This window comes from Equus asinus, chromosome X (genome assembly GCF_041296235.1).
Source record: "Equus asinus isolate D_3611 breed Donkey chromosome X, EquAss-T2T_v2, whole genome shotgun sequence".
Lineage (NCBI taxonomy): Eukaryota > Metazoa > Chordata > Mammalia > Perissodactyla > Equidae > Equus > Equus asinus.
Genome location: NC_091820.1, coordinates 79,587,065 through 80,740,497, shown reverse-complemented (window position 1 = coordinate 80,740,497; position 1,153,433 = coordinate 79,587,065).

The following is a 1,153,433-nucleotide window of genomic DNA, read 5'->3' as shown; positions in this document are numbered from 1 at the left end:
GGGACCTTTTTTTCTTTTCCACAGTATCCTCGTCATGGTCTTTCTCAGCTATCTCCCTTAGATGTGCTTATCAGTCCGTTCTCCTTCAGTCCAAGGGATTAATTTTGTATTTCTTGAATCACCGTATGTTCTCTAGGCCGAGGTGTGAGTGCTTTCGTGATTCTTGGTTGCTGTCTTTGAATTTGCAGCGGTCACTTGTAGGACTCTTTGCTATCCTAGCCTAGGTCAAACGAAGCACTGAGAACCCGTGGTCACCTGGGTTGGTTTGACATCCTGAGATCAGAAACTCCAAATTCGAGGTGGTCCTGGCAACCCCCTTCATGGACATCATGTTTTTCCGAGACAAATTAGACAAATCTGATGAATTCCTCGCTCCAGGAAAGATATTTTTCTTTCTCTTTTGTGGATTTGGGAAGTTTCGAACTTGACCCCTGACCCTTGGACGTTGCCCTAGATTCCGCCTAGATGCGGGCTGACTGTATTTCTATAGGCTGTGCCATTTGTTTGACCTACATCCTCAGCCCTGGCATGTTTATTTTTCTGGAAACAGAATTGTAATGTTCTAATTTTCAGCCAGCTTCCTTCCATATGGCGTCAAAGCACATAATCAATAATCCTTCTACGGCAAGAGGTCGGGGGAGAGAATTTCATTGGAGCCAAAGTGAGCACTCTAGCCTGGGAGGGCAGCCTTCACAAAGGAACCAAGCCCTCTGGAAAAGGGTGATTTTCAGCACACTTGTAGAGCCCTTCCCAACAAAGAGACCTACCCCAAGCATGACAGGGCTCCATTCCTTCGAGGCTTCCAAGACATCTCTTGGGACGCATTAGCATGTGGCCAGTGGGCCCCCGTGACGCCAGAGCTATGGAAAGTGAGACTGATCTTCCAAGAACGCTAGGGGCCTAGGAAAGGAGGCATCGACTCTTCTCTTCAATGTCCTCAAGAGATCCTTCTTGACTTTGGATTATGCTTAAGGCAGAAGGACACTGTAGGTCTGATAAGGCCCAAGTGCGGCCTCGTGTTTCCAGTCAAGTTTCAAGCTTGAATCAGCATGGCCTCCCCATAGACTTGAATAGATGACAATGTTCTCCTCTCAGTGCTTGTCCCTCTATTCTCGCTTCTTGCCAAGGATTCCTTTCTTATCCCTGGCATCAGAGTCTGTTTGATCTCTTCCAGTTTCTGTGCCCGCTTTCTGTTTGTCAAAGCTGTTTCTGGGTATGTCTCCCTTTAATAGCCCAGCCTAGGCCAATCCTCAGACTGTACCCATGCGGCCATCTTGGGGGACATGTTCACCGTGATGTCATAAAGAACCTCAGAAGGCTAAGTTGTCCTGACAACCTCCAAGCACACAGAGTTTCAGAGCCATCTCAGACCAGTCTGACTCCTCCCCCTTTCCAGGTAGGATAGTTTTCCTTTTTCTGGATTTCTTGTCGGTTTCTAACTTTCTCCTCGAACTTGGAAAGGCCTGCTCCATTCTCTCTAGACACTGGTCTCTTTCCTGTAAGATTACCCTGGGTGTTATCTCTTATGTCGTGGGTAGATGGCCAAGTGGGTGGACCTTCCCCAGAGAAAGTCCTGGACTCCCTCCCTAGTTGAAGTTGCCCGGGCAATCCTCTGATGCGCAATGATCGTGTCATCTCCTAGCACTCTGCCAATTCCGCCTTGGCAGGTCCCATGTTTTCCTTCCTTCTTCCTTTGGGGAAGTGTACCAGATGCCTTCCTAGATTGGAATATTCTCACGGTGCTTTTTCTGGTGCGTATTGATAAGGGACCCTCACAATTGCTACTTCTTTAGGACCTCCGTCCGCACCGTACCATGAAATCTCTATTCCCTAACAGTGCTAATGTGATCTGCACCCGTGCTGTGAAAGAGTGAGGCCCGGGCCACCCAAGCGGAACGTGGGCACTTGCCCGCTCCACCACAGGGCCGGCCCTGACTTGCACTTTTGGACCAACCTGTGGCCTGAACTTGGGAAGATGTGGGCCTGTTTGGATTATTCGTGAAGGTGATTAGTAGGAACATCATGGACGGTAACGTTTTCCGTTGGTTCCTGGGCTTAGCACGGATCAGGTTCTCTTGGTAGGATTCCTCTTCATGTATTTGGAATGGTCTACCTTTCTGTAGCATCAGTAAGCCTTTTGAGGTGATTTTCCATCCTTGGAAGTTCACCTTCTCTAATCTCTTTCAGCCCCCAAAGCTGTATGCCGTCATTCTGGACCCCTTTTTGGATGTTTGATTTTAGGTGGATTTATTGCCATAACCCTGCATTCGAACATCCTATGTCTTTCAGATTTACATCCTCATCGATTTAGACTTCCGTGTAGGTTCCATCCTCTTCACCAGCGTAAGCCGAATCACAGGCCCTCACCACACACTTGTGCCTCATCATCTCTTCCACCCTCCCCCACCGCCCCGCTTTGCCTCTGGGCACCCCCGATCAAATGTCCAGTGCCGCCTGTTGGTCAGTGCTTGCTTTTTCTTCTCCTTGTAAGTGAGATCCTACGGTATTTGACTTTGTCCCTGGGGCTTGTTTCACTTCCCCTAAAACCCTCCCAGCCATTCTGGTGGTCACAAATGGCTGGATTGCATCCTTTGTTCCTGCTGAGTGGTATGCCATTGTGTGGCTATAGCCCATGTTCCTTCTCCATTCGTCCCTTGCTGGGCACCAGGGCGGCTTCCAAGTCTTGGAGAGCGGGAGTAAGGCTGTGCTGAACTCAGCGGTGCACATGTCTTTAGGCGGTAGTGTTTCCGAGTTCTTTGGCTAAACGCGCCCCAGAGGAACAGCTGGATCATATGGGACATGGATTCTTAAATTTCGGAGGCAGTTCCACACCGCTTGGCCTAGTGGCTGCACCGGTTTCCACTGCCAGCAGCAGTGCAGGAGGCTTCCCTTCTCTCCACCTCCTCTCTGACGCTTGTTGTTTCCTGTCTGCCTCCTTATAGCCATTCTGACCACAGTGAGCTGCTATGTCCTTGCGGTTTGGATTTGCCTTGGCCTCAGGCTTAATGAGGGTGAACAAGTTTTCATGCACCTGTTGGCCCTCTTTAGATCTTCTTGGGAGAAATCTCTGTGTCCATCTTTGGCCCAGGTTTTCATTGGCTTGTTCTTTTTCTTGTGGAGACGTGTGAGTTGATTGTATCTTTGGGCTTTTCACCCCTTGTCCGATGTGTGCTTTGCAAACATCCACTCCCAGTTGTTGTGCTGTCTTTGCATTGAGTCGATGGTTTCCTTGACTGGGCAGAAGCGTCTGCATGTGAGGTGGTCCCGTTTGTTTGTTGTCTCCTTTGCTGCCCTTGCCCAGTCAGACAGGCTTCTTCCCAATAGGCGGCTCAGACAGATGGCAAAGAGCACTCTGCCTAGGTCTTCTCCTACAAGTTTCACGGTTTCAAGTGTGCCATTCAGGGCTTTAATCGATTCCAGGTGGTGCGTGTGCCAGGTGGAACATCATGGTCTACTCTCGTTGTGTTCCATGTGGCTGTGCAGGCTTCCCAGCACCGTTTATCGGAGAGACTCTCCTTTGTCCACTGTCTCCTCTTGGCTTCCTGGTCGCAAATGGGCTGTCCATGTATGTTTGAGTTGGGCTCTGGGCTCTCGATTCTGTTGCATGGGTCTGTGTGCCTGTTTTTGGGCCCGGACTGTGCCGTTTCGGTACCCAGCGCTTCGTCCTCTATGTTGAAATCAGAAAGTGTGATACGTCCTGCTTTGTTCGTTTTCCTCAGGATTCCTTGGCCTATTCAGGGTCTCTTGTTGCTGGCTGGAAACTTTAGGATTCTCTCTTCTATCTCTCTGGCAAATATGGCTGCAACTTTGACTGGGATTGCATGGAATCCAGAGATTCCTTTCTCCGCTATGGACGTTTCAAGTGTGTTAAGTCTTCCATTCCTAGGTCCCGGAATATCCTTCTTTTTCCTTGTGTCGTCTTGAATTTCTTTCCCCAAACGTTTGCTAGTTTTCGGTTGACATAGCTTTCACCTGTTTTGCTAAGGCTCTTCATAGACATCTTCTTCTTCGTACTGGCAAGCTGTGTTTTTTGTTCGTTTGTGTTTAGCTTCCGTTTTTCTATTCTTTGCAACTTGTAATTGGTTCTGTTTTGGCAGAAGTGCATCGCTGTGCTCACATCTGCTGGCAACGCTCCTGTATTTGCTGTGGAAGTCTGGCCCTATCTAACGTCCCTTCCCATCTGCCTCTACACCCCCTCGGACGCCTGCCCCAGAATGACTGAAGCAGTGTTGAGGAGGCTCACCCCCAGGATTCCACCCGGCCCACCCCGGGCCACCGACCCAGAAGCTGCGGACCTCACCGCTGCACCACCGGCCGGCCCCTTTCATGTTCCATTGGCAACCTGCAGTTGAGTGCAATGGGGCTTGAATATGCTGCTTGAGCCCAGCTCTGGCACTGTGTAGATGAGGCCAGGTGGTCTGTCGGGGCCACTGTGACGTCAGAGGATTGGTCATAATTGTGTGTCTGCTGCCCCGGCAAGCTTCATGGACACAGGGCTTCAGAGCCCGCTTGGAGCAGTCTCATAACTCACCCTTCCCAGTGAGCCCAGGTTTGACCTTCGCTGCCGTGTTTTGGCTTGTGAATTTCTCTGACTTTCAAACGTTCCAGCAGAGCCTGTCTAAAGACTGACATCTTTCATTGTGCATTATTCAGGTGTGATATCTGTTCGCCTTGCATTTTCTGGGACCTTTTTTTCTTTTCCACAGTATCCTCGTCATGGTCTTTCTCAGCTATCTCCCTTAGATGTGCTTATCAGTCCGTTCTCCTTCAGTCCAAGGGATTAATTTTGTATTTCTTGAATCACCGTATGTTCTCTAGGCCGAGGTGTGAGTGCTTTCGTGATTCTTGGTTGCTGTCTTTGAATTTGCAGCGGTCACTTGTAGGACTCTTTGCTATCCTAGCCTAGGTCAAACGAAGCACTGAGAACCCGTGGTCACCTGGGTTGGTTTGACATCCTGAGATCAGAAACTCCAAATTCGAGGTGGTCCTGGCAACCCCCTTCATGGACATCATGTTTTTCCGAGACAAATTAGACAAATCTGATGAATTCCTCGCTCCAGGAAAGATATTTTTCTTTCTCTTTTGTGGATTTGGGAAGTTTCGAACTTGACCCCTGACCCTTGGACGTTGCCCTAGATTCCGCCTAGATGCGGGCTGACTGTATTTCTATAGGCTGTGCCATTTGTTTGACCTACATCCTCAGCCCTGGCATGTTTATTTTTCTGGAAACAGAATTGTAATGTTCTAATTTTCAGCCAGCTTCCTTCCATATGGCGTCAAAGCACATAATCAATAATCCTTCTACGGCAAGAGGTCGGGGGAGAGAATTTCATTGGAGCCAAAGTGAGCACTCTAGCCTGGGAGGGCAGCCTTCACAAAGGAACCAAGCCCTCTGGAAAAGGGTGATTTTCAGCACACTTGTAGAGCCCTTCCCAACAAAGAGACCTACCCCAAGCATGACAGGGCTCCATTCCTTCGAGGCTTCCAAGACATCTCTTGGGACGCATTAGCATGTGGCCAGTGGGCCCCCGTGACGCCAGAGCTATGGAAAGTGAGACTGATCTTCCAAGAACGCTAGGGGCCTAGGAAAGGAGGCATCGACTCTTCTCTTCAATGTCCTCAAGAGATCCTTCTTGACTTTGGATTATGCTTAAGGCAGAAGGACACTGTAGGTCTGATAAGGCCCAAGTGCGGCCTCGTGTTTCCAGTCAAGTTTCAAGCTTGAATCAGCATGGCCTCCCCATAGACTTGAATAGATGACAATGTTCTCCTCTCAGTGCTTGTCCCTCTATTCTCGCTTCTTGCCAAGGATTCCTTTCTTATCCCTGGCATCAGAGTCTGTTTGATCTCTTCCAGTTTCTGTGCCCGCTTTCTGTTTGTCAAAGCTGTTTCTGGGTATGTCTCCCTTTAATAGCCCAGCCTAGGCCAATCCTCAGACTGTACCCATGCGGCCATCTTGGGGGACATGTTCACCGTGATGTCATAAAGAACCTCAGAAGGCTAAGTTGTCCTGACAACCTCCAAGCACACAGAGTTTCAGAGCCATCTCAGACCAGTCTGACTCCTCCCCCTTTCCAGGTAGGATAGTTTTCCTTTTTCTGGATTTCTTGTCGGTTTCTAACTTTCTCCTCGAACTTGGAAAGGCCTGCTCCATTCTCTCTAGACACTGGTCTCTTTCCTGTAAGATTACCCTGGGTGTTATCTCTTATGTCGTGGGTAGATGGCCAAGTGGGTGGACCTTCCCCAGAGAAAGTCCTGGACTCCCTCCCTAGTTGAAGTTGCCCGGGCAATCCTCTGATGCGCAATGATCGTGTCATCTCCTAGCACTCTGCCAATTCCGCCTTGGCAGGTCCCATGTTTTCCTTCCTTCTTCCTTTGGGGAAGTGTACCAGATGCCTTCCTAGATTGGAATATTCTCACGGTGCTTTTTCTGGTGCGTATTGATAAGGGACCCTCACAATTGCTACTTCTTTAGGACCTCCGTCCGCACCGTACCATGAAATCTCTATTCCCTAACAGTGCTAATGTGATCTGCACCCGTGCTGTGAAAGAGTGAGGCCCGGGCCACCCAAGCGGAACATGGGCACTTGCCCGCTCCACCACAGGGCCGGCCCTGACTTGCACTTTTGGACCAACCTGTGGCCTGAACTTGGGAAGATGTGGGCCTGTTTGGATTATTCGTGAAGGTGATTAGTAGGAACATCATGGACGGTAACGTTTTCCGTTGGTTCCTGGGCTTAGCACGGATCAGGTTCTCTTGGTAGGATTCCTCTTCATGTATTTGGAATGGTCTACCTTTCTGTAGCATCAGTAAGCCTTTTGAGGTGATTTTCCATCCTTGGAAGTTCACCTTCTCTAATCTCTTTCAGCCCCCAAAGCTGTATGCCGTCATTCTGGACCCCTTTTTGGATGTTTGATTTTAGGTGGATTTATTGCCATAACCCTGCATTCGAACATCCTATGTCTTTCAGATTTACATCCTCATCGATTTAGACTTCCGTGTAGGTTCCATCCTCTTCACCAGCGTAAGCCGAATCACAGGCCCTCACCACACACTTGTGCCTCATCATCTCTTCCACCCTCCCCCACCGCCCCGCTTTGCCTCTGGGCACCCCCGATCAAATGTCCAGTGCCGCCTGTTGGTCAGTGCTTGCTTTTTCTTCTCCTTGTAAGTGAGATCCTACGGTATTTGACTTTGTCCCTGGGGCTTGTTTCACTTCCCCTAAAACCCTCCCAGCCATTCTGGTGGTCACAAATGGCTGGATTGCATCCTTTGTTCCTGCTGAGTGGTATGCCATTGTGTGGCTATAGCCCATGTTCCTTCTCCATTCGTCCCTTGCTGGGCACCAGGGCGGCTTCCAAGTCTTGGAGAGCGGGAGTAAGGCTGTGCTGAACTCAGCGGTGCACATGTCTTTAGGCGGTAGTGTTTCCGAGTTCTTTGGCTAAACGCGCCCCAGAGGAACAGCTGGATCATATGGGACATGGATTCTTAAATTTCGGAGGCAGTTCCACACCGCTTGGCCTAGTGGCTGCACCGGTTTCCACTGCCAGCAGCAGTGCAGGAGGCTTCCCTTCTCTCCACCTCCTCTCTGACGCTTGTTGTTTCCTGTCTGCCTCCTTATAGCCATTCTGACCGCAGTGAGCTGCTATGTCCTTGCGGTTTGGATTTGCCTTGGCCTCAGGCTTAATGAGGGTGAACAAGTTTTCATGCACCTGTTGGCCCTCTTTAGATCTTCTTGGGAGAAATCTCTGTGTCCATCTTTGGCCCAGGTTTTCATTGGCTTGTTCTTTTTCTTGTGGAGACGTGTGAGTTGATTGTATCTTTGGGCTTTTCACCCCTTGTCCGATGTGTGCTTTGCAAACATCCACTCCCAGTTGTTGTGCTGTCTTTGCATTGAGTCGATGGTTTCCTTGACTGGGCAGAAGCGTCTGCATGTGAGGTGGTCCCGTTTGTTTGTTGTCTCCTTTGCTGCCCTTGCCCAGTCAGACAGGCTTCTTCCCAATAGGCGGCTCAGACAGATGGCAAAGAGCACTCTGCCTAGGTCTTCTCCTACAAGTTTCACGGTTTCAAGTGTGCCATTCAGGGCTTTAATCGATTCCAGGTGGTGCGTGTGCCAGGTGGAACATCATGGTCTACTCTCGTTGTGTTCCATGTGGCTGTGCAGGCTTCCCAGCACCGTTTATCGGAGAGACTCTCCTTTGTCCACTGTCTCCTCTTGGCTTCCTGGTCGCAAATGGGCTGTCCATGTATGTTTGAGTTGGGCTCTGGGCTCTCGATTCTGTTGCATGGGTCTGTGTGCCTGTTTTTGGGCCCGGACTGTGCCGTTTCGGTACCCAGCGCTTCGTCCTCTATGTTGAAATCAGAAAGTGTGATACGTCCTGCTTTGTTCGTTTTCCTCAGGATTCCTTGGCCTATTCAGGGTCTCTTGTTGCTGGCTGGAAACTTTAGGATTCTCTCTTCTATCTCTCTGGCAAATATGGCTGCAACTTTGACTGGGATTGCATGGAATCCAGAGATTCCTTTCTCCGCTATGGACGTTTCAAGTGTGTTAAGTCTTCCATTCCTAGGTCCCGGAATATCCTTCTTTTTCCTTGTGTCGTCTTGAATTTCTTTCCCCAAACGTTTGCTAGTTTTCGGTTGACATAGCTTTCACCTGTTTTGCTAAGGCTCTTCATAGACATCTTCTTCTTCGTACTGGCAAGCTGTGTTTTTTGTTCGTTTGTGTTTAGCTTCCGTTTTTCTATTCTTTGCAACTTGTAATTGGTTCTGTTTTGGCAGAAGTGCATCGCTGTGCTCACATCTGCTGGCAACGCTCCTGTTTTTGCTGTGGAAGTCTGGCCCTATCTAACGTCCCTTCCCATCTGCCTCTACACCCCCTCGGACGCCTGCCCCAGAATGACTGAAGCAGTGTTGAGGAGGCTCACCCCCAGGATTCCACCCGGCCCACCCCGGGCCACCGACCCAGAAGCTGCGGACCTCACCGCTGCACCACCGGCCGGCCCCTTTCATGTTCCATTGGCAACCTGCAGTTGAGTGCAATGGGGCTTGAATATGCTGCTTGAGCCCAACTCTGGCACTGTGTAGATGAGGCCAGGTGGTTTGTCGGGGCCACTGTGACGTCAGAGGATTGGTCATAGTTGTGCGTCTGCTGTCCCGGCAAACTTCACGGACACAGTGCTTCAGAGCCCGCTTGGAGCAGTCTCATAACCCACCCTTCCCAGTGAGCCCAGGTTTGACCTTCGTTGCCGTTTTTTGGCTTGTGAATTTCTCTGACTTTCAAACGTTCCAGCACAGTGTGTCTAAAGACTGACATCTTTCATTGTGGATTATTCAGGTGTGATATCTGTTCGCCTTGCATTTTCTGGGACCTTTTTTTCTTTTCCACAGTATACTCGTCATGGTCTTTCTCAGCTATCTCCCTTAGATGTGCTCATCAGTCCGTTCTCCTTCAGTCCAAGGGATTAATTTTGTATTTCTTGAATCACCGTATGTTCTCTAGGCCGAGGTGTGAGTGCTTTCGTGATTCTTGGTTGCTGTCTTTGAATTTGCAGCGGTCACTTGTAGGACTCTTTGCTATCCTAGCCTAGGTCAAGCGAAGCACTGACAACCCGTGGTCATCTGGCTTGGTGTGACATCCTGAGATCCGAAACTCCAAATTCGAGGTTGTCCTGGCAACCCCCTTCATGGACATAATGTTTTTCTGAGACAAATTAGACAAATCTGATGAATTCCTCGCTCCAGGAAAGATATTTTTCTTTCTCTTTTGTGCATTCGGGAAGTTTCGAACTTGACCCCTGACCCTTGAACATTGCCCTAGATTCCATCTAGATAAGGGCTGACTTTATTTCTATAGGCTGTGCCATTTGTTTGACCTACATCCTCAGCCCTGGCATGTTTATTTTTCTGGAAACAGAATTGTAATGTTCTAATTTTCAGCCAGCTTCCTTCCATATGGCGTCAAAGCACATAATCAATAATCCTTCTACGGCAAGAAGTCGGGGGAGAGAATTTCATTGGAGCCAAAGTGAGCACTCTAGCCTGGGAGGGCAGCCTTCACAAAGGAACCAAGCCCTCTGGAAAAGGGTGATTTTCAGCACACTTGTAGAGCCCTTCCCAACAAAGAGACCTACCCCAAGCATGACAGGGCTCCATTCCTTCAAGGCTTCCAAGACATCTCTTGGGACGCATTAGCATGTGGCCAGTGGGCCCCCGTGACGCCAGAGCTATGGAAAGTGAGACTGATCTTCCAAGAATGCTAGGGGCCTAGGAAAGGAGGCATCGACTCTTCTCTTCAACGTCCTCAAGAGATCCTTCTTGACTTTGGATTATGCTTAAGGCAGAAGGACACTGTAGGTCTGATAAGGCCCAAGTGCGGCCTCGTGTTTCCAATCAAGTTTCAAGCTTGAATCAGCATGGCCTCCCCATAGACTTGAATAGATGACAATGTTCTCCTCTCAGTGCTTGTCCCTCTATTCTGGCTTCTTGCCAAGGATTCCTTTCTTATCCCTGGCATCAGAGTCTGTTTGATCTCTTCCAGTTTCTGTGCCCGCTTTCTGTTTGTCAAAGCTGTTTCTGGGTATGTCTCCCTTTAATAGCCCAGCCTAGGCCAATCCTCAGACTGTAACCATGCGGCCATCTTGGGGGACATGTTCACCGTGATGTCATAAAGAACCTCAGAAGGCCAAGTTGTCCTGACAACCTCCAAGCACACAGAGTTTCAGAGCCATCTCAGACCAGTCTGACTCCTCCCCCTTTCCAGGTAGGATAGTTTTCCTTTTTCTGGATTTCTTGTCGGTTTCTAACTTTCTCCTCGAACTTGGAAAGGCCTGCTCCATTCTCTCTAGACACTGGTCTCTTTCCTGTAAGATTACCCTGGGTGTTATCTCTTATGTCGTGGGTAGATGGCCAAGTGGGTGGACCTTCCCCAGAGAAAGTCCTGGACTCCCTCCCAAGTTGAAGTTGCCCAGGATATCCTCTGATGCGCAATGATCGTGTCATCTCCTAGCACTCTGCCAATTCCGCCTTGGCAGGTCCCATGTTTTCCTTCCTTCTTCCTTTGGGGAAGTGTACCAGATGCCTTCCTAGATTGGAATATTCTCACGGTGCTTTTTCTGGTGCGTATTGATTTGGGACCCTCACAATTGCTACTTCTTTATGACCTCTGTCCGCACCGTACCATGAAATCTCTATTCCCTAACAGTGCTAATGTGATCTGCACCCGGGCCGTCAAAGAGTGAGGCCCGGGCCACCCAAGCGGAACGTGGGCACTTGCCCACTCCACCACAGGGCCGGCCCTGACTTGTACTTTTGGACCAACCTGTGGCCTGAACTTGGCAAGATGTGGGCCTGTTTGGATTATTCGTGAAGCGGATTAGTAGGAACATCATGGACGGTAACGTTTTCCGTTGGTTCCTGGGCTTAGCACGGATCAGGTTCTCTTGGTAGGATTCCTCTTCATGTATTTGGAATGGTCTACCTTTCTGTAGCATCAGTCAGGCTTTTGAGGTGATTTTCCATCCTTGGAAGTTCACCTTCTCTAATCTCTTTCAGCCCCCAAAGCTGTATGCCGTCATTCTGGACCCCTTTTTGGATGTTTGATTTTAGGTGGATTTATTGCCATAACCCTGCATTCGAACATCCTATGTCTTTCAGATTTACATCCTCATCGATTTAGACTTCCGTGTAGGTTCCATCCTCTTCACCAGCGTAAGCCGAATCACAGGCCCTCACCACACACTTGTGCCTCATCATCTCTTTCACCCTCCCCCACCGCCCCGCTTTGCCTCTGGGCACCCCCGATCAAATGTCCAGTGCCGCCTGTTGGTCAGTGCTTGTTTTTTCTTCTCCTTGTAAGTGAGATCCTACGGTATTTGACTTTGTCCCTGGGGCTTGTTTCACTTCCCCTAAAACCCTCCCAGCCATTCTGGTGGTCACAAATGGCTGGATTGCATCCTTTGTTCCCGCTGAGTGGTATGCCATTGTGTGGCTATAGCCCATGTTCCTTCTTCATTCGTCCCTTGCTGGGCACCAGGGCGGCTTCCAAGTCTTGGAGAGCGGGAGTAAGGCTGTGCTGAACTCAGCGGTGCACATGTCTTTAGGCGGTAGTGTTTCCGAGTTCTTTGGCTAAACGCGCCCCAGAGGAACAGCTGGATCATATGGGACATGGATTCTTAAATTTCGGAGGCAGTTCCACACCGCTTGGCCTAGTGGCTGCACCGGTTTCCACTGCCAGCAGCAGTGCAGGAGGCTTCCCTTCTCTCCACCTCCTCTCTGACGCTTGTTGTTTCCTGTCTGCCTCCTTATAGCCATTCTGACCACAGTGAGCTGCTATGTCCTTGCGGTTTGGATTTGCCTTGGCCTCAGGCTTAATGAGGGTGAACAAGTTTTCATGCACCTGTTGGCCCTCTTTAGATCTTCTTGGGAGAAATCTCTGTGTCCATCTTTGGCCCAGGTTTTCATTGGCTTGTTCTTTTTCTTGTGGAGACGTGTGAGTTGATTGTATCTTTGGGCTTTTCACCCCTTGTCCGATGTGTGCTTTGCAAACATCCACTCCCAGTTGTTGTGCTGTCTTTGCATTGAGTCGATGGTTTCCTTGACTGGGCAGAAGCGTCTGCATGTGAGGTGGTCCCGTTTGTTTGTTGTCTCCTTTGCTGCCCTTGCCCAGTCAGACAGGCTTCTTCCCAATAGGCGGCTCAGACAGATGGCAAAGAGCACTCTGCCTAGGTCTTCTCCTACAAGTTTCACGGTTTCAAGTGTGCCATTCAGGGCTTTAATCGATTCCAGGTGGTGCGTGTGCCAGGTGGAACATCATGGTCTACTCTCGTTGTGTTCCATGTGGCTGTGCAGGCTTCCCAGCACCGTTTATCGGAGAGACTCTCCTTTGTCCACTGTCTCCTCTTGGCTCCCTGGTCGCAAATGGGCTGTCCATGTATGTTTGAGTTGGGCTCTGGGCGCTCGATTCTGTAGCATGGGTCTGTGTGCCTGTTTTTGGGCCCGGACTGTGCCGTTTCGGTACCCAGCGCTTCGTCCTCTATGTTGAAATCAGAAAGTGTGATACGTCCTGCTTTGTTCGTTTTCCTCAGGATTCCTTGGCCTATTCAGGGTCTCTTGTTGCTGGCTGGAAACTTTAGGATTCTCTCTTCTATCTCTCTGGCAAATATGGCTGCAACTTTGACTGGGATTGCATGGAATCCAGAGATTCCTTTCTCCGCTATGGACGTTTCAAGTGTGTTAATTCTTCCATTCCTAGGTCCCGGAATATCCTTCTTTTTCCTTGTGTCGTCTTGAATTTCTTTCCCCAAACGTTTGCTAGTTTTCGGTTGACATAGCTTTCACCTGTTTTGCTAAGGCTCTTCATAGACATCTTCTTCTTCGTACTGGCAAGCTGTGTTTTTTGTTCGTTTGTGTTTAGCTTCCGTTTTTCTATTCTTTGCAACTTGTAATTGGTTCTGTTTTGGCAGAAGTGCATCGCTGTGCTCACATCTGCTGGCAACGCTCCTGTATTTGCTGTGGAAGTCTGGCCCTATCTAACGTCCCTTCCCATCTGCCTCTACACCCCCTCGGACGCCTGCCCCAGAATGACTGAAGCAGTGTTGAGGAGGCTCACCCCCAGGATTCCACCCGGCCCACCCCGGGCCACCGACCCAGAAGCTGCGGACCTCACCGCTGCACCACCGGCCGGCCCCTTTCATGTTCCATTGGCAACCTGCAGTTGAGTGCAATGGGGCTTGAATATGCTGCTTGAGCCCAGCTCTGGCACTGTGTAGATGAGGCCAGGTGGTCTGTCGGGGCCACTGTGACGTCAGAGGATTGGTCATAATTGTGTGTCTGCTGCCCCGGCAAGCTTCATGGACACAGGGCTTCAGAGCCCGCTTGGAGCAGTCTCATAACTCACCCTTCCCAGTGAGCCCAGGTTTGACCTTCGCTGCCGTGTTTTGGCTTGTGAATTTCTCTGACTTTCAAACGTTCCAGCAGAGCCTGTCTAAAGACTGACATCTTTCATTGTGCATTATTCAGGTGTGATATCTGTTCGCCTTGCATTTTCTGGGACCTTTTTTTCTTTTCCACAGTATCCTCGTCATGGTCTTTCTCAGCTATCTCCCTTAGATGTGCTTATCAGTCCGTTCTCCTTCAGTCCAAGGGATTAATTTTGTATTTCTTGAATCACCGTATGTTCTCTAGGCCGAGGTGTGAGTGCTTTCGTGATTCTTGGTTGCTGTCTTTGAATTTGCAGCGGTCACTTGTAGGACTCTTTGCTATCCTAGCCTAGGTCAAACGAAGCACTGAGAACCCGTGGTCACCTGGGTTGGTTTGACATCCTGAGATCAGAAACTCCAAATTCGAGGTGGTCCTGGCAACCCCCTTCATGGACATCATGTTTTTCCGAGACAAATTATACAAATCTGATGAATTCCTCGCTCCAGGAAAGATATTTTTCTTTCTCTTTTGTGGATTTGGGAAGTTTCGAACTTGACCCCTGACCCTTGGACGTTGCCCTAGATTCCGCCTAGATGCGGGCTGACTGTATTTCTATAGGCTGTGCCATTTGTTTGACCTACATCCTCAGCCCTGGCATGTTTATTTTTCTGGAAACAGAATTGTAATGTTCTAATTTTCAGCCAGCTTCCTTCCATATGGCGTCAAAGCACATAATCAATAATCCTTCTACGGCAAGAGGTCGGGGGAGAGAATTTCATTGGAGCCAAAGCGAGCACTCTAGCCTGGGAGGGCAGCCTTCACAAAGGAACCAAGCCCTCTGGAAAAGGGTGATTTTCAGCACACTTGTAGAGCCCTTCCCAACAAAGAGACCTACCCCAAGCATGACAGGGCTCCATTCCTTCGAGGCTTCCAAGACATCTCTTGGGACGCATTAGCATGTGGCCAGTGGGCCCCCGTGACGCCAGAGCTATGGAAAGTGAGACTGATCTTCCAAGAACGCTAGGGGCCTAGGAAAGGAGGCATCGACTCTTCTCTTCAATGTCCTCAAGAGATCCTTCTTGACTTTGGATTATGCTTAAGGCAGAAGGACACTGTAGGTCTGATAAGGCCCAAGTGCGGCCTCGTGTTTCCAGTCAAGTTTCAAGCTTGAATCAGCATGGCCTCCCCATAGACTTGAATAGATGACAATGTTCTCCTCTCAGTGCTTGTCCCTCTATTCTCGCTTCTTGCCAAGGATTCCTTTCTTATCCCTGGCATCAGAGTCTGTTTGATCTCTTCCAGTTTCTGTGCCCGCTTTCTGTTTGTCAAAGCTGTTTCTGGGTATGTCTCCCTTTAATAGCCCAGCCTAGGCCAATCCTCAGACTGTACCCATGCGGCCATCTTGGGGGACATGTTCACCGTGATGTCATAAAGAACCTCAGAAGGCTAAGTTGTCCTGACAACCTCCAAGCACACAGAGTTTCAGAGCCATCTCAGACCAGTCTGACTCCTCCCCCTTTCCAGGTAGGATAGTTTTCCTTTTTCTGGATTTCTTGTCGGTTTCTAACTTTCTCCTCGAACTTGGAAAGGCCTGCTCCATTCTCTCTAGACACTGGTCTCTTTCCTGTAAGATTACCCTGGGTGTTATCTCTTATGTCGTGGGTAGATGGCCAAGTGGGTGGACCTTCCCCAGAGAAAGTCCTGGACTCCCTCCCTAGTTGAAGTTGCCCGGGCAATCCTCTGATGCGCAATGATCGTGTCATCTCCTAGCACTCTGCCAATTCCGCCTTGGCAGGTCCCATGTTTTCCTTCCTTCTTCCTTTGGGGAAGTGTACCAGATGCCTTCCTAGATTGGAATATTCTCACGGTGCTTTTTCTGGTGCGTATTGATAAGGGACCCTCACAATTGCTACTTCTTTAGGACCTCCGTCCGCACCGTACCATGAAATCTCTATTCCCTAACAGTGCTAATGTGATCTGCACCCGTGCTGTGAAAGAGTGAGGCCCGGGCCACCCAAGCGGAACGTGGGCACTTGCCCGCTCCACCACAGGGCCGGCCCTGACTTGCACTTTTGGACCAACCTGTGGCCTGAACTTGGGAAGATGTGGGCCTGTTTGGATTATTCGTGAAGGTGATTAGTAGGAACATCATGGACGGTAACGTTTTCCGTTGGTTCCTGGGCTTAGCACGGATCAGGTTCTCTTGGTAGGATTCCTCTTCATGTATTTGGAATGGTCTACCTTTCTGTAGCATCACTAAGCCTTTTGAGGTGATTTTCCATCCTTGGAAGTTCACCTTCTCTAATCTCTTTCAGCCCCCAAAGCTGTATGCCGTCATTCTGGACCCCTTTTTGGATGTTTGATTTTAGGTGGATTTATTGCCATAACCCTGCATTCGAACATCCTATGTCTTTCAGATTTACATCCTCATCGATTTAGACTTCCGTGTAGGTTCCATCCTCTTCACCAGCGTAAGCCGAATCACAGGCCCTCACCACACACTTGTGCCTCATCATCTCTTCCACCCTCCCCCACCGCCCCGCTTTGCCTCTGGGCACCCCCGATCAAATGTCCAGTGCCGCCTGTTGGTCAGTGCTTGCTTTTTCTTCTCCTTGTAAGTGAGATCCTACGGTATTTGACTTTGTCCCTGGGGCTTGTTTCACTTCCCCTAAAACCCTCCCAGCCATTCTGGTGGTCACAAATGGCTGGATTGCATCCTTTGTTCCTGCTGAGTGGTATGCCATTGTGTGGCTATAGCCCATGTTCCTTCTCCATTCGTCCCTTGCTGGGCACCAGGGCGGCTTCCAAGTCTTGGAGAGCGGGAGTAAGGCTGTGGTGAACTCAGCGGTGCACATGTCTTTAGGCGGTAGTGTTTCCGAGTTCTTTGGCTAAACGCGCCCCAGAGGAATAGCTGGATCATATGGGACATGGATTCTTAAATTTCGGAGGCAGTTCCACACCGCTTGGCCTAGTGGCTGCACCGGTTTCCACTGCCAGCAGCAGTGCAGGAGGCTTCCCTTCTCTCCACCTCCTCTCTGACGCTTGTTGTTTCCTGTCTGCCTCCTTATAGCCATTCTGACCACAGTGAGCTGCTATGTCCTTGCGGTTTGGATTTGCCTTGGCCTCAGGCTTAATGAGGGTGAACAAGTTTTCATGCACCTGTTGGCCCTCTTTAGATCTTCTTGGGAGAAATCTCTGTGTCCATCTTTGGCCCAGGTTTTCATTGGCTTGTTCTTTTTCTTGTGGAGACGTGTGAGTTGATTGTATCTTTGGGCTTTTCACCCCTTGTCCGATGTGTGCTTTGCAAACATCCACTCCCAGTTGTTGTGCTGTCTTTGCATTGAGTCGATGGTTTCCTTGACTGGGCAGAAGCGTCTGCATGTGAGGTGGTCCCGTTTGTTTGTTGTCTCCTTTGCTGCCCTTGCCCAGTCAGACAGGCTTCTTCCCAATAGGCGGCTCAGACAGATGGCAAAGAGCACTCTGCCTAGGTCTTCTCCTACAAGTTTCACGGTTTCAAGTGTGCCATTCAGGGCTTTAATCGATTCCAGGTGGTGCGTGTGCCAGGTGGAACATCATGGTCTACTCTCGTTGTGTTCCATGTGGCTGTGCAGGCTTCCCAGCACCGTTTATCGGAGAGACTCTCCTTTGTCCACTGTCTCCTCTTGGCTCCCTGGTCGCAAATGGGCTGTCCATGTATGTTTGAGTTGGGCTCTGGGCTCTCGATTCTGTAGCATGGGTCTGTGTGCCTGTTTTTGGGCCCGGACTGTGCCGTTTCGGTACCCAGCGCTTCGTCCTCTATGTTGAAATCAGAAAGTGTGATACGTCCTGCTTTGTTCGTTTTCCTCAGGATTCCTTGGCCTATTCAGGGTCTCTTGTTGCTGGCTGGAAACTTTAGGATTCTCTCTTCTATCTCTCTGGCAAATATGGCTGCAACTTTGACTGGGATTGCATGGAATCCAGAGATTCCTTTCTCCGCTATGGACGTTTCAAGTGTGTTAAGTCTTCCATTCCTAGGTCCCGGAATATCCTTCTTTTTCCTTGTGTCGTCTTGAATTTCTTTCCCCAAACGTTTGCTAGTTTTCGGTTGACATAGCTTTCACCTGTTTTGCTAAGGCTCTTCATAGACATCTTCTTCTTCGTACTGGCAAGCTGTGTTTTTTGTTCGTTTGTGTTTAGCTTCCGTTTTTCTATTCTTTGCAACTTGTAATTGGTTCTGTTTTGGCAGAAGTGCATCGCTGTGCTCACATCTGCTGGCAACGCTCCTGTTTTTGCTGTGGAAGTCTGGCCCTATCTAACGTCCCTTCCCATCTGCCTCTACACCCCCTCGGACGCCTGCCCCAGAATGACTGAAGCAGTGTTGAGGAGGCTCACCCCCAGGATTCCACCCGGCCCACCCCGGGCCACCGACCCAGAAGCTGCGGACCTCACCGCTGCACCACCGGCCGGCCCCTTTCATGTTCCATTGGCAACCTGCAGTTGAGTGCAATGGGGCTTGAATATGCTGCTTGAGCCCAACTCTGGCACTGTGTAGATGAGGCCAGGTGGTTTGTCGGGGCCACTGTGACGTCAGAGGATTGGTCATAGTTGTGCGTCTGCTGTCCCGGCAAACTTCACGGACACAGTGCTTCAGAGCCCGCTTGGAGCAGTCTCATAACCCACCCTTCCCAGTGAGCCCAGGTTTGACCTTCGTTGCCGTTTTTTGGCTTGTGAATTTCTCTGACTTTCAAACGTTCCAGCACAGTGTGTCTAAAGACTGACATCTTTCATTGTGGATTATTCAGGTGTGATATCTGTTCGCCTTGCATTTTCTGGGACCTTTTTTTCTTTTCCACAGTATACTCGTCATGGTCTTTCTCAGCTATCTCCCTTAGATGTGCTCATCAGTCCGTTCTCCTTCAGTCCAAGGGATTAATTTTGTATTTCTTGAATCACCGTATGTTCTCTAGGCCGAGGTGTGAGTGCTTTCGTGATTCTTGGTTGCTGTCTTTGAATTTGCAGCGGTCACTTGTAGGACTCTTTGCTATCCTAGCCTAGGTCAAGCGAAGCACTGACAACCCGTGGTCATCTGGCTTGGTGTGACATCCTGAGATCCGAAACTCCAAATTCGAGGTGGTCCTGGCAACCCCCTTCATGGACATAATGTTTTTCTGAGACAAATTAGACAAATCTGATGAATTCCTCGCTCCAGGAAAGATATTTTTCTTTCTCTTTTGTGCATTCGGGAAGTTTCGAACTTGACCCCTGACCCTTGAACATTGCCCTAGATTCCATCTAGATAAGGGCTGACTTTATTTCTATAGGCTGTGCCATTTGTTTGACCTACATCCTCAGCCCTGGCATGTTTATTTTTCTGGAAACAGAATTGTAATGTTCTAATTTTCAGCCAGCTTCCTTCCATATGGCGTCAAAGCACATAATCAATAATCCTTCTACGGCAAGAAGTCGGGGGAGAGAATTTCATTGGAGCCAAAGTGAGCACTCTAGCCTGGGAGGGCAGCCTTCACAAAGGAACCAAGCCCTCTGGAAAAGGGTGATTTTCAGCACACTTGTAGAGCCCTTCCCAACAAAGAGACCTACCCCAAGCATGACAGGGCTCCATTCCTTCAAGGCTTCCAAGACATCTCTTGGGACGCATTAGCATGTGGCCAGTGGGCCCCCGTGACGCCAGAGCTATGGAAAGTGAGACTGATCTTCCAAGAATGCTAGGGGCCTAGGAAAGGAGGCATCGACTCTTCTCTTCAACGTCCTCAAGAGATCCTTCTTGACTTTGGATTATGCTTAAGGCAGAAGGACACTGTAGGTCTGATAAGGCCCAAGTGCGGCCTCGTGTTTCCAATCAAGTTTCAAGCTTGAATCAGCATGGCCTCCCCATAGACTTGAATAAATGACAATGTTCTCCTCTCAGTGCTTGTCCCTCTATTCTGGCTTCTTGCCAAGGATTCCTTTCTTATCCCTGGCATCAGAGTCTGTTTGATCTCTTCCAGTTTCTGTGCCCGCTTTCTGTTTGTCAAAGCTGTTTCTGGGTATGTCTCCCTTTAATAGCCCAGCCTAGGCCAATCCTCAGACTGTAACCATGCGGCCATCTTGGGGGACATGTTCACCGTGATGTCATAAAGAACCTCAGAAGGCCAAGTTGTCCTGACAACCTCCAAGCACACAGAGTTTCAGAGCCATCTCAGAACAGTCTGACTCCTCCCCCTTTCCAGGTAGGATAGTTTTCCTTTTTCTGGATTTCTTGTCGGTTTCTAACTTTCTCCTCGAACTTGGAAAGGCCTGCTCCATTCTCTCTAGACACTGGTCTCTTTCCTGTAAGATTACCCTGGGTGTTATCTCTTATGTCGTGGGTAGATGGCCAAGTGGGTGGACCTTCCCCAGAGAAAGTCCTGGACTCCCTCCCAAGTTGAAGTTGCCCGGGCAATCCTCTGATGCGCAATGATCGTGTCATCTCCTAGCACTCTGCCAATTCCGCCTTGGCAGGTCCCATGTTTTCCTTCCTTCTTCCTTTGGGGAAGTGTACCAGATGCCTTCCTAGATTGGAATATTCTCACGGTGCTTTTTCTGGTGCGTATTGATTAGGGACCCTCACAATTGCTACTTCTTTATGACCTCTGTCCGCACCGTACCATGAAATCTCTATTCCCTAACAGTGCTAATGTGATCTGCACCCGGGCCGACAAAGAGTGAGGCCCGGGCCACCCAAGCGGAACGTGGGCACTTGCCCACTCCACCACAGGGCCGGCCCTGACTTGTACTTTTGGACCAACCTGTGGCCTGAACTTGGCAAGATGTGGGCCTGTTTGGATTATTCGTGAAGCGGATTAGTAGGAACATCATGGACGGTAACGTTTTCCGTTGGTTCCTGGGCTTAGCACGGATCAGGTTCTCTTGGTAGGATTCCTCTTCATGTATTTGGAATGGTCTACCTTTCTGTAGCATCAGTAAGGCTTTTGAGGTGATTTTCCATCCTTGGAAGTTCACCTTCTCTAATCACTTTCAGCCCCCAAAGCTGTATGCCGTCATTCTGGACCCCTTTTTGGATGTTTGATTTTAGGTGGATTTATTGCCATAACCCTGCATTCGAACATCCTATGTCTTTCAGATTTACATCCTCATCGATTTAGACTTCCGTGTAGGTTCCATCCTCTTCACCAGCGTAAGCCGAATCACAGGCCCTCACCACACACTTGTGCCTCATCATCTCTTTCACCCTCCCCCACCGCCCCGCTTTGCCTCTGGGCACCCCCGATCAAATGTCCAGTGCCGCCTGTTGGTCAGTGCTTGTTTTTTCTTCTCCTTGTAAGTGAGATCCTACGGTAGTTGACTTTGTCCCTGGGGCTTGTTTCACTTCCCCTAAAACCCTCCCAGCCATTCTGGTGGTCACAAATGGCTGGATTGCATCCTTTGTTCCCGCTGAGTGGTATGCCATTGTGTGGCTATAGCCCATGTTCCTTCTTCATTCGTCCCTTGCTGGGCACCAGGGCGGCTTCCAAGTCTTGGAGAGCGGGAGTAAGGCTGTGCTGAACTCAGTGGTGCACATGTCTTTAGGCGGTAGTGTTTCCGAGTTCTTTGGCTAAACGCGCCCCAGAGGAACAGCTGGATCATATGGGACATGGATTCTTAAATTTCGGAGGCAGTTCCACACCGCTTGGCCTAGTGGCTGCACCGGTTTCCACTGCCAGCAGCAGTGCAGGAGGCTTCCCTTCTCTCCACCTCCTCTCTGACGCTTGTTGTTTCCTGTCTGCCTCCTTATAGCCATTCTGACCACAGTGAGCTGCTATGTCCTTGCGGTTTGGATTTGCCTTGGCCTCAGGCTTAATGAGGGTGAACAAGTTTTCATGCACCTGTTGGCCCTCTTTAGATCTTCTTGGGAGAAATCTCTGTGTCCATCTTTGGCCCAGGTTTTCATTGGCTTGTTCTTTTTCTTGTGGAGACGTGTGAGTTGATTGTATCTTTGGGCTTTTCACCCCTTGTCCGATGTGTGCTTTGCAAACATCCACTCCCAGTTGTTGTGCTGTCTTTGCATTGAGTCGATGGTTTCCTTGACTGGGCAGAAGCGTCTGCATGTGAGGTGGTCCCGTTTGTTTGTTGTCTCCTTTGCTGCCCTTGCCCAGTCAGACAGGCTTCTTCCCAATAGGCGGCTCAGACAGATGGCAAAGAGCACTCTGCCTAGGTCTTCTCCTACAAGTTTCACGGTTTCAAGTGTGCCATTCAGGGCTTTAATCGATTCCAGGTGGTGCGTGTGCCAGGTGGAACATCATGGTCTACTCTCGTTGTGTTCCATGTGGCTGTGCAGGCTTCCCAGCACCGTTTATCGGAGAGACTCTCCTTTGTCCACTGTCTCCTCTTGGCTCCCTGGTCGCAAATGGGCTGTCCATGTATGTTTGAGTTGGGCTCTGGGCTCTCGATTCTGTAGCATGGGTCTGTGTGCCTGTTTTTGGGCCCGGACTGTGCCGTTTCGGTACCCAGCGCTTCGGCCTCTATGTTGAAATCAGAAAGTGTGATACGTCCTGCTTTGTTCGTTTTCCTGAGGATTCCTTGGCCTATTCAGGGTCTCTTGTTGCTGGCTGGAAACTTTAGGATTCTCTCTTCTATCTCTCTGGCAAATATGGCTGCACCTTTGACTGGGATTGCATGGAATCCAGAGATTCCTTTCTCCGCTATGGACGTTTCAAGTGTGTTAATTCTTCCATTCCTAGGTCCCGGAATATCCTTCTTTTTCCTTGTGTCGTCTTGAATTTCTTTCCCCAAACGTTTGCTAGTTTTCGGTTGACATAGCTTTCACCTGTTTTGCTAAGGCTCTTCATAGACATCTTCTTCTTCGTACTGGCAAGCTGTGTTTTTTGTTCGTTTGTGTTTAGCTTCCGTTTTTCTATTCTTTGCAACTTGCAATTGGTTCTGTTTTGGCAGAAGTGCATCGCTGTGCTCACATCTGCTGGCAACGCTCCTGTATTTGCTGTGGAAGTCTGGCCCTATCTAACGTCCCTTCCCATCTGCCTCTACACCCCCTCGGACGCCTGCCCCAGAATGACTGAAGCAGTGTTGAGGAGGCTCACCCCCAGGATTCCACCCGGCCCACCCCGGGCCACCGACCCAGAAGCTGCGGACCTCACCGCTGCACCACCGGCCGGCCCCTTTCATGTTCCATTGGCAACCTGCAGTTGAGTGCAATGGGGCTTGAATATGCTGCTTGAGCCCAGCTCTGGCACTGTGTAGATGAGGCCAGGTGGTCTGTCGGGGCCACTGTGACGTCAGAGGATTGGTCATAATTGTGTGTCTGCTGCCCCGGCAAGCTTCATGGACACAGGGCTTCATAGCCCGCTTGGAGCAGTCTCATAACTCACCCTTCCCAGTGAGCCCAGGTTTGACCTTCGCTGCCGTGTTTTGGCTTGTGAATTTCTCTGACTTTCAAACGTTCCAGCAGAGCCTGTCTAAAGACTGACATCTTTCATTGTGCATTATTCAGGTGTGATATCTGTTCGCCTTGCATTTTCTGGGACCTTTTTTTCTTTTCCACAGTATCCTCGTCATGGTCTTTCTCAGCTATCTCCTTAGATGTGCTTATCAGTCCGTTCTGCTTCAGTCCAAGGGATTAATTTTGTATTTCTTGAATCACCGTATGTTCTCTAGGCCGAGGTGTGAGTGCTTTCGTGATTCTTGGTTGCTGTCTTTGAATTTGCAGCGGTCACTTGTAGGACTCTTTGCTATCCTAGCCTAGGTCAAACGAAGCACTGAGAACCCGTGGTCACCTGGGTTGGTTTGACATCCTGAGATCAGAAACTCCAAATTCGAGGTGGTCCTGGCAACCCCCTTCATGGACATCATGTTTTTCCGAGACAAATTATACAAATCTGATGAATTCCTCGCTCCAGGAAAGATATTTTTCTTTCTCTTTTGTGCATTCGGGAAGTTTCGAACTTGACCCCTGACCCTTGGACGTTGCCCTAGATTCCGCCTAGATGCGGGCTGACTGTATTTCTATAGGCTGTGCCATTTGTTTGACCTACATCCTCAGCCCTGGCATGTTTATTTTTCTGGAAACAGAATTGTAATGTTCTAATTTTCAGCCAGCTTCCTTCCATATGGCGTCAAAGCACATAATCAATAATCCTTCTACGGCAAGAGGTCGGGGGAGAGAATTTCATTGGAGCCAAAGTGAGCACTCTAGCCTGGGAGGGCAGCCTTCACAAAGGAACCAAGCCCTCTGGAAAAGGGTGATTTTCAGCACACTTGTAGAGCCCTTCCCAACAAAGAGACCTACCCCAAGCATGAGAGGGCTCCATTCCTTCGAGGCTTCCAAGACATCTCTTGGGACGCATTAGCATGTGGCCAGTGGGCCCCCGTGACGCCAGAGCTATAGAAAGTGAGACTGATCTTCCAAGAACGCTAGGGGCCTAGGAAAGGAGGCATCGACTCTTCTCTTCAATGTCCTCAAGAGATCCTTCTTGACTTTGGATTATGCTTAAGGCAGAAGGACACTGTAGGTCTGATAAGGCCCAAGTGCGGCCTCGTGTTTCCAATCAAGTTTCAAGCTTGAATCAGCATGGCCTCCCCATAGACTTGAATAGATGACAATGTTCTCCTCTCAGAGCTTGTCCCTCTATTCTCGCTTCTTGCCAAGGATTCCTTTCTTATCCCTGGCATCAGAGTCTGTTTGATCTCTTCCAGTTTCTGTGCCCGCTTTCTGTTTGTCAAAGCTGTTTCTGGGTATGTCTCCCTTTAATAGCCCAGCCTAGGCCAATCCTCAGACTGTAACCATGCGGCCATCTTGGGGGACATGTTCACCGTGATGTCATAAAGAACCTCAGAAGGCTAAGTTGTCCTGACAACCTCCAAGCACACAGAGTTTCAGAGCCATCTCAGACCAGTCTGACTCCTCCCCCTTTCCAGGTAGGATAGTTTTCCTTTTTCTGGATTTCTTGTCAGTTTCTAACTTTCTCCTCAAACTTGGAAAGGCCTGCTCCATTCTCTCTAGACACTGGTCTCTTTCCTGTAAGATTACCCTGGGTGTTATCTCTTATGTCGTGGGTAGATGGCCAAGTGGGTGGACCTTCCCCAGAGAAAGTCCTGGACTCCCTCCCAAGTTGAAGTTGCCCGGGCAATCCTCTGATGCGCAATGATCGTGTCATCTCCTAGCACTCTGCCAATTCCGCCTTGGCAGGTCCCATGTTTTCCTTCCTTCTTCCTTTGGGGAAGTGTACCAGATGCCTTCCTAGATTGGAATATTCTCACGGTGCTTTTTCTGGTGCGTATTGATAAGGGACCCTCACAATTGCTACTTCTTTAGGACCTCCGTCCGCACCGTACCATGAAATCTCTATTCCCTAACAGTGCTAATGTGATCTGCACCCGTGCTGTGAAAGAGTGAGGCCCGGGCCACCCAAGCGGAACGTGGGCACTTGCCCGCTCCACCACAGGGCCGGCCCTGACTTGCACTTTTGGACCAACCTGTGGCCTGAACTTGGGAAGATGTGGGCCTGTTTGGATTATTCGTGAAGGTGATTAGTAGGAACATCATGGACGGTAACGTTTTCCGTTGGTTCCTGGGCTTAGCACGGATCAGGTTCTCTTGGTAGGATTCCTCTTCATGTATTTGGAATGGTCTACCTTTCTGTAGCATCAGTAAGCCTTTTGAGGTGATTTTCCATCCTTGGAAGTTCACCTTCTCTAATCTCTTTCAGCCCCCAAAGCTGTATGCTGTCATTCTGGACCCCTTTTTGGATTTTTGCTTTTAGGTGGATTTATTGCCATAACCCTGCATTCGAACATCCTATGTCTTTCAGATTTACATCCTCATCGATTTAGACTTCCGTGTAGGTTCCATCCTCTTCACCAGCGTAAGCCGAATCACAGGCCCTCACCACACACTTGTGCCTCATCATCTCTTCCAACCTCCCCCACCGCCCCGCTTTGCCTCTGGGCACCCCCGATCAAATGTCCAGTGCCGCCTGTTGGTCAGTGCTTGCTTTTTCTTCTCCTTGTAAGTGAGATCCTACGGTATTTGACTTTGTCCCTGGGGCTTGTTTCACTTCCCCTAAAACCCTCCCAGCCATTCTGGTGGTCACAAATGGCTGGATTGCATCCTTTGTTCCCGCTGAGTGGTCTGCCATTGTGTGGCTATAGCCCATGTTCCTTCTCCATTCGTCCCTTGCTGGGCACCAGGGCGGCTTCCAAGTCTTGGAGAGCGGGAGTAAGGCTGTGCTGAACTCAGCGGTGCACATGTCTTTAGGCGGTAGTGTTTCCGAGTTCTTTGGCTAAACGCGCCCCAGAGGAACAGCTGGATCATATGGGACATGGATTCTTAAATTTCGGAGGCAGTTCCACACCGCTTGGCCTAGTGGCTGCACCGGTTTCCACTGCCAGCAGCAGTGCAGGAGGCTTCCCTTCTCTCCACCTCCTCTCTGACGCTTGTTGTTTCCTGTCTGCCTCCTTATAGCCATTCTGACCACAGTGAGCTGCTATGTCCTTGCGGTTTGGATTTGCCTTGGCCTCAGGCTTAATGAGGGTGAACAAGTTTTCATGCACCTGTTGGCCCTCTTTAGATCTTCTTGGGAGAAATCTCTGTGTCCATCTTTGGCCCAGGTTTTCATTGGCTTGTTCTTTTTCTTGTGGAGACGTGTGAGTTGATTGTATCTTTGGGCTTTTCACCCCTTGTCCGATGTGTGCTTTGCAAACATCCACTCCCAGTTGTTGTGCTGTCTTTGCATTGAGTCGATGGTTTCCTTGACTGGGCAGAAGCGTCTGCATGTGAGGTGGTCCCGTTTGTTTGTTGTCTCCTTTGCTGCCCTTGCCCAGTCAGACAGGCTTCTTCCCAATAGGCGGCTCAGACAGATGGCAAAGAGCACTCTGCCTAGGTCTTCTCCTACAAGTTTCACGGTTTCAAGTGTGCCATTCAGGGCTTTAATCGATTCCAGGTGGTGCGTGTGCCAGGTGGAACATCATGGTCTACTCTCGTTGTGTTCCATGTGGCTGTGCAGGCTTCCCAGCACCGTTTATCGGAGAGACTCTCCTTTGTCCACTGTCTCCTCTTGGCTCCCTGGTCGCAAATGGGCTGTCCATGTATGTTTGAGTTGGGCTCTGGGCTCTCGATTCTGTAGCATGGGTCTGTGTGCCTGTTTTTGGGCCCGGACTGTGCCGTTTCGGTACCCAGTGCTTCGTCCTCTATGTTGAAATCAGAAAGTGTGATACGTCCTGCTTTGTTCGTTTTCCTCAGGATTCCTTGGCCTATTCAGGGTCTCTTGTTGCTGGCTGGAAACTTTAGGATTCTCTCTTCTATCTCTCTGGCAAATATGGCTGCAACTTTGACTGGGATTGCATGGAATCCAGAGATTCCTTTCTCCGCTATGGACGTTTCAAGTGTGTTAATTCTTCCATTCCTAGGTCCCGGAATATCCTTCTTTTTCCTTGTGTCGTCTTGAATTTCTTTCCCCAAACGTTTGCTAGTTTTCGGTTGACATAGCTTTCACCTGTTTTGCTAAGGCTCTTCATAGACATCTTCTTCTTCGTACTGGCAAGCTGTGTTTTTTGTTCGTTTGTGTTTAGCTTCCGTTTTTCTATTCTTTGCAACTTGTAATTGGTTCTGTTTTGGCAGAAGTGCATCGCTGTGCTCACATCTGCTGGCAACGCTCCTGTATTTGCTGTGGAAGTCTGGCCCTATCTAACGTCCCTTCCCATCTGCCTCTACACCCCCTCGGACGCCTGCCCCAGAATGACTGAAGCAGTGTTGAGGAGGCTCACCCCCAGGATTCCACCCGGCCCACCCCGGGCCACCGACCCAGAAGCTGCGGACCTCACAGCTGCACCACCGGCCGGCCCCTTTCATGTTCCGTTGGCAACCTGCAGTTGAGTGCAATGGGGCTTGAATATGCTGCTTGAGCCCAGCTCTGGCACTGTGTAGATGAGGCCAGGTGGTCTGTCGGGGCCACTGTGACGTCAGAGGATTGGTCATAATTGTGTGTCTGCTGCCCCGGCAAGCTTCATGGACACAGGGCTTCAGAGCCCGCTTGGAGCAGTCTCATAACTCACCCTTCCCAGTGAGCCCAGGTTTGACCTTCGCTGCCGTGTTTTGGCTTGTGAATTTCTCTGACTTTCAAACGTTCCAGCAGAGCCTGTCTAAAGACTGACATCTTTCATTGTGCATTATTCAGGTGTGATATCTGTTCGCCTTGCATTTTCTGGGACCTTTTTTTCTTTTCCACAGTATCCTCGTCATGGTCTTTCTCAGCTATCTCCTTAGATGTGCTTATCAGTCCGTTCTGCTTCAGTCCAAGGGATTAATTTTGTATTTCTTGAATCACCGTATGTTCTCTAGGCCGAGGTGTGAGTGCTTTCGTGATTCTTGGTTGCTGTCTTTGAATTTGCAGCGGTCACTTGTAGGACTCTTTGCTATCCTAGCCTAGGTCAAACGAAGCACTGAGAACCCGTGGTCACCTGGGTTGGTTTGACATCCTGAGATCAGAAACTCCAAATTCGAGGTGGTCCTGGCAACCCCCTTCATGGACATCATGTTTTTCCGAGACAAATTATACAAATCTGATGAATTCCTCGCTCCAGGAAAGATATTTTTCTTTCTCTTTTGTGGATTTGGGAAGTTTCGAACTTGACCCCTGACCCTTGGACGTTGCCCTAGATTCCGCCTAGATGCGGGCTGACTGTATTTCTATAGGCTGTGCCATTTGTTTGACCTACATCCTCAGCCCTGGCATGTTTATTTTTCTGGAAACAGAATTGTAATGTTCTAATTTTCAGCCAGCTTCCTTCCATATGGCGTCAAAGCACATAATCAATAATCCTTCTACGGCAAGAGGTCGGGGGAGAGAATTTCATTGGAGCCAAAGTGAGCACTCTAGCCTGGGAGGGCAGCCTTCACAAAGGAACCAAGCCCTCTGGAAAAGGGTGATTTTCAGCACACTTGTAGAGCCCTTCCCAACAAAGAGACCTACCCCAAGCATGAGAGGGCTCCATTCCTTCGAGGCTTCCAAGACATCTCTTGGGACGCATTAGCATGTGGCCAGTGGGCCCCCGTGACGCCAGAGCTATAGAAAGTGAGACTGATCTTCCAAGAACGCTAGGGGCCTAGGAAAGGAGGCATCGACTCTTCTCTTCAATGTCCTCAAGAGATCCTTCTTGACTTTGGATTATGCTTAAGGCAGAAGGACACTGTAGGTCTGATAAGGCCCAAGTGCGGCCTCGTGTTTCCAATCAAGTTTCAAGCTTGAATCAGCATGGCCTCCCCATAGACTTGAATAGATGACAATGTTCTCCTCTCAGAGCTTGTCCCTCTATTCTCGCTTCTTGCCAAGGATTCCTTTCTTATCCCTGGCATCAGAGTCTGTTTGATCTCTTCCAGTTTCTGTGCCCGCTTTCTGTTTGTCAAAGCTGTTTCTGGGTATGTCTCCCTTTAATAGCCCAGCCTAGGCCAATCCTCAGACTGTACCCATGCGGCCATCTTGGGGGACATGTTCACCGTGATGTCATAAAGAACCTCAGAAGGCTAAGTTGTCCGGACAACCTCCAAGCACACAGAGTTTCAGAGCCATCTCAGACCAGTCTGACTCCTCCCCCTTTCCAGGTAGGATAGTTTTCCTTTTTCTGGATTTCTTGTCAGTTTCTAACTTTCTCCTCGAACTTGGAAAGGCCTGCTCCATTCTCTCTAGACACTGGTCTCTTTCCTGTAAGATTACCCTGGGTGTTATCTCTTATGTCGTGGGTAGATGGCCAAGTGGGTGGACCTTCCCCAGAGAAAGTCCTGGACTCCCTCCCAAGTTGAAGTTGCCCGGGCAATCCTCTGATGCGCAATGATCGTGTCATCTCCTAGCACTCTGCCAAGTCCGCCTTGGCAGGTCCCATGTTTTCCTTCCTTCTTCCTTTGGGGAAGTGTACCAGATGCCTTCCTAGATTGGAATATTCTCACGGTGCTTTTTCTGGTGCGTATTGATAAGGGACCCTCACAATTGCTACTTCTTTAGGACCTCCGTCCGCACCATACCATGAAATCTCTATTCCCTAACAGTGCTAATGTGATCTGCACCCGTGCTGTGAAAGAGTGAGGCCCGGGCCACCCAAGCGGAACATGGGCACTTGCCCGCTCCACCACAGGGCCGGCCCTGACTTGCACTTTTGGACCAACCTGTGGCCTGAACTTGGGAAGATGTGGGCCTGTTTGGATTATTCGTGAAGGTGATTAGTAGGAACATCATGGACGGTAACGTTTTCCGTTGGTTCCTGGGCTTAGCACGGATCAGGTTCTCTTGGTAGGATTCCTCTTCATGTATTTGGAATGGTCTACCTTTCTGTAGCATCAGTAAGGCTTTTGAGGTGATTTTCCATCCTTGGAAGTTCACCTTCTCTAATCTCTTTCAGCCCCCAAAGCTGTATGCCGTCATTCTGGACCCCTTTTTGGATTTTTGCTTTTAGGTGGATTTATTGCCATAACCCTGCATTCGAACATCCTATGTCTTTCAGATTTACATCCTCATCGATTTAGACTTCCGTGTAGGTTCCATCCTCTTCACCAGCGTAAGCCGAATCACAGGCCCTCACCACACACTTGTGCCTCATCATCTCTTCCACCCTCCCCCACCGCCCCGCTTTGCCTCTGGGCACCCCCGATCAAATGTCCAGTGCCGCCTGTTGGTCAGTGCTTGCTTTTTCTTCTCCTTGTAAGTGAGATCCTACGGTATTTGACTTTGTCCCTGGGGCTTGTTTCACTTCCCCTAAAACCCTCCCAGCCATTCTGGTGGTCACAAATGGCTGGATTGCATCCTTTGTTCCCGCTGAGTGGTCTGCCATTGTGTGGCTATAGCCCATGTTCCTTCTCCATTCGTCCCTTGCTGGGCACCAGGGCGGCTTCCAAGTCTTGGAGAGCGGGAGTAAGGCTGTGCTGAACTCAGCGGTGCACATGTCTTTAGGCGGTAGTGTTTCCGAGTTCTTTGGCTAAACGCGCCCCAGAGGAACAGCTGGATCATATGGGACATGGATTCTTAAATTTCGGAGGCAGTTCCACACCGCTTGGCCTAGTGGCTGCACCGGTTTCCACTGCCAGCAGCAGTGCAGGAGGCTTCCCTTCTCTCCACCTCCTCTCTGACGCTTGTTGTTTCCTGTCTGCCTCCTTATAGCCATTCTGACCACAGTGAGCTGCTATGTCCTTGCGGTTTGGATTTGCCTTGGCCTCAGGCTTAATGAGGGTGAACAAGTTTTCATGCACCTGTTGGCCCTCTTTAGATCTTCTTGGGAGAAATCTCTGTGTCCATCTTTGGCCCAGGTTTTCATTGGCTTGTTCTTTTTCTTGTGGAGACGTGTGAGTTGATTGTATCTTTGGGCTTTTCACCCCTTGTCCGATGTGTGCTTTGCAAACATCCACTCCCAGTTGTTGTGCTGTCTTTGCATTGAGTCGATGGTTTCCTTGACTGGGCAGAAGCGTCTGCATGTGAGGTGGTCCCGTTTGTTTGTTGTCTCCTTTGCTGCCCTTGCCCAGTCAGACAGGCTTCTTCCCAATAGGCGGCTCAGACAGATGGCAAAGAGCACTCTGCCTAGGTCTTCTCCTACAAGTTTCACGGTTTCAAGTGTGCCATTCAGGGCTTTAATCGATTCCAGGTGGTGCGTGTGCCAGGTGGAACATCATGGTCTACTCTCGTTGTGTTCCATGTGGCTGTGCAGGCTTCCCAGCACCGTTTATCGGAGAGACTCTCCTTTGTCCACTGTCTCCTCTTGGCTCCCTGGTCGCAAATGGGCTGTCCATGTATGTTTGAGTTGGGCTCTGGGCTCTCGATTCTGTTGCATGGGTCTGTGTGCCTGTTTTTGGGCCCGGACTGTGCCGTTTCGGTACCCAGCGCTTCGTCCTCTATGTTGAAATCAGAAAGTGTGATACGTCCTGCTTTGTTCGTTTTCCTCAGGATTCCTTGGCCTATTCAGGGTCTCTTGTTGCTGGCTGGAAACTTTAGGATTCTCTCTTCTATCTCTCTGGCAAATATGGCTGCAACTTTGACTGGGATTGCATGGAATCCAGAGATTCCTTTCTCCGCTATGGACGTTTCAAGTGTGTTAATTCTTCCATTCCTAGGTCCCGGAATATCCTTCTTTTTCCTTGTGTCGTCTTGAATTTCTTTCCCCAAACGTTTGCTAGTTTTCGGTTGACATAGCTTTCACCTGTTTTGCTAAGGCTCTTCATAGACATCTTCTTCTTCGTACTGGCAAGCTGTGTTTTTTGTTCGTTTGTGTTTAGCTTCCGTTTTTCTATTCTTTGCAACTTGTAATTGGTTCTGTTTTGGCAGAAGTGCATCGCTGTGCTCACATCTGCTGGCAACGCTCCTGTATTTGCTGTGGAAGTCTGGCCCTATCTAACGTCCCTTCCCATCTGCCTCTACACCCCCTCGGACGCCTGCCCCAGAATGACTGAAGCAGTGTTGAGGAGGCTCACCCCCAGGATTCCACCCGGCCCACCCCGGGCCACCGACCCAGAAGCTGCGGACCTCACAGCTGCACCACCGGCCGGCCCCTTTCATGTTCCGTTGGCAACCTGCAGTTGAGTGCAATGGGGCTTGAATATGCTGCTTGAGCCCAGCTCTGGCACTGTGTAGATGAGGCCAGGTGGTCTGTCGGGGCCACTGTGACGTCAGAGGATTGGTCATAATTGTGTGTCTGCTGCCCCGGCAAGCTTCATGGACACAGGGCTTCAGAGCCCGCTTGGAGCAGTCTCATAACTCACCCTTCCCAGTGAGCCCAGGTTTGACCTTCGCTGCCGTGTTTTGGCTTGTGAATTTCTCTGACTTTCAAACGTTCCAGCAGAGCCTGTCTAAAGACTGACATCTTTCATTGTGCATTATTCAGGTGTGATATCTGTTCGCCTTGCATTTTCTGGGACCTTTTTTCTTTTCCACAGTATCCTCGTCATGGTCTTTCTCAGCTATCTCCTTAGATGTGCTTATCAGTCCGTTCTGCTTCAGTCCAAGGGATTAATTTTGTATTTCTTGAATCACCGTATGTTCTCTAGGCCGAGGTGTGAGTGCTTTCGTGATTCTTGGTTGCTGTCTTTGAATTTGCAGCGGTCACTTGTAGGACTCTTTGCTATCCTAGCCTAGGTCAAACGAAGCACTGAGAACCCGTGGTCACCTGGGTTGGTTTGACATCCTGAGATCAGAAACTCCAAATTCGAGGTGGTCCTGGCAACCCCCTTCATGGACATCATGTTTTTCCGAGACAAATTATACAAATCTGATGAATTCCTCGCTCCAGGAAAGATATTTTTCTTTCTCTTTTGTGGATTTGGGAAGTTTCGAACTTGACCCCTGACCCTTGGACGTTGCCCTAGATTCCGCCTAGATGCGGGCTGACTGTATTTCTATAGGCTGTGCCATTTGTTTGACCTACATCCTCAGCCCTGGCATGTTTATTTTTCTGGAAACAGAATTGTAATGTTCTAATTTTCAGCCAGCTTCCTTCCATATGGCGTCAAAGCACATAATCAATAATCCTTCTACGGCAAGAGGTCGGGGGAGAGAATTTCATTGGAGCCAAAGTGAGCACTCTAGCCTGGGAGGGCAGCCTTCACAAAGGAACCAAGCCCTCTGGAAAAGGGTGATTTTCAGCACACTTGTAGAGCCCTTCCCAACAAAGAGACCTACCCCAAGCATGACAGGGCTCCATTCCTTCGAGGCTTCCAAGACATCTCTTGGGACGCATTAGCATGTGGCCAGTGGGCCCCCGTGACGCCAGAGCTATAGAAAGTGAGACTGATCTTCCAAGAACGCTAGGGGCCTAGGAAAGGAGGCATCGACTCTTCTCTTCAATGTCCTCAAGAGATCCTTCTTGACTTTGGATTATGCTTAAGGCAGAAGGACACTGTAGGTCTGATAAGGCCCAAGTGCGGCCTCGTGTTTCCAATCAAGTTTCAAGCTTGAATCAGCATGGCCTCCCCATAGACTTGAATAGATGACAATGTTCTCCTCTCAGAGCTTGTCCCTCTATTCTCGCTTCTTGCCAAGGATTCCTTTCTTATCCCTGGCATCAGAGTCTGTTTGATCTCTTCCAGTTTCTGTGCCCGCTTTCTGTTTGTCAAAGCTGTTTCTGGGTATGTCTCCCTTTAATAGCCCAGCCTAGGCCAATCCTCAGACTGTACCCATGCGGCCATCTTGGGGGACATGTTCACCGTGATGTCATAAAGAACCTCAGAAGGCTAAGTTGTCCGGACAACCTCCAAGCACACAGAGTTTCAGAGCCATCTCAGACCAGTCTGACTCCTCCCCCTTTCCAGGTAGGATAGTTTTCCTTTTTCTGGATTTCTTGTCAGTTTCTAACTTTCTCCTCGAACTTGGAAAGGCCTGCTCCATTCTCTCTAGACACTGGTCTCTTTCCTGTAAGATTACCCTGGGTGTTATCTCTTATGTCGTGGGTAGATGGCCAAGTGGGTGGACCTTCCCCAGAGAAAGTCCTGGACTCCCTCCCAAGTTGAAGTTGCCCGGGCAATCCTCTGATGCGCAATGATCGTGTCATCTCCTAGCACTCTGCCAATTCCGCCTTGGCAGGTCCCATGTTTTCCTTCCTTCTTCCTTTGGGGAAGTGTACCAGATGCCTTCCTAGATTGGAATATTCTCACGGTGCTTTTTCTGGTGCGTATTGATAAGGGACCCTCACAATTGCTACTTCTTTAGGACCTCCGTCCGCACCGTACCATGAAATCTCTATTCCCTAACAGTGCTAATGTGATCTGCACCCGTGCTGTGAAAGAGTGAGGCCCGGGCCACCCAAGCGGAACGTGGGCACTTGCCCGCTCCACCACAGGGCCGGCCCTGACTTGCACTTTTGGACCAACCTGTGGCCTGAACTTGGGAAGATGTGGGCCTGTTTGGATTATTCGTGAAGGTGATTAGTAGGAACATCATGGACGGTAACGTTTTCCGTTGGTTCCTGGGCTTAGCACGGATCAGGTTCTCTTGGTAGGATTCCTCTTCATGTATTTGGAATGGTCTACCTTTCTGTAGCATCAGTAAGCCTTTTGAGGTGATTTTCCATCCTTGGAAGTTCACCTTCTCTAATCTCTTTCAGCCCCCAAAGCTGTATGCCGTCATTCTGGACCCCTTTTTGGATGTTTGATTTTAGGTGGATTTATTGCCATAACCCTGCATTCGAACATCCTATGTCTTTCAGATTTACATCCTCATCGATTTAGACTTCCGTGTAGGTTCCATCCTCTTCACCAGCGTAAGCCGAATCACAGGCCCTCACCACACACTTGTGCCTCATCATCTCTTCCACCCTCCCCCACCGCCCCGCTTTGCCTCTGGGCACCCCCGATCAAATGTCCAGTGCCGCCTGTTGGTCAGTGCTTGCTTTTTCTTCTCCTTGTAAGTGAGATCCTACGGTATTTGACTTTGTCCCTGGGGCTTGTTTCACTTCCCCTAAAACCCTCCCAGCCATTCTGGTGGTCACAAATGGCTGGATTGCATCCTTTGTTCCCGCTGAGTGGTATGCCATTGTGTGGCTATAGCCCATGTTCCTTCTCCATTCGTCCCTTGCTGGGCACCAGGGCGGCTTCCAAGTCTTGGAGAGCGGGAGTAAGGCTGTGCTGAACTCAGCGGTGCACATGTCTTTAGGCGGTAGTGTTTCCGAGTTGTTTGGCTAAACGCGCCCCAGAGGAATAGCTGGATCATATGGGACATGGATTCTTAAATTTCGGAGGCAGTTCCACACCGCTTGGCCTAGTGGCTGCACCGGTTTCCACTGCCAGCAGCAGTGCAGGAGGCTTCCCTTCTCTCCACCTCCTCTCTGACGCTTGTTGTTTCCTGTCTGCCTCCTTATAGCCATTCTGACCACAGTGAGCTGCTATGTCCTTGCGGTTTGGATTTGCCTTGGCCTCAGGCTTAATGAGGGTGAACAAGTTTTCATGCACCTGTTGGCCCTCTTTAGATCTTCTTGGGAGAAATCTCTGTGTCCATCTTTGGCCCAGGTTTTCATTGGCTTGTTCTTTTTCTTGTGGAGACGTGTGAGTTGATTGTATCTTTGGGCTTTTCACCCCTTGTCCGATGTGTGCTTTGCAAACATCCACTCCCAGTTGTTGTGCTGTCTTTGCATTGAGTCGATGGTTTCCTTGACTGGGCAGAAGCGTCTGCATGTGAGGTGGTCCCGTTTGTTTCTTGTCTCCTTTGCTGCCCTTGCCCAGTCAGACAGGCTTCTTCCCAATAGGCGGCTCAGACAGATGGCAAAGAGCACTCTGCCTAGGTCTTCTCCTACAAGTTTCACGGTTTCAAGTGTGCCATTCAGGGCTTTAATCCATTCCAGGTGGTGCGTGTGCCAGGTGGAACATCATGGTCTACTCTCGTTGTGTTCCATGTGGCTGTGCAGGCTTCCCAGCACCGTTTATCGGAGAGACTCTCCTTTGTCCACTGTCTCCTCTTGGCTCCCTGGTCGCAAATGGGCTGTCCATGTATGTTTGAGTTGGGCTCTGGGCTCTCGATTCTGTTGCATGGGTCTGTGTGCCTGTTTTTGGGCCCAGACTGTGCCGTTTCGGTACCCAGCGCTTCGTCCTCTATGTTGAAATCAGAAAGTGTGATACGTCCTGCTTTGTTCGTTTTCCTCAGGATTCCTTGGCCTATTCAGGGTCTCTTGTTGCTGGCTGGAAACTTTAGGATTCTCTCTTCTATCTCTCTGGCAAATATGGCTGCAACTTTGACTGGGATTGCATGGAATCCAGAGATTCCTTTCTCCGCTATGGACGTTTCAAGTGTGTTAATTCTTCCATTCCTAGGTCCCGGAATATCCTTCTTTTTCCTTGTGTCGTCTTGAATTTCTTTCCCCAAACGTTTGCTAGTTTTCGGTTGACATAGCTTTCACCTGTTTTGCTAAGGCTCTTCATAGACATCTTCTTCTTCGTACTGGCAAGCTGTGTTTTTTGTTCGTTTGTGTTTAGCTTCCGTTTTTCTATTCTTTGCAACTTGTAATTGGTTCTGTTTTGGCAGAAGTGCATTGCTGTGCTCACATCTGCTGGCAACGCTCCTGTATTTGCTGTGGAAGTCTGGCCCTATCTAACGTCCCTTCCCATCTGCCTCTACACCCCCTCGGACGCCTGCCCCAGAATGACTGAAGCAGTGTTGAGGAGGCTCACCCCCAGGATTCCACCCGGCCCACCCCGGGCCACCGACCCAGAAGCTGCGGACCTCACAGCTGCACCACCGGCCGGCCCCTTTCATGTTCCGTTGGCAACCTGCAGTTCAGTGCAATGGGGCTTGAATATGCTGCTTGAGCCCAGCTCTGGCACTGTGTAGATGAGGCCAGGTGGTCTGTCGGGGCCACTGTGACGTCAGAGGATTGGTCATAATTGTGTGTCTGCTGCCCCGGCAAGCTTCATGGACACAGGGCTTCAGAGCCCGCTTGGAGCAGTCTCATAACTCACCCTTCCCAGTGAGCCCAGGTTTGACCTTCGCTGCCGTGTTTTGGCTTGTGAATTTCTCTGACTTTCAAACGTTCCAGCAGAGCCTGTCTAAAGACTGACATCTTTCATTGTGCATTATTCAGGTGTGATATCTGTTCGCCTTGCATTTTCTGGGACCTTTTTTTCTTTTCCACAGTATCCTCGTCATGGTCTTTCTCAGCTATCTCCCTTAGATGTGCTTATCAGTCCGTTCTCCTTCAGTCCAAGGGATTAATTTTGCATTTCTTGAATGACCGTATGTTCTCTAGGCCGAGGTGTGAGTGCTTTCGTGATTCTTGGTTGCTGTCTTTGAATTTGCAGCGGTCACTTGTAGGACTATTTGCTATCCTAGCCTAGGTCAAACGAAGCACTGAGAACCCGTGTTCATCTGGGTTGGTTTGACATCCTGAGATCAGAAACTCCAAATTCGAGGTGGTCCTGGCAACCCCCTTCATGGACATCATGTTTTTCCGAGACAAATTAGACAAATCTGATGAATTCCCCGCTCCAGGAAAGATATTTTTCTTTCTCTTTTGTGGATTTGGGAAGTTTCGAACTTGACCCCTGACCCTTGGACGTTGCCCTAGATTCCGTCTAGATGCGGGCTGACTGTATTTCTATAGGCTGTGCCATTTGTTTGACCTACATCCTCAGCCCTGGCATGTTTATTTTTCTGGAAACAGAATTGTAATGTTCTAATTTTCAGCCAGCTTCCTTCCATATGGCGTCAAAGCACATAATCAATAATCCTTCTACGGCAAGAGGTCGGGGGAGAGAATTTCATTGGAGCCAAAATGAGCACTCTAGCCTGGGAGGGCAGCCTTCACAAAGGAACCAAGCCCTCTGGAAAAGGGTGATTTTCAGCACACTTGTAGAGCCCTTCCCAACAAAGAGACCTACCCCAAGCATGACAGGGCTCCATTCCTTCGAGGCTTCCAAGACATCTCTTGGGACGCATTAGCATGTGGCCAGTGGGCCCCCGTGACGCCAGAGCTATGGAAAGTGAGACTGATCTTCCAAGAACGCTAGGGGCCTAGGAAAGGAGGCATCGACTCTTCTCTTCAATGTCCTCAAGAGATCCTTCTTGACTTTGGATTATGCTTAAGGCAGAAGGACACTGTAGGTCTGATAAGGCCCAAGTGCGGCCTCGTGTTTCCAGTCAAGTTTCAAGCTTGAATCAGCATGGCCTCCCCATAGACTTGAATAGATGACAATGTTCTCCTCTCAGTGCTTGTCCCTCTGTTCTCGCTTCTTGCCAAGGATTCCTTTCTTATCCCTGGCATCAGAGTCTGTTTGATCTCTTCCAGTTTCTGTGCCCGCTTTCTGTTTGTCAAAGCTGTTTCTGGGTATGTCTCCCTTTAATAGCCCAGCCTAGGCCAATCCTCAGACTGTAACCATGCGGCCATCTTCGGGGACATGTTCACCGTGATGTCATAAAGAACCTCAGAAGGCCAAGTTGTCCTGACAACCTCCAAGCACACAGAGTTTCAGAGCCATCTCAGACCAGTCTGACTCCTCCCCCTTTCCAGGTAGGATAGTTTTCCTTTTTCTGGATTTCTTGTCGGTTTCTAACTTTCTCCTCGAACTTTTAAAGGCCTGCTCCATTCTCTCTAGACACTGGTCTCTTTCCTGTAAGATTACCCTGGGTGTTATCTCTTATGTCGTGGGTAGATGGCCAAGTGGGTGGACCTTCCCCAGAGAAAGTCCTGGACTCCCTCCCAAGTTGAAGTTGCCCGGGCAATCCTCTGATGCGCAATGATCATGTCATCTCCTAGCACTCTGCCAATTCCGGCTTGGCAGGTCCCATGTTTTCCTTCCTTCTTCCTTTGGGGAAGTGTACCAGATGCCTTCCTAGATTGGAATATTCTCACGATGCTTTTTCTGGTGCGTATTGATAAGGGACCCTCATAATTGCTACTTCTTTAGGACCTCCGTCCGCACCGTACCATGAAATCTCTATTCCCTAACAGTGCTAATGTGATCTGCACCCGTGCTGTGAAAGAGTGAGGCCCGGGCCACCCAAGCGGAACGTGGGCACTTGCCCGCTCCACCACAGGGCCGGCCCTGACTTGCACTTTTGGACCAACCTGTGGCCTGAACTTGGGAAGATGTGGGCCTGTTTGGATTATTCGTGAAGGTGATTAGTAGGAACATCATGGACGGTAACGTTTTCCGTTGGTTCCTGGGCTTAGCACGGATCAGGTTCTCTTGGTAGGATTCCTCTTCATGTATTTGGAATGGTCTACCTTTCTGTAGCATCAGTAAGGCTTTTGAGGTGATTTTCCATCCTTGGAAGTTCACCTTCTCTAATCTCTTTCAGCCCCCAAAGCTGTATGCCGTCATTCTGGACCCCTTTTTGGATTTTTGATTTTAGGTGGATTTATTGCCATAACCCTGCATTCGAACATCCTATGTCTTTCAGATTTACATCCTCATCGATTTAGACTTCCGTGTAGGTTCCATCCTCTTCACCAGCGTAAGCCGAATCACAGGCCCTCACCACACACTTGTGCCTCATCATCTCTTTCACCCTCCCCCACCACCCCGCTTTGCCTCTGGGCACCCCCGATCAAATGTCCAGTGCCGCCTGTTGGTCAGTGCTTGTTTTTTCTTCTCCTTGTAAGTGAGATCCTACGGTATTTGACTTTGTCCCTGGGGCTTGTTTCACTTCCCCTAAAACCCTCCCAGCCATTCTGGTGGTCACAAATGGCTGGATTGCATCCTTTGTTCCTGCTGAGTGGTATGCCATTGTGTGGCTATAGCCCATGTTCCTTCTCCATTCGTCCCTTGCTGGGCACCAGGGCGGCTTCCAAGTCTTGGAGAGCGGGAGTAAGGCTGTGGTGAACTCAGCGGTGCACATGTCTTTAGGCGGTAGTGTTTCCGAGTTCTTTGTCTAAACGCGCCCCAGAGGAATAGCTGGATCATATGGGACATGGATTCTTAAATTTCGGAGGCAGTTCCACACCGCTTGGCCTAGTGGCTGCACCGGTTTCCACTGCCAGCAGCAGTGCAGGAGGCTTCCCTTCTCTCCACCTCCTCTCTGACGCTTGTTGTTTCCTGTCTGCCTCCTTATAGCCATTCTGACCACAGTGAGCTGCTATGTCCTTGCGGTTTGGATTTGCCTTGGCCTCAGGCTTAATGAGGGTGAACAAGTTTTCATGCACCTGTTGGCCCTCTTTAGATCTTCTTGGGAGAAATTTCTGTGTCCATCTTTGGCCCAGGTTTTCATTGGCTTGTTCTTTTTCTTGTGGAGACGTGTGAGTTGATTGTATCTTTGGGCTTCTCACCCCTTGTCCGATGTGTGCTTTGCAAACATCCACTCCCAGTTGTTGTGCTGTCTTTGCATTGAGTCGATGGTTTCCTTGACTGGGCAGAAGCGTCTGCATGTGAGGTGGTCCCGTTTGTTTCTTGTCTCCTTTGCTGCCCTTGCCCAGTCAGACATGCTTCTTCCAAATAGGCGGCTCAGACAGATGGCAAAGAGCACTCTGCCTAGGTCTTCTCCGACAAGTTTCACGGTTTCAAGTGTGCCATTCAGGGCTTTAATCCATTCCAGGTGGTGCGTGTGCCAGGTGGCACATCATGGTCTACTCTCGTTGTGTTCCATGTGGCTGTGCAGGCTTCCCAGCACCGTTTCTTGGAAAGACTCTCCTTTGTCCACTGTCTCCTCTTGGCTCCCTGGTCGCAAATGGGCTGTCCTTGTATGTTTGAGTTGGTCTCTGGGCTCTCGATTCTGTTGCATGGGTCTGTGTGCCTGTTTGTGGGCCCGGACTGTGCCGTTTCGGTACCTAGCGCTTCGTCCTCTAGGTTGAAATCAGAAAGTGTGATACGTCCTGCTTTGTTCATTTTCCTGAGGATTCCTTGGCCTATTCAGGGTCTCTTGTTGCTGGCTGGAAACTTTAGGATTCTCTCTTCTATCTCTCTGGCAAATATGGCTGCAACTTTGACTGGGATTGCATGGAATCCAGAGATTCCTTTCTCCGCTATGGACGTTTCAAGTGTGTTAATTCTTCCATTCCTAGGTCCCGGAATATCCTTCTTTTTCCTTGTGTCGTCTTGAATTTCTTTCCCCAAACGTTTGCTAGTTTTCGGTTGACATAGCTTTCACCTGTTTTGCTAAGGTTCTTCATAGACATCTTCTTCTTCGTACTGGCAAGCTGTGTTTTTTGTTCGTTTGTGTTTAGCTTCCGTTTGTCTACTCTTTGCAACTTGTAATTGGTTCTGTTTTGGCAGAAGTGCATCGCTGTGCTCACATCTGCTGGCAATGCTCCTGTATTTGCTGTGGAAGTCTGGCCCTATCTAACGTCCCTTCCCATCTGCCACTGCACCCCCTCGGACGCCTGACCCAGAATGACTGAAGCAGTGGTGAGGAGGCTCACCCCAGGATTCCACCCGGCCCACCCAGGGCCACCGACCCAGAAGCTGCGGACCTCACCGCTGCACCACCGGCCGGCCCCTTTCATGTTCCATTGGCAACCTGCAGTTGAGTGCAATGGGGCTTGAATATGCTGCTTGAGCCCAACTCTGGCACTGTGTAGATGAGGCCAGGTGGTTTGTCGGGGCCACTGTGACGTCAGAGGATTGGTCATAGTTGTGCGTCTGCTGTCCCGGCAAACTTCACGGACACAGGGCTTCAGAGCCCGCTTGGAGCAGTCTCATAACGCACCCTTCCCAGTGAGCCCAGGTTTGACCTTCGTTGCCGTATTTTGGCTTGTGAATTTCTCTGACTTTCAAACGTTCCAGCACAGTGTGTCTAAAGACTGACATCTTTCATTGTGGATTATTCAGGTGTGATATCTGTTCCCCTTGCATTTTCTGGGACCTTATTTTCTTTTCCACAGTATACTCGTCATGGTCTTTCTCAGCTATCTCCCTTAGATGTGCTCATCAGTCCGTTCTCCTTCAGTCCAAGTGATTAATTTTGTATTTCTTGGATCACCGTATGTTCTCTAGGCCGAGGTGTGAGTGCTTTCGTGATTCTTGGTTGCTGTCTTTGAATTTGCAGCAGTCACTTGTAGGACTCTTTGCTACCCTAGCCTAGGTCAAACGAAGCACTGAGAAACCGTGGTCATCTGGCTTGGTTTGACATCCTGAGATCAGAAACTCCAAATTCGAGGTGGTCCTGGCATCCCCCTTCATGGACATAATGTTTTTCCGAGACAAATTAGACAAATCTGATGAATTCCTCGCTCCAGGAAAGATATTTTTCTTTCTCTTTTGTGGATTTGGGAAGTTTCCAACTTGACCCCTGACCCTTGAACGTTGCCCTAGATTCCGTCTAGATACGGGCTTACTTTATTTCTATAGGCTGTGCCATTTGTTTGACCAACATCCTCAGCCCTGGCATGTTTATTTTCCTGGAAACAGAATTGTAATGTTCTAATTTTCAGCCAGCTTCCTTCCATATGGCGTCAAAGCACATAATCAATAATCCTTCTACGGCAAGAGGTCGGGGGAGAGAATTTCATTGGAGCCAAAGTGAGCACTCTAGCCTGGGAGGGCAGCCTTCACAAAGGAACCAAGCCCTCTGGAAAAGGGTGATTTTCAGCACACTTGTAGAGCCCTTCCCAACAAAGAGACCTACCCCAAGCATGACAGGGCTCCATTCCTTTGAGGCTTCCAAGACATCTCTTGGGACGCATTAGCATGTGGCCAGTGGGCCCCCGTGACGCCAGAGCTATGGAAAGTGAGACTGATCTTCCAAGAACGCTAGGGGCCTAGGAAAGGAGGCATCGACTCTTCTCTTCAATGTCCTCAAGAGATCCTTCTTGACTTTGGATTATGCTTAAGGCAGAAGGACACTGTAGGTCTGATAAGGCCCAAGTGCGGCCTCGTGTTTCCAGTCAAGTTTCAAGCTTGAATCAGCATGGCCTCCCCATAGCCTTGAATAGATGACAATGTTCTCCTCTCAGTGCTTGTCCCTCGATTCTGGCTTCTTGCCAAGGATTCCTTTCTTATCCCTGGCATCAGAGTCTGTTTGATCTCTTCCAGTTTCTGTGCCCGCTTTCTGTTTGTCAAAGCTGTTTCTGGGTATGTCTCCCTTTAATAGCCCAGCCTAGGCCAATCCTCAGACTGTACCCATGCGGCCATCTTGGGGGACATGTTCACCGTGATGTCATAAAGAACCTCAGAAGGCTAAGTTGTCCTGACAACCTCCAAGCACACAGAGTTTCAGAGCCATCTCAGACCAGTCTGACTCCTCCCCCTTTCCAGGTAGGATAGTTTTCCTTTTTCTGGATTTCTTGTCGGTTTCTAACTTTCTCCTCGAACTTGGAAAGGCCTGCTCCATTCTCTCTAGACACTGGTCTCTTTCCTGTAAGATTACCCTGGGTGTTATCTCTTATGTCGTGGGTAGATGGCCAAGTGGGTGGACCTTCCCCAGAGAAAGTCCTGGACTCCCTCCCAAGTTGAAGTTGCCCGGGCAATCCTCTGATGCGCAATGATCGTGTCATCTCCTAGCACTCTGCCAATTCCGCCTTGGCAGGTCCCATGTTTTCCTTCCTTCTTCCTTTGGGGAAGTGTACCAGATGCCTTCCTAGATTGGAATATTCTCACGGTGCTTTTTCTGGTGCGTATTGATAAGGGACCCTCATAATTGCTACTTCTTTAGGACCTCCGTCTGCACCGTACCATGAAATCTCTATTCCCTAACAGTGCTAATGTGATCTGCACCCGTGCTGTGAAAGAGTGAGGCCCGGGCCACCCAAGCGGAACCTGGGCACTTGCCCGCTCCACCACAGGGCCGGCACTGACTTGCACTTTTGGACCAACCTGTGGCCTGAACTTGGGAAGATGTGGGCCTGTTTGGATTATTCGTGAAGGTGATTAGTAGGAACATCATGGACGGTAACGTTTTCCGTTGGTTCCTGGGCTTAGCACGGATCAGGTTCTCTTGGTAGGATTCCTCTTCATGTATTTGGAATGGTCTACCTTTCTGTAGCATCAGTAAGGCTTTTGAGGTGATTTTCCATCCTTGGAAGGTCACCTTCTCTAATCTCTTTCAGCCCCCAAAGCTGTATGCCGTCATTCTGGACCCCTTTTTGGATTTTTGATTTTAGGTGGATTTATTGCCATAACCCTGCATTCGACCATCCTATGTCTTTCAGATTTACATCCTCATCGATTTAGACTTCCGTGTAGGTTCCATCCTCTTCACCAGCGTAAGCCGAATCACAGTCCCTCACCACACACTTGTGCCTCATCATCTCTTTCACCCTCCCCCACCGCCCCGCTTTGCCTCTGGGCGCCCCCGATCAAATGTCCAGTGCCACCTGTTGGTTAGTGCTTGTTTTTTCTTCTCCTTGTAAGTGAGATCCTACGGTATTTGACTTTGTCCCTGGGGCTTGTTTCACTTCCCCTAAAACCCTCCCAGCCATTCTGGTGGTCACAAATGGCTGGATTGCATCCTTTGTTCCCGCTGAGTGGTCTGCCATTGTGTGGCTATAGCCCATGTTCCTTCTCCATTCGTCCCTTGCTGGGCACCAGGGCGGCTTCCAAGTCTTGGAGAGCGGGAGTAAGGCTGTGGTGAACTCAGCGGTGCACATGTCTTTAGGCGGTAGTGTTTCCGAGTTCTTTGGCTAAACGCACCCCAGAGGAATAGCTGGATCATATGGGACATGGATTCTTAAATTTCGGAGCCAGTTCCACTTCGCTTGCCCTAGTGGCTGCACCGGTTTCCACTGCCAGCAGCAGTGCAGGAGGCTTCCCTTCTCTCCACCTCCTCTCTGACGCTTGTTGTTTCCTGTCTGCCTCCTTATAGCCATTCTGACCACGGTGAGCTGCTATGTCCTTGCGGTTTGGATTTGCCTTGGCCTCAGACTTAATGAGGGTGAACAAGTTTTCATGCACCTGTTGGCCCTCTTTAGATCTTCTTGGGAGAAACCTCCGTGTCCATCTTTGGCCCAGGATTTCATTGGCTTGTTCTTTTTCTTGTGGAGACGTGTGAGTTGATTGTATCTTTGGGCTTTTCACCCCTTGTCCGATGTGTGCTTTGCAAACATCCACTCCCAGTTGTTGTTCTGTCTTTGCATTGAGTCGATGGTTTCCTTGACTGGGCAGAAGCGTCTGCATTTGAGGTGGTCCCGTTTGTTTCTTGTCTCCTTTGCTGCCCTTGCCCAGTCAGACAGGCTTCTTCCAAATAGGCGGCTCAGACAGATGGCAAAGAGCACTCTGCCTAGGTCTTCTCCTACAAGTTTCACGGTTTCAAGTGTGCCATTCAGGGCTTTAATCCATTCCAGGTGGTGCGTGTGCCAGGTGGCACATCATGGTCTACTCTCGTTGTGTTCCATGTGGCTGTGCAGGCTTCCCAGCACCGTTTCTTGGAAAGACTCTCCTTTGTGCACTGTCTCCTCTTGGCTCCCTGGTCGCAAATGGGCTGTCCTTGTATGTTTGAGTTGGTCTCTGGGCTCTCGATTCTGTTGCATGGGTCTGTGTGCCTGTTTTTGGGCCCGGACTGTGCCGTTTCGGTACCTAGCGCTTCGTCCTCTAGGTTGAAATCAGAAAGTGTGATACGTCCTGCTTTGTTCATTTTCCTGAGGATTCCTTGGCCTATTCAGGGTCTCTTGTTGCTGGCTGGAAACTTTAGGATTCTCTCTTCTATCTCTCTGGCAAATATGGCTGCAACTTTGACTGGGATTGCATGGAATCCAGAGATTCCTTTCTCCGCTAGGAACGTTTCAAGTGTGTTAATTCTTCCATTCCTAGGTCCCGGAATATCCTTCTTTTTCCTTGTGTCGTCTTGAATTTCTTTCCCCAAACGTTTGCTAGTTTTCGGTTGACATAGCTTTCACCTGTTTTGCTAAGGTTCTTCATAGACATCTTCTTCTTCGTACTGGCAAGCTGTGTTTTTTGTTCGTTTGTGTTTAGCTTCCGTTTTTCTATTCTTTGCAACTTGTAATTGGTTCTGTTTTGGCAGAAGTGCATCGCTGTGCTCACATCTGCTGGCAATGCTTCTGTATTTGCTGTGGAAGTCTGGCCCTATCTAACGTCCCTTCCCATCTGCCTCTGCACCCACTCGGACGCCTGCCCCAGAATGACTGAAGCAGTGGTGAGGAGGCTCACCCCCAGGATTCCACCCGGCCCACCCCGGGCCACCGACCCAGAAGCTGCGGACCTCACCGCTGCACCACCGGCCGGCCCCTTTCATGTTCCATTGGCAACCTGCAGTTGAGTGCAATGGGGCTTGAATATGCTGCTTGAGCCCAACTCTGGCACTGTGTAGATGAGGCCAGGTTGTTTGTCGGGGCCACTGTGACGTCAGAGGATTGGTCATAGTTGTGCGTCTGCTGTCCCGGCAAACTTCATGGACACAGGGCTTCAGAGCCCGCTTGGAGCAGTCTCATAACGCACCCTTCCCAGTGAGCCCAGGTTTGACCTTCGTTGCCGTTTTTTGGCTTGTGAATTTCTCTGACTTTCAAACGTTCCAGCACAGTGTGTCTAAAGACTTACATCTTTCATTGTGGATTATTCAGGTGTGATATCTGTTCGCCTTGCATTTTCTGGGACCGTTTTTTCTTTTCCACAGTATACTCGTCATGGTCTTTCTCAGCTATCTCCCTTAGATGTGCTCATCAGTCCGTTCTCCTTCAGTCCAAGTGATTAATTTTGTATTTCTTGAATCACCGTATGTTCTCTAGGCCGAGGTGTGAGTGCTTTCGTGATTCTTGGCTGCTGTCTTTGAATTTGCAGCGGTCACTTGTAGGACTCTTTGCTATCCTAGCCTAGGTCAAGCGAAGCACTGACAACCCGTGTTCATCTTTCTTGGTTTGACATCCTGAGATCAGAAACTCCAAATTCGAGGTGGTCCTGGCAACCCCCTTCATGGACATAATGTTTTTCTGAGACAAATTAGACAAATCTGATGAATTCCTCGCTCCAGGAAAGATATTTTTCTTTCTCTTTTGTGGAGTCGGGAAGTTTCGAACTTGACCCCTGACCCTTCAACATTGCCCTAGATTCCATCTAGATAAGGGCTGACTTTATTTCTATAGGCTGTGCCATTTCTTTGACCTACATCCTCAGCCCTGGCATGTTTATTTTTCTGGAAACAGAATTGTAATGTTCTAATTTTCAGCCAGCTTCCTTCCAGATGGCGTCAAAGCACACAATCAATAATCCTTCTACGGCAAGAAGTCGGGGGAGAGAATTTCATTGGAGCCAAAGTGAGCACTCTAGCCTGGGAGGGCAGCCTTCACAAAGGAACCAAGCCCTCTGGAAAAGGGTGATTTTCAGCACACTTGTAGAGCCCTTCCCAACAAAGAGACCTACCCCAAGCATGACAGGGCTCCATTCCTTCAAGGCTTCCAAGACATCTCTTGGGACGCATTAGCATGTGGCCAGTGGGCCCCCGTGACGCCAGAGCTATGGAAAGTGAGACTGATCTTCCAAGAATGCTAGGGGCCTAGGAAAGGAGGCATCGACTCTTCTCTTCAACGTCCTCAAGAGATCCTTCTTGGCTTTGGATTATGCTTAAGGCAGAAGGACACTGTAGGTCTGATAAGGCCCAAGTGCGGCCTCGTGTTTCCAATCAAGTTTCAAGCTTGAATCAGCATGGCCTCCCCATAGACTTGAATAGATGACAATGTTCTCCTCTCAGTGCTTGTCCCTCTATTCTGGCTTCTTGCCAAGGATTCCTTTCTTATCCCTGGCATCAGAGTCTGTTTGATCTCTTCCAGTTTCTGTGCCCGCTTTCTGTTTGTCAAAGCTGTTTCTGGGTATGTCTCCCTTTAATAGCCCAGCCTAGGCCAATCCTCAGACCGTAACCATGCGGCCATCTTGGGGGACATGTTCACCGTGATGTCATAAAGAACCTCAGAAGGCCAAGTTGTCCTGACAACCTCCAAGCACACAGAGTTTCAGAGCCATCTCAGACCAGTCTGACTCCTCCCCCTTTCCAGGTAGGATAGTTTTCCTTTTTCTGGATTTCTTGTCGGTTTCTAACTTTCTCCTCGAACTTGGAAAGGCCTGCTCCCTTCTCTCTAGACACTGGTTTCTTTCCTGTAAGATTACCCTGGGTGTTATCTCTTATGTCTTGGGTAGATGGCCAAGTGGGTGGACCTTCCCCAGAGAAAGTCCTGGACTCCCTCCCAAGTTGAAGTTGCCCAGGCAATCCTCTGATGCGCAATGATCGTGTCATCTCCTAGCACTCTGCCAATTCCGCCTTGGCAGGTCCCATGTTTTCCTTCCTTCTTCCTTTGGGGAAGTGTACCAGATGCCTTCCTAGATTGGAATATTCTCACGGTTCTTTTTCTGGTGCGTATTGAGAACGGACCCTCACAATTGCTACTCCTTTATGACCTCTGTCCGCACCGTACCATGAAATCTCTATTCCCTAACAGTGCTAATGTGATCTGCACCCGTGCTGTGAAAGAGTGAGGCCCGGGCCACCCAAGCGGAACGTGGGCACTTGCCCGCTCCACCACAGGGCCGGCCCTGACTTGTACTTTTGGACCAACCTGTGGCCTGAACTTGGGAAGATGTCGGCCTGTTTGGATTATTCGTGAAGGGGATTAGTAGGAACATCATGGACGGTAACGTTTTCCGTTGGTTCCTGGGCTTAGCACGGATCAGGTTCTCTTGGTAGGATTCCTCTTCATGTATTTGGAATGGTCTACCTTTCTGTAGCATCAGTAAGGCTTTTGAGGTGATTTTCCATCCTTGGAAGTTCACCTTCTCTAATCTCTTTCAGCCCCCAAAGCTGTATGCCGTCATTCTGGACCCCTTTTTGGATGTTTGATTTTAGGTGGATTTATTGCCATAACCCTGCATTCGACCATCCTATGTCTTTCAGATTTACATCCTCATCGATTTAGACTTCCGTGTAGGTTCCATCCTCTTCACCAGCGTAAGCCGAATCACAGTCCCTCACCACACACTTGTGCCTCATCATCTCTTTCACCCTCCCCCACCGCCCCGCTTTGCCTCTGGGCGCCCCCGATCAAATGACCAGTGCCACCTGTTGGTCAGTGCTTTTTTTTTCTTCTCCTTGTAAGTGAGATCCTACGGTATTTGACTTTGTCCCTGGGGCTTGTTTCACTTCCCCTAAAACCCTCCCAGCCATTCTGGTGGTCACAAATGGCTGGATTGCATCCTTTGTTCCCGCTGAGTGGTCTGCCATTGTGTGGCTATAGCCCATGTTCCTTCTCCATTCGTCCCTTGCTGGGCACCAGGGCGGCTTCCAAGTCTTGGAGAGCGGGAGTAAGGCTGTGGTGAACTCAGCGGTGCACATGTCTTTAGGCAGAAGTGTTTCCGAGTTCTTTGGCTAAACGCGCCCCAGAGGAATAGCTGGATCATATGGGACATGGATTCTTAAATTTCGGAGGCAGTTCCACACCGCTTGGCCTAGTGGCTGCACCGGTTTCCACTGCCAGCAGCAGTGCAGGAGGCTTCCCTTCTCTCCACCTCCTCTCTGACGCTTGTTGTTTCCTGTCTGCCTCCTTATAGCCATTCTGACCACGGTGAGCTGCTATGTCCTTGCGGTTTGGATTTGCCTTGGCCTCAGACTTAATGAGGGTGAACAAGTTTTCATGCACCTGTTGGCCCTCTTTAGATCTTCTTGGGAGAATCCTCCGTGTCCATCTTTGGCCCAGGATTTCATTGGCTTGTTCTTTTTCTTGTGGAGACGTGTGAGTTGATTGTATCTTTGGGCTTTTCACCCCTTGTCCGATGTGTGCTTTGCAAACATCCACTCCCAGATGTTGTGCTGTCTTTGCATTGAGTCGATGGTTTCCTTGACTGGGCAGAAGCGTCTGCATGTGAGGTGGTCCCGTTTGTTTCTTGTCTCCTTTGCTGCCCTTGCCCAGTCAGACAGGCTTCTTCCCAATAGGCGGCTCAGACAGATGGCAAAGAGCACTCTGCCTAGGTCTTCTCCTACAAGTTTCACGGTTTCTAGTGTGCCATTCAGGGCTTTAATCCATTCCAGGTGGTGCGTGTGCCAGGTGGAACATCATGGTCTACTCTCGTTGTGTTCCATGTGGCTGTGCAGGCTTCCCAGCACCGTTTCTTGGAGAGACTCTCCTTTGTCCACTGTCTCCTCTTGGCTCCCTGGTCGCAAATGGGCTGTCCTTGTATGTTTGAGTTGGGCTCTGGGCTCTCGATTCTGTTGCATGGGTCTGTGTGCCTGTTTTTGGGCCCGGACTGTGCTGTTTCGGTACCTAGCGCTTCGTTCTCTATGTTGAAATCAGAAAGTGTGATACGTCCTGCTTTGTTCATTTTCCTGAGGATTCCTTGGCCTATTCAGGGTCTCTTGTTGCTGGCTGGAAACTTTAGGATTCTCTCTTCTATCTCTCTGGCAAATATGGCTGCAACTTTGACTGGGATTGCATGGAATCCAGAGATTCCTTTCTCCGCTATGGACGTTTCAAGTGTGTTAATTCTTCCATTCCTAGGTCCCGGAATATCCTTCTTTTTCCTTGTGTCGTCTTGAATTTCTTTCCCCAAACGTTTGCTAGTTTTCGGTTGACATAGCTTTCACCTGTTTTGATAAGGTTCTTCATAGACATCTTCTTCTTCGTACTGGCAAGCTGTGTTTTTTGTTCGTTTGTGTTTAGCTTCCGTTTGTCTACTCTTTGCAACTTGTAATTGGTTCTGTTTTGGCAGAAGTGCATCGCTGTGCTCACATCTGCTGGCAATGCTCCTGTATTTGCTGTGGAAGTCTGGCCCTATCTAACGTCCCTTCCCATCTGCCTCTGCACCCCCTCGGACGCCTGACCCAGAATGACTGAAGCAGTGGTGAGGAGGCTCACCCCCAGGATTCCACCCGGCCCACCCCAGGCCACCGACCCAGAAGCTGCGGACCTCACCGCTGCACCACCGGCCGGCCCCTTTCATGTTCCATTGGCAACCTGCAGTTGAGTGCAATGGGGCTTGAATATGCTGCTTGAGCCCAACTCTGGCACTGTGTAGATGAGGCCAGGTTGTTTGTCGGGGCCACTGTGACGTCAGAGGATTGGTCATAGTTGTGCGTCTGCTGTCCCGGCAAACTTCATGGACACAGGGCTTCAGAGCCCGCTTGGAGCAGTCTCATAACGCACCCTTCCCAGTGAGCCCAGGTTTGACCTTCGTTGCCGTTTTTTGGCTTGTGAATTTCTCTGACTTTCAAACGTTCCAGCACAGTGTGTCTAAAGACTTACATCTTTCATTGTGGATTATTCAGGTGTGATATCTGTTCGCCTTGCATTTTCTGGGACCGTTTTTTCTTTTCCACAGTATACTCGTCATGGTCTTTCTCAGCTATCTCCCTTAGATGTGCTCATCAGTCCGTTCTCCTTCAGTCCAAGTGATTAATTTTGTATTTCTTGAATCACCGTATGTTCTCTAGGCCGAGGTGTGAGTGCTTTCGTGATTCTTGGCTGCTGTCTTTGAATTTGCACCGGTCACTTGTAGGACTCTTTGCTATCCTAGCCTAGGTCAAGCGAAGCACTGACAACCCGTGTTCATCTTTCTTGGTTTGACATCCTGAGATCAGAAACTCCAAATTCGAGGTGGTCCTGGCAACCCCCTTCATGGACATAATGTTTTTCTGAGACAAATTAGACAAATCTGATGAATTCCTCGCTCCAGGAAAGATATTTTTCTTTCTCTTTTGTGGAGTCGGGAAGTTTCGAACTTGACCCCTGACCCTTGAACATTGCCCTAGATTCCATCTAGATAAGGGCTGACTTTATTTCTATAGGCTGTGCCATTTGTTTGACCTACATCCTCAGCCCTGGCATGTTTATTTTTCTGGAAACAGAATTGTAATGTTCTAATTTTCAGCCAGCTTCCTTCCAGATGGCGTCAAAGCACATAATCAATAATCCTTCTACGGCAAGAAGTCGGGGGAGAGAATTTCATTGGAGCCAAAGTGAGCACTCTAGCCTGGGAGGGCAGCCTTCACAAAGGAACCAAGCCCTCTGGAAAAGGGTGATTTTCAGCACACTTGTAGAGCCCTTCGCAACAAAGAGACCTACCCCAAGCATGACAGGGCTCCATTCCTTCAAGGCTTCCAAGACATCTCTTGGGACGCATTAGCATGTGGCCAGTGGGCCCCCGTGACGCCAGAGCTATGGAAAGTGAGACTGATCTTCCAAGAATGCTAGGGGCCTAGGAAAGGAGGCATCGACTCTTCTCTTCAACGTCCTCAAGAGATCCTTCTTGGCTTTGGATTATGCTTAAGGCAGAAGGACACTGTAGGTCTGATAAGGCCCAAGTGCGGCCTCGTGTTTCCAATCAAGTTTCAAGCTTGAATCAGCATGGCCTCCCCATAGACTTGAATAGATGACAATGTTCTCCTCTCAGTGCTTGTCCCTCTATTCTGGCTTCTTGCCAAGGATTCCTTTCTTATCCCTGGCATCAGAGTCTGTTTGATCTCTTCCAGTTTCTGTGCCCGCTTTCTGTTTGTCAAAGCTGTTTCTGGGTATGTCTCCCTTTAATAGCCCAGCCTAGGCCAATCCTCAGACTGTAACCATGCGGCCATCTTGGGGGACATGTTCACCGTGATGTCATAAAGAACCTCAGAAGGCCAAGTTGTCCTGACAACCTCCAAGCACACAGAGTTTCAGAGCCATCTCAGACCAGTCTGACTCCTCCCCCTTTCCAGGTAGGATAGTTTTCCTTTTTCTGGATTTCTTGTCGGTTTCTAACTTTCTCCTCGAACTTGGAAAGGCCTGCTCCCTTCTCTCTAGACACTGGTTTCTTTCCTGTAAGATTACCCTGGGTGTTATCTCTTATGTCTTGGGTAGATGGCCAAGTGGGTGGACCTTCCCCAGAGAAAGTCCTGGACTCCCTCCCAAGTTGAAGTTGCCCAGGCAATCCTCTGATGCGCAATGATCGTGTCATCTCCTAGCACTCTGCCAATTCCGCCTTGGCAGGTCCCATGTTTTCCTTCCTTCTTCCTTTGGGGAAGTGTACCAGATGCCTTCCTAGATTGGAATATTCTCACGGTTCTTTTTCTGGTGCGTATTGAGAACGGACCCTCACAATTGCTACTCCTTTATGACCTCTGTCCGCACCGTACCATGAAATCTCTATTCCCTAACAGTGCTAATGTGATCTGCACCCGTGCTGTGAAAGAGTGAGGCCCGGGCCACCCAAGCGGAACGTGGGCACTTGCCCGCTCCACCACAGGGCTGGCCCTGACTTGTACTTTTGGACCAACCTGTGGCCTGAACTTGGGAAGATGTGGGCCTGTTTGGATTATTCGTGAAGGGGATTAGTAGGAACATCATGGACGGTAACGTTTTCCGTTGGTTCCTGGGCTTAGCACGGATCAGGTTCTCTTGGTAGGATTCCTCTTCATGTATTTGGAATGGTCTACCTTTCTGTAGCATCAGTAAGGCTTTTGAGGTGATTTTCCATCCTTGGAAGTTCACCTTCTCTAATCTCTTTCAGCCCCCAAAGCTGTATGCTGTCATTCTGGACCCCTTTTTGGATGCTTGATTTTAGGTGGATTTATTGCCATAACCCTGCATTAGAACATGCTATGTCTTTCAGATTTACATCCTCATCGATTTAGACTTCCGTGTAGGTTCCATCCTCTTCACCAGCGTAAGCCGAATCACAGGCCCTCACCACACACTTGTGCCTCATCATCTCTTTCACCCTCCCCCACCGCCCCGCTTTGCCTCTGGGCGCCCCCGATCAAATGTCCAGTGCCACCTGTTGGTTAGTGCTTGTTTTTTCTTCTCCTTGTAAGTGAGATCCTACGGTATTTGACTTTGTCCCTGGGGCTTGTTTCACTTCCCCTAAAACCCTCCCAGCCATTCTGGTGGTCACAAATGGCTGGATTGCATCCTTTGTTCCCGCTGAGTGGTCTGCCATTGTGTGGCTATAGCCCATGTTCCTTCTCCATTCGTCCCTTGCTGGGCACCAGGGCGGCTTCCAAGTCTTGGAGAGCGGGAGTAAGGCTGTGGTGAACTCAGCAGTGCACGTCTTTAGGTGGTAGTGTTTCCGAGTTCTTTGGCTAAACGCCCCCCAGGGGAATAGCTGGATCATATGGGACATGGATTCTTAAATTTCGGAGGCAGTTCCACTTCGCTTGGCCTAGTGGCTGCACCGGTTTCCACTGCCAGCAGCAGTGCTGGAGGCTTCCCTTCTCTCCACCTCCTCTCTGACGCTTGTTCTTTCCTGTCTGCCTCCTTATAGCCATTCTGACCACAGTGAGCTGCTATGTCATTGCGGTTTGGATTTGCCTTGGCCTCAGGCTTAATGAGGGTGAACAAGTTTTCATGCACCTGTTGGCCCTCTTTAGATCTTCTTGGGAGAAACCTCCGTGTCCATCTTTGGCCCAGGATTTCATTGGCTTGTTCTTTTTCTTGTGGAGACGTGTGAGTTGCTTGTATCTTTGGGCTTTTCACCCCTTGTCCGATGTGTGCTTTGCAAACATCCACTCCCAGTTGTTGTGCTGTCTTTGCATTGAGTCGATGGTTTCCTTGACTGGGCAGAAGCGTCTGCATGTGAGGTGGTCCCGTTTGTTTCTTGTCTCCTTTGCTGCCCTTGCCCAGTCAGACAGGCTTCTTCCCAATAGGCGGCTCAGACAGATGGCAAAGAGCACTCTGCCTAGGTCTTCTCCTACAAGTTTCACGGTTTCAAGTGTGCCATTCAGGGCTTTAATCCATTCCAGGTGGTGCGTGTGCCAGGTGGAACATCATGGTCTACTCTCGTTGTGTTCCATGTGGCTGTGCAGGCTTCCCAGCACCGTTTCTTGGAGAGACTCTCCTTTGTCCACTGTCTCCTCTTGGCTCCCTGGTCGCAAATGGGCTGTTCTTGTATGTTTGAGTTGGGCTCTGGGCTCTCGATTCTGTTGCATGGGTCTGTGTGCCTGTTTTTGTGCCCGGAATGTGCTGTTTCGGTACCTAGCGCTTCGTCCTCTAGGTTGAAATCAGAAAGTGTGATACGTCCTGCTTTGTTCATTTTCCTGAGGATTCCTTGGCCTATTCAGGGTCTCTTGTTGCTGGCTGGAAACTTTAGGATTCTCTCTTCTATCTCTCTGGCAAATATGGCTGCAACTTTGACTGGGATTGCATGGAATCCAGAGATTCCTTTCTCCGCTAGGGACGTTTCAAGTGTGTTAATTCTTCCATTCCTAGGTCCCGGAATATCCTTCTTTTTCCTTGTGTCGTCTTGAATTTCTTTCCCCAAACGTTTGCTAGTTTTCGGTTGACATAGCTTTCACCTGTTTTGCTAAGGCTCTTCATAGACATCTTCTTCTTCGTACTGGCAAGCTGTGTTTTTTGTTCGTTTGTGTTTAGCTTCCGTTTGTCTACTCTTTGCAACTTGTAATTGGTTCTGTTTTGGCAGAAGTGCATCGCTGTGCTCACATCTGCTGGCAATGCTCCTGTATTTGCTGTGGAAGTCTGGCCCTATCTAACGTCCCTTCCCATCTGCCTCTGCACCCCCTCGGACGCCTGCCCCAGAATGACTGAAGCAGTGTTGAGGAGGCTCACCCCCAGGATTCCACCCGGCCCACCCCGGGCCACCGACCCAGAAGCTGCGGACCTCACCGCTGCACCACCGGCCGGCCTCTTTCATGTTCCATTGGCAACCTGCAGTTGAGTGCAATGGGGCTTGAATATGCTGCTTGAGCCCAACTCTGGCACTGTGTAGATGAGGCCAGGTTGTTTGTCGGGGCGACTGTGACGTCAGAGGATTGGTCATAGTTGTGCGTCTGCTGTCCCGGCAAACTTCATGGACACAGGGCTTCAGAGCCCACTTGGAGCAGTCTCATAACGCACCCTTCCCAGTGAGCCCAGGTTTGACCTTCGTTGCCGTTTTTTGGCTTGTGAATTTCTCTGACTTTCAAACGTTCCAGCACAGTGTGTCTAAAGACTTACATCTTTCATTGTGGATTATTCAGGTGTGATATCTGTTCGCCTTGCATTTTCTGGGACCGTTTTTTCTTTTCCACAGTATACTCGTCATGGTCTTTCTCAGCTATCTCCCTTAGATGTGCTCATCAGTCCGTTCTCCTTCAGTCCAAGTGATTAATTTTGTATTTCTTGAATCACCGTATGTTCTCTAGGCCGAGGTGTGAGTGCTTTCGTGATTCTTGGCTGCTGTCTTTGAATTTGCACCGGTCACTTGTAGGACTCTTTGCTATCCTAGCCTAGGTCAAGCGAAGCACTGACAACCCGTGTTCATCTTTCTTGGTTTGACATCCTGAGATCAGAAACTCCAAATTCGAGGTGGTCCTGGCAACCCCCTTCATGGACATAATGTTTTTCTGAGACAAATTAGACAAATCTGATGAATTCCTCGCTCCAGGAATGATATTTTTCTTTCTCTTTTGTGGAGTCGGGAAGTTTCGAACTTGACCCCTGACCCTTGAACATTGCCCTAGATTCCATCTAGATAAGGGCTGACTTTATTTCTATAGGCTGTGCCATTTGTTTGACCTACATCCTCAGCCCTGGCATGTTTATTTTTCTGGAAACAGAATTGTAATGTTCTAATTTTCAGCCAGCTTCCTTCCAGATGGCGTCAAAGCACACAATCAATAATCCTTCTACGGCAAGAAGTCGGGGGAGAGAATTTCATTGGAGCCAAAGTGAGCACTCTAGCCTGGGAGGGCAGCCTTCACAAAGGAACCAAGCCCTCTGGAAAAGGGTGATTTTCAGCACACTTGTAGAGCCCTTCCCAACAAAGAGACCTACCCCAAGCATGACAGGGCTCCATTCCTTCAAGGCTTCCAAGACATCTCTTGGGACGCATTAGCATGTGGCCAGTGGGCCCCCGTGACGCCAGAGCTATGGAAAGTGAGACTGATCTTCCAAGAATGCTAGGGGCCTAGGAAAGGAGGCATCGACTCTTCTCTTCAACGTCCTCAAGAGATCCTTCTTGACTTTGGATTATGCTTAAGGCAGAAGGACACTGTAGGTCTGATAAGGCCCAAGTGCGGCCTCGTGTTTCCAATCAAGTTTCAAGCTTGAATCAGCATGGCCTCCCCATAGACTTGAATAGATGACAATGTTCTCCTCTCAGTGCTTGTCCCTCTATTCTGGCTTCTTGCCAAGGATTCCTTTCTTATCCCTGGCATCAGAGTCTGTTTGATCTCTTCCAGTTTCTGTGCCCGCTTTCTGTTTGTCAAAGCTGTTTCTGGGTATGTCTCCCTGTAATAGCCCAGCCTAGGCCAATCCTCAGACTGTAACCATGCGGCCATCTTGGGGGACATGTTCACCGTGATGTCATAAAGAACCTCAGAAGGCCAAGTTGTCCTGACAACCTCCAAGCACACAGAGTTTCAGAGCCATCTCAGACCAGTCTGACTCCTCCCCCTTTCCAGGTAGGATAGTTTTCCTTTTTCTGGATTTCTTGTCGGTTTCTAACTTTCTCCTCGTACTTGGAAAGGCCTGCTCCCTTCTCTCTAGACACTGGTTTCTTTCCTGTAAGATTACCCTGGGTGTTATCTCTTATGTCTTGGGTAGATGGCCAAGTGGGTGGACCTTCCCCAGAGAAAGTCCTGGACTCCCTCCCAAGTTGAAGTTGCCCAGGCAATCCTCTGATGCGCAATGATCGTGTCATCTCCTAGCACTCTGCCAATTCCGCCTTGGCAGGTCCCATGTTTTCCTTCCTTCTTCCTTTGGGGAAGTGTACCAGATGCCTTCCTAGATTGGAATATTCTCACGGTTCTTTTTCTGGTGCGTATTGAGAACGGACCCTCACAATTGCTACTCCTTTATGACCTCTGTCCGCACCGTACCATGAAATCTCTATTCCCTAACAGTGCTAATGTGATCTGCACCCGTGCTGTGAAAGAGTGAGGCCTGGGCCACCCAAGCGGAACGTGGGCACTTGCCCGCTCCACCACAGGGCCGGCCCTGACTTGTACTTTTGGACCAACCTGTGGCCTGAACTTGGGAAGATGTGGGCCTGTTTGGATTATTCGTGAAGGGGATTAGTAGGAACATCATGGACGGTAACGTTTTCCGTTGGTTCCTGGGCTTAGCAAGGATCAGGTTCTGTTGGTAGGATTCCTCTTCATGTATTTGGAATGGTCTACCTTTCTGTAGCATCAGTAAGGCTTTTGAGGTGATTTTCCATCCTTGGAAGTTCACCTTCTCTAATCTCTTTCAGCCCCCAAAGCTGTATGCCGTCATTCTGGACCCCTTTTTGGATGTTTGATTTTAGGTGGATTTATTGCCATAACCCTGCATTCGAACATCCTATGTCTTTCAGATTTACATCCTCATCGATTTAGACTTCCGTGTAGGTTCCATCCTCTTCACCAGCGTTAGCCGAATCACAGTCCCTCACCACACACTTGTGCCTCATCATCTCTTTCACCCTCCCCCACCGCCCCGCTTTGCCTCTGGGCGCCCCCAATCAAATGACCAGTGCCTCCTGTTGGTCAGTGCTTGTTTTTTCTTCTCCTTGTAAGTGAGATCCTACGGTATTTGACTTTGTCCCTGGGGCTTGTTTCACTTCCCCTAAAACCCTCCCAGCCATTCTGGTGGTCACAAATGGCTGGATTGCATCCTTTGTTCCCGCTGAGTGGTCTGCCATTGTGTGGCTATAGCCCATGTTCCTTCTCCATTCGTCCCTTGCTGGGCACCAGGGCGGCTTCCAAGTCTTGGAGAGCGGGAGTAAGGCTGTGCTGAACTCAGCGGTGCACATGTCTTTAGGCAGAAGTGTTTCCGAGTTCTTTGGCTAAACGCGCCCCAGAGGAATAGCTGGATCATATGGGACATGGATTCTTAAATTTTGGAGGCAGTTCCACACCGCTTGGCCTAGTGGCTGCACCGGTTTCCACTGCCACCAGCAGTGCAGGAGGCTTCCCTTCTCTCCACCTCCTCTCTGACGCTTGTTGTTTCCTGTCTGCCTCCTTATAGCCATTCTGACCACGGTGAGCTGCTATGTCCTTGCGGTTTGGATTTGCCTTGGCCTCAGACTTAATGAGGGTGAACAAGTTTTCATGCACCTGTTGGCCCTCTTTAGATCTTCTTGGGAGAAACCTCCGTGTCCATCTTTGGCCCAGGATTTCATTGGCTTGTTCTTTTTCTTGTGGAGACGTGTGAGTTGATTGTATCTTTGGGCTTTTCACCCCTTGTCCGATGTGTGCTTTGCAAACATCCACTCCCAGTTGTTGTGCTGTCTTTGCATTGAGTCGATGGTTTCCTTGACTGGGCAGAAGCGTCTGCATGTGAGGTGGTCCCGTTTGTTTCTTGTCTCCTTTGCTGCCCTTGCCCAGTCAGACAGGCTTCTTCCCAATAGGCGGCTCAGACAGATGGCAAAGAGCACTCTGCCTAGGTCTTCTCCTACAAGTTTCACGGTTTCTAGTGTGCCATTCAGGGCTTTAATCCATTCCAGGTGGTACGTGTGCCAGGTGGAACATCATGGTCTACTCTCGTTGTGTTCCATGTGGCTGTGCAGGCTTCCCAGCACCGTTTCTTGGAGAGACTCTCCTTTGTCCACTGTCTCCTCTTGGCTCCCTGGTCGCAAATGGGCTGTCCTTGTATGTTTGAGTTGGGCTCTGGGCTCTCGATTCTGTTGCATGGGTCTGTGTGCCTGTTTGTGGGCCCGGACTGTGCCGTTTCGGTACCTAGCGCTTCGTTCTCTATGTTGAAATCAGAAAGTGTGATACGTCCTGCTTTGTTCATTTTCCTGAGGATTCCTTGGCCTATTCAGGGTCTCTTGTTGCTGGCTGGAAACTTTAGGATTCTCTCTTCTATCTCTCTGGCAAATATGGCTGCAACTTTGACTGGGATTGCATGGAATCCAGAGATTCCTTTCTCCGCTATGGACGTTTCAAGTGTGTTAATTCTTCCATTCCTAGGTCCCGGAATATCCTTCTTTTTCCTTGTGTCGTCTTGAATTTCTTTCCCCAAACGTTTGCTAGTTTTCGGTTGACATAGCTTTCACCTGTTTTGCTAAGGTTCTTCATAGACATCTTCTTCTTCGTACTGGCAAGCTGTGTTTTTTGTTCGTTTGTGTTTAGCTTCCGTTTGTCTACTCTTTGCAACTTGTAATTGGTTCTGTTTTGGCAGAAGTGCATCGGTGTGCTCACATCTGCTGGCAATGCTCCTGTATTTGCTGTGGAAGTCTGGCCCTATCTAACGTCCCTTGCCATCTGCCTCTGCACCCCCTCGGACGCCTGCCCCAGAATGACTGAAGCAGTGGTGAGGAGGCTCACCCCCAGGATTCCACCCGGCCCACCCCAGGCCACCGACCCAGAAGCTGCGGACCTCACCGCTGCACCACCGGCCGGCCCCTTTCATGTTCCATTGGCAACCTGCAGTTGAGTGCAATGGGGCTTGAATATGCTGCTTGAGCCCAACTCTGGCACTGTGTAGATGAGGCCAGGTTGTTTGTCGGGGCCACTGTGACGTCAGAGGATTGGTCATAGTTGTGCGTCTGCTGTCCCGGCAAACTTCATGGACACAGGGCTTCAGAGCCCGCTTGGAGCAGTCTCATAACGCACCCTTCCCAGTGAGCCCAGGTTTGACCTTCGTTGCCGTTTTTTGGCTTGTGAATTTCTCTGACTTTCAAACGTTCCAGCACAGTGTGTCTAAAGACTTACATCTTTCATTGTGGATTATTCAGGTGTGATATCTGTTCGCCTTGCATTTTCTGGGACCGTTTTTTCTTTTCCACAGTATACTCGTCATGGTCTTTCTCAGCTATCTCCCTTAGATGTGCTCATCAGTCCGTTCTCCTTCAGTCCAAGTGATTAATTTTGTATTTCTTGAATCACCGTATGTTCTCTAGGCCGAGGTGTGAGTGCTTTCGTGATTCTTGGCTGCTGTCTTTGAATTTGCACCGGTCACTTGTAGGACTCTTTGCTATCCTAGCCTAGGTCAAGCGAAGCACTGACAACCCGTGTTCATCTTTCTTGGTTTGACATCCTGAGATCAGAAACTCCAAATTCGAGGTGGTCCTGGCAACCCCCTTCATGGACATAATGTTTTTCTGAGACAAATTAGACAAATCTGATGAATTCCTCGCTCCAGGAAAGATATTTTTCTTTCTCTTTTGTGGAGTCGGGAAGTTTCGAACTTGACCCATGACCCTTGAACATTGCCCTAGATTCCATCTAGATAAGGGCTGACTTTATTTCTATAGGCTGTGCCATTTGTTTGACCTACATCCTCAGCCCTGGCATGTTTATTTTTCTGGAAACAGAATTGTAATGTTCTAATTTTCAGCCAGCTTCCTTCCAGATGGCGTCAAAGCACACAATCAATAATCCTTCTACGGCAAGAAGTCGGGGGAGAGAATTTCATTGGAGCCAAAGTGAGCACTCTAGCCTGGGAGGGCAGCCTTCACAAAGGAACCAAGCCCTCTGGAAAAGGGTGATTTTCAGCACACTTGTAGAGCCCTTCCCAACAAAGAGACCTACCCCAAGCATGACAGGGCTCCATTCCTTCAAGGCTTCCAAGACATCTCTTGGGACGCATTAGCATGTGGCCAGTGGGCCCCCGTGACGCCAGAGCTATGGAAAGTGAGACTGATCTTCGAAGAATGCTAGGGGCCTAGGAAAGGAGGCATCGACTCTTCTCTTCAACGTCCTCAAGAGATCCTTCTTGACTTTGGATTATGCTTAAGGCAGAAGGACACTGTAGGTCTGATAAGGCCCAAGTGCGGCCTCGTGTTTCCAATCAAGTTTCAAGCTTGAATCAGCATGGCCTCCCCATAGACTTGAATAGATGACAATGTTCTCCTCTCAGTGCTTGTCCCTCTATTCTGGCTTCTTGCCAAGGATTCCTTTCTTATCCCTGGCATCAGAGTCTGTTTGATCTCTTCCAGTTTCTGTGCCCGCTTTCTGTTTGTCAAAGCTGTTTCTGGGTATGTCTCCCTGTAATAGCCCAGCCTAGGCCAATCCTCAGACTGTAACCATGCGGCCATCTTGGGGGACATGTTCACCGTGATGTCATAAAGAACCTCAGAAGGCCAAGTTGTCCTGACAACCTCCAAGCACACAGAGTTTCAGAGCCATCTCAGACCAGTCTGACTCCTCCCCCTTTCCAGGTAGGATAGTTTTCCTTTTTCTGGATTTCTTGTCGGTTTCTAACTTTCTCCTCGAACTTGGAAAGGCCTGCTCCCTTCTCTCTAGACACTGGTTTCTTTCCTGTAAGATTACCCTGGGTGTTATCTCTTATGTCTTGGGTAGATGGCCAAGTGGGTGGACCTTCCCCAGAGAAAGTCCTGGACTCCCTCCCAAGTTGAAGTTGCCCAGGCAATCCTCTGATGCGCAATGATCGTGTCATCTCCTAGCACTCTGCCAATTCCGCCTTGGCAGGTCCCATGTTTTCCTTCCTTCTTCCTTTGGGGAAGTGTACCAGATGCCTTCCTAGATTGGAATATTCTCACGGTTCTTTTTCTGGTGCGTATTGAGAACGGACCCTCACAATTGCTACTCCTTTATGACCTCTGTCCGCACCGTACCATGAAATCTCTATTCCCTAACAGTGCTAATGTGATCTGCACCCGTGCTGTGAAAGAGTGAGGCCCGGGCCACCCAAGCGGAACGTGGGCACTTGCCCGCTCCACCACAGGGCCGGCCCTGACTTGTACTTTTGGACCAACCTGTGGCCTGAACTTGGGAAGATGTGGGCCTGTTTGGATTATTCGTGAAGGGGATTAGTAGGAACATCATGGACGGTAACGTTTTCCGTTGGTTCCTGGGCTTAGCACGGATCAGGTTCTCTTGGTAGGATTCCTCTTCATGTATTTGGAATGGTCTACCTTTCTGTAGCATCAGTAAGGCTTTTGAGGTGATTTTCCATCCTTGGAAGTTCACCTTCTCTAATCTCTTTCAGCCCCCAAAGCTGTATGCCGTCATTCTGGACCCCTTTTTGGATTTTTGATTTTAGGTGGATTTATTGCCATAACCCTGCATTCGAACATCCTATGTCTTTCAGATTTACATCCTCATCGATTTAGACTTCCGTGTAGGTTCCATCCTCTTCACCAGCGTAAGCCGAATCACAGTCCCTCACCACACACTTGTGCCTCATCATCTCTTTCACCCTCCCCCACCGCCCCGCTTTGCCTCTGGGCGCCCCCGATCAAATGACCAGTGCCACCTGTTGGTCAGTGCTTGTTTTTTCTTCTCCTTGTAAGTGAGATCCTACGGTATTTGACTTTGTCCCTGGGGCTTGTTTCACTTCCCCTAAAACTCTCCCAGCCATTCTGGTGGTCACAAATGGCTGGATTGCATCCTTTGTTCCCGCTGAGTGGTCTGCCATTGTGTGGCTATAGCCCATGTTCCTTCTCCATTCGTCCCTTGCTGGGCACCAGGGCGGCTTCCAAGTCTTGGAGAGCGGGAGTAAGGCTGTGGTGAACTCAGCGGTGCACATGTCTTTAGGCAGAAGTGTTTCCGAGTTCTTTGGCTAAACGCGCCCCAGAGGAATAGCTGGATCATATGGGACATGGATTCTTAAATTTCGGAGGCAGTTCCACACCGCTTGGCCTAGTGGCTGCACCGGTTTCCACTGCCAGCAGCAGTGCAGGAGGCTTCCCTTCTCTCCACCTCCTCTCTGACGCTTGTTGTTTCCTGTCTGCCTCCTTATAGCCATTCTGACCACGGTGAGCTGCTATGTCCTTGCGGTTTGGATTTGCCTTGGCCTCAGACTTAATGAGGGTGAACAAGTTTTCATGCACCTGTTGGCCCTCTTTAGATCTTCTTGGGAGAAACCTCCGTGTCCATCTTTGGCCCAGGATTTCATTGGCTTGTTCTTTTTCTTGTGGAGACGTGTGAGTTGATTGTATCTTTGGGCTTTTCACCCCTTGTCCGATGTGTGCTTTGCAAACATCCACTCCCAGTTGTTGTGCTGTCTTTGCATTGAGTCGATGGTTTCCTTGACTGGGCAGAAGCGTCTGCATTTGAGGTGGTCCCGTTTGTTTCTTGTCTCCTTTGCTGCCCTTGCCCAGTCAGACAGGCTTCTTCCCAATAGGCGGCTCAGACAGATGGCAAAGAGCACTCTGCCTAGGTCTTCTCCTACAAGTTTCACGGTTTCAAGTGTGCCATTCAGGGCTTTAATCCATTCCAGGTGGTGCGTGTGCCAGGTGGAACATCATGGTCTACTCTCGTTGTGTTCCATGTGGCTGTGCAGGCTTCCCAGCACCGTTTCTTGGAGAGACTCTCCTTTGTCCACTGTCTCCTCTTGGCTCCCTGGTCGCAAATGGGCTGTCCTTGTATGTTTGAGTTGGGCTCTGGGCTCTCGATTCTGTTGCATGGGTCTGTGTGCCTGTTTTTGTGCCCGGACTGTGCCGTTTCGGTACCTAGCGCTTCGTCCTCTAGGTTGAAATCAGAAAGTGTGATACGTCCTGCTTTGTTCATTTTCCTGAGGATTCCTTGGCCTATTCAGGGTCTCTTGTTGCTGGCTGGAAACTTTAGGATTCTCTCTTCTATCTCTCTGGCAAATATGGCTGCAACTTTGACTGGGATTGCATGGAATCCAGAGATTCCTTTCTCCGCTAGGGACGTTTCAAGTGTGTTAATTCTTCCATTCCTAGGTCCCGGAATATCCTTCTTTTTCCTTGTGTCGTCTTGAATTTCTTTCCCCAAACGTTTGCTAGTTTTCGGTTGACATAGCTTTCACCTGTTTTGCTAAGGTTCTTCATAGACATCTTCTTCTTCGTACTGGCAAGCTGTGTTTTTTGTTCGTTTGTGTTTAGCTTCCGTTTGTCTACTCTTTGCAACTTGTAATTGGTTCTGTTTTGGCAGAAGTGCATCGCTGTGCTCACATCTGCTGGCAATGCTCCTGTATTTGCTGTGGAAGTCTGGCCCTATCTAACGTCCCTTGCCATCTGCCTCTGCACCCCCTCGGACGCCTGCCCCAGAATGACTGAAGCAGTGGTGAGGAGGCTCACCCCCAGGATTCCACCCGGCCCACCCCGGGCAACCGACCCAGAAGCTGCGGACCTCACCGCTGCACCACCGGCCGGCCCCTTTCATGTTCCATTGGCAACCTGCAGTTGAGTGCAATGGGGCTTGAATATGCTGCTTGAGCCCAACTCTGGCACTGTGTAGATGAGGCCAGGTGGTTTGTCGGGGCGACTGTGACGTCAGAGGATTGGTCATAGTTGTGCGTCTGCTGTCCCGGCAAACTTCATGGACACAGGGCTTCAGAGCCCGCTTGGAGCAGTCTCATAACGCACCCTTCCCAGTGAGCCCAGGTTTGACCTTCGTTGCCGTTTTTTGGCTTGTGAATTTCTCTGACTTTCAAACGTTCCAGCACAGTGTGTCTAAAGACTTACATCTTTCATTGTGGATTATTCAGGTGTGATATCTGTTCGCCTTGCATTTTCTGGGACCGTTTTTTCTTTTCCACAGTATACTCGTCATGGTCTTTCTCAGCTATCTTCCTTAGATGTGCTCATCAGTCCGTTCTCCTTCAGTCCAAGTGATTAATTTTGTATTTCTTGAATCACCGTATGTTCTCTAGGCCGAGGTGTGAGTGCTTTCGTGATTCTTGGCTGCTGTCTTTGAATTTGCACCGGTCACTTGTAGGACTCTTTGCTATCCTAGCCTAGGTCAAGCGAAGCACTGACAACCCGTGTTCATCTTTCTTGGTTTGACATCCTGAGATCAGAAACTCCAAATTCGAGGTGGTCCTGGCAACCCCCTTCATGGACATAATGTTTTTCTGAGACAAATTAGACAAATCTGATGAATTCCTCGCTCCAGGAAAGATATTTTTCTTTCTCTTTTGTGGAGTCGGGAAGTTTCGAACTTGACCCCTGACCCTTGAACATTGCCCTAGATTCCATCTAGATAAGGGCTGACTTTATTTCTATAGGCTGTGCCATTTGTTTGACCTACATCCTCAGCCCTGGCATGTTTATTTTTCTGGAAACAGAATTGTAATGTTCTAATTTTCAGCCAGCTTCCTTCCAGATGGCGTCAAAGCACACAATCAATAATCCTTCTACGGCAAGAAGTCGGGGGAGAGAATTTCATTGGAGCCAAAGTGAGCACTCTAGCCTGGGAGGGCAGCCTTCACAAAGGAACCAAGCCCTCTGGAAAAGGGTGATTTTCAGCACACTTGTAGAGCCCTTCCCAACAAAGAGACCTACCCCAAGCATGACAGGGCTCCATTCCTTCAAGGCTTCCAAGACATCTCTTGGGACGCATTAGCATGTGGCCAGTGGGCCCCCGTGACGCCAGAGCTATGGAAAGTGAGACTGATCTTCGAAGAATGCTAGGGGCCTAGGAAAGGAGGCATCGACTCTTCTCTTCAACGTCCTCAAGAGATCCTTCTTGACTTTGGATTATGCTTAAGGCAGAAGGACACTGTAGGTCTGATAAGGCCCAAGTGCGGCCTCGTGTTTCCAATCAAGTTTCAAGCTTGAATCAGCATGGCCTCCCCATAGACTTGAATAGATGACAATGTTCTCCTCTCAGTGCTTGTCCCTCTATTCTGGCTTCTTGCCAAGGATTCCTTTCTTATCCCTGGCATCAGAGTCTGTTTGATCTCTTCCAGTTTCTGTGCCCGCTTTCTGTTTGTCAAAGCTGTTTCTGGGTATGTCTCCCTGTAATAGCCCAGCCTAGGCCAATCCTCAGACTGTAACCATGCGGCCATCTTGGGGGACATGTTCACCGTGATGTCATAAAGAACCTCAGAAGGCCAAGTTGTCCTGACAACCTCCAAGCACACAGAGTTTCAGAGCCATCTCAGACCAGTCTGACTCCTCCCCCTTTCCAGGTAGGATAGTTTTCCTTTTTCTGGATTTCTTGTCGGTTTCTAACTTTCTCCTCAAACTTGGAAAGGCCTGCTCCCTTCTCTCTAGACACTGGTTTCTTTCCTGTAAGATTACCCTGGGTGTTATCTCTTATGTCTTGGGTAGATGGCCAAGTGGGTGGACCTTCCCCAGAGAAAGTCCTGGACTCCCTCCCAAGTTGAAGTTGCCCAGGCAATCCTCTGATGCGCAATGATCGTGTCATCTCCTAGCACTCTGCCAATTCCGCCTTGGCAGGTCCCATGTTTTCCTTCCTTCTTCCTTTGGGGAAGTGTACCAGATGCCTTCCTAGATTGGAATATTCTCACGGTTCTTTTTCTGGTGCGTATTGAGAACGGACCCTCACAATTGCTACTCCTTTATGACCTCTGTCCGCACCGTACCATGAAATCTCTATTCCCTAACAGTGCTAATGTGATCTGCACCCGTGCTGTGAAAGAGTGAGGCCCGGGCCACCCAAGCGGAACGTGGGCACTTGCCCGCTCCACCACAGGGCCGGCCCTGACTTGTACTTTTGGACCAACCTGTGGCCTGAACTTGGGAAGATGTGGGCCTGTTTGGATTATTCGTGAAGGGGATTAGTAGGAACATCATGGACGGTAACGTTTTCCGTTGGTTCCTGGGCTTAGCACGGATCAGGTTCTCTTGGTAGGATTCCTCTTCATGTATTTGGAATGGTCTACCTTTCTGTAGCATCAGTAAGGCTTTTGAGGTGATTTTCCATCCTTGGAAGTTCACCTTCTCTAATCTCTTTCAGCCCCCAAAGCTGTATGCCGTCATTCTGGACCCCTTTGTGGATGTTTGATTTTAGGTGGATTTATTGCCATAACCCTGCATTCGAACATCCTATGTCTTTCAGATTTACATCCTCATCGATTTAGACTTCCGTGTAGGTTCCATCCTCTTCACCAGCGTAAGCCGAATCACAGTCCCTCACCACACACTTGTGCCTCATCATCTCTTTCACCCTCCCCCACCGCCCCGCTTTGCCTCTGGGCGCCCCCGATCAAATGACCAGTGCCACCTGTTGGTCAGTGCTTGTTTTTTCTTCTCCTTGTAAGTGAGATCCTACGGTATTTGACTTTGTCCCTGGGGCTTGTTTCACTTCCCCTAAAACCCTCCCAGCCATTCTGGTGGTCACAAATGGCTGGATTGCATCCTTTGTTCCCGCTGAGTGGTCTGCCATTGTGTGGCTATAGCCCATGTTCCTTCTCCATTCGTCCCTTGCTGGGCACCAGGGCGGCTTCCAAGTCTTGGAGAGCGGGAGTAAGGCTGTGGTGAACTCAGCGGTGCACATGTCTTTAGGCGGTAGTGTTTCCGAGTTCTTTGGCTAAACGCGCCCCAGAGGAATAGCTGGATCATATGGGACATGGATTCTTAAATTTCGGAGGCAGTTCCACACCGCTTGGCCTAGTGTCTGCACCGGTTTCCACTGCCAGCAGCAGTGCAGGAGGCTTCCCTTCTCTCCACCTCCTCTCTGACGCTTGTTGTTTCCTGTCTGCCTCCTTATAGCCATTCTGACCACGGTGAGCTGCTATGTCCTTGCGGTTTGGATTTGCCTTGGCCTCAGACTTAATGAGGGTGAACAAGTTTTCATGCACCTGTTGGCCCTCTTTAGATCTTCTTGGGAGAATCCTCCGTGTCCATCTTTGGCCCAGGATTTCATTGGCTTGTTCTTTTTCTTGTGGAGACGTGTGAGTTGATTGTATCTTTGGGCTTTTCACCCCTTGTCCGATGTGTGCTTTGCAAACATCCACTCCCAGTTGTTGTGCTGTCTTTGCATTGAGTCGATGGTTTCCTTGACTGGGCAGAAGCGTCTGCATTTGAGGTGGTCCCGTTTGTTTCTTGTCTCCTTTGCTGCCCTTGCCCAGTCAGACAGGCTTCTTCCCAATAGGCGGCTCAGACAGATGGCAAAGAGCACTCTGCCTAGGTCTTCTCCTACAAGTTTCACGGTTTCAAGTGTGCCATTCAGGGCTTTAATCCATTCCAGGTGGTGCGTGTGCCAGGTGGAACATCATGGTCTACTCTCGTTGTGTTCCATGTGGCTGTGCAGGCTTCCCAGCACCGTTTCTTGGAGAGACTCTCCTTTGTCCACTGTCTCCTCTTGGCTCCCTGGTCGCAAATGGGCTGTCCTTGTATGTTTGAGTTGGGCTCTGGGCTCTCGATTCTGTTGCATGGGTCTGTGTGCCTGTTTTTGTGCCCGGACTGTGCCGTTTCGGTACCTAGCGCTTCGTCCTCTAGGTTGAAATCAGAAAGTGTGATACGTCCTGCTTTGTTCATTTTCCTGAGGATTCCTTGGCCTATTCAGGGTCTCTTGTTGCTGGCTGGAAACTTTAGGATTCTCTCTTCTATCTCTCTGGCAAATATGGCTGCAACTTTGACTGGGATTGCATGGAATCCAGAGATTCCTTTCTCCGCTAGGGACGTTTCAAGTGTGTTAATTCTTCCATTCCTAGGTCCCGGAATATCCTTCTTTTTCCTTGTGTCGTCTTGAATTTCTTTCCCCAAACGTTTGCTAGTTTTCGGTTGACATAGCTTTCACCTGTTTTGCTAAGGTTCTTCATAGACATCTTCTTCTTCGTACTGGCAAGCTGTGTTTTTTGTTCGTTTGTGTTTAGCTTCCGTTTGTCTACTCTTTGCAACTTGTAATTGGTTCTGTTTTGGCAGAAGTGCATCGCTGTGCTCACATCTGCTGGCAATGCTCCTGTATTTGCTGTGGAAGTCTGGCCCTATCTAACGTCCCTTCCCATCTGCCTCTGCACCCCCTCGGACGCCTGCCCCAGAATGACTGAAGCAGTGGTGAGGAGGCTCACCCCCAGGATTCCACCCGGCCCACCCCGGGCAACCGACCCAGAAGCTGCGGACCTCACCGCTGCACCACCGGCCGGCCCCTTTCATGTTCCATTGGCAACCTGCAGTTGAGTGCAATGGGGCTTGAATATGCTGCTTGAGCCCAACTCTGGCACTGTGTAGATGAGGCCAGGTGGTTTGTCGGGGCGACTGTGACGTCAGAGGATTGGTCATAGTTGTGCGTCTGCTGTCCCGGCAAACTTCATGGACACAGGGCTTCAGAGCCCGCTTGGAGCAGTCTCATAACGCACCCTTCCCAGTGAGCCCAGGTTTGACCTTCGTTGCCGTTTTTTGGCTTGTGAATTTCTCTGACTTTCAAACGTTCCAGCACAGTGTGTCTAAAGACTTACATCTTTCATTGTGGATTATTCAGGTGTGATATCTGTTCGCCTTGCATTTTCTGGGACCGTTTTTTCTTTTCCACAGTATACTCGTCATGGTCTTTCTCAGCTATCTCCCTTAGATGTGCTCATCAGTCCGTTCTCCTTCAGTCCAAGTGATTAATTTTGTATTTCTTGAATCACCGTATGTTCTCTAGGCCGAGGTGTGAGTGCTTTCGTGATTCTTGGCTGCTGTCTTTGAATTTGCACCGGTCACTTGTAGGACTCTTTGCTATCCTAGCCTAGGTCAAGCGAAGCACTGACAACCCGTGTTCATCTTTCTTGGTTTGACATCCTGAGATCAGAAACTCCAAATTCGAGGTGGTCCTGGCAACCCCCTTCATGGACATAATGTTTTTCTGAGACAAATTAGACAAATCTGATGAATTCCTCGCTCCAGGAAAGATATTTTTCTTTCTCTTTTGTGGAGTCGGGAAGTTTCGAACTTGACCCCTGACCCTTGAACATTGCCCTAGATTCCATCTAGATAAGGGCTGACTTTATTTCTATAGGCTGTGCCATTTGTTTGACCTACATCCTCAGCCCTGGCATGTTTATTTTTCTGGAAACAGAATTGTAATGTTCTAATTTTCAGCCAGCTTCCTTCCAGATGGCGTCAAAGCACACAATCAATAATCCTTCTACGGCAAGAAGTCGGGGGAGAGAATTTCATTGGAGCCAAAGTGAGCACTCTAGCCTGGGAGGGCAGCCTTCACAAAGGAACCAAGCCCTCTGGAAAAGGGTGATTTTCAGCACACTTGTAGAGCCCTTCCCAACAAAGAGACCTACCCCAAGCATGACAGGGCTCCATTCCTTCAAGGCTTCCAAGACATCTCTTGGGACGCATTAGCATGTGGCCAGTGGGCCCCCGTGACGCCAGAGCTATGGAAAGTGAGACTGATCTTCGAAGAATGCTAGGGGCCTAGGAAAGGAGGCATCGACTCTTCTCTTCAACGTCCTCAAGAGATCCTTCTTGACTTTGGATTATGCTTAAGGCAGAAGGACACTGTAGGTCTGATAAGGCCCAAGTGCGGCCTCGTGTTTCCAATCAAGTTTCAAGCTTGAATCAGCATGGCCTCCCCATAGACTTGAATAGATGACAATGTTCTCCTCTCAGTGCTTGTCCCTCTATTCTGGCTTCTTGCCAAGGATTCCTTTCTTATCCCTGGCATCAGAGTCTGTTTGATCTCTTCCAGTTTCTGTGCCCGCTTTCTGTTTGTCAAAGCTGTTTCTGGGTATGTCTCCCTGTAATAGCCCAGCCTAGGCCAATCCTCAGACTGTAACCATGCGGCCATCTTGGGGGACATGTTCACCGTGATGTCATAAAGAACCTCAGAAGGCCAAGTTGTCCTGACAACCTCCAAGCACACAGAGTTTCAGAGCCATCTCAGACCAGTCTGACTCCTCCCCCTTTCCAGGTAGGATAGTTTTCCTTTTTCTGGATTTCTTGTCGGTTTCTAACTTTCTCCTCGAACTTGGAAAGGCCTGCTCCCTTCTCTCTAGACACTGGTTTCTTTCCTGTAAGATTACCCTGGGTGTTATCTCTTATGTCTTGGGTAGATGGCCAAGTGGGTGGACCTTCCCCAGAGAAAGTCCTGGACTCCCTCCCAAGTTGAAGTTGCCCAGGCAATCCTCTGATGCGCAATGATCGTGTCATCTCCTAGCACTCTGCCAATTCCGCCTTGGCAGGTCCCATGTTTTCCTTCCTTCTTCCTTTGGGGAAGTGTACCAGATGCCTTCCTAGATTGGAATATTCTCACGGTTCTTTTTCTGGTGCGTATTGAGAACGGACCCTCACAATTGCTACTCCTTTATGACCTCTGTCCGCACCGTACCATGAAATCTCTATTCCCTAACAGTGCTAATGTGATCTGCACCCGTGCTGTGAAAGAGTGAGGCCCGGGCCACCCAAGCGGAACGTGGGCACTTGCCCGCTCCACCACAGGGCCGGCCCTGACTTGTACTTTTGGACCAACCTGTGGCCTGAACTTGGGAAGATGTGGGCCTGTTTGGATTATTCGTGAAGGGGATTAGTAGGAACATCATGGACGGTAACGTTTTCCGTTGGTTCCTGGGCTTAGCACGGATCAGGTTCTCTTGGTAGGATTCCTCTTCATGTATTTGGAATGGTCTACCTTTCTGTAGCATCAGTAAGGCTTTTGAGGTGATTTTCCATCCTTGGAAGTTCACCTTCTCTAATCTCTTTCAGCCCCCAAAGCTGTATGCCGTCATTCTGGACCCCTTTGTGGATGTTTGATTTTAGGTGGATTTATTGCCATAACCCTGCATTCGAACATCCTATGTCTTTCAGATTTACATCCTCATCGATTTAGACTTCCGTGTAGGTTCCATCCTCTTCACCAGCGTAAGCCGAATCACAGTCCCTCACCACACACTTGTGCCTCATCATCTCTTTCACCCTCCCCCACCGCCCCGCTTTGCCTCTGGGCGCCCCCGATCAAATGACCAGTGCCACCTGTTGGTCAGTGCTTGTTTTTTCTTCTCCTTGTAAGTGAGATCCTACGGTATTTGACTTTGTCCCTGGGGCTTGTTTCACTTCCCCTAAAACCCTCCCAGCCATTCTGGTGGTCACAAATGGCTGGATTGCATCCTTTGTTCCCGCTGAGTGGTCTGCCATTGTGTGGCTATAGCCCATGTTCCTTCTCCATTCGTCCCTTGCTGGGCACCAGGGCGGCTTCCAAGTCTTGGAGAGCGGGAGTAAGGCTGTGGTGAACTCAGCGGTGCACATGTCTTTAGGCAGAAGTGTTTCCGAGTTCTTTGGCTAAACGCGCCCCAGAGGAATAGCTGGATCATATGGGACATGGATTCTTAAATTTCGGAGGCAGTTCCACACCGCTTGGCCTAGTGGCTGCACCGGTTTCCACTGCCAGCAGCAGTGCAGGAGGCTTCCCTTCTCTCCACCTCCTCTCTGACGCTTGTTGTTTCCTGTCTGCCTCCTTATAGCCATTCTGACCACGGTGAGCTGCTATGTCCTTGCGGTTTGGATTTGCCTTGGCCTCAGACTTAATGAGGGTGAACAAGTTTTCATGCACCTGTTGGCCCTCTTTAGATCTTCTTGGGAGAAACCTCCGTGTCCATCTTTGGCCCAGGATTTCATTGGCTTGTTCTTTTTCTTGTGGAGACGTGTGAGTTGATTGTATCTTTGGGCTTTTCACCCCTTGTCCGATGTGTGCTTTGCAAACATCCACTCCCAGTTGTTGTGCTGTCTTTGCATTGAGTCGATGGTTTCCTTGACTGGGCAGAAGCGTCTGCATTTGAGGTGGTCCCGTTTGTTTCTTGTCTCCTTTGCTGCCCTTGCCCAGTCAGACAGGCTTCTTCCCAATAGGCGGCTCAGACAGATGGCAAAGAGCACTCTGCCTAGGTCTTCTCCTACAAGTTTCACGGTTTCAAGTGTGCCATTCAGGGCTTTAATCCATTCCAGGTGGTGCGTGTGCCAGGTGGAACATCATGGTCTACTCTCGTTGTGTTCCATGTGGCTGTGCAGGCTTCCCAGCACCGTTTCTTGGAGAGACTCTCCTTTGTCCACTGTCTCCTCTTGGCTCCCTGGTCGCAAATGGGCTGTCCTTGTATGTTTGAGTTGGGCTCTGGGCTCTCGATTCTGTTGCATGGGTCTGTGTGCCTGTTTTTGTGCCCGGACTGTGCCGTTTCGGTACCTAGCGCTTCGTCCTCTAGGTTGAAATCAGAAAGTGTGATACGTCCTGCTTTGTTCATTTTCCTGAGGATTCCTTGGCCTATTCAGGGTCTCTTGTTGCTGGCTGGAAACTTTAGGATTCTCTCTTCTATCTCTCTGGCAAATATGGCTGCAACTTTGACTGGGATTGCATGGAATCCAGAGATTCCTTTCTCCGCTAGGGACGTTTCAAGTGTGTTAATTCTTCCATTCCTAGGTCCCGGAATATCCTTCTTTTTCCTTGTGTCGTCTTGAATTTCTTTCCCCAAACGTTTGCTAGTTTTCGGTTGACATAGCTTTCACCTGTTTTGCTAAGGTTCTTCATAGACATCTTCTTCTTCGTACTGGCAAGCTGTGTTTTTTGTTCGTTTGTGTTTAGCTTCCGTTTGTCTACTCTTTGCAACTTGTAATTGGTTCTGTTTTGGCAGAAGTGCATCGCTGTGCTCACATCTGCTGGCAATGCTCCTGTATTTGCTGTGGAAGTCTGGCCCTATCTAACGTCCCTTCCCATCTGCCTCTGCACCCCCTCGGACGCCTGCCCCAGAATGACTGAAGCAGTGGTGAGGAGGCTCACCCCCAGGATTCCACCCGGCCCACCCCGGGCCACCGACCCAGAAGCTGCGGACCTCACCGCTGCACCACCGGCCGGCCCCTTTCATGTTCCATTGGCAACCTGCAGTTGAGTGCAATGGGGCTTGAATATGCTGCTTGAGCCCAACTCTGGCACTGTGTAGATGAGGCCAGGTGGTTTGTCGGGGCGACTGTGACGTCAGAGGATTGGTCATAGTTGTGCGTCTGCTGTCCCGGCAAACTTCATGGACACAGGGCTTCAGAGCCCGCTTGGAGCAGTCTCATAACGCACCCTTCCCAGTGAGCCCAGGTTTGACCTTCGTTGCCGTTTTTTGGCTTGTGAATTTCTCTGACTTTCAAACGTTCCAGCACAGTGTGTCTAAAGACTTACATCTTTCATTGTGGATTATTCAGGTGTGATATCTGTTCGCCTTGCATTTTCTGGGACCGTTTTTTCTTTTCCACAGTATACTCGTCATGGTCTTTCTCAGCTATCTCCCTTAGATGTGCTCATCAGTCCGTTCTCCTTCAGTCCAAGTGATTAATTTTGTATTTCTTGAATCACCGTATGTTCTCTAGGCCGAGGTGTGAGTGCTTTCGTGATTCTTGGCTGCTGTCTTTGAATTTGCACCGGTCACTTGTAGGACTCTTTGCTATCCTAGCCTAGGTCAAGCGAAGCACTGACAACCCGTGTTCATCTTTCTTGGTTTGACATCCTGAGATCAGAAACTCCAAATTCGAGGTGGTCCTGGCAACCCCCTTCATGGACATAATGTTTTTCTGAGACAAATTAGACAAATCTGATGAATTCCTCGCTCCAGGAAAGATATTTTTCTTTCTCTTTTGTGGAGTCGGGAAGTTTCGAACTTGACCCCTGACGCTTGAACATTGCCCTAGATTCCATCTAGATAAGGGCTGACTTTATTTCTATAGGCTGTGCCATTTGTTTGACCTACATCCTCAGCCCTGGCATGTTTATTTTTCTGGAAACAGAATTGTAATGTTCTAATTTTCAGCCAGCTTCCTTCCACATGGCGTCAAAGCACACAATCAATAATCCTTCTACGGCAAGAAGTCGGGGGAGAGAATTTCATTGGAGCCAAAGTGAGCACTCTAGCCTGGGAGGGCAGCCTTCACAAAGGAACCAAGCCCTCTGGAAAAGGGTGATTTTCAGCACACTTGTAGAGCCCTTCCCAACAAAGAGACCTACCCCAAGCATGACAGGGCTCCATTCCTTCAAGGCTTCCAAGACATCTCTTGGGACGCATTAGCATGTGGCCAGTGGGCCCCCGTGACGCCAGAGCTATGGAAAGTGAGACTGATCTTCGAAGAATGCTAGGGGCCTAGGAAAGGAGGCATCGACTCTTCTCTTCAACGTCCTCAAGAGATCCTTCTTGACTTTGGATTATGCTTAAGGCAGAAGGACACTGTAGGTCTGATAAGGCCCAAGTGCGGCCTCGTGTTTCCAATCAAGTTTCAAGCTTGAATCAGCATGGCCTCCCCATAGACTTGAATAGATGACAATGTTCTCCTCTCAGTGCTTGTCCCTCTATTCTGGCTTCTTGCCAAGGATTCCTTTCTTATCCCTGGCATCAGAGTCTGTTTGATCTCTTCCAGTTTCTGTGCCCGCTTTCTGTTTGTCAAAGCTGTTTCTGGGTATGTCTCCCTGTAATAGCCCAGCCTAGGCCAATCCTCAGACTGTAACCATGCGGCCATCTTGGGGGACATGTTCACCGTGATGTCATAAAGAACTTCAGAAGGCCAAGTTGTCCTGACAACCTCGAAGCACACAGAGTTTCAGAGCCATCTCAGACCAGTCTGACTCCTCCCCCTTTCCAGGTAGGATAGTTTTCCTTTTTCTGGATGTCTTGTCGGTTTCTAACTTTCTCCTCGAACTTGGAAAGGCCTGCTCCCTTCTCTCTAGACACTGGTTTCTTTCCTGTAAGATTACCCTGGGTGTTATCTCTTATGTCTTGGGTAGATGGCCAAGTGGGTGGACCTTCCCCAGAGAAAGTCCTGGACTCCCTCCCAAGTTGAAGTTGCCCAGGCAATCCTCTGATGCGCAATGATCGTGTCATCTCCTAGCACTCTGCCAATTCCGCCTTGGCAGGTCCCATGTTTTCCTTCCTTCTTCCTTTGGGGAAGTGTACCAGATGCCTTCCTAGATTGGAATATTCTCACGGTTCTTTTTCTGGTGCGTATTGAGAACGGACCCTCAAAATTGCTACTCCTTTATGACCTCTGTCCGCACCGTACCATGAAATCTCTATTCCCTAACAGTGCTAATGTGATCTGCACCCGTGCTGTGAAAGAGTGAGGCCCGGGCCACCCAAGCGGAACGTGGGCACTTGCCCGCTCCACCACAGGGCCGGCCCTGACTTGTACTTTTGGACCAACCTGTGGCCTGAACTTGGGAAGATGTGGGCCTGTTTGGATTATTCGTGAAGGGGATTAGTAGGAACATCATGGACGGTAACGTTTTCCGTTGGTTCCTGGGCTTAGCACGGATCAGGTTCTCTTGGTAGGATTCCTCTTCATGTATTTGGAATGGTCTACCTTTCTGTAGCATCAGTAAGGCTTTTGAGGTGATTTTCCATCCTTGGAAGTTCACCTTCTCTAATCTCTTTCAGCCCCCAAAGCTGTATGCCGTCATTCTGGACCCCTTTTTGGATGTTTGATTTTAGGTGGATTTATTGCCATAACCCTGCATTCGAACATCCTATGTCTTTCAGATTTACATCCTCATCGATTTAGACTTCCGTGTAGGTTCCATCCTCTTCACCAGCGTAAGCCGAATCACAGTCCCTCACCACACACTTGTGCCTCATCATCTCTTTCACCCTCCCCCACCGCCCCGCTTTGCCTCTGGGCGCCCCCGATCAAATGACCAGTGCCACCTGTTGGTCAGTGCTTGTTTTTTCTTCTCCTTGTAAGTGAGATCCTACGGTATTTGACTTTGTCCCTGGGGCTTGTTTCACTTCCCCTAAAACCCTCCCAGCCATTCTGGTGGTCACAAATGGCTGGATTGCATCCTTTGTTCCCGCTGAGTGGTCTGCCATTGTGTGGCTATAGCCCATGTTCCTTCTCCATTCGTCCCTTGCTGGGCACCAGGGCGGCTTCCAAGTCTTGGAGAGCGGGAGTAAGGCTGTGGTGAACTCAGCGGTGCACATGTCTTTAGGCAGAAGTGTTTCCGAGTTCTTTGGCTAAACGCGCCCCAGAGGAATAGCTGGATCATATGGGACATGGATTCTTAAATTTCGGAGGCAGTTCCACACCGCTTGGCCTAGTGGCTGCACCGGTTTCCACTGCCAGCAGCAGTGCAGGAGGCTTCCCTTCTCTCCACCTCCTCTCTGACGCTTGTTGTTTCCTGTCTGCCTCCTTATAGCCATTCTGACCACGGTGAGCTGCTATGTCCTTGCGGTTTGGATTTGCCTTGGCCTCAGACTTAATGAGGGTGAACAAGTTTTCATGCACCTGTTGGCCCTCTTTAGATCTTCTTGGGAGAAACCTCCGTGTCCATCTTTGGCCCAGGATTTCATTGGCTTGTTCTTTTTCTTGTGGAGACGTGTGAGTTGATTGTATCTTTGGGCTTTTCACCCCTTGTCCGATGTGTGCTTTGCAAACATCCACTCCCAGTTGTTGTGCTGTCTTTGCATTGAGTCGATGGTTTCCTTGACTGGGCAGAAGCGTCTGCATTTGAGGTGGTCCCGTTTGTTTCTTGTCTCCTTTGCTGCCCTTGCCCAGTCAGACAGGCTTCTTCCCAATAGGCTGCTCAAACAGATGGCAAAGAGCACTCTGCCTAGGTCTTCTCCTACAAGTTTCACGGTTTCTAGTGTGCCATTCAGGGCTTTAATCCATTCCAGGTGGTGCGTGTGCCAGGTGGAACATCATGGTCTACTCTCGTTGTGTTCCATGTGGCTGTGCAGGCTTCCCAGCACCGTTTCTTGGAGAGACTCTCCTTTGTCCACTGTCTCCTCTTGGCTCCCTGGTCGCAAATGGGCTGTCCTTGTATGTTTGAGTTGGGCTCTGGGTTCTCGATTCTGTTGCATGTGTCTGTGTGCCTGTTTTTGGGCCCGGACTGTGCCGTTTCGGTACCTAGCGCTTCGTCCTCTAGGTTGAAATCAGAAAGTGTGATACGTCCTGCTTTGTTCATTTTCCTGAGGATTCCTTGGCCTATTCAGGGTCTCTTGTTGCTGGCTGGAAACTTTAGGATTCTCTCTTCTATCTCTCTGGCAAATATGGCTGCAACTTTGACTGGGATTGCATGGAATCCAGAGATTCCTTTCTCCGCTATGGACGTTTCAAGTGTGTTAATTCTTCCATTCCTAGGTCCCGGAATATCCTTCTTTTTCCTTGTGTCGTCTTGAATTTCTTTCCCCAAACGTTTGCTAGTTTTCGGTTGACATAGCTTTCACCTGTTTTGCTAAGGTTCTTCATAGACATCTTCTTCTTCGTACTGGCAAGCTGTGTTTTTTGTTCGTTTGTGTTTAGCTTCCGTTTGTCTACTCTTTGCAACTTGTAATTGGTTCTGTTTTGGCAGAAGTGCATCGCTGTGCTCACATCTGCTGGCAATGCTCCTGTATTTGCTGTGGAAGTCTGGCCCTATCTAACGTCCCTTCCCATCTGCCTCTGCACCCCCTCGGACGCCTGCCCCAGAATGACTGAAGCAGTGGTGAGGAGGCTCACCCCCAGGATTCCACCCGGCCCACCCCGGGCCACCGACCCAGAAGCTGCGGACCTCACCGCTGCACCACCGGCCGGCCCCTTTCATGTTCCATTGGCAACCTGCAGTTGAGTGCAATGGGGCTTGAATATGCTGCTTGAGCCCAACTCTGGCACTGTGTAGATGAGGCCAGGTTGTTTGTCGGGGCGACTGTGACGTCAGAGGATTGGTCATAGTTGTGCGTCTGCTGTCCCGGCAAACTTCATGGACACAGGGCTTCAGAGCCCGCTTGGAGCAGTCTCATAACGCACCCTTCCCAGTGAGCCCAGGTTTGACCTTCGTTGCCGTTTTTTGGCTTGTGAATTTCTCTGACTTTCAAGCGTTCCAGCACAGTGTGTCTAAAGACTTACATCTTTCATTGTGGATTATTCAGGTGTGATATCTGTTCGCCTTGCATTTTCTGGGACCGTTTTTTCTTTTCCACAGTATACTCGTCATGGTCTTTCTCAGCTATCTCCCTTAGATGTGCTCATCAGTCCGTTCTCCTTCAGTCCAAGTGATTAATTTTGTATTTCTTGAATCACCGTATGTTCTCTAGGCCGAGGTGTGAGTGCTTTCGTGATTCTTGGCTGCTGTCTTTGAATTTGCACCGGTCACTTGTAGGACTCTTTGCTATCCTAGCCTAGGTCAAGCGAAGCACTGACAACCCGTGTTCATCTTTCTTGGTTTGACATCCTGAGATCAGAAACTCCAAATTCGAGGTGGTCCTGGCAACCCCCTTCATGGACATAATGTTTTTCTGAGACAAATTAGACAAATCTGATGAATTCCTCGCTCCAGGAATGATATTTTTCTTTCTCTTTTGTGGAGTCGGGAAGTTTCGAACTTGACCCCTGACCCTTGAACATTGCCCTAGATTCCATCTAGATAAGGGCTGACTTTATTTCTATAGGCTGTGCCATTTGTTTGACCTACATCCTCAGCCCTGGCATGTTTATTTTTCTGGAAACAGAATTGTAATGTTCTAATTTTCAGCCAGCTTCCTTCCAGATGGCGTCAAAGCACACAATCAATAATCCTTCTACGGCAAGAAGTCGGGGGAGAGAATTTCATTGGAGCCAAAGTGAGCTCTCTAGCCTGGGAGGGCAGCCTTCACAAAGGAACCAAGCCCTCTGGAAAAGGGTGATTTTCAGCACACTTGTAGAGCCCTTCCCAACAAAGAGACCTACCCCAAGCATGACAGGGCTCCATTCCTTCAAGGCTTCCAAGACATCTCTTGGGACGCATTAGCATGTGGCCAGTGGCCCCCCGTGACGCCAGAGCTATGGAAAGTGAGACTGATCTTCCAAGAATGCTAGGGGCCTAGGAAAGGAGGCATCGACTCTTCTCTTCAACGTCCTCAAGAGATCCTTCTTGACTTTGGATTATGCTTAAGGCAGAAGGACACTGTAGGTCTGATAAGGCCCAAGTGCGGCCTCGTGTTTCCAATCAAGTTTCAAGCTTGAATCAGCATGGCCTCCCCATAGACTTGAATAGATGACAATGTTCTCCTCTCAGTGCTTGTCCCTCTATTCTGGCTTCTTGCCAAGGATTCCTTTCTTATCCCTGGCATCAGAGTCTGTTTGATCTCTTCCAGTTTCTGTGCCCGCTTTCTGTTTGTCAAAGCTGTTTCTGGGTATGTCTCCCTGTAATAGCCCAGCCTAGGCCAATCCTCAGACTGTAACCATGCGGCCATCTTGGGGGACATGTTCACCGTGATGTCATAAAGAACCTCAGAAGGCCAAGTTGTCCTGACAACCTCCAAGCACACAGAGTTTCAGAGCCATCTCAGACCAGTCTGACTCCTCCCCCTTTCCAGGTAGGATAGTTTTCCTTTTTCTGGATTTCTTGTCGGTTTCTAACTTTCTCCTCGAACTTGGAAAGGCCTGCTCCCTTCTCTCTAGACACTGGTTTCTTTCCTGTAAGATTACCCTGGGTGTTATCTCTTATGTCTTGGGTAGATGGCCAAGTGGGTGGACCTTCCCCAGAGAAAGTCCTGGACTCCTTCCCAAGTTGAAGTTGCCCAGGCAATCCTCTGATGCGCAATGATCGTGTCATCTCCTAGCACTCTGCCAATTCCGCCTTGGCAGGTCCCATGTTTTCCTTCCTTCTTCCTTTGGGGAAGTGTACCAGATGCCTTCCTAGATTGGAATATTCTCACGGTTCTTTTTCTGGTGCGTATTGAGAACGGACCCTCACAATTGCTACTCCTTTATGACCTCTGTCCGCACCGTACCATGAAATCTCTATTCCCTAACAGTGCTAATGTGATCTGCACCCGTGCTGTGAAAGAGTGAGGCCCGGGCCACCCAAGCGGAACGTGGGCACTTGCCCGCTCCACCACAGGGCCGGCCCTGACTTGTACTTTTGGACCAACCTGTGGCCTGAACTTGGGAAGATGTGGGCCTGTTTGGATTATTCGTGAAGGGGATTAGTAGGAACATCATGGACGGTAACGTTTTCCGTTGGTTCCTGGGCTTAGCACGGATCAGGTTCTCTTGGTAGGATTCCTCTTCATGTATTTGGAATGGTCTACCTTTCTGTAGCATCAGTAAGGCTTTTGAGGTGATTTTCCATCCTTGGAAGTTCACCTTCTCTAATCTCTTTCAGCCCCCAAAGCTGTATGCCGTCATTCTGGACCCCTTTTTGGATGTTTGATTTTAGGTGGATTTATTGCCATAACCCTGCATTAGAACATCCTATGTCTTTCAGATTTACATCCTCATCGATTTAGACTTCCGTGTAGGTTCCATCCTCTTCACCAGCGTAAGCCGAATCACAGTCCCTCACCACACACTTGTGCCTCATCATCTCTTTCACCCTCCCCCACCGCCCCGCTTTGCCTCTGGGCGCCCCCGATCAAATGACCAGTGCCACCTGTTGGTCAGTGCTTGTTTTTTCTTCTCCTTGTAAGTGAGATCCTACGGTATTTGACTTTGTCCCTGGGGCTTGTTTCACTTCCCCTAAAACCCTCCCAGCCATTCTGGTGGTCACAAATGGCTGGATTGCATCCTTTGTTCCCGCTGAGTGGTCTGCCATTGTGTGGCTATAGCCCATGTTCCTTCTCCATTCGTCCCTTGCTGGGCACCAGGGCGGCTTCCAAGTCTTGGAGAGCGGGAGTAAGGCTGTGGTGAACTCAGCGGTGCACATGTCTTTAGGCAGAAGTGTTTCCGAGTTCTTTGGCTAAACGCGCCCCAGAGGAATAGCTGGATCATATGGGACATGGATTCTTAAATTTCGGAGGCAGTTCCACACCGCTTGGCCTAGTGGCTGCACCGGTTTCCACTGCCAGCAGCAGTGCAGGAGGCTTCCCTTCTCTCCACCTCCTCTCTGACGCTTGTTGTTTCCTGTCTGCCTCCTTATAGCCATTCTGACCACGGTGAGCTGCTATGTCCTTGCGGTTTGGATTTGCCTTGGCCTCAGACTTAATGAGGGTGAACAAGTTTTCATGCACCTGTTGGCCCTCTTTAGATCTTCTTGGGAGAAACCTCCGTGTCCATCTTTGGCCCAGGATTTCATTGGCTTGTTCTTTTTCTTGTGGAGACGTGTGAGTTGATTGTATCTTTGGGCTTTTCACCCCTTGTCCGATGTGTGCTTTGCAAACATCCACTCCCAGATGTTGTGCTGTCTTTGCATTGAGTCGATGGTTTCCTTGACTGGGCAGAAGCGTCTGCATTTGAGGTGGTCCCGTTTGTTTCTTGTCTCCTTTGCTGCCCTTGCCAAGTCAGACAGGCTTCTTCCCAATAGGCGGCTCAGACAGATGGCAAAGAGCACTCTGCCTAGGTCTTCTCCTACAAGTTTCACGGTTTCAAGTGTGCCATTCAGGGCTTTAATCCATTCCAGGTGGTGCGTGTGCCAGGTGGAACATCATGGTCTACTCTCGTTGTGTTCCATGTGGCTGTGCAGGCTTCCCAGCACCGTTTCTTGGAGAGACTCTCCTTTGTCCACTGTCTCCTCTTGGCTCCCTGGTCGCAAATGGGCTGTCCTTGTATGTTTGAGTTGGGCTCTGGGCTCTCGATTCTGTTGCATGGGTCTGTGTGCCTGTTTTTGGGCCCGGACTGTGCTGATTCGGTACCTAGCGCTTCGTTCTCTATGTTGAAATCAGAAAGTGTGATACGTCCTGCTTTGTTCATTTTCCTGAGGATTCCTTGGCCTATTCAGGGTCTCTTGTTGCTGGCTGGAAACTTTAGGATTCTCTCTTCTATCTCTCTGGCAAATATGGCTGCAACTTTGACTGGGATTGCATGGAATCCAGAGATTCCTTTCTCCGCTATGGACGTTTCAAGTGTGTTAATTCTTCCATTCCTAGGTCCCGGAATATCCTTCTTTTTCCTTGTGTCGTCTTGAATTTCTTTCCCCAAACGTTTGCTAGTTTTCGGTTGACATAGCTTTCACCTGTTTTGATAAGGTTCTTCATAGACATCTTCTTCTTCGTACTGGCAAGCTGTGTTTTTTGTTCGTTTGTGTTTAGCTTCCGTTTGTCTACTCTTTGCAACTTGTAATTGGTTCTGTTTTGGCAGAAGTGCATCGCTGTGCTCACATCTGCTGGCAATGCTCCTGTATTTGCTGTGGAAGTCTGGCCCTATCTAACGTCCCTTCCCATCTGCCTCTGCACCCCCTCGGACGCCTGCCCCAGAATGACTGAAGCAGTGGTGAGGAGGCTCACCCCCAGGATTCCACCCGGCCCACCCCAGGCCACCGACCCAGAAGCTGCGGACCTCACCGCTGCACCACCGGCCGGCCCCTTTCATGTTCCATTGGCAACCTGCAGTTGAGTGCAATGGGGCTTGAATATGCTGCTTGAGCCCAACTCTGGCACTGTGTAGATGAGGCCAGGTGGTTTGTCGGGGCCACTGTGACGTCAGAGGATTGGTCATAGTTGTGCGTCTGCTGTCCCGGCAAACTTCATGGACACAGGGCTTCAGAGCCCGCTTGGAGCAGTCTCATAACGCACCCTTCCCAGTGAGCCCAGGTTTGACCTTCGTTGCCGTTTTTTGGCTTGTGAATTTCTCTGACTTTCAAACGTTCCAGCACAGTGTGTCTAAAGACTTACATCTTTCATTGTGGATTATTCAGGTGTGATATCTGTTCGCCTTGCATTTTCTGGGACCGTTTTTTCTTTTCCACAGTATACTCGTCATGGTCTTTCTCAGCTATCTCCCTTAGATGTGCTCATCAGTCCGTTCTCCTTCAGTCCAAGTGATTAATTTTGTATTTCTTGAATCACCGTATGTTCTCTAGGCCGAGGTGTGAGTGCTTTCGTGATTCTTGGCTGCTGTCTTTGAATTTGCACCGGTCACTTGTAGGACTCTTTGCTATCCTAGCCTAGGTCAAGCGAAGCACTGACAACCCGTGTTCATCTTTCTTGGTTTGACATCCTGAGATCAGAAACTCCAAATTCGAGGTGGTCCTGGCAACCCCCTTCATGGACATAATGTTTTTCTGAGACAAATTAGACAAATCTGATGAATTCCTCGCTCCAGGAAAGATATTTTTCTTTCTCTTTTGTGGAGTCGGGAAGTTTCGAACTTGACCCCTGACCCTTGAACATTGCCCTAGATTCCATCTAGATAAGGGCTGACTTTATTTCTATAGGCTGTGCCATTTGTTTGACCTACATCCTCAGCCCTGGCATGTTTATTTTTCTGGAAACAGAATTGTAATGTTCTAATTTTCAGCCAGCTTCCTTCCAGATGGCGTCAAAGCACACAATCAATAATCCTTCTACGGCAAGAAGTCAGGGGAGAGAATTTCATTGGAGCCAAAGTGAGCACTCTAGCCTGGGAGGGCAGCCTTCACAAAGGAACCAAGCCCTCTGGAAAAGGGTGATTTTCAGCACACTTGTAGAGCCCTTCCCAACAAAGAGACCTACCCCAAGCATGACAGGGCTCCATTCCTTCAAGGCTTCCAAGACATCTCTTGGGACGCATTAGCATGTGGCCAGTGGGCCCCCGTGACGCCAGAGCTATGGAAAGTGAGACTGATCTTCCAAGAATGCTAGGGGCCTAGGAAAGGAGGCATCGACTCTTCTCTTCAACGTCCTCAAGAGATCCTTCTTGACTTTGGATTATGCTTAAGGCAGAAGGACACTGTAGGTCTGATAAGGCCCAAGTGCGGCCTCGTGTTTCCAATCAAGTTTCAAGCTTGAATCAGCATGGCCTCCCCATAGACTTGAATAGATGACAATGTTCTCCTCTCAGTGCTTGTCCCTCTATTCTGGCTTCTTGCCAAGGATTCCTTTCTTATCCCTGGCATCAGAGTCTGTTTGATCTCTTCCAGTTTCTGTGCCCGCTTTCTGTTTGTCAAAGCTGTTTCTGGGTATGTCTCCCTGTAATAGCCCAGCCTAGGCCAATCCTCAGACTGTAACCATGCGGCCATCTTGGGGGACATGTTCACCGTGATGTCATAAAGAACCTCAGAAGGCCAAGTTGTCCTGACAACCTCCAAGCACACAGAGTTTCAGAGCCATCTCAGACCAGTCTGACTCCTCCCCCTTTCCAGGTAGGATAGTTTTCCTTTTTCTGGATTTCTTGTCGGTTTCTAACTTTCTCCTCGAACTTGGAAAGGCCTGCTCCCTTCTCTCTAGACACTGGTTTCTTTCCTGTAAGATTACCCTGGGTGTTATCTCTTATGTCTTGGGTAGATGGCCAAGTGGGTGGACCTTCCCCAGAGAAAGTCCTGGACTCCCTCCCAAGTTGAAGTTGCCCAGGCAATCCTCTGATGCGCAATGATCGTGTCATCTCCTAGCACTCTGCCAATTCCGCCTTGGCAGGTCCCATGTTTTCCTTCCTTCTTCCTTTGGGGAAGTGTACCAGATGCCTTCCTAGATTGGAATATTCTCACGGTTCTTTTTCTGGTGCGTATTGAGAACGGACCCTCACAATTGCTACTCCTTTATGACCTCTGTCCGCACCGTACCATGAAATCTCTATTCCCTAACAGTGCTAATGTGATCTGCACCCGTGCTGTGAAAGAGTGAGGCCCGGGCCACCCAAGCGGAACGTGGGCACTTGCCCGCTCCACCACAGGGCCGGCCCTGACTTGTACTTTTGGACCAACCTGTGGCCTGAACTTGGGAAGATGTGGGCCTGTTTGGATTATTCGTGAAGGGGATTAGTAGGAACATCATGGACGGTAACGTTTTCCGTTGGTTCCTGGGCTTAGCACGGATCAGGTTCTCTTGGTAGGATTCCTCTTCATGTATTTGGAATGGTCTACCTTTCTGTAGCATCAGTAAGGCTTTTGAGGTGATTTTCCATCCTTGGAAGTTCACCTTCTCTAATCTCTTTCAGCCCCCAAAGCTGTATGCCGTCATTCTGGACCCCTTTTTGGATGTTTGATTTTAGGTGGATTTATTGCCATAACCCTGCATTAGAACATCCTATGCCTTTCAGATTTACATCCTCATCGATTTAGACTTCCGTGTAGGTTCCATCCTCTTCACCAGCGTAAGCCGAATCACAGGCCCTCACCACACACTTGTGCCTCATCATCTCTTTCACCCTCCCCCACCGCCCCGCTTTGCCTCTGGGCGCCCCCGATCAAATGTCCAGTGCCACCTGTTGGTCAGTGCTTGTTTTTTCTTCTCCTTGTAAGTGAGATCCTACGGTATTTGACTTTGTCCCTGGGGCTTGTTTCACTTCCCCTAAAACCCTCCCAGCCATTCTGGTGGTCACAAATGGCTGGATTGCATCCTTTGTTCCCGCTGAGTGGTCTGCCATTGTGTGGCTATAGCCCATGTTCCTTCTCCATTCGTCCCTTGCTGGGCACCAGGGCGGCTTCCAAGTCTTGGAGAGCGGGAGTAAGGCTGTGCTGAACTCAGCGGTGCACATGTCTTTAGGCAGTAGTGTTTCCGAGTTCTTTGGCTAAACGCGCCCCAGAGGAATAGCTGGATCATATGGGACATGGATTCTTAAATTTCGGAGGCAGTTCCACACCGCTTGGCCTAGTGGCTGCACCGGTTTCCACTGCCAGCAGCAGTGCTGGAGGCTTCCCTTCTCTCCACCTCCTCTCTGACGCTTGTTGTTTCCTGTCTGCCTCCTTATAGCCATTCTGACCACGGTGAGCTGCTATGTCCTTGCGGTTTGGATTTGCCTTGGCCTCAGACTTAATGAGGGTGAACAAGTTTTCATGCACCTGTTGGCCCTCTTTAGATCTTCTTGGGAGAAACCTCCGTGTCCATCTTTGGCCCAGGATTTCATTGGCTTGTTCTTTTTCTTGTGGAGACGTGTGAGTTGATTGTATCTTTGGGCTTTTCACCCCTTGTCCGATGTGTGCTTTGCAAACATCCACTCCCAGTTGTTGTGCTGTCTTTGCATTGAGTCGATGGTTTCCTTGACTGGGCAGAAGCGTCTGCATTTGAGGTGGTCCCGTTTGTTTCTTGTCTCCTTTGCTGCCCTTGCCCAGTCAGACAGGCTTCTTCCAAATAGGCGGCTCAGACAGATGGCAAAGAGCACTCTGCCTAGGTCTTCTCCTACAAGTTTCACGGTTTCAAGTGTGCCATTCAGGGCTTTAATCCATTCCAGGTGGTGCGTGTGCCAGGTGGCACATCATGGTCTACTCTCGTTGTGTTCCATGTGGCTGTGCAGGCTTCCCAGCACCGTTTCTTGGAGAGACTCTCCTTTGTCCACTGTCTCCTCTTGGCTCCCTGGTCGCAAATGGGCTGTCCTTGTATGTTTGAGTTGGGCTCTGGGCTCTCGATTCTGTTGCATGGGTCTGTGTGCCTGTTTTTGGGCCCGGACTGTGCCGTTTCGGTACCTAGCGCTTCGTCCTCTAGGTTGAAATCAGAAAGTGTGATACGTCCTGCTTTGTTCATTTTCCTGAGGATTCCTTGGCCTATTCAGGGTCTCTTGTTGCTGGCTGGAAACTTTAGGATTCTCTCTTCTATCTCTCTGGCAAATATGGCTGCAACTTTGACTGGGATTGCATGGAATCCAGAGATTCCTTTCTCCGCTATGGACGTTTCAAGTGTGTTAATTCTTCCATTCCTAGGTCCCGGAATATCCTTCTTTTTCCTTGTGTCGTCTTGAATTTCTTTCCCCAAACGTTTGCTAGTTTTCGGTTGACATAGCTTTCACCTGTTTTGCTAAGGTTCTTCATAGACATCTTCTTCTTCGTACTGGCAAGCTGTGTTTTTTGTTCGTTTGTGTTTAGCTTCCGTTTGTCTACTCTTTGCAACTTGTAATTGGTTCTGTTTTGGCAGAAGTGCATCGCTGTGCTCACATCTGCTGGCAATGCTCCTGTATTTGCTGTGGAAGTCTGGCCCTATCTAACGTCCCTTCCCATCTGCCACTGCACCCCCTCGGACGCCTGACCCAGAATGACTGAAGCAGTGGTGAGGAGGCTCACCCCAGGATTCCACCCGGCCCACCCAGGGCCACCGACCCAGAAGCTGCGGACCTCACCGCTGCACCACCGGCCGGCCCCTTTCATGTTCCATTGGCAACCTGCAGTTGAGTGCAATGGGGCTTGAATATGCTGCTTGAGCCCAACTCTGGCACTGTGTAGATGAGGCCAGGTGGTTTGTCGGGGCCACTGTGACGTCAGAGGATTGGTCATAGTTGTGCGTCTGCTGTCCCGGCAAACTTCACGGACACAGGGCTTCAGAGCCCGCTTGGAGCAGTCTCATAACGCACCCTTCCCAGTGAGCCCAGGTTTGACCTTCGTTGCCGTTTTTTGGCTTGTGAATTTCTCTGACTTTCAAGCGTTCCAGCACAGTGTGTCTAAAGACTTACATCTTTCATTGTGGATTATTCAGGTGTGATATCTGTTCGCCTTGCATTTTCTGGGACCGTTTTTTCTTTTCCACAGTATACTCGTCATGGTCTTTCTCAGCTATCTCCCTTAGATGTGCTCATCAGTCCGTTCTCCTTCAGTCCAAGTGATTAATTTTGTATTTCTTGAATCACCGTATGTTCTCTAGGCCGAGGTGTGAGTGCTTTCGTGATTCTTGGCTGCTGTCTTTGAATTTGCACCGGTCACTTGTAGGACTCTTTGCTATCCTAGCCTAGGTCAAGCGAAGCACTGACAACCCGTGTTCATCTTTCTTGGTTTGACATCCTGAGATCAGAAACTCCAAATTCGAGGTGGTCCTGGCAACCCCCTTCATGGACATAATGTTTTTCTGAGACAAATTAGACAAATCTGATGAATTCCTCGCTCCAGGAATGATATTTTTCTTTCTCTTTTGTGGAGTCGGGAAGTTTCGAACTTGACCCCTGACCCTTGAACATTGCCCTAGATTCCATCTAGATAAGGGCTGACTTTATTTCTATAGGCTGTGCCATTTGTTTGACCTACATCCTCAGCCCTGGCATGTTTATTTTTCTGGAAACAGAATTGTAATGTTCTAATTTTCAGCCAGCTTCCTTCCAGATGGCGTCAAAGCACACAATCAATAATCCTTCTACGGCAAGAAGTCGGGGGAGAGAATTTCATTGGAGCCAAAGTGAGCTCTCTAGCCTGGGAGGGCAGCCTTCACAAAGGAACCAAGCCCTCTGGAAAAGGGTGATTTTCAGCACACTTGTAGAGCCCTTCCCAACAAAGAGACCTACCCCAAGCATGACAGGGCTCCATTCCTTCAAGGCTTCCAAGACATCTCTTGGGACGCATTAGCATGTGGCCAGTGGGCCCCCGTGACGCCAGAGCTATGGAAAGTGAGACTGATCTTCCAAGAATGCTAGGGGCCTAGGAAAGGAGGCATCGACTCTTCTCTTCAACGTCCTCAAGAGATCCTTCTTGACTTTGGATTATGCTTAAGGCAGAAGGACACTGTAGGTCTGATAAGGCCCAAGTGCGGCCTCGTGTTTCCAATCAAGTTTCAAGCTTGAATCAGCATGGCCTCCCCATAGACTTGAATAGATGACAATGTTCTCCTCTCAGTGCTTGTCCCTCTATTCTGGCTTCTTGCCAAGGATTCCTTTCTTATCCCTGGCATCAGAGTCTGTTTGATCTCTTCCAGTTTCTGTGCCCGCTTTCTGTTTGTCAAAGCTGTTTCTGGGTATGTCTCCCTGTAATAGCCCAGCCTAGGCCAATCCTCAGACTGTAACCATGCGGCCATCTTGGGGGACATGTTCACCGTGATGTCATAAAGAACCTCAGAAGGCCAAGTTGTCCTGACAACCTCCAAGCACACAGAGTTTCAGAGCCATCTCAGACCAGTCTGACTCCTCCCCCTTTCCAGGTAGGATAGTTTTCCTTTTTCTGGATTTCTTGTCGGTTTCTAACTTTCTCCTCGAACTTGGAAAGGCCTGCTCCCTTCTCTCTAGACACTGGTTTCTTTCCTGTAAGATTACCCTGGGTGTTATCTCTTATGTCGTGGGTAGATGGCCAAGTGGGTGGACCTTCCCCAGAGAAAGTCCTGGACTCCCTCCCAAGTTGAAGTTGCCCAGGCAATCCTCTGATGCGCAATGATCGTGTCATCTCCTAGCACTCTGCCAATTCCGCCTTGGCAGGTCCCATGTTTTCCTTCCTTCTTCCTTTGGGGAAGTGTACCAGATGCCTTCCTAGATTGGAATATTCTCACGGTTCTTTTTCTGGTGCGTATTGAGAACGGACCCTCACAATTGCTACTCCTTTATGACCTCTGTCCGCACCGTACCATGAAATCTCTATTCCCTAACAGTGCTAATGTGATCTGCACCCGTGCTGTGAAAGAGTGAGGCCCGGGCCACCCAAGCGGAACGTGGGCACTTGCCCGCTCCACCACAGGGCCGGCCCTGACTTGTACTTTTGGACCAACCTGTGGCCTGAACTTGGGAAGATGTGGGCCTGTTTGGATTATTCGTGAAGGGGATTAGTAGGAACATCATGGACGGTAACGTTTTCCGTTGGTTCCTGGGCTTAGCACGGATCAGGTTCTCTTGGTAGGATTCCTCTTCATGTATTTGGAATGGTCTACCTTTCTGTAGCATCAGTAAGGCTTTTGAGGTGATTTTCCATCCTTGGAAGTTCACCTTCTCTAATCTCTTTCAGCCCCCAAAGCTGTATGCCGTCATTCTGGACCCCTTTTTGGATGTTTGATTTTAGGTGGATTTATTGCCATAACCCTGCATTAGAACATCCTATGCCTTTCAGATTTACATCCTCATCGATTTAGACTTCCGTGTAGGTTCCATCCTCTTCACCAGCGTAAGCCGAATCACAGGCCCTCACCACACACTTGTGCCTCATCATCTCTTTCACCCTCCCCCACCGCCCCGCTTTGCCTCTGGGCGCCCCCGATCAAATGTCCAGTGCCACCTGTTGGTCAGTGCTTGTTTTTTCTTCTCCTTGTAAGTGAGATCCTACGGTATTTGACTTTGTCCCTGGGGCTTGTTTCACTTCCCCTAAAACCCTCCCAGCCATTCTGGTGGTCACAAATGGCTGGATTGCATCCTTTGTTCCCGCTGAGTGGTCTGCCATTGTGTGGCTATAGCCCATGTTCCTTCTCCATTCGTCCCTTGCTGGGCACCAGGGCGGCTTCCAAGTCTTGGAGAGCGGGAGTAAGGCTGTGCTGAACTCAGCGGTGCACATGTCTTTAGGCAGTAGTGTTTCCGAGTTCTTTGGCTAAACGCGCCCCAGAGGAATAGCTGGATCATATGGGACATGGATTCTTAAATTTCGGAGGCAGTTCCACACCGCTTGGCCTAGTGGCTGCACCGGTTTCCACTGCCAGCAGCAGTGCTGGAGGCTTCCCTTCTCTCCACCTCCTCTCTGATGCTTGTTGTTTCCTGTCTGCCTCCTTATAGCCATTCTGACCACGGTGAGCTGCTATGTCCTTGCGGTTTGGATTTGCCTTGGCCTCAGACTTAATGAGGGTGAACAAGTTTTCATGCACCTGTTGGCCCTCTTTAGATCTTCTTGGGAGAAACCTCCGTGTCCATCTTTGGCCCAGGATTTCATTGGCTTGTTCTTTTTCTTGTGGAGACGTGTGAGTTGATTGTATCTTTGGGCTTTTCACCCCTTGTCCGATGTGTGCTTTGCAAACATCCACTCCCAGTTGTTGTGCTGTCTTTGCATTGAGTCGATGGTTTCCTTGACTGGGCAGAAGCGTCTGCATTTGAGGTGGTCCCGTTTGTTTCTTGTCTCCTTTGCTGCCCTTGCCCAGTCAGACAGGCTTCTTCCAAATAGGCGGCTCAGACAGATGGCAAAGAGCACTCTGCCTAGGTCTTCTCCTACAAGTTTCACGGTTTCAAGTGTGCCATTCAGGGCTTTAATCCATTCCAGGTGGTGCGTGTGCCAGGTGGCACATCATGGTCTACTCTCGTTGTGTTCCATGTGGCTGTGCAGGCTTCCCAGCACCGTTTCTTGGAGAGACTCTCCTTTGTCCACTGTCTCCTCTTGGCTCCCTGGTCGCAAATGGGCTGTCCTTGTATGTTTGAGTTGGGCTCTGGGCTCTCGATTCTGTTGCATGGGTCTGTGTGCCTGTTTTTGGGCCCGGACTGTGCCGTTTCGGTACCTAGCGCTTCGTCCTCTAGGTTGAAATCAGAAAGTGTGATACGTCCTGCTTTGTTCATTTTCCTGAGGATTCCTTGGCCTATTCAGGGTCTCTTGTTGCTGGCTGGAAACTTTAGGATTCTCTCTTCTATCTCTCTGGCAAATATGGCTGCAACTTTGACTGGGATTGCATGGAATCCAGAGATTCCTTTCTCCGCTATGGACGTTTCAAGTGTGTTAATTCTTCCATTCCTAGGTCCCGGAATATCCTTCTTTTTCCTTGTGTCGTCTTGAATTTCTTTCCCCAAACGTTTGCTAGTTTTCGGTTGACATAGCTTTCACCTGTTTTGCTAAGGTTCTTCATAGACATCTTCTTCTTCGTACTGGCAAGCTGTGTTTTTTGTTCGTTTGTGTTTAGCTTCCGTTTTTCTATTCTTTGCAACTTGTAATTGGTTCTGTTTTGGCAGAAGTGCATCGCTGTGCTCACATCTGCTGGCAATGCTCCTGTATTTGCTGTGGAAGTCTGGCCCTATCTAACGTCCCTTCCCATCTGCCTCTGCACCCCCTCGGACGCCTGCCCCAGAATGACTGAAGCAGTGGTGAGGAGGCTCACCCCCAGGATTCCACCCGGCCCACACCGGGCCACCGACCCAAAAGCTGTGGACCTCACCGCTGCACCACCGGCCGGCCCCTTTCATGTTCCCTTGGCAACCTGCAGTTGAGTGCAATGGGGCTTGAATATGCTGCTTGAGCCCAACTCTGGCACTGTGTAGATGAGGCCAGGTTGTTTGTCGGGGCCAATGTGACGTCAGAGGATTGGTCATAGTTGTGCGTCTGCTGTCCCGGCAAACTTCATGGACACAGGGCTTCAGAGCCTGCTTGGAGCAGTCTCATAATGCACCCTTCCCAGTGAGCCCAGGTTTGACCTTCGTTGCCGTTTTTTGGCTTGTGAATTTCTCTGATTTTCAACCGTTCCAGCACAGTGTGTCTAAAGACTGACATCTTTCATTGTGGATTATTCAGGTGTGATATCTGTTCGCCTTGCATTTTCTGGGACCTTTTTTTCTTTTCCACAGTATCCTCGTCATGGTCTTTCTCAGCTATCTCCCTTAGATGTGCTCATCAGTCCGTTCTCCTTCAGTCCAAGGGATTAATTTTGTATTTCTTGAACGACCGTATGTTCTCTAGGCCGAGGTGTGAGTGCTTTCGTGATTCTTGGTTGCTGTCTTTGAATTTGCAGCGGTCACTTGTAGGACTCTTTGCTATCCTAGCCTAGGTCAAACGAAGCACTGAGAACCCGTGGTCATCTGGCTTGGTTTGACATCCTGAGATCAGAAACTCCAAATTCGAGGTGGTCTTGGCAACCCCCTTTATGGACATCATGTTTTTCCGAGACAAATTAGACAAATCTGATGAATTCCTCGCTCCAGGAAAGATATTTTTCTTTCTCTTTTGTGGATTTGGGAAGTTTCCAACTTGACCCCTGACCCTTGAACGTTGCCCTAGATTCCGTCTAGATACGGGCTTACTTTATTTCTATAGGCTGTGCCATTTGTTTGACCAACATCCTCAGCCCTGGCATGTTTATTTTCCTGGAAACAGAATTGTAATGTTCTAATTTTCAGCCAGCTTCCTTCCATATGGCGTCAAAGCACATAATCAATAATCCTTCTACGGCAAGAGGTCGGGGGAGAGAATTTCATTGGAGCCAAAGTGAGCACTCTAGCCTGGGAGGCCAGCCTTCACAAAGGAACCAAGCCCTCTGGAAAAGGGTGATTTTCAGCACACTTGTAGAGCCCTTCCCAACAAAGAGACCTACCCCAAGCATGACAGGGCTCCATTCCTTCAAGGCTTCCAAGACATCTCTTGGGACGCATTAGCATGTGGCCAGTGGGCCCCCGTGACGCCAGAGCTATGGAAAGTGAGACTGATCTTCCAAGAACGCTAGGGGCCTAGGAAAGGAGGCATCGACTCTTCTCTTCAATGTCCTCAAGAGATCCTTCTTGACTTTGGATTATGCTTAAGGCAGAAGGACACTGTAGGTCTGATAAGGCCCAAGTGCGGCCTCGTGTTTCCAATCAAGTTTCAAGCTTGAATCAGCATGGCCTCCCCATAGCCTTGAATAGATGACAATGTTCTCCTCTCAGTGCTTGTCCCTCGATTCTGGCTTCTTGCCAAGGATTCCTTTCTTATCCCTGGCATCAGAGTCTGTTTGATCTCTTCCACTTTCTGTGCCCGCTTTCTGTTTGTCAAAGCTGTTTCTGGGTATGTCTCCCTTTAATAGCCCAGCCTAGGCCAATCCTCAGACTGTAACCATGCGGCCATCTTGGGGGACATGTTCACCGTGATGTCATAAAGAACCTCAGAAGGCCAAGTTGTCCTGACAACCTCCAAGCACACAGAGTTTCAGAGCCATCTCAGACCAGTCTGACTCCTCCCCCTTTCCAGGTAGGATAGTTTTCCTTTTTCTGGATGTCTTGTCGGTTTCTAACTTTCTCCTCGAACTTGGAAAGGCCTGCTCCATTCTCTCTAGACACTGGTTTCTTTCCTGTAAGATTACCCTGGGTGTTATCTCTTATGTCGTGGGTAGATGGCCAAGTGGGTGGACCTTCCCCAGAGAAAGTCCTGGACTCCCTCCCAAGTTGAAGTTGCCCTGGCAATCCTCTGATGCGCAATGATCGTGTCATCTCCTAGCACTCTGCCAATTTCGCCGTGGCAGGTCCCATGTTTTCCTTCCTTCTTCCTTTGGGGAAGTGTACCAGATGCCTTCCTAGATTGGAATATTCTCACGGTTCTTTTTCTGGTGCGTATTGATAAGGGACCCTCACAATTGCTACTTCTTTATGACCTCTGTCCGCACCGTACCATGAAATCTCTATTCCCTAACAGTGCTAATGTGATCTGCACCCGTGCTGTGAAAGAGTGAGGCCCGGGCCACCCAAGCGGAACGTGGGCACTTGCCCGCTCCACCACAGGGCCGGCCCTGACTTGTACTTCTGGACCAACCTGTGGCCTGAACTTGGGAAGATGTGGGCCTGTTTGGATTATTCGTGAAGCTGATTAGTAGGAACATCATGGACGGAAACGTTTTCCGTTGGTTCCTGGGCTTAGCACGGATCAGGTTCTCTTGGTAGGATTCCTCTTCATGTATTTGGAATGGTCTACCTTTCTGTAGCATCAGTAAGCCTTTTGAGGTGATTTTCCATCCTTGGAAGTTCACCTTCTCTAATCTCTTTCAGCCCCCAAAGCTGTATGCCGTCATTCTGGACCCCTTTTTGGATTTTTGATTTTAGGTGGATTTATTGCCATAACCCTGCATTCGAACCTCCCATGTCTTTCAGATTTACATCCTCATCGATTTAGACTTCCGTGTAGGTTCCATCCTCTTCACCAGCGTAAGCCGAATCACAGGCCCTCACCACACACTTGTGCCTCATCATCTCTTTCACCCTCCCCCACCGCCCCGCTTTGCCTCTGGGCACCCCCGATCAAATGTCCAGTGCCGCCTGTTGGTCAGTGCTTGTTTTTTCTTCTCCTTGTAAGTGAGATCCTACGGTATTTGACTTTGTCCCTGGGGCTTGTTTCACTTCCCCTAAAACCCTCCCAGCCATTCTGGTGGTCACAAATGGCTGGATTGCATCCTTTGTTCCCGCTGAGTGGTCTGCCATTGTGTGGCTATAGCCCATGTTCCTTCTCCATTCGTCCCTTGCTGGGCACCAGGGCGGCTTCCAAGTCTTGGAGAGCGGGAGTAAGGCTGTGGTGAACTCAGCGGTGCACATGTCTTTAGGCAGAAGTGTTTCCGAGTTCTTTGGCTAAACGCGCCCCAGAGGAATAGCTGGATCATATGGGACATGGATTCTTAAATTTCGGAGGCAGTTCCACACCGCTTGGCCTAGTGGCTGCACCGGTTTCCACTGCCAGCAGCAGTGCAGGAGGCTTCCCTTCTCTCCACCTCCTCTCTGACGCTTGTTGTTTCCTGTCTGCCTCCTTATAGCCATTCTGACCACAGTGAGCTGCTATGTCCTTGCGGTTTGGATTTGCCTTGGCCTCAGGCTTAATGAGGGTGAACAAGTTTTCATGCACCTGTTGGCCCTCTTTAGATCTTCTTGGGAGAAATTTCTGTGTCCATCTTTGGCCCAGGTTTTCATTGGCTTGTTCTTTTTCTTGTGGAGACGTGTGAGTTGATTGTATCTTTGGGCTTCTCACCCCTTGTCCGATGTGTGCTTTGCAAACATCCACTCCCAGTTGTTGTGCTGTCTTTGCATTGAGTCGATGGTTTCCTTGACTGGGCAGAAGCGTCTGCATGTGAGGTGGTCCCGTTTGTTTCTTGTCTCCTTTGCTGCCCTTGCCCAGTCAGACATGCTTCTTCCAAATAGGCGGCTCAGACAGATGGCAAAGAGCACTCTGCCTAGGTCTTCTCCGACAAGTTTCACGGTTTCAAGTGTGCCATTCAGGGCTTTAATCCATTCCAGGTGGTGCGTGTGCCAGGTGGAACATCATGGTCTACTCTCGTTGTGTTCCATGTGGCTGTGCAGGCCTCCCAGCACCGTTTATCGGAGAGACTCTCCTTTGTCCACTGTCTCCTCTTGGCTCCCTGGTCGCAAATGGGCTGTCCATGTATGTTTGAGTTGGGCTCTGGGCTCTCGATTCTGTTGCCTGGGTCTGTGTGCCTGTTTTTGGGCCCGGACTGTGCCGTTTCGGTACCTAGCGCTTCGTCCTCTATGTTGAAATCAGAAAGAGTGATACGTCCTGCTTTGTTCGTTTTCCTGAGGATTCCTTGGCCTATTCAGGGTCTCTTGTTGCTGGCTGGAAACTTTAGGATTCTCTCTTCTATCTCTCTGGCAAATATGGCTGCAACTTTGACTGGGATTGCATGGAATCCAGAGATTCCTTTCTCCGCTATGGACGTTTCAAGTGTGTTAATTCTTCCATTCCTAGGGCCCGGAATATCCTTCTTTTTCCTTGTGTCGTCTTGAATTTCTTTCCCCAAACGTTTGCTAGTTTTCGGTTGACATAGCTTTCACCTGTTTTGCTAAGGCTCTTCATAGACATCTTCTTCTTCGTACTGGCAAGCTGTGTTTTTTGTTCGTTTGTGTTTAGCTTCCGTTTTTCTATTCTTTGCAACTTGTAATTGGTTCTGTTTTGGCAGAAGTGCATCGCTGTGCTCACATCTGCTGGCAACGCTCCTGTATTTGCTGTGGAAGTCTGGCCCTATCTAACGTCCCTTCCCATCTGCCTCTACACCCCCTCGGACGCCTGCCCCAGAATGACTGAAGCAGTGGTGAGGAGGCTCACCCCCAGGATTCCACCCGGCCCACCCCGGGCCACCGACCCAGAAGCTGCGGACCTCACCGCTGCACCACCGGCCGGCCCCTTTCATGTTCCATTGGCAACCTGCAGTTGAGTGCAATGGGGCTTGAATATGCTGCTTGAGCCCAGCTCTGGCACTGTGTAGATGAGGCCAGGTGGTTTGTCGGGGCCACTGTGACGTCAGAGGATTGGTCATAATTGTGTGTCTGCTGTCCCGGCAAGCTTCATGGACACAGGGCTTCAGAGCCCGCTTGGAGCAGTCTCATAACCCACCCTTCCCAGTGAGCCCAGGTTTGACCTTCGCTGCCGTGTTTTGGCTTGTGAATTTCTCTGACTTTCAAACGTTCCAGCAGAGCCTGTCTAAAGACTGACATCTTTCATTGTGGATTATCCAGGTGTGATATCTGTTCGCCTTGCATTTTCTGGGACCTTTTTTTCTTTTCCACAGTATACTCGTCATGGTCTTTCTCAGCTATCTCCCTTAGATGTGCTCATCAGTCCGTTCTCCTTCAGTCCAAGTGATTAATTTTGTATTTCTTGGATCACCGTATGTTCTCTAGGCCGAGGTGTGAGTGCTTTCGTGATTCTTGGTTGCTGTCTTTGAATTTGCAGCAGTCACTTGTAGGACTCTTTGCTACCCTAGCCTAGGTCAAACGAAGCACTGAGAAACCGTGGTCATCTGGCTTGGTTTGACATCCTGAGATCAGAAACTCCAAATTCGAGGTGGTCCTGGCATCCCCCTTCATGGACATAATGTTTTTCCGAGACAAATTAGACAAATCTGATGAATTCCTCGCTCCAGGAAAGATATTTTTCTTTCTCTTTTGTGGATTTGGGAAGTTTCCAACTTGACCCCTGACCCTTGAACGTTGCCCTAGATTCCGTCTAGATACGGGCTTACTTTATTTCTATAGGCTGTGCCATTTGTTTGACCAACATCCTCAGCCCTGGCATGTTTATTTTCCTGGAAACAGAATTGTAATGTTCTAATTTTCAGCCAGCTTCCTTCCATATGGCGTCAAAGCACATAATCAATAATCCTTCTACGGCAAGAGGTCGGGGGAGAGAATTTCATTGGAGCCAAAGTGAGCACTCTAGCCTGGGAGGCCAGCCTTCACAAAGGAACCAAGCCCTCTGGAAAAGGGTGATTTTCAGCACACTTGTAGAGCCCTTCCCAACAAAGAGACCTACCCCAAGCATGACAGGGCTCCATTCCTTCAAGGCTTCCAAGACATCTCTTGGGACGCATTAGCATGTGGCCAGTGGGCCCCCGTGACGCCAGAGCTATGGAAAGTGAGACTGATCTTCCAAGAACGCTAGGGGCCTAGGAAAGGAGGCATCGACTCTTCTCTTCAATGTCCTCAAGAGATCCTTCTTGACTTTGGATTATGCTTAAGGCAGAAGGACACTGTAGGTCTGATAAGGCCCAAGTGCGGCCTCGTGTTTCCAATCAAGTTTCAAGCTTGAATCAGCATGGCCTCCCCATAGACTTGAATAGATGACAATGTTCTCCTCTCAGTGCTTGTCCCTCGATTCTGGCTTCTTGCCAAGGATTCCTTTCTTATCCCTGGCATCAGAGTCTGTTTGATCTCTTCCAGTTTCTGTGCCCGCTTTCTGTTTGTCAAAGCTGTTTCTGGGTATGTCTCCCTTTAATAGCCCAGCCTAGGCCAATCCTCAGACTGTAACCATGCGGCCATCTTGGGGGACATGTTCACCGTGATGTCATAAAGAACCTCAGAAGGCTAAGTTGTCCTGACAACCTCCAAGCACACAGAGTTTCAGAGCCATCTCAGACCAGTCTGACTCCTCCCCCTTTCCAGGTAGGATAGTTTTCCTTTTTCTGGATGTCTTGTCGGTTTCTAACTTTCTCCTCGAACTTGGAAAGGCCTGCTCCATTCTCTCTAGACACTGGTTTCTTTCCTGTAAGATTACCCTGGGTGTTATCTCTTATGTCGTGGGTAGATGGCCAAGTGGGTGGACCTTCCCCAGAGAAAGTCCTGGACTCCCTCCCAAGTTGAAGTTGCCCTGGCAATCCTCTGATGCGCAATGATCGTGTCATCTCCCAGCACTCTGCCAATTCCGCCTTGGCAGGTCCCATGTTTTCCTTCCTTCTTCCTTTGGGGAAGTGTACCAGATGCCTTCCTAGATTGGAATATTCTCACGGTTCTTTTTCTGGTGCGTATTGATAAGGGACCCTCACAATTGCTACTTCTTTAGGACCTCTGTCCGCACCGTACCATGAAATCTCTATTCCCTAACAGTGCTAATGTGATCTGCACCCGTGCTGTGAAAGAGTGAGGCCCGGGCCACCCAAGCGGAACGTGGGCACTTGCCCGCTCCACCACAGGGCCGGCCATGACTTGTACTTCTGGACCAACCTGTGGCCTGAACTTGGGAAGATGTGGGCCTGTTTGGATTATTCGTGAAGCTGATTAGTAGGAACATCATGGACGGAAACGTTTTCCGTTGGTTCCTGGGCTTAGCACGGATCAGGTTCTCTTGGTAGGATTCCTCTTCATGTATTTGGAATGGTCTACCTTTCTGTAGCATCAGTAAGCCTTTTGAGGTGATTTTCCATCCTTGGAAGTTCACCTTCTCTAATCTCTTTCAGCCCCCAAAGCTGTATGCCGTCATTCTGGACCCCTTTTTGGATTTTTGATTTTAGGTGGATTTATTGCCATAACCCTGCATTCGAACCTCCCATGTCTTTCAGATTTACATCCTCATCGATTTAGACTTCCGTGTAGGTTCCATCCTCTTCACCAGCGTAAGCCGAATCACAGGCCCTCACCACACACTTGTGCCTCATCATCTCTTTCACCCTCCCCCACCGCCCCGCTTTGCCTCTGGGCACCCCCGATCAAATGTCCAGTGCCGCCTGTTGGTCAGTGCTTGTTTTTTCTTCTCCTTGTAAGTGAGATCCTACGGTATTTGACTTTGTCCCTGGGGCTTGTTTCACTTCCCCTAAAACCCTCCCAGCCATTCTGGTGGTCACAAATGGCTGGATTGCATCCTTTGTTCCCACTGAGTGGTCTGCCATTGTGTGGCTATAGCCCATGTTCCTTCTCCATTCGTCCCTTGCTGGGCACCAGGGCGGCTTCCAAGTCTTGGAGAGCGGGAGTAAGGCTGTGGTGAACTCAGCGGTGCACATGTCTTTAGGCGGTAGTGTTTCCGAGTTCTTTGGCTAAACGCGCCCCACAGGAATAGCTGGATCATATGGGACATGGATTCTTAAATTTCGGAGGCAGTTCCACACCGCTTGGCCTAGTGGCTGCACCGGTTTCCACTGCCAGCAGCAGTGCAGGAGGCTTCCCTTCTCTCCACCTCCTCTCTGACGCTTGTTGTTTCCTGTCTGCCTCCTTATAGCCATTCTGACCACAGTGAGCTGCTATGTCCTTGCGGTTTGGATTTGCCTTGGCCTCAGGCTTAATGAGGGTGAACAAGTTTTCATGCACCTGTTGGCCCTCTTTAGATCTTCTTGGGAGAAATTTCTGTGTCCATCTTTGGCCCAGGTTTTCATTGGCTTGTTCTTTTTCTTGTGGAGACGTGTGAGTTGATTGTATCTTTGGGCTTCTCACCCCTTGTCCGATGTGTGCTTTGCAAACATCCACTCCCAGTTGTTGTGCTGTCTTTGCATTGAGTCGATGGTTTCCTTGACTGGGAAGAAGCGTCTGCATGTGAGGTGGTCCCGTTTGTTTCTTGTCTCCTTTGCTGCCCTTGCCCAGTCAGACATGCTTCTTCCAAATAGGCGGCTCAGACAGATGGCAAAGAGCACTCTGCCTAGGTCTTCTCCGACAAGTTTCACGGTTTCAAGTGTGCCATTCAGGGCTTTAATCCATTCCAGGTGGTGCGTGTGCCAGGTGGAACATCATGGTCTACTCTCGTTGTGTTCCATGTGGCTGTGCAGGCCTCCCAGCACCGTTTATCGGAGAGACTCTCCTTTGTCCACTGTCTCCTCTTGGCTCCCTGGTCGCAAATGGGCTGTCCATGTATGTTTGAGTTGGGCTCTGGGCTCTCGATTCTGTTGCCTGGGTCTGTGTGCCTGTTTTTGGGCCCGGACTGTGCCGTTTCGGTACCTAGCGCTTCGTCCTCTATGTTGAAATCAGAAAGAGTGATACGTCCTGCTTTGTTCGTTTTCCTGAGGATTCCTTGGCCTATTCAGGGTCTCTTGTTGCTGGCTGGAAACTTTAGGATTCTCTCTTCTATCTCTCTGGCAAATATGGCTGCAACTTTGACTGGGATTGCATGGAATCCAGAGATTCCTTTCTCCGCTATGGACGTTTCAAGTGTGTTAATTCTTCCATTCCTAGGTCCCGGAATATCCTTCTTTTTCCTTGTGTCGTCTTGAATTTCTTTCCCCAAACGTTTGCTAGTTTTCGGTTGACATAGCTTTCACCTGTTTTGCTAAGGCTCTTCATAGACATCTTCTTCTTCGTACTGGCAAGCTGTGTTTTCTGTTCGTTTGTGTTTAGCTTCCGTTTTTCTATTCTTTGCAACTTGTAATTGGTTCTGTTTTGGCAGAAGTGCATCGCTGTGCTCACATCTGCTGGCAACGCTCCTGTATTTGCTGTGGAAGTCTGGCCCTATCTAACGTCCCTTCCCATCTGCCTCTACACCCCCTCGGACGCCTGCCCCAGAATGACTGAAGCAGTGGTGAGGAGGCTCACCCCCAGGATTCCACCCGGCCCACCCCGGGCCACCGACCCAGAAGCTGCGGACCTCACCGCTGCACCACCGGCCGGCCCCTTTCATGTTCCATTGGCAACCTGCAGTTGAGTGCAATGGGGCTTGAATATGCTGCTTGAGCCCAGCTCTGGCACTGTGTAGATGAGGCCAGGTGGTTTGTCGGGGCCACTGTGACGTCAGAGGATTGGTCATAATTGTGTGTCTGCTGTCCCGGCAAGCTTCATGGACACAGGGCTTCAGAGCCCGCTTGGAGCAGTCTCATAACCCACCCTTCCCAGTGAGCCCAGGTTTGACCTTCGCTGCCGTGTTTTGGCTTGTGAATTTCTCTGACTTTCAAACGTTCCAGCAGAGCCTGTCTAAAGACTGACATCTTTCATTGTGGATTATTCAGGTGTGATATCTGTTCGCCTTGCATTTTCTGGGACCTTTTTTTCTTTTCCACAGTATACTCGTCATGGTCTTTCTCAGCTATCTCCCTTAGATGTGCTCATCAGTCCGTTCTCCTTCAGTCCAAGTGATTAATTTTGTATTTCTTGGATCACCGTATGTTCTCTAGGCCGAGGTGTGAGTGCTTTCGTGATTCTTGGTTGCTGTCTTTGAATTTGCAGCAGTCACTTGTAGGACTCTTTGCTAGCCTAGCCTAGGTCAAACGAAGCACTGAGAAACCGTGGTCATCTGGCTTGGTTTGACATCCTGAGATCAGAAACTCCAAATTCGAGGTGGTCCTGGCATCCCCCTTCATGGACATAATGTTTTTCCGAGACAAATTAGACAAATCTGATGAATTCCTCGCTCCAGGAAAGATATTTTTCTTTCTCTTTTGTGGATTTGGGAAGTTTCCAACTTGACCCCTGACCCTTGAACGTTGCCCTAGATTCCGTCTAGATACGGGCTTACTTTATTTCTATAGGCTGTGCCATTTGTTTGACCTACATCCTCAGCCCTGGCATGTTTATTTTCCTGGAAACAGAATTGTAATGTTCTAATTTTCAGCCAGCTTCCTTCCATATGGCGTCAAAGCACATAATCAATAATCCTTCTACGGCAAGAGGTCGGGGGAGAGAATTTCATTGGAGCCAAAGTGAGCACTCTAGCCTGGGAGGCCAGCCTTCACAAAGGAACCAAGCCCTCTGGAAAAGGGTGATTTTCAGCACACTTGTAGAGCCCTTCCCAACAAAGAGACCTACCCCAAGCATGACAGGGCTCCATTCCTTCAAGGCTTCCAAGACATCTCTTGGGACGCATTAGCATGTGGCCAGTGGGCCCCCGTGACGCCAGAGCTATGGAAAGTGAGACTGATCTTCCAAGAACGCTAGGGGCCTAGGAAAGGAGGCATCGACTCTTCTCTTCAATGTCCTCAAGAGATCCTTCTTGACTTTGGATTATGCTTAAGGCAGAAGGACACTGTAGGTCTGATAAGGCCCAAGTGCGGCCTCGTGTTTCCAATCAAGTTTCAAGCTTGAATCAGCATGGCCTCCCCATAGCCTTGAATAGATGACAATGTTCTCCTCTCAGTGCTTGTCCCTCGATTCTGGCTTCTTGCCAAGGATTCCTTTCTTATCCCTGGCATCAGAGTCTGTTTGATCTCTTCCAGTTTCTGTGCCCGCTTTCTGTTTGTCAAAGCTGTTTCTGGGTATGTCTCCCTTTAATAGCCCAGCCTAGGCCAATCCTCAGACTGTAACCATGCGGCCATCTTGGGGGACATGTTCACCGTGATGTCATAAAGAACCTCAGAAGGCTAAGTTGTCCTGACAACCTCCAAGCACACAGAGTTTCAGAGCCATCTCAGACCAGTCTGACTCCTCCCCCTTTCCAGGTAGGATAGTTTTCCTTTTTCTGGATGTCTTGTCGGTTTCTAACTTTCTCCTCGAACTTGGAAAGGCCTGCTCCATTCTCTCTAGACACTGGTTTCTTTCCTGTAAGATTACCCTGGGTGTTATCTCTTATGTCGTGGGTAGATGGCCAAGTGGGTGGACCTTCCCCAGAGAAAGTCCTGGACTCCCTCCCAAGTTGAAGTTGCCCTGGCAATCCTCTGATGCGCAATGATCGTGTCATCTCCCAGCACTCTGCCAATTCCGCCTTGGCAGGTCCCATGTTTTCCTTCCTTCTTCCTTTGGGGAAGTGTACCAGATGCCTTCCTAGATTGGAATATTCTCACGGTTCTTTTTCTGGTGCGTATTGATAAGGGACCCTCACAATTGCTACTTCTTTAGGACCTCTGTCCGCACCGTACCATGAAATCTCTATTCCCTAACAGTGCTAATGTGATCTGCACCCGTGCTGTGAAAGAGTGAGGCCCGGGCCACCCAAGCGGAACGTGGGCACTTGCCCGCTCCACCACAGGGCCGGCCATGACTTGTACTTCTGGACCAACCTGTGGCCTGAACTTGGGAAGATGTGGGCCTGTTTGGATTATTCGTGAAGCTGATTAGTAGGAACATCATGGACGGAAACGTTTTCCGTTGGTTCCTGGGCTTAGCACGGATCAGGTTCTCTTGGTAGGATTCCTCTTCATGTATTTGGAATGGTCTACCTTTCTGTAGCATCAGTAAGCCTTTTGAGGTGATTTTCCATCCTTGGAAGTTCACCTTCTCTAATCTCTTTCAGCCCCCAAAGCTGTATGCCGTCATTCTGGACCCCTTTTTGGATTTTTGATTTTAGGTGGATTTATTGCCATAACCCTGCATTCGAACCTCCCATGTCTTTCAGATTTACATCCTCATCGATTTAGACTTCCGTGTAGGTTCCATCCTCTTCACCAGCGTAAGCCGAATCACAGGCCCTCACCACACACTTGTGCCTCATCATCTCTTTCACCCTCCCTCACCGCCCCGCTTTGCCTCTGGGCACCCCCGATCAAATGTCCAGTGCCGCCTGTTGGTCAGTGCTTGTTTTTTCTTCTCCTTGTAAGTGAGATCCTACGGTATTTGACTTTGTCCCTGGGGCTTGTTTCACTTCCCCTAAAACCCTCCCAGCCATTCTGGTGGTCACAAATGGCTGGATTGCATCCTTTGTTCCCGCTGAGTGGTCTGCCATTGTGTGGCTATAGCCCATGTTCCTTCTCCATTCGTCCCTTGCTGGGCACCAGGGCGGCTTCCAAGTCTTGGAGAGCGGGAGTAAGGCTGTGGTGAACTCAGCGGTGCACATGTCTTTAGGCGGTAGTGTTTCCGAGTTCTTTGGCTAAACGCGCCCCACAGGAATAGCTGGATCATATGGGACATGGATTCTTAAATTTCGGAGGCAGTTCCACACCGCTTGGCCTAGTGGCTGCACCGGTTTCCACTGCCAGCAGCAGTGCAGGAGGCTTCCCTTCTCTCCACCTCCTCTCTGACGCTTGTTGTTTCCTGTCTGCCTCCTTATAGCCATTCTGACCACAGTGAGCTGCTATGTCCTTGCGGTTTGGATTTGCCTTGGCCTCAGGCTTAATGAGGGTGAACAAGTTTTCATGCACCTGTTGGCCCTCTTTAGATCTTCTTGGGAGAAATTTCTGTGTCCATCTTTGGCCCAGGTTTTCATTGGCTTGTTCTTTTTCTTGTGGAGACGTGTGAGTTGATTGTATCTTTGGGCTTCTCACCCCTTGTCCGATGTGTGCTTTGCAAACATCCACTCCCAGTTGTTGTGCTGTCTTTGCATTGAGTCGATGGTTTCCTTGACTGGGCAGAAGCGTCTGCATGTGAGGTGGTCCCGTTTGTTTCTTGTCTCCTTTGCTGCCCTTGCCCAGTCAGACATGCTTCTTCCAAATAGGCGGCTCAGACAGATGGCAAAGAGCACTCTGCCTAGGTCTTCTCCGACAAGTTTCACGGTTTCAAGTGTGCCATTCAGGGCTTTAATCCATTCCAGGTGGTGCGTGTGCCAGGTGGAACATCATGGTCTACTCTCGTTGTGTTCCATGTGGCTGTGCAGGCCTCCCAGCACCGTTTATCGGAGAGACTCTCCTTTGTCCACTGTCTCCTCTTGGCTCCCTGGTCGCAAATGGGCTGTCCATGTATGTTTGAGTTGGGCTCTGGGCTCTCGATTCTGTTGCCTGGGTCTGTGTGCCTGTTTTTGGGCCCGGACTGTGCCGTTTCGGTACCTAGCGCTTCGTCCTCTATGTTGAAATCAGAAAGAGTGATACGTCCTGCTTTGTTCATTTTCCTGAGGATTCCTTGGCCTATTCAGGGTCTCTTGTTGCTGGCTGGAAACTTTAGGATTCTCTCTTCTATCTCTCTGGCAAATATGGCTGCAACTTTGACTGGGATTGCATGGAATCCAGAGATTCCTTTCTCCGCTATGGACGTTTCAAGTGTGTTAATTCTTCCATTCCTAGGTCCCGGAATATCCTTCTTTTTCCTTGTGTCGTCTTGAATTTCTTTCCCCAAACGTTTGCTAGTTTTCGGTTGACATAGCTTTCACCTGTTTTGCTAAGGCTCTTCATAGACATCTTCTTCTTCGTACTGGCAAGCTGTGTTTTTTGTTCGTTTGTGTTTAGCTTCCGTTTTTCTATTCTTTGCAACTTGTAATTGGTTCTGTTTTGGCAGAAGTGCATCGCTGTGCTCACATCTGCTGGCAACGCTCCTGTATTTGCTGTGGAAGTCTGGCCCTATCTAACGTCCCTTCCCATCTGCCTCTACACCCCCTCGGACGCCTGCCCCAGAATGACTGAAGCAGTGGTGAGGAGGCTCACCCCCAGGATTCCACCCAGCCCACCCCGGGCCACCGACCCAGAAGCTGCGGACCTCACCGCTGCACCACCGGCCGGCCCCTTTCATGTTCCATTGGCAACCTGCAGTTGAGTGCAATGGGGCTTGAATATGCTGCTTGAGCCCAGCTCTGGCACTGTGTAGATGAGGCCAGGTGGTTTGTCGGGGCCACTGTGACGTCAGAGGATTGGTCATAATTGTGTGTCTGCTGTCCCGGCAAGCTTCATGGACACAGGGCTTCAGAGCCCGCTTGGAGCAGTCTCATAACGCACCCTTCCCAGTGAGCCCAGGTTTGACCTTCGCTGCCGTGTTTTGGCTTGTGAATTTCTCTGACTTTCAAACGTTCCAGCAGAGCCTGTCTAAAGACTGACATCTTTCATTGTGGATTATTCAGGTGTGATATCTGTTCGCCTTGCATTTTCTGGGACCTTTTTTTCTTTTCCACAGTATACTCGTCATGGTCTTTCTCAGCTATCTCCCTTAGATGTGCTCATCAGTCCGTTCTCCTTCAGTCCAAGTGATTAATTTTGTATTTCTTGAATCACCGTATGTTCTCTAGGCCGAGGTGTGAGTGCTTTCGTGATTCTTGGTTGCTGTCTTTGAATTTGCAGCGGTCACTTGTAGGACTCTTTGCTATCCTAGCCTAGGTCAAGCGAAGCACTGACAACCCGTGGTCATCTGGCTTGGTTTGACATCCTGAGATCAGAAACTCCAAATTCGAGGTGGTCCTGGCAACCCCCTTCATGGACATAATGTTTTTCTGAGACAAATTAGACAAATCTGATGAATTCCTCGCTCCAGGAAAGATATTTTTCTTTCTCTTTTGTGCATTCGGGAAGTTTCGAACTTGACCCCTGACCCTTGAACATTGCCCTAGATTCCATCTAGATAAGGGCTGACTTTATTTCTATAGGCTGTGCCATTTGTTTGACCTACATCCTCAGCCCTGGCATGTTTATTTTTCTGGAAACAGAATTGTAATGTTCTAATTTTCAGCCAGCTTCCTTCCATATGGCGTCAAAGCACATAATCAATAATCCTTCTACGGCAAGAAGTCGGGGGAGAGAATTTCATTGGAGCCAAAGTGAGCACTCTAGCCTGGGAGGGCAGCCTTCACAAAGGAACCAAGCCCTCTGGAAAAGGGTGATTTTCAGCACACTTGTAGAGCCCTTCCCAACAAAGAGACCTACCCCAAGCATGACAGGGCTCCATTCCTTCAAGGCTTCCAAGACATCTCTTGGGACGCATTAGCATGTGGCCAGTGGGCCCCCGTGACGCCAGAGCTATGGAAAGTGAGACTGATCTTCCAAGAATGCTAGGGGCCTAGGAAAGGAGGCATCGACTCTTCTCTTCAACGTCCTCAAGAGATCCTTCTTGACTTTGGATTATGCTTAAGGCAGAAGGACACTGTAGGTCTGATAAGGCCCAAGTGTGGCCTCGTGTTTCCAATCAAGTTTCAAGCTTGAATCAGCATGGCCTCCCCATAGACTTGAATAGATGACAATGTTCTCCTCTCAGTGCTTGTCCCTCTATTCTGGCTTCTTGCCAAGGATTCCTTTCTTATCCCTGGCATCAGAGTCTGTTTGATCTCTTCCAGTTTCTGTGCCCGCTTTCTGTTTGTCAAAGCTGTTTCTGGGTATGTCTCCCTTTAATAGCCCAGCCTAGGCCAATCCTCAGACTGTAACCATGCGGCCATCTTGGGGGACGTGTTCACCGTGATGTCATAAAGAACCTCAGAAGGCCAAGTTGTCCTGACAACCTCCAAGCACACAGAGTTTCAGAGCCATCTCAGACCAGTCTGACTCCTCCCGCTTTCCAGGTAGGATAGTTTTCCTTTTTCTGGATTTCTTGTCGGTTTCTAACTTTCTCCTCGAACTTGGAAAGGCCTGCTCCATTCTCTCTAGACACTGGTCTCTTTCCTGTAAGATTACCCTGGGTGTTATCTCTTATGTCTTGGGTAGATGGCCAAGTGGGTGGACCTTCCCCAGAGAAAGTCCTGGACTCCCTCCCAAGTTGAAGTTGCCCAGGCAATCCTCTGATGCGCAATGATCGTGTCATCTCCTAGCACTCTGCCAATTCCGCCTTGGCAGGTCCCATGTTTTCCTTCCTTCTTCCTTTGGGGAAGTGTACCAGATGCCTTCCTAGATTGGAATATTCTCACGGTTCTTTTTCTGGTGCGTATTGAGAACGGACCCTCACAATTGCTACTCCTTTATGACCTCTGTCCGCACCGTACCATGAAATCTCTATTCCCTAACAGTGCTAATGTGATCTGCACCCGCGCTGTGAAAGAGTGAGGCCCGGGCCACCCAAGCGGAACGTGGGCACTTGCCCGCTCCACCACAGGGCCGGCCCTGACTTGTACTTTTGGACCAACCTGTGGCCTGAACTTGGGAAGATGTGGGCCTGTTTGGATTATTCGTGAAGGGGATTAGTAGGAACATCATGGACGGTAACGTTTTCCGTTGGTTCCTGGGCTTAGCACGGATCAGGTTCTCTTGGTAGGATTCCTCTTCATGTATTTGGAATGGTCTACCTTTCTGTAGCATCAGTCAGGCTTTTGAGGTGATTTTCCATCCTTGGAAGTTCACCTTCTCTAATCTCTTTCAGCCCCCAAAGCTGTATGCCGTCATTCTGGACCCCTTTTTGGATGTTTGATTTTAGGTGGATTTATTGCCATAACCCTGCATTAGAACATCCTATGTCTTTCAGATTTACATCCTCATCGATTTAGACTTCCGGGTAGGTTCCATCCTCTTCACCAGCGTAAGCCGAATCACAGGCCCTCACCACACACTTGTGCCTCATCATCTCTTTCACCCTCCCCCACCGCCCCGCTTTGCCTCTGGGCGCCCCCGATCAAATGTCCAGTGCCACCTGTTGGTTAGTGCTTGTTTTTTCTTCTCCTTGTAAGTGAGATCCTACGGTATTTGACTTTGTCCCTGGGGCTTGTTTCACTTCCCCTAAAACCCTCCCAGCCATTCTGGTGGTCACAAATGGCTGGATTGCATCCTTTGTTCCCGCTGAGTGGTCTGCCATTGTGTGGCTATAGCCCATGTTCCTTCTCCATTCGTCCCTTGCTGGGCACCAGGGCGGCTTCCAAGTCTTGGAGAGCGGGAGTAAGGCTGTGGTGAACTCAGCAGTGCACATGTCTTTAGGCGGTAGTGTTTCTGAGTTCTTTGGCTAAACGCGCCCCAGAGGAATAGCTGGATCATATGGGACATGGATTCTTAAATTTCGGAGGCAGTTCCACACCGCTTCGCCTAGTGGCTGCGCCGGTTTCCACTGCCAGCAGCAGTGCAGGAGGCTTCCCTTCTCTCCACCTCCTCTCTGACGCTTGTTGTTTCCTGTCTGCCTCCTTATAGCCATTCTGACCACAGTGAGCTGCTATGTCATTGCGGTTTGGATTTGCCTTGGCCTCAGACTTAATGAGGGTGAACAAGTTTTCATGCACCTGTTGGCCCTCTTTAGATCTTCTTGGGAGAAATCTCTGTGTCCATCTTTGGCCCAGGATTTCATTGGCTTGTTCTTTTTCTTGTGGAGACGTGTGAGTTGATTGTATCTTTGGGCTTTTCACCCCTTGTCCGATGTGTGCTTTGCAAACATCCACTCCCAGTTGTTGTGCTGTCTTTGCATTGAGTCGATGGTTTCCTTGACTGTCAGAAGCGTCTGCATGTGAGGTGGTCCCGTTTGTTTCTTGTCTCCTTTGCTGCCCTTGCCCAGTCAGACAGGCTTCTTCCAAATAGGCGGCTCAGACAGATGGCAAAGAGCACTCTGCCTAGGTCTTCTCCTACAAGTTTCACGGTTTCAAGTGTGCCATTCAGGGCTTTAATCCATTCCAGGTGGTGCGTGTGCCAGGTGGCACATCATGGTCTACTCTCGTTGTGTTCCATGTGGCTGTGCAGGCTTCCCAGCACCGTTTATCGGAGAGACTCTCCTTTGTCCACTGTCTCCTCTTGGCTCCCTGGTCGCAAATGGGCTGTCCTTGTATGTTTGAGTTGGGCTCTGGGCTCTCGATTCTGTTGCATGGGTCTGTGTGCCTGTTTGTGGGCCCGGACTGTGCCGTTTCGGTACCTAGCGCTTCGTCCTCTATGTTGAAATCAGAAAGAGTGATACGTCCTGCTTTGTTCATTTTCCTGAGGATTCCTTGGCCTATTCAGGGTCTCTTGTTGCTGGCTGGAAACTTTAGGATTCTCTCTTCTATCTCTCTGGCAAATATGGCTGCAACTTTGACTGGGATTGCATGGAATCCAGAGATTCCTTTCTCCGCTAGGGACGTTTCAAGTGTGTTAATTCTTCCATTCCTAGGTCCCGGAATATCCTTCTTTTTCCTTGTGTCGTCTTGAATTTCTTTCCCCAAACGTTTGCTAGTTTTCGGTTGACATAGCTTTCACCTGTTTTGCTAAGGCTCTTCATAGACATCTTCTTCTTCGTACTGGCAAGCTGTGTTTTTTGTTCGTTTGTGTTTAGCTTCCGTTTGACTACTCTTTGCAACTTGTAATTGGTTCTGTTTTGGCAGAAGTGCATCGCTGTGCTCACATCTGCTGGCAATGCTCCTGTATTTGCTGTGGAAGTCTGGCCCTATCTAACGTCCCTTCCCATCTGCCTCTGCACCCCCTCGGACGCCTGCCCCAGAATGACTGAAGCAGTGGTGAGGAGGCTCACCCCCAGGATTCCACCCGGCCCACCCCGGGCCACCGACCCAGAAGCTGCGGACCTCACCGCTGCACCACCGGCTGGCCCCTTTCATGTTCCATTGGCAACCTGCAGTTGAGTGCAATGGGGCTTGAATATGCTGCTTGAGCCCAACTCTGGCACTGTGTAGATGAGGCCAGGTTGTCTGTCGGGGCCACTGTGACGTCAGAGGATTGGTCATAGTTGTGCGTCTGCTGTCCCGGCAAACTTCACGGACACAGGGCTTCAGAGCCCGCTTGGAGCAGTCTCATAACGCACCCTTCCCAGTGAGCCCAGGTTTGACCTTCGTTGCCGTTTTTTGGCTTGTGAATTTCTCTGACTTTCAAACGTTCCAGCACAGTGTGTCTAAAGACTGACATCTTTCATTGTGGATTATTCAGGTGTGATATCTGTTCGCCTTGCATTTTCTGGGACCTTTTTTTCTTTTCCACAGTATACTCGTCATGGTCTTTCTCAGCTATCTCCCTTAGATGTGCTCATCAGTCCGTTCTCCTTCAGTCCAAGTGATTAATTTTGTATTTCTTGAATCACCGTATGTTCTCTAGGCCGAGGTGTGAGTGCTTTCGTGATTCTTGGTTGCTGTCTTTGAATTTGCAGCGGTCACTTGTAGGACTCTTTGCTATCCTAGCCTAGGTCAAGCGAAGCACTGACAACCCGTGGTCATCTGGCTTGGTTTGACATCCTGAGATCAGAAACTCCAAATTCGAGGTGGTCCTGGCAACCCCCTTCATGGACATAATGTTTTTCTGAGACAAATTAGACAAATCTGATGAATTCCTCGCTCCAGGAAAGATATTTTTCTTTCTCTTTTGTGCATTCGGGAAGTTTCGAACTTGACCCCTGACCCTTGAACATTGCCCTAGATTCCATCTAGATAAGGGCTGACTTTATTTCTATAGGCTGTGCCATTTGTTTGACCTACATCCTCAGCCCTGGCATGTTTATTTTTCTGGAAACAGAATTGTAATGTTCTAATTTTCAGCCAGCTTCCTTCCATATGGCGTCAAAGCACATAATCAATAATCCTTCTACGGCAAGAAGTCGGGGGAGAGAATTTCATTGGAGCCAAAGTGAGCACTCTAGCCTGGGAGGGCAGCCTTCACAAAGGAACCAAGCCCTCTGGAAAAGGGTGATTTTCAGCACACTTGTAGAGCCCTTCCCAACAAAGAGACCTACCCCAAGCATGACAGGGCTCCATTCCTTCAAGGCTTCCAAGACATCTCTTGGGACGCATTAGCATGTGGCCAGTGGGCCCCCGTGACGCCAGAGCTATGGAAAGTGAGACTGATCTTCCAAGAATGCTAGGGGCCTAGGAAAGGAGGCATCGACTCTTCTCTTCAACGTCCTCAAGAGATCCTTCTTGACTTTGGATTATGCTTAAGGCAGAAGGACACTGTAGGTCTGATAAGGCCCAAGTGCGGCCTCGTGTTTCCAATCAAGTTTCAAGCTTGAATCAGCATGGCCTCCCCATAGACTTGAATAGATGACAATGTTCTCCTCTCAGTGCTTGTCCCTCTATTCTGGCTTCTTGCCAAGGATTCCTTTCTTATCCCTGGCATCAGAGTCTGTTTGATCTCTTCCAGTTTCTGTGCCCGCTTTCTGTTTGTCAAAGCTGTTTCTGGGTATGTCTCCCTTTAATAGCCCAGCCTAGGCCAATCCTCAGACTGTAACCATGCGGCCATCTTGGGGGACGTGTTCACCGTGATGTCATAAAGAACCTCAGAAGGCCAAGTTGTCCTGACAACCTCCAAGCACACAGAGTTTCAGAGCCATCTCAGACCAGTCTGACTCCTCCCGCTTTCCAGGTAGGATAGTTTTCCTTTTTCTGGATTTCTTGTCGGTTTCTAACTTTCTCCTCGAACTTGGAAAGGCCTGCTCCATTCTCTCTAGACACTGGTTTCTTTCCTGTAAGATTACCCTGGGTGTTATCTCTTATGTCTTGGGTAGATGGCCAAGTGGGTGGACCTTCCCCAGAGAAAGTCCTGGACTCCCTCCCAAGTTGAAGTTGCCCAGGCAATCCTCTGATGCGCAATGATCGTGTCATCTCCTAGCACTCTGCCAATTCCGCCTTGGCAGGTCCCATGTTTTCCTTCCTTCTTCCTTTGGGGAAGTGTACCAGATGCCTTCCTAGATTGGAATATTCTCACGGTTCTTTTTCTGGTGCGTATTGAGAACGGACCCTCACAATTGCTACTCCTTTATGACCTCTGTCCGCACCGTACCATGAAATCTCTATTCCCTAACAGTGCTAATGTGATCTGCACCCGCGCTGTGAAAGAGTGAGGCCCGGGCCACCCAAGCGGAACGTGGGCACTTGCCCGCTCCACCACAGGGCCGGCCCTGACTTGTACTTTTGGACCAACCTGTGGCCTGAACTTGGGAAGATGTGGGCCTGTTTGGATTATTCGTGAAGGGGATTAGTAGGAACATCATGGACGGTAACGTTTTCCGTTGGTTCCTGGTCTTAGCACGGATCAGGTTCTCTTGGTAGGATTCCTCTTCATGTATTTGGAATGGTCTACCTTTCTGTAGCATCAGTCAGGCTTTTGAGGTGATTTTCCATCCTTGGAAGTTCACCTTCTCTAATCTCTTTCAGCCCCCAAAGCTGTATGCCGTCATTCTGGACCCCTTTTTGGATGTTTGATTTTAGGTGGATTTATTGCCATAACCCTGCATTCGAACATCCTATGTCTTTCAGATTTACATCCTCATCGATTTAGACTTCCGTGTAGGTTCCATCCTCTTCACCAGCGTAAGCCGAATCACAGGCCCTCACCACACACTTGTGCCTCATCATCTCTTTCACCCTCCCCCACCGCCCCGCTTTGCCTCTGGGCGCCCCCGATCAAATGTCCAGTGCCACCTGTTGGTTAGTGCTTGTTTTTTCTTCTCCTTGTAAGTGAGATCCTACGGTATTTGACTTTGTCCCTGGGGCTTGTTTCACTTCCCCTAAAACCCTCCCAGCCATTCTGGTGGTCACAAATGGCTGGATTGCATCCTTTGTTCCCGCTGAGTGGTCTGCCATTGTGTGGCTATAGCCCATGTTCCTTCTCCATTCGTCCCTTGCTGGGCACCAGGGCGGCTTCCAAGTCTTGGAGAGCGGGAGTAAGGCTGTGGTGAACTCAGCAGTGCACATGTCTTTAGGCGGTGGTGTTTCTGAGTTCTTTGGCTAAACGCGCCCCAGAGGAATAGCTGGATCATATGGGACATGGATTCTTAAATTTCGGAGGCAGTTCCACACCGCTTCGCCTAGTGGCTGCGCCGGTTTCCACTGCCAGCAGCAGTGCAGGAGGCTTCCCTTCTCTCCACCTCCTCTCTGACGCTTGTTGTTTCCTGTCTGCCTCCTTATAGCCATTCTGACCACAGTGAGCTGCTATGTCATTGCGGTTTGGATTTGCCTTGGCCTCAGAGTTAATGAGGGTGAACAAGTTTTCATGCACCTGTTGGCCCTCTTTAGATCTTCTTGGGAGAAATCTCTGTGTCCATCTTTGGCCCAGGATTTCATTGGCTTGTTCTTTTTCTTGTGAAGACGTGTGAGTTGATTGTATCTTTGGGCTTTTCACCCCTTGTCTGATGTGTGCTTTGCAAACATCCACTCCCAGTTGTTGTGCTGTCTTTGCATTGAGTCGATGGTTTCCTTGACTGTCAGAAGCGTCTGCATGTGAGGTGGTCCCGTTTGTTTCTTGTCTCCTTTGCTGCCCTTGCCCAGTCAGACAGGCTTCTTCCAAATAGGCGGCTCAGACAGATGGCAAAGAGCACTCTGCCTAGGTCTTCTCCTACAAGTTTCACGGTTTCAAGTGTGCCATTCAGGGCTTTAATCCATTCCAGGTGGTGCGTGTGCCAGGTGGCACATCATGGTCTACTCTCGTTGTGTTCCATGTGGCTGTGCAGGCTTCCCAGCACCGTTTATCGGAGAGACTCTCCTTTGTCCACTGTCTCCTCTTGGCTCCCTGGTCGCAAATGGGCTGTCCTTGTATGTTTGAGTTGGGCTCTGGGCTCTCGATTCTGTTGCATGGGTCTGTGTGCCTGTTTGTGGGCCCGGACTGTGCCGTTTCGGTACCTAGCGCTTCGTCCTCTATGTTGAAATCAGAAATTGTGATACGTCCTGCTTTGTTCATTTTCCTGAGGATTCCTTGGCCTATTCAGGGTCTCTTGTTGCTGGCTGGAAACTTTAGGATTCTCTCTTCTATCTCTCTGGCAAATATGGCTGCAACTTTGACTGGGATTGCATGGAATCCAGAGATTCCTTTCTCCGCTAGGGACGTTTCAAGTGTGTTAATTCTTCCATTCCTAGGTCCAGGAATATCCTTCTTTTTCCTTGTGTCGTCTTGAATTTCTTTCCCCAAACGTTTGCTAGTTTTCGGTTGACATAGCTTTCACCTGTTTTGCTAAGGCTCTTCATAGACATCTTCTTCTTCGTACTGGCAAGCTGTGTTTTTTGTTCGTTTGTGTTTAGCTTCCGTTTGTCTACTCTTTGCAACTTGTAATTGGTTCTGTTTTGGCAGAAGTGCATCGCTGTGCTCACATCTGCTGGCAATGCTCCTGTATTTGCTGTGGAAGTCTGGCCCTATCTAACGTCCCTTCCCATCTGCCTCTGCACCCCCTCGGACGCCTGCCCCAGAATGACTGAAGCAGTGGTGAGGAGGCTCACCCCCAGGATTCCACCCGGCCCACCCCGGGCCACCGACCCAGAAGCTGCGGACCTCACCGCTGCACCACCGGCCGGCCCCTTTCATGTTCCATTGGCAACCTGCAGTTGAGTGCAATGGGGCTTGAATATGCTGCTTGAGCCCAACTCTGGCACTGTGTAGATGAGGCCAGGTTGTTTGTCGGGGCCACTGTGACGTCAGAGGATTGGTCATAGTTGTGCGTCTGCTGTCCCGGCAAACTTCACGGACACAGGGCTTCAGAGCCCGCTTGGAGCAGTCTCATAACGCACCCTTCCCAGTGAGCCCAGGTTTGACCTTCGTTGCCGTTTTTTGGCTTGTGAATTTCTCTGACTTTCAAACGTTCCAGCACAGTGTGTCTAAAGACTGACATCTTTCATTGTGGATTATTCAGGTGTGATATCTGTTCGCCTTGCATTTTCTGGGACCTTTTTTTCTTTTCCACAGTATACTCGTCATGGTCTTTCTCAGCTATCTCCCTTAGATGTGCTCATCAGTCCGTTCTCCTTCAGTCCAAGTGATTAATTTTGTATTTCTTGAATCACCGTATGTTCTCTAGGCCGAGGTGTGAGTGCTTTCGTGATTCTTGGTTGCTGTCTTTGAATTTGCAGCGGTCACTTGTAGGACTCTTTGCTATCCTAGCCTAGGTCAAGCGAAGCACTGACAACCCGTGGTCATCTGGCTTGGTTTGACATCCTGAGATCAGAAACTCCAAATTCGAGGTGGTCCTGGCAACCCCCTTCATGGACATAATGTTTTTCTGAGACAAATTAGACAAATATGATGAATTCCTCGCTCCAGGAAAGATATTTTTCTTTCTCTTTTGTGGATTCGGGAAGTTTCGAACTTGACCCCTGACCCTTGAACATTGCCCTAGATTCCATCAAGATAAGGGCTGACTTTATTTCTATAGGCTGTGCCATTTGTTTGACCTACATCCTCAGCCCTGGCATGTTTATTTTTCTGGAAACAGAATTGTAATGTTCTAATTTTCAGCCAGCTTCCTTCCATATGGCGTCAAAGCACATAATCAATAATCCTTCTACGGCAAGAAGTCGGGGGAGAGAATTTCATTGGAGCCAAAGTGAGCACTCTAGCCTGGGAGGGCAGCCTTCACAAAGGAACCAAGCCCTCTGGAAAAGGGTGATTTTCAGCACACTTGTAGAGCCCTTCCCAACAAAGAGACCTACCCCAAGCATGAGAGGGCTCCATTCCTTCGAGGCTTCCAAGACATCTCTTGGGACGCATTAGCATGTGGCCAGTGGGCCCCCGTGACGCCAGAGCTATGGAAAGTGAGACTGATCTTCCAAGAATGCTAGGGGCCTAGGAAAGGAGGCATCGACTCTTCTCTTCAACGTCCTCAAGAGATCCTTCTTGACTTTGGATTATGCATAAGGCAGAAGGACACTGTAGGTCTGATAAGGCCCAAGTGCGGCCTCGTGTTTCCAATCAAGTTTCAAGCTTGAATCAGCATGGCCTCCCCATAGACTTGAATAGATGACAATGTTCTCCTCTCAGTGCTTGTCCCTCTATTCTGGCTTCTTGCCAAGGATTCCTTTCTTATCCCTGGCATCAGAGTCTGTTTGATCTCTTCCAGTTTCTGTGCCCGCTTTCTGTTTGTCAAAGCTGTTTCTGGGTATGTCTCCCTTTAATAGCCCAGCCTAGGCCAATCCTCAGACTGTAACCATGCGGCCATCTTGGGGGACATGTTCACCGTGATGTCATAAAGAACCTCAGAAGGCCAAGTTGTCCTGACAACCTCCAAGCACACAGAGTTTCAGAGCCATCTCAGAACAGTCTGACTCCTCCCGCTTTCCAGGTAGGATAGTTTTCCTTTTTCTGGATTTCTTGTCGGTTTCTAACGTTCTCCTCGAACTTGGAAAGGCCTGCTCCATTCTCTCTAGACACTGGTTTCTTTCCTGTAAGATTACCCTGGGTGTTATCTCTTATGTCGTGGGTAGATGGCCAAGTGGGTGGACCTTCCCCAGAGAAAGTCCTGGACTCCCTCCCAAGTTGAAGTTGCCCAGGCAATCCTCTGATGCGCAATGATCGTGTCATCTCCTAGCACTCTGCCAATTCCGCCTTGGCAGGTCCCATGTTTTCCTTCCTTCTTCCTTTGGGGAAGTGTACCAGATGCCTTCCTAGATTGGAATATTCTCACGGTTCTTTTTCTGGTGCGTATTGAGAACGGACCCTCACAATTGCTACTCCTTTATGACCTCTGTCCGCACCGTACCATGAAATCTCTATTCCCTAACAGTGCTAATGTGATCTGCACCCGCGCTGTGAATGAGTGAGGCCCGGGCCACCCAAGCGGAACGTGGGCACTTGCCCGCTCCACCACAGGGCCGGCCCTGACTTGTACTTTTGGACCAACCTGTGGCCTGAACTTGGGAAGATGTGGGCCTGTTTGGATTATTCGTGAAGGGGATTAGTAGGAACATCATGGACGGTAACGTTTTCCGTTGGTTCCTGGGCTTAGCACGGATCAGGTTCTCTTGGTAGGATGCCTCTTCATGTATTTGGAATGGTCTACCTTTCTGTAGCATCAGTCAGGCTTTTGAGGTGATTTTCCATCCTTGGAAGTTCACCTTCTCTAATCTCTTTCAGCCCCCAAAGCTGTATGCCGTCATTCTGGACCCCTTTTTGGATGTTTGATTTTAGGTGGATTTATTGCCATAACCCTGCATTAGAACATCCTATGTCTTTCAGATTTACATCCTCATCGATTTAGACTTCCGTGTAGGTTCCATCCTCTTCACCAGCGTAAGCCGAATCACAGGCCCTCACCACACACTTGTGCCTCATCATCTCTTTCACCCTCCCCCACCGCCCCGCTTTGCCTCTGGGCGCCCCCGATCAAATGTCCAGTGCCACCTGTTGGTTAGTGCTTGTTTTTTCTTCTCCTTGTAAGTGAGATCCTACGGTATTTGACTTTGTCCCTGGGGCTTGTTTCACTTCCCCTAAAACCCTCCCAGCCATTCTGGTGGTCACAAATGGCTGGATTGCATCCTTTGTTCCCGCTGAGTGGTCTGCCATTGTGTGGCTATAGCCCATGTTCCTTCTCCATTCGTCCCTTGCTGGGCACCAGGGCGGCTTCCAAGTCTTGGAGAGCGGGAGTAAGGCTGTGGTGAACTCAGCGGTGCACATGTCTTTAGGCGGTAGTGTTTCCGAGTTCTTTGGCTAAACGCGCCCCAGAGGAATAGCTGGATCATATGGGACATGGATTCTTAAATTTCGGAGGCAGTTCCACACCGCTTGGCCTAGTGGCTGCGCCGGTTTCCACTGCCAGCAGCAGTGCTGGAGGCTTCCCTTCTCTCCACCTCCTCTCTGACGCTTGTTGTTTCCTGTCTGCCTCCTTATAGCCATTCTGACCACAGTGAGCTGCTATGTCATTGCGGTTTGGATTTGCCTTGGCCTCAGACTTAATGAGGGTGAACAAGTTTTCATGCACCAGTTGGCCCTCTTTAGATCTTCTTGGGAGAAATCTCTGTGTCCATCTTTGGCCCAGGATTTCATTGGCTTGTTCTTTTTCTTGTGGAGACGTGTGAGTTGATTGTATCTTTGGGCTTTTCACCCCTTGTCCGATGTGTGCTTTGCAAACATCCACTCCCAGTTGTTGTGCTGTCTTTGCATTGAGTCGATGGTTTCCTTGACTGGGCAGAAGCGTCTGCATGTGAGGTGGTCCCGTTTGTTTCTTGTCTCCTTTGTTGCCCTTACCCAGTCAGACAGGCTTCTTCCAAATAGGCGGCTCAGACAGATGGCAAAGAGCACTCTGCCTAGGTCTTCTCCTACAAGTTTCACGGTTTCAAGTGTGCCATTCAGGGCTTTAATCCATTCCAGGTGGTGCGTGTGCCAGGTGGAACATCATGGTCTACTCTCGTTGTGTTCCATGTGGCTGTGCAGGCTTCCCAGCACCGTTTCTTGGAGAGACTCTCCTTTGTCCACTGTCTCCTCTTGTCTCCCTGGTCGCAAATGGGCTGTCCTTGTATGTTTGAGTTGGGCTCTGGGCTCTCGATTCTGTTGCATGGGTCTGTGTGCCTGTTTTTGTGCCCGGACTGTGCCGTTTCGGTACCTAGCGCTTCGTCCTCTATGTTGAAATCAGAAAGTGTGATACGTCCTGCTTTGTTCATTTTCCTGAGGATTCCTTGGCCTATTCAGGGTCTCTTGTTGCTGGCTGGAAACTTTTGGATTCTCTCTTCTATCTCTCTGGCAAATATGGCTGCAACTTTGACTGGGATTGCATGGAATCCAGAGATTCCTTTCTCCGCTAGGGACGTTTCAAGTGTGTTAATTCTTCCATTCCTAGGTCCCGGAATATCCTTCTTTTTCCTTGTGTCGTCTTGAATTTCTTTCCCCAAACGTTTGCTAGTTTTCGGTTGACATAGCTTTCACCTGTTTTGCTAAGGTTCTTCATAGACATCTTCTTCTTCGTACTGGCAAGCTGTGTTTTTTGTTCGTTTGTGTTTAGCTTCCGTTTGTCTACTCTTTGCAACTTGTAATTGGTTCTGTTTTGGCAGAAGTGCATCGCTGTGCTCACATCTGCTGGCAATGCTCCTGTATTTGCTGTGGAAGTCTGGCCCTATCTAACGTCCCTTCCCATCTGCCTCTGCACCCCCTCGGACGCCTGCCCCAGAATGACTGAAGCAGTGGTGAGGAGGCTCACCCCCAGGATTCCACCCGGCCCACCCCGGGCCACCGACCCAGAAGCTGCGGACCTCACCGCTGCACCACCGGCCGGCCCCTTTCATGTTCCATTGGCAACCTGCAGTTGAGTGCAATGGGGCTTGAATATGCTGCTTGAGCCCAACTCTGGCACTGTGTAGATGAGGCCAGGTGGTTTGTCGGGGCCACTGTGACGTCAGAGGATTGGTCATAGTTGTGCGTGTGCTGTCCCGGCAAACTTCTCGGACACAGTGCTTCACAGCCCGCTTGGAGCAGTCTCATAACCCACCCTTCCCAGTGAGCCCAGGTTTGACCTTCGTTGCCGTTTTTTGGCTTGTGAATTTCTCTGACTTTCAAACGTTCCAGCACAGTGTGTCTAAAGACTGACATCTTTCATTGTGGATTATTCAGGTGTGATATCTGTTCGCCTTGCATTTTCTGGGACCTTTTTTTCTTTTCCACAGTATACTCGTCATGGTCTTTCTCAGCTATCTCCCTTAGATGTGCTCATCAGTCCGTTCTCCTTCAGTCCAAGGGATTAATTTTGTATTTCTTGAATCACCGTATGTTCTCTAGGCCGAGGTGTGAGTGCTTTCGTGATTCTTGGTTGCTGTCTTTGAATTTGCAGCGGTCACTTGTAGGACTCTTTGCTATCCTAGCCTAGGTCAAGCGAAGCACTGACAACCCGTGGTCATCTGGCTTGGTGTGACATCCTGAGATCAGAAACTCCAAATTCGAGGTGGTCCTGGCAACCCCCTTCATGGACATAATGTTTTTCTGAGACAAATTAGACAAATCTGATGAATTCCTCGCTCCAGGAAAGATATTTTTCTTTCTCTTTTGTGGATTCGGGAAGTTTCGAACTTGACCCCTGACCCTTGAACATTGCCCTAGATTCCATCTAGATAAGGGCTGACTTTATTTCTATAGGCTGTGCCATTTGTTTGACCTACATCCTCAGCCCTGGCATGTTTATTTTTCTGGAAACAGAATTGTAATGTTCTAATTTTCAGCCAGCTTCCTTCCATATGGCGTCAAAGCACATAATCAATAATCATTCTACGGCAAGAAGTCGGGGGAGAGAATTTCATTGGAGCCAAAGTGAGCACTCTAGCCTGGGAGGGCAGCCTTCACAAAGGAACCAAGCCCTCTGGAAAAGGGTGATTTTCAGCACACTTGTAGAGCCCTTCCCAACAAAGAGACCTACCCCAAGCATGACAGGGCTCCATTCCTTCGAGGCTTCCAAGACATCTCTTGGGACGCATTAGCATGTGGCCAGTGGGCCCCCGTGACGCCAGAGCTATGGAAAGTGAGACTGATCTTCCAAGAATGCTAGGGGCCTAGGAAAGGAGGCATCGACTCTTCTCTTCAACGTCCTCAAGAGATCCTTCTTGACTTTGGATTATGCTTAAGGCAGAAGGACACTGTAGGTCTGATAAGGCCCAAGTGCGGCCTCGTGTTTCCAATCAAGTTTCAAGCTTGAATCAGCATGGCCTCCCCATAGACTTGAATAGATGACAATGTTCTCCTCTCAGTGCTTGTCCCTCTATTCTGGCTTCTTGCCAAGGATTCCTTTCTTATCCCTGGCATCAGAGTCTGTTTGATCTCTTCCAGTTTCTGTGCCCGCTTTCTGTTTGTCAAAGCTGTTTCTGGGTATGTCTCCCTTTAATAGCCCAGCCTAGGCCAATCCTCAGACTGTAACCATGCGGCCATCTTGGGGGACATGTTCACCGTGATGTCATAAAGAACCTCAGAAGGCCAAGTTGTCCTGACAACCTCCAAGCACACAGAGTTTCAGAGCCATCTCAGACCAGTCTGACTCCTCCCGCTTTCCAGGTAGGATAGTTTTCCTTTTTCTGGATTTCTTGTCGGTTTCTAACGTTCTCCTCGAACTTGGAAAGGCCTGCTCCATTCTCTCTAGACACTGGTTTCTTTCCTGTAAGATTACCCTGGGTGTTATCTCTTATGTCTTGGGTAGATGGCCAAGTGGGTGGACCTTCCCCAGAGAAAGTCCTGGACTCCCTCCCAAGTTGAAGTTGCCCAGGCTATCCTCTGATGCGCAATGATCGTGTCATCTCCTAGCACTCTGCCAATTCCGCCTTGGCAGGTCCCATGTTTTCCTTCCTTCTTCCTTTGGGGAAGTGTACCAGATGCCTTCCTAGATTGGAATATTCTCACGGTTCTTTTTCTGGTGCGTATTGATAAGGGACCCTCACAATTGCTACTTCTTTAGGACCTCTGTCCACACCGTACCATGAAATCTCTATTCCCTAACAGTGCTAATGTGATCTGCACCCGCGCTGTGAAAGAGTGAGGCCCGGGCCACCCAAGCGGAACGTGGGCACTTGCCCGCTCCACCACAGGGCCGGCCCTGACTTGTACTTTTGGACCAACCTGTGGCCTGAACTTGGGAAGATGTGGGCCTCTTTGGATTATTCGTGAAGGGGATTAGTAGGAACATCATGGACGGTAACGTTTTCCGTTGGTTCCTGGGCTTAGCACGGATCAGGTTCTCTTGGTAGGATTCCTCTTCATGTATTTGGAATGGTCTACCTTTCTGTAGCATCAGTCAGGCTTTTGAGGTGATTTTCCATCCTTGGAAGTTCACCTTCTCTACTCTCTTTCAGCCCCCAAAGCTGTATGCCGTCATTCTGGACCCCTTTTTGGATGTTTGATTTTAGGTGGATTTATTGCCATAACCCTGCATTCGAACATCCTATGTCTTTCAGATTTACATCCTCATCGATTTAGACTTCCGTGTAGGTTCCATCCTCTTCACCAGCGTAAGCCGAATCACAGGCCCTCACCACACACTTGTGCCTCATCATCTCTTTCACCCTCCCCCACCGCCCCGCTTTGCCTCTGGGCGCCCCCGATCAAATGTCCAGTGCCACCTGTTGGTTAGTGCTTGTTTTTTCTTCTCCTTGTAAGTGAGATCCTACGGTATTTGACTTTGTCCCTGGGGCTTGTTTCACTTCCCCTAAAACCCTCCCAGCCATTCTGGTGGTCACAAATGGCTGGATTGCATCCTTTGTTCCCGCTGAGTGGTCTGCCATTGTGTGGCTATAGCCCATGTTCCTTCTCCATTCGTCCCTTGCTGGGCACCAGGGCGGCTTCCAAGTCTTGGAGAGCGGGAGTAAGGCTGTGGTGAACTCAGCGGTGCACATGTCTTTAGGCCGTAGTGTTTCTGAGTTCTTTGGCTAAACGCGCCCCAGAGGAATAGCTGGATCATATGGGACATGGATTCTTAAATTTCGGAGGCAGTTCCACACCGCTTCGCCTAGTGGCTGCGCCGGTTTCCACTGCCAGCAGCAGTGCAGGAGGCTTCCCTTCTCTCCACCTCCTCTCTGACGCTTGTTGTTTCCTGTCTGCCTCCTTATAGCCATTCTGACCACAGTGAGCTGCTATGTCATTGCGGTTTGGATTTGCCTTGGCCTCAGACTTAATGAGGGTGAACAAGTTTTCATGCACCTGTTGGCCCTCTTTAGATCTTCTTGGGAGAAATCTCTGTGTCCATCTTTGGCCCAGGATTTCATTGGCTTGTTCTTTTTCTTGTGGAGACGTGTGAGTTGATTGTATCTTTGGGCTTTTCACCCCTTGTCTGATGTGTGCTTTGCAAACATCCACTCCCAGTTGTTGTGCTGTCTTTGCATTGAGTCGATGGTTTCCTTGACTGTCAGAAGCGTCTGCATGTGAGGTGGTCCCGTTTGTTTCTTGTCTCCTTTGCTGCCCTTGCCCAGTCAGACAGGCTTCTTCCAAATAGGCGGCTCAGACAGATGGCAAAGAGCACTCTGCCTAGGTCTTCTCCTACAAGTTTCACGGTTTCAAGTGTGCCATTCAGGGCTTTAATCCATTCCAGGTGGTGCGTGTGCCAGGTGGAACATCATGGTCTACTCTCGTTGTGTTCCATGTGGCTGTGCAGGCTTCCCAGCACCGTTTATCGGAGAGACTCTCCTTTGTCCACTGTCTCCTCTTGGCTCCCTGGTCGCAAATGGGCTGTCCATGTATGTTTGAGTTGGGCTCTGGGCTCTCGATTCTGTTGCATGGGTCTGTGTGCCTGTTCGTGGGCCCGGACTGTGCCGTTTCGGTACCTAGCGCTTCGTCCTCTATGTTGAAATCAGAAAGTGTGATACGTCCTGCTTTGTTCATTTTCCTGAGGATTCCTTGGCCTATTCAGGGTCTCTTGTTGCTGGCTGGAAACTTTAGGATTCTCTCTTCTATCTCTCTGGCAAATATGGCTGCAACTTTGACTGGGATTGCATGGAATCCAGAGATTCCTTTCTCCGCTAGGGACGTTTCAAGTGTGTTAATTCTTCCATTCCTAGGTCCCGGAATATCCTTCTTTTTCCTTGTGTCGTCTTGAATTTCTTTCCCCAAACGTTTGCTAGTTTTCGGTTGACATAGCTTTCACCTGTTTTGCTAAGGCTCTTCATAGACATCTTCTTCTTCGTACTGGCAAGCTGTGTTTTTTGTTCGTTTGTGTTTAGCTTCCGTTTGTCTACTCTTTGCAACTTGTAATTGGTTCTGTTTTGGCAGAAGTGCATCGCTGTGCTCACATCTGCTGGCAATGCTCCTGTATTTGCTGTGGAAGTCTGGCCCTATCTAACGTCCCTTCCCATCTGCCTCTGCACCCCCTCGGACGCCTGCCCCAGAATGACTGAAGCAGTGGTGAGGAGGCTCACCCCCAGGATTCCACCCGGCCCACCCCGGGCCACCGACCCAGAAGCTGCGGACCTCACCGCTGCACCACCGGCCGGCCCCTTTCATGTTCCATTGGCAACCTGCAGTTGAGTGCAATGGGGCTTGAATATGCTGCTTGAGCCCAACTCTGGCACTGTGTAGATGAGGCCAGGTTGTCTGTCGGGGCCACTGTGACGTCAGAGGATTGGTCATAGTTGTGCGTCTGCTGTCCCGGCAAACTTCACGGACACAGGGCTTCAGAGCCCGCTTGGAGCAGTCTCATAACGCACCCTTCCCAGTGAGCCCAGGTTTGACCTTCGTTGCCGTTTTTTGGCTTGTGAATTTCTCTGACTTTCAAACGTTCCAGCACAGTGTGTCTAAAGACTGACATCTTTCATTGTGGATTATTCAGGTGTGATATCTGTTCGCCTTGCATTTTCTGGGACCTTTTTTTCTTTTCCACAGTATACTCGTCATGGTCTTTCTCAGCTATCTCCCTTAGATGTGCTCATCAGTCCGTTCTCCTTCAGTCCAAGTGATTAATTTTGTATTTCTTGAATCACCGTATGTTCTCTAGGCCGAGGTGTGAGTGCTTTCGTGATTCTTGGTTGCTGTCTTTGAATTTGCAGCGGTCACTTGTAGGACTCTTTGCTATCCTAGCCTAGGTCAAGCGAAGCACTGACAACCCGTGGTCATCTGGCTTGGTTTGACATCCTGAGATCAGAAACTCCAAATTCGAGGTGGTCCTGGCAACCCCCTTCATGGACATCATGTTTTTCCGAGACAAATTAGACAAATCTGATGAATTCCCCGCTCCAGGAAAGATATTTTTCTTTCTCTTTTGTGGATTTGGGAAGTTTCGAACTTGACCCCTGACCCTTGGACGTTGCCCTAGATTCCGTCTACATGCGGGCTGACTGTATTTCTATAGGCTGTGCCATTTGTTTGACCTACATCCTCAGCCCTGGCATGTTTATTTTTCTGGAAACAGAATTGTAATGTTCTAATTTTCAGCCAGCTTCCTTCCATATGGCGTCAAAGCACATAATCAATAATCCTTCTACGGCAAGAGGTCGGGGGAGAGAATTTCATTGGAGCCAAAGTGAGCACTCTAGCCTGGGAGGGCAGCCTTCACAAAGGAACCAAGCCCTCTGGAAAAGGGTGATTTTCAGCACACTTGTAGAGCCCTTCCCAACAAAGAGACCTACCCCAAGCATGAGAGGGCTTCATTCCTTCGAGGCTTCCAAGACATCTCTTGGGACGCATTAGCATGTGGCCAGTGGGCCCCCGTGACGCCAGAGCTATGGAAAGTGAGACTGATCTTCCAAGAACGCTAGGGGCCTAGGAAAGGAGGCATCGACTCTTCTCTTCAATGTCCTCAAGAGATCCTTCTTGACTTTGGATTATGCTTAAGGCAGAAGGACACTGTAGGTCTGATAAGGCCCAAGTGCGGCCTCGTGTTTCCAGTCAAGTTTCAAGCTTGAATCAGCATGGCCTCCCCATAGACTTGAATAGATGACAATGTTCTCCTCTCAGTGCTTGTCCCTCTATTCTCGCTTCTTGCCAAGGATTCCTTTCTTATCCCTGGCATCAGAGTCTGTTTGATCTCTTCCAGTTTCTGTGCCCGCTTTCTGTTTGTCAAAGCTGTTTCTGGGTATGTCTCCCTTTAATAGCCCAGCCTAGGCCAATCCTCAGACTGTACCCATGCGGCCATCTTGGGGGACATGTTCACCGTGATGTCATAAAGAACCTCAGAAGGCCAAGTTGTCCTGACAACCTCCAAGCACACAGAGTTTCAGAGCCATCTCAGACCAGTCTGACTCCTCCCCCTTTCCAGGTAGGATAGTTTTCCTTTTTCTGGATTTCTTGTCGGTTTCTAACTTTCTCCTCGAACTTGGAAAGGCCTGCTCCATTCTCTCTAGACACTGGTCTCTTTCCTGTAAGATTACCCTGGGTGTTATCTCTTATGTCTTGGGTAGATGGCCAAGTGGGTGGACCTTCCCCAGAGAAAGTCCTGGACTCCCTCCCAAGTTGAAGTTGCCCAGGCAATCCTCTGATGCGCAATGATCGTGTCATCTCCTAGCACTCTGCCAATTCCGCCTTGGCAGGTCCCATGTTTTCCTTCCTTCTTCCTTTGGGGAAGTGTACCAGATGCCTTCCTAGATTGGAATATTCTCACGGTTCTTTTTCTGGTGCGTATTGAGAACGGACCCTCACAATTGCTACTCCTTTATGACCTCCGTCCGCACCGTACCATGAAATCTCTATTCCCTAACAGTGCTAATGTGATCTGCACCCGCGCTGTGAAAGAGTGAGGCCCGGGCCACCCAAGCGGAACGTGGGCACTTGCCCGCTCCACCACAGGGCCGGCCCTGACTTGCACTTTTGGACCAACCTGTGGCCTGAACTTGGGAAGATGTGGGCCTGTTTGGATTATTCGTGAAGGGGATTAGTAGGAACATCATGGACGGTAACGTTTTCCGTTGGTTCCTGGTCTTAGCACGGATCAGGTTCTCTTGGTAGGATTCCTCTTCATGTATTTGGAATGGTCTACCTTTCTGTAGCATCAGTCAGGCTTTTGAGGTGATTTTCCATCCTTGGAAGTTCACCTTCTCTAATCTCTTTCAGCCCCCAAAGCTGTATGCCGTCATTCTGGACCCCTTTTTGGATGTTTGATTTTAGGTGGATTTATTGCCATAACCCTGCATTCGAACATCCTATGTCTTTCAGATTTACATCCTCATCGATTTAGACTTCCGTGTAGGTTCCATCCTCTTCACCAGCGTAAGCCGAATCACAGGCCCTCACCACACACTTGTGCCTCATCATCTCTTCCACCCTCCCCCACCGCCCCGCTTTGCCTCTGGGCGCCCCCGATCAAATGTCCAGTGCCACCTGTTGGTCAGTGCTTGCTTTTTCTTCTCCTTGTAAGTGAGATCCTACGGTATTTGACTTTGTCCCTGGGGCTTGTTTCACTTCCCCTAAAACCCTCCCAGCCATTCTGGTGGTCACAAATGGCTGGATTGCATCCTTTGTTCCCGCTGAGTGGTATGCCATTGTGTGGCTATAGCCCATGTTCCTTCTCCATTCGTCCCTTGCTGGGCACCAGGGCGGCTTCCAAGTCTTGGAGAGCGGGAGTAAGGCTGTGCTGAACTCAGCGGTGCACATGTCTTTAGGCGGTAGTGTTTCCGAGTTCTTTGGCTAAACGCCCCCCAGAGGAACAGCTGGATCATATGGGACATGGATTCTTAAATTTCGGAGGCAGTTCCACACCGCTTGGCCTAGTGGCTGCACCGGTTTCCACTGCCAGCAGCAGTGCAGGAGGCTTCCCTTCTCTCCACCTCCTCTCTGACGCTTGTTGTTTCCTGTCTGCCTCCTTATAGCCATTCTGACCACAGTGAGCTGCTATGTCCTTGCGGTTTGGATTTGCCTTGGCCTCAGGATTAATGAGGGTGAGCAAGTTTTCATGCACCTGTTGGCCCTCTTTAGATCTTCTTGGGAGAAATCTCTGTGTCCATCTTTGGCCCAGGTTTTCATTGGCTTGTTCTTTTTCTTGTGGAGACGTGTGAGTTGATTGTATCTTTGGGCTTTTCACCCCTTGTCCGATGTGTGCTTTGCAAACATCCACTCCCAGTTGTTGTGCTGTCTTTGCATTGAGTCGATGGTTTCCTTGACTGGGCAGAAGCGTCTGCATGTGAGGTGGTCCCGTTTGTTTGTTGTCTCCTTTGCTGCCCTTGCCCAGTCAGACAGGCTTCTTCCCAATAGGCGGCTCAGACAGATGGCAAAGAGCACTCTGCCTAGGTCTTCTCCTACAAGTTTCACGGTTTCAAGTGTGCCATTCAGGGCTTTAATCGATTCCAGGTGGTGCGTGTGCCAGGTGGAACATCATGGTCTACTCTCGTTGTGTTCCATGTGGCTGTGCAGGCTTCCCAGCACCGTTTATCGGAGAGACTCTCCTTTGTCCACTGTCTCCTCTTGGCTCCCTGGTCGCAAATGGGCTCTCCATGTATGTTTGAGTTGGGCTCTGGGCTCTCGATTCTGTTGCATGGGTCTGTGTGCCTGTTTTTGGGCCCGGACTGTGCCGTTTCGGTACCCAGCGCTTCGTCCTCTATGTTGAAATCAGAAAGTGTGATACGTCCTGCTTTGTTCGTTTTCCTGAAGGATTCCTTGGCCTATTCAGGGTCTCTTGTTGCTGGCTGGAAACTTTAGGATTCTCTCTTCTATCTCTCTGGCAAATATGGCTGCAACTTTGACTGGGATTGCATGGAATCCAGAGATTCCTTTCTCCGCTAGGGACGTTTCAAGTGTGTTAATTCTTCCATTCCTAGGTCCCGGAATATCCTTCTTTTTCCTTGTGTCGTCTTGAATTTCTTTCCCCAAACGTTTGCTAGTTTTCGGTTGACATAGCTTTCACCTGTTTTGCTAAGGCTCTTCATAGACATCTTCTTCTTCGTACTGGCAAGCTGTGTTTTTTGTTCGTTTGTGTTTAGCTTCCGTTTTTCTATTCTTTGCAACTTGTAATTGGTTCTGTTTTGGCAGAAGTGCATCGCTGTGCTCACATCTGCTGGCAACGCTCCTGTATTTGCTGTGGAAGTCTGGCCCTATCTAACGTCCCTTCCCATCTGCCTCTACACCCCCTCGGACGCCTGACCCAGAATGACTGAAGCAGTGTTGAGGAGGCTCACCCCCAGGATTCCACCCGGCCCACCCCGGGCCACCGACCCAGAAGCTGCGGACCTCACCGCTGCACCACCGGCCGGCCCCTTTCATGTTCCATTGGCAACCTGCAGTTGAGTGCAATGGGGCTTGAATATGCTGCTTGAGCCCAGCTCTGGCACTGTGTAGATGAGGCCAGGTGGTCTGTCGGGGCCACTGTGACGTCAGAGGATTGGTCATAATTGTGTGTCTGCTGCCCCGGCAAGCTTCATGGACACAGGGCTTCAGAGCCCGCTTGGAGCAGTCTCATAACTCACCCTTCCCAGTGAGCCCAGGTTTGACCTTCGCTGCCGTGTTTTGGCTTGTGAATTTCTCCGACTTTCAAACGTTCCAGCAGAGCCTGTCTAAAGACTGACATCTTTCATTGTGCATTATTCAGGTGTGATATCTGTTCGCCTTGCATTTTCTGGGACCTTTTTTTCTTTTCCACAGTATACTCGTTATGGTCTTTCTCAGCTATCTCCCTTAGATGTGCTCATCAGTCCGTTCTCCTTCAGTCCAAGGGATTAATTTTGTATTTCTTGAATCACCGTATGTTCTCTAGGCCGAGGTGTGAGTGCTTTCGTGATTCTTGGTTGCTGTCTTTGAATTTGCAGCGGTCACTTGTAGGACTCTTTGCTATCCTAGCCTAGGTCAAGCGAAGCACTGACAACCCGTGGTCATCTGGCTTGGTTTGACATCCTGAGATCAGAAACTCCAAATTCGAGGTGGTCCTGGCAACCCCCTTCATGGACATAATGTTTTTCTGAGACAAATTAGACAAATCTGATGAATTCCTCGCTCCAGGAAAGATATTTTTCTTTCTCTTTTGTGGATTCGGGAAGTTTCGAACTTGACCCCTGACCCTTGAACATTGCCCTAGATTCCATCAAGATAAGGGCTGACTTTATTTCTATAGGCTGTGCCATTTGTTTGACCTACATCCTCAGCCCTGGCATGTTTATTTTTCTGGAAACAGAATTGTAATGTTCTAATTTTCAGCCAGCTTCCTTCCATATGGCGTCAAAGCACATAATCAATAATCCTTCTACGGCAAGAAGTCGGGGGAGAGAATTTCATTGGAGCCAAAGTGAGCACTCTAGCCTGGGAGGGCAGCCTTCACAAAGGAACCAAGCCCTCTGGAAAAGGGTGATTTTCAGCACACTTGTAGAGCCCTTCCCAACAAAGAGACCTACCCCAAGCATGACAGGGCTCCATTCCTTCAAGGCTTCCAAGACATCTCTTGGGACGCATTAGCATGTGGCCAGTGGGCCCCCGTGACGCCAGAGCTATGGAAAGTGAGACTGATCTTCCAAGAATGCTAGGGGCCTAGGAAAGGAGGCATCGACTCTTCTCTTCAACGTCCTCAAGAGATCCTTCTTGACTTTGGATTATGCTTAAGGCAGAAGGACACTGTAGGTCTGATAAGGCCCAAGTGCGGCCTCGTGTTTCCAATCAAGTTTCAAGCTTGAATCAGCATGCCTCCCCATAGACTTGAATAGATGACAATGTTCTCCTCTCAGTGCTTGTCCCTCGATTCTGGCTTCTTGCCAAGGATTCCTTTCTTATCCCTGGCATCAGAGTCTGTTTGATCTCTTCCAGTTTCTGTGCCCGCTTTCTGTTTGTCAAAGCTGTTTCTGGGTATGACTCCCTTTAATAGCCCAGCCTAGGCCAATCCTCAGACTGTAACCATGCGGCCATCTTGGGGGACATGTTCACCGTGATGTCATAAAGAACCTCAGAAGGCCAAGTTGTCCTGACAACCTCCAAGCACACAGAGTTTCAGAGCCATCTCAGACCAGTCTGACTCCTCCCCCTTTCCTGGTAGGATAGTTTTCCTTTTTCTGGATTTCTTGTCGGTTTCTAACTTTCTCCTCGAACTTGGAAAGGCCTGCTCCATTCTCTCTAGACACTGGTCTCTTTCCTGTAAGATTACCCTGGGTGTTATCTCTTATGTCTTGGGTAGATGGCCAAGTGGGTGGACCTTCCCCAGAGAAAGTCCTGGACTCCCTCCCAAGTTGAAGTTGCCCAGGCAATCCTCTGATGCGCAATGATCGTGTCATCTCCTAGCACTCTGCCAATTCCGCCTTGGCAGGTCCCATGTTTTCCTTCCTTCTTCTTTTGGGGAAGTGTACCAGATGCCTTCCTAGATTGGAATATTCTCACGGTTCTTTTTCTGGTGCGTATTGAGAACGGACCCTCACAATTGCTACTCCTTTATGACCTCTGTCCGCACCGTACCATGAAATCTCTATTCCCTAACAGTGCTAATGTGATCTGCACCCGCGCTGTGAAAGAGTGAGGCCCGGGCCACCCAAGCGGAACGTGGGCACTTGCCCGCTCCACCACAGGGCCGGCCCTGACTTGTACTTTTGGACCAACCTGTGGCCTGAACTTGGGAAGATGTGGGCCTGTTTGGATTATTCGTGAAGATGATTAGTAGGAACATCATGGACGGTAACGTTTTCCGTTGGTTCCTGGGCTTAGCACGGATCAGGTTCTCTTGGTAGGATTCCTCTTCATGTATTTGGAATGGTCTACCTTTCTGTAGCATCAGTCAGGCTTTTGAGGTGATTTTCCATCCTTGGAAGTTCACCTTCTCTAATCTCTTTCAGCCCCCAAAGCTGTATGCCGTCATTCTGGACCCCTTTTTGGATGTTTGATTTTAGGTGGATTTATTGCCATAACCCTGCATTCGAACATCCTATGTCTTTCAGATTTACATCCTCATCGATTTAGACTTCCGTGTAGGTTCCATCCTCTTCACCAGCGTAAGCCGAATCACAGGCCCTCACCACACACTTGTGCCTCATCATCTCTTTCACCCTCCCCCACCGCCCCGCTTTGCCTCTGGGCACCCCCGATCAAATGTCCAGTGCCGCCTGTTTGTCAGTGCTTGTTTTTTCTTCTCCTTGTAAGTGAGATCCTACGGTATTTGACTTTGTCCCTGGGGCTTGTTTCACTTCCCCTAAAACCCTCCCAGCCATTCTGGTGGTCACAAATGGCTGGATTGCATCCTTTGTTCCCGCTGAGTGGTATGCCATTGTGTGGCTATAGCCCATGTTCCTTCTCCATTCGTCCCTTGCTGGGCACCAGGGCGGCTTCCAAGTCTTGGAGAGCGGGAGTAAGGCTGTGGTGAACTCAGCGGTGCACATGTCTTTAGGCGGTAGTGTTTCCGAGTTGTTTGGCTAAACGCGCCCCAGAGGAATAGCTGGATCATATGGGACATGGATTCTTAAATTCCGGAGGCAGTTCCACACCGCTTGGCCTAGTGGCTGCACCGGTTTCCACTGCCAGCAGCAGTGCAGGAGGCTTCCCTTCTCTCCACCTCCTCTCTGACGCTTGTTGTTTCCTGTCTGCCTCCTTATAGCCATTCTGACCACAGTGAGCTGCTATGTCCTTGTGGTTTGGATTTGCCTTGGCCTCAGGCTTAATGAGGGTGAACAAGTTTTCATGCACCTGTGGGCCCTCTTTAGATCTTCTTGGGAGAAATCTCTGTGTCCATCTTTGGCCCAGGTTTTCATTGGCTTGTACTTTTTCTTGTGGAGACGTGTGAGTTGATTGTATCTTTGGGCTTCTCCCCCCTTGTCCGATGTGTGCTTTGCAAACATCCACTCCCAGTTGTTGTGCTGTCTTTGCATTGAGTCGATGGTTTCCTTGACTGGGCAGAAGCGTCTGCATGTGAGATGGTCCCGTTTGTTTCTTGTCTCCTTTGCTGCCCTTGCCCAGTCAGACATGCTTCTTCCCAATAGGCGGCTCAGACAGATGGCAAAGAGCACTCTGCCTAGGTCTTCTCCTACAAGTTTCACGGTTTCAAGTGTGCCATTCAGGGCTTTAATCGATTCCAGGTGGTGCGTGTGCCAGGTGGAACATCATGGTCTACTCTCGTTGTGTTCCATTTGGCTGTGCAGGCTTCCCAGCACCGTTTATCGGAGAGACTCTCCTTTGTCCACTGTCTCCTCTTGGCTCCCTGGTCGCAAATGGGCTGTCCATGTATGTTTGAGTTGGGCTCTGGGCTCTCGATTCTGTTGCATGGGTCTGTGTGCCTGTTTTTGGGCCCGGACTGTGCCGTTTCGGTACCTAGCGCTTCGTCCTCTATGTTGAAATCAGAAAGTGTGATACGTCCTGCTTTGTTCGTTTTCCTGAGGATTCCTTGGCCTATTCAGGGTCTCTTGTTGCTGGCTGGAAACTTTAGGATTCTCTCTTCTATCTCTCTGGCAAATATGGCTGCAACTTTGACTGGGATTGCATGGAATCCAGAGATTCCTTTCTCCGCTAGGGACGTTTCAAGTGTGTTAATTCTTCCATTCCTAGGTCCCGGAATATCCTTCTTTTTCCTTGTGTCGTCTTGAATTTCTTTCCCCAAACGTTTGCTAGTTTTCGGTTGACATAGCTTTCACCTGTTTTGCTAAGGCTCTTCATAGACATCTTCTTCTTCGTACTGGCAAGCTGTGTTTTTTGTTCGTTTGTGTTTAGCTTCCGTTTTTCTATTCTTTGCAACTTGCAATTGGTTCTGTTTTGGCAGAAGTGCATCGCTGTGCTCACATCTGCTGGCAACGCTCCTGTATTTGCTGTGGAAGTCTGGCCCTATCTAACGTCCCTTCCCATCTGCCTCTACACCCCCTCGGACGCCTGCCCCAGAATGACTGAAGCAGTGGTGAGGAGGCTCACCCCCAGGATTCCACCCGGCCCACCCCGGGCCACCGACCCAGAAGCTGCGGACCTCACCGCTGCACCACCGGCCGGCCCCTTTCATGTTCCATTGGCAACCTGCAGTTGAGTGCAATGGGGCTTGAATATGCTGCTTGAGCCCAACTCTGGCACTGTGTAGATGAGGCCAGGTGGTTTGTCGGGGCCACTGTGACGTCAGAGGATTGGTCATAGTTGTGCGTCTGCTGTCCCGGCAAACTTCACGGACACAGTGCTTCAGAGCCCGCTTGGAGCAGTCTTATAACCCACCCTTCCCAGTGAGCCCAGGTTTGACCTTCGTTGCCGTTTTTTGGCTTGTGAATTTCTCTGACTTTCAAACGTTCCAGCACAGTGTGTCTAAAGACTGACATCTTTCATTGTGGATTATTCAGGTGTGATATCTGTTCGCCTTGCATTTTCTGGGACCTTTTTTTCTTTTCCACAGTATACTCGTCATGGTCTTTCTCAGCTATCTCCCTTAGATGTGCTCATCAGTCCGTTCTCCTTCAGTCCAAGGGATTAATTTTGTATTTCTTGAATCACCGTATGTTCTCTAGGCCGAGGTGTGAGTGCTTTCGTGATTCTTGGTTGCTGTCTTTGAATTTGCAGCGGTCACTTGTAGGACTCTTTGCTATCCTAGCCTAGGTCAAGCGAAGCACTGACAACCCGTGGTCATCTGGCTTGGTTTGACATCCTGAGATCAGAAACTCCAAATTCGAGGTGGTCCTGGCAACCCCCTTCATGGACATAATGTTTTTCTGAGACAAGTTAGACAAATCTGATGAATTCCTCGCTCCAGGAAAGATATTTTTCTTTCTCTTTTGTGGATTCGGGAAGTTTCGAACTTGACCCCTGACCCTTGAACATTGCCCTAGATTCCATCTAGATAAGGGCTGACTTTATTTCTATAGGCTGTGCCATTTGTTTGACCTACATCCTCAGCCCTGGCATGTTTATTTTTCTGGAAACAGAATTGTAATGTTCTAATTTTCAGCCAGCTTCCTTCCATATGGCGTCAAAGCACATAATCAATAATCCTTCTACGGCAAGAAGTCGGGGGAGAGAATTTCATTGGAGCCAAAGTGAGCACTCTAGCCTGGGAGGGCAGCCTTCACAAAGGAACCAAGCCCTCTGGAAAAGGGTGATTTTCAGCACACTTGTAGAGCCCTTCCCAACAAAGAGACCTACCCCAAGCATGACAGGGCTCCATTCCTTCAAGGCTTCCAAGACATCTCTTGGGACGCATTAGCATGTGGCCAGTGGGCCCCCGTGACGCCAGAGCTATGGAAAGTGAGACTGATCTTCCAAGAACGCTAGGGGCCTAGGAAAGGAGGCATCGACTCTTCTCTTCAACGTCCTCAAGAGATCCTTCTTGACTTTGGATTATGCTTAAGGCAGAAGGACACTGTAGGTCTGATAAGGCCCAAGTGCAGCCTCGTGTTTCCAATCAAGTTTCAAGCTTGAATCAGCATGGCCTCCCCATAGACTTGAATAGATGACAATGTTCTCCTCTCAGTGCTTGTCCCTCTATTCTGGCTTCTTGCCAAGGATTCCTTTCTTATCCCTGGCATCAGAGTCTGTTTGATCTCTTCCAGTTTCTGTGCCCGCTTTCTGTTTGTCAAAGCTGTTTCTGGGTATGTCTCCCTTTAATAGCCCAGCCTAGGCCAATCCTCAGACTGTAACCATGCGGCCATCTTGGGGGACATGTTCACCGTGATGTCATAAAGAACCTCAGAAGGCCAAGTTGTCCTGACAACCTCCAAGCACACAGAGTTTCAGAGCCATCTCAGACCAGTCTGACTCCTCCCCCTTTCCAGGTAGGATAGTTTTCCTTTTTCTGGATTTCTTGTCGGTTTCTAACTTTCTCCTCGAACTTGGAAAGGCCTGCTCCATTCTCTCTAGACACTGGTCTCTTTCCTGTAAGATTACCCTGGGTGTTATCTCTTATGTCGTGGGTAGATGGCCAAGTGGGTGGACCTTCCCCAGAGAAAGTCCTGGACTCCCTCCCAAGTTGAAGTTGCCCGGGCAATCCTCTGATGCGCAATGATCGTGTCATCTCCTAGCACTCTGCCAATTCCGCCTTGGCAGGTCCCATGTTTTCCTTCCTTCTTCCTTTGGGGAAGTGTACCAGATGCCTTCCTAGATTGGAATATTCTCACGGTGCTTTTTCTGGTGCGTATTGATAAGGGACCCTCACAATTGCTACTTCTTTATGACCTCTGTCCGCACCGTACCATGAAATCTCTATTCCCTAACAGTGCTAATGTGATCTGCACCCGGGCCGTGAAAGAGTGAGGCCCGGGCCACCCAAGCGGAACGTGGGCACTTGCCCACTCCACCACAGGGCCGGCCCTGACTTGTACTTTTGGACCAACCTGTGGCCTGAACTTGGCAAGATGTGGGCCTGTTTGGATTATTCGTGAAGCGGATTAGTAGGAACATCATGGACGGTAACGTTTTCCGTTGGTTCCTGGGCTTAGCACGGATCAGGTTCTCTTGGTAGGATTCCTCTTCATGTATTTGGAATGGTCTACCATTCTGTAGCATCAGTCAGGCTTTTGAGGTGATTTTCCATCCTTGGAAGTTCACCTTCTCTAATCTCTTTCAGCCCCCAAAGCTGTATGCCGTCATTCTGGACCCCTTTTTGGATGTTTGATTTTAGGTGGATTTATTGCCATAACCCTGCATTCGAACATCCTATGTCTTTCAGATTTACATCCTCATCGATTTAGACTTCCGTGTAGGTTCCATCCTCTTCACCAGCGTAAGCCGAATCACAGGCCCTCACCACACACTTGTGCCTCATCATCTCTTTCACCCTCCCCCACCGCCCCGCTTTGCCTCTGGGCACCCCCGATCAAATCTCCAGTGCCGCCTGTTGGTCAGTGCTTGTTTTTTCTTCTCCTTGTAAGTGAGATCCTACGGTATTTGACTTTGTCCCTGGGGCTTGTTTCACTTCCCCTAAAACCCTCCCAGCCATTCTGGTGGTCACAAATGGCTGGATTGCATCCTTTGTTCCCGCTGAGTGGTATGCCATTGTGTGGCTATAGCCCATGTTCCTTCTCCATTCGTCCCTTGCTGGGCACCAGGGCGGCTTCCAAGTCTTGGAGAGCGGGAGTAAGGCTGTGGTGAACTCAGCGGTGCACATGTCTTTAGGCGGTAGTGTTTCCGAGTTGTTTGGCTAAACGCGCCCCAGAGGAATAGCTGGATCATATGGGACATGGATTCTTAAATTCCGGAGGCAGTTCCACACCGCTTGGCCTAGTGGCTGCACCGGTTTCCACTGCCAGCAGCAGTGCAGGAGGCTTCCCTTCTCTCCACCTCCTCTCTGACGCTTGTTGTTTCCTGTCTGCCTCCTTATAGCCATTCTGACCACAGTGAGCTGCTATGTCCTTGTGGTTTGGATTTGCCTTGGCCTCAGGCTTAATGAGGGTGAACAAGTTTTCATGCACCTGTGGGCCCTCTTTAGATCTTCTTGGGAGAAATCTCTGTGTCCATCTTTGGCCCAGGTTTTCATTGGCTTGTACTTTTTCTTGTGGAGACGTGTGAGTTGATTGTATCTTTGGGCTTCTCCCCCCTTGTCCGATGTGTGCTTTGCAAACATCCACTCCCAGTTGTTGTGCTGTCTTTGCATTGAGTCGATGGTTTCCTTGACTGGGCAGAAGCGTCTGCATGTGAGGTGGTCCCGTTTGTTTCTTGTCTCCTTTGCTGCCCTTGCCCAGTCAGACATGCTTCTTCCCAATAGGCGGCTCAGACAGATGGCAAAGAGCACTCTGCCTAGGTCTTCTCCTACAAGTTTCACGGTTTCAAGTGTGCCATTCAGGGCTTTAATCGATTCCAGGTGGTGCGTGTGCCAGGTGGAACATCATGGTCTACTCTCGTTGTGTTCCATGTGGCTGTGCAGGCTTCCCAGCACCGTTTATCGGAGAGACTCTCCTTTGTCCACTGTCTCCTCTTGGCTCCCTGGTCGCAAATGGGCTGTCCATGTATGTTTGAGTTGGGCTCTGGGCTCTCGATTCTGTTGCATGGGTCTGTGTGCCTGTTTTTGGGCCCGGACTGTGCCGTTTCGGTACCTAGCGCTTCGTCCTCTATGTTGAAATCAGAAAGTGTGATACGTCCTGCTTTGTTCGTTTTCCTGAGGATTCCTTGGCCTATTCAGGGTCTCTTGTTGCTGGCTGGAAACTTTAGGATTCTCTCTTCTATCTCTCTGGCAAATATGGCTGCAACTTTGACTGGGATTGCATGGAATCCAGAGATTCCTTTCTCCGCTAGGGACGTTTCAAGTGTGTTAATTCTTCCATTCCTAGGTCCCGGAATATCCTTCTTTTTCCTTGTGTCGTCTTGAATTTCTTTCCCCAAACGTTTGCTAGTTTTCGGTTGACATAGCTTTCACCTGTTTTGCTAAGGCTCTTCATAGACATCTTCTTCTTCGTACTGGCAAGCTGTGTTTTTTGTTCGTTTGTGTTTAGCTTCCGTTTTTCTATTCTTTGCAACTTGCAATTGGTTCTGTTTTGGCAGAAGTGCATCGCTGTGCTCACATCTGCTGGCAACGCTCCTGTATTTGCTGTGGAAGTCTGGCCCTATCTAACGTCCCTTCCCATCTGCCTCTACACCCCCTCGGACGCCTGCCCCAGAATGACTGAAGCAGTGGTGAGGAGGCTCACCCCCAGGATTCCACCCGGCCCACCCCGGGCCACCGACCCAGAAGCTGCGGACCTCACCGCTGCACCACCGGCCGGCCCCTTTCATGTTCCATTGGCAACCTGCAGTTGAGTGCAATGGGGCTTGAATATGCTGCTTGAGCCCAACTCTGGCACTGTGTAGATGAGGCCAGGTGGTTTGTCGGGGCCACTGTGACGTCAGAGGATTGGTCATAGTTGTGCGTCTGCTGTCCCGGCAAACTTCACGGACACAGTGCTTCAGAGCCCGCTTGGAGCAGTCTTATAACCCACCCTTCCCAGTGAGCCCAGGTTTGACCTTCGTTGCCGTTTTTTGGCTTGTGAATTTCTCTGACTTTCAAACGTTCCAGCACAGTGTGTCTAAAGACTGACATCTTTCATTGTGGATTATTCAGGTGTGATATCTGTTCGCCTTGCATTTTCTGGGACCTTTTTTTCTTTTCCACAGTATACTCGTCATGGTCTTTCTCAGCTATCTCCCTTAGATGTGCTCATCAGTCCGTTCTCCTTCAGTCCAAGGGATTAATTTTGTATTTCTTGAATCACCGTATGTTCTCTAGGCCGAGGTGTGAGTGCTTTCGTGATTCTTGGTTGCTGTCTTTGAATTTGCAGCGGTCACTTGTAGGACTCTTTGCTATCCTAGCCTAGGTCAAGCGAAGCACTGACAACCCGTGGTCATCTGGCTTGGTTTGACATCCTGAGATCAGAAACTCCAAATTCGAGGTGGTCCTGGCAACCCCCTTCATGGACATAATGTTTTTCTGAGACAAGTTAGACAAATCTGATGAATTCCTCGCTCCAGGAAAGATATTTTTCTTTCTCTTTTGTGGATTCGGGAAGTTTCGAACTTGACCCCTGACCCTTGAACATTGCCCTAGATTCCATCTAGATAAGGGCTGACTTTATTTCTATAGGCTGTGCCATTTGTTTGACCTACATCCTCAGCCCTGGCATGTTTATTTTTCTGGAAACAGAATTGTAATGTTCTAATTTTCAGCCAGCTTCCTTCCATATGGCGTCAAAGCACATAATCAATAATCCTTCTACGGCAAGAAGTCGGGGGAGAGAATTTCATTGGAGCCAAAGTGAGCACTCTAGCCTGGGAGGGCAGCCTTCACAAAGGAACCAAGCCCTCTGGAAAAGGGTGATTTTCAGCACACTTGTAGAGCCCTTCCCAACAAAGAGACCTACCCCAAGCATGACAGGGCTCCATTCCTTCAAGGCTTCCAAGACATCTCTTGGGACGCATTAGCATGTGGCCAGTGGGCCCCCGTGACGCCAGAGCTATGGAAAGTGAGACTGATCTTCCAAGAACGCTAGGGGCCTAGGAAAGGAGGCATCGACTCTTCTCTTCAACGTCCTCAAGAGATCCTTCTTGACTTTGGATTATGCTTAAGGCAGAAGGACACTGTAGGTCTGATAAGGCCCAAGTGCAGCCTCGTGTTTCCAATCAAGTTTCAAGCTTGAATCAGCATGGCCTCCCCATAGACTTGAATAGATGACAATGTTCTCCTCTCAGTGCTTGTCCCTCTATTCTGGCTTCTTGCCAAGGATTCCTTTCTTATCCCTGGCATCAGAGTCTGTTTGATCTCTTCCAGTTTCTGTGCCCGCTTTCTGTTTGTCAAAGCTGTTTCTGGGTATGTCTCCCTTTAATAGCCCAGCCTAGGCCAATCCTCAGACTGTAACCATGCGGCCATCTTGGGGGACATGTTCACCGTGATGTCATAAAGAACCTCAGAAGGCCAAGTTGTCCTGACAACCTCCAAGCACACAGAGTTTCAGAGCCATCTCAGACCAGTCTGACTCCTCCCCCTTTCCAGGTAGGATAGTTTTCCTTTTTCTGGATTTCTTGTCGGTTTCTAACTTTCTCCTCGAACTTGGAAAGGCCTGCTCCATTCTCTCTAGACACTGGTCTCTTTCCTGTAAGATTACCCTGGGTGTTATCTCTTATGTCGTGGGTAGATGGCCAAGTGGGTGGACCTTCCCCAGAGAAAGTCCTGGACTCCCTCCCAAGTTGAAGTTGCCCGGGCAATCCTCTGATGCGCAATGATCGTGTCATCTCCTAGCACTCTGCCAATTCCGCCTTGGCAGGTCCCATGTTTTCCTTCCTTCTTCCTTTGGGGAAGTGTACCAGATGCCTTCCTAGATTGGAATATTCTCACGGTGCTTTTTCTGGTGCGTATTGATAAGGGACCCTCACAATTGCTACTTCTTTATGACCTCTGTCCGCACCGTACCATGAAATCTCTATTCCCTAACAGTGCTAATGTGATCTGCACCCGGGCCGTGAAAGAGTGAGGCCCGGGCCACCCAAGCGGAACGTGGGCACTTGCCCACTCCACCACAGGGCCGGCCCTGACTTGTACTTTTGGACCAACCTGTGGCCTGAACTTGGCAAGATGTGGGCCTGTTTGGATTATTCGTGAAGCGGATTAGTAGGAACATCATGGACGGTAACGTTTTCCGTTGGTTCCTGGGCTTAGCACGGATCAGGTTCTCTTGGTAGGATTCCTCTTCATGTATTTGGAATGGTCTACCTTTCTGTAGCATCAGTCAGGCTTTTGAGGTGATTTTCCATCCTTGGAAGTTCACCTTCTCTAATCTCTTTCAGCCCCCAAAGCTGTATGCCGTCATTCTGGACCCCTTTTTGGATGTTTGATTTTAGGTGGATTTATTGCCATAACCCTGCATTCGAACATCCTATGTCTTTCAGATTTACATCCTCATCGATTTAGACTTCCGTGTAGGTTCCATCCTCTTCACCAGCGTAAGCCGAATCACAGGCCCTCACCACACACTTGTGCCTCATCATCTCTTTCACCCTCCCCCACCGCCCCGCTTTGCCTCTGGGCGCCCCCGATCAAATGACCAGTGCCACCTGTTGGTCAGTGCTTGTTTTTTCTTCTCCTTGTAAGTGAGATCCTACGGTATTTGACTTTGTCCCTGGGGCTTGTTTCACTTCCCCTAAAACCCTCCCAGCCATTCTGGTGGTCACAAATGGCTGCATTGCATCCTTTGTTCCCGCTGAGTGGTATGCCATTGTGTGGCTATAGCCCATGTTCCTTCTCCATTCGTCCCTTGCTGGGCACCAGGGCGGCTTCCAAGTCTTGGAGAGCGGGAGTAAGGCTGTGGTGAACTCAGCGGTGCACATGTCTTTAGGCGGTAGTGTTTCCGAGTTGTTTGGCTAAACGCGCCCCAGAGGAATAGCTGGATCATATGGGACATGGATTCTTAAATTCCGGAGGCAGTTCCACACCGCTTGGCCTAGTGGCTGCACCGGTTTCCACTGCCAGCAGCAGTGCAGGAGGCTTCCCTTCTCTCCACCTCCTCTCTGACGCTTGTTGTTTCCTGTCTGCCTCCTTATAGCCATTCTGACCACAGTGAGCTGCTATGTCCTTGTGGTTTGGATTTGCCTTGGCCTCAGGCTTAATGAGGGTGAACAAGTTTTCATGCACCTGTGGGCCCTCTTTAGATCTTCTTGGGAGAAATCTCTGTGTCCATCTTTGGCCCAGGTTTTCATTGGCTTGTACTTTTTCTTGTGGAGACGTGTGAGTTGATTGTATCTTTGGGCTTCTCCCCCCTTGTCCGATGTGTGCTTTGCAAACATCCACTCCCAGTTGTTGTGCTGTCTTTGCATTGAGTCGATGGTTTCCTTGACTGGGCAGAAGCGTCTGCATGTGAGGTGGTCCCGTTTGTTTCTTGTCTCCTTTGCTGCCCTTGCCCAGTCAGACATGCTTCTTCCCAATAGGCGGCTCAGACAGATGGCAAAGAGCACTCTGCCTAGGTCTTCTCCTACAAGTTTCACGGTTTCAAGTGTGCCATTCAGGGCTTTAATCGATTCCAGGTGGTGCGTGTGCCAGGTGGAACATCATGGTCTACTCTCGTTGTGTTCCATTTGGCTGTGCAGGCTTCCCAGCACCGTTTATCGGAGAGACTCTCCTTTGTCCACTGTCTCCTCTTGGCTCCCTGGTCGCAAATGGGCTGTCCATGTATGTTTGAGTTGGGCTCTGGGCTCTCGATTCTGTTGCATGGGTCTGTGTGCCTGTTTTTGGGCCCGGACTGTGCCGTTTCGGTACCTAGCGCTTCGTCCTCTATGTTGAAATCAGAAAGTGTGATACGTCCTGCTTTGTTCGTTTTCCTGAGGATTCCTTGGCCTATTCAGGGTCTCTTGTTGCTGGCTGGAAACTTTAGGATTCTCTCTTCTATCTCTCTGGCAAATATGGCTGCAACTTTGACTGGGATTGCATGGAATCCAGAGATTCCTTTCTCCGCTAGGGACGTTTCAAGTGTGTTAATTCTTCCATTCCTAGGTCCCGGAATATCCTTCTTTTTCCTTGTGTCGTCTTGAATTTCTTTCCCCAAACGTTTGCTAGTTTTCGGTTGACATAGCTTTCACCTGTTTTGCTAAGGCTCTTCATAGACATCTTCTTCTTCGTACTGGCAAGCTGTGTTTTTTGTTCGTTTGTGTTTAGCTTCCGTTTTTCTATTCTTTGCAACTTGCAATTGGTTCTGTTTTGGCAGAAGTGCATCGCTGTGCTCACATCTGCTGGCAACGCTCCTGTATTTGCTGTGGAAGTCTGGCCCTATCTAACGTCCCTTCCCATCTGCCTCTACACCCCCTCGGACGCCTGCCCCAGAATGACTGAAGCAGTGGTGAGGAGGCTGACCCCCAGGATTCCACCCGGCCCACCCCGGGCCACCGACCCAGAATCTGCGGACCTCACCGCTGCACCACCGGCCGGCCCCTTTCATGTTCCATTGGCAACCTGCAGTTGAGTGCAATGGGGCTTGAATATGCTGCTTGAGCCCAACTCTGGCACTGTGTAGATGAGGCCAGGTGGTTTGTCGGGGCCACTGTGACGTCAGAGGATTGGTCATAGTTGTGCGTCTGCTGTCCCGGCAAACTTCACGGACACAGTGCTTCAGAGCCCGCTTGGAGCAGTCTCATAACCCACCCTTCCCAGTGAGCCCAGGTTTGACCTTCGTTGCCGTTTTTTGGCTTGTGAATTTCTCTGACTTTCAAACGTTCCAGCACAGTGTGTCTAAAGACTGACATCTTTCATTGTGGATTATTCAGGTGTGATATCTGTTCGCCTTGCATTTTCTGGGACCTTTTTTTCTTTTCCACAGTATACTCGTCATGGTCTTTCTCAGCTATCTCCCTTAGATGTGCTCATCAGTCCGTTCTCCTTCAGTCCAAGGGATTAATTTTGTATTTCTTGAATCACCGTATGTTCTCTAGGCCGAGGTGTGAGTGCTTTCGTGATTCTTGGTTGCTGTCTTTGAATTTGCAGCGGTCACTTGTAGGACTCTTTGCTATCCTAGCCTAGGTCAAGCGAAGCACTGACAACCCGTGGTCATCTGGCTTGGTGTGACATCCTGAGATCAGAAACTCCAAATTCGAGGTGGTCCTGGCAACCCCCTTCATGGACATAATGTTTTTCTGAGACAAATTAGACAAATCTGATGAATTCCTCGCTCCAGGAAAGATATTTTTCTTTCTCTTTTGTGGATTCGGGAAGTTTCGAACTTGACCCCTGACCCTTGAACATTGCCCTAGATTCCATCTAGATAAGGGCTGACTTTATTTCTATAGGCTGTGCCATTTGTTTGACCTACATCCTCAGCCCTGGCATGTTTATTTTTCTGGAAACAGAATTGTAATGTTCTAATTTTCAGCCAGCTTCCTTCCATATGGCGTCAAAGCACATAATCAATAATCCTTCTACGGCAAGAAGTCGGGGGAGAGAATTTCATTGGAGCCAAAGTGAGCACTCTAGCCTGGGAGGGCAGCCTTCACAAAGGAACCAAGCCCTCTGGAAAAGGGTGATTTTCAGCACACTTGTAGAGCCCTTCCCAACAAAGAGACCTACCCCAAGCATGACAGGGCTCCATTCCTTCAAGGCTTCCAAGACATCTCTTGGGACGCATTAGCATGTGGCCAGTGGGCCCCCGTGACGCCAGAGCTATGGAAAGTGAGACTGATCTTCCAAGAATGCTAGGGGCCTAGGAAAGGAGGCATCGACTCTTCTCTTCAACGTCCTCAAGAGATCCTTCTTGACTTTGGATTATGCTTAAGGCAGAAGGACACTGTAGGTCTGATAAGGCCCAAGTGCGGCCTCGTGTTTCCAATCAAGTTTCAAGCTTGAATCAGCATGGCCTCCCCATAGACTTGAATAGATGACAATGTTCTCCTCTCAGTGCTTGTCCCTCTATTCTGGCTTCTTGCCAAGGATTCCTTTCTTATCCCTGGCATCAGAGTCTGTTTGATCTCTTCCAGTTTCTGTGCCCGCTTTCTGTTTGTCAAAGCTGTTTCTGGGTATGTCTCCCTTTAATAGCCCAGCCTAGGCCAATCCTCAGACTGTAACCATGCGGCCATCTTGGGGGACATGTTCACCGTGATGTCATAAAGAACCTCAGAAGGCCAAGTTGTCCTGACAACCTCCAAGCACACAGAGTTTCAGAGCCATCTCAGACCAGTCTGACTCCTCCCCCTTTCCAGGTAGGATAGTTTTCCTTTTTCTGGATTTCTTGTCGGTTTCTAACTTTCTCCTCGAACTTGGAAAGGCCTGCTCCATTCTCTCTAGACACTGGTCTCTTTCCTGTAAGATTACCCTGGGTGTTATCTCTTATGTCGTGGGTAGATGGCCAAGTGGGTGGACCTTCCCCAGAGAAAGTCCTGGACTCCCTCCCAAGTTGAAGTTGCCCGGGCAATCCTCTGATGCGCAATGATCGTGTCATCTCCTAGCACTCTGCCAATTCCGCCTTGGCAGGTCCCATGTTTTCCTTCCTTCTTCCTTTGGGGAAGTGTACCAGATGCCTTCCTAGATTGGAATATTCTCACGGTGCTTTTTCTGGTGCGTATTGATAAGGGACCCTCACAATTGCTACTTCTTTATGACCTCTGTCCGCACCGTACCATGAAATCTCTATTCCCTAACAGTGCTAATGTGATCTGCACCCGGGCCGTGAAAGAGTGAGGCCCGGGCCACCCAAGCGGAACGTGGGCACTTGCCCACTCCACCACAGGGCCGGCCCTGACTTGTACTTTTGGACCAACCTGTGGCCTGAACTTGGCAAGATGTGGGCCTGTTTGGATTATTCGTGAAGCGGATTAGTAGGAACATCATGGACGGTAACGTTTTCCGTTGGTTCCTGGGCTTAGCACGGATCAGGTTCTCTTGGTAGGATTCCTCTTCATGTATTTGGAATGGTCTACCTTTCTGTAGCATCAGTCAGGCTTTTGAGGTGATTTTCCATCCTTGGAAGTTCACCTTCTCTAATCTCTTTCAGCCCCCAAAGCTGTATGCCGTCATTCTGGACCCCTTTTTGGATGTTTGATTTTAGGTGGATTTATTGCCATAACCCTGCATTCGAACATCCTATGTCTTTCAGATTTACATCCTCATCGATTTAGACTTCCGTGTAGGTTCCATCCTCTTCACCAGCGTAAGCCGAATCACAGGCCCTCACCACACACTTGTGCCTCATCATCTCTTTCACCCTCCCCCACCGCCCCGCTTTGCCTCTGGGCACCCCCGATCAAATCTCCAGTGCCGCCTGTTGGTCAGTGCTTGTTTTTTCTTCTCCTTGTAAGTGAGATCCTACGGTATTTGACTTTGTCCCTGGGGCTTGTTTCACTTCCCCTAAAACCCTCCCAGCCATTCTGGTGGTCACAAATGGCTGGATTGCATCCTTTGTTCCCGCTGAGTGGTATGCCATTGTGTGGCTATAGCCCATGTTCCTTCTCCATTCGTCCCTTGCTGGGCACCAGGGCGGCTTCCAAGTCTTGGAGAGCGGGAGTAAGGCTGTGCTGAACTCAGCGGTGCACATGTCTTTAGGCGGTAGTGTTTCCGAGTTGTTTGGCTAAACGCGCCCCAGAGGAATAGCTGGATCATATGGGACATGGATTCTTAAATTTCGGAGGCAGTTCCACACCGCTTGGCCTAGTGGCTGCACCGGTTTCCACTGCCAGCAGCAGTGCAGGAGGCTTCCCTTCTCTCCACCTCCTCTCTGACGCTTGTTGTTTCCTGTCTGCCTCCTTATAGCCATTCTGACCACAGTGAGCTGCTATGTCCTTGTGGTTTGGATTTGCCTTGGCCTCAGGCTTAATGAGGGTGAACAAGTTTTCATGCACCTGTTGGCCCTCTTTAGATCTTCTTGGGAGAAATCTCTGTGTCCATCTTTGGCCCAGGTTTTCATTGGCTTGTACTTTTTCTTGTGGAGACGTGTGAGTTGATTGTATCTTTGGGCTTCTCCCCCCTTGTCCGATGTGTGCTTTGCAAACATCCACTCCCAGTTGTTGTGCTGTCTTTGCATTGAGTCGATGGTTTCCTTGACTGGGCAGAAGCGTCTGCATGTGAGGTGGTCCCGTTTGTTTCTTGTCTCCTTTGCTGCCCTTGCCCAGTCAGACATGCTTCTTCCCAATAGGCGGCTCAGACAGATGGCAAAGAGCACTCTGCCTAGGTCTTCTCCTACAAGTTTCACGGTTTCAAGTGTGCCATTCAGGGCTTTAATCGATTCCAGGTGGTGCGTGTGCCAGGTGGAACATCATGGTCTACTCTCGTTGTGTTCCATGTGGCTGTGCAGGCTTCCCAGCACCGTTTATCGGAGAGACTCTCCTTTGTCCACTGTCTCCTCTTGGCTCCCTGGTCGCAAATGGGCTGTCCATGTATGTTTGAGTTGGGCTCTGGGCTCTCGATTCTGTTGCATGGGTCTGTGTGCCTGTTTTTGGGCCCGGACTGTGCCGTTTCGGTACCTAGCGCTTCGTCCTCTATGTTGAAATCAGAAAGTGTGATACGTCCTGCTTTGTTCGTTTTCCTGAGGATTCCTTGGCCTATTCAGGGTCTCTTGTTGCTGGCTGGAAACTTTAGGATTCTCTCTTCTATCTCTCTGGCAAATATGGCTGCAACTTTGACTGGGATTGCATGGAATCCAGAGATTCCTTTCTCCGCTAGGGACGTTTCAAGTGTGTTAATTCTTCCATTCCTAGGTCCCGGAATATCCTTCTTTTTCCTTGTGTCGTCTTGAATTTCTTTCCCCAAACGTTTGCTAGTTTTCGGTTGACATAGCTTTCACCTGTTTTGCTAAGGCTCTTCATAGACATCTTCTTCTTCGTACTGGCAAGCTGTGTTTTTTGTTCGTTTGTGTTTAGCTTCCGTTTTTCTATTCTTTGCAACTTGCAATTGGTTCTGTTTTGGCAGAAGTGCATCGCTGTGCTCACATCTGCTGGCAACGCTCCTGTATTTGCTGTGGAAGTCTGGCCCTATCTAACGTCCCTTCCCATCTGCCTCTACACCCCCTCGGACGCCTGCCCCAGAATGACTGAAGCAGTGGTGAGGAGGCTCACCCCCAGGATTCCACCCGGCCCACCCCGGGCCACCGACCCAGAAGCTGCGGACCTCACCGCTGCACCACCGGCCGGCCCCTTTCATGTTCCATTGGCAACCTGCAGTTGAGTGCAATGGGGCTTGAATATGCTGCTTGAGCCCAACTCTGGCACTGTGTAGATGAGGCCAGGTGGTTTGTCGGGGCCACTGTGACGTCAGAGGATTGGTCATAGTTGTGCGTCTGCTGTCCCGGCAAACTTCACGGACACAGTGCTTCAGAGCCCGCTTGGAGCAGTCTCATAACCCACCCTTCCCAGTGAGCCCAGGTTTGACCTTCGTTGCCGTTTTTTGGCTTGTGAATTTCTCTGACTTTCAAACGTTCCAGCACAGTGTGTCTAAAGACTGACATCTTTCATTGTGGATTATTCAGGTGTGATATCTGTTCGCCTTGCATTTTCTGGGACCTTTTTTTCTTTTCCACAGTATACTCGTCATGGTCTTTCTCAGCTATCTCCCTTAGATGTGCTCATCAGTCCGTTCTCCTTCAGTCCAAGGGATTAATTTTGTATTTCTTGAATCACCGTATGTTCTCTAGGCCGAGGTGTGAGTGCTTTCGTGATTCTTGGTTGCTGTCTTTGAATTTGCAGCGGTCACTTGTAGGACTCTTTGCTATCCTAGCCTAGGTCAAGCGAAGCACTGACAACCCGTGGTCATCTGGCTTGGTGTGACATCCTGAGATCAGAAACTCCAAATTCGAGGTGGTCCTGGCAACCCCCTTCATGGACATAATGTTTTTCTGAGACAAATTAGACAAATCTGATGAATTCCTCGCTCCAGGAAAGATATTTTTCTTTCTCTTTTGTGGATTCGGGAAGTTTCGAACTTGACCCCTGACCCTTGAACATTGCCCTAGATTCCATCTAGATAAGGGCTGACTTTATTTCTATAGGCTGTGCCATTTGTTTGACCTACATCCTCAGCCCTGGCATGTTTATTTTTCTGGAAACAGAATTGTAATGTTCTAATTTTCAGCCAGCTTCCTTCCATATGGCGTCAAAGCACATAATCAATAATCCTTCTACGGCAAGAAGTCGGGGGAGAGAATTTCATTGGAGCCAAAGTGAGCACTCTAGCCTGGGAGGGCAGCCTTCACAAAGGAACCAAGCCCTCTGGAAAAGGGTGATTTTCAGCACACTTGTAGAGCCCTTCCCAACAAAGAGACCTACCCCAAGCATGACAGGGCTCCATTCCTTCAAGGCTTCCAAGACATCTCTTGGGACGCATTAGCATGTGGCCAGTGGGCCCCCGTGACGCCAGAGCTATGGAAAGTGAGACTGATCTTCCAAGAACGCTAGGGGCCTAGGAAAGGAGGCATCGACTCTTCTCTTCAACGTCCTCAAGAGATCCTTCTTGACTTTGGATTATGCTTAAGGCAGAAGGACACTGTAGGTCTGATAAGGCCCAAGTGCGGCCTCGTGTTTCCAATCAAGTTTCAAGCTTGAATCAGCATGGCCTCCCCATAGACTTGAATAGATGACAATGTTCTCCTCTCAGTGCTTGTCCCTCTATTCTGGCTTCTTGCCAAGGATTCCTTTCTTATCCCTGGCATCAGAGTCTGTTTGATCTCTTCCAGTTTCTGTGCCCGCTTTCTGTTTGTCAAAGCTGTTTCTGGGTATGTCTCCCTTTAATAGCCCAGCCTAGGCCAATCCTCAGACTGTAACCATGCGGCCATCTTGGGGGACATGTTCACCGTGATGTCATAAAGAACCTCAGAAGGCCAAGTTGTCCTGACAACCTCCAAGCACACAGAGTTTCAGAGCCATCTCAGACCAGTCTGACTCCTCCCCCTTTCCAGGTAGGATAGTTTTCCTTTTTCTGGATTTCTTGTCGGTTTCTAACTTTCTCCTCGAACTTGGAAAGGCCTGCTCCATTCTCTCTAGACACTGGTTTCTTTCCTGTAAGATTACCCTGGGTGTTATCTCTTATGTCGTGGGTAGATGGCCAAGTGGGTGGACCTTCCCCAGAGAAAGTCCTGGACTCCCTCCCAAGTTGAAGTTGCCCGGGCAATCCTCTGATGCGCAATGATCGTGTCATCTCCTAGCACTCTGCCAATTCCGCCTTGGCAGGTCCCATGTTTTCCTTCCTTCTTCCTTTGGGGAAGTGTACCAGATGCCTTCCTAGATTGGAATATTCTCACGGTGCTTTTTCTGGTGCGTATTGATAAGGGACCCTCACAATTGCTACTTCTTTATGACCTCTGTCCGCACCGTACCATGAAATCTCTATTCCCTAACAGTGCTAATGTGATCTGCACCCGGGCCGTGAAAGAGTGAGGCCCGGGCCACCCAAGCGGAACGTGGGCACTTGCCCACTCCACCACAGGGCCGGCCCTGACTTGTACTTTTGGACCAACCTGTGGCCTGAACTTGGCAAGATGTGGGCCTGTTTGGATTATTCGTGAAGCGGATTAGTAGGAACATCATGGACGGTAACGTTTTCCGTTGGTTCCTGGGCTTAGCACGGATCAGGTTCTCTTGGTAGGATTCCTCTTCATGTATTTGGAATGGTCTACCTTTCTGTAGCATCAGTCAGGCTTTTGAGGTGATTTTCCATCCTTGGAAGTTCACCTTCTCTAATCTCTTTCAGCCCCCAAAGCTGTATGCCGTCATTCTGGACCCCTTTTTGGATGTTTGATTTTAGGTGGATTTATTGCCATAACCCTGCATTCGAACATCCTATGTCTTTCAGATTTACATCCTCATCGATTTAGACTTCCGTGTAGGTTCCATCCTCTTCACCAGCGTAAGCCGAATCACAGGCCCTCACCACACACTTGTGCCTCATCATCTCTTTCACCCTCCCCCACCGCCCCGCTTTGCCTCTGGGCACCCCCGATCAAATCTCCAGTGCCGCCTGTTGGTCAGTGCTTGTTTTTTCTTCTCCTTGTAAGTGAGATCCTACGGTATTTGACTTTGTCCCTGGGGCTTGTTTCACTTCCCCTAAAACCCTCCCAGCCATTCTGGTGGTCACAAATGGCTGGATTGCATCCTTTGTTCCCGCTGAGTGGTATGCCATTGTGTGGCTATAGCCCATGTTCCTTCTCCATTCGTCCCTTGCTGGGCACCAGGGCGGCTTCCAAGTCTTGGAGAGCGGGAGTAAGGCTGTGCTGAACTCAGCGGTGCACATGTCTTTAGGCGGTAGTGTTTCCGAGTTGTTTGGCTAAACGCGCCCCAGAGGAATAGCTGGATCATATGGGACATGGATTCTTAAATTTCGGAGGCAGTTCCACACCGCTTGGCCTAGTGGCTGCACCAGTTTCCACTGCCAGCAGCAGTGCAGGAGGCTTCCCTTCTCTCCACCTCCTCTCTGACGCTTGTTGTTTCCTGTCTGCCTCCTTATAGCCATTCTGACCACAGTGAGCTGCTATGTCCTTGTGGTTTGGATTTGCCTTGGCCTCAGGCTTAATGAGGGTGAACAAGTTTTCATGCACCTGTTGGCCCTCTTTAGATCTTCTTGGGAGAAATCTCTGTGTCCATCTTTGGCCCAGGTTTTCATTGGCTTGTACTTTTTCTTGTGGAGACGTGTGAGTTGATTGTATCTTTGGGCTTTTCACCCCTTGTCCGATGTGTGCTTTGCAAACATCCACTCCCAGTTGTTGTGCTGTCTTTGCATTGAGTCGATGGTTTCCTTGACTGGGCAGAAGCGTCTGCATGTGAGGTGGTCCCGTTTGTTTCTTGTCTCCTTTGCTGCCCTTGCCCAGTCAGACATGCTTCTTCCCAATAGGCGGCTCAGACAGATGGCAAAGAGCACTCTGCCTAGGTCTTCTCCTACAAGTTTCACGGTTTCAAGTGTGCCATTCAGGGCTTTAATCGATTCCAGGTGGTGCGTGTGCCAGGTGGAACATCATGGTCTACTCTCGTTGTGTTCCATGTGGCTGTGCAGGCTTCCCAGCACCGTTTATCGGAGAGACTCTCCTTTGTCCACTGTCTCCTCTTGGCTCCCTGGTCGCAAATGGGCTGTCCATGTATGTTTGAGTTGGGCTCTGGGCTCTCGATTCTGTTGCATGGGTCTGTGTGCCTGTTTTTGGGCCCGGACTGTGCCGTTTCGGTACCTAGCGCTTCGTCCTCTATGTTGAAATCAGAAAGTGTGATACGTCCTGCTTTGTTCGTTTTCCTGAGGATTCCTTGGCCTATTCAGGGTCTCTTGTTGCTGGCTGGAAACTTTAGGATTCTCTCTTCTATCTCTCTGGCAAATATGGCTGCAACTTTGACTGGGATTGCATGGAATCCAGAGATTCCTTTCTCCGCTAGGGACGTTTCAAGTGTGTTAATTCTTCCATTCCTAGGTCCCGGAATATCCTTCTTTTTCCTTGTGTCGTCTTGAATTTCTTTCCCCAAACGTTTGCTAGTTTTCGGTTGACATAGCTTTCACCTGTTTTGCTAAGGCTCTTCATAGACATCTTCTTCTTCGTACTGGCAAGCTGTGTTTTTTGTTCGTTTGTGTTTAGCTTCCGTTTTTCTATTCTTTGCAACTTGCAATTGGTTCTGTTTTGGCAGAAGTGCATCGCTGTGCTCACATCTGCTGGCAACGCTCCTGTATTTGCTGTGGAAGTCTGGCCCTATCTAACGTCCCTTCCCATCTGCCTCTACACCCCCTCGGACGCCTGCCCCAGAATGACTGAAGCAGTGGTGAGGAGGCTCACCCCCAGGATTCCACCCGGCCCACCCCGGGCCACCGACCCAGAAGCTGCGGACCTCACCGCTGCACCACCGGCCGGCCCCTTTCATGTTCCATTGGCAACCTGCAGTTGAGTGCAATGGGGCTTGAATATGCTGCTTGAGCCCAACTCTGGCACTGTGTAGATGAGGCCAGGTGGTTTGTCGGGGCCACTGTGACGTCAGAGGATTGGTCATAGTTGTGCGTCTGCTGTCCCGGCAAACTTCACGGACACAGTGCTTCAGAGCCCGCTTGGAGCAGTCTCATAACCCACCCTTCCCAGTGAGCCCAGGTTTGACCTTCGTTGCCGTTTTTTGGCTTGTGAATTTCTCTGATTTTCAAACGTTCCAGCACAGTGTGTCTAAAGACTGACATCTTTCATTGTGGATTATTCAGGTGTGATATCTGTTCGCCTTGCATTTTCTGGGACCTTTTTTTCTTTTCCACAGTATACTCGTCATGGTCTTTCTCAGCTATCTCCCTTAGATGTGCTCATCAGTCCGTTCTCCTTCAGTCCAAGGGATTAATTTTGTATTTCTTGAATCACCGTATGTTCTCTAGGCCGAGGTGTGAGTGCTTTCGTGATTCTTGGTTGCTGTCTTTGAATTTGCAGCGGTCACTTGTAGGACTCTTTGCTATCCTAGCCTAGGTCAAGCGAAGCACTGACAACCCGTGGTCATCTGGCTTGGTGTGACATCCTGAGATCAGAAACTCCAAATTCGAGGTGGTCCTGGCAACCCCCTTCATGGACATAATGTTTTTCTGAGACAAATTAGACAAATATGATGAATTCCTCGCTCCAGGAAAGATATTTTTCTTTCTCTTTTGTGGAGTCGGGAAGTTTCGAACTTGACCCCTGACCCTTGAACATTGCCCTAGATTCCATCTAGATAAGGGCTGACTTTATTTCTATAGGCTGTGCCATTTGTTTGACCTACATCCTCAGCCCTGGCATGTTTATTTTTCTGGAAACAGAATTGTAATGTTCTAATTTTCAGCCAGCTTCCTTCCATATGGCGTCAAAGCACATAATCAATAATCCTTCTACGGCAAGAAGTCGGGGGAGAGAATTTCATTGGAGCCAAAGTGAGCACTCTAGCCTGGGAGGGCAGCCTTCACAAAGGAACCAAGCCCTCTGGAAAAGGGTGATTTTCAGCACACTTGTAGAGCCCTTCCCAACAAAGAGACCTACCCCAAGCATGACAGGGCTCCATTCCTTCAAGGCTTCCAAGACATCTCTTGGGACGCATTAGCATGTGGCCAGTGGGCCCCCGTGACGCCAGAGCTATGGAAAGTGAGACTGATCTTCCAAGAACGCTAGGGGCCTAGGAAAGGAGGCATCGACACTTCTCTTCAACGTCCTCAAGAGATCCTTCTTGACTTTGGATTATGCTTAAGGCAGAAGGACACTGTAGGTCTGATAAGGCCCAAGTGCGGCCTCGTGTTTCCAATCAAGTTTCAAGCTTGAATCAGCATGGCCTCCCCATAGACTTGAATAGATGACAATGTTCTCCTCTCAGTGCTTGTCCCTCTATTCTGGCTTCTTGCCAAGGATTCCTTTCTTATCCCTGGCATCAGAGTCTGTTTGATCTCTTCCAGTTTCTGTGCCCGCTTTCTGTTTGTCAAAGCTGTTTCTGGGTATGTCTCCCTTTAATAGCCCAGCCTAGGCCAATCCTCAGACTGTAACCATGCGGCCATCTTGGGGGACATGTTCACCGTGATGTCATAAAGAACCTCAGAAGGCCAAGTTGTCCTGACAACCTCCAAGCACACAGAGTTTCAGAGCCATCTCAGACCAGTCTGACTCCTCCCCCTTTCCAGGTAGGATAGTTTTCCTTTTTCTGGATTTCTTGTCGGTTTCTAACTTTCTCCTCGAACTTGGAAAGGCCTGCTCCATTCTCTCTAGACACTGGTCTCTTTCCTGTAAGATTACCCTGGGTGTTATCTCTTATGTCTTGGGTAGATGGCCAAGTGGGTGGACCTTCCCCAGAGAAAGTCCTGGACTCCCTCCCAAGTTGAAGTTGCCCGGGCAATCCTCTGATGCGCAATGATCGTGTCATCTCCTAGCACTCTGCCAATTCCGCCTTGGCAGGTCCCATGTTTTCCTTCCTTCTTCCTTTGGGGAAGTGTACCAGATGCCTTCCTAGATTGGAATATTCTCACGGTGCTTTTTCTGGTGCGTATTGATAAGGGACCCTCACAATTGCTACTTCTTTATGACCTCTGTCCGCACCGTACCATGAAATCTCTATTCCCTAACAGTGCTAATGTGATCTGCACCCGTGCTGTGAAAGAGTCAGGCCCGGGCCACCCAAGCGGAACGTGGGCACTTGCCCACTCCACCACAGGGCCGGCCCTGACTTGTACTTTTGGACCAACCTGTGGCCTGAACTTGGCAAGATGTGGGCCTGTTTGGATTATTCGTGAAGCGGATTAGTAGGAACATCATGGACGGTAACGTTTTCCGTTGGTTCCTGGGCTTAGCACGGATCAGGTTCTCTTGGTAGGATTCCTCTTCATGTATTTGGAATGGTCTACCTTTCTGTAGCATCAGTAAGGCTTTTGAGGTGATTTTCCATCCTTGGAAGTTCACCTTCTCTAATCTCTTTCAGCCCCCAAAGCTGTATGCCGTCATTCTGGACCCCTTTTTGGATGTTTGATTTTAGGTGGATTTATTGCCATAACCCTGCATTCGAACATCCTATGTCTTTCAGATTTACATCCTCATCGATTTAGACTTCCGTGTAGGTTCCATCCTCTTCACCAGCGTAAGCCGAATCACAGGCCCTCACCACACACTTGTGCCTCATCATCTCTTCCACCCTCCCCCACCGCCCCGCTTTGCCTCTGGGCACCCCCGATCAAATGTCCAGTGCCGCCTGTTGGTCATTGCTTGTTTTTTCTTCTCCTTGTAAGTGAGATCCTACGGTATTTGACTTTGTCCCTGGGGCTTGTTTCACTTCCCCTAAAACCCTCCCAGCCATTCTGGTGGTCACAAATGGCTGGATTGCATCCTTTGTTCCCGCTGAGTGGTATGCCATTGTGTGGCTATAGCCCATGTTCCTTCTCCATTCGTCCCTTGCTGGGCACCAGGGCGGCTTCCAAGTCTTGGAGAGCGGGAGTAAGGCTGTGGTGAACTCAGCGGTGCACATGTCTTTAGGCGGTAGTGTTTCCGAGTTGTTTGGCTAAACGCGCCCCAGAGGAATAGCTGGATCATATGGGACATGGATTCTTAAATTTCGGAGGCAGTTCCACACCGCTTGGCCTAGTGGCTGCACCGGTTTCCACTGCCAGCAGCAGTGCAGGAGGCTTCCCTTCTCTCCACCTCCTCTCTGACGCTTGTTGTTTCCTGTCTGCCTCCTTATAGCCATTCTGACCACAGTGAGCTGCTATGTCCTTGTGGTTTGGATTTGCCTTGGCCTCAGGCTTAATGAGGGTGAACAAGTTTTCATGCACCTGTTGGCCCTCTTTAGATCTTCTTGGGAGAAATCTCTGTGTCCATCTTTGGCCCAGGTTTTCATTGGCTTGTACTTTTTCTTGTGGAGACGTGTGAGTTGATTGTATCTTTGGGCTTCTCCCCCCTTGTCCGATGTGTGCTTTGCAAACATCCACTCCCAGTTGTTGTGCTGTCTTTGCATTGAGTCGATGGTTTCCTTGACTGGGCAGAAGCGTCTGCATGTGAGGTGGTCCCGTTTGTTTCTTGTCTCCTTTGCTGCCCTTGCCCAGTCAGACATGCTTCTTCCCAATAGGCGGCTCAGACAGATGGCAAAGAGCACTCTGCCTAGGTCTTCTCCTACAAGTTTCACGGTTTCAAGTGTGCCATTCAGGGCTTTAATCGATTCCAGGTGGTGCGTGTGCCAGGTGGAACATCATGGTCTACTCTCGTTGTGTTCCATGTGGCTGTGCAGGCTTCCCAGCACCGTTTATCGGAGAGACTCTCCTTTGTCCACTGTCTCCTCTTGGCTCCCTGGTCGCAAATGGGCTGTCCATGTATGTTTGAGTTGGGCTCTGGGCTCTCGATTCTGTTGCATGGGTCTGTGTGCCTGTTTTTGGGCCCGGACTGTGCCGTTTCGGTACCTAGCGCTTCGTCCTCTATGTTGAAATCAGAAAGTGTGATACGTCCTGCTTTGTTCGTTTTCCTGAGGATTCCTTGGCCTATTCAGGGTCTCTTGTTGCTGGCTGGAAACTTTAGGATTCTCTCTTCTATCTCTCTGGCAAATATGGCTGCAACTTTGACTGGGATTGCATGGAATCCAGAGATTCCTTTCTCCGCTAGGGACGTTTCAAGTGTGTTAATTCTTCCATTCCTAGGTCCCGGAATATCCTTCTTTTTCCTTGTGTCGTCTTGAATTTCTTTCCCCAAACGTTTGCTAGTTTTCGGTTGACATAGCTTTCACCTGTTTTGCTAAGGCTCTTCATAGACATCTTCTTCTTCGTACTGGCAAGCTGTGTTTTTTGTTCGTTTGTGTTTAGCTTCCGTTTTTCTATTCTTTGCAACTTGCAATTGGTTCTGTTTTGGCAGAAGTGCATCGCTGTGCTCACATCTGCTGGCAACGCTCCTGTATTTGCTGTGGAAGTCTGGCCCTATCTAACGTCCCTTCCCATCTGCCTCTACACCCCCTCGGACGCCTGCCCCAGAATGACTGAAGCAGTGGTGAGGAGGCTCACCCCCAGGATTCCACCCGGCCCACCCCGGGCCACCGACCCAGAAGCTGCGGACCTCACCGCTGCACCACCGGCCGGCCCCTTTCATGTTCCATTGGCAACCTGCAGTTGAGTGCAATGGGGCTTGAATATGCTGCTTGAGCCCAGCTCTGGCACTGTGTAGATGAGGCCAGGTGGTTTGTCGGGGCCACTGTGACGTCAGAGGATTGGTCATAATTGTGTGTCTGCTGTCCCGGCAAGCTTCATGGACACAGGGCTTCAGAGCCCGCTTGGAGCAGTCTCATAACTCACCCTTCCCAGTGAGCCCAGGTTTGACCTTCGCTGCCGTGTTTTGGCTTGTGAATTTCTCTGACTTTCAAACGTTCCAGCAGAGCCTGTCTAAAGACTGACATCTTTCATTGTGGACTATTCAGGTGTGATATCTGTTCGCCTTGCATTTTCTGGGACCTTTTTTTCTTTTCCACAGTATGCTCGTCATGGTCTTTCTCAGCTATCTCCCTTAGATGTGCTTATCAGTCCGTTCTCCTTCAGTCCAAGGGATTAATTTTGTATTTCTTGAATCACCGTATGTTCTCTAGGCCGAGGTGTGAGTGCTTTCGTGATTCTTGGTTGCTGTCTTTGAATTTGCAGCGGTCACTTGTAGGACTCTTTGCTATCCTAGCCTAGGTCAAACGAAGCACTGAGAACCCGTGGTCACCTGGGTTGGTTTGACATCCTGAGATCAGAAACTCCAAATTCGAGGTGGTCCTGGCAACCCCCTTCATGGACATCATGTTTTTCCGAGACAAATTATACAAATCTGATGAATTCCTCGCTCCAGGAAAGATATTTTTCTTTCTCTTTTGTGGATTTGGGAAGTTTCGAACTTGACCCCTGACCCTTGGACGTTGCCCTAGATTCCGTCTAGATGCGGGCTTACTTTATTTCTATAGGCTGTGCCATTTGTTTGACCTACATCCTCAGCCCTGGCATGTTTATTTTTCTGGAAACAGAATTGCAATGTTCTAATTTTCAGCCAGCTTCCTCCATATGGCGTCAAAGCACATAATCAATAATCCTTCTACGGCAAGAGGTCGGGGGAGAGAATTTCATTGGAGCCAAAGTGAGCACTCTAGCCTGGGAGGGCAGCCTTCACAAAGGAACCAAGCCCTCTGGAAAAGGGTGATTTTCAGCACACTTGTAGAGCCCTTCCCAACAAAGAGACCTACCCCAAGCATGACAGGGCTCCATTCCTTCGAGGCTTCCAAGACATCTCTTGGGACGCATTAGCATGTGGCCAGTGGGCCCCCGTGACGCCAGAGCTATGGAAAGTGAGACTGATCTTCCAAGAACGCTAGGGGCCTAGGAAAGGAGGCATCGACTCTTCTCTTCAATGTCCTCAAGAGATCCTTCTTGACTTTGGATTATGCTTAAGGCAGAAGGACACTGTAGGTCTGATAAGGCCCAAGTGCGGCCTCGTGTTTCCAGTCAAGTTTCAAGCTTGAATCAGCATGGCCTCCCCATAGACTTGAATAGATGACAATGTTCTCCTCTCAGTGCTTGTCCCTCTATTCTGGCTTCTTGCCAAGGATTCCTTTCTTATCCCTGGCATCAGAGTCTGTTTGATCTCTTCCAGTTTCTGTGCCCGCTTTCTGTTTGTCAAAGCTGTTTCTGGGTATGTCTCCCTTTAATAGCCCAGCCTAGGCCAATCCTCAGACTGTACCCATGCGGCCATCTTGGGGGACATGTTCACCGTGATGTCATAAAGAACCTCAGAAGGCTAAGTTGTCCTGACAACCTCCAAGCACACAGAGTTTCAGAGCCATCTCAGACCAGTCTGACTCCTCCCCCTTTCCAGGTAGGATAGTTTTCCTTTTTCTGGATGTCTTGTCGGTTTCTAACTTTCTCCTCGAACTTGGAAAGGCCTGCTCCATTCTCTCTAGACACTGGTCTCTTTCCTGTAAGATTACCCTGGGTGTTATCTCTTATGTCGTGGGTAGATGGCCAAGTGGGTGGACCTTCCCCAGAGAAAGTCCTGGACTCCCTCCCAAGTTGAAGTTGCCCGGGCAATCCTCTGATGCGCAATGATCGTGTCATCTCCTAGCACTCTGCCAAGTCCGCCTTGGCAGGTCCCATGTTTTCCTTCCTTCTTCCTTTGGGGAAGTGTACCAGATTCCTTCCTAGATTGGAATATTCTCACGGTTCTTTTTCTGGTGCGTATTGATAAGGGACCCTCACAATTGCTACTTCTTTATGACCTCTGTCCGCACCGTACCATGAAATCTCTATTCCCTAACAGTGCTAATGTGATCTGCACCCGTGCTGTGAAAGAGTGAGGCCCGGGCCACCCAAGCGGAACGTGGGCACTTGCCCGCTCCACCACAGGGCCGGCCCTGACTTGTACCTTTGGACCAACCTGTGGCCTGAACTTGGGAAGATGTGGGCCTGTTTGGATTATTCGTGAAGGGGATTAGTAGGAACATCATGGACGGTAACGTTTTCCGTCGGTTCCTGGGCTTAGCACGGATCAGGTTCTCTTGGTAGGATTCCTCTTCATGTATTTGGAATGGTCTACCTTTCTGTAGCATCAGCAAGCCTTTGGAGGTGATTTTCCATCCTTGGAAGTTCACCTTCTCTAATCTCTTTCCGCCCCCAAAGCTGTATGCCGTCATTCTGGACCCCTTTTTGGATGTTTGATTTTAGGTGGATTTATTGCCATAACCCTGCATTCGAACATCCTATGTCTTTCAGATTTACATCCTCATCGATTTAGACTTCCGTGTAGGTTCCATCCTCTTCACCAGCGTAAGCCGAATCACAGGCCCTCACCACACACTTGTGCCTCATCATCTCTTTCACCCTCCCCCACCGCCCCGCTTTGCCTCTGGGCACCCCCGATCAAATGTCCGGTGCCGCCTGTTGGTCAGTGCTTGTTTTTTCTTCTCCTTGTAAGTGAGATCCTAGGGTATTTGACTTTGTCCCTGGGGCTTGTTTCACTTCCCCTAAAACCCTCCCAGCCATTCTGGTGGTCACAAATGGCTGGATTGCATCCTTTGTTCCCGCTGAGTGGTCTGCCATTGTGTGGCTATAGCCCATGGTCCTTCTCCATTCGTCCCTTGCTGGGCACCAGGGCGGCTTCCAAGTCTTGGAGAGCGGGAGTAAGGCTGTGGTGAACTCACCGGTGCACATGTCTTTAGGCGGTAGTGTTTCCGAGTTCTTTGGCTAAACGCGCCCCAGAGGAATAGCTGGATCATATGGGACATGGATTCTTAAGTTTCGGAGGCAGTTCCACACCGCTTGGCCTAGTGGCTGCACCGGTTTCCACTGCCAGCAGCAGTGCAGGAGGCTTCCCTTCTCTCCACCTCCTCTCTGACGCTTGTTGTTTCCTGTCTGCCTCCTTATAGCCATTCTGACCACAGTGATCTGCTATGTCCTTGCGGTTTGGATTTGCCTTGGCCTCAGGCTTAATGAGGGTGAACAAGTCTTCATGCACCTGTTGGCCCTCTTTAGATCTTCTTGGGAGAAATCTCTGTGTCCATCTTTGGCCCAGGTTTTCATTGGCTTGTTCTTTTTCTTGTGGAGACGTGTGAGTTGATTGTATCTTTGGGCTTTTCACCCCTTGTCCGATGTGTGCTTTGCAAACATCCACTCCCAGTTGTTGTGCTGTCTTTGCATTGAGTCGATGGTTTCCTTGACTGGGCAGAAGCGTCTGCATGTGAGGTGGTCCCGTTTGTTTGTTGTCTCCTTTGCTGCCCTTGCCCAGTCAGACAGGCTTCTTCCCAATAGGCGGCTCAGACAGATGGCAAAGAGCACTCTGCCTAGGTCTTCTCCTACAAGTTTCACGGTTTCAAGTGTGCCATTCAGGGCTTTAATCGATTCCAGGTGGTGCGTGTGCCAGGTGGAACATCATGGTCTACTCTCGTTGTGTTCCATGTGGCTGTGCAGGCTTCCCAGCACCGTTTATCGGAGAGACTCTCCTTTGTCCACTGTCTCCTCTTGGCTCCCTGGTCGCAAATGGGCTGTCCATGTATGTTTGAGTTGGGCTCTGGGCTCTCGATTCTGTAGCATGGGTCTGTGTGCCTGTTTTTGGGCCCGGACTGTGCCATTTCGGTACCCAGCGCTTCGTCCTCTATGTTGAAATCAGAAAGTGTGATACGTCCTGCTTTGTTCGTTTTCCTCAGGATTCCTTGGCCTATTCAGGGTCTCTTGTTGCTGGCTGGAAACTTTAGGATTCTCTCTTCTATCTCTCTGGCAAATATGGCTGCAACTTTGACTGGGATTGCATGGAATCCAGAGATTCCTTTCTCCGCTATGGACGTTTCAAGTGTGTTAATTCTTCCATTCCTAGGTCCCGGAATATCCTTCTTTTTCCTTGTGTCGTCTTGAATTTCTTTCCCCAAACGTTTGCTAGTTTTCGGTTGACATAGCTTTCACCTGTTTTGCTAAGGCTCTTCATAGACATCTTCTTCTTCGTACTGGCAAGCTGTGTTTTTTGTTCGTTTGTGTTTAGCTTCCGTTTTTCTATTCTTTGCAACTTGTAATTGGTTCTGTTTTGGCAGAAGTGCATCGCTGTGCTCACATCTGCTGGCAACGCTCCTGTATTTGCTGTGGAAGTCTGGCCCTATCTAACGTCCCTTCCCATCTGCCTCTACACCCCCTCGGACGCCTGCCCCAGAATGACTGAAGCAGTGTTGAGGAGGCTCACCCCCAGGATTCCACCCGGCCCACCCCGGGCCACCGACCCAGAAGCTGCGGACCTCACCGCTGCACCACCGGCCGGCCCCTTTCATGTTCCATTGGCAACCTGCAGTTGAGTGCAATGGGGCTTGAATATGCTGCTTGAGCCCAGCTCTGGCACTGTGTAGATGAGGCCAGGTGGTCTGTCGGGGCCACTGTGACGTCAGAGGATTGGTCATAATTGTGTGTCTGCTGCCCCGGCAAGCTTCATGGACACAGGGCTTCAGAGCCCGCTTGGAGCAGTCTCATAACTCACCCTTCCCAGTGAGCCCAGGTTTGACCTTCGCTGCCGTGTTTTGGCTTGTGAATTTCTCTGACTTTCAAACGTTCCAGCAGAGCCTGTCTAAAGACTGACATCTTTCATTGTGCATTATTCAGGTGTGATATCTGTTCGCCATGCATTTTCTGGGACCTTTTTTTCTTTTCCACAGTATCCTCGTCATGGTCTTTCTCAGCTATCTCCCTTAGATGTGCTTATCAGTCCGTTCTCCTTCAGTCCAAGGGATTAATTTTGTATTTCTTGAATCACCGTATGTTCTCTAGGCCGAGGTGTGAGTGCTTTCGTGATTCTTGGTTGCTGTCTTTGAATTTGCAGCGGTCACTTGTAGGACTCTTTGCTATCCTAGCCTAGGTCAAACGAAGCACTGAGAACCCGTGGTCACCTGGGTTGGTTTGACATCCTGAGATCAGAAACTCCAAATTCGAGGTGGTCCTGGCAACCCCCTTCATGGACATCATGTTTTTCCGAGACAAATTAGACAAATCTGATGAATTCCTCGCTCCAGGAAAGATATTTTTCTTTCTCTTTTGTGGATTTGGGAAGTTTCGAACTTGACCCCTGACCCTTGGACGTTGCCCTAGATTCCGCCTAGATGCGGGCTGACTGTATTTCTATAGGCTTTGCCATTTGTTTGACCTACATCCTCAGCCCTGGCATGTTTATTTTTCTGGAAACAGAATTGTAATGTTCTAATTTTCAGCCAGCTTCCTTCCATATGGCGTCAAAGCACATAATCAATAATCCTTCTACGGCAAGAGGTCGGGGGAGAGAATTTCATTGGAGCCAAAGTGAGCACTCTAGCCTGGGAGGGCAGCCTTCACAAAGGAACCAAGCCCTCTGGAAAAGGGTGATTTTCAGCACACTTGTAGAGCCCTTCCCAACAAAGAGACCTACCCCAAGCATGACAGGGCTCCATTCCTTCGAGGCTTCCAAGACATCTCTTGGGACGCATTAGCATGTGGCCAGTGGGCCCCCGTGACGCCAGAGCTATGGAAAGTGAGACTGATCTTCCAAGAACGCTAGGGGCCTAGGAAAGGAGGCATCGACTCTTCTCTTCAATGTCCTCAAGAGATCCTTCTTGACTTTGGATTATGCTTAAGGCAGAAGGACACTGTAGGTCTGATAAGGCCCAAGTGCGGCCTCGTGTTTCCAGTCAAGTTTCAAGCTTGAATCAGCATGGCCTCCCCATAGACTTGAATAGATGACAATGTTCTCCTCTCAGTGCTTGTCCCTCTATTCTCGCTTCTTGCCAAGGATTCCTTTCTTATCCCTGGCATCAGAGTCTGTTTGATCTCTTCCAGTTTCTGTGCCCGCTTTCTGTTTGTCAAAGCTGTTTCTGGGTATGTCTCCCTTTAATAGCCCAGCCTAGGCCAATCCTCAGACTGTACCCATGCGGCCATCTTGGGGGACATGTTCACCGTGATGTCATAAAGAACCTCAGAAGGCTAAGTTGTCCTGACAACCTCCAAGCACACAGAGTTTCAGAGCCATCTCAGACCAGTCTGACTCCTCCCCCTTTCCAGGTAGGATAGTTTTCCTTTTTCTGGATTTCTTGTCGGTTTCTAACTTTCTCCTCGAACTTGGAAAGGCCTGCTCCATTCTCTCTAGACACTGGTCTCTTTCCTGTAAGATTACCCTGGGTGTTATCTCTTATGTCGTGGGTAGATGGCCAAGTGGGTGGACCTTCCCCAGAGAAAGTCCTGGACTCCCTCCCTAGTTGAAGTTGCCCGGGCAATCCTCTGATGCGCAATGATCGTGTCATCTCCTAGCACTCTGCCAATTCCGCCTTGGCAGGTCCCATGTTTTCCTTCCTTCTTCCTTTGGGGAAGTGTCCCAGATGCCTTCCTAGATTGGAATATTCTCACGGTGCTTTTTCTGGTGCGTATTGATAAGGGACCCTCACAATTGCTACTTCTTTAGGACCTCCGTCCGCACCGTACCATGAAATCTCTATTCCCTAACAGTGCTAATGTGATCTGCACCCGTGCTGTGAAAGAGTGAGGCCCGGGCCACCCAAGCGGAACGTGGGCACTTGCCCGCTCCACCACAGGGCCGGCCCTGACTTGCACTTTTGGACCAACCTGTGGCCTGAACTTGGGAAGATGTGGGCCTGTTTGGATTATTCGTGAAGGTGATTAGTAGGAACATCATGGACGGTAACGTTTTCCGTTGGTTCCTGGGCTTAGCACGGATCAGGTTCTCTTGGTAGGATTCCTCTTCATGTATTTGGAATGGTCTACCTTTCTGTAGCATCAGTAAGCCTTTTGAGGTGATTTTCCATCCTTGGAAGTTCACCTTCTCTAATCTCTTTCAGCCCCCAAAGCTGTATGCCGTCATTCTGGACCCCTTTTTGGATGTTTGATTTTAGGTGGATTTATTGCCATAACCCTGCATTCGAACATCCTATGTCTTTCAGATTTACATCCTCATCGATTTAGACTTCCGTGTAGGTTCCATCCTCTTCACCAGCGTAAGCCGAATCACAGGCCCTCACCACACACTTGTGCCTCATCATCTCTTCCACCCTCCCCCACCGCCCCGCTTTGCCTCTGGGCACCCCCGATCAAATGTCCAGTGCCGCCTGTTGGTCAGTGCTTGCTTTTTCTTCTCCTTGTAAGTGAGATCCTACGGTATTTGACTTTGTCCCTGGGGCTTGTTTCACTTCCCCTAAAACCCTCCCAGCCATTCTGGTGGTCACAAATGGCTGGATTGCATCCTTTGTTCCCGCTGAGTGGTATGCCATTGTGTGGCTATAGCCCATGTTCCTTCTCCATTCGTCCCTTGCTGGGCACCAGGGCGGCTTCCAAGTCTTGGAGAGCGGGAGTAAGGCTGTGCTGAACTCAGCGGTGCACATGTCTTTAGGCGGTAGTGTTTCCGAGTTCTTTGGCTAAACGCCCCCCAGAGGAACAGCTGGATCATATGGGACATGGATTCTTAAATTTCGGAGGCAGTTCCACACCGCTTGGCCTAGTGGCTGCACCGGTTTCCACTGCCAGCAGCAGTGCAGGAGGCTTCCCTTCTCTCCACCTCCTCTCTGACGCTTGTTGTTTCCTGTCTGCCTCCTTATAGCCATTCTGACCACAGTGAGCTGCTATGTCCTTGCGGTTTGGATTTGCCTTGGCCTCAGGCTTAATGAGGGTGAACAAGTTTTCATGCACCTGTTGGCCCTCTTTAGATCTTCTTGGGAGAAATCTCTGTGTCCATCTTTGGCCCAGGTTTTCATTGGCTTGTTCTTTTTCTTGTGGAGACGTGTGAGTTGATTGTATCTTTGGGCTTTTCACCCCTTGTCCGATGTGTGCTTTGCAAACATCCACTCCCAGTTGTTGTGCTGTCTTTGCATTGAGTCGATGGTTTCCTTGACTGGGCAGAAGCGTCTGCATGTGAGGTGGTCCCGTTTGTTTGTTGTCTCCTTTGCTGCCCTTGCCCAGTCAGACAGGCTTCTTCCCAATAGGCGGCTCAGACAGATGGCAAAGAGCACTCTGCCTAGGTCTTCTCCTACAAGTTTCACGGTTTCAAGTGTGCCATTCAGGGCTTTAATCGATTCCAGGTGGTGCGTGTGCCAGGTGGAACATCATGGTCTACTCTCGTTGTGTTCCATGTGGCTGTGCAGGCTTCCCAGCACCGTTTATCGGAGAGACTCTCCTTTGTCCACTGTCTCCTCTTGGCTCCCTGGTCGCAAATGGGCTGTCCATGTATGTTTGAGTTGGGCTCTGGGCTCTCGATTCTGTAGCATGGGTCTGTGTGCCTGTTTTTGGGCCCGGACTGTGCCGTTTCGGTACCCAGCGCTTCGTCCTCTATGTTGAAATCAGAAAGTGTGATACGTCCTGCTTTGTTCGTTTTCCTCAGGATTCCTTGGCCTATTCAGGGTCTCTTGTTGCTGGCTGGAAACTTTAGGATTCTCTCTTCTATCTCTCTGGCAAATATGGCTGCAACTTTGACTGGGATTGCATGGAATCCAGAGATTCCTTTCTCCGCTATGGACGTTTCAAGTGTGTTAATTCTTCCATTCCTAGGTCCCGGAATATCCTTCTTTTTCCTTGTGTCGTCTTGAATTTCTTTCCCCAAACGTTTGCTAGTTTTCGGTTGACATAGCTTTCACCTGTTTTGCTAAGGCTCTTCATAGACATCTTCTTCTTCGTACTGGCAAGCTGTGTTTTTTGTTCGTTTGTGTTTAGCTTCCGTTTTTCTATTCTTTGCAACTTGTAATTGGTTCTGTTTTGGCAGAAGTGCATCGCTGTGCTCACATCTGCTGGCAACGCTCCTGTATTTGCTGTGGAAGTCTGGCCCTATCTAACGTCCCTTCCCATCTGCCTCTACACCCCCTCGGACGCCTGCCCCAGAATGACTGAAGCAGTGTTGAGGAGGCTCACCCCCAGGATTCCACCCGGCCCACCCCGGGCCACCGACCCAGAAGCTGCGGACCTCACCGCTGCACCACCGGCCGGCCCCTTTCATGTTCCATTGGCAACCTGCAGTTGAGTGCAATGGGGCTTGAATATGCTGCTTGAGCCCAGCTCTGGCACTGTGTAGATGAGGCCAGGTGGTCTGTCGGGGCCACTGTGACGTCAGAGGATTGGTCATAATTGTGTGTCTGCTGCCCCGGCAAGCTTCATGGACACAGGGCTTCAGAGCCCGCTTGGAGCAGTCTCATAACTCACCCTTCCCAGTGAGCCCAGGTTTGACCTTCGCTGCCGTGTTTTGGCTTGTGAATTTCTCTGACTTTCAAACGTTCCAGCAGAGCCTGTCTAAAGACTGACATCTTTCATTGTGCATTATTCAGGTGTGATATCTGTTCGCCATGCATTTTCTGGGACCTTTTTTTCTTTTCCACAGTATCCTCGTCATGGTCTTTCTCAGCTATCTCCCTTAGATGTGCTTATCAGTCCGTTCTCCTTCAGTCCAAGGGATTAATTTTGTATTTCTTGAATCACCGTATGTTCTCTAGGCCGAGGTGTGAGTGCTTTCGTGATTCTTGGTTGCTGTCTTTGAATTTGCAGCGGTCACTTGTAGGACTCTTTGCTATCCTAGCCTAGGTCAAACGAAGCACTGAGAACCCGTGGTCACCTGGGTTGGTTTGACATCCTGAGATCAGAAACTCCAAATTCGAGGTGGTCCTGGCAACCCCCTTCATGGACATCATGTTTTTCCGAGACAAATTAGACAAATCTGATGAATTCCTCGCTCCAGGAAAGATATTTTTCTTTCTCTTTTGTGGATTTGGGAAGTTTCGAACTTGACCCCTGACCCTTGGACGTTGCCCTAGATTCCGCCTAGATGCGGGCTGACTGTATTTCTATAGGCTGTGCCATTTGTTTGACCTACATCCTCAGCCCTGGCATGTTTATTTTTCTGGAAACAGAATTGTAATGTTCTAATTTTCAGCCAGCTTCCTTCCATATGGCGTCAAAGCACATAATCAATAATCCTTCTACGGCAAGAGGTCGGGGGAGAGAATTTCATTGGAGCCAAAGTGAGCACTCTAGCCTGGGAGGGCAGCCTTCACAAAGGAACCAAGCCCTCTGGAAAAGGGTGATTTTCAGCACACTTGTAGAGCCCTTCCCAACAAAGAGACCTACCCCAAGCATGACAGGGCTCCATTCCTTCGAGGCTTCCAAGACATCTCTTGGGACGCATTAGCATGTGGCCAGTGGGCCCCCGTGACGCCAGAGCTATGGAAAGTGAGACTGATCTTCCAAGAACGCTAGGGGCCTAGGAAAGGAGGCATCGACTCTTCTCTTCAATGTCCTCAAGAGATCCTTCTTGACTTTGGATTATGCTTAAGGCAGAAGGACACTGTAGGTCTGATAAGGCCCAAGTGCGGCCTCGTGTTTCCAGTCAAGTTTCAAGCTTGAATCAGCATGGCCTCCCCATAGACTTGAATAGATGACAATGTTCTCCTCTCAGTGCTTGTCCCTCTATTCTCGCTTCTTGCCAAGGATTCCTTTCTTATCCCTGGCATCAGAGTCTGTTTGATCTCTTCCAGTTTCTGTGCCCGCTTTCTGTTTGTCAAAGCTGTTTCTGGGTATGTCTCCCTTTAATAGCCCAGCCTAGGCCAATCCTCAGACTGTACCCATGCGGCCATCTTGGGGGACATGTTCACCGTGATGTCATAAAGAACCTCAGAAGGCTAAGTTGTCCTGACAACCTCCAAGCACACAGAGTTTCAGAGCCATCTCAGACCAGTCTGACTCCTCCCCCTTTCCAGGTAGGATAGTTTTCCTTTTTCTGGATTTCTTGTCGGTTTCTAACTTTCTCCTCGAACTTGGAAAGGCCTGCTCCATTCTCTCTAGACACTGGTCTCTTTCCTGTAAGATTACCCTGGGTGTTATCTCTTATGTCGTGGGTAGATGGCCAAGTGGGTGGACCTTCCCCAGAGAAAGTCCTGGACTCCCTCCCTAGTTGAAGTTGCCCGGGCAATCCTCTGATGCGCAATGATCGTGTCATCTCCTAGCACTCTGCCAATTCCGCCTTGGCAGGTCCCATGTTTTCCTTCCTTCTTCCTTTGGGGAAGTGTCCCAGATGCCTTCCTAGATTGGAATATTCTCACGGTGCTTTTTCTGGTGCGTATTGATAAGGGACCCTCACAATTGCTACTTCTTTAGGACCTCCGTCCGCACCGTACCATGAAATCTCTATTCCCTAACAGTGCTAATGTGATCTGCACCCGTGCTGTGAAAGAGTGAGGCCCGGGCCACCCAAGCGGAACGTGGGCACTTGCCCGCTCCACCACAGGGCCGGCCCTGACTTGCACTTTTGGACCAACCTGTGGCCTGAACTTGGGAAGATGTGGGCCTGTTTGGATTATTCGTGAAGGGGATTAGTAGGAACATCATGGACGGTAATGTTTTCCGTTGGTTCCTGGGCTTAGCACGGATCAGGTTCTCTTGGTAGGATTCCTCTTCATGTATTTGGAATGGTCTACCTTTCTGTAGCATCAGTCAGGCTTTTGAGGTGATTTTCCATCCTTGGAAGTTCACCTTCTCTAATCTCTTTCAGCCCCCAAAGCTGTATGCCGTCATTCTGGACCCCTTTTTGGATGTTTGATTTTAGGTGGATTTATTGCCATAACCCTGCATTCGAACATCCTATGTCTTTCAGATTTACATCCTCATCGATTTAGACTTCCGTGTAGGTTCCATCCTCTTCACCAGCGTAAGCCGAATCACAGGCCCTCACCACACACTTGTGCCTCATCATCTCTTCCACCCTCCCCCACCGCCCCGCTTTGCCTCTGGGCACCCCCGATCAAATGTCCAGTGCCGCCTGTTGGTCAGTGCTTGCTTTTTCTTCTCCTTGTAAGTGAGATCCTACGGTATTTGACTTTGTCCCTGGGGCTTGTTTCACTTCCCCTAAAACCCTCCCAGCCATTCTGGTGGTCACAAATGGCTGGATTGCATCCTTTGTTCCCGCTGAGTGGTATGCCATTGTGTGGCTATAGCCCATGTTCCTTCTCCATTCGTCCCTTGCTGGGCACCAGGGCGGCTTCCAAGTCTTGGAGAGCGGGAGTAAGGCTGTGCTGAACTCAGCGGTGCACATGTCTTTAGGCGGTAGTGTTTCCGAGTTCTTTGGCTAAACGCCCCCCAGAGGAACAGCTGGATCATATGGGACATGGATTCTTAAATTTCGGAGGCAGTTCCACACCGCTTGGCCTAGTGGCTGCACCGGTTTCCACTGCCAGCAGCAGTGCAGGAGGCTTCCCTTCTCTCCACCTCCTCTCTGACGCTTGTTGTTTCCTGTCTGCCTCCTTATAGCCATTCTGACCACAGTGAGCTGCTATGTCCTTGCGGTTTGGATTTGCCTTGGCCTCAGGCTTAATGAGGGTGAACAAGTTTTCATGCACCTGTTGGCCCTCTTTAGATCTTCTTGGGAGAAATCTCTGTGTCCATCTTTGGCCCAGGTTTTCATTGGCTTGTTCTTTTTCTTGTGGAGACGTGTGAGTTGATTGTATCTTTGGGCTTTTCACCCCTTGTCCGATGTGTGCTTTGCAAACATCCACTCCCAGTTGTTGTGCTGTCTTTGCATTGAGTCGATGGTTTCCTTGACTGGGCAGAAGCGTCTGCATGTGAGGTGGTCCCGTTTGTTTGTTGTCTCCTTTGCTGCCCTTGCCCAGTCAGACAGGCTTCTTCCCAATAGGCGGCTCAGACAGATGGCAAAGAGCACTCTGCCTAGGTCTTCTCCTACAAGTTTCACGGTTTCAAGTGTGCCATTCAGGGCTTTAATCGATTCCAGGTGGTGCGTGTGCCAGGTGGAACATCATGGTCTACTCTCGTTGTGTTCCATGTGGCTGTGCAGGCTTCCCAGCACCGTTTATCGGAGAGACTCTCCTTTGTCCACTGTCTCCTCTTGGCTCCCTGGTCGCAAATGGGCTGTCCATGTATGTTTGAGTTGGGCTCTGGGCTCTCGATTCTGTAGCATGGGTCTGTGTGCCTGTTTTTGGGCCCGGACTGTGCAGTTTCGGTACCCAGCGCTTCGTCCTCTATGTTGAAATCAGAAAGTGTGATACGTCCTGCTTTGTTCGTTTTCCTCAGGATTCCTTGGCCTATTCAGGGTCTCTTGTTGCTGGCTGGAAACTTTAGGATTCTCTCTTCTATCTCTCTGGCAAATATGGCTGCAACTTTGACTGGGATTGCTTGGAATCCAGAGATTCCTTTCTCCGCTATGGACGTTTCAAGTGTGTTAATTCTTCCATTCCTAGGTCCCGGAATATCCTTCTTTTTCCTTGTGTCGTCTTGAATTTCTTTCCCCAAACGTTTGCTAGTTTTCGGTTGACATAGCTTTCACCTGTTTTGCTAAGGCTCTTCATAGACATCTTCTTCTTCGTACTGGCAAGCTGTGTTTTTTGTTCGTTTGTGTTTAGCTTCCGTTTTTCTATTCTTTGCAACTTGTAATTGGTTCTGTTTTGGCAGAAGTGCATCGCTGTGCTCACATCTGCTGGCAACGCTCCTGTATTTGCTGTGGAAGTCTGGCCCTATCTAACGTCCCTTCCCATCTGCCTCTACACCCCCTCGGACGCCTGCCCCAGAATGACTGAAGCAGTGTTGAGGAGGCTCACCCCCAGGATTCCACCCGGCCCACCCCGGGCCACCGACCCAGAAGCTGCGGACCTCACCGCTGCACCACCGGCCGGCCCCTTTCATGTTCCATTGGCAACCTGCAGTTGAGTGCAATGGGGCTTGAATATGCTGCTTGAGCCCAGCTCTGGCACTGTGTAGATGAGGCCAGGTGGTTTGTCGGGGCCACTGTGACGTCAGAGGATTGGTCATAATTGTGTGTCTGCTGCCCCGGCAAGCTTCATGGACACAGGGCTTCAGAGCCCGCTTGGAGCAGTCTCATAACTCACCCTTCCCAGTGAGCCCAGGTTTGACCTTCGCTGCCGTGTTTTGGCTTGTGAATTTCTCTGACTTTCAAACGTTCCAGCAGAGCCTGTCTAAAGACTGACATCTTTCATTGTGCATTATTCAGGTGTGATATCTGTTCGCCATGCATTTTCTGGGACCTTTTTTTCTTTTCCACAGTATCCTCGTCATGGTCTTTCTCAGCTATCTCCCTTAGATGTGCTTATCAGTCCGTTCTCCTTCAGTCCAAGGGATTAATTTTGTATTTCTTGAATCACCGTATGTTCTCTAGGCCGAGGTGTGAGTGCTTTCGTGATTCTTGGTTGCTGTCTTTGAATTTGCAGCGGTCACTTGTAGGACTCTTTGCTATCCTAGCCTAGGTCAAACGAAGCACTGAGAACCCGTGGTCACCTGGGTTGGTTTGACATCCTGAGATCAGAAACTCCAAATTCGAGGTGGTCCTGGCAACCCCCTTCATGGACATCATGTTTTTCCGAGACAAATTAGACAAATCTGATGAATTCCTCGCTCCAGGAAAGATATTTTTCTTTCTCTTTTGTGGATTTGGGAAGTTTCGAACTTGACCCCTGACCCTTGGACGTTGCCCTAGATTCCGCCTAGATGCGGGCTGACTGTATTTCTATAGGCTGTGCCATTTGTTTGACCTACATCCTCAGCCCTGGCATGTTTATTTTTCTGGAAACAGAATTGTAATGTTCTAATTTTCAGCCAGCTTCCTTCCATATGGCGTCAAAGCACATAATCAATAATCCTTCTACGGCAAGAGGTCGGGGGAGAGAATTTCATTGGAGCCAAAGTGAGCACTCTAGCCTGGGAGGGCAGCCTTCACAAAGGAACCAAGCCCTCTGGAAAAGGGTGATTTTCAGCACACTTGTAGAGCCCTTCCCAACAAAGAGACCTACCCCAAGCATGACAGGGCTCCATTCCTTCGAGGCTTCCAAGACATCTCTTGGGACGCATTAGCATGTGGCCAGTGGGCCCCCGTGACGCCAGAGCTATGGAAAGTGAGACTGATCTTCCAAGAACGCTAGGGGCCTAGGAAAGGAGGCATCGACTCTTCTCTTCAATGTCCTCAAGAGATCCTTCTTGACTTTGGATTATGCTTAAGGCAGAAGGACACTGTAGGTCTGATAAGGCCCAAGTGCGGCCTCGTGTTTCCAGTCAAGTTTCAAGCTTGAATCAGCATGGCCTCCCCATAGACTTGAATAGATGATAATGTTCTCCTCTCAGTGCTTGTCCCTCTATTCTCGCTTCTTGCCAAGGATTCCTTTCTTATCCCTGGCATCAGAGTCTGTTTGATCTCTTCCAGTTTCTGTGCCCGCTTTCTGTTTGTCAAAGCTGTTTCTGGGTATGTCTCCCTTTAATAGCCCAGCCTAGGCCAATCCTCAGACTGTACCCATGCGGCCATCTTGGGGGACATGTTCACCGTGATGTCATAAAGAACCTCAGAAGGCTAAGTTGTCCTGACAACCTCCAAGCACACAGAGTTTCAGAGCCATCTCAGACCAGTCTGACTCCTCCCCCTTTCCAGGTAGGATAGTTTTCCTTTTTCTGGATTTCTTGTCGGTTTCTAACTTTCTCCTCGAACTTGGAAAGGCCTGCTCCATTCTCTCTAGACACTGGTCTCTTTCCTGTAAGATTACCCTGGGTGTTATCTCTTATGTCGTGGGTAGATGGCCAAGTGGGTGGACCTTCCCCAGAGAAAGTCCTGGACTCCCTCCCTAGTTGAAGTTGCCCGGGCAATCCTCTGATGCGCAATGATCGTGTCATCTCCTAGCACTCTGCCAATTCCGCCTTGGCAGGTCCCATGTTTTCCTTCCTTCTTCCTTTGGGGAAGTGTCCCAGATGCCTTCCTAGATTGGAATATTCTCACGGTGCTTTTTCTGGTGCGTATTGATAAGGGACCCTCACAATTGCTACTTCTTTAGGACCTCCGTCCGCACCGTACCATGAAATCTCTATTCCCTAACAGTGCTAATGTGATCTGCACCCGTGCTGTGAAAGAGTGAGGCCCGGGCCACCCAAGCGGAACGTGGGCACTTGCCCGCTCCACCACAGGGCCGGCCCTGACTTGCACTTTTGGACCAACCTGTGGCCTGAACTTGGGAAGATGTGGGCCTGTTTGGATTATTCGTGAAGGTGATTAGTAGGAACATCATGGACGGTAACGTTTTCCGTTGGTTCCTGGGCTTAGCACGGATCAGGTTCTCTTGGTAGGATTCCTCTTCATGTATTTGGAATGGTCTACCTTTCTGTAGCATCAGTAAGCCTTTTGAGGTGATTTTCCATCCTTGGAAGTTCACCTTCTCTAATCTCTTTCAGCCCCCAAAGCTGTATGCCGTCATTCTGGACCCCTTTTTGGATGTTTGATTTTAGGTGGATTTATTGCCATAACCCTGCATTCGAACATCCTATGTCTTTCAGATTTACATCCTCATCGATTTAGACTTCCGTGTAGGTTCCATCCTCTTCACCAGCGTAAGCCGAATCACAGGCCCTCACCACACACTTGTGCCTCATCATCTCTTCCACCCTCCCCCACCGCCCCGCTTTGCCTCTGGGCACCCCCGATCAAATGTCCAGTGCCGCCTGTTGGTCAGTGCTTGCTTTTTCTTCTCCTTGTAAGTGAGATCCTACGGTATTTGACTTTGTCCCTGGGGCTTGTTTCACTTCCCCTAAAACCCTCCCAGCCATTCTGGTGGTCACAAATGGCTGGATTGCATCCTTTGTTCCCGCTGAGTGGTATGCCATTGTGTGGCTATAGCCCATGTTCCTTCTCCATTCGTCCCTTGCTGGGCACCAGGGCGGCTTCCAAGTCTTGGAGAGCGGGAGTAAGGCTGTGCTGAACTCAGCGGTGCACATGTCTTTAGGCGGTAGTGTTTCCGAGTTCTTTGGCTAAACGCCCCCCAGAGGAACAGCTGGATCATATGGGACATGGATTCTTAAATTTCGGAGGCAGTTCCACACCGCTTGGCCTAGTGGCTGCACCGGTTTCCACTGCCAGCAGCAGTGCAGGAGGCTTCCCTTCTCTCCACCTCCTCTCTGACGCTTGTTGTTTCCTGTCTGCCTCCTTATAGCCATTCTGACCACAGTGAGCTGCTATGTCCTTGCGGTTTGGATTTGCCTTGGCCTCAGGCTTAATGAGGGTGAACAAGTTTTCATGCACCTGTTGGCCCTCTTTAGATCTTCTTGGGAGAAATCTCTGTGTCCATCTTTGGCCCAGGTTTTCATTGGCTTGTTCTTTTTCTTGTGGAGACGTGTGAGTTGATTGTATCTTTGGGCTTTTCACCCCTTGTCCGATGTGTGCTTTGCAAACATCCACTCCCAGTTGTTGTGCTGTCTTTGCATTGAGTCGATGGTTTCCTTGACTGGGCAGAAGCGTCTGCATGTGAGGTGGTCCCGTTTGTTTGTTGTCTCCTTTGCTGCCCTTGCCCAGTCAGACAGGCTTCTTCCCAATAGGCGGCTCAGACAGATGGCAAAGAGCACTCTGCCTAGGTCTTCTCCTACAAGTTTCACGGTTTCAAGTGTGCCATTCAGGGCTTTAATCGATTCCAGGTGGTGCGTGTGCCAGGTGGAACATCATGGTCTACTCTCGTTGTGTTCCATGTGGCTGTGCAGGCTTCCCAGCACCGTTTATCGGAGAGACTCTCCTTTGTCCACTGTCTCCTCTTGGCTCCCTGGTCGCAAATGGGCTGTCCATGTATGTTTGAGTTGGGCTCTGGGCTCTCGATTCTGTAGCATGGGTCTGTGTGCCTGTTTTTGGGCCCGGACTGTGCAGTTTCGGTACCCAGCGCTTCGTCCTCTATGTTGAAATCAGAAAGTGTGATACGTCCTGCTTTGTTCGTTTTCCTCAGGATTCCTTGGCCTATTCAGGGTCTCTTGTTGCTGGCTGGAAACTTTAGGATTCTCTCTTCTATCTCTCTGGCAAATATGGCTGCAACTTTGACTGGGATTGCATGGAATCCAGAGATTCCTTTCTCCGCTATGGACGTTTCAAGTGTGTTAATTCTTCCATTCCTAGGTCCCGGAATATCCTTCTTTTTCCTTGTGTCGTCTTGAATTTCTTTCCCCAAACGTTTGCTAGTTTTCGGTTGACATAGCTTTCACCTGTTTTGCTAAGGCTCTTCATAGACATCTTCTTCTTCGTACTGGCAAGCTGTGTTTTTTGTTCGTTTGTGTTTAGCTTCCGTTTTTCTATTCTTTGCAACTTGTAATTGGTTCTGTTTTGGCAGAAGTGCATCGCTGTGCTCACATCTGCTGGCAACGCTCCTGTATTTGCTGTGGAAGTCTGGCCCTATCTAACGTCCCTTCCCATCTGCCTCTACACCCCCTCGGACGCCTGCCCCAGAATGACTGAAGCAGTGTTGAGGAGGCTCACCCCCAGGATTCCACCCGGCCCACCCCGGGCCACCGACCCAGAAGCTGCGGACCTCACCGCTGCACCACCGGCCGGCCCCTTTCATGTTCCATTGGCAACCTGCAGTTGAGTGCAATGGGGCTTGAATATGCTGCTTGAGCCCAGCTCTGGCACTGTGTAGATGAGGCCAGGTGGTCTGTCGGGGCCACTGTGACGTCAGAGGATTGGTCATAATTGTGTGTCTGCTGCCCCGGCAAGCTTCATGGACACAGGGCTTCAGAGCCCGCTTGGAGCAGTCTCATAACTCACCCTTCCCAGTGAGCCCAGGTTTGACCTTCGCTGCCGTGTTTTGGCTTGTGAATTTCTCTGACTTTCAAACGTTCCAGCAGAGCCTGTCTAAAGACTGACATCTTTCATTGTGCATTATTCAGGTGTGATATCTGTTCGCCTTGCATTTTCTGGGACCTTTTTTTCTTTTCCACAGTATCCTCGTCATGGTCTTTCTCAGCTATCTCCCTTAGATGTGCTTATCAGTCCGTTCTCCTTCAGTCCAAGGGATTAATTTTGTATTTCTTGAATCACCGTATGTTCTCTAGGCCGAGGTGTGAGTGCTTTCGTGATTCTTGGTTGCTGTCTTTGAATTTGCAGCGGTCACTTGTAGGACTCTTTGCTATCCTAGCCTAGGTCAAACGAAGCACTGAGAACCCGTGGTCACCTGGGTTGGTTTGACATCCTGAGATCAGAAACTCCAAATTCGAGGTGGTCCTGGCAACCCCCTTCATGGACATCATGTTTTTCCGAGACAAATTAGACAAATCTGATGAATTCCTCGCTCCAGGAAAGATATTTTTCTTTCTCTTTTGTGGATTTGGGAAGTTTCGAACTTGACCCCTGACCCTTGGACGTTGCCCTAGATTCCGCCTAGATGCGGGCTGACTGTATTTCTATAGGCTGTGCCATTTGTTTGACCTACATCCTCAGCCCTGGCATGTTTATTTTTCTGGAAACAGAATTGTAATGTTCTAATTTTCAGCCAGCTTCCTTCCATATGGCGTCAAAGCACATAATCAATAATCCTTCTACGGCAAGAGGTCGGGGGAGAGAATTTCATTGGAGCCAAAGTGAGCACTCTAGCCTGGGAGGGCAGCCTTCACAAAGGAACCAAGCCCTCTGGAAAAGGGTGATTTTCAGCACACTTGTAGAGCCCTTCCCAACAAAGAGACCTACCCCAAGCATGACAGGGCTCCATTCCTTCGAGGCTTCCAAGACATCTCTTGGGACGCATTAGCATGTGGCCAGTGGGCCCCCGTGACGCCAGAGCTATGGAAAGTGAGACTGATCTTCCAAGAACGCTAGGGGCCTAGGAAAGGAGGCATCGACTCTTCTCTTCAATGTCCTCAAGAGATCCTTCTTGACTTTGGATTATGCTTAAGGCAGAAGGACACTGTAGGTCTGATAAGGCCCAAGTGCGGCCTCGTGTTTCCAGTCAAGTTTCAAGCTTGAATCAGCATGGCCTCCCCATAGACTTGAATAGATGACAATGTTCTCCTCTCAGTGCTTGTCCCTCTATTCTCGCTTCTTGCCAAGGATTCCTTTCTTATCCCTGGCATCAGAGTCTGTTTGATCTCTTCCAGTTTCTGTGCCCGCTTTCTGTTTGTCAAAGCTGTTTCTGGGTATGTCTCCCTTTAATAGCCCAGCCTAGGCCAATCCTCAGACTGTACCCATGCGGCCATCTTGGGGGACATGTTCACCGTGATGTCATAAAGAACCTCAGAAGGCTAAGTTGTCCTGACAACCTCCAAGCACACAGAGTTTCAGAGCCATCTCAGACCAGTCTGACTCCTCCCCCTTTCCAGGTAGGATAGTTTTCCTTTTTCTGGATTTCTTGTCGGTTTCTAACTTTCTCCTCGAACTTGGAAAGGCCTGCTCCATTCTCTCTAGACACTGGTCTCTTTCCTGTAAGATTACCCTGGGTGTTATCTCTTATGTCGTGGGTAGATGGCCAAGTGGGTGGACCTTCCCCAGAGAAAGTCCTGGACTCCCTCCCTAGTTGAAGTTGCCCAGGCAATCCTCTGATGCGCAATGATCGTGTCATCTCCTAGCACTCTGCCAATTCCGCCTTGGCAGGTCCCATGTTTTCCTTCCTTCTTCCTTTGGGGAAGTGTACCAGATGCCTTCCTAGATTGGAATATTCTCACGGTGCTTTTTCTGGTGCGTATTGATAAGGGACCCTCACAATTGCTACTTCTTTAGGACCTCCATCCGCACCGTACCATGAAATCTCTATTCCCTAACAGTGCTAATGTGATCTGCACCCGTGCTGTGAAAGAGTGAGGCCCGGGCCACCCAAGCGGAACGTGGGCACTTGCCCGCTCCACCACAGGGCCGGCCCTGACTTGCACTTTTGGACCAACCTGTGGCCTGAACTTGGGAAGATGTGGGCCTGTTTGGATTATTCGTGAAGGTGATTAGTAGGAACATCATGGACGGTAACGTTTTCCGTTGGTTCCTGGGCTTAGCACGGATCAGGTTCTCTTGGTAGGATTCCTCTTCATGTATTTGGAATGGTCTACCTTTCTGTAGCATCAGTAAGCCTTTTGAGGTGATTTTCCATCCTTGGAAGTTCACCTTCTCTAATCTCTTTCAGCCCCCAAAGCTGTATGCCGTCATTCTGGACCCCTTTTTGGATGTTTGCTTTTAGGTGGATTTATTGCCATAACCCTGCATTCGAACATCCTATGTCTTTCAGATTTACATCCTCATCGATTTAGACTTCCGTGTAGGTTCCATCCTCTTCACCAGCGTAAGCCGAATCACAGGCCCTCACCACACACTTGGGCCTCATCATCTCTTCCACCCTCCCCCACCGCCCCGCTTTGCCTCTGGGCACCCCCGATCAAATGACCAGTGCCGCCTGTTGGTCAGTGCTTGTTTTTTCTTCTCCTTGTAAGTGAGATCCTACGGTATTTGACTTTGTCCCTGGGGCTTGTTTCACTTCCCCTAAAACCCTCCCAGCCATTCTGGTGGTCACAAATGGCTGGATTGCATCCTTTGTTCCCGCTGAGTGGTCTGCCATTGTGTGGCTATAGCCCATGTTCCTTCTCCATTCGTCCCTTGCTGGGCACCAGGGCGGCTTCCAAGTCTTGGAGAGCGGGAGTAAGGCTGTGCTGAACTAAGCGGTGCACATGTCTTTAGGCGGTAGTGTTTCCGAGTTCTTTGGCTAAACGCGCCCCAGAGGAACAGCTGGATCATATGGGACATGGATTCTTAAATTTCGGAGGCAGTTCCACACCGCTTGGCCTAGTGGCTGCACCGGTTTCCACTGCCAGCAGCAGTGCAGGAGGCTTCCCTTCTCTCCACCTCCTCTCTGACGCTTGTTGTTTCCTGTCTGCCTCCTTATAGCCATTCTGACCACAGTGAGCTGCTATGTCCTTGCGGTTTGGATTTGCCTTGGCCTCAGGCTTAATGAGGGTGAACAAGTTTTCATGCACCTGTTGGCCCTCTTTAGATCTTCTTGGGAGAAATCTCTGTGTCCATCTTTGGCCCAGGTTTTCATTGGCTTGTTCTTTTTCTTGTGGAGACGTGTGAGTTGATTGTATCTTTGGGCTTTTCACCCCTTGTCCGATGTGTGCTTTGCAAACATCCACTCCCAGTTGTTGTGCTGTCTTTGCATTGAGTCGATGGTTTCCTTGACTGGGCAGAAGCGTCTGCATGTGAGGTGGTCCCGTTTGTTTGTTGTCTCCTTTGCTGCCCTTGCCCAGTCAGACAGGCTTCTTCCCAATAGGCGGCTCAGACAGATGGCAAAGAGCACTCTGCCTAGGTCTTCTCCTACAAGTTTCACGGTTTCAAGTGTGCCATTCAGGGCTTTAATCGATTCCAGGTGGTGCGTGTGCCAGGTGGAACATCATGGTCTACTCTCGTTGTGTTCCATGTGGCTGTGCAGGCTTCCCAGCACCGTTTATCGGAGAGACTCTCCTTTGTCCACTGTCTCCTCTTGGCTCCCTGGTCGCAAATGGGCTGTCCATGTATGTTTGAGTTGGGCTCTGGGCTCTCGATTCTGTAGCATGGGTCTGTGTGCCTGTTTTTGGGCCCGGACTGTGCCGTTTCGGTACCCAGCGCTTCGTCCTCTATGTTGAAATCAGAAAGTGTGATACGTCCTGCTTTGTTCGTTTTCCTCAGGATTCCTTGGCCTATTCAGGGTCTCTTGTTGCTGGCTGGAAACTTTAGGATTCTCTCTTCTATCTCTCTGGCAAATATGGCTGCAACTTTGACTGGGATTGCATGGAATCCAGAGATTCCTTTCTCCGCTATGGACGTTTCAAGTGTGTTAATTCTTCCATTCCTAGGTCCCGGAATATCCTTCTTTTTCCTTGTGTCGTCTTGAATTTCTTTCCCCAAACGTTTGCTAGTTTTCGGTTGACATAGCTTTCACCTGTTTTGCTAAGGCTCTTCATAGACATCTTCTTCTTCGTACTGGCAAGCTGTGTTTTTTGTTCGTTTGTGTTTAGCTTCCGTTTTTCTATTCTTTGCAACTTGTAATTGGTTCTGTTTTGGCAGAAGTGCATCGCTGTGCTCACATCTGCTGGCAACGCTCCTGTATTTGCTGTGGAAGTCTGGCCCTATCTAACGTCCCTTCCCATCTGCCTCTACACCCCCTCGGACGCCTGCCCCAGAATGACTGAAGCAGTGTTGAGGAGGCTCACCCCCAGGATTCCACCCGGCCCACCCCGGGCCACCGACCCAGAAGCTGCGGACCTCACCGCTGCACCACCGGCCGGCCCCTTTCATGTTCCATTGGCAACCTGCAGTTGAGTGCAATGGGGCTTGAATATGCTGCTTGAGCCCAGCTCTGGCACTGTGTAGATGAGGCCAGGTGGTCTGTCGGGGCCACTGTGACGTCAGAGGATTGGTCATAATTGTGTGTCTGCTGCCCCGGCAAGCTTCATGGACACAGGGCTTCAGAGCCCGCTTGGAGCAGTCTCATAACTCACCCTTCCCAGTGAGCCCAGGTTTGACCTTCGCTGCCGTGTTTTGGCTTGTGAATTTCTCTGACTTTCAAACGTTCCAGCAGAGCCTGTCTAAAGACTGACATCTTTCATTGTGCATTATTCAGGTGTGATATCTGTTCGCCTTGCATTTTCTGGGACCTTTTTTTCTTTTCCACAGTATCCTCGTCATGGTCTTTCTCAGCTATCTCCCTTAGATGTGCTTATCAGTCCGTTCTCCTTCAGTCCAAGGGATTAATTTTGTATTTCTTGAATCACCGTATGTTCTCTAGGCCGAGGTGTGAGTGCTTTCGTGATTCTTGGTTGCTGTCTTTGAATTTGCAGCGGTCACTTGTAGGACTCTTTGCTATCCTAGCCTAGGTCAAACGAAGCACTGAGAACCCGTGGTCACCTGGGTTGGTTTGACATCCTGAGATCAGAAACTCCAAATTCGAGGTGGTCCTGGCAACCCCCTTCATGGACATCATGTTTTTCCGAGACAAATTAGACAAATCTGATGAATTCCTCGCTCCAGGAAAGATATTTTTCTTTCTCTTTTGTGGATTTGGGAAGTTTCGAACTTGACCCCTGACCCTTGGACGTTGCCCTAGATTCCGCCTAGATGCGGGCTGACTGTATTTCTATAGGCTGTGCCATTTGTTTGACCTACATCCTCAGCCCTGGCATGTTTATTTTTCTGGAAACAGAATTGTAATGTTCTAATTTTCAGCCAGCTTCCTTCCATATGGCGTCAAAGCACATAATCAATAATCCTTCTACGGCAAGAGGTCGGGGGAGAGAATTTCATTGGAGCCAAAGTGAGCACTCTAGCCTGGGAGGGCAGCCTTCACAAAGGAACCAAGCCCTCTGGAAAAGGGTGATTTTCAGCACACTTGTAGAGCCCTTCCCAACAAAGAGACCTACCCCAAGCATGACAGGGCTCCATTCCTTCGAGGCTTCCAAGACATCTCTTGGGACGCATTAGCATGTGGCCAGTGGGCCCCCGTGACGCCAGAGCTATGGAAAGTGAGACTGATCTTCCAAGAACGCTAGGGGCCTAGGAAAGGAGGCATCGACTCTTCTCTTCAATGTCCTCAAGAGATCCTTCTTGACTTTGGATTATGCTTAAGGCAGAAGGACACTGTAGGTCTGATAAGGCCCAAGTGCGGCCTCGTGTTTCCAGTCAAGTTTCAAGCTTGAATCAGCATGGCCTCCCCATAGACTTGAATAGATGACAATGTTCTCCTCTCAGTGCTTGTCCCTCTATTCTCGCTTCTTGCCAAGGATTCCTTTCTTATCCCTGGCATCAGAGTCTGTTTGATCTCTTCCAGTTTCTGTGCCCGCTTTCTGTTTGTCAAAGCTGTTTCTGGGTATGTCTCCCTTTAATAGCCCAGCCTAGGCCAATCCTCAGACTGTACCCATGCGGCCATCTTGGGGGACATGTTCACCGTGATGTCATAAAGAACCTCAGAAGGCTAAGTTGTCCTGACAACCTCCAAGCACACAGAGTTTCAGAGCCATCTCAGACCAGTCTGACTCCTCCCCCTTTCCAGGTAGGATAGTTTTCCTTTTTCTGGATTTCTTGTCGGTTTCTAACTTTCTCCTCGAACTTGGAAAGGCCTGCTCCATTCTCTCTAGACACTGGTCTCTTTCCTGTAAGATTACCCTGGGTGTTATCTCTTATGTCGTGGGTAGATGGCCAAGTGGGTGGACCTTCCCCAGAGAAAGTCCTGGACTCCCTCCCTAGTTGAAGTTGCCCGGGCAATCCTCTGATGCGCAATGATCGTGTCATCTCCTAGCACTCTGCCAATTCCGCCTTGGCAGGTCCCATGTTTTCCTTCCTTCTTCCTTTGGGGAAGTGTACCAGATGCCTTCCTAGATTGGAATATTCTCACGGTGCTTTTTCTGGTGCGTATTGATAAGGGACCCTCACAATTGCTACTTCTTTAGGACCTCCGTCCGCACCGTACCATGAAATCTCTATTCCCTAACAGTGCTAATGTGATCTGCACCCGTGCTGTGAAAGAGTGAGGCCCGGGCCACCCAAGCGGAACGTGGGCACTTGCCCGCTCCACCACAGGGCCGGCCCTGACTTGCACTTTTGGACCAACCTGTGGCCTGAACTTGGGAAGATGTGGGCCTGTTTGGATTATTCGTGAAGGTGATTAGTAGGAACATCATGGACGGTAACGTTTTCCGTTGGTTCCTGGGCTTAGCACGGATCAGGTTCTCTTGGTAGGATTCCTCTTCATGTATTTGGAATGGTCTACCTTTCTGTAGCATCAGTAAGCCTTTTGAGGTGATTTTCCATCCTTGGAAGTTCACCTTCTCTAATCTCTTTCAGCCCCCAAAGCTGTATGCCGTCATTCTGGACCCCTTTTTGGATGTTTGATTTTAGGTGGATTTATTGCCATAACCCTGCATTCGAACATCCTATGTCTTTCAGATTTACATCCTCATCGATTTAGACTTCCGTGTAGGTTCCATCCTCTTCACCAGCGTAAGCCGAATCACAGGCCCTCACCACACACTTGGGCCTCATCATCTCTTCCACCCTCCCCCACCGCCCCGCTTTGCCTCTGGGCACCCCCGATCAAATGTCCAGTGCCGCCTGTTGGTCAGTGCTTGCTTTTTCTTCTCCTTGTAAGTGAGATCCTACGGTATTTGACTTTGTCCCTGGGGCTTGTTTCACTTCCCCTAAAACCCTCCCAGCCATTCTGGTGGTCACAAATGGCTGGATTGCATCCTTTGTTCCCGCTGAGTGGTATGCCATTGTGTGGCTATAGCCCATGTTCCTTCTCCATTCGTCCCTTGCTGGGCACCAGGGCGGCTTCCAAGTCTTGGAGAGCGGGAGTAAGGCTGTGCTGAACTCAGCGGTGCACATGTCTTTAGGCGGTAGTGTTTCCGAGTTCTTTGGCTAAACGCCCCCCAGAGGAACAGCTGGATCATATGGGACATGGATTCTTAAATTTCGGAGGCAGTTCCACACCGCTTGGCCTAGTGGCTGCACCGGTTTCCACTGCCAGCAGCAGTGCAGGAGGCTTCCCTTCTCTCCACCTCCTCTCTGACGCTTGTTGTTTCCTGTCTGCCTCCTTATAGCCATTCTGACCACAGTGAGCTGCTATGTCCTTGCGGTTTGGATTTGCCTTGGCCTCAGGCTTAATGAGGGTGAACAAGTTTTCATGCACCTGTTGGCCCTCTTTAGATCTTCTTGGGAGAAATCTCTGTGTCCATCTTTGGCCCAGGTTTTCATTGGCTTGTTCTTTTTCTTGTGGAGACGTGTGAGTTGATTGTATCTTTGGGCTTTTCACCCCTTGTCCGATGTGTGCTTTGCAAACATCCACTCCCAGTTGTTGTGCTGTCTTTGCATTGAGTCGATGGTTTCCTTGACTGGGCAGAAGCGTCTGCATGTGAGGTGGTCCCGTTTGTTTGTTGTCTCCTTTGCTGCCCTTGCCCAGTCAGACAGGCTTCTTCCCAATAGGCGGCTCAGACAGATGGCAAAGAGCACTCTGCCTAGGTCTTCTCCTACAAGTTTCACGGTTTCAAGTGTGCCATTCAGGGCTTTAATCGATTCCAGGTGGTGCGTGTGCCAGGTGGAACATCATGGTCTACTCTCGTTGTGTTCCATGTGGCTGTGCAGGCTTCCCAGCACCGTTTATCGGAGAGACTCTCCTTTGTCCACTGTCTCCTCTTGGCTCCCTGGTCGCAAATGGGCTGTCCATGTATGTTTGAGTTGGGCTCTGGGCTCTCGATTCTGTAGCATGGGTCTGTGTGCCTGTTTTTGGGCCCGGACTGTGCCGTTTCGGTACCCAGCGCTTCGTCCTCTATGTTGAAATCAGAAAGTGTGATACGTCCTGCTTTGTTCGTTTTCCTCAGGATTCCTTGGCCTATTCAGGGTCTCTTGTTGCTGGCTGGAAACTTTAGGATTCTCTTTTCTATCTCTCTGGCAAATATGGCTGCAACTTTGACTGGGATTGCATGGAATCCAGAGATTCCTTTCTCCGCTATGGACGTTTCAAGTGTGTTAATTCTTCCATTCCTAGGTCCCGGAATATCCTTCTTTTTCCTTGTGTCGTCTTGAATTTCTTTCCCCAAACGTTTGCTAGTTTTCGGTTGACATAGCTTTCACCTGTTTTGCTAAGGCTCTTCATAGACATCTTCTTCTTCGTACTGGCAAGCTGTGTTTTTTGTTCGTTTGTGTTTAGCTTCCGTTTTTCTATTCTTTGCAACTTGTAATTGGTTCTGTTTTGGCAGAAGTGCATCGCTGTGCTCACATCTGCTGGCAACGCTCCTGTATTTGCTGTGGAAGTCTGGCCCTATCTAACGTCCCTTCCCATCTGCCTCTACACCCCCTCGGACGCCTGCCCCAGAATGACTGAAGCAGTGTTGAGGAGGCTCACCCCCAGGATTCCACCCGGCCCACCCCGGGCCACTGACCCAGAAGCTGCAGACCTCACCGCTGCACCACCGGCCGGCCCCTTTCATGTTCCATTGGCAACCTGCAGTTGAGTGCAATGGGGCTTGAATATGCTGCTTGAGCCCAGCTCTGGCACTGTGTAGATGAGGCCAGGTGGTCTGTCGGGGCCACTGTGACGTCAGAGGATTGGTCATAATTGTGTGTCTGCTGCCCCGGCAAGCTTCATGGACACAGGGCTTCAGAGCCCGCTTGGAGCAGTCTCATAACTCACCCTTCCCAGTGAGCCCAGGTTTGACCTTCGCTGCCGTGTTTTGGCTTGTGAATTTCTCTGACTTTCAAACGTTCCAGCAGAGCCTGTCTAAAGACTGACATCTTTCATTGTGCATTATTCAGGTGTGATATCTGTTCGCCTTGCATTTTCTGGGACCTTTTTTTCTTTTCCACAGTATCCTCGTCATGGTCTTTCTCAGCTATCTCCCTTAGATGTGCTTATCAGTCCGTTCTCCTTCAGTCCAAGGGATTAATTTTGTATTTCTTGAATCACCGTATGTTCTCTAGGCCGAGGTGTGAGTGCTTTCGTGATTCTTGGTTGCTGTCTTTGAATTTGCAGCGGTCACTTGTAGGACTCTTTGCTATCCTAGCCTAGGTCAAACGAAGCACTGAGAACCCGTGGTCACCTGGGTTGGTTTGACATCCTGAGATCAGAAACTCCAAATTCGAGGTGGTCCTGGCAACCCCCTTCATGGACATCATGTTTTTCCGAGACAAATTAGACAAATCTGATGAATTCCTCGCTCCAGGAAAGATATTTTTCTTTCTCTTTTGTGGATTTGGGAAGTTTCGAACTTGACCCCTGACCCTTGGACGTTGCCCTAGATTCCGCCTAGATGCGGGCTGACTGTATTTCTATAGGCTGTGCCATTTGTTTGACCTACATCCTCAGCCCTGGCATGTTTATTTTTCTGGAAACAGAATTGTAATGTTCTAATTTTCAGCCAGCTTCCTTCCATATGGCGTCAAAGCACATAATCAATAATCCTTCTACGGCAAGAGGTCGGGGGAGAGAATTTCATTGGAGCCAAAGTGAGCACTCTAGCCTGGGAGGGCAGCCTTCACAAAGGAACCAAGCCCTCTGGAAAAGGGTGATTTTCAGCACACTTGTAGAGCCCTTCCCAACAAAGAGACCTACCCCAAGCATGACAGGGCTCCATTCCTTCGAGGCTTCCAAGACATCTCTTGGGACGCATTAGCATGTGGCCAGTGGGCCCCCGTGACGCCAGAGCTATGGAAAGTGAGACTGATCTTCCAAGAACGCTAGGGGCCTAGGAAAGGAGGCATCGACTCTTCTCTTCAATGTCCTCAAGAGATCCTTCTTGACTTTGGATTATGCTTAAGGCAGAAGGACACTGTAGGTCTGATAAGGCCCAAGTGCGGCCTCGTGTTTCCAGTCAAGTTTCAAGCTTGAATCAGCATGGCCTCCCCATAGACTTGAATAGATGACAATGTTCTCCTCTCAGTGCTTGTCCCTCTATTCTCGCTTCTTGCCAAGGATTCCTTTCTTATCCCTGGCATCAGAGTCTGTTTGATCTCTTCCAGTTTCTGTGCCCGCTTTCTGTTTGTCAAAGCTGTTTCTGGGTATGTCTCCCTTTAATAGCCCAGCCTAGGCCAATCCTCAGACTGTACCCATGCGGCCATCTTGGGGGACATGTTCACCGTGATGTCATAAAGAACCTCAGAAGGCTAAGTTGTCCTGACAACCTCCAAGCACACAGAGTTTCAGAGCCATCTCAGACCAGTCTGACTCCTCCCCCTTTCCAGGTAGGATAGTTTTCCTTTTTCTGGATTTCTTGTCGGTTTCTAACTTTCTCCTCGAACTTGGAAAGGCCTGCTCCATTCTCTCTAGACACTGGTCTCTTTCCTGTAAGATTACCCTGGGTGTTATCTCTTATGTCGTGGGTAGATGGCCAAGTGGGTGGACCTTCCCCAGAGAAAGTCCTGGACTCCCTCCCTAGTTGAAGTTGCCCGGGCAATCCTCTGATGCGCAATGATCGTGTCATCTCCTAGCACTCTGCCAATTCCGCCTTGGCAGGTCCCATGTTTTCCTTCCTTCTTCCTTTGGGGAAGTGTACCAGATGCCTTCCTAGATTGGAATATTCTCACGGTGCTTTTTCTGGTGCGTATTGATAAGGGACCCTCACAATTGCTACTTCTTTAGGACCTCCGTCCGCACCGTACCATGAAATCTCTATTCCCTAACAGTGCTAATGTGATCTGCACCCGTGCTGTGAAAGAGTGAGGCCCGGGCCACCCAAGCGGAACGTGGGCACTTGCCCGCTCCACCACAGGGCCGGCCCTGACTTGCACTTTTGGACCAACCTGTGGCCTGAACTTGGGAAGATGTGGGCCTGTTTGGATTATTCGTGAAGGTGATTAGTAGGAACATCATGGACGGTAACGTTTTCCGTTGGTTCCTGGGCTTAGCACGGATCAGGTTCTCTTGGTAGGATTCCTCTTCATGTATTTGGAATGGTCTACCTTTCTGTAGCATCAGTAAGCCTTTTGAGGTGATTTTCCATCCTTGGAAGTTCACCTTCTCTAATCTCTTTCAGCCCCCAAAGCTGTATGCCGTCATTCTGGACCCCTTTTTGGATGTTTGATTTTAGGTGGATTTATTGCCATAACCCTGCATTCGAACATCCTATGTCTTTCAGATTTACATCCTCATCGATTTAGACTTCCGTGTAGGTTCCATCCTCTTCACCAGCGTAAGCCGAATCACAGGCCCTCACCACACACTTGGGCCTCATCATCTCTTCCACCCTCCCCCACCGCCCCGCTTTGCCTCTGGGCACCCCCGATCAAATGTCCAGTGCCGCCTGTTGGTCAGTGCTTGCTTTTTCTTCTCCTTGTAAGTGAGATCCTACGGTATTTGACTTTGTCCCTGGGGCTTGTTTCACTTCCCCTAAAACCCTCCCAGCCATTCTGGTGGTCACAAATGGCTGGATTGCATCCTTTGTTCCCGCTGAGTGGTCTGCCATTGTGTGGCTATAGCCCATGTTCCTTCTCCATTCGTCCCTTGCTGGGCACCAGGGCGGCTTCCAAGTCTTGGAGAGCGGGAGTAAGGCTGTGCTGAACTCAGCGGTGCACATGTCTTTAGGCGGTAGTGTTTCCGAGTTCTTTGGCTAAACGCCCCCCAGAGGAACAGCTGGATCATATGGGACATGGATTCTTAAATTTCGGAGGCAGTTCCACACCGCTTGGCCTAGTGGCTGCACCGGTTTCCACTGCCAGCAGCAGTGCAGGAGGCTTCCCTTCTCTCCACCTCCTCTCTGACGCTTGTTGTTTCCTGTCTGCCTCCTTATAGCCATTCTGACCACAGTGAGCTGCTATGTCCTTGCGGTTTGGATTTGCCTTGGCCTCAGGCTTAATGAGGGTGAACAAGTTTTCATGCACCTGTTGGCCCTCTTTAGATCTTCTTGGGAGAAATCTCTGTGTCCATCTTTGGCCCAGGTTTTCATTGGCTTGTTCTTTTTCTTGTGGAGACGTGTGAGTTGATTGTATCTTTGGGCTTTTCACCCCTTGTCCGATGTGTGCTTTGCAAACATCCACTCCCAGTTGTTGTGCTGTCTTTGCATTGAGTCGATGGTTTCCTTGACTGGGCAGAAGCGTCTGCATGTGAGGTGGTCCCGTTTGTTTGTTGTCTCCTTTGCTGCCCTTGCCCAGTCAGACAGGCTTCTTCCCAATAGGCGGCTCAGACAGATGGCAAAGAGCACTCTGCCTAGGTCTTCTCCTACAAGTTTCACGGTTTCAAGTGTGCCATTCAGGGCTTTAATCGATTCCAGGTGGTGCGTGTGCCAGGTGGAACATCATGGTCTACTCTCGTTGTGTTCCATGTGGCTGTGCAGGCTTCCCAGCACCGTTTATCGGAGAGACTCTCCTTTGTCCACTGTCTCCTCTTGGCTCCCTGGTCGCAAATGGGCTGTCCATGTATGTTTGAGTTGGGCTCTGGGCTCTCGATTCTGTAGCATGGGTCTGTGTGCCTGTTTTTGGGCCCGGACTGTGCCGTTTCGGTACCCAGCGCTTCGTCCTCTATGTTGAAATCAGAAAGTGTGATACGTCCTGCTTTGTTCGTTTTCCTCAGGATTCCTTGGCCTATTCAGGGTCTCTTGTTGCTGGCTGGAAACTTTAGGATTCTCTTTTCTATCTCTCTGGCAAATATGGCTGCAACTTTGACTGGGATTGCATGGAATCCAGAGATTCCTTTCTCCGCTATGGACGTTTCAAGTGTGTTAATTCTTCCATTCCTAGGTCCCGGAATATCCTTCTTTTTCCTTGTGTCGTCTTGAATTTCTTTCCCCAAACGTTTGCTAGTTTTCGGTTGACATAGCTTTCACCTGTTTTGCTAAGGCTCTTCATAGACATCTTCTTCTTCGTACTGGCAAGCTGTGTTTTTTGTTCGTTTGTGTTTAGCTTCCGTTTTTCTATTCTTTGCAACTTGTAATTGGTTCTGTTTTGGCAGAAGTGCATCGCTGTGCTCACATCTGCTGGCAACGCTCCTGTATTTGCTGTGGAAGTCTGGCCCTATCTAACGTCCCTTCCCATCTGCCTCTACACCCCCTCGGACGCCTGCCCCAGAATGACTGAAGCAGTGTTGAGGAGGCTCACCCCCAGGATTCCACCCGGCCCACCCCGGGCCACTGACCCAGAAGCTGCAGACCTCACCGCTGCACCACCGGCCGGCCCCTTTCATGTTCCATTGGCAACCTGCAGTTGAGTGCAATGGGGCTTGAATATGCTGCTTGAGCCCAGCTCTGGCACTGTGTAGATGAGGCCAGGTGGTCTGTCGGGGCCACTGTGACGTCAGAGGATTGGTCATAATTGTGTGTCTGCTGCCCCGGCAAGCTTCATGGACACAGGGCTTCAGAGCCCGCTTGGAGCAGTCTCATAACTCACCCTTCCCAGTGAGCCCAGGTTTGACCTTCGCTGCCGTGTTTTGGCTTGTGAATTTCTCTGACTTTCAAACGTTCCAGCAGAGCCTGTCTAAAGACTGACATCTTTCATTGTGCATTATTCAGGTGTGATATCTGTTCGCCTTGCATTTTCTGGGACCTTTTTTTCTTTTCCACAGTATCCTCGTCATGGTCTTTCTCAGCTATCTCCCTTAGATGTGCTTATCAGTCCGTTCTCCTTCAGTCCAAGGGATTAATTTTGTATTTCTTGAATCACCGTATGTTCTCTAGGCCGAGGTGTGAGTGCTTTCGTGATTCTTGGTTGCTGTCTTTGAATTTGCAGCGGTCACTTGTAGGACTCTTTGCTATCCTAGCCTAGGTCAAACGAAGCACTGAGAACCCGTGGTCACCTGGGTTGGTTTGACATCCTGAGATCAGAAACTCCAAATTCGAGGTGGTCCTGGCAACCCCCTTCATGGACATCATGTTTTTCCGAGACAAATTAGACAAATCTGATGAATTCCTCGCTCCAGGAAAGATATTTTTCTTTCTCTTTTGTGGATTTGGGAAGTTTCGAACTTGACCCCTGACCCTTGGACGTTGCCCTAGATTCCGCCTAGATGCGGGCTGACTGTATTTCTATAGGCTGTGCCATTTGTTTGACCTACATCCTCAGCCCTGGCATGTTTATTTTTCTGGAAACAGAATTGTAATGTTCTAATTTTCAGCCAGCTTCCTTCCATATGGCGTCAAAGCACATAATCAATAATCCTTCTACGGCAAGAGGTCGGGGGAGAGAATTTCATTGGAGCCAAAGTGAGCACTCTAGCCTGGGAGGGCAGCCTTCACAAAGGAACCAAGCCCTCTGGAAAAGGGTGATTTTCAGCACACTTGTAGAGCCCTTCCCAACAAAGAGACCTACCCCAAGCATGACAGGGCTCCATTCCTTCGAGGCTTCCAAGACATCTCTTGGGACGCATTAGCATGTGGCCAGTGGGCCCCCGTGACGCCAGAGCTATGGAAAGTGAGACTGATCTTCCAAGAACGCTAGGGGCCTAGGAAAGGAGGCATCGACTCTTCTCTTCAATGTCCTCAAGAGATCCTTCTTGACTTTGGATTATGCTTAAGGCAGAAGGACACTGTAGGTCTGATAAGGCCCAAGTGCGGCCTCGTGTTTCCAGTCAAGTTTCAAGCTTGAATCAGCATGGCCTCCCCATAGACTTGAATAGATGACAATGTTCTCCTCTCAGTGCTTGTCCCTCTATTCTCGCTTCTTGCCAAGGATTCCTTTCTTATCCCTGGCATCAGAGTCTGTTTGATCTCTTCCAGTTTCTGTGCCCGCTTTCTGTTTGTCAAAGCTGTTTCTGGGTATGTCTCCCTTTAATAGCCCAGCCTAGGCCAATCCTCAGACTGTACCCATGCGGCCATCTTGGGGGACATGTTCACCGTGATGTCATAAAGAACCTCAGAAGGCTAAGTTGTCCTGACAACCTCCAAGCACACAGAGTTTCAGAGCCATCTCAGACCAGTCTGACTCCTCCCCCTTTCCAGGTAGGATAGTTTTCCTTTTTCTGGATTTCTTGTCGGTTTCTAACTTTCTCCTCGAACTTGGAAAGGCCTGCTCCATTCTCTCTAGACACTGGTCTCTTTCCTGTAAGATTACCCTGGGTGTTATCTCTTATGTCGTGGGTAGATGGCCAAGTGGGTGGACCTTCCCCAGAGAAAGTCCTGGACTCCCTCCCTAGTTGAAGTTGCCCGGGCAATCCTCTGATGCGCAATGATCGTGTCATCTCCTAGCACTCTGCCAATTCCGCCTTGGCAGGTCCCATGTTTTCCTTCCTTCTTCCTTTGGGGAAGTGTACCAGATGCCTTCCTAGATTGGAATATTCTCACGGTGCTTTTTCTGGTGCGTATTGATAAGGGACCCTCACAATTGCTACTTCTTTAGGACCTCCGTCCGCACCGTACCATGAAATCTCTATTCCCTAACAGTGCTAATGTGATCTGCACCCGTGCTGTGAAAGAGTGAGGCCCGGGCCACCCAAGCGGAACGTGGGCACTTGCCCGCTCCACCACAGGGCCGGCCCTGACTTGCACTTTTGGACCAACCTGTGGCCTGAACTTGGGAAGATGTGGGCCTGTTTGGATTATTCGTGAAGGTGATTAGTAGGAACATCATGGACGGTAACGTTTTCCGTTGGTTCCTGGGCTTAGCACGGATCAGGTTCTCTTGGTAGGATTCCTCTTCATGTATTTGGAATGGTCTACCTTTCTGTAGCATCAGTAAGCCTTTTGAGGTGATTTTCCATCCTTGGAAGTTCACCTTCTCTAATCTCTTTCAGCCCCCAAAGCTGTATGCCGTCATTCTGGACCCCTTTTTGGATGTTTGATTTTAGGTGGATTTATTGCCATAACCCTGCATTCGAACATCCTATGTCTTTCAGATTTACATCCTCATCGATTTAGACTTCCGTGTAGGTTCCATCCTCTTCACCAGCGTAAGCCGAATCACAGGCCCTCACCACACACTTGTGCCTCATCATCTCTTCCACCCTCCCCCACCGCCCCGCTTTGCCTCTGGGCACCCCCGATCAAATGTCCAGTGCCGCCTGTTGGTCAGTGCTTGCTTTTTCTTCTCCTTGTAAGTGAGATCCTACGGTATTTGACTTTGTCCCTGGGGCTTGTTTCACTTCCCCTAAAACCCTCCCAGCCATTCTGGTGGTCACAAATGGCTGGATTGCATCCTTTGTTCCTGCTGAGTGGTATGCCATTGTGTGGCTATAGCCCATGTTCCTTCTCCATTCGTCCCTTGCTGGGCACCAGGGCGGCTTCCAAGTCTTGGAGAGCGGGAGTAAGGCTGTGCTGAACTCAGCGGTGCACATGTCTTTAGGTGGTAGTGTTTCCGAGTTCTTTGGCTAAACGCGCCCCAGAGGAACAGCTGGATCATATGGGACATGGATTCTTAAATTTCGGAGGCAGTTCCACACCGCTTGGCCTAGTGGCTGCACCGGTTTCCACTGCCAGCAGCAGTGCAGGAGGCTTCCCTTCTCTCCACCTCCTCTCTGACGCTTGTTGTTTCCTGTCTGCCTCCTTATAGCCATTCTGACCACAGTGAGCTGCTATGTCCTTGCGGTTTGGATTTGCCTTGGCCTCAGGCTTAATGAGGGTGAACAAGTTTTCATGCACCTGTTGGCCCTCTTTAGATCTTCTTGGGAGAAATCTCTGTGTCCATCTTTGGCCCAGGTTTTCATTGGCTTGTTCTTTTTCTTGTGGAGACGTGTGAGTTGATTGTATCTTTGGGCTTTTCACCCCTTGTCCGATGTGTGCTTTGCAAACATCCACTCCCAGTTGTTGTGCTGTCTTTGCATTGAGTCGATGGTTTCCTTGACTGGGCAGAAGCGTCTGCATGTGAGGTGGTCCCGTTTGTTTGTTGTCTCCTTTGCTGCCCTTGCCCAGTCAGACAGGCTTCTTCCCAATAGGCGGCTCAGACAGATGGCAAAGAGCACTCTGCCTAGGTCTTCTCCTACAAGTTTCACGGTTTCAAGTGTGCCATTCAGGGCTTTAATCGATTCCAGGTGGTGCGTGTGCCAGGTGGAACATCATGGTCTACTCTCGTTGTGTTCCATGTGGCTGTGCAGGCTTCCCAGCACCGTTTATCGGAGAGACTCTCCTTTGTCCACTGTCTCCTCTTGGCTTCCTGGTCGCAAATGGGCTGTCCATGTATGTTTGAGTTGGGCTCTGGGCTCTCGATTCTGTTGCATGGGTCTGTGTGCCTGTTTTTGGGCCCGGACTGTGCCGTTTCGGTACCCAGCGCTTCGTCCTCTATGTTGAAATCAGAAAGTGTGATACGTCCTGCTTTGTTCGTTTTCCTCAGGATTCCTTGGCCTATTCAGGGTCTCTTGTTGCTGGCTGGAAACTTTAGGATTCTCTCTTCTATCTCTCTGGCAAATATGGCTGCAACTTTGACTGGGATTGCATGGAATCCAGAGATTCCTTTCTCCGCTATGGACGTTTCAAGTGTGTTAAGTCTTCCATTCCTAGGTCCCGGAATATCCTTCTTTTTCCTTGTGTCGTCTTGAATTTCTTTCCCCAAACGTTTGCTAGTTTTCGGTTGACATAGCTTTCACCTGTTTTGCTAAGGCTCTTCATAGACATCTTCTTCTTCGTACTGGCAAGCTGTGTTTTTTGTTCGTTTGTGTTTAGCTTCCGTTTTTCTATTCTTTGCAACTTGTAATTGGTTCTGTTTTGGCAGAAGTGCATCGCTGTGCTCACATCTGCTGGCAACGCTCCTGTATTTGCTGTGGAAGTCTGGCCCTATCTAACGTCCCTTCCCATCTGCCTCTACACCCCCTCGGACGCCTGCCCCAGAATGACTGAAGCAGTGTTGAGGAGGCTCACCCCCAGGATTCCACCCGGCCCACCCCGGGCCACCGACCCAGAAGCTGCGGACCTCACCGCTGCACCACCGGCCGGCCCCTTTCATGTTCCATTGGCAACCTGCAGTTGAGTGCAATGGGGCTTGAATATGCTGCTTGAGCCCAGCTCTGGCACTGTGTAGATGAGGCCAGGTGGTCTGTCGGGGCCACTGTGACGTCAGAGGATTGGTCATAATTGTGTGTCTGCTGCCCCGGCAAGCTTCATGGACACAGGGCTTCAGAGCCCGCTTGGAGCAGTCTCATAACTCACCCTTCCCAGTGAGCCCAGGTTTGACCTTCGCTGCCGTGTTTTGGCTTGTGAATTTCTCTGACTTTCAAACGTTCCAGCAGAGCCTGTCTAAAGACTGACATCTTTCATTGTGCATTATTCAGGTGTGATATCTGTTCGCCTTGCATTTTCTGGGACCTTTTTTTCTTTTCCACAGTATCCTCGTCATGGTCTTTCTCAGCTATCTCCCTTAGATGTGCTTATCAGTCCGTTCTCCTTCAGTCCAAGGGATTAATTTTGTATTTCTTGAATCACCGTATGTTCTCTAGGCCGAGGTGTGAGTGCTTTCGTGATTCTTGGTTGCTGTCTTTGAATTTGCAGCGGTCACTTGTAGGACTCTTTGCTATCCTAGCCTAGGTCAAACGAAGCACTGAGAACCCGTGGTCACCTGGGTTGGTTTGACATCCTGAGATCAGAAACTCCAAATTCGAGGTGGTCCTGGCAACCCCCTTCATGGACATCATGTTTTTCCGAGACAAATTAGACAAATCTGATGAATTCCTCGCTCCAGGAAAGATATTTTTCTTTCTCTTTTGTGGATTTGGGAAGTTTCGAACTTGACCCCTGACCCTTGGACGTTGCCCTAGATTCCGCCTAGATGCGGGCTGACTGTATTTCTATAGGCTGTGCCATTTGTTTGACCTACATCCTCAGCCCTGGCATGTTTATTTTTCTGGAAACAGAATTGTAATGTTCTAATTTTCAGCCAGCTTCCTTCCATATGGCGTCAAAGCACATAATCAATAATCCTTCTACGGCAAGAGGTCGGGGGAGAGAATTTCATTGGAGCCAAAGTGAGCACTCTAGCCTGGGAGGGCAGCCTTCACAAAGGAACCAAGCCCTCTGGAAAAGGGTGATTTTCAGCACACTTGTAGAGCCCTTCCCAACAAAGAGACCTACCCCAAGCATGACAGGGCTCCATTCCTTCGAGGCTTCCAAGACATCTCTTGGGACGCATTAGCATGTGGCCAGTGGGCCCCCGTGACGCCAGAGCTATGGAAAGTGAGACTGATCTTCCAAGAACGCTAGGGGCCTAGGAAAGGAGGCATCGACTCTTCTCTTCAATGTCCTCAAGAGATCCTTCTTGACTTTGGATTATGCTTAAGGCAGAAGGACACTGTAGGTCTGATAAGGCCCAAGTGCGGCCTCGTGTTTCCAGTCAAGTTTCAAGCTTGAATCAGCATGGCCTCCCCATAGACTTGAATAGATGACAATGTTCTCCTCTCAGTGCTTGTCCCTCTATTCTCGCTTCTTGCGAAGGATTCCTTTCTTATCCCTGGCATCAGAGTCTGTTTGATCTCTTCCAGTTTCTGTGCCCGCTTTCTGTTTGTCAAAGCTGTTTCTGGGTATGTCTCCCTTTAATAGCCCAGCCTAGGCCAATCCTCAGACTGTACCCATGCGGCCATCTTGGGGGACATGTTCACCGTGATGTCATAAAGAACCTCAGAAGGCTAAGTTGTCCTGACAACCTCCAAGCACACAGAGTTTCAGAGCCATCTCAGACCAGTCTGACTCCTCCCCCTTTCCAGGTAGGATAGTTTTCCTTTTTCTGGATTTCTTGTCGGTTTCTAACTTTCTCCTCGAACTTGGAAAGGCCTGCTCCATTCTCTCTAGACACTGGTCTCTTTCCTGTAAGATTACCCTGGGTGTTATCTCTTATGTCGTGGGTAGATGGCCAAGTGGGTGGACCTTCCCCAGAGAAAGTCCTGGACTCCCTCCCTAGTTGAAGTTGCCCGGGCAATCCTCTGATGCGCAATGATCGTGTCATCTCCTAGCACTCTGCCAATTCCGCCTTGGCAGGTCCCATGTTTTCCTTCCTTCTTCCTTTGGGGAAGTGTACCAGATGCCTTCCTAGATTGGAATATTCTCACGGTGCTTTTTCTGGTGCGTATTGATAAGGGACCCTCACAATTGCTACTTCTTTAGGACCTCCGTCCGCACCGTACCATGAAATCTCTATTCCCTAACAGTGCTAATGTGATCTGCACCCGTGCTGTGAAAGAGTGAGGCCCGGGCCACCCAAGCGGAACATGGGCACTTGCCCGCTCCACCACAGGGCCGGCCCTGACTTGCACTTTTGGACCAACCTGTGGCCTGAACTTGGGAAGATGTGGGCCTGTTTGGATTATTCGTGAAGGTGATTAGTAGGAACATCATGGACGGTAACGTTTTCCGTTGGTTCCTGGGCTTAGCACGGATCAGGTTCTCTTGGTAGGATTCCTCTTCATGTATTTGGAATGGTCTACCTTTCTGTAGCATCAGTAAGCCTTTTGAGGTGATTTTCCATCCTTGGAAGTTCACCTTCTCTAATCTCTTTCAGCCCCCAAAGCTGTATGCCGTCATTCTGGACCCCTTTTTGGATGTTTGATTTTAGGTGGATTTATTGCCATAACCCTGCATTCGAACATCCTATGTCTTTCAGATTTACATCCTCATCGATTTAGACTTCCGTGTAGGTTCCATCCTCTTCACCAGCGTAAGCCGAATCACAGGCCCTCACCACACACTTGTGCCTCATCATCTCTTCCACCCTCCCCCACCGCCCCGCTTTGCCTCTGGGCACCCCCGATCAAATGTCCAGTGCCGCCTGTTGGTCAGTGCTTGCTTTTTCTTCTCCTTGTAAGTGAGATCCTACGGTATTTGACTTTGTCCCTGGGGCTTGTTTCACTTCCCCTAAAACCCTCCCAGCCATTCTGGTGGTCACAAATGGCTGGATTGCATCCTTTGTTCCTGCTGAGTGGTATGCCATTGTGTGGCTATAGCCCATGTTCCTTCTCCATTCGTCCCTTGCTGGGCACCAGGGCGGCTTCCAAGTCTTGGAGAGCGGGAGTAAGGCTGTGCTGAACTCAGCGGTGCACATGTCTTTAGGCGGTAGTGTTTCCGAGTTCTTTGGCTAAACGCGCCCCAGAGGAACAGCTGGATCATATGGGACATGGATTCTTAAATTTCGGAGGCAGTTCCACACCGCTTGGCCTAGTGGCTGCACCGGTTTCCACTGCCAGCAGCAGTGCAGGAGGCTTCCCTTCTCTCCACCTCCTCTCTGACGCTTGTTGTTTCCTGTCTGCCTCCTTATAGCCATTCTGACCACAGTGAGCTGCTATGTCCTTGCGGTTTGGATTTGCCTTGGCCTCAGGCTTAATGAGGGTGAACAAGTTTTCATGCACCTGTTGGCCCTCTTTAGATCTTCTGGGGAGAAATCTCTGTGTCCATCTTTGGCCCAGGTTTTCATTGGCTTGTTCTTTTTCTTGTGGAGACGTGTGAGTTGATTGTATCTTTGGGCTTTTCACCCCTTGTCCGATGTGTGCTTTGCAAACATCCACTCCCAGTTGTTGTGCTGTCTTTGCATTGAGTCGATGGTTTCCTTGACTGGGCAGAAGCGTCTGCATGTGAGGTGGTCCCGTTTGTTTGTTGTCTCCTTTGCTGCCCTTGCCCAGTCAGACAGGCTTCTTCCCAATAGGCGGCTCAGACAGATGGCAAAGAGCACTCTGCCTAGGTCTTCTCCTACAAGTTTCACGGTTTCAAGTGTGCCATTCAGGGCTTTAATCGATTCCAGGTGGTGCGTGTGCCAGGTGGAACATCATGGTCTACTCTCGTTGTGTTCCATGTGGCTGTGCAGGCTTCCCAGCACCGTTTATCGGAGAGACTCTCCTTTGTCCACTGTCTCCTCTTGGCTTCCTGGTCGCAAATGGGCTGTCCATGTATGTTTGAGTTGGGCTCTGGGCTCTCGATTCTGTTGCATGGGTCTGTGTGCCTGTTTTTGGGCCCGGACTGTGCCGTTTCGGTACCCAGCGCTTCGTCCTCTATGTTGAAATCAGAAAGTGTGATACGTCCTGCTTTGTTCGTTTTCCTCAGGATTCCTTGGCCTATTCAGGGTCTCTTGTTGCTGGCTGGAAACTTTAGGATTCTCTCTTCTATCTCTCTGGCAAATATGGCTGCAACTTTGACTGGGATTGCATGGAATCCAGAGATTCCTTTCTCCGCTATGGACGTTTCAAGTGTGTTAAGTCTTCCATTCCTAGGTCCCGGAATATCCTTCTTTTTCCTTGTGTCGTCTTGAATTTCTTTCCCCAAACGTTTGCTAGTTTTCGGTTGACATAGCTTTCACCTGTTTTGCTAAGGCTCTTCATAGACATCTTCTTCTTCGTACTGGCAAGCTGTGTTTTTTGTTCGTTTGTGTTTAGCTTCCGTTTTTCTATTCTTTGCAACTTGTAATTGGTTCTGTTTTGGCAGAAGTGCATCGCTGTGCTCACATCTGCTGGCAACGCTCCTGTTTTTGCTGTGGAAGTCTGGCCCTATCTAACGTCCCTTCCCATCTGCCTCTACACCCCCTCGGACGCCTGCCCCAGAATGACTGAAGCAGTGTTGAGGAGGCTCACCCCCAGGATTCCACCCGGCCCACCCCGGGCCACCGACCCAGAAGCTGCGGACCTCACCGCTGCACCACCGGCCGGCCCCTTTCATGTTCCATTGGCAACCTGCAGTTGAGTGCAATGGGGCTTGAATATGCTGCTTGAGCCCAACTCTGGCACTGTGTAGATGAGGCCAGGTGGTTTGTCGGGGCCACTGTGACGTCAGAGGATTGGTCATAGTTGTGCGTCTGCTGTCCCGGCAAACTTCACGGACACAGTGCTTCAGAGCCCGCTTGGAGCAGTCTCATAACCCACCCTTCCCAGTGAGCCCAGGTTTGACCTTCGTTGCCGTTTTTTGGCTTGTGAATTTCTCTGACTTTCAAACGTTCCAGCACAGTGTGTCTAAAGACTGACATCTTTCATTGTGGATTATTCAGGTGTGATATCTGTTCGCCTTGCATTTTCTGGGACCTTTTTTTCTTTTCCACAGTATACTCGTCATGGTCTTTCTCAGCTATCTCCCTTAGATGTGCTCATCAGTCCGTTCTCCTTCAGTCCAAGGGATTAATTTTGTATTTCTTGAATCACCGTATGTTCTCTAGGCCGAGGTGTGAGTGCTTTCGTGATTCTTGGTTGCTGTCTTTGAATTTGCAGCGGTCACTTGTAGGACTCTTTGCTATCCTAGCCTAGGTCAAGCGAAGCACTGACAACCCGTGGTCATCTGGCTTGGTGTGACATCCTGATATCCGAAACTCCAAATTCGAGGTGGTCCTGGCAACCCCCTTCATGGACATAATGTTTTTCTGAGACAAATTAGACAAATCTGATGAATTCCTCGCTCCAGGAAAGATATTTTTCTTTCTCTTTTGTGCATTCGGGAAGTTTCGAACTTGACCCCTGACCCTTGAACATTGCCCTAGATTCCATCTAGATAAGGGCTGACTTTATTTCTATAGGCTGTGCCATTTGTTTGACCTACATCCTCAGCCCTGGCATGTTTATTTTTCTGGAAACAGAATTGTAATGTTCTAATTTTCAGCCAGCTTCCTTCCATATGGCGTCAAAGCACATAATCAATAATCCTTCTACGGCAAGAAGTCGGGGGAGAGAATTTCATTGGAGCCAAAGTGAGCACTCTAGCCTGGGAGGGCAGCCTTCACAAAGGAACCAAGCCCTCTGGAAAAGGGTGATTTTCAGCACACTTGTAGAGCCCTTCCCAACAAAGAGACCTACCCCAAGCATGACAGGGCTCCATTCCTTCAAGGCTTCCAAGACATCTCTTGGGACGCATTAGCATGTGGCCAGTGGGCCCCCGTGACGCCAGAGCTATGGAAAGTGAGACTGATCTTCCAAGAATGCTAGGGGCCTAGGAAAGGAGGCATCGACTCTTCTCTTCAACGTCCTCAAGAGATCCTTCTTGACTTTGGATTATGCTTAAGGCAGAAGGACACTGTAGGTCTGATAAGGCCCAAGTGCGGCCTCGTGTTTCCAATCAAGTTTCAAGCTTGAATCAGCATGGCCTCCCCATAGACTTGAATAGATGACAATGTTCTCCTCTCAGTGCTTGTCCCTCTATTCTGGCTTCTTGCCAAGGATTCCTTTCTTATCCCTGGCATCAGAGTCTGTTTGATCTCTTCCAGTTTCTGTGCCCGCTTTCTGTTTGTCAAAGCTGTTTCTGGGTATGTCTCCCTTTAATAGCCCAGCCTAGGCCAATCCTCAGACTGTAACCATGCGGCCATCTTGGGGGACATGTTCACCGTGATGTCATAAAGAACCTCAGAAGGCCAAGTTGTCCTGACAACCTCCAAGCACACAGAGTTTCAGAGCCATCTCAGACCAGTCTGACTCCTCCCCCTTTCCAGGTAGGATAGTTTTCCTTTTTCTGGATTTCTTCTCGGTTTCTAACTTTCTCCTCGAACTTGGAAAGGCCTGCTCCATTCTCTCTAGACACTGGTCTCTTTCCTGTAAGATTACCCTGGGTGTTATCTCTTATGTCGTGGGTAGATGGCCAAGTGGGTGGACCTTCCCCAGAGAAAGTCCTGGACTCCCTCCCAAGTTGAAGTTGCCCGGGCAATCCTCTGATGCGCAATGATCGTGTCATCTCCTAGCACTCTGCCAATTCCGCCTTGGCAGGTCCCATGTTTTCCTTCCTTCTTCCTTTGGGGAAGTGTACCAGATGCCTTCCTAGATTGGAATATTCTCACGGTGCTTTTTCTGGTGCGTATTGATTTGGGACCCTCACAATTGCTACTTCTTTATGACCTCTGTCCGCACCGTACCATGAAATCTCTATTCCCTAACAGTGCTAATGTGATCTGCACCCGGGCCGTCAAAGAGTGAGGCCCGGGCCACCCAAGCGGAACGTGGGCACTTGCCCACTCCACCACAGGGCCGGCCCTGACTTGTACTTTTGGACCAACCTGTGGCCTGAACTTGGCAAGATGTGGGCCTGTTTGGATTATTCGTGAAGCGGATTAGTAGGAACATCATGGACGGTAACGTTTTCCGTTGGTTCCTGGGCTTAGCACGGATCAGGTTCTCTTGGTAGGATTCCTCTTCATGTATTTGGAATGGTCTACCTTTCTGTAGCATCAGTAAGGCTTTTGAGGTGATTTTCCATCCTTGGAAGTTCACCTTCTCTAATCTCTTTCAGCCCCCAAAGCTGTATGCCGTCATTCTGGACCCCTTTTTGGATGTTTGATTTTAGGTGGATTTATTGCCATAACCCTGCATTCGAACATCCTATGTCTTTCAGATTTACATCCTCATCGATTTAGACTTCCGTGTAGGTTCCATCCTCTTCACCAGCGTAAGCCGAATCACAGGCCCTCACCACACACTTGTGCCTCATCATCTCTTTCACCCTCCCCCACCGCCCCGCTTTGCCTCTGGGCACCCCCGATCAAATGTCCAGTGCCGCCTGTTGGTCAGTGCTTGTTTTTTCTTCTCCTTGTAAGTGAGATCCTACGGTATTTGACTTTGTCCCTGGGGCTTGTTTCACTTCCCCTAAAACCCTCCCAGCCATTCTGGTGGTCACAAATGGCTGGATTGCATCCTTTGTTCCCGCTGAGTGGTATGCCATTGTGTGGCTATAGCCCATGTTCCTTCTTCATTCGTCCCTTGCTGGGCACCAGGGCGGCTTCCAAGTCTTGGAGAGCGGGAGTAAGGCTGTGCTGAACTCAGCGGTGCACATGTCTTTAGGCGGTAGTGTTTCCGAGTTCTTTGGCTAAACGCGCCCCAGAGGAACAGCTGGATCATATGGGACATGGATTCTTAAATTTCGGAGGCAGTTCCACACCGCTTGGCCTAGTGGCTGCACCGGTTTCCACTGCCAGCAGCAGTGCAGGAGGCTTCCCTTCTCTCCACCTCCTCTCTGACGCTTGTTGTTTCCTGTCTGCCTCCTTATAGCCATTCTGACCACAGTGAGCTGCTATGTCCTTGCGGTTTGGATTTGCCTTGGCCTCAGGCTTAATGAGGGTGAACAAGTTTTCATGCACCTGTTGGCCCTCTTTAGATCTTCTTGGGAGAAATCTCTGTGTCCATCTTTGGCCCAGGTTTTCATTGGCTTGTTCTTTTTCTTGTGGAGACGTGTGAGTTGATTGTATCTTTGGGCTTTTCACCCCTTGTCCGATGTGTGCTTTGCAAACATCCACTCCCAGTTGTTGTGCTGTCTTTGCATTGAGTCGATGGTTTCCTTGACTGGGCAGAAGCGTCTGCATGTGAGGTGGTCCCGTTTGTTTGTTGTCTCCTTTGCTGCCCTTGCCCAGTCAGACAGGCTTCTTCCCAATAGGCGGCTCAGACAGATGGCAAAGAGCACTCTGCCTAGGTCTTCTCCTACAAGTTTCACGGTTTCAAGTGTGCCATTCAGGGCTTTAATCGATTCCAGGTGGTGCGTGTGCCAGGTGGAACATCATGGTCTACTCTCGTTGTGTTCCATGTGGCTGTGCAGGCTTCCCAGCACCGTTTATCGGAGAGACTCTCCTTTGTCCACTGTCTCCTCTTGGCTCCCTGGTCGCAAATGGGCTGTCCATGTATGTTTGAGTTGGGCTCTGGGCTCTCGATTCTGTAGCATGGGTCTGTGTGCCTGTTTTTGGGCCCGGACTGTGCCGTTTCGGTACCCAGCGCTTCGTCCTCTATGTTGAAATCAGAAAGTGTGATACGTCCTGCTTTGTTCGTTTTCCTCAGGATTCCTTGGCCTATTCAGGGTCTCTTGTTGCTGGCTGGAAACTTTAGGATTCTCTCTTCTATCTCTCTGGCAAATATGGCTGCAACTTTGACTGGGATTGCATGGAATCCAGAGATTCCTTTCTCCGCTATGGACGTTTCAAGTGTGTTAATTCTTCCATTCCTAGGTCCCGGAATATCCTTCTTTTTCCTTGTGTCGTCTTGAATTTCTTTCCCCAAACGTTTGCTAGTTTTCGGTTGACATAGCTTTCACCTGTTTTGCTAAGGCTCTTCATAGACATCTTCTTCTTCGTACTGGCAAGCTGTGTTTTTTGTTCGTTTGTGTTTAGCTTCCGTTTTTCTATTCTTTGCAACTTGTAATTGGTTCTGTTTTGGCAGAAGTGCATCGCTGTGCTCACATCTGCTGGCAACGCTCCTGTATTTGCTGTGGAAGTCTGGCCCTATCTAACGTCCCTTCCCATCTGCCTCTACACCCCCTCGGACGCCTGCCCCAGAATGACTGAAGCAGTGTTGAGGAGGCTCACCCCCAGGATTCCACCCGGCCCACCCCGGGCCACCGACCCAGAAGCTGCGGACCTCACCGCTGCACCACCGGCCGGCCCCTTTCATGTTCCATTGGCAACCTGCAGTTGAGTGCAATGGGGCTTGAATATGCTGCTTGAGCCCAGCTCTGGCACTGTGTAGATGAGGCCAGGTGGTCTGTCGGGGCCACTGTGACGTCAGAGGATTGGTCATAATTGTGTGTCTGCTGCCCCGGCAAGCTTCATGGACACAGGGCTTCAGAGCCCGCTTGGAGCAGTCTCATAACTCACCCTTCCCAGTGAGCCCAGGTTTGACCTTCGCTGCCGTGTTTTGGCTTGTGAATTTCTCTGACTTTCAAACGTTCCAGCAGAGCCTGTCTAAAGACTGACATCTTTCATTGTGCATTATTCAGGTGTGATATCTGTTCGCCTTGCATTTTCTGGGACCTTTTTTTCTTTTCCACAGTATCCTCGTCATGGTCTTTCTCAGCTATCTCCCTTAGATGTGCTTATCAGTCCGTTCTCCTTCAGTCCAAGGGATTAATTTTGTATTTCTTGAATCACCGTATGTTCTCTAGGCCGAGGTGTGAGTGCTTTCGTGATTCTTGGTTGCTGTCTTTGAATTTGCAGCGGTCACTTGTAGGACTCTTTGCTATCCTAGCCTAGGTCAAACGAAGCACTGAGAACCCGTGGTCACCTGGGTTGGTTTGACATCCTGAGATCAGAAACTCCAAATTCGAGGTGGTCCTGGCAACCCCCTTCATGGACATCATGTTTTTCCGAGACAAATTATACAAATCTGATGAATTCCTCGCTCCAGGAAAGATATTTTTCTTTCTCTTTTGTGGATTTGGGAAGTTTCGAACTTGACCCCTGACCCTTGGACGTTGCCCTAGATTCCGCCTAGATGCGGGCTGACTGTATTTCTATAGGCTGTGCCATTTGTTTGACCTACATCCTCAGCCCTGGCATGTTTATTTTTCTGGAAACAGAATTGTAATGTTCTAATTTTCAGCCAGCTTCCTTCCATATGGCGTCAAAGCACATAATCAATAATCCTTCTACGGCAAGAGGTCGGGGGAGAGAATTTCATTGGAGCCAAAGTGAGCACTCTAGCCTGGGAGGGCAGCCTTCACAAAGGAACCAAGCCCTCTGGAAAAGGGTGATTTTCAGCACACTTGTAGAGCCCTTCCCAACAAAGAGACCTACCCCAAGCATGACAGGGCTCCATTCCTTCGAGGCTTCCAAGACATCTCTTGGGACGCATTAGCATGTGGCCAGTGGGCCCCCGTGACGCCAGAGCTATGGAAAGTGAGACTGATCTTCCAAGAACGCTAGGGGCCTAGGAAAGGAGGCATCGACTCTTCTCTTCAATGTCCTCAAGAGATCCTTCTTGACTTTGGATTATGCTTAAGGCAGAAGGACACTGTAGGTCTGATAAGGCCCAAGTGCGGCCTCGTGTTTCCAGTCAAGTTTCAAGCTTGAATCAGCATGGCCTCCCCATAGACTTGAATAGATGACAATGTTCTCCTCTCAGTGCTTGTCCCTCTATTCTCGCTTCTTGCCAAGGATTCCTTTCTTATCCCTGGCATCAGAGTCTGTTTGATCTCTTCCAGTTTCTGTGCCCGCTTTCTGTTTGTCAAAGCTGTTTCTGGGTATGTCTCCCTTTAATAGCCCAGCCTAGGCCAATCCTCAGACTGTACCCATGCGGCCATCTTGGGGGACATGTTCACCGTGATGTCATAAAGAACCTCAGAAGGCTAAGTTGTCCTGACAACCTCCAAGCACACAGAGTTTCAGAGCCATCTCAGACCAGTCTGACTCCTCCCCCTTTCCAGGTAGGATAGTTTTCCTTTTTCTGGATTTCTTGTCGGTTTCTAACTTTCTCCTCGAACTTGGAAAGGCCTGCTCCATTCTCTCTAGACACTGGTCTCTTTCCTGTAAGATTACCCTGGGTGTTATCTCTTATGTCGTGGGTAGATGGCCAAGTGGGTGGACCTTCCCCAGAGAAAGTCCTGGACTCCCTCCCTAGTTGAAGTTGCCCGGGCAATCCTCTGATGCGCAATGATCGTGTCATCTCCTAGCACTCTGCCAATTCCGCCTTGGCAGGTCCCATGTTTTCCTTCCTTCTTCCTTTGGGGAAGTGTACCAGATGCCTTCCTAGATTGGAATATTCTCACGGTGCTTTTTCTGGTGCGTATTGATAAGGGACCCTCACAATTGCTACTTCTTTAGGACCTCCGTCCGCACCGTACCATGAAATCTCTATTCCCTAACAGTGCTAATGTGATCTGCACCCGTGCTGTGAAAGAGTGAGGCCCGGGCCACCCAAGCGGAACGTGGGCACTTGCCCGCTCCACCACAGGGCCGGCCCTGACTTGCACTTTTGGACCAACCTGTGGCCTGAACTTGGGAAGATGTGGGCCTGTTTGGATTATTCGTGAAGGTGATTAGTAGGAACATCATGGACGGTAACGTTTTCCGTTGGTTCCTGGGCTTAGCACGGATCAGGTTCTCTTGGTAGGATTCCTCTTCATGTATTTGGAATGGTCTACCTTTCTGTAGCATCAGTAAGCCTTTTGAGGTGATTTTCCATCCTTGGAAGTTCACCTTCTCTAATCTCTTTCAGCCCCCAAAGCTGTATGCCGTCATTCTGGACCCCTTTTTGGATTTTTGCTTTTAGGTGGATTTATTGCCATAACCCTGCATTCGAACATCCTATGTCTTTCAGATTTACATCCTCATCGATTTAGACTTCCGTGTAGGTTCCATCCTCTTCACCAGCGTAAGCCGAATCACAGGCCCTCACCACACACTTGTGCCTCATCATCTCTTCCACCCTCCCCCACCGCCCCGCTTTGCCTCTGGGCACCCCCGATCAAATGTCCAGTGCCGCCTGTTGGTCAGTGCTTGCTTTTTCTTCTCCTTGTAAGTGAGATCCTACGGTATTTGACTTTGTCCCTGGGGCTTGTTTCACTTCCCCTAAAACCCTCCCAGCCATTCTGGTGGTCACAAATGGCTGGATTGCATCCTTTGTTCCTGCTGAGTGGTATGCCATTGTGTGGCTATAGCCCATGTTCCTTCTCCATTCGTCCCTTGCTGGGCACCAGGGCGGCTTCCAAGTCTTGGAGAGCGGGAGTAAGGCTGTGCTGAACTCAGCGGTGCACATGTCTTTAGGCGGTAGTGTTTCCGAGTTCTTTGGCTAAACGCGCCCCAGAGGAATAGCTGGATCATATGGGACATGGATTCTTAAATTTCGGAGGCAGTTCCACACCGCTTGGCCTAGTGGCTGCACCGGTTTCCACTGCCAGCAGCAGTGCAGGAGGCTTCCCTTCTCTCCACCTCCTCTCTGACGCTTGTTGTTTCCTGTCTGCCTCCTTATAGCCATTCTGACCACAGTGAGCTGCTATGTCCTTGCGGTTTGGATTTGCCTTGGCCTCAGGCTTAATGAGGGTGAACAAGTTTTCATGCACCTGTTGGCCCTCTTTAGATCTTCTTGGGAGAAATCTCTGTGTCCATCTTTGGCCCAGGTTTTCATTGGCTTGTTCTTTTTCTTGTGGAGACGTGTGAGTTGATTGTATCTTTGGGCTTTTCACCCCTTGTCCGATGTGTGCTTTGCAAACATCCACTCCCAGTTGTTGTGCTGTCTTTGCATTGAGTCGATGGTTTCCTTGACTGGGCAGAAGCGTCTGCATGTGAGGTGGTCCCGTTTGTTTGTTGTCTCCTTTGCTGCCCTTGCCCAGTCAGACAGGCTTCTTCCCAATAGGCGGCTCAGACAGATGGCAAAGAGCACTCTGCCTAGGTCTTCTCCTACAAGTTTCACGGTTTCAAGTGTGCCATTCAGGGCTTTAATCGATTCCAGGTGGTGCGTGTGCCAGGTGGAACATCATGGTCTACTCTCGTTGTGTTCCATGTGGCTGTGCAGGCTTCCCAGCACCGTTTATCGGAGAGACTCTCCTTTGTCCACTGTCTCCTCTTGGCTCCCTGGTCGCAAATGGGCTGTCCATGTATGTTTGAGTTGGGCTCTGGGCTCTCGATTCTGTTGCATGGGTCTGTGTGCCTGTTTTTGGGCCCGGACTGTGCCGTTTCGGTACCCAGCGCTTCGTCCTCTATGTTGAAATCAGAAAGTGTGATACGTCCTGCTTTGTTCGTTTTCCTCAGGATTCCTTGGCCTATTCAGGGTCTCTTGTTGCTGGCTGGAAACTTTAGGATTCTCTCTTCTATCTCTCTGGCAAATATGGCTGCAACTTTGACTGGGATTGCATGGAATCCAGAGATTCCTTTCTCCGCTATGGACGTTTCAAGTGTGTTAATTCTTCCATTCCTAGGTCCCGGAATATCCTTCTTTTTCCTTGTGTCGTCTTGAATTTCTTTCCCCAAACGTTTGCTAGTTTTCGGTTGACATAGCTTTCACCTGTTTTGCTAAGGCTCTTCATAGACATCTTCTTCTTCGTACTGGCAAGCTGTGTTTTTTGTTCGTTTGTGTTTAGCTTCCGTTTTTCTATTCTTTGCAACTTGTAATTGGTTCTGTTTTGGCAGAAGTGCATCGCTGTGCTCACATCTGCTGGCAACGCTCCTGTTTTTGCTGTGGAAGTCTGGCCCTATCTAACGTCCCTTCCCATCTGCCTCTACACCCCCTCGGACGCCTGCCCCAGAATGACTGAAGCAGTGTTGAGGAGGCTCACCCCCAGGATTCCACCCGGCCCACCCCGGGCCACCGACCCAGAAGCTGCGGACCTCACCGCTGCACCACCGGCCGGCCCCTTTCATGTTCCATTGGCAACCTGCAGTTGAGTGCAATGGGGCTTGAATATGCTGCTTGAGCCCAACTCTGGCACTGTGTAGATGAGGCCAGGTGGTTTGTCGGGGCCACTGTGACGTCAGAGGATTGGTCATAGTTGTGCGTCTGCTGTCCCGGCAAACTTCACGGACACAGTGCTTCAGAGCCCGCTTGGAGCAGTCTCATAACCCACCCTTCCCAGTGAGCCCAGGTTTGACCTTCGTTGCCGTTTTTTGGCTTGTGAATTTCTCTGACTTTCAAACGTTCCAGCACAGTGTGTCTAAAGACTGACATCTTTCATTGTGGATTATTCAGGTGTGATATCTGTTCGCCTTGCATTTTCTGGGACCTTTTTTTCTTTTCCACAGTATACTCGTCATGGTCTTTCTCAGCTATCTCCCTTAGATGTGCTCATCAATCCGTTCTCCTTCAGTCCAAGGGATTAATTTTGTATTTCTTGAATCACCGTATGTTCTCTAGGCCGAGGTGTGAGTGCTTTCGTGATTCTTGGTTGCTGTCTTTGAATTTGCAGCGGTCACTTGTAGGACTCTTTGCTATCCTAGCCTAGGTCAAGCGAAGCACTGACAACCCGTGGTCATCTGGCTTGGTGTGACATCCTGAGATCCGAAACTCCAAATTCGAGGTGGTCCTGGCAACCCCCTTCATGGACATAATGTTTTTCTGAGACAAATTAGACAAATCTGATGAATTCCTCGCTCCAGGAAAGATATTTTTCTTTCTCTTTTGTGCATTCGGGAAGTTTCGAACTTGACCCCTGACCCTTGAACATTGCCCTAGATTCCATCTAGATAAGGGCTGACTTTATTTCTATAGGCTGTGCCATTTGTTTGACCTACATCCTCAGCCCTGGCATGTTTATTTTTCTGGAAACAGAATTGTAATGTTCTAATTTTCAGCCAGCTTCCTTCCATATGGCGTCAAAGCACATAATCAATAATCCTTCTACGGCAAGAAGTCGGGGGAGAGAATTTCATTGGAGCCAAAGTGAGCACTCTAGCCTGGGAGGGCAGCCTTCACAAAGGAACCAAGCCCTCTGGAAAAGGGTGATTTTCAGCACACTTGTAGAGCCCTTCCCAACAAAGAGACCTACCCCAAGCATGACAGGGCTCCATTCCTTCAAGGCTTCCAAGACATCTCTTGGGACGCATTAGCATGTGGCCAGTGGGCCCCCGTGACGCCAGAGCTATGGAAAGTGAGACTGATCTTCCAAGAATGCTAGGGGCCTAGGAAAGGAGGCATCGACTCTTCTCTTCAACGTCCTCAAGAGATCCTTCTTGACTTTGGATTATGCTTAAGGCAGAAGGACACTGTAGGTCTGATAAGGCCCAAGTGCGGCCTCGTGTTTCCAATCAAGTTTCAAGCTTGAATCAGCATGGCCTCCCCATAGACTTGAATAAATGACAATGTTCTCCTCTCAGTGCTTGTCCCTCTATTCTGGCTTCTTGCCAAGGATTCCTTTCTTATCCCTGGCATCAGAGTCTGTTTGATCTCTTCCAGTTTCTGTGCCCGCTTTCTGTTTGTCAAAGCTGTTTCTGGGTATGTCTCCCTTTAATAGCCCAGCCTAGGCCAATCCTCAGACTGTAACCATGCGGCCATCTTGGGGGACATGTTCACCGTGATGTCATAAAGAACCTCAGAAGGCCAAGTTGTCCTGACAACCTCCAAGCACACAGAGTTTCAGAGCCATCTCAGAACAGTCTGACTCCTCCCCCTTTCCAGGTAGGATAGTTTTCCTTTTTCTGGATTTCTTGTCGGTTTCTAACTTTCTCCTCGAACTTGGAAAGGCCTGCTCCATTCTCTCTAGACACTGGTCTCTTTCCTGTAAGATTACCCTGGGTGTTATCTCTTATGTCGTGGGTAGATGGCCAAGTGGGTGGACCTTCCCCAGAGAAAGTCCTGGACTCCCTCCCAAGTTGAAGTTGCCCGGGCAATCCTCTGATGCGCAATGATCGTGTCATCTCCTAGCACTCTGCCAATTCCGCCTTGGCAGGTCCCATGTTTTCCTTCCTTCTTCCTTTGGGGAAGTGTACCAGATGCCTTCCTAGATTGGAATATTCTCACGGTGCTTTTTCTGGTGCGTATTGATTAGGGACCCTCACAATTGCTACTTCTTTATGACCTCTGTCCGCACCGTACCATGAAATCTCTATTCCCTAACAGTGCTAATGTGATCTGCACCCGGGCCGTCAAAGAGTGAGGCCCGGGCCACCCAAGCGGAACGTGGGCACTTGCCCACTCCACCACAGGGCCGGCCCTGACTTGTACTTTTGGACCAACCTGTGGCCTGAACTTGGCAAGATGTGGGCCTGTTTGGATTATTCGTGAAGCGGATTAGTAGGAACATCATGGACGGTAACGTTTTCCGTTGGTTCCTGGGCTTAGCACGGATCAGGTTCTCTTGGTAGGATTCCTCTTCATGTATTTGGAATGGTCTACCTTTCTGTAGCATCAGTAAGGCTTTTGAGGTGATTTTCCATCCTTGGAAGTTCACCTTCTCTAATCACTTTCAGCCCCCAAAGCTGTATGCCGTCATTCTGGACCCCTTTTTGGATGTTTGATTTTAGGTGGATTTATTGCCATAACCCTGCATTCGAACATCCTATGTCTTTCAGATTTACATCCTCATCGATTTAGACTTCCGTGTAGGTTCCATCCTCTTCACCAGCGTAAGCCGAATCACAGGCCCTCACCACACACTTGTGCCTCATCATCTCTTTCACCCTCCCCCACCGCCCCGCTTTGCCTCTGGGCACCCCCGATCAAATGTCCAGTGCCGCCTGTTGGTCAGTGCTTGTTTTTTCTTCTCCTTGTAAGTGAGATCCTACGGTAGTTGACTTTGTCCCTGGGGCTTGTTTCACTTCCCCTAAAACCCTCCCAGCCATTCTGGTGGTCACAAATGGCTGGATTGCATCCTTTGTTCCCGCTGAGTGGTATGCCATTGTGTGGCTATAGCCCATGTTCCTTCTTCATTCGTCCCTTGCTGGGCACCAGGGCGGCTTCCAAGTCTTGGAGAGCGGGAGTAAGGCTGTGCTGAACTCAGCGGTGCACATGTCTTTAGGCGGTAGTGTTTCCGAGTTCTTTGGCTAAACGCGCCCCAGAGGAACAGCTGGATCATATGGGACATGGATTCTTAAATTTCGGAGGCAGTTCCACACCGCTTGGCCTAGTGGCTGCACCGGTTTCCACTGCCAGCAGCAGTGCAGGAGGCTTCCCTTCTCTCCACCTCCTCTCTGACGCTTGTTGTTTCCTGTCTGCCTCCTTATAGCCATTCTGACCACAGTGAGCTGCTATGTCCTTGCGGTTTGGATTTGCCTTGGCCTCAGGCTTAATGAGGGTGAACAAGTTTTCATGCACCTGTTGGCCCTCTTTAGATCTTCTTGGGAGAAATCTCTGTGTCCATCTTTGGCCCAGGTTTTCATTGGCTTGTTCTTTTTCTTGTGGAGACGTGTGAGTTGATTGTATCTTTGGGCTTTTCACCCCTTGTCCGATGTGTGCTTTGCAAACATCCACTCCCAGTTGTTGTGCTGTCTTTGCATTGAGTCGATGGTTTCCTTGACTGGGCAGAAGCGTCTGCATGTGAGGTGGTCCCGTTTGTTTGTTGTCTCCTTTGCTGCCCTTGCCCAGTCAGACAGGCTTCTTCCCAATAGGCGGCTCAGACAGATGGCAAAGAGCACTCTGCCTAGGTCTTCTCCTACAAGTTTCACGGTTTCAAGTGTGCCATTCAGGGCTTTAATCGATTCCAGGTGGTGCGTGTGCCAGGTGGAACATCATGGTCTACTCTCGTTGTGTTCCATGTGGCTGTGCAGGCTTCCCAGCACCGTTTATCGGAGAGACTCTCCTTTGTCCACTGTCTCCTCTTGGCTCCCTGGTCGCAAATGGGCTGTCCATGTATGTTTGAGTTGGGCTCTGGGCTCTCGATTCTGTAGCATGGGTCTGTGTGCCTGTTTTTGGGCCCGGACTGTGCCGTTTCGGTACCCAGCGCTTCGGCCTCTATGTTGAAATCAGAAAGTGTGATACGTCCTGCTTTGTTCGTTTTCCTGAGGATTCCTTGGCCTATTCAGGGTCTCTTGTTGCTGGCTGGAAACTTTAGGATTCTCTCTTCTATCTCTCTGGCAAATATGGCTGCACCTTTGACTGGGATTGCATGGAATCCAGAGATTCCTTTCTCCGCTATGGACGTTTCAAGTGTGTTAATTCTTCCATTCCTAGGTCCCGGAATATCCTTCTTTTTCCTTGTGTCGTCTTGAATTTCTTTCCCCAAACGTTTGCTAGTTTTCGGTTGACATAGCTTTCACCTGTTTTGCTAAGGCTCTTCATAGACATCTTCTTCTTCGTACTGGCAAGCTGTGTTTTTTGTTCGTTTGTGTTTAGCTTCCGTTTTTCTATTCTTTGCAACTTGTAATTGGTTCTGTTTTGGCAGAAGTGCATCGCTGTGCTCACATCTGCTGGCAACGCTCCTGTTTTTGCTGTGGAAGTCTGGCCCTATCTAACGTCCCTTCCCATCTGCCTCTACACCCCCTCGGACGCCTGCCCCAGAATGACTGAAGCAGTGTTGAGGAGGCTCACCCCCAGGATTCCACCCGGCCCACCCCGGGCCACCGACCCAGAAGCTGCGGACCTCACCGCTGCACCACCGGCCGGCCCCTTTCATGTTCCATTGGCAACCTGCAGTTGAGTGCAATGGGGCTTGAATATGCTGCTTGAGCCCAACTCTGGCACTGTGTAGATGAGGCCAGGTGGTTTGTCGGGGCCACTGTGACGTCAGAGGATTGGTCATAGTTGTGCGTCTGCTGTCCCGGCAAACTTCACGGACACAGTGCTTCAGAGCCCGCTTGGAGCAGTCTCATAACCCACCCTTCCCAGTGAGCCCAGGTTTGACCTTCGTTGCCGTTTTTTGGCTTGTGAATTTCTCTGACTTTCAAACGTTCCAGCACAGTGTGTCTAAAGACTGACATCTTTCATTGTGGATTATTCAGGTGTGATATCTGTTCGCCTTGCATTTTCTGGGACCTTTTTTTCTTTTCCACAGTATACTCGTCATGGTCTTTCTCAGCTATCTCCCTTAGATGTGCTCATCAATCCGTTCTCCTTCAGTCCAAGGGATTAATTTTGTATTTCTTGAATCACCGTATGTTCTCTAGGCCGAGGTGTGAGTGCTTTCGTGATTCTTGGTTGCTGTCTTTGAATTTGCAGCGGTCACTTGTAGGACTCTTTGCTATCCTAGCCTAGGTCAAGCGAAGCACTGACAACCCGTGGTCATCTGGCTTGGTGTGACATCCTGAGATCCGAAACTCCAAATTCGAGGTGGTCCTGGCAACCCCCTTCATGGACATAATGTTTTTCTGAGACAAATTAGACAAATCTGATGAATTCCTCGCTCCAGGAAAGATATTTTTCTTTCTCTTTTGTGCATTCGGGAAGTTTCGAACTTGACCCCTGACCCTTGAACATTGCCCTAGATTCCATCTAGATAAGGGCTGACTTTATTTCTATAGGCTGTGCCATTTGTTTGACCTACATCCTCAGCCCTGGCATGTTTATTTTTCTGGAAACAGAATTGTAATGTTCTAATTTTCAGCCAGCTTCCTTCCATATGGCGTCAAAGCACATAATCAATAATCCTTCTACGGCAAGAAGTCGGGGGAGAGAATTTCATTGGAGCCAAAGTGAGCACTCTAGCCTGGGAGGGCAGCCTTCACAAAGGAACCAAGCCCTCTGGAAAAGGGTGATTTTCAGCACACTTGTAGAGCCCTTCCCAACAAAGAGACCTACCCCAAGCATGACAGGGCTCCATTCCTTCAAGGCTTCCAAGACATCTCTTGGGACGCATTAGCATGTGGCCAGTGGGCCCCCGTGACGCCAGAGCTATGGAAAGTGAGACTGATCTTCCAAGAATGCTAGGGGCCTAGGAAAGGAGGCATCGACTCTTCTCTTCAACGTCCTCAAGAGATCCTTCTTGACTTTGGATTATGCTTAAGGCAGAAGGACACTGTAGGTCTGATAAGGCCCAAGTGCGGCCTCGTGTTTCCAATCAAGTTTCAAGCTTGAATCAGCATGGCCTCCCCATAGACTTGAATAAATGACAATGTTCTCCTCTCAGTGCTTGTCCCTCTATTCTGGCTTCTTGCCAAGGATTCCTTTCTTATCCCTGGCATCAGAGTCTGTTTGATCTCTTCCAGTTTCTGTGCCCGCTTTCTGTTTGTCAAAGCTGTTTCTGGGTATGTCTCCCTTTAATAGCCCAGCCTAGGCCAATCCTCAGACTGTAACCATGCGGCCATCTTGGGGGACATGTTCACCGTGATGTCATAAAGAACCTCAGAAGGCCAAGTTGTCCTGACAACCTCCAAGCACACAGAGTTTCAGAGCCATCTCAGAACAGTCTGACTCCTCCCCCTTTCCAGGTAGGATAGTTTTCCTTTTTCTGGATTTCTTGTCGGTTTCTAACTTTCTCCTCGAACTTGGAAAGGCCTGCTCCATTCTCTCTAGACACTGGTCTCTTTCCTGTAAGATTACCCTGGGTGTTATCTCTTATGTCGTGGGTAGATGGCCAAGTGGGTGGACCTTCCCCAGAGAAAGTCCTGGACTCCCTCCCAAGTTGAAGTTGCCCGGGCAATCCTCTGATGCGCAATGATCGTGTCATCTCCTAGCACTCTGCCAATTCCGCCTTGGCAGGTCCCATGTTTTCCTTCCTTCGTCCTTTGGGGAAGTGTACCAGATGCCTTCCTAGATTGGAATATTCTCACGGTGCTTTTTCTGGTGCGTATTGATTAGGGACCCTCACAATTGCTACTTCTTTATGACCTCTGTCCGCACCGTACCATGAAATCTCTATTCCCTAACAGTGCTAATGTGATCTGCACCCGGGCCGTCAAAGAGTGAGGCCCGGGCCACCCAAGCGGAACGTGGGCACTTGCCCACTCCACCACAGGGCCGGCCCTGACTTGTACTTTTGGACCAACCTGTGGCCTGAACTTGGCAAGATGTGGGCCTGTTTGGATTATTCGTGAAGCGGATTAGTAGGAACATCATGGACGGTAACGTTTTCCGTTGGTTCCTGGGCTTAGCACGGATCAGGTTCTCTTGGTAGGATTCCTCTTCATGTATTTGGAATGGTCTACCTTTCTGTAGCATCAGTAAGGCTTTTGAGGTGATTTTCCATCCTTGGAAGTTCACCTTCTCTAATCACTTTCAGCCCCCAAAGCTGTATGCCGTCATTCTGGACCCCTTTTTGGATGTTTGATTTTAGGTGGATTTATTGCCATAACCCTGCATTCGAACATCCTATGTCTTTCAGATTTACATCCTCATCGATTTAGACTTCCGTGTAGGTTCCATCCTCTTCACCAGCGTAAGCCGAATCACAGGCCCTCACCACACACTTGTGCCTCATCATCTCTTTCACCCTCCCCCACCGCCCCGCTTTGCCTCTGGGCACCCCCGATCAAATGTCCAGTGCCGCCTGTTGGTCAGTGCTTGTTTTTTCTTCTCCTTGTAAGTGAGATCCTACGGTAGTTGACTTTGTCCCTGGGGCTTGTTTCACTTCCCCTAAAACCCTCCCAGCCATTCTGGTGGTCACAAATGGCTGGATTGCATCCTTTGTTCCCGCTGAGTGGTATGCCATTGTGTGGCTATAGCCCATGTTCCTTCTTCATTCGTCCCTTGCTGGGCACCAGGGCGGCTTCCAAGTCTTGGAGAGCGGGAGTAAGGCTGTGCTGAACTCAGCGGTGCACATGTCTTTAGGCGGTAGTGTTTCCGAGTTCTTTGGCTAAACGCGCCCCAGAGGAACAGCTGGATCATATGGGACATGGATTCTTAAATTTCGGAGGCAGTTCCACACCGCTTGGCCTAGTGGCTGCACCGGTTTCCACTGCCAGCAGCAGTGCAGGAGGCTTCCCTTCTCTCCACCTCCTCTCTGACGCTTGTTGTTTCCTGTCTGCCTCCTTATAGCCATTCTGACCACAGTGAGCTGCTATGTCCTTGCGGTTTGGATTTGCCTTGGCCTCAGGCTTAATGAGGGTGAACAAGTTTTCATGCACCTGTTGGCCCTCTTTAGATCTTCTTGGGAGAAATCTCTGTGTCCATCTTTGGCCCAGGTTTTCATTGGCTTGTTCTTTTTCTTGTGGAGACGTGTGAGTTGATTGTATCTTTGGGCTTTTCACCCCTTGTCCGATGTGTGCTTTGCAAACATCCACTCCCAGTTGTTGTGCTGTCTTTGCATTGAGTCGATGGTTTCCTTGACTGGGCAGAAGCGTCTGCATGTGAGGTGGTCCCGTTTGTTTGTTGTCTCCTTTGCTGCCCTTGCCCAGTCAGACAGGCTTCTTCCCAATAGGCGGCTCAGACAGATGGCAAAGAGCACTCTGCCTAGGTCTTCTCCTACAAGTTTCACGGTTTCAAGTGTGCCATTCAGGGCTTTAATCGATTCCAGGTGGTGCGTGTGCCAGGTGGAACATCATGGTCTACTCTCGTTGTGTTCCATGTGGCTGTGCAGGCTTCCCAGCACCGTTTATCGGAGAGACTCTCCTTTGTCCACTGTCTCCTCTTGGCTCCCTGGTCGCAAATGGGCTGTCCATGTATGTTTGAGTTGGGCTCTGGGCTCTCGATTCTGTAGCATGGGTCTGTGTGCCTGTTTTTGGGCCCGGACTGTGCCGTTTCGGTACCCAGCGCTTCGGCCTCTATGTTGAAATCAGAAAGTGTGATACGTCCTGCTTTGTTCGTTTTCCTGAGGATTCCTTGGCCTATTCAGGGTCTCTTGTTGCTGGCTGGAAACTTTAGGATTCTCTCTTCTATCTCTCTGGCAAATATGGCTGCACCTTTGACTGGGATTGCATGGAATCCAGAGATTCCTTTCTCCGCTATGGACGTTTCAAGTGTGTTAATTCTTCCATTCCTAGGTCCCGGAATATCCTTCTTTTTCCTTGTGTCGTCTTGAATTTCTTTCCCCAAACGTTTGCTAGTTTTCGGTTGACATAGCTTTCACCTGTTTTGCTAAGGCTCTTCATAGACATCTTCTTCTTCGTACTGGCAAGCTGTGTTTTTTGTTCGTTTGTGTTTAGCTTCCGTTTTTCTATTCTTTGCAACTTGTAATTGGTTCTGTTTTGGCAGAAGTGCATCGCTGTGCTCACATCTGCTGGCAACGCTCCTGTTTTTGCTGTGGAAGTCTGGCCCTATCTAACGTCCCTTCCCATCTGCCTCTACACCCCCTCGGACGCCTGCCCCAGAATGACTGAAGCAGTGTTGAGGAGGCTCACCCCCAGGATTCCACCCGGCCCACCCCGGGCCACCGACCCAGAAGCTGCGGACCTCACCGCTGCACCACCGGCCGGCCCCTTTCATGTTCCATTGGCAACCTGCAGTTGAGTGCAATGGGGCTTGAATATGCTGCTTGAGCCCAACTCTGGCACTGTGTAGATGAGGCCAGGTGGTTTGTCGGGGCCACTGTGACGTCAGAGGATTGGTCATAGTTGTGCGTCTGCTGTCCCGGCAAACTTCACGGACACAGTGCTTCAGAGCCCGCTTGGAGCAGTCTCATAACCCACCCTTCCCAGTGAGCCCAGGTTTGACCTTCGTTGCCGTTTTTTGGCTTGTGAATTTCTCTGACTTTCAAACGTTCCAGCACAGTGTGTCTAAAGACTGACATCTTTCATTGTGGATTATTCAGGTGTGATATCTGTTCGCCTTGCATTTTCTGGGACCTTTTTTTCTTTTCCACAGTATACTCGTCATGGTCTTTCTCAGCTATCTCCCTTAGATGTGCTCATCAATCCGTTCTCCTTCAGTCCAAGGGATTAATTTTGTATTTCTTGAATCACCGTATGTTCTCTAGGCCGAGGTGTGAGTGCTTTCGTGATTCTTGGTTGCTGTCTTTGAATTTGCAGCGGTCACTTGTAGGACTCTTTGCTATCCTAGCCTAGGTCAAGCGAAGCACTGACAACCCGTGGTCATCTGGCTTGGTGTGACATCCTGAGATCCGAAACTCCAAATTCGAGGTGGTCCTGGCAACCCCCTTCATGGACATAATGTTTTTCTGAGACAAATTAGACAAATCTGATGAATTCCTCGCTCCAGGAAAGATATTTTTCTTTCTCTTTTGTGCATTCGGGAAGTTTCGAACTTGACCCCTGACCCTTGAACATTGCCCTAGATTCCATCTAGATAAGGGCTGACTTTATTTCTATAGGCTGTGCCATTTGTTTGACCTACATCCTCAGCCCTGGCATGTTTATTTTTCTGGAAACAGAATTGTAATGTTCTAATTTTCAGCCAGCTTCCTTCCATATGGCGTCAAAGCACATAATCAATAATCCTTCTACGGCAAGAAGTCGGGGGAGAGAATTTCATTGGAGCCAAAGTGAGCACTCTAGCCTGGGAGGGCAGCCTTCACAAAGGAACCAAGCCCTCTGGAAAAGGGTGATTTTCAGCACACTTGTAGAGCCCTTCCCAACAAAGAGACCTACCCCAAGCATGACAGGGCTCCATTCCTTCAAGGCTTCCAAGACATCTCTTGGGACGCATTAGCATGTGGCCAGTGGGCCCCCGTGACGCCAGAGCTATGGAAAGTGAGACTGATCTTCCAAGAATGCTAGGGGCCTAGGAAAGGAGGCATCGACTCTTCTCTTCAACGTCCTCAAGAGATCCTTCTTGACTTTGGATTATGCTTAAGGCAGAAGGACACTGTAGGTCTGATAAGGCCCAAGTGCGGCCTCGTGTTTCCAATCAAGTTTCAAGCTTGAATCAGCATGGCCTCCCCATAGACTTGAATAAATGACAATGTTCTCCTCTCAGTGCTTGTCCCTCTATTCTGGCTTCTTGCCAAGGATTCCTTTCTTATCCCTGGCATCAGAGTCTGTTTGATCTCTTCCAGTTTCTGTGCCCGCTTTCTGTTTGTCAAAGCTGTTTCTGGGTATGTCTCCCTTTAATAGCCCAGCCTAGGCCAATCCTCAGACTGTAACCATGCGGCCATCTTGGGGGACATGTTCACCGTGATGTCATAAAGAACCTCAGAAGGCCAAGTTGTCCTGACAACCTCCAAGCACACAGAGTTTCAGAGCCATCTCAGAACAGTCTGACTCCTCCCCCTTTCCAGGTAGGATAGTTTTCCTTTTTCTGGATTTCTTGTCGGTTTCTAACTTTCTCCTCGAACTTGGAAAGGCCTGCTCCATTCTCTCTAGACACTGGTCTCTTTCCTGTAAGATTACCCTGGGTGTTATCTCTTATGTCGTGGGTAGATGGCCAAGTGGGTGGACCTTCCCCAGAGAAAGTCCTGGACTCCCTCCCAAGTTGAAGTTGCCCGGGCAATCCTCTGATGCGCAATGATCGTGTCATCTCCTAGCACTCTGCCAATTCCGCCTTGGCAGGTCCCATGTTTTCCTTCCTTCTTCCTTTGGGGAAGTGTACCAGATGCCTTCCTAGATTGGAATATTCTCACGGTGCTTTTTCTGGTGCGTATTGATTAGGGACCCTCACAATTGCTACTTCTTTATGACCTCTGTCCGCACCGTACCATGAAATCTCTATTCCCTAACAGTGCTAATGTGATCTGCACCCGGGCCGTCAAAGAGTGAGGCCCGGGCCACCCAAGCGGAACGTGGGCACTTGCCCACTCCACCACAGGGCCGGCCCTGACTTGTACTTTTGGACCAACCTGTGGCCTGAACTTGGCAAGATGTGGGCCTGTTTGGATTATTCGTGAAGCGGATTAGTAGGAACATCATGGACGGTAACGTTTTCCGTTGGTTCCTGGGCTTAGCACGGATCAGGTTCTCTTGGTAGGATTCCTCTTCATGTATTTGGAATGGTCTACCTTTCTGTAGCATCAGTAAGGCTTTTGAGGTGATTTTCCATCCTTGGAAGTTCACCTTCTCTAATCACTTTCAGCCCCCAAAGCTGTATGCCGTCATTCTGGACCCCTTTTTGGATGTTTGATTTTAGGTGGATTTATTGCCATAACCCTGCATTCGAACATCCTATGTCTTTCAGATTTACATCCTCATCGATTTAGACTTCCGTGTAGGTTCCATCCTCTTCACCAGCGTAAGCCGAATCACAGGCCCTCACCACACACTTGTGCCTCATCATCTCTTTCACCCTCCCCCACCGCCCCGCTTTGCCTCTGGGCACCCCCGATCAAATGTCCAGTGCCGCCTGTTGGTCAGTGCTTGTTTTTTCTTCTCCTTGTAAGTGAGATCCTACGGTAGTTGACTTTGTCCCTGGGGCTTGTTTCACTTCCCCTAAAACCCTCCCAGCCATTCTGGTGGTCACAAATGGCTGGATTGCATCCTTTGTTCCCGCTGAGTGGTATGCCATTGTGTGGCTATAGCCCATGTTCCTTCTTCATTCGTCCCTTGCTGGGCACCAGGGCGGCTTCCAAGTCTTGGAGAGCGGGAGTAAGGCTGTGCTGAACTCAGCGGTGCACATGTCTTTAGGCGGTAGTGTTTCCGAGTTCTTTGGCTAAACGCGCCCCAGAGGAACAGCTGGATCATATGGGACATGGATTCTTAAATTTCGGAGGCAGTTCCACACCGCTTGGCCTAGTGGCTGCACCGGTTTCCACTGCCAGCAGCAGTGCAGGAGGCTTCCCTTCTCTCCACCTCCTCTCTGACGCTTGTTGTTTCCTGTCTGCCTCCTTATAGCCATTCTGACCACAGTGAGCTGCTATGTCCTTGCGGTTTGGATTTGCCTTGGCCTCAGGCTTAATGAGGGTGAACAAGTTTTCATGCACCTGTTGGCCCTCTTTAGATCTTCTTGGGAGAAATCTCTGTGTCCATCTTTGGCCCAGGTTTTCATTGGCTTGTTCTTTTTCTTGTGGAGACGTGTGAGTTGATTGTATCTTTGGGCTTTTCACCCCTTGTCCGATGTGTGCTTTGCAAACATCCACTCCCAGTTGTTGTGCTGTCTTTGCATTGAGTCGATGGTTTCCTTGACTGGGCAGAAGCGTCTGCATGTGAGGTGGTCCCGTTTGTTTGTTGTCTCCTTTGCTGCCCTTGCCCAGTCAGACAGGCTTCTTCCCAATAGGCGGCTCAGACAGATGGCAAAGAGCACTCTGCCTAGGTCTTCTCCTACAAGTTTCACGGTTTCAAGTGTGCCATTCAGGGCTTTAATCGATTCCAGGTGGTGCGTGTGCCAGGTGGAACATCATGGTCTACTCTCGTTGTGTTCCATGTGGCTGTGCAGGCTTCCCAGCACCGTTTATCGGAGAGACTCTCCTTTGTCCACTGTCTCCTCTTGGCTCCCTGGTCGCAAATGGGCTGTCCATGTATGTTTGAGTTGGGCTCTGGGCTCTCGATTCTGTAGCATGGGTCTGTGTGCCTGTTTTTGGGCCCGGACTGTGCCGTTTCGGTACCCAGCGCTTCGGCCTCTATGTTGAAATCAGAAAGTGTGATACGTCCTGCTTTGTTCGTTTTCCTGAGGATTCCTTGGCCTATTCAGGGTCTCTTGTTGCTGGCTGGAAACTTTAGGATTCTCTCTTCTATCTCTCTGGCAAATATGGCTGCACCTTTGACTGGGATTGCATGGAATCCAGAGATTCCTTTCTCCGCTATGGACGTTTCAAGTGTGTTAATTCTTCCATTCCTAGGTCCCGGAATATCCTTCTTTTTCCTTGTGTCGTCTTGAATTTCTTTCCCCAAACGTTTGCTAGTTTTCGGTTGACATAGCTTTCACCTGTTTTGCTAAGGCTCTTCATAGACATCTTCTTCTTCGTACTGGCAAGCTGTGTTTTTTGTTCGTTTGTGTTTAGCTTCCGTTTTTCTATTCTTTGCAACTTGTAATTGGTTCTGTTTTGGCAGAAGTGCATCGCTGTGCTCACATCTGCTGGCAACGCTCCTGTTTTTGCTGTGGAAGTCTGGCCCTATCTAACGTCCCTTCCCATCTGCCTCTACACCCCCTCGGACGCCTGCCCCAGAATGACTGAAGCAGTGTTGAGGAGGCTCACCCCCAGGATTCCACCCGGCCCACCCCGGGCCACCGACCCAGAAGCTGCGGACCTCACCGCTGCACCACCGGCCGGCCCCTTTCATGTTCCATTGGCAACCTGCAGTTGAGTGCAATGGGGCTTGAATATGCTGCTTGAGCCCAACTCTGGCACTGTGTAGATGAGGCCAGGTGGTTTGTCGGGGCCACTGTGACGTCAGAGGATTGGTCATAGTTGTGCGTCTGCTGTCCCGGCAAACTTCACGGACACAGTGCTTCAGAGCCCGCTTGGAGCAGTCTCATAACCCACCCTTCCCAGTGAGCCCAGGTTTGACCTTCGTTGCCGTTTTTTGGCTTGTGAATTTCTCTGACTTTCAAACGTTCCAGCACAGTGTGTCTAAAGACTGACATCTTTCATTGTGGATTATTCAGGTGTGATATCTGTTCGCCTTGCATTTTCTGGGACCTTTTTTTCTTTTCCACAGTATACTCGTCATGGTCTTTCTCAGCTATCTCCCTTAGATGTGCTCATCAATCCGTTCTCCTTCAGTCCAAGGGATTAATTTTGTATTTCTTGAATCACCGTATGTTCTCTAGGCCGAGGTGTGAGTGCTTTCGTGATTCTTGGTTGCTGTCTTTGAATTTGCAGCGGTCACTTGTAGGACTCTTTGCTATCCTAGCCTAGGTCAAGCGAAGCACTGACAACCCGTGGTCATCTGGCTTGGTGTGACATCCTGAGATCCGAAACTCCAAATTCGAGGTGGTCCTGGCAACCCCCTTCATGGACATAATGTTTTTCTGAGACAAATTAGACAAATCTGATGAATTCCTCGCTCCAGGAAAGATATTTTTCTTTCTCTTTTGTGCATTCGGGAAGTTTCGAACTTGACCCCTGACCCTTGAACATTGCCCTAGATTCCATCTAGATAAGGGCTGACTTTATTTCTATAGGCTGTGCCATTTGTTTGACCTACATCCTCAGCCCTGGCATGTTTATTTTTCTGGAAACAGAATTGTAATGTTCTAATTTTCAGCCAGCTTCCTTCCATATGGCGTCAAAGCACATAATCAATAATCCTTCTACGGCAAGAAGTCGGGGGAGAGAATTTCATTGGAGCCAAAGTGAGCACTCTAGCCTGGGAGGGCAGCCTTCACAAAGGAACCAAGCCCTCTGGAAAAGGGTGATTTTCAGCACACTTGTAGAGCCCTTCCCAACAAAGAGACCTACCCCAAGCATGACAGGGCTCCATTCCTTCAAGGCTTCCAAGACATCTCTTGGGACGCATTAGCATGTGGCCAGTGGGCCCCCGTGACGCCAGAGCTATGGAAAGTGAGACTGATCTTCCAAGAATGCTAGGGGCCTAGGAAAGGAGGCATCGACTCTTCTCTTCAACGTCCTCAAGAGATCCTTCTTGACTTTGGATTATGCTTAAGGCAGAAGGACACTGTAGGTCTGATAAGGCCCAAGTGCGGCCTCGTGTTTCCAATCAAGTTTCAAGCTTGAATCAGCATGGCCTCCCCATAGACTTGAATAAATGACAATGTTCTCCTCTCAGTGCTTGTCCCTCTATTCTGGCTTCTTGCCAAGGATTCCTTTCTTATCCCTGGCATCAGAGTCTGTTTGATCTCTTCCAGTTTCTGTGCCCGCTTTCTGTTTGTCAAAGCTGTTTCTGGGTATGTCTCCCTTTAATAGCCCAGCCTAGGCCAATCCTCAGACTGTAACCATGCGGCCATCTTGGGGGACATGTTCACCGTGATGTCATAAAGAACCTCAGAAGGCCAAGTTGTCCTGACAACCTCCAAGCACACAGAGTTTCAGAGCCATCTCAGAACAGTCTGACTCCTCCCCCTTTCCAGGTAGGATAGTTTTCCTTTTTCTGGATTTCTTGTCGGTTTCTAACTTTCTCCTCGAACTTGGAAAGGCCTGCTCCATTCTCTCTAGACACTGGTCTCTTTCCTGTAAGATTACCCTGGGTGTTATCTCTTATGTCGTGGGTAGATGGCCAAGTGGGTGGACCTTCCCCAGAGAAAGTCCTGGACTCCCTCCCAAGTTGAAGTTGCCCGGGCAATCCTCTGATGCGCAATGATCGTGTCATCTCCTAGCACTCTGCCAATTCCGCCTTGGCAGGTCCCATGTTTTCCTTCCTTCGTCCTTTGGGGAAGTGTACCAGATGCCTTCCTAGATTGGAATATTCTCACGGTGCTTTTTCTGGTGCGTATTGATTAGGGACCCTCACAATTGCTACTTCTTTATGACCTCTGTCCGCACCGTACCATGAAATCTCTATTCCCTAACAGTGCTAATGTGATCTGCACCCGGGCCGTCAAAGAGTGAGGCCCGGGCCACCCAAGCGGAACGTGGGCACTTGCCCACTCCACCACAGGGCCGGCCCTGACTTGTACTTTTGGACCAACCTGTGGCCTGAACTTGGCAAGATGTGGGCCTGTTTGGATTATTCGTGAAGCGGATTAGTAGGAACATCATGGACGGTAACGTTTTCCGTTGGTTCCTGGGCTTAGCACGGATCAGGTTCTCTTGGTAGGATTCCTCTTCATGTATTTGGAATGGTCTACCTTTCTGTAGCATCAGTAAGGCTTTTGAGGTGATTTTCCATCCTTGGAAGTTCACCTTCTCTAATCACTTTCAGCCCCCAAAGCTGTATGCCGTCATTCTGGACCCCTTTTTGGATGTTTGATTTTAGGTGGATTTATTGCCATAACCCTGCATTCGAACATCCTATGTCTTTCAGATTTACATCCTCATCGATTTAGACTTCCGTGTAGGTTCCATCCTCTTCACCAGCGTAAGCCGAATCACAGGCCCTCACCACACACTTGTGCCTCATCATCTCTTTCACCCTCCCCCACCGCCCCGCTTTGCCTCTGGGCACCCCCGATCAAATGTCCAGTGCCGCCTGTTGGTCAGTGCTTGTTTTTTCTTCTCCTTGTAAGTGAGATCCTACGGTAGTTGACTTTGTCCCTGGGGCTTGTTTCACTTCCCCTAAAACCCTCCCAGCCATTCTGGTGGTCACAAATGGCTGGATTGCATCCTTTGTTCCCGCTGAGTGGTATGCCATTGTGTGGCTATAGCCCATGTTCCTTCTTCATTCGTCCCTTGCTGGGCACCAGGGCGGCTTCCAAGTCTTGGAGAGCGGGAGTAAGGCTGTGCTGAACTCAGCGGTGCACATGTCTTTAGGCGGTAGTGTTTCCGAGTTCTTTGGCTAAACGCGCCCCAGAGGAACAGCTGGATCATATGGGACATGGATTCTTAAATTTCGGAGGCAGTTCCACACCGCTTGGCCTAGTGGCTGCACCGGTTTCCACTGCCAGCAGCAGTGCAGGAGGCTTCCCTTCTCTCCACCTCCTCTCTGACGCTTGTTGTTTCCTGTCTGCCTCCTTATAGCCATTCTGACCACAGTGAGCTGCTATGTCCTTGCGGTTTGGATTTGCCTTGGCCTCAGGCTTAATGAGGGTGAACAAGTTTTCATGCACCTGTTGGCCCTCTTTAGATCTTCTTGGGAGAAATCTCTGTGTCCATCTTTGGCCCAGGTTTTCATTGGCTTGTTCTTTTTCTTGTGGAGACGTGTGAGTTGATTGTATCTTTGGGCTTTTCACCCCTTGTCCGATGTGTGCTTTGCAAACATCCACTCCCAGTTGTTGTGCTGTCTTTGCATTGAGTCGATGGTTTCCTTGACTGGGCAGAAGCGTCTGCATGTGAGGTGGTCCCGTTTGTTTGTTGTCTCCTTTGCTGCCCTTGCCCAGTCAGACAGGCTTCTTCCCAATAGGCGGCTCAGACAGATGGCAAAGAGCACTCTGCCTAGGTCTTCTCCTACAAGTTTCACGGTTTCAAGTGTGCCATTCAGGGCTTTAATCGATTCCAGGTGGTGCGTGTGCCAGGTGGAACATCATGGTCTACTCTCGTTGTGTTCCATGTGGCTGTGCAGGCTTCCCAGCACCGTTTATCGGAGAGACTCTCCTTTGTCCACTGTCTCCTCTTGGCTCCCTGGTCGCAAATGGGCTGTCCATGTATGTTTGAGTTGGGCTCTGGGCTCTCGATTCTGTAGCATGGGTCTGTGTGCCTGTTTTTGGGCCCGGACTGTGCCGTTTCGGTACCCAGCGCTTCGGCCTCTATGTTGAAATCAGAAAGTGTGATACGTCCTGCTTTGTTCGTTTTCCTGAGGATTCCTTGGCCTATTCAGGGTCTCTTGTTGCTGGCTGGAAACTTTAGGATTCTCTCTTCTATCTCTCTGGCAAATATGGCTGCACCTTTGACTGGGATTGCATGGAATCCAGAGATTCCTTTCTCCGCTATGGACGTTTCAAGTGTGTTAATTCTTCCATTCCTAGGTCCCGGAATATCCTTCTTTTTCCTTGTGTCGTCTTGAATTTCTTTCCCCAAACGTTTGCTAGTTTTCGGTTGACATAGCTTTCACCTGTTTTGCTAAGGCTCTTCATAGACATCTTCTTCTTCGTACTGGCAAGCTGTGTTTTTTGTTCGTTTGTGTTTAGCTTCCGTTTTTCTATTCTTTGCAACTTGTAATTGGTTCTGTTTTGGCAGAAGTGCATCGCTGTGCTCACATCTGCTGGCAACGCTCCTGTTTTTGCTGTGGAAGTCTGGCCCTATCTAACGTCCCTTCCCATCTGCCTCTACACCCCCTCGGACGCCTGCCCCAGAATGACTGAAGCAGTGTTGAGGAGGCTCACCCCCAGGATTCCACCCGGCCCACCCCGGGCCACCGACCCAGAAGCTGCGGACCTCACCGCTGCACCACCGGCCGGCCCCTTTCATGTTCCATTGGCAACCTGCAGTTGAGTGCAATGGGGCTTGAATATGCTGCTTGAGCCCAACTCTGGCACTGTGTAGATGAGGCCAGGTGGTTTGTCGGGGCCACTGTGACGTCAGAGGATTGGTCATAGTTGTGCGTCTGCTGTCCCGGCAAACTTCACGGACACAGTGCTTCAGAGCCCGCTTGGAGCAGTCTCATAACCCACCCTTCCCAGTGAGCCCAGGTTTGACCTTCGTTGCCGTTTTTTGGCTTGTGAATTTCTCTGACTTTCAAACGTTCCAGCACAGTGTGTCTAAAGACTGACATCTTTCATTGTGGATTATTCAGGTGTGATATCTGTTCGCCTTGCATTTTCTGGGACCTTTTTTTCTTTTCCACAGTATACTCGTCATGGTCTTTCTCAGCTATCTCCCTTAGATGTGCTCATCAATCCGTTCTCCTTCAGTCCAAGGGATTAATTTTGTATTTCTTGAATCACCGTATGTTCTCTAGGCCGAGGTGTGAGTGCTTTCGTGATTCTTGGTTGCTGTCTTTGAATTTGCAGCGGTCACTTGTAGGACTCTTTGCTATCCTAGCCTAGGTCAAGCGAAGCACTGACAACCCGTGGTCATCTGGCTTGGTGTGACATCCTGAGATCCGAAACTCCAAATTCGAGGTGGTCCTGGCAACCCCCTTCATGGACATAATGTTTTTCTGAGACAAATTAGACAAATCTGATGAATTCCTCGCTCCAGGAAAGATATTTTTCTTTCTCTTTTGTGCATTCGGGAAGTTTCGAACTTGACCCCTGACCCTTGAACATTGCCCTAGATTCCATCTAGATAAGGGCTGACTTTATTTCTATAGGCTGTGCCATTTGTTTGACCTACATCCTCAGCCCTGGCATGTTTATTTTTCTGGAAACAGAATTGTAATGTTCTAATTTTCAGCCAGCTTCCTTCCATATGGCGTCAAAGCACATAATCAATAATCCTTCTACGGCAAGAAGTCGGGGGAGAGAATTTCATTGGAGCCAAAGTGAGCACTCTAGCCTGGGAGGGCAGCCTTCACAAAGGAACCAAGCCCTCTGGAAAAGGGTGATTTTCAGCACACTTGTAGAGCCCTTCCCAACAAAGAGACCTACCCCAAGCATGACAGGGCTCCATTCCTTCAAGGCTTCCAAGACATCTCTTGGGACGCATTAGCATGTGGCCAGTGGGCCCCCGTGACGCCAGAGCTATGGAAAGTGAGACTGATCTTCCAAGAATGCTAGGGGCCTAGGAAAGGAGGCATCGACTCTTCTCTTCAACGTCCTCAAGAGATCCTTCTTGACTTTGGATTATGCTTAAGGCAGAAGGACACTGTAGGTCTGATAAGGCCCAAGTGCGGCCTCGTGTTTCCAATCAAGTTTCAAGCTTGAATCAGCATGGCCTCCCCATAGACTTGAATAAATGACAATGTTCTCCTCTCAGTGCTTGTCCCTCTATTCTGGCTTCTTGCCAAGGATTCCTTTCTTATCCCTGGCATCAGAGTCTGTTTGATCTCTTCCAGTTTCTGTGCCCGCTTTCTGTTTGTCAAAGCTGTTTCTGGGTATGTCTCCCTTTAATAGCCCAGCCTAGGCCAATCCTCAGACTGTAACCATGCGGCCATCTTGGGGGACATGTTCACCGTGATGTCATAAAGAACCTCAGAAGGCCAAGTTGTCCTGACAACCTCCAAGCACACAGAGTTTCAGAGCCATCTCAGAACAGTCTGACTCCTCCCCCTTTCCAGGTAGGATAGTTTTCCTTTTTCTGGATTTCTTGTCGGTTTCTAACTTTCTCGTCGAACTTGGAAAGGCCTGCTCCATTCTCTCTAGACACTGGTCTCTTTCCTGTAAGATTACCCTGGGTGTTATCTCTTATGTCGTGGGTAGATGGCCAAGTGGGTGGACCTTCCCCAGAGAAAGTCCTGGACTCCCTCCCAAGTTGAAGTTGCCCGGGCAATCCTCTGATGCGCAATGATCGTGTCATCTCCTAGCACTCTGCCAATTCCGCCTTGGCAGGTCCCATGTTTTCCTTCCTTCTTCCTTTGGGGAAGTGTACCAGATGCCTTCCTAGATTGGAATATTCTCACGGTGCTTTTTCTGGTGCGTATTGATTAGGGACCCTCACAATTGCTACTTCTTTATGACCTCTGTCCGCACCGTACCATGAAATCTCTATTCCCTAACAGTGCTAATGTGATCTGCACCCGGGCCGTCAAAGAGTGAGGCCCGGGCCACCCAAGCGGAACGTGGGCACTTGCCCACTCCACCACAGGGCCGGCCCTGACTTGTACTTTTGGACCAACCTGTGGCCTGAACTTGGCAAGATGTGGGCCTGTTTGGATTATTCGTGAAGCGGATTAGTAGGAACATCATGGACGGTAACGTTTTCCGTTGGTTCCTGGGCTTAGCACGGATCAGGTTCTCTTGGTAGGATTCCTCTTCATGTATTTGGAATGGTCTACCTTTCTGTAGCATCAGTAAGGCTTTTGAGGTGATTTTCCATCCTTGGAAGTTCACCTTCTCTAATCACTTTCAGCCCCCAAAGCTGTATGCCGTCATTCTGGACCCCTTTTTGGATGTTTGATTTTAGGTGGATTTATTGCCATAACCCTGCATTCGAACATCCTATGTCTTTCAGATTTACATCCTCATCGATTTAGACTTCCGTGTAGGTTCCATCCTCTTCACCAGCGTAAGCCGAATCACAGGCCCTCACCACACACTTGTGCCTCATCATCTCTTTCACCCTCCCCCACCGCCCCGCTTTGCCTCTGGGCACCCCCGATCAAATGTCCAGTGCCGCCTGTTGGTCAGTGCTTGTTTTTTCTTCTCCTTGTAAGTGAGATCCTACGGTAGTTGACTTTGTCCCTGGGGCTTGTTTCACTTCCCCTAAAACCCTCCCAGCCATTCTGGTGGTCACAAATGGCTGGATTGCATCCTTTGTTCCCGCTGAGTGGTATGCCATTGTGTGGCTATAGCCCATGTTCCTTCTTCATTCGTCCCTTGCTGGGCACCAGGGCGGCTTCCAAGTCTTGGAGAGCGGGAGTAAGGCTGTGCTGAACTCAGCGGTGCACATGTCTTTAGGCGGTAGTGTTTCCGAGTTCTTTGGCTAAACGCGCCCCAGAGGAACAGCTGGATCATATGGGACATGGATTCTTAAATTTCGGAGGCAGTTCCACACCGCTTGGCCTAGTGGCTGCACCGGTTTCCACTGCCAGCAGCAGTGCAGGAGGCTTCCCTTCTCTCCACCTCCTCTCTGACGCTTGTTGTTTCCTGTCTGCCTCCTTATAGCCATTCTGACCACAGTGAGCTGCTATGTCCTTGCGGTTTGGATTTGCCTTGGCCTCAGGCTTAATGAGGGTGAACAAGTTTTCATGCACCTGTTGGCCCTCTTTAGATCTTCTTGGGAGAAATCTCTGTGTCCATCTTTGGCCCAGGTTTTCATTGGCTTGTTCTTTTTCTTGTGGAGACGTGTGAGTTGATTGTATCTTTGGGCTTTTCACCCCTTGTCCGATGTGTGCTTTGCAAACATCCACTCCCAGTTGTTGTGCTGTCTTTGCATTGAGTCGATGGTTTCCTTGACTGGGCAGAAGCGTCTGCATGTGAGGTGGTCCCGTTTGTTTGTTGTCTCCTTTGCTGCCCTTGCCCAGTCAGACAGGCTTCTTCCCAATAGGCGGCTCAGACAGATGGCAAAGAGCACTCTGCCTAGGTCTTCTCCTACAAGTTTCACGGTTTCAAGTGTGCCATTCAGGGCTTTAATCGATTCCAGGTGGTGCGTGTGCCAGGTGGAACATCATGGTCTACTCTCGTTGTGTTCCATGTGGCTGTGCAGGCTTCCCAGCACCGTTTATCGGAGAGACTCTCCTTTGTCCACTGTCTCCTCTTGGCTCCCTGGTCGCAAATGGGCTGTCCATGTATGTTTGAGTTGGGCTCTGGGCTCTCGATTCTGTAGCATGGGTCTGTGTGCCTGTTTTTGGGCCCGGACTGTGCCGTTTCGGTACCCAGCGCTTCGGCCTCTATGTTGAAATCAGAAAGTGTGATACGTCCTGCTTTGTTCGTTTTCCTGAGGATTCCTTGGCCTATTCAGGGTCTCTTGTTGCTGGCTGGAAACTTTAGGATTCTCTCTTCTATCTCTCTGGCAAATATGGCTGCACCTTTGACTGGGATTGCATGGAATCCAGAGATTCCTTTCTCCGCTATGGACGTTTCAAGTGTGTTAATTCTTCCATTCCTAGGTCCCGGAATATCCTTCTTTTTCCTTGTGTCGTCTTGAATTTCTTTCCCCAAACGTTTGCTAGTTTTCGGTTGACATAGCTTTCACCTGTTTTGCTAAGGCTCTTCATAGACATCTTCTTCTTCGTACTGGCAAGCTGTGTTTTTTGTTCGTTTGTGTTTAGCTTCCGTTTTTCTATTCTTTGCAACTTGTAATTGGTTCTGTTTTGGCAGAAGTGCATCGCTGTGCTCACATCTGCTGGCAACGCTCCTGTTTTTGCTGTGGAAGTCTGGCCCTATCTAACGTCCCTTCCCATCTGCCTCTACACCCCCTCGGACGCCTGCCCCAGAATGACTGAAGCAGTGTTGAGGAGGCTCACCCCCAGGATTCCACCCGGCCCACCCCGGGCCACCGACCCAGAAGCTGCGGACCTCACCGCTGCACCACCGGCCGGCCCCTTTCATGTTCCATTGGCAACCTGCAGTTGAGTGCAATGGGGCTTGAATATGCTGCTTGAGCCCAACTCTGGCACTGTGTAGATGAGGCCAGGTGGTTTGTCGGGGCCACTGTGACGTCAGAGGATTGGTCATAGTTGTGCGTCTGCTGTCCCGGCAAACTTCACGGACACAGTGCTTCAGAGCCCGCTTGGAGCAGTCTCATAACCCACCCTTCCCAGTGAGCCCAGGTTTGACCTTCGTTGCCGTTTTTTGGCTTGTGAATTTCTCTGACTTTCAAACGTTCCAGCACAGTGTGTCTAAAGACTGACATCTTTCATTGTGGATTATTCAGGTGTGATATCTGTTCGCCTTGCATTTTCTGGGACCTTTTTTTCTTTTCCACAGTATACTCGTCATGGTCTTTCTCAGCTATCTCCCTTAGATGTGCTCATCAATCCGTTCTCCTTCAGTCCAAGGGATTAATTTTGTATTTCTTGAATCACCGTATGTTCTCTAGGCCGAGGTGTGAGTGCTTTCGTGATTCTTGGTTGCTGTCTTTGAATTTGCAGCGGTCACTTGTAGGACTCTTTGCTATCCTAGCCTAGGTCAAGCGAAGCACTGACAACCCGTGGTCATCTGGCTTGGTGTGACATCCTGAGATCCGAAACTCCAAATTCGAGGTGGTCCTGGCAACCCCCTTCATGGACATAATGTTTTTCTGAGACAAATTAGACAAATCTGATGAATTCCTCGCTCCAGGAAAGATATTTTTCTTTCTCTTTTGTGCATTCGGGAAGTTTCGAACTTGACCCCTGACCCTTGAACATTGCCCTAGATTCCATCTAGATAAGGGCTGACTTTATTTCTATAGGCTGTGCCATTTGTTTGACCTACATCCTCAGCCCTGGCATGTTTATTTTTCTGGAAACAGAATTGTAATGTTCTAATTTTCAGCCAGCTTCCTTCCATATGGCGTCAAAGCACATAATCAATAATCCTTCTACGGCAAGAAGTCGGGGGAGAGAATTTCATTGGAGCCAAAGTGAGCACTCTAGCCTGGGAGGGCAGCCTTCACAAAGGAACCAAGCCCTCTGGAAAAGGGTGATTTTCAGCACACTTGTAGAGCCCTTCCCAACAAAGAGACCTACCCCAAGCATGACAGGGCTCCATTCCTTCAAGGCTTCCAAGACATCTCTTGGGACGCATTAGCATGTGGCCAGTGGGCCCCCGTGACGCCAGAGCTATGGAAAGTGAGACTGATCTTCCAAGAATGCTAGGGGCCTAGGAAAGGAGGCATCGACTCTTCTCTTCAACGTCCTCAAGAGATCCTTCTTGACTTTGGATTATGCTTAAGGCAGAAGGACACTGTAGGTCTGATAAGGCCCAAGTGCGGCCTCGTGTTTCCAATCAAGTTTCAAGCTTGAATCAGCATGGCCTCCCCATAGACTTGAATAAATGACAATGTTCTCCTCTCAGTGCTTGTCCCTCTATTCTGGCTTCTTGCCAAGGATTCCTTTCTTATCCCTGGCATCAGAGTCTGTTTGATCTCTTCCAGTTTCTGTGCCCGCTTTCTGTTTGTCAAAGCTGTTTCTGGGTATGTCTCCCTTTAATAGCCCAGCCTAGGCCAATCCTCAGACTGTAACCATGCGGCCATCTTGGGGGACATGTTCACCGTGATGTCATAAAGAACCTCAGAAGGCCAAGTTGTCCTGACAACCTCCAAGCACACAGAGTTTCAGAGCCATCTCAGAACAGTCTGACTCCTCCCCCTTTCCAGGTAGGATAGTTTTCCTTTTTCTGGATTTCTTGTCGGTTTCTAACTTTCTCCTCGAACTTGGAAAGGCCTGCTCCATTCTCTCTAGACACTGGTCTCTTTCCTGTAAGATTACCCTGGGTGTTATCTCTTATGTCGTGGGTAGATGGCCAAGTGGGTGGACCTTCCCCAGAGAAAGTCCTGGACTCCCTCCCAAGTTGAAGTTGCCCGGGCAATCCTCTGATGCGCAATGATCGTGTCATCTCCTAGCACTCTGCCAATTCCGCCTTGGCAGGTCCCATGTTTTCCTTCCTTCTTCCTTTGGGGAAGTGTACCAGATGCCTTCCTAGATTGGAATATTCTCACGGTGCTTTTTCTGGTGCGTATTGATTAGGGACCCTCACAATTGCTACTTCTTTATGACCTCTGTCCGCACCGTACCATGAAATCTCTATTCCCTAACAGTGCTAATGTGATCTGCACCCGGGCCGTCAAAGAGTGAGGCCCGGGCCACCCAAGCGGAACGTGGGCACTTGCCCACTCCACCACAGGGCCGGCCCTGACTTGTACTTTTGGACCAACCTGTGGCCTGAACTTGGCAAGATGTGGGCCTGTTTGGATTATTCGTGAAGCGGATTAGTAGGAACATCATGGACGGTAACGTTTTCCGTTGGTTCCTGGGCTTAGCACGGATCAGGTTCTCTTGGTAGGATTCCTCTTCATGTATTTGGAATGGTCTACCTTTCTGTAGCATCAGTAAGGCTTTTGAGGTGATTTTCCATCCTTGGAAGTTCACCTTCTCTAATCACTTTCAGCCCCCAAAGCTGTATGCCGTCATTCTGGACCCCTTTTTGGATGTTTGATTTTAGGTGGATTTATTGCCATAACCCTGCATTCGAACATCCTATGTCTTTCAGATTTACATCCTCATCGATTTAGACTTCCGTGTAGGTTCCATCCTCTTCACCAGCGTAAGCCGAATCACAGGCCCTCACCACACACTTGTGCCTCATCATCTCTTTCACCCTCCCCCACCGCCCCGCTTTGCCTCTGGGCACCCCCGATCAAATGTCCAGTGCCGCCTGTTGGTCAGTGCTTGTTTTTTCTTCTCCTTGTAAGTGAGATCCTACGGTAGTTGACTTTGTCCCTGGGGCTTGTTTCACTTCCCCTAAAACCCTCCCAGCCATTCTGGTGGTCACAAATGGCTGGATTGCATCCTTTGTTCCCGCTGAGTGGTATGCCATTGTGTGGCTATAGCCCATGTTCCTTCTTCATTCGTCCCTTGCTGGGCACCAGGGCGGCTTCCAAGTCTTGGAGAGCGGGAGTAAGGCTGTGCTGAACTCAGCGGTGCACATGTCTTTAGGCGGTAGTGTTTCCGAGTTCTTTGGCTAAACGCGCCCCAGAGGAACAGCTGGATCATATGGGACATGGATTCTTAAATTTCGGAGGCAGTTCCACACCGCTTGGCCTAGTGGCTGCACCGGTTTCCACTGCCAGCAGCAGTGCAGGAGGCTTCCCTTCTCTCCACCTCCTCTCTGACGCTTGTTGTTTCCTGTCTGCCTCCTTATAGCCATTCTGACCACAGTGAGCTGCTATGTCCTTGCGGTTTGGATTTGCCTTGGCCTCAGGCTTAATGAGGGTGAACAAGTTTTCATGCACCTGTTGGCCCTCTTTAGATCTTCTTGGGAGAAATCTCTGTGTCCATCTTTGGCCCAGGTTTTCATTGGCTTGTTCTTTTTCTTGTGGAGACGTGTGAGTTGATTGTATCTTTGGGCTTTTCACCCCTTGTCCGATGTGTGCTTTGCAAACATCCACTCCCAGTTGTTGTGCTGTCTTTGCATTGAGTCGATGGTTTCCTTGACTGGGCAGAAGCGTCTGCATGTGAGGTGGTCCCGTTTGTTTGTTGTCTCCTTTGCTGCCCTTGCCCAGTCAGACAGGCTTCTTCCCAATAGGCGGCTCAGACAGATGGCAAAGAGCACTCTGCCTAGGTCTTCTCCTACAAGTTTCACGGTTTCAAGTGTGCCATTCAGGGCTTTAATCGATTCCAGGTGGTGCGTGTGCCAGGTGGAACATCATGGTCTACTCTCGTTGTGTTCCATGTGGCTGTGCAGGCTTCCCAGCACCGTTTATCGGAGAGACTCTCCTTTGTCCACTGTCTCCTCTTGGCTCCCTGGTCGCAAATGGGCTGTCCATGTATGTTTGAGTTGGGCTCTGGGCTCTCGATTCTGTAGCATGGGTCTGTGTGCCTGTTTTTGGGCCCGGACTGTGCCGTTTCGGTACCCAGCGCTTCGGCCTCTATGTTGAAATCAGAAAGTGTGATACGTCCTGCTTTGTTCGTTTTCCTGAGGATTCCTTGGCCTATTCAGGGTCTCTTGTTGCTGGCTGGAAACTTTAGGATTCTCTCTTCTATCTCTCTGGCAAATATGGCTGCACCTTTGACTGGGATTGCATGGAATCCAGAGATTCCTTTCTCCGCTATGGACGTTTCAAGTGTGTTAATTCTTCCATTCCTAGGTCCCGGAATATCCTTCTTTTTCCTTGTGTCGTCTTGAATTTCTTTCCCCAAACGTTTGCTAGTTTTCGGTTGACATAGCTTTCACCTGTTTTGCTAAGGCTCTTCATAGACATCTTCTTCTTCGTACTGGCAAGCTGTGTTTTTTGTTCGTTTGTGTTTAGCTTCCGTTTTTCTATTCTTTGCAACTTGCAATTGGTTCTGTTTTGGCAGAAGTGCATCGCTGTGCTCACATCTGCTGGCAACGCTCCTGTATTTGCTGTGGAAGTCTGGCCCTATCTAACGTCCCTTCCCATCTGCCTCTACACCCCCTCGGACGCCTGCCCCAGAATGACTGAAGCAGTGTTGAGGAGGCTCACCCCCAGGATTCCACCCGGCCCACCCCGGGCCACCGACCCAGAAGCTGCGGACCTCACCGCTGCACCACCGGCCGGCCCCTTTCATGTTCCATTGGCAACCTGCAGTTGAGTGCAATGGGGCTTGAATATGCTGCTTGAGCCCAGCTCTGGCACTGTGTAGATGAGGCCAGGTGGTCTGTCGGGGCCACTGTGACGTCAGAGGATTGGTCATAATTGTGTGTCTGCTGCCCCGGCAAGCTTCATGGACACAGGGCTTCATAGCCCGCTTGGAGCAGTCTCATAACTCACCCTTCCCAGTGAGCCCAGGTTTGACCTTCGCTGCCGTGTTTTGGCTTGTGAATTTCTCTGACTTTCAAACGTTCCAGCAGAGCCTGTCTAAAGACTGACATCTTTCATTGTGCATTATTCAGGTGTGATATCTGTTCGCCTTGCATTTTCTGGGACCTTTTTTTCTTTTCCACAGTATCCTCGTCATGGTCTTTCTCAGCTATCTCCTTAGATGTGCTTATCAGTCCGTTCTGCTTCAGTCCAAGGGATTAATTTTGTATTTCTTGAATCACCGTATGTTCTCTAGGCCGAGGTGTGAGTGCTTTCGTGATTCTTGGTTGCTGTCTTTGAATTTGCAGCGGTCACTTGTAGGACTCTTTGCTATCCTAGCCTAGGTCAAACGAAGCACTGAGAACCCGTGGTCACCTGGGTTGGTTTGACATCCTGAGATCAGAAACTCCAAATTCGAGGTGGTCCTGGCAACCCCCTTCATGGACATCATGTTTTTCCGAGACAAATTATACAAATCTGATGAATTCCTCGCTCCAGGAAAGATATTTTTCTTTCTCTTTTGTGCATTCGGGAAGTTTCGAACTTGACCCCTGACCCTTGGACGTTGCCCTAGATTCCGCCTAGATGCGGGCTGACTGTATTTCTATAGGCTGTGCCATTTGTTTGACCTACATCCTCAGCCCTGGCATGTTTATTTTTCTGGAAACAGAATTGTAATGTTCTAATTTTCAGCCAGCTTCCTTCCATATGGCGTCAAAGCACATAATCAATAATCCTTCTACGGCAAGAGGTCGGGGGAGAGAATTTCATTGGAGCCAAAGTGAGCACTCTAGCCTGGGAGGGCAGCCTTCACAAAGGAACCAAGCCCTCTGGAAAAGGGTGATTTTCAGCACACTTGTAGAGCCCTTCCCAACAAAGAGACCTACCCCAAGCATGAGAGGGCTCCATTCCTTCGAGGCTTCCAAGACATCTCTTGGGACGCATTAGCATGTGGCCAGTGGGCCCCCGTGACGCCAGAGCTATAGAAAGTGAGACTGATCTTCCAAGAACGCTAGGGGCCTAGGAAAGGAGGCATCGACTCTTCTCTTCAATGTCCTCAAGAGATCCTTCTTGACTTTGGATTATGCTTAAGGCAGAAGGACACTGTAGGTCTGATAAGGCCCAAGTGCGGCCTCGTGTTTCCAATCAAGTTTCAAGCTTGAATCAGCATGGCCTCCCCATAGACTTGAATAGATGACAATGTTCTCCTCTCAGAGCTTGTCCCTCTATTCTCGCTTCTTGCCAAGGATTCCTTTCTTATCCCTGGCATCAGAGTCTGTTTGATCTCTTCCAGTTTCTGTGCCCGCTTTCTGTTTGTCAAAGCTGTTTCTGGGTATGTCTCCCTTTAATAGCCCAGCCTAGGCCAATCCTCAGACTGTAACCATGCGGCCATCTTGGGGGACATGTTCACCGTGATGTCATAAAGAACCTCAGAAGGCTAAGTTGTCCTGACAACCTCCAAGCACACAGAGTTTCAGAGCCATCTCAGACCAGTCTGACTCCTCCCCCTTTCCAGGTAGGATAGTTTTCCTTTTTCTGGATTTCTTGTCAGTTTCTAACTTTCTCCTCAAACTTGGAAAGGCCTGCTCCATTCTCTCTAGACACTGGTCTCTTTCCTGTAAGATTACCCTGGGTGTTATCTCTTATGTCGTGGGTAGATGGCCAAGTGGGTGGACCTTCCCCAGAGAAAGTCCTGGACTCCCTCCCAAGTTGAAGTTGCCCGGGCAATCCTCTGATGCGCAATGATCGTGTCATCTCCTAGCACTCTGCCAATTCCGCCTTGGCAGGTCCCATGTTTTCCTTCCTTCTTCCTTTGGGGAAGTGTACCAGATGCCTTCCTAGATTGGAATATTCTCACGGTGCTTTTTCTGGTGCGTATTGATAAGGGACCCTCACAATTGCTACTTCTTTAGGACCTCCGTCCGCACCGTACCATGAAATCTCTATTCCCTAACAGTGCTAATGTGATCTGCACCCGTGCTGTGAAAGAGTGAGGCCCGGGCCACCCAAGCGGAACGTGGGCACTTGCCCGCTCCACCACAGGGCCGGCCCTGACTTGCACTTTTGGACCAACCTGTGGCCTGAACTTGGGAAGATGTGGGCCTGTTTGGATTATTCGTGAAGGTGATTAGTAGGAACATCATGGACGGTAACGTTTTCCGTTGGTTCCTGGGCTTAGCACGGATCAGGTTCTCTTGGTAGGATTCCTCTTCATGTATTTGGAATGGTCTACCTTTCTGTAGCATCAGTAAGCCTTTTGAGGTGATTTTCCATCCTTGGAAGTTCACCTTCTCTAATCTCTTTCAGCCCCCAAAGCTGTATGCCGTCATTCTGGACCCCTTTTTGGATTTTTGCTTTTAGGTGGATTTATTGCCATAACCCTGCATTCGAACATCCTATGTCTTTCAGATTTACATCCTCATCGATTTAGACTTCCGTGTAGGTTCCATCCTCTTCACCAGCGTAAGCCGAATCACAGGCCCTCACCACACACTTGTGCCTCATCATCTCTTCCAACCTCCCCCACCGCCCCGCTTTGCCTCTGGGCACCCCCGATCAAATGTCCAGTGCCGCCTGTTGGTCAGTGCTTGCTTTTTCTTCTCCTTGTAAGTGAGATCCTACGGTATTTGACTTTGTCCCTGGGGCTTGTTTCACTTCCCCTAAAACCCTCCCAGCCATTCTGGTGGTCACAAATGGCTGGATTGCATCCTTTGTTCCCGCTGAGTGGTCTGCCATTGTGTGGCTATAGCCCATGTTCCTTCTCCATTCGTCCCTTGCTGGGCACCAGGGCGGCTTCCAAGTCTTGGAGAGCGGGAGTAAGGCTGTGCTGAACTCAGCGGTGCACATGTCTTTAGGCGGTAGTGTTTCCGAGTTCTTTGGCTAAACGCGCCCCAGAGGAACAGCTGGATCATATGGGACATGGATTCTTAAATTTCGGAGGCAGTTCCACACCGCTTGGCCTAGTGGCTGCACCGGTTTCCACTGCCAGCAGCAGTGCAGGAGGCTTCCCTTCTCTCCACCTCCTCTCTGACGCTTGTTGTTTCCTGTCTGCCTCCTTATAGCCATTCTGACCACAGTGAGCTGCTATGTCCTTGCGGTTTGGATTTGCCTTGGCCTCAGGCTTAATGAGGGTGAACAAGTTTTCATGCACCTGTTGGCCCTCTTTAGATCTTCTTGGGAGAAATCTCTGTGTCCATCTTTGGCCCAGGTTTTCATTGGCTTGTTCTTTTTCTTGTGGAGACGTGTGAGTTGATTGTATCTTTGGGCTTTTCACCCCTTGTCCGATGTGTGCTTTGCAAACATCCACTCCCAGTTGTTGTGCTGTCTTTGCATTGAGTCGATGGTTTCCTTGACTGGGCAGAAGCGTCTGCATGTGAGGTGGTCCCGTTTGTTTGTTGTCTCCTTTGCTGCCCTTGCCCAGTCAGACAGGCTTCTTCCCAATAGGCGGCTCAGACAGATGGCAAAGAGCACTCTGCCTAGGTCTTCTCCTACAAGTTTCACGGTTTCAAGTGTGCCATTCAGGGCTTTAATCGATTCCAGGTGGTGCGTGTGCCAGGTGGAACATCATGGTCTACTCTCGTTGTGTTCCATGTGGCTGTGCAGGCTTCCCAGCACCGTTTATCGGAGAGACTCTCCTTTGTCCACTGTCTCCTCTTGGCTCCCTGGTCGCAAATGGGCTGTCCATGTATGTTTGAGTTGGGCTCTGGGCTCTCGATTCTGTAGCATGGGTCTGTGTGCCTGTTTTTGGGCCCGGACTGTGCCGTTTCGGTACCCAGCGCTTCGTCCTCTATGTTGAAATCAGAAAGTGTGATACGTCCTGCTTTGTTCGTTTTCCTCAGGATTCCTTGGCCTATTCAGGGTCTCTTGTTGCTGGCTGGAAACTTTAGGATTCTCTCTTCTATCTCTCTGGCAAATATGGCTGCAACTTTGACTGGGATTGCATGGAATCCAGAGATTCCTTTCTCCGCTATGGACGTTTCAAGTGTGTTAATTCTTCCATTCCTAGGTCCCGGAATATCCTTCTTTTTCCTTGTGTCGTCTTGAATTTCTTTCCCCAAACGTTTGCTAGTTTTCGGTTGACATAGCTTTCACCTGTTTTGCTAAGGCTCTTCATAGACATCTTCTTCTTCGTACTGGCAAGCTGTGTTTTTTGTTCGTTTGTGTTTAGCTTCCGTTTTTCTATTCTTTGCAACTTGTAATTGGTTCTGTTTTGGCAGAAGTGCATCGCTGTGCTCACATCTGCTGGCAACGCTCCTGTGTTTGCTGTGGAAGTCTGGCCCTATCTAACGTCCCTTCCCATCTGCCTCTACACCCCCTCGGACGCCTGCCCCAGAATGACTGAAGCAGTGTTGAGGAGGCTCACCCCCAGGATTCCACCCGGCCCACCCCGGGCCACCGACCCAGAAGCTGCGGACCTCACAGCTGCACCACCGGCCGGCCCCTTTCATGTTCCGTTGGCAACCTGCAGTTGAGTGCAATGGGGCTTGAATATGCTGCTTGAGCCCAGCTCTGGCACTGTGTAGATGAGGCCAGGTGGTCTGTCGGGGCCACTGTGACGTCAGAGGATTGGTCATAATTGTGTGTCTGCTGCCCCGGCAAGCTTCATGGACACAGGGCTTCAGAGCCCGCTTGGAGCAGTCTCATAACTCACCCTTCCCAGTGAGCCCAGGTTTGACCTTCGCTGCCGTGTTTTGGCTTGTGAATTTCTCTGACTTTCAAACGTTCCAGCAGAGCCTGTCTAAAGACTGACATCTTTCATTGTGCATTATTCAGGTGTGATATCTGTTCGCCTTGCATTTTCTGGGACCTTTTTTTCTTTTCCACAGTATCCTCGTCATGGTCTTTCTCAGCTATCTCCTTAGATGTGCTTATCAGTCCGTTCTGCTTCAGTCCAAGGGATTAATTTTGTATTTCTTGAATCACCGTATGTTCTCTAGGCCGAGGTGTGAGTGCTTTCGTGATTCTTGGTTGCTGTCTTTGAATTTGCAGCGGTCACTTGTAGGACTCTTTGCTATCCTAGCCTAGGTCAAACGAAGCACTGAGAACCCGTGGTCACCTGGGTTGGTTTGACATCCTGAGATCAGAAACTCCAAATTCGAGGTGGTCCTGGCAACCCCCTTCATGGACATCATGTTTTTCCGAGACAAATTATACAAATCTGATGAATTCCTCGCTCCAGGAAAGATATTTTTCTTTCTCTTTTGTGGATTTGGGAAGTTTCGAACTTGACCCCTGACCCTTGGACGTTGCCCTAGATTCCGCCTAGATGCGGGCTGACTGTATTTCTATAGGCTGTGCCATTTGTTTGACCTACATCCTCAGCCCTGGCATGTTTATTTTTCTGGAAACAGAATTGTAATGTTCTAATTTTCAGCCAGCTTCCTTCCATATGGCGTCAAAGCACATAATCAATAATCCTTCTACGGCAAGAGGTCGGGGGAGAGAATTTCATTGGAGCCAAAGTGAGCACTCTAGCCTGGGAGGGCAGCCTTCACAAAGGAACCAAGCCCTCTGGAAAAGGGTGATTTTCAGCACACTTGTAGAGCCCTTCCCAACAAAGAGACCTACCCCAAGCATGAGAGGGCTCCATTCCTTCGAGGCTTCCAAGACATCTCTTGGGACGCATTAGCATGTGGCCAGTGGGCCCCCGTGACGCCAGAGCTATAGAAAGTGAGACTGATCTTCCAAGAACGCTAGGGGCCTAGGAAAGGAGGCATCGACTCTTCTCTTCAATGTCCTCAAGAGATCCTTCTTGACTTTGGATTATGCTTAAGGCAGAAGGACACTGTAGGTCTGATAAGGCCCAAGTGCGGCCTCGTGTTTCCAATCAAGTTTCAAGCTTGAATCAGCATGGCCTCCCCATAGACTTGAATAGATGACAATGTTCTCCTCTCAGAGCTTGTCCCTCTATTCTCGCTTCTTGCCAAGGATTCCTTTCTTATCCCTGGCATCAGAGTCTGTTTGATCTCTTCCAGTTTCTGTGCCCGCTTTCTGTTTGTCAAAGCTGTTTCTGGGTATGTCTCCCTTTAATAGCCCAGCCTAGGCCAATCCTCAGACTGTACCCATGCGGCCATCTTGGGGGACATGTTCACCGTGATGTCATAAAGAACCTCAGAAGGCTAAGTTGTCCGGACAACCTCCAAGCACACAGAGTTTCAGAGCCATCTCAGACCAGTCTGACTCCTCCCCCTTTCCAGGTAGGATAGTTTTCCTTTTTCTGGATTTCTTGTCAGTTTCTAACTTTCTCCTCGAACTTGGAAAGGCCTGCTCCATTCTCTCTAGACACTGGTCTCTTTCCTGTAAGATTACCCTGGGTGTTATCTCTTATGTCGTGGGTAGATGGCCAAGTGGGTGGACCTTCCCCAGAGAAAGTCCTGGACTCCCTCCCAAGTTGAAGTTGCCCGGGCAATCCTCTGATGCGCAATGATCGTGTCATCTCCTAGCACTCTGCCAAGTCCGCCTTGGCAGGTCCCATGTTTTCCTTCCTTCTTCCTTTGGGGAAGTGTACCAGATGCCTTCCTAGATTGGAATATTCTCACGGTGCTTTTTCTGGTGCGTATTGATAAGGGACCCTCACAATTGCTACTTCTTTAGGACCTCCGTCCGCACCGTACCATGAAATCTCTATTCCCTAACAGTGCTAATGTGATCTGCACCCGTGCTGTGAAAGAGTGAGGCCCGGGCCACCCAAGCGGAACATGGGCACTTGCCCGCTCCACCACAGGGCCGGCCCTGACTTGCACTTTTGGACCAACCTGTGGCCTGAACTTGGGAAGATGTGGGCCTGTTTGGATTATTCGTGAAGGTGATTAGTAGGAACATCATGGACGGTAACGTTTTCCGTTGGTTCCTGGGCTTAGCACGGATCAGGTTCTCTTGGTAGGATTCCTCTTCATGTATTTGGAATGGTCTACCTTTCTGTAGCATCAGTAAGGCTTTTGAGGTGATTTTCCATCCTTGGAAGTTCACCTTCTCTAATCTCTTTCAGCCCCCAAAGCTGTATGCCGTCATTCTGGACCCCTTTTTGGATTTTTGCTTTTAGGTGGATTTATTGCCATAACCCTGCATTCGAACATCCTATGTCTTTCAGATTTACATCCTCATCGATTTAGACTTCCGTGTAGGTTCCATCCTCTTCACCAGCGTAAGCCGAATCACAGGCCCTCACCACACACTTGTGCCTCATCATCTCTTCCACCCTCCCCCACCGCCCCGCTTTGCCTCTGGGCACCCCCGATCAAATGTCCAGTGCCGCCTGTTGGTCAGTGCTTGCTTTTTCTTCTCCTTGTAAGTGAGATCCTACGGTATTTGACTTTGTCCCTGGGGCTTGTTTCACTTCCCCTAAAACCCTCCCAGCCATTCTGGTGGTCACAAATGGCTGGATTGCATCCTTTGTTCCCGCTGAGTGGTCTGCCATTGTGTGGCTATAGCCCATGTTCCTTCTCCATTCGTCCCTTGCTGGGCACCAGGGCGGCTTCCAAGTCTTGGAGAGCGGGAGTAAGGCTGTGCTGAACTCAGCGGTGCACATGTCTTTAGGCGGTAGTGTTTCCGAGTTCTTTGGCTAAACGCGCCCCAGAGGAACAGCTGGATCATATGGGACATGGATTCTTAAATTTCGGAGGCAGTTCCACACCGCTTGGCCTAGTGGCTGCACCGGTTTCCACTGCCAGCAGCAGTGCAGGAGGCTTCCCTTCTCTCCACCTCCTCTCTGACGCTTGTTGTTTCCTGTCTGCCTCCTTATAGCCATTCTGACCACAGTGAGCTGCTATGTCCTTGCGGTTTGGATTTGCCTTGGCCTCAGGCTTAATGAGGGTGAACAAGTTTTCATGCACCTGTTGGCCCTCTTTAGATCTTCTTGGGAGAAATCTCTGTGTCCATCTTTGGCCCAGGTTTTCATTGGCTTGTTCTTTTTCTTGTGGAGACGTGTGAGTTGATTGTATCTTTGGGCTTTTCACCCCTTGTCCGATGTGTGCTTTGCAAACATCCACTCCCAGTTGTTGTGCTGTCTTTGCATTGAGTCGATGGTTTCCTTGACTGGGCAGAAGCGTCTGCATGTGAGGTGGTCCCGTTTGTTTGTTGTCTCCTTTGCTGCCCTTGCCCAGTCAGACAGGCTTCTTCCCAATAGGCGGCTCAGACAGATGGCAAAGAGCACTCTGCCTAGGTCTTCTCCTACAAGTTTCACGGTTTCAAGTGTGCCATTCAGGGCTTTAATCGATTCCAGGTGGTGCGTGTGCCAGGTGGAACATCATGGTCTACTCTCGTTGTGTTCCATGTGGCTGTGCAGGCTTCCCAGCACCGTTTATCGGAGAGACTCTCCTTTGTCCACTGTCTCCTCTTGGCTCCCTGGTCGCAAATGGGCTGTCCATGTATGTTTGAGTTGGGCTCTGGGCTCTCGATTCTGTTGCATGGGTCTGTGTGCCTGTTTTTGGGCCCGGACTGTGCCGTTTCGGTACCCAGCGCTTCGTCCTCTATGTTGAAATCAGAAAGTGTGATACGTCCTGCTTTGTTCGTTTTCCTCAGGATTCCTTGGCCTATTCAGGGTCTCTTGTTGCTGGCTGGAAACTTTAGGATTCTCTCTTCTATCTCTCTGGCAAATATGGCTGCAACTTTGACTGGGATTGCATGGAATCCAGAGATTCCTTTCTCCGCTATGGACGTTTCAAGTGTGTTAATTCTTCCATTCCTAGGTCCCGGAATATCCTTCTTTTTCCTTGTGTCGTCTTGAATTTCTTTCCCCAAACGTTTGCTAGTTTTCGGTTGACATAGCTTTCACCTGTTTTGCTAAGGCTCTTCATAGACATCTTCTTCTTCGTACTGGCAAGCTGTGTTTTTTGTTCGTTTGTGTTTAGCTTCCGTTTTTCTATTCTTTGCAACTTGTAATTGGTTCTGTTTTGGCAGAAGTGCATCGCTGTGCTCACATCTGCTGGCAACGCTCCTGTATTTGCTGTGGAAGTCTGGCCCTATCTAACGTCCCTTCCCATCTGCCTCTACACCCCCTCGGACGCCTGCCCCAGAATGACTGAAGCAGTGTTGAGGAGGCTCACCCCCAGGATTCCACCCGGCCCACCCCGGGCCACCGACCCAGAAGCTGCGGACCTCACAGCTGCACCACCGGCCGGCCCCTTTCATGTTCCGTTGGCAACCTGCAGTTGAGTGCAATGGGGCTTGAATATGCTGCTTGAGCCCAGCTCTGGCACTGTGTAGATGAGGCCAGGTGGTCTGTCGGGGCCACTGTGACGTCAGAGGATTGGTCATAATTGTGTGTCTGCTGCCCCGGCAAGCTTCATGGACACAGGGCTTCAGAGCCCGCTTGGAGCAGTCTCATAACTCACCCTTCCCAGTGAGCCCAGGTTTGACCTTCGCTGCCGTGTTTTGGCTTGTGAATTTCTCTGACTTTCAAACGTTCCAGCAGAGCCTGTCTAAAGACTGACATCTTTCATTGTGCATTATTCAGGTGTGATATCTGTTCGCCTTGCATTTTCTGGGACCTTTTTTTCTTTTCCACAGTATCCTCGTCATGGTCTTTCTCAGCTATCTCCTTAGATGTGCTTATCAGTCCGTTCTGCTTCAGTCCAAGGGATTAATTTTGTATTTCTTGAATCACCGTATGTTCTCTAGGCCGAGGTGTGAGTGCTTTCGTGATTCTTGGTTGCTGTCTTTGAATTTGCAGCGGTCACTTGTAGGACTCTTTGCTATCCTAGCCTAGGTCAAACGAAGCACTGAGAACCCGTGGTCACCTGGGTTGGTTTGACATCCTGAGATCAGAAACTCCAAATTCGAGGTGGTCCTGGCAACCCCCTTCATGGACATCATGTTTTTCCGAGACAAATTATACAAATCTGATGAATTCCTCGCTCCAGGAAAGATATTTTTCTTTCTCTTTTGTGGATTTGGGAAGTTTCGAACTTGACCCCTGACCCTTGGACGTTGCCCTAGATTCCGCCTAGATGCGGGCTGACTGTATTTCTATAGGCTGTGCCATTTGTTTGACCTACATCCTCAGCCCTGGCATGTTTATTTTTCTGGAAACAGAATTGTAATGTTCTAATTTTCAGCCAGCTTCCTTCCATATGGCGTCAAAGCACATAATCAATAATCCTTCTACGGCAAGAGGTCGGGGGAGAGAATTTCATTGGAGCCAAAGTGAGCACTCTAGCCTGGGAGGGCAGCCTTCACAAAGGAACCAAGCCCTCTGGAAAAGGGTGATTTTCAGCACACTTGTAGAGCCCTTCCCAACAAAGAGACCTACCCCAAGCATGACAGGGCTCCATTCCTTCGAGGCTTCCAAGACATCTCTTGGGACGCATTAGCATGTGGCCAGTGGGCCCCCGTGACGCCAGAGCTATAGAAAGTGAGACTGATCTTCCAAGAACGCTAGGGGCCTAGGAAAGGAGGCATCGACTCTTCTCTTCAATGTCCTCAAGAGATCCTTCTTGACTTTGGATTATGCTTAAGGCAGAAGGACACTGTAGGTCTGATAAGGCCCAAGTGCGGCCTCGTGTTTCCAATCAAGTTTCAAGCTTGAATCAGCATGGCCTCCCCATAGACTTGAATAGATGACAATGTTCTCCTCTCAGAGCTTGTCCCTCTATTCTCGCTTCTTGCCAAGGATTCCTTTCTTATCCCTGGCATCAGAGTCTGTTTGATCTCTTCCAGTTTCTGTGCCCGCTTTCTGTTTGTCAAAGCTGTTTCTGGGTATGTCTCCCTTTAATAGCCCAGCCTAGGCCAATCCTCAGACTGTACCCATGCGGCCATCTTGGGGGACATGTTCACCGTGATGTCATAAAGAACCTCAGAAGGCTAAGTTGTCCGGACAACCTCCAAGCACACAGAGTTTCAGAGCCATCTCAGACCAGTCTGACTCCTCCCCCTTTCCAGGTAGGATAGTTTTCCTTTTTCTGGATTTCTTGTCAGTTTCTAACTTTCTCCTCGAACTTGGAAAGGCCTGCTCCATTCTCTCTAGACACTGGTCTCTTTCCTGTAAGATTACCCTGGGTGTTATCTCTTATGTCGTGGGTAGATGGCCAAGTGGGTGGACCTTCCCCAGAGAAAGTCCTGGACTCCCTCCCAAGTTGAAGTTGCCCGGGCAATCCTCTGATGCGCAATGATCGTGTCATCTCCTAGCACTCTGCCAATTCCGCCTTGGCAGGTCCCATGTTTTCCTTCCTTCTTCCTTTGGGGAAGTGTACCAGATGCCTTCCTAGATTGGAATATTCTCACGGTGCTTTTTCTGGTGCGTATTGATAAGGGACCCTCACAATTGCTACTTCTTTAGGACCTCCGTCCGCACCGTACCATGAAATCTCTATTCCCTAACAGTGCTAATGTGATCTGCACCCGTGCTGTGAAAGAGTGAGGCCCGGGCCACCCAAGCGGAACGTGGGCACTTGCCCGCTCCACCACAGGGCCGGCCCTGACTTGCACTTTTGGACCAACCTGTGGCCTGAACTTGGGAAGATGTGGGCCTGTTTGGATTATTCGTGAAGGTGATTAGTAGGAACATCATGGACGGTAACGTTTTCCGTTGGTTCCTGGGCTTAGCACGGATCAGGTTCTCTTGGTAGGATTCCTCTTCATGTATTTGGAATGGTCTACCTTTCTGTAGCATCAGTAAGGCTTTTGAGGTGATTTTCCATCCTTGGAAGTTCACCTTCTCTAATCTCTTTCAGCCCCCAAAGCTGTATGCCGTCATTCTGGACCCCTTTTGGATTTTTGCTTTTAGGTGGATTTATTGCCATAACCCTGCATTCGAACATCCTATGTCTTTCAGATTTACATCCTCATCGATTTAGACTTCCGTGTAGGTTCCATCCTCTTCACCAGCGTAAGCCGAATCACAGGCCCTCACCACACACTTGTGCCTCATCATCTCTTCCACCCTCCCCCACCGCCCCGCTTTGCCTCTGGGCACCCCCGATCAAATGTCCAGTGCCGCCTGTTGGTCAGTGCTTGCTTTTTCTTCTCCTTGTAAGTGAGATCCTACGGTATTTGACTTTGTCCCTGGGGCTTGTTTCACTTCCCCTAAAACCCTCCCAGCCATTCTGGTGGTCACAAATGGCTGGATTGCATCCTTTGTTCCCGCTGAGTGGTCTGCCATTGTGTGGCTATAGCCCATGTTCCTTCTCCATTCGTCCCTTGCTGGGCACCAGGGCGGCTTCCAAGTCTTGGAGAGCGGGAGTAAGGCTGTGCTGAACTCAGCGGTGCACATGTCTTTAGGCGGTAGTGTTTCCGAGTTCTTTGGCTAAACGCGCCCCAGAGGAACAGCTGGATCATATGGGACATGGATTCTTAAATTTCGGAGGCAGTTCCACACCGCTTGGCCTAGTGGCTGCACCGGTTTCCACTGCCAGCAGCAGTGCAGGAGGCTTCCCTTCTCTCCACCTCCTCTCTGATGCTTGTTGTTTCCTGTCTGCCTCCTTATAGCCATTCTGACCACAGTGAGCTGCTATGTCCTTGCGGTTTGGATTTGCCTTGGCCTCAGGCTTAATGAGGGTGAACAAGTTTTCATGCACCTGTTGGCCCTCTTTAGATCTTCTTGGGAGAAATCTCTGTGTCCATCTTTGGCCCAGGTTTTCATTGGCTTGTTCTTTTTCTTGTGGAGACGTGTGAGTTGATTGTATCTTTGGGCTTTTCACCCCTTGTCCGATGTGTGCTTTGCAAACATCCACTCCCAGTTGTTGTGCTGTCTTTGCATTGAGTCGATGGTTTCCTTGACTGGGCAGAAGCGTCTGCATGTGAGGTGGTCCCGTTTGTTTGTTGTCTCCTTTGCTGCCCTTGCCCAGTCAGACAGGCTTCTTCCCAATAGGCGGCTCAGACAGATGGCAAAGAGCACTCTGCCTAGGTCTTCTCCTACAAGTTTCACGGTTTCAAGTGTGCCATTCAGGGCTTTAATCGATTCCAGGTGGTGCGTGTGCCAGGTGGAACATCATGGTCTACTCTCGTTGTGTTCCATGTGGCTGTGCAGGCTTCCCAGCACCGTTTATCGGAGAGACTCTCCTTTGTCCACTGTCTCCTCCTGGCTCCCTGGTCGCAAATGGGCTGTCCATGTATGTTTGAGTTGGGCTCTGGGCTCTCGATTCTGTTGCATGGGTCTGTGTGCCTGTTTTTGGGCCCGGACTGTGCCGTTTCGGTACCCAGCGCTTCGTCCTCTATGTTGAAATCAGAAAGTGTGATACGTCCTGCTTTGTTCGTTTTCCTCAGGATTCCTTGGCCTATTCAGGGTCTCTTGTTGCTGGCTGGAAACTTTAGGATTCTCTCTTCTATCTCTCTGGCAAATATGGCTGCAACTTTGACTGGGATTGCATGGAATCCAGAGATTCCTTTCTCCGCTATGGACGTTTCAAGTGTGTTAATTCTTCCATTCCTAGGTCCCGGAATATCCTTCTTTTTCCTTGTGTCGTCTTGAATTTCTTTCCCCAAACGTTTGCTAGTTTTCGGTTGACATAGCTTTCACCTGTTTTGCTAAGGCTCTTCATAGACATCTTCTTCTTCGTACTGGCAAGCTGTGTTTTTTGTTCGTTTGTGTTTAGCTTCCGTTTTTCTATTCTTTGCAACTTGTAATTGGTTCTGTTTTGGCAGAAGTGCATCGCTGTGCTCACATCTGCTGGCAACGCTCCTGTATTTGCTGTGGAAGTCTGGCCCTATCTAACGTCCCTTCCCATCTGCCTCTACACCCCCTCGGACGTCTGCCCCAGAATGACTGAAGCAGTGTTGAGGAGGCTCACCCCCAGGATTCCACCCGGCCCACCCCGGGCCACCGACCCAGAAGCTGCGGACCTCACCGCTGCACCACCGGCCGGCCCCTTTCATGTTCCATTGGCAACCTGCAGTTGAGTGCAATGGGGCTTGAATATGCTGCTTGAGCCCAGCTCTGGCACTGTGTAGATGAGGCCAGGTGGTCTGTCGGGGCCACTGTGACGTCAGAGGATTGGTCATAATTGTGTGTCTGCTGCCCCGGCAAGCTTCATGGACACAGGGCTTCAGAGCCCGCTTGGAGCAGTCTCATAACTCACCCTTCCCAGTGAGCCCAGGTTTGACCTTCGCTGCCGTGTTTTGGCTTGTGAATTTCTCTGACTTTCAAACGTTCCAGCAGAGCCTGTCTAAAGACTGACATCTTTCATTGTGCATTATTCAGGTGTGATATCTGTTCGCCTTGCATTTTCTGGGACCTTTTTTTCTTTTCCACAGTATCCTCGTCATGGTCTTTCTCAGCTATCTCCCTTAGATGTGCTTATCAGTCCGTTCTCCTTCAGTCCAAGGGATTAATTTTGCATTTCTTGAATGACCGTATGTTCTCTAGGCCGAGGTGTGAGTGCTTTCGTGATTCTTGGTTGCTGTCTTTGAATTTGCAGCGGTCACTTGTAGGACTATTTGCTATCCTAGCCTAGGTCAAACGAAGCACTGAGAACCCGTGTTCATCTGGGTTGGTTTGACATCCTGAGATCAGAAACTCCAAATTCGAGGTGGTCCTGGCAACCCCCTTCATGGACATCATGTTTTTCCGAGACAAATTAGACAAATCTGATGAATTCCCCGCTCCAGGAAAGATATTTTTCTTTCTCTTTTGTGGATTTGGGAAGTTTCGAACTTGACCCCTGACCCTTGGACGTTGCCCTAGATTCCGTCTAGATGCGGGCTGACTGTATTTCTATAGGCTGTGCCATTTGTTTGACCTACATCCTCAGCCCTGGCATGTTTATTTTTCTGGAAACAGAATTGTAATGTTCTAATTTTCAGCCAGCTTCCTTCCATATGGCGTCAAAGCACATAATCAATAATCCTTCTACGGCAAGAGGTCGGGGGAGAGAATTTCATTGGAGCCAAAGTGAGCACTCTAGCCTGGGAGGGCAGCCTTCACAAAGGAACCAAGCCCTCTGGAAAAGGGTGATTTTCAGCACACTTGTAGAGCCCTTCCCAACAAAGAGACCTACCCCAAGCATGACAGGGCTCCATTCCTTCGAGGCTTCCAAGACATCTCTTGGGACGCATTAGCATGTGGCCAGTGGGCCCCCGTGACGCCAGAGCTATGGAAAGTGAGACTGATCTTCCAAGAACGCTAGGGGCCTAGGAAAGGAGGCATCGACTCTTCTCTTCAATGTCCTCAAGAGATCCTTCTTGACTTTGGATTATGCTTAAGGCAGAAGGACACTGTAGGTCTGATAAGGCCCAAGTGCGGCCTCGTGTTTCCAGTCAAGTTTCAAGCTTGAATCAGCATGGCCTCCCCATAGACTTGAATAGATGACAATGTTCTCCTCTCAGTGCTTGTCCCTCGATTCTCGCTTCTTGCCAAGGATTCCTTTCTTATCCCTGGCATCAGAGTCTGTTTGCTCTCTTCCAGTTTCTGTGCCCGCTTTCTGTTTGTCAAAGCTGTTTCTGGGTATGTCTCCCTTTAATAGCCCAGCCTAGGCCAATCCTCAGACTGTAACCATGCGGCCATCTTGGGGGACATGTTCACCGTGATGTCATAAAGAACCTCAGAAGGCTAAGTTGTCCTGACAACCTCCAAGCACACAGAGTTTCAGAGCCATCTCAGACCAGTCTGACTCCTCCCCCTTTCCAGGTAGGATAGTTTTCCTTTTTCTGGATGTCTTGTCGGTTTCTAACTTTCTCCTCGAACTTGGAAAGGCCTGCTCCATTCTCTCTAGACACTGGTCTCTTTCCTGTAAGATTACCCTGGGTGTTATCTCTTATGTCGTGGGTAGATGGCCAAGTGGGTGGACCTTCCCCAGAGAAAGTCCTGGACTCCCTCCCAAGTTGAAGTTGCCCGGGCAATCCTCTGATGCGCAATGATCGTGTCATCTCCTAGCACTCTGCCAATTCCGCCTTGGCAGGTCCCATGTTTTCCTTCCTTCTTCCTTTGGGGAAGTGTACCAGATGCCTTCCTAGATTGGAATATTCTCACGGTGCTTTTTCTGGTGCGTATTGATAAGGGACCCTCACAATTGCTACTTCTTTAGGACCTCCGTCCGCACCGTACCATGAAATCTCTATTCCCTAACAGTGCTAATGTGATCTGCACCCGTGCTGTGAAAGAGTGAGGCCCGGGCCACCCAAGCGGAACGTGGGCACTTGCCCGCTCCACCACAGGGCCGGCCCTGACTTGCACTTTTGGACCAACCTGTGGCCTGAACTTGGGAAGATGTGGGCCTGTTTGGATTATTCGTGAAGGTGATTAGTAGGAACATCATGGACGGTAACGTTTTCCGTTGGTTCCTGGGCTTAGCACGGATCAGGTTCTCTTGGTAGGATTCCTCTTCATGTATTTGGAATGGTCTACCTTTCTGTAGCATCAGTAAGCCTTTTGAGGTGATTTTCCATCCTTGGAAGTTCACCTTCTCTAATCTCTTTCAGCCCCCAAAGCTGTATGCCGTCATTCTGGACCCCTTTTTGGATGTTTGATTTTAGGTGGATTTATTGCCATAACCCTGCATTCGAACATCCTATGTCTTTCAGATTTACATCCTCATCGATTTAGACTTCCGTGTAGGTTCCATCCTCTTCACCAGCGTAAGCCGAATCACAGGCCCTCACCACACACTTGTGCCTCATCATCTCTTCCACCCTCCCCCACCGCCCCGCTTTGCCTCTGGGCACCCCCGATCAAATGTCCAGTGCCGCCTGTTGGTCAGTGCTTGCTTTTTCTTCTCCTTGTAAGTGAGATCCTACGGTATTTGACTTTGTCCCTGGGGCTTGTTTCACTTCCCCTAAAACCCTCCCAGCCATTCTGGTGGTCACAAATGGCTGGATTGCATCCTTTGTTCCCGCTGAGTGGTATGCCATTGTGTGGCTATAGCCCATGTTCCTTCTCCATTCGTCCCTTGCTGGGCACCAGGGCGGCTTCCAAGTCTTGGAGAGCGGGAGTAAGGCTGTGCTGAACTCAGCGGTGCACATGTCTTTAGGCGGTAGTGTTTCCGAGTTGTTTGGCTAAACGCGCCCCAGAGGAATAGCTGGATCATATGGGACATGGATTCTTAAATTTCGGAGGCAGTTCCACACCGCTTGGCCTAGTGGCTGCACCGGTTTCCACTGCCAGCAGCAGTGCAGGAGGCTTCCCTTCTCTCCACCTCCTCTCTGACGCTTGTTGTTTCCTGTCTGCCTCCTTATAGCCATTCTGACCACAGTGAGCTGCTATGTCCTTGCGGTTTGGACTTGCCTTGGCCTCAGGCTTAATGAGGGTGAACAAGTTTTCATGCACCTGTTGGCCCTCTTTAGATCTTCTTGGGAGAAATCTCTGTGTCCATCTTTGGCCCAGGTTTTCATTGGCTTGTTCTTTTTCTTGTGGAGACGTGTGAGTTGATTGTATCTTTGGGCTTTTCACCCCTTGTCCGATGTGTGCTTTGCAAACATCCACTCCCAGTTGTTGTGCTGTCTTTGCATTGAGTCGATGGTTTCCTTGACTGGGCAGAAGCGTCTGCATGTGAGGTGGTCCCGTTTGTTTCTTGTCTCCTTTGCTGCCCTTGCCCAGTCAGACAGGCTTCTTCCCAATAGGCGGCTCAGACAGATGGCAAAGAGCACTCTGCCTAGGTCTTCTCCTACAAGTTTCACGGTTTCAAGTGTGCCATTCAGGGCTTTAATCCATTCCAGGTGGTGCGTGTGCCAGGTGGAACATCATGGTCTACTCTCGTTGTGTTCCATGTGGCTGTGCAGGCTTCCCAGCACCGTTTATCGGAGAGACTCTCCTTTGTCCACTGTCTCCTCTTGGCTCCCTGGTCGCAAATGGGCTGTCCATGTATGTTTGAGTTGGGCTCTGGGCTCTCGATTCTGTAGCATGGGTCTGTGTGCCTGTTTTTGGGCCCGGACTGTGCCGTTTCGGTACCCAGCGCTTCGGCCTCTATGTTGAAATCAGAAAGTGTGATACGTCCTGCTTTGTTCGTTTTCCTGAGGATTCCTTGGCCTATTCAGGGTCTCTTGTTGCTGGCTGGAAACTTTAGGATTCTCTCTTCTATCTCTCTGGCAAATATGGCTGCACCTTTGACTGGGATTGCATGGAATCCAGAGATTCCTTTCTCCGCTATGGACGTTTCAAGTGTGTTAATTCTTCCATTCCTAGGTCCCGGAATATCCTTCTTTTTCCTTGTGTCGTCTTGAATTTCTTTCCCCAAACGTTTGCTAGTTTTCGGTTGACATAGCTTTCACCTGTTTTGCTAAGGCTCTTCATAGACATCTTCTTCTTCGTACTGGCAAGCTGTGTTTTTTGTTCGTTTGTGTTTAGCTTCCGTTTTTCTATTCTTTGCAACTTGTAATTGGTTCTGTTTTGGCAGAAGTGCATTGCTGTGCTCACATCTGCTGGCAACGCTCCTGTATTTGCTGTGGAAGTCTGGCCCTATCTAACGTCCCTTCCCATCTGCCTCTACACCCCCTCGGACGCCTGCCCCAGAATGACTGAAGCAGTGTTGAGGAGGCTCACCCCCAGGATTCCACCCGGCCCACCCCGGGCCACCGACCCAGAAGCTGCGGACCTCACAGCTGCACCACCGGCCGGCCCCTTTCATGTTCCGTTGGCAACCTGCAGTTCAGTGCAATGGGGCTTGAATATGCTGCTTGAGCCCAGCTCTGGCACTGTGTAGATGAGGCCAGGTGGTCTGTCGGGGCCACTGTGACGTCAGAGGATTGGTCATAATTGTGTGTCTGCTGCCCCGGCAAGCTTCATGGACACAGGGCTTCAGAGCCCGCTTGGAGCAGTCTCATAACTCACCCTTCCCAGTGAGCCCAGGTTTGACCTTCGCTGCCGTGTTTTGGCTTGTGAATTTCTCTGACTTTCAAACGTTCCAGCAGAGCCTGTCTAAAGACTGACATCTTTCATTGTGCATTATTCAGGTGTGATATCTGTTCGCCTTGCATTTTCTGGGACCTTTTTTTCTTTTCCACAGTATCCTCGTCATGGTCTTTCTCAGCTATCTCCCTTAGATGTGCTTATCAGTCCGTTCTCCTTCAGTCCAAGGGATTAATTTTGCATTTCTTGAATGACCGTATGTTCTCTAGGCCGAGGTGTGAGTGCTTTCGTGATTCTTGGTTGCTGTCTTTGAATTTGCAGCGGTCACTTGTAGGACTATTTGCTATCCTAGCCTAGGTCAAACGAAGCACTGAGAACCCGTGTTCATCTGGGTTGGTTTGACATCCTGAGATCAGAAACTCCAAATTCGAGGTGGTCCTGGCAACCCCCTTCATGGACATCATGTTTTTCCGAGACAAATTAGACAAATCTGATGAATTCCCCGCTCCAGGAAAGATATTTTTCTTTCTCTTTTGTGGATTTGGGAAGTTTCGAACTTGACCCCTGACCCTTGGACGTTGCCCTAGATTCCGTCTAGATGCGGGCTGACTGTATTTCTATAGGCTGTGCCATTTGTTTGACCTACATCCTCAGCCCTGGCATGTTTATTTTTCTGGAAACAGAATTGTAATGTTCTAATTTTCAGCCAGCTTCCTTCCATATGGCGTCAAAGCACATAATCAATAATCCTTCTACGGCAAGAGGTCGGGGGAGAGAATTTCATTGGAGCCAAAGTGAGCACTCTAGCCTGGGAGGGCAGCCTTCACAAAGGAACCAAGCCCTCTGGAAAAGGGTGATTTTCAGCACACTTGTAGAGCCCTTCCCAACAAAGAGACCTACCCCAAGCATGACAGGGCTCCATTCCTTCGAGGCTTCCAAGACATCTCTTGGGACGCATTAGCATGTGGCCAGTGGGCCCCCGTGACGCCAGAGCTATGGAAAGTGAGACTGATCTTCCAAGAACGCTAGGGGCCTAGGAAAGGAGGCATCGACTCTTCTCTTCAATGTCCTCAAGAGATCCTTCTTGACTTTGGATTATGCTTAAGGCAGAAGGACACTGTAGGTCTGATAAGGCCCAAGTGCGGCCTCGTGTTTCCAGTCAAGTTTCAAGCTTGAATCAGCATGGCCTCCCCATAGACTTGAATAGATGACAATGTTCTCCTCTCAGTGCTTGTCCCTCTGTTCTCGCTTCTTGCCAAGGATTCCTTTCTTATCCCTGGCATCAGAGTCTGTTTGATCTCTTCCAGTTTCTGTGCCCGCTTTCTGTTTGTCAAAGCTGTTTCTGGGTATGTCTCCCTTTAATAGCCCAGCCTAGGCCAATCCTCAGACTGTAACCATGCGGCCATCTTGGGGGACATGTTCACCGTGATGTCATAAAGAACCTCAGAAGGCCAAGTTGTCCTGACAACCTCCAAGCACACAGAGTTTCAGAGCCATCTCAGACCAGTCTGACTCCTCCCCCTTTCCAGGTAGGATAGTTTTCCTTTTTCTGGATTTCTTGTCGGTTTCTAACTTTCTCCTCGAACTTTTAAAGGCCTGCTCCATTCTCTCTAGACACTGGTCTCTTTCCTGTAAGATTACCCTGGGTGTTATCTCTTATGTCGTGGGTAGATGGCCAAGTGGGTGGACCTTCCCCAGAGAAAGTCCTGGACTCCCTCCCAAGTTGAAGTTGCCCGGGCAATCCTCTGATGCGCAATGATCATGTCATCTCCTAGCACTCTGCCAATTCCGGCTTGGCAGGTCCCATGTTTTCCTTCCTTCTTCCTTTGGGGAAGTGTACCAGATGCCTTCCTAGATTGGAATATTCTCACGATGCTTTTTCTGGTGCGTATTGATAAGGGACCCTCATAATTGCTACTTCTTTAGGACCTCCGTCCGCACCGTACCATGAAATCTCTATTCCCTAACAGTGCTAATGTGATCTGCACCCGTGCTGTGAAAGAGTGAGGCCCGGGCCACCCAAGCGGAACGTGGGCACTTGCCCGCTCCACCACAGGGCCGGCCCTGACTTGCACTTTTGGACCAACCTGTGGCCTGAACTTGGGAAGATGTGGGCCTGTTTGGATTATTCGTGAAGGTGATTAGTAGGAACATCATGGACGGTAACGTTTTCCGTTGGTTCCTGGGCTTAGCACGGATCAGGTTCTCTTGGTAGGATTCCTCTTCATGTATTTGGAATGGTCTACCTTTCTGTAGCATCAGTAAGGCTTTTGAGGTGATTTTCCATCCTTGGAAGTTCACCTTCTCTAATCTCTTTCAGCCCCCAAAGCTGTATGCCGTCATTCTGGACCCCTTTTTGGATTTTTGATTTTAGGTGGATTTATTGCCATAACCCTGCATTCGAACATCCTATGTCTTTCAGATTTACATCCTCATCGATTTAGACTTCCGTGTAGGTTCCATCCTCTTCACCAGCGTAAGCCGAATCACAGGCCCTCACCACACACTTGTGCCTCATCATCTCTTTCACCCTCCCCCACCACCCCGCTTTGCCTCTGGGCACCCCCGATCAAATGTCCAGTGCCGCCTGTTGGTCAGTGCTTGTTTTTTCTTCTCCTTGTAAGTGAGATCCTACGGTATTTGACTTTGTCCCTGGGGCTTGTTTCACTTCCCCTAAAACCCTCCCAGCCATTCTGGTGGTCACAAATGGCTGGATTGCATCCTTTGTTCCTGCTGAGTGGTATGCCATTGTGTGGCTATAGCCCATGTTCCTTCTCCATTCGTCCCTTGCTGGGCACCAGGGCGGCTTCCAAGTCTTGGAGAGCGGGAGTAAGGCTGTGGTGAACTCAGCGGTGCACATGTCTTTAGGCGGTAGTGTTTCCGAGTTCTTTGGCTAAACGCGCCCCAGAGGAATAGCTGGATCATATGGGACATGGATTCTTAAATTTCGGAGGCAGTTCCACACCGCTTGGCCTAGTGGCTGCACCGGTTTCCACTGCCAGCAGCAGTGCAGGAGGCTTCCCTTCTCTCCACCTCCTCTCTGACGCTTGTTGTTTCCTGTCTGCCTCCTTATAGCCATTCTGACCACAGTGAGCTGCTATGTCCTTGCGGTTTGGATTTGCCTTGGCCTCAGGCTTAATGAGGGTGAACAAGTTTTCATGCACCTGTTGGCCCTCTTTAGATCTTCTTGGGAGAAATTTCTGTGTCCATCTTTGGCCCAGGTTTTCATTGGCTTGTTCTTTTTCTTGTGGAGACGTGTGAGTTGATTGTATCTTTGGGCTTCTCACCCCTTGTCCGATGTGTGCTTTGCAAACATCCACTCCCAGTTGTTGTGCTGTCTTTGCATTGAGTCGATGGTTTCCTTGACTGGGCAGAAGCGTCTGCATGTGAGGTGGTCCCGTTTGTTTCTTGTCTCCTTTGCTGCCCTTGCCCAGTCAGACATGCTTCTTCCAAATAGGCGGCTCAGACAGATGGCAAAGAGCACTCTGCCTAGGTCTTCTCCTACAAGTTTCACGGTTTCAAGTGTGCCATTCAGGGCTTTAATCCATTCCAGGTGGTGCGTGTGCCAGGTGGCACATCATGGTCTACTCTCGTTGTGTTCCATGTGGCTGTGCAGGCTTCCCAGCACCGTTTCTTGGAAAGACTCTCCTTTGTCCACTGTCTCCTCTTGGCTCCCTGGTCGCAAATGGGCTGTCCTTGTATGTTTGAGTTGGTCTCTGGGCTCTCGATTCTGTTGCATGGGTCTGTGTGCCTGTTTGTGGGCCCGGACTGTGCCGTTTCGGTACCTAGCGCTTCGTCCTCTAGGTTGAAATCAGAAAGTGTGATACGTCCTGCTTTGTTCATTTTCCTGAGGATTCCTTGGCCTATTCAGGGTCTCTTGTTGCTGGCTGGAAACTTTAGGATTCTCTCTTCTATCTCTCTGGCAAATATGGCTGCAACTTTGACTGGGATTGCATGGAATCCAGAGATTCCTTTCTCCGCTATGGACGTTTCAAGTGTGTTAATTCTTCCATTCCTAGGTCCCGGAATATCCTTCCTTTTCCTTGTGTCGTCTTGAATTTCTTTCCCCAAACGTTTGCTAGTTTTCGGTTGACATAGCTTTCACCTGTTTTGCTAAGGTTCTTCATAGACATCTTCTTCTTCGTACTGGCAAGCTGTGTTTTTTGTTCGTTTGTGTTTAGCTTCCGTTTGTCTACTCTTTGCAACTTGTAATTGGTTCTGTTTTGGCAGAAGTACATCGCTGTGCTCACATCTGCTGGCAATGCTCCTGTATTTGCTGTGGAAGTCTGGCCCTATCTAACGTCCCTTCCCATCTGCCACTGCACCCCCTCGGACGCCTGCCCCAGAATGACTGAAGCAGTGGTGAGGAGGCTCACCCCAGGATTCCACCCGGCCCACCCAGGGCCACCGACCCAGAAGCTGCGGACCTCACCGCTGCACCACCGGCCGGCCCCTTTCATGTTCCATTGGCAACCTGCAGTTGAGTGCAATGGGGCTTGAATATGCTGCTTGAGCCCAACTCTGGCACTGTGTAGATGAGGCCAGGTTGTTTGTCGGGGCCACTGTGACGTCAGAGGATTGGTCATAGTTGTGCGTCTGCTGTCCCGGCAAACTTCACGGACACAGGGCTTCAGAGCCCGCTTGGAGCAGTCTCATAACGCACCCTTCCCAGTGAGCCCAGGTTTGACCTTCGTTGCCGTATTTTGGCTTGTGAATTTCTCTGACTTTCAGACGTTCCAGCACAGTGTGTCTAAAGACTGACATCTTTCATTGTGGATTATTCAGGTGTGATATCTGTTCCCCTTGCATTTTCTGGGACCTTATTTTCTTTTCCACAGTATACTCGTCATGGTCTTTCTCAGCTATCTCCCTTAGATGTGCTCATCAGTCCGTTCTCCTTCAGTCCAAGTGATTAATTTTGTATTTCTTGGATCACCGTATGTTCTCTAGGCCGAGGTGTGAGTGCTTTCGTGATTCTTGGTTGCTGTCTTTGAATTTGCAGCAGTCACTTGTAGGACTCTTTGCTACCCTAGCCTAGGTCAAACGAAGCACTGAGAAACCGTGGTCATCTGGCTTGGTTTGACATCCTGAGATCAGAAACTCCAAATTCGAGGTGGTCCTGGCATCCCCCTTCATGGACATAATGTTTTTCCGAGACAAATTAGACAAATCTGATGAATTCCTCGCTCCAGGAAAGATATTTTTCTTTCTCTTTTGTGGATTTGGGAAGTTTCCAACTTGACCCCTGACCCTTGAACGTTGCCCTAGATTCCGTCTAGATACGGGCTTACTTTATTTCTATAGGCTGTGCCATTTGTTTGACCAACATCCTCAGCCCTGGCATGTTTATTTTCCTGGAAACAGAATTGTAATGTTCTAATTTTCAGCCAGCTTCCTTCCATATGGCGTCAAAGCACATAATCAATAATCCTTCTACGGCAAGAGGTCGGGGGAGGGAATTTCATTGGAGCCAAAGTGAGCACTCTAGCCTGGGAGGGCAGCCTTCACAAAGGAACCAAGCCCTCTGGAAAAGGGTGATTTTCAGCACACTTGTAGAGCCCTTCCCAACAAAGAGACCTACCCCAAGCATGACAGGGCTCCATTCCTTCGAGGCTTCCAAGACATCTCTTGGGACGCATTAGCATGTGGCCAGTGGGCCCCCGTGACGCCAGAGCTATGGAAAGTGAGACTGATCTTCCAAGAACGCTAGGGGCCTAGGAAAGGAGGCATCGACTCTTCTCTTCAATGTCCTCAAGAGATCCTTCTTGACTTTGGATTATGCTTAAGGCAGAAGGACACTGTAGGTCTGATAAGGCCCAAGTGCGGCCTCGTGTTTCCAGTCAAGTTTCAAGCTTGAATCAGCATGGCCTCCCCATAGCCTTGAATAGATGACAATGTTCTCCTCTCAGTGCTTGTCCCTCGATTCTGGCTTCTTGCCAAGGATTCCTTTCTTATCCCTGGCATCAGAGTCTGTTTGATCTCTTCCAGTTTCTGTGCCCGCTTTCTGTTTGTCAAAGCTGTTTCTGGGTATGTCTCCCTTTAATAGCCCAGCCTAGGCCAATCCTCAGACTGTACCCATGCGGCCATCTTGGGGGACATGTTCACCGTGATGTCATAAAGAACCTCAGAAGGCTAAGTTGTCCTGACAACCTCCAAGCACACAGAGTTTCAGAGCCATCTCAGACCAGTCTGACTCCTCCCCCTTTCCAGGTAGGATAGTTTTCCTTTTTCTGGATTTCTTGTCGGTTTCTAACTTTCTCCTCGAACTTGGAAAGGCCTGCTCCATTCTCTCTAGACACTGGTCTCTTTCCTGTAAGATTACCCTGGGTGTTATCTCTTATGTCGTGGGTAGATGGCCAAGTGGGTGGACCTTCCCCAGAGAAAGTCCTGGACTCCCTCCCAAGTTGAAGTTGCCCGGGCAATCCTCTGATGCGCAATGATCGTGTCATCTCCTAGCACTCTGCCAATTCCGCCTTGGCAGGTCCCATGTTTTCCTTCCTTCTTCCTTTGGGGAAGTGTACCAGATGCCTTCCTAGATTGGAATATTCTCACGGTGCTTTTTCTGGTGCGTATTGATAAGGGACCCTCATAATTGCTACTTCTTTAGGACCTCCGTCCGCACCGTACCATGAAATCTCTATTCCCTAACAGTGCTAATGTGATCTGCACCCGTGCTGTGAAAGAGTGAGGCCCGGGCCACCCAAGCGGAACGTGGGCACTTGCCCGCTCCACCACAGGGCCGGCCCTGACTTGCACTTTTGGACCAACCTGTGGCCTGAACTTGGGAAGATGTGGGCCTGTTTGGATTATTCGTGAAGGTGATTAGTAGGAACATCATGGACGGTAACGTTTTCCGTTGGTTCCTGGGCTTAGCACGGATCAGGTTCTCTTGGTAGGATTCCTCTTCATGTATTTGGAATGGTCTACCTTTCTGTAGCATCAGTAAGGCTTTTGAGGTGATTTTCCATCCTTGGAAGTTCACCTTCTCTAATCTCTTTCAGCCCCCAAAGCTGTATGCCGTCATTCTGGACCCCTTTTTGGATTTTTGATTTTAGGTGGATTTATTGCCATAACCCTGCATTCGAACATCCTATGTCTTTCAGATTTACATCCTCATCGATTTAGACTTCCGTGTAGGTTCCATCCTCTTCACCAGCGTAAGCCGAATCACAGGCCCTCACCACACACTTGTGCCTCATCATCTCTTTCACCCTCCCCCACCACCCCGCTTTGCCTCTGGGCACCCCCGATCAAATGTCCAGTGCCGCCTGTTGGTCAGTGCTTGTTTTTTCTTCTCCTTGTAAGTGAGATCCTACGGTATTTGACTTTGTCCCTGGGGCTTGTTTCACTTCCCCTAAAACCCTCCCAGCCATTCTGGTGGTCACAAATGGCTGGATTGCATCCTTTGTTCCTGCTGAGTGGTATGCCATTGTGTGGCTATAGCCCATGTTCCTTCTCCATTCGTCCCTTGCTGGGCACCAGGGCGGCTTCCAAGTCTTGGAGAGCGGGAGTAAGGCTGTGGTGAACTCAGCGGTGCACATGTCTTTAGGCGGTAGTGTTTCCGAGTTCTTTGTCTAAACGCGCCCCAGAGGAATAGCTGGATCATATGGGACATGGATTCTTAAATTTCGGAGGCAGTTCCACACCGCTTGGCCTAGTGGCTGCACCGGTTTCCACTGCCAGCAGCAGTGCAGGAGGCTTCCCTTCTCTCCACCTCCTCTCTGACGCTTGTTGTTTCCTGTCTGCCTCCTTATAGCCATTCTGACCACAGTGAGCTGCTATGTCCTTGCGGTTTGGATTTGCCTTGGCCTCAGGCTTAATGAGGGTGAACAAGTTTTCATGCACCTGTTGGCCCTCTTTAGATCTTCTTGGGAGAAATTTCTGTGTCCATCTTTGGCCCAGGTTTTCATTGGCTTGTTCTTTTTCTTGTGGAGACGTGTGAGTTGATTGTATCTTTGGGCTTCTCACCCCTTGTCCGATGTGTGCTTTGCAAACATCCACTCCCAGTTGTTGTGCTGTCTTTGCATTGAGTCGATGGTTTCCTTGACTGGGCAGAAGCGTCTGCATGTGAGGTGGTCCCGTTTGTTTCTTGTCTCCTTTGCTGCCCTTGCCCAGTCAGACATGCTTCTTCCAAATAGGCGGCTCAGACAGATGGCAAAGAGCACTCTGCCTAGGTCTTCTCCGACAAGTTTCACGGTTTCAAGTGTGCCATTCAGGGCTTTAATCCATTCCAGGTGGTGCGTGTGCCAGGTGGCACATCATGGTCTACTCTCGTTGTGTTCCATGTGGCTGTGCAGGCTTCCCAGCACCGTTTCTTGGAAAGACTCTCCTTTGTCCACTGTCTCCTCTTGGCTCCCTGGTCGCAAATGGGCTGTCCTTGTATGTTTGAGTTGGTCTCTGGGCTCTCGATTCTGTTGCATGGGTCTGTGTGCCTGTTTGTGGGCCCGGACTGTGCCGTTTCGGTACCTAGCGCTTCGTCCTCTAGGTTGAAATCAGAAAGTGTGATACGTCCTGCTTTGTTCATTTTCCTGAGGATTCCTTGGCCTATTCAGGGTCTCTTGTTGCTGGCTGGAAACTTTAGGATTCTCTCTTCTATCTCTCTGGCAAATATGGCTGCAACTTTGACTGGGATTGCATGGAATCCAGAGATTCCTTTCTCCGCTATGGACGTTTCAAGTGTGTTAATTCTTCCATTCCTAGGTCCCGGAATATCCTTCTTTTTCCTTGTGTCGTCTTGAATTTCTTTCCCCAAACGTTTGCTAGTTTTCGGTTGACATAGCTTTCACCTGTTTTGCTAAGGTTCTTCATAGACATCTTCTTCTTCGTACTGGCAAGCTGTGTTTTTTGTTCGTTTGTGTTTAGCTTCCGTTTGTCTACTCTTTGCAACTTGTAATTGGTTCTGTTTTGGCAGAAGTGCATCGCTGTGCTCACATCTGCTGGCAATGCTCCTGTATTTGCTGTGGAAGTCTGGCCCTATCTAACGTCCCTTCCCATCTGCCACTGCACCCCCTCGGACGCCTGACCCAGAATGACTGAAGCAGTGGTGAGGAGGCTCACCCCAGGATTCCACCCGGCCCACCCAGGGCCACCGACCCAGAAGCTGCGGACCTCACCGCTGCACCACCGGCCGGCCCCTTTCATGTTCCATTGGCAACCTGCAGTTGAGTGCAATGGGGCTTGAATATGCTGCTTGAGCCCAACTCTGGCACTGTGTAGATGAGGCCAGGTGGTTTGTCGGGGCCACTGTGACGTCAGAGGATTGGTCATAGTTGTGCGTCTGCTGTCCCGGCAAACTTCACGGACACAGGGCTTCAGAGCCCGCTTGGAGCAGTCTCATAACGCACCCTTCCCAGTGAGCCCAGGTTTGACCTTCGTTGCCGTATTTTGGCTTGTGAATTTCTCTGACTTTCAGACGTTCCAGCACAGTGTGTCTAAAGACTGACATCTTTCATTGTGGATTATTCAGGTGTGATATCTGTTCCCCTTGCATTTTCTGGGACCTTATTTTCTTTTCCACAGTATACTCGTCATGGTCTTTCTCAGCTATCTCCCTTAGATGTGCTCATCAGTCCGTTCTCCTTCAGTCCAAGTGATTAATTTTGTATTTCTTGGATCACCGTATGTTCTCTAGGCCGAGGTGTGAGTGCTTTCGTGATTCTTGGTTGCTGTCTTTGAATTTGCAGCAGTCACTTGTAGGACTCTTTGCTACCCTAGCCTAGGTCAAACGAAGCACTGAGAAACCGTGGTCATCTGGCTTGGTTTGACATCCTGAGATCAGAAACTCCAAATTCGAGGTGGTCCTGGCATCCCCCTTCATGGACATAATGTTTTTCCGAGACAAATTAGACAAATCTGATGAATTCCTCGCTCCAGGAAAGATATTTTTCTTTCTCTTTTGTGGATTTGGGAAGTTTCCAACTTGACCCCTGACCCTTGAACGTTGCCCTAGATTCCGTCTAGATACGGGCTTACTTTATTTCTATAGGCTGTGCCATTTGTTTGACCAACATCCTCAGCCCTGGCATGTTTATTTTCCTGGAAACAGAATTGTAATGTTCTAATTTTCAGCCAGCTTCCTTCCATATGGCGTCAAAGCACATAATCAATAATCCTTCTACGGCAAGAGGTCGGGGGAGAGAATTTCATTGGAGCCAAAGTGAGCACTCTAGCCTGGGAGGGCAGCCTTCACAAAGGAACCAAGCCCTCTGGAAAAGGGTGATTTTCAGCACACTTGTAGAGCCCTTCCCAACAAAGAGACCTACCCCAAGCATGACAGGGCTCCATTCCTTCGAGGCTTCCAAGACATCTCTTGGGACGCATTAGCATGTGGCCAGTGGGCCCCCGTGACGCCAGAGCTATGGAAAGTGAGACTGATCTTCCAAGAACGCTAGGGGCCTAGGAAAGGAGGCATCGACTCTTCTCTTCAATGTCCTCAAGAGATCCTTCTTGACTTTGGATTATGCTTAAGGCAGAAGGACACTGTAGGTCTGATAAGGCCCAAGTGCGGCCTCGTGTTTCCAGTCAAGTTTCAAGCTTGAATCAGCATGGCCTCCCCATAGCCTTGAATAGATGACAATGTTCTCCTCTCAGTGCTTGTCCCTCGATTCTGGCTTCTTGCCAAGGATTCCTTTCTTATCCCTGGCATCAGAGTCTGTTTGATCTCTTCCAGTTTCTGTGCCCGCTTTCTGTTTGTCAAAGCTGTTTCTGGGTATGTCTCCCTTTAATAGCCCAGCCTAGGCCAATCCTCAGACTGTACCCATGCGGCCATCTTGGGGGACATGTTCACCGTGATGTCATAAAGAACCTCAGAAGGCTAAGTTGTCCTGACAACCTCCAAGCACACAGAGTTTCAGAGCCATCTCAGACCAGTCTGACTCCTCCCCCTTTCCAGGTAGGATAGTTTTCCTTTTTCTGGATTTCTTGTCGGTTTCTAACTTTCTCCTCGAACTTGGAAAGGCCTGCTCCATTCTCTCTAGACACTGGTCTCTTTCCTGTAAGATTACCCTGGGTGTTATCTCTTATGTCGTGGGTAGATGGCCAAGTGGGTGGACCTTCCCCAGAGAAAGTCCTGGACTCCCTCCCAAGTTGAAGTTGCCCGGGCAATCCTCTGATGCGCAATGATCGTGTCATCTCCTAGCACTCTGCCAATTCCGCCTTGGCAGGTCCCATGTTTTCCTTCCTTCTTCCTTTGGGGAAGTGTACCAGATGCCTTCCTAGATTGGAATATTCTCACGGTGCTTTTTCTGGTGCGTATTGATAAGGGACCCTCATAATTGCTACTTCTTTAGGACCTCCGTCTGCACCGTACCATGAAATCTCTATTCCCTAACAGTGCTAATGTGATCTGCACCCGTGCTGTGAAAGAGTGAGGCCCGGGCCACCCAAGCGGAACGTGGGCACTTGCCCGCTCCACCACAGGGCCGGCACTGACTTGCACTTTTGGACCAACCTGTGGCCTGAACTTGGGAAGATGTGGGCCTGTTTGGATTATTCGTGAAGGTGATTAGTAGGAACATCATGGACGGTAACGTTTTCCGTTGGTTCCTGGGCTTAGCACGGATCAGGTTCTCTTGGTAGGATTCCTCTTCATGTATTTGGAATGGTCTACCTTTCTGTAGCATCAGTAAGGCTTTTGAGGTGATTTTCCATCCTTGGAAGGTCACCTTCTCTAATCTCTTTCAGCCCCCAAAGCTGTATGCCGTCATTCTGGACCCCTTTTTGGATTTTTGATTTTAGGTGGATTTATTGCCATAACCCTGCATTCGAACATCCTATGTCTTTCAGATTTACATCCTCATCGATTTAGACTTCCGTGTAGGTTCCATCCTCTTCACCAGCGTAAGCCGAATCACAGTCCCTCACCACACACTTGTGCCTCATCATCTCTTTCACCCTCCCCCACCGCCCCGCTTTGCCTCTGGGCGCCCCCGATCAAATGTCCAGTGCCACCTGTTGGTTAGTGCTTGTTTTTTCTTCTCCTTGTAAGTGAGATCCTACGGTATTTGACTTTGTCCCTGGGGCTTGTTTCACTTCCCCTAAAACCCTCCCAGCCATTCTGGTGGTCACAAATGGCTGGATTGCATCCTTTGTTCCCGCTGAGTGGTCTGCCATTGTGTGGCTATAGCCCATGTTCCTTCTCCATTCGTCCCTTGCTGGGCACCAGGGCGGCTTCCAAGTCTTGGAGAGCGGGAGTAAGGCTGTGGTGAACTCAGCGGTGCACATGTCTTTAGGCGGTAGTGTTTCCGAGTTCTTTGGCTAAACGCACCCCAGAGGAATAGCTGGATCATATGGGACATGGATTCTTAAATTTCGGAGCCAGTTCCACTTCGCTTGCCCTAGTGGCTGCACCGGTTTCCACTGCCAGCAGCAGTGCAGGAGGCTTCCCTTCTCTCCACCTCCTCTCTGACGCTTGTTGTTTCCTGTCTGCCTCCTTATAGCCATTCTGACCACGGTGAGCTGCTATGTCCTTGCGGTTTGGATTTGCCTTGGCCTCAGACTTAATGAGGGTGAACAAGTTTTCATGCACCTGTTGGCCCTCTTTAGATCTTCTTGGGAGAAACCTCCGTGTCCATCTTTGGCCCAGGATTTCATTGGCTTGTTCTTTTTCTTGTGGAGACGTGTGAGTTGATTGTATCTTTGGGCTTTTCACCCCTTGTCCGATGTGTGCTTTGCAAACATCCACTCCCAGTTGTTGTGCTGTCTTTGCATTGAGTCGATGGTTTCCTTGACTGGGCAGAAGCGTCTGCATTTGAGGTGGTCCCGTTTGTTTCTTGTCTCCTTTGCTGCACTTGCCCAGTCAGACAGGCTTCTTCCCAATAGGCGGCTCAGACAGATGGCAAAGAGCACTCTGCCTAGGTCTTCTCCTACAAGTTTCACGGTTTCTAGTGTGCCATTCAGGGCTTTAATCCATTCCAGGTGGTGCGTGTGCCAGGTGGAACATCATGGTCTACTCTCGTTGTGTTCCATGTGGCTGTGCAGGCTTCCCAGCACCGTTTCTTGGAAAGACTCTCCTTTGTGCACTGTCTCCTCTTGGCTCCCTGGTCGCAAATGGGCTGTCCTTGTATGTTTGAGTTGGTCTCTGGGCTCTCGATTCTGTTGCATGGGTCTGTGTGCCTGTTTTTGGGCCCGGACTGTGCCGTTTCGGTACCTAGCGCTTCGTCCTCTAGGTTGAAATCAGAAAGTGTGATACGTCCTGCTTTGTTCATTTTCCTGAGGATTCCTTGGCCTATTCAGGGTCTCTTGTTGCTGGCTGGAAACTTTAGGATTCTCTCTTCTATCTCTCTGGCAAATATGGCTGCAACTTTGACTGGGATTGCATGGAATCCAGAGATTCCTTTCTCCGCTAGGAACGTTTCAAGTGTGTTAATTCTTCCATTCCTAGGTCCCGGAATATCCTTCTTTTTCCTTGTGTCGTCTTGAATTTCTTTCCCCAAACGTTTGCTAGTTTTCGGTTGACATAGCTTTCACCTGTTTTGCTAAGGTTCTTCATAGACATCTTCTTCTTCGTACTGGCAAGCTGTGTTTTTTGTTCGTTTGTGTTTAGCTTCCGTTTTTCTATTCTTTGCAACTTGTAATTGGTTCTGTTTTGGCAGAAGTGCATCGCTGTGCTCACATCTGCTGGCAATGCTCCTGTATTTGCTGTGGAAGTCTGGCCCTATCTAACGTCCCTTCCCATCTGCCTCTGCACCCACTCGGACGCCTGCCCCAGAATGACTGAAGCAGTGGTGAGGAGGCTCACCCCCAGGATTCCACCCGGCCCACCCCGGGCCACCGACCCAGAAGCTGCGGACCTCACCGCTGCACCACCGGCCGGCCCCTTTCATGTTCCATTGGCAACCTGCAGTTGAGTGCAATGGGGCTTGAATATGCTGCTTGAGCCCAGCTCTGGCACTGTGTAGATGAGGCCAGGTTGTTTGTCGGGGCCACTGTGACGTCAGAGGATTGGTCATAGTTGTGCGTCTGCTGTCCCGGCAAACTTCATGGACACAGGGCTTCAGAGCCCGCTTGGAGCAGTCTCATAACGCACCCTTCCCAGTGAGCCCAGGTTTGACCTTCGTTGCCGTTTTTTGGCTTGTGAATTTCTCTGACTTTCAAACGTTCCAGCACAGTGTGTCTAAAGACTTACATCTTTCATTGTGGATTATTCAGGTGTGATATCTGTTCGCCTTGCATTTTCTGGGACCGTTTTTTCTTTTCCACAGTATACTCGTCATGGTCTTTCTCAGCTATCTCCCTTAGATGTGCTCATCAGTCCGTTCTCCTTCAGTCCAAGTGATTAATTTTGTATTTCTTGAATCACCGTATGTTCTCTAGGCCGAGGTGTGAGTGCTTTCGTGATTCTTGGCTGCTGTCTTTGAATTTGCAGCGGTCACTTGTAGGACTCTTTGCTATCCTAGCCTAGGTCAAGCGAAGCACTGACAACCCGTGTTCATCTTTCTTGGTTTGACATCCTGAGATCAGAAACTCCAAATTCGAGGTGGTCCTGGCAACCCCCTTCATGGACATAATGTTTTTCTGAGACAAATTAGACAAATCTGATGAATTCCTCGCTCCAGGAAAGATATTTTTCTTTCTCTTTTGTGGATTCGGGAAGTTTCGAACTTGACCCCTGACCCTTCAACATTGCCCTAGATTCCATCTAGATAAGGGCTGACTTTATTTCTATAGGCTGTGCCATTTCTTTGACCTACATCCTCAGCCCTGGCATGTTTATTTTTCTGGAAACAGAATTGTAATGTTCTAATTTTCAGCCAGCTTCCTTCCAGATGGCGTCAAAGCACACAATCAATAATCCTTCTACGGCAAGAAGTCGGGGGAGAGAATTTCATTGGAGCCAAAGTGAGCACTCTAGCCTGGGAGGGCAGCCTTCACAAAGGAACCAAGCCCTCTGGAAAAGGGTGATTTTCAGCACACTTGTAGAGCCCTTCCCAACAAAGAGACCTACCCCAAGCATGACAGGGCTCCATTCCTTCAAGGCTTCCAAGACATCTCTTGGGACGCATTAGCATGTGGCCAGTGGGCCCCCGTGACGCCAGAGCTATGGAAAGTGAGACTGATCTTCCAAGAATGCTAGGGGCCTAGGAAAGGAGGCATCGACTCTTCTCTTCAACGTCCTCAAGAGATCCTTCTTGGCTTTGGATTATGCTTAAGGCAGAAGGACACTGTAGGTCTGATAAGGCCCAAGTGCAGCCTCGTGTTTCCAATCAAGTTTCAAGCTTGAATCAGCATGGCCTCCCCATAGACTTGAATAGATGACAATGTTCTCCTCTCAGTGCTTGTCCCTCTATTCTGGCTTCTTGCCAAGGATTCCTTTCTTATCCCTGGCATCAGAGTCTGTTTGATCTCTTCCAGTTTCTGTGCCCGCTTTCTGTTTGTCAAAGCTGTTTCTGGGTATGTCTCCCTTTAATAGCCCAGCCTAGGCCAATCCTCAGACCGTAACCATGCGGCCATCTTGGGGGACATGTTCACCGTGATGTCATAAAGAACCTCAGAAGGCCAAGTTGTCCTGACAACCTCCAAGCACACAGAGTTTCAGAGCCATCTCAGACCAGTCTGACTCCTCCCCCTTTCCAGGTAGGATAGTTTTCCTTTTTCTGGATTTCTTGTCGGTTTCTAACTTTCTCCTCGAACTTGGAAAGGCCTGCTCCCTTCTCTCTAGACACTGGTTTCTTTCCTGTAAGATTACCCTTGGTGTTATCTCTTATGTCTTGGGTAGATGGCCAAGTGGGTGGACCTTCCCCAGAGAAAGTCCTGGACTCCCTCCCAAGTTGAAGTTGCCCAGGCAATCCTCTGATGCGCAATGATCGTGTCATCTCCTAGCACTCTGCCAATTCCGCCTTGGCAGGTCCCATGTTTTCCTTCCTTCTTCCTTTGGGGAAGTGTACCAGATGCCTTCCTAGATTGGAATATTCTCACGGTTCTTTTTCTGGTGCGTATTGAGAACGGACCCTCACAATTGCTACTCCTTTATGACCTCTGTCCGCACCGTACCATGAAATCTCTATTCCCTAACAGTGCTAATGTGATCTGCACCCGTGCTGTGAAAGAGTGAGGCCCGGGCCACCCAAGCGGAACGTGGGCACTTGCCCGCTCCACCACAGGGCCGGCCCTGACTTGTACTTTTGGACCAACCTGTGGCCTGAACTTGGGAAGATGTGGGCCTGTTTGGATTATTCGTGAAGGGGATTAGTAGGAACATCATGGACGGTAACGTTTTCCGTTGGTTCCTGGGCTTAGCACGGATCAGGTTCTCTTGGTAGGATTCCTCTTCATGTATTTGGAATGGTCTACCTTTCTGTAGCATCAGTAAGGCTTTTGAGGTGATTTTCCATCCTTGGAAGTTCACCTTCTCTAATCTCTTTCAGCCCCCAAAGCTGTATGCCGTCATTCTGGACCCCTTTTTGGATGTTTGATTTTAGGTGGATTTATTGCCATAACCCTGCATTCGACCATCCTATGTCTTTCAGATTTACATCCTCATCGATTTAGACTTCCGTGTAGGTTCCATCCTCTTCACCAGCGTAAGCCGAATCACAGTCCCTCACCACACACTTGTGCCTCATCATCTCTTTCACCCTCCCCCACCGCCCCGCTTTGCCTCTGGGCGCCCCCGATCAAATGACCAGTGCCACCTGTTGGTCAGTGCTTGTTTTTTCTTCTCCTTGTAAGTGAGATCCTACGGTATTTGACTTTGTCCCTGGGGCTTGTTTCACTTCCCCTAAAACCCTCCCAGCCATTCTGGTGGTCACAAATGGCTGGATTGCATCCTTTGTTCCCGCTGAGTGGTCTGCCATTGTGTGGCTATAGCCCATGTTCCTTCTCCATTCGTCCCTTGCTGGGCACCAGGGCGGCTTCCAAGTCTTGGAGAGCGGGAGTAAGGCTGTGGTGAACTCAGCGGTGCACATGTCTTTAGGCAGAAGTGTTTCCGAGTTCTTTGGCTAAACGCGCCCCAGAGGAATAGCTGGATCATATGGGACATGGATTCTTAAATTTCGGAGGCAGTTCCACACCGCTTGGCCTAGTGGCTGCACCGGTTTCCACTGCCAGCAGCAGTGCAGGAGGCTTCCCTTCTCTCCACCTCCTCTCTGACGCTTGTTGTTTCCTGTCTGCCTCCTTATAGCCATTCTGACCACGGTGAGCTGCTATGTCCTTGCGGTTTGGATTTGCCTTGGCCTCAGACTTAATGAGGGTGAACAAGTTTTCATGCACCTGTTGGCCCTCTTTAGATCTTCTTGGGAGAAACCTCCGTGTCCATCTTTGGCCCAGGATTTCATTGGCTTGTTCTTTTTCTTGTGGAGACGTGTGAGTTGATTGTATCTTTGGGCTTTTCACCCCTTGTCCGATGTGTGCTTTGCAAACATCCACTCCCAGATGTTGTGCTGTCTTTGCATTGAGTCGATGGTTTCCTTGACTGGGCAGAAGCGTCTGCATTTGAGGTGGTCCCGTTTGTTTCTTGTCTCCTTTGCTGCCCTTGCCCAGTCAGACAGGCTTCTTCCCAATAGGCGGCTCAGACAGATGGCAAAGAGCACTCTGCCTAGGTCTTCTCCTACAAGTTTCACGGTTTCTAGTGTGCCATTCAGGGCTTTAATCCATTCCAGGTGGTGCGTGTGCCAGGTGGAACATCATGGTCTACTCTCGTTGTGTTCCATGTGGCTGTGCAGGCTTCCCAGCACCGTTTCTTGGAGAGACTCTCCTTTGTCCACTGTCTCCTCTTGGCTCCCTGGTCGCAAATGGGCTGTCCTTGTATGTTTGAGTTGGGCTCTGGGCTCTCGATTCTGTTGCATGGGTCTGTGTGCCTGTTTTTGGGCCCGGACTGTGCCGTTTCGGTACCTAGCGCTTCGTTCTCTATGTTGAAATCAGAAAGTGTGATACGTCCTGCTTTGTTCATTTTCCTGAGGATTCCTTGGCCTATTCAGGGTCTCTTGTTGCTGGCTGGAAACTTTAGGATTCTCTCTTCTATCTCTCTGGCAAATATGGCTGCAACTTTGACTGGGATTGCATGGAATCCAGAGATTCCTTTCTCCGCTATGGACGTTTCAAGTGTGTTAATTCTTCCATTCCTAGGTCCCGGAATATCCTTCTTTTTCCTTGTGTCGTCTTGAATTTCTTTCCCCAAACGTTTGCTAGTTTTCGGTTGACATAGCTTTCACCTGTTTTGCTAAGGTTCTTCATAGACATCTTCTTCTTCGTACTGGCAAGCTGTGTTTTTTGTTCGTTTGTGTTTAGCTTCCGTTTGTCTACTCTTTGCAACTTGTAATTGGTTCTGTTTTGGCAGAAGTGCATCGCTGTGCTCACATCTGCTGGCAATGCTCCTGTATTTGCTGTGGAAGTCTGGCCCTATCTAACGTCCCTTCCCATCTGCCTCTGCACCCCCTCGGACGCCTGCCCCAGAATGACTGAAGCAGTGGTGAGGAGGCTCACCCCCAGGATTCCACCCGGCCCACCCCAGGCCACCGACCCAGAAGCTGCGGACCTCACCGCTGCACCACCGGCCGGCCCCTTTCATGTTCCATTGGCAACCTGCAGTTGAGTGCAATGGGGCTTGAATATGCTGCTTGAGCCCAACTCTGGCACTGTGTAGATGAGGCCAGGTTGTTTGTCGGGGCCACTGTGACGTCAGAGGATTGGTCATAGTTGTGCGTCTGCTGTCCCGGCAAACTTCATGGACACAGGGCTTCAGAGCCCGCTTGGAGCAGTCTCATAACGCACCCTTCCCAGTGAGCCCAGGTTTGACCTTCGTTGCCGTTTTTTGGCTTGTGAATTTCTCTGACTTTCAAACGTTCCAGCACAGTGTGTCTAAAGACTTACATCTTTCATTGTGGATTATTCAGGTGTGATATCTGTTCGCCTTGCATTTTCTGGGACCGTTTTTTCTTTTCCACAGTATACTCGTCATGGTCTTTCTCAGCTATCTCCCTTAGATGTGCTCATCAGTCCGTTCTCCTTCAGTCCAAGTGATTAATTTTGTATTTCTTGAATCACCGTATGTTCTCTAGGCCGAGGTGTGAGTGCTTTCGTGATTCTTGGCTGCTGTCTTTGAATTTGCACCGGTCACTTGTAGGACTCTTTGCTATCCTAGCCTAGGTCAAGCGAAGCACTGACAACCCGTGTTCATCTTTCTTGGTTTGACATCCTGAGATCAGAAACTCCAAATTCGAGGTGGTCCTGGCAACCCCCTTCATGGACATAATGTTTTTCTGAGACAAATTAGACAAATCTGATGAATTCCTCGCTCCAGGAAAGATATTTTTCTTTCTCTTTTGTGGAGTCGGGAAGTTTCGAACTTGACCCCTGACCCTTGAACATTGCCCTAGATTCCATCTAGATAAGGGCTGACTTTATTTCTATAGGCTGTGCCATTTGTTTGACCTACATCCTCAGCCCTGGCATGTTTATTTTTCTGGAAACAGAATTGTAATGTTCTAATTTTCAGCCAGCTTCCTTCCAGATGGCGTCAAAGCACACAATCAATAATCCTTCTACGGCAAGAAGTCGGGGGAGAGAATTTCATTGGAGCCAAAGTGAGCACTCTAGCCTGGGAGGGCAGCCTTCACAAAGGAACCAAGCCCTCTGGAAAAGGGTGATTTTCAGCACACTTGTAGAGCCCTTCCCAACAAAGAGACCTACCCCAAGCATGACAGGGCTCCATTCCTTCAAGGCTTCCAAGACATCTCTTGGGACGCATTAGCATGTGGCCAGTGGGCCCCCGTGACGCCAGAGCTATGGAAAGTGAGACTGATCTTCCAAGAATGCTAGGGGCCTAGGAAAGGAGGCATCGACTCTTCTCTTCAACGTCCTCAAGAGATCCTTCTTGGCTTTGGATTATGCTTAAGGCAGAAGGACACTGTAGGTCTGATAAGGCCCAAGTGCGGCCTCGTGTTTCCAATCAAGTTTCAAGCTTGAATCAGCATGGCCTCCCCATAGACTTGAATAGATGACAATGTTCTCCTCTCAGTGCTTGTCCCTCTATTCTGGCTTCTTGCCAAGGATTCCTTTCTTATCCCTGGCATCAGAGTCTGTTTGATCTCTTCCAGTTTCTGTGCCCGCTTTCTGTTTGTCAAAGCTGTTTCTGGGTATGTCTCCCTTTAATAGCCCAGCCTAGGCCAATCCTCAGACCGTAACCATGCGGCCATCTTGGGGGACATGTTCACCGTGATGTCATAAAGAACCTCAGAAGGCCAAGTTGTCCTGACAACCTCCAAGCACACAGAGTTTCAGAGCCATCTCAGACCAGTCTGACTCCTCCCCCTTTCCAGGTAGGATAGTTTTCCTTTTTCTGGATTTCTTGTCGGTTTCTAACTTTCTCCTCGAACTTGGAAAGGCCTGCTCCCTTCTCTCTAGACACTGGTTTCTTTCCTGTAAGATTACCCTGGGTGTTATCTCTTATGTCTTGGGTAGATGGCCAAGTGGGTGGACCTTCCCCAGAGAAAGTCCTGGACTCCCTCCCAAGTTGAAGTTGCCCAGGCAATCCTCTGATGCGCAATGATCGTGTCATCTCCTAGCACTCTGCCAATTCCGCCTTGGCAGGTCCCATGTTTTCCTTCCTTCTTCCTTTGGGGAAGTGTACCAGATGCCTTCCTAGATTGGAATATTCTCACGGTTCTTTTTCTGGTGCGTATTGAGAACGGACCCTCACAATTGCTACTCCTTTATGACCTCTGTCCGCACCGTACCATGAAATCTCTATTCCCTAACAGTGCTAATGTGATCTGCACCCGTGCTGTGAAAGAGTGAGGCCCGGGCCACCCAAGCGGAACGTGGGCACTTGCCCGCTCCACCACAGGGCCGGCCCTGACTTGTACTTTTGGACCAACCTGTGGCCTGAACTTGGGAAGATGTGGGCCTGTTTGGATTATTCGTGAAGGGGATTAGTAGGAACATCATGGACGGTAACGTTTTCCGTTGGTTCCTGGGCTTAGCACGGATCAGGTTCTCTTGGTAGGATTCCTCTTCATGTATTTGGAATGGTCTACCTTTCTGTAGCATCAGTAAGGCTTTTGAGGTGATTTTCCATCCTTGGAAGTTCACCTTCTCTAATCTCTTTCAGCCCCCAAAGCTGTATGCCGTCATTCTGGACCCCTTTTTGGATGTTTGATTTTAGGTGGATTTATTGCCATAACCCTGCATTCGACCATCCTATGTCTTTCAGATTTACATCCTCATCGATTTAGACTTCCGTGTAGGTTCCATCCTCTTCACCAGCGTAAGCCGAATCACAGTCCCTCACCACACACTTGTGCCTCATCATCTCTTTCACCCTCCCCCACCGCCCCGCTTTGCCTCTGGGCGCCCCCGATCAAATGACCAGTGCCACCTGTTGGTCAGTGCTTGTTTTTTCTTCTCCTTGTAAGTGAGATCCTACGGTATTTGACTTTGTCCCTGGGGCTTGTTTCACTTCCCCTAAAACCCTCCCAGCCATTCTGGTGGTCACAAATGGCTGGATTGCATCCTTTGTTCCCGCTGAGTGGTCTGCCATTGTGTGGCTATAGCCCATGTTCCTTCTCCATTCGTCCCTTGCTGGGCACCAGGGCGGCTTCCAAGTCTTGGAGAGCGGGAGTAAGGCTGTGGTGAACTCAGCGGTGCACATGTCTTTAGGCAGAAGTGTTTCCGAGTTCTTTGGCTAAACGCGCCCCAGAGGAATAGCTGGATCATATGGGACATGGATTCTTAAATTTCGGAGGCAGTTCCACACCGCTTGGCCTAGTGGCTGCACCGGTTTCCACTGCCAGCAGCAGTGCAGGAGGCTTCCCTTCTCTCCACCTCCTCTCTGACGCTTGTTGTTTCCTGTCTGCCTCCTTATAGCCATTCTGACCACGGTGAGCTGCTATGTCCTTGCGGTTTGGATTTGCCTTGGCCTCAGACTTAATGAGGGTGAACAAGTTTTCATGCACCTGTTGGCCCTCTTTAGATCTTCTTGGGAGAAACCTCCGTGTCCATCTTTGGCCCAGGATTTCATTGGCTTGTTCTTTTTCTTGTGGAGACGTGTGAGTTGATTGTATCTTTGGGCTTTTCACCCCTTGTCCGATGTGTGCTTTGCAAACATCCACTCCCAGATGTTGTGCTGTCTTTGCATTGAGTCGATGGTTTCCTTGACTGGGCAGAAGCGTCTGCATTTGAGGTGGTCCCGTTTGTTTCTTGTCTCCTTTGCTGCCCTTGCCCAGTCAGACAGGCTTCTTCCCAATAGGCGGCTCAGACAGATGGCAAAGAGCACTCTGCCTAGGTCTTCTCCTACAAGTTTCACGGTTTCTAGTGTGCCATTCAGGGCTTTAATCCATTCCAGGTGGTGCGTGTGCCAGGTGGAACATCATGGTCTACTCTCGTTGTGTTCCATGTGGCTGTGCAGGCTTCCCAGCACCGTTTCTTGGAGAGACTCTCCTTTGTCCACTGTCTCCTCTTGGCTCCCTGGTCGCAAATGGGCTGTCCTTGTATGTTTGAGTTGGGCTCTGGGCTCTCGATTCTGTTGCATGGGTCTGTGTGCCTGTTTTTGGGCCCGGACTGTGCTGTTTCGGTACCTAGCGCTTCGTTCTCTATGTTGAAATCAGAAAGTGTGATACGTCCTGCTTTGTTCATTTTCCTGAGGATTCCTTGGCCTATTCAGGGTCTCTTGTTGCTGGCTGGAAACTTTAGGATTCTCTCTTCTATCTCTCTGGCAAATATGGCTGCAACTTTGACTGGGATTGCATGGAATCCAGAGATTCCTTTCTCCGCTATGGACGTTTCAAGTGTGTTAATTCTTCCATTCCTAGGTCCCGGAATATCCTTCTTTTTCCTTGTGTCGTCTTGAATTTCTTTCCCCAAACGTTTGCTAGTTTTCGGTTGACATAGCTTTCACCTGTTTTGATAAGGTTCTTCATAGACATCTTCTTCTTCGTACTGGCAAGCTGTGTTTTTTGTTCGTTTGTGTTTAGCTTCCGTTTGTCTACTCTTTGCAACTTGTAATTGGTTCTGTTTTGGCAGAAGTGCATCGCTGTGCTCACATCTGCTGGCAATGCTCCTGTATTTGCTGTGGAAGTCTGGCCCTATCTAACGTCCCTTCCCATCTGCCTCTGCACCCCCTCGGACGCCTGCCCCAGAATGACTGAAGCAGTGGTGAGGAGGCTCACACCCAGGATTCCACCCGGCCCACCCCAGGCCACCGACCCAGAAGCTGCGGACCTCACCGCTGCACCACCGGCCGGCCCCTTTCATGTTCCATTGGCAACCTGCAGTTGAGTGCAATGGGGCTTGAATATGCTGCTTGAGCCCAACTCTGGCACTGTGTAGATGAGGCCAGGTTGTTTGTCGGGGCCACTGTGACGTCAGAGGATTGGTCATAGTTGTGCGTCTGCTGTCCCGGCAAACTTCATGGACACAGGGCTTCAGAGCCCGCTTGGAGCAGTCTCATAACGCACCCTTCCCAGTGAGCCCAGGTTTGACCTTCGTTGCCGTTTTTTGGCTTGTGAATTTCTCTGACTTTCAAACGTTCCAGCACAGTGTGTCTAAAGACTTACATCTTTCATTGTGGATTATTCAGGTGTGATATCTGTTCGCCTTGCATTTTCTGGGACCGTTTTTTCTTTTCCACAGTATACTCGTCATGGTCTTTCTCAGCTATCTCCCTTAGATGTGCTCATCAGTCCGTTCTCCTTCAGTCCAAGTGATTAATTTTGTATTTCTTGAATCACCGTATGTTCTCTAGGCCGAGGTGTGAGTGCTTTCGTGATTCTTGGCTGCTGTCTTTGAATTTGCACCGGTCACTTGTAGGACTCTTTGCTATCCTAGCCTAGGTCAAGCGAAGCACTGACAACCCGTGTTCATCTTTCTTGGTTTGACATCCTGAGATCAGAAACTCCAAATTCGAGGTGGTCCTGGCAACCCCCTTCATGGACATAATGTTTTTCTGAGACAAATTAGACAAATCTGATGAATTCCTCGCTCCAGGAAAGATATTTTTCTTTCTCTTTTGTGGAGTCGGGAAGTTTCGAACTTGACCCCTGACCCTTGAACATTGCCCTAGATTCCATCTAGATAAGGGCTGACTTTATTTCTATAGGCTGTGCCATTTGTTTGACCTACATCCTCAGCCCTGGCATGTTTATTTTTCTGGAAACAGAATTGTAATGTTCTAATTTTCAGCCAGCTTCCTTCCAGATGGCGTCAAAGCACACAATCAATAATCCTTCTACGGCAAGAAGTCGGGGGAGAGAATTTCATTGGAGCCAAAGTGAGCACTCTAGCCTGGGAGGGCAGCCTTCACAAAGGAACCAAGCCCTCTGGAAAAGGGTGATTTTCAGCACACTTGTAGAGCCCTTCCCAACAAAGAGACCTACCCCAAGCATGACAGGGCTCCATTCCTTCAAGGCTTCCAAGACATCTCTTGGGACGCATTAGCATGTGGCCAGTGGGCCCCCGTGACGCCAGAGCTATGGAAAGTGAGACTGATCTTCCAAGAATGCTAGGGGCCTAGGAAAGGAGGCATCGACTCTTCTCTTCAACGTCCTCAAGAGATCCTTCTTGGCTTTGGATTATGCTTAAGGCAGAAGGACACTGTAGGTCTGATAAGGCCCAAGTGCGGCCTCGTGTTTCCAATCAAGTTTCAAGCTTGAATCAGCATGGCCTCCCCATAGACTTGAATAGATGACAATGTTCTCCTCTCAGTGCTTGTCCCTCTATTCTGGCTTCTTGCCAAGGATTCCTTTCTTATCCCTGGCATCAGAGTCTGTTTGATCTCTTCCAGTTTCTGTGCCCGCTTTCTGTTTGTCAAAGCTGTTTCTGGGTATGTCTCCCTTTAATAGCCCAGCCTAGGCCAATCCTCAGACTGTAACCATGCGGCCATCTTGGGGGACATGTTCACCGTGATGTCATAAAGAACCTCAGAAGGCCAAGTTGTCCTGACAACCTCCAAGCACACAGAGTTTCAGAGCCATCTCAGACCAGTCTGACTCCTCCCCCTTTCCAGGTAGGATAGTTTTCCTTTTTCTGGATTTCTTGTCGGTTTCTAACTTTCTCCTCGAACTTGGAAAGGCCTGCTCCCTTCTCTCTAGACACTGGTTTCTTTCCTGTAAGATTACCCTGGGTGTTATCTCTTATGTCTTGGGTAGATGGCCAAGTGGGTGGACCTTCCCCAGAGAAAGTCCTGGACTCCCTCCCAAGTTGAAGTTGCCCAGGCAATCCTCTGATGCGCAATGATCGTGTCATCTCCTAGCACTCTGCCAATTCCGCCTTGGCAGGTCCCATGTTTTCCTTCCTTCTTCCTTTGGGGAAGTGTACCAGATGCCTTCCTAGATTGGAATATTCTCACGGTTCTTTTTCTGGTGCGTATTGAGAACGGACCCTCACAATTGCTACTCCTTTATGACCTCTGTCCGCACCGTACCATGAAATCTCTATTCCCTAACAGTGCTAATGTGATCTGCACCCGTGCTGTGAAAGAGTGAGGCCCGGGCCACCCAAGCGGAACGTGGGCACTTGCCCGCTCCACCACAGGGCTGGCCCTGACTTGTACTTTTGGACCAACCTGTGGCCTGAACTTGGGAAGATGTGGGCCTGTTTGGATTATTCGTGAAGGGGATTAGTAGGAACATCATGGACGGTAACGTTTTCCGTTGGTTCCTGGGCTTAGCACGGATCAGGTTCTCTTGGTAGGATTCCTCTTCATGTATTTGGAATGGTCTACCTTTCTGTAGCATCAGTAAGGCTTTTGAGGTGATTTTCCATCCTTGGAAGTTCACCTTCTCTAATCTCTTTCAGCCCCCAAAGCTGTATGCTGTCATTCTGGACCCCTTTTTGGATGCTTGATTTTAGGTGGATTTATTGCCATAACCCTGCATTAGAACATGCTATGTCTTTCAGATTTACATCCTCATCGATTTAGACTTCCGTGTAGGTTCCATCCTCTTCACCAGCGTAAGCCGAATCACAGGCCCTCACCACACACTTGTGCCTCATCATCTCTTTCACCCTCCCCCACCGCCCCGCTTTGCCTCTGGGCGCCCCCGATCAAATGTCCAGTGCCACCTGTTGGTTAGTGCTTGTTTTTTCTTCTCCTTGTAAGTGAGATCCTACGGTATTTGACTTTGTCCCTGGGGCTTGTTTCACTTCCCCTAAAACCCTCCCAGCCATTCTGGTGGTCACAAATGGCTGGATTGCATCCTTTGTTCCCGCTGAGTGGTCTGCCATTGTGTGGCTATAGCCCATGTTCCTTCTCCATTCGTCCCTTGCTGGGCACCAGGGCGGCTTCCAAGTCTTGGAGAGCGGGAGTAAGGCTGTGGTGAACTCAGCAGTGCACGTCTTTAGGTGGTAGTGTTTCCGAGTTCTTTGGCTAAACGCCCCCCAGGGGAATAGCTGGATCATATGGGACATGGATTCTTAAATTTCGGAGGCAGTTCCACACCGCTTGGCCTAGTGGCTGCACCGGTTTCCACTGCCAGCAGCAGTGCAGGAGGCTTCCCTTCTCTCCACCTCCTCTCTGACGCTTGTTGTTTCCTGTCTGCCTCCTTATAGCCATTCTGACCACGGTGAGCTGCTATGTCCTTGCGGTTTGGATTTGCCTTGGCCTCAGACTTAATGAGGGTGAACAAGTTTTCATGCACCTGTTGGCCCTCTTTAGATCTTCTTGGGAGAAACCTCCGTGTCCATCTTTGGCCCAGGATTTCATTGGCTTGTTCTTTTTCTTGTGGAGACGTGTGAGTTGATTGTATCTTTGGGCTTTTCACCCCTTGTCCTATGTGTGCTTTGCAAACATCCACTCCCAGTTGTTGTGCTGTCTTTGCATTGAGTCGATGGTTTCCTTGACTGGGCAGAAGCGTCTGCATGTGAGGTGGTCCCGTTTGTTTCTTGTCTCCTTTGCTGCCCTTGCCCAGTCAGACAGGCTTCTTCCCAATAGGCGGCTCAGACAGATGGCAAAGAGCACTCTGCCTAGGTCTTCTCCTACAAGTTTCACGGTTTCTAGTGTGCCATTCAGGGCTTTAATCCATTCCAGGTGGTACGTGTGCCAGGTGGAACATCATGGTCTACTCTCGTTGTGTTCCATGTGGCTGTGCAGGCTTCCCAGCACCGTTTCTTGGAGAGACTCTCCTTTGTCCACTGTCTCCTCTTGGCTCCCTGGTCGCAAATGGGCTGTCCTTGTATGTTTGAGTTGGGCTCTGGGCTCTCGATTCTGTTGCATGGGTCTGTGTGCCTGTTTGTGGGCCCGGACTGTGCCGTTTCGGTACCTAGCGCTTCGTTCTCTATGTTGAAATCAGAAAGTGTGATACGTCCTGCTTTGTTCATTTTCCTGAGGATTCCTTGGCCTATTCAGGGTCTCTTGTTGCTGGCTGGAAACTTTAGGATTCTCTCTTCTATCTCTCTGGCAAATATGGCTGCAACTTTGACTGGGATTGCATGGAATCCAGAGATTCCTTTCTCCGCTAGGGACGTTTCAAGTGTGTTAATTCTTCCATTCCTAGGTCCCGGAATATCCTTCTTTTTCCTTGTGTCGTCTTGAATTTCTTTCCCCAAACGTTTGCTAGTTTTCGGTTGACATAGCTTTCACCTGTTTTGCTAAGGCTCTTCATAGACATCTTCTTCTTCGTACTGGCAAGCTGTGTTTTTTGTTCGTTTGTGTTTAGCTTCCGTTTTTCTATTCTTTGCAACTTGTAATTGGTTCTGTTTTGGCAGAAGTGCATCGCTGTGCTCACATCTGCTGGCAATGCTCCTGTATTTGCTGTGGAAGTCTGGCCCTATCTAACGTCCCTTCCCATCTGCCTCTGCACCCCCTCGGACGCCTGCCCCAGAATGACTGAAGCAGTGGTGAGGAGGCTCACCCCCAGGATTCCACCCGGCCCACCCCGGGCCACCGACCCAGAAGCTGCGGACCTCACCGCTGCACCACCGGCCGGCCCCTTTCATGTTCCATTGGCAACCTGCAGTTGAGTGCAATGGGGCTTGAATATGCTGCTTGAGCCCAACTCTGGCACTGTGTAGATGAGGCCAGGTGGTTTGTCGGGGCGACTGTGACGTCAGAGGATTGGTCATAGTTGTGCGTCTGCTGTCCCGGCAAACTTCATGGACACAGGGCTTCAGAGCCCGCTTGGAGCAGTCTCATAACGCACCCTTCCCAGTGAGCCCAGGTTTGACCTTCGTTGCCGTTTTTTGGCTTGTGAATTTCTCTGACTTTCAAACGTTCCAGCACAGTGTGTCTAAAGACTTACATCTTTCATTGTGGATTATTCAGGTGTGATATCTGTTCGCCTTGCATTTTCTGGGACCGTTTTTTCTTTTCCACAGTATACTCGTCATGGTCTTTCTCAGCTATCTCCCTTAGATGTGCTCATCAGTCCGTTCTCCTTCAGTCCAAGTGATTAATTTTGTATTTCTTGAATCACCGTATGTTCTCTAGGCCGAGGTGTGAGTGCTTTCGTGATTCTTGGCTGCTGTCTTTGAATTTGCAGCGGTCACTTGTAGGACTCTTTGCTATCCTAGCCTAGGTCAAGCGAAGCACTGACAACCCGTGTTCATCTTTCTTGGTTTGACATCCTGAGATCAGAAACTCCAAATTCGAGGTGGTCCTGGCAACCCCCTTCATGGACATAATGTTTTTCTGAGACAAATTAGACAAATCTGATGAATTCCTCGCTCCAGGAAAGATATTTTTCTTTCTCTTTTGTGGAGTCGGGAAGTTTCGAACTTGACCCCTGACCCTTGAACATTGCCCTAGATTCCATCTAGATAAGGGCTGACTTTATTTCTATAGGCTGTGCCATTTGTTTGACCTACATCCTCAGCCCTGGCATGTTTATTTTTCTGGAAACAGAATTGTAATGTTCTAATTTTCAGCCAGCTTCCTTCCAGATGGCGTCAAAGCACACAATCAATAATCATTCTACGGCAAGAAGTCGGGGGAGAGAATTTCATTGGAGCCAAAGTGAGCACTCTAGCCTGGGAGGGCAGCCTTCACAAAGGAACCAAGCCCTCTGGAAAAGGGTGATTTTCAGCACACTTGTAGAGCCCTTCCCAACAAAGAGACCTACCCCAAGCATGACAGGGCTCCATTCCTTCAAGGCTTCCAAGACATCTCTTGGGACGCATTAGCATGTGGCCAGTGGGCCCCCGTGACGCCAGAGCTATGGAAAGTGAGACTGATCTTCCAAGAATGCTAGGGGCCTAGGAAAGGAGGCATCGACTCTTCTCTTCAACGTCCTCAAGAGATCCTTCTTGACTTTGGATTATGCTTAAGGCAGAAGGACACTGTAGGTCTGATAAGGCCCAAGTGCGGCCTCGTGTTTCCAATCAAGTTTCAAGCTTGAATCAGCATGGCCTCCCCATAGACTTGAATAGATGACAATGTTCTCCTCTCAGTGCTTGTCCCTCTATTCTGGCTTCTTGCCAAGGATTCCTTTCTTATCCCTGGCATCAGAGTCTGTTTGATCTCTTCCAGTTTCTGTGCCCGCTTTCTGTTTGTCAAAGCTGTTTCTGGGTATGTCTCCCTGTAATAGCCCAGCCTAGGCCAATCCTCAGACTGTAACCATGCGGCCATCTTGGGGGACATGTTCACCGTGATGTCATAAAGAACCTCAGAAGGCCAAGTTGTCCTGACAACCTCCAAGCACACAGAGTTTCAGAGCCATCTCAGACCAGTCTGACTCCTCCCCCTTTCCAGGTAGGATAGTTTTCCTTTTTCTGGATTTCTTGTCGGTTTCTAACTTTCTCCTCGAACTTGGAAAGGCCTGCTCCCTTCTCTCTAGACACTGGTTTCTTTCCTGTAAGATTACCCTGGGTGTTATCTCTTATGTCTTGGGTAGATGGCCAAGTGGGTGGACCTTCCCCAGAGAAAGTCCTGGACTCCCTCCCAAGTTGAAGTTGCCCAGGCAATCCTCTGATGCGCAATGATCGTGTCATCTCCTAGCACTCTGCCAATTCCGCCTTGGCAGGTCCCATGTTTTCCTTCCTTCTTCCTTTGGGGAAGTGTACCAGATGCCTTCCTAGATTGGAATATTCTCACGGTTCTTTTTCTGGTGCGTATTGAGAACGGACCCTCACAATTGCTACTCCTTTATGACCTCTGTCCGCACCGTACCATGAAATCTCTATTCCCTAACAGTGCTAATGTGATCTGCACCCGTGCTGTGAAAGAGTGAGGCCCGGGCCACCCAAGCGGAACGTGGGCACTTGCCCGCTCCACCACAGGGCCGGCCCTGACTTGTACTTTTGGACCAACCTGTGGCCTGAACTTGGGAAGATGTGGGCCTGTTTGGATTATTCGTGAAGGGGATTAGTAGGAACATCATGGACGGTAACGTTTTCCGTTGGTTCCTGGGCTTAGCACGGATCAGGTTCTCTTGGTAGGATTCCTCTTCATGTATTTGGAATGGTCTACCTTTCTGTAGCATCAGTAAGGCTTTTGAGGTGATTTTCCATCCTTGGAAGTTCACCTTCTCTAATCTCTTTCAGCCCCCAAAGCTGTATGCCGTCATTCTGGACCCCTTTTTGGATGTTTGATTTTAGGTGGATTTATTGCCATAACCCTGCATTCGAACATCCTATGTCTTTCAGATTTACATCCTCATCGATTTAGACTTCCGTGTAGGTTCCATCCTCTTCACCAGCGTAAGCCGAATCACAGTCCCTCACCACACACTTGTGCCTCATCATCTCTTTCACCCTCCCCCACCGCCCCGCTTTGCCTCTGGGCGCCCCCGATCAAATGACCAGTGCCACCTGTTGGTCAGTGCTTGTTTTTTCTTCTCCTTGTAAGTGAGATCCTACGGTATTTGACTTTGTCCCTGGGGCTTGTTTCACTTCCCCTAAAACCCTCCCAGCCATTCTGGTGGTCACAAATGGCTGGATTGCATCCTTTGTTCCCGCTGAGTGGTCTGCCATTGTGTGGCTATAGCCCATGTTCCTTCTCCATTCGTCCCTTGCTGGGCACCAGGGCGGCTTCCAAGTCTTGGAGAGCGGGAGTAAGGCTGTGGTGAACTCAGCGGTGCACATGTCTTTAGGCAGAAGTGTTTCCGAGTTCTTTGGCTAAACGCGCCCCAGAGGAATAGCTGGATCATATGGGACATGGATTCTTAAATTTCGGAGGCAGTTCCACACCGCTTGGCCTAGTGGCTGCACCGGTTTCCACTGCCAGCAGCAGTGCAGGAGGCTTCCCTTCTCTCCACCTCCTCTCTGACGCTTGTTGTTTCCTGTCTGCCTCCTTATAGCCATTCTGACCACGGTGAGCTGCTATGTCCTTGCGGTTTGGATTTGCCTTGGCCTCAGACTTAATGAGGGTGAACAAGTTTTCATGCACCTGTTGGCCCTCTTTAGATCTTCTTGGGAGAAACCTCCGTGTCCATCTTTGGCCCAGGATTTCATTGGCTTGTTCTTTTTCTTGTGGAGACGTGTGAGTTGATTGTATCTTTGGGCTTTTCACCCCTTGTCCGATGTGTGCTTTGCAAACATCCACTCCCAGTTGTTGTGCTGTCTTTGCATTGAGTCGATGGTTTCCTTGACTGGGCAGAAGCGTCTGCATGTGAGGTGGTCCCGTTTGTTTCTTGTCTCCTTTGCTGCCCTTGCCCAGTCAGACAGGCTTCTTCCCAATAGGCGGCTCAGACAGATGGCAAAGAGCACTCTGCCTAGGTCTTCTCCTACAAGTTTCACGGTTTCTAGTGTGCCATTCAGGGCTTTAATCCATTCCAGGTGGTGCGTGTGCCAGGTGGAACATCATGGTCTACTCTCGTTGTGTTCCATGTGGCTGTGCAGGCTTCCCAGCACCGTTTCTTGGAGAGACTCTCCTTTGTCCACTGTCTCCTCTTGGCTCCCTGGTCGCAAATGGGCTGTCCTTGTATGTTTGAGTTGGGCTCTGGGCTCTCGATTCTGTTGCATGGGTCTGTGTGCCTGTTTTTGGGCCCGGACTGTGCCGTTTCGGTACCTAGCGCTTCGTTCTCTATGTTGAAATCAGAAAGTGTGATACGTCCTGCTTTGTTCATTTTCCTGAGGATTCCTTGGCCTATTCAGGGTCTCTTGTTGCTGGCTGGAAACTTTAGGATTCTCTCTTCTATCTCTCTGGCAAATATGGCTGCAACTTTGACTGGGATTGCATGGAATCCAGAGATTCCTTTCTCCGCTATGGACGTTTCAAGTGTGTTAATTCTTCCATTCCTAGGTCCCGGAATATCCTTCTTTTTCCTTGTGTCGTCTTGAATTTCTTTCCCCAAACGTTTGCTAGTTTTCGGTTGACATAGCTTTCACCTGTTTTGCTAAGGTTCTTCATAGACATCTTCTTCTTCGTACTGGCAAGCTGTGTTTTTTGTTCGTTTGTGTTTAGCTTCCGTTTGTCTACTCTTTGCAACTTGTAATTGGTTCTGTTTTGGCAGAAGTGCATCGGTGTGCTCACATCTGCTGGCAATGCTCCTGTATTTGCTGTGGAAGTCTGGCCCTATCTAACGTCCCTTCCCATCTGCCTCTGCACCCCCTCGGACGCCTGCCCCAGAATGACTGAAGCAGTGGTGAGGAGGCTCACCCCCAGGATTCCACCCGGCCCACCCCAGGCCACCGACCCAGAAGCTGCGGACCTCACCGCTGCACCACCGGCCGGCCCCTTTCATGTTCCATTGGCAACCTGCAGTTGAGTGCAATGGGGCTTGAATATGCTGCTTGAGCCCAACTCTGGCACTGTGTAGATGAGGCCAGGTTGTTTGTCGGGGCCACTGTGACGTCAGAGGATTGGTCATAGTTGTGCGTCTGCTGTCCCGGCAAACTTCATGGACACAGGGCTTCAGAGCCCGCTTGGAGCAGTCTCATAACGCACCCTTCCCAGTGAGCCCAGGTTTGACCTTCGTTGCCGTTTTTTGGCTTGTGAATTTCTCTGACTTTCAAACGTTCCAGCACAGTGTGTCTAAAGACTTACATCTTTCATTGTGGATTATTCAGGTGTGATATCTGTTCGCCTTGCATTTTCTGGGACCGTTTTTTCTTTTCCACAGTATACTCGTCATGGTCTTTCTCAGCTATCTCCCTTAGATGTGCTCATCAGTCCGTTCTCCTTCAGTCCAAGTGATTAATTTTGTATTTCTTGAATCACCGTATGTTCTCTAGGCCGAGGTGTGAGTGCTTTCGTGATTCTTGGCTGCTGTCTTTGAATTTGCACCGGTCACTTGTAGGACTCTTTGCTATCCTAGCCTAGGTCAAGCGAAGCACTGACAACCCGTGTTCATCTTTCTTGGTTTGACATCCTGAGATCAGAAACTCCAAATTCGAGGTGGTCCTGGCAACCCCCTTCATGGACATAATGTTTTTCTGAGACAAATTAGACAAATCTGATGAATTCCTCGCTCCAGGAAAGATATTTTTCTTTCTCTTTTGTGGAGTCGGGAAGTTTCGAACTTGACCCATGACCCTTGAACATTGCCCTAGATTCCATCTAGATAAGGGCTGACTTTATTTCTATAGGCTGTGCCATTTGTTTGACCTACATCCTCAGCCCTGGCATGTTTATTTTTCTGGAAACAGAATTGTAATGTTCTAATTTTCAGCCAGCTTCCTTCCAGATGGCGTCAAAGCACACAATCAATAATCCTTCTACGGCAAGAAGTCGGGGGAGAGAATTTCATTGGAGCCAAAGTGAGCACTCTAGCCTGGGAGGGCAGCCTTCACAAAGGAACCAAGCCCTCTGGAAAAGGGTGATTTTCAGCACACTTGTAGAGCCCTTCCCAACAAAGAGACCTACCCCAAGCATGACAGGGCTCCATTCCTTCAAGGCTTCCAAGACATCTCTTGGGACGCATTAGCATGTGGCCAGTGGGCCCCCGTGACGCCAGAGCTATGGAAAGTGAGACTGATCTTCCAAGAATGCTAGGGGCCTAGGAAAGGAGGCATCGACTCTTCTCTTCAACGTCCTCAAGAGATCCTTCTTGACTTTGGATTATGCTTAAGGCAGAAGGACACTGTAGGTCTGATAAGGCCCAAGTGCGGCCTCGTGTTTCCAATCAAGTTTCAAGCTTGAATCAGCATGGCCTCCCCATAGACTTGAATAGATGACAATGTTCTCCTCTCAGTGCTTGTCCCTCTATTCTGGCTTCTTGCCAAGGATTCCTTTCTTATCCCTGGCATCAGAGTCTGTTTGATCTCTTCCAGTTTCTGTGCCCGCTTTCTGTTTGTCAAAGCTGTTTCTGGGTATGTCTCCCTGTAATAGCCCAGCCTAGGCCAATCCTCAGACTGTAACCATGCGGCCATCTTGGGGGACATGTTCACCGTGATGTCATAAAGAACCTCAGAAGGCCAAGTTGTCCTGACAACCTCCAAGCACACAGAGTTTCAGAGCCATCTCAGACCAGTCTGACTCCTCCCCCTTTCCAGGTAGGATAGTTTTCCTTTTTCTGGATTTCTTGTCGGTTTCTAACTTTCTCCTCGAACTTGGAAAGGCCTGCTCCCTTCTCTCTAGACACTGGTTTCTTTCCTGTAAGATTACCCTGGGTGTTATCTCTTATGTCTTGGGTAGATGGCCAAGTGGGTGGACCTTCCCCAGAGAAAGTCCTGGACTCCCTCCCAAGTTGAAGTTGCCCAGGCAATCCTCTGATGCGCAATGACCGTGTCATCTCCTAGCACTCTGCCAATTCCGCCTTGGCAGGTCCCATGTTTTCCTTCCTTCTTCCTTTGGGGAAGTGTACCAGATGCCTTCCTAGATTGGAATATTCTCACGGTTCTTTTTCTGGTGCGTATTGAGAACGGACCCTCACAATTGCTACTCCTTTATGACCTCTGTCCGCACCGTACCATGAAATCTCTATTCCCTAACAGTGCTAATGTGATCTGCACCCGTGCTGTGAAAGAGTGAGGCCCGGGCCACCCAAGCGGAACGTGGGCACTTGCCCGCTCCACCACAGGGCCGGCCCTGACTTGTACTTTTGGACCAACCTGTGGCCTGAACTTGGGAAGATGTGGGCCTGTTTGGATTATTCGTGAAGGGGATTAGTAGGAACATCATGGACGGTAACGTTTTCCGTTGGTTCCTGGGCTTAGCACGGATCAGGTTCTCTTGGTAGGATTCCTCTTCATGTATTTGGAATGGTCTACCTTTCTGTAGCATCAGTAAGGCTTTTGAGGTGATTTTCCATCCTTGGAAGTTCACCTTCTCTAATCTCTTTCAGCCCCCAAAGCTGTATGCCGTCATTCTGGACCCCTTTTTGGATTTTTGATTTTAGGTGGATTTATTGCCATAACCCTGCATTCGAACATCCTATGTCTTTCAGATTTACATCCTCATCGATTTAGACTTCCGTGTAGGTTCCATCCTCTTCACCAGCGTAAGCCGAATCACAGTCCCTCACCACACACTTGTGCCTCATCATCTCTTTCACCCTCCCCCACCGCCCCGCTTTGCCTCTGGGCGCCCCCGATCAAATGACCAGTGCCACCTGTTGGTCAGTGCTTGTTTTTTCTTCTCCTTGTAAGTGAGATCCTACGGTATTTGACTTTGTCCCTGGGGCTTGTTTCACTTCCCCTGAAACTCTCCCAGCCATTCTGGTGGTCACAAATGGCTGGATTGCATCCTTTGTTCCCGCTGAGTGGTCTGCCATTGTGTGGCTATAGCCCATGTTCCTTCTCCATTCGTCCCTTGCTGGGCACCAGGGCGGCTTCCAAGTCTTGGAGAGCGGGAGTAAGGCTGTGGTGAACTCAGCGGTGCACATGTCTTTAGGCAGAAGTGTTTCCGAGTTCTTTGGCTAAACGCGCCCCAGAGGAATAGCTGGATCATATGGGACATGGATTCTTAAATTTCGGAGGCAGTTCCACACCGCTTGGCCTAGTGGCTGCACCGGTTTCCACTGCCACCAGCAGTGCAGGAGGCTTCCCTTCTCTCCACCTCCTCTCTGACGCTTGTTGTTTCCTGTCTGCCTCCTTATAGCCATTCTGACCACGGTGAGCTGCTATGTCCTTGCGGTTTGGATTTGCCTTGGCCTCAGACTTAATGAGGGTGAACAAGTTTTCATGCACCTGTTGGCCCTCTTTAGATCTTCTTGGGAGAATCCTCCGTGTCCATCTTTGGCCCAGGATTTCATTGGCTTGTTCTTTTTCTTGTGGAGACGTGTGAGTTGATTGTATCTTTGGGCTTTTCACCCCTTGTCCGATGTGTGCTTTGCAAACATCCACTCCCAGTTGTTGTGCTGTCTTTGCATTGAGTCGATGGTTTCCTTGACTGGGCAGAAGCGTCTGCATTTGAGGTGGTCCCGTTTGTTTCTTGTCTCCTTTGCTGCCCTTGCCCAGTCAGACAGGCTTCTTCCCAATAGGCGGCTCAGACAGATGGCAAAGAGCACTCTGCCTAGGTCTTCTCCTACAAGTTTCACGGTTTCAAGTGTGCCATTCAGGGCTTTAATCCATTCCAGGTGGTGCGTGTGCCAGGTGGAACATCATGGTCTACTCTCGTTGTGTTCCATGTGGCTGTGCAGGCTTCCCAGCACCGTTTCTTGGAGAGACTCTCCTTTGTCCACTGTCTCCTCTTGGCTCCCTGGTCGCAAATGGGCTGTCCTTGTATGTTTGAGTTGGGCTCTGGGCTCTCGATTCTGTTGCATGGGTCTGTGTGCCTGTTTTTGTGCCCGGACTGTGCCGTTTCGGTACCTAGCGCTTCGTCCTCTAGGTTGAAATCAGAAAGTGTGATACGTCCTGCTTTGTTCATTTTCCTGAGGATTCCTTGGCCTATTCAGGGTCTCTTGTTGCTGGCTGGAAACTTTAGGATTCTCTCTTCTATCTCTCTGGCAAATATGGCTGCAACTTTGACTGGGATTGCATGGAATCCAGAGATTCCTTTCTCCGCTAGGGACGTTTCAAGTGTGTTAATTCTTCCATTCCTAGGTCCCGGAATATCCTTCTTTTTCCTTGTGTCGTCTTGAATTTCTTTCCCCAAACGTTTGCTAGTTTTCGGTTGACATAGCTTTCACCTGTTTTGCTAAGGTTCTTCATAGACATCTTCTTCTTCGTACTGGCAAGCTGTGTTTTTTGTTCGTTTGTGTTTAGCTTCCGTTTGTCTACTCTTTGCAACTTGTAATTGGTTCTGTTTTGGCAGAAGTGCATCGCTGTGCTCACATCTGCTGGCAATGCTCCTGTATTTGCTGTGGAAGTCTGGCCCTATCTAACGTCCCTTGCCATCTGCCTCTGCACCCCCTCGGACGCCTGCCCCAGAATGACTGAAGCAGTGGTGAGGAGGCTCACCCCCAGGATTCCACCCGGCCCACCCCGGGCAACCGACCCAGAAGCTGCGGACCTCACCGCTGCACCACCGGCCGGCCCCTTTCATGTTCCATTGGCAACCTGCAGTTGAGTGCAATGGGGCTTGAATATGCTGCTTGAGCCCAACTCTGGCACTGTGTAGATGAGGCCAGGTGGTTTGTCGGGGCGACTGTGACGTCAGAGGATTGGTCATAGTTGTGCGTCTGCTGTCCCGGCAAACTTCATGGACACAGGGCTTCAGAGCCCGCTTGGAGCAGTCTCATAACGCACCCTTCCCAGTGAGCCCAGGTTTGACCTTCGTTGCCGTTTTTTGGCTTGTGAATTTCTCTGACTTTCAAACGTTCCAGCACAGTGTGTCTAAAGACTTACATCTTTCATTGTGGATTATTCAGGTGTGATATCTGTTCGCCTTGCATTTTCTGGGACCGTTTTTTCTTTTCCACAGTATACTCGTCATGGTCTTTCTCAGCTATCTCCCTTAGATGTGCTCATCAGTCCGTTCTCCTTCAGTCCAAGTGATTAATTTTGTATTTCTTGAATCACCGTATGTTCTCTAGGCCGAGGTGTGAGTGCTTTCGTGATTCTTGGCTGCTGTCTTTGAATTTGCACCGGTCACTTGTAGGACTCTTTGCTATCCTAGCCTAGGTCAAGCGAAGCACTGACAACCCGTGTTCATCTTTCTTGGTTTGACATCCTGAGATCAGAAACTCCAAATTCGAGGTGGTCCTGGCAACCCCCTTCATGGACATAATGTTTTTCTGAGACAAATTAGACAAATCTGATGAATTCCTCGCTCCAGGAAAGATATTTTTCTTTCTCTTTTGTGGAGTCGGGAAGTTTCGAACTTGACCCCTGACCCTTGAACATTGCCCTAGATTCCATCTAGATAAGGGCTGACTTTATTTCTATAGGCTGTGCCATTTGTTTGACCTACATCCTCAGCCCTGGCATGTTTATTTTTCTGGAAACAGAATTGTAATGTTCTAATTTTCAGCCAGCTTCCTTCCAGATGGCGTCAAAGCACACAATCAATAATCCTTCTACGGCAAGAAGTCGGGGGAGAGAATTTCATTGGAGCCAAAGTGAGCACTCTAGCCTGGGAGGGCAGCCTTCACAAAGGAACCAAGCCCTCTGGAAAAGGGTGATTTTCAGCACACTTGTAGAGCCCTTCCCAACAAAGAGACCTACCCCAAGCATGACAGGGCTCCATTCCTTCAAGGCTTCCAAGACATCTCTTGGGACGCATTAGCATGTGGCCAGTGGGCCCCCGTGACGCCAGAGCTATGGAAAGTGAGACTGATCTTCGAAGAATGCTAGGGGCCTAGGAAAGGAGGCATCGACTCTTCTCTTCAACGTCCTCAAGAGATCCTTCTTGACTTTGGATTATGCTTAAGGCAGAAGGACACTGTAGGTCTGATAAGGCCCAAGTGCGGCCTCGTGTTTCCAATCAAGTTTCAAGCTTGAATCAGCATGGCCTCCCCATAGACTTGAATAGATGACAATGTTCTCCTCTCAGTGCTTGTCCCTCTATTCTGGCTTCTTGCCAAGGATTCCTTTCTTATCCCTGGCATCAGAGTCTGTTTGATCTCTTCCAGTTTCTGTGCCCGCTTTCTGTTTGTCAAAGCTGTTTCTGGGTATGTCTCCCTGTAATAGCCCAGCCTAGGCCAATCCTCAGACTGTAACCATGCGGCCATCTTGGGGGACATGTTCACCGTGATGTCATAAAGAACCTCAGAAGGCCAAGTTGTCCTGACAACCTCCAAGCACACAGAGTTTCAGAGCCATCTCAGACCAGTCTGACTCCTCCCCCTTTCCAGGTAGGATAGTTTTCCTTTTTCTGGATTTCTTGTCGGTTTCTAACTTTCTCCTCAAACTTGGAAAGGCCTGCTCCCTTCTCTCTAGACACTGGTTTCTTTCCTGTAAGATTACCCTGGGTGTTATCTCTTATGTCTTGGGTAGATGGCCAAGTGGGTGGACCTTCCCCAGAGAAAGTCCTGGACTCCCTCCCAAGTTGAAGTTGCCCAGGCAATCCTCTGATGCGCAATGATCGTGTCATCTCCTAGCACTCTGCCAATTCCGCCTTGGCAGGTCCCATGTTTTCCTTCCTTCTTCCTTTGGGGAAGTGTACCAGATGCCTTCCTAGATTGGAATATTCTCACGGTTCTTTTTCTGGTGCGTATTGAGAACGGACCCTCACAATTGCTACTCCTTTATGACCTCTGTCCGCACCGTACCATGAAATCTCTATTCCCTAACAGTGCTAATGTGATCTGCACCCGTGCTGTGAAAGAGTGAGGCCCGGGCCACCCAAGCGGAACGTGGGCACTTGCCCGCTCCACCACAGGGCTGGCCCTGACTTGTACTTTTGGACCAACCTGTGGCCTGAACTTGGGAAGATGTGGGCCTGTTTGGATTATTCGTGAAGGGGATTAGTAGGAACATCATGGACGGTAACGTTTTCCGTTGGTTCCTGGGCTTAGCACGGATCAGGTTCTCTTGGTAGGATTCCTCTTCATGTATTTGGAATGGTCTACCTTTCTGTAGCATCAGTAAGGCTTTTGAGGTGATTTTCCATCCTTGGAAGTTCACCTTCTCTAATCTCTTTCAGCCCCCAAAGCTGTATGCCGTCATTCTGGACCCCTTTTTGGATGTTTGATTTTAGGTGGATTTATTGCCATAACCCTGCATTCGAACATCCTATGTCTTTCAGATTTACATCCTCATCGATTTAGACTTCCGTGTAGGTTCCATCCTCTTCACCAGCGTAAGCCGAATCACAGTCCCTCACCACACACTTGTGCCTCATCATCTCTTTCACCCTCCCCCACCGCCCCGCTTTGCCTCTGGGCGCCCCCGATCAAATGACCAGTGCCACCTGTTGGTCAGTGCTTGTTTTTTCTTCTCCTTGTAAGTGAGATCCTACGGTATTTGACTTTGTCCCTGGGGCTTGTTTCACTTCCCCTAAAACCCTCCCAGCCATTCTGGTGGTCACAAATGGCTGGATTGCATCCTTTGTTCCCGCTGAGTGGTCTGCCATTGTGTGGCTATAGCCCATGTTCCTTCTCCATTCGTCCCTTGCTGGGCACCAGGGCGGCTTCCAAGTTTGGAGAGCGGGAGTAAGGCTGTGGTGAACTCAGCGGTGCACATGTCTTTAGGCAGAAGTGTTTCCGATTTCTTTGGCTAAACGCGCCCCAGAGGAATAGCTGGATCATATGGGACATGGATTCTTAAATTTCGGAGGCAGTTCCACACCGCTTGGCCTAGTGTCTGCACCGGTTTCCACTGCCAGCAGCAGTGCAGGAGGCTTCCCTTCTCTCCACCTCCTCTCTGACGCTTGTTGTTTCCTGTCTGCCTCCTTATAGCCATTCTGACCACGGTGAGCTGCTATGTCCTTGCGGTTTGGATTTGCCTTGGCCTCAGACTTAATGAGGGTGAACAAGTTTTCATGCACCTGTTGGCCCTCTTTAGATCTTCTTGGGAGAATCCTCCGTGTCCATCTTTGGCCCAGGATTTCATTGGCTTGTTCTTTTTCTTGTGGAGACGTGTGAGTTGATTGTATCTTTGGGCTTTTCACCCCTTGTCCGATGTGTGCTTTGCAAACATCCACTCCCAGTTGTTGTGCTGTCTTTGCATTGAGTCGATGGTTTCCTTGACTGGGCAGAAGCGTCTGCATTTGAGGTGGTCCCGTTTGTTTCTTGTCTCCTTTGCTGCCCTTGCCCAGTCAGACAGGCTTCTTCCCAATAGGCGGCTCAGACAGATGGCAAAGAGCACTCTGCCTAGGTCTTCTCCTACAAGTTTCACGGTTTCAAGTGTGCCATTCAGGGCTTTAATCCATTCCAGGTGGTGCGTGTGCCAGGTGGAACATCATGGTCTACTCTCGTTGTGTTCCATGTGGCTGTGCAGGCTTCCCAGCACCGTTTCTTGGAGAGACTCTCCTTTGTCCACTGTCTCCTCTTGGCTCCCTGGTCGCAAATGGGCTGTCCTTGTATGTTTGAGTTGGGCTCTGGGCTCTCGATTCTGTTGCATGGGTCTGTGTGCCTGTTTTTGTGCCCGGACTGTGCCGTTTCGGTACCTAGCGCTTCGTCCTCTAGGTTGAAATCAGAAAGTGTGATACGTCCTGCTTTGTTCATTTTCCTGAGGATTCCTTGGCCTATTCAGGGTCTCTTGTTGCTGGCTGGAAACTTTAGGATTCTCTCTTCTATCTCTCTGGCAAATATGGCTGCAACTTTGACTGGGATTGCATGGAATCCAGAGATTCCTTTCTCCGCTAGGGACGTTTCAAGTGTGTTAATTCTTCCATTCCTAGGTCCCGGAATATCCTTCTTTTTCCTTGTGTCGTCTTGAATTTCTTTCCCCAAACGTTTGCTAGTTTTCGGTTGACATAGCTTTCACCTGTTTTGCTAAGGTTCTTCATAGACATCTTCTTCTTCGTACTGGCAAGCTGTGTTTTTTGTTCGTTTGTGTTTAGCTTCCGTTTGTCTACTCTTTGCAACTTGTAATTGGTTCTGTTTTGGCAGAAGTGCATCGCTGTGCTCACATCTGCTGGCAATGCTCCTGTATTTGCTGTGGAAGTCTGGCCCTATCTAACGTCCCTTCCCATCTGCCTCTGCACCCCCTCGGACGCCTGCCCCAGAATGACTGAAGCAGTGGTGAGGAGGCTCACCCCCAGGATTCCACCCGGCCCACCCCGGGCAACCGACCCAGAAGCTGCGGACCTCACCGCTGCACCACCGGCCGGCCCCTTTCATGTTCCATTGGCAACCTGCAGTTGAGTGCAATGGGGCTTGAATATGCTGCTTGAGCCCAACTCTGGCACTGTGTAGATGAGGCCAGGTGGTTTGTCGGGGCGACTGTGACGTCAGAGGATTGGTCATAGTTGTGCGTCTGCTGTCCCGGCAAACTTCATGGACACAGGGCTTCAGAGCCCGCTTGGAGCAGTCTCATAACGCACCCTTCCCAGTGAGCCCAGGTTTGACCTTCGTTGCCGTTTTTTGGCTTGTGAATTTCTCTGACTTTCAAACGTTCCAGCACAGTGTGTCTAAAGACTTACATCTTTCATTGTGGATTATTCAGGTGTGATATCTGTTCGCCTTGCATTTTCTGGGACCGTTTTTTCTTTTCCACAGTATACTCGTCATGGTCTTTCTCAGCTATCTCCCTTAGATGTGCTCATCAGTCCGTTCTCCTTCAGTCCAAGTGATTAATTTTGTATTTCTTGAATCACCGTATGTTCTCTAGGCCGAGGTGTGAGTGCTTTCGTGATTCTTGGCTGCTGTCTTTGAATTTGCACCGGTCACTTGTAGGACTCTTTGCTATCCTAGCCTAGGTCAAGCGAAGCACTGACAACCCGTGTTCATCTTTCTTGGTTTGACATCCTGAGATCAGAAACTCCAAATTCGAGGTGGTCCTGGCAACCCCCTTCATGGACATAATGTTTTTCTGAGACAAATTAGACAAATCTGATGAATTCCTCGCTCCAGGAAAGATATTTTTCTTTCTCTTTTGTGGAGTCGGGAAGTTTCGAACTTGACCCCTGACCCTTGAACATTGCCCTAGATTCCATCTAGATAAGGGCTGACTTTATTTCTATAGGCTGTGCCATTTGTTTGACCTACATCCTCAGCCCTGGCATGTTTATTTTTCTGGAAACAGAATTGTAATGTTCTAATTTTCAGCCAGCTTCCTTCCAGATGGCGTCAAAGCACACAATCAATAATCCTTCTACGGCAAGAAGTCGGGGGAGAGAATTTCATTGGAGCCAAAGTGAGCACTCTAGCCTGGGAGGGCAGCCTTCACAAAGGAACCAAGCCCTCTGGAAAAGGGTGATTTTCAGCACACTTGTAGAGCCCTTCCCAACAAAGAGACCTACCCCAAGCATGACAGGGCTCCATTCCTTCAAGGCTTCCAAGACATCTCTTGGGACGCATTAGCATGTGGCCAGTGGGCCCCCGTGACGCCAGAGCTATGGAAAGTGAGACTGATCTTCGAAGAATGCTAGGGGCCTAGGAAAGGAGGCATCGACTCTTCTCTTCAACGTCCTCAAGAGATCCTTCTTGACTTTGGATTATGCTTAAGGCAGAAGGACACTGTAGGTCTGATAAGGCCCAAGTGCGGCCTCGTGTTTCCAATCAAGTTTCAAGCTTGAATCAGCATGGCCTCCCCATAGACTTGAATAGATGACAATGTTCTCCTCTCAGTGCTTGTCCCTCTATTCTGGCTTCTTGCCAAGGATTCCTTTCTTATCCCTGGCATCAGAGTCTGTTTGATCTCTTCCAGTTTCTGTGCCCGCTTTCTGTTTGTCAAAGCTGTTTCTGGGTATGTCTCCCTGTAATAGCCCAGCCTAGGCCAATCCTCAGACTGTAACCATGCGGCCATCTTGGGGGACATGTTCACCGTGATGTCATAAAGAACCTCAGAAGGCCAAGTTGTCCTGACAACCTCCAAGCACACAGAGTTTCAGAGCCATCTCAGACCAGTCTGACTCCTCCCCCTTTCCAGGTAGGATAGTTTTCCTTTTTCTGGATTTCTTGTCGGTTTCTAACTTTCTCCTCGAACTTGGAAAGGCCTGCTCCCTTCTCTCTAGACACTGGTTTCTTTCCTGTAAGATTACCCTGGGTGTTATCTCTTATGTCTTGGGTAGATGGCCAAGTGGGTGGACCTTCCCCAGAGAAAGTCCTGGACTCCCTCCCAAGTTGAAGTTGCCCAGGCAATCCTCTGATGCGCAATGATCGTGTCATCTCCTAGCACTCTGCCAATTCCGCCTTGGCAGGTCCCATGTTTTCCTTCCTTCTTCCTTTGGGGAAGTGTACCAGATGCCTTCCTAGATTGGAATATTCTCACGGTTCTTTTTCTGGTGCGTATTGAGAACGGACCCTCACAATTGCTACTCCTTTATGACCTCTGTCCGCACCGTACCATGAAATCTCTATTCCCTAACAGTGCTAATGTGATCTGCACCCGTGCTGTGAAAGAGTGAGGCCCGGGCCACCCAAGCGGAACGTGGGCACTTGCCCGCTCCACCACAGGGCCGGCCCTGACTTGTACTTTTGGACCAACCTGTGGCCTGAACTTGGGAAGATGTGGGCCTGTTTGGATTATTCGTGAAGGGGATTAGTAGGAACATCATGGACGGTAACGTTTTCCGTTGGTTCCTGGGCTTAGCACGGATCAGGTTCTCTTGGTAGGATTCCTCTTCATGTATTTGGAATGGTCTACCTTTCTGTAGCATCAGTAAGGCTTTTGAGGTGATTTTCCATCCTTGGAAGTTCACCTTCTCTAATCTCTTTCAGCCCCCAAAGCTGTATGCCGTCATTCTGGACCCCTTTGTGGATGTTTGATTTTAGGTGGATTTATTGCCATAACCCTGCATTCGAACATCCTATGTCTTTCAGATTTACATCCTCATCGATTTAGACTTCCGTGTAGGTTCCATCCTCTTCACCAGCGTAAGCCGAATCACAGTCCCTCACCACACACTTGTGCCTCATCATCTCTTTCACCCTCCCCCACCGCCCCGCTTTGCCTCTGGGCGCCCCCGATCAAATGACCAGTGCCACCTGTTGGTCAGTGCTTGTTTTTTCTTCTCCTTGTAAGTGAGATCCTACGGTATTTGACTTTGTCCCTGGGGCTTGTTTCACTTCCCCTAAAACCCTCCCAGCCATTCTGGTGGTCACAAATGGCTGGATTGCATCCTTTGTTCCCGCTGAGTGGTCTGCCATTGTGTGGCTATAGCCCATGTTCCTTCTCCATTCGTCCCTTGCTGGGCACCAGGGCGGCTTCCAAGTCTTGGAGAGCGGGAGTAAGGCTGTGCTGAACTCAGCGGTGCACATGTCTTTAGGCAGAAGTGTTTCCGATTTCTTTGGCTAAACGCGCCCCAGAGGAATAGCTGGATCATATGGGACATGGATTCTTAAATTTCGGAGGCAGTTCCACACCGCTTGGCCTAGTGTCTGCACCGGTTTCCACTGCCAGCAGCAGTGCAGGAGGCTTCCCTTCTCTCCACCTCCTCTCTGACGCTTGTTGTTTCCTGTCTGCCTCCTTATAGCCATTCTGACCACGGTGAGCTGCTATGTCCTTGCGGTTTGGATTTGCCTTGGCCTCAGACTTAATGAGGGTGAACAAGTTTTCATGCACCTGTTGGCCCTCTTTAGATCTTCTTGGGAGAATCCTCCGTGTCCATCTTTGGCCCAGGATTTCATTGGCTTGTTCTTTTTCTTGTGGAGACGTGTGAGTTGATTGTATCTTTGGGCTTTTCACCCCTTGTCCGATGTGTGCTTTGCAAACATCCACTCCCAGTTGTTGTGCTGTCTTTGCATTGAGTCGATGGTTTCCTTGACTGGGCAGAAGCGTCTGCATTTGAGGTGGTCCCGTTTGTTTCTTGTCTCCTTTGCTGCCCTTGCCCAGTCAGACAGGCTTCTTCCCAATAGGCGGCTCAGACAGATGGCAAAGAGCACTCTGCCTAGGTCTTCTCCTACAAGTTTCACGGTTTCAAGTGTGCCATTCAGGGCTTTAATCCATTCCAGGTGGTGCGTGTGCCAGGTGGCACATCATGGTCTACTCTCGTTGTGTTCCATGTGGCTGTGCAGGCTTCCCAGCACCGTTTCTTGGAGAGACTCTCCTTTGTCCACTGTCTCCTCTTGGCTCCCTGGTCGCAAATGGGCTGTCCTTGTATGTTTGAGTTGGGCTCTGGGCTCTCGATTCTGTTGCATGGGTCTGTGTGCCTGTTTTTGTGCCCGGACTGTGCCGTTTCGGTACCTAGCGCTTCGTCCTCTAGGTTGAAATCAGAAAGTGTGATACGTCCTGCTTTGTTCATTTTCCTGAGGATTCCTTGGCCTATTCAGGGTCTCTTGTTGCTGGCTGGAAACTTTAGGATTCTCTCTTCTATCTCTCTGGCAAATATGGCTGCAACTTTGACTGGGATTGCATGGAATCCAGAGATTCCTTTCTCCGCTAGGGACGTTTCAAGTGTGTTAATTCTTCCATTCCTAGGTCCCGGAATATCCTTCTTTTTCCTTGTGTCGTCTTGAATTTCTTTCCCCAAACGTTTGCTAGTTTTCGGTTGACATAGCTTTCACCTGTTTTGCTAAGGTTCTTCATAGACATCTTCTTCTTCGTACTGGCAAGCTGTGTTTTTTGTTCGTTTGTGTTTAGCTTCCGTTTGTCTACTCTTTGCAACTTGTAATTGGTTCTGTTTTGGCAGAAGTGCATCGCTGTGCTCACATCTGCTGGCAATGCTCCTGTATTTGCTGTGGAAGTCTGGCCCTATCTAACGTCCCTTCCCATCTGCCTCTGCACCCCCTCGGACGCCTGCCCCAGAATGACTGAAGCAGTGGTGAGGAGGCTCACCCCCAGGATTCCACCCGGCCCACCCCGGGCCACCGACCCAGAAGCTGCGGACCTCACCGCTGCACCACCGGCCGGCCCCTTTCATGTTCCATTGGCAACCTGCAGTTGAGTGCAATGGGGCTTGAATATGCTGCTTGAGCCCAACTCTGGCACTGTGTAGATGAGGCCAGGTGGTTTGTCGGGGCGACTGTGACGTCAGAGGATTGGTCATAGTTGTGCGTCTGCTGTCCCGGCAAACTTCATGGACACAGGGCTTCAGAGCCCGCTTGGAGCAGTCTCATAACGCACCCTTCCCAGTGAGCCCAGGTTTGACCTTCGTTGCCGTTTTTTGGCTTGTGAATTTCTCTGACTTTCAAACGTTCCAGCACAGTGTGTCTAAAGACTTACATCTTTCATTGTGGATTATTCAGGTGTGATATCTGTTCGCCTTGCATTTTCTGGGACCGTTTTTTCTTTTCCACAGTATACTCGTCATGGTCTTTCTCAGCTATCTCCCTTAGATGTGCTCATCAGTCCGTTCTCCTTCAGTCCAAGTGATTAATTTTGTATTTCTTGAATCACCGTATGTTCTCTAGGCCGAGGTGTGAGTGCTTTCGTGATTCTTGGCTGCTGTCTTTGAATTTGCACCGGTCACTTGTAGGACTCTTTGCTATCCTAGCCTAGGTCAAGCGAAGCACTGACAACCCGTGTTCATCTTTCTTGGTTTGACATCCTGAGATCAGAAACTCCAAATTCGAGGTGGTCCTGGCAACCCCCTTCATGGACATAATGTTTTTCTGAGACAAATTAGACAAATCTGATGAATTCCTCGCTCCAGGAAAGATATTTTTCTTTCTCTTTTGTGGAGTCGGGAAGTTTCGAACTTGACCCCTGACGCTTGAACATTGCCCTAGATTCCATCTAGATAAGGGCTGACTTTATTTCTATAGGCTGTGCCATTTGTTTGACCTACATCCTCAGCCCTGGCATGTTTATTTTTCTGGAAACAGAATTGTAATGTTCTAATTTTCAGCCAGCTTCCTTCCAGATGGCGTCAAAGCACACAATCAATAATCCTTCTACGGCAAGAAGTCGGGGGAGAGAATTTCATTGGAGCCAAAGTGAGCACTCTAGCCTGGGAGGGCAGCCTTCACAAAGGAACCAAGCCCTCTGGAAAAGGGTGATTTTCAGCACACTTGTAGAGCCCTTCCCAACAAAGAGACCTACCCCAAGCATGACAGGGCTCCATTCCTTCAAGGCTTCCAAGACATCTCTTGGGACGCATTAGCATGTGGCCAGTGGGCCCCCGTGACGCCAGAGCTATGGAAAGTGAGACTGATCTTCGAAGAATGCTAGGGGCCTAGGAAAGGAGGCATCGACTCTTCTCTTCAACGTCCTCAAGAGATCCTTCTTGACTTTGGATTATGCTTAAGGCAGAAGGACACTGTAGGTCTGATAAGGCCCAAGTGCGGCCTCGTGTTTCCAATCAAGTTTCAAGCTTGAATCAGCATGGCCTCCCCATAGACTTGAATAGATGACAATGTTCTCCTCTCAGTGCTTGTCCCTCTATTCTGGCTTCTTGCCAAGGATTCCTTTCTTATCCCTGGCATCAGAGTCTGTTTGATCTCTTCCAGTTTCTGTGCCCGCTTTCTGTTTGTCAAAGCTGTTTCTGGGTATGTCTCCCTGTAATAGCCCAGCCTAGGCCAATCCTCAGACTGTAACCATGCGGCCATCTTGGGGGACATGTTCACCGTGATGTCATAAAGAACTTCAGAAGGCCAAGTTGTCCTGACAACCTCGAAGCACACAGAGTTTCAGAGCCATCTCAGACCAGTCTGACTCCTCCCCCTTTCCAGGTAGGATAGTTTTCCTTTTTCTGGATTTCTTGTCGGTTTCTAACTTTCTCCTCGAACTTGGAAAGGCCTGCTCCCTTCTCTCTAGACACTGGTTTCTTTCCTGTAAGATTACCCTGGGTGTTATCTCTTATGTCTTGGGTAGATGGCCAAGTGGGTGGACCTTCCCCAGAGAAAGTCCTGGACTCCCTCCCAAGTTGAAGTTGCCCAGGCAATCCTCTGATGCGCAATGATCGTGTCATCTCCTAGCACTCTGCCAATTCCGCCTTGGCAGGTCCCATGTTTTCCTTCCTTCTTCCTTTGGGGAAGTGTACCAGATGCCTTCCTAGATTGGAATATTCTCACGGTTCTTTTTCTGGTGCGTATTGAGAACGGACCCTCAAAATTGCTACTCCTTTATGACCTCTGTCCGCACCGTACCATGAAATCTCTATTCCCTAACAGTGCTAATGTGATCTGCACCCGTGCTGTGAAAGAGTGAGGCCCGGGCCACCCAAGCGGAACGTGGGCACTTGCCCGCTCCACCACAGGGCCGGCCCTGACTTGTACTTTTGGACCAACCTGTGGCCTGAACTTGGGAAGATGTGGGCCTGTTTGGATTATTCGTGAAGGGGATTAGTAGGAACATCATGGACGGTAACGTTTTCCGTTGGTTCCTGGGCTTAGCACGGATCAGGTTCTCTTGGTAGGATTCCTCTTCATGTATTTGGAATGGTCTACCTTTCTGTAGCATCAGTAAGGCTTTTGAGGTGATTTTCCATCCTTGGAAGTTCACCTTCTCTAATCTCTTTCAGCCCCCAAAGCTGTATGCCGTCATTCTGGACCCCTTTTTGGATGTTTGATTTTAGGTGGATTTATTGCCATAACCCTGCATTCGAACATCCTATGTCTTTCAGATTTACATCCTCATCGATTTAGACTTCCGTGTAGGTTCCATCCTCTTCACCAGCGTAAGCCGAATCACAGTCCCTCACCACACACTTGTGCCTCATCATCTCTTTCACCCTCCCCCACCGCCCCGCTTTGCCTCTGGGCGCCCCCGATCAAATGACCAGTGCCACCTGTTGGTCAGTGCTTGTTTTTTCTTCTCCTTGTAAGTGAGATCCTACGGTATTTGACTTTGTCCCTGGGGCTTGTTTCACTTCCCCTAAAACCCTCCCAGCCATTCTGGTGGTCACAAATGGCTGGATTGCATCCTTTGTTCCCGCTGAGTGGTCTGCCATTGTGTGGCTATAGCCCATGTTCCTTCTCCATTCGTCCCTTGCTGGGCACCAGGGCGGCTTCCAAGTCTTGGAGAGCGGGAGTAAGGCTGTGGTGAACTCAGCGGTGCACATGTCTTTAGGCAGAAGTGTTTCCGAGTTCTTTGGCTAAACGCGCCCCAGAGGAATAGCTGGATCATATGGGACATGGATTCTTAAATTTCGGAGGCAGTTCCACACCGCTTGGCCTAGTGGCTGCACCGGTTTCCACTGCCAGCAGCAGTGCAGGAGGCTTCCCTTCTCTCCACCTCCTCTCTGACGCTTGTTGTTTCCTGTCTGCCTCCTTATAGCCATTCTGACCACGGTGAGCTGCTATGTCCTTGCGGTTTGGATTTGCCTTGGCCTCAGACTTAATGAGGGTGAACAAGTTTTCATGCACCTGTTGGCCCTCTTTAGATCTTCTTGGGAGAAACCTCCGTGTCCATCTTTGGCCCAGGATTTCATTGGCTTGTTCTTTTTCTTGTGGAGACGTGTGAGTTGATTGTATCTTTGGGCTTTTCACCCCTTGTCCGATGTGTGCTTTGCAAACATCCACTCCCAGTTGTTGTGCTGTCTTTGCATTGAGTCGATGGTTTCCTTGACTGGGCAGAAGCGTCTGCATTTGAGGTGGTCCCGTTTGTTTCTTGTCTCCTTTGCTGCCCTTGCCCAGTCAGACAGGCTTCTTCCCAATAGGCTGCTCAAACAGATGGCAAAGAGCACTCTGCCTAGGTCTTCTCCTACAAGTTTCACGGTTTCTAGTGTGCCATTCAGGGCTTTAATCCATTCCAGGTGGTGCGTGTGCCAGGTGGAACATCATGGTCTACTCTCGTTGTGTTCCATGTGGCTGTGCAGGCTTCCCAGCACCGTTTCTTGGAGAGACTCTCCTTTGTCCACTGTCTCCTCTTGGCTCCCTGGTCGCAAATGGGCTGTCCTTGTATGTTTGAGTTGGGCTCTGGGTTCTCGATTCTGTTGCATGTGTCTGTGTGCCTGTTTTTGGGCCCGGACTGTGCCGTTTCGGTACCTAGCGCTTCGTCCTCTAGGTTGAAATCAGAAAGTGTGATACGTCCTGCTTTGTTCATTTTCCTGAGGATTCCTTGGCCTATTCAGGGTCTCTTGTTGCTGGCTGGAAACTTTAGGATTCTCTCTTCTATCTCTCTGGCAAATATGGCTGCAACTTTGACTGGGATTGCATGGAATCCAGAGATTCCTTTCTCCGCTATGGACGTTTCAAGTGTGTTAATTCTTCCATTCCTAGGTCCCGGAATATCCTTCTTTTTCCTTGTGTCGTCTTGAATTTCTTTCCCCAAACGTTTGCTAGTTTTCGGTTGACATAGCTTTCACCTGTTTTGCTAAGGTTCTTCATAGACATCTTCTTCTTCGTACTGGCAAGCTGTGTTTTTTGTTCGTTTGTGTTTAGCTTCCGTTTGTCTACTCTTTGCAACTTGTAATTGGTTCTGTTTTGGCAGAAGTGCATCGCTGTGCTCACATCTGCTGGCAATGCTCCTGTATTTGCTGTGGAAGTCTGGCCCTATCTAACGTCCCTTCCCATCTGCCTCTGCACCCCCTCGGACGCCTGCCCCAGAATGACTGAAGCAGTGGTGAGGAGGCTCACCCCCAGGATTCCACCCGGCCCACCCCGGGCCACCGACCCAGAAGCTGCGGACCTCACCGCTGCACCACCGGCCGGCCCCTTTCATGTTCCATTGGCAACCTGCAGTTGAGTGCAATGGGGCTTGAATATGCTGCTTGAGCCCAACTCTGGCACTGTGTAGATGAGGCCAGGTTGTTTGTCGGGGCCACTGTGACGTCAGAGGATTGGTCATAGTTGTGCGTCTGCTGTCCCGGCAAACTTCATGGACACAGGGCTTCAGAGCCCGCTTGGAGCAGTCTCATAACGCACCCTTCCCAGTGAGCCCAGGTTTGACCTTCGTTGCCGTTTTTTGGCTTGTGAATTTCTCTGACTTTCAAGCGTTCCAGCACAGTGTGTCTAAAGACTTACATCTTTCATTGTGGATTATTCAGGTGTGATATCTGTTCGCCTTGCATTTTCTGGGACCGTTTTTTCTTTTCCACAGTATACTCGTCATGGTCTTTCTCAGCTATCTCCCTTAGATGTGCTCATCAGTCCGTTCTCCTTCAGTCCAAGTGATTAATTTTGTATTTCTTGAATCACCGTATGTTCTCTAGGCCGAGGTGTGAGTGCTTTCGTGATTCTTGGCTGCTGTCTTTGAATTTGCACCGGTCACTTGTAGGACTCTTTGCTATCCTAGCCTAGGTCAAGCGAAGCACTGACAACCCGTGTTCATCTTTCTTGGTTTGACATCCTGAGATCAGAAACTCCAAATTCGAGGTGGTCCTGGCAACCCCCTTCATGGACATAATGTTTTTCTGAGACAAATTAGACAAATCTGATGAATTCCTCGCTCCAGGAATGATATTTTTCTTTCTCTTTTGTGGAGTCGGGAAGTTTCGAACTTGACCCCTGACGCTTGAACATTGCCCTAGATTCCATCTAGATAAGGGCTGACTTTATTTCTATAGGCTGTGCCATTTGTTTGACCTACATCCTCAGCCCTGGCATGTTTATTTTTCTGGAAACAGAATTGTAATGTTCTAATTTTCAGCCAGCTTCCTTCCAGATGGCGTCAAAGCACACAATCAATAATCCTTCTACGGCAAGAAGTCGGGGGAGAGAATTTCATTGGAGCCAAAGTGAGCTCTCTAGCCTGGGAGGGCAGCCTTCACAAAGGAACCAAGCCCTCTGGAAAAGGGTGATTTTCAGCACACTTGTAGAGCCCTTCCCAACAAAGAGACCTACCCCAAGCATGACAGGGCTCCATTCCTTCAAGGCTTCCAAGACATCTCTTGGGACGCATTAGCATGTGGCCAGTGGGCCCCCGTGACGCCAGAGCTATGGAAAGTGAGACTGATCTTCCAAGAATGCTAGGGGCCTAGGAAAGGAGGCATCGACTCTTCTCTTCAACGTCCTCAAGAGATCCTTCTTGACTTTGGATTATGCTTAAGGCAGAAGGACACTGTAGGTCTGATAAGGCCCAAGTGCGGCCTCGTGTTTCCAATCAAGTTTCAAGCTTGAATCAGCATGGCCTCCCCATAGACTTGAATAGATGACAATGTTCTCCTCTCAGTGCTTGTCCCTCTATTCTGGCTTCTTGCCAAGGATTCCTTTCTTATCCCTGGCATCAGAGTCTGTTTGATCTCTTCCAGTTTCTGTGCCCGCTTTCTGTTTGTCAAAGCTGTTTCTGGGTATGTCTCCCTGTAATAGCCCAGCCTAGGCCAATCCTCAGACTGTAACCATGCGGCCATCTTGGGGGACATGTTCACCGTGATGTCATAAAGAACCTCAGAAGGCCAAGTTGTCCTGACAACCTCCAAGCACACAGAGTTTCAGAGCCATCTCAGACCAGTCTGACTCCTCCCCCTTTCCAGGTAGGATAGTTTTCCTTTTTCTGGATTTCTTGTCGGTTTCTAACTTTCTCCTCGAACTTGGAAAGGCCTGCTCCCTTCTCTCTAGACACTGGTTTCTTTCCTGTAAGATTACCCTGGGTGTTATCTCTTATGTCTTGGGTAGATGGCCAAGTGGGTGGACCTTCCCCAGAGAAAGTCCTGGACTCCTTCCCAAGTTGAAGTTGCCCAGGCAATCCTCTGATGCGCAATGATCGTGTCATCTCCTAGCACTCTGCCAATTCCGCCTTGGCAGGTCCCATGTTTTCCTTCCTTCTTCCTTTGGGGAAGTGTACCAGATGCCTTCCTAGATTGGAATATTCTCACGGTTCTTTTTCTGGTGCGTATTGAGAACGGACCCTCACAATTGCTACTCCTTTATGACCTCTGTCCGCACCGTACCATGAAATCTCTATTCCCTAACAGTGCTAATGTGATCTGCACCCGTGCTGTGAAAGAGTGAGGCCCGGGCCACCCAAGCGGAACGTGGGCACTTGCCCGCTCCACCACAGGGCCGGCCCTGACTTGTACTTTTGGACCAACCTGTGGCCTGAACTTGGGAAGATGTGGGCCTGTTTGGATTATTCGTGAAGGGGATTAGTAGGAACATCATGGACGGTAACGTTTTCCGTTGGTTCCTGGGCTTAGCACGGATCAGGTTCTCTTGGTAGGATTCCTCTTCATGTATTTGGAATGGTCTACCTTTCTGTAGCATCAGTAAGGCTTTTGAGGTGATTTTCCATCCTTGGAAGTTCACCTTCTCTAATCTCTTTCAGCCCCCAAAGCTGTATGCCGTCATTCTGGACCCCTTTTTGGATGTTTGATTTTAGGTGGATTTATTGCCATAACCCTGCATTAGAACATCCTATGTCTTTCAGATTTACATCCTCATCGATTTAGACTTCCGTGTAGGTTCCATCCTCTTCACCAGCGTAAGCCGAATCACAGTCCCTCACCACACACTTGTGCCTCATCATCTCTTTCACCCTCCCCCACCGCCCCGCTTTGCCTCTGGGCGCCCCCGATCAAATGACCAGTGCCACCTGTTGGTCAGTGCTTGTTTTTTCTTCTCCTTGTAAGTGAGATCCTACGGTATTTGACTTTGTCCCTGGGGCTTGTTTCACTTCCCCTAAAACCCTCCCAGCCATTCTGGTGGTCACAAATGGCTGGATTGCATCCTTTGTTCCCGCTGAGTGGTCTGCCATTGTGTGGCTATAGCCCATGTTCCTTCTCCATTCGTCCCTTGCTGGGCACCAGGGCGGCTTCCAAGTCTTGGAGAGCGGGAGTAAGGCTGTGGTGAACTCAGCGGTGCACATGTCTTTAGGCAGAAGTGTTTCCGAGTTCTTTGGCTAAACGCGCCCCAGAGGAATAGCTGGATCATATGGGACATGGATTCTTAAATTTCGGAGGCAGTTCCACACCGCTTGGCCTAGTGGCTGCACCGGTTTCCACTGCCAGCAGCAGTGCAGGAGGCTTCCCTTCTCTCCACCTCCTCTCTGACGCTTGTTGTTTCCTGTCTGCCTCCTTATAGCCATTCTGACCACGGTGAGCTGCTATGTCCTTGCGGTTTGGATTTGCCTTGGCCTCAGACTTAATGAGGGTGAACAAGTTTTCATGCACCTGTTGGCCCTCTTTAGATCTTCTTGGGAGAAACCTCCGTGTCCATCTTTGGCCCAGGATTTCATTGGCTTGTTCTTTTTCTTGTGGAGACGTGTGAGTTGATTGTATCTTTGGGCTTTTCACCCCTTGTCCGATGTGTGCTTTGCAAACATCCACTCCCAGATGTTGTGCTGTCTTTGCATTGAGTCGATGGTTTCCTTGACTGGGCAGAAGCGTCTGCATTTGAGGTGGTCCCGTTTGTTTCTTGTCTCCTTTGCTGCCCTTGCCCAGTCAGACAGGCTTCTTCCCAATAGGCGGCTCAGACAGATGGCAAAGAGCACTCTGCCTAGGTCTTCTCCTACAAGTTTCACGGTTTCTAGTGTGCCATTCAGGGCTTTAATCCATTCCAGGTGGTGCGTGTGCCAGGTGGAACATCATGGTCTACTCTCGTTGTGTTCCATGTGGCTGTGCAGGCTTCCCAGCACCGTTTCTTGGAGAGACTCTCCTTTGTCCACTGTCTCCTCTTGGCTCCCTGGTCGCAAATGGGCTGTCCTTGTATGTTTGAGTTGGGCTCTGGGCTCTCGATTCTGTTGCATGGGTCTGTGTGCCTGTTTTTGGGCCCGGACTGTGCTGTTTCGGTACCTAGCGCTTCGTTCTCTATGTTGAAATCAGAAAGTGTGATACGTCCTGCTTTGTTCATTTTCCTGAGGATTCCTTGGCCTATTCAGGGTCTCTTGTTGCTGGCTGGAAACTTTAGGATTCTCTCTTCTATCTCTCTGGCAAATATGGCTGCAACTTTGACTGGGATTGCATGGAATCCAGAGATTCCTTTCTCCGCTATGGACGTTTCAAGTGTGTTAATTCTTCCATTCCTAGGTCCCGGAATATCCTTCTTTTTCCTTGTGTCGTCTTGAATTTCTTTCCCCAAACGTTTGCTAGTTTTCGGTTGACATAGCTTTCACCTGTTTTGATAAGGTTCTTCATAGACATCTTCTTCTTCGTACTGGCAAGCTGTGTTTTTTGTTCGTTTGTGTTTAGCTTCCGTTTGTCTACTCTTTGCAACTTGTAATTGGTTCTGTTTTGGCAGAAGTGCATCGCTGTGCTCACATCTGCTGGCAATGCTCCTGTATTTGCTGTGGAAGTCTGGCCCTATCTAACGTCCCTTCCCATCTGCCTCTGCACCCCCTCGGACGCCTGCCCCAGAATGACTGAAGCAGTGGTGAGGAGGCTCACCCCCAGGATTCCACCCGGCCCACCCCAGGCCACCGACCCAGAAGCTGCGGACCTCACCGCTGCACCACCGGCCGGCCCCTTTCATGTTCCATTGGCAACCTGCAGTTGAGTGCAATGGGGCTTGAATATGCTGCTTGAGCCCAACTCTGGCACTGTGTAGATGAGGCCAGGTTGTTTGTCGGGGCCACTGTGACGTCAGAGGATTGGTCATAGTTGTGCGTCTGCTGTCCCGGCAAACTTCATGGACACAGGGCTTCAGAGCCCGCTTGGAGCAGTCTCATAACGCACCCTTCCCAGTGAGCCCAGGTTTGACCTTCGTTGCCGTTTTTTGGCTTGTGAATTTCTCTGACTTTCAAACGTTCCAGCACAGTGTGTCTAAAGACTTACATCTTTCATTGTGGATTATTCAGGTGTGATATCTGTTCGCCTTGCATTTTCTGGGACCGTTTTTTCTTTTCCACAGTATACTCGTCATGGTCTTTCTCAGCTATCTCCCTTAGATGTGCTCATCAGTCCGTTCTCCTTCAGTCCAAGTGATTAATTTTGTATTTCTTGAATCACCGTATGTTCTCTAGGCCGAGGTGTGAGTGCTTTCGTGATTCTTGGCTGCTGTCTTTGAATTTGCACCGGTCACTTGTAGGACTCTTTGCTATCCTAGCCTAGGTCAAGCGAAGCACTGACAACCCGTGTTCATCTTTCTTGGTTTGACATCCTGAGATCAGAAACTCCAAATTCGAGGTGGTCCTGGCAACCCCCTTCATGGACATAATGTTTTTCTGAGACAAATTAGACAAATCTGATGAATTCCTCGCTCCAGGAAAGATATTTTTCTTTCTCTTTTGTGGAGTCGGGAAGTTTCGAACTTGACCCCTGACCCTTGAACATTGCCCTAGATTCCATCTAGATAAGGGCTGACTTTATTTCTATAGGCTGTGCCATTTGTTTGACCTACATCCTCAGCCCTGGCATGTTTATTTTTCTGGAAACAGAATTGTAATGTTCTAATTTTCAGCCAGCTTCCTTCCAGATGGCGTCAAAGCACACAATCAATAATCCTTCTACGGCAAGAAGTCAGGGGAGAGAATTTCATTGGAGCCAAAGTGAGCACTCTAGCCTGGGAGGGCAGCCTTCACAAAGGAACCAAGCCCTCTGGAAAAGGGTGATTTTCAGCACACTTGTAGAGCCCTTCCCAACAAAGAGACCTACCCCAAGCATGACAGGGCTCCATTCCTTCAAGGCTTCCAAGACATCTCTTGGGACGCATTAGCATGTGGCCAGTGGGCCCCCGTGACGCCAGAGCTATGGAAAGTGAGACTGATCTTCCAAGAATGCTAGGGGCCTAGGAAAGGAGGCATCGACTCTTCTCTTCAACGTCCTCAAGAGATCCTTCTTGACTTTGGATTATGCTTAAGGCAGAAGGACACTGTAGGTCTGATAAGGCCCAAGTGCGGCCTCGTGTTTCCAATCAAGTTTCAAGCTTGAATCAGCATGGCCTCCCCATAGACTTGAATAGATGACAATGTTCTCCTCTCAGTGCTTGTCCCTCTATTCTGGCTTCTTGCCAAGGATTCCTTTCTTATCCCTGGCATCAGAGTCTGTTTGATCTCTTCCAGTTTCTGTGCCCGCTTTCTGTTTGTCAAAGCTGTTTCTGGGTATGTCTCCCTGTAATAGCCCAGCCTAGGCCAATCCTCAGACTGTAACCATGCGGCCATCTTGGGGGACATGTTCACCGTGATGTCATAAAGAACCTCAGAAGGCCAAGTTGTCCTGACAACCTCCAAGCACACAGAGTTTCAGAGCCATCTCAGACCAGTCTGACTCCTCCCCCTTTCCAGGTAGGATAGTTTTCCTTTTTCTGGATTTCTTGTCGGTTTCTAACTTTCTCCTCGAACTTGGAAAGGCCTGCTCCCTTCTCTCTAGACACTGGTTTCTTTCCTGTAAGATTACCCTGGGTGTTATCTCTTATGTCTTGGGTAGATGGCCAAGTGGGTGGACCTTCCCCAGAGAAAGTCCTGGACTCCCTCCCAAGTTGAAGTTGCCCAGGCAATCCTCTGATGCGCAATGATCGTGTCATCTCCTAGCACTCTGCCAATTCCGCCTTGGCAGGTCCCATGTTTTCCTTCCTTCTTCCTTTGGGGAAGTGTACCAGATGCCTTCCTAGATTGGAATATTCTCACGGTTCTTTTTCTGGTGCGTATTGAGAACGGACCCTCACAATTGCTACTCCTTTATGACCTCTGTCCGCACCGTACCATGAAATCTCTATTCCCTAACAGTGCTAATGTGATCTGCACCCGTGCTGTGAAAGAGTGAGGCCCGGGCCACCCAAGCGGAACGTGGGCACTTGCCCGCTCCACCACAGGGCCGGCCCTGACTTGTACTTTTGGACCAACCTGTGGCCTGAACTTGGGAAGATGTGGGCCTGTTTGGATTATTCGTGAAGGGGATTAGTAGGAACATCATGGACGGTAACGTTTTCCGTTGGTTCCTGGGCTTAGCACGGATCAGGTTCTCTTGGTAGGATTCCTCTTCATGTATTTGGAATGGTCTACCTTTCTGTAGCATCAGTAAGGCTTTTGAGGTGATTTTCCATCCTTGGAAGTTCACCTTCTCTAATCTCTTTCAGCCCCCAAAGCTGTATGCCGTCATTCTGGACCCCTTTTTGGATGTTTGATTTTAGGTGGATTTATTGCCATAACCCTGCATTAGAACATCCTATGCCTTTCAGATTTACATCCTCATCGATTTAGACTTCCGTGTAGGTTCCATCCTCTTCACCAGCGTAAGCCGAATCACAGGCCCTCACCACACACTTGTGCCTCATCATCTCTTTCACCCTCCCCCACCGCCCCGCTTTGCCTCTGGGCGCCCCCGATCAAATGTCCAGTGCCACCTGTTGGTCAGTGCTTGTTTTTTCTTCTCCTTGTAAGTGAGATCCTACGGTATTTGACTTTGTCCCTGGGGCTTGTTTCACTTCCCCTAAAACCCTCCCAGCCATTCTGGTGGTCACAAATGGCTGGATTGCATCCTTTGTTCCCGCTGAGTGGTCTGCCATTGTGTGGCTATAGCCCATGTTCCTTCTCCATTCGTCCCTTGCTGGGCACCAGGGCGGCTTCCAAGTCTTGGAGAGCGGGAGTAAGGCTGTGCTGAACTCAGCGGTGCACATGTCTTTAGGCAGTAGTGTTTCCGAGTTCTTTGGCTAAACGCGCCCCAGAGGAATAGCTGGATCATATGGGACATGGATTCTTAAATTTCGGAGGCAGTTCCACACCGCTTGGCCTAGTGGCTGCACCGGTTTCCACTGCCAGCAGCAGTGCTGGAGGCTTCCCTTCTCTCCACCTCCTCTCTGACGCTTGTTGTTTCCTGTCTGCCTCCTTATAGCCATTCTGACCACGGTGAGCTGCTATGTCCTTGCGGTTTGGATTTGCCTTGGCCTCAGACTTAATGAGGGTGAACAAGTTTTCATGCACCTGTTGGCCCTCTTTAGATCTTCTTGGGAGAAACCTCCGTGTCCATCTTTGGCCCAGGATTTCATTGGCTTGTTCTTTTTCTTGTGGAGACGTGTGAGTTGATTGTATCTTTGGGCTTTTCACCCCTTGTCCGATGTGTGCTTTGCAAACATCCACTCCCAGTTGTTGTGCTGTCTTTGCATTGAGTCGATGGTTTCCTTGACTGGGCAGAAGCGTCTGCATTTGAGGTGGTCCCGTTTGTTTCTTGTCTCCTTTGCTGCCCTTGCCCAGTCAGACAGGCTTCTTCCAAATAGGCGGCTCAGACAGATGGCAAAGAGCACTCTGCCTAGGTCTTCTCCTACAAGTTTCACGGTTTCAAGTGTGCCATTCAGGGCTTTAATCCATTCCAGGTGGTGCGTGTGCCAGGTGGCACATCATGGTCTACTCTCGTTGTGTTCCATGTGGCTGTGCAGGCTTCCCAGCACCGTTTCTTGGAGAGACTCTCCTTTGTCCACTGTCTCCTCTTGGCTCCCTGGTCGCAAATGGGCTGTCCTTGTATGTTTGAGTTGGGCTCTGGGCTCTCGATTCTGTTGCATGGGTCTGTGTGCCTGTTTTTGGGCCCGGACTGTGCCGTTTCGGTACCTAGCGCTTCGTCCTCTAGGTTGAAATCAGAAAGTGTGATACGTCCTGCTTTGTTCATTTTCCTGAGGATTCCTTGGCCTATTCAGGGTCTCTTGTTGCTGGCTGGAAACTTTAGGATTCTCTCTTCTATCTCTCTGGCAAATATGGCTGCAACTTTGACTGGGATTGCATGGAATCCAGAGATTCCTTTCTCCGCTATGGACGTTTCAAGTGTGTTAATTCTTCCATTCCTAGGTCCCGGAATATCCTTCTTTTTCCTTGTGTCGTCTTGAATTTCTTTCCCCAAACGTTTGCTAGTTTTCGGTTGACATAGCTTTCACCTGTTTTGCTAAGGTTCTTCATAGACATCTTCTTCTTCGTACTGGCAAGCTGTGTTTTTTGTTCGTTTGTGTTTAGCTTCCGTTTGTCTACTCTTTGCAACTTGTAATTGGTTCTGTTTTGGCAGAAGTGCATCGCTGTGCTCACATCTGCTGGCAATGCTCCTGTATTTGCTGTGGAAGTCTGGCCCTATCTAACGTCCCTTCCCATCTGCCTCTGCACCCCCTCGGACGCCTGCCCCAGAATGACTGAAGCAGTGGTGAGGAGGCTCACCCCCAGGATTCCACCCGGCCCACCCCGGGCCACCGACCCAGAAGCTGCGGACCTCACCGCTGCACCACCGGCCGGCCCCTTTCATGTTCCATTGGCAACCTGCAGTTGAGTGCAATGGGGCTTGAATATGCTGCTTGAGCCCAACTCTGGCACTGTGTAGATGAGGCCAGGTTGTTTGTCGGGGCGACTGTGACGTCAGAGGATTGGTCATAGTTGTGCGTCTGCTGTCCCGGCAAACTTCATGGACACAGGGCTTCAGAGCCCGCTTGGAGCAGTCTCATAACGCACCCTTCCCAGTGAGCCCAGGTTTGACCTTCGTTGCCGTTTTTTGGCTTGTGAATTTCTCTGACTTTCAAGCGTTCCAGCACAGTGTGTCTAAAGACTTACATCTTTCATTGTGGATTATTCAGGTGTGATATCTGTTCGCCTTGCATTTTCTGGGACCGTTTTTTCTTTTCCACAGTATACTCGTCATGGTCTTTCTCAGCTATCTCCCTTAGATGTGCTCATCAGTCCGTTCTCCTTCAGTCCAAGTGATTAATTTTGTATTTCTTGAATCACCGTATGTTCTCTAGGCCGAGGTGTGAGTGCTTTCGTGATTCTTGGCTGCTGTCTTTGAATTTGCACCGGTCACTTGTAGGACTCTTTGCTATCCTAGCCTAGGTCAAGCGAAGCACTGACAACCCGTGTTCATCTTTCTTGGTTTGACATCCTGAGATCAGAAACTCCAAATTCGAGGTGGTCCTGGCAACCCCCTTCATGGACATAATGTTTTTCTGAGACAAATTAGACAAATCTGATGAATTCCTCGCTCCAGGAATGATATTTTTCTTTCTCTTTTGTGGAGTCGGGAAGTTTCGAACTTGACCCCTGACCCTTGAACATTGCCCTAGATTCCATCTAGATAAGGGCTGACTTTATTTCTATAGGCTGTGCCATTTGTTTGACCTACATCCTCAGCCCTGGCATGTTTATTTTTCTGGAAACAGAATTGTAATGTTCTAATTTTCAGCCAGCTTCCTTCCAGATGGCGTCAAAGCACACAATCAATAATCCTTCTACGGCAAGAAGTCGGGGGAGAGAATTTCATTGGAGCCAAAGTGAGCTCTCTAGCCTGGGAGGGCAGCCTTCACAAAGGAACCAAGCCCTCTGGAAAAGGGTGATTTTCAGCACACTTGTAGAGCCCTTCCCAACAAAGAGACCTACCCCAAGCATGACAGGGCTCCATTCCTTCAAGGCTTCCAAGACATCTCTTGGGACGCATTAGCATGTGGCCAGTGGGCCCCCGTGACGCCAGAGCTATGGAAAGTGAGACTGATCTTCCAAGAATGCTAGGGGCCTAGGAAAGGAGGCATCGACTCTTCTCTTCAACGTCCTCAAGAGATCCTTCTTGACTTTGGATTATGCTTAAGGCAGAAGGACACTGTAGGTCTGATAAGGCCCAAGTGCGGCCTCGTGTTTCCAATCAAGTTTCAAGCTTGAATCAGCATGGCCTCCCCATAGACTTGAATAGATGACAATGTTCTCCTCTCAGTGCTTGTCCCTCTATTCTGGCTTCTTGCCAAGGATTCCTTTCTTATCCCTGGCATCAGAGTCTGTTTGATCTCTTCCAGTTTCTGTGCCCGCTTTCTGTTTGTCAAAGCTGTTTCTGGGTATGTCTCCCTGTAATAGCCCAGCCTAGGCCAATCCTCAGACTGTAACCATGCGGCCATCTTGGGGGACATGTTCACCGTGATGTCATAAAGAACCTCAGAAGGCCAAGTTGTCCTGACAACCTCCAAGCACACAGAGTTTCAGAGCCATCTCAGACCAGTCTGACTCCTCCCCCTTTCCAGGTAGGATAGTTTTCCTTTTTCTGGATTTCTTGTCGGTTTCTAACTTTCTCCTCGAACTTGGAAAGGCCTGCTCCCTTCTCTCTAGACACTGGTTTCTTTCCTGTAAGATTACCCTGGGTGTTATCTCTTATGTCTTGGGTAGATGGCCAAGTGGGTGGACCTTCCCCAGAGAAAGTCCTGGACTCCCTCCCAAGTTGAAGTTGCCCAGGCAATCCTCTGATGCGCAATGATCGTGTCATCTCCTAGCACTCTGCCAATTCCGCCTTGGCAGGTCCCATGTTTTCCTTCCTTCTTCCTTTGGGGAAGTGTACCAGATGCCTTCCTAGATTGGAATATTCTCACGGTTCTTTTTCTGGTGCGTATTGAGAACGGACCCTCACAATTGCTACTCCTTTATGACCTCTGTCCGCACCGTACCATGAAATCTCTATTCCCTAACAGTGCTAATGTGATCTGCACCCGTGCTGTGAAAGAGTGAGGCCCGGGCCACCCAAGCGGAACGTGGGCACTTGCCCGCTCCACCACAGGGCCGGCCCTGACTTGTACTTTTGGACCAACCTGTGGCCTGAACTTGGGAAGATGTGGGCCTGTTTGGATTATTCGTGAAGGGGATTAGTAGGAACATCATGGACGGTAACGTTTTCCGTTGGTTCCTGGGCTTAGCACGGATCAGGTTCTCTTGGTAGGATTCCTCTTCATGTATTTGGAATGGTCTACCTTTCTGTAGCATCAGTAAGGCTTTTGAGGTGATTTTCCATCCTTGGAAGTTCACCTTCTCTAATCTCTTTCAGCCCCCAAAGCTGTATGCCGTCATTCTGGACCCCTTTTTGGATGTTTGATTTTAGGTGGATTTATTGCCATAACCCTGCATTAGAACATCCTATGCCTTTCAGATTTACATCCTCATCGATTTAGACTTCCGTGTAGGTTCCATCCTCTTCACCAGCGTAAGCCGAATCACAGGCCCTCACCACACACTTGTGCCTCATCATCTCTTTCACCCTCCCCCACCGCCCCGCTTTGCCTCTGGGCGCCCCCGATCAAATGTCCAGTGCCACCTGTTGGTCAGTGCTTGTTTTTTCTTCTCCTTGTAAGTGAGATCCTACGGTATTTGACTTTGTCCCTGGGGCTTGTTTCACTTCCCCTAAAACCCTCCCAGCCATTCTGGTGGTCACAAATGGCTGGATTGCATCCTTTGTTCCCGCTGAGTGGTCTGCCATTGTGTGGCTATAGCCCATGTTCCTTCTCCATTCGTCCCTTGCTGGGCACCAGGGCGGCTTCCAAGTCTTGGAGAGCGGGAGTAAGGCTGTGCTGAACTCAGCGGTGCACATGTCTTTAGGCAGTAGTGTTTCCGAGTTCTTTGGCTAAACGCGCCCCAGAGGAATAGCTGGATCATATGGGACATGGATTCTTAAATTTCGGAGGCAGTTCCACACCGCTTGGCCTAGTGGCTGCACCGGTTTCCACTGCCAGCAGCAGTGCTGGAGGCTTCCCTTCTCTCCACCTCCTCTCTGATGCTTGTTGTTTCCTGTCTGCCTCCTTATAGCCATTCTGACCACGGTGAGCTGCTATGTCCTTGCGGTTTGGATTTGCCTTGGCCTCAGACTTAATGAGGGTGAACAAGTTTTCATGCACCTGTTGGCCCTCTTTAGATCTTCTTGGGAGAAACCTCCGTGTCCATCTTTGGCCCAGGATTTCATTGGCTTGTTCTTTTTCTTGTGGAGACGTGTGAGTTGATTGTATCTTTGGGCTTTTCACCCCTTGTCCGATGTGTGCTTTGCAAACATCCACTCCCAGTTGTTGTGCTGTCTTTGCATTGAGTCGATGGTTTCCTTGACTGGGCAGAAGCGTCTGCATTTGAGGTGGTCCCGTTTGTTTCTTGTCTCCTTTGCTGCCCTTGCCCAGTCAGACAGGCTTCTTCCAAATAGGCGGCTCAGACAGATGGCAAAGAGCACTCTGCCTAGGTCTTCTCCTACAAGTTTCACGGTTTCAAGTGTGCCATTCAGGGCTTTAATCCATTCCAGGTGGTGCGTGTGCCAGGTGGCACATCATGGTCTACTCTCGTTGTGTTCCATGTGGCTGTGCAGGCTTCCCAGCACCGTTTCTTGGAGAGACTCTCCTTTGTCCACTGTCTCCTCTTGGCTCCCTGGTCGCAAATGGGCTGTCCTTGTATGTTTGAGTTGGGCTCTGGGCTCTCGATTCTGTTGCATGGGTCTGTGTGCCTGTTTTTGTGCCCGGACTGTGCCGTTTCGGTACCTAGCGCTTCGTCCTCTAGGTTGAAATCAGAAAGTGTGATACGTCCTGCTTTGTTCATTTTCCTGAGGATTCCTTGGCCTATTCAGGGTCTCTTGTTGCTGGCTGGAAACTTTAGGATTCTCTCTTCTATCTCTCTGGCAAATATGGCTGCAACTTTGACTGGGATTGCATGGAATCCAGAGATTCCTTTCTCCGCTATGGACGTTTCAAGTGTGTTAATTCTTCCATTCCTAGGTCCCGGAATATCCTTCTTTTTCCTTGTGTCGTCTTGAATTTCTTTCCCCAAACGTTTGCTAGTTTTCGGTTGACATAGCTTTCACCTGTTTTGCTAAGGTTCTTCATAGACATCTTCTTCTTCGTACTGGCAAGCTGTGTTTTTTGTTCGTTTGTGTTTAGCTTCCGTTTGTCTACTCTTTGCAACTTGTAATTGGTTCTGTTTTGGCAGAAGTGCATCGCTGTGCTCACATCTGCTGGCAATGCTCCTGTATTTGCTGTGGAAGTCTGGCCCTATCTAACGTCCCTTCCCATCTGCCTCTGCACCCCCTCGGACGCCTGCCCCAGAATGACTGAAGCAGTGGTGAGGAGGCTCACCCCCAGGATTCCACCCGGCCCACACCGGGCCACCGACCCAAAAGCTGTGGACCTCACCGCTGCACCACCGGCCGGCCCCTTTCATGTTCCCTTGGCAACCTGCAGTTGAGTGCAATGGGGCTTGAATATGCTGCTTGAGCCCAACTCTGGCACTGTGTAGATGAGGCCAGGTTGTTTGTCGGGGCCAATGTGACGTCAGAGGATTGGTCATAGTTGTGCGTCTGCTGTCCCGGCAAACTTCATGGACACAGGGCTTCAGAGCCTGCTTGGAGCAGTCTCATAATGCACCCTTCCCAGTGAGCCCAGGTTTGACCTTCGTTGCCGTTTTTTGGCTTGTGAATTTCTCTGATTTTCAACCGTTCCAGCACAGTGTGTCTAAAGACTGACATCTTTCATTGTGGATTATTCAGGTGTGATATCTGTTCGCCTTGCATTTTCTGGGACCTTTTTTTCTTTTCCACAGTATCCTCGTCATGGTCTTTCTCAGCTATCTCCCTTAGATGTGCTCATCAGTCCGTTCTCCTTCAGTCCAAGGGATTAATTTTGTATTTCTTGAACGACCGTATGTTCTCTAGGCCGAGGTGTGAGTGCTTTCGTGATTCTTGGTTGCTGTCTTTGAATTTGCAGCGGTCACTTGTAGGACTCTTTGCTATCCTAGCCTAGGTCAAACGAAGCACTGAGAACCCGTGGTCATCTGGGTTGGTTTGACATCCTGAGATCAGAAACTCCAAATTCGAGGTGGTCCTGGCATCCCCCTTCATGGACATAATGTTTTTCCGAGACAAATTAGACAAATCTGATGAATTCCTCGCTCCAGGAAAGATATTTTTCTTTCTCTTTTGTGGATTTGGGAAGTTTCCAACTTGACCCCTGACCCTTGAACGTTGCCCTAGATTCCGTCTAGATACGGGCTTACTTTATTTCTATAGGCTGTGCCATTTGTTTGACCAACATCCTCAGCCCTGGCATGTTTATTTTCCTGGAAACAGAATTGTAATGTTCTAATTTTCAGCCAGCTTCCTTCCATATGGCGTCAAAGCACATAATCAATAATCCTTCTACGGCAAGAGGTCGGGGGAGAGAATTTCATTGGAGCCAAAGTGAGCACTCTAGCCTGGGAGGCCAGCCTTCACAAAGGAACCAAGCCCTCTGGAAAAGGGTGATTTTCAGCACACTTGTAGAGCCCTTCCCAACAAAGAGACCTACCCCAAGCATGACAGGGCTCCATTCCTTCAAGGCTTCCAAGACATCTCTTGGGACGCATTAGCATGTGGCCAGTGGGCCCCCGTGACGCCAGAGCTATGGAAAGTGAGACTGATCTTCCAAGAACGCTAGGGGCCTAGGAAAGGAGGCATCGACTCTTCTCTTCAATGTCCTCAAGAGATCCTTCTTGACTTTGGATTATGCTTAAGGCAGAAGGACACTGTAGGTCTGATAAGGCCCAAGTGCGGCCTCGTGTTTCCAATCAAGTTTCAAGCTTGAATCAGCATGGCCTCCCCATAGCCTTGAATAGATGACAATGTTCTCCTCTCAGTGCTTGTCCCTCGATTCTGGCTTCTTGCCAAGGATTCCTTTCTTATCCCTGGCATCAGAGTCTGTTTGATCTCTTCCACTTTCTGTGCCCGCTTTCTGTTTGTCAAAGCTGTTTCTGGGTATGTCTCCCTTTAATAGCCCAGCCTAGGCCAATCCTCAGACTGTAACCATGCGGCCATCTTGGGGGACATGTTCACCGTGATGTCATAAAGAACCTCAGAAGGCCAAGTTGTCCTGACAACCTCCAAGCACACAGAGTTTCAGAGCCATCTCAGACCAGTCTGACTCCTCCCCCTTTCCAGGTAGGATAGTTTTCCTTTTTCTGGATGTCTTGTCGGTTTCTAACTTTCTCCTCGAACTTGGAAAGGCCTGCTCCATTCTCTCTAGACACTGGTTTCTTTCCTGTAAGATTACCCTGGGTGTTATCTCTTATGTCGTGGGTAGATGGCCAAGTGGGTGGACCTTCCCCAGAGAAAGTCCTGGACTCCCTCCCAAGTTGAAGTTGCCCTGGCAATCCTCTGATGCGCAATGATCGTGTCATCTCCTAGCACTCTGCCAATTTCGCCGTGGCAGGTCCCATGTTTTCCTTCCTTCTTCCTTTGGGGAAGTGTACCAGATGCCTTCCTAGATTGGAATATTCTCACGGTTCTTTTTCTGGTGCGTATTGATAAGGGACCCTCACAATTGCTACTTCTTTATGACCTCTGTCCGCACCGTACCATGAAATCTCTATTCCCTAACAGTGCTAATGTGATCTGCACCCGTGCTGTGAAAGAGTGAGGCCCGGGCCACCCAAGCGGAACGTGGGCACTTGCCCGCTCCACCACAGGGCCGGCCCTGACTTGTACTTCTGGACCAACCTGTGGCCTGAACTTGGGAAGATGTGGGCCTGTTTGGATTATTCGTGAAGCTGATTAGTAGGAACATCATGGACGGAAACGTTTTCCGTTGGTTCCTGGGCTTAGCACGGATCAGGTTCTCTTGGTAGGATTCCTCTTCATGTATTTGGAATGGTCTACCTTTCTGTAGCATCAGTAAGCCTTTTGAGGTGATTTTCCATCCTTGGAAGTTCACCTTCTCTAATCTCTTTCAGCCCCCAAAGCTGTATGCCGTCATTCTGGACCCCTTTTTGGATTTTTGATTTTAGGTGGATTTATTGCCATAACCCTGCATTCGAACCTCCCATGTCTTTCAGATTTACATCCTCATCGATTTAGACTTCCGTGTAGGTTCCATCCTCTTCACCAGCGTAAGCCGAATCACAGGCCCTCACCACACACTTGTGCCTCATCATCTCTTTCACCCTCCCCCACCGCCCCGCTTTGCCTCTGGGCACCCCCGATCAAATGTCCAGTGCCGCCTGTTGGTCAGTGCTTGTTTTTTCTTCTCCTTGTAAGTGAGATCCTACGGTATTTGACTTTGTCCCTGGGGCTTGTTTCACTTCCCCTAAAACCCTCCCAGCCATTCTGGTGGTCACAAATGGCTGGATTGCATCCTTTGTTCCCGCTGAGTGGTCTGCCATTGTGTGGCTATAGCCCATGTTCCTTCTCCATTCGTCCCTTGCTGGGCACCAGGGCGGCTTCCAAGTCTTGGAGAGCGGGAGTAAGGCTGTGGTGAACTCAGCGGTGCACATGTCTTTAGGCAGAAGTGTTTCCGAGTTCTTTGGCTAAACGCGCCCCAGAGGAATAGCTGGATCATATGGGACATGGATTCTTAAATTTCGGAGGCAGTTCCACACCGCTTGGCCTAGTGGCTGCACCGGTTTCCACTGCCAGCAGCAGTGCAGGAGGCTTCCCTTCTCTCCACCTCCTCTCTGACGCTTGTTGTTTCCTGTCTGCCTCCTTATAGCCATTCTGACCACAGTGAGCTGCTATGTCCTTGCGGTTTGGATTTGCCTTGGCCTCAGGCTTAATGAGGGTGAACAAGTTTTCATGCACCTGTTGGCCCTCTTTAGATCTTCTTGGGAGAAATTTCTGTGTCCATCTTTGGCCCAGGTTTTCATTGGCTTGTTCTTTTTCTTGTGGAGACGTGTGAGTTGATTGTATCTTTGGGCTTCTCACCCCTTGTCCGATGTGTGCTTTGCAAACATCCACTCCCAGTTGTTGTGCTGTCTTTGCATTGAGTCGATGGTTTCCTTGACTGGGCAGAAGCGTCTGCATGTGAGGTGGTCCCGTTTGTTTCTTGTCTCCTTTGCTGCCCTTGCCCAGTCAGACATGCTTCTTCCAAATAGGCGGCTCAGACAGATGGCAAAGAGCACTCTGCCTAGGTCTTCTCCGACAAGTTTCACGGTTTCAAGTGTGCCATTCAGGGCTTTAATCCATTCCAGGTGGTGCGTGTGCCAGGTGGAACATCATGGTCTACTCTCGTTGTGTTCCATGTGGCTGTGCAGGCCTCCCAGCACCGTTTATCGGAGAGACTCTCCTTTGTCCACTGTCTCCTCTTGGCTCCCTGGTCGCAAATGGGCTGTCCATGTATGTTTGAGTTGGGCTCTGGGCTCTCGATTCTGTTGCCTGGGTCTGTGTGCCTGTTTTTGGGCCCGGACTGTGCCGTTTCGGTACCTAGCGCTTCGTCCTCTATGTTGAAATCAGAAAGAGTGATACGTCCTGCTTTGTTCGTTTTCCTGAGGATTCCTTGGCCTATTCAGGGTCTCTTGTTGCTGGCTGGAAACTTTAGGATTCTCTCTTCTATCTCTCTGGCAAATATGGCTGCAACTTTGACTGGGATTGCATGGAATCCAGAGATTCCTTTCTCCGCTATGGACGTTTCAAGTGTGTTAATTCTTCCATTCCTAGGGCCCGGAATATCCTTCTTTTTCCTTGTGTCGTCTTGAATTTCTTTCCCCAAACGTTTGCTAGTTTTCGGTTGACATAGCTTTCACCTGTTTTGCTAAGGCTCTTCATAGACATCTTCTTCTTCGTACTGGCAAGCTGTGTTTTTTGTTCGTTTGTGTTTAGCTTCCGTTTTTCTATTCTTTGCAACTTGTAATTGGTTCTGTTTTGGCAGAAGTGCATCGCTGTGCTCACATCTGCTGGCAACGCTCCTGTATTTGCTGTGGAAGTCTGGCCCTATCTAACGTCCCTTCCCATCTGCCTCTACACCCCCTCGGACGCCTGCCCCAGAATGACTGAAGCAGTGGTGAGGAGGCTCACCCCCAGGATTCCACCCGGCCCACCCCGGGCCACCGACCCAGAAGCTGCGGACCTCACCGCTGCACCACCGGCCGGCCCCTTTCATGTTCCATTGGCAACCTGCAGTTGAGTGCAATGGGGCTTGAATATGCTGCTTGAGCCCAGCTCTGGCACTGTGTAGATGAGGCCAGGTGGTTTGTCGGGGCCACTGTGACGTCAGAGGATTGGTCATAATTGTGTGTCTGCTGTCCCGGCAAGCTTCATGGACACAGGGCTTCAGAGCCCGCTTGGAGCAGTCTCATAACCCACCCTTCCCAGTGAGCCCAGGTTTGACCTTCGCTGCCGTGTTTTGGCTTGTGAATTTCTCTGACTTTCAAACGTTCCAGCAGAGCCTGTCTAAAGACTGACATCTTTCATTGTGGATTATCCAGGTGTGATATCTGTTCGCCTTGCATTTTCTGGGACCTTTTTTTCTTTTCCACAGTATACTCGTCATGGTCTTTCTCAGCTATCTCCCTTAGATGTGCTCATCAGTCCGTTCTCCTTCAGTCCAAGTGATTAATTTTGTATTTCTTGGATCACCGTATGTTCTCTAGGCCGAGGTGTGAGTGCTTTCGTGATTCTTGGTTGCTGTCTTTGAATTTGCAGCAGTCACTTGTAGGACTCTTTGCTACCCTAGCCTAGGTCAAACGAAGCACTGAGAAACCGTGGTCATCTGGGTTGGTTTGACATCCTGAGATCAGAAACTCCAAATTCGAGGTGGTCCTGGCATCCCCCTTCATGGACATAATGTTTTTCCGAGACAAATTAGACAAATCTGATGAATTCCTCGCTCCAGGAAAGATATTTTTCTTTCTCTTTTGTGGATTTGGGAAGTTTCCAACTTGACCCCTGACCCTTGAACGTTGCCCTAGATTCCGTCTAGATACGGGCTTACTTTATTTCTATAGGCTGTGCCATTTGTTTGACCAACATCCTCAGCCCTGGCATGTTTATTTTCCTGGAAACAGAATTGTAATGTTCTAATTTTCAGCCAGCTTCCTTCCATATGGCGTCAAAGCACATAATCAATAATCCTTCTACGGCAAGAGGTCGGGGGAGAGAATTTCATTGGAGCCAAAGTGAGCACTCTAGCCTGGGAGGCCAGCCTTCACAAAGGAACCAAGCCCTCTGGAAAAGGGTGATTTTCAGCACACTTGTAGAGCCCTTCCCAACAAAGAGACCTACCCCAAGCATGACAGGGCTCCATTCCTTCAAGGCTTCCAAGACATCTCTTGGGACGCATTAGCATGTGGCCAGTGGGCCCCCGTGACGCCAGAGCTATGGAAAGTGAGACTGATCTTCCAAGAACGCTAGGGGCCTAGGAAAGGAGGCATCGACTCTTCTCTTCAATGTCCTCAAGAGATCCTTCTTGACTTTGGATTATGCTTAAGGCAGAAGGACACTGTAGGTCTGATAAGGCCCAAGTGCGGCCTCGTGTTTCCAATCAAGTTTCAAGCTTGAATCAGCATGGCCTCCCCATAGACTTGAATAGATGACAATGTTCTCCTCTCAGTGCTTGTCCCTCGATTCTGGCTTCTTGCCAAGGATTCCTTTCTTATCCCTGGCATCAGAGTCTGTTTGATCTCTTCCAGTTTCTGTGCCCGCTTTCTGTTTGTCAAAGCTGTTTCTGGGTATGTCTCCCTTTAATAGCCCAGCCTAGGCCAATCCTCAGACTGTAACCATGCGGCCATCTTGGGGGACATGTTCACCGTGATGTCATAAAGAACCTCAGAAGGCTAAGTTGTCCTGACAACCTCCAAGCACACAGAGTTTCAGAGCCATCTCAGACCAGTCTGACTCCTCCCCCTTTCCAGGTAGGATAGTTTTCCTTTTTCTGGATGTCTTGTCGGTTTCTAACTTTCTCCTCGAACTTGGAAAGGCCTGCTCCATTCTCTCTAGACACTGGTTTCTTTCCTGTAAGATTACCCTGGGTGTTATCTCTTATGTCGTGGGTAGATGGCCAAGTGGGTGGACCTTCCCCAGACAAAGTCCTGGACTCCCTCCCAAGTTGAAGTTGCCCTGGCAATCCTCTGATGCGCAATGATCGTGTCATCTCCCAGCACTCTGCCAATTCCGCCTTGGCAGGTCCCATGTTTTCCTTCCTTCTTCCTTTGGGGAAGTGTACCAGATGCCTTCCTAGATTGGAATATTCTCACGGTTCTTTTTCTGGTGCGTATTGATAAGGGACCCTCACAATTGCTACTTCTTTAGGACCTCTGTCCGCACCGTACCATGAAATCTCTATTCCCTAACAGTGCTAATGTGATCTGCACCCGTGCTGTGAAAGAGTGAGGCCCGGGCCACCCAAGCGGAACGTGGGCACTTGCCCGCTCCACCACAGGGCCGGCCATGACTTGTACTTCTGGACCAACCTGTGGCCTGAACTTGGGAAGATGTGGGCCTGTTTGGATTATTCGTGAAGCTGATTAGTAGGAACATCATGGACGGAAACGTTTTCCGTTGGTTCCTGGGCTTAGCACGGATCAGGTTCTCTTGGTAGGATTCCTCTTCATGTATTTGGAATGGTCTACCTTTCTGTAGCATCAGTAAGCCTTTTGAGGTGATTTTCCATCCTTGGAAGTTCACCTTCTCTAATCTCTTTCAGCCCCCAAAGCTGTATGCCGTCATTCTGGACCCCTTTTTGGATTTTTGATTTTAGGTGGATTTATTGCCATAACCCTGCATTCAAACCTCCCATGTCTTTCAGATTTACATCCTCATCGATTTAGACTTCCGTGTAGGTTCCATCCTCTTCACCAGCGTAAGCCGAATCACAGGCCCTCACCACACACTTGTGCCTCATCATCTCTTTCACCCTCCCCCACCGCCCCGCTTTGCCTCTGGGCACCCCCGATCAAATGTCCAGTGCCGCCTGTTGGTCAGTGCTTGTTTTTTCTTCTCCTTGTAAGTGAGATCCTACGGTATTTGACTTTGTCCCTGGGGCTTGTTTCACTTCCCCTAAAACCCTCCCAGCCATTCTGGTGGTCACAAATGGCTGGATTGCATCCTTTGTTCCCGCTGAGTGGTCTGCCATTGTGTGGCTATAGCCCATGTTCCTTCTCCATTCGTCCCTTGCTGGGCACCAGGGCGGCTTCCAAGTCTTGGAGAGCGGGAGTAAGGCTGTGGTGAACTCAGCGGTGCACATGTCTTTAGGCGGTAGTGTTTCCGAGTTCTTTGGCTAAACGCGCCCCACAGGAATAGCTGGATCATATGGGACATGGATTCTTAAATTTCGGAGGCAGTTCCACACCGCTTGGCCTAGTGGCTGCACCGGTTTCCACTGCCAGCAGCAGTGCAGGAGGCTTCCCTTCTCTCCACCTCCTCTCTGACGCTTGTTGTTTCCTGTCTGCCTCCTTATAGCCATTCTGACCACAGTGAGCTGCTATGTCCTTGCGGTTTGGATTTGCCTTGGCCTCAGGCTTAATGAGGGTGAACAAGTTTTCATGCACCTGTTGGCCCTCTTTAGATCTTCTTGGGAGAAATTTCTGTGTCCATCTTTGGCCCAGGTTTTCATTGGCTTGTTCTTTTTCTTGTGGAGACGTGTGAGTTGATTGTATCTTTGGGCTTCTCACCCCTTGTCCGATGTGTGCTTTGCAAACATCCACTCCCAGTTGTTGTGCTGTCTTTGCATTGAGTCGATGGTTTCCTTGACTGGGCAGAAGCGTCTGCATGTGAGGTGGTCCCGTTTGTTTCTTGTCTCCTTTGCTGCCCTTGCCCAGTCAGACATGCTTCTTCCAAATAGGCGGCTCAGACAGATGGCAAAGAGCACTCTGCCTAGGTCTTCTCCGACAAGTTTCACGGTTTCAAGTGTGCCATTCAGGGCTTTAATCCATTCCAGGTGGTGCGTGTGCCAGGTGGAACATCATGGTCTACTCTCGTTGTGTTCCATGTGGCTGTGCAGGCCTCCCAGCACCGTTTATCGGAGAGACTCTCCTTTGTCCACTGTCTCCTCTTGGCTCCCTGGTCGCAAATGGGCTGTCCATGTATGTTTGAGTTGGGCTCTGGGCTCTCGATTCTGTTGCCTGGGTCTGTGTGCCTGTTTTTGGGCCCGGACTGTGCCGTTTCGGTACCTAGCGCTTCGTCCTCTATGTTGAAATCAGAAAGAGTGATACGTCCTGCTTTGTTCATTTTCCTGAGGATTCCTTGGCCTATTCAGGGTCTCTTGTTGCTGGCTGGAAACTTTAGGATTCTCTCTTCTATCTCTCTGGCAAATATGGCTGCAACTTTGACTGGGATTGCATGGAATCCAGAGATTCCTTTCTCCGCTATGGACGTTTCAAGTGTCTTAATTCTTCCATTCCTAGGGCCCGGAATATCCTTCTTTTTCCTTGTGTCGTCTTGAATTTCTTTCCCCAAACGTTTGCTAGTTTTCGGTTGACATAGCTTTCACCTGTTTTGCTAAGGCTCTTCATAGACATCTTCTTCTTCGTACTGGCAAGCTGTGTTTTTTGTTCGTTTGTGTTTAGCTTCCGTTTTTCTATTCTTTGCAACTTGTAATTGGTTCTGTTTTGGCAGAAGTGCATCGCTGTGCTCACATCTGCTGGCAACGCTCCTGTATTTGCTGTGGAAGTCTGGCCCTATCTAACGTCCCTTCCCATCTGCCTCTACACCCCCTCGGACGCCTGCCCCAGAATGACTGAAGCAGTGGTGAGGAGGCTCACCCCCAGGATTCCACCCAGCCCACCCCGGGCCACCGACCCAGAAGCTGCGGACCTCACCGCTGCACCACCGGCCGGCCCCTTTCATGTTCCATTGGCAACCTGCAGTTGAGTGCAATGGGGCTTGAATATGCTGCTTGAGCCCAGCTCTGGCACTGTGTAGATGAGGCCAGGTGGTTTGTCGGGGCCACTGTGACGTCAGAGGATTGGTCATAATTGTGTGTCTGCTGTCCCGGCAAGCTTCATGGACACAGGGCTTCAGAGCCCGCTTGGAGCAGTCTCATAACCCACCCTTCCCAGTGAGCCCAGGTTTGACCTTCGCTGCCGTGTTTTGGCTTGTGAATTTCTCTGACTTTCAAACGTTCCAGCAGAGCCTGTCTAAAGACTGACATCTTTCATTGTGGATTATTCAGGTGTGATATCTGTTCGCCTTGCATTTTCTGGGACCTTATTTTCTTTTCCACAGTATACTCGTCATGGTCTTTCTCAGCTATCTCCCTTAGATGTGCTCATCAGTCCGTTCTCCTTCAGTCCAAGTGATTAATTTTGTATTTCTTGGATCACCGTATGTTCTCTAGGCCGAGGTGTGAGTGCTTTCGTGATTCTTGGTTGCTGTCTTTGAATTTGCAGCAGTCACTTGTAGGACTCTTTGCTAGCCTAGCCTAGGTCAAACGAAGCACTGAGAAACCGTGGTCATCTGGCTTGGTTTGACATCCTGAGATCAGAAACTCCAAATTCGAGGTGGTCCTGGCATCCCCCTTCATGGACATAATGTTTTTCCGAGACAAATTAGACAAATCTGATGAATTCCTCGCTCCAGGAAAGATATTTTTCTTTCTCTTTTGTGGATTTGGGAAGTTTCCAACTTGACCCCTGACCCTTGAACGTTGCCCTAGATTCCGTCTAGATACGGGCTTACTTTATTTCTATAGGCTGTGCCATTTGTTTGACCAACATCCTCAGCCCTGGCATGTTTATTTTCCTGGAAACAGAATTGTAATGTTCTAATTTTCAGCCAGCTTCCTTCCATATGGCGTCAAAGCACATAATCAATAATCCTTCTACGGCAAGAGGTCGGGGGAGAGAATTTCATTGGAGCCAAAGTGAGCACTCTAGCCTGGGAGGCCAGCCTTCACAAAGGAACCAAGCCCTCTGGAAAAGGGTGATTTTCAGCACACTTGTAGAGCCCTTCCCAACAAAGAGACCTACCCCAAGCATGACAGGGCTCCATTCCTTCAAGGCTTCCAAGACATCTCTTGGGACGCATTAGCATGTGGCCAGTGGGCCCCCGTGACGCCAGAGCTATGGAAAGTGAGACTGATCTTCCAAGAACGCTAGGGGCCTAGGAAAGGAGGCATCGACTCTTCTCTTCAATGTCCTCAAGAGATCCTTCTTGACTTTGGATTATGCTTAAGGCAGAAGGACACTGTAGGTCTGATAAGGCCCAAGTGCGGCCTCGTGTTTCCAATCAAGTTTCAAGCTTGAATCAGCATGGCCTCCCCATAGACTTGAATAGATGACAATGTTCTCCTCTCAGTGCTTGTCCCTCGATTCTGGCTTCTTGCCAAGGATTCCTTTCTTATCCCTGGCATCAGAGTCTGTTTGATCTCTTCCAGTTTCTGTGCCCGCTTTCTGTTTGTCAAAGCTGTTTCTGGGTATGTCTCCCTTTAATAGCCCAGCCTAGGCCAATCCTCAGACTGTAACCATGCGGCCATCTTGGGGGACATGTTCACCGTGATGTCATAAAGAACCTCAGAAGGCTAAGTTGTCCTGACAACCTCCAAGCACACAGAGTTTCAGAGCCATCTCAGACCAGTCTGACTCCTCCCCCTTTCCAGGTAGGATAGTTTTCCTTTTTCTGGATGTCTTGTCGGTTTCTAACTTTCTCCTCGAACTTGGAAAGGCCTGCTCCATTCTCTCTAGACACTGGTTTCTTTCCTGTAAGATTACCCTGGGTGTTATCTCTTATGTCGTGGGTAGATGGCCAAGTGGGTGGACCTTCCCCAGACAAAGTCCTGGACTCCCTCCCAAGTTGAAGTTGCCCTGGCAATCCTCTGATGCGCAATGATCGTGTCATCTCCTAGCACTCTGCCAATTCCGCCTTGGCAGGTCCCATGTTTTCCTTCCTTCTTCCTTTGGGGAAGTGTACCAGATGCCTTCCTAGATTGGAATATTCTCACGGTTCTTTTTCTGGTGCGTATTGATAAGGGACCCTCACAATTGCTACTTCTTTAGGACCTCTGTCCGCACCGTACCATGAAATCTCTATTCCCTAACAGTGCTAATGTGATCTGCACCCGTGCTGTGAAAGAGTGAGGCCCGGGCCACCCAAGCGGAACGTGGGCACTTGCCCGCTCCACCACAGGGCCGGCCATGACTTGTACTTCTGGACCAACCTGTGGCCTGAACTTGGGAAGATGTGGGCCTGTTTGGATTATTCGTGAAGCTGATTAGTAGGAACATCATGGACGGAAACGTTTTCCGTTGGTTCCTGGGCTTAGCACGGATCAGGTTCTCTTGGTAGGATTCCTCTTCATGTATTTGGAATGGTCTACCTTTCTGTAGCATCAGTAAGCCTTTTGAGGTGATTTTCCATCCTTGGAAGTTCACCTTCTCTAATCTCTTTCAGCCCCCAAAGCTGTATGCCGTCATTCTGGACCCCTTTTTGGATTTTTGATTTTAGGTGGATTTATTGCCATAACCCTGCATTCGAACCTCCCATGTCTTTCAGATTTACATCCTCATCGATTTAGACTTCCGTGTAGGTTCCATCCTCTTCACCAGCGTAAGCCGAATCACAGGCCCTCACCACACACTTGTGCCTCATCATCTCTTTCACCCTCCCCCACCGCCCCGCTTTGCCTCTGGGCACCCCCGATCAAATGTCCAGTGCCGCCTGTTGGTCAGTGCTTGTTTTTTCTTCTCCTTGTAAGTGAGATCCTACGGTATTTGACTTTGTCCCTGGGGCTTGTTTCACTTCCCCTAAAACCCTCCCAGCCATTCTGGTGGTCACAAATGGCTGGATTGCATCCTTTGTTCCCACTGAGTGGTCTGCCATTGTGTGGCTATAGCCCATGTTCCTTCTCCATTCGTCCCTTGCTGGGCACCAGGGCGGCTTCCAAGTCTTGGAGAGCGGGAGTAAGGCTGTGGTGAACTCAGCGGTGCACATGTCTTTAGGCGGTAGTGTTTCCGAGTTCTTTGGCTAAACGCGCCCCACAGGAATAGCTGGATCATATGGGACATGGATTCTTAAATTTCGGAGGCAGTTCCACACCGCTTGGCCTAGTGGCTGCACCGGTTTCCACTGCCAGCAGCAGTGCAGGAGGCTTCCCTTCTCTCCACCTCCTCTCTGACGCTTGTTGTTTCCTGTCTGCCTCCTTATAGCCATTCTGACCACAGTGAGCTGCTATGTCCTTGCGGTTTGGATTTGCCTTGGCCTCAGGCTTAATGAGGGTGAACAAGTTTTCATGCACCTGTTGGCCCTCTTTAGATCTTCTTGGGAGAAATTTCTGTGTCCATCTTTGGCCCAGGTTTTCATTGGCTTGTTCTTTTTCTTGTGGAGACGTGTGAGTTGATTGTATCTTTGGGCTTCTCACCCCTTGTCCGATGTGTGCTTTGCAAACATCCACTCCCAGTTGTTGTGCTGTCTTTGCATTGAGTCGATGGTTTCCTTGACTGGGAAGAAGCGTCTGCATGTGAGGTGGTCCCGTTTGTTTCTTGTCTCCTTTGCTGCCCTTGCCCAGTCAGACATGCTTCTTCCAAATAGGCGGCTCAGACAGATGGCAAAGAGCACTCTGCCTAGGTCTTCTCCGACAAGTTTCACGGTTTCAAGTGTGCCATTCAGGGCTTTAATCCATTCCAGGTGGTGCGTGTGCCAGGTGGAACATCATGGTCTACTCTCGTTGTGTTCCATGTGGCTGTGCAGGCCTCCCAGCACCGTTTATCGGAGAGACTCTCCTTTGTCCACTGTCTCCTCTTGGCTCCCTGGTCGCAAATGGGCTGTCCATGTATGTTTGAGTTGGGCTCTGGGCTCTCGATTCTGTTGCCTGGGTCTGTGTGCCTGTTTTTGGGCCCGGACTGTGCCGTTTCGGTACCTAGCGCTTCGTCCTCTATGTTGAAATCAGAAAGAGTGATACGTCCTGCTTTGTTCGTTTTCCTGAGGATTCCTTGGCCTATTCAGGGTCTCTTGTTGCTGGCTGGAAACTTTAGGATTCTCTCTTCTATCTCTCTGGCAAATATGGCTGCAACTTTGACTGGGATTGCATGGAATCCAGAGATTCCTTTCTCCGCTATGGACGTTTCAAGTGTGTTAATTCTTCCATTCCTAGGTCCCGGAATATCCTTCTTTTTCCTTGTGTCGTCTTGAATTTCTTTCCCCAAACGTTTGCTAGTTTTCGGTTGACATAGCTTTCACCTGTTTTGCTAAGGCTCTTCATAGACATCTTCTTCTTCGTACTGGCAAGCTGTGTTTTCTGTTCGTTTGTGTTTAGCTTCCGTTTTTCTATTCTTTGCAACTTGTAATTGGTTCTGTTTTGGCAGAAGTGCATCGCTGTGCTCACATCTGCTGGCAACGCTCCTGTATTTGCTGTGGAAGTCTGGCCCTATCTAACGTCCCTTCCCATCTGCCTCTACACCCCCTCGGACGCCTGCCCCAGAATGACTGAAGCAGTGGTGAGGAGGCTCACCCCCAGGATTCCACCCGGCCCACCCCGGGCCACCGACCCAGAAGCTGCGGACCTCACCGCTGCACCACCGGCCGGCCCCTTTCATGTTCCATTGGCAACCTGCAGTTGAGTGCAATGGGGCTTGAATATGCTGCTTGAGCCCAGCTCTGGCACTGTGTAGATGAGGCCAGGTGGTTTGTCGGGGCCACTGTGACGTCAGAGGATTGGTCATAATTGTGTGTCTGCTGTCCCGGCAAGCTTCATGGACACAGGGCTTCAGAGCCCGCTTGGAGCAGTCTCATAACCCACCCTTCCCAGTGAGCCCAGGTTTGACCTTCGCTGCCGTGTTTTGGCTTGTGAATTTCTCTGACTTTCAAACGTTCCAGCAGAGCCTGTCTAAAGACTGACATCTTTCATTGTGGATTATTCAGGTGTGATATCTGTTCGCCTTGCATTTTCTGGGACCTTTTTTTCTTTTCCACAGTATACTCGTCATGGTCTTTCTCAGCTATCTCCCTTAGATGTGCTCATCAGTCCGTTCTCCTTCAGTCCAAGTGATTAATTTTGTATTTCTTGGATCACCGTATGTTCTCTAGGCCGAGGTGTGAGTGCTTTCGTGATTCTTGGTTGCTGTCTTTGAATTTGCAGCAGTCACTTGTAGGACTCTTTGCTAGCCTAGCCTAGGTCAAACGAAGCACTGAGAAACCGTGGTCATCTGGCTTGGTTTGACATCCTGAGATCAGAAACTCCAAATTCGAGGTGGTCCTGGCATCCCCCTTCATGGACATAATGTTTTTCCGAGACAAATTAGACAAATCTGATGAATTCCTCGCTCCAGGAAAGATATTTTTCTTTCTCTTTTGTGGATTTGGGAAGTTTCCAACTTGACCCCTGACCCTTGAACGTTGCCCTAGATTCCGTCTAGATACGGGCTTACTTTATTTCTATAGGCTGTGCCATTTGTTTGACCAACATCCTCAGCCCTGGCATGTTTATTTTCCTGGAAACAGAATTGTAATGTTCTAATTTTCAGCCAGCTTCCTTCCATATGGCGTCAAAGCACATAATCAATAATCCTTCTACGGCAAGAGGTCGGGGGAGAGAATTTCATTGGAGCCAAAGTGAGCACTCTAGCCTGGGAGGCCAGCCTTCACAAAGGAACCAAGCCCTCTGGAAAAGGGTGATTTTCAGCACACTTGTAGAGCCCTTCCCAACAAAGAGACCTACCCCAAGCATGACAGGGCTCCATTCCTTCAAGGCTTCCAAGACATCTCTTGGGACGCATTAGCATGTGGCCAGTGGGCCCCCGTGACGCCAGAGCTATGGAAAGTGAGACTGATCTTCCAAGAACGCTAGGGGCCTAGGAAAGGAGGCATCGACTCTTCTCTTCAATGTCCTCAAGAGATCCTTCTTGACTTTGGATTATGCTTAAGGCAGAAGGACACTGTAGGTCTGATAAGGCCCAAGTGCGGCCTCGTGTTTCCAATCAAGTTTCAAGCTTGAATCAGCATGGCCTCCCCATAGCCTTGAATAGATGACAATGTTCTCCTCTCAGTGCTTGTCCCTCGATTCTGGCTTCTTGCCAAGGATTCCTTTCTTATCCCTGGCATCAGAGTCTGTTTGATCTCTTCCAGTTTCTGTGCCCGCTTTCTGTTTGTCAAAGCTGTTTCTGGGTATGTCTCCCTTTAATAGCCCAGCCTAGGCCAATCCTCAGACTGTAACCATGCGGCCATCTTGGGGGACATGTTCACCGTGATGTCATAAAGAACCTCAGAAGGCTAAGTTGTCCTGACAACCTCCAAGCAAACAGAGTTTCAGAGCCATCTCAGACCAGTCTGACTCCTCCCCCTTTCCAGGTAGGATAGTTTTCCTTTTTCTGGATGTCTTGTCGGTTTCTAACTTTCTCCTCGAACTTGGAAAGGCCTGCTCCATTCTCTCTAGACACTGGTTTCTTTCCTGTAAGATTACCCTGGGTGTTATCTCTTATGTCGTGGGTAGATGGCCAAGTGGGTGGACCTTCCCCAGAGAAAGTCCTGGACTCCCTCCCAAGTTGAAGTTGCCCTGGCAATCCTCTGATGCGCAATGATCGTGTCATCTCCCAGCACTCTGCCAATTCCGCCTTGGCAGGTCCCATGTTTTCCTTCCTTCTTCCTTTGGGGAAGTGTACCAGATGCCTTCCTAGATTGGAATATTCTCACGGTTCTTTTTCTGGTGCGTATTGATAAGGGACCCTCACAATTGCTACTTCTTTAGGACCTCTGTCCGCACCGTACCATGAAATCTCTATTCCCTAACAGTGCTAATGTGATCTGCACCCGTGCTGTGAAAGAGTGAGGCCCGGGCCACCCAAGCGGAACGTGGGCACTTGCCCGCTCCACCACAGGGCCGGCCATGACTTGTACTTCTGGACCAACCTGTGGCCTGAACTTGGGAAGATGTGGGCCTGTTTGGATTATTCGTGAAGCTGATTAGTAGGAACATCATGGACGGAAACGTTTTCCGTTGGTTCCTGGGCTTAGCACGGATCAGGTTCTCTTGGTAGGATTCCTCTTCATGTATTTGGAATGGTCTACCTTTCTGTAGCATCAGTAAGCCTTTTGAGGTGATTTTCCATCCTTGGAAGTTCACCTTCTCTAATCTCTTTCAGCCCCCAAAGCTGTATGCCGTCATTCTGGACCCCTTTTTGGATTTTTGATTTTAGGTGGATTTATTGCCATAACCCTGCATTCGAACCTCCCATGTCTTTCAGATTTACATCCTCATCGATTTAGACTTCCGTGTAGGTTCCATCCTCTTCACCAGCGTAAGCCGAATCACAGGCCCTCACCACACACTTGTGCCTCATCATCTCTTTCACCCTCCCTCACCGCCCCGCTTTGCCTCTGGGCACCCCCGATCAAATGTCCAGTGCCGCCTGTTGGTCAGTGCTTGTTTTTTCTTCTCCTTGTAAGTGAGATCCTACGGTATTTGACTTTGTCCCTGGGGCTTGTTTCACTTCCCCTAAAACCCTCCCAGCCATTCTGGTGGTCACAAATGGCTGGATTGCATCCTTTGTTCCCGCTGAGTGGTCTGCCATTGTGTGGCTATAGCCCATGTTCCTTCTCCATTCGTCCCTTGCTGGGCACCAGGGCGGCTTCCAAGTCTTGGAGAGCGGGAGTAAGGCTGTGGTGAACTCAGCGGTGCACATGTCTTTAGGCGGTAGTGTTTCCGAGTTCTTTGGCTAAACGCGCCCCACAGGAATAGCTGGATCATATGGGACATGGATTCTTAAATTTCAGAGGCAGTTCCACACCGCTTGGCCTAGTGGCTGCACCGGTTTCCACTGCCAGCAGCAGTGCAGGAGGCTTCCCTTCTCTCCACCTCCTCTCTGACGCTTGTTGTTTCCTGTCTGCCTCCTTATAGCCATTCTGACCACAGTGAGCTGCTATGTCCTTGCGGTTTGGATTTGCCTTGGCCTCAGGCTTAATGAGGGTGAACAAGTTTTCATGCACCTGTTGGCCCTCTTTAGATCTTCTTGGGAGAAATTTCTGTGTCCATCTTTGGCCCAGGTTTTCATTGGCTTGTTCTTTTTCTTGTGGAGACGTGTGAGTTGATTGTATCTTTGGGCTTCTCACCCCTTGTCCGATGTGTGCTTTGCAAACATCCACTCCCAGTTGTTGTGCTGTCTTTGCATTGAGTCGATGGTTTCCTTGACTGGGCAGAAGCGTCTGCATGTGAGGTGGTCCCGTTTGTTTCTTGTCTCCTTTGCTGCCCTTGCCCAGTCAGACATGCTTCTTCCAAATAGGCGGCTCAGACAGATGGCAAAGAGCACTCTGCCTAGGTCTTCTCCGACAAGTTTCACGGTTTCAAGTGTGCCATTCAGGGCTTTAATCCATTCCAGGTGGTGCGTGTGCCAGGTGGAACATCATGGTCTACTCTCGTTGTGTTCCATGTGGCTGTGCAGGCCTCCCAGCACCGTTTATCGGAGAGACTCTCCTTTGTCCACTGTCTCCTCTTGGCTCCCTGGTCGCAAATGGGCTGTCCATGTATGTTTGAGTTGGGCTCTGGGCTCTCGATTCTGTTGCCTGGGTCTGTGTGCCTGTTTTTGGGCCCGGACTGTGCCGTTTCGGTACCTAGCGCTTCGTCCTCTATGTTGAAATCAGAAAGAGTGATACGTCCTGCTTTGTTCATTTTCCTGAGGATTCCTTGGCCTATTCAGGGTCTCTTGTTGCTGGCTGGAAACTTTAGGATTCTCTCTTCTATCTCTCTGGCAAATATGGCTGCAACTTTGACTGGGATTGCATGGAATCCAGAGATTCCTTTCTCCGCTATGGACGTTTCAAGTGTGTTAATTCTTCCATTCCTAGGGCCCGGAATATCCTTCTTTTTCCTTGTGTCGTCTTGAATTTCTTTCCCCAAACGTTTGCTAGTTTTCGGTTGACATAGCTTTCACCTGTTTTGCTAAGGCTCTTCATAGACATCTTCTTCTTCGTACTGGCAAGCTGTGTTTTTTGTTCGTTTGTGTTTAGCTTCCGTTTTTCTATTCTTTGCAACTTGTAATTGGTTCTGTTTTGGCAGAAGTGCATCGCTGTGCTCACATCTGCTGGCAACGCTCCTGTATTTGCTGTGGAAGTCTGGCCCTATCTAACGTCCCTTCCCATCTGCCTCTACACCCCCTCGGACGCCTGCCCCAGAATGACTGAAGCAGTGGTGAGGAGGCTCACCCCCAGGATTCCACCCAGCCCACCCCGGGCCACCGACCCAGAAGCTGCGGACCTCACCGCTGCACCACCGGCCGGCCCCTTTCATGTTCCATTGGCAACCTGCAGTTGAGTGCAATGGGGCTTGAATATGCTGCTTGAGCCCAGCTCTGGCACTGTGTAGATGAGGCCAGGTGGTTTGTCGGGGCCACTGTGACGTCAGAGGATTGGTCATAATTGTGTGTCTGCTGTCCCGGCAAGCTTCATGGACACAGGGCTTCAGAGCCCGCTTGGAGCAGTCTCATAACCCACCCTTCCCAGTGAGCCCAGGTTTGACCTTCGCTGCCGTGTTTTGGCTTGTGAATTTCTCTGACTTTCAAACGTTCCAGCAGAGCCTGTCTAAAGACTGACATCTTTCATTGTGGATTATTCAGGTGTGATATCTGTTCGCCTTGCATTTTCTGGGACCTTATTTTCTTTTCCACAGTATACTCGTCATGGTCTTTCTCAGCTATCTCCCTTAGATGTGCTCATCAGTCCGTTCTCCTTCAGTCCAAGTGATTAATTTTGTATTTCTTGGATCACCGTATGTTCTCTAGGCCGAGGTGTGAGTGCTTTCGTGATTCTTGGTTGCTGTCTTTGAATTTGCAGCAGTCACTTGTAGGACTCTTTGCTACCCTAGCCTAGGTCAAACGAAGCACTGAGAAACCGTGGTCATCTGGCTTGGTTTGACATCCTGAGATCAGAAACTCCAAATTCGAGGTGGTCCTGGCATCCCCCTTCATGGACATAATGTTTTTCCGAGACAAATTAGACAAATCTGATGAATTCCTCGCTCCAGGAAAGATATTTTTCTTTCTCTTTTGTGGATTTGGGAAGTTTCCAACTTGACCCCTGACCCTTGAACGTTGCCCTAGATTCCGTCTAGATACGGGCTTACTTTATTTCTATAGGCTGTGCCATTTGTTTGACCAACATCCTCAGCCCTGGCATGTTTATTTTCCTGGAAACAGAATTGTAATGTTCTAATTTTCAGCCAGCTTCCTTCCATATGGCGTCAAAGCACATAATCAATAATCCTTCTACGGCAAGAGGTCGGGGGAGAGAATTTCATTGGAGCCAAAGTGAGCACTCTAGCCTGGGAGGCCAGCCTTCACAAAGGAACCAAGCCCTCTGGAAAAGGGTGATTTTCAGCACACTTGTAGAGCCCTTCCCAACAAAGAGACCTACCCCAAGCATGACAGGGCTCCATTCCTTCAAGGCTTCCAAGACATCTCTTGGGACGCATTAGCATGTGGCCAGTGGGCCCCCGTGACGCCAGAGCTATGGAAAGTGAGACTGATCTTCCAAGAACGCTAGGGGCCTAGGAAAGGAGGCATCGACTCTTCTCTTCAATGTCCTCAAGAGATCCTTCTTGACTTTGGATTATGCTTAAGGCAGAAGGACACTGTAGGTCTGATAAGGCCCAAGTGCGGCCTCGTGTTTCCAATCAAGTTTCAAGCTTGAATCAGCATGGCCTCCCCATAGACTTGAATAGATGACAATGTTCTCCTCTCAGTGCTTGTCCCTCGATTCTGGCTTCTTGCCAAGGATTCCTTTCTTATCCCTGGCATCAGAGTCTGTTTGATCTCTTCCAGTTTCTGTGCCCGCTTTCTGTTTGTCAAAGCTGTTTCTGGGTATGTCTCCCTTTAATAGCCCAGCCTAGGCCAATCCTCAGACTGTAAACATGCGGCCATCTTGGGGGACATGTTCACCGTGATGTCATAAAGAACCTCAGAAGGCTAAGTTGTCCTGACAACCTCCAAGCACACAGAGTTTCAGAGCCATCTCAGACCAGTCTGACTCCTCCCCCTTTCCAGGTAGGATAGTTTTCCTTTTTCTGGATGTCTTGTCGGTTTCTAACTTTCTCCTCGAACTTGGAAAGGCCTGCTCCATTCTCTCTAGACACTGGTTTCTTTCCTGTAAGATTACCCTGGGTGTTATCTCTTATGTCGTGGGTAGATGGCCAAGTGGGTGGACCTTCCCCAGACAAAGTCCTGGACTCCCTCCCAAGTTGAAGTTGCCCTGGCAATCCTCTGATGCGCAATGATCGTGTCATCTCCTAGCACTCTGCCAATTCCGCCTTGGCAGGTCCCATGTTTTCCTTCCTTCTTCCTTTGGGGAAGTGTACCAGATGCCTTCCTAGATTGGAATATTCTCACGGTTCTTTTTCTGGTGCGTATTGATAAGGGACCCTCACAATTGCTACTTCTTTAGGACCTCTGTCCGCACCGTACCATGAAATCTCTATTCCCTAACAGTGCTAATGTGATCTGCACCCGTGCTGTGAAAGAGTGAGGCCCGGGCCACCCAAGCGGAACGTGGGCACTTGCCCGCTCCACCACAGGGCCGGCCATGACTTGTACTTCTGGACCAACCTGTGGCCTGAACTTGGGAAGATGTGGGCCTGTTTGGATTATTCGTGAAGCTGATTAGTAGGAACATCATGGACGGAAACGTTTTCCGTTGGTTCCTGGGCTTAGCACGGATCAGGTTCTCTTGGTAGGATTCCTCTTCATGTATTTGGAATGGTCTACCTTTCTGTAGCATCAGTAAGCCTTTTGAGGTGATTTTCCATCCTTGGAAGTTCACCTTCTCTAATCTCTTTCAGCCCCCAAAGCTGTATGCCGTCATTCTGGACCCCTTTTTGGATTTTTGATTTTAGGTGGATTTATTGCCATAACCCTGCATTCGAACCTCCCATGTCTTTCAGATTTACATCCTCATCGATTTAGACTTCCGTGTAGGTTCCATCCTCTTCACCAGCGTAAGCCGAATCACAGGCCCTCACCACACACTTGTGCCTCATCATCTCTTTCACCCTCCCCCACCGCCCCGCTTTGCCTCTGGGCACCCCCGATCAAATGTCCAGTGCCGCCTGTTGGTCAGTGCTTGTTTTTTCTTCTCCTTGTAAGTGAGATCCTACGGTATTTGACTTTGTCCCTGGGGCTTGTTTCACTTCCCCTAAAACCCTCCCAGCCATTCTGGTGGTCACAAATGGCTGGATTGCATCCTTTGTTCCCACTGAGTGGTCTGCCATTGTGTGGCTATAGCCCATGTTCCTTCTCCATTCGTCCCTTGCTGGGCACCAGGGCGGCTTCCAAGTCTTGGAGAGCGGGAGTAAGGCTGTGGTGAACTCAGCGGTGCACATGTCTTTAGGCGGTAGTGTTTCCGAGTTCTTTGGCTAAACGCGCCCCACAGGAATAGCTGGATCATATGGGACATGGATTCTTAAATTTCGGAGGCAGTTCCACACCGCTTGGCCTAGTGGCTGCACCGGTTTCCACTGCCAGCAGCAGTGCAGGAGGCTTCCCTTCTCTCCACCTCCTCTCTGACGCTTGTTGTTTCCTGTCTGCCTCCTTATAGCCATTCTGACCACAGTGAGCTGCTATGTCCTTGCGGTTTGGATTTGCCTTGGCCTCAGGCTTAATGAGGGTGAACAAGTTTTCATGCACCTGTTGGCCCTCTTTAGATCTTCTTGGGAGAAATTTCTGTGTCCATCTTTGGCCCAGGTTTTCATTGGCTTGTTCTTTTTCTTGTGGAGACGTGTGAGTTGATTGTATCTTTGGGCTTCTCACCCCTTGTCCGATGTGTGCTTTGCAAACATCCACTCCCAGTTGTTGTGCTGTCTTTGCATTGAGTCGATGGTTTCCTTGACTGGGAAGAAGCGTCTGCATGTGAGGTGGTCCCGTTTGTTTCTTGTCTCCTTTGCTGCCCTTGCCCAGTCAGACATGCTTCTTCCAAATAGGCGGCTCAGACAGATGGCAAAGAGCACTCTGCCTAGGTCTTCTCCGACAAGTTTCACGGTTTCAAGTGTGCCATTCAGGGCTTTAATCCATTCCAGGTGGTGCGTGTGCCAGGTGGAACATCATGGTCTACTCTCGTTGTGTTCCATGTGGCTGTGCAGGCCTCCCAGCACCGTTTATCGGAGAGACTCTCCTTTGTCCACTGTCTCCTCTTGGCTCCCTGGTCGCAAATGGGCTGTCCATGTATGTTTGAGTTGGGCTCTGGGCTCTCGATTCTGTTGCCTGGGTCTGTGTGCCTGTTTTTGGGCCCGGACTGTGCCGTTTCGGTACCTAGCGCTTCGTCCTCTATGTTGAAATCAGAAAGAGTGATACGTCCTGCTTTGTTCGTTTTCCTGAGGATTCCTTGGCCTATTCAGGGTCTCTTGTTGCTGGCTGGAAACTTTAGGATTCTCTCTTCTATCTCTCTGGCAAATATGGCTGCAACTTTGACTGGGATTGCATGGAATCCAGAGATTCCTTTCTCCGCTATGGACGTTTCAAGTGTGTTAATTCTTCCATTCCTAGGTCCCGGAATATCCTTCTTTTTCCTTGTGTCGTCTTGAATTTCTTTCCCCAAACGTTTGCTAGTTTTCGGTTGACATAGCTTTCACCTGTTTTGCTAAGGCTCTTCATAGACATCTTCTTCTTCGTACTGGCAAGCTGTGTTTTCTGTTCGTTTGTGTTTAGCTTCCGTTTTTCTATTCTTTGCAACTTGTAATTGGTTCTGTTTTGGCAGAAGTGCATCGCTGTGCTCACATCTGCTGGCAACGCTCCTGTATTTGCTGTGGAAGTCTGGCCCTATCTAACGTCCCTTCCCATCTGCCTCTACACCCCCTCGGACGCCTGCCCCAGAATGACTGAAGCAGTGGTGAGGAGGCTCACCCCCAGGATTCCACCCGGCCCACCCCGGGCCACCGACCCAGAAGCTGCGGACCTCACCGCTGCACCACCGGCCGGCCCCTTTCATGTTCCATTGGCAACCTGCAGTTGAGTGCAATGGGGCTTGAATATGCTGCTTGAGCCCAGCTCTGGCACTGTGTAGATGAGGCCAGGTGGTTTGTGGGGGCCACTGTGACGTCAGAGGATTGGTCATAATTGTGTGTCTGCTGTCCCGGCAAGCTTCATGGACACAGGGCTTCAGAGCCCGCTTGGAGCAGTCTCATAACCCACCCTTCCCAGTGAGCCCAGGTTTGACCTTCGCTGCCGTGTTTTGGCTTGTGAATTTCTCTGACTTTCAAACGTTCCAGCAGAGCCTGTCTAAAGACTGACATCTTTCATTGTGGATTATTCAGGTGTGATATCTGTTCGCCTTGCATTTTCTGGGACCTTTTTTTCTTTTCCACAGTATACTCGTCATGGTCTTTCTCAGCTATCTCCCTTAGATGTGCTCATCAGTCCGTTCTCCTTCAGTCCAAGTGATTAATTTTGTATTTCTTGGATCACCGTATGTTCTCTAGGCCGAGGTGTGAGTGCTTTCGTGATTCTTGGTTGCTGTCTTTGAATTTGCAGCAGTCACTTGTAGGACTCTTTGCTAGCCTAGCCTAGGTCAAACGAAGCACTGAGAAACCGTGGTCATCTGGCTTGGTTTGACATCCTGAGATCAGAAACTCCAAATTCGAGGTGGTCCTGGCATCCCCCTTCATGGACATAATGTTTTTCCGAGACAAATTAGACAAATCTGATGAATTCCTCGCTCCAGGAAAGATATTTTTCTTTCTCTTTTGTGGATTTGGGAAGTTTCCAACTTGACCCCTGACCCTTGAACGTTGCCCTAGATTCCGTCTAGATACGGGCTTACTTTATTTCTATAGGCTGTGCCATTTGTTTGACCAACATCCTCAGCCCTGGCATGTTTATTTTCCTGGAAACAGAATTGTAATGTTCTAATTTTCAGCCAGCTTCCTTCCATATGGCGTCAAAGCACATAATCAATAATCCTTCTACGGCAAGAGGTCGGGGGAGAGAATTTCATTGGAGCCAAAGTGAGCACTCTAGCCTGGGAGGCCAGCCTTCACAAAGGAACCAAGCCCTCTGGAAAAGGGTGATTTTCAGCACACTTGTAGAGCCCTTCCCAACAAAGAGACCTACCCCAAGCATGACAGGGCTCCATTCCTTCAAGGCTTCCAAGACATCTCTTGGGACGCATTAGCATGTGGCCAGTGGGCCCCCGTGACGCCAGAGCTATGGAAAGTGAGACTGATCTTCCAAGAACGCTAGGGGCCTAGGAAAGGAGGCATCGACTCTTCTCTTCAATGTCCTCAAGAGATCCTTCTTGACTTTGGATTATGCTTAAGGCAGAAGGACACTGTAGGTCTGATAAGGCCCAAGTGCGGCCTCGTGTTTCCAATCAAGTTTCAAGCTTGAATCAGCATGGCCTCCCCATAGACTTGAATAGATGACAATGTTCTCCTCTCAGAGCTTGTCCCTCTATTCTCGCTTCTTGCCAAGGATTCCTTTCTTATCCCTGGCATCAGAGTCTGTTTGATCTCTTCCAGTTTCTGTGCCCGCTTTCTGTTTGTCAAAGCTGTTTCTGGGTATGTCTCCCTTTAATAGCCCAGCCTAGGCCAATCCTCAGACTGTAACCATGCGGCCATCTTGGGGGACATGTTCACCGTGATGTCATAAAGAACCTCAGAAGGCTAAGTTGTCCTGACAACCTCCAAGCAAACAGAGTTTCAGAGCCATCTCAGACCAGTCTGACTCCTCCCCCTTTCCAGGTAGGATAGTTTTCCTTTTTCTGGATGTCTTGTCGGTTTCTAACTTTCTCCTCGAACTTGGAAAGGCCTGCTCCATTCTCTCTAGACACTGGTTTCTTTCCTGTAAGATTACCCTGGGTGTTATCTCTTATGTCGTGGGTAGATGGCCAAGTGGGTGGACCTTCCCCAGAGAAAGTCCTGGACTCCCTCCCAAGTTGAAGTTGCCCTGGCAATCCTCTGATGCGCAATGATCGTGTCATCTCCCAGCACTCTGCCAATTCCGCCTTGGCAGGTCCCATGTTTTCCTTCCTTCTTCCTTTGGGGAAGTGTACCAGATGCCTTCCTAGATTGGAATATTCTCACGGTTCTTTTTCTGGTGCGTATTGATAAGGGACCCTCACAATTGCTACTTCTTTAGGACCTCTGTCCGCACCGTACCATGAAATCTCTATTCCCTAACAGTGCTAATGTGATCTGCACCCGTGCTGTGAAAGAGTGAGGCCCGGGCCACCCAAGCGGAACGTGGGCACTTGCCCGCTCCACCACAGGGCCGGCCATGACTTGTACTTCTGGACCAACCTGTGGCCTGAACTTGGGAAGATGTGGGCCTGTTTGGATTATTCGTGAAGCTGATTAGTAGGAACATCATGGACGGAAACGTTTTCCGTTGGTTCCTGGGCTTAGCACGGATCAGGTTCTCTTGGTAGGATTCCTCTTCATGTATTTGGAATGGTCTACCTTTCTGTAGCATCAGTAAGCCTTTTGAGGTGATTTTCCATCCTTGGAAGTTCACCTTCTCTAATCTCTTTCAGCCCCCAAAGCTGTATGCCGTCATTCTGGACCCCTTTTTGGATTTTTGATTTTAGGTGGATTTATTGCCATAACCCTGCATTCGAACCTCCCATGTCTTTCAGATTTACATCCTCATCGATTTAGACTTCCGTGTAGGTTCCATCCTCTTCACCAGCGTAAGCCGAATCACAGGCCCTCACCACACACTTGTGCCTCATCATCTCTTTCACCCTCCCTCACCGCCCCGCTTTGCCTCTGGGCACCCCCGATCAAATGTCCAGTGCCGCCTGTTGGTCAGTGCTTGTTTTTTCTTCTCCTTGTAAGTGAGATCCTACGGTATTTGACTTTGTCCCTGGGGCTTGTTTCACTTCCCCTAAAACCCTCCCAGCCATTCTGGTGGTCACAAATGGCTGGATTGCATCCTTTGTTCCCGCTGAGTGGTCTGCCATTGTGTGGCTATAGCCCATGTTCCTTCTCCATTCGTCCCTTGCTGGGCACCAGGGCGGCTTCCAAGTCTTGGAGAGCGGGAGTAAGGCTGTGGTGAACTCAGCGGTGCACATGTCTTTAGGCGGTAGTGTTTCCGAGTTCTTTGGCTAAACGCGCCCCACAGGAATAGCTGGATCATATGGGACATGGATTCTTAAATTTCGGAGGCAGTTCCACACCGCTTGGCCTAGTGGCTGCACCGGTTTCCACTGCCAGCAGCAGTGCAGGAGGCTTCCCTTCTCTCCACCTCCTCTCTGACGCTTGTTGTTTCCTGTCTGCCTCCTTATAGCCATTCTGACCACAGTGAGCTGCTATGTCCTTGCGGTTTGGATTTGCCTTGGCCTCAGGCTTAATGAGGGTGAACAAGTTTTCATGCACCTGTTGGCCCTCTTTAGATCTTCTTGGGAGAAATTTCTGTGTCCATCTTTGGCCCAGGTTTTCATTGGCTTGTTCTTTTTCTTGTGGAGACGTGTGAGTTGATTGTATCTTTGGGCTTCTCACCCCTTGTCCGATGTGTGCTTTGCAAACATCCACTCCCAGTTGTTGTGCTGTCTTTGCATTGAGTCGATGGTTTCCTTGACTGGGCAGAAGCGTCTGCATGTGAGGTGGTCCCGTTTGTTTCTTGTCTCCTTTGCTGCCCTTGCCCAGTCAGACATGCTTCTTCCAAATAGGCGGCTCAGACAGATGGCAAAGAGCACTCTGCCTAGGTCTTCTCCGACAAGTTTCACGGTTTCAAGTGTGCCATTCAGGGCTTTAATCCATTCCAGGTGGTGCGTGTGCCAGGTGGAACATCATGGTCTACTCTCGTTGTGTTCCATGTGGCTGTGCAGGCCTCCCAGCACCGTTTATCGGAGAGACTCTCCTTTGTCCACTGTCTCCTCTTGGCTCCCTGGTCGCAAATGGGCTGTCCATGTATGTTTGAGTTGGGCTCTGGGCTCTCGATTCTGTTGCCTGGGTCTGTGTGCCTGTTTTTGGGCCCGGACTGTGCCGTTTCGGTACCTAGCGCTTCGTCCTCTATGTTGAAATCAGAAAGAGTGATACGTCCTGCTTTGTTCATTTTCCTGAGGATTCCTTGGCCTATTCAGGGTCTCTTGTTGCTGGCTGGAAACTTTAGGATTCTCTCTTCTATCTCTCTGGCAAATATGGCTGCAACTTTGACTGGGATTGCATGGAATCCAGAGATTCCTTTCTCCGCTATGGACGTTTCAAGTGTGTTAATTCTTCCATTCCTAGGGCCCGGAATATCCTTCTTTTTCCTTGTGTCGTCTTGAATTTCTTTCCCCAAACGTTTGCTAGTTTTCGGTTGACATAGCTTTCACCTGTTTTGCTAAGGCTCTTCATAGACATCTTCTTCTTCGTACTGGCAAGCTGTGTTTTTTGTTCGTTTGTGTTTAGCTTCCGTTTTTCTATTCTTTGCAACTTGTAATTGGTTCTGTTTTGGCAGAAGTGCATCGCTGTGCTCACATCTGCTGGCAACGCTCCTGTATTTGCTGTGGAAGTCTGGCCCTATCTAACGTCCCTTCCCATCTGCCTCTACACCCCCTCGGACGCCTGCCCCAGAATGACTGAAGCAGTGGTGAGGAGGCTCACCCCCAGGATTCCACCCAGCCCACCCCGGGCCACCGACCCAGAAGCTGCGGACCTCACCGCTGCACCACCGGCCGGCCCCTTTCATGTTCCATTGGCAACCTGCAGTTGAGTGCAATGGGGCTTGAATATGCTGCTTGAGCCCAGCTCTGGCACTGTGTAGATGAGGCCAGGTGGTTTGTCGGGGCCACTGTGACGTCAGAGGATTGGTCATAATTGTGTGTCTGCTGTCCCGGCAAGCTTCATGGACACAGGGCTTCAGAGCCCGCTTGGAGCAGTCTCATAACCCACCCTTCCCAGTGAGCCCAGGTTTGACCTTCGCTGCCGTGTTTTGGCTTGTGAATTTCTCTGACTTTCAAACGTTCCAGCAGAGCCTGTCTAAAGACTGACATCTTTCATTGTGGATTATTCAGGTGTGATATCTGTTCGCCTTGCATTTTCTGGGACCTTATTTTCTTTTCCACAGTATACTCGTCATGGTCTTTCTCAGCTATCTCCCTTAGATGTGCTCATCAGTCCGTTCTCCTTCAGTCCAAGTGATTAATTTTGTATTTCTTGGATCACCGTATGTTCTCTAGGCCGAGGTGTGAGTGCTTTCGTGATTCTTGGTTGCTGTCTTTGAATTTGCAGCAGTCACTTGTAGGACTCTTTGCTAGCCTAGCCTAGGTCAAACGAAGCACTGAGAAACCGTGGTCATCTGGCTTGGTTTGACATCCTGAGATCAGAAACTCCAAATTCGAGGTGGTCCTGGCATCCCCCTTCATGGACATAATGTTTTTCCGAGACAAATTAGACAAATCTGATGAATTCCTCGCTCCAGGAAAGATATTTTTCTTTCTCTTTTGTGGATTTGGGAAGTTTCCAACTTGACCCCTGACCCTTGAACGTTGCCCTAGATTCCGTCTAGATACGGGCTTACTTTATTTCTATAGGCTGTGCCATTTGTTTGACCAACATCCTCAGCCCTGGCATGTTTATTTTCCTGGAAACAGAATTGTAATGTTCTAATTTTCAGCCAGCTTCCTTCCATATGGCGTCAAAGCACATAATCAATAATCCTTCTACGGCAAGAGGTCGGGGGAGAGAATTTCATTGGAGCCAAAGTGAGCACTCTAGCCTGGGAGGCCAGCCTTCACAAAGGAACCAAGCCCTCTGGAAAAGGGTGATTTTCAGCACACTTGTAGAGCCCTTCCCAACAAAGAGACCTACCCCAAGCATGACAGGGCTCCATTCCTTCAAGGCTTCCAAGACATCTCTTGGGACGCATTAGCATGTGGCCAGTGGGCCCCCGTGACGCCAGAGCTATGGAAAGTGAGACTGATCTTCCAAGAACGCTAGGGGCCTAGGAAAGGAGGCATCGACTCTTCTCTTCAATGTCCTCAAGAGATCCTTCTTGACTTTGGATTATGCTTAAGGCAGAAGGACACTGTAGGTCTGATAAGGCCCAAGTGCGGCCTCGTGTTTCCAATCAAGTTTCAAGCTTGAATCAGCATGGCCTCCCCATAGCCTTGAATAGATGACAATGTTCTCCTCTCAGTGCTTGTCCCTCGATTCTGGCTTCTTGCCAAGGATTCCTTTCTTATCCCTGGCATCAGAGTCTGTTTGATCTCTTCCAGTTTCTGTGCCCGCTTTCTGTTTGTCAAAGCTGTTTCTGGGTATGTCTCCCTTTAATAGCCCAGCCTAGGCCAATCCTCAGACTGTAACCATGCGGCCATCTTGGGGGACATGTTCACCGTGATGTCATAAAGAACCTCAGAAGGCTAAGTTGTCCTGACAACCTCCAAGCAAACAGAGTTTCAGAGCCATCTCAGACCAGTCTGACTCCTCCCCCTTTCCAGGTAGGATAGTTTTCCTTTTTCTGGATGTCTTGTCGGTTTCTAACTTTCTCCTCGAACTTGGAAAGGCCTGCTCCATTCTCTCTAGACACTGGTTTCTTTCCTGTAAGATTACCCTGGGTGTTATCTCTTATGTCGTGGGTAGATGGCCAAGTGGGTGGACCTTCCCCAGAGAAAGTCCTGGACTCCCTCCCAAGTTGAAGTTGCCCAGGCAATCCTCTGATGCGCAATGATCGTGTCATCTCCTAGCACTCTGCCAATTCCGCCTTGGCAGGTCCCATGTTTTCCTTCCTTCTTCCTTTGGGGAAGTGTACCAGATGCCTTCCTAGATTGGAATATTCTCACGGTTCTTTTTCTGGTGCGTATTGATAAGGGACCCTCACAATTGCTACTTCTTTAGGACCTCTGTCCGCACCGTACCATGAAATCTCTATTCCCTAACAGTGCTAATGTGATCTGCACCCGTGCTGTGAAAGAGTGAGGCCCGGGCCACCCAAGCGGAACGTGGGCACTTGCCCGCTCCACCACAGGGCCGGCCCTGACTTGTACTTCTGGACCAACCTGTGGCCTGAACTTGGGAAGATGTGGGCCTGTTTGGATTATTCGTGAAGGTGATTAGTAGGAACATCATGGACGGAAACGTTTTCCGTTGGTTCCTGGGCTTAGCACGGATCAGGTTCTCTTGGTAGGATTCCTCTTCATGTATTTGGAATGGTCTACCTTTCTGTAGCATCAGTAAGCCTTTTGAGGTGATTTTCCATCCTTGGAAGTTCACCTTCTCTAATCTCTTTCAGCCCCCAAAGCTGTATGCCGTCATTCTGGACCCCTTTTTGGATTTTTGATTTTAGGTGGATTTATTGCCATAACCCTGCATTCGAACCTCCCATGTCTTTCAGATTTACATCCTCATCGATTTAGACTTCCGTGTAGGTTCCATCCTCTTCACCAGCGTAAGCCGAATCACAGGCCCTCACCACACACTTGTGCCTCATCATCTCTTTCACCCTCCCCCACCGCCCCGCTTTGCCTCTGGGCACCCCCGATCAAATGTCCAGTGCCGCCTGTTGGTCAGTGCTTGTTTTTTCTTCTCCTTGTAAGTGAGATCCTACGGTATTTGACTTTGTCCCTGGGGCTTGTTTCACTTCCCCTAAAACCCTCCCAGCCATTCTGGTGGTCACAAATGGCTGGATTGCATCCTTTGTTCCCGCTGAGTGGTCTGCCATTGTGTGGCTATAGCCCATGTTCCTTCTCCATTCGTCCCTTGCTGGGCACCAGGGCGGCTTCCAAGTCTTGGAGAGCGGGAGTAAGGCTGTGCTGAACTCAGCGGTGCACATGTCTTTAGGCGGTAGTGTTTCCGAGTTCTTTGGCTAAACGCGCCCCACAGGAATAGCTGGATCATATGGGACATGGATTCTTAAATTTCGGAGGCAGTTCCACACCGCTTGGCCTAGTGGCTGCACCGGTTTCCACTGCCAGCAGCAGTGCAGGAGGCTTCCCTTCTCTCCACCTCCTCTCTGACGCTTGTTGTTTCCTGTCTGCCTCCTTATAGCCATTCTGACCACAGTGAGCTGCTATGTCCTTGCGGTTTGGATTTGCCTTGGCCTCAGGCTTAATGAGGGTGAACAAGTTTTCATGCACCTGTTGGCCCTCTTTAGATCTTCTTGGGAGAAATTTCTGTGTCCATCTTTGGCCCAGGTTTTCATTGGCTTGTTCTTATTCTTGTGGAGACGTGTGAGTTGATTGTATCTTTGGGCTTCTCACCCCTTGTCCGATGTGTGCTTTGCAAACATCCACTCCCAGTTGTTGTGCTGTCTTTGCATTGAGTCGATGGTTTCCTTGACTGGGCAGAAGCGTCTGCATGTGAGGTGGTCCCGTTTGTTTCTTGTCTCCTTTGCTGCCCTTGCCCAGTCAGACATGCTTCTTCCAAATAGGCGGCTCAGACAGATGGCAAAGAGCACTCTGCCTAGGTCTTCTCCGACAAGTTTCACGGTTTCAAGTGTGCCATTCAGGGCTTTAATCCATTCCAGGTGGTGCGTGTGCCAGGTGGAACATCATGGTCTACTCTCGTTGTGTTCCATGTGGCTGTGCAGGCCTCCCAGCACCGTTTATCGGAGAGACTCTCCTTTGTCCACTGTCTCCTCTTGGCTCCCTGGTCGCAAATGGGCTGTCCATGTATGTTTGAGTTGGGCTCTGGGCTCTCGATTCTGTTGCATGGGTCTGTGTGCCTGTTTTTGGGCCCGGACTGTGCCGTTTCGGTACCTAGCGCTTCGTCCTCTATGTTGAAATCAGAAAGAGTGATACGTCCTGCTTTGTTCGTTTTCCTGAGGATTCCTTGGCCTATTCAGGGTCTCTTGTTGCTGGCTGGAAACTTTAGGATTCTCTCTTCTATCTCTCTGGCAAATATGGCTGCAACTTTGACTGGGATTGCATGGAATCCAGAGATTCCTTTCTCCGCTATGGACGTTTCAAGTGTGTTAATTCTTCCATTCCTAGGTCCCGGAATATCCTTCTTTTTCCTTGTGTCGTCTTGAATTTCTTTCCCCAAACGTTTGCTAGTTTTCGGTTGACATAGCTTTCACCTGTTTTGCTAAGGCTCTTCATAGACATCTTCTTCTTCGTACTGGCAAGCTGTGTTTTTTGTTCGTTTGTGTTTAGCTTCCGTTTTTCTATTCTTTGCAACTTGTAATTGGTTCTGTTTTGGCAGAAGTGCATCGCTGTGCTCACATCTGCTGGCAACGCTCCTGTATTTGCTGTGGAAGTCTGGCCCTATCTAACGTCCCTTCCCATCTGCCTCTACACCCCCTCGGACGCCTGCCCCAGAATGACTGAAGCAGTGGTGAGGAGGCTCACCCCCAGGATTCCACCCGGCCCACCCCGGGCCACCGACCCAGAAGCTGCGGACCTCACCGCTGCACCACCGGCCGGCCCCTTTCATGTTCCATTGGCAACCTGCAGTTGAGTGCAATGGGGCTTGAATATGCTGCTTGAGCCCAGCTCTGGCACTGTGTAGATGAGGCCAGGTGGTTTGTCGGGGCCACTGTGACGTCAGAGGATTGGTCATAATTGTGTGTCTGCTGTCCCGGCAAGCTTCATGGACACAGGGCTTCAGAGCCCGCTTGGAGCAGTCTCATAACCCACCCTTCCCAGTGAGCCCAGGTTTGACCTTCGCTGCCGTGTTTTGGCTTGTGAATTTCTCTGACTTTCAAACGTTCCAGCAGAGCCTGTCTAAAGACTGACATCTTTCATTGTGGATTATTCAGGTGTGATATCTGTTCGCCTTGCATTTTCTGGGACCTTTTTTTCTTTTCCACAGTATACTCGTCATGGTCTTTCTCAGCTATCTCCCTTAGATGTGCTCATCAGTCCGTTCTCCTTCAGTCCAAGTGATTAATTTTGTATTTCTTGGATCACCGTATGTTCTCTAGGCCGAGGTGTGAGTGCTTTCGTGATTCTTGGTTGCTGTCTTTGAATTTGCAGCGGTCACTTGTAGGACTCTTTGCTAGCCTAGCCTAGGTCAAACGAAGCACTGAGAAACCGTGGTCATCTGGCTTGGTTTGACATCCTGAGATCAGAAACTCCAAATTCGAGGTGGTCCTGGCATCCCCCTTCATGGACATAATGTTTTTCCGAGACAAATTAGACAAATCTGATGAATTCCTCGCTCCAGGAAAGATATTTTTCTTTCTCTTTTGTGGATTTGGGAAGTTTCCAACTTGACCCCTGACCCTTGAACGTTGCCCTAGATTCCGTCTAGATACGGGCTTACTTTATTTCTATAGGCTGTGCCATTTGTTTGACCAACATCCTCAGCCCTGGCATGTTTATTTTCCTGGAAACAGAATTGTAATGTTCTAATTTTCAGCCAGCTTCCTTCCATATGGCGTCAAAGCACATAATCAATAATCCTTCTACGGCAAGAGGTCGGGGGAGAGAATTTCATTGGAGCCAAAGTGAGCACTCTAGCCTGGGAGGCCAGCCTTCACAAAGGAACCAAGCCCTCTGGAAAAGGGTGATTTTCAGCACACTTGTAGAGCCCTTCCCAACAAAGAGACCTACCCCAAGCATGACAGGGCTCCATTCCTTCAAGGCTTCCAAGACATCTCTTGGGACGCATTAGCATGTGGCCAGTGGGCCCCCGTGACGCCAGAGCTATGGAAAGTGAGACTGATCTTCCAAGAACGCTAGGGGCCTAGGAAAGGAGGCATCGACTCTTCTCTTCAATGTCCTCAAGAGATCCTTCTTGACTTTGGATTATGCTTAAGGCAGAAGGACACTGTAGGTCTGATAAGGCCCAAGTGCGGCCTCGTGTTTCCAATCAAGTTTCAAGCTTGAATCAGCATGGCCTCCCCATAGCCTTGAATAGATGACAATGTTCTCCTCTCAGTGCTTGTCCCTCGATTCTGGCTTCTTGCCAAGGATTCCTTTCTTATCCCTGGCATCAGAGTCTGTTTGATCTCTTCCACTTTCTGTGCCCGCTTTCTGTTTGTCAAAGCTGTTTCTGGGTATGTCTCCCTTTAATAGCCCAGCCTAGGCCAATCCTCAGACTGTAACCATGCGGCCATCTTGGGGGACATGTTCACCGTGATGTCATAAAGAACCTCAGAAGGCCAAGTTGTCCTGACAACCTCCAAGCACACAGAGTTTCAGAGCCATCTCAGACCAGTCTGACTCCTCCCCCTTTCCAGGTAGGATAGTTTTCCTTTTTCGGGATGTCTTGTCGGTTTCTAACTTTCTCCTCGAACTTGGAAAGGCCTGCTCCATTCTCTCTAGACACTGGTTTCTTTCCTGTAAGATTACCCTGGGTGTTATCTCTTATGTCGTGGGTAGATGGCCAAGTGGGTGGACCTTCCCCAGAGAAAGTCCTGGACTCCCTCCCAAGTTGAAGTTGCCCTGGCAATCCTCTGATGCGCAATGATCGTGTCATCTCCTAGCACTCTGCCAATTCCGCCTTGGCAGGTCCCATGTTTTCCTTCCTTCTTCCTTTGGGGAAGTGTACCAGATGCCTTCCTAGATTGGAATATTCTCACGGTTCTTTTTCTGGTGCGTATTGATAAGGGACCCTCACAATTGCTACTTCTTTAGGACCTCTGTCCGCACCGTACCATGAAATCTCTATTCCCTAACAGTGCTAATGTGATCTGCACCCGTGCTGTGAAAGAGTGAGGCCCGGGCCACCTAAGCGGAACGTGGGCACTTGCCCGCTCCACCACAGGGCCGGCCCTGACTTGTACTTCTGGACCAACCTGTGGCCTGAACTTGGGAAGATGTGGGCCTGTTTGGATTATTCGTGAAGGTGATTAGTAGGAACATCATGGACGGAAACGTTTTCTGTTGGTTCCTGGGCTTAGCACGGATCAGGTTCTCTTGGTAGGATTCCTCTTCATGTATTTGGAATGGTCTACCTTTCTGTAGCATCAGTAAGCCTTTTGAGGTGATTTTCCATCCTTGGAAGTTCACCTTCTCTAATCTCTTTCAGCCCCCAAAGCTGTATGCCGTCATTCTGGACCCCTTTTTGGATTTTTGATTTTAGGTGGATTTATTGCCATAACCCTGCATTCGAACCTCCCATGTCTTTCAGATTTACATCCTCATCGATTTAGACTTCCGTGTAGGTTCCATCCTCTTCACCAGCGTAAGCCGAATCACAGGCCCTCACCACACACTTGTGCCTCATCATCTCTTTCACCCTCCCCCACCGCCCCGCTTTGCCTCTGGGCACCCCCGATCAAATGTCCAGTGCCGCCTGTTGGTCAGTGCTTGTTTTTTCTTCTCCTTGTAAGTGAGATCCTACGGTATTTGACTTTGTCCCTGGGGCTTGTTTCACTTCCCCTAAAACCCTCCCAGCCATTCTGGTGGTCACAAATGGCTGGATTGCATCCTTTGTTCCCGCTGAGTGGTCTGCCATTGTGTGGCTATAGCCCATGTTCCTTCTCCATTCGTCCCTTGCTGGGCACCAGGGCGGCTTCCAAGTCTTGGAGAGCGGGAGTAAGGCTGTGGTGAACTCAGCGGTGCACATGTCTTTAGGCGGTAGTGTTTCCGAGTTCTTTGGCTAAACGTGCCCCAGAGGAATAGCTGGATCATATGGGACATGGATTCTTAAATTTCGGAGGCAGTTCCACACCGCTTGGCCTAGTGGCTGCACCGGTTTCCACTGCCAGCAGCAGTGCAGGAGGCTTCCCTTCTCTCCACCTCCTCTCTGACGCTTGTTGTTTCCTGTCTGCCTCCTTATAGCCATTCTGACCACAGTGAGCTGCTATGTCCTTGCGGTTTGGATTTGCCTTGGCCTCAGGCTTAATGAGGGTGAACAAGTTTTCATGCACCTGTTGGCCCTCTTTAGATCTTCTTGGGAGAAATCTCTGTGTCCATCTTTGGCCCAGGATTTCTTTGGCTTGTTCTTTTTCTTGTGGAGACGTGTGAGTTGATTGTATCTTTGGGCTTCTCACCACTTGTCCGATGTGTGCTTTGCAAACATCCACTCCCAGTTGTTGTGCTGTCTTTGCATTGAGTCAATGGTTTCCTTGACTGGGCAGAAGCGTCTGCATTTGAGGTGGTCCCGTTTGTTTCTTGTCTCCTTTGCTGCCCTTGCCCGGTCAGACAGGCTTCTTCCAAATAGGCGGCTCAGACAGATGGCAAAGAGCACTCTGCCTAGGTCTTCTCCTACAAGTTTCACGGTTTCAAGTGTGCCATTCAGGGATTTAATCCATTCCAGGTGGTGCGTGTGCCAGGTGGAACATCATGGTCTACTCTCGTTGTGTTCCATGTGGCTGTGCAGGCTTCCCAGCACCGTTTCTTGGAGAGACTCTCCTTTGTCCACTGTCTCCTCTTGGCTCCCTGGTCGCAAATGGGCTGTCCATGTATGTTTGAGTTGGGCTCTGGGCTCTCGATTCTGTTGCATGGGTCTGTGTGCCTGTTTTTGGGCCCGGACTGTGCCGTTTCGGTACCTAGCGCTTCATCCTCTATGTTGAAATCAGAAAGTGTGATACGTCCTGCTTTGTTCGTTTTCCTGAGGATTCCTTGGCCTATTCAGGGTCTCTTGTTGCTGGCTGGAAACTTTAGGATTCTCTCTTCTATCTCTCTGGCAAATATGGCTGCAAGTTTGACTGGGATTGCATGGAATCCAGAGATTCCTTTCTCCGCTATGGACGTTTGAAGTGTGTTAATTCTTCCATTCCTAGGTCCCGGAATATCCTTCTTTTTCCTTGTGTCGTCTTGAATTTCTTTCCCCAAACGTTTGCTAGTTTTCGGTTGACATAGCTTTCACCTGTTTTGCTAAGGCTCTTCATAGACATCCTCTTGTTGGTACTGGCAAGCTGTGTTTTTTGTTCGTTTGTGTTTAGCTTCCGTTTTTCTATTCTTTGCAACTTGTAATTGGTTCTGTTTTGGCAGAAGTGCATCGCTGTGCTCACATCTGCTGGCAATGCTCCTGAAATGCTGTGGAAGTCTGGCCCTATCTAACGTCCCTTCCCATCTGCCTCTGCACCCCCTCGGACGCCTGCCCCAGAATGACTGAAGCAGTGGTGAGGAGGCTCACCCCCAGGATTCCACCCGGCCCACCCCGGGCCACCGACCCAGAAGCTGCGGACCTCACCGCTGCACCACCGGCCGGCCACTTTCATGTTCCATTGGCAACCTGCAGTTGAGTGCAATGGGGCTTGAATATGCTGCTTGAGCCCAACTCTGGCACTGTGTAGATGAGGCCAGGTTGTTTGTCGGGGCCACTGTGACGTCAGAGGATTGGTCATAGTTGTGCGTCTGCTGTCCCAGCAAACTTCATGGACACAGGGCTTCAGAGCCCGCTTGGAGCAGTCTCATAACGCACCCTTCCCAGTGAGCCCAGGTTTGACCTTCGTTGCCGTTTTTTGGCTTGTGAATTTCTCTGACTTTCAAACGTTCCAGCAGAGCCTGTCTAAAGACTGACATGTTTCATTGTGGATTATTCAGGTGTGATATCTGTTCGCCTTGCATTTTCTGGGACCTTTTTTTCTTTTCCACAGTATACTCGTCATGGTCTTTCTCAGCTATCTCCCTTAGATGTGCTCATCAGTCCGTTCTCCTTCAGTCCAAGTGATTAATTTTGTATTTCTTGAATCACCGTATGTTCTCTAGGCCGAGGTGTGAGTGCTTTCGTGATTCTTGGTTGCTGTCTTTGAATTTGCACCGGCCACTTGTAGGACTCTTTGCTATGCTAGCCTAGGTCAAGCGAAGCACTGAGAAACCGTGGTCATCTGGCTTGGTTTGACATCCTGAGATCAGAAACTCCAAATTCGAGGTGGTCCTGGCAACCCCCTTCATGGACATAATGTTTTTCTGAGACAAATTAGACAAATCTGATGAATTCCTCGCTCCAGGAAAGATATTTTTCTTTCTCTTTTGTGGATTCGGGAAGTTTCGAACTTGACCCCTGACCCTTGAACATTGCCCTAGATTCCCTCTAGATAAGGGCTGACTTTATTTCTATAGGCTGTGCCATTTGTTTGACCTACATCCTCAGCCCTGGCATGTTTATTTTTCTGGAAACAGAATTGTAATGTTCTAATTTTCAGCCAGCTTCCTTCCATATGGCGTGAAAGGACATAATCAATAATCCTTCTGCGGCAAGAAGTCGGGGGAGAGAATTTCATTGGAGCCAAAGTGAGCACTCTAGCCTGGGAGGGCAGCCTTCACAAAGGAACCAAGCCCTCTGGAAAAGGGTGATTTTCAGCACACTTGTAGAGCCCTTCCCAACAAAGAGACCTACCCCAAGCATGACAGGGCTCCATTCCTTCAAGGCTTCCAAGACATCTCTTGGGACGCATAAGCATGTGGCCAGTGGGCCCCCGTGACGCCAGAGCTATGGAAAGTGAGACTGATCTTCCAAGAATGCTAGAGGCCTAGGAAAGGAGGCATCGACTCTCCTCTTCAATGTCCTCAAGAGATCCTTCTTGACTTTGGATTATGCTGAAGGCAGAAGGACACTGTAGGTCTGATAAGGCCCAAGTGCGGCCTCGTGTTTCCAATCAAGTTTCAAGCTTGAATCAGCATGGCCTCCCCATAGCCTTGAATAGATGACAATGTTCTCCTCTCAGTGCTTGTCCCTCGATTCTGGCTTCTTGCCAAGGATTCCTTTCTTATCCCTGGCATCAGAGTCTGTTTGATCTCTTCCAGTTTCTGTGCCCGCTTTCTGTTTGTCAAAGCTGTTTCTGGGTATGTCTCCCTTTAATAGCCCAGCCTAAGCCAATCCTCAGACTGTAACCATGCGGCCATCTTGGGGGACATGTTCACCGTGATGTCATAAAGAACCTCAGAAGGCCAAGTTGTCCTGACAACCTCCAAGCACACAGAGTTTCAGAGCCATCTCAGACCAGTGTGACTCCTCCCCCTTTCCAGGTAGGATAGTTTTCCTTTTTCTGGGTGTCTTGTCGGTTTCTACCTTTCTCCTCGAACTTGAAAAGGCCTGCTCCATTCTCTCTAGACACTGGTTTCTTTCCTGTAAGATTACCCTGGGTGTTATCTCTTATGTCTTGGGAAGAGGGCCAAGTGGGTGGACCTTCCCCAGACAAAGTCCTGGACTCCCTCCCAAGTTGAAGTTGCCCAGGCAATCCTCTGATGCGCAATGATCGTGTCATCTCCTAGCACTCTGCCAATTCCGCCTTGGCAGGTCCCATGTTTTCCTTCCTTCTTCCTTTGGGGAAGTGTACCAGATGCCTTCCTAGATTGGAATATTCTCACGGTTCTTTTTCTGGTGCGTTTGAGAACGGACCCTCACAATTGCTACTCCTTTAGGACCTCTGTCCGCACCGTACCATGAAATCTCTATTCCCTAACAGTGCTAATGTGATCGGCACCCGTGCTGTGAAAGAGTGAGGCCCGGGCCACCCAAGTGGAACGTGGGCACTTGCCCGCTCCACCACAGGGCCGGCCCTGACTTGTACTTTTGGACCAACCTGTGGCCTGAACTTGGGAAGATGTGGGCCTGTTTGGATTATTCGTGAAGGTGATTAGTAGGAACATCATGGACGGTAACGTTTTCCGTTGGTTCCTGGGCTTAGCACGGATCAGGTTCTCTTGGTAGGATTCCTCTTCATGTATTTGGAATGGTCTACCTTTCTGTAGCATCAGTAAGCCTTTTGAGGTGATTTTCCATCCTTGGAAGTTCACCTTCTCTAATCTCTTTCAGCCCCCAAAGCTGTATGCCGTCATTCTGGACCCCTTTTTGGATGTTTGATTTTAGGTGGATTTATTGCCATAACCCTGCATTCGAACATCCTATGTCTTTCAGATTTACATCCTCATCGATTTAGACTTCCGTGTAGGTTCCATCCTCTTCACCAGCATAAGCCGAATCACAGGCCCTCACCACACACTTGTGCCTCATCATCTCTTTCACCCTCCCCCACCGCCCCGCTTTGCCTCTGGGCACCCCCGATCAAATGTCCAGTGCCACCTGTTGGTTAGTGCTTGTTTTTTCTTCTCCTTGTAAGTGAGATCCTACGGTATTTGACTTTGCCCCTGGGGCTTGTTTCACTTCCCCTAAAACCATCCCAGCCATTCTGGTGGTCACAAATGGCTGGATTGCATCCTTTGTTCCCGCTGAGTGGTCTGCCATTGTGTGGCTATAGCCCATGTTCCTTCTCCATTCGTCCCTTGCTGGGCACCAGGGCGGCTTCCAAGTCTTGGAGAGCGGGAGTAAGGCTGTGCTGAACTCAGCGGTGCACATGTCTTTAGGCGGTAGTGTTTCTGAGTTCTTTGGGTAAACGCGCCCCAGAGGAATAGCTGGATCATATGGGACATGGATTCTTAAATTTCGGAGGCAGTTCCACACCGCTTGGCCTAGTGGCTGCACCGGTTTCCACTGCCAGCAGCAGTGCAGGAGGCTTCCCTTCTCTCCACCTCCTCTCTGACGCTTGTTGTTTCCTGTCTGCCTCCTTATAGCCATTCTGACCACAGTGAGCTGCTATGTCCTTGCGGTTTGGATTTGCCTTGGCCTCAGGCTTAATGAGGGTGAACAAGTTTTCATGCACCTGTTGGCCCTCTTTAGATCTTCTTGGGAGAAATCTCTGTGTCCATCTTTGGCCCAGGATTTCATTGGCTTGTTCTTTTTCTTGTGGAGACGTGTGAGTTGATTGTATCTTTGGGCTTCTCACCACTTGTCCGATGTGTGCTTTGCAAACATCCACTCCCAGTTGTTGTGCTGTCTTTGCATTGAGTCGATGGTTTCCTTGACTGGGCAGAAGCGTCTGCATTTGAGGTGGTCCCGTTTGTTTCTTGTCTCCTTTGCTGCCCTTGCCCGGTCAGACAGGCTTCTTCCAAATAGGCGGCTCAGACAGATGGCAAAGAGCACTCTGCCTAGGTCTTCTCCTACAAGTTTCACGGTTTCAAGTGTGCCATTCAGGGCTTTAATCCATTCCAGGTGGTGCGTGTGCCAGGTGGAACATCATGGTCTACTCTCGTTGTGTTCCATGTGGCTGTGCAGGCTTCCCAGCACCGTTTATCGGAGAGACTCTCCTTTGTCCACTGTCTCCTCTTGGCTCCCTGGTCGCAAATGGGCTGTCCATGTATGTTTGAGTTGGGCTCTGGGCTCTCGATTCTGTTGCATGGGTCTGTGTGCCTGTTTTTGGGCCCGGACTGTGCCGTTTCGGTACCTAGCGCTTCGTCCTCTATGTTGAAATCAGAAAGTGTGATACGTCCTGCTTTGTTCGTTTTCCTGAGGATTCCTTGGCCTATTCAGGGTCTCTTGTTGCTGGCTGGAAACTTTAGGATTCTCTCTTCTATCTCTCTGGCAAATATGGCTGCAACTTTGACTGGGATTGCATGGAATCCAGAGATTCCTTTCTCCGCTATGGACGTTTCAAGTGTGTTAATTCTTCCATTCCTAGGTCCCGGAATATCCTTCTTTTTCCTTGTGTCGTCTTGAATTTCTTTCCCCAAACGTTTGCTAGTTTTCGGTTGACATAGCTTTCACCTGTTTTGCTAAGGCTCTTCATAGACATCCTCTTGTTCGTACTGGCAAGCTGTGTTTTTTGTTCGTTTGTGTTTAGCTTCCGTTTGTCTATTCTTTGCAACTTGTAATTGGTTCTGTTTTGGCAGAAGTGCATCGCTGTGCTCACATCTGCTGGCAATGCTCCTGTAATGCTGTGGAAGTCTGGCCCTATGTCACGTCCCTTCCCATCTGCCTCTGCACCCCCTCGGACGCCTGCCCCAGAATGACTGAAGCAGTGGTGAGGAGGCTCACCCCCAGGATTCCACCCGGCCCACCCCGGGCCACCGACCCAGAAGCTGCGGACCTCACCGCTGCACCACCGGCCGGCCACTTTCATGTTCCATTGGCAACCTGCAGTTGAGTGCAATGGGGCTTGAATATGCTGCTTGAGCCCAACTCTGGCACTGTGTAGATGAGGCCAGGTTGTTTGTCGGGGCCACTGTGACGTCAGAGGATTGGTCATAGTTGTGCGTCTGCTGTCCCAGCAAACTTCATGGACACAGGGCTTCAGAGCCCGCTTGGAGCAGTCTCATAACCCACCCTTCCCAGTGAGCCCAGGTTTGACCTTCGTTGCCGTTTTTTGGCTTGTGAATTTCTCTGACTTTCAAACGTTCCAGCACAGTGTGTCTAAAGACTGACATCTTTCATTGTGGATTATTCAGGTGTGATATCTGTTCGCCTTGCATTTTCTGGGACCTTTTTTTCTTTTCCACAGTATACTCGTCATGGTCTTTCTCAGCTATCTCCCTTAGATGTGCTCATCAGTCCGTTCTCCTTCAGTCCATGTGATTAATTTTGTATTTCTTGAATCACCGTATGTTCTCTAGGCCGAGGTGTGAGTGCTTTCGTGATTCTTGCTTGCTGTCTTTGAATTTGCACCGGCCACTTGTAGGACTCTTTGCTATCCTAGCCTAGGTCAAGCGAAGCACTGAGAACCCGTGGTCATCTGGCTTGGTTTGACATCCTGAGATCAGAAACTCCAAATTCGAGGTGGTCCTGGCAACCCCCTTCATGGACATAATGTTTTTCTGAGACAAATTAGACAAATCTGATGAATTCCTTGCTCCAGGAAAGATATTTTTCTTTCTCTTTTGTGGATTTGGGAAGTTTCGAACTTGACCCCTGACCCTTGAACATTGCCCTAGATTCCCTCTAGATAAGGGCTGACTTTATTTCTATAGGCTGTGCCATTTGTTTGACCTACATCCTCAGCCCTGGCATGTTTATTTTTCTGGAAACAGAATTGTAATGTTCTAATTTTCAGCCAGCTTCCTTCCATATGGCGTGAAAGCACATAATCAATAATCCTTCTGCGGCAAGAAGTCGGGGGAGAGAATTTCATTGGAGCCAAATTGAGCACTCTAGCCTGGGAGGGCAGCCTTCACAAAGGAACCAAGCCCTCTGGAAAAGGGTGATTTTCAGCACACTTGTAGAGCCCTTCCCAACAAAGAGACCTACCCCAAGCATGACAGGGCTCCATTCCTTCAAGGCTTCCAAGACATCTCTTGGGACGCATAAGCATGTGGCCAGTGGGCCCCCGTGACGCCAGAGCTATGGAAATTGAGACTGATCTTCCAAGAATGCTAGAGGCCTAGGAAAGGAGGCATCGACTCTTCTCTTCAATGTCCTCAAGAGATCCTTCTTGACTTTGGATTATGCTTAAGGCAGAAGGACACTGTAGGTCTGATAAGGCCCAAGTGCGGCCTCGTGTTTCCAATCAAGTTTCAAGCTTGAATCAGCATGGCCTCCCCATAGCCTTGAATAGATGACATGTTCTCCTCTCAGTGCTTGTCCCTCGATTCTGGCTTCTTGCCAAGGATTCCTTTCTTATCCCTGGCATCAGAGTCTGTTTGATCTCTTCCAGTTTCTGTGCCCGCTTTCTGTTTGTCAAAGCTGTTTCTGGGTATGTCTCCCTTTAATAGCCCAGCCTAGGCCAATCCTCAGACTGTAACCATGCGGCCATCTTGGGGGACATGTTCACCGTGATGTCATAAAGAACCTCAGAAGGCCAAGTTGTCCTGACAACCTCCAAGCACACAGAGTTTCAGAGCCATCTCAGACCAGTCTGACTCCTCCCCCTTTCCAGGTAGGATAGTTTTCCTTTTTCTGGGTGTCTTGTCGGTTTCTACCTTTCTCCTCGAACTTGAAAAGGCCTGCTCCATTCTCTCTAGACACTGGTTTCTTTCCTGTAAGATTACCCTGGGTGTTATCTCTTATGTCTTGGGAAGAGGGCCAAGTGGGTGGACCTTCCCCAGACAAAGTCCTGGACTCCCTCCCAAGTTGAAGTTGCCCAGGCAATCCTCTGATGCGCAATGATCGTGTCATCTCCTAGCACTCTGCCAATTCCGCCTTGGCAGGTCCCATGTTTTCCTTCCTTCTTCCTTTGGGGAAGTGTACCAGATGCCTTCCTAGATTGGAATTTTCTCACGGTTCTTTTTCTGGTGCGTTTGAGAACGGACCCTCACAATTGCTACTCCTTTATGACCTCTGTCCGCACCGTACCATGAAATCTCTATTCCCTAACAGTGCTAATGTGATCGGCACCCGCGCTGTGAAAGAGTGAGGCCCGGGCCACCCAAGTGGAACGTGGGCACTTGCCCGCTCCACCACAGGGCCGGCCCTGACTTGTACTTTTGGACCAACCTGTGGCCTGAACTTGGGAAGATGTGGGCCTGTTTGGATTATTCGTGAAGGTGATTAGTAGGAACATCATGGACGGTAACGTTTTCCGTTGGTTCCTGGGCTTAGCACGGATCAGGTTCTCTTGGTAGGATTCCTCTTCATGTATTTGGAATGGTCTACCTTTCTGTAGCATCAGTAAGCCTTTTGAGGTGATTTTCCATCCTTGGAAGTTCACCTTCTCTAATCTCTTTCAGCCCCCAAAGCTGTATGCCGTCATTCTGGACCCCTTTTTGGATGTTTGATTTTAGGTGGATTTATTGCCATAACCCTGCATTCGAACATCCTATGTCTTTCAGATTTACATCCTCATCGATTTAGACTTCCATGTAGGTTCCATCCTCTTCACCAGCATAAGCCGAATCACAGGCCCTCACCACACACTTGTGCCTCATCATCTCTTTCACCCTCCCCCACCGCCCCGCTTTGCCTCTGGGCACCCCCGATCAAATGTCCAGTGCCACCTGTTGGTTAGTGCTTGTTTTTTCTTCTCCTTGTAAGTGAGATCCTACGGTATTTGACTTTGTCCCTGGGGCTTGTTTCACTTCCCCTAAAACCCTCCCAGCCATTCTGGTGGTCACAAATGGCTGGATTGCATCCTTTGTTCCCGCTGAGTGGTCTGCCATTGTGTGGCTATAGCCCATGTTCCTTCTCCATTCGTCCCTTGCTGGGCACCAGGGCGGCTTCCAAGTCTTGGAGAGCGGGAGTAAGGCTGTGGTGAACTCAGCGGTGCACATGTCTTTAGGCGGTAGTGTTTCTGAGTTCTTTGGGTAAACGCGCCCCAGAGGAATAGCTGGATCATATGGGACATGGATTCTTAAATTTCGGAGGCAGTTCCACACCGCTTGGCCTAGTGGCTGCACCGGTTTCCACTGCCAGCAGCAGTGCAGGAGGCTTCCCTTCTCTCCACCTCCTCTCTGACGCTTGTTGTTTCCTGTCTGCGTCCTTATAGCCATTCTGACCACAGTGAGCTGCTATGTCCTTGCGGTTTGGATTTGCCTTGGCCTCAGGCTTAATGAGGGTGAACAAGTTTTCATGCACCTGTTGGCCCTCTTTAGATCTTCTTGGGAGAAATCTCTGTGTCCATCTTTGGCCCAGGATTTCATTGGCTTGTTCTTTTTCTTGTGGAGACGTGTGAGTTGATTGTATCTTTGGGCTTCTCACCCCTTGTCCGATGTGTGCTTTGCAAACATCCACTCCCAGTTGTTGTGCTGCCTTTGCATTGAGTCGATGGTTTCCTTGACTGGGCAGAAGCGTCTGCATTTGAGGTGGTCCCGTTTGTTTCTTGTCTCCTTTGCTGCCCTTGCCCGGTCAGACAGGCTTCTTCCAAATAGGCGGCTCAGACAGATGGCAAAGAGCACTCTGCCTAGGTCTTCTCCGACAAGTTTCACGGTTTCAAGTGTGCCATTCAGGGCTTTAATCCATTCCAGGTGGTGCGTGTGCCAGGTGGAACATCATGGTCTACTCTCGTTGTGTTCCATGTGGCTGTGCAGGCTTCCCAGCACCGTTTCTTGGAGAGACTCTCCTTTGTCCACTGTCTCCTCTTGGCTCCCTGGTCGCAAATGGGCTGTCCATGTATGTTTGAGTTGGGCTCTGGGCTCTCGATTCTGTTGCATGGGTCTGTGTGCCTGTTTTTGGGCCCGGACTGTGCCGTTTCGGTACCTAGCGCTTCGTCCTCTATGTTGAAATCAGAAAGTGTGATACGTCCTGCTTTGTTCGTTTTCCTGAGGATTCCTTGGCCTATTCAGGGTCTCTTGTTGCTGGCTGGAAACTTTAGGATTCTCTCTTCTATCTCTCTGGCAAATATGGCTGCAACTTTGACTGGGATTGCATGGAATCCAGAGATTCCTTTCTCCTCTATGGACGTTTCAAGTGTGTTAATTCTTCCATTCCTAGGTCCCGGAATATCCTTCTTTTTCCTTGTGTCGTCTTGAATTTCTTTCCCCAAACGTTTGCTAGTTTTCGGTTGACATAGCTTTCACCTGTTTTGCTAAGGCTCTTCATAGACATCCTCTTGTTCGTACTGGCAAGCTGTGTTTTTTGTTCGTTTGTGTTTAGCTTCCGTTTGTCTATTCTTTGCAACTTGTAATTGGTTCTGTTTTGGCAGAAGTGCATCGCTGTGCTCACATCTGCTGGCAATGCTCCTGTAATGCTGTGGAAGTCTGGCCCTATGTCACGTCCCTTCCCATCTGCCTCTGCACCCCCTCGGACGCCTGCCCCAGAATGACTGAAGCAGTGGTGAGGAGGCTCACCCCCAGGATTCCACCCGGCCCACCCCGGGCCACCGACCCAGAAGCTGCGGACCTCACTGCTGCACCACCGGCCGGCCACTTTCATGTTCCATTGGCAACCTGCAGTTGAGTGCAATGGGGCTTGAATATGCTGCTTGAGCCCAACTCTGGCACTGTGTAGATGAGGCCAGGTTGTTTGTCGGGGCCACTGTGACGTCAGAGGATTGGTCATAGTTGTGCGTCTGCTGTCCCAGCAAACTTCATGGACACAGGGCTTCAGAGCCCGCTTGGAGCAGTCTCATAACGCACCCTTCCCAGTGAGCCCAGGTTTGACCTTCGTTGCCGTTTTTTGGCTTGTGAATTTCTCTGACTTTCAAACGTTCCAGCAGAGCCTGTCTAAAGACTGACATGTTTCATTGTGGATTATTCAGGTGTGATATCTGTTCGCCTTGCATTTTCTGGGACCTTTTTTTCTTTTCCACAGTATACTCGTCATGGTCTTTCTCAGCTATCTCCCTTAGATGTGCTCATCAGTCCGTTCTCCTTCAGTCCAAGTGATTAATTTTGTATTTCTTGAATCACCGTATGTTCTCTAGGCCGAGGTGTGAGTGCTTTCGTGATTCTTGGTTGCTGTCTTTGAATTTGCAGCGGTCACTTGTAGGACTCTTTGCTATGCTAGCCTAGGTCAAGCGAAGCACTGATAACCCGTGGTCATCTGGCTTGGTTTGACATCCTGAGATCAGAAACTCCAAATTCGAGGTGGTCCTGGCAACCCCCGTCACGGACATAATGTTTTTCTGAGACAAATTAGACAAATCTGATGAATTCCTATCTCCAGGAAAGATATTTTTCTTTCTCTTTTGTGGATTCGGGAAGTTTCGAACTTGACCCCTGACCCTTGAACATTGCCCTAGATTCCATCTAGATAAGGGCTGACTTTATTTCTATAGGCTGTGCCATTTGTTTGAACTACATCCTCAGCCCTCGCATGTTTATTTTTCTGGAAACAGAATTGTAATGTTCTAATTTTCAGCCAGCTTCCTTCCATATGGCGTGAAAGGACATAATCAATAATCCTTCTGCGGCAAGAAGTCGGGGGAGAGAATTTCATTGGAGCCAAAGTGAGCACTCTAGCCTGGGAGGGCAGCCTTCACAAAGGAACCAAGCCCTCTGGAAAAGGGTGATTTTCAGCACACTTGTAGAGCCCTTCCCAACAAAGAGACCTACCCCAAGCATGACAGGGCTCCATTCCTTCAAGGCTTCCAAGACATCTCTTGGGACGCATAAGCATGTGGCCAGTGGGCCCCCGTGACGCCAGAGCTATGGAAAGTGAGACTGATCTTCCAAGAATGCTAGAGGCCTAGGAAAGGAGGCATCGACTCTTCTCTTCAATGTCCTCAAGAGATCCTTCTTGACTTTGGATTATGCTTAAGGCAGAAGGACACTGTAGGTCTGATAAGGCCCAAGTGCGGCCTCGTGTTTCCAATCAAGTTTCAAGCTTGAATCAGCATGGCCTCCCCATAGCCTTGAATAGATGACAATGTTCTCCTCTCAGTGCTTGTCCCTCGATTCTGGCTTCTTGCCAAGGATTCCTTTCTTATCCCTGGCATCAGAGTCTGTTTGATCTCTTCCAGTTTCTGTGCCCGCTTTCTGTTTGTCAAAGCTGTTTCTGGGTATGTCTCCCTTTAATAGCCCAGCCTAGGCCAATCCTCAGACTGTAACCATGCGGCCATCTTGGGGGACATGTTCACCGTGATGTCATAAAGAACCTCAGAAGGCCAAGTTGTCCTGACAACCTCCAAGCACACAGAGTTTCAGAGCCATCTCAGACCAGTCTGACTCCTCCCCCTTTCCAGGTAGGACAGTTTGCCTTTTTCTGGGTGTCTTGTCGGTTTCTACCTTTCTCCTCGAACTTGAAAAGGCCTGCTCCATTCTCTCTAGACACTGGTTTCTTTCCTGTAAGATTACCCTGGGTGTTATCTCTTATGTCTTGGGAAGAGGGCCAAGTGGGTGGACCTTCCCCAGAGAAAGTCCTGGACTCCCTCCCAAGTTGAAGTTGCCCAGGCAATCCTCTGATGCGCAATGATCGTGTCATCTCCTAGCACTCTGCCAAGTCCGCCTTGGCAGGTCCCATGTTTTCCTTCCTTCTTCCTTTGGGGAAGTGTACCAGATGCCTTCCTAGATTGGAATATTCTCACGGTTCTTTTTCTGGTGCGTATTGAGAACGGACCCTCACAATTGCTACTCCTTTATGACCTCTGTCCGCACCGTACCATGAAATCTCTATTCCCTAACAGTGCTAATGTGATCTGCACCCGCGCTGTGAAAGAGTGAGGCCCGGGCCACCCAAGTTGAACGTGGGCACTTGCCCGCTCCACCACAGGGCCGGCCCTGACTTGTACTTTTGGACCAACCTGTGGCCTGAACTTGGGAAGATGTGGGCCTGTTTGGATTATTCGTGAAGGTGATTAGTAGGAACATCATGGACGGTAACGTTTTCCGTTGGTTCCTGGGCTTAGCACGGATCAGGTTCTCTTGGTAGGATTCCTCTTCATGTATTTGGAATGGTCTACCTTTCTGTAGCATCAGTAAGCCTTTTGAGGTGATTTTCCATCCTTGGAAGTTCACCTTCTCTAATCTCTTTCAGCCCCCAAAGCTGTATGCCGTCATTCTGGACCCCTTTTTGGATGTTTGATTTTAGGTGGATTTATTGCCATAACCCTGCATTCGAACATCCTATGTCTTTCAGATTTACATCCTCATCGATTTAGACTTCCGTGTAGGTTCCATCCTCTTCACCAGCGTAAGCCGAATCACAGGCCCTCACCACACACTTGTGCCTCATCATCTCTTTCACCCTCCCCCACCGCCCCGCTTTGCCTCTGGGCACCCCCGATCAAATGTCCAGTGCCACCTGTTGGTTAGTGCTTGTTTTTTCTTCTCCTTGTAAGTGAGATCCTACGGTATTTGACTTTGTCCCTGGGGCTTGTTTCACTTCCCCTAAAACCCTCCCAGCCATTCTGGTGGTCACAAATGGCTGGATTGCATCCTTTGTTCCCGCTGAGTGGTCTGCCATTGTGTGGCTATAGCCCATGTTCCTTCTCCATTCGTCCCTTGCTGGGCACCAGGGCGGCTTCCAAGTCTTGGAGAGCGGGAGTAAGGCTGTGGTGAACTCAGCGGTGCACATGTCTTTAGGCGGTAGTGTTTCTGAGTTCTTTTGGTAAACGCGCCCCAGAGGAATAGCTGGATCATATGGGACATGGATTCTTAAATTTCGGAGGCAGTTCCACACCGCTTGGCCTAGTGGCTGCACCGGTTTCCACTGCCAGCAGCAGTGCAGGAGGCTTCCCTTCTCTCCACCTCCTCTCTGATGCTTGTTGTTTCCTGTCTGCCTCCTTATAGCCATTCTGACCACAGTGAGCTGCTATGTCCTTGCGGTTTGGATTTGCCTTGGCCTCAGGCTTAATGAGGGTGAACAAGTTTTCATGCACCTGTTGGCCCTCTTTAGATCTTCTTGGGAGAAATCTCTGTGTCCATCTTTGGCCCAGGATTTCATTGGCTTGTTCTTTTTCTTGTGGAGACGTGTGAGTTGATTGTATCTTTGGGCTTCTCCCCCCTTGTCCGATGTGTGCTTTGCAAACATCCACTCCCAGTTGTTGTGCTGTCTTTGCATTGAGTCGATGGTTTCCTTGACTGGGCAGAAGCGTCTGCATTTGAGGTGGTCCCGTTTGTTTCTTGTCTCCTTTGCTGCCCTTGCCCGGTCAGACAGGCTTCTTCCAAATAGGCGGCTCAGACAGATGGCAAAGAGCACTCTGCCTAGGTCTTCTCCTACAAGTTTCACGGTTTCAAGTGTGCCATTCAGGGCTTTAATCCATTCCAGGTGGTGCGTGTGCCAGGTGGAACATCATGGTCTACTCTCGTTGTGTTCCATGTGGCTGTGCAGGCTTCCCAGCACCGTTTCTTGGAGAGACTCTCCTTTGTCCACTGTCTCCTCTTGGCTCCCTGGTCGCAAATGGGCTGTCCATGTATGTTTGAGTTGGGCTCTGGGCTCTCGATTCTGTTGCATGGGTCTGTGTGCCTGTTTTTGGGCCCGGACTGTGCCGTTTCGGTACCTAGCGCTTCGTCCTCTATGTTGAAATCAGAAAGTGTGATACGTCCTGCTTTGTTCGTTTTCCTGAGGATTCCTTGGCCTATTCAGGGTCTCTTGTTGCTGGCTGGAAACTTTAGGATTCTCTCTTCTATCTCTCTGGCAAATATGGCTGCAACTTTGACTGGGATTGCATGGAATCCAGAGATTCCTTTCTCCGCTATGGACGTTTCAAGTGTGTTAATTCTTCCATTCCTAGGTCCCGGAATATCCTTCTTTTTCCTTGTGTCGTCTTGAATTTCTTTCCCCAAACGTTTGCTAGTTTTCGGTTGACATAGCTTTCACCTGTTTTGCTAAGGCTCTTCATAGACATCCTCTTGTTCGTACTGGCAAGCTGTGTTTTTTGTTCGTTTGTGTTTAGCTTCCGTTTGTCTATTCTTTGCAACTTGTAATTGGTTCTGTTTTGGCAGAAGTGCATCGCTGTGCTCACATCTGCTGGCAATGCTCCTGTAATGCTGTGGAAGTCTGGCCCTATGTCACGTCCCTTCCCATCTGCCTCTGCACCCCCTCGGACGCCTGCCCCAGAATGACTGAAGCAGTGGTGAGGAGGCTCACCCCCAGGATTCCACCCGGCCCACCCCGGGCCACCGACCCAGAAGCTGCGGACCTCACCGCTGCACCACCGGCCGGCCACTTTCATGTTCCATTGGCAACCTGCAGTTGAGTGCAATGGGGCTTGAATATGCTGCTTGAGCCCAACTCTGGCACTGTGTAGATGAGGCCAGGTTGTTTGTCGGGGCCACTGTGACGTCAGAGGATTGGTCATAGTTGTGCGTCTGCTGTCCCAGCAAACTTCATGGACACAGGGCTTCAGAGCCCGCTTGGAGCAGTCTCATAACGCACCCTTCCCAGTGAGCCCAGGTTTGACCTTCGTTGCCGTTTTTTGGCTTGTGAATTTCTCTGACTTTCAAACGTTCCAGCACAGTGTGTCTAAAGACTGACATCTTTCATTGTGGATTATTCAGGTGTGATATCTGTTCGCCTTGCATTTTCTGCGACCTTTTTTTCTTTTCCACAGTATACTCGTCATGGTCTTTCTCAGCTATCTCCCTTAGATGTGCTCATCAGTCCGTTCTCCTTCAGTCCAAGTGATTAATTTTGTATTTCTTGAATCACCGTATGTTCTCTAGGCCGAGGTGTGAGTGCTTTCGTGATTCTTGGTTGCTGTCTTTGAATTTGCAGCGGTCACTTGTAGGACTCTTTGCTATGCTAGCCTAGGTCAAGCGAAGCACTGAGAACCCGTGGTCATCTGGCTTGGTTTGACATCCTGAGATCAGAAACTCCAAATTCGAGGTGGTCCTGGCAACCCCCGTCACGGACATAATGTTTTTCTGAGACAAATTAGACAAATCTGATGAATTCCTATCTCCAGGAAAGATATTTTTCTTTCTCTTTTGTGGATTCGGGAAGTTTCGAACTTGACCCCTGACCCTTGAACATTGCCCTAGATTCCATCTAGATAAGGGCTGACTTTATTTCTATAGGCTGTGCCATTTGTTTGAACTACATCCTCAGCCCTTGCATGTTTATTTTTCTGGAAACAGAATTGTAATGTTCTAATTTTCAGCCAGCTTCCTTCCATATGGCGTGAAAGGACATAATCAATAATCCTTCTGCGGCAAGAAGTCGGGGGAGAGAATTTCATTGGAGCCAAAGTGAGCACTCTAGCCTGGGAGGGCAGCCTTCACAAAGGAACCAAGCCCTCTGGAAAAGGGTGATTTTCAGCACACTTGTAGAGCCCTTCCCAACAAAGAGACCTACCCCAAGCATGACAGGGCTCCATTCCTTCAAGGCTTCCAAGACATCTCTTGGGACGCATAAGCATGTGGCCAGTGGGCCCCCGTGACGCCAGAGCTATGGAAAGTGAGACTGATCTTCCAAGAATGCTAGAGGCCTAGGAAAGGAGGCATCGACTCTTCTCTTCAATGTCCTCAAGAGATCCTTCTTGACTTTGGATTATGCTTAAGGCAGAAGGACACTGTAGGTCTGATAAGGCCCAAGTGCGGCCTCGTGTTTCCAATCAAGTTTCAAGCTTGAATCAGCATGGCCTCCCCATAGCCTTGAATAGATGACAATGTTCTCCTCTCAGTGCTTGTCCCTCGATTCTGGCTTCTTGCCAAGGATTCCTTTCTTATCCCTGGCATCAGAGTCTGTTTGATCTCTTCCAGTTTCTGTGCCCGCTTTCTGTTTGTCAAAGCTGTTTCTGGGTATGTCTCCCTTTAATAGCCCAGCCTAGGCCAATCCTCAGACTGTAACCATGCGGCCATCTTGGGGGACATGTTCACCGTGATGTCATAAAGAACCTCAGAAGGCCAAGTTGTCCTGACAACCTCCAAGCACACAGAGTTTCAGAGCCATCTCAGACCAGTCTGACTCCTCCCCCTTTCCAGGTAGGACAGTTTGCCTTTTTCTGGGTGTCTTGTCGGTTTCTACCTTTCTCCTCGAACTTGAAAAGGCCTGCTCCATTCTCTCTAGACACTGGTTTCTTTCCTGTAAGATTACCCTGGGTGTTATCTCTTATGTCTTGGGAAGAGGGCCAAGTGGGTGGACCTTCCCCAGAGAAAGTCCTGGACTCCCTCCCAAGTTGAAGTTGCCCAGGCAATCCTCTGATGCGCAATGATCGTGTCATCTCCTAGCACTCTGCCAATTCCGCCTTGGCAGGTCCCATGTTTTCCTTCCTTCTTCCTTTGGGGAAGTGTACCAGATGCCTTCCTAGATTGGAATATTCTCACGGTTCTTTTTCTGGTGCGTATTGAGAACGGACCCTCACAATTGCTACTCCTTTATGACCTCTGTCCGCACCGTACCATGAAATCTCTATTCCCTAACAGTGCTAATGTGATCTGCACCCGCGCTGTGAAAGAGTGAGGCCCGGGCCACCCAAGTGGAACGTGGGCACTTGCCCGCTCCACCACAGGGCCGGCCCTGACTTGTACTTTTGGACCAACCTGTGGCCTGAACTTGGGAAGATGTGGGCCTGTTTGGATTATTCGTGAAGGTGATTAGTAGGAACATCATGGACGGTAACGTTTTCCGTTGGTTCCTGGGCTTAGCACGGATCAGGTTCTCTTGGTAGGATTCCTCTTCATGTATTTGGAATGGTCTACCTTTCTGTAGCATCAGTAAGCCTTTTGAGGTGATTTTCCATCCTTGGAAGTTCACCTTCTCTAATCTCTTTCAGCCCCCAAAGCTGTATGCCGTCATTCTGGACCCCTTTTTGGATGTTTGATTTTAGGTGGATTTATTGCCATAACCCTGCATTCGAACATCCTATGTCTTTCAGATTTACATCCTCATCGATTTAGACTTCCGTGTAGGTTCCATCCTCTTCACCAGCGTAAGCCGAATCACAGGCCCTCACCACACACTTGTGCCTCATCATCTCTTTCACCCTCCCCCACCGCCCCGCTTTGCCTCTGGGCACCCCCGATCAAATGTCCAGTGCCACCTGTTGGTTAGTGCTTGTTTTTTCTTCTCCTTGTAAGTGAGATCCTACGGTATTTGACTTTGTCCCTGGGGCTTGTTTCACTTCCCCTAAAACCCTCCCAGCCATTCTGGTGGTCACAAATGGCTGGATTGCATCCTTTGTTCCCGCTGAGTGGTCTGCCATTGTGTGGCTATAGCCCATGTTCCTTCTCCATTCGTCCCTTGCTGGGCACCAGGGCGGCTTCCAAGTCTTGGAGAGCGGGAGTAAGGCTGTGGTGAACTCAGCGGTGCACATGTCTTTAGGCGGTAGTGTTTCTGAGTTCTTTGGGTAAACGCGCCCCAGAGGAATAGCTGGATCATATGGGACATGGATTCTTAAATTTCGGAGGCAGTTCCACACCGCTTGGCCTAGTGGCTGCACCGGTTTCCACTGCCAGCAGCAGTGCAGGAGGCTTCCCTTCTCTCCACCTCCTCTCTGATGCTTGTTGTTTCCTGTCTGCCTCCTTATAGCCATTCTGACCACAGTGAGCTGCTATGTCCTTGCGGTTTGGATTTGCCTTGGCCTCAGGCTTAATGAGGGTGAACAAGTTTTCATGCACCTGTTGGCCCTCTTTAGATCTTCTTGGGAGAAATCTCTGTGTCCATCTTTGGCCCAGGATTTCATTGGCTTGTTCTTTTTCTTGTGGAGACGTGTGAGTTGATTGTATCTTTGGGCTTCTCACCACTTGTCCGATGTGTGCTTTGCAAACATCCACTCCCAGTTGTTGTGCTGTCTTTGCATTGAGTCGATGGTTTCCTTGACTGGGCAGAAGCGTCTGCATTTGAGGTGGTCCCGTTTGTTTCTTGTCTCCTTTGCTGCCCTTGCCCGGTCAGACAGGCTTCTTCCAAATAGGCGGCTCAGACAGATGGCAAAGAGCACTCTGCCTAGGTCTTCTCCTACAAGTTTCACGGTTTCAAGTGTGCCATTCAGGGCTTTAATCCATTCCAGGTGGTGCGTGTGCCAGGTGGAACATCATGGTCTACTCTCGTTGTGTTCCATGTGGCTGTGCAGGCTTCCCAGCACCGTTTATCGGAGAGACTCTCCTTTGTCCACTGTCTCCTCTTGGCTCCCTGGTCGCAAATGGGCTGTCCATGTATGTTTGAGTTGGGCTCTGGGCTCTCGATTCTGTTGCATGGGTCTGTGTGCCTGTTTTTGGGCCCGGACTGTGCCGTTTCGGTACCTAGCGCTTCGTCCTCTATGTTGAAATCAGAAAGTGTGATACGTCCTGCTTTGTTCGTTTTCCTGAGGATTCCTTGGCCTATTCAGGGTCTCTTGTTGCTGGCTGGAAACTTTAGGATTCTCTCTTCTATCTCTCTGGCAAATATGGCTGCAACTTTGACTGGGATTGCATGGAATCCAGAGATTCCTTTCTCCGCTATGGACGTTTCAAGTGTGTTAATTCTTCCATTCCTAGGTCCCGGAATATCCTTCTTTTTCCTTGTGTCGTCTTGAATTTCTTTCCCCAAACGTTTGCTAGTTTTCGGTTGACATAGCTTTCACCTGTTTTGCTAAGGCTCTTCATAGACATCCTCTTGTTCGTACTGGCAAGCTGTGTTTTTTGTTCGTTTGTGTTTAGCTTCCGTTTGTCTATTCTTTGCAACTTGTAATTGGTTCTGTTTTGGCAGAAGTGCATCGCTGTGCTCACATCTGCTGGCAATGCTCCTGTAATGCTGTGGAAGTCTGGCCCTATGTCACGTCCCTTCCCATCTGCCTCTGCACCCCCTCGGACGCCTGCCCCAGAATGACTGAAGCAGTGGTGAGGAGGCTCACCCCCAGGATTCCACCCGGCCCACCCCGGGCCCCCGACCCAGAAGCTGCGGACCTCACCGCTGCACCACCGGCCGGCCACTTTCATGTTCCATTGGCAACCTGCAGTTGAGTGCAATGGGGCTTGAATATGCTGCTTGAGCCCAACTCTGGCACTGTGTAGATGAGGCCAGGTTGTTTGTCGGGGCCACTGTGACGTCAGAGGATTGGTCATAGTTGTGCGTCTGCTGTCCCAGCAAACTTCATGGACACAGGGCTTCAGAGCCCGCTTGGAGCAGTCTCATAACGCACCCTTCCCAGTGAGCCCAGGTTTGACCTTCGTTGCCGTTTTTTGGCTTGTGAATTTCTCTGACTTTCAAACGTTCCAGCACAGTGTGTCTAAAGACTGACATCTTTCATTGTGGATTATTCAGGTGTGATATCTGTTCGCCTTGCATTTTCTGCGACCTTTTTTTCTTTTCCACAGTATACTCGTCATGGTCTTTCTCAGCTATCTCCCTTAGATGTGCTCATCAGTCCGTTCTCCTTCAGTCCAAGTGATTAATTTTGTATTTCTTGAATCACCGTATGTTCTCTAGGCCGAGGTGTGAGTGCTTTCGTGATTCTTGGTTGCTGTCTTTGAATTTGCAGCGGTCACTTGTAGGACTCTTTGCTATGCTAGCCTAGGTCAAGCGAAGCACTGAGAACCCGTGGTCATCTGGCTTGGTTTGACATCCTGAGATCAGAAACTCCAAATTCGAGGTGGTCCTGGCAACCCCCGTCACGGACATAATGTTTTTCTGAGACAAATTAGACAAATCTGATGAATTCCTATCTCCAGGAAAGATATTTTTCTTTCTCTTTTGTGGATTCGGGAAGTTTCGAACTTGACCCCTGACCCTTGAACATTGCCCTAGATTCCATCTAGATAAGGGCTGACTTTATTTCTATAGGCTGTGCCATTTGTTTGAACTACATCCTCAGCCCTCGCATGTTTATTTTTCTGGAAACAGAATTGTAATGTTCTAATTTTCAGCCAGCTTCCTTCCATATGGCGTGAAAGGACATAATCAATAATCCTTCTGCGGCAAGAAGTCGGGGGAGAGAATTTCATTGGAGCCAAAGTGAGCACTCTAGCCTGGGAGGGCAGCCTTCACAAAGGAACCAAGCCCTCTGGAAAAGGGTGATTTTCAGCACACTTGTAGAGCCCTTCCCAACAAAGAGACCTACCCCAAGCATGACAGGGCTCCATTCCTTCAAGGCTTCCAAGACATCTCTTGGGACGCATAAGCATGTGGCCAGTGGGCCCCCGTGACGCCAGAGCTATGGAAAGTGAGACTGATCTTCCAAGAATGCTAGAGGCCTAGGAAAGGAGGCATCGACTCTTCTCTTCAATGTCCTCAAGAGATCCTTCTTGACTTTGGATTATGCTTAAGGCAGAAGGACACTGTAGGTCTGATAAGGCCCAAGTGCGGCCTCGTGTTTCCAATCAAGTTTCAAGCTTGAATCAGCATGGCCTCCCCATAGACTTGAATAGATGACAGTGTTCTCCTCTCAGTGCTTGTCCCTCGATTCTGGCTTCTTGCCAAGGATTCCTTTCTTATCCCTGGCATCAGAGTCTGTTTGATCTCTTCCAGTTTCTGTGCCCGCTTTCTGTTTGTCAAAGCTGTTTCTGGGTATGTCTCCCTTTAATAGCCCAGCCTAGGCCAATCCTCAGACTGTAACCATGCGGCCATCTTGGGGGACATGTTCACCGTGATGTCATAAAGAACCTCAGAAGGCCAAGTTGTCCTGACAACCTCCAAGCACACAGAGTTTCAGAGCCATCTCAGACCAGTCTGACTCCTCCCCCTTTCCAGGTAGGATAGTTTTCCTTTTTCTGGGTGTCTTGTCGGTTTCTACCTTTCTCCTCGAACTTGAAAAGGCCTGCTCCATTCTCTCTAGACACTGGTTTCTTTCCTGTAAGATTACCCTGGGTGTTATCTCTTATGTCTTGGGAAGAGGGCCAAGTGGGTGGACCTTCCCCAGAGAAAGTCCTGGACTCCCTCCCAAGTTGAAGTTGCCCAGGCAATCCTCTGATGCGCAATGATCGTGTCATCTCCTAGCACTCTGCCAATTCCGCCTTGGCAGGTCCCATGTTTTCCTTCCTTCTTCCTTTGGGGAAGTGTACCAGATGCCTTCCTAGATTGGAATATTCTCACGGTTCTTTTTCTGGTGCGTATTGATAAGGGACCCTCACAATTGCTACTTCTTTAGGACCTCTGTCCGCACCGTACCATGAAATCTCTATTCCCTAACAGTGCTAATGTGATCTGCACCCGCGCTGTGAAAGAGTGAGGCCCGGGCCACCCAAGTGGAACGTGGGCACTTGCCCGCTCCACCACAGGGCCGGCCCTGACTTGTACTTTTGGACCAACCTGTGGCCTGAACTTGGGAAGATGTGGGCCTGTTTGGATTATTCGTGAAGGTGATTAGTAGGAACATCATGGACGGTAACGTTTTCCGTTGGTTCCTGGGCTTAGCACGGATAAGGTTCTCTTGGTAGGATTCCTCTTCATGTATTTGGAATGGTCTACCTTTCTGTAGCATCAGTAAGCCTTTTGAGGTGATTTTCCATCCTTGGAAGTTTACCTTCTCTAATCTCTTTCAGCCCCCAAAGCTGTATGCCGTCATTCTGGACCCCTTTTTGGATGTTTGATTTTAGGTGGATTTATTGCCATAACCCTGCATTCGAACATCCTATGTCTTTCAGATTTACATCCTCATCGATTTAGACTTCCGTGTAGGTTCCATCCTCTTCACCAGCGTAAGCCGAATCACAGGCCCTCACCACACACTTGTGCGTCATCATCTCTTTCACCCTCCCCCACCACCCCGCTTTGCCTCTGGGCACCCCCGATCAAATGTCCAGTGCCACCTGTTGGTTAGTGCCTGTTTTTTCTTCTCCTTGTAAGTGAGATCCTATGGTATTTGACTTTGTCCCTGGGGCTTGTTTCACTTCCCCTAAAACCCTCCCAGCCATTCTGGTGGTCACAAATGGCTGGATTGCATCCTTTGTTCCCGCTGAGTGGTCTGCCATTGTGTGGCTATAGCCCATGTTCCTTCTCCATTCGTCCCTTGCTGGGCACCAGGGCGGCTTCCAAGTCTTGGAGAGCGGGAGTAAGGCTGTGGTGAACTCAGCGGTGCACATGTCTTTAGGCGGTAGTGTTTCCGAGTTCTTTGGCTAAACGCGCCCCACAGGAATAGCTGGATCATATGGGACATGGATTCTTAAATTTCGGAGGCAGTTCCACACCGCTTGGCCTAGTGGCTGCACCGGTTTCCACTGCCAGCAGCAGTGCAGGAGGCTTCCCTTCTCTCCACCTCCTCTCTGACGCTTGTTGTTTCCTGTCTGCCTCCTTATAGCCATTCTGACCACAGTGAGCTGCTATGTCCTTGCGGTTTGGATTTTCCTTGGCCTCAGGCTTAATGAGGGTGAACAAGTTTTCATGCACCTGTTGGCCCTCTTTAGATCTTCTTGGGAGAAATCTCTGTGTCCATCTTTGGCCCAGGTTTTCATTGGCTTGTTCTTTTTCTTGTGGAGACGTGTGAGTTGATTGTATCTTTGGGCTTTTCACCCCTTGTCCGATGTGTGCTTTGCAAACATCCACTCCCAGTTGTTGTGCTGTCTTTGCATTGAGTCGATGGTTTCCTTGACTGGGCAGAAGCGTCTGCATTTGAGGTGGTCCCGTTTGTTTCTTGTGTCCTTTGCTGCCCTTGCCCGGTCAGACAGGCTTCTTCCAAATAGGCGGCTCAGACAGATGGCAAAGAGCACTCTGCCTAGGTCTTCTCCGACAAGTTTCACGGTTTCAAGTGTGCCATTCAGGGCTTTAATCCATTCCAGGTGGTGCGTGTGCCAGGTGGAACATCATGGTCTACTCTCGTTGTGTTCCATGTGGCTGTGCAGGCCTCCCAGCACCGTTTATCGGAGAGACTCTCCTTTGTCCACTGTCTCCTCTTGGCTCCCTGGTCGCAAATGGGCTGTCCATGTATGTTTGAGTTGGGCTCTGGGCTCTCGATTCTGTTGCATGGGTCTGTGTGCCTGTTTTTGGGCCCGGACTGTGCCGTTTCGGTACCTAGCGCTTCGTCCTCTATGTTGAAATCAGAAAGTGTGATACGTCCTGCTTTGTTCGTTTTCCTGAGGATTCCTTGGCCTATTCAGGGTCTCTTGTTGCTGGCTGGAAACTTTAGGATTCTCTCTTCTATCTCTCTGGCAAATATGGCTGCAACTTTGACTGGGATTGCATGGAATCCAGAGATTCCTTTCTCCGCTATGGACGTTTCAAGTGTGTTAATTCTTCCATTCCTAGGTCCCGGAATATCCTTCTTTTTCCTTGTGTCGTCTTGAATTTCTTTCCCCAAACGTTTGCTAGTTTTTGGTTGACATAGCTTTCACCTGTTTTGCTAAGGCTCTTCATAGCCATCTTCTTCTTCGTAGTGGCAAGCTGTGTTTTCTGTTCGTTTGTGTTTAGCTTCCGTTTTTCTATTCTTTGCAACTTGTAATTGGTTCTGTTTTGGCAGAAGTACATCGCTGTGCTCACATCTGCTGGCAACGCTCCTGTATTTGCTGTGGAAGTCTGGCCCTATCTAACGTCCCTTCCCATCTGCCTCTACACCCCCTCGGACGCCTGCCCCAGAATGACTGAAGCAGTGGTGAGGAGGCTCACCCCCAGGATTCCACCCGGCCCACCCCGGGCCACCGACCCAGAAGGTGCGGACCTCACCGCTGCACCACCGGCCGGCCCCTTTCATGTTCCATTGGCAACCTGCAGTTGAGTGCAATGGGGCTTGAATATGCTGCTTGAGCCCAGCTCTGGCAATGTGTAGATGAGGCCAGGTGGTTTGTCGGGGCCACTGTGACGTCAGAGGATTGGTCATAATTGTGTGTCTGCTGTCCCGGCAAGCTTCATGGACACAGGGCTTCAGAGCCCGCTTGGAGCAGTCTCATAACCCACCCTTCACAGTGAGCCCAGGTTTGACCTTCGCTGCCGTGTTTTGGCTTGTGAATTTCTCTGACTTTCAAACGTTCCAGCAGAGCCTGTCTAAAGACTGACATCTTTCATTGTGGATTATTCAGGTGTGATATCTGTTCGCCTTGCATTTTCTGGGACCTTTTTTTCTTTTCCACAGTATACTCGTCATGGTCTTTCTCAGCTATCTCCCTTAGATGTGCTCATCAGTCCGTTCTCCTTCAGTCCAAGTGATTGATTTTGTATTTCTTGGATCACCGTATGTTCTCTAGGCCGAGGTGTGAGTGCTTTCGTGATTCTTGGTTGCTGTCTTTGAATTTGCAGCAGTCACTTGTAGGACTCTTTGCTACCCTAGCCTAGGTCAAACGAAGCACTGAGAAACCGTGGTCATCTGGCTTGGTTTGACATCCTGAGATCAGAAACTCCAAATTCGAGGTGGTCCTGGCATCCCCCTTCATGGACATAATGTTTTTCCGAGACAAATTAGACAAATCTGATGAATTCCTCGCTCCAGGAAAGATATTTTTCTTTCTCTTTTGTGGATTTGGGAAGTTTCGAACTTGACCCCTGACCCTTGGACGTTGCCCTAGATTCCGTCTAGATACGGGCTTACTTTATTTCTATAGGCTGTGCCATTTGTTTGACCAACATCCTCAGCCCTGGCATGTTTATTTTCCTGGAAACAGAATTGTAATGTTCTAATTTTCAGCCAGCTTCCTTCCATATGGCATCAAAGCACATAATCAATAATCCTTCTACGGCAAGAGGTCGGGGGAGAGAATTTCATTGGAGCCAAAGTGAGCACTCTAGCCTGGGAGGGCAGCCTTCACAAAGGAACCAAGCCCTCTGGAAAAGGGTGATTTTCAGCACACTTGTAGAGCCCTTCCCAACAAAGAGACCTACCCCAAGCATGACAGGGCTCCATTCCTTCAAGGCTTCCAAGACATCTCTTGGGACGCATTAGCATGTGGCCAGTGGGCCCCCGTGACGCCAGAGCTATGGAAAGTGAGACTGATCTTCCAAGAATGCTAGGGGCCTAGGAAAGGAGGCATCGACTCTTCTCTTCAATGTCCTCAAGAGATCCTTCTTGACTTTGGATTATGCTTAAGGCAGAAGGACACTGTAGGTCTGATAAGGCCCAAGTGCGGCCTCGTGTTTCCAATCAAGTTTCAAGCTTGAATCAGCATGGCCTCCCCATAGACTTGAATAGATGACAATGTTCTCCTCTCAGTGCTTGTCCCTCGATTCTGGCTTCTTGCCAAGGATTCCTTTCTTATCCCTGGCATCAGAGTCTGTTTGATCTCTTCCAGTTTCTGTGCCCGCTTTCTGTTTGTCAAAGCTGTTTCTGGGTATGTCTCCCTTTAATAGCCCAGCCTAGGCCAATCCTCAGACTGTAACCATGCGGCCATCTTGGGGGACATGTTCACCGTGATGTCATAAAGAACCTCAGAAGGCCAAGTTGTCCTGACAACCTCCAAGCACACAGAGTTTCAGAGCCATCTCAGACCAGTCTGACTCCTCCCCCTTTCCAGGTAGGATAGTTTTCCTTTTTCTGGGTGTCTTGTCGGTTTCTACCTTTCTCCTCGAACTTGAAAAGGCCTGCTCCATTCTCTCTAGACACTGGTTTCTTTCCTGTAAGATTACCCTGGGTGTTATCTCTTATGTCTTGGGAAGAGGGCCAAGTGGGTGGACCTTCCCCAGAGAAAGTCCTGGACTCCCTCCCAAGTTGAAGTTGCCCAGGCAATCCTCTGATGCGCAATGATCGTGTCATCTCCTAGCACCATGCCAATTCCGCCTTGGCAGGTCCCATGTTTTCCTTCCTTCTTCCTTTGGGGAAGTGTACCAGATGCCTTCCTAGATTGGAATATTCTCACGGTTCTTTTTCTGGTGCGTATTGAGAACGGACCCTCACAATTGCTACTCCTTTATGACCTCTGTCCGCACCGTACCATGAAATCTCTATTCCCTTACAGTGCTAATGTGATCTGCACCCGCGCTGTGAAAGAGTGAGGCCCGGGCCACCCAAGTGGAACGTGGGCACTTGCCCGCTCCACCACAGGGCCGGCCCTGACTTGTACTTTTGGACCAACCTGTGGCCTGAACTTGGGAAGATGTGGGCCTGTTTGGATTATTCGTGAAGGTGATTAGTAGGAACATCATGGACGGTAACGTTTTCCGTTGGTTCCTGGGCTTAGCACGGATAAGGTTCTCTTGGTAGGATTCCTCTTCATGTATTTGGAATGGTCTACCTTTCTGTAGCATCAGTAAGCCTTTTGAGGTGATTTTCCATCCTTGGAAGTTTACCTTCTCTAATCTCTTTCAGCCCCCAAAGCTGTATGCCGTCATTCTGGACCCCTTTTTGGATGTTTGATTTTAGGTGGATTTATTGCCATAACCCTGCATTCGAACATCCTATGTCTTTCAGATTTACATCCTCATCGATTTAGACTTCCGTGTAGGTTCCATCCTCTTCACCAGCGTAAGCCGAATCACAGGCCCTCACCACACACTTGTGCGTCATCATGTCTTTCACCCTCCCCCACCACCCCGCTTTGCCTCTGGGCACCCCCGATCAAATGTCCAGTGCCACCTGTTGGTTAGTGCCTGTTTTTTCTTCTCCTTGTAAGTGAGATCCTATGGTATTTGACTTTGTCCCTGGGGCTTGTTTCACTTCCCCTAAAACCCTCCCAGCCATTCTGGTGGTCACAAATGGCTGGATTGCATCCTTTGTTCCCGCTGAGTGGTCTGCCATTGTGTGGCTATAGCCCATGTTCCTTCTCCATTCGTCCCTTGCTGGGCACCAGGGCGGCTTCCAAGTCTTGGAGAGCGGGAGTAAGGCTGTGGTGAACTCAGCGGTGCACATGTCTTTAGGCGGTAGTGTTTCCGAGTTCTTTGGCTAAACGCGCCCCACAGGAATAGCTGGATCATATGGGACATGGATTCTTAAATTTCGGAGGCAGTTCCACACCGCTTGGCCTAGTGGCTGCACCGGTTTCCACTGCCAGCAGCAGTGCAGGAGGCTTCCCTTCTCTCCACCTCCTCTCTGACGCTTGTTGTTTCCTGTCTGCCTCCTTATAGCCATTCTGACCACAGTGAGCTGCTATGTCCTTGCGGTTTGGATTTTCCTTGGCCTCAGGCTTAATGAGGGTGAACAAGTTTTCATGCACCTGTTGGCCCTCTTTAGATCTTCTTGGGAGAAATCTCTGTGTCCATCTTTGGCCCAGGTTTTCATTGGCTTGTTCTTTTTCTTGTGGAGACGTGTGAGTTGATTGTATCTTTGGGCTTTTCACCCCTTGTCCGATGTGTGCTTTGCAAACATCCACTCCCAGTTGTTGTGCTGTCTTTGCATTGAGTCGATGGTTTCCTTGACTGGGCAGAAGCGTCTGCATTTGAGGTGGTCCCGTTTGTTTCTTGTGTCCTTTGCTGCCCTTGCCCGGTCAGACAGGCTTCTTCCAAATAGGCGGCTCAGACAGATGGCAAAGAGCACTCTGCCTAGGTCTTCTCCGACAAGTTTCACGGTTTCAAGTGTGCCATTCAGGGCTTTAATCCATTCCAGGTGGTGCGTGTGCCAGGTGGAACATCATGGTCTACTCTCGTTGTGTTCCATGTGGCTGTGCAGGCCTCCCAGCACCGTTTATCGGAGAGACTCTCCTTTGTCCACTGTCTCCTCTTGGCTCCCTGGTCGCAAATGGGCTGTCCATGTATGTTTGAGTTGGGCTCTGGGCTCTCGATTCTGTTGCATGGGTCTGTGTGCCTGTTTTTGGGCCCGGACTGTGCCGTTTCGGTACCTAGCGCTTCGTCCTCTATGTTGAAATCAGAAAGTGTGATACGTCCTGCTTTGTTCGTTTTCCTGAGGATTCCTTGGCCTATTCAGGGTCTCTTGTTGCTGGCTGGAAACTTTAGGATTCTCTCTTCTATCTCTCTGGCAAATATGGCTGCAACTTTGACTGGGATTGCATGGAATCCAGAGATTCCTTTCTCCGCTATGGACGTTTCAAGTGTGTTAATTCTTCCATTCCTAGGTCCCGGAATATCCTTCTTTTTCCTTGTGTCGTCTTGAATTTCTTTCCCCAAACGTTTGCTAGTTTTTGGTTGACATAGCTTTCACCTGTTTTGCTAAGGCTCTTCATAGCCATCTTCTTCTTCGTACTGGCAAGCTGTGTTTTCTGTTCGTTTGTGTTTAGCTTCCGTTTTTCTATTCTTTGCAACTTGTAATTGGTTCTGTTTTGGCAGAAGTACATCGCTGTGCTCACATCTGCTGGCAACGCTCCTGTATTTGCTGTGGAAGTCTGGCCCTATCTAACGTCCCTTCCCATCTGCCTCTACACCCCCTCGGACGCCTGCCCCAGAATGACTGAAGCAGTGGTGAGGAGGCTCACCCCCAGGATTCCACCCGGCCCACCCCGGGCCACCGACCCAGAAGGTGCGGACCTCACCGCTGCACCACCGGCTGGCCCCTTTCATGTTCCATTGGCAACCTGCAGTTGAGTGCAATGGGGCTTGAATATGCTGCTTGAGCCCAGCTCTGGCACTGTGTAGATGAGGCCATGTGGTTTGTCGGGGCCACTGTGACGTCAGAGGATTGGTCATAATTGTGTGTCTGCTGTCCCGGCAAGCTTCATGGACACAGGGCTTCAGAGCCCGCTTGGAGCAGTCTCATAACCCACCCTTCACAGTGAGCCCAGGTTTGACCTTCGCTGCCGTGTTTTGGCTTGTGAATTTCTCTGACTTTCAAACGTTCCAGCAGAGCCTGTCTAAAGACTGACATCTTTCATTGTGGATTATTCAGGTGTGATATCTGTTCGCCTTGCATTTTCTGGGACCTTTTTTTCTTTTCCACAGTATACTCGTCATGGTCTTTCTCAGCTATCTCCCTTAGATGTGCTCATCAGTCCGTTCTCCTTCAGTCCAAGTGATTAATTTTGTATTTCTTGGATCACCGTATGTTCTCTAGGCCGAGGTGTGAGTGCTTTCGTGATTCTTGGTTGCTGTCTTTGAATTTGCAGCAGTCACTTGTAGGACTCTTTGCTACCCTAGCCTAGGTCAAACGAAGCACTGAGAAACCGTGGTCATCTGGCTTGGTTTGACATCCTGAGATCAGAAACTCCAAATTCGAGGTGGTCCTGGCATCCCCCTTCATGGACATAATGTTTTTCCGAGACAAATTAGACAAATCTGATGAATTCCTCGCTCCAGGAAAGATATTTTTCTTTCTCTTTTGTGGATTTGGGAAGTTTCGAACTTGACCCCTGACCCTTGGACGTTGCCCTAGATTCCGTCTAGATACGGGCTTACTTTATTTCTATAGGCTGTGCCATTTGTTTGACCAACATCCTCAGCCCTGGCATGTTTATTTTCCTGGAAACAGAATTGTAATGTTCTAATTTTCAGCCAGCTTCCTTCCATATGGCGTCAAAGCACATAATCAATAATCCTTCTACGCCAAGAGGTCGGGGGAGAGAATTTCATTGGAGCCAAAGTGAGCACTCTAGCCTGGGAGGGCAGCCTTCACAAAGGAACCAAGCCCTCTGGAAAAGGGTGATTTTCAGCACACTTGTAGAGCCCCTCCCAACAAAGAGACCTACCCCAAGCATGACAGGGCTCCATTCCTTCAAGGCTTCCAAGACATCTCTTGGGACGCATTAGCATGTGGCCAGTGGGCCCCCGTGACGCCAGAGCTATGGAAAGTGAGACTGATCTTCCAAGAATGCTAGGGGCCTAGGAAAGGAGGCATCGACTCTTCTCTTCAATGTCCTCAAGAGATCCTTCTTGACTTTGGATTATGCTTAAGGCAGAAGGACACTGTAGGTCTGATAAGGCCCAAGGGCGGCCTCGTGTTTCCAATCAAGTTTCAAGCTTGAATCAGCATGGCCTCCCCATAGACTTGAATAGATGACAATGTTCTCCTCTCAGTGCTTGTCCCTCGATTCTGGCTTCTTGCCAAGGATTCCTTTCTTATCCCTGGCATCAGAGTCTGTTTGATCTCTTCCAGTTTCTGTGCCCGCTTTCTGTTTGTCAAAGCTGTTTCTGGGTATGTCTCCCTTTAATAGCCCAGCCTAGGCCAATCCTCAGACTGTAACCATGCGGCCATCTTGGGGGACATGTTCACCGTGATGTCATAAAGAACCTCAGAAGGCCAAGTTGTCCTGACAACCTCCAAGCACACAGAGTTTCAGAGCCATCTCAGACCAGTCTGACTCCTCCCCCTTTCCAGGTAGGACAGTTTTCCTTTTTCTGGGTGTCTTGTCGGTTTCTACCTTTCTCCTCGAACTTGAAAAGGCCTGCTCCATTCTCTCTAGACACTGGTTTCTTTCCTGTAAGATTACCCTGGGTGTTATCTCTTATGTCTTGGGAAGAGGGCCAAGTGGGTGGACCTTCCCCAGAGAAAGTCCTGGACTCCCTCCCAAGTTGAAGTTGCCCAGGCAATCCTCTGATGCGCAATGATCGTGTCATCTCCTAGCACTCTGCCAATTCCGCCTTGGCAGGTCCCATGTTTTCCTTCCTTCTTCCTTTGGGGAAGTGTACCAGATGCCTTCCTAGATTGGAATATTCTCACGGTTCTTTTTCTGGTGCGTATTGATAAGGGACCCTCACAATTGCTACTTCTTTAGGACCTCTGTCCGCACCGTACCATGAAATCTCTATTCCCTAACAGTGCTAATGTGATCTGCACCCGTGCTGTGAAAGAGTGAGGCCCGGGCCACCCAAGCGGAACGTGGGCACTTGCCCGCTCCACCACAGGGCCGGCCATGACTTGTACTTCTGGACCAACCTGTGGCCTGAACTTGGGAAGATGTGGGCCTGTTTGGATTATTCGTGAAGGTGATTAGTAGGAACATCATGGACGGTAACGTTTTCCGTTGGTTCCTGGGCTTAGCACGGATAAGGTTCTCTTGGTAGGATTCCTCTTCATGTATTTGGAATGGTCTACCTTTCTGTAGCATCAGTAAGCCTTTTGAGGTGATTTTCCATCCTTGGAAGTTTACCTTCTCTAATCTCTTTCAGCCCCCAAAGCTGTATGCCGTCATTCTGGACCCCTTTTTGGATGTTTGATTTTAGGTGGATTTATTGCCATAACCCTGCATTCGAACATCCTATGTCTTTCAGATTTACATCCTCATCGATTTAGACTTCCGTGTAGGTTCCATCCTCTTCACCAGCGTAAGCCGAATCACAGGCCCTCACCACACACTTGTGCGTCATCATGTCTTTCACCCTCCCCCACCACCCCGCTTTGCCTCTGGGCACCCCCGATCAAATGTCCAGTGCCACCTGTTGGTTAGTGCCTGTTTTTTCTTCTCCTTGTAAGTGAGATCCTATGGTATTTGACTTTGTCCCTGGGGCTTGTTTCACTTCCCCTAAAACCCTCCCAGCCATTCTGGTGGTCACAAATGGCTGGATTGCATCCTTTGTTCCCGCTGAGTGGTCTGCCATTGTGTGGCTATAGCCCATGTTCCTTCTCCATTCGTCCCTTGCTGGGCACCAGGGCGGCTTCCAAGTCTTGGAGAGCGGGAGTAAGGCTGTGGTGAACTCAGCGGTGCACATGTCTTTAGGCGGTAGTGTTTCCGAGTTCTTTGGCTAAACGCGCCCCACAGGAATAGCTGGATCATATGGGACATGGATTCTTAAATTTCGGAGGCAGTTCCACACCGCTTGGCCTAGTGGCTGCACCGGTTTCCACTGCCAGCAGCAGTGCAGGAGGCTTCCCTTCTCTCCACCTCCTCTCTGACGCTTGTTGTTTCCTGTCTGCCTCCTTATAGCCATTCTGACCACAGTGAGCTGCTATGTCCTTGCGGTTTGGATTTTCCTTGGCCTCAGGCTTAATGAGGGTGAACAAGTTTTCATGCACCTGTTGGCCCTCTTTAGATCTTCTTGGGAGAAATCTCTGTGTCCATCTTTGGCCCAGGTTTTCATTGGCTTGTTCTTTTTCTTGTGGAGACGTGTGAGTTGATTGTATCTTTGGGCTTTTCACCCCTTGTCCGATGTGTGCTTTGCAAACATCCACTCCCAGTTGTTGTGCTGTCTTTGCATTGAGTCGATGGTTTCCTTGACTGGGCAGAAGCGTCTGCATTTGAGGTGGTCCCGTTTGTTTCTTGTGTCCTTTGCTGCCCTTGCCCGGTCAGACAGGCTTCTTCCAAATAGGCGGCTCAGACAGATGGCAAAGAGCACTCTGCCTAGGTCTTCTCCGACAAGTTTCACGGTTTCAAGTGTGCCATTCAGGGCTTTAATCCATTCCAGGTGGTGCGTGTGCCAGGTGGAACATCATGGTCTACTCTCGTTGTGTTCCATGTGGCTGTGCAGGCCTCCCAGCACCGTTTATCGGAGAGACTCTCCTTTGTCCACTGTCTCCTCTTGGCTCCCTGGTCGCAAATGGGCTGTCCATGTATGTTTGAGTTGGGCTCTGGGCTCTCGATTCTGTTGCATGGGTCTGTGTGCCTGTTTTTGGGCCCGGACTGTGCCGTTTCGGTACCTAGCGCTTCGTCCTCTATGTTGAAATCAGAAAGTGTGATACGTCCTGCTTTGTTCGTTTTCCTGAGGATTCCTTGGCCTATTCAGGGTCTCTTGTTGCTGGCTGGAAACTTTAGGATTCTCTCTTCTATCTCTCTGGCAAATATGGCTGCAACTTTGACTGGGATTGCATGGAATCCAGAGATTCCTTTCTCCGCTATGGACGTTTCAAGTGTGTTAATTCTTCCATTCCTAGGTCCCGGAATATCCTTCTTTTTCCTTGTGTCGTCTTGAATTTCTTTCCCCAAACGTTTGCTAGTTTTTGGTTGACATAGCTTTCACCTGTTTTGCTAAGGCTCTTCATAGCCATCTTCTTCTTCGTACTGGCAAGCTGTGTTTTCTGTTCGTTTGTGTTTAGCTTCCGTTTTTCTATTCTTTGCAACTTGTAATTGGTTCTGTTTTGGCAGAAGTACATCGCTGTGCTCACATCTGCTGGCAACGCTCCTGTATTTGCTGTGGAAGTCTGGCCCTATCTAACGTCCCTTCCCATCTGCCTCTACACCCCCTCGGACGCCTGCCCCAGAATGACTGAAGCAGTGGTGAGGAGGCTCACCCCCAGGATTCCACCCGGCCCACCCCGGGCCACCGACCCAGAAGCTGCGGACCTCACCGCTGCACCACCGGCCGGCCCCTTTCATGTTCCATTGGCAACCTGCAGTTGAGTGCAATGGGGCTTGAATATGCTGCTTGAGCCCAGCTCTGGCACTGTGTAGATGAGGCCATGTGGTTTGTCGGGGCCACTGTGACGTCAGAGGATTGGTCATAATTGTGTGTCTGCTGTCCCGGCAAGCTTCATGGACACAGGGCTTCAGAGCCCGCTTGGAGCAGTCTCATAACCCACCCTTCACAGTGAGCCCAGGTTTGACCTTCGCTGCCGTGTTTTGGCTTGTGAATTTCTCTGACTTTCAAACGTTCCAGCAGAGCCTGTCTAAAGACTGACATCTTTCATTGTGGATTATTCAGGTGTGATATCTGTTCGCCTTGCATTTTCTGGGACCTTTTTTTCTTTTCCACAGTATACTCGTCATGGTCTTTCTCAGCTATCTCCCTTAGATGTGCTCATCAGTCCGTTCTCCTTCAGTCCAAGTGATTAATTTTGTATTTCTTGGATCACCGTATGTTCTCTAGGCCGAGGTGTGAGTGCTTTCGTGATTCTTGGTTGCTGTCTTTGAATTTGCAGCAGTCACTTGTAGGACTCTTTGCTACCCTAGCCTAGGTCAAACGAAGCACTGAGAAACCGTGGTCATCTGGCTTGGTTTGACATCCTGAGATCAGAAACTCCAAATTCGAGGTGGTCCTGGCATCCCCCTTCATGGACATAATGTTTTTCCGAGACAAATTAGACAAATCTGATGAATTCCTCGCTCCAGGAAAGATATTTTTCTTTCTCTTTTGTGGATTTGGGAAGTTTCGAACTTGACCCCTGACCCTTGGACGTTGCCCTAGATTCCGTCTAGATACGGGCTTACTTTATTTCTATAGGCTGTGCCATTTGTTTGACCTACATCCTCAGCCCTGGCATGTTTATTTTCCTGGAAACAGAATTGTAATGTTCTAATTTTCAGCCAGCTTCCTTCCATATGGCGTCAAAGCACATAATCAATAATCCTTCTACGGCAAGAGGTCGGGGGAGAGAATTTCATTGGAGCCAAAGTGAGCACTCTAGCCTGGGAGGGCAGCCTTCACAAAGGAACCAAGCCCTCTGGAAAAGGGTGATTTTCAGCACACTTGTAGAGCCCCTCCCAACAAAGAGACCTACCCCAAGCATGACAGGGCTCCATTCCTTCAAGGCTTCCAAGACATCTCTTGGGACGCATTAGCATGTGGCCAGTGGGCCCCCGTGACGCCAGAGCTATGGAAAGTGAGACTGATCTTCCAAGAATGCTAGGGGCCTAGGAAAGGAGGCATCGACTCTTCTCTTCAATGTCCTCAAGAGATCCTTCTTGACTTTGGATTATGCTTAAGGCAGAAGGACACTGTAGGTCTGATAAGGCCCAAGGGCGGCCTCGTGTTTCCAATCAAGTTTCAAGCTTGAATCAGCATGGCCTCCCCATAGACTTGAATAGATGACAATGTTCTCCTCTCAGTGCTTGTCCCTCGATTCTGGCTTCTTGCCAAGGATTCCTTTCTTATCCCTGGCATCAGAGTCTGTTTGATCTCTTCCAGTTTCTGTGCCCGCTTTCTGTTTGTCAAAGCTGTTTCTGGGTATGTCTCCCTTTAATAGCCCAGCCTAGGCCAATCCTCAGACTGTAACCATGCGGCCATCTTGGGGGACATGTTCACCGTGATGTCATAAAGAACCTCAGAAGGCCAAGTTGTCCTGACAACCTCCAAGCACACAGAGTTTCAGAGCCATCTCAGACCAGTCTGACTCCTCCCCCTTTCCAGGTAGGACAGTTTTCCTTTTTCTGGGTGTCTTGTCGGTTTCTACCTTTCTCCTCGAACTTGAAAAGGCCTGCTCCATTCTCTCTAGACACTGGTTTCTTTCCTGTAAGATTACCCTGGGTGTTATCTCTTATGTCTTGGGAAGAGGGCCAAGTGGGTGGACCTTCCCCAGAGAAAGTCCTGGACTCCCTCCCAAGTTGAAGTTGCCCAGGCAATCCTCTGATGCGCAATGATCGTGTCATCTCCTAGCACCATGCCAATTCCGCCTTGGCAGGTCCCATGTTTTCCTTCCTTCTTCCTTTGGGGAAGTGTACCAGATGCCTTCCTAGATTGGAATATTCTCACGGTTCTTTTTCTGGTGCGTATTGAGAACGGACCCTCACAATTGCTACTCCTTTATGACCTCTGTCCGCACCGTACCATGAAATCTCTATTCCCTAACAGTGCTAATGTGATCTGCACCCGCGCTGTGAAAGAGTGAGGCCCGGGCCACCCAAGGGGAACGTGGGCACTTGCCCGCTCCACCACAGGGCCGGCCCTGACTTGTACTTTTGGACCAACCTGTGGCCTGAACTTGGGAAGATGTGGGCCTGTTTGGATTATTCGTGAAGGTGATTAGTAGGAACATCATGGACGGTAACGTTTTCCGTTGGTTCCTGGGCTTAGCACGGATAAGGTTCTCTTGGTAGGATTCCTCTTCATGTATTTGGAATGGTCTACCTTTCTGTAGCATCAGTAAGCCTTTTGAGGTGATTTTCCATCCTTGGAAGTTCACCTTCTCTAATCTCTTTCAGCCCCCAAAGCTGTATGCCGTCATTCTGGACCCCTTTTTGGATGTTTGATTTTAGGTGGATTTATTGCCATAACCCTGCATTCGAACATCCTATGTCTTTCAGATTTACATCCTCATCGATTTAGACTTCCGTGTAGGTTCCATCCTCTTCACCAGCGTAAGCCGAATCACAGGCCCTCACCACACACTTGTGCCTCATCATCTCTTTCACCCTCCCCCACCGCCCCGCTTTGCCTCTGGGCACCCCCGATCAAATGTCCAGTGCCACCTGTTGGTTAGTGCTTGTTTTTTCTTCTCCTTGTAAGTGAGATCCTACGGTATTTGACTTTGTCCCTGGGGCTTGTTTCACTTCCCCTAAAACCCTCCCAGCCATTCTGGTGGTCACAAATGGCTGGATTGCATCCTTTGTTCCCGCTGAGTGGTCTGCCATTGTGTGGCTATAGCCCATGTTCCTTCTCCATTCGTCCCTTGCTGGGCACCAGGGCGGCTTCCAAGTCTTGGAGAGCGGGAGTAAGGCTGTGGTGAACTCAGCGGTGCACATGTCTTTAGGCGGTAGTGTTTCTGAGTTCTTTGGGTAAACGCACCCCAGAGGAATAGCTGGATCATATGGGACATGGATTCTTAAATTTCGGAGGCAGTTCCACACCGCTTGGCCTAGTGGCTGCACCGGTTTCCACTGCCAGCAGCAGTGCAGGAGGCTTCCCTTCTCTCCACCTCCTCTCTGATGCTTGTTGTTTCCTGTCTGCCTCCTTATAGCCATTCTGACCACAGTGAGCTGCTATGTCCTTGCGGTTTGGATTTGCCTTGGCCTCAGGCTTAATGAGGGTGAACAAGTTTTCATGCACCTGTTGGCCCTCTTTAGATCTTCTTGGGAGAAATCTCTGTGTCCATCTTTGGCCCAGGATTTCATTGGCTTGTTCTTTTTCTTGTGGAGACGTGTGAGTTGATTGTATCTTTGGGCTTCTCACCACTTGTCCGATGTGTGCTTTGCAAACATCCACTCCCAGTTGTTGTGCTGTCTTTGCATTGAGTCGATGGTTTCCTTGACTGGGCAGAAGCGTCTGCATTTGAGGTGGTCCCGTTTGTTTCTTGTGTCCTTTGCTGCCCTTGCCCGGTCAGACAGGCTTCTTCCAAATAGGCGGCTCAGACAGATGGCAAAGAGCACTCTGCCTAGGTCTTCTCCTACAAGTTTCACGGTTTCAAGTGTGCCATTCAGGGCTTTAATCCATTCCAGGTGGTGCGTGTGCCAGGTGGAACATCATGGTCTACTCTCGTTGTGTTCCATGTGGCTGTGCAGGCTTCCCAGCACCGTTTCTTGGAGAGACTCTCCTTTGTCCACTGTCTCCTCTTGGCTCCCTGGTCGCAAATGGGCTGTCCATGTATGTTTGAGTTGGGCTCTGGGCTCTCGATTCTGTTGCACGGGTCTGTGTGCCTGTTTTTGGGCCCGGACTGTGCCGTTTCGGTACCTAGCGCTTCGTCCTCTATGTTGAAATCAGAAAGTGTGATACGTCCTGCTTTGTTCGTTTTCCTGAGGATTCCTTGGCCTATTCAGGGTCTCTTGTTGCTGGCTGGAAACTTTAGGATTCTCTCTTCTATCTCTCTGGCAAATATGGCTGCAACTTTGACTGGGATTGCATGGAATCCAGAGATTCCTTTCTCCGCTATGGACGTTTCAATTGTGTTAATTCTTCCATTCCTAGGTCCCGGAATATCCTTCTTTTTCCTTGTGTCGTCTTGAATTTCTTTCCCCAAACGTTTGCTAGTTTTCGGTTGACATAGCTTTCACCTGTTTTGCTAAGGCTCTTCATAGACATCCTCTTGTTCGTACTGGCAAGCTGTGTTTTTTGTTCGTTTGTGTTTAGCTTCCGTTTGTCTATTCTTTGCAACTTGTAATTGGTTCTGTTTTGGCAGAAGTGCATCGCTGTGCTCACATCTGCTGGCAATGCTCCTGTAATGCTGTGGAAGTCTGGCCCTATGTCACGTCCCTTCCCATCTGCCTCTGCACCCCCTCGGACGCCTGCCCCAGAATGACTGAAGCAGTGGTGAGGAGGCTCACCCCCAGGATTCCACCCGGCCCACCCCGGGCCCCCGACCCAGAAGCTGCGGACCTCACCGCTGCACCACCGGCCGGCCACTTTCATGTTCCATTGGCAACCTGCAGTTGAGTGCAATGGGGCTTGAATATGCTGCTTGAGCCCAACTCTGGCACTGTGTAGATGAGGCCAGGTTGTTTGTCGGGGCCACTGTGACGTCAGAGGATTGGTCATAGTTGTGCGTCTGCTGTCCCAGCAAACTTCATGGACACAGGGCTTCAGAGCCCGCTTGGAGCAGTCTCATAACGCACCCTTCCCAGTGAGCCCAGGTTTGACCTTCGTTGCCGTTTTTTGGCTTCTGAATTTCTCTGACTTTCAAACGTTCCAGCACAGTGTGTCTAAAGACTGACATCTTTCATTGTGGATTATTCAGGTGTGATATCTGTTCGCCTTGCATTTTCTGGGAACTTTTTTTCTTTTCCACAGTATACTCGTCATGGTGTTTCTCAGCTATCTCCCTTAGATGTGCTCATCAGTCCGTTCTCCTTCAGTCCAAGTGATTAATTTTGTATTTCTTGAATCACCGTATGTTCTCTAGGCCGAGGTGTGAGTGCTTTCGTGATTCTTGGTTGCTGTCTTTGAATTTTCACCGGCCACTTGTAGGACTCTTTGCTATGCTAGCCTAGGTCAAGCGAAGCACTGATAACCCGTGGTCATCTGGCTTGGTTTGACATCCTGAGATCAGAAACTCCAAATTCGAGGTGGTCCTGGCATCCCCCTTCATGGACATAATGTTTTTCCGAGACAAATTAGACAAATCTGATGAATTCCTCGCTCCAGGAAAGATATTTTTCTTTCTCTTTTGTGGATTCGGGAAGTTTCGAACTTGACCCCTGACCCTTGAACATTGCCCTAGATTCCATCTAGATAAGGGCTGACTTTATTTCTATAGGCTGTGCCATTTGTTTGACCTACATCCTCAGCCCTGGCATGTTTATTTTTCTGGAAACAGAATTGTAATGTTCTAATTTTCAGCCAGCTTCCTTCCATATGGCGTCAAAGCACATAATCAATAATCCTTCTGCGGCAAGAAGTCGGGGGAGAGAATTTCATTGGAGCCAAAGTGAGCACTCTAGCCTGGGAGGGCAGCCTTCACAAAGGAACCAAGCCCTCTGGAAAAGGGTGATTTTCAGCACACTTGTAGAGCCCTTCCCAACAAAGAGACCTACCCCAAGCATGACAGGGCTCCATTCCTTCAAGGCTTCCAAGACATCTCTTGGGACGCATAAGCATGTGGCCAGTGGGCCCCCGTGACACCAGAGCTATGGAAAGTGAGACTGATCTTCCAAGAATGCTAGAGGCCTAGGAAAGGAGGCATCGACTCTTCTCTTCAATGTCCTCAAGAGATCCTTCTTGACTTTGGATTATGCTTAAGGCAGAAGGACACTGTAGGTCTGATAAGGCCCAAGTGCGGCCTCGTGTTTCCAATCAAGTTTCAAGCTTGAATCAGCATGGCCTCCCCATAGCCTTGAATAGATGACAATGTTCTCCTCTCAGTGCTTGTCCCTCGATTCTGGCTTCTTGCCAAGGATTCCTTTCTTATCCCTGGCATCAGAGTCTGTTTGATCTCTTCCAGTTTCTGTGCCCGCTTTCTGTTTGTCAAAGCTGTTTCTGGGTATGTCTCCCTTTAATAGCCCAGCCTAGGCCAATCCTCAGACTGTAACCATGCGGCCATCTTGGGGGACATGTTCACCGTGATGTCATAAAGAACCTCAGAAGGCTAAGTTGTCCTGACAACCTCCAAGCACACAGAGTTTCAGAGCCATCTCAGACCAGTCTGACTCCTCCCCCTTTCCAGGTAGGATAGTTTTCCTTTTTCTGGATGTCTTGTCGGTTTCTAACTTTCTCCTCGAACTTGAAAAGGCCTGCTCCATTCTCTCTAGACACTGGTTTCTTTCCTGTAAGATTACCCTGGGTGTTATCTCTTATGTCTTGGGAAGAGGGCCAAGTGGGTGGACCTTCCCCAGAGAAAGTCCTGGACTCCCTCCCAAGTTGAAGTTGCCCAGGCAATCCTCTGATGCGCAATGATCGTGTCATCTCCTAGCACTCTGCCAATTCCGCCTTGGCAGGTCCCATGTTTTCCTTCCTTCTTCCTTTGGGGAAGTGTACCAGATGCCTTCCTAGATTGGAATATTCTCACGGTTCTTTTTCTGGTGCGTATTGATAAGGGACCCTCACAATTGCTACTTCTTTAGGACCTCTGTCCGCACCGTACCATGAAATCTCTATTCCCTAACAGTGCTAATGTGATCTGCACCCGCGCTGTGAAAGAGTGAGGCCCGGGCCACCCAAGTGGAACGTGGGCACTTGCCCGCTCCACCACAGGGCCGGCCCTGACTTGTACTTTTGGACCAACCTGTGGCCTGAACTTGGGAAGATGTGGGCCTGTTTGGATTATTCGTGAAGGTGATTAGTAGGAACATCATGGACGGTAACGTTTTCCGTTGGTTCCTGGGCTTAGCACGGATAAGGTTCTCTTGGTAGGATTCCTCTTCATGTATTTGGAATGGTCTACCTTTCTGTAGCATCAGTAAGCCTTTTGAGGTGATTTTCCATCCTTGGAAGTTCACCTTCTCTAATCTCTTTCAGCCCCCAAAGCTGTATGCCGTCATTCTGGACCCCTTTTTGGATGTTTGATTTTAGGTGGATTTATTGCCATAACCCTGCATTCGAACATCCTATGTCTTTCAGATTTACATCCTCATCGATTTAGACTTCCGTGTAGGTTCCATCCTCTTCACCAGCGTAAGCCGAATCACAGGCCCTCACCACACACTTGTGCCTCATCAGCTCTTTCACCCTCCCTCACCGCCCCGCTTTGCCTCTGGGCACCCCCGATCAAATGTCCAGTGCCACCTGTTGGTTAGTGCTTGTTTTTTCTTCTCCTTGTAAGTGAGATCCTACGGTATTTGACTTTGTCCCTGGGGCTTGTTTCACTTCCCCTAAAACCCTCCCAGCCATTCTGGTGGTCACAAATGGCTGGATTGCATCCTTTGTTCCCGCTGAGTGGTCTGCCATTGTGTGGCTATAGCCCATGTTCCTTCTCCATTCGTCCCTTGCTGGGCACCAGGGCGGCTTCCAAGTCTTGGAGAGCGGGAGTAAGGCTGTGGTGAACTCAGGGGTGCACATGTCTTTAGGCGGTAGTGTTTCTGAGTTCTTTGGGTAAACGCGCCCCAGAGGAATAGCTGGATCATATGGGACATGGATTCTTAAATTTCGGAGGCAGTTCCACACCGCTTGGCCTAGTGGCTGCACCGGTTTCCACTGCCAGCAGCAGTGCAGGAGCCTTCCCTTCTCTCCACCTCCTCTCTGATGCTTGTTGTTTCCTGTCTGCCTCCTTATAGCCATTCTGACCACAGTGAGCTGCTATGTCCTTGCGGTTTGGATTTGCCTTGGCCTCAGGCTTAATGAGGGTGAACAAGTTTTCATGCACCTGTTGGCCCTCTTTAGATCTTCTTGGGAGAAATCTCTGTGTCCATCTTTGGCCCAGGATTTCATTGGCTTGTTCTTTTTCTTGTGGAGACGTGTGAGTTGATTGTATCTTTGGGCTTCTCACCACTTGTCCGATGTGTGCTTTGCAAACATCCACTCCCAGTTGTTGTGCTGTCTTTGCATTGAGTCGATGGTTTCCTTGACTGGGCAGAAGCGTCTGCATTTGAGGTGGTCCCGTTTGTTTCTTGTGTCCTTTGCTGCCCTTGCCCGGTCAGACAGGCTTCTTCCAAATAGGCGGCTCAGACAGATGGCAAAGAGCACTCTGCCTAGGTCTTCTCCGACAAGTTTCACGGTTTCAAGTGTGCCATTCAGGGCTTTAATCCATTCCGGGTGGTGCGTGTGCCAGGTGGAACATCATGGTCTACTCTCGTTGTGTTCCATGTGGCTGTGCAGGCCTCCCAGCACCGTTTATCGGAGAGACTCTCCTTTGTCCACTGTCTCCTCTTGGCTCCCTGGTCGCAAATGGGCTGTCCATGTATGTTTGAGTTGGGCTCTGGGCTCTCGATTCTGTTGCATGGGTCTGTGTGCCTGTTTTTGGGCCCGGACTGTGCCGTTTCGGTACCTAGCGCTTCGTCCTCTATGTTGAAATCAGAAAGTGTGATACGTCCTGCTTTGTTCGTTTTCCTGAGGATTCCTTGGCCTATTCAGGGTCTCTTGTTGCTGGCTGGAAACTTTAGGATTCTCTCTTCTATCTCTCTGGCAAATATGGCTGCAACTTTGACTGGGATTGCATGGAATCCAGAGATTCCTTTCTCCGCTATGGACGTTTCAAGTGTGTTAATTCTTCCATTCCTAGGGCCCGGAATATCCTTCTTTTTCCTTGTGTCGTCTTGAATTTCTTTCCCCAAACGTTTGCTAGTTTTTGGTTGACATAGCTTTCACCTGTTTTGCTAAGGCTCTTCATAGCCATCTTCTTCTTCGTACTGGCAAGCTGTGTTTTCTGTTCGTTTGTGTTTAGCTTCCGTTTTTCTCTTCTTTGCAACTTGTAATTGGTTCTGTTTTGGCAGAAGTGCATCGCTGTGCTCACATCTGCTGGCAACGCTCCTGTATTTGCTGTGGAAGTCTGGCCCTATCTAACGTCCCTTCCCATCTGCCTCTACACCCCCTCGGACGCCTGCCCCAGAATGACTGAAGCAGTGGTGAGGAGGCTCACCCCCAGGATTCCACCCGGCCCACCCCGGGCCACCGACCCAGAAGCTGCGGACCTCACCGCTGCACCACCGGCCGGCCCCTTTCATGTTCCATTGGCAACCTGCAGTTGAGTGCAATGGGGCTTGAATATGCTGCTTGAGCCCAGCTCTGGCACTGTGTAGATGAGGCCAGGTGGTTTGTCGGGGCCACTGTGACGTCAGAGGATTGGTCATAATTGTGTGTCTGCTGTCCCGGCAAGCTTCATGGACACAGGGCTTCAGAGCCCGCTTGGAGCAGTCTCATAACCCACCCTTCCCAGTGAGCCCAGGTTTGACCTTCGCTGCCGTGTTTTGGCTTGTGAATTTCTCTGACTTTCAAACGTTCCAGCAGAGCCTGTCTAAAGACTGACATCTTTCATTGTGGATTATTCAGGTGTGATATCTGTTCGCCTTGCATTTTCTGGGACCTTTTTCTCTTTTCCACAGTATACTCGTCATGGTCTTTCTCAGCTATCTCCCTTAGATGTGCTCATCAGTCCGTTCTCCTTCAGTCCAAGTGATTAATTTTGTATTTCTTGGATCACCGTATGTTCTCTAGGCCGAGGTGTGAGTGCTTTCGTGATTCTTGGTTGCTGTCTTTGAATTTGCAGCAGTCACTTGTAGGACTCTTTGCTACCCTAGCCTAGGTCAAACGAAGCACTGAGAAACCGTGGTCATCTGGCTTGGTTTGACATCCTGAGATCAGAAACTCCAAATTCGAGGTGGTCCTGGCATCCCCCTTCATGGACATAATGTTTTTCCGAGACAAATTAGACAAATCTGATGAATTCCTCGCTCCAGGAAAGATATTTTTCTTTCTCTTTTGTGGATTTGGGAAGTTTCCAACTTGACCCCTGACCCTTGAACGTTGCCCTAGATTCCGTCTAGATACGGGCTTACTTTATTTCTATAGGCTGTGCCATTTGTTTGACCAACATCCTCAGCCCTGGCATGTTTATTTTCCTGGAAACAGAATTGTAATGTTCTAATTTTCAGCCAGCTTCCTTCCATATGGCGTCAAAGCACATAATCAATAATCCTTCTACGGCAAGAGGTCGGGGGAGAGAATTTCATTGGAGCCAAAGTGAGCACTCTAGCCTGGGAGGGCAGCCTTCACAAAGGAACCAAGCCCTCTGGAAAAGGGTGATTTTCAGCACACTTGTAGAGCCCTTCCCAACAAAGAGACCTACCCCAAGCATGACAGGGCTCCATTCCTTCAAGGCTTCCAAGACATCTCTTGGGACGCATTAGCATGTGGCCAGTGGGCCCCCGTGACGCCAGAGCTATGGAAAGTGAGACTGATCTTCCAAGAACGCTAGGGGCCTAGGAAAGGAGGCATCGACTCTTCTCTTCAATGTCCTCAAGAGATCCTTCTTGACTTTGGATTATGCTTAAGGCAGAAGGACACTGTAGGTCTGATAAGGCCCAAGTGCGGCCTCGTGTTTCCAATCAAGTTTCAAGCTTGAATCAGCATGGCCTCCCCATAGACTTGAATAGATGACAATGTTCTCCTCTCAGTGCTTGTCCCTCGATTCTGGCTTCTTGCCAAGGATTCCTTTCTTATTCCTGGCATCAGAGTCTGTTTGATCTCTTCCAGTTTCTGTGCCCGCTTACTGTTTGTCAAAGCTGTTTCTGGGTATGTCTCCCTTTAATAGCCCAGCCTAGGCCAATCCTCAGACTGTAACCATGCGGCCATCTTGGGGGACATGTTCACCGTGATGTCATAAAGAACCTCAGAAGGCTAAGTTGTCCTGACAACCTCCAAGCACACAGAGTTTCAGAGCCATCTCAGACCAGTCTGACTCCTCCCCCTTTCCAGGTAGGATAGTTTTCCTTTTTCTGGATGTCTTGTCGGTTTCTAACTTTCTCCTCGAACTTGGAAAGGCCTGCTCCATTCTCTCTAGACACTGGTTTCTTTCCTGTAAGATTACCCTGGGTGTTATCTCTTATGTCGTGGGTAGATGGCCAAGTGGGTGGACCTTCCCCAGACAAAGTCCTGGACTCCCTCCCAAGTTGAAGTTGCCCTGGCAATCCTCTGATGCGCAATGATCGTGTCATCTCCTAGCACTCTGCCAATTCCGCCTTGGCAGGTCCCATGTTTTCCTTCCTTCTTCCTTTGGGGAAGTGTACCAGATGCCTTCCTAGATTGGAATATTCTCACGGTTCTTTTTCTGGTGCATATTGATAAGGGACCCTCACAATTGCTACTTCTTTATGACCTCTGTCCGCACCGTACCATGAAATCTCTATTCCCTAACAGTGCTAATGTGATCTGCACCCGTGCTGTGAAAGAGTGAGGCCCGGGCCACCCAAGCAGAACGTGGGCACTTGCCCGCTCCACCACAGGGCCGGCCCTGACTTGTACTTCTGGACCAACCTGTGGCCTGAACTTGGGAAGATGTGGGCCTGTTTGGATTATTCGTGAAGCTGATTAGTAGGAACATCATGGACGGAAACGTTTTCCGTTGGTTCCTGGGCTTAGCACGGATCAGGTTCTCTTGGTAGGATTCCTCTTCATGTATTTGGAATGGTCTACCTTTCTGTAGCATCAGTAAGCCTTTTGAGGTGATTTTCCATCCTTGGAAGTTCACCTTCTCTAATCTCTTTCAGCCCCCAAAGCTGTATGCCGTCATTCTGGACCCCTTTTTGGATTTTTGATTTTAGGTGGATTTATTGCCATAACCCTGCATTCGAACCTCCCATGTCTTTCAGATTTACATCCTCATCGATTTAGACTTCCGTGTAGGTTCCATCCTCTTCACCAGCGTAAGCCGAATCACAGGCCCTCACCACACACTTGTGCCTCATCATCTCTTTCACCCTCCCCCACCGCCCCGCTTTGCCTCTGGGCACCCCCGATCAAATGTCCAGTGCCGCCTGTTGGTCAGTGCTTGTTTTTTCTTCTCCTTGTAAGTGAGATCCTACGGTATTTGACTTTGTCCCTGGGGCTTGTTTCACTTCCCCTAAAACCCTCCCAGCCATTCTGGTGGTCACAAATGGCTGGATTGCATCCTTTGTTCCCGCTGAGTGGTCTGCCATTGTGTGGCTATAGCCCATGTTCCTTCTCCATTCGTCCCTTGCTGGGCACCAGGGCGGCTTCCAAGTCTTGGAGAGCGGGAGTAAGGCTGTGGTGAACTCAGCGGTGCACATGTCTTTAGGCGGTAGTGTTTCCGAGTTCTTTGGCTAAACGCGCCCCAGAGGAATAGCTGGATCATATGGGACATGGATTCTTAAATTTCGGAGGCAGTTCCACACCGCTTGGCCTAGTGGCTGCACCGGTTTCCACTGCCAGCAGCAGTGCAGGAGGCTTCCCTTCTCTCCACCTCCTCTCTGACGCTTGTTGTTTCCTGTCTGCCTCCTTATAGCCATTCTGACCACAGTGAGCTGCTATGTCCTTGCGGTTTGGATTTGCCTTGGCCTCAGGCTTAATGAGGGTGAACAAGTTTTCATGCACCTGTTGGCCCTCTTTAGATCTTCTTGGGAGAAATCTCGGTGTCCATCTTTGGCCCAGGTTTTCATTGGCTTGTTCTTTTTCTTGTGGAGACGTGTGAGTTGATTGTATCTTTGGGCTTCTCACCCCTTGTCCGATGTGTGCTTTGCAAACATCCACTCCCAGTTGTTGTGCTGTCTTTGCATTGAGTCGATGGTTTCCTTGACTGGGCAGAAGCGTCTGCATGTGAGGTGGTCCCGTTTGTTTCTTGTCTCCTTTGCTGCCCTTGCCCAGTCAGACATGCTTCTTCCAAATAGGCGGCTCAGACAGATGGCAAAGAGCACTCTGACTAGGTCTTCTCCTACAAGTTTCACGGTTTCAAGTGTGCCATTCAGGGCTTTAATCCATTCCAGGTGGTGCGTGTGCCAGGTGGAACATCATGGTCTACTCTCGTTGTGTTCCATGTGGCTGTGCAGGCCTCCCAGCACCGTTTATCGGAGAGACTCTCCTTTGTCCACTGTCTCCTCTTGGCTCCCTGGTCGCAAATGGGCTGTCCATGTATGTTTGAGTTGGGCTCTGGGCTCTCGATTCTGTTGCATGGGTCTGTGTGCCTGTTTTTGGGCCCGGACTGTGCCGTTTCGGTACCTAGCGCTTCGTCCTCTATGTTGAAATCAGAAAGAGTGATACGTCCTGCTTTGTTCGTTTTCCTGAGGATTCCTTGGCCTATTCAGGGTCTCTTGTTGCTGGCTGGAAACTTTAGGATTCTCTCTTCTATCTCTCTGGCAAATATGGCTGCAACTTTGACTGGGATTGCATGGAATCCAGAGATTCCTTTCTCCGCTATAGACGTTTCAAGTGTGTTAATTCTTCCATTCCTAGGGCCCGGAATATCCTTCTTTTTCCTTGTGTCGTCTTGAATTTCTTTCCCCAAACGTTTGCTAGTTTTTGGTTGACATAGCTTTCACCTGTTTTGCTAAGGCTCTTCATAGACATCTTCTTCTTCGTACTGGCAAGCTGTGTTTTCTGTTCGTTTGTGTTTACCTTCCGTTTTTCTATTCTTTGCAACTTGTAATTGGTTCTGTTTTGGCAGAAGTGCATCGCTGTGCTCACATCTGCTGGCAACGCTCCTGTATTTGCTGTGGAAGTCTGGCCCTATCTAACGTCCCTTCCCATCTGCCTCTACACCCCCTCGGACGCCTGCCCCAGAATGACTGAAGCAGTGGTGAGGAGGCTCACCCCCAGGATTCCACCCAGCCCACCCCGGGCCACCGACCCAGAAGCTGCGGACCTCACCGCTGCACCACCGGCCGGCCCCTTTCATGTTCCATTGGCAACCTGCAGTTGAGTGCAATGGGGCTTGAATATGCTGCTTGAGCCCAGCTCTGGCACTGTGTAGATGAGGCCAGGTGGTTTGTCGGGGCCACTGTGACGTCAGAGGATTGGTCATAATTGTGTGTCTGCTGTCCCGGCAAGCTTCATGGACACAGGGCTTCAGAGCCCGCTTGGAGCAGTCTCATAACCCACCCTTCCCAGTGAGCCCAGGTTTGACCTTCGCTGCCGTGTTTTGGCTTGTGAATTTCTCTGACTTTCAAACGTTCCAGCAGAGCCTGTCTAAAGACTGACATCTTTCATTGTGGATTATTCAGGTGTGATATCTGTTCGCCTTGCATTTTCTGGGACCTTTTTTTCTTTTCCACAGTATACTCGTCATGGTCTTTCTCAGCTATCTCCCTTAGATGTGCTCATCAGTCCGTTCTCCTTCAGTCCAAGTGATTAATTTTGTATTTCTTGGATCACCGTATGTTCTCTAGGCCGAGGTGTGAGTGCTTTCGTGATTCTTGGTTGCTGTCTTTGAATTTGCAGCAGTCACTTGTAGGACTCTTTGCTACCCTAGCCTAGGTCAAACGAAGCACTGAGAAACCGTGGTCATCTGGCTTGGTTTGACATCCTGAGATCAGAAACTCCAAATTCGAGGTGGTCCTGGCATCCCCCTTCATGGACATAATGTTTTTCCGAGACAAATTAGACAAATCTGATGAATTCCTCGCTCCAGGAAAGATATTTTTCTTTCTCTTTTGTGGATTTGGGAAGTTTCCAACTTGACCCCTGACCCTTGAACGTTGCCCTAGATTCCGTCTAGATACGGGCTTACTTTATTTCTATAGGCTGTGCCATTTGTTTGACCAACATCCTCAGCCCTGGCATGTTTATTTTCCTGGAAACAGAATTGTAGTGTTCTAATTTTCAGCCAGCTTCCTTCCATATGGCGTCAAAGCACATAATCAATAATCCTTCTACGGCAAGAGGTCGGGGGAGAGAATTTCATTGGAGCCAAAGTGAGCACTCTAGCCTGGGAGGGCAGCCTTCACAAAGGAACCAAGCCCTCTGGAAAAGGGTGATTTTCAGCACACTTGTAGAGCCCTTCCCAACAAAGAGACCTACCCCAAGCATGACAGGGCTCCATTCCTTCAAGGCTTCCAAGACATCTCTTGGGACGCATTAGCATGTGGCCAGTGGGCCCCCGTGACGCCAGAGCTATGGAAAGTGAGACTGATCTTCCAAGAACGCTAGGGGCCTAGGAAAGGAGGCATCGACTCTTCTCTTCAATGTCCTCAAGAGATCCTTCTTGACTTTGGATTATGCTTAAGGCAGAAGGACACTGTAGGTCTGATAAGGCCCAAGTGCGGCCTCGTGTTTCCAATCAAGTTTCAAGCTTGAATCAGCATGGCCTCCCCATAGCCTTGAATAGATGACAATGTTCTCCTCTCAGTGCTTGTCCCTCGATTCTGGCTTCTTGCCAAGGATTCCTTTCTTATCCCTGGCATCAGAGTCTGTTTGATCTCTTCCAGTTTCTGTGCCCGCTTTCTGTTTGTCAAAGCTGTTTCTGGGTATGTCTCCCTTTAATAGCCCAGCCTAGGCCAATCCTCAGACTGTAACCATGCGGCCATCTTGGGGGACATGTTCACCGTGATGTCATAAAGAACCTCAGAAGGCTAAGTTGTCCTGACAACCTCCAAGCACACAGAGTTTCAGAGCCATCTCAGACCAGTCTGACTCCTCCCCCTTTCCAGGTAGGATAGTTTTCCTTTTTCTGGATGTCTTGTCGGTTTCTAACTTTCTCCTCGAACTTGGAAAGGCCTGCTCCATTCTCTCTAGACACTGGTTTCTTTCCTGTAAGATTACCCTGGGTGTTATCTCTTATGTCGTGGGTAGATGGCCAAGTGGGTGGACCTTCCCCAGAGAAAGTCCTGGACTCCCTCCCAAGTTGAAGTTGCCCTGGCAATCCTCTGATGCGCAATGATCGTGTCATCTCCCAGCACTCTGCCAATTCCGCCTTGGCAGGTCCCATGTTTTCCTTCCTTCTTCCTTTGGGGAAGTGTACCAGATGCCTTCCTAGATTGGAATATTCTCACGGTTCTTTTTCTGGTGCGTATTGATAAGGGACCCTCACAATTGCTACTTCTTTAGGACCTCTGTCCGCACCGTACCATGAAATCTCTATTCCCTAACAGTGCTAATGTGATCTGCACCCGTGCTGTGAAAGAGTGAGGCCCGGGCCACCCAAGCGGAACGTGGGCACTTGCCCGCTCCACCACAGGGCCGGCCCTGACTTGTACTTCTGGACCAACCTGTGGCCTGAACTTGGGAAGATGTGGGCCTGTTTGGATTATTCGTGAAGCTGATTAGTAGGAACATCATGGACGGAAACGTTTTCCGTTGGTTCCTGGGCTTAGCACGGATCAGGTTCTCTTGGTAGGATTCCTCTTCATGTATTTGGAATGGTCTACCTTTCTGTAGCATCAGTAAGCCTTTTGAGGTGATTTTCCATCCTTGGAAGTTCACCTTCTCTAATCTCTTTCAGCCCCCAAAGCTGTATGCCGTCATTCTGGACCCCTTTTTGGATTTTTGATTTTAGGTGGATTTATTGCCATAACCCTGCATTCGAACCTCCCATGTCTTTCAGATTTACATCCTCATCGATTTAGACTTCCGTGTAGGTTCCATCCTCTTCACCAGCGTAAGCCGAATCACAGGCCCTCACCACACACTTGTGCCTCATCATCTCTTTCACCCTCCCCCACCGCCCCGCTTTGCCTCTGGGCACCCCCGATCAAATGTCCAGTGCCGCCTGTTGGTCAGTGCTTGTTTTTTCTTCTCCTTGTAAGTGAGATCCTACGGTATTTGACTTTGTCCCTGGGGCTTGTTTCACTTCCCCTAAAACCCTCCCAGCCATTCTGGTGGTCACAAATGGCTGCATTGCATCCTTTGTTCCCGCTGAGTGGTCTGCCATTGTGTGGCTATAGCCCATGTTCCTTCTCCATTCGTCCCTTGCTGGGCACCAGGGCGGCTTCCAAGTCTTGGAGAGCGGGAGTAAGGCTGTGGTGAACTCAGCGGTGCACATGTCTTTAGGCGGTAGTGTTTCCGAGTTCTTTGGCTAAACGCGCCCCAGAGGAATAGCTGGATCATATGGGACATGGATTCTTAAATTTCGGAGGCAGTTCCACACCGCTTGGCCTAGTGGCTGCACCGGTTTCCACTGCCAGCAGCAGTGCAGGAGGCTTCCCTTCTCTCCACCTCCTCTCTGACGCTTGTTGTTTCCTGTCTGCCTCCTTATAGCCATTCTGACCACAGTGAGCTGCTATGTCCTTGCGGTTTGGATTTGCCTTGGCCTCAGGCTTAATGAGGGTGAACAAGTTTTCATGCACCTGTTGGCCCTCTTTAGATCTTCTTGGGAGAAATCTCGGTGTCCATCTTTGGCCCAGGTTTTCATTGGCTTGTTCTTTTTCTTGTGGAGACGTGTGAGTTGATTGTATCTTTGGGCTTCTCACCCCTTGTCCGATGTGTGCTTTGCAAACATCCACTCCCAGTTGTTGTGCTGTCTTTGCATTGAGTCGATGGTTTCCTTGACTGGGCAGAAGCGTCTGCATGTGAGGTGGTCCCGTTTGTTTCTTGTCTCCTTTGCTGCCCTTGCCCAGTCAGACATGCTTCTTCCAAATAGGCGGCTCAGACAGATGGCAAAGAGCACTCTGCCTAGGTCTTCTCCTACAAGTTTCACGGTTTCAAGTGTGCCATTCAGGGCTTTAATCCATTCCAGGTGGTGCGTGTGCCAGGTGGAACATCATGGTCTACTCTCGTTGTGTTCCATGTGGCTGTGCAGGCCTCCCAGCACCGTTTATCGGAGAGACTCTCCTTTGTCCACTGTCTCCTCTTGGCTCCCTGGTCGCAAATGGGCTGTCCATGTATGTTTGAGTTGGGCTCTGGGCTCTCGATTCTGTTGCATGGGTCTGTGTGCCTGTTTTTGGGCCCGGACTGTGCCGTTTCGGTACCTAGCGCTTCGTCCTCTATGTTGAAATCAGAAAGAGTGATACGTCCTGCTTTGTTCGTTTTCCTGAGGATTCCTTGGCCTATTCAGGGTCTCTTGTTGCTGGCTGGAAACTTTAGGATTCTCTCTTCTATCTCTCTGGCAAATATGGCTGCAACTTTGACTGGGATTGCATGGAATCCAGAGATTCCTTTCTCCGCTATGGACGTTTCAAGTGTGTTAATTCTTCCATTCCTAGGGCCCGGAATATCCTTCTTTTTCCTTGTGTCGTCTTGAATTTCTTTCCCCAAACGTTTGCTAGTTTTTGGTTGACATAGCTTTCACCTGTTTTGCTAAGGCTCTTCATAGACATCTTCTTCTTCGTACTGGCAAGCTGTGTTTTCTGTTCGTTTGTGTTTACCTTCCGTTTGTCTATTCTTTGCAACTTGTAATTGGTTCTGTTTTGGCAGAAGTGCATCGCTGTGCTCACATCTGCTGGCAACGCTCCTGTATTTGCTGTGGAAGTCTGGCCCTATCTAACGTCCCTTCCCATCTGCCTCTACACCCCCTCGGACGCCTGCCCCAGAATGACTGAAGCAGTGGTGAGGAGGCTCACCCCCAGGATTCCACCCGGCCCACCCCGGGCCACCGACCCAGAAGCTGCGGACCTCACCGCTGCACCACCGGCCGGCCCCTTTCATGTTCCATTGGCAACCTGCAGTTGAGTGCAATGGGGCTTGAATATGCTGCATGAGCCCAGCTCTGGCACTGTGTAGATGAGGCCAGGTGGTTTGTCGGGGCCACTGTGACGTCAGAGGATTGGTCATAATTGTGTGTCTGCTGTCCCGGCAAGCTTCATGGACACAGGGCTTCAGAGCCCGCTTGGAGCAGTCTCATAACCCACCCTTCCCAGTGAGCCCAGGTTTGACCTTCGCTGCCGTGTTTTGGCTTGTGAATTTCTCTGACTTTCAAACGTTCCAGCAGAGCCTGTCTAAAGACTGACATCTTTCATTGTGGATTATTCAGGTGTGATATCTGTTCGCCTTGCATTTTCTGGGACCTTATTTTCTTTTCCACAGTATACTCGTCATGGTCTTTCTCAGCTATCTCCCTTAGATGTGCTCATCAGTCCGTTCTCCTTCAGTCCAAGTGATTAATTTTGTATTTCTTGGATCACCGTATGTTCTCTAGGCCGAGGTGTGAGTGCTTTCGTGATTCTTGGTTGCTGTCTTTGAATTTGCAGCAGTCACTTGTAGGACTCTTTGCTACCCTAGCCTAGGTCAAACGAAGCACTGAGAAACCGTGGTCATCTGGCTTGGTTTGACATCCTGAGATCAGAAACTCCAAATTCGAGGTGGTCCTGGCATCCCCCTTCATGGACATAATGTTTTTCCGAGACAAATTAGACAAATCTGATGAATTCCTCGCTCCAGGAAAGATATTTTTCTTTCTCTTTTGTGGATTTGGGAAGTTTCCAACTTGACCCCTGACCCTTGAACGTTGCCCTAGATTCCGTCTAGATACGGGCTTACTTTATTTCTATAGGCTGTGCCATTTGTTTGACCAACATCCTCAGCCCTGGCATGTTTATTTTCCTGGAAACAGAATTGTAGTGTTCTAATTTTCAGCCAGCTTCCTTCCATATGGCGTCAAAGCACATAATCAATAATCCTTCTACGGCAAGAGGTCGGGGGAGAGAATTTCATTGGAGCCAAAGTGAGCACTCTAGCCTGGGAGGGCAGCCTTCACAAAGGAACCAAGCCCTCTGGAAAAGGGTGATTTTCAGCACACTTGTAGAGCCCTTCCCAACAAAGAGACCTACCCCAAGCATGACAGGGCTCCATTCCTTCAAGGCTTCCAAGACATCTCTTGGGACGCATTAGCATGTGGCCAGTGGGCCCCCGTGACGCCAGAGCTATGGAAAGTGAGACTGATCTTCCAAGAACGCTAGGGGCCTAGGAAAGGAGGCATCGACTCTTCTCTTCAATGTCCTCAAGAGATCCTTCTTGACTTTGGATTATGCTTAAGGCAGAAGGACACTGTAGGTCTGATAAGGCCCAAGTGCGGCCTCGTGTTTCCAATCAAGTTTCAAGCTTGAATCAGCATGGCCTCCCCATAGCCTTGAATAGATGACAATGTTCTCCTCTCAGTGCTTGTCCCTCGATTCTGGCTTCTTGCCAAGGATTCCTTTCTTATCCCTGGCATCAGAGTCTGTTTGATCTCTTCCAGTTTCTGTGCCCGCTTTCTGTTTGTCAAAGCTGTTTCTGGGTATGTCTCCCTTTAATAGCCCAGCCTAGGCCAATCCTCAGACTGTAACCATGCGGCCATCTTGGGGGACATGTTCACCGTGATGTCATAAAGAACCTCAGAAGGCTAAGTTGTCCTGACAACCTCCAAGCACACAGAGTTTCAGAGCCATCTCAGACCAGTCTGACTCCTCCCCCTTTCCAGGTAGGATAGTTTTCCTTTTTCTGGATGTCTTGTCGGTTTCTAACTTTCTCCTCGAACTTGGAAAGGCCTGCTCCATTCTCTCTAGACACTGGTTTCTTTCCTGTAAGATTACCCTGGGTGTTATCTCTTATGTCGTGGGTAGATGGCCAAGTGGGTGGACCTTCCCCAGAGAAAGTCCTGGACTCCCTCCCAAGTTGAAGTTGCCCTGGCAATCCTCTGATGCGCAATGATCGTGTCATCTCCTAGCACTCTGCCAATTCCGCCTTGGCAGGTCCCATGTTTTCCTTCCTTCTTCCTTTGGGGAAGTGTACCAGATGCCTTCCTAGATTGGAATATTCTCACGGTTCTTTTTCTGGTGCGTATTGATAAGGGACCCTCACAATTGCTACTTCTTTAGGACCTCTGTCCGCACCGTACCATGAAATCTCTATTCCCTAACAGTGCTAATGTGATCTGCACCCGTGCTGTGAAAGAGTGAGGCCCGGGCCACCCAAGCGGAACGTGGGCACTTGCCCGCTCCACCACAGGGCCGGCCCTGACTTGTACTTCTGGACCAACCTGTGGCCTGAACTTGGGAAGATGTGGGCCTGTTTGGATTATTCGTGAAGCTGATTAGTAGGAACATCATGGACGGAAACGTTTTCCGTTGGTTCCTGGGCTTAGCACGGATCAGGTTCTCTTGGTAGGATTCCTCTTCATGTATTTGGAATGGTCTACCTTTCTGTAGCATCAGTAAGCCTTTTGAGGTGATTTTCCATCCTTGGAAGTTCACCTTCTCTAATCTCTTTCAGCCCCCAAAGCTGTATGCCGTCATTCTGGACCCCTTTTTGGATTTTTGATTTTAGGTGGATTTATTGCCATAACCCTGCATTCGAACCGCCCATGTCTTTCAGATTTACATCCTCATCGATTTAGACTTCCGTGTAGGTTCCATCCTCTTCACCAGCGTAAGCCGAATCACAGGCCCTCACCACACACTTGTGCCTCATCATCTCTTTCACCCTCCCCCACCGCCCCGCTTTGCCTCTGGGCACCCCCGATCAAATGTCCAGTGCCGCCTGTTGGTCAGTGCTTGTTTTTTCTTCTCCTTGTAAGTGAGATCCTACGGTATTTGACTTTGTCCCTGGGGCTTGTTTCACTTCCCCTAAAACCCTCCCAGCCATTCTGGTGGTCACAAATGGCTGCATTGCATCCTTTGTTCCCGCTGAGTGGTCTGCCATTGTGTGGCTATAGCCCATGTTCCTTCTCCATTCGTCCCTTGCTGGGCACCAGGGCGGCTTCCAAGTCTTGGAGAGCGGGAGTAAGGCTGTGGTGAACTCAGCGGTGCACATGTCTTTAGGCGGTAGTGTTTCCGAGTTCTTTGGCTAAACGCGCCCCAGAGGAATAGCTGGATCATATGGGACATGGATTCTTAAATTTCGGAGGCAGTTCCACACCGCTTGGCCTAGTGGCTGCACCGGTTCCCACTGCCACCAGCAGTGCAGGAGGCTTCCCTTCTCTCCACCTCCTCTCTGACGCTTGTTGTTTCCTGTCTGCCTCCTTATAGCCATTCTGACCACAGTGCGCTGCTATGTCCTTGCGGTTTGGATTTGCCTTGGCCTCAGGCTTAATGAGGGTGAACAAGTTTTCATGCACCTGTTGGCCCTCTTTAGATCTTCTTGGGAGAAATCTCGGTGTCCATCTTTGGCCCAGGTTTTCATTGGCTTGTTCTTTTTCTTGTGGAGACGTGTGAGTTGATTGTATCTTTGGGCTTCTCACCCCTTGTCCGATGTGTGCTTTGCAAACATCCACTCCCAGTTGTTGTGCTGTCTTTGCATTGAGTCGATGGTTTCCTTGACTGGGCAGAAGCGTCTGCATGTGAGGTGGTCCCGTTTGTTTCTTGTCTCCTTTGCTGCCCTTGCCCAGTCAGACATGCTTCTTCCAAATAGGCGGCTCAGACAGATGGCAAAGAGCACTCTGCCTAGGTCTTCTCCTACAAGTTTCACGGTTTCAAGTGTGCCATTCAGGGCTTTAATCCATTCCAGGTGGTGCGTGTGCCAGGTGGAACATCATGGTCTACTCTCGTTGTGTTCCATGTGGCTGTGCAGGCCTCCCAGCACCGTTTATCGGAGAGACTCTCCTTTGTCCACTGTCTCCTCTTGGCTCCCTGGTCGCAAATGGGCTGTCCATGTATGTTTGAGTTGGGCTCTGGGCTCTCGATTCTGTTGCATGGGTCTGTGTGCCTGTTTTTGGGCCCGGACTGTGCCGTTTCGGTACCTAGCGCTTCGTCCTCTATGTTGAAATCAGAAAGAGTGATACGTCCTGCTTTGTTCGTTTTCCTGAGGATTCCTTGGCCTATTCAGGGTCTCTTGTTGCTGGCTGGAAACTTTAGGATTCTCTCTTCTATCTCTCTGGCAAATATGGCTGCAACTTTGACTGGGATTGCATGGAATCCAGAGATTCCTTTCTCCGCTATGGACGTTTCAAGTGTGTTAATTCTTCCATTCCTAGGGCCCGGAATATCCTTCTTTTTCCTTGTGTCGTCTTGAATTTCTTTCCCCAAACGTTTGCTAGTTTTTGGTTGACATAGCTTTCACCTGTTTTGCTAAGGCTCTTCATAGACATCTTCTTCTTCGTACTGGCAAGCTGTGTTTTCTGTTCGTTTGTGTTTACCTTCCGTTTGTCTATTCTTTGCAACTTGTAATTGGTTCTGTTTTGGCAGAAGTGCATCGCTGTGCTCACATCTGCTGGCAACGCTCCTGTATTTGCTGTGGAAGTCTGGCCCTATCTAACGTCCCTTCCCATCTGCCTCTACACCCCCTCGGACGCCTGCCCCAGAATGACTGAAGCAGTGGTGAGGAGGCTCACCCCCAGGATTCCACCCGGCCCACCCCGGGCCACCGACCCAGAAGCTGCGGACCTCACCGCTGCACCACCGGCCGGCCCCTTTCATGTTCCATTGGCAACCTGCAGTTGAGTGCAATGGGGCTTGAATATGCTGCATGAGCCCAGCTCTGGCACTGTGTAGATGAGGCCAGGTGGTTTGTCGGGGCCACTGTGACGTCAGAGGATTGGTCATAATTGTGTGTCTGCTGTCCCGGCAAGCTTCATGGACACAGGGCTTCAGAGCCCGCTTGGAGCAGTCTCATAACCCACCCTTCCCAGTGAGCCCAGGTTTGACCTTCGCTGCCGTGTTTTGGCTTGTGAATTTCTCTGACTTTCAAACGTTCCAGCAGAGCCTGTCTAAAGACTGACATCTTTCATTGTGGATTATTCAGGTGTGATATCTGTTCGCCTTGCATTTTCTGGGACCTTATTTTCTTTTCCACAGTATACTCGTCATGGTCTTTCTCAGCTATCTCCCTTAGATGTGCTCATCAGTCCGTTCTCCTTCAGTCCAAGTGATTAATTTTGTATTTCTTGGATCACCGTATGTTCTCTAGGCCGAGGTGTGAGTGCTTTCGTGATTCTTGGTTGCTGTCTTTGAATTTGCAGCAGTCACTTGTAGGACTCTTTGCTACCCTAGCCTAGGTCAAACGAAGCACTGAGAAACCGTGGTCATCTGGCTTGGTTTGACATCCTGAGATCAGAAACTCCAAATTCGAGGTGGTCCTGGCATCCCCCTTCATGGACATAATGTTTTTCCGAGACAAATTAGACAAATCTGATGAATTCCTCGCTCCAGGAAAGATATTTTTCTTTCTCTTTTGTGGATTTGGGAAGTTTCCAACTTGACCCCTGACCCTTGAACGTTGCCCTAGATTCCGTCTAGATACGGGCTTACTTTATTTCTATAGGCTGTGCCATTTGTTTGACCAACATCCTCAGCCCTGGCATGTTTATTTTCCTGGAAACAGAATTGTAATGTTCTAATTTTCAGCCAGCTTCCTTCCATATGGCGTCAAAGCACATAATCAATAATCCTTCTACGGCAAGAGGTCGGGGGAGAGAATTTCATTGGAGCCAAAGTGAGCACTCTAGCCTGGGAGGGCAGCCTTCACAAAGGAACCAAGCCCTCTGGAAAAGGGTGATTTTCAGCACACTTGTAGAGCCCTTCCCAACAAAGAGACCTACCCCAAGCATGACAGGGCTCCATTCCTTCAAGGCTTCCAAGACATCTCTTGGGACGCATTAGCATGTGGCCAGTGGGCCCCCGTGACGCCAGAGCTATGGAAAGTGAGACTGATCTTCCAAGAACGCTAGGGGCCTAGGAAAGGAGGCATCGACTCTTCTCTTCAATGTCCTCAAGAGATCCTTCTTGACTTTGGATTATGCTTAAGGCAGAAGGACACTGTAGGTCTGATAAGGCCCAAGTGCGGCCTCGTGTTTCCAATCAAGTTTCAAGCTTGAATCAGCATGGCCTCCCCATAGCCTTGAATAGATGACAATGTTCTCCTCTCAGTGCTTGTCCCTCGATTCTGGCTTCTTGCCAAGGATTCCTTTCTTATCCCTGGCATCAGAGTCTGTTTGATCTCTTCCAGTTTCTGTGCCCGCTTTCTGTTTGTCAAAGCTGTTTCTGGGTATGTCTCCCTTTAATAGCCCAGCCTAGGCCAATCCTCAGACTGTAACCATGCGGCCATCTTGGGGGACATGTTCACCGTGATGTCATAAAGAACCTCAGAAGGCTAAGTTGTCCTGACAACCTCCAAGCACACAGAGTTTCAGAGCCATCTCAGACCAGTCTGACTCCTCCCCCTTTCCAGGTAGGATAGTTTTCCTTTTTCTGGATGTCTTGTCGGTTTCTAACTTTCTCCTCGAACTTGGAAAGGCCTGCTCCATTCTCTCTAGACACTGGTTTCTTTCCTGTAAGATTACCCTGGGTGTTATCTCTTATGTCGTGGGTAGATGGCCAAGTGGGTGGACCTTCCCCAGAGAAAGTCCTGGACTCCCTCCCAAGTTGAAGTTGCCCTGGCAATCCTCTGATGCGCAATGATCGTGTCATCTCCCAGCACTCTGCCAATTCCGCCTTGGCAGGTCCCATGTTTTCCTTCCTTCTTCCTTTGGGGAAGTGTACCAGATGCCTTCCTAGATTGGAATATTCTCACGGTTCTTTTTCTGGTGCGTATTGATAAGGGACCCTCACAATTGCTACTTCTTTAGGACCTCTGTCCGCACCGTACCATGAAATCTCTATTCCCTAACAGTGCTAATGTGATCTGCACCCGTGCTGTGAAAGAGTGAGGCCCGGGCCACCCAAGCGGAACGTGGGCACTTGCCCGCTCCACCACAGGGCCGGCCCTGACTTGTACTTCTGGACCAACCTGTGGCCTGAACTTGGGAAGATGTGGGCCTGTTTGGATTATTCGTGAAGCTGATTAGTAGGAACATCATGGACGGAAACGTTTTCCGTTGGTTCCTGGGCTTAGCACGGATCAGGTTCTCTTGGTAGGATTCCTCTTCATGTATTTGGAATGGTCTACCTTTCTGTAGCATCAGTAAGCCTTTTGAGGTGATTTTCCATCCTTGGAAGTTCACCTTCTCTAATCTCTTTCAGCCCCCAAAGCTGTATGCCGTCATTCTGGACCCCTTTTTGGATTTTTGATTTTAGGTGGATTTATTGCCATAACCCTGCATTCGAACCTCCCATGTCTTTCAGATTTACATCCTCATCGATTTAGACTTCCGTGTAGGTTCCATCCTCTTCACCAGCGTAAGCCGAATCACAGGCCCTCACCACACACTTGTGCCTCATCATCTCTTTCACCCTCCCCCACCGCCCCGCTTTGCCTCTGGGCACCCCCGATCAAATGTCCAGTGCCGCCTGTTGGTCAGTGCTTGTTTTTTCTTCTCCTTGTAAGTGAGATCCTACGGTATTTGACTTTGTCCCTGGGGCTTGTTTCACTTCCCCTAAAACCCTCCCAGCCATTCTGGTGGTCACAAATGGCTGCATTGCATCCTTTGTTCCCGCTGAGTGGTCTGCCATTGTGTGGCTATAGCCCATGTTCCTTCTCCATTCGTCCCTTGCTGGGCACCAGGGCGGCTTCCAAGTCTTGGAGAGCGGGAGTAAGGCTGTGGTGAACTCAGCGGTGCACATGTCTTTAGGCGGTAGTGTTTCCGAGTTCTTTGGCTAAACGCGCCCCAGAGGAATAGCTGGATCATATGGGACATGGATTCTTAAATTTCGGAGGCAGTTCCACACCGCTTGGCCTAGTGGCTGCACCGGTTTCCACTGCCAGCAGCAGTGCAGGAGGCTTCCCTTCTCTCCACCTCCTCTCTGACGCTTGTTGTTTCCTGTCTGCCTCCTTATAGCCATTCTGACCACAGTGAGCTGCTATGTCCTTGCGGTTTGGATTTGCCTTGGCCTCAGGCTTAATGAGGGTGAACAAGTTTTCATGCACCTGTTGGCCCTCTTTAGATCTTCTTGGGAGAAATCTCGGTGTCCATCTTTGGCCCAGGTTTTCATTGGCTTGTTCTTTTTCTTGTGGAGACGTGTGAGTTGATTGTATCTTTGGGCTTCTCACCCCTTGTCCGATGTGTGCTTTGCAAACATCCACTCCCAGTTGTTGTGCTGTCTTTGCATTGAGTCGATGGTTTCCTTGACTGGGCAGAAGCGTCTGCATGTGAGGTGGTCCCGTTTGTTTCTTGTCTCCTTTGCTGCCCTTGCCCAGTCAGACATGCTTCTTCCAAATAGGCGGCTCAGACAGATGGCAAAGAGCACTCTGCCTAGGTCTTCTCCTACAAGTTTCACGGTTTCAAGTGTGCCATTCAGGGCTTTAATCCATTCCAGGTGGTGCGTGTGCCAGGTGGAACATCATGGTCTACTCTCGTTGTGTTCCATGTGGCTGTGCAGGCCTCCCAGCACCGTTTATCGGAGAGACTCTCCTTTGTCCACTGTCTCCTCTTGGCTCCCTGGTCGCAAATGGGCTGTCCATGTATGTTTGAGTTGGGCTCTGGGCTCTCGATTCTGTTGCATGGGTCTGTGTGCCTGTTTTTGGGCCCGGACTGTGCCGTTTCGGTACCTAGCGCTTCGTCCTCTATGTTGAAATCAGAAAGAGTGATACGTCCTGCTTTGTTCGTTTTCCTGAGGATTCCTTGGCCTATTCAGGGTCTCTTGTTGCTGGCTGGAAACTTTAGGATTCTCTCTTCTATCTCTCTGGCAAATATGGCTGCAACTTTGACTGGGATTGCATGGAATCCAGAGATTCCTTTCTCCGCTATGGACGTTTCAAGTGTGTTAATTCTTCCATTCCTAGGGCCCGGAATATCCTTCTTTTTCCTTGTGTCGTCTTGAATTTCTTTCCCCAAACGTTTGCTAGTTTTTGGTTGACATAGCTTTCACCTGTTTTGCTAAGGCTCTTCATAGACATCTTCTTCTTCGTACTGGCAAGCTGTGTTTTCTGTTCGTTTGTGTTTACCTTCCGTTTGTCTATTCTTTGCAACTTGTAATTGGTTCTGTTTTGGCAGAAGTGCATCGCTGTGCTCACATCTGCTGGCAACGCTCCTGTATTTGCTGTGGAAGTCTGGCCCTATCTAACGTCCCTTCCCATCTGCCTCTACACCCCCTCGGACGCCTGCCCCAGAATGACTGAAGCAGTGGTGAGGAGGCTCACCCCCAGGATTCCACCCGGCCCACCCCGGGCCACCGACCCAGAAGCTGCGGACCTCACCGCTGCACCACCGGCCGGCCCCTTTCATGTTCCATTGGCAACCTGCAGTTGAGTGCAATGGGGCTTGAATATGCTGCATGAGCCCAGCTCTGGCACTGTGTAGATGAGGCCAGGTGGTTTGTCGGGGCCACTGTGACGTCAGAGGATTGGTCATAATTGTGTGTCTGCTGTCCCGGCAAGCTTCATGGACACAGGGCTTCAGAGCCCGCTTGGAGCAGTCTCATAACCCACCCTTCCCAGTGAGCCCAGGTTTGACCTTCGCTGCCGTGTTTTGGCTTGTGAATTTCTCTGACTTTCAAACGTTCCAGCAGAGCCTGTCTAAAGACTGACATCTTTCATTGTGGATTATTCAGGTGTGATATCTGTTCGCCTTGCATTTTCTGGGACCTTATTTTCTTTTCCACAGTATACTCGTCATGGTCTTTCTCAGCTATCTCCCTTAGATGTGCTCATCAGTCCGTTCTCCTTCAGTCCAAGTGATTAATTTTGTATTTCTTGGATCACCGTATGTTCTCTAGGCCGAGGTGTGAGTGCTTTCGTGATTCTTGGTTGCTGTCTTTGAATTTGCAGCAGTCACTTGTAGGACTCTTTGCTACCCTAGCCTAGGTCAAACGAAGCACTGAGAAACCGTGGTCATCTGGCTTGGTTTGACATCCTGAGATCAGAAACTCCAAATTCGAGGTGGTCCTGGCATCCCCCTTCATGGACATAATGTTTTTCCGAGACAAATTAGACAAATCTGATGAATTCCTCGCTCCAGGAAAGATATTTTTCTTTCTCTTTTGTGGATTTGGGAAGTTTCCAACTTGACCCCTGACCCTTGAACGTTGCCCTAGATTCCGTCTAGATACGGGCTTACTTTATTTCTATAGGCTGTGCCATTTGTTTGACCAACATCCTCAGCCCTGGCATGTTTATTTTCCTGGAAACAGAATTGTAATGTTCTAATTTTCAGCCAGCTTCCTTCCATATGGCGTCAAAGCACATAATCAATAATCCTTCTACGGCAAGAGGTCGGGGGAGAGAATTTCATTGGAGCCAAAGTGAGCACTCTAGCCTGGGAGGGCAGCCTTCACAAAGGAACCAAGCCCTCTGGAAAAGGGTGATTTTCAGCACACTTGTAGAGCCCTTCCCAACAAAGAGACCTACCCCAAGCATGACAGGGCTCCATTCCTTCAAGGCTTCCAAGACATCTCTTGGGACGCATTAGCATGTGGCCAGTGGGCCCCCGTGACGCCAGAGCTATGGAAAGTGAGACTGATCTTCCAAGAACGCTAGGGGCCTAGGAAAGGAGGCATCGACTCTTCTCTTCAATGTCCTCAAGAGATCCTTCTTGACTTTGGATTATGCTTAAGGCAGAAGGACACTGTAGGTCTGATAAGGCCCAAGTGCGGCCTCGTGTTTCCAATCAAGTTTCAAGCTTGAATCAGCATGGCCTCCCCATAGCCTTGAATAGATGACAATGTTCTCCTCTCAGTGCTTGTCCCTCGATTCTGGCTTCTTGCCAAGGATTCCTTTCTTATCCCTGGCATCAGAGTCTGTTTGATCTCTTCCAGTTTCTGTGCCCGCTTTCTGTTTGTCAAAGCTGTTTCTGGGTATGTCTCCCTTTAATAGCCCAGCCTAGGCCAATCCTCAGACTGTAACCATGCGGCCATCTTGGGGGACATGTTCACCGTGATGTCATAAAGAACCTCAGAAGGCTAAGTTGTCCTGACAACCTCCAAGCACACAGAGTTTCAGAGCCATCTCAGACCAGTCTGACTCCTCCCCCTTTCCAGGTAGGATAGTTTTCCTTTTTCTGGATGTCTTGTCGGTTTCTAACTTTCTCCTCGAACTTGGAAAGGCCTGCTCCATTCTCTCTAGACACTGGTTTCTTTCCTGTAAGATTACCCTGGGTGTTATCTCTTATGTCGTGGGTAGATGGCCAAGTGGGTGGACCTTCCCCAGAGAAAGTCCTGGACTCCCTCCCAAGTTGAAGTTGCCCTGGCAATCCTCTGATGCGCAATGATCGTGTCATCTCCCAGCACTCTGCCAATTCCGCCTTGGCAGGTCCCATGTTTTCCTTCCTTCTTCCTTTGGGGAAGTGTACCAGATGCCTTCCTAGATTGGAATATTCTCACGGTTCTTTTTCTGGTGCGTATTGATAAGGGACCCTCACAATTGCTACTTCTTTAGGACCTCTGTCCGCACCGTACCATGAAATCTCTATTCCCTAACAGTGCTAATGTGATCTGCACCCGTGCTGTGAAAGAGTGAGGTCCGGGCCACCCAAGCGGAACGTGGGCACTTGCCCGCTCCACCACAGGGCCGGCCCTGACTTGTACTTCTGGACCAACCTGTGGCCTGAACTTGGGAAGATGTGGGCCTGTTTGGATTATTCGTGAAGCTGATTAGTAGGAACATCATGGACGGAAACGTTTTCCGTTGGTTCCTGGGCTTAGCACGGATCAGGTTCTCTTGGTAGGATTCCTCTTCATGTATTTGGAATGGTCTACCTTTCTGTAGCATCAGTAAGCCTTTTGAGGTGATTTTCCATCCTTGGAAGTTCACCTTCTCTAATCTCTTTCAACCCCCAAAGCTGTATGCCGTCATTCTGGACCCCTTTTTGGATTTTTGATTTTAGGTGGATTTATTGCCATAACCCTGCATTCGAACCTCCCATGTCTTTCAGATTTACATCCTCATCGATTTAGACTTCCGTGTAGGTTCCATCCTCTTCACCAGCGTAAGCCGAATCACAGGCCCTCACCACACACTTGTGCCTCATCATCTCTTTCACCCTCCCCCACCGCCCCGCTTTGCCTCTGGGCACCCCCGATCAAATGTCCAGTGCCGCCTGTTGGTCAGTGCTTGTTTTTTCTTCTCCTTGTAAGTGAGATCCTACGGTATTTGACTTTGTCCCTGGGGCTTGTTTCACTTCCCCTAAAACCCTCCCAGCCATTCTGGTGGTCACAAATGGCTGGATTGCATCCTTTGTTCCCGCTGAGTGGTCTGCCATTGTGTGGCTATAGCCCATGTTCCTTCTCCATTCGTCCCTTGCTGGGCACCAGGGCGGCTTCCAAGTCTTGGAGAGCGGGAGTAAGGCTGTGGTGAACTCAGCGGTGCACATGTCTTTAGGCGGTAGTGTTTCCGAGTTCTTTGGCTAAACGCGCCCCAGAGGAATAGCTGGATCATATGGGACATGGATTCTTAAATTTCGGAGGCAGTTCCACACCGCTTGGCCTAGTGGCTGCACCGGTTTCCACTGCCAGCAGCAGTGCAGGAGGCTTCCCTTCTCTCCACCTCCTCTCTGACGCTTGTTGTTTCCTGTCTGCCTCCTTATAGCCATTCTGACCACAGTGAGCTGCTATGTCCTTGCGGTTTGGATTTGCCTTGGCCTCAGGCTTAATGAGGGTGAACAAGTTTTCATGCACCTGTTGGCCCTCTTTAGATCTTCTTGGGAGAAATCTCGGTGTCCATCTTTGGCCCAGGTTTTCATTGGCTTGTTCTTTTTCTTGTGGAGACGTGTGAGTTGATTGTATCTTTGGGCTTCTCACCCCTTGTCCGATGTGTGCTTTGCAAACATCCACTCCCAGTTGTTGTGCTGTCTTTGCATTGAGTCGATGGTTTCCTTGACTGGGCAGAAGCGTCTGCATGTGAGGTGGTCCCGTTTGTTTCTTGTCTCCTTTGCTGCCCTTGCCCAGTCAGACATGCTTCTTCCAAATAGGCGGCTCAGACAGATGGCAAAGAGCACTCTGACTAGGTCTTCTCCTACAAGTTTCACGGTTTCAAGTGTGCCATTCAGGGCTTTAATCCATTCCAGGTGGTGCGTGTGCCAGGTGGAACATCATGGTCTACTCTCGTTGTGTTCCATGTGGCTGTGCAGGCCTCCCAGCACCGTTTATCGGAGAGACTCTCCTTTGTCCACTGTCTCCTCTTGGCTCCCTGGTCGCAAATGGGCTGTCCATGTATGTTTGAGTTGGGCTCTGGGCTCTGGATTCTGTTGCATGGGTCTGTGTGCCTGTTTTTGGGCCCGGACTGTGCCGTTTCGGTACCTAGCGCTTCGTCCTCTATGTTGAAATCAGAAAGTGTGATACGTCCTGCTTTGTTCGTTTTCCTGAGGATTCCTTGGCCTATTCAGGGTCTCTTGTTGCTGGCTGGAAACTTTAGGATTCTCTCTTCTATCTCTCTGGCAAATATGGCTGCAACTTTGACTGGGATTGCATGGAATCCAGAGATTCCTTTCTCCGCTATGGACGTTTCAAGTGTGTTAATTCTTCCATTCCTAGGGCCCGGAATATCCTTCTTTTTCCTTGTGTCGTCTTGAATTTCTTTCCCCAAACGTTTTCTAGTTTTTGGTTGACATAGCTTTCACCTGTTTTGCTAAGGCTCTTCATAGACATCTTCTTCTTCGTACTGGCAAGCTGTGTTTTCTGTTCGTTTGTGTTTACCTTCCGTTTGTCTATTCTTTGCAACTTGTAATTGGTTCTGTTTTGGCAGAAGTGCATCGCTGTGCTCACATCTGCTGGCAACGCTCCTGTATTTGCTGTGGAAGTCTGGCCCTATCTAACGTCCCTTCCCATCTGCCTCTACACCCCCTCGGACGCCTGCCCCAGAATGACTGAAGCAGTGGTGAGGAGGCTCACCCCCAGGATTCCACCCGGCCCACCCCGGGCCACCGACCCAGAAGCTGCGGACCTCACCGCTGCACCACCGGCCGGCCCCTTTCATGTTCCATTGGCAACCTGCAGTTGAGTGCAATGGGGCTTGAATATGCTGCTTGAGCCCAGCTCTGGCACTGTGTAGATGAGGCCAGGTGGTTTGTCGGGGCCACTGTGACGTCAGAGGATTGGTCATAATTGTGTGTCTGCTGTCCTGGCAAGCTTCATGGACACAGGGCTTCAGAGCCCGCTTGGAGCAGTCTCATAACCCACCCTTCCCAGTGAGCCCAGGTTTGACCTTCGCTGCCGTGTTTTGGCTTGTGAATTTCTCTGACTTTCAAACGTTCCAGCAGAGCCTGTCTAAAGACTGACATCTTTCATTGTGGATTATTCAGGTGTGATATCTGTTCGCCTTGCATTTTCTGGGACCTTTTTTTCTTTTCCACAGTATACTCGTCATGGTCTTTCTCAGCTATCTCCCTTAGATGTGCTCATCAGTCCGTTCTCCTTCAGTCCAAGTGATTAATTTTGTCTTTCTTGGATCACCGTATGTTCTCTAGGCCGAGGTGTGAGTGCTTTCGTGATTCTTGGTTGCTGTCTTTGAATTTGCAGCAGTCACTTGTAGGACTCTTTGCTAGCCTAGCCTAGGTCAAACGAAGCACTGAGAAACCGTGGTCATCTGGCTTGGTTTGACATCCTGAGATCAGAAACTCCAAATTCGAGGTGGTCCTGGCATCCCCCTTCATGGACATAATGTTTTTCCGAGACAAATTAGACAAATCTGATGAATTCCTCGCTCCAGGAAAGATATTTTTCTTTCTCTTTTGTGGATTTGGGAAGTTTCCAACTTGACCCCTGACCCTTGAACGTTGCCCTAGATTCCGTCTAGATACGGGCTTACTTTATTTCTATAGGCTGTGCCATTTGTTTGACCAACATCCTCAGCCCTGGCATGTTTATTTTCCTGGAAACAGAATTGTAATGTTCTAATTTTCAGCCAGCTTCCTTCCATATGGCGTCAAAGCACATAATCAATAATCCTTCTACGGCAAGAGGTCGGGGGAGAGAATTTCATTGGAGCCAAAGTGAGCACTCTAGCCTGGGAGGCCAGCCTTCACAAAGGAACCAAGCCCTCTGGAAAAGGGTGATTTTCAGCACACTTGTAGAGCCCTTCCCAACAAAGAGACCTACCCCAAGCATGACAGGGCTCCATTCCTTCAAGGCTTCCAAGACATCTCTTGGGACGCATTAGCATGTGGCCAGTGGGCCCCCGTGACGCCAGAGCTATGGAAAGTGAGACTGATCTTCCAAGAACGCTAGGGGCCTAGGAAAGGAGGCATCGACTCTTCTCTTCAATGTCCTCAAGAGATCCTTCTTGACTTTGGATTATGCTTAAGGCAGAAGGACACTGTAGGTCTGATAAGGCCCAAGTGCGGCCTCGTGTTTCCAATCAAGTTTCAAGCTTGAATCAGCATGGCCTCCCCATAGCCTTGAATAGATGACAATGTTCTCCTCTCAGTGCTTGTCCCTCGATTCTGGCTTCTTGCCAAGGATTCCTTTCTTATCCCTGGCATCAGAGTCTGTTTGATCTCTTCCAGTTTCTGTGCCCGCTTTCTGTTTGTCAAAGCTGTTTCTGGGTATGTCTCCCTTTAATAGCCCAGCCTAGGCCAATCCTCAGACTGTAACCATGCGGCCATCTTGGGGGACATGTTCACCGTGATGTCATAAAGAACCTCAGAAGGCCAAGTTGTCCTGACAACCTCCAAGCACACAGAGTTTCAGAGCCATCTCAGACCAGTCTGACTCCTCCCCCTTTCCAGGTAGGATAGTTTTCCTTTTTCTGGATGTCTTGTCGGTTTCTAACTTTCTCCTCGAACTTGGAAAGGCCTGCTCCATTCTCTCTAGACACTGGTTTCTTTCCTGTAAGATTACCCTGGGTGTTATCTCTTATGTCGTGGGTAGATGGCCAAGTGGGTGGACCTTCCCCAGACAAAGTCCTGGACTCCCTCCCAAGTTGAAGTTGCCCTGGCAATCCTCTGATGCGCAATGATCGTGTCATCTCCTAGCACTCTGCCAATTCCGCCTTGGCAGGTCCCATGTTTTCCTTCCTTCTTCCTTTGGGGAAGTGTACCAGATGCCTTCCTAGATTGGAATATTCTCACGGTTCTTTTTCTGGTGCGTATTGATAAGGGACCCTCACAATTGCTACTTCTTTAGGACCTCTGTCCGCACCGTACCATGAAATCTCTATTACCTAACAGTGCTAATGTGATCTGCACCCGTGCTGTGAAAGAGTGAGGCCCGGGCCACCCAAGCGGAACGTGGGCACTTGCCCGCTCCACCACAGGGCCGGCCCTGACTTGTACTTCTGGACCAACCTGTGGCCTGAACTTGGGAAGATGTGGGCCTGTTTGGATTATTCGTGAAGCTGATTAGTAGGAACATCATGGACGGAAACGTTTTCCGTTGGTTCCTGGGCTTAGCACGGATCAGGTTCCCTTGGTAGGATTCCTCTTCATGTATTTGGAATGGTCTACCTTTCTGTAGCGTCAGTAAGCCTTTTGAGGTGATTTTCCATCCTTGGAAGTTCACCTTCTCTAATCTCTTTCAGCCCCCAAAGCTGTATGCCGTCATTCTGGACCCCTTTTTGGATTTTTGATTTTAGGTGGATTTATTGCCATAACCCTGCATTCGAACCTCCCATGTCTTTCAGATTTACATCCTCATCGATTTAGACTTCCGTGTAGGTTCCATCCTCTTCACCAGCGTAAGCCGAATCACAGGCCCTCACCACACACTTGTGCCTCATCATCTCTTTCACCCTCCCCCACCGCCCCGCTTTGCCTCTGGGCACCCCCGATCAAATGTCCAGTGCCGCCTGTTGGTCAGTGCTTGTTTTTTCTTCTCCTTGTAAGTGAGATCCTACGGTATTTGACTTTGTCCCTGGGGCTTGTTTCACTTCCCCTAAAACCCTCCCAGCCATTCTGGTGGTCACAAATGGCTGGATTGCATCCTTTGTTCCCGCTGAGTGGTCTGCCATTGTGTGGCTATAGCCCATGTTCCTTCTCCATTCGTCCCTTGCTGGGCACCAGGGCGGCTTCCAAGTCTTGGAGAGCGGGAGTAAGGCTGTGGTGAACTCAGCGGTGCACATGTCTTTAGGCGGTAGTGTTTCCGAGTTCTTTGGCTAAACGCGCCCCAGAGGAATAGCTGGATCATATGGGACATGGATTCTTAAATTTCGGAGGCAGTTCCACACCGCTTGGCCTAGTGGCTGCACCGGTTTCCACTGCCAGCAGCAGTGCAGGAGGCTTCCCTTCTCTCCACCTCCTCTCTGACGCTTGTTGTTTCCTGTCTGCCTCCTTATAGCCATTCTGACCACAGTGAGCTGCTATGTCCTTGCGGTTTGGATTTGCCTTGGCCTCAGGCTTAATGAGGGTGAACAAGTTTTCATGCACCTGTTGGCCCTCTTTAGATCTTCTGGGGAGAAATTTCGGTGTCCATCTTTGGCCCAGGTTTTCATTGGCTTGTTCTTTTTCTTGTGGAGACGTGTGAGTTGATTGTATCTTTGGGCTTCTCACCCCTTGTCCGATGTGTGCTTTGCAAACATCCACTCCCAGTTGTTGTGCTGTCTTTGCATTGAGTCGATGGTTTCCTTGACTGGGCAGAAGCGTCTGCATGTGAGGTGGTCCCGTTTGTTTCTTGTCTCCTTTGCTGCCCTTGCCCAGTCAGACATGCTTCTTCCAAATAGGCGGCTCAGACAGATGGCAAAGAGCACTCTGCCTAGGTCTTCTCCTACAAGTTTCACGGTTTCAAGTGTGCCATTCAGGGCTTTAATCCATTCCAGGTGGTGCGTGTGCCAGGTGGAACATCATGGTCTACTCTCGTTGTGTTCCATGTGGCTGTGCAGGCCTCCCAGCACCGTTTATCGGAGAGACTCTCCTTTGTCCACTGTCTCTTCTTGGCTCCCTGGTCGCAAATGGGCTGTCCATGTATGTTTGAGTTGGGCTCTGGGCTCTCGATTCTGTTGCATGGGTCTGTGTGCCTGTTTTTGGGCCCGGACTGTGCCGTTTCGGTACCTAGCGCTTCGTCCTCTATGTTGAAATCAGAAAGAGTGATACGTCCTGCTTTGTTCGTTTTCCTGAGGATTCCTTGGCCTATTCAGGGTCTCTTGTTGCTGGCTGGAAACTTTAGGATTCTCTCTTCTATCTCTCTGGCAAATATGGCTGCAACTTTGACTGGGATTGCATGGAATCCAGAGATTCCTTTCTCCGCTATGGACGTTTCAAGTGTGTTAATTCTTCCATTCCTAGGGCCCGGAATATCCTTCTTTTTCCTTGTGTCGTCTTGAATTTCTTTCCCCAAACGTTTGCTAGTTTTCGGTTGACATAGCTTTCACCTGTTTTGCTAAGGCTCTTCATAGACATCTTCTTCTTCGTACTGGCAAGCTGTGTTTTTTGTTCGTTTGTGTTTAGCTTCCGTTTTTCTATTCTTTGCAACTTGTAATTGGTTCTGTTTTGGCAGAAGTGCATCGCTGTGCTCACATCTGCTGGCAACGCTCCTGTATTTGCTGTGGAAGTCTGGCCCTATCTAACGTCCCTTCCCATCTGCCTCTACACCCCCTCGGACGCCTGCCCCAGAATGACTGAAGCAGTGGTGAGGAGGCTCACCCCCAGGATTCCACCCGGCCCACCCCGGGCCACCGACCCAGAAGCTGCGGACCTCACCGCTGCACCACCGGCCGGCCCCTTTCATGTTCCATTGGCAACCTGCAGTTGAGTGCAATGGGGCTTGAATATGCTGTTTGAGCCCAGCTCTGGCACTGTGTAGATGAGGCCAGGTGGTTTGTCGGGGCCACTGTGACGTCAGAGGATTGGTCATAATTGTGTGTCTGCTGTCCCGGCAAGCTTCATGGACACAGGGCTTCAGAGCCCGCTTGGAGCAGTCTCATAACCCACCCTTCCCAGTGAGCCCAGGTTTGACCTTCGCTGCCGTGTTTTGGCTTGTGAATTTCTCTGACTTTCAAACGTTCCAGCAGAGCCTGTCTAAAGACTGACATCTTTCATTGTGGATTATTCAGGTGTGATATCTGTTCGCCTTGCATTTTCTGGGACCTTATTTTCTTTTCCACAGTATACTCGTCATGGTCTTTCTCAGCTATCTCCCTTAGATGTGCTCATCAGTCCGTTCTCCTTCAGTCCAAGTGATTAATTTTGTATTTCTTGGATCACCGTATGTTCTCTAGGCCGAGGTGTGAGTGCTTTCGTGATTCTTGGTTGCTGTCTTTGAATTTGCAGCAGTCACTTGTAGGACTCTTTGCTACCCTAGCCTAGGTCAAACGAAGCACTGAGAAACCGTGGTCATCTGGCTTGGTTTGACATCCTGAGATCAGAAACTCCAAATTCGAGGTGGTCCTGGCATCCCCCTTCATGGACATAATGTTTTTCCGAGACAAATTAGACAAATCTGATGAATTCCTCGCTCCAGGAAAGATATTTTTCTTTCTCTTTTGTGGATTTGGGAAGTTTCGAACTTGACCCCTGACCCTTGAACGTTGCCCTAGATTCCGTCTAGATACGGGCTTACTTTATTTCTATAGGCTGTGCCATTTGTTTGACCAACATCCTCAGCCCTGGCATGTTTATTTTCCTGGAAACAGAATTGTAATGTTCTAATTTTCAGCCAGCTTCCTTCCATATGGCGTCAAAGCACATAATCAATAATCCTTCTACGGCAAGAGGTCGGGGGAGAGAATTTCATTGGAGCCAAAGTGAGCACTCTAGCCTGGGAGGGCAGCCTTCACAAAGGAACCAAGCCCTCTGGAAAAGGGTGATTTTCAGCACACTTGTAGAGCCCTTCCCAACAAAGAGACCTACCCCAAGCATGACAGGGCTCCATTCCTTCAAGGCTTCCAAGACATCTCTTGGGACGCATTAGCATGTGGCCAGTGGGCCCCCGTGACGCCAGAGCTATGGAAAGTGAGACTGATCTTCCAAGAACGCTAGGGGCCTAGGAAAGGAGGCATCGACTCTTCTCTTCAATGTCCTCAAGAGATCCTTCTTGACTTTGGATTATGCTTAAGGCAGAAGGACACTGTAGGTCTGATAAGGCCCAAGTGCGGCCTCGTGTTTCCAATCAAGTTTCAAGCTTGAATCAGCATGGCCTCCCCATAGCCTTGAATAGATGACAATGTTCTCCTCTCAGTGCTTGTCCCTCGATTCTGGCTTCTTGCCAAGGATTCCTTTCTTATCCCTGGCATCAGAGTCTGTTTGATCTCTTCCAGTTTCTGTGCCCGCTTTCTGTTTGTCAAAGCTGTTTCTGGGTATGTCTCCCTTTAATAGCCCAGCCTAGGCCAATCCTCAGACTGTAACCATGCGGCCATCTTGGGGGACATGTTCACCGTGATGTCATAAAGAACCTCAGAAGGCTAAGTTGTCCTGACAACCTCCAAGCACACAGAGTTTCAGAGCCATCTCAGACCAGTCTGACTCCTCCCCCTTTCCAGGTAGGATAGTTTTCCTTTTTCTGGATGTCTTGTCGGTTTCTAACTTTCTCCTCGAACTTGGAAAGGCCTGCTCCATTCTCTCTAGACACTGGTTTCTTTCCTGTAAGATTACCCTGGGTGTTATCTCTTATGTCGTGGGTAGATGGCCAAGTGGGTGGACCTTCCCCAGAGAAAGTCCTGGACTCCCTCCCAAGTTGAAGTTGCCCTGGCAATCCTCTGATGCGCAATGATCGTGTCATCTCCCAGCACTCTGCCAATTCCGCCTTGGCAGGTCCCATGTTTTCCTTCCTTCTTCCTTTGGGGAAGTGTACCAGATGCCTTCCTAGATTGGAATATTCTCACGGTTCTTTTTCTGGTGCGTATTGATAAGGGACCCTCACAATTGCTACTTCTTTAGGACCTCTGTCCGCACCGTACCATGAAATCTCTATTCCCTAACAGTGCTAATGTGATCTGCACCCGTGCTGTGAAAGAGTGAGGTCCGGGCCACCCAAGCGGAACGTGGGCACTTGCCCGCTCCACCACAGGGCCGGCCCTGACTTGTACTTCTGGACCAACCTGTGGCCTGAACTTGGGAAGATGTGGGCCTGTTTGGATTATTCGTGAAGCTGATTAGTAGGAACATCATGGACGGAAACGTTTTCCGTTGGTTCCTGGGCTTAGCACGGATCAGGTTCTCTTGGTAGGATTCCTCTTCATGTATTTGGAATGGTCTACCTTTCTGTAGCATCAGTAAGCCTTTTGAGGTGATTTTCCATCCTTGGAAGTTCACCTTCTCTAATCTCTTTCAACCCCCAAAGCTGTATGCCGTCATTCTGGACCCCTTTTTGGATTTTTGATTTTAGGTGGATTTATTGCCATAACCCTGCATTCGAACCTCCCATGTCTTTCAGATTTACATCCTCATCGATTTAGACTTCCGTGTAGGTTCCATCCTCTTCACCAGCGTAAGCCGAATCACAGGCCCTCACCACACACTTGTGCCTCATCATCTCTTTCACCCTCCCCCACCGCCCCGCTTTGCCTCTGGGCACCCCCGATCAAATGTCCAGTGCCGCCTGTTGGTCAGTGCTTGTTTTTTCTTCTCCTTGTAAGTGAGATCCTACGGTATTTGACTTTGTCCCTGGGGCTTGTTTCACTTCCCCTAAAACCCTCCCAGCCATTCTGGTGGTCACAAATGGCTGGATTGCATCCTTTGTTCCCGCTGAGTGGTCTGCCATTGTGTGGCTATAGCCCATGTTCCTTCTCCATTCGTCCCTTGCTGGGCACCAGGGCGGCTTCCAAGTCTTGGAGAGCGGGAGTAAGGCTGTGGTGAACTCAGCGGTGCACATGTCTTTAGGCGGTAGTGTTTCCGAGTTCTTTGGCTAAACGCGCCCCAGAGGAATAGCTGGATCATATGGGACATGGATTCTTAAATTTCGGAGGCAGTTCCACACCGCTTGGCCTAGTGGCTGCACCGGTTTCCACTGCCAGCAGCAGTGCAGGAGGCTTCCCTTCTCTCCACCTCCTCTCTGACGCTTGTTGTTTCCTGTCTGCCTCCTTATAGCCATTCTGACCACAGTGAGCTGCTATGTCCTTGCGGTTTGGATTTGCCTTGGCCTCAGGCTTAATGAGGGTGAACAAGTTTTCATGCACCTGTTGGCCCTCTTTAGATCTTCTTGGGAGAAATCTCGGTGTCCATCTTTGGCCCAGGTTTTCATTGGCTTGTTCTTTTTCTTGTGGAGACGTGTGAGTTGATTGTATCTTTGGGCTTCTCACCCCTTGTCCGATGTGTGCTTTGCAAACATCCACTCCCAGTTGTTGTGCTGTCTTTGCATTGAGTCGATGGTTTCCTTGACTGGGCAGAAGCGTCTGCATGTGAGGTGGTCCCGTTTGTTTCTTGTCTCCTTTGCTGCCCTTGCCCAGTCAGACATGCTTCTTCCAAATAGGCGGCTCAGACAGATGGCAAAGAGCACTCTGACTAGGTCTTCTCCTACAAGTTTCACGGTTTCAAGTGTGCCATTCAGGGCTTTAATCCATTCCAGGTGGTGCGTGTGCCAGGTGGAACATCATGGTCTACTCTCGTTGTGTTCCATGTGGCTGTGCAGGCCTCCCAGCACCGTTTATCGGAGAGACTCTCCTTTGTCCACTGTCTCCTCTTGGCTCCCTGGTCGCAAATGGGCTGTCCATGTATGTTTGAGTTGGGCTCTGGGCTCTGGATTCTGTTGCATGGGTCTGTGTGCCTGTTTTTGGGCCCGGACTGTGCCGTTTCGGTACCTAGCGCTTCGTCCTCTATGTTGAAATCAGAAAGTGTGATACGTCCTGCTTTGTTCGTTTTCCTGAGGATTCCTTGGCCTATTCAGGGTCTCTTGTTGCTGGCTGGAAACTTTAGGATTCTCTCTTCTATCTCTCTGGCAAATATGGCTGCAACTTTGACTGGGATTGCATGGAATCCAGAGATTCCTTTCTCCGCTATGGACGTTTCAAGTGTGTTAATTCTTCCATTCCTAGGGCCCGGAATATCCTTCTTTTTCCTTGTGTCGTCTTGAATTTCTTTCCCCAAACGTTTTCTAGTTTTTGGTTGACATAGCTTTCACCTGTTTTGCTAAGGCTCTTCATAGACATCTTCTTCTTCGTACTGGCAAGCTGTGTTTTCTGTTCGTTTGTGTTTACCTTCCGTTTGTCTATTCTTTGCAACTTGTAATTGGTTCTGTTTTGGCAGAAGTGCATCGCTGTGCTCACATCTGCTGGCAACGCTCCTGTATTTGCTGTGGAAGTCTGGCCCTATCTAACGTCCCTTCCCATCTGCCTCTACACCCCCTCGGACGCCTGCCCCAGAATGACTGAAGCAGTGGTGAGGAGGCTCACCCCCAGGATTCCACCCGGCCCACCCCGGGCCACCGACCCAGAAGCTGCGGACCTCACCGCTGCACCACCGGCCGGCCCCTTTCATGTTCCATTGGCAACCTGCAGTTGAGTGCAATGGGGCTTGAATATGCTGCTTGAGCCCAGCTCTGGCACTGTGTAGATGAGGCCAGGTGGTTTGTCGGGGCCACTGTGACGTCAGAGGATTGGTCATAATTGTGTGTCTGCTGTCCTGGCAAGCTTCATGGACACAGGGCTTCAGAGCCCGCTTGGAGCAGTCTCATAACCCACCCTTCCCAGTGAGCCCAGGTTTGACCTTCGCTGCCGTGTTTTGGCTTGTGAATTTCTCTGACTTTCAAACGTTCCAGCAGAGCCTGTCTAAAGACTGACATCTTTCATTGTGGATTATTCAGGTGTGATATCTGTTCGCCTTGCATTTTCTGGGACCTTTTTTTCTTTTCCACAGTATACTCGTCATGGTCTTTCTCAGCTATCTCCCTTAGATGTGCTCATCAGTCCGTTCTCCTTCAGTCCAAGTGATTAATTTTGTCTTTCTTGGATCACCGTATGTTCTCTAGGCCGAGGTGTGAGTGCTTTCGTGATTCTTGGTTGCTGTCTTTGAATTTGCAGCAGTCACTTGTAGGACTCTTTGCTAGCCTAGCCTAGGTCAAACGAAGCACTGAGAAACCGTGGTCATCTGGCTTGGTTTGACATCCTGAGATCAGAAACTCCAAATTCGAGGTGGTCCTGGCATCCCCCTTCATGGACATAATGTTTTTCCGAGACAAATTAGACAAATCTGATGAATTCCTCGCTCCAGGAAAGATATTTTTCTTTCTCTTTTGTGGATTTGGGAAGTTTCCAACTTGACCCCTGACCCTTGAACGTTGCCCTAGATTCCGTCTAGATACGGGCTTACTTTATTTCTATAGGCTGTGCCATTTGTTTGACCAACATCCTCAGCCCTGGCATGTTTATTTTCCTGGAAACAGAATTGTAATGTTCTAATTTTCAGCCAGCTTCCTTCCATATGGCGTCAAAGCACATAATCAATAATCCTTCTACGGCAAGAGGTCGGGGGAGAGAATTTCATTGGAGCCAAAGTGAGCACTCTAGCCTGGGAGGCCAGCCTTCACAAAGGAACCAAGCCCTCTGGAAAAGGGTGATTTTCAGCACACTTGTAGAGCCCTTCCCAACAAAGAGACCTACCCCAAGCATGACAGGGCTCCATTCCTTCAAGGCTTCCAAGACATCTCTTGGGACGCATTAGCATGTGGCCAGTGGGCCCCCGTGACGCCAGAGCTATGGAAAGTGAGACTGATCTTCCAAGAACGCTAGGGGCCTAGGAAAGGAGGCATCGACTCTTCTCTTCAATGTCCTCAAGAGATCCTTCTTGACTTTGGATTATGCTTAAGGCAGAAGGACACTGTAGGTCTGATAAGGCCCAAGTGCGGCCTCGTGTTTCCAATCAAGTTTCAAGCTTGAATCAGCATGGCCTCCCCATAGCCTTGAATAGATGACAATGTTCTCCTCTCAGTGCTTGTCCCTCGATTCTGGCTTCTTGCCAAGGATTCCTTTCTTATCCCTGGCATCAGAGTCTGTTTGATCTCTTCCAGTTTCTGTGCCCGCTTTCTGTTTGTCAAAGCTGTTTCTGGGTATGTCTCCCTTTAATAGCCCAGCCTAGGCCAATCCTCAGACTGTAACCATGCGGCCATCTTGGGGGACATGTTCACCGTGATGTCATAAAGAACCTCAGAAGGCCAAGTTGTCCTGACAACCTCCAAGCACACAGAGTTTCAGAGCCATCTCAGACCAGTCTGACTCCTCCCCCTTTCCAGGTAGGATAGTTTTCCTTTTTCTGGATGTCTTGTCGGTTTCTAACTTTCTCCTCGAACTTGGAAAGGCCTGCTCCATTCTCTCTAGACACTGGTTTCTTTCCTGTAAGATTACCCTGGGTGTTATCTCTTATGTCGTGGGTAGATGGCCAAGTGGGTGGACCTTCCCCAGACAAAGTCCTGGACTCCCTCCCAAGTTGAAGTTGCCCTGGCAATCCTCTGATGCGCAATGATCGTGTCATCTCCTAGCACTCTGCCAATTCCGCCTTGGCAGGTCCCATGTTTTCCTTCCTTCTTCCTTTGGGGAAGTGTACCAGATGCCTTCCTAGATTGGAATATTCTCACGGTTCTTTTTCTGGTGCGTATTGATAAGGGACCCTCACAATTGCTACTTCTTTAGGACCTCTGTCCGCACCGTACCATGAAATCTCTATTACCTAACAGTGCTAATGTGATCTGCACCCGTGCTGTGAAAGAGTGAGGCCCGGGCCACCCAAGCGGAACGTGGGCACTTGCCCGCTCCACCACAGGGCCGGCCCTGACTTGTACTTCTGGACCAACCTGTGGCCTGAACTTGGGAAGATGTGGGCCTGTTTGGATTATTCGTGAAGCTGATTAGTAGGAACATCATGGACGGAAACGTTTTCCGTTGGTTCCTGGGCTTAGCACGGATCAGGTTCCCTTGGTAGGATTCCTCTTCATGTATTTGGAATGGTCTACCTTTCTGTAGCGTCAGTAAGCCTTTTGAGGTGATTTTCCATCCTTGGAAGTTCACCTTCTCTAATCTCTTTCAGCCCCCAAAGCTGTATGCCGTCATTCTGGACCCCTTTTTGGATTTTTGATTTTAGGTGGATTTATTGCCATAACCCTGCATTCGAACCTCCCATGTCTTTCAGATTTACATCCTCATCGATTTAGACTTCCGTGTAGGTTCCATCCTCTTCACCAGCGTAAGCCGAATCACAGGCCCTCACCACACACTTGTGCCTCATCATCTCTTTCACCCTCCCCCACCGCCCCGCTTTGCCTCTGGGCACCCCCGATCAAATGTCCAGTGCCGCCTGTTGGTCAGTGCTTGTTTTTTCTTCTCCTTGTAAGTGAGATCCTACGGTATTTGACTTTGTCCCTGGGGCTTGTTTCACTTCCCCTAAAACCCTCCCAGCCATTCTGGTGGTCACAAATGGCTGGATTGCATCCTTTGTTCCCGCTGAGTGGTCTGCCATTGTGTGGCTATAGCCCATGTTCCTTCTCCATTCGTCCCTTGCTGGGCACCAGGGCGGCTTCCAAGTCTTGGAGAGCGGGAGTAAGGCTGTGGTGAACTCAGCGGTGCACATGTCTTTAGGCGGTAGTGTTTCCGAGTTCTTTGGCTAAACGCGCCCCAGAGGAATAGCTGGATCATATGGGACATGGATTCTTAAATTTCGGAGGCAGTTCCACACCGCTTGGCCTAGTGGCTGCACCGGTTTCCACTGCCAGCAGCAGTGCAGGAGGCTTCCCTTCTCTCCACCTCCTCTCTGACGCTTGTTGTTTCCTGTCTGCCTCCTTATAGCCATTCTGACCACAGTGAGCTGCTATGTCCTTGCGGTTTGGATTTGCCTTGGCCTCAGGCTTAATGAGGGTGAACAAGTTTTCATGCACCTGTTGGCCCTCTTTAGATCTTCTGGGGAGAAATTTCGGTGTCCATCTTTGGCCCAGGTTTTCATTGGCTTGTTCTTTTTCTTGTGGAGACGTGTGAGTTGATTGTATCTTTGGGCTTCTCACCCCTTGTCCGATGTGTGCTTTGCAAACATCCACTCCCAGTTGTTGTGCTGTCTTTGCATTGAGTCGATGGTTTCCTTGACTGGGCAGAAGCGTCTGCATGTGAGGTGGTCCCGTTTGTTTCTTGTCTCCTTTGCTGCCCTTGCCCAGTCAGACATGCTTCTTCCAAATAGGCGGCTCAGACAGATGGCAAAGAGCACTCTGCCTAGGTCTTCTCCTACAAGTTTCACGGTTTCAAGTGTGCCATTCAGGGCTTTAATCCATTCCAGGTGGTGCGTGTGCCAGGTGGAACATCATGGTCTACTCTCGTTGTGTTCCATGTGGCTGTGCAGGCCTCCCAGCACCGTTTATCGGAGAGACTCTCCTTTGTCCACTGTCTCTTCTTGGCTCCCTGGTCGCAAATGGGCTGTCCATGTATGTTTGAGTTGGGCTCTGGGCTCTCGATTCTGTTGCATGGGTCTGTGTGCCTGTTTTTGGGCCCGGACTGTGCCGTTTCGGTACCTAGCGCTTCGTCCTCTATGTTGAAATCAGAAAGAGTGATACGTCCTGCTTTGTTCGTTTTCCTGAGGATTCCTTGGCCTATTCAGGGTCTCTTGTTGCTGGCTGGAAACTTTAGGATTCTCTCTTCTATCTCTCTGGCAAATATGGCTGCAACTTTGACTGGGATTGCATGGAATCCAGAGATTCCTTTCTCCGCTATGGACGTTTCAAGTGTGTTAATTCTTCCATTCCTAGGGCCCGGAATATCCTTCTTTTTCCTTGTGTCGTCTTGAATTTCTTTCCCCAAACGTTTGCTAGTTTTCGGTTGACATAGCTTTCACCTGTTTTGCTAAGGCTCTTCATAGACATCTTCTTCTTCGTACTGGCAAGCTGTGTTTTTTGTTCGTTTGTGTTTAGCTTCCGTTTTTCTATTCTTTGCAACTTGTAATTGGTTCTGTTTTGGCAGAAGTGCATCGCTGTGCTCACATCTGCTGGCAACGCTCCTGTATTTGCTGTGGAAGTCTGGCCCTATCTAACGTCCCTTCCCATCTGCCTCTACACCCCCTCGGACGCCTGCCCCAGAATGACTGAAGCAGTGGTGAGGAGGCTCACCCCCAGGATTCCACCCGGCCCACCCCGGGCCACCGACCCAGAAGCTGCGGACCTCACCGCTGCACCACCGGCCGGCCCCTTTCATGTTCCATTGGCAACCTGCAGTTGAGTGCAATGGGGCTTGAATATGCTGTTTGAGCCCAGCTCTGGCACTGTGTAGATGAGGCCAGGTGGTTTGTCGGGGCCACTGTGACGTCAGAGGATTGGTCATAATTGTGTGTCTGCTGTCCCGGCAAGCTTCATGGACACAGGGCTTCAGAGCCCGCTTGGAGCAGTCTCATAACCCACCCTTCCCAGTGAGCCCAGGTTTGACCTTCGCTGCCGTGTTTTGGCTTGTGAATTTCTCTGACTTTCAAACGTTCCAGCAGAGCCTGTCTAAAGACTGACATCTTTCATTGTGGATTATTCAGGTGTGATATCTGTTCGCCTTGCATTTTCTGGGACCTTATTTTCTTTTCCACAGTATACTCGTCATGGTCTTTCTCAGCTATCTCCCTTAGATGTGCTCATCAGTCCGTTCTCCTTCAGTCCAAGTGATTAATTTTGTATTTCTTGGATCACCGTATGTTCTCTAGGCCGAGGTGTGAGTGCTTTCGTGATTCTTGGTTGCTGTCTTTGAATTTGCAGCAGTCACTTGTAGGACTCTTTGCTACCCTAGCCTAGGTCAAACGAAGCACTGAGAAACCGTGGTCATCTGGCTTGGTTTGACATCCTGAGATCAGAAACTCCAAATTCGAGGTGGTCCTGGCATCCCCCTTCATGGACATAATGTTTTTCCGAGACAAATTAGACAAATCTGATGAATTCCTCGCTCCAGGAAAGATATTTTTCTTTCTCTTTTGTGGATTTGGGAAGTTTCGAACTTGACCCCTGACCCTTGAACGTTGCCCTAGATTCCGTCTAGATACGGGCTTACTTTATTTCTATAGGCTGTGCCATTTGTTTGACCAACATCCTCAGCCCTGGCATGTTTATTTTCCTGGAAACAGAATTGTAATGTTCTAATTTTCAGCCAGCTTCCTTCCATATGGCGTCAAAGCACATAATCAATAATCCTTCTACGGCAAGAGGTCGGGGGAGAGAATTTCATTGGAGCCAAAGTGAGCACTCTAGCCTGGGAGGGCAGCCTTCACAAAGGAACCAAGCCCTCTGGAAAAGGGTGATTTTCAGCACACTTGTAGAGCCCTTCCCAACAAAGAGACCTACCCCAAGCATGACAGGGCTCCATTCCTTCAAGGCTTCCAAGACATCTCTTGGGACGCATTAGCATGTGGCCAGTGGGCCCCCGTGACGCCAGAGCTATGGAAAGTGAGACTGATCTTCCAAGAACGCTAGGGGCCTAGGAAAGGAGGCATCGACTCTTCTCTTCAATGTCCTCAAGAGATCCTTCTTGACTTTGGATTATGCTTAAGGCAGAAGGACACTGTAGGTCTGATAAGGCCCAAGTGCGGCCTCGTGTTTCCAATCAAGTTTCAAGCTTGAATCAGCATGGCCTCCCCATAGACTTGAATAGATGACAATGTTCTCCTCTCAGTGCTTGTCCCTCGATTCTGGCTTCTTGCCAAGGATTCCTTTCTTATCCCTGGCATCAGAGTCTGTTTGATCTCTTCCAGTTTCTGTGCCCGCTTTCTGTTTGTCAAAGCTGTTTCTGGGTATGTCTCCCTTTAATAGCCCAGCCTAGGCCAATCCTCAGACTGTAACCATGCGGCCATCTTGGGGGACATGTTCACCGTGATGTCATAAAGAACCTCAGAAGGCTAAGTTGTCCTGACAACCTCCAAGCACACAGAGTTTCAGAGCCATCTCAGACCAGTCTGACTCCTCCCCCTTTCCAGGTAGGATAGTTTTCCTTTTTCTGGATGTCTTGTCGGTTTCTAACTTTCTCCTCGAACATGGAAAGGCCTGCTCCATTCTCTCTAGACACTGGTTTCTTTCCTGTAAGATTACCCTGGGTGTTATCTCTTATGTCGTGGGTAGATGGCCAAGTGGGTGGACCTTCCCCAGAGAAAGTCCTGGACTCCCTCCCAAGTTGAAGTTGCCCTGGCAATCCTCTGATGCGCAATGATCGTGTCATCTCCTAGCACTCTGCCAATTCCGCCTTGGCAGGTCCCATGTTTTCCTTCCTTCTTCCTTTGGGGAAGTGTACCAGATGCCTTCCTAGATTGGAATATTCTCACGGTTCTTTTTCTGGTGCGTATTGATAAGGGACCCTCACAATTGCTACTTCTTTAGGACCTCTGTCCGCACCGTACCATGAAATCTCTATTCCCTAACAGTGCTAATGTGATCTGCACCCGTGCTGTGAAAGAGTGAGGCCCGGGCCACCCAAGCGGAACGTGGGCACTTGCCCGCTCCACCACAGGGCCGGCCCTGACTTGTACTTCTGGACCAACCTGTGGCCTGAACTTGGGAAGATGTGGGCCTGTTTGGATTATTCGTGAAGCTGATTAGTAGGAACATCATGGACGGAAACGTTTTCCGTTGGTTCCTGGGCTTAGCACGGATCAGGTTCTCTTGGTAGGATTCCTCTTCATGTATTTGGAATGGTCTACCTTTCTGTAGCATCAGTAAGCCTTTTGAGGTGATTTTCCATCCTTGGAAGTTCACCTTCTCTAATCTCTTTCAGCCCCCAAAGCTGTATGCCGTCATTCTGGACCCCTTTTTGGATTTTTGATTTTAGGTGGATTTATTGCCATAACCCTGCATTCGAACCTCCCATGTCTTTCAGATTTACATCCTCATCGATTTAGACTTCCGTGTAGGTTCCATCCTCTTCACCAGCGTAAGCCGAATCACAGGCCCTCACCACACACTTGTGCCTCATCATCTCTTTCACCCTCCCCCACCGCCCCGCTTTGCCTCTGGGCACCCCCGATCAAATGTCCAGTGCCGCCTGTTGGTCAGTGCTTGTTTTTTCTTCTCCTTGTAAGTGAGATCCTACGGTATTTGACTTTGTCCCTGGGGCTTGTTTCACTTCCCCTAAAACCCTCCCAGCCATTCTGGTGGTCACAAATGGCTGGATTGCATCCTTTGTTCCCGCTGAGTGGTCTGCCATTGTGTGGCTATAGCCCATGTTCCTTCTCCATTCGTCCCTTGCTGGGCACCAGGGCGGCTTCCAAGGCTTGGAGAGCGGGAGTAAGGCTGTGGTGAATTCATCGGTGCACATGTCTTTAGGCGGTAGTGTTTCCGAGTTCTTTGGCTAAACGTGCCCCAGAGGAATAGCTGGATCATATGGGACATGGATTCTTAAATTTCGGAGGCAGTTCCACACCGCTTGGCCTAGTGGCTGCACCGGTTTCCACTGCCAGCAGCAGTGCAGGAGGCTTCCCTTCTCTCCACCTCCTCTCTGACGCTTGTTGTTTCCTGTCTGCCTCCTTATAGCCATTCTGACCACAGTGAGCTGCTATGTCCTTGCGGTTTGGATTTGCCTTGGCCTCAGGCTTAATGAGGGTGAACAAGTTTTCATGCACCTGTTGGCCCTCTTTAGATCTTCTTGGGAGAAATCTCGGTGTCCATCTTTGGCCCAGGTTTTCATTGGCTTGTTCTTTTTCTTGTGGAGACGTGTGAGTTGATTGTATCTTTGGGCTTCTCACCCCTTGTCTGATGTGTGCTTTGCAAACATCCACTCCCAGTTGTTGTGCTGTCTTTGCATTGAGTCGATGGTTTCCTTGACTGGGCAGAAGCGTCTGCATGTGAGGTGGTCCCGTTTGTTTCTTGTCTCCTTTGCTGCCCTTGCCCAGTCAGACATGCTTCTTCCAAATAGGCGGCTCAGACAGATGGCAAAGAGCACTCTGCCTAGGTCTTCTCCTACAAGTTTCACGGTTTCAAGTGTGCCATTCAGGGCTTTAATCCATTCCAGGTGGTGCGTGTGCCAGGTGGAACATCATGGTCTACTCTCGTTGTGTTCCATGTGGCTGTGCAGGCCTCCCAGCACCGTTTATCGGAGAGACTCTCCTTTGTCCACTGTCTCCTCTTGGCTCCCTGGTCGCAAATGGGCTGTCCATGTATGTTTGAGTTGGGCTCTGGTCTCTCGATTCTGTTGCATGGGTCTGTGTGCCTGTTTTTGGGCCCGGACTGTGCCGTTTCGGTACCTAGCGCTTCGTCCTCTATGTTGAAATCAGAAAGAGTGATACGTCCTGCTTTGTTCGTTTTCCTGAGGATTCCTTGGCCTATTCAGGGTCTCTTGTTGCTGGCTGGAAACTTTAGGATTCTCTCTTCTATCTCTCTGGCAAATATGGCTGCAACTTTGACTGGGATTGCATGGAATCCAGAGATTCCTTTCTCCGCTATGGACGTTTCAAGTGTGTTAATTCTTCCATTCCTAGGGCCCGGAATATCCTTCTTTTTCCTTGTGTCGTCTTGAATTTCTTTCCCCAAACGTTTGCTAGTTTTCGGTTGACATAGCTTTCACCTGTTTTGCTAAGGCTCTTCATAGACATCTTCTTCTTCGTACTGGCAAGCTGTGTTTTTTGTTCGTTTGTGTTTAGCTTCCGTTTTTCTATTCTTTGCAACTTGTAATTGGTTCTGTTTTGGCAGAAGTGCATCGCTGTGCTCACATCTGCTGGCAACGCTCCTGTATTTGCTGTGGAAGTCTGGCCCTATCTAACGTCCCTTCCCATCTGCCTCTACACCCCCTCGGACGCCTGCCCCAGAATGACTGAAGCAGTGGTGAGGAGGCTCACCCCCAGGATTCCACCCGGCCCACCCCGGGCCACCGACCCAGAAGCTGCGGACCTCACCGCTGCACCACCGGCCGGCCCCTTTCATGTTCCATTGGCTACCTGCAGTTGAGTGCAATGGGGCTTGAATATGCTGCTTGAGCCCAGCTCTGGCACTGTGTAGATGAGGCCAGGTGGTTTGTCGGGGCCACTGTGACGTCAGAGGATTGGTCATAATTGTGTGTCTGCTGTCCCGGCAAGCTTCATGGACACAGGGCTTCAGAGCCCGCTTGGAGCAGTCTCATAACCCACCCTTCACAGTGAGCCCAGGTTTGACCTTCGCTGCCGTGTTTTGGCTTGTGAATTTCTCTGACTTTCAAACGTTCCAGCAGAGCCTGTCTAAAGACTGACATCTTTCATTGTGGATTATTCAGGTGTGATATCTGTTCGCCTTGCATTTTCTGGGACCTTTTTTTCTTTTCCACAGTATACTCGTCATGGTCTTTCTCAGCTATCTCCCTTAGATGTGCTCATCAGTCCGTTCTCCTTCAGTCCAAGTGATTAATTTTGTATTTCTTGGATCACCGTATGTTCTCTAGGCCGAGGTGTGAGTGCTTTCGTGATTCTTGGTTGCTGTCTTTGAATTTGCAGCAGTCACTTGTAGGACTCTTTGCTACCCTAGCCTAGGTCAAACGAAGCACTGAGAAACCGTGGTCATCTGGCTTGGTTTGACATCCTGAGATCAGAAACTCCAAATTCGAGGTGGTCCTGGCATCCCCCTTCATGGACATAATGTTTTTCCGAGACAAATTAGACAAATCTGATGAATTCCTCGCTCCAGGAAAGATATTTTTCTTTCTCTTTTGTGGATTTGGGAAGTTTCGAACTTGACCCCTGACCCTTGAACGTTGCCCTAGATTCCGTCTAGATACGGGCTTACTTTATTTCTATAGGCTGTGCCATTTGTTTGACCAACATCCTCAGCCCTGGCATGTTTATTTTCCTGGAAACAGAATTGTAGTGTTCTAATTTTCAGCCAGCTTCCTTCCATATGGCGTCAAAGCACATAATCAATAATCCTTCTACGGCAAGAGGTCGGGGGAGAGAATTTCATTGGAGCCAAAGTGAGCACTCTAGCCTGGGAGGGCAGCCTTCACAAAGGAACCAAGCCCTCTGGAAAAGGGTGATTTTCAGCACACTTGTAGAGCCCTTCCCAACAAAGAGACCTACCCCAAGCATGACAGGGCTCCATTCCTTCAAGGCTTCCAAGACATCTCTTGGGACGCATTAGCATGTGGCCAGTGGGCCCCCGTGACGCCAGAGCTATGGAAAGTGAGACTGATCTTCCAAGAACGCTAGGGGCCTAGGAAAGGAGGCATCGACTCTTCTCTTCAATGTCCTCAAGAGATCCTTCTTGACTTTGGATTATGCTTAAGGCAGAAGGACACTGTAGGTCTGATAAGGCCCAAGTGCGGCCTCGTGTTTCCAATCAAGTTTCAAGCTTGAATCAGCATGGCCTCCCCATAGCCTTGAATAGATGACAATGTTCTCCTCTCAGTGCTTGTCCCTCGATTCTGGCTTCTTGCCAAGGATTCCTTTCTTATCCCTGGCATCAGAGTCTGTTTGATCTCTTCCAGTTTCTGTGCCCGCTTTCTGTTTGTCAAAGCTGTTTCTGGGTATGTCTCCCTTTAATAGCCCAGCCTAGGCCAATCCTCAGACTGTAACCATGCGGCCATCTTGGGGGACATGTTCACCGTGATGTCATAAAGAACCTCAGAAGGCTAAGTTGTCCTGACAACCTCCAAGCACACAGAGTTTCAGAGCCATCTCAGACCAGTCTGACTCCTCCCCCTTTCCAGGTAGGATAGTTTTCCTTTTTCTGGATGTCTTGTCGGTTTCTAACTTTCTCCTCGAACTTGGAAAGGCCTGCTCCATTCTCTCTAGACACTGGTTTCTTTCCTGTAAGATTACCCTGGGTGTTATCTCTTATGTCGTGGGTAGATGGCCAAGTGGGTGGACCTTCCCCAGAGAAAGTCCTGGACTCCCTCCCAAGTTGAAGTTGCCCGGGCAATCCTCTGATGCGCAATGATCGTGTCATCTCCTAGCACTCTGCCAAGTCCGCCTTGGCAGGTCCCATGTTTTCCTTCCTTCTTCCTTTGGGGAAGTGTACCAGATGCCTTCCTAGATTGGAATATTCTCACGGTTCTTTTTCTGGTGCGTATTGATAAGGGACCCTCACAATTGCTACTTCTTTAGGACCTCTGTCCGCACCGTACCATGAAATCTCTATTCCCTAACAGTGCTAATGTGATCTGCACCCGTGCTGTGAAAGAGTGAGGCCCGGGCCACCCAAGCGGAACGTGGGCACTTGCCCGCTCCACCACAGGGCCGGCCCTGACTTGTACTTTTGGACCAACCTGTGGCCTGAACTTGGGAAGATGTGGGCCTGTTTGGATTATTCGTGAAGCTGATTAGTAGGAACATCATGGACGGTAACGTTTTCCGTTGGTTCCTGGGCTTAGCACGGATCAGGTTCTCTTGGTAGGATTCCTCTTCATGTATTTGGAATGGTCTACCTTTCTGTAGCATCAGTAAGCCTTTTGAGGTGATTTTCCATCCTTGGAAGTTCACCTTCTCTAATCTCTTTCAGCCCCCAAAGCTGTATGCCGTCATTCTGGACCCCTTTTTGGATTTTTGATTTTAGGTGGATTTATTGCCATAACCCTGCATTCGAACATCCTATGTCTTTCAGATTTACATCCTCATCGATTTAGACTTCCGTGTAGGTTCCATCCTCTTCACCAGCGTAAGCCGAATCACAGGCCCTCACCACACACTTGTGCCTCATCATCTCTTTCACCCTCCCCCACCGCCCCGCTTTGCCTCTGGGCACCCCCGATCAAATGTCCAGTGCCACCTGTTGGTCAGTGCTTGTTTTTTCTTCTCCTTGTAAGTGAGATCCTACGGTATTTGACTTTGTCCCTGGGGCTTGTTTCACTTCCCCTAAAACCCTCCCAGCCATTCTGGTGGTCACAAATGGCTGCATTGCATCCTTTGTTCCCGCTGAGTGGTATGCCATTGTGTGGCTATAGCCCATGTTCCTTCTCCATTCGTCCCTTGCTGGGCACCAGGGCGGCTTCCAAGTCTTGGAGAGCGGGAGTAAGGCTGTGGTGAACTCAGCGGTGCACATGTCTTTAGGCGGTAGTGTTTCCGAGTTCTTTGGCTAAACGCGCCCCAGAGGAATAGCTGGATCATATGGGACATGGATTCTTAAATTTCGGAGGCAGTTCCACACCGCTTGGCCTAGTGGCTGCACCGGTTCCCACTGCCACCAGCAGTGCAGGAGGCTTCCCTTCTCTCCACCTCCTCTCTGACGCTTGTTGTTTCCTGTCTGCCTCCTTATAGCCATTCTGACCACAGTGCGCTGCTATGTCCTTGCGGTTTGGATTTGCCTTGGCCTCAGGCTTAATGAGGGTGAACAAGTTTTCATGCACCTGTTGGCCCTCTTTAGATCTTCTTGGGAGAAATCTCTGTGTCCATCTTTGGCCCAGGTTTTCATTGGCTTGTTCTTTTTCTTGTGGAGACGTGTGAGTTGATTGTATCTTTGGGCTTTTCACCCCTTGTCCGATGTGTGCTTTGCCAGCATCCACTCCCAGTTGTTGTGCTGTCTTTGCATTGAGTCGATGGTTTCCTTGACTGGGCAGAAGCGTCTGCACGTGAGGTGGTCCCGTTTGTTTCTTGTCTCCTTTGCTGCCCTTGCCCAGTCAGACATGCTTCTTCCAAATAGGCGGCTCAGACAGATGGCAAAGGGCACTCTGCCTAGGTCTTCTCCTACAAGTTTCACGGTTTCAAGTGTGCCATTCAGGGCTTTAATCCATTCCAGGTGGTGCGTGTGCCAGGTGGAACATCATGGTCTACTCTCGTTGTGTTCCATGTGGCTGTGCAGGCTTCCCAGCACCGTTTATCGGAGAGACTCTCCTTTGTCCACTGTCTCCTCTTGGCTCCCTGGTCGCAAATGGGCTGTCCATGTATGTTTGAGTTGGGCTCTGGGCTCTCGATTCTGTTGCATGGGTCTGTGTGCCTGTTTTTGGGCCCGGACTGTGCCGTTTCGGTACCTAGCGCTTCGTCCTCTATGTTGAAATCAGAAAGTGTGATACGTCCTGCTTTGTTCGTTTTCCTGAGGATTCCTTGGCCTATTCAGGGTCTCTTGTTGCTGGCTGGAAACTTTAGGATTCTCTCTTCTATCTCTCTGGCAAATATGGCTGCAACTTTGACTGGGATTGCATGGAATCCAGAGATTCCTTTCTCCGCTATGGACGTTTCAAGTGTGTTAATTCATCCATTCCTAGGTCCCGGAATATCCTTCTTTTTCCTTGTGTCGTCTTGAATTCCTTTCCCCAAAAGTTTGCTAGTTTTCGGCTGACATAGCTTTCACCTGTTTTGCTAAGGCTCTTCATAGACATCTTCTTCTTCGTACTGGCAAGCTGTGTTTTTTGTTCGTTTGTGTTTAGCTTCCGTTTTTCTATGCTTTGCAACTTGTAATTGGTTCTGTTTTGGCAGAAGTGCATCGCTGTGCTCACATCTGCTGGCAACGCTCCTGTATTTGCTGTGGAAGTCTGGCCCTATCTAACGTCCCTTCCCATCTGCCTCTACACCCCCTCGGACGCCTGCCCCAGAATGACTGAAGCAGTGGTGAGGAGGCTCACCCCCAGGATTCCACCCGGCCCACCCCGGGCCACCGACCCAGAAGCTGCGGACCTCACCGCTGCACCACCGGCCGGCCCCTTTCATGTTCCATTGGCAACCTGCAGTTGAGTGCAATGGGGCTTGAATATGCTGCTTGAGCCCAGCTCTGGCACTGTGTAGATGAGGCCAGGTGGTTTGTCGGGGCCACTGTGACGTCAGAGGATTGGTCATAATTGTGTGTCTGCTGTCCCGGCAAGCTTCATGGACACAGGGCTTCAGAGCCCGCTTGGAGCAGTCTCATAACTCACCCTTCCCAGTGAGCCCAGGTTTGACCTTCGCTGCCGTGTTTTGGCTTGTGAATTTCTCTGACTTTCAAACGTTCCAGCAGAGCCTGTCTAAAGACTGACATCTTTCATTGTGGATTATTCAGGTGTGATATCTGTTCGCCTTGCATTTTCTGGGACCTTTTTTTCTTTTCCACAGTATACTCGTCATGGTCTTTCTCAGGTATCTCCCTTAGATGTGCTTATCAGTCCGTTCTCCTTCAGTCCAAGTGATTAATTTTGTATTTCTTGAATCACCGTATGTGCTCTAGGCCGAGGTGTGAGTGCTTTCGTGATTCTTGGTTGCTGTCTTTGAATTTGCAGCGGTCACTTGTAGGACTCTTTGCTAGCCTAGCCTAGGTCAAACGAAGCACTGAGAACCCGTGGTCATCTGGGTTGGTTTGACATCCTGAGATCAGAAACTCCAAATTCGAGGTGGTCCTGGCAAACCCCTTCGTGGACATAATGTTTTTCCGAGACAAATTAGACAAATCTGATGAATTCCTCGCTCCAGGAAAGATATTTTTCTTTCTCTTTTGTGGATTTGGGAAGTTTCCAACTTGACCCCTGACCCTTGGACGTTGCCCTAGATTCCGTCTAGATGCGGGCTTACTTTATTTCTATAGGCTGTGCCATTTCTTTGACCAACATCCTCAGCCCTGGCATGTTTATTTTCCTGGAAACAGAATTGTAATGTTCTAATTTTCAGCCAGCTTCCTTCCATATGGCGTCAAAGCACATAATCAATAATCCTTCTACGGCAAGAGGTCGGGGGAGAGAATTTCATTGGAGCCAAAGTGAGCACTCTAGCCTGGGAGGGCAGCCTTCACAAAGGAACCAAGCCCTCTGGAAAAGGGTGATTTTCAGCACACTTGTAGAGCCCTTCCCAACAAAGAGACCTACCCCAAGCATGACAGGGCTCCATTCCTTCAAGGCTTCCAAGACATCTCTTGGGACGCATTAGCATGTGGCCAGTGGGCCCCCGTGACGCCAGAGCTATGGAAAGTGAGACTGATCTTCCAGGAACGCTAGGGGCCTAGGAAAGGAGGCGTCGACTCTTCTCTTCAATGTCCTCAAGAGATCCTTCTTGACTTTGGATTATGCTTAAGGCAGAAGGACACTGTAGGTCTGATAAGGCCCAAGTGCAGCCTCGTGTTTCCAATCAAGTTTCAAGCTTGAATCAGCATGGCCTCCCCATAGACTTGAATAGATGACAATGTTCTCCTCTCAGTGCTTGTCCCTCGATTCTGGCTTCTTGCCAAGGATTCCTTTCTTATCCCTGGCATCAGAGTCTGTTTGATCTCTTCCAGTTTCTGTGCCCGCTTTCTGTTTGTCAAAGCTGTTTCTGGGTATGTCTCCCTTTAATAGCCCAGCCTAGGCCAATCCTCAGACTGTAACCATGCGGCCATCTTGGGGGACATGTTCACCGTGATGTCATAAAGAACCTCAGAAGGCCAAGTTGTCCTGACAACCTCCAAGCACACAGAGTTTCAGAGCCATCTCAGACCAGTCTGACTCCTCCCCCTTTCCAGGTAGGATAGTTTTCCTTTTTCTGGATGTCTTGTCGGTTTCTAACTTTCTCCTCGAACTTGGAAAGGCCTGCTCCATTCTCTCTAGACACTGGTTTCTTTCCTGTAAGATTACCCTGGGTGTTATCTCTTATGTCGTGGGTAGATGGCCAAGTGGGTGGACCTTCCCCAGAGAAAGTCCTGGACTCCCTCCCAAGTTGAAGTTGCCCGGGCAATCCTCTGATGCGCAATGATCGTGTCATCTCCTAGCACTCTGCCAAGTCCGCCTTGGCAGGTCCCATGTTTTCCTTCCTTCTTCCTTTGGGGAAGTGTACCAGATGCCTTCCTAGATTGGAATATTCTCACGGTTCTTTTTCTGGTGCGTATTGATAAGGGACCCTCACAATTGCTACTTCTTTAGGACCTCTGTCCGCACCGTACCATGAAATCTCTATTCCCTAACAGTGCTAATGTGATCTGCACCCGTGCTGTGAAAGAGTGAGGCCCGGGCCACCCAAGCGGAACGTGGGCACTTGCCCGCTCCACCACAGGGCCGGCCCTGACTTGTACTTTTGGACCAACCTGTGGCCTGAACTTGGGAAGATGTGGGCCTGTTTGGATTATTCGTGAAGCTGATTAGTAGGAACATCATGGACGGTAACGTTTTCCGTTGGTTCCTGGGCTTAGCACGGATCAGGTTCTCTTGGTAGGATTCCTCTTCATGTATTTGGAATGGTCTACCTTTCTGTAGCATCAGTAAGCCTTTTGAGGTGATTTTCCATCCTTGGAAGTTCACCTTCTCTAATCTCTTTCAGCCCCCAAAGCTGTATGCCGTCATTCTGGACCCCTTTTTGGATTTTTGATTTTAGGTGGATTTATTGCCATAACCCTGCATTCGAACATCCTATGTCTTTCAGATTTACATCCTCATCGATTTAGACTTCCGTGTAGGTTCCATCCTCTTCACCAGCGTAAGCCGAATCACAGGCCCTCACCACACACTTGTGCCTCATCATCTCTTTCACCCTCCCCCACCGCCCCGCTTTGCCTCTGGGCACCCCCGATCAAATGTCCAGTGCCACCTGTTGGTCAGTGCTTGTTTTTTCTTCTCCTTGTAAGTGAGATCCTACGGTATTTGACTTTGTCCCTGGGGCTTGTTTCACTTCCCCTAAAACCCTCCCAGCCATTCTGGTGGTCACAAATGGCTGCATTGCATCCTTTGTTCCCGCTGAGTGGTATGCCATTGTGTGGCTATAGCCCATGTTCCTTCTCCATTCGTCCCTTGCTGGGCACCAGGGCGGCTTCCAAGTCTTGGAGAGCGGGAGTAAGGCTGTGGTGAACTCAGCGGTGCACATGTCTTTAGGCGGTAGTGTTTCCGAGTTCTTTGGCTAAACGCGCCCCAGAGGAATAGCTGGATCATATGGGACATGGATTCTTAAATTTCGGAGGCAGTTCCACACCGCTTGGCCTAGTGGCTGCACCGGTTCCCACTGCCACCAGCAGTGCAGGAGGCTTCCCTTCTCTCCACCTCCTCTCTGACGCTTGTTGTTTCCTGTCTGCCTCCTTATAGCCATTCTGACCACAGTGCGCTGCTATGTCCTTGCGGTTTGGATTTGCCTTGGCCTCAGGCTTAATGAGGGTGAACAAGTTTTCATGCACCTGTTGGCCCTCTTTAGATCTTCTTGGGAGAAATCTCTGTGTCCATCTTTGGCCCAGGTTTTCATTGGCTTGTTCTTTTTCTTGTGGAGACGTGTGAGTTGATTGTATCTTTGGGCTTTTCACCCCTTGTCCGATGTGTGCTTTGCCAGCATCCACTCCCAGTTGTTGTGCTGTCTTTGCATTGAGTCGATGGTTTCCTTGACTGGGCAGAAGCGTCTGCACGTGAGGTGGTCCCGTTTGTTTCTTGTCTCCTTTGCTGCCCTTGCCCAGTCAGACATGCTTCTTCCAAATAGGCGGCTCAGACAGATGGCAAAGGGCACTCTGCCTAGGTCTTCTCCTACAAGTTTCACGGTTTCAAGTGTGCCATTCAGGGCTTTAATCCATTCCAGGTGGTGCGTGTGCCAGGTGGAACATCATGGTCTACTCTCGTTGTGTTCCATGTGGCTGTGCAGGCTTCCCAGCACCGTTTATCGGAGAGACTCTCCTTTGTCCACTGTCTCCTCTTGGCTCCCTGGTCGCAAATGGGCTGTCCATGTATGTTTGAGTTGGGCTCTGGGCTCTCGATTCTGTTGCATGGGTCTGTGTGCCTGTTTTTGGGCCCGGACTGTGCCGTTTCGGTACCTAGCGCTTCGTCCTCTATGTTGAAATCAGAAAGTGTGATACGTCCTGCTTTGTTCGTTTTCCTGAGGATTCCTTGGCCTATTCAGGGTCTCTTGTTGCTGGCTGGAAACTTTAGGATTCTCTCTTCTATCTCTCTGGCAAATATGGCTGCAACTTTGACTGGGATTGCATGGAATCCAGAGATTCCTTTCTCCGCTATGGACGTTTCAAGTGTGTTAATTCTTCCATTCCTAGGGCCCGGAATATCCTTCTTTTTCCTTGTGTCGTCTTGAATTTCTTTCCCCAAACGTTTTCTAGTTTTTGGTTGACATAGCTTTCACCTGTTTTGCTAAGGCTCTTCATAGACATCTTCTTCTTCGTACTGGCAAGCTGTGTTTTCTGTTCGTTTGTGTTTACCTTCCGTTTGTCTATTCTTTGCAACTTGTAATTGGTTCTGTTTTGGCAGAAGTGCATCGCTGTGCTCACATCTGCTGGCAACGCTCCTGTATTTGCTGTGGAAGTCTGGCCCTATCTAACGTCCCTTCCCATCTGCCTCTACACCCCCTCGGACGCCTGCCCCAGAATGACTGAAGCAGTGGTGAGGAGGCTCACCCCCAGGATTCCACCCGGCCCACCCCGGGCCACCGACCCAGAAGCTGCGGACCTCACCGCTGCACCACCGGCCGGCCCCTTTCATGTTCCATTGGCAACCTGCAGTTGAGTGCAATGGGGCTTGAATATGCTGCTTGAGCCCAGCTCTGGCACTGTGTAGATGAGGCCAGGTGGTTTGTCGGGGCCACTGTGACGTCAGAGGATTGGTCATAATTGTGTGTCTGCTGTCCTGGCAAGCTTCATGGACACAGGGCTTCAGAGCCCGCTTGGAGCAGTCTCATAACCCACCCTTCCCAGTGAGCCCAGGTTTGACCTTCGCTGCCGTGTTTTGGCTTGTGAATTTCTCTGACTTTCAAACGTTCCAGCAGAGCCTGTCTAAAGACTGACATCTTTCATTGTGGATTATTCAGGTGTGATATCTGTTCGCCTTGCATTTTCTTGGACCTTTTTTTCTTTTCCACAGTATACTCGTCATGGTCTTTCTCAGCTATCTCCCTTAGATGTGCTCATCAGTCCGTTCTCCTTCAGTCCAAGTGATTAATTTTGTCTTTCTTGGATCACCGTATGTTCTCTAGGCCGAGGTGTGAGTGCTTTCGTGATTCTTGGTTGCTGTCTTTGAATTTGCAGCAGTCACTTGTAGGACTCTTTGCTACCCTAGCCTAGGTCAAACGAAGCACTGAGAAACCGTGGTCATCTGGCTTGGTTTGACATCCTGAGATCAGAAACTCCAAATTCGAGGTGGTCCTGGCATCCCCCTTCATGGACATAATGTTTTTCCGAGACAAATTAGACAAATCTGATGAATTCCTCGCTCCAGGAAAGATATTTTTCTTTCTCTTTTGTGGATTTGGGAAGTTTCCAACTTGACCCCTGACCCTTGAACGTTGCCCTAGATTCCGTCTAGATACGGGCTTACTTTATTTCTATAGGCTGTGCCATTTGTTTGACCAACATCCTCAGCCCTGGCATGTTTATTTTCCTGGAAACAGAATTGTAATGTTCTAATTTTCAGCCAGCTTCCTTCCATATGGCGTCAAAGCACATAATCAATAATCCTTCTACGGCAAGAGGTCGGGGGAGAGAATTTCATTGGAGCCAAAGTGAGCACTCTAGCCTGGGAGGCCAGCCTTCACAAAGGAACCAAGCCCTCTGGAAAAGGGTGATTTTCAGCACACTTGTAGAGCCCTTCCCAACAAAGAGACCTACCCCAAGCATGACAGGGCTCCATTCCTTCAAGGCTTCCAAGACATCTCTTGGGACGCATTAGCATGTGGCCAGTGGGCCCCCGTGACGCCAGAGCTATGGAAAGTGAGACTGATCTTCCAAGAACGCTAGGGGCCTAGGAAAGGAGGCATCGACTCTTCTCTTCAATGTCCTCAAGAGATCCTTCTTGACTTTGGATTATGCTTAAGGCAGAAGGACACTGTAGGTCTGATAAGGCCCAAGTGCGGCCTCGTGTTTCCAATCAAGTTTCAAGCTTGAATCAGCATGGCCTCCCCATAGCCTTGAATAGATGACAATGTTCTCCTCTCAGTGCTTGTCCCTCGATTCTGGCTTCTTGCCAAGGATTCCTTTCTTATCCCTGGCATCAGAGTCTGTTTGATCTCTTCCAGTTTCTGTGCCCGCTTTCTGTTTGTCAAAGCTGTTTCTGGGTATGTCTCCCTTTAATAGCCCAGCCTAGGCCAATCCTCAGACTGTAACCATGCGGCCATCTTGGGGGACATGTTCACCGTGATGTCATAAAGAACCTCAGAAGGCCAAGTTGTCCTGACAACCTCCAAGCACACAGAGTTTCAGAGCCATCTCAGACCAGTCTGACTCCTCCCCCTTTCCAGGTAGGATAGTTTTCCTTTTTCTGGATGTCTTGTCGGTTTCTAACTTTCTCCTCGAACTTGGAAAGGCCTGCTCCATTCTCTCTAGACACTGGTTTCTTTCCTGTAAGATTACCCTGGGTGTTATCTCTTATGTCGTGGGTAGATGGCCAAGTGGGTGGACCTTCCCCAGAGAAAGTCCTGGACTCCCTCCCAAGTTGAAGTTGCCCTGGCAATCCTCTGATGCGCAATGATCGTGTCATCTCCTAGCACTCTGCCAATTCCGCCTTGGCAGGTCCCATGTTTTCCTTCCTTCTTCCTTTGGGGAAGTGTACCAGATGCCTTCCTAGATTGGAATATTCTCACGGTTCTTTTTCTGGTGCGTATTGATAAGGGACCCTCACAATTGCTACTTCTTTAGGACCTCTGTCCGCACCGTACCATGAAATCTCTATTACCTAACAGTGCTAATGTGATCTGCACCCGTGCTGTGAAAGAGTGAGGCCCGGGCCACCCAAGCGGAACGTGGGCACTTGCCCGCTCCACCACAGGGCCGGCCCTGACTTGTACTTCTGGACCAACCTGTGGCCTGAACTTGGGAAGATGTGGGCCTGTTTGGATTATTCGTGAAGCTGATTAGTAGGAACATCATGGACGGAAACGTTTTCCGTTGGTTCCTGGGCTTAGCACGGATCAGGTTCCCTTGGTAGGATTCCTCTTCATGTATTTGGAATGGTCTACCTTTCTGTAGCGTCAGTAAGCCTTTTGAGGTGATTTTCCATCCTTGGAAGTTCACCTTCTCTAATCTCTTTCAGCCCCCAAAGCTGTATGCCGTCATTCTGGACCCCTTTTTGGATTTTTGATTTTAGGTGGATTTATTGCCATAACCCTGCATTCGAACCTCCCATGTCTTTCAGATTTACATCCTCATCGATTTAGACTTCCGTGTAGGTTCCATCCTCTTCACCAGCGTAAGCCGAATCACAGGCCCTCACCACACACTTGTGCCTCATCATCTCTTTCACCCTCCCCCACCGCCCCGCTTTGCCTCTGGGCACCCCCGATCAAATGTCCAGTGCCGCCTGTTGGTCAGTGCTTGTTTTTTCTTCTCCTTGTAAGTGAGATCCTACGGTATTTGACTTTGTCCCTGGGGCTTGTTTCACTTCCCCTAAAACCCTCCCAGCCATTCTGGTGGTCACAAATGGCTGGATTGCATCCTTCGTTCCCGCTGAGTGGTCTGCCATTGTGTGGCTATAGCCCATGTTCCTTCTCCATTCGTCCCTTGCTGGGCACCAGGGCGGCTTCCAAGTCTTGGAGAGCGGGAGTAAGGCTGTGGTGAACTCAGCGGTGCACATGTCTTTAGGCGGTAGTGTTTCCGAGTTCTTTGGCTAAACGCGCCCCAGAGGAATAGCTGGATCATATGGGACATGGATTCTTAAATTTCGGAGGCAGTTCCACACCGCTTGGCCTAGTGGCTGCACCGGTTTCCACTGCCAGCAGCAGTGCAGGAGGCTTCCCTTCTCTCCACCTCCTCTCTGACGCTTGTTGTTTCCTGTCTGCCTCCTTATAGCCATTCTGACCACAGTGAGCTGCTATGTCCTTGCGGTTTGGATTTGCCTTGGCCTCAGGCTTAATGAGGGTGAACAAGTTTTCATGCACCTGTTGGCCCTCTTTAGATCTTCTGGGGAGAAATTTCGGTGTCCATCTTTGGCCCAGGTTTTCATTGGCTTGTTCTTTTTCTTGTGGAGACGTGTGAGTTGATTGTATCTTTGGGCTTCTCACCCCTTGTCCGATGTGTGCTTTGCAAACATCCACTCCCAGTTGTTGTGCTGTCTTTGCATTGAGTCGATGGTTTCCTTGACTGGGCAGAAGCGTCTGCATGTGAGGTGGTCCCGTTTGTTTCTTGTCTCCTTTGCTGCCCTTGCCCAGTCAGACATGCTTCTTCCAAATAGGCGGCTCAGACAGATGGCAAAGAGCACTCTGCCTAGGTCTTCTCCTACAAGTTTCACGGTTTCAAGTGTGCCATTCAGGGCTTTAATCCATTCCAGGTGGTGCGTGTGCCAGGTGGAACATCATGGTCTACTCTCGTTGTGTTCCATGTGGCTGTGCAGGCCTCCCAGCACCGTTTATCGGAGAGACTCTCCTTTGTCCACTGTCTCTTCTTGGCTCCCTGGTCGCAAATGGGCTGTCCATGTATGTTTGAGTTGGGCTCTGGTCTCTCGATTCTGTTGCATGGGTCTGTGTGCCTGTTTTTGGGCCCGGACTGTGCCGTTTCGGTACCTAGCGCTTCGTCCTCTATGTTGAAATCAGAAAGAGTGATACGTCCTGCTTTGTTCGTTTTCCTGAGGATTCCTTGGCCTATTCAGGGTCTCTTGTTGCTGGCTGGAAACTTTAGGATTCTCTCTTCTATCTCTCTGGCAAATATGGCTGCAACTTTGACTGGGATTGCATGGAATCCAGAGATTCCTTTCTCCGCTATGGACGTTTCAAGTGTGTTAATTCTTCCATTCCTAGGGCCCGGAATATCCTTCTTTTTCCTTGTGTCGTCTTGAATTTCTTTCCCCAAACGTTTGCTAGTTTTCGGTTGACATAGCTTTCACCTGTTTTGCTAAGGCTCTTCATAGACATCTTCTTCTTCGTACTGGCAAGCTGTGTTTTTTGTTCGTTTGTGTTTAGCTTCCGTTTTTCTATTCTTTGCAACTTGTAATTGGTTCTGTTTTGGCAGAAGTGCATCGCTGTGCTCACATCTGCTGGCAACGCTCCTGTATTTGCTGTGGAAGTCTGGCCCTATCTAACGTCCCTTCCCATCTGCCTCTACACCCCCTCGGACGCCTGCCCCAGAATGACTGAAGCAGTGGTGAGGAGGCTCACCCCCAGGATTCCACCCGGCCCACCCCGGGCCACCGACCCAGAAGCTGCGGACCTCACCGCTGCACCACCGGCCGGCCCCTTTCATGTTCCATTGGCAACCTGCAGTTGAGTGCAATGGGGCTTGAATATGCTGCTTGAGCCCAGCTCTGGCACTGTGTAGATGAGGCCAGGTGGTTTGTCGGGGCCACTGTGACGTCAGAGGATTGGTCATAATTGTGTGTCTGCTGTCCCGGCAAGCTTCATGGACACAGGGCTTCAGAGCCCGCTTGGAGCAGTCTCATAACCCACCCTTCACAGTGAGCCCAGGTTTGACCTTCGCTGCCGTGTTTTGGCTTGTGAATTTCTCTGACTTTCAAACGTTCCAGCAGAGCCTGTCTAAAGACTGACATCTTTCATTGTGGATTATTCAGGTGTGATATCTGTTCGCCTTGCATTTTCTGGGACCTTTTTTTCTTTTCCACAGTATACTCGTCATGGTCTTTCTCAGCTATCTCCCTTAGATGTGCTCATCAGTCCGTTCTCCTTCAGTCCAAGTGATTAATTTTGTATTTCTTGGATCACCGTATGTTCTCTAGGCCGAGGTGTGAGTGCTTTCGTGATTCTTGGTTGCTGTCTTTGAATTTGCAGCAGTCACTTGTAGGACTCTTTGCTACCCTAGCCTAGGTCAAACGAAGCACTGAGAAACCGTGGTCATCTGGCTTGGTTTGACATCCTGAGATCAGAAACTCCAAATTCGAGGTGGTCCTGGCATCCCCCTTCATGGACATAATGTTTTTCCGAGACAAATTAGACAAATCTGATGAATTCCTCGCTCCAGGAAAGATATTTTTCTTTCTCTTTTGTGGATTTGGGAAGTTTCGAACTTGACCCCTGACCCTTGAACGTTGCCCTAGATTCCGTCTAGATACGGGCTTACTTTATTTCTATAGGCTGTGCCATTTGTTTGACCAACATCCTCAGCCCTGGCATGTTTATTTTCCTGGAAACAGAATTGTAGTGTTCTAATTTTCAGCCAGCTTCCTTCCATATGGCGTCAAAGCACATAATCAATAATCCTTCTACGGCAAGAGGTCGGGGGAGAGAATTTCATTGGAGCCAAAGTGAGCACTCTAGCCTGGGAGGGCAGCCTTCACAAAGGAACCAAGCCCTCTGGAAAAGGGTGATTTTCAGCACACTTGTAGAGCCCTTCCCAACAAAGAGACCTACCCCAAGCATGACAGGGCTCCATTCCTTCAAGGCTTCCAAGACATCTCTTGGGACGCATTAGCATGTGGCCAGTGGGCCCCCGTGACGCCAGAGCTATGGAAAGTGAGACTGATCTTCCAAGAACGCTAGGGGCCTAGGAAAGGAGGCATCGACTCTTCTCTTCAATGTCCTCAAGAGATCCTTCTTGACTTTGGATTATGCTTAAGGCAGAAGGACACTGTAGGTCTGATAAGGCCCAAGTGCGGCCTCGTGTTTCCAATCAAGTTTCAAGCTTGAATCAGCATGGCCTCCCCATAGCCTTGAATAGATGACAATGTTCTCCTCTCAGTGCTTGTCCCTCGATTCTGGCTTCTTGCCAAGGATTCCTTTCTTATCCCTGGCATCAGAGTCTGTTTGATCTCTTCCAGTTTCTGTGCCCGCTTTCTGTTTGTCAAAGCTGTTTCTGGGTATGTCTCCCTTTAATAGCCCAGCCTAGGCCAATCCTCAGACTGTAACCATGCGGCCATCTTGGGGGACATGTTCACCGTGATGTCATAAAGAACCTCAGAAGGCTAAGTTGTCCTGACAACCTCCAAGCACACAGAGTTTCAGAGCCATCTCAGACCAGTCTGACTCCTCCCCCTTTCCAGGTAGGATAGTTTTCCTTTTTCTGGATGTCTTGTCGGTTTCTAACTTTCTCCTCGAACTTGGAAAGGCCTGCTCCATTCTCTCTAGACACTGGTTTCTTTCCTGTAAGATTACCCTGGGTGTTATCTCTTATGTCGTGGGTAGATGGCCAAGTGGGTGGACCTTCCCCAGAGAAAGTCCTGGACTCCCTCCCAAGTTGAAGTTGCCCTGGCAATCCTCTGATGCGCAATGATCGTGTCATCTCCTAGCACTCTGCCAATTCCGCCTTGGCAGGTCCCATGTTTTCCTTCCTTCTTCCTTTGGGGAAGTGTACCAGATGCCTTCCTAGATTGGAATATTCTCACGGTTCTTTTTCTGGTGCGTATTGATAAGGGACCCTCACAATTGCTACTTCTTTAGGACCTCTGTCCGCACCGTACCATGAAATCTCTATTCCCTAACAGTGCTAATGTGATCTGCACCTGTGCTGTGAAAGAGTGAGGCCCGGGCCACCCAAGCGGAACGTGGGCACTTGCCCGCTCCACCACAGGGCCGGCCCTGACTTGTACTTCTGGACCAACCTGTGGCCTGAACTTGTTAAGATGTGGGCCTGTTTGGATTATTCGTGAAGCTGATTAGTAGGAACATCATGGACGGAAACGTTTTCCGTTGGTTCCTGGGCTTAGCACGGATCAGGTTCTCTTGGTAGGATTCCTCTTCATGTATTTGGAATGGTCTACTTTTCTGTAGCGTCAGTAAGCCTTTTGAGGTGATTTTCCATCCTTGGAAGTTCACCTTCTCTAATCTCTTTCAGCCCCCAAAGCTGTATGCCGTCATTCTGGACCCCTTTTTGGATGTTTGATTTTAGGTGGATTTATTGCCATAACCCTGCATTCGAACCTCCCATGTCTTTCAGATTTACATCCTCATCGATTTAGACTTCCGTGTAGGTTCCATCCTCTTCACCAGCGTAAGCCGAATCACAGGCCCTCACCACACACTTGTGCCTCATCATCTCTTTCACCCTCCCCCACCGCCCCGCTTTGCCTCTGGGCACCCCCGATCAAATGTCCAGTGCCGCCTGTTGGTCAGTGCTTGTTTTCTCTTCTCCTTGTAAGTGAGATCCTACGGTATTTGACTTTGTCCCTGGGGCTTGTTTCACTTCCCCTAAAACCCTCCCAGCCATTCTGGTGGTCACAAATGGCTGCATTGCATCCTTTGTTCCCGCTGAGTGGTATGCCATTGTGTGGCTATAGCCCATGTTCCTTCTCCATTCGTCCCTTGCTGGGCACCAGGGCGGCTTCCAAGTCTTGGAGAGCGGGAGTAAGGCTGTGGTGAACTCAGCGGTGCACATGTCTTTAGGCGGTAGTGTTTCCGAGTTCTTTGGCTAAACGTGCCCCAGAGGAATAGCTGGATCATATGGGACATGGATTCTTAAATTTCGGAGGCAGTTCCACACCGCTTGGCCTAGTGGCTGCACCGGTTTCCACTGCCAGCAGCAGTGCAGGAGGCTTCCCTTCTCTCCACCTCCTCTCTGACGCTTGTTGTTTCCTGTCTGCCTCCTTATAGCCATTCTGACCACAGTGAGCTGCTATGTCCTTGCGGTTTGGATTTGCCTTGGCCTCAGGCTTAATGAGGGTGAACAAGTTTTCATGCACCTCTTGGCCCTCTTTAGATCTTCTTGGGAGAAATCTCTGTGTCCATCTTTGGCCCAGGTTTTCATTGGCTTGTTCTTTTTCTTGTGGAGACGTGTGAGTTGATTGTATCTTTGGGCTTCTCACCCCTTGTCCGATGTGTGCTTTGCAAACATCCACTCCCAGTTGTTGTGCTGTCTTTGCATTGAGTCGATGGTTTCCTTGACTGGGCAGAAGCGTCTGCATGTGAGGTGGTCCCGTTTGTTTCTTGTCTCCTTTGCTGCCCTTGCCCAGTCAGACATGCTTCTTCCAAATAGGCGGCTCAGACAGATGGCAAAGGGCACTCTGCCTAGGTCTTCTCCTACAAGTTTCACGGTTTCAAGTGTGCCATTCAGGGCTTTAATCCATTCCAGGTGGTGCGTGTGCCAGGTGGAACATCATGGTCTACTCTCGTTGTGTTCCATGTGGCTGTGCAGGCCTCCCAGTACCGTTTATCGGAGAGACTCTCCTTTGTCCACTGTCTCCTCTTGGCTCCCTGGTCGCAAATGGGCTGTCCATGTATGTTTGAGTTGGGCTCTGGGCTCTGGATTCTGTTGCATGGGTCTGTGTGCCTGTTTTTGGGCCCGGACTGTGCCGTTTCGGTACCTAGCGCTTCGTCCTCTATGTTGAAATCAGAAAGTGTGATACGTCCTGCTTTGTTCGTTTTCCTGAGGATTCCTTGGCCTATTCAGGGTCTCTTGTTGCTGGCTGGAAACTTTAGGATTCTCTCTTCTATCTCTCTGGCAAATATGGCTGCAACTTTGACTGGGATTGCATGGAATCCAGAGATTCCTTTCTCCGCTAGGGACGTTTCAAGTGTGTTAATTCATCCATTCCTAGGTCCCGGAATATCCTTCTTTTTCCTTGTGTTGTCTTGAATTCCTTTCCCCAAAAGTTTGCTAGTTTTCGGCTGACATAGCTTTCACCTGTTTTGCTAAGGCTCTTCATAGACATCTTCTTCTTCGTACTGGCAAGCTGTGTTTTTTGTTCGTTTGTGTTTAGCTTCCGTTTTTCTATTCTTTGCAACTTGTAATTGGTTCTGTTTTGGCAGAAGTGCATCGCTGTGCTCACATCTGCTGGCAACGCTCCTGTATTTGCTGTGGAAGTCTGGCCCTATCTAACGTCCCTTCCCATCTGCCTCTACACCCCCTCGGACGCCTGCCCCAGAATGACTGAAGCAGTGGTGAGGAGGCTCACCCCCAGGATTCCACCCGGCCCACCCCGGGCCACCGACCCAGAAGCTGCGGACCTCACCGCTGCACCACCGGCCGGCCCCTTTCATGTTCCATTGGCAACCTGCAGTTGAGTGCAATGGGGCTTGAATATGCTGCTTGAGCCCAGCTCTGGCACTGTGTAGATGAGGCCAGGTGGTTTGTCGGGGCCACTGTGACGTCAGAGGATTGGTCATAATTGTGTGTCTGCTGTCCCGGCAAGCTTCATGGACACAGGGCTTCAGAGCCCGCTTGGAGCAGTCTCATAACCCACCCTTCCCAGTGAGCCCAGGTTTGACCTTCGCTGCCGTGTTTTGGCTTGTGAATTTCTCTGACTTTCAAACGTTCCAGCAGAGCCTGTCTAAAGACTGACATCTTTCATTGTGGATTATTCAGGTGTGATATCTGTTCGCCTTGCATTTTCTGGGACCTTTTTTTCTTTTCCACAGTATACTCGTCATGGTCTTTCTCAGCTATCTCCCTTAGATGTGCTTATCAGTCCGTTCTCCTTCAGTCCAAGTGATTAATTTTGTATTTCTTGAATCACCGTATGTGCTCTAGGCCGAGGTGTGAGTGCTTTCGTGATTCTTGGTTGCTGTCTTTGAATTTGCAGCGGTCACTTGTAGGACTCTTTGCTAGCCTAGCCTAGGTCAAACGAAGCACTGAGAACCCGTGGTCATCTGGCTTGGTTTGACATCCTGAGATCAGAAACTCCAAATTCGAGGTGGTCCTGGCAACCCCCTTCGTGGACATAATGTTTTTCCGAGACAAATTAGACAAATCTGATGAATTCCTCGCTCCAGGAAAGATATTTTTCTTTCTCTTTTGTGGATTTGGGAAGTTTCCAACTTGACCCCTGACCCTTGGACGTTGCCCTAGATTCCGTCTAGATGCGGGCTTACTTTATTTCTATAGGCTGTGCCATTTGTTTGACCAACATCCTCAGCCCTGGCATGTTTATTTTCCTGGAAACAGAATTGTAATGTTCTAATTTTCAGCCAGCTTCCTTCCATATGGCGTCAAAGCACATAATCAATAATCCTTCTACGGCAAGAGGTCGGGGGAGAGAATTTCATTGGAGCCAAAGTGAGCACTCTAGCCTGGGAGGGCAGCCTTCACAAAGGAACCAAGCCCTCTGGAAAAGGGTGATTTTCAGCACACTTGTAGAGCCCTTCCCAACAAAGAGACCTACCCCAAGCATGACAGGGCTCCATTCCTTCAAGGCTTCCAAGACATCTCTTGGGACGCATTAGCATGTGGCCAGTGGGCCCCCGTGACGCCAGAGCTATGGAAAGTGAGACTGATCTTCCAGGAACGCTAGGGGCCTAGGAAAGGAGGCGTCGACTCTTCTCTTCAATGTCCTCAAGAGATCCTTCTTGACTTTGGATTATGCTTAAGGCAGAAGGACACTGTAGGTCTGATAAGGCCCAAGTGCAGCCTCGTGTTTCCAATCAAGTTTCAAGCTTGAATCAGCATGGCCTCCCCATAGACTTGAATAGATGACAATGTTCTCCTCTCAGTGCTTGTCCCTCGATTCTGGCTTCTTGCCAAGGATTCCTTTCTTATCCCTGGCATCAGAGTCTGTTTGATCTCTTCCAGTTTCTGTGCCCGCTTTCTGTTTGTCAAAGCTGTTTCTGGGTATGTCTCCCTTTAATAGCCCAGCCTAGGCCAATCCTCAGACTGCAACCATGCGGCCATCTTGGGGGACATGTTCACCGTGATGTCATAAAGAACCTCAGAAGGCCAAGTTGTCCTGACAACCTCCAAGCACACAGAGTTTCAGAGCCATCTCAGACCAGTCTGACTCCTCCCCCTTTCCAGGTAGGATAGTTTTCCTTTTTCTGGATGTCTTGTCGGTTTCTAACTTTCTCCTCGAACTTGGAAAGGCCTGCTCCATTCTCTCTAGACACTGGTTTCTTTCCTGTAAGATTACCCTGGGTGTTATCTCTTATGTCGTGGGTAGATGGCCAAGTGGGTGGACCTTCCCCAGAGAAAGTCCTGGACTCCCTCCCAAGTTGAAGTTGCCCTAGCAATCCTCTGATGCGCAATGATCGTGTCGTCTCCTAGCACTCTGCCAAATCCGCCTTGGCAGGTCCCATGTTTTCCTTCCTTCTTCCTTTGGGGAAGTGTACCAGATGCCTTCCTAGATTGGAATATTCTCACGGTTCTTTTTCTGGTGCGTATTGATAAGGGACCCTCACAATTGCTACTTCTTTAGGACCTCTGTCCGCACCGTACCATGAAATCTCTATTCCCTAACAGTGCTAATGTGATCTGCACCCGTGCTGTGAAAGAGTGAGGCCCAGGCCACCCAAGCGGAACGTGGGCACTTGCCCGCTCCACCACAGGGCCGGCCCTGACTTGTACTTTTGGTCCAACCTGTGGCCTGAACTTGGGAAGATGTGGGCCTGTTTGGATTATTCGTGAAGCTGATTAGTAGGAACATCATGGACGGTAACGTTTTCCGTTGGTTCCTGGGCTTAGCACGGATCAGGTTCTCTTGGTAGGATTCCTCTTCATGTATTTGGAATGGTCTACCTTTCTGTAGCATCAGTAAGCCTTTTGAGGTGATTTTCCATCCTTGGAAGTTCACCTTCTCTAATCTCTTTCAGCCCCCAAAGCTGTATGCCGTCATTCTGGACCCCTTTTTGGATTTTTGATTTTAGGTGGATTTATTGCCATAACCCTGCATTCGAACATCCTATGTCTTTCAGATTTACATCCTCATCGATTTAGACTTCCGTGTAGGTTCCATCCTCTTCACCAGCGTAAGCCGAATCACAGGCCCTCACCACACACTTGTGCCTCATCATCTCTTTCACCCTCCCCCACCGCCCCGCTTTGCCTCTGGGCACCCCCGATCAAATGTCCAGTGCCACCTGTTGGTCAGTGCTTGTTTTTTCTTCTCCTTGTAAGTGAGATCCTACGGTATTTGACTTTGTCCCTGGGGCTTGTTTCACTTCCCCTAAAACCCTCCCAGCCATTCTGGTGGTCACAAATGGCTGCATTGCATCCTTTGTTCCCGCTGAGTGGTATGCCATTGTGTGGCTATAGCCAATGTTCCTTCTCCATTCGTCCCTTGCTGGGCACCAGGGCGGCTTCCAAGTCTTGGAGAGCGGGAGTAAGGCTGTGGTGAACTCAGCGGTGCACATGTCTTTAGGCGGTAGTGTTTCCGAGTTCTTTGGCTAAACGCGCCCCAGAGGAATAGCTGGATCATATGGGACATGGATTCTTAAATTTCGGAGGCAGTTCCACACCGCTTGGCCTAGTGGCTGCACCGGTTTCCACTGCCAGCAGCAGTGCAGGAGGCTTCCCTTCTCTCCACCTCCTCTCTGACGCTTGTTGTTTCCTGTCTGCCTCCTTATAGCCATTCTGACCACAGTGCGCTGCTATGTCCTTGCGGTTTGGATTTGCCTTGGCCTCAGGCTTAATGAGGGTGAACAAGTTTTCATGCACCTGTTGGCCCTCTTTAGATCTTCTTGGGAGAAATCTCTGTGTCCATCTTTGGCCCAGGTTTTCATTGGCTTGTTCTTTTTCTTGTGGAGACGTGTGAGTTGATTGTATCTTTGGGCTTTTCACCCCTTGTCCGATGTGTGCTTTGCCAGCATCCACTCCCAGTTGTTGTGCTGTCTTTGCATTGAGTCGATGGTTTCCTTGACTGGGCAGAAGCGTCTGCACGTGAGGTGGTCCCGTTTGTTTCTTGTCTCCTTTGCTGCCCTTGCCCAGTCAGACATGCTTCTTCCAAATAGGCGGCTCAGACAGATGGCAAAGGGCACTCTGCCTAGGTCTTCTCCTACAAGTTTCACGGTTTCAAGTGTGCCATTCAGGGCTTTAATCCATTCCAGGTGGTGCGTGTGCCAGGTGGAACATCATGGTCTACTCTCGTTGTGTTCCATGTGGCTGTGCAGGCTTCCCAGCACCGTTTATCGGAGAGACTCTCCTTTGTCCACTGTCTCCTCTTGGCTCCCTGGTCGCAAATGGGCTGTCCATGTATGTTTGAGTTGGGCTCTGGGCTCTCGATTCTGTTGCATGGGTCTGTGTGCCTGTTTTTGGGCCCGGACTGTGCCGTTTCGGTACCTAGCGCTTCGTCCTCTATGTTGAAATCAGAAAGTGTGATACGTCCTGCTTTGTTCGTTTTCCTGAGGATTCCTTGGCCTATTCAGGGTCTCTTGTGGCTGGCTGGAAACTTTAGGATTCTCTCTTCTATCTCTCTGGCAAATATGGCTGCAACTTTGACTGGGATTGCATGGAATCCAGATATTCCTTTCTCCGCTATGGACGTTTCAAGTGTGTTAATTCTTCCATTCCTAGGTCCCGGAATATCCTTCTTTTTCCTTGTGTCGTCTTGAATTTCTTTCCCCAAACGTTTGCTAGTTTTCGGTTGACATAGCTTTCACCTGTCTTGCTAAGTCTCTTCATAGACATCTTCTTCTTCGTACTGGCAAGCTGTGTTTTTTGTTCGTTTGTGTTTAGCTTCCGTTTTTCTATTCTTTGCAACTTGTAATTGGTTCTGTTTTGGCAGAAGTGCATCGCTGTGCTCGCATCTGCTGGCAACGCTCCTGTATTTGCTGTGGAAGTCTGGCCCTATCTAACGTCCCTTCCCATCTGCCTCTACACCCCCTCGGACGCCTGCCCCAGAATGACTGAAGCAGTGGTGAGGAGGCTCACCCCCAGGATTCCACCCGGCCCACCCCGGGCCACCGACCCAGAAGCTGCGGACCTCACCGCTGCACCACCGGCCGGCCCCTTTCATGTTCCATTGGCAACCTGCAGTTGAGTGCAATGGGGCTTGAATATGCTGCTTGAGCCCAGCTCTGGCACTGTGTAGATGAGGCCAGGTGGTTTGTCGGGGCCAGTGTGACGTCAGAGGGTTGGTCATAATTGTGTGTCTGCTGTCCCGGCAAGCTTCATGGACACAGGGCTTCAGAGCCCGCTTGGAGCAGTCTCATAACTCACCCTTCCCAGTGAGCCCAGGTTTGACCTTCGCTGCCGTGTTTTGGCTTGTGAATTTCTCAGACTTTCAAACGTTCCAGCAGAGCCTGTCTAAAGACTGACATGTTTCATTGTGGATTATTCAGGTGTGATATCTGTTCGCCTTGCATTTTCTGGGACCTTTTTTCTTTTCCACAGTATACTCGTCATAGTCTTTCTCAGCTATCTCCCTTAGATGTGCTTATCAGTCCGTTCTCCTTCAGTCCAAGTGATTAATTTTGTATTTCTTGAATCACTGTATGTTCTCTAGGCAGAGGTGTGAGTGCTTTCGTGATTCTTGGTTGCTGTGTTTGAATTTGCACCGGTCACTTGTAGGACTCTTTGCTATCCTAGCCTAGGTCAAACGAAGCACTGAGAACCCGTGGTCATCTGGGTTGGTTTGACATCCTGAGATCAGAAACTCCAAATTCGACGTGGTCCTGGCAACCCCCTTCATGGACATAATGTTTTTCCGAGACAAATTAGACAAATCTGATGAATTCCTCGCTCAAGGAAAGATATTTTTCTTTCTCTTTTGTGGATTTGGGAAGTTTCGAACTTGACCCCTGACCCTTGGACGTTGCCCTAGATTCCATCTAGATACGGGCTTACTTTATTTCTATAGGCTGTGCCATTTGTTTGACCAACATCCTCAGCCCTGGCATGTTTATTTTCCTGGAAACAGAAATGTAATGTTCTAATTTTCAGCCAGCTTCCTTCCATATGGCGTCAAAGCACATAATCAATAATCCTTCTACGGCAAGAGGTCGGGGGAGAGAATTTCATTGGAGCCAAAGTGAGCACTCTAGCCTGGGAGGCCAGCCTTCACAAAGGAACCAAGCCCTCTGGAAAAGGGTGATTTTCAGCACACTTGTAGAGCCCTTCCCAACAAAGAGACCTACCCCAAGCATGACAGGGCTCCATTCCTTCAAGGCTTCCAAGACATCTCCTGGGACGCATTAGCATGTGGCCAGTGGGCCCCCGTGACGCCAGAGCTATGGAAAGTGAGACTGATCTTCCAAGAACGCTAGGGGCCTAGGAAAGGAGGCATCGACTCTTCTCTTCAATGTCCTCAAGAGATCCTTCTTGACTTTGGATTATGCTTAAGGCAGAAGGACACTGTAGGTCTGATAAGGCCCAAGTGCGGCCTCGTGTTTCCAATCAAGTTTCAAGCTTGAATCAGCATGGCCTCCCCATAGACTTGAATAGATGACAAAGTTCTCCTCTCAGTGCTTGTCCCTCGATTCTCGCTTCTTGCCAAGGATTCCTTTCTTATCCCTGGCATCAGAGTCTGTTTGATCTCTTCCAGTTTCTGTGCCCGCTTTCTGTTTGTCAAAGCTGTTTCTGGGTATGTCTCCCTTTAATAGCCCAGCCTAGGCCAATCCTCAGACTGTAACCATGCGGCCATCTTGGGGGACATGTTCACCGTGATGTCATAAAGAACCTCAGAAGGCTAAGTTGTCCTGACAACCTCCAAGCACACAGAGTTTCAGAGCCATCTCAGACCAGTCTGACTCCTCCCCCTTTCCAGGTAGGATAGTTTTCCTTTTTCTGGATGTCTTGTCGGTTTCTAACTTTCTCCTCGAACTTGGAAAGGCCTGCTCCATTCTCTCTAGACACTGGTCTCTTTCCTGTAAGATTACCCTGGGTGTTATCTCTTATGTCGTGGGTAGATGGCCAAGTGGGTGGACCTTCCCCAGACAAAGTCCTGGACTCCCTCCCAAGTTGAAGTTGCCCGGGCAATCCTCTGATGCACAATGATCGTGTCATTTCCTAGCACTCTGCCAATTCCGCCTTGGCAGGTCCCATGTTTTCCTTCCTTCTTCCTTTGGGGAAGTGTACCAGATGCCTTCCTAGATTGGAATATTCTCACGGTTCTTTTTCTGGTGCGTATTGAGAACGGACCCTCACAATTGCTACTTCTTTATGACCTCTGTCCGCACCGTACCATGAAATCTCTATTCCGTAACAGTGCTAATGTGATCTGCACCCGTGCTGTGAAAGAGTGAGGCCCGGGCCACCCAAGCGGGACGTGGGCACTTGCCCGCTCCACCAAAGGGCTGGCCCTGACTTGTACTTTTGGACCAACCTGTGGCCTGAACTTGGGAAGATGTGGGCCTGTTTGGATTATTCGTGAAGGTGATTAGTAGGAACATCATGGACGGTAATGTTTTCCGTTGGTTCCTGGGCTTAGCACGGATCAGGTTCTCTTGGTAGGATTCCTCTTCATGTATTTGGAATGGTCTACCTTTCTGTAGCATCAGCAAGCCTTTTGAGGTGATTTTCCATCTTTGGAAGTTCACCTTCTCTAATCTCTTTCAGCCCCCAAAGCTGTATGCCGTCATTCTGGACCCCTTTTTGGATGTTTGATTTTAGGTGGATTTATTGCCATAACCCTGCATTCGAACATCCTATGTCTTTCAGATTTACATCCTCATCGATTTAGACTTCCGTGTAGGTTCCATCCTCTTCACCAGCGTAAGCCGAATCACAGGCCCTCACCACACACTTGTGCCTCATCATCTCTTTCACCCTCCCCCACCGCCCCGCTTTGCCTCTGGGCACCCCCGATCAAATGTCCGGTGCCGCCTGTTGGTCAGTGCTTGTTTTTTCTTCTCCTTGTAAGTGAGATCCTACGGTATTTGACTTTGTCCCTGGGGCTTGTTTCACTTCCCCTAAAACCCTCCCAGCCATTCTGGTGGTCACAAATGGCTGGATTGCATCCTTTGTTCCCGCTGAGTGGTATGCCATTGTGTGGCTATAGCCCATGTTCCTTCTCCATTCGTCCCTTGCTGGGCACCAGGGCGGCTTCCAATTCTTGGAGAGCGGGAGTAAGGCTGTGGTGAACTCAGCGGTGCACATGTCTTTAGGCGGTAGTGTTTCCGAGTTGTTTGGCTAAACGCGCCCCAGAGGAATAGCTGGATCATTTGGGACATGGATTCTTAAATTTCGGAGGCAGTTCCACACCGCTTGGCCTAGTGGCTGCACCGGTTTCCACTGCCAGCAGCAGTGCAGGAGTCTTCCCTTCTCCCCACCTCCTCTCTGACGCTTGTTGTTTCCTGTCTGCCTCCTTATAGCCATTCTGACCACAGTGAGCTGCTATGTCCTTGCGGTTTGGATTTGCCTTGGCCTCAGGCTTAATGAGGGTGAACAAGTTTTCATGCATCTGTTGGCCCTCTTTAGATCTTCTTGGGAGAAATCTCTGTGTCCATCTTTGGCCCAGGTTTTCATTGGCTTGTTCTTTTTATTGTGGAGACGTGTGAGTTGATTGTATCTTTGGGCTTTTCACCCCTTGTCCGATGTGTGCTTTGCAAACATCCACTCCCAGTTGTTGTGCTGTCTTTGCATTGAGTCGATGGTTTCCTTGAGTGGGCAGAAGCGTCTGCATGTGAGGTGGTCCCGTTTGTTTCTTGTCTCCTTTGCTGCCCTTGCCCAGTCAGACATGCTTCTTCCAAATAGGCGGCTCAGACAGATGGCAAAGAGCACTCTGCCTAGGTCTTCTCCTACAAGTTTCACGGTTTCAAATGTGCCATTCAGGGCTGCAATCCATTCCAGGTGGTGCGTGTGCCAGGTGGAACATCATGGTCTACTCTCGTTGTGTTCCATGTGGCTGTGCAGGCCTCCCTGCACCGTTTATCGGAGAGACTCTCCTTTGTCCACTGTCTCCTCTTGGCTCCCTGGTCGCAAATGGGCAGTCCATGTATGTTTGAGTTGGGCTCTGGGCTCTCAATTCTGTTGCATGGGTCTGTGTGCCTGTTTTTGGGCCCGGACTGTGCCGTTTCGGTACCTAGCGCTTCGTCCTCTATGTTGAAATCAGAAAGAGTGATACGTCCTGCTTTGTTCGTTTTCCTGAGGATTCCTTGGCCTATTCAGGGTCTCTTGTTGCTGGCTGGAAACTTTAGGATTCTCTCTTCTATCTCTCTGGCAAATATGGCTGCAACTTTGACTGGGATTGCATGGAATCCAGACATTCCTTTCTCCGCTATGGACGTTTCAAGTGTGTTAATTCTTCCATTCCTAGGGCCCGGAATATCCTTCTTTTTCCTTGTGTCGTCTTGAATTTCTTTCCCCAAACGTTTGCTAGTTTTCGGTTGACATAGCTTTCACCTGTTTTGCTAAGGCTCTTCATAGACATCTTCTTCTTCGTACTGGCAAGCTGTGTTTTTTGTTCGTTTGTGTTTAGCTTCCGTTTTTCTATTCTTTGCAACTTGTAATTGGTTCTGTTTTGGCAGAAGTGCATCGCTGTGCTCACATCTGCTGGCAACACTCCTGTATTTGCTGTGGAAGTCTGGCCCTATCTAACGTCCCTTCCCATCTGCCTCTACACCCCCTCGGACGCCTGCCCCAGAATGACTGAAGCAGTGGTGAGGAGGCTCACCCCCAGGATTCCACCCGGCCCACCCCGGGCCACCGACCCAGAAGCTGCGGACCTCACCGCTGCACCACCGGCCGGCCCCTTTCATGTTCCATTGGCAACCTGCAGTTGAGTGCAATGGGGCTTGAATATGCTGCTTGAGCCCAGCTCTGGCACTGTGTAGATGAGGCCAGGTGGTTTGTCGGGGCCACTGTGACGTCAGAGGATTGGTCATAATTGTGTGTCTGCTGTCCCGGCAAGCTTCATGGACACAGGGCTTCAGAGCCCGCTTGGAGCAGTCTCATAACTCACCCTTCCCAGTGAGCCCAGGTTTGACCTTCGCTGCCGTGTTTTGGCTTGTGAATTTCTCTGACTTTCAAACGTTCCAGCAGAGCCTGTCTAAAGACTGACATCTTTCATTGTGGATTATTCAGGTGTGATATCTGTTCGCCTTGCATTTTCTGGGACCTTTTTTTCTTTTCCACAGTATCCTCGTCATGGTCTTTCTCAGCTATCTCCCTTAGATGTGCTCATCAGTCCGTTCTCCTTCAGTCCAAGTGATTAATTTTGTATTTCTTGGATCACCGTATGTTCTCTAGGCCGAGGTGTGAGTGCTTTCGTGATTCTTGGTTGCTGTCTTTGAATTTGCACCGGTCACTTGTAGGACTCTTTGCTATCCTACCTAGGTCAAGCGAAGCACTGACAACCCGTGGTCATCTGGCTTGGTTTGACATCCTGAGATCAGAAACTCCAAATTCGAGGTGGTCCTGGCATCCCCCTTCATGGACATAATGTTTTTCTGAGACAAATTAGACAAATCTGATGAATTCCTCGCTCCAGGAAAGATATTTTTCTTTCTCTTTTGTGGATTCGGGAAGTTTCGAACTTGACCCCTGACCCTTGAACGTTGCCCTAGATTCCGTCTAGATACGGTCTTACTTTATTTCTATAGGGTGTGCCATTTGTTTGACCTACATCCTCAGCCCTGGCATGTTTATTTTTCTGGAAACAGAATTGTAATGTTCTAATTTTCAGCCAGCTTCCTTCCATATGGCGTCAAAGCACATAAGCAATAATCCTTCTACGGCAAGAGGTCGGGGGAGAGAATTTCATTGGAGCCAAAGTGAGCACTCTAGCCTAGGAGGCCAGCCTTCACAAAGGACCCAAGCCCTCTAGAAAAGGGTGATTTTCAGCACACTTGTAGAGCCCTTCCCAACAAAGAGACCTACCCCAAGCATGACAGGGCTCCATTCCTTCAAGGCTTCCAAGACATCTCTTGGGACGCATTAGCATGTGGCCAGTGGGCCCCCGTGACGCCAGAGCTATGGAAAGTGAGACTGATCTTCCAAGAACGCTAGGGGCCTAGGAAAGGAGGCATCGACTCTTCTCTTCAATGTCCTCAAGAGATCCTTCTTGACTTTGGATTATGCTTAAGGCAGAAGGACACTGTAGGTCTGATAAGGCCCAAGTGCGGCCTCGTGTTTCCAATCAAGTTCCAAGCTTGAATCAGCATGGCCTCCCCATAGACTTGAATAGATGACAATGTTCTCCTCTCAGTGCTTGTCCCTCGATTCTGGCTTCTTGCCAAGGATTCCTTTCTTATCCCTGGCATCAGAGTCTGTTTGATCTCTTCCAGTTTCTGTGCCCGCTTTCTGTTTGTCAAAGCTGTTTCTGGGTATGTCTCCCTTTAATAGCCCAGCCTAGGCCAATCCTCAGACTGTAACCATGCGGCCATCTTGGGGGACATGTTCACCGTGATGTCATAAAGAACCTCAGAAGGCTAAGTTGTCCTGACAACCTCCAAGCACACAGAGTTTCAGAGCCATCTCAGACCAGTCTGACTCCTCCCCCTTTCCAGGTAGGATAGTTTTCCTTTTTCTGGATGTCTTGTCGGTTTCTAACTTTCTCCTCGAACTTGGAAAGGCCTGCTCCATTCTCTCTAGACACTGGTTTCTTTCCTGTAAGATTACCCTGGGTGTTATCTCTTATGTCGTGGGTAGATGGCCAAGTGGGTGGACCTTCCCCAGACAAAGTCCTGGACTCCCTCCCAAGTTGAAGTTGCCCAGGCAATCCTCTGATGTGCAATGATCGTGTCATCTCCTAGCACTCTGCCAATTCCGCCGTGGCAGGTCCCATGTTTTCCTTCCTTCTTCCTTTGGGGAAGTGTACCAGATGCCTTCCTAGATTGGAATATTCTCACGGTTCTTTTTCTGGTGCGTATTGAGAACGGACCCTCACAATTGCTACTTCTTTATGACCTCTGTCCGCACCGTACCATGAAATCTCTATTCCCTAACAGTGCTAATGTGATCTGCACCCGTGCTGTGAAAGAGTGAGGCCCGGGCCACCCAAGCGGAACGTGGGCACTTGCCCGCTCCACCACAGGGCCGGCCCTGACTTGTACTTCTGGACCAACCTGTGGCCTGAACTTGGGAAGATGTGGGCCTGTTTGGATTATTCGTGAAGCTGATTAGTAGGAGCATCATGGACGGTAACGTTTTCCGTTGGTTCCTGGGCTTAGCACGGATCAGGTTCTCTTGGTAGGATTCCTCTTCATGTATTTGGAATGGTCTACCTTTCTGTAGCATCAGTAAGCCTTTTGAGGTGATTTTCCATCCTTGGAAGTTCACCTTCTCTAATCTCTTTCAGCCCCCAAAGCTGTATGCCGTCATTCTGGACCCCTTTTTGGATTTTTGATTTTAGGTGGATTTATTGCCATAACCCTGCATTCGAACATCCTATGTCTTTCAGATTTACATCCTCATCGATTTAGACTTCCGTGTAGGTTCCATCCTCTTCACCAGCGTAAGCCGAATCACAGGCCCTCACCACACACTTGTGCCTCATCATCTCTTTCACCCTCCCCCACCGCCCCGCTTTGCCTCTGGGCACCCCCGATCAAATGTCCAGTGCTGCCTGTTTGTCAGTGCTTGTTTTTTCTTCTCCTTGTAAGTGAGATCCTACGGTATTTGACTTTGTCCCTGGGGCTTGTTTCACTTCCCCTAAAACCCTCCCAGCCATTCTGGTGGTCACAAATGGCTGGATTGCATCCTTTGTTCCCGCTGAGTGGTATGCCATTGTGTGGCTATAGCCCATGTTCCTTCTCCATTCGTCCCTTGCTGGGCACCAGGGCGGCTTCCAAGTCTTGGAGAGCGGGAGTAAGGCTGTGGTGAACTCAGCGGTGCACATGTCTTTAGGCGGTAGTGTTTCCGAGTTGTTTGGCTAAACGCGCCCCAGAGGAATAGCTGGATCATTTGGGACATGGATTCTTAAATTTCGGAGGCAGTTCCACACCGCTTGGCCTAGTGGCTGCACCGGTTTCCACTGCCAGCAGCAGTGCAGGAGGCTTCCCTTCTCTCCACCTCCTCTCTGACGCTTGTTGTTTCCTGTCTGCCTCCTTATAGCCATTCTGACCACAGTGAGCTGCTAAGTCCTTGCGGTTTGGATTTTCCTTGGCCTGAGGCTTAATGAGGGTGAACAAGTTATCATGCACCTGTTGGCCCTCTTTAGATCTTCTTGGGAGAAATCTCTGTGTCCATCTTTGGCCCAGGTTTTCATTGGCTTGTTCTTTTTATTGTGGAGACGTGTGAGTTGATTGTATCTTTGGGCTTTTCACCCCTTGTCCGATGTGTGCTTTGCAAACATCCACTCCCAGTTGTTGTGCTGTCTTTGCATTGAGTCGATGGTTTCCTTGACTGAGCAGAAGTGTCTGCACGTGAGGTGGTCCCGTTTGTTTCTTGTCTCCTTTGCTGCCCTTGCCCAGTCAGACATGCTTCTTCCAAATAGGCGGCTCAGACAGATGGCAAAGGGCACTCTGCCTAGGTCTTCTCCGACAAGTTTCACGGTTTCAAGTGTGCCATTCAGGGCTTTAATCCATTCCACGTGGTGCGTGTGCCAGGTGGAACATCATGGTCTACTCTCGTTGTGTTCCATGTGGCTGTGCAGGCCTCCCAGCACCGTTTATCGGAGAGACTCTCCTTTGTCCACTGTCTCCTCTTGGCTCCCTGGTCGCAAATGGGCTGTCCATGTATGTTTGAGTTGGGCTCTGGGCTCTCGATTCTGTTGCATGGGTCTGTGTGCCTGTTTTTGGGCCCGGACTGTGCCGTTTCGGTACCTAGTGCTTCGTCCTCTATGTTGAAATCAGAAAGTGTGATACGTCCTGCTTTGTTCGTTTTCCTGAGGATTCCTTGGCCTATTCAGGGTCTCTTGTTGCTGGCTGGAAACTTTAGGATTCTCTCTTCTATCTCTCTGGCAAATATGGCTGCAACTTTGACTGGGATTGCATGGAATCCAGAGATTCCTTTCTCCGCTATGGACGTTTCAAGTGTGTTAATTCTTCCATTCCTAGGTCCCGGAATATCCTTCTTTTTCCTTGTGTTGTCTTGAATTTCTTTCCCCAAACGTTTGCTAGTTTTTGGTTGACATAGCTTTCACCTGTTTTGCTAAGGCTCTTCATAGACATCTTCTTCTTCGTACTGGCAAGCTGTGTTTTTTGTTCGTTTGTGTTTAGCTTCCGTTTTTCTATTCTTTGCAACTTGTAATTGGTTCTGTTTTGGCAGAAGTGCATCGCTGTGCTCACATCTGCTGGCAACGCTCCTGTATTTGCTGTGGAAGTCTGGCCCTATCTAACGTCCCTTCCCATCTGCCTCTACACCCCCTCGGACGCCTGCCCCAGAATGACTGAAGCAGTGGTGAGGAGGCTCACCCCCAGGATTCCACCCGGCCCACCCCGGGCCACCGACCCAGAAGCTGCGGACCTCACCGCTGCACCACCGGCCGGCCCCTTTCATGTTCCATTGGCAACCTGCAGTTGAGTGCAATGGGGCTTGAATATGCTGCTTGAGCCCAGCTCTGGCACTGTGTAGATGAGGCCAGGTGGTTTGTCGGGGCCACTGTGACGTCAGAGGATTGGTCATAATTGTGTGTCTGCTGTCCCGGCAAGCTTCATGGACACAGGGCTTCAGAGCCCGCTTGGAGCAGTCTCATAACTCACCCTTCCCAGTGAGCCCAGGTTTGACCTTCGCTGCCGTGTTTTGGCTTGTGAATTTCTCTGACTTTCAAACGTTCCAGCAGAGCCTGTCTAAAGACTGACATCTTTCATTGTGGATTATTCAGGTGTGATATCTGTTCGCCTTGCATTTTCTGGGACCTTTTTTTCTTTTCCACAGTATACTCGTCATGGTCTTTCTCAGCTATCTCCCTTAGATGTGCTCATCAGTCCGTTCTCCTTCAGTCCAAGTGATTAATTTTGTATTTCTTGGATCACCGTATGTTCTCTAGGCCGAGGTGTGAGTGCTTTCGTGATTCTTGGTTGCTGTCTTTGAATTTGCACCGGTCACTTGTAGGACTCTTTGCTATCCTACCTAGGTCAAGCGAAGCACTGACAACCCGTGGTCATCTGGCTTGGTTTGACATCCTGAGATCAGAAACTCCAAATTCGAGGTGGTCCTGGCATCCCCCTTCATGGACATAATGTTTTTCTGAGACAAATTAGACAAATCTGATGAATTCCTCGCTCCAGGAAAGATATTTTTCTTTCTCTTTTGTGGATTCGGGAAGTTTCGAACTTGACCCCTGACCCTTGAACGTTGCCCTAGATTCCGTCTAGATACGGGCTTACTTTATTTCTATAGGGTGTGCCATTTGTTTGACCTACATCCTCAGCCCTGGCGTGTTTATTTTTCTGGAAACAGAATTGTAATGTTCTAATTTTCAGCCAGCTTCCTTCCATATGGCGTCAAAGCACATAAGCAATAATCCTTCTACGGCAAGAGGTCGGGGGAGAGAATTTCATTGGAGCCAAAGTGAGCACTCTAGCCTAGGAGGCCAGCCTTCACAAAGGACCCAAGCCCTCTAGAAAAGGGTGATTTTCAGCACACTTGTAGAGCCCTTCCCAACAAAGAGACCTACCCCAAGCATGACAGGGCTCCATTCCTTCAAGGCTTCCAAGACATCTCTTGGGACGCATTAGCATGTGGCCAGTGGGCCCCCGTGACGCCAGAGCTATGGAAAGTGAGACTGATCTTCCAAGAACGCTAGGGGCCTAGGAAAGGAGGCATCGACTCTTCTCTTCAATGTCCTCAAGAGATCCTTCTTGACTTTGGATTATGCTTAAGGCAGAAGGACACTGTAGGTCTGATAAGGCCCAAGTGCGGCCTCGTGTTTCCAATCAAGTTCCAAGCTTGAATCAGCATGGCCTCCCCATAGACTTGAATAGATGACAATGTTCTCCTCTCAGTGCTTGTCCCTCGATTCTGGCTTCTTGCCAAGGATTCCTTTCTTATCCCTGGCATCAGAGTCTGTTTGATCTCTTCCAGTTTCTGTGCCCGCTTTCTGTTTGTCAAAGCTGTTTCTGGGTATGTCTCCCTTTAATAGCCCAGCCTAGGCCAATCCTCAGACTGTAACCATGCGGCCATCTTGGGGGACATGTTCACCGTGATGTCATAAAGAACCTCAGAAGGCTAAGTTGTCCTGACAACCTCCAAGCACACAGAGTTTCAGAGCCATCTCAGACCAGTCTGACTCCTCCCCCTTTCCAGGTAGGATAGTTTTCCTTTTTCTGGATGTCTTGTCGGTTTCTAACTTTCTCCTCGAACTTGGAAAGGCCTGCTCCATTCTCTCTAGACACTGGTTTCTTTCCTGTAAGATTACCCTGGGTGTTATCTCTTATGTCGTGGGTAGATGGCCAAGTGGGTGGACCTTCCCCAGAGAAAGTCCTGGACTCCCTCCCAAGTTGAAGTTGCCCAGGCAATCCTCTGATGTGCAATGATCGTGTCATCTCCTAGCACTCTGCCAATTCCGCCGTGGCAGGTCCCATGTTTTCCTTCCTTCTTCCTTTGGGGAAGTGTACCAGATGCCTTCCTAGATTGGAATATTCTCACGGTTCTTTTTCTGGTGCGTATTGAGAACGGACCCTCACAATTGCTACTTCTTTAGGACCTCTGTCCGCACCGTACCATGAAATCTCTATTCCCTAACAGTGCTAATGTGATCTGCACCCGTGCTGTGAAAGAGTGAGGCCCGGGCCACCCAAGCGGAACGTGGGCACTTGCCCGCTCCACCACAGGGCCGGCCCTGACTTGTACTTCTGGACCAACCTGTGGCCTGAACTTGGGAAGATGTGGGCCTGTTTGGATTATTCGTGAAGCTGATTAGTAGGAGCATCATGGACGGTAACGTTTTCCGTTGGTTCCTGGGCTTAGCACGGATCAGGTTCTCTTGGTAGGATTCCTCTTCATGTATTTGGAATGGTCTACCTTTCTGTAGCATCAGTAAGCCTTTTGAGGTGATTTTCCATCCTTGGAAGTTCACCTTCTCTAATCTCTTTCAGCCCCCAAAGCTGTATGCCGTCATTCTGGACCCCTTTTTGGATTTTTGATTTTAGCTGGATTTATTGCCATAACCCTGCATTCGAACATCCTATGTCTTTCAGATTTACATCCTCATCGATTTAGACTTCCGTGTAGGTTCCATCCTCTTCACCAGCGTAAGCCGAATCACAGGCCCTCACCACACACTTGTGCCTCATCATCTCTTTCACCCTCCCCCACCGCCCCGCTTTGCCTCTGGGCACCCCCGATCAAATGTCCAGTGCTGCCTGTTTGTCAGTGCTTGTTTTTTCTTCTCCTTGTAAGTGAGATCCTACGGTATTTGACTTTGTCCCTGGGGCTTGTTTCACTTCCCCTAAAACCCTCCCAGCCATTCTGGTGGTCACAAATGGCTGGATTGCATCCTTTGTTCCCGCTGAGTGGTATGCCATTGTGTGGCTATAGCCCATGTTCCTTCTCCATTCGTCCCTTGCTGGGCACCAGGGCGGCTTCCAAGTCTTGGAGAGCGGGAGTAAGGCTGTGGTGAACTCAGCGGTGCACATGTCTTTAGGCGGTAGTGTTTCCGAGTTGTTTGGCTAAACGCGCCCCAGAGGAATAGCTGGATCATTTGGGACATGGATTCTTAAATTTCGGAGGCAGTTCCACACCGCTTGGCCTAGTGGCTGCACCGGTTTCCACTGCCAGCAGCAGTGCAGGAGGCTTCCCTTCTCTCCACCTCCTCTCTGACGCTTGTTGTTTCCTGTCTGCCTCCTTATAGCCATTCTGACCACAGTGAGCTGCTAAGTCCTTGCGGTTTGGATTTTCCTTGGCCTGAGGCTTAATGAGGGTGAACAAGTTATCATGCACCTGTTGGCCCTCTTTAGATCTTCTTGGGAGAAATCTCTGTGTCCATCTTTGGCCCAGGTTTTCATTGGCTTGTTCTTTTTATTGTGGAGACGTGTGAGTTGATTGTATCTTTGGGCTTTTCACCCCTTGTCCGATGTGTGCTTTGCAAACATCCACTCCCAGTTGTTGTGCTGTCTTTGCATTGAGTCGATGGTTTCCTTGACTGAGCAGAAGTGTCTGCACGTGAGGTGGTCCCGTTTGTTTCTTGTCTCCTTTGCTGCCCTTGCCCAGTCAGACATGCTTCTTCCAAATAGGCGGCTCAGACAGATGGCAAAGGGCACTCTGCCTAGGTCTTCTCCGACAAGTTTCACGGTTTCAAGTGTGCCATTCAGGGCTTTAATCCATTCCACGTGGTGCGTGTGCCAGGTGGAACATCATGGTCTACTCTCGTTGTGTTCCATGTGGCTGTGCAGGCCTCCCAGCACCGTTTATCGGAGAGACTCTCCTTTGTCCACTGTCTCCTCTTGGCTCCCTGGTCGCAAATGGGCTGTCCATGTATGTTTGAGTTGGGCTCTGGGCTCTCGATTCTGTTGCATGGGTCTGTGTGCCTGTTTTTGGGCCCGGACTGTGCCGTTTCGGTACCTAGCGCTTCGTCCTCTATGTTGAAATCAGAAAGTGTGATACGTCCTGCTTTGTTCGTTTTCCTGAGGATTCCTTGGCCTATTCAGGGTCTCTTGTTGCTGGCTGGAAACTTTAGGATTCTCTCTTCTATCTCTCTGGCAAATGTGGCTGCAACTTTGACTGGGATTGCATGGAATCCAGAGATTCCTTTCTCCGCTATGGACGTTTCAAGTGTGTTAATTCTTCCATTCCTAGGTCCCGGAATATCCTTCTTTTTCCTTGTGTTGTCTTGAATTTCTTTCCCCAAACGTTTGCTAGTTTTTGGTTGACATAGCTTTCACCTGTTTTGCTAAGGCTCTTCATAGACATCTTCTTCTTCGTACTGGCAAGCTGTGTTTTTTGTTCGTTTGTGTTTAGCTTCCGTTTTTCTATTCTTTGCAACTTGTAATTGGTTCTGTTTTGGCAGAAGTGCATCGCTGTGCTCACATCTGCTGGCAACGCTCCTGTATTTGCTGTGGAAGTCTGGCCCTATCTAACGTCCCTTCCCATCTGCCTCTACACCCCCTCGGACGCCTGCCCCAGAATGACTGAAGCAGTGGTGAGGAGGCTCACCCCCAGGATTCCACCCGGCCCACCCCGGGCCACCGACCCAGAAGCTGCGGACCTCACCGCTGCACCACCGGCCGGCCCCTTTCATGTTCCATTGGCAACCTGCAGTTGAGTGCAATGGGGCTTGAATATGCTGCTTGAGCCCAGCTCTGGCACTGTGTAGATGAGGCCAGGTGGTTTGTCGGGGCCACTGTGACGTCAGAGGATTGGTCATAATTGTGTGTCTGCTGTCCCGGCAAGCTTCATGGACACAGGGCTTCAGAGCCCGCTTGGAGCAGTCTCATAACTCACCCTTCCCAGTGAGCCCAGGTTTGACCTTCGCTGCCGTGTTTTGGCTTGTGAATTTCTCTGACTTTCAAACGTTCCAGCAGAGCCTGTCTAAAGACTGACATCTTTCATTGTGGATTATTCAGGTGTGATATCTGTTCGCCTTGCATTTTCTGGGACCTTTTTTTCTTTTCCACAGTATACTCGTCATGGTCTTTCTCAGCTATCTCCCTTAGATGTGCTCATCAGTCCGTTCTCCTTCAGTCCAAGTGATTAATTTTGTATTTCTTGGATCACCGTATGTTCTCTAGGCCGAGGTGTGAGTGCTTTCGTGATTCTTGGTTGCTGTCTTTGAATTTGCACCGGTCACTTGTAGGACTCTTTGCTATCCTACCTAGGTCAAGCGAAGCACTGACAACCCGTGGTCATCTGGCTTGGTTTGACATCCTGAGATCAGAAACTCCAAATTCGAGGTGGTCCTGGCATCCCCCTTCATGGACATAATGTTTTTCTGAGACAAATTAGACAAATCTGATGAATTCCTCGCTCCAGGAAAGATATTTTTCTTTCTCTTTTGTGGATTCGGGAAGTTTCGAACTTGACCCCTGACCCTTGAACGTTGCCCTAGATTCCGTCTAGATACGGGCTTACTTTATTTCTATAGGGTGTGCCATTTGTTTGACCTACATCCTCAGCCCTGGCGTGTTTATTTTTCTGGAAACAGAATTGTAATGTTCTAATTTTCAGCCAGCTTCCTTCCATATGGCGTCAAAGCACATAAGCAATAATCCTTCTACGGCAAGAGGTCGGGGGAGAGAATTTCATTGGAGCCAAAGTGAGCACTCTAGCCTAGGAGGCCAGCCTTCACAAAGGACCCAAGCCCTCTAGAAAAGGGTGATTTTCAGCACACTTGTAGAGCCCTTCCCAACAAAGAGACCTACCCCAAGCATGACAGGGCTCCATTCCTTCAAGGCTTCCAAGACATCTCTTGGGACGCATTAGCATGTGGCCAGTGGGCCCCCGTGACGCCAGAGCTATGGAAAGTGAGACTGATCTTCCAAGAACGCTAGGGGCCTAGGAAAGGAGGCATCGACTCTTCTCTTCAATGTCCTCAAGAGATCCTTCTTGACTTTGGATTATGCTTAAGGCAGAAGGACACTGTAGGTCTGATAAGGCCCAAGTGCGGCCTCGTGTTTCCAATCAAGTTCCAAGCTTGAATCAGCATGGCCTCCCCATAGACTTGAATAGATGACAATGTTCTCCTCTCAGTGCTTGTCCCTCGATTCTGGCTTCTTGCCAAGGATTCCTTTCTTATCCCTGGCATCAGAGTCTGTTTGATCTCTTCCAGTTTCTGTGCCCGCTTTCTGTTTGTCAAAGCTGTTTCTGGGTATGTCTCCCTTTAATAGCCCAGCCTAGGCCAATCCTCAGACTGTAACCATGCGGCCATCTTGGGGGACATGTTCACCGTGATGTCATAAAGAACCTCAGAAGGCTAAGTTGTCCTGACAACCTCCAAGCACACAGAGTTTCAGAGCCATCTCAGACCAGTCTGACTCCTCCCCCTTTCCAGGTAGGATAGTTTTCCTTTTTCTGGATGTCTTGTCGGTTTCTAACTTTCTCCTCGAACTTGGAAAGGCCTGCTCCATTCTCTCTAGACACTGGTTTCTTTCCTGTAAGATTACCCTGGGTGTTATCTCTTATGTCGTGGGTAGATGGCCAAGTGGGTGGACCTTCCCCAGACAAAGTCCTGGACTCCCTCCCAAGTTGAAGTTGCCCAGGCAATCCTCTGATGTGCAATGATCGTGTCATCTCCTAGCACTCTGCCAATTCCGCCGTGGCAGGTCCCATGTTTTCCTTCCTTCTTCCTTTGGGGAAGTGTACCAGATGCCTTCCTAGATTGGAATATTCTCACGGTTCTTTTTCTGGTGCGTATTGAGAACGGACCCTCACAATTGCTACTTCTTTAGGACCTCCGTCCGCACCGTACCATGAAATCTCTATTCCCTAACAGTGCTAATGTGATCTGCACCCGTGCTGTGAAAGAGTGAGGCCCGGGCCACCCAAGCGGAACGTGGGCACTTGCCCGCTCCACCACAGGGCCGGCCCTGACTTGTACTTCTGGACCAACCTGTGGCCTGAACTTGGGAAGATGTGGGCCTGTTTGGATTATTCGTGAAGCTGATTAGTAGGAGCATCATGGACGGTAACGTTTTCCGTTGGTTCCTGGGCTTAGCACGGATCAGGTTCTCTTGGTAGGATTCCTCTTCATGTATTTGGAATGGTCTACCTTTCTGTAGCATCAGTAAGCCTTTTGAGGTGATTTTCCATCCTTGGAAGTTCACCTTCTCTAATCTCTTTCAGCCCCCAAAGCTGTATGCCGTCATTCTGGACCCCTTTTTGGATTTTTGATTTTAGGTGGATTTATTGCCATAACCCTGCATTCGAACATCCTATGTCTTTCAGATTTACATCCTCATCGATTTAGACTTCCGTGTAGGTTCCATCCTCTTCACCAGCGTAAGCCGAATCACAGGCCCTCACCACACACTTGTGCCTCATCATCTCTTTCACCCTCCCCCACCGCCCCGCTTTGCCTCTGGGCACCCCCGATCAAATGTCCAGTGCTGCCTGTTGGTCAGTGCTTGTTTTTTCTTCTCTTTGTAAGTGAGATCCTACGGTATTTGACTTTGTCCCTGGGGCTTGTTTCACTTCCCCTAAAACCCTCCCAGCCATTCTGGTGGTCACAAATGGCTGGATTGCATCCTTTGTTCCCGCTGAGTGGTATGCCATTGTGTGGCTATAGCCCATGTTCCTTCTCCATTCGTCCCTTGCTGGGCACCAGGGCGGCTTCCAAGTCTTGGAGAGCGGGAGTAAGGCTGTGGTGAACTCAGCGGTGCACATGTCTTTAGGCGGTAGTGTTTCCGAGTTCTTTGGCTAAACGCGCCCCAGAGGAATAGCTGGATCATATGGGACATGGATTCTTAAATTTCGGAGGCAGTTCCACACCGCTTGGCCTAGTGGCTGCACCGGTTTCCACTGCCAGCAGCAGTGCAGGAGGCTTCCCTTCTCTCCACCTCCTCTCTGACGCTTGTTGTTTCCTGTCTGCCTCCTTATAGCCATTCTGACCACAGTGATCTGCTATGTCCTTGCGGTTTGGATTTGCCTTGGCCTCAGGCTTAATGAGGGTGAACAAGTCTTCATGCACCTGTTGGCCCTCTTTAGATCTTCTTGGGAGAAATCTCTGTGTCCATCTTTGGCCCAGGTTTTCATTGGCTTGTTCTTTTTCTTGTGGAGACGTGTGAGTTGATTGTATCTTTGGGCTTTTCACCCCTTGTCCGATGTGTGCTTTGCAAACATCCACTCCCAGTTGTTGTGCTGTCTTTGCATTGAGTCGATGGTTTCCTTGACTGGGCAGAAGCGTCTGCACGTGAGGTGGTCCCGTTTGTTTCTTGTCTCCTTTGCTGCCCTTGCCCAGTCAGACATGCTTCTTCCAAATAGGCGGCTCAGACAGATGGCAAAGATCACTCTGACTAGGTCTTCTCCTACAAGTTTCACGGTTTCAAGTGTGCCATTCAGGGCTTTAATCCATTCCAGGTGGTGCGTGTGCCAGGTGGAACATCATGGTCTACTCTCGTTGTGTTCCATGTGGCTGTGCAGGCCTCCCAGCACCGTTTATCGGAGAGACTCTCCTTTGTCCACTGTCTCCTCTTGGCTCCCTGGTCGCAAATGGGCTGTCCATGTATGTTTGAGTTGGGCTCTGGGCTCTCGATTCTGTTGCATGGGTCTGTGTGCCTGTTTTTGGGCCCGGACTGTGCCGTTTCGGTACCTAGTGCTTCGTCCTCTATGTTGAAATCAGAAAGTGTGATACGTCCTGCTTTGTTCGTTTTCCTGAGGATTCCTTGGCCTATTCAGGGTCTCTTGTTGCTGGCTGGAAACTTTAGGATTCTCTCTTCTATCTCTCTGGCAAATATGGCTGCAACTTTGACTGGGATTGCATGGAATCCAGAGATTCCTTTCTCCGCTATGGACGTTTCAAGTGTGTTAATTCTTCCATTCCTAGGTCCCGGAATATCCTTCTTTTTCCTTGTGTTGTCTTGAATTTCTTTCCCCAAACGTTTGCTAGTTTTTGGTTGACATAGCTTTCACCTGTTTTGCTAAGGCTCTTCATAGACATCTTCTTCTTCGTACTGGCAAGCTGTGTTTTTTGTTCGTTTGTGTTTAGCTTCCGTTTTTCTATTCTTTGCAACTTGTAATTGGTTCTGTTTTGGCAGAAGTGCATCGCTGTGCTCACATCTGCTGGCAACGCTCCTGTATTTGCTGTGGAAGTCTGGCCCTATCTAACGTCCCTTCCCATCTGCCTCTACACCCCCTCGGACGCCTGCCCCAGAATGACTGAAGCAGTGGTGAGGAGGCTCACCCCCAGGATTCCACCCGGCCCACCCCGGGCCACCGACCCAGAAGCTGCGGACCTCACCGCTGCACCACCGGCCGGCCCCTTTCATGTTCCATTGGCAACCTGCAGTTGAGTGCAATGGGGCTTGAATATGCTGCTTGAGCCCAGCTCTGGCACTGTGTAGATGAGGCCAGGTGGTTTGTCGGGGCCACTGTGACGTCAGAGGATTGGTCATAATTGTGTGTCTGCTGTCCCGGCAAGCTTCATGGACACAGGGCTTCAGAGCCCGCTTGGAGCAGTCTCATAACTCACCCTTCCCAGTGAGCCCAGGTTTGACCTTCGCTGCCGTGTTTTGGCTTGTGAATTTCTCTGACTTTCAAACGTTCCAGCAGAGCCTGTCTAAAGACTGACATCTTTCATTGTGGATTATTCAGGTGTGATATCTGTTCGCCTTGCATTTTCTGGGACCTTTTTTTCTTTTCCACAGTATACTCGTCATGGTCTTTCTCAGCTATCTCCCTTAGATGTGCTCATCAGTCCGTTCTCCTTCAGTCCAAGTGATTAATTTTGTATTTCTTGGATCACCGTATGTTCTCTAGGCCGAGGTGTGAGTGCTTTCGTGATTCTTGGTTGCTGTCTTTGAATTTGCACCGGTCACTTGTAGGACTCTTTGCTATCCTAGCCTAGGTCAAGCGAAGCACTGACAACCCGTGGTCATCTGGCTTGGTTTGACATCCTGAGATCAGAAACTCCAAATTCGAGGTGGTCCTGGCATCCCCCTTCATGGACATAATGTTTTTCTGAGACAAATTAGACAAATCTGATGAATTCCTCGCTCCAGGAAAGATATTTTTCTTTCTCTTTTGTGGATTCGGGAAGTTTCGAACTTGACCCCTGACCCTTGAACGTTGCCCTAGATTCCGTCTAGATACGGGCTTACTTTATTTCTATAGGGTGTGCCATTTGTTTGACCTACATCCTCAGCCCTGGCGTGTTTATTTTTCTGGAAATAGAATTGTAATGTTCTAATTTTCAGCCAGCTTCCTTCCATATGGCGTCAAAGCACATAAGCAATAATCCTTCTACGGCAAGAGGTCGGGGGAGAGAATTTCATTGGAGCCAAAGTGAGCACTCTAGCCTAGGAGGCCAGCCTTCACAAAGGAACCAAGCCCTCTAGAAAAGGGTGATTTTCAGCACACTTGTAGAGCCCCTCCCAACAAAGAGACCTACCCCAAGCATGACAGGGCTCCATTCCTTCAAGGCTTCCAAGGCATCTCTTGGGACGCATTAGCATGTGGCCAGTGGGCCCCCGTGACGCCAGAGCTATGGAAAGTGAGACTGATCTTCCAAGAACGCTAGGGGCCTAGGAAAGGAGGCATCGACTCTTCTCTTCAATGTCCTCAAGAGATCCTTCTTGACTTTGGATTATGCTTAAGGCAGAAGGACACTGTAGGTCTGATAAGGCCCAAGTGCGGCCTCGTGTTTCCAATCAAGTTTCAAGCTTGAATCAGCATGGCCTCCCCATAGACTTGAATAGATGACAATGTTCTCCTCTCAGTGCTTGTCCCTCGATTCTGGCTTCTTGCCAAGGATTCCTTTCTTATCCCTGGCATCAGAGTCTGTTTGATCTCTTCCAGTTTCTGTGCCCGCTTTCTGTTTGTCAAAGCTGTTTCTGGGTATGTCTCCCTTTAATAGCCCAGCCTAGGCCAATCCTCAGACTGTAACCATGCGGCCATCTTGGGGGACATGTTCACCGTGATGTCATAAAGAACCTCAGAAGGCTAAGTTGTCCTGACAACCTCCAAGCACACAGAGTTTCAGAGCCATCTCAGACCAGTCTGACTCCTCCCCCTTTCCAGGTAGGATAGTTTTCCTTTTTCTGGATGTCTTGTCGGTTTCTAACTTTCTCCTCGAACTTGGAAAGGCCTGCTCCATTCTCTCTAGACACTGGTTTCTTTCCTGTAAGATTACCCTGGGTGTTATCTCTTATGTCGTGGGTAGATGGCCAAGTGGGTGGACCTTCCCCAGAGAAAGTCCTGGACTCCCTCCCAAGTTGAAGTTGCCCAGGCAATCCTCTGATGTGCAATGATCGTGTCATCTCCTAGCACTCTGCCAATTCCGCCGTGGCAGGTCCCATGTTTTCCTTCCTTCTTCCTTTGGGGAAGTGTACCAGATGCCTTCCTAGATTGGAATATTCTCACGGTTCTTTTTCTGGTGCGTATTGAGAACGGACCCTCACAATTGCTACTTCTTTAGGACCTCTGTCCGCACCGTACCATGAAATCTCTATTCCCTAACAGTGCTAATGTGATCTGCACCCGTGCTGTGAAAGAGTGAGGCCCGGGCCACCCAAGCGGAACGTGGGCACTTGCCCGCTCCACCACAGGGCCGGCCCTGACTTGTACTTCTGGACCAACCTGTGGCCTGAACTTGGGAAGATGTGGGCCTGTTTGGATTATTCGTGAAGCTGATTAGTAGGAGCATCATGGACGGTAACGTTTTCCGTCGGTTCCTGGGCTTAGCACGGATCAGGTTCTCTTGGTAGGATTCCTCTTCATGTATTTGGAATGGTCTACCTTTCTGTAGCATCAGTAAGCCTTTTGAGGTGATTTTCCATCCTTGGAAGTTCACCTTCTCTAATCTCTTTCAGCCCCCAAAGCTGTATGCCGTCATTCTGGACCCCTTTTTGGATTTTTGATTTTAGGTGGATTTATTGCCATAACCCTGCATTCGAACATCCTATGTCTTTCAGATTTACATCCTCATCGATTTAGACTTCCGTGTAGGTTCCATCCTCTTCACCAGCGTAAGCCGAATCACAGGCCCTCACCACACACTTGTGCCTCATCATCTCTTTCACCCTCCCCCACCGCCCCGCTTGGCCTCTGGGCACCCCCGATCAAATGTCCAGTGCTGCCTGTTGGTCAGTGCTTGTTTTTTCTTCTCCTTGTAAGTGAGATCCTACGGTATTTGACTTTGTCCCTGGGGCTTGTTTCACTTCCCCTAAAACCCTCCCAGCCATTCTGGTGGTCACAAATGGCTGGATTGCATCCTTTGTTCCCGCTGAGTGGTATGCCATTGTGTGGCTATAGCCCATGTTCCTTCTCCATTCGTCCCTTGCTGGGCACCAGGGCGGCTTCCAAGTCTTGGAGAGCGGGAGTAAGGCTGTGGTGAACTCAGCGGTGCACATGTCTTTAGGCGGTAGTGTTTCCGAGTTGTTTGGCTAAACGCGCCCCAGAGGAATAGCTGGATCATTTGGGACATGGATTCTTAAATTTCGGAGGCAGTTCCACACCGCTTGGCCTAGTGGCTGCACCGGTTTCCACTGCCAGCAGCAGTGCAGGAGGCTTCCCTTCTCTCCACCTCCTCTCTGACGCTTGTTGTTTCCTGTCTGCCTCCTTATAGCCATTCTGACCACAGTGAGCTGCTAAGTCCTTGCGGTTTGGATTTTCCTTGGCCTGAGGCTTAATGAGGGTGAACAAGTTATCATGCACCTGTTGGCCCTCTTTAGATCTTCTTGGGAGAAATCTCTGTGTCCATCTTTGGCCCAGGTTTTCATTGGCTTGTTCTTTTTATTGTGGAGACGTGTGAGTTGATTGTATCTTTGGGCTTTTCACCCCTTGTCCGATGTGTGCTTTGCAAACATCCACTCCCAGTTGTTGTGCTGTCTTTGCATTGAGTCGATGGTTTCCTTGACTGGGCAGAAGTGTCTGCACGTGAGGTGTTCCCGTTTGTTTCTTGTCTCCTTTGCTGCCCTTGCCCAGTCAGACATGCTTCTTCCAAATAGGCGGCTCAGACAGATGGCAAAGGGCACTCTGCCTAGGTCTTCTCCGACAAGTTTCACGGTTTCAAGTGTGCCATTCAGGGCTTTAATCCATTCCAGGTGGTGCGTGTGCCAGGTGGAACATCATGGTCTACTCTCGTTGTGTTCCATGTGGCTGTGCAGGCCTCCCAGCACCGTTTATCGGAGAGACTCTCCTTTGTCCACTGTCTCCTCTTGGCTCCCTGGTCGCAAATGGGCTGTCCATGTATGTTTGAGTTGGGCTCTGGGCTCTCGATTCTGTTGCATGGGTCTGTGTGCCTGTTTTTGGGCCCGGACTGTGCCGTTTCGGTACCTAGTGCTTCGTCCTCTATGTTGAAATCAGAAAGTGTGATACGTCCTGCTTTGTTCGTTTTCCTGAGGATTCCTTGGCCTATTCAGGGTCTCTTGTTGCTGGCTGGAAACTTTAGGATTCTCTCTTCTATCTCTCTGGCAAATATGGCTGCAACTTTGACTGGGATTGCATGGAATCCAGAGATTCCTTTCTCCGCTATGGACGTTTCAAGTGTGTTAATTCTTCCATTCCTAGGTCCCGGAATATCCTTCTTTTTCCTTGTGTTGTCTTGAATTTCTTTCCCCAAACGTTTGCTAGTTTTTGGTTGACATAGCTTTCACCTGTTTTGCTAAGGCTCTTCATAGACATCTTCTTCTTCGTACTGGCAAGCTGTGTTTTTTGTTCGTTTGTGTTTAGCTTCCGTTTGTCTATTCTTTGCAACTTGTAATTGGTTCTGTTTTGGCAGAAGTGCATCGCTGTGCTCACATCTGCTGGCAACGCTCCTGTATTTGCTGTGGAAGTCTGGCCCTATCTAACGTCCCTTCCCATCTGCCTCTACACCCCCTCGGACGCCTGCCCCAGAATGACTGAAGCAGTGGTGAGGAGGCTCACCCCCAGGATTCCACCCGGCCCACCCCGGGCCACCGACCCAGAAGCTGCGGACCTCACCGCTGCACCACCGGCCGGCCCCTTTCATGTTCCATTGGCAACCTGCAGTTGAGTGCAATGGGGCTTGAATATGCTGCTTGAGCCCAGCTCTGGCACTGTGTAGATGAGGCCAGGTGGTTTGTCGGGGCCACTGTGACGTCAGAGGATTGGTCATAATTGTGTGTCTGCTGTCCCGGCAAGCTTCATGGACACAGGGCTTCAGAGCCCGCTTGGAGCAGTCTCATAACTCACCCTTCCCAGTGAGCCCAGGTTTGACCTTCGCTGCCGTGTTTTGGCTTGTGAATTTCTCTGACTTTCAAACGTTCCAGCAGAGCCTGTCTAAAGACTGACATCTTTCATTGTGGATTATTCAGGTGTGATATCTGTTCGCCTTGCATTTTCTGGGACCTTTTTTTCTTTTCCACAGTATACTCGTCATGGTCTTTCTCAGCTATCTCCCTTAGATGTGCTCATCAGTCCGTTCTCCTTCAGTCCAAGTGATTAATTTTGTATTTCTTGGATCACCGTATGTTCTCTAGGCCGAGGTGTGAGTGCTTTCGTGATTCTTGGTTGCTGTCTTTGAATTTGCACCGGTCACTTGTAGGACTCTTTGCTATCCTAGCCTAGGTCAAGCGAAGCACTGACAACCCGTGGTCATCTGGCTTGGTTTGACATCCTGAGATCAGAAACTCCAAATTCGAGGTGGTCCTGGCATCCCCCTTCATGGACATAATGTTTTTCTGAGACAAATTAGACAAATCTGATGAATTCCTCGCTCCAGGAAAGATATTTTTCTTTCTCTTTTGTGGATTCGGGAAGTTTCGAACTTGACCCCTGACCCTTGAACGTTGCCCTAGATTCCGTCTAGATACGGGCTTACTTTATTTCTATAGGGTGTGCCATTTGTTTGACCTACATCCTCAGCCCTGGCGTGTTTATTTTTCTGGAAACAGAATTGTAATGTTTTAATTTTCAGCCAGCTTCCTTCCATATGGCGTCAAAGCACATAAGCAATAATCCTTCTACGGCAAGAGGTCGGGGGAGAGAATTTCATTGGAGCCAAAGTGAGCACTCTAGCCTAGGAGGCCAGCCTTCACAAAGGAACCAAGCCCTCTAGAAAAGGGTGATTTTCAGCACACTTGTAGAGCCCCTCCCAACAAAGAGACCTACCCCAAGCATGACAGGGCTCCATTCCTTCAAGGCTTCCAAGGCATCTCTTGGGACGCATTAGCATGTGGCCAGTGGGCCCCCGTGACGCCAGAGCTATGGAAAGTGAGACTGATCTTCCAAGAACGCTAGGGGCCTAGGAAAGGAGGCATCGACTCTTCTCTTCAATGTCCTCAAGAGATCCTTCTTGACTTTGGATTATGCTTAAGGCAGAAGGACACTGTAGGTCTGATAAGGCCCAAGTGCGGCCTCGTGTTTCCAATCAAATTTCAAGCTTGAATCAGCATGGCCTCCCCATAGACTTGAATAGATGACAATGTTCTCCTCTCAGTGCTTGTCCCTCGATTCTGGCTTCTTGCCAAGGATTCCTTTCTTATCCCTGGCATCAGAGTCTGTTTGATCTCTTCCAGTTTCTGTGCCCGCTTTCTGTTTGTCAAAGCTGTTTCTGGGTATGTCTCCCTTTAATAGCCCAGCCTAGGCCAATCCTCAGACTGTAACCATGCGGCCATCTTGGGGGACATGTTCACCGTGATGTCATAAAGAACCTCAGAAGGCTAAGTTGTCCTGACAACCTCCAAGCACACAGAGTTTCAGAGCCATCTCAGACCAGTCTGACTCCTCCCCCTTTCCAGGTAGGATAGTTTTCCTTTTTCTGGATGTCTTGTCGGTTTCTAACTTTCTCCTCGAACTTGGAAAGGCCTGCTCCATTCTCTCTAGACACTGGTTTCTTTCCTGTAAGATTACCCTGGGTGTTATCTCTTATGTCGTGGGTAGATGGCCAAGTGGGTGGACCTTCCCCAGACAAAGTCCTGGACTCCCTCCCAAGTTGAAGTTGCCCAGGCAATCCTCTGATGTGCAATGATCGTGTCATCTCCTAGCACTCTGCCAATTCCGCCGTGGCAGGTCCCATGTTTTCCTTCCTTCTTCCTTTGGGGAAGTGTACCAGATGCCTTCCTAGATTGGAATATTCTCACGGTTCTTTTTCTGGTGCGTATTGAGAACGGACCCTCACAATTGCTACTTCTTTATGACCTCTGTCCGCACCGTACCATGAAATCTCTATTCCCTAACAGTGCTAATGTGATCTGCACCCGTGCTGTGAAAGAGTGAGGCCCGGGCCACCCAAGCGGAACGTGGGCACTTGCCCGCTCCACCACAGGGCCGGCCCTGACTTGTACTTCTGGACCAACCTGTGGCCTGAACTTGGGAAGATGTGGGCCTGTTTGGATTATTCGTGAAGCTGATTAGTAGGAGCATCATGGACGGTAACGTTTTCCGTCGGTTCCTGGGCTTAGCACGGATCAGGTTCTCTTGGTAGGATTCCTCTTCATGTATTTGGAATGGTCTACCTTTCTGTAGCATCAGTAAGCCTTTTGAGGTGATTTTCCATCCTTGGAAGTTCACCTTCTCTAATCTCTTTCAGCCCCCAAAGCTGTATGCCGTCATTCTGGACCCCTTTTTGGATTTTTGATTTTAGGTGGATTTATTGCCATAACCCTGCATTCGAACATCCTATGTCTTTCAGATTTACATCCTCATCGATTTAGACTTCCGTGTAGGTTCCATCCTCTTCACCAGCGTAAGCCGAATCACAGGCCCTCACCACACACTTGTGCCTCATCATCTCTTTCACCCTCCCCCACCGCCCCGCTTGGCCTCTGGGCACCCCCGATCAAATGTCCAGTGCTGCCTGTTGGTCAGTGCTTGTTTTTTCTTCTCCTTGTAAGTGAGATCCTACGGTATTTGACTTTGTCCCTGGGGCTTGTTTCACTTCCCCTAAAACCCTCCCAGCCATTCTGGTGGTCACAAATGGCTGGATTGCATCCTTTGTTCCCGCTGAGTGGTATGCCATTGTGTGGCTATAGCCCATGTTCCTTCTCCATTCGTCCCTTGCTGGGCACCAGGGCGGCTTCCAAGTCTTGGAGAGCGGGAGTAAGGCTGTGGTGAACTCAGCGGTGCACATGTCTTTAGGCGGTAGTGTTTCCGAGTTGTTTGGCTAAACGCGCCCCAGAGGAATAGCTGGATCATTTGGGACATGGATTCTTAAATTTCGGAGGCAGTTCCACACCGCTTGGCCTAGTGGCTGCACCGGTTTCCACTGCCAGCAGCAGTGCAGGAGGCTTCCCTTCTCTCCACCTCCTCTCTGACGCTTGTTGTTTCCTGTCTGCCTCCTTATAGCCATTCTGACCACAGTGAGCTGCTAAGTCCTTGCGGTTTGGATTTTCCTTGGCCTGAGGCTTAATGAGGGTGAACAAGTTATCATGCACCTGTTGGCCCTCTTTAGATCTTCTTGGGAGAAATCTCTGTGTCCATCTTTGGCCCAGGTTTTCATTGGCTTGTTCTTTTTATTGTGGAGACGTGTGAGTTGATTGTATCTTTGGGCTTTTCACCCCTTGTCCGATGTGTGCTTTGCAAACATCCACTCCCAGTTGTTGTGCTGTCTTTGCATTGAGTCGATGGTTTCCTTGACTGGGCAGAAGTGTCTGCACGTGAGGTGTTCCCGTTTGTTTCTTGTCTCCTTTGCTGCCCTTGCCCAGTCAGACATGCTTCTTCCAAATAGGCGGCTCAGACAGATGGCAAAGGGCACTCTGCCTAGGTCTTCTCCGACAAGTTTCACGGTTTCAAGTGTGCCATTCAGGGCTTTAATCCATTCCACGTGGTGCGTGTGCCAGGTGGAACATCATGGTCTACTCTCGTTGTGTTCCATGTGGCTGTGCAGGCCTCCCAGCACCGTTTATCGGAGAGACTCTCCTTTGTCCACTGTCTCCTCTTGGCTCCCTGGTCGCAAATGGGCTGTCCATGTATGTTTGAGTTGGGCTCTGGGCTCTCGATTCTGTTGCATGGGTCTGTGTGCCTGTTTTTGGGCCCGGACTGTGCCGTTTCGGTACCTAGTGCTTCGTCCTCTATGTTGAAATCAGAAAGTGTGATACGTCCTGCTTTGTTCGTTTTCCTGAGGATTCCTTGGCCTATTCAGGGTCTCTTGTTGCTGGCTGGAAACTTTAGGATTCTCTCTTCTATCTCTCTGGCAAATATGGCTGCAACTTTGACTGGGATTGCATGGAATCCAGAGATTCCTTTCTCCGCTATGGACGTTTCAAGTGTGTTAATTCTTCCATTCCTAGGTCCCGGAATATCCTTCTTTTTCCTTGTGTTGTCTTGAATTTCTTTCCCCAAACGTTTGCTAGTTTTTGGTTGACATAGCTTTCACCTGTTTTGCTAAGGCTCTTCATAGACATCTTCTTCTTCGTACTGGCAAGCTGTGTTTTTTGTTCGTTTGTGTTTAGCTTCCGTTTGTCTATTCTTTGCAACTTGTAATTGGTTCTGTTTTGGCAGAAGTGCATCGCTGTGCTCACATCTGCTGGCAACGCTCCTGTATTTGCTGTGGAAGTCTGGCCCTATCTAACGTCCCTTCCCATCTGCCTCTACACCCCCTCGGACGCCTGCCCCAGAATGACTGAAGCAGTGGTGAGGAGGCTCACCCCCAGGATTCCACCCGGCCCACCCCGGGCCACCGACCCAGAAGCTGCGGACCTCACCGCTGCACCACCGGCCGGCCCCTTTCATGTTCCATTGGCAACCTGCAGTTGAGTGCAATGGGGCTTGAATATGCTGCTTGAGCCCAGCTCTGGCACTGTGTAGATGAGGCCAGGTGGTTTGTCGGGGCCACTGTGACGTCAGAGGATTGGTCATAATTGTGTGTCTGCTGTCCCGGCAAGCTTCATGGACACAGGGCTTCAGAGCCCGCTTGGAGCAGTCTCATAACTCACCCTTCCCAGTGAGCCCAGGTTTGACCTTCGCTGCCGTGTTTTGGCTTGTGAATTTCTCTGACTTTCAAACGTTCCAGCAGAGCCTGTCTAAAGACTGACATCTTTCATTGTGGATTATTCAGGTGTGATATCTGTTCGCCTTGCATTTTCTGGGACCTTTTTTTCTTTTCCACAGTATACTCGTCATGGTCTTTCTCAGCTATCTCCCTTAGATGTGCTCATCAGTCCGTTCTCCTTCAGTCCAAGTGATTAATTTTGTATTTCTTGGATCACCGTATGTTCTCTAGGCCGAGGTGTGAGTGCTTTCGTGATTCTTGGTTGCTGTCTTTGAATTTGCACCGGTCACTTGTAGGACTCTTTGCTATCCTAGCCTAGGTCAAGCGAAGCACTGACAACCCGTGGTCATCTGGCTTGGTTTGACATCCTGAGATCAGAAACTCCAAATTCGAGGTGGTCCTGGCATCCCCCTTCATGGACATAATGTTTTTCTGAGACAAATTAGACAAATCTGATGAATTCCTCGCTCCAGGAAAGATATTTTTCTTTCTCTTTTGTGGATTCGGGAAGTTTCGAACTTGACCCCTGACCCTTGAACGTTGCCCTAGATTCCGTCTAGATACGGGCTTACTTTATTTCTATAGGGTGTGCCATTTGTTTGACCTACATCCTCAGCCCTGGCGTGTTTATTTTTCTGGAAACAGAATTGTAATGTTCTAATTTTCAGCCAGCTTCCTTCCATATGGCGTCAAAGCACATAAGCAATAATCCTTCTACGGCAAGAGGTCGGGGGAGAGAATTTCATTGGAGCCAAAGTGAGCACTCTAGCCTAGGAGGCCAGCCTTCACAAAGGAACCAAGCCCTCTAGAAAAGGGTGATTTTCAGCACACTTGTAGAGCCCCTCCCAACAAAGAGACCTACCCCAAGCATGACAGGGCTCCATTCCTTCAAGGCTTCCAAGGCATCTCTTGGGACGCATTAGCATGTGGCCAGTGGGCCCCCGTGACGCCAGAGCTATGGAAAGTGAGACTGATCTTCCAAGAACGCTAGGGGCCTAGGAAAGGAGGCATCGACTCTTCTCTTCAATGTCCTCAAGAGATCCTTCTTGACTTTGGATTATGCTTAAGGCAGAAGGACACTGTAGGTCTGATAAGGCCCAAGTGCGGCCTCGTGTTTCCAATCAAATTTCAAGCTTGAATCAGCATGGCCTCCCCATAGACTTGAATAGATGACAATGTTCTCCTCTCAGTGCTTGTCCCTCGATTCTGGCTTCTTGCCAAGGATTCCTTTCTTATCCCTGGCATCAGAGTCTGTTTGATCTCTTCCAGTTTCTGTGCCCGCTTTCTGTTTGTCAAAGCTGTTTCTGGGTATGTCTCCCTTTAATAGCCCAGCCTAGGCCAATCCTCAGACTGTAACCATGCGGCCATCTTGGGGGACATGTTCACCGTGATGTCATAAAGAACCTCAGAAGGCTAAGTTGTCCTGACAACCTCCAAGCACACAGAGTTTCAGAGCCATCTCAGACCAGTCTGACTCCTCCCCCTTTCCAGGTAGGATAGTTTTCCTTTTTCTGGATGTCTTGTCGGTTTCTAACTTTCTCCTCGAACTTGGAAAGGCCTGCTCCATTCTCTCTAGACACTGGTTTCTTTCCTGTAAGATTACCCTGGGTGTTATCTCTTATGTCGTGGGTAGATGGCCAAGTGGGTGGACCTTCCCCAGACAAAGTCCTGGACTCCCTCCCAAGTTGAAGTTGCCCAGGCAATCCTCTGATGTGCAATGATCGTGTCATCTCCTAGCACTCTGCCAATTCCGCCGTGGCAGGTCCCATGTTTTCCTTCCTTCTTCCTTTGGGGAAGTGTACCAGATGCCTTCCTAGATTGGAATATTCTCACGGTTCTTTTTCTGGTGCGTATTGAGAACGGACCCTCACAATTGCTACTTCTTTATGACCTCTGTCCGCACCGTACCATGAAATCTCTATTCCCTAACAGTGCTAATGTGATCTGCACCCGTGCTGTGAAAGAGTGAGGCCCGGGCCACCCAAGCGGAACGTGGGCACTTGCCCGCTCCACCACAGGGCCGGCCCTGACTTGTACTTCTGGACCAACCTGTGGCCTGAACTTGGGAAGATGTGGGCCTGTTTGGATTATTCGTGAAGCTGATTAGTAGGAGCATCATGGACGGTAACGTTTTCCGTCGGTTCCTGGGCTTAGCACGGATCAGGTTCTCTTGGTAGGATTCCTCTTCATGTATTTGGAATGGTCTACCTTTCTGTAGCATCAGTAAGCCTTTTGAGGTGATTTTCCATCCTTGGAAGTTCACCTTCTCTAATCTCTTTCAGCCCCCAAAGCTGTATGCCGTCATTCTGGACCCCTTTTTGGATTTTTGATTTTAGGTGGATTTATTGCCATAACCCTGCATTCGAACATCCTATGTCTTTCAGATTTACATCCTCATCGATTTAGACTTCCGTGTAGGTTCCATCCTCTTCACCAGCGTAAGCCGAATCACAGGCCCTCACCACACACTTGTGCCTCATCATCTCTTTCACCCTCCCCCACCGCCCCGCTTGGCCTCTGGGCACCCCCGATCAAATGTCCAGTGCTGCCTGTTGGTCAGTGCTTGTTTTTTCTTCTCCTTGTAAGTGAGATCCTACGGTATTTGACTTTGTCCCTGGGGCTTGTTTCACTTCCCCTAAAACCCTCCCAGCCATTCTGGTGGTCACAAATGGCTGGATTGCATCCTTTGTTCCCGCTGAGTGGTATGCCATTGTGTGGCTATAGCCCATGTTCCTTCTCCATTCGTCCCTTGCTGGGCACCAGGGCGGCTTCCAAGTCTTGGAGAGCGGGAGTAAGGCTGTGGTGAACTCAGCGGTGCACATGTCTTTAGGCGGTAGTGTTTCCGAGTTCTTTGGCTAAACGTGCCCCAGAGGAATAGCTGGATCATATGGGACATGGATTCTTAAATTTCGGAGGCAGTTCCACACCGCTTGGCCTGGTGGCTGCACCGGTTTCCACTGCCAGCAGCAGTGCAGGAGGCTTCCCTTCTCTCCACCTCCTCTCTGACGCTTGTTGTTTCCTGTCTGCCTCCTTATAGCCATTCTGACCACAGTGATCTGCTATGTCCTTGCGGTTTGGATTTGCCTTGGCCTCAGGCTTAATGAGGGTGAACAAGTCTTCATGCACCTGTTGGCCCTCTTTAGATCTTCTTGGGAGAAATCTCTGTGTCCATCTTTGGCCCAGGTTTTCATTGGCTTGTTCTTTTTCTTGTGGAGACGTGTGAGTTGATTGTATCTTTGGGCTTTTCACCCCTTGTCCGATGTGTGCTTTGCAAACATCCACTCCCAGTTGTTGTGCTGTCTTTGCATTGAGTCGATGGTTTCCTTGACTGGGCAGAAGCGTCTGCATGTGAGGTGGTCCCGTTTGTTTCTTGTCTCCTTTGCTGCCCTTGCCCAGTCAGACAAGCTTCTTCCAAATAGGCGGCTCAGACAGATGGCAAAGATCACTCTGACTAGGTCTTCTCCTACAAGTTTCACGGTTTCAAGTGTGCCATTCAGGGCTTTAATCCATTCCAGGTGGTGCGTGTGCCAGGTGGAACATCATGGTCTACTCTCGTTGTGTTCCATGTGGCTGTGCAGGCCTCCCAGCACCGTTTATCGGAGAGACTCTCCTTTGTCCACTGTCTCCTCTTGTCTCCCTGGTCGCAAATGGGCTGTCCATGTATGTTTGAGTTGGGCTCTGGGCTCTCGATTCTGTTGCATGGGTCTGTGTGCCTGTTTTTGGCCCCGGACTGTGCCATTTCGGTACCTAGCGCTTCGTCCTCTATGTTGAAATCAGAAAGAGTGATACGTCCTGCTATGTTCGTTTTCCTGAGGATTCCTTGGCCTATTCAGGGTCTCTTGTTGCTGGCTGGAAACTTTAGGATTCTCTCTTCTATCTCTCTGGCAAATATGGCTGCAACTTTGACTGGGATTGCATGGAATCCAGAGATTCCTTTCTCCGCTAGGGACGTTTCAAGTGTGTTAATTCTTCCACTCCCAGGTCCCAGAAGATCCTTCTTTTTCCTTGTGTCGTCTTGAATTTCTTTCCCCAAACGTTTGCTAGTTTTCGGTTGACATAGCTTTCACCTGTTTTGCTAAGGCTCTTCATAGACATCTTCTTCTTCGTACTGGCAAGCTGTGTTTTTTGTTCGTTTGTGTTTAGCTTCCGTTTTTCTATTCTTTGCAACTTGTAATTGGTTCTGTTTTGGCAGAAGTGCATCGCTGTGCTCACATCTGCTGGCAACGCTCCTGTATTTGCTGTGGAAGTCTGGCCCTATCTAACGTCCCTTCCCATCTGCCTCTACACCCCCTCGGACGCCTGCCCCAGAATGACTGAAGCAGTGGTGAGGAGGCTCAGCCCCAGGATTCCACCCGGCCCACCCCGGGCCACCGACCCAGAAGCTGCGGACCTCACCGCTGCACCACCGGCCGGCCCCTTTCATGTTCCATTGGCAACCTGCAGTTGAGTGCAATGGGGCTTGAATATGCTGCTTGAGCCCAGCTCTGGCACTGTGTAGATGAGGCCAGGTGGTTTGTCGGGGCCACTGTGACGTCAGAGCATTGGTCATAATTGTGTGTCTGCTGTCCCGGCAAGCTTCATGGACACAGGGCTTCAGAGCCCGCTTGGAGCAGTCTCATAACTCACCCTTCCCAGTGAGCCCAGGTTTGACCTTCGCTGCCGTGTTTTGGCTTGTGAATTTCTCTGACTTTCAAACGTTCCAGCAGAGCCTGTCTAAAGACTGACATCTTTCATTGTGGATTATTCAGGTGTGATATCTGTTCGCCTTGCATTTTCTGGGACCTTTTTTTCTTTTCCACAGTATACTCGTCATGGTCTTTCTCAGCAATCTCCCTTAGATGTGCTCATCAGTCCGTTCTCCTTCAGTCCAAGTGATTAATTTTGTATTTCTTGGATCACCGTATGTTCTCTAGGCCGAGGTGTGAGTGCTTTCGTGATTCTTGGTTGCTGTCTTTGAATTTGCACCGGTCACTTGTAGGACTCTTTGCTATTCTAGCCTAGGTCAAGCGAAGCACTGACAACCCGTGGTCATCTGGCTTGGTTTGACATCCTGAGATCAGAAACTCCAAATTCGAGGTGGTCCTGGCAACCCCCTTCATGGACATAATGTTTTTCTGAGACAAATTAGACAAATCTGATGAATTCCTCGCTCCAGGAAAGATATTTTTCTTTCTCTTTTGTGGATTCGGGAAGTTTCGAACTTGACCCCTGACCCTTGAACGTTGCCCTAGATTCCGTCTAGATACGGGCTTACTTTATTTCTATAGGGTGTGCCATTTGTTTGACCTACATCCTCAGCCCTGGCATGTTTATTTTTCTGGAAACAGAATTGTAATGTTCTAATTTTCAGCCAGCTTCCTTCCATATGGCGTCAAAGCACATAAGCAATAATCCTTCTACGGCAAGAGGTCCGGGGAGAGAATTTCATTGGAGCCAAAGTGAGCACTCTAGCCTAGGAGGCCAGCCTTCACAAAGGAACCAAGCCCTCTAGAAAAGGGTGATTTTCAGCACACTTGTAGAGCCCTTGCCAACAAAGAGACCAACCCTAAGCATGACAGGGCTCCATTCCTTCAAGGCTTCCAAGACATCTCTTGGGACGCATTAGCATGTGGCCAGTGGGCCCCCGTGACGCCAGAGCTATGGAAAGTGAGACTGATCTTCCAAGAACGCTAGGGGCCTAGGAAAGGAGGCATCGACTCTTCTCTTCAATGTCCTCAAGAGATCCTTCTTGACTTTGGATTATGCTTAAGGCAGAAGGACACTGTAGGTCTGATAAGGCCCAAGTGCGGCCTCGTGTTTCCAATCAAGTTTCAAGCTTGAATCAGCATGGCCTCCCCATAGACTTGAATAGATGACAATGTTCTCCTCTCAGTGCTTGTCCCTCGATTCTGGCTTCTTGCCAAGGATTCCTTTCTTATCCCTGGCATCAGAGTCTGTTTGATCTCTTCCAGTTTCTGTGCCCGCTTTCTGTTTGTCAAAGCTGTTTCTGGGTATGTCTCCCTTTAATAGCCCAGCCTAGGCCAATCCTCAGACTGTAACCATGCGGCCATCTTGGGGGACATGTTCACCGTGATGTCATAAAGAACCTCAGAAGGCTAAGTTGTCCTGACAACCTCCAAGCACACAGAGTTTCAGAGCCATCTCAGACCAGTCTGACTCCTCCCCCTTTCCAGGTAGGATAGTTTTCCTTTTTCTGGATGTCTTGTCGGTTTCTAACTTTCTCCTCGAACTTGGAAAGGCCTGCTCCATTCTCTCTAGACACTGGTTTCTTTCCTGTAAGATTACCCTTGGTGTTATCTCTTATGTCGTGGGTAGATGGCCAAGTGGGTGGACCTTCCCCAGACAAAGTCCTGGACTCCCTCCCAAGTTGAAGTTGCCCTGGCAATCCTCTGATGCGCAATGATCGTGTCATCTCCTAGCACTCTGCCAATTCCGCCTTGGCAGGTCCCATGTTTTCCTTCCTTCTTCCTTTGGGGAAGTGTACCAGATGCCTTCCTAGATTGGAATATTCTCACGGTTCTTTTTCTGGTGCGTATTGAGAACGGACCCTCACAATTGCTACTTCTTTATGACCTCTGTCCGCACCGTACCATGAAATCTCTATTCCCTAACAGTGCTAATGTGATCTGCACCCGTGCTGTGAAAGAGTGAGGCCCGGGCCACCCAAGCGGAACGTGGGCACTTGCCCGCTCCACCACAGGGCCGGCCCTGACTTGTCCTTTTGGACCAACCTGTGGCCTGAACTTGGGAAGATGTGGGCCTGTTTGGATTATTCGTGAAGCTGATTAGTAGGAGCATCATGGACGGTAACGTTTTCCGTTGGTTCCTGGGCTTAGCACGGATCAGGTTCTCTTGGTAGGAATCCTCTTCATGTATTTGGAATGGTCTACCTTTCTGTAGCATCAGTAAGCCTTTTGAGGTGATTTTCCATCCTTGGAAGTTCACCTTCTCTAATCTCTTTCAGCCCCCAAAGCTGTATGCCGTCATTCTGGACCTCTTTTTGGATTTTTGATTTTAGGTGGATTTATTGCCATAACCCTGCATTCGAACATCCTATGTCTTTCAGATTTACATCCTCATCGATTTAGACTTCCGTGTAGGTTCCATCCTCTTCACCAGCGTAAGCCAAATCACAGGCCCTCACCACACACTTGTGCCTCATCATCTCTTTCACCCTCCCCCACTGCCCCGCTTTGCCTCTGGGCACTCCCGATCAAATGTGCAGTGCCGCCTGTTGGTCAGTGCTTGCTTTTTCTTCTCCTTGTAAGTGAGATCCTACGGTATTTGACTTTGTCCCTGGGGCTTGTTTCACTTCCCCTAAAACCCTCCCAGCCATTCTGGTGGTCACAAATGGCTGGATTGCATCCTTTGTTCCCGCTGAGTGGTATGCCATTGTGTGGCTATAGCCCATGTTCCTTCTCCATTCGTCCCTTGCTGGGCAGCAGGGTGGCTTCCAAGTCTTGGGGAGCGGGAGTAAGGCTGTGGTGAATTCAGCGGTGCACATGTCTTTAGGCGGTAGTGTTTCCGAGTTCTTTGGCTAAACGTGCCCCAGAGGAATAGCTGGATCATATGGGACATGGATTCTTAAATTTCGGAGGCAGTTCCACACCGCTTGGCCTAGTGGCTGCACCGGTTTCCACTGCCAGCAGCAGTGCAGGAGGCTTCCCTTCTCTCCACCTCCTCTCTGACGCTTGTTGTTTCCTGTCTGCCTCCTTATAGCCATTCTGACCACAGTGAGCTGCTATGTCCTTGCGGTTTGGATTTGCCTTGGCCTCAGGCTTAATGAGGGTGAACAAGTTTTCATGCACCTCTTGGCCCTCTTTAGATCTTCTTGGGAGAAATCTCTGTGTCCATCTTTGGCCCAGGGTTTCATTGGCTTGTTCTTTTTCTTGTGGAGACGTGTGAGTTGATTGTATCTTTGGGCTTTTCACCCCTTGTCCGATGTGTGCTTTGCAAACATCCACTCCCAGTTGTTGTGCTGTCTTTGCATTGAGTCGATGGTTTCCTTGACTGGGCAGAAGCGTCTGCATGTGAGGTGGTCCCGTTTGTTTCTTGTCTCCTTTGCTGCCCTTGCCCAGTCAGACAGGCTTCTTCCCAATAGGCGGCTCAGACAGATGGCAAAGAGCACTCTGCCTAGGTCTTCTCCTACAAGTTTCACGGTTTCAAGTGTGCCATTCAGGGCTTTAATCCATTCCAGGTGGTGCGTGTGCCAGGTGGAACATCATGGTCTACTCTCGTTGATTTCCATGTGGCTGTGCAGGCTTCCCAGCACCGTTTATTGGAGAGACTCTCCTTTGTCCACTGTCTCCTCTTGGCTCCCTGGTCGCAAATGGGCTGTCCATGTATGTTTGAGTTGGGCTCTGGGCTCTCGATTCTGTTGCATGGGTCTGTGTTCCTGGTTTTGGGCCCGGACTGTGCCATTTCGGTACCTAGCGCTTCGTCCTCTATGTTGAAATCAGAAAGAGTGATACGTCCTGCTATGTTCGTTTTCCTGAGGATTCCTTGGCCTATTCAGGGTCTCTTGTTGCTGGCTGGAAACTTTAGGATTCTCTCTTCTATCTCTCTGGCAAATATGGCTGCAACTTTGACTGGGATTGCATGGAATCCAGAGATTCCTTTCTCCGCTAGGGACGTTTCAAGTGTGTTAATTCTTCCATTCCTAGGTCCCGGAATATCCTTCTTTTTCCTTGTGTCGTCTTGAATTTCTTTCCCCAAACGTTTGCTAGTTTTCGGTTGACATAGCTTTCACCTGTTTTGCTAAGGTTCTTCATAGACATCTTCTTCTTCGTACTGGCAAGCTGTGTTTTTTGTTCGTTTGTGTTTAGCTTCCGTTTTTCTATTCTTTGCAACTTGTAATTGGTTCTGTTTTGGCAGAAGTGCATCGCTGTGCTCACATCTGCTGGCAACGCTCCTGTATTTGCTGTGGAAGTCTGGCCCTATCTAACGTCCCTTCCCATCTGCCTCTACACCACCTCGGACGCCTGCCCCAGAATGACTGAAGCAGTGGTGAGGAGGCTCACCCCCAGGATTCCACCCGGCCCACCCCGGGCCACCGACCCAGAAGCTGCGGACCTCACCGCTGCACCACCGGCCGGCCCCTTTCATGTTCCATTGGCAACCTGCAGTTGAGTGCAATGGGGCTTCAATATGCTGCTTGAGCCCAGCTCTGGCACTGTGTAGATGAGGCCAGGTGGTTTGTCGGGGCCACTGTGACGTCAGAGGATTGGTCATAATTGTGTGTCTGCTGTCCCGGCAAGCTTCATGGACACAGGGCTTCAGAGCCCGCTTGGAGCAGTCTCATAACTCACCCTTCCCAGTGAGCCCTGGTTTGACCTTCGCTGCCGTGTTTTGGCTTGTGAATTTCTCTGACTTTCAAACGTTCCAGCAGAGCCTGTCTAAAGACTGACATCTTTCATTGTGGATTATTCAGGTGTGATATCTGTTCGCCTTGCATTTTCTGGGACCTTTTTTTCTTTTCCACAGTATACTCGTCATGGTCTTTCTCAGCTATCTCCCTTAGATGTGCTCATCAGTCCGTTCTCCTTCAGTCCAAGTGATTAATTTTGTATTTCTTGGATCACCGTATGTTCTCTAGGCCGAGGTGTGAGTGCTTTCGTGATTCTTGGTTGCTGTCTTTGAATTTGCACCGGTCACTTGTAGGACCCTTTGCTATCCTAGCCTAGGTCAAGCGAAGCACTGACAACCCATGGTCATCTGGCTTGGTTTGACATCCTGAGATCAGAAACTCCAAATTCGAGGTGGTCCTGGCAACCCCCTTCATGGACATAATGTTTTTCTGAGACAAATTAGACAAATCTGATGAATTCCTCTCTCCAGGAAAGATATTTTTCTTTCTCTTTTGTGGATTCGGGAAGTTTCGAACTTGACCCCTGACCCTTGAACGTTGCCTTAGATTCCGTCTAGATACGGGCTTACTTTATTTCTATAGGGTGTGCCATTTGTTTGACCTACATCCTCAGCCCTGGCATGTTTATTTTTCTGGAAACAGAATTGTAATGTTCTAATTTTCAGCCAGCTTCCTTCAATATGGCGTCAAAGCACATAAGCAATAATCCTTCTACGGCAAGAGGTTCGGGGAGAGAATTTCATTGGAGCCAAAGTGAGCACTCTAGCCTAGGAGGCCAGCCTTCACAAAGGAACCAAGCCCTCTAGAAAAGGGTGATTTTCAGCACACTTGTAGAGCCCTTGCCAACAAAGAGACCTACCCCAAGCATGACAGGGCTCCATTCCTTCAAGGCTTCCAAGACATCTCTTGGGACGCATTAGCATGTGGCCAGTGGGCCCCCGTGACGCCAGAGCTATGGAAAGTGAGACTGATCTTCCAAGAACGCTAGGGGCCTAGGAAAGGAGGCATCGACTCTTCTCTTCAATGTCCTCAAGAGATCCTTCTTGACTTTGCATTATGCTTAAGGCAGAAGGACACTGTAGGTCTGATAAGGCCCAAGTGCGGCCTCGTGTTTCCAATCAAGTTTCAAGCTTGAATCAGCATGGCCTCCCCATAGACTTGAATAGATGACAATGTTCTCCTCTCAGTTCTTGTCCCTCGATTCTGGCTTCTTGCCAAGGATTCCTTTCTTATCCCTGGCATCAGAGTCTGTTTGATCTCTTCCAGTTTCTGTGCCCGCTTTCTGTTTGTCAAAGCTGTTTCTGGTTATGTCTCCCTTTAATAGCCCAGCCTAGGCCAATCCTCAGACTGTAACCATGCGGCCATCTTGGGGGACATGTTCACCGTGATGTCATAAAGAACCTCAGAAGGCTAAGTTGTCCTGACAACCTCCAAACACACAGAGTTTCAGAGCCATCTCAGACCAGTCTGACTCCTCCCCCTTTCCAGGTAGGATAGTTTTCCTTTTTCTGGATGTCTTGTCGGTTTCTAACTTTCTCCTCGAACTTGGAAAGGCCTGCTCCATTCTCTCTAGACACTGGTTTCTTTCCTGTAAGATTACCCTGGGTGTTATCTCTTATGTCGTGGGTAGATGGCCAAGTGGGTGGACCTTCCCCAGAGAAAGTCCTGGACTCCCTCCCAAGTTGAAGTTGCCCTGGCAATCCTCTGATGCGCAATGATCGTGTCATCTCCTAGCACTCTGCCAATTCCGCCTTGGCAGGTCCCATGATTTCCTTCCTTCTTCCTTTGGGGAAGTGTACGAGATGCTTTCCTATATTGGAATATTCTCACGGTTCTTTTTCTGGTGCGTATTGATAACGGACCCTCACAATTGCTACTTGTTTATGACCTCTGTCCGCACCGTACCATGAAATCTCTATTCCCTAACAGTGCTAATGTGATCTGCACCCGTGCTGTGAAAGAGTGAGGCCCGGGCCACCCAAGCGGAACGTGGGCACTTGCCCGCTCCACCACAGGGCCGGCCCTGACTTGTACTTTTGGATGAACCTGTGGCCTGAACTTGGGAAGATGTGGGCCTGTTTGGATCATTCGTGAAGCTGATTAGTAGGAACATCATGGACGGTAACGTTTTCCGTCGGTTCCTGGGCTTAGCACGGATCAGGTTCTCTTGGTAGGATTCCTCTTCATGTATTTGGAATGGTCTACCTTTCTGTAGCATCAGTAAGCCTTTTGAGGTGATTTTCCATCCTTGGAAGTTCACCTTCTCTAATCTCTTTCAGCCCCCAAAGCTGTATGCCGTCATTCTGGACCCCTTTTTGGATTTTTGATTTTAGGTGGATTTATTGCCATAACCCTGCATTCGAACATCCTATGTCTTTCAGATTTACATCCTCATCGATTTAGACTTCCGTGTAGGTTCCATCCTCTTCACCAGCGTAAGCCGAATCACAGGCCCTCACCACACACTTGTGCCTCATCATCTCTTTCACCCTCCCCCACTGCCCCGCTTTGCCTCTGGGCACCCCCGATCAAATGTCCAGTGCCGCCTGTTGGTCAGTGCTTGTTTTTTCTTCTCCTTGTGAGATCCTACGGTATTTGACTTTGTCCCTGGGGCTTGTTTCACTTCCCCTAAAACCCTCCCAGCCAATCTGGTGGTCACAAATGGGTGGATTGCATCCTTTGTTCCCGCTGAGTGGTCTGCCATTGTGTGGCTATAGCCCATGTTCCTTCTCCATTCGTCCCTTGCTGGGCACCAGGGCGGCTTCCAAGTCTTGGAGAGCGGGAGTAAGGCTGTGGTGAACTCAGCGGTGCACATGTCTTTAAGTGGTAGTGTTTCCGAGTTCTTTGGCTAAACGCGCCCCAGAGGAATAGCTGGATCATATGGGACATGGATTCTTAAATTTCGGAGGCAGTTCCACACGGCTGGTGGTGCAACGGTGAGGTCCTCAGCTTCTGGGTCGCTGGCCCCGGGTGGGCCACGTGGAATCCTGGGGGTGAGCCTCCTCACCACTGCTTCAGTCATTCTGGGGCAGGCGTCCGAGGGGGTGTAGAGTCAGATGGGAAGGGACGTTAGATAGGGCCAGACTTCCACAGCAAATACAGGAGCGTTGCCAGCAGATGTGAGCACAGCAATGCACTTCTGCCAAAACAGAACCAATTACAAGTTGCAAAGAATAGACAAACGGAAGCTAAACACAAACGAACAAAAAACACAGCTTGCCAGTACGAAGAAGAAGATGTCTATGAAGAGCCTTAGCAAAACAGGTGAAAGCTATGTCAACCGAAAACTAGCAAACGTTTGGAGAAAGAAAGTCAAGACGACACAAGGAAAAAGAAGAATATTTCGGGACCTAGGAATGGAAGAATTAACACACTTCAAACGTCCATAGTGGAGAAAGGAATCTCTGGATTCCGTGCAATCCCAGTCAAAGTTGCAGCCATATTTGCCAGAGAGATAGAAGAGAGAATCCTAAAGTTTCCAGCCAGCAACAAGAGACCCTGAATAGGCCAAGGAATCCTCAGGAAAACTAACAAAGGGGGACGTATCACTCTTTCTGATTTCAACATGGAGGACGAAGTGCTAGGTACTGAAACGGCACAGTCCGGGCCCAAAAACAGGCACACAAACCCATGCAACAGAATCGAGAGCACAGAGCCCAACTCAAACATACATGGACAGCCCATTTGCGACCAGGGCGCCAAGAGGAGACAGTGGACAAAGGAGAGTCTCTCCGATAAACGGTGCTGGGAAGCCTGCACAGCCACATGGAACACAACGAGAGTAGACCATGATGTTCCACCTGGCACACGCACCACCTGGAATGGATTAAAGCCCTGAATGGCACACTTGAAACCGTGAAACTTGTAGGAGAAGACCTAGGCAGAGTGCCCTTTGCCATCTGTCTGAGCCGCCTATTTGGAAGAAGCATGTCTGACTGGGCAAGGGCAGCAAAGGAGACAAGAAACAAACGGGACCACCTCACATGCAGACGCTTCTGCCCAGTCAAGGAAACCATCGACTCAATGCAAAGACAGCACAACAACTCGGAGTGGGTGTTTGCAAAGCACACATCGGACAAGGGGTGAAAAGCCCAAAGATACAATCAACTCACACGTCTCCACAAGAAAAAGAACAAGCCAATGAAAACCTGGGCCAAAGATGGACACAGAGATTTCTCCCAAGAAGATCTAAAGAGGGCCAACAGGTGCATGAAAACTTGTTCACCCTCTTTAAGCCTGAGGCCAAGGCAAATCCAAACCGCAAGGACATAGCAGATCACTGTGGTCAGAATGGCTATAAGGAGGCAGACAGGAAACAACAAGCGTCAGAGAGGAGGTGGAGAGAAGGGAAGCCTCCTGCACTGCTGCTGGCAGTGGAAACAGGTGCAGCCACTAGGCCAAGCGGTGTGGAACTGCCTCCGAAATTTAAGAATCCATGTCCCATATGATCCAGCTATTCCTCTGGGGCGCGTTTAGCCAAAGAACTCGGAAACACTACCACTTAAAGACATGTGCACCGCTGAGTTCACCACAGCCTTACTCCCGCTCTCCAAGACTTGGAAGCCGCCCTGGTGCCCAGCAAGGGACGAATGGAGAAGGAACATGGGCTATAGCCACACAATGGCATACCACTCAGCGTGAACAAAGGATGCAATCCAGCCATTTGTGACCACCAGAATGGCTGGGAGGGTTTTAGGGGAAGTGAAACAAGCCCCAGGGACAAAGTCAAATACCATAGGATCTCACTTACAAGGAGAAGAAAAAACAAGCACTAACCAACAGGCGACACTGGACATTTGATCGGGGGTGCGCAGAGGCAAAGCGGGGCGGTGGGGGAGGGTGAAAGAGATGATGAGGCACAAGTGTGTGGTGAGGGCCTGTGATTCGGCTTACGCTGGTGAAGAGGATGGAACCTACACGGAAGTCTAAATCGATGAGGATGTAAATCTGAAAGACATAGGATGTTCGAATGCAGGGTTATGGCAATAAATCCACCTAAAATCAAACATCCAAAAAGGGGTCCAGAATGACGGCATACAGCTTTGGGGGCTGAAAGAGATTAGAGAAGGTGAACTTCCAAGGATGGAAAATCACCTCAAAAGGCTTACTGATGCTACAGAAAGGTAGACCATTCCAAATACATGAAGAGGAATCCTACCAAGAGAACCTGATCCGTGCTAAGCCCAGGAACCAACGGAAAACGTTACCGTCCATGATGTTCCTACTAATCCCCTTCACGAATAATCCAAACAGGCCCACATCTTCCCAAGTTCAGGCCACAGGTTGGTCCAAAAGTACAAGTCAGGGCCGGCCCTGTGGTGGAGCGGGCAAGTGCCCACGTTCCGCTTGGGTGGCCCGGGCCTCACTCTTTCACAGCACGGGTGCAGATCACATTAGCACTGTTAGGGAATAGAGATTTCATGGTACGGTGCGGACAGAGGTCATAAAGAAGTAGCAATTGTGAGGGTCCGTTCTCAATACGCACCAGAAAAAGAACCGTGAGAATATTCCAATCTGTGATGCATCTGGTACACTTCCCCAAAGGAAGAAGGAAGGAAAACATGGGACCTGCCAAGGTGGAATTGGCAGAGTGCTAGGAGATGACACGATCATTGCGCATCAGAGGATTGCCTGGGCAACTTCAACTTGGGAGGGAGTCCAGGACTTTCTCTGGGGAAGGTCCACCCACTTGGCCCTCTTCCCAAGGCGTAAGAGATAATAGCTGGGGTAATCTTACAGGAAAGAAACCAGTGTCTAGAGAGAATGGAGCAGGCCTTTCCAAATTCGAGGACAAACATAGAAACCGACAAGTAATCCAGAAAAAGGAAAACTATCCTACCTGGAAAGGGGGAGGAGTCAGACTGGTCTGAGCTGGCTCTGAAACTCTGTGTGCTTGGAGGTTGTCAGGACAACTTAGCCTTCTGAGCTTCTTTATGACATCACGGTGAACATGTCCCCCAAGATGGCCGCATGGTTACAGTCTGAGGATTGGCCTAGGCTGGGCTATTAAAGGGAGACGTACCCAGAAACAGCTTTGACAAACAGAAAGCGGGCACAGAAACTGGAAGAGATCAAACAGACTCTGATGCCAGGGATAAGAAAGGAATCCTTGGCAAGAAGCCAGAATCGAGGGACAAGCACTGAGAGGAGAACATTGTCATCTATTCAAGTCTATGGGGAGGCCATGCTGATTCAAGCTTGAAACTTGATTGGAAACACGAGGCCGCACTTGGGCCTTATCAGACCTACAGTGTCCTTCTGCCTTAAGCATAATCCAAAGTCAAGAAGGATCTCTTGAGGACATTGAAGAGAAGAGTCGATGCCTCCTTTCCTAGGCCCCTAGCGTTCTTGGAAGATCAGTCTCACTTTCCATAGCTCTGGCGTCACGGGGGCCCACTGGCCACATGCTAATGCGTCCCAAGAGATGCCTTGGAAGCCTTGAAGGAATGGAGCCCTGTCATGCTTGGGGTAGGTCTCTTTGTTGGGAGGGGCTCTACAAGTGTGCTGAAAATCACCCTTTTCTAGAGGGCTTGGTTCCTTTGTGAAGGCTGGCCTCCTAGGCTAGAGTGCTCACTTTGGCTCCAATGAAATTCTCTCCCCCGACCTCTTGCCGTAGAAGGATTATTGCTTATGTGCTTTGACGCCATATGGAAGGAAGCTGGCTGAAAATTAGAACATTACAATTCTATTTCCAGAAAAATAAACATGCCAGGGCTGAGGATGTAGGTCAAACAAATGGCACAGCCTATAGAAATAAAGTAAGCCCGCATCTAGACGGAATCTAGGGCAACGTCCAAGGGTCAGGGGTCAAGTTCGAAACTTCCCAAATCCACAAAAGAGAAAGAAAAATATCTTTCCTGGAGAGAGGAATTCATCAGATTTGTCTGATTTGTCTCGGAAAAACATTATGTCCATGAAGGGGGTTGCCAGGACCACCTCGAATTTGGAGTTTCTGATCTCAGGATGTCAAACCAACCCAGATGACCACGGGTTCTCAGTGCTTCCCTTGACCTAGGCTAGGCTAGCAAAGAGTCCTACAAGTGACCGCTGCAAATTCAAAGACAGCAACCAAGAATCACGAAAGCACTCACACCTCGGCCTAGAGAACATACGGTGATTCAAGAAATACAAAATTAATCACTTGGACTGAAGGAGAACGGACTGATAAGCACATCTAAGGGAGATAGCTGAGAAAGACCATGACGAGGATACTGTGGAAAAGAAAAAAAGGTCCCAGAAAATGCAAGGCGAACAGATATCACACCTGAATAATCCACAATGAAAGATGTCAGTCTTTAGACAGGCTCTGCTGGAACGTTTGAAAGTCAGAGAAATTCACAAGCCAAAACACGGCAGCGAAGGTCAAACCTGGGCTCACTGGGAAGGGTGAGTTATGAGACTGCTCCAAGCGGGCTCTGAAGCCCTGTGTCCATGAAGCTTGCCGGGACAGCAGACACACAATTATGACCAATTCTGTGACGTCACAGTGGCCCCGACACACCACCTGGCCTCATCTACACAGTGCCAGAGCTGGGCTCAAGCAGCATATTCAAGCCCCATTGCACTCAACTGCAGGTTGCCAATGGAACATGAAAGGGGCCGGCCGGTGGTGCAGCGGTGAGGTCCGCAGCTTCTGGGTCGGTGGCCCGGGGTGGGCCGGGTGGAATCCTGGGGGTGAGCCTCCTCACCACTGCTTCAGTCATTCTGGGGCAGGCGCGCGAGGGGGTGTAGAGGCAGATGGGAAGGGACGTTAGATAGGGCCAGACTTCCACAGCAAATACAGGAGCGTTGCCAGCAGATGTGAGCACAGTGATGCACTTCTGCCAAAACAGAACCAATTACAAGTTGCAAAGAATAGACAAACGGAAGCTAAACACAAACGAACAAAAAACACAGCTTGCCAGTACGAAGAAGAAGATGTCCATGAAGAGCCTTAGCAAAACAGGTGAAAGCTATGTCAACCGAAAACTAGCAAACGTTTGGGGAAAGAAATTCAAGACGACACAAGGAAAAAGAAGGATCTTCCGGGACATGGGAATGGAAGAATTAACACACTTGAAACGTCCCTAGCGGAGAAAGGAATCTCTGGATTCCATGCAATCCCAGTCAAAGTTGCAGCCATATTTGCCAGAGAGATAGAAGAGAGAATCCTAAAGTTTCCAGCCAGCAACAAGAGACCCTGAATAGGCCAAGGAATCCTCAGGAAAACGAACAAAGCAGGACGTATCACACTTTCTGATTTCAACATACAGGACGAAGAGCAAGCTACCGAAACGGCACAGTCCGGGCCCAAAACCAGGAACACAGACCCTTGCAACAGAATCGAGAGCCCAGAGCCCAACTCAAACATACATGGACAGCCCATTTGCGACCAGGGAGCCAAGAGGAGACAGTGGACAAAGGAGAGTCTCTCCGATAAACGGTGCTGGGAAGCCTGCACAGCCACATGGAACACAACGAGAGTAGACCATGATGTTCCACCTGGCACACGCACCACCTGGAATGGATTAAAGCCCTGAATGGCACACTTGAAACCGTGAAACTTGTAGGAGAAGACCTAGGCAGAGTGCTCTTTGCCATCTGTCTGAGCCGCCTATTGGGAAGAAGCATGTCTGACTGGGCAAGGGCAGCAATGGAGACAAGAAACAAACGGGACCACCTCACATGCAGACGCTTCTGCCCAGTCAAGGAAACCATCGACTCAATGCAAAGACAGCACAACAACTGGGAGTGGATGTTTGCAAAGCACACATCGGACAAGGGGTGAAAAGCCCAAAGATACAATCAACTCACACGTCTCCACAAGAAAAAGAACAAGCCAATGAAAACCTGGGCCAAAGATGGACACAGAGATTTCTCCCAAGAAGATCTAAACAGGGCCAACAGGTGCATGAAGACTTGTTCACCCTCATTAAGCCTGAGGCCAAGGCAAATCCAAACCGCAAGGACATAGCAGATCACTGTGGTCAGAATGGCTATAAGGAGGCAGACAGGAAACAACAAGCGTCAGAGAGGAGGTGGAGAGAAGGGAAGCCTCCTGCACTGCTGCTGGCAGTGGAAACCGGTGCAGCCACCAGGCCAAGCGGTGTGGAACTGCCTCCGAAATTTAAGAATCCATGTCCCATATGATCCAGCTATTCCTCTGGGGCGCGTTTAGCCAAAGAACTCAGAAACACTACCGCCTAAAGACATGAGCACCGCTGAGTTCACCACAGCCTTACTCCCGCTCTCCAAGACTTGGAAGCCGCCCTGGTGCCCAGCAAGGGACGAATGGAGAAGGACCATGGGCTATAGCCACACAATGGCAGACCACTCAGCGGGAACAAAGGATGCAATCCAGCCATTTGTGACCACCAGAATGGCTGGGAGGGTTTTAGGGGAAGTGAAACAAGCCCCAGGGACAAAGTCAAATACCGTAGGATCTCACTTACAAGGAGAAGAAAAAACAAGCACTGACCAACAGGCGGCACCGGACATTTGATCGGGGGTGCCCAGAGGCAAAGCGGGGCGGTGGGGGAGGGTGAAAGAGATGATGAGGCACAAGTGTGTGGTGAGGGCCTGTGATTCGGCTTACGCTGGTGAAGAGGATGGAACCTACACGGAAGTCTAAATCGATGAGGATGTAAATCTGAAAGACATAGGATGTTCGAATGCAGGGTTATGGCAATAAATCCACCTAAAATCAAACATCCAAAAAGGGGTCCAGAATGACGGCATACAGCTTTGGGGGCTGAAAGAGATTAGAGAAGGTGAACTTCCAAGGATGGAAAATCACCTCCAAAGGCTTGCTGATGCTACAGAAAGTTAGACCATTCCAAATACATGAAGAGGAATCCTACCAAGAGAACCTGATCCGTGCTAAGCCCAGGAACCGACGGAAAACGTTACCGTCCATGATGTTCCTACTAATCCCCTTCACGAATAATCCAAACAGGCCCACATCTTCCCAAGTTCAGGCCACAGGTTGGTCCAAAAGTACAAGTCAGGGCCGGCCCTGTGGTGGAGCGGGCAAGTGCCCACGTTCCGCTTGGGTGGCCCGGGCCTCACTCTTTCACAGCACGGGTGCAGATCACATTAGCACTGTTAGGGAATAGAGATTTCATGGTACGGTGCGGACAGAGGTCATAAAGAAGTAGCAATTGTGAGGGTCCGTTCTCAATACGCACCAGAAAAAGAACCGTGAGAATATTCCAATCTAGGAAGGCATCTGGTACACTTCCCCAAAGGAAGAAGGAAGGAAAACATGGGACCTGCCAAGGCGGACTTGGCAGAGTGCTAGGAGATGACACGATCATTGCGCATCAGAGGATTGCCCGGGCAACTTCAACTTGGGAGGGAGTCCAGGACTTTCTCTGGGGAAGGTCCACCCACTTGGCCATCTACCCACGACATAAGAGATAACACCCAGGGTAATCTTACAGGAAAGAAACCAGTGTCTAGAGAGAATGGAGCAGGCCTTTCCAAGTTCGAGGAGAAAGTTAGAAACCGACAAGACATCCAGAAAAAGGAAAACTATCCTACCTGGAAAGGGGGAGGAGTCAGACTGGTCTGAGATGGCTCTGAAACTCTGTGTGCTTGGAGGTTGTCAGGACAACTTAGCCTTCTGAGCTTCTTTATGACATCACGGTGAACATGTCCCCCAAGATGGCCGCATGGTTACAGTCTGAGGATTGGCCTAGGCTGGGCTATTAAAGGGAGACATACCCAGAAACAGCTTTGACAAACAGAAAGCGGGCACAGAAACTGGAAGAGATCAAACAGACTCTGATGCCAGGGATAAGAAAGGAATCCTTGGCAAGAAGCCAGAATCGAGGGACAAGCACTGAGAGGAGAACATTGTCATCTATTCAAGTCTATGGGGAGGCCATGCTGATTCAAGCTTGAAACTTGATTGGAAACACGAGGCCGCACTTGGGCCTTAGCAGACCTACAGTGTCCTTCTGCCTTAAGCATAATCCAAAGTCAAGAAGGATCTCTTGAGGACATTGAAGAGAAGAGTCGATGCCTCCTTTCCTAGGCCCCTAGCGTTCTTGGAAGATCAGTCTCACTTTCCATAGCTCTGGCGTCACGGGGGCCCACTGGCCACATGCTAATGCGTCCCAAGAGATGTCTTGGAAGCCTTGAAGGAATGGAGCCCTGTCATGCTTGGGGTAGGTCTCTTTGTTGGGAAGGGCTCTACAAGTGTGCTGAAAATCACCCTTTTCCAGAGGGCTTGGTTCCTTTGTGAAGGCTGCCCTCCCAGGCTAGAGTGCTCACTTTGGCTCCAATGAAATTCTATCCCCGGACCACTTGCCGTAGAAGGATTATTGATTATGTGCTTTGACGCCATATGGAAGGAAGCTGGCTGAAAATTAGAACATTACAATTCTGTTTCCAGAAAAATAAACATGCCAGGGCTGAGGATGTAGGTCAAACAAATGGCACAGCCTATAGAAATAAAGTAAGCCCGCATCTAGACGGAATCTAGGGCAACGTCCAAGGGTCAGGGGTCAAGTTCGAAACTTCCCAAATCCACAAAAGAGAAAGAAAAATATCTTTCCTGGAGAGAGGAATTCATCAGATTTGTCTGATTTGTCTCGGAAAAACATTATGTCCATGAAGGGGGTTGCCAGGACCACCTCGAATTTGGAGTTTCTGATCTCAGGATGTCAAACCAACCCAGATGACCACGGGTTCTCAGTGCTTCCCTTGACCTAGGCTAGGATAGCAAAGAGTCCTACAAGTGACCGCTGCTAATTCAAAGACAGCAACCAAGAACCACGAAAGCACTCACACCTCGGCCTAGAGAACATACGGTGATTCAAGAAATACAAAATTAATCACTTGGACTGAAGGAGAACGGACTGATAAGCACATCTAAGGGAGATAGCTGAGAAAGACCATGACGAGGATACTGTGGAAAAGAAAAAAAGGTCCCAGAAAATGCAAGGCGAACAGATATCACACCTGAATAATCCACAATGAAAGATGTCAGTCTTTAGACAGGCTCTGCTGGAACGTTTGAAAGTCAGAGAAATTCACAAGCCAAAACACGGCAGCGAAGGTCAAACCTGGGCTCACTGGGAAGGGTGAGTTATGAGACTGCTCCAAGCGGGCTCTGAAGCCCTGTGTCCATGAAGCTTGCCGGGACAGCAGACACACAATTATGACCAATTCTGTGATGTCACAGTGGCCCCGACACACCACCTGGCCTCATCTACACAGTGCCAGAGCTGGGCTCAAGCAGCATATTCAAGCCCCATTGCACTCAACTGCAGGTTGCCAATGGAACATGAAAGGGGCCGGCCGGTGGTGCAGCGGTGAGGTCCGCAGCTTCTGGGTCGGTGGCCCGGGGTGAGCCGGGTGTAATCCTGGGGGTGAGCCTCCTCACCACTGCTTCAGTCATTCTGGGGCAGGCGCGCGAGGGGGTGTAGAGGCAGATGGGAAGGGACGTTAGATAGGGCCAGACTTCCACAGCAAATACAGGAGCGTTGCCAGCAGATGTGAGCACAGCGATGCACTTCTGCCAAAACAGAACCAATTACAAGTTGCAAAGAATAGACAAACGGAAGCTAAACACAAACGAACAAAAAACACAGCTTGCCAGTACGAAGAAGAAGATGTCCATGAAGAGCCTTAGCAAAACAGGTGAAAGCTATGTCAACCGAAAACTAGCAAACGTTTGGGGAAAGAAATTCAAGACGACACAAGGAAAAAGAAGGATCTTCCGGGACATGGGAATGGAAGAATTAACACACTTGAAACGTCCCTAGCGGAGAAAGGAATCTCTGGATTCCATGCAATCCCAGTCAAAGTTGCAGCCATATTTGCCAGAGAGATAGAAGAGAGAATCCTAAAGTTTCCAGCCAGCAACAAGAGACCCTGAATAGGCCAAGGAATCCTCAGGAAAACGAACAAAGCAGGACGTATCACACTTTCTGATTTCAACATACAGGACGAAGAGCAAGCTACCGAAACGGCACAGTCCGGGCCCAAAACCAGGAACACAGACCCTTGCAACAGAATCGAGAGCCCAGAGCCCAACTCAAACATACATGGACAGCCCATTTGCGACCAGGGAGCCAAGAGGAGACAGTGGACAAAGGAGAGTCTCTCCGATAAACGGTGCAGGGAGGCCTGCACAGCCACATGGAACACAACGAGAGTAGACCATGATGTTCCACCTGGCACACGCACCACCTGGAATGGATTAAAGCCCTGAATGGCACACTTGAAACCGTGAAACTTGTAGGAGAAGACCTAGGCAGAGTGCTCTTTGCCATCTGTCTGAGCCGCCTATTGGGAAGAAGCATGTCTGACTGGGCAAGGGCAGCAATGGAGACAAGAAACAAACGGGACCACCTCACATGCAGACGCTTCTGCCCAGTCAAGGAAACCATCGACTCAATGCAAAGACAGCACAACAACTGGGAGTGGATGTTTGCAAAGCACACATCGGACAAGGGGTGAAAAGCCCAAAGATACAATCAACTCACACGTCTCCACAAGAAAAAGAACAAGCCAATGAAAACCTGGGCCAAAGATGGACACAGAGATTTCTCCCAAGAAGATCTAAAGAGGGCCAACAGGTGCATGAAGACTTGTTCACCCTCATTAAGCCTGAGGCCAAGGCAAATCCAAACCGCAAGGACATAGCAGATCACTGTGGTCAGAATGGCTATAAGGAGGCAGACAGGAAACAACAAGCGTCAGAGAGGAGGTGGAGAGAAGGGAAGCCTCCTGCACTGCTGCTGGCAGTGGAAACCGGTGCAGCCACCAGGCCAAGCGGTGTGGAACTGCCTCCGAAATTTAAGAATCCATGTCCCATATGATCCAGCTATTCCTCTGGGGCGCGTTTAGCCAAAGAACTCAGAAACACTACCGCCTAAAGACATGAGCACCGCTGAGTTCACCACAGCCTTACTCCCGCTCTCCAAGACTTGGAAGCCGCCCTGGTGCCCAGCAAGGGACGAATGGAGAAGGACCATGGGCTATAGCCACACAATGGCAGACCACTCAGCGGGAACAAAGGATGCAATCCAGCCATTTGTGACCACCAGAATGGCTGGGAGGGTTTTAGGGGAAGTGAAACAAGCCCCAGGGACAAAGTCAAATACCGTAGGATCTCACTTACAAGGAGAAGAAAAAACAAGCACTGACCAACAGGCGGCACCGGACATTTGATCGGGGGTGCCCAGAGGCAAAGCGGGGCGGTGGGGGAGGGTGAAAGAGATGATGAGGCACAAGTGTGTGGTGAGGGCCTGTGATTCGGCTTACGCTGGTGAAGAGGATGGAACCTACACGGAAGTCTAAATCGATGAGGATGTAAATCTGAAAGACATAGGATGTTCGAATGCAGGGTTATGGCAATAAATCCACCTAAAATCAAACATCCAAAAAGGGGTCCAGAATGACGGCATACAGCTTTGGGGGCTGAAAGAGATTAGAGAAGGTGAACTTCCAAGGATGGAAAATCACCTCCAAAGGCTTGCTGATGCTACAGAAAGGTAGACCATTCCAAATACATGAAGAGGAATCCTACCAAGAGAACCTGATCCGTGCTAAGCCCAGGAACCGACGGAAAACGTTACCGTCCATGATGTTCCTACTAATCCCCTTCACGAATAATCCAAACAGGCCCACATCTTCCCAAGTTCAGGCCACAGGTTGGTCCAAAAGTACAAGTCAGGGCCGGCCCTGTGGTGGAGCGGGCAAGTGCCCACGTTCCGCTTGGGTGGCCCGGGCCTCACTCTTTCACAGCACGGGTGCAGATCACATTAGCACTGTTAGGGAATAGAGATTTCATGGTACGGTGCGGACAGAGGTCATAAAGAAGTAGCAATTGTGAGGGTCCGTTCTCAATACGCACCAGAAAAAGAACCGTGAGAATATTCCAATCTAGGAAGGCATCTGGTACACTTCCCCAAAGGAAGAAGGAAGGAAAACATGGGACCTGCCAAGGCGGACTTGGCAGAGTGCTAGGAGATGACACGATCATTGCGCATCAGAGGATTGCCCGGGCAACTTCAACTTGGGAGGGAGTCCAGGACTTTCTCTGGGGAAGGTCCACCCACTTGGCCATCTACCCACGACATAAGAGATAACACCCAGGGTAATCTTACAGGAAAGAGACCAGTGTCTAGAGAGAATGGAGCAGGCCTTTCCAAGTTCGAGGAGAAAGTTAGAAACCGACAAGACATCCAGAAAAAGGAAAACTATCCTACCTGGAAAGGGGGAGGAGTCAGACTGGTCTGAGATGGCTCTGAAACTCTGTGTGCTTGGAGGTTGTCAGGACAACTTAGCCTTCTGAGCTTCTTTATGACATCACGGTGAACATGTCCCCCAAGATGGCCGCATGGTTACAGTCTGAGGATTGGCCTAGGCTGGGCTATTAAAGGGAGACGTACCCAGAAACAGCTTTGACAAACAGAAAGCGGGCACAGAAAGTGGAAGAGATCAAACAGACTCTGATGCCAGGGATAAGAAAGGAATCCTTGGCAAGAAGCCAGAATCGAGGGACAAGCACTGAGAGGAGAACATTGTCATCTATTCAAGTCTATGGGGAGGCCATGCTGATTCAAGCTTGAAACTTGATTGGAAACACGAGGCCGCACTTGGGCCTTATCAGACCTACAGTGTCCTTCTGCCTTAAGCATAATGCAAAGTCAAGAAGGATCTCTTGAGGACATTGAAGAGAAGAGTCGATGCCTCCTTTCCTAGGCCCCTAGCGTTCTTGGAAGATCAGTCTCACTTTCCATAGCTCTGGCGTCACGGGGGCCCACTGGCCACATGCTAATGCGTCCCAAGAGATGTCTTGGAAGCCTTGAAGGAATGGAGCCCTGTCATGCTTGGGGTAGGTCTCTTTGTTGGGAAGGGCTCTACAAGTGTGCTGAAAATCACCCTTTTCCAGAGGGCTTGGTTCCTTTGTGAAGGCTGCCCTCCCAGGCTAGAGTGCTCACTTTGGCTCCAATGAAATTCTCTCCCCGGACCTCTTGCCGTAGAAGGATTATTGATTATGTGCTTTGACGCCATATGGAAGGAAGCTGGCTGAAAATTAGAACATTACAATTCTGTTTCCAGAAAAATAAACATGCCAGGGCTGAGGATGTAGGTCAAACAAATGGCACAGCCTATAGAAATAAAGTAAGCCCGCATCTAGACGGAATCTAGGGCAACGTCCAAGGGTCAGGGGTCAAGTTCGAAACTTCCCAAATCCACAAAAGAGAAAGAAAAATATCTTTCCTGGAGAGAGGAATTCATCAGATTTGTCTGATTTGTCTCGGAAAAACATTATGTCCATGAAGGGGGTTGCCAGGACCACCTCGAATTTGGAGTTTCTGATCTCAGGATGTCAAACCAACCCAGATGACCACGGGTTCTCAGTGCTTCCCTTGACCTAGGCTAGGATAGCAAAGAGTCCTACAAGTGACCGCTGCTAATTCAAAGACAGCAACCAAGAATCACGAAAGCACTCACACCTCGGCCTAGAGAACATACGGTGATTCAAGAAATACAAAATTAATCACTTGGACTGAAGGAGAACGGACTGATAAGCACATCTAAGGGAGATAGCTGAGAAAGACCATGACGAGGATACTGTGGAAAAGAAAAAAAGGTCCCAGAAAATGCAAGGCGAACAGATATCACACCTGAATAATCCACAATGAAAGATGTCAGTCTTTAGACAGGCTCTGCTGGAACGTTTGAAAGTCAGAGAAATTCACAAGCCAAAACACGGCAGCGAAGGTCAAACCTGGGCTCACTGGGAAGGGTGAGTTATGAGACTGCTCCAAGCGGGCTCTGAAGCCCTGTGTCCATGAAGCTTGCCGGGACAGCAGACACACAATTATGACCAATGCTCTGACGTCACAGTGGCCCCGACAAACCACCTGGCCTCATCTACACAGTGCCAGAGCTGGGCTCAAGCAGCATATTCAAGCCCCATTGCACTCAACTGCAGGTTGCCAATGGAACATGAAAGGGGCCGGCCGGTGGTGCAGCGGTGAGGTCCGCAGCTTCTGGGTCGGTGGCCCGGGGTGGGCCGGGTGGAATCCTGGGGGTGAGCCTCCTCACCACTGCTTCAGTCATTCTGGGGCAGGCGCGCGAGGGGGTGTAGAGGCAGATGGGAAGGGACGTTAGATAGGGCCAGACTTCCACAGCAAATACAGGAGCGTTGCCAGCAGATGTGAGCACAGCGATGCACTTCTGCCAAAACAGAACCAATTACAAGTTGCAAAGAATAGACAAACGGAAGCTAAACACAAACGAACAAAAAACACAGCTTGCCAGTACGAAGAAGAAGATGTCCATGAAGAGCCTTAGCAAAACAGGTGAAAGCTATGTCAACCGAAAACTAGCAAACGTTTGGGGAAAGAAATTCAAGACGACACAAGGAAAAAGAAGGATCTTCCGGGACATGGGAATGGAAGAATTAACACACTTGAAACGTCCCTAGCGGAGAAAGGAATCTCTGGATTCCATGCAATCCCAGTCAAAGTTGCAGCCATATTTGCCAGAGAGATAGAAGAGAGAATCCTAAAGTTTCCAGCCAGCAACAAGAGACCCTGAATAGGCCAAGGAATCCTCAGGAAAACGAACAAAGCAGGACGTATCACACTTTCTGATTTCAACATACAGGACGAAGAGCAAGCTACCGAAACGGCACAGTCCGGGCCCAAAACCAGGAACACAGACCCATGCAACAGAATCGAGAGCCCAGAGCCCAACTCAAACATACATGGACAGCCCATTTGCGACCAGGGAGCCAAGAGGAGACAGTGGACAAAGGAGAGTCTCTCCGATAAACGGTGCTGGGAAGCCTGCACAGCCACATGGAACACAACGAGAGTAGACCATGATGTTCCACCTGGCACACGCACCACCTGGAATGGATTAAAGCCCTGAATGGCACACTTGAAACCGTGAAACTTGTAGGAGAAGACCTAGGCAGAGTGCTCTTTGCCATCTGTCTGAGCCGCCTATTGGGAAGAAGCATGTCTGACTGGGCAAGGGCAGCAATGGAGACAAGAAACAAACGGGACCACCTCACATGCAGACGCTTCTGCCCAGTCAAGGAAACCATCGACTCAATGCAAAGACAGCACAACAACTGGGAGTGGATGTTTGCAAAGCACACATCGGACAAGGGGTGAAAAGCCCAAAGATACAATCAACTCACACGTCTCCACAAGAAAAAGAACAAGCCAATGAAAACCTGGGCCAAAGATGGACACAGAGATTTCTCCCAAGAAGATCTAAAGAGGGCCAACAGGTGCATGAAGACTTGTTCACCCTCATTAAGCCTGAGGCCAAGGCAAATCCAAACCGCAAGGACATAGCAGATCACTGTGGTCAGAATGGCTATAAGGAGGCAGACAGGAAACAACAAGCGTCAGAGAGGAGGTGGAGAGAAGGGAAGCCTCCTGCACTGCTGCTGGCAGTGGAAACCGGTGCAGCCACTAGGCCAAGCGGTGTGGAACTGCCTCCGAAACTTAAGAATCCATGTCCCATATGATCCAGCTATTCCTCTGGGGCGCGTTTAGCCAAAGAACTCGGAAACACTACCGCCTAAAGACATGTGCACCGCTGAGTTCACCACAGCCTTACTCCCGCTCTCCAAGACTTGGAAGCCGCCCTGGTGCCCAGCAAGGGACGAATGGAGAAGGACCATGGGCTATAGCCACACAATGGCAGACCACTCAGCGGGAACAAAGGATGCAATCCAGCCATTTGTGACCACTAGAATGGCTGGGAGGGTTTTAGGGGAAGTGAAACAAGCCCCAGGGACAAAGTCAAATACCGTAGGATCTCACTTACAAGGAGAAGAAAAAACAAGCACTGACCAACAGGCAGCACTGGACATTTGATCGGGGGTGCCCAGAGGCAAAGCGGGGCGGTGGGGGAGGGTGAAAGAGATGATGAGGCACAAGTGTGTGGTGAGGGCCTGTGATTCGGCTTACGCTGGTGAAGAGGATGGAACCTACACGGAAGTCTAAATCGATGAGGATGTAAATCTGAAAGACATAGGATGTTCGAATGCAGGGTTATGGCAATAAATCCACCTAAAATCAAACATCCAAAAAGGGGTCCAGAATGACGGCATACAGCTTTGGGGGCTGAAAGAGATTAGAGAAGGTGAACTTCCAAGGATGGAAAATCACCTCCAAAGGCTTGCTGATGCTACAGAAAGGTAGACCATTCCAAATACATGAAGAGGAATCCTACCAAGAGAACCTGATCCGTGCTAAGCCCAGGAACCGACGGAAAACGTTACCGTCCATGATGTTCCTACTAATCCCCTTCACGAATAATCCAAACAGGCCCACATCTTCCCAAGTTCAGGCCACAGGTTGGTCCAAAAGTACAAGTCAGGGCCGGCCCTGTGGTGGAGCGGGCAAGTGCCCACGTTCCGCTTGGGTGGCCCGGGCCTCACTCTTTCACAGCACGGGTGCAGATCACATTAGCACTGTTAGGGAATAGAGATTTCATGGTACGGTGCGGACAGAGGTCCTAAAGAAGTAGCAATTGTGAGGGTCCCTTATCAATACGCACCAGAAAAAGAACCGTGAGAATATTCCAATCTAGGAAGGCATCTGGTACACTTCCCCAAAGGAAGAAGGAAGGAAAACATGGGACCTGCCAAGGCGGACTTGGCAGAGTGCTAGGAGATGACACGATCATTGCGCATCAGAGGATTGCCCGGGCAACTTCAACTTGGGAGGGAGTCCAGGACTTTCTCTGGGGAAGGTCCACCCACTTGGCCATCTACCCACGACATAAGAGATAACACCCAGGGTAATCTTACAAGAAAGAGACCAGTGTCTAGAGAGAATGGAGCAGGCCTTTCCAAGTTCGAGGAGAAAGTTAGAAACCGACAAGACATCCAGAAAAAGGAAAACTATCCTACCTGGAAAGGGGGAGGAGTCAGACTGGTCTGAGATGGCTCTGAAACTCTGTGTGCTTGGAGGTTGTCAGGACAACTTAGCCTTCTGAGCTTCTTTATGACATCACGGTGAACATGTCCCCCAAGATGGCCGCATGGTTACAGTCTGAGGATTGGCCTAGGCTGGGCTATTAAAGGGAGACGTACCCAGAAACAGCTTTGACAAACAGAAAGCGGGCACAGAAAGTGGAAGAGATCAAACAGACTCTGATGCCAGGGATAAGAAAGGAATCCTTGGCAAGAAGCCAGAATCGAGGGACAAGCACTGAGAGGAGAACATTGTCATCTATTCAAGTCTATGGGGAGGCCATGCTGATTCAAGCTTGAAACTTGATTGGAAACACGAGGCCGCACTTGGGCCTTAGCAGACCTACAGTGTCCTTCTGCCTTAAGCATAATGCAAAGTCAAGAAGGATCTCTTGAGGACATTGAAGAGAAGAGTCGATGCCTCCTTTCCTAGGCCCCTAGCGTTCTTGGAAGATCAGTCTCACTTTCCATAGCTCTGGCGTCACGGGGGCCCACTGGCCACATGCTAATGCGTCCCAAGAGATGTCTTGGAAGCCTTGAAGGAATGGAGCCCTGTCATGCTTGGGGTAGGTCTCTTTGTTGGGAAGGGCTCTACAAGTGTGCTGAAAATCACCCTTTTCCAGAGGGCTTGGTTCCTTTGTGAAGGCTGCCCTCCCAGGCTAGAGTGCTCACTTTGGCTCCAATGAAATTCTCTCCCCGGGCCTCTTGCCGTAGAAGGATTATTGATTATGTGCTTTGACGCCATATGGAAGGAAGCTGGCTGAAAATTAGAACATTACAATTCTGTTTCCAGAAAAATAAACATGCCAGGGCTGAGGATGTAGGTCAAACAAATGGCACAGCCTATAGAAATAAAGTAAGCCCGCATCTAGACGGAATCTAGGGCAACGTCCAAGGGTCAGGGGTCAAGTTCGAAACTTCCCAAATCCACAAAAGAGAAAGAAAAATATCTTTCCTGGAGCGAGGAATTCATCAGATTTGTCTGATTTGTCTCGGAAAAACATTATGTCCATGAAGGGGGTTGCCAGGACCACCTCGAATTTGGAGTTTCTGATCTCAGGATGTCAAACCAACCCAGATGACCACGGGTTCTCAGTGCTTCCCTTGACCTAGGCTAGGATAGCAAAGAGTCCTACAAGTGACCGCTGCTAATTCAAAGACAGCAACCAAGAATCACGAAAGCACTCACACCTCGGCCTAGAGAACATACGGTGATTCAAGAAATACAAAATTAATCCCTTGGACTGAAGGAGAACGGACTGATAAGCACATCTAAGGGAGATAGCTGAGAAAGACCATGACGAGGATACTGTGGAAAAGAAAAAAAGGTCCCAGAAAATGCAAGGCGAACAGATATCACACCTGAATAATCCACAATGAAAGATGTCAGTCTTTAGACAGGCTCTGCTGGAACGTTTGAAAGTCAGAGAAATTCACAAGCCAAAACACGGCAGCGAAGGTCAAACCTGGGCTCACTGGGAAGGGTGAGTTATGAGACTGCTCCAAGCGGGCTCTGAAGCCCTGTGTCCATGAAGCTTGCCGGGACAGCAGACACACAATTATGACCAATGCTCTGACGTCACAGTGGCCCCGACAAACCACCTGGCCTCATCTACACAGTGCCAGAGCTGGGCTCAAGCAGCATATTCAAGCCCCATTGCACTCAACTGCAGGTTGCCAATGGAACATGAAAGGGGCCGGCCGGTGGTGCAGCGGTGAGGTCCGCAGCTTCTGGGTCGGTGGCCCGGGGTGGGCCGGGTGGAATCCTGGGGGTGAGCCTCCTCACCACTGCTTCAGTCATTCTGGGGCAGGCGCGCGAGGGGGTGTAGAGGCAGATGGGAAGGGACGTTAGATAGGGCCAGACTTCCACAGCAAATACAGGAGCGTTGCCAGCAGATGTGAGCACAGCGATGCACTTCTGCCAAAACAGAACCAATTACAAGTTGCAAAGAATAGAAAAACGGAAGCTAAACACAAACAAACAAAAAACACAGCTTGCCAGTACGAAGAAGAAGATGTCCATGAAGAGCCTTAGCAAAACAGGTGAAAGCTATGTCAACCGAAAACTAGCAAACGTTTGGGGAAAGAAATTCAAGACGACACAAGGAAAAAGAAGGATCTTCCGGGACCTGGGAATGGAAGAATTAACACACTTGAAACGTCCATAGCGGAGAAAGGAATCTCTGGATTCCATGCAATCCCAGTCAAAGTTGCAGCCATATTTGCCAGAGAGATAGAAGAGAGAATCCTAAAGTTTCCAGCCAGCAACAAGAGACCCTGAATAGGCCAAGGAATCCTCAGGAAAACGAACAAAGCAGGACGTATCACACTTTCTGATTTCAACATACAGGACGAAGAGCAAGCTACCGAAACGGCACAGTCCGGGCCCAAAACCAGGAACACAGACCCATGCAACAGAATCGAGAGCCCAGAGCCCAACTCAAACATACATGGACAGCCCATTTGCGACCAGGGAGCCAAGAGGAGACAGTGGACAAAGGAGAGTCTCTCCGATAAACGGTGCTGGGAAGCCTGCACAGCCACATGGAACACAACGAGAGTAGACCATGATGTTCCACCTGGCACACGCACCACCTGGAATGGATTAAAGCCCTGAATGGCACACTTGAAACCGTGAAACTTGTAGGAGAAGACCTAGGCAGAGTGCTCTTTGCCATCTGTCTGAGCCGCCTATTGGGAAGAAGCATGTCTGACTGGGCAAGGGCAGCAATGGAGACAAGAAACAAACGGGACCACCTCACATGCAGACGCTTCTGCCCAGTCAAGGAAACCATCGACTCAATGCAAAGACAGCACAACAACTGGGAGTGGATGTTTGCAAAGCACACATCGGACAAGGGGTGAAAAGCCCAAAGATACAATCAACTCACACGTCTCCACAAGAAAAAGAACAAGCCAATGAAAACCTGGGCCAAAGATGGACACAGAGATTTCTCCCAAGAAGATCTAAAGAGGGCCAACAGGTGCATGAAGACTTGTTCACCCTCATTAAGCCTGAGGCCAAGGCAAATCCAAACCGCAAGGACATAGCAGATCACTGTGGTCAGAATGGCTATAAGGAGGCAGACAGGAAACAACAAGCGTCAGAGAGGAGGTGGAGAGAAGGGAAGCCTCCTGCACTGCTGCTGGCAGTGGAAACCGGTGCAGCCACTAGGCCAAGCGGTGTGGAACTGCCTCCGAAACTTAAGAATCCATGTCCCATATGATCCAGCTATTCCTCTGGGGCGCGTTTAGCCAAAGAACTCGGAAACACTACCGCCTAAAGACATGTGCACCGCTGAGTTCACCACAGCCTTACTCCCGCTCTCCAAGACTTGGAAGCCGCCCTGGTGCCCAGCAAGGGACGAATGGAGAAGGACCATGGGCTATAGCCACACAATGGCAGACCACTCAGCGGGAACAAAGGATGCAATCCAGCCATTTGTGACCACCAGAATGGCTGGGAGGGTTTTAGGGGAAGTGAAACAAGCCCCAGGGACAAAGTCAAATACCGTAGGATCTCACTTACAAGGAGAAGAAAAAACAAGCACTGACCAACAGGCGGCACCGGACATTTGATCGGGGGTGCCCAGAGGCAAAGCAGGGCGGTGGGGGAGGGTGAAAGAGATGATGAGGCACAAGTGTGTGGTGAGGGCCTGTGATTCGGCTTACGCTGGTGAAGAGGATGGAACCTACACGGAAGTCTAAATCGATGAGGATGTAAATCTGAAAGACATAGGATGTTCGAATGCAGGGTTATGGCAATAAATCCACCTAAAATCAAACATCCAAAAAGGGGTCCAGAATGACGGCATACAGCTTTGGGGGCTGAAAGAGATTAGAGAAGGTGAACTTCCAAGGATGGAAAATCACCTCCAAAGGCTTGCTGATGCTACAGAAAGGTAGACCATTCCAAATACATGAAGAGGAATCCTACCAAGAGAACCTGATCCGTGCTAAGCCCAGGAACCGACGGAAAACGTTACCGTCCATGATGTTCCTACTAATCCCCTTCACGAATAATCCAAACAGGCCCACATCTTCCCAAGTTCAGGCCACAGGTTGGTCCAAAAGTACAAGTCAGGGCCGGCCCTGTGGTGGAGCGGGCAAGTGCCCACGTTCCGCTTGGGTGGCCCGGGCCTCACTCTTTCACAGCACGGGTGCAGATCACATTAGCACTGTTAGGGAATAGAGATTTCATGGTACGGTGCGGACAGAGGTCATAAAGAAGTAGCAATTGTGAGGGTCCCTTATCAATACGCACCAGAAAAAGAACCGTGAGAATATTCCAATCTAGGAAGGCATCTGGTACACTTCCCCAAAGGAAGAAGGAAGGAAAACATGGGACCTGCCAAGGCGGACTTGGCAGAGTGCTAGGAGATGACACGATCATTGCGCATCAGAGGATTGCCCGGGCAACTTCAACTTGGGAGGGAGTCCAGGACTTTCTCTGGGGAAGGTCCACCCACTTGGCCCTCTTCCCAAGACGTAAGAGATAACACCCAGGGTAATCTTACAAGAAAGAGACCAGTGTCTAGAGAGAATGGAGCAGGCCTTTCCAAGTTCGAGGAGAAAGTTAGAAACCGACAAGACATCCAGAAAAAGGAAAACTATCCTACCTGGAAAGGGGGAGGAGTCAGACTGGTCTGAGATGGCTCTGAAACTCTGTGTGCTTGGAGGTTGTCAGGACAACTTAGCCTTCTGAGCTTCTTTATGACATCACGGTGAACATGTCCCCCAAGATGGCCGCATGGTTACAGTCTGAGGATTGGCCTAGGCTGGGCTATTAAAGGGAGACGTACCCAGAAACAGCTTTGACAAACAGAAAGCGGGCACAGAAAGTGGAAGAGATCAAACAGACTCTGATGCCAGGGATAAGAAAGGAATCCTTGGCAAGAAGCCAGAATCGAGGGACAAGCACTGAGAGGAGAACATTGTCATCTATTCAAGTCTATGGGGAGGCCATGCTGATTCAAGCTTGAAACTTGATTGGAAACACGAGGCCGCACTTGGGCCTTAGCAGACCTACAGTGTCCTTCTGCCTTAAGCATAATCCAAAGTCAAGAAGGATCTCTTGAGGACATTGAAGAGAAGAGTCGATGCCTCCTTTCCTAGGCCCCTAGCGTTCTTGGAAGATCAGTCTCACTTTCCATAGCTCTGGCGTCACGGGGGCCCACTGGCCACATGCTAATGCGTCCCAAGAGATGTCTTGGAAGCCTTGAAGGAATGGAGCCCTGTCATGCTTGGGGTAGGTCTCTTTGTTGGGAAGGGCTCTACAAGTGTGCTGAAAATCACCCTTTTCCAGAGGGCTTGGTTCCTTTGTGAAGGCTGCCCTCCCAGGCTAGAGTGCTCACTTTGGCTCCAATGAAATTCTCTCCCCGGACCTCTTGCCGTAGAAGGATTATTGATTATGTGCTTTGACGCCATATGGAAGGAAGCTGGCTGAAAATTAGAACATTACAATTCTGTTTCCAGAAAAATAAACATGCCAGGGCTGAGGATGTAGGTCAAACAAATGGCACAGCCTATAGAAATAAAGTAAGCCCGCATCTAGACGGAATCTAGGGCAACGTCCAAGGGTCAGGGGTCAAGTTCGAAACTTCCCAAATCCACAAAAGAGAAAGAAAAATATCTTTCCTGGAGAGAGGAATTCATCAGATTTGTCTGATTTGTCTCGGAAAAACATTATGTCCATGAAGGGGGTTGCCAGGACCACCTCGAATTTGGAGTTTCTGATCTCAGGATGTCAAACCAACCCAGATGACCACGGGTTCTCAGTGCTTCCCTTGACCTAGGCTAGGATAGCAAAGAGTCCTACAAGTGACCGCTGCTAATTCAAAGACAGCAACCAAGAATCACGAAAGCACTCACACCTCGGCCTAGAGAACATACGGTGATTCAAGAAATACAAAATTAATCACTTGGACTGAAGGAGAACGGACTGATAAGCACATCTAAGGGAGATAGCTGAGAAAGACCATGACGAGGATACTGTGGAAAAGAAAAAAAGGTCCCAGAAAATGCAAGGCGAACAGATATCACACCTGAATAATCCACAATGAAAGATGTCAGTCTTTAGACAGGCTCTGCTGGAACGTTTGAAAGTCAGAGAAATTCACAAGCCAAAACACGGCAGCGAAGGTCAAACCTGGGCTCACTGGGAAGGGTGAGTTATGAGACTGCTCCAAGCGGGCTCTGAAGCCCTGTGTCCATGAAGCTTGCCGGGACAGCAGACACACAATTATGACCAATGCTCTGACGTCACAGTGGCCCCGACAAACCACCTGGCCTCATCTACACAGTGCCAGAGCTGGGCTCAAGCAGCATATTCAAGCCCCATTGCACTCAACTGCAGGTTGCCAATGGAACATGAAAGGGGCCGGCCGGTGGTGCAGCGGTGAGGTCCGCAGCTTCTGGGTCGGTGGCCCGGGGTGGGCCGGGTGGAATCCTGGGGGTGAGCCTCCTCACCACTGCTTCAGTCATTCTGGGGCAGGCGCGCGAGGGGGTGTAGAGGCAGATGGGAAGGGACGTTAGATAGGGCCAGACTTCCACAGCAAATACAGGAGCGTTGCCAGCAGATGTGAGCACAGCGATGCACTTCTGCCAAAACAGAACCAATTACAAGTTGCAAAGAATAGACAAACGGAAGCTAAACACAAACGAACAAAAAACACAGCTTGCCAGTACGAAGAAGAAGATGTCCATGAAGAGCCTTAGCAAAACAGGTGAAAGCTATGTCAAACGAAAACTAGCAAACGTTTGGGGAAAGAAATTCAAGACGACACAAGGAAAAAGAAGGATCTTCCGGGACCTGGGAATGGAAGAATTAACACACTTGAAACGTCCATAGCGGAGAAAGGAATCTCTGGATTCCATGCAATCCCAGTCAAAGTTGCAGCCATATTTGCCAGAGAGATAGAAGAGAGAATCCTAAAGTTTCCAGCCAGCAACAAGAGACCCTGAATAGGCCAAGGAATCCTCAGGAAAACGAACAAAGCAGGACGTATCACACTTTCTGATTTCAACATACAGGACGAAGAGCAAGCTACCGAAACGGCACAGTCCGGGCCCAAAACCAGGAACACAGACCCATGCAACAGAATCGAGAGCCCAGAGCCCAACTCAAACATACATGGACAGCCCATTTGCGACCAGGGAGCCAAGAGGAGACAGTGGACAAAGGAGAGTCTCTCCGATAAACGGTGCTGGGAAGCCTGCACAGCCACATGGAACACAACGAGAGTAGACCATGATGTTCCACCTGGCACACGCACCACCTGGAATGGATTAAAGCCCTGAATGGCACACTTGAAACCGTGAAACTTGTAGGAGAAGACCTAGGCAGAGTGCTCTTTGCCATCTGTCTGAGCCGCCTATTGGGAAGAAGCATGTCTGACTGGGCAAGGGCAGCAATGGAGACAAGAAACAAACGGGACCACCTCACATGCAGACGCTTCTGCCCAGTCAAGGAAACCATCGACTCAATGCAAAGACAGCACAACAACTGGGAGTGGATGTTTGCAAAGCACACATCGGACAAGGGGTGAAAAGCCCAAAGATACAATCAACTCACACGTCTCCACAAGAAAAAGAACAAGCCAATGAAAACCTGGGCCAAAGATGGACACAGAGATTTCTCCCAAGAAGATCTAAAGAGGGCCAACAGGTGCATGAAGACTTGTTCACCCTCATTAAGCCTGAGGCCAAGGCAAATCCAAACCGCAAGGACATAGCAGATCACTGTGGTCAGAATGGCTATAAGGAGGCAGACAGGAAACAACAAGCGTCAGAGAGGAGGTGGAGAGAAGGGAAGCCTCCTGCACTGCTGCTGGCAGTGGAAACCGGTGCAGCCACTAGGCCAAGCGGTGTGGAACTGCCTCCGAAACTTAAGAATCCATGTCCCATATGATCCAGCTATTCCTCTGGGGCGCGTTTAGCCAAAGAACTCGGAAACACTACCGCCTAAAGACATGTGCACCGGTGAGTTCACCACAGCCTTACTCCCGCTCTCCAAGACTTGGAAGCCGCCCTGGTGCCCAGCAAGGGACGAATGGAGAAGGACCATGGGCTATAGCCACACAATGGCAGACCACTCAGCGGGAACAAAGGATGCAATCCAGCCATTTGTGACCACCAGAATGGCTGGGAGGGTTTTAGGGGAAGTGAAACAAGCCCCAGGGACAAAGTCAAATACCCTAGGATCTCACTTACAAGGAGAAGAAAAAACAAGCACTGACCAACAGGCGGCACCGGACATTTGATCGGGGGTGCCCAGAGGCAAAGCGGGGCGGTGGGGGAGGGTGAAAGAGATGATGAGGCACAAGTGTGTGGTGAGGGCCTGTGATTCGGCTTACGCTGGTGAAGAGGATGGAACCTACACGGAAGTCTAAATCGATGAGGATGTAAATCTGAAAGACATAGGATGTTCGAATGCAGGGTTATGGCAATAAATCCACCTAAAATCAAACATCCAAAAAGGGGTCCAGAATGACGGCATACAGCTTTGGGGGCTGAAAGAGATTAGAGAAGGTGAACTTCCAAGGATGGAAAATCACCTCCAAAGGCTTGCTGATGCTACAGAAAGGTAGACCATTCCAAATACATGAAGAGGAATCCTACCAAGAGAACCTGATCCGTGCTAAGCCCAGGAACCGACGGAAAACGTTACCGTCCATGATGTTCCTACTAATCCCCTTCACGAATAATCCAAACAGGCCCACATCTTCCCAAGTTCAGGCCACAGGTTGGTCCAAAGGTACAAGTCAGGGCCGGCCCTGTGGTGGAGCGGGCAAGTGCCCACGTTCCGCTTGGGTGGCCCGGGCCTCACTCTTTCACAGCACGGGTGCAGATCACATTAGCACTGTTAGGGAATAGAGATTTCATGGTACGGTGCGGACAGAGGTCATAAAGAAGTAGCAATTGTGAGGGTCCCTTATCAATACGCACCAGAAAAAGAACCGTGAGAATATTCCAATCTAGGAAGGCATCTGGTACACTTCCCCAAAGGAAGAAGGAAGGAAAACATGGGACCTGCCAAGGCGGACTTGGCAGAGTGCTAGGAGATGACACGATCATTGCGCATCAGAGGATTGCCCGGGCAACTTCAACTTGGGAGGGAGTCCAGGACTTTCTCTGGGGAAGGTCCACCCACTTGGCCATCTACCCACGACATAAGAGATAACACCCAGGGTAATCTTACAGGAAAGAGACCAGTGTCTAGAGAGAATGGAGCAGGCCTTTCCAAGTTCGAGGAGAAAGTTAGAAACCGACAAGACATCCAGAAAAAGGAAAACTATCCTACCTGGAAAGGGGGAGGAGTCAGACTGGTCTGAGATGGCTCTGAAACTCTGTGTGCTTGGAGGTTGTCAGGACAACTTAGCCTTCTGAGCTTCTTTATGACATCACGGTGAACATGTCCCCCAAGATGGCCGCATGGTTACAGTCTGAGGATTGGCCTAGGCTGGGCTATTAAAGGGAGACGTACCCAGAAACAGCTTTGACAAACTGAAAGCGGGCACAGAAAGTGGAAGAGATCAAACAGACTCTGATGCCAGGGATAAGAAAGGAATCCTTGGCAAGAAGCCAGAATCGAGGGACAAGCACTGAGAGGAGAACATTGTCATCTATTCAAGTCTATGGGGAGGCCATGCTGATTCAAGCTTGAAACTTGATTGGAAACACGAGGCCGCACTTGGGCCTTAGCAGACCTACAGTGTCCTTCTGCCTTAAGCATAATCCAAAGTCAAGAAGGATCTCTTGAGGACATTGAAGAGAAGAGTCGATGCCTCCTTTCCTAGGCCCCTAGCGTTCTTGGAAGATCAGTCTCACTTTCCATAGCTCTGGCGTCACGGGGGCCCACTGGCCACATGCTAATGCGTCCCAAGAGATGTCTTGGAAGCCTTGAAGGAATGGAGCCCTGTCATGCTTGGGGTAGGTCTCTTTGTTGGGAAGGGCTCTACAAGTGTGCTGAAAATCACCCTTTTCCAGAGGGCTTGGTTCCTTTGTGAAGGCTGCCCTCCCAGGCTAGAGTGCTCACTTTGGCTCCAATGAAATTCTCTCCCCGGACCTCTTGCCGTAGAAGGATTATTGATTATGTGCTTTGACGCCATATGGAAGGAAGCTGGCTGAAAATTAGAACATTACAATTCTGTTTCCAGAAAAATAAACATGCCAGGGCTGAGGATGTAGGTCAAACAAATGGCACAGCCTATAGAAATAAAGTAAGCCCGCATCTAGACGGAATCTAGGGCAACGTCCAAGGGTCAGGGGTCAAGTTCGAAACTTCCCAAATCCACAAAAGAGAAAGAAAAATATCTTTCCTGGAGAGAGGAATTCATCAGATTTGTCTGATTTGTCTCGGAAAAACATTATGTCCATGAAGGGGGTTGCCAGGACCACCTCGAATTTGGAGTTTCTGATCTCAGGATGTCAAACCAACCCAGATGACCACGGGTTCTCAGTGCTTCCCTTGACCTAGGCTAGGATAGCAAAGAGTCCTGCAAGTGACCGGTTCAAATTCAAAGACAGCAACCAAGAATCACGAAAGCACTCACACCTCGGCCTAGAGAACATACGGTGATTCAAGAAATACAAAATTAATCACTTGGACTGAAGGAGAACGGACTGATAAGCACATCTAAGGGAGATAGCTGAGAAAGACCATGACGAGGATACTGTGGAAAAGAAACAAAGGTCCCAGAAAATGCAAGGCGAACAGATATCACACCTGAATAATCCACAATGAAAGATGTCAGTCTTTAGACAGGCTCTGCTGGAACGTTTGAAAGTCAGAGAAATTCACAAGCCAAAACACGGCAGCGAAGGTCAAACCTGGGCTCACTGGGAAGGGTGAGTTATGAGACTGCTCCAAGCGGGCTCTGAAGCCCTGTGTCCATGAAGCTTGCCGGGACAGCAGACACACAATTATGACCAATGCTCTGACGTCACAGTGGCCCCGACAAACCACCTGGCCTCATCTACACAGTGCCAGAGCTGGGCTCAAGCAGCATATTCAAGCCCCATTGCACTCAACTGCAGGTTGCCAATGGAACATGAAAGGGGCCGGCCGGTGGTGCAGCGGTGAGGTCCGCAGCTTCTGGGTCGGTGGCCCGGGGTGGGCCGGGTGGAATCCTGGGGGTGAGCCTCCTCACCACTGCTTCAGTCATTCTGGGGCAGGCGCGCGAGGGGGTGTAGAGGCAGATGGGAAGGGACGTTAGATAGGGCCAGACTTCCACAGCAAATACAGGAGCGTTGCCAGCAGATGTGAGCACAGCGATGCACTTCTGCCAAAACAGAACCAATTACAAGTTGCAAAGAATAGAAAAACGGAAGCTAAACACAAACGAACAAAAAACACAGCTTGCCAGTACGAAGAAGAAGATGTCCATGAAGAGCCTTAGCAAAACAGGTGAAAGCTATGTCAACCGAAAACTAGCAAACGTTTGGGGAAAGAAATTCAAGACGACACAAGGAAAAAGAAGGATCTTCTGGGACCTGGGAGTGGAAGAATTAACACACTTGAAACGTCCCTAGCGGAGAAAGGAATCTCTGGATTCCATGCAATCCCAGTCCAAGTTGCAGCCATATTTGCCAGAGAGATAGAAGAGAGAATCCTAAAGTTTCCAGCCAGCAACAAGAGACCCTGAACAGGCCAAGGAATCCTCAGGAAAACGAACAAAGCAGGACGTATCACACTTTCTGATTTCAACATAGAGGACGAAGCGCTAGGTACCGAAACGGCACAGTCCGGGCCCAAAGCCAGGAACACAGACCCATGCAACAGAATCGAGAGCCCAGAGCCCAACTCAAACATACATGGACAGCCCATTTGCGACCAGGGAGCCAAGAGGAGACAGTGGACAAAGGAGAGTCTCTCCGATAAACGGTGCTGGGAAGCCTGCACAGCCACATGGAACACAACGAGAGTAGACCATGATGTTCCACCTGGCACACGCACCACCTGGAATGGATTAAAGCCCTGAATGGCACACTTGAAACCGTGAAACTTGTAGGAGAAGACCTAGGCAGAGTGCTCTTTGCCATCTGTCTGAGCCGCCTATTGGGAAGAAGCATGTCTGACTGGGCAAGGGCAGCAATGGAGACAAGAAACAAACGGGACCACCTCACATGCAGACGCTTCTGCCCAGTCAAGGAAACCATCGACTCAATGCAAAGACAGCACAACAACTGGGAGTGGATGTTTGCAAAGCACACATCGGACAAGGGGTGAAAAGCCCAAAGATACAATCAACTCACACGTCTCCACAAGAAAAAGAACAAGCCAATGAAAACCTGGGCCAAAGATGGACACAGAGATTTCTCCCAAGAAGATCTAAAGAGGGCCAACAGGTGCATGAAGACTTGTTCACCCTCATTAAGCCTGAGGCCAAGGCAAATCCAAACCGCAAGGACATAGCAGATCACTGTGGTCAGAATGGCTATAAGGAGGCAGACAGGAAACAACAAGCGTCAGAGAGGAGGTGGAGAGAAGGGAAGCCTCCTGCACTGCTGTTGGCAGTGGAAACCGGTGCAGCCACTAGGCCAAGCGGTGTGGAACTGCCTCCGAAACTTAAGAATCCATGTCCCATATGATCCAGCTATTCCTCTGGGGCGCGTTTAGCCAAAGAACTCGGAAACACTACCGCCTAAAGACATGTGCACCGCTGAGTTCACCACAGCCTTACTCCCGCTCTCCAAGACTTGGAAGCCGCCCTGGTGCCCAGCAAGGGACGAATGGAGAAGGACCATGGGCTATAGCCACACAATGGCAGACCACTCAGCGGGAACAAAGGATGCAATCCAGCCATTTGTGACCACCAGAATGGCTGGGAGGGTTTTAGGGGAAGTGAAGCAAGCCCCAGGGACAAAGTCAAATACCGTAGGATCTCACTTACAAGGAGAAGAAAAACAAGCACTGACCAACAGGCGGCACTGGACATTTGATCGGGGGTGCCCAGAGGCAAAGCGGGGCGGTGGGGGAGGGTGAAAGAGATGATGAGGCACAAGTGTGTGGTGAGGGCCTGTGATTCGGCTTACGCTGGTGAAGAGGATGGAACCTACACGGAAGTCTAAATCGATGAGGATGTAAATCTGAAAGACATAGGATGTTCGAATGCAGGGTTATGGCAATAAATCCACCTAAAATCAAACATCCAAAAAGGGGTCCAGAATGACGGCATACAGCTTTGGGGGCTGAAAGAGATTAGAGAAGGTGAACTTCCAAGGATGGAAAATCACCTCCAAAGGCTTGCTGATGCTACAGAAAGGTAGACCATTCCAAATACATGAAGAGGAATCCTACCAAGAGAACCTGATCCGTGCTAAGCCCAGGAACCGACGGAAAACGTTACCGTCCATGATGTTCCTACTAATCCCCTTCACGAATAATCCAAACAGGCCCACATCTTCCCAAGTTCAGGCCACAGGTTGGTCCAAAAGTACAAGTCAGGGCCGGCCCTGTGGTGGAGCGGGCAAGTGCCCACGTTCCGCTTGGGTGGCCCGGGCCTCACTCTTTCACAGCACGGGTGCAGATCACATTAGCACTGTTAGGGAATAGAGATTTCATGGTACGGTGCGGACAGAGGTCCTAAAGAAGTAGCAATTGTGAGGGTCCCTTATCAATACGCACCAGAAAAAGAACCGTGAGAATATTCCAATCTAGGAAGGCATCTGGTACACTTCCCCAAAGGAAGAAGGAAGGAAAACATGGGACCTGCCAAGGCGGACTTGGCAGAGTGCTAGGAGATGACACGATCATTGCGCATCAGAGGATTGCCCGGGCAACTTCAACTTGGGAGGGAGTCCAGGACTTTCTCTGGGGAAGGTCCACCCACTTGGCCATCTACCCACGACATAAGAGATAACACCCAGGGTAATCTTACAGGAAAGAGACCAGTGTCTAGAGAGAATGGAGCAGGCCTTTCCAAGTTCGAGGAGAAAGTTAGAAACCGACAAGACATCCAGAAAAAGGAAAACTATCCTACCTGGAAAGGGGGAGGAGTCAGACTGGTCTGAGATGGCTCTGAAACTCTGTGTGCTTGGAGGTTGTCAGGACAACTTAGCCTTCTGAGCTTCTTTATGACATCACGGTGAACATGTCCCCCAAGATGGCCGCATGGTTACAGTCTGAGGATTGGCCTAGGCTGGGCTATTAAAGGGAGACGTACCCAGAAACAGCTTTGACAAACAGAAAGCGGGCACAGAAAGTGGAAGAGATCAAACAGACTCTGATGCCAGGGATAAGAAAGGAATCCTTGGCAAGAAGCCAGAATCGAGGGACAAGCACTGAGAGGAGAACATTGTCATCTATTCAAGTCTATGGGGAGGCCATGCTGATTCAAGCTTGAAACTTGATTGGAAACACGAGGCCGCACTTGGGCCTTAGCAGACCTACAGTGTCCTTCTGCCTTAAGCATAATCCAAAGTCAAGAAGGATCTCTTGAGGACATTGAAGAGAAGAGTCGATGCCTCCTTTCCTAGGCCCCTAGCGTTCTTGGAAGATCAGTCTCACTTTCCATAGCTCTGGCGTCACGGGGGCCCACTGGCCACAGGCTAATGCGTCCCAAGAGATGTCTTGGAAGCCTTGAAGGAATGGAGCCCTGTCATGCTTGGGGTAGGTCTCTTTGTTGGGAAGGGCTCTACAAGTGTGCTGAAAATCACCCTTTTCCAGAGGGCTTGGTTCCTTTGTGAAGGCTGCCCTCCCAGGCTAGAGTGCTCACTTTGGCTCCAATGAAATTCTCTCCCCGGACCTCTTGCCGTAGAAGGATTATTGATTATGTGCTTTGACGCCATATGGAAGGAAGCTGGCTGAAAATTAGAACATTACAATTCTGTTTCCAGAAAAATAAACATGCCAGGGCTGAGGATGTAGGTCAAACAAATGGCACAGCCTATAGAAATAAAGTAAGCCCGCATCTAGACGGAATCTAGGGCAACGTCCAAGGGTCAGGGGTCAAGTTCGAAACTTCCCAAATCCACAAAAGAGAAAGAAAAATATCTTTCCTGGAGAGAGGAATTCATCAGATTTGTCTGATTTGTCTCGGAAAAACATTATGTCCATGAAGGGGGTTGCCAGGACCACCTCGAATTTGGAGTTTCTGATCTCAGGATGTCAAACCAACCCAGATGACCACGGGTTCTCAGTGCTTCCCTTGACCTAGGCTAGGATAGCAAAGAGTCCTACAAGTGACCGCTGCTAATTCAAAGACAGCAACCAAGAATCACGAAAGCACTCACACCTCGGCCTAGAGAACATACGGTGATTCAAGAAATACAAAATTAATCACTTGGACTGAAGGAGAACGGACTGATAAGCACATCTAAGGGAGATAGCTGAGAAAGACCATGACGAGGATACTGTGGAAAAGAAAAAAAGGTCCCAGAAAATGCAAGGCGAACAGATATCACACCTGAATAATCCACAATGAAAGATGTCAGTCTTTAGACAGGCTCTGCTGGAACGTTTGAAAGTCAGAGAAATTCACAAGCCAAAACACGGCAGCGAAGGTCAAACCTGGGCTCACTGGGAAGGGTGAGTTATGAGACTGCTCCAAGCGGGCTCTGAAGCCCTGTGTCCATGAAGCTTGCCGGGACAGCAGACACACAATTATGACCAATGCTCTGACGTCACAGTGGCCCCGACAAACCACCTGGCCTCATCTACACAGTGCCAGAGCTGGGCTCAAGCAGCATATTCAAGCCCCATTGCACTCAACTGCAGGTTGCCAATGGAACATGAAAGGGGCCGGCCGGTGGTGCAGCGGTGAGGTCCGCAGCTTCTGGGTCGGTGGCCCGGGGTGGGCCGGGTGGAATCCTGGGGGTGAGCCTCCTCACCACTGCTTCAGTCATTCTGGGGCAGGCGCGCGAGGGGGTGTAGAGGCAGATGGGAAGGGACGTTAGATAGGGCCAGACTTCCACAGCAAATACAGGAGCGTTGCCAGCAGATGTGAGCACAGCGATGCACTTCTGCAAAACAGAACCAATTACAAGTTGCAAAGAATAGAAAAACGGAAGCTAAACACAAACAAACAAAAAACACAGCTTGCCAGTACGAAGAAGAAGATGTCCATGAAGAGCCTTAGCAAAACAGGTGAAAGCTATGTCAACCGAAAACTAGCAAACGTTTGGGGAAAGAAATTCAAGACGACACAAGGAAAAAGAAGGATCTTCTGGGACCTAGGAATGGAAGAATTAACACACTTGAAACGTCCCTAGCGGAGAAAGGAATCTCTGGATTCCATGCAATCCCAGTCCAAGTTGCAGCCATATTTGCCAGAGAGATAGAAGAGAGAATCCTAAAGTTTCCAGCCAGCAACAAGAGACCCTGAACAGGCCAAGGAATCCTCAGGAAAACGAACAAAGCAGGACGTATCACACTTTCTGATTTCAACATAGAGGACGAAGCGCTAGGTACCGAAACGGCACAGTCCGGGCCCAAAACCAGGAACACAGACCCATGCAACAGAATCGAGAGCCCAGAGCCCAACTCAAACATACATGGACAGCCCATTTGCGACCAGGGAGCCAAGAGGAGACAGTGGACAAAGGAGAGTCTCTCCGATAAACGGTGCTGGGAAGCCTGCACAGCCACATGGAACACAACGAGAGTAGACCATGATGTTCCACCTGGCACACGCACCACCTGGAATGGATTAAAGCCCTGAATGGCACACTTGAAACCGTGAAACTTGTAGGAGAAGACCTAGGCAGAGTGCTCTTTGCCATCTGTCTGAGCCGCCTATTGGGAAGAAGCATGTCTGACTGGGCAAGGGCAGCAATGGAGACAAGAAACAAACGGGACCACCTCACATGCAGACGCTTCTGCCCAGTCAAGGAAACCATCGACTCAATGCAAAGACAGCACAACAACTGGGAGTGGATGTTTGCAAAGCACACATCGGACAAGGGGTGAAAAGCCCAAAGATACAATCAACTCACACGTCTCCACAAGAAAAAGAACAAGCCAATGAAAACCTGGGCCAAAGATGGACACAGAGATTTCTCCCAAGAAGATCTAAAGAGGGCCAACAGGTGCATGAAGACTTGTTCACCCTCATTAAGCCTGAGGCCAAGGCAAATCCAAACCGCAAGGACATAGCAGATCACTGTGGTCAGAATGGCTATAAGGAGGCAGACAGGAAACAACAAGCGTCAGAGAGGAGGTGGAGAGAAGGGAAGCCTCCTGCACTGCTGCTGGCAGTGGAAACCGGTGCAGCCACTAGGCCAAGCGGTGTGGAACTGCCTCCGAAACTTAAGAATCCATGTCCCATATGATCCAGCTATTCCTCTGGGGCGCGTTTAGCCAAAGAACTCGGAAACACTACCGCCTAAAGACATGTGCACCGCTGAGTTCACCACAGCCTTACTCCCGCTCTCCAAGACTTGGAAGCCGCCCTGGTGCCCAGCAAGGGACGAATGGAGAAGGACCATGGGCTATAGCCACACAATGGCAGACCACTCAGCGGGAACAAAGGATGCAATCCAGCCATTTGCGACCACCAGAATGGCTGGGAGGGTTTTAGGGGAAGTGAAGCAAGCCCCAGGGACAAAGTCAAATACCGTAGGATCTCACTTACAAGGAGAAGAACAAACAAGCACTGACCAACAGGCGGCACCGGACATTTGATCGGGGGTGCCCAGAGGCAAAGCGGGGCGGTGGGGGAGGGTGAAAGAGATGATGAGGCACAAGTGTGTGGTGAGGGCCTGTGATTCGGCTTACGCTGGTGAAGAGGATGGAACCTACACGGAAGTCTAAATCGATGAGGATGTAAATCTGAAAGACATAGGATGTTCGAATGCAGGGTTATGGCAATAAATCCACCTAAAATCAAACATCAAAAAAGGGGTCCAGAATGACGGCATACAGCTTTGGGGGCTGAAAGAGATTAGAGAAGGTGAACTTCCAAGGATGGAAAATCACCTCCAAAGGCTTGCTGATGCTACAGAAAGGTAGACCATTCCAAATACATGAAGAGGAATCCTACCAAGAGAACCTGATCCGTGCTAAGCCCAGGAACCGACGGAAAACGTTACCGTCCATGATGTTCCTACTAATCCCCTTCACGAATAATCCAAACAGGCCCACATCTTCCCAAGTTCAGGCCACAGGTTGTTCCAAAAGTACAAGTCAGGGCCGGCCCTGTGGTGGAGCGGGCAAGTGCCCACATTCCGCTTGGGTGGCCCGGGCCTCACTCTTTCACAGCACGGGTGCAGATCACATTAGCACTGTTAGGGAATAGAGATTTCATGGTACGGTGCGGACAGAGGTCCTAAAGAAGTAGCAATTGTGAGGGTCCCTTATCAATACGCACCAGAAAAAGAACCGTGAGAATATTCCAATCTAGGAAGGCATCTGGTACACTTCCCCAAAGGAAGAAGGAAGGAAAACATGGGACCTGCCAAGGCGGACTTGGCAGAGTGCTAGGAGATGACACGATCATTGCGCATCAGAGGATTGCCCGGGCAACTTCAACTTGGGAGGGAGTCCAGGACTTTCTCTGGGGAAGGTCCACCCACTTGGCCATCTACCCACGACATAAGAGATAACACCCAGGGTAATCTTACAGGAAAGAGACCAGTGTCTAGAGAGAATGGAGCAGGCCTTTCCAAGTTCGAGGAGAAAGTTAGAAACCGACAAGACATCCAGAAAAAGGAAAACTATCCTACCTGGAAAGGGGGAGGAGTCAGACTGGTCTGAGATGGCTCTGAAACTCTGTGTGCTTGGAGGTTGTCAGGACAACTTAGCCTTCTGAGCTTCTTTATGACATCACGGTGAACATGTCCCCCAAGATGGCCGCATGGTTACAGTCTGAGGATTGGCCTAGGCTGGGCTATTAAAGGGAGACATACCCAGAAACAGCTTTGACAAACAGAAAGCGGGCACAGAAAGTGGAAGAGATCAAACAGACTCTGATGCCAGGGATAAGAAAGGAATCCTTGGCAAGAAGCCAGAATCGAGGGACAAGCACTGAGAGGAGAACATTGTCATCTATTCAAGTCTATGGGGAGGCCATGCTGATTCAAGCTTGAAACTTGATTGGAAACACGAGGCCGCACTTGGGCCTTAGCAGACCTACAGTGTCCTTCTGCCTTAAGCATAATCCAAAGTCAAGAAGGATCTCTTGAGGACGTTGAAGAGAAGAGTCGATGCCTCCTTTCCTAGGCCCCTAGCGTTCTTGGAAGATCAGTCTCACTTTCCATAGCTCTGGCGTCACGGGGGCCCACTGGCCACAGGCTAATGCGTCCCAAGAGATGTCTTGGAAGCCTTGAAGGAATGGAGCCCTGTCATGCTTGGGGTAGGTCTCTTTGTTGGGAAGGGCTCTACAAGTGTGCTGAAAATCACCCTTTTCCAGAGGGCTTGGTTCCTTTGTGAAGGCTGCCCTCCCAGGCTAGAGTGCTCACTTTGGCTCCAATGAAATTCTCTCCCCGGACCTCTTGCCGTAGAAGGATTATTGATTATGTGCTTTGACGCCATATGGAAGGAAGCTGGCTGAAAATTAGAACATTACAATTCTGTTTCCAGAAAAATAAACATGCCAGGGCTGAGGATGTAGGTCAAACAAATGGCACAGCCTATAGAAATAAAGTAAGCCCGCATCTAGACGGAATCTAGGGCAACGTCCAAGGGTCAGGGGTCAAGTTCGAAACTTCCCAAATCCACAAAAGAGAAAGAAAAATATCTTTCCTGGAGAGAGGAATTCATCAGATTTGTCTGATTTGTCTCGGAAAAACATTATGTCCATGAAGGGGGTTGCCAGGACCACCTCGAATTTGGAGTTTCTGATCTCAGGATGTCAAACCAACCCAGATGACCACGGGTTCTCAGTGCTTCCCTTGACCTAGGCTAGGATAGCAAAGAGTCCTACAAGTGACCGCTGCTAATTCAAAGACAGCAACCAAGAATCACGAAAGCACTCACACCTCGGCCTAGAGAACATACGGTGATTCAAGAAATACAAAATTAATCACTTGGACTGAAGGAGAACGGACTGATAAGCACATCTAAGGGAGATAGCTGAGAAAGACCATGACGAGGATACTGTGGAAAAGAAAAAAAGGTCCCAGAAAATGCAAGGCGAACAGATATCACACCTGAATAATCCACAATGAAAGATGTCAGTCTTTAGACAGGCTCTGCTGGAACGTTTGAAAGTCAGAGAAATTCACAAGCCAAAACACGGCAGCGAAGGTCAAACCTGGGCTCACTGGGAAGGGTGAGTTATGAGACTGCTCCAAGCGGGCTCTGAAGCCCTGTGTCCATGAAGCTTGCCGGGACAGCAGACACACAATTATGACCAATGCTCTGACGTCACAGTGGCCCCGACAAACCACCTGGCCTCATCTACACAGTGCCAGAGCTGGGCTCAAGCAGCATATTCAAGCCCCATTGCACTCAACTGCAGGTTGCCAATGGAACATGAAAGGGGCCGGCCGGTGGTGCAGCGGTGAGGTCCGCAGCTTCTGGGTCGGTGGCCCGGGGTGGGCCGGGTGGAATCCTGGGGGTGAGCCTCCTCACCACTGCTTCAGTCATTCTGGGGCAGGCGCGCGAGGGGGTGTAGAGGCAGATGGGAAGGGACGTTAGATAGGGCCAGACTTCCACAGCAAATACAGGAGCGTTGCCAGCAGATGTGAGCACAGCGATGCACTTCTGCCAAAACAGAACCAATTACAAGTTGCAAAGAATAGAAAAACGGAAGCTAAACACAAACAAACAAAAAACACAGCTTGCCAGTACGAAGAAGAAGATGTCCATGAAGAGCCTTAGCAAAACAGGTGAAAGCTATGTCAACCGAAAACTAGCAAACGTTTGGGGAAAGAAATTCAAGACGACACAAGGAAAAAGAAGGATCTTCTGGGACCTAGGAATGGAAGAATTAACACACTTGAAACGTCCCTAGCGGAGAAAGGAATCTCTGGATTCCATGCAATCCCAGTCCAAGTTGCAGCCATATTTGCCAGAGAGATAGAAGAGAGAATCCTAAAGTTTCCAGCCAGCAACAAGAGACCCTGAACAGGCCAAGGAATCCTCAGGAAAACGAACAAAGCAGGACGTATCACACTTTCTGATTTCAACATAGAGGACGAAGCGCTAGGTACCGAAACGGCACAGTCCGGGCCCAAAACCAGGAACACAGACCCATGCAACAGAATCGAGAGCCCAGAGCCCAACTCAAACATACATGGACAGCCCATTTGCGACCAGGGAGCCAAGAGGAGACAGTGGACAAAGGAGAGTCTCTCCGATAAACGGTGCTGGGAAGCCTGCACAGCCACATGGAACACAACGAGAGTAGACCATGATGTTCCACCTGGCACACGCACCACCTGGAATGGATTAAAGCCCTGAATGGCACACTTGAAACCGTGAAACTTGTAGGAGAAGACCTAGGCAGAGTGCTCTTTGCCATCTGTCTGAGCCGCCTATTGGGAAGAAGCATGTCTGACTGGGCAAGGGCAGCAATGGAGACAAGAAACAAACGGGACCACCTCACATGCAGACGCTTCTGCCCAGTCAAGGAAACCATCGACTCAATGCAAAGACAGCACAACAACTGGGAGTGGATGTTTGCAAAGCACACATCGGACAAGGGGTGAAAAGCCCAAAGATACAATCAACTCACACGTCTCCACAAGAAAAAGAACAAGCCAATGAAAACCTGGGCCAAAGATGGACACAGAGATTTCTCCCAAGAAGATCTAAAGAGGGCCAACAGGTGCATGAAGACTTGTTCACCCTCATTAAGCCTGAGGCCAAGGCAAATCCAAACCGCAAGGACATAGCAGATCACTGTGGTCAGAATGGCTATAAGGAGGCAGACAGGAAACAACAAGCGTCAGAGAGGAGGTGGAGAGAAGGGAAGCCTCCTGCACTGCTGCTGGCAGTGGAAACCGGTGCAGCCACTAGGCCAAGCGGTGTGGAACTGCCTCCGAAACTTAAGAATCCATGTCCCATATGATCCAGCTATTCCTCTGGGGCGCGTTTAGCCAAAGAACTCGGAAACACTACCGCCTAAAGACATGTGCACCGCTGAGTTCACCACAGCCTTACTCCCGCTCTCCAAGACTTGGAAGCCGCCCTGGTGCCCAGCAAGGGACGAATGGAGAAGGACCATGGGCTATAGCCACACAATGGCAGACCACTCAGCGGGAACAAAGGATGCAATCCAGCCATTTGCGACCACCAGAATGGCTGGGAGGGTTTTAGGGGAAGTGAAGCAAGCCCCAGGGACAAAGTCAAATACCGTAGGATCTCACTTACAAGGAGAAGAACAAACAAGCACTGACCAACAGGCGGCACCGGACATTTGATCGGGGGTGCCCAGAGGCAAAGCGGGGCGGTGGGGGAGGGTGAAAGAGATGATGAGGCACAAGTGTGTGGTGAGGGCCTGTGATTCGGCTTACGCTGGTGAAGAGGATGGAACCTACACGGAAGTCTAAATCGATGAGGATGTAAATCTGAAAGACATAGGATGTTCGAATGCAGGGTTATGGCAATAAATCCACCTAAAATCAAACATCCAAAAAGGGGTCCAGAATGACGGCATACAGCTTTGGGGGCTGAAAGAGATTAGAGAAGGTGAACTTCCAAGGATGGAAAATCACCTCAAAAGGCTTACTGATGCTACAGAAAGGTAGACCATTCCAAATACATGAAGAGGAATCCTACCAAGAGAACCTGATCCGTGCTAAGCCCAGGAACCGACGGAAAACGTTACCGTCCATGATGTTCCTACTAATCCCCTTCACGAATAATCCAAACAGGCCCACATCTTCCCAAGTTCAGGCCACAGGTTGGTCCAAAGGTACAAGTCAGGGCCGGCCCTGTGGTGGAGCGGGCAAGTGCCCACGTTCCGCTTGGGTGGCCCGGGCCTCACTCTTTCACAGCACGGGTGCAGATCACATTAGCACTGTTAGGGAATAGAGATTTCATGGTACGGTGCGGACAGAGGTCCTAAAGAAGTAGCAATTGTGAGGGTCCCTTATCAATACGCACCAGAAAAAGAACCGTGAGAATATTCCAATCTAGGAAGGCATCTGGTACACTTCCCCAAAGGAAGAAGGAAGGAAAACATGGGACCTGCCAAGGCGGACTTGGCAGAGTGCTAGGAGATGACACGATCATTGCGCATCAGAGGATTGCCCGGGCAACTTCAACTTGGGAGGGAGTCCAGGACTTTCTCTGGGGAAGGTCCACCCACTTGGCCATCTACCCACGACATAAGAGATAACACCCAGGGTAATCTTACAGGAAAGAGACCAGTGTCTAGAGAGAATGGAGCAGGCCTTTCCAAGTTCGAGGAGAAAGTTAGAAACCGACAAGACATCCAGAAAAAGGAAAACTATCCTACCTGGAAAGGGGGAGGAGTCAGACTGGTCTGAGATGGCTCTGAAACTCTGTGTGCTTGGAGGTTGTCAGGACAACTTAGCCTTCTGAGCTTCTTTATGACATCACGGTGAACATGTCCCCCAAGATGGCCGCATGGTTACAGTCTGAGGATTGGCCTAGGCTGGGCTATTAAAGGGAGACATACCCAGAAACAGCTTTGACAAACAGAAAGCGGGCACAGAAACTGGAAGAGATCAAACAGACTCTGATGCCAGGGATAAGAAAGGAATCCTTGGCAAGAAGCCAGAATCGAGGGACAAGCACTGAGAGGAGAACATTGTCATCTATTCAAGTCTATGGGGAGGCCATGCTGATTCAAGCTTGAAACTTGATTGGAAACACGAGGCCGCACTTGGGCCTTAGCAGACCTACAGTGTCCTTCTGCCTTAAGCATAATCCAAAGTCAAGAAGGATCTCTTGAGGACGTTGAAGAGAAGAGTCGATGCCTCCTTTCCTAGGCCCCTAGCGTTCTTGGAAGATCAGTCTCACTTTCCATAGCTCTGGCGTCACGGGGGCCCACTGGCCACAGGCTAATGCGTCCCAAGAGATGTCTTGGAAGCCTTGAAGGAATGGAGCCCTGTCATGCTTGGGGTAGGTCTCTTTGTTGGGAAGGGCTCTACAAGTGTGCTGAAAATCACCCTTTTCCAGAGGGCTTGGTTCCTTTGTGAAGGCTGCCCTCCCAGGCTAGAGTGCTCACTTTGGCTCCAATGAAATTCTCTCCCCGGACCTCTTGCCGTAGAAGGATTATTGATTATGTGCTTTGACGCCATATGGAAGGAAGCTGGCTGAAAATTAGAACATTACAATTCTGTTTCCAGAAAAATAAACATGCCAGGGCTGAGGATGTAGGTCAAACAAATGGCACAGCCTATAGAAATAAAGTAAGCCCGCATCTAGACGGAATCTAGGGCAACGTCCAAGGGTCAGGGGTCAAGTTCGAAACTTCCCAAATCCACAAAAGAGAAAGAAAAATATCTTTCCTGGAGAGAGGAATTCATCAGATTTGTCTGATTTGTCTCGGAAAAACATTATGTCCATGAAGGGGGTTGCCAGGACCACCTCGAATTTGGAGTTTCTGATCTCAGGATGTCAAACCAACCCAGATGACCACGGGTTCTCAGTGCTTCCCTTGACCTAGGCTAGGATAGCAAAGAGTCCTACAAGTGACCGCTGCTAATTCAAAGACAGCAACCAAGAATCACGAAAGCACTCACACCTCGGCCTAGAGAACATACGGTGATTCAAGAAATACAAAATTAATCACTTGGACTGAAGGAGAACGGACTGATAAGCACATCTAAGGGAGATAGCTGAGAAAGACCATGACGAGGATACTGTGGAAAAGAAAAAAAGGTCCCAGAAAATGCAAGGCGAACAGATATCACACCTGAATAATCCACAATGAAAGATGTCAGTCTTTAGACAGGCTCTGCTGGAACGTTTGAAAGTCAGAGAAATTCACAAGCCAAAACACGGCAGCGAAGGTCAAACCTGGGCTCACTGGGAAGGGTGAGTTATGAGACTGCTCCAAGCGGGCTCTGAAGCCCTGTGTCCATGAAGCTTGCCGGGACAGCAGACACACAATTATGACCAATGCTCTGACGTCACAGTGGCCCCGACAAACCACCTGGCCTCATCTACACAGTGCCAGAGCTGGGCTCAAGCAGCATATTCAAGCCCCATTGCACTCAACTGCAGGTTGCCAATGGAACATGAAAGGGGCCGGCCGGTGGTGCAGCGGTGAGGTCCGCAGCTTCTGGGTCGGTGGCCCGGGGTGGGCCGGGTGGAATCCTGGGGGTGAGCCTCCTCACCACTGCTTCAGTCATTCTGGGGCAGGCGCGCGAGGGGGTGTAGAGGCAGATGGGAAGGGACGTTAGATAGGGCCAGACTTCCACAGCAAATACAGGAGCGTTGCCAGCAGATGTGAGCACAGCGATGCACTTCTGCCAAAACAGAACCAATTACAAGTTGCAAAGAATAGACAAACGGAAGCTAAACACAAACGAACAAAAAACACAGCTTGCCAGTACGAAGAAGAAGATGTCCATGAAGAGCCTTAGCAAAACAGGTGAAAGCTATGTCAAACGAAAACTAGCAAACGTTTGGGGAAAGAAATTCAAGACGACACAAGGAAAAAGAAGGATCTTCCGGGACCTGGGAATGGAAGAATTAACACACTTGAAACGTCCCTAGCGGAGAAAGGAATCTCTGGATTCCATGCAATCCCAGTCAAAGTTGCAGCCATATTTGCCAGAGAGATAGAAGAGAGAATCCTAAAGTTTCCAGCCAGCAACAAGAGACCCTGAACAGGCCAAGGAATCCTCAGGAAAACGAACAAAGCAGGACGTATCACACTTTCTGATTTCAACATACAGGACGAAGAGCAAGCTACCGAAACGGCACAGTCCGGGCCCAAAACCAGGAACACAGACCCATGCAACAGAATCGAGAGCCCAGAGCCCAACTCAAACATACATGGACAGCCCATTTGCGACCAGGGAGCCAAGAGGAGACAGTGGACAAAGGAGAGTCTCTCCGATAAACGGTGCTGGGAAGCCTGCACAGCCACATGGAACACAACGAGAGTAGACCATGATGTTCCACCTGGCACACGCACCACCTGGAATGGATTAAAGCCCTGAATGGCACACTTGAAACCGTGAAACTTGTAGGAGAAGACCTAGGCAGAGTGCTCTTTGCCATCTGTCTGAGCCGCCTATTGGGAAGAAGCATGTCTGACTGGGCAAGGGCAGCAATGGAGACAAGAAACAAACGGGACCACCTCACATGCAGACGCTTCTGCCCAGTCAAGGAAACCATCGACTCAATGCAAAGACAGCACAACAACTGGGAGTGGATGTTTGCAAAGCACACATCGGACAAGGGGTGAAAAGCCCAAAGATACAATCAACTCACACGTCTCCACAAGAAAAAGAACAAGCCAATGAAAACCTGGGCCAAAGATGGACACAGAGATTTCTCCCAAGAAGATCTAAAGAGGGCCAACAGGTGCATGAAGACTTGTTCACCCTCATTAAGCCTGAGGCCAAGGCAAATCCAAACCGCAAGGACATAGCAGATCACTGTGGTCAGAATGGCTATAAGGAGGCAGACAGGAAACAACAAGCGTCAGAGAGGAGGTGGAGAGAAGGGAAGCCTCCTGCACTGCTGCTGGCAGTGGAAACCGGTGCAGCCACTAGGCCAAGCGGTGTGGAACTGCCTCCGAAACTTAAGAATCCATGTCCCATATGATCCAGCTATTCCTCTGGGGCGCGTTTAGCCAAAGAACTCGGAAACACTACCGCCTAAAGACATGTGCACCGGTGAGTTCACCACAGCCTTACTCCCGCTCTCCAAGACTTGGAAGCCGCCCTGGTGCCCAGCAAGGGACGAATGGAGAAGGACCATGGGCTATAGCCACACAATGGCAGACCACTCAGCGGGAACAAAGGATGCAATCCAGCCATTTGTGACCACCAGAATGGCTGGGAGGGTTTTAGGGGAAGTGAAACAAGCCCCAGGGACAAAGTCAAATACCCTAGGATCTCACTTACAAGGAGAAGAAAAAACAAGCACTGACCAACAGGCGGCACCGGACATTTGATCGGGGGTGCCCAGAGGCAAAGCGGGGCGGTGGGGGAGGGTGAAAGAGATGATGAGGCACAAGTGTGTGGTGAGGGCCTGTGATTCGGCTTACGCTGGTGAAGAGGATGGAACCTACACGGAAGTCTAAATCGATGAGGATGTAAATCTGAAAGACATAGGATGTTCGAATGCAGGGTTATGGCAATAAATCCACCTAAAATCAAACATCCAAAAAGGGGTCCAGAATGACGGCATACAGCTTTGGGGGCTGAAAGAGATTAGAGAAGGTGAACTTCCAAGGATGGAAAATCACCTCCAAAGGCTTGCTGATGCTACAGAAAGGTAGACCATTCCAAATACATGAAGAGGAATCCTACCAAGAGAACCTGATCCGTGCTAAGCCCAGGAACCGACGGAAAACGTTACCGTCCATGATGTTCCTACTAATCCCCTTCACGAATAATCCAAACAGGCCCACATCTTCCCAAGTTCAGGCCACAGGTTGGTCCAAAGGTACAAGTCAGGGCCGGCCCTGTGGTGGAGCGGGCAAGTGCCCACGTTCCGCTTGGGTGGCCCGGGCCTCACTCTTTCACAGCACGGGTGCAGATCACATTAGCACTGTTAGGGAATAGAGATTTCATGGTACGGTGCGGACAGAGGTCATAAAGAAGTAGCAATTGTGAGGGTCCCTTATCAATACGCACCAGAAAAAGAACCGTGAGAATATTCCAATCTAGGAAGGCATCTGGTACACTTCCCCAAAGGAAGAAGGAAGGAAAACATGGGACCTGCCAAGGCGGACTTGGCAGAGTGCTAGGAGATGACACGATCATTGCGCATCAGAGGATTGCCCGGGCAACTTCAACTTGGGAGGGAGTCCAGGACTTTCTCTGGGGAAGGTCCACCCACTTGGCCATCTACCCACGACATAAGAGATAACACCCAGGGTAATCTTACAGGAAAGAGACCAGTGTCTAGAGAGAATGGAGCAGGCCTTTCCAAGTTCGAGGAGAAAGTTAGAAACCGACAAGACATCCAGAAAAAGGAAAACTATCCTACCTGGAAAGGGGGAGGAGTCAGACTGGTCTGAGATGGCTCTGAAACTCTGTGTGCTTGGAGGTTGTCAGGACAACTTAGCCTTCTGAGCTTCTTTATGACATCACGGTGAACATGTCCCCCAAGATGGCCGCATGGTTACAGTCTGAGGATTGGCCTAGGCTGGGCTATTAAAGGGAGACGTACCCAGAAACAGCTTTGACAAACTGAAAGCGGGCACAGAAAGTGGAAGAGATCAAACAGACTCTGATGCCAGGGATAAGAAAGGAATCCTTGGCAAGAAGCCAGAATCGAGGGACAAGCACTGAGAGGAGAACATTGTCATCTATTCAAGTCTATGGGGAGGCCATGCTGATTCAAGCTTGAAACTTGATTGGAAACACGAGGCCGCACTTGGGCCTTAGCAGACCTACAGTGTCCTTCTGCCTTAAGCATAATCCAAAGTCAAGAAGGATCTCTTGAGGACATTGAAGAGAAGAGTCGATGCCTCCTTTCCTAGGCCCCTAGCGTTCTTGGAAGATCAGTCTCACTTTCCATAGCTCTGGCGTCACGGGGGCCCACTGGCCACATGCTAATGCGTCCCAAGAGATGTCTTGGAAGCCTTGAAGGAATGGAGCCCTGTCATGCTTGGGGTAGGTCTCTTTGTTGGGAAGGGCTCTACAAGTGTGCTGAAAATCACCCTTTTCCAGAGGGCTTGGTTCCTTTGTGAAGGCTGCCCTCCCAGGCTAGAGTGCTCACTTTGGCTCCAATGAAATTCTCTCCCCGGACCTCTTGCCGTAGAAGGATTATTGATTATGTGCTTTGACGCCATATGGAAGGAAGCTGGCTGAAAATTAGAACATTACAATTCTGTTTCCAGAAAAATAAACATGCCAGGGCTGAGGATGTAGGTCAAACAAATGGCACAGCCTATAGAAATAAAGTAAGCCCGCATCTAGACGGAATCTAGGGCAACGTCCAAGGGTCAGGGGTCAAGTTCGAAACTTCCCAAATCCACAAAAGAGAAAGAAAAATATCTTTCCTGGAGAGAGGAATTCATCAGATTTGTCTGATTTGTCTCGGAAAAACATTATGTCCATGAAGGGGGTTGCCAGGACCACCTCGAATTTGGAGTTTCTGATCTCAGGATGTCAAACCAACCCAGATGACCACGGGTTCTCAGTGCTTCCCTTGACCTAGGCTAGGATAGCAAAGAGTCCTGCAAGTGACCGGTTCAAATTCAAAGACAGCAACCAAGAATCACGAAAGCACTCACACCTCGGCCTAGAGAACATACGGTGATTCAAGAAATACAAAATTAATCACTTGGACTGAAGGAGAACGGACTGATAAGCACATCTAAGGGAGATAGCTGAGAAAGACCATGACGAGGATACTGTGGAAAAGAAACAAAGGTCCCAGAAAATGCAAGGCGAACAGATATCACACCTGAATAATCCACAATGAAAGATGTCAGTCTTTAGACAGGCTCTGCTGGAACGTTTGAAAGTCAGAGAAATTCACAAGCCAAAACACGGCAGCGAAGGTCAAACCTGGGCTCACTGGGAAGGGTGAGTTATGAGACTGCTCCAAGCGGGCTCTGAAGCCCTGTGTCCATGAAGCTTGCCGGGACAGCAGACACACAATTATGACCAATGCTCTGACGTCACAGTGGCCCCGACAAACCACCTGGCCTCATCTACACAGTGCCAGAGCTGGGCTCAAGCAGCATATTCAAGCCCCATTGCACTCAACTGCAGGTTGCCAATGGAACATGAAAGGGGCCGGCCGGTGGTGCAGCGGTGAGGTCCGCAGCTTCTGGGTCGGTGGCCCGGGGTGGGCCGGGTGGAATCCTGGGGGTGAGCCTCCTCACCACTGCTTCAGTCATTCTGGGGCAGGCGCGCGAGGGGGTGTAGAGGCAGATGGGAAGGGACGTTAGATAGGGCCAGACTTCCACAGCAAATACAGGAGCGTTGCCAGCAGATGTGAGCACAGCGATGCACTTCTGCCAAAACAGAACCAATTACAAGTTGCAAAGAATAGAAAAACGGAAGCTAAACACAAACGAACAAAAAACACAGCTTGCCAGTACGAAGAAGAAGATGTCCATGAAGAGCCTTAGCAAAACAGGTGAAAGCTATGTCAACCGAAAACTAGCAAACGTTTGGGGAAAGAAATTCAAGACGACACAAGGAAAAAGAAGGATCTTCTGGGACCTGGGAGTGGAAGAATTAACACACTTGAAACGTCCCTAGCGGAGAAAGGAATCTCTGGATTCCATGCAATCCCAGTCCAAGTTGCAGCCATATTTGCCAGAGAGATAGAAGAGAGAATCCTAAAGTTTCCAGCCAGCAACAAGAGACCCTGAACAGGCCAAGGAATCCTCAGGAAAACGAACAAAGCAGGACGTATCACACTTTCTGATTTCAACATAGAGGACGAAGCGCTAGGTACCGAAACGGCACAGTCCGGGCCCAAAGCCAGGAACACAGACCCATGCAACAGAATCGAGAGCCCAGAGCCCAACTCAAACATACATGGACAGCCCATTTGCGACCAGGGAGCCAAGAGGAGACAGTGGACAAAGGAGAGTCTCTCCGATAAACGGTGCTGGGAAGCCTGCACAGCCACATGGAACACAACGAGAGTAGACCATGATGTTCCACCTGGCACACGCACCACCTGGAATGGATTAAAGCCCTGAATGGCACACTTGAAACCGTGAAACTTGTAGGAGAAGACCTAGGCAGAGTGCTCTTTGCCATCTGTCTGAGCCGCCTATTGGGAAGAAGCATGTCTGACTGGGCAAGGGCAGCAATGGAGACAAGAAACAAACGGGACCACCTCACATGCAGACGCTTCTGCCCAGTCAAGGAAACCATCGACTCAATGCAAAGACAGCACAACAACTGGGAGTGGATGTTTGCAAAGCACACATCGGACAAGGGGTGAAAAGCCCAAAGATACAATCAACTCACACGTCTCCACAAGAAAAAGAACAAGCCAATGAAAACCTGGGCCAAAGATGGACACAGAGATTTCTCCCAAGAAGATCTAAAGAGGGCCAACAGGTGCATGAAGACTTGTTCACCCTCATTAAGCCTGAGGCCAAGGCAAATCCAAACCGCAAGGACATAGCAGATCACTGTGGTCAGAATGGCTATAAGGAGGCAGACAGGAAACAACAAGCGTCAGAGAGGAGGTGGAGAGAAGGGAAGCCTCCTGCACTGCTGTTGGCAGTGGAAACCGGTGCAGCCACTAGGCCAAGCGGTGTGGAACTGCCTCCGAAACTTAAGAATCCATGTCCCATATGATCCAGCTATTCCTCTGGGGCGCGTTTAGCCAAAGAACTCGGAAACACTACCGCCTAAAGACATGTGCACCGCTGAGTTCACCACAGCCTTACTCCCGCTCTCCAAGACTTGGAAGCCGCCCTGGTGCCCAGCAAGGGACGAATGGAGAAGGACCATGGGCTATAGCCACACAATGGCAGACCACTCAGCGGGAACAAAGGATGCAATCCAGCCATTTGTGACCACCAGAATGGCTGGGAGGGTTTTAGGGGAAGTGAAGCAAGCCCCAGGGACAAAGTCAAATACCGTAGGATCTCACTTACAAGGAGAAGAAAAACAAGCACTGACCAACAGGCGGCACTGGACATTTGATCGGGGGTGCCCAGAGGCAAAGCGGGGCGGTGGGGGAGGGTGAAAGAGATGATGAGGCACAAGTGTGTGGTGAGGGCCTGTGATTCGGCTTACGCTGGTGAAGAGGATGGAACCTACACGGAAGTCTAAATCGATGAGGATGTAAATCTGAAAGACATAGGATGTTCGAATGCAGGGTTATGGCAATAAATCCACCTAAAATCAAACATCCAAAAAGGGGTCCAGAATGACGGCATACAGCTTTGGGGGCTGAAAGAGATTAGAGAAGGTGAACTTCCAAGGATGGAAAATCACCTCCAAAGGCTTGCTGATGCTACAGAAAGGTAGACCATTCCAAATACATGAAGAGGAATCCTACCAAGAGAACCTGATCCGTGCTAAGCCCAGGAACCGACGGAAAACGTTACCGTCCATGATGTTCCTACTAATCCCCTTCACGAATAATCCAAACAGGCCCACATCTTCCCAAGTTCAGGCCACAGGTTGGTCCAAAAGTACAAGTCAGGGCCGGCCCTGTGGTGGAGCGGGCAAGTGCCCACGTTCCGCTTGGGTGGCCCGGGCCTCACTCTTTCACAGCACGGGTGCAGATCACATTAGCACTGTTAGGGAATAGAGATTTCATGGTACGGTGCGGACAGAGGTCATAAAGAAGTAGCAATTGTGAGGGTCCCTTATCAATACGCACCAGAAAAAGAACCGTGAGAATATTCCAATCTAGGAAGGCATCTGGTACACTTCCCCAAAGGAAGAAGGAAGGAAAACATGGGACCTGCCAAGGCGGACTTGGCAGAGTGCTAGGAGATGACACGATCATTGCGCATCAGAGGATTGCCCGGGCAACTTCAACTTGGGAGGGAGTCCAGGACTTTCTCTGGGGAAGGTCCACCCACTTGGCCATCTACCCACGACATAAGAGATAACACCCAGGGTAATCTTACAGGAAAGAGACCAGTGTCTAGAGAGAATGGAGCAGGCCTTTCCAAGTTCGAGGAGAAAGTTAGAAACCGACAAGACATCCAGAAAAAGGAAAACTATCCTACCTGGAAAGGGGGAGGAGTCAGACTGGTCTGAGATGGCTCTGAAACTCTGTGTGCTTGGAGGTTGTCAGGACAACTTAGCCTTCTGAGCTTCTTTATGACATCACGGTGAACATGTCCCCCAAGATGGCCGCATGGTTACAGTCTGAGGATTGGCCTAGGCTGGGCTATTAAAGGGAGACGTACCCAGAAACAGCTTTGACAAACTGAAAGCGGGCACAGAAAGTGGAAGAGATCAAACAGACTCTGATGCCAGGGATAAGAAAGGAATCCTTGGCAAGAAGCCAGAATCGAGGGACAAGCACTGAGAGGAGAACATTGTCATCTATTCAAGTCTATGGGGAGGCCATGCTGATTCAAGCTTGAAACTTGATTGGAAACACGAGGCCGCACTTGGGCCTTAGCAGACCTACAGTGTCCTTCTGCCTTAAGCATAATCCAAAGTCAAGAAGGATCTCTTGAGGACATTGAAGAGAAGAGTCGATGCCTCCTTTCCTAGGCCCCTAGCGTTCTTGGAAGATCAGTCTCACTTTCCATAGCTCTGGCGTCACGGGGGCCCACTGGCCACAGGCTAATGCGTCCCAAGAGATGTCTTGGAAGCCTTGAAGGAATGGAGCCCTGTCATGCTTGGGGTAGGTCTCTTTGTTGGGAAGGGCTCTACAAGTGTGCTGAAAATCACCCTTTTCCAGAGGGCTTGGTTCCTTTGTGAAGGCTGCCCTCCCAGGCTAGAGTGCTCACTTTGGCTCCAATGAAATTCTCTCCCCGGACCTCTTGCCGTAGAAGGATTATTGATTATGTGCTTTGACGCCATATGGAAGGAAGCTGGCTGAAAATTAGAACATTACAATTCTGTTTCCAGAAAAATAAACATGCCAGGGCTGAGGATGTAGGTCAAACAAATGGCACAGCCTATAGAAATAAAGTAAGCCCGCATCTAGACGGAATCTAGGGCAACGTCCAAGGGTCAGGGGTCAAGTTCGAAACTTCCCAAATCCACAAAAGAGAAAGAAAAATATCTTTCCTGGAGAGAGGAATTCATCAGATTTGTCTGATTTGTCTCGGAAAAACATTATGTCCATGAAGGGGGTTGCCAGGACCACCTCGAATTTGGAGTTTCTGATCTCAGGATGTCAAACCAACCCAGATGACCACGGGTTCTCAGTGCTTCCCTTGACCTAGGCTAGGCTAGCAAAGAGTCCTACAAGTGACCGCTGCAAATTCAAAGACAGCAACCAAGAATCACGAAAGCACTCACACCTCGGCCTAGAGAACATACGGTGATTCAAGAAATACAAAATTAATCACTTGGACTGAAGGAGAACGGACTGATAAGCACATCTAAGGGAGATAGCTGAGAAAGACCATGACGAGGATACTGTGGAAAAGAAAAAAAGGTCCCAGAAAATGCAAGGCGAACAGATATCACACCTGAATAATCCACAATGAAAGATGTCAGTCTTTAGACAGGCTCTGCTGGAACGTTTGAAAGTCAGAGAAATTCACAAGCCAAAACACGGCAGCGAAGGTCAAACCTGGGCTCACTGGGAAGGGTGAGTTATGAGACTGCTCCAAGCGGGCTCTGAAGCCCTGTGTCCATGAAGCTTGCCGGGACAGCAGACACACAATTATGACCAATGCTCTGCCGTCACAGTGGCCCCGACAAACCACCTGGCCTCATCTACACAGTGCCAGAGCTGGGCTCAAGCAGCATATTCAAGCCCCATTGCACTCAACTGCAGGTTGCCAATGGAACATGAAAGGGGCCGGCCGGTGGTGCAGCGGTGAGGTCCGCAGCTTCTGGGTCGGTGGCCCGGGGTGGGCCGGGTGGAATCCTGGGGGTGAGCCTCCTCACCACTGCTTCAGTCATTCTGGGGCAGGCGCGCGAGGGGGTGTAGAGGCAGATGGGAAGGGACGTTAGATAGGGCCAGACTTCCACAGCAAATACAGGAGCGTTGCCAGCAGATGTGAGCACAGCGATGCACTTCTGCCAAAACAGAACCAATTACAAGTTGCAAAGAATAGAAAAACGGAAGCTAAACACAAACGAACAAAAAACACAGCTTGCCAGTACGAAGAAGAAGATGTCCATGAAGAGCCTTAGCAAAACAGGTGAAAGCTATGTCAACCGAAAACTAGCAAACGTTTGGGGAAAGAAATTCAAGACGACACAAGGAAAAAGAAGGATCTTCTGGGACCTAGGAATGGAAGAATTAACACACTTGAAACGTCCCTAGCGGAGAAAGGAATCTCTGGATTCCATGCAATCCCAGTCCAAGTTGCAGCCATATTTGCCAGAGAGATAGAAGAGAGAATCCTAAAGTTTCCAGCCAGCAACAAGAGACCCTGAACAGGCCAAGGAATCCTCAGGAAAACGAACAAAGCAGGACGTATCACACTTTCTGATTTCAACATAGAGGACGAAGCGCTAGGTACCGAAACGGCACAGTCCGGGCCCAAAACCAGGAACACAGACCCATGCAACAGAATCGAGAGCCCAGAGCCCAACTCAAACATACATGGACAGCCCATTTGCGACCAGGGAGCCAAGAGGAGACAGTGGACAAAGGAGAGTCTCTCCGAGAAACGGTGCTGGGAAGCCTGCACAGCCACATGGAACACAACGAGAGTAGACCATGATGTTCCACCTGGCACACGCACCACCTGGAATGGATTAAAGCCCTGAATGGCACACTTGAAACCGTGAAACTTGTAGGAGAAGACCTAGGCAGAGTGCCCTTTGCCATCTGTCTGAGCCGCCTATTTGGAAGAAGCATGTCTGACTGGGCAAGGGCAGCAAAGGAGACAAGAAACAAACGGGACCACCTCACGTGCAGACGCTTCTGCCCAGTCAAGGAAACCATCGACTCAATGCAAAGACAGCACAACAACTGGGAGTGGATGCTGGCAAAGCACACATCGGACAAGGGGTGAAAAGCCCAAAGATACAATCAACTCACACGTCTCCACAAGAAAAAGAACAAGCCAATGAAAACCTGGGCCAAAGATGGACACAGAGACTTCTCCCAAGAAGATCTAAAGAGGGCCAACAGGTGCATGAAAACTTGTTCACCCTCATTAAGCCTGAGGCCAAGGCAAATCCAAACCGCAAGGACATAGCAGCGCACTGTGGTCAGAATGGCTATAAGGAGGCAGACAGGAAACAACAAGCGTCAGAGAGGAGGTGGAGAGAAGGGAAGCCTCCTGCACTGCTGCTGGCAGTGGAAACCGGTGCAGCCACCAGGCCAAGCGGTGTGGAACTGCCTCCGAAATTTAAGAATCCATGTCCCATATGATCCAGCTATTCCTCTGGGGCGCGTTTAGCCAAAGAACTCGGAAACACTACCGCCTAAAGACATGTGCACCGCTGAGTTCAGCACAGCCTTACTCCCGCTCTCCAAGACTTGGAAGCCGCCCTGGTGCCCAGCAAGGGACGAATGAAGAAGGAACATGGGCTATAGCCACACAATGGCATACCACTCAGCGGGAACAAAGGATGCAATCCAGCCATTTGTGACCACCAGAATGGCTGGGAGGGTTTTAGGGGAAGTGAAACAAGCCCCAGGGACAAAGTCAAATACCGTAGGATCTCACTTACAAGGAGAAGAAAAAACAAGCACTGACCAACAGGCGGCACTGGACATTTGATCGGGGGTGCCCAGAGGCAAAGCGGGGCGGTGGGGGAGGGTGAAAGAGATGATGAGGCACAAGTGTGTGGTGAGGGCCTGTGATTCGGCTTACGCTGGTGAAGAGGATGGAACCTACACGGAAGTCTAAATCGATGAGGATGTAAATCTGAAAGACATAGGATGTTCGAATGCAGGGTTATGGCAATAAATCCACCTAAAATCAAAAATCCAAAAAGGGGTCCAGAATGACGGCATACAGCTTTGGGGGCTGAAAGAGATTAGAGAAGGTGAACTTCCAAGGATGGAAAATCACCTCCAAAGGCTTGCTGATGCTACAGAAAGGTAGACCATTCCAAATACATGAAGAGGAATCCTACCAAGAGAACCTGATCCGTGCTAAGCCCAGGAACCGACGGAAAACGTTACCGTCCATGATGTTCCTACTAATCCCCTTCACGAATAATCCAAACAGGCCCACATCTTCCCAAGTTCAGGCCACAGGTTGGTCCAAAAGTACAAGTCAGGGCCGGCCCTGTGGTGGAGCGGGCAAGTGCCCACGTTCCGCTTGGGTGGCCCGGGCCTCACTCTTTCACAGCACGGGTGCAGATCACATTAGCACTGTTAGGGAATAGAGATTTCATGGTACGGTGCGGACAGAGGTCCTAAAGAAGTAGCAATTGTGAGGGTCCCTTATCAATACGCACCAGAAAAAGAACCGTGAGAATATTCCAATCTAGGAAGGCATCTGGTACACTTCCCCAAAGGAAGAAGGAAGGAAAACATGGGACCTGCCAAGGCGGACTTGGCAGAGTGCTAGGAGATGACACGATCATTGCGCATCAGAGGATTGCCCGGGCAACTTCAACTTGGGAGGGAGTCCAGGACTTTCTCTGGGGAAGGTCCACCCACTTGGCCATCTACCCACGACATAAGAGATAACACCCAGGGTAATCTTACAGGAAAGAGACCAGTGTCTAGAGAGAATGGAGCAGGCCTTTCCAAGTTTGAGGAGAAAGTTAGAAACCGACAAGACATCCAGAAAAAGGAAAACTATCCTACCTGGAAAGGGGGAGGAGTCAGACTGGTCTGAGATGGCTCTGAAACTCTGTGTGTTTGGAGGTTGTCAGGACAACTTAGCCTTCTGAGCTTCTTTATGACATCACGGTGAACATGTCCCCCAAGATGGCCGCATGGTTACAGTCTGAGGATTGGCCTAGGCTGGGCTATTAAAGGGAGACGTACCCAGAAACAGCTTTGACAAACTGAAAGCGGGCACAGAAACTGGAAGAGATCAAACAGACTCTGATGCCAGGGATAAGAAAGGAATCCTTGGCAAGAAGCCAGAATCGAGGGACAAGCACTGAGAGGAGAACATTGTCATCTATTCAAGTCTATGGGGAGGCCATGCTGATTCAAGCTTGAAACTTGATTGGAAACACGAGGCCGCACTTGGGCCTTAGCAGACCTACAGTGTCCTTCTGCCTTAAGCATAATGCAAAGTCAAGAAGGATCTCTTGAGGACATTGAAGAGAAGAGTCGATGCCTCCTTTCCTAGGCCCCTAGCGTTCTTGGAAGATCAGTCTCACTTTCCATAGCTCTGGCGTCACGGGGGCCCACTGGCCACATGCTAATGCGTCCCAAGAGATGTCTTGGAAGCCTTGAAGGAATGGAGCCCTGTCATGCTTGGGGTAGGTCTCTTTGTTGGGAAGGGCTCTACAAGTGTGCTGAAAATCACCCTTTTCCAGAGGGCTTGGTTCCTTTGTGAAGGCTGCCCTCCCAGGCTAGAGTGCTCACTTTGGCTCCAATGAAATTCTCTCCCCGGACCTCTTGCCGTAGAAGGATTATTGATTATGTGCTTTGACGCCATATGGAAGGAAGCTGGCTGAAAATTAGAACATTACAATTCTGTTTCCAGAAAAATAAACATGCCAGGGCTGAGGATGTAGGTCAAACAAATGGCACAGCCTATAGAAATAAAGTAAGCCCGCATCTAGACGGAATCTAGGGCAACGTCCAAGGGTCAGGGGTCAAGTTCGAAACTTCCCAAATCCACAAAAGAGAAAGAAAAATATCTTTCCTGGAGAGAGGAATTCATCAGATTTGTCTGATTTGTCTCGGAAAAACATTATGTCCATGAAGGGGGTTGCCAGGACCACCTCGAATTTGGAGTTTCTGATCTCAGGATGTCAAACCAACCCAGATGACCACGGGTTCTCAGTGCTTCCCTTGACCTAGGCTAGGATAGCAAAGAGTCCTACAAGTGACCGCTGCTAATTCAAAGACAGCAACCAAGAATCACGAAAGCACTCACACCTCGGCCTAGAGAACATACGGTGATTCAAGAAATACAAAATTAATCACTTGGACTGAAGGAGAACGGACTGATAAGCACATCTAAGGGAGATAGCTGAGAAAGACCATGACGAGGATACTGTGGAAAAGAAAAAAAGGTCCCAGAAAATGCAAGGCGAACAGATATCACACCTGAATAATCCACAATGAAAGATGTCAGTCTTTAGACAGGCTCTGCTGGAACGTTTGAAAGTCAGAGAAATTCACAAGCCAAAACACGGCAGCGAAGGTCAAACCTGGGCTCACTGGGAAGGGTGAGTTATGAGACTGCTCCAAGCGGGCTCTGAAGCCCTGTGTCCATGAAGCTTGCCGGGACAGCAGACACACAATTATGACCAATGCTCTGACGTCACAGTGGCCCCGACAAACCACCTGGCCTCATCTACACAGTGCCAGAGCTGGGCTCAAGCAGCATATTCAAGCCCCATTGCACTCAACTGCAGGTTGCCAATGGAACATGAAAGGGGCCGGCCGGTGGTGCAGCGGTGAGGTCCGCAGCTTCTGGGTCGGTGGCCCGGGGTGGGCCGGGTGGAATCCTGGGGGTGAGCCTCCTCACCACTGCTTCAGTCATTCTGGGGCAGGCGCGCGAGGGGGTGTAGAGGCAGATGGGAAGGGACGTTAGATAGGGCCAGACTTCCACAGCAAATACAGGAGCGTTGCCAGCAGATGTGAGCACAGCGATGCACTTCTGCCAAAACAGAACCAATTACAAGTTGCAAAGAATAGAAAAACGGAAGCTAAACACAAACAAACAAAAAACACAGCTTGCCAGTACGAAGAAGAAGATGTCCATGAAGAGCCTTAGCAAAACAGGTGAAAGCTATGTCAACCGAAAACTAGCAAACGTTTGGGGAAAGAAATTCAAGACGACACAAGGAAAAAGAAGGATCTTCTGGGACCTGGGAGTGGAAGAATTAACACACTTGAAACGTCCCTAGCGGAGAAAGGAATCTCTGGATTCCATGCAATCCCAGTCAAAGTTGCAGCCATATTTGCCAGAGAGATAGAAGAGAGAATCCTAAAGTTTCCAGCCAGCAACAAGAGACCCTGAACAGGCCAAGGAATCCTCAGGAAAACGAACAAAGCAGGACGTATCACACTTTCTGATTTCAACATAGAGGACGAAGCGCTAGGTACCGAAACGGCACAGTCCGGGCCCAAAACCAGGAACACAGACCCATGCAACAGAATCGAGAGCCCAGAGCCCAACTCAAACATACATGGACAGCCCATTTGCGACCAGGGAGCCAAGAGGAGACAGTGGACAAAGGAGAGTCTCTCCGATAAACGGTGCTGGGAAGCCTGCACAGCCACATGGAACACAACGAGAGTAGACCATGATGTTCCACCTGGCACACGCACCACCTGGAATGGATTAAAGCCCTGAATGGCACACTTGAAACCGTGAAACTTGTAGGAGAAGACCTAGGCAGAGTGCTCTTTGCCATCTGTCTGAGCCGCCTATTGGGAAGAAGCATGTCTGACTGGGCAAGGGCAGCAATGGAGACAAGAAACAAACGGGACCACCTCACATGCAGACGCTTCTGCCCAGTCAAGGAAACCATCGACTCAATGCAAAGACAGCACAACAACTGGGAGTGGATGTTTGCAAAGCACACATCGGACAAGGGGTGAAAAGCCCAAAGATACAATCAACTCACACGTCTCCACAAGAAAAAGAACAAGCCAATGAAAACCTGGGCCAAAGATGGACACAGAGATTTCTCCCAAGAAGATCTAAAGAGGGCCAACAGGTGCATGAAGACTTGTTCACCCTCATTAAGCCTGAGGCCAAGGCAAATCCAAACCGCAAGGACATAGCAGATCACTGTGGTCAGAATGGCTATAAGGAGGCAGACAGGAAACAACAAGCGTCAGAGAGGAGGTGGAGAGAAGGGAAGCCTCCTGCACTGCTGCTGGCAGTGGAAACCGGTGCAGCCACTAGGCCAAGCGGTGTGGAACTGCCTCCGAAACTTAAGAATCCATGTCCCATATGATCCAGCTATTCCTCTGGGGCGCGTTTAGCCAAAGAACTCGGAAACACTACCGCCTAAAGACATGTGCACCGCTGAGTTCACCACAGCCTTACTCCCGCTCTCCAAGACTTGGAAGCCGCCCTGGTGCCCAGCAAGGGACGAATGGAGAAGGACCATGGGCTATAGCCACACAATGGCAGACCACTCAGCGGGAACAAAGGATGCAATCCAGCCATTTGCGACCACCAGAATGGCTGGGAGGGTTTTAGGGGAAGTGAAGCAAGCCCCAGGGACAAAGTCAAATACCGTAGGATCTCACTTACAAGGAGAAGAAAAAACAAGCACTGACCAACAGGCGGCACCGGACATTTGATCGGGGGTGCCCAGAGGCAAAGCGGGGCGGTGGGGGAGGGTGAAAGAGATGATGAGGCACAAGTGTGTGGTGAGGGCCTGTGATTCGGCTTACGCTGGTGAAGAGGATGGAACCTACACGGAAGTCTAAATCGATGAGGATGTAAATCTGAAAGACATAGGATGTTCGAATGCAGGGTTATGGCAATAAATCCACCTAAAATCAAACATCCAAAAAGGGGTCCAGAATGACGGCATACAGCTTTGGGGGCTGAAAGAGATTAGAGAAGGTGAACTTCCAAGGATGGAAAATCACCTCCAAAGGCTTGCTGATGCTACAGAAAGGTAGACCATTCCAAATACATGAAGAGGAATCCTACCAAGAGAACCTGATCCGTGCTAAGCCCAGGAACCGACGGAAAACGTTACCGTCCATGATGTTCCTACTAATCCCCTTCACGAATAATCCAAACAGGCCCACATCTTCCCAAGTTCAGGCCACAGGTTGGTCCAAAAGTACAAGTCAGGGCCGGCCCTGTGGTGGAGCGGGCAAGTGCCCACGTTCCGCTTGGGTGGCCCGGGCCTCACTCTTTCACAGCACGGGTGCAGATCACATTAGCACTGTTAGGGAATAGAGATTTCATGGTACGGTGCGGACAGAGGTCCTAAAGAAGTAGCAATTGTGAGGGTCCCTTATCAATACGCACCAGAAAAAGAACCGTGAGAATATTCCAATCTAGGAAGGCATCTGGTACACTTCCCCAAAGGAAGAAGGAAGGAAAACATGGGACCTGCCAAGGCGGACTTGGCAGAGTGCTAGGAGATGACACGATCATTGCGCATCAGAGGATTGCCCGGGCAACTTCAACTTGGGAGGGAGTCCAGGACTTTCTCTGGGGAAGGTCCACCCACTTGGCCATCTACCCACGACATAAGAGATAACACCCAGGGTAATCTTACAGGAAAGAGACCAGTGTCTAGAGAGAATGGAGCAGGCCTTTCCAAGTTCGAGGAGAAAGTTAGAAACCGACAAGACATCCAGAAAAAGGAAAACTATCCTACCTGGAAAGGGGGAGGAGTCAGACTGGTCTGAGATGGCTCTGAAACTCTGTGTGCTTGGAGGTTGTCAGGACAACTTAGCCTTCTGAGCTTCTTTATGACATCACGGTGAACATGTCCCCCAAGATGGCCGCATGGTTACAGTCTGAGGATTGGCCTAGGCTGGGCTATTAAAGGGAGACATACCCAGAAACAGCTTTGACAAACAGAAAGCGGGCACAGAAAGTGGAAGAGATCAAACAGACTCTGATGCCAGGGATAAGAAAGGAATCCTTGGCAAGAAGCCAGAATCGAGGGACAAGCACTGAGAGGAGAACATTGTCATCTATTCAAGTCTATGGGGAGGCCATGCTGATTCAAGCTTGAAACTTGATTGGAAACACGAGGCCGCACTTGGGCCTTAGCAGACCTACAGTGTCCTTCTGCCTTAAGCATAATCCAAAGTCAAGAAGGATCTCTTGAGGACATTGAAGAGAAGAGTCGATGCCTCCTTTCCTAGGCCCCTAGCGTTCTTGGAAGATCAGTCTCACTTTCCATAGCTCTGGCGTCACGGGGGCCCACTGGCCACATGCTAATGCGTCCCAAGAGATGTCTTGGAAGCCTTGAAGGAATGGAGCCCTGTCATGCTTGGGGTAGGTCTCTTTGTTGGGAAGGGCTCTACAAGTGTGCTGAAAATCACCCTTTTCCAGAGGGCTTGGTTCCTTTGTGAAGGCTGCCCTCCCAGGCTAGAGTGCTCACTTTGGCTCCAATGAAATTCTCTCCCTGGACCTCTTGCCGTAGAAGGATTATTGATTATGTGCTTTGACGCCATATGGAAGGAAGCTGGCTGAAAATTAGAACATTACAATTCTGTTTCCAGAAAAATAAACATGCCAGGGCTGAGGATGTAGGTCAAACAAATGGCACAGCCTATAGAAATAAAGTAAGCCCGCATCTAGACGGAATCTAGGGCAACGTCCAAGGGTCAGGGGTCAAGTTCGAAACTTCCCAAATCCACAAAAGAGAAAGAAAAATATCTTTCCTGGAGAGAGGAATTCATCAGATTTGTCTGATTTGTCTCGGAAAAACATTATGTCCATGAAGGGGGTTGCCAGGACCACCTCGAATTTGGAGTTTCTGATCTCAGGATGTCAAACCAACCCAGATGACCACGGGTTCTCAGTGCTTCCCTTGACCTAGGCTAGGATAGCAAAGAGTCCTACAAGTGACCGCTGCAAACTCAAAGACAGCAACCAAGAACCACGAAAGCACTCACACCTCGGCCTAGAGAACATACGGTGATTCAAGAAATACAAAATTAATCACTTGGACTGAAGGAGAACGGACTGATAAGCACATCTAAGGGAGATAGCTGAGAAAGACCATGACGAGGATACTGTGGAAAAGAAAAAAAGGTCCCAGAAAATGCAAGGCGAACAGATATCACACCTGAATAATCCACAATGAAAGATGTCAGTCTTTAGACAGGCTCTGCTGGAACGTTTGAAAGTCAGAGAAATTCACAAGCCAAAACACGGCAGCGAAGGTCAAACCTGGGCTCACTGGGAAGGGTGAGTTATGAGACTGCTCCAAGCGGGCTCTGAAGCCCTGTGTCCATGAAGCTTGCCGGGACAGCAGACACACAATTATGACCAATGCTCTGACGTCACAGTGGCCCCGACAAACCACCTGGCCTCATCTACACAGTGCCAGAGCTGGGCTCAAGCAGCATATTCAAGCCCCATTGCACTCAACTGCAGGTTGCCAATGGAACATGAAAGGGGCCGGCCGGTGGTGCAGCGGTGAGGTCCGCAGCTTCTGGGTCGGTGGCCCGGGGTGGGCCGGGTGGAATCCTGGGGGTGAGCCTCCTCACCACTGCTTCAGTCATTCTGGGGCAGGCGCGCGAGGGGGTGTAGAGGCAGATGGGAAGGGACGTTAGATAGGGCCAGACTTCCACAGCAAATACAGGAGCGTTGCCAGCAGATGTGAGCACAGCGATGCACTTCTGCCAAAACAGAACCAATTACAAGTTGCAAAGAATAGAAAAACGGAAGCTAAACACAAACGAACAAAAAACACAGCTTGCCAGTACGAAGAAGAAGATGTCCATGAAGAGCCTTAGCAAAACAGGTGAAAGCTATGTCAACCGAAAACTAGCAAACGTTTGGGGAAAGAAATTCAAGACGACACAAGGAAAAAGAAGGATCTTCTGGGACCTGGGAGTGGAAGAATTAACACACTTGAAACGTCCCTAGCGGAGAAAGGAATCTCTGGATTCCATGCAATCCCAGTCAAAGTTGCAGCCATATTTGCCAGAGAGATAGAAGAGAGAATCCTAAAGTTTCCAGCCAGCAACAAGAGACCCTGAACAGGCCAAGGAATCCTCAGGAAAACGAACAAAGCAGGACGTATCACACTTTCTGATTTCAACATAGAGGACGAAGCGCTAGGTACCGAAACGGCACAGTCCGGGCCCAAAACCAGGAACACAGACCCATGCAACAGAATCGAGAGCCCAGAGCCCAACTCAAACATACATGGACAGCCCATTTGCGACCAGGGAGCCAAGAGGAGACAGTGGACAAAGGAGAGTCTCTCCGATAAACGGTGCTGGGAAGCCTGCACAGCCACATGGAACACAACGAGAGTAGACCATGATGTTCCACCTGGCACACGCACCACCTGGAATGGATTAAAGCCCTGAATGGCACACTTGAAACCGTGAAACTTGTAGGAGAAGACCTAGGCAGAGTGCTCTTTGCCATCTGTCTGAGCCGCCTATTGGGAAGAAGCATGTCTGACTGGGCAAGGGCAGCAATGGAGACAAGAAACAAACGGGACCACCTCACATGCAGACGCTTCTGCCCAGTCAAGGAAACCATCGACTCAATGCAAAGACAGCACAACAACTGGGAGTGGATGTTTGCAAAGCACACATCGGACAAGGGGTGAAAAGCCCAAAGATACAATCAACTCACACGTCTCCACAAGAAAAAGAACAAGCCAATGAAAACCTGGGCCAAAGATGGACACAGAGATTTCTCCCAAGAAGATCTAAAGAGGGCCAACAGGTGCATGAAGACTTGTTCACCCTCATTAAGCCTGAGGCCAAGGCAAATCCAAACCGCAAGGACATAGCAGATCACTGTGGTCAGAATGGCTATAAGGAGGCAGACAGGAAACAACAAGCGTCAGAGAGGAGGTGGAGAGAAGGGAAGCCTCCTGCACTGCTGCTGGCAGTGGAAACCGGTGCAGCCACTAGGCCAAGCGGTGTGGAACTGCCTCCGAAACTTAAGAATCCATGTCCCATATGATCCAGCTATTCCTCTGGGGCGCGTTTAGCCAAAGAACTCGGAAACACTACCGCCTAAAGACATGTGCACCGCTGAGTTCACCACAGCCTTACTCCCGCTCTCCAAGACTTGGAAGCCGCCCTGGTGCCCAGCAAGGGACGAATGGAGAAGGACCATGGGCTATAGCCACACAATGGCAGACCACTCAGCGGGAACAAAGGATGCAATCCAGCCATTTGTGACCACCAGAATGGCTGGGAGGGTTTTAGGGGAAGTGAAGCAAGCCCCAGGGACAAAGTCAAATACCGTAGGATCTCACTTACAAGGAGAAGAAAAAACAAGCACTGACCAACAGGCGGCACTGGACATTTGATCGGGGGTGCCCAGAGGCAAAGCGGGGCGGTGGGGGAGGGTGAAAGAGATGATGAGGCACAAGTGTGTGGTGAGGGCCTGTGATTCGGCTTACGCTGGTGAAGAGGATGGAACCTACACGGAAGTCTAAATCGATGAGGATGTAAATCTGAAAGACATAGGATGTTCGAATGCAGGGTTATGGCAATAAATCCACCTAAAATCAAACATCCAAAAAGGGGTCCAGAATGACGGCATACAGCTTTGGGGGCTGAAAGAGATTAGAGAAGGTGAACTTCCAAGGATGGAAAATCACCTCCAAAGGCTTGCTGATGCTACAGAAAGGTAGACCATTCCAAATACATGAAGAGGAATCCTACCAAGAGAACCTGATCCGTGCTAAGCCCAGGAACCGACGGAAAACGTTACCGTCCATGATGTTCCTACTAATCCCCTTCACGAATAATCCAAACAGGCCCACATCTTCCCAAGTTCAGGCCACAGGTTGGTCCAAAGGTACAAGTCAGGGCCGGCCCTGTGGTGGAGCGGGCAAGTGCCCACGTTCCGCTTGGGTGGCCCGGGCCTCACTCTTTCACAGCACGGGTGCAGATCACATTAGCACTGTTAGGGAATAGAGATTTCATGGTACGGTGCGGACAGAGGTCATAAAGGAGTAGCAATTGTGAGGGTCCCTTATCAATACGCACCAGAAAAAGAACCGTGAGAATATTCCAATCTAGGAAGGCATCTGGTACACTTCCCCAAAGGAAGAAGGAAGGAAAACATGGGACCTGCCAAGGCGGACTTGGCAGAGTGCTAGGAGATGACACGATCATTGCGCATCAGAGGATTGCCCGGGCAACTTCAACTTGGGAGGGAGTCCAGGACTTTCTCTGGGGAAGGTCCACCCACTTGGCCATCTACCCACGACATAAGAGATAACACCCAGGGTAATCTTACAGGAAAGAAACCAGTGTCTAGAGAGAATGGAGCAGGCCTTTCCAAGTTCGAGGAGAAAGTTAGAAACCGACAAGACATCCAGAAAAAGGAAAACTATCCTACCTGGAAAGGGGGAGGAGTCAGACTGGTCTGAGATGGCTCTGAAACTCTGTGTGCTTGGAGGTTGTCAGGACAACTTGGCCTTCTGAGGTTCTTTATGACATCACGGTGAACATGTCCCCCAAGATGGCCGCATGGTTACAGTCTGAGGATTGGCCTAGGCTGGGCTATTAAAGGGAGACATACCCAGAAACAGCTTTGACAAACAGAAAGCGGGCACAGAAACTGGAAGAGATCAAACAGACTCTGATGCCAGGGATAAGAAAGGAATCCTTGGCAAGAAGCCAGAATCGAGGGACAAGCACTGAGAGGAGAACATTGTCATCTATTCAAGTCTATGGGGAGGCCATGCTGATTCAAGCTTGAAACTTGATTGGAAACACGAGGCTGCACTTGGGCCTTATCAGACCTACAGTGTCCTTCTGCCTTAAGCATAATCCAAAGTCAAGAAGGATCTCTTGAGGACATTGAAGAGAAGAGTCGACGCCTCCTTTCCTAGGCCCCTAGCGTTCCTGGAAGATCAGTCTCACTTTCCATAGCTCTGGCGTCACGGGGGCCCACTGGCCACATGCTAATGCGTCCCAAGAGATGTCTTGGAAGCCTTGAAGGAATGGAGCCCTGTCATGCTTGGGGTAGGTCTCTTTGTTGGGAAGGGCTCTACAAGTGTGCTGAAAATCACCCTTTTCCAGAGGGCTTGGTTCCTTTGTGAAGGCTGCCCTCCCAGGCTAGAGTGCTCACTTTGGCTCCAATGAAATTCTCTCCCCCGACCTCTTGCCGTAGAAGGATTATTGATTATGTGCTTTGACGCCATATGGAAGGAAGCTGGCTGAAAATTAGAACATTACAATTCTGTTTCCAGGAAAATAAACATGCCAGGGCTGAGGATGTAGGTCAAACAAATGGCACAGCCTATAGAAATAAAGTAAGCCCGCATCTAGACGGAATCTAGGGCAACGTCCAAGGGTCAGGGGTCAAGTTCGAAACTTCCCAAATCCACAAAAGAGAAAGAAAAATATCTTTCCTGGAGAGAGGAATTCATCAGATTTGTCTGATTTGTCTCGGAAAAACATTATGTCCATGAAGGGGGTTGCCAGGACCACCTCGAATTTGGAGTTTCTGATCTCAGGATGTCAAACCAACCCAGATGACCACGGGTTCTCAGTGCTTCCCTTGACCTAGGCTAGGATAGCAAAGAGTCCTACAAGTGACCGCTGCAAACTCAAAGACAGCAACCAAGAACCACGAAAGCACTCACACCTCGGCCTAGAGAACATACGGTGATTCAAGAAATACAAAATTAATCACTTGGACTGAAGGAGAACGGACTGATAAGCACGTCTAAGGGAGATAGCTGAGAAAGACCATGACGAGGATACTGTGGAAAAGAAAAAAAGGTCCCAGAAAATGCAAGGCGAACAGATATCACACCTGAATAATCCACAATGAAAGATGTCAGTCTTTAGACAGGCTCTGCTGGAACGTTTGAAAGTCAGAGAAATTCACAAGCCAAAACACGGCAGCGAAGGTCAAACCTGGGCTCACTGGGAAGGGTGAGTTATGAGACTGCTCCAAGCGGGCTCTGAAGCCCTGTGTCCATGAAGCTTGCCGGGACAGCAGACACACAATTATGACCAATGCTCTGACGTCACAGTGGCCCCGACAAACCACCTGGCCTCATCTACACAGTGCCAGAGCTGGGCTCAAGCAGCATACTCAAGCCCCATTGCACTCAACTGCAGGTTGCCAATGGAACATGAAAGGGGCCGGCCGGTGGTGCAGCGGTGAGGTCCGCAGCTTCTGGGTCGGTGGCCCGGGGTGGGCCGGGTGGAATCCTGGGGGTGAGCCTCCTCACCACTGCTTCAGTCATTCTGGGGCAGGCGCGCGAGGGGGTGTAGAGGCAGATGGGAAGGGACGTTAGATAGGGCCAGACTTCCACAGCAAATACAGGAGCGTTGCCAGCAGATGTGAGCACAGCGATGCACTTCTGCCAAAACAGAACCAATTACAAGTTGCAAAGAATAGAAAAACGGAAGCTAAACACAAACGAACAAAAAACACAGCTTGCCAGTACGAAGAAGAAGATGTCCATGAAGAGCCTTAGCAAAACAGGTGAAAGCTATGTCAACCGAAAACTAGCAAACGTTTGGGGAAAGAAATTCAAGACGACACAAGGAAAAAGAAGGATCTTCTGGGACCTGGGAGTGGAAGAATTAACACACTTGAAACGTCCCTAGCGGAGAAAGGAATCTCTGGATTCCATGCAATCCCAGTCAAAGTTGCAGCCATATTTGCCAGAGAGATAGAAGAGAGAATCCTAAAGTTTCCAGCCAGCAACAAGAGACCCTGAACAGGCCAAGGAATCCTCAGGAAAACGAACAAAGCAGGACGTATCACACTTTCTGATTTCAACATAGAGGACGAAGCGCTAGGTACCGAAACGGCACAGTCCGGGCCCAAAACCAGGAACACAGACCCATGCAACAGAATCGAGAGCCCAGAGCCCAACTCAAACATACATGGACAGCCCATTTGCGACCAGGGAGCCAAGAGGAGACAGTGGACAAAGGAGAGTCTCTCCGATAAACGGTGCTGGGAAGCCTGCACAGCCACATGGAACACAACGAGAGTAGACCATGATGTTCCACCTGGCACACGCACCACCTGGAATGGATTAAAGCCCTGAATGGCACACTTGAAACCGTGAAACTTGTAGGAGAAGACCTAGGCAGAGTGCTCTTTGCCATCTGTCTGAGCCGCCTATTGGGAAGAAGCATGTCTGACTGGGCAAGGGCAGCAATGGAGACAAGAAACAAACGGGACCACCTCACATGCAGACGCTTCTGCCCAGTCAAGGAAACCATCGACTCAATGCAAAGACAGCACAACAACTGGGAGTGGATGTTTGCAAAGCACACATCGGACAAGGGGTGAAAAGCCCAAAGATACAATCAACTCACACGTCTCCACAAGAAAAAGAACAAGCCAATGAAAACCTGGGCCAAAGATGGACACAGAGATTTCTCCCAAGAAGATCTAAAGAGGGCCAACAGGTGCATGAAGACTTGTTCACCCTCATTAAGCCTGAGGCCAAGGCAAATCCAAACCGCAAGGACATAGCAGATCACTGTGGTCAGAATGGCTATAAGGAGGCAGACAGGAAACAACAAGCGTCAGAGAGGAGGTGGAGAGAAGGGAAGCCTCCTGCACTGCTGCTGGCAGTGGAAACCGGTGCAGCCACTAGGCCAAGCGGTGTGGAACTGCCTCCGAAACTTAAGAATCCATGTCCCATATGATCCAGCTATTCCTCTGGGGCGCGTTTAGCCAAAGAACTCGGAAACACTACCGCCTAAAGACATGTGCACCGCTGAGTTCACCACAGCCTTACTCCCGCTCTCCAAGACTTGGAAGCCGCCCTGGTGCCCAGCAAGGGACGAATGGAGAAGGACCATGGGCTATAGCCACACAATGGCAGACCACTCAGCGGGAACAAAGGATGCAATCCAGCCATTTGTGACCACCAGAATGGCTGGGAGGGTTTTAGGGGAAGTGAAGCAAGCCCCAGGGACAAAGTCAAATACCGTAGGATCTCACTTACAAGGAGAAGAAAAAACAAGCACTGACCAACAGGCGGCACTGGACATTTGATCGGGGATGCCCAGAGGCAAAGCGGGGTGGTGGGGGAGGGTGAAAGAGATGATGAGGCACAAGTGTGTGGTGAGGGCCTGTGATTCGGCTTACGCTGGTGAAGAGGATGGAACCTACACGGAAGTCTAAATCGATGAGGATGTAAATCTGAAAGACATAGGATGTTCGAATGCAGGGTTATGGCAATAAATCCACCTAAAATCAAAAATCCAAAAAGGGGTCCAGAATGACGGCATACAGCTTTGGGGGCTGAAAGAGATTAGAGAAGGTGAACTTCCAAGGATGGAAAATCACCTCAAAAGGCTTACTGATGCTACAGAAAGTTAGACCATTCCAAATACATGAAGAGGAATCCTACCAAGAGAACCTGATCCGTGCTAAGCCCAGGAACCGACGGAAAACGTTACCGTCCATGATGTTCCTACTAATCCCCTTCACGAATAATCCAAACAGGCCCACATCTTCCCAAGTTCAGGCCACAGGTTGGTCCAAAGGTACAAGTCAGGGCCGGCCCTGTGGTGGAGCGGGCAAGTGCCCACGTTCCGCTTGGGTGGCCCGGGCCTCACTCTTTCACAGCACGGGTGCAGATCACATTAGCACTGTTAGGGAATAGAGATTTCATGGTACGGTGCGGACAGAGGTCCTAAAGAAGTAGCAATTGTGAGGGTCCCTTATCAATACGCACCAGAAAAAGAACCGTGAGAATATTCCAATCTAGGAAGGCATCTGGTACACTTCCCCAAAGGAAGAAGGAAGGAAAACATGGGACCTGCCAAGGCGGACTTGGCAGAGTGCTAGGAGATGACACGATCATTGCGCATCAGAGGATTGCCCGGGCAACTTCAACTTGGGAGGGAGTCCAGGACTTTCTCTGGGGAAGGTCCACCCACTTGGCCATCTACCCACGACATAAGAGATAACACCCAGGGTAATCTTACAGGAAAGAGACCAGTGTCTAGAGAGAATGGAGCAGGCCTTTCCAAGTTCGAGGAGAAAGTTAGAAACCGACAAGACATCCAGAAAAAGGAAAACTATCCTACCTGGAAAGGGGGAGGAGTCAGACTGGTCTGAGATGGCTCTGAAACTCTGTGTGCTTGGAGGTTGTCAGGACAACTTAGCCTTCTGAGCTTCTTTATGACATCACGGTGAACATGTCCCCCAAGATGGCCGCATGGTTACAGTCTGAGGATTGGCCTAGGCTGGGCTATTAAAGGGAGACGTACCCAGAAACAGCTTTGACAAACAGAAAGCGGGCACAGAAAGTGGAAGAGATCAAACAGACTCTGATGCCAGGGATAAGAAAGGAATCCTTGGCAAGAAGCCAGAATCGAGGGACAAGCACTGAGAGGAGAACATTGTCATCTATTCAAGTCTATGGGGAGGCCATGCTGATTCAAGCTTGAAACTTGATTGGAAACACGAGGCCGCACTTGGGCCTTATCAGACCTACAGTGTCCTTCTGCCTTAAGCATAATGCAAAGTCAAGAAGGATCTCTTGAGGACATTGAAGAGAAGAGTCGATGCCTCCTTTCCTAGGCCCCTAGCGTTCTTGGAAGATCAGTCTCACTTTCCATAGCTCTGGCGTCACGGGGGCCCACTGGCCACATGCTAATGCGTCCCAAGAGATGTCTTGGAAGCCTTGAAGGAATGGAGCCCTGTCATGCTTGGGGTAGGTCTCTTTGTTGGGAAGGGCTCTACAAGTGTGCTGAAAATCACCCTTTTCCAGAGGGCTTGGTTCCTTTGTGAAGGCTGCCCTCCCAGGCTAGAGTGCTCACTTTGGCTCCAATGAAATTCTCTCCCCGGACCTCTTGCCGTAGAAGGATTATTGATTATGTGCTTTGACGCCATATGGAAGGAAGCTGGCTGAAAATTAGAACATTACAATTCTGTTTCCAGAAAAATAAACATGCCAGGGCTGAGGATGTAGGTCAAACAAATGGCACAGCCTATAGAAATAAAGTAAGCCCGCATCTAGACGGAATCTAGGGCAACGTCCAAGGGTCAGGGGTCAAGTTCGAAACTTCCCAAATCCACAAAAGAGAAAGAAAAATATCTTTCCTGGAGAGAGGAATTCATCAGATTTGTCTGATTTGTCTCGGAAAAACATTATGTCCATGAAGGGGGTTGCCAGGACCACCTCGAATTTGGAGTTTCTGATCTCAGGATGTCAAACCAACCCAGATGACCACGGGTTCTCAGTGCTTCCCTTGACCTAGGCTAGGATAGCAAAGAGTCCTACAAGTGACCGCTGCAAACTCAAAGAGAGCAACCAAGAACCACGAAAGCACTCACACCTCGGCCTAGAGAACATACGGTGATTCAAGAAATACAAAATTAATCACTTGGACTGAAGGAGAACGGACTGATAAGCACGTCTAAGGGAGATAGCTGAGAAAGACCATGACGAGGATACTGTGGAAAAGAAAAAAAGGTCCCAGAAAATGCAAGGCGAACAGATATCACACCTGAATAATCCACAATGAAAGATGTCAGTCTTTAGACAGGCTCTGCTGGAACGTTTGAAAGTCAGAGAAATTCACAAGCCAAAACACGGCAGCGAAGGTCAAACCTGGGCTCACTGGGAAGGGTGAGTTATGAGACTGCTCCAAGCGGGCTCTGAAGCCCTGTGTCCATGAAGCTTGCCGGGACAGCAGACACACAATTATGACCAATGCTCTGACGTCACAGTGGCCCCGACAAACCACCTGGCCTCATCTACACAGTGCCAGAGCTGGGCTCAAGCAGCATACTCAAGCCCCATTGCACTCAACTGCAGGTTGCCAATGGAACATGAAAGGGGCCGGCCGGTGGTGCAGCGGTGAGGTCCGCAGCTTCTGGGTCGGTGGCCCGGGGTGGGCCGGGTGGAATCCTGGGGGTGAGCCTCCTCACCACTGCTTCAGTCATTCTGGGGCAGGCGCGCGAGGGGGTGTAGAGGCAGATGGGAAGGGACGTTAGATAGGGCCAGACTTCCACAGCAAATACAGGAGCGTTGCCAGCAGATGTGAGCACAGCGATGCACTTCTGCCAAAACAGAACCAATTACAAGTTGCAAAGAATAGAAAAACGGAAGCTAAACACAAACGAACAAAAAACACAGCTTGCCAGTACGAAGAAGAAGATGTCCATGAAGAGCCTTAGCAAAACAGGTGAAAGCTATGTCAACCGAAAACTAGCAAACGTTTGGGGAAAGAAATTCAAGACGACACAAGGAAAAAGAAGGATCTTCTGGGACCTGGGAGTGGAAGAATTAACACACTTGAAACGTCCCTAGCGGAGAAAGGAATCTCTGGATTCCATGCAATCCCAGTCAAAGTTGCAGCCATATTTGCCAGAGAGATAGAAGAGAGAATCCTAAAGTTTCCAGCCAGCAACAAGAGACCCTGAACAGGCCAAGGAATCCTCAGGAAAACGAACAAAGCAGGACGTATCACACTTTCTGATTTCAACATAGAGGACGAAGCGCTAGGTACCGAAACGGCACAGTCCGGGCCCAAAACCAGGAACACAGACCCATGCAACAGAATCGAGAGCCCAGAGCCCAACTCAAACATACATGGACAGCCCATTTGCGACCAGGGAGCCAAGAGGAGACAGTGGACAAAGGAGAGTCTCTCCGATAAACGGTGCTGGGAAGCCTGCACAGCCACATGGAACACAACGAGAGTAGACCATGATGTTCCACCTGGCACACGCACCACCTGGAATGGATTAAAGCCCTGAATGGCACACTTGAAACCGTGAAACTTGTAGGAGAAGACCTAGGCAGAGTGCTCTTTGCCATCTGTCTGAGCCGCCTATTGGGAAGAAGCATGTCTGACTGGGCAAGGGCAGCAATGGAGACAAGAAACAAACGGGACCACCTCACATGCAGACGCTTCTGCCCAGTCAAGGAAACCATCGACTCAATGCAAAGACAGCACAACAACTGGGAGTGGATGTTTGCAAAGCACACATCGGACAAGGGGTGAAAAGCCCAAAGATACAATCAACTCACACGTCTCCACAAGAAAAAGAACAAGCCAATGAAAACCTGGGCCAAAGATGGACACAGAGATTTCTCCCAAGAAGATCTAAAGAGGGCCAACAGGTGCATGAAGACTTGTTCACCCTCATTAAGCCTGAGGCCAAGGCAAATCCAAACCGCAAGGACATAGCAGATCACTGTGGTCAGAATGGCTATAAGGAGGCAGACAGGAAACAACAAGCGTCAGAGAGGAGGTGGAGAGAAGGGAAGCCTCCTGCACTGCTGCTGGCAGTGGAAACCGGTGCAGCCACTAGGCCAAGCGGTGTGGAACTGCCTCCGAAACTTAAGAATCCATGTCCCATATGATCCAGCTATTCCTCTGGGGCGCGTTTAGCCAAAGAACTCGGAAACACTACCGCCTAAAGACATGTGCACCGCTGAGTTCACCACAGCCTTACTCCCGCTCTCCAAGACTTGGAAGCCGCCCTGGTGCCCAGCAAGGGACGAATGGAGAAGGACCATGGGCTATAGCCACACAATGGCAGACCACTCAGCGGGAACAAAGGATGCAATCCAGCCATTTGTGACCACCAGAATGGCTGGGAGGGTTTTAGGGGAAGTGAAGCAAGCCCCAGGGACAAAGTCAAATACCGTAGGATCTCACTTACAAGGAGAAGAAAAAACAAGCACTGACCAACAGGCGGCACTGGACATTTGATCGGGGGTGCCCAGAGGCAAAGCGGGGCGGTGGGGGAGGGTGAAAGAGATGATGAGGCACAAGTGTGTGGTGAGGGCCTGTGATTCGGCTTACGCTGGTGAAGAGGATGGAACCTACACGGAAGTCTAAATCGATGAGGATGTAAATCTGAAAGACATAGGATGTTCGAATGCAGGGTTATGGCAATAAATCCACCTAAAATCAAAAATCCAAAAAGGGGTCCAGAATGACGGCATACAGCTTTGGGGGCTGAAAGAGATTAGAGAAGGTGAACTTCCAAGGATGGAAAATCACCTCAAAAGGCTTACTGATGCGACAGAAAGTTAGACCATTCCAAATACATGAAGAGGAATCCTACCAAGAGAACCTGATCCGTGCTAAGCCCAGGAACCGACGGAAAACGTTACCGTCCATGATGTTCCTACTAATCCCCTTCACGAATAATCCAAACAGGCCCACATCTTCCCAAGTTCAGGCCACAGGTTGGTCCAAAAGTACAAGTCAGGGCCGGCCCTGTGGTGGAGCGGGCAAGTGCCCACGTTCCGCTTGGGTGGCCCGGGCCTCACTCTTTCACAGCACGGGTGCAGATCACATTAGCACTGTTAGGGAATAGAGATTTCATGGTACGGTGCGGACAGAGGTCCTAAAGAAGTAGCAATTGTGAGGGTCCCTTATCAATACGCACCAGAAAAAGAACCGTGAGAATATTCCAATCTAGGAAGGCATCTGGTACACTTCCCCAAAGGAAGAAGGAAGGAAAACATGGGACCTGCCAAGGCGGACTTGGCAGAGTGCTAGGAGATGACACGATCATTGCGCATCAGAGGATTGCCCGGGCAACTTCAACTTGGGAGGGAGTCCAGGACTTTCTCTGGGGAAGGTCCACCCACTTGGCCATCTACCCACGACATAAGAGATAACACCCAGGGTAATCTTACAGGAAAGAGACCAGTGTCTAGAGAGAATGGAGCAGGCCTTTCCAAGTTCGAGGAGAAAGTTAGAAACCGACAAGACATCCAGAAAAAGGAAAACTATCCTACCTGGAAAGGGGGAGGAGTCAGACTGGTCTGAGATGGCTCTGAAACTCTGTGTGCTTGGAGGTTGTCAGGACAACTTAGCCTTCTGAGCTTCTTTATGACATCACGGTGAACATGTCCCCCAAGATGGCCGCATGGTTACAGTCTGAGGATTGGCCTAGGCTGGGCTATTAAAGGGAGACATACCCAGAAACAGCTTTGACAAACAGAAAGCGGGCACAGAAAGTGGAAGAGATCAAACAGACTCTGATGCCAGGGATAAGAAAGGAATCCTTGGCAAGAAGCGAGAATCGAGGGACAAGCACTGAGAGGAGAACATTGTCATCTATTCAAGTCTATGGGGAGGCCATGCTGATTCAAGCTTGAAACTTGATTGGAAACACGAGGCCGCACTTGGGCCTTAGCAGACCTACAGTGTCCTTCTGCCTTAAGCATAATGCAAAGTCAAGAAGGATCTCTTGAGGACATTGAAGAGAAGAGTCGATGCCTCCTTTCCTAGGCCCCTAGCGTTCTTGGAAGATCAGTCTCACTTTCCATAGCTCTGGCGTCACGGGGGCCCACTGGCCACATGCTAATGCGTCCCAAGAGATGTCTTGGAAGCCTTGAAGGAATGGAGCCCTGTCATGCTTGGGGTAGGTCTCTTTGTTGGGAAGGGCTCTACAAGTGTGCTGAAAATCACCCTTTTCCAGAGGGCTTGGTTCCTTTGTGAAGGCTGCCCTCCCAGGCTAGAGTGCTCACTTTGGCTCCAATGAAATTCTCTCCCCGGACCTCTTGCCGTAGAAGGATTATTGATTATGTGCTTTGACGCCATATGGAAGGAAGCTGGCTGAAAATTAGAACATTACAATTCTGTTTCCAGAAAAATAAACATGCCAGGGCTGAGGATGTAGGTCAAACAAATGGCACAGCCTATAGAAATAAAGTAAGCCCGCATCTAGACGGAATCTAGGGCAACGTCCAAGGGTCAGGGGTCAAGTTCGAAACTTCCCAAATCCACAAAAGAGAAAGAAAAATATCTTTCCTGGAGAGAGGAATTCATCAGATTTGTCTGATTTGTCTCGGAAAAACATTATGTCCATGAAGGGGGTTGCCAGGACCACCTCGAATTTGGAGTTTCTGATCTCAGGATGTCAAACCAACCCAGATGACCACGGGTTCTCAGTGCTTCCCTTGACCTAGGCTAGGATAGCAAAGAGTCCTACAAGTGACCGCTGCTAATTCAAAGACAGCAACCAAGAATCACGAAAGCACTCACACCTCGGCCTAGAGAACATACGGTGATTCAAGAAATACAAAATTAATCACTTGGACTGAAGGAGAACGGACTGATAAGCACATCTAAGGGAGATAGCTGAGAAAGACCATGACGAGGATACTGTGGAAAAGAAAAAAAGGTCCCAGAAAATGCAAGGCGAACAGATATCACACCTGAATAATCCACAATGAAAGATGTCAGTCTTTAGACAGGCTCTGCTGGAACGTTTGAAAGTCAGAGAAATTCACAAGCCAAAACACGGCAGCGAAGGTCAAACCTGGGCTCACTGGGAAGGGTGAGTTATGAGACTGCTCCAAGCGGGCTCTGAAGCCCTGTGTCCATGAAGCTTGCCAGGACAGCAGACACACAATTATGACCAATGCTCTGACGTCACAGTGGCCCCGACAAACCACCTGGCCTCATCTACACAGTGCCAGAGCTGGGCTCAAGCAGCATACTCAAGCCCCATTGCACTCAACTGCAGGTTGCCAATGGAACATGAAAGGGGCCGGCCGGTGGTGCAGCGGTGAGGTCCGCAGCTTCTGGGTCGGTGGCCCGGGGTGGGCCGGGTGGAATCCTGGGGGTGAGCCTCCTCACCACTGCTTCAGTCATTCTGGGGCAGGCGCGCGAGGGGGTGTAGAGGCAGATGGGAAGGGACGTTAGATAGGGCCAGACTTCCACAGCAAATACAGGAGCGTTGCCAGCAGATGTGAGCACAGCGATGCACTTCTGCCAAAACAGAACCAATTACAAGTTGCAAAGAATAGAAAAACGGAAGCTAAACACAAACGAACAAAAAACACAGCTTGCCAGTACGAAGAAGAAGATGTCCATGAAGAGCCTTAGCAAAACAGGTGAAAGCTATGTCAACCGAAAACTAGCAAACGTTTGGGGAAAGAAATTCAAGACGACACAAGGAAAAAGAAGGATCTTCCGGGACCTGGGAGTGGAAGAATTAACACACTTGAAACGTCCCTAGCGGAGAAAGGAATCTCTGGATTCCATGCAATCCCAGTCAAAGTTGCAGCCATATTTGCCAGAGAGATAGAAGAGAGAATCCTAAAGTTTCCAGCCAGCAACAAGAGACCCTGAACAGGCCAAGGAATCCTCAGGAAAACGAACAAAGCAGGACGTATCACACTTTCTGATTTCAACATAGAGGACGAAGCGCTAGGTACCGAAACGGCACAGTCCGGGCCCAAAACCAGGAACACAGACCCATGCAACAGAATCGAGAGCCCAGAGCCCAACTCAAACATACATGGACAGCCCATTTGCGACCAGGGAGCCAAGAGGAGACAGTGGACAAAGGAGAGTCTCTCCGATAAACGGTGCTGGGAAGCCTGCACAGCCACATGGAACACAACGAGAGTAGACCATGATGTTCCACCTGGCACACGCACCACCTGGAATGGATTAAAGCCCTGAATGGCACACTTGAAACCGTGAAACTTGTAGGAGAAGACCTAGGCAGAGTGCTCTTTGCCATCTGTCTGAGCCGCCTATTGGGAAGAAGCATGTCTGACTGGGCAAGGGCAGCAATGGAGACAAGAAACAAACGGGACCACCTCACATGCAGACGCTTCTGCCCAGTCAAGGAAACCATCGACTCAATGCAAAGACAGCACAACAACTGGGAGTGGATGTTTGCAAAGCACACATCGGACAAGGGGTGAAAAGCCCAAAGATACAATCAACTCACACGTCTCCACAAGAAAAAGAACAAGCCAATGAAAACCTGGGCCAAAGATGGACACAGAGATTTCTCCCAAGAAGATCTAAAGAGGGCCAACAGGTGCATGAAGACTTGTTCACCCTCATTAAGCCTGAGGCCAAGGCAAATCCAAACCGCAAGGACATAGCAGATCACTGTGGTCAGAATGGCTATAAGGAGGCAGACAGGAAACAACAAGCGTCAGAGAGGAGGTGGAGAGAAGGGAAGCCTCCTGCACTGCTGCTGGCAGTGGAAACCGGTGCAGCCACTAGGCCAAGCGGTGTGGAACTGCCTCCGAAACTTAAGAATCCATGTCCCATATGATCCAGCTATTCCTCTGGGGCGCGTTTAGCCAAAGAACTCGGAAACACTACCGCCTAAAGACATGTGCACCGCTGAGTTCACCACAGCCTTACTCCCGCTCTCCAAGACTTGGAAGCCGCCCTGGTGCCCAGCAAGGGACGAATGGAGAAGGACCATGGGCTATAGCCACACAATGGCAGACCACTCAGCGGGAACAAAGGATGCAATCCAGCCATTTGTGACCACCAGAATGGCTGGGAGGGTTTTAGGGGAAGTGAAGCAAGCCCCAGGGACAAAGTCAAATACCGTAGGATCTCACTTACAAGGAGAAGAAAAAACAAGCACTGACCAACAGGCGGCACTGGACATTTGATCGGGGGTGCCCAGAGGCAAAGCGGGGCGGTGGGGGAGGGTGAAAGAGATGATGAGGCACAAGTGTGTGGTGAGGGCCTGTGATTCGGCTTACGCTGGTGAAGAGGATGGAACCTACACGGAAGTCTAAATCGATGAGGATGTAAATCTGAAAGACATAGGATGTTCGAATGCAGGGTTATGGCAATAAATCCACCTAAAATCAAAAATCCAAAAAGGGGTCCAGAATGACGGCATACAGCTTTGGGGGCTGAAAGAGATTAGAGAAGGTGAACTTCCAAGGATGGAAAATCACCTCAAAAGGCTTACTGATGCGACAGAAAGTTAGACCATTCCAAATACATGAAGAGGAATCCTACCAAGAGAACCTGATCCGTGCTAAGCCCAGGAACCGACGGAAAACGTTACCGTCCATGATGTTCCTACTAATCCCCTTCACGAATAATCCAAACAGGCCCACATCTTCCCAAGTTCAGGCCACAGGTTGGTCCAAAAGTACAAGTCAGGGCCGGCCCTGTGGTGGAGCGGGCAAGTGCCCACGTTCCGCTTGGGTGGCCCGGGCCTCACTCTTTCACAGCACGGGTGCAGATCACATTAGCACTGTTAGGGAATAGAGATTTCATGGTACGGTGCGGACAGAGGTCCTAAAGAAGTAGCAATTGTGAGGGTCCCTTATCAATACGCACCAGAAAAAGAACCGTGAGAATATTCCAATCTAGGAAGGCATCTGGTACACTTCCCCAAAGGAAGAAGGAAGGAAAACATGGGACCTGCCAAGGCGGACTTGGCAGAGTGCTAGGAGATGACACGATCATTGCGCATCAGAGGATTGCCCGGGCAACTTCAACTTGGGAGGGAGTCCAGGACTTTCTCTGGGGAAGGTCCACCCACTTGGCCATCTACCCACGACATAAGAGATAACACCCAGGGTAATCTTACAGGAAAGAGACCAGTGTCTAGAGAGAATGGAGCAGGCCTTTCCAAGTTCGAGGAGAAAGTTAGAAACCGACAAGACATCCAGAAAAAGGAAAACTATCCTACCTGGAAAGGGGGAGGAGTCAGACTGGTCTGAGATGGCTCTGAAACTCTGTGTGCTTGGAGGTTGTCAGGACAACTTAGCCTTCTGAGCTTCTTTATGACATCACGGTGAACATGTCCCCCAAGATGGCCGCATGGTTACAGTCTGAGGATTGGCCTAGGCTGGGCTATTAAAGGGAGACATACCCAGAAACAGCTTTGACAAACAGAAAGCGGGCACAGAAAGTGGAAGAGATCAAACAGACTCTGATGCCAGGGATAAGAAAGGAATCCTTGGCAAGAAGCGAGAATCGAGGGACAAGCACTGAGAGGAGAACATTGTCATCTATTCAAGTCTATGGGGAGGCCATGCTGATTCAAGCTTGAAACTTGATTGGAAACACGAGGCCGCACTTGGGCCTTAGCAGACCTACAGTGTCCTTCTGCCTTAAGCATAATGCAAAGTCAAGAAGGATCTCTTGAGGACATTGAAGAGAAGAGTCGATGCCTCCTTTCCTAGGCCCCTAGCGTTCTTGGAAGATCAGTCTCACTTTCCATAGCTCTGGCGTCACGGGGGCCCACTGGCCACATGCTAATGCGTCCCAAGAGATGTCTTGGAAGCCTTGAAGGAATGGAGCCCTGTCATGCTTGGGGTAGGTCTCTTTGTTGGGAAGGGCTCTACAAGTGTGCTGAAAATCACCCTTTTCCAGAGGGCTTGGTTCCTTTGTGAAGGCTGCCCTCCCAGGCTAGAGTGCTCACTTTGGCTCCAATGAAATTCTCTCCCCGGACCTCTTGCCGTAGAAGGATTATTGATTATGTGCTTTGACGCCATATGGAAGGAAGCTGGCTGAAAATTAGAACATTACAATTCTGTTTCCAGAAAAATAAACATGCCAGGGCTGAGGATGTAGGTCAAACAAATGGCACAGCCTATAGAAATAAAGTAAGCCCGCATCTAGACGGAATCTAGGGCAACGTCCAAGGGTCAGGGGTCAAGTTCGAAACTTCCCAAATCCACAAAAGAGAAAGAAAAATATCTTTCCTGGAGAGAGGAATTCATCAGATTTGTCTGATTTGTCTCGGAAAAACATTATGTCCATGAAGGGGGTTGCCAGGACCACCTCGAATTTGGAGTTTCTGATCTCAGGATGTCAAACCAACCCAGATGACCACGGGTTCTCAGTGCTTCCCTTGACCTAGGCTAGGATAGCAAAGAGTCCTACAAGTGACCGCTGCTAATTCAAAGACAGCAACCAAGAATCACGAAAGCACTCACACCTCGGCCTAGAGAACATACGGTGATTCAAGAAATACAAAATTAATCACTTGGACTGAAGGAGAACGGACTGATAAGCACATCTAAGGGAGATAGCTGAGAAAGACCATGACGAGGATACTGTGGAAAAGAAAAAAAGGTCCCAGAAAATGCAAGGCGAACAGATATCACACCTGAATAATCCACAATGAAAGATGTCAGTCTTTAGACAGGCTCTGCTGGAACGTTTGAAAGTCAGAGAAATTCACAAGCCAAAACACGGCAGCGAAGGTCAAACCTGGGCTCACTGGGAAGGGTGAGTTATGAGACTGCTCCAAGCGGGCTCTGAAGCCCTGTGTCCATGAAGCTTGCCAGGACAGCAGACACACAATTATGACCAATGCTCTGACGTCACAGTGGCCCCGACAAACCACCTGGCCTCATCTACACAGTGCCAGAGCTGGGCTCAAGCAGCATACTCAAGCCCCATTGCACTCAACTGCAGGTTGCCAATGGAACATGAAAGGGGCCGGCCGGTGGTGCAGCGGTGAGGTCCGCAGCTTCTGGGTCGGTGGCCCGGGGTGGGCCGGGTGGAATCCTGGGGGTGAGCCTCCTCACCACTGCTTCAGTCATTCTGGGGCAGGCGCGCGAGGTGGTGTAGAGGCAGATGGGAAGGGACGTTAGATAGGGCCAGACTTCCACAGCAAATACAGGAGCGTTGCCAGCAGATGTGAGCACAGCGATGCACTTCTGCCAAAACAGAACCAATTACAAGTTGCAAAGAATAGAAAAACGGAAGCTAAACACAAACGAACAAAAAACACAGCTTGCCAGTACGAAGAAGAAGATGTCCATGAAGAGCCTTAGCAAAACAGGTGAAAGCTATGTCAACCGAAAACTAGCAAACGTTTGGGGAAAGAAATTCAAGACGACACAAGGAAAAAGAAGGATCTTCCGGGACCTGGGAGTGGAAGAATTAACACACTTGAAACGTCCCTAGCGGAGAAAGGAATCTCTGGATTCCATGCAATCCCAGTCAAAGTTGCAGCCATATTTGCCAGAGAGATAGAAGAGAGAATCCTAAAGTTTCCAGCCAGCAACAAGAGACCCTGAACAGGCCAAGGAATCCTCAGGAAAACGAACAAAGCAGGACGTATCACACTTTCTGATTTCAACATAGAGGACGAAGCGCTAGGTACCGAAACGGCACAGTCCGGGCCCAAAACCAGGAACACAGACCCATGCAACAGAATCGAGAGCCCAGAGCCCAACTCAAACATACATGGACAGCCCATTTGCGACCAGGGAGCCAAGAGGAGACAGTGGACAAAGGAGAGTCTCTCCGATAAACGGTGCTGGGAAGCCTGCACAGCCACATGGAACACAACGAGAGTAGACCATGATGTTCCACCTGGCACACGCACCACCTGGAATGGATTAAAGCCCTGAATGGCACACTTGAAACCGTGAAACTTGTAGGAGAAGACCTAGGCAGAGTGCTCTTTGCCATCTGTCTGAGCCGCCTATTGGGAAGAAGCATGTCTGACTGGGCAAGGGCAGCAATGGAGACAAGAAACAAACGGGACCACCTCACATGCAGACGCTTCTGCCCAGTCAAGGAAACCATCGACTCAATGCAAAGACAGCACAACAACTGGGAGTGGATGTTTGCAAAGCACACATCGGACAAGGGGTGAAAAGCCCAAAGATACAATCAACTCACACGTCTCCACAAGAAAAAGAACAAGCCAATGAAAACCTGGGCCAAAGATGGACACAGAGATTTCTCCCAAGAAGATCTAAAGAGGGCCAACAGGTGCATGAAGACTTGTTCACCCTCATTAAGCCTGAGGCCAAGGCAAATCCAAACCGCAAGGACATAGCAGATCACTGTGGTCAGAATGGCTATAAGGAGGCAGACAGGAAACAACAAGCGTCAGAGAGGAGGTGGAGAGAAGGGAAGCCTCCTGCACTGCTGCTGGCAGTGGAAACCGGTGCAGCCACTAGGCCAAGCGGTGTGGAACTGCCTCCGAAACTTAAGAATCCATGTCCCATATGATCCAGCTATTCCTCTGGGGCGCGTTTAGCCAAAGAACTCGGAAACACTACCGCCTAAAGACATGTGCACCGCTGAGTTCACCACAGCCTTACTCCCGCTCTCCAAGACTTGGAAGCCGCCCTGGTGCCCAGCAAGGGACGAATGGAGAAGGACCATGGGCTATAGCCACACAATGGCAGACCACTCAGCGGGAACAAAGGATGCAATCCAGCCATTTGTGACCACCAGAATGGCTGGGAGGGTTTTAGGGGAAGTGAAGCAAGCCCCAGGGACAAAGTCAAATACCGTAGGATCTCACTTACAAGGAGAAGAAAAAACAAGCACTGACCAACAGGCGGCACTGGACATTTGATCGGGGGTGCCCAGAGGCAAAGCGGGGCGGTGGGGGAGGGTGAAAGAGATGATGAGGCACAAGTGTGTGGTGAGGGCCTGTGATTCGGCTTACGCTGGTGAAGAGGATGGAACCTACACGGAAGTCTAAATCGATGAGGATGTAAATCTGAAAGACATAGGATGTTCGAATGCAGGGTTATGGCAATAAATCCACCTAAAATCAAAAATCCAAAAAGGGGTCCAGAATGACGGCATACAGCTTTGGGGGCTGAAAGAGATTAGAGAAGGTGAACTTCCAAGGATGGAAAATCACCTCAAAAGGCTTACTGATGCGACAGAAAGTTAGACCATTCCAAATACATGAAGAGGAATCCTACCAAGAGAACCTGATCCGTGCTAAGCCCAGGAACCGACGGAAAACGTTACCGTCCATGATGTTCCTACTAATCCCCTTCACGAATAATCCAAACAGGCCCACATCTTCCCAAGTTCAGGCCACAGGTTGGTCCAAAAGTACAAGTCAGGGCCGGCCCTGTGGTGGAGCGGGCAAGTGCCCACGTTCCGCTTGGGTGGCCCGGGCCTCACTCTTTCACAGCACGGGTGCAGATCACATTAGCACTGTTAGGGAATAGAGATTTCATGGTACGGTGCGGACAGAGGTCCTAAAGAAGTAGCAATTGTGAGGGTCCCTTATCAATACGCACCAGAAAAAGAACCGTGAGAATATTCCAATCTAGGAAGGCATCTGGTACACTTCCCCAAAGGAAGAAGGAAGGAAAACATGGGACCTGCCAAGGCGGACTTGGCAGAGTGCTAGGAGATGACACGATCATTGCGCATCAGAGGATTGCCCGGGCAACTTCAACTTGGGAGGGAGTCCAGGACTTTCTCTGGGGAAGGTCCACCCACTTGGCCATCTACCCACGACATAAGAGATAACACCCAGGGTAATCTTACAGGAAAGAGACCAGTGTCTAGAGAGAATGGAGCAGGCCTTTCCAAGTTCGAGGAGAAAGTTAGAAACCGACAAGACATCCAGAAAAAGGAAAACTATCCTACCTGGAAAGGGGGAGGAGTCAGACTGGTCTGAGATGGCTCTGAAACTCTGTGTGCTTGGAGGTTGTCAGGACAACTTAGCCTTCTGAGCTTCTTTATGACATCACGGTGAACATGTCCCCCAAGATGGCCGCATGGTTACAGTCTGAGGATTGGCCTAGGCTGGGCTATTAAAGGGAGACATACCCAGAAACAGCTTTGACAAACAGAAAGCGGGCACAGAAAGTGGAAGAGATCAAACAGACTCTGATGCCAGGGATAAGAAAGGAATCCTTGGCAAGAAGCGAGAATCGAGGGACAAGCACTGAGAGGAGAACATTGTCATCTATTCAAGTCTATGGGGAGGCCATGCTGATTCAAGCTTGAAACTTGATTGGAAACACGAGGCCGCACTTGGGCCTTAGCAGACCTACAGTGTCCTTCTGCCTTAAGCATAATGCAAAGTCAAGAAGGATCTCTTGAGGACATTGAAGAGAAGAGTCGATGCCTCCTTTCCTAGGCCCCTAGCGTTCTTGGAAGATCAGTCTCACTTTCCATAGCTCTGGCGTCACGGGGGCCCACTGGCCACATGCTAATGCGTCCCAAGAGATGTCTTGGAAGCCTTGAAGGAATGGAGCCCTGTCATGCTTGGGGTAGGTCTCTTTGTTGGGAAGGGCTCTACAAGTGTGCTGAAAATCACCCTTTTCCAGAGGGCTTGGTTCCTTTGTGAAGGCTGCCCTCCCAGGCTAGAGTGCTCACTTTGGCTCCAATGAAATTCTCTCCCCGGACCTCTTGCCGTAGAAGGATTATTGATTATGTGCTTTGACGCCATATGGAAGGAAGCTGGCTGAAAATTAGAACATTACAATTCTGTTTCCAGAAAAATAAACATGCCAGGGCTGAGGATGTAGGTCAAACAAATGGCACAGCCTATAGAAATAAAGTAAGCCCGCATCTAGACGGAATCTAGGGCAACGTCCAAGGGTCAGGGGTCAAGTTCGAAACTTCCCAAATCCACAAAAGAGAAAGAAAAATATCTTTCCTGGAGAGAGGAATTCATCAGATTTGTCTGATTTGTCTCGGAAAAACATTATGTCCATGAAGGGGGTTGCCAGGACCACCTCGAATTTGGAGTTTCTGATCTCAGGATGTCAAACCAACCCAGATGACCACGGGTTCTCAGTGCTTCCCTTGACCTAGGCTAGGATAGCAAAGAGTCCTACAAGTGACCGCTGCTAATTCAAAGACAGCAACCAAGAATCACGAAAGCACTCACACCTCGGCCTAGAGAACATACGGTGATTCAAGAAATACAAAATTAATCACTTGGACTGAAGGAGAACGGACTGATAAGCACATCTAAGGGAGATAGCTGAGAAAGACCATGACGAGGATACTGTGGAAAAGAAAAAAAGGTCCCAGAAAATGCAAGGCGAACAGATATCACACCTGAATAATCCACAATGAAAGATGTCAGTCTTTAGACAGGCTCTGCTGGAACGTTTGAAAGTCAGAGAAATTCACAAGCCAAAACACGGCAGCGAAGGTCAAACCTGGGCTCACTGGGAAGGGTGAGTTATGAGACTGCTCCAAGCGGGCTCTGAAGCCCTGTGTCCATGAAGCTTGCCAGGACAGCAGACACACAATTATGACCAATGCTCTGACGTCACAGTGGCCCCGACAAACCACCTGGCCTCATCTACACAGTGCCAGAGCTGGGCTCAAGCAGCATACTCAAGCCCCATTGCACTCAACTGCAGGTTGCCAATGGAACATGAAAGGGGCCGGCCGGTGGTGCAGCGGTGAGGTCCGCAGCTTCTGGGTCGGTGGCCCGGGGTGGGCCGGGTGGAATCCTGGGGGTGAGCCTCCTCACCACTGCTTCAGTCATTCTGGGGCAGGCGCGCGAGGGGGTGTAGAGGCAGATGGGAAGGGACGTTAGATAGGGCCAGACTTCCACAGCAAATACAGGAGCGTTGCCAGCAGATGTGAGCACAGCGATGCACTTCTGCCAAAACAGAACCAATTACAAGTTGCAAAGAATAGAAAAACGGAAGCTAAACACAAACGAACAAAAAACACAGCTTGCCAGTACGAAGAAGAAGATGTCCATGAAGAGCCTTAGCAAAACAGGTGAAAGCTATGTCAACCGAAAACTAGCAAACGTTTGGGGAAAGAAATTCAAGACGACACAAGGAAAAAGAAGGATCTTCCGGGACCTGGGAGTGGAAGAATTAACACACTTGAAACGTCCCTAGCGGAGAAAGGAATCTCTGGATTCCATGCAATCCCAGTCAAAGTTGCAGCCATATTTGCCAGAGAGATAGAAGAGAGAATCCTAAAGTTTCCAGCCAGCAACAAGAGACCCTGAACAGGCCAAGGAATCCTCAGGAAAACGAACAAAGCAGGACGTATCACACTTTCTGATTTCAACATAGAGGACGAAGCGCTAGGTACCGAAACGGCACAGTCCGGGCCCAAAACCAGGAACACAGACCCATGCAACAGAATCGAGAGCCCAGAGCCCAACTCAAACATACATGGACAGCCCATTTGCGACCAGGGAGCCAAGAGGAGACAGTGGACAAAGGAGAGTCTCTCCGATAAACGGTGCTGGGAAGCCTGCACAGCCACATGGAACACAACGAGAGTAGACCATGATGTTCCACCTGGCACACGCACCACCTGGAATGGATTAAAGCCCTGAATGGCACACTTGAAACCGTGAAACTTGTAGGAGAAGACCTAGGCAGAGTGCTCTTTGCCATCTGTCTGAGCCGCCTATTGGGAAGAAGCATGTCTGACTGGGCAAGGGCAGCAATGGAGACAAGAAACAAACGGGACCACCTCACATGCAGACGCTTCTGCCCAGTCAAGGAAACCATCGACTCAATGCAAAGACAGCACAACAACTGGGAGTGGATGTTTGCAAAGCACACATCGGACAAGGGGTGAAAAGCCCAAAGATACAATCAACTCACACGTCTCCACAAGAAAAAGAACAAGCCAATGAAAACCTGGGCCAAAGATGGACACAGAGATTTCTCCCAAGAAGATCTAAAGAGGGCCAACAGGTGCATGAAGACTTGTTCACCCTCATTAAGCCTGAGGCCAAGGCAAATCCAAACCGCAAGGACATAGCAGATCACTGTGGTCAGAATGGCTATAAGGAGGCAGACAGGAAACAACAAGCGTCAGAGAGGAGGTGGAGAGAAGGGAAGCCTCCTGCACTGCTGCTGGCAGTGGAAACCGGTGCAGCCACTAGGCCAAGCGGTGTGGAACTGCCTCCGAAACTTAAGAATCCATGTCCCATATGATCCAGCTATTCCTCTGGGGCGCGTTTAGCCAAAGAACTCGGAAACACTACCGCCTAAAGACATGTGCACCGCTGAGTTCACCACAGCCTTACTCCCGCTCTCCAAGACTTGGAAGCCGCCCTGGTGCCCAGCAAGGGACGAATGGAGAAGGACCATGGGCTATAGCCACACAATGGCAGACCACTCAGCGGGAACAAAGGATGCAATCCAGCCATTTGTGACCACCAGAATGGCTGGGAGGGTTTTAGGGGAAGTGAAGCAAGCCCCAGGGACAAAGTCAAATACCGTAGGATCTCACTTACAAGGAGAAGAAAAAACAAGCACTGACCAACAGGCGGCACTGGACATTTGATCGGGGGTGCCCAGAGGCAAAGCGGGGCGGTGGGGGAGGGTGAAAGAGATGATGAGGCACAAGTGTGTGGTGAGGGCCTGTGATTCGGCTTACGCTGGTGAAGAGGATGGAACCTACACGGAAGTCTAAATCGATGAGGATGTAAATCTGAAAGACATAGGATGTTCGAATGCAGGGTTATGGCAATAAATCCACCTAAAATCAAAAATCCAAAAAGGGGTCCAGAATGACGGCATACAGCTTTGGGGGCTGAAAGAGATTAGAGAAGGTGAACTTCCAAGGATGGAAAATCACCTCAAAAGGCTTACTGATGCGACAGAAAGTTAGACCATTCCAAATACATGAAGAGGAATCCTACCAAGAGAACCTGATCCGTGCTAAGCCCAGGAACCGACGGAAAACGTTACCGTCCATGATGTTCCTACTAATCCCCTTCACGAATAATCCAAACAGGCCCACATCTTCCCAAGTTCAGGCCACAGGTTGGTCCAAAAGTACAAGTCAGGGCCGGCCCTGTGGTGGAGCGGGCAAGTGCCCACGTTCCGCTTGGGTGGCCCGGGCCTCACTCTTTCACAGCACGGGTGCAGATCACATTAGCACTGTTAGGGAATAGAGATTTCATGGTACGGTGCGGACAGAGGTCCTAAAGAAGTAGCAATTGTGAGGGTCCCTTATCAATACGCACCAGAAAAAGAACCGTGAGAATATTCCAATCTAGGAAGGCATCTGGTACACTTCCCCAAAGGAAGAAGGAAGGAAAACATGGGACCTGCCAAGGCGGACTTGGCAGAGTGCTAGGAGATGACACGATCATTGCGCATCAGAGGATTGCCCGGGCAACTTCAACTTGGGAGGGAGTCCAGGACTTTCTCTGGGGAAGGTCCACCCACTTGGCCATCTACCCACGACATAAGAGATAACACCCAGGGTAATCTTACAGGAAAGAGACCAGTGTCTAGAGAGAATGGAGCAGGCCTTTCCAAGTTCGAGGAGAAAGTTAGAAACCGACAAGACATCCAGAAAAAGGAAAACTATCCTACCTGGAAAGGGGGAGGAGTCAGACTGGTCTGAGATGGCTCTGAAACTCTGTGTGCTTGGAGGTTGTCAGGACAACTTAGCCTTCTGAGCTTCTTTATGACATCACGGTGAACATGTCCCCCAAGATGGCCGCATGGTTACAGTCTGAGGATTGGCCTAGGCTGGGCTATTAAAGGGAGACATACCCAGAAACAGCTTTGACAAACAGAAAGCGGGCACAGAAAGTGGAAGAGATCAAACAGACTCTGATGCCAGGGATAAGAAAGGAATCCTTGGCAAGAAGCGAGAATCGAGGGACAAGCACTGAGAGGAGAACATTGTCATCTATTCAAGTCTATGGGGAGGCCATGCTGATTCAAGCTTGAAACTTGATTGGAAACACGAGGCCGCACTTGGGCCTTAGCAGACCTACAGTGTCCTTCTGCCTTAAGCATAATGCAAAGTCAAGAAGGATCTCTTGAGGACATTGAAGAGAAGAGTCGATGCCTCCTTTCCTAGGCCCCTAGCGTTCTTGGAAGATCAGTCTCACTTTCCATAGCTCTGGCGTCACGGGGGCCCACTGGCCACATGCTAATGCGTCCCAAGAGATGTCTTGGAAGCCTTGAAGGAATGGAGCCCTGTCATGCTTGGGGTAGGTCTCTTTGTTGGGAAGGGCTCTACAAGTGTGCTGAAAATCACCCTTTTCCAGAGGGCTTGGTTCCTTTGTGAAGGCTGCCCTCCCAGGCTAGAGTGCTCACTTTGGCTCCAATGAAATTCTCTCCCCGGACCTCTTGCCGTAGAAGGATTATTGATTATGTGCTTTGACGCCATATGGAAGGAAGCTGGCTGAAAATTAGAACATTACAATTCTGTTTCCAGAAAAATAAACATGCCAGGGCTGAGGATGTAGGTCAAACAAATGGCACAGCCTATAGAAATAAAGTAAGCCCGCATCTAGACGGAATCTAGGGCAACGTCCAAGGGTCAGGGGTCAAGTTCGAAACTTCCCAAATCCACAAAAGAGAAAGAAAAATATCTTTCCTGGAGAGAGGAATTCATCAGATTTGTCTGATTTGTCTCGGAAAAACATTATGTCCATGAAGGGGGTTGCCAGGACCACCTCGAATTTGGAGTTTCTGATCTCAGGATGTCAAACCAACCCAGATGACCACGGGTTCTCAGTGCTTCCCTTGACCTAGGCTAGGATAGCAAAGAGTCCTACAAGTGACCGCTGCAAACTCAAAGACAGCAACCAAGAACCACGAAAGCACTCACACCTCGGCCTAGAGAACATACGGTGATTCAAGAAATACAAAATTAATCACTTGGACTGAAGGAGAACGGACTGATAAGCACATCTAAGGGAGATAGCTGAGAAAGACCATGACGAGGATACTGTGGAAAAGAAAAAAAGGTCCCAGAAAATGCAAGGCGAACAGATATCACACCTGAATAATCCACAATGAAAGATGTCAGTCTTTAGACAGGCTCTGCTGGAACGTTTGAAAGTCAGAGAAATTCACAAGCCAAAACACGGCAGCGAAGGTCAAACCTGGGCTCACTGGGAAGGGTGAGTTATGAGACTGCTCCAAGCGGGCTCTGAAGCCCTGTGTCCATGAAGCTTGCCGGGACAGCAGACACACAATTATGACCAATGCTCTGACGTCACAGTGGCCCCGACAAACCACCTGGCCTCATCTACACAGTGCCAGAGCTGGGCTCAAGCAGCATATTCAAGCCCCATTGCACTCAACTGCAGGTTGCCAATGGAACATGAAAGGGGCCGGCCGGTGGTGCAGCGGTGAGGTCCGCAGCTTCTGGGTCGGTGGCCCGGGGTGGGCCGGGTGGAATCCTGGGGGTGAGCCTCCTCACCACTGCTTCAGTCATTCTGGGGCAGGCGCGCGAGGGGGTGTAGAGGCAGATGGGAAGGGACGTTAGATAGGGCCAGACTTCCACAGCAAATACAGGAGCGTTGCCAGCAGATGTGAGCACAGCGATGCACTTCTGCCAAAACAGAACCAATTACAAGTTGCAAAGAATAGAAAAACGGAAGCTAAACACAAACGAACAAAAAACACAGCTTGCCAGTACGAAGAAGAAGATGTCCATGAAGAGCCTTAGCAAAACAGGTGAAAGCTATGTCAACCGAAAACTAGCAAACGTTTGGGGAAAGAAATTCAAGACGACACAAGGAAAAAGAAGGATCTTCCGGGACCTGGGAGTGGAAGAATTAACACACTTGAAACGTCCCTAGCGGAGAAAGGAATCTCTGGATTCCATGCAATCCCAGTCAAAGTTGCAGCCATATTTGCCAGAGAGATAGAAGAGAGAATCCTAAAGTTTCCAGCCAGCAACAAGAGACCCTGAACAGGCCAAGGAATCCTCAGGAAAACGAACAAAGCAGGACGTATCACACTTTCTGATTTCAACATAGAGGACGAAGCGCTAGGTACCGAAACGGCACAGTCCGGGCCCAAAACCAGGAACACAGACCCATGCAACAGAATCGAGAGCCCAGAGCCCAACTCAAACATACATGGACAGCCCATTTGCGACCAGGGAGCCAAGAGGAGACAGTGGACAAAGGAGAGTCTCTCCGATAAACGGTGCTGGGAAGCCTGCACAGCCACATGGAACACAACGAGAGTAGACCATGATGTTCCACCTGGCACACGCACCACCTGGAATGGATTAAAGCCCTGAATGGCACACTTGAAACCGTGAAACTTGTAGGAGAAGACCTAGGCAGAGTGCTCTTTGCCATCTGTCTGAGCCGCCTATTGGGAAGAAGCATGTCTGACTGGGCAAGGGCAGCAATGGAGACAAGAAACAAACGGGACCACCTCACATGCAGACGCTTCTGCCCAGTCAAGGAAACCATCGACTCAATGCAAAGACAGCACAACAACTGGGAGTGGATGTTTGCAAAGCACACATCGGACAAGGGGTGAAAAGCCCAAAGAAACAGTCAACTCACACGTCTCCACAAGAAAAAGAACAAGCCAATGAAAACCTGGGCCAAAGATGGACACAGAGATTTCTCCCAAGAAGATCTAAAGAGGGCCAACAGGTGCATGAAGACTTGTTCACCCTCGTTAAGCCTGAGGCCAAGGCAAATCCAAACCGCAAGGACATAGCAGCTCACTGTGGTCAGAATGGCTATAAGGAGGCAGACAGGAAACAACAAGCGTCAGAGAGGAGGTGGAGAGAAGGGAAGCCTCCTGCACTGCTGCTGGCAGTGGAAACCGGTGCAGCCACTAGGCCAAGCGGTGTGGAACTGCCTCCGAAACTTAAGAATCCATGTCCCATATGATCCAGCTATTCCTCTGGGGCGCGTTTAGCCAAAGAACTCGGAAACACTACCGCCTAAAGACATGTGCACCGCTGAGTTCACCACAGCCTTACTCCCGCTCTCCAAGACTTGGAAGCCGCCCTGGTGCCCAGCAAGGGACGAATGGAGAAGGACCATGGGCTATAGCCACACAATGGCAGACCACTCAGCGGGAACAAAGGATGCAATCCAGCCATTTGTGACCACCAGAATGGCTGGGAGGGTTTTAGGGGAAGTGAAGCAAGCCCCAGGGACAAAGTCAAATACCGTAGGATCTCACTTACAAGGAGAAGAAAAAACAAGCACTGACCAACAGGCGGCACTGGACATTTGATCGGGGGTGCCCAGAGGCAAAGCGGGGCGGTGGGGGAGGGTGAAAGAGATGATGAGGCACAAGTGTGTGGTGAGGGCCTGTGATTCGGCTTACGCTGGTGAAGAGGATGGAACCTACACGGAAGTCTAAATCGATGAGGATGTAAATCTGAAAGACATAGGATGTTCGAATGCAGGGTTATGGCAATAAATCCACCTAAAATCAAAAATCCAAAAAGGGGTCCAGAATGACGGCATACAGCTTTGGGGGCTGAAAGAGATTAGAGAAGGTGAACTTCCAAGGATGGAAAATCACCTCAAAAGGCTTACTGATGCTACAGAAGGGTAGACCATTCCAAATACATGAAGAGGAATCCTACCAAGAGAACCTGATCCGTGCTAAGCCCAGGAACCGACGGAAAACGTTACCGTCCATGATGTTCCTACTAATCCCCTTCACGAATAATCCAAACAGGCCCACATCTTCCCAAGTTCAGGCCACAGGTTGGTCCAAAGGTACAAGTCAGGGCCGGCCCTGTGGTGGAGCGGGCAAGTGCCCACGTTCCGCTTGGGTGGCCCGGGCCTCACTCTTTCACAGCACGGGTGCAGATCACATTAGCACTGTTAGGGAATAGAGATTTCATGGTACGGTGCGGACAGAGGTCCTAAAGAAGTAGCAATTGTGAGGGTCCCTTATCAATACGCACCAGAAAAAGAACCGTGAGAATATTCCAATCTAGGAAGGCATCTGGTACACTTCCCCAAAGGAAGAAGGAAGGAAAACATGGGACCTGCCAAGGCGGACTTGGCAGAGTGCTAGGAGATGACACGATCATTGCGCATCAGAGGATTGCCCGGGCAACTTCAACTTGGGAGGGAGTCCAGGACTTTCTCTGGGGAAGGTCCACCCACTTGGCCATCTACCCACGACATAAGAGATAACACCCAGGGTAATCTTACAGGAAAGAGACCAGTGTCTAGAGAGAATGGAGCAGGCCTTTCCAAGTTCGAGGAGAAAGTTAGAAACCGACAAGACATCCAGAAAAAGGAAAACTATCCTACCTGGAAAGGGGGAGGAGTCAGACTGGTCTGAGATGGCTCTGAAACTCTGTGTGCTTGGAGGTTGTCAGGACAACTTAGCCTTCTGAGCTTCTTTATGACATCACGGTGAACATGTCCCCCAAGATGGCCGCATGGTTACAGTCTGAGGATTGGCCTAGGCTGGGCTATTAAAGGGAGACATACCCAGAAACAGCTTTGACAAACAGAAAGCGGGCACAGAAACTGGAAGAGATCAAACAGACTCTGATGCCAGGGATAAGAAAGGAATCCTTGGCAAGAAGCCAGAATCGAGGGACAAGCACTGAGAGGAGAGCATTGTCATCTATTCAAGTCTATGGGGAGGCCATGCTGATTCAAGCTTGAAACTTGATTGGAAACACGAGGCCGCACTTGGGCCTTAGCAGACCTACAGTGTCCTTCTGCCTTAAGCATAATGCAAAGTCAAGAAGGATCTCTTGAGGACATTGAAGAGAAGAGTCGATGCCTCCTTTCCTAGGCCCCTAGCGTTCTTGGAAGATCAGTCTCACTTTCCATAGCTCTGGCGTCACGGGGGCCCACTGGCCACATGCTAATGCGTCCCAAGAGATGTCTTGGAAGCCTTGAAGGAATGGAGCCCTGTCATGCTTGGGGTAGGTCTCTTTGTTGGGAAGGGCTCTACAAGTGTGCTGAAAATCACCCTTTTCCAGAGGGCTTGGTTCCTTTGTGAAGGCTGCCCTCCCAGGCTAGAGTGCTCACTTTGGCTCCAATGAAATTCTCTCCCCGGACCTCTTGCCGTAGAAGGATTATTGATTATGTGCTTTGACGCCATATGGAAGGAAGCTGGCTGAAAATTAGAACATTACAATTCTGTTTCCAGAAAAATAAACATGCCAGGGCTGAGGATGTAGGTCAAACAAATGGCACAGCCTATAGAAATAAAGTAAGCCCGCATCTAGACGGAATCTAGGGCAACGTCCAAGGGTCAGGGGTCAAGTTCGAAACTTCCCAAATCCACAAAAGAGAAAGAAAAATATCTTTCCTGGAGAGAGGAATTCATCAGATTTGTCTGATTTGTCTCGGAAAAACATTATGTCCATGAAGGGGGTTGCCAGGACCACCTCGAATTTGGAGTTTCTGATCTCAGGATGTCAAACCAACCCAGATGACCACGGGTTCTCAGTGCTTCCCTTGACCTAGGCTAGGATAGCAAAGAGTCCTACAAGTGACCGCTGCAAACTCAAAGAGAGCAACCAAGAACCACGAAAGCACTCACACCTCGGCCTAGAGAACATACGGTGATTCAAGAAATACAAAATTAATCACTTGGACTGAAGGAGAACGGACTGATAAGCACGTCTAAGGGAGATAGCTGAGAAAGACCATGACGAGGATACTGTGGAAAAGAAAAAAAGGTCCCAGAAAATGCAAGGCGAACAGATATCACACCTGAATAATCCACAATGAAAGATGTCAGTCTTTAGACAGGCTCTGCTGGAACGTTTGAAAGTCAGAGAAATTCACAAGCCAAAACACGGCAGCGAAGGTCAAACCTGGGCTCACTGGGAAGGGTGAGTTATGAGACTGCTCCAAGCGGGCTCTGAAGCCCTGTGTCCATGAAGCTTGCCGGGACAGCAGACACACAATTATGACCAATGCTCTGACGTCACAGTGGCCCCGACAAACCACCTGGCCTCATCTACACAGTGCCAGAGCTGGGCTCAAGCAGCATACTCAAGCCCCATTGCACTCAACTGCAGGTTGCCAATGGAACATGAAAGGGGCCGGCCGGTGGTGCAGCGGTGAGGTCCGCAGCTTCTGGGTCGGTGGCCCGGGGTGGGCCGGGTGGAATCCTGGGGGTGAGCCTCCTCACCACTGCTTCAGTCATTCTGGGGCAGGCGCGCGAGGGGGTGTAGAGGCAGATGGGAAGGGACGTTAGATAGGGCCAGACTTCCACAGCAAATACAGGAGCGTTGCCAGCAGATGTGAGCACAGCGATGCACTTCTGCCAAAACAGAACCAATTACAAGTTGCAAAGAATAGAAAAACGGAAGCTAAACACAAACGAACAAAAAACACAGCTTGCCAGTACGAAGAAGAAGATGTCCATGAAGAGCCTTAGCAAAACAGGTGAAAGCTATGTCAACCGAAAACTAGCAAACGTTTGGGGAAAGAAATTCAAGACGACACAAGGAAAAAGAAGGATCTTCCGGGACCTGGGAGTGGAAGAATTAACACACTTGAAACGTCCCTAGCGGAGAAAGGAATCTCTGGATTCCATGCAATCCCAGTCAAAGTTGCAGCCATATTTGCCAGAGAGATAGAAGAGAGAATCCTAAAGTTTCCAGCCAGCAACAAGAGACCCTGAACAGGCCAAGGAATCCTCAGGAAAACGAACAAAGCAGGACGTATCACACTTTCTGATTTCAACATAGAGGACGAAGCGCTAGGTACCGAAACGGCACAGTCCGGGCCCAAAACCAGGAACACAGACCCATGCAACAGAATCGAGAGCCCAGAGCCCAACTCAAACATACATGGACAGCCCATTTGCGACCAGGGAGCCAAGAGGAGACAGTGGACAAAGGAGAGTCTCTCCGATAAACGGTGCTGGGAAGCCTGCACAGCCACATGGAACACAACGAGAGTAGACCATGATGTTCCACCTGGCACACGCACCACCTGGAATGGATTAAAGCCCTGAATGGCACACTTGAAACCGTGAAACTTGTAGGAGAAGACCTAGGCAGAGTGCTCTTTGCCATCTGTCTGAGCCGCCTATTGGGAAGAAGCATGTCTGACTGGGCAAGGGCAGCAATGGAGACAAGAAACAAACGGGACCACCTCACATGCAGACGCTTCTGCCCAGTCAAGGAAACCATCGACTCAATGCAAAGACAGCACAACAACTGGGAGTGGATGTTTGCAAAGCACACATCGGACAAGGGGTGAAAAGCCCAAAGATACAATCAACTCACACGTCTCCACAAGAAAAAGAACAAGCCAATGAAAACCTGGGCCAAAGATGGACACAGAGATTTCTCCCAAGAAGATCTAAAGAGGGCCAACAGGTGCATGAAGACTTGTTCACCCTCGTTAAGCCTGAGGCCAAGGCAAATCCAAACCGCAAGGACATAGCAGATCACTGTGGTCAGAATGGCTATAAGGAGGCAGACAGGAAACAACAAGCGTCAGAGAGGAGGTGGAGAGAAGGGAAGCCTCCTGCACTGCTGCTGGCAGTGGAAACCGGTGCAGCCACTAGGCCAAGCGGTGTGGAACTGCCTCCGAAACTTAAGAATCCATGTCCCATATGATCCAGCTATTCCTCTGGGGCGCGTTTAGCCAAAGAACTCGGAAACACTACCGCCTAAAGACATGTGCACCGCTGAGTTCACCACAGCCTTACTCCCGCTCTCCAAGACTTGGAAGCCGCCCTGGTGCCCAGCAAGGGACGAATGGAGAAGGACCATGGGCTATAGCCACACAATGGCAGACCACTCAGCGGGAACAAAGGATGCAATCCAGCCATTTGTGACCACCAGAATGGCTGGGAGGGTTTTAGGGGAAGTGAAGCAAGCCCCAGGGACAAAGTCAAATACCGTAGGATCTCACTTACAAGGAGAAGAAAAAACAAGCACTGACCAACAGGCGGCACTGGACATTTGATCGGGGGTGCCCAGAGGCAAAGCGGGGCGGTGGGGGAGGGTGAAAGAGATGATGAGGCACAAGTGTGTGGTGAGGGCCTGTGATTCGGCTTACGCTGGTGAAGAGGATGGAACCTACACGGAAGTCTAAATCGATGAGGATGTAAATCTGAAAGACATAGGATGTTCGAATGCAGGGTTATGGCAATAAATCCACCTAAAATCAAAAATCCAAAAAGGGGTCCAGAATGACGGCATACAGCTTTGGGGGCTGAAAGAGATTAGAGAAGGTGAACTTCCAAGGATGGAAAATCACCTCAAAAGGCTTACTGATGCTACAGAAGGGTAGACCATTCCAAATACATGAAGAGGAATCCTACCAAGAGAACCTGATCCGTGCTAAGCCCAGGAACCGACGGAAAACGTTACCGTCCATGATGTTCCTACTAATCCCCTTCACGAATAATCCAAACAGGCCCACATCTTCCCAAGTTCAGGCCACAGGTTGGTCCAAAGGTACAAGTCAGGGCCGGCCCTGTGGTGGAGCGGGCAAGTGCCCACGTTCCGCTTGGGTGGCCCGGGCCTCACTCTTTCACAGCACGGGTGCAGATCACATTAGCACTGTTAGGGAATAGAGATTTCATGGTACGGTGCGGACAGAGGTCCTAAAGAAGTAGCAATTGTGAGGGTCCCTTATCAATACGCACCAGAAAAAGAACCGTGAGAATATTCCAATCTAGGAAGGCATCTGGTACACTTCCCCAAAGGAAGAAGGAAGGAAAACATGGGACCTGCCAAGGCGGACTTGGCAGAGTGCTAGGAGATGACACGATCATTGCGCATCAGAGGATTGCCCGGGCAACTTCAACTTGGGAGGGAGTCCAGGACTTTCTCTGGGGAAGGTCCACCCACTTGGCCATCTACCCACGACATAAGAGATAACACCCAGGGTAATCTTACAGGAAAGAGACCAGTGTCTAGAGAGAATGGAGCAGGCCTTTCCAAGTTCGAGGAGAAAGTTAGAAACCGACAAGACATCCAGAAAAAGGAAAACTATCCTACCTGGAAAGGGGGAGGAGTCAGACTGGTCTGAGATGGCTCTGAAACTCTGTGTGCTTGGAGGTTGTCAGGACAACTTAGCCTTCTGAGCTTCTTTATGACATCACGGTGAACATGTCCCCCAAGATGGCCGCATGGTTACAGTCTGAGGATTGGCCTAGGCTGGGCTATTAAAGGGAGACATACCCAGAAACAGCTTTGACAAACAGAAAGCGGGCACAGAAAGTGGAAGAGATCAAACAGACTCTGATGCCAGGGATAAGAAAGGAATCCTTGGCAAGAAGCGAGAATCGAGGGACAAGCACTGAGAGGAGAACATTGTCATCTATTCAAGTCTATGGGGAGGCCATGCTGATTCAAGCTTGAAACTTGATTGGAAACACGAGGCCGCACTTGGGCCTTAGCAGACCTACAGTGTCCTTCTGCCTTAAGCATAATGCAAAGTCAAGAAGGATCTCTTGAGGACATTGAAGAGAAGAGTCGATGCCTCCTTTCCTAGGCCCCTAGCGTTCTTGGAAGATCAGTCTCACTTTCCATAGCTCTGGCGTCACGGGGGCCCACTGGCCACATGCTAATGCGTCCCAAGAGATGTCTTGGAAGCCTTGAAGGAATGGAGCCCTGTCATGCTTGGGGTAGGTCTCTTTGTTGGGAAGGGCTCTACAAGTGTGCTGAAAATCACCCTTTTCCAGAGGGCTTGGTTCCTTTGTGAAGGCTGCCCTCCCAGGCTAGAGTGCTCACTTTGGCTCCAATGAAATTCTCTCCCCGGACCTCTTGCCGTAGAAGGATTATTGATTATGTGCTTTGACGCCATATGGAAGGAAGCTGGCTGAAAATTAGAACATTACAATTCTGTTTCCAGAAAAATAAACATGCCAGGGCTGAGGATGTAGGTCAAACAAATGGCACAGCCTATAGAAATAAAGTAAGCCCGCATCTAGACGGAATCTAGGGCAACGTCCAAGGGTCAGGGGTCAAGTTCGAAACTTCCCAAATCCACAAAAGAGAAAGAAAAATATCTTTCCTGGAGAGAGGAATTCATCAGATTTGTCTGATTTGTCTCGGAAAAACATTATGTCCATGAAGGGGGTTGCCAGGACCACCTCGAATTTGGAGTTTCTGATCTCAGGATGTCAAACCAACCCAGATGACCACGGGTTCTCAGTGCTTCCCTTGACCTAGGCTAGGATAGCAAAGAGTCCTACAAGTGACCGCTGCAAACTCAAAGACAGCAACCAAGAACCACGAAAGCACTCACACCTCGGCCTAGAGAACATACGGTGATTCAAGAAATACAAAATTAATCACTTGGACTGAAGGAGAACGGACTGATAAGCACATCTAAGGGAGATAGCTGAGAAAGACCATGACGAGGATACTGTGGAAAAGAAAAAAAGGTCCCAGAAAATGCAAGGCGAACAGATATCACACCTGAATAATCCACAATGAAAGATGTCAGTCTTTAGACAGGCTCTGCTGGAACGTTTGAAAGTCAGAGAAATTCACAAGCCAAAACACGGCAGCGAAGGTCAAACCTGGGCTCACTGGGAAGGGTGAGTTATGAGACTGCTCCAAGCGGGCTCTGAAGCCCTGTGTCCATGAAGCTTGCCGGGACAGCAGACACACAATTATGACCAATGCTCTGACGTCACAGTGGCCCCGACAAACCACCTGGCCTCATCTACACAGTGCCAGAGCTGGGCTCAAGCAGCATATTCAAGCCCCATTGCACTCAACTGCAGGTTGCCAATGGAACATGAAAGGGGCCGGCCGGTGGTGCAGCGGTGAGGTCCGCAGCTTCTGGGTCGGTGGCCCGGGGTGGGCCGGGTGGAATCCTGGGGGTGAGCCTCCTCACCACTGCTTCAGTCATTCTGGGGCAGGCGCGCGAGGGGGTGTAGAGGCAGATGGGAAGGGACGTTAGATAGGGCCAGACTTCCACAGCAAATACAGGAGCGTTGCCAGCAGATGTGAGCACAGCGATGCACTTCTGCCAAAACAGAACCAATTACAAGTTGCAAAGAATAGAAAAACGGAAGCTAAACACAAACGAACAAAAAACACAGCTTGCCAGTACGAAGAAGAAGATGTCCATGAAGAGCCTTAGCAAAACAGGTGAAAGCTATGTCAACCGAAAACTAGCAAACGTTTGGGGAAAGAAATTCAAGACGACACAAGGAAAAAGAAGGATCTTCCGGGACCTGGGAGTGGAAGAATTAACACACTTGAAACGTCCCTAGCGGAGAAAGGAATCTCTGGATTCCATGCAATCCCAGTCAAAGTTGCAGCCATATTTGCCAGAGAGATAGAAGAGAGAATCCTAAAGTTTCCAGCCAGCAACAAGAGACCCTGAACAGGCCAAGGAATCCTCAGGAAAACGAACAAAGCAGGACGTATCACACTTTCTGATTTCAACATAGAGGACGAAGCGCTAGGTACCGAAACGGCACAGTCCGGGCCCAAAACCAGGAACACAGACCCATGCAACAGAATCGAGAGCCCAGAGCCCAACTCAAACATACATGGACAGCCCATTTGCGACCAGGGAGCCAAGAGGAGACAGTGGACAAAGGAGAGTCTCTCCGATAAACGGTGCTGGGAAGCCTGCACAGCCACATGGAACACAACGAGAGTAGACCATGATGTTCCACCTGGCACACGCACCACCTGGAATGGATTAAAGCCCTGAATGGCACACTTGAAACCGTGAAACTTGTAGGAGAAGACCTAGGCAGAGTGCTCTTTGCCATCTGTCTGAGCCGCCTATTGGGAAGAAGCATGTCTGACTGGGCAAGGGCAGCAATGGAGACAAGAAACAAACGGGACCACCTCACATGCAGACGCTTCTGCCCAGTCAAGGAAACCATCGACTCAATGCAAAGACAGCACAACAACTGGGAGTGGATGTTTGCAAAGCACACATCGGACAAGGGGTGAAAAGCCCAAAGATACAATCAACTCACACGTCTCCACAAGAAAAAGAACAAGCCAATGAAAACCTGGGCCAAAGATGGACACAGAGATTTCTCCCAAGAAGATCTAAAGAGGGCCAACAGGTGCATGAAGACTTGTTCACCCTCGTTAAGCCTGAGGCCAAGGCAAATCCAAACCGCAAGGACATAGCAGATCACTGTGGTCAGAATGGCTATAAGGAGGCAGACAGGAAACAACAAGCGTCAGAGAGGAGGTGGAGAGAAGGGAAGCCTCCTGCACTGCTGCTGGCAGTGGAAACCGGTGCAGCCACTAGGCCAAGCGGTGTGGAACTGCCTCCGAAACTTAAGAATCCATGTCCCATATGATCCAGCTATTCCTCTGGGGCGCGTTTAGCCAAAGAACTCGGAAACACTACCGCCTAAAGACATGTGCACCGCTGAGTTCACCACAGCCTTACTCCCGCTCTCCAAGACTTGGAAGCCGCCCTGGTGCCCAGCAAGGGACGAATGGAGAAGGACCATGGGCTATAGCCACACAATGGCAGACCACTCAGCGGGAACAAAGGATGCAATCCAGCCATTTGTGACCACCAGAATGGCTGGGAGGGTTTTAGGGGAAGTGAAGCAAGCCCCAGGGACAAAGTCAAATACCGTAGGATCTCACTTACAAGGAGAAGAAAAAACAAGCACTGACCAACAGGCGGCACTGGACATTTGATCGGGGGTGCCCAGAGGCCAAGCGGGGCGGTGGGGGAGGGTGAAAGAGATGATGAGGCACAAGTGTGTGGTGAGGGCCTGTGATTCGGCTTACGCTGGTGAAGAGGATGGAACCTACACGGAAGTCTAAATCGATGAGGATGTAAATCTGAAAGACATAGGATGTTCGAATGCAGGGTTATGGCAATAAATCCACCTAAAATCAAAAATCCAAAAAGGGGTCCAGAATGACGGCATACAGCTTTGGGGGCTGAAAGAGATTAGAGAAGGTGAACTTCCAAGGATGGAAAATCACCTCAAAAGGCTTACTGATGCTACAGAAGGGTAGACCATTCCAAATACATGAAGAGGAATCCTACCAAGAGAACCTGATCCGTGCTAAGCCCAGGAACCGACGGAAAACGTTACCGTCCATGATGTTCCTACTAATCCCCTTCACGAATAATCCAAACAGGCCCACATCTTCCCAAGTTCAGGCCACAGGTTGGTCCAAAGGTACAAGTCAGGGCCGGCCCTGTGGTGGAGCGGGCAAGTGCCCACGTTCCGCTTGGGTGGCCCGGGCCTCACTCTTTCACAGCACGGGTGCAGATCACATTAGCACTGTTAGGGAATAGAGATTTCATGGTACGGTGCGGACAGAGGTCCTAAAGAAGTAGCAATTGTGAGGGTCCCTTATCAATACGCACCAGAAAAAGAACCGTGAGAATATTCCAATCTAGGAAGGCATCTGGTACACTTCCCCAAAGGAAGAAGGAAGGAAAACATGGGACCTGCCAAGGCGGACTTGGCAGAGTGCTAGGAGATGACACGATCATTGCGCATCAGAGGATTGCCCGGGCAACTTCAACTTGGGAGGGAGTCCAGGACTTTCTCTGGGGAAGGTCCACCCACTTGGCCATCTACCCACGACATAAGAGATAACACCCAGGGTAATCTTACAGGAAAGAGACCAGTGTCTAGAGAGAATGGAGCAGGCCTTTCCAAGTTCGAGGAGAAAGTTAGAAACCGACAAGACATCCAGAAAAAGGAAAACTATCCTACCTGGAAAGGGGGAGGAGTCAGACTGGTCTGAGATGGCTCTGAAACTCTGTGTGCTTGGAGGTTGTCAGGACAACTTAGCCTTCTGAGCTTCTTTATGACATCACGGTGAACATGTCCCCCAAGATGGCCGCATGGTTACAGTCTGAGGATTGGCCTAGGCTGGGCTATTAAAGGGAGACATACCCAGAAACAGCTTTGACAAACAGAAAGCGGGCACAGAAACTGGAAGAGATCAAACAGACTCTGATGCCAGGGATAAGAAAGGAATCCTTGGCAAGAAGCCAGAATCGAGGGACAAGCACTGAGAGGAGAGCATTGTCATCTATTCAAGTCTATGGGGAGGCCATGCTGATTCAAGCTTGAAACTTGATTGGAAACACGAGGCCGCACTTGGGCCTTAGCAGACCTACAGTGTCCTTCTGCCTTAAGCATAATGCAAAGTCAAGAAGGATCTCTTGAGGACATTGAAGAGAAGAGTCGATGCCTCCTTTCCTAGGCCCCTAGCGTTCTTGGAAGATCAGTCTCACTTTCCATAGCTCTGGCGTCACGGGGGCCCACTGGCCACATGCTAATGCGTCCCAAGAGATGTCTTGGAAGCCTTGAAGGAATGGAGCCCTGTCATGCTTGGGGTAGGTCTCTTTGTTGGGAAGGGCTCTACAAGTGTGCTGAAAATCACCCTTTTCCAGAGGGCTTGGTTCCTTTGTGAAGGCTGCCCTCCCAGGCTAGAGTGCTCACTTTGGCTCCAATGAAATTCTCTCCCCGGACCTCTTGCCGTAGAAGGATTATTGATTATGTGCTTTGACGCCATATGGAAGGAAGCTGGCTGAAAATTAGAACATTACAATTCTGTTTCCAGAAAAATAAACATGCCAGGGCTGAGGATGTAGGTCAAACAAATGGCACAGCCTATAGAAATAAAGTAAGCCCGCATCTAGACGGAATCTAGGGCAACGTCCAAGGGTCAGGGGTCAAGTTCGAAACTTCCCAAATCCACAAAAGAGAAAGAAAAATATCTTTCCTGGAGAGAGGAATTCATCAGATTTGTCTGATTTGTCTCGGAAAAACATTATGTCCATGAAGGGGGTTGCCAGGACCACCTCGAATTTGGAGTTTCTGATCTCAGGATGTCAAACCAACCCAGATGACCACGGGTTCTCAGTGCTTCCCTTGACCTAGGCTAGGATAGCAAAGAGTCCTACAAGTGACCGCTGCAAACTCAAAGACAGCAACCAAGAATCACGAAAGCACTCACACCTCGGCCTAGAGAACATACGGTGATTCAAGAAATACAAAATTAATCACTTGGACTGAAGGAGAACGGACTGATAAGCACATCTAAGGGAGATAGCTGAGAAAGACCATGACGAGGATACTGTGGAAAAGAAAAAAAGGTCCCAGAAAATGCAAGGCGAACAGATATCACACCTGAATAATCCACAATGAAAGATGTCAGTCTTTAGACAGGCTCTGCTGGAACGTTTGAAAGTCAGAGAAATTCACAAGCCAAAACACGGCAGCGAAGGTCAAACCTGGGCTCACTGGGAAGGGTGAGTTATGAGACTGCTCCAAGCGGGCTCTGAAGCCCTGTGTCCATGAAGCTTGCCGGGACAGCAGACACACAATTATGACCAATGCTCTGACGTCACAGTGGCCCCGACAAACCACCTGGCCTCATCTACACAGTGCCAGAGCTGGGCTCAAGCAGCATACTCAAGCCCCATTGCACTCAACTGCAGGTTGCCAATGGAACATGAAAGGGGCCGGCCGGTGGTGCAGCGGTGAGGTCCGCAGCTTCTGGGTCGGTGGCCCGGGGTGGGCCGGGTGGAATCCTGGGGGTGAGCCTCCTCACCACTGCTTCAGTCATTCTGGGGCAGGCGCGCGAGGGGGTGTAGAGGCAGATGGGAAGGGACGTTAGATAGGGCCAGACTTCCACAGCAAATACAGGAGCGTTGCCAGCAGATGTGAGCACAGCGATGCACTTCTGCCAAAACAGAACCAATTACAAGTTGCAAAGAATAGAAAAACGGAAGCTAAACACAAACGAACAAAAAACACAGCTTGCCAGTACGAAGAAGAAGATGTCCATGAAGAGCCTTAGCAAAACAGGTGAAAGCTATGTCAACCGAAAACTAGCAAACGTTTGGGGAAAGAAATTCAAGACGACACAAGGAAAAAGAAGGATCTTCTGGGACCTGGGAGTGGAAGAATTAACACACTTGAAACGTCCCTAGCGGAGAAAGGAATCTCTGGATTCCATGCAATCCCAGTCAAAGTTGCAGCCATATTTGCCAGAGAGATAGAAGAGAGAATCCTAAAGTTTCCAGCCAGCAACAAGAGACCCTGAACAGGCCAAGGAATCCTCAGGAAAACGAACAAAGCAGGACGTATCACACTTTCTGATTTCAACATAGAGGACGAAGCGCTAGGTACCGAAACGGCACAGTCCGGGCCCAAAACCAGGAACACAGACCCATGCAACAGAATCGAGAGCCCAGAGCCCAACTCAAACATACATGGACAGCCCATTTGCGACCAGGGAGCCAAGAGGAGACAGTGGACAAAGGAGAGTCTCTCCGATAAACGGTGCTGGGAAGCCTGCACAGCCACATGGAACACAACGAGAGTAGACCATGATGTTCCACCTGGCACACGCACCACCTGGAATGGATTAAAGCCCTGAATGGCACACTTGAAACCGTGAAACTTGTAGGAGAAGACCTAGGCAGAGTGCTCTTTGCCATCTGTCTGAGCCGCCTATTGGGAAGAAGCATGTCTGACTGGGCAAGGGCAGCAATGGAGACAAGAAACAAACGGGACCACCTCACATGCAGACGCTTCTGCCCAGTCAAGGAAACCATCGACTCAATGCAAAGACAGCACAACAACTGGGAGTGGATGTTTGCAAAGCACACATCGGACAAGGGGTGAAAAGCCCAAAGATACAATCAACTCACACGTCTCCACAAGAAAAAGAACAAGCCAATGAAAACCTGGGCCAAAGATGGACACAGAGATTTCTCCCAAGAAGATCTAAAGAGGGCCAACAGGTGCATGAAGACTTGTTCACCCTCGTTAAGCCTGAGGCCAAGGCAAATCCAAACCGCAAGGACATAGCAGATCACTGTGGTCAGAATGGCTATAAGGAGGCAGACAGGAAACAACAAGCGTCAGAGAGGAGGTGGAGAGAAGGGAAGCCTCCTGCACTGCTGCTGGCAGTGGAAACCGGTGCAGCCACTAGGCCAAGCGGTGTGGAACTGCCTCCGAAATTTAAGAATCCATGTCCCATATGATCCAGCTATTCCTCTGGGGCGCGTTTAGCCAAAGAACTCGGAAACACTACCGCCTAAAGACATGTGCACCGCTGAGTTCACCACAGCCTTACTCCCGCTCTCCAAGACTTGGAAGCCGCCCTGGTGCCCAGCAAGGGACGAATGGAGAAGGACCATGGGCTATAGCCACACAATGGCAGACCACTCAGCGGGAACAAAGGATGCAATCCAGCCATTTGTGACCACCAGAATGGCTGGGAGGGTTTTAGGGGAAGTGAAGCAAGCCCCAGGGACAAAGTCAAATACCGTAGGATCTCACTTACAAGGAGAAGAAAAAACAAGCACTGACCAACAGGCGGCACTGGACATTTGATCGGGGGTGCCCAGAGGCAAAGCGGGGCGGTGGGGGAGGGTGAAAGAGATGATGAGGCACAAGTGTGTGGTGAGGGCCTGTGATTCGGCTTACGCTGGTGAAGAGGATGGAACCTACACGGAAGTCTAAATCGATGAGGATGTAAATCTGAAAGACATAGGATGTTCGAATGCAGGGTTATGGCAATAAATCCACCTAAAATCAAAAATCCAAAAAGGGGTCCAGAATGACGGCATACAGCTTTGGGGGCTGAAAGAGATTAGAGAAGGTGAACTTCCAAGGATGGAAAATCACCTCAAAAGGCTTACTGATGCTACAGAAGGGTAGACCATTCCAAATACATGAAGAGGAATCCTACCAAGAGAACCTGATCCGTGCTAAGCCCAGGAACCGACGGAAAACGTTACCGTCCATGATGTTCCTACTAATCCCCTTCACGAATAATCCAAACAGGCCCACATCTTCCCAAGTTCAGGCCACAGGTTGGTCCAAAGGTACAAGTCAGGGCCGGCCCTGTGGTGGAGCGGGCAAGTGCCCACGTTCCGCTTGGGTGGCCCGGGCCTCACTCTTTCACAGCACGGGTGCAGATCACATTAGCACTGTTAGGGAATAGAGATTTCATGGTACGGTGCGGACAGAGGTCCTAAAGAAGTAGCAATTGTGAGGGTCCCTTATCAATACGCACCAGAAAAAGAACCGTGAGAATATTCCAATCTAGGAAGGCATCTGGTACACTTCCCCAAAGGAAGAAGGAAGGAAAACATGGGACCTGCCAAGGCGGACTTGGCAGAGTGCTAGGAGATGACACGATCATTGCGCATCAGAGGATTGCCCGGGCAACTTCAACTTGGGAGGGAGTCCAGGACTTTCTCTGGGGAAGGTCCACCCACTTGGCCATCTACCCACGACATAAGAGATAACACCCAGGGTAATCTTACAGGAAAGAGACCAGTGTCTAGAGAGAATGGAGCAGGCCTTTCCAAGTTCGAGGAGAAAGTTAGAAACCGACAAGACATCCAGAAAAAGGAAAACTATCCTACCTGGAAAGGGGGAGGAGTCAGACTGGTCTGAGATGGCTCTGAAACTCTGTGTGCTTGGAGGTTGTCAGGACAACTTAGCCTTCTGAGCTTCTTTATGACATCACGGTGAACATGTCCCCCAAGATGGCCGCATGGTTACAGTCTGAGGATTGGCCTAGGCTGGGCTATTAAAGGGAGACATACCCAGAAACAGCTTTGACAAACAGAAAGCGGGCACAGAAACTGGAAGAGATCAAACAGACTCTGATGCCAGGGATAAGAAAGGAATCCTTGGCAAGAAGCCAGAATCGAGGGACAAGCACTGAGAGGAGAGCATTGTCATCTATTCAAGTCTATGGGGAGGCCATGCTGATTCAAGCTTGAAACTTGATTGGAAACACGAGGCCGCACTTGGGCCTTAGCAGACCTACAGTGTCCTTCTGCCTTAAGCATAATGCAAAGTCAAGAAGGATCTCTTGAGGACATTGAAGAGAAGAGTCGATGCCTCCTTTCCTAGGCCCCTAGCGTTCTTGGAAGATCAGTCTCACTTTCCATAGCTCTGGCGTCACGGGGGCCCACTGGCCACATGCTAATGCGTCCCAAGAGATGTCTTGGAAGCCTTGAAGGAATGGAGCCCTGTCATGCTTGGGGTAGGTCTCTTTGTTGGGAAGGGCTCTACAAGTGTGCTGAAAATCACCCTTTTCCAGAGGGCTTGGTTCCTTTGTGAAGGCTGCCCTCCCAGGCTAGAGTGCTCACTTTGGCTCCAATGAAATTCTCTCCCCGGACCTCTTGCCGTAGAAGGATTATTGATTATGTGCTTTGACGCCATATGGAAGGAAGCTGGCTGAAAATTAGAACATTACAATTCTGTTTCCAGAAAAATAAACATGCCAGGGCTGAGGATGTAGGTCAAACAAATGGCACAGCCTATAGAAATAAAGTAAGCCCGCATCTAGACGGAATCTAGGGCAACGTCCAAGGGTCAGGGGTCAAGTTCGAAACTTCCCAAATCCACAAAAGAGAAAGAAAAATATCTTTCCTGGAGAGAGGAATTCATCAGATTTGTCTGATTTGTCTCGGAAAAACATTATGTCCATGAAGGGGGTTGCCAGGACCACCTCGAATTTGGAGTTTCTGATCTCAGGATGTCAAACCAACCCAGATGACCACGGGTTCTCAGTGCTTCCCTTGACCTAGGCTAGGATAGCAAAGAGTCCTACAAGTGACCGCTGCAAACTCAAAGACAGCAACCAAGAATCACGAAAGCACTCACACCTCGGCCTAGAGAACATACGGTGATTCAAGAAATACAAAATTAATCACTTGGACTGAAGGAGAACGGACTGATAAGCACATCTAAGGGAGATAGCTGAGAAAGACCATGACGAGGATACTGTGGAAAAGAAAAAAAGGTCCCAGAAAATGCAAGGCGAACAGATATCACACCTGAATAATCCACAATGAAAGATGTCAGTCTTTAGACAGGCTCTGCTGGAACGTTTGAAAGTCAGAGAAATTCACAAGCCAAAACACGGCAGCGAAGGTCAAACCTGGGCTCACTGGGAAGGGTGAGTTATGAGACTGCTCCAAGCGGGCTCTGAAGCCCTGTGTCCATGAAGCTTGCCGGGACAGCAGACACACAATTATGACCAATGCTCTGACGTCACAGTGGCCCCGACAAACCACCTGGCCTCATCTACACAGTGCCAGAGCTGGGCTCAAGCAGCATACTCAAGCCCCATTGCACTCAACTGCAGGTTGCCAATGGAACATGAAAGGGGCCGGCCGGTGGTGCAGCGGTGAGGTCCGCAGCTTCTGGGTCGGTGGCCCGGGGTGGGCCGGGTGGAATCCTGGGGGTGAGCCTCCTCACCACTGCTTCAGTCATTCTGGGGCAGGCGCGCGAGGGGGTGTAGAGGCAGATGGGAAGGGACGTTAGATAGGGCCAGACTTCCACAGCAAATACAGGAGCGTTGCCAGCAGATGTGAGCACAGCGATGCACTTCTGCCAAAACAGAACCAATTACAAGTTGCAAAGAATAGAAAAACGGAAGCTAAACACAAACGAACAAAAAACACAGCTTGCCAGTACGAAGAAGAAGATGTCCATGAAGAGCCTTAGCAAAACAGGTGAAAGCTATGTCAACCGAAAACTAGCAAACGTTTGGGGAAAGAAATTCAAGACGACACAAGGAAAAAGAAGGATCTTCTGGGACCTGGGAGTGGAAGAATTAACACACTTGAAACGTCCCTAGCGGAGAAAGGAATCTCTGGATTCCATGCAATCCCAGTCAAAGTTGCAGCCATATTTGCCAGAGAGATAGAAGAGAGAATCCTAAAGTTTCCAGCCAGCAACAAGAGACCCTGAACAGGCCAAGGAATCCTCAGGAAAACGAACAAAGCAGGACGTATCACACTTTCTGATTTCAACATAGAGGACGAAGCGCTAGGTACCGAAACGGCACAGTCCGGGCCCAAAACCAGGAACACAGACCCATGCAACAGAATCGAGAGCCCAGAGCCCAACTCAAACATACATGGACAGCCCATTTGCGACCAGGGAGCCAAGAGGAGACAGTGGACAAAGGAGAGTCTCTCCGATAAACGGTGCTGGGAAGCCTGCACAGCCACATGGAACACAACGAGAGTAGACCATGATGTTCCACCTGGCACACGCACCACCTGGAATGGATTAAAGCCCTGAATGGCACACTTGAAACCGTGAAACTTGTAGGAGAAGACCTAGGCAGAGTGCTCTTTGCCATCTGTCTGAGCCGCCTATTGGGAAGAAGCATGTCTGACTGGGCAAGGGCAGCAATGGAGACAAGAAACAAACGGGACCACCTCACATGCAGACGCTTCTGCCCAGTCAAGGAAACCATCGACTCAATGCAAAGACAGCACAACAACTGGGAGTGGATGTTTGCAAAGCACACATCGGACAAGGGGTGAAAAGCCCAAAGATACAATCAACTCACACGTCTCCACAAGAAAAAGAACAAGCCAATGAAAACCTGGGCCAAAGATGGACACAGAGATTTCTCCCAAGAAGATCTAAAGAGGGCCAACAGGTGCATGAAGACTTGTTCACCCTCGTTAAGCCTGAGGCCAAGGCAAATCCAAACCGCAAGGACATAGCAGATCACTGTGGTCAGAATGGCTATAAGGAGGCAGACAGGAAACAACAAGCGTCAGAGAGGAGGTGGAGAGAAGGGAAGCCTCCTGCACTGCTGCTGGCAGTGGAAACCGGTGCAGCCACTAGGCCAAGCGGTGTGGAACTGCCTCCGAAATTTAAGAATCCATGTCCCATATGATCCAGCTATTCCTCTGGGGCGCGTTTAGCCAAAGAACTCGGAAACACTACCGCCTAAAGACATGTGCACCGCTGAGTTCACCACAGCCTTACTCCCGCTCTCCAAGACTTGGAAGCCGCCCTGGTGCCCAGCAAGGGACGAATGGAGAAGGACCATGGGCTATAGCCACACAATGGCAGACCACTCAGCGGGAACAAAGGATGCAATCCAGCCATTTGTGACCACCAGAATGGCTGGGAGGGTTTTAGGGGAAGTGAAGCAAGCCCCAGGGACAAAGTCAAATACCGTAGGATCTCACTTACAAGGAGAAGAAAAAACAAGCACTGACCAACAGGCGGCACTGGACATTTGATCGGGGGTGCCCAGAGGCAAAGCGGGGCGGTGGGGGAGGGTGAAAGAGATGATGAGGCACAAGTGTGTGGTGAGGGCCTGTGATTCGGCTTACGCTGGTGAAGAGGATGGAACCTACACGGAAGTCTAAATCGATGAGGATGTAAATCTGAAAGACATAGGATGTTCGAATGCAGGGTTATGGCAATAAATCCACCTAAAATCAAAAATCCAAAAAGGGGTCCAGAATGACGGCATACAGCTTTGGGGGCTGAAAGAGATTAGAGAAGGTGAACTTCCAAGGATGGAAAATCACCTCAAAAGGCTTACTGATGCTACAGAAGGGTAGACCATTCCAAATACATGAAGAGGAATCCTACCAAGAGAACCTGATCCGTGCTAAGCCCAGGAACCGACGGAAAACGTTACCGTCCATGATGTTCCTACTAATCCCCTTCACGAATAATCCAAACAGGCCCACATCTTCCCAAGTTCAGGCCACAGGTTGGTCCAAAGGTACAAGTCAGGGCCGGCCCTGTGGTGGAGCGGGCAAGTGCCCACGTTCCGCTTGGGTGGCCCGGGCCTCACTCTTTCACAGCACGGGTGCAGATCACATTAGCACTGTTAGGGAATAGAGATTTCATGGTACGGTGCGGACAGAGGTCCTAAAGAAGTAGCAATTGTGAGGGTCCCTTATCAATACGCACCAGAAAAAGAACCGTGAGAATATTCCAATCTAGGAAGGCATCTGGTACACTTCCCCAAAGGAAGAAGGAAGGAAAACATGGGACCTGCCAAGGCGGACTTGGCAGAGTGCTAGGAGATGACACGATCATTGCGCATCAGAGGATTGCCCGGGCAACTTCAACTTGGGAGGGAGTCCAGGACTTTCTCTGGGGAAGGTCCACCCACTTGGCCATCTACCCACGACATAAGAGATAACACCCAGGGTAATCTTACAGGAAAGAGACCAGTGTCTAGAGAGAATGGAGCAGGCCTTTCCAAGTTCGAGGAGAAAGTTAGAAACCGACAAGACATCCAGAAAAAGGAAAAGTATCCTACCTGGAAAGGGGGAGGAGTCAGACTGGTCTGAGATGGCTCTGAAACTCTGTGTGCTTGGAGGTTGTCAGGACAACTTAGCCTTCTGAGCTTCTTTATGACATCACGGTGAACATGTCCCCCAAGATGGCCGCATGGTTACAGTCTGAGGATTGGCCTAGGCTGGGCTATTAAAGGGAGACATACCCAGAAACAGCTTTGACAAACAGAAAGCGGGCACAGAAACTGGAAGAGATCAAACAGACTCTGATGCCAGGGATAAGAAAGGAATCCTTGGCAAGAAGCCAGAATCGAGGGACAAGCACTGAGAGGAGAGCATTGTCATCTATTCAAGTCTATGGGGAGGCCATGCTGATTCAAGCTTGAAACTTGATTGGAAACACGAGGCCGCACTTGGGCCTTAGCAGACCTACAGTGTCCTTCTGCCTTAAGCATAATGCAAAGTCAAGAAGGATCTCTTGAGGACATTGAAGAGAAGAGTCGATGCCTCCTTTCCTAGGCCCCTAGCGTTCTTGGAAGATCAGTCTCACTTTCCATAGCTCTGGCGTCACGGGGGCCCACTGGCCACATGCTAATGCGTCCCAAGAGATGTCTTGGAAGCCTTGAAGGAATGGAGCCCTGTCATGCTTGGGGTAGGTCTCTTTGTTGGGAAGGGCTCTACAAGTGTGCTGAAAATCACCCTTTTCCAGAGGGCTTGGTTCCTTTGTGAAGGCTGCCCTCCCAGGCTAGAGTGCTCACTTTGGCTCCAATGAAATTCTCTCCCCGGACCTCTTGCCGTAGAAGGATTATTGATTATGTGCTTTGACGCCATATGGAAGGAAGCTGGCTGAAAATTAGAACATTACAATTCTGTTTCCAGAAAAATAAACATGCCAGGGCTGAGGATGTAGGTCAAACAAATGGCACAGCCTATAGAAATAAAGTAAGCCCGCATCTAGACGGAATCTAGGGCAACGTCCAAGGGTCAGGGGTCAAGTTCGAAACTTCCCAAATCCACAAAAGAGAAAGAAAAATATCTTTCCTGGAGAGAGGAATTCATCAGATTTGTCTGATTTGTCTCGGAAAAACATTATGTCCATGAAGGGGGTTGCCAGGACCACCTCGAATTTGGAGTTTCTGATCTCAGGATGTCAAACCAACCCAGATGACCACGGGTTCTCAGTGCTTCCCTTGACCTAGGCTAGGATAGCAAAGAGTCCTACAAGTGACCGCTGCAAACTCAAAGACAGCAACCAAGAACCACGAAAGCACTCACACCTCGGCCTAGAGAACATACGGTGATTCAAGAAATACAAAATTAATCACTTGGACTGAAGGAGAACGGACTGATAAGCACATCTAAGGGAGATAGCTGAGAAAGACCATGACGAGGATACTGTGGAAAAGAAAAAAAGGTCCCAGAAAATGCAAGGCGAACAGATATCACACCTGAATAATCCACAATGAAAGATGTCAGTCTTTAGACAGGCTCTGCTGGAACGTTTGAAAGTCAGAGAAATTCACAAGCCAAAACACGGCAGCGAAGGTCAAACCTGGGCTCACTGGGAAGGGTGAGTTATGAGACTGCTCCAAGCGGGCTCTGAAGCCCTGTGTCCATGAAGCTTGCCGGGACAGCAGACACACAATTATGACCAATGCTCTGACGTCACAGTGGCCCCGACAAACCACCTGGCCTCATCTACACAGTGCCAGAGCTGGGCTCAAGCAGCATACTCAAGCCCCATTGCACTCAACTGCAGGTTGCCAATGGAACATGAAAGGGGCCGGCCGGTGGTGCAGCGGTGAGGTCCGCAGCTTCTGGGTCGGTGGCCCGGGGTGGGCCGGGTGGAATCCTGGGGGTGAGCCTCCTCACCACTGCTTCAGTCATTCTGGGGCAGGCGCGCGAGGGGGTGTAGAGGCAGATGGGAAGGGACGTTAGATAGGGCCAGACTTCCACAGCAAATACAGGAGCGTTGCCAGCAGATGTGAGCACAGCGATGCACTTCTGCCAAAACAGAACCAATTACAAGTTGCAAAGAATAGAAAAACGGAAGCTAAACACAAACGAACAAAAAACACAGCTTGCCAGTACGAAGAAGAAGATGTCCATGAAGAGCCTTAGCAAAACAGGTGAAAGCTATGTCAACCGAAAACTAGCAAACGTTTGGGGAAAGAAATTCAAGACGACACAAGGAAAAAGAAGGATCTTCCGGGACCTGGGAGTGGAAGAATTAACACACTTGAAACGTCCCTAGCGGAGAAAGGAATCTCTGGATTCCATGCAATCCCAGTCAAAGTTGCAGCCATATTTGCCAGAGAGATAGAAGAGAGAATCCTAAAGTTTCCAGCCAGCAACAAGAGACCCTGAACAGGCCAAGGAATCCTCAGGAAAACGAACAAAGCAGGACGTATCACACTTTCTGATTTCAACATAGAGGACGAAGCGCTAGGTACCGAAACGGCACAGTCCGGGCCCAAAACCAGGAACACAGACCCATGCAACAGAATCGAGAGCCCAGAGCCCAACTCAAACATACATGGACAGCCCATTTGCGACCAGGGAGCCAAGAGGAGACAGTGGACAAAGGAGAGTCTCTCCGATAAACGGTGCTGGGAAGCCTGCACAGCCACATGGAACACAACGAGAGTAGACCATGATGTTCCACCTGGCACACGCACCACCTGGAATGGATTAAAGCCCTGAATGGCACACTTGAAACCGTGAAACTTGTAGGAGAAGACCTAGGCAGAGTGCTCTTTGCCATCTGTCTGAGCCGCCTATTGGGAAGAAGCATGTCTGACTGGGCAAGGGCAGCAATGGAGACAAGAAACAAACGGGACCACCTCACATGCAGACGCTTCTGCCCAGTCAAGGAAACCATCGACTCAATGCAAAGACAGCACAACAACTGGGAGTGGATGTTTGCAAAGCACACATCGGACAAGGGGTGAAAAGCCCAAAGATACAATCAACTCACACGTCTCCACAAGAAAAAGAACAAGCCAATGAAAACCTGGGCCAAAGATGGACACAGAGATTTCTCCCAAGAAGATCTAAAGAGGGCCAAAAGGTGCATGAAGACTTGTTCACCCTCGTTAAGCCTGAGGCCAAGGCAAATCCAAACCACAAGGACATAGCAGCTCACTGTGGTCAGAATGGCTATAAGGAGGCAGACAGGAAACAACAAGCGTCAGAGAGGAGGTGGAGAGAAGGGAAGCCTCCTGCACTGCTGCTGGCAGTGGAAACCGGTGCAGCCACTAGGCCAAGCGGTGTGGAACTGCCTCCGAAACTTAAGAATCCATGTCCCATATGATCCAGCTATTCCTCTTGGGTGCGTTTAGCCAAAGAACTCGGAAACACTACCGCCTAAAGACATGTGCACCGCTGAGTTCACCACAGCCTTACTCCCGCTCTCCAAGACTTGGAAGCCGCCCTGGTGCCCAGCAAGGGACGAATGGAGAAGGACCATGGGCTATAGCCACACAATGGCAGACCACTCAGCGGGAACAAAGGATGCAATCCAGCCATTTGTGACCACCAGAATGGCTGGGAGGGTTTTAGGGGAAGTGAAGCAAGCCCCAGGGACAAAGTCAAATACCGTAGGATCGCACTTACAAGGAGAAGAAAAAACAAGCACTGACCAACAGGCGGCACTGGACATTTGATCGGGGGTGCCCAGAGGCAAAGCGGGGCGGTGGGGGAGGGTGAAAGAGATGATGAGGCACAAGTGTGTGGTGAGGGCCTGTGATTCGGCTTACGCTGGTGAAGAGGATGGAACCTACACGGAAGTCTAAATCGATGAGGATGTAAATCTGAAAGACATAGGATGTTCGAATGCAGGGTTATGGCAATAAATCCACCTAAAATCAAAAATCCAAAAAGGGGTCCAGAATGACGGCATACAGCTTTGGGGGCTGAAAGAGATTAGAGAAGGTGAACTTCCAAGGATGGAAAATCACCTCAAAAGGCTTACTGATGCGACAGAAAGTTAGACCATTCCAAATACATGAAGAGGAATCCTACCAAGAGAACCTGATCCGTGCTAAGCCCAGGAACCGACGGAAAACGTTACCGTCCATGATGTTCCTACTAATCCCCTTCACGAATAATCCAAACAGGCCCACATCTTCCCAAGTTCAGGCCACAGGTTGGTCCAAAAGTACAAGTCAGGGCCGGCCCTGTGGTGGAGCGGGCAAGTGCCCACGTTCCGCTTGGGTGGCCCGGGCCTCACTCTTTCACAGCACGGGTGCAGATCACATTAGCACTGTTAGGGAATAGAGATTTCATGGTACGGTGCGGACAGAGGTCCTAAAGAAGTAGCAATTGTGAGGGTCCCTTATCAATACGCACCAGAAAAAGAACCGTGAGAATATTCCAATCTAGGAAGGCATCTGGTACACTTCCCCAAAGGAAGAAGGAAGGAAAACATGGGACCTGCCAAGGCGGACTTGGCAGAGTGCTAGGAGATGACACGATCATTGCGCATCAGAGGATTGCCCGGGCAACTTCAACTTGGGAGGGAGTCCAGGACTTTCTCTGGGGAAGGTCCACCCACTTGGCCATCTACCCACGACATAAGAGATAACACCCAGGGTAATCTTACAGGAAAGAGACCAGTGTCTAGAGAGAATGGAGCAGGCCTTTCCAAGTTCGAGGAGAAAGTTAGAAACCGACAAGACATCCAGAAAAAGGAAAAGTATCCTACCTGGAAAGGGGGAGGAGTCAGACTGGTCTGAGATGGCTCTGAAACTCTGTGTGCTTGGAGGTTGTCAGGACAACTTAGCCTTCTGAGCTTCTTTATGACATCACGGTGAACATGTCCCCCAAGATGGCCGCATGGTTACAGTCTGAGGATTGGCCTAGGCTGGGCTATTAAAGGGAGACATACCCAGAAACAGCTTTGACAAACAGAAAGCGGGCACAGAAAGTGGAAGAGATCAAACAGACTCTGATGCCAGGGATAAGAAAGGAATCCTTGGCAAGAAGCCAGAATCGAGGGACAAGCACTGAGAGGAGAACATTGTCATCTATTCAAGTCTATGGGGAGGCCATGCTGATTCAAGCTTGAAACTTGATTGGAAACACGAGGCCGCACTTGGGCCTTAGCAGACCTACAGTGTCCTTCTGCCTTAAGCATAATGCAAAGTCAAGAAGGATCTCTTGAGGACATTGAAGAGAAGAGTCGATGCCTCCTTTCCTAGGCCCCTAGCGTTCTTGGAAGATCAGTCTCACTTTCCATAGCTCTGGCGTCACGGGGGCCCACTGGCCACATGCTAATGCGTCCCAAGAGATGTCTTGGAAGCCTTGAAGGAATGGAGCCCTGTCATGCTTGGGGTAGGTCTCTTTGTTGGGAAGGGCTCTACAAGTGTGCTGAAAATCACCCTTTTCCAGAGGGCTTGGTTCCTTTGTGAAGGCTGCCCTCCCAGGCTAGAGTGCTCACTTTGGCTCCAATGAAATTCTCTCCCCGGACCTCTTGCCGTAGAAGGATTATTGATTATGTGCTTTGACGCCATATGGAAGGAAGCTGGCTGAAAATTAGAACATTACAATTCTGTTTCCAGAAAAATAAACATGCCAGGGCTGAGGATGTAGGTCAAACAAATGGCACAGCCTATAGAAATAAAGTAAGCCCGCATCTAGACGGAATCTAGGGCAACGTCCAAGGGTCAGGGGTCAAGTTCGAAACTTCCCAAATCCACAAAAGAGAAAGAAAAATATCTTTCCTGGAGAGAGGAATTCATCAGATTTGTCTGATTTGTCTCGGAAAAACATTATGTCCATGAAGGGGGTTGCCAGGACCACCTCGAATTTGGAGTTTCTGATCTCAGGATGTCAAACCAACCCAGATGACCACGGGTTCTCAGTGCTTCCCTTGACCTAGGCTAGTATAGCAAAGAGTCCTACAAGTGACCGCTGCAAACTCAAAGACAGCAACCAAGAACCACGAAAGCACTCACACCTCGGCCTAGAGAACATACGGTGATTCAAGAAATACAAAATTAATCACTTGGACTGAAGGAGAACGGACTGATAAGCACATCTAAGGGAGATAGCTGAGAAAGACCATGACGAGGATACTGTGGAAAAGAAAAAAAGGTCCCAGAAAATGCAAGGCGAACAGATATCACACCTGAATAATCCACAATTAAAGATGTCAGTCTTTAGACAGGCTCTGCTGGAACGTTTGAAAGTCAGAGAAATTCACAAGCCAAAACACGGCAGCGAAGGTCAAACCTGGGCTCACTGGGAAGGGTGAGTTATGAGACTGCTCCAAGCGGGCTCTGAAGCCCTGTGTCCATGAAGCTTGCCGGGACAGCAGACACACAATTATGACCAATGCTCTGACGTCACAGTGGCCCCGACAAACCACCTGGCCTCATCTACACAGTGCCAGAGCTGGGCTCAAGCAGCATACTCAAGCCCCATTGCACTCAACTGCAGGTTGCCAATGGAACATGAAAGGGGCCGGCCGGTGGTGCAGCGGTGAGGTCCGCAGCTTCTGGGTCGGTGGCCCGGGGTGGGCCGGGTGGAATCCTGGGGGTGAGCCTCCTCACCACTGCTTCAGTCATTCTGGGGCAGGCGCGCGAGGGGGTGTAGAGGCAGATGGGAAGGGACGTTAGATAGGGCCAGACTTCCACAGCAAATACAGGAGCGTTGCCAGCAGATGTGAGCACAGCGATGCACTTCTGCCAAAACAGAACCAATTACAAGTTGCAAAGAATAGAAAAACGGAAGCTAAACACACACGAACAAAAAACACAGCTTGCCAGTACGAAGAAGAAGATGTCCATGAAGAGCCTTAGCAAAACAGGTGAAAGCTATGTCAACCGAAAACTAGCAAACGTTTGGGGAAAGAAATTCAAGACGACACAAGGAAAAAGAAGGATCTTCCGGGACCTGGGAGTGGAAGAATTAACACACTTGAAACGTCCCTAGCGGAGAAAGGAATCTCTGGATTCCATGCAATCCCAGTCAAAGTTGCAGCCATATTTGCCAGAGAGATAGAAGAGAGAATCCTAAAGTTTCCAGCCAGCAACAAGAGACCCTGAACAGGCCAAGGAATCCTCAGGAAAACGAACAAAGCAGGACGTATCACACTTTCTGATTTCAACATAGAGGACGAAGCGCTAGGTACCGAAACGGCACAGTCCGGGCCCAAAACCAGGAACACAGACCCATGCAACAGAATCGAGAGCCCAGAGCCCAACTCAAACATACATGGACAGCCCATTTGCGACCAGGGAGCCAAGAGGAGACAGTGGACAAAGGAGAGTCTCTCCGATAAACGGTGCTGGGAAGCCTGCACAGCCACATGGAACACAACGAGAGTAGACCATGATGTTCCACCTGGCACACGCACCACCTGGAATGGATTAAAGCCCTGAATGGCACACTTGAAACCGTGAAACTTGTAGGAGAAGACCTAGGCAGAGTGCTCTTTGCCATCTGTCTGAGCCGCCTATTGGGAAGAAGCATGTCTGACTGGGCAAGGGCAGCAATGGAGACAAGAAACAAACGGGACCACCTCACATGCAGACGCTTCTGCCCAGTCAAGGAAACCATCGACTCAATGCAAAGACAGCACAACAACTGGGAGTGGATGTTTGCAAAGCACACATCGGACAAGGGGTGAAAAGCCCAAAGATACAATCAACTCACACGTCTCCACAAGAAAAAGAACAAGCCAATGAAAACCTGGGCCAAAGATGGACACAGAGATTTCTCCCAAGAAGATCTAAAGAGGGCCAACAGGTGCATGAAGACTTGTTCACCCTCATTAAGCCTGAGGCCAAGGCAAATCCAAACCGCAAGGACATAGCAGATCACTGTGGTCAGAATGGCTATAAGGAGGCAGACAGGAAACAACAAGCGTCAGAGAGGAGGTGGAGAGAAGGGAAGCCTCCTGCACTGCTGCTGGCAGTGGAAACCGGTGCAGCCACTAGGCCAAGCGGTGTGGAACTGCCTCCGAAATTTAAGAATCCATGTCCCATATGATCCAGCTATTCCTCTGGGGCGCGTTTAGCCAAAGAACTCGGAAACACTACCGCCTAAAGACATGTGCACCGCTGAGTTCACCACAGCCTTACTCCCGCTCTCCAAGACTTGGAAGCCGCCCTGGTGCCCAGCAAGGGACGAATGGAGAAGGACCATGGGCTATAGCCACACAATGGCAGACCACTCAGCGGGAACAAAGGATGCAATCCAGCCATTTGTGACCACCAGAATGGCTGGGAGGGTTTTAGGGGAAGTGAAGCAAGCCCCAGGGACAAAGTCAAATACCGTAGGATCTCACTTACAAGGAGAAGAAAAAACAAGCACTGACCAACAGGCGGCACTGGACATTTGATCGGGGGTGCCCAGAGGCAAAGCGGGGCGGTGGGGGAGGGTGAAAGAGATGATGAGGCACAAGTGTGTGGTGAGGGCCTGTGATTCGGCTTACGCTGGTGAAGAGGATGGAACCTACACGGAAGTCTAAATCGATGAGGATGTAAATCTGAAAGACATAGGATGTTCGAATGCAGGGTTATGGCAATAAATCCACCTAAAATCAAAAATCCAAAAAGGGGTCCAGAATGACGGCATACAGCTTTGGGGGCTGAAAGAGATTAGAGAAGGTGAACTTCCAAGGATGGAAAATCACCTCAAAAGGCTTACTGATGCGACAGAAAGTTAGACCATTCCAAATACATGAAGAGGAATCCTACCAAGAGAACCTGATCCGTGCTAAGCCCAGGAACCGACGGAAAACGTTACCGTCCATGATGTTCCTACTAATCCCCTTCACGAATAATCCAAACAGGCCCACATCTTCCCAAGTTCAGGCCACAGGTTGGTCCAAAAGTACAAGTCAGGGCCGGCCCTGTGGTGGAGCGGGCAAGTGCCCACGTTCCGCTTGGGTGGCCCGGGCCTCACTCTTTCACAGCACGGGTGCAGATCACATTAGCACTGTTAGGGAATAGAGATTTCATGGTACGGTGCGGACAGAGGTCCTAAAGAAGTAGCAATTGTGAGGGTCCCTTATCAATACGCACCAGAAAAAGAACCGTGAGAATATTCCAATCTAGGAAGGCATCTGGTACACTTCCCCAAAGGAAGAAGGAAGGAAAACATGGGACCTGCCAAGGCGGACTTGGCAGAGTGCTAGGAGATGACACGATCATTGCGCATCAGAGGATTGCCCGGGCAACTTCAACTTGGGAGGGAGTCCAGGACTTTCTCTGGGGAAGGTCCACCCACTTGGCCATCTACCCACGACATAAGAGATAACACCCAGGGTAATCTTACAGGAAAGAGACCAGTGTCTAGAGAGAATGGAGCAGGCCTTTCCAAGTTCGAGGAGAAAGTTAGAAACCGACAAGACATCCAGAAAAAGGAAAACTATCCTACCTGGAAAGGGGGAGGAGTCAGACTGGTCTGAGATGGCTCTGAAACTCTGTGTGCTTGGAGGTTGTCAGGACAACTTGGCCTTCTGAGGTTCTTTATGACATCACGGTGAACATGTCCCCCAAGATGGCCGCATGGTTACAGTCTGAGGATTGGCCTAGGCTGGGCTATTAAAGGGAGACATACCCAGAAACAGCTTTGACAAACAGAAAGCGGGCACAGAAAGTGGAAGAGATCAAACAGACTCTGATGCCAGGGATAAGAAAGGAATCCTTGGCAAGAAGCCAGAATCGAGGGACAAGCACTGAGAGGAGAACATTGTCATCTATTCAAGTCTATGGGGAGGCCATGCTGATTCAAGCTTGAAACTTGATTGGAAACACGAGGCCGCACTTGGGCCTTAGCAGACCTACAGTGTCCTTCTGCCTTAAGCATAATCCAAAGTCAAGAAGGATCTCTTGAGGACATTGAAGAGAAGAGTCGATGCCTCCTTTCCTAGGCCCCTAGCGTTCTTGGAAGATCAGTCTCACTTTCCATAGCTCTGGCGTCACGGGGGCCCACTGGCCACATGCTAATGCGTCCCAAGAGATGTCTTGGAAGCCTTGAAGGAATGGAGCCCTGTCATGCTTGGGGTAGGTCTCTTTGTTGGGAAGGGCTCTACAAGTGTGCTGAAAATCACCCTTTTCCAGAGGGCTTGGTTCCTTTGTGAAGGCTGCCCTCCCAGGCTAGAGTGCTCACTTTGGCTCCAATGAAATTCTCTCCCCGGACCTCTTGCCGTAGAAGGATTATTGATTATGTGCTTTGACGCCATATGGAAGGAAGCTGGCTGAAAATTAGAACATTACAATTCTGTTTCCAGAAAAATAAACATGCCAGGGCTGAGGATGTAGGTCAAACAAATGGCACAGCCTATAGAAATAAAGTAAGCCCGCATCTAGACGGAATCTAGGGCAACGTCCAAGGGTCAGGGGTCAAGTTCGAAACTTCCCAAATCCACAAAAGAGAAAGAAAAATATCTTTCCTGGAGAGAGGAATTCATCAGATTTGTCTGATTTGTCTCGGAAAAACATTATGTCCATGAAGGGGGTTGCCAGGACCACCTCGAATTTGGAGTTTCTGATCTCAGGATGTCAAACCAACCCAGATGACCACGGGTTCTCAGTGCTTCCCTTGACCTAGGCTAGGATAGCAAAGAGTCCTACAAGTGACCGCTGCTAATTCAAAGACAGCAACCAAGAATCACGAAAGCACTCACACCTCGGCCTAGAGAACATACGGTGATTCAAGAAATACAAAATTAATCACTTGGACTGAAGGAGAACGGACTGATAAGCACATCTAAGGGAGATAGCTGAGAAAGACCATGACGAGGATACTGTGGAAAAGAAAAAAAGGTCCCAGAAAATGCAAGGCGAACAGATATCACACCTGAATAATCCACAATGAAAGATGTCAGTCTTTAGACAGGCTCTGCTGGAACGTTTGAAAGTCAGAGAAATTCACAAGCCAAAACACGGCAGCGAAGGTCAAACCTGGGCTCACTGGGAAGGGTGAGTTATGAGACTGCTCCAAGCGGGCTCTGAAGCCCTGTGTCCATGAAGCTTGCCGGGACAGCAGACACACAATTATGACCAATGCTCTGACGTCACAGTGGCCCCGACAAACCACCTGGCCTCATCTACACAGTGCCAGAGCTGGGCTCAAGCAGCATATTCAAGCCCCATTGCACTCAACTGCAGGTTGCCAATGGAACATGAAAGGGGCCGGCCGGTGGTGCAGCGGTGAGGTCCGCAGCTTCTGGGTCGGTGGCCCGGGGTGGGCCGGGTGGAATCCTGGGGGTGAGCCTCCTCACCACTGCTTCAGTCATTCTGGGGCAGGCGCGCGAGGGGGTGTAGAGGCAGATGGGAAGGGACGTTAGATAGGGCCAGACTTCCACAGCAAATACAGGAGCGTTGCCAGCAGATGTGAGCACAGCGATGCACTTCTGCCAAAACAGAACCAATTACAAGTTGCAAAGAATAGAAAAACGGAAGCTAAACACAAACGAACAAAAAACACAGCTTGCCAGTACGAAGAAGAAGATGTCCATGAAGAGCCTTAGCAAAACAGGTGAAAGCTATGTCAACCGAAAACTAGCAAACGTTTGGGGAAAGAAATTCAAGACGACACAAGGAAAAAGAAGGATCTTCTGGGACCTGGGAGTGGAAGAATTAACACACTTGAAACGTCCCTAGCGGAGAAAGGAATCTCTGGATTCCATGCAATCCCAGTCAAAGTTGCAGCCATATTTGCCAGAGAGATAGAAGAGAGAATCCTAAAGTTTCCAGCCAGCAACAAGAGACCCTGAACAGGCCAAGGAATCCTCAGGAAAACGAACAAAGCAGGACGTATCACACTTTCTGATTTCAACATAGAGGACGAAGCGCTAGGTACCGAAACGGCACAGTCCGGGCCCAAAACCAGGAACACAGACCCATGCAACAGAATCGAGAGCCCAGAGCCCAACTCAAACATACATGGACAGCCCATTTGCGACCAGGGAGCCAAGAGGAGACAGTGGACAAAGGAGAGTCTCTCCGATAAACGGTGCTGGGAAGCCTGCACAGCCACATGGAACACAACGAGAGTAGACCATGATGTTCCACCTGGCACACGCACCACCTGGAATGGATTAAAGCCCTGAATGGCACACTTGAAACCGTGAAACTTGTAGGAGAAGACCTAGGCAGAGTGCTCTTTGCCATCTGTCTGAGCCGCCTATTGGGAAGAAGCATGTCTGACTGGGCAAGGGCAGCAATGGAGACAAGAAACAAACGGGACCACCTCACATGCAGACGCTTCTGCCCAGTCAAGGAAACCATCGACTCAATGCAAAGACAGCACAACAACTGGGAGTGGATGTTTGCAAAGCACACATCGGACAAGGGGTGAAAAGCCCAAAGATACAATCAACTCACACGTCTCCACAAGAAAAAGAACAAGCCAATGAAAACCTGGGCCAAAGATGGACACAGAGATTTCTCCCAAGAAGATCTAAAGAGGGCCAACAGGTGCATGAAGACTTGTTCACCCTCGTTAAGCCTGAGGCCAAGGCAAATCCAAACCGCAAGGACATAGCAGATCACTGTGGTCAGAATGGCTATAAGGAGGCAGACAGGAAACAACAAGCGTCAGAGAGGAGGTGGAGAGAAGGGAAGCCTCCTGCACTGCTGCTGGCAGTGGAAACCGGTGCAGCCACTAGGCCAAGCGGTGTGGAACTGCCTCCGAAACTTAAGAATCCATGTCCCATATGATCCAGCTATTCCTCTGGGGCGCGTTTAGCCAAAGAACTCGGAAACACTACCGCCTAAAGACATGTGCACCGCTGAGTTCACCACAGCCTTACTCCCGCTCTCCAAGACTTGGAAGCCGCCCTGGTGCCCAGCAAGGGACGAATGGAGAAGGACCATGGGCTATAGCCACACAATGGCAGACCACTCAGCGGGAACAAAGGATGCAATCCAGCCATTTGTGACCACCAGAATGGCTGGGAGGGTTTTAGGGGAAGTGAAGCAAGCCCCAGGGACAAAGTCAAATACCGTAGGATCTCACTTACAAGGAGAAGAAAAAACAAGCACTGACCAACAGGCGGCACTGGACATTTGATCGGGGGTGCCCAGAGGCAAAGCGGGGCGGTGGGGGAGGGTGAAAGAGATGATGAGGCACAAGTGTGTGGTGAGGGCCTGTGATTCGGCTTACGCTGGTGAAGAGGATGGAACCTACACGGAAGTCTAAATCGATGAGGATGTAAATCTGAAATACATAGGATGTTCGAATGCAGGGTTATGGCAATAAATCCACCTAAAATCAAAAATCCAAAAAGGGGTCCAGAATGACGGCATACAGCTTTGGGGGCTGAAAGAGATTAGAGAAGGTGAACTTCCAAGGATGGAAAATCACCTCAAAAGGCTTACTGATGCGACAGAAAGTTAGACCATTCCAAATACATGAAGAGGAATCCTACCAAGAGAACCTGATCCGTGCTAAGCCCAGGAACCGACGGAAAACGTTACCGTCCATGATGTTCCTACTAATCCCCTTCACGAATAATCCAAACAGGCCCACATCTTCCCAAGTTCAGGCCACAGGTTGGTCCAAAAGTACAAGTCAGGGCCGGCCCTGTGGTGGAGCGGGCAAGTGCCCACGTTCCGCTTGGGTGGCCCGGGCCTCACTCTTTCACAGCACGGGTGCAGATCACATTAGCACTGTTAGGGAATAGAGATTTCATGGTACGGTGCGGACAGAGGTCCTAAAGAAGTAGCAATTGTGAGGGTCCCTTATCAATACGCACCAGAAAAAGAACCGTGAGAATATTCCAATCTAGGAAGGCATCTGGTACACTTCCCCAAAGGAAGAAGGAAGGAAAACATGGGACCTGCCAAGGCGGACTTGGCAGAGTGCTAGGAGATGACACGATCATTGCGCATCAGAGGATTGCCCGGGCAACTTCAACTTGGGAGGGAGTCCAGGACTTTCTCTGGGGAAGGTCCACCCACTTGGCCATCTACCCACGACATAAGAGATAACACCCAGGGTAATCTTACAGGAAAGAGACCAGTGTCTAGAGAGAATGGAGCAGGCCTTTCCAAGTTCGAGGAGAAAGTTAGAAACCGACAAGACATCCAGAAAAAGGAAAACTATCCTACCTGGAAAGGGGGAGGAGTCAGACTGGTCTGAGATGGCTCTGAAACTCTGTGTGCTTGGAGGTTGTCAGGACAACTTGGCCTTCTGAGGTTCTTTATGACATCACGGTGAACATGTCCCCCAAGATGGCCGCATGGTTACAGTCTGAGGATTGGCCTAGGCTGGGCTATTAAAGGGAGACATACCCAGAAACAGCTTTGACAAACAGAAAGCGGGCACAGAAAGTGGAAGAGATCAAACAGACTCTGATGCCAGGGATAAGAAAGGAATCCTTGGCAAGAAGCCAGAATCGAGGGACAAGCACTGAGAGGAGAACATTGTCATCTATTCAAGTCTATGGGGAGGCCATGCTGATTCAAGCTTGAAACTTGATTGGAAACACGAGGCCGCACTTGGGCCTTAGCAGACCTACAGTGTCCTTCTGCCTTAAGCATAATCCAAAGTCAAGAAGGATCTCTTGAGGACATTGAAGAGAAGAGTCGATGCCTCCTTTCCTAGGCCCCTAGCGTTCTTGGAAGATCAGTCTCACTTTCCATAGCTCTGGCGTCACGGGGGCCCACTGGCCACATGCTAATGCGTCCCAAGAGATGTCTTGGAAGCCTTGAAGGAATGGAGCCCTGTCATGCTTGGGGTAGGTCTCTTTGTTGGGAAGGGCTCTACAAGTGTGCTGAAAATCACCCTTTTCCAGAGGGCTTGGTTCCTTTGTGAAGGCTGCCCTCCCAGGCTAGAGTGCTCACTTTGGCTCCAATGAAATTCTCTCCCCGGACCTCTTGCCGTAGAAGGATTATTGATTATGTGCTTTGACGCCATATGGAAGGAAGCTGGCTGAAAATTAGAACATTACAATTCTGTTTCCAGAAAAATAAACATGCCAGGGCTGAGGATGTAGGTCAAACAAATGGCACAGCCTATAGAAATAAAGTAAGCCCGCATCTAGACGGAATCTAGGGCAACGTCCAAGGGTCAGGGGTCAAGTTCGAAACTTCCCAAATCCACAAAAGAGAAAGAAAAATATCTTTCCTGGAGAGAGGAATTCATCAGATTTGTCTGATTTGTCTCGGAAAAACATTATGTCCATGAAGGGGGTTGCCAGGACCACCTCGAATTTGGAGTTTCTGATCTCAGGATGTCAAACCAACCCAGATGACCACGGGTTCTCAGTGCTTCCCTTGACCTAGGCTAGGATAGCAAAGAGTCCTACAAGTGACCGCTGCTAATTCAAAGACAGCAACCAAGAATCACGAAAGCACTCACACCTCGGCCTAGAGAACATACGGTGATTCAAGAAATACAAAATTAATCACTTGGACTGAAGGAGAACGGACTGATAAGCACATCTAAGGGAGATAGCTGAGAAAGACCATGACGAGGATACTGTGGAAAAGAAAAAAAGGTCCCAGAAAATGCAAGGCGAACAGATATCACACCTGAATAATCCACAATGAAAGATGTCAGTCTTTAGACAGGCTCTGCTGGAACGTTTGAAAGTCAGAGAAATTCACAAGCCAAAACACGGCAGCGAAGGTCAAACCTGGGCTCACTGGGAAGGGTGAGTTATGAGACTGCTCCAAGCGGGCTCTGAAGCCCTGTGTCCATGAAGCTTGCCGGGACAGCAGACACACAATTATGACCAATGCTCTGACGTCACAGTGGCCCCGACAAACCACCTGGCCTCATCTACACAGTGCCAGAGCTGGGCTCAAGCAGCATATTCAAGCCCCATTGCACTCAACTGCAGGTTGCCAATGGAACATGAAAGGGGCCGGCCGGTGGTGCAGCGGTGAGGTCCGCAGCTTCTGGGTCGGTGGCCCGGGGTGGGCCGGGTGGAATCCTGGGGGTGAGCCTCCTCACCACTGCTTCAGTCATTCTGGGGCAGGCGCGCGAGGGGGTGTAGAGGCAGATGGGAAGGGACGTTAGATAGGGCCAGACTTCCACAGCAAATACAGGAGCGTTGCCAGCAGATGTGAGCACAGCGATGCACTTCTGCCAAAACAGAACCAATTACAAGTTGCAAAGAATAGAAAAACGGAAGCTAAACACAAACGAACAAAAAACACAGCTTGCCAGTACGAAGAAGAAGATGTCCATGAAGAGCCTTAGCAAAACAGGTGAAAGCTATGTCAACCGAAAACTAGCAAACGTTTGGGGAAAGAAATTCAAGACGACACAAGGAAAAAGAAGGATCTTCTGGGACCTGGGAGTGGAAGAATTAACACACTTGAAACGTCCCTAGCGGAGAAAGGAATCTCTGGATTCCATGCAATCCCAGTCAAAGTTGCAGCCATATTTGCCAGAGAGATAGAAGAGAGAATCCTAAAGTTTCCAGCCAGCAACAAGAGACCCTGAACAGGCCAAGGAATCCTCAGGAAAACGAACAAAGCAGGACGTATCACACTTTCTGATTTCAACATAGAGGACGAAGCGCTAGGTACCGAAACGGCACAGTCCGGGCCCAAAACCAGGAACACAGACCCATGCAACAGAATCGAGAGCCCAGAGCCCAACTCAAACATACATGGACAGCCCATTTGCGACCAGGGAGCCAAGAGGAGACAGTGGACAAAGGAGAGTCTCTCCGATAAACGGTGCTGGGAAGCCTGCACAGCCACATGGAACACAACGAGAGTAGACCATGATGTTCCACCTGGCACACGCACCACCTGGAATGGATTAAAGCCCTGAATGGCACACTTGAAACCGTGAAACTTGTAGGAGAAGACCTAGGCAGAGTGCTCTTTGCCATCTGTCTGAGCCGCCTATTGGGAAGAAGCATGTCTGACTGGGCAAGGGCAGCAATGGAGACAAGAAACAAACGGGACCACCTCACATGCAGACGCTTCTGCCCAGTCAAGGAAACCATCGACTCAATGCAAAGACAGCACAACAACTGGGAGTGGATGTTTGCAAAGCACACATCGGACAAGGGGTGAAAAGCCCAAAGATACAATCAACTCACACGTCTCCACAAGAAAAAGAACAAGCCAATGAAAACCTGGGCCAAAGATGGACACAGAGATTTCTCCCAAGAAGATCTAAAGAGGGCCAACAGGTGCATGAAGACTTGTTCACCCTCATTAAGCCTGAGGCCAAGGCAAATCCAAACCGCAAGGACATAGCAGATCACTGTGGTCAGAATGGCTATAAGGAGGCAGACAGGAAACAACAAGCGTCAGAGAGGAGGTGGAGAGAAGGGAAGCCTCCTGCACTGCTGCTGGCAGTGGAAACCGGTGCAGCCACTAGGCCAAGCGGTGTGGAACTGCCTCCGAAACTTAAGAATCCATGTCCCATATGATCCAGCTATTCCTCTGGGGCGCGTTTAGCCAAAGAACTCGGAAACACTACCGCCTAAAGACATGTGCACCGCTGAGTTCACCACAGCCTTACTCCCGCTCTCCAAGACTTGGAAGCCGCCCTGGTGCCCAGCAAGGGACGAATGGAGAAGGACCATGGGCTATAGCCACACAATGGCAGACCACTCAGCGGGAACAAAGGATGCAATCCAGCCATTTGTGACCACCAGAATGGCTGGGAGGGTTTTAGGGGAAGTGAAGCAAGCCCCAGGGACAAAGTCAAATACCGTAGGATCTCACTTACAAGGAGAAGAAAAAACAAGCACTGACCAACAGGCGGCACTGGACATTTGATCGGGGGTGCCCAGAGGCAAAGCGGGGCGGTGGGGGAGGGTGAAAGAGATGATGAGGCACAAGTGTGTGGTGAGGGCCTGTGATTCGGCTTACGCTGGTGAAGAGGATGGAACCTACACGGAAGTCTAAATCGATGAGGATGTAAATCTGAAATACATAGGATGTTCGAATGCAGGGTTATGGCAATAAATCCACCTAAAATCAAAAATCCAAAAAGGGGTCCAGAATGACGGCATACAGCTTTGGGGGCTGAAAGAGATTAGAGAAGGTGAACTTCCAAGGATGGAAAATCACCTCAAAAGGCTTACTGATGCGACAGAAAGTTAGACCATTCCAAATACATGAAGAGGAATCCTACCAAGAGAACCTGATCCGTGCTAAGCCCAGGAACCGACGGAAAACGTTACCGTCCATGATGTTCCTACTAATCCCCTTCACGAATAATCCAAACAGGCCCACATCTTCCCAAGTTCAGGCCACAGGTTGGTCCAAAAGTACAAGTCAGGGCCGGCCCTGTGGTGGAGCGGGCAAGTGCCCACGTTCCGCTTGGGTGGCCCGGGCCTCACTCTTTCACAGCACGGGTGCAGATCACATTAGCACTGTTAGGGAATAGAGATTTCATGGTACGGTGCGGACAGAGGTCCTAAAGAAGTAGCAATTGTGAGGGTCCCTTATCAATACGCACCAGAAAAAGAACCGTGAGAATATTCCAATCTAGGAAGGCATCTGGTACACTTCCCCAAAGGAAGAAGGAAGGAAAACATGGGACCTGCCAAGGCGGACTTGGCAGAGTGCTAGGAGATGACACGATCATTGCGCATCAGAGGATTGCCCGGGCAACTTCAACTTGGGAGGGAGTCCAGGACTTTCTCTGGGGAAGGTCCACCCACTTGGCCATCTACCCACGACATAAGAGATAACACCCAGGGTAATCTTACAGGAAAGAGACCAGTGTCTAGAGAGAATGGAGCAGGCCTTTCCAAGTTCGAGGAGAAAGTTAGAAACCGACAAGACATCCAGAAAAAGGAAAACTATCCTACCTGGAAAGGGGGAGGAGTCAGACTGGTCTGAGATGGCTCTGAAACTCTGTGTGCTTGGAGGTTGTCAGGACAACTTGGCCTTCTGAGGTTCTTTATGACATCACGGTGAACATGTCCCCCAAGATGGCCGCATGGTTACAGTCTGAGGATTGGCCTAGGCTGGGCTATTAAAGGGAGACATACCCAGAAACAGCTTTGACAAACAGAAAGCGGGCACAGAAAGTGGAAGAGATCAAACAGACTCTGATGCCAGGGATAAGAAAGGAATCCTTGGCAAGAAGCCAGAATCGAGGGACAAGCACTGAGAGGAGAACATTGTCATCTATTCAAGTCTATGGGGAGGCCATGCTGATTCAAGCTTGAAACTTGATTGGAAACACGAGGCCGCACTTGGGCCTTAGCAGACCTACAGTGTCCTTCTGCCTTAAGCATAATGCAAAGTCAAGAAGGATCTCTTGAGGACATTGAAGAGAAGAGTCGATGCCTCCTTTCCTAGGCCCCTAGCGTTCTTGGAAGATCAGTCTCACTTTCCATAGCTCTGGCGTCACGGGGGCCCACTGGCCACATGCTAATGCGTCCCAAGAGATGTCTTGGAAGCCTTGAAGGAATGGAGCCCTGTCATGCTTGGGGTAGGTCTCTTTGTTGGGAAGGGCTCTACAAGTGTGCTGAAAATCACCCTTTTCCAGAGGGCTTGGTTCCTTTGTGAAGGCTGCCCTCCCAGGCTAGAGTGCTCACTTTGGCTCCAATGAAATTCTCTCCCCGGACCTCTTGCCGTAGAAGGATTATTGATTATGTGCTTTGACGCCATATGGAAGGAAGCTGGCTGAAAATTAGAACATTACAATTCTGTTTCCAGAAAAATAAACATGCCAGGGCTGAGGATGTAGGTCAAACAAATGGCACAGCCTATAGAAATAAAGTAAGCCCGCATCTAGACGGAATCTAGGGCAACGTCCAAGGGTCAGGGGTCAAGTTCGAAACTTCCCAAATCCACAAAAGAGAAAGAAAAATATCTTTCCTGGAGAGAGGAATTCATCAGATTTGTCTGATTTGTCTCGGAAAAACATTATGTCCATGAAGGGGGTTGCCAGGACCACCTCGAATTTGGAGTTTCTGATCTCAGGATGTCAAACCAACCCAGATGACCACGGGTTCTCAGTGCTTCCCTTGACCTAGGCTAGGATAGCAAAGAGTCCTACAAGTGACCGCTGCTAATTCAAAGACAGCAACCAAGAATCACGAAAGCACTCACACCTCGGCCTAGAGAACATACGGTGATTCAAGAAATACAAAATTAATCACTTGGACTGAAGGAGAACGGACTGATAAGCACATCTAAGGGAGATAGCTGAGAAAGACCATGACGAGGATACTGTGGAAAAGAAAAAAAGGTCCCAGAAAATGCAAGGCGAACAGATATCACACCTGAATAATCCACAATGAAAGATGTCAGTCTTTAGACAGGCTCTGCTGGAACGTTTGAAAGTCAGAGAAATTCACAAGCCAAAACACGGCAGCGAAGGTCAAACCTGGGCTCACTGGGAAGGGTGAGTTATGAGACTGCTCCAAGCGGGCTCTGAAGCCCTGTGTCCATGAAGCTTGCCGGGACAGCAGACACACAATTATGACCAATGCTCTGACGTCACAGTGGCCCCGACAAACCACCTGGCCTCATCTACACAGTGCCAGAGCTGGGCTCAAGCAGCATATTCAAGCCCCATTGCACTCAACTGCAGGTTGCCAATGGAACATGAAAGGGGCCGGCCGGTGGTGCAGCGGTGAGGTCCGCAGCTTCTGGGTCGGTGGCCCGGGGTGGGCCGGGTGGAATCCTGGGGGTGAGCCTCCTCACCACTGCTTCAGTCATTCTGGGGCAGGCGCGCGAGGGGGTGTAGAGGCAGATGGGAAGGGACGTTAGATAGGGCCAGACTTCCACAGCAAATACAGGAGCGTTGCCAGCAGATGTGAGCACAGCGATGCACTTCTGCCAAAACAGAACCAATTACAAGTTGCAAAGAATAGAAAAACGGAAGCTAAACACAAACGAACAAAAAACACAGCTTGCCAGTACGAAGAAGAAGATGTCCATGAAGAGCCTTAGCAAAACAGGTGAAAGCTATGTCAACCGAAAACTAGCAAACGTTTGGGGAAAGAAATTCAAGACGACACAAGGAAAAAGAAGGATCTTCTGGGACCTGGGAGTGGAAGAATTAACACACTTGAAACGTCCCTAGCGGAGAAAGGAATCTCTGGATTCCATGCAATCCCAGTCAAAGTTGCAGCCATATTTGCCAGAGAGATAGAAGAGAGAATCCTAAAGTTTCCAGCCAGCAACAAGAGACCCTGAACAGGCCAAGGAATCCTCAGGAAAACGAACAAAGCAGGACGTATCACACTTTCTGATTTCAACATAGAGGACGAAGCGCTAGGTACCGAAACGGCACAGTCCGGGCCCAAAACCAGGAACACAGACCCATGCAACAGAATCGAGAGCCCAGAGCCCAACTCAAACATACATGGACAGCCCATTTGCGACCAGGGAGCCAAGAGGAGACAGTGGACAAAGGAGAGTCTCTCCGATAAACGGTGCTGGGAAGCCTGCACAGCCACATGGAACACAACGAGAGTAGACCATGATGTTCCACCTGGCACACGCACCACCTGGAATGGATTAAAGCCCTGAATGGCACACTTGAAACCGTGAAACTTGTAGGAGAAGACCTAGGCAGAGTGCTCTTTGCCATCTGTCTGAGCCGCCTATTGGGAAGAAGCATGTCTGACTGGGCAAGGGCAGCAATGGAGACAAGAAACAAACGGGACCACCTCACATGCAGACGCTTCTGCCCAGTCAAGGAAACCATCGACTCAATGCAAAGACAGCACAACAACTGGGAGTGGATGTTTGCAAAGCACACATCGGACAAGGGGTGAAAAGCCCAAAGATACAATCAACTCACACGTCTCCACAAGAAAAAGAACAAGCCAATGAAAACCTGGGCCAAAGATGGACACAGAGATTTCTCCCAAGAAGATCTAAAGAGGGCCAACAGGTGCATGAAGACTTGTTCACCCTCATTAAGCCTGAGGCCAAGGCAAATCCAAACCGCAAGGACATAGCAGATCACTGTGGTCAGAATGGCTATAAGGAGGCAGACAGGAAACAACAAGCGTCAGAGAGGAGGTGGAGAGAAGGGAAGCCTCCTGCACTGCTGCTGGCAGTGGAAACCGGTGCAGCCACTAGGCCAAGCGGTGTGGAACTGCCTCCGAAACTTAAGAATCCATGTCCCATATGATCCAGCTATTCCTCTGGGGCGCGTTTAGCCAAAGAACTCGGAAACACTACCGCCTAAAGACATGTGCACCGCTGAGTTCACCACAGCCTTACTCCCGCTCTCCAAGACTTGGAAGCCGCCCTGGTGCCCAGCAAGGGACGAATGGAGAAGGACCATGGGCTATAGCCACACAATGGCAGACCACTCAGCGGGAACAAAGGATGCAATCCAGCCATTTGTGACCACCAGAATGGCTGGGAGGGTTTTAGGGGAAGTGAAGCAAGCCCCAGGGACAAAGTCAAATACCGTAGGATCTCACTTACAAGGAGAAGAAAAAACAAGCACTGACCAACAGGCGGCACTGGACATTTGATCGGGGGTGCCCAGAGGCAAAGCGGGGCGGTGGGGGAGGGTGAAAGAGATGATGAGGCACAAGTGTGTGGTGAGGGCCTGTGATTCGGCTTACGCTGGTGAAGAGGATGGAACCTACACGGAAGTCTAAATCGATGAGGATGTAAATCTGAAAGACATAGGATGTTCGAATGCAGGGTTATGGCAATAAATCCACCTAAAATCAAAAATCCAAAAAGGGGTCCAGAATGACGGCATACAGCTTTGGGGGCTGAAAGAGATTAGAGAAGGTGAACTTCCAAGGATGGAAAATCACCTCAAAAGGCTTACTGATGCTACAGAAAGTTAGACCATTCCAAATACATGAAGAGGAATCCTACCAAGAGAACCTGATCCGTGCTAAGCCCAGGAACCGACGGAAAACGTTACCGTCCATGATGTTCCTACTAATCCCCTTCACGAATAATCCAAACAGGCCCACATCTTCCCAAGTTCAGGCCACAGGTTGGTCCAAAAGTACAAGTCAGGGCCGGCCCTGTGGTGGAGCGGGCAAGTGCCCACGTTCCGCTTGGGTGGCCCGGGCCTCACTCTTTCACAGCACGGGTGCAGATCACATTAGCACTGTTAGGGAATAGAGATTTCATGGTACGGTGCGGACAGAGGTCCTAAAGAAGTAGCAATTGTGAGGGTCCCTTATCAATACGCACCAGAAAAAGAACCGTGAGAATATTCCAATCTAGGAAGGCATCTGGTACACTTCCCCAAAGGAAGAAGGAAGGAAAACATGGGACCTGCCAAGGCGGACTTGGCAGAGTGCTAGGAGATGACACGATCATTGCGCATCAGAGGATTGCCCGGGCAACTTCAACTTGGGAGGGAGTCCAGGACTTTCTCTGGGGAAGGTCCACCCACTTGGCCATCTACCCACGACATAAGAGATAACACCCAGGGTAATCTTACAGGAAAGAGACCAGTGTCTAGAGAGAATGGAGCAGGCCTTTCCAAGTTCGAGGAGAAAGTTAGAAACCGACAAGACATCCAGAAAAAGGAAAACTATCCTACCTGGAAATGGGGAGGAGTCAGACTGGTCTGAGATGGCTCTGAAACTCTGTGTGCTTGGAGGTTGTCAGGACAACTTGGCCTTCTTAGGTTCTTTATGACATCACGGTGAACATGTCCCCCAAGATGGCCGCATGGTTACAGTCTGAGGATTGGCCTAGGCTGGGCTATTAAAGGGAGACATACCCAGAAACAGCTTTGACAAACAGAAAGCGGGCACAGAAACTGGAAGAGATCAAACAGACTCTGATGCCAGGGATAAGAAAGGAATCCTTGGCAAGAAGCGAGAATCGAGGGACAAGCACTGACAGGAGAACATTGTCATCTATTCAAGGCTATGGGGAGGCCATGCTGATTCAAGCTTGAAACTTGATTGGAAACACGAGGCCGCACTTGGGCCTTAGCAGACCTACAGTGTCCTTCTGCCTTAAGCATAATCCAAAGTCAAGAAGGATCTCTTGAGGACATTGAAGAGAAGAGTCGATGCCTCCTTTCCTAGGCCCCTAGCGTTCTTGGAAGATCAGTCTCACTTTCCATAGCTCTGGCGTCACGGGGGCCCACTGGCCACATGCTAATGCGTCCCAAGAGATGTCTTGGAAGCCTTGAAGGAATGGAGCCCTGTCATGCTTGGGGTAGGTCTCTTTGTTGGGAAGGGCTCTACAAGTGTGCTGAAAATCACCCTTTTCCAGAGGGCTTGGTTCCTTTGTGAAGGCTGCCCTCCCAGGCTAGAGTGCTCACTTTGGCTCCAATGAAATTCTCTCCCCCGACCTCTTGCCGTAGAAGGATTATTGATTATGTGCTTTGACGCCATATGGAAGGAAGCTGGCTGAAAATTAGAACATTACAATTCTGCTTCCAGAAAAATAAACATGCCAGGGCTGAGTATGTAGGTCAAACAAATGGCACAGCCTATAGAAATAAAGTAAGCCCGCATCTAGACGGAATCTAGGGCAACGTCCAAGGGTCAGGGGTCAAGTTCGAAACTTCCCAAATCCACAAAAGAGAAAGAAAAATATCTTTCCTGGAGCGAGGAATTCATCAGATTTGTCTGATTTGTCTCGGAAAAACATTATGTCCATGAAGGGGGTTGCCAGGACCACCTCGAATTTGGAGTTTCTGATCTCAGGATGTCAAACCAACCCAGATGACCACGGGTTCTCAGTGCTTCCCTTGACCTAGGCTAGGATAGCAAAGAGTCCTACAAGTGACCGCTGCAAATTCAAAGACAGCAACCAAGAATCACGAAAGCACTCACACCTCGGCCTAGAGCACATACGGTGATTCAAGAAATACAAAATTAATCACTTGGACTGAAGGAGAACGGACTGATAAGCACATCTAAGGGAGATAGCTGAGAAAGACCATGACGAGGATACTGTGGAAAAGAAAAAAAGGTCCCAGAAAATGCAAGGCGAACAGATATCACACCTGAATAATCCACAATGAAAGATGTCAGTCTTTAGACAGGCTCTGCTGGAACGTTTGAAAGTCAGAGAAATTCACAAGCCAAAACACGGCAGCGAAGGTCAAACCTGGGCTCACTGGGAAGGGTGAGTTATGAGACTGCTCCAAGCGGGCTCTGAAGCCCTGTGTCCATGAAGCTTGCCGGGACAGCAGACACACAATTATGACCAATGCTCTGACGTCACAGTGGCCCCGACAAACCACCTGGCCTCATCTACACAGTGCCAGAGCTGGGCTCAAGCAGCATATTCAAGCCCCATTGCACTCAACTGCAGGTTGCCAATGGAACATGAAAGGGGCCGGCCGGTGGTGCAGCGGTGAGGTCCGCAGCTTCTGGGTCGGTGGCCCGGGGTGGGCCGGGTGGAATCCTGGGGGTGAGCCTCCTCACCACTGCTTCAGTCATTCTGGGGCAGGCGCGCGAGGGGGTGTAGAGGCAGATGGGAAGGGACGTTAGATAGGGCCAGACTTCCACAGCAAATACAGGAGCGTTGCCAGCAGATGTGAGCACAGCGATGCACTTCTGCCAAAACAGAACCAATTACAAGTTGAAAAGAATAGACAAACGGAAGCTAAACACAAACGAACAAAAAACACAGCTTGCCAGTACGAAGAAGAAGATGTCCATGAAGAGCCTTAGCAAAACAGGTGAAAGCTATGTCAACCGAAAACTAGCAAACGTTTGGGGAAAGAAATTCAAGACGACACAAGGAAAAAGAAGGATCTTCCGGGACCTAGGAATGGAAGAATTAACACACTTGAAACGTCCCTAGCGGAGAAAGGAATCTCTGGATTCCATGCAATCCCAGTCAAAGTTGCAGCCATATTTGCCAGAGAGATAGAAGAGAGAATCCTAAAGTTTCCAGCCAGCAACAAGAGACCCTGAATAGGCCAAGGAATCCTCAGGAAAACGAACAAAGCAGGACGTATCACACTTTCTGATTTCAACATAGAGGACGAAGCGCTAGGTACCGAAACGGCACAGTCTGGGCCCAAAACCAGGCACATAGACCCATGCAACAGAATCGAGAGCCCAGAGCCCAACTCAAACATACATGGACAGCCCATTTGCGACCAGGGAGCCAAGAGGAGACAGTGGACAAAGGAGAGTCTCTCCGATAAACGGTGCTGGGAAGCCTGCACAGCCACATGGAACACAACGAGAGTAGACCATGATGTTCCACCTGGCACACGCACCACCTGGAATGGATTAAAGCCCTGAATGGCACACTTGAAACCGTGAAACTTGTAGGAGAAGACCTAGGCAGAGTGCTCTTTGCCATCTGTCTGAGCCGCCTATTGGGAAGAAGCATGTCTGACTGGGCAAGGGCAGCAATGGAGACAAGAAACAAACGGGACCACCTCACATGCAGACGCTTCTGCCCAGTCAAGGAAACCATCGACTCAATGCAAAGACAGCACAACAACTGGGAGTGGATGTTTGCAAAGCACACATCGGACAAGGGGTGAAAAGCCCAAAGATACAATCAACTCACACGTCTCCACAAGAAAAAGAACAAGCCAATGAAAACCTGGGCCAAAGATGGACACAGAGATTTCTCCCAAGAAGATCTAAAGAGGGCCAACAGGTGCATGAAGACTTGTTCACCCTCATTAAGCCTGAGGCCAAGGCAAATCCAAACCGCAAGGACATAGCAGATCACTGTGGTCAGAATGGCTATAAGGAGGCAGACAGGAAACAACAAGCGTCAGAGAGGAGGTGGAGAGAAGGGAAGCCTCCTGCACTGCTGCTGGCAGTGGAAACCGGTGCAGCCACTAGGCCAAGCGGTGTGGAACTGCCTCCGAAATTTAAGAATCCATGTCCCATATGATCCAGCTATTCCTCTGGGGCGCGTTTAGCCAAAGAACTCGGAAACACTACCGCCTAAAGACATGTGCACCACTGAGTTCAGCACAGCCTTACTCCCGCTCTCCAAGACTTGGAAGCCGCCCTGGTGCCCAGCAAGGGACGAATGGAGAAGGACCATGGGCTATAGCCACACAATGGCAGACCACTCAGCGGGAACAAAGGATGCAATCCAGCCATTTGTGACCACCAGAATGGCTGGGAGGGTTTTAGGGGGAGTGAAGCAAGCCCCAGGGACAAAGTCAAATACCGTAGGATCTCACTTACAAGGAGAAGAAAAAACAAGCACTGACCAACAGGCGGCACTGGACATTTGATCGGGGGTGCCCAGAGGCAAAGCGGGGCGGTGGGGGAGGGTGAAAGAGATGATGAGGCACAAGTGTGTGGTGAGGGCCTGTGATTCGGCTTACGCTGGTGAAGAGGATGGAACCTACACGGAAGTCTAAATCGATGAGGATGTAAATCTGAAAGACATAGGATGTTCGAATGCAGGGTTATGGCAATAAATCCACCTAAAATCAAAAATCCAAAAAGGGGTCCAGAATGACGGCATACAGCTTTGGGGGCTGAAAGAGATTAGAGAAGGTGAACTTCCAAGGATGGAAAATCACCTCAAAAGGCTTACTGATGCTACAGAAAGTTAGACCATTCCAAATACATGAAGAGGAATCCTACCAAGAGAACCTGATCCGTGCTAAGCCCAGGAACCGACGGAAAACGTTACCGTCCATGATGTTCCTACTAATCCCCTTCACGAATAATCCAAACAGGCCCACATCTTCCCAAGTTCAGGCCACAGGTTGGTCCAAAAGTACAAGTCAGGGCCGGCCCTGTGGTGGAGCGGGCAAGTGCCCACGTTCCGCTTGGGTGGCCCGGGCCTCACTCTTTCACAGCACGGGTGCAGATCACATTAGCACTGTTAGGGAATAGAGATTTCATGGTACGGTGCGGACAGAGGTCCTAAAGAAGTAGCAATTGTGAGGGTCCCTTATCAATACGCACCAGAAAAAGAACCGTGAGAATATTCCAATCTAGGAAGGCATCTGGTACACTTCCCCAAAGGAAGAAGGAAGGAAAACATGGGACCTGCCAAGGCGGACTTGGCAGAGTGCTAGGAGATGACACGATCATTGCGCATCAGAGGATTGCCCGGGCAACTTCAACTTGGGAGGGAGTCCAGGACTTTCTCTGGGGAAGGTCCACCCACTTGGCCATCTACCCACGACATAAGAGATAACACCCAGGGTAATCTTACAGGAAAGAGACCAGTGTCTAGAGAGAATGGAGCAGGCCTTTCCAAGTTCGAGGAGAAAGTTAGAAACCGACAAGACATCCAGAAAAAGGAAAACTATTCTACCTGGAAAGGGGGAGGAGTCAGACTGGTCTGAGATGGCTCTGAAACTCTGTGTGCTTGGAGGTTGTCAGGACAACTTAGCCTTCTGAGCTTCTTTATGACATCACGGTGAACATGTCCCCCAAGATGGCCGCATGGTTACAGTCTGAGGATTGGCCTAGGCTGGGCTATTAAAGGGAGACATACCCAGAAACAGCTTTGACAAACAGAAAGCGGGCACAGAAACTGGAAGAGATCAAACAGACTCTGATGCCAGGGATAAGAAAGGAATCCTTGGCAAGAAGCGAGAATCGAGGGACAAGCACTGAGAGGAGAACATTGTCATCTATTCAAGTCTATGGGGAGGCCATGCTGATTCAAGCTTGAAACTTGATTGGAAACACGAGGCCGCACTTGGGCCTTAGCAGACCTACAGTGTCCTTCTGCCTTAAGCATAATCCAAAGTCAAGAAGGATCTCTTGAGGACATTGAAGAGAAGAGTCGATGCCTCCTTTCCTAGGCCCCTAGCGTTCTTGGAAGATCAGTCTCACTTTCCATAGCTCTGGCGTCACGGGGGCCCACTGGCCACATGCTAATGCGTCCCAAGAGATGTCTTGGAAGCCTTGAAGGAATGGAGCCCTGTCATGCTTGGGGTAGGTCTCTTTGTTGGGAAGGGCTCTACAAGTGTGCTGAAAATCACCCTTTTCCAGAGGGCTTGGTTCCTTTGTGAAGGCTGCCCTCCCAGGCTAGAGTGCTCACTTTGGCTCCAATGAAATTCTCTCCCCCGACCTCTTGCCGTAGAAGGATTATTGATTATGTGCTTTGACGCCATATGGAAGGAAGCTGGCTGAAAATTAGAACATTACAATTCTGCTTCCAGAAAAATAAACATGCCAGGGCTGAGTATGTAGGTCAAACAAATGGCACAGCCTATAGAAATAAAGTAAGCCCGCATCTAGACGGAATCTAGGGCAACGTCCAAGGGTCAGGGGTCAAGTTCGAAACTTCCCAAATCCACAAAAGAGAAAGAAAAATATCTTTCCTGGAGCGAGGAATTCATCAGATTTGTCTGATTTGTCTCGGAAAAACATTATGTCCATGAAGGGGGTTGCCAGGACCACCTCGAATTTGGAGTTTCTGATCTCAGGATGTCAAACCAACCCAGATGACCACGGGTTCTCAGTGCTTCCCTTGACCTAGGCTAGGATAGCAAAGAGTCCTACAAGTGACCGCTTCAAATTCAAAGACAGCAACCAAGAATCACGAAAGCACTCACACCTCGGCCTAGAGCACATACGGTGATTCAAGAAATACAAAATTAATCACTTGGACTGAAGGAGAACGGACTGATAAGCACATCTAAGGGAGATAGCTGAGAAAGACCATGACGAGGATACTGTGGAAAAGAAAAAAAGGTCCCAGAAAATGCAAGGCGAACAGATATCACACCTGAATAATCCACAATGAAAGATGTCAGTCTTTAGACAGGCTCTGCTGGAACGTTTGAAAGTCAGAGAAATTCACAAGCCAAAACACGGCAGCGAAGGTCAAACCTGGGCTCACTGGGAAGGGTGAGTTATGAGACTGCTCCAAGCGGGCTCTGAAGCCCTGTGTCCATGAAGCTTGCCGGGACAGCAGACACACAATTATGACCAATGCTCTGACGTCACAGTGGCCCCGACAAACCACCTGGCCTCATCTACACAGTGCCAGAGCTGGGCTCAAGCAGCATATTCAAGCCCCATTGCACTCAACTGCAGGTTGCCAATGGAACATGAAAGGGGCCGGCCGGTGGTGCAGCGGTGAGGTCCGCAGCTTCTGGGTCGGTGGCCCGGGGTGGGCCGGGTGGAATCCTGGGGGTGAGCCTCCTCACCACTGCTTCAGTCATTCTGGGGCAGGCGCGCGAGGGGGTGTAGAGGCAGATGGGAAGGGACGTTAGATAGGGCCAGACTTCCACAGCAAATACAGGAGCGTTGCCAGCAGATGTGAGCACAGCGATGCACTTCTGCCAAAACAGAACCAATTACAAGTTGCAAAGAATAGACAAACGGAAGCTAAACACAAACGAACAAAAAACACAGCTTGCCAGTACGAAGAAGAAGATGTCCATGAAGAGCCTTAGCAAAACAGGTGAAAGCTATGTCAACCGAAAACTAGCAAACGTTTGGGGAAAGAAATTCAAGACGACACAAGGAAAAAGAAGGATCTTCCGGGACCTGGGAATGGAAGAATTAACACACTTGAAACGTCCCTAGCGGAGAAAGGAATCTCTGGATTCCATGCAATCCCAGTCAAAGTTGCAGCCATATTTGCCAGAGAGATAGAAGAGAGAATCCTAAAGTTTCCAGCCAGCAACAAGAGACCCTGAATAGGCCAAGGAATCCTGAGGAAAACGAACAAAGCAGGACGTATCACACTTTCTGATTTCAACATAGAGGACGAAGCGCTGGGTACCGAAACGGCACAGTCCGGGCCCAAAAACAGGCACACAGACCCATGCTACAGAATCGAGAGCCCAGAGCCCAACTCAAACATACATGGACAGCCCATTTGCGACCAGGGAGCCAAGAGGAGACAGTGGACAAAGGAGAGTCTCTCCGATAAACGGTGCTGGGAAGCCTGCACAGCCACATGGAACACAACGAGAGTAGACCATGATGTTCCACCTGGCACACGCACCACCTGGAATGGATTAAAGCCCTGAATGGCACACTTGAAACCGTGAAACTTGTAGGAGAAGACCTAGGCAGAGTGCTCTTTGCCATCTGTCTGAGCCGCCTATTGGGAAGAAGCATGTCTGACTGGGCAAGGGCAGCAATGGAGACAAGAAACAAACGGGACCACCTCACATGCAGACGCTTCTGCCCAGTCAAGGAAACCATCGACTCAATGCAAAGACAGCACAACAACTGGGAGTGGATGTTTGCAAAGCACACATCGGACAAGGGGTGAAAAGCCCAAAGATACAATCAACTCACACGTCTCCACAAGAAAAAGAACAAGCCAATGAAAACCTGGGCCAAAGATGGACACAGAGATTTCTCCCAAGAAGATCTAAAGAGGGCCAACAGGTGCATGAAGACTTGTTCACCCTCATTAAGCCTGAGGCCAAGGCAAATCCAAACCGCAAGGACATAGCAGATCACTGTGGTCAGAATGGCTATAAGGAGGCAGACAGGAAACAACAAGCGTCAGAGAGGAGGTGGAGAGAAGGGAAGCCTCCTGCACTGCTGCTGGCAGTGGAAACCGGTGCAGCCACTAGGCCAAGCGGTGTGGAACTGCCTCCGAAATTTAAGAATCCATGTCCCATATGATCCAGCTATTCCTCTGGGGCACGTTTAGCCAAAGAACTCGGAAACACTACCGCCTAAAGACATGTGCACCGCTGAGTTCACCACAGCCTTACTCCCGCTCTCCAAGACTTGGAAGCCGCCCTGGTGCCCAGCAAGGGACGAATGGAGAAGGACCATGGGCTATAGCTACACAATGGCAGACCACTCAGCGGGAACAAAGGATGCAATCCAGCCATTTGTGAGCACCAGAACGGCTGGGAGGGATTTAGGGGAAGTGAAACAAGCCCCAGGGACAAAGTCAAATACCGTAGGATCTCACTTACAAGGAGAAGAAAAAACAAGCACTGACCAACAGGTGGCACTGGACATTTGATCGGGGGTGCCCAGAGGCAAAGCGGGGCGGTGGGGGAGGGTGAAAGAGATGATGAGGCACAAGTGTGTGGTGAGGGCCTGTGATTCGGCTTACGCTGGTGAAGAGGATGGAACCTACACGGAAGTCTAAATCGATGAGGATGTAAATCTGAAATACATAGGATGTTCGAATGCAGGGTTATGGCAATAAATCCACCTAAAATCAAAAATCCAAAAAGGGGTCCAGAATGACGGCATACAGCTTTGGGGGCTGAAAGAGATTAGATAAGGTGAACTTCCAAGGAAGGAAAATCACCTCAAAAGGCTTACTGATGCTACAGAAAGTTAGACCATTCCAAATACATGAAGAGGATTCCTACCAAGAGAACCTGATCCGTGCTAAGCCCAGGAACCGACGGAAAACGTTACCGTCCATGATGTTCCTACTAATCCCCTTCACGAATAATCCAAACAGGCCCACATCTTCCCAAGTTCAGGCCACAGGTTGGTCCAAAAGTACAAGTCAGGGCCGGCCCTGTGGTGGAGCGGGCAAGTGCCCACGTTCCGCTTGGGTGGCCCGGGCCTCACTCTTTCACAGCACGGGTGCAGATCACATTAGCACTGTTAGGGAATAGAGATTTCATGGTACGGTGCGGACAGAGGTCCTAAAGAAGTAGCAATTGTGAGGGTCCCTTATCAATACGCACCAGAAAAAGAACCGTGAGAATATTCCAATCTAGGAAGGCATCTGGTACACTTCCCCAAAGGAAGAAGGAAGGAAAACATGGGACCTGCCAAGGCGGACTTGGCAGAGTGCTAGGAGATGACACGATCATTGCGCATCAGAGGATTGCCCGGGCAACTTCAACTTGGGAGGGAGTCCAGGACTTTCTCTGGGGAAGGTCCACCCACTTGGCCATCTACCCACGACATAAGAGATAACACCCAGGGTAATCTTACAGGAAAGAGACCAGTGTCTAGAGAGAATGGAGCAGGCCTTTCCAAGTTCGAGGAGAAAGTTAGAAACCGACAAGACATCCAGAAAAAGGAAAACTATCCTACCTGGAAAGGGGGAGGAGTCAGACTGGTCTGAGATGGCTCTGAAACTCTGTGTGCTTGGAGGTTGTCAGGACAACTTAGCCTTCTGAGCTTCTTTATGACATCACGGTGAACATGTCCCCCAAGATGGCCGCATGGTTACAGTCTGAGGATTGGCCTAGGCTGGGCTATTAAAGGGAGACATACCCAGAAACAGCTTTGACAAACAGAAAGCGGGCACAGAAACTGGAAGAGATCAAACAGACTCTGATGCCAGGGATAAGAAAGGAATCCTTGGCAAGAAGCCAGAATCGAGGGACAAGCACTGAGAGGAGAACATTGTCATCTATTCAAGTCTATGGGGAGGCCATGCTGATTCAAGCTTGAAACTTGATTGGAAACACGAGGCCGCACTTGGGCCTTAGCAGACCTACAGTGTCCTTCTGCCTTAAGCATAATGCAAAGTCAAGAAGGATCTCTTGAGGACATTGAAGAGAAGAGTCGATGCCTCCTTTCCTAGGCCCCTAGCGTTCTTGGAAGATCAGTCTCACTTTCCATAGCTCTGGCGTCACGGGGGCCCACTGGCCACATGCTAATGCGTCCCAAGAGATGTCTTGGAAGCCTTGAAGGAATGGAGCCCTGTCATGCTTGGGGTAGGTCTCTTTGTTGGGAAGGGCTCTACAAGTGTGCTGAAAATCACCCTTTTCCAGAGGGCTTGGTTCCTTTGTGAAGGCTGCCCTCCCAGGCTAGAGTGCTCACTTTGGCTCCAATGAAATTCTCTCCCCGGACCTCTTGCCGTAGAAGGATTATTGATTATGTGCTTTGACGCCATATGGAAGGAAGCTGGCTGAAAATTAGAACATTACAATTCTGTTTCCAGAAAAATAAACATGCCAGGGCTGAGGATGTAGGTCAAACAAATGGCACAGCCTATAGAAATAAAGTAAGCCCGCATCTAGACGAAATCTAGGGCAACGTCCAAGGGTCAGGGGTCAAGTTCGAAACTTCCCAAATCCACAAAAGAGAAAGAAAAATATCTTTCCTGGAGAGAGGAATTCATCAGATTTGTCTGATTTGTCTCGGAAAAACATTATGTCCATGAAGGGGGTTGCCAGGACCACCTCGAATTTGGAGTTTCTGATCTCAGGATGTCAAACCAACCCAGATGACCACGGGTTCTCAGTGCTTCCCTTGACCTAGGCTAGGATAGCAAAGAGTCCTACAAGTGACCGCTGCTAATTCAAAGACAGCAACCAAGAATCACGAAAGCACTCACACCTCGGCCTAGAGAACATACGGTGATTCAAGAAATACAAAATTAATCACTTGGACTGAAGGAGAACGGACTGATAAGCACATCTAAGGGAGATAGCTGAGAAAGACCATGACGAGGATACTGTGGAAAAGAAAAAAAGGTCCCAGAAAATGCAAGGCGAACAGATATCACACCTGAATAATCCACAATGAAAGATGTCAGTCTTTAGACAGGCTCTGCTGGAACGTTTGAAAGTCAGAGAAATTCACAAGCCAAAACACGGCAGCGAAGGTCAAACCTGGGCTCACTGGGAAGGGTGAGTTATGAGACTGCTCCAAGCGGGCTCTGAAGCCCTGTGTCCATGAAGCTTGCCGGGACAGCAGACACACAATTATGACCAATGCTCTGACGTCACAGTGGCCCCGACAAACCACCTGGCCTCATCTACACAGTGCCAGAGCTGGGCTCAAGCAGCATATTCAAGCCCCATTGCACTCAACTGCAGGTTGCCAATGGAACATGAAAGGGGCCGGCCGGTGGTGCAGCGGTGAGGTCCGCAGCTTCTGGGTCGGTGGCCCGGGGTGGGCCGGGTGGAATCCTGGGGGTGAGCCTCCTCACCACTGCTTCAGTCATTCTGGGGCAGGCGTCCGAGGGGGTGTAGAGGCAGATGGGAAGGGACGTTAGATAGGGCCAGACTTCCACAGCAAATACAGGAGCGTTGCCAGCAGATGTGAGCACAGCGATGCACTTCTGCCAAAACAGAACCAATTACAAGTTGCAAAGAATAGAAAAACGGAAGCTAAACACAAACGAACAAAAAACACAGCTTGCCAGTACGAAGAAGAAGATGTCCATGAAGAGCCTTAGCAAAACAGGTGAAAGCTATGTCAACCGAAAACTAGCAAACGTTTGGGGAAAGAAATTCAAGACGACACAAGGAAAAAGAAGGATCTTCTGGGACCTGGGAGTGGAAGAATTAACACACTTGAAACGTCCCTAGCGGAGAAAGGAATCTCTGGATTCCATGCAATCCCAGTCAAAGTTGCAGCCATATTTGCCAGAGAGATAGAAGAGAGAATCCTAAAGTTTCCAGCCAGCAACAAGAGACCCTGAACAGGCCAAGGAATCCTCAGGAAAACGAACAAAGCAGGACGTATCACACTTTCTGATTTCAACATAGAGGACGAAGCGCTAGGTACCGAAACGGCACAGTCCGGGCCCAAAACCAGGAACACAGACCCATGCAACAGAATCGAGAGCCCAGAGCCCAACTCAAACATACATGGACAGCCCATTTGCGACCAGGGAGCCAAGAGGAGACAGTGGACAAAGGAGAGTCTCTCCGATAAACGGTGCTGGGAAGCCTGCACAGCCACATGGAACACAACGAGAGTAGACCATGATGTTCCACCTGGCACACGCACCACCTGGAATGGATTAAAGCCCTGAATGGCACACTTGAAACCGTGAAACTTGTAGGAGAAGACCTAGGCAGAGTGCTCTTTGCCATCTGTCTGAGCCGCCTATTGGGAAGAAGCATGTCTGACTGGGCAAGGGCAGCAATGGAGACAAGAAACAAACGGGACCACCTCACATGCAGACGCTTCTGCCCAGTCAAGGAAACCATCGACTCAATGCAAAGACAGCACAACAACTGGGAGTGGATGTTTGCAAAGCACACATCGGACAAGGGGTGAAAAGCCCAAAGATACAATCAACTCACACGTCTCCACAAGAAAAAGAACAAGCCAATGAAAACCTGGGCCAAAGATGGACACAGAGATTTCTCCCAAGAAGATCTAAAGAGGGCCAACAGGTGCATGAAGACTTGTTCACCCTCATTAAGCCTGAGGCCAAGGCAAATCCAAACCGCAAGGACATAGCAGATCACTGTGGTCAGAATGGCTATAAGGAGGCAGACAGGAAACAACAAGCGTCAGAGAGGAGGTGGAGAGAAGGGAAGCCTCCTGCACTGCTGCTGGCAGTGGAAACCGGTGCAGCCACTAGGCCAAGCGGTGTGGAACTGCCTCCGAAACTTAAGAATCCATGTCCCATATGATCCAGCTATTCCTCTGGGGCGCGTTTAGCCAAAGAACTCGGAAACACTACCGCCTAAAGACATGTGCACCGCTGAGTTCACCACAGCCTTACTCCCGCTCTCCAAGACTTGGAAGCCGCCCTGGTGCGCAGCAAGGGACGAATGGAGAAGGACCATGGGCTATAGCCACACAATGGCAGACCACTCAGCGGGAACAAAGGATGCAATCCAGCCATTTGTGACCACCAGAATGGCTGGGAGGGTTTTAGGGGAAGTGAAGCAAGCCCCAGGGACAAAGTCAAATACCGTAGGATCTCACTTACAAGGAGAAGAAAAAACAAGCACTGACCAACAGGCGGCACTGGACATTTGATCGGGGGTGCCCAGAGGCAAAGCGGGGCGGTGGGGGAGGGTGAAAGAGATGATGAGGCACAAGTGTGTGGTGAGGGCCTGTGATTCGGCTTACGCTGGTGAAGAGGATGGAACCTACACGGAAGTCTAAATCGATGAGGATGTAAATCTGAAAGACATAGGATGTTCGAATGCAGGGTTATGGCAATAAATCCACCTAAAATCAAAAATCCAAAAAGGGATCCAGAATGACGGCATACAGCTTTGGGGGCTGAAAGAGATTAGAGAAGGTGAACTTCCAAGGATGGAAAATCACCTCAAAAGGCTTACTGATGCTACAGAAAGTTAGACCATTCCAAATACATGAAGAGGAATCCTACCAAGAGAACCTGATCCGTGCTAAGCCCAGGAACCGACGGAAAACGTTACCGTCCATTATGTTCCTACTAATCCCCTTCACGAATAATCCAAACAGGCCCACATCTTCCCAAGTTCAGGCCACAGGTTGGTCCAAAGGTACAAGTCAGGGCCGGCCCTGTGGTGGAGCGGGCAAGTGCCCACGTTCCGCTTGGGTGGCCCGGGCCTCACTCTTTCACAGCACGGGTGCAGATCACATTAGCACTGTTAGGGAATAGAGATTTCATGGTACGGTGCGGACAGAGGTCCTAAAGAAGTAGCAATTGTGAGGGTCCCTTATCAATACGCACCAGAAAAAGAACCGTGAGAATATTCCAATCTAGGAAGGCATCTGGTACACTTCCCCAAAGGAAGAAGGAAGGAAAACATGGGACCTGCCAAGGCGGACTTGGCAGAGTGCTAGGAGATGACACGATCATTGCGCATCAGAGGATTGCCCGGGCAACTTCAACTTGGGAGGGAGTCCAGGACTTTCTCTGGGGAAGGTCCACCCACTTGGCCATCTACCCACGACATAAGAGATAACACCCAGGGTAATCTTACAGGAAAGAGACCAGTGTCTAGAGAGAATGGAGCAGGCCTTTCCAAGTTCGAGGAGAAAGTTAGAAACCGACAAGACATCCAGAAAAAGGAAAACTATCCTACCTGGAAAGGGGGAGGAGTCAGACTGGTCTGAGATGGCTCTGAAACTCTGTGTGCTTGGAGGTTGTCAGGACAACTTAGCCTTCTGAGCTTCTTTATGACATCACGGTGAACATGTCCCCCAAGATGGCCGCATGGTTACAGTCTGAGGATTGGCCTAGGCTGGGCTATTAAAGGGAGACATACCCAGAAACAGCTTTGACAAACAGAAAGCGGGCACAGAAAGTGGAAGAGATCAAACAGACTCTGATGCCAGGGATAAGAAAGGAATCCTTGGCAAGAAGCCAGAATCGAGGGACAAGCACTGAGAGGAGAACATTGTCATCTATTCAAGTCTATGGGGAGGCCATGCTGATTCAAGCTTGAAACTTGATTGGAAACACGAGGCCGCACTTGGGCCTTAGCAGACCTACAGTGTCCTTCTGCCTTAAGCATAATGCAAAGTCAAGAAGGATCTCTTGAGGACATTGAAGAGAAGAGTCGATGCCTCCTTTCCTAGGCCCCTAGCGTTCTTGGAAGATCAGTCTCACTTTCCATAGCTCTGGCGTCACGGGGGCCCACTGGCCACATGCTAATGCGTCCCAAGAGATGTCTTGGAAGCCTTGAAGGAATGGAGCCCTGTCATGCTTGGGGTAGGTCTCTTTGTTGGGAAGGGCTCTACAAGTGTGCTGAAAATCACCCTTTTCCAGAGGGCTTGGTTCCTTTGTGAAGGCTTCCCTCCCAGGCTAGAGTGCTCACTTTGGCTCCAATGAAATTCTCTCCCCGGACCTCTTGCCGTAGAAGGATTATTGATTATGTGCTTTGACGCCATATGGAAGGAAGCTGGCTGAAAATTAGAACATTACAATTCTGTTTCCAGAAAAATAAACATGCCAGGGCTGAGGATGTAGGTCAAACAAATGGCACAGCCTATAGAAATAAAGTAAGCCCGCATCTAGACGGAATCTAGGGCAACGTCCAAGGGTCAGGGGTCAAGTTCGAAACTTCCCAAATCCACAAAAGAGAAAGAAAAATATCTTTCCTGGAGAGAGGAATTCATCAGATTTGTCTGATTTGTCTCGGAAAAACATTATGTCCATGAAGGGGGTTGCCAGGACCACCTCGAATTTGGAGTTTCTGATCTCAGGATGTCAAACCAACCCAGATGACCACGGGTTCTCAGTGCTTCCCTTGACCTAGGCTAGGATAGCAAAGAGTCCTACAAGTGACCGCTGCTAATTCAAAGACAGCAACCAAGAATCACGAAAGCACTCACACCTCGGCCTAGAGAACATACGGTGATTCAAGAAATACAAAATTAATCACTTGGACTGAAGGAGAACGGACTGATAAGCACATCTAAGGGAGATAGCTGAGAAAGACCATGACGAGGATACTGTGGAAAAGAAAAAAAGGTCCCAGAAAATGCAAGGCGAACAGATATCACACCTGAATAATCCACAATGAAAGATGTCAGTCTTTAGACAGGCTCTGCTGGAACGTTTGAAAGTCAGAGAAATTCACAAGCCAAAACACGGCAGCGAAGGTCAAACCTGGGCTCACTGGGAAGGGTGAGTTATGAGACTGCTCCAAGCGGGCTCTGAAGCCCTGTGTCCATGAAGCTTGCCGGGACAGCAGACACACAATTATGACCAATGCTCTGACGTCACAGTGGCCCCGACAAACCACCTGGCCTCATCTACACAGTGCCAGAGCTGGGCTCAAGCAGCATATTCAAGCCCCATTGCACTCAACTGCAGGTTGCCAATGGAACATGAAAGGGGCCGGCCGGTGGTGCAGCGGTGAGGTCCGCAGCTTCTGGGTCGGTGGCCCGGGGTGGGCCGGGTGGAATCCTGGGGGTGAGCCTCCTCACCACTGCTTCAGTCATTCTGGGGCAGGCGCGCGAGGGGGTGTAGAGGCAGATGGGAAGGGACGTTAGATAGGGCCAGACTTCCACAGCAAATACAGGAGCGTTGCCAGCAGATGTGAGCACAGCGATGCACTTCTGCCAAAACAGAACCAATTACAAGTTGCAAAGAATAGAAAAACGGAAGCTAAACACAAACAAACAAAAAACACAGCTTGCCAGTACGAAGAAGAAGATGTCCATGAAGAGCCTTAGCAAAACAGGTGAAAGCTATGTCAACCGAAAACTAGCAAACGTTTGGGGAAAGAAATTCAAGACGACACAAGGAAAAAGAAGGATCTTCTGGGACCTGGGAGTGGAAGAATTAACACACTTGAAACGTCCCTAGCGGAGAAAGGAATCTCTGGATTCCATGCAATCCCAGTCAAAGTTGCAGCCATATTTGCCAGAGAGATAGAAGAGAGAATCCTAAAGTTTCCAGCCAGCAACAAGAGACCCTGAACAGGCCAAGGAATCCTCAGGAAAACGAACAAAGCAGGACGTATCACACTTTCTGATTTCAACATAGAGGACGAAGCGCTAGGTACCGAAACGGCACAGTCCGGGCCCAAAACCAGGAACACAGACCCATGCAACAGAATCGAGAGCCCAGAGCCCAACTCAAACATACATGGACAGCCCATTTGCGACCAGGGAGCCAAGAGGAGACAGTGGACAAAGGAGAGTCTCTCCGATAAACGGTGCTGGGAAGCCTGCACAGCCACATGGAACACAACGAGAGTAGACCATGATGTTCCACCTGGCACACGCACCACCTGGAATGGATTAAAGCCCTGAATGGCACACTTGAAACCGTGAAACTTGTAGGAGAAGACCTAGGCAGAGTGCTCTTTGCCATCTGTCTGAGCCGCCTATTGGGAAGAAGCATGTCTGACTGGGCAAGGGCAGCAATGGAGACAAGAAACAAACGGGACCACCTCACATGCAGACGCTTCTGCCCAGTCAAGGAAACCATCGACTCAATGCAAAGACAGCACAACAACTGGGAGTGGATGTTTGCAAAGCACACATCGGACAAGGGGTGAAAAGCCCAAAGATACAATCAACTCACACGTCTCCACAAGAAAAAGAACAAGCCAATGAAAACCTGGGCCAAAGATGGACACAGAGATTTCTCCCAAGAAGATCTAAAGAGGGCCAACAGGTGCATGAAGACTTGTTCACCCTCATTAAGCCTGAGGCCAAGGCAAATCCAAACCGCAAGGACATAGCAGATCACTGTGGTCAGAATGGCTATAAGGAGGCAGACAGGAAACAACAAGCGTCAGAGAGGAGGTGGAGAGAAGGGAAGCCTCCTGCACTGCTGCTGGCAGTGGAAACCGGTGCAGCCACTAGGCCAAGCGGTGTGGAACTGCCTCCGAAACTTAAGAATCCATGTCCCATATGATCCAGCTATTCCTCTGGGGCGCGTTTAGCCAAAGAACTCGGAAACACTACCGCCTAAAGACATGTGCACCGCTGAGTTCACCACAGCCTTACTCCCGCTCTCCAAGACTTGGAAGCCGCCCTGGTGCCCAGCAAGGGACGAATGGAGAAGGACCATGGGCTATAGCCACACAATGGCAGACCACTCAGCGGGAACAAAGGATGCAATCCAGCCATTTGCGACCACCAGAATGGCTGGGAGGGTTTTAGGGGAAGTGAAGCAAGCCCCAGGGACAAAGTCAAATACCGTAGGATCTCACTTACAAGGAGAAGAAAAAACAAGCACTGACCAACAGGCGGCACCGGACATTTGATCGGGGGTGCCCAGAGGCAAAGCGGGGCGGTGGGGGAGGGTGAAAGAGATGATGAGGCACAAGTGTGTGGTGAGGGCCTGTGATTCGGCTTACGCTGGTGAAGAGGATGGAACCTACACGGAAGTCTAAATCGATGAGGATGTAAATCTGAAAGACATAGGATGTTCGAATGCAGGGTTATGGCAATAAATCCACCTAAAATCAAACATCCAAAAAGGGGTCCAGAATGACGGCATACAGCTTTGGGGGCTGAAAGAGATTAGAGAAGGTGAACTTCCAAGGATGGAAAATCACCTCCAAAGGCTTGCTGATGCTACAGAAAGGTAGACCATTCCAAATACATGAAGAGGAATCCTACCAAGAGAACCTGATCCGTGCTAAGCCCAGGAACCGACGGAAAACGTTACCGTCCATGATGTTCCTACTAATCCCCTTCACGAATAATCCAAACAGGCCCACATCTTCCCAAGTTCAGGCCACAGGTTGGTCCAAAAGTACAAGTCAGGGCCGGCCCTGTGGTGGAGCGGGCAAGTGCCCACGTTCCGCTTGGGTGGCCCGGGCCTCACTCTTTCACAGCACGGGTGCAGATCACATTAGCACTGTTAGGGAATAGAGATTTCATGGTACGGTGCGGACAGAGGTCCTAAAGAAGTAGCAATTGTGAGGGTCCCTTATCAATACGCACCAGAAAAAGAACCGTGAGAATATTCCAATCTAGGAAGGCATCTGGTACACTTCCCCAAAGGAAGAAGGAAGGAAAACATGGGACCTGCCAAGGCGGACTTGGCAGAGTGCTAGGAGATGACACGATCATTGCGCATCAGAGGATTGCCCGGGCAACTTCAACTTGGGAGGGAGTCCAGGACTTTCTCTGGGGAAGGTCCACCCACTTGGCCATCTACCCACGACATAAGAGATAACACCCAGGGTAATCTTACAGGAAAGAGACCAGTGTCTAGAGAGAATGGAGCAGGCCTTTCCAAGTTCGAGGAGAAAGTTAGAAACCGACAAGACATCCAGAAAAAGGAAAACTATCCTACCTGGAAAGGGGGAGGAGTCAGACTGGTCTGAGATGGCTCTGAAACTCTGTGTGCTTGGAGGTTGTCAGGACAACTTAGCCTTCTGAGCTTCTTTATGACATCACGGTGAACATGTCCCCCAAGATGGCCGCATGGTTACAGTCTGAGGATTGGCCTAGGCTGGGCTATTAAAGGGAGACATACCCAGAAACAGCTTTGACAAACAGAAAGCGGGCACAGAAACTGGAAGAGATCAAACAGACTCTGATGCCAGGGATAAGAAAGGAATCCTTGGCAAGAAGCGAAAATCGAGGGACAAGCACTGAGAGGAGAACATTGTCATCTATTCAAGTCTATGGGGAGGCCATGCTGATTCAAGCTTGAAACTTGATTGGAAACACGAGGCAGCACTTGGGCCTTAGCAGACCTACAGTGTCCTTCTGCCTTAAGCATAATCCAAAGTCAAGAAGGATCTCTTGAGGACATTGAAGAGAAGAGTCGATGCCTCCTTTCCTAGGCCCCTAGCGTTCTTGGAAGATCAGTCTCACTTTCCATAGCTCTGGCGTCACGGGGGCCCACTGGCCACATGCTAATGCGTCCCAAGAGATGTCTTGGAAGCCTTGAAGGAATGGAGCCCTGTCATGCTTGGGGTAGGTCTCTTTGTTGGGAAGGGCTCTACAAGTGTGCTGAAAATCACTCTTTTCCAGAGGGCTTGGTTCCTTTGTGAAGGCTGCCCTCCCAGGCTAGAGTGCTCACTTTGGCTCCAATGAAATTCTCTCCCCCGACCTCTTGCCGTAGAAGGATTATTGATTATGTGCTTTGACGCCATATGGAAGGAAGCTGGCTGAAAATTAGAACATTACAATTCTGTTTCCAGAAAAATAAACATGCCAGGGCTGAGGATGTAGGTCAAACAAATGGCACAGCCTATAGAAATAAAGTAAGCCCGCATCTAGACGGAATCTAGGGCAACGTCCAAGGGTCAGGGGTCAAGTTCGAAACTTCCCAAATCCACAAAAGAGAAAGAAAAATATCTTTCCTGGAGCGAGGAATTCATCAGATTTGTCTGATTTGTCTCGGAAAAACATTATGTCCATGAAGGGGGTTGCCAGGACCACCTCGAATTTGGAGTTTCTGATCTCAGGATGTCAAACCAACCCAGATGACCATGGGTTCTCAGTGCTTCGCTTGACGTAGGCTAGTATAGCAAAGAGTCCTACAGGTGACCGCTGCAAATTCAAAGACAGCAACCAAGAATCACGAAAGCACTCACACCTCGGCCTAGAGAACATACGGTGATTCAAGAAATACAAAATTAATCACTTGGACTGAAGGAGAACGGACTGGTAAGCATATCTAAGTGAGATAGCTGAGAAAGACCATGACGAGCATACTGTGGAAAAGAAACAAAGGTCCCAGAAAATGCAAGGCGAACAGATATCACACCTGAATAATCCACAATGAAAGATGTCAGTCTTTAGACAGGCTCTGCTGGAACGTTTGAAAGTCAGAGAAATTCACAAGCCAAAACACGGCAGCGAAGGTCAAACCTGGGCTCACTGGGAAGGGTGAGTTATGAGACTGCTCCAAGCGGGCTCTGAATCCCTGTGTCCATGAAGCTTGCCGGGACAGCAGACACACAATTATGACCAATCCTCTGACGTCACAGTGGCCCCGACAAACAACCTGGCCTCATCTACACAGTGCCAGAGCTGGGCTCAAGCAGCATATTCAAGCCCCATTGCACTCAACTGCAGGTTCCCAATGTAACATGAAAGGGGCCGGCCGGTGGTGCAGCGGTGAGGTCCGCACCTTCTGGGTCGGTGGCCCGGGGTGGGCCGGGTGGAATCCTGGGGGTGAGCCTCCTCACCACTGCTTCAGTCATTCTGGGGCAGGCGTAAGAGGGGGTGTAGAGGCAGATGGGAAGGGAAGTTAGAGAGGGCCAGACTTCCACATCAAATACAGGAGCGTTGCCAGCAGATGTGAGCACAGCGATGCACTTCTGCCAAAACAGAACCAATTACAAGTTGCAAAGAATAGAAAAACGGAAGCTAAACACAAACAGACAAAGAAAAAAAAGCACAGCTTACCAGTACTCAGAAGAAGATCTCTATGAAGAACCTTAGCAAAACCGGTGAAAGCTATGTCAATCGAAAACTAACAGACGTTTGTGGAAAGAAATTCAAGACGACACAAGGAAAAAGAAGGATATTCCGGAACCTAGGAATGGAAGAATTAACACACTTGAAACATCCATAGCGGAGAAAGGAATCTCTGGATTCCATGCAATCCCAGTCAAAGTTGCAGCCATATTTGCCAGAGAGATAGAAGAGAGAATCCTAAAGTTTCTAGCCAGCAACAAGAGACCCTGCATAGGCCAAGGAATCCTCAGGAAAACGAACAAAGCAGGACGTATCACACTTTCTGATTTCAACATAGAGGACGAAGCGCTAGGTACCGAAACGGCACAGTCCGGGCCCAAAAACAGGCACACAGACCCATGCAACAGAATCGAGAGCCCAGAGCCCAACTCAAACATACATGGACAGCCCATTTGCGACCAGGGAGCCAAGAGGAGACAGTGGACAAAGGAGAGTCTCTCCAATAAACGGTGCTGGGAAGCCTGCACAGCCACATGGAACACAACGAGAGTAGACCATGATGTTCCACCTGGCACACGCACCTCCTGGAATGGATTAAAGCCCTGAATGGCAGACTTGAAACCGTGAAACTTGTAGGAGAAGACCTAGGCAGAGTGCTCTTTGCCATCTGTCTGAGCTGCCTATTTGGAAGAAGTATGTCTGACTGGGCAAGGGCAGCAAAGGAGACAAGAAACAAACGGGACCACCTCAAATGCAGACGCTTCTGCCCAGTCAAGGAAACCATCGACTCAATGCAAAGACAGCACAACAACTGGGAGTGGATGTTTGCAAAGCACACATCGGACAAGGGGTGAAAAGCCCAAAGAAACAGTCAACTCACACGTCTCCACAAGAAAAAGAACAAGCCAATGAAAACCTGGGCCAAAGATGGACACAGAGATTTCTCCCAAGAAGATCTAAAGAGGGCCAACAGGTGCATGAAAACTTGTTCACCCTCATTAAGTCTGAGGCCAAGGCAAATCCAAACCGCAAGGACATAGCAGATCACTGTGGTCAGAATGGCTATAAGGAGGCAGACAGGAAACAACAAGTGTCAGAGAGGAGGTGGAGAGAAGGGACGCCTCCTGCACTGCTGCTGGCAGTGGAAACCGGTGCAGCCACTAGGCCAAGCGGTGTGGAACTGCCTCCGAAATTTAAGAATCCATGTCCCATATGATCCAGCTATTCCTCTGGGGCGTGTTTAGCCAAAGAACTCGGAAACACTACCGCCTAAAGACATGTGCACCACTCAGTTCACCACAGCCTTACTCCCGCTCTCCAAGACTTGGAAGCCACCCTGGTGCCCAGCAAGGGACGAATGGAGAAGGAACATGGGCTATAGCCACACAATGGCAGACCACTCAGCGGGAACAAAGGATGCAATCCAGCCATTTGTGAGCACCAGAACGGCTGGGAGGGATTTAGGGGAAGTGAAACAAGCCCCAGGGACAAAGTCAAATACCGTAGGATCTCACTTACATGGAGAAGAAAAAACAAGCACTAACCAACAGGCGGCACTGGACATTTGATCGGGGGTGCCCAGAGGCAAAGCGGGGCGGTGGGGGAGGGTGAAAGAGATGATGAGGCACAAGTGTGTGGTGAGGGCCTGTGATTCAGCTTACGCTGGTGAAGAGGATGGAACCTACACGGAAGTCTAAATCGATGAGGATGTAAATCTGAAAGACATAGGATGTTCGAATGCAGGGTTATGGCAATAAATCCACCTAAAATCAAAAATCCAAAAAGGGGTCCAGAATGACGGCATACAGCTTTGGGGGCTGAAAGAGATTAGAGAAGGTGAACTTCCAAGGATGGAAAATCACCTCAAAAGGCTTACTGATGCTACAGAAAGGTAGACCATTCCAAATACATGAAGAGGAATCCTACCAAGAGAACCTGATCCGTGCTAAGCCCAGGACCCAACGGAAAACGTTACCGTCCATGATGTTCCTACTAATCCCATTCACGAATAATCCAAACAGGCCCACATCTTCCCAAGTTCAGGCCACAGGTTGGTCCAAAAGTACAAGTCAGGGCCGGCCCTGTGGTGGAGCGGGCAAGTGCCCACGTTCCGCTTGCGTGACCCGGGCCTCACTCTTTCACAGCACGGGTGCAGATCACATTAGCACTGTTAGGGAATAGAGATTTCATGGTACGGTGCGGACAGAGGTCATAAAGAAGTAGCAATTGTGAGGGTCCGTTCTCAATACGCAACAGAAAAAGAACCGTGAGAATATTCCAATCTGTGAAGGCATCTGGTACACTTCCCCAAAGGAAGAAGGAAGGAAAACATGGGACCTGCCAAGCTGGAATTGGCAGAGTGCTAGGAGATGACACGATCATTGCGCATCAGAGGATTGCCTGGGCAACTTCAACTTGGGAGGGAGTCCAGGACTTTCTCTGGGGAAGGTCCACCCACTTGGCCCTCTTCCCAAGACGTAAGAGATAATAGCCGGGTTAATCTTAGAGGAAACAAACCAGTGTCTAGAGAGAATGGAGCAGGCCTTTCCAAATTCGAGGAGAAAGATAGAAACCGACAAGACATCCACAAAAAGGAAAACTATCCTACCTGGAAAGGGGGAGGAGTCAGACTGGTCTGAGATGGCTCTGAAACTCTGTGTGCTTGGAGGTTGTCAGGACAACTTAGCCTTCTGAGCTTCTTTATGACATCACGGTGAACATGTCCCCCAAGATGGCCGCATGGTTACAGTCTGAGGATTGGCCTAGGCTGGGCTATTAAAGGGAGACATACCCAGAAACAGCTTTGACAAACAGAAAGCGGGCACAGAAACTGGAAGAGATCAAACAGACTCTGATGCCAGGGATAAGAAAGGAATCCTTGGCAAGAAGCGAGAATCGAGGGACAAGCACTGAGAGGAGAACATTGTCATCTATTCAAGTCTATGGGGAGGCCATGCTGATTCAAGCTTGAAACTTGATTGGAAACACGAGGCCGCACTTGGGCCTTATCAGACCTACAGTGTCCTTCTGCCTTAAGCATAATCCATAGTCAAGAAGGATCTCTTGAGGACATTGAAGAGAAGAGTCGATGCCTCCTTTCCTAGGCCCCTAGCATTCTTGGAAGATCAGTCTCACTTTCCATAGCTCTGGCGTCACGGGGGCCCACTCCCTACATGCTAATGCGTTCCAAGAGATGTCTTGGAAGCCTCGAAGGAATGGAGCCCTGTCATGCTTGGGGTAGGTCTCTTTGTTGGGAAGGGCTCTACAAGTGTGCTGAAAATCACCCTTTTCCAGAGGGCTTGGTTCCTTTGTGAAGGCTGCCCTCCCAGGCTAGAGTGCTCACTTTGGCTCCAATGAAATTCTCTCCCCCGACCTCTTGCCGTAGAAGGATTATTGATTATGTGCTTTGACGCCATATGGAAGGAAGCTGGCTGAAAATTAGAACATTACAATTCTGTTTCCAGAAAAATAAACATGCCAGGGCTGAGGATGTAGGTCAAACAAATGGCACAGCCTATAGAAATAAAGTAAGCCGTATCTAGATGCAATCTAGGGCAACGCTCAAGTGTCAGGTGTCAAGTTCGTAACTTCCCAAATCCACAAAAGAGAAAGAAAAATATCTTTCCTGGAGAGAGGAATTCATCAGATTTGTCTAATTTGTCTCGGAAAAACATTATGTCCATGAAGGGGGTTGCCAGGACCACCTCGAATTTGGAGTTTCTGATCTCAGGATGTCAAACCAACCCAGATGACCATGGGTTCTCAGTGCTTCCTTTGACCTAGGCTAGGATAGCAAAGAGTCCTACAAGTGACCGGTACAAATTCAAAGACAGCAACCAAGAGTCACGAAAGCACTCACACCTCGGCCTAGAGAACATACGGTGATTCAAGAAATACAAAATTAATCACTTGGACTGAAGGAGAACGGACTGGTAAGCATATCTAAGTGAGATAGCTGAGAAAGACCATGACGAGCATACTGTGGAAAAGAAACAAAGGTCCCAGAAAATGCAAGGCGAACAGATATCACACCTGAATAATCCACAATGAAAGATGTCAGTCTTTAGACAGGCTCTGCTGGAACGTTTGAATGTCAGAGAAATTCACAAGCCAAAACACGGCAGCGAAGGTCAAACCTGGGCTCACTGGGAAGGGTGAGTTATGAGACTGCTCCAAGCGGGCTCTGAAGCCCTGTGTCCATGAAGCTTGCCGGGACAGCAGACACACAATTATGACCAATGCTCTGACGTCACAGTGGCCCCGACAAACAACCTGGCCTCATCTAACAGTGCCAGAGTTGGGCTCAAGCAGCATATTCAAGCCCCATTGCACTCAACTGCAGGTTCCCAATGGAACATGAAAGGGGCCTGCCGGTGGTGGAGCGGTGAGGTCCGCACCTTCTGGGTCGGTGGACCGGGGTGGCCCGGCTGGAATCCTGGGGGTGAGCCTCCTCACCACTGCTTCAGTCATTCTGGGGCAGGCGTAAGAGGGGGTGTAGAGGCAGATGGGAAGGGAAGTTAGAGAGGGCCAGACTTCCACATCAAATACAGGAGCGTTGCCAGCAGATGTGAGCACAGCGATGCACTTCTGCCAAAACAGAACCAATTACAAGTTGCAAAGAATAGAAAAACGGAAGCTAAACACAAACAGACAAAGAAAAAAAAGCACAGCTTACCAGTACGAAGAAGAAGATCTCTATGAAGAACCTTAGCAAAACCGGTGAAAGCTATGTCAATCGAAAACTAACAGACGTTTGTGGAAAGAAATTCAAGACGACACAAGGAAAAAGAAGGATATTCCGGAACCTAGGAATGGAAGAATTAACACACTTGAAACATCCATAGCGGAGAAAGGAATCTCTGGATTCCATGCAATCCCAGTCAAAGTTGCAGCCATATTTGCCAGAGAGATAGAAGAGAGAATCCTAAAGTTTCTAGCCAGCAACAAGAGACCCTGCATAGGCCAAGGAATCCTCAGGAAAACGAACAAAGCAGGACGTATCACACTTTCTGATTTCAACATAGAGGACGAAGCGCTAGGTACCGAAACGGCACAGTCCGGGCCCAAAAACAGGCACACAGACCCATGCTACAGAATCGAGAGCCCAGAGCCCAACTCAAACATACATGGACAGCCCATTTGCGACCAGGGAGCCAAGAGGAGACAGTGGACAAAGGAGAGTCTCTCCAATAAACGGTGCTGGGAAGCCTGCACAGCCACATGGAACACAACGAGAGTAGACCATGATGTTCCACCTGGCACACGCACCTCCTGGAATGGATTAAAGCCCTGAATGGCAGACTTGAAACCGTGAAACTTGTAGGAGAAGACCTAGGCAGAGTGCTCTTTGCCATCTGTCTGAGCCGCCTATTTGGAAGAAGTATGTCTGACTGGGCAAGGGCAGCAAAGGAGACAAGAAACAAACGGGACCACCTCAAATGCAGACGCTTCTGCCCAGTCAAGGAAACCATCGACTCAATGCAAAGACAGCACAACAACTGGGAGTGGATGTTTGCAAAGCACACATCGGACAAGGGGTGAAAAGCCCAAAGAAACAGTCAACTCACACGTCTCCACAAGAAAAAGAACAAGCCAATGAAAACCTGGGCCAAAGATGGACACAGAGATTTCTCCCAAGAAGATCTAAAGAGGGCCAACAGGTGCATGAAAACTTGTTCACCCTCATTAAGTCTGAGGCCAAGGCAAATCCAAACCGCAAGGACATAGCAGATCACTGTGGTCAGAATGGCTATAAGGAGGCAGACAGGAAACAACAAGTGTCAGAGAGGAGGTGGAGAGAAGGGACGCCTCCTGCACTGCTGCTGGCAGTGGAAACCGGTGCAGCCACTAGGCCAAGCGGTGTGGAACTGCCTCCGAAATTTAAGAATCCATGTCCCATATGATCCAGCTATTCCTCTGGGGCGTGTTTAGCCAAAGAACTCGGAAACACTACCGCCTAAAGACATGTGCACCACTCAGTTCACCACAGCCTTACTCCCGCTCTCCAAGACTTGGAAGCCACCCTGGTGCCCAGCAAGGGACGAATGGAGAAGGAACATGGGCTATAGCCACACAATGGCAGACCACTCAGCGGGAACAAAGGATGCAATCCAGCCATTTGTGAGCACCAGAACGGCTGGGAGGGATTTAGGGGAAGTGAAACAAGCCCCAGGGACAAAGTCAAATACCGTAGGATCTCACTTACATGGAGAAGAAAAAACAAGCACTAACCAACAGGCGGCACTGGACATTTGATCGGGGGTGCCCAGAGGCAAAGCGGGGCGGTGGGGGAGGGTGAAAGAGATGATGAGGCACAAGTGTGTGGTGAGGGCCTGTGATTCGGCTTACGCTGGTGAAGAGGATGGAACCTACACGGAAGTCTAAATCGATGAGGATGTAAATCTGAAAGACATAGGATGTTCGAATGCAGGGTTATGGCAATAAATCCACCTAAAATCAAAAATCCAAAAAGGGGTCCAGAATGACGGCATACAGCTTTGGGGGCTGAAAGAGATTAGAGAAGGTGAACTTCCAAGGATGGAAAATCACCTCAAAAGGCTTACTGATGCTACAGAAAGGTAGACCATTCCAAATACATGAAGAGGAATCCTACCAAGAGAACCTGATCCGTGCTAAGCCCAGGACCCAACGGAAAACGTTACCGTCCATGATGTTCCTACTAATCCCCTTCACGAATAATCCAAACAGGCCCACATCTTCCCAAGTTCAGGCCACAGGTTGGTCCAAAAGTACAAGTCAGGGCCGGCCCTGTGGTGGAGCGGGCAAGTGCCCACGTTCCGCTTGCGTGACCCGGGCCTCACTCTTTCACAGCACGGGTGCAGATCACATTAGCACTGTTAGGGAATAGAGATTTCATGGTACGGTGCGGACAGAGGTCATAAAGAAGTAGCAATTGTGAGGGTCCGTTCTCAATACGCAACAGAAAAAGAACCGTGAGAATATTCCAATCTGTGAAGGCATCTGGTACACTTCCCCAAAGGAAGAAGGAAGGAAAACATGGGACCTGCCAAGCTGGAATTGGCAGAGTGCTAGGAGATGACACGATCATTGCGCATCAGAGGATTGCCTGGGCAACTTCAACTTGGGAGGGAGTCCAGGACTTTCTCTGGGGAAGGTCCACCCACTTGGCCCTCTTCCCAAGACGTAAGAGATAATAGCCGGGTTAATCTTAGAGGAAACAAACCAGTGTCTAGAGAGAATGGAGCAGGCCTTTCCAAATTCGAGGAGAAAGATAGAAACCGACAAGAAATCCACAAAAAGGAAAACTATCCTACCTGGAAAGGGGGAGGAGTCAGACTGGTCTGAGATGGCTCTGAAACTCTGTGTGCTTGGAGGTTGTCAGGACAACTTAGCCTTCTGAGCTTCTTTATGACATCACGGTGAACATGTCCCCCAAGATGGCCGCATGGTTACAGTCTGAGGATTGGCCTAGGCTGGGCTATTAAAGGGAGACATAACCAGAAACAGCTTTGACAAACAGAAAGCGGGCACAGAAACTGGAAGAGATCAAACAGACTCTGATGCCAGGGATAAGAACGGAATCCTTGGCAAGAAGCCAGAATCGAGGGACAAGCACTGAGAGGAGAACATTGTCATCTATTCAAGTCTATGGGGAGGCCATGCTGATTCAAGCTTGAAACTTGATTGGAAACACGAGGCCGCACTTGGACCTTATCAGACCTACAGTGTCCTTCTGCCTTAAGCATAATCCATAGTCAAGAAGGATCTCTTGAGGACATTGAAGAGAAGAGTCGATGCCTCCTTTCCTAGGCCCCTAGCATTCTTGGAAGATCAGTCTCACTTTCCATAGCTCTGGCGTCACGGGGGCCCACTCCCTACATGCTAATGCGTTCCAAGAGATGTCTTGGAAGCCTCGAAGGAATGGAGCCCTGTCATGCTTGGGGTAGGTCTCTTTGTTGGGAAGGGCTCTACAAGTGTGCTGAAAATCACCCTTTTCCAGAGGGCTTGGTTCCTTTGTGAAGGCTGCCCTCCCAGGCTAGAGTGCTCACTTTGGCTCCAATGAAATTCTCTCCCCCGACCTCTTGCCGTAGAAGGATTATTGATTATGTGCTTTGACGCCATATGGAAGGAAGCTGGCTGAAAATTAGAACATTACAATTCTGTTTCCAGAAAAATAAACATGCCAGGGCTGAGGATGTAGGTCAAACAAATGGCACAGCCTATAGAAATAAAGTAAGCCGTATCTAGATGCAATCTAGGGCAACGCTCAAGTGTCAGGTGTCAAGTTCGTAACTTCCCAAATCCACAAAAGAGAAAGAAAAATATCTTTCCTGGAGAGAGGAATTCATCAGATTTGTCTAATTTGTCTCGGAAAAACATTATGTCCATGAAGGGGGTTGCCAGGACCACCTCGAATTTGGAGTTTCTGATCTCAGGATGTCAAACCAACCCAGATGACCATGGGTTCTCAGTGCTTCCTTTGACCTAGGCTAGGATAGCAAAGAGTCCTACAAGTGACCGGTACAAATTCAAAGACAGCAACCAAGAGTCACGAAAGCACTCACACCTCGGCCTAGAGAACATACGGTGATTCAAGAAATACAAAATTAATCACTTGGACTGAAGGAGAACGGACTGGTAAGCATATCTAAGTGAGATAGCTGAGAAAGACCATGACGAGCATACTGTGGAAAAGAAACAAAGGTCCCAGAAAATGCAAGGCGAACAGATATCACACCTGAATAATCCACAATGAAAGATGTCAGTCTTTAGACAGGCTCTGCTGGAACGTTTGAATGTCAGAGAAATTCACAAGCCAAAACACGGCAGCGAAGGTCAAACCTGGGCTCACTGGGAAGGGTGAGTTATGAGACTGCTCCAAGCGGGCTCTGAAGCCCTGTGTCCATGAAGCTTGCCGGGACAGCAGACACACAATTATGACCAATGCTCTGACGTCACAGTGGCCCCGACAAACAACCTGGCCTCATCTAACAGTGCCAGAGTTGGGCTCAAGCAGCATATTCAAGCCCCATTGCACTCAACTGCAGGTTCCCAATGGAACATGAAAGGGGCCTGCCGGTGGTGGAGCGGTGAGGTCCAGACCTTCTGGTCGGTGGCCCGGGGTGGCCCGGCTGGAATCCTGGGGGTGAGCCTCCTCACCACTGCTTCAGTCATTCTGGGGCAGGCGTAAGAGGGGGTGTAGAGGCAGATGGGAAGGGAAGTTAGAGAGGGCCAGACTTCCACATCAAATACAGGAGCGTTGCCAGCAGATGTGAGCACAGCGATGCACTTCTGCCAAAACAGAACCAATTACAAGTTGCAAAGAATAGAAAAACGGAAGCTAAACACAAACAGACAAAGAAAAAAAAGCACAGCTTACCAGTACGAAGAAGAAGATCTCTATGAAGAACCTTAGCAAAACCGGTGAAAGCTATGTCAATCGAAAACTAACAGACGTTTGTGGAAAGAAATTCAAGACGACACAAGGAAAAAGAAGGATATTCCGGAACCTAGGAATGGAAGAATTAACACACTTGAAACATCCATAGCGGAGAAAGGAATCTCTGGATTCCATGCAATCCCAGTCAAAGTTGCAGCCATATTTGCCAGAGAGATAGAAGAGAGAATCCTAAAGTTTCTAGCCAGCAACAAGAGACCCTGCATAGGCCAAGGAATCCTCAGGAAAACGAACAAAGCAGGACGTATCACACTTTCTGATTTCAACATAGAGGACGAAGCGCTAGGTACCGAAACGGCACAGTCCGGGCCCAAAAACAGGCACACAGACCCATGCAACAGAATCGAGAGCCCAGAGCCCAACTCAAACATACATGGACAGCCCATTTGCGACCAGGGAGCCAAGAGGAGACAGTGGACAAAGGAGAGTCTCTCCAAGAAACGGTGCTGGGAAGCCTGCACAGCCACATGGAACACAACGAGAGTAGACCATGATGTTCCACCTGGCACACGCACCTCCTGGAATGGATTAAAGCCCTGAATGGCAGACTTGAAACCGTGAAACTTGTAGGAGAAGACCTAGGCAGAGTGCTCTTTGCCATCTGTCTGAGCCGCCTATTTGGAAGAAGTATGTCTGACTGGGCAAGGGCAGCAAAGGAGACAAGAAACAAACGGGACCACCTCAAATGCAGACGCTTCTGCCCAGTCAAGGAAACCATCGACTCAATGCAAAGACAGCACAACAACTGGGAGTGGATGTTTGCAAAGCACACATCGGACAAGGGGTGAAAAGCCCAAAGAAACAGTCAACTCACACGTCTCCACAAGAAAAAGAACAAGCCAATGAAAACCTGGGCCAAAGATGGACACAGAGATTTCTCCCAAGAAGATCTAAAGAGGGCCAACAGGTGCATGAAAACTTGTTCACCCTCATTAAGTCTGAGGCCAAGGCAAATCCAAACCACAAGGACATAGCAGATCACTGTGGTCAGAATGGCTATAAGGAGGCAGACAGGAAACAACAAGTGTCAGAGAGGAGGTGGAGAGAAGGGACGCCTCCTGCACTGCTGCTGGCAGTGGAAACCGGTGCAGCCACTAGGCCAAGCGGTGTGGAACTGCCTCCGAAATTTAAGAATCCATGTCCCATATGATCCAGCTATTCCTCTGGGGCATGTTTAGCCAAAGAACTCGGAAACACTACCGCCTAAAGACATGTGCACCACTCAGTTCACCACAGCCTTACTCCCGCTCTCCAAGACTTGGAAGCCACCCTGGTGCCCAGCAAGGGACGAATGGAGAAGGAACATGGGCTATAGCCACACAATGGCAGACCACTCAGCGGGAACAAAGGATGCAATCCAGCCATTTGTGAGCACCAGAACGGCTGGGAGGGATTTAGGGGAAGTGAAACAAGCCCCAGGGACAAAGTCAAATACCGTAGGATCTCACTTACATGGAGAAGAAAAAACAAGCACTAACCAACAGGCGGCACTGGACATTTGATCGGGGGTGCCCAGAGGCAAAGCGGGGCGGTGGGGGAGGGTGAAAGAGATGATGAGGCACAAGTGTGTGGTGAGGGCCTGTGATTCGGCTTACGCTGGTGAAGAGGATGGAACCTACACGGAAGTCTAAATCGATGAGGATGTAAATCTGAAAGACATAGGATGTTCGAATGCAGGGTTATGGCAATAAATCCACCTAAAATCAAAAATCCAAAAAGGGGTCCAGAATGACGGCATACAGCTTTGGGGGCTGAAAGAGATTAGAGAAGGTGAACTTGCAAGGATGGAAAATCACCTCAAAAGGCTTACTGATGCTACAGAAAGGTAGACCATTCCAAATACATGAAGAGGAATCCTACCAAGAGAACCTGATCCGTGCTAAGCCCAGGACCCAACGGAAAACGTTACCGTCCATGATGTTCCTACTAATCCCCTTCACGAATAATCCAAACAGGCCCACATCTTCCCAAGTTCAGGCCACAGGTTGGTCCAAAAGTACAAGTCAGGGCTGGCCCTGTGGTGGAGCGGGCAAGTGCCCACGTTCCGCTTGCGTGACCCGGGCCTCACTCTTTCACAGCACGGGTGCAGATCACATTAGCACTGTTAGGGAATAGAGATTTCATGGTACGATGCGGACAGAGGTCATAAAGAAGTAGCAATTGTGAGGGTCCGTTCTCAATACGCAACAGAAAAAGAACCGTGAGAATATTCCAATCTGTGAAGGCATCTGGTACACTTCCCCAAAGGAAGAAGGAAGGAAAACATGGGACCTGCCAAGCTGGAATTGGCAGAGTGCTAGGAGATGACACGATCATTGCGCATCAGAGGATTGCCTGGGCAACTTCAACTTGGGAGGGAGTCCAGGACTTTCTCTGGGGAAGGTCCACCCACTTGGCCCTCTTCCCAAGACGTAAGAGATAATAGCCGGGTTAATCTTAGAGGAAACAAACCAGTGTCTAGAGAGAATGGAGCAGGCCTTTCCAAATTCGAGGAGAAAGATAGAAACCGACAAGAAATCCACAAAAAGGAAAACTATCCTACCTGGAAAGGGGGAGGAGTCAGACTGGTCTGAGATGGCTCTGAAACTCTGTGTGCTTGGAGGTTGTCAGGACAACTTAGCCTTCTGAGCTTCTTTATGACATCACGGTGAACATGTCCCCCAAGATGGCCGCATGGTTACAGTCTGAGGATTGGCCTAGGCTGGGCTATTAAAGGGAGACATACCCAGAAACAGCTTTGACAAACAGAAAGCGGGCACAGAAACTGGAAGAGATCAAACAGACTCTGATGCCAGGGATAAGAACGGAATCCTTGGCAAGAAGCCAGAATCGAGGGACAAGCACTGAGAGGAGAACATTGTCATCTATTCAAGTCTATGGGGAGGCCATGCTGATTCAAGCTTGAAACTTGATTGGAAACACGAGGCCGCACTTGGGCCTTATCAGACCTACAGTGTCCTTCTGCCTTAAGCATAATCCATAGTCAAGAAGGATCTCTTGAGGACATTGAAGAGAAGAGTCGATGCCTCCTTTCCTAGGCCCCTAGCATTCTTGGAAGATCAGTCTCACTTTCCATAGCTCTGGCGTCACGGGGGCCCACTCCCTACATGCTAATGCGTTCCAAGAGATGTCTTGGAAGCCTCGAAGGAATGGAGCCCTGTCATGCTTGGGGTAGGTCTCTTTGTTGGGAAGGGCTCTACAAGTGTGCTGAAAATCACCCTTTTCCAGAGGGCTTGGTTCCTTTGTGAAGGCTGCCCTCCCAGGCTAGAGTGCTCACTTTGGCTCCAATGAAATTCTCTCCCCCGACCTCTTGCCGTAGAAGGATTATTGATTATGTGCTTTGACGCCATATGGAAGGAAGCTGGCTGAAAATTAGAACATTACAATTCTGTTTCCAGAAAAATAAACATGCCAGGGCTGAGGATGTAGGTCAAACAAATGGCACAGCCTATAGAAATAAAGTAAGCCGTATCTAGATGCAATCTAGGGCAACGCTCAAGTGTCAGGTGTCAAGTTCGTAACTTCCCAAATCCACAAAAGAGAAAGAAAAATATCTTTCCTGGAGAGAGGAATTCATCAGATTTGTCTAATTTGTCTCGGAAAAACATTATGTCCATGAAGGGGGTTGCCAGGACCACCTCGAATTTGGAGTTTCTGATCTCAGGATGTCAAACCAACCCAGATGACCATGGGTTCTCAGTGCTTCCTTTGACCTAGGCTAGGATAGCAAAGAGTCCTACAAGTGACCGGTACAAATTCAAAGACAGCAACCAAGAGTCACGAAAGCACTCACACCTCGGCCTAGAGAACATACGGTGATTCAAGAAATACAAAATTAATCACTTGGACTGAAGGAGAACGGACTGGTAAGCATATCTAAGTGAGATAGCTGAGAAAGACCATGACGAGCATACTGTGGAAAAGAAACAAAGGTCCCAGAAAATGCAAGGCGAACAGATATCACACCTGAATAATCCACAATGAAAGATGTCAGTCTTTAGACAGGCTCTGCTGGAACGTTTGAATGTCAGAGAAATTCACAAGCCAAAACACGGCAGCGAAGGTCAAACCTGGGCTCACTGGGAAGGGTGAGTTATGAGACTGCTCCAAGCGGGCTCTGAAGCCCTGTGTCCATGAAGCTTGCCGGGACAGCAGACACACAATTATGACCAATGCTCTGACGTCACAGTGGCCCCGACAAACAACCTGGCCTCATCTAACAGTGCCAGAGTTGGGCTCAAGCAGCATATTCAAGCCCCATTGCACTCAACTGCAGGTTCCCAATGGAACATGAAAGGGGCCTGCCGGTGGTGGAGCGGTGAGGTCCAGACCTTCTGGGTCGGTGGCCCGGGGTGGCCCGGCTGGAATCCTGGGGGTGAGCCTCCTCACCACTGCTTCAGTCATTCTGGGGCAGGCGTAAGAGGGGGTGTAGAGGCAGATGGGAAGGGAAGTTAGAGAGGGCCAGACTTCCACATCAAATACAGGAGCGTTGCCAGCAGATGTGAGCACAGCGATGCACTTCTGCCAAAACAGAACCAATTACAAGTTGCAAAGAATAGAAAAACGGAAGCTAAACACAAACAGACAAAGAAAAAAAAGCACAGCTTGCCAGTACGAAGAAGAAGATCTCTATGAAGAACCTTAGCAAAACCGGTGAAAGCTATGTCAATCGAAAACTAACAGACGTTTGTGGAAAGAAATTCAAGACGACACAAGGAAAAAGAAGGATATTCCGGAACCTAGGAATGGAAGAATTAACACACTTGAAACATCCATAGCGGAGAAAGGAATCTCTGGATTCCATGCAATCCCAGTCAAAGTTGCAGCCATATTTGCCAGAGAGATAGAAGAGAGAATCCTAAAGTTTCTAGCCAGCAACAAGAGACCCTGCATAGGCCAAGGAATCCTCAGGAAAACGAACAAAGCAGGACGTATCACACTTTCTGATTTCAACATAGAGGACGAAGCGCTAGGTACCGAAACGGCACAGTCCGGGCCCAAAAACAGGCACACAGACCCATGCAACAGAATCGAGAGCCCAGAGCCCAACTCAAACATACATGGACAGCCCATTTGCGACCAGGGAGCCAAGAGGAGACAGTGGACAAAGGAGAGTCTCTCCAATAAACGGTGCTGGGAAGCCTGCACAGCCACATGGAACACAACGAGAGTAGACCATGATGTTCCACCTGGCACACGCACCTCCTGGAATGGATTAAAGCCCTGAATGGCAGACTTGAAACCGTGAAACTTGTAGGAGAAGACCTAGGCAGAGTGCTCTTTGCCATCTGTCTGAGCCGCCTATTTGGAAGAAGTATGTCTGACTGGGCAAGGGCAGCAAAGGAGACAAGAAACAAACGGGACCACCTCAAATGCAGACGCTTCTGCCCAGTCAAGGAAACCATCGACTCAATGCAAAGACAGCACAACAACTGGGAGTGGATGTTTGCAAAGCACACATCGGACAAGGGGTGAAAAGCCCAAAGAAACAGTCAACTCACACGTCTCCACAAGAAAAAGAACAAGCCAATGAAAACCTGGGCCAAAGATGGACACAGAGATTTCTCCCAAGAAGATCTAAAGAGGGCCAACAGGTGCATGAAAACTTGTTCACCCTCATTAAGTCTGAGGCCAAGGCAAATCCAAACCGCAAGGACATAGCAGATCACTGTGGTCAGAATGGCTATAAGGAGGCAGACAGGAAACAACAAGTGTCAGAGAGGAGGTGGAGAGAAGGGACGCCTCCTGCACTGCTGCTGGCAGTGGAAACCGGTGCAGCCACTAGGCCAAGCGGTGTGGAACTGCCTCCGAAATTTAAGAATCCATGTCCCATATGATCCAGCTATTCCTCTGGGGCGTGTTTAGCCAAAGAACTCGGAAACACTACCGCCTAAAGACATGTGCACCACTCAGTTCACCACAGCCTTACTCCCGCTCTCCAAGACTTGGAAGCCACCCTGGTGCCCAGCAAGGGACGAATGGAGAAGGAACATGGGCTATAGCCACACAATGGCAGACCACTCAGCGGGAACAAAGGATGCAATCCAGCCATTTGTGAGCACCAGAACGGCTGGGAGGGATTTAGGGGAAGTGAAACAAGCCCCAGGGACAAAGTCAAATACCGTAGGATCTCACTTACATGGAGAAGAAAAAACAAGCACTAACCAACAGGCGGCACTGGACATTTGATCGGGGGTGCCCAGAGGCAAAGCGGGGCGGTGGGGGAGGGTGAAAGAGATGATGAGGCACAAGTGTGTGGTGAGGGCCTGTGATTCGGCTTACGCTGGTGAAGAGGATGGAACCTACACGGAAGTCTAAATCGATGAGGATGTAAATCTGAAAGACATAGGATGTTCGAATGCAGGGTTATGGCAATAAATCCACCTAAAATCAAAAATCCAAAAAGGGGTCCAGAATGACGGCATACAGCTTTGGGGGCTGAAAGAGATTAGAGAAGGTGAACTTCCAAGGATGGAAAATCACCTCAAAAGGCTTACTGATGCTACAGAAAGGTAGACCATTCCAAATACATGAAGAGGAATCCTACCAAGAGAACCTGATCCGTGCTAAGCCCAGGACCCAACGGAAAACGTTACCGTCCATGATGTTCCTACTAATCCCATTCACGAATAATCCAAACAGGCCCACATCTTCCCAAGTTCAGGCCACAGGTTGGTCCAAAAGTACAAGTCAGGGCCGGCCCTGTGGTGGAGCGGGCAAGTGCCCACGTTCCGCTTGCGTGACCCGGGCCTCACTCTTTCACAGCACGGGTGCAGATCACATTAGCACTGTTAGGGAATAGAGATTTCATGGTACGGTGCGGACAGAGGTCATAAAGAAGTAGCAATTGTGAGGGTCCGTTCTCAATACGCAACAGAAAAAGAACCGTGAGAATATTCCAATCTGTGAAGGCATCTGGTACACTTCCCCAAAGGAAGAAGGAAGGAAAACATGGGACCTGCCAAGCTGGAATTGGCAGAGTGCTAGGAGATGACACGATCATTGCGCATCAGAGGATTGCCTGGGCAACTTCAACTTGGGAGGGAGTCCAGGACTTTCTCTGGGGAAGGTCCACCCACTTGGCCCTCTTCCCAAGACGTAAGAGATAATAGCCGGGTTAATCTTAGAGGAAACAAACCAGTGTCTAGAGAGAATGGAGCAGGCCTTTCCAAATTCGAGGAGAAAGATAGAAACCGACAAGAAATCCACAAAAAGGAAAACTATCCTACCTGGAAAGGGGGAGGAGTCAGACTGGTCTGAGATGGCTCTGAAACTCTGTGTGCTTGGAGGTTGTCAGGACAACTTAGCCTTCTGAGCTTCTTTATGACATCACGGTGAACATGTCCCCCAAGATGGCCGCATGGTTACAGTCTGAGGATTGGCCTAGGCTGGGCTATTAAAGGGAGACATACCCAGAAACAGCTTTGACAAACAGAAAGCGGGCACAGAAACTGGAAGAGATCAAACAGACTCTGATGCCAGGGATAAGAAAGGAATCCTTGGCAAGAAGCGAGAATCGAGGGACAAGCACTGAGAGGAGAACATTGTCATCTATTCAAGTCTATGGGGAGGCCATGCTGATTCAAGCTTCAAACTTGATTGGAAACACGAGGCCGCACTTGGGCCTTATCAGACCTACAGTGTCCTTCTGCCTTAAGCATAATCCATAGTCAAGAAGGATCTCTTGAGGACATTGAAGAGAAGAGTCGATGCCTCCTTTCCTAGGCCCCTAGCATTCTTGGAAGATCAGTCTCACTTTCCATAGCTCTGGCGTCACGGGGGCCCACTCCCTACATGCTAATGCGTTCCAAGAGATGTCTTGGAAGCCTCGAAGGAATGGAGCCCTGTCATGCTTGGGGTAGGTCTCTTTGTTGGGAAGGGCTCTACAAGTGTGCTGAAAATCACCCTTTTCCAGAGGGCTTGGTTCCTTTGTGAAGGCTGCCCTCCCAGGCTAGAGTGCTCACTTTGGCTCCAATGAAATTCTCTCCCCCGACCTCTTGCCGTAGAAGGATTATTGATTATGTGCTTTGACGCCATATGGAAGGAAGCTGGCTGAAAATTAGAACATTGCAATTCTGTTTCCAGAAAAATAAACATGCCAGGGCTGAGGATGTAGGTCAAACAAATGGCACAGCCTATAGAAATAAAGTAAGCCGTATCTAGATGCAATCTAGGGCAACGCTCAAGTGTCAGGTGTCAAGTTCGTAACTTCCCAAATCCACAAAAGAGAAAGAAAAATATCTTTCCTGGAGAGAGGAATTCATCAGATTTGTCTAATTTGTCTCGGAAAAACATTATGTCCATGAAGGGGGTTGCCAGGACCACCTCGAATTTGGAGTTTCTGATCTCAGGATGTCAAACCAACCCAGATGACCATGGGTTCTCAGTGCTTCCTTTGACCTAGGCTAGGATAGCAAAGAGTCCTACAAGTGACCGGTACAAATTCAAAGACAGCAACCAAGAGTCACGAAAGCACTCACACCTCGGCCTAGAGAACATACGGTGATTCAAGAAATACAAAATTAATCACTTGGACTGAAGGAGAACGGACTGGTAAGCATATCTAAGTGAGATAGCTGAGAAAGACCATGACGAGCATACTGTGGAAAAGAAACAAAGGTCCCAGAAAATGCAAGGCGAACAGATATCACACCTGAATAATCCACAATGAAAGATGTCAGTCTTTAGACAGGCTCTGCTGGAACGTTTGAATGTCAGAGAAATTCACAAGCCAAAACACGGCAGCGAAGGTCAAACCTGGGCTCACTGGGAAGGGTGAGTTATGAGACTGCTCCAAGCGGGCTCTGAAGCCCTGTGTCCATGAAGCTTGCCGGGACAGCAGACACACAATTATGACCAATGCTCTGACGTCACAGTGGCCCCGACAAACAACCTGGCCTCATCTAACAGTGCCAGAGTTGGGCTCAAGCAGCATATTCAAGCCCCATTGCACTCAACTGCAGGTTCCCAATGGAACATGAAAGGGGCCTGCCCGTGGTGGACCGGTGAGGTCCAGACCTTCTGGGTCGGTGGCCCGGGGTGGCCCGGCTGGAATCCTGGGGGTGAGCCTCCTCACCACTGCTTCAGTCATTCTGGGGCAGGCGTCCGAGGGGGTGCAGAGGCACATGGGAAGGGACGTTAGATAGGGCCAGACTTCCACAGCAAATACAGGAGCATTGCCAGCAGATGTGAGAACAGCGATGCACTTCTGCAAAACAGAACCAATTACAAGTTGCAAAGAATAGAAAAACGGAAGCTAAACACAAACAGACAAAAAAAAAAAAACACAGCTTGCCAGTACGAAGAAGAAGATCTCTATGAAGAACCTTAGCAAAACCGGTGAAAGCTATGTCAATCGAAAACTAACAGACGTTTGTGGAAAGAAATTCAAGACGACACAAGGAAAAAGAAGGATATTCCGGGACCTAGGAATGGAAGAATTAACACACTTGAAACGTCCATAGCGGAGAAAGGAATCTCTGGATTCCATGCAATCCCAGTCAAAGTTGCAGCCATATTTGCCAGAGAGATAGAAGAGAGAATCCTAAAGTTTCTAGCCAGCAACAAGAGACCCTGCATAGGCCAAGGAATCCTCAGGAAAACGAACAAAGCAGGACGTATCACACTTTCTGATTTCAACATAGAGGACGAAGCACTAGGTACCGAAACGGCACAGTCCGGGCCCAAAAACAGGCACACAGACCCATGCTACAGAATCGAGAGCCCAGAGCCCAACTCAAACATACATGGACAGCCCATTTGCGACCAGGGAGCCAAGAGGAGACAGTGGACAAAGGAGAGTCTCTCCAAGAAACGGTGCTGGGAAGCCTGCACAGCCACATGGAACACAACGAGAGTAGACCATGATGTTCCACCTGGCACACGCACCTCCTGGAATGGATTAAAGCCCTGAATGGCAGACTTGAAACCGTGAAACTTGTAGGAGAAGACCTAGGCAGAGTGCTCTTTGCCATCTGTCTGAGCCGCCTATTTGGAAGAAGTATGTCTGACTGGGCAAGGGCAGCAAAGGAGACAAGAAACAAACGGGACCACCTCAAATGCAGACGCTTCTGCCCAGTCAAGGAAACCATCGACTCAATGCAAAGACAGCACAACAACTGGGAGTGGATGTTTGCAAAGCACACATCGGACAAGGGGTGAAAAGCCCAAAGATACAATCAACTCACATGTCTCCACAAGAAAAAGAACAAGCCAATGAAAACCTGGGCCAAAGATGGACACAGAGATTTCTCCCAAGAAGATCTAAAGAGGGCCAACAGGTGCATGAAGACTTGTTCACCCTCATTAAGCCTGAGGCCAAGGCAAATCCAAAACGCAATGACATAGCAGCTCACTGTGGTCAGAATGGCTATAAGGAGGCAGACAGGAAACAACAAGTGTCAGAGAGGAGGTGGAGAGAAGGGACGCCTCCTGCACTGCTGCTGGCAGTGGAAACCGGTGCAGCCACTAGGCCAAGCGGTGTGGAACTGCCTCCGAAATTTAAGAATCCATGTCCCATATGATCCAGCTATTCCTCTGGGGCGTGTTTAGCCAAAGAACTCGGAAACACTACCGCCTAAAGACATGTGCACCACTCAGTTCACCACAGCCTTACTCCCGCTCTCCAAGACTTGGAAGCCACCCTGGTGCCCAGCAAGGGACGAATGGAGAAGGAACATGGGCTATAGCCACACAATGGCAGACCACTCAGCGGGAACAAAGGATGCAATCCAGCCATTTGTGAGCACCAGAACGGCTGGGAGGGATTTAGGGGAAGTGAAACAAGCCCCAGGGACAAAGTCAAATACCGTAGGATCTCACTTACATGGAGAAGAAAAAACAAGCACTAACCAACAGGCGGCACTGGACATTTGATCGGGGGTGCCCAGAGGCAAAGCGGGGCGGTGGGGGAGGGTGAAAGAGATGATGAGGCACAAGTGTGTGGTGAGGGCCTGTGATTCGGCTTACGCTGGTGAAGAGGATGGAACCTACACGGAAGTCTAAATCGATGAGGATGTAAATCTGAAAGACATAGGATGTTCGAATGCAGGGTTATGGCAATAAATCCACCTAAAATCAAAAATCCAAAAAGGGGTCCAGAATGACGGCATACAGCTTTGGGGGCTGAAAGAGATTAGAGAAGGTGAACTTCCAAGGATGGAAAATCACCTCAAAAGGCTTACTGATGCTACAGAAAGGTAGACCATTCCAAATACATGAAGAGGAATCCTACCAAGAGAACCTGATCCGTGCTAAGCCCAGGACCCAACGGAAAACGTTACCGTCCATGATGTTCCTACTAATCCCATTCACGAATAATCCAAACAGGCCCACATCTTCCCAAGTTCAGGCCACAGGTTGGTCCAAAAGTACAAGTCAGGGCCGGCCCTGTGGTGGAGCGGGCAAGTGCCCACGTTCCGCTTGCGTGACCCGGGCCTCACTCTTTCACAGCACGGGTGCAGATCACATTAGCACTGTTAGGGAATAGAGATTTCATGGTACGGTGCGGACAGAGGTCATAAAGAAGTAGCAATTGTGAGGGTCCGTTCTCAATACGCAACAGAAAAAGAACCGTGAGAATATTCCAATCTGTGAAGGCATCTGGTACACTTCCCCAAAGGAAGAAGGAAGGAAAACATGGGACCTGCCAAGCTGGAATTGGCAGAGTGCTAGGAGATGACACGATCATTGCGCATCAGAGGATTGCCTGGGCAACTTCAACTTGGGAGGGAGTCCAGGACTTTCTCTGGGGAAGGTCCACCCACTTGGCCCTCTTCCCAAGACGTAAGAGATAATAGCCGGGTTAATCTTAGAGGAAACAAACCAGTGTCTAGAGAGAATGGAGCAGGCCTTTCCAAATTCGAGGAGAAAGATAGAAACCGACAAGAAATCCACAAAAAGGAAAACTATCCTACCTGGAAAGGGGGAGGAGTCAGACTGGTCTGAGATGGCTCTGAAACTCTGTGTGCTTGGAGGTTGTCAGGACAACTTAGCCTTCTGAGCTTCTTTATGACATCACGGTGAACATGTCCCCCAAGATGGCCGCATGGTTACAGTCTGAGGATTGGCCTAGGCTGGGCTATTAAAGGGAGACATACCCAGAAACAGCTTTGACAAACAGAAAGCGGGCACAGAAACTGGAAGAGATCAAACAGACTCTGATGCCAGGGATAAGAAAGGAATCCTTGGCAAGAAGCGAGAATCGAGGGACAAGCACTGAGAGGAGAACATTGTCATCTATTCAAGTCTATGGGGAGGCCATGCTGATTCAAGCTTCAAACTTGATTGGAAACACGAGGCCGCACTTGGGCCTTATCAGACCTACAGTGTCCTTCTGCCTTAAGCATAATCCATAGTCAAGAAGGATCTCTTGAGGACATTGAAGAGAAGAGTCGATGCCTCCTTTCCTAGGCCCCTAGCATTCTTGGAAGATCAGTCTCACTTTCCATAGCTCTGGCGTCACGGGGGCCCACTCCCTACATGCTAATGCGTTCCAAGAGATGTCTTGGAAGCCTCGAAGGAATGGAGCCCTGTCATGCTTGGGGTAGGTCTCTTTGTTGGGAAGGGCTCTACAAGTGTGCTGAAAATCACCCTTTTCCAGAGGGCTTGGTTCCTTTGTGAAGGCTGCCCTCCCAGGCTAGAGTGCTCACTTTGGCTCCAATGAAATTCTCTCCCCCGACCTCTTGCCGTAGAAGGATTATTGATTATGTGCTTTGACGCCATATGGAAGGAAGCTGGCTGAAAATTAGAACATTGCAATTCTGTTTCCAGAAAAATAAACATGCCAGGGCTGAGGATGTAGGTCAAACAAATGGCACAGCCTATAGAAATAAAGTAAGCCGTATCTAGATGCAATCTAGGGCAACGCTCAAGTGTCAGGTGTCAAGTTCGTAACTTCCCAAATCCACAAAAGAGAAAGAAAAATATCTTTCCTGGAGAGAGGAATTCATCAGATTTGTCTAATTTGTCTCGGAAAAACATTATGTCCATGAAGGGGGTTGCCAGGACCACGTCGAATTTGGAGTTTCTGATCTCAGGATGTCAAACCAACCCAGATGACCATGGGTTCTCAGTGCTTCCTTTGACCTAGGCTAGGATAGCAAAGAGTCCTACAAGTGACCGGTACAAATTCAAAGACAGCAACCAAGAGTCACGAAAGCACTCACACCTCGGCCTAGAGAACATACGGTGATTCAAGAAATACAAAATTAATCACTTGGACTGAAGGAGAACGGACTGGTAAGCATATCTAAGTGAGATAGCTGAGAAAGACCATGACGAGCATACTGTGGAAAAGAAACAAAGGTCCCAGAAAATGCAAGGCGAACAGATATCACACCTGAATAATCCACAATGAAAGATGTCAGTCTTTAGACAGGCTCTGCTGGAACGTTTGAATGTCAGAGAAATTCACAAGCCAAAACACGGCAGCGAAGGTCAAACCTGGGCTCACTGGGAAGGGTGAGTTATGAGACTGCTCCAAGCGGGCTCTGAAGCCCTGTGTCCATGAAGCTTGCCGGGACAGCAGACACACAATTATGACCAATGCTCTGACGTCACAGTGGCCCCGACAAACAACCTGGCCTCATCTAACAGTGCCAGAGTTGGGCTCAAGCAGCATATTCAAGCCCCATTGCACTCAACTGCAGGTTCCCAATGGAACATGAAAGGGGCCTGCCCGTGGTGGACCGGTGAGGTCCAGACCTTCTGGGTCGGTGGCCCGGGGTGGCCCGGCTGGAATCCTGGGGGTGAGCCTCCTCACCACTGCTTCAGTCATTCTGGGGCAGGCGTCCGAGGGGGTGCAGAGGCACATGGGAAGGGACGTTAGATAGGGCCAGACTTCCACAGCAAATACAGGAGCATTGCCAGCAGATGTGAGAACAGCGATGCACTTCTGCAAAACAGAACCAATTACAAGTTGCAAAGAATAGAAAAACGGAAGCTAAACACAAACAGACAAAAAAAAAAAAACACAGCTTGCCAGTACGAAGAAGAAGATCTCTATGAAGAACCTTAGCAAAACCGGTGAAAGCTATGTCAATCGAAAACTAACAGACGTTTGTGGAAAGAAATTCAAGACGACACAAGGAAAAAGAAGGATATTCCGGGACCTAGGAATGGAAGAATTAACACACTTGAAACGTCCATAGCGGAGAAAGGAATCTCTGGATTCCATGCAATCCCAGTCAAAGTTGCAGCCATATTTGCCAGAGAGATAGAAGAGAGAATCCTAAAGTTTCTAGCCAGCAACAAGAGACCCTGCATAGGCCAAGGAATCCTCAGGAAAACGAACAAAGCAGGACGTATCACACTTTCTGATTTCAACATAGAGGACGAAGCACTAGGTACCGAAACGGCACAGTCCGGGCCCAAAAACAGGCACACAGACCCATGCTACAGAATCGAGAGCCCAGAGCCCAACTCAAACATACATGGACAGCCCATTTGCGACCAGGGAGCCAAGAGGAGACAGTGGACAAAGGAGAGTCTCTCCAAGAAACGGTGCTGGGAAGCCTGCACAGCCACATGGAACACAACGAGAGTAGACCATGATGTTCCACCTGGCACACGCACCTCCTGGAATGGATTAAAGCCCTGAATGGCAGACTTGAAACCGTGAAACTTGTAGGAGAAGACCTAGGCAGAGTGCTCTTTGCCATCTGTCTGAGCCGCCTATTTGGAAGAAGTATGTCTGACTGGGCAAGGGCAGCAAAGGAGACAAGAAACAAACGGGACCACCTCAAATGCAGACGCTTCTGCCCAGTCAAGGAAACCATCGACTCAATGCAAAGACAGCACAACAACTGGGAGTGGATGTTTGCAAAGCACACATCGGACAAGGGGTGAAAAGCCCAAAGATACAATCAACTCACATGTCTCCACAAGAAAAAGAACAAGCCAATGAAAACCTGGGCCAAAGATGGACACAGAGATTTCTCCCAAGAAGATCTAAAGAGGGCCAACAGGTGCATGAAGACTTGTTCACCCTCATTAAGCCTGAGGCCAAGGCAAATCCAAAACGCAAGGACATAGCAGATCACTGTGGTCAGAATGGCTATAAGGAGGCAGACAGGAAACAACAAGTGTCAGAGAGGAGGTGGAGAGAAGGGACGCCTCCTGCACTGCTGCTGGCAGTGGAAACCGGTGCAGCCACTAGGCCAAGCGGTGTGGAACTGCCTCCGAAATTTAAGAATCCATGTCCCATATGATCCAGCTATTCCTCTGGGGCGTGTTTAGCCAAAGAACTCGGAAACACTACCGCCTAAAGACATGTGCACCACTCAGTTCACCACAGCCTTACTCCCGCTCTCCAAGACTTGGAAGCCACAATGGTGCCCAGCAAGGGACGAATGGAGAAGGAACATGGGCTATAGCCACACAATGGCAGACCACTCAGCGGGAACAAAGGATGCAATCCAGCCATTTGTGAGCACCAGAACGGCTGGGAGGGATTTAGGGGAAGTGAAACAAGCCCCAGGGACAAAGTCAAATACCGTAGGATCTCACTTACAAGGAGAAGAAAAAACAAGCACTAACCAACAGGTGGCACTGGACATTTGATCGGGGGTGCCCAGAGGCAAAGCGGGGCGGTGGGGGAGGGTGAAAGAGATGATGAGGCACAAGTGTGTGGTGAGGGCCTGTGATTCGGCTTACGCTGGTGAAGAGGATGGAACCTACACGGAAGTCTAAATCGATGAGGATGTAAATCTGAAAGACATAGGATGTTCTAATGCAGGGTTATGGCAATAAATTCACCTAAAAGCAAAAATCCAAAAAGGGATTTAGAATGACGGCATGCAGCTTTGGGGGCTGAAAGAGATTAGAGAAGGTGAACTTCCAAGGAGGGTAAATCACCTCAAAAGGCTTACTGATGCTACAGAAAGGTAGACCATTCCAAATACATGAAGAGGAATACTACCAAGAGAACCTGATCCGTGCTAAGCCCAGGAACCAACGGTGAAGTCATAATGTTACCGTCCATGATGTTACTACTAATCAGCTTCACGAATAATCCAAACAGGCCCAACCTTCCCAAGTTCAGGCCACAGGTTGGTCCAAAAGTACAAGTCAGGGCCGGCCCTGTGGTGGAGCGGGCAAGTGCCCACGTTCCGCTTGCGTGACCCGGGCCTCACTCTTTCACAGCACGGGTGCAGATCACATTAGCACTGTTAGGGAATAGAGATTTCATGGTACGGTGCGGACAGAGGTCATAAAGAAGTAGCAATTGTGAGGGTCCGTTCTCAATACGCACCAGAAAAAGAACCGTGAGAATATTCCAATCTGTGAAGGCATCTGGTACACTTCCCCAAAGGAAGAAGGAAGGAAAACATGGGACCTGCCAAGGTGGAATTGGCAGAGTGCTAGGCGATGACACGATCATTGCGCATCAGAGGATTGCCTGGGCAACTTCAACTTGGGAGGGAGTCCAGGACTTTCTCTGGGGAAGGTCCACCCACTTGGCCCTCTTCCCAAGACGTAAGAGATAATAGCCGGTGTAGTCTTACAGGAAAGAAACCAGTGTCTAGAGAGAATGGAGCAGGCCTTTCCAAATTCGAGGAGAAAGATAGAAACCGACAAGAAATCCAGAAAAAGGAAAACTATCCTACCTGGAAAGGGGGAGGAGTCAGACTGGTCTGAGATGGCTCTGAAACTCTGTGTGCTTGGAGGTTGTCAGGACAACTTAGCCTTCTGAGCTTCTTTATGACATCACGGTGAACATGTCCCCCAAGATGGCCGCATGGTTACAGTCTGAGGATTGGCCTAGGCTGGGCTATTAAAGGGAGACATAACCAGAAACAGCTTTGACAAACAGAAAGCGGGCACAGAAACTGGAAGAGATCAAACGGACTCTGATTCCAGGGATAAGAAAGGAATCCTTGGCAAGAAGCCAGAATCGAGGGACAAGCACTGAGAGGAGAACATTGTCATCTATTCAAGTCTATGGGGAGGCCATGCTGATTCAAGCTTGAAACTTGATTGGAAACACGAGGCCGCACTTGGGCCTTATCAGACCTACAGTGTCCTTCTGCCTTAAGCATAATCCAAAGTCAAGAAGGATCTCTTGAGGACATTGAAGAGAAGAGTTGATGCCTCCTTTCCTAGGCCCCTAGCATTCTTGGAAGATCAGTCTCACTTTCCATAGCTCTGGCGTCACGAGGGCCCACTCCCTACATGCTAATGCGTTCCAAGAGATGTCTTGGAAGCCTCGAAGGAATGGAGCCCTGTCATGATTGGGGTAGGTCTCTTTGTTGGGAAGGGCTCTACAAGTGTGCTGAAAATCACCCTTTTCCAGAGGGCTTGGTTCCTTTGTGAAGGCTGCCCTCCCATGCTAGAGTGCTCACTTTGGCTCCAATGAAATTCTCTCCCCCGACCTCTTGCCGTAGAAGGATTATTGATTATGTGCTTTGACGCCCTATGGAAGGAAGCTGGCTGAAAATTAGAACATTACAATTCTGTTTCCAGAAAAATAAACATGCCAGGGCTGAGGATGTAGGTCAAACAAATATCACAGCCTATAGAAATAAAGTAAGCCGTATCTAGATGCAATCTAGGGCAACGCTCAAGTGTCAGGGGTCAAGTTCGAAACTTCCCAAATCCACAAAAGAGAAAGAAAAATATCTTTCCTGGAGAGAGGAATTCATCAGATTTGTCTAATTTGTCTCGGAAAAACATTATGTCCATGAAGGGGGTTGCCAGGACCACGTCGAATTTGGAGTTTCTGATCTCAGGATGTCAAACCAACCCAGATGACCATGGGTTCTCAGTGCTTCCTTTGACCTAGGCTAGGATAGCAAAGAGTCCTACAAGTGACCGGTGCAAATTCAAAGACAGCAACCAAGAGTCACGAAAGCACTCACACCTCGGCCTAGAGAACATACGGTGATTCAAGAAATACAAAATTAATCACTTGGACTGAAGGAGAACGGACTGGTAAGCATATCTAAGTGAGATAGCTGAGAAAGACCATGACGAGCATACCGTGGAAAAGAAACAAAGGTCCCAGAAAATGCAAGGCGAACAGATATCACACCTGAATAATCCACAATGAAAGATGTCAGTCTTTAGACAGGCTCTGCTGGAACGTTTGAAAGTCAGAGAAATTCCCAAGCCAAAAAACGGCAGCGAAGGACAAACCTGGGCTCACTGGGAAGGGTGAGTTATGAGACTGCTCCAAGCGGGCTCTGAAGCCCTGTGTCCATGAAGCTTGCCGGGACAGCAGACACACAATTATGACCAATCCTCTGACGTCACAGTGGCCCCGACAAACAACCTGGCCTCATCTAACAGTGCCAGAGTTGGGTTCAAGCAGCATATTCAAGCCCCATTGCACTCAACAGCAGGATCCCATTGGAACATGAATGGGTCCGGCCAGTGGTGGAGCAGTGAGGTCCGCAACTTCTGGGTCGGTGGCCCGGGGTGGGCCGGCTGGAATCCTGGGGGTGAGCCTCCTCACCACTGCTTCAGTCATTCTGGGGCAGGCGTCCGAGGGGGTGCAGAGGCAGATGGGAAGGGACGTTAGATAGGGCCAGACTTCCACAGCAAATACAGGAGCATTGCCAGCAGATGTGAGCACAGCGATGCACTTCTGCAAAACAGAACCAATTACAAGTTGCAAAGAATAGAAAAACTGAAGCTAAACACAAACAGACAAATAAAACACACAGCTTGCCAGTACGAAGAAGAAGATCTCTATGAAGAACCTTAGCAAAACCGGTGAAAGCTATGTCAATCGAAAACTAACAAACGTTTGTGGAAAGAAATTCAAGACGACACAAGGAAAAAGAAGGATACTCCGGGACCTAGGAATGGAAGAATTAACACACTTGAAACGTCCATAGCGGAGAAAGGAATCTCTGGATTCCAGGCAATCCCAGTCAAAGTTGCAGCCATATTTGCCAGAGAGATAGAAGAGAGAATCCTAAAGTTTCTAGCCAGCAACAAGAGACCCTGCATAGGCCAAGGAATCCTCAGGAAAACGAACAAAGCAGGACGTATCACACTTTCTGATTTCAACATAGAGGATGAAGCGCTAGGTACCGAAACGGCACAGTCCGGGCCCAAAAACAGGCACACAGACCCATGCAACAGAATCGAGAGCCCAGAGCCCAACTCAAACATACATGGACAGCCCATTTGCGACCAGGGAGACAAGAGGAGACAGTGGACAAAGGAGAGTCTCTCCAATAAACGGTGCTGCGAAGCCTGCACAGCCACATGGAACACAATGAGAGTAGACCATGATGTTCCACCTGGCACACGCACCTCCTGGAATGGATTAAAGCCCTGAATGGCAGACTTGAAACCGTGAAACTTGTAGGAGAAGACCTAGGCAGAGTGCTCTTTGCCATCTGTCTGAGCCGCCTATTTGGAAGAAGTATGTCTGACTGGGCAAGGGCAGCAAAGGAGACAAGAAACAAACGGGACCACCTCAAATGCAGACGCTTCTGCCCAGTCAAGGAAACCATCGACTCAATGCAAAGACAGCACAACAACTGGGAGTGGATGTTTGCAAAGCACACATCGGACAAGGGGTGAAAAGCCCAAAGAAACAGTCAACTCACACGTCTCCACAAGAAAAAGAACAAGCCAATGAAAACCTGGGCCAAAGATGGACACAGAGATTTCTCCCAAGAAGATCTAAAGAGGGCCAACAGGTGCATGAAAACTTGTTCACCCTCATTAAGTCTGAGGCCAAGGCAAATCCAAACCGCAAGGACATAGCAGCTCACTGTGGTCAGAATGGCTATAAGGAGGCAGACAGGAAACAACAAGTGTCAGAGAGGAGGTGGAGAGAAGGGACGCCTCCTGCACTGCTGCTGGCAGTGGAAACCGGTGCAGCCACTAGGCCAAGCGGTGTGGAACTGCCTCCGAAATTTAAGAATCCATGTCCCATATGATCCAGCTATTCCTCTGGGGCGTGTTTAGCCAAAGAACTCGGAAACACTACCGCCTAAAGACATGTGCACCACTCAGTTCACCACAGCCTTACTCCCGCTCTCCAAGACTTGGAAGCCACCCTGGTGCCCAGCAAGGGACGAATGGAGAAGGAACATGGGCTATAGCCACACAATGGCAGACCACTCAGCGGGAACAAAGGATGCAATCCAGCCATTTGTGACCACCAGAACGGCTGGGAGGGATTTAGGGGAAGTGAAACAAGCCCCAGGGACAAAGTCAAATACCGTAGGATCTCACTTACAAGGAGAAGAAAAAACAAGCACTAACCAACAGGTGGCACTGGACATTTGATCGGGGGTGCCCAGAGGCAAAGCGGGGCGGTGGGGGAGGGTGAAAGAGATGATGAGGCACAAGTGTGTGGTGAGGGCCTGTGATTCGGCTTACGCTGGTGAAGAGGATGGAACCTACACGGAAGTCTAAATCGATGAGGATGTAAATCTGAAAGACATACGATGTTCTAATGCAGGGTTACGGCAATAAATTCACCTAAAAGCAAAAATCCAACAGGGGGTTCAGAATGACGGCATACAGCTTTGGGGGCTGAAAGAGATTAGAGAAGGTGAACTTCCAAGGAGGGAAAATCACCTCAAAAGGCTTACTGATGCTACAGAAAGGTAGACCATTCCAAATACATGAAGAGGAATACTACCAAGAGAACCTGATCCGTGCTAAGCCCAGGAACCAACAGTGAAGTCAAAATGTTACCGTCCATGATGTTACTACTAATCAGCTTCACGAATAATCCAAACAGGCCCAACCTTCCCAAGTTCAGGCCACAGGTTGGTCCAAAAGTACAAGTCAGGGCCGGCCCTGTGGTGGAGCGGGCAAGTGCCCACGTTCCGCTTGCGTGACCCGGGCCTCACTCTTTCACAGCACGGGTGCAGATCACATTAGCACTGTTAGGGAATAGAGATTTCATGGTACGGTGCGGACAGAGGTCATAAAGAAGTAGCAATTGTGAGGGTCCGTTCTCAATACGCACCAGAAAAAGAACCGTGAGAATATTCCAATCTGTGAAGGCATCTGGTACACTTCCCCAAAGGAAGAAGGACGGAAAACATGGGACCTGCCAAGGTGGAATTGGCAGAGTGCTAGGAGATGCCACGATCATTGCGCATCAGAGGATTGCCTGGGCAACTTCAACTTGGGAGGGAGTCCAGGACTTTCTCTGGGGAAGGTCCACACACTTGGCCCTCTTCCCAAGACGTAATAGATAATAGCCAGGCTAATCTTACAGGAAAGAAACCAGTGTCTAGAGAGAATGGAGCAGGCCTTTCCAAATTCGAGGAGAAAGATAGAAACCGACAAGACATCCAGAAAAAGGAAAACTATCCTACCTGGAAAGGGGGAGGAGTCAGACTGGTCTGAGATGGCTCTGAAACTCTGTGTGCTTGGAGGTTGTCAGGACAACTTAGCCTTCTGAGCTTCTTTATGACATCACGGTGAACATGTCCCCCAAGATGGCCGCATGGTTACAGTCTGAGGATTGGCCTAGGCTGGGCTATTAAAGGGAGACATACCCAGAAACAGTTTGACAAACAGAAAGCGGGCACAGAAACTGGAAGAGATCAAACAGACTCTGATGCCAGGGATAAGAAAGGAATCCTTGGCAAGAAGCCAGAATCGAGGGACAAGCACTGAGAGGAGAACATTGTCATCTATTCAAGTCTATGGGGAGGCCATGCTGATTAAAGCTTGAAACTTGATTGGAAACACGAGGCCGCACTTGGGCCTTATCAGACCTACAGTGTCCTTCTGCCATAAGAGTAATCCAAAGTCAAGAAGGATGTCTTGAGGACATTGAAGAGAAGAGTCGATGCCTCCTTTTATAGGCCCCTAGCATTCTTGGAAGATCAGTCTCACTTTCCATAGCTCTGGCGTCACGAGGGCCCACTCCCTACATGCTAATGCGTTCCAAGAGATGTCTTGGAAGCCTCGAAGGAATGGAGCCCTGTCATGCTTGGGGTAGGTCTCTTTGTTGGGAAGGGCTCTACAAGTGTGCTGAAAATCACCCTTTTCCAGAGGGCTTGGTTCCTTTGTGAAGGCTGCCCTCCCAGGCTAGAGTGCTCACTTTGGCTCCAATGAAATTCTCTCCCCCGACCTCTTGCCGTAGAAGGATTATTGATTATGTGCTTTGACGCCATATGGAAGGAAGCTGGCTGAAAATTAGAACATTACAATTCTGTTTCCAGAAAAATAAACATGCCAGGGCTGAGGATGTAGGTCAAACAAATGGCACAGCCTATAGAAATAAAGTAAGCCGTATCTAGATGCAATCTAGGGCAACGCTCAAGTGTCAGGGGTCAAGTTCGAAACTTCCCAAATCCACAAAAGAGAAAGAAAAATATCTTTCCTGGAGAGAGGAATTCATCAGATTTGTCTAATTTGTCTCGGAAAAACATTATGTCCATGAAGGGGGTTGCCAGGACCACGTCGAATTTGGAGTTTCTGATCTCAGGATGTCAAACCAACCCAGATGACCACGGGTTCTCAGTGCTTCCTTTGACCTAGGCTAGGATAGCAAATAGTCGTACAAGTGACCGGTGCAAATTCAAAGACAGCAACCAAGAGTCACGAAAGCACTCACACCTCGGCCTAGAGAACATACGGTGATTCAAGAAATACAAAATTAATCACTTGGACTGAAGGAGAACGGACTGGTAAGCATATCTAAGTGAGATAGCTGAGAAAGACCATGACGAGCATACTGTGGAAAAGAAACAAAGGTCCCAGAAAATGCAAGGCGAACAGATATCACACCTGAATAATCCACAATGAAAGATGTCAGTCTTTAGACAGGCTCTGCTGGAACGTTTGAAAGTCAGAGAAATTCACAAGCCAAAAAACGGCAGCGAAGGACAAACCTGGGCTCACTGGGAAGGGTGAGTTATGAGACTGCTCCAAGCGGGCTCTGAAGCCCTGTGTCCATGAAGCTTGCCGGGACAGGAGACACACAATTAGGACCAATCCTCTGACGTCACAGTGGCCCCGACAAACAACCTGGCCTCATCTAACAGTGCCAGAGTTGGGCTCAAGCAGCATATTCAAGCCCCATTGCACTCAACTGCAGGTTCCCAATGGAACATGAAAGGGGCCTGCCGGTGGTGGAGCGGTGAGGTCCGCACCTTCTGGGTCGGTGGACCGGGGTGGCCCGGCTGGAATCCTGGGGGTGAGCCTCCTCACCACTGCTTCAGTCATTCTGGGGCAGGCGTCCGAGGGGGTGCAGAGGCACATGGGAAGGGACGTTAGATAGGGCCAGGCTTCCACAGCAAATACAGGAGCATTGCCAGCAGATGTGAGCACAGCGATGCACTTCTGCAAAACAGAACCAATTACAAGTTGCAAAGAATAGAAAAACGGAAGCTAAACACAAACAGACAAAAAAAAAAAACACAGCTTGCCAGTACGAAGAAGAAGATCTCTATGAAGAACCTTAGCAAAACCGGTGAAAGCTATGTCAATCGAAAACTAACAGACGTTTGTGGAAAGAAATTCAAGACGACACAAGGAAAAAGAAGGCTATTCCGGGACCTAGGAATGGAAGAATTAACACACTTGAAACGTCCATAGCGGAGAAAGGAATCTCTGGATTCCATGCAATCCCAGTCAAAGTTGCAGCCATATTTGCCAGAGAGATAGAAGAGAGAATCCTAAAGTTTCTAGCCAGCAACAAGAGACCCTGCATAGGCCAAGGAATCCTCAGGAAAACGAACAAAGCAGGACGTATCACACTTTCTGATTTCAACATAGAGGACGAAGCGCTAGGTACCGAAACGGCACAGTCCGGGCCCAAAAACAGGCACACAGACCCATGCAACAGAATCGAGAGCCCAGAGCCCAACTCAAACATACATGGACAGCCCATTTGCGACCAGGGAGCCAAGAGGAGACAGTGGACAAAGGAGAGTCTCTCCAAGAAACGGTGCTGGGAAGCCTGCACAGCCACATGGAACACAACGAGAGTAGACCATGATGTTCCACCTGGCACACGCACCTCCTGGAATGGATTAAAGCCCTGAATGGCAGACTTGAAACCGTGAAACTTGTAGGAGAAGACCTAGGCAGAGTGCTCTTTGCCATCTGTCTGAGCCGCCTATTTGGAAGAAGTATGTCTGACTGGGCAAGGGCAGCAAAGGAGACAAGAAACAAACGGGACCACCTCAAATGCAGACGCTTCTGCCCAGTCAAGGAAACCATTGACTCAATGCAAAGACAGCACAACAACTGGGAGTGGATGTTTGCAAAGCACACATCGGACAAGGGGTGAAAAGCCCAAAGAAACAGTCAACTCACACGTCTCCACAAGAAAAAGAACAAGCCAATGAAAACCTGGGCCAAAGATGGACACAGAGATTTCTCCCAAGAAGATCTAAAGAGGGCCAACAGGTGCATGAAAACTTGTTCACCCTCATTAAGTCTGAGGCCAAGGCAAATCCAAACTGCAAGGACATAGCAGCTCACTGTGGTCAGAATGGCTATAAGGAGGCAGACAGGAAACAACAAGTGTCAGAGAGGAGGTGGAGAGAAGGGACGCCTCCTGCACTGCTGCTGGCAGTGGAAACCGGTGCAGCCACTAGGCCAAGCGGTGTGGAACTGCCTCCGAAATTTAAGAATCCATGTCCCATATGATCCAGCTATTCCTCTGGGGCGTGTTTAGCCAAAGAACTCGGAAACACTACCGCCTAAAGACATGTGCACCACTCAGTTCACCACAGCCTTACTCCCGCTCTCCAAGACTTGGAAGCCACCCTGGTGCCCAGCAAGGGACGAATGGAGAAGGAACATGGGCTATAGCCACACAATGGCAGACCACTCAGCGGGAACAAAGGATGCAATCCAGCCATTTGTGAGCACCAGAACGGCTGGGAGGGATTTAGGGGAAGTGAAACAAGCCCCAGGGACAAAGTCAAATACCGTAGGATCTCACTTACAAGGAGAAGAAAAAACAAGCACTAACCAACAGGTGGCACTGGACATTTGATCGGGGGTGCCCAGAGGCAAAGCGGGGCGGTGGGGGAGGGTGAAAGAGATGATGAGGCACAAGTGTGTGGTGAGGGCCTGTGATTCGGCTTACGCTGGTGAAGAGGATGGAACCTACACGGAAGTCTAAATCGATGAGGATGTAAATCTGAAAGACATACGATGTTCTAATGCAGGGTTACGGCAATAAATTCACCTAAAATCAAAAATCCAACAGGGGGTTCAGAATGACGGCATACAGCTTTGGGGGCTGAAAGAGATTAGAGAAGGTGAACTTCCAAGGAGGGAAAATCACCTCAAAAGGCTTACTGATGCTACAGAAAGGTAGACCATTCCAAATACATGAAGAGGAATACTACCAAGAGAACCTGATCCGTGCTAAGCCCAGGAACCAACGGTGAAGTCATAATGTTACCGTCCATGATGTTACTACTAATCAGCTTCACGAATAATCCAAACAGGCCCAACCTTCCCAAGTTCAGGCCACAGGTTGGTCCAAAAGTACAAGTCAGGGCCGGCCCTGTGGTGGAGCGGGCAAGTGCCCACGTTCCGCTTGCGTGACCCGGGCCTCACTCTTTCACAGCACGGGTGCAGATCACATTAGCACTGTTAGGGAATAGAGATTTCATGGTACGGTGCGGACAGAGGTCATAAAGAAGTAGCAATTGTGAGGGTCCGTTCTCAATACGCACCAGAAAAAGAACCGTGAGAATATTCCAATCTGTGAAGGCATCTGGTACACTTCCCCAAAGGAAGAAGGAAGGAAAACATGGGACCTGCCAAGGTGGAATTGGCAGAGTGCTAGGCGATGACACGATCATTGCGCATCAGAGGATTGCCTGGGCAACTTCAACTTGGGAGGGAGTCCAGGACTTTCTCTGGGGAAGGTCCACCCACTTGGCCCTCTTCCCAAGACGTAAGAGATAATAGCCGGGGTAATCTTACAGGAAAGAAACCAGTGTCTAGAGAGAATGGAGCAGGCCTTTCCAAATTCGAGGAGAAAGATAGAAACCGACAAGAAATCCACAAAAAGGAAAACTATCCAACCTGGAAAGGGGGAGGAGTCAGACTGGTCTGAGATGGCTCTGAAACTCTGTGTGCTTGGAGGTTGTCAGGACAACTTAGCCTTCTGAGCTTCTTTATGACATCACGGTGAACATGTCCCCCAAGATGGCCGCATGGTTACAGTCTGAGGATTGGCCTAGGCTGGGCTATTAAAGGGAGACATACCCAGAAACAGCTTTGACAAACAGAAAGCGGGCACAGAAACTGGAAGAGATCAAACGGACTCTGATTCCAGGGATAAGAAAGGAATCCTTGGCAAGAAGCCAGAATCGAGGGACAAGCACTGAGAGGAGAACATTGTCATCTATTCTAGTCTATGGGGAGGCCATGCTGATTCAAGCTTGAAACTTGATTGGAAACACGAGGCCGCACTTGGGCCTTATCAGACCTACAGTGTCCTTCTGCCTTAAGCATAATCCAAAGTCAAGAAGGATCTCTTGAGGACATTGAAGAGAAGAGTCGATGCCTCCTTTCCTAGGCCCCTAGCATTCTTGGAAGATCAGTCTCACTTTCCATAGCTCTGGCGTCACGGGGGCCCACTCCCTACATGCTAATGCGTTCCAAGAGATGTCTTGGAAGCCTCGAAGGAATGGAGCCCTGTCATGCTTGGGGTAGGTCTCTTTGTTGGGAAGGGCTCTACAAGTGTGCTGAAAATCACCCTTTTCCAGAGGGCTTGGTTCCTTTGTGAAGGCTGCCCTCCCAGGCTAGAGTGCTCACTTTGGCTCCAATGAAATTCTCTCCCCCGACCTCTTGCCATAGAAGGATTATTGATTATGTGCTTTGACGCCCTATGGAAGGAAGCTGGCTGAAAATTAGAACATTACAATTCTGTTTCCAGAAAAATAAACATGCCAGGGCTGAGGATGTAGGTCAAACAAATGGCACAGCCTATAGAAATAAAGTAAGCCGTATCTAGATGCAATCTAGGGCAACGCTCAAGTGTCAGGGGTCAAGTTCGAAACTTCCCAAATCCACAAAAGAGAAAGAAAAATATCTTTCCTGGAGAGAGGAATTCATCAGATTTGTCTAATTTGTCTCGGAAAAACATTATGTCCATGAAGGGGGTTGCCAGGACCACGTCGAATTTGGAGTTTCTGATCTCAGGATGTCAAACCAACCCAGATGACCACGGGTTCTCAGTGCTTCCTTTGACCTAGGCTAGGATAGCAAATAGTCGTACAAGTGACCGGTGCAAATTCAAAGACAGCAACCAAGAGTCACGAAAGCACTCACACCTCGGCCTAGAGAACATACGGTGATTCAAGAAATACAAAATTAATCACTTGGACTGAAGGAGAACGGACTGGTAAGCATATCTAAGTGAGATAGCTGAGAAAGACCATGACGAGCATACTGTGGAAAAGAAACAAAGGTCCCAGAAAATGCAAGGCGAACAGATATCACACCTGAATAATCCACAATGAAAGATGTCAGTCTTTAGACAGGCTCTGCTGGAACGTTTGAAAGTCAGAGAAATTCACAAGCCAAAAAACGGCAGTGAAGGACAAACCTGGGCTCACTGGGAAGGGTGAGTTATGAGACTGCTCCAAGCGGGCTCTGAAGCCCTGTGTCCATGAAGCTTGCCGGGACAGCAGACACACAATTAGGACCAATCCTCTGACGTCACAGTGGCCCCGACAAACAACCTGGCCTCATCTAACAGTGCCAGAGTTGGGCTCAAGCAGCATATTCAAGCCCCATTGCACTCAACTGCAGGTTCCCAATGGAACATGAAAGGGGCCTGCCGGTGGTGGAGCGGTGAGGTCCGCACCTTCTGGGTCGGTGGCCCGGGGTGGCCCGGCTGGAATCCTGGGGGTGAGCCTCCTCACCACTGCTTCAGTCATTCTGGGGCAGGCGTCCGAGGGGGTGCAGAGGCACATGGGAAGGGACGTTACATAGGGCCAGGCTTCCACAGCAAATACAGGAGCATTGCCAGCAGATGTGAGCACAGCGATGCACTTCTGCAAAACAGAACCAATTACAAGTTGCAAAGAATAGAAAAACGGAAGCTAAACACAAACAGACAACAAAAAAAAAACACAGCTTGCCAGTACGAAGAAGAAGATCTCTATGAAGAACCTTAGCAAAACCGGTGAAAGCTATGTCAATCGAAAACTAACAGACGTTTGTGGAAAGAAATTCAAGACGACACAAGGAAAAAAAAGGATATTCCGGGACCTGGGAATGGAAGAATTAACACACTTGAAACGTCCATAGCGGAGAAAGGAATCTCTGGATTCCATGCAATCCCAGTCAAAGTTGCAGCCATATTTGCCAGAGAGATAGAAGAGAGAATCCTAAAGTTTCTAGCCAGCAACAAGAGACCCTGCATAGGCCAAGGAATCCTCAGGAAAACGAACAAAGCAGGACGTATCACACTTTCTGATTTCAACATAGAGGACGAAGCGCTAGGTACCGAAACGGCACAGTCCGGGCCCAAAAACAGGCACACAGACCCATGCAACAGAATCGAGAGCCCAGAGCCCAACTCAAACATACATGGACAGCCCATTTGCGACCAGGGAGCCAAGAGGAGACAGTGGACAAAGGAGAGTCTCTCCAAGAAACGGTGCTGGGAAGCCTGCACAGCCACATGGAACACAACGAGAGTAGACCATGATGTTCCACCTGGCACACGCACCTCCTGGAATGGATTAAAGCCCTGAATGGCAGACTTGAAACCGTGAAACTTGTAGGAGAAGACCTAGGCAGAGTGCTCTTTGCCATCTGTCTGAGCCGCCTATTTGGAAGAAGTATGTCTGACTGGGCAAGGGCAGCAAAGGAGACAAGAAACAAACGGGACCACCTCAAATGCAGACGCTTCTGCCCAGTCAAGGAAACCATCGACTCAATGCAAAGACAGCACAACAACTGGGAGTGGATGTTTGCAAAGCACACATCGGACAAGGGGTGAAAAGCCCAAAGAAACAGTCAACTCACACGTCTCCACAAGAAAAAGAACAAGCCAATGAAAACCTGGGCCAAAGATGGACACAGAGATTTCCCCCAAGAAGATCTAAAGAGGGCCAACAGGTGCATGAAAACTTGTTCACCCTCATTAAGTCTGAGGCCAAGGCAAATCCAAACCGCAAGGACATAGCAGCTCACTGTGGTCAGAATGGCTATAAGGAGGCAGACAGGAAACAACAAGTGTCAGAGAGGAGGTGGAGAGAAGGGACGCCTCCTGCACTGCTGCTGGCAGTGGAAACCGGTGCAGCCACTAGGCCAAGCGGTGTGGAACTGCCTCCGAAATTTAAGAATCCATGTCCCATATGATCCAGCTATTCCTCTGGGGCGTGTTTAGCCAAAGAACTCGGAAACACTACCGCCTAAAGACATGTGCACCACTCAGTTCACCACAGCCTTACTCCCGCTCTCCAAGACTTGGAAGCCACCCTGGTGCCCAGCAAGGGACGAATGGAGAAGGAACATGGGCTATAGCCACACAATGGCAGACCACTCAGCGGGAACAAAGGATGCAATCCAGCCATTTGTGAGCACCAGAACGGCTGGGAGGGATTTAGGGGAAGTGAAACAAGCCCCAGGGACAAAGTCAAATACCGTAGGATCTCACTTACAAGGAGAAGAAAAAACAAGCACTAACCAACAGGTGGCACTGGACATTTGATCGGGGGTGCCCAGAGGCAAAGCGGGGCGGTGGGGGAGGGTGAAAGAGATGATGAGGCACAAGTGTGTGGTGAGGGCCTGTGATTCGGCTTACGCTGGTGAAGAGGATGGAACCTACACGGAAGTCTAAATCGATGAGGATGTAAATCTGAAAGACATACGATGTTCTAATGCAGGGTTACGGCAATAAATTCACCTAAAAGCAAAAATCCAAAAAGGGGTTCAGAATGACGGCATACAGCTTTGGGGGCTGAAAGAGATTAGAGAAGGTGAACTTCCAAGGAGGGAAAATCACCTCAAAAGGCTTACTGATGCTACAGAAAGGTAGACCATTCCAAATACATGAAGAGGAATACTACCAAGAGAACCTGATCCGTGCTAAGCCCAGGAACCAACGGTGAAGTCATAATGTTACCGTCCATGATGTTACTACTAATCAGCTTCACGAATAATCCAAACAGGCCCAACCTTCCCAAGTTCAGGCCACAGGTTGGTCCAAAAGTACAAGTCAGGGCCGGCCCTGTGGTGGAGCGGGCAAGTGCCCACGTTCCGCTTGCGTGACCCGGGCCTCACTCTTTCACAGCACGGGTGCAGATCACATTAGCACTGTTAGGGAATAGAGATTTCATGGTACGGTGCGGACAGAGGTCATAAAGAAGTAGCAATTGTGAGGGTCCGTTCTCAATACGCACCAGAAAAAGAACCGTGAGAATATTCCAATCTGTGAAGGCATCTGGTACACTTCCCCAAAGGAAGAAGGAAGGAAAACATGGGACCTGCCAAGGTGGAATTGGCAGAGTGCTAGGCGATGACACGATCATTGCGCATCAGAGGATTGCCTGGGCAACTTCAACTTGGGAGGGAGTCCAGGACTTTCTCTGGGGAAGGTCCACCCACTTGGCCCTCTTCCCAAGACGTAAGAGATAATAGCCGGGGTAATCTTACAGGAAAGAAACCAGTGTCTAGAGAGAATGGAGCAGGCCTTTCCAAATTCGAGGAGAAAGATAGAAACCGACAAGAAATCCACAAAAAGGAAAACTATCCAACCTGGAAAGGGGGAGGAGTCAGACTGGTCTGAGATGGCTCTGAAACTCTGTGTGCTTGGAGGTTGTCAGGACAACTTAGCCTTCTGAGCTTCTTTATGACATCACGGTGAACATGTCCCCCAAGATGGCCGCATGGTTACAGTCTGAGGATTGGCCTAGGCTGGGCTATTAAAGGGAGAAATACCCAGAAACAGCTTTGACAAACAGAAAGCGGGCACAGAAACTGGAAGAGATCAAACGGACTCTGATTCCAGGGATAAGAAAGGAATCCTTGGCAAGAAGCCAGAATCGAGGGACAAGCACTGAGAGGAGAACATTGTCATCTATTCAAGTCTATGGGGAGGCCATGCTGATTCAAGCTTGAAACTTGATTGGAAACACGAGGCCGCACTTGGGCCTTATCAGACCTACAGTGTCCTTCTGCCTTAAGCATAATCCAAAGTCAAGAAGGATCTCTTGAGGACATTGAAGAGAAGAGTCGATGCCTCCTTTCCTAGGCCCCTAGCATTCTTGGAAGATCAGTCTCACTTTCCATAGCTCTGGCGTCACGAGGGCCCACTCCCTACATGCTAATGCGTTCCAAGAGATGTCTTGGAAGCCTCGAAGGAATGGAGCCCTGTCATGATTGGGGTAGGTCTCTTTGTTGGGAAGGGCTCTACAAGTGTGCTGAAAATCACCCTTTTCCAGAGGGCTTGGTTCCTTTGTGAAGGCTGCCCTCCCAGGCTAGAGTGCTCACTTTGGCTCCAATGAAATTCTCTCCCCCGACCTCTTGCCGTAGAAGGATTATTGATTATGTGCTTTGACGCCCTATGGAAAGAAGCTGGCTGAAAATTAGAACATTACAATTCTGTTTCCAGAAAAATAAACATGCCAGGGCTGAGGATGTAGGTCAAACAAATGGCACAGCCTATAGAAATAAAGTAAGCCGTATCTAGATGCAATCTAGGGCAACGCTCAAGTGTCAGGGGTCAAGTTCGAAACTTCCCAAATCCACAAAAGAGAAAGAAAAATATCTTTCCTGGAGAGAGGAATTCATCAGATTTGTCTAATTTGTCTCGGAAAAACATTATGTCCATGAAGGGGGTTGCCAGGACCACGTCGAATTTGGAGTTTCTGATCTCAGGATGTCAAACCAACCCAGATGACCACGGGTTCTCAGTGCTTCCTTTGACCTAGGCTAGGATAGCAAAGAGTCCTACAAGTGACCGGTGCAAATTCAAAGACAGCAACCAAGAGTCACGAAAGCACTCACACCTCGGCCTAGAGAACATACGGTGATTCAAGAAATACAAAATTAATCACTTGGACTGAAGGAGAACGGACTGGTAAGCATATCTAAGTGAGATAGCTGAGAAAGACCATGACGAGCATACTGTGGAAAAGAAACAAAGGTCCCAGAAAATGCAAGGCGAACAGATATCACACCTGAATAATCCACAATGAAAGATGTCAGTCTTTAGACAGGCTCTGCTGGAACGTTTGAAAGTCAGAGAAATTCACAAGCCAAGAAACGGCAGTGAAGGACAAACCTGGGCTCACTGGGAAGGGTGAGTTATGAGACTGCTCCAAGCGGGCTCTGAAGCCCTGTGTCCATGAAGCTTGCCGGGACAGCAGACACACAATTATGACCAATCCTCTGACGTCACAGTGGCCCCGACAAACAACCTGGCCTCATCTAACAGTGCCAGAGTTGGGCTCAAGCAGCATATTCAAGCCCCATTGCACTCAACTGCAGGTTCCCAATGGAACATGAAAGGGGCCTGCCGGTGGTGGAGCGGTGAGGTCCGCACCTTCTGGGTCGGTGGCCCGGGGTGGCCCGGCTGGAATCCTGGGGGTGAGCCTCCTCACCACTGCTTCAGTCATTCTGGGGCAGGCGTCCGAGGGGGTGCAGAGGCACATGGGAAGGGACGTTACATAGGGCCAGGCTTCCACAGCAAATACAGGAGCATTGCCAGCAGATGTGAGCACAGCGATGCACTTCTGCAAAACAGAACCAATTACAAGTTGCAAAGAATAGAAAAACGGAAGCTAAACACAAACAGACAACAAAAAAAAAACACAGCTTGCCAGTACGAAGAAGAAGATCTCTATGAAGAACCTTAGCAAAACCGGTGAAAGCTATGTCAATCGAAAACTAACAGACATTTGTGGAAAGAAATTCAAGACGACACAAGGAAAAAAAAGGATATTCCGGGACCTGGGAATGGAAGAATTAACACACTTGAAACGTCCATAGCGGAGAAAGGAATCTCTGGATTCCATGCAATCCCAGTCAAAGTTGCAGCCATATTTGCCAGAGAGATAGAAGAGAGAATCCTAAAGTTTCTAGCCAGCAACAAGAGACCCTGCATAGGCCAAGGAATCCTCAGGAAAACGAACAAAGCAGGACGTATCACACTTTCTGATTTCAACATAGAGGACGAAGCGCTAGGTACCGAAACGGCACAGTCCGGGCCCAAAAACAGGCACACAGACCCATGCAACAGAATCGAGAGCCCAGAGCCCAACTCAAACATACATGGACAGCCCATTTGCGACCAGGGAGCCAAGAGGAGACAGTGGACAAAGGAGAGTCTCTCCAAGAAACGGTGCTGGGAAGCCTGCACAGCCACATGGAACACAACGAGAGTAGACCATGATGTTCCACCTGGCACACGCACCTCCTGGAATGGATTAAAGCCCTGAATGGCAGACTTGAAACCGTGAAACTTGTAGGAGAAGACCTAGGCAGAGTGCTCTTTGCCATCTGTCTGAGCCGCCTATTTGGAAGAAGTATGTCTGACTGGGCAAGGGCAGCAAAGGAGACAAGAAACAAACGGGACCACCTCAAATGCAGACGCTTCTGCCCAGTCAAGGAAACCATCGACTCAATGCAAAGACAGCACAACAACTGGGAGTGGATGTTTGCAAAGCACACATCGGACAAGGGGTGAAAAGCCCAAAGAAACAGTCAACTCACACGTCTCCACAAGAAAAAGAACAAGCCAATGAAAACCTGGGCCAAAGATGGACACAGAGATTTCTCCCAAGAAGATCTAAAGAGGGCCAACAGGTGCATGAAAACTTGTTCACCCTCATTAAGTCTGAGGCCAAGGCAAATCCAAACCGCAAGGACATAGCAGCTCACTGTGGTCAGAATGGCTATAAGGAGGCAGACAGGAAACAACAAGTGTCAGAGAGGAGGTGGAGAGAAGGGACGCCTCCTGCACTGCTGCTGGCAGTGGAAACCGGTGCAGCCACTAGGCCAAGCGGTGTGGAACTGCCTCCGAAATTTAAGAATCCATGTCCCATATGATCCAGCTATTCCTCTGGGGCGTGTTTAGCCAAAGAACTCGGAAACACTACCGCCTAAAGACATGTGCACCACTCAGTTCACCACAGCCTTACTCCCGCTCTCCAAGACTTGGAAGCCACCCTGGTGCCCAGCAAGGGACGAATGGAGAAGGAACATGGGCTATAGCCACACAATGGCAGACCACTCAGCAGGAACAAAGGATGCAATCCAGCCATTTGTGAGCACCAGAACGGCTGGGAGGGATTTAGGGGAAGTGAAACAAGCCCCAGGGACAAAGTCAAATACCGTAGGATCTCACTTACAAGGAGAAGAAAAAACAAGCACTAACCAACAGGTGGCACTGGACATTTGATCGGGGGTGCCCAGAGGCAAAGCGGGGCGGTGGGGGAGGGTGAAAGAGATGATGAGGCACAAGTGTGTGGTGAGGGCCTGTGATTCGGCTTACGCTGGTGAAGAGGATGGAACCTACACGGAAGTCTAAATCGATGAGGATGTAAATCTGAAAGACATACGATGTTCTAATGCAGGGTTACGGCAATAAATTCACCTAAAAGCAAAAATCCAAAAAGGGGTTCAGAATGACGGCATACAGCTTTGGGGGCTGAAAGAGATTAGAGAAGGTGAACTTCCAAGGAGGGAAAATCACCTCAAAAGGCTTACTGATGCTACAGAAAGGTAGACCATTCCAAATACATGAAGAGGAATACTACCAAGAGAACCTGATCCGTGCTAAGCCCAGGAACCAACGGTGAAGTCATAATGTTACCGTCCATGATGTTACTACTAATCAGCTTCACGAATAATCCAAACAGGCCCAACCTTCCCAAGTTCAGGCCACAGGTTGGTCCAAAAGTACAAGTCAGGGCCGGCCCTGTGGTGGAGCGGGCAAGTGCCCACGTTCCGCTTGCGTGACCCGGGCCTCACTCTTTCACAGCACGGGTGCAGATCACATTAGCACTGTTAGGGAATAGAGATTTCATGGTACGGTGCGGACAGAGGTCATAAAGAAGTAGCAATTGTGAGGGTCCGTTCTCAATACGCACCAGAAAAAGAACCGTGAGAATATTCCAATCTGTGAAGGCATCTGGTACACTTCCCCAAAGGAAGAAGGAAGGAAAACATGGGACCTGCCAAGGTGGAATTGGCAGAGTGCTAGGCGATGACACGATCATTGCGCATCAGAGGATTGCCTGGGCAACTTCAACTTGGGAGGGAGTCCAGGACTTTCTCTGGGGAAGGTCCACCCACTTGGCCCTCTTCCCAAGACGTAAGAGATAATAGCCGGGGTAATCTTACAGGAAAGAAACCAGTGTCTAGAGAGAATGGAGCAGGCCTTTCCAAATTCGAGGAGAAAGATAGAAACCGACAAGAAATCCACAAAAAGGAAAACTATCCAACCTGGAAAGGGGGAGGAGTCAGACTGGTCTGAGATGGCTCTGAAACTCTGTGTGCTTGGAGGTTGTCAGGACAACTTAGCCTTCTGAGCTTCTTTATGACATCACGGTGAACATGTCCCCCAAGATGGCCGCATGGTTACAGTCTGAGGATTGGCCTAGGCTGGGCTATTAAAGGGAGACATACCCAGAAACAGCTTTGACAAACAGAAAGCGGGCACAGAAACTGGAAGAGATCAAACGGACTCTGATTCCAGGGATAAGAAAGGAATCCTTGGCAAGAAGCGAGAATCGAGGGACAAGCACTGAGAGGAGAACATTGTCATCTATTCAAGTCTATGGGGAGGCCATGCTGATTCAAGCTTGAAACTTGATTGGAAACACGAGGCCGCACTTGGGCCTTATCAGACCTACAGTGTCCTTCTGCCTTAAGCATAATCCAAAGTCAAGAAGGATCTCTTGAGGACATTGAAGAGAAGAGTCGATGCCTCCTTTCCTAGGCCCCTAGCATTCTTGGAAGATCAGTCTCACTTTCCATAGCTCTGGCGTCACGAGGGCCCACTCCCTACATGCTAATGCGTTCCAAGAGATGTCTTGGAAGCCTCGAAGGAATGGAGCCCTGTCATGATTGGGGTAGGTCTCTTTGTTGGGAAGGGCTCTACAAGTGTGCTGAAAATCACCCTTTTCCAGAGGGCTTGGTTCCTTTGTGAAGGCTGCCCTCCCAGGCTAGAGTGCTCACTTTGGCTCCAATGAAATTCTCTCCCCCGACCTCTTGCCGTAGAAGGATTATTGATTATGTGCTTTGACGCCCTATGGAAGGAAGCTGGCTGAAAATTAGAACATTACAATTCTGTTTCCAGAAAAATAAACATGCCAGGGCTGAGGATGTAGGTCAAACAAATGGCACAGCCTATAGAAATAAAGTAAGCCGTATCTAGATGCAATCTAGGGCAACGCTCAAGTGTCAGGGGTCAAGTTCGAAACTTCCCAAATCCACAAAAGAGAAAGAAAAATATCTTTCCTGGAGAGAGGAATTCATCAGATTTGTCTAATTTGTCTCGGAAAACATTATGTCCATGAAGGGGGTTGCCAGGACCACGTCGAATTTGGAGTTTCTGATCTCAGGATGTCAAACCAACCCAGATGACCACGGGTTCTCAGTGCTTCCTTTGACCTAGGCTAGGATAGCAAATAGTCGTACAAGTGACCGGTGCAAATTCAAAGACAGCAACCAAGAGTCACGAAAGCACTCACACCTCGGCCTAGAGAACATACGGTGATTCAAGAAATACAAAATTAATCACTTGGACTGAAGGAGAACGGACTGGTAAGCATATCTAAGTGAGATAGCTGAGAAAGACCATGACGAGCATACTGTGGAAAAGAAACAAAGGTCCCAGAAAATGCAAGGCGAACAGATATCACACCTGAATAATCCACAATGAAAGACGTCAGTCTTTAGACAGGCTCTGCTGGAACGTTTGAAAGTCAGAGAAATTCCCAAGCCAAAAAACGGCAGTGAAGGACAAACCTGGGCTCACTGGGAAGGGTGAGTTATGAGACTGCTCCAAGCGGGCTCTGAAGCCCTGTGTCCATGAAGCTTGCCGGGACAGCAGACACACAATTATGACCAATCCTCTGACGTCACAGTGGCCCCGACAAACAACCTGGCCTCATCTAACAGTGCCAGAGTTGGGCTCAAGCAGCATATTCAAGCCCCATTGCACTCAACTGCAGGTTCCCAATGGAACATGAAAGGGGCCTGCCGGTGGTGGAGCGGTGAGGTCCGCACCTTCTGGGTCGGTGGCCTGGGGTGGCCCGGCTGGAATCCTGGGGGTGAGCCTCCTCACCACTGCTTCAGTCATTCTGGGGCAGGCGTCCGAGGGGGTGCAGAGGCAGATGGGAAGGGACGTTAGATAGGGCCAGACTTCCACAGCAAATACAGGAGCATTGCCAGCAGATGTGAGCACAGCGATGCACTTCTGCAAAACAGAACCAATTACAAGTTGCAAAGAATAGAAAAACGGAAGCTAAACACAAACAGACAACAAAAAAAAAAAACACAGCTTGCCAGTACGAAGAAGAAGATCTCTATGAAGAACCTTAGCAAAACCGGTGAAAGCTATGTCAATCGAAAACTAACAGACGTTTGTGGAAAGAAATTCAAGACGACACAAGGAAAAAGAAGGATATTCCGGGACCTGGGAATGGAAGAATTAACACACTTGAAACGTCCATAGCGGAGAAAGGAATCTCTGGATTCCATGCAATCCCAGTCAAAGTTGCAGCCATATTTGCCAGAGAGATAGAAGAGAGAATCCTAAAGTTTCTAGCCAGCAACAAGAGACCCTGCATAGGCCAAGGAATCCTCAGGAAAACGAACAAAGCAGGACGTATCACACTTTCTGATTTCAACATAGAGGACGAAGCGCTAGGTACCGAAACGGCACAGTCCGGGCCCAAAAACAGGCACACAGACCCATGCAACAGAATCGAGAGCCCAGAGCCCAACTCAAACATACATGGACAGCCCATTTGCGACCAGGGAGCCAAGAGGAGACAGTGGACAAAGGAGAGTCTCTCCAAGAAACGGTGCTGGGAAGCCTGCACAGCCACATGGAACACAACGAGAGTAGACCATGATGTTCCACCTGGCACACGCACCTCCTGGAATGGATTAAAGCCCTGAATGGCAGACTTGAAACCGTGAAACTTGTAGGAGAAGACCTAGGCAGAGTGCTCTTTGCCATCTGTCTGAGCCGCCTATTTGGAAGAAGTATGTCTGACTGGGCAAGGGCAGCAAAGGAGACAAGAAACAAACGGGACCACCTCAAATGCAGACGCTTCTGCCCAGTCAAGGAAACCATCGACTCAATGCAAAGACAGCACAACAACTGGGAGTGGATGTTTGCAAAGCACACATCGGACAAGGGGTGAAAAGCCCAAAGAAACAGTCAACTCACACGTCTCCACAAGAAAAAGAACAAGCCAATGAAAACCTGGGCCAAAGATGGACACAGAGATTTCTCCCAAGAAGATCTAAAGAGGGCCAACAGGTGCATGAAAACTTGTTCACCCTCATTAAGTCTGAGGCCAAGGCAAATCCAAACCGCAAGGACATAGCAGCTCACTGTGGTCAGAATGGCTATAAGGAGGCAGACAGGAAACAACAAGTGTCAGAGAGGAGGTGGAGAGAAGGGACGCCTCCTGCACTGCTGCTGGCAGTGGAAACCGGTGCAGCCACTAGGCCAAGCGGTGTGGAACTGCCTCCGAAATTTAAGAATCCATGTCCCATATGATCCAGCTATTCCTCTGGGGCGTGTTTAGCCAAAGAACTCGGAAACACTACCGCCTAAAGACATGTGCACCACTCAGTTCACCACAGCCTTACTCCCGCTCTCCAAGACTTGGAAGCCACCCTGGTGCCCAGCAAGGGACGAATGGAGAAGGAACATGGGCTATAGCCACACAATGGCAGACCACTCAGCGGGAACAAAGGATGCAATCCAGCCATTTGTGAGCACCAGAACGGCTGGGAGGGATTTAGGGGAAGTGAAACAAGCCCCAGGGACAAAGTCAAATACCGTAGGATCTCACTTACAAGGAGAAGAAAAAACAAGCACTAACCAACAGGTGGCACTGGACATTTGATCGGGGGTGCCCAGAGGCAAAGCGGGGCGGTGGGGGAGGGTGAAAGAGATGATGAGGCACAAGTGTGTGGTGAGGGCCTGTGATTCGGCTTACGCTGGTGAAGAGGATGGAACCTACACGGAAGTCTAAATCGATGAGGATGTAAATCTGAAAGACATACGATGTTCTAATGCAGGGTTACGGCAATAAATTCACCTAAAAGCAAAAATCCAAAAAGGGGTTCAGAATGACGGCATACAGCTTTGGGGGCTGAAAGAGATTAGAGAAGGTGAACTTCCAAGGAGGGAAAATCACCTCAAAAGGCTTACTGATGCTACAGAAAGGTAGACCATTCCAAATACATGAAGAGGAATACTACCAAGAGAACCTGATCCGTGCTAAGCCCAGGAACCAACGGTGAAGTCATAATGTTACCGTCCATGATGTTACTACTAATCAGCTTCACGAATAATCCAAACAGGCCCAACCTTCCCAAGTTCAGGCCACAGGTTGGTCCAAAAGTACAAGTCAGGGCCGGCCCTGTGGTGGAGCGGGCAAGTGCCCACGTTCCGCTTGCGTGACCCGGGCCTCACTCTTTCACAGCACGGGTGCAGATCACATTAGCACTGTTAGGGAATAGAGATTTCATGGTACGGTGCGGACAGAGGTCATAAAGAAGTAGCAATTGTGAGGGTCCGTTCTCAATACGCACCAGAAAAAGAACCGTGAGAATATTCCAATCTGTGAAGGCATCTGGTACACTTCCCCAAAGGAAGAAGGAAGGAAAACATGGGACCTGCCAAGGTGGAATTGGCAGAGTGCTAGGCGATGACACGATCATTGCGCATCAGAGGATTGCCTGGGCAACTTCAACTTGGGAGGGAGTCCAGGACTTTCTCTGGGGAAGGTCCACCCACTTGGCCCTCTTCCCAAGACGTAAGAGATAATAGCCGGGGTAATCTTACAGGAAAGAAACCAGTGTCTAGAGAGAATGGAGCAGGCCTTTCCAAATTCGAGGAGAAAGATAGAAACCGACAAGAAATCCACAAAAAGGAAAACTATCCAACCTGGAAAGGGGGAGGAGTCAGACTGGTCTGAGATGGCTCTGAAACTCTGTGTGCTTGGAGGTTGTCAGGACAACTTAGCCTTCTGAGCTTCTTTATGACATCACGGTGAACATGTCCCCCAAGATGGCCGCATGGTTACAGTCTGAGGATTGGCCTAGGCTGGGCTATTAAAGGGAGACATACCCAGAAACAGCTTTGACAAACAGAAAGCGGGCACAGAAACTGGAAGAGATCAAACGGACTCTGATTCCAGGGATAAGAAAGGAATCCTTGGCAAGAAGCGAGAATCGAGGGACAAGCACTGAGAGGAGAACATTGTCATCTATTCAAGTCTATGGGGAGGCCATGCTGATTCAAGCTTGAAACTTGATTGGAAACACGAGGCCGCACTTGGGCCTTATCAGACCTACAGTGTCCTTCTGCCTTAAGCATAATCCAAAGTCAAGAAGGATCTCTTGAGGACATTGAAGAGAAGAGTCGATGCCTCCTTTCCTAGGCCCCTAGCATTCTTGGAAGATCAGTCTCACTTTCCATAGCTCTGGCGTCACGAGGGCCCACTCCCTACATGCTAATGCGTTCCAAGAGATGTCTTGGAAGCCTCGAAGGAATGGAGCCCTGTCATGATTGGGGTAGGTCTCTTTGTTGGGAAGGGCTCTACAAGTGTGCTGAAAATCACCCTTTTCCAGAGGGCTTGGTTCCTTTGTGAAGGCTGCCCTCCCAGGCTAGAGTGCTCACTTTGGCTCCAATGAAATTCTCTCCCCCGACCTCTTGCCGTAGAAGGATTATTGATTATGTGCTTTGACGCCCTATGGAAGGAAGCTGGCTGAAAATTAGAACATTACAATTCTGTTTCCAGAAAAATAAACATGCCAGGGCTGAGGATGTAGGTCAAACAAATGGCACAGCCTATAGAAATAAAGTAAGCCATATCTAGATGCAATCTAGGGCAACGCTCAAGTGTCAGGGGTCAAGTTCGAAACTTCCCAAATCCACAAAAGAGAAAGAAAAATATCTTTCCTGGAGAGAGGAATTCATCAGATTTGTCTAATTTGTCTCGGAAAACATTATGTCCATGAAGGGGGTTGCCAGGACCACGTCGAATTTGGAGTTTCTGATCTCAGGATGTCAAACCAACCCAGATGACCACGGGTTCTCAGTGCTTCCTTTGACCTAGGCTAGGATAGCAAATAGTCGTACAAGTGACCGGTGCAAATTCAAAGACAGCAACCAAGAGTCACGAAAGCACTCACACCTCGGCCTAGAGAACATACGGTGATTCAAGAAATACAAAATTAATCACTTGGACTGAAGGAGAACGGACTGGTAAGCATATCTAAGTGAGATAGCTGAGAAAGACCATGACGAGCATACTGTGGAAAAGAAACAAAGGTCCCAGAAAATGCAAGGCGAACAGATATCACACCTGAATAATCCACAATGAAAGACGTCAGTCTTTAGACAGGCTCTGCTGGAACGTTTGAAAGTCAGAGAAATTCCCAAGCCAAAAAACGGCAGTGAAGGACAAACCTGGGCTCACTGGGAAGGGTGAGTTATGAGACTGCTCCAAGCGGGCTCTGAAGCCCTGTGTCCATGAAGCTTGCCGGGACAGCAGACACACAATTATGACCAATCCTCTGACGTCACAGTGGCCCCGACAAACAACCTGGCCTCATCTAACAGTGCCAGAGTTGGGCTCAAGCAGCATATTCAAGCCCCATTGCACTCAACTGCAGGTTCCCAATGGAACATGAAAGGGGCCTGCCGGTGGTGGAGCGGTGAGGTCCGCACCTTCTGGGTCGGTGGCCTGGGGTGGCCCGGCTGGAATCCTGGGGGTGAGCCTCCTCACCACTGCTTCAGTCATTCTGGGGCAGGCGTCCGAGGGGGTGCAGAGGCAGATGGGAAGGGACGTTAGATAGGGCCAGACTTCCACAGCAAATACAGGAGCATTGCCAGCAGATGTGAGCACAGCGATGCACTTCTGCAAAACAGAACCAATTACAAGTTGCAAAGAATAGAAAAACGGAAGCTAAACACAAACAGACAACAAAAAAAAAAAACACAGCTTGCCAGTACGAAGAAGAAGATCTCTATGAAGAACCTTAGCAAAACCGGTGAAAGCTATGTCAATCGAAAACTAACAGACGTTTGTGGAAAGAAATTCAAGACGACACAAGGAAAAAGAAGGATATTCCGGGACCTGGGAATGGAAGAATTAACACACTTGAAACGTCCATAGCGGAGAAAGGAATCTCTGGATTCCATGCAATCCCAGTCAAAGTTGCAGCCATATTTGCCAGAGAGATAGAAGAGAGAATCCTAAAGTTTCTAGCCAGCAACAAGAGACCCTGCATAGGCCAAGGAATCCTCAGGAAAACGAACAAAGCAGGACGTATCACACTTTCTGATTTCAACATAGAGGACGAAGCGCTAGGTACCGAAACGGCACAGTCCGGGCCCAAAAACAGGCACACAGACCCATGCAACAGAATCGAGAGCCCAGAGCCCAACTCAAACATACATGGACAGCCCATTTGCGACCAGGGAGCCAAGAGGAGACAGTGGACAAAGGAGAGTCTCTCCAAGAAACGGTGCTGGGAAGCCTGCACAGCCACATGGAACACAACGAGAGTAGACCATGATGTTCCACCTGGCACACGCACCTCCTGGAATGGATTAAAGCCCTGAATGGCAGACTTGAAACCGTGAAACTTGTAGGAGAAGACCTAGGCAGAGTGCTCTTTGCCATCTGTCTGAGCCGCCTATTTGGAAGAAGTATGTCTGACTGGGCAAGGGCAGCAAAGGAGACAAGAAACAAACGGGACCACCTCAAATGCAGACGCTTCTGCCCAGTCAAGGAAACCATCGACTCAATGCAAAGACAGCACAACAACTGGGAGTGGATGTTTGCAAAGCACACATCGGACAAGGGGTGAAAAGCCCAAAGAAACAGTCAACTCACACGTCTCCACAAGAAAAAGAACAAGCCAATGAAAACCTGGGCCAAAGATGGACACAGAGATTTCTCCCAAGAAGATCTAAAGAGGGCCAACAGGTGCATGAAAACTTGTTCACCCTCATTAAGTCTGAGGCCAAGGCAAATCCAAACCGCAAGGACATAGCAGCTCACTGTGGTCAGAATGGCTATAAGGAGGCAGACAGGAAACAACAAGTGTCAGAGAGGAGGTGGAGAGAAGGGACGCCTCCTGCACTGCTGCTGGCAGTGGAAACCGGTGCAGCCACTAGGCCAAGCGGTGTGGAACTGCCTCCGAAATTTAAGAATCCATGTCCCATATGATCCAGCTATTCCTCTGGGGCGTGTTTAGCCAAAGAACTCGGAAACACTACCGCCTAAAGACATGTGCACCACTCAGTTCACCACAGCCTTACTCCCGCTCTCCAAGACTTGGAAGCCACCCTGGTGCCCAGCAAGGGACGAATGGAGAAGGAACATGGGCTATAGCCACACAATGGCAGACCACTCAGCGGGAACAAAGGATGCAATCCAGCCATTTGTGAGCACCAGAACGGCTGGGAGGGATTTAGGGGAAGTGAAACAAGCCCCAGGGACAAAGTCAAATACCGTAGGATCTCACTTACAAGGAGAAGAAAAAACAAGCACTAACCAACAGGTGGCACTGGACATTTGATCGGGGGTGCCCAGAGGCAAAGCGGGGCGGTGGGGGAGGGTGAAAGAGATGATGAGGCACAAGTGTGTGGTGAGGGCCTGTGATTCGGCTTACGCTGGTGAAGAGGATGGAACCTACACGGAAGTCTAAATCGATGAGGATGTAAATCTGAAAGACATACGATGTTCTAATGCAGGGTTACGGCAATAAATTCACCTAAAAGCAAAAATCCAAAAAGGGGTTCAGAATGACGGCATACAGCTTTGGGGGCTGAAAGAGATTAGAGAAGGTGAACTTCCAAGGAGGGAAAATCACCTCAAAAGGCTTACTGATGCTACAGAAAGGTAGACCATTCCAAATACATGAAGAGGAATACTACCAAGAGAACCTGATCCGTGCTAAGCCCAGGAACCAACGGTGAAGTCATAATGTTACCGTCCATGATGTTACTACTAATCAGCTTCACGAATAATCCAAACAGGCCCAACCTTCCCAAGTTCAGGCCACAGGTTGGTCCAAAAGTACAAGTCAGGGCCGGCCCTGTGGTGGAGCGGGCAAGTGCCCACGTTCCGCTTGCGTGACCCGGGCCTCACTCTTTCACAGCACGGGTGCAGATCACATTAGCACTGTTAGGGAATAGAGATTTCATGGTACGGTGCGGACAGAGGTCATAAAGAAGTAGCAATTGTGAGGGTCCGTTCTCAATACGCACCGGAAAAAGAACCGTGAGAATATTCCAATCTGTGAAGGCATCTGGTACACTTCCCCAAAGGAAGAAGGAAGGAAAACATGGGACCTGCCAAGGTGGAATTGGCAGAGTGCTAGGAGATGACACGATCATTGCGCATCAGAGGATTGCCTGGGCAACTTCAACTTGGGAGGGAGTCCAGGACTTTCTCTGGGGAAGGTCCACCCACTTGGCCCTCTTCCCAAGACGTAAGAGATAATAGCCAGGCTAATCTTACAGGAAAGAAACCAGTGTCTAGAGAGAATGGAGCAGGCCTTTCCAAATTCGAGGAGAAAGATAGAAACCGACAAGACATCCAGAAAAAGGAAAACTATCCTACCTGGAAAGGGGGAGGAGTCAGACTGGTCTGAGATGGCTCTGAATCTCTGTGTGCTTGGAGGTTGTCAGGACAACTTAGCCTTCTGAGCTTCTTTATGACATCACGGTGAACATGTCCCCCAAGATGGCCGCATGGTTACAGTCTGAGGATTGGCCTAGGCTGGGCTATTAAAGGGAGACATACCCAGAAACAGCTTTGACAAACAGAAAGTGGGCACAGAAACTGGAAGAGATCAAACAGACTCTGATGCCAGGGATAAGAAAGGAATCCTTGGCAAGAAGCGAGAATCGAGGGACAAGCACTGAGAGGAGAACATTGTCATCTATTCAAGTCTATGGGGAGGCCATGCTGATTCAAGCTTGAAACTTGCTTGGAAACACGAGGCCGCACTTGGGCCTTATCAGACCTACAGTGTCCTTCTGCCTTAAGCATAATCCAAAGTCAAGAAGGATCTCTTGAGGACATTGAAGAGAAGAGTCGATGCCTCCTTTCCTAGGCCCCTAGCATTCTTGGAAGATCAGTCTCACTTTCCATAGCTCTGGCGTCACGAGGGCCCACTCCCTACATGCTAATGCGTTCCAAGAGATGTCTTGGAAGCCTCGAAGGAATGGAGCCCTGTCATGATTGGGGTAGGTCTCTTTGTTGGGAAGGGCTCTACAAGTGTGCTGAAAATCACCCTTTTCCAGAGGGCTTGGTTCCTTTGTGAAGGCTGCCGTCCCAGGCTAGAGTGCTCACTTTGGCTCCAATGAAATTCTCTCCCCCGACCTCTTGCCGTAGAAGGATTATTGATTATGTGCTTTGACGCCCTATGGAAGGAAGCTGGCTGAAAATTAGAACATTACAATTCTGTTTCCAGAAAAATAAACATGCCAGGGCTGAGGATGTAGGTCAAACAAATGGCACAGCCTATAGAAATAAAGTGAGCCGTATCTAGATGGAATCTAGGGCAACGCTCAAGTGTCAGGGGTCAAGTTCGAAACTTCCCAAATCCACAAAAGAGAAAGAAAAATATCTTTCCTGGAGAGAGGAATTCATCAGATTTGTCTAATTTGTCTCAGAAAAACATTATGTCCATGAAGGGGGTTGCCAGGACCACGTCGAATTTGGAGTTTCGGATCTCAGGATGTCAAACCAACCCAGATGACCACGGGTTCTCAGTGCTTCCTTTGACCTAGGCTAGGATAGCAAAGAGTCCTACAAGTGACCGGTGCAAATTCAAAGACAGCAACCAAGAGTCACGAAAGCACTCACACCTCGGCCTAGAGAACATACGGTGATTCAAGAAATACAAAATTAATCACTTGGACTGAAGGAGAACGGACTGGTAAGCATATCTAAGTGAGATAGCTGAGAAAGACCATGACGAGCATACTGTGGAAAAGAAACAAAGGTCCCAGAAAATGCAAGGCGAACAGATATCACACCTGAATAATCCACAATGAAAGATGTCAGTCTTTAGACAGGCTCTGCTGGAACGTTTGAAAGTCAGAGAAATTCACAAGCCAAAAAACGGCAGCGAAGGACAAACCTGGGCTCACTGGGAAGGGTGAGTTATGAGACTGCTCCAAGCGGGCTCTGAAGCCCTGTGTCCATGAAGCTTGCCGGGACAGCAGACACACAATTATGACCAATCCTCTGACGTCACAGTGGCCCCGACAAACAACCTGGCCTCATCTACACAGTGCCAGAGTTGGGCTCAAGCAGCATATTCAAGCCCCATTGCACTCAACTGCAGGTTCCCAATGGAACATGAAAGGGGCCGGCCGGTGGTGGAGCGGTGAGGTCCGCACCTTCTGGGTCGGTGGCCCGGGGTGGCCCGGCTGGAATCCTGGGGGTGAGCCTCCTCACCACTGCTTCAGTCATTCTGGGGCAGGCGTCCGAGGGGGTGCAGAGGCAGATGGGAAGGGACGTTAGATAGGGCCAGACTTCCACAGCAAATACAGGAGCATTGCCAGCAGATGTGAGCACAGCGATGCACTTCTGCAAAACAGAACCAATTACAAGTTGCAAAGAATAGAAAAACGGAAGCTAAACACAAACAGACAAAAAAAAAAAAAACACAGCTTGCCAGTACGAAGAAGAAGATCTCTATGAAGAACCTTAGCAAAACCGGTGAAAGCTATGTCAATCGAAAACTAACAGACGTTTGTGGAAAGAAATTCAAGACGACACAAGGAAAAAGAAGGCTATTCCGGGACCTAGGAATGGAAGAATTAACACACTTGAAACGTCCATAGCGGAGAAAGGAATCTCTGGATTCCATGCAATCCCAGTCAAAGTTGCAGCCATATTTGCCAGAGAGATAGAAGAGAGAATCCTAAAGTTTCTAGCCAGCAACAAGAGACCCTGCATAGGCCAAGGAATCCTCAGGAAAACGAACAAAGCAGGACGTATCACACTTTCTGATTTCAACATAGAGGACGAAGCGCTAGGTACCGAAACGGCACAGTCCGGGCCCAAAACCAGGAACACAGACCCATGCAACAGAATCGAGAGCCCAGAGCCCAACTCAAACATACATGGACAGCCCATTTGCGACCAGGGAGCCAAGAGGAGACAGTGGACAAAGGAGAGTCTCTCCAATAAACGGTGCTGGGAAGCCTGCACAGCCACATGGAACACAACAAGAGTAGACCATGATGTTCCACCTGGCACACGCACCTCCTGGAATGGATTAAAGCCCTGAATGGCAGACTTGAAACCGTGAAACTTGTAGGAGAAGACCTAGGCAGAGTGCTCTTTGCCATCTGTCTGAGCCGCCTATTTGGAAGAAGTATGTCTGACTGGGCAAGGGCAGCAAAGGAGACAAGAAACAAACGGGACCACCTCAAATGCAGACGCTTCTGCCCAGTCAAGGAAACCATCGACTCAATGCAAAGACAGCACAACAACTGGGAGTGGATGTTTGCAAAGCACACATCGGACAAGGGGTGAAAAGCCCAAAGAAACAGTCAACTCACACGTCTCCACAAGAAAAAGAACAAGCCAATGAAAACCTGGGCCAAAGATGGACACAGAGATTTCTCCCAAGAAGATCTAAAGAGGGCCAACAGGTGCATGAAAACTTGTTCACCCTCATTAAGTCTGAGGCCAAGGCAAATCCAAACCGCAAGGACATAGCAGCTCACTGTGGTCAGAATGGCTATAAGGAGGCAGACAGGAAACAACAAGTGTCAGAGAGGAGGTGGAGAGAAGGGACACCTCCTGCACTGCTGCTGGCAGTGGAAACCGGTGCAGCCACTAGGCCAAGCGGTGTGGAACTGCCTCCGAAATTTAAGAATCCATGTCCCATATGATCCAGCTATTCCTCTGGGGCGTGTTTAGCCAAAGAACTCGGAAACACTACCGCCTAAAGACATGTGCACCACTCAGTTCACCACAGCCTTACTCCCGCTCTCCAAGACTTGGAAGCCACCCTGGTGCCCAGCAAGGGACGAATGGAGAAGGAACATGGGCTATAGCCACACAATGGCAGACCACTCAGCGGGAACAAAGGATGCAATCCAGCCATTTGTGAGCACCAGAACGGCTGGGAGGGATTTAGGGGAAGTGAAACAAGCCCCAGGGACAAAGTCAAATACTGTAGGATCTCACTTACATGGAGAAGAAAAAACAAGCACTAACCAACAGGCGGCACTGGACATTTGATCGGGGGTGCCCAGAGGCAAAGCGGGGCGGTGGGGGAGGGTGAAAGAGATGATGAGGCACAAGTGTGTGGTGAGGGCCTGTGATTCGGCTTACGCTGGTGAAGAGGATGGAACCTACACGGAAGTCGAAATCGATGAGGATGTAAATCTGAAAGACATACGATGTTCTAATGCAGGGTTACGGCAATAAATTCACCTAAAAGCAAAAATCCAAAAAGGGTTTCAGAATGACGGCATACAGCTTTGGGGGCTGAAAGAGATTAGAGAAGGTGAACTTCCAAGGAGGGAAAATCACCTCAAAAGGCTTACTGATGCTACAGAAAGGCAGACCATTCCAAATACATGAAGAGGAATACTACCAAGAGAACCTGATCCGTGCTAAGCCCAGGAACCAACGGTGAAGTCATAATGTTACCGTCCATGATGTTACTACTAATCAGCTTCACGAATAATCCAAACAGGCCCAACCTTCCCAAGTTCAGGCCACAGGTTGGTCCAAAAGTACAAGTCAGGGCCTGCCCTGTGGTGGAGCGGGCAAGTGCCCACGTTCCGCTTGTGTGACCCGGGCCTCACTCTTTCACAGCACGGGTGCAGATCACATTAGCACTGTTAGGGAATAGAGATTTCATGGTACGGTGCAGACAGAGGTCATAAAGAAGTAGCAATTGTGAGGGTCCGTTCTCAATACGCACCAGAAAAAGAACCGTGAGAATATTCCAATCTGTGAAGGCATCTGGTACACTTCCCCAAAGGAAGAAGGAAGGAAAACATGGGACCTGCCAAGGTGGAATTGGCAGAGTGCTAGGAGATGACACGATCATTGCGCATCAGAGGATTGCCTGGGCAACTTCAACTTGGGAGGGAGTCCAGGACTTTCTCTGGGGAAGGTCCACCCACTTGGCCCTCTTCCCAAGACGTAAGAGATAATAGCCAGGCTAATCTTACAGGAAAGAAACCAGTGTCTAGAGAGAATGGAGCAGGCCTTTCCAAATTCGAGGAGAAAGATAGAAACCGACAAGAAATCCAGAAAAAGGAAAACTATCCTACCTGGAAAGGGGGAGGAGTCAGACTGGTCTGAGATGGCTCTGAAACTCTGTGTGCTTGGAGGTTGTCAGGACAACTTAGCCTTCTGAGCTTCTTTATGACATCACGGTGAACATGTCCCCCAAGATGGCCGCATGGTTACAGTCTGAGGATTGGCCTAGGCTGGGCTATTAAAGGGAGACATACCCAGAAACAGCTTTGACAAACAGAAAGCGGGCACAGAAACTGGAAGAGATCAAACGGACTCTGATTCCAGGGATAAGAAAGGAATCCTTGGCAAGAAGCCAGAATCGAGGGACAAGCACTGAGAGGAGAACATTGTCATCTATTCAAGTCTATGGGGAGGCCATGCTGATTCAAGCTTGAAACTTGATTGGAAACACGAGGCCGCACTTGGGCCTTATCAGACCTACAGTGTCCTTCTGCCTTAAGCATAATCCATAGTCAAGAAGGATCTCTTGAGGACATTGAAGAGAAGAGTCGATGCCTCCTTTCCTAGGCCCCTAGCATTCTTGGAAGATCAGTCTCACTTTCCATAGCTCTGGCGTCACGGGGGCCCACTCCCTACATGCTAATGCGTTCCAAGAGATGTCTTGGAAGCCTCGAAGGAATGGAGCCCTGTCATGATTGGGGTAGGTCTCTTTGTTGGGAAGGGCTCTACAAGTGTGCTGAAAATCACCCTTTTCCAGAGGGCTTGGTTCCTTTGTGAAGGCTGCCCTCCCAGGCTAGAGTGCTCACTTTGGCTCCAATGAAATTCTCTCCCCCGACCTCTTGCCGTAGAAGGATTATTGATAATGTGCTTTGACGCCATATGGAAGGAAGCTGGCTGAAAATTAGAACATTACAATTCTGTTTCCAGAAAAATAAACATGCCAGGGCTGAGGATGTAGGTCAAACAAATGGCACAGCCTATAGAAATAAAGTAAGCCGTATCTAGATGCAATCTAGGGCAACGCTCAAGTGTCAGGGGTCAAGTTCGAAACTTCCCAAATCCACAAAAGAGAAAGAAAAATATCTTTCCTGGAGCGAGGAATTCATCAGATTTGTCTAATTTGTCTCGGAAAAACATTATGTCCATGAAGGGGGTTGCCAGGACCACGTCGAATTTGGAGTTTCTGATCTCAGGATGTCAAACCAACCCAGATGACCACGGGTTCTCAGTGCTTCCTTTGACCTAGGCTAGGCTAGCAAAGAGTCCTACAAGTGACCGGTGCAAATTCAAAGACAGCAACCAAGAGTCACGAAAGCACTCACACCTCGGCCTAGAGAACATACGGTGATTCAAGAAATACAAAATTAATCACTTGGACTGAAGGAGAACGGACTGGTAAGCATATCTAAGTGAGATAGCTGAGAAAGACCATGACGAGCATACTGTGGAAAAGAAACAAAGGTCCCAGAAAATGCAAGGCGAACAGATATCACACCTGAATAATCCACAATGAAAGATGTCAGTCTTTAGACAGGCTCTGCTGGAACGTTTGAAAGTCAGAGAAATTCACAAGCCAAAAAACGGCAGCGAAGGACAAACCTGGGCTCACTGGGAAGGGTGAGTTATGAGACTGCTCCAAGCGGGCTCTGAAGCCCTGTGTCCATGAAGCTTGCCGGGACAGCAGACACACAATTATGACCAATCCTCTGACGTCACAGTGGCCCCGACAAACAACCTGGCCTCATCTACACAGTGCCAGAGTTGGGCTCAAGCAGCATATTCAAGCCCCATTGCACTCAACTGCAGGGTCCCAATGGAACATGACAGGGGCCGGCCGGTGGTGGAGCGGTGAGGTCCGCACCTTCTGGGTCGGTGGCCCGGGGTGGGCCGGCTGGAATCCTGGGGGTGAGCCTCCTCACCACTGCTTCAGTCATTCTGGGGCAGGCGTCCGAGGGGGTGCAGAGGCAGATGGGAAGGGACGTTAGATAGGGCCAGACTTCCACAGCAAATACAGGAGCATTGCCAGCAGATGTGAGCACAGCGATGCACTTCTGCAAAACAGAACCAATTACAAGTTGCAAAGAATAGAAAAACGGAAGCTAAACACAAACAGACAAAAAAAAAAAAAACACAGCTTGCCAGTACGAAGAAGAAGATCTCTATGAAGAACCTTAGCAAAACCGGTGAAAGCTATGTCAATCGAAAACTAACAGACGTTTGTGGAAAGAAATTCAAGACGACACAAGGAAAAAGAAGGCTATTCCGGGACCTAGGAATGGAAGAATTAACACACTTGAAACGTCCATAGCGGAGAAAGGAATCTCTGGATTCCATGCAATCCCAGTCAAAGTTGCAGCCATATTTGCCAGAGAGATAGAAGAGAGAATCCTAAAGTTTCTAGCCAGCAACAAGAGACCCTGCATAGGCCAAGGAATCCTCAGGAAAACGAACAAAGCAGGACGTATCACACTTTCTGATTTCAACATAGAGGACGAAGCGCTAGGTACCGAAACGGCACAGTCCGGGCCCAAAACCAGGAACACAGACCCATGCAACAGAATCGAGAGCCCAGAGCCCAACTCAAACATACATGGACAGCCCATTTGCGACCAGGGAGCCAAGAGGAGACAGTGGACAAAGGAGAGTCTCTCCAATAAACGGTGCTGGGAAGCCTGCACAGCCACATGGAACACAACAAGAGTAGACCATGATGTTCCACCTGGCACACGCACCTCCTGGAATGGATTAAAGCCCTGAATGGCAGACTTGAAACCGTGAAACTTGTAGGAGAAGACCTAGGCAGAGTGCTCTTTGCCATCTGTCTGAGCCGCCTATTTGGAAGAAGTATGTCTGACTGGGCAAGGGCAGCAAAGGAGACAAGAAACAAACGGGACCACCTCAAATGCAGACGCTTCTGCCCAGTCAAGGAAACCATCGACTCAATGCAAAGACAGCACAACAACTGGGAGTGGATGTTTGCAAAGCACACATCGGACAAGGGGTGAAAAGCCCAAAGAAACAGTCAACTCACACGTCTCCACAAGAAAAAGAACAAGCCAATGAAAACCTGGGCCAAAGATGGACACAGAGATTTCTCCCAAGAAGATCTAAAGAGGGCCAACAGGTGCATGAAAACTTGTTCACCCTCATTAAGTCTGAGGCCAAGGCAAATCCAAACCGCAAGGACATAGCAGCTCACTGTGGTCAGAATGGCTATAAGGAGGCAGACAGGAAACAACAAGTGTCAGAGAGGAGGTGGAGAGAAGGGACGCCTCCTGCACTGCTGCTGGCAGTGGAAACCGGTGCAGCCACTAGGCCAAGCGGTGTGGAACTGCCTCCGAAATTTAAGAATCCATGTCCCATATGATCCAGCTATTCCTCTGGGGCGTGTTTAGCCAAAGAAGTCGGAAACACTACCGCCTAAAGACATGTGCACCACTCAGTTCACCACAGCCTTACTCCCGCTCTCCAAGACTTGGAAGCCACCCTGGTGCCCAGCAAGGGACGAATGGAGAAGGAACATGGGCTATAGCCACACAATGGCAGACCACTCAGCGGGAACAAAGGATGCAATCCAGCCATTTGTGAGCACCAGAACGGCTGGGAGGGATTTAGGGGAAGTGAAACAAGCCCCAGGGACAAAGTCAAATACCGTAGGATCTCACTTACATGGAGAAGAAAAAACAAGCACTAACCAACAGGCGGCACTGGACATTTGATCGGGGGTGCCCAGAGGCAAAGCGGGGCGGTGGGGGAGGGTGAAAGAGATGATGAGGCACAAGTGTGTGGTGAGGGCCTGTGATTCGGCTTACGCTGGTGAAGAGGATGGAACCTACACGGAAGTCGAAATCGATGAGGATGTAAATCTGAAAGACATACGATGTTCTAATGCAGGGTTACGGCAATAAATTCACCTAAAAGCAAAAATCCAAAAAGGGTTTCAGAATGACGGCATACAGCTTTGGGGGCTGAAAGAGATTAGAGAAGGTGAACTTCCAAGGAGGGAAAATCACCTCAAAAGGCTTACTGATGCTACAGAAAGGCAGACCATTCCAAATACATGAAGAGGAATACTACCAAGAGAACCTGATCCGTGCTAAGCCCAGGAACCAACGGTGAAGTCATAATGTTACCGTCCATGATGTTACTACTAATCAGCTTCACGAATAATCCAAACAGGCCCAACCTTCCCAAGTTCAGGCCACAGGTTGGTCCAAAAGTACAAGTCAGGGCCTGCCCTGTGGTGGAGCGGGCAAGTGCCCACGTTCCGCTTGTGTGACCCGGGCCTCACTCTTTCACAGCACGGGTGCAGATCACATTAGCACTGTTAGGGAATAGAGATTTCATGGTACGGTGCAGACAGAGGTCATAAAGAAGTAGCAATTGTGAGGGTCCGTTCTCAATACGCACCAGAAAAAGAACCGTGAGAATATTCCAATCTGTGAAGGCATCTGGTACACATCCCCAAAGGAAGAAGGAAGGAAAACATGGGACCTGCCAAGGTGGAATTGGCAGAGTGCTAGGAGATGACACGATCATTGCGCATCAGAGGATTGCCTGGGCAACTTCAACTTGGGAGGGAGTCCAGGACTTTCTCTGGGGAAGGTCCACCCACTTGGCCCTCTTCCCAAGACGTAAGAGATAATAGCCAGGCTAATCTTACAGGAAAGAAACCAGTGTCTAGAGAGAATGGAGCAGGCCTTTCCAAATTCGAGGAGAAAGATAGAAACCGACAAGAAATCCAGAAAAAGGAAAACTATCCTACCTGGAAAGGGGGAGGAGTCAGACTGGTCTGAGATGGCTCTGAAACTCTGTGTGCTTGGAGGTTGTCAGGACAACTTAGCCTTCTGAGCTTCTTTATGACATCACGGTGAACATGTCCCCCAAGATGGCCGCATGGTTACAGTCTGAGGATTGGCCTAGGCTGGGCTATTAAAGGGAGACATACCCAGAAACAGCTTTGACAAACAGAAAGCGGGCACAGAAACTGGAAGAGATCAAACGGACTCTGATTCCAGGGATAAGAAAGGAATCCTTGGCAAGAAGCCAGAATCGAGGGACAAGCACTGAGAGGAGAACATTGTCATCTATTCAAGTCTATGGGGAGGCCATGCTGATTCAAGCTTGAAACTTGATTGGAAACACGAGGCCGCACTTGGGCCTTATCAGACCTACAGTGTCCTTCTGCCTTAAGCATAATCCATAGTCAAGAAGGATCTCTTGAGGACATTGAAGAGAAGAGTCGATGCCTCCTTTCCTAGGCCCCTAGCATTCTTGGAAGATCAGTCTCACTTTCCATAGCTCTGGCGTCACGGGGGCCCACTCCCTACATGCTAATGCGTTCCAAGAGATGTCTTGGAAGCCTCGAAGGAATGGAGCCCTGTCATGATTGGGGTAGGTCTCTTTGTTGGGAAGGGCTCTACAAGTGTGCTGAAAATCACCCTTTTCCAGAGGGCTTGGTTCCTTTGTGAAGGCTGCCCTCCCAGGCTAGAGTGCTCACTTTGGCTCCAATGAAATTCTCTCCCCCGACCTCTTGCCGTAGAAGGATTATTGATAATGTGCTTTGACGCCATATGGAAGGAAGCTGGCTGAAAATTAGAACATTACAATTCTGTTTCCAGAAAAATAAACATGCCAGGGCTGAGGATGTAGGTCAAACAAATGGCACAGCCTATAGAAATAAAGTAAGCCGTATCTAGATGCAATCTAGGGCAACGCTCAAGTGTCAGGGGTCAAGTTCGAAACTTCCCAAATCCACAAAAGAGAAAGAAAAATATCTTTCCTGGAGCGAGGAATTCATCAGATTTGTCTAATTTGTCTCGGAAAAACATTATGTCCATGAAGGGGGTTGCCAGGACCACGTCGAATTTGGAGTTTCTGATCTCAGGATGTCAAACCAACCCAGATGACCACGGGTTCTCAGTGCTTCCTTTGACCTAGGCTAGGCTAGCAAAGAGTCCTACAAGTGACCGGTGCAAATTCAAAGACAGCAACCAAGAGTCACGAAAGCACTCACACCTCGGCCTAGAGAACATACGGTGATTCAAGAAATACAAAATTAATCACTTGGACTGAAGGAGAACGGACTGGTAAGCATATCTAAGTGAGATAGCTGAGAAAGACCATGACGAGCATACTGTGGAAAAGAAACAAAGGTCCCAGAAAATGCAAGGCGAACAGATATCACACCTGAATAATCCACAATGAAAGATGTCAGTCTTTAGACAGGCTCTGCTGGAACGTTTGAAAGTCAGAGAAATTCACAAGCCAAAAAACGGCAGCGAAGGACAAACCTGGGCTCACTGGGAAGGGTGAGTTATGAGACTGCTCCAAGCGGGCTCTGAAGCCCTGTGTCCATGAAGCTTGCCGGGACAGCAGACACACAATTATGACCAATCCTCTGACGTCACAGTGGCCCCGACAAACAACCTGGCCTCATCTACACAGTGCCAGAGTTGGGCTCAAGCAGCATATTCAAGCCCCATTGCACTCAACTGCAGGTTCCCAATGGAACATGAAAGGGGCCGGCCGGTGGTGGAGCGGTGAGGTCCGCACCTTCTGGGTCGGTGGCCCGGGGTGGCCCGGCTGGAATCCTGGGGGTGAGCCTCCTCACCACTGCTTCAGTCATTCTGGGGCAGGCGTCCGAGGGGGTGCAGAGGCAGATGGGAAGGGACGTTAGATAGGGCCAGACTTCCACAGCAAATACAGGAGCATTGCCAGCAGATGTGAGCACAGCGATGCACTTCTGCAAAACAGAACCAATTACAAGTTGCAAAGAATAGAAAAACGGAAGCTAAACACAAACAGACAAAAAAAAAAAAACACAGCTTGCCAGTACGAAGAAGAAGATCTCTATGAAGAACCTTAGCAAAACCGGTGAAAGCTATGTCAATCGAAAACTAACAGACGTTTGTGGAAAGAAATTCAAGACGACACAAGGAAAAAGAAGGCTATTCCGGGACCTAGGAATGGAAGAATTAACACACTTGAAACGTCCATAGCGGAGAAAGGAATCTCTGGATTCCATGCAATCCCAGTCAAAGTTGCAGCCATATTTGCCAGAGAGATAGAAGAGAGAATCCTAAAGTTTCTAGCCAGCAACAAGAGACCCTGCATAGGCCAAGGAATCCTCAGGAAAACGAACAAAGCAGGACGTATCACACTTTCTGATTTCAACATAGAGGACGAAGCGCTAGGTACCGAAACGGCACAGTCCGGGCCCAAAACCAGGAACACAGACCCATGCAACAGAATCGAGAGCCCAGAGCCCAACTCAAACATACATGGACAGCCCATTTGCGACCAGGGAGCCAAGAGGAGACAGTGGACAAAGGAGAGTCTCTCCAATAAACGGTGCTGGGAAGCCTGCACAGCCACATGGAACACAACAAGAGTAGACCATGATGTTCCACCTGGCACACGCACCTCCTGGAATGGATTAAAGCCCTGAATGGCAGACTTGAAACCGTGAAACTTGTAGGAGAAGACCTAGGCAGAGTGCTCTTTGCCATCTGTCTGAGCCGCCTATTTGGAAGAAGTATGTCTGACTGGGCAAGGGCAGCAAAGGAGACAAGAAACAAACGGGACCACCTCAAATGCAGACGCTTCTGCCCAGTCAAGGAAACCATCGACTCAATGCAAAGACAGCACAACAACTGGGAGTGGATGTTTGCAAAGCACACATCGGACAAGGGGTGAAAAGCCCAAAGAAACAGTCAACTCACACGTCTCCACAAGAAAAAGAACAAGCCAATGAAAACCTGGGCCAAAGATGGACACAGAGATTTCTCCCAAGAAGATCTAAAGAGGGCCAACAGGTGCATGAAAACTTGTTCACCCTCATTAAGTCTGAGGCCAAGGCAAATCCAAACCGCAAGGACATAGCAGCTCACTGTGGTCAGAATGGCTATAAGGAGGCAGACAGGAAACAACAAGTGTCAGAGAGGAGGTGGAGAGAAGGGACGCCTCCTGCACTGCTGCTGGCAGTGGAAACCGGTGCAGCCACTAGGCCAAGCGGTGTGGAACTGCCTCCGAAATTTAAGAATCCATGTCCCATATGATCCAGCTATTCCTCTGGGGCGTGTTTAGCCAAAGAACTCGGAAACACTACCGCCTAAAGACATGTGCACCACTCAGTTCACCACAGCCTTACTCCCGCTCTCCAAGACTTGGAAGCCACCCTGGTGCCCAGCAAGGGACGAATGGAGAAGGAACATGGGCTATAGCCACACAATGGCAGACCACTCAGCGGGAACAAAGGATGCAATCCAGCCATTTGTGAGCACCAGAACGGCTGGGAGGGATTTAGGGGAAGTGAAACAAGCCCCAGGGACAAAGTCAAATACCGTAGGATCTCACTTACAAGGAGAAGAAAAAACAAGCACTAACCAACAGGCGGCACTGGACATTTGATCGGGGGTGCCCAGAGGCAAAGCGGGGCGGTGGGGGAGGGTGAAAGAGATGATGAGGCACAAGTGTGTGGTGAGGGCCTGTGATTCGGCTTACGCTGGTGAAGAGGATGGAACCTACACGGAAGTCGAAATCGATGAGGATGTAAATCTGAAAGACATACGATGTTCTAATGCAGGGTTACGGCAATAAATTCACCTAAAAGCAAAAATCCAAAAAGGGTTTCAGAATGACGGCATACAGCTTTGGGGGCTGAAAGAGATTAGAGAAGGTGAACTTCCAAGGAGGGAAAATCACCTCAAAAGGCTTACTGATGCTACAGAAAGGCAGACCATTCCAAATACATGAAGAGGAATACTACCAAGAGAACCTGATCCGTGCTAAGCCCAGGAACCAACGGTGAAGTCATAATGTTACCGTCCATGATGTTACTACTAATCAGCTTCACGAATAATCCAAACAGGCCCAACCTTCCCAAGTTCAGGCCACAGGTTGGTCCAAAAGTACAAGTCAGGGCCGGCCCTGTGGTGGAGCGGGCAAGTGCCCACGTTCCGCTTGTGTGACCCGGGCCTCACTCTTTCACAGCACGGGTGCAGATCACATTAGCACTGTTAGGGAATAGAGATTTCATGGTACGGTGCAGACAGAGGTCATAAAGAAGTAGCAATTGTGAGGGTCCGTTCTCAATACGCACCAGAAAAAGAACCGTGAGAATATTCCAATCTGTGAAGGCATCTGGTACACTTCCCCAAAGGAAGAAGGAAGGAAAACATGGGACCTGCCAAGGTGGAATTGGCAGAGTGCTAGGAGATGACACGATCATTGCGCATCAGAGGATTGCCTGGGCAACTTCAACTTGGGAGGGAGTCCAGGACTTTCTCTGGGGAAGGTCCACCCACTTGGCCCTCTTCCCAAGACGTAAGAGATAATAGCCAGGCTAATCTTACAGGAAAGAAACCAGTGTCTAGAGAGAATGGAGCAGGCCTTTCCAAATTCGAGGAGAAAGATAGAAACCGACAAGAAATACAGAAAAAGGAAAACTATCCTACCTGGAAAGGGGGAGGAGTCAGACTGGTCTGAGATGGCTCTGAAACTCTGTGTGCTTGGAGGTTGTCAGGACAACTTAGCCTTCTGAGCTTCTTTATGACATCACGGTGAACATGTCCCCCAAGATGGCCGCATGGTTACAGTCTGAGGATTGGCCTAGGCTGGGCTATTAAAGGGAGACATACCCAGAAACAGCTTTGACAAACAGAAAGCGGGCACAGAAACTGGAAGAGATCAAACGGACTCTGATTCCAGGGATAAGAAAGGAATCCTTGGCAAGAAGCCAGAATCGAGGGACAAGCACTGAGAGGAGAACATTGTCATCTATTCAAGTCTATGAGGAGGCCATGCTGATTCAAGCTTGAAACTTGATTGGAAACACGAGGCCGCACTTGGGCCTTATCAGACCTACAGTGTCCTTCTGCCTTAAGCATAATCCATAGTCAAGAAGGATCTCTTGAGGACATTGAAGAGAAGAGTCGATGCCTCCTTTCCTAGGCCCCTAGCATTCTTGGAAGATCAGTCTCACTTTCCATAGCTCTGGTGTCACGGGGGCCCACTCCCTACATGCTAATGCGTTCCAAGAGATGTCTTGGAAGCCTCGAAGGAATGGAGCCCTGTCATGATTGGGGTAGGTCTCTTTGTTGGGAAGGGCTCTACAAGTGTGCTGAAAATCACCCTTTTCCAGAGGGCTTGGTTCCTTTGTGAAGGCTGCCCTCCCAGGCTAGAGTGCTCACTTTGGCTCCAATGAAATTCTCTCCCCCGACCTCTTGCCGTAGAAGGATTATTGATTATGTGCTTTGACGCCATATGGAAGGAAGCTGGCTGAAAATTAGAACATTACAATTCTGTTTCCAGAAAAATAAACATGCCAGGGCTGAGGATGTAGGTCAAACAAATGGCACAGCCTATAGAAATAAAGTAAGCCGTATCTAGATGCAATCTAGGGCAACGCTCAAGTGTCAGGGGTCAAGTTCGAAACTTCCGAAATCCACAAAAGAGAAAGAAAAATATCTTTCCTGGAGAGAGGAATTCATCAGATTTGTCTAATTTGTCTCGGAAAAACATTATGTCCATGAAGGGGGTTGCCAGGACCACGTCGAATTTGGAGTTTCTGATCTCAGGATGTCAAACCAACCCAGATGACCACGGGTTCTCAGTGCTTCCTTTGACCTAGGCTAGGCTAGCAAAGAGTCCTACAAGTGACCGGTGCAAATTCAAAGACAGCAACCAAGAGTCACGAAAGCACTCACACCTCGGCCTAGAGAACATACGGTGATTCAAGAAATACAAAATTAATCACTTGGACTGAAGGAGAACGGACTGGTAAGCATATCTAAGTGAGATAGCTGAGAAAGACCATGACGAGCATACTGTGGAAAAGAAACAAAGGTCCCAGAAAATGCAAGGCGAACAGATATCACACCTGAATAATCCACAATGAAAGATGTCAGTCTTTAGACAGGCTCTGCTGGAACGTTTGAAAGTCAGAGAAATTCACAAGCCAAAAAACGGCAGCGAAGGACAAACCTGGGCTCACTGGGAAGGGTGAGTTATGAGACTGCTCCAAGCGGGCTCTGAAGCCCTGTGTCCATGAAGCTTGCCGGGACAGCAGACACACAATTATGACCAATCCTCTGACGTCACAGTGGCCCCGACAAACAACCTGGCCTCATCTAACAGTGCCAGAGTTGGGCTCAAGCAGCATATTCAAGCCCCATTGCACTCAACTGCAGGTTCCCAATGGAACATGAAAGGGGCCGGCCGGTGGTGGAGCGGTGAGGTCCGCACCTTCTGGGTCGGTGGCCCGGGGTGGCCCGGCTGGAATCCTGGGGGTGAGCCTCCTCACCACTGCTTCAGTCATTCTGGGGCAGGCGTCCGAGGGGGTGCAGAGGCAGATGGGAAGGGACGTTAGATAGGGCCAGACTTCCACAGCAAATACAGGAGCATTGCCAGCAGATGTGAGCACAGGGATGCACTTCTGCAAAACAGAACCAATTACAAGTTGCAAAGAATAGAAAAACGGAAGCTAAACACAAACAGACAAAAAAAAAAAAAAACACAGCTTGCCAGTACGAAGAAGAAGATCTCTATGAAGAAACTTAGCAAAACCGGTGAAAGCTATGTCAATCGAAAACTAACAGACGTTTGTGGAAAGAAATTCAAGAAGACACAAGGAAAAAGAAGGCTATTCCGGGACCTAGGAATGGAAGAATTAACACACTTGAAACGTCCATAGCGGAGAAAGGAATCTCTGGATTCCATGCAATCCCAGTCAAAGTTGCAGCCATATTTGCCAGAGAGATAGAAGAGAGAATCCTAAAGTTTCTAGCCAGCAACAAGAGACCCTGCATAGGCCAAGGAATCCTCAGGAAAACGAACAAAGCAGGACGTATCACACTTTCTGATTTCAACATAGAGGACGAAGCGCTAGGTACCGAAACGGCACAGTCCGGGCCCAAAACCAGGAACACAGACACATGCAACAGAATCGAGAGCCCAGAGCCCAACTCAAACATACATGGGCAGCCCATTTGCGACCAGGGAGCCAAGAGGAGACAGTGGACAAAGGAGAGTCTCTCCAATAAACGGTGCTGGGAAGCCTGCACAGCCACATGGAACACAACAAGAGTAGACCATGATGTTCCACCTGGCACACGCACCTCCTGGAATGGATTAAAGCCCTGAATGGCAGACTTGAAACCGTGAAACTTGTAGGAGAAGACCTAGGCAGACTGCTCTTTGCCATCTGTCTGAGCCGCCTATTTGGAAGAAGTATGTCTGACTGGGCAAGGGCAGCAAAGGAGACAAGAAACAAACGGGACCACCTCAAATGCAGACGCTTCTGCCCAGTCAAGGAAACCATCGACTCAATGCAAAGACAGCACAACAACTGGGAGTGGATGTTTGCAAAGCACACATCGGACAAGGGGTGAAAAGCCCAAAGAAACAGTCAACTCAGACGTCTCCACAAGAAAAAGAACAAGCCAATGAAAACATGGGCCAAAGATGGACACAGAGATTTCTCCCAAGAAGATCTAAAGAGGGCCAACAGGTGCATGGAAACTTGTTCACCCTCATTAAGTCTGAGGCCAAGGCAAATCCAAACCGCAATGACATAGCAGCTCACTGTGGTCAGAATGGCTATAAGGAGGCAGACAGGAAACAACAAGTGTCAGAGAGGAGGTGGAGAGAAGGGACGCCTCCTGCACTGCTGCTGGCAGTGGAAACCGGTGCAGCCACTAGGCCAAGCGGTGTGGAACTGCCTCCAAAATTTAAGAATCCATGTCCCATATGATCTAGCTATTTCTCTGGGGCGTGTTTAGCCAAAGAACTCGGAAACACTACCGCCTAAAGACATGTGCACCACTCAGTTCACCACAGCCTTACTCCCGCTCTCCAAGACTTGGAAGCCACCCTGGTGCCCAGCAAGGGACGAATGGAGAAGGAACATGGGCTATAGCCACACAATGGCAGACCACTCAGCGGGAACAAAGGATGCAATCCAGCCATTTGTGAGCACCAGAACGGCTGGGAGGGATTTAGGGGAAGTGAAACAAGCCCCAGGGACAAAGTCAAATACAGTAGGATCTCACTTACAAGGAGAAGAAAAAACAAGCACTAACCAACAGGCGGCACTGGACATTTGATCGGGGGTGCCCAGAGGCAAAGCGGGGCGGTGGGGGAGGGTGAAAGAGATGATGAGGCACAAGTGTGTGGTGAGGGCCTGTGATTCGGCTTACGCTGGTGAAGAGGATGGAACCTACACGGAAGTCTAAATCGATGAGGATGTAAATCTGAAAGACATACGATGTTCTAATGCAGGGTTACGGCAATAAATTCACCTAAAAGCAAAAATTCAAAAAGGGGTTCAGAATGACGGCATACAGCTTTGGGGGCTGAAAGAGATTAGAGAAGGTGAACTTCCAAGGAGGGAAAATCACCTCAAAAGGCTTACTGATGCTACAGAAAGGTAGACCATTCCAAATACATGAAGAGGAATACTACCAAGAGAACCTGATCCGTGCTAAGCCCAGGAACCAACGGTGAAGTCATAATGTTACCGTCCATGATGTTACTACTAATCAGCTTCACGAATAATCCAAACAGGCCCAACCTTCCCAAGTTCAGGCCACAGGTTGGTCCAAAAGTACAAGTCAGGGCCGGCCCTGTGGTGGAGCGGGCAAGTGCCCACGTTCCGCTTGTGTGACCCGGGCCTCACTCTTTCACAGCACGGGTGCAGATCACATTAGCACTGTTAGGGAATAGAGATTTCATGGTACGGTGCAGACAGAGGTCATAAAGAAGTAGCAATTGTGAGGGTCCGTTCTCAATACGCACCAGAAAAAGAACCGTGAGAATATTCCAATCTGTGAAGGCATCTGGTACACTTCCCCAAAGGAAGAAGGAAGGAAAACATGGGACCTGCCAAGGTGGAATTGGCAGAGTGCTAGGAGATGACACGATCATTGCGCATCAGAGGATTGCCTGGGCAACTTCAACTTGGGAGGGAGTCCAGGACTTTCTCTGGGGAAGGTCCACCCACTTGGCCCTCTTCCCAAGACGTAAGAGATAATAGCCAGGCTAATCTTACAGGAAAGAAACCAGTGTCTAGAGAGAATGGAGCAGGCCTTTCCAAATTCGAGGAGAAAGATAGAAACCGACAAGAAATCCAGAAAAAGGAAAACTATCCTACCTGGAAAGGGGGAGGAGTCAGACTGGTCTGAGATGGCTCTGAAACTCTGTGTGCTTGGAGGTTGTCAGGACAACTTAGCCTTCTGAGCTTCTTTATGACATCACGGTGAACATGTCCCCCAAGATGGCCGCATGGTTACAGTCTGAGGATTGGCCTAGGCTGGGCTATTAAAGGGAGACATACCCAGAAACAGCTTTGACAAACAGAAAGCGGGCACAGAAACTGGAAGAGATCAAACGGACTCTGATTCCAGGGATAAGAAAGGAATCCTTGGCAAGAAGCCAGAATCGAGGGACAAGCACTGAGAGGAGAACATTGTCATCTATTCAAGTCTATGGGGAGGCCATGCTGATTCAAGCTTGAAACTTGATTGGAAACACGAGGCCGCACTTGGGCCTTATCAGACCTACAGTGTCCTTCTGCCTTAAGCATAATCCATAGTCAAGAAGGATCTCTTGAGGACATTGAAGAGAAGAGTCGATGCCTCCTTTCCTAGGCCCCTAGCATTCTTGGAAGATCAGTCTCACTTTCCATAGCTCTGGCGTCACGGGGGCCCACTCCCTACATGCTAATGCGTTCCAAGAGATGTCTTGGAAGCCTCGAAGGAATGGAGCCCTGTCATGATTGGGGTAGGTCTCTTTGTTGGGAAGGGCTCTACAAGTGTGCTGAAAATCACCCTTTTCCAGAGGGCTTGGTTCCTTTGTGAAGGCTGCCCTCCCAGGCTAGAGTGCTCACTTTGGCTCCAATGAAATTCTCTCCCCCGACCTCTTGCCGTAGAAGGATTATTGATAATGTGCTTTGACGCCCTATGGAAGGAAGCTGGCTGAAAATTAGAACATTACAATTCTGTTTCCAGAAAAATAAACATGCCAGGGCTGAGGATGTAGGTCAAACAAACGGCACAGCCTATAGAAATAAAGTAAGCCGTATCTAGATGCAATCTAGGGCAACGCTCAAGTGTCAGGGGTCAAGTTCGAAACTTCCCAAATCCACAAAAGAGAAAGAAAAATATCTTTCCTGGAGAGAGGAATTCATCAGATTTGTCTAATTTGTCTCGGAAAAACATTATGTCCATGAAGGGGGTTGCCAGGACCACGTCGAATTTGGAGTTTCTGATCTCAGGATGTCAAACCAACCCAGATGACCACGGGTTCTCAGTGCTTCCTTTGACCTAGGCTAGGATAGCAAAGAGTCCTACAAGTGACCGGTGCAAATTCAAAGACAGCAACCAAGAGTCACGAAAGCACTCACACCTCGGCCTAGAGAACATACGGTGATTCAAGAAATACAAAATTAATCACTTGGACTGAAGGAGAACGGACTGGTAAGCATATCTAAGTGAGATAGCTGAGAAAGACCATGACGAGCATACTGTGGAAAAGAAACAAAGGTCCCAGAAAATGCAAGGCGAACAGATATCACACCTGAATAATCCACAATGAAAGATGTCAGTCTTTAGACAGGCTCTGCTGGAACGTTTGAAAGTCAGAGAAATTCACAAGCCAAAAAACGGCAGCGAAGGACAAACCTGGGCTCACTGGGAAGGGTGAGTTATGAGACTGCTCCAAGCGGGCTCTGAAGCCCTGTGTCCATGAAGCTTGCCGGGACAGCAGACACACAATTATGACCAATCCTCTGACGTCACAGTGGCCCCGACAAACAACCTGGCCTCATCTAACAGTGCCAGAGTTGGGCTCAAGCAGCATATTCAAGCCCCATTGCACTCAACTGCAGGTTCCCAATGGAACATGAAAGGGGCCGGCCGGTGGTGGAGCGGTGAGGTCCGCACCTTCTGGGTCGGTGGCCCGGGGTGGCCCGGCTGGAATCCTGGGGGTGAGCCTCCTCACCACTGCTTCAGTCATTCTGGGGCAGGCGTCCGAGGGGGTGCAGAGGCAGATGGGAAGGGACGTTAGATAGGGCCAGACTTCCACAGCAAATACAGGAGCATTGCCAGCAGATGTGAGCACAGCGATGCACTTCTGCAAAACAGAACCAATTACAAGTTGCAAAGAATAGAAAAACGGAAGCTAAACACAAACAGACAAAAAAAAAAAAAAAACACAGCTTGCCAGTACGAAGAAGAAGATCTCTATGAAGAACCTTAGCAAAACCGGTGAAAGCTATGTCAATCGAAAACTAACAGACGTTTGTGGAAAGAAATTCAAGACGACACAAGGAAAAAGAAGGCTATTCCGGGACCTAGGAATGGAAGAATTAACACACTTGAAACGTCCATAGCGGAGAAAGGAATCTCTGGATTCCATGCAATCCCAGTCAAAGTTGCAGCCATATTTGCCAGAGAGATAGAAGAGAGAATCCTAAAGTTTCTAGCCAGCAACAAGAGACCCTGCATAGGCCAAGGAATCCTCAGGAAAACGAACAAAGCAGGACGTATCACACTTTCTGATTTCAACATAGAGGACGAAGCGCTAGGTACCGAAACGGCACAGTCCGGGCCCAAAAACAGGCACACAGACCCATGCAACAGAATCGAGAGCCCAGAGCCCAACTCAAACATACATGGACAGCCCATTTGCGACCAGGGAGCCAAGAGGAGACAGTGGACAAAGGAGAGTCTCTCCAATAAACGGTGCTGGGAAGCCTGCACAGCCACATGGAACACAACAAGAGTAGACCATGATGTTCCACCTGGCACACGCACCTCCTGGAATGGATTAAAGCCCTGAATGGCAGACTTGAAACCGTGAAACTTGTAGGAGAAGACCTAGGCAGAGTGCTCTTTGCCATCTGTCTGAGCCGCCTATTTGGAAGAAGTATGTCTGACTGGGCAAGGGCAGCAAAGGAGACAAGAAACAAACGGGACCACCTCAAATGCAGACGCTTCTGCCCAGTCAAGGAAACCATCGACTCAATGCAAAGACAGCACAACAACTGGGAGTGGATGTTTGCAAAGCACACATCGGACAAGGGGTGAAAAGCCCAAAGAAACAGTCAACTCAGACGTCTCCACAAGAAAAAGAACAAGCCAATGAAAACATGGGCCAAAGATGGACACAGAGATTTCTCCCAAGAAGATCTAAAGAGGGCCAACAGGTGCATGGAAACTTGTTCACCCTCATTAAGTCTGAGGCCAAGGCAAATCCAAACCGCAATGACATAGCAGCTCACTGTGGTCAGAATGGCTATAAGGAGGCAGACAGGAAACAACAAGTGTCAGAGAGGAGGTGGAGAGAAGGGACGCCTCCTGCACTGCTGCTGGCAGTGGAAACCGGTGCAGCCACTAGGCCAAGCGGTGTGGAACTGCCTCCAAAATTTAAGAATCCATGTCCCATATGATCTAGCTATTTCTCTGGGGCGTGTTTAGCCAAAGAACTCGGAAACACTACCGCCTAAAGACATGTGCACCACTCAGTTCACCACAGCCTTACTCCCGCTCTCCAAGATTTGGAAGCCACCCTGGTGCCCAGCAAGGGACGAATGGAGAAGGAACATGGGCTATAGCCACACAATGGCAGACCACTCAGCGGGAACAAAGGATGCAATCCAGCCATTTGTGAGCACCAGAACGGCTGGGAGGGATTTAGGGGAAGTGAAACAAGCCCCAGGGACAAAGTCAAATACAGTAGGATCTCACTTACAAGGAGAAGAAAAAACAAGCACTAACCAACAGGCGGCACTGGACATTTGATCGGGGGTGCCCAGAGGCAAAGCGGGGCGGTGGGGGAGGGTGAAAGAGATGATGAGGCACAAGTGTGTGGTGAGGGCCTGTGATTCGGCTTACGCTGGTGAAGAGGATGGAACCTACACGGAAGTCTAAATCGATGAGGATGTAAATCTGAAAGACATACGATGTTCTAATGCAGGGTTACGGCAATAAATTCACCTAAAAGCAAAAATTCAAAAAGGGGTTCAGAATGACGGCATACAGCTTTGGGGGCTGAAAGAGATTAGAGAAGGTGAACTTCCAAGGAGGGAAAATCACCTCAAAAGGCTTACTGATGCTACAGAAAGGTAGACCATTCCAAATACATGAAGAGGAATACTACCAAGAGAACCTGATCCGTGCTAAGCCCAGGAACCAACGGTGAAGTCATAATGTTACCGTCCATGATGTTACTACTAATCAGCTTCACGAATAATCCAAACAGGCCCAACCTTCCCAAGTTCAGGCCACAGGTTGGTCCAAAAGTACAAGTCAGGGCCGGCCCTGTGGTGGAGCGGGCAAGTGCCCACGTTCCGCTTGCGTGACCCGGGCCTCACTCTTTCACAGCACGGGTGCAGATCACATTAGCACTGTTAGGGAATAGAGATTTCATGGTACGATGTGGACAGAGGTCATAAAGAAGTAGCAATTGTGAGGGTCCGTTCTCAATACGCACCAGAAAAAGAACCGTGAGAATATTCCAATCTGTGAAGGCATCTGGTACACTTCCCCAAAGGAAGAAGGAAGGAAAACATGGGACCTGCCAAGGTGGAATTGGCAGAGTGCTAGGAGATGACACGATCATTGCGCATCAGAGGATTGCCTGGGCAACTTCAACTTGGGAGGGAGTCCAGGACTTTCTCTGGGGAAGGTCCACCCACTTGGCCCTCTTCCCAAGACGTAAGAGATAATAGCCAGGCTAATCTTACAGGAAAGAAACCAGTGTCTAGAGAGAATGGAGCAGGCCTTTCCAAATTCGAGGAGAAAGATAGAAACCGACAAGACATCCAGAAAAAGGAAAACTATCCTACCTGGAAAGGGGGAGGAGTCAGACTGGTCTGAGATGGCTCTGAATCTCTGTGTGCTTGGAGGTTGTCAGGACAACTTAGCCTTCTGAGCTTCTTTATGACATCACGGTGAACATGTCCCCCAAGATGGCCGCATGGTTACAGTCTGAGGATTGGCCTAGGCTGGGCTATTAAAGGGAGACATACCGAGAAACAGCTTTGACAAACAGAAAGCGGGCACAGAAACTGGAAGAGATCAAACGGACTCTGATTCCAGGGATAAGAAAGGAATCCTTGGCAAGAAGCCAGAATCGAGGGACAAGCACTGAGAGGAGAACATTGTCATCTATTCAAGTCTATGGGGAGGCCATGCTGATTCAAGCTTGAAACTTGATTGGAAACACGAGGCCGCACTTGGGCCTTATCAGACCTACAGTGTCCTTCTGCCTTAAGCATAATCCATAGTCAAGAAGGATCTCTTGAGGACATTGAAGAGAAGAGTCGATGCCTCCTTTCCTAGGCCCCTAGCATTCTTGGAAGATCAGTCTCACTTTCCATAGCTCTGGCGTCACGGGGGCCCACTCCCTACATGCTAATGCGTTCCAAGAGATGTCTTGGAAGCCTCGAAGGAATGGAGCCCTGTCATGATTGGGGTAGGTCTCTTTGTTGGGAAGGGCTCTACAAGTGTGCTGAAAATCACCCTTTTCCAGAGGGCTTGGTTCCTTTGTGAAGGCTGCCCTCCCAGGCTAGAGTGCTCACTTTGGCTCCAATGAAATTCTCTCCCCCGACCTCTTGCCGTAGAAGGATTATTGATAATGTGCTTTGACGCCCTATGGAAGGAAGCTGGCTGAAAATTAGAACATTACAATTCTGTTTCCAGAAAAATAAACATGCCAGGGCTGAGGATGTAGGTCAAACAAACGGCACAGCCTATAGAAATAAAGTAAGCCGTATCTAGATGCAATCTAGGGCAACGCTCAAGTGTCAGGGGTCAAGTTCGAAACTTCCCAAATCCACAAAAGAGAAAGAAAAATATCTTTCCTGGAGAGAGGAATTCATCAGATTTGTCTAATTTGTCTCGGAAAAACATTATGTCCATGAAGGGGGTTGCCAGGACCACGTCGAATTTGGAGTTTCTGATCTCAGGATGTCAAACCAACCCAGATGACCACGGGTTCTCAGTGCTTCCTTTGACCTAGGCTAGGATAGCAAAGAGTCCTACAAGTGACCGGTGCAAATTCAAAGACAGCAACCAAGAGTCACGAAAGCACTCACACCTCGGCCTAGAGAACATACGGTGATTCAAGAAATACAAAATTAATCACTTGGACTGAAGGAGAACGGACTGGTAAGCATATCTAAGTGAGATAGCTGAGAAAGACCATGACGAGCATACTGTGGAAAAGAAACAAAGGTCCCAGAAAATGCAAGGCGAACAGATATCACACCTGAATAATCCACAATGAAAGATGTCAGTCTTTAGACAGGCTCTGCTGGAACGTTTGAAAGTCAGAGAAATTCACAAGCCAAAAAACGGCAGCGAAGGACAAACCTGGGCTCACTGGGAAGGGTGAGTTATGAGACTGCTCCAAGCGGGCTCTGAAGCCCTGTGTCCATGAAGCTTGCCGGGACAGCAGACACACAATTATGACCAATCCTCTGACGTCACAGTGGCCCCGACAAACAACCTGGCCTCATCTAACAGTGCCAGAGTTGGGCTCAAGCAGCATATTCAAGCCCCATTGCACTCAACTGCAGGTTCCCAATGGAACATGAAAGGGGCCGGCCGGTGGTGGAGCGGTGAGGTCCGCACCTTCTGGGTCGGTGGCCCGGGGTGGCCCGGCTGGAATCCTGGGGGTGAGCCTCCTCACCACTGCTTCAGTCATTCTGGGGCAGGCGTCCGAGGGGGTGCAGAGGCAGATGGGAAGGGACGTTAGATAGGGCCAGACTTCCACAGCAAATACAGGAGCATTGCCAGCAGATGTGAGCACAGCGATGCACTTCTGCAAAACAGAACCAATTACAAGTTGCAAAGAATAGAAAAACGGAAGCTAAACACAAACAGACAAAAAAAAAAAAAAAACACAGCTTGCCAGTACGAAGAAGAAGATCTCTATGAAGAACCTTAGCAAAACCGGTGAAAGCTATGTCAATCGAAAACTAACAGACGTTTGTGGAAAGAAATTCAAGACGACACAAGGAAAAAGAAGGCTATTCCGGGACCTAGGAATGGAAGAATTAACACACTTGAAACGTCCATAGCGGAGAAAGGAATCTCTGGATTCCATGCAATCCCAGTCAAAGTTGCAGCCATATTTGCCAGAGAGATAGAAGAGAGAATCCTAAAGTTTCTAGCCAGCAACAAGAGACCCTGCATAGGCCAAGGAATCCTCAGGAAAACGAACAAAGCAGGACGTATCACACTTTCTGATTTCAACATAGAGGACGAAGCGCTAGGTACCGAAACGGCACAGTCCGGGCCCAAAAACAGGCACACAGACCCATGCAACAGAATCGAGAGCCCAGAGCCCAACTCAAACATACATGGACAGCCCATTTGCGACCAGGGAGCCAAGAGGAGACAGTGGACAAAGGAGAGTCTCTCCAATAAACGGTGCTGGGAAGCCTGCACAGCCACATGGAACACAACAAGAGTAGACCATGATGTTCCACCTGGCACACGCACCTCCTGGAATGGATTAAAGCCCTGAATGGCAGACTTGAAACCGTGAAACTTGTAGGAGAAGACCTAGGCAGAGTGCTCTTTGCCATCTGTCTGAGCCGCCTATTTGGAAGAAGTATGTCTGACTGGGCAAGGGCAGCAAAGGAGACAAGAAACAAACGGGACCACCTCAAATGCAGACGCTTCTGCCCAGTCAAGGAAACCATCGACTCAATGCAAAGACAGCACAACAACTGGGAGTGGATGTTTGCAAAGCACACATCGGACAAGGGGTGAAAAGCCCAAAGAAACAGTCAACTCAGACGTCTCCACAAGAAAAAGAACAAGCCAATGAAAACATGGGCCAAAGATGGACACAGAGATTTCTCCCAAGAAGATCTAAAGAGGGCCAACAGGTGCATGGAAACTTGTTCACCCTCATTAAGTCTGAGGCCAAGGCAAATCCAAACCGCAATGACATAGCAGCTCACTGTGGTCAGAATGGCTATAAGGAGGCAGACAGGAAACAACAAGTGTCAGAGAGGAGGTGGAGAGAAGGGACGCCTCCTGCACTGCTGCTGGCAGTGGAAACCGGTGCAGCCACTAGGCCAAGCGGTGTGGAACTGCCTCCAAAATTTAAGAATCCATGTCCCATATGATCTAGCTATTTCTCTGGGGCGTGTTTAGCCAAAGAACTCGGAAACACTACCGCCTAAAGACATGTGCACCACTCAGTTCACCACAGCCTTACTCCCGCTCTCCAAGATTTGGAAGCCACCCTGGTGCCCAGCAAGGGACGAATGGAGAAGGAACATGGGCTATAGCCACACAATGGCAGACCACTCAGCGGGAACAAAGGATGCAATCCAGCCATTTGTGAGCACCAGAACGGCTGGGAGGGATTTAGGGGAAGTGAAACAAGCCCCAGGGACAAAGTCAAATACAGTAGGATCTCACTTACAAGGAGAAGAAAAAACAAGCACTAACCAACAGGCGGCACTGGACATTTGATCGGGGGTGCCCAGAGGCAAAGCGGGGCGGTGGGGGAGGGTGAAAGAGATGATGAGGCACAAGTGTGTGGTGAGGGCCTGTGATTCGGCTTACGCTGGTGAAGAGGATGGAACCTACACGGAAGTCTAAATCGATGAGGATGTAAATCTGAAAGACATACGATGTTCTAATGCAGGGTTACGGCAATAAATTCACCTAAAAGCAAAAATTCAAAAAGGGGTTCAGAATGACGGCATACAGCTTTGGGGGCTGAAAGAGATTAGAGAAGGTGAACTTCCAAGGAGGGAAAATCACCTCAAAAGGCTTACTGATGCTACAGAAAGGTAGACCATTCCAAATACATGAAGAGGAATACTACCAAGAGAACCTGATCCGTGCTAAGCCCAGGAACCAACGGTGAAGTCATAATGTTACCGTCCATGATGTTACTACTAATCAGCTTCACGAATAATCCAAACAGGCCCAACCTTCCCAAGTTCAGGCCACAGGTTGGTCCAAAAGTACAAGTCAGGGCCGGCCCTGTGGTGGAGCGGGCAAGTGCCCACGTTCCGCTTGCGTGACCCGGGCCTCACTCTTTCACAGCACGGGTGCAGATCACATTAGCACTGTTAGGGAATAGAGATTTCATGGTACGATGTGGACAGAGGTCATAAAGAAGTAGCAATTGTGAGGGTCCGTTCTCAATATGCACCAGAAAAAGAACCGTGAGAATATTCCAATCTGTGAAGGCATCTGGTACACTTCCCCAAAGGAAGAAGGAAGGAAAACATGGGACCTGCCAAGGTGGAATTGGCAGAGTGCTAGGAGATGACACGATCATTGCGCATCAGAGGATTGCCTGGGCAACTTCAACTTGGGAGGGAGTCCAGGACTTTCTCTGGGGAAGGTCCACCCACTTGGCCCTCTTCCCAAGACGTAAGAGATAATAGCCAGGCTAATCTTACAGGAAAGAAACCAGTGTCTAGAGAGAATGGAGCAGGCCTTTCCAAATTCGAGGAGAAAGATAGAAACCGACAAGACATCCAGAAAAAGGAAAACTATCCTACCTGGAAAGGGGGAGGAGTCAGACTGGTCTGAGATGGCTCTGAATCTCTGTGTGCTTGGAGGTTGTCAGGACAACTTAGCCTTCTGAGCTTCTTTATGACATCACGGTGAACATGTCCCCCAAGATGGCCGCATGGTTACAGTCTGAGGATTGGCCTAGGCTGGGCTATTAAAGGGAGACATACCGAGAAACAGCTTTGACAAACAGAAAGCGGGCACAGAAACTGGAAGAGATCAAACGGACTCTGATTCCAGGGATAAGAAAGGAATCCTTGGCAAGAAGCCAGAATCGAGGGACAAGCACTGAGAGGAGAACATTGTCATCTATTCAAGTCTATGGGGAGGCCATGCTGATTCAAGCTTGAAACTTGATTGGAAACACGAGGCCGCACTTGGGCCTTATCAGACCTACAGTGTCCTTCTGCCTTAAGCATAATCCATAGTCAAGAAGGATCTCTTGAGGACATTGAAGAGAAGAGTCGATGCCTCCTTTCCTAGGCCCCTAGCATTCTTGGAAGATCAGTCTCACTTTCCATAGCTCTGGCGTCACGGGGGCCCACTCCCTACATGCTAATGCGTTCCAAGAGATGTCTTGGAAGCCTCGAAGGAATGGAGCCCTGTCATGATTGGGGTAGGTCTCTTTGTTGGGAAGGGCTCTACAAGTGTGCTGAAAATCACCCTTTTCCAGAGGGCTTGGTTCCTTTGTGAAGGCTGCCCTCCCAGGCTAGAGTGCTCACTTTGGCTCCAATGAAATTCTCTCCCCCGACCTCTTGCCGTAGAAGGATTATTGATAATGTGCTTTGACGCCCTATGGAAGGAAGCTGGCTGAAAATTAGAACATTACAATTCTGTTTCCAGAAAAATAAACATGCCAGGGCTGAGGATGTAGGTCAAACAAACGGCACAGCCTATAGAAATAAAGTAAGCCGTATCTAGATGCAATCTAGGGCAACGCTCAAGTGTCAGGGGTCAAGTTCGAAACTTCCCAAATCCACAAAAGAGAAAGAAAAATATCTTTCCTGGAGAGAGGAATTCATCAGATTTGTCTAATTTGTCTCGGAAAAACATTATGTCCATGAAGGGGGTTGCCAGGACCACGTCGAATTTGGAGTTTCTGATCTCAGGATGTCAAACCAACCCAGATGACCACGGGTTCTCAGTGCTTCCTTTGACCTAGGCTAGGATAGCAAAGAGTCCTACAAGTGACCGGTGCAAATTCAAAGACAGCAACCAAGAGTCACGAAAGCACTCACACCTCGGCCTAGAGAACATACGGTGATTCAAGAAATACAAAATTAATCACTTGGACTGAAGGAGAACGGACTGGTAAGCATATCTAAGTGAGATAGCTGAGAAAGACCATGACGAGCATACTGTGGAAAAGAAACAAAGGTCCCAGAAAATGCAAGGCGAACAGATATCACACCTGAATAATCCACAATGAAAGATGTCAGTCTTTAGACAGGCTCTGCTGGAACGTTTGAAAGTCAGAGAAATTCACAAGCCAAAAAACGGCAGCGAAGGACAAACCTGGGCTCACTGGGAAGGGTGAGTTATGAGACTGCTCCAAGCGGGCTCTGAAGCCCTGTGTCCATGAAGCTTGCCGGGACAGCAGACACACAATTATGACCAATCCTCTGACGTCACAGTGGCCCCGACAAACAACCTGGCCTCATCTAACAGTGCCAGAGTTGGGCTCAAGCAGCATATTCAAGCCCCATTGCACTCAACTGCAGGTTCCCAATGGAACATGAAAGGGGCCGGCCGGTGGTGGAGCGGTGAGGTCCGCACCTTCTGGGTCGGTGGCCCGGGGTGGCCCGGCTGGAATCCTGGGGGTGAGCCTCCTCACCACTGCTTCAGTCATTCTGGGGCAGGCGTCCGAGGGGGTGCAGAGGCAGATGGGAAGGGACGTTAGATAGGGCCAGACTTCCACAGCAAATACAGGAGCATTGCCAGCAGATGTGAGCACAGCGATGCACTTCTGCAAAACAGAACCAATTACAAGTTGCAAAGAATAGAAAAACGGAAGCTAAACACAAACAGACAAAAAAAAAAAAAAAACACAGCTTGCCAGTACGAAGAAGAAGATCTCTATGAAGAACCTTAGCAAAACCGGTGAAAGCTATGTCAATCGAAAACTAACAGACGTTTGTGGAAAGAAATTCAAGACGACACAAGGAAAAAGAAGGCTATTCCGGGACCTAGGAATGGAAGAATTAACACACTTGAAACGTCCATAGCGGAGAAAGGAATCTCTGGATTCCATGCAATCCCAGTCAAAGTTGCAGCCATATTTGCCAGAGAGATAGAAGAGAGAATCCTAAAGTTTCTAGCCAGCAACAAGAGACCCTGCATAGGCCAAGGAATCCTCAGGAAAACGAACAAAGCAGGACGTATCACACTTTCTGATTTCAACATAGAGGACGAAGCGCTAGGTACCGAAACGGCACAGTCCGGGCCCAAAAACAGGCACACAGACCCATGCAACAGAATCGAGAGCCCAGAGCCCAACTCAAACATACATGGACAGCCCATTTGCGACCAGGGAGCCAAGAGGAGACAGTGGACAAAGGAGAGTCTCTCCAATAAACGGTGCTGGGAAGCCTGCACAGCCACATGGAACACAACAAGAGTAGACCATGATGTTCCACCTGGCACACGCACCTCCTGGAATGGATTAAAGCCCTGAATGGCAGACTTGAAACCGTGAAACTTGTAGGAGAAGACCTAGGCAGAGTGCTCTTTGCCATCTGTCTGAGCCGCCTATTTGGAAGAAGTATGTCTGACTGGGCAAGGGCAGCAAAGGAGACAAGAAACAAACGGGACCACCTCAAATGCAGACGCTTCTGCCCAGTCAAGGAAACCATCGACTCAATGCAAAGACAGCACAACAACTGGGAGTGGATGTTTGCAAAGCACACATCGGACAAGGGGTGAAAAGCCCAAAGAAACAGTCAACTCAGACGTCTCCACAAGAAAAAGAACAAGCCAATGAAAACATGGGCCAAAGATGGACACAGAGATTTCTCCCAAGAAGATCTAAAGAGGGCCAACAGGTGCATGGAAACTTGTTCACCCTCATTAAGTCTGAGGCCAAGGCAAATCCAAACCGCAATGACATAGCAGCTCACTGTGGTCAGAATGGCTATAAGGAGGCAGACAGGAAACAACAAGTGTCAGAGAGGAGGTGGAGAGAAGGGACGCCTCCTGCACTGCTGCTGGCAGTGGAAACCGGTGCAGCCACTAGGCCAAGCGGTGTGGAACTGCCTCCAAAATTTAAGAATCCATGTCCCATATGATCTAGCTATTTCTCTGGGGCGTGTTTAGCCAAAGAACTCGGAAACACTACCGCCTAAAGACATGTGCACCACTCAGTTCACCACAGCCTTACTCCCGCTCTCCAAGATTTGGAAGCCACCCTGGTGCCCAGCAAGGGACGAATGGAGAAGGAACATGGGCTATAGCCACACAATGGCAGACCACTCAGCGGGAACAAAGGATGCAATCCAGCCATTTGTGAGCACCAGAACGGCTGGGAGGGATTTAGGGGAAGTGAAACAAGCCCCAGGGACAAAGTCAAATACAGTAGGATCTCACTTACAAGGAGAAGAAAAAACAAGCACTAACCAACAGGCGGCACTGGACATTTGATCGGGGGTGCCCAGAGGCAAAGCGGGGCGGTGGGGGAGGGTGAAAGAGATGATGAGGCACAAGTGTGTGGTGAGGGCCTGTGATTCGGCTTACGCTGGTGAAGAGGATGGAACCTACACGGAAGTCTAAATCGATGAGGATGTAAATCTGAAAGACATACGATGTTCTAATGCAGGGTTACGGCAATAAATTCACCTAAAAGCAAAAATTCAAAAAGGGGTTCAGAATGACGGCATACAGCTTTGGGGGCTGAAAGAGATTAGAGAAGGTGAACTTCCAAGGAGGGAAAATCACCTCAAAAGGCTTACTGATGCTACAGAAAGGTAGACCATTCCAAATACATGAAGAGGAATACTACCAAGAGAACCTGATCCGTGCTAAGCCCAGGAACCAACGGTGAAGTCATAATGTTACCGTCCATGATGTTACTACTAATCAGCTTCACGAATAATCCAAACAGGCCCAACCTTCCCAAGTTCAGGCCACAGGTTGGTCCAAAAGTACAAGTCAGGGCCGGCCCTGTGGTGGAGCGGGCAAGTGCCCACGTTCCGCTTGCGTGACCCGGGCCTCACTCTTTCACAGCACGGGTGCAGATCACATTAGCACTGTTAGGGAATAGAGATTTCATGGTACGATGTGGACAGAGGTCATAAAGAAGTAGCAATTGTGAGGGTCCGTTCTCAATACGCACCAGAAAAAGAACCGTGAGAATATTCCAATCTGTGAAGGCATCTGGTACACTTCCCCAAAGGAAGAAGGAAGGAAAACATGGGACCTGCCAAGGTGGAATTGGCAGAGTGCTAGGAGATGACACGATCATTGCGCATCAGAGGATTGCCTGGGCAACTTCAACTTGGGAGGGAGTCCAGGACTTTCTCTGGGGAAGGTCCACCCACTTGGCCCTCTTCCCAAGACGTAAGAGATAATAGCCAGGCTAATCTTACAGGAAAGAAACCAGTGTCTAGAGAGAATGGAGCAGGCCTTTCCAAATTCGAGGAGAAAGATAGAAACCGACAAGACATCCAGAAAAAGGAAAACTATCCTACCTGGAAAGGGGGAGGAGTCAGACTGGTCTGAGATGGCTCTGAATCTCTGTGTGCTTGGAGGTTGTCAGGACAACTTAGCCTTCTGAGCTTCTTTATGACATCACGGTGAACATGTCCCCCAAGATGGCCGCATGGTTACAGTCTGAGGATTGGCCTAGGCTGGGCTATTAAAGGGAGACATACCGAGAAACAGCTTTGACAAACAGAAAGCGGGCACAGAAACTGGAAGAGATCAAACGGACTCTGATTCCAGGGATAAGAAAGGAATCCTTGGCAAGAAGCCAGAATCGAGGGACAAGCACTGAGAGGAGAACATTGTCATCTATTCAAGTCTATGGGGAGGCCATGCTGATTCAAGCTTGAAACTTGATTGGAAACACGAGGCCGCACTTGGGCCTTATCAGACCTACAGTGTCCTTCTGCCTTAAGCATAATCCAAAGTCAAGAAGGATCTCTTGAGGACATTGAAGAGAATAGTCGATGCCTCCTTTCCTAGGCCCCTAGCATTCTTGGAAGATCAGTCTCACTTTCCATAGCTCTGGCGTCACGGGGGCCCACTCCCTACATGCTAATGCGTTCCAAGAGATGTCTTGGAAGCCTCGAAGGAATGGAGCCCTGTCATGCTTGGGGTAGGTCTCTTTGTTGGGAAGGGCTCTACAAGTGTGCTGAAAATCACCCTTTTCCAGAGGGCTTGGTTCCTTTGTGAAGGCTGCCCTCCCAGGCTAGAGTGCTCACTTTGGCTCCAATGAAATTCTCTCCCCCGACCTCTTGCCGTAGAAGGATTATTGATAATGTGCTTTGACGCCATATGGAAGGAAGCTGGCTGAAAATTAGAACATTACAATTCTGTTTCCAGAAAAATAAGCATTCCAGGGCTGAGGATGTAGGTCAAACAAACGGCACAGCCTATAGAAATAAAGTAAGCCGTATCTAGATGCAATCTAGGGCAACGCTCAAGTGTCAGGGGTCAAGTTCGAAACTTCCCAAATCCACAAAAGAGAAAGAAAAATATCTTTCCTGGAGAGAGGAATTCATCAGATTTGTCTAATTTGTCTCGGAAAAACATTATGTCCATGAAGGGGGTTGCCAGGACCACGTCGAATTTGGAGTTTCTGATCTCAGGATGTCAAACCAACCCAGATGACCACGGGTTCTCAGTGCTTCCTTTGACCTAGGCTAGGCTAGCAAAGAGTCCTACAAGTGACCGGTGCAAATTCAAAGACAGCAACCAAGAGTCACGAAAGCACTCACACCTCGGCCTAGAGAACATACGGTGATTCAAGAAATACAAAATTAATCACTTGCACTGAAGGAGAACGGACTGGTAAGCATATCTAAGTGAGATAGCTGAGAAAGACCATGACGAGCATACTGTGGAAAAGAAACAAAGGTCCCAGAAAATGCAAGGCGAACAGATATCACACCTGAATAATCCACAATGAAAGATGTCAGTCTTTAGACAGGCTCTGCTGGAACGTTTGAAAGTCAGAGAAATTCACAAGCCAAAAAACGGCAGCGAAGGACAAACCTGGGCTCACTGGGAAGGGTGAGTTATGAGACTGCTCCAAGCGGGCTCTGAAGCCCTGTGTCCATGAAGCTTGCCGGGACAGCAGACACACAATTATGACCAATCCTCTGACGTCACAGTGGCCCCGACAAACAACCTGGCCTCATCTAACAGTGCCAGAGTTGGGCTCAAGCAGCATATTCAAGCCCCATTGCACTCAACTGCAGGTTCCCAATGGAACATGAAAGGGGCCGGCCGGTGGTGGAGCGGTGAGGTCCGCACCTTCTGGGTCGGTGGCCCGGGGTGGCCCGGCTGGAATCCTGGGGGTGAGCCTCCTCACCACTGCTTCAGTCATTCTGGGGCAGGCGTCCGAGGGGGTGCAGAGGCAGATGGGAAGGGACGTTAGATAGGGCCAGACTTCCACAGCAAATACAGGAGCATTGCCAGCAGATGTGAGCACAGCGATGCACTTCTGCAAAACAGAACCAATTACAAGTTGCAAAGAATAGAAAAACGGAAGCTAAACACAAACAGACAAAAAAAAAAAAACACAGCTTGCCAGTACGAAGAAGAAGATCTCTATGAAGAACCTTAGCAAAACCGGTGAAAGCTATGTCAATCGAAAACTAACAGACGTTTGTGGAAAGAAATTCAAGACGACACAAGGAAAAAGAAGGCTATTCCGGGACCTAGGAATGGAAGAATTAACACACTTGAAACGTCCATAGCGGAGAAAGGAATCTCTGGATTCCATGCAATCCCAGTCAAAGTTGCAGCCATATTTGCCAGAGAGATAGAAGAGAGAATCCTAAAGTTTCTAGCCAGCAACAAGAGACCCTGCATAGGCCAAGGAATCCTCAGGAAAACGAACAAAGCAGGACGTATCACACTTTCTGATTTCAACATAGAGGACGAAGCGCTAGGTACCGAAACGGCACAGTCCGGGCCCAAAACCAGGAACACAGACCCATGCAACAGAATCGAGAGCCCAGAGCCCAACTCAAACATACATGGACAGCCCATTTGCGACCAGGGAGCCAAGAGGAGACAGTGGACAAAGGAGAGTCTCTCCAATAAACGGTGCTGGGAAGCCTGCACAGCCACATGGAACACAACAAGAGTAGACCATGATGTTCCACCTGGCACACGCACCTCCTGGAATGGATTAAAGCCCTGAATGGCAGACTTGAAACCGTGAAACTTGTAGGAGAAGACCTAGGCAGAGTGCTCTTTGCCATCTGTCTGAGCCGCCTATTTGGAAGAAGTATGTCTGACTGGGCAAGGGCAGCAAAGGAGACAAGAAACAAACGGGACCACCTCAAATGCAGACGCTTCTGCCCAGTCAAGGAAACCATCGACTCAATGCAAAGACAGCACAACAACTGGGAGTGGATGTTTGCAAAGCACACATCGGACAAGGGGTGAAAAGCCCAAAGAAACAGTCAACTCAGACGTCTCCACAAGAAAAAGAACAAGCCAATGAAAACATGGGCCAAAGATGGACACAGAGATTTCTCCCAAGAAGATCTAAAGAGGGCCAACAGGTGCATGGAAACTTGTTCACCCTCATTAAGTCTGAGGCCAAGGCAAATCCAAACCGCAATGACATAGCAGCTCACTGTGGTCAGAATGGCTATAAGGAGGCAGACAGGAAACAACAAGTGTCAGAGAGGAGGTGGAGAGAAGGGACGCCTCCTGCACTGCTGCTGGCAGTGGAAACCGGTGCAGCCACTAGGCCAAGCGGTGTGGAACTGCCTCCAAAATTTAAGAATCCATGTCCCATATGATCTAGCTATTTCTCTGGGGCGTGTTTAGCCAAAGAACTCGGAAACACTACCGCCTAAAGACATGTGCACCACTCAGTTCACCACAGCCTTACTCCCGCTCTCCAAGATTTGGAAGCCACCCTGGTGCCCAGCAAGGGACGAATGGAGAAGGAACATGGGCTATAGCCACACAATGGCAGACCACTCAGCGGGAACAAAGGATGCAATCCAGCCATTTGTGAGCACCAGAACGGCTGGGAGGGATTTAGGGGAAGTGAAACAAGCCCCAGGGACAAAGTCAAATACAGTAGGATCTCACTTACAAGGAGAAGAAAAAACAAGCACTAACCAACAGGCGGCACTGGACATTTGATCGGGGGTGCCCAGAGGCAAAGCGGGGCGGTGGGGGAGGGTGAAAGAGATGATGAGGCACAAGTGTGTGGTGAGGGCCTGTGATTCGGCTTACGCTGGTGAAGAGGATGGAACCTACACGGAAGTCTAAATCGATGAGGATGTAAATCTGAAAGACATACGATGTTCTAATGCAGGGTTACGGCAATAAATTCACCTAAAAGCAAAAATTCAAAAAGGGGTTCAGAATGACGGCATACAGCTTTGGGGGCTGAAAGAGATTAGAGAAGGTGAACTTCCAAGGAGGGAAAATCACCTCAAAAGGCTTACTGATGCTACAGAAAGGTAGACCATTCCAAATACATGAAGAGGAATACTACCAAGAGAACCTGATCCGTGCTAAGCCCAGGAACCAACGGTGAAGTCATAATGTTACCGTCCATGATGTTACTACTAATCAGCTTCACGAATAATCCAAACAGGCCCAACCTTCCCAAGTTCAGGCCACAGGTTGGTCCAAAAGTACAAGTCAGGGCCGGCCCTGTGGTGGAGCGGGCAAGTGCCCACGTTCCGCTTGTGTGACCCGGGCCTCACTCTTTCACAGCACGGGTGCAGATCACATTAGCACTGTTAGGGAATAGAGATTTCATGGTACGGTGCAGACAGAGGTCATAAAGAAGTAGCAATTGTGAGGGTCCGTTCTCAATACGCACCAGAAAAAGAACCGTGAGAATATTCCAATCTGTGAAGGCATCTGGTACACTTCCCCAAAGGAAGAAGGAAGGAAAACATGGGACCTGCCAAGGTGGAATTGGCAGAGTGCTAGGAGATGACACGATCATTGCGCATCAGAGGATTGCCTGGGCAACTTCAACTTGGGAGGGAGTCCAGGACTTTCTCTGGGGAAGGTCCACCCACTTGGCCCTCTTCCCAAGACGTAAGAGATAATAGCCAGGCTAATCTTACAGGAAAGAAACCAGTGTCTAGAGAGAATGGAGCAGGCCTTTTCAAATTCGAGGAGAAAGATAGAAACCGACAAGAAATCCAGAAAAAGGAAAACTATCCTACCTGGAAAGGGGGAGGAGTCAGACTGGTCTGAGATGGCTCTGAAACTCTGTGTGCTTGGAGGTTGTCAGGACAACTTAGCCTTCTGAGCTTCTTTATGACATCACGGTGAACATGTCCCCCAAGATGGCCGCATGGTTACAGTCTGAGGATTGGCCTAGGCTGGGCTATTAAAGGGAGACATACCCAGAAACAGCTTTGACAAACAGAAAGCGGGCACAGAAACTGGAAGAGATCAAACGGACTCTGATTCCAGGGATAAGAAAGGAATCCTTGGCAAGAAGCCAGAATCGAGGGACAAGCACTGAGAGGAGAACATTGTCATCTATTCAAGTCTATGGGGAGGCCATGCTGATTCAAGCTTGAAACTTGATTGGAAACACGAGGCCGCACTTGGGCCTTATCAGACCTACAGTGTCCTTCTGCCTTAAGCATAATCCATAGTCAAGAAGGATCTCTTGAGGACATTGAAGAGAAGAGTCGATGCCTCCTTTCCTAGGCCCCTAGCATTCTTGGAAGATCAGTCTCACTTTCCATAGCTCTGGCGTCACGGGGGCCCACTCCATACATGCTAATGCGTTCCAAGAGATGTCTTGGAAGCCTCGAAGGAATGGAGCCCTGTCATGCTTGGGGTAGGTCTCTTTGTTGGGAAGGGCTCTACAAGTGTGCTGAAAATCACCCTTTTCCAGAGGGCTTGGTTCCTTTGTGAAGGCTGCCCTCCCAGGCTGGAGTGCTCACTTTGGCTCCAATGAAATTCTCTCCCCCGACCTCTTGCCGTAGAAGGATTATTGATTATGTGCTTTGACGCCATATGGAAGGAAGCTGGCTGAAAATTAGAACATTACAATTCTGTTTCCAGAAAAATAAGCATTCCAGGGCTGAGGATGTAGGTCAAACAAACGGCACAGCCTATAGAAATAAAGTAAGCCGTATCTAGATGCAATCTAGGGCAACGCTCAAGTGTCAGGGGTCAAGTTCGAAACTTCCCAAATCCACAAAAGAGAAAGAAAAATATCTTTCCTGGAGAGAGGAATTCATCAGATTTGTCTAATTTGTCTCGGAAAAACATTATGTCCATGAAGGGGGTTGCCAGGACCACGTCGAATTTGGAGTTTCTGATCTCAGGATGTCAAACCAACCCAGATGACCACGGGTTCTCAGTGCTTCCTTTGACCTAGGCTAGGCTAGCAAAGAGTCCTACAAGTGACCGGTGCAAATTCAAAGACAGCAACCAAGAGTCACGAAAGCACTCACACCTCGGCCTAGAGAACATACGGTGATTCAAGAAATACAAAATTAATCACTTGCACTGAAGGAGAACGGACTGGTAAGCATATCTAAGTGAGATAGCTGAGAAAGACCATGACGAGCATACTGTGGAAAAGAAACAAAGGTCCCAGAAAATGCAAGGCGAACAGATATCACACCTGAATAATCCACAATGAAAGATGTCAGTCTTTAGACAGGCTCTGCTGGAACGTTTGAAAGTCAGAGAAATTCACAAGCCAAAAAACGGCAGCGAAGGACAAACCTGGGCTCACTGGGAAGGGTGAGTTATGAGACTGCTCCAAGCGGGCTCTGAAGCCCTGTGTCCATGAAGCTTGCCGGGACAGCAGACACACAATTATGACCAATCCTCTGACGTCACAGTGGCCCCGACAAACAACCTGGCCTCATCTAACAGTGCCAGAGTTGGGCTCAAGCAGCATATTCAAGCCCCATTGCACTCAACTGCAGGTTCCCAATGGAACATGAAAGGGGCCGGCCGGTGGTGGAGCGGTGAGGTCCGCACCTTCTGGGTCGGTGGCCCGGGGTGGCCCGGCTGGAATCCTGGGGGTGAGCCTCCTCACCACTGCTTCAGTCATTCTGGGGCAGGCGTCCGAGGGGGTGCAGAGGCAGATGGGAAGGGACGTTAGATAGGGCCAGACTTCCACAGCAAATACAGGAGCATTGCCAGCAGATGTGAGCACAGCGATGCACTTCTGCAAAACAGAACCAATTACAAGTTGCAAAGAATAGAAAAACGGAAGCTAAACACAAACAGACAAAAAAAAAAAAACACAGCTTGCCAGTACGAAGAAGAAGATCTCTATGAAGAACCTTAGCAAAACCGGTGAAAGCTATGTCAATCGAAAACTAACAGACGTTTGTGGAAAGAAATTCAAGACGACACAAGGAAAAAGAAGGCTATTCCGGGACCTAGGAATGGAAGAATTAACACACTTGAAACGTCCATAGCGGAGAAAGGAATCTCTGGATTCCATGCAATCCCAGTCAAAGTTGCAGCCATATTTGCCAGAGAGATAGAAGAGAGAATCCTAAAGTTTCTAGCCAGCAACAAGAGACCCTGCATAGGCCAAGGAATCCTCAGGAAAACGAACAAAGCAGGACGTATCACACTTTCTGATTTCAACATAGAGGACGAAGCGCTAGGTACCGAAACGGCACAGTCCGGGCCCAAAACCAGGAACACAGACCCATGCAACAGAATCGAGAGCCCAGAGCCCAACTCAAACATACATGGACAGCCCATTTGCGACCAGGGAGCCAAGAGGAGACAGTGGACAAAGGAGAGTCTCTCCAATAAACGGTGCTGGGAAGCCTGCACAGCCACATGGAACACAACAAGAGTAGACCATGATGTTCCACCTGGCACACGCACCTCCTGGAATGGATTAAAGCCCTGAATGGCAGACTTGAAACCGTGAAACTTGTAGGAGAAGACCTAGGCAGAGTGCTCTTTGCCATCTGTCTGAGCCGCCTATTTGGAAGAAGTATGTCTGACTGGGCAAGGGCAGCAAAGGAGACAAGAAACAAACGGGACCACCTCAAATGCAGACGCTTCTGCCCAGTCAAGGAAACCATCGACTCAATGCAAAGACAGCACAACAACTGGGAGTGGATGTTTGCAAAGCACACATCGGACAAGGGGTGAAAAGCCCAAAGAAACAGTCAACTCAGACGTCTCCACAAGAAAAAGAACAAGCCAATGAAAACATGGGCCAAAGATGGACACAGAGATTTCTCCCAAGAAGATCTAAAGAGGGCCAACAGGTGCATGGAAACTTGTTCACCCTCATTAAGTCTGAGGCCAAGGCAAATCCAAACCGCAATGACATAGCAGCTCACTGTGGTCAGAATGGCTATAAGGAGGCAGACAGGAAACAACAAGTGTCAGAGAGGAGGTGGAGAGAAGGGACGCCTCCTGCACTGCTGCTGGCAGTGGAAACCGGTGCAGCCACTAGGCCAAGCGGTGTGGAACTGCCTCCAAAATTTAAGAATCCATGTCCCATATGATCTAGCTATTTCTCTGGGGCGTGTTTAGCCAAAGAACTCGGAAACACTACCGCCTAAAGACATGTGCACCACTCAGTTCACCACAGCCTTACTCCCGCTCTCCAAGATTTGGAAGCCACCCTGGTGCCCAGCAAGGGACGAATGGAGAAGGAACATGGGCTATAGCCACACAATGGCAGACCACTCAGCGGGAACAAAGGATGCAATCCAGCCATTTGTGAGCACCAGAACGGCTGGGAGGGATTTAGGGGAAGTGAAACAAGCCCCAGGGACAAAGTCAAATACAGTAGGATCTCACTTACAAGGAGAAGAAAAAACAAGCACTAACCAACAGGCGGCACTGGACATTTGATCGGGGGTGCCCAGAGGCAAAGCGGGGCGGTGGGGGAGGGTGAAAGAGATGATGAGGCACAAGTGTGTGGTGAGGGCCTGTGATTCGGCTTACGCTGGTGAAGAGGATGGAACCTACACGGAAGTCTAAATCGATGAGGATGTAAATCTGAAAGACATACGATGTTCTAATGCAGGGTTACGGCAATAAATTCACCTAAAAGCAAAAATTCAAAAAGGGGTTCAGAATGACGGCATACAGCTTTGGGGGCTGAAAGAGATTAGAGAAGGTGAACTTCCAAGGAGGGAAAATCACCTCAAAAGGCTTACTGATGCTACAGAAAGGTAGACCATTCCAAATACATGAAGAGGAATACTACCAAGAGAACCTGATCCGTGCTAAGCCCAGGAACCAACGGTGAAGTCATAATGTTACCGTCCATGATGTTACTACTAATCAGCTTCACGAATAATCCAAACAGGCCCAACCTTCCCAAGTTCAGGCCACAGGTTGGTCCAAAAGTACAAGTCAGGGCCGGCCCTGTGGTGGAGCGGGCAAGTGCCCACGTTCCGCTTGTGTGACCCGGGCCTCACTCTTTCACAGCACGGGTGCAGATCACATTAGCACTGTTAGGGAATAGAGATTTCATGGTACAGTGCAGACAGAGGTCATAAAGAAGTAGCAATTGTGAGGGTCCGTTCTCAATACGCACCAGAAAAAGAACCGTGAGAATATTCCAATCTGTGAAGGCATCTGGTACACTTCCCCAAAGGAAGAAGGAAGGAAAACATGGGACCTGCCAAGGTGGAATTGGCAGAGTGCTAGGAGATGACACGATCATTGCGCATCAGAGGATTGCCTGGGCAACTTCAACTTGGGAGGGAGTCCAGGACTTTCTCTGGGGAAGGTCCACCCACTTGGCCCTCTTCCCAAGACGTAAGAGATAATAGCCAGGCTAATCTTACAGGAAAGAAACCAGTGTCTAGAGAGAATGGAGCAGGCCTTTTCAAATTCGAGGAGAAAGATAGAAACCGACAAGAAATCCAGAAAAAGGAAAACTATCCTACCTGGAAAGGGGGAGGAGTCAGACTGGTCTGAGATGGCTCTGAAACTCTGTGTGCTTGGAGGTTGTCAGGACAACTTAGCCTTCTGAGCTTCTTTATGACATCACGGTGAACATGTCCCCCAAGATGGCCGCATGGTTACAGTCTGAGGATTGGCCTAGGCTGGGCTATTAAAGGGAGACATACCCAGAAACAGCTTTGACAAACAGAAAGCGGGCACAGAAACTGGAAGAGATCAAACGGACTCTGATTCCAGGGATAAGAAAGGAATCCTTGGCAAGAAGCCAGAATCGAGGGACAAGCACTGAGAGGAGAACATTGTCATCTATTCAAGTCTATGGGGAGGCCATGCTGATTCAAGCTTGAAACTTGATTGGAAACACGAGGCCGCACTTGGGCCTTATCAGACCTACAGTGTCCTTCTGCCTTAAGCATAATCCATAGTCAAGAAGGATCTCTTGAGGACATTGAAGAGAAGAGTCGATGCCTCCTTTCCTAGGCCCCTAGCATTCTTGGAAGATCAGTCTCACTTTCCATAGCTCTGGCGTCACGGGGGCCCACTCCATACATGCTAATGCGTTCCAAGAGATGTCTTGGAAGCCTCGAAGGAATGGAGCCCTGTCATGCTTGGGGTAGGTCTCTTTGTTGGGAAGGGCTCTACAAGTGTGCTGAAAATCACCCTTTTCCAGAGGGCTTGGTTCCTTTGTGAAGGCTGCCCTCCCAGGCTGGAGTGCTCACTTTGGCTCCAATGAAATTCTCTCCCCCGACCTCTTGCCGTAGAAGGATTATTGATTATGTGCTTTGACGCCATATGGAAGGAAGCTGGCTGAAAATTAGAACATTACAATTCTGTTTCCAGAAAAATAAGCATTCCAGGGCTGAGGATGTAGGTCAAACAAATGGCACAGCCTATAGAAATAAAGTAAGCCATATCTAGATGCAATCTAGGGCAACGCTCAAGTGTCAGGGGTCAAGTTCGAAACTTCCCAAATCCACAAAAGAGAAAGAAAAATATCTTTCCTGGAGAGAGGAATTCATCAGATTTGTCTAATTTGTCTCGGAAAAACATTATGTCCATGAAGGGGGTTGCCAGGACCACGTCGAATTTGGAGTTTCTGATCTCAGGATGTCAAACCAACCCAGATGACCACGGGTTCTCAGTGCTTCCTTTGACCTAGGCTAGGCTAGCAAAGAGTCCTACAAGTGACCGGTGCAAATTCAAAGACAGCAACCAAGAGTCACGAAAGCACTCACACCTCGGCCTAGAGAACATACGGTGATTCAAGAAATACAAAATTAATCACTTGGACTGAAGGAGAACGGACTGGTAAGCATATCTAAGTGAGATAGCTGAGAAAGACCATGACGAGCATACTGTGGAAAAGAAACAAAGGTCCCAGAAAATGCAAGGCGAACAGATATCACACCTGAATAATCCACAATGAAAGATGTCAGTCTTTAGACAGGCTCTGCTGGAACGTTTGAAAGTCAGAGAAATTCACAAGCCAAAAAACGGCAGCGAAGGACAAACCTGGGCTCACTGGGAAGGGTGAGTTATGAGACTGCTCCAAGCGGGCTCTGAAGCCCTGTGTCCATGAAGCTTGCCGGGACAGCAGACACACAATTATGACCAATCCTCTGACGTCACAGTGGCCCCGACAAACAACCTGGCCTCATCTAACAGTGCCAGAGTTGGGCTCAAGCAGCATATTCAAGCCCCATTGCACTCAACTGCAGGTTCCCAATGGAACATGAAAGGGGCCGGCCGGTGGTGGAGCGGTGAGGTCCGCACCTTCTGGGTCGGTGGCCCGGGGTGGCCCGGCTGGAATCCTGGGGGTGAGCCTCCTCACCACTGCTTCAGTCATTCTGGGGCAGGCGTCCGAGGGGGTGCAGAGGCAGATGGGAAGGGACGTTAGATAGGGCCAGACTTCCACAGCAAATACAGGAGCATTGCCAGCAGATGTGAGCACAGCGATGCACTTCTGCAAAACAGAACCAATTACAAGTTGCAAAGAATAGAAAAACGGAAGCTAAACACAAACAGACAAAAAAAAAAAAACACAGCTTGCCAGTACGAAGAAGAAGATCTCTATGAAGAACCTTAGCAAAACCGGTGAAAGCTATGTCAATCGAAAACTAACAGACGTTTGTGGAAAGAAATTCAAGACGACACAAGGAAAAAGAAGGCTATTCCGGGACCTAGGAATGGAAGAATTAACACACTTGAAACGTCCATAGCGGAGAAAGGAATCTCTGGATTCCATGCAATCCCAGTCAAAGTTGCAGCCATATTTGCCAGAGAGATAGAAGAGAGAATCCTAAAGTTTCTAGCCAGCAACAAGAGACCCTGCATAGGCCAAGGAATCCTCAGGAAAACGAACAAAGCAGGACGTATCACACTTTCTGATTTCAACATAGAGGACGAAGCGCTAGGTACCGAAACGGCACAGTCCGGGCCCAAAACCAGGAACACAGACCCATGCAACAGAATCGAGAGCCCAGAGCCCAACTCAAACATACATGGACAGCCCATTTGCGACCAGGGAGCCAAGAGGAGACAGTGGACAAAGGAGAGTCTCTCCAATAAACGGTGCTGGGAAGCCTGCACAGCCACATGGAACACAACAAGAGTAGACCATGATGTTCCACCTGGCACACGCACCTCCTGGAATGGATTAAAGCCCTGAATGGCAGACTTGAAACCGTGAAACTTGTAGGAGAAGACCTAGGCAGAGTGCTCTTTGCCATCTGTCTGAGCCGCCTATTTGGAAGAAGTATGTCTGACTGGGCAAGGGCAGCAAAGGAGACAAGAAACAAACGGGACCACCTCAAATGCAGACGCTTCTGCCCAGTCAAGGAAACCATCGACTCAATGCAAAGACAGCACAACAACTGGGAGTGGATGTTTGCAAAGCACACATCGGACAAGGGGTGAAAAGCCCAAAGAAACAGTCAACTCAGACGTCTCCACAAGAAAAAGAACAAGCCAATGAAAACATGGGCCAAAGATGGACACAGAGATTTCTCCCAAGAAGATCTAAAGAGGGCCAACAGGTGCATGGAAACTTGTTCACCCTCATTAAGTCTGAGGCCAAGGCAAATCCAAACCGCAATGACATAGCAGCTCACTGTGGTCAGAATGGCTATAAGGAGGCAGACAGGAAACAACAAGTGTCAGAGAGGAGGTGGAGAGAAGGGACGCCTCCTGCACTGCTGCTGGCAGTGGAAACCGGTGCAGCCACTAGGCCAAGCGGTGTGGAACTGCCTCCAAAATTTAAGAATCCATGTCCCATATGATCTAGCTATTTCTCTGGGGCGTGTTTAGCCAAAGAACTCGGAAACACTACCGCCTAAAGACATGTGCACCACTCAGTTCACCACAGCCTTACTCCCGCTCTCCAAGATTTGGAAGCCACCCTGGTGCCCAGCAAGGGACGAATGGAGAAGGAACATGGGCTATAGCCACACAATGGCAGACCACTCAGCGGGAACAAAGGATGCAATCCAGCCATTTGTGAGCACCAGAACGGCTGGGAGGGATTTAGGGGAAGTGAAACAAGCCCCAGGGACAAAGTCAAATACAGTAGGATCTCACTTACAAGGAGAAGAAAAAACAAGCACTAACCAACAGGCGGCACTGGACATTTGATCGGGGGTGCCCAGAGGCAAAGCGGGGCGGTGGGGGAGGGTGAAAGAGATGATGAGGCACAAGTGTGTGGTGAGGGCCTGTGATTCGGCTTACGCTGGTGAAGAGGATGGAACCTACACGGAAGTCTAAATCGATGAGGATGTAAATCTGAAAGACATACGATGTTCTAATGCAGGGTTACGGCAATAAATTCACCTAAAAGCAAAAATTCAAAAAGGGGTTCAGAATGACGGCATACAGCTTTGGGGGCTGAAAGAGATTAGAGAAGGTGAACTTCCAAGGAGGGAAAATCACCTCAAAAGGCTTACTGATGCTACAGAAAGGTAGACCATTCCAAATACATGAAGAGGAATACTACCAAGAGAACCTGATCCGTGCTAAGCCCAGGAACCAACGGTGAAGTCATAATGTTACCGTCCATGATGTTACTACTAATCAGCTTCACGAATAATCCAAACAGGCCCAACCTTCCCAAGTTCAGGCCACAGGTTGGTCCAAAAGTACAAGTCAGGGCCGGCCCTGTGGTGGAGCGGGCAAGTGCCCACGTTCCGCTTGTGTGACCCGGGCCTCACTCTTTCACAGCACGGGTGCAGATCACATTAGCACTGTTAGGGAATAGAGATTTCATGGTACAGTGCAGACAGAGGTCATAAAGAAGTAGCAATTGTGAGGGTCCGTTCTCAATACGCACCAGAAAAAGAACCGTGAGAATATTCCAATCTGTGAAGGCATCTGGTACACTTCCCCAAAGGAAGAAGGAAGGAAAACATGGGACCTGCCAAGGTGGAATTGGCAGAGTGCTAGGAGATGACACGATCATTGCGCATCAGAGGATTGCCTGGGCAACTTCAACTTGGGAGGGAGTCCAGGACTTTCTCTGGGGAAGGTCCACCCACTTGGCCCTCTTCCCAAGACGTAAGAGATAATAGCCAGGCTAATCTTACAGGAAAGAAACCAGTGTCTAGAGAGAATGGAGCAGGCCTTTTCAAATTCGAGGAGAAAGATAGAAACCGACAAGAAATCCAGAAAAAGGAAAACTATCCTACCTGGAAAGGGGGAGGAGTCAGACTGGTCTGAGATGGCTCTGAAACTCTGTGTGCTTGGAGGTTGTCAGGACAACTTAGCCTTCTGAGCTTCTTTATGACATCACGGTGAACATGTCCCCCAAGATGGCCGCATGGTTACAGTCTGAGGATTGGCCTAGGCTGGGCTATTAAAGGGAGACATACCCAGAAACAGCTTTGACAAACAGAAAGCGGGCACAGAAACTGGAAGAGATCAAACGGACTCTGATTCCAGGGATAAGAAAGGAATCCTTGGCAAGAAGCCAGAATCGAGGGACAAGCACTGAGAGGAGAACATTGTCATCTATTCAAGTCTATGGGGAGGCCATGCTGATTCAAGCTTGAAACTTGATTGGAAACACGAGGCCGCACTTGGGCCTTATCAGACCTACAGTGTCCTTCTGCCTTAAGCATAATCCATAGTCAAGAAGGATCTCTTGAGGACATTGAAGAGAAGAGTCGATGCCTCCTTTCCTAGGCCCCTAGCATTCTTGGAAGATCAGTCTCACTTTCCATAGCTCTGGCGTCACGGGGGCCCACTCCATACATGCTAATGCGTTCCAAGAGATGTCTTGGAAGCCTCGAAGGAATGGAGCCCTGTCATGCTTGGGGTAGGTCTCTTTGTTGGGAAGGGCTCTACAAGTGTGCTGAAAATCACCCTTTTCCAGAGGGCTTGGTTCCTTTGTGAAGGCTGCCCTCCCAGGCTGGAGTGCTCACTTTGGCTCCAATGAAATTCTCTCCCCCGACCTCTTGCCGTAGAAGGATTATTGATTATGTGCTTTGACGCCATATGGAAGGAAGCTGGCTGAAAATTAGAACATTACAATTCTGTTTCCAGAAAAATAAGCATTCCAGGGCTGAGGATGTAGGTCAAACAAATGGCACAGCCTATAGAAATAAAGTAAGCCATATCTAGATGCAATCTAGGGCAACGCTCAAGTGTCAGGGGTCAAGTTCGAAACTTCCCAAATCCACAAAAGAGAAAGAAAAATATCTTTCCTGGAGAGAGGAATTCATCAGATTTGTCTAATTTGTCTCGGAAAAACATTATGTCCATGAAGGGGGTTGCCAGGACCACGTCGAATTTGGAGTTTCTGATCTCAGGATGTCAAACCAACCCAGATGACCACGGGTTCTCAGTGCTTCCTTTGACCTAGGCTAGGCTAGCAAAGAGTCCTACAAGTGACCGGTGCAAATTCAAAGACAGCAACCAAGAGTCACGAAAGCACTCACACCTCGGCCTAGAGAACATACGGTGATTCAAGAAATACAAAATTAATCACTTGGACTGAAGGAGAACGGACTGGTAAGCATATCTAAGTGAGATAGCTGAGAAAGACCATGACGAGCATACTGTGGAAAAGAAACAAAGGTCCCAGAAAATGCAAGGCGAACAGATATCACACCTGAATAATCCACAATGAAAGATGTCAGTCTTTAGACAGGCTCTGCTGGAACGTTTGAAAGTCAGAGAAATTCACAAGCCAAAAAACGGCAGCGAAGGACAAACCTGGGCTCACTGGGAAGGGTGAGTTATGAGACTGCTCCAAGCGGGCTCTGAAGCCCTGTGTCCATGAAGCTTGCCGGGACAGCAGACACACAATTATGACCAATCCTCTGACGTCACAGTGGCCCCGACAAACAACCTGGCCTCATCTAACAGTGCCAGAGTTGGGCTCAAGCAGCATATTCAAGCCCCATTGCACTCAACTGCAGGTTCCCAATGGAACATGAAAGGGGCCGGCCGGTGGTGGAGCGGTGAGGTCCGCACCTTCTGGGTCGGTGGCCCGGGGTGGCCCGGCTGGAATCCTGGGGGTGAGCCTCCTCACCACTGCTTCAGTCATTCTGGGGCAGGCGTCCGAGGGGGTGCAGAGGCAGATGGGAAGGGACGTTAGATAGGGCCAGACTTCCACAGCAAATACAGGAGCATTGCCAGCAGATGTGAGCACAGCGATGCACTTCTGCAAAACAGAACCAATTACAAGTTGCAAAGAATAGAAAAACGGAAGCTAAACACAAACAGACAAAAAAAAAAAAACACAGCTTGCCAGTACGAAGAAGAAGATCTCTATGAAGAACCTTAGCAAAACCGGTGAAAGCTATGTCAATCGAAAACTAACAGACGTTTGTGGAAAGAAATTCAAGACGACACAAGGAAAAAGAAGGCTATTCCGGGACCTAGGAATGGAAGAATTAACACACTTGAAACGTCCATAGCGGAGAAAGGAATCTCTGGATTCCATGCAATCCCAGTCAAAGTTGCAGCCATATTTGCCAGAGAGATAGAAGAGAGAATCCTAAAGTTTCTAGCCAGCAACAAGAGACCCTGCATAGGCCAAGGAATCCTCAGGAAAACGAACAAAGCAGGACGTATCACACTTTCTGATTTCAACATAGAGGACGAAGCGCTAGGTACCGAAACGGCACAGTCCGGGCCCAAAACCAGGAACACAGACCCATGCAACAGAATCGAGAGCCCAGAGCCCAACTCAAACATACATGGACAGCCCATTTGCGACCAGGGAGCCAAGAGGAGACAGTGGACAAAGGAGAGTCTCTCCAATAAACGGTGCTGGGAAGCCTGCACAGCCACATGGAACACAACAAGAGTAGACCATGATGTTCCACCTGGCACACGCACCTCCTGGAATGGATTAAAGCCCTGAATGGCAGACTTGAAACCGTGAAACTTGTAGGAGAAGACCTAGGCAGAGTGCTCTTTGCCATCTGTCTGAGCCGCCTATTTGGAAGAAGTATGTCTGACTGGGCAAGGGCAGCAAAGGAGACAAGAAACAAACGGGACCACCTCAAATGCAGACGCTTCTGCCCAGTCAAGGAAACCATCGACTCAATGCAAAGACAGCACAACAACTGGGAGTGGATGTTTGCAAAGCACACATCGGACAAGGGGTGAAAAGCCCAAAGAAACAGTCAACTCAGACGTCTCCACAAGAAAAAGAACAAGCCAATGAAAACATGGGCCAAAGATGGACACAGAGATTTCTCCCAAGAAGATCTAAAGAGGGCCAACAGGTGCATGGAAACTTGTTCACCCTCATTAAGTCTGAGGCCAAGGCAAATCCAAACCGCAATGACATAGCAGCTCACTGTGGTCAGAATGGCTATAAGGAGGCAGACAGGAAACAACAAGTGTCAGAGAGGAGGTGGAGAGAAGGGACGCCTCCTGCACTGCTGCTGGCAGTGGAAACCGGTGCAGCCACTAGGCCAAGCGGTGTGGAACTGCCTCCAAAATTTAAGAATCCATGTCCCATATGATCTAGCTATTTCTCTGGGGCGTGTTTAGCCAAAGAACTCGGAAACACTACCGCCTAAAGACATGTGCACCACTCAGTTCACCACAGCCTTACTCCCGCTCTCCAAGATTTGGAAGCCACCCTGGTGCCCAGCAAGGGACGAATGGAGAAGGAACATGGGCTATAGCCACACAATGGCAGACCACTCAGCGGGAACAAAGGATGCAATCCAGCCATTTGTGAGCACCAGAACGGCTGGGAGGGATTTAGGGGAAGTGAAACAAGCCCCAGGGACAAAGTCAAATACAGTAGGATCTCACTTACAAGGAGAAGAAAAAACAAGCACTAACCAACAGGCGGCACTGGACATTTGATCGGGGGTGCCCAGAGGCAAAGCGGGGCGGTGGGGGAGGGTGAAAGAGATGATGAGGCACAAGTGTGTGGTGAGGGCCTGTGATTCGGCTTACGCTGGTGAAGAGGATGGAACCTACACGGAAGTCTAAATCGATGAGGATGTAAATCTGAAAGACATACGATGTTCTAATGCAGGGTTACGGCAATAAATTCACCTAAAAGCAAAAATTCAAAAAGGGGTTCAGAATGACGGCATACAGCTTTGGGGGCTGAAAGAGATTAGAGAAGGTGAACTTCCAAGGAGGGAAAATCACCTCAAAAGGCTTACTGATGCTACAGAAAGGTAGACCATTCCAAATACATGAAGAGGAATACTACCAAGAGAACCTGATCCGTGCTAAGCCCAGGAACCAACGGTGAAGTCATAATGTTACCGTCCATGATGTTACTACTAATCAGCTTCACGAATAATCCAAACAGGCCCAACCTTCCCAAGTTCAGGCCACAGGTTGGTCCAAAAGTACAAGTCAGGGCCGGCCCTGTGGTGGAGCGGGCAAGTGCCCACGTTCCGCTTGTGTGACCCGGGCCTCACTCTTTCACAGCACGGGTGCAGATCACATTAGCACTGTTAGGGAATAGAGATTTCATGGTACGGTGCGGACAGAGGTCATAAAGAAGTAGCAATTGTGAGGGTCCGTTCTCAATACGCACCAGAAAAAGAACCGTGAGAATATTCCAATCTGTGAAGGCATCTGGTACACTTCCCCAAAGGAAGGAGGAAGGAAAACATGGGACCTGCCAAGGTGGAATTGGCAGAGTGCTAGGAGATGACACGATCATTGCGCATCAGAGGATTGCCTGGGCAACTTCAACTTGGGAGGGAGTCCAGGACTTTCTCTGGGGAAGGTCCACCCACTTGGCCCTCTTCCCAAGACGTAAGAGATAATAGCCAGGCTAATCTTACAGGAAAGAAACCAGTGTCTAGAGAGAATGGAGCAGGCCTTTCCAAATTCGAGGAGAAAGATAGAAACCGACAAGAAATCCAGAAAAAGGAAAACTATCCTACCTGGAAAGGGGGAGGAGTCAGACTGGTCTGAGATGGCTCTGAAACTCTGTGTGCTTGGAGGTTGTCAGGACAACTTAGCCTTCTGAGCTTCTTTATGACATCACGGTGAACATGTCCCCCAAGATGGCCGCATGGTTACAGTCTGAGGATTGGCCTAGGCTGGGCTATTAAAGGGAGACATACCCAGAAACAGCTTTGACAAACAGAAAGCGGGCACAGAAACTGGAAGAGATCAAACGGACTCTGATTCCAGGGATAAGAAAGGAATCCTTGGCAAGAAGCCAGAATCGAGGGACAAGCACTGAGAGGAGAACATTGTCATCTATTCAAGTCTATGGGGAGGCCATGCTGATTCAAGCTTGAAACTTGATTGGAAACACGAGGCCGCACTTGGGCCTTATCAGACCTACAGTGTCCTTCTGCCTTAAGCATAATCCATAGTCAAGAAGGATCTCTTGAGGACATTGAAGAGAAGAGTCGATGCCTCCTTTCCTAGGCCCCTAGCATTCTTGGAAGATCAGTCTCACTTTCCATAGCTCTGGCGTCACGGGGGCCCACTCCCTACATGCTAATGCGTTCCAAGAGATGTCTTGGAAGCCTCGAAGGAATGGAGCCCTGTCATGCTTGGGGTAGGTCTCTTTGTTGGGAAGGGCTCTACAAGTGTGCTGAAAATCACCCTTTTCCAGAGGGCTTGGTTCCTTTGTGAAGGCTGCCCTCCCAGGCTGGAGTGCTCACTTTGGCTCCAATGAAATTCTCTCCCCCGACCTCTTGCCGTAGAAGGATTATTGATTATGTGCTTTGACGCCATATGGAAGGAAGCTGGCTGAAAATTAGAACATTACAATTCTGTTTCCAGAAAAATAAGCATTCCAGGGCTGAGGATGTAGGTCAAACAAACGGCACAGCCTATAGAAATAAAGTAAGCCGTATCTAGATGCAATCTAGGGCAACGCTCAAGTGTCAGGGGTCAAGTTCGAAACTTCCCAAATCCACAAAAGAGAAAGAAAAATATCTTTCCTGGAGAGAGGAATTCATCAGATTTGTCTAATTTGTCTCGGAAAAACATTATGTCCATGAAGGGGGTTGCCAGGACCACGTCGAATTTGGAGTTTCTGATCTCAGGATGTCAAACCAACCCAGATGACCACGGGTTCTCAGTGCTTCCTTTGACCTAGGCTAGGCTAGCAAAGAGTCCTACAAGTGACCGGTGCAAATTCAAAGACAGCAACCAAGAGTCACGAAAGCACTCACACCTCGGCCTAGAGAACATACGGTGATTCAAGAAATACAAAATTAATCACTTGGACTGAAGGAGAACGGACTGGTAAGCATATCTAAGTGAGATAGCTGAGAAAGACCATGACGAGCATACTGTGGAAAAGAAACAAAGGTCCCAGAAAATGCAAGGCGAACAGATATCACACCTGAATAATCCACAATGAAAGATGTCAGTCTTTAGACAGGCTCTGCTGGAACGTTTGAAAGTCAGAGAAATTCACAAGCCAAAAAACGGCAGCGAAGGACAAACCTGGGCTCACTGGGAAGGGTGAGTTATGAGACTGCTCCAAGCGGGCTCTGAAGCCCTGTGTCCATGAAGCTTGCCGGGACAGCAGACACACAATTATGACCAATCCTCTGACGTCACAGTGGCCCCGACAAACAACCTGGCCTCATCTAACAGTGCCAGAGTTGGGCTCAAGCAGCATATTCAAGCCCCATTGCACTCAACTGCAGGTTCCCAATGGAACATGAAAGGGGCCGGCCGGTGGTAGAGCGGTGAGGTCCGCACCTTCTGGGTCGGTGGCCCGGGGTGGCCCGGCTGGAATCCTGGGGGTGAGCCTCCTCACCACTGCTTCAGTCATTCTGGGGCAGGCGTCCGAGGGGGTGCAGAGGCAGATGGGAAGGGACGTTAGATAGGGCCAGACTTCCACAGCAAATACAGGAGCATTGCCAGCAGATGTGAGCACAGCGATGCACTTCTGCAAAACAGAACCAATTACAAGTTGCAAAGAATAGAAAAACGGAAGCTAAACACAAACAGACAAAAAAAAAAAAACACAGCTTGCCAGTACGAAGAAGAAGATCTCTATGAAGAACCTTAGCAAAACCGGTGAAAGCTATGTCAATCGAAAACTAACAGACGTTTGTGGAAAGAAATTCAAGACGACACAAGGAAAAAGAAGGCTATTCCGGGACCTAGGAATGGAAGAATTAACACACTTGAAACGTCCATAGCGGAGAAAGGAATCTCTGGATTCCATGCAATCCCAGTCAAAGTTGCAGCCATATTTGCCAGAGAGATAGAAGAGAGAATCCTAAAGTTTCCAGCAAGCAACAAGAGACCCTGCATAGGCCAAGGAATCCTCAGGAAAACGAACAAAGCAGGACGTATCACACTTTCTGATTTCAACATAGAGGACGAAGCGCTAGGTACCGAAACGGCACAGTCCGGGCCCAAAACCAGGAACACAGACCCATGCAACAGAATCGAGAGCCCAGAGCCCAACTCAAACATACATGAACAGCCCATTTGCGACCAGGGAGCCAAGAGGAGACAGTGGACAAAGGAGAGTCTCTCCAATAAACGGTGCTGGGAAGCCTGCACAGCCACATGGAACACAACAAGAGTAGACCATGATGTTCCACCTGGCACACGCACCTCCTGGAATGGATTAAAGCCCTGAATGGCAGACTTGAAACCGTGAAACTTGTAGGAGAAGACCTAGGCAGACTGCTCTTTGCCATCTGTCTGAGCCGCCTATTTGGAAGAAGTATGTCTGACTGGGCAAGGGCAGCAAAGGAGACAAGAAACAAACGGGACCACCTCAAATGCAGACGCTTCTGCCCAGTCAAGGAAACCATCGACTCAATGCAAAGACAGCACAACAACTGGGAGTGGATGTTTGCAAAGCACACATCGGACAAGGGGTGAAAAGCCCAAAGAAACAGTCAACTCACACGTCTCCACAAGAAAAAGAACAAGCCAATGAAAACCTGGGCCAAAGATGGACACAGAGATTTCTCCCAAGAAGATCTAAAGAGGGCCAACAGGTGCATGGAAACTTGTTCACCCTCATTAAGTCTGAGGCCAAGGCAAATCCAAACCGCAATGACATAGCAGCTCACTGTGGTCAGAATGGCTATAAGGAGGCAGACAGGAAACAACAAGTGTCAGAGAGGAGGTGGAGAGAAGGGACGCCTCCTGCACTGCTGCTGGCAGTGGAAACCGGTGCAGCCACTAGGCCAAGCGGTGTGGAACTGCCTCCAAAATTTAAGAATCCATGTCCCATATGATCTAGCTATTCCTCTGGGGCGTGTTTAGCCAAAGAACTCGGAAACACTACCGCCTAAAGACATGTGCACCACTCAGTTCACCACAGCCTTACTCCCGCTCTCCAAGACTTGGAAGCCACCCTGGTGCCCAGCAAGGGACGAATGGAGAAGGAACATGGGCTATAGCCACACAATGGCAGACCACTCAGCGGGAACAAAGGATGCAATCCAGCCATTTGTGAGCACCAGAACGGCTGGGAGGGATTTAGGGGAAGTGAAACAAGCCCCAGGGACAAAGTCAAATACCGTAGGATCTCACTTACATGGAGAAGAAAAAACAAGCACTAACCAACAGGCGGCACTGGACATTTGATCGGGGGTGCCCAGAGGCAAAGCGGGGCGGTGGGGGAGGGTGAAAGAGATGATGAGGCACAAGTGTGTGGTGAGGGCCTGTGATTCGGCTTACGCTGGTGAAGAGGATGGAACCTACACGGAAGTCTAAATCGATGAGGATGTAAATTTGAAAGTCATAGGATGTCCTAATGCAGGGTTACGGCAATAAATTCACCTAAAAGCAAAAATCCAAAGAGGGGTTCAGAATGACGGCATACAGCTTTGGGGGCTGAAAGAGATTAGAGAAGGTGAACTTCCAAGGAGGGAAAATCACCTCAAAAGGCTTACTGATGCTACAGAAAGGTAGACCATTCCAAATACATGAAGAGGAATACTACCAAGAGAACCTGATCCGTGCTAAGCCCAGGAACCAACGGTGAAGTCATAATGTTACCGTCCATGATGTTACTACTAATCAGCTTCACGAATAATCCAAACAGGCCCAACCTTCCCAAGTTCAGGCCACAGGTTGGTCCAAAAGTACAAGTCAGGGCCGGCCCTGTGGTGGAGCGGGCAAGTGCCCACGTTCCGCTTGCGTGACCCGGGCCTCACTCTTTCACAGCACGGGTGCAGATCACATTAGCACTGTTAGGGAATAGAGATTTCATGGTACGGTGCGGACAGAGGTCATAAAGAAGTAGCAATTGTGAGGGTCCGTTCTCAATACGCACCAGAAAAAGAACCGTGAGAATATTCCAATCTGTGAAGGCATCTTGTACACTTCCCCAAAGGAAGAAGGAAGGAAAACATGGGACCTGCCAAGGTGGAATTGGCAGAGTGCTAGGAGATGACACGATCATTGCGCATCAGAGGATTGCCCGGGCAACTTCAACTTGGGAGGGAGTCCAGGACTTTCTCTGGGGAAGGTCCACCCACTTGGCCCTCTTCCCAAGACGTAAGAGATAATAGCCAGGCTAATCTTACAGGAAAGAAACCAGTGTCTAGAGAGAATGGAGCGGGCCTTTCCAAATTCGAGGAGAAAGATAGAAACCGACAAGAAATCCAGAAAAAGGAAAACTATCCTACCTGGAAAGGGGGAGGAGTCAGACTGGTCTGAGATGGCTCTGAAACTCTGTGTGCTTGGAGGTTGTCAGGACAACTTAGCCTTCTGAGCTTCTTTATGACATCACGGTGAACATGTCCCCCAAGATGGCCGCATGGTTACAGTCTGAGGATTGGCCTAGGCTGGGCTATTAAAGGGAGACATACCCAGAAACAGCTTTGACAAACAGAAAGCGGGCACAGAAACTGGAAGAGATCAAACGGACTCTGATTCCAGGGATAAGAAAGGAATCCTTGGCAAGAAGCCAGAATCGAGGGACAAGCACTGAGAGGAGAACATTGTCATCTATTCAAGTCTATGGGGAGGCCATGCTGATTCAAGCTTGAAACTTGATTGGAAACACGAGGCCGCACTTGGGCCTTATCAGACCTACAGTGTCCTTCTGCCTTAAGCATAATCCATAGTCAAGAAGGATCTCTTGAGGACATTGAAGAGAAGAGTCGATGCCTCCTTTCCTAGGCCCCTAGCATTCTTGGAAGATCAGTCTCACTTTCCATAGCTCTGGCGTCACGGGGGCCCACTCCCTACATGCTAATGCGTTCCAAGAGATGTCTTGGAAGCCTCGAAGGAATGGAGCCCTGTCATGCTTGGGGTAGGTCTCTTTGTTGGGAAGGGCTCTACAAGTGTGCTGAAAATCACCCTTTTCCAGAGGGCTTGGTTCCTTTGTGAAGGCTGCCCTCCCAGGCTAGAGTGCTCACTTTGGCTCCAATGAAATTCTCTCCCCCGACCTCTTGCCGTAGAAGGATTATTGATTATGTGCTTTGACGCCATATGGAAGGAAGCTGGCTGAAAATTAGAACATTACAATTCTGTTTCCAGAAAAATAAGCATGCCAGGGCTGAGGATGTAGGTCAAACAAATGGCACAGCCTATAAAAATAAAGTAAGCCATATCTAGATGCAATCTAGGGCAACGCTCAAGTGTCAGGGGTCAAGTTCGAAACTTCCCAAATCCACAAAAGAGAAAGAAAAATATCTTTCCTGGAGAGAGGAATTCATCAGATTTGTCTAATTTGTCTCGGAAAAACATTATGTCCATGAAGGGGGTTGCCAGGACCACGTCGAATTTGGAGTTTCTGATCTCAGGATGTCAAACCAACCCAGATGACCACGGGTTCTCAGTGCTTCCTTTGACCTAGGCTAGGCTAGCAAAGAGTCCTACAAGTGACCGGTGCAAATTCAAAGACAGCAACCAAGAGTCACGAAAGCACTCACACCTCGGCCTAGAGAACATACGGTGATTCAAGAAATACAAAATTAATCACTTGGACTGAAGGAGAACGGACTGGTAAGCATATCTAAGTGAGATAGCTGAGAAAGACCATGATGAGCATACTGTGGAAAAGAAACAAAGGTCCCAGAAAATGCAAGGCGAACAGATATCACACCTGAATAATCCACAATGAAAGATGTCAGTCTTTAGACAGGCTCTGCTGGAACGTTTGAAAGTCAGAGAAATTCACAAGCCAAAAAACGGCAGCGAAGGACAAACCTGGGCTCACTGGGAAGGGTGAGTTATGAGACTGCTCCAAGCGGGCTCTGAAGTCCTGTGTCCATGAAGCTTGCCGGGACAGCAGACACACAATTATGACCAATCCTCTGACGTCACAGTGGCCCCGACAAACAACCTGGCCTCATCTAACAGTGCCAGAGTTGGGCTCAAGCAGCATATTCAAGCCCCATTGCACTAAACTGCAGGTTCCCAATGGAACATGAAAGCGGCCGGCCGGTGGTGGAGCGGTGAGGTCCGCACCTTCTGGGTCGGTGGCCCGGGGTGGGCCGGCTGGAATCCTGGGGGTGAGCCTCCTCACCACTGCTTCAGTCATTCTGGGGCAGGCGTCCGAGGGGGTACAGAGGCAGATGGGAAGGGACGTTAGATAGGGCCAGACTTCCACAGCAAATACAGGAGCATTGCCAGCAGATGTGAGCACAGCGATGCACTTCTGCAAAACAGAACCAATTACAAGATGCAAAGAATAGAAAAACGGAAGCTAAACACAAACAGACAAAAAAAAAAAAAAACACAGCTTGCGAGTACGAAGAAGAAGATCTCTATGAAGCACCTTAGCAAAACCGGTGAAAGCTATGTCAATCGAAAACTAACAGACGTTTGTGGAAAGAAATTCAAGACGACACAAGGAAAAAGAAGGATATTCCGGGACCTAGGAATGGAAGAATTAACACACTTGAAACGTCCATAGCGGAGAAAGGAATCTCTGGATTCCATGCAATCCCAGTCAAAGTTGCAGCCATATTTGCCAGAGAGATAGAAGAGAGAATCCTAAAGTTTCTAGCCAGCAACAAGGGACCCTGCATAGGCCAAGGAATCCTCAGGAAAACGAACAAAGCAGGACGTATCACACTTTCTGATTTCAACATAGAGGACGAAGCGCTAGGTACCGAAACGGCACAGTCCGGGCCCAAAAACAGGCACACAGACCCATGCAACAGAATCGAGAGCCCAGAGCCCAACTCAAACATACATGGACAGCCCATTTGCGACCAGGGAGCCAAGAGGAGACAGTGGACAAAGGAGAGTCTCTCCAATAAACGGTGCTGGGAAGCCTGCACAGCCACATGGAACACGAGAGTAGACCATGATGTTCCACCTGGCACACGCACCTCCTGGAATGGATTAAAGCCCTGAATGGCAGACTTGAAACCGTGAAACTTGTAGGAGAAGACCTAGGCAGAGTGCTCTTTGCCATCTGTCTGAGCCGCCTATTTGGAAGAAGTATGTCTGACTGGGCAAGGGCAGCAAAGGAGACAAGAAACAAACGGGACCACCTCAAATGCAGACGCTTCTGCCCAGTCAAGGAAACCATCGACTCAATGCAAAGACAGCACAACAACTGGGAGTGGATGTTTGCAAAGCACACATCGGACAAGGGGTGAAAAGCCCAAAGATACAATCAACTCACACGTCTCCACGAGAAAAAGAACAAGCCAATGAAAACCTGGGCCAAAGATGGACACAGAGATTTCTCCCAAGAAGATCTAAAGAGGGCCAACAGGTGCATGAAAACTTGTTCACCCTCATTAAGTCTGAGGCCAAGGCAAATCCAAACCGCAAGGACATAGCAGCTCACTGTGGTCAGAATGGCTATAAGGAGGCAGACAGGAAACAACAAGTGTCAGAGAGGAGGTGGAGAGAGGGACGCCTCCTGCACTGCTGCTGGCAGTGGAAACCGGTGCAGCCACTAGGCCAAGCGGTGTGGAACTGCCTCCGAAATTTAAGAATCCATGTCCCATATGATCCAGCTATTCCTCTGGGGCGTGTTTAGCCAAAGAACTCGGAAACACTACCGCCTAAAGACATGTGCACCACTCAGTTCACCACAGCCTTACTCCCGCTCTCCAAGACTTGGAAGCCACCCTGGTGCCCAGCAAGGGACAAATGGAGAAGGAACATGGGCTATAGCCACACAATGGCAGACCACTCAGCGGGAACAAAGGATGCAATCCAGCCATTTGTGAGCACCAGAACGGCTGGGAGGGATTTAGGGGAAGTGACACAAGCCCCAGGGACAAAGTCAAATACCGTAGGATCTCACTTACAAGTAGAAGAAAAAACAAGCACTAACCAACAGGTGGCACTGGACATTTGATCGGGGGTGCCCAGAGGCAAAGCGGGGCGGTGGGGGAGGGTGAAAGAGATGATGAGGCACAAGTGTGTGGTGAGGGCCTGTGATTCGGCTTACGCTGGTGAAGAGGATGGAACCTACACGGAAGTCTAAATCGATGAGGATGTAAATCTGAAAGACATACGATGTTCTAATGCAGGGTTACGGCAATAAATTCACCTAAAAGCAAAAATCCAAAAAGGGGTTCAGAATGACGGCATACAGCTTTGGGGGCTGAAAGAGATTAGAGAAGGTGAACTTCCAAGGAGGGAAAATCACCTCAAAAGGCTTACTGATGCTACAGAAAGGTAGACCATTCCAAATACATGAAGAGGAATACTACCAAGAGAACCTGATCCGTGCTAAGCCCAGGAACCAACGGTGAAGTCATAATGTTACCGTCCATGATGTTACTACTAATCAGCTTCACGAATAATCCAAACAGGCCCAACCTTCCCAAGTTCAGGCCACAGGTTGGTCCAAAAGTACAAGTCAGGGCCGGCCCTGTGGTGGAGCGGGCAAGTGCCCACGTTCCGCTTGCGTGACCCGGGCCTCACTCTTTCACAGCACGGGTGCAGATCACATTAGCACTGTTAGGGAATAGAGATTTCATGGTACGGTGTGGACAGAGGTCATAAAGAAGTAGCAATTGTGAGGGTCCGTTCTCAATACGCACCAGAAAAAGAACCGTGAGAATATTCCAATCTGTGAAGGCATCTGGTACACTTCCCCAAAGGAAGAAGGAAGGAAAACATGGGACCTGCCAAGGTGGAATTGGCAGAGTGCTAGGAGATGACACGATCATTGTGCATCAGAGGATTGCCCGGGCAACTTCAACTTGGGAGGGAGTCCAGGACTTTCTCTGGGGAAGGTCCACCCACTTGGCCCTCTTCCCAAGGCGTAAGAGATAATAGCCGGGGTAATCTTACAGGAAAGAAACCAGTGTCTAGAGAGAATGGAGCAGGCCTTTCCAAATTCGAGGACAAACATAGAAATCGACAAGAAATCCAGAAAAAGGAAAACTATCCTACCTGGAAAGGGGGAGGAGTCAGACTGGTCTGAGATGGCTCTGAAACTCTGTGTGCTTGGAGGTTGTCAGGACAACTTAGCCTTCTGAGGTTCTTTATGACATCACGGTGAACATGTCCCGCAAGATGGCCGCATGGTTACAGTCTGAGGATTGGCCTAGGCTGGGCTATTAAAGGGAGACATACCCAGAAACAGCTTTGACAAACAGAAAGCGGGCACAGAAACTTTAAGAGATCAAATGGACTCTGATTCCAGGGATAAGAAAGGAATCCTTGGCAAGAAGCAAGAATAGAGGGACAAGCACTGAGAGGAGAACATTGTCATCTATTCAAGTCTATGGGGAGGCCATGCTGATTCAAGCTTGAAACTTGATTGGAAACACGAGGCCGCACTTGGGCCTTATCAGACCTACAGTGTCCTTCTGCCTTAAGCATAATCCAAAGTCAAGAAGGATCTCTTGAGGACATTGAAGAGAAGAGTCGCCTCCTTTCCTAGGCCCCTAGCATTCTTGGAAGATCAGTCTCACTTTCCATAGCTCTGGCGTCACGGGGACCCACTGGCCACATGCTAATGCGTCCCAAGAGATGTCTTGGAAGCCTCGAAGGAATGGAGCCCTGTCATGCTTGGGGTAGGTCTCTTTGTTGGGAAGGGCTCTACAAGTGTGCTGAAAATCACCCTTTTCCAGAGGGCTTGGTTCCTTTGTGAAGGCTGCCCTCCCAGGCTGGAGTGCTCACTTTGGCTCCAATGAAATTCTCTCCCCCGATCTCTTGCCGTAGAAGGATTATTGATTATGTGCTTTGACGCCATATGGAAGGAAGCTGGCTGAAAATTAGAACATTACAATTCTGTTTCCAGAAAAATAAACATGCCAGGGCTGAGGATGTAGGTCAAACAAATGGCACAGCCTATAGAAATAAAGTAAGCCGTATCTAGATGCAATCTAGGGCAACGCTCAAGTGTCAGGGGTCAAGTTCGAAACTTCCGAAATCCACAAAAGAGAAAGAAAAATATCTTTCCTGGAGAGAGGAATTCATCAGATTTGTCTAATTTGTCTCGGAAAAACATTATGTCCATGAAGGGGGTTGCCAGGACCACGTCGAATTTGGAGTTTCTGATCTCAGGATGTCAAACCAACCCAGATGACCACGGGTTCTCAGTGCTTCCTTTGACCTAGGCTAGGCTAGCAAAGAGTCCTACAAGTGACCGGTGCAAATTCAAAGACAGCAACCAAGAGTCACGAAAGCACTCACACCTCGGCCTAGAGAACATACGGTGATTCAAGAAATACAAAATTAATCACTTGGACTGAAGGAGAACGGACTGGTAAGCATATCTAAGTGAGATAGCTGAGAAAGACCATGACGAGCATACTGTGGAAAAGAAACAAAGGTCCCAGAAAATGCAAGGCGAACAGATATCACACCTGAATAATCCACAATGAAAGATGTCAGTCTTTAGACAGGCTCTGCTGGAACGTTTGAAAGTCAGAGAAATTCACAAGCCAAAAAACGGCAGCGAAGGACAAACCTGGGCTCACTGGGAAGGGTGAGTTATGAGACTGCTCCAAGCGGGCTCTGAAGCCCTGTGTCCATGAAGCTTGCCGGGACAGCAGACACACAATTAGGACCAATCCTCTGACGTCACAGTGGCCCCGACAAACAACCTGGCCTCATCTACACAGTGCCAGAGCTGGGCTCAAGCAGCATATTCAAGCCCCATTGCACTCAACTGCAGGTTCCCAATGGAACATGAAAGGGGCCGGCCGGTGGTGCAGCGGTGAGGTCCGCACCTTCTGGGTCGGTGGCCCGCGGTGGCCCGGCTGGAATCCTGGGGGTGAGCCTCCTCACCACTGCTTCAGTCATTCTGGGGCAGGCGTCCGAGGGGGTGCAGAGGCAGATGGGAAGGGACGTTAGATAGGGCCAGACTTCCACAGCAAATACAGGAGCATTGCCAGCAGATGTGAGCACAGCGATGCACTTCTGCAAAACAGAACCAATTACAAGTTGCAAAGAATAGACAAACGGAAGCTAAACACAAACAGACAAAAAAAAAAAAAACACAGCTTGCCAGTACGAAGAAGAAGATCTCTATGAAGAACCTTAGCAAAACCGGTGAAAGCTATGTCAATCGAAAACTAACAGACGTTTGTGGAAAGAAATTCAAGACGACACAAGGAAAAAGAAGGATATTCCGGGACCTAGGAATGGAAGAATTAACACAGTTGAAACGTCCATAGCGGAGAAAGGAATCTCTGGATTCCATGCAATCCCAGTCAAAGTTGCAGCCATATTTGCCAGAGAGATAGAAGAGAGAATCCTAAAGTTTCTAGCCAGCAACAAGAGACCCTGCATAGGCCAAGGAATCCTCAGGAAAACGAACAAAGCAGGACGTATCACACTTTCTGATTTCAACATAGAGGACGAAGCGCTAGGTACCGAAACGGCACAGTCTGGGCCCAAAAACAGGCACACAGACCCATGCAACAGAATCGAGAGCCCAGAGCCCAACTCAAACATACATGGACAGCCCATTTGCGACCAGGGAGCCAAGAGGAGACAGTGGACAAAGGAGAGTCTCTCCAAGAAACGGTGCTGGGAAGCCTGCACAGCCACATGGAACACAACGAGAGTAGACCATGATGTTCCACCTGGCACACGCACCTCCTGGAATGGATTAAAGCCCTGAATGGCAGACTTGAAACCGTGAAACTTGTAGGAGAAGACCTAGGCAGAGTGCTCTTTGCCATCTGTCTGAGCCGCCTATTTGGAAGAAGTATGTCTGACTGGGCAAGGGCAGCAAAGGAGACAAGAAACAAACGGGACCACCTCAAATGCAGACGCTTCTGCCCAGTCAAGGAAACCATCGACTCAATGCAAAGACAGCACAACAACTGGGAGTGGATGTTTGCAAAGCACACATCGGACAAGGGGTGAAAAGCCCAAAGAAACAGTCAACTCACACGTCTCCACAAGAAAAAGAACAAGCCAATGAAAACCTGGGCCAAAGATGGACACAGAGATTTCTCCCAAGAAGATCTAAAGAGGGCCAACAGGTGCATGAAAACTTGTTCACCCTCATTAAGTCTGAGGCCAAGGCAAATCCAAACCGCAAGGACATAGCAGCTCACTGTGGTCAGAATGGCTATAAGGAGGCAGACAGGAAACAACAAGTGTCAGAGAGGAGGTGGAGAGAAGGGACGCCTCCTGCACTGCTGCTGGCAGTGGAAACCGGTGCAGCCACTAGGCCAAGCGGTGTGGAACTGCCTCCGAAATTTAAGAATCCATGTCCCATATGATCCAGCTATTCCTCTGGGGCGTGTTTAGCCAAAGAACTCGGAAACACTACCGCCTAAAGACATGTGCACCACTCAGTTCACCACAGCCTTACTCCCGCTCTCCAAGACTTGGAAGCCACCCTGGTGCCCAGCAAGGGACGAATGGAGAAGGAACATGGGCTATAGCCACACAATGGCAGACCACTCAGCGGGAACAAAGGATGCAATCCAGCCATTTGTGAGCACCAGAACGGCTGGGAGGGATTTAGGGGAAGTGAAACAAGCCCCAGGGACAAAGTCAAATACCGTAGGATCTCACTTACAAGGAGAAGAAAAAACAAGCACTAACCAACAGGCGGCACTGGACATTTGATCGGGGGTGCCCAGAGGCAAAGCGGGGCGGTGGGGGAGGGTGAAAGAGATGATGAGGCACAAGTGTGTGGTGAGGGCCTGTGATTCGGCTTACGCTGGTGAAGAGGATGGAACCTACACGGAAGTCTAAATCGATGAGGATGTAAATCTGAAAGACATACGATGTTCTAATGCAGGGTTACGGCAATAAATTCACCTAAAAGCAAAAATCCAAAAAGGGTTTCAGAATGACGGCATACAGCTTTGGGGGCTGAAAGAGATTAGAGAAGGTGAACTTCCAAGGAGGGAAAATCACCTCAAAAGGCTTACTGATGCTACAGAAAGGCAGACCATTCCAAATACATGAAGAGGAATACTACCAAGAGAACCTGATCCGTGCTAAGCCCAGGAACCAACGGTGAAGTCATAATGTTACCGTCCATGATGTTACTACTAATCAGCTTCACGAATAATCCAAACAGGCCCAACCTTCCCAAGTTCAGGCCACAGGTTGGTCCAAAAGTACAAGTCAGGGCCGGCCCTGTGGTGGAGCGGGCAAGTGCCCACGTTCCGCTTGTGTGACCCGGGCCTCACTCTTTCACAGCACGGGTGCAGATCACATTAGCACTGTTAGGGAATAGAGATTTCATGGTACGGTGCGGACAGAGGTCATAAAGAAGTAGCAATTGTGAGGGTCCGTTCTCAATACGCACCAGAAAAAGAACCGTGAGAATATTCCAATCTGTGAAGGCATCTGGTACACTTCCCCAAAGGAAGAAGGAAGGAAAACATGGGACCTGCCAAGGTGGAATTGGCAGAGTGCTAGGAGATGACACGATCATTGCGCATCAGAGGATTGCCCGGGCAACTTCAACTTGGGAGGGAGTCCAGGACTTTCTCTGGGGAAGGTCCACCCACTTGGCCCTCTTCCCAAGGCGTAAGAGATAATAGCCGGGGTAATCTTACAGGAAAGAAACCAGTGTCTAGAGAGAATGGAGCAGGCCTTTCCAAATTCGAGGACAAACATAGAAACCGACAAGTAATCCAGAAAAAGGAAAACTATCCTACCTGGAAAGGGGGAGGAGTCAGACTGGTCTGAGATGGCTCTGAAACTCTGTGTGCTTGGAGGTTGTCAGGACAACTTAGCCTTCTGAGCTTCTTTATGACATCACGGTGAACATGTCCCCCAAGATGGCCGCATGGTTACAGTCTGAGGATTGGCCTAGGCTGGGCTATTAAAGGGAGACATACCCAGAAACAGCTTTGACAAACAGAAAGCGGGCACAGAAACTTTAAGAGATCAAACGGACTCTGATTCCAGGGATAAGAAAGGAATCCTTGGCAAGAAGCGAGAATCGAGGGACAAGCACTGAGAGGAGAACATTGTCATCTATTCAAGTCTATGGGGAGGCCATGCTGATTCAAGCTTGAAACTTGATTGGAAACACGAGGCCGCACTTGGGCCTTATCAGACCTACAGTGTCCTTCTGCCTTAAGCATAATCCAAAGTCAAGAAGGATCTCTTGAGGACATTGAAGAGAAGAGTCGATGCCTCCTTTCCTAGGCCCCTAGCATTCTTGGAAGATCAGTCTCACTTTCCATAGCTCTGGCGTCACGGGGACCCACTGGCCACATGCTAATGCGTCCCAAGAGATGTCTTGGAAGCCTCGAAGGAATGGAGCCCTGTCATGCTTGGGGTAGGTCTCTTTGTTGGGAAGGGCTCTACAAGTGTGCTGAAAATCACCCTTTTCCAGAGGGCTTGGTTCCTTTGTGAAGGCTGCCCTCCCAGGCTGCAGTGCTCACTTTGGCTCCAATGAAATTCTCTCCCCCGATCTCTTGCCGTAGAAGGATTATTGATTATGTGCTTTGACGCCATATGGAAGGAAGCTGGCTGAAAATTAGAACATTACAATTCTGTTTCCAGAAAAATAAACATGCCAGGGCTGAGGATGTAGGTCAAACAAATGGCACAGCCTATAGAAATAAAGTAAGCCGTATCTAGATGCAATCTAGGGCAACGCTCAAGTGTCAGGGGTCAAGTTCGAAACTTCCGAAATCCACAAAAGAGAAAGAAAAATATCTTTCCTGGAGAGAGGAATTCATCAGATTTGTCTAATTTGTCTCGGAAAAACATTATGTCCATGAAGGGGGTTGCCAGGACCACGTCGAATTTGGAGTTTCTGATCTCAGGATGTCAAACCAACCCAGATGACCACGGGTTCTCAGTGCTTCCTTTGACCTAGGCTAGGCTAGCAAAGAGTCCTACAAGTGACCGGTGCAAATTCAAAGACAGCAACCAAGAGTCACGAAAGCACTCACACCTCGGCCTAGAGAACATACGGTGATTCAAGAAATACAAAATTAATCACTTGGACTGAAGGAGAACGGACTGGTAAGCATATCTAAGTGAGATAGCTGAGAAAGACCATGACGAGCATACTGTGGAAAAGAAACAAAGGTCCCAGAAAATGCAAGGCGAACAGATATCACACCTGAATAATCCACAATGAAAGATGTCAGTCTTTAGACAGGCTCTGCTGGAACGTTTGAAAGTCAGAGAAATTCACAAGCCAAAAAACGGCAGCGAAGGACAAACCTGGGCTCACTGGGAAGGGTGAGTTATGAGACTGCTCCAAGCGGGCTCTGAAGCCCTGTGTCCATGAAGCTTGCCGGGACAGCAGACACACAATTATGACCAATCCTCTGACGTCACAGTGGCTCCGACAAACAACCTGGCCTCATCTAACAGTGCCAGAGTTGGGCTCAAGCAGCATATTCAAGCCCCATTGCACTCAACTGCAGGGTCCCAATGGAACATGAAAGGGGCCGGCCGGTGGTGGAGCGGTGAGGTCCGCACCTTCTGGGTCGGTGGCCCGGGGTGGCCCGGCTGGAATCCTGGGGGTGAGCCTCCTCACCACTGCTTCAGTCATTCTGGGGCAGGCGTCCGAGGGGGTGCAGAGGCAGATGGGAAGGGACGTTAGATAGGGCCAGACTTCCACAGCAAATACAGGAGCATTGCCAGCAGATGTGAGCACAGCAATGCACTTCTGCAAAACAGAACCAATTACAAGTTGCAAAGAATAGAAAAACGGAAGCTAAACACAAACAGACAAAAAAAAAAAAACACAGCTTGCCAGTACGAAGAAGAAGATCTCTATGAAGAACCTTAGCAAAACCGGTGAAAGCTATGTCAATCGAAAACTAACAGACGTTTGTGGAAAGAAATTCAAGACGACACAAGGAAAAAGAAGGATATTCCGGGACCTAGGAATGGAAGAATTAACACAGTTGAAACGTCCATAGCGGAGAAAGGAATCTCTGGATTCCATGCAATCCCAGTCAAAGTTGCAGCCATATTTGCCAGAGAGATAGAAGAGAGAATCCTAAAGTTTCTAGCCAGCAACAAGAGACCCTGCATAGGCCAAGGAATCCTCAGGAAAACGAACAAAGCAGGACGTATCACACTTTCTGATTTCAACATAGAGGACGAAGCGCTAGGTACCGAAACGGCACAGTCTGGGCCCAAAAACAGGCACACAGACCCATGCAACAGAATCGAGAGCCCAGAGCCCAACTCAAACATACATGGACAGCCCATTTGCGACCAGGGAGCCAAGAGGAGACAGTGGACAAAGGAGAGTCTCTCCAAGAAACGGTGCTGGGAAGCCTGCACAGCCACATGGAACACAACGAGAGTAGACCATGATGTTCCACCTGGCACACGCACCTCCTGGAATGGATTAAAGCCCTGAATGGCAGACTTGAAACCGTGAAACTTGTAGGAGAAGACCTAGGCAGAGTGCTCTTTGCCATCTGTCTGAGCCGCCTATTTGGAAGAAGTATGTCTGACTGGGCAAGGGCAGCAAAGGAGACAAGAAACAAACGGGACCACCTCAAATGCAGACGCTTCTGCCCAGTCAAGGAAACCATCGACTCAATGCAAAGACAGCACAACAACTGGGAGTGGATGTTTGCAAAGCACACATCGGACAAGGGGTGAAAAGCCCAAAGAAACAGTCAACTCACACGTCTCCACAAGAAAAAGAACAAGCCAATGAAAACCTGGGCCAAAGATGGACACAGAGATTTCTCCCAAGAAGATCTAAAGAGGGCCAACAGGTGCATGAAAACTTGTTCACCCTCATTAAGTCTGAGGCCAAGGCAAATCCAAACCGCAAGGACATAGCAGCTCACTGTGGTCAGAATGGCTATAAGGAGGCAGACAGGAAACAACAAGTGTCAGAGAGGAGGTGGAGAGAAGGGACGCCTCCTGCACTGCTGCTGGCAGTGGAAACCGGTGCAGCCACTAGGCCAAGCGGTGTGGAACTGCCTCCGAAATTTAAGAATCCATGTCCCATATGATCCAGCTATTCCTCTGGGGCGTGTTTAGCCAAAGAACTCAGAAACACTACCGCCTAAAGACATGTGCACCACTCAGTTCACCACAGCCTTACTCCCGCTCTCCAAGACTTGGAAGCCACCCTGGTGCCCAGCAAGGGACGAATGGAGAAGGAACATGGGCTATAGCCACACAATGGCAGACCACTCAGCGGGAACAAAGGATGCAATCCAGCCATTTGTGAGCACCAGAACGGCTGGGAGGGATTTAGGGGAAGTGAAACAAGCCCCAGGGACAAAGTCAAATACCGTAGGATCTCACTTACAAGGAGAAGAAAAAACAAGCACTAACCAACAGGCGGCACTGGACATTTGATCGGGGGTGCCCAGAGGCAAAGCGGGGCGGTGGGGGAGGGTGAAAGAGATGATGAGGCACAAGTGTGTGGTGAGGGCCTGTGATTCGGCTTACGCTGGTGAAGAGGATGGAACCTACACGGAAGTCTAAATCGATGAGGATGTAAATCTGAAAGACATACGATGTTCTAATGCAGGGTTACGGCAATAAATTCACCTAAAAGCAAAAATCCAAAAAGGGTTGCAGAATGACGGCATACAGCTTTGGGGGCTGAAAGAGATTAGAGAAGGTGAACTTCCAAGGAGGGAAAATCACCTCAAAAGGCTTACTGATGCTACAGAAAGGCAGACCATTCCAAATACATGAAGAGGAATACTACCAAGAGAACCTGATCCGTGCTAAGCCCAGGAACCAACGGTGAAGTCATAATGTTACCGTCCATGATGTTACTACTAATCAGCTTCACGAATAATCCAAACAGGCCCAACCTTCCCAAGTTCAGGCCACAGGTTGGTCCAAAAGTACAAGTCAGGGCCGGCCCTGTGGTGGAGCGGGCAAGTGCCCACGTTCCGCTTGTGTGACCCGGGCCTCACTCTTTCACAGCACGGGTGCAGATCACATTAGCACTGTTAGGGAATAGAGATTTCATGGTACGGTGTGGACAGAGGTCATAAAGAAGTAGCAATTGTGAGGGTCCGTTCTCAATACGCACCAGAAAAAGAACCGTGAGAATATTCCAATCTGTGAAGGCATCTGGTACACTTCCCCAAAGGAAGAAGGAAGGAAAACATGGGACCTGCCAAGGTGGAATTGGCAGAGTGCTAGGAGATGACACGATCATTGCGCATCAGAGGATTGCCCGGGCAACTTCAACTTGGGAGGGAGTCCAGGACTTTGTCTGGGGAAGGTCCACCCACTTGGCCCTCTTCCCAAGGCGTAAGAGATAATAGCCGGGGTAATCTTACAGGAAAGAAACCAGTGTCTAGAGAGAATGGAGCAGGCCTTTCCAAATTCGAGGACAAACATAGAAACCGACAAGTAATCCAGAAAAAGGAAAACTATCCTACCTGGAAAGGGGGAGGAGTCAGACTGGTCTGAGATGGCTCTGAAACTCTGTGTGCTTGGAGGTTGTCAGGACAACTTAGCCTTCTGAGCTTCTTTATGACATCACGGTGAACATGTCCCCCAAGATGGCCGCATGGTTACAGTCTGAGGATTGGCCTAGGCTGGGCTATTAAAGGGAGACATACCCAGAAACAGCTTTGACAAACAGAAAGCGGGCACAGAAACTTTAAGAGATCAAACGGACTCTGATTCCAGGGATAAGAAAGGAATCCTTGGCAAGAAGCGAGAATCGAGGGACAAGCACTGAGAGGAGAACATTGTCATCTATTCAAGTCTATGGGGAGGCCATGCTGATTCAAGCTTGAAACTTGATTGGAAACACGAGGCCGCACTTGGGCCTTATCAGACCTACAGTGTCCTTCTGCCTTAAGCATAATCCAAAGTCAAGAAGGATCTCTTGAGGACATTGAAGAGAAGAGTCGATGCCTCCTTTCCTAGGCCCCTAGCATTCTTGGAAGATCAGTCTCACTTTCCATAGCTCTGGCGTCACGGGGACCCACTGGCCACATGCTAATGCGTCCCAAGAGATGTCTTGGAAGCCTCGAAGGAATGGAGCCCTGTCATGCTTGGGGTAGGTCTCTTTGTTGGGAAGGGCTCTACAAGTGTGCTGAAAATCACCCTTTTCCAGAGGGCTTGGTTCCTTTGTGAAGGCTGCCCTCCCAGGCTGCAGTGCTCACTTTGGCTCCAATGAAATTCTCTCCCCCGATCTCTTGCCGTAGAAGGATTATTGATTATGTGCTTTGACGCCATATGGAAGGAAGCTGGCTGAAAATTAGAACATTACAATTCTGTTTCCAGAAAAATAAACATGCCAGGGCTGAGGATGTAGGTCAAACAAATGGCACAGCCTATAGAAATAAAGTAAGCCGTATCTAGATGCAATCTAGGGCAACGCTCAAGTGTCAGGGGTCAAGTTCGAAACTTCCGAAATCCACAAAAGAGAAAGAAAAATATCTTTCCTGGAGAGAGGAATTCATCAGATTTGTCTAATTTGTCTCGGAAAAACATTATGTCCATGAAGGGGGTTGCCAGGACCACGTCGAATTTGGAGTTTCTGATCTCAGGATGTCAAACCAACCCAGATGACCACGGGTTCTCAGTGCTTCCTTTGACCTAGGCTAGGCTAGCAAAGAGTCCTACAAGTGACCGGTGCAAATTCAAAGACAGCAACCAAGAGTCACGAAAGCACTCACACCTCGGCCTAGAGAACATACGGTGATTCAAGAAATACAAAATTAATCACTTGGACTGAAGGAGAACGGACTGGTAAGCATATCTAAGTGAGATAGCTGAGAAAGACCATGACGAGCATACTGTGGAAAAGAAACAAAGGTCCCAGAAAATGCAAGGCGAACAGATATCACACCTGAATAATCCACAATGAAAGATGTCAGTCTTTAGACAGGCTCTGCTGGAACGTTTGAAAGTCAGAGAAATTCACAAGCCAAAAAACGGCAGCGAAGGACAAACCTGGGCTCACTGGGAAGGGTGAGTTATGAGACTGCTCCAAGCGGGCTCTGAAGCCCTGTGTCCATGAAGCTTGCCGGGACAGCAGACACACAATTATGACCAATCCTCTGACGTCACAGTGGCTCCGACAAACAACCTGGCCTCATCTAACAGTGCCAGAGTTGGGCTCAAGCAGCATATTCAAGCCCCATTGCACTCAACTGCAGGGTCCCAATGGAACATGAAAGGGGCCGGCCGGTGGTGGAGCGGTGAGGTCCGCACCTTCTGGGTCGGTGGCCCGGGGTGGCCCGGCTGGAATCCTGGGGGTGAGCCTCCTCACCACTGCTTCAGTCATTCTGGGGCAGGCGTCCGAGGGGGTGCAGAGGCAGATGGGAAGGGACGTTAGATAGGGCCAGACTTCCACAGCAAATACAGGAGCATTGCCAGCAGATGTGAGCACAGCAATGCACTTCTGCAAAACAGAACCAATTACAAGTTGCAAAGAATAGAAAAACGGAAGCTAAACACAAACAGACAAAAAAAAAAAAACACAGCTTGCCAGTACGAAGAAGAAGATCTCTATGAAGAACCTTAGCAAAACCGGTGAAAGCTATGTCAATCGAAAACTAACAGACGTTTGTGGAAAGAAATTCAAGACGACACAAGGAAAAAGAAGGATATTCCGGGACCTAGGAATGGAAGAATTAACACAGTTGAAACGTCCATAGCGGAGAAAGGAATCTCTGGATTCCATGCAATCCCAGTCAAAGTTGCAGCCATATTTGCCAGAGAGATAGAAGAGAGAATCCTAAAGTTTCTAGCCAGCAACAAGAGACCCTGCATAGGCCAAGGAATCCTCAGGAAAACGAACAAAGCAGGACGTATCACACTTTCTGATTTCAACATAGAGGACGAAGCGCTAGGTACCGAAACGGCACAGTCTGGGCCCAAAAACAGGCACACAGACCCATGCAACAGAATCGAGAGCCCAGAGCCCAACTCAAACATACATGGACAGCCCATTTGCGACCAGGGAGCCAAGAGGAGACAGTGGACAAAGGAGAGTCTCTCCAAGAAACGGTGCTGGGAAGCCTGCACAGCCACATGGAACACAACGAGAGTAGACCATGATGTTCCACCTGGCACACGCACCTCCTGGAATGGATTAAAGCCCTGAATGGCAGACTTGAAACCGTGAAACTTGTAGGAGAAGACCTAGGCAGAGTGCTCTTTGCCATCTGTCTGAGCCGCCTATTTGGAAGAAGTATGTCTGACTGGGCAAGGGCAGCAAAGGAGACAAGAAACAAACGGGACCACCTCAAATGCAGACGCTTCTGCCCAGTCAAGGAAACCATCGACTCAATGCAAAGACAGCACAACAACTGGGAGTGGATGTTTGCAAAGCACACATCGGACAAGGGGTGAAAAGCCCAAAGAAACAGTCAACTCACACGTCTCCACAAGAAAAAGAACAAGCCAATGAAAACCTGGGCCAAAGATGGACACAGAGATTTCTCCCAAGAAGATCTAAAGAGGGCCAACAGGTGCATGAAAACTTGTTCACCCTCATTAAGTCTGAGGCCAAGGCAAATCCAAACCGCAAGGACATAGCAGCTCACTGTGGTCAGAATGGCTATAAGGAGGCAGACAGGAAACAACAAGTGTCAGAGAGGAGGTGGAGAGAAGGGACGCCTCCTGCACTGCTGCTGGCAGTGGAAACCGGTGCAGCCACTAGGCCAAGCGGTGTGGAACTGCCTCCGAAATTTAAGAATCCATGTCCCATATGATCCAGCTATTCCTCTGGGGCGTGTTTAGCCAAAGAACTCAGAAACACTACCGCCTAAAGACATGTGCACCACTCAGTTCACCACAGCCTTACTCCCGCTCTCCAAGACTTGGAAGCCACCCTGGTGCCCAGCAAGGGACGAATGGAGAAGGAACATGGGCTATAGCCACACAATGGCAGACCACTCAGCGGGAACAAAGGATGCAATCCAGCCATTTGTGAGCACCAGAACGGCTGGGAGGGATTTAGGGGAAGTGAAACAAGCCCCAGGGACAAAGTCAAATACCGTAGGATCTCACTTACAAGGAGAAGAAAAAACAAGCACTAACCAACAGGCGGCACTGGACATTTGATCGGGGGTGCCCAGAGGCAAAGCGGGGCGGTGGGGGAGGGTGAAAGAGATGATGAGGCACAAGTGTGTGGTGAGGGCCTGTGATTCGGCTTACGCTGGTGAAGAGGATGGAACCTACACGGAAGTCTAAATCGATGAGGATGTAAATCTGAAAGACATACGATGTTCTAATGCAGGGTTACGGCAATAAATTCACCTAAAAGCAAAAATCCAAAAAGGGTTGCAGAATGACGGCATACAGCTTTGGGGGCTGAAAGAGATTAGAGAAGGTGAACTTCCAAGGAGGGAAAATCACCTCAAAAGGCTTACTGATGCTACAGAAAGGCAGACCATTCCAAATACATGAAGAGGAATACTACCAAGAGAACCTGATCCGTGCTAAGCCCAGGAACCAACGGTGAAGTCATAATGTTACCGTCCATGATGTTACTACTAATCAGCTTCACGAATAATCCAAACAGGCCCAACCTTCCCAAGTTCAGGCCACAGGTTGGTCCAAAAGTACAAGTCAGGGCCGGCCCTGTGGTGGAGCGGGCAAGTGCCCACGTTCCGCTTGTGTGACCCGGGCCTCACTCTTTCACAGCACGGGTGCAGATCACATTAGCACTGTTAGGGAATAGAGATTTCATGGTACGGTGTGGACAGAGGTCATAAAGAAGTAGCAATTGTGAGGGTCCGTTCTCAATACGCACCAGAAAAAGAACCGTGAGAATATTCCAATCTGTGAAGGCATCTGGTACACTTCCCCAAAGGAAGAAGGAAGGAAAACATGGGACCTGCCAAGGTGGAATTGGCAGAGTGCTAGGAGATGACACGATCATTGCGCATCAGAGGATTGCCCGGGCAACTTCAACTTGGGAGGGAGTCCAGGACTTTGTCTGGGGAAGGTCCACCCACTTGGCCCTCTTCCCAAGGCGTAAGAGATAATAGCCGGGGTAATCTTACAGGAAAGAAACCAGTGTCTAGAGAGAATGGAGCAGGCCTTTCCAAATTCGAGGACAAACATAGAAACCGACAAGTAATCCAGAAAAAGGAAAACTATCCTACCTGGAAAGGGGGAGGAGTCAGACTGGTCTGAGATGGCTCTGAAACTCTGTGTGCTTGGAGGTTGTCAGGACAACTTAGCCTTCTGAGCTTCTTTATGACATCACGGTGAACATGTCCCCCAAGATGGCCGCATGGTTACAGTCTGAGGATTGGCCTAGGCTGGGCTATTAAAGGGAGACATACCCAGAAACAGCTTTGACAAACAGAAAGCGGGCACAGAAACTTTAAGAGATCAAACGGACTCTGATTCCAGGGATAAGAAAGGAATCCTTGGCAAGAAGCGAGAATCGAGGGACAAGCACTGAGAGGAGAACATTGTCATCTATTCAAGTCTATGGGGAGGCCATGCTGATTCAAGCTTGAAACTTGATTGGAAACACGAGGCCGCACTTGGGCCTTATCAGACCTACAGTGTCCTTCTGCCTTAAGCATAATCCAAAGTCAAGAAGGATCTCTTGAGGACATTGAAGAGAAGAGTCGATGCCTCCTTTCCTAGGCCCCTAGCATTCTTGGAAGATCAGTCTCACTTTCCATAGCTCTGGCGTCACGGGGACCCACTGGCCACATGCTAATGCGTCCCAAGAGATGTCTTGGAAGCCTCGAAGGAATGGAGCCCTGTCATGCTTGGGGTAGGTCTCTTTGTTGGGAAGGGCTCTACAAGTGTGCTGAAAATCACCCTTTTCCAGAGGGCTTGGTTCCTTTGTGAAGGCTGCCCTCCCAGGCTGCAGTGCTCACTTTGGCTCCAATGAAATTCTCTCCCCCGATCTCTTGCCGTAGAAGGATTATTGATTATGTGCTTTGACGCCATATGGAAGGAAGCTGGCTGAAAATTAGAACATTACAATTCTGTTTCCAGAAAAATAAACATGCCAGGGCTGAGGATGTAGGTCAAACAAATGGCACAGCCTATAGAAATAAAGTAAGCCGTATCTAGATGCAATCTAGGGCAACGCTCAAGTGTCAGGGGTCAAGTTCGAAACTTCCCAAATCCACAAAAGAGAAAGAAAAATATCTTTCCTGGAGAGAGGAATTCATCAGATTTGTCTAATTTGTCTCGGAAAAACATTATGTCCATGAAGGGGGTTGCCAGGACCACGTCGAATTTGGAGTTTCTGATCTCAGGATGTCAAACCAACCCAGATGACCACGGGTTCTCAGTGCTTCCTTTGACCTAGGCTAGGCTAGCAAAGAGTCCTACAAGTGACCGGTGCAAATTCAAAGACAGCAACCAAGAGTCACGAAAGCACTCACACCTCGGCCTAGAGAACATACGGTGATTCAAGAAATACAAAATTAATCACTTGCACTGAAGGAGAACGGACTGGTAAGCATATCTAAGTGAGATAGCTGAGAAAGACCATGACGAGCATACTGTGGAAAAGAAACAAAGGTCCCAGAAAATGCAAGGCGAACAGATATCACACCTGAATAATCCACAATGAAAGATGTCAGTCTTTAGACAGGCTCTGCTGGAACGTTTGAAAGTCAGAGAAATTCACAAGCCAAAAAACGGCAGCGAAGGACAAACCTGGGCTCACTGGGAAGGGTGAGTTATGAGACTGCTCCAAGCGGGCTCTGAAGCCCTGTGTCCATGAAGCTTGCCGGGACAGCAGACACACAATTATGACCAATCCTCTGACGTCACAGTGGCCCCGACAAACAACCTGGCCTCATCTAACAGTGCCAGAGTTGGGCTCAAGCAGCATATTCAAGCCCCATTGCACTCAACTGCAGGGTCCCAATGGAACATGAAAGGGGCCGGCCGGTGGTGGAGCGGTGAGGTCCGCACCTTCTGGGTCGGTGGCCCGGGGTGGCCCGGCTGGAATCCTGGGGGTGAGCCTCCTCACCACTGCTTCAGTCATTCTGGGGCAGGCGTCCGAGGGGGTGCAGAGGCAGATGGGAAGGGACGTTAGATAGGGCCAGACTTCCACAGCAAATACAGGAGCATTGCCAGCAGATGTGAGCACAGCGATGCACTTCTGCAAAACAGAACCAATTACAAGTTGCAAAGAATAGAAAAACGGAAGCTAAACACAAACAGACAAAAAAAAAAAAACACAGCTTGCCAGTACGAAGAAGAAGATCTCTATGAAGAACCTTAGCAAAACCGGTGAAAGCTATGTCAATCGAAAACTAACAGACGTTTGTGGAAAGAAATTCAAGACGACACAAGGAAAAAGAAGGATATTCCGGGACCTAGGAATGGAAGAATTAACACAGTTGAAACGTCCATAGCGGAGAAAGGAATCTCTGGATTCCATGCAATCCCAGTCAAAGTTGCAGCCATATTTGCCAGAGAGATAGAAGAGAGAATCCTAAAGTTTCTAGCCAGCAACAAGAGACCCTGCATAGGCCAAGGAATCCTCAGGAAAACGAACAAAGCAGGACGTATCACACTTTCTGATTTCAACATAGAGGACGAAGCGCTAGGTACCGAAACGGCACAGTCTGGGCCCAAAAACAGGCACACAGACCCATGCAACAGAATCGAGAGCCCAGAGCCCAACTCAAACATACATGGACAGCCCATTTGCGACCAGGGAGCCAAGAGGAGACAGTGGACAAAGGAGAGTCTCTCCAAGAAACGGTGCTGGGAAGCCTGCACAGCCACATGGAACACAACGAGAGTAGACCATGATGTTCCACCTGGCACACGCACCTCCTGGAATGGATTAAAGCCCTGAATGGCAGACTTGAAACCGTGAAACTTGTAGGAGAAGACCTAGGCAGAGTGCTCTTTGCCATCTGTCTGAGCCGCCTATTTGGAAGAAGTATGTCTGACTGGGCAAGGGCAGCAAAGGAGACAAGAAACAAACGGGACCACCTCAAATGCAGACGCTTCTGCCCAGTCAAGGAAACCATCGACTCAATGCAAAGACAGCACAACAACTGGGAGTGGATGTTTGCAAAGCACACATCGGACAAGGGGTGAAAAGCCCAAAGAAACAGTCAACTCACACGTCTCCACAAGAAAAAGAACAAGCCAATGAAAACCTGGGCCAAAGATGGACACAGAGATTTCTCCCAAGAAGATCTAAAGAGGGCCAACAGGTGCATGAAAACTTGTTCACCCTCATTAAGTCTGAGGCCAAGGCAAATCCAAACCGCAAGGACATAGCAGCTCACTGTGGTCAGAATGGCTATAAGGAGGCAGACAGGAAACAACAAGTGTCAGAGAGGAGGTGGAGAGAAGGGACGCCTCCTGCACTGCTGCTGGCAGTGGAAACCGGTGCAGCCACTAGGCCAAGCGGTGTGGAACTGCCTCCGAAATTTAAGAATCCATGTCCCATATGATCCAGCTATTCCTCTGGGGCGTGTTTAGCCAAAGAACTCAGAAACACTACCGCCTAAAGACATGTGCACCACTCAGTTCACCACAGCCTTACTCCCGCTCTCCAAGACTTGGAAGCCACCCTGGTGCCCAGCAAGGGACGAATGGAGAAGGAACATGGGCTATAGCCACACAATGGCAGACCACTCAGCGGGAACAAAGGATGCAATCCAGCCATTTGTGAGCACCAGAACGGCTGGGAGGGATTTAGGGGAAGTGAAACAAGCCCCAGGGACAAAGTCAAATACCGTAGGATCTCACTTACAAGGAGAAGAAAAAACAAGCACTAACCAACAGGCGGCACTGGACATTTGATCGGGGGTGCCCAGAGGCAAAGCGGGGCGGTGGGGGAGGGTGAAAGAGATGATGAGGCACAAGTGTGTGGTGAGGGCCTGTGATTCGGCTTACGCTGGTGAAGAGGATGGAACCTACACGGAAGTCTAAATCGATGAGGATGTAAATCTGAAAGACATACGATGTTCTAATGCAGGGTTACGGCAATAAATTCACCTAAAAGCAAAAATCCAAAAAGGGTTGCAGAATGACGGCATACAGCTTTGGGGGCTGAAAGAGATTAGAGAAGGTGAACTTCCAAGGAGGGAAAATCACCTCAAAAGGCTTACTGATGCTACAGAAAGGCAGACCATTCCAAATACATGAAGAGGAATACTACCAAGAGAACCTGATCCGTGCTAAGCCCAGGAACCAACGGTGAAGTCATAATGTTACCGTCCATGATGTTACTACTAATCAGCTTCACGAATAATCCAAACAGGCCCAACCTTCCCAAGTTCAGGCCACAGGTTGGTCCAAAAGTACAAGTCAGGGCCGGCCCTGTGGTGGAGCGGGCAAGTGCCCACGTTCCGCTTGTGTGACCCGGGCCTCACTCTTTCACAGCACGGGTGCAGATCACATTAGCACTGTTAGGGAATAGAGATTTCATGGTACGGTGTGGACAGAGGTCATAAAGAAGTAGCAATTGTGAGGGTCCGTTCTCAATACGCACCAGAAAAAGAACCGTGAGAATATTCCAATCTGTGAAGGCATCTGGTACACTTCCCCAAAGGAAGAAGGAAGGAAAACATGGGACCTGCCAAGGTGGAATTGGCAGAGTGCTAGGAGATGACACGATCATTGCGCATCAGAGGATTGCCCGGGCAACTTCAACTTGGGAGGGAGTCCAGGACTTTGTCTGGGGAAGGTCCACCCACTTGGCCCTCTTCCCAAGGCGTAAGAGATAATAGCCGGGGTAATCTTACAGGAAAGAAACCAGTGTCTAGAGAGAATGGAGCAGGCCTTTCCAAATTCGAGGACAAACATAGAAACCGACAAGTAATCCAGAAAAAGGAAAACTATCCTACCTGGAAAGGGGGAGGAGTCAGACTGGTCTGAGATGGCTCTGAAACTCTGTGTGCTTGGAGGTTGTCAGGACAACTTAGCCTTCTGAGCTTCTTTATGACATCACGGTGAACATGTCCCCCAAGATGGCCGCATGGTTACAGTCTGAGGATTGGCCTAGGCTGGGCTATTAAAGGGAGACATACCCAGAAACAGCTTTGACAAACAGAAAGCGGGCACAGAAACTTTAAGAGATCAAACGGACTCTGATTCCAGGGATAAGAAAGGAATCCTTGGCAAGAAGCGAGAATCGAGGGACAAGCACTGAGAGGAGAACATTGTCATCTATTCAAGTCTATGGGGAGGCCATGCTGATTCAAGCTTGAAACTTGATTGGAAACACGAGGCCGCACTTGGGCCTTATCAGACCTACAGTGTCCTTCTGCCTTAAGCATAATCCAAAGTCAAGAAGGATCTCTTGAGGACATTGAAGAGAAGAGTCGATGCCTCCTTTCCTAGGCCCCTAGCATTCTTGGAAGATCAGTCTCACTTTCCATAGCTCTGGCGTCACGGGGACCCACTGGCCACATGCTAATGCGTCCCAAGAGATGTCTTGGAAGCCTCGAAGGAATGGAGCCCTGTCATGCTTGGGGTAGGTCTCTTTGTTGGGAAGGGCTCTACAAGTGTGCTGAAAATCACCCTTTTCCAGAGGGCTTGGTTCCTTTGTGAAGGCTGCCCTCCCAGGCTGCAGTGCTCACTTTGGCTCCAATGAAATTCTCTCCCCCGATCTCTTGCCGTAGAAGGATTATTGATTATGTGCTTTGACGCCATATGGAAGGAAGCTGGCTGAAAATTAGAACATTACAATTCTGTTTCCAGAAAAATAAACATGCCAGGGCTGAGGATGTAGGTCAAACAAATGGCACAGCCTATAGAAATAAAGTAAGCCGTATCTAGATGCAATCTAGGGCAACGCTCAAGTGTCAGGGGTCAAGTTCGAAACTTCCCAAATCCACAAAAGAGAAAGAAAAATATCTTTCCTGGAGAGAGGAATTCATCAGATTTGTCTAATTTGTCTCGGAAAAACATTATGTCCATGAAGGGGGTTGCCAGGACCACCTCGAATTTGGAGTTTCTGATCTCAGGATGTCAAACCAACCCAGATGACCACGGGTTCTCAGTGCTTCCTTTGACCTAGGCTAGGCTAGCAAAGAGTCCTACAAGTGACCGGTGCAAATTCAAAGACAGCAACCAAGAGTCACGAAAGCACTCACACCTCGGCCTAGAGAACATACGGTGATTCAAGAAATACAAAATTAATCACTTGCACTGAAGGAGAACGGACTGGTAAGCATATCTAAGTGAGATAGCTGAGAAAGACCATGACGAGCATACTGTGGAAAAGAAACAAAGGTCCCAGAAAATGCAAGGCGAACAGATATCACACCTGAATAATCCACAATGAAAGATGTCAGCCTTTAGACAGGCTCTGCTGGAACGTTTGAAAGTCAGAGAAATTCCCAAGCCAAAAAACGGCAGCGAAGGACAAACCTGGGCTCACTGGGAAGGGTGAGTTATGAGACTGCTCCCAGCGGGCTCTGAAGCCCTGTGTCCATGAAGCTTGCAGGGACAGCAGACACACAATTATGACCAATCCTCTGACGTCACAGTGGCCCCGACAAACAACCTGGCCTCATCTAAAAGTGCCAGAGTTGGGCTCAAGCAGCATATTCAAGCCCCATTGCACTCAACTGCAGGTTCCCAATGGAACATGAAAGGGGCCGGCCGGTGGTGGAGCGGTGAGGTCCGCACCTTCTGGGTCGGTGGCCCGGGGTGGCCCGGCTGGAATCCTGGGGGTGAGCCTCCTCACCACTGCTTCAGTCATTCTGGGGCAGGCGTCCGAGGGGGTGCAGAGGCAGATGGGAAGGGACGTTAGATAGGGCCAGACTTCCACAGCAAATACAGGAGCATTGCCAGCAGATGTGAGCACAGCGATGCACTTCTGCAAAACAGAACCAATTACAAGTTGCAAAGAATAGAAAAACGGAAGCTAAACACAAACAGACAAAAAAAAAAAAAAAACACAGCTTGCCAGTACGAAGAAGAAGATCTCTATGAAGAACCTTAGCAAAACCGGTGAAAGCTATGTCAATCGAAAACTAACAGACGTTTGTGGAAAGAAATTCAAGACGACACAAGGAAAAAGAAGGATATTCCGGGACCTAGGAATGGAAGAATTAACACACTTGAAACGTCCATAGCGGAGAAAGGAATCTCTGGATTCCATGCAATCCCAGTCAAAGTTGCAGCCATATTTGCCAGAGAGATAGAAGAGAGAATCCTAAAGTTTCTAGCCAGCAACAAGAGACCCTGCATAGGCCAAGGAATCCTCAGGAAAACGAACAAAGCAGGACGTATCACACTTTCTGATTTCAACATAGAGGACGAAGCGCTAGGTACCGAAACGGCACAGTCCGGGCCCAAAAACAGGCACACAGACCCATGCAACAGAATCGAGAGCCCAGAGCCCAACTCAAACATACATGGACAGCCCATTTGCGACCAGGGAGCCAAGAGGAGACAGTGGACGAAGGAGAGTCTCTCCAATAAACGGTGCTGGGAAGCCTGCACAGCCACATGGAACACAACGAGAGTAGACCATGATGTTCCACCTGGCACACGCACCTCCTGGAATGGATTAAAGCCCTGAATGGCAGACTTGAAACCGTGAAACTTGTAGGAGAAGACCTAGGCAGAGTGCTCTTTGCCATCTGTCTGAGCCGCCTATTTGGAAGAAGTATGTCTGACTGGGCAAGGGCAGCAAAGGAGACAAGAAACAAACGGGACCACCTCAAATGCAGACGCTTCTGCCCAGTCAAGGAAACCATCGACTCAATGCAAAGACAGCACAACAACTGGGAGTGGATGTTTGCAAAGCACACATCGGACAAGGGGTGAAAAGCCCAAAGAAACAGTCAACTCACACGTCTCCACAAGAAAAAGAACAAGCCAATGAAAACCTGGGCCAAAGATGGACACAGAGATTTCTCCCAAGAAGATCTAAAGAGGGCCAACAGGTGCATGAAAACTTGTTCACCCTCATTAAGTCTGAGGCCAAGGCAAATCCAAACCGCAAGGACATAGCAGCTCACTGCGGTCAGAATGGCTATAAGGAGGCAGACAGGAAACAACAAGTGTCAGAGAGGAGGTGGAGAGAAGGGACGCCTCCTGCACTGCTGCTGGCAGTGGAAACCGGTGCAGCCACTAGGCCAAGCGGTGTGGAACTGCCTCCGAAATTTAAGAATCCATGTCCCATATGATCCAGCTATTCCTCTGGGGCGTGTTTAGCCAAAGAACTCGGAAACACTACCACCAAAAGACATGTGCACCACTCAGTTCACCACAGCCTTACCTTCCCGCTCTCCAAGACTTGGAAGCCACCCTGGTGCCCAGCAAGGGACGAATGGAGAAGGAACATGGGCTATAGCCACACAATGGCAGACCACTCAGCGGGAACAAAGGATGCAATCCAGCCATTTGTGAGCACCAGAACGGCTGGGAGGGATTTAGGGGAAGTGAAACAAGCCCCAGGGACAAAGTCAAATACCGTAGGATCTCACTTACATGGAGAAGAAAAAATAAGCACTAACCAACAGGCGGCACTGGACATTTGATCGGGGGTGCCCAGAGGCAAAGCGGGGCGGTGGGGGAGGGTGAAAGAGATGATGAGGCACAAGTGTGTGGTGAGGGCCTGTGATTCGGCTTATGCTGGTGAAGAGGATGGAACCTACCCGGAAGTCGAAATCGATGAGGATGTAAATCTGAAAGACATAGGATGTTCTAATGCAGGGATACAGCAATAAATTCACCTAAAAGCAAAAATCCAAAAACGGGTTCAGAATGACGGCATACAGCTTTGGGGGCTGAAAGAGATTAGAGAAGGTGAACTTCCAAGGAGAGAAAATCACCTCAAAAGGCTTACTGATGCTACAGAAAGGTAGACCATTCCAAATACATGAAGAGGAATCCTACCAAGAGATCCTGATCCGTGCTAAGCCCAGGACCCAACGGTGAAGTCATAAAGTTACCGTCCATGATGTTACTACTAATCAGCTTCACGAATAATCCAAACAGGCCCAACCTTCCCAAGTTCAGGGAACAGGTTGGTCCAAAAGTACAACTCAGGGCCGGCCCTGTGGTGGAGCGGGCAAGTGCCCACGTTCCGCTTGGGTGGCCCGGGCCTCACTCTTTCACAGCACGGGTGCAGATCACATTAGCACTGTTAGGGAATAGAGATTTCATGGTACGGTGCGGACAGAGGTCATAAAGAAGTAGCAATTGTGAGGGTCCATTCTCAATACGCACCAGAAAAAGAACCGTGAGAATATTCCAATCTGTGAAGGCATCTGGTACACTTCCCCAAAGGAAGAAGGAAGGAAAACATGGGACCTGCCAAGGTGGAATTGGCAGAGTGCTAGGCGATGACACGATCATTGCGCATCAGAGGATTGCCTGGGCAACTTCAACTTGGGAGGGAGTCCAGGACTTTCTCTGGGGAAGGTCCACCCACTTGGCCCTCTTCCCAAGACGTAAGAGATAATAGCCGGGGTAATCTTACAGGAAAGAAACCAGTGTCTAGAGAGAATGGAGCAGGCCTTTCCAAATTCGAGGAGAAAGATAGAAACCGACAAGAAATCCAGAAAAAGGAAAACTATCCTACCTGGAAAGGGGGAGGAGTCAGACTGGTCTGAGATGGCTCTGAAACTCTGTGTGCTTGGAGGTTGTCAGGACAACTTAGCCTTCTGAGCTTCTTTATGACATCACGGTGAACATGTCCCCCAAGATGGCCGCATGGTTACAGTCTGAGGATTGGCCTAGGCTGGGCTATTAAAGGGAGACATACCCAGAAACAGCTTTGACAAACAGAAAGCGGGCACAGAAACTGGAAGAGATCAAACAGACTCTGATGCCAGGGATAAGAAAGGAATCCTTGGCAAGAAGCGAGAATCGAGGGACAAGCACTGAGAGGAGAACATTGTCATCTATTCAAGTCTATGGTGAGGCCATGCTGATTCAAGCTTGAAACTTGATTGGAAACACGAGGCCGCACTTGGGCCTTATCAGACCTACAGTGTCCTTCTGCCTTAAGCATAATCCATAGTCAAGAAGGATCTCTTGAGGACATTGAAGAGAAGAGTCGATGCCTCCTTTCCTAGGCCCCTAGCATTCTTGGAAGATCAGTCTCACTTTCCATAGCTCTGGCGTCACGGGGGCCCACTCCATACATGCTAATGCGTTCCAAGAGATGTCTTGGAAGCCTCGAAGGAATGGAGCCCTGTCATGCTTGGGGTAGGTCTCTTTGTTGGGAAGGGCTCTACAAGTGTGCTGAAAATCACCCTTTTCCAGAGGGCTTGGTTCCTTTGTGAAGGCTGCCCTCCCAGGCTGCAGTGCTCACTTTGGCTCCAATGAAATTCTCTCCCCCGACCTCTTGCCGTAGAAGGATTATTGATTATGTGCTTTGACGCCATATGGAAGGAAGCTGGCTGAAAATTAGAACATTACAATTCTGTTTCCAGAAAAATAAGCATGCCAGGGCTGAGGATGTAGGTCAAACAAATGGCACAGCCTATAGAAATAAAGTAAGCCGTATCTAGATGCAATCTAGGGCAACGCTCAAGTGTCAGGGGTCAAGTTCGAAACTTCCCAAATCCACAAAAGAGAAAGAAAAATATCTTTCCTGGAGAGAGGAATTCATCAGATTTGTCTAATTTGTCTCGGAAAAACATTATGTCCATGAAGGGGGTTGCCAGGACCACCTCGAATTTGGAGTTTCTGATCTCAGGATGTCAAACCAACCCAGATGACCACGGGTTCTCAGTGCTTCCTTTGACCTAGGCTAGGATAGCAAAGAGTCCTACAAGTGACCGGTGCAAATTCAAAGACAGCAACCAAGAGTCACGAAAGCACTCACACCTCGGCCTAGAGAACATACGGTGATTCAAGAAATACAAAATTAATCACTTGGACTGAAGGAGAACGGACTGGTAAGCATATCTAAGTGAGACAGCTGAGAAAGACCATGACGAGCATACTGTGGAAAAGAAACAAAGGTCCCAGAAAATGCAAGGCGAACAGATATCACACCTGAATAATCCACAATGAAAGATGTCAGTCTTTAGACAGGCTCTGCTGGAACGTTTGAAAGTCAGAGAAATTCCCAAGCCAAAAAACGGCAGCGAAGGACAAACCTGGACTCACTGGGAAGGGTGAGATATGAGACTGCTCCAAGCGGGCTCTGAAGCCCTGTGTCCATGAAGCTTGCCGGGACAGCAGACACACAATTATGACCAATCCTCTGACGTCACAGTGGCCCCGACAAACAACCTGGCCTCATCTAACAGTGCCAGAGTTGGGCTCAAGCAGCATATTCAAGCCCCATTGCACTCAACTGCAGGTTCCCAATGTAACATGAAAGGGGCCGGCCGGTGGTGGAGCGGTGAGGTCCGCACCTTCTGGGTCGGTGGCCCGGGGTGGCCCGGCTGGAATCCTGGGGGTGAGCCTCCTCACCACTGCTTCAGTCATTCTGGGGCAGGCGTCCGAGGGGGTGCAGAGGCAGATGGGAAGGGACGTTAGATATGGCCAGACTTCCACAGCAAATACAGGAGCATTGCCAGCAGATGTGAGCACAGCGATGCACTTCTGCAAAACAGAACCAATTACAAGTTGCAAAGAATAGAAAAACGGAAGCTAAACACAAACAGACAAAGAAAAAAAAGCACAGCTTGCCAGTACGAAGAAGAAGATCTCTATGAAGAACCTTAGCAAAACCGGTGAAAGCTATGTCAATCGAAAACTAACAGACGTTTGTGGAAAGAAATTCAAGACGACACAAGGAAAAAGAAGGATATTCCGGGACCTAGGAATGGAAGAATTAACACACTTGAAACGTCCATAGCGGAGAAAGGAATCTCTGGATTCCATGCAATCCCAGTCAAAGTTGCAGCCATATTTGCCAGAGAGATAGAAGAGAGAATCCTAAAGTTTCCAGCCAGCAACAAGAGACCCTGCATAGGCCAAGGAATCCTCAGGAAAACGAACAAAGCAGGACGTATCACACTTTCTGATTTCAACATAGAGGACGAAGCGCTAGGTACCGAAACGGCACAGTCCGGGCCCAAAAACAGGCACACAGACCCATGCAACAGAATCGAGAGCCCAGAGCCCAACTCAAACATACATGGACAGCCCATTTGCGACCAGGGAGCCAAGAGGAGACAGTGGACAAAGGAGAGTCTCTCCAATAAACGGTGCTGGGAAGCCTGCACAGCCACATGGAACACAACGAGAGTAGACCATGATGTTCCACCTGGCACACGCACCTCCTGGAATGGATTAAAGCCCTGAATGGCAGACTTGAAACCGTGAAACTTGTAGGAGAAGACCTAGGCAGAGTGCTCTTTGCCATCTGTCTGAGCCGCCTATTTGGAAGAAGTATGTCTGACTGGGCAAGGGCAGCAAAGGAGACAAGAAACAAACGGGACCACCTCAAATGCAGACGCTTCTGCCCAGTCAAGGAAACCATCGACTCAATGCAAAGACAGCACAACAACTGGGAGTGGATGTTTGCAAAGCACACATCGGACAAGGGGTGAAAAGCCCAAAGAAACAGTCAACTCACACGTCTCCACAAGAAAAAGAACAAGCCAATGAAAACCTGGGCCAAAGATGGACACAGAGATTTCTCCCAAGAAAATCTAAAGAGGGCCAACAGGTGCATGAAAACTTGTTCACCCTCATTAAGTCTGAGGCCAAGGCAAATCCAAACCGCAAGGACATAGCAGCTCACTGTGGTCAGAATGGCTATAAGGAGGCAGACAGGAAACAACAAGTGTCAGAGAGGAGGTGGAGAAAAGGGACGCCTCCTGCACTGCTGCTGGCAGTGGAAACCGGTGCAGCCACTAGGCCAAGCGGTGTGGAACTGCCTCCGAAATTTAAGAATCCATGTCCCATATGATCCAGCTATTCCTCTGGGGCGTGTTTAGCCAAAGAACTCGGAAACACTACCGCCTAAAGACATGTGCACCACTCAGTTCACCACAGCCTTACTCCCGCTCTCCAAGACTTGGAAGCCACCCTGGTGCCCAGCAAGGGACGAATGGAGAAGGAACATGGGCTATAGCCACACAATGGCAGACCACTCAGCGGGAACAAAGGATGCAATCCAGCCATTTGTGAGCACCAGAACGGCTGGGAGGGATTTAGGGGAAGTGAAACAAGCCCCAGGGACAAAGTCAAATACCGTAGGATCTCACTTACATGGAGAAGAAAAAACAAGCACTAACCAACAGGCGGCACTGGACATTTGATCGGGGGTGCCCAGAGGCAAAGTGGGGCGGTGGGGGAGGGTGAAAGAGATGATGAGGCACAAGTGTGTGGTGAGGGCCTGTGATTCGGCTTACGCTGGTGAAGAGGATGGAACCTACACGGAATTCTAAATCGATGAAGATGTAAATCTGAAAGACATAGGATGTTCTAAGGCAGGGATACAGCAATAAATTCACCTAAAAGCAAAAATCCAAAAACGGGTTCAGAATGACGGCATACAGCTTTGGGGGCTGAAAGAGATTAGAGAAGGTGAACTTCCAAGGAGGGAAAATCACCTCAAAAGGCTTACTGATGCTACAGAAAGGTAGACCATTCCAAATACATGAAGAGGAATACTACCAAGAGAACCTGATCCGTGCTAAGCCCAGGAACCAACGGTGAAGTCATAATGTTACCGTCCATGATGTTACTACTAATCAGCTTCACGAATAATCCAAACAGGCCCAACCTTCCCAAGTTCAGGCCACAGGTTGGTCCAAAAGTACAAGTCAGGGCCGGCCCTGTGGTGGAGCGGGCAAGTGCCCACGTTCCGCTTGCGTGACCCGGGCCTCACTCTTTCACAGCACGGGTGCAGATCACATTAGCACTGTTAGGGAATAGAGATTTCATGGTACGGTGCGGACAGAGGTCATAAAGAAGTAGCAATTGTGAGGGTCCGTTCTCAATACGCACCAGAAAAAGAACCGTGAGAATATTCCAATCTGTGAAGGCATCTTGTACACTTCCCCAAAGGAAGAAGGAAGGAAAACATGAGACCTGCCAAGGTGGAATTGGCAGAGTGCTAGGCGATGACACGATCATTGCGCATCAGAGGATTGCCTGGGCAACTTCAACTTGGGAGGGAGTCCAGGACTTTCTCTGGGGAAGGTCCACCCACTTGGCCCTCTTCCCAAGACGTAAGAGATAATAGCCGGGGTAATCTTACAGGAAAGAAACCAGTGTCTAGAGAGAATGGAGCAGGCCTTTCCAAATTCGAGGAGAAAGATAGAAACCGACAAGAAATCCAGAAAAAGGAAAACTATCCTACCTGGAAAGGGGGAGGAGTCAGACTGGTCTGAGATGGCTCTGAAACTCTGTGTGCTTGGAGGTTGTCAGGACAACTTAGCCTTCTGAGCTTCTTTATGACATCACGGTGAACATGTCCCCCAAGATGGCCGCATGGTTACAGTCTGAGGATTGGCCTAGGCTGGGCTATTAAAGGGAGACATACCCAGAAACAGCTTTGACAAACAGAAAGCGGGCACAGAAACTGGAAGAGATCAAACGGGCTCTGATTCCAGGGATAAGAAAGGAATCCTTGGCAAGAAGCCAGAATCGAGGGACAAGCACTGAGAGGAGAACATTGTCATCTATTCAAGTCTATGGGGAGGCCATGCTGATTCAAGCTTGAAACTTGATTGGAAACACGAGGCCGCACTTGGGCCTTATCAGACCTACAGTGTCCTTCTGCCTTAAGCATAATCCATAGTCAAGAAGGATCTCTTGAGGACATTGAAGAGAAGAGTCGATGCCTCCTTTCCTAGGCCCCTAGCATTCTTGGAAGATCAGTCTCACTTTCCATAGCTCTGGCGTCACGGGGGCCCACTCCCTACATGCTAATGCGTTCCAAGAGATGTCTCGGAAGCCTCGAAGGAATGGAGCCCTGTCATGCTTGGGGTAGGTCTCTTTGTTGGGAAGGGCTCTACAAGTGTGCTGAAAATCACCCTTTTCCAGAGGGCTTGGTTCCTTTGTGAAGGCTGCCCTCCCAGGCTAGAGTGCTCACTTTGGCTCCAATGAAATTCTCTCCCCCGACCTCTTGCCGTAGAAGGATTATTGATTATGTGCTTTGACGCCATATGGAAGGAAGCTGGCTGAAAATTAGAACATTACAATTCTGTTTCCAGAAAAATAAACATGCCAGGGCTGAGGATGTAGGTCAAACAAATGGCACAGCCTATAGAAATAAAGTAAGCCGTATCTAGATGCAATCTAGGGCAACGCTCAAGTGTCAGGGGTCAAGTTCGAAACTTCCCAAATCCACAAAAGAGAAAGAAAAATATCTTTCCTGGAGAGAGGAATTCATCAGATTTGTCTAATTTGTCTCGGAAAAACATTATGTCCATGAAGGGGGTTGCCAGGACCACCTCGAATTTGGAGTTTCTGATCTCAGGATGTCAAACCAACCCAGATGACCACGGGTTCTCAGTGCTTCCTTTGACCTAGGCTAGGATAGCAAAGAGTCCTACAAGTGACCGGTGCAAATTCAAAGACAGCAACCAAGAGTCACGAAAGCACTCACACCTCGGCCTAGAGAACATACGGTGATTCAAGAAATACAAAATTAATCACTTGGACTGAAGGAGAACGGACTGGTAAGCATATCTAAGTGAGATAGCTGAGAAAGACCATGACGAGCATACTGTGGAAAAGAAACAAAGGTCCCAGAAAATGCAAGGCGAACAGATATCACACCTGAATAATCCACAATGAAAGATGTCAGTCTTTAGACAGGCTCTGCTGGAACGTTTGAAAGTCAGAGAAATTCACAAGCCAAAAAACGGCAGCGAAGGACAAACCTGGGCTCACTGGGAAGGGTGAGTTATGAGACTGCTCCAAGCGGGCTCTGAAGCCCTGTGTCCATGAAGCTTGCCGGGACAGCAGACACACAATTATGACCAATCCTCTGACGTCACAGTGGCCCCGACAAACAACCTGGCCTCATCTAACACTGCCAGAGTTGGGTTCAAGCAGCATATTCAAGCCCCATTGCACTCAACTGCAGGATCCCAATGGAACATGAATGGGGCCTGCCAGTGGTGGAGCAGTGAGGTCCGCACCTTCTGGGTCGGTGGCCCGGGGTGGGCCGGCTGGAATCCTGGGGGTGAGCCTCCTCACCACTGCTTCAGTCATTCTGGGGCAGGCGTCCGAGGGGGTGCAGAGGCAGATGGGAAGGGACGTTAGATAGGGCCAGACTTCCACAGCAAATACAGGAGCATTGCCAGCAGATGTGAGCACAGCGATGCACTTCTGCAAAACAGAACCAATTACAAGTTGCAAAGAATAGAAAAACGGAAGCTAAACACAAACAGACAAAGAAAAAAAAGCACAGCTTGCCAGTACGAAGAAGAAGATCTCTATGAAGAACCTTAGCAAAACCGGTGAAAGCTATGTCAATCGAAAACTAACAGACGTTTGTGGAAAGAAATTCAAGACGACACAAGGAAAAAGAAGGATATTCCGGGACCTAGGAATGGAAGAATTAACACACTTGAAACGTCCAGAGCGGAGAAAGGAATCTCTGGATTCCATGCAATCCCAGTCAAAGTTGCAGCCATATTTGCCAGAGAGATAGAAGAGAGAATCCTAAAGTTTCCAGCCAGCAACAAGAGACCCTGCATAGGCCAAGGAATCCTCAGGAAAACGAACAAAGCAGGACGTATCACACTTTCTGATTTCAACATAGAGGACGAAGCACTAGGTACCGAAACGGCACAGTCCGGGCCCAAAAACAGGCACACAGACCCATGCAACAGAATCGAGAGCCCAGAGCCCAACTCAAACATACATGGACAGCCCATTTGCGACCAGGGAGCCAAGAGGAGACAGTGGACAAAGGAGAGTCTCTCCAAGAAACGGTGCTGGGAAGCCTGCACAGCCACATGGAACACAACGAGAGTAGACCATGATGTTCCACCTGGCACACGCACCTCCTGGAATGGATTAAAGCCCTGAATGGCAGACTTGAAACCGTGAAACTTGTAGGAGAAGACCTAGGCAGAGTGCTCTTTGCCATCTGTCTGAGCCGCCTATTTGGAAGAAGTATGTCTGACTGGGCAAGGGCAGCAAAGGAGACAAGAAACAAACGGGACCACCTCAAATGCAGACGCTTCTGCCCAGTCAAGGAAACCATCGACTCAATGCAAAGACAGCACAACAACTGGGAGTGGATGTTTGCAAAGCACACATCGGACAAGGGGTGAAAAGCCCAAAGAAACAGTCAACTCACACGTCTCCACAAGAAAAAGAACAAGCCAATGAAAACCTGGGCCAAAGATGGACACAGAGATTTCCCCCAAGAAGATCTAAAGAGGGCCAACAGGTGCATGAAAACTTGTTCACCCTCATTAAGTCTGAGGCCAAGGCAAATCCAAACCGCAAGGACATAGCAGCTCACTGTGGTCAGAATGGCTATAAGGAGGCAGACAGGAAACAACAAGTGTCAGAGAGGAGGTGGAGAGAAGGGACGCCTCCTGCACTGCTGCTGGCAGTGGAAACCGGTGCAGCCACTAGGCCAAGCGGTGTGGAACTGCCTCCGAAATTTAAGAATCCATGTCCCATATGATCCAGCTATTCCTCTGGGGCGTGTTTAGCCAAAGAACTCGGAAACACTACCGCCTAAAGACATGTGCACCACTCAGTTCACCACAGCCTTACTCCCGCTCTCCAAGACTTGGAAGCCACCCTGGTGCCCAGCAAGGGACGAATGGAGAAGGAACATGGGCTATAGCCACACAATGGCAGACCACTCAGCGGGAACAAAGGATGCAATCCAGCCATTTGTGAGCACCAGAACGGCTGGGAGGGATTTAGGGGAAGTGAAACAAGCCCCAGGGACAAAGTCAAATACCGTAGGATCTCACTTACAAGGAGAAGAAAAAACAAGCACTAACCAACAGGTGGCACTGGACATTTGATCGGGGGTGCCCAGAGGCAAAGCGGGGCGGTGGGGGAGGGTGAAAGAGATGATGAGGCACAAGTGTGTGGTGAGGGCCTGTGATTCGGCTTACGCTGGTGAAGAGGATGGAACCTACACGGAAGTCTAAATCGATGAGGATGTAAATCTGAAAGACATACGATGTTCTAATGCAGGGTTACGGCAATAAATTCACCTAAAAGCAAAAATCCAAAAAGGGGTTCAGAATGACGGCATACAGCTTTGGGGGCTGAAAGAGATTAGAGAAGGTGAACTTCCAAGGAGGGAAAATCACCTCAAAAGGCTTACTGATGCTACAGAAAGGTAGACCATTCCAAATACATGAAGAGGAATACTACCAAGAGAACCTGATCCGTGCTAAGCCCAGGAACCAACGGTGAAGTCATAATGTTACCGTCCATGATGTTACTACTAATCAGCTTCACGAATAATCCAAACAGGCCCAACCTTCCCAAGTTCAGGCCACAGGTTGGTCCAAAAGTACAAGTCAGGGCCGGCCCTGTGGTGGAGCGGGCAAGTGCCCACGTTCCGCTTGCGTGACCCGGGCCTCACTCTTTCACAGCACGGGTGCAGATCACATTAGCACTGTTAGGGAATAGAGATTTCATGGTACGGTGCGGACAGAGGTCATAAAGAAGTAGCAATTGTGAGGGTCCGTTCTCAATACGCACCAGAAAAAGAACCGTGAGAATATTCCAATCTGTGAAGGCATCTGGTACACTTCCCCAAAGGAAGAAGGAAGGAAAACATGGGACCTGCCAAGGTGGAATTGGCAGAGTGCTAGGCGATGACACGATCATTGCGCATCAGAGGATTGCCTGGGCAACTTCAACTTGGGAGGGAGTCCAGGACTTTCTCTGGGGAAGGTCCACCCACTTGGCCCTCTTCCCAAGACGTAAGAGATAATAGCCGGGGTAATCTTACAGGAAAGAAACCAGTGTCTAGAGAGAATGGAGCAGGCCTTTCCAAATTCGAGGAGAAAGATAGAAACCGACAAGAAATCCACAAAAAGGAAAACTATCCAACCTGGAAAGGGGGAGGAGTCAGACTGGTCTGAGATGGCTCTGAAACTCTGTGTGCTTGGAGGTTGTCAGGACAACTTAGCCTTCTGAGCTTCTTTATGACATCACGGTGAACATGTCCCCCAAGATGGCCGCATCGTTACAGTCTGAGGATTGGCCTAGGCTGGGCTATTAAAGGGAGACATACCCAGAAACAGCTTTGACAAACAGAAAGCGGGCACAGAAACTGGAAGAGATCAAACGGACTCTGATTCCAGGGATAAGAAAGGAATCCTTGGCAAGAAGCCAGAATCGAGGGACAAGCACTGAGAGGAGAACATTGTCATCTATTCAAGTCTATGGGGAGGCCATGCTGATTCAAGCTTGAAACTTGATTGGAAACACGAGGCCGCACTTGGGCCTTATCAGACCTACAGTGTCCTTCTGCCTTAAGCATAATCCAAAGTCAAGAAGGATCTCTTGAGGACATTGAAGAGAAGAGTCGATGCCTCCTTTCCTAGGCCCCTAGCATTCTTGGAAGATCAGTCTCACTTTCCATAGCTCTGGCGTCACGAGGGCCCACTCCCTACTTGCTAATGCGTTCCAAGAGATGTCTTGGAAGCCTCGAAGGAATGGAGCCCTGTCATGATTGGGGTAGGTCTCTTTGTTGGGAAGGGCTCTACAAGTGTGCTGAAAATCACCCTTTTCCAGAGGGCTTGGTTCCTTTGTGAAGGCTGCCCTCCCAGGCTAGAGTGCTCACTTTGGCTCCAATGAAATTCTCTCCCCCGACCTCTTGCCGTAGAAGGATTATTGATTATGTGCTTTGACGCCCTATGGAAGGAAGCTGGCTGAAAATTAGAACATTACAATTCTGTTTCCAGAAAAATAAACATGCCAGGGCTGAGGATGTAGGTCAAACAAATGGCACAGCCTATAGAAATAAAGTAAGCCGTATCTAGATGCAATCTAGGGCAACGCTCAAGTGTCAGGGGTCAAGTTCGAAACTTCCCAAATCCACAAAAGAGAAAGAAAAATATCTTTCCTGGAGAGAGGAATTCATCAGATTTGTCTAATTTGTCTCGGAAAACATTATGTCCATGAAGGGGGTTGCCAGGACCACGTCGAATTTGGAGTTTCTGATCTCAGGATGTCAAACCAACCCAGATGACCACGGGTTCTCAGTGCTTCCTTTGACCTAGGCTAGGATAGCAAATAGTCGTACAAGTGACCGGTGCAAATTCAAAGACAGCAACCAAGAGTCACGAAAGCACTCACACCTCGGCCTAGAGAACATACGGTGATTCAAGAAATACAAAATTAATCACTTGGACTGAAGGAGAACGGACTGGTAAGCATATCTAAGTGAGATAGCTGAGAAAGACCATGACGAGCATACTGTGGAAAAGAAACAAAGGTCCCAGAAAATGCAAGGCGAACAGATATCACACCTGAATAATCCACAATGAAAGATGTCAGTCTTTAGACAGGCTCTGCTGGAACGTTTGAAAGTCAGAGAAATTCACAAGCCAAAAAACGGCAGTGAAGGACAAACCTGGGCTCACTGGGAAGGGTGAGTTATGAGACTGCTCCAAGCGGGCTCTGAAGCCCTGTGTCCATGAAGCTTGCCGGGACAGCAGACACACAATTATGACCAATCCTCTGACGTCACAGTGGCCCCGACAAACAACCTGGCCTCATCTAACAGTGCCAGAGTTGGGCTCAAGCAGCATATTCAAGCCCCATTGCACTCAACTGCAGGTTCCCAATGGAACATGAAAGGGGCCTGCCGGTGGTGGAGCGGTGAGGTCCGCACCTTCTGGGTCGGTGGCCTGGGGTGGCCCGGCTGGAATCCTGGGGGTGAGCCTCCTCACCACTGCTTCAGTCATTCTGGGGCAGGCGTCCGAGGGGGTGCAGAGGCAGATGGGAAGGGACGTTAGATAGGGCCAGACTTCCACAGCAAATACAGGAGCATTGCCAGCAGATGTGAGCACAGCGATGCACTTCTGCAAAACAGAACCAATTACAAGTTGCAAAGAATAGAAAAACGGAAGCTAAACACAAACAGACAAAAAAAAAAAAAAACACAGCTTGCCAGTACGAAGAAGAAGATCTCTATGAAGAACCTTAGCAAAACCGGTGAAAGCTATGTCAATCGAAAACTAACAGACGTTTGTGGAAAGAAATTCAAGACGACACAAGGAAAAAGAAGGATATTCCGGGACCTGGGAATGGAAGAATTAACACACTTGAAACGTCCATAGCGGAGAAAGGAATCTCTGGATTCCATGCAATCCCAGTCAAAGTTGCAGCCATATTTGCCAGAGAGATAGAAGAGAGAATCCTAAAGTTTCTAGCCAGCAACAAGAGACCCTGCATAGGCCAAGGAATCCTCAGGAAAACGAACAAAGCAGGACGTATCACACTTTCTGATTTCAACATAGAGGACGAAGCGCTAGGTACCGAAACGGCACAGTCCGGGCCCAAAAACAGGCACACAGACCCATGCAACAGAATCGAGAGCCCAGAGCCCAACTCAAACATACATGGACAGCCCATTTGCGACCAGGGAGCCAAGAGGAGACAGTGGACAAAGGAGAGTCTCTCCAAGAAACGGTGCTGGGAAGCCTGCACAGCCACATGGAACACAACGAGAGTAGACCATGATGTTCCACCTGGCACACGCACCTCCTGGAATGGATTAAAGCCCTGAATGGCAGACTTGAAACCGTGAAACTTGTAGGAGAAGACCTAGGCAGAGTGCTCTTTGCCATCTGTCTGAGCCGCCTATTTGGAAGAAGTATGTCTGACTGGGCAAGGGCAGCAAAGGAGACAAGAAACAAACGGGACCACCTCAAATGCAGACGCTTCTGCCCAGTCAAGGAAACCATCGACTCAATGCAAAGACAGCACAACAACTGGGAGTGGATGTTTGCAAAGCACACATCGGACAAGGGGTGAAAAGCCCAAAGAAACAGTCAACTCACACGTCTCCACAAGAAAAAGAACAAGCCAATGAAAACCTGGGCCAAAGATGGACACAGAGATTTCTCCCAAGAAGATCTAAAGAGGGCCAACAGGTGCATGAAAACTTGTTCACCCTCATTAAGTCTGAGGCCAAGGCAAATCCAAACCGCAAGGACATAGCAGCTCACTGTGGTCAGAATGGCTATAAGGAGGCAGACAGGAAACAACAAGTGTCAGAGAGGAGGTGGAGAGAAGGGACGCCTCCTGCACTGCTGCTGGCAGTGGAAACCGGTGCAGCCACTAGGCCAAGCGGTGTGGAACTGCCTCCGAAATTTAAGAATCCATGTCCCATATGATCCAGCTATTCCTCTGGGGCGTGTTTAGCCAAAGAACTCGGAAACACTACCGCCTAAAGACATGTGCACCACTCAGTTCACCACAGCCTTACTCCCGCTCTCCAAGACTTGGAAGCCACCCTGGTGCCCAGCAAGGGACGAATGGAGAAGGAACATGGGCTATAGCCACACAATGGCAGACCACTCAGCGGGAACAAAGGATGCAATCCAGCCATTTGTGAGCACCAGAACGGCTGGGAGGGATTTAGGGGAAGTGAAACAAGCCCCAGGGACAAAGTCAAATACCGTAGGATCTCACTTACAAGGAGAAGAAAAAACAAGCACTAACCAACAGGTGGCACTGGACATTTGATCGGGGGTGCCCAGAGGCAAAGCGGGGCGGTGGGGGAGGGTGAAAGAGATGATGAGGCACAAGTGTGTGGTGAGGGCCTGTGATTCGGCTTACGCTGGTGAAGAGGATGGAACCTACACGGAAGTCTAAATCGATGAGGATGTAAATCTGAAAGACATACGATGTTCTAATGCAGGGTTACGGCAATAAATTCACCTAAAAGCAAAAATCCAAAAAGGGGTTCAGAATGACGGCATACAGCTTTGGGGGCTGAAAGAGATTAGAGAAGGTGAACTTCCAAGGAGGGAAAATCACCTCAAAAGGCTTACTGATGCTACAGAAAGGTAGACCATTCCAAATACATGAAGAGGAATACTACCAAGAGAACCTGATCCGTGCTAAGCCCAGGAACCAACGGTGAAGTCATAATGTTACCGTCCATGATGTTACTACTAATCAGCTTCACGAATAATCCAAACAGGCCCAACCTTCCCAAGTTCAGGCCACAGGTTGGTCCAAAAGTACAAGTCAGGGCCGGCCCTGTGGTGGAGCGGGCAAGTGCCCACGTTCCGCTTGCGTGACCCGGGCCTCACTCTTTCACAGCACGGGTGCAGATCACATTAGCACTGTTAGGGAATAGAGATTTCATGGTACGGTGCGGACAGAGGTCATAAAGAAGTAGCAATTGTGAGGGTCCGTTCTCAATACGCACCAGAAAAAGAACCGTGAGAATATTCCAATCTGTGAAGGCATCTGGTACACTTCCCCAAAGGAAGAAGGAAGGAAAACATGGGACCTGCCAAGGTGGAATTGGCAGAGTGCTAGGCGATGACACGATCATTGCGCATCAGAGGATTGCCTGGGCAACTTCAACTTGGGAGGGAGTCCAGGACTTTCTCTGGGGAAGGTCCACCCACTTGGCCCTCTTCCCAAGACGTAAGAGATAATAGCCGGGGTAATCTTACAGGAAAGAAACCAGTGTCTAGAGAGAATGGAGCAGGCCTTTCCAAATTCGAGGAGAAAGATAGAAACCGACAAGAAATCCAGAAAAAGGAAAACTATCCTACCTGGAAAGGGGGAGGAGTCAGACTGGTCTGAGATGGCTCTGAAACTCTGTGTGCTTGGAGGTTGTCAGGACAACTTAGCCTTCTGAGCTTCTTTATGACATCACGGTGAACATGTCCCCCAAGATGGCCGCATGGTTACAGTCTGAGGATTGGCCTAGGCTGGGCTATTAAAGGGAGACATACCCAGAAACAGCTTTGACAAACAGAAAGCGGGCACAGAAACTGGAAGAGATCAAACGGGCTCTGATTCCAGGGATAAGAAAGGAATCCTTGGCAAGAAGCCAGAATCGAGGGACAAGCACTGAGAGGAGAACATTGTCATCTATTCAAGTCTATGGGGAGGCCATGCTGATTCAAGCTTGAAACTTGATTGGAAACACGAGGCCGCACTTGGGCCTTATCAGACCTACAGTGTCCTTCTGCCTTAAGCATAATCCATAGTCAAGAAGGATCTCTTGAGGACATTGAAGAGAAGAGTCGATGCCTCCTTTCCTAGGCCCCTAGCATTCTTGGAAGATCAGTCTCACTTTCCATAGCTCTGGCGTCACGGGGGCCCACTCCCTACATGCTAATGCGTTCCAAGAGATGTCTCGGAAGCCTCGAAGGAATGGAGCCCTGTCATGCTTGGGGTAGGTCTCTTTGTTGGGAAGGGCTCTACAAGTGTGCTGAAAATCACCCTTTTCCAGAGGGCTTGGTTCCTTTGTGAAGGCTGCCCTCCCAGGCTAGAGTGCTCACTTTGGCTCCAATGAAATTCTCTCCCCCGACCTCTTGCCGTAGAAGGATTATTGATTATGTGCTTTGACGCCATATGGAAGGAAGCTGGCTGAAAATTAGAACATTACAATTCTGTTTCCAGAAAAATAAACATGCCAGGGCTGAGGATGTAGGTCAAACAAATGGCACAGCCTATAGAAATAAAGTAAGCCGTATCTAGATGCAATCTAGGGCAACGCTCAAGTGTCAGGGGTCAAGTTCGAAACTTCCCAAATCCACAAAAGAGAAAGAAAAATATCTTTCCTGGAGAGAGGAATTCATCAGATTTGTCTAATTTGTCTCGGAAAAACATTATGTCCATGAAGGGGGTTGCCAGGACCACCTCGAATTTGGAGTTTCTGATCTCAGGATGTCAAACCAACCCAGATGACCACGGGTTCTCAGTGCTTCCTTTGACCTAGGCTAGGATAGCAAAGAGTCCTACAAGTGACCGGTGCAAATTCAAAGACAGCAACCAAGAGTCACGAAAGCACTCACACCTCGGCCTAGAGAACATACGGTGATTCAAGAAATACAAAATTAATCACTTGGACTGAAGGAGAACGGACTGGTAAGCATATCTAAGTGAGATAGCTGAGAAAGACCATGACGAGCATACTGTGGAAAAGAAACAAAGGTCCCAGAAAATGCAAGGCGAACAGATATCACACCTGAATAATCCACAATGAAAGATGTCAGTCTTTAGACAGGCTCTGCTGGAACGTTTGAAAGTCAGAGAAATTCACAAGCCAAAAAACGGCAGCGAAGGACAAACCTGGGCTCACTGGGAAGGGTGAGTTATGAGACTGCTCCAAGCGGGCTCTGAAGCCCTGTGTCCATGAAGCTTGCCGGGACAGCAGACACACAATTATGACCAATCCTCTGACGTCACAGTGGCCCCGACAAACAACCTGGCCTCATCTAACACTGCCAGAGTTGGGTTCAAGCAGCATATTCAAGCCCCATTGCACTCAACTGCAGGATCCCAATGGAACATGAATGGGGCCTGCCAGTGGTGGAGCAGTGAGGTCCGCACCTTCTGGGTCGGTGGCCCGGGGTGGGCCGGCTGGAATCCTGGGGGTGAGCCTCCTCACCACTGCTTCAGTCATTCTGGGGCAGGCGTCCGAGGGGGTGCAGAGGCAGATGGGAAGGGACGTTAGATAGGGCCAGACTTCCACAGCAAATACAGGAGCATTGCCAGCAGATGTGAGCACAGCGATGCACTTCTGCAAAACAGAACCAATTACAAGTTGCAAAGAATAGAAAAACGGAAGCTAAACACAAACAGACAAAGAAAAAAAAGCACAGCTTGCCAGTACGAAGAAGAAGATCTCTATGAAGAACCTTAGCAAAACCGGTGAAAGCTATGTCAATCGAAAACTAACAGACGTTTGTGGAAAGAAATTCAAGACGACACAAGGAAAAAGAAGGATATTCCGGGACCTAGGAATGGAAGAATTAACACACTTGAAACGTCCATAGCGGAGAAAGGAATCTCTGGATTCCATGCAATCCCAGTCAAAGTTGCAGCCATATTTGCCAGAGAGATAGAAGAGAGAATCCTAAAGTTTCCAGCCAGCAACAAGAGACCCTGCATAGGCCAAGGAATCCTCAGGAAAACGAACAAAGCAGGACGTATCACACTTTCTGATTTCAACATAGAGGACGAAGCACTAGGTACCGAAACGGCACAGTCCGGGCCCAAAAACAGGCACACAGACCCATGCAACAGAATCGAGAGCCCAGAGCCCAACTCAAACATACATGGACAGCCCATTTGCGACCAGGGAGCCAAGAGGAGACAGTGGACAAAGGAGAGTCTCTCCAAGAAACGGTGCTGGGAAGCCTGCACAGCCACATGGAACACAACGAGAGTAGACCATGATGTTCCACCTGGCACACGCACCTCCTGGAATGGATTAAAGCCCTGAATGGCAGACTTGAAACCGTGAAACTTGTAGGAGAAGACCTAGGCAGAGTGCTCTTTGCCATCTGTCTGAGCCGCCTATTTGGAAGAAGTATGTCTGACTGGGCAAGGGCAGCAAAGGAGACAAGAAACAAACGGGACCACCTCAAATGCAGACGCTTCTGCCCAGTCAAGGAAACCATCGACTCAATGCAAAGACAGCACAACAACTGGGAGTGGATGTTTGCAAAGCACACATCGGACAAGGGGTGAAAAGCCCAAAGAAACAGTCAACTCACACGTCTCCACAAGAAAAAGAACAAGCCAATGAAAACCTGGGCCAAAGATGGACACAGAGATTTCCCCCAAGAAGATCTAAAGAGGGCCAACAGGTGCATGAAAACTTGTTCACCCTCATTAAGTCTGAGGCCAAGGCAAATCCAAACCGCAAGGACATAGCAGCTCACTGTGGTCAGAATGGCTATAAGGAGGCAGACAGGAAACAACAAGTGTCAGAGAGGAGGTGGAGAGAAGGGACGCCTCCTGCACTGCTGCTGGCAGTGGAAACCGGTGCAGCCACTAGGCCAAGCGGTGTGGAACTGCCTCCGAAATTTAAGAATCCATGTCCCATATGATCTAGCTATTCCTCTGGGGCGTGTTTAGCCAAAGAACTCGGAAACACTACCGCCTAAAGACATGTGCACCACTCAGTTCACCACAGCCTTACTCCCGCTCTCCAAGACTTGGAAGCCACCCTGGTGCCCAGCAAGGGACGAATGGAGAAGGAACATGGGCTATAGCCACACAATGGCAGACCACTCAGCGGGAACAAAGGATGCAATCCAGCCATTTGTGAGCACCAGAACGGCTGGGAGGGATTTAGGGGAAGTGAAACAAGCCCCAGGGACAAAGTCAAATACCGTAGGATCTCACTTACAAGGAGAAGAAAAAACAAGCACTAACCAACAGGTGGCACTGGACATTTGATCGGGGGTGCCCAGAGGCAAAGCGGGGCGGTGGGGGAGGGTGAAAGAGATGATGAGGCACAAGTGTGTGGTGAGGGCCTGTGATTCGGCTTACGCTGGTGAAGAGGATGGAACCTACACGGAAGTCTAAATCGATGAGGATGTAAATCTGAAAGACATACGATGTTCTAATGCAGGGTTACGGCAATAAATTCACCTAAAAGCAAAAATCCAAAAAGGGGTTCAGAATGACGGCATACAGCTTTGGGGGCTGAAAGAGATTAGAGAAGGTGAACTTCCAAGGAGGGAAAATCACCTCAAAAGGCTTACTGATGCTACAGAAAGGTAGACCATTCCAAATACATGAAGAGGAATACTACCAAGAGAACCTGATCCGTGCTAAGCCCAGGAACCAACGGTGAAGTCATAATGTTACCGTCCATGATGTTACTACTAATCAGCTTCACGAATAATCCAAACAGGCCCAACCTTCCCAAGTTCAGGCCACAGGTTGGTCCAAAAGTACAAGTCAGGGCCGGCCCTGTGGTGGAGCGGGCAAGTGCCCACGTTCGGCTTGCGTGACCCGGGCCTCACTCTTTCACAGCACGGGTGCAGATCACATTAGCACTGTTAGGGAATAGAGATTTCATGGTACGGTGCGGACAGAGGTCATAAAGAAGTAGCAATTGTGAGGGTCCGTTCTCAATACGCACCAGAAAAAGAACCGTGAGAATATTCCAATCTGTGAAGGCATCTGGTACACTTCCCCAAAGGAAGAAGGAAGGAAAACATGGGACCTGCCAAGGTGGAATTGGCAGAGTGCTAGGCGATGACACGATCATTGCGCATCAGAGGATTGCCTGGGCAACTTCAACTTGGGAGGGAGTCCAGGACTTTCTCTGGGGAAGGTCCACCCACTTGGCCATCTACCCACGACATAAGAGATAACACCCAGGGTAATCTTACAGGAAAGAGACCAGTGTCTAGAGAGAAGGGAGCAGGCCTTTCCAAATTCGAGGAGAAAGATAGAAACCGACAAGAAATCCACAAAAAGGAAAACTATCCAACCTGGAAAGGGGGAGGAGTCAGACTGGTCTGAGATGGCTCTGAAACTCTGTGTGCTTGGAGGTTGTCAGGACAACTTAGCCTTCTGAGCTTCTTTATGACATCACGGTGAACATGTCCCCCAAGATGGCCGCATGGTTACAGTCTGAGGATTGGCCTAGGCTGGGCTATTAAAGGGAGACATACCCAGAAACAGCTTTGACAAACAGAAAGCGGGCACAGAAACTGGAAGAGATCAAACGGACTCTGATTCCAGGGATAAGAAAGGAATCCTTGGCAAGAAGCCAGAATCGAGGGACAAGCACTGAGAGGAGAACATTGTCATCTATTCAAGTCTATGGGGAGGCCATGCTGATTCAAGCTTGAAACTTGATTGGAAACACGAGGCCGCACTTGGGCCTTATCAGACCTACAGTGTCCTTCTGCCTTAAGCATAATCCAAAGTCAAGAAGGATCTCTTGAGGACATTGAAGAGAAGAGTCGATGCCTCCTTTCCTAGGCCCCTAGCATTCTTGGAAGATCAGTCTCACTTTCCATAGCTCTGGCGTCACGAGGGCCCACTCCCTACATGCTAATGCGTTCCAAGAGATGTCTTGGAAGCCTCGAAGGAATGGAGCCCTGTCATGATTGGGGTAGGTCTCTTTGTTGGGAAGGGCTCTACAAGTGTGCTGAAAATCACCCTTTTCCAGAGGGCTTGGTTCCTTTGTGAAGGCTGCCCTCCCAGGCTAGAGTGCTCACTTTGGCTCCAATGAAATTCTCTCCCCCGACCTCTTGCCGTAGAAGGATTATTGATTATGTGCTTTGACGCCCTATGGAAGGAAGCTGGCTGAAAATTAGAACATTACAATTCTGTTTCCAGAAAAATAAACATGCCAGGGCTGAGGATGTAGGTCAAACAAATGGCACAGCCTATAGAAATAAAGTAAGCCGTATCTAGATGCAATCTAGGGCAACGCTCAAGTGTCAGGGGTCAAGTTCGAAACTTCCCAAATCCACAAAAGAGAAAGAAAAATATCTTTCCTGGAGAGAGGAATTCATCAGATTTGTCTAATTTGTCTCGGAAAACATTATGTCCATGAAGGGGGTTGCCAGGACCACGTCGAATTTGGAGTTTCTGATCTCAGGATGTCAAACCAACCCAGATGACCACGGGTTCTCAGTGCTTCCTTTGACCTAGGCTAGGATAGCAAATAGTCGTACAAGTGACCGGTGCAAATTCAAAGACAGCAACCAAGAGTCACGAAAGCACTCACACCTCGGCCTAGAGAACATACGGTGATTCAAGAAATACAAAATTAATCACTTGGACTGAAGGAGAACGGACTGGTAAGCATATCTAAGTGAGATAGCTGAGAAAGACCATGACGAGCATACTGTGGAAAAGAAACAAAGGTCCCAGAAAATGCAAGGCGAACAGATATCACACCTGAATAATCCACAATGAAAGATGTCAGTCTTTAGACAGGCTCTGCTGGAACGTTTGAAAGTCAGAGAAATTCACAAGCCAAAAAACGGCAGCGAAGGACAAACCTGGGCTCACTGGGAAGGGTGAGTTATGAGACTGCTCCAAGCGGGCTCTGAAGCCCTGTGTCCATGAAGCTTGCCGGGACAGCAGACACACAATTATGACCAATCCTCTGACGTCACAGTGGCCCCGACAAACAACCTGGCCTCATCTACACAGTGCCAGAGTTGGGCTCTAGCAGCATATTCAAGCCCCATTGCACTCAACTGCAGGGTCCCAATGGAACATGACAGGGGCCGGCCGGTGGTGGAGCGGTGAGGTCCGCACCTTCTGGGTCGGTGGCCCGGGGTGGGCCGGCTGGAATCCTGGGGGTGAGCCTCCTCACCACTGCTTCAGTCATTCTGGGGCAGGCGTCCGAGGGGGTGCAGAGGCAGATGGGAAGGGACGTTAGATAGGGCCAGACTTCCACAGCAAATACAGGAGCATTGCCAGCAGATGTGAGCACAGCGATGCACTTCTGCAAAACAGAACCAATTACAAGTTGCAAAGAATAGAAAAACGGAAGCTAAACACAAACAGACAAAAAAAAAAAAAACACAGCTTGCCAGTACGAAGAAGAAGATCTCTATGAAGAACCTTAGCAAAACCGGTGAAAGCTATGTCAATCGAAAACTAACAGACGTTTGTGGAAAGAAATTCAAGACGACACAAGGAAAAAGAAGGCTATTCCGGGACCTAGGAATGGAAGAATTAACACACTTGAAACGTCCATAGCGGAGAAAGGAATCTCTGGATTCCATGCAATCCCAGTCAAAGTTGCAGCCATATTTGCCAGAGAGATAGAAGAGAGAATCCTAAAGTTTCTAGCCAGCAACAAGAGACCCTGCATAGGCCAAGGAATCCTCAGGAAAACGAACAAAGCAGGACGTATCACACTTTCTGATTTCAACATAGAGGACGAAGCGCTAGGTACCGAAACGGCACAGTCCGGGCCCAAAACCAGGAACACAGACCCATGCAACAGAATCGAGAGCCCAGAGCCCAACTCAAACATACATGGACAGCCCATTTGCGACCAGGGAGCCAAGAGGAGACAGTGGACAAAGGAGAGTCTCTCCAATAAACGGTGCTGGGAAGCCTGCACAGCCACATGGAACACAACAAGAGTAGACCATGATGTTCCACCTGGCACACGCACCTCCTGGAATGGATTAAAGCCCTGAATGGCAGACTTGAAACCGTGAAACTTGTAGGAGAAGACCTAGGCAGAGTGCTCTTTGCCATCTGTCTGAGCCGCCTATTTGGAAGAAGTATGTCTGACTGGGCAAGGGCAGCAAAGGAGACAAGAAACAAACGGGACCACCTCAAATGCAGACGCTTCTGCCCAGTCAAGGAAACCATCGACTCAATGCAAAGACAGCACAACAACTGGGAGTGGATGTTTGCAAAGCACACATCGGACAAGGGGTGAAAAGCCCAAAGAAACAGTCAACTCACACGTCTCCACAAGAAAAAGAACAAGCCAATGAAAACCTGGGCCAAAGATGGACACAGAGATTTCTCCCAAGAAGATCTAAAGAGGGCCAACAGGTGCATGAAAACTTGTTCACCCTCATTAAGTCTGAGGCCAAGGCAAATCCAAACCGCAAGGACATAGCAGCTCACTGTGGTCAGAATGGCTATAAGGAGGCAGACAGGAAACAACAAGTGTCAGAGAGGAGGTGGAGAGAAGGGACGCCTCCTGCACTGCTGCTGGCAGTGGAAACCGGTGCAGCCACTAGGCCAAGCGGTGTGGAACTGCCTCCGAAATTTAAGAATCCATGTCCCATATGATCCAGCTATTCCTCTGGGGCGTGTTTAGCCAAAGAACTCGGAAACACTACCGCCTAAAGACATGTGCACCACTCAGTTCACCACAGCCTTACTCCCGCTCTCCAAGACTTGGAAGCCACCCTGGTGCCCAGCAAGGGACGAATGGAGAAGGAACATGGGCTATAGCCACACAATGGCAGACCACTCAGCGGGAACAAAGGATGCAATCCAGCCATTTGTGAGCACCAGAACGGCTGGGAGGGATTTAGGGGAAGTGAAACAAGCCCCAGGGACAAAGTCAAATACCGTAGGATCTCACTTACATGGAGAAGAAAAAACAAGCACTAACCAACAGGCGGCACTGGACATTTGATCGGGGGTGCCCAGAGGCAAAGCGGGGCGGTGGGGGAGGGTGAAAGAGATGATGAGGCACAAGTGTGTGGTGAGGGCCTGTGATTCGGCTTACGCTGGTGAAGAGGATGGAACCTACACGGAAGTCGAAATCGATGAGGATGTAAATCTGAAAGACATACGATGTTCTAATGCAGGGTTACGGCAATAAATTCACCTAAAAGCAAAAATCCAAAAAGGGTTTCAGAATGACGGCATACAGCTTTGGGGGCTGAAAGAGATTAGAGAAGGTGAACTTCCAAGGAGGGAAAATCACCTCAAAAGGCTTACTGATGCTACAGAAAGGCAGACCATTCCAAATACATGAAGAGGAATACTACCAAGAGAACCTGATCCGTGCTAAGCCCAGGAACCAACGGTGAAGTCATAATGTTACCGTCCATGATGTTACTACTAATCAGCTTCACGAATAATCCAAACAGGCCCAACCTTCCCAAGTTCAGGCCACAGGTTGGTCCAAAAGTACAAGTCAGGGCCTGCCCTGTGGTGGAGCGGGCAAGTGCCCACGTTCCGCTTGTGTGACCCGGGCCTCACTCTTTCACAGCACGGGTGCAGATCACATTAGCACTGTTAGGGAATAGAGATTTCATGGTACGGTGCGGACAGAGGTCATAAAGAAGTAGCAATTGTGAGGGTCCGTTCTCAATACGCACCGGAAAAAGAACCGTGAGAATATTCCAATCTGTGAAGGCATCTGGTACACTTCCCCAAAGGAAGAAGGAAGGAAAACATGGGACCTGCCAAGGTGGAATTGGCAGAGTGCTAGGAGATGACACGATCATTGCGCATCAGAGGATTGCCTGGGCAACTTCATCTTGGGAGGGAGTCCAGGACTTTCTCTGGGGAAGGTCCACCCACTTGGCCCTCTTCCCAAGACGTAAGAGATAATAGCCAGGCTAATCTTACAGGAAAGAAACCAGTGTCTAGAGAGAATGGAGCAGGCCTTTCCAAATTCGAGGAGAATGATAGAAACCGACAAGAAATCCAGAAAAAGGAAAACTATCCTACCTGGAAAGGGGGAGGAGTCAGACTGGTCTGAGATGGCTCTGAAACTCTGTGTGCTTGGAGGTTGTCAGGACAACTTAGCCTTCTGAGCTTCTTTATGACATCACGGTGAACATGTCCCCCAAGATGGCCGCATGGTTACAGTCTGAGGATTGGCCTAGGCTGGGCTATTAAAGGGAGACATACCCAGAAACAGCTTTGACAAACAGAAAGCGGGCACAGAAACTGGAAGAGATCAAACGGACTCTGATTCCAGGGATAAGAAAGGAATCCTTGGCAAGAAGCCAGAATCGAGGGACAAGCACTGAGAGGAGAACATTGTCATCTATTCAAGTCTATGGGGAGGCCATGCTGATTCAAGCTTGAAACTTGATTGGAAACACGAGGCCGCACTTGGGCCTTATCAGACCTACAGTGTCCTTCTGCCTTAAGCATAATCCATAGTCAAGAAGGATCTCTTGAGGACATTGAAGAGAAGAGTCGATGCCTCCTTTCCTAGGCCCCTAGCATTCTTGGAAGATCAGTCTCACTTTCCATAGCTCTGGCGTCACGGGGGCCCACTCCCTACATGCTAATGCGTTCCAAGAGATGTCTTGGAAGCCTCGAAGGAATGGAGCCCTGTCATGATTGGGGTAGGTCTCTTTGTTGGGAAGGGCTCTACAAGTGTGCTGAAAATCACCCTTTTCCAGAGGGCTTGGTTCCTTTGTGAAGGCTGCCCTCCCAGGCTAGAGTGCTCACTTTGGCTCCAATGAAATTCTCTCCCCCGACCTCTTGCCGTAGAAGGATTATTGATAATGTGCTTTGACGCCATATGGAAGGAAGCTGGCTGAAAATTAGAACATTACAATTCTGTTTCCAGAAAAATAAACATGCCAGGGCTGAGGATGTAGGTCAAACAAATGGCACAGCCTATAGAAATAAAGTAAGCCGTATCTAGATGCAATCTAGGGCAACGCTCAAGTGTCAGGGGTCAAGTTCGAAACTTCCCAAATCCACAAAAGAGAAAGAAAAATATCTTTCCTGGAGCGAGGAATTCATCAGATTTGTCTAATTTGTCTCGGAAAAACATTATGTCCATGAAGGGGGTTGCCAGGACCACGTCGAATTTGGAGTTTCTGATCTCAGGATGTCAAACCAACCCAGATGACCACGGGTTCTCAGTGCTTCCTTTGACCTAGGCTAGGCTAGCAAAGAGTCCTACAAGTGACCGGTGCAAATTCAAAGACAGCAACCAAGAGTCACGAAAGCACTCACACCTCGGCCTAGAGAACATACGGTGATTCAAGAAATACAAAATTAATCACTTGGACTGAAGGAGAACGGACTGGTAAGCATATCTAAGTGAGATAGCTGAGAAAGACCATGACGAGCATACTGTGGAAAAGAAACAAAGGTCCCAGAAAATGCAAGGCGAACAGATATCACACCTGAATAATCCACAATGAAAGATGTCAGTCTTTAGACAGGCTCTGCTGGAACGTTTGAAAGTCAGAGAAATTCACAAGCCAAAAAACGGCAGCGAAGGACAAACCTGGGCTCACTGGGAAGGGTGAGTTATGAGACTGCTCCAAGCGGGCTCTGAAGCCCTGTGTCCATGAAGCTTGCCGGGACAGCAGACACACAATTATGACCAATCCTCTGACGTCACAGTGGCCCCGACAAACAACCTGGCCTCATCTACACAGTGCCAGAGTTGGGCTCAAGCAGCATATTCAAGCCCCATTGCACTCAACTGCAGGGTCCCAATGGAACATGACAGGGGCCGGCCGGTGGTGGAGCGGTGAGGTCCGCACCTTCTGGGTCGGTGGCCCGGGGTGGGCCGGCTGGAATCCTGGGGGTGAGCCTCCTCACCACTGCTTCAGTCATTCTGGGGCAGGCGTCCGAGGGGGTGCAGAGGCAGATGGGAAGGGACGTTAGATAGGGCCAGACTTCCACAGCAAATACAGGAGCATTGCCAGCAGATGTGAGCACAGCGATGCACTTCTGCAAAACAGAACCAATTACAAGTTGCAAAGAATAGAAAAACGGAAGCTAAACACAAACAGACAAAAAAAAAAAAAAACACAGCTTGCCAGTACGAAGAAGAAGATCTCTATGAAGAACCTTAGCAAAACCGGTGAAAGCTATGTCAATCGAAAACTAACAGACGTTTGTGGAAAGAAATTCAAGACGACACAAGGAAAAAGAAGGCTATTCCGGGACCTAGGAATGGAAGAATTAACACACTTGAAACGTCCATAGCGGAGAAAGGAATCTCTGGATTCCATGCAATCCCAGTCAAAGTTGCAGCCATATTTGCCAGAGAGATAGAAGAGAGAATCCTAAAGTTTCTAGCCAGCAACAAGAGACCCTGCATAGGCCAAGGAATCCTCAGGAAAACGAACAAAGCAGGACGTATCACACTTTCTGATTTCAACATAGAGGACGAAGCGCTAGGTACCGAAACGGCACAGTCCGGGCCCAAAACCAGGAACACAGACCCATGCAACAGAATCGAGAGCCCAGAGCCCAACTCAAACATACATGGACAGCCCATTTGCGACCAGGGAGCCAAGAGGAGACAGTGGACAAAGGAGAGTCTCTCCAATAAACGGTGCTGGGAAGCCTGCACAGCCACATGGAACACAACGAGAGTAGACCATGATGTTCCACCTGGCACACGCACCTCCTGGAATGGATTAAAGCCCTGAATGGCAGACTTGAAACCGTGAAACTTGTAGGAGAAGACCTAGGCAGAGTGCTCTTTGCCATCTGTCTGAGCCGCCTATTTGGAAGAAGTATGTCTGACTGGGCAAGGGCAGCAAAGGAGACAAGAAACAAACGGGACCACCTCAAATGCAGACGCTTCTGCCCAGTCAAGGAAACCATCGACTCAATGCAAAGACAGCACAACAACTGGGAGTGGATGTTTGCAAAGCACACATCGGACAAGGGGTGAAAAGCCCAAAGAAACAGTCAACTCACACGTCTCCACAAGAAAAAGAACAAGCCAATGAAAACCTGGGCCAAAGATGGACACAGAGATTTCTCCCAAGAAGATCTAAAGAGGGCCAACAGGTGCATGAAAACTTGTTCACCCTCATTAAGTCTGAGGCCAAGGCAAATCCAAACCGCAAGGACATAGCAGCTCACTGTGGTCAGAATGGCTATAAGGAGGCAGACAGGAAACAACAAGTGTCAGAGAGGAGGTGGAGAGAAGGGACGCCTCCTGCACTGCTGCTGGCAGTGGAAACCGGTGCAGCCACTAGGCCAAGCGGTGTGGAACTGCCTCCGAAATTTAAGAATCCATGTCCCATATGATCCAGCTATTCCTCTGGGGCGTGTTTAGCCAAAGAACTCGGAAACACTACCGCCTAAAGACATGTGCACCACTCAGTTCACCACAGCCTTACTCCCGCTCTCCAAGACTTGGAAGCCACCCTGGTGCCCAGCAAGGGACGAATGGAGAAGGAACATGGGCTATAGCCACACAATGGCAGACCACTCAGCGGGAACAAAGGATGCAATCCAGCCATTTGTGAGCACCAGAACGGCTGGGAGGGATTTAGGGGAAGTGAAACAAGCCCCAGGGACAAAGTCAAATACCGTAGGATCTCACTTACATGGAGAAGAAAAAACAAGCACTAACCAACAGGCGGCACTGGACATTTGATCGGGGGTGCCCAGAGGCAAAGCGGGGCGGTGGGGGAGGGTGAAAGAGATGATGAGGCACAAGTGTGTGGTGAGGGCCTGTGATTCGGCTTACGCTGGTGAAGAGGATGGAACCTACACGGAAGTCGAAATCGATGAGGATGTAAATCTGAAAGACATACGATGTTCTAATGCAGGGTTACGGCAATAAATTCACCTAAAAGCAAAAATCCAAAAAGGGTTTCAGAATGACGGCATACAGCTTTGGGGGCTGAAAGAGATTAGAGAAGGTGAACTTCCAAGGAGGGAAAATCACCTCAAAAGGCTTACTGATGCTACAGAAAGGCAGACCATTCCAAATACATGAAGAGGAATACTACCAAGAGAACCTGATCCGTGCTAAGCCCAGGAACCAACGGTGAAGTCATAATGTTACCGTCCATGATGTTACTACTAATCAGCTTCACGAATAATCCAAACAGGCCCAACCTTCCCAAGTTCAGGCCACAGGTTGGTCCAAAAGTACAAGTCAGGGCCTGCCCTGTGGTGGAGCGGGCAAGTGCCCACGTTCCGCTTGTGTGACCCGGGCCTCACTCTTTCACAGCACGGGTGCAGATCACATTAGCACTGTTAGGGAATAGAGATTTCATGGTACGGTGCAGACAGAGGTCATAAAGAAGTAGCAATTGTGAGGGTCCGTTCTCAATACGCACCAGAAAAAGAACCGTGAGAATATTCCAATCTGTGAAGGCATCTGGTACACTTCCCCAAAGGAAGAAGGAAGGAAAACATGGGACCTGCCAAGGTGGAATTGGCAGAGTGCTAGGAGATGACACGATCATTGCGCATCAGAGGATTGCCTGGGCAACTTCAACTTGGGAGGGAGTCCAGGACTTTCTCTGGGGAAGGTCCACCCACTTGGCCCTCTTCCCAAGACGTAAGAGATAATAGCCAGGCTAATCTTACAGGAAAGAAACCAGTGTCTAGAGAGAATGGAGCAGGCCTTTCCAAATTCGAGGAGAAAGATAGAAACCGACAAGAAATCCAGAAAAAGGAAAACTATCCTACCTGGAAAGGGGGAGGAGTCAGACTGGTCTGAGATGGCTCTGAAACTCTGTGTGCTTGGAGGTTGTCAGGACAACTTAGCCTTCTGAGCTTCTTTATGACATCACGGTGAACATGTCCCCCAAGATGGCCGCATGGTTACAGTCTGAGGATTGGCCTAGGCTGGGCTATTAAAGGGAGACATACCCAGAAACAGCTTTGACAAACAGAAAGCGGGCACAGAAACTGGAAGAGATCAAACGGACTCTGATTCCAGGGATAAGAAAGGAATCCTTGGCAAGAAGCCAGAATCGAGGGACAAGCACTGAGAGGAGAACATTGTCATCTATTCAAGTCTATGGGGAGGCCATGCTGATTCAAGCTTGAAACTTGATTGGAAACACGAGGCCGCACTTGGGCCTTATCAGACCTACAGTGTCCTTCTGCCTTAAGCATAATCCATAGTCAAGAAGGATCTCTTGAGGACATTGAAGAGAAGAGTCGATGCCTCCTTTCCTAGGCCCCTAGCATTCTTGGAAGATCAGTCTCACTTTCCATAGCTCTGGCGTCACGGGGGCCCACTCCCTACATGCTAATGCGTTCCAAGAGATGTCTTGGAAGCCTCGAAGGAATGGAGCCCTGTCATGATTGGGGTAGGTCTCTTTGTTGGGAAGGGCTCTACAAGTGTGCTGAAAATCACCCTTTTCCAGAGGGCTTGGTTCCTTTGTGAAGGCTGCCCTCCCAGGCTAGAGTGCTCACTTTGGCTCCAATGAAATTCTCTCCCCCGACCTCTTGCCGTAGAAGGATTATTGATAATGTGCTTTGACGCCATATGGAAGGAAGCTGGCTGAAAATTAGAACATTACAATTCTGTTTCCAGAAAAATAAACATGCCAGGGCTGAGGATGTAGGTCAAACAAATGGCACAGCCTATAGAAATAAAGTAAGCCGTATCTAGATGCAATCTAGGGCAACGCTCAAGTGTCAGGGGTCAAGTTCGAAACTTCCCAAATCCACAAAAGAGAAAGAAAAATATCTTTCCTGGAGCGAGGAATTCATCAGATTTGTCTAATTTGTCTCGGAAAAACATTATGTCCATGAAGGGGGTTGCCAGGACCACGTCGAATTTGGAGTTTCTGATCTCAGGATGTCAAACCAACCCAGATGACCACGGGTTCTCAGTGCTTCCTTTGACCTAGGCTAGGCTAGCAAAGAGTCCTACAAGTGACCGGTGCAAATTCAAAGACAGCAACCAAGAGTCACGAAAGCACTCACACCTCGGCCTAGAGAACATACGGTGATTCAAGAAATACAAAATTAATCACTTGGACTGAAGGAGAACGGACTGGTAAGCATATGTAAGTGAGATAGCTGAGAAAGACCATGACGAGCATACTGTGGAAAAGAAACAAAGGTCCCAGAAAATGCAAGGCGAACAGATATCACACCTGAATAATCCACAATGAAAGATGTCAGTCTTTAGACAGGCTCTGCTGGAACGTTTGAAAGTCAGAGAAATTCACAAGCCAAAAAACGGCAGCGAAGGACAAACCTGGGCTCACTGGGAAGGGTGAGTTATGAGACTGCTCCAAGCGGGCTCTGAAGCCCTGTGTCCATGAAGCTTGCCGGGACAGCAGACACACAATTATGACCAATCCTCTGACGTCACAGTGGCCCCGACAAACAACCTGGCCTCATCTACACAGTGCCAGAGTTGGGCTCAAGCAGCATATTCAAGCCCCATTGCACTCAACTGCAGGGTCCCAATGGAACATGACAGGGGCCGGCCGGTGGTGGAGCGGTGAGGTCCGCACCTTCTGGGTCGGTGGCCCGGGGTGGGCCGGCTGGAATCCTGGGGGTGAGCCTCCTCACCACTGCTTCAGTCATTCTGGGGCAGGCGTCCGAGGGGGTGCAGAGGCAGATGGGAAGGGACGTTAGATAGGGCCAGACTTCCACAGCAAATACAGGAGCATTGCCAGCAGATGTGAGCACAGCGATGCTCTTCTGCAAAACAGAACCAATTACAAGTTGCAAAGAATAGACAAACGGAAGCTAAACACAAACGAACAAAAAACACAGCTTGCCAGTACGAAGAAGAAGATGTCTATGAAGAGCCTTAGCAAAACAGGTGAAAGCTATGTCAACCGAAAACTAGCAAACGTTTGGGGAAAGAAATTCAAGACGACACAAGGAAAAAGAAGGCTATTCCGGGACCTAGGAATGGAAGAATTAACACACTTGAAACGTCCATAGCGGAGAAAGGAATCTCTGGATTCCATGCAATCCCAGTCAAAGTTGCAGCCATATTTGCCAGAGAGATAGAAGAGAGAATCCTAAAGTTTCTAGCCAGCAACAAGAGACCCTGCATAGGCCAAGGAATCCTCAGGAAAACGAACAAAGCAGGACGTATCACACTTTCTGATTTCAACATAGAGGACGAAGCGCTAGGTACCGAAACGGCACAGTCCGGGCCCAAAACCAGGAACACAGACCCATGCAACAGAATCGAGAGCCCAGAGCCCAACTCAAACATACATGGACAGCCCATTTGCGACCAGGGAGCCAAGAGGAGACAGTGGACAAAGGAGAGTCTCTCCAATAAACGGTGCTGGGAAGCCTGCACAGCCACATGGAACACAACAAGAGTAGACCATGATGTTCCACCTGGCACACGCACCTCCTGGAATGGATTAAAGCCCTGAATGGCAGACTTGAAACCGTGAAACTTGTAGGAGAAGACCTAGGCAGAGTGCTCTTTGCCATCTGTCTGAGCCGCCTATTTGGAAGAAGTATGTCTGACTGGGCAAGGGCAGCAAAGGAGACAAGAAACAAACGGGACCACCTCAAATGCAGACGCTTCTGCCCAGTCAAGGAAACCATCGACTCAATGCAAAGACAGCACAACAACTGGGAGTGGATGTTTGCAAAGCACACATCGGACAAGGGGTGAAAAGCCCAAAGAAACAGTCAACTCACACGTCTCCACAAGAAAAAGAACAAGCCAATGAAAACCTGGGCCAAAGATGGACACAGAGATTTCTCCCAAGAAGATCTAAAGAGGGCCAACAGGTGCATGAAAACTTGTTCACCCTCATTAAGTCTGAGGCCAAGGCAAATCCAAACCGCAAGGACATAGCAGCTCACTGTGGTCAGAATGGCTATAAGGAGGCAGACAGGAAACAACAAGTGTCAGAGAGGAGGTGGAGAGAAGGGACGCCTCCTGCACTGCTGCTGGCAGTGGAAACCGGTGCAGCCACTAGGCCAAGCGGTGTGGAACTGCCTCCGAAATTTAAGAATCCATGTCCCATATGATCCAGCTATTCCTCTGGGGCGTGTTTAGCCAAAGAACTCGGAAACACTACCGCCTAAAGACATGTGCACCACTCAGTTCACCACAGCCTTACTCCCGCTCTCCAAGACTTGGAAGCCACCCTGGTGCCCAGCAAGGGACGAATGGAGAAGGAACATGGGCTATAGCCACACAATGGCAGACCACTCAGCGGGAACAAAGGATGCAATCCAGCCATTTGTGAGCACCAGAACGGCTGGGAGGGATTTAGGGGAAGTGAAACAAGCCCCAGGGACAAAGTCAAATACCGTAGGATCTCACTTACATGGAGAAGAAAAAACAAGCACTAACCAACAGGCGGCACTGGACATTTGATCGGGGGTGCCCAGAGGCAAAGCGGGGCGGTGGGGGAGGGTGAAAGAGATGATGAGGCACAAGTGTGTGGTGAGGGCCTGTGATTCGGCTTACGCTGGTGAAGAGGATGGAACCTACACGGAAGTCGAAATCGATGAGGATGTAAATCTGAAAGACATACGATGTTCTAATGCAGGGTTACGGCAATAAATTCACCTAAAAGCAAAAATCCAAAAAGGGTTTCAGAATGACGGCATACAGCTTTGGGGGCTGAAAGAGATTAGAGAAGGTGAACTTCCAAGGAGGGAAAATCACCTCAAAAGGCTTACTGATGCTACAGAAAGGCAGACCATTCCAAATACATGAAGAGGAATACTACCAAGAGAACCTGATCCGTGCTAAGCCCAGGAACCAACGGTGAAGTCATAATGTTACCGTCCATGATGTTACTACTAATCAGCTTCACGAATAATCCAAACAGGCCCAACCTTCCCAAGTTCAGGCCACAGGTTGGTCCAAAAGTACAAGTCAGGGCCTGCCCTGTGGTGGAGCGGGCAAGTGCCCACGTTCCGCTTGTGTGACCCGGGCCTCACTCTTTCACAGCACGGGTGCAGATCACATTAGCACTGTTAGGGAATAGAGATTTCATGGTACGGTGCAGACAGAGGTCATAAAGAAGTAGCAATTGTGAGGGTCCGTTCTCAATACGCACCAGAAAAAGAACCGTGAGAATATTCCAATCTGTGAAGGCATCTGGTACACTTCCCCAAAGGAAGAAGGAAGGAAAACATGGGACCTGCCAAGGTGGAATTGGCAGAGTGCTAGGAGATGACACGATCATTGCGCATCAGAGGATTGCCTGGGCAACTTCAACTTGGGAGGGAGTCCAGGACTTTCTCTGGGGAAGGTCCACCCACTTGGCCCTCTTCCCAAGACGTAAGAGATAATAGCCAGGCTAATCTTACAGGAAAGAAACCAGTGTCTAGAGAGAATGGAGCAGGCCTTTCCAAATTCGAGGAGAAAGATAGAAACCGACAAGAAATCCAGAAAAAGGAAAACTATCCTACCTGGAAAGGGGGAGGAGTCAGACTGGTCTGAGATGGCTCTGAAACTCTGTGTGCTTGGAGGTTGTCAGGACAACTTAGCCTTCTGAGCTTCTTTATGACATCACGGTGAACATGTCCCCCAAGATGGCCGCATGGTTACAGTCTGAGGATTGGCCTAGGCTGGGCTATTAAAGGGAGACATACCCAGAAACAGCTTTGACAAACAGAAAGCGGGCACAGAAACTGGAAGAGATCAAACGGACTCTGATTCCAGGGATAAGAAAGGAATCCTTGGCAAGAAGCCAGAATCGAGGGACAAGCACTGAGAGGAGAACATTGTCATCTATTCAAGTCTATGGGGAGGCCATGCTGATTCAAGCTTGAAACTTGATTGGAAACACGAGGCCGCACTTGGGCCTTATCAGACCTACAGTGTCCTTCTGCCTTAAGCATAATCCATAGTCAAGAAGGATCTCTTGAGGACATTGAAGAGAAGAGTCGATGCCTCCTTTCCTAGGCCCCTAGCATTCTTGGAAGATCAGTCTCACTTTCCATAGCTCTGGCGTCACGGGGGCCCACTCCCTACATGCTAATGCGTTCCAAGAGATGTCTTGGAAGCCTCGAAGGAATGGAGCCCTGTCATGATTGGGGTAGGTCTCTTTGTTGGGAAGGGCTCTACAAGTGTGCTGAAAATCACCCTTTTCCAGAGGGCTTGGTTCCTTTGTGAAGGCTGCCCTCCCAGGCTAGAGTGCTCACTTTGGCTCCAATGAAATTCTCTCCCCCGACCTCTTGCCGTAGAAGGATTATTGATAATGTGCTTTGACGCCATATGGAAGGAAGCTGGCTGAAAATTAGAACATTACAATTCTGTTTCCAGAAAAATAAACATGCCAGGGCTGAGGATGTAGGTCAAACAAATGGCACAGCCTATAGAAATAAAGTAAGCCGTATCTAGATGCAATCTAGGGCAACGCTCAAGTGTCAGGGGTCAAGTTCGAAACTTCCCAAATCCACAAAAGAGAAAGAAAAATATCTTTCCTGGAGCGAGGAATTCATCAGATTTGTCTAATTTGTCTCGGAAAAACATTATGTCCATGAAGGGGGTTGCCAGGACCACGTCGAATTTGGAGTTTCTGATCTCAGGATGTCAAACCAACCCAGATGACCACGGGTTCTCAGTGCTTCCTTTGACCTAGGCTAGGCTAGCAAAGAGTCCTACAAGTGACCGGTGCAAATTCAAAGACAGCAACCAAGAGTCACGAAAGCACTCACACCTCGGCCTAGAGAACATACGGTGATTCAAGAAATACAAAATTAATCACTTGGACTGAAGGAGAACGGACTGGTAAGCATATCTAAGTGAGATAGCTGAGAAAGACCATGACGAGCATACTGTGGAAAAGAAACAAAGGTCCCAGAAAATGCAAGGCGAACAGATATCACACCTGAATAATCCACAATGAAAGATGTCAGTCTTTAGACAGGCTCTGCTGGAACGTTTGAAAGTCAGAGAAATTCACAAGCCAAAAAACGGCAGCGAAGGACAAACCTGGGCTCACTGGGAAGGGTGAGTTATGAGACTGCTCCAAGCGGGCTCTGAAGCCCTGTGTCCATGAAGCTTGCCGGGACAGCAGACACACAATTATGACCAATCCTCTGACGTCACAGTGGCCCCGACAAACAACCTGGCCTCATCTACACAGTGCCAGAGTTGGGCTCAAGCAGCATATTCAAGCCCCATTGCACTCAACTGCAGGGTCCCAATGGAACATGACAGGGGCCGGCCGGTGGTGGAGCGGTGAGGTCCGCACCTTCTGGGTCGGTGGCCCGGGGTGGGCCGGCTGGAATCCTGGGGGTGAGCCTCCTCACCACTGCTTCAGTCATTCTGGGGCAGGCGTCCGAGGGGGTGCAGAGGCAGATGGGAAGGGACGTTAGATAGGGCCAGACTTCCACAGCAAATACAGGAGCATTGCCAGCAGATGTGAGCACAGCGATGCACTTCTGCAAAACAGAACCAATTACAAGTTGCAAAGAATAGAAAAACGGAAGCTAAACACAAACAGACAAAAAAAAAAAAAACACAGCTTGCCAGTACGAAGAAGAAGATCTCTATGAAGAACCTTAGCAAAACCGGTGAAAGCTATGTCAATCGAAAACTAACAGACGTTTGTGGAAAGAAATTCAAGACGACACAAGGAAAAAGAAGGCTATTCCGGGACCTAGGAATGGAAGAATTAACACACTTGAAACGTCCATAGCGGAGAAAGGAATCTCTGGATTCCATGCAATCCCAGTCAAAGTTGCAGCCATATTTGCCAGAGAGATAGAAGAGAGAATCCTAAAGTTTCTAGCCAGCAACAAGAGACCCTGCATAGGCCAAGGAATCCTCAGGAAAACGAACAAAGCAGGACGTATCACACTTTCTGATTTCAACATAGAGGACGAAGCGCTAGGTACCGAAACGGCACAGTCCGGGCCCAAAACCAGGAACACAGACCCATGCAACAGAATCGAGAGCCCAGAGCCCAACTCAAACATACATGGACAGCCCATTTGCGACCAGGGAGCCAAGAGGAGACAGTGGACAAAGGAGAGTCTCTCCAATAAACGGTGCTGGGAAGCCTGCACAGCCACATGGAACACAACAAGAGTAGACCATGATGTTCCACCTGGCACACGCACCTCCTGGAATGGATTAAAGCCCTGAATGGCAGACTTGAAACCGTGAAACTTGTAGGAGAAGACCTAGGCAGAGTGCTCTTTGCCATCTGTCTGAGCCGCCTATTTGGAAGAAGTATGTCTGACTGGGCAAGGGCAGCAAAGGAGACAAGAAACAAACGGGACCACCTCAAATGCAGACGCTTCTGCCCAGTCAAGGAAACCATCGACTCAATGCAAAGACAGCACAACAACTGGGAGTGGATGTTTGCAAAGCACACATCGGACAAGGGGTGAAAAGCCCAAAGAAACAGTCAACTCACACGTCTCCACAAGAAAAAGAACAAGCCAATGAAAACCTGGGCCAAAGATGGACACAGAGATTTCTCCCAAGAAGATCTAAAGAGGGCCAACAGGTGCATGAAAACTTGTTCACCCTCATTAAGTCTGAGGCCAAGGCAAATCCAAACCGCAAGGACATAGCAGCTCACTGTGGTCAGAATGGCTATAAGGAGGCAGACAGGAAACAACAAGTGTCAGAGAGGAGGTGGAGAGAAGGGACGCCTCCTGCACTGCTGCTGGCAGTGGAAACCGGTGCAGCCACTAGGCCAAGCGGTGTGGAACTGCCTCCGAAATTTAAGAATCCATGTCCCATATGATCCAGCTATTCCTCTGGGGCGTGTTTAGCCAAAGAACTCGGAAACACTACCGCCTAAAGACATGTGCACCACTCAGTTCACCACAGCCTTACTCCCGCTCTCCAAGACTTGGAAGCCACCCTGGTGCCCAGCAAGGGACGAATGGAGAAGGAACATGGGCTATAGCCACACAATGGCAGACCACTCAGCGGGAACAAAGGATGCAATCCAGCCATTTGTGAGCACCAGAACGGCTGGGAGGGATTTAGGGGAAGTGAAACAAGCCCCAGGGACAAAGTCAAATACCGTAGGATCTCACTTACATGGAGAAGAAAAAACAAGCACTAACCAACAGGCGGCACTGGACATTTGATCGGGGGTGCCCAGAGGCAAAGCGGGGCGGTGGGGGAGGGTGAAAGAGATGATGAGGCACAAGTGTGTGGTGAGGGCCTGTGATTCGGCTTACGCTGGTGAAGAGGATGGAACCTACACGGAAGTCGAAATCGATGAGGATGTAAATCTGAAAGACATACGATGTTCTAATGCAGGGTTACGGCAATAAATTCACCTAAAAGCAAAAATCCAAAAAGGGTTTCAGAATGACGGCATACAGCTTTGGGGGCTGAAAGAGATTAGAGAAGGTGAACTTCCAAGGAGGGAAAATCACCTCAAAAGGCTTACTGATGCTACAGAAAGGCAGACCATTCCAAATACATGAAGAGGAATACTACCAAGAGAACCTGATCCGTGCTAAGCCCAGGAACCAACGGTGAAGTCATAATGTTACCGTCCATGATGTTACTACTAATCAGCTTCACGAATAATCCAAACAGGCCCAACCTTCCCAAGTTCAGGCCACAGGTTGGTCCAAAAGTACAAGTCAGGGCCGGCCCTGTGGTGGAGCGGGCAAGTGCCCACGTTCCGCTTGTGTGACCCGGGCCTCACTCTTTCACAGCACGGGTGCAGATCACATTAGCACTGTTAGGGAATAGAGATTTCATGGTACGGTGCAGACAGAGGTCATAAAGAAGTAGCAATTGTGAGGGTCCGTTCTCAATACGCACCAGAAAAAGAACCGTGAGAATATTCCAATCTGTGAAGGCATCTGGTACACTTCCCCAAAGGAAGAAGGAAGGAAAACATGGGACCTGCCAAGGTGGAATTGGCAGAGTGCTAGGAGATGACACGATCATTGCGCATCAGAGGATTGCCTGGGCAACTTCAACTTGGGAGGGAGTCCAGGACTTTCTCTGGGGAAGGTCCACCCACTTGGCCCTCTTCCCAAGACGTAAGAGATAATAGCCAGGCTAATCTTACAGGAAAGAAACCAGTGTCTAGAGAGAATGGAGCAGGCCTTTCCAAATTCGAGGAGAAAGATAGAAACCGACAAGAAATCCAGAAAAAGGAAAACTATCCTACCTGGAAAGGGGGAGGAGTCAGACTGGTCTGAGATGGCTCTGAAACTCTGTGTGCTTGGAGGTTGTCAGGACAACTTAGCCTTCTGAGCTTCTTTATGACATCACGGTGAACATGTCCCCCAAGATGGCCGCATGGTTACAGTCTGAGGATTGGCCTAGGCTGGGCTATTAAAGGGAGACATACCCAGAAACAGCTTTGACAAACAGAAAGCGGGCACAGAAACTGGAAGAGATCAAACGGACTCTGATTCCAGGGATAAGAAAGGAATCCTTGGCAAGAAGCCAGAATCGAGGGACAAGCACTGAGAGGAGAACATTGTCATCTATTCAAGTCTATGAGGAGGCCATGCTGATTCAAGCTTGAAACTTGATTGGAAACACGAGGCCGCACTTGGGCCTTATCAGACCTACAGTGTCCTTCTGCCTTAAGCATAATCCATAGTCAAGAAGGATCTCTTGAGGACATTGAAGAGAAGAGTCGATGCCTCCTTTCCTAGGCCCCTAGCATTCTTGGAAGATCAGTCTCACTTTCCATAGCTCTGGTGTCACGGGGGCCCACTCCCTACATGCTAATGCGTTCCAAGAGATGTCTTGGAAGCCTCGAAGGAATGGAGCCCTGTCATGATTGGGGTAGGTCTCTTTGTTGGGAAGGGCTCTACAAGTGTGCTGAAAATCACCCTTTTCCAGAGGGCTTGGTTCCTTTGTGAAGGCTGCCCTCCCAGGCTAGAGTGCTCACTTTGGCTCCAATGAAATTCTCTCCCCCGACCTCTTGCCGTAGAAGGATTATTGATAATGTGCTTTGACGCCATATGGAAGGAAGCTGGCTGAAAATTAGAACATTACAATTCTGTTTCCAGAAAAATAAACATGCCAGGCCTGAGGATGTAGGTCAAACAAATGGCACAGCCTATAGAAATAAAGTAAGCCGTATCTAGATGCAATCTAGGGCAACGCTCAAGTGTCAGGGGTCAAGTTCGAAACTTCCGAAATCCACAAAAGAGAAAGAAAAATATCTTTCCTGGAGAGAGGAATTCATCAGATTTGTCTAATTTGTCTCGGAAAAACATTATGTCCATGAAGGGGGTTGCCAGGACCACGTCGAATTTGGAGTTTCTGATCTCAGGATGTCAAACCAACCCAGATGACCACGGGTTCTCAGTGCTTCCTTTGACCTAGGCTAGGCTAGCAAAGAGTCCTACAAGTGACCGGTGCAAATTCAAAGACAGCAACCAAGAGTCACGAAAGCACTCACACCTCGGCCTAGAGAACATACGGTGATTCAAGAAATACAAAATTAATCACTTGGACTGAAGGAGAACGGACTGGTAAGCATATCTAAGTGAGATAGCTGAGAAAGACCATGACGAGCATACTGTGGAAAAGAAACAAAGGTCCCAGAAAATGCAAGGCGAACAGATATCACACCTGAATAATCCACAATGAAAGATGTCAGTCTTTAGACAGGCTCTGCTGGAACGTTTGAAAGTCAGAGAAATTCACAAGCCAAAAAACGGCAGCGAAGGACAAACCTGGGCTCACTGGGAAGGGTGAGTTATGAGACTGCTCCAAGCGGGCTCTGAAGCCCTGTGTCCATGAAGCTTGCCGGGACAGCAGACACACAATTATGACCAATCCTCTGACGTCACAGTGGCCCCGACAAACAACCTGGCCTCATCTAACAGTGCCAGAGTTGGGCTCAAGCAGCATATTCAAGCCCCATTGCACTCAACTGCAGGTTCCCAATGGAACATGAAAGGGGCCGGCCGGTGGTGGAGCGGTGAGGTCCGCACCTTCTGGGTCGGTGGCCCGGGGTGGCCCGGCTGGAATCCTGGGGGTGAGCCTCCTCACCACTGCTTCAGTCATTCTGGGGCAGGCGTCCGAGGGGGTGCAGAGGCAGATGGGAAGGGACGTTAGATAGGGCCAGACTTCCACAGCAAATACAGGAGCATTGCCAGCAGATGTGAGCACAGCGATGCACTTCTGCAAAACAGAACCAATTACAAGTTGCAAAGAATAGAAAAACGGAAGCTAAACACAAACAGACAAAAAAAAAAAACACAGCTTGCCAGTACGAAGAAGAAGATCTCTATGAAGAACCTTAGCAAAACCGGTGAAAGCTATGTCAATCGAAAACTAACAGACGTTTGTGGAAAGAAATTCAAGACGACACAAGGAAAAAGAAGGCTATTCCGGGACCTAGGAATGGAAGAATTAACACACTTGAAACGTCCATAGCGGAGAAAGGAATCTCTGGATTCCATGCAATCCCAGTCAAAGTTGCAGCCATATTTGCCAGAGAGATAGAAGAGAGAATCCTAAAGTTTCTAGCCAGCAACAAGAGACCCTGCATAGGCCAAGGAATCCTCAGGAAAACGAACAAAGCAGGACGTATCACACTTTCTGATTTCAACATAGAGGACGAAGCGCTAGGTACCGAAACGGCACAGTCCGGGCCCAAAACCAGGAACACAGACCCATGCAACAGAATCGAGAGCCCAGAGCCCAACTCAAACATACATGGACAGCCCATTTGCGACCAGGGAGCCAAGAGGAGACAGTGGACAAAGGAGAGTCTCTCCAATAAACGGTGCTGGGAAGCCTGCACAGCCACATGGAACACAACAAGAGTAGACCATGATGTTCCACCTGGCACACGCACCTCCTGGAATGGATTAAAGCCCTGAATGGCAGACTTGAAACCGTGAAACTTGTAGGAGAAGACCTAGGCAGACTGCTCTTTGCCATCTGTCTGAGCCGCCTATTTGGAAGAAGTATGTCTGACTGGGCAAGGGCAGCAAAGGAGACAAGAAACAAACGGGACCACCTCAAATGCAGACGCTTCTGCCCAGTCAAGGAAACCATCGACTCAATGCAAAGACAGCACAACAACTGGGAGTGGATGTTTGCAAAGCACACATCGGACAAGGGGTGAAAAGCCCAAAGAAACAGTCAACTCAGACGTCTCCACAAGAAAAAGAACAAGCCAATGAAAACATGGGCCAAAGATGGACACAGAGATTTCTCCCAAGAAGATCTAAAGAGGGCCAACAGGTGCATGGAAACTTGTTCACCCTCATTAAGTCTGAGGCCAAGGCAAATCCAAACCGCAATGACATAGCAGCTCACTGTGGTCAGAATGGCTATAAGGAGGCAGACAGGAAACAACAAGTGTCAGAGAGGAGGTGGAGAGAAGGGACGCCTCCTGCACTGCTGCTGGCAGTGGAAACCGGTGCAGCCACTAGGCCAAGCGGTGTGGAACTGCCTCCAAAATTTAAGAATCCATGTCCCATATGATCTAGCTATTTCTCTGGGGCGTGTTTAGCCAAAGAACTCGGAAACACTACCGCCTAAAGACATGTGCACCACTCAGTTCACCACAGCCTTACTCCCGCTCTCCAAGACTTGGAAGCCACCCTGGTGCCCAGCAAGGGACGAATGGAGAAGGAACATGGGCTATAGCCACACAATGGCAGACCACTCAGCGGGAACAAAGGATGCAATCCAGCCATTTGTGAGCACCAGAACGGCTGGGAGGGATTTAGGGGAAGTGAAACAAGCCCCAGGGACAAAGTCAAATACAGTAGGATCTCACTTACAAGGAGAAGAAAAAACAAGCACTAACCAACAGGCGGCACTGGACATTTGATCGGGGGTGCCCAGAGGCAAAGCGGGGCGGTGGGGGAGGGTGAAAGAGATGATGAGGCACAAGTGTGTGGTGAGGGCCTGTGATTCGGCTTACGCTGGTGAAGAGGATGGAACCTACACGGAAGTCTAAATCGATGAGGATGTAAATCTGAAAGACATACGATGTTCTAATGCAGGGTTACGGCAATAAATTCACCTAAAAGCAAAAATTCAAAAAGGGGTTCAGAATGACGGCATACAGCTTTGGGGGCTGAAAGAGATTAGAGAAGGTGAACTTCCAAGGAGGGAAAATCACCTCAAAAGGCTTACTGATGCTACAGAAAGGTAGACCATTCCAAATACATGAAGAGGAATACTACCAAGAGAACCTGATCCGTGCTAAGCCCAGGAACCAACGGTGAAGTCATAATGTTACCGTCCATGATGTTACTACTAATCAGCTTCACGAATAATCCAAACAGGCCCAACCTTCCCAAGTTCAGGCCACAGGTTGGTCCAAAAGTACAAGTCAGGGCCGGCCCTGTGGTGGAGCGGGCAAGTGCCCACGTTCCGCTTGTGTGACCCGGGCCTCACTCTTTCACAGCACGGGTGCAGATCACATTAGCACTGTTAGGGAATAGAGATTTCATGGTACGGTGCAGACAGAGGTCATAAAGAAGTAGCAATTGTGAGGGTCCGTTCTCAATACGCACCAGAAAAAGAACCGTGAGAATATTCCAATCTGTGAAGGCATCTGGTACACTTCCCCAAAGGAAGAAGGAAGGAAAACATGGGACCTGCCAAGGTGGAATTGGCAGAGTGCTAGGAGATGACACGATCATTGCGCATCAGAGGATTGCCTGGGCAACTTCAACTTGGGAGGGAGTCCAGGACTTTCTCTGGGGAAGGTCCACCCACTTGGCCCTCTTCCCAAGACGTAAGAGATAATAGCCAGGCTAATCTTACAGGAAAGAAACCAGTGTCTAGAGAGAATGGAGCAGGCCTTTCCAAATTCGAGGAGAAAGATAGAAACCGACAAGAAATCCAGAAAAAGGAAAACTATCCTACCTGGAAAGGGGGAGGAGTCAGACTGGTCTGAGATGGCTCTGAAACTCTGTGTGCTTGGAGGTTGTCAGGACAACTTAGCCTTCTGAGCTTCTTTATGACATCACGGTGAACATGTCCCCCAAGATGGCCGCATGGTTACAGTCTGAGGATTGGCCTAGGCTGGGCTATTAAAGGGAGACATACCCAGAAACAGCTTTGACAAACAGAAAGCGGGCACAGAAACTGGAAGAGATCAAACGGACTCTGATTCCAGGGATAAGAAAGGAATCCTTGGCAAGAAGCCAGAATCGAGGGACAAGCACTGAGAGGAGAACATTGTCATCTATTCAAGTCTATGGGGAGGCCATGCTGATTCAAGCTTGAAACTTGATTGGAAACACGAGGCCGCACTTGGGCCTTATCAGACCTACAGTGTCCTTCTGCCTTAAGCATAATCCATAGTCAAGAAGGATCTCTTGAGGACATTGAAGAGAAGAGTCGATGCCTCCTTTCCTAGGCCCCTAGCATTCTTGGAAGATCAGTCTCACTTTCCATAGCTCTGGCGTCACGGGGGCCCACTCCCTACATGCTAATGCGTTCCAAGAGATGTCTTGGAAGCCTCGAAGGAATGGAGCCCTGTCATGATTGGGGTAGGTCTCTTTGTTGGGAAGGGCTCTACAAGTGTGCTGAAAATCACCCTTTTCCAGAGGGCTTGGTTCCTTTGTGAAGGCTGCCCTCCCAGGCTAGAGTGCTCACTTTGGCTCCAATGAAATTCTCTCCCCCGACCTCTTGCCGTAGAAGGATTATTGATTATGTGCTTTGACGCCCTATGGAAGGAAGCTGGCTGAAAATTAGAACATTACAATTCTGTTTCCAGAAAAATAAGCATGCCAGGGCTGAGGATGTAGGTCAAACAAACGGCACAGCCTATAGAAATAAAGTAAGCCGTATCTAGATGCAATCTAGGGCAACGCTCAAGTGTCAGGGGTCAAGTTCGAAACTTCCCAAATCCACAAAAGAGAAAGAAAAATATCTTTCCTGGAGAGAGGAATTCATCAGATTTGTCTAATTTGTCTCGGAAAAACATTATGTCCATGAAGGGGGTTGCCAGGACCACGTCGAATTTGGAGTTTCTGATCTCAGGATGTCAAACCAACCCAGATGACCACGGGTTCTCAGTGCTTCCTTTGACCTAGGCTAGGATAGCAAAGAGTCCTACAAGTGACCGGTGCAAATTCAAAGACAGCAACCAAGAGTCACGAAAGCACTCACACCTCGGCCTAGAGAACATACGGTGATTCAAGAAATACAAAATTAATCACTTGGACTGAAGGAGAACGGACTGGTAAGCATATCTAAGTGAGATAGCTGAGAAAGACCATGACGAGCATACTGTGGAAAAGAAACAAAGGTCCCAGAAAATGCAAGGCGAACAGATATCACACCTGAATAATCCACAATGAAAGATGTCAGTCTTTAGACAGGCTCTGCTGGAACGTTTGAAAGTCAGAGAAATTCCCAAGCCAAAAAACGGCAGCGAAGGACAAACCTGGGCTCACTGGGAAGGGTGAGTTATGAGACTGCTCCAAGCGGGCTCTGAAGCCCTGTGTCCATGAAGCTTGCCGGGACAGCAGACACACAATTATGACCAATCCTCTGACGTCACAGTGGCCCCGACAAACAACCTGGCCTCATCTAACAGTGCCAGAGTTGGGCTCAAGCAGCATATTCAAGCCCCATTGCACTCAACTGCAGGTTCCCAATGGAACATGAAAGGGGCCGGCCGGTGGTGGAGCGGTGAGGTCCGCACCTTCTGGGTCGGTGGCCCGGGGTGGCCCGGCTGGAATCCTGGGGGTGAGCCTCCTCACCACTGCTTCAGTCATTCTGGGGCAGGCGTCCGAGGGGGTGCAGAGGCAGATGGGAAGGGACGTTAGATAGGGCCAGACTTCCACAGCAAATACAGCAGCATTGCCAGCAGATGTGAGCACAGCGATGCACTTCTGCAAAACAGAACCAATTACAAGTTGCAAAGAATAGAAAAACGGAAGCTAAACACAAACAGACAAAAAAAAAACACAGCTTGCCAGTACGAAGAAGAAGATCTCTATGAAGAACCTTAGCAAAACCGGTGAAAGCTATGTCAATCGAAAACTAACAGACGTTTGTGGAAAGAAATTCAAGACGACACAAGGAAAAAGAAGGATATTCCGGGACCTAGGAATGGAAGAATTAACACACTTGAAACGTCCATAGCGGAGAAAGGAATCTCTGGATTCCATGCAATCCCAGTCAAAGTTGCAGCCATATTTGCCAGAGAGATAGAAGAGAGAATCCTAAAGTTTCTAGCCAGCAACAAGAGACCCTGCATAGGCCAAGGAATCCTCAGGAAAACGAACAAAGCAGGACGTATCACACTTTCTGATTTCAACATAGAGGACGAAGCGCTAGGTACCGAAACGGCACAGTCCGGGCCCAAAACCAGGAACACAGACCCATGCAACAGAATCGAGAGCCCAGAGCCCAACTCAAACATACATGGACAGCCCATTTGCGACCAGGGAGCCAAGAGGAGACAGTGGACAAAGGAGAGTCTCTCCAATAAACGGTGCTGGGAAGCCTGCACAGCCACATGGAACACAACAAGAGTAGACCATGATGTTCCACCTGGCACACGCACCTCCTGGAATGGATTAAAGCCCTGAATGGCAGACTTGAAACCGTGAAACTTGTAGGAGAAGACCTAGGCAGACTGCTCTTTGCCATCTGTCTGAGCCGCCTATTTGGAAGAAGTATGTCTGACTGGGCAAGGGCAGCAAAGGAGACAAGAAACAAACGGGACCACCTCAAATGCAGACGCTTCTGCCCAGTCAAGGAAACCATCGACTCAATGCAAAGACAGCACAACAACTGGGAGTGGATGTTTGCAAAGCACACATCGGACAAGGGGTGAAAAGCCCAAAGAAACAGTCAACTCAGACGTCTCCACAAGAAAAAGAACAAGCCAATGAAAACATGGGCCAAAGATGGACACAGAGATTTCTCCCAAGAAGATCTAAAGAGGGCCAACAGGTGCATGGAAACTTGTTCACCCTCATTAAGTCTGAGGCCAAGGCAAATCCAAACCGCAATGACATAGCAGCTCACTGTGGTCAGAATGGCTATAAGGAGGCAGACAGGAAACAACAAGTGTCAGAGAGGAGGTGGAGAGAAGGGACGCCTCCTGCACTGCTGCTGGCAGTGGAAACCGGTGCAGCCACTAGGCCAAGCGGTGTGGAACTGCCTCCAAAATTTAAGAATCCATGTCCCATATGATCTAGCTATTTCTCTGGGGCGTGTTTAGCCAAAGAACTCGGAAACACTACCGCCTAAAGACATGTGCACCACTCAGTTCACCACAGCCTTACTCCCGCTCTCCAAGACTTGGAAGCCACCCTGGTGCCCAGCAAGGGACGAATGGAGAAGGAACATGGGCTATAGCCACACAATGGCAGACCACTCAGCGGGAACAAAGGATGCAATCCAGCCATTTGTGAGCACCAGAACGGCTGGGAGGGATTTAGGGGAAGTGAAACAAGCCCCAGGGACAAAGTCAAATACAGTAGGATCTCACTTACAAGGAGAAGAAAAAACAAGCACTAACCAACAGGCGGCACTGGACATTTGATCGGGGGTGCCCAGAGGCAAAGCGGGGCGGTGGGGGAGGGTGAAAGAGATGATGAGGCACAAGTGTGTGGTGAGGGCCTGTGATTCGGCTTACGCTGGTGAAGAGGATGGAACCTACACGGAAGTCTAAATCGATGAGGATGTAAATCTGAAAGACATACGATGTTCTAATGCAGGGTTACGGCAATAAATTCACCTAAAAGCAAAAATTCAAAAAGGGGTTCAGAATGACGGCATACAGCTTTGGGGGCTGAAAGAGATTAGAGAAGGTGAACTTCCAAGGAGGGAAAATCACCTCAAAAGGCTTACTGATGCTACAGAAAGGTAGACCATTCCAAATACATGAAGAGGAATACTACCAAGAGAACCTGATCCGTGCTAAGCCCAGGAACCAACGGTGAAGTCATAATGTTACCGTCCATGATGTTACTACTAATCAGCTTCACGAATAATCCAAACAGGCCCAACCTTCCCAAGTTCAGGCCACAGGTTGGTCCAAAAGTACAAGTCAGGGCCGGCCCTGTGGTGGAGCGGGCAAGTGCCCACGTTCCGCTTGTGTGACCCGGGCCTCACTCTTTCACAGCACGGGTGCAGATCACATTAGCACTGTTAGGGAATAGAGATTTCATGGTACGGTGCAGACAGAGGTCATAAAGAAGTAGCAATTGTGAGGGTCCGTTCTCAATACGCACCAGAAAAAGAACCGTGAGAATATTCCAATCTGTGAAGGCATCTGGTACACTTCCCCAAAGGAAGAAGGAAGGAAAACATGGGACCTGCCAAGGTGGAATTGGCAGAGTGCTAGGAGATGACACGATCATTGCGCATCAGAGGATTGCCTGGGCAACTTCAACTTGGGAGGGAGTCCAGGACTTTCTCTGGGGAAGGTCCACCCACTTGGCCCTCTTCCCAAGACGTAAGAGATAATAGCCAGGCTAATCTTACAGGAAAGAAACCAGTGTCTAGAGAGAATGGAGCAGGCCTTTCCAAATTCGAGGAGAAAGATAGAAACCGACAAGAAATCCAGAAAAAGGAAAACTATCCTACCTGGAAAGGGGGAGGAGTCAGACTGGTCTGAGATGGCTCTGAAACTCTGTGTGCTTGGAGGTTGTCAGGACAACTTAGCCTTCTGAGCTTCTTTATGACATCACGGTGAACATGTCCCCCAAGATGGCCGCATGGTTACAGTCTGAGGATTGGCCTAGGCTGGGCTATTAAAGGGAGACATACCCAGAAACAGCTTTGACAAACAGAAAGCGGGCACAGAAACTGGAAGAGATCAAACGGACTCTGATTCCAGGGATAAGAAAGGAATCCTTGGCAAGAAGCCAGAATCGAGGGACAAGCACTGAGAGGAGAACATTGTCATCTATTCAAGTCTATGGGGAGGCCATGCTGATTCAAGCTTGAAACTTGATTGGAAACACGAGGCCGCACTTGGGCCTTATCAGACCTACAGTGTCCTTCTGCCTTAAGCATAATCCATAGTCAAGAAGGATCTCTTGAGGACATTGAAGAGAAGAGTCGATGCCTCCTTTCCTAGGCCCCTAGCATTCTTGGAAGATCAGTCTCACTTTCCATAGCTCTGGCGTCACGGGGGCCCACTCCCTACATGCTAATGCGTTCCAAGAGATGTCTTGGAAGCCTCGAAGGAATGGAGCCCTGTCATGCTTGGGGTAGGTCTCTTTGTTGGGAAGGGCTCTACAAGTGTGCTGAAAATCACCCTTTTCCAGAGGGCTTGGTTCCTTTGTGAAGGCTGCCCTCCCAGGCTAGAGTGCTCACTTTGGCTCCAATGAAATTCTCTCCCCCGACCTCTTGCCGTAGAAGGATTATTGATAATGTGCTTTGACGCCCTATGGAAGGAAGCTGGCTGAAAATTAGAACATTACAATTCTGTTTCCAGAAAAATAAGCATGCCAGGGCTGAGGATGTAGGTCAAACAAACGGCACAGCCTATAGAAATAAAGTAAGCCGTATCTAGATGCAATCTAGGGCAACGCTCAAGTGTCAGGGGTCAAGTTCGAAACTTCCCAAATCCACAAAAGAGAAAGAAAAATATCTTTCCTGGAGAGAGGAATTCATCAGATTTGTCTAATTTGTCTCGGAAAAACATTATGTCCATGAAGGGGGTTGCCAGGACCACGTCGAATTTGGAGTTTCTGATCTCAGGATGTCAAACCAACCCAGATGACCACGGGTTCTCAGTGCTTCCTTTGACCTAGGCTAGGCTAGCAAAGAGTCCTACAAGTGACCGGTGCAAATTCAAAGACAGCAACCAAGAGTCACGAAAGCACTCACACCTCGGCCTAGAGAACATACGGTGATTCAAGAAATACAAAATTAATCACTTGGACTGAAGGAGAACGGACTGGTAAGCATATCTAAGTGAGATAGCTGAGAAAGACCATGACGAGCATACTGTGGAAAAGAAACAAAGGTCCCAGAAAATGCAAGGCGAACAGATATCACACCTGAATAATCCACAATGAAAGATGTCAGTCTTTAGACAGGCTCTGCTGGAACGTTTGAAAGTCAGAGAAATTCACAAGCCAAAAAACGGCAGTGAAGGACAAACCTGGGCTCACTGGGAAGGGTGAGTTATGAGACTGCTCCAAGCGGGCTCTGAAGCCCTGTGTCCATGAAGCTTGCCGGGACAGCAGACACACAATTAGGACCAATCCTCTGACGTCACAGTGGCCCCGACAAACAACCTGGCCTCATCTAACAGTGCCAGAGTTGGGCTCAAGCAGCATATTCAAGCCCCATTGCACTCAACTGCAGGTTCCCAATGGAACATGAAAGGGGCCGGCCGGTGGTGGAGCGGTGAGGTCCGCACCTTCTGGGTCGGTGGCCCGGGGTGGCCCGGCTGGAATCCTGGGGGTGAGCCTCCTCACCACTGCTTCAGTCATTCTGGGGCAGGCGTCCGAGGGGGTGCAGAGGCAGATGGGAAGGGACGTTAGATAGGGCCAGACTTCCACAGCAAATACAGGAGCATTGCCAGCAGATGTGAGCACAGCGATGCACTTCTGCAAAACAGAACCAATTACAAGTTGCAAAGAATAGAAAAACGGAAGCTAAACACAAACAGACAAAAAAAAAAAAACACAGCTTGCCAGTACGAAGAAGAAGATCTCTATGAAGAACCTTAGCAAAACCGGTGAAAGCTATGTCAATCGAAAACTAACAGACGTTTGTGGAAAGAAATTCAAGACGACACAAGGAAAAAGAAGGCTATTCCGGGACCTAGGAATGGAAGAATTAACACACTTGAAACGTCCATAGCGGAGAAAGGAATCTCTGGATTCCATGCAATCCCAGTCAAAGTTGCAGCCATATTTGCCAGAGAGATAGAAGAGAGAATCCTAAAGTTTCTAGCCAGCAACAAGAGACCCTGCATAGGCCAAGGAATCCTCAGGAAAACGAACAAAGCAGGACGTATCACACTTTCTGATTTCAACATAGAGGACGAAGCGCTAGGTACCGAAACGGCACAGTCCGGGCCCAAAACCAGGAACACAGACCCATGCAACAGAATCGAGAGCCCAGAGCCCAACTCAAACATACATGGACAGCCCATTTGCGACCAGGGAGCCAAGAGGAGACAGTGGACAAAGGAGAGTCTCTCCAATAAACGGTGCTGGGAAGCCTGCACAGCCACATGGAACACAACAAGAGTAGACCATGATGTTCCACCTGGCACACGCACCTCCTGGAATGGATTAAAGCCCTGAATGGCAGACTTGAAACCGTGAAACTTGTAGGAGAAGACCTAGGCAGAGTGCTCTTTGCCATCTGTCTGAGCCGCCTATTTGGAAGAAGTATGTCTGACTGGGCAAGGGCAGCAAAGGAGACAAGAAACAAACGGGACCACCTCAAATGCAGACGCTTCTGCCCAGTCAAGGAAACCATCGACTCAATGCAAAGACAGCACAACAACTGGGAGTGGATGTTTGCAAAGCACACATCGGACAAGGGGTGAAAAGCCCAAAGAAACAGTCAACTCAGACGTCTCCACAAGAAAAAGAACAAGCCAATGAAAACATGGGCCAAAGATGGACACAGAGATTTCTCCCAAGAAGATCTAAAGAGGGCCAACAGGTGCATGGAAACTTGTTCACCCTCATTAAGTCTGAGGCCAAGGCAAATCCAAACCGCAATGACATAGCAGCTCACTGTGGTCAGAATGGCTATAAGGAGGCAGACAGGAAACAACAAGTGTCAGAGAGGAGGTGGAGAGAAGGGACGCCTCCTGCACTGCTGCTGGCAGTGGAAACCGGTGCAGCCACTAGGCCAAGCGGTGTGGAACTGCCTCCAAAATTTAAGAATCCATGTCCCATATGATCTAGCTATTTCTCTGGGGCGTGTTTAGCCAAAGAACTCGGAAACACTACCGCCTAAAGACATGTGCACCACTCAGTTCACCACAGCCTTACTCCCACTCTCCAAGACTTGGAAGCCACCCTGGTGCCCAGCAAGGGACGAATGGAGAAGGAACATGGGCTATAGCCACACAATGGCAGACCACTCAGCGGGAACAAAGGATGCAATCCAGCCATTTGTGAGCACCAGAACGGCTGGGAGGGATTTAGGGGAAGTGAAACAAGCCCCAGGGACAAAGTCAAATACAGTAGGATCTCACTTACAAGGAGAAGAAAAAACAAGCACTAACCAACAGGCGGCACTGGACATTTGATCGGGGGTGCCCAGAGGCAAAGCGGGGCGGTGGGGGAGGGTGAAAGAGATGATGAGGCACAAGTGTGTGGTGAGGGCCTGTGATTCGGCTTACGCTGGTGAAGAGGATGGAACCTACACGGAAGTCTAAATCGATGAGGATGTAAATCTGAAAGACATACGATGTTCTAATGCAGGGTTACGGCAATAAATTCACCTAAAAGCAAAAATCCAAAAAGGGGTTCAGAATGACGGCATACAGCTTTGGGGGCTGAAAGAGATTAGAGAAGGTGAACTTCCAAGGAGGGAAAATCACCTCAAAAGGCTTACTGATGCTACAGAAAGGTAGACCATTCCAAATACATGAAGAGGAATACTACCAAGAGAACCTGATCCGTGCTAAGCCCAGGAACCAACGGTGAAGTCATAATGTTACCGTCCATGATGTTACTACTAATCAGCTTCACGAATAATCCAAACAGGCCCAACCTTCCCAAGTTCAGGCCACAGGTTGGTCCAAAAGTACAAGTCAGGGCCGGCCCTGTGGTGGAGCGGGCAAGTGCCCACGTTCCGCTTGCGTGACCCGGGCCTCACTCTTTCACAGCACGGGTGCAGATCACATTAGCACTGTTAGGGAATAGAGATTTCATGGTACGATGTGGACAGAGGTCATAAAGAAGTAGCAATTGTGAGGGTCCGTTCTCAATACGCACCAGAAAAAGAACCGTGAGAATATTCCAATCTGTGAAGGCATCTGGTACACTTCCCCAAAGGAAGAAGGAAGGAAAACATGGGACCTGCCAAGGTGGAATTGGCAGAGTGCTAGGAGATGACACGATCATTGCGCATCAGAGGATTGCCTGGGCAACTTCAACTTGGGAGGGAGTCCAGGACTTTCTCTGGGGAAGGTCCACCCACTTGGCCCTCTTCCCAAGACGTAAGAGATAATAGCCAGGCTAATCTTACAGGAAAGAAACCAGTGTCTAGAGAGAATGGAGCAGGCCTTTTCAAATTCGAGGAGAAAGATAGAAACCGACAAGAAATCCAGAAAAAGGAAAACTATCCTACCTGGAAAGGGGGAGGAGTCAGACTGGTCTGAGATGGCTCTGAAACTCTGTGTGCTTGGAGGTTGTCAGGACAACTTAGCCTTCTGAGCTTCTTTATGACATCACGGTGAACATGTCCCCCAAGATGGCCGCATGGTTACAGTCTGAGGATTGGCCTAGGCTGGGCTATTAAAGGGAGACATACCGAGAAACAGCTTTGACAAACAGAAAGCGGGCACAGAAACTGGAAGAGATCAAACGGACTCTGATTCCAGGGATAAGAAAGGAATCCTTGGCAAGAAGCCAGAATCGAGGGACAAGCACTGAGAGGAGAACATTGTCATCTATTCAAGTCTATGGGGAGGCCATGCTGATTCAAGCTTGAAACTTGATTGGAAACACGAGGCCGCACTTGGGCCTTATCAGACCTACAGTGTCCTTCTGCCTTAAGCATAATCCAAAGTCAAGAAGGATCTCTTGAGGACATTGAAGAGAAGAGTCGATGCCTCCTTTCCTAGGCCCCTAGCATTCTTGGAAGATCAGTCTCACTTTCCATAGCTCTGGCGTCACGGGGGCCCACTCCCTACATGCTAATGCGTTCCAAGAGATGTCTTGGAAGCCTCGAAGGAATGGAGCCCTGTCATGCTTGGGGTAGGTCTCTTTGTTGGGAAGGGCTCTACAAGTGTGCTGAAAATCACCCTTTTCCAGAGGGCTTGGTTCCTTTGTGAAGGCTGCCCTCCCAGGCTGGAGTGCTCACTTTGGCTCCAATGAAATTCTCTCCCCCGACCTCTTGCCGTAGAAGGATTATTGATAATGTGCTTTGACGCCCTATGGAAGGAAGCTGGCTGAAAATTAGAACATTACAATTCTGTTTCCAGAAAAATAAGCATTCCAGGGCTGAGGATGTAGGTCAAACAAATGGCACAGCCTATAGAAATAAAGTAAGCCGTATCTAGATGCAATCTAGGGCAACGCTCAAGTGTCAGGGGTCAAGTTCGAAACTTCCCAAATCCACAAAAGAGAAAGAAAAATATCTTTCCTGGGGAGAGGAATTCATCAGATTTGTCTAATTTGTCTCGGAAAAACATTATGTCCATGAAGGGGGTTGCCAGGACCACGTCGAATTTGGAGTTTCTGATCTCAGGATGTCAAACCAACCCAGATGACCACGGGTTCTCAGTGCTTCCTTTGACCTAGGCTAGGCTAGCAAAGAGTCCTACAAGTGACCGGTGCAAATTCAAAGACAGCAACCAAGAGTCACGAAAGCACTCACACCTCGGCCTAGAGAACATACGGTGATTCAAGAAATACAAAATTAATCACTTGGACTGAAGGAGAACGGACTGGTAAGCATATCTAAGTGAGATAGCTGAGAAAGACCATGACGAGCATACTGTGGAAAAGAAACAAAGGTCCCAGAAAATGCAAGGCGAACAGATATCACACCTGAATAATCCACAATGAAAGATGTCAGTCTTTAGACAGGCTCTGCTGGAACGTTTGAAAGTCAGAGAAATTCACAAGCCAAAAAACGGCAGCGAAGGACAAACCTGGGCTCACTGGGAAGGGTGAGTTATGAGACTGCTCCAAGCGGGCTCTGAAGCCCTGTGTCCATGAAGCTTGCCGGGACAGCAGACACACAATTATGACCAATCCTCTGACGTCACAGTGGCCCCGACAAACAACCTGGCCTCATCTAACAGTGCCAGAGTTGGGCTCAAGCAGCATATTCAAGCCCCATTGCACTCAACTGCAGGTTCCCAATGGAACATGAAAGGGGCCGGCCGGTGGTGGAGCGGTGAGGTCCGCACCTTCTGGGTCGGTGGCCCGGGGTGGCCCGGCTGGAATCCTGGGGGTGAGCCTCCTCACCACTGCTTCAGTCATTCTGGGGCAGGCGTCCGAGGGGGTGCAGAGGCAGATGGGAAGGGACGTTAGATAGGGCCAGACTTCCACAGCAAATACAGGAGCATTGCCAGCAGATGTGAGCACAGCGATGCACTTCTGCAAAACAGAACCAATTACAAGTTGCAAAGAATAGAAAAACGGAAGCTAAACACAAACAGACAAAAAAAAAAAAACACAGCTTGCCAGTACGAAGAAGAAGATCTCTATGAAGAACCTTAGCAAAACCGGTGAAAGCTATGTCAATCGAAAACTAACAGACGTTTGTGGAAAGAAATTCAAGACGACACAAGGAAAAAGAAGGCTATTCCGGGACCTAGGAATGGAAGAATTAACACACTTGAAACGTCCATAGCGGAGAAAGGAATCTCTGGATTCCATGCAATCCCAGTCAAAGTTGCAGCCATATTTGCCAGAGAGATAGAAGAGAGAATCCTAAAGTTTCTAGCCAGCAACAAGAGACCCTGCATAGGCCAAGGAATCCTCAGGAAAACGAACAAAGCAGGACGTATCACACTTTCTGATTTCAACATAGAGGACGAAGCGCTAGGTACCGAAACGGCACAGTCCGGGCCCAAAACCAGGAACACAGACCCATGCAACAGAATCGAGAGCCCAGAGCCCAACTCAAACATACATGGACAGCCCATTTGCGACCAGGGAGCCAAGAGGAGACAGTGGACAAAGGAGAGTCTCTCCAATAAACGGTGCTGGGAAGCCTGCACAGCCACATGGAACACAACAAGAGTAGACCATGATGTTCCACCTGGCACACGCACCTCCTGGAATGGATTAAAGCCCTGAATGGCAGACTTGAAACCGTGAAACTTGTAGGAGAAGACCTAGGCAGAGTGCTCTTTGCCATCTGTCTGAGCCGCCTATTTGGAAGAAGTATGTCTGACTGGGCAAGGGCAGCAAAGGAGACAAGAAACAAACGGGACCACCTCAAATGCAGACGCTTCTGCCCAGTCAAGGAAACCATCGACTCAATGCAAAGACAGCACAACAACTGGGAGTGGATGTTTGCAAAGCACACATCGGACAAGGGGTGAAAAGCCCAAAGAAACAGTCAACTCAGACGTCTCCACAAGAAAAAGAACAAGCCAATGAAAACATGGGCCAAAGATGGACACAGAGATTTCTCCCAAGAAGATCTAAAGAGGGCCAACAGGTGCATGGAAACTTGTTCACCCTCATTAAGTCTGAGGCCAAGGCAAATCCAAACCGCAATGACATAGCAGCTCACTGTGGTCAGAATGGCTATAAGGAGGCAGACAGGAAACAACAAGTGTCAGAGAGGAGGTGGAGAGAAGGGACGCCTCCTGCACTGCTGCTGGCAGTGGAAACCGGTGCAGCCACTAGGCCAAGCGGTGTGGAACTGCCTCCAAAATTTAAGAATCCATGTCCCATATGATCTAGCTATTTCTCTGGGGCGTGTTTAGCCAAAGAACTCGGAAACACTACCGCCTAAAGACATGTGCACCACTCAGTTCACCACAGCCTTACTCCCGCTCTCCAAGATTTGGAAGCCACCCTGGTGCCCAGCAAGGGACGAATGGAGAAGGAACATGGGCTATAGCCACACAATGGCAGACCACTCAGCGGGAACAAAGGATGCAATCCAGCCATTTGTGAGCACCAGAACGGCTGGGAGGGATTTAGGGGAAGTGAAACAAGCCCCAGGGACAAAGTCAAATACAGTAGGATCTCACTTACAAGGAGAAGAAAAAACAAGCACTAACCAACAGGCGGCACTGGACATTTGATCGGGGGTGCCCAGAGGCAAAGCGGGGCGGTGGGGGAGGGTGAAAGAGATGATGAGGCACAAGTGTGTGGTGAGGGCCTGTGATTCGGCTTACGCTGGTGAAGAGGATGGAACCTACACGGAAGTCTAAATCGATGAGGATGTAAATCTGAAAGACATACGATGTTCTAATGCAGGGTTACGGCAATAAATTCACCTAAAAGCAAAAATTCAAAAAGGGGTTCAGAATGACGGCATACAGCTTTGGGGGCTGAAAGAGATTAGAGAAGGTGAACTTCCAAGGAGGGAAAATCACCTCAAAAGGCTTACTGATGCTACAGAAAGGTAGACCATTCCAAATACATGAAGAGGAATACTACCAAGAGAACCAGATCCGTGCTAAGCCCAGGAACCAACGGTGAAGTCATAATGTTACCGTCCATGATGTTACTACTAATCAGCTTCACGAATAATCCAAACAGGCCCAACCTTCCCAAGTTCAGGCCACAGGTTGGTCCAAAAGTACAAGTCAGGGCCGGCCCTGTGGTGGAGCGGGCAAGTGCCCACGTTCCGCTTGTGTGACCCGGGCCTCACTCTTTCACAGCACGGGTGCAGATCACATTAGCACTGTTAGGGAATAGAGATTTCATGGTACGGTGCAGACAGAGGTCATAAAGAAGTAGCAATTGTGAGGGTCCGTTCTCAATACGCACCAGAAAAAGAACCGTGAGAATATTCCAATCTGTGAAGGCATCTGGTACACTTCCCCAAAGGAAGAAGGAAGGAAAACATGGGACCTGCCAAGGTGGAATTGGCAGAGTGCTAGGAGATGACACGATCATTGCGCATCAGAGGATTGCCTGGGCAACTTCAACTTGGGAGGGAGTCCAGGACTTTCTCTGGGGAAGGTCCACCCACTTGGCCCTCTTCCCAAGACGTAAGAGATAATAGCCAGGCTAATCTTACAGGAAAGAAACCAGTGTCTAGAGAGAATGGAGCAGGCCTTTCCAAATTCGAGGAGAAAGATAGAAACCGACAAGAAATCCAGAAAAAGGAAAACTATCCTACCTGGAAAGGGGGAGGAGTCAGACTGGTCTGAGATGGCTCTGAAACTCTGTGTGCTTGGAGGTTGTCAGGACAACTTAGCCTTCTGAGCTTCTTTATGACATCACGGTGAACATGTCCCCCAAGATGGCCGCATGGTTACAGTCTGAGGATTGGTCTAGGCTGGGCTATTAAAGGGAGACATACCCAGAAACAGCTTTGACAAACAGAAAGCGGGCACAGAAACTGGAAGAGATCAAACGGACTCTGATTCCAGGGATAAGAAAGGAATCCTTGGCAAGAAGCCAGAATCGAGGGACAAGCACTGAGAGGAGAACATTGTCATCTATTCAAGTCTATGGGGAGGCCATGCTGATTCAAGCTTGAAACTTGATTGGAAACACGAGGCCGCACTTGGGCCTTATCAGACCTACAGTGTCCTTCTGCCTTAAGCATAATCCATAGTCAAGAAGGATCTCTTGAGGACATTGAAGAGAAGAGTCGATGCCTCCTTTCCTAGGCCCCTAGCATTCTTGGAAGATCAGTCTCACTTTCCATAGCTCTGGCGTCACGGGGGCCCACTCCATACATGCTAATGCGTTCCAAGAGATGTCTTGGAAGCCTCGAAGGAATGGAGCCCTGTCATGCTTGGGGTAGGTCTCTTTGTTGGGAAGGGCTCTACAAGTGTGCTGAAAATCACCCTTTTCCAGAGGGCTTGGTTCCTTTGTGAAGGCTGCCCTCCCAGGCTGGAGTGCTCACTTTGGCTCCAATGAAATTCTCTCCCCCGACCTCTTGCCGTAGAAGGATTATTGATTATGTGCTTTGACGCCATATGGAAGGAAGCTGGCTGAAAATTAGAACATTACAATTCTGTTTCCAGAAAAATAAGCATTCCAGGGCTGAGGATGTAGGTCAAACAAACGGCACAGCCTATAGAAATAAAGTAAGCCGTATCTAGATGCAATCTAGGGCAACGCTCAAGTGTCAGGGGTCAAGTTCGAAACTTCCCAAATCCACAAAAGAGAAAGAAAAATATCTTTCCTGGAGAGAGGAATTCATCAGATTTGTCTAATTTGTCTCGGAAAAACATTATGTCCATGAAGGGGGTTGCCAGGACCACGTCGGATTTGGAGTTTCTGATCTCAGGATGTCAAACCAACCCAGATGACCACGGGTTCTCAGTGCTTCCTTTGACCTAGGCTAGGCTAGCAAAGAGTCCTACAAGTGACCGGTGCAAATTCAAAGACAGCAACCAAGAGTCACGAAAGCACTCACACCTCGGCCTAGAGAACATACGGTGATTCAAGAAATACAAAATTAATCACTTGGACTGAAGGAGAACGGACTGGTAAGCATATCTAAGTGAGATAGCTGAGAAAGACCATGACGAGCATACTGTGGAAAAGAAACAAAGGTCCCAGAAAATGCAAGGCGAACAGATATCACACCTGAATAATCCACAATGAAAGATGTCAGTCTTTAGACAGGCTCTGCTGGAACGTTTGAAAGTCAGAGAAATTCACAAGCCAAAAAACGGCAGCGAAGGACAAACCTGGGCTCACTGGGAAGGGTGAGTTATGAGACTGCTCCAAGCGGGCTCTGAAGCCCTGTGTCCATGAAGCTTGCCGGGACAGCAGACACACAATTATGACCAATCCTCTGACGTCACAGTGGCCCCGACAATCAACCTGGCCTCATCTAACAGTGCCAGAGTTGGGCTCAAGCAGCATATTCAAGCCCCATTGCACTCAACTGCAGGGTCCCAATGGAACATGAAAGGGGCCGGCCGGTGGTGGAGCGGTGAGGTCCGCACCTTCTGGGTCGGTGGCCCGGGGTGGCCCGGCTGGAATCCTGGGGGTGAGCCTCCTCACCACTGCTTCAGTCATTCTGGGGCAGGCGTCCGAGGGGGTGCAGAGGCAGATGGGAAGGGACGTTAGATAGGGCCAGACTTCCACAGCAAATACAGGAGCATTGCCAGCAGATGTGAGCACAGCGATGCACTTCTGCAAAACAGAACCAATTACAAGTTGCAAAGAATAGAAAAACGGAAGCTAAACACAAACAGACAAAAAAAAAAAAACACAGCTTGCCAGTACGAAGAAGAAGATCTCTATGAAGAACCTTAGCAAAACCGGTGAAAGCTATGTCAATCGAAAACTAACAGACGTTTGTGGAAAGAAATTCAAGACGACACAAGGAAAAAGAAGGCTATTCCGGGACCTAGGAATGGAAGAATTAACACACTTGAAACGTCCATAGCGGAGAAAGGAATCTCTGGATTCCATGCAATCCCAGTCAAAGTTGCAGCCATATTTGCCAGAGAGATAGAAGAGAGAATCCTAAAGTTTCTAGCCAGCAACAAGAGACCCTGCATAGGCCAAGGAATCCTCAGGAAAACGAACAAAGCAGGACGTATCACACTTTCTGATTTCAACATAGAGGACGAAGCGCTAGGTACCGAAACGGCACAGTCCGGGCCCAAAACCAGGAACACAGACCCATGCAACAGAATCGAGAGCCCAGAGCCCAACTCAAACATACATGGACAGCCCATTTGCGACCAGGGAGCCAAGAGGAGACAGTGGACAAAGGAGAGTCTCTCTAATAAACGGTGCTGGGAAGCCTGCACAGCCACATGGAACACAACAAGAGTAGACCATGATGTTCCACCTGGCACACGCACCTCCTGGAATGGATTAAAGCCCTGAATGGCAGACTTGAAACCGTGAAACTTGTAGGAGAAGACCTAGGCAGAGTGCTCTTTGCCATCTGTCTGAGCCGCCTATTTGGAAGAAGTATGTCTGACTGGGCAAGGGCAGCAAAGGAGACAAGAAACAAACGGGACCACCTCAAATGCAGACGCTTCTGCCCAGTCAAGGAAACCATCGACTCAATGCAAAGACAGCACAACAACTGGGAGTGGATGTTTGCAAAGCACACATCGGACAAGGGGTGAAAAGCCCAAAGAAACAGTCAACTCAGACGTCTCCACAAGAAAAAGAACAAGCCAATGAAAACATGGGCCAAAGATGGACACAGAGATTTCTCCCAAGAAGATCTAAAGAGGGCCAACAGGTGCATGGAAACTTGTTCACCCTCATTAAGTCTGAGGCCAAGGCAAATCCAAACCGCAATGACATAGCAGCTCACTGTGGTCAGAATGGCTATAAGGAGGCAGACAGGAAACAACAAGTGTCAGAGAGGAGGTGGAGAGAAGGGACGCCTCCTGCACTGCTGCTGGCAGTGGAAACCGGTGCAGCCACTAGGCCAAGCGGTGTGGAACTGCCTCCAAAATTTAAGAATCCATGTCCCATATGATCTAGCTATTTCTCTGGGGCGTGTTTAGCCAAAGAACTCGGAAACACTACCGCCTAAAGACATGTGCACCACTCAGTTCACCACAGCCTTACTCCCGCTCTCCAAGATTTGGAAGCCACCCTGGTGCCCAGCAAGGGACGAATGGAGAAGGAACATGGGCTATAGCCACACAATGGCAGACCACTCAGCGGGAACAAAGGATGCAATCCAGCCATTTGTGAGCACCAGAACGGCTGGGAGGGATTTAGGGGAAGTGAAACAAGCCCCAGGGACAAAGTCAAATACAGTAGGATCTCACTTACAAGGAGAAGAAAAAACAAGCACTAACCAACAGGCGGCACTGGACATTTGATCGGGGGTGCCCAGAGGCAAAGCGGGGCGGTGGGGGAGGGTGAAAGAGATGATGAGGCACAAGTGTGTGGTGAGGGCCTGTGATTCGGCTTACGCTGGTGAAGAGGATGGAACCTACACGGAAGTCTAAATCGATGAGGATGTAAATCTGAAAGACATACGATGTTCTAATGCAGGGTTACGGCAATAAATTCACCTAAAAGCAAAAATTCAAAAAGGGGTTCAGAATGACGGCATACAGCTTTGGGGGCTGAAAGAGATTAGAGAAGGTGAACTTCCAAGGAGGGAAAATCACCTCAAAAGGCTTACTGATGCTACAGAAAGGTAGACCATTCCAAATACATGAAGAGGAATACTACCAAGAGAACCTGATCCGTGCTAAGCCCAGGAACCAACGGTGAAGTCATAATGTTACCGTCCATGATGTTACTACTAATCAGCTTCACGAATAATCCAAACAGGCCCAACCTTCCCAAGTTCAGGCCACAGGTTGGTCCAAAAGTACAAGTCAGGGCCGGCCCTGTGGTGGAGCGGGCAAGTGCCCACGTTCCGCTTGTGTGACCCGGGCCTCACTCTTTCACAGCACGGGTGCAGATCACATTAGCACTGTTAGGGAATAGAGATTTCATGGTACGGTGCAGACAGAGGTCATAAAGAAGTAGCAATTGTGAGGGTCCGTTCTCAATACGCACCAGAAAAAGAACCGTGAGAATATTCCAATCTGTGAAGGCATCTGGTACACTTCCCCAAAGGAAGAAGGAAGGAAAACATGGGACCTGCCAAGGTGGAATTGGCAGAGTGCTAGGAGATGACACGATCATTGCGCATCAGAGGATTGCCTGGGCAACTTCAACTTGGGAGGGAGTCCAGGACTTTCTCTGGGGAAGGTCCACCCACTTGGCCCTCTTCCCAAGACGTAAGAGATAATAGCCAGGCTAATCTTACAGGAAAGAAACCAGTGTCTAGAGAGAATGGAGCAGGCCTTTTCAAATTCGAGGAGAAAGATAGAAACCGACAAGAAATCCAGAAAAAGGAAAACTATCCTACCTGGAAAGGGGGAGGAGTCAGACTGGTCTGAGATGGCTCTGAAACTCTGTGTGCTTGGAGGTTGTCAGGACAACTTAGCCTTCTGAGCTTCTTTATGACATCACGGTGAACATGTCCCCCAAGATGGCCGCATGGTTACAGTCTGAGGATTGGCCTAGGCTGGGCTATTAAAGGGAGACATACCCAGAAACAGCTTTGACAAACAGAAAGCGGGCACAGAAACTGGAAGAGATCAAACGGACTCTGATTCCAGGGATAAGAAAGGAATCCTTGGCAAGAAGCCAGAATCGAGGGACAAGCACTGAGAGGAGAACATTGTCATCTATTCAAGTCTATGGGGAGGCCATGCTGATTCAAGCTTGAAACTTGATTGGAAACACGAGGCCGCACTTGGGCCTTATCAGACCTACAGTGTCCTTCTGCCTTAAGCATAATCCATAGTCAAGAAGGATCTCTTGAGGACATTGAAGAGAAGAGTCGATGCCTCCTTTCCTAGGCCCCTAGCATTCTTGGAAGATCAGTCTCACTTTCCATAGCTCTGGCGTCACGGGGGCCCACTCCATACATGCTAATGCGTTCCAAGAGATGTCTTGGAAGCCTCGAAGGAATGGAGCCCTGTCATGCTTGGGGTAGGTCTCTTTGTTGGGAAGGGCTCTACAAGTGTGCTGAAAATCACCCTTTTCCAGAGGGCTTGGTTCCTTTGTGAAGGCTGCCCTCCCAGGCTGGAGTGCTCACTTTGGCTCCAATGAAATTCTCTCCCCCGACCTCTTGCCGTAGAAGGATTATTGATTATGTGCTTTGACGCCATATGGAAGGAAGCTGGCTGAAAATTAGAACATTACAATTCTGTTTCCAGAAAAATAAGCATTCCAGGGCTGAGGATGTAGGTCAAACAAACGGCACAGCCTATAGAAATAAAGTAAGCCGTATCTAGATGCAATCTAGGGCAACGCTCAAGTGTCAGGGGTCAAGTTCGAAACTTCCCAAATCCACAAAAGAGAAAGAAAAATATCTTTCCTGGAGAGAGGAATTCATCAGATTTGTCTAATTTGTCTCGGAAAAACATTATGTCCATGAAGGGGGTTGCCAGGACCACGTCGGATTTGGAGTTTCTGATCTCAGGATGTCAAACCAACCCAGATGACCACGGGTTCTCAGTGCTTCCTTTGACCTAGGCTAGGCTAGCAAAGAGTCCTACAAGTGACCGGTGCAAATTCAAAGACAGCAACCAAGAGTCACGAAAGCACTCACACCTCGGCCTAGAGAACATACGGTGATTCAAGAAATACAAAATTAATCACTTGGACTGAAGGAGAACGGACTGGTAAGCATATCTAAGTGAGATAGCTGAGAAAGACCATGACGAGCATACTGTGGAAAAGAAACAAAGGTCCCAGAAAATGCAAGGCGAACAGATATCACACCTGAATAATCCACAATGAAAGATGTCAGTCTTTAGACAGGCTCTGCTGGAACGTTTGAAAGTCAGAGAAATTCACAAGCCAAAAAACGGCAGCGAAGGACAAACCTGGGCTCACTGGGAAGGGTGAGTTATGAGACTGCTCCAAGCGGGCTCTGAAGCCCTGTGTCCATGAAGCTTGCCGGGACAGCAGACACACAATTATGACCAATCCTCTGACGTCACAGTGGCCCCGACAAACAACCTGGCCTCATCTAACAGTGCCAGAGTTGGGCTCAAGCAGCATATTCAAGCCCCATTGCACTCAACTGCAGGTTCCCAATGGAACATGAAAGGGGCCGGCCGGTGGTGGAGCGGTGAGGTCCGCACCTTCTGGGTCGGTGGCCCGGGGTGGCCCGGCTGGAATCCTGGGGGTGAGCCTCCTCACCACTGCTTCAGTCATTCTGGGGCAGGCGTCCGAGGGGGTGCAGAGGCAGATGGGAAGGGACGTTAGATAGGGCCAGACTTCCACAGCAAATACAGGAGCATTGCCAGCAGATGTGAGCACAGCGATGCACTTCTGCAAAACAGAACCAATTACAAGTTGCAAAGAATAGAAAAACGGAAGCTAAACACAAACAGACAAAAAAAAAAAAACACAGCTTGCCAGTACGAAGAAGAAGATCTCTATGAAGAACCTTAGCAAAACCGGTGAAAGCTATGTCAATCGAAAACTAACAGACGTTTGTGGAAAGAAATTCAAGACGACACAAGGAAAAAGAAGGCTATTCCGGGACCTAGGAATGGAAGAATTAACACACTTGAAACGTCCATAGCGGAGAAAGGAATCTCTGGATTCCATGCAATCCCAGTCAAAGTTGCAGCCATATTTGCCAGAGAGATAGAAGAGAGAATCCTAAAGTTTCTAGCCAGCAACAAGAGACCCTGCATAGGCCAAGGAATCCTCAGGAAAACGAACAAAGCAGGACGTATCACACTTTCTGATTTCAACATAGAGGACGAAGCGCTAGGTACCGAAACGGCACAGTCCGGGCCCAAAACCAGGAACACAGACCCATGCAACAGAATCGAGAGCCCAGAGCCCAACTCAAACATACATGGACAGCCCATTTGCGACCAGGGAGCCAAGAGGAGACAGTGGACAAAGGAGAGTCTCTCCAATAAACGGTGCTGGGAAGCCTGCACAGCCACATGGAACACAACAAGAGTAGACCATGATGTTCCACCTGGCACACGCACCTCCTGGAATGGATTAAAGCCCTGAATGGCAGACTTGAAACCGTGAAACTTGTAGGAGAAGACCTAGGCAGAGTGCTCTTTGCCATCTGTCTGAGCCGCCTATTTGGAAGAAGTATGTCTGACTGGGCAAGGGCAGCAAAGGAGACAAGAAACAAACGGGACCACCTCAAATGCAGACGCTTCTGCCCAGTCAAGGAAACCATCGACTCAATGCAAAGACAGCACAACAACTGGGAGTGGATGTTTGCAAAGCACACATCGGACAAGGGGTGAAAAGCCCAAAGAAACAGTCAACTCAGACGTCTCCACAAGAAAAAGAACAAGCCAATGAAAACATGGGCCAAAGATGGACACAGAGATTTCTCCCAAGAAGATCTAAAGAGGGCCAACAGGTGCATGGAAACTTGTTCACCCTCATTAAGTCTGAGGCCAAGGCAAATCCAAACCGCAAGGACATAGCAGCTCACTGTGGTCAGAATGGCTATAAGGAGGCAGACAGGAAACAACAAGTGTCAGAGAGGAGGTGGAGAGAAGGGACGCCTCCTGCACTGCTGCTGGCAGTGGAAACCGGTGCAGCCACTAGGCCAAGCGGTGTGGAACTGCCTCCGAAATTTAAGAATCCATGTCCCATATGATCCAGCTATTCCTCTGGGGCGTGTTTAGCCAAAGAACTCGGAAACACTACCGCCTAAAGACATGTGCACCACTCAGTTCACCACAGCCTTACTCCCGCTCTCCAAGACTTGGAAGCCACCCTGGTGCCCAGCAAGGGACGAATGGAGAAGGAACATGGGCTATAGCCACACAATGGTAGACCACTCAGCGGGAACAAAGGATGCAATCCAGCCATTTGTGAGCACCAGAACGGCTGGGAGGGATTTAGGGGAAGTGAAACAAGCCCCAGGGACAAAGTCAAATACCGTAGGATCTCACTTACAAGGAGAAGAAAAAACAAGCACTAACCAACAGGCGGCACTGGACATTTGATCGGGGGTGCCCAGAGGCAAAGCGGGGCGGTGGGGGAGGGTGAAAGAGATGATGAGGCACAAGTGTGTGGTGAGGGCCTGTGATTCGGCTTACGCTGGTGAAGAGGATGGAACCTACACGGAAGTCTAAATCGATGAGGATGTAAATTTGAAAGTCATAGGATGTCCTAATGCAGGGTTACGGCAATAAATTCACCTAAAAGCAAAAATCCAAAGAGGGGTTCAGAATGACGGCATACAGCTTTGGGGGCTGAAAGAGATTAGAGAAGGTGAACTTCCAAGGAGGGAAAATCACCTCAAAAGGCTTACTGATGCTACAGAAAGGTAGACCATTCCAAATACATGAAGAGGAATACTACCAAGAGAACCTGATCCGTGCTAAGCCCAGGAACCAACGGTGAAGTCATAATGTTACCGTCCATGATGTTACTACTAATCAGCTTCACGAATAATCCAAACAGGCCCAACCTTCCCAAGTTCAGGCCACAGGTTGGTCCAAAAGTACAAGTCAGGGCCGGCCCTGTGGTGGAGCGGGCAAGTGCCCACGTTCCGCTTGTGTGACCCGGGCCTCACTCTTTCACAGCACGGGTGCAGATCACATTAGCACTGTTAGGGAATAGAGATTTCATGGTACGGTGCAGACAGAGGTCATAAAGAAGTAGCAATTGTGAGGGTCCGTTCTCAATACGCACCAGAAAAAGAACCGTGAGAATATTCCAATCTGTGAAGGCATCTGGTACACTTCCCCAAAGGAAGAAGGAAGGAAAACATGGGACCTGCCAAGGTGGAATTGGCAGAGTGCTAGGAGATGACACGATCATTGCGCATCAGAGGATTGCCTGGGCAACTTCAACTTGGGAGGGAGTCCAGGACTTTCTCTGGGGAAGGTCCACCCACTTGGCCCTCTTCCCAAGACGTAAGAGATAATAGCCAGGCTAATCTTACAGGAAAGAAACCAGTGTCTAGAGAGAATGGAGCAGGCCTTTTCAAATTCGAGGAGAAAGATAGAAACCGACAAGAAATCCAGAAAAAGGAAAACTATCCTACCTGGAAAGGGGGAGGAGTCAGACTGGTCTGAGATGGCTCTGAAACTCTGTGTGCTTGGAGGTTGTCAGGACAACTTAGCCTTCTGAGCTTCTTTATGACATCACGGTGAACATGTCCCCCAAGATGGCCGCATGGTTACAGTCTGAGGATTGGCCTAGGCTGGGCTATTAAAGGGAGACATACCCAGAAACAGCTTTGACAAACAGAAAGCGGGCACAGAAACTGGAAGAGATCAAACGGACTCTGATTCCAGGGATAAGAAAGGAATCCTTGGCAAGAAGCCAGAATCGAGGGACAAGCACTGAGAGGAGAACATTGTCATCTATTCAAGTCTATGGGGAGGCCATGCTGATTCAAGCTTGAAACTTGATTGGAAACACGAGGCCGCACTTGGGCCTTATCAGACCTACAGTGTCCTTCTGCCTTAAGCATAATCCATAGTCAAGAAGGATCTCTTGAGGACATTGAAGAGAAGAGTCGATGCCTCCTTTCCTAGGCCCCTAGCATTCTTGGAAGATCAGTCTCACTTTCCATAGCTCTGGCGTCACGGGGGCCCACTCCATACATGCTAATGCGTTCCAAGAGATGTCTTGGAAGCCTCGAAGGAATGGAGCCCTGTCATGCTTGGGGTAGGTCTCTTTGTTGGGAAGGGCTCTACAAGTGTGCTGAAAATCACCCTTTTCCAGAGGGCTTGGTTCCTTTGTGAAGGCTGCCCTCCCAGGCTGGAGTGCTCACTTTGGCTCCAATGAAATTCTCTCCCCCGACCTCTTGCCGTAGAAGGATTATTGATTATGTGCTTTGACGCCATATGGAAGGAAGCTGGCTGAAAATTAGAACATTACAATTCTGTTTCCAGAAAAATAAGCATTCCAGGGCTGAGGATGTAGGTCAAACAAACGGCACAGCCTATAGAAATAAAGTAAGCCGTATCTAGATGCAATCTAGGGCAACGCTCAAGTGTCAGGGGTCAAGTTCGAAACTTCCCAAATCCACAAAAGAGAAAGAAAAATATCTTTCCTGGAGAGAGGAATTCATCAGATTTGTCTAATTTGTCTCGGAAAAACATTATGTCCATGAAGGGGGTTGCCAGGACCACGTCGGATTTGGAGTTTCTGATCTCAGGATGTCAAACCAACCCAGATGACCACGGGTTCTCAGTGCTTCCTTTGACCTAGGCTAGGCTAGCAAAGAGTCCTACAAGTGACCGGTGCAAATTCAAAGACAGCAACCAAGAGTCACGAAAGCACTCACACCTCGGCCTAGAGAACATACGGTGATTCAAGAAATACAAAATTAATCACTTGGACTGAAGGAGAACGGACTGGTAAGCATATCTAAGTGAGATAGCTGAGAAAGACCATGACGAGCATACTGTGGAAAAGAAACAAAGGTCCCAGAAAATGCAAGGCGAACAGATATCACACCTGAATAATCCACAATGAAAGATGTCAGTCTTTAGACAGGCTCTGCTGGAACGTTTGAAAGTCAGAGAAATTCACAAGCCAAAAAACGGCAGCGAAGGACAAACCTGGGCTCACTGGGAAGGGTGAGTTATGAGACTGCTCCAAGCGGGCTCTGAAGCCCTGTGTCCATGAAGCTTGCCGGGACAGCAGACACACAATTATGACCAATCCTCTGACGTCACAGTGGCCCCGACAAACAACCTGGCCTCATCTAACAGTGCCAGAGTTGGGCTCAAGCAGCATATTCAAGCCCCATTGCACTCAACTGCAGGTTCCCAATGGAACATGAAAGGGGCCGGCCGGTGGTGGAGCGGTGAGGTCCGCACCTTCTGGGTCGGTGGCCCGGGGTGGCCCGGCTGGAATCCTGGGGGTGAGCCTCCTCACCACTGCTTCAGTCATTCTGGGGCAGGCGTCCGAGGGGGTGCAGAGGCAGATGGGAAGGGACGTTAGATAGGGCCAGACTTCCACAGCAAATACAGGAGCATTGCCAGCAGATGTGAGCACAGCGATGCACTTCTGCAAAACAGAACCAATTACAAGTTGCAAAGAATAGAAAAACGGAAGCTAAACACAAACAGACAAAAAAAAAAAAACACAGCTTGCCAGTACGAAGAAGAAGATCTCTATGAAGAACCTTAGCAAAACCGGTGAAAGCTATGTCAATCGAAAACTAACAGACGTTTGTGGAAAGAAATTCAAGACGACACAAGGAAAAAGAAGGCTATTCCGGGACCTAGGAATGGAAGAATTAACACACTTGAAACGTCCATAGCGGAGAAAGGAATCTCTGGATTCCATGCAATCCCAGTCAAAGTTGCAGCCATATTTGCCAGAGAGATAGAAGAGAGAATCCTAAAGTTTCTAGCCAGCAACAAGAGACCCTGCATAGGCCAAGGAATCCTCAGGAAAACGAACAAAGCAGGACGTATCACACTTTCTGATTTCAACATAGAGGACGAAGCGCTAGGTACCGAAACGGCACAGTCCGGGCCCAAAACCAGGAACACAGACCCATGCAACAGAATCGAGAGCCCAGAGCCCAACTCAAACATACATGGACAGCCCATTTGCGACCAGGGAGCCAAGAGGAGACAGTGGACAAAGGAGAGTCTCTCCAATAAACGGTGCTGGGAAGCCTGCACAGCCACATGGAACACAACAAGAGTAGACCATGATGTTCCACCTGGCACACGCACCTCCTGGAATGGATTAAAGCCCTGAATGGCAGACTTGAAACCGTGAAACTTGTAGGAGAAGACCTAGGCAGAGTGCTCTTTGCCATCTGTCTGAGCCGCCTATTTGGAAGAAGTATGTCTGACTGGGCAAGGGCAGCAAAGGAGACAAGAAACAAACGGGACCACCTCAAATGCAGACGCTTCTGCCCAGTCAAGGAAACCATCGACTCAATGCAAAGACAGCACAACAACTGGGAGTGGATGTTTGCAAAGCACACATCGGACAAGGGGTGAAAAGCCCAAAGAAACAGTCAACTCAGACGTCTCCACAAGAAAAAGAACAAGCCAATGAAAACATGGGCCAAAGATGGACACAGAGATTTCTCCCAAGAAGATCTAAAGAGGGCCAACAGGTGCATGGAAACTTGTTCACCCTCATTAAGTCTGAGGCCAAGGCAAATCCAAACCGCAATGACATAGCAGCTCACTGTGGTCAGAATGGCTATAAGGAGGCAGACAGGAAACAACAAGTGTCAGAGAGGAGGTGGAGAGAAGGGACGCCTCCTGCACTGCTGCTGGCAGTGGAAACCGGTGCAGCCACTAGGCCAAGCGGTGTGGAACTGCCTCCGAAATTTAAGAATCCATGTCCCATATGATCTAGCTATTCCTCTGGGGCGTGTTTAGCCAAAGAACTCGGAAACACTACCGCCTAAAGACATGTGCACCACTCAGTTCACCACAGCCTTACTCCCGCTCTCCAAGATTTGGAAGCCACCCTGGTGCCCAGCAAGGGACGAATGGAGAAGGAACATGGGCTATAGCCACACAATGGCAGACCACTCAGCGGGAACAAAGGATGCAATCCAGCCATTTGTGAGCACCAGAACGGCTGGGAGGGATTTAGGGGAAGTGAAACAAGCCCCAGGGACAAAGTCAAATACAGTAGGATCTCACTTACAAGGAGAAGAAAAAACAAGCACTAACCAACAGGCGGCACTGGACATTTGATCGGGGGTGCCCAGAGGCAAAGCGGGGCGGTGGGGGAGGGTGAAAGAGATGATGAGGCACAAGTGTGTGGTGAGGGCCTGTGATTCGGCTTACGCTGGTGAAGAGGATGGAACCTACACGGAAGTCTAAATCGATGAGGATGTAAATCTGAAAGACATACGATGTTCTAATGCAGGGTTACGGCAATAAATTCACCTAAAAGCAAAAATTCAAAAAGGGGTTCAGAATGACGGCATACAGCTTTGGGGGCTGAAAGAGATTAGAGAAGGTGAACTTCCAAGGAGGGAAAATCACCTCAAAAGGCTTACTGATGCTACAGAAAGGTAGACCATTCCAAATACATGAAGAGGAATACTACCAAGAGAACCTGATCCGTGCTAAGCCCAGGAACCAACGGTGAAGTCATAATGTTACCGTCCATGATGTTACTACTAATCAGCTTCACGAATAATCCAAACAGGCCCAACCTTCCCAAGTTCAGGCCACAGGTTGGTCCAAAAGTACAAGTCAGGGCCGGCCCTGTGGTGGAGCGGGCAAGTGCCCACGTTCCGCTTGTGTGACCCGGGCCTCACTCTTTCACAGCACGGGTGCAGATCACATTAGCACTGTTAGGGAATAGAGATTTCATGGTACGGTGCAGACAGAGGTCATAAAGAAGTAGCAATTGTGAGGGTCCGTTCTCAATACGCACCAGAAAAAGAACCGTGAGAATATTCCAATCTGTGAAGGCATCTGGTACACTTCCCCAAAGGAAGAAGGAAGGAAAACATGGGACCTGCCAAGGTGGAATTGGCAGAGTGCTAGGAGATGACACGATCATTGCGCATCAGAGGATTGCCTGGGCAACTTCAACTTGGGAGGGAGTCCAGGACTTTCTCTGGGGAAGGTCCACCCACTTGGCCCTCTTCCCAAGACGTAAGAGATAATAGCCAGGCTAATCTTACAGGAAAGAAACCAGTGTCTAGAGAGAATGGAGCAGGCCTTTTCAAATTCGAGGAGAAAGATAGAAACCGACAAGAAATCCAGAAAAAGGAAAACTATCCTACCTGGAAAGGGGGAGGAGTCAGACTGGTCTGAGATGGCTCTGAAACTCTGTGTGCTTGGAGGTTGTCAGGACAACTTAGCCTTCTGAGCTTCTTTATGACATCACGGTGAACATGTCCCCCAAGATGGCCGCATGGTTACAGTCTGAGGATTGGCCTAGGCTGGGCTATTAAAGGGAGACATACCCAGAAACAGCTTTGACAAACAGAAAGCGGGCACAGAAACTGGAAGAGATCAAACGGACTCTGATTCCAGGGATAAGAAAGGAATCCTTGGCAAGAAGCCAGAATCGAGGGACAAGCACTGAGAGGAGAACATTGTCATCTATTCAAGTCTATGGGGAGGCCATGCTGATTCAAGCTTGAAACTTGATTGGAAACACGAGGCCGCACTTGGGCCTTATCAGACCTACAGTGTCCTTCTGCCTTAAGCATAATCCATAGTCAAGAAGGATCTCTTGAGGACATTGAAGAGAAGAGTCGATGCCTCCTTTCCTAGGCCCCTAGCATTCTTGGAAGATCAGTCTCACTTTCCATAGCTCTGGCGTCACGGGGGCCCACTCCATACATGCTAATGCGTTCCAAGAGATGTCTTGGAAGCCTCGAAGGAATGGAGCCCTGTCATGCTTGGGGTAGGTCTCTTTGTTGGGAAGGGCTCTACAAGTGTGCTGAAAATCACCCTTTTCCAGAGGGCTTGGTTCCTTTGTGAAGGCTGCCCTCCCAGGCTGGAGTGCTCACTTTGGCTCCAATGAAATTCTCTCCCCCGACCTCTTGCCGTAGAAGGATTATTGATTATGTGCTTTGACGCCATATGGAAGGAAGCTGGCTGAAAATTAGAACATTACAATTCTGTTTCCAGAAAAATAAGCATTCCAGGGCTGAGGATGTAGGTCAAACAAACGGCACAGCCTATAGAAATAAAGTAAGCCGTATCTAGATGCAATCTAGGGCAACGCTCAAGTGTCAGGGGTCAAGTTCGAAACTTCCCAAATCCACAAAAGAGAAAGAAAAATATCTTTCCTGGAGAGAGGAATTCATCAGATTTGTCTAATTTGTCTCGGAAAAACATTATGTCCATGAAGGGGGTTGCCAGGACCACGTCGGATTTGGAGTTTCTGATCTCAGGATGTCAAACCAACCCAGATGACCACGGGTTCTCAGTGCTTCCTTTGACCTAGGCTAGGCTAGCAAAGAGTCCTACAAGTGACCGGTGCAAATTCAAAGACAGCAACCAAGAGTCACGAAAGCACTCACACCTCGGCCTAGAGAACATACGGTGATTCAAGAAATACAAAATTAATCACTTGGACTGAAGGAGAACGGACTGGTAAGCATATCTAAGTGAGATAGCTGAGAAAGACCATGACGAGCATACTGTGGAAAAGAAACAAAGGTCCCAGAAAATGCAAGGCGAACAGATATCACACCTGAATAATCCACAATGAAAGATGTCAGTCTTTAGACAGGCTCTGCTGGAACGTTTGAAAGTCAGAGAAATTCACAAGCCAAAAAACGGCAGCGAAGGACAAACCTGGGCTCACTGGGAAGGGTGAGTTATGAGACTGCTCCAAGCGGGCTCTGAAGCCCTGTGTCCATGAAGCTTGCCGGGACAGCAGACACACAATTATGACCAATCCTCTGACGTCACAGTGGCCCCGACAAACAACCTGGCCTCATCTAACAGTGCCAGAGTTGGGCTCAAGCAGCATATTCAAGCCCCATTGCACTCAACTGCAGGTTCCCAATGGAACATGAAAGGGGCCGGCCGGTGGTGGAGCGGTGAGGTCCGCACCTTCTGGGTCGGTGGCCCGGGGTGGCCCGGCTGGAATCCTGGGGGTGAGCCTCCTCACCACTGCTTCAGTCATTCTGGGGCAGGCGTCCGAGGGGGTGCAGAGGCAGATGGGAAGGGACGTTAGATAGGGCCAGACTTCCACAGCAAATACAGGAGCATTGCCAGCAGATGTGAGCACAGCGATGCACTTCTGCAAAACAGAACCAATTACAAGTTGCAAAGAATAGAAAAACGGAAGCTAAACACAAACAGACAAAAAAAAAAAAACACAGCTTGCCAGTACGAAGAAGAAGATCTCTATGAAGAACCTTAGCAAAACCGGTGAAAGCTATGTCAATCGAAAACTAACAGACGTTTGTGGAAAGAAATTCAAGACGACACAAGGAAAAAGAAGGCTATTCCGGGACCTAGGAATGGAAGAATTAACACACTTGAAACGTCCATAGCGGAGAAAGGAATCTCTGGATTCCATGCAATCCCAGTCAAAGTTGCAGCCATATTTGCCAGAGAGATAGAAGAGAGAATCCTAAAGTTTCTAGCCAGCAACAAGAGACCCTGCATAGGCCAAGGAATCCTCAGGAAAACGAACAAAGCAGGACGTATCACACTTTCTGATTTCAACATAGAGGACGAAGCGCTAGGTACCGAAACGGCACAGTCCGGGCCCAAAACCAGGAACACAGACCCATGCAACAGAATCGAGAGCCCAGAGCCCAACTCAAACATACATGGACAGCCCATTTGCGACCAGGGAGCCAAGAGGAGACAGTGGACAAAGGAGAGTCTCTCCAATAAACGGTGCTGGGAAGCCTGCACAGCCACATGGAACACAACAAGAGTAGACCATGATGTTCCACCTGGCACACGCACCTCCTGGAATGGATTAAAGCCCTGAATGGCAGACTTGAAACCGTGAAACTTGTAGGAGAAGACCTAGGCAGAGTGCTCTTTGCCATCTGTCTGAGCCGCCTATTTGGAAGAAGTATGTCTGACTGGGCAAGGGCAGCAAAGGAGACAAGAAACAAACGGGACCACCTCAAATGCAGACGCTTCTGCCCAGTCAAGGAAACCATCGACTCAATGCAAAGACAGCACAACAACTGGGAGTGGATGTTTGCAAAGCACACATCGGACAAGGGGTGAAAAGCCCAAAGAAACAGTCAACTCAGACGTCTCCACAAGAAAAAGAACAAGCCAATGAAAACATGGGCCAAAGATGGACACAGAGATTTCTCCCAAGAAGATCTAAAGAGGGCCAACAGGTGCATGGAAACTTGTTCACCCTCATTAAGTCTGAGGCCAAGGCAAATCCAAACCGCAAGGACATAGCAGCTCACTGTGGTCAGAATGGCTATAAGGAGGCAGACAGGAAACAACAAGTGTCAGAGAGGAGGTGGAGAGAAGGGACGCCTCCTGCACTGCTGCTGGCAGTGGAAACCGGTGCAGCCACTAGGCCAAGCGGTGTGGAACTGCCTCCGAAATTTAAGAATCCATGTCCCATATGATCCAGCTATTCCTCTGGGGCGTGTTTAGCCAAAGAACTCGGAAACACTACCGCCTAAAGACATGTGCACCACTCAGTTCACCACAGCCTTACTCCCGCTCTCCAAGACTTGGAAGCCACCCTGGTGCCCAGCAAGGGACGAATGGAGAAGGAACATGGGCTATAGCCACACAATGGTAGACCACTCAGCGGGAACAAAGGATGCAATCCAGCCATTTGTGAGCACCAGAACGGCTGGGAGGGATTTAGGGGAAGTGAAACAAGCCCCAGGGACAAAGTCAAATACCGTAGGATCTCACTTACAAGGAGAAGAAAAAACAAGCACTAACCAACAGGCGGCACTGGACATTTGATCGGGGGTGCCCAGAGGCAAAGCGGGGCGGTGGGGGAGGGTGAAAGAGATGATGAGGCACAAGTGTGTGGTGAGGGCCTGTGATTCGGCTTACGCTGGTGAAGAGGATGGAACCTACACGGAAGTCTAAATCGATGAGGATGTAAATTTGAAAGTCATAGGATGTCCTAATGCAGGGTTACGGCAATAAATTCACCTAAAAGCAAAAATCCAAAGAGGGGTTCAGAATGACGGCATACAGCTTTGGGGGCTGAAAGAGATTAGAGAAGGTGAACTTCCAAGGAGGGAAAATCACCTCAAAAGGCTTACTGATGCTACAGAAAGGTAGACCATTCCAAATACATGAAGAGGAATACTACCAAGAGAACCTGATCCGTGCTAAGCCCAGGAACCAACGGTGAAGTCATAATGTTACCGTCCATGATGTTACTACTAATCAGCTTCACGAATAATCCAAACAGGCCCAACCTTCCCAAGTTCAGGCCACAGGTTGGTCCAAAAGTACAAGTCAGGGCCGGCCCTGTGGTGGAGCGGGCAAGTGCCCACGTTCCGCTTGCGTGACCCGGGCCTCACTCTTTCACAGCACGGGTGCAGATCACATTAGCACTGTTAGGGAATAGAGATTTCATGGTACGGTGCGGACAGAGGTCATAAAGAAGTAGCAATTGTGAGGGTCCGTTCTCAATACGCACCAGAAAAAGAACCGTGAGAATATTCCAATCTGTGAAGGCATCTTGTACACTTCCCCAAAGGAAGAAGGAAGGAAAACATGGGACCTGCCAAGGTGGAATTGGCAGAGTGCTAGGAGATGACACGATCATTGCGCATCAGAGGATTGCCCGGGCAACTTCAACTTGGGAGGGAGTCCAGGACTTTCTCTGGGGAAGGTCCACCCACTTGGCCCTCTTCCCAAGACGTAAGAGATAATAGCCAGGCTAATCTTACAGGAAAGAAACCAGTGTCTAGAGAGAATGGAGCGGGCCTTTCCAAATTCGAGGAGAAAGATAGAAACCGACAAGAAATCCAGAAAAAGGAAAACTATCCTACCTGGAAAGGGGGAGGAGTCAGACTGGTCTGAGATGGCTCTGAAACTCTGTGTGCTTGGAGGTTGTCAGGACAACTTAGCCTTCTGAGCTTCTTTATGACATCACGGTGAACATGTCCCCCAAGATGGCCGCATGGTTACAGTCTGAGGATTGGCCTAGGCTGGGCTATTAAAGGGAGACATACCCAGAAACAGCTTTGACAAACAGAAAGCGGGCACAGAAACTGGAAGAGATCAAACGGACTCTGATTCCAGGGATAAGAAAGGAATCCTTGGCAAGAAGCCAGAATCGAGGGACAAGCACTGAGAGGAGAACATTGTCATCTATTCAAGTCTATGGGGAGGCCATGCTGATTCAAGCTTGAAACTTGATTGGAAACACGAGGCCGCACTTGGGCCTTATCAGACCTACAGTGTCCTTCTGCCTTAAGCATAATCCATAGTCAAGAAGGATCTCTTGAGGACATTGAAGAGAAGAGTCGATGCCTCCTTTCCTAGGCCCCTAGCATTCTTGGAAGATCAGTCGCACTTTCCATAGCTCTGGCGTCACGGGGGCCCACTCCCTACATGCTAATGCGTTCCAAGAGATGTCTTGGAAGCCTCGAAGGAATGGAGCCCTGTCATGATTGGGGTAGGTCTCTTTGTTGGGAAGGGCTCTACAAGTGTGCTGAAAATCACCCTTTTCCAGAGGGCTTGGTTCCTTTGTGAAGGCTGCCCTCCCAGGCTAGAGTGCTCACTTTGGCTCCAATGAAATTCTCTCCCCCGACCTCTTGCCGTAGAAGGATTATTGATAATGTGCTTTGACGCCATATGGAAGGAAGCTGGCTGAAAATTAGAACATTACAATTCTGTTTCCAGAAAAATAAACATGCCAGGGCTGAGGATGTAGGTCAAACAAATGGCACAGCCTATAGAAATAAAGTAAGCCGTATCTAGATGCAATCTAGGGCAACGCTCAAGTGTCAGGGGTCAGGTTCGAAACTTCCCAAATCCACAAAAGAGAAAGAAAAATATCTTTCCTGGAGCGAGGAATTCATCAGATTTGTCTAATTTGTCTCGGAAAAACATTATGTCCATGAAGGGGGTTGCCAGGACCACGTCGAATTTGGAGTTTCTGATCTCAGGATGTCAAACCAACCCAGATGACCACGGGTTCTCAGTGCTTCCTTTGACCTAGGCTAGGCTAGCAAAGAGTCCTACAAGTGACCGGTGCAAATTCAAAGACAGCAACCAAGAGTCACGAAAGCACTCACACCTCGTCCTAGAGAACATACGGTGATTCAAGAAATACAAAATTAATCACTTGGACTGAAGGAGAACGGACTGGTAAGCATATCTAAGTGAGATAGCTGAGAAAGACCATGACGAGCATACTGTGGAAAAGAAACAAAGGTCCCAGAAAATGCAAGGCGAACAGATATCACACCTGAATAATCCACAATGAAAGATGTCAGTCTTTAGACAGGCTCTGCTGGAACGTTTGAAAGTCAGAGAAATTCACAAGCCAAAAAACGGCAGCGAAGGACAAACCTGGGCTCACTGGGAAGGGTGAGTTATGAGACTGCTCCAAGCGGGCTCTGAAGCCCTGTGTCCATGAAGCTTGCCGGGACAGCAGACACACAATTATGACCAATCCTCTGACGTCACAGTGGCCCCGACAAACAACCTGGCCTCATCTAACAGTGCCAGAGTTGGGCTCAAGCAGCATATTCAAGCCCCATTGCACTCAACTGCAGGTTCCCAATGGAACATGAAAGGGGCCGGCCGGTGGTGGAGCGGTGAGGTCCGCACCTTCTGCGTCGGTGGCCCGGGGTGGCCCGGCTGGAATCCTGGGGGTGAGCCTCCTCACCACTGCTTCAGTCATTCTGGGGCAGGCGTCCGAGGGGGTGCAGAGGCAGATGGGAAGGGACGTTAGATAGGGCCAGACTTCCACAGCAAATACAGGAGCATTGCCAGCAGATGTGAGCACAGCGATGCACTTCTGCAAAACAGAACCAATTACAAGTTGCAAAGAATAGAAAAACGGAAGCTAAACACAAACAGACAAAAAAAAAAAAACACAGCTTGCCAGTACGAAGAAGAAGATCTCTATGAAGAACCTTAGCAAAACCGGTGAAAGCTATGTCAATCGAAAACTAACAGACGTTTGTGGAAAGAAATTCAAGACGACACAAGGAAAAAGAAGGATATTCCGGGACCTAGGAATGGAAGAATTAACACACTTGAAACGTCCATAGCGGAGAAAGGAATCTCTGGATTCCATGCAATCCCAGTCAAAGTTGCAGCCATATTTGCCAGAGAGATAGAAGAGAGAATCCTAAAGTTTCCAGCAAGCAACAAGAGACCCTGCATAGGCCAAGGAATCCTCAGGAAAACGAACAAAGCAGGACGTATCACACTTTCTGATTTCAACATAGAGGACGAAGCGCTAGGTACCGAAACGGCACAGTCCGGGCCCAAAACCAGGAACACAGACCCATGCAACAGAATCGAGAGCCCAGAGCCCAACTCAAACATACATGGACAGCCCATTTGCGACCAGGGAGCCAAGAGGAGACAGTGGACAAAGGAGAGTCTCTCCAATAAACGGTGCTGGGAAGCCTGCACAGCCACATGGAACACAACAAGAGTAGACCATGATGTTCCACCTGGCACACGCACCTCCTGGAATGGATTAAAGCCCTGAATGGCAGACTTGAAACCGTGAAACTTGTAGGAGAAGACCTAGGCAGAGTGCTCTTTGCCATCTGTCTGAGCCGCCTATTTGGAAGAAGTATGTCTGACTGGGCAAGGGCAGCAAAGGAGACAAGAAACAAACGGGACCACCTCAAATGCAGACGCTTCTGCCCAGTCAAGGAAACCATCGACTCAATGCAAAGACAGCACAACAACTGGGAGTGGATGTTTGCAAAGCACACATCGGACAAGGGGTGAAAAGCCCAAAGAAACAGTCAACTCACACGTCTCCACAAGAAAAAGAACAAGCCAATGAAAACCTGGGCCAAAGATGGACACAGAGATTTCTCCCAAGAAGATCTAAAGAGGGCCAACAGGTGCATGGAAACTTGTTCACCCTCATTAAGTCTGAGGCCAAGGCAAATCCAAACCGCAATGACATAGCAGCTCACTGTGGTCAGAATGGCTATAAGGAGGCAGACAGGAAACAACAAGTGTCAGAGAGGAGGTGGAGAGAAGGGACGCCTCCTGCACTGCTGCTGGCAGTGGAAACCGGTGCAGCCACTAGGCCAAGCGGTGTGGAACTGCCTCCAAAATTTAAGAATCCATGTCCCATATGATCTAGCTATTCCTCTGGGGCGTGTTTAGCCAAAGAACTCGGAAACACTACTGCCTAAAGACATGTGCACCACTCAGTTCACCACAGCCTTACTCCCGCTCTCCAAGACTTGGAAGCCACCCTGGTGCCCAGCAAGGGACGAATGGAGAAGGAACATGGGCTATAGCCACACAATGGTAGACCACTCAGCGGGAACAAAGGATGCAATCCAGCCATTTGTGAGCACCAGAACGGCTGGGAGGGATTTAGGGGAAGTGAAACAAGCCCCAGGGACAAAGTCAAATACCGTAGGATCTCACTTACAAGGAGAAGAAAAAACAAGCACTAACCAACAGGCGGCACTGGACATTTGATCGGGGGTGCCCAGAGGCAAAGCGGGGCGGTGGGGGAGGGTGAAAGAGATGATGAGGCACAAGTGTGTGGTGAGGGCCTGTGATTCGGCTTACGCTGGTGAAGAGGATGGAACCTACACGGAAGTCTAAATCGATGAGGATGTAAATTTGAAAGTCATAGGATGTCCTAATGCAGGGTTACGGCAATAAATTCACCTAAAAGCAAAAATCCAAAGAGGGGTTCAGAATGACGGCATACAGCTTTGGGGGCTGAAAGAGATTAGAGAAGGTGAACTTCCAAGGAGGGAAAATCACCTCAAAAGGCTTACTGATGCTACAGAAAGGTAGACCATTCCAAATACATGAAGAGGAATACTACCAAGAGAACCTGATCCGTGCTAAGCCCAGGAACCAACGGTGAAGTCATAATGTTACCGTCCATGATGTTACTACTAATCAGCTTCACGAATAATCCAAACAGGCCCAACCTTCCCAAGTTCAGGCCACAGGTTGGTCCAAAAGTACAAGTCAGGGCCGGCCCTGTGGTGGAGCGGGCAAGTGCCCACGTTCCGCTTGCGTGCCCGGGCCTCACTCTTTCACAGCACGGGTGCAGATCACATTAGCACTGTTAGGGAATAGAGATTTCATGGTACGGTGCGGACAGAGGTCATAAAGAAGTAGCAATTGTGAGGGTCCGTTCTCAATACGCACCAGAAAAAGAACCGTGAGAATATTCCAATCTGTGAAGGCATCTTGTACACTTCCCCAAAGGAAGAAGGAAGGAAAACATGGGACCTGCCAAGGTGGAATTGGCAGAGTGCTAGGAGATGACACGATCATTGCGCATCAGAGGATTGCCCGGGCAACTTCAACTTGGGAGGGAGTCCAGGACTTTCTCTGGGGAAGGTCCACCCACTTGGCCCTCTTCCCAAGACGTAAGAGATAATAGCCAGGCTAATCTTACAGGAAAGAAACCAGTGTCTAGAGAGAATGGAGCGGGCCTTTCCAAATTCGAGGAGAAAGATAGAAACCGACAAGAAATCCAGAAAAAGGAAAACTATCCTACCTGGAAAGGGGGAGGAGTCAGACTGGTCTGAGATGGCTCTGAAACTCTGTGTGCTTGGAGGTTGTCAGGACAACTTAGCCTTCTGAGGTTCTTTATGACATCACGGTGAACATGTCCCGCAAGATGGCCGCATGGTTACAGTCTGAGGATTGGCCTAGGCTGGGCTATTAAAGGGAGACATACCCAGAAACAGCTTTGACAAACAGAAAGCGGGCACAGAAACTTTAAGAGATCAAATGGACTCTGATTCCAGGGATAAGAAAGGAATCCTTGGCAAGAAGCAAGAATAGAGGGACAAGCACTGAGAGGAGAACATTGTCATCTATTCAAGTCTATGGGGAGGCCATGCTGATTCAAGCTTGAAACTTGATTGGAAACACGAGGCCGCACTTGGGCCTTATCAGACCTACAGTGTCCTTCTGCCTTAAGCATAATCCAAAGTCAAGAAGGATCTCTTGAGGACATTGAAGAGAAGAGTCGCCTCCTTTCCTAGGCCCCTAGCATTCTTGGAAGATCAGTCTCACTTTCCATAGCTCTGGCGTCACGGGGACCCACTGGCCACATGCTAATGCGTCCCAAGAGATGTCTTGGAAGCCTCGAAGGAATGGAGCCCTGTCATGCTTGGGGTAGGTCTCTTTGTTGGGAAGGGCTCTACAAGTGTGCTGAAAATCACCCTTTTCCAGAGGGCTTGGTTCCTTTGTGAAGGCTGCCCTCCCAGGCTGGAGTGCTCACTTTGGCTCCAATGAAATTCTCTCCCCCGATCTCTTGCCGTAGAAGGATTATTGATTATGTGCTTTGACGCCATATGGAAGGAAGCTGGCTGAAAATTAGAACATTACAATTCTGTTTCCAGAAAAATAAACATGCCAGGGCTGAGGATGTAGGTCAAACAAATGGCACAGCCTATAGAAATAAAGTAAGCCGTATCTAGATGCAATCTAGGGCAACGCTCAAGTGTCAGGGGTCAAGTTCGAAACTTCCCAAATCCACAAAAGAGAAAGAAAAATATCTTTCCTGGAGAGAGGAATTCATCAGATTTGTCTAATTTGTCTCGGAAAAACATTATGTCCATGAAGGGGGTTGCCAGGACCACGTCGAATTTGGAGTTTCTGATCTCAGGATGTCAAACCAACCCAGATGACCACGGGTTCTCAGTGCTTCCTTTGACCTAGGCTAGGCTAGCAAAGAGTCCTACAAGTGACCGGTGCAAATTCAAAGACAGCAACCAAGAGTCACGAAAGCACTCACACCTCGGCCTAGAGAACATACGGTGATTCAAGAAATACAAAATTAATCACTTGGACTGAAGGAGAACGGACTGGTAAGCATATCTAAGTGAGATAGCTGAGAAAGACCATGACGAGCATACTGTGGAAAAGAAACAAAGGTCCCAGAAAATGCAAGGCGAACAGATATCACACCTGAATAATCCACAATGAAAGATGTCAGTCTTTAGACAGGCTCTGCTGGAACGTTTGAAAGTCAGAGAAATTCACAAGCCAAAAAACGGCAGCGAAGGACAAACCTGGGCTCACTGGGAAGGGTGAGTTATGAGACTGCTCCAAGCGGGCTCTGAAGCCCTGTGTCCATGAAGCTTGCCGGGACAGCAGACACACAATTAGGACCAATCCTCTGACGTCACAGTGGCCCCGACAAACAACCTGGCCTCATCTACACAGTGCCAGAGCTGGGCTCAAGCAGCATATTCAAGCCCCATTGCACTCAACTGCAGGTTCCCAATGGAACATGAAAGGGGCCGGCCGGTGGTGCAGCGGTGAGGTCCGCACCTTCTGGGTCGGTGGCCCGGGGTGGCCCGGCTGGAATCCTGGGGGTGAGCCTCCTCACCACTGCTTCAGTCATTCTGGGGCAGGCGTCCGAGGGGGTGCAGAGGCAGATGGGAAGGGACGTTAGATAGGGCCAGACTTCCACAGCAAATACAGGAGCATTGCCAGCAGATGTGAGCACAGCGATGCACTTCTGCAAAACAGAACCAATTACAAGTTGCAAAGAATAGACAAACGGAAGCTAAACACAAACAGACAAAAAAAAAAAAAACACAGCTTGCCAGTACGAAGAAGAAGATCTCTATGAAGAACCTTAGCAAAACCGGTGAAAGCTATGTCAATCGAAAACTAACAGACGTTTGTGGAAAGAAATTCAAGACGACACAAGGAAAAAGAAGGCTATTCCGGGACCTAGGAATGGAAGAATTAACACACTTGAAACGTCCATAGCGGAGAAAGGAATCTCTGGATTCCATGCAATCCCAGTCAAAGTTGCAGCCATATTTGCCAGAGAGATAGAAGAGAGAATCCTAAAGTTTCTAGCCAGCAACAAGAGACCCTGCATAGGCCAAGGAATCCTCAGGAAAACGAACAAAGCAGGACGTATCACACTTTCTGATTTCAACATAGAGGACGAAGCGCTAGGTACCGAAACGGCACAGTCCGGGCCCAAAAACAGGCACACAGACCCATGCAACAGAATCGAGAGCCCAGAGCCCAACTCAAACATACATGGACAGCCCATTTGCGACCAGGGAGCCAAGAGGAGACAGTGGACAAAGGAGAGTCTCTCCAATAAACGGTGCTGGGAAGCCTGCACAGCCACATGGAACACAACGAGAGTAGACCATGATGTTCCACCTGGCACACGCACCTCCTGGAATGGATTAAAGCCCTGAATGGCAGACTTGAAACCGTGAAACTTGTAGGAGAAGACCTAGGCAGAGTGCTCTTTGCCATCTGTCTGAGCCACCTATTTGGAAGAAGTATGTCTGACTGGGCAAGGGCAGCAAAGGAGACAAGAAACAAACGGGACCACCTCAAATGCAGACGCTTCTGCCCAGTCAAGGAAACCATCGACTCAATGCAAAGACAGCACAACAACTGGGAGTGGATGTTTGCAAAGCACACATCGGACAAGGGGTGAAAAGCCCAAAGAAACAGTCAACTCACACGTCTCCACAAGAAAAAGAACAAGCCAATGAAAACCTGGGCCAAAGATGAACACAGAGATTTCTCCCAAGAAGATCTAAAGAGGGCCAACAGGTGCATGAAAACTTGTTCACCCTCATTAAGTCTGAGGCCAAGGCAAATCCAAACCGCAAGGACATAGCAGCTCACTGTGGTCAGAATGGCTATAAGGAGGCAGACAGGAAACAACAAGTGTCAGAGAGGAGGTGGAGAGAAGGGACGCCTCCTGCACTGCTGCTGGCAGTGGAAACCGGTGCAGCCACTAGGCCAAGCGGTGTGGAACTGCCTCCGAAATTTAAGAATCCATGTCCCATATGATCCAGCTATTCCTCTGGGGCGTGTTTAGCCAAAGAACTCGGAAACACTACCGCCTAAAGACATGTGCACCACTCAGTTCACCACAGCCTTACTCCCGCTCTCCAAGACTTGGAAGCCACCCTGGTGCCCAGCAAGGGACGAATGGAGAAGGAACATGGGCTATAGCCACACAATGGCAGACCACTCAGCGGGAACAAAGGATGCAATCCAGCCATTTGTGAGCACCAGAACGGCTGGGAGGGATTTAGGGGAAGTGAAACAAGCCCCAGGGACAAAGTCAAATACCGTAGGATCTCACTTACATGGAGAAGAAAAAACAAGCACTAACCAACAGGTGGCACTGGACATTTGATCGCGGGTGCCCAGAGGCAAAGCGGGGCGGTGGGGGAGGGTGAAAGAGATGATGAGGCACAAGTGTGTGGTGAGGGCCTGTGATTCGGCTTACGCTGGTGAAGAGGATGGAACCTACACGGAAGTCTAAATCGATGAGGATGTAAATCTGAAAGACATACGATGTTCTAATGCAGGGTTACGGCAATAAATTCACCTAAAAGCAAAAATCCAAAAAGGGTTTCAGAATGACGGCATACAGCTTTGGGGGCTGAAAGAGATTAGAGAAGGTGAACTTCCAAGGAGGGAAAATCACCTCAAAAGGCTTACTGATGCTACAGAAAGGCAGACCATTCCAAATACATGAAGAGGAATACTACCAAGAGAACCTGATCCGTGCTAAGCCCAGGAACCAACGGTGAAGTCATAATGTTACCGTCCATGATGTTACTACTAATCAGCTTCACGAATAATCCAAACAGGCCCAACCTTCCCAAGTTCAGGCCACAGGTTGGTCCAAAAGTACAAGTCAGGGCCGGCCCTGTGGTGGAGCGGGCAAGTGCCCACGTTCCGCTTGTGTGACCCGGGCCTCACTCTTTCACAGCACGGGTGCAGATCACATTAGCACTGTTAGGGAATAGAGATTTCATGGTACGGTGCGGACAGAGGTCATAAAGAAGTAGCAATTGTGAGGGTCCGTTCTCAATACGCACCAGAAAAAGAACCGTGAGAATATTCCAATCTGTGAAGGCATCTGGTACACTTCCCCAAAGGAAGAAGGAAGGAAAACATGGGACCTGCCAAGGTGGAATTGGCAGAGTGCTAGGAGATGACACGATCATTGTGCATCAGAGGATTGCCCGGGCAACTTCAACTTGGGAGGGAGTCCAGGACTTTCTCTGGGGAAGGTCCACCCACTTGGCCCTCTTCCCAAGGCGTAAGAGATAATAGCCGGGGTAATCTTACAGGAAAGAAACCAGTGTCTAGAGAGAATGGAGCAGGCCTTTCCAAATTCGAGGACAAACATAGAAACCGACAAGTAATCCAGAAAAAGGAAAACTATCCTACCTGGAAAGGGGGAGGAGTCAGACTGGTCTGAGATGGCTCTGAAACTCTGTGTGCTTGGAGGTTGTCAGGACAACTTAGCCTTCTGAGGTTCTTTATGACATCACGGTGAACATGTCCCAAAAGATGGCCGCATGGTTACAGTCTGAGGATTGGCCTAGGCTGGGCTATTAAAGGGAGACATACCCAGAAACAGCTTTGACAAACAGAAAGCGTGCACAGAAACTTTAAGAGATCAAACGGACTCTGATTCCAGGGATAAGAAAGGAATCCTTGGCAAGAAGCGAGAATAGAGGGACAAGCACTGAGAGGAGAACATTGTCATCTATTCAAGTCTATGGGGAGGCCATGCTGATTCAAGCTTGAAACTTGATTGGAAACACGAGGCCGCACTTGGGCCTTATCAGACCTACAGTGTCCTTCTGCCTTAAGCATAATCCAAAGTCAAGAAGGATCTCTTGAGGACATTGAAGAGAAGAGTCGATGCCTCCTTTCCTAGGCCCCTAGCATTCTTGGAAGATCAGTCTCACTTTCCATAGCTCTGGCGTCACGGGGACCCACTGGCCACATGCTAATGCGTCCCAAGAGATGTCTTGGAAGCCTCGAAGGAATGGAGCCCTGTCATGCTTGGGGTAGGTCTCTTTGTTGGGAAGGGCTCTACAAGTGTGCTGAAAATCACCCTTTTCCAGAGGGCTTGGTTCCTTTGTGAAGGCTGCCCTCCCAGGCTGCAGTGCTCACTTTGGCTCCAATGAAATTCTCTCCCCCGATCTCTTGCCGTAGAAGGATTATTGATTATGTGCTTTGACGCCATATGGAAGGAAGCTGGCTGAAAATTAGAACATTACAATTCTGTTTCCAGAAAAATAAACATGCCAGGGCTGAGGATGTAGGTCAAACAAATGGCACAGCCTATAGAAATAAAGTAAGCCGTATCTAGATGCAATCTAGGGCAACGCTCAAGTGTCAGGGGTCAAGTTCGAAACTTCCGAAATCCACAAAAGAGAAAGAAAAATATCTTTCCTGGAGAGAGGAATTCATCAGATTTGTCTAATTTGTCTCGGAAAAACATTATGTCCATGAAGGGGGTTGCCAGGACCACGTCGAATTTGGAGTTTCTGATCTCAGGATGTCAAACCAACCCAGATGACCACGGGTTCTCAGTGCTTCCTTTGACCTAGGCTAGGCTAGCAAAGAGTCCTACAAGTGACCGGTGCAAATTCAAAGACAGCAACCAAGAGTCACGAAAGCACTCACACCTCGGCCTAGAGAACATACGGTGATTCAAGAAATACAAAATTAATCACTTGGACTGAAGGAGAACGGACTGGTAAGCATATCTAAGTGAGATAGCTGAGAAAGACCATGACGAGCATACTGTGGAAAAGAAACAAAGGTCCCAGAAAATGCAAGGCGAACAGATATCACACCTGAATAATCCACAATGAAAGATGTCAGTCTTTAGACAGGCTCTGCTGGAACGTTTGAAAGTCAGAGAAATTCACAAGCCAAAAAACGGCAGCGAAGGACAAACCTGGGCTCACTGGGAAGGGTGAGTTATGAGACTGCTCCAAGCGGGCTCTGAAGCCCTGTGTCCATGAAGCTTGCCGGGACAGCAGACACACAATTATGACCAATCCTCTGACGTCACAGTGGCCCCGACAAACAACCTGGCCTCATCTAACAGTGCCAGAGTTGGGCTCAAGCAGCATATTCAAGCCCCATTGCACTCAACTGCAGGGTCCCAATGGAACATGAAAGGGGCCGGCCGGTGGTGGAGCGGTGAGGTCCGCACCTTCTGGGTCGGTGGCCCGGGGTGGCCCGGCTGGAATCCTGGGGGTGAGCCTCCTCACCACTGCTTCAGTCATTCTGGGGCAGGCGTCCGAGGGGGTGCAGAGGCAGATGGGAAGGGACGTTAGATAGGGCCAGACTTCCACAGCAAATACAGGAGCATTGCCAGCAGATGTGAGCACAGCGATGCACTTCTGCAAAACAGAACCAATTACAAGTTGCAAAGAATAGAAAAACGGAAGCTAAACACAAACAGACAAAAAAAAAAAAACACAGCTTGCCAGTACGAAGAAGAAGATCTCTATGAAGAACCTTAGCAAAACCGGTGAAAGCTATGTCAATCGAAAACTAACAGACGTTTGTGGAAAGAAATTCAAGACGACACAAGGAAAAAGAAGGATATTCCGGGACCTAGGAATGGAAGAATTAACACACTTGAAACGTCCATAGCGGAGAAAGGAATCTCTGGATTCCATGCAATCCCAGTCAAAGTTGCAGCCATATTTGCCAGAGAGATAGAAGAGAGAATCCTAAAGTTTCTAGCCAGCAACAAGAGACCCTGCATAGGCCAAGGAATCCTCAGGAAAACGAACAAAGCAGGACGTATCACACTTTCTGATTTCAACATAGAGGACGAAGCGCTAGGTACCGAAACGGCACAGTCTGGGCCCAAAAACAGGCACACAGACCCATGCAACAGAATCGAGAGCCCAGAGCCCAACTCAAACATACATGGACAGCCCATTTGCGACCAGGGAGCCAAGAGGAGACAGTGGACAAAGGAGAGTCTCTCCAAGAAACGGTGCTGGGAAGCCTGCACAGCCACATGGAACACAACGAGAGTAGACCATGATGTTCCACCTGGCACACGCACCTCCTGGAATGGATTAAAGCCCTGAATGGCAGACTTGAAACCGTGAAACTTGTAGGAGAAGACCTAGGCAGAGTGCTCTTTGCCATCTGTCTGAGCCGCCTATTTGGAAGAAGTATGTCTGACTGGGCAAGGGCAGCAAAGGAGACAAGAAACAAACGGGACCACCTCAAATGCAGACGCTTCTGCCCAGTCAAGGAAACCATCGACTCAATGCAAAGACAGCACAACAACTGGGAGTGGATGTTTGCAAAGCACACATCGGACAAGGGGTGAAAAGCCCAAAGAAACAGTCAACTCACACGTCTCCACAAGAAAAAGAACAAGCCAATGAAAACCTGGGCCAAAGATGGACACAGAGATTTCTCCCAAGAAGATCTAAAGAGGGCCAACAGGTGCATGAAAACTTGTTCACCCTCATTAAGTCTGAGGCCAAGGCAAATCCAAACCGCAAGGACATAGCAGCTCACTGTGGTCAGAATGGCTATAAGGAGGCAGACAGGAAACAACAAGTGTCAGAGAGGAGGTGGAGAGAAGGGACGCCTCCTGCACTGCTGCTGGCAGTGGAAACCGGTGCAGCCACTAGGCCAAGCGGTGTGGAACTGCCTCCGAAATTTAAGAATCCATGTCCCATATGATCCAGCTATTCCTCTGGGGCGTGTTTAGCCAAAGAACTCAGAAACACTACCGCCTAAAGACATGTGCACCACTCAGTTCACCACAGCCTTACTCCCGCTCTCCAAGACTTGGAAGCCACCCTGGTGCCCAGCAAGGGACGAATGGAGAAGGAACATGGGCTATAGCCACACAATGGCAGACCACTCAGCGGGAACAAAGGATGCAATCCAGCCATTTGTGAGCACCAGAACGGCTGGGAGGGATTTAGGGGAAGTGAAACAAGCCCCAGGGACAAAGTCAAATACCGTAGGATCTCACTTACAAGGAGAAGAAAAAACAAGCACTAACCAACAGGCGGCACGGGACATTTGATCGGGGGTGCCCAGAGGCAAAGCGGGGCGGTGGGGGAGGGTGAAAGAGATGATGAGGCACAAGTGTGTGGTGAGGGCCTGTGATTCGGCTTACGCTGGTGAAGAGGATGGAACCTACACGGAAGTCTAAATCGATGAGGATGTAAATCTGAAAGACATACGATGTTCTAATGCAGGGTTACGGCAATAAATTCACCTAAAAGCAAAAATCCAAAAAGGGTTTCAGAATGACGGCATACAGCTTTGGGGGCTGAAAGAGATTAGAGAAGGTGAACTTCCAAGGAGGGAAAATCACCTCAAAAGGCTTACTGATGCTACAGAAAGGCAGACCATTCCAAATACATGAAGAGGAATACTACCAAGAGAACCTGATCCGTGCTAAGCCCAGGAACCAACGGTGAAGTCATAATGTTACCGTCCATGATGTTACTACTAATCAGCTTCACGAATAATCCAAACAGGCCCAACCTTCCCAAGTTCAGGCCACAGGTTGGTCCAAAAGTACAAGTCAGGGCCGGCCCTGTGGTGGAGCGGGCAAGTGCCCACGTTCCGCTTGTGTGACCCGGGCCTCACTCTTTCACAGCACGGGTGCAGATCACATTAGCACTGTTAGGGAATAGAGATTTCATGGTACGGTGCGGACAGAGGTCATAAAGAAGTAGCAATTGTGAGGGTCCGTTCTCAATACGCACCAGAAAAAGAACCGTGAGAATATTCCAATCTGTGAAGGCATCTGGTACACTTCCCCAAAGGAAGAAGGAAGGAAAACATGGGACCTGCCAAGGTGGAATTGGCAGAGTGCTAGGAGATGACACGATCATTGCGCATCAGAGGATTGCCCGGGCAACTTCAACTTGGGAGGGAGTCCAGGACTTTCTCTGGGGAAGGTCCACCCACTTGGCCCTCTTCCCAAGGCGTAAGAGATAATAGCCGGGGTAATCTTACAGGAAAGAAACCAGTGTCTAGAGAGAATGGAGCAGGCCTTTCCAAATTCGAGGACAAACATAGAAACCGACAAGTAATCCAGAAAAAGGAAAACTATCCTACCTGGAAAGGGGGAGGAGTCAGACTGGTCTGAGATGGCTCTGAAACTCTGTGTGCTTGGAGGTTGTCAGGACAACTTAGCCTTCTGAGCTTCTTTATGACATCACGGTGAACATGTCCCCCAAGATGGCCGCATGGTTACAGTCTGAGGATTGGCCTAGGCTGGGCTATTAAAGGGAGACATACCCAGAAACAGCTTTGACAAACAGAAAGCGGGCACAGAAACTTTAAGAGATCAAACGGACTCTGATTCCAGGGATAAGAAAGGAATCCTTGGCAAGAAGCGAGAATCGAGGGACAAGCACTGAGAGGAGAACATTGTCATCTATTCAAGTCTATGGGGAGGCCATGCTGATTCAAGCTTGAAACTTGATTGGAAACACGAGGCCGCACTTGGGCCTTATCAGACCTACAGTGTCCTTCTGCCTTAAGCATAATCCAAAGTCAAGAAGGATCTCTTGAGGACATTGAAGAGAAGAGTCGATGCCTCCTTTCCTAGGCCCCTAGCATTCTTGGAAGATCAGTCTCACTTTCCATAGCTCTGGCGTCACGGGGACCCACTGGCCACATGCTAATGCGTCCCAAGAGATGTCTTGGAAGCCTCGAAGGAATGGAGCCCTGTCATGCTTGGGGTAGGTCTCTTTGTTGGGAAGGGCTCTACAAGTGTGCTGAAAATCACCCTTTTCCAGAGGGCTTGGTTCCTTTGTGAAGGCTGCCCTCCCAGGCTGCAGTGCTCACTTTGGCTCCAATGAAATTCTCTCCCCCGATCTCTTGCCGTAGAAGGATTATTGATTATGTGCTTTGACGCCATATGGAAGGAAGCTGGCTGAAAATTAGAACATTACAATTCTGTTTCCAGAAAAATAAACATGCCAGGGCTGAGGATGTAGGTCAAACAAATGGCACAGCCTATAGAAATAAAGTAAGCCGTATCTAGATGCAATCTAGGGCAACGCTCAAGTGTCAGGGGTCAAGTTCGAAACTTCCGAAATCCACAAAAGAGAAAGAAAAATATCTTTCCTGGAGAGAGGAATTCATCAGATTTGTCTAATTTGTCTCGGAAAAACATTATGTCCATGAAGGGGGTTGCCAGGACCACGTCGAATTTGGAGTTTCTGATCTCAGGATGTCAAACCAACCCAGATGACCACGGGTTCTCAGTGCTTCCTTTGACCTAGGCTAGGCTAGCAAAGAGTCCTACAAGTGACCGGTGCAAATTCAAAGACAGCAACCAAGAGTCACGAAAGCACTCACACCTCGGCCTAGAGAACATACGGTGATTCAAGAAATACAAAATTAATCACTTGGACTGAAGGAGAACGGACTGGTAAGCATATCTAAGTGAGATAGCTGAGAAAGACCATGACGAGCATACTGTGGAAAAGAAACAAAGGTCCCAGAAAATGCAAGGCGAACAGATATCACACCTGAATAATCCACAATGAAAGATGTCAGTCTTTAGACAGGCTCTGCTGGAACGTTTGAAAGTCAGAGAAATTCACAAGCCAAAAAACGGCAGCGAAGGACAAACCTGGGCTCACTGGGAAGGGTGAGTTATGAGACTGCTCCAAGCGGGCTCTGAAGCCCTGTGTCCATGAAGCTTGCCGGGACAGCAGACACACAATTATGACCAATCCTCTGACGTCACAGTGGCCCCGACAAACAACCTGGCCTCATCTACACAGTGCCAGAGTTGGGCTCAAGCAGCATATTCAAGCCCCATTGCACTCAACTGCAGGGTCCCAATGGAACATGACAGGGGCCGGCCGGTGGTGGAGCGGTGAGGTCCGCACCTTCTGGGTCGGTGGCCCGGGGTGGGCCGGCTGGAATCCTGGGGGTGAGCCTCCTCACCACTGCTTCAGTCATTCTGGGGCAGGCGTCCGAGGGGGTGCAGAGGCAGATGGGAAGGGACGTTAGATAGGGCCAGACTTCCACAGCAAATACAGGAGCATTGCCAGCAGATGTGAGCACAGCGATGCACTTCTGCAAAACAGAACCAATTACAAGTTGCAAAGAATAGAAAAACGGAAGCTAAACACAAACAGACAAAAAAAAAAAAACACAGCTTGCCAGTACGAAGAAGAAGATCTCTATGAAGAACCTTAGCAAAACCGGTGAAAGCTATGTCAATCGAAAACTAACAGACGTTTGTGGAGAGAAATTCAAGACGACACAAGGAAAAAGAAGGATATTCCGGGACCTAGGAATGGAAGAATTAACACAGTTGAAACGTCCATAGCGGAGAAAGGAATCTCTGGATTCCATGCAATCCCAGTCAAAGTTGCAGCCATATTTGCCAGAGAGATAGAAGAGAGAATCCTAAAGTTTCTAGCCAGCAACAAGAGACCCTGCATAGGCCAAGGAATCCTCAGGAAAACGAACAAAGCAGGACGTATCACACTTTCTGATTTCAACATAGAGGACGAAGCGCTAGGTACCGAAACGGCACAGTCTGGGCCCAAAAACAGGCACACAGACCCATGCAACAGAATCGAGAGCCCAGAGCCCAACTCAAACATACATGGACAGCCCATTTGCGACCAGGGAGCCAAGAGGAGACAGTGGACAAAGGAGAGTCTCTCCAAGAAACGGTGCTGGGAAGCCTGCACAGCCACATGGAACACAACGAGAGTAGACCATGATGTTCCACCTGGCACACGCACCTCCTGGAATGGATTAAAGCCCTGAATGGCAGACTTGAAACCGTGAAACTTGTAGGAGAAGACCTAGGCAGAGTGCTCTTTGCCATCTGTCTGAGCCGCCTATTTGGAAGAAGTATGTCTGACTGGGCAAGGGCAGCAAAGGAGACAAGAAACAAACGGGACCACCTCAAATGCAGACGCTTCTGCCCAGTCAAGGAAACCATCGACTCAATGCAAAGACAGCACAACAACTGGGAGTGGATGTTTGCAAAGCACACATCGGACAAGGGGTGAAAAGCCCAAAGAAACAGTCAACTCACACGTCTCCACAAGAAAAAGAACAAGCCAATGAAAACCTGGGCCAAAGATGGACACAGAGATTTCTCCCAAGAAGATCTAAAGAGGGCCAACAGGTGCATGAAAACTTGTTCACCCTCATTAAGTCTGAGGCCAAGGCAAATCCAAACCGCAAGGACATAGCAGCTCACTGTGGTCAGAATGGCTATAAGGAGGCAGACAGGAAACAACAAGTGTCAGAGAGGAGGTGGAGAGAAGGGACGCCTCCTGCACTGCTGCTGGCAGTGGAAACCGGTGCAGCCACTAGGCCAAGCGGTGTGGAACTGCCTCCGAAATTTAAGAATCCATGTCCCATATGATCCAGCTATTCCTCTGGGGCGTGTTTAGCCAAAGAACTCAGAAACACTACCGCCTAAAGACATGTGCACCACTCAGTTCACCACAGCCTTACTCCCGCTCTCCAAGACTTGGAAGCCACCCTGGTGCCCAGCAAGGGACGAATGGAGAAGGAACATGGGCTATAGCCACACAATGGCAGACCACTCAGCGGGAACAAAGGATGCAATCCAGCCATTTGTGAGCACCAGAACGGCTGGGAGGGATTTAGGGGAAGTGAAACAAGCCCCAGGGACAAAGTCAAATACCGTAGGATCTCACTTACAAGGAGAAGAAAAAACAAGCACTAACCAACAGGCGGCACGGGACATTTGATCGGGGGTGCCCAGAGGCAAAGCGGGGCGGTGGGGGAGGGTGAAAGAGATGATGAGGCACAAGTGTGTGGTGAGGGCCTGTGATTCGGCTTACGCTGGTGAAGAGGATGGAACCTACACGGAAGTCTAAATCGATGAGGATGTAAATCTGAAAGACATACGATGTTCTAATGCAGGGTTACGGCAATAAATTCACCTAAAAGCAAAAATCCAAAAAGGGTTGCAGAATGACGGCATACAGCTTTGGGGGCTGAAAGAGATTAGAGAAGGTGAACTTCCAAGGAGGGAAAATCACCTCAAAAGGCTTACTGATGCTACAGAAAGGCAGACCATTCCAAATACATGAAGAGGAATACTACCAAGAGAACCTGATCCGTGCTAAGCCCAGGAACCAACGGTGAAGTCATAATGTTACCGTCCATGATGTTACTACTAATCAGCTTCACGAATAATCCAAACAGGCCCAACCTTCCCAAGTTCAGGCCACAGGTTGGTCCAAAAGTACAAGTCAGGGCCGGCCCTGTGGTGGAGCGGGCAAGTGCCCACGTTCCGCTTGTGTGACCCGGGCCTCACTCTTTCACAGCACGGGTGCAGATCACATTAGCACTGTTAGGGAATAGAGATTTCATGGTACGGTGTGGACAGAGGTCATAAAGAAGTAGCAATTGTGAGGGTCCGTTCTCAATACGCACCAGAAAAAGAACCGTGAGAATATTCCAATCTGTGAAGGCATCTGGTACACTTCCCCAAAGGAAGAAGGAAGGAAAACATGGGACCTGCCAAGGTGGAATTGGCAGAGTGCTAGGAGATGACACGATCATTGCGCATCAGAGGATTGCCCGGGCAACTTCAACTTGGGAGGGAGTCCAGGACTTTGTCTGGGGAAGGTCCACCCACTTGGCCCTCTTCCCAAGGCGTAAGAGATAATAGCCGGGGTAATCTTACAGGAAAGAAACCAGTGTCTAGAGAGAATGGAGCAGGCCTTTCCAAATTCGAGGACAAACATAGAAACCGACAAGTAATCCAGAAAAAGGAAAACTATCCTACCTGGAAAGGGGGAGGAGTCAGACTGGTCTGAGATGGCTCTGAAACTCTGTGTGCTTGGAGGTTGTCAGGACAACTTAGCCTTCTGAGCTTCTTTATGACATCACGGTGAACATGTCCCCCAAGATGGCCGCATGGTTACAGTCTGAGGATTGGCCTAGGCTGGGCTATTAAAGGGAGACATACCCAGAAACAGCTTTGACAAACAGAAAGCGGGCACAGAAACTTTAAGAGATCAAACGGACTCTGATTCCAGGGATAAGAAAGGAATCCTTGGCAAGAAGCGAGAATCGAGGGACAAGCACTGAGAGGAGAACATTGTCATCTATTCAAGTCTATGGGGAGGCCATGCTGATTCAAGCTTGAAACTTGATTGGAAACACGAGGCCGCACTTGGGCCTTATCAGACCTACAGTGTCCTTCTGCCTTAAGCATAATCCAAAGTCAAGAAGGATCTCTTGAGGACATTGAAGAGAAGAGTCGATGCCTCCTTTCCTAGGCCCCTAGCATTCTTGGAAGATCAGTCTCACTTTCCATAGCTCTGGCGTCACGGGGACCCACTGGCCACATGCTAATGCGTCCCAAGAGATGTCTTGGAAGCCTCGAAGGAATGGAGCCCTGTCATGCTTGGGGTAGGTCTCTTTGTTGGGAAGGGCTCTACAAGTGTGCTGAAAATCACCCTTTTCCAGAGGGCTTGGTTCCTTTGTGAAGGCTGCCCTCCCAGGCTGCAGTGCTCACTTTGGCTCCAATGAAATTCTCTCCCCCGATCTCTTGCCGTAGAAGGATTATTGATTATGTGCTTTGACGCCATATGGAAGGAAGCTGGCTGAAAATTAGAACATTACAATTCTGTTTCCAGAAAAATAAACATGCCAGGGCTGAGGATGTAGGTCAAACAAATGGCACAGCCTATAGAAATAAAGTAAGCCGTATCTAGATGCAATCTAGGGCAACGCTCAAGTGTCAGGGGTCAAGTTCGAAACTTCCCAAATCCACAAAAGAGAAAGAAAAATATCTTTCCTGGAGAGAGGAATTCATCAGATTTGTCTAATTTGTCTCGGAAAAACATTATGTCCATGAAGGGGGTTGCCAGGACCACGTCGAATTTGGAGTTTCTGATCTCAGGATGTCAAACCAACCCAGATGACCACGGGTTCTCAGTGCTTCCTTTGACCTAGGCTAGGCTAGCAAAGAGTCCTACAAGTGACCGGTGCAAATTCAAAGACAGCAACCAAGAGTCACGAAAGCACTCACACCTCGGCCTAGAGAACATACGGTGATTCAAGAAATACAAAATTAATCACTTGGACTGAAGGAGAACGGACTGGTAAGCATATCTAAGTGAGATAGCTGAGAAAGACCATGACGAGCATACTGTGGAAAAGAAACAAAGGTCCCAGAAAATGCAAGGCGAACAGATATCACACCTGAATAATCCACAATGAAAGATGTCAGTCTTTAGACAGGCTCTGCTGGAACGTTTGAAAGTCAGAGAAATTCACAAGCCAAAAAACGGCAGCGAAGGACAAACCTGGGCTCACTGGGAAGGGTGAGTTATGAGACTGCTCCAAGCGGGCTCTGAAGCCCTGTGTCCATGAAGCTTGCCGGGACAGCAGACACACAATTATGACCAATCCTCTGACGTCACAGTGGCCCCGACAAACAACCTGGCCTCATCTACACAGTGCCAGAGTTGGGCTCAAGCAGCATATTCAAGCCCCATTGCACTCAACTGCAGGGTCCCAATGGAACATGACAGGGGCCGGCCGGTGGTGGAGCGGTGAGGTCCGCACCTTCTGGGTCGGTGGCCCGGGGTGGGCCGGCTGGAATCCTGGGGGTGAGCCTCCTCACCACTGCTTCAGTCATTCTGGGGCAGGCGTCCGAGGGGGTGCAGAGGCAGATGGGAAGGGACGTTAGATAGGGCCAGACTTCCACAGCAAATACAGGAGCATTGCCAGCAGATGTGAGCACAGCGATGCACTTCTGCAAAACAGAACCAATTACAAGTTGCAAAGAATAGAAAAACGGAAGCTAAACACAAACAGACAAAAAAAAAAAAACACAGCTTGCCAGTACGAAGAAGAAGATCTCTATGAAGAACCTTAGCAAAACCGGTGAAAGCTATGTCAATCGAAAACTAACAGACGTTTGTGGAAAGAAATTCAAGACGACACAAGGAAAAAGAAGGATATTCCGGGACCTAGGAATGGAAGAATTAACACAGTTGAAACGTCCATAGCGGAGAAAGGAATCTCTGGATTCCATGCAATCCCAGTCAAAGTTGCAGCCATATTTGCCAGAGAGATAGAAGAGAGAATCCTAAAGTTTCTAGCCAGCAACAAGAGACCCTGCATAGGCCAAGGAATCCTCAGGAAAACGAACAAAGCAGGACGTATCACACTTTCTGATTTCAACATAGAGGACGAAGCGCTAGGTACCGAAACGGCACAGTCTGGGCCCAAAAACAGGCACACAGACCCATGCAACAGAATCGAGAGCCCAGAGCCCAACTCAAACATACATGGACAGCCCATTTGCGACCAGGGAGCCAAGAGGAGACAGTGGACAAAGGAGAGTCTCTCCAAGAAACGGTGCTGGGAAGCCTGCACAGCCACATGGAACACAACGAGAGTAGACCATGATGTTCCACCTGGCACACGCACCTCCTGGAATGGATTAAAGCCCTGAATGGCAGACTTGAAACCGTGAAACTTGTAGGAGAAGACCTAGGCAGAGTGCTCTTTGCCATCTGTCTGAGCCGCCTATTTGGAAGAAGTATGTCTGACTGGGCAAGGGCAGCAAAGGAGACAAGAAACAAACGGGACCACCTCAAATGCAGACGCTTCTGCCCAGTCAAGGAAACCATCGACTCAATGCAAAGACAGCACAACAACTGGGAGTGGATGTTTGCAAAGCACACATCGGACAAGGGGTGAAAAGCCCAAAGAAACAGTCAACTCACACGTCTCCACAAGAAAAAGAACAAGCCAATGAAAACCTGGGCCAAAGATGGACACAGAGATTTCTCCCAAGAAGATCTAAAGAGGGCCAACAGGTGCATGAAAACTTGTTCACCCTCATTAAGTCTGAGGCCAAGGCAAATCCAAACCGCAAGGACATAGCAGCTCACTGTGGTCAGAATGGCTATAAGGAGGCAGACAGGAAACAACAAGTGTCAGAGAGGAGGTGGAGAGAAGGGACGCCTCCTGCACTGCTGCTGGCAGTGGAAACCGGTGCAGCCACTAGGCCAAGCGGTGTGGAACTGCCTCCGAAATTTAAGAATCCATGTCCCATATGATCCAGCTATTCCTCTGGGGCGTGTTTAGCCAAAGAACTCAGAAACACTACCGCCTAAAGACATGTGCACCACTCAGTTCACCACAGCCTTACTCCCGCTCTCCAAGACTTGGAAGCCACCCTGGTGCCCAGCAAGGGACGAATGGAGAAGGAACATGGGCTATAGCCACACAATGGCAGACCACTCAGCGGGAACAAAGGATGCAATCCAGCCATTTGTGAGCACCAGAACGGCTGGGAGGGATTTAGGGGAAGTGAAACAAGCCCCAGGGACAAAGTCAAATACCGTAGGATCTCACTTACAAGGAGAAGAAAAAACAAGCACTAACCAACAGGCGGCACTGGACATTTGATCGGGGGTGCCCAGAGGCAAAGCGGGGCGGTGGGGGAGGGTGAAAGAGATGATGAGGCACAAGTGTGTGGTGAGGGCCTGTGATTCGGCTTACGCTGGTGAAGAGGATGGAACCTACACGGAAGTCTAAATCGATGAGGATGTAAATCTGAAAGACATACGATGTTCTAATGCAGGGTTACGGCAATAAATTCACCTAAAAGCAAAAATCCAAAAAGGGTTGCAGAATGACGGCATACAGCTTTGGGGGCTGAAAGAGATTAGAGAAGGTGAACTTCCAAGGAGGGAAAATCACCTCAAAAGGCTTACTGATGCTACAGAAAGGCAGACCATTCCAAATACATGAAGAGGAATACTACCAAGAGAACCTGATCCGTGCTAAGCCCAGGAACCAACGGTGAAGTCATAATGTTACCGTCCATGATGTTACTACTAATCAGCTTCACGAATAATCCAAACAGGCCCAACCTTCCCAAGTTCAGGCCACAGGTTGGTCCAAAAGTACAAGTCAGGGCCGGCCCTGTGGTGGAGCGGGCAAGTGCCCACGTTCCGCTTGTGTGACCCGGGCCTCACTCTTTCACAGCACGGGTGCAGATCACATTAGCACTGTTAGGGAATAGAGATTTCATGGTACGGTGTGGACAGAGGTCATAAAGAAGTAGCAATTGTGAGGGTCCGTTCTCAATACGCACCAGAAAAAGAACCGTGAGAATATTCCAATCTGTGAAGGCATCTGGTACACTTCCCCAAAGGAAGAAGGAAGGAAAACATGGGACCTGCCAAGGTGGAATTGGCAGAGTGCTAGGAGATGACACGATCATTGCGCATCAGAGGATTGCCCGGGCAACTTCAACTTGGGAGGGAGTCCAGGACTTTGTCTGGGGAAGGTCCACCCACTTGGCCCTCTTCCCAAGGCGTAAGAGATAATAGCCGGGGTAATCTTACAGGAAAGAAACCAGTGTCTAGAGAGAATGGAGAAGGCCTTTCCAAATTCGAGGACAAACATAGAAACCGACAAGTAATCCAGAAAAAGGAAAACTATCCTACCTGGAAAGGGGGAGGAGTCAGACTGGTCTGAGATGGCTCTGAAACTCTGTGTGCTTGGAGGTTGTCAGGACAACTTAGCCTTCTGAGCTTCTTTATGACATCACGGTGAACATGTCCCCCAAGATGGCCGCATGGTTACAGTCTGAGGATTGGCCTAGGCTGGGCTATTAAAGGGAGACATACCCAGAAACAGCTTTGACAAACAGAAAGCGGGCACAGAAACTTTAAGAGATCAAACGGACTCTGATTCCAGGGATAAGAAAGGAATCCTTGGCAAGAAGCGAGAATCGAGGGACAAGCACTGAGAGGAGAACATTGTCATCTATTCAAGTCTATGGGGAGGCCATGCTGATTCAAGCTTGAAACTTGATTGGAAACACGAGGCCGCACTTGGGCCTTATCAGACCTACAGTGTCCTTCTGCCTTAAGCATAATCCAAAGTCAAGAAGGATCTCTTGAGGACATTGAAGAGAAGAGTCGATGCCTCCTTTCCTAGGCCCCTAGCATTCTTGGAAGATCAGTCTCACTTTCCATAGCTCTGGCGTCACGGGGACCCACTGGCCACATGCTAATGCGTCCCAAGAGATGTCTTGGAAGCCTCGAAGGAATGGAGCCCTGTCATGCTTGGGGTAGGTCTCTTTGTTGGGAAGGGCTCTACAAGTGTGCTGAAAATCACCCTTTTCCAGAGGGCTTGGTTCCTTTGTGAAGGCTGCCCTCCCAGGCTGCAGTGCTCACTTTGGCTCCAATGAAATTCTCTCCCCCGATCTCTTGCCGTAGAAGGATTATTGATTATGTGCTTTGACGCCATATGGAAGGAAGCTGGCTGAAAATTAGAACATTACAATTCTGTTTCCAGAAAAATAAACATGCCAGGGCTGAGGATGTAGGTCAAACAAATGGCACAGCCTATAGAAATAAAGTAAGCCGTATCTAGATGCAATCTAGGGCAACGCTCAAGTGTCAGGGGTCAAGTTCGAAACTTCCCAAATCCACAAAAGAGAAAGAAAAATATCTTTCCTGGAGAGAGGAATTCATCAGATTTGTCTAATTTGTCTCGGAAAAACATTATGTCCATGAAGGGGGTTGCCAGGACCACCTCGAATTTGGAGTTTCTGATCTCAGGATGTCAAACCAACCCAGATGACCACGGGTTCTCAGTGCTTCCTTTGACCTAGGCTAGGCTAGCAAAGAGTCCTACAAGTGACCGGTGCAAATTCAAAGACAGCAACCAAGAGTCACGAAAGCACTCACACCTCGGCCTAGAGAACATACGGTGATTCAAGAAATACAAAATTAATCACTTGGACTGAAGGAGAACGGACTGGTAAGCATATCTAAGTGAGATAGCTGAGAAAGACCATGACGAGCATACTGTGGAAAAGAAACAAAGGTCCCAGAAAATGCAAGGCGAACAGATATCACACCTGAATAATCCACAATGAAAGATGTCAGCCTTTAGACAGGCTCTGCTGGAACGTTTGAAAGTCAGAGAAATTCCCAAGCCAAAAAACGGCAGCGAAGGACAAACCTGGGCTCACTGGGAAGGGTGAGTTATGAGACTGCTCCCAGCGGGCTCTTAAGCCCTGTGTCCATGAAGCTTGCAGGGACAGCAGACACACAATTATGACCAATCCTCTGACGTCACAGTGGCCCCGACAAACAACCTGGCCTCATCTAAAAGTGCCAGAGTTGGGCTCAAGCAGCATATTCAAGCCCCATTGCACTCAACTGCAGGTTCCCAATGGAACATGAAAGGGGCCGGCCGGTGGTGGAGCGGTGATGTCCGCACCTTCTGGGTCGGTGGCCCGGGGTGGCCCGGCTGGAATCCTGGGGGTGAGCCTCCTCACCACTGCTTCAGTCATTCTGGGGCAGGCGTCCGAGGGGGTGCAGAGGCAGATGGGAAGGGACGTTAGATAGGGCCAGACTTCCACAGCAAATACAGGAGCATTGCCAGCAGATGTGAGCACAGCGATGCACTTCTGCAAAACAGAACCAATTACAAGTTGCAAAGAATAGAAAAACGGAAGCTAAACACAAACAGACAAAAAAAAAAAAAAACACAGCTTGCCAGTACGAAGAAGAAGATCTCTATGAAGAACCTTAGCAAAACCGGTGAAAGCTATGTCAATCGAAAACTAACAGACGTTTGTGGAAAGAAATTCAAGACGACACAAGGAAAAAGAAGGATATTCCGGGACCTAGGAATGGAAGAATTAACACACTTGAAACGTCCATAGCGGAGAAAGGAATCTCTGGATTCCATGCAATCCCAGTCAAAGTTGCAGCCATATTTGCCAGAGAGATAGAAGAGAGAATCCTAAAGTTTCTAGCCAGCAACAAGAGACCCTGCATAGGCCAAGGAATCCTCAGGAAAACGAACAAAGCAGGACGTATCACACTTTCTGATTTCAACATAGAGGACGAAGCGCTAGGTACCGAAACGGCACAGTCCGGGCCCAAAAACAGGCACACAGACCCATGCAACAGAATCGAGAGCCCAGAGCCCAACTCAAACATACATGGACAGCCCATTTGCGACCAGGGAGCCAAGAGGAGACAGTGGACGAAGGAGAGTCTCTCCAATAAACGGTGCTGGGAAGCCTGCACAGCCACATGGAACACAACGAGAGTAGACCATGATGTTCCACCTGGCACACGCACCTCCTGGAATGGATTAAAGCCCTGAATGGCAGACTTGAAACCGTGAAACTTGTAGGAGAAGACCTAGGCAGAGTGCTCTTTGCCATCTGTCTGAGCCGCCTATTTGGAAGAAGTATGTCTGACTGGGCAAGGGCAGCAAAGGAGACAAGAAACAAACGGGACCACCTCAAATGCAGACGCTTCTGCCCAGTCAAGGAAACCATCGACTCAATGCAAAGACAGCACAACAACTGGGAGTGGATGTTTGCAAAGCACACATCAGACAAGGGGTGAAAAGCCCAAAGAAACAGTCAACTCACACGTCTCCACAAGAAAAAGAACAAGCCAATGAAAACCTGGGCCAAAGATGGACACAGAGATTTCTCCCAAGAAGATCTAAAGAGGGCCAACAGGTGCATGAAAACTTGTTCACCCTCATTAAGTCTGAGGCCAAGGCAAATCCAAACCGCAAGGACATAGCAGCTCACTGCGGTCAGAATGGCTATAAGGAGGCAGACAGGAAACAACAAGTGTCAGAGAGGAGGTGGAGAGAAGGGACGCCTCCTGCACTGCTGCTGGCAGTGGAAACCGGTGCAGCCACTAGGCCAAGCGGTGTGGAACTGCCTCCGAAATTTAAGAATCCATGTCCCATATGATCCAGCTATTCCTCTGGGGCGTGTTTAGCCAAAGAACTCGGAAACACTACCACCTAAAGACATGTGCACCACTCAGTTCACCACAGCCTTACCCTCCCGCTCTCCAAGACTTGGAAGCCACCCTGGTGCCCAGCAAGGGACGAATGGAGAAGGAACATGGGCTATAGCCACACAATGGCAGACCACTCAGCGGGAACAAAGGATGCAATCCAGCCATTTGTGAGCACCAGAACGGCTGGGAGGGATTTAGGGGAAGTGAAACAAGCCCCAGGGACAAAGTCAAATACCGTAGGATCTCACTTACATGGAGAAGAAAAAATAAGCACTAACCAACAGGCGGCACTGGACATTTGATCGGGGGTGCCCAGAGGCAAAGCGGGGCGGTGGGGGAGGGTGAAAGAGATGATGAGGCACAAGTGTGTGGTGAGGGCCTGTGATTCGGCTTACGCTGGTGAAGAGGATGGAACCTACCCGGAAGTCTAAATCGATGAGGATGTAAATCTGAAAGACATAGGATGTTCTAATGCAGGGATACAGCAATAAATTCACCTAAAAGCAAAAATCCAAAAACGGGTTCAGAATGACGGCATACAGCTTTGGGGGCTGAAAGAGATTAGAGAAGGTGAACTTCCAAGGAGAGAAAATCACCTCAAAAGGCTTACTGATGCTACAGAAAGGTAGACCATTCCAAATACATGAAGAGGAATCCTACCAAGAGAACCTGATCCGTGCTAAGCCCAGGACCCAACGGTGAAGTCATAAAGTTACCGTCCATGATGTTACTACTAATCAGCTTCACGAATAATCCAAACAGGCCCAACCTTCCCAAGTTCAGGGAACAGGTTGGTCCAAAAGTACAACTCAGGGCCGGCCCTGTGGTGGAGCGGGCAAGTGCCCACGTTCCGCTTGGGTGGCCCGGGCCTCACTCTTTCACAGCACGGGTGCAGATCACATTAGCACTGTTAGGGAATAGAGATTTCATGGTACGGTGTGGACAGAGGTCATAAAGAAGTAGCAATTGTGAGGGTCCGTTCTCAATACGCACCAGAAAAAGAACCGTGAGAATATTCCAATCTGTGAAGGCATCTGGTACACTTCCCCAAAGGAAGAAGGAAGGAAAACATGGGACCTGCCAAGGCGGAATTGGCAGAGTGCTAGGAGATGACACGATCATTGCGCATCAGAGGATTGCCTGGGCAACTTCAACTTGGGAGGGAGTCCAGGACTTTGTCTGGGGAAGGTCCACCCACTTGGCCCTCTTCCCAAGGCGTAAGAGATAATAGCCGGGGTAATCTTACAGGAAAGAAACCAGTGTCTAGAGAGAATGGAGCAGGCCTTTCCAAATTCGAGGAGAAAGATAGAAACCGACAAGAAATCCAGAAAAAGGAAAACTATCCTACCTGGAAAGGGGGAGGAGTCAGACTGGTCTGAGATGGCTCTGAAACTCTGTGTGCTTGGAGGTTGTCAGGACAACTTAGCCTTCTGAGCTTCTTTATGACATCACGGTGAACATGTCCCCCAAGATGGCCGCATGGTTACAGTCTGAGGATTGGCCTAGGCTGGGCTATTAAAGGGAGACATACCCAGAAACAGCTTTGACAAACAGAAAGCGGGCACAGAAACTGGAAGAGATCAAACAGACTCTGATGCCAGGGATAAGAAAGGAATCCTTGGCAAGAAGCGAGAATCGAGGGACAAGCACTGAGAGGAGAACATTGTCATCTATTCAAGTCTATGGGGAGGCCATGCTGATTCAAGCTTGAAACTTGATTGGAAACACGAGGCCGCACTTGGGCCTTATCAGACCTACAGTGTCCTTCTGCCTTAAGCATAATCCATAGTCAAGAAGGATCTCTTGAGGACATTGAAGAGAAGAGTCGATGCCTCCTTTCCTAGGCCCCTAGCATTCTTGGAAGATCAGTCTCACTTTCCATAGCTCTGGCGTCACGGGGACCCACTGGCCACATGCTAATGCGTCCCAAGAGATGTCTTGGAAGCCTCGAAGGAATGGAGCCCTGTCATGCTTGGGGTAGGTCTCTTTGTTGGGAAGGGCTCTACAAGTGTGCTGAAAATCACCCTTTTCCAGAGGGCTTGGTTCCTTTGTGAAGGCTGCCCTCCCAGGCTGCAGTGCTCACTTTGGCTCCAATGAAATTCTCTCCCCCGATCTCTTGCCGTAGAAGGATTATTGATTATGTGCTTTGACGCCATATGGAAGGAAGCTGGCTGAAAATTAGAACATTACAATTCTGTTTCCAGAAAAATAAACATGCCAGGGCTGAGGATGTAGGTCAAACAAATGGCACAGCCTATAGAAATAAAGTAAGCCGTATCTAGATGCAATCTAGGGCAACGCTCAAGTGTCAGGGGTCAAGTTCGAAACTTCCCAAATCCACAAAAGAGAAAGAAAAATATCTTTCCTGGAGAGAGGAATTCATCAGATTTGTCTAATTTGTCTCGGAAAAACATTATGTCCATGAAGGGGGTTGCCAGGACCACGTCGAATTTGGAGTTTCTGATCTCAGGATGTCAAACCAACCCAGATGACCACGGGTTCTCAGTGCTTCCTTTGACCTAGGCTAGGCTAGCAAAGAGTCCTACAAGTGACCGGTGCAAATTCAAAGACAGCAACCAAGAGTCACGAAAGCACTCACACCTCGGCCTAGAGAACATACGGTGATTCAAGAAATACAAAATTAATCACTTGGACTGAAGGAGAACGGACTGGTAAGCATATCTAAGTGAGATAGCTGAGAAAGACCATGACGAGCATACTGTGGAAAAGAAACAAAGGTCCCAGAAAATGCAAGGCGAACAGATATCACACCTGAATAATCCACAATGAAAGATGTCAGTCTTTAGACAGGCTCTGCTGGAACGTTTGAAAGTCAGAGAAATTCACAAGCCAAAAAACGGCAGCGAAGGACAAACCTGGGCTCACTGGGAAGGGTGAGTTATGAGACTGCTCCAAGCGGGCTCTGAAGCCCTGTGTCCATGAAGCTTGCCGGGACAGCAGACACACAATTATGACCAATCCTCTGACGTCACAGTGGCCCCGACAAACAACCTGGCCTCATCTACACAGTGCCAGAGTTGGGCTCAAGCAGCATATTCAAGCCCCATTGCACTCAACTGCAGGGTCCCAATGGAACATGACAGGGGCCGGCCGGTGGTGGAGCGGTGAGGTCCGCACCTTCTGGGTCGGTGGCCCGGGGTGGGCCGGCTGGAATCCTGGGGGTGAGCCTCCTCACCACTGCTTCAGTCATTCTGGGGCAGGCGTCCGAGGGGGTGCAGAGGCAGATGGGAAGGGACGTTAGATAGGGCCAGACTTCCACAGCAAATACAGGAGCATTGCCAGCAGATGTGAGCACAGCGATGCACTTCTGCAAAACAGAACCAATTACAAGTTGCAAAGAATAGAAAAACGGAAGCTAAACACAAACAGACAAAAAAAAAAAAACACAGCTTGCCAGTACGAAGAAGAAGATCTCTATGAAGAACCTTAGCAAAACCGGTGAAAGCTATGTCAATCGAAAACTAACAGACGTTTGTGGAAAGAAATTCAAGACGACACAAGGAAAAAGAAGGATATTCCGGGACCTAGGAATGGAAGAATTAACACAGTTGAAACGTCCATAGCGGAGAAAGGAATCTCTGGATTCCATGCAATCCCAGTCAAAGTTGCAGCCATATTTGCCAGAGAGATAGAAGAGAGAATCCTAAAGTTTCTAGCCAGCAACAAGAGACCCTGCATAGGCCAAGGAATCCTCAGGAAAACGAACAAAGCAGGACGTATCACACTTTCTGATTTCAACATAGAGGACGAAGCGCTAGGTACCGAAACGGCACAGTCTGGGCCCAAAAACAGGCACACAGACCCATGCAACAGAATCGAGAGCCCAGAGCCCAACTCAAACATACATGGACAGCCCATTTGCGACCAGGGAGCCAAGAGGAGACAGTGGACAAAGGAGAGTCTCTCCAAGAAACGGTGCTGGGAAGCCTGCACAGCCACATGGAACACAACGAGAGTAGACCATGATGTTCCACCTGGCACACGCACCTCCTGGAATGGATTAAAGCCCTGAATGGCAGACTTGAAACCGTGAAACTTGTAGGAGAAGACCTAGGCAGAGTGCTCTTTGCCATCTGTCTGAGCCGCCTATTTGGAAGAAGTATGTCTGACTGGGCAAGGGCAGCAAAGGAGACAAGAAACAAACGGGACCACCTCAAATGCAGACGCTTCTGCCCAGTCAAGGAAACCATCGACTCAATGCAAAGACAGCACAACAACTGGGAGTGGATGTTTGCAAAGCACACATCGGACAAGGGGTGAAAAGCCCAAAGAAACAGTCAACTCACACGTCTCCACAAGAAAAAGAACAAGCCAATGAAAACCTGGGCCAAAGATGGACACAGAGATTTCTCCCAAGAAGATCTAAAGAGGGCCAACAGGTGCATGAAAACTTGTTCACCCTCATTAAGTCTGAGGCCAAGGCAAATCCAAACCGCAAGGACATAGCAGCTCACTGTGGTCAGAATGGCTATAAGGAGGCAGACAGGAAACAACAAGTGTCAGAGAGGAGGTGGAGAGAAGGGACGCCTCCTGCACTGCTGCTGGCAGTGGAAACCGGTGCAGCCACTAGGCCAAGCGGTGTGGAACTGCCTCCGAAATTTAAGAATCCATGTCCCATATGATCCAGCTATTCCTCTGGGGCGTGTTTAGCCAAAGAACTCAGAAACACTACCGCCTAAAGACATGTGCACCACTCAGTTCACCACAGCCTTACTCCCGCTCTCCAAGACTTGGAAGCCACCCTGGTGCCCAGCAAGGGACGAATGGAGAAGGAACATGGGCTATAGCCACACAATGGCAGACCACTCAGCGGGAACAAAGGATGCAATCCAGCCATTTGTGAGCACCAGAACGGCTGGGAGGGATTTAGGGGAAGTGAAACAAGCCCCAGGGACAAAGTCAAATACCGTAGGATCTCACTTACAAGGAGAAGAAAAAACAAGCACTAACCAACAGGCGGCACGGGACATTTGATCGGGGGTGCCCAGAGGCAAAGCGGGGCGGTGGGGGAGGGTGAAAGAGATGATGAGGCACAAGTGTGTGGTGAGGGCCTGTGATTCGGCTTACGCTGGTGAAGAGGATGGAACCTACACGGAAGTCTAAATCGATGAGGATGTAAATCTGAAAGACATACGATGTTCTAATGCAGGGTTACGGCAATAAATTCACCTAAAAGCAAAAATCCAAAAAGGGTTGCAGAATGACGGCATACAGCTTTGGGGGCTGAAAGAGATTAGAGAAGGTGAACTTCCAAGGAGGGAAAATCACCTCAAAAGGCTTACTGATGCTACAGAAAGGCAGACCATTCCAAATACATGAAGAGGAATACTACCAAGAGAACCTGATCCGTGCTAAGCCCAGGAACCAACGGTGAAGTCATAATGTTACCGTCCATGATGTTACTACTAATCAGCTTCACGAATAATCCAAACAGGCCCAACCTTCCCAAGTTCAGGCCACAGGTTGGTCCAAAAGTACAAGTCAGGGCCGGCCCTGTGGTGGAGCGGGCAAGTGCCCACGTTCCGCTTGTGTGACCCGGGCCTCACTCTTTCACAGCACGGGTGCAGATCACATTAGCACTGTTAGGGAATAGAGATTTCATGGTACGGTGTGGACAGAGGTCATAAAGAAGTAGCAATTGTGAGGGTCCGTTCTCAATACGCACCAGAAAAAGAACCGTGAGAATATTCCAATCTGTGAAGGCATCTGGTACACTTCCCCAAAGGAAGAAGGAAGGAAAACATGGGACCTGCCAAGGTGGAATTGGCAGAGTGCTAGGAGATGACACGATCATTGCGCATCAGAGGATTGCCCGGGCAACTTCAACTTGGGAGGGAGTCCAGGACTTTGTCTGGGGAAGGTCCACCCACTTGGCCCTCTTCCCAAGGCGTAAGAGATAATAGCCGGGGTAATCTTACAGGAAAGAAACCAGTGTCTAGAGAGAATGGAGCAGGCCTTTCCAAATTCGAGGACAAACATAGAAACCGACAAGTAATCCAGAAAAAGGAAAACTATCCTACCTGGAAAGGGGGAGGAGTCAGACTGGTCTGAGATGGCTCTGAAACTCTGTGTGCTTGGAGGTTGTCAGGACAACTTAGCCTTCTGAGCTTCTTTATGACATCACGGTGAACATGTCCCCCAAGATGGCCGCATGGTTACAGTCTGAGGATTGGCCTAGGCTGGGCTATTAAAGGGAGACATACCCAGAAACAGCTTTGACAAACAGAAAGCGGGCACAGAAACTTTAAGAGATCAAACGGACTCTGATTCCAGGGATAAGAAAGGAATCCTTGGCAAGAAGCGAGAATCGAGGGACAAGCACTGAGAGGAGAACATTGTCATCTATTCAAGTCTATGGGGAGGCCATGCTGATTCAAGCTTGAAACTTGATTGGAAACACGAGGCCGCACTTGGGCCTTATCAGACCTACAGTGTCCTTCTGCCTTAAGCATAATCCAAAGTCAAGAAGGATCTCTTGAGGACATTGAAGAGAAGAGTCGATGCCTCCTTTCCTAGGCCCCTAGCATTCTTGGAAGATCAGTCTCACTTTCCATAGCTCTGGCGTCACGGGGACCCACTGGCCACATGCTAATGCGTCCCAAGAGATGTCTTGGAAGCCTCGAAGGAATGGAGCCCTGTCATGCTTGGGGTAGGTCTCTTTGTTGGGAAGGGCTCTACAAGTGTGCTGAAAATCACCCTTTTCCAGAGGGCTTGGTTCCTTTGTGAAGGCTGCCCTCCCAGGCTGCAGTGCTCACTTTGGCTCCAATGAAATTCTCTCCCCCGATCTCTTGCCGTAGAAGGATTATTGATTATGTGCTTTGACGCCATATGGAAGGAAGCTGGCTGAAAATTAGAACATTACAATTCTGTTTCCAGAAAAATAAACATGCCAGGGCTGAGGATGTAGGTCAAACAAATGGCACAGCCTATAGAAATAAAGTAAGCCGTATCTAGATGCAATCTAGGGCAACGCTCAAGTGTCAGGGGTCAAGTTCGAAACTTCCCAAATCCACAAAAGAGAAAGAAAAATATCTTTCCTGGAGAGAGGAATTCATCAGATTTGTCTAATTTGTCTCGGAAAAACATTATGTCCATGAAGGGGGTTGCCAGGACCACGTCGAATTTGGAGTTTCTGATCTCAGGATGTCAAACCAACCCAGATGACCACGGGTTCTCAGTGCTTCCTTTGACCTAGGCTAGGCTAGCAAAGAGTCCTACAAGTGACCGGTGCAAATTCAAAGACAGCAACCAAGAGTCACGAAAGCACTCACACCTCGGCCTAGAGAACATACGGTGATTCAAGAAATACAAAATTAATCACTTGGACTGAAGGAGAACGGACTGGTAAGCATATCTAAGTGAGATAGCTGAGAAAGACCATGACGAGCATACTGTGGAAAAGAAACAAAGGTCCCAGAAAATGCAAGGCGAACAGATATCACACCTGAATAATCCACAATGAAAGATGTCAGTCTTTAGACAGGCTCTGCTGGAACGTTTGAAAGTCAGAGAAATTCACAAGCCAAAAAACGGCAGCGAAGGACAAACCTGGGCTCACTGGGAAGGGTGAGTTATGAGACTGCTCCAAGCGGGCTCTGAAGCCCTGTGTCCATGAAGCTTGCCGGGACAGCAGACACACAATTATGACCAATCCTCTGACGTCACAGTGGCCCCGACAAACAACCTGGCCTCATCTACACAGTGCCAGAGTTGGGCTCAAGCAGCATATTCAAGCCCCATTGCACTCAACTGCAGGGTCCCAATGGAACATGACAGGGGCCGGCCGGTGGTGGAGCGGTGAGGTCCGCACCTTCTGGGTCGGTGGCCCGGGGTGGGCCGGCTGGAATCCTGGGGGTGAGCCTCCTCACCACTGCTTCAGTCATTCTGGGGCAGGCGTCCGAGGGGGTGCAGAGGCAGATGGGAAGGGACGTTAGATAGGGCCAGACTTCCACAGCAAATACAGGAGCATTGCCAGCAGATGTGAGCACAGCGATGCACTTCTGCAAAACAGAACCAATTACAAGTTGCAAAGAATAGAAAAACGGAAGCTAAACACAAACAGACAAAAAAAAAAAAACACAGCTTGCCAGTACGAAGAAGAAGATCTCTATGAAGAACCTTAGCAAAACCGGTGAAAGCTATGTCAATCGAAAACTAACAGACGTTTGTGGAAAGAAATTCAAGACGACACAAGGAAAAAGAAGGATATTCCGGGACCTAGGAATGGAAGAATTAACACAGTTGAAACGTCCATAGCGGAGAAAGGAATCTCTGGATTCCATGCAATCCCAGTCAAAGTTGCAGCCATATTTGCCAGAGAGATAGAAGAGAGAATCCTAAAGTTTCTAGCCAGCAACAAGAGACCCTGCATAGGCCAAGGAATCCTCAGGAAAACGAACAAAGCAGGACGTATCACACTTTCTGATTTCAACATAGAGGACGAAGCGCTAGGTACCGAAACGGCACAGTCTGGGCCCAAAAACAGGCACACAGACCCATGCAACAGAATCGAGAGCCCAGAGCCCAACTCAAACATACATGGACAGCCCATTTGCGACCAGGGAGCCAAGAGGAGACAGTGGACGAAGGAGAGTCTCTCCAATAAACGGTGCTGGGAAGCCTGCACAGCCACATGGAACACAACGAGAGTAGACCATGATGTTCCACCTGGCACACGCACCTCCTGGAATGGATTAAAGCCCTGAATGGCAGACTTGAAACCGTGAAACTTGTAGGAGAAGACCTAGGCAGAGTGCTCTTTGCCATCTGTCTGAGCCGCCTATTTGGAAGAAGTATGTCTGACTGGGCAAGGGCAGCAAAGGAGACAAGAAACAAACGGGACCACCTCAAATGCAGACGCTTCTGCCCAGTCAAGGAAACCATCGACTCAATGCAAAGACAGCACAACAACTGGGAGTGGATGTTTGCAAAGCACACATCGGACAAGGGGTGAAAAGCCCAAAGAAACAGTCAACTCACACGTCTCCACAAGAAAAAGAACAAGCCAATGAAAACCTGGGCCAAAGATGGACACAGAGATTTCTCCCAAGAAGATCTAAAGAGGGCCAACAGGTGCATGAAAACTTGTTCACCCTCATTAAGTCTGAGGCCAAGGCAAATCCAAACCGCAAGGACATAGCAGCTCACTGCGGTCAGAATGGCTATAAGGAGGCAGACAGGAAACAACAAGTGTCAGAGAGGAGGTGGAGAGAAGGGACGCCTCCTGCACTGCTGCTGGCAGTGGAAACCGGTGCAGCCACTAGGCCAAGCGGTGTGGAACTGCCTCCGAAATTTAAGAATCCATGTCCCATATGATCCAGCTATTCCTCTGGGGCGTGTTTAGCCAAAGAACTCGGAAACACTACCGCCTAAAGACATGTGCACCACTCAGTTCACCACAGCCTTACCCTCCCGCTCTCCAAGACTTGGAAGCCACCCTGGTGCCCAGCAAGGGACGAATGGAGAAGGAACATGGGCTATAGCCACACAATGGCAGACCACTCAGCGGGAACAAAGGATGCAATCCAGCCATTTGTGAGCACCAGAACGGCTGGGAGGGATTTAGGGGAAGTGAAACAAGCCCCAGGGACAAAGTCAAATACCGTAGGATCTCACTTACAAGGAGAAGAAAAAACAAGCACTAACCAACAGGCGGCACGGGACATTTGATCGGGGGTGCCCAGAGGCAAAGCGGGGCGGTGGGGGAGGGTGAAAGAGATGATGAGGCACAAGTGTGTGGTGAGGGCCTGTGATTCGGCTTACGCTGGTGAAGAGGATGGAACCTACACGGAAGTCTAAATCGATGAGGATGTAAATCTGAAAGACATACGATGTTCTAATGCAGGGTTACGGCAATAAATTCACCTAAAAGCAAAAATCCAAAAAGGGTTGCAGAATGACGGCATACAGCTTTGGGGGCTGAAAGAGATTAGAGAAGGTGAACTTCCAAGGAGGGAAAATCACCTCAAAAGGCTTACTGATGCTACAGAAAGGCAGACCATTCCAAATACATGAAGAGGAATACTACCAAGAGAACCTGATCCGTGCTAAGCCCAGGAACCAACGGTGAAGTCATAATGTTACCGTCCATGATGTTACTACTAATCAGCTTCACGAATAATCCAAACAGGCCCAACCTTCCCAAGTTCAGGCCACAGGTTGGTCCAAAAGTACAAGTCAGGGCCGGCCCTGTGGTGGAGCGGGCAAGTGCCCACGTTCCGCTTGTGTGACCCGGGCCTCACTCTTTCACAGCACGGGTGCAGATCACATTAGCACTGTTAGGGAATAGAGATTTCATGGTACGGTGTGGACAGAGGTCATAAAGAAGTAGCAATTGTGAGGGTCCGTTCTCAATACGCACCAGAAAAAGAACCGTGAGAATATTCCAATCTGTGAAGGCATCTGGTACACTTCCCCAAAGGAAGAAGGAAGGAAAACATGGGACCTGCCAAGGTGGAATTGGCAGAGTGCTAGGAGATGACACGATCATTGCGCATCAGAGGATTGCCCGGGCAACTTCAACTTGGGAGGGAGTCCAGGACTTTGTCTGGGGAAGGTCCACCCACTTGGCCCTCTTCCCAAGGCGTAAGAGATAATAGCCGGGGTAATCTTACAGGAAAGAAACCAGTGTCTAGAGAGAATGGAGCAGGCCTTTCCAAATTCGAGGACAAACATAGAAACCGACAAGTAATCCAGAAAAAGGAAAACTATCCTACCTGGAAAGGGGGAGGAGTCAGACTGGTCTGAGATGGCTCTGAAACTCTGTGTGCTTGGAGGTTGTCAGGACAACTTAGCCTTCTGAGCTTCTTTATGACATCACGGTGAACATGTCCCCCAAGATGGCCGCATGGTTACAGTCTGAGGATTGGCCTAGGCTGGGCTATTAAAGGGAGACATACCCAGAAACAGCTTTGACAAACAGAAAGCGGGCACAGAAACTTTAAGAGATCAAACGGACTCTGATTCCAGGGATAAGAAAGGAATCCTTGGCAAGAAGCGAGAATCGAGGGACAAGCACTGAGAGGAGAACATTGTCATCTATTCAAGTCTATGGGGAGGCCATGCTGATTCAAGCTTGAAACTTGATTGGAAACACGAGGCCGCACTTGGGCCTTATCAGACCTACAGTGTCCTTCTGCCTTAAGCATAATCCAAAGTCAAGAAGGATCTCTTGAGGACATTGAAGAGAAGAGTCGATGCCTCCTTTCCTAGGCCCCTAGCATTCTTGGAAGATCAGTCTCACTTTCCATAGCTCTGGCGTCACGGGGACCCACTGGCCACATGCTAATGCGTCCCAAGAGATGTCTTGGAAGCCTCGAAGGAATGGAGCCCTGTCATGCTTGGGGTAGGTCTCTTTGTTGGGAAGGGCTCTACAAGTGTGCTGAAAATCACCCTTTTCCAGAGGGCTTGGTTCCTTTGTGAAGGCTGCCCTCCCAGGCTGCAGTGCTCACTTTGGCTCCAATGAAATTCTCTCCCCCGATCTCTTGCCGTAGAAGGATTATTGATTATGTGCTTTGACGCCATATGGAAGGAAGCTGGCTGAAAATTAGAACATTACAATTCTGTTTCCAGAAAAATAAACATGCCAGGGCTGAGGATGTAGGTCAAACAAATGGCACAGCCTATAGAAATAAAGTAAGCCGTATCTAGATGCAATCTAGGGCAACGCTCAAGTGTCAGGGGTCAAGTTCGAAACTTCCCAAATCCACAAAAGAGAAAGAAAAATATCTTTCCTGGAGAGAGGAATTCATCAGATTTGTCTAATTTGTCTCGGAAAAACATTATGTCCATGAAGGGGGTTGCCAGGACCACCTCGAATTTGGAGTTTCTGATCTCAGGATGTCAAACCAACCCAGATGACCACGGGTTCTCAGTGCTTCCTTTGACCTAGGCTAGGCTAGCAAAGAGTCCTACAAGTGACCGGTGCAAATTCAAAGACAGCAACCAAGAGTCACGAAAGCACTCACACCTCGGCCTAGAGAACATACGGTGATTCAAGAAATACAAAATTAATCACTTGGACTGAAGGAGAACGGACTGGTAAGCATATCTAAGTGAGATAGCTGAGAAAGACCATGACGAGCATACTGTGGAAAAGAAACAAAGGTCCCAGAAAATGCAAGGCGGACAGATATCACACCTGAATAATCCACAATGAAAGATGTCAGCCTTTAGACAGGCTCTGCTGGAACGTTTGAAAGTCAGAGAAATTCCCAAGCCAAAAAACGGCAGCGAAGGACAAACCTGGGCTCACTGGGAAGGGTGAGTTATGAGACTGCTCCCAGCGGGCTCTGAAGCCCTGTGTCCATGAAGCTTGCAGGGACAGCAGACACACAATTATGACCAATCCTCTGACGTCACAGTGGCCCCGACAAACAACCTGGCCTCATCTAAAAGTGCCAGAGTTGGGCTCAAGCAGCATATTCAAGCCCCATTGCACTCAACTGCAGGTTCCCAATGGAACATGAAAGGGGCCGGCCGGTGGTGGAGCGGTGAGGTCCGCACCTTCTGGGTCGGTGGCCCGGGGTGGCCCGGCTGGAATCCTGGGGGTGAGCCTCCTCACCACTGCTTCAGTCATTCTGGGGCAGGCGTCCGAGGGGGTGCAGAGGCAGATGGGAAGGGACGTTAGATAGGGCCAGACTTCCACAGCAAATACAGGAGCATTGCCAGCAGATGTGAGCACAGCGATGCACTTCTGCAAAACAGAACCAATTACAAGTTGCAAAGAATAGAAAAACGGAAGCTAAACACAAACAGACAAAAAAAAAAAAAAAACACAGCTTGCCAGTACGAAGAAGAAGATCTCTATGAAGAACCTTAGCAAAACCGGTGAAAGCTATGTCAATCGAAAACTAACAGACGTTTGTGGAAAGAAATTCAAGACGACACAAGGAAAAAGAAGGATATTCCGGGACCTAGGAATGGAAGAATTAACACACTTGAAACGTCCATAGCGGAGAAAGGAATCTCTGGATTCCATGCAATCCCAGTCAAAGTTGCAGCCATATTTGCCAGAGAGATAGAAGAGAGAATCCTAAAGTTTCTAGCCAGCAACAAGAGACCCTGCATAGGCCAAGGAATCCTCAGGAAAACGAACAAAGCAGGACGTATCACACTTTCTGATTTCAACATAGAGGACGAAGCGCTAGGTACCGAAACGGCACAGTCCGGGCCCAAAAACAGGCACACAGACCCATGCAACAGAATCGAGAGCCCAGAGCCCAACTCAAACATACATGGACAGCCCATTTGCGACCAGGGAGCCAAGAGGAGACAGTGGACGAAGGAGAGTCTCTCCAATAAACGGTGCTGGGAAGCCTGCACAGCCACATGGAACACAACGAGAGTAGACCATGATGTTCCACCTGGCACACGCACCTCCTGGAATGGATTAAAGCCCTGAATGGCAGACTTGAAACCGTGAAACTTGTAGGAGAAGACCTAGGCAGAGTGCTCTTTGCCATCTGTCTGAGCCGCCTATTTGGAAGAAGTATGTCTGACTGGGCAAGGGCAGCAAAGGAGACAAGAAACAAACGGGACCACCTCAAATGCAGACGCTTCTGCCCAGTCAAGGAAACCATCGACTCAATGCAAAGACAGCACAACAACTGGGAGTGGATGTTTGCAAAGCACACATCAGACAAGGGGTGAAAAGCCCAAAGAAACAGTCAACTCACACGTCTCCACAAGAAAAAGAACAAGCCAATGAAAACCTGGGCCAAAGATGGACACAGAGATTTCTCCCAAGAAGATCTAAAGAGGGCCAACAGGTGCATGAAAACTTGTTCACCCTCATTAAGTCTGAGGCCAAGGCAAATCCAAACCGCAAGGACATAGCAGCTCACTGCGGTCAGAATGGCTATAAGGAGGCAGACAGGAAACAACAAGTGTCAGAGAGGAGGTGGAGAGAAGGGACGCCTCCTGCACTGCTGCTGGCAGTGGAAACCGGTGCAGCCACTAGGCCAAGCGGTGTGGAACTGCCTCCGAAATTTAAGAATCCATGTCCCATATGATCCAGCTATTCCTCTGGGGCGTGTTTAGCCAAAGAACTCGGAAACACTACCACCTAAAGACATGTGCACCACTCAGTTCACCACAGCCTTACCCTCCCGCTCTCCAAGACTTGGAAGCCACCCTGGTGCCCAGCAAGGGACGAATGGAGAAGGAACATGGGCTATAGCCACACAATGGCAGACCACTCAGCGGGAACAAAGGATGCAATCCAGCCATTTGTGAGCACCAGAACGGCTGGGAGGGATTTAGGGGAAGTGAAACAAGCCCCAGGGACAAAGTCAAATACCGTAGGATCTCACTTACATGGAGAAGAAAAAATAAGCACTAACCAACAGGCGGCACTGGACATTTGATCGGGGGTGCCCAGAGGCAAAGCGGGGCGGTGGGGGAGGGTGAAAGAGATGATGAGGCACAAGTGTGTGGTGAGGGCCTGTGATTCGGCTTACGCTGGTGAAGAGGATGGAACCTACCCGGAAGTCTAAATCGATGAGGATGTAAATCTGAAAGACATAGGATGTTCTAATGCAGGGATACAGCAATAAATTCACCTAAAAGCAAAAATCCAAAAACGGGTTCAGAATGACGGCATACAGCTTTGGGGGCTGAAAGAGATTAGAGAAGGTGAACTTCCAAGGAGAGAAAATCACCTCAAAAGGCTTACTGATGCTACAGAAAGGTAGACCATTCCAAATACATGAAGAGGAATCCTACCAAGAGAACCTGATCCGTGCTAAGCCCAGGACCCAACGGTGAAGTCATAAAGTTACCGTCCATGATGTTACTACTAATCAGCTTCACGAATAATCCAAACAGGCCCAACCTTCCCAAGTTCAGGGAACAGGTTGGTCCAAAAGTACAACTCAGGGCCGGCCCTGTGGTGGAGCGGGCAAGTGCCCACGTTCCGCTTGGGTGGCCCGGGCCTCACTCTTTCACAGCACGGGTGCAGATCACATTAGCACTGTTAGGGAATAGAGATTTCATGGTACGGTGTGGACAGAGGTCATAAAGAAGTAGCAATTGTGAGGGTCCGTTCTCAATACGCACCAGAAAAAGAACCGTGAGAATATTCCAATCTGTGAAGGCATCTGGTACACTTCCCCAAAGGAAGAAGGAAGGAAAACATGGGACCTGCCAAGGCGGAATTGGCAGAGTGCTAGGAGATGACACGATCATTGCGCATCAGAGGATTGCCTGGGCAACTTCAACTTGGGAGGGAGTCCAGGACTTTGTCTGGGGAAGGTCCACCCACTTGGCCCTCTTCCCAAGGCGTAAGAGATAATAGCCGGGGTAATCTTACAGGAAAGAAACCAGTGTCTAGAGAGAATGGAGCAGGCCTTTCCAAATTCGAGGAGAAAGATAGAAACCGACAAGAAATCCAGAAAAAGGAAAACTATCCTACCTGGAAAGGGGGAGGAGTCAGACTGGTCTGAGATGGCTCTGAAACTCTGTGTGCTTGGAGGTTGTCAGGACAACTTAGCCTTCTGAGCTTCTTTATGACATCACGGTGAACATGTCCCCCAAGATGGCCGCATGGTTACAGTCTGAGGATTGGCCTAGGCTGGGCTATTAAAGGGAGACATACCCAGAAACAGCTTTGACAAACAGAAAGCGGGCACAGAAACTGGAAGAGATCAAACAGACTCTGATGCCAGGGATAAGAAAGGAATCCTTGGCAAGAAGCGAGAATCGAGGGACAAGCACTGAGAGGAGAACATTGTCATCTATTCAAGTCTATGGGGAGGCCATGCTGATTCAAGCTTGAAACTTGATTGGAAACACGAGGCCGCACTTGGGCCTTATCAGACCTACAGTGTCCTTCTGCCTTAAGCATAATCCATAGTCAAGAAGGATCTCTTGAGGACATTGAAGAGAAGAGTCGATGCCTCCTTTCCTAGGCCCCTAGCATTCTTGGAAGATCAGTCTCACTTTCCATAGCTCTGGCGTCACGGGGGCCCACTCCATACATGCTAATGCGTTCCAAGAGATGTCTTGGAAGCCTCGAAGGAATGGAGCCCTGTCATGCTTGGGGTAGGTCTCTTTGTTGGGAAGGGCTCTACAAGTGTGCTGAAAATCACCCTTTTCCAGAGGGCTTGGTTCCTTTGTGAAGGCTGCCCTCCCAGGCTAGAGTGCTCACTTTGGCTCCAATGAAATTCTCTCCCCCGACCTCTTGCCGTAGAAGGATTATTGATTATGTGCTTTGACGCCATATGGAAGGAAGCTGGCTGAAAATTAGAACATTACAATTCTGTTTCCAGAAAAATAAGCATGCCAGGGCTGAGGATGTAGGTCAAACAAACGGCACAGCCTATAGAAATAAAGTAAGCCGTATCTAGATGCAATCTAGGGCAACGCTCAAGTGTCAGGGGTCAAGTTCGAAACTTCCCAAATCCACAAAAGAGAAAGAAAAATATCTTTCCTGGAGAGAGGAATTCATCAGATTTGTCTAATTTGTCTCGGAAAAACATTATGTCCATGAAGGGGGTTGCCAGGACCACGTCGAATTTGGAGTTTCTGATCTCAGGATGTCAAACCAACCCAGATGACCACGGGTTCTCAGTGCTTCCTTTGACCTAGGCTAGGATAGCAAAGAGTCCTACAAGTGACCGGTGCAAATTCAAAGACAGCAACCAAGAGTCACGAAAGCACTCACACCTCGGCCTAGAGAACATACGGTGATTCAAGAAATACAAAATTAATCACTTGGACTGAAGGAGAACGGACTGGTAAGCATATCTAAGTGAGACAGCTGAGAAAGACCATGACGAGCATACTGTGGAAAAGAAACAAAGGTCCCAGAAAATGCAAGGCGAACAGATATCACACCTGAATAATCCACAATGAAAGATGTCAGTCTTTAGACAGGCTCTGCTGGAACGTTTGAAAGTCAGAGAAATTCACAAGCCAAAAAACGGCAGCGAAGGACAAACCTGGACTCACTGGGAAGGGTGAGATATGAGACTGCTCCAAGCGGGCTCTGAAGCCCTGTGTCCATGAAGCTTGCCGGGACAGCAGACACACAATTATGACCAATCCTCTGACGTCACAGTGGCCCCGACAAACAACCTGGCCTCATCTAACAGTGCCAGAGTTGGGCTCAAGCAGCATATTCAAGCCCCATTGCACTCAACTGCAGGTTCCCAATGTAACATGAAAGGGGCCGGCCGGTGGTGGAGCGGTGAGGTCCGCACCTTCTGGGTCGGTGGCCCGGGGTGGCCCGGCTGGAATCCTGGGGGTGAGCCTCCTCACCACTGCTTCAGTCATTCTGGGGCAGGCGTCCGAGGGGGTGCAGAGGCAGATGGGAAGGGACGTTAGATATGGCCAGACTTCCACAGCAAATACAGGAGCATTGCCAGCAGATGTGAGCACAGCGATGCACTTCTGCAAAACAGAACCAATTACAAGTTGCAAAGAATAGAAAAACGGAAGCTAAACACAAACAGACAAAGAAAAAAAAGCACAGCTTGCCAGTACGAAGAAGAAGATCTCTATGAAGAACCTTAGCAAAACCGGTGAAAGCTATGTCAATCGAAAACTAACAGACGTTTGTGGAAAGAAATTCAAGACGACACAAGGAAAAAGAAGGATATTCCGGGACCTAGGAATGGAAGAATTAACACACTTGAAACGTCCATAGCGGAGAAAGGAATCTCTGGATTCCATGCAATCCCAGTCAAAGTTGCAGCCATATTTGCCAGAGAGATAGAAGAGAGAATCCTAAAGTTTCCAGCCAGCAACAAGAGACCCTGCATAGGCCAAGGAATCCTCAGGAAAACGAACAAAGCAGGACGTATCACACTTTCTGATTTCAACATAGAGGACAAAGCGCTAGGTACCGAAACGGCACAGTCCGGGCCCAAAAACAGGCACACAGACCCATGCAACAGAATCGAGAGCCCAGAGCCCAACTCAAACATACATGGACAGCCCATTTGCGACCAGGGAGCCAAGAGGAGACAGTGGACAAAGGAGAGTCTCTCCAATAAACGGTGCTGGGAAGCCTGCACAGCCACATGGAACACAACGAGAGTAGACCATGATGTTCCACCTGGCACACGCACCTCCTGGAATGGATTAAAGCCCTGAATGGCAGACTTGAAACCGTGAAACTTGTAGGAGAAGACCTAGGCAGAGTGCTCTTTGCCATCTGTCTGAGCCGCCTATTTGGAAGAAGTATGTCTGACTGGGCAAGGGCAGCAAAGGAGACAAGAAACAAACGGGACCACCTCAAATGCAGACGCTTCTGCCCAGTCAAGGAAACCATCGACTCAATGCAAAGACAGCACAACAACTGGGAGTGGATGTTTGCAAAGCACACATCGGACAAGGGGTGAAAAGCCCAAAGAAACAGTCAACTCACACGTCTCCACAAGAAAAAGAACAAGCCAATGAAAACCTGGGCCAAAGATGGACACAGAGATTTCTCCCAAGAAGATCTAAAGAGGGCCAACAGGTGCATGAAAACTTGTTCACCCTCATTAAGTCTGAGGCCAAGGCAAATCCAAACCGCAAGGACATAGCAGCTCACTGTGGTCAGAATGGCTATAAGGAGGCAGACAGGAAACAACAAGTGTCAGAGAGGAGGTGGAGAGAAGGGACGCCTCCTGCACTGCTGCTGGCAGTGGAAACCGGTGCAGCCACTAGGCCAAGCGGTGTGGAACTGCCTCCGAAATTTAAGAATCCATGTCCCATATGATCCAGCTATTCCTCTGGGGCGTGTTTAGCCAAAGAACTCGGAAACACTACCGCCTAAAGACATGTGCACCACTCAGTTCACCACAGCCTTACTCCCGCTCTCCAAGACTTGGAAGCCACCCTGGTGCCCAGCAAGGGACGAATGGAGAAGGAACATGGGCTATAGCCACACAATGGCAGACCACTCAGCGGGAACAAAGGATGCAATCCAGCCATTTGTGAGCACCAGAACGGCTGGGAGGGATTTAGGGGAAGTGAAACAAGCCCCAGGGACAAAGTCAAATACCGTAGGATCTCACTTACATGGAGAAGAAAAAACAAGCACTAACCAACAGGCGGCACTGGACATTTGATCGGGGGTGCCCAGAGGCAAAGTGGGGCGGTGGGGGAGGGTGAAAGAGATGATGAGGCACAAGTGTGTGGTGACGGCCTGTGATTCGGCTTACGCTGGTGAAGAGGATGGAACCTACACGGAATTCTAAATCGATGAAGATGTAAATCTGAAAGACATAGGATGTTCTAAGGCAGGGATACAGCAATAAATTCACCTAAAAGCAAAAATCCAAAAACGGGTTCAGAATGACGGCATACAGCTTTGGGGGCTGAAAGAGATTAGAGAAGGTGAACTTCCAAGGAGGGAAAATCACCTCAAAAGGATTACTGATGCTACAGAAAGGCAGACCATTCCAAATACATGAAGAGGAATCCTACCAAGAGAACCTGATCCGTGCTAAGCCCAGGACCCAACGGTGAAGTCATAAAGTTACCGTCCATGATGTTACTACTAATCAGCTTCACGAATAATCCAAACAGGCCCAACCTTCCCAAGTTCAGGGAACAGGTTGGTCCAAAAGTACAACTCAGGGCCGGCCCTGTGGTGGAGCGGGCAAGTGCCCACGTTCCGCTTGCGTGGCCCGGGCCTCACTCTTTCACAGCACGGGTGCAGATCACATTAGCACTGTTAGGGAATAGAGATTTCATGGTACTGTGCGGACAGAGGTCATAAAGAAGTAGCAATTGTGAGGGTCCGTTATCAATACGCAGTGGAAAAAGAACCGTAGGAATATTCCAATCTATGAAGGCATCTGGTACACTTCCCCAAAGGAAGAAGGAAGGAAAACATGGGACCTGCCAAGGTGGAATTGGCAGAGTGCTAGGCGATGACACGATCATTGCGCATCAGAGGATTGCCTGGGCAACTTCAACTTGGGAGGGAGTCCAGGACGTTCTCTGGGGAAGGTCCACCCACTTGGCCCTCTTCCCAAGACGTAAGAGATAATAGCCGGGGTAATCTTACAGGAAAGAAACCAGTGTCTAGAGAGAATGGAGCAGGCCTTTCCAAATTCGAGGAGAAAGATAGAAACCGACAAGAAATCCAGAAAAAGGAAAACTATCCTACCTGGAAAGGGGGAGGAGTCAGACTGGTCTGAGATGGCTCTGAAACTCTGTGTGCTTGGAGGTTGTCAGGACAACTTAGCCTTCTGAGCTTCTTTATGACATCACGGTGAACATGTCCCCCAAGATGGCCGCATGGTTACAGTCTGAGGATTGGCCTAGGCTGGGCTATTAAAGGGAGACATACCCAGAAACAGCTTTGACAAACAGAAAGCGGGCACAGAAACTGGAAGAGATCAAACGGGCTCTGATTCCAGGGATAAGAAAGGAATCCTTGGCAAGAAGCCAGAATCGAGGGACAAGCACTGAGAGGAGAACATTGTCATCTATTCAAGTCTATGGGGAGGCCATGCTGATTCAAGCTTGAAACTTGATTGGAAACACGAGGCCGCACTTGGGCCTTATCAGACCTACAGTGTCCTTCTGCCTTAAGCATAATCCATAGTCAAGAAGGATCTCTTGAGGACATTGAAGAGAAGAGTCGATGCCTCCTTTCCTAGGCCCCTAGCATTCTTGGAAGATCAGTCTCACTTTCCATAGCTCTGGCGTCACGGGGGCCCACTCCCTACATGCTAATGCGTTCCAAGAGATGTCTTGGAAGCCTCGAAGGAATGGAGCCCTGTCATGCTTGGGGTAGGTCTCTTTGTTGGGAAGGGCTCTACAAGTGTGCTGAAAATCACCCTTTTCCAGAGGGCTTGGTTCCTTTGTGAAGGCTGCCCTCCCAGGCTAGAGTGCTCACTTTGGCTCCAATGAAATTCTCTCCCCCGACCTCTTGCCGTAGAAGGATTATTGATTATGTGCTTTGACGCCCTATGGAAAGAAGCTGGCTGAAAATTAGAACATTACAATTCTGTTTCCAGAAAAATAAACATGCCAGGGCTGAGGATGTAGGTCAAACAAATGGCACAGCCTATAGAAATAAAGTAAGCCGTATCTAGATGCAATCTAGGGCAACGCTCAAGTGTCAGGGGTCAAGTTCGAAACTTCCCAAATCCACAAAAGAGAAAGAAAAATATCTTTCCTGGAGAGAGGAATTCATCAGATTTGTCTAATTTGTCTCGGAAAAACATTATGTCCATGAAGGGGGTTGCCAGGACCACGTCGAATTTGGAGTTTCTGATCTCAGGATGTCAAACCAACCCAGATGACCACGGGTTCTCAGTGCTTCCTTTGACCTAGGCTAGGCTAGCAAAGAGTCCTACAAGTGACCGGTGCAAATTCAAAGACAGCAACCAAGAGTCACGAAAGCACTCACACCTCGGCCTAGAGAACATACGGTGATTCAAGAAATACAAAATTAATCACTTGGACTGAAGGAGAACGGACTGGTAAGCATATCTAAGTGAGATAGCTGAGAAAGACCATGACGAGCATACTGTGGAAAAGAAACAAAGGTCCCAGAAAATGCAAGGCGAACAGATATCACACCTGAATAATCCACAATGAAAGATGTCAGTCTTTAGACAGGCTCTGCTGGAACGTTTGAAAGTCAGAGAAATTCACAAGCCAAAAAACGGCAGCGAAGGACAAACCTGGGCTCACTGGGAAGGGTGAGTTATGAGACTGCTCCAAGCGGGCTCTGAAGCCCTGTGTCCATGAAGCTTGCCGGGACAGCAGACACACAATTATGACCAATCCTCTGACGTCACAGTGGCCCCGACAAACAACCTGGCCTCATCTAACAGTGCCAGAGTTGGGTTCAAGCAGCATATTCAAGCCCCATTGCACTCAACTGCAGGATCCCAATGGAACATGAATGGGGCCGGCCAGTGGTGGAGCAGTGAGGTCCGCACCTTCTGGGTCGGTGGCCCGGGGTGGGCCGGCTGGAATCCTGGGGGTGAGCCTCCTCACCACTGCTTCAGTCATTCTGGGGCAGGCGTCCGAGGGGGTGCAGAGGCAGATGGGAAGGGACGTTAGATAGGGCCAGACTTCCACAGCAAATACAGGAGCATTGCCAGCAGATGTGAGCACAGCGATGCACTTCTGCAAAACAGAACCAATTACAAGTTGCAAAGAATAGAAAAACGGAAGCTAAACACAAACAGACAAAGAAAAAAAAGCACAGCTTGCCAGTACGAAGAAGAAGATCTCTATGAAGAACCTTAGCAAAACCGGTGAAAGCTATGTCAATCGAAAACTAACAGACGTTTGTGGAAAGAAATTCAAGACGACACAAGGAAAAAGAAGGATATTCCGGGACCTAGGAATGGAAGAATTAACACACTTGAAACGTCCATAGCGGAGAAAGGAATCTCTGGATTCCATGCAATCCCAGTCAAAGTTGCAGCCATATTTGCCAGAGAGATAGAAGAGAGAATCCTAAAGTTTCCAGCCAGCAACAAGAGACCCTGCATAGGCCAAGGAATCCTCAGGAAAACGAACAAAGCAGGACGTATCACACTTTCTGATTTCAACATAGAGGACGAAGCGCTAGGTACCGAAACGGCACAGTCCGGGCCCAAAAACAGGCACACAGACCCATGCAACAGAATCGAGAGCCCAGAGCCCAACTCAAACATACATGGACAGCCCATTTGCGACCAGGGAGCCAAGAGGAGACAGTGGACAAAGGAGAGTCTCTCCAAGAAACGGTGCTGGGAAGCCTGCACAGCCACATGGAACACAACGAGAGTAGACCATGATGTTCCACCTGGCACACGCACCTCCTGGAATGGATTAAAGCCCTGAATGGCAGACTTGAAACCGTGAAACTTGTAGGAGAAGACCTAGGCAGAGTGCTCTTTGCCATCTGTCTGAGCCGCCTATTTGGAAGAAGTATGTCTGACTGGGCAAGGGCAGCAAAGGAGACAAGAAACAAACGGGACCACCTCAAATGCAGACGCTTCTGCCCAGTCAAGGAAACCATCGACTCAATGCAAAGACAGCACAACAACTGGGAGTGGATGTTTGCAAAGCACACATCGGACAAGGGGTGAAAAGCCCAAAGAAACAGTCAACTCACACGTCTCCACAAGAAAAAGAACAAGCCAATGAAAACCTGGGCCAAAGATGGACACAGAGATTTCCCCCAAGAAGATCTAAAGAGGGCCAACAGGTGCATGAAAACTTGTTCACCCTCATTAAGTCTGAGGCCAAGGCAAATCCAAACCGCAAGGACATAGCAGCTCACTGTGGTCAGAATGGCTATAAGGAGGCAGACAGGAAACAACAAGTGTCAGAGAGGAGGTGGAGAGAAGGGACGCCTCCTGCACTGCTGCTGGCAGTGGAAACCGGTGCAGCCACTAGGCCAAGCGGTGTGGAACTGCCTCCGAAATTTAAGAATCCATGTCCCATATGATCCAGCTATTCCTCTGGGGCGTGTTTAGCCAAAGAACTCGGAAACACTACCGCCTAAAGACATGTGCACCACTCAGTTCACCACAGCCTTACTCCCGCTCTCCAAGACTTGGAAGCCACCCTGGTGCCCAGCAAGGGACGAATGGAGAAGGAACATGGGCTATAGCCACACAATGGCAGACCACTCAGCGGGAACAAAGGATGCAATCCAGCCATTTGTGAGCACCAGAACGGCTGGGAGGGATTTAGGGGAAGTGAAACAAGCCCCAGGGACAAAGTCAAATACCGTAGGATCTCACTTACAAGGAGAAGAAAAAACAAGCACTAACCAACAGGTGGCACTGGACATTTGATCGGGGGTGCCCAGAGGCAAAGCGGGGCGGTGGGGGAGGGTGAAAGAGATGATGAGGCACAAGTGTGTGGTGAGGGCCTGTGATTCGGCTTACGCTGGTGAAGAGGATGGAACCTACACGGAAGTCTAAATCGATGAGGATGTAAATCTGAAAGACATACGATGTTCTAATGCAGGGTTACGGCAATAAATTCACCTAAAAGCAAAAATCCAAAAAGGGGTTCAGAATGACGGCATACAGCTTTGGGGGCTGAAAGAGATTAGAGAAGGTGAACTTCCAAGGAGGGAAAATCACCTCAAAAGGCTTACTGATGCTACAGAAAGGTAGACCATTCCAAATACATGAAGAGGAATACTACCAAGAGAACCTGATCCGTGCTAAGCCCAGGAACCAACGGTGAAGTCATAATGTTACCGTCCATGATGTTACTACTAATCAGCATCACGAATAATCCAAACAGGCCCAACCTTCCCAAGTTCAGGCCACAGGTTGGTCCAAAAGTACAAGTCAGGGCCGGCCCTGTGGTGGAGCGGGCAAGTGCCCACGTTCCGCTTGCGTGACCCGGGCCTCACTCTTTCACAGCACGGGTGCAGATCACATTAGCACTGTTAGGGAATAGAGATTTCATGGTACGGTGCGGACAGAGGTCATAAAGAAGTAGCAATTGTGAGGGTCCGTTCTCAATACGCACCAGAAAAAGAACCGTGAGAATATTCCAATCTGTGAAGGCATCTGGTACACTTCCCCAAAGGAAGAAGGAAGGAAAACATGGGACCTGCCAAGGTGGAATTGGCAGAGTGCTAGGCGATGACACGATCATTGCGCATCAGAGGATTGCCTGGGCAACTTCAACTTGGGAGGGAGTCCAGGACTTTCTCTGGGGAAGGTCCACCCACTTGGCCCTCTTCCCAAGACGTAAGAGATAATAGCCGGGGTAATCTTACAGGAAAGAAACCAGTGTCTAGAGAGAATGGAGCAGGCCTTTCCAAATTCGAGGAGAAAGATAGAAACCGACAAGAAATCCACAAAAAGGAAAACTATCCAACCTGGAAAGGGGGAGGAGTCAGACTGGTCTGAGATGGCTCTGAAACTCTGTGTGCTTGGAGGTTGTCAGGACAACTTAGCCTTCTGAGCTTCTTTATGACATCACGGTGAACATGTCCCCCAAGATGGCCGCATGGTTACAGTCTGAGGATTGGCCTAGGCTGGGCTATTAAAGGGAGACATACCCAGAAACAGCTTTGACAAACAGAAAGCGGGCACAGAAACTGGAAGAGATCAAACGGACTGTGATTCCAGGGATAAGAAAGGAATCCTTGGCAAGAAGCCAGAATCGAGGGACAAGCACTGAGAGGAGAACATTGTCATCTATTCAAGTCTATGGGGAGGCCATGCTGATTCAAGCTTGAAACTTGATTGGAAACACGAGGCCGCACTTGGGCCTTATCAGACCTACAGTGTCCTTCTGCCTTAAGCATAATCCAAAGTCAAGAAGGATCTCTTGAGGACATTGAAGAGAAGAGTCGATGCCTCCTTTCCTAGGCCCCTAGCATTCTTGGAAGATCAGTCTCACTTTCCATAGCTCTGGCGTCACGAGGGCCCACTCCCTACATGCTAATGCGTTCCAAGAGATGTCTTGGAAGCCTCGAAGGAATGGAGCCCTGTCATGATTGGGGTAGGTCTCTTTGTTGGGAAGGGCTCTACAAGTGTGCTGAAAATCACCCTTTTCCAGAGGGCTTGGTTCCTTTGTGAAGGCTGCCCTCCCAGGCTAGAGTGCTCACTTTGGCTCCAATGAAATTCTCTCCCCCGACCTCTTGCCGTAGAAGGATTATTGATTATGTGCTTTGACGCCCTATGGAAAGAAGCTGGCTGAAAATTAGAACATTACAATTCTGTTTCCAGAAAAATAAACATGCCAGGGCTGAGGATGTAGGTCAAACAAATGGCACAGCCTATAGAAATAAAGTAAGCCGTATCTAGATGCAATCTAGGGCAACGCTCAAGTGTCAGGGGTCAAGTTCGAAACTTCCCAAATCCACAAAAGAGAAAGAAAAATATCTTTCCTGGAGAGAGGAATTCATCAGATTTGTCTAATTTGTCTCGGAAAAACATTATGTCCATGAAGGGGGTTGCCAGGACCACGTCGAATTTGGAGTTTCTGATCTCAGGATGTCAAACCAACCCAGATGACCACGGGTTCTCAGTGCTTCCTTTGACCTAGGCTAGGATAGCAAATAGTCGTACAAGTGACCGGTGCAAATTCAAAGACAGCAACCAAGAGTCACGAAAGCACTCACACCTCGGCCTAGAGAACATACGGTGATTCAAGAAATACAAAATTAATCACTTGGACTGAAGGAGAACGGACTGGTAAGCATATCTAAGTGAGATAGCTGAGAAAGACCATGACGAGCATACTGTGGAAAAGAAACAAAGGTCCCAGAAAATGCAAGGCGAACAGATATCACACCTGAATAATCCACAATGAAAGATGTCAGTCTTTAGACAGGCTCTGCTGGAACGTTTGAAAGTCAGAGAAATTCACAAGCCAAGAAACGGCAGTGAAGGACAAACCTGGGCTCACTGGGAAGGGTGAGTTATGAGACTGCTCCAAGCGGGCTCTGAAGCCCTGTGTCCATGAAGCTTGCCGGGACAGCAGACACACAATTATGACCAATCCTCTGACGTCACAGTGGCCCCGACAAACAACCTGGCCTCATCTAACAGTGCCAGAGTTGGGCTCAAGCAGCATATTCAAGCCCCATTGCACTCAACTGCAGGTTCCCAATGGAACATGAAAGGGGCCTGCCGGTGGTGGAGCGGTGAGGTCCGCACCTTCTGGGTCGGTGGCCCTGGGTGGCCCGGCTGGAATCCTGGGGGTGAGCCTCCTCACCACTGCTTCAGTCATTCTGGGGCAGGCGTCCGAGGGGGTGCAGAGGCACATGGGAAGGGACGTTACATAGGGCCAGGCTTCCACAGCAAATACAGGAGCATTGCCAGCAGATGTGAGCACAGCGATGCACTTCTGCAAAACAGAACCAATTACAAGTTGCAAAGAATAGAAAAACGGAAGCTAAACACAAACAGACAACAAAAAAAAAACACAGCTTGCCAGTACGAAGAAGAAGATCTCTATGAAGAACCTTAGCAAAACCGGTGAAAGCTATGTCAATCGAAAACTAACAGACGTTTGTGGAAAGAAATTCAAGACGACACAAGGAAAAAAAAGGATATTCCGGGACCTGGGAATGGAAGAATTAACACACTTGAAACGTCCATAGCGGAGAAAGGAATCTCTGGATTCCATGCAATCCCAGTCAAAGTTGCAGCCATATTTGCCAGAGAGATAGAAGAGAGAATCCTAAAGTTTCTAGCCAGCAACAAGAGACCCTGCATAGGCCAAGGAATCCTCAGGAAAACGAACAAAGCAGGACGTATCACACTTTCTGATTTCAACATAGAGGACGAAGCGCTAGGTACCGAAACGGCACAGTCCGGGCCCAAAAACAGGCACACAGACCCATGCAACAGAATCGAGAGCCCAGAGCCCAACTCAAACATACATGGACAGCCCATTTGCGACCAGGGAGCCAAGAGGAGACAGTGGACAAAGGAGAGTCTCTCCAATAAACGGTGCTGGGAAGCCTGCACAGCCACATGGAACACAACGAGAGTAGACCATGATGTTCCACCTGGCACACGCACCTCCTGGAATGGATTAAAGCCCTGAATGGCAGACTTGAAACCGTGAAACTTGTAGGAGAAGACCTAGGCAGAGTGCTCTTTGCCATCTGTCTGAGCCGCCTATTTGGAAGAAGTATGTCTGACTGGGCAAGGGCAGCAAAGGAGACAAGAAACAAACGGGACCACCTCAAATGCAGACGCTTCTGCCCAGTCAAGGAAACCATCGACTCAATGCAAAGACAGCACAACAACTGGGAGTGGATGTTTTCAAAGCACACATCGGACAAGGGGTGAAAAGCCCAAAGAAACAGTCAACTCACACGTCTCCACAAGAAAAAGAACAAGCCAATGAAAACCTGGGCCAAAGATGGACACAGAGATTTCTCCCAAGAAGATCTAAAGAGGGCCAACAGGTGCATGAAAACTTGTTCACCCTCATTAAGTCTGAGGCCAAGGCAAATCCAAACCGCAAGGACATAGCAGCTCACTGTGGTCAGAATGGCTATAAGGAGGCAGACAGGAAACAACAAGTGTCAGAGAGGAGGTGGAGAGAAGGGACGCCTCCTGCACTGCTGCTGGCAGTGGAAACCGGTGCAGCCACTAGGCCAAGCGGTGTGGAACTGCCTCCGAAATTTAAGAATCCATGTCCCATATGATCCAGCTATTCCTCTGGGGCGTGTTTAGCCAAAGAACTCGGAAACACTACCGCCTAAAGACATGTGCACCACTCAGTTCACCACAGCCTTACTCCCGCTCTCCAAGACTTGGAAGCCACCCTGGTGCCCAGCAAGGGACGAATGGAGAAGGAACATGGGCTATAGCCACACAATGGCAGACCACTCAGCGGGAACAAAGGATGCAATCCAGCCATTTGTGAGCACCAGAACGGCTGGGAGGGATTTAGGGGAAGTGAAACAAGCCCCAGGGACAAAGTCAAATACCGTAGGATCTCACTTACAAGGAGAAGAAAAAACAAGCACTAACCAACAGGTGGCACTGGACATTTGATCGGGGGTGCCCAGAGGCAAAGCGGGGCGGTGGGGGAGGGTGAAAGAGATGATGAGGCACAAGTGTGTGGTGAGGGCCTGTGATTCGGCTTACGCTGGTGAAGAGGATGGAACCTACACGGAAGTCTAAATCGATGAGGATGTAAATCTGAAAGACATACGATGTTCTAATGCAGGGTTACGGCAATAAATTCACCTAAAAGCAAAAATCCAAAAAGGGGTTCAGAATGACGGCATACAGCTTTGGGGGCTGAAAGAGATTAGAGAAGGTGAACTTCCAAGGAGGGAAAATCACCTCAAAAGGCTTACTGATGCTACAGAAAGGTAGACCATTCCAAATACATGAAGAGGAATACTACCAAGAGAACCTGATCCGTGCTAAGCCCAGGAACCAACGGTGAAGTCATAATGTTACCGTCCATGATGTTACTACTAATCAGCTTCACGAATAATCCAAACAGGCCCAACCTTCCCAAGTTCAGGCCACAGGTTGGTCCAAAAGTACAAGTCAGGGCCGGCCCTGTGGTGGAGCGGGCAAGTGCCCACGTTCCGCTTGCGTGACCCGGGCCTCACTCTTTCACAGCACGGGTGCAGATCACATTAGCACTGTTAGGGAATAGAGATTTCATGGTACGGTGCGGACAGAGGTCATAAAGAAGTAGCAATTGTGAGGGTCCGTTCTCAATACGCACCAGAAAAAGAACCGTGAGAATATTCCAATCTGTGAAGGCATCTGGTACACTTCCCCAAAGGAAGAAGGAAGGAAAACATGGGACCTGCCAAGGTGGAATTGGCAGAGTGCTAGGCGATGACACGATCATTGCGCATCAGAGGATTGCCTGGGCAACTTCAACTTGGGAGGGAGTCCAGGACTTTCTCTGGGGAAGGTCCACCCACTTGGCCCTCTTCCCAAGACGTAAGAGATAATAGCCGGGGTAATCTTACAGGAAAGAAACCAGTGTCTAGAGAGAATGGAGCAGGCCTTTCCAAATTCGAGGAGAAAGATAGAAACCGACAAGAAATCCACAAAAAGGAAAACTATCCAACCTGGAAAGGGGGAGGAGTCAGACTGGTCTGAGATGGCTCTGAAACTCTGTGTGCTTGGAGGTTGTCAGGACAACTTAGCCTTCTGAGCTTCTTTATGACATCACGGTGAACATGTCCCCCAAGATGGCCGCATGGTTACAGTCTGAGGATTGGCCTAGGCTGGGCTATTAAAGGGAGACATACCCAGAAACAGCTTTGACAAACAGAAAGCGGGCACAGAAACTGGAAGAGATCAAACGGACTCTGATTCCAGGGATAAGAAAGGAATCCTTGGCAAGAAGCGAGAATCGAGGGACAAGCACTGAGAGGAGAACATTGTCATCTATTCAAGTCTATGGGGAGGCCATGCTGATTCAAGCTTGAAACTTGATTGGAAACACGAGGCCGCACTTGGGCCTTATCAGACCTACAGTGTCCTTCTGCCTTAAGCATAATCCAAAGTCAAGAAGGATCTCTTGAGGACATTGAAGAGAAGAGTCGATGCCTCCTTTCCTAGGCCCCTAGCATTCTTGGAAGATCAGTCTCACTTTCCATAGCTCTGGCGTCACGAGGGCCCACTCCCTACATGCTAATGCGTTCCAAGAGATGTCTTGGAAGCCTCGAAGGAATGGAGCCCTGTCATGATTGGGGTAGGTCTCTTTGTTGGGAAGGGCTCTACAAGTGTGCTGAAAATCACCCTTTTCCAGAGGGCTTGGTTCCTTTGTGAAGGCTGCCCTCCCAGGCTAGAGTGCTCACTTTGGCTCCAATGAAATTCTCTCCCCCGACCTCTTGCCGTAGAAGGATTATTGATTATGTGCTTTGACGCCCTATGGAAGGAAGCTGGCTGAAAATTAGAACATTACAATTCTGTTTCCAGAAAATAAACATGCCAGTGCTGAGGATGTAGGTCAAACAAATGGCACAGCCTATAGAAATAAAGTAAGCCGTATCTAGATGCAATCTAGGGCAACGCTCAAGTGTCAGGGGTCAAGTTCGAAACTTCCCAAATCCACAAAAGAGAAAGAAAAATATCTTTCCTGGAGAGAGGAATTCATCAGATTTGTCTAATTTGTCTCGGAAAACATTATGTCCATGAAGGGGGTTGCCAGGACCACGTCGAATTTGGAGTTTCTGATCTCAGGATGTCAAACCAACCCAGATGACCACGGGTTCTCAGTGCTTCCTTTGACCTAGGCTAGGATAGCAAATAGTCGTACAAGTGACCGGTGCAAATTCAAAGACAGCAACCAAGAGTCACGAAAGCACTCACACCTCGGCCTAGAGAACATACGGTGATTCAAGAAATACAAAATTAATCACTTGGACTGAAGGAGAACGGACTGGTAAGCATATCTAAGTGAGATAGCTGAGAAAGACCATGACGAGCATACTGTGGAAAAGAAACAAAGGTCCCAGAAAATGCAAGGCGAACAGATATCACACCTGAATAATCCACAATGAAAGATGTCAGTCTTTAGACAGGCTCTGCTGGAACGTTTGAAAGTCAGAGAAATTCACAAGCCAAAAAACGGCAGTGAAGGACAAACCTGGGCTCACTGGGAAGGGTGAGTTATGAGACTGCTCCAAGCGGGCTCTGAAGCCCTGTGTCCATGAAGCTTGCCGGGACAGCAGACACACAATTATGACCAATCCTCTGACGTCACAGTGGCCCCGACAAACAACCTGGCCTCATCTAACAGTGCCAGAGTTGGGCTCAAGCAGCATATTCAAGCCCCATTGCACTCAACTGCAGGTTCCCAATGGAACATGAAAGGGGCCTGCCGGTGGTGGAGCGGTGAGGTCCGCACCTTCTGGGTCGGTGGCCTGGGGTGGCCCAGCTGGAATCCTGGGGGTGAGCCTCCTCACCACTGCTTCAGTCATTCTGGGGCAGGCGTCCGAGGGGGTGCAGAGGCAGATGGGAAGGGACGTTAGATAGGGCCAGACTTCCACAGCAAATACAGGAGCATTGCCAGCAGATGTGAGCACAGCGATGCACTTCTGCAAAACAGAACCAATTACAAGTTGCAAAGAATAGAAAAACGGAAGCTAAACACAAACAGACAAAAAAAAAAAAAAACACAGCTTGCCAGTACGAAGAAGAAGATCTCTATGAAGAACCTTAGCAAAACCGGTGAAAGCTATGTCAATCGAAAACTAACAGACGTTTGTGGAAAGAAATTCAAGACGACACAAGGAAAAAGAAGGATATTCCGGGACCTGGGAATGGAAGAATTAACACACTTGAAACGTCCATAGCGGAGAAAGGAATCTCTGGATTCCATGCAATCCCAGTCAAAGTTGCAGCCATATTTGCCAGAGAGATAGAAGAGAGAATCCTAAAGTTTCTAGCCAGCAACAAGAGACCCTGCATAGGCCAAGGAATCCTCAGGAAAACGAACAAAGCAGGACGTATCACACTTTCTGATTTCAACATAGAGGACGAAGCGCTAGGTACCGAAACGGCACAGTCCGGGCCCAAAAACAGGCACACAGACCCATGCAACAGAATCGAGAGCCCAGAGCCCAACTCAAACATACATGGACAGCCCATTTGCGACCAGGGAGCCAAGAGGAGACAGTGGACGAAGGAGAGTCTCTCCAATAAACGGTGCTGGGAAGCCTGCACAGCCACATGGAACACAACGAGAGTAGACCATGATGTTCCACCTGGCACACGCACCTCCTGGAATGGATTAAAGCCCTGAATGGCAGACTTGAAACCGTGAAACTTGTAGGAGAAGACCTAGGCAGAGTGCTCTTTGCCATCTGTCTGAGCCGCCTATTTGGAAGAAGTATGTCTGACTGGGCAAGGGCAGCAAAGGAGACAAGAAACAAACGGGACCACCTCAAATGCAGACGCTTCTGCCCAGTCAAGGAAACCATCGACTCAATGCAAAGACAGCACAACAACTGGGAGTGGATGTTTGCAAAGCACACATCGGACAAGGGGTGAAAAGCCCAAAGAAACAGTCAACTCACACGTCTCCACAAGAAAAAGAACAAGCCAATGAAAACCTGGGCCAAAGATGGACACAGAGATTTCTCCCAAGAAGATCTAAAGAGGGCCAACAGGTGCATGAAAACTTGTTCACCCTCATTAAGTCTGAGGCCAAGGCAAATCCAAACCGCAAGGACATAGCAGCTCACTGTGGTCAGAATGGCTATAAGTAGGCAGACAGGAAACAACAAGTGTCAGAGAGGAGGTGGAGAGAAGGGACGCCTCCTGCACTGCTGCTGGCAGTGGAAACCGGTGCAGCCACTAGGCCAAGCGGTGTGGAACTGCCTCCGAAATTTAAGAATCCATGTCCCATATGATCCAGCTATTCCTCTGGGGCGTGTTTAGCCAAAGAACTCGGAAACACTACCGCCTAAAGACATGTGCACCACTCAGTTCACCACAGCCTTACTCCCGCTCTCCAAGACTTGGAAGCCACCCTGGTGCCCAGCAAGGGACGAATGGAGAAGGAACATGGGCTATAGCCACACAATGGCAGACCACTCAGCGGGAACAAAGGATGCAATCCAGCCATTTGTGAGCACCAGAACGGCTGGGAGGGATTTAGGGGAAGTGAAACAAGCCCCAGGGACAAAGTCAAATACCGTAGGATCTCACTTACAAGGAGAAGAAAAAACAAGCACTAACCAACAGGTGGCACTGGACATTTGATCGGGGGTGCCCAGAGGCAAAGCGGGGCGGTGGGGGAGGGTGAAAGAGATGATGAGGCACAAGTGTGTGGTGAGGGCCTGTGATTCGGCTTACGCTGGTGAAGAGGATGGAACCTACACGGAAGTCTAAATCGATGAGGATGTAAATCTGAAAGACATACGATGTTCTAATGCAGGGTTACGGCAATAAATTCACCTAAAAGCAAAAATCCAAAAAGGGGTTCAGAATGACGGCATACAGCTTTGGGGGCTGAAAGAGATTAGAGAAGGTGAACTTCCAAGGAGGGAAAATCACCTCAAAAGGCTTACTGATGCTACAGAAAGGTAGACCATTCCAAATACATGAAGAGGAATACTACCAAGAGAACCTGATCCGTGCTAAGCCCAGGAACCAACGGTGAAGTCATAATGTTACCGTCCATGATGTTACTACTAATCAGCTTCACGAATAATCCAAACAGGCCCAACCTTCCCAAGTTCAGGCCACAGGTTGGTCCAAAAGTACAAGTCAGGGCCGGCCCTGTGGTGGAGCGGGCAAGTGCCAACGTTCCGCTTGCGTGACCCGGGCCTCACTCTTTCACAGCACGGGTGCAGATCACATTAGCACTGTTAGGGAATAGAGATTTCATGGTACGGTGCGGACAGAGGTCATAAAGAAGTAGCAATTGTGAGGGTCCGTTCTCAATACGCACCGGAAAAAGAACCGTGAGAATATTCCAATCTGTGAAGGCATCTGGTACACTTCCCCAAAGGAAGAAGGAAGGAAAACATGTTACCTGCCAAGGCGGAATTGGCAGAGTGCTAGGAGATGACACGATCATTGCGCATCAGAGGATTGCCTGGGCAACTTCAACTTGGGAGGGAGTCCAGGACTTTCTCTGGGGAAGGTCCACCCACTTGGCCCTCTTCCCAAGACGTAAGAGATAATAGCCAGGCTAATCTTACAGGAAAGAAACCAGTGTCTAGAGAGAATGGAGCAGGCCTTTCCAAATTCGAGGAGAAAGATAGAAACCGACAAGACATCCAGAAAAAGGAAAACTATCCTTCCTGGAAAGGGGGAGGAGTCAGACTGGTCTGAGATGGCTCTGAATCTCTGTGTGCTTGGAGGTTGTCAGGACAACTTAGCCTTCTGAGCTTCTTTATGACATCACGGTGAACATGTCCCCCAAGATGGCCGCATGGTTACAGTCTGAGGATTGGCCTAGGCTGGGCTATTAAAGGGAGACATACCCAGAAACAGCTTTGACAAACAGAAAGTGGGCACAGAAACTGGAAGAGATCAAACAGACTCTGATGCCAGGGATAAGAAAGGAATCCTTGGCAAGAAGCGAGAATCGAGGGACAAGCACTGAGAGGAGAACATTGTCATCTATTCAAGTCTATGGGGAGGCCATGCTGATTCAAGCTTGAAACTTGCTTGGAAACACGAGGCCGCACTTGGGCCTTATCAGACCTACAGTGTCCTTCTGCCTTAAGCATAATCCAAAGTCAAGAAGGATCTCTTGAGGACATTGAAGAGAAGAGTCGCTGCCTCCTTTAATAGGCCCCTAGCATTCTTGGAAGATCAGTCTCACTTTCCATAGCTCTGGCGTCACGAGGGCCCACTCCCTACATGCTAATGCGTTCCAAGAGATGTCTTGGAAGCCTCGAAGGAATGGAGCCCTGTCATGATTGGGGTAGGTCTCTTTGTTGGGAAGGGCTCTACAAGTGTGCTGAAAATCACCCTTTTCCAGAGGGCTTGGTTCCTTTGTGAAGGCTGCCGTCCCAGGCTAGAGTGCTCACTTTGGCTCCAATGAAATTCTCTCCCCCGACCTCTTGCCGTAGAAGGATTATTGATAATGTGCTTTGACGCCCTATGGAAGGAAGCTGGCTGAAAATTAGAACATTACAATTCTGTTTCCAGAAAAATAAACATGCCAGGGCTGAGGATGTAGGTCAAACAAATGGCACAGCCTATAGAAATAAAGTGAGCCGTATCTAGATGGAATCTAGGGCAACGCTCAAGTGTCAGGGGTCAAGTTCGAAACTTCCCAAATCCACAAAAGAGAAAGAAAAATATCTTTCCTGGAGAGAGGAATTCATCAGATTTGTCTAATTTGTCTCAGAAAAACATTATGTCCATGAAGGGGGTTGCCAGGACCACGTCGAATTTGGAGTTTCTGATCTCAGGATGTCAAACCAACCCAGATGACCACGGGTTCTCAGTGCTTCCTTTGACCTAGGCTAGGCTAGCAAAGAGTCCTACAAGTGACCGGTGCAAATTCAAAGACAGCAACCAAGAGTCACGAAAGCACTCACACCTCGGCCTAGAGAACATACGGTGATTCAAGAAATACAAAATTAATCACTTGGACTGAAGGAGAACGGACTGGTAAGCATATCTAAGTGAGATAGCTGAGAAAGACCATGACGAGCATACTGTGGAAAAGAAACAAAGGTCCCAGAAAATGCAAGGCGAACAGATATCACACCTGAATAATCCACAATGAAAGATGTCAGTCTTTAGACAGGCTCTGCTGGAACGTTTGAAAGTCAGAGAAATTCACAAGCCAAAAAACGGCAGCGAAGGACAAACCTGGGCTCACTGGGAAGGGTGAGTTATGAGACTGCTCCAAGCGGGCTCTGAAGCCCTGTGTCCATGAAGCTTGCCGGGACAGCAGACACACAATTATGACCAATCCTCTGACGTCACAGTGGCCCCGACAAACAACCTGGCCTCATCTACACAGTGCCAGAGTTGGGCTCAAGCAGCATATTCAAGCCCCATTGCACTCAACTGCAGGGTCCCAATGGAACATGACAGGGGCCGGCCGGTGGTGGAGCGGTGAGGTCCGCACCTTCTGGGTCGGTGGCCCGGGGTGGGCCGGCTGGAATCCTGGGGGTGAGCCTCCTCACCACTGCTTCAGTCATTCTGGGGCAGGCGTCCGAGGGGGTGCAGAGGCAGATGGGAAGGGACGTTAGATAGGGCCAGACTTCCACAGCAAATACAGGAGCATTGCCAGCAGATGTGAGCACAGCGATGCACTTCTGCAAAACAGAACCAATTACAAGTTGCAAAGAATAGAAAAACGGAAGCTAAACACAAACAGACAAAAAAAAAAAAAACACAGCTTGCCAGTACGAAGAAGAAGATCTCTATGAAGAACCTTAGCAAAACCGGTGAAAGCTATGTCAATCGAAAACTAACAGACGTTTGTGGAAAGAAATTCAAGACGACACAAGGAAAAAGAAGGCTATTCCGGGACCTAGGAATGGAAGAATTAACACACTTGAAACGTCCATAGCGGAGAAAGGAATCTCTGGATTCCATGCAATCCCAGTCAAAGTTGCAGCCATATTTGCCAGAGAGATAGAAGAGAGAATCCTAAAGTTTCTAGCCAGCAACAAGAGACCCTGCATAGGCCAAGGAATCCTCAGGAAAACGAACAAAGCAGGACGTATCACACTTTCTGATTTCAACATAGAGGACGAAGCGCTAGGTACCGAAACGGCACAGTCCGGGCCCAAAACCAGGAACACAGACCCATGCAACAGAATCGAGAGCCCAGAGCCCAACTCAAACATACATGGACAGCCCATTTGCGACCAGGGAGCCAAGAGGAGACAGTGGACAAAGGAGAGTCTCTCCAATAAACGGTGCTGGGAAGCCTGCACAGCCACATGGAACACAACAAGAGTAGACCATGATGTTCCACCTGGCACACGCACCTCCTGGAATGGATTAAAGCCCTGAATGGCAGACTTGAAACCGTGAAACTTGTAGGAGAAGACCTAGGCAGAGTGCTCTTTGCCATCTGTCTGAGCCGCCTATTTGGAAGAAGTATGTCTGACTGGGCAAGGGCAGCAAAGGAGACAAGAAACAAACGGGACCACCTCAAATGCAGACGCTTCTGCCCAGTCAAGGAAACCATCGACTCAATGCAAAGACAGCACAACAACTGGGAGTGGATGTTTGCAAAGCACACATCGGACAAGGGGTGAAAAGCCCAAAGAAACAGTCAACTCACACGTCTCCACAAGAAAAAGAACAAGCCAATGAAAACCTGGGCCAAAGATGGACACAGAGATTTCTCCCAAGAAGATCTAAAGAGGGCCAACAGGTGCATGAAAACTTGTTCACCCTCATTAAGTCTGAGGCCAAGGCAAATCCAAACCGCAAGGACATAGCAGCTCACTGTGGTCAGAATGGCTATAAGGAGGCAGACAGGAAACAACAAGTGTCAGAGAGGAGGTGGAGAGAAGGGACGCCTCCTGCACTGCTGCTGGCAGTGGAAACCGGTGCAGCCACTAGGCCAAGCGGTGTGGAACTGCCTCCGAAATTTAAGAATCCATGTCCCATATGATCCAGCTATTCCTCTGGGGCGTGTTTAGCCAAAGAACTCGGAAACACTACCGCCTAAAGACATGTGCACCACTCAGTTCACCACAGCCTTACTCCCGCTCTCCAAGACTTGGAAGCCACCCTGGTGCCCAGCAAGGGACGAATGGAGAAGGAACATGGGCTATAGCCACACAATGGCAGACCACTCAGCGGGAACAAAGGATGCAATCCAGCCATTTGTGAGCACCAGAACGGCTGGGAGGGATTTAGGGGAAGTGAAACAAGCCCCAGGGACAAAGTCAAATACCGTAGGATCTCACTTACATGGAGAAGAAAAAACAAGCACTAACCAACAGGCGGCACTGGACATTTGATCGGGGGTGCCCAGAGGCAAAGCGGGGCGGTGGGGGAGGGTGAAAGAGATGATGAGGCACAAGTGTGTGGTGAGGGCCTGTGATTCGGCTTACGCTGGTGAAGAGGATGGAACCTACACGGAAGTCGAAATCGATGAGGATGTAAATCTGAAAGACATACGATGTTCTAATGCAGGGTTACGGCAATAAATTCACCTAAAAGCAAAAATCCAAAAAGGGTTTCAGAATGACGGCATACAGCTTTGGGGGCTGAAAGAGATTAGAGAAGGTGAACTTCCAAGGAGGGAAAATCACCTCAAAAGGCTTACTGATGCTACAGAAAGGCAGACCATTCCAAATACATGAAGAGGAATACTACCAAGAGAACCTGATCCGTGCTAAGCCCAGGAACCAACGGTGAAGTCATAATGTTACCGTCCATGATGTTACTACTAATCAGCTTCACGAATAATCCAAACAGGCCCAACCTTCCCAAGTTCAGGCCACAGGTTGGTCCAAAAGTACAAGTCAGGGCCGGCCCTGTGGTGGAGCGGGCAAGTGCCCACGTTCCGCTTGTGTGACCCGGGCCTCACTCTTTCACAGCACGGGTGCAGATCACATTAGCACTGTTAGGGAATAGAGATTTCATGGTACGGTGCGGACAGAGGTCATAAAGAAGTAGCAATTGTGAGGGTCCGTTCTCAATACGCACCAGAAAAAGAACCGTGAGAATATTCCAATCTGTGAAGGCATCTGGTACACTTCCCCAAAGGAAGAAGGAAGGAAAACATGGGACCTGCCAAGGTGGAATTGGCAGAGTGCTAGGAGATGACACGATCATTGCGCATCAGAGGATTGCCTGGGCAACTTCAACTTGGGAGGGAGTCCAGGACTTTCTCTGGGGAAGGTCCACCCACTTGGCCCTCTTCCCAAGACGTAAGAGATAATAGCCAGGCTAATCTTACAGGAAAGAAACCAGTGTCTAGAGAGAATGGAGCAGGCCTTTCCAAATTCGAGGAGAAAGATAGAAACCGACAAGAAATCCAGAAAAAGGAAAACTATCCTACCTGGAAAGGGGGAGGAGTCAGACTGGTCTGAGATGGCTCTGAAACTCTGTGTGCTTGGAGGTTGTCAGGACAACTTAGCCTTCTGAGCTTCTTTATGACATCACGGTGAACATGTCCCCCAAGATGGCCGCATGGTTACAGTCTGAGGATTGGCCTAGGCTGGGCTATTAAAGGGAGACATACCCAGAAACAGCTTTGACAAACAGAAAGCGGGCACAGAAACTGGAAGAGATCAAACGGACTCTGATTCCAGGGATAAGAAAGGAATCCTTGGCAAGAAGCCAGAATCGAGGGACAAGCACTGAGAGGAGAACATTGTCATCTATTCAAGTCTATGGGGAGGCCATGCTGATTCAAGCTTGAAACTTGATTGGAAACACGAGGCCGCACTTGGGCCTTATCAGACCTACAGTGTCCTTCTGCCTTAAGCATAATCCATAGTCAAGAAGGATCTCTTGAGGACATTGAAGAGAAGAGTCGATGCCTCCTTTCCTAGGCCCCTAGCATTCTTGGAAGATCAGTCTCACTTTCCATAGCTCTGGCGTCACGGGGGCCCACTCCCTACATGCTAATGCGTTCCAAGAGATGTCTTGGAAGCCTCGAAGGAATGGAGCCCTGTCATGATTGGGGTAGGTCTCTTTGTTGGGAAGGGCTCTACAAGTGTGCTGAAAATCACCCTTTTCCAGAGGGCTTGGTTCCTTTGTGAAGGCTGCCCTCCCAGGCTAGAGTGCTCACTTTGGCTGCAATGAAATTCTCTCCCCCGACCTCTTGCCGTAGAAGGATTATTGATAATGTGCTTTGACGCCCTATGGAAGGAAGCTGGCTGAAAATTAGAACATTACAATTCTGTTTCCAGAAAAATAAACATGCCAGGGCTGAGGATGTAGGTCAAACAAATGGCACAGCCTATAGAAATAAAGTAAGCCGTATCTAGATGCAATCTAGGGCAACGCTCAAGTGTCAGGGGTCAAGTTCGAAACTTCCCAAATCCACAAAAGAGAAAGAAAAATATCTTTCCTGGAGCGAGGAATTCATCAGATTTGTCTAATTTGTCTCGGAAAAACATTATGTCCATGAAGGGGGTTGCCAGGACCACGTCGAATTTGGAGTTTCTGATCTCAGGATGTCAAACCAACCCAGATGACCACGGGTTCTCAGTGCTTCCTTTGACCTAGGCTAGGCTAGCAAAGAGTCCTACAAGTGACCGGTGCAAATTCAAAGACAGCAACCAAGAGTCACGAAAGCACTCACACCTCGGCCTAGAGAACATACGGTGATTCAAGAAATACAAAATTAATCACTTGGACTGAAGGAGAACGGACTGGTAAGCATATCTAAGTGAGATAGCTGAGAAAGACCATGACGAGCATACTGTGGAAAAGAAACAAAGGTCCCAGAAAATGCAAGGCGAACAGATATCACACCTGAATAATCCACAATGAAAGATGTCAGTCTTTAGACAGGCTCTGCTGGAACGTTTGAAAGTCAGAGAAATTCACAAGCCAAAAAACGGCAGCGAAGGACAAACCTGGGCTCACTGGGAAGGGTGAGTTATGAGACTGCTCCAAGCGGGCTCTGAAGCCCTGTGTCCATGAAGCTTGCCGGGACAGCAGACACACAATTATGACCAATCCTCTGACGTCACAGTGGCCCCGACAAACAACCTGGCCTCATCTACACAGTGCCAGAGTTGGGCTCAAGCAGCATATTCAAGCCCCATTGCACTCAACTGCAGGGTCCCAATGGAACATGACAGGGGCCGGCCGGTGGTGGAGCGGTGAGGTCCGCACCTTCTGGGTCGGTGGCCCGGGGTGGGCCGGCTGGAATCCTGGGGGTGAGCCTCCTCACCACTGCTTCAGTCATTCTGGGGCAGGCGTCCGAGGGGGTGCAGAGGCAGATGGGAAGGGACGTTAGATAGGGCCAGACTTCCACAGCAAATACAGGAGCATTGCCAGCAGATGTGAGCACAGCGATGCACTTCTGCAAAACAGAACCAATTACAAGTTGCAAAGAATAGAAAAACGGAAGCTAAACACAAACAGACAAAAAAAAAAAAAACACAGCTTGCCAGTACGAAGAAGAAGATCTCTATGAAGAACCTTAGCAAAACCGGTGAAAGCTATGTCAATCGAAAACTAACAGACGTTTGTGGAAAGAAATTCAAGACGACACAAGGAAAAAGAAGGCTATTCCGGGACCTAGGAATGGAAGAATTAACACACTTGAAACGTCCATAGCGGAGAAAGGAATCTCTGGATTCCATGCAATCCCAGTCAAAGTTGCAGCCATATTTGCCAGAGAGATAGAAGAGAGAATCCTAAAGTTTCTAGCCAGCAACAAGAGACCCTGCATAGGCCAAGGAATCCTCAGGAAAACGAACAAAGCAGGACGTATCACACTTTCTGATTTCAACATAGAGGACGAAGCGCTAGGTACCGAAACGGCACAGTCCGGGCCCAAAACCAGGAACACAGACCCATGCAACAGAATCGAGAGCCCAGAGCCCAACTCAAACATACATGGACAGCCCATTTGCGACCAGGGAGCCAAGAGGAGACAGTGGACAAAGGAGAGTCTCTCCAATAAACGGTGCTGGGAAGCCTGCACAGCCACATGGAACACAACAAGAGTAGACCATGATGTTCCACCTGGCACACGCACCTCCTGGAATGGATTAAAGCCCTGAATGGCAGACTTGAAACCGTGAAACTTGTAGGAGAAGACCTAGGCAGAGTGCTCTTTGCCATCTGTCTGAGCCGCCTATTTGGAAGAAGTATGTCTGACTGGGCAAGGGCAGCAAAGGAGACAAGAAACAAACGGGACCACCTCAAATGCAGACGCTTCTGCCCAGTCAAGGAAACCATCGACTCAATGCAAAGACAGCACAACAACTGGGAGTGGATGTTTGCAAAGCACACATCGGACAAGGGGTGAAAAGCCCAAAGAAACAGTCAACTCACACGTCTCCACAAGAAAAAGAACAAGCCAATGAAAACCTGGGCCAAAGATGGACACAGAGATTTCTCCCAAGAAGATCTAAAGAGGGCCAACAGGTGCATGAAAACTTGTTCACCCTCATTAAGTCTGAGGCCAAGGCAAATCCAAACCGCAAGGACATAGCAGCTCACTGTGGTCAGAATGGCTATAAGGAGGCAGACAGGAAACAACAAGTGTCAGAGAGGAGGTGGAGAGAAGGGACGCCTCCTGCACTGCTGCTGGCAGTGGAAACCGGTGCAGCCACTAGGCCAAGCGGTGTGGAACTGCCTCCGAAATTTAAGAATCCATGTCCCATATGATCCAGCTATTCCTCTGGGGCGTGTTTAGCCAAAGAACTCGGAAACACTACCGCCTAAAGACATGTGCACCACTCAGTTCACCACAGCCTTACTCCCGCTCTCCAAGACTTGGAAGCCACCCTGGTGCCCAGCAAGGGACGAATGGAGAAGGAACATGGGCTATAGCCACACAATGGCAGACCACTCAGCGGGAACAAAGGATGCAATCCAGCCATTTGTGAGCACCAGAACGGCTGGGAGGGATTTAGGGGAAGTGAAACAAGCCCCAGGGACAAAGTCAAATACCGTAGGATCTCACTTACATGGAGAAGAAAAAACAAGCACTAACCAACAGGCGGCACTGGACATTTGATCGGGGGTGCCCAGAGGCAAAGCGGGGCGGTGGGGGAGGGTGAAAGAGATGATGAGGCACAAGTGTGTGGTGAGGGCCTGTGATTCGGCTTACGCTGGTGAAGAGGATGGAACCTACACGGAAGTCGAAATCGATGAGGATGTAAATCTGAAAGACATACGATGTTCTAATGCAGGGTTACGGCAATAAATTCACCTAAAAGCAAAAATCCAAAAAGGGTTTCAGAATGACGGCATACAGCTTTGGGGGCTGAAAGAGATTAGAGAAGGTGAACTTCCAAGGAGGGAAAATCACCTCAAAAGGCTTACTGATGCTACAGAAAGGCAGACCATTCCAAATACATGAAGAGGAATACTACCAAGAGAACCTGATCCGTGCTAAGCCCAGGAACCAACGGTGAAGTCATAATGTTACCGTCCATGATGTTACTACTAATCAGCTTCACGAATAATCCAAACAGGCCCAACCTTCCCAAGTTCAGGCCACAGGTTGGTCCAAAAGTACAAGTCAGGGCCGGCCCTGTGGTGGAGCGGGCAAGTGCCCACGTTCCGCTTGTGTGACCCGGGCCTCACTCTTTCACAGCACGGGTGCAGATCACATTAGCACTGTTAGGGAATAGAGATTTCATGGTACGGTGCGGACAGAGGTCATAAAGAAGTAGCAATTGTGAGGGTCCGTTCTCAATACGCACCAGAAAAAGAACCGTGAGAATATTCCAATCTGTGAAGGCATCTGGTACACTTCCCCAAAGGAAGAAGGAAGGAAAACATGGGACCTGCCAAGGTGGAATTGGCAGAGTGCTAGGAGATGACACGATCATTGCGCATCAGAGGATTGCCTGGGCAACTTCAACTTGGGAGGGAGTCCAGGACTTTCTCTGGGGAAGGTCCACCCACTTGGCCCTCTTCCCAAGACGTAAGAGATAATAGCCAGGCTAATCTTACAGGAAAGAAACCAGTGTCTAGAGAGAATGGAGCAGGCCTTTCCAAATTCGAGGAGAAAGATAGAAACCGACAAGAAATCCAGAAAAAGGAAAACTATCCTACCTGGAAAGGGGGAGGAGTCAGACTGGTCTGAGATGGCTCTGAAACTCTGTGTGCTTGGAGGTTGTCAGGACAACTTAGCCTTCTGAGCTTCTTTATGACATCACGGTGAACATGTCCCCCAAGATGGCCGCATGGTTACAGTCTGAGGATTGGCCTAGGCTGGGCTATTAAAGGGAGACATACCCAGAAACAGCTTTGACAAACAGAAAGCGGGCACAGAAACTGGAAGAGATCAAACGGACTCTGATTCCAGGGATAAGAAAGGAATCCTTGGCAAGAAGCCAGAATCGAGGGACAAGCACTGAGAGGAGAACATTGTCATCTATTCAAGTCTATGGGGAGGCCATGCTGATTCAAGCTTGAAACTTGATTGGAAACACGAGGCCGCACTTGGGCCTTATCAGACCTACAGTGTCCTTCTGCCTTAAGCATAATCCATAGTCAAGAAGGATCTCTTGAGGACATTGAAGAGAAGAGTCGATGCCTCCTTTCCTAGGCCCCTAGCATTCTTGGAAGATCAGTCTCACTTTCCATAGCTCTGGCGTCACGGGGGCCCACTCCCTACATGCTAATGCGTTCCAAGAGATGTCTTGGAAGCCTCGAAGGAATGGAGCCCTGTCATGATTGGGGTAGGTCTCTTTGTTGGGAAGGGCTCTACAAGTGTGCTGAAAATCACCCTTTTCCAGAGGGCTTGGTTCCTTTGTGAAGGCTGCCCTCCCAGGCTAGAGTGCTCACTTTGGCTGCAATGAAATTCTCTCCCCCGACCTCTTGCCGTAGAAGGATTATTGATAATGTGCTTTGACGCCCTATGGAAGGAAGCTGGCTGAAAATTAGAACATTACAATTCTGTTTCCAGAAAAATAAACATGCCAGGGCTGAGGATGTAGGTCAAACAAATGGCACAGCCTATAGAAATAAAGTAAGCCGTATCTAGATGCAATCTAGGGCAACGCTCAAGTGTCAGGGGTCAAGTTCGAAACTTCCCAAATCCACAAAAGAGAAAGAAAAATATCTTTCCTGGAGCGAGGAATTCATCAGATTTGTCTAATTTGTCTCGGAAAAACATTATGTCCATGAAGGGGGTTGCCAGGACCACGTCGAATTTGGAGTTTCTGATCTCAGGATGTCAAACCAACCCAGATGACCACGGGTTCTCAGTGCTTCCTTTGACCTAGGCTAGGCTAGCAAAGAGTCCTACAAGTGACCGGTGCAAATTCAAAGACAGCAACCAAGAGTCACGAAAGCACTCACACCTCGGCCTAGAGAACATACGGTGATTCAAGAAATACAAAATTAATCACTTGGACTGAAGGAGAACGGACTGGTAAGCATATCTAAGTGAGATAGCTGAGAAAGACCATGACGAGCATACTGTGGAAAAGAAACAAAGGTCCCAGAAAATGCAAGGCGAACAGATATCACACCTGAATAATCCACAATGAAAGATGTCAGTCTTTAGACAGGCTCTGCTGGAACGTTTGAAAGTCAGAGAAATTCACAAGCCAAAAAACGGCAGCGAAGGACAAACCTGGGCTCACTGGGAAGGGTGAGTTATGAGACTGCTCCAAGCGGGCTCTGAAGCCCTGTGTCCATGAAGCTTGCCGGGACAGCAGACACACAATTATGACCAATCCTATGACGTCACAGTGGCCCCGACAAACAACCTGGCCTCATCTACACAGTGCCAGAGTTGGGCTCAAGCAGCATATTCAAGCCCCATTGCACTCAACTGCAGGGTCCCAATGGAACATGACAGGGGCCGGCCGGTGGTGGAGCGGTGAGGTCCGCACCTTCTGGGTCGGTGGCCCGGGGTGGGCCGGCTGGAATCCTGGGGGTGAGCCTCCTCACCACTGCTTCAGTCATTCTGGGGCAGGCGTCCGAGGGGGTGCAGAGGCAGATGGGAAGGGACGTTAGATAGGGCCAGACTTCCACAGCAAATACAGGAGCATTGCCAGCAGATGTGAGCACAGCGATGCACTTCTGCAAAACAGAACCAATTACAAGTTGCAAAGAATAGAAAAACGGAAGCTAAACACAAACAGACAAAAAAAAAAAAAAACACAGCTTGCCAGTACGAAGAAGAAGATCTCTATGAAGAACCTTAGCAAAACCGGTGAAAGCTATGTCAATCGAAAACTAACAGACGTTTGTGGAAAGAAATTCAAGACGACACAAGGAAAAAGAAGGCTATTCCGGGACCTAGGAATGGAAGAATTAACACACTTGAAACGTCCATAGCGGAGAAAGGAATCTCTGGATTCCATGCAATCCCAGTCAAAGTTGCAGCCATATTTGCCAGAGAGATAGAAGAGAGAATCCTAAAGTTTCTAGCCAGCAACAAGAGACCCTGCATAGGCCAAGGAATCCTCAGGAAAACGAACAAAGCAGGACGTATCACACTTTCTGATTTCAACATAGAGGACGAAGCGCTAGGTACCGAAACGGCACAGTCCGGGCCCAAAACCAGGAACACAGACCCATGCAACAGAATCGAGAGCCCAGAGCCCAACTCAAACATACATGGACAGCCCATTTGCGACCAGGGAGCCAAGAGGAGACAGTGGACAAAGGAGAGTCTCTCCAATAAACGGTGCTGGGAAGCCTGCACAGCCACATGGAACACAACAAGAGTAGACCATGATGTTCCACCTGGCACACGCACCTCCTGGAATGGATTAAAGCCCTGAATGGCAGACTTGAAACCGTGAAACTTGTAGGAGAAGACCTAGGCAGAGTGCTCTTTGCCATCTGTCTGAGCCGCCTATTTGGAAGAAGTATGTCTGACTGGGCAAGGGCAGCAAAGGAGACAAGAAACAAACGGGACCACCTCAAATGCAGACGCTTCTGCCCAGTCAAGGAAACCATCGACTCAATGCAAAGACAGCACAACAACTGGGAGTGGATGTTTGCAAAGCACACATCGGACAAGGGGTGAAAAGCCCAAAGAAACAGTCAACTCACACGTCTCCACAAGAAAAAGAACAAGCCAATGAAAACCTGGGCCAAAGATGGACACAGAGATTTCCCCCAAGAAGATCTAAAGAGGGCCAACAGGTGCATGAAAACTTGTTCACCCTCATTAAGTCTGAGGCCAAGGCAAATCCAAACCGCAAGGACATAGCAGCTCACTGTGGTCAGAATGGCTATAAGGAGGCAGACAGGAAACAACAAGTGTCAGAGAGGAGGTGGAGAGAAGGGACGCCTCCTGCACTGCTGCTGGCAGTGGAAACCGGTGCAGCCACTAGGCCAAGCGGTGTGGAACTGCCTCCGAAATTTAAGAATCCATGTCCCATATGATCCAGCTATTCCTCTGGGGCGTGTTTAGCCAAAGAACTCGGAAACACTACCGCCTAAAGACATGTGCACCACTCAGTTCACCACAGCCTTACTCCCGCTCTCCAAGACTTGGAAGCCACCCTGGTGCCCAGCAAGGGACGAATGGAGAAGGAACATGGGCTATAGCCACACAATGGCAGACCACTCAGCGGGAACAAAGGATGCAATCCAGCCATTTGTGAGCACCAGAACGGCTGGGAGGGATTTAGGGGAAGTGAAACAAGCCCCAGGGACAAAGTCAAATACCGTAGGATCTCACTTACATGGAGAAGAAAAAACAAGCACTAACCAACAGGCGGCACTGGACATTTGATCGGGGGTGCCCAGAGGCAAAGCGGGGCGGTGGGGGAGGGTGAAAGAGATGATGAGGCACAAGTGTGTGGTGAGGGCCTGTGATTCGGCTTACGCTGGTGAAGAGGATGGAACCTACACGGAAGTCGAAATCGATGAGGATGTAAATCTGAAAGACATACGATGTTCTAATGCAGGGTTACGGCAATAAATTCACCTAAAAGCAAAAATCCAAAAAGGGTTTCAGAATGACGGCATACAGCTTTGGGGGCTGAAAGAGATTAGAGAAGGTGAACTTCCAAGGAGGGAAAATCACCTCAAAAGGCTTACTGATGCTACAGAAAGGCAGACCATTCCAAATACATGAAGAGGAATACTACCAAGAGAACCTGATCCGTGCTAAGCCCAGGAACCAACGGTGAAGTCATAATGTTACCGTCCATGATGTTACTACTAATCAGCTTCACGAATAATCCAAACAGGCCCAACCTTCCCAAGTTCAGGCCACAGGTTGGTCCAAAAGTACAAGTCAGGGCCTGCCCTGTGGTGGAGCGGGCAAGTGCCCACGTTCCGCTTGTGTGACCCGGGCCTCACTCTTTCACAGCACGGGTGCAGATCACATTAGCACTGTTAGGGAATAGAGATTTCATGGTACGGTGCAGACAGAGGTCATAAAGAAGTAGCAATTGTGAGGGTCCGTTCTCAATACGCACCAGAAAAAGAACCGTGAGAATATTCCAATCTGTGAAGGCATCTGGTACACTTCCCCAAAGGAAGAAGGAAGGAAAACATGGGACCTGCCAAGGTGGAATTGGCAGAGTGCTAGGAGATGACACGATCATTGCGCATCAGAGGATTGCCTGGGCAACTTCAACTTGGGAGGGAGTCCAGGACTTTCTCTGGGGAAGGTCCACCCACTTGGCCCTCTTCCCAAGACGTAAGAGATAATAGCCAGGCTAATCTTACAGGAAAGAAACCAGTGTCTAGAGAGAATGGAGCAGGCCTTTCCAAATTCGAGGAGAAAGATAGAAACCGACAAGAAATCCAGAAAAAGGAAAACTATCCTACCTGGAAAGGGGGAGGAGTCAGACTGGTCTGAGATGGCTCTGAAACTCTGTGTGCTTGGAGGTTGTCAGGACAACTTAGCCTTCTGAGCTTCTTTATGACATCACGGTGAACATGTCCCCCAAGATGGCCGCATGGTTACAGTCTGAGGATTGGCCTAGGCTGGGCTATTAAAGGGAGACATACCCAGAAACAGCTTTGACAAACAGAAAGCGGGCACAGAAACTGGAAGAGATCAAACGGACTCTGATTCCAGGGATAAGAAAGGAATCCTTGGCAAGAAGCCAGAATAGAGGGACAAGCACTGAGAGGAGAACATTGTCATCTATTCAAGTCTATGGGGAGGCCATGCTGATTCAAGCTTGAAACTTGATTGGAAACACGAGGCCGCACTTGGGCCTTATCAGACCTACAGTGTCCTTCTGCCTTAAGCATAATCCATAGTCAAGAAGGATCTCTTGAGGACATTGAAGAGAAGAGTCGATGCCTCCTTTCCTAGGCCCCTAGCATTCTTGGAAGATCAGTCTCACTTTCCATAGCTCTGGCGTCACGGGGGCCCACTCCCTACATGCTAATGCGTTCCAAGAGATGTCTTGGAAGCCTCGAAGGAATGGAGCCCTGTCATGATTGGGGTAGGTCTCTTTGTTGGGAAGGGCTCTACAAGTGTGCTGAAAATCACCCTTTTCCAGAGGGCTTGGTTCCTTTGTGAAGGCTGCCCTCCCAGGCTAGAGTGCTCACTTTGGCTCCAATGAAATTCTCTCCCCCGACCTCTTGCCGTAGAAGGATTATTGATAATGTGCTTTGACGCCATATGGAAGGAAGCTGGCTGAAAATTAGAACATTACAATTCTGTTTCCAGAAAAATAAACATGCCAGGGCTGAGGATGTAGGTCAAACAAATGGCACAGCCTATAGAAATAAAGTAAGCCGTATCTAGATGCAATCTAGGGCAACGCTCAAGTGTCAGGGGTCAAGTTCGAAACTTCCCAAATCCACAAAAGAGAAAGAAAAATATCTTTCCTGGAGCGAGGAATTCATCAGATTTGTCTAATTTGTCTCGGAAAAACATTATGTCCATGAAGGGGGTTGCCAGGACCACGTCGAATTTGGAGTTTCTGATCTCAGGATGTCAAACCAACCCAGATGACCACGGGTTCTCAGTGCTTCCTTTGACCTAGGCTAGGCTAGCAAAGAGTCCTACAAGTGACCGGTGCAAATTCAAAGACAGCAACCAAGAGTCACGAAAGCACTCACACCTCGGCCTAGAGAACATACGGTGATTCAAGAAATACAAAATTAATCACTTGGACTGAAGGAGAACGGACTGGTAAGCATATCTAAGTGAGATAGCTGAGAAAGACCATGACGAGCATACTGTGGAAAAGAAACAAAGGTCCCAGAAAATGCAAGGCGAACAGATATCACACCTGAATAATCCACAATGAAAGATGTCAGTCTTTAGACAGGCTCTGCTGGAACGTTTGAAAGTCAGAGAAATTCACAAGCCAAAAAACGGCAGCGAAGGACAAACCTGGGCTCACTGGGAAGGGTGAGTTATGAGACTGCTCCAAGCGGGCTCTGAAGCCCTGTGTCCATGAAGCTTGCCGGGACAGCAGACACACAATTATGACCAATCCTCTGACGTCACAGTGGCCCCGACAAACAACCTGGCCTCATCTACACAGTGCCAGAGTTGGGCTCAAGCAGCATATTCAAGCCCCATTGCACTCAACTGCAGGGTCCCAATGGAACATGACAGGGGCCGGCCGGTGGTGGAGCGTTGAGGTCCGCACCTTCTGGGTCGGTGGCCCGGGGTGGGCCGGCTGGAATCCTGGGGGTGAGCCTCCTCACCACTGCTTCAGTCATTCTGGGGCAGGCGTCCGAGGGGGTGCAGAGGCAGATGGGAAGGGACGTTAGATAGGGCCAGACTTCCACAGCAAATACAGGAGCATTGCCAGCAGATGTGAGCACAGCGATGCACTTCTGCAAAACAGAACCAATTACAAGTTGCAAAGAATAGAAAAACGGAAGCTAAACACAAACAGACAAAAAAAAAAAAAAACACAGCTTGCCAGTACGAAGAAGAAGATCTCTATGAAGAACCTTAGCAAAACCGGTGAAAGCTATGTCAATCGAAAACTAACAGACGTTTGTGGAAAGAAATTCAAGACGACACAAGGAAAAAGAAGGCTATTCCGGGACCTAGGAATGGAAGAATTAACACACTTGAAACGTCCATAGCGGAGAAAGGAATCTCTGGATTCCATGCAATCCCAGTCAAAGTTGCAGCCATATTTGCCAGAGAGATAGAAGAGAGAATCCTAAAGTTTCTAGCCAGCAACAAGAGACCCTGCATAGGCCAAGGAATCCTCAGGAAAACGAACAAAGCAGGACGTATCACACTTTCTGATTTCAACATAGAGGACGAAGCGCTAGGTACCGAAACGGCACAGTCCGGGCCCAAAACCAGGAACACAGACCCATGCAACAGAATCGAGAGCCCAGAGCCCAACTCAAACATACATGGACAGCCCATTTGCGACCAGGGAGCCAAGAGGAGACAGTGGACAAAGGAGAGTCTCTCCAATAAACGGTGCTGGGAAGCCTGCACAGCCACATGGAACACAACAAGAGTAGACCATGATGTTCCACCTGGCACACGCACCTCCTGGAATGGATTAAAGCCCTGAATGGCAGACTTGAAACCGTGAAACTTGTAGGAGAAGACCTAGGCAGAGTGCTCTTTGCCATCTGTCTGAGCCGCCTATTTGGAAGAAGTATGTCTGACTGGGCAAGGGCAGCAAAGGAGACAAGAAACAAACGGGACCACCTCAAATGCAGACGCTTCTGCCCAGTCAAGGAAACCATCGACTCAATGCAAAGACAGCACAACAACTGGGAGTGGATGTTTGCAAAGCACACATCGGACAAGGGGTGAAAAGCCCAAAGAAACAGTCAACTCACACGTCTCCACAAGAAAAAGAACAAGCCAATGAAAACCTGGGCCAAAGATGGACACAGAGATTTCTCCCAAGAAGATCTAAAGAGGGCCAACAGGTGCATGAAAACTTGTTCACCCTCATTAAGTCTGAGGCCAAGGCAAATCCAAACCGCAAGGACATAGCAGCTCACTGTGGTCAGAATGGCTATAAGGAGGCAGACAGGAAACAACAAGTGTCAGAGAGGAGGTGGAGAGAAGGGACGCCTCCTGCACTGCTGCTGGCAGTGGAAACCGGTGCAGCCACTAGGCCAAGCGGTGTGGAACTGCCTCCGAAATTTAAGAATCCATGTCCCATATGATCCAGCTATTCCTCTGGGGCGTGTTTAGCCAAAGAACTCGGAAACACTACCGCCTAAAGACATGTGCACCACTCAGTTCACCACAGCCTTACTCCCGCTCTCCAAGACTTGGAAGCCACCCTGGTGCCCAGCAAGGGACGAATGGAGAAGGAACATGGGCTATAGCCACACAATGGCAGACCACTCAGCGGGAACAAAGGATGCAATCCAGCCATTTGTGAGCACCAGAACGGCTGGGAGGGATTTAGGGGAAGTGAAACAAGCCCCAGGGACAAAGTCAAATACCGTAGGATCTCACTTACATGGAGAAGAAAAAACAAGCACTAACCAACAGGCGGCACTGGACATTTGATCGGGGGTGCCCAGAGGCAAAGCGGGGCGGTGGGGGAGGGTGAAAGAGATGATGAGGCACAAGTGTGTGGTGAGGGCCTGTGATTCGGCTTACGCTGGTGAAGAGGATGGAACCTACACGGAAGTCGAAATCGATGAGGATGTAAATCTGAAAGACATACGATGTTCTAATGCAGGGTTACGGCAATAAATTCACCTAAAAGCAAAAATCCAAAAAGGGTTTCAGAATGACGGCATACAGCTTTGGGGGCTGAAAGAGATTAGAGAAGGTGAACTTCCAAGGAGGGAAAATCACCTCAAAAGGCTTACTGATGCTACAGAAAGGCAGACCATTCCAAATACATGAAGAGGAATACTACCAAGAGAACCTGATCCGTGCTAAGCCCAGGAACCAACGGTGAAGTCATAATGTTACCGTCCATGATGTTACTACTAATCAGCTTCACGAATAATCCAAACAGGCCCAACCTTCCCAAGTTCAGGCCACAGGTTGGTCCAAAAGTACAAGTCAGGGCCGGCCCTGTGGTGGAGCGGGCAAGTGCCCACGTTCCGCTTGTGTGACCCGGGCCTCACTCTTTCACAGCACGGGTGCAGATCACATTAGCACTGTTAGGGAATAGAGATTTCATGGTACGGTGCGGACAGAGGTCATAAAGAAGTAGCAATTGTGAGGGTCCGTTCTCAATACGCACCAGAAAAAGAACCGTGAGAATATTCCAATCTGTGAAGGCATCTGGTACACTTCCCCAAAGGAAGAAGGAAGGAAAACATGGGACCTGCCAAGGTGGAATTGGCAGAGTGCTAGGAGATGACACGATCATTGCGCATCAGAGGATTGCCTGGGCAACTTCAACTTGGGAGGGAGTCCAGGACTTTCTCTGGGGAAGGTCCACCCACTTGGCCCTCTTCCCAAGACGTAAGAGATAATAGCCAGGCTAATCTTACAGGAAAGAAACCAGTGTCTAGAGAGAATGGAGCAGGCCTTTCCAAATTCGAGGAGAAAGATAGAAACCGACAAGAAATCCAGAAAAAGGAAAACTATCCTACCTGGAAAGGGGGAGGAGTCAGACTGGTCTGAGATGGCTCTGAAACTCTGTGTGCTTGGAGGTTGTCAGGACAACTTAGCCTTCTGAGCTTCTTTATGACATCACGGTGAACATGTCCCCCAAGATGGCCGCATGGTTACAGTCTGAGGATTGGCCTAGGCTGGGCTATTAAAGGGAGACATACCCAGAAACAGCTTTGACAAACAGAAAGCGGGCACAGAAACTGGAAGAGATCAAACGGACTCTGATTCCAGGGATAAGAAAGGAATCCTTGGCAAGAAGCCAGAATAGAGGGACAAGCACTGAGAGGAGAACATTGTCATCTATTCAAGTCTATGGGGAGGCCATGCTGATTCAAGCTTGAAACTTGATTGGAAACACGAGGCCGCACTTGGGCCTTATCAGACCTACAGTGTCCTTCTGCCTTAAGCATAATCCATAGTCAAGAAGGATCTCTTGAGGACATTGAAGAGAAGAGTCGATGCCTCCTTTCCTAGGCCCCTAGCATTCTTGGAAGATCAGTCTCACTTTCCATAGCTCTGGTGTCACGGGGGCCCACTCCCTACATGCTAATGCGTTCCAAGAGATGTCTTGGAAGCCTCGAAGGAATGGAGCCCTGTCATGCTTGGGGTAGGTCTCTTTGTTGGGAAGGGCTCTACAAGTGTGCTGAAAATCACCCTTTTCCAGAGGGCTTGGTTCCTTTGTGAAGGCTGCCCTCCCAGGCTAGAGTGCTCACTTTGGCTCCAATGAAATTCTCTCCCCCGACCTCTTGCCGTAGAAGGATTATTGATAATGTGCTTTGACGCCATATGGAAGGAAGCTGGCTGAAAATTAGAACATTACAATTCTGTTTCCAGAAAAATAAACATGCCAGGGCTGAGGATGTAGGTCAAACAAATGGCACAGCCTATAGAAATAAAGTAAGCCGTATCTAGATGCAATCTAGGGCAACGCTCAAGTGTCAGGGGTCAAGTTCGAAACTTCCGAAATCCACAAAAGAGAAAGAAAAATATCTTTCCTGGAGAGAGGAATTCATCAGATTTGTCTAATTTGTCTCGGAAAAACATTATGTCCATGAAGGGGGTTGCCAGGACCACGTCGAATTTGGAGTTTCTGATCTCAGGATGTCAAACCAACCCAGATGACCACGGGTTCTCAGTGCTTCCTTTGACCTAGGCTAGGCTAGCAAAGAGTCCTACAAGTGACCGGTGCAAATTCAAAGACAGCAACCAAGAGTCACGAAAGCACTCACACCTCGGCCTAGAGAACATACGGTGATTCAAGAAATACAAAATTAATCACTTGGACTGAAGGAGAACGGACTGGTAAGCATATCTAAGTGAGATAGCTGAGAAAGACCATGACGAGCATACTGTGGAAAAGAAACAAAGGTCCCAGAAAATGCAAGGCGAACAGATATCACACCTGAATAATCCACAATGAAAGATGTCAGTCTTTAGACAGGCTCTGCTGGAACGTTTGAAAGTCAGAGAAATTCACAAGCCAAAAAACGGCAGCGAAGGACAAACCTGGGCTCACTGGGAAGGGTGAGTTATGAGACTGCTCCAAGCGGGCTCTGAAGCCCTGTGTCCATGAAGCTTGCCGGGACAGCAGACACACAATTATGACCAATCCTCTGACGTCACAGTGGCCCCGACAAACAACCTGGCCTCATCTAACAGTGCCAGAGTTGGGCTCAAGCAGCATATTCAAGCCCCATTGCACTCAACTGCAGGTTCCCAATGGAACATGAAAGGGGCCGGCCGGTGGTGGAGCGGTGAGGTCCGCACCTTCTGGGTCGGTGGCCCGGGGTGGCCCGGCTGGAATCCTGGGGGTGAGCCTCCTCACCACTGCTTCAGTCATTCTGGGGCAGGCGTCCGAGGGGGTGCAGAGGCAGATGGGAAGGGACGTTAGATAGGGCCAGACTTCCACAGCAAATACAGGAGCATTGCCAGCAGATGTGAGCACAGGGATGCACTTCTGCAAAACAGAACCAATTACAAGTTGCAAAGAATAGAAAAACGGAAGCTAAACACAAACAGACAAAAAAAAAAAAAAACACAGCTTGCCAGTACGAAGAAGAAGATCTCTATGAAGAAACTTAGCAAAACCGGTGAAAGCTATGTCAATCGAAAACTAACAGACGTTTGTGGAAAGAAATTCAAGACGACACAAGGAAAAAGAAGGCTATTCCGGGACCTAGGAATGGAAGAATTAACACACTTGAAACGTCCATAGCGGAGAAAGGAATCTCTGGATTCCATGCAATCCCAGTCAAAGTTGCAGCCATATTTGCCAGAGAGATAGAAGAGAGAATCCTAAAGTTTCTAGCCAGCAACAAGAGACCCTGCATAGGCCAAGGAATCCTCAGGAAAACGAACAAAGCAGGACGTATCACACTTTCTGATTTCAACATAGAGGACGAAGCGCTAGGTACCGAAACGGCACAGTCCGGGCCCAAAACCAGGAACACAGACCCATGCAACAGAATCGAGAGCCCAGAGCCCAACTCAAACATACATGGACAGCCCATTTGCGACCAGGGAGCCAAGAGGAGACAGTGGACAAAGGAGAGTCTCTCCAATAAACGGTGCTGGGAAGCCTGCACAGCCACATGGAACACAACAAGAGTAGACCATGATGTTCCACCTGGCACACGCACCTCCTGGAATGGATTAAAGCCCTGAATGGCAGACTTGAAACCGTGAAACTTGTAGGAGAAGACCTAGGCAGAGTGCTCTTTGCCATCTGTCTGAGCCGCCTATTTGGAAGAAGTATGTCTGACTGGGCAAGGGCAGCAAAGGAGACAAGAAACAAACGGGACCACCTCAAATGCAGACGCTTCTGCCCAGTCAAGGAAACCATCGACTCAATGCAAAGACAGCACAACAACTGGGAGTGGATGTTTGCAAAGCACACATCGGACAAGGGGTGAAAAGCCCAAAGAAACAGTCAACTCAGACGTCTCCACAAGAAAAAGAACAAGCCAATGAAAACATGGGCCAAAGATGGACACAGAGATTTCTCCCAAGAAGATCTAAAGAGGGCCAACAGGTGCATGGAAACTTGTTCACCCTCATTAAGTCTGAGGCCAAGGCAAATCCAAACCGCAATGACATAGCAGCTCACTGTGGTCAGAATGGCTATAAGGAGGCAGACAGGAAACAACAAGTGTCAGAGAGGAGGTGGAGAGAAGGGACGCCTCCTGCACTGCTGCTGGCAGTGGAAACCGGTGCAGCCACTAGGCCAAGCGGTGTGGAACTGCCTCCAAAATTTAAGAATCCATGTCCCATATGATCTAGCTATTTCTCTGGGGCGTGTTTAGCCAAAGAACTCGGAAACACTACCGCCTAAAGACATGTGCACCACTCAGTTCACCACAGCCTTACTCCCGCTCTCCAAGATTTGGAAGCCACCCTGGTGCCCAGCAAGGGACGAATGGAGAAGGAACATGGGCTATAGCCACACAATGGCAGACCACTCAGCGGGAACAAAGGATGCAATCCAGCCATTTGTGAGCACCAGAACGGCTGGGAGGGATTTAGGGGAAGTGAAACAAGCCCCAGGGACAAAGTCAAATACAGTAGGATCTCACTTACAAGGAGAAGAAAAAACAAGCACTAACCAACAGGCGGCACTGGACATTTGATCGGGGGTGCCCAGAGGCAAAGCGGGGCGGTGGGGGAGGGTGAAAGAGATGATGAGGCACAAGTGTGTGGTGAGGGCCTGTGATTCGGCTTACGCTGGTGAAGAGGATGGAACCTACACGGAAGTCTAAATCGATGAGGATGTAAATCTGAAAGACATACGATGTTCTAATGCAGGGTTACGGCAATAAATTCACCTAAAAGCAAAAATTCAAAAAGGGGTTCAGAATGACGGCATACAGCTTTGGGGGCTGAAAGAGATTAGAGAAGGTGAACTTCCAAGGAGGGAAAATCACCTCAAAAGGCTTACTGATGCTACAGAAAGGTAGACCATTCCAAATACATGAAGAGGAATACTACCAAGAGAACCTGATCCGTGCTAAGCCCAGGAACCAACGGTGAAGTCATAATGTTACCGTCCATGATGTTACTACTAATCAGCTTCACGAATAATCCAAACAGGCCCAACCTTCCCAAGTTCAGGCCACAGGTTGGTCCAAAAGTACAAGTCAGGGCCGGCCCTGTGGTGGAGCGGGCAAGTGCCCACGTTCCGCTTGTGTGACCCGGGCCTCACTCTTTCACAGCACGGGTGCAGATCACATTAGCACTGTTAGGGAATAGAGATTTCATGGTACGGTGCGGACAGAGGTCATAAAGAAGTAGCAATTGTGAGGGTCCGTTCTCAATACGCACCAGAAAAAGAACCGTGAGAATATTCCAATCTGTGAAGGCATCTGGTACACTTCCCCAAAGGAAGAAGGAAGGAAAACATGGGACCTGCCAAGGTGGAATTGGCAGAGTGCTAGGAGATGACACGATCATTGCGCATCAGAGGATTGCCTGGGCAACTTCAACTTGGGAGGGAGTCCAGGACTTTCTCTGGGGAAGGTCCACCCACTTGGCCCTCTTCCCAAGACGTAAGAGATAATAGCCAGGCTAATCTTACAGGAAAGAAACCAGTGTCTAGAGAGAATGGAGCAGGCCTTTCCAAATTCGAGGAGAAAGATAGAAACCGACAAGAAATCCAGAAAAAGGAAAACTATCCTACCTGGAAAGGGGGAGGAGTCAGACTGGTCTGAGATGGCTCTGAAACTCTGTGTGCTTGGAGGTTGTCAGGACAACTTAGCCTTCTGAGCTTCTTTATGACATCACGGTGAACATGTCCCCCAAGATGGCCGCATGGTTACAGTCTGAGGATTGGCCTAGGCTGGGCTATTAAAGGGAGACATACCGAGAAACAGCTTTGACAAACAGAAAGCGGGCACAGAAACTGGAAGAGATCAAACGGACTCTGATTCCAGGGATAAGAAAGGAATCCTTGGCAAGAAGCCAGAATCGAGGGACAAGCACTGAGAGGAGAACATTGTCATCTATTCAAGTCTATGAGGAGGCCATGCTGATTCAAGCTTGAAACTTGATTGGAAACACGAGGCCGCACTTGGGCCTTATCAGACCTACAGTGTCCTTCTGCCTTAAGCATAATCCATAGTCAAGAAGGATCTCTTGAGGACATTGAAGAGAAGAGTCGATGCCTCCTTTCCTAGGCCCCTAGCATTCTTGGAAGATCAGTCTCACTTTCCATAGCTCTGGTGTCACGGGGGCCCACTCCCTACATGCTAATGCGTTCCAAGAGATGTCTTGGAAGCCTCGAAGGAATGGAGCCCTGTCATGCTTGGGGTAGGTCTCTTTGTTGGGAAGGGCTCTACAAGTGTGCTGAAAATCACCCTTTTCCAGAGGGCTTGGTTCCTTTGTGAAGGCTGCCCTCCCAGGCTAGAGTGCTCACTTTGGCTCCAATGAAATTCTCTCCCCCGACCTCTTGCCGTAGAAGGATTATTGATAATGTGCTTTGACGCCATATGGAAGGAAGCTGGCTGAAAATTAGAACATTACAATTCTGTTTCCAGAAAAATAAACATGCCAGGGCTGAGGATGTAGGTCAAACAAATGGCACAGCCTATAGAAATAAAGTAAGCCGTATCTAGATGCAATCTAGGGCAACGCTCAAGTGTCAGGGGTCCAGTTCGAAACTTCCCAAATCCACAAAAGAGAAAGAAAAATATCTTTCCTGGAGAGAGGAATTCATCAGATTTGTCTAATTTGTCTCGGAAAAACATTATGTCCATGAAGGGGGTTGCCAGGACCACGTCGAATTTGGAGTTTCTGATCTCAGGATGTCAAACCAACCCAGATGACCACGGGTTCTCAGTGCTTCCTTTGACCTAGGCTAGGCTAGCAAAGAGTCCTACAAGTGACCGGTGCAAATTCAAAGACAGCAACCAAGAGTCACGAAAGCACTCACACCTCGGCCTAGAGAACATACGGTGATTCAAGAAATACAAAATTAATCACTTGGACTGAAGGAGAACGGACTGGTAAGCATATCTAAGTGAGATAGCTGAGAAAGACCATGACGAGCATACTGTGGAAAAGAAACAAAGGTCCCAGAAAATGCAAGGCGAACAGATATCACACCTGAATAATCCACAATGAAAGATGTCAGTCTTTAGACAGGCTCTGCTGGAACGTTTGAAAGTCAGAGAAATTCACAAGCCAAAAAACGGCAGCGAAGGACAAACCTGGGCTCACTGGGAAGGGTGAGTTATGAGACTGCTCCAAGCGGGCTCTGAAGCCCTGTGTCCATGAAGCTTGCCGGGACAGCAGACACACAATTATGACCAATCCTCTGACGTCACAGTGGCCCCGACAAACAACCTGGCCTCATCTAACAGTGCCAGAGTTGGGCTCAAGCAGCATATTCAAGCCCCATTGCACTCAACTGCAGGTTCCCAATGGAACATGAAAGGGGCCGGCCGGTGGTGGAGCGGTGAGGTCCGCACCTTCTGGGTCGGTGGCCCGGGGTGGCCCGGCTGGAATCCTGGGGGTGAGCCTCCTCACCACTGCTTCAGTCATTCTGGGGCAGGCGTCCGAGGGGGTGCAGAGGCAGATGGGAAGAGACGTTAGATAGGGCCAGACTTCCACAGCAAATACAGGAGCATTGCCAGCAGATGTGAGCACAGGGATGCACTTCTGCAAAACAGAACCAATTACAAGTTGCAAAGAATAGAAAAACGGAAGCTAAACACAAACAGACAAAAAAAAAAAAAAACACAGCTTGCCAGTACGAAGAAGAAGATCTCTATGAAGAAACTTAGCAAAACCGGTGAAAGCTATGTCAATCGAAAACTAACAGACGTTTGTGGAAAGAAATTCAAGACGACACAAGGAAAAAGAAGGCTATTCCGGGACCTAGGAATGGAAGAATTAACACACTTGAAACGTCCATAGCGGAGAAAGGAATCTCTGGATTCCATGCAATCCCAGTCAAAGTTGCAGCCATATTTGCCAGAGAGATAGAAGAGAGAATCCTAAAGTTTCTAGCCAGCAACAAGAGACCCTGCATAGGCCAAGGAATCCTCAGGAAAACGAACAAAGCAGGACGTATCACACTTTCTGATTTCAACATAGAGGACGAAGCGCTAGGTACCGAAACGGCACAGTCCGGGCCCAAAACCAGGAACACAGACCCATGCAACAGAATCGAGAGCCCAGAGCCCAACTCAAACATACATGGACAGCCCATTTGCGACCAGGGAGCCAAGAGGAGACAGTGGACAAAGGAGAGTCTCTCCAATAAACGGTGCTGGGAAGCCTGCACAGCCACATGGAACACAACAAGAGTAGACCATGATGTTCCACCTGGCACACGCACCTCCTGGAATGGATTAAAGCCCTGAATGGCAGACTTGAAACCGTGAAACTTGTAGGAGAAGACCTAGGCAGAGTGCTCTTTGCCATCTGTCTGAGCCGCCTATTTGGAAGAAGTATGTCTGACTGGGCAAGGGCAGCAAAGGAGACAAGAAACAAACGGGACCACCTCAAATGCAGACGCTTCTGCCCAGTCAAGGAAACCATCGACTCAATGCAAAGACAGCACAACAACTGGGAGTGGATGTTTGCAAAGCACACATCGGACAAGGGGTGAAAAGCCCAAAGAAACAGTCAACTCACACGTCTCCACAAGAAAAAGAACAAGCCAATGAAAACCTGGGCCAAAGATGGACACAGAGATTTCTCCCAAGAAGATCTAAAGAGGGCCAACAGGTGCATGGAAACTTGTTCACCCTCATTAAGTCTGAGGCCAAGGCAAATCCAAACCGCAATGACATAGCAGCTCACTGTGGTCAGAATGGCTATAAGGAGGCAGACAGGAAACAACAAGTGTCAGAGAGGAGGTGGAGAGAAGGGACGCCTCCTGCACTGCTGCTGGCAGTGGAAACCGGTGCAGCCACTAGGCCAAGCGGTGTGGAACTGCCTCCAAAATTTAAGAATCCATGTCCCATATGATCTAGCTATTCCTCTGGGGCGTGTTTAGCCAAAGAACTCGGAAACACTACCGCCTAAAGACATGTGCACCACTCAGTTCACCACAGCCTTACTCCCGCTCTCCAAGACTTGGAAGCCACCCTGGTGCCCAGCAAGGGACGAATGGAGAAGGAACATGGGCTATAGCCACACAATGGCAGACCACTCAGCGGGAACAAAGGATGCAATCCAGCCATTTGTGAGCACCAGAACGGCTGGGAGGGATTTAGGGGAAGTGAAACAAGCCCCAGGGACAAAGTCAAATACCGTAGGATCTCACTTACATGGAGAAGAAAAAACAAGCACTAACCAACAGGCGGCACTGGACATTTGATCGGGGGTGCCCAGAGGCAAAGCGGGGCGGTGGGGGAGGGTGAAAGAGATGATGAGGCACAAGTGTGTGGTGAGGGCCTGTGATTCGGCTTACGCTGGTGAAGAGGATGGAACCTACACGGAAGTCGAAATCGATGAGGATGTAAATCTGAAAGACATACGATGTTCTAATGCAGGGTTACGGCAATAAATTCACCTAAAAGCAAAAATCCAAAAAGGGTTTCAGAATGACGGCATACAGCTTTGGGGGCTGAAAGAGATTAGAGAAGGTGAACTTCCAAGGAGGGAAAATCACCTCAAAAGGCTTACTGATGCTACAGAAAGGCAGACCATTCCAAATACATGAAGAGGAATACTACCAAGAGAACCTGATCCGTGCTAAGCCCAGGAACCAACGGTGAAGTCATAATGTTACCGTCCATGATGTTACTACTAATCAGCTTCACGAATAATCCAAACAGGCCCAACCTTCCCAAGTTCAGGCCACAGGTTGGTCCAAAAGTACAAGTCAGGGCCGGCCCTGTGGTGGAGCGGGCAAGTGCCCACGTTCCGCTTGTGTGACCCGGGCCTCACTCTTTCACAGCACGGGTGCAGATCACATTAGCACTGTTAGGGAATAGAGATTTCATGGTACGGTGCGGACAGAGGTCATAAAGAAGTAGCAATTGTGAGGGTCCGTTCTCAATACGCACCAGAAAAAGAACCGTGAGAATATTCCAATCTGTGAAGGCATCTGGTACACTTCCCCAAAGGAAGAAGGAAGGAAAACATGGGACCTGCCAAGGTGGAATTGGCAGAGTGCTAGGAGATGACACGATCATTGCGCATCAGAGGATTGCCTGGGCAACTTCAACTTGGGAGGGAGTCCAGGACTTTCTCTGGGGAAGGTCCACCCACTTGGCCCTCTTCCCAAGACGTAAGAGATAATAGCCAGGCTAATCTTACAGGAAAGAAACCAGTGTCTAGAGAGAATGGAGCAGGCCTTTCCAAATTCGAGGAGAAAGATAGAAACCGACAAGAAATCCAGAAAAAGGAAAACTATCCTACCTGGAAAGGGGGAGGAGTCAGACTGGTCTGAGATGGCTCTGAAACTCTGTGTGCTTGGAGGTTGTCAGGACAACTTAGCCTTCTGAGCTTCTTTATGACATCACGGTGAACATGTCCCCCAAGATGGCCGCATGGTTACAGTCTGAGGATTGGCCTAGGCTGGGCTATTAAAGGGAGACATACCCAGAAACAGCTTTGACAAACAGAAAGCGGGCACAGAAACTGGAAGAGATCAAACGGACTCTGATTCCAGGGATAAGAAAGGAATCCTTGGCAAGAAGCCAGAATCGAGGGACAAGCACTGAGAGGAGAACATTGTCATCTATTCAAGTCTATGGGGAGGCCATGCTGATTCAAGCTTGAAACTTGATTGGAAACACGAGGCCGCACTTGGGCCTTATCAGACCTACAGTGTCCTTCTGCCTTAAGCATAATCCATAGTCAAGAAGGATCTCTTGAGGACATTGAAGAGAAGAGTCGATGCCTCCTTTCCTAGGCCCCTAGCATTCTTGGAAGATCAGTCTCACTTTCCATAGCTCTGGCGTCACGGGGGCCCACTCCCTACATGCTAATGCGTTCCAAGAGATGTCTTGGAAGCCTCGAAGGAATGGAGCCCTGTCATGATTGGGGTAGGTCTCTTTGTTGGGAAGGGCTCTACAAGTGTGCTGAAAATCACCCTTTTCCAGAGGGCTTGGTTCCTTTGTGAAGGCTGCCCTCCCAGGCTAGAGTGCTCACTTTGGCTCCAATGAAATTCTCTCCCCCGACCTCTTGCCGTAGAAGGATTATTGATAATGTGCTTTGACGCCCTATGGAAGGAAGCTGGCTGAAAATTAGAACATTACAATTCTGTTTCCAGAAAAATAAACATGCCAGGGCTGAGGATGTAGGTCAAACAAACGGCACAGCCTATAGAAATAAAGTAAGCCGTATCTAGATGCAATCTAGGGCAACGCTCAAGTGTCAGGGGTCAAGTTCGAAACTTCCCAAATCCACAAAAGAGAAAGAAAAATATCTTTCCTGGAGAGAGGAATTCATCAGATTTGTCTAATTTGTCTCGGAAAAACATTATGTCCATGAAGGGGGTTGCCAGGACCACGTCGAATTTGGAGTTTCTGATCTCAGGATGTCAAACCAACCCAGATGACCACGGGTTCTCAGTGCTTCCTTTGACCTAGGCTAGGATAGCAAAGAGTCCTACAAGTGACCGGTGCAAATTCAAAGACAGCAACCAAGAGTCACGAAAGCACTCACACCTCGGCCTAGAGAACATACGGTGATTCAAGAAATACAAAATTAATCACTTGGACTGAAGGAGAACGGACTGGTAAGCATATCTAAGTGAGATAGCTGAGAAAGACCATGACGAGCATACTGTGGAAAAGAAACAAAGGTCCCAGAAAATGCAAGGCGAACAGATATCACACCTGAATAATCCACAATGAAAGATGTCAGTCTTTAGACAGGCTCTGCTGGAACGTTTGAAAGTCAGAGAAATTCACAAGCCAAAAAACGGCAGCGAAGGACAAACCTGGGCTCACTGGGAAGGGTGAGTTATGAGACTGCTCCAAGCGGGCTCTGAAGCCCTGTGTCCATGAAGCTTGCCGGGACAGCAGACACACAATTATGACCAATCCTCTGACGTCACAGTGGCCCCGACAAACAACCTGGCCTCATCTAACAGTGCCAGAGTTGGGCTCAAGCAGCATATTCAAGCCCCATTGCACTCAACTGCAGGTTCCCAATGGAACATGAAAGGGGCCGGCCGGTGGTGGAGCGGTGAGGTCCGCACCTTCTGGGTCGGTGGCCCGGGGTGGCCCGGCTGGAATCCTGGGGGTGAGCCTCCTCACCACTGCTTCAGTCATTCTGGGGCAGGCGTCCGAGGGGGTGCAGAGGCAGATGGGAAGGGACGTTAGATAGGGCCAGACTTCCACAGCAAATACAGGAGCATTGCCAGCAGATGTGAGCACAGCGATGCACTTCTGCAAAACAGAACCAATTACAAGTTGCAAAGAATAGAAAAACGGAAGCTAAACACAAACAGACAAAAAAAAAAAACACAGCTTGCCAGTACGAAGAAGAAGATCTCTATGAAGAACCTTAGCAAAACCGGTGAAAGCTATGTCAATCGAAAACTAACAGACGTTTGTGGAAAGAAATTCAAGACGACACAAGGAAAAAGAAGGCTATTCCGGGACCTAGGAATGGAAGAATTAACACACTTGAAACGTCCATAGCGGAGAAAGGAATCTCTGGATTCCATGCAATCCCAGTCAAAGTTGCAGCCATATTTGCCAGAGAGATAGAAGAGAGAATCCTAAAGTTTCTAGCCAGCAACAAGAGACCCTGCATAGGCCAAGGAATCCTCAGGAAAACGAACAAAGCAGGACGTATCACACTTTCTGATTTCAACATAGAGGACGAAGCGCTAGGTACCGAAACGGCACAGTCCGGGCCCAAAAACAGGCACACAGACCCATGCAACAGAATCGAGAGCCCAGAGCCCAACTCAAACATACATGGACAGCCCATTTGCGACCAGGGAGCCAAGAGGAGACAGTGGACAAAGGAGAGTCTCTCCAATAAACGGTGCTGGGAAGCCTGCAAAGCCACATGGAACACAACAAGAGTAGACCATGATGTTCCACCTGGCACACGCACCTCCTGGAATGGATTAAAGCCCTGAATGGCAGACTTGAAACCGTGAAACTTGTAGGAGAAGACCTAGGCAGAGTGCTCTTTGCCATCTGTCTGAGCCGCCTATTTGGAAGAAGTATGTCTGACTGGGCAAGGGCAGCAAAGGAGACAAGAAACAAACGGGACCACCTCAAATGCAGACGCTTCTGCCCAGTCAAGGAAACCATCGACTCAATGCAAAGACAGCACAACAACTGGGAGTGGATGTTTGCAAAGCACACATCGGACAAGGGGTGAAAAGCCCAAAGAAACAGTCAACTCAGACGTCTCCACAAGAAAAAGAACAAGCCAATGAAAACATGGGCCAAAGATGGACACAGAGATTTCTCCCAAGAAGATCTAAAGAGGGCCAACAGGTGCATGGAAACTTGTTCACCCTCATTAAGTCTGAGGCCAAGGCAAATCCAAACCGCAATGACATAGCAGCTCACTGTGGTCAGAATGGCTATAAGGAGGCAGACAGGAAACAACAAGTGTCAGAGAGGAGGTGGAGAGAAGGGACGCCTCCTGCACTGCTGCTGGCAGTGGAAACCGGTGCAGCCACTAGGCCAAGCGGTGTGGAACTGCCTCCAAAATTTAAGAATCCATGTCCCATATGATCTAGCTATTTCTCTGGGGCGTGTTTAGCCAAAGAACTCGGAAACACTACCGCCTAAAGACATGTGCACCACTCAGTTCACCACAGCCTTACTCCCGCTCTCCAAGATTTGGAAGCCACCCTGGTGCCCAGCAAGGGACGAATGGAGAAGGAACATGGGCTATAGCCACACAATGGCAGACCACTCAGCGGGAACAAAGGATGCAATCCAGCCATTTGTGAGCACCAGAACGGCTGGGAGGGATTTAGGGGAAGTGAAACAAGCCCCAGGGACAAAGTCAAATACAGTAGGATCTCACTTACAAGGAGAAGAAAAAACAAGCACTAACCAACAGGCGGCACTGGACATTTGATCGGGGGTGCCCAGAGGCAAAGCGGGGCGGTGGGGGAGGGTGAAAGAGATGATGAGGCACAAGTGTGTGGTGAGGGCCTGTGATTCGGCTTACGCTGGTGAAGAGGATGGAACCTACACGGAAGTCTAAATCGATGAGGATGTAAATCTGAAAGACATACGATGTTCTAATGCAGGGTTACGGCAATAAATTCACCTAAAAGCAAAAATTCAAAAAGGGGTTCAGAATGACGGCATACAGCTTTGGGGGCTGAAAGAGATTAGAGAAGGTGAACTTCCAAGGAGGGAAAATCACCTCAAAAGGCTTACTGATGCTACAGAAAGGTAGACCATTCCAAATACATGAAGAGGAATACTACCAAGAGAACCTGATCCGTGCTAAGCCCAGGAACCAACGGTGAAGTCATAATGTTACCGTCCATGATGTTACTACTAATCAGCTTCACGAATAATCCAAACAGGCCCAACCTTCCCAAGTTCAGGCCACAGGTTGGTCCAAAAGTACAAGTCAGGGCCGGCCCTGTGGTGGAGCGGGCAAGTGCCCACGTTCCGCTTGTGTGACCCGGGCCTCACTCTTTCACAGCACGGGTGCAGATCACATTAGCACTGTTAGGGAATAGAGATTTCATGGTACGGTGCAGACAGAGGTCATAAAGAAGTAGCAATTGTGAGGGTCCGTTCTCAATACGCACCAGAAAAAGAACCGTGAGAATATTCCAATCTGTGAAGGCATCTGGTACACTTCCCCAAAGGAAGAAGGAAGGAAAACATGGGACCTGCCAAGGTGGAATTGGCAGAGTGCTAGGAGATGACACGATCATTGCGCATCAGAGGATTGCCTGGGCAACTTCAACTTGGGAGGGAGTCCAGGACTTTCTCTGGGGAAGGTCCACCCACTTGGCCCTCTTCCCAAGACGTAAGAGATAATAGCCAGGCTAATCTTACAGGAAAGAAACCAGTGTCTAGAGAGAATGGAGCAGGCCTTTTCAAATTCGAGGAGAAAGATAGAAACCGACAAGAAATCCAGAAAAAGGAAAACTATCCTACCTGGAAAGGGGGAGGAGTCAGACTGGTCTGAGATGGCTCTGAAACTCTGTGTGCTTGGAGGTTGTCAGGACAACTTAGCCTTCTGAGCTTCTTTATGACATCACGGTGAACATGTCCCCCAAGATGGCCGCATGGTTACAGTCTGAGGATTGGCCTAGGCTGGGCTATTAAAGGGAGACATACCCAGAAACAGCTTTGACAAACAGAAAGCGGGCACAGAAACTGGAAGAGATCAAACGGACTCTGATTCCAGGGATAAGAAAGGAATCCTTGGCAAGAAGCCAGAATCGAGGGACAAGCACTGAGAGGAGAACATTGTCATCTATTCAAGTCTATGGGGAGGCCATGCTGATTCAAGCTTGAAACTTGATTGGAAACACGAGGCCGCACTTGGGCCTTATCAGACCTACAGTGTCCTTCTGCCTTAAGCATAATCCATAGTCAAGAAGGATCTCTTGAGGACATTGAAGAGAAGAGTCGATGCCTCCTTTCCTAGGCCCCTAGCATTCTTGGAAGATCAGTCTCACTTTCCATAGCTCTGGCGTCACGGGGGCCCACTCCATACATGCTAATGCGTTCCAAGAGATGTCTTGGAAGCCTCGAAGGAATGGAGCCCTGTCATGCTTGGGGTAGGTCTCTTTGTTGGGAAGGGCTCTACAAGTGTGCTGAAAATCACCCTTTTCCAGAGGGCTTGGTTCCTTTGTGAAGGCTGCCCTCCCAGGCTGGAGTGCTCACTTTGGCTCCAATGAAATTCTCTCCCCCGACCTCTTGCCGTAGAAGGATTATTGATTATGTGCTTTGACGCCATATGGAAGGAAGCTGGCTGAAAATTAGAACATTACAATTCTGTTTCCAGAAAAATAAGCATTCCAGGGCTGAGGATGTAGGTCAAACAAACGGCACAGCCTATAGAAATAAAGTAAGCCGTATCTAGATGCAATCTAGGGCAACGCTCAAGTGTCAGGGGTCAAGTTCGAAACTTCCCAAATCCACAAAAGAGAAAGAAAAATATCTTTCCTGGAGAGAGGAATTCATCAGATTTGTCTAATTTGTCTCGGAAAAACATTATGTCCATGAAGGGGGTTGCCAGGACCACGTCGAATTTGGAGTTTCTGATCTCAGGATGTCAAACCAACCCAGATGACCACGGGTTCTCAGTGCTTCCTTTGACCTAGGCTAGGCTAGCAAAGAGTCCTACAAGTGACCGGTGCAAATTCAAAGACAGCAACCAAGAGTCACGAAAGCACTCACACCTCGGCCTAGAGAACATACGGTGATTCAAGAAATACAAAATTAATCACTTGGACTGAAGGAGAACGGACTGGTAAGCATATCTAAGTGAGATAGCTGAGAAAGACCATGACGAGCATACTGTGGAAAAGAAACAAAGGTCCCAGAAAATGCAAGGCGAACAGATATCACACCTGAATAATCCACAATGAAAGATGTCAGTCTTTAGACAGGCTCTGCTGGAACGTTTGAAAGTCAGAGAAATTCACAAGCCAAAAAACGGCAGCGAAGGACAAACCTGGGCTCACTGGGAAGGGTGAGTTATGAGACTGCTCCAAGCGGGCTCTGAAGCCCTGTGTCCATGAAGCTTGCCGGGACAGCAGACACACAATTATGACCAATCCTCTGACGTCACAGTGGCCCCGACAAACAACCTGGCCTCATCTAACAGTGCCAGAGTTGGGCTCAAGCAGCATATTCAAGCCCCATTGCACTCAACTGCAGGTTCCCAATGGAACATGAAAGGGGCCGGCCGGTGGTGGAGCGGTGAGGTCCGCACCTTCTGGGTCGGTGGCCCGGGGTGGCCCGGCTGGAATCCTGGGGGTGAGCCTCCTCACCACTGCTTCAGTCATTCTGGGGCAGGCGTCCGAGGGGGTGCAGAGGCAGATGGGAAGGGACGTTAGATAGGGCCAGACTTCCACAGCAAATACAGGAGCATTGCCAGCAGATGTGAGCACAGCGATGCACTTCTGCAAAACAGAACCAATTACAAGTTGCAAAGAATAGAAAAACGGAAGCTAAACACAAACAGACAAAAAAAAAAAACACAGCTTGCCAGTACGAAGAAGAAGATCTCTATGAAGAACCTTAGCAAAACCGGTGAAAGCTATGTCAATCGAAAACTAACAGACGTTTGTGGAAAGAAATTCAAGACGACACAAGGAAAAAGAAGGCTATTCCGGGACCTAGGAATGGAAGAATTAACACACTTGAAACGTCCATAGCGGAGAAAGGAATCTCTGGATTCCATGCAATCCCAGTCAAAGTTGCAGCCATATTTGCCAGAGAGATAGAAGAGAGAATCCTAAAGTTTCTAGCCAGCAACAAGAGACCCTGCATAGGCCAAGGAATCCTCAGGAAAACGAACAAAGCAGGACGTATCACACTTTCTGATTTCAACATAGAGGACGAAGCGCTAGGTACCGAAACGGCACAGTCCGGGCCCAAAACCAGGAACACAGACCCATGCAACAGAATCGAGAGCCCAGAGCCCAACTCAAGCATACATGGACAGCCCATTTGCGACCAGGGAGCCAAGAGGAGACAGTGGACAAAGGAGAGTCTCTCCAATAAACGGTGCTGGGAAGCCTGCACAGCCACATGGAACACAACAAGAGTAGACCATGATGTTCCACCTGGCACACGCACCTCCTGGAATGGATTAAAGCCCTGAATAGCAGACTTGAAACCGTGAAACTTGTAGGAGAAGACCTAGGCAGAGTGCTCTTTGCCATCTGTCTGAGCCGCCTATTTGGAAGAAGTATGTCTGACTGGGCAAGGGCAGCAAAGGAGACAAGAAACAAACGGGACCACCTCAAATGCAGACGCTTCTGCCCAGTCAAGGAAACCATCGACTCAATGCAAAGACAGCACAACAACTGGGAGTGGATGTTTGCAAAGCACACATCGGACAAGGGGTGAAAAGCCCAAAGAAACAGTCAACTCAGACGTCTCCACAAGAAAAAGAACAAGCCAATGAAAACATGGGCCAAAGATGGACACAGAGATTTCTCCCAAGAAGATCTAAAGAGGGCCAACAGGTGCATGGAAACTTGTTCACCCTCATTAAGTCTGAGGCCAAGGCAAATCCAAACCGCAATGACATAGCAGCTCACTGTGGTCAGAATGGCTATAAGGAGGCAGACAGGAAACAACAAGTGTCAGAGAGGAGGTGGAGAGAAGGGACGCCTCCTGCACTGCTGCTGGCAGTGGAAACCGGTGCAGCCACTAGGCCAAGCGGTGTGGAACTGCCTCCAAAATTTAAGAATCCATGTCCCATATGATCTAGCTATTTCTCTGGGGCGTGTTTAGCCAAAGAACTCGGAAACACTACCGCCTAAAGACATGTGCACCACTCAGTTCACCACAGCCTTACTCCCGCTCTCCAAGATTTGGAAGCCACCCTGGTGCCCAGCAAGGGACGAATGGAGAAGGAACATGGGCTATAGCCACACAATGGCAGACCACTCAGCGGGAACAAAGGATGCAATCCAGCCATTTGTGAGCACCAGAACGGCTGGGAGGGATTTAGGGGAAGTGAAACAAGCCCCAGGGACAAAGTCAAATACAGTAGGATCTCACTTACAAGGAGAAGAAAAAACAAGCACTAACCAACAGGCGGCACTGGACATTTGATCGGGGGTGCCCAGAGGCAAAGCGGGGCGGTGGGGGAGGGTGAAAGAGATGATGAGGCACAAGTGTGTGGTGAGGGCCTGTGATTCGGCTTACGCTGGTGAAGAGGATGGAACCTACACGGAAGTCTAAATCGATGAGGATGTAAATCTGAAAGACATACGATGTTCTAATGCAGGGTTACGGCAATAAATTCACCTAAAAGCAAAAATTCAAAAAGGGGTTCAGAATGACGGCATACAGCTTTGGGGGCTGAAAGAGATTAGAGAAGGTGAACTTCCAAGGAGGGAAAATCACCTCAAAAGGCTTACTGATGCTACAGAAAGGTAGACCATTCCAAATACATGAAGAGGAATACTACCAAGAGAACCTGATCCGTGCTAAGCCCAGGAACCAACGGTGAAGTCATAATGTTACCGTCCATGATGTTACTACTAATCAGCTTCACGAATAATCCAAACAGGCCCAACCTTCCCAAGTTCAGGCCACAGGTTGGTCCAAAAGTACAAGTCAGGGCCGGCCCTGTGGTGGAGCGGGCAAGTGCCCACGTTCCGCTTGTGTGACCCGGGCCTCACTCTTTCACAGCACGGGTGCAGATCACATTAGCACTGTTAGGGAATAGAGATTTCATGGTACGGTGCAGACAGAGGTCATAAAGAAGTAGCAATTGTGAGGGTCCGTTCTCAATACGCACCAGAAAAAGAACCGTGAGAATATTCCAATCTGTGAAGGCATCTGGTACACTTCCCCAAAGGAAGAAGGAAGGAAAACATGGGACCTGCCAAGGTGGAATTGGCAGAGTGCTAGGAGATGACACGATCATTGCGCATCAGAGGATTGCCTGGGCAACTTCAACTTGGGAGGGAGTCCAGGACTTTCTCTGGGGAAGGTCCACCCACTTGGCCCTCTTCCCAAGACGTAAGAGATAATAGCCAGGCTAATCTTACAGGAAAGAAACCAGTGTCTAGAGAGAATGGAGCAGGCCTTTTCAAATTCGAGGAGAAAGATAGAAACCGACAAGAAATCCAGAAAAAGGAAAACTATCCTACCTGGAAAGGGGGAGGAGTCAGACTGGTCTGAGATGGCTCTGAAACTCTGTGTGCTTGGAGGTTGTCAGGACAACTTAGCCTTCTGAGCTTCTTTATGACATCACGGTGAACATGTCCCCCAAGATGGCCGCATGGTTACAGTCTGAGGATTGGCCTAGGCTGGGCTATTAAAGGGAGACATACCCAGAAACAGCTTTGACAAACAGAAAGCGGGCACAGAAACTGGAAGAGATCAAACGGACTCTGATTCCAGGGATAAGAAAGGAATCCTTGGCAAGAAGCCAGAATCGAGGGACAAGCACTGAGAGGAGAACATTGTCATCTATTCAAGTCTATGGGGAGGCCATGCTGATTCAAGCTTGAAACTTGATTGGAAACACGAGGCCGCACTTGGGCCTTATCAGACCTACAGTGTCCTTCTGCCTTAAGCATAATCCATAGTCAAGAAGGATCTCTTGAGGACATTGAAGAGAAGAGTCGATGCCTCCTTTCCTAGGCCCCTAGCATTCTTGGAAGATCAGTCTCACTTTCCATAGCTCTGGCGTCACGGGGGCCCACTCCATACATGCTAATGCGTTCCAAGAGATGTCTTGGAAGCCTCGAAGGAATGGAGCCCTGTCATGCTTGGGGTAGGTCTCTTTGTTGGGAAGGGCTCTACAAGTGTGCTGAAAATCACCCTTTTCCAGAGGGCTTGGTTCCTTTGTGAAGGCTGCCCTCCCAGGCTGGAGTGCTCACTTTGGCTCCAATGAAATTCTCTCCCCCGACCTCTTGCCGTAGAAGGATTATTGATTATGTGCTTTGACGCCATATGGAAGGAAGCTGGCTGAAAATTAGAACATTACAATTCTGTTTCCAGAAAAATAAGCATTCCAGGGCTGAGGATGTAGGTCAAACAAACGGCACAGCCTATAGAAATAAAGTAAGCCGTATCTAGATGCAATCTAGGGCAACGCTCAAGTGTCAGGGGTCAAGTTCGAAACTTCCCAAATCCACAAAAGAGAAAGAAAAATATCTTTCCTGGAGAGAGGAATTCATCAGATTTGTCTAATTTGTCTCGGAAAAACATTATGTCCATGAAGGGGGTTGCCAGGACCACGTCGAATTTGGAGTTTCTGATCTCAGGATGTCAAACCAACCCAGATGACCACGGGTTCTCAGTGCTTCCTTTGACCTAGGCTAGGCTAGCAAAGAGTCCTACAAGTGACCGGTGCAAATTCAAAGACAGCAACCAAGAGTCACGAAAGCACTCACACCTCGGCCTAGAGAACATACGGTGATTCAAGAAATACAAAATTAATCACTTGGACTGAAGGAGAACGGACTGGTAAGCATATCTAAGTGAGATAGCTGAGAAAGACCATGACGAGCATACTGTGGAAAAGAAACAAAGGTCCCAGAAAATGCAAGGCGAACAGATATCACACCTGAATAATCCACAATGAAAGATGTCAGTCTTTAGACAGGCTCTGCTGGAACGTTTGAAAGTCAGAGAAATTCACAAGCCAAAAAACGGCAGCGAAGGACAAACCTGGGCTCACTGGGAAGGGTGAGTTATGAGACTGCTCCAAGCGGGCTCTGAAGCCCTGTGTCCATGAAGCTTGCCGGGACAGCAGACACACAATTATGACCAATCCTCTGACGTCACAGTGGCCCCAACAAACAACCTGGCCTCATCTAACAGTGCCAGAGTTGGGCTCAAGCAGCATATTCAAGCCCCATTGCACTCAACTGCAGGTTCCCAATGGAACATGAAAGGGGCCGGCCGGTGGTGGAGCGGTGAGGTCCGCACCTTCTGGGTCGGTGGCCCGGGGTGGCCCGGCTGGAATCCTGGGGGTGAGCCTCCTCACCACTGCTTCAGTCATTCTGGGGCAGGCGTCCGAGGGGGTGCAGAGGCAGATGGGAAGGGACGTTAGATAGGGCCAGACTTCCACAGCAAATACAGGAGCATTGCCAGCAGATGTGAGCACAGCGATGCACTTCTGCAAAACAGAACCAATTACAAGTTGCAAAGAATAGAAAAACGGAAGCTAAACACAAACAGACAAAAAAAAAAAAACACAGCTTGCCAGTACGAAGAAGAAGATCTCTATGAAGAACCTTAGCAAAACCGGTGAAAGCTATGTCAATCGAAAACTAACAGACGTTTGTGGAAAGAAATTCAAGACGACACAAGGAAAAAGAAGGCTATTCCGGGACCTAGGAATGGAAGAATTAACACACTTGAAACGTCCATAGCGGAGAAAGGAATCTCTGGATTCCATGCAATCCCAGTCAAAGTTGCAGCCACATTTGCCAGAGAGATAGAAGAGAGAATCCTAAAGTTTCTAGCCAGCAACAAGAGACCCTGCATAGGCCAAGGAATCCTCAGGAAAACGAACAAAGCAGGACGTATCACACTTTCTGATTTCAACATAGAGGACGAAGCGCTAGGTACCGAAACGGCACAGTCCGGGCCCAAAACCAGGAACACAGACCCATGCAACAGAATCGAGAGCCCAGAGCCCAACTCAAGCATACATGGACAGCCCATTTGCGACCAGGGAGCCAAGAGGAGACAGTGGACAAAGGAGAGTCTCTCCAATAAACGGTGCTGGGAAGCCTGCACAGCCACATGGAACACAACAAGAGTAGACCATGATGTTCCACCTGGCACACGCACCTCCTGGAATGGATTAAAGCCCTGAATGGCAGACTTGAAACCGTGAAACTTGTAGGAGAAGACCTAGGCAGAGTGCTCTTTGCCATCTGTCTGAGCCGCCTATTTGGAAGAAGTATGTCTGACTGGGCAAGGGCAGCAAAGGAGACAAGAAACAAACGGGACCACCTCAAATGCAGACGCTTCTGCCCAGTCAAGGAAACCATCGACTCAATGCAAAGACAGCACAACAACTGGGAGTGGATGTTTGCAAAGCACACATCGGACAAGGGGTGAAAAGCCCAAAGAAACAGTCAACTCAGACGTCTCCACAAGAAAAAGAACAAGCCAATGAAAACATGGGCCAAAGATGGACACAGAGATTTCTCCCAAGAAGATCTAAAGAGGGCCAACAGGTGCATGGAAACTTGTTCACCCTCATTAAGTCTGAGGCCAAGGCAAATCCAAACCGCAATGACATAGCAGCTCACTGTGGTCAGAATGGCTATAAGGAGGCAGACAGGAAACAACAAGTGTCAGAGAGGAGGTGGAGAGAAGGGACGCCTCCTGCACTGCTGCTGGCAGTGGAAACCGGTGCAGCCACTAGGCCAAGCGGTGTGGAACTGCCTCCAAAATTTAAGAATCCATGTCCCATATGATCTAGCTATTTCTCTGGGGCGTGTTTAGCCAAAGAACTCGGAAACACTACCGCCTAAAGACATGTGCACCACTCAGTTCACCACAGCCTTACTCCCGCTCTCCAAGATTTGGAAGCCACCCTGGTGCCCAGCAAGGGACGAATGGAGAAGGAACATGGGCTATAGCCACACAATGGCAGACCACTCAGCGGGAACAAAGGATGCAATCCAGCCATTTGTGAGCACCAGAACGGCTGGGAGGGATTTAGGGGAAGTGAAACAAGCCCCAGGGACAAAGTCAAATACAGTAGGATCTCACTTACAAGGAGAAGAAAAAACAAGCACTAACCAACAGGCGGCACTGGACATTTGATCGGGGGTGCCCAGAGGCAAAGCGGGGCGGTGGGGGAGGGTGAAAGAGATGATGAGGCACAAGTGTGTGGTGAGGGCCTGTGATTCGGCTTACGCTGGTGAAGAGGATGGAACCTACACGGAAGTCTAAATCGATGAGGATGTAAATCTGAAAGACATACGATGTTCTAATGCAGGGTTACGGCAATAAATTCACCTAAAAGCAAAAATTCAAAAAGGGGTTCAGAATGACGGCATACAGCTTTGGGGGCTGAAAGAGATTAGAGAAGGTGAACTTCCAAGGAGGGAAAATCACCTCAAAAGGCTTACTGATGCTACAGAAAGGTAGACCATTCCAAATACATGAAGAGGAATACTACCAAGAGAACCTGATCCGTGCTAAGCCCAGGAACCAACGGTGAAGTCATAATGTTACCGTCCATGATGTTACTACTAATCAGCTTCACGAATAATCCAAACAGGCCCAACCTTCCCAAGTTCAGGCCACAGGTTGGTCCAAAAGTACAAGTCAGGGCCGGCCCTGTGGTGGAGCGGGCAAGTGCCCACGTTCCGCTTGTGTGACCCGGGCCTCACTCTTTCACAGCACGGGTGCAGATCACATTAGCACTGTTAGGGAATAGAGATTTCATGGTACGGTGCAGACAGAGGTCATAAAGAAGTAGCAATTGTGAGGGTCCGTTCTCAATACGCACCAGAAAAAGAACCGTGAGAATATTCCAATCTGTGAAGGCATCTGGTACACTTCCCCAAAGGAAGAAGGAAGGAAAACATGGGACCTGCCAAGGTGGAATTGGCAGAGTGCTAGGAGATGACACGATCATTGCGCATCAGAGGATTGCCTGGGCAACTTCAACTTGGGAGGGAGTCCAGGACTTTCTCTGGGGAAGGTCCACCCACTTGGCCCTCTTCCCAAGACGTAAGAGATAATAGCCAGGCTAATCTTACAGGAAAGAAACCAGTGTCTAGAGAGAATGGAGCAGGCCTTTTCAAATTCGAGGAGAAAGATAGAAACCGACAAGAAATCCAGAAAAAGGAAAACTATCCTACCTGGAAAGGGGGAGGAGTCAGACTGGTCTGAGATGGCTCTGAAACTCTGTGTGCTTGGAGGTTGTCAGGACAACTTAGCCTTCTGAGCTTCTTTATGACATCACGGTGAACATGTCCCCCAAGATGGCCGCATGGTTACAGTCTGAGGATTGGCCTAGGCTGGGCTATTAAAGGGAGACATACCCAGAAACAGCTTTGACAAACAGAAAGCGGGCACAGAAACTGGAAGAGATCAAACGGACTCTGATTCCAGGGATAAGAAAGGAATCCTTGGCAAGAAGCCAGAATCGAGGGACAAGCACTGAGAGGAGAACATTGTCATCTATTCAAGTCTATGGGGAGGCCATGCTGATTCAAGCTTGAAACTTGATTGGAAACACGAGGCCGCACTTGGGCCTTATCAGACCTACAGTGTCCTTCTGCCTTAAGCATAATCCATAGTCAAGAAGGATCTCTTGAGGACATTGAAGAGAAGAGTCGATGCCTCCTTTCCTAGGCCCCTAGCATTCTTGGAAGATCAGTCTCACTTTCCATAGCTCTGGCGTCACGGGGGCCCACTCCATACATGCTAATGCGTTCCAAGAGATGTCTTGGAAGCCTCGAAGGAATGGAGCCCTGTCATGCTTGGGGTAGGTCTCTTTGTTGGGAAGGGCTCTACAAGTGTGCTGAAAATCACCCTTTTCCAGAGGGCTTGGTTCCTTTGTGAAGGCTGCCCTCCCAGGCTGGAGTGCTCACTTTGGCTCCAATGAAATTCTCTCCCCCGACCTCTTGCCGTAGAAGGATTATTGATTATGTGCTTTGACGCCATATGGAAGGAAGCTGGCTGAAAATTAGAACATTACAATTCTGTTTCCAGAAAAATAAGCATTCCAGGGCTGAGGATGTAGGTCAAACAAACGGCACAGCCTATAGAAATAAAGTAAGCCGTATCTAGATGCAATCTAGGGCAACGCTCAAGTGTCAGGGGTCAAGTTCGAAACTTCCCAAATCCACAAAAGAGAAAGAAAAATATCTTTCCTGGAGAGAGGAATTCATCAGATTTGTCTAATTTGTCTCGGAAAAACATTATGTCCATGAAGGGGGTTGCCAGGACCACGTCGAATTTGGAGTTTCTGATCTCAGGATGTCAAACCAACCCAGATGACCACGGGTTCTCAGTGCTTCCTTTGACCTAGGCTAGGCTAGCAAAGAGTCCTACAAGTGACCGGTGCAAATTCAAAGACAGCAACCAAGAGTCACGAAAGCACTCACACCTCGGCCTAGAGAACATACGGTGATTCAAGAAATACAAAATTAATCACTTGGACTGAAGGAGAACGGACTGGTAAGCATATCTAAGTGAGATAGCTGAGAAAGACCATGACGAGCATACTGTGGAAAAGAAACAAAGGTCCCAGAAAATGCAAGGCGAACAGATATCACACCTGAATAATCCACAATGAAAGATGTCAGTCTTTAGACAGGCTCTGCTGGAACGTTTGAAAGTCAGAGAAATTCACAAGCCAAAAAACGGCAGCGAAGGACAAACCTGGGCTCACTGGGAAGGGTGAGTTATGAGACTGCTCCAAGCGGGCTCTGAAGCCCTGTGTCCATGAAGCTTGCCGGGACAGCAGACACACAATTATGACCAATCCTCTGACGTCACAGTGGCCCCGACAAACAACCTGGCCTCATCTAACAGTGCCAGAGTTGGGCTCAAGCAGCATATTCAAGCCCCATTGCACTCAACTGCAGGTTCCCAATGGAACATGAAAGGGGCCGGCCGGTGGTGGAGCGGTGAGGTCCGCACCTTCTGGGTCGGTGGCCCGGGGGGGCCCGGCTGGAATCCTGGGGGTGAGCCTCCTCACCACTGCTTCAGTCATTCTGGGGCAGGCGTCCGAGGGGGTGCAGAGGCAGATGGGAAGGGACGTTAGATAGGGCCAGACTTCCACAGCAAATACAGGAGCATTGCCAGCAGATGTGAGCACAGCGATGCACTTCTGCAAAACAGAACCAATTACAAGTTGCAAAGAATAGAAAAACGGAAGCTAAACACAAACAGACAAAAAAAAAAAAACACAGCTTGCCAGTACGAAGAAGAAGATCTCTATGAAGAACCTTAGCAAAACCGGTGAAAGCTATGTCAATCGAAAACTAACAGACGTTTGTGGAAAGAAATTCAAGACGACACAAGGAAAAAGAAGGCTATTCCGGGACCTAGGAATGGAAGAATTAACACACTTGAAACGTCCATAGCGGAGAAAGGAATCTCTGGATTCCATGCAATCCCAGTCAAAGTTGCAGCCACATTTGCCAGAGAGATAGAAGAGAGAATCCTAAAGTTTCTAGCCAGCAACAAGAGACCCTGCATAGGCCAAGGAATCCTCAGGAAAACGAACAAAGCAGGACGTATCACACTTTCTGATTTCAACATAGAGGACGAAGCGCTAGGTACCGAAACGGCACAGTCCGGGCCCAAAACCAGGAACACAGACCCATGCAACAGAATCGAGAGCCCAGAGCCCAACTCAAGCATACATGGACAGCCCATTTGCGACCAGGGAGCCAAGAGGAGACAGTGGACAAAGGAGAGTCTCTCCAATAAACGGTGCTGGGAAGCCTGCACAGCCACATGGAACACAACAAGAGTAGACCATGATGTTCCACCTGGCACACGCACCTCCTGGAATGGATTAAAGCCCTGAATAGCAGACTTGAAACCGTGAAACTTGTAGGAGAAGACCTAGGCAGAGTGCTCTTTGCCATCTGTCTGAGCCGCCTATTTGGAAGAAGTATGTCTGACTGGGCAAGGGCAGCAAAGGAGACAAGAAACAAACGGGACCACCTCAAATGCAGACGCTTCTGCCCAGTCAAGGAAACCATCGACTCAATGCAAAGACAGCACAACAACTGGGAGTGGATGTTTGCAAAGCACACATCGGACAAGGGGTGAAAAGCCCAAAGAAACAGTCAACTCAGACGTCTCCACAAGAAAAAGAACAAGCCAATGAAAACATGGGCCAAAGATGGACACAGAGATTTCTCCCAAGAAGATCTAAAGAGGGCCAACAGGTGCATGGAAACTTGTTCACCCTCATTAAGTCTGAGGCCAAGGCAAATCCAAACCGCAATGACATAGCAGCTCACTGTGGTCAGAATGGCTATAAGGAGGCAGACAGGAAACAACAAGTGTCAGAGAGGAGGTGGAGAGAAGGGACGCCTCCTGCACTGCTGCTGGCAGTGGAAACCGGTGCAGCCACTAGGCCAAGCGGTGTGGAACTGCCTCCAAAATTTAAGAATCCATGTCCCATATGATCTAGCTATTTCTCTGGGGCGTGTTTAGCCAAAGAACTCGGAAACACTACCGCCTAAAGACATGTGCACCACTCAGTTCACCACAGCCTTACTCCCGCTCTCCAAGATTTGGAAGCCACCCTGGTGCCCAGCAAGGGACGAATGGAGAAGGAACATGGGCTATAGCCACACAATGGCAGACCACTCAGCGGGAACAAAGGATGCAATCCAGCCATTTGTGAGCACCAGAACGGCTGGGAGGGATTTAGGGGAAGTGAAACAAGCCCCAGGGACAAAGTCAAATACAGTAGGATCTCACTTACAAGGAGAAGAAAAAACAAGCACTAACCAACAGGCGGCACTGGACATTTGATCGGGGGTGCCCAGAGGCAAAGCGGGGCGGTGGGGGAGGGTGAAAGAGATGATGAGGCACAAGTGTGTGGTGAGGGCCTGTGATTCGGCTTACGCTGGTGAAGAGGATGGAACCTACACGGAAGTCTAAATCGATGAGGATGTAAATCTGAAAGACATACGATGTTCTAATGCAGGGTTACGGCAATAAATTCACCTAAAAGCAAAAATTCAAAAAGGGGTTCAGAATGACGGCATACAGCTTTGGGGGCTGAAAGAGATTAGAGAAGGTGAACTTCCAAGGAGGGAAAATCACCTCAAAAGGCTTACTGATGCTACAGAAAGGTAGACCATTCCAAATACATGAAGAGGAATACTACCAAGAGAACCTGATCCGTGCTAAGCCCAGGAACCAACGGTGAAGTCATAATGTTACCGTCCATGATGTTACTACTAATCAGCTTCACGAATAATCCAAACAGGCCCAACCTTCCCAAGTTCAGGCCACAGGTTGGTCCAAAAGTACAAGTCAGGGCCGGCCCTGTGGTGGAGCGGGCAAGTGCCCACGTTCCGCTTGTGTGACCCGGGCCTCACTCTTTCACAGCACGGGTGCAGATCACATTAGCACTGTTAGGGAATAGAGATTTCATGGTACGGTGCAGACAGAGGTCATAAAGAAGTAGCAATTGTGAGGGTCCGTTCTCAATACGCACCAGAAAAAGAACCGTGAGAATATTCCAATCTGTGAAGGCATCTGGTACACTTCCCCAAAGGAAGAAGGAAGGAAAACATGGGACCTGCCAAGGTGGAATTGGCAGAGTGCTAGGAGATGACACGATCATTGCGCATCAGAGGATTGCCTGGGCAACTTCAACTTGGGAGGGAGTCCAGGACTTTCTCTGGGGAAGGTCCACCCACTTGGCCCTCTTCCCAAGACGTAAGAGATAATAGCCAGGCTAATCTTACAGGAAAGAAACCAGTGTCTAGAGAGAATGGAGCAGGCCTTTTCAAATTCGAGGAGAAAGATAGAAACCGACAAGAAATCCAGAAAAAGGAAAACTATCCTACCTGGAAAGGGGGAGGAGTCAGACTGGTCTGAGATGGCTCTGAAACTCTGTGTGCTTGGAGGTTGTCAGGACAACTTAGCCTTCTGAGCTTCTTTATGACATCACGGTGAACATGTCCCCCAAGATGGCCGCATGGTTACAGTCTGAGGATTGGCCTAGGCTGGGCTATTAAAGGGAGACATACCCAGAAACAGCTTTGACAAACAGAAAGCGGGCACAGAAACTGGAAGAGATCAAACGGACTCTGATTCCAGGGATAAGAAAGGAATCCTTGGCAAGAAGCCAGAATCGAGGGACAAGCACTGAGAGGAGAACATTGTCATCTATTCAAGTCTATGGGGAGGCCATGCTGATTCAAGCTTGAAACTTGATTGGAAACACGAGGCCGCACTTGGGCCTTATCAGACCTACAGTGTCCTTCTGCCTTAAGCATAATCCATAGTCAAGAAGGATCTCTTGAGGACATTGAAGAGAAGAGTCGATGCCTCCTTTCCTAGGCCCCTAGCATTCTTGGAAGATCAGTCTCACTTTCCATAGCTCTGGCGTCACGGGGGCCCACTCCATACATGCTAATGCGTTCCAAGAGATGTCTTGGAAGCCTCGAAGGAATGGAGCCCTGTCATGCTTGGGGTAGGTCTCTTTGTTGGGAAGGGCTCTACAAGTGTGCTGAAAATCACCCTTTTCCAGAGGGCTTGGTTCCTTTGTGAAGGCTGCCCTCCCAGGCTGGAGTGCTCACTTTGGCTCCAATGAAATTCTCTCCCCCGACCTCTTGCCGTAGAAGGATTATTGATTATGTGCTTTGACGCCATATGGAAGGAAGCTGGCTGAAAATTAGAACATTACAATTCTGTTTCCAGAAAAATAAGCATTCCAGGGCTGAGGATGTAGGTCAAACAAACGGCACAGCCTATAGAAATAAAGTAAGCCGTATCTAGATGCAATCTAGGGCAACGCTCAAGTGTCAGGGGTCAAGTTCGAAACTTCCCAAATCCACAAAAGAGAAAGAAAAATATCTTTCCTGGAGAGAGGAATTCATCAGATTTGTCTAATTTGTCTCGGAAAAACATTATGTCCATGAAGGGGGTTGCCAGGACCACGTCGAATTTGGAGTTTCTGATCTCAGGATGTCAAACCAACCCAGATGACCACGGGTTCTCAGTGCTTCCTTTGACCTAGGCTAGGCTAGCAAAGAGTCCTACAAGTGACCGGTGCAAATTCAAAGACAGCAACCAAGAGTCACGAAAGCACTCACACCTCGGCCTAGAGAACATACGGTGATTCAAGAAATACAAAATTAATCACTTGGACTGAAGGAGAACGGACTGGTAAGCATATCTAAGTGAGATAGCTGAGAAAGACCATGACGAGCATACTGTGGAAAAGAAACAAAGGTCCCAGAAAATGCAAGGCGAACAGATATCACACCTGAATAATCCACAATGAAAGATGTCAGTCTTTAGACAGGCTCTGCTGGAACGTTTGAAAGTCAGAGAAATTCACAAGCCAAAAAACGGCAGCGAAGGACAAACCTGGGCTCACTGGGAAGGGTGAGTTATGAGACTGCTCCAAGCGGGCTCTGAAGCCCTGTGTCCATGAAGCTTGCCGGGACAGCAGACACACAATTATGACCAATCCTCTGACGTCACAGTGGCCCCGACAAACAACCTGGCCTCATCTAACAGTGCCAGAGTTGGGCTCAAGCAGCATATTCAAGCCCCATTGCACTCAACTGCAGGTTCCCAATGGAACATGAAAGGGGCCGGCCGGTGGTGGAGCGGTGAGGTCCGCACCTTCTGGGTCGGTGGCCCGGGGTGGCCCGGCTGGAATCCTGGGGGTGAGCCTCCTCACCACTGCTTCAGTCATTCTGGGGCAGGCGTCCGAGGGGGTGCAGAGGCAGATGGGAAGGGACGTTAGATAGGGCCAGACTTCCACAGCAAATACAGGAGCATTGCCAGCAGATGTGAGCACAGCGATGCACTTCTGCAAAACAGAACCAATTACAAGTTGCAAAGAATAGAAAAACGGAAGCTAAACACAAACAGACAAAAAAAAAAAAACACAGCTTGCCAGTACGAAGAAGAAGATCTCTATGAAGAACCTTAGCAAAACCGGTGAAAGCTATGTCAATCGAAAACTAACAGACGTTTGTGGAAAGAAATTCAAGACGACACAAGGAAAAAGAAGGCTATTCCGGGACCTAGGAATGGAAGAATTAACACACTTGAAACGTCCATAGCGGAGAAAGGAATCTCTGGATTCCATGCAATCCCAGTCAAAGTTGCAGCCACATTTGCCAGAGAGATAGAAGAGAGAATCCTAAAGTTTCTAGCCAGCAACAAGAGACCCTGCATAGGCCAAGGAATCCTCAGGAAAACGAACAAAGCAGGACGTATCACACTTTCTGATTTCAACATAGAGGACGAAGCGCTAGGTACCGAAACGGCACAGTCCGGGCCCAAAACCAGGAACACAGACCCATGCAACAGAATCGAGAGCCCAGAGCCCAACTCAAACATACATGGACAGCCCATTTGCGACCAGGGAGCCAAGAGGAGACAGTGGACAAAGGAGAGTCTCTCCAATAAACGGTGCTGGGAAGCCTGCACAGCCACATGGAACACAACAAGAGTAGACCATGATGTTCCACCTGGCACACGCACCTCCTGGAATGGATTAAAGCCCTGAATGGCAGACTTGAAACCGTGAAACTTGTAGGAGAAGACCTAGGCAGAGTGCTCTTTGCCATCTGTCTGAGCCGCCTATTTGGAAGAAGTATGTCTGACTGGGCAAGGGCAGCAAAGGAGACAAGAAACAAACGGGACCACCTCAAATGCAGACGCTTCTGCCCAGTCAAGGAAACCATCGACTCAATGCAATGACAGCACAACAACTGGGAGTGGATGTTTGCAAAGCACACATCGGACAAGGGGTGAAAAGCCCAAAGAAACAGTCAACTCAGACGTCTCCACAAGAAAAAGAACAAGCCAATGAAAACATGGGCCAAAGATGGACACAGAGATTTCTCCCAAGAAGATCTAAAGAGGGCCAACAGGTGCATGGAAACTTGTTCACCCTCATTAAGTCTGAGGCCAAGGCAAATCCAAACCGCAATGACATAGCAGCTCACTGTGGTCAGAATGGCTATAAGGAGGCAGACAGGAAACAACAAGTGTCAGAGAGGAGGTGGAGAGAAGGGACGCCTCCTGCACTGCTGCTGGCAGTGGAAACCGGTGCAGCCACTAGGCCAAGCGGTGTGGAACTGCCTCCAAAATTTAAGAATCCATGTCCCATATGATCTAGCTATTTCTCTGGGGCGTGTTTAGCCAAAGAACTCGGAAACACTACCGCCTAAAGACATGTGCACCACTCAGTTCACCACAGCCTTACTCCCGCTCTCCAAGATTTGGAAGCCACCCTGGTGCCCAGCAAGGGACGAATGGAGAAGGAACATGGGCTATAGCCACACAATGGCAGACCACTCAGCGGGAACAAAGGATGCAATCCAGCCATTTGTGAGCACCAGAACGGCTGGGAGGGATTTAGGGGAAGTGAAACAAGCCCCAGGGACAAAGTCAAATACAGTAGGATCTCACTTACAAGGAGAAGAAAAAACAAGCACTAACCAACAGGCGGCACTGGACATTTGATCGGGGGTGCCCAGAGGCAAAGCGGGGCGGTGGGGGAGGGTGAAAGAGATGATGAGGCACAAGTGTGTGGTGAGGGCCTGTGATTCGGCTTACGCTGGTGAAGAGGATGGAACCTACACGGAAGTCTAAATCGATGAGGATGTAAATCTGAAAGACATACGATGTTCTAATGCAGGGTTACGGCAATAAATTCACCTAAAAGCAAAAATTCAAAAAGGGGTTCAGAATGACGGCATACAGCTTTGGGGGCTGAAAGAGATTAGAGAAGGTGAACTTCCAAGGAGGGAAAATCACCTCAAAAGGCTTACTGATGCTACAGAAAGGTAGACCATTCCAAATACATGAAGAGGAATACTACCAAGAGAACCTGATCCGTGCTAAGCCCAGGAACCAACGGTGAAGTCATAATGTTACCGTCCATGATGTTACTACTAATCAGCTTCACGAATAATCCAAACAGGCCCAACCTTCCCAAGTTCAGGCCACAGGTTGGTCCAAAAGTACAAGTCAGGGCCGGCCCTGTGGTGGAGCGGGCAAGTGCCCACGTTCCGCTTGTGTGACCCGGGCCTCACTCTTTCACAGCACGGGTGCAGATCACATTAGCACTGTTAGGGAATAGAGATTTCATGGTACGGTGCAGACAGAGGTCATAAAGAAGTAGCAATTGTGAGGGTCCGTTCTCAATACGCACCAGAAAAAGAACCGTGAGAATATTCCAATCTGTGAAGGCATCTGGTACACTTCCCCAAAGGAAGAAGGAAGGAAAACATGGGACCTGCCAAGGTGGAATTGGCAGAGTGCTAGGAGATGACACGATCATTGCGCATCAGAGGATTGCCTGGGCAACTTCAACTTGGGAGGGAGTCCAGGACTTTCTCTGGGGAAGGTCCACCCACTTGGCCCTCTTCCCAAGACGTAAGAGATAATAGCCAGGCTAATCTTACAGGAAAGAAACCAGTGTCTAGAGAGAATGGAGCAGGCCTTTTCAAATTCGAGGAGAAAGATAGAAACTGACAAGAAATCCAGAAAAAGGAAAACTATCCTACCTGGAAAGGGGGAGGAGTCAGACTGGTCTGAGATGGCTCTGAAACTCTGTGTGCTTGGAGGTTGTCAGGACAACTTAGCCTTCTGAGCTTCTTTATGACATCACGGTGAACATGTCCCCCAAGATGGCCGCATGGTTACAGTCTGAGGATTGGCCTAGGCTGGGCTATTAAAGGGAGACATACCCAGAAACAGCTTTGACAAACAGAAAGCGGGCACAGAAACTGGAAGAGATCAAACGGACTCTGATTCCAGGGATAAGAAAGGAATCCTTGGCAAGAAGCCAGAATCGAGGGACAAGCACTGAGAGGAGAACATTGTCATCTATTCAAGTCTATGGGGAGGCCATGCTGATTCAAGCTTGAAACTTGATTGGAAACACGAGGCCGCACTTGGGCCTTATCAGACCTACAGTGTCCTTCTGCCTTAAGCATAATCCATAGTCAAGAAGGATCTCTTGAGGACATTGAAGAGAAGAGTCGATGCCTCCTTTCCTAGGCCCCTAGCATTCTTGGAAGATCAGTCTCACTTTCCATAGCTCTGGCGTCACGGGGGCCCACTCCATACATGCTAATGCGTTCCAAGAGATGTCTTGGAAGCCTCGAAGGAATGGAGCCCTGTCATGCTTGGGGTAGGTCTCTTTGTTGGGAAGGGCTCTACAAGTGTGCTGAAAATCACCCTTTTCCAGAGGGCTTGGTTCCTTTGTGAAGGCTGCCCTCCCAGGCTGGAGTGCTCACTTTGGCTCCAATGAAATTCTCTCCCCCGACCTCTTGCCGTAGAAGGATTATTGATTATGTGCTTTGACGCCATATGGAAGGAAGCTGGCTGAAAATTAGAACATTACAATTCTGTTTCCAGAAAAATAAGCATTCCAGGGCTGAGGATGTAGGTCAAACAAACGGCACAGCCTATAGAAATAAAGTAAGCCGTATCTAGATGCAATCTAGGGCAACGCTCAAGTGTCAGGGGTCAAGTTCGAAACTTCCCAAATCCACAAAAGAGAAAGAAAAATATCTTTCCTGGAGCGAGGAATTCATCAGATTTGTCTAATTTGTCTCGGAAAAACATTATGTCCATGAAGGGGGTTGCCAGGACCACGTCGAATTTGGAGTTTCTGATCTCAGGATGTCAAACCAACCCAGATGACCACGGGTTCTCAGTGCTTCCTTTGACCTAGGCTAGGCTAGCAAAGAGTCCTACAAGTGACCGGTGCAAATTCAAAGACAGCAACCAAGAGTCACGAAAGCACTCACACCTCGGCCTAGAGAACATACGGTGATTCAAGAAATACAAAATTAATCACTTGGACTGAAGGAGAACGGACTGGTAAGCATATCTAAGTGAGATAGCTGAGAAAGACCATGACGAGCATACTGTGGAAAAGAAACAAAGGCCCCAGAAAATGCAAGGCGAACAGATATCACACCTGAATAATCCACAATGAAAGATGTCAGTCTTTAGACAGGCTCTGCTGGAACGTTTGAAAGTCAGAGAAATTCACAAGCCAAAAAACGGCAGCGAAGGACAAACCTGGGCTCACTGGGAAGGGTGAGTTATGAGACTGCTCCAAGCGGGCTCTGAAGCCCTGTGTCCATGAAGCTTGCCGGGACAGCAGACACACAATTATGACCAATCCTCTGACGTCACAGTGGCCCCGACAAACAACCTGGCCTCATCTAACAGTGCCAGAGTTGGGCTCAAGCAGCATATTCAAGCCCCATTGCACTCAACTGCAGGTTCCCAATGGAACATGAAAGGGGCCGGCCGGTGGTGGAGCGGTGAGGTCCGCACCTTCTGGGTCGGTGGCCCGGGGTGGCCCGGCTGGAATCCTGGGGGTGAGCCTCCTCACCACTGCTTCAGTCATTCTGGGGCAGGCGTCCGAGGGGGTGCAGAGGCAGATGGGAAGGGACGTTAGATAGGGCCAGACTTCCACAGCAAATACAGGAGCATTGCCAGCAGATGTGAGCACAGCGATGCACTTCTGCAAAACAGAACCAATTACAAGTTGCAAAGAATAGAAAAACGGAAGCTAAACACAAACAGACAAAAAAAAAAAAACACAGCTTGCCAGTACGAAGAAGAAGATCTCTATGAAGAACCTTAGCAAAACCGGTGAAAGCTATGTCAATCGAAAACTAACAGACGTTTGTGGAAAGAAATTCAAGACGACACAAGGAAAAAGAAGGCTATTCCGGGACCTAGGAATGGAAGAATTAACACACTTGAAACGTCCATAGCGGAGAAAGGAATCTCTGGATTCCATGCAATCCCAGTCAAAGTTGCAGCCATATTTGCCAGAGAGATAGAAGAGAGAATCCTAAAGTTTCTAGCCAGCAACAAGAGACCCTGCATAGGCCAAGGAATCCTCAGGAAAACGAACAAAGCAGGACGTATCACACTTTCTGATTTCAACATAGAGGACGAAGCGCTAGGTACCGAAACGGCACAGTCCGGGCCCAAAACCAGGAACACAGACCCATGCAACAGAATCGAGAGCCCAGAGCCCAACTCAAGCATACATGGACAGCCCATTTGCGACCAGGGAGCCAAGAGGAGACAGTGGACAAAGGAGAGTCTCTCCAATAAACGGTGCTGGGAAGCCTGCACAGCCACATGGAACACAACAAGAGTAGACCATGATGTTCCACCTGGCACACGCACCTCCTGGAATGGATTAAAGCCCTGAATGGCAGACTTGAAACCGTGAAACTTGTAGGAGAAGACCTAGGCAGAGTGCTCTTTGCCATCTGTCTGAGCCGCCTATTTGGAAGAAGTATGTCTGACTGGGCAAGGGCAGCAAAGGAGACAAGAAACAAACGGGACCACCTCAAATGCAGACGCTTCTGCCCAGTCAAGGAAACCATCGACTCAATGCAAAGACAGCACAACAACTGGGAGTGGATGTTTGCAAAGCACACATCGGACAAGGGGTGAAAAGCCCAAAGAAACAGTCAACTCAGACGTCTCCACAAGAAAAAGAACAAGCCAATGAAAACATGGGCCAAAGATGGACACAGAGATTTCTCCCAAGAAGATCTAAAGAGGGCCAACAGGTGCATGGAAACTTGTTCACCCTCATTAAGTCTGAGGCCAAGGCAAATCCAAACCGCAATGACATAGCAGCTCACTGTGGTCAGAATGGCTATAAGGAGGCAGACAGGAAACAACAAGTGTCAGAGAGGAGGTGGAGAGAAGGGACGCCTCCTGCACTGCTGCTGGCAGTGGAAACCGGTGCAGCCACTAGGCCAAGCGGTGTGGAACTGCCTCCAAAATTTAAGAATCCATGTCCCATATGATCTAGCTATTTCTCTGGGGCGTGTTTAGCCAAAGAACTCGGAAACACTACCGCCTAAAGACATGTGCACCACTCAGTTCACCACAGCCTTACTCCCGCTCTCCAAGATTTGGAAGCCACCCTGGTGCCCAGCAAGGGACGAATGGAGAAGGAACATGGGCTATAGCCACACAATGGCAGACCACTCAGCGGGAACAAAGGATGCAATCCAGCCATTTGTGAGCACCAGAACGGCTGGGAGGGATTTAGGGGAAGTGAAACAAGCCCCAGGGACAAAGTCAAATACAGTAGGATCTCACTTACAAGGAGAAGAAAAAACAAGCACTAACCAACAGGCGGCACTGGACATTTGATCGGGGGTGCCCAGAGGCAAAGCGGGGCGGTGGGGGAGGGTGAAAGAGATGATGAGGCACAAGTGTGTGGTGAGGGCCTGTGATTCGGCTTACGCTGGTGAAGAGGATGGAACCTACACGGAAGTCTAAATCGATGAGGATGTAAATCTGAAAGACATACGATGTTCTAATGCAGGGTTACGGCAATAAATTCACCTAAAAGCAAAAATTCAAAAAGGGGTTCAGAATGACGGCATACAGCTTTGGGGGCTGAAAGAGATTAGAGAAGGTGAACTTCCAAGGAGGGAAAATCACCTCAAAAGGCTTACTGATGCTACAGAAAGGTAGACCATTCCAAATACATGAAGAGGAATACTACCAAGAGAACCTGATCCGTGCTAAGCCCAGGAACCAACGGTGAAGTCATAATGTTACCGTCCATGATGTTACTACTAATCAGCTTCACGAATAATCCAAACAGGCCCAACCTTCCCAAGTTCAGGCCACAGGTTGGTCCAAAAGTACAAGTCAGGGCCGGCCCTGTGGTGGAGCGGGCAAGTGCCCACGTTCCGCTTGTGTGACCCGGGCCTCACTCTTTCACAGCACGGGTGCAGATCACATTAGCACTGTTAGGGAATAGAGATTTCATGGTACGGTGCAGACAGAGGTCATAAAGAAGTAGCAATTGTGAGGGTCCGTTCTCAATACGCACCAGAAAAAGAACCGTGAGAATATTCCAATCTGTGAAGGCATCTGGTACACTTCCCCAAAGGAAGAAGGAAGGAAAACATGGGACCTGCCAAGGTGGAATTGGCAGAGTGCTAGGAGATGACACGATCATTGCGCATCAGAGGATTGCCTGGGCAACTTCAACTTGGGAGGGAGTCCAGGACTTTCTCTGGGGAAGGTCCACCCACTTGGCCCTCTTCCCAAGACGTAAGAGATAATAGCCAGGCTAATCTTACAGGAAAGAAACCAGTGTCTAGAGAGAATGGAGCAGGCCTTTTCAAATTCGAGGAGAAAGATAGAAACTGACAAGAAATCCAGAAAAAGGAAAACTATCCTACCTGGAAAGGGGGAGGAGTCAGACTGGTCTGAGATGGCTCTGAAACTCTGTGTGCTTGGAGGTTGTCAGGACAACTTAGCCTTCTGAGCTTCTTTATGACATCACGGTGAACATGTCCCCCAAGATGGCCACATGGTTACAGTCTGAGGATTGGCCTAGGCTGGGCTATTAAAGGGAGACATACCCAGAAACAGCTTTGACAAACAGAAAGCGGGCACAGAAACTGGAAGAGATCAAACGGACTCTGATTCCAGGGATAAGAAAGGAATCCTTGGCAAGAAGCCAGAATCGAGGGACAAGCACTGAGAGGAGAACATTGTCATCTATTCAAGTCTATGGGGAGGCCATGCTGATTCAAGCTTGAAACTTGATTGGAAACACGAGGCCGCACTTGGGCCTTATCAGACCTACAGTGTCCTTCTGCCTTAAGCATAATCCATAGTCAAGAAGGATCTCTTGAGGACATTGAAGAGAAGAGTCGATGCCTCCTTTCCTAGGCCCCTAGCATTCTTGGAAGATCAGTCTCACTTTCCATAGCTCTGGCGTCACGGGGGCCCACTCCATACATGCTAATGCGTTCCAAGAGATGTCTTGGAAGCCTCGAAGGAATGGAGCCCTGTCATGCTTGGGGTAGGTCTCTTTGTTGGGAAGGGCTCTACAAGTGTGCTGAAAATCACCCTTTTCCAGAGGGCTTGGTTCCTTTGTGAAGGCTGCCCTCCCAGGCTGGAGTGCTCACTTTGGCTCCAATGAAATTCTCTCCCCCGACCTCTTGCCGTAGAAGGATTATTGATTATGTGCTTTGACGCCATATGGAAGGAAGCTGGCTGAAAATTAGAACATTACAATTCTGTTTCCAGAAAAATAAGCATTCCAGGGCTGAGGATGTAGGTCAAACAAACGGCACAGCCTATAGAAATAAAGTAAGCCGTATCTAGATGCAATCTAGGGCAACGCTCAAGTGTCAGGGGTCAAGTTCGAAACTTCCCAAATCCACAAAAGAGAAAGAAAAATATCTTTCCTGGAGAGAGGAATTCATCAGATTTGTCTAATTTGTCTCGGAAAAACATTATGTCCATGAAGGGGGTTGCCAGGACCACGTCGAATTTGGAGTTTCTGATCTCAGGATGTCAAACCAACCCAGATGACCACGGGTTCTCAGTGCTTCCTTTGACCTAGGCTAGGCTAGCAAAGAGTCCTACAAGTGACCGGTGCAAATTCAAAGACAGCAACCAAGAGTCACGAAAGCACTCACACCTCGGCCTAGAGAACATACGGTGATTCAAGAAATACAAAATTAATCACTTGGACTGAAGGAGAACGGACTGGTAAGCATATCTAAGTGAGATAGCTGAGAAAGACCATGACGAGCATACTGTGGAAAAGAAACAAAGGTCCCAGAAAATGCAAGGCGAACAGATATCACACCTGAATAATCCACAATGAAAGATGTCAGTCTTTAGACAGGCTCTGCTGGAACGTTTGAAAGTCAGAGAAATTCACAAGCCAAAAAACGGCAGCGAAGGACAAACCTGGGCTCACTGGGAAGGGTGAGTTATGAGACTGCTCCAAGCGGGCTCTGAAGCCCTGTGTCCATGAAGCTTGCCGGGACAGCAGACACACAATTATGACCAATCCTCTGACGTCACAGTGGCCCCGACAAACAACCTGGCCTCATCTAACAGTGCCAGAGTTGGGCTCAAGCAGCATATTCAAGCCCCATTGCACTCAACTGCAGGTTCCCAATGGAACATGAAAGGGGCCGGCCGGTGGTGGAGCGGTGAGGTCCGCACCTTCTGGGTCGGTGGCCCGGGGTGGCCCGGCTGGAATCCTGGGGGTGAGCCTCCTCACCACTGCTTCAGTCATTCTGGGGCAGGCGTCCGAGGGGGTGCAGAGGCAGATGGGAAGGGACGTTAGATAGGGCCAGACTTCCACAGCAAATACAGGAGCATTGCCAGCAGATGTGAGCACAGCGATGCACTTCTGCAAAACAGAACCAATTACAAGTTGCAAAGAATAGAAAAACGGAAGCTAAACACAAACAGACAAAAAAAAAAAACACAGCTTGCCAGTACGAAGAAGAAGATCTCTATGAAGAACCTTAGCAAAACCGGTGAAAGCTATGTCAATCGAAAACTAACAGACGTTTGTGGAAAGAAATTCAAGACGACACAAGGAAAAAGAAGGCTATTCCGGGACCTAGGAATGGAAGAATTAACACACTTGAAACGTCCATAGCGGAGAAAGGAATCTCTGGATTCCATGCAATCCCAGTCAAAGTTGCAGCCATATTTGCCAGAGAGATAGAAGAGAGAATCCTAAAGTTTCTAGCCAGCAACAAGAGACCCTGCATAGGCCAAGGAATCCTCAGGAAAACGAACAAAGCAGGACGTATCACACTTTCTGATTTCAACATAGAGGACGAAGCGCTAGGTACCGAAACGGCACAGTCCGGGCCCAAAACCAGGAACACAGACCCATGCAACAGAATCGAGAGCCCAGAGCCCAACTCAAGCATACATGGACAGCCCATTTGCGACCAGGGAGCCAAGAGGAGACAGTGGACAAAGGAGAGTCTCTCCAATAAACGGTGCTGGGAAGCCTGCACAGCCACATGGAACACAACAAGAGTAGACCATGATGTTCCACCTGGCACACGCACCTCCTGGAATGGATTAAAGCCCTGAATAGCAGACTTGAAACCGTGAAACTTGTAGGAGAAGACCTAGGCAGAGTGCTCTTTGCCATCTGTCTGAGCCGCCTATTTGGAAGAAGTATGTCTGACTGGGCAAGGGCAGCAAAGGAGACAAGAAACAAACGGGACCACCTCAAATGCAGACGCTTCTGCCCAGTCAAGGAAACCATCGACTCAATGCAAAGACAGCACAACAACTGGGAGTGGATGTTTGCAAAGCACACATCGGACAAGGGGTGAAAAGCCCAAAGAAACAGTCAACTCAGACGTCTCCACAAGAAAAAGAACAAGCCAATGAAAACATGGGCCAAAGATGGACACAGAGATTTCTCCCAAGAAGATCTAAAGAGGGCCAACAGGTGCATGGAAACTTGTTCACCCTCATTAAGTCTGAGGCCAAGGCAAATCCAAACCGCAATGACATAGCAGCTCACTGTGGTCAGAATGGCTATAAGGAGGCAGACAGGAAACAACAAGTGTCAGAGAGGAGGTGGAGAGAAGGGACGCCTCCTGCACTGCTGCTGGCAGTGGAAACCGGTGCAGCCACTAGGCCAAGCGGTGTGGAACTGCCTCCAAAATTTAAGAATCCATGTCCCATATGATCTAGCTATTTCTCTGGGGCGTGTTTAGCCAAAGAACTCGGAAACACTACCGCCTAAAGACATGTGCACCACTCAGTTCACCACAGCCTTACTCCCGCTCTCCAAGATTTGGAAGCCACCCTGGTGCCCAGCAAGGGACGAATGGAGAAGGAACATGGGCTATAGCCACACAATGGCAGACCACTCAGCGGGAACAAAGGATGCAATCCAGCCATTTGTGAGCACCAGAACGGCTGGGAGGGATTTAGGGGAAGTGAAACAAGCCCCAGGGACAAAGTCAAATACAGTAGGATCTCACTTACAAGGAGAAGAAAAAACAAGCACTAACCAACAGGCGGCACTGGACATTTGATCGGGGGTGCCCAGAGGCAAAGCGGGGCGGTGGGGGAGGGTGAAAGAGATGATGAGGCACAAGTGTGTGGTGAGGGCCTGTGATTCGGCTTACGCTGGTGAAGAGGATGGAACCTACACGGAAGTCTAAATCGATGAGGATGTAAATCTGAAAGACATACGATGTTCTAATGCAGGGTTACGGCAATAAATTCACCTAAAAGCAAAAATTCAAAAAGGGGTTCAGAATGACGGCATACAGCTTTGGGGGCTGAAAGAGATTAGAGAAGGTGAACTTCCAAGGAGGGAAAATCACCTCAAAAGGCTTACTGATGCTACAGAAAGGTAGACCATTCCAAATACATGAAGAGGAATACTACCAAGAGAACCTGATCCGTGCTAAGCCCAGGAACCAACGGTGAAGTCATAATGTTACCGTCCATGATGTTACTACTAATCAGCTTCACGAATAATCCAAACAGGCCCAACCTTCCCAAGTTCAGGCCACAGGTTGGTCCAAAAGTACAAGTCAGGGCCGGCCCTGTGGTGGAGCGGGCAAGTGCCCACGTTCCGCTTGTGTGACCCGGGCCTCACTCTTTCACAGCACGGGTGCAGATCACATTAGCACTGTTAGGGAATAGAGATTTCATGGTACGGTGCAGACAGAGGTCATAAAGAAGTAGCAATTGTGAGGGTCCGTTCTCAATACGCACCAGAAAAAGAACCGTGAGAATATTCCAATCTGTGAAGGCATCTGGTACACTTCCCCAAAGGAAGAAGGAAGGAAAACATGGGACCTGCCAAGGTGGAATTGGCAGAGTGCTAGGAGATGACACGATCATTGCGCATCAGAGGATTGCCTGGGCAACTTCAACTTGGGAGGGAGTCCAGGACTTTCTCTGGGGAAGGTCCACCCACTTGGCCCTCTTCCCAAGACGTAAGAGATAATAGCCAGGCTAATCTTACAGGAAAGAAACCAGTGTCTAGAGAGAATGGAGCAGGCCTTTTCAAATTCGAGGAGAAAGATAGAAACCGACAAGAAATCCAGAAAAAGGAAAACTATCCTACCTGGAAAGGGGGAGGAGTCAGACTGGTCTGAGATGGCTCTGAAACTCTGTGTGCTTGGAGGTTGTCAGGACAACTTAGCCTTCTGAGCTTCTTTATGACATCACGGTGAACATGTCCCCCAAGATGGCCGCATGGTTACAGTCTGAGGATTGGCCTAGGCTGGGCTATTAAAGGGAGACATACCCAGAAACAGCTTTGACAAACAGAAAGCGGGCACAGAAACTGGAAGAGATCAAACGGACTCTGATTCCAGGGATAAGAAAGGAATCCTTGGCAAGAAGCCAGAATCGAGGGACAAGCACTGAGAGGAGAACATTGTCATCTATTCAAGTCTATGGGGAGGCCATGCTGATTCAAGCTTGAAACTTGATTGGAAACACGAGGCCGCACTTGGGCCTTATCAGACCTACAGTGTCCTTCTGCCTTAAGCATAATCCATAGTCAAGAAGGATCTCTTGAGGACATTGAAGAGAAGAGTCGATGCCTCCTTTCCTAGGCCCCTAGCATTCTTGGAAGATCAGTCTCACTTTCCATAGCTCTGGCGTCACGGGGGCCCACTCCATACATGCTAATGCGTTCCAAGAGATGTCTTGGAAGCCTCGAAGGAATGGAGCCCTGTCATGCTTGGGGTAGGTCTCTTTGTTGGGAAGGGCTCTACAAGTGTGCTGAAAATCACCCTTTTCCAGAGGGCTTGGTTCCTTTGTGAAGGCTGCCCTCCCAGGCTGGAGTGCTCACTTTGGCTCCAATGAAATTCTCTCCCCCGACCTCTTGCCGTAGAAGGATTATTGATTATGTGCTTTGACGCCATATGGAAGGAAGCTGGCTGAAAATTAGAACATTACAATTCTGTTTCCAGAAAAATAAGCATTCCAGGGCTGAGGATGTAGGTCAAACAAACGGCACAGCCTATAGAAATAAAGTAAGCCGTATCTAGATGCAATCTAGGGCAACGCTCAAGTGTCAGGGGTCAAGTTCGAAACTTCCCAAATCCACAAAAGAGAAAGAAAAATATCTTTCCTGGAGAGAGGAATTCATCAGATTTGTCTAATTTGTCTCGGAAAAACATTATGTCCATGAAGGGGGTTGCCAGGACCACGTCGAATTTGGAGTTTCTGATCTCAGGATGTCAAACCAACCCAGATGACCACGGGTTCTCAGTGCTTCCTTTGACCTAGGCTAGGCTAGCAAAGAGTCCTACAAGTGACCGGTGCAAATTCAAAGACAGCAACCAAGAGTCACGAAAGCACTCACACCTCGGCCTAGAGAACATACGGTGATTCAAGAAATACAAAATTAATCACTTGGACTGAAGGAGAACGGACTGGTAAGCATATCTAAGTGAGATAGCTGAGAAAGACCATGACGAGCATACTGTGGAAAAGAAACAAAGGTCCCAGAAAATGCAAGGCGAACAGATATCACACCTGAATAATCCACAATGAAAGATGTCAGTCTTTAGACAGGCTCTGCTGGAACGTTTGAAAGTCAGAGAAATTCACAAGCCAAAAAACGGCAGCGAAGGACAAACCTGGGCTCACTGGGAAGGGTGAGTTATGAGACTGCTCCAAGCGGGCTCTGAAGCCCTGTGTCCATGAAGCTTGCCGGGACAGCAGACACACAATTATGACCAATCCTCTGACGTCACAGTGGCCCCAACAAACAACCTGGCCTCATCTAACAGTGCCAGAGTTGGGCTCAAGCAGCATATTCAAGCCCCATTGCACTCAACTGCAGGTTCCCAATGGAACATGAAAGGGGCCGGCCGGTGGTGGAGCGGTGAGGTCCGCACCTTCTGGGTCGGTGGCCCGGGGTGGCCCGGCTGGAATCCTGGGGGTGAGCCTCCTCACCACTGCTTCAGTCATTCTGGGGCAGGCGTCCGAGGGGGTGCAGAGGCAGATGGGAAGGGACGTTAGATAGGGCCAGACTTCCACAGCAAATACAGGAGCATTGCCAGCAGATGTGAGCACAGCGATGCACTTCTGCAAAACAGAACCAATTACAAGTTGCAAAGAATAGAAAAACGGAAGCTAAACACAAACAGACAAAAAAAAAAAAACACAGCTTGCCAGTACGAAGAAGAAGATCTCTATGAAGAACCTTAGCAAAACCGGTGAAAGCTATGTCAATCGAAAACTAACAGACGTTTGTGGAAAGAAATTCAAGACGACACAAGGAAAAAGAAGGCTATTCCGGGACCTAGGAATGGAAGAATTAACACACTTGAAACGTCCATAGCGGAGAAAGGAATCTCTGGATTCCATGCAATCCCAGTCAAAGTTGCAGCCACATTTGCCAGAGAGATAGAAGAGAGAATCCTAAAGTTTCTAGCCAGCAACAAGAGACCCTGCATAGGCCAAGGAATCCTCAGGAAAACGAACAAAGCAGGACGTATCACACTTTCTGATTTCAACATAGAGGACGAAGCGCTAGGTACCGAAACGGCACAGTCCGGGCCCAAAACCAGGAACACAGACCCATGCAACAGAATCGAGAGCCCAGAGCCCAACTCAAGCATACATGGACAGCCCATTTGCGACCAGGGAGCCAAGAGGAGACAGTGGACAAAGGAGAGTCTCTCCAATAAACGGTGCTGGGAAGCCTGCACAGCCACATGGAACACAACAAGAGTAGACCATGATGTTCCACCTGGCACACGCACCTCCTGGAATGGATTAAAGCCCTGAATGGCAGACTTGAAACCGTGAAACTTGTAGGAGAAGACCTAGGCAGAGTGCTCTTTGCCATCTGTCTGAGCCGCCTATTTGGAAGAAGTATGTCTGACTGGGCAAGGGCAGCAAAGGAGACAAGAAACAAACGGGACCACCTCAAATGCAGACGCTTCTGCCCAGTCAAGGAAACCATCGACTCAATGCAAAGACAGCACAACAACTGGGAGTGGATGTTTGCAAAGCACACATCGGACAAGGGGTGAAAAGCCCAAAGAAACAGTCAACTCAGACGTCTCCACAAGAAAAAGAACAAGCCAATGAAAACATGGGCCAAAGATGGACACAGAGATTTCTCCCAAGAAGATCTAAAGAGGGCCAACAGGTGCATGGAAACTTGTTCACCCTCATTAAGTCTGAGGCCAAGGCAAATCCAAACCGCAATGACATAGCAGCTCACTGTGGTCAGAATGGCTATAAGGAGGCAGACAGGAAACAACAAGTGTCAGAGAGGAGGTGGAGAGAAGGGACGCCTCCTGCACTGCTGCTGGCAGTGGAAACCGGTGCAGCCACTAGGCCAAGCGGTGTGGAACTGCCTCCAAAATTTAAGAATCCATGTCCCATATGATCTAGCTATTTCTCTGGGGCGTGTTTAGCCAAAGAACTCGGAAACACTACCGCCTAAAGACATGTGCACCACTCAGTTCACCACAGCCTTACTCCCGCTCTCCAAGATTTGGAAGCCACCCTGGTGCCCAGCAAGGGACGAATGGAGAAGGAACATGGGCTATAGCCACACAATGGCAGACCACTCAGCGGGAACAAAGGATGCAATCCAGCCATTTGTGAGCACCAGAACGGCTGGGAGGGATTTAGGGGAAGTGAAACAAGCCCCAGGGACAAAGTCAAATACAGTAGGATCTCACTTACAAGGAGAAGAAAAAACAAGCACTAACCAACAGGCGGCACTGGACATTTGATCGGGGGTGCCCAGAGGCAAAGCGGGGCGGTGGGGGAGGGTGAAAGAGATGATGAGGCACAAGTGTGTGGTGAGGGCCTGTGATTCGGCTTACGCTGGTGAAGAGGATGGAACCTACACGGAAGTCTAAATCGATGAGGATGTAAATCTGAAAGACATACGATGTTCTAATGCAGGGTTACGGCAATAAATTCACCTAAAAGCAAAAATTCAAAAAGGGGTTCAGAATGACGGCATACAGCTTTGGGGGCTGAAAGAGATTAGAGAAGGTGAACTTCCAAGGAGGGAAAATCACCTCAAAAGGCTTACTGATGCTACAGAAAGGTAGACCATTCCAAATACATGAAGAGGAATACTACCAAGAGAACCTGATCCGTGCTAAGCCCAGGAACCAACGGTGAAGTCATAATGTTACCGTCCATGATGTTACTACTAATCAGCTTCACGAATAATCCAAACAGGCCCAACCTTCCCAAGTTCAGGCCACAGGTTGGTCCAAAAGTACAAGTCAGGGCCGGCCCTGTGGTGGAGCGGGCAAGTGCCCACGTTCCGCTTGTGTGACCCGGGCCTCACTCTTTCACAGCACGGGTGCAGATCACATTAGCACTGTTAGGGAATAGAGATTTCATGGTACGGTGCAGACAGAGGTCATAAAGAAGTAGCAATTGTGAGGGTCCGTTCTCAATACGCACCAGAAAAAGAACCGTGAGAATATTCCAATCTGTGAAGGCATCTGGTACACTTCCCCAAAGGAAGAAGGAAGGAAAACATGGGACCTGCCAAGGTGGAATTGGCAGAGTGCTAGGAGATGACACGATCATTGCGCATCAGAGGATTGCCTGGGCAACTTCAACTTGGGAGGGAGTCCAGGACTTTCTCTGGGGAAGGTCCACCCACTTGGCCCTCTTCCCAAGACGTAAGAGATAATAGCCAGGCTAATCTTACAGGAAAGAAACCAGTGTCTAGAGAGAATGGAGCAGGCCTTTTCAAATTCGAGGAGAAAGATAGAAACCGACAAGAAATCCAGAAAAAGGAAAACTATCCTACCTGGAAAGGGGGAGGAGTCAGACTGGTCTGAGATGGCTCTGAAACTCTGTGTGCTTGGAGGTTGTCAGGACAACTTAGCCTTCTGAGCTTCTTTATGACATCACGGTGAACATGTCCCCCAAGATGGCCGCATGGTTACAGTCTGAGGATTGGCCTAGGCTGGGCTATTAAAGGGAGACATACCCAGAAACAGCTTTGACAAACAGAAAGCGGGCACAGAAACTGGAAGAGATCAAACGGACTCTGATTCCAGGGATAAGAAAGGAATCCTTGGCAAGAAGCCAGAATCGAGGGACAAGCACTGAGAGGAGAACATTGTCATCTATTCAAGTCTATGGGGAGGCCATGCTGATTCAAGCTTGAAACTTGATTGGAAACACGAGGCCGCACTTGGGCCTTATCAGACCTACAGTGTCCTTCTGCCTTAAGCATAATCCATAGTCAAGAAGGATCTCTTGAGGACATTGAAGAGAAGAGTCGATGCCTCCTTTCCTAGGCCCCTAGCATTCTTGGAAGATCAGTCTCACTTTCCATAGCTCTGGCGTCACGGGGGCCCACTCCATACATGCTAATGCGTTCCAAGAGATGTCTTGGAAGCCTCGAAGGAATGGAGCCCTGTCATGCTTGGGGTAGGTCTCTTTGTTGGGAAGGGCTCTACAAGTGTGCTGAAAATCACCCTTTTCCAGAGGGCTTGGTTCCTTTGTGAAGGCTGCCCTCCCAGGCTGGAGTGCTCACTTTGGCTCCAATGAAATTCTCTCCCCCGACCTCTTGCCGTAGAAGGATTATTGATTATGTGCTTTGACGCCATATGGAAGGAAGCTGGCTGAAAATTAGAACATTACAATTCTGTTTCCAGAAAAATAAGCATTCCAGGGCTGAGGATGTAGGTCAAACAAACGGCACAGCCTATAGAAATAAAGTAAGCCGTATCTAGATGCAATCTAGGGCAACGCTCAAGTGTCAGGGGTCAAGTTCGAAACTTCCCAAATCCACAAAAGAGAAAGAAAAATATCTTTCCTGGAGAGAGGAATTCATCAGATTTGTCTAATTTGTCTCGGAAAAACATTATGTCCATGAAGGGGGTTGCCAGGACCACGTCGAATTTGGAGTTTCTGATCTCAGGATGTCAAACCAACCCAGATGACCACGGGTTCTCAGTGCTTCCTTTGACCTAGGCTAGGCTAGCAAAGAGTCCTACAAGTGACCGGTGCAAATTCAAAGACAGCAACCAAGAGTCACGAAAGCACTCACACCTCGGCCTAGAGAACATACGGTGATTCAAGAAATACAAAATTAATCACTTGGACTGAAGGAGAACGGACTGGTAAGCATATCTAAGTGAGATAGCTGAGAAAGACCATGACGAGCATACTGTGGAAAAGAAACAAAGGTCCCAGAAAATGCAAGGCGAACAGATATCACACCTGAATAATCCACAATGAAAGATGTCAGTCTTTAGACAGGCTCTGCTGGAACGTTTGAAAGTCAGAGAAATTCACAAGCCAAAAAACGGCAGCGAAGGACAAACCTGGGCTCACTGGGAAGGGTGAGTTATGAGACTGCTCCAAGCGGGCTCTGAAGCCCTGTGTCCATGAAGCTTGCCGGGACAGCAGACACACAATTATGACCAATCCTCTGACGTCACAGTGGCCCCGACAAACAACCTGGCCTCATCTAACAGTGCCAGAGTTGGGCTCAAGCAGCATATTCAAGCCCCATTGCACTCAACTGCAGGTTCCCAATGGAACATGAAAGGGGCCGGCCGGTGGTGGAGCGGTGAGGTCCGCACCTTCTGGGTCGGTGGCCCGGGGGGGCCCGGCTGGAATCCTGGGGGTGAGCCTCCTCACCACTGCTTCAGTCATTCTGGGGCAGGCGTCCGAGGGGGTGCAGAGGCAGATGGGAAGGGACGTTAGATAGGGCCAGACTTCCACAGCAAATACAGGAGCATTGCCAGCAGATGTGAGCACAGCGATGCACTTCTGCAAAACAGAACCAATTACAAGTTGCAAAGAATAGAAAAACGGAAGCTAAACACAAACAGACAAAAAAAAAAAAACACAGCTTGCCAGTACGAAGAAGAAGATCTCTATGAAGAACCTTAGCAAAACCGGTGAAAGCTATGTCAATCGAAAACTAACAGACGTTTGTGGAAAGAAATTCAAGACGACACAAGGAAAAAGAAGGCTATTCCGGGACCTAGGAATGGAAGAATTAACACACTTGAAACGTCCATAGCGGAGAAAGGAATCTCTGGATTCCATGCAATCCCAGTCAAAGTTGCAGCCACATTTGCCAGAGAGATAGAAGAGAGAATCCTAAAGTTTCTAGCCAGCAACAAGAGACCCTGCATAGGCCAAGGAATCCTCAGGAAAACGAACAAAGCAGGACGTATCACACTTTCTGATTTCAACATAGAGGACGAAGCGCTAGGTACCGAAACGGCACAGTCCGGGCCCAAAACCAGGAACACAGACCCATGCAACAGAATCGAGAGCCCAGAGCCCAACTCAAGCATACATGGACAGCCCATTTGCGACCAGGGAGCCAAGAGGAGACAGTGGACAAAGGAGAGTCTCTCCAATAAACGGTGCTGGGAAGCCTGCACAGCCACATGGAACACAACAAGAGTAGACCATGATGTTCCACCTGGCACACGCACCTCCTGGAATGGATTAAAGCCCTGAATAGCAGACTTGAAACCGTGAAACTTGTAGGAGAAGACCTAGGCAGAGTGCTCTTTGCCATCTGTCTGAGCCGCCTATTTGGAAGAAGTATGTCTGACTGGGCAAGGGCAGCAAAGGAGACAAGAAACAAACGGGACCACCTCAAATGCAGACGCTTCTGCCCAGTCAAGGAAACCATCGACTCAATGCAAAGACAGCACAACAACTGGGAGTGGATGTTTGCAAAGCACACATCGGACAAGGGGTGAAAAGCCCAAAGAAACAGTCAACTCAGACGTCTCCACAAGAAAAAGAACAAGCCAATGAAAACATGGGCCAAAGATGGACACAGAGATTTCTCCCAAGAAGATCTAAAGAGGGCCAACAGGTGCATGGAAACTTGTTCACCCTCATTAAGTCTGAGGCCAAGGCAAATCCAAACCGCAATGACATAGCAGCTCACTGTGGTCAGAATGGCTATAAGGAGGCAGACAGGAAACAACAAGTGTCAGAGAGGAGGTGGAGAGAAGGGACGCCTCCTGCACTGCTGCTGGCAGTGGAAACCGGTGCAGCCACTAGGCCAAGCGGTGTGGAACTGCCTCCAAAATTTAAGAATCCATGTCCCATATGATCTAGCTATTTCTCTGGGGCGTGTTTAGCCAAAGAACTCGGAAACACTACCGCCTAAAGACATGTGCACCACTCAGTTCACCACAGCCTTACTCCCGCTCTCCAAGATTTGGAAGCCACCCTGGTGCCCAGCAAGGGACGAATGGAGAAGGAACATGGGCTATAGCCACACAATGGCAGACCACTCAGCGGGAACAAAGGATGCAATCCAGCCATTTGTGAGCACCAGAACGGCTGGGAGGGATTTAGGGGAAGTGAAACAAGCCCCAGGGACAAAGTCAAATACAGTAGGATCTCACTTACAAGGAGAAGAAAAAACAAGCACTAACCAACAGGCGGCACTGGACATTTGATCGGGGGTGCCCAGAGGCAAAGCGGGGCGGTGGGGGAGGGTGAAAGAGATGATGAGGCACAAGTGTGTGGTGAGGGCCTGTGATTCGGCTTACGCTGGTGAAGAGGATGGAACCTACACGGAAGTCTAAATCGATGAGGATGTAAATCTGAAAGACATACGATGTTCTAATGCAGGGTTACGGCAATAAATTCACCTAAAAGCAAAAATTCAAAAAGGGGTTCAGAATGACGGCATACAGCTTTGGGGGCTGAAAGAGATTAGAGAAGGTGAACTTCCAAGGAGGGAAAATCACCTCAAAAGGCTTACTGATGCTACAGAAAGGTAGACCATTCCAAATACATGAAGAGGAATACTACCAAGAGAACCTGATCCGTGCTAAGCCCAGGAACCAACGGTGAAGTCATAATGTTACCGTCCATGATGTTACTACTAATCAGCTTCACGAATAATCCAAACAGGCCCAACCTTCCCAAGTTCAGGCCACAGGTTGGTCCAAAAGTACAAGTCAGGGCCGGCCCTGTGGTGGAGCGGGCAAGTGCCCACGTTCCGCTTGTGTGACCCGGGCCTCACTCTTTCACAGCACGGGTGCAGATCACATTAGCACTGTTAGGGAATAGAGATTTCATGGTACGGTGCAGACAGAGGTCATAAAGAAGTAGCAATTGTGAGGGTCCGTTCTCAATACGCACCAGAAAAAGAACCGTGAGAATATTCCAATCTGTGAAGGCATCTGGTACACTTCCCCAAAGGAAGAAGGAAGGAAAACATGGGACCTGCCAAGGTGGAATTGGCAGAGTGCTAGGAGATGACACGATCATTGCGCATCAGAGGATTGCCTGGGCAACTTCAACTTGGGAGGGAGTCCAGGACTTTCTCTGGGGAAGGTCCACCCACTTGGCCCTCTTCCCAAGACGTAAGAGATAATAGCCAGGCTAATCTTACAGGAAAGAAACCAGTGTCTAGAGAGAATGGAGCAGGCCTTTTCAAATTCGAGGAGAAAGATAGAAACCGACAAGAAATCCAGAAAAAGGAAAACTATCCTACCTGGAAAGGGGGAGGAGTCAGACTGGTCTGAGATGGCTCTGAAACTCTGTGTGCTTGGAGGTTGTCAGGACAACTTAGCCTTCTGAGCTTCTTTATGACATCACGGTGAACATGTCCCCCAAGATGGCCGCATGGTTACAGTCTGAGGATTGGCCTAGGCTGGGCTATTAAAGGGAGACATACCCAGAAACAGCTTTGACAAACAGAAAGCGGGCACAGAAACTGGAAGAGATCAAACGGACTCTGATTCCAGGGATAAGAAAGGAATCCTTGGCAAGAAGCCAGAATCGAGGGACAAGCACTGAGAGGAGAACATTGTCATCTATTCAAGTCTATGGGGAGGCCATGCTGATTCAAGCTTGAAACTTGATTGGAAACACGAGGCCGCACTTGGGCCTTATCAGACCTACAGTGTCCTTCTGCCTTAAGCATAATCCATAGTCAAGAAGGATCTCTTGAGGACATTGAAGAGAAGAGTCGATGCCTCCTTTCCTAGGCCCCTAGCATTCTTGGAAGATCAGTCTCACTTTCCATAGCTCTGGCGTCACGGGGGCCCACTCCATACATGCTAATGCGTTCCAAGAGATGTCTTGGAAGCCTCGAAGGAATGGAGCCCTGTCATGCTTGGGGTAGGTCTCTTTGTTGGGAAGGGCTCTACAAGTGTGCTGAAAATCACCCTTTTCCAGAGGGCTTGGTTCCTTTGTGAAGGCTGCCCTCCCAGGCTGGAGTGCTCACTTTGGCTCCAATGAAATTCTCTCCCCCGACCTCTTGCCGTAGAAGGATTATTGATTATGTGCTTTGACGCCATATGGAAGGAAGCTGGCTGAAAATTAGAACATTACAATTCTGTTTCCAGAAAAATAAGCATTCCAGGGCTGAGGATGTAGGTCAAACAAACGGCACAGCCTATAGAAATAAAGTAAGCCGTATCTAGATGCAATCTAGGGCAACGCTCAAGTGTCAGGGGTCAAGTTCGAAACTTCCCAAATCCACAAAAGAGAAAGAAAAATATCTTTCCTGGAGAGAGGAATTCATCAGATTTGTCTAATTTGTCTCGGAAAAACATTATGTCCATGAAGGGGGTTGCCAGGACCACGTCGAATTTGGAGTTTCTGATCTCAGGATGTCAAACCAACCCAGATGACCACGGGTTCTCAGTGCTTCCTTTGACCTAGGCTAGGCTAGCAAAGAGTCCTACAAGTGACCGGTGCAAATTCAAAGACAGCAACCAAGAGTCACGAAAGCACTCACACCTCGGCCTAGAGAACATACGGTGATTCAAGAAATACAAAATTAATCACTTGGACTGAAGGAGAACGGACTGGTAAGCATATCTAAGTGAGATAGCTGAGAAAGACCATGACGAGCATACTGTGGAAAAGAAACAAAGGTCCCAGAAAATGCAAGGCGAACAGATATCACACCTGAATAATCCACAATGAAAGATGTCAGTCTTTAGACAGGCTCTGCTGGAACGTTTGAAAGTCAGAGAAATTCACAAGCCAAAAAACGGCAGCGAAGGACAAACCTGGGCTCACTGGGAAGGGTGAGTTATGAGACTGCTCCAAGCGGGCTCTGAAGCCCTGTGTCCATGAAGCTTGCCGGGACAGCAGACACACAATTATGACCAATCCTCTGACGTCACAGTGGCCCCGACAAACAACCTGGCCTCATCTAACAGTGCCAGAGTTGGGCTCAAGCAGCATATTCAAGCCCCATTGCACTCAACTGCAGGTTCCCAATGGAACATGAAAGGGGCCGGCCGGTGGTGGAGCGGTGAGGTCCGCACCTTCTGGGTCGGTGGCCCGGGGTGGCCCGGCTGGAATCCTGGGGGTGAGCCTCCTCACCACTGCTTCAGTCATTCTGGGGCAGGCGTCCGAGGGGGTGCAGAGGCAGATGGGAAGGGACGTTAGATAGGGCCAGACTTCCACAGCAAATACAGGAGCATTGCCAGCAGATGTGAGCACAGCGATGCACTTCTGCAAAACAGAACCAATTACAAGTTGCAAAGAATAGAAAAACGGAAGCTAAACACAAACAGACAAAAAAAAAAAAACACAGCTTGCCAGTACGAAGAAGAAGATCTCTATGAAGAACCTTAGCAAAACCGGTGAAAGCTATGTCAATCGAAAACTAACAGACGTTTGTGGAAAGAAATTCAAGACGACACAAGGAAAAAGAAGGCTATTCCGGGACCTAGGAATGGAAGAATTAACACACTTGAAACGTCCATAGCGGAGAAAGGAATCTCTGGATTCCATGCAATCCCAGTCAAAGTTGCAGCCACATTTGCCAGAGAGATAGAAGAGAGAATCCTAAAGTTTCTAGCCAGCAACAAGAGACCCTGCATAGGCCAAGGAATCCTCAGGAAAACGAACAAAGCAGGACGTATCACACTTTCTGATTTCAACATAGAGGACGAAGCGCTAGGTACCGAAACGGCACAGTCCGGGCCCAAAACCAGGAACACAGACCCATGCAACAGAATCGAGAGCCCAGAGCCCAACTCAAACATACATGGACAGCCCATTTGCGACCAGGGAGCCAAGAGGAGACAGTGGACAAAGGAGAGTCTCTCCAATAAACGGTGCTGGGAAGCCTGCACAGCCACATGGAACACAACAAGAGTAGACCATGATGTTCCACCTGGCACACGCACCTCCTGGAATGGATTAAAGCCCTGAATGGCAGACTTGAAACCGTGAAACTTGTAGGAGAAGACCTAGGCAGAGTGCTCTTTGCCATCTGTCTGAGCCGCCTATTTGGAAGAAGTATGTCTGACTGGGCAAGGGCAGCAAAGGAGACAAGAAACAAACGGGACCACCTCAAATGCAGACGCTTCTGCCCAGTCAAGGAAACCATCGACTCAATGCAATGACAGCACAACAACTGGGAGTGGATGTTTGCAAAGCACACATCGGACAAGGGGTGAAAAGCCCAAAGAAACAGTCAACTCAGACGTCTCCACAAGAAAAAGAACAAGCCAATGAAAACATGGGCCAAAGATGGACACAGAGATTTCTCCCAAGAAGATCTAAAGAGGGCCAACAGGTGCATGGAAACTTGTTCACCCTCATTAAGTCTGAGGCCAAGGCAAATCCAAACCGCAATGACATAGCAGCTCACTGTGGTCAGAATGGCTATAAGGAGGCAGACAGGAAACAACAAGTGTCAGAGAGGAGGTGGAGAGAAGGGACGCCTCCTGCACTGCTGCTGGCAGTGGAAACCGGTGCAGCCACTAGGCCAAGCGGTGTGGAACTGCCTCCAAAATTTAAGAATCCATGTCCCATATGATCTAGCTATTTCTCTGGGGCGTGTTTAGCCAAAGAACTCGGAAACACTACCGCCTAAAGACATGTGCACCACTCAGTTCACCACAGCCTTACTCCCGCTCTCCAAGATTTGGAAGCCACCCTGGTGCCCAGCAAGGGACGAATGGAGAAGGAACATGGGCTATAGCCACACAATGGCAGACCACTCAGCGGGAACAAAGGATGCAATCCAGCCATTTGTGAGCACCAGAACGGCTGGGAGGGATTTAGGGGAAGTGAAACAAGCCCCAGGGACAAAGTCAAATACAGTAGGATCTCACTTACAAGGAGAAGAAAAAACAAGCACTAACCAACAGGCGGCACTGGACATTTGATCGGGGGTGCCCAGAGGCAAAGCGGGGCGGTGGGGGAGGGTGAAAGAGATGATGAGGCACAAGTGTGTGGTGAGGGCCTGTGATTCGGCTTACGCTGGTGAAGAGGATGGAACCTACACGGAAGTCTAAATCGATGAGGATGTAAATCTGAAAGACATACGATGTTCTAATGCAGGGTTACGGCAATAAATTCACCTAAAAGCAAAAATTCAAAAAGGGGTTCAGAATGACGGCATACAGCTTTGGGGGCTGAAAGAGATTAGAGAAGGTGAACTTCCAAGGAGGGAAAATCACCTCAAAAGGCTTACTGATGCTACAGAAAGGTAGACCATTCCAAATACATGAAGAGGAATACTACCAAGAGAACCTGATCCGTGCTAAGCCCAGGAACCAACGGTGAAGTCATAATGTTACCGTCCATGATGTTACTACTAATCAGCTTCACGAATAATCCAAACAGGCCCAACCTTCCCAAGTTCAGGCCACAGGTTGGTCCAAAAGTACAAGTCAGGGCCGGCCCTGTGGTGGAGCGGGCAAGTGCCCACGTTCCGCTTGTGTGACCCGGGCCTCACTCTTTCACAGCACGGGTGCAGATCACATTAGCACTGTTAGGGAATAGAGATTTCATGGTACGGTGCAGACAGAGGTCATAAAGAAGTAGCAATTGTGAGGGTCCGTTCTCAATACGCACCAGAAAAAGAACCGTGAGAATATTCCAATCTGTGAAGGCATCTGGTACACTTCCCCAAAGGAAGAAGGAAGGAAAACATGGGACCTGCCAAGGTGGAATTGGCAGAGTGCTAGGAGATGACACGATCATTGCGCATCAGAGGATTGCCTGGGCAACTTCAACTTGGGAGGGAGTCCAGGACTTTCTCTGGGGAAGGTCCACCCACTTGGCCCTCTTCCCAAGACGTAAGAGATAATAGCCAGGCTAATCTTACAGGAAAGAAACCAGTGTCTAGAGAGAATGGAGCAGGCCTTTTCAAATTCGAGGAGAAAGATAGAAACTGACAAGAAATCCAGAAAAAGGAAAACTATCCTACCTGGAAAGGGGGAGGAGTCAGACTGGTCTGAGATGGCTCTGAAACTCTGTGTGCTTGGAGGTTGTCAGGACAACTTAGCCTTCTGAGCTTCTTTATGACATCACGGTGAACATGTCCCCCAAGATGGCCGCATGGTTACAGTCTGAGGATTGGCCTAGGCTGGGCTATTAAAGGGAGACATACCCAGAAACAGCTTTGACAAACAGAAAGCGGGCACAGAAACTGGAAGAGATCAAACGGACTCTGATTCCAGGGATAAGAAAGGAATCCTTGGCAAGAAGCCAGAATCGAGGGACAAGCACTGAGAGGAGAACATTGTCATCTATTCAAGTCTATGGGGAGGCCATGCTGATTCAAGCTTGAAACTTGATTGGAAACACGAGGCCGCACTTGGGCCTTATCAGACCTACAGTGTCCTTCTGCCTTAAGCATAATCCATAGTCAAGAAGGATCTCTTGAGGACATTGAAGAGAAGAGTCGATGCCTCCTTTCCTAGGCCCCTAGCATTCTTGGAAGATCAGTCTCACTTTCCATAGCTCTGGCGTCACGGGGGCCCACTCCATACATGCTAATGCGTTCCAAGAGATGTCTTGGAAGCCTCGAAGGAATGGAGCCCTGTCATGCTTGGGGTAGGTCTCTTTGTTGGGAAGGGCTCTACAAGTGTGCTGAAAATCACCCTTTTCCAGAGGGCTTGGTTCCTTTGTGAAGGCTGCCCTCCCAGGCTGGAGTGCTCACTTTGGCTCCAATGAAATTCTCTCCCCCGACCTCTTGCCGTAGAAGGATTATTGATTATGTGCTTTGACGCCATATGGAAGGAAGCTGGCTGAAAATTAGAACATTACAATTCTGTTTCCAGAAAAATAAGCATTCCAGGGCTGAGGATGTAGGTCAAACAAACGGCACAGCCTATAGAAATAAAGTAAGCCGTATCTAGATGCAATCTAGGGCAACGCTCAAGTGTCAGGGGTCAAGTTCGAAACTTCCCAAATCCACAAAAGAGAAAGAAAAATATCTTTCCTGGAGCGAGGAATTCATCAGATTTGTCTAATTTGTCTCGGAAAAACATTATGTCCATGAAGGGGGTTGCCAGGACCACGTCGAATTTGGAGTTTCTGATCTCAGGATGTCAAACCAACCCAGATGACCACGGGTTCTCAGTGCTTCCTTTGACCTAGGCTAGGCTAGCAAAGAGTCCTACAAGTGACCGGTGCAAATTCAAAGACAGCAACCAAGAGTCACGAAAGCACTCACACCTCGGCCTAGAGAACATACGGTGATTCAAGAAATACAAAATTAATCACTTGGACTGAAGGAGAACGGACTGGTAAGCATATCTAAGTGAGATAGCTGAGAAAGACCATGACGAGCATACTGTGGAAAAGAAACAAAGGCCCCAGAAAATGCAAGGCGAACAGATATCACACCTGAATAATCCACAATGAAAGATGTCAGTCTTTAGACAGGCTCTGCTGGAACGTTTGAAAGTCAGAGAAATTCACAAGCCAAAAAACGGCAGCGAAGGACAAACCTGGGCTCACTGGGAAGGGTGAGTTATGAGACTGCTCCAAGCGGGCTCTGAAGCCCTGTGTCCATGAAGCTTGCCGGGACAGCAGACACACAATTATGACCAATCCTCTGACGTCACAGTGGCCCCGACAAACAACCTGGCCTCATCTAACAGTGCCAGAGTTGGGCTCAAGCAGCATATTCAAGCCCCATTGCACTCAACTGCAGGTTCCCAATGGAACATGAAAGGGGCCGGCCGGTGGTGGAGCGGTGAGGTCCGCACCTTCTGGGTCGGTGGCCCGGGGTGGCCCGGCTGGAATCCTGGGGGTGAGCCTCCTCACCACTGCTTCAGTCATTCTGGGGCAGGCGTCCGAGGGGGTGCAGAGGCAGATGGGAAGGGACGTTAGATAGGGCCAGACTTCCACAGCAAATACAGGAGCATTGCCAGCAGATGTGAGCACAGCGATGCACTTCTGCAAAACAGAACCAATTACAAGTTGCAAAGAATAGAAAAACGGAAGCTAAACACAAACAGACAAAAAAAAAAAAACACAGCTTGCCAGTACGAAGAAGAAGATCTCTATGAAGAACCTTAGCAAAACCGGTGAAAGCTATGTCAATCGAAAACTAACAGACGTTTGTGGAAAGAAATTCAAGACGACACAAGGAAAAAGAAGGCTATTCCGGGACCTAGGAATGGAAGAATTAACACACTTGAAACGTCCATAGCGGAGAAAGGAATCTCTGGATTCCATGCAATCCCAGTCAAAGTTGCAGCCATATTTGCCAGAGAGATAGAAGAGAGAATCCTAAAGTTTCTAGCCAGCAACAAGAGACCCTGCATAGGCCAAGGAATCCTCAGGAAAACGAACAAAGCAGGACGTATCACACTTTCTGATTTCAACATAGAGGACGAAGCGCTAGGTACCGAAACGGCACAGTCCGGGCCCAAAACCAGGAACACAGACCCATGCAACAGAATCGAGAGCCCAGAGCCCAACTCAAGCATACATGGACAGCCCATTTGCGACCAGGGAGCCAAGAGGAGACAGTGGACAAAGGAGAGTCTCTCCAATAAACGGTGCTGGGAAGCCTGCACAGCCACATGGAACACAACAAGAGTAGACCATGATGTTCCACCTGGCACACGCACCTCCTGGAATGGATTAAAGCCCTGAATGGCAGACTTGAAACCGTGAAACTTGTAGGAGAAGACCTAGGCAGAGTGCTCTTTGCCATCTGTCTGAGCCGCCTATTTGGAAGAAGTATGTCTGACTGGGCAAGGGCAGCAAAGGAGACAAGAAACAAACGGGACCACCTCAAATGCAGACGCTTCTGCCCAGTCAAGGAAACCATCGACTCAATGCAAAGACAGCACAACAACTGGGAGTGGATGTTTGCAAAGCACACATCGGACAAGGGGTGAAAAGCCCAAAGAAACAGTCAACTCAGACGTCTCCACAAGAAAAAGAACAAGCCAATGAAAACATGGGCCAAAGATGGACACAGAGATTTCTCCCAAGAAGATCTAAAGAGGGCCAACAGGTGCATGGAAACTTGTTCACCCTCATTAAGTCTGAGGCCAAGGCAAATCCAAACCGCAATGACATAGCAGCTCACTGTGGTCAGAATGGCTATAAGGAGGCAGACAGGAAACAACAAGTGTCAGAGAGGAGGTGGAGAGAAGGGACGCCTCCTGCACTGCTGCTGGCAGTGGAAACCGGTGCAGCCACTAGGCCAAGCGGTGTGGAACTGCCTCCAAAATTTAAGAATCCATGTCCCATATGATCTAGCTATTTCTCTGGGGCGTGTTTAGCCAAAGAACTCGGAAACACTACCGCCTAAAGACATGTGCACCACTCAGTTCACCACAGCCTTACTCCCGCTCTCCAAGATTTGGAAGCCACCCTGGTGCCCAGCAAGGGACGAATGGAGAAGGAACATGGGCTATAGCCACACAATGGCAGACCACTCAGCGGGAACAAAGGATGCAATCCAGCCATTTGTGAGCACCAGAACGGCTGGGAGGGATTTAGGGGAAGTGAAACAAGCCCCAGGGACAAAGTCAAATACAGTAGGATCTCACTTACAAGGAGAAGAAAAAACAAGCACTAACCAACAGGCGGCACTGGACATTTGATCGGGGGTGCCCAGAGGCAAAGCGGGGCGGTGGGGGAGGGTGAAAGAGATGATGAGGCACAAGTGTGTGGTGAGGGCCTGTGATTCGGCTTACGCTGGTGAAGAGGATGGAACCTACACGGAAGTCTAAATCGATGAGGATGTAAATCTGAAAGACATACGATGTTCTAATGCAGGGTTACGGCAATAAATTCACCTAAAAGCAAAAATTCAAAAAGGGGTTCAGAATGACGGCATACAGCTTTGGGGGCTGAAAGAGATTAGAGAAGGTGAACTTCCAAGGAGGGAAAATCACCTCAAAAGGCTTACTGATGCTACAGAAAGGTAGACCATTCCAAATACATGAAGAGGAATACTACCAAGAGAACCTGATCCGTGCTAAGCCCAGGAACCAACGGTGAAGTCATAATGTTACCGTCCATGATGTTACTACTAATCAGCTTCACGAATAATCCAAACAGGCCCAACCTTCCCAAGTTCAGGCCACAGGTTGGTCCAAAAGTACAAGTCAGGGCCGGCCCTGTGGTGGAGCGGGCAAGTGCCCACGTTCCGCTTGTGTGACCCGGGCCTCACTCTTTCACAGCACGGGTGCAGATCACATTAGCACTGTTAGGGAATAGAGATTTCATGGTACGGTGCAGACAGAGGTCATAAAGAAGTAGCAATTGTGAGGGTCCGTTCTCAATACGCACCAGAAAAAGAACCGTGAGAATATTCCAATCTGTGAAGGCATCTGGTACACTTCCCCAAAGGAAGAAGGAAGGAAAACATGGGACCTGCCAAGGTGGAATTGGCAGAGTGCTAGGAGATGACACGATCATTGCGCATCAGAGGATTGCCTGGGCAACTTCAACTTGGGAGGGAGTCCAGGACTTTCTCTGGGGAAGGTCCACCCACTTGGCCCTCTTCCCAAGACGTAAGAGATAATAGCCAGGCTAATCTTACAGGAAAGAAACCAGTGTCTAGAGAGAATGGAGCAGGCCTTTTCAAATTCGAGGAGAAAGATAGAAACTGACAAGAAATCCAGAAAAAGGAAAACTATCCTACCTGGAAAGGGGGAGGAGTCAGACTGGTCTGAGATGGCTCTGAAACTCTGTGTGCTTGGAGGTTGTCAGGACAACTTAGCCTTCTGAGCTTCTTTATGACATCACGGTGAACATGTCCCCCAAGATGGCCACATGGTTACAGTCTGAGGATTGGCCTAGGCTGGGCTATTAAAGGGAGACATACCCAGAAACAGCTTTGACAAACAGAAAGCGGGCACAGAAACTGGAAGAGATCAAACGGACTCTGATTCCAGGGATAAGAAAGGAATCCTTGGCAAGAAGCCAGAATCGAGGGACAAGCACTGAGAGGAGAACATTGTCATCTATTCAAGTCTATGGGGAGGCCATGCTGATTCAAGCTTGAAACTTGATTGGAAACACGAGGCCGCACTTGGGCCTTATCAGACCTACAGTGTCCTTCTGCCTTAAGCATAATCCATAGTCAAGAAGGATCTCTTGAGGACATTGAAGAGAAGAGTCGATGCCTCCTTTCCTAGGCCCCTAGCATTCTTGGAAGATCAGTCTCACTTTCCATAGCTCTGGCGTCACGGGGGCCCACTCCATACATGCTAATGCGTTCCAAGAGATGTCTTGGAAGCCTCGAAGGAATGGAGCCCTGTCATGCTTGGGGTAGGTCTCTTTGTTGGGAAGGGCTCTACAAGTGTGCTGAAAATCACCCTTTTCCAGAGGGCTTGGTTCCTTTGTGAAGGCTGCCCTCCCAGGCTGGAGTGCTCACTTTGGCTCCAATGAAATTCTCTCCCCCGACCTCTTGCCGTAGAAGGATTATTGATTATGTGCTTTGACGCCATATGGAAGGAAGCTGGCTGAAAATTAGAACATTACAATTCTGTTTCCAGAAAAATAAGCATTCCAGGGCTGAGGATGTAGGTCAAACAAACGGCACAGCCTATAGAAATAAAGTAAGCCGTATCTAGATGCAATCTAGGGCAACGCTCAAGTGTCAGGGGTCAAGTTCGAAACTTCCCAAATCCACAAAAGAGAAAGAAAAATATCTTTCCTGGAGCGAGGAATTCATCAGATTTGTCTAATTTGTCTCGGAAAAACATTATGTCCATGAAGGGGGTTGCCAGGACCACGTCGAATTTGGAGTTTCTGATCTCAGGATGTCAAACCAACCCAGATGACCACGGGTTCTCAGTGCTTCCTTTGACCTAGGCTAGGCTAGCAAAGAGTCCTACAAGTGACCGGTGCAAATTCAAAGACAGCAACCAAGAGTCACGAAAGCACTCACACCTCGGCCTAGAGAACATACGGTGATTCAAGAAATACAAAATTAATCACTTGGACTGAAGGAGAACGGACTGGTAAGCATATCTAAGTGAGATAGCTGAGAAAGACCATGACGAGCATACTGTGGAAAAGAAACAAAGGCCCCAGAAAATGCAAGGCGAACAGATATCACACCTGAATAATCCACAATGAAAGATGTCAGTCTTTAGACAGGCTCTGCTGGAACGTTTGAAAGTCAGAGAAATTCACAAGCCAAAAAACGGCAGCGAAGGACAAACCTGGGCTCACTGGGAAGGGTGAGTTATGAGACTGCTCCAAGCGGGCTCTGAAGCCCTGTGTCCATGAAGCTTGCCGGGACAGCAGACACACAATTATGACCAATCCTCTGACGTCACAGTGGCCCCGACAAACAACCTGGCCTCATCTAACAGTGCCAGAGTTGGGCTCAAGCAGCATATTCAAGCCCCATTGCACTCAACTGCAGGTTCCCAATGGAACATGAAAGGGGCCGGCCGGTGGTGGAGCGGTGAGGTCCGCACCTTCTGGGTCGGTGGCCCGGGGTGGCCCGGCTGGAATCCTGGGGGTGAGCCTCCTCACCACTGCTTCAGTCATTCTGGGGCAGGCGTCCGAGGGGGTGCAGAGGCAGATGGGAAGGGACGTTAGATAGGGCCAGACTTCCACAGCAAATACAGGAGCATTGCCAGCAGATGTGAGCACAGCGATGCACTTCTGCAAAACAGAACCAATTACAAGTTGCAAAGAATAGAAAAACGGAAGCTAAACACAAACAGACAAAAAAAAAAAAACACAGCTTGCCAGTACGAAGAAGAAGATCTCTATGAAGAACCTTAGCAAAACCGGTGAAAGCTATGTCAATCGAAAACTAACAGACGTTTGTGGAAAGAAATTCAAGACGACACAAGGAAAAAGAAGGCTATTCCGGGACCTAGGAATGGAAGAATTAACACACTTGAAACGTCCATAGCGGAGAAAGGAATCTCTGGATTCCATGCAATCCCAGTCAAAGTTGCAGCCATATTTGCCAGAGAGATAGAAGAGAGAATCCTAAAGTTTCTAGCCAGCAACAAGAGACCCTGCATAGGCCAAGGAATCCTCAGGAAAACGAACAAAGCAGGACGTATCACACTTTCTGATTTCAACATAGAGGACGAAGCGCTAGGTACCGAAACGGCACAGTCCGGGCCCAAAACCAGGAACACAGACCCATGCAACAGAATCGAGAGCCCAGAGCCCAACTCAAGCATACATGGACAGCCCATTTGCGACCAGGGAGCCAAGAGGAGACAGTGGACAAAGGAGAGTCTCTCCAATAAACGGTGCTGGGAAGCCTGCACAGCCACATGGAACACAACAAGAGTAGACCATGATGTTCCACCTGGCACACGCACCTCCTGGAATGGATTAAAGCCCTGAATGGCAGACTTGAAACCGTGAAACTTGTAGGAGAAGACCTAGGCAGAGTGCTCTTTGCCATCTGTCTGAGCCGCCTATTTGGAAGAAGTATGTCTGACTGGGCAAGGGCAGCAAAGGAGACAAGAAACAAACGGGACCACCTCAAATGCAGACGCTTCTGCCCAGTCAAGGAAACCATCGACTCAATGCAAAGACAGCACAACAACTGGGAGTGGATGTTTGCAAAGCACACATCGGACAAGGGGTGAAAAGCCCAAAGAAACAGTCAACTCAGACGTCTCCACAAGAAAAAGAACAAGCCAATGAAAACATGGGCCAAAGATGGACACAGAGATTTCTCCCAAGAAGATCTAAAGAGGGCCAACAGGTGCATGGAAACTTGTTCACCCTCATTAAGTCTGAGGCCAAGGCAAATCCAAACCGCAATGACATAGCAGCTCACTGTGGTCAGAATGGCTATAAGGAGGCAGACAGGAAACAACAAGTGTCAGAGAGGAGGTGGAGAGAAGGGACGCCTCCTGCACTGCTGCTGGCAGTGGAAACCGGTGCAGCCACTAGGCCAAGCGGTGTGGAACTGCCTCCAAAATTTAAGAATCCATGTCCCATATGATCTAGCTATTTCTCTGGGGCGTGTTTAGCCAAAGAACTCGGAAACACTACCGCCTAAAGACATGTGCACCACTCAGTTCACCACAGCCTTACTCCCGCTCTCCAAGATTTGGAAGCCACCCTGGTGCCCAGCAAGGGACGAATGGAGAAGGAACATGGGCTATAGCCACACAATGGCAGACCACTCAGCGGGAACAAAGGATGCAATCCAGCCATTTGTGAGCACCAGAACGGCTGGGAGGGATTTAGGGGAAGTGAAACAAGCCCCAGGGACAAAGTCAAATACAGTAGGATCTCACTTACAAGGAGAAGAAAAAACAAGCACTAACCAACAGGCGGCACTGGACATTTGATCGGGGGTGCCCAGAGGCAAAGCGGGGCGGTGGGGGAGGGTGAAAGAGATGATGAGGCACAAGTGTGTGGTGAGGGCCTGTGATTCGGCTTACGCTGGTGAAGAGGATGGAACCTACACGGAAGTCTAAATCGATGAGGATGTAAATCTGAAAGACATACGATGTTCTAATGCAGGGTTACGGCAATAAATTCACCTAAAAGCAAAAATTCAAAAAGGGGTTCAGAATGACGGCATACAGCTTTGGGGGCTGAAAGAGATTAGAGAAGGTGAACTTCCAAGGAGGGAAAATCACCTCAAAAGGCTTACTGATGCTACAGAAAGGTAGACCATTCCAAATACATGAAGAGGAATACTACCAAGAGAACCTGATCCGTGCTAAGCCCAGGAACCAACGGTGAAGTCATAATGTTACCGTCCATGATGTTACTACTAATCAGCTTCACGAATAATCCAAACAGGCCCAACCTTCCCAAGTTCAGGCCACAGGTTGGTCCAAAAGTACAAGTCAGGGCCGGCCCTGTGGTGGAGCGGGCAAGTGCCCACGTTCCGCTTGTGTGACCCGGGCCTCACTCTTTCACAGCACGGGTGCAGATCACATTAGCACTGTTAGGGAATAGAGATTTCATGGTACGGTGCAGACAGAGGTCATAAAGAAGTAGCAATTGTGAGGGTCCGTTCTCAATACGCACCAGAAAAAGAACCGTGAGAATATTCCAATCTGTGAAGGCATCTGGTACACTTCCCCAAAGGAAGAAGGAAGGAAAACATGGGACCTGCCAAGGTGGAATTGGCAGAGTGCTAGGAGATGACACGATCATTGCGCATCAGAGGATTGCCTGGGCAACTTCAACTTGGGAGGGAGTCCAGGACTTTCTCTGGGGAAGGTCCACCCACTTGGCCCTCTTCCCAAGACGTAAGAGATAATAGCCAGGCTAATCTTACAGGAAAGAAACCAGTGTCTAGAGAGAATGGAGCAGGCCTTTTCAAATTCGAGGAGAAAGATAGAAACTGACAAGAAATCCAGAAAAAGGAAAACTATCCTACCTGGAAAGGGGGAGGAGTCAGACTGGTCTGAGATGGCTCTGAAACTCTGTGTGCTTGGAGGTTGTCAGGACAACTTAGCCTTCTGAGCTTCTTTATGACATCACGGTGAACATGTCCCCCAAGATGGCCACATGGTTACAGTCTGAGGATTGGCCTAGGCTGGGCTATTAAAGGGAGACATACCCAGAAACAGCTTTGACAAACAGAAAGCGGGCACAGAAACTGGAAGAGATCAAACGGACTCTGATTCCAGGGATAAGAAAGGAATCCTTGGCAAGAAGCCAGAATCGAGGGACAAGCACTGAGAGGAGAACATTGTCATCTATTCAAGTCTATGGGGAGGCCATGCTGATTCAAGCTTGAAACTTGATTGGAAACACGAGGCCGCACTTGGGCCTTATCAGACCTACAGTGTCCTTCTGCCTTAAGCATAATCCATAGTCAAGAAGGATCTCTTGAGGACATTGAAGAGAAGAGTCGATGCCTCCTTTCCTAGGCCCCTAGCATTCTTGGAAGATCAGTCTCACTTTCCATAGCTCTGGCGTCACGGGGGCCCACTCCATACATGCTAATGCGTTCCAAGAGATGTCTTGGAAGCCTCGAAGGAATGGAGCCCTGTCATGCTTGGGGTAGGTCTCTTTGTTGGGAAGGGCTCTACAAGTGTGCTGAAAATCACCCTTTTCCAGAGGGCTTGGTTCCTTTGTGAAGGCTGCCCTCCCAGGCTGGAGTGCTCACTTTGGCTCCAATGAAATTCTCTCCCCCGACCTCTTGCCGTAGAAGGATTATTGATTATGTGCTTTGACGCCATATGGAAGGAAGCTGGCTGAAAATTAGAACATTACAATTCTGTTTCCAGAAAAATAAGCATTCCAGGGCTGAGGATGTAGGTCAAACAAACGGCACAGCCTATAGAAATAAAGTAAGCCGTATCTAGATGCAATCTAGGGCAACGCTCAAGTGTCAGGGGTCAAGTTCGAAACTTCCCAAATCCACAAAAGAGAAAGAAAAATATCTTTCCTGGAGAGAGGAATTCATCAGATTTGTCTAATTTGTCTCGGAAAAACATTATGTCCATGAAGGGGGTTGCCAGGACCACGTCGAATTTGGAGTTTCTGATCTCAGGATGTCAAACCAACCCAGATGACCACGGGTTCTCAGTGCTTCCTTTGACCTAGGCTAGGCTAGCAAAGAGTCCTACAAGTGACCGGTGCAAATTCAAAGACAGCAACCAAGAGTCACGAAAGCACTCACACCTCGGCCTAGAGAACATACGGTGATTCAAGAAATACAAAATTAATCACTTGGACTGAAGGAGAACGGACTGGTAAGCATATCTAAGTGAGATAGCTGAGAAAGACCATGACGAGCATACTGTGGAAAAGAAACAAAGGTCCCAGAAAATGCAAGGCGAACAGATATCACACCTGAATAATCCACAATGAAAGATGTCAGTCTTTAGACAGGCTCTGCTGGAACGTTTGAAAGTCAGAGAAATTCACAAGCCAAAAAACGGCAGCGAAGGACAAACCTGGGCTCACTGGGAAGGGTGAGTTATGAGACTGCTCCAAGCGGGCTCTGAAGCCCTGTGTCCATGAAGCTTGCCGGGACAGCAGACACACAATTATGACCAATCCTCTGACGTCACAGTGGCCCCGACAAACAACCTGGCCTCATCTAACAGTGCCAGAGTTGGGCTCAAGCAGCATATTCAAGCCCCATTGCACTCAACTGCAGGTTCCCAATGGAACATGAAAGGGGCCGGCCGGTGGTGGAGCGGTGAGGTCCGCACCTTCTGGGTCGGTGGCCCGGGGTGGCCCGGCTGGAATCCTGGGGGTGAGCCTCCTCACCACTGCTTCAGTCATTCTGGGGCAGGCGTCCGAGGGGGTGCAGAGGCAGATGGGAAGGGACGTTAGATAGGGCCAGACTTCCACAGCAAATACAGGAGCATTGCCAGCAGATGTGAGCACAGCGATGCACTTCTGCAAAACAGAACCAATTACAAGTTGCAAAGAATAGAAAAACGGAAGCTAAACACAAACAGACAAAAAAAAAAAAACACAGCTTGCCAGTACGAAGAAGAAGATCTCTATGAAGAACCTTAGCAAAACCGGTGAAAGCTATGTCAATCGAAAACTAACAGACGTTTGTGGAAAGAAATTCAAGACGACACAAGGAAAAAGAAGGCTATTCCGGGACCTAGGAATGGAAGAATTAACACACTTGAAACGTCCATAGCGGAGAAAGGAATCTCTGGATTCCATGCAATCCCAGTCAAAGTTGCAGCCATATTTGCCAGAGAGATAGAAGAGAGAATCCTAAAGTTTCTAGCCAGCAACAAGAGACCCTGCATAGGCCAAGGAATCCTCAGGAAAACGAACAAAGCAGGACGTATCACACTTTCTGATTTCAACATAGAGGACGAAGCGCTAGGTACCGAAACGGCACAGTCCGGGCCCAAAACCAGGAACACAGACCCATGCAACAGAATCGAGAGCCCAGAGCCCAACTCAAGCATACATGGACAGCCCATTTGCGACCAGGGAGCCAAGAGGAGACAGTGGACAAAGGAGAGTCTCTCCAATAAACGGTGCTGGGAAGCCTGCACAGCCACATGGAACACAACAAGAGTAGACCATGATGTTCCACCTGGCACACGCACCTCCTGGAATGGATTAAAGCCCTGAATGGCAGACTTGAAACCGTGAAACTTGTAGGAGAAGACCTAGGCAGAGTGCTCTTTGCCATCTGTCTGAGCCGCCTATTTGGAAGAAGTATGTCTGACTGGGCAAGGGCAGCAAAGGAGACAAGAAACAAACGGGACCACCTCAAATGCAGACGCTTCTGCCCAGTCAAGGAAACCATCGACTCAATGCAAAGACAGCACAACAACTGGGAGTGGATGTTTGCAAAGCACACATCGGACAAGGGGTGAAAAGCCCAAAGAAACAGTCAACTCAGACGTCTCCACAAGAAAAAGAACAAGCCAATGAAAACATGGGCCAAAGATGGACACAGAGATTTCTCCCAAGAAGATCTAAAGAGGGCCAACAGGTGCATGGAAACTTGTTCACCCTCATTAAGTCTGAGGCCAAGGCAAATCCAAACCGCAATGACATAGCAGCTCACTGTGGTCAGAATGGCTATAAGGAGGCAGACAGGAAACAACAAGTGTCAGAGAGGAGGTGGAGAGAAGGGACGCCTCCTGCACTGCTGCTGGCAGTGGAAACCGGTGCAGCCACTAGGCCAAGCGGTGTGGAACTGCCTCCAAAATTTAAGAATCCATGTCCCATATGATCTAGCTATTTCTCTGGGGCGTGTTTAGCCAAAGAACTCGGAAACACTACCGCCTAAAGACATGTGCACCACTCAGTTCACCACAGCCTTACTCCCGCTCTCCAAGATTTGGAAGCCACCCTGGTGCCCAGCAAGGGACGAATGGAGAAGGAACATGGGCTATAGCCACACAATGGCAGACCACTCAGCGGGAACAAAGGATGCAATCCAGCCATTTGTGAGCACCAGAACGGCTGGGAGGGATTTAGGGGAAGTGAAACAAGCCCCAGGGACAAAGTCAAATACAGTAGGATCTCACTTACAAGGAGAAGAAAAAACAAGCACTAACCAACAGGCGGCACTGGACATTTGATCGGGGGTGCCCAGAGGCAAAGCGGGGCGGTGGGGGAGGGTGAAAGAGATGATGAGGCACAAGTGTGTGGTGAGGGCCTGTGATTCGGCTTACGCTGGTGAAGAGGATGGAACCTACACGGAAGTCTAAATCGATGAGGATGTAAATCTGAAAGACATACGATGTTCTAATGCAGGGTTACGGCAATAAATTCACCTAAAAGCAAAAATTCAAAAAGGGGTTCAGAATGACGGCATACAGCTTTGGGGGCTGAAAGAGATTAGAGAAGGTGAACTTCCAAGGAGGGAAAATCACCTCAAAAGGCTTACTGATGCTACAGAAAGGTAGACCATTCCAAATACATGAAGAGGAATACTACCAAGAGAACCTGATCCGTGCTAAGCCCAGGAACCAACGGTGAAGTCATAATGTTACCGTCCATGATGTTACTACTAATCAGCTTCACGAATAATCCAAACAGGCCCAACCTTCCCAAGTTCAGGCCACAGGTTGGTCCAAAAGTACAAGTCAGGGCCGGCCCTGTGGTGGAGCGGGCAAGTGCCCACGTTCCGCTTGTGTGACCCGGGCCTCACTCTTTCACAGCACGGGTGCAGATCACATTAGCACTGTTAGGGAATAGAGATTTCATGGTACGGTGCAGACAGAGGTCATAAAGAAGTAGCAATTGTGAGGGTCCGTTCTCAATACGCACCAGAAAAAGAACCGTGAGAATATTCCAATCTGTGAAGGCATCTGGTACACTTCCCCAAAGGAAGAAGGAAGGAAAACATGGGACCTGCCAAGGTGGAATTGGCAGAGTGCTAGGAGATGACACGATCATTGCGCATCAGAGGATTGCCTGGGCAACTTCAACTTGGGAGGGAGTCCAGGACTTTCTCTGGGGAAGGTCCACCCACTTGGCCCTCTTCCCAAGACGTAAGAGATAATAGCCAGGCTAATCTTACAGGAAAGAAACCAGTGTCTAGAGAGAATGGAGCAGGCCTTTTCAAATTCGAGGAGAAAGATAGAAACCGACAAGAAATCCAGAAAAAGGAAAACTATCCTACCTGGAAAGGGGGAGGAGTCAGACTGGTCTGAGATGGCTCTGAAACTCTGTGTGCTTGGAGGTTGTCAGGACAACTTAGCCTTCTGAGCTTCTTTATGACATCACGGTGAACATGTCCCCCAAGATGGCCGCATGGTTACAGTCTGAGGATTGGCCTAGGCTGGGCTATTAAAGGGAGACATACCCAGAAACAGCTTTGACAAACAGAAAGCGGGCACAGAAACTGGAAGAGATCAAACGGACTCTGATTCCAGGGATAAGAAAGGAATCCTTGGCAAGAAGCCAGAATCGAGGGACAAGCACTGAGAGGAGAACATTGTCATCTATTCAAGTCTATGGGGAGGCCATGCTGATTCAAGCTTGAAACTTGATTGGAAACACGAGGCCGCACTTGGGCCTTATCAGACCTACAGTGTCCTTCTGCCTTAAGCATAATCCATAGTCAAGAAGGATCTCTTGAGGACATTGAAGAGAAGAGTCGATGCCTCCTTTCCTAGGCCCCTAGCATTCTTGGAAGATCAGTCTCACTTTCCATAGCTCTGGCGTCACGGGGGCCCACTCCATACATGCTAATGCGTTCCAAGAGATGTCTTGGAAGCCTCGAAGGAATGGAGCCCTGTCATGCTTGGGGTAGGTCTCTTTGTTGGGAAGGGCTCTACAAGTGTGCTGAAAATCACCCTTTTCCAGAGGGCTTGGTTCCTTTGTGAAGGCTGCCCTCCCAGGCTGGAGTGCTCACTTTGGCTCCAATGAAATTCTCTCCCCCGACCTCTTGCCGTAGAAGGATTATTGATTATGTGCTTTGACGCCATATGGAAGGAAGCTGGCTGAAAATTAGAACATTACAATTCTGTTTCCAGAAAAATAAGCATTCCAGGGCTGAGGATGTAGGTCAAACAAACGGCACAGCCTATAGAAATAAAGTAAGCCGTATCTAGATGCAATCTAGGGCAACGCTCAAGTGTCAGGGGTCAAGTTCGAAACTTCCCAAATCCACAAAAGAGAAAGAAAAATATCTTTCCTGGAGAGAGGAATTCATCAGATTTGTCTAATTTGTCTCGGAAAAACATTATGTCCATGAAGGGGGTTGCCAGGACCACGTCGAATTTGGAGTTTCTGATCTCAGGATGTCAAACCAACCCAGATGACCACGGGTTCTCAGTGCTTCCTTTGACCTAGGCTAGGCTAGCAAAGAGTCCTACAAGTGACCGGTGCAAATTCAAAGACAGCAACCAAGAGTCACGAAAGCACTCACACCTCGGCCTAGAGAACATACGGTGATTCAAGAAATACAAAATTAATCACTTGGACTGAAGGAGAACGGACTGGTAAGCATATCTAAGTGAGATAGCTGAGAAAGACCATGACGAGCATACTGTGGAAAAGAAACAAAGGTCCCAGAAAATGCAAGGCGAACAGATATCACACCTGAATAATCCACAATGAAAGATGTCAGTCTTTAGACAGGCTCTGCTGGAACGTTTGAAAGTCAGAGAAATTCACAAGCCAAAAAACGGCAGCGAAGGACAAACCTGGGCTCACTGGGAAGGGTGAGTTATGAGACTGCTCCAAGCGGGCTCTGAAGCCCTGTGTCCATGAAGCTTGCCGGGACAGCAGACACACAATTATGACCAATCCTCTGACGTCACAGTGGCCCCGACAAACAACCTGGCCTCATCTAACAGTGCCAGAGTTGGGCTCAAGCAGCATATTCAAGCCCCATTGCACTCAACTGCAGGTTCCCAATGGAACATGAAAGGGGCCGGCCGGTGGTGGAGCGGTGAGGTCCGCACCTTCTGGGTCGGTGGCCCGGGGTGGCCCGGCTGGAATCCTGGGGGTGAGCCTCCTCACCACTGCTTCAGTCATTCTGGGGCAGGCGTCCGAGGGGGTGCAGAGGCAGATGGGAAGGGACGTTAGATAGGGCCAGACTTCCACAGCAAATACAGGAGCATTGCCAGCAGATGTGAGCACAGCGATGCACTTCTGCAAAACAGAACCAATTACAAGTTGCAAAGAATAGAAAAACGGAAGCTAAACACAAACAGACAAAAAAAAAAAAACACAGCTTGCCAGTACGAAGAAGAAGATCTCTATGAAGAACCTTAGCAAAACCGGTGAAAGCTATGTCAATCGAAAACTAACAGACGTTTGTGGAAAGAAATTCAAGACGACACAAGGAAAAAGAAGGCTATTCCGGGACCTAGGAATGGAAGAATTAACACACTTGAAACGTCCATAGCGGAGAAAGGAATCTCTGGATTCCATGCAATCCCAGTCAAAGTTGCAGCCATATTTGCCAGAGAGATAGAAGAGAGAATCCTAAAGTTTCTAGCCAGCAACAAGAGACCCTGCATAGGCCAAGGAATCCTCAGGAAAACGAACAAAGCAGGACGTATCACACTTTCTGATTTCAACATAGAGGACGAAGCGCTAGGTACCGAAACGGCACAGTCCGGGCCCAAAACCAGGAACACAGACCCATGCAACAGAATCGAGAGCCCAGAGCCCAACTCAAACATACATGGACAGCCCATTTGCGACCAGGGAGCCAAGAGGAGACAGTGGACAAAGGAGAGTCTCTCCAATAAACGGTGCTGGGAAGCCTGCACAGCCACATGGAACACAACAAGAGTAGACCATGATGTTCCACCTGGCACACGCACCTCCTGGAATGGATTAAAGCCCTGAATGGCAGACTTGAAACCGTGAAACTTGTAGGAGAAGACCTAGGCAGAGTGCTCTTTGCCATCTGTCTGAGCCGCCTATTTGGAAGAAGTATGTCTGACTGGGCAAGGGCAGCAAAGGAGACAAGAAACAAACGGGACCACCTCAAATGCAGACGCTTCTGCCCAGTCAAGGAAACCATCGACTCAATGCAATGACAGCACAACAACTGGGAGTGGATGTTTGCAAAGCACACATCGGACAAGGGGTGAAAAGCCCAAAGAAACAGTCAACTCAGACGTCTCCACAAGAAAAAGAACAAGCCAATGAAAACATGGGCCAAAGATGGACACAGAGATTTCTCCCAAGAAGATCTAAAGAGGGCCAACAGGTGCATGGAAACTTGTTCACCCTCATTAAGTCTGAGGCCAAGGCAAATCCAAACCGCAATGACATAGCAGCTCACTGTGGTCAGAATGGCTATAAGGAGGCAGACAGGAAACAACAAGTGTCAGAGAGGAGGTGGAGAGAAGGGACGCCTCCTGCACTGCTGCTGGCAGTGGAAACCGGTGCAGCCACTAGGCCAAGCGGTGTGGAACTGCCTCCAAAATTTAAGAATCCATGTCCCATATGATCTAGCTATTTCTCTGGGGCGTGTTTAGCCAAAGAACTCGGAAACACTACCGCCTAAAGACATGTGCACCACTCAGTTCACCACAGCCTTACTCCCGCTCTCCAAGATTTGGAAGCCACCCTGGTGCCCAGCAAGGGACGAATGGAGAAGGAACATGGGCTATAGCCACACAATGGCAGACCACTCAGCGGGAACAAAGGATGCAATCCAGCCATTTGTGAGCACCAGAACGGCTGGGAGGGATTTAGGGGAAGTGAAACAAGCCCCAGGGACAAAGTCAAATACAGTAGGATCTCACTTACAAGGAGAAGAAAAAACAAGCACTAACCAACAGGCGGCACTGGACATTTGATCGGGGGTGCCCAGAGGCAAAGCGGGGCGGTGGGGGAGGGTGAAAGAGATGATGAGGCACAAGTGTGTGGTGAGGGCCTGTGATTCGGCTTACGCTGGTGAAGAGGATGGAACCTACACGGAAGTCTAAATCGATGAGGATGTAAATCTGAAAGACATACGATGTTCTAATGCAGGGTTACGGCAATAAATTCACCTAAAAGCAAAAATTCAAAAAGGGGTTCAGAATGACGGCATACAGCTTTGGGGGCTGAAAGAGATTAGAGAAGGTGAACTTCCAAGGAGGGAAAATCACCTCAAAAGGCTTACTGATGCTACAGAAAGGTAGACCATTCCAAATACATGAAGAGGAATACTACCAAGAGAACCTGATCCGTGCTAAGCCCAGGAACCAACGGTGAAGTCATAATGTTACCGTCCATGATGTTACTACTAATCAGCTTCACGAATAATCCAAACAGGCCCAACCTTCCCAAGTTCAGGCCACAGGTTGGTCCAAAAGTACAAGTCAGGGCCGGCCCTGTGGTGGAGCGGGCAAGTGCCCACGTTCCGCTTGTGTGACCCGGGCCTCACTCTTTCACAGCACGGGTGCAGATCACATTAGCACTGTTAGGGAATAGAGATTTCATGGTACGGTGCAGACAGAGGTCATAAAGAAGTAGCAATTGTGAGGGTCCGTTCTCAATACGCACCAGAAAAAGAACCGTGAGAATATTCCAATCTGTGAAGGCATCTGGTACACTTCCCCAAAGGAAGAAGGAAGGAAAACATGGGACCTGCCAAGGTGGAAGTGGCAGAGTGCTAGGAGATGACACGATCATTGCGCATCAGAGGATTGCCTGGGCAACTTCAACTTGGGAGGGAGTCCAGGACTTTCTCTGGGGAAGGTCCACCCACTTGGCCCTCTTCCCAAGACGTAAGAGATAATAGCCAGGCTAATCTTACAGGAAAGAAACCAGTGTCTAGAGAGAATGGAGCAGGCCTTTTCAAATTCGAGGAGAAAGATAGAAACCGACAAGAAATCCAGAAAAAGGAAAACTATCCTACCTGGAAAGGGGGAGGAGTCAGACTGGTCTGAGATGGCTCTGAAACTCTGTGTGCTTGGAGGTTGTCAGGACAACTTAGCCTTCTGAGCTTCTTTATGACATCACGGTGAACATGTCCCCCAAGATGGCCGCATGGTTACAGTCTGAGGATTGGCCTAGGCTGGGCTATTAAAGGGAGACATACCCAGAAACAGCTTTGACAAACAGAAAGCGGGCACAGAAACTGGAAGAGATCAAACGGACTCTGATTCCAGGGATAAGAAAGGAATCCTTGGCAAGAAGCCAGAATCGAGGGACAAGCACTGAGAGGAGAACATTGTCATCTATTCAAGTCTATGGGGAGGCCATGCTGATTCAAGCTTGAAACTTGATTGGAAACACGAGGCCGCACTTGGGCCTTATCAGACCTACAGTGTCCTTCTGCCTTAAGCATAATCCATAGTCAAGAAGGATCTCTTGAGGACATTGAAGAGAAGAGTCGATGCCTCCTTTCCTAGGCCCCTAGCATTCTTGGAAGATCAGTCTCACTTTCCATAGCTCTGGCGTCACGGGGGCCCACTCCCTACATGCTAATGCGTTCCAAGAGATGTCTTGGAAGCCTCGAAGGAATGGAGCCCTGTCATGCTTGGGGTAGGTCTCTTTGTTGGGAAGGGCTCTACAAGTGTGCTGAAAATCACCCTTTTCCAGAGGGCTTGGTTCCTTTGTGAAGGCTGCCCTCCCAGGCTGGAGTGCTCACTTTGGCTCCAATGAAATTCTCTCCCCCGACCTCTTGCCGTAGAAGGATTATTGATTATGTGCTTTGACGCCATATGGAAGGAAGCTGGCTGAAAATTAGAACATTACAATTCTGTTTCCAGAAAAATAAGCATTCCAGGGCTGAGGATGTAGGTCAAACAAACGGCACAGCCTATAGAAATAAAGTAAGCCGTATCTAGATGCAATCTAGGGCAACGCTCAAGTGTCAGGGGTCAAGTTCGAAACTTCCCAAATCCACAAAAGAGAAAGAAAAATATCTTTCCTGGAGAGAGGAATTCATCAGATTTGTCTAATTTGTCTCGGAAAAACATTATGTCCATGAAGGGGTTTGCCAGGACCACGTCGAATTTGGAGTTTCTGATCTCAGGATGTCAAACCAACCCAGATGACCACGGGTTCTCAGTGCTTCCTTTGACCTAGGCTAGGCTAGCAAAGAGTCCTACAAGTGACCGGTGCAAATTCAAAGACAGCAACCAAGAGTCACGAAAGCACTCACACCTCGGCCTAGAGAACATACGGTGATTCAAGAAATACAAAATTAATCACTTGGACTGAAGGAGAACGGACTGGTAAGCATATCTAAGTGAGATAGCTGAGAAAGACCATGACGAGCATACTGTGGAAAAGAAACAAAGGTCCCAGAAAATGCAAGGCGAACAGATATCACACCTGAATAATCCACAATGAAAGATGTCAGTCTTTAGACAGGCTCTGCTGGAACGTTTGAAAGTCAGAGAAATTCACAAGCCAAAAAACGGCAGCGAAGGACAAACCTGGGCTCACTGGGAAGGGTGAGTTATGAGACTGCTCCAAGCGGGCTCTGAAGCCCTGTGTCCATGAAGCTTGCCGGGACAGCAGACACACAATTATGACCAATCCTCTGACGTCACAGTGGCCCCAACAAACAACCTGGCCTCATCTAACAGTGCCAGAGTTGGGCTCAAGCAGCATATTCAAGCCCCATTGCACTCAACTGCAGGTTCCCAATGGAACATGAAAGGGGCCGGCCGGTGGTGGAGCGGTGAGGTCCGCACCTTCTGGGTCGGTGGCCCGGGGTGGCCCGGCTGGAATCCTGGGGGTGAGCCTCCTCACCACTGCTTCAGTCATTCTGGGGCAGGCGTCCGAGGGGGTGCAGAGGCAGATGGGAAGGGACGTTAGATAGGGCCAGACTTCCACAGCAAATACAGGAGCATTGCCAGCAGATGTGAGCACAGCGATGCACTTCTGCAAAACAGAACCAATTACAAGTTGCAAAGAATAGAAAAACGGAAGCTAAACACAAACAGACAAAAAAAAAAAAACACAGCTTGCCAGTACGAAGAAGAAGATCTCTATGAAGAACCTTAGCAAAACCGGTGAAAGCTATGTCAATCGAAAACTAACAGACGTTTGTGGAAAGAAATTCAAGACGACACAAGGAAAAAGAAGGATATTCCGGGACCTAGGAATGGAAGAATTAACACACTTGAAACGTCCATAGCGGAGAAAGGAATCTCTGGATTCCATGCAATCCCAGTCAAAGTTGCAGCCATATTTGCCAGAGAGATAGAAGAGAGAATCCTAAAGTTTCCAGCAAGCAACAAGAGACCCTGCATAGGCCAAGGAATCCTCAGGAAAACGAACAAAGCAGGACGTATCACACTTTCTGATTTCAACATAGAGGACGAAGCGCTAGGTACCGAAACGGCACAGTCCGGGCCCAAAACCAGGAACACAGACCCATGCAACAGAATCGAGAGCCCAGAGCCCAACTCAAACATACATGGACAGCCCATTTGCGACCAGGGAGCCAAGAGGAGACAGTGGACAAAGGAGAGTCTCTCCAATAAACGGTGCTGGGAAGCCTGCACAGCCACATGGAACACAACAAGAGTAGACCATGATGTTCCACCTGGCACACGCACCTCCTGGAATGGATTAAAGCCCTGAATGGCAGACTTGAAACCGTGAAACTTGTAGGAGAAGACCTAGGCAGAGTGCTCTTTGCCATCTGTCTGAGCCGCCTATTTGGAAGAAGTATGTCTGACTGGGCAAGGGCAGCAAAGGAGACAAGAAACAAACGGGACCACCTCAAATGCAGACGCTTCTGCCCAGTCAAGGAAACCATCGACTCAATGCAAAGACAGCACAACAACTGGGAGTGGATGTTTGCAAAGCACACATCGGACAAGGGGTGAAAAGCCCAAAGAAACAGTCAACTCACACGTCTCCACAAGAAAAAGAACAAGCCAATGAAAACCTGGGCCAAAGATGGACACAGAGATTTCTCCCAAGAAGATCTAAAGAGGGCCAACAGGTGCATGGAAACTTGTTCACCCTCATTAAGTCTGAGGCCAAGGCAAATCCAAACCGCAATGACATAGCAGCTCACTGTGGTCAGAATGGCTATAAGGAGGCAGACAGGAAACAACAAGTGTCAGAGAGGAGGTGGAGAGAAGGGACGCCTCCTGCACTGCTGCTGGCAGTGGAAACCGGTGCAGCCACTAGGCCAAGCGGTGTGGAACTGCCTCCGAAATTTAAGAATCCATGTCCCATATGATCTAGCTATTCCTCTGGGGCGTGTTTAGCCAAAGAACTCGGAAACACTACCGCCTAAAGACATGTGCACCACTCAGTTCACCACAGCCTTACTCCCGCTCTCCAAGACTTGGAAGCCACCCTGGTGCCCAGCAAGGGACGAATGGAGAAGGAACATGGGCTATAGCCACACAATGGTAGACCACTCAGCGGGAACAAAGGATGCAATCCAGCCATTTGTGAGCACCAGAACGGCTGGGAGGGATTTAGGGGAAGTGAAACAAGCCCCAGGGACAAAGTCAAATACCGTAGGATCTCACTTACAAGGAGAAGAAAAAACAAGCACTAACCAACAGGCGGCACTGGACATTTGATCGGGGGTGCCCAGAGGCAAAGCGGGGCGGTGGGGGAGGGTGAAAGAGATGATGAGGCACAAGTGTGTGGTGAGGGCCTGTGATTCGGCTTACGCTGGTGAAGAGGATGGAACCTACACGGAAGTCTAAATCGATGAGGATGTAAATTTGAAAGTCATAGGATGTCCTAATGCAGGGTTACGGCAATAAATTCACCTAAAAGCAAAAATCCAAAGAGGGGTTCAGAATGACGGCATACAGCTTTGGGGGCTGAAAGAGATTAGAGAAGGTGAACTTCCAAGGAGGGAAAATCACCTCAAAAGGCTTACTGATGCTACAGAAAGGTAGACCATTCCAAATACATGAAGAGGAATACTAGCAAGAGAACCTGATCCGTGCTAAGCCCAGGAACCAACGGTGAAGTCATAATGTTACCGTCCATGATGTTACTACTAATCAGCTTCACGAATAATCCAAACAGGCCCAACCTTCCCAAGTTCAGGCCACAGGTTGGTCCAAAAGTACAAGTCAGGGCCGGCCCTGTGGTGGAGCGGGCAAGTGCCCACGTTCCGCTTGCGTGACCCGGGCCTCACTCTTTCACAGCACGGGTGCAGATCACATTAGCACTGTTAGGGAATAGAGATTTCATGGTACGGTGCGGACAGAGGTCATAAAGAAGTAGCAATTGTGAGGGTCCGTTCTCAATACGCACCAGAAAAAGAACCGTGAGAATATTCCAATCTGTGAAGGCATCTTGTACACTTCCCCAAAGGAAGAAGGAAGGAAAACATGGGACCTGCCAAGGTGGAATTGGCAGAGTGCTAGGAGATGACACGATCATTGCGCATCAGAGGATTGCCCGGGCAACTTCAACTTGGGAGGGAGTCCAGGACTTTCTCTGGGGAAGGTCCACCCACTTGGCCCTCTTCCCAAGACGTAAGAGATAATAGCCAGGCTAATCTTACAGGAAAGAAACCAGTGTCTAGAGAGAATGGAGCGAGCCTTTCCAAATTCGAGGAGAAAGATAGAAACCGACAAGAAATCCAGAAAAAGGAAAACTATCCTACCTGGAAAGGGGGAGGAGTCAGACTGGTCTGAGATGGCTCTGAAACTCTGTGTGCTTGGAGGTTGTCAGGACAACTTAGCCTTCTGAGGTTCTTTATGACATCACGGTGAACATGTCCCAAAAGATGGCCGCATGGTTACAGTCTGAGGATTGGCCTAGGCTGGGCTATTAAAGGGAGACATACCCAGAAACAGCTTTGACAAACAGAAAGCGGGCACAGAAACTGGAAGAGATCAAACGGACTCTGATTCCAGGGATAAGAAAGGAATCCTTGGCAAGAAGCCAGAATCGAGGGACAAGCACTGAGAGGAGAACATTGTCATCTATTCAAGTCTATGGGGAGGCCATGCTGATTCAAGCTTGAAACTTGATTGGAAACACGAGGCCGCACTTGGGCCTTATCAGACCTACAGTGTCCTTCTGCCTTAAGCATAATCCATAGTCAAGAAGGATCTCTTGAGGACATTGAAGAGAAGAGTCGATGCCTCCTTTCCTAGGCCCCTAGCATTCTTGGAAGATCAGTCTCACTTTCCATAGCTCTGGCGTCACGGGGGCCCACTCCCTACATGCTAATGCGTTCCAAGAGATGTCTTGGAAGCCTCGAAGGAATGGAGCCCTGTCATGCTTGGGGTAGGTCTCTTTGTTGGGAAGGGCTCTACAAGTGTGCTGAAAATCACCCTTTTCCAGAGGGCTTGGTTCCTTTGTGAAGGCTGCCCTCCCAGGCTAGAGTGCTCACTTTGGCTCCAATGAAATTCTCTCCCCCGACCTCTTGCCGTAGAAGGATTATTGATTATGTGCTTTGACGCCATATGGAAGGAAGCTGGCTGAAAATTAGAACATTACAATTCTGTTTCCAGAAAAATAAGCATGCCAGGGCTGAGGATGTAGGTCAAACAAATGGCACAGCCTATAGAAATAAAGTAAGCCGTATCTAGATGCAATCTAGGGCAACGCTCAAGTGTCAGGGGTCAAGTTCGAAACTTCCCAAATCCACAAAAGAGAAAGAAAAATATCTTTCCTGGAGAGAGGAATTCATCAGATTTGTCTAATTTGTCTCGGAAAAACATTATGTCCATGAAGGGGGTTGCCAGGACCACGTCGAATTTGGAGTTTCTGATCTCAGGATGTCAAACCAACCCAGATGACCACAGGTTCTCAGTGCTTCCTTTGACCTAGGCTAGGCTAGCAAAGAGTCCTACAAGTGACCGGTGCAAATTCAAAGACAGCAACCAAGAGTCACGAAAGCACTCACACCTCGGCCTAGAGAACATACGGTGATTCAAGAAATACAAAATTAATCACTTGGACTGAAGGAGAACGGACTGGTAAGCATATCTAAGTGAGATAGCTGAGAAAGACCATGACGAGCATACTGTGGAAAAGAAACAAAGGTCCCAGAAAATGCAAGGCGAACAGATATCACACCTGAATAATCCACAATGAAAGATGTCAGTCTTTAGACAGGCTCTGCTGGAACGTTTGAAAGTCAGAGAAATTCACAAGCCAAAAAACGGCAGCGAAGGACAAACCTGGGCTCACTGGGAAGGGTGAGTTATGAGACTGCTCCAAGCGGGCTCTGAAGTCCTGTGTCCATGAAGCTTGCCGGGACAGCAGACACACAATTATGACCAATCCTCTGACGTCACAGTGGCCCCGACAAACAACCTGGCCTCATCTAACAGTGCCAGAGTTGGGCTCAAGCAGCATATTCAAGCCCCATTGCACTAAACTGCAGGTTCCCAATGGAACATGAAAGCGGCCGGCCAGTGGTGGAGCGGTGAGGTCCGCACCTTCTGGGTCGGTGGCCCGGGGTGGGCCGGCTGGAATCCTGGGGGTGAGCCTCCTCACCACTGCTTCAGTCATTCTGGGGCAGGCGTCCGAGGGGGTACAGAGGCAGATGGGAAGGGACGTTAGATAGGGCCAGACTTCCACAGCAAATACAGGAGCATTGCCAGCAGATGTGAGCACAGCGATGCACTTCTGCAAAACAGAACCAATTACAAGATGCAAAGAATAGAAAAACGGAAGCTAAACACAAACAGACAAAAAAAAAAAAAAAACACAGCTTGCGAGTACGAAGAAGAAGATCTCTATGAAGAACCTTAGCAAAACCGGTGAAAGCTATGTCAATCGAAAACTAACAGACGTTTGTGGAAAGAAATTCAAGACGACACAAGGAAAAAGAAGGATATTCCGGGACCTAGGAATGGAAGAATTAACACACTTGAAACGTCCATAGCGGAGAAAGGAATCTCTGGATTCCATGCAATCCCAGTCAAAGTTGCAGCCATATTTGCCAGAGAGATAGAAGAGAGAATCCTAAAGTTTCTAGCCAGCAACAAGGGACCCTGCATAGGCCAAGGAATCCTCAGGAAAACGAACAAAGCAGGACGTATCACACTTTCTGATTTCAACATAGAGGACGAAGCGCTAGGTACCGAAACGGCACAGTCCGGGCCCAAAAACAGGCACACAGACCCATGCAACAGAATCGAGAGCCCAGAGCCCAACTCAAACATACATGGACAGCCCATTTGCGACCAGGGAGCCAAGAGGAGACAGTGGACAAAGGAGAGTCTCTCCAAGAAACGGTGCTGGGAAGCCTGCACAGCCACATGGAACACGAGAGTAGACCATGATGTTCCACCTGGCACACGCACCTCCTGGAATGGATTAAAGCCCTGAATGGCAGACTTGAAACCGTGAAACTTGTAGGAGAAGACCTAGGCAGAGTGCTCTTTGCCATCTGTCTGAGCCGCCTATTTGGAAGAAGTATGTCTGACTGGGCAAGGGCAGCAAAGGAGACAAGAAACAAACGGGACCACCTCAAATGCAGACGCTTCTGCCCAGTCAAGGAAACCATCGACTCAATGCAAAGACAGCACAACAACTGGGAGTGGATGTTTGCAAAGCACACATCGGACAAGGGGTGAAAAGCCCAAAGATACAATCAACTCACACGTCTCCACGAGAAAAAGAACAAGCCAATGAAAACCTGGGCCAAAGATGGACACAGAGATTTCTCCCAAGAAGATCTAAAGAGGGCCAACAGGTGCATGAAAACTTGTTCACCCTCATTAAGTCTGAGGCCAAGGCAAATCCAAACCGCAAGGACATAGCAGCTCACTGTGGTCAGAATGGCTATAAGGAGGCAGACAGGAAACAACAAGTGTCAGAGAGGAGGTGGAGAGAAGGGACGCCTCCTGCACTGCTGCTGGCAGTGGAAACCGGTGCAGCCACTAGGCCAAGCGGTGTGGAACTGCCTCCGAAATTTAAGAATCCATGTCCCATATGATCCAGCTATTCCTCTGGGGCGTGTTTAGCCAAAGAACTCGGAAACACTACCGCCTAAAGACATGTGCACCACTCAGTTCACCACAGCCTTACTCCCGCTCTCCAAGACTTGGAAGCCACCCTGGTGCCCAGCAAGGGACGAATGGAGAAGGAACATGGGCTATAGCCACACAATGGCAGACCACTCAGCGGGAACAAAGGATGCAATCCAGCCATTTGTGAGCACCAGAACGGCTGGGAGGGATTTAGGGGAAGTGAAACAAGCCCCAGGGACAAAGTCAAATACCGTAGGATCTCACTTACATGGAGAAGAAAAAACAAGCACTAACCAACAGGTGGCACTGGACATTTGATCGGGGGTGCCCAGAGGCAAAGCGGGGCGGTGGGGGAGGGTGAAAGAGATGATGAGGCACAAGTGTGTGGTGAGGGCCTGTGATTCGGCTTACGCTGGTGAAGAGGATGGAACCTACACGGAAGTCTAAATCGATGAGGATGTAAATCTGAAAGACATACGATGTTCTAATGCAGGGTTACGGCAATAAATTCACCTAAAAGCAAAAATCCAAAAAGGGTTTCAGAATGACGGCATACAGCTTTGGGGGCTGAAAGAGATTAGAGAAGGTGAACTTCCAAGGAGGGAAAATCACCTCAAAAGGCTTACTGATGCTACAGAAAGGCAGACCATTCCAAATACATGAAGAGGAATACTACCAAGAGAACCTGATCCGTGCTAAGCCCAGGAACCAACGGTGAAGTCATAATGTTACCGTCCATGATGTTACTACTAATCAGCTTCACGAATAATCCAAACAGGCCCAACCTTCCCAAGTTCAGGCCACAGGTTGGTCCAAAAGTACAAGTCAGGGCCGGCCCTGTGGTGGAGCGGGCAAGTGCCCACGTTCCGCTTGTGTGACCCGGGCCTCACTCTTTCACAGCACGGGTGCAGATCACATTAGCACTGTTAGGGAATAGAGATTTCATGGTACGGTGCGGACAGAGGTCATAAAGAAGTAGCAATTGTGAGGGTCCGTTCTCAATACGCACCAGAAAAAGAACCGTGAGAATATTCCAATCTGTGAAGGCATCTGGTACACTTCCCCAAAGGAAGAAGGAAGGAAAACATGGGACCTGCCAAGGTGGAATTGGCAGAGTGCTAGGAGATGACACGATCATTGTGCATCAGAGGATTGCCCGGGCAACTTCAACTTGGGAGGGAGTCCAGGACTTTCTCTGGGGAAGGTCCACCCACTTGGCCCTCTTCCCAAGGCGTAAGAGATAATAGCCGGGGTAATCTTACAGGAAAGAAACCAGTGTCTAGAGAGAATGGAGCAGGCCTTTCCAAATTCGAGGACAAACATAGAAACCGACAAGTAATCCAGAAAAAGGAAAACTATCCTACCTGGAAAGGGGGAGGAGTCAGACTGGTCTGAGATGGCTCTGAAACTCTGTGTGCTTGGAGGTTGTCAGGACAACTTAGCCTTCTGAGCTTCTTTATGACATCACGGTGAACATGTCCCCCAAGATGGCCGCATGGTTACAGTCTGAGGATTGGCCTAGGCTGGGCTATTAAAGGGAGACATACCCAGAAACAGCTTTGACAAACAGAAAGCGGGCACAGAAACTTTAAGAGATCAAACGGACTCTGATTCCAGGGATAAGAAAGGAATCCTTGGCAAGAAGCGAGAATAGAGGGACAAGCACTGAGAGGAGAACATTGTCATCTATTCAAGTCTATGGGGAGGCCATGCTGATTCAAGCTTGAAACTTGATTGGAAACACGAGGCCGCACTTGGGCCTTATCAGACCTACAGTGTCCTTCTGCCTTAAGCATAATCCATAGTCAAGAAGGATCTCTTGAGGACATTGAAGAGAAGAGTCGATGCCTCCTTTCCTAGGCCCCTAGCATTCTTGGAAGATCAGTCTCACTTTCCATAGCTCTGGCGTCACGGGGACCCACTGGCCACATGCTAATGCGTCCCAAGAGATGTCTTGGAAGCCTCGAAGGAATGGAGCCCTGTCATGCTTGGGGTAGGTCTCTTTGTTGGGAAGGGCTCTACAAGTGTGCTGAAAATCACCCTTTTCCAGAGGGCTTGGTTCCTTTGTGAAGGCTGCCCTCCCAGGCTGGAGTGCTCACTTTGGCTCCAATGAAATTCTCTCCCCCGACCTCTTGCCGTAGAAGGATTATTGATTATGTGCTTTGACGCCATATGGAAGGAAGCTGGCTGAAAATTAGAACATTACAATTCTGTTTCCAGAAAAATAAACATGCCAGGGCTGAGGATGTAGGTCAAACAAATGGCACAGCCTATAGAAATAAAGTAAGCCGTATCTAGATGCAATCTAGGGCAACGCTCAAGTGTCAGGGGTCAAGTTCGAAACTTCCGAAATCCACAAAAGAGAAAGAAAAATATCTTTCCTGAAGAGAGGAATTCATCAGATTTGTCTAATTTGTCTCGGAAAAACATTATGTCCATGAAGGGGGTTGCCAGGACCACGTCGAATTTGGAGTTTCTGATCTCAGGATGTCAAACCAACCCAGATGACCACGGGTTCTCAGTGCTTCCTTTGACCTAGGCTAGGCTAGCAAAGAGTCCTACAAGTGACCGGTGCAAATTCAAAGACAGCAACCAAGAGTCACGAAAGCACTCACACCTCGGCCTAGAGAACATACGGTGATTCAAGAAATACAAAATTAATCACTTGGACTGAAGGAGAACGGACTGGTAAGCATATCTAAGTGAGATAGCTGAGAAAGACCATGACGAGCATACTGTGGAAAAGAAACAAAGGTCCCAGAAAATGCAAGGCGAACAGATATCACACCTGAATAATCCACAATGAAAGATGTCAGTCTTTAGACAGGCTCTGCTGGAACGTTTGAAAGTCAGAGAAATTCACAAGCCAAAAAACGGCAGCGAAGGACAAACCTGGGCTCACTGGGAAGGGTGAGTTATGAGACTGCTCCAAGCGGGCTCTGAAGCCCTGTGTCCATGAAGCTTGCCGGGACAGCAGACACACAATTATGACCAATCCTCTGACGTCACAGTGGCCCCGACAAACAACCTGGCCTCATCTAACAGTGCCAGAGTTGGGCTCAAGCAGCATATTCAAGCCCCATTGCACTCAACTGCAGGGTCCCAATGGAACATGAAAGGGGCCGGCCGGTGGTGGAGCGGTGAGGTCCGCACCTTCTGGGTCGGTGGCCCGGGGTGGCCCGGCTGGAATCCTGGGGGTGAGCCTCCTCACCACTGCTTCAGTCATTCTGGGGCAGGCGTCCGAGGGGGTGCAGAGGCAGATGGGAAGGGACGTTAGATAGGGCCAGACTTCCACAGCAAATACAGGAGCATTGCCAGCAGATGTGAGCACAGCGATGCACTTCTGCAAAACAGAACCAATTACAAGTTGCAAAGAATAGAAAAACGGAAGCTAAACACAAACAGACAAAAAAAAAAAAACACAGCTTGCCAGTACGAAGAAGAAGATCTCTATGAAGAACCTTAGCAAAACCGGTGAAAGCTATGTCAATCGAAAACTAACAGACGTTTGTGGAAAGAAATTCAAGACGACACAAGGAAAAAGAAGGATATTCCGGGACCTAGGAATGGAAGAATTAACACAGTTGAAACGTCCATAGCGGAGAAAGGAATCTCTGGATTCCATGCAATCCCAGTCAAAGTTGCAGCCATATTTGCCAGAGAGATAGAAGAGAGAATCCTAAAGTTTCTAGCCAGCAACAAGAGACCCTGCATAGGCCAAGGAATCCTCAGGAAAACGAACAAAGCAGGACGTATCACACTTTCTGATTTCAACATAGAGGACGAAGCGCTAGGTACCGAAACGGCACAGTCCGGGCCCAAAAACAGGCACACAGACCCATGCAACAGAATCGAGAGCCCAGAGCCCAACTCAAACATACATGGACAGCCCATTTGCGACCAGGGAGCCAAGAGGAGACAGTGGACAAAGGAGAGTCTCTCCAAGAAACGGTGCTGGGAAGCCTGCACAGCCACATGGAACACAACGAGAGTAGACCATGATGTTCCACCTGGCACACGCACCTCCTGGAATGGATTAAAGCCCTGAATGGCAGACTTGAAACCGTGAAACTTGTAGGAGAAGACCTAGGCAGAGTGCTCTTTGCCATCTGTCTGAGCCGCCTATTTGGAAGAAGTATGTCTGACTGGGCAAGGGCAGCAAAGGAGACAAGAAACAAACGGGACCACCTCAAATGCAGACGCTTCTGCCCAGTCAAGGAAACCATCGACTCAATGCAAAGACAGCACAACAACTGGGAGTGGATGTTTGCAAAGCACACATCGGACAAGGGGTGAAAAGCCCAAAGAAACAGTCAACTCACACGTCTCCACAAGAAAAAGAACAAGCCAATGAAAACCTGGGCCAAAGATGGTCACAGAGATTTCTCCCAAGAAGATCTAAAGAGGGCCAACAGGTGCATGAAAACTTGTTCACCCTCATTAAGTCTGAGGCCAAGGCAAATCCAAACCGCAAGGACATAGCAGCTCACTGTGGTCAGAATGGCTATAAGGAGGCAGACAGGAAACAACAAGTGTCAGAGAGGAGGTGGAGAGAAGGGACGCCTCCTGCACTGCTGCTGGCAGTGGAAACCGGTGCAGCCACTAGGCCAAGCGGTGTGGAACTGCCTCCGAAATTTAAGAATCCATGTCCCATATGATCCAGCTATTCCTCTGGGGCGTGTTTAGCCAAAGAACTCGGAAACACTACCGCCTAAAGACATGTGCACCACTCAGTTCACCACAGCCTTACTCCCGCTCTCCAAGACTTGGAAGCCACCCTGGTGCCCAGCAAGGGACGAATGGAGAAGGAACATGGGCTATAGCCACACAATGGCAGACCACTCAGCGGGAACAAAGGATGCAATCCAGCCATTTGTGAGCACCAGAACGGCTGGGAGGGATTTAGGGGAAGTGAAACAAGCCCCAGGGACAAAGTCAAATACCGTAGGATCTCACTTACAAGGAGAAGAAAAAACAAGCACTAACCAACAGGCGGCACTGGACATTTGATCGGGGGTGCCCAGAGGCAAAGCGGGGCGGTGGGGGAGGGTGAAAGAGATGATGAGGCACAAGTGTGTGGTGAGGGCCTGTGATTCGGCTTACGCTGGTGAAGAGGATGGAACCTACACGGAAGTCTAAATCGATGAGGATGTAAATCTGAAAGACATACGATGTTCTAATGCAGGGTTACGGCAATAAATTCACCTAAAAGCAAAAATCCAAAAAGGGTTTCAGAATGACGGCATACAGCTTTGGGGGCTGAAAGAGATTAGAGAAGGTGAACTTCCAAGGAGGGAAAATCACCTCAAAAGGCTTACTGATGCTACAGAAAGGCAGACCATTCCAAATACATGAAGAGGAATACTACCAAGAGAACCTGATCCGTGCTAAGCCCAGGAACCAACGGTGAAGTCATAATGTTACCGTCCATGATGTTACTACTAATCAGCTTCACGAATAATCCAAACAGGCCCAACCTTCCCAAGTTCAGGCCACAGGTTGGTCCAAAAGTACAAGTCAGGGCCGGCCCTGTGGTGGAGCGGGCAAGTGCCCACGTTCCGCTTGTGTGACCCGGGCCTCACTCTTTCACAGCACGGGTGCAGATCACATTAGCACTGTTAGGGAATAGAGATTTCATGGTACGGTGCGGACAGAGGTCATAAAGAAGTAGCAATTGTGAGGGTCCGTTCTCAATACGCACCAGAAAAAGAACCGTGAGAATATTCCAATCTGTGAAGGCATCTGGTACACTTCCCCAAAGGAAGAAGGAAGGAAAACATGGGACCTGCCAAGGTGGAATTGGCAGAGTGCTAGGAGATGACACGATCATTGCGCATCAGAGGATTGCCCGGGCAACTTCAACTTGGGAGGGAGTCCAGGACTTTCTCTGGGGAAGGTCCACCCACTTGGCCCTCTTCCCAAGGCGTAAGAGATAATAGCCGGGGTAATCTTACAGGAAAGAAACCAGTGTCTAGAGAGAATGGAGCAGGCCTTTCCAAATTCGAGGACAAACATAGAAACCGACAAGTAATCCAGAAAAAGGAAAACTATCCTACCTGGAAAGGGGGAGGAGTCAGACTGGTCTGAGATGGCTCTGAAACTCTGTGTGCTTGGAGGTTGTCAGGACAACTTAGCCTTCTGAGCTTCTTTATGACATCACGGTGAACATGTCCCCCAAGATGGCCGCATGGTTACAGTCTGAGGATTGGCCTAGGCTGGGCTATTAAAGGGAGACATACCCAGAAACAGCTTTGACAAACAGAAAGCGGGCACAGAAACTTTAAGAGATCAAACGGACTCTGATTCCAGGGATAAGAAAGGAATCCTTGGCAAGAAGCGAGAATCGAGGGACAAGCACTGAGAGGAGAACATTGTCATCTATTCAAGTCTATGGGGAGGCCATGCTGATTCAAGTTTGAAACTTGATTGGAAACACGAGGCCGCACTTGGGCCTTATCAGACCTACAGTGTCCTTCTGCCTTAAGCATAATCCAAAGTCAAGAAGGATCTCTTGAGGACATTGAAGAGAAGAGTCGATGCCTCCTTTCCTAGGCCCCTAGCATTCTTGGAAGATCAGTCTCACTTTCCATAGCTCTGGCGTCACGGGGACCCACTGGCCACATGCTAATGCGTCCCAAGAGATGTCTTGGAAGCCTCGAAGGAATGGAGCCCTGTCATGCTTGGGGTAGGTCTCTTTGTTGGGAAGGGCTCTACAAGTGTGCTGAAAATCACCCTTTTCCAGAGGGCTTGGTTCCTTTGTGAAGGCTGCCCTCCCAGGCTGCAGTGCTCACTTTGGCTCCAATGAAATTCTCTCCCCCGATCTCTTGCCGTAGAAGGATTATTGATTATGTGCTTTGACGCCATATGGAAGGAAGCTGGCTGAAAATTAGAACATTACAATTCTGTTTCCAGAAAAATAAACATGCCAGGGCTGAGGATGTAGGTCAAACAAATGGCACAGCCTATAGAAATAAAGTAAGCCGTATCTAGATGCAATCTAGGGCAACGCTCAAGTGTCAGGGGTCAAGTTTGAAACTTCCGAAATCCACAAAAGAGAAAGAAAAATATCTTTCCTGGAGAGAGGAATTCATCAGATTTGTCTAATTTGTCTCGGAAAAACATTATGTCCATGAAGGGGGTTGCCAGGACCACGTCGAATTTGGAGTTTCTGATCTCAGGATGTCAAACCAACCCAGATGACCACGGGTTCTCAGTGCTTCCTTTGACCTAGGCTAGGCTAGCAAAGAGTCCTACAAGTGACCGGTGCAAATTCAAAGACAGCAACCAAGAGTCACGAAAGCACTCACACCTCGGCCTAGAGAACATACGGTGATTCAAGAAATACAAAATTAATCACTTGGACTGAAGGAGAACGGACTGGTAAGCATATCTAAGTGAGATAGCTGAGAAAGACCATGACGAGCATACTGTGGAAAAGAAACAAAGGTCCCAGAAAATGCAAGGCGAACAGATATCACACCTGAATAATCCACAATGAAAGATGTCAGTCTTTAGACAGGCTCTGCTGGAACGTTTGAAAGTCAGAGAAATTCACAAGCCAAAAAACGGCAGCGAAGGACAAACCTGGGCTCACTGGGAAGGGTGAGTTATGAGACTGCTCCAAGCGGGCTCTGAAGCCCTGTGTCCATGAAGCTTGCCGGGACAGCAGACACACAATTATGACCAATCCTCTGACGTCACAGTGGCCCCGACAAACAACCTGGCCTCATCTAACAGTGCCAGAGTTGGGCTCAAGCAGCATATTCAAGCCCCATTGCACTCAACTGCAGGGTCCCAATGGAACATGAAAGGGGCCGGCCGGTGGTGGAGCGGTGAGGTCCGCACCTTCTGGGTCGGTGGCCCGGGGTGGCCCGGCTGGAATCCTGGGGGTGAGCCTCCTCACCACTGCTTCAGTCATTCTGGGGCAGGCGTCCGAGGGGGTGCAGAGGCAGATGGGAAGGGACGTTAGATAGGGCCAGACTTCCACAGCAAATACAGGAGCATTGCCAGCAGATGTGAGCACAGCGATGCACTTCTGCAAAACAGAACCAATTACAAGTTGCAAAGAATAGAAAAACGGAAGCTAAACACAAACAGACAAAAAAAAAAAACACAGCTTGCCAGTACGAAGAAGAAGATCTCTATGAAGAACCTTAGCAAAACCGGTGAAAGCTATGTCAATCGAAAACTAACAGACGTTTGTGGAAAGAAATTCAAGACGACACAAGGAAAAAGAAGGATATTCCGGGACCTAGGAATGGAAGAATTAACACAGTTGAAACGTCCATAGCGGAGAAAGGAATCTCTGGATTCCATGCAATCCCAGTCAAAGTTGCAGCCATATTTGCCAGAGAGATAGAAGAGAGAATCCTAAAGTTTCTAGCCAGCAACAAGAGACCCTGCATAGGCCAAGGAATCCTCAGGAAAACGAACAAAGCAGGACGTATCACACTTTCTGATTTCAACATAGAGGACGAAGCGCTAGGTACCGAAACGGCACAGTCTGGGCCCAAAAACAGGCACACAGACCCATGCAACAGAATCGAGAGCCCAGAGCCCAACTCAAACATACATGGACAGCCCATTTGCGACCAGGGAGCCAAGAGGAGACAGTGGACAAAGGAGAGTCTCTCCAAGAAACGGTGCTGGGAAGCCTGCACAGCCACATGGAACACAACGAGAGTAGACCATGATGTTCCACCTGGCACACGCACCTCCTGGAATGGATTAAAGCCCTGAATGGCAGACTTGAAACCGTGAAACTTGTAGGAGAAGACCTAGGCAGAGTGCTCTTTGCCATCTGTCTGAGCCGCCTATTTGGAAGAAGTATGTCTGACTGGGCAAGGGCAGCAAAGGAGACAAGAAACAAACGGGACCACCTCAAATGCAGACGCTTCTGCCCAGTCAAGGAAACCATCGACTCAATGCAAAGACAGCACAACAACTGGGAGTGGATGTTTGCAAAGCACACATCGGACAAGGGGTGAAAAGCCCAAAGAAACAGTCAACTCACACGTCTCCACAAGAAAAAGAACAAGCCAATGAAAACCTGGGCCAAAGATGGACACAGAGATTTCTCCCAAGAAGATCTAAAGAGGGCCAACAGGTGCATGAAAACTTGTTCACCCTCATTAAGTCTGAGGCCAAGGCAAATCCAAACCGCAAGGACATAGCAGCTCACTGTGGTCAGAATGGCTATAAGGAGGCAGACAGGAAACAACAAGTGTCAGAGAGGAGGTGGAGAGAAGGGACGCCTCCTGCACTGCTGCTGGCAGTGGAAACCGGTGCAGCCACTAGGCCAAGCGGTGTGGAACTGCCTCCGAAATTTAAGAATCCATGTCCCATATGATCCAGCTATTCCTCTGGGGCGTGTTTAGCCAAAGAACTCGGAAACACTACCGCCTAAAGACATGTGCACCACTCAGTTCACCACAGCCTTACTCCCGCTCTCCAAGACTTGGAAGCCACCCTGGTGCCCAGCAAGGGACGAATGGAGAAGGAACATGGGCTATAGCCACACAATGGCAGACCACTCAGCGGGAACAAAGGATGCAATCCAGCCATTTGTGAGCACCAGAACGGCTGGGAGGGATTTAGGGGAAGTGAAACAAGCCCCAGGGACAAAGTCAAATACCATAGGATCTCACTTACAAGGAGAAGAAAAAACAAGCACTAACCAACAGGCGGCACTGGACATTTGATCGGGGGTGCCCAGAGGCAAAGCGGGGCGGTGGGGGAGGGTGAAAGAGATGATGAGGCACAAGTGTGTGGTGAGGGCCTGTGATTCGGCTTACGCTGGTGAAGAGGATGGAACCTACACGGAAGTCGAAATCGATGAGGATGTAAATCTGAAAGACATACGATGTTCTAATGCAGGGTTACGGCAATAAATTCACCTAAAAGCAAAAATCCAAAAAGGGTTGCAGAATGACGGCATACAGCTTTGGGGGCTGAAAGAGATTAGAGAAGGTGAACTTCCAAGGAGGGAAAATCACCTCAAAAGGCTTACTGATGCTACAGAAAGGCAGACCATTCCAAATACATGAAGAGGAATACTACCAAGAGAACCTGATCCGTGCTAAGCCCAGGAACCAACGGTGAAGTCATAATGTTACCGTCCATGATGTTACTACTAATCAGCTTCACGAATAATCCAAACAGGCCCAACCTTCCCAAGTTCAGGCCACAGGTTGGTCCAAAAGTACAAGTCAGGGCCGGCCCTGTGGTGGAGCGGGCAAGTGCCCACGTTCCGCTTGTGTGACCCGGGCCTCACTCTTTCACAGCACGGGTGCAGATCACATTAGCACTGTTAGGGAATAGAGATTTCATGGTACGGTGTGGACAGAGGTCATAAAGAAGTAGCAATTGTGAGGGTCCGTTCTCAATACGCACCAGAAAAAGAACCGTGAGAATATTCCAATCTGTGAAGGCATCTGGTACACTTCCCCAAAGGAAGAAGGAAGGAAAACATGGGACCTGCCAAGGTGGAATTGGCAGAGTGCTAGGAGATAACACTATCATTGCGCATCAGAGGATTGCCCGGGCAACTTCAACTTGGGAGGGAGTCCAGGACTTTGTCTGGGGAAGGTCCACCCACTTGGCCCTCTTCCCAAGGCGTAAGAGATAATAGCCGGGGTAATCTTACAGGAAAGAAACCAGTGTCTAGAGAGAATGGAGCAGGCCTTTCCAAATTCGAGGACAAACATAGAAACCGACAAGTAATCCAGAAAAAGGAAAACTATCCTACCTGGAAAGGGGGAGGAGTCAGACTGGTCTGAGATGGCTCTGAAACTCTGTGTGCTTGGAGGTTGTCAGGACAACTTAGCCTTCTGAGCTTCTTTATGACATCACGGTGAACATGTCCCCCAAGATGGCCGCATGGTTACAGTCTGAGGATTGGCCTAGGCTGGGCTATTAAAGGGAGACATACCCAGAAACAGCTTTGACAAACAGAAAGCGGGCACAGAAACTTTAAGAGATCAAACGGACTCTGATTCCAGGGATAAGAAAGGAATCCTTGGCAAGAAGCGAGAATCGAGGGACAAGCACTGAGAGGAGAACATTGTCATCTATTCAAGTCTATGGGGAGGCCATGCTGATTCAAGCTTGAAACTTGATTGGAAACACGAGGCCGCACTTGGGCCTTATCAGACCTACAGTGTCCTTCTGCCTTAAGCATAATCCAAAGTCAAGAAGGATCTCTTGAGGACATTGAAGAGAAGAGTCGATGCCTCCTTTCCTAGGCCCCTAGCATTCTTGGAAGATCAGTCTCACTTTCCATAGCTCTGGCGTCACGGGGACCCACTGGCCACATGCTAATGCGTCCCAAGAGATGTCTTGGAAGCCTCGAAGGAATGGAGCCCTGTCATGCTTGGGGTAGGTCTCTTTGTTGGGAAGGGCTCTACAAGTGTGCTGAAAATCACCCTTTTCCAGAGGGCTTGGTTCCTTTGTGAAGGCTGCCCTCCCAGGCTGCAGTGCTCACTTTGGCTCCAATGAAATTCTCTCCCCCGATCTCTTGCCGTAGAAGGATTATTGATTATGTGCTTTGACGCCATATGGAAGGAAGCTGGCTGAAAATTAGAACATTACAATTCTGTTTCCAGAAAAATAAACATGCCAGGGCTGAGGATGTAGGTCAAACAAATGGCACAGCCTATAGAAATAAAGTAAGCCGTATCTAGATGCAATCTAGGGCAACGCTCAAGTGTCAGGGGTCAAGTTCGAAACTTCCGAAATCCACAAAAGAGAAAGAAAAATATCTTTCCTGGAGAGAGGAATTCATCAGATTTGTCTAATTTGTCTCGGAAAAACATTATGTCCATGAAGGGGGTTGCCAGGACCACCTCGAATTTGGAGTTTCTGATCTCAGGATGTCAAACCAACCCAGATGACCACGGGTTCTCAGTGCTTCCTTTGACCTAGGCTAGGCTAGCAAAGAGTCCTACAAGTGACCGGTGCAAATTCAAAGACAGCAACCAAGAGTCACGAAAGCACTCACACCTCGGCCTAGAGAACATACGGTGATTCAAGAAATACAAAATTAATCACTTGGACTGAAGGAGAACGGACTGGTAAGCATATCTAAGTGAGATAGCTGAGAAAGACCATGACGAGCATACTGTGGAAAAGAAACAAAGGTCCCAGAAAATGCAAGGCGAACAGATATCACACCTGAATAATCCACAATGAAAGATGTCAGTCTTTAGACAGGCTCTGCTGGAACGTTTGAAAGTCAGAGAAATTCACAAGCCAAAAAACGGCAGCGAAGGACAAACCTGGGCTCACTGGGAAGGGTGAGTTATGAGACTGCTCCAAGCGGGCTCTGAAGCCCTGTGTCCATGAAGCTTGCCGGGACAGCAGACACACAATTATGACCAATCCTCTGACGTCACAGTGGCCCCGACAAACAACCTGGCCTCATCTAACAGTGCCAGAGTTGGGCTCAAGCAGCATATTCAAGCCCCATTGCACTCAACTGCAGGGTCCCAATGGAACATGAAAGGGGCCGGCCGGTGGTGGAGCGGTGAGGTCCGCACCTTCTGGGTCGGTGGCCCGGGGTGGCCCGGCTGGAATCCTGGGGGTGAGCCTCCTCACCACTGCTTCAGTCATTCTGGGGCAGGCGTCCGAGGGGGTGCAGAGGCAGATGGGAAGGGACGTTAGATAGGGCCAGACTTCCACAGCAAATACAGGAGCATTGCCAGCAGATGTGAGCACAGCAATGCACTTCTGCAAAACAGAACCAATTACAAGTTGCAAAGAATAGAAAAACGGAAGCTAAACACAAACAGACAAAAAAAAAAAAACACAGCTTGCCAGTACGAAGAAGAAGATCTCTATGAAGAACCTTAGCAAAACCGGTGAAAGCTATGTCAATCGAAAACTAACAGACGTTTGTGGAAAGAAATTCAAGACGACACAAGGAAAAAGAAGGATATTCCGGGACCTAGGAATGGAAGAATTAACACACTTGAAACGTCCATAGCGGAGAAAGGAATCTCTGGATTCCATGCAATCCCAGTCAAAGTTGCAGCCATATTTGCCAGAGAGATAGAAGAGAGAATCCTAAAGTTTCTAGCCAGCAACAAGAGACCCTGCATAGGCCAAGGAATCCTCAGGAAAACGAACAAAGCAGGACGTATCACACTTTCTGATTTCAACATAGAGGACGAAGCGCTAGGTACCGAAACGGCACAGTCCGGGCCCAAAAACAGGCACACAGACCCATGCAACAGAATCGAGAGCCCAGAGCCCAACTCAAACATACATGGACAGCCCATTTGCGACCAGGGAGCCAAGAGGAGACAGTGGACGAAGGAGAGTCTCTCCAATAAACGGTGCTGGGAAGCCTGCACAGCCACATGGAACACAACGAGAGTAGACCATGATGTTCCACCTGGCACACGCACCTCCTGGAATGGATTAAAGCCCTGAATGGCAGACTTGAAACCGTGAAACTTGTAGGAGAAGACCTAGGCAGAGTGCTCTTTGCCATCTGTCTGAGCCGCCTATTTGGAAGAAGTATGTCTGACTGGGCAAGGGCAGCAAAGGAGACAAGAAACAAACGGGACCACCTCAAATGCAGACGCTTCTGCCCAGTCAAGGAAACCATCGACTCAATGCAAAGACAGCACAACAACTGGGAGTGGATGTTTGCAAAGCACACATCGGACAAGGGGTGAAAAGCCCAAAGAAACAGTCAACTCAGACGTCTCCACAAGAAAAAGAACAAGCCAATGAAAACCTGGGCCAAAGATGGACACAGAGATTTCTCCCAAGAAGATCTAAAGAGGGCCAACAGGTGCATGAAAACTTGTTCACCCTCATTAAGTCTGAGGCCAAGGCAAATCCAAACCGCAAGGACATAGCAGCTCACTGCGGTCAGAATGGCTATAAGGAGGCAGACAGGAAACAACAAGTGTCAGAGAGGAGGTGGAGAGAAGGGACGCCTCCTGCACTGCTGCTGGCAGTGGAAACCGGTGCAGCCACTAGGCCAAGCGGTGTGGAACTGCCTCCGAAATTTAAGAATCCATGTCCCATATGATCCAGCTATTCCTCTGGGGCGTGTTTAGCCAAAGAACTCGGAAACACTACCACCTAAAGACATGTGCACCACTCAGTTCACCACAGCCTTACCTTCCCGCTCTCCAAGACTTGGAAGCCACCCTGGTGCCCAGCAAGGGACGAATGGAGAAGGAACATGGGCTATAGCCACACAATGGCAGACCACTCAGCGGGAACAAAGGATGCAATCCAGCCATTTGTGAGCACCAGAACGGCTGGGAGGGATTTAGGGGAAGTGAAACAAGCCCCAGGGACAAAGTCAAATACCGTAGGATCTCACTTACATGGAGAAGAAAAAATAAGCACTAACCAACAGGCGGCACTGGACATTTGATCGGGGGTGCCCAGAGGCAAAGCGGGGCGGTGGGGGAGGGTGAAAGAGATGATGAGGCACAAGTGTGTGGTGAGGGCCTGTGATTCGGCTTACGCTGGTGAAGAGGATGGAACCTACCCGGAAGTCTAAATCGATGAGGATGTAAATCTGAAAGACATAGGATGTTCTAATGCAGGGATACAGCAATAAATTCACCTAAAAGCAAAAATCCAAAAACGGGTTCAGAATGACGGCATACAGCTTTGGGGGCTGAAAGAGATTAGAGAAGGTGAACTTCCAAGGAGAGAAAATCACCTCAAAAGGCTTACTGATGCTACAGAAAGGTAGACCATTCCAAATACATGAAGAGGAATCCTACCAAGAGAACCTGATCCGTGCTAAGCCCAGGACCCAACGGTGAAGTCATAAAGTTACCGTCCATGATGTTACTACTAATCAGCTTCACGAATAATCCAAACAGGCCCAACCTTCCCAAGTTCAGGGAACAGGTTGGTCCAAAAGTACAACTCAGGGCCGGCCCTGTGGTGGAGCGGGCAAGTGCCCACGTTCCGCTTGTGTGACCCGGGCCTCACTCTTTCACAGCACGGGTGCAGATCACATTAGCACTGTTAGGGAATAGAGATTTCATGGTACGGTGTGGACAGAGGTCATAAAGAAGTAGCAATTGTGAGGGTCCGTTCTCAATACGCACCAGAAAAAGAACCGTGAGAATATTCCAATCTGTGAAGGCATCTGGTACACTTCCCCAAAGGAAGAAGGAAGGAAAACATGGGACCTGCCAAGGTGGAATTGGCAGAGTGCTAGGAGATGACACTATCATTGCGCATCAGAGGATTGCCCGGGCAACTTCAACTTGGGAGGGAGTCCAGGACTTTGTCTGGGGAAGGTCCACCCACTTGGCCCTCTTCCCAAGGCGTAAGAGATAATAGCCGGGGTAATCTTACAGGAAAGAAACCAGTGTCTAGAGAGAATGGAGCAGGCCTTTCCAAATTCGAGGACAAACATAGAAACCGACAAGTAATCCAGAAAAAGGAAAACTATCCTACCTGGAAAGGGGGAGGAGTCAGACTGGTCTGAGATGGCTCTGAAACTCTGTGTGCTTGGAGGTTGTCAGGACAACTTAGCCTTCTGAGCTTCTTTATGACATCACGGTGAACATGTCCCCCAAGATGGCCGCATGGTTACAGTCTGAGGATTGGCCTAGGCTGGGCTATTAAAGGGAGACATACCCAGAAACAGCTTTGACAAACAGAAAGCGGGCACAGAAACTTTAAGAGATCAAACGGACTCTGATTCCAGGGATAAGAAAGGAATCCTTGGCAAGAAGCGAGAATCGAGGGACAAGCACTGAGAGGAGAACATTGTCATCTATTCAAGTCTATGGGGAGGCCATGCTGATTCAAGCTTGAAACTTGATTGGAAACACGAGGCCGCACTTGGGCCTTATCAGACCTACAGTGTCCTTCTGCCTTAAGCATAATCCAAAGTCAAGAAGGATCTCTTGAGGACATTGAAGAGAAGAGTCGATGCCTCCTTTCCTAGGCCCCTAGCATTCTTGGAAGATCAGTCTCACTTTCCATAGCTCTGGCGTCACGGGGACCCACTGGCCACATGCTAATGCGTCCCAAGAGATGTCTTGGAAGCCTCGAAGGAATGGAGCCCTGTCATGCTTGGGGTAGGTCTCTTTGTTGGGAAGGGCTCTACAAGTGTGCTGAAAATCACCCTTTTCCAGAGGGCTTGGTTCCTTTGTGAAGGCTGCCCTCCCAGGCTGCAGTGCTCACTTTGGCTCCAATGAAATTCTCTCCCCCGATCTCTTGCCGTAGAAGGATTATTGATTATGTGCTTTGACGCCATATGGAAGGAAGCTGGCTGAAAATTAGAACATTACAATTCTGTTTCCAGAAAAATAAACATGCCAGGGCTGAGGATGTAGGTCAAACAAATGGCACAGCCTATAGAAATAAAGTAAGCCGTATCTAGATGCAATCTAGGGCAACGCTCAAGTGTCAGGGGTCAAGTTCGAAACTTCCGAAATCCACAAAAGAGAAAGAAAAATATCTTTCCTGGAGAGAGGAATTCATCAGATTTGTCTAATTTGTCTCGGAAAAACATTATGTCCATGAAGGGGGTTGCCAGGACCACCTCGAATTTGGAGTTTCTGATCTCAGGATGTCAAACCAACCCAGATGACCACGGGTTCTCAGTGCTTCCTTTGACCTAGGCTAGGCTAGCAAAGAGTCCTACAAGTGACCGGTGCAAATTCAAAGACAGCAACCAAGAGTCACGAAAGCACTCACACCTCGGCCTAGAGAACATACGGTGATTCAAGAAATACAAAATTAATCACTTGGACTGAAGGAGAACGGACTGGTAAGCATATCTAAGTGAGATAGCTGAGAAAGACCATGACGAGCATACTGTGGAAAAGAAACAAAGGTCCCAGAAAATGCAAGGCGAACAGATATCACACCTGAATAATCCACAATGAAAGATGTCAGTCTTTAGACAGGCTCTGCTGGAACGTTTGAAAGTCAGAGAAATTCACAAGCCAAAAAACGGCAGCGAAGGACAAACCTGGGCTCACTGGGAAGGGTGAGTTATGAGACTGCTCCAAGCGGGCTCTGAAGCCCTGTGTCCATGAAGCTTGCCGGGACAGCAGACACACAATTATGACCAATCCTCTGACGTCACAGTGGCCCCGACAAACAACCTGGCCTCATCTAACAGTGCCAGAGTTGGGCTCAAGCAGCATATTCAAGCCCCATTGCACTCAACTGCAGGGTCCCAATGGAACATGAAAGGGGCCGGCCGGTGGTGGAGCGGTGAGGTCCGCACCTTCTGGGTCGGTGGCCCGGGGTGGCCCGGCTGGAATCCTGGGGGTGAGCCTCCTCACCACTGCTTCAGTCATTCTGGGGCAGGCGTCCGAGGGGGTGCAGAGGCAGATGGGAAGGGACGTTAGATAGGGCCAGACTTCCACAGCAAATACAGGAGCATTGCCAGCAGATGTGAGCACAGCGATGCACTTCTGCAAAACAGAACCAATTACAAGTTGCAAAGAATAGAAAAACGGAAGCTAAACACAAACAGACAAAAAAAAAAAAAACACAGCTTGCCAGTACGAAGAAGAAGATCTCTATGAAGAACCTTAGCAAAACCGGTGAAAGCTATGTCAATCGAAAACTAACAGACGTTTGTGGAAAGAAATTCAAGACGACACAAGGAAAAAGAAGGATATTCCGGGACCTAGGAATGGAAGAATTAACACACTTGAAACGTCCATAGCGGAGAAAGGAATCTCTGGATTCCATGCAATCCCAGTCAAAGTTGCAGCCATATTTGCCAGAGAGATAGAAGAGAGAATCCTAAAGTTTCTAGCCAGCAACAAGAGACCCTGCATAGGCCAAGGAATCCTCAGGAAAACGAACAAAGCAGGACGTATCACACTTTCTGATTTCAACATAGAGGACGAAGCGCTAGGTACCGAAACGGCACAGTCCGGGCCCAAAAACAGGCACACAGACCCATGCAACAGAATCGAGAGCCCAGAGCCCAACTCAAACATACATGGACAGCCCATTTGCGACCAGGGAGCCAAGAGGAGACAGTGGACGAAGGAGAGTCTCTCCAATAAACGGTGCTGGGAAGCCTGCACAGCCACATGGAACACAACGAGAGTAGACCATGATGTTCCACCTGGCACACGCACCTCCTGGAATGGATTAAAGCCCTGAATGGCAGACTTGAAACCGTGAAACTTGTAGGAGAAGACCTAGGCAGAGTGCTCTTTGCCATCTGTCTGAGCCGCCTATTTGGAAGAAGTATGTCTGACTGGGCAAGGGCAGCAAAGGAGACAAGAAACAAACGGGACCACCTCAAATGCAGACGCTTCTGCCCAGTCAAGGAAACCATCGACTCAATGCAAAGACAGCACAACAACTGGGAGTGGATGTTTGCAAAGCACACATCGGACAAGGGGTGAAAAGCCCAAAGAAACAGTCAACTCAGACGTCTCCACAAGAAAAAGAACAAGCCAATGAAAACCTGGGCCAAAGATGGACACAGAGATTTCTCCCAAGAAGATCTAAAGAGGGCCAACAGGTGCATGAAAACTTGTTCACCCTCATTAAGTCTGAGGCCAAGGCAAATCCAAACCGCAAGGACATAGCAGCTCACTGCGGTCAGAATGGCTATAAGGAGGCAGACAGGAAACAACAAGTGTCAGAGAGGAGGTGGAGAGAAGGGACGCCTCCTGCACTGCTGCTGGCAGTGGAAACCGGTGCAGCCACTAGGCCAAGCGGTGTGGAACTGCCTCCGAAATTTAAGAATCCATGTCCCATATGATCCAGCTATTCCTCTGGGGCGTGTTTAGCCAAAGAACTCGGAAACACTACCACCTAAAGACATGTGCACCACTCAGTTCACCACAGCCTTACCTTCCCGCTCTCCAAGACTTGGAAGCCACCCTGGTGCCCAGCAAGGGACGAATGGAGAAGGAACATGGGCTATAGCCACACAATGGCAGACCACTCAGCGGGAACAAAGGATGCAATCCAGCCATTTGTGAGCACCAGAACGGCTGGGAGGGATTTAGGGGAAGTGAAACAAGCCCCAGGGACAAAGTCAAATACCGTAGGATCTCACTTACATGGAGAAGAAAAAATAAGCACTAACCAACAGGCGGCACTGGACATTTGATCGGGGGTGCCCAGAGGCAAAGCGGGGCGGTGGGGGAGGGTGAAAGAGATGATGAGGCACAAGTGTGTGGTGAGGGCCTGTGATTCGGCTTACGCTGGTGAAGAGGATGGAACCTACCCGGAAGTCTAAATCGATGAGGATGTAAATCTGAAAGACATAGGATGTTCTAATGCAGGGATACAGCAATAAATTCACCTAAAAGCAAAAATCCAAAAACGGGTTCAGAATGACGGCATACAGCTTTGGGGGCTGAAAGAGATTAGAGAAGGTGAACTTCCAAGGAGAGAAAATCACCTCAAAAGGCTTACTGATGCTACAGAAAGGTAGACCATTCCAAATACATGAAGAGGAATCCTACCAAGAGAACCTGATCCGTGCTAAGCCCAGGACCCAACGGTGAAGTCATAAAGTTACCGTCCATGATGTTACTACTAATCAGCTTCACGAATAATCCAAACAGGCCCAACCTTCCCAAGTTCAGGGAACAGGTTGGTCCAAAAGTACAACTCAGGGCCGGCCCTGTGGTGGAGCGGGCAAGTGCCCACGTTCCGCTTGTGTGACCCGGGCCTCACTCTTTCACAGCACGGGTGCAGATCACATTAGCACTGTTAGGGAATAGAGATTTCATGGTACGGTGTGGACAGAGGTCATAAAGAAGTAGCAATTGTGAGGGTCCGTTCTCAATACGCACCAGAAAAAGAACCGTGAGAATATTCCAATCTGTGAAGGCATCTGGTACACTTCCCCAAAGGAAGAAGGAACGAAAACATGGGACCTGCCAAGGCGGAATTGGCAGAGTGCTAGGAGATGACACGATCATTGCGCATCAGAGGATTGCCTGGGCAACTTCAACTTGGGAGGGAGTCCAGGACTTTCTCTGGGGAAGGTCCACCCACTTGGCCCTCTTCCCAAGACGTAAGAGATAATAGCCGGGGTAATCTTACAGGAAAGAAACCAGTGTCTAGAGAGAATGGAGCAGGCCTTTCCAAATTCGAGGAGAAAGATAGAAACCGACAAGAAATCCAGAAAAAGGAAAACTATCCTACCTGGAAAGGGGGAGGAGTCAGACTGGTCTGAGATGGCTCTGAAACTCTGTGTGCTTGGAGGTTGTCAGGACAACTTAGCCTTCTGAGCTTCTTTATGACATCACGGTGAACATGTCCCCCAAGATGGCCGCATGGTTACAGTCTGAGGATTGGCCTAGGCTGGGCTATTAAAGGGAGACATACCCAGAAACAGCTTTGACAAACAGAAAGCGGGCACAGAAACTGGAAGAGATCAAACAGACTCTGATGCCAGGGATAAGAAAGGAATCCTTGGCAAGAAGCGAGAATCGAGGGACAAGCACTGAGAGGAGAACATTGTCATCTATTCAAGTCTATGGGGAGGCCATGCTGATTCAAGCTTGAAACTTGATTGGAAACACGAGGCCGCACTTGGGCCTTATCAGACCTACAGTGTCCTTCTGCCTTAAGCATAATCCATAGTCAAGAAGGATCTCTTGAGGACATTGAAGAGAAGAGTCGATGCCTCCTTTCCTAGGCCCCTAGCATTCTTGGAAGATCAGTCTCACTTTCCATAGCTCTGGCGTCACGGGGGCCCACTCCATACATGCTAATGCGTTCCAAGAGATGTCTTGGAAGCCTCGAAGGAATGGAGCCCTGTCATGCTTGGGGTAGGTCTCTTTGTTGGGAAGGGCTCTACAAGTGTGCTGAAAATCACCCTTTTCCAGAGGGCTTGGTTCCTTTGTGAAGGCTGCCCTCCCAGGCTAGAGTGCTCACTTTGGCTCCAATGAAATTCTCTCCCCCGACCTCTTGCCGTAGAAGGATTATTGATTATGTGCTTTGACGCCATATGGAAGGAAGCTGGCTGAAAATTAGAACATTACAATTCTGTTTCCAGAAAAATAAGCATGCCAGGGCTGAGGATGTAGGTCAAACAAATGGCACAGCCTATAGAAATAAAGTAAGCCGTATCTAGATGCAATCTAGGGCAACGCTCAAGTGTCAGGGGTCAAGTTCGAAACTTCCCAAATCCACAAAAGAGAAAGAAAAATATCTTTCCTGGAGAGAGGAATTCATCAGATTTGTCTAATTTGTCTCGGAAAAACATTATGTCCATGAAGGGGGTTGCCAGGACCACGTCGAATTTGGAGTTTCTGATCTCAGGATGTCAAACCAACCCAGATGACCACGGGTTCTCAGTGCTTCCTTTGACCTAGGCTAGGATAGCAAAGAGTCCTACAAGTGACCGGTGCAAATTCAAAGACAGCAACCAAGAGTCACGAAAGCACTCACACCTCGGCCTAGAGAACATACGGTGATTCAAGAAATACAAAATTAATCACTTGGACTGAAGGAGAACGGACTGGTAAGCATATCTAAGTGAGACAGCTGAGAAAGACCATGACGAGCATACTGTGGAAAAGAAACAAAGGTCCCAGAAAATGCAAGGCGAACAGATATCACACCTGAATAATCCACAATGAAAGATGTCAGTCTTTAGACAGGCTCTGCTGGAACGTTTGAAAGTCAGAGAAATTCCCAAGCCAAAAAACGGCAGCGAAGGACAAACCTGGACTCACTGGGAAGGGTGAGATATGAGACTGCTCCAAGCGGGCTCTGAAGCCCTGTGTCCATGAAGCTTGCCGGGACAGCAGACACACAATTATGACCAATCCTCTGACGTCACAGTGGCCCCGACAAACAACCTGGCCTCATCTAACAGTGCCAGAGTTGGGCTCAAGCAGCATATTCAAGCCCCATTGCACTCAACTGCAGGTTCCCAATGTAACATGAAAGGGGCCGGCCGGTGGTGGAGCGGTGAGGTCCGCACCTTCTGGGTCGGTGGCCCGGGGTGGCCCGGCTGGAATCCTGGGGGTGAGCCTCCTCACCACTGCTTCAGTCATTCTGGGGCAGGCGTCCGAGGGGGTGCAGAGGCAGATGGGAAGGGACGTTAGATAGGGCCAGACTTCCACAGCAAATACAGGAGCATTGCCAGCAGATGTGAGCACAGCGATGCACTTCTGCAAAACAGAACCAATTACAAGTTGCAAAGAATAGAAAAACGGAAGCTAAACACAAACAGACAAAGAAAAAAAAGCACAGCTTGCCAGTACGAAGAAGAAGATCTCTATGAAGAACCTTAGCAAAACCGGTGAAAGCTATGTCAATCGAAAACTAACAGACGTTTGTGGAAAGAAATTCAAGACGACACAAGGAAAAAGAAGGATATTCCGGGACCTAGGAATGGAAGAATTAACACACTTGAAACGTCCATAGCGGAGAAAGGAATCTCTGGATTCCATGCAATCCCAGTCAAAGTTGCAGCCATATTTGCCAGAGAGATAGAAGAGAGAATCCTAAAGTTTCCAGCCAGCAACAAGAGACCCTGCATAGGCCAAGGAATCCTCAGGAAAACGAACAAAGCAGGACGTATCACACTTTCTGATTTCAACATAGAGGACGAAGCGCTAGGTACCGAAACGGCACAGTCCGGGCCCAAAAACAGGCACACAGACCCATGCAACAGAATCGAGAGCCCAGAGCCCAACTCAAACATACATGGACAGCCCATTTGCGACCAGGGAGCCAAGAGGAGACAGTGGACAAAGGAGAGTCTCTCCAATAAACGGTGCTGGGAAGCCTGCACAGCCACATGGAACACAACGAGAGTAGACCATGATGTTCCACCTGGCACACGCACCTCCTGGAATGGATTAAAGCCCTGAATGGCAGACTTGAAACCGTGAAACTTGTAGGAGAAGACCTAGGCAGAGTGCTCTTTGCCATCTGTCTGAGCCGCCTATTTGGAAGAAGTATGTCTGACTGGGCAAGGGCAGCAAAGGAGACAAGAAACAAACGGGACCACCTCAAATGCAGACGCTTCTGCCCAGTCAAGGAAACCATCGACTCAATGCAAAGACAGCACAACAACTGGGAGTGGATGTTTGCAAAGCACACATCGGACAAGGGGTGAAAAGCCCAAAGAAACAGTCAACTCACACGTCTCCACAAGAAAAAGAACAAGCCAATGAAAACCTGGGCCAAAGATGGACACAGAGATTTCTCCCAAGAAGATCTAAAGAGGGCCAACAGGTGCATGAAAACTTGTTCACCCTCATTAAGTCTGAGGCCAAGGCAAATCCAAACCGCAAGGACATAGCAGCTCACTGTGGTCAGAATGGCTATAAGGAGGCAGACAGGAAACAACAAGTGTCAGAGAGGAGGTGGAGAGAAGGGACGCCTCCTGCACTGCTGCTGGCAGTGGAAACCGGTGCAGCCACTAGGCCAAGCGGTGTGGAACTGCCTCTGAAATTTAAGAATCCATGTCCCATATGATCCAGCTATTCCTCTGGGGCGTGTTTAGCCAAAGAACTCGGAAACACTACCGCCTAAAGACATGTGCACCACTCAGTTCACCACAGCCTTACTCCCGCTCTCCAAGACTTGGAAGCCACCCTGGTGCCCAGCAAGGGACGAATGGAGAAGGAACATGGGCTATAGCCACACAATGGCAGACCACTCAGCGGGAACAAAGGATGCAATCCAGCCATTTGTGAGCACCAGAACGGCTGGGAGGGATTTAGGGGAAGTGAAACAAGCCCCAGGGACAAAGTCAAATACCGTAGGATCTCACTTACATGGAGAAGAAAAAACAAGCACTAACCAACAGGCGGCACTGGACATTTGATCGGGGGTGCCCAGAGGCAAAGTGGGGCGGTGGGGGAGGGTGAAAGAGATGATGAGGCACAAGTGTGTGGTGAGGGCCTGTGATTCGGCTTACGCTGGTGAAGAGGATGGAACCTACACGGAATTCTAAATCGATGAAGATGTAAATCTGAAAGACATAGGATGTTCTAAGGCAGGGATACAGCAATAAATTCACCTAAAAGCAAAAATCCAAAAACGGGTTCAGAATGACGGCATACAGCTTTGGGGGCTGAAAGAGATTAGAGAAGGTGAACTTCCAAGGAGGGAAAATCACCTCAAAAGGATTACTGATGCTACAGAAAGGCAGACCATTCCAAATACATGAAGAGGAATCCTACCAAGAGAACCTGATCCGTGCTAAGCCCAGGACCCAACGGTGAAGTCATAAAGTTACCGTCCATGATGTTACTACTAATCAGCTTCACGAATAATCCAAAGAGGCCCAACCTTCCCAAGTTCAGGGAACAGGTTGGTCCAAAAGTACAACTCAGGGCCGGCCCTGTGGTGGAGCGGGCAAGTGCCCACGTTCCGCTTGCGTGGCCCGGGCCTCACTCTTTCACAGCACGGGTGCAGATCACATTAGCACTGTTAGGGAATAGAGATTTCATGGTACTGTGCGGACAGAGGTCATAAAGAAGTAGCAATTGTGAGGGTCCGTTCTCAATACGCACCAGAAAAAGAACCGTAGGAATATTCCAATCTATGAAGGCATCTGGTACACTTCCCCAAAGGAAGAAGGAAGGAAAACATGGGACCTGCCAAGGTGGAATTGGCAGAGTGCTAGGCGATGACACGATCATTGCGCATCAGAGGATTGCCTGGGCAACTTCAACTTGGGAGGGAGTCCAGGACTTTCTCTGGGGAAGGTCCACCCACTTGGCCCTCTTCCCAAGACGTAAGAGATAATAGCCGGGGTAATCTTACAGGAAAGAAACCAGTGTCTAGAGAGAATGGAGCAGGCCTTTCCAAATTCGAGGAGAAAGATAGAAACCGACAAGAAATCCAGAAAAAGGAAAACTATCCTACCTGGAAAGGGGGAGGAGTCAGACTGGTCTGAGATGGCTCTGAAACTCTGTGTGCTTGGAGGTTGTCAGGACAACTTAGCCTTCTGAGCTTCTTTATGACATCACGGTGAACATGTCCCCCAAGATGGCCGCATGGTTACAGTCTGAGGATTGGCCTAGGCTGGGCTATTAAAGGGAGACATACCCAGAAACAGCTTTGACAAACAGAAAGCGGGCACAGAAACTGGAAGAGATCAAACGGGCTCTGATTCCAGGGATAAGAAAGGAATCCTTGGCAAGAAGCCAGAATCGAGGGACAAGCACTGAGAGGAGAACATTGTCATCTATTCAAGTCTATGGGGAGGCCATGCTGATTCAAGCTTGAAACTTGATTGGAAACACGAGGCCACACTTGGGCCTTATCAGACCTACAGTGTCCTTCTGCCTTAAGCATAATCCATAGTCAAGAAGGATCTCTTGAGGACATTGAAGAGAAGAGTCGATGCCTCCTTTCCTAGGCCCCTAGCATTCTTGGAAGATCAGTCTCACTTTCCATAGCTCTGGCGTCACGGGGGCCCACTCCCTACATGCTAATGCGTTCCAAGAGATGTCTTGGAAGCCTCGAAGGAATGGAGCCCTGTCATGCTTGGGGTAGGTCTCTTTGTTGGGAAGGGCTCTACAAGTGTGCTGAAAATCACCCTTTTCCAGAGGGCTTGGTTCCTTTGTGAAGGCTGCCCTCCCAGGCTAGAGTGCTCACTTTGGCTCCAATGAAATTCTCTCCCCCGACCTCTTGCCGTAGAAGGATTATTGATTATGTGCTTTGACGCCATATGGAAGGAAGCTGGCTGAAAATTAGAACATTACAATTCTGTTTCCAGAAAAATAAACATGCCAGGGCTGAGGATGTAGGTCAAACAAATGGCACAGCCTATAGAAATAAAGTAAGCCGTATCTAGATGCAATCTAGGGCAACGCTCAAGTGTCAGGGGTCAAGTTCGAAACTTCCCAAATCCACAAAAGAGAAAGAAAAATATCTTTCCTGGAGAGAGGAATTCATCAGATTTGTCTAATTTGTCTCGGAAAAACATTATGTCAATGAAGGGGGTTGCCAGGACCACGTCGAATTTGGAGTTTCTGATCTCAGGATGTCAAACCAACCCAGATGACCACGGGTTCTCAGTGCTTCCTTTGACCTAGGCTAGGATAGCAAAGAGTCCTACAAGTGACCGGTGCAAATTCAAAGACAGCAACCAAGAGTCACGAAAGCACTCACACCTCGGCCTAGAGAACATACGGTGATTCAAGAAATACAAAATTAATCACTTGGACTGAAGGAGAACGGACTGGTAAGCATATCTAAGTGAGATAGCTGAGAAAGACCATGACGAGCATACTGTGGAAAAGAAACAAAGGTCCCAGAAAATGCAAGGCGAACAGATATCACACCTGAATAATCCACAATGAAAGATGTCAGTCTTTAGACAGGCTCTGCTGGAACGTTTGAAAGTCAGAGAAATTCACAAGCCAAAAAACGGCAGCGAAGGACAAACCTGGGCTCACTGGGAAGGGTGAGTTATGAGACTGCTCCAAGCGGGCTCTGAAGCCCTGTGTCCATGAAGCTTGCCGGGACAGCAGACACACAATTATGACCAATCCTCTGACGTCACAGTGGCCCCAACAAACAACCTGGCCTCATCTAACAGTGCCAGAGTTGGGTTCAAGCAGCATATTCAAGCCCCATTGCACTCAACTGCAGGATCCCAATGGAACATGAATGGGGCCGGCCGGTGGTGGAGCAGTGAGGTCCGCACCTTCTGGGTCGGTGGCCCGGGGTGGGCCGGCTGGAATCCTGGGGGTGAGCCTCCTCACCACTGCTTCAGTCATTCTGGGGCAGGCGTCCGAGGGGGTGCAGAGGCAGATGGGAAGGGACGTTAGATAGGGCCAGACTTCCACAGCAAATACAGGAGCATTGCCAGCAGATGTGAGCACAGCGATGCACTTCTGCAAAACAGAACCAATTACAAGTTGCAAAGAATAGAAAAACGGAAGCTAAACACAAACAGACAAAGAAAAAAAAGCACAGCTTGCCAGTACGAAGAAGAAGATCTCTATGAAGAACCTTAGCAAAACCGGTGAAAGCTATGTCAATCGAAAACTAACAGACGTTTGTGGAAAGAAATTCAAGACGACACAAGGAAAAAGAAGGATATTCCGGGACCTAGGAATGGAAGAATTAACACACTTGAAACGTCCATAGCGGAGAAAGGAATCTCTGGATTCCATGCAATCCCAGTCAAAGTTGCAGCCATATTTGCCAGAGAGATAGAAGAGAGAATCCTAAAGTTTCCAGCCAGCAACAAGAGACCCTGCATAGGCCAAGGAATCCTCAGGAAAACGAACAAAGCAGGACGTATCACACTTTCTGATTTCAACATAGAGGACGAAGCGCTAGGTACCGAAACGGCACAGTCCGGGCCCAAAAACAGGCACACAGACCCATGCAACAGAATCGAGAGCCCAGAGCCCAACTCAAACATACATGGACAGCCCATTTGCGACCAGGGAGCCAAGAGGAGACAGTGGACAAAGGAGAGTCTCTCCAATAAACGGTGCTGGGAAGCCTGCACAGCCACATGGAACACAACGAGAGTAGACCATGATGTTCCACCTGGCACACGCACCTCCTGGAATGGATTAAAGCCCTGAATGGCAGACTTGAAACCGTGAAACTTGTAGGAGAAGACCTAGGCAGAGTGCTCTTTGCCATCTGTCTGAGCAGCCTATTTGGAAGAAGTATGTCTGACTGGGCAAGGGCAGCAAAGGAGACAAGAAACAAACGGGACCACCTCAAATGCAGACGCTTCTGCCCAGTCAAGGAAACCATCGACTCAATGCAAAGACAGCACAACAACTGGGAGTGGATGTTTGCAAAGCACACATCGGACAAGGGGTGAAAAGCCCAAAGAAACAGTCAACTCACACGTCTCCACAAGAAAAAGAACAAGCCAATGAAAACCTGGGCCAAAGATGGACACAGAGATTTCTCCCAAGAAGATCTAAAGAGGGCCAACAGGTGCATGAAAACTTGTTCACCCTCATTAAGTCTGAGGCCAAGGCAAATCCAAACCGCAAGGACATAGCAGCTCACTGTGGTCAGAATGGCTATAAGGAGGCAGACAGGAAACAACAAGTGTCAGAGAGGAGGTGGAGAAAAGGGACGCCTCCTGCACTGCTGCTGGCAGTGGAAACCGGTGCAGCCACTAGGCCAAGCGGTGTGGAACTGCCTCCGAAATTTAAGAATCCATGTCCCATATGATCCAGCTATTCCTCTGGGGCGTGTTTAGCCAAAGAACTCGGAAACACTACCGCCTAAAGACATGTGCACCACTCAGTTCACCACAGCCTTACTCCCGCTCTCCAAGACTTGGAAGCCACCCTGGTGCCCAGCAAGGGACGAATGGAGAAGGAACATGGGCTATAGCCACACAATGGCAGACCACTCAGCGGGAACAAAGGATGCAATCCAGCCATTTGTGAGCACCAGAACGGCTGGGAGGGATTTAGGGGAAGTGAAACAAGCCCCAGGGACAAAGTCAAATACCGTAGGATCTCACTTACATGGAGAAGAAAAAACAAGCACTAACCAACAGGCGGCACTGGACATTTGATCGGGGGTGCCCAGAGGCAAAGCGGGGCGGTGGGGGAGGGTGAAAGAGATGATGAGGCACAAGTGTGTGGTGAGGGCCTGTGATTCGGCTTACGCTGGTGAAGAGGATGGAACCTACACGGAATTCTAAATCGATGAAGATGTAAATCTGAAAGACATAGGATGTTCTAATGCAGGGATATAGCAATAAATTCACCTAAAAGCAAAAATCCCAAAACGGGTTCAGAATGACGGCATACAGCTTTGGGGGCTGAAAGAGATTAGAGAAGGTGAACTTCCAAGGAGAGAAAATCACCTCAAAAGGCTTACTGATGCTACAGAAAGGTAGACCATTCCAAATACATGAAGAGGAATCCTACCAAGAGAACCTGATCCGTGCTAAGCCCAGGACCCAACGGTGAAGTCATAATGTTACCGTCCATGATGTTACTACTAATCAGCTTCACGAATAATCCAAACAGGCCCAACCTTCCCAAGTTCAGGGAACAGGTTGGTCCAAAAGTACAAGTCAGGGCCGGCCCTGTGGTGGAGTGGGCAAGTGCCCACGTTCCGCTTGGGTGGCCCGGGCCTCACTCTTTCACAGCACGGGTGCAGATCACATTAGCACTGTTAGGGAATAGAGATTTCATGGTACTGTGCGGACAGAGGTCATAAAGAAGTAGCAATTGTGAGGGTCCGTTATCAATACGCAGTGGAAAAAGAACCGTAGGAATATTCCAATCTATGAAGGCATCTGGTACACTTCCCCAAAGGAAGAAGGAAGGAAAACATGGGACCTGCCAAGGTGGAATTGGCAGAGTGCTAGGCGATGACACGATCATTGCGCATCAGAGGATTGCCTGGGCAACTTCAACTTGGGAGGGAGTCCAGGACTTTCTCTGGGGAAGGTCCACCCACTTGGCCCTCTTCCCAAGACGTAAGAGATAATAGCCGGGGTAATCTTACAGGAAAGAAACCAGTGTCTAGAGAGAATGGAGCAGGCCTTTCCAAATTCGAGGAGAAAGATAGAAACCGACAAGAAATCCAGAAAAAGGAAAACTATCCTACCTGGAAAGGGGGAGGAGTCAGACTGGTCTGAGATGGCTCTGAAACTCTGTGTGCTTGGAGGTTGTCAGGACAACTTAGCCTTCTGAGCTTCTTTATGACATCACGGTGAACATGTCCCCCAAGATGGCCGCATGGTTACAGTCTGAGGATTGGCCTAGGCTGGGCTATTAAAGGGAGACATACCCAGAAACAGCTTTGACAAACAGAAAGCGGGCACAGAGACTGGAAGAGATCAAACGGGCTCTGATTCCAGGGATAAGAAAGGAATCCTTGTCAAGAAGCCAGAATCGAGGGACAAGCACTGAGAGGAGAACATTGTCATCTATTCAAGTCTATGGGGAGGCCATGCTGATTCAAGCTTGAAACTTGATTGGAAACACGAGGCCGCACTTGGGCCTTATCAGACCTACAGTGTCCTTCTGCCTTAAGCATAATCCAAAGTCAAGAAGGATCTCTTGAGGACATTGAAGAGAAGAGTCGATGCCTCCTTTCCTAGGCCCCTAGCATTCTTGGAAGATCAGTCTCACTTTCCATAGCTCTGGCTTCATGAGGGCCCACTCCCTACATGCTAATGCGTTCCAAGAGATGTCTTGGAAGCCTCGAAGGAATGGATGCCTGTCATGATTGGGGTAGGTCTCTTTGTTGGGAAGGGCTCTACAAGTGTGCTGAAAATCACCCTTTTCCAGAGGGCTTGGTTCCTTTGTGAAGGCTGCCCTCCAAGGCTAGAGTGCTCACTTTGGCTCCAATGAAATTCTCTCCCCCGATCTCTTGCCGTAGAAGGATTATTGATTATGTGCCTTGACGCCACATGGAAGGAAGCTGGCTGAAAATTAGAACATTACAATTCTGTTTCCAGAAAAATAAACATGCCAGGGCTGAGGATGTAGGTCAAACAAATGGCACAGCCTATAGAAATAAAGTAAGCCGCATCTAGATGCAATCTAGGGCAACGCTCAAGTGTCAGGGGTCAAGTTCGAAACTTCCCAAATCCACAAAAGAGAAAGAAAAATATCTTTCCTGGAGAGAGGAATTCATCAGATTTGTCTAATTTGTCTCGGAAAAACATTATGTCCATGAAGGGGGTTGCCAGGACCACGTCGAATTTGGAGTTTCTGATCTCAGGATGTCAAACCAACCCAGATGACCACGGGTTCTCAGTGCTTCCTTTGACCTAGGCTAGGATAGCAAAGAGTCCTACAAGTGACCGGTGCAAATTCAAAGACAGCAACCAAGAGTCACGAAAGCACTCACACCTCAGCCTAGAGAACATACGGTGATTCAAGAAATACAAAATTAATCACTTGGACTGAAGGAGAACGGACTGGTAAGCATATCTAAGTGAGATAGCTGAGAAAGACCATGACGAGCATACTGTGGAAAAGAAACAAAGGTCCCAGAAAATGCAAGGCGAACAGATATCACACCTGAATAATCCACAATGAAAGATGTCAGTCTTTAGACAGGCTCTGCTGGAACGTTTGAAAGTCAGAGAAATTCACAAGCCAAAACACGGCAGCGAAGGACAAACCTGGGCTCACTGGGAAGGGTGAGTTATGAGACTGCTCCAAGCGGGCTCTGAAGCCCTGTGTCCATGAAGCTTGCCGGGACAGCAGACACACAATTAGGACCAATCCTCTGACGTCACAGTGGCCCCGACAAACCACCTGGCCTCATCTACACAGTGCCAGAGCTGGGCTCAAGCAGCATATTCAAGCCCCATTGCACTCAACTGCAGGTTCCCAATGTAACATGAAAGGGGCCGGCCGGTGTTGCAGCGGTGAGGTCCGCACCTTCTGGGTCGGTGGCCCGGGGTGGGCCGGCTGGAATCCTGGGGGTGAGCCTCCTCACCACTGCTTCAGTCATTCAGGGGCAGGCGTAAGGGGGGGTGTAGAGGCAGATGGGAAGGGACGTTAGAGAGGGCCAGACTTCCACAGCAAATACAGGAGCGTTGCCAGCAGATGTGAGCACAGCGATGCACTTCTGCCAAAACAGAACCAATTACAAGTTGCAAAGAATAGAAAAACGGAAGCTAAACACAAACAGACAAAGAAAAAAAAAGCACAGCTTGCCAGTACGAAGAAGAAGATCTCTATGAAGAACCTTAGCAAAACCGGTGAAAGCTATGTCAATCGAAAACTAACAGACGTTTGTGGAAAGAAATTCAAGACGACACAAGGAAAAAGAAGGATATTCCGGGACCTAGGAATGGAAGAATTAACACACTTGAAACGTCCATAGCGGAGAAAGGAATCTCTGGATTCCATGCAATCCCAGTCAAAGTTGCAGCCATATTTGCCAGAGAGATAGAAGAGAGAATCCTAAAGTTTCCAGCCAGCAACAAGAGACCCTGCATAGGCCAAGGAATCCTCAGGAAAACGAACAAAGCAGGACGTATCACACTTTCTGATTTCAACATAGAGGACGAAGCGCTAGGTACCGAAACGGCACAGTCCGGGCCCAAAAACAGGCACACAGACCCATGCAACAGAATCGAGAGCCCAGAGCCCAACTCAAACATACATGGACAGCCCATTTGCGACCAGGGAGCCAAGAGGAGACAGTGGACAAAGGAGAGTCTCTCCAATAAACGGTGCTGGGAAGCCTGCACAGCCACATGGAACACAACGAGAGTAGACCATGATGTTCTACCTGGCACACACACCTCCTGGAATGGATTAAAGCCCTGAATGGCAGACTTGAAACCGTGAAACTTGTAGGAGAAGACCTAGGCAGAGTGCTCTTTGCCATCTGTCTGAGCCGCCTATTTGGAAGAAGTATGTCTGACTGGGCAAGGGCAGCAAAGGAGACAAGAAACAAACGGGACCACCTCAAATGCAGACGCTTCTGCCCAGTCAAGGAAACCATCGACTCAATGCAAAGACAGCACAACAACTGGGAGTGGATGTTTGCAAAGCACACATCGGACAAGGGGTGAAAAGCCCAAAGATACAATCAACTCACACGTCTCCACAAGAAAAAGAACAAGCCAATGAAAACCTGGGCCAAAGATGGACACAGAGATTTCTCCCAAGAAGATCTAAAGAGGGCCAACAGGTGCATGAAAACTTGTTCACCCTCATTAAGTCTGAGGCCAAGGCAAATCCAAACCGCAAGGACATAGCAGCTCACTGTGGTCAGAATGGCTATAAGGAGGCAGACAGGAAACAACAAGTGTCAGAGAGGAGGTGGAGAGAAGGGACGCCTCCTGCACTGCTGCTGGCAGTGGAAACCGGTGCAGCCACTAGGCCAAGCGGTGTGGAACTGCCTCTGAAATTTAAGAATCCATGTCCCATATGATCCAGCTATTCCTCTGGGGCGTGTTTAGCCAAAGAACTCGGAAACACTACCGCCTAAAGACATGTGCACCACTCAGTTCACCACAGCCTTACTCCCGCTCTCCAAGACTTGGAAGCCACCCTGGTGCCCAGCAAGGGACGAATGGAGAAGGAACATGGGCTATAGCCACACAATGGCAGACCACTCAGCGGGAACAAAGGATGCAATCCAGCCATTTGTGAGCACCAGAACGGCTGGGAGGGATTTAGGGGAAGTGAAACAAGCCCCAGGGACAAAGTCAAATACCGTAGGATCTCACTTACATGGAGAAGAAAAAACAAGCACTAACCAACAGGCGGCACTGGACATTTGATCGGGGGTGCCCAGAGGCAAAGCGGGGCGGTGGGGGAGGGTGAAAGAGATGATGAGGCACAAGTGTGTGGTGAGGGCCTGTGATTCGGCTTACGCTGGTGAAGAGGATGGAACCTACACGGAATTCTAAATCGATGAAGATGTAAATCTGAAAGACATAGGATGTTCTAAGGCAGGGATACAGCAATAAATTCACCTAAAAGCAAAAATCCCAAAACGGGTTCAGAATGACGGCATACAGCTTTGGGGGCTGAAAGAGATTAGAGAAGGTGAACTTCCAAGGAGAGAAAATCACCTCAAAAGGCTTACTGATGCTACAGAAAGGTAGACCATTCCAAATACATGAAGAGGAATCCTACCAAGAGAACCTGATCCGTGCTAAGCCCAGGACCCAACGGTGAAGTCATAAAGTTACCGTCCATGATGTTACTACTAATCAGCTTCACGAATAATCCAAACAGGCCCAACCTTCCCAAGTTCAGGGAACAGGTTGGTCCAAAAGTACAACTCAGGGCCGGCCCTGTGGTGGAGCGGGCAAGTGCCCACGTTCCGCTTGGGTGGCCCGGGCCTCACTCTTTCACAGCACGGGTGCAGATCACATTAGCACTGTTAGGGAATAGAGATTTCATGGTACTGTGCGGACAGAGGTCATAAAGAAGTAGCAATTGTGAGGGTCCGTTATCAATATGCAGCGGAAAAAGAACCGTAGGAATATTCCAATCTATGAAGGCATCAGGTACACTTCCCCAAAGGAAGAAGGAAGGAAAACATGGGACCTGCCAAGGTGGAATTGGCAGAGTGCTAGGCGATGACACGATCATTGCGCATCAGAGGATTGCCTGGGCAACTTCAACTTGGGAGGGAGTCCAGGACTTTCTCTGGGGAAGGTCCACCCACTTGGCCCTCTTCCCAAGACGTAAGAGATAATAGCCGGGGTAATCTTACAGGAAAGAAACCAGTGTCTAGAGAGAATGGAGCAGGCCTTTCCAAATTCCAGGAGAAAGATAGAAACCGACAAGAAATCCAGAAAAAGGAAAACTATCCTACCTGGAAAGGGGGAGGAGTCAGACTGGTCTGAGATGGCTCTGAAACTCTGTGTGCTTGGAGGTTGTCAGGACAACTTAGCCTTCTGAGCTTCTTTATGACATCACGGTGAACATGTCCCCCAAGATGGCCGCATGTTTACAGTCTGAGGATTGGCCTAGGCTGGGCTATTAAAGGGAGACATACCCAGAAACAGCTTTGACAAACAGAAAGCGGGCACAGAAACTGGAAGAGATCAAACGGACTCTGATTCCAGGGATAAGAAAGGAATCCTTGGCAAGAAGCCCGAATCGAGGGACAAGCACTGAGAGGAGAACATTGTCATCTATTCAAGTCTATGGGGAGGCCATGCTGATTCAAGCTTGAAACTTGATTGGAAACACGAGGCCGCACTTGGGCCTTATCAGACCTACAGTGTCCTTCTGCCTTAAGCATAATCCAAAGTCAAGAAGGATCTCTTGAGGACATTGAAGAGAAGAGTCGATGCCTCCTTTCCTAGGCCAATAGCATTCTTGGAAGATCAGTCTCACTTTCCATAGCTCTGGCTTCATGAGGGCCCACTCCCTACATGCTAATGCGTTCCAAGAGATGTCTTGGAAGCCTCGAAGGAATGGACCCCTGTCATGATTGGGGAAGGTCTCTTTGTTGGGAAGGGCTCTACAAGTGTGCTGAAAATCACCCTTTTCCAGAGGGCTTGGTTCCTTTGTGAAGGCTGCCCTCCCAGGCTAGAGTGCTCACTTTGGCTCCAATGAAATTCTCTCCCCCGACCTCTTGCCGTAGAAGGATTATTGATTATGTGCTTTGACGCCATATGGAAGGAAGCTGGCTGAAAATTAGAACATTACAATTCTGTTTCCAGAAAAATAAACATGCCAGGGCTGAGGATGTAGGTCAAACAAATGGCACAGCCTATAGAAATAAAGTAAGCCGTATCTAGATGCAATCTAGGGCAACGCTCAAGTGTCAGGGGTCAAGTTCGAAACTTCCCAAATCCACAAAAGAGAAAGAAAAATATCTTTCCTGGAGAGAGGAATTCATCAGATTTGTCTAATTTGTCTCGGAAAAACATTATGTCCATGAAGGGGGTTGCCAGGACCACCTCGAATTTGGAGTTTCTGATCTCAGGATGTCAAACCAACCCAGATGACCACGGGTTCTCAGTGCTTCCTTTGACCTAGGCTAGGATAGCAAAGAGTCCTACAAGTGACCGGTGCAAATTCAAAGACAGCAACCAAGAGTCACGAAAGCACTCACACCTGGGCCTAGAGAATATACGGTGATTCAAGAAATACAAAATTAATCACTTGGACTGAAGGAGAACGGACTGGTAAGCATATCTAAGTGAGATAGCTGAGAAAGAACATGAAGAACATACTGTGGAAAAGAAACAAAGGTCCCAGAAAATGCAAGGCGAACAGATATCACACCTGAATAATCCACAATGAAAGATGTCAGTCTTTAGACAGGCTCTGCTGGAACGTTTGAAAGTCAGAGAAATTCACAAGCCAAAACACGGCAGCGAAGGACAAACCTGGGCTCACTGGGAAGGGTGAGTTATGAGACTGCTCCAAGCGGGCTCTGAAGCCCTGTGTCCATGAAGCTTGCCGGGACAGCAGACACACAATTATGACCAATCCTATGACGTCACAGTGGCCCCGACAAACCACCTGGCCTCATCTACACAGTGCCAGAGCTGGGCTCAAGCAGCATATTCAAGCCCCATTGCACTCAACTGCAGGTTCCCAATGTAACATGAAAGGGGCCGGCCGGTGTTGCAGCGGTGAGGTCCGCACCTTCTGGGTCGGTGGCCCGGGGTGGGCCGGCTGGAATCCTGGGGGTGAGCCTCCTCACCACTGCTTCAGTCATTCAGGGGCAGGCGTAAGGGGGGGTGTAGAGGCAGATGGGAAGGGACGTTAGAGAGGGCCAGACTTCCACAGCAAATACAGGAGCGTTGCCAGCAGATGTGAGCACAGCGATGCACTTCTGCCAAAACAGAACCAATTACAAGTTGCAAAGAATAGAAAAACGGAAGCTAAACACAAACAGACAAAGAAAAAAAAGCACAGCTTGCCAGTACGAAGAAGAAGATCTCTATGAAGAACCTTAGCAAAACCGGTGAAAGCTATGTCAATCGAAAACTAACAGACGTTTGTGGAAAGAAATTCAAGACGACACAAGGAAAAAGAAGGATATTCCGGGACCTAGGAATGGAAGAATTAACACACTTGAAACGTCCATAGCGGAGAAAGGAATCTCTGGATTCCATGCAATCCCAGTCAAAGTTGCAGCCATATTTGCCAGAGAGATAGAAGAGAGAATCCTAAAGTTTCCAGCCAGCAACAAGAGACCCTGCATAGGCCAAGGAATCCTCAGGAAAACGAACAAAGCAGGACGTATCACACTTTCTGATTTCAACATAGAGGACGAAGCGCTAGGTACCGAAACGGCACAGTCCGGGCCCAAAAACAGGCACACACACCCATGCAACAGAATCGAGAGCCCAGAGCCCAACTCAAACATACATGGACAGCCCATTTGCGACCAGGGAGCCAAGAGGAGACAGTGGACAAAGGAGAGTCTCTCCAATAAACGGTGCTGGGAAGCCTGCACAGCCACATGGAACACAACGAGAGTAGACCATGATGTTCCACCTGGCACACGCACCTCCTGGAATGGATTAAAGCCCTGAATGGCAGACTTGAAACCGTGAAACTTGTAGGAGAAGACCTAGGCAGAGTGCTCTTTGCCATCTGTCTGAGCCGCCTATTTGGAAGAAGTATGTCTGACTGGGCAAGGGCAGCAAAGGAGACAAGAAACAAACGGGACCACCTCAAATGCAGACGCTTCTGCCCAGTCAAGGAAACCATCGACTCAATGCAAAGACAGCACAACAACTGGGAGTGGATGTTTGCAAAGCACACATCGGACAAGGGGTGAAAAGCCCAAAGAAACAGTCAACTCACACGTCTCCACAAGAAAAAGAACAAGCCAATGAAAACCTGGGCCAAAGATGGACACAGAGATTTCTCCCAAGAAGATCTAAAGAGGGCCAACAGGTGCATGAAAACTTGTTCACCCTCATTAAGTCTGAGGCCAAGGCAAATCCAAACCGCAAGGACATAGCAGCTCACTGTGGTCAGAATGGCTATAAGGAGGCAGACAGGAAACAACAAGTGTCAGAGAGGAGGTGGAGAGAAGGGACTCCTCCTGCACTGCTGCTGGCAGTGGAAACCGGTGCAGCCACTAGGCCAAGCGGTGTGGAACTGCCTCCGAAATTTAAGAATCCATGTCCCATATGATCCAGCTATTCCTCTGGGGCGTGTTTAGCCAAAGAACTCGGAAACACTACCGCCTAAAGACATGTGCACCACTCAGTTCACCACAGCCTTACTCCCGCTCTCCAAGACTTGGAAGCCACCCTGGTGCCCAGCAAGGGACGAATGGAGAAGGAACATGGGCTATAGCCACACAATGGCAGACCACTCAGCGGGAACAAAGGATGCAATCCAGCCATTTGTGAGCACCAGAACGGCTGGGAGGGATTTAGGGGAAGTGAAACAAGCCCCAGGGACAAAGTCAAATACCGTAGGATCTCACTTACATGGAGAAGAAAAAACAAGCACTAACCAACAGGCGGCACTGGACATTTGATCGGGGGTGCCCAGAGGCAAAGCGGGGCGGTGGGGAGGGTGAAAGAGATGATGAGGCACAAGTGTGTGGTGAGGGCCTGTGATTCGGCTTACGCTGGTGAAGAGGATGGAACCTACACGGAATTCTAAATCGATGAAGATGTAAATCTGAAAGACATAGGATGTTCTAAGGCAGGGATACAGCAATAAATTCACCTAAAAGCAAAAATCCAAAAACGGGTTCAGAATGACGGCATACAGCTTTGGGGGCTGAAAGAGATTAGAGAAGGTGAACTTCCAAGGAGAGAAAATCACCTCAAAAGGCTTACTGATGCTACAGAAAGGTAGACCATTCCAAATACATGAAGAGGAATCCTACCAAGAGAACCTGATCCGTGCTAAGCCCAGGACCCAACGGTGAAGTCATAAAGTTACCGTCCATGATGTTACTACTAATCAGCTTCACGAATAATCCAAACAGGCCCAACCTTCCCAAGTTCAGGGAACAGGTTGGTCCAAAAGTACAACTCAGGGCCGGCCCTGTGGTGGAGCGGGCAAGTGCCCACGTTCCGCTTGGGTGGCCCGGGCCTCACTCTTTCACAGCACGGGTGCAGATCACATTAGCACTGTTAGGGAATAGAGATTTCATGGTACTGTGCGGACAGAGGTCATAAAGAAGTAGCAATTGTGAGGGTCCGTTATCAATATGCAGCGGAAAAAGAACCGTAGGAATATTCCAATCTATGAAGGCATCAGGTACACTTCCCCAAAGGAAGAAGGAAGGAAAACATGGGACCTGCCAAGGTGGAATTGGCAGAGTGCTAGGCGATGACACGATCATTGCGCATCAGAGGATTGCCTGGGCAACTTCAACTTGGGAGGGAGTCCAGGACTTTCTCTGGGGAAGGTCCACCCACTTGGCCCTCTTCCCAAGACGTAAGAGATAATAGCCGGGGTAATCTTACAGGAAAGAAACCAGTGTCTAGAGAGAATGGAGCAGGCCTTTCCAAATTCCAGGAGAAAGATAGAAACCGACAAGAAATCCAGAAAAAGGAAAACTATCCTACCTGGAAAGGGGGAGGAGTCAGACTGGTCTGAGATGGCTCTGAAACTCTGTGTGCTTGGAGGTTGTCAGGACAACTTAGCCTTCTGAGCTTCTTTATGACATCACGGTGAACATGTCCCCCAAGATGGCCGCATGTTTACAGTCTGAGGATTGGCCTAGGCTGGGCTATTAAAGGGAGACATACCCAGAAACAGCTTTGACAAACAGAAAGCGGGCACAGAAACTGGAAGAGATCAAACGGACTCTGATTCCAGGGATAAGAAAGGAATCCTTGGCAAGAAGCCCGAATCGAGGGACAAGCACTGAGAGGAGAACATTGTCATCTATTCAAGTCTATGGGGAGGCCATGCTGATTCAAGCTTGAAACTTGATTGGAAACACGAGGCCGCACTTGGGCCTTATCAGACCTACAGTGTCCTTCTGCCTTAAGCATAATCCAAAGTCAAGAAGGATCTCTTGAGGACATTGAAGAGAAGAGTCGATGCCTCCTTTCCTAGGCCAATAGCATTCTTGGAAGATCAGTCTCACTTTCCATAGCTCTGGCTTCATGAGGGCCCACTCCCTACATGCTAATGCGTTCCAAGAGATGTCTTGGAAGCCTCGAAGGAATGGACCCCTGTCATGATTGGGGAAGGTCTCTTTGTTGGGAAGGGCTCTACAAGTGTGCTGAAAATCACCCTTTTCCAGAGGGCTTGGTTCCTTTGTGAAGGCTGCCCTCCCAGGCTAGAGTGCTCACTTTGGCTCCAATGAAATTCTCTCCCCCGACCTCTTGCCGTAGAAGGATTATTGATTATGTGCTTTGACGCCATATGGAAGGAAGCTGGCTGAAAATTAGAACATTACAATTCTGTTTCCAGAAAAATAAACATGCCAGGGCTGAGGATGTAGGTCAAACAAATGGCACAGCCTATAGAAATAAAGTAAGCCGTATCTAGATGCAATCTAGGGCAACGCTCAAGTGTCAGGGGTCAAGTTCGAAACTTCCCAAATCCACAAAAGAGAAAGAAAAATATCTTTCCTGGAGAGAGGAATTCATCAGATTTGTCTAATTTGTCTCGGAAAAACATTATGTCCATGAAGGGGGTTGCCAGGACCACCTCGAATTTGGAGTTTCTGATCTCAGGATGTCAAACCAACCCAGATGACCACGGGTTCTCAGTGCTTCCTTTGACCTAGGCTAGGATAGCAAAGAGTCCTACAAGTGACCGGTGCAAATTCAAAGACAGCAACCAAGAGTCACGAAAGCACTCACACCTGGGCCTAGAGAATATACGGTGATTCAAGAAATACAAAATTAATCACTTGGACTGAAGGAGAACGGACTGGTAAGCATATCTAAGTGAGATAGCTGAGAAAGAACATGAAGAACATACTGTGGAAAAGAAACAAAGGTCCCAGAAAATGCAAGGCGAACAGATATCACACCTGAATAATCCACAATGAAAGATGTCAGTCTTTAGACAGGCTCTGCTGGAACGTTTGAAAGTCAGAGAAATTCACAAGCCAAAACACGGCAGCGAAGGACAAACCTGGGCTCACTGGGAAGGGTGAGTTATGAGACTGCTCCAAGCGGGCTCTGAAGCCCTGTGTCCATGAAGCTTGCCGGGACAGCAGACACACAATTATGACCAATCCTCTGACGTCACAGTGGCCCCGACAAACCACCTGGCCTCATCTACACAGTGCCAGAGCTGGGCTCAAGCAGCATATTCAAGCCCCATTGCACTCAACTGCAGGTTCCCAATGTAACATGAAAGGGGCCGGCCGGTGTTGCAGCGGTGAGGTCCGCACCTTCTGGGTCGGTGGCCCGGGGTGGGCCGGCTGGAATCCTGGGGGTGAGCCTCCTCACCACTGCTTCAGTCATTCAGGGGCAGGCGTAAGGGGGGGTGTAGAGGCAGATGGGAAGGGACGTTAGAGAGGGCCAGACTTCCACAGCAAATACAGGAGCGTTGCCAGCAGATGTGAGCACAGCGATGCACTTCTGCCAAAACAGAACCAATTACAAGTTGCAAAGAATAGAAAAACGGAAGCTAAACACAAACAGACAAAGAAAAAAAAGCACAGCTTGCCAGTACGAAGAAGAAGATCTCTATGAAGAACCTTAGCAAAACCGGTGAAAGCTATGTCAATCGAAAACTAACAGACGTTTGTGGAAAGAAATTCAAGACGACACAAGGAAAAAGAAGGATATTCCGGGACCTAGGAATGGAAGAATTAACACACTTGAAACGTCCATAGCGGAGAAAGGAATCTCTGGATTCCATGCAATCCCAGTCAAAGTTGCAGCCATATTTGCCAGAGAGATAGAAGAGAGAATCCTAAAGTTTCCAGCCAGCAACAAGAGACCCTGCATAGGCCAAGGAATCCTCAGGAAAACGAACAAAGCAGGACGTATCACACTTTCTGATTTCAACATAGAGGACGAAGCGCTAGGTACCGAAACGGCACAGTCCGGGCCCAAAAACAGGCACACACACCCATGCAACAGAATCGAGAGCCCAGAGCCCAACTCAAACATACATGGACAGCCCATTTGCGACCAGGGAGCCAAGAGGAGACAGTGGACAAAGGAGAGTCTCTCCAATAAACGGTGCTGGGAAGCCTGCACAGCCACATGGAACACAACGAGAGTAGACCATGATGTTCCACCTGGCACACGCACCTCCTGGAATGGATTAAAGCCCTGAATGGCAGACTTGAAACCGTGAAACTTGTAGGAGAAGACCTAGGCAGAGTGCTCTTTGCCATCTGTCTGAGCCGCCTATTTGGAAGAAGTATGTCTGACTGGGCAAGGGCAGCAAAGGAGACAAGAAACAAACGGGACCACCTCAAATGCAGACGCTTCTGCCCAGTCAAGGAAACCATCGACTCAATGCAAAGACAGCACAACAACTGGGAGTGGATGTTTGCAAAGCACACATCGGACAAGGGGTGAAAAGCCCAAAGAAACAGTCAACTCACACGTCTCCACAAGAAAAAGAACAAGCCAATGAAAACCTGGGCCAAAGATGGACACAGAGATTTCTCCCAAGAAGATCTAAAGAGGGCCAACAGGTGCATGAAAACTTGTTCACCCTCATTAAGTCTGAGGCCAAGGCAAATCCAAACCGCAAGGACATAGCAGCTCACTGTGGTCAGAATGGCTATAAGGAGGCAGACAGGAAACAACAAGTGTCAGAGAGGAGGTGGAGAGAAGGGACTCCTCCTGCACTGCTGCTGGCAGTGGAAACCGGTGCAGCCACTAGGCCAAGCGGTGTGGAACTGCCTCCGAAATTTAAGAATCCATGTCCCATATGATCCAGCTATTCCTCTGGGGCGTGTTTAGCCAAAGAACTCGGAAACACTACCGCCTAAAGACATGTGCACCACTCAGTTCACCACAGCCTTACTCCCGCTCTCCAAGACTTGGAAGCCACCCTGGTGCCCAGCAAGGGACGAATGGAGAAGGAACATGGGCTATAGCCACACAATGGCAGACCACTCAGCGGGAACAAAGGATGCAATCCAGCCATTTGTGAGCACCAGAACGGCTGGGAGGGATTTAGGGGAAGTGAAACAAGCCCCAGGGACAAAGTCAAATACCGTAGGATCTCACTTACATGGAGAAGAAAAAACAAGCACTAACCAACAGGCGGCACTGGACATTTGATCGGGGGTGCCCAGAGGCAAAGCGGGGCGGTGGGGAGGGTGAAAGAGATGATGAGGCACAAGTGTGTGGTGAGGGCCTGTGATTCGGCTTACGCTGGTGAAGAGGATGGAACCTACACGGAATTCTAAATCGATGAAGATGTAAATCTGAAAGACATAGGATGTTCTAAGGCAGGGATACAGCAATAAATTCACCTAAAAGCAAAAATCCAAAAACGGGTTCAGAATGACGGCATACAGCTTTGGGGGCTGAAAGAGATTAGAGAAGGTGAACTTCCAAGGAGAGAAAATCACCTCAAAAGGCTTACTGATGCTACAGAAAGGTAGACCATTCCAAATACATGAAGAGGAATCCTACCAAGAGAACCTGATCCGTGCTAAGCCCAGGACCCAACGGTGAAGTCATAAAGTTACCGTCCATGATGTTACTACTAATCAGCTTCACGAATAATCCAAACAGGCCCAACCTTCCCAAGTTCAGGGAACAGGTTGGTCCAAAAGTACAACTCAGGGCCGGCCCTGTGGTGGAGCGGGCAAGTGCCCACGTTCCGCTTGGGTGGCCCGGGCCTCACTCTTTCACAGCACGGGTGCAGATCACATTAGCACTGTTAGGGAATAGAGATTTCATGGTACTGTGCGGACAGAGGTCATAAAGAAGTAGCAATTGTGAGGGTCCGTTATCAATATGCAGCGGAAAAAGAACCGTAGGAATATTCCAATCTATGAAGGCATCAGGTACACTTCCCCAAAGGAAGAAGGAAGGAAAACATGGGACCTGCCAAGGTGGAATTGGCAGAGTGCTAGGCGATGACACGATCATTGCGCATCAGAGGATTGCCTGGGCAACTTCAACTTGGGAGGGAGTCCAGGACTTTCTCTGGGGAAGGTCCACCCACTTGGCCCTCTTCCCAAGACGTAAGAGATAATAGCCGGGGTAATCTTACAGGAAAGAAACCAGTGTCTAGAGGGAATGGAGCAGGCCTTTCCAAATTCCAGGAGAAAGATAGAAACCGACAAGAAATCCAGAAAAAGGAAAACTATCCTACCTGGAAAGGGGGAGGAGTCAGACTGGTCTGAGATGGCTCTGAAACTCTGTGTGCTTGGAGGTTGTCAGGACAACTTAGCCTTCTGAGCTTCTTTATGACATCACGGTGAACATGTCCCCCAAGATGGCCGCATGTTTACAGTCTGAGGATTGGCCTAGGCTGGGCTATTAAAGGGAGACATACCCAGAAACAGCTTTGACAAACAGAAAGCGGGCACAGAAACTGGAAGAGATCAAACGGACTCTGATTCCAGGGATAAGAAAGGAATCCTTGGCAAGAAGCCCGAATCGAGGGACAAGCACTGAGAGGAGAACATTGTCATCTATTCAAGTCTATGGGGAGGCCATGCTGATTCAAGCTTGAAACTTGATTGGAAACACGAGGCCGCACTTGGGCCTTATCAGACCTACAGTGTCCTTCTGCCTTAAGCATAATCCAAAGTCAAGAAGGATCTCTTGAGGACATTGAAGAGAAGAGTCGATGCCTCCTTTCCTAGGCCAATAGCATTCTTGGAAGATCAGTCTCACTTTCCATAGCTCTGGCTTCATGAGGGCCCACTCCCTACATGCTAATGCGTTCCAAGAGATGTCTTGGAAGCCTCGAAGGAATGGACCCCTGTCATGATTGGGGAAGGTCTCTTTGTTGGGAAGGGCTCTACAAGTGTGCTGAAAATCACCCTTTTCCAGAGGGCTTGGTTCCTTTGTGAAGGCTGCCCTCCCAGGCTAGAGTGCTCACTTTGGCTCCAATGAAATTCTCTCCCCCGACCTCTTGCCGTAGAAGGATTATTGATTATGTGCTTTGACGCCATATGGAAGGAAGCTGGCTGAAAATTAGAACATTACAATTCTGTTTCCAGAAAAATAAACATGCCAGGGCTGAGGATGTAGGTCAAACAAATGGCACAGCCTATAGAAATAAAGTAAGCCGTATCTAGATGCAATCTAGGGCAACGCTCAAGTGTCAGGGGTCAAGTTCGAAACTTCCCAAATCCACAAAAGAGAAAGAAAAATATCTTTCCTGGAGAGAGGAATTCATCAGATTTGTCTAATTTGTCTCGGAAAAACATTATGTCCATGAAGGGGGTTGCCAGGACCACCTCGAATTTGGAGTTTCTGATCTCAGGATGTCAAACCAACCCAGATGACCACGGGTTCTCAGTGCTTCCTTTGACCTAGGCTAGGATAGCAAAGAGTCCTACAAGTGACCGGTGCAAATTCAAAGACAGCAACCAAGAGTCACGAAAGCACTCACACCTGGGCCTAGAGAATATACGGTGATTCAAGAAATACAAAATTAATCACTTGGACTGAAGGAGAACGGACTGGTAAGCATATCTAAGTGAGATAGCTGAGAAAGAACATGAAGAACATACTGTGGAAAAGAAACAAAGGTCCCAGAAAATGCAAGGCGAACAGATATCACACCTGAATAATCCACAATGAAAGATGTCAGTCTTTAGACAGGCTCTGCTGGAACGTTTGAAAGTCAGAGAAATTCACAAGCCAAAACACGGCAGCGAAGGACAAACCTGGGCTCACTGGGAAGGGTGAGTTATGAGACTGCTCCAAGCGGGCTCTGAAGCCCTGTGTCCATGAAGCTTGCCGGGACAGCAGACACACAATTATGACCAATCCTCTGACGTCACAGTGGCCCCGACAAACCACCTGGCCTCATCTACACAGTGCCAGAGCTGGGCTCAAGCAGCATATTCAAGCCCCATTGCACTCAACTGCAGGTTCCCAATGTAACATGAAAGGGGCCGGCCGGTGTTGCAGCGGTGAGGTCCGCACCTTCTGGGTCGGTGGCCCGGGGTGGGCCGGCTGGAATCCTGGGGGTGAGCCTCCTCACCACTGCTTCAGTCATTCAGGGGCAGGCGTAAGGGGGGGTGTAGAGGCAGATGGGAAGGGACGTTAGAGAGGGCCAGACTTCCACAGCAAATACAGGAGCGTTGCCAGCAGATGTGAGCACAGCGATGCACTTCTGCCAAAACAGAACCAATTACAAGTTGCAAAGAATAGAAAAACGGAAGCTAAACACAAACAGACAAAGAAAAAAAAGCACAGCTTGCCAGTACGAAGAAGAAGATCTCTATGAAGAACCTTAGCAAAACCGGTGAAAGCTATGTCAATCGAAAACTAACAGACGTTTGTGGAAAGAAATTCAAGACGACACAAGGAAAAAGAAGGATATTCCGGGACCTAGGAATGGAAGAATTAACACACTTGAAACGTCCATAGCGGAGAAAGGAATCTCTGGATTCCATGCAATCCCAGTCAAAGTTGCAGCCATATTTGCCAGAGAGATAGAAGAGAGAATCCTAAAGTTTCCAGCCAGCAACAAGAGACCCTGCATAGGCCAAGGAATCCTCAGGAAAACGAACAAAGCAGGACGTATCACACTTTCTGATTTCAACATAGAGGACGAAGCGCTAGGTACCGAAACGGCACAGTCCGGGCCCAAAAACAGGCACACACACCCATGCAACAGAATCGAGAGCCCAGAGCCCAACTCAAACATACATGGACAGCCCATTTGCGACCAGGGAGCCAAGAGGAGACAGTGGACAAAGGAGAGTCTCTCCAATAAACGGTGCTGGGAAGCCTGCACAGCCACATGGAACACAACGAGAGTAGACCATGATGTTCCACCTGGCACACGCACCTCCTGGAATGGATTAAAGCCCTGAATGGCAGACTTGAAACCGTGAAACTTGTAGGAGAAGACCTAGGCAGAGTGCTCTTTGCCATCTGTCTGAGCCGCCTATTTGGAAGAAGTATGTCTGACTGGGCAAGGGCAGCAAAGGAGACAAGAAACAAACGGGACCACCTCAAATGCAGACGCTTCTGCCCAGTCAAGGAAACCATCGACTCAATGCAAAGACAGCACAACAACTGGGAGTGGATGTTTGCAAAGCACACATCGGACAAGGGGTGAAAAGCCCAAAGAAACAGTCAACTCACACGTCTCCACAAGAAAAAGAACAAGCCAATGAAAACCTGGGCCAAAGATGGACACAGAGATTTCTCCCAAGAAGATCTAAAGAGGGCCAACAGGTGCATGAAAACTTGTTCACCCTCATTAAGTCTGAGGCCAAGGCAAATCCAAACCGCAAGGACATAGCAGCTCACTGTGGTCAGAATGGCTATAAGGAGGCAGACAGGAAACAACAAGTGTCAGAGAGGAGGTGGAGAGAAGGGACTCCTCCTGCACTGCTGCTGGCAGTGGAAACCGGTGCAGCCACTAGGCCAAGCGGTGTGGAACTGCCTCCGAAATTTAAGAATCCATGTCCCATATGATCCAGCTATTCCTCTGGGGCGTGTTTAGCCAAAGAACTCGGAAACACTACCGCCTAAAGACATGTGCACCACTCAGTTCACCACAGCCTTACTCCCGCTCTCCAAGACTTGGAAGCCACCCTGGTGCCCAGCAAGGGACGAATGGAGAAGGAACATGGGCTATAGCCACACAATGGCAGACCACTCAGCGGGAACAAAGGATGCAATCCAGCCATTTGTGAGCACCAGAACGGCTGGGAGGGATTTAGGGGAAGTGAAACAAGCCCCAGGGACAAAGTCAAATACCGTAGGATCTCACTTACATGGAGAAGAAAAAACAAGCACTAACCAACAGGCGGCACTGGACATTTGATCGGGGGTGCCCAGAGGCAAAGCGGGGCGGTGGGGAGGGTGAAAGAGATGATGAGGCACAAGTGTGTGGTGAGGGCCTGTGATTCGGCTTACGCTGGTGAAGAGGATGGAACCTACACGGAATTCTAAATCGATGAAGATGTAAATCTGAAAGACATAGGATGTTCTAAGGCAGGGATACAGCAATAAATTCACCTAAAAGCAAAAATCCAAAAACGGGTTCAGAATGACGGCATACAGCTTTGGGGGCTGAAAGAGATTAGAGAAGGTGAACTTCCAAGGAGAGAAAATCACCTCAAAAGGCTTACTGATGCTACAGAAAGGTAGACCATTCCAAATACATGAAGAGGAATCCTACCAAGAGAACCTGATCCGTGCTAAGCCCAGGACCCAACGGTGAAGTCATAATGTTACCGTCCATGATGTTACTACTAATCAGCTTCACGAATAATCCAAACAGGCCCAACCTTCCCAAGTTCAGGGAACAGGTTGGTCCAAAAGTACAACTCAGGGCCGGCCCTGTGGTGGAGCGGGCAAGTGCCCACGTTCCGCTTGGGTGGCCCGGGCCTCACTCTTTCACAGCACGGGTGCAGATCACATTAGCACTGTTAGGGAATAGAGATTTCATGGTACTGTGCGGACAGAGGTCATAAAGAAGTAGCAATTGTGAGGGTCCGTTATCAATATGCAGCGGAAAAAGAACCGTAGGAATATTCCAATCTATGAAGGCATCAGGTACACTTCCCCAAAGGAAGAAGGAAGGAAAACATGGGACCTGCCAAGGTGGAATTGGCAGAGTGCTAGGCGATGACACGATCATTGCGCATCAGAGGATTGCCTGGGCAACTTCAACTTGGGAGGGAGTCCAGGACTTTCTCTGGGGAAGGTCCACCCACTTGGCCCTCTTCCCAAGACGTAAGAGATAATAGCCGGGGTAATCTTACAGGAAAGAAACCAGTGTCTAGAGGGAATGGAGCAGGCCTTTCCAAATTCCAGGAGAAAGATAGAAACCGACAAGAAATCCAGAAAAAGGAAAACTATCCTACCTGGAAAGGGGGAGGAGTCAGACTGGTCTGAGATGGCTCTGAAACTCTGTGTGCTTGGAGGTTGTCAGGACAACTTAGCCTTCTGAGCTTCTTTATGACATCACGGTGAACATGTCCCCCAAGATGGCCGCATGTTTACAGTCTGAGGATTGGCCTAGGCTGGGCTATTAAAGGGAGACATACCCAGAAACAGCTTTGACAAACAGAAAGCGGGCACAGAAACTGGAAGAGATCAAACGGACTCTGATTCCAGGGATAAGAAAGGAATCCTTGGCAAGAAGCCCGAATCGAGGGACAAGCACTGAGAGGAGAACATTGTCATCTATTCAAGTCTATGGGGAGGCCATGCTGATTCAAGCTTGAAACTTGATTGGAAACACGAGGCCGCACTTGGGCCTTATCAGACCTACAGTGTCCTTCTGCCTTAAGCATAATCCAAAGTCAAGAAGGATCTCTTGAGGACATTGAAGAGAAGAGTCGATGCCTCCTTTCCTAGGCCAATAGCATTCTTGGAAGATCAGTCTCACTTTCCATAGCTCTGGCTTCATGAGGGCCCACTCCCTACATGCTAATGCGTTCCAAGAGATGTCTTGGAAGCCTCGAAGGAATGGACCCCTGTCATGATTGGGGAAGGTCTCTTTGTTGGGAAGGGCTCTACAAGTGTGCTGAAAATCACCCTTTTCCAGAGGGCTTGGTTCCTTTGTGAAGGCTGCCCTCCCAGGCTAGAGTGCTCACTTTGGCTCCAATGAAATTCTCTCCCCCGACCTCTTGCCGTAGAAGGATTATTGATTATGTGCTTTGACGCCATATGGAAGGAAGCTGGCTGAAAATTAGAACATTACAATTCTGTTTCCAGAAAAATAAACATGCCAGGGCTGAGGATGTAGGTCAAACAAATGGCACAGCCTATAGAAATAAAGTAAGCCGTATCTAGATGCAATCTAGGGCAACGCTCAAGTGTCAGGGGTCAAGTTCGAAACTTCCCAAATCCACAAAAGAGAAAGAAAAATATCTTTCCTGGAGAGAGGAATTCATCAGATTTGTCTAATTTGTCTCGGAAAAACATTATGTCCATGAAGGGGGTTGCCAGGACCACGTCGAATTTGGAGTTTCTGATCTCAGGATGTCAAACCAACCCAGATGACCACGGGTTCTCAGTGCTTCCTTTGACCTAGGCTAGGATAGCAAAGAGTCCTACAAGTGACCGGTGCAAATTCAAAGACAGCAACCAAGAGTCACGAAAGCACTCACACCTGGGCCTAGAGAATATACGGTGATTCAAGAAATACAAAATTAATCACTTGGACTGAAGGAGAACGGACTGGTAAGCATATCTAAGTGAGATAGCTGAGAAAGAACATGAAGAACATACTGTGGAAAAGAAACAAAGGTCCCAGAAAATGCAAGGCGAACAGATATCACACCTGAATAATCCACAATGAAAGATGTCAGTCTTTAGACAGGCTCTGCTGGAACGTTTGAAAGTCAGAGAAATTCACAAGCCAAAACACGGCAGCGAAGGACAAACCTGGGCTCACTGGGAAGGGTGAGTTATGAGACTGCTCCAAGCGGGCTCTGAAGCCCTGTGTCCATGAAGCTTGCCGGGACAGCAGACACACAATTATGACCAATCCTCTGACGTCACAGTGGCCCCGACAAACCACCTGGCCTCATCTACACAGTGCCAGAGCTGGGCTCAAGCAGCATATTCAAGCCCCATTGCACTCAACTGCAGGTTCCCAATGTAACATGAAAGGGGCCGGCCGGTGTTGCAGCGGTGAGGTCCGCACCTTCTGGGTCGGTGGCCCGGGGTGGGCCGGCTGGAATCCTGGGGGTGAGCCTCCTCACCACTGCTTCAGTCATTCAGGGGCAGGCGTAAGGGGGGGTGTAGAGGCAGATGGGAAGGGACGTTAGAGAGGGCCAGACTTCCACAGCAAATACAGGAGCGTTGCCAGCAGATGTGAGCACAGCGATGCACTTCTGCCAAAACAGAACCAATTACAAGTTGCAAAGAATAGAAAAACGGAAGCTAAACACAAACAGACAAAGAAAAAAAAGCACAGCTTGCCAGTACGAAGAAGAAGATCTCTATGAAGAACCTTAGCAAAACCGGTGAAAGCTATGTCAATCGAAAACTAACAGACGTTTGTGGAAAGAAATTCAAGACGACACAAGGAAAAAGAAGGATATTCCGGGACCTAGGAATGGAAGAATTAACACACTTGAAACGTCCATAGCGGAGAAAGGAATCTCTGGATTCCATGCAATCCCAGTCAAAGTTGCAGCCATATTTGCCAGAGAGATAGAAGAGAGAATCCTAAAGTTTCCAGCCAGCAACAAGAGACCCTGCATAGGCCAAGGAATCCTCAGGAAAACGAACAAAGCAGGACGTATCACACTTTCTGATTTCAACATAGAGGACGAAGCGCTAGGTACCGAAACGGCACAGTCCGGGCCCAAAAACAGGCACACACACCCATGCAACAGAATCGAGAGCCCAGAGCCCAACTCAAACATACATGGACAGCCCATTTGCGACCAGGGAGCCAAGAGGAGACAGTGGACAAAGGAGAGTCTCTCCAATAAACGGTGCTGGGAAGCCTGCACAGCCACATGGAACACAACGAGAGTAGACCATGATGTTCCACCTGGCACACGCACCTCCTGGAATGGATTAAAGCCCTGAATGGCAGACTTGAAACCGTGAAACTTGTAGGAGAAGACCTAGGCAGAGTGCTCTTTGCCATCTGTCTGAGCCGCCTATTTGGAAGAAGTATGTCTGACTGGGCAAGGGCAGCAAAGGAGACAAGAAACAAACGGGACCACCTCAAATGCAGACGCTTCTGCCCAGTCAAGGAAACCATCGACTCAATGCAAAGACAGCACAACAACTGGGAGTGGATGTTTGCAAAGCACACATCGGACAAGGGGTGAAAAGCCCAAAGAAACAGTCAACTCACACGTCTCCACAAGAAAAAGAACAAGCCAATGAAAACCTGGGCCAAAGATGGACACAGAGATTTCTCCCAAGAAGATCTAAAGAGGGCCAACAGGTGCATGAAAACTTGTTCACCCTCATTAAGTCTGAGGCCAAGGCAAATCCAAACCGCAAGGACATAGCAGCTCACTGTGGTCAGAATGGCTATAAGGAGGCAGACAGGAAACAACAAGTGTCAGAGAGGAGGTGGAGAGAAGGGACTCCTCCTGCACTGCTGCTGGCAGTGGAAACCGGTGCAGCCACTAGGCCAAGCGGTGTGGAACTGCCTCCGAAATTTAAGAATCCATGTCCCATATGATCCAGCTATTCCTCTGGGGCGTGTTTAGCCAAAGAACTCGGAAACACTACCGCCTAAAGACATGTGCACCACTCAGTTCACCACAGCCTTACTCCCGCTCTCCAAGACTTGGAAGCCACCCTGGTGCCCAGCAAGGGACGAATGGAGAAGGAACATGGGCTATAGCCACACAATGGCAGACCACTCAGCGGGAACAAAGGATGCAATCCAGCCATTTGTGAGCACCAGAACGGCTGGGAGGGATTTAGGGGAAGTGAAACAAGCCCCAGGGACAAAGTCAAATACCGTAGGATCTCACTTACATGGAGAAGAAAAAACAAGCACTAACCAACAGGCGGCACTGGACATTTGATCGGGGGTGCCCAGAGGCAAAGCGGGGCGGTGGGGAGGGTGAAAGAGATGATGAGGCACAAGTGTGTGGTGAGGGCCTGTGATTCGGCTTACGCTGGTGAAGAGGATGGAACCTACACGGAATTCTAAATCGATGAAGATGTAAATCTGAAAGACATAGGATGTTCTAAGGCAGGGATACAGCAATAAATTCACCTAAAAGCAAAAATCCAAAAACGGGTTCAGAATGACGGCATACAGCTTTGGGGGCTGAAAGAGATTAGAGAAGGTGAACTTCCAAGGAGAGAAAATCACCTCAAAAGGCTTACTGATGCTACAGAAAGGTAGACCATTCCAAATACATGAAGAGGAATACTACCAAGAGAACCTGATCCGTGCTAAGCCCAGGACCCAACGGTGAAGTCATAATGTTACCGTCCATGATGTTACTACTAATCAGCTTCACGAATAATCCAAACAGGCCCAACCTTCCCAAGTTCAGGGAACAGGTTGGTCCAAATGTACAACTCAGGGCCGGCCCTGTGGTGGAGCGGGCAAGTGCCCACGTTCCACTTGGGTGGCCCGGGCCTCACTCTTTCACAGCACGGGTACAGATCACATTAGCACTGTTAGGGAATAGAGATTTCATGGTACTGTGCGGACAGAGGTCATAAAGAAGTAGCAATTGTGAGGGTCCTTTATCAATACGCAGCGGAAAAAGAACCGTAGGAATATTCCAATCTAGGAAGGCATCTGGTACACTTCCCCAAAGGAAGAAGGAAGGAAAACATGGGACCTGCCAAGGTGGAATTGGCAGAGTGCTAGGCGATGACACGATCATTGCGCATCAGAGGATTGCCTGGGCAACTTCAACTTGGGAGGGAGTCCAGGACTTTCTCTGGGGAAGGTCCACCCACTTGGCCCTCTTCCCAAGACGTAAGAGATAATAGCCAGGCTAATCTTACAGGAAAGAAACCAGTGTCTAGAGAGAATGGAGCAGGCCTTTCCAAATTCGAGGAGAAAGATAGAAACCGACAAGAAATCCAGAAAAAGGAAAACTATCCTACCTGGAAAGGGGGAGGAGTCAGACTGGTCTGAGATGGCTCTGAAACTCTGTGTGCTTGGAGGTTGTCAGGACAACTTAGCCTTCTGAGCTTCTTTATGACATCACGGTGAACATGTCCCCCAAGATGGCCGCATGGTTACAGTCTGAGGATTGGCCTAGGCTGGGCTATTAAAGGGAGACATACCCAGAAACAGGTTTGACAAACAGAAAGCGGGCACAGAAACTGGAAGAGATCAAACGGGCTCTGATTCCAGGGATAAGAAAAGAATCCTTGGCAAGAAGCCAGAATAGAGGGACAAGCACTGAGAGGAGAACATTGTCATCTATTCAAGTCTATGGGGAGGCCATGCTGATTCAAGCTTGAAACTTGATTGGAAACACGAGGCCGCACTTGGGCCTTATCAGACCTACAGTGTCCTTCTGCCTTAAGCATAATCCAAAGTCAAGAAGGATCTCTTGAGGACATTGAAGAGAAGAGTCGATGCCTCCTTTCCTAGGCCCCTAGCATTCTTGGAAGATCAGTCTCACTTTCCATAGCTCTGGCTTCATGAGGGCCCACTCCCTACATGCTAATGCGTTCCAAGAGATGTCTTGGAAGCCTCGAAGGAATGGAGCCCTGTCATGCTTGGGGTAGGTCTCTTTGTTGGGAAGGGCTCTACAAGTGTGCTGAAAATCAGCCTTTTCCAGAGGGCTTGGTTCCTTTGTGAAGGCTGCCCTCCCAGGCTAGAGTGCTCACTTTGGCTCCAATGAAATTCTCTCCCCCGACCTCTTGCCGTAGAAGGATTATTGATTATGTGCTTTGACGCCATATGGAAGGAAGCTGGCTGAAAATTAGAACATTACAATTCTGTTTCCAGAAAAATAAACATGCCAGGGCTGAGGATGTAGGTCAAACAAATGGCACAGCCTATAGAAATAAAGTAAGCCGTATCTAGATGCAATCTAGGGCAACGCTCAAGTGTCAGGGGTCAAGTTCGAAACTTCCGAAATCCACAAAAGAGAAAGAAAAATATCTTTCCTGGAGAGAGGAATTCATCAGATTTGTCTAATTTGTCTCGGAAAAACATTATGTCCATGAAGGGGGTTGCCAGGACCACCTCGAATTTGGAGTTTCTGATCTCAGGATGTCAAACCAACCCAGATGACCACGGGTTCTCAGTGCTTCCTTTGACCTAGGCTAGGATAGCAAAGAGTCCTACAAGTGACCGGTGCAAATTCAAAGACAGCAACCAAGAGTCACGAAAGCACTCACACCTCAGCCTAGAGAACATACGGTGATTCAAGAAATACAAAATTAATCACTTGGACTGAAGGAGAACGGACTGGTAAGCATATCTAAGTGAGATAGCTGAGAAAGACCATGATGAGCATACTGTGGAAAAGAAACAAAGGTCCCAGAAAATGCAAGGCGAACAGATATCACACCTGAATAATCCACAATGAAAGATGTCAGTCTTTAGACAGGCTCTGCTGGAATGTTTGAAAGTCAGAGAAATTCACAAGCCAAAAAACGGCAGCGAAGGACAAACCTGGGCTCACTGGGAAGGGTGAGTTATGAGACTGCTCCAAGCGGGCTCTGAAGCCCTGTGTCCATGAAGCTTGCCGGGACAGCAAACACACAATTATGACCAATCCTCTGACGTCACAGTGGCCCCGACAAACAACCTGGCCTCATCTAACAGTGCCAGAGTTGGGCTCAAGCAGCATATTCAAGCCCCATTGCACTCAACTGCAGGTTCCCAATGGAACATGAAAGCGGCCGGCCGGTGCTGGAGCGGTGAGGTCCGCACCTTCTGGGTCGGTGGCCCGGGGTGGCCCGGCTGGAATCCTGGGGGTGAGCCTCCTCACCACTGCTTCAGTCATTCTGGGGCAGGCGTCTGAGGGGGTGCAGAGGCAGATGGGAAGGGACGTTAGATAGGGCCAGACTTCCACAGCAAATACAGGAGCATTGCCAGCAGATGTGAGCACAGCGATGCACTTCTGCAAAACAGAACCAATTACAAGTTGCAAAGAATAGAAAAACGGAAGCTAAACACAAACAGACAAAAAAAAAATCACAGCTTGCCAGTACGAAGAAGAAGATCTCTATGAAGAACCTTAGCAAAACCGGTGAAAGCTATGTCAATCGAAAACTAACAAACGTTTGTGGAAAGAAATTCAAGACGACACAAGGAAAAAGAAGGATATTCCGGGACCTAGGAATGGAAGAATTAACACACTTGAAACGTCCATAGCGGAGAAAGGAATCTCTGGATTCCATGCAATCCCAGTCAAAGTTGCAGCCATATTTGCCAGAGAGATAGAAGAGAGAATCCTAAAGTTTCTAGCCAGCAACAAGAGACCCTGCATAGGCCAAGGAATCCTCAGGAAAACGAACAAAGCAGGACGTATCACACTTTCTGATTTCAACATAGAGGACGAAGCGCTAGGTACCGAAACGGCACAGTCCGGGCCCAAAAACAGGCACACAGACCCATGCAACAGAATCGAGAGCCCAGAGCCCAACTCAAACATACATGGACAGCCCATTTGCGACCAGGGAGCCAAGAGGAGACAGTGGACAAAGGAGAGTCTCTCCAAGAAACGGTGCTGGGAAGCCTGCACAGCCACATGGAACACAACGAGAGTAGACCATGATGTTCCACCTGGCACACGCACCTCCTGGAATGGATTAAAGCCCTGAATGGCAGACTTGAAACCGTGAAACTTGTAGGAGAAGACCTAGGCAGAGTGCTCTTTGCCATCTGTCTGAGCCGCCTATTTGGAAGAAGTATGTCTGACTGGGCAAGGGCAGCAAAGGAGACAAGAAACAAACGGGACCACCTCAAATGCAGACGCTTCTGCCCAGTCAAGGAAACCATCGACTCAATGCAAAGACAGCACAACAACTGGGAGTGGATGTTTGCAAAGCACACATCGGACAAGGGGTGAAAAGCCCAAAGAAACAGTCAACTCACACGTCTCCACAAGAAAAAGAACAAGCCAATGAAAACCTGGGCCAAAGATGGACACAGAGATTTCTCCCAAGAAGATCTAAAGAGGGCCAACAGGTGCATGAAAACTTGTTCACCCTCATTAAGTCTGAGGCCAAGGCAAATCCAAACCGCAAGGACATAGCAGCTCACTGTGGTCAGAATGGCTATAAGGAGGCAGACAGGAAACAACAAGTGTCAGAGAGGAGGTGGATAGAAGGGACGCCTCCTGCACTGCTGCTGGCAGTGGAAACCGGTGCAGCCACTAGGCCAAGCGGTGTGGAACTGCCTCCGAAATTTAAGAATCCATGTCCCATATGATCCAGCTATTCCTCTGGGGCGTGTTTAGCCAAAGAACTCGGAAACACTACCGCCTAAAGACATGTGCACCACTCAGTTCACCACAGCCTTACTCCCGCTCTCCAAGACTTGGAAGCCACCCTGGTGCCCAGCAAGGGACGAATGGAGAAGGAACATGGGCTATAGCCACACAATGGCAGACCACTCAGTGGGAACAAAGGATGCAATCCAGCCATTTGTGAGCACCAGAAAGGCTGGGAGGGATTTAGGGGAAGTGAAACAAGCCCCAGGGACAAAGTCAAATACCGTAGGATCTCACTTACATGGAGAAGAAAAAACAAGCACTAACCAACAGGCGGCACTGGACATTTGATCGGGGGTGCCCAGAGGCAAAGCGGGGCGGTGGGGAGGGTGAAAGAGATGATGAGGCACAAGTGTGTGGTGAGGGCCTGTGATTCGGCTTACGCTGGTGAAGAGGATGGAACCTACACGGAATTCTAAATCGATGAAGATGTAAATCTGAAAGACATAGGATGTTCTAAGGCAGGGATACAGCAATAAATTCACCTAAAAGCAAAAATCCAAAAACGGGTTCAGAATGACGGCATACAGCTTTGGGGGCTGAAAGAGATTAGAGAAGGTGAACTTCCAAGGAGAGAAAATCACCTCAAAAGGCTTACTGATGCTACAGAAAGGTAGACCATTCCAAATACATGAAGAGGAATACTACCAAGAGAACCTGATCCGTGCTAAGCCCAGGACCCAACGGTGAAGTCATAATGTTACCGTCCATGATGTTACTACTAATCAGCTTCACGAATAATCCAAACAGGCCCAACCTTCCCAAGTTCAGGGAACAGGTTGGTCCAAATGTACAACTCAGGGCCGGCCCTGTGGTGGAGCGGGCAAGTGCCCACGTTCCACTTGGGTGGCCCGGGCCTCACTCTTTCACAGCACGGGTACAGATCACATTAGCACTGTTAGGGAATAGAGATTTCATGGTACTGTGCGGACAGAGGTCATAAAGAAGTAGCAATTGTGAGGGTCCTTTATCAATACGCAGCGGAAAAAGAACCGTAGGAATATTCCAATCTAGGAAGGCATCTGGTACACTTCCCCAAAGGAAGAAGGAAGGAAAACATGGGACCTGCCAAGGTGGAATTGGCAGAGTGCTAGGCGATGACACGATCATTGCGCATCAGAGGATTGCCTGGGCAACTTCAACTTGGGAGGGAGTCCAGGACTTTCTCTGGGGAAGGTCCACCCACTTGGCCCTCTTCCCAAGACGTAAGAGATAATAGCCAGGCTAATCTTACAGGAAAGAAACCAGTGTCTAGAGAGAATGGAGCAGGCCTTTCCAAATTCGAGGAGAAAGATAGAAACCGACAAGAAATCCAGAAAAAGGAAAACTATCCTACCTGGAAAGGGGGAGGAGTCAGACTGGTCTGAGATGGCTCTGAAACTCTGTGTGCTTGGAGGTTGTCAGGACAACTTAGCCTTCTGAGCTTCTTTATGACATCACGGTGAACATGTCCCCCAAGATGGCCGCATGGTTACAGTCTGAGGATTGGCCTAGGCTGGGCTATTAAAGGGAGACATACCCAGAAACAGCTTTGACAAACAGAAAGCGGGCACAGAAACTGGAAGAGATCAAACGGGCTCTGATTCCAGGGATAAGAAAAGAATCCTTGGCAAGAAGCCAGAATAGAGGGACAAGCACTGAGAGGAGAACATTGTCATCTATTCAAGTCTATGGGGAGGCCATGCTGATTCAAGCTTGAAACTTGATTGGAAACACGAGGCCGCACTTGGGCCTTATCAGACCTACAGTGTCCTTCTGCCTTAAGCATAATCCAAAGTCAAGAAGGATCTCTTGAGGACATTGAAGAGAAGAGTCGATGCCTCCTTTCCTAGGCCCCTAGCATTCTTGGAAGATCAGTCTCACTTTCCATAGCTCTGGCTTCATGAGGGCCCACTCCCTACATGCTAATGCGTTCCAAGAGATGTCTTGGAAGCCTCGAAGGAATGGAGCCCTGTCATGCTTGGGGTAGGTCTCTTTGTTGGGAAGGGCTCTACAAGTGTGCTGAAAATCAGCCTTTTCCAGAGGGCTTGGTTCCTTTGTGAAGGCTGCCCTCCCAGGCTAGAGTGCTCACTTTGGCTCCAATGAAATTCTCTCCCCCGACCTCTTGCCGTAGAAGGATTATTGATTATGTGCTTTGACGCCATATGGAAGGAAGCTGGCTGAAAATTAGAACATTACAATTCTGTTTCCAGAAAAATAAACATGCCAGGGCTGAGGATGTAGGTCAAACAAATGGCACAGCCTATAGAAATAAAGTAAGCCGTATCTAGATGCAATCTAGGGCAACGCTCAAGTGTCAGGGGTCAAGTTCGAAACTTCCCAAATCCACAAAAGAGAAAGAAAAATATCTTTCCTGGAGAGAGGAATTCATCAGATTTGTCTAATTTGTCTCGGAAAAACATTATGTCCATGAAGGGGGTTGCCAGGACCACCACGAATTTGGAGTTTCTGATCTCAGGATGTCAAACCAACCCAGATGACCACGGGTTCTCAGTGCTTCCTTTGACCTAGGCTAGGATAGCAAAGAGTCCTACAAGTGACCGGTGCAAATTCAAAGACAGCAACCAAGAGTCACGAAAGCACTCACACCTCAGCCTAGAGAACATACGGTGATTCAAGAAATACAAAATTAATCACTTGGACTGAAGGAGAACGGACTGGTAAGCATATCTAAGTGAGATAGCTGAGAAAGACCATGACGAGCATACTGTGGAAAAGAAACAAAGGTCCCAGAAAATGCAAGGCGAACAGATATCACACCTGAATAATCCACAATGAAAGATGTCAGTCTTTAGACAGGCTCTGCTGGAATGTTTGAAAGTCAGAGAAATTCACAAGCCAAAAAACGGCAGCGAAGGACAAACCTGGGCTCACTGGGAAGGGTGAGTTATGAGACTGCTCCAAGCGGGCTCTGAAGCCCTGTGTCCATGAAGCTTGCCGGGACAGCAGACACACAATTATGACCAATCCTCTGACGTCACAGTGGCCCCGACAAACAACCTGGCCTCATCTAACAGTGCCAGAGTTGGGCTCAAGCAGCATATTCAAGCCCCATTGCACTCAACTGCAGGTTCCCAATGGAACATGAAAGCGGCCGGCCGGTGCTGGAGCGGTGAGGTCCGCACCTTCTGGGTCGGTGGCCCGGGGTGGCCCGGCTGGAATCCTGGGGGTGAGCCTCCTCACCACTGCTTCAGTCATTCTGGGGCAGGCGTCTGAGGGGGTGCAGAGGCAGATGGGAAGGGACGTTAGATAGGGCCAGACTTCCACAGCAAATACAGGAGCATTGCCAGCAGATGTGAGCACAGCGATGCACTTCTGCAAAACAGAACCAATTACAAGTTGCAAAGAATAGAAAAACGGAAGCTAAACACAAACAGACAAAAAAAAAAAATCACAGCTTGCCAGTACGAAGAAGAAGATCTCTATGAAGAACCTTAGCAAAACCGGTGAAAGCTATGTCAATCGAAAACTAACAAACGTTTGTGGAAAGAAATTCAAGACGACACAAGGAAAAAGAAGGATATTCCGGGACCTAGGAATGGAAGAATTAACACACTTGAAACGTCCATAGCGGAGAAAGGAATCTCTGGATTCCATGCAATCCCAGTCAAAGTTGCAGCCATATTTGCCAGAGAGATAGAAGAGAGAATCCTAAAGTTTCTAGCCAGCAACAAGAGACCCTGCATAGGCCAAGGAATCCTCAGGAAAACGAACAAAGCAGGACGTATCACACTTTCTGATTTCAACATAGAGGACGAAGCGCTAGGTACCGAAACGGCACAGTCCGGGCCCAAAAACAGGCACACAGACCCATGCAACAGAATCGAGAGCCCAGAGCCCAACTCAAACATACATGGACAGCCCATTTGCGACCAGGGAGCCAAGAGGAGACAGTGGACAAAGGAGAGTCTCTCCAATAAACGGTGCTGGGAAGCCTGCACAGCCACATGGAACACAACGAGAGTAGACCATGATGTTCCACCTGGCACACGCACCTCCTGGAATGGATTAAAGCCCTGAATGGCAGACTTGAAACCGTGAAACTTGTAGGAGAAGACCTAGGCAGAGTGCTCTTTGCCATCTGTCTGAGCCGCCTATTTGGAAGAAGTATGTCTGACTGGGCAAGGGCAGCAAAGGAGACAAGAAACAAACGGGACCACCTCAAATGCAGACGCTTCTGCCCAGTCAAGGAAACCATCGACTCAATGCAAAGACAGCACAACAACTGGGAGTGGATGTTTGCAAAGCACACATCGGACAAGGGGTGAAAAGCCCAAAGAAACAGTCAACTCACACGTCTCCACAAGAAAAAGAACAAGCCAATGAAAACCTGGGCCAAAGATGGACACAGAGATTTCTCCCAAGAAGATCTAAAGAGGGCCAACAGGTGCATGAAAACTTCTTCACCCTCATTAAGTCTGAGGCCAAGGCAAATCCAAACCGCAAGGACATAGCAGCTCACTGTGGTCAGAATGGCTATAAGGAGGCAGACAGGAAACAACAAGTGTCAGAGAGGAGGTGGAGAGAAGGGACGCCTCCTGCACTGCTGCTGGCAGTGGAAACCGGTGCAGCCACTAGGCCAAGCGGTGTGGAACTGCCTCCGAAATTTAAGAATCCATGTCCCATATGATCCAGCTATTCCTCTGGGGCGTGTTTAGCCAAAGAACTCGGAAACACTACCGCCTAAAGACATGTGCACCACTCAGTTCACCACAGCCTTACTCCCGCTCTCCAAGACTTGGAAGCCACCCTGGTGCCCAGCAAGGGACGAATGGAGAAGGAACATGGGCTATAGCCACACAATGGCAGACCACTCAGCGGGAACAAAGGATGCTATCCAGCCATTTGTGAGCACCAGAACGGCTGGGAGGGATTTAGGGGAAGTGAAACAAGCCCCAGGGACAAAATCAAATACCGTAGGATCTCACTTACAAGGAGAAGAAAAAACAAGCACTAACCAACAGGTGGCACTGGACATTTGATCGGGGGTGCCCAGAGGCAAAGCGGGGCGGTGGGGGAGGGTGAAAGAGATGATGAGGCACAAGTGTGTGGTGAGGGCCTGTGATTCGGCTTACGCTGGTGAAGAGGATGGAACCTACACGGAAGTCTAAATCGATGAGGATGTAAATCTGAAAGACATAGGATGTTCTAATGCAGGGATACAGCAATAAATTCACCTAAAAGCAAAAATCCAAAAAGGGGTTCAGAATGACGGCATACAGCTTTGGGGGCTGAAAGAGATTAGAGAAGGTGAACTTCCAAGGAGGGAAAATCACCTCAAAAGGCTTACTGATGCTACAGAAAGGTAGACCATTCCAAATACATGAAGAGGAATACTACCAAGAGAACCTGATCCGTGCTAAGCCCAGGAACCAACGGTGAAGTCATAAAGTTACCGTCCATGATGTTACTACTAATCAGCTTCACGAATAATCCAAACAGGCCCAACCTTCCCAAGTTCAGGCCACAGGTTGGTCCAAAAGTACAAGTCAGGGCTGGCCCTGTGGTGGAGCGGGCAAGTGCCCACGTTCCGCTTGCATGACCCGGGCCTCACTCTTTCACAGCACGTGTGCAGATCACATTAGCACTGTTAGGGAATAGAGATTTCATGGTACGGTGCGGACAGAGGTCATAAAGAAGTAGCAATTGTGAGGGTCCGTTCTCAATACGCACCAGAAAAAGAACCGTGAGAATATTCCAATCTGTGAAGGCATCTGGTACACTTCCCCAAAGGAAGAAGGAAGGAAAACATGGGACCTGCCAAGGTGGAATTGGCAGAGTGCTAGGAGATGACACGATCATTGCGCATCAGAGGATTGCCTGGGCAACTTCAACTTGAGAGGGAGTCCAGGACTTTCTCTGGGGAAGGTCCACCCACTTGGCCCTCTTCCCAAGACGTAAGAGATAATAGCCGGGGTAATCTTACAGGAAAGAAACCAGTGTCTAGAGAGAATGGAGCAGGCCTTTCCAAATTCGAGGAGAAAGATAGAAACCGACAAGAAATCCAGAAAAAGGAAAACTATCCTACGTGGAAAGGGGGAGGAGTCAGACTGGTCTGAGATGGCTCTGAAACTCTGTGTGCTTGGAGGTTGTCAGGACAACTTAGCCTTCTGAGCTTCCTTATGACATCACGGTGAACATGTCCCCCAAGATGGCCGCATGGTTACAGTCTGAGGATTGGCCTAGGCTGGGCTATTAAAGGGAGACATACCGAGAAACAGGTTTGACAAACAGAAAGCGGGCACAGAAACTGGAAGAGATGAAACGGACTCTGATTCCAGGGATAAGAAAGGAATCCTTGGCAAGAAGCCAGAATAGAGGGACAAGCACTGACAGGAGAACATTGTCATCTATTCAAGTCTATGGGGAGGCCATGCTGATTCAAGCTTGAAACTTGATTGGAAACACGAGGCCACACTTGGGCCTTATCAGACCTACAGTGTCCTTCTGCCTTAAGCATAATCCATAGTCAAGAAGGATCTCTTGAGGACATTGAAGAGAAGAGTCGATGCCTCCTTTCCTAGGCCCCTAGCATTCTTGGAAGATCAGTCTCACTTTCCATAGCTCTGGCGTCACGGGGGCCCACTCCCTACATGCTAATGCGTTCCAAGAGATGTCTTGGAAGCCTCGAAGGAATGGAGCCCTGTCATGCTTGGGGTAGGTCTCTTTGTTGGGAAGGGCTCTACAAGTGTGCTGAAAATCACCCTTTTCCAGAGGGTTTGGTTCCTTTGTGAAGGCTGCCCTCCCAGGCTAGAGTGCTCACTTTGGCTCCAATGAAATTCTCTCCCCCGACCTCTTGCCGTAGAAGGATTATTGATTATGTGCTTTGACGCCATATGGAAGGAAGCTGGCTGAAAATTAGAACATTACAATTCTGTTTCCAGAAAAATAAACATGCCAGGGCTGAGGATGTAGGTCAAACAAATGGCACAGCCTATAGAAATAAAGTAAGCCGTATCTAGATGCAATCTAGGGCAACGCTCAAGTGTCAGGGGTCAAGTTCGAAACTTCCCAAATCCACAAAAGAGAAAGAAAAATATCTTTCCTGGAGAGAGGAATTCATCAGATTTGTCTAATTTGTCTCGGAAAAACATTATGTCCATGAAGGGGGTTGCCAGGACCACGTCGAATTTGGAGTTTCTGATCTCAGGATGTCAAACCAACCCAGATGACCACGGGTTCTCAGTGCTTCCTTTGACCTAGGCTAGGATAGCAAAGAGTCCTACAAGTGACCGGTGCAAATTCAAAGACAGCAACCAAGAGTCACGAAAGCACTCACACCTCGGCCTAGAGAACATACGGTGATTCAAGAAATACAAAATTAATCACTTGGACTGAAGGAGAACGGACTGGTAAGCATATCTAAGTGAGATAGCTGAGAAAGACCATGACGAGCATACTGTGGAAAAGAAACAAAGGTCCCAGAAAATGCAAGGCGAACAGATATCACACCTGAATAATCCACAATGAAAGATGTCAGTCTTTAGACAGGCTCTGCTGGAACGTTTGAAAGTCAGAGAAATTCACAAGCCAAAAAACGGCAGCGAAGGACAAACCTGGGCTCACTGGGAAGGGTGAGTTATGAGACTGCTCCAAGCGGGCTCTGAAGCCCTGTGTCCATGAAGCTTGCCGGGACAGCAGACACACAATTATGACCAATCCTCTGACGTCACAGTGGCCCCGACAAACAACCTGGCCTCATCTACACAGTGCCAGAGTTGGGCTCAAGCAGCATATTCAAGCCCCATTGCACTCAACTGCAGGTTCCCAATGGAACATGAAAGGGGCCGGCCGGTGGTGGAGCGGTGAGGTCCGCACCTTCTGGGTCGGTGGCCCGGGGTGGGCCGGCTGGAATCCTGGGGGTGAGCCTCCTCACCACTGCTTCAGTCATTCTGGGGCAGGCGTCTGAGGGGGTGCAGAGGCAGATGGGAAGGGACGTTAGATAGGGCCAGACTTCCACAGCAAATACAGGAGCATTGCCAGCAGATGTGAGCACAGCGATGCACTTCTGCAAAACAGAACCAATTACAAGTTGCAAAGAATAGAAAAACGGAAGCTAAACACAAACAGACAAAAAAAAAAAAACACAGCTTGCCAGTACGAAGAAGAAGATCTCTATGAAGAACCTTAGCAAAACCGGTGAAAGCTATGTCAATCGAAAACTAACAGACGTTTGTGGAAAGAAATTCAAGACGACACAAGGAAAAAGAAGGATCTTCCGGGACCTAGGAATGGAAGAATTAACACACTTGAAACGTCCATAGCGGAGAAAGGAATCTCTGGATTCCAGGCAATCCCAGTCAAAGTTGCAGCCATATTTGCCAGAGAGATAGAAGAGAGAATCCTAAAGTTTCTAGCCAGCAACAAGAGACCCTGCATAGGCCAAGGAATCCTCAGGAAAACGAACAAAGCAGGACGTATCACACTTTCTGATTTCAACATAGAGGACGAAGCGCTAGGTACCGAAACGGCACAGTCCGGGCCCAAAAACAGGCACACAGACCCATGCAACAGAATCGAGAGCCCAGAGCCCAACTCAAACATACATGGACAGCCCATTTGCGACCAGGGAGCCAAGAGGAGACAGTGGACAAAGGAGAGTCTCTCCAATAAACGGTGCTGGGAAGCCTGCACAGCCACATGGAACACAACGAGAGTAGACCATGATGTTCCACCTGGCACACGCACCTCCTGGAATGGATTAAAGCCCTGAATGGCAGACTTGAAACCGTGAAACTTGTAGGAGAAGACCTAGGCAGAGTGCTCTTTGCCATCTGTCTGAGCCGCCTATTTGGAAGAAGTATGTCTGACTGGGCAAGGGCAGCAAAGGAGACAAGAAACAAACGGGACCACCTCAAATGCAGACGCTTCTGCCCAGTCAAGGAAACCATCGACTCAATGCAAAGACAGCACAACAACTGGGAGTGGATGTTTGCAAAGCACACATCGGACAAGGGGTGAAAAGCCCAAAGAAACAGTCAACTCACACGTCTCCACAAGAAAAAGAACAAGCCAATGAAAACCTGGGCCAAAGATGGACACAGAGATTTCTCCCAAGAAGATCTAAAGAGGGCCAACAGGTGCATGAAAACTTCTTCACCCTCATTAAGTCTGAGGCCAAGGCAAATCCAAACCGCAAGGACATAGCAGCTCACTGTGGTCAGAATGGCTATAAGGAGGCAGACAGGAAACAACAAGTGTCAGAGAGGAGGTGGAGAGAAGGGACGCCTCCTGCACTGCTGCTGGCAGTGGAAACCGGTGCAGCCACTAGGCCAAGCGGTGTGGAACTGCCTCCGAAATTTAAGAATCCATGTCCCATATGATCCAGCTATTCCTCTGGGGCGTGTTTAGCCAAAGAACTCGGAAACACTACCGCCTAAAGACATGTGCACCACTCAGTTCACCACAGCCTTACTCCCGCTCTCCAAGACTTGGAAGCCACCCTGGTGCCCAGCAAGGGACGAATGGAGAAGGAACATGGGCTATAGCCACACAATGGCAGACCACTCAGCGGGAACAAAGGATGCAATCCAGCCATTTGTGAGCACCAGAACGGCTGGGAGGGATTTAGGGGAAGTGAAACAAGCCCCAGGGACAAAGTCAAATACCGTAGGATCTCACTTACAAGGAGAAGAAAAAACAAGCACTAACCAACAGGTGGCACTGTACATTTGATCGGGGGTGCCCAGAGGCAAAGCGGGGCGGTGGGGGAGGGTGAAAGAGATGATGAGGCACAAGTGTGTGGTGAGGGCCTGTGATTCGGCTTACGCTGGTGAAGAGGATGGAACCTACACGGAAGTCTAAATCGATGAGGATGTAAATCTGAAAGACATACAATGTTCTAATGTAGGGTTACGGCAATAAATTCACCTAAAAGCAAAAATCCAAAAAGGGGTTCAGAATGACGGCATACAGCTTTGGGGGCTGAAAGAGATTAGAGAAGGTGAACTTCCAAGGAGGGAAAATCACCTCAAAAGGCTTACTGATGCTACAGAAAGGTAGACCATTCCAAATACATGAAGAGGAATACTACCAAGAGAACCTGATCCGTGCTAAGCCCAGGAACCAACGGTGAAGTCATAATGTTACCGTCCATGATGTTACTACTAATCAGCTTCACGAATAATCCAAACAGGCCCAACCTTCCCAAGTTCAGGCCACAGGTTGGTCCAAAAGTACAAGTCAGGGCCGGCCCTGTGGTGGAGCGGGCAAGTGCCCACCTTCCGCTTGCGTGACCCGGACCTCACTCTTTCACAGCACGGGTGCAGATCACATTAGCACTGTTAGGGAATAGAGATTTCATGGTACGGTGCGGACAGAGGTCATAAAGAAGTAGCAATTGTGAGGGTCCATTCTCAATACGCACCAGAAAAAGAACCGTGAGAATATTCCAATCTGTGAAGGCATCTGGTACACTTCCCCAAAGGAAGAAGGAAGGAAAACATGGGACCTGCCAAGGTGGAATTGGCAGAGTGCTAGGAGATGACACGATCATTGCGCATCAGAGGATTGCCTGGGCAACTTCAACTTGGGAGGGAGTCCAGGAATTTCTCTGGGGAAGGTCCACCCACTTGGCCCTCTTCCCAAGACGTAAGAGATAATAGCCAGGCTAATCTTACAGGAAAGAAACCAGTGTCTAGAGAGAATGGAGCAGGCCTTTCCAAATTCGAGGAGAAAGATAGAAACCGACAAGAAATCCAGAAAAAGGAAAACTATCCTACCTGGAAAGGGGGAGGAGTCAGACTGGTCTGAGATGGCTCTGAAACTCTGTGTGCTTGGAGGTTGTCAGGACAACTTAGCCTTCTGAGCTTCTTTATGACATCACGGTGAACATGTCCCCCAAGATGGCCGCATGGTTACAGTCTGAGGATTGGCCTAGGCTGGGCTATTAAAGGGAGACATACCCAGAAACAGCTTTGACAAACAGAAATCGGGCACAGAAACTGGAAGAGATCAAACAGACTCTGATGCCAGGGATAAGAAAGGAATCCTTGGCAAGAAGCCAGAATCGAGGGACAAGCACTGAGAGGAGAACATTGTCATCTATTCAAGTCGATGGGGAGGCCATGCTGATTCAAGCTTGAAACTTGATTGGAAACACGAGGCCGCACTTGGGCCTTATCAGACCTACAGTGTCCTTCTGCCTTAAGCATAATCCATAGTCAAGAAGGATCTCTTGAGGACATTGAAGAGAAGAGTCGATGCCTCCTTTCCTAGGCCCCTAGCATTCTAGGAAGATCAGTCTCACTTTCCATAGGTCTGGCGTCATGAGGGCCCACTCCCTACATGTTAATGCGTTCCAAGAGATGTCTTGGAAGCCTCGAAGGAATGGAGCCCTGTCATGCTTGGGGTAGGTCTCTTTGTTGGGAAGGGCTCTACAAGTGTGCTGAAAATCACCCTTTTCCAGAGGGCTTGGTTCCTTTGTGAAGGCTGCCCTCCCAGGCTAGAGTGCTCACTTTGGCTCCAATGAAATTCTCTCCCCCGACCTCTTGCCGTAGAAGGATTATTGATTATGTGCTTTGACGCCATATGGAAGGAAGCTGGCTGAAAATTAGAACATTACAATTCTGTTTCCAGAAAAATAAGCATGCCAGTGCTGAGGATGTAGGTCAAACAAATGGCACAGCCTATAGAAATAAAGTAAGCCGCATCTAGATGCAATCTAGGGCAACGCTCAAGTGTCAGGGGTCAAGTTCGAAACTTCCCAAATCCACAAAAGAGAAAGAAAAATATCTTTCCTGGAGAGAGGAATTCATCAGATTTGTCTAATTTGTCTCGGAAAAACATTATGTCCATGAAGGGGGTTGCCAGGACCACGTCGAATTTGGAGTTTCTGATCTCAGGATGTCAAACCAACCCAGATGACCACGGGTTCTCAGTGCTTCCTTTGACCTAGGCTAGGATAGCAAAGAGTCCTACAAGTGACCGGTGCAAATTCAAAGACAGCAACCAAGAGTCACGAAAGCACTCACACCTCGGCCTAGAGAACATACGGTGATTCAAGAAATACAAAATTAATCACTTGGACTGAAGGAGAACGGACTGGTAAGCATATCTAAGTGAGATAGCTGAGAAAGACCATGACGAGCATACTGTGGAAAAGAAACAAAGGTCCCAGAAAATGCAAGGCGAACAGATATCACACCTGAATAATCCACAATGAAAGATGTCAGTCTTTAGACAGGCTCTGCTGGAACGTTTGAAAGTCAGAGAAATTCACAAGCCAAAATACGGCAGCGAAGGACAAACCTGGGCTCACTGGGAAGGGTGAGTTATGAGACTGCTCCAAGCGGGCTCTGAAGCCCTGTGTCCATGAAGCTTGCCGGGACAGCAGACACACAATTATGACCAATCCTCTGACGTCACAGTGGCCCCGACAAACAACCTGGCCTCATCTAACAGTGACAGAGTTGGGCTCAAGCAGCATATTCAAGCCCCATTGCACTCAACTGCAGGTTCCCAATGGAACATGAGAGGGGCCGGCCGGTGGTGGAGCGGTGAGGTCCGCACCTTCTGGGTCGGTGGCCCGGGGTGGCCCGGCTGGAATCCTGGTGGTGAGCCTCCTCACCACTGCTTCAGTCATTCTGGGGCAGGCGTCTGAGGGGGACAGAGGCAGATGGGAAGGGACGTTAGATAGGGCCAGACTTCCACAGCAAATACAGGAGCATTGCCAGCAGATGTGAGCACAGCGATGCACTTCTGCAAAACAGAACCAATTACAAGTTGCAAAGAATAGAAAAACGGAAGCTAAACACAAACAGACAAAAAAAAAAACACAGCTTGCCAGTACGAAGAAGAAGATCTCTATGAAGAACCTTAGCAAAACCGGTGAAAGCTATGTCAATCGAAAACTAACAGACGTTTGTGGAAAGAAATTCAAGACGACACAAGGAAAAAGAAGGATCTTCCGGGACCTAGGAATGGAAGAATTAACACACTTGAAACGTCCATAGCGGAGAAAGGAATCTCTGGATTCCAGGCAATCCCAGTCAAAGTTGCAGCCATATTTGCCAGAGAGATAGAAGAGAGAATCCTAAAGTTTCTAGCCAGCAACAAGAGACCCTGCATAGGCCAAGGAATCCTCAGGAAAACGAACAAAGCAGGACGTATCACACTTTCTGATTTCAACATAGAGGACGAAGCGCTAGGTACCGAAACGGCACAGTCCGGGCCCAAAAACAGGCACACAGACCCATGCAACAGAATCGAGAGCCCAGAGCCCAACTCAAACATACAAGGACAGCCCATTTGCGACCAGGGAGCCAAGAGGAGACAGTGGACAAAGGAGAGTCTCTCCAATAAACGGTGCTGGGAAGCCTGCACAGCCACATGGAACACAACGAGAGTAGACCATGATGTTCCACCTGGCACACGCACCTCCTGGAATGGATTAAAGCCCTGAATGGCAGACTTGAAACCGTGAAACTTGTAGGAGAAGACCTAGGCAGAGTGCTCTTTGCCATCTGTCTGAGCCGCCTATTTGGAAGAAGTATGTCTGACTGGGCAAGGGCAGCAAAGGAGACAAGAAACAAACGGGACCACCTCAAATGCAGACGCTTCTGCCCAGTCAAGGAAACCATCGACTCAATGCAAAGACAGCACAACAACTGGGAGTGGATGTTTGCAAAGCACACATCGGACAAGGGGTGAAAAGCCCAAAGAAACAGTCAACTCACACGTCTCCACAAGAAAAAGAACAAGCCAATGAAAACCTGGGCCAAAGATGGACACAGAGATTTCTCCCAAGAAGATCTAAAGAGGGCCAACAGGTGCATGAAAACTTGTTCACCCTCATTAAGTCTGAGGCCAAGGCAAATCCAAACCGCAAGGACATAGCAGCTCACTGTGGTCAGAATGGCTATAAGGAGGCAGACAGGAAACAACAAGTGTCAGAGAGGAGGTGGAGAGAAGGGACGCCTCCTGCACTGCTGCTGGCAGTGGAAACCGGTGCAGCCACTAGGCCAAGCGGTGTGGAACTGCCTCCGAAATTTAAGAATCCATGTCCCATATGATCCAGCTATTCCTCTGGGGCGTGTTTAGCCAAAGAACTCGGAAACACTACCGCCTAAAGACATGTGCACCACTCAGTTCACCACAGCCTTACTCCCGCTCTCCAAGACTTGGAAGCCACCCTGGTGCCCAGCAAGGGACGAATGGAGAAGGAACATGGGCTATAGCCACACAATGGCAGACCACTCAGCGGGAACAAAGGATGCAATCCAGCCATTTGTGAGCACCAGAACGGCTGGGAGGGATTTAGGGGAAGTGAAACAAGCCCCAGGGACAAAGTCAAATACCGTAGGATCTCACTTACAAGGAGAAGAAAAAACAAGCACTAACCAACAGGCGGCACTGGACATTTGATCGGGGGTGCGCAGAGGCAAAGCGGGGCGGTGGGGGAGGGTGAAAGAGATGATGAGGCACAAGTGTGTGGTGAGGGCCTGTGATTCGGCTTACGCTGGTGAAGAGGATGGAACCTACACGGAAGTCTAAATCGATGAGGATGTAAATCTGAAAGACATACGATGTTCTAATGCAGGGTTACGGCAATAAATTCACCTAAAAGCAAAAATCCAAAAAGGGTTTCAGAATGACGGCATACAGCTTTGGGGGCTGAAAGAGATTAGAGAAGGTGAACTTCCAAGGAGGGAAAATCACCTCAAAAGGCTTACTGATGCTACAGAAAGGCAGACCATTCCAAATACATGAAGAGGAATACTACCAAGAGAACCTGATCCGTGCTAAGCCCAGGAACCAACGGTGAAGTCATAATGTTACCGTCCATGATGTTACTACTAATCAGCTTCACGAATAATCCAAACAGGCCCAACCTTCCCAAGTTCAGGCCACAGGTTGGTCCAAAAGTACAAGTCAGGGCCGGCCCTGTGGTGGAGCGGGCAAGTGCCCACGTTCCGCTTGTGTGACCCGGGCCTCACTCTTTCACAGCACGGGTGCAGATCACATTAGCACTGTTAGGGAATAGAGATTTCATGGTACGGTGCGGACAGAGGTCATAAAGAAGTAGCAATTGTGAGGGTCCGTTCTCAATACGCACCAGAAAAAGAACCGTGAGAATATTCCAATCTGTGAAGGCATCTGGTACACTTCCCCAAAGGAAGAAGGAAGGAAAACATGGGACCTGCCAAGGTGGAATTGGCAGAGTGCTAGGAGATGACACGATCATTGCGCATCAGAGGATTGCCCGGGCAACTTCAACTTGGGAGGGAGTCCAGGACTTTCTCTGGGGAAGGTCCACCCACTTGGCCCTCTTCCCAAGGCGTAAGAGATAATAGCCAGGCTAATCTTACAGGAAAGAAACCAGTGTCTAGAGAGAATGGAGCAGGCCTTTCCAAATTCGAGGAGAAAGATAGAAACCGACAAGAAATCCAGAAAAAGGAAAACTATCCTACCTGGAAAGGGGGAGGAGTCAGACTGGTCTGAGATGGCTCTGAAACTCTGTGTGCTTGGAGGTTGTCAGGACAACTTAGCCTTCTGAGCTTCTTTATGACATCACGGTGAACATGTCCCCCAAGATGGCCGCATGGTTACAGTCTGAGGATTGGCCTAGGCTGGGCTATTAAAGGGAGACATACCCAGAAACAGCTTTGACAAACAGAAATCGGGCACAGAAACTGGAAGAGATCAAACAGACTCTGATGCCAGGGATAAGAAAGGAATCCTTGGCAAGAAGCCAGAATCGAGGGACAAGCACTGAGAGGAGAACATTGTCATCTATTCAAGTCGATGGGGAGGCCATGCTGATTCAAGCTTGAAACTTGATTGGAAACACGAGGCCGCACTTGGGCCTTATCAGACCTACAGTGTCCTTCTGCCTTAAGCATAATCCATAGTCAAGAAGGATCTCTTGAGGACATTGAAGAGAAGAGTCGATGCCTCCTTTCCTAGGCCCCTAGCATTCTAGGAAGATCAGTCTCACTTTCCATAGGTCTGGCGTCATGAGGGCCCACTCCCTACATATTAATGCGTTCCAAGAGATGTCTTGGAAGCCTCGAAGGAATGGAGCCCTGTCATGCTTGGGGTAGGTCTCTTTGTTGGGAAGGGCTCTACAAGTGTGCTGAAAATCACCCTTTTCCAGAGGGCTTGGTTCCTTTGTGAAGGCTGCCCTCCCAGGCTAGAGTGCTCACTTTGGCTCCAATGAAATTCTCTCCCCCGACCTCTTGCCGTAGAAGGATTATTGATTATGTGCTTTGACGCCATATGGAAGGAAGCTGGCTGAAAATTAGAACATTACAATTCTGTTTCCAGAAAAATAAGCATGCCAGTGCTGAGGATGTAGGTCAAACAAATGGCACAGCCTATAGAAATAAAGTAAGCCGCATCTAGATGCAATCTAGGGCAACGCTCAAGTGTCAGGGGTCAAGTTCGAAACTTCCCAAATCCACAAAAGAGAAAGAAAAATATCTTTCCTGGAGAGAGGAATTCATCAGATTTGTCTAATTTGTCTCGGAAAAACATTATGTCCATGAAGGGGGTTGCCAGGACCACGTCGAATTTGGAGTTTCTGATCTCAGGATGTCAAACCAACCCAGATGACCACGGGTTCTCAGTGCTTCCTTTGACCTAGGCTAGGATAGCAAAGAGTCCTACAAGTGACCGGTGCAAATTCAAAGACAGCAACCAAGAGTCACGAAAGCACTCACACCTCGGCCTAGAGAACATACGGTGATTCAAGAAATACAAAATTAATCACTTGGACTGAAGGAGAACGGACTGGTAAGCATATCTAAGTGAGATAGCTGAGAAAGACCATGACGAGCATACTGTGGAAAAGAAACAAAGGTCCCAGAAAATGCAAGGCGAACAGATATCACACCTGAATAATCCACAATGAAAGATGTCAGTCTTTAGACAGGCTCTGCTGGAACGTTTGAAAGTCAGAGAAATTCACAAGCCAAAATACGGCAGCGAAGGACAAACCTGGGCTCACTGGGAAGGGTGAGTTATGAGACTGCTCCAAGCGGGCTCTGAAGCCCTGTGTCCATGAAGCTTGCCGGGACAGCAGACACACAATTATGACCAATCCTCTGACGTCACAGTGGCCCCGACAAACAACCTGGCCTCATCTAACAGTGACAGAGTTGGGCTCAAGCAGCATATTCAAGCCCCATTGCACTCAACTGCAGGTTCCCAATGGAACATGAGAGGGGCCGGCCGGTGGTGGAGCGGTGAGGTCCGCACCTTCTGGGTCGGTGGCCCGGGGTGGCCCGGCTGGAATCCTGGTGGTGAGCCTCCTCACCACTGCTTCAGTCATTCTGGGGCAGGCGTCTGAGGGGGACAGAGGCAGATGGGAAGGGACGTTAGATAGGGCCAGACTTCCACAGCAAATACAGGAGCATTGCCAGCAGATGTGAGCACAGCGATGCACTTCTGCAAAACAGAACCAATTACAAGTTGCAAAGAATAGAAAAACGGAAGCTAAACACAAACAGACAAAAAAAAAAACACAGCTTGCCAGTACGAAGAAGAAGATCTCTATGAAGAACCTTAGCAAAACCGGTGAAAGCTATGTCAATCGAAAACTAACAGACGTTTGTGGAAAGAAATTCAAGACGACACAAGGAAAAAGAAGGATCTTCCGGGACCTAGGAATGGAAGAATTAACACACTTGAAACGTCCATAGCGGAGAAAGGAATCTCTGGATTCCAGGCAATCCCAGTCAAAGTTGCAGCCATATTTGCCAGAGAGATAGAAGAGAGAATCCTAAAGTTTCTAGCCAGCAACAAGAGACCCTGCATAGGCCAAGGAATCCTCAGGAAAACGAACAAAGCAGGACGTATCACACTTTCTGATTTCAACATAGAGGACGAAGCGCTAGGTACCGAAACGGCACAGTCCGGGCCCAAAAACAGGCACACAGACCCATGCAACAGAATCGAGAGCCCAGAGCCCAACTCAAACATACATGGACAGCCCATTTGCGACCAGGGAGCCAAGAGGAGACAGTGGACAAAGGAGAGTCTCTCCAATAAACGGTGCTGGGAAGCCTGCACAGCCACATGGAACACAACGAGAGTAGACCATGATGTTCCACCTGGCACACGCACCTCCTGGAATGGATTAAAGCCCTGAATGGCAGACTTGAAACCGTGAAACTTGTAGGAGAAGACCTAGGCAGAGTGCTCTTTGCCATCTGTCTGAGCCGCCTATTTGGAAGAAGTATGTCTGACTGGGCAAGGGCAGCAAAGGAGACAAGAAACAAACGGGACCACCTCAAATGCAGACGCTTCTGCCCAGTCAAGGAAACCATCGACTCAATGCAAAGACAGCACAACAACTGGGAGTGGATGTTTGCAAAGCACACATCGGACAAGGGGTGAAAAGCCCAAAGAAACAGTCAACTCACACGTCTCCACAAGAAAAAGAACAAGCCAATGAAAACCTGGGCCAAAGATGGACACAGAGATTTCTCCCAAGAAGATCTAAAGAGGGCCAACAGGTGCATGAAAACTTGTTCACCCTCATTAAGTCTGAGGCCAAGGCAAATCCAAACCGCAAGGACATAGCAGCTCACTGTGGTCAGAATGGCTATAAGGAGGCAGACAGGAAACAACAAGTGTCAGAGAGGAGGTGGAGAGAAGGGACGCCTCCTGCACTGCTGCTGGCAGTGGAAACCGGTGCAGCCACTAGGCCAAGCGGTGTGGAACTGCCTCCGAAATTTAAGAATCCATGTCCCATATGATCCAGCTATTCCTCTGGGGCGTGTTTAGCCAAAGAACTCGGAAACACTACCGCCTAAAGACATGTGCACCACTCAGTTCACCACAGCCTTACTCCCGCTCTCCAAGACTTGGAAGCCACCCTGGTGCCCAGCAAGGGACGAATGGAGAAGGAACATGGGCTATAGCCACACAATGGCAGACCACTCAGCGGGAACAAAGGATGCAATCCAGCCATTTGTGAGCACCAGAACGGCTGGGAGGGATTTAGGGGAAGTGAAACAAGCCCCAGGGACAAAGTCAAATACCGTAGGATCTCACTTACAAGGAGAAGAAAAAACAAGCACTAACCAACAGGCGGAACTGGACATTTGATCGGGGGTGCGCAGAGGCAAAGCGGGGCGGTGGGGGAGGGTGAAAGAGATGATGAGGCACAAGTGTGTGGTGAGGGCCTGTGATTCGGCTTACGCTGGTGAAGAGGATGGAACCTACACGGAAGTCTAAATCGATGAGGATGTAAATCTGAAAGACATACGATGTTCTAATGCAGGGTTACGGCAATAAATTCACCTAAAAGCAAAAATCCAAAAAGGGTTTCAGAATGACGGCATACAGCTTTGGGGGCTGAAAGAGATTAGAGAAGGTGAACTTCCAAGGAGGGAAAATCACCTCAAAAGGCTTACTGATGCTACAGAAAGGCAGACCATTCCAAATACATGAAGAGGAATACTACCAAGAGAACCTGATCCGTGCTAAGCCCAGGAACCAACGGTGAAGTCATAATGTTACCGTCCATGATGTTACTACTAATCAGCTTCACGAATAATCCAAACAGGCCCAACCTTCCCAAGTTCAGGCCACAGGTTGGTCCAAAAGTACAAGTCAGGGCCGGCCCTGTGGTGGAGCGGGCAAGTGCCCACGTTCCGCTTGTGTGACCCGGGCCTCACTCTTTCACAGCACGGGTGCAGATCACATTAGCACTGTTAGGGAATAGAGATTTCATGGTACGGTGCGGACAGAGGTCATAAAGAAGTAGCAATTGTGAGGGTCCGTTCTCAATACGCACCAGAAAAAGAACCGTGAGAATATTCCAATCTGTGAAGGCATCTGGTACACTTCCCCAAAGGAAGAAGGAAGGAAAACATGGGACCTGCCAAGGTGGAATTGGCAGAGTGCTAGGAGATGACACGATCATTGCGCATCAGAGGATTGCCCGGGCAACTTCAACTTGGGAGGGAGTCCAGGACTTTCTCTGGGGAAGGTCCACCCACTTGGCCCTCTTCCCAAGGCGTAAGAGATAATAGCCGGGGTAATCTTACAGGAAAGAAACCAGTGTCTAGAGAGAATGGAGCAGGCCTTTCCAAATTCGAGGACAAACATAGAAACCGACAAGTAATCCAGAAAAAGGAAAACTATCCTACCTGGAAAGGGGGAGGAGTCAGACTGGTCTGAGATGGCTCTGAAACTCTGTGTGCTTGGAGGTTGTCAGGACAACTTAGCCTTCTGAGCTTCTTTATGACATCACGGTGAACATGTCCCCCAAGATGGCCGCATGGTTACAGTCTGAGGATTGGCCTAGGCTGGGCTATTAAAGGGAGACATACCCAGAAACAGCTTTGACAAACAGAAAGCGGGCACAGAAACTTTAAGAGATCAAACGGACTCTGATTCCAGGGATAAGAAAGGAATCCTTGGCAAGAAGCGAGAATCGAGGGACAAGCACTGAGAGGAGAACATTGTCATCTATTCAAGTCTATGGGGAGGCCATGCTGATTCAAGCTTGAAACTTGATTGGAAACACGAGGCCGCACTTGGGCCTTATCAGACCTACAGTGTCCTTCTGCCTTAAGCATAATCCAAAGTCAAGAAGGATCTCTTGAGGACATTGAAGAGAAGAGTCGATGCCTCCTTTCCTAGGCCCCTAGCATTCTTGGAAGATCAGTCTCACTTTCCATAGCTCTGGTGTCACGGGGGCCCACTGGCCACATGCTAATGCGTCCCAAGAGATGTCTTGGAAGCCTCGAAGGAATGGAGCCCTGTCATGATTGGGGTAGGTCTCTTTGTTGGGAAGGGCTCTACAAGTGTGCTGAAAATCACCCTTTTCCAGAGGGCTTGGTTCCTTTGTGAAGGCTGCCCTCCCAGGCTAGAGTGCTCACTTTGGCTCCAATGAAATTCTCTCCCCCGATCTCTTGCCGTAGAAGGATTATTGATTATGTGCTTTGACGCCATATGGAAAGAAGCTGGCTGAAAATTAGAACATTACAATTCTGTTTCCAGAAAAATAAACATGCCAGGGCTGAGGATGTAGGTCAAACAAATGGCACAGCCTATAGAAATAAAGTAAGCCGTATCTAGATGCAATCTAGGGCAACGCTCAAGTGTCAGGGGTCAACTTCGAAACTTCCCAAATCCACAAAAGAGAAAGAAAAATATCTTTCCTGGAGAGAGGAATTCATCAGATTTGTCTAATTTGTCTCGGAAAAACATTATGTCCATGAAGGGGGTTGCCAGGACCACGTCGAATTTGGAGTTTCTGATCTCAGGATGTCAAACCAACCCAGATGACCACGGGTTCTCAGTGCTTCCTTTGACCTAGGCTAGGATAGCAAAGAGTCCTACAAGTGACCGGTGCAAATTCAAAGACAGCAACCAAGAGTCACGAAAGCACTCACACCTCGGCCTAGAGAACATACGGTGATTCAAGAAATACAAAATTAATCACTTGGACTGAAGGAGAACGGACTGGTAAGCATATCTAAGTGAGATAGCTGAGAAAGACCATGACGAGCATACTGTGGAAAAGAAACAAAGGTCCCAGAAAATGCAAGGCGAACAGATATCACACCTGAATAATCCACAATGAAAGATGTCAGTCTTTAGACAGGCTCTGCTGGAACGTTTGAAAGTCAGAGAAATTCACAAGCCAAAAAACGGCAGCAAAGGACAAACCTGGGCTCACTGGGAAGGGTGAGTTATGAGACTGCTCCAAGCGGGCTCTGAAGCCCTGTGTCCATGAAGCTTGCCGGGACAGCAGACACACAATTATGACCAATCCTCTGACGTCACAGTGGCCCCGACAAACAACCTGGCCTCATCTAACAGTGCCAGAGTTGGGCTCAAGCAGCATATTCAAGCCCCATTGCACTCAACTGCAGGTTCCCAATGGAACATGAAAGGGGCCGGCCGGTGGTGGAGCGGTGAGGTCCGCACCTTCTGGGTCGGTGGCCCAGGGTGGCCCGGCTGGATTCCTGGGGGTGAGCCTCCTCACCACTGCTTCAGTCATTCTGGGGCAGGCGTCCGAGGGGGTGCAGAGGCAGATGGGAAGGGACGTTAGATAAGGCCAGACTTCCACAGCAAATACAGGAGCATTGCCAGCAGATGTGAGCACAGCGATGCACTTCTGCAAAACAGAACCAATTACAAGTTGCAAAGAATAGAAAAACGGAAGCTAAACACAAACAGACAAAAAAAAAAAAACACAGCTTGCCAGTACGAAGAAGAAGATCTCTATGAAGAACCCTAGCAAAACCGGTGAAAGCTATGTCAATCGAAAACTAACAGACGTTTGTGGAAAGAAATTCAAGACGACACAAGGAAAAAGAAGGATCTTCCGGGACCTAGGAATGGAAGAATTAACACACTTGAAACGTCCATAGCGGAGAAAGGAATCTCTGGATTCCATGCAATCCCAGTCAAAGTTGCAGCCATATTTGCCAGAGAGATAGAAGAGAGAATCCTAAAGTTTCTAGCCAGCAACAAGAGACCCTGCATAGGCCAAGGAAACCTCAGGAAAACGAACAAAGCAGGACGTATCACACTTTCTGATTTCAACATAGAGGACGAAGCGCTAGGTACCGAAACGGCACAGTCCGGGCCCAAAAACAGGCACACACACCCATGCAACAGAATCGAGAGCCCAGAGCCCAACTCAAACATACATGGACAGCCCATTTGCGACCAGGGAGCCAAGAGGAGCCAGTGGACAAAGGAGAGTCTCTCCAATAAACGGTGCTGGGAAGCCTGCACAGCCACATGGAACACAACGAGAGTAGACCATGATGTTCCACCTGGCACACGCACCTCCTGGAATGGATTAAAGCCCTGAATGGCAGACTTGAAACCGTGAAACTTGTAGGAGAAGACCTAGGCAGAGTGCTCTTTGCCATCTGTCTGAGCCGCCTATTTGGAAGAAGTATGTCTGACTGGGCAAGGGCAGCAAAGGAGACAAGAAACAAACGGGACCACCTCAAATGCAGACGCTTCTGCCCAGTCAAGGAAACCATCGACTCAATGCAAAGACAGCACAACAACTGGGAGTGGATGTTTGCAAAGCACACATCGGACAAGGGGTGAAAAGCCCAAAGAAACAGTCAACTCACACGTCTCCACAAAAAAGAACAAGCCAATGAAAACCTTGGCCAAAGATGGACACAGAGATTTCTCCCAAGAAGATCTAAAGAGGGCCAACAGGTGCATGAAAACTTGTTCACCCTCATTAAGTCTGAGGCCAAGGCAAATCCAAACCGCAATGACATAGCAGCTCACTGTGGTCAGAATGGCTATAAGGAGGCAGACAGGAAACAACAAGTGTCAGAGAGGAGGTGGAGAGAAGGGACGCCTCCTGCACTGCTGCTGGCAGTGGAAACCAGTGCAGCCACTAGGCCAAGCGGTGTGGAACTGCCTCCGAAATTTAAGAATCCATGTCCCGTATGATCCAGCTATTCCTCTGGGGCGTGTTTAGCCAAAGAACTCGGAAACACTACCGCCTAAAGACATGTGCACCACTCAGTTCACCACAGCCTTACTCCCGCTCTCGAAGACTTGGAAGCCACCCTGGTGCCCAGCAAGGGACGAATGGAGAAGGAACATGGGCTATAGCCACACAATGGCAGACCACTCAGCGGGAACAAAGGATGCAATCCAGCCATTTGTGAGCACCAGAACGGCTGGGAGGGATTTAGGGGAAGTGAAACAAGCCCCAGGGACAAAGTCAAATACCGTAGGATCTCACTTACAAGGAGAAGTAAAAACAAGCACTAACCAACAGGTGGCACTGGACATTTGATCGGGGGTGCGCAGAGGCAAAGCGGGGCGGTGGGGGAGGGTGAAAGAGATGATGAGGCACAAGTGTGTGGTGAGGGCCTGTGATTCGGCTTACGCTGGTGAAGAGGATGGAACCTACACGGAAGTCGAAATCGATGAGGATGTAAATCTGAAAGACATACGATGTTCTAATGCAGGGTTACGGCAATAAATTCACCTAAAAGCAAAAATCCAAAAAGGGTTTCAGAATGACGGCATACAGCTTTGGGGGCTGAAAGAGATTAGAGAAGGTGAACTTCCAAGGAGGGAAAATCACCTCAAAAGGCTTACTGATGCTACAGAAAGGTAGACCATTCCAAATACATGAAGAGGAATACTACCAAGAGAACCTGATCCGTGCTAAGCCCAGGACCCAACGGTGAAGTCATAATGTTACCGTCCATGATGTTACTACTAATCAGCTTCACGAATAATCCAAACAGGCCCAACCTTCCCAAGTTCAGGGAACAGGTTGGTCCAAAAGTACAAGTCAGGGCCGGCCCTGTGGTGGAGCGGGCAAGTGCCCACATTCCGCTTGTGTGACCCGGGCCTCACTCTTTCACAGCACGGGTGCAGATCACATTAGCACTGTTAGGGAATAGAGATTTCATGGTACGGTGCGGACAGAGGCCATAAAGAAGTAGCAATTGTGAGGGTCCGTTCTCAATACGCACCAGAAAAAGAACCGTGAGAATATTCCAATCTGTGAAGGCATCTGGTACACTTCCCCAAAGGAAGAAGGAAGGAAAACATGGGACCTGCCAAGGTGGAATTGGCAGAGTGCTAGGAGATGACACGATCATTGTGCATCAGAGGATTGCCCGGGCAACTTCAACTTGGGAGGGAGTCCAGGACTTTCTCTGGGGAAGGTCCACCCACTTGGCCCTCTTCCCAAGGCGTAAGAGATAATAGCCGGGGTAATCTTACAGGAAAGAAACCAGTGTCTAGAGAGAATGGAGCAGGACTTTCCAAATTCGAGGACAAACATAGAAACCGACAAGTAGTCCAGAAAAAGGAAAACTATCCTACCTGGAAAGGGGGAGGAGTCAGACTGGTCTGAGATGGCTCTGAAACTCTGTGTGCTTGGAGGTTGTCAGGACAACTTAGCCTTCTGAGCTTCTTTATGACATCACGGTGAACATGTCCCCCAAGATGGCCGCATGGTTACAGTCTGAGGATTGGCCTAGGCTGGGCTATTAAAGGGAGACATACCCAGAAACAGCTTTGACAAACAGAAAGCGGGCACAGAAACTTTAAGAGATCAAACGGACTCTGATTCCAGGGATAAGAAAGGAATCCTTGGCAAGAAGCGAGAATCGAGGGACAAGCACTGAGAGGAGAACATTGTCATCTATTCAAGTCTATGGGGAGGCCATGCTGATTCAAGCTTGAAACTTGATTGGAAATACGAGGCCGCACTTGGGCCTTATCAGACCTACAGTGTCCTTCTGCCTTAAGCATAATCCAAAGTCAAGAAGGATCTCTTGAGGACATTGAAGAGAAGAGTCGATGCCTCCTTTCCTAGGCCCCTAGCATTCTTGGAAGATCAGTCTCACTTTCCATAGCTCTGGTGTCACGGGGGCCCACTGGCCACATGCTAATGCGTCCCAAGAGATGTCTTGGAAGCCTCGAAGGAATGGAGCCCTGTCATGCTTGGGGTAGGTCTCTTTGTTGGGAAGGGCTCTACAAGTGTGCTGAAAATCACCCTTTTCCAGAGGGCTTGGTTCCTTTGTGAAGGCTGCCCTCCCAGGCTAGAGTGCTCACTTTGGCTCCAATGAAATTCTCTCCCCCGATCTCTTGCCGTAGAAGGATTATTGATTATGTGCTTTGACGCCATATGGAAAGAAGCTGGCTGAAAATTAGAACATTACAATTCTGTTTCCAGAAAAATAAACATGCCAGGGCTGAGGATGTAGGTCAAACAAATGGCACAGCCTATAGAAATAAAGTAAGCCGTATCTAGATGCAATCTAGGGCAACGCTCAAGTGTCAGGGGTCAAGTTCGAAACTTCCCAAATCCACAAAAGAGAAAGAAAAATATCTTTCCTGGAGAGAGGAATTCATCAGATTTGTCTAATTTGTCTCGGAAAAACATTATGTCCATGAAGGGGGTTGCCAGGACCACCTCGAATTTGGAGTTTCTGATCTCAGGATGTCAAACCAACCCAGATGACCACGGGTTCTCAGTGCTTCCTTTGACCTAGGCTAGGATAGCAAAGAGTCCTACAAGTGACCGGTGCAAATTCAAAGACAGCAACCAAGAGTCACGAAAGCACTCACACCTCGGCCTAGAGAACATACGGTGATTCAAGAAATACAAAATTAATCACTTGGACTGAAGGAGAACGGACTGGTAAGCATATCTAAGTGAGATAGCTGAGAAAGACCATGACGAGCATACTGTGGAAAAGAAACAAAGGTCCCAGAAAATGCAAGGCGAACAGATATCACACCTGAATAATCCACAATGAAAGATGTCAGTCTTTAGACAGGCTCTGCTGGAACGTTTGAAAGTCAGAGAAATTCCCAAGCCAAAAAACGGCAGCGAAGGACAAACCTGGGCTCACTGGGAAGGGTGAGTTATGAGACTGCTCCAAGCGGGCTCTGAAGCCCTGTGTCCATGAAGCTTGCCGGGACAGCAGACACACAATTATGACCAATCCTCTGACGTCACAGTGGCCCCGACAAACAACCTGGCCTCATCTAACAGTGCCAGAGTTGGGCTCAAGCAGCATATTCAAGCCCCATTGCACTCAACTGCAGGTTCCCAATGGAACATGAAAGGGGCCGGCCGGTGGTGGAGCGGTGAGGTCCGCACCTTCTGGGTCGGTGGCCCGGGGTGGCCCGGCTGGAATCCTGGGGGTGAGCCTCCTCACCACTGCTTCAGTCATTCTGGGGCAGGCGTCCGAGGGGGTGCAGAGGCAGATGGGAAGGGACGTTAGATAGGGCCAGACTTCCACAGCAAATACAGGAGCATTGCCAGCAGATGTGAGCACAGCGATGCACTTCTGCAAAACAGAACCAATTACAAGTTGCAAAGAATAGAAAAACGGAAGCTAAACACAAACAGACAAAAAAAAAAAAAAAACACAGCTTGCCAGTACGAAGAAGAAGATCTCTATGAAGAACCCTAGCAAAACCGGTGAAAGCTATGTCAATCGAAAACTAACAGACGTTTGTGGAAAGAAATTCAAGACGACACAAGGAAAAAGAAGGATCTTCCGGGACCTAGGAATGGAAGAATTAACACACTTGAAACGTCCATAGCGGAGAAAGGAATCTCTGGATTCCATGCAATCCCAGTCAAAGTTGCAGCCATATTTGCCAGAGAGATAGAAGAGAGAATCCTAAAGTTTCTAGCCAGCAACAAGAGACCCTGCATAGGCCAAGGAATCCTCAGGAAAACGAACAAAGCAGGACGTATCACACTTTCTGATTTCAACATAGAGGACGAAGCGCTAGGTACCGAAACGGCACAGTCCGGGCCCAAAAACAGGCACACACACCCATGCAACAGAATCGAGAGCCCAGAGCCCAACTCAAACATACATGGACAGCCCATTTGCGACCTGGGAGCCAAGAGGAGACAGTGGACAAAGGAGAGTCTCTCCAATAAACGGTGCTGGGAAGCCTGCACAGCCACATGGAACACAACGAGAGTAGACCATGATGTTCCACCTGGCACACGCACCTCCTGGAATGGATTAAAGCCCTGAATGGCAGACTTAAAACCGTGAAACTTGTAGGAGAAGACCTAGGCAGAGTGCTCTTTGCCATCTGTCTGAGCCGCCTATTTGGAAGAAGTATGTCTGACTGGGCAAGGGCAGCAAAGGAGACAAGAAACAAACGGGACCACCTCAAATGCAGACGCTTCTGCCCAGTCAAGGAAACCATCGACTCAATGCAAAGACAGCACAACAACTGGGAGTGGATGTTTGCAAAGCACACATCGGACAAGGGGTGAAAAGCCCAAAGAAACAGTCAACTCACACGTCTCCACAAAAAAGAACAAGCCAATGAAAACCTGGGCCAAAGATGGACACAGAGATTTCTCCCAAGAAGATCTAAAGAGGGCCAACAGGTGCATGAAAACTTGTTCACCCTCATTAAGTCTGAGGCCAAGGCAAATCCAAACCGCAATGACATAGCAGCTCACTGTGGTCAGAATGGCTATAAGGAGGCAGACAGGAAACAACAAGTGTCAGAGAGGAGGTGGAGAGAAGGGACGCCTCCTGCACTGCTGCTGGCAGTGGAAACCGGTGCAGCCACTAGGCCAAGCGGTGTGGAACTGCCTCCGAAATTTAAGAATCCATGTCCCATATGATCCAGCTATTCCTCTGGGGCGTGTTTAGCCAAAGAACTCGGAAACACTACCGCCTAAAGACATGTGCACCACTCAGTTCACCACAGCCTTACTCCCGCTCTCCAAGACTTGGAAGCCACCCTGGTGCCCAGCAAGGGACGAATGGAGAAGGAACATGGGCTATAGCCACACAATGGCAGACCACTCAGCGGGAACAAAGGATGCAATCCAGCCATTTGTGAGCACCAGAACGGCTGGGAGGGATTTAGGGGAAGTGAAACAAGCCCCAGGGACAAAGTCAAATACCGTAGGATCTCACTTACAAGGAGAAGAAAAAACAAGCACTAACCAACAGGTGGCACTGGACATTTGATCGGGGGTGCGCAGAGGCAAAGTGGGGCGGTGGGGGAGGGTGAAAGAGATGATGAGGCACAAGTGTGTGGTGAGGGCCTGTGATTCGGCTTACGCTGGTGAAGAGGATGGAACCTACACGGAAGTCGAAATCGATGAGGATGTAAATCTGAAAGACATACGATGTTCTAATGCAGGGTTACGGCAATAAATTCACCTAAAAGCAAAAATCCAAAAAGGGTTTCAGAATGACGGCATACAGCTTTGGGGGCTGAAAGAGATTAGAGAAGGTGAACTTCCAAGGAGGGAAAATCACCTCAAAAGGCTTACTGATGCTACAGAAAGGTAGACCATTCCAAATACATGAAGAGGAATACTACCAAGAGAACCTGATCCGTGCTAAGCCCAGGACCCAACGGTGAAGTCATAATGTTACCGTCCATGATGTTACTACTAATCAGCTTCACGAATAATCCAAAGAGGCCCAACCTTCCCAAGTTCAGGGAACAGGTTGGTCCAAAAGTACAAGTCAGGGCCGGCCCTGTGGTGGAGCGGGCAAGTGCCCACGTTCCGCTTGGGTGGCCCGGGCCTCACTCTTTCACAGCACGGGTGCAGATCACATTAGCACTGTTAGGGAATAGAGATTTCATGGTACAGTGCGGACAGAGGTCATAAAGAAGTAGCAATTGTGAGGGTCCGTTCTCAATACGCAGCAGAAAAAGAACCGTAGGAATATTCCAATCTAGGAAGGCATCTGGTACACTTCCCCAAAGGAAGAAGGAAGGAAAACATGGGACCTGCCAAGGTGGAATTGGCAGAGTGCTAGGCGATGACACGATCATTGCGCATCAGAGGATTGCCTGGGCAACTTCAACTTGGGAGGGAGTCCAGGACTTTCTCTGGGGAAGGTCCACCCACTTGGCCCTCTTCCCAAGGCGTAAGAGATAATAGCCGGGGTAATCTTACAGGAAAGAAACCAGTGTCTAGAGAGAATGGAGCTGGCCTTTCCAAATTCGAGGAGAAAGATAGAAACCGACAAGAAATCCAGAAAAAGGAAAACTATCCTACCTGGAAAGGGGGAGGAGTCAGACTGGTCTGAGATGGCTCTGAAACTCTGTGTGCTTGGAGGTTGTCAGGACAACTTAGCCTTCTGAGCTTCTTTATGACATCACGGTGAACATGTCCCCCAAGATGGCCGCATGGTTACAGTCTGAGGATTGGCCTAGGCTGGGCTATTAAAGGGAGACATACCGAGAAACAGCTTTGACAAACAGAAAGCGGGCACAGAAACTGGAAGAGATCAAACGGACTCTGATGCCAGGGATAAGAAAGGAATCCTTGGCAAGAAGCGAGAATCGAGGGACAAGCACTGAGAGGAGAACATTGTCATCTATTCAAGTCTATGGGGAGGCCATGCTGATTCAAGCTTGAAACTTGATTGGAAACACGAGGCCGCACTTGGGCCTTATCAGACCTACAGTGTCCTTCTGCCTTAAGCATAATCCAAAGTCAAGAAGGATCTCTTGAGGACATTGAAGAGAAGAGTCGATGCCTCCTTTCCTAGGCCCCTAGCATTCTTGGAAGATCAGTCTCACTTTCCATAGCTCTGGCGTCATGAGGGTCCACTCCCTACATGCTAATGCGTTCCAAGAGATCTTTGGAAGCCTCGAAGGAATGGAGCCCTGTCATGCTTGGGGTAGGTCTCTTTGTTGGGAAGGGCTCTACAAGTGTGCTGAAAATCACCCTTTTCCAGAGGGCTTGGTTCCTTTGTGAAGGCTGCCCTCCCAGGCTAGAGTGCTCACTTTGGCTCCAATGAAATTCTCTCCCCCGACCTCTTGCCGTAGAAGGATTATTGATTATGTGCTTTGACGCCATATGGAAGGAAGCTGGCTGAAAATTAGAACATTACAATTCTGTTTCCAGAAAAATAAACATGCCAGGGCTGAGGATGTAGGTCAAACAAATGGCACAGCCTATAGAAATAAAGTAAGCCGTATCTAGATGCAATCTAGGGCAACGCTCAAGTGTCAGGGGTCAAGTTCGAAACTTCCCAAATCCACAAAAGAGAAAGAAAAATATCTTTCCTGGAGAGAGGAATTCATCAGATTTGTCTAATTTGTCTCGGAAAAACATTATGTCCATGAAGGGGGTTGCCAGGACCACGTCGAATTTGGAGTTTCTGATCTCAGGATGTCAAACCAACCCAGATGACCACGGGTTCTCAGTGCTTCCTTTGACCTAGGCTAGGATAGCAAAGAGTCCTACAAGTGACCGGTGCAAATTCAAAGACAGCAACCAAGAGTCACGAAAGCACTCACACCTCGGCCTAGAGAACATACGGTGATTCAAGAAATACAAAATTAATCACTTGGACTGAAGGAGAACGGACTGGTAAGCATATCTAAGTGAGATAGCTGAGAAAGACCATGACGAGCATACTGTGGAAAAGAAACAAAGGTCCCAGAAAATGCAAGGCGAACAGATATCACACCTGAATAATCCACAATGAAAGATGTCAGTCTTTAGACAGGCTCTGCTGGAACGTTTGAAAGTCAGAGAAATTCCCAAGCCAAAAAACGGCAGCGAAGGACAAACCTGGGCTCACTGGGAAGGGTGAGTTATGAGACTGCTCCAAGCGGGCTCTGAAGCCCTGTGTCCATGAAGCTTGCCGGGACAGCAGACACACAATTATGACCAATCCTCTGACGTCACAGTGGCCCCGACAAACAACCTGGCCTCATCTAACAGTGCCAGAGTTGGGCTCAAGCAGCATATTCAAGCCCCATTGCACTCAACTGCAGGTTCCCAATGGAACATGAAAGGGGCCGGCCGGTGGTGGAGCGGTGAGGTCCGCACCTTCTGGGTCGGTGGCCCGGGGTGGCCCGGCTGGAATCCTGGGGGTGAGCCTCCTCACCACTGCTTCAGTCATTCTGGGGCAGGCGTCCGAGGGGGTGCAGAGGCAGATGGGAAGGGACGTTAGATAGGGCCAGACTTCCACAGCAAATACAGGAGCATTGCCAGCAGATGTGAGCACAGCGATGCACTTCTGCAAAACAGAACCAATTACAAGTTGCAAAGAATAGAAAAACGGAAGCTAAACACAAACAGACAAAAAAAAAAAAAAAACACAGCTTGCCAGTACGAAGAAGAAGATCTCTATGAAGAACCCTAGCAAAACCGGTGAAAGCTATGTCAATCGAAAACTAACAGACGTTTGTGGAAAGAAATTCAAGACGACACAAGGAAAAAGAAGGATCTTCCGGGACCTAGGAATGGAAGAATTAACACACTTGAAACGTCCATAGCGGAGAAAGGAATCTCTGGATTCCATGCAATCCCAGTCAAAGTTGCAGCCATATTTGCCAGAGAGATAGAAGAGAGAATCCTAAAGTTTCTAGCCAGCAACAAGAGACCCTGCATAGGCCAAGGAATCCTCAGGAAAACGAACAAAGCAGGACGTATCACACTTTCTGATTTCAACATAGAGGACGAAGCGCTAGGTACCGAAACGGCACAGTCCGGGCCCAAAAACAGGCACACACACCCATGCAACAGAATCGAGAGCCCAGAGCCCAACTCAAACATACATGGACAGCCCATTTGCGACCAGGGAGCCAAGAGGAGACAGTGGACAAAGGAGAATCTCTCCAATAAACGGTGCTGGGAAGGCTGCACAGCCACATGGAACACAACGAGAGTAGACCATGATGTTCCACCTGGCACACGCACCTCCTGGAATGGATTAAAGCCCTGAATGGCAGACTTGAAACCGTGAAACTTGTAGGAGAAGACCTAGGCAGAGTGCTCTTTGCCATCTGTCTGAGCCACCTATTTGGAAGAAGTATGTCTGACTGGGCAAGGGCAGCAAAGGAGACAAGAAACAAACGGGACCACCTCAAATGCAGACGCTTCTGCCCAGTCAAGGAAACCATCGACTCAATGCAAAGACAGCACAACAACTGGGAGTGGATGTTTGCAAAGCACACATCGGACAAGGGGTGAAAAGCCCAAAGAAACAGTCAACTCACACGTCTCCACAAGAAAAAGAACAAGCCAATGAAAACCTGGGCCAAAGATGGACACAGAGATTTCTCCCAAGAAGATCTAAAGAGGGCCAACAGGTGCATGAAAACTTGTTCACCCTCATTAAGTCTGAGGCCAAGGCAAATCCAAACCGCAAGGACATAGCAGCTCACTGTGGTCAGAATGGCTATAAGGAGGCAGACAGGAAACAACAAGTGTCAGAGAGGAGGTGGAGAGAAGGGACGCCTCCTGCACTGCTGCTGGCAGTGGAAACCGGTGCAGCCACTAGGCCAAGCGGTGTGGAACTGCCTCCGAAATTTAAGAATCCATGTCCCATATGATCCAGCTATTCCTCTGGGGCGTGTTTAGCCAAAGAACTCGGAAACACTACCGCCTAAAGACATGTGCACCACTCAGTTCACCACAGCCTTACTCCCGCTCTCCAAGACTTGGAAGCCACCCTGGTGCCCAGCAAGGGACGAATGGAGAAGGAACATGGGCTATAGCCACACAATGGCAGACCACTCAGCGGGAACAAAGGATGCAATCCAGCCATTTGTGAGCACCAGAACGGCTGGGAGGGATTTAGGGGAAGTGAAACAAGCCCCAGGGACAAAGTCAAATACCATAGGATCTCACTTACATGGAGAAGAAAAAACAAGCACTAACCAACAGGCAGCACTGTACATTTGATCGGGGGTGCCCAGAGGCAAAGCGGGGCAGTGGGGGAGGGTGAAAGAGATGATGAGGCACAAGTGTGTGGTGAGGGCCTGTGATTCGGCTTACGCTGGTGAAGAGGATGGAACCTACACGGAATTCTAAATCGATGAAGATGTAAATCTGAAAGACATAGGATGTTCTAATGCAGGGATACAGCAATAAATTCACCTAAAAGCAAAAATCCAAAAACGGGTTCAGAATGACGGCATACAGCTTTGGGGGCTGAAAGAGATTAGAGAAGGTGAACTTCCAAGGAGGGAAAATCACCTCAAAAGGCTTACTGATGCTACAGAAAGGCAGACCATTCCAAATACATGAAGAGGAATACTACCAAGAGAACCTGATCCGTGCTAAGCCCAGGACCCAACGGTGAAGTCATAATGTTACCGTCCATGATGTTACTACTAATCAGCTTCACGAATAATCAAAACAGGCCCAACCTTCCCAAGTTCAGGGAACAGGTTGGTCCAAAAGTACAACTCAGGGCCGGCCCTGTGGTGGAGCGGGCAAGTGCCAACGTTCCGCTTGGGTGGCCCGGGCCTCACTCTTTCACAGCACGGGTGCAGATCACATTAGCACTGTTAGGGAATAGAGATTTCATGGTACAGTGCGGACAGAGGTCATAAAGAAGTAGCAATTGTGAGGGTCCGTTCTCAATACGCAGCAGAAAAAGAACCGTAGGAATATTCCAATCTAGGAAGGCATCTGGTACACTTCCCCAAAGGAAGAAGGAAGGAAAACATGGGACCTGCCAAGGTGGAATTGGCAGAGTGCTAGGCGATGACACGATCATTGCGCATCAGAGGATTGCCTGGGCAACTTCAACTTGGGAGGGAGTCCAGGACTTTCTCTGGGGAAGGTCCACCCACTTGGCCCTCTTCCCAAGGCGTAAGAGATAATAGCCGGGGTAATCTTACAGGAAAGAAACCAGTGTCTAGAGAGAATGGAGCAGGCCTTTCCAAATTCGAGGAGAAAGATAGAAACCGACAAGAAATCCAGAAAAAGGAAAACTATCCTACCTGGAAAGGGGGAGGAGTCAGACTGGTCTGAGATGGCTCTGAAACTCTGTGTGCTTGGAGGTTGTCAGGACAACTTAGCCTTCTGAGCTTCTTTATGACATCACGGTGAACATGTCCCCCAAGATGGCCGCATGGTTACAGTCTGAGGATTGGCCTAGGCTGGGCTATTAAAGGGAGACATACCGAGAAACAGCTTTGACAAACAGAAAGCTGGCACAGAAACTGGAAGAGATCAAACGGACTCTGATGCCAGGGATAAGAAAGGAATCCTTGGCAAGAAGCGAGAATCGAGGGACAAGCACTGAGAGGAGAACATTGTCATCTATTCAAGTCTATGGGGAGGCCATGCTGATTCAAGCTTGAAACTTGATTGGAAACACGAGGCCGCACTTGGGCCTTATCAGACCTACAGTGTCCTTCTGCCTTAAGCATAATCCAAAGTCAAGAAGGATCTCTTGAGGACATTGAAGAGAAGAGTCGATGCCTCCTTTCCTAGGCCCCTAGCATTCTTGGAAGATCAGTCTCACTTTCCATAGCTCTGGTGTCACGGGGGCCCACTGGCCACATGCTAATGCGTCCCAAGAGATGTCTTGGAAGCCTCGAAGGAATGGAGCCCTGTCATGCTTGGGGTAGGTCTCTTTGTTGGGAAGGGCTCTACAAGTGTGCTGAAAATCACCCTTTTCCAGAGGGCTTGGTTCCTTTGTGAAGGCTGCCCTCCAAGGCTAGAGTGCTCACTTTGGCTCCAATGAAATTCTCTCCCCCGATCTCTTGCCGTAGAAGGATTATTGATTATGTGCTTTGACGCCATATGGAAAGAAGCTGGCTGAAAATTAGAACATTACAATTCTGTTTCCAGAAAAATAAACATGCCAGGGCTGAGGATGTAGGTCAAACAAATGGCACAGCCTATAGAAATAAAGTAAGCCGTATCTAGATGCAATCTAGGGCAACGCTCAAGTGTCAGGGGTCAAGTTCGAAACTTCCCAAATCCACAAAAGAGAAAGAAAAATATCTTTCCTGGAGAGAGGAATTCATCAGATTTGTCTAATTTGTCTCGGAAAAACATTATGTCCATGAAGGGGGTTGCCAGGACCACGTCGAATTTGGAGTTTCTGATCTCAGGATGTCAAACCAACCCAGATGACCACGGGTTCTCAGTGCTTCCTTTGACCTAGGCTAGGATAGCAAAGAGTCCTACAAGTGACCGGTGCAAATTCAAAGACAGCAACCAAGAGTCACGAAAGCACTCACACCTCGGCCTAGAGAACATACGGTGATTCAAGAAATACAAAATTAATCACTTGGACTGAAGGAGAACGGACTGGTAAGCATATCTAAGTGAGATAGCTGAGAAAGACCATGACGAGCATACTGTGGAAAAGAAACAAAGGTCCCAGAAAATGCAAGGCGAACAGATATCACACCTGAATAATCCACAATGAAAGATGTCAGTCTTTAGACAGGCTCTGCTGGAACGTTTGAAAGTCAGAGAAATTCACAAGCCAAAAAACGGCAGCAAAGGACAAACCTGGGCTCACTGGGAAGGGTGAGTTATGAGACTGCTCCAAGCGGGCTCTGAAGCCCTGTGTCCATGAAGCTTGCCGGGACAGCAGACACACAATTATGACCAATCCTCTGACGTCACAGTGGCCCCGACAAACAACCTGGCCTCATCTAACAGTGCCAGAGTTGGGCTCAAGCAGCATATTCAAGCCCCATTGCACTCAACTGCAGGTTCCCAATGGAACATGAAAGGGGCCGGCCGGTGGTGGAGCGGTGAGGTCCGCACCTTCTGGGTCGGTGGCCCGGGGTGGCCCGGCTGGAATCCTGGGGGTGAGCCTCCTCACCACTGCTTCAGTCATTCTGGGGCAGGCGTCCGAGGGGGTGCAGAGGCAGATGGGAAGGGACGTTAGATAGGGCCAGACTTCCACAGCAAATACAGGAGCATTGCCAGCAGATGTGAGCACAGCGATGCACTTCTGCAAAACAGAACCAATTACAAGTTGCAAAGAATAGAAAAACGGAAGCTAAACACAAACAGACAAAAAAAAAAAAAAACACAGCTTGCCAGTACGAAGAAGAAGATCTCTATGAAGAACCCTAGCAAAACCGGTGAAAGCTATGTCAATCGAAAACTAACAGACGTTTGTGGAAAGAAATTCAAGACGACACAAGGATAAAGAAGGATCTTCCGGGACCTAGGAATGGAAGAATTAACACACTTGAAACGTCCATAGCGGAGAAAGGAATCTCTGGATTCCATGCAATCCCAGTCAAAGTTGCAGCCATATTTGCCAGAGAGATAGAAGAGAGAATCCTAAAGTTTCTAGCCAGCAACAAGAGACCCTGCATAGGCCAAGGAAACCTCAGGAAAACGAACAAAGCAGGACGTATCACACTTTCTGATTTCAACATAGAGGACGAAGCGCTAGGTACCGAAACGGCACAGTCCGGGCCCAAAAACAGGCACACACACCCATGCAACAGAATCGAGAGCCCAGAGCCCAACTCAAACATACATGGACAGCCCATTTGCGACCAGGGAGCCAAGAGGAGCCAGTGGACAAAGGAGAGTCTCTCCAATAAACGGTGCTGGGAAGCCTGCACAGCCACATGGAACACAACGAGAGTAGACCATGATGTTCCACCTGGCGCACGCACCTCCTGGAATGGATTAAAGCCCTGAATGGCAGACTTGAAACCGTGAAACTTGTAGGAGAAGACCTAGGCAGAGTGCTCTTTGCCATCTGTCTGAGCCGCCTATTTGGAAGAAGTATGTCTGACTGGGCAAGGGCAGCAAAGGAGACAAGAAACAAACGGGACCACCTCAAATGCAGACGCTTCTGCCCAGTCAAGGAAACCATCGACTCAATGCAAAGACAGCACAACAACTGGGAGTGGATGTTTGCAAAGCACACATCGGACAAGGGGTGAAAAGCCCAAAGAAACAGTCAACTCACACGTCTCCACAAAAAAGAACAAGCCAATGAAAACCTGGGCCAAAGATGGACACAGAGATTTCTCCCAAGAAGATCTAAAGAGGGCCAACAGGTGCATGAAAACTTGTTCACCCTCATTAAGTCTGAGGCCAAGGCAAATCCAAACCGCAATGACATAGCAGCTCACTGTGGTCAGAATGGCTATAAGGAGGCAGACAGGAAACAACAAGTGTCAGAGAGGAGGTGGAGAGAAGGGAAGCCTCCTGCACTGCTGCTGGCAGTGGAAACCAGTGCAGCCACTAGGCCAAGCGGTGTGGAACTGCCTCCGAAATTTAAGAATCCATGTCCCATATGATCCAGCTATTCCTCTGGGGCGTGTTTAGCCAAAGAACTCGGAAACACTACCGCCTAAAGACATGTGCACCACTCAGTTCACCACAGCCTTACTCCCGCTCTCCAAGACTTGGAAGCCACCCTGGTGCCCAGCAAGGGACGAATGGAGAAGGAACATGGGCTATAGCCACACAATGGCAGACCACTCAGCGGGAACAAAGGATGCAATCCAGCCATTTGTGAGCACCAGAACGGCTGGGAGGGATTTAGGGGAAGTGAAACAAGCCCCAGGGACAAAGTCAAATACCGTAGGATCTCACTTACAAGGAGAAGAAAAAACAAGCACTAACCAACAGGTGGCACTGGACATTTGATCGGGGGTGCGCAGAGGCAAAGCGGGGCGGTGGGGGAGGGTGAAAGAGATGATGAGGCACAAGTGTGTGGTGAGGGCCTGTGATTCGGCTTACGCTGGTGAAGAGGATGGAACCTACACGGAAGTCGAAATCGATGAGGACGTAAATCTGAAAGACATACGATGTTCTAATGCAGGGTTACGGCAATAAATTCACCTAAAAGCAAAAATCCAAAAAGGGTTTCAGAATGATGGCATACAGCTTTGGGTGCTGAAAGAGATTAGAGAAGGTGAACTTCCAAGGAGGGAAAATCACCTCAAAAGGCTTACTGATGCTACAGAAAGGTAGACCATTCCAAATACATGAAGAGGAATACTACCAAGAGAACCTGATCCGTGCTAAGCCCAGGACCCAACGGTGAAGTCATAATGTTACCGTCCATGATGTTACTACTAATCAGCTTCACGAATAATCCAAACAGGCCCAACCTTCCCAAGTTCAGGGAACAGGTTGGTCCAAAAGTACAAGTCAGGGCCGGCCCTGTGGTGGAGCGGGCAAGTGCCCACATTCCGCTTGTGTGACCCGGGCCTCACTCTTTCACAGCACGGGTGCAGATCACATTAGCACTGTTAGGGAATAGAGATTTCATGGTACGGTGCGGACAGAGGCCATAAAGAAGTAGCAATTGTGAGGGTCCGTTCTCAATACGCACCAGAAAAAGAACCGTGAGAATATTCCAATCTGTGAAGGCATCTGGTACACTTCCCCAAAGGAAGAAGGAAGGAAAACATGGGACCTGCCAAGGTGGAATTGGCAGAGTGCTAGGAGATGACACGATCATTGTGCATCAGAGGATTGCCCGGGCAACTTCAACTTGGGAGGGAGTCCAGGACTTTCTCTGGGGAAGGTCCACCCACTTGGCCCTCTTCCCAAGGCGTAAGAGATAATAGCCGGGGTAATCTTACAGGAAAGAAACCAGTGTCTAGAGAGAATGGAGCAGGACTTTCCAAATTCGAGGACAAACATAGAAACCGACAAGTAGTCCAGAAAAAGGAAAACTATCCTACCTGGAAAGGGGGAGGAGTCAGACTGGTCTGAGATGGCTCTGAAACTCTGTGTGCTTGGAGGTTGTCAGGACAACTTAGCCTTCTGAGCTTCTTTATGACATCACGGTGAACATGTCCCCCAAGATGGCCGCATGGTTACAGTCTGAGGATTGGCCTAGGCTGGGCTATTAAAGGGAGACATACCCAGAAACAGCTTTGACAAACAGAAAGCGGGCACAGAAACTTTAAGAGATCAAACGGACTCTGATTCCAGGGATAAGAAAGGAATCCTTGGCAAGAAGCGAGAATCGAGGGACAAGCACTGAGAGGAGAACATTGTCATCTATTCAAGTCTATGGGGAGGCCATGCTGATTCAAGCTTGAAACTTGATTGGAAATACGAGGCCGCACTTGGGCCTTATCAGACCTACAGTGTCCTTCTGCCTTAAGCATAATCCAAAGTCAAGAAGGATCTCTTGAGGACATTGAAGAGAAGAGTCGATGCCTCCTTTCCTAGGCCCCTAGCATTCTTGGAAGATCAGTCTCACTTTCCATAGCTCTGGTGTCACGGGTCCCACTGGCCACATGCTAATGCGTCCCAAGAGATGTCTTGGAAGCCTCGAAGGAATGGAGCCCTGTCATGCTTGGGGTAGGTCTCTTTGTTGGGAAGGGCTCTACAAGTGTGCTGAAAATCACCCTTTTCCAGAGGGCTTGGTTCCTTTGTGAAGGCTGCCCTCCCAGGCTAGAGTGCTCACTTTGGCTCCAATGAAATTCTCTCCCCCGATCTCTTGCCGTAGAAGGATTATTGATTATGTGCTTTGAAGCCATATGGAAAGAAGCTGGCTGAAAATTAGAACATTACAATTCTGTTTCCAGAAAAATAAACATGCCAGGGCTGAGGATGTAGGTCAAACAAATGGCACAGCCTATAGAAATAAAGTAAGCCGTATCTAGATGCAATCTAGGGCAACGCTCAAGTGTCAGGGGTCAAGTTCGAAACTTCCCAAATCCACAAAAGAGAAAGAAAAATATCTTTCCTGGAGAGAGGAATTCATCAGATTTGTCTAATTTGTCTCGGAAAAACATTATGTCCATGAAGGGGGTTGCCAGGACCACGTCGAATTTGGAGTTTCTGATCTCAGGATGTCAAACCAACCCAGATGACCACGGGTTCTCAGTGCTTCCTTTGACCTAGGCTAGGATAGCAAAGAGTCCTACAAGTGACCGGTGCAAATTCAAAGACAGCAACCAAGAGTCACGAAAGCACTCACACCTCGGCCTAGAGAACATACGGTGATTCAAGAAATACAAAATTAATCACTTGGACTGAAGGAGAACGGACTGGTAAGCATATCTAAGTGAGATAGCTGAGAAAGACCATGACGAGCATACTGTGGAAAAGAAACAAAGGTCCCAGAAAATGCAAGGCGAACAGATATCACACCTGAATAATCCACAATGAAAGATGTCAGTCTTTAGACAGGCTCTGCTGGAACGTTTGAAAGTCAGAGAAATTCACAAGCCAAAAAACGGCAGCAAAGGACAAACCTGGGCTCACTGGGAAGGGTGAGTTATGAGACTGCTCCAAGCGGGCTCTGAAGCCCTGTGTCCATGAAGCTTGCCGGGACAGCAGACACACAATTATGACCAATCCTCTGACGTCACAGTGGCCCCGACAAACAACCTGGCCTCATCTAACAGTGCCAGAGTTGGGCTCAAGCAGCATATTCAAGCCCCATTGCACTCAACTGCAGGTTCCCAATGGAACATGAAAGGGGCCGGCCGGTGGTGGAGCGGTGAGGTCCGCACCTTCTGGGTCGGTGGCCCGGGGTGGCCCAGCTGGAATCCTGGGGGTGAGCCTCCTCACCACTGCTTCAGTCATTCTGGGGCAGGCGTCCGAGGGGGTGCAGAGGCAGATGGGAAGGGACGTTAGATAGGGCCAGACTTCCACAGCAAATACAGGAGCATTGCCAGCAGATGTGAGCACAGCGATGCACTTCTGCAAAACAGAACCAATTACAAGTTGCAAAGAATAGAAAAACGGAAGCTAAACACAAACAGACAAAAAAAAAAAAAAACACAGCTTGCCAGTACGAAGAAGAAGATCTCTATGAAGAACCCTAGCAAAACCGGTGAAAGCTATGTCAATCGAAAACTAACAGACGTTTGTGGAAAGAAATTCAAGACGACACAAGGAAAAAGAAGGATCTTCCGGGACCTAGGAATGGAAGAATTAACACACTTGAAACGTCCATAGCGGAGAAAGGAATCTCTGGATTCCATGCAATCCCAGTCAAAGTTGCAGCCATATTTGCCAGAGAGATAGAAGAGAGAATCCTAAAGTTTCTAGCCAGCAACAAGAGACCCTGCATAGGCCAAGGAAACCTCAGGAAAACGAACAAAGCAGGACGTATCACACTTCTGATTTCAACATAGAGGACGAAGCGCTAGATACCGAAACGGCACAGTCCGGGCCCAAAAACAGGCACACACACCCATGCAACAGAATCGAGAGCCCAGAGCCCAACTCAAACATACATGGACAGCCCATTTGCGACCAGGGAGCCAAGAGGAGCCAGTGGACAAAGGAGAGTCTCTCCAATAAACGGTGCTGGGAAGCCTGCACAGCCACATGGAACACAACGAGAGTAGACCATGATGTTCCACCTGGCACACGCACCTCCTGGAATGGATTAAAGCCCTGAATGGCAGACTTGAAACCGTGAAACTTGTAGGAGAAGACCTAGGCAGAGTGCTCTTTGCCATCTGTCTGAGCCGCCTATTTGGAAGAAGTATGTCTGACTGGGCAAGGGCAGCAAAGGAGACAAGAAACAAACGGGACCACCTCAAATGCAGACGCTTCTGCCCAGTCAAGGAAACCATCGACTCAATGCAAAGACAGCACAACAACTGGGAGTGGATGTTTGCAAAGCACACATCGGACAAGGGGTGAAAAGCCCAAAGAAACAGTCAACTCACACGTCTCCACAAGAAAAAGAACAAGCCAATGAAAACATGGGCCAAAGATGGACACAGAGATTTCTCCCAAGAAGATCTAAAGAGGGCCAACAGGTGCATGAAAACTTGTTCACCCTCATTAAGTCTGAGGCCAAGGCAAATCCAAACCGCAATGACATAGCAGCTCACTGTGGTCAGAATGGCTATAAGGAGGCAGACAGGAAACAACAAGTGTCAGAGAGGAGGTGGAGAGAAGGGACGCCTCCTGCACTGCTGCTGGCAGTGGAAACCAGTGCAGCCACTAGGCCAAGCGGTGTGGAACTGCCTCCGAAATTTAAGAATCCATGTCCCATATGATCCAGCTATTCCTCTGGGGCGTGTTTAGCCAAAGAACTCGGAAACACTACCGCCTAAAGACATGTGCACCACTCAGTTCACCACAGCCTTACTCCCGCTCTCCAAGACTTGGAAGCCACCCTGGTGCCCAGCAAGGGACGAATGGAGAAGGAACATGGGCTATAGCCACACAATGGCAGACCACTCAGCGGGAACAAAGGATGCAATCCAGCCATTTGTGAGCACCAGAACGGCTGGGAGGGATTTAGGGGAAGTGAAACAAGCCCCAGGGACAAAGTCAAATACCGTAGGATCTCACTTACAAGGAGAAGAAAAAACAAGCACTAACCAACAGGTGGCACTGGACATTTGATCGGGGGTGCGCAGAGGCAAAGCGGGGCGGTGGGGGAGGGTGAAAGAGATGATGAGGCACAAGTGTGTGGTGAGGGCCTGTGATTCGGCTTACGCTGGTGAAGAGGATGGAACCTACACGGAAGTCGAAATCGATGAGGATGTAAATCTGAAAGACATACGATGTTCTAATGCAGGGTTACGGCAATAAATTCACCTAAAAGCAAAAATCCAAAAAGGGTTTCAGAATGACGGCATACAGCTTTGGGTGCTGAAAGAGATTAGAGAAGGTGAACTTCCAAGGAGGGAAAATCACCTCAAAAGGCTTACTGATGCTACAGAAAGGTAGACCATTCCAAATACATGAAGAGGAATACTACCAAGAGAACCTGATCCGTGCTAAGCCCAGGACCCAACGGTGAAGTCATAATGTTACCGTCCATGATGTTACTACTAATCAGCTTCACGAATAATCCAAACAGGCCCAACCTTCCCAAGTTCAGGGAACAGGTTGGTCCAAAAGTACAAGTCAGGGCCGGCCCTGTGGTGGAGCGGGCAAGTGCCCACATTCCGCTTGTGTGACCCGGGCCTCACTCTTTCACAGCACGGGTGCAGATCACATTAGCACTGTTAGGGAATAGAGATTTCATGGTACGGTGCGGACAGAGGCCATAAAGAAGTAGCAATTGTGAGGGTCCGTTCTCAATACGCACCAGAAAAAGAACCGTGAGAATATTCTAATCTGTGAAGGCATCTGGTACACTTCCCCAAAGGAAGAAGGAAGGAAAACATGGGACCTGCCAAGGTGGAATTGGCAGAGTGCTAGGAGATGACACGATCATTGTGCATCAGAGGATTGCCCGGGCAACTTCAACTTGGGAGGGAGTCCAGGACTTTCTCTGGGGAAGGTCCACCCACTTGGCCCTCTTCCCAAGGCGTAAGAGATAATAGCCGGGGTAATCTTACAGGAAAGAAACCAGTGTCTAGAGAGAATGGAGCAGGACTTTCCAAATTCGAGGACAAACATAGAAACCGACAAGTAGTCCAGAAAAAGGAAAACTATCCTACCTGGAAAGGGGGAGGAGTCAGACTGGTCTGAGATGGCTCTGAAACTCTGTGTGCTTGGAGGTTGTCAGGACAACTTAGCCTTCTGAGCTTCTTTATGACATCACGGTGAACATGTCCCCCAAGATGGCCGCATGGTTACAGTCTGAGGATTGGCCTAGGCTGGGCTATTAAAGGGAGACATACCCAGAAACAGCTTTGACAAACAGAAAGCGGGCACAGAAACTTTAAGAGATCAAACGGACTCTGATTCCAGGGATAGGAAAGGAATCCTTGGCAAGAAGCGAGAATCGAGGGACAAGCACTGAGAGGAGAACATTGTCATCTATTCAAGTCTATGGGGAGGCCATGCTGATTCAAGCTTGAAACTTGATTGGAAATACGAGGCCGCACTTGGGCCTTATCAGACCTACAGTGTCCTTCTGCCTTAAGCATAATCCAAAGTCAAGAAGGATCTCTTGAGGACATTGAAGAGAAGAGTCGATGCCTCCTTTCCTAGGCCCCTAGCATTCTTGGAAGATCAGTCTCACTTTCCATAGCTCTGGTGTCACGGGGGCCCACTGGCCACATGCTAATGCGTCCCAAGAGATGTCTTGGAAGCCTCGAAGGAATGGAGCCCTGTCATGCTTGGGGTAGGTCTCTTTGTTGGGAAGGGCTCTACAAGTGTGCTGAAAATCACCCTTTTCCAGAGGGCTTGGTTCCTTTGTGAAGGCTGCCCTCCCAGGCTAGAGTGCTCACTTTGGCTCCAATGAAATTCTCTCCCCCGATCTCTTGCCGTAGAAGGATTATTGATTATGTGCTTTGAAGCCATATGGAAAGAAGCTGGCTGAAAATTAGAACATTACAATTCTGTTTCCAGAAAAATAAACATGCCAGGGCTGAGGATGTAGGTCAAACAAATGGCACAGCCTATAGAAATAAAGTAAGCCGTATCTAGATGCAATCTAGGGCAACGCTCAAGTGTCAGGGGTCAAGTTCGAAACTTCCCAAATCCACAAAAGAGAAAGAAAAATATCTTTCCTGGAGAGAGGAATTCATCAGATTTGTCTAATTTGTCTCGGAAAAACATTATGTCCATGAAGGGGGTTGCCAGGACCACGTCGAATTTGGAGTTTCTGATCTCAGGATGTCAAACCAACCCAGATGACCACGGGTTCTCAGTGCTTCCTTTGACCTAGGCTAGGATAGCAAAGAGTCCTACAAGTGACCGGTGCAAATTCAAAGACAGCAACCAAGAGTCACGAAAGCACTCACACCTCGGCCTAGAGAACATACGGTGATTCAAGAAATACAAAATTAATCACTTGGACTGAAGGAGAACGGACTGGTAAGCATATCTAAGTGAGATAGCTGAGAAAGACCATGACGAGCATACTGTGGAAAAGAAACAAAGGTCCCAGAAAATGCAAGGCGAACAGATATCACACCTGAATAATCCACAATGAAAGATGTCAGTCTTTAGACAGGCTCTGCTGGAACGTTTGAAAGTCAGAGAAATTCACAAGCCAAAAAACGGCAGCAAAGGACAAACCTGGGCTCACTGGGAAGGGTGAGTTATGAGACTGCTCCAAGCGGGCTCTGAAGCCCTGTGTCCATGAAGCTTGCCGGGACAGCAGACACACAATTATGACCAATCCTCTGACGTCACAGTGGCCCCGACAAACAACCTGGCCTCATCTAACAGTGCCAGAGTTGGGCTCAAGCAGCATATTCAAGCCCCATTGCACTCAACTGCAGGTTCCCAATGGAACATGAAAGGGGCCGGCCGGTGGTGGAGCGGTGAGGTCCGCACCTTCTGGGTCGGTGGCCCAGGGTGGCCCGGCTGGAATCCTGGGGGTGAGCCTCCTCACCACTGCTTCAGTCATTCTGGGGCAGGCGTCCGAGGGGGTGCAGAGGCAGATGGGAAGGGACGTTAGATAGGGCCAGACTTCCACAGCAAATACAGGAGCATTGCCAGCAGATGTGAGCACAGCGATGCACTTCTGCAAAACAGAACCAATTACAAGTTGCAAAGAATAGAAAAACGGAAGCTAAACACAAACAGACAAAAAAAAAAAAAAACACAGCTTGCCAGTACGAAGAAGAAGATCTCTATGAAGAACCTTAGCAAAACCGGTGAAAGCTATGTCAATCGAAAACTAACAGACGTTTGTGGAAAGAAATTCAAGACGACACAAGGAAAAAGAAGGATCTTCCGGGACCTAGGAATGGAAGAATTAACACACTTGAAACGTCCATAGCGGAGAAAGGAATCTCTGGATTCCATGCAATCCCAGTCAAAGTTGCAGCCATATTTGCCAGAGAGATAGAAGAGAGAATCCTAAAGTTTCTAGCCAGCAACAAGAGACCCTGCATAGGCCAAGGAAACCTCAGGAAAACGAACAAAGCAGGACGTATCACACTTTCTGATTTCAACATAGAGGACGAAGCGCTAGGTACCGAAACGGCACAGTCCGGGCCCAAAAACAGGCACACACACCCATGCAACAGAATCGAGAGCCCAGAGCCCAACTCAAACATACATGGACAGCCCATTTGCGACCAGGGAGCCAAGAGGAGCCAGTGGACAAAGGAGAGTCTCTCCAATAAACGGTGCTGGGAAGCCTGCACAGCCACATGGAACACAACGAGAGTAGACCATGATGTTCCACCTGGCACACGCACCTCCTGGAATGGATTAAAGCCCTGAATGGCAGACTTGAAACCGTGAAACTTGTAGGAGAAGACCTAGGCAGAGTGCTCTTTGCCATCTGTCTGAGCCGCCTATTTGGAAGAAGTATGTCTGACTGGGCAAGGGCAGCAAAGGAGACAAGAAACAAACGGGACCACCTCAAATGCAGACGCTTCTGCCCAGTCAAGGAAACCATCGACTCAATGCAAAGACAGCACAACAACTGGGAGTGGATGTTTGCAAAGCACACATCGGACAAGGGGTGAAAAGCCCAAAGAAACAGTCAATTCACACGTCTCCACAAAAAAGAACAAGCCAATGAAAACCTGGGCCAAAGATGGACACAGAGATTTCTCCCAAGAAGATCTAAAGAGGGCCAACAGGTGCATGAAAACTTGTTCACCCTCATTAAGTCTGAGGCCAAGGCAAATCCAAACCGCAATGACATAGCAGCTCACTGTGGTCAGAATGGCTATAAGGAGGCAGACAGGAAACAACAAGTGTCAGAGAGGAGGTGGAGAGAAGGGACGCCTCCTGCACTGCTGCTGGCAGTGGAAACCAGTGCAGCCACTAGGCCAAGCGGTGTGGAACTGCCTCCGAAATTTAAGAATCCATGTCCCATATGATCCAGCTATTCCTCTGGGGCGTGTTTAGCCAAAGAACTCGGAAACACTACCGCCTAAAGACATGTGCACCACTCAGTTCACCACAGCCTTACTCCCGCTCTCCAAGACTTGGAAGCCACCCTGGTGCCCAGCAAGGGACGAATGGAGAAGGAACATGGGCTATAGCCACACAATGGCAGACCACTCAGCGGGAACAAAGGATGCAATCCAGCCATTTGTGAGCACCAGAACGGCTGGGAGGGATTTAGGGGAAGTGAAACAAGCCCCAGGGACAAAGTCAAATACCATAGGATCTCACTTACAAGGAGAAGAAAAAACAAGCACTAACCAACAGGCGGCACTGGACATTTGATCGGGGGTGCGCAGAGGCAAAGCGGGGCGGTGGGGGAGGGTGAAAGAGATGATGAGGCACAAGTGTGTGGTGAGGGCCTGTGATTCGGCTTACGCTGGTGAAGAGGATGGAACCTACACGGAAGTCGAAATCGATGATGATGTAAATCTGAAAGACATACGATGTTCTAATGCAGGGTTACGGCAATAAATTCACCTAAAAGCAAAAATCCAAAAAGGGTTTCAGAATGACGGCATACAGCTTTGGGGGCTGAAAGAGATTAGAGAAGGTGAACTTCCAAGGAGGGAAAATCACCTCAAAAGGCTTACTGATGCTACAGAAAGGTAGACCATTCCAAATACATGAAGAGGAATACTACCAAGAGAACCTGATCCGTGCTAAGCCCAGGACCCAACGGTGAAGTCATAATGTTACCGTCCATGATGTTACTACTAATCAGCTTCACGAATAATCCAAACAGGCCCAACCTTCCCAAGTTCAGGGAACAGGTTGGTCCAAAAGTACAACTCAGGGCCGGCCCTGTGGTGGAGCGGGCAAGTGCCCACGTTCCGCTTGGGTGGCCCGGGCCTCACTCTTTCACAGCACGGGTGCAGATCACATTAGCACTGTTAGGGAATAGAGATTTCATGGTACAAGGCGGACAGAGGTCATAAAGAAGTAGCAATTGTGAGGGTCCGTTATCAATACGCAGCAGAAAAAGAACCGTAGGAATATTGCAATCTAGGAAGGCATCTGGTACACTTCCCCAAAGGAAGAAGGAAGGAAAACATGGGACCTGCCAAGGTGGAATTGGCAGAGTGCTAGGCGATGACACGATCATTGCGCATCAGAGGATTGCCTGGGCAACTTCAACTTGGGAGGGAGTCCAGGACTTTCTCTGGGGAAGGTCCACCCACTTGGCCCTCTTCCCAAGACGTAAGAGATAATAGCCGGGGTAATCTTACAGGAAAGAAACCAGTGTCTAGAGAGAATGGAGCAGGCCTTTCCAAATTCGAGGAGAAAGATAGAAACCGACAAGAAATCCAGAAAAAGGAAAACTATCCTACCTGGAAAGGGGGAGGAGTCAGACTGGTCTGAGATGGCTCTGAAACTCTGTGTGCTTGGAGGTTGTCAGGACAACTTAGCCTTCTGAGCTTCTTTATGACATCACGGTGAACATGTCCCCCAAGATGGCCGCATGGTTACAGTCTGAGGATTGGCCTAGGCTGGGCTATTACAGGGAGACATACCCAGAAACAGCTTTGACAAACAGAAAGCGGGCACAGAAACTGGAAGAGATCAAACAGACTCTGATGCCAGGGATAAGAAAGGAATCCTTGGCAAGAAGCGAGAATCGAGGGACAAGCACTGAGAGGAGAACATTGTCATCTATTCAAGTCTATGGGGAGGCCATGCTGATTCAAGCTTGAAACTTGATTGGAAACACGAGGCCGCACTTGGGCCTTATCAGACCTACAGTGTCCTTCTGCCTTAAGCATAATCCAAAGTCAAGAAGGATCTCTTGAGGACATTGAAGAGAAGAGTCGATGCCTCCTTTCCTAGGCCCCTAGCATTCTTGGAAGATCAGTCTCACTTTCCATAGCTCTGGCGTCATGAGGGTCCACTCCCTACATGCTAATGCGTTCCAAGAGATCTTTGGAAGCCTCGAAGGAATGGAGCCCTGTCATGCTTGGGGTAGGTCTCTTTGTTGGGAAGGGCTCTACAAGTGTGCTGAAAATCACCCTTTTCCAGAGGGCTTGGTTCCTTTGTGAAGGCTGCCCTCCCAGGCTAGAGTGCTCACTTTGGCTCCAATGAAATTCTCTCCCCCGACCTCTTGCCGTAGAAGGATTATTGATTATGTGCTTTGACGCCATATGGAAGGAAGCTGGCTGAAAATTAGAACATTACAATTCTGTTTCCAGAAAAATAAACATGCCAGGGCTGAGGATGTAGGTCAAACAAATGGCACAGCCTATAGAAATAAAGTAAGCCGTATCTAGATGCAATCTAGGGCAACGCTCAAGTGTCAGGGGTCAAGTTCGAAACTTCCCAAATCCACAAAAGAGAAAGAAAAATATCTTTCCTGGAGAGAGGAATTCATCAGATTTGTCTAATTTGTCTCGGAAAAACATTATGTCCATGAAGGGGGTTGCCAGGACCACCTCGAATTTGGAGTTTCTGATCTCAGGATGTCAAACCAACCCAGATGACCACGGGTTCTCAGTGCTTCCTTTGACCTAGGCTAGGATAGCAAAGAGTCCTACAAGTGACCGGTGCAAATTCAAAGACAGCAACCAAGAGTCACGAAAGCACTCACACCTCGGCCTAGAGAACATACGGTGATTCAAGAAATACAAAATTAATCACTTGGACTGAAGGAGAACGGACTGGTAAGCATATCTAAGTGAGATAGCTGAGAAAGACCATGAAGAGCATACTGTGGAAAAGAAACAAAGGTCCCAGAAAATGCAAGGCGAACAGATATCACACCTGAATAATCCACAATGAAAGATGTCAGTCTTTAGACAGGCTCTGCTGGAACGTTTGAAAGTCAGAGAAATTCCCAAGCAAAAAACGGCAGCGAAGGACAAACCTGGGCTCACTGGGAAGGGTGAGTTATGAGACTGCTCCAAGCGGGCTCTGAAGCCCTGTGTCCATGAAGCTTGCCGGGACAGCAGACACACAATTATGACCAATCCTCTGACGTCACAGTGGCCCCGACAAACAACCTGGCCTCATCTAACAGTGCCAGAGTTGGGCTCAAGCAGCATATTCAAGCCCCATTGCACTCAACTGCAGGTTCCCAATGGAACATGAAAGGGGCCGGCCGGTGGTGGAGCGGTGAGGTCCGCACCTTCTGGGTCGGTGGCCCGGGGTGGCCCGGCTGGAATCCTGGGGGTGAGCCTCCTCACCACTGCTTCAGTCATTCTGGGGCAGGCGTCCGAGGGGGTGCAGAGGCAGATGGGAAGGGACGTTAGATAGGGCCAGACTTCCACAGCAAATACAGGAGCATTGCCAGCAGATGTGAGCACAGCGATGCACTTCTGCAAAACAGAACCAATTACAAGTTGCAAAGAATAGAAAAACGGAAGCTAAACACAAACAGACAAAAAAAAACAAAAACACAGCTTGCCAGTACGAAGAAGAAGATCTCTATGAAGAACCTTAGCAAAACCGGTGAAAGCTATGTCAATCGAAAACTAACAGACGTTTGTGGAAAGAAATTCAAGACGACACAAGGAAAAAGAAGGATCTTCCGGGACCTAGGAATGGAAGAATTAACACACTTGAAACGTCCATAGCGGAGAAAGGAATCTCTGGATTCCATGCAATCCCAGTCAAAGTTGCAGCCATATTTGCCAGAGAGATAGAAGAGAGAATCCTAAAGTTTCTAGCCAGCAACAAGAGACCCTGCATAGGCCAAGGAATCCTCAGGAAAACGAACAAAGCAGGACGTATCACACTTTCTGATTTCAACATAGAGGATGAAGCGCTAGGTACCGAAACGGCACAGTCCGGGCCCAAAAACAGGCACACACACCCATGCAACAGAATCGAGAGCCCAGAGCCCAACTCAAACATACATGGACAGCCCATTTGCGACCAGGGAGCCAAGAGGAGCCAGTGGACAAAGGAGAGTCTCTCCAATAAACGGTGCTGGGAAGCCTGCACAGCCACATGGAACACAACGAGAGTAGACCATGATGTTCCACCTGGCACACGCACCTCCTGGAATGGATTAAAGCCCTGAATGGCAGACTTGAAACCGTGAAACTTGTAGGAGAAGACCTAGGCAGAGTGCTCTTTGCCATCTGTCTGAGCCGCCTATTTGGAAGAAGTATGTCTGACTGGGCAAGGGCAGCAAAGGAGACAAGAAACAAACGGGACCACCTCAAATGCAGACGCTTCTGCCCAGTCAAGGAAACCATCGACTCAATGCAAAGACAGCACAACAACTGGGAGTGGATGTTTGCAAAGCACACATCGGACAAGGGGTGAAAAGCCCAAAGAAACAGTCAATTCACACGTCTCCACAAAAAAGAACAAGCCAATGAAAACCTGGGCCAAAGATGGACACAGAGATTTCTCCCAAGAAGATCTAAAGAGGGCCAACAGGTGCATGAAAACTTGTTCACCCTCATTAAGTCTGAGGCCAAGGCAAATCCAAACCGCAATGACATAGCAGCTCACTGTGGTCAGAATGGCTATAAGGAGGCAGACAGGAAACAACAAGTGTCAGAGAGGAGGTGGAGAGAAGGGACGCCTCCTGCACTGCTGCTGGCAGTGGAAACCAGTGCAGCCACTAGGCCAAGCGGTGTGGAACTGCCTCCGAAATTTAAGAATCCATGTCCCATATGATCCAGCTATTCCTCTGGGGCGTGTTTAGCCAAAGAACTCGGAAACACTACCGCCTAAAGACATGTGCACCACTCAGTTCACCACAGCCTTACTCCCGCTCTCCAAGACTTGGAAGCCACCCTGGTGCCCAGCAAGGGACGAATGGAGAAGGAACATGGGCTATAGCCACACAATGGCAGACCACTCAGCGGGAACAAAGGATGCAATCCAGCCATTTGTGAGCACCAGAACGGCTGGGAGGGATTTAGGGGAAGTGAAACAAGCCCCAGGGACAAAGTCAAATACCATAGGATCTCACTTACAAGGAGAAGAAAAAAGAAGCACTAACCAACAGGCGGCACTGGACATTTGATCGGGGGTGCGCAGAGGCAAAGCGGGGCGGTGGGGGAGGGTGAAAGAGATGATGAGGCACAAGTGTGTGGTGAGGGCCTGTGATTCGGCTTACGCTGGTGAAGAGGATGGAACCTACACGGAAGTCGAAATCGATGATGATGTAAATCTGAAAGACATACGATGTTCTAATGCAGGGTTACGGCAATAAATTCACCTAAAAGCAAAAATCCAAAAAGGGTTTCAGAATGACGGCATACAGCTTTGGGGGCTGAAAGAGATTAGAGAAGGTGAACTTCCAAGGAGGGAAAATCACCTCAAAAGGCTTACTGATGCTACAGAAAGGTAGACCATTCCAAATACATGAAGAGGAATACTACCAAGAGAACCTGATCCGTGCTAAGCCCAGGACCCAACGGTGAAGTCATAATGTTACCGTCCATGATGTTACTACTAATCAGCTTCACGAATAATCCAAACAGGCCCAACCTTCCCAAGTTCAGGGAACAGGTTGGTCCAAAAGTACAACTCAGGGCCGGCCCTGTGGTGGAGCGGGCAAGTGCCCACGTTCCGCTTGGGTGGCCCGGGCCTCACTCTTTCACAGCACGGGTGCAGATCACATTAGCACTGTTAGGGAATAGAGATTTCATGGTACAAGGCGGACAGAGGTCATAAAGAAGTAGCAATTGTGAGGGTCCGTTATCAATACGCAGCAGAAAAAGAACCGTAGGAATATTGCAATCTAGGAAGGCATCTGGTACACTTCCCCAAAGGAAGAAGGAAGGAAAACATGGGACCTGCCAAGGTGGAATTGGCAGAGTGCTAGGCGATGACACGATCATTGCGCATCAGAGGATTGCCTGGGCAACTTCAACTTGGGAGGGAGTCCAGGACTTTCTCTGGGGAAGGTCCACCCACTTGGCCCTCTTCCCAAGACGTAAGAGATAATAGCCGGGGTAATCTTACAGGAAAGAAACCAGTGTCTAGAGAGAATGGAGCAGGCCTTTCCAAATTCGAGGAGAAAGATAGAAACCGACAAGAAATCCAGAAAAAGGAAAACTATCCTACCTGGAAAGGGGGAGGAGTCAGACTGGTCTGAGATGGCTCTGAAACTCTGTGTGCTTGGAGGTTGTCAGGACAACTTAGCCTTCTGAGCTTCTTTATGACATCACGGTGAACATGTCCCCCAAGATGGCCGCATGGTTACAGTCTGAGGATTGGCCTAGGCTGGGCTATTACAGGGAGACATACCCAGAAACAGCTTTGACAAACAGAAAGCGGGCACAGAAACTGGAAGAGATCAAACGGACTCTGATGCCAGGGATAAGAAAGGAATCCTTGGCAAGAAGCGAGAATCGAGGGACAAGCACTGAGAGGAGAACATTGTCATCTATTCAAGTCTATGGGGAGGCCATGCTGATTCAAGCTTGAAACTTGATTGGAAACACGAGGCCGCACTTGGGCCTTATCAGACCTACAGTGTCCTTCTGCCTTAAGCATAATCCAAAGTCAAGAAGGATCTCTTGAGGACATTGAAGAGAAGAGTCGATGCCTCCTTTCCTAGGCCCCTAGCATTCTTGGAAGATCAGTCTCACTTTCCATAGCTCTGGCGTCATGAGGGTCCACTCCCTACATGCTAATGCGTTCCAAGAGATCTTTGGAAGCCTCGAAGGAATGGAGCCCTGTCATGCTTGGGGTAGGTCTCTTTGTTGGGAAGGGCTCTACAAGTGTGCTGAAAATCACCCTTTTCCAGAAGGCTTGGTTCCTTTGTGAAGGCTGCCCTCCCAGGCTAGAGTGCTCACTTTGGCTCCAATGAAATTCTCTCCCCCGACCTCTTGCCGTAGAAGGATTATTGATTATGTGCTTTGACGCCATATGGAAGGAAGCTGGCTGAAAATTAGAACATTACAATTCTGTTTCCAGAAAAATAAACATGCCAGGGCTGAGGATGTAGGTCAAACAAATGGCACAGCCTATAGAAATAAAGTAAGCCGTATCTAGATGCAATCTAGGGCAACGCTCAAGTGTCAGGGGTCAAGTTCGAAACTTCCCAAATCCACAAAAGAGAAAGAAAAATATCTTTCCTGGAGAGAGGAATTCATCAGATTTGTCTAATTTGTCTCGGAAAAACATTATGTCCATGAAGGGGGTTGCCAGGACCACCTCGAATTTGGAGTTTCTGATCTCAGGATGTCAAACCAACCCAGATGACCACGGGTTCTCAGTGCTTCCTTTGACCTAGGCTAGGATAGCAAAGAGTCCTACAAGTGACCGGTGCAAATTCAAAGACAGCAACCAAGAGTCACGAAAGCACTCACACCTCGGCCTAGAGAACATACGGTGATTCAAGAAATACAAAATTAATCACTTGGACTGAAGGAGAACGGACTGGTAAGCATATCTAAGTGAGATAGCTGAGAAAGACCATGAAGAGCATACTGTGGAAAAGAAACAAAGGTCCCAGAAAATGCAAGGCGAACAGATATCACACCTGAATAATCCACAATGAAAGATGTCAGTCTTTAGACAGGCTCTGCTGGAACGTTTGAAAGTCAGAGAAATTCCCAAGCAAAAAACGGCAGCGAAGGACAAACCTGGGCTCACTGGGAAGGGTGAGTTATGAGACTGCTCCAAGCGGGCTCTGAAGCCCTGTGTCCATGAAGCTTGCCGGGACAGCAGACACACAATTATGACCAATCCTCTGACGTCACAGTGGCCCCGACAAACAACCTGGCCTCATCTAACAGTGCCAGAGTTGGGCTCAAGCAGCATATTCAAGCCCCATTGCACTCAACTGCAGGTTCCCAATGGAACATGAAAGGGGCCGGCCGGTGGTGGAGCGGTGAGGTCCGCACCTTCTGGGTCGGTGGCCCGGGGTGGCCCGGCTGGAATCCTGGGGGTGAGCCTCCTCACCACTGCTTCAGTCATTCTGGGGCAGGCGTCCGAGGGGGTGCAGAGGCAGATGGGAAGGGACGTTAGATAGGGCCAGACTTCCACAGCAAATACAGGAGCATTGCCAGCAGATGTGAGCACAGCGATGCACTTCTGCAAAACAGAACCAATTACAAGTTGCAAAGAATAGAAAAACGGAAGCTAAACACAAACAGACAAAAAAAAACAAAAACACAGCTTGCCAGTACGAAGAAGAAGATCTCTATGAAGAACCTTAGCAAAACCGGTGAAAGCTATGTCAATCGAAAACTAACAGACGTTTGTGGAAAGAAATTCAAGACGACACAAGGAAAAAGAAGGATCTTCCGGGACCTAGGAATGGAAGAATTAACACACTTGAAACGTCCATAGCGGAGAAAGGAATCTCTGGATTCCATGCAATCCCAGTCAAAGTTGCAGCCATATTTGCCAGAGAGATAGAAGAGAGAATCCTAAAGTTTCTAGCCAGCAACAAGAGACCCTGCATAGGCCAAGGAATCCTCAGGAAAACGAACAAAGCAGGACGTATCACACTTTCTGATTTCAACATAGAGGATGAAGCGCTAGGTACCGAAACGGCACAGTCCGGGCCCAAAAACAGGCACACACACCCATGCAACAGAATCGAGAGCCCAGAGCCCAACTCAAACATACATGGACAGCCCATTTGCGACCAGGGAGCCAAGAGGAGCCAGTGGACAAAGGAGAGTCTCTCCAATAAACGGTGCTGGGAAGCCTGCACAGCCACATGGAACACAACGAGAGTAGACCATGATGTTCCACCTGGCACACGCACCTCCTGGAATGGATTAAAGCCCTGAATGGCAGACTTGAAACCGTGAAACTTGTAGGAGAAGACCTAGGCAGAGTGCTCTTTGCCATCTGTCTGAGCCGCCTATTTGGAAGAAGTATGTCTGACTGGGCAAGGGCAGCAAAGGAGACAAGAAACAAACGGGACCACCTCAAATGCAGACGCTTCTGCCCAGTCAAGGAAACCATCGACTCAATGCAAAGACAGCACAACAACTGGGAGTGGATGTTTGCAAAGCACACATCGGACAAGGGGTGAAAAGCCCAAAGAAACAGTCAATTCACACGTCTCCACAAAAAAGAACAAGCCAATGAAAACCTGGGCCAAAGATGGACACAGAGATTTCTCCCAAGAAGATCTAAAGAGGGCCAACAGGTGCATGAAAACTTGTTCACCCTCATTAAGTCTGAGGCCAAGGCAAATCCAAACCGCAATGACATAGCAGCTCACTGTGGTCAGAATGGCTATAAGGAGGCAGACAGGAAACAACAAGTGTCAGAGAGGAGGTGGAGAGAAGGGACGCCTCCTGCACTGCTGCTGGCAGTGGAAACCAGTGCAGCCACTAGGCCAAGCGGTGTGGAACTGCCTCCGAAATTTAAGAATCCATGTCCCATATGATCCAGCTATTCCTCTGGGGCGTGTTTAGCCAAAGAACTCGGAAACACTACCGCCTAAAGACATGTGCACCACTCAGTTCACCACAGCCTTACTCCCGCTCTCCAAGACTTGGAAGCCACCCTGGTGCCCAGCAAGGGACGAATGGAGAAGGAACATGGGCTATAGCCACACAATGGCAGACCACTCAGCGGGAACAAAGGATGCAATCCAGCCATTTGTGAGCACCAGAACGGCTGGGAGGGATTTAGGGGAAGTGAAACAAGCCCCAGGGACAAAGTCAAATACCATAGGATCTCACTTACAAGGAGAAGAAAAAAGAAGCACTAACCAACAGGCGGCACTGGACATTTGATCGGGGGTGCGCAGAGGCAAAGCGGGGCGGTGGGGGAGGGTGAAAGAGATGATGAGGCACAAGTGTGTGGTGAGGGCCTGTGATTCGGCTTACGCTGGTGAAGAGGATGGAACCTACACGGAAGTCGAAATCGATGATGATGTAAATCTGAAAGACATACGATGTTCTAATGCAGGGTTACGGCAATAAATTCACCTAAAAGCAAAAATCCAAAAAGGGTTTCAGAATGACGGCATACAGCTTTGGGGGCTGAAAGAGATTAGAGAAGGTGAACTTCCAAGGAGGGAAAATCACCTCAAAAGGCTTACTGATGCTACAGAAAGGTAGACCATTCCAAATACATGAAGAGGAATACTACCAAGAGAACCTGATCCGTGCTAAGCCCAGGACCCAACGGTGAAGTCATAATGTTACCGTCCATGATGTTACTACTAATCAGCTTCACGAATAATCCAAACAGGCCCAACCTTCCCAAGTTCAGGGAACAGGTTGGTCCAAAAGTACAACTCAGGGCCGGCCCTGTGGTGGAGCGGGCAAGTGCCCACGTTCCGCTTGGGTGGCCCGGGCCTCACTCTTTCACAGCACGGGTGCAGATCACATTAGCACTGTTAGGGAATA